The sequence below is a fragment of the Chiloscyllium punctatum genome, chromosome 7 (assembly GCF_047496795.1).
Source record: "Chiloscyllium punctatum isolate Juve2018m chromosome 7, sChiPun1.3, whole genome shotgun sequence".
NCBI classification, from domain to species: domain Eukaryota; kingdom Metazoa; phylum Chordata; class Chondrichthyes; order Orectolobiformes; family Hemiscylliidae; genus Chiloscyllium; species Chiloscyllium punctatum.
In genome coordinates this window covers 78,042,100-79,139,980 of record NC_092745.1, presented here as the reverse complement: position 1 = coordinate 79,139,980, position 1,097,881 = coordinate 78,042,100, and the positions used below count along the sequence as shown (strand labels likewise).

At 40.7% G+C, this 1,097,881-nt stretch overlaps 6 protein-coding genes and 1 long non-coding RNA gene across 38 annotated transcripts; 4 read left to right on the top strand and 3 right to left on the bottom strand.

Moving 5' to 3' along the window:
• Positions 1-27,292: 27,292 nt before the first annotated feature.
• Positions 27,293-127,118, top strand: ankrd13c (ankyrin repeat domain 13C). Its single transcript, XM_072574166.1, has 13 exons — positions 27,293-28,000; positions 39,194-39,235; positions 80,657-80,761; positions 81,811-81,896; positions 88,061-88,106; positions 88,262-88,328; positions 90,609-90,753; positions 98,632-98,763; positions 102,426-102,587; positions 111,854-111,933; positions 113,149-113,247; positions 115,196-115,296; positions 125,138-127,118. The coding sequence occupies exons 1-13, from the start codon at positions 27,712-27,714 to the stop codon at positions 125,266-125,268; spliced, it is 1,485 nt and encodes a 494-aa protein (XP_072430267.1). The 5' UTR covers positions 27,293-27,711; the 3' UTR covers positions 125,269-127,118.
• Positions 127,119-148,794: 21,676 nt separating this feature from the next.
• srsf11 (serine and arginine rich splicing factor 11) lies at positions 148,795-178,937 on the bottom strand. 3 transcript variants are annotated; one of them, XM_072574163.1, is made up of 12 exons: positions 178,601-178,937; positions 170,406-170,539; positions 167,109-167,218; positions 164,173-164,274; positions 161,514-161,560; positions 159,731-159,858; positions 158,554-158,635; positions 154,956-155,084; positions 154,753-154,836; positions 151,565-151,678; positions 149,864-150,017; positions 148,795-149,696 (listed from the first exon to the last, which is right to left on the bottom strand). In XM_072574163.1, the coding sequence occupies exons 1-12, from the start codon at positions 178,714-178,716 to the stop codon at positions 149,493-149,495; spliced, it is 1,404 nt and encodes a 467-aa protein (XP_072430264.1). In that variant the 5' UTR covers positions 178,717-178,937; the 3' UTR covers positions 148,795-149,492. The 3 variants fall into 3 exon arrangements, with proteins under 3 accessions (XP_072430264.1, XP_072430266.1, XP_072430265.1); XM_072574165.1 differs by lacking the exon at positions 178,601-178,937 and adding an exon at positions 167,537-167,656; XM_072574164.1 differs by lacking the exons at positions 170,406-170,539; positions 178,601-178,937 and adding an exon at positions 167,537-170,204.
• An 8,753-nt stretch (positions 178,938-187,690) lies between these two features.
• Positions 187,691-254,083, top strand: lrrc40 (leucine rich repeat containing 40). Of its 2 annotated transcripts, none has more exons than XM_072574162.1 (15): positions 187,691-187,950; positions 189,751-189,932; positions 196,639-196,712; positions 205,127-205,256; positions 212,948-213,071; positions 214,800-214,942; positions 219,103-219,275; positions 221,953-222,043; positions 224,198-224,243; positions 225,788-225,893; positions 236,087-236,194; positions 238,427-238,537; positions 241,663-241,740; positions 244,470-244,655; positions 250,734-254,083. In XM_072574162.1, exons 1-15 carry the CDS (start codon positions 187,800-187,802, stop codon positions 250,837-250,839), a joined length of 1,809 nt encoding a protein of 602 aa, XP_072430263.1. In that variant the 5' UTR covers positions 187,691-187,799; the 3' UTR covers positions 250,840-254,083. The 2 variants fall into 2 exon arrangements, with proteins under 2 accessions (XP_072430263.1, XP_072430262.1); XM_072574161.1 differs by having other exon boundaries at positions 225,785-225,893.
• Positions 254,084-254,754: 671 nt separating this feature from the next.
• lrrc7 (leucine rich repeat containing 7) lies at positions 254,755-872,171 on the bottom strand. 18 transcript variants are annotated; one of them, XM_072574142.1, is made up of 27 exons: positions 792,367-792,641; positions 714,854-714,915; positions 652,748-652,840; positions 606,872-607,074; positions 601,823-601,940; positions 598,148-598,226; positions 588,346-588,435; positions 565,934-565,990; positions 495,769-495,832; positions 455,607-455,681; positions 444,190-444,334; positions 429,668-429,740; positions 427,629-427,758; positions 405,296-405,411; positions 393,218-393,287; positions 374,894-374,993; positions 363,173-363,300; positions 346,070-346,270; positions 340,907-341,018; positions 333,036-333,207; positions 320,001-321,708; positions 292,609-292,728; positions 279,377-279,658; positions 270,487-270,579; positions 270,342-270,401; positions 263,760-263,834; positions 254,755-259,256 (listed from the first exon to the last, which is right to left on the bottom strand). In XM_072574142.1, the coding sequence occupies exons 4-27, from the start codon at positions 607,058-607,060 to the stop codon at positions 259,149-259,151; spliced, it is 4,365 nt and encodes a 1,454-aa protein (XP_072430243.1). In that variant the 5' UTR covers positions 607,061-607,074; positions 652,748-652,840; positions 714,854-714,915; positions 792,367-792,641; the 3' UTR covers positions 254,755-259,148. The 18 variants fall into 18 exon arrangements, with proteins under 18 accessions (XP_072430243.1, XP_072430247.1, XP_072430244.1 ...); XM_072574146.1 differs by lacking the exon at positions 792,367-792,641 and adding an exon at positions 736,712-736,744; XM_072574143.1 differs by lacking the exons at positions 714,854-714,915; positions 792,367-792,641 and adding an exon at positions 872,119-872,171.
• Positions 872,172-961,485: 89,314 nt separating this feature from the next.
• LOC140479843 (uncharacterized) lies at positions 961,486-1,009,792 on the bottom strand. 9 transcript variants are annotated; one of them, XR_011961142.1, is made up of 6 exons: positions 1,009,289-1,009,731; positions 1,007,902-1,008,198; positions 1,007,310-1,007,518; positions 984,243-984,356; positions 965,912-982,309; positions 961,486-963,367 (listed from the first exon to the last, which is right to left on the bottom strand). It is a non-coding gene; the product is annotated as an uncharacterized lncRNA (long non-coding RNA). The 9 variants fall into 9 exon arrangements; XR_011961141.1 differs by having other exon boundaries at positions 961,486-966,178; positions 966,499-982,309; XR_011961143.1 differs by lacking the exon at positions 1,009,289-1,009,731 and adding an exon at positions 1,009,740-1,009,792 and having other exon boundaries at positions 961,486-982,309.
• Positions 1,009,793-1,009,846: 54 nt separating this feature from the next.
• LOC140479842 (DEP domain-containing protein 1B-like) lies at positions 1,009,847-1,042,376 on the top strand. Of its 3 annotated transcripts, none has more exons than XM_072574139.1 (12): positions 1,009,847-1,010,024; positions 1,014,070-1,014,335; positions 1,017,433-1,017,580; positions 1,022,312-1,022,433; positions 1,023,825-1,023,955; positions 1,024,598-1,024,645; positions 1,026,865-1,027,005; positions 1,027,312-1,028,376; positions 1,028,868-1,029,040; positions 1,031,286-1,031,462; positions 1,031,610-1,031,791; positions 1,037,174-1,042,376. In XM_072574139.1, exons 1-12 carry the CDS (start codon positions 1,009,977-1,009,979, stop codon positions 1,037,274-1,037,276), a joined length of 2,604 nt encoding a protein of 867 aa, XP_072430240.1. In that variant the 5' UTR covers positions 1,009,847-1,009,976; the 3' UTR covers positions 1,037,277-1,042,376. The 3 variants fall into 3 exon arrangements, with proteins under 3 accessions (XP_072430240.1, XP_072430239.1, XP_072430241.1); XM_072574138.1 differs by having other exon boundaries at positions 1,031,610-1,031,795; XM_072574140.1 differs by lacking the exon at positions 1,027,312-1,028,376 and having other exon boundaries at positions 1,031,610-1,031,795.
• A 6,590-nt stretch (positions 1,042,377-1,048,966) lies between these two features.
• LOC140479841 (retinoid isomerohydrolase-like) lies at positions 1,048,967-1,095,444 on the top strand. 2 transcript variants are annotated; one of them, XM_072574136.1, is made up of 14 exons: positions 1,048,967-1,049,062; positions 1,049,173-1,049,255; positions 1,055,510-1,055,660; positions 1,056,588-1,056,695; positions 1,064,656-1,064,797; positions 1,081,478-1,081,625; positions 1,087,831-1,087,912; positions 1,088,306-1,088,438; positions 1,088,800-1,088,939; positions 1,090,647-1,090,776; positions 1,093,774-1,093,888; positions 1,093,987-1,094,081; positions 1,094,171-1,094,282; positions 1,095,038-1,095,444. In XM_072574136.1, the coding sequence occupies exons 1-14, from the start codon at positions 1,049,052-1,049,054 to the stop codon at positions 1,095,184-1,095,186; spliced, it is 1,599 nt and encodes a 532-aa protein (XP_072430237.1). In that variant the 5' UTR covers positions 1,048,967-1,049,051; the 3' UTR covers positions 1,095,187-1,095,444. The 2 variants fall into 2 exon arrangements, with proteins under 2 accessions (XP_072430237.1, XP_072430238.1); XM_072574137.1 differs by lacking the exon at positions 1,049,173-1,049,255 and having other exon boundaries at positions 1,049,001-1,049,062.
• The last annotated feature ends 2,437 nt before the right edge of the window (positions 1,095,445-1,097,881 follow it).

Below are 1,097,881 nucleotides of genomic sequence, written 5' to 3'. Positions count from 1 at the left end.
GGTAATCCAAAGAAAGTTGTGCACTTTTCAGGACCAAAAGTGACCATCTTATGGCCTTCCATCAGTTTGCACAATATACAAGAAATGACCTGATCAGGGTGGCAATATCTTGCAGAACACCCTTGAATGCCTTAATGCAGCATTACATTTGCTCACCTTGGGCTATATTTATACACTTTACACATTTGCTGGACTTGTGTAAAAGCAGTCAGCTGTTGGGTTATATATATTGTAGGATTCAACCTTCTGTCTCACTGTGATCAAATATATATGGGCTGTCAAATGCACACAAATATCCCTTTATTCCCTACCTTACCCATGACTGATTTTGCACATGAACTGGCCAAATGTTTGGATAAACTGCTAGAGCCAGTTCTAATCAATTTCCTCACTTACAAAAAAAGAATTTTGGGAAAGCAAATCTTAGCAGGACTTATACACTTAATGGTAAGGTCCTAGGGAGTGTTGCTGAACCAAGAGACCTTGGAGTGCAGGTTCATAGCTCCTTGAAAGTGGAGTCGCAGGTAGATAGGATAGTGAAGGAGGTGTTTGGTATACTTTCCTTTATTGATCAGAGTATTGAGTACAGGAGTTGGGACGTCATGTTGCGGTTGTACAGAACATTGGTTAGGCCACTGTTGGAATATTGCATGCAATTCTGGTCTCCTTCCTATCAGAAAGACGTTGTGAAACTTGAAAGGGTTCAGAAAAGATTTACAAGAATGTTGCCAGGGTTGGAGGATCTGAGCTACAGGGAGAGGCTGAACAGGCTGAGACTGTTTTCCCTGGTGCGTCGGAGGCTGAGGGGTGACCTGATAGAGGTTTAAAAAATTATGAGGGGCATGGATAGGATAAATAGACAAAGTCTTTTCCCTGGGGTCGGGGAGTCCAGGACTAGAGGGCATAGGTTTAGGGTGAGAGAGGAAAGATATAAAAGAGACCTAAGGGGCAACTTTTTCATGCAGAGGGTGGTACGTGTATGGAATGAGCTGCTAGAGGATGTGGTGGAGGCTGGTACAATTGCAACATTTAAGAGGCGTTTGGATGGGTGTATGAATAGGAAGGGTTTGGAGGGATGTGGGCCAGGCGCTGGCAGGTGGGACTAGATTGGATTGAGATATCTGGTCGGCATGGACGAGTTGGACCAAAGGGTCTGTTTCCATGCTGTATATCTCTATGACTCTAATTCCTTCATATTTATGAAGACCATACGGAACTTGCAAATCATTGCTAATGAAATATTTAATATACGTATTTGACATTCCTAGCCTGTTCATCAATGTACTACTTAAAGAAACCATAGACATTGTGCTGCAAAACTCTATCATGGTAACTTAGACCCATCACCATTGCAAGAATCAGTATTCGTTAAACCTATGAACTCAACAACTCGTGCAGTTCAGTTTCAGCCTATGTGTACCCAGATTCATGGTGTTGTCCTGGGATTTCCACTAAACTCCATGGATGTTAATATCTTCCTTGGATTCCATGAAAAAGATGTGTTTTAATAGACTTTCACATAACCTGCTATATATGGACCTTGTATATTTCCAATATGTTGATGATGCCATTTGATTTGACTTGATTTCTTACTGTCACATTTATCTAGGTGCAGTGAAAAGTTGTTTTGCATGAAATACAGGCAGATCATACCATACAAAGTGTGTTAGGATAATAGAACATAGCGAAGAGTACAAAGTTACGGCTGTAGAGAAGGTGCACAGAGACCGAGGTCAACATTAAATTTAAAATTTGAGATGTACATTCACAAGTCTAATAACAGCAGGAAAGATGCTGTTCTTGAATCTATTCGAAAGTGCATACAAACTTTTATAACTTCTACCTGATGTAAGATGGTGGAAGAAAGTATAACTGGGTTCGGAGGGGGTCTTTGATTATGTTGATTGCTTTCCCAAGGCAGTAGGAAATATAGATGGAGTCAATGGATGAAAGGCCGGTTTGTGTGATGGATTGGACTGTGTTCGTGACTCTCTGTAGTTTCTTGCAGGCTTGGGAAATCAGTTGCCAAACCACACTGTGGTGCATCCAGGTAGAATGGTTTTTTTGGTCCACCTATAAATGTTGGTAAGAGTCCTTGTGGACATAGCGACCCTTTAACAATATTTAAATTAATGGTTGCATGTGAGAATTTTCTTAAATGTCTTAATGGGCTCCATCCTGTGCTCAAATTCACATTTGAAATGAAACAGTTCCAATGAGCTCCATTTTCTCAACATCCTAGTTGAGAAATTGACCAAGAGGTTTTCTAACCACAATGCTAGCTTCACCGATCAGTTCACAAGTTGGAATTTCTGCTCTTCCACATGTTTTAAGATTGGCCTTATATTTTAAGTAGGGCTCAAGCCATGTGTTCACCTTGCAAACTTGATGCTGAAATAGATTATGTTTTTTAGATTAGGTTAGATTCCCTACAGTGTGGAAACAGGCCCTTCAGCCCAACAAGTCCACACTGACTCTCCGAAGAGTAACACGCCCAGACCCATTTTCCTCTAACTAATGCACCTAACACTATGGGCAATTTAGCATGGCTATTTCACCTGACCTGCACATCTTTGGACTGTGGGAGGAAACCGATGCATCTGGAGGAAACCCACACAGACACAGGGAGAATGTGCAAACTCCACACAGACAGTCACCCGAGGCTAGAATCGAACCTGGGACCCTGGTGCTGTGAGGCAGCAGTGCTAACCACTGAGCCACCCCTTTGTTGGAGTTAATCATTGCTTGAGTTAATCATAGTTAATCATAGTTGGAGTTAATCATAGTTAGCATGAATGTTACTTACCACTTGTCATATCATCCTTATATGTTGGTCAGGTCTTATTTCATTACTGTGAATGGAACTGAACACTGAAATTGCAATCAAAGATCAACTCTTCTGACATTATGATTGAAAGGTCATTGATAAATCACAATTATTGCTTGAAAACTGCTTCATCTCTTCGCTGAAGAATGTGAAAAGATTGATGAGCTGGTTACTGGCTGAATTAGACTTGTCCTGCTTTTTCTAGACAGAACATACCTTGGAAACTACACTTTCTTGTATAATTTTCTTTCAGATTTGTGGGTCACTAAACAGAACACTAGCTGTTAAAATTTAACTTTCAAAACTAACACTTGACCCTTTCATGTAAAATAATAATATATGGGATTGGAAGCCACTCCAACTGGACCTCATGAAATATTGAAAAAAGAAACAAAACCCAAGTTTTGGGACTCAAGTACAAGCCAAGCCTCAATGCAAAACATACTGAGGAAAGGCTACAGGGTGAGAGATAAATTTCAAACATTCTAATATCATAACAGAATGGATAATATCAAAAGACTGGAATTTGGGACGTTATCATGGTTGTAACAAAACATAACTGGCATCATGTAACCCAATTAAAAAATTGAGGAAGCCACTGTTTTAATCAAGTAGCTCCAGACAATAGCCATTTACTCCTGTCAAAGAAGAGAAGAAACCTTTTACCTACGTACCAGGGAGGCGTGATGGGGTTAATTATTTTCAGTTATGGAAACAAATTTATCATTTAGTCTACTACAAGCAGACCTACTCAAAGAATTTAAAAAGCTGCAAAGTACTTACTATCCCACAGGAAGGCCTCAAAAGGCCTCAGACCTGTGTTTTAGGTACTTTGATAAGGACAATCATAAGAAAGACAAGATTGAAGGTTTGGACATTGCAGTTAGCCTGTCCCAGACCTAGAGACCACACCAGATGTACCAGCAAGTTGGGGATTATTAGTGTTTCAACCAAACTGTACTTATCTTGGTCAAGGCTGGTGCTATTGGTTGTGGTGGGGAGGTGTGGTGATGCAGTCAAACAGATCATCAGGAAAGTCAGCCTGGTTTACAGACCTATAGTTCTCAACAGAAGGGTGAAATGCGTGGAGGATTGAAAATTATCAGCCAAATCTTAAGGGTTTGGGTCTAAATTAAGTCGGAGGTCAGGACAGAAACATGAGGTTATGCTTGTGGTTTTTCAATAAAGGTTTTCAAAAAAAGTCGTTTTGTGTTTGAAAGGGTGAGATCATGGAGGTACTTGAATTGGACAAATCAATCAAGGTACTCTGAAGTGTAATCCAGACTAGCCTAGAAACATTTGCATCAGGACAATTTTTGTTTATTATAAAATCTTGAAGTCCAAGAACCTTTTTTGGGGGGGTGCGGTGTGGTGGAGACTAGCAGGAATTGAAATCACTTCCAAGTGAGAAGCTCAGAAATAAGCTACAGTATATAAATGCTGTCCAGTTGGTGAAACTGTCAGAAAACAATATTGAATTGCTTTTTAAAAAAAACTATTTGCAGTGAAACTCAGCATCTTGAAGCAGTGGGAATTGTTTTTGTGTACAAAAGTGTAGGATTGGAGTGTTTGAGTCCCTTTAGGAGGTAGGACCTTTAAGTCTTGAGTTGAGAGACAATAGGAAAAAAGACAGTTGTGAAAACCATCACACAATTGTAAAGCACACATGAAAATCCTTGGATATACCTCATCGGGTCCCAATGTCTTATCAATTTAAAGTGTTAACAATCTATCCAGGGCTTCTTCCTTATTAATTCTGAACTTTCCAGAGGCAGTTTCTAGACCTGAGTGGTGCTGGGAAAGCACAGCAGTTCAGGCAGCATCCGAGGAGCAGGAAAATTGACGTTTCGGGCAAAAGCCCTTCATCAGGAATGGAGGCAGAGTGTCTACAGGGTGGAGAGATATTCTTATAGAGAGAGGGGGAAAACTTCTTCAAGGCAGGCATCCTTGCAAGAGGATTCGCAGTAAGGTTAAAATCAACTAGGTAAAAACAAGGGCTGTCAATGCTGGAAACCAGATTCTAGACTAGAGTGGTGCAGTTCAGGCAGCATTCAAGCAGGAAAGGTAGAATTTCCTTCCCTGTTACCAGGCCTGGGCAGAATCCTCCCTTTGTAAAGACAGATGCGTTCATTTAACACCTCAGCCATGTCCCTTGCCTTCATGTGTAAATCTCCATTTTCTTCTCGCATTTTCTCCTCCTTTAACCACTGTTAGTGTTTATACATATGTATTTTGTAGTTTCATATGTTCCATGATGAACATTACTGATTCTAGTTTTCTATGCCAGATTTGGCTAAATAAGTTAAATCGTTCAGCTGACCTTATGGGATCATTAATCCAAATATCTGGATTACATGTCGAGTAACATAGTCACATGCTTCTGCTCAAGGTGACTGGTTCTTTATTATATGCTTGTTTCAGAACCAGTTTGGACCATTGAAGACCTCCTGCTGATGTTGTCCTTGACATGGTTAACAAATGAAACAAGCACTTGCATGAAATACATTCTGGCCTTGATCAGGGTTTCTGCACAATACCATTTAATTTCAATACAGAGGAAATCAGTCAAAAAGGTGGCCTTTTAAGGAGACTTGGAGCAAAGGCTGAAGTGCTATTCCAGACTATCCATTAAAAAGTAATAAAAAATTACATCCGCTGATTATATGATTCTAAGTTGTGGTAAGAAACTGCAGGGATATGTTTGTGCTAGTTCAGATTCCAACAGCAAGCCTCCTGTTAAGAAGAACATTTTTACTATAGGAGGTATTACTGAGTATGATAACAGAATAACTATACATATGATATTAGTTTCTCAATTTGAGGCCTTTGAATCAAATTCATGAAATTAGAAGGCCTATCATTCATCATCCACTCAAGTGGTAAAAGAAACAAACCAAATTTACAGCAAACATGAAATCGAGCAACTAGATTGGACGAGGAACTGAAAATTAATTTCCTGACAAATCAAGAGTTTACAAGATAATCACAAAATGTTACAATTGTTCTTGGGATGAACTTGTGTTAGAATGTTGTTTCAAATTGAGGGATTGAGGGATCTGTAAGTTATCACTGATGGCACAGTGGAAACCAACAATTAGAAACCTCAACTTCATCCCCTGAGAAAATTAACAGGAAATCAGCAATTATTGAATGTTTTTAAGCTTTAGCATACTTAAGTGAGCCAAAGCTCAAGTGGTGTTCAAATAGTTAGCAGGTAGCCTGGTTCTAGTAGGCATTAAAACATACTGTATCTAACAAAGGAGAGAGTAAGAACCTCAGATGAGACAGCTAAACTTAATTTATAAAAATCTATGACAATGCTGACCTCTGGTGTCCACTACGGTAGTGAAATCCAACTGCCTTCTGGATGAATAAAAAATTAAATAACTATGGATACTGTAAATCAGAGAGAAAAATAGAAATTACTGGAAAAACTCAACATGTCTGGCAACATCTGTAGAGAGAAATCAGAGTTAACCTTTCAGGTCAAGTTCTGAGGAAGGGTCACTTGATCCGAAATGTTAACTCTGGTTTCTCTCCAAAGATTCTGCCAGATTCGCTGAGCTTTTCCAGCAATTTCAAGTTTTGTCTTCTAGCTGATGTTCATACTGCCAAAAGCGGTTAGTTCGTGTGAGTACTGCACATATGATTGAGTGAAATGCTAATAGGAGGAGGAGAAATAGGAGGAGATGGTTAATGATGAACAACAGTGAGACTCAATATTTGAATTGATGGAAAGTAATATGGAAATTCTGAATATGGAAATTCTGAATTGGAATAAATATTGGGTACAGTGTTAAGAAGATTTTTTCTTCAACTGAACTTTACATTTAGATTTAAGAAACAATTGTGAGTTGCTTGGTCATAGAAAGTAGGTGACGATTCATCATTCGTTCAATACTATGTAATGTACTGTGTATCTGAAATGATAGTTTAGCTGAATCTAGTTTTTGATACGTTATAAAATATTTATTGATGAGAACATTAATTCTGGCAAACATTGAGCAAGATAGGAAGAAAGTAAGAACAGTGCAATTATTCCTAAACTACCACCCCTTCATATACAATGCCTTTACCAATTAGGTTACCCTATTACCAACATGCCAGAAATGGCCACTGGCCAGAAAATCAACTGGATCAACCATATAAATATTGCAACAAACAGAAATTGCTTTAAAACCTCTAAATGTCTGGCAGCATCAATGGGCAGAAAGCAGACTTAACATTTCAAGTCTAGTGACTCTTTATCAGAATTGATAGCAGCTAGGAAAACGTGGTAAGAAAAATGTGAAGAGGTGAGCAGATAGATGGGCTTTTGAGAACCACCTTCATGAGGTGAACGGATACATGGAGTTTGAGGGTTCTTCTATGCAGTAATAGTATCTCTACCTCTGAGCCAGGAAGCCCTACTTCAAGTCCCACCTGCTCCGGAATCATTTGAACATGATTCAATTAAAAATAATTTGTATTTGGACTCTGTCTAACAGCTTTTTCAGCATTTTAAAAGCAGGGTACTTACATTAAACTTACACCGCAACCAACTGTTTTTCTCTCAGAGCATAGCTTATCCATTCTCTCATACTCTCAGCTTCTCTTCTGTGCTGGTCTACTACCAATAACTCCCCTGTTTGCCTACCCTTTTTATATCTCTCTCTAGGTTCCACCTCCACCCCACCTCCACCATCTCTTCAGCATAAATACCACTTTTTCCTAGCTGCTATCAGCTCTGAAGAGTCATTGGACTCAAAGTTAACTCTGCTTTATCCCCATAGATGCTGTCAAACCTGCTCAGTTTCACAAGCAATTTGGTTTTGTTTCAGATGTCCAGTAACCACAATTCTTTGTTTTACATAAATGCTGTAGTTATTAGAATAGGTCATTGCTTTGATATTCTGCAGTAAGTGGCTCATCACACCTCCTCCCTCACCTCCATCCAAGGCCCTAAAGGAGCCTTCCACATTCATCAAAGTTTTACCTGTACATCCATCATTATCAGAGCGCTTTAGGGAACATCTCCAGGACACCCGCACCAATCAACCACACCGCCCTGTGGCCCAACATTTCAACTCTCCCTCCCACTCTGCCAAGGACATGGAGGTCCTGGGCCTCCTTCACCACCGTTCCCTCACCACCAGACGCCTGGAGGAATAACGCCTCATCTTCCGCCTTGGAACACTTCAACCCCAGGGCATCAATGTGGACTTCAACAGTTTCCTCATTTCCCCTTCCCCACCTCACCGCAGTTCCCAACTTCCAGCTCAGCACTGTCCCCATGACTTGTCCTACCTGCCTATCTTCTTTTCCACCTATCCACTCCACCCTCCCTCCCCCCGACCGATCACCTTCATCCCCTCCCCAGTCACCTATTGTACTCTATGCTATTTTCGCCCCACCCCCACCCTTCTTTCACTTATCTCTCCATGATTCAGGCTCTCTGCCTGTATTCCTGATGAAGGGCTTTTGCCTGAAACGTCAATTTTACTGCTCCTCGGAAGCTGCCTGAACTGCTGTGCTCTTCCAGCACCACTAATCCAGATCCTGACTTTCTAAAGTCTCTCCATCAACTCAGGCATATGTTGGAGTACTTAGCTGGATGAGTGTCCCTGTAATATGATATGAAAAGCTTGACATCCATTTGATTAAATACCACAACCATTGGCTTACTATCTACCATTGACAAACTATTGGTACAATGTAAACTATCTGCAGAACACACTGCAAAAACTTGCTAAATCTTCATCTGTACCTCAAGCCAATGATCTTGATTAGCTAGGTTAATAAAGACTGGATGTGCATGGGAATATCCTCTCCACATCACATGCCATTCTGATTTGGACATGTACTGCTACCCCCTTCTTATTGTTTGGTGAAAACCCTGGATTTTGTTGCTTTATTATTTTTGCAAATCTTCACTCATTTCTTCAGTAAATCAAATGAATTCTTTTTTTTTGTAGTTATAAGTTTTAAAGTTATTTTAGCTCATGTATGATTTGGAAACTTACATTTTCTATTTCATTATATTTGACAAGTGTGGTAAACCATGCACAACCTTTTCTATGAAGTATTATAGAAAGAGGTATAACCTTAACATTTCATCCTAAGTAACATTCTTTTGACCTTTGAAAACAAAAAAAAACTTGAATGTTTTATACATTCAAGGTTATTAGAGGGTTTCAGCAAGGACTAATGATGTTTGCCTAATTTCTCAGTGAACTACCTTGCATTTCTGGTACAGTGTACTGATAAATGAGTTATTGGTCTTTGGGTCTATTGACCTTCATGAGTCATGAACTGGAAATTAATAAAAAGGAAAACAATTCTGCGAACTTCTGGAACCATTCTTTGGCAACCTAAAGTTCTGACACCTAGAAGTGATCTGCTTCAGGCAAGGTCCTCTGGTCATTTATACACAGTAGACAGTTCTACAGGTTACTTGTCAGATGCTTTTATGAATTTCCAATTTCAGTTTCAAACTGTCTAAAATAACCATTTCTTTTTATCCTTCTTGACCTGTATTCACAAACTTTCCTTGAATCACTTCCTTCAAAACGCCTTAGCGTTTAGCCAGTACAAACTTGTTAATTCTTCATGATGTTAATTTATCATCTTTTTCCCTCCACCATTGAGAGAACATCTTCAATGCTTTGTCTTCTGTCCAGCTGATCCATTCCATCTTCCTCCAGAACTATGTTTTACAGATTTCAATCTCTGGATGTCCACTTTTTTCCAAGGTCTACATTTCAGTTCCTTACACACCAAGCTATTGTCATTTCCTAAAGAACTCTACTCATGGTAATGCTCAGCAATTCTTTGTTTGGAGAATGCATTCTTTTATATTGCTATTCTGGTTTTGATTTCTATATGGTAGTAACCATCATCAAGCAAAATGTGTCTCAGGTACTTAAAGTAATTGATGGTGAATTAATTATTTGTATACGGAACTGGCTTGAAGCTAGAGGTTAGAGGGTGGAGATGGAGGGTTGCTTTTCAGACTAGAGGCCTGTGATCAGTGGTGTGCCACAAAGACTGGTGCTGGGTTCACTGCTTTTTGTCACTTGTATAAATAGTTTTGTTGTGAACATAGGAGATTTGGTTAGTAAATTTGCAGATTACACTAAAATTGGAGGTGTAGTGGACAGCAAAGGTTACCTCAGATTGGCCAGTGGGATGAGGAGTGGCAGATGGAGTTTAGTTTAGATAAGTGTGAGGTGCTGCATTTTGGAAAGGCAAATCAGGACAGGACTTATACACTTAATGATAAGGTCCTGAGGAGTGTTGCTGAAGAAAGAGAACTTAGAGTGCAGTTTCACAGTACGTTAGTTAATCATTCTCTCTTATACTTTAAGAAATAAAGTTGTTAATTTCTACTTTAAATAGTTCTTGGCCACTCGAATTTTTACAGATTACTGCAGAGGATAAATCTTTTCTGTGCTGCTGGTTTTAATTTTAATTTAAGCAGGAGGGTTTACTTTGTGTTGTAATACCGATAAAACCCCCCGAATAAGATTTACCAAAATTCAGATTTCAAAATCAGCTAGCGGTCAAATCTACCGAGGAAGATATAAGAAGAGTTGCTCTCCAAGTCTATGTTGATGGTTTTCTCTGCAAACTCCTTCTCTAGACAGGAACCTTTCAGAGAGTTCTGACTAACAGCCTACATCTGTTGGTATTTTGGCAGTTCTCCCTCAAATGTTCAATTTTTCCCTGGTTTTATGCCCCCAAAGCATTGGATTATGTCATTTGCTTTTAATATTGTCAATATACTAAATTCAAACTTCATTGGAGTTTGTTGTTTTTTGGGGCATAATTTAAACTGTTGGCCTAACTTGAATTCTTTTGTTTCGAGGCAACCAGCTATACTAGCTGCTGGACCAAAAGATTACGTTGTATCTTGTTCAGAACACATGATGCTGTCAGATAGTTCTGCTAGCTTTTAACTTTCTTAATAATCTTCATAATACGTGTAACATAGAAGACTGGAGCCAGAGGAGGCCATTTGGCCCTTTGAGCCTGTTCTGCTATTCACAATCATGGTTGAATGTACAACTCAATAATCTAATCCTGCTTTCTCCCTGTAACTTTTGATCCCATTTGCCCCAAGTGCTAAATCTAGCCACCTCTTGAATACATTAAATGTTTTGGCATCAATTACTTATGGAAGTAATGAATTCTAAGGGCTCGCTACTCTTTGGGTAAAGAAATGTCTCCTTATCTTCGTTCTAAATGGCCTACCCCAAATCCTCAGACTGTGACCTCTTGTTCTGGACACACCCACCATAATGAACATCCTCCCTGCATCTAGCCTATCTGGTCCTGTTAGAATTTTATAAGTCTCTATGAGATCCCCCCTCATTTGAATGAACTCCAGCGAAAACAATTCTAACCTAGTCAATCTCTCCTCATACGTCAGTCTCTCAATCCCTGGAATCAACCTGCACTCCCTCAACCTTTGCTACACTCCCTCAACAGCAAGAGTATACTCAAAAAAGGACTCGAAAACTGCAAATATGCTAAGTGTAACCAAGGTCCTGTATAACTGCAACAAGAAATCTCTGCTTGTGTACCTGAAACCTCTCGCAATGAAGGTCAACATACTATTTGTCTTCTTTACCACCTGCTGCACCTGCATGCACACCTTCAGCGACTGGTGCATGAGGACACCCAGGTCTAACTGGACACTCCCCTCTCCCAATTTACCGCCATTCAGGTAGTAAACTCCCTTCTTATTTTTGCTTCCAAAGTGATTAACCTCAAATTTATCCAAATTGTACTGCAACTGCCATTGATTTGCCCACTCACCCAGCCCGTCCAGATCATGCTGAACGATCTCTATGTCCTCATCACAGTATGGAAAGTGCTGCCAGAGGAAGTGGTGGAGGCTGGTACAATCACAACATTTAAAAGGCATCTGGATGGGTGTATGAATAGAAGGGTTTAGAAGGATATGGGCTGAATGCTGACAAGTGGACTAGATTTATTTAGGATAACTGGTCAGCATGGGTGAGTTGACTGAAGGGCTTGTTTCCATGCTGTACATCACTATGATACCTGTTCCAGCTGATGACCAGTTACTTTGACCTCTGTTTTTCTCCATTATTTTACTGATCTTAATAACTTCCACCTTGTTAACATTCATGTTTATTCCATAATTTTTCTCCACTTAAATCATTCTATTTGTAGATCTTCTGCTATGCTAGCCACTAGGATCTGGAAGTTTGTTACCAATTAACTTCCTACTATGACACCATTCTCTGCTTCATCTAATGTTTCCTTTTTCAAGATGTGTGTATATTGATGTTAAAAGAACAGTTATGATAGTAGACATCTTTGTTTCACCTTACACGTGATTACTCCAGGCTTAGTTTCACCAAATACGGTCTTGATTGTCGCAGTCCATCCCATTCATACAGCTACAATAATTTTTTGTCTTATCAAAGCAACTTGAATCACCTCCAGCAGTTTAAATTGTTTTTGCTCGTTTACTTGGATGAAGATTTCTTTCAAAATCTATAAAGCCTATGTACACTTCCTGGAATCAGTGTGTCTTTTGTGTAATACTCACCATTGCCATATCTTCTCTAGTTCCTCAACCCTTCCTTAAAACTGCATTTCTCACAGTCAATGTAACAAATTGCATTGGCTTGGATCTTTACCATTCATTTGGACGCATATATAATCAAAGTTGTGAAAGTCTACACCATTTTGTAGTATTTGCCTTTGTCTCTAAGTGGACCATTATGAGCCTCAAAGAAAATCTCTTGGCCATTCTCCATTTGCATACCTCCTTTCTCAAGTTAATTAGTTCTCTTCTTGTCTGCTTTCAAGGTCCTTTTGATTTCTGGAGGAGCTCCATCATAGCCAAATTTCCCACACACAGGGTTCTAAGCAACGGCTGACAGTGGAATTAGCACATTTTCTGTCATGATGGTGAAACAGCCTGAACCTCAAAAGAAAATAGTAGAGGATCCTTATGGGCAGGGACTTACATTTCTTTTAAGGACCCATGAGAAAGACAATTGGATATCATCTCAGGTATTTTTTTTCCTTCAGTCATATTACTTATTGTTGACACAACTATAAGGTTTAAAACTAAAGATATAAAAGGAACCAATAAAATGGTGTCATGTTTAAGAGGATAAGGTCTCCCTGGTTAGCAATGTGCAAAATCTTTATGGAAAATTTGATGGGGAAGAAAAATTGTATTGCAAACACAATGATGAGAGATGGGGGAAAATATCAAGGGAGTAACTGTAAGGAGTACTTCCTGAACACTCGCTGTACAATAGATGAAGAGATTGTGATGATATTGAATGTTGAGTCGTTGATTCTGCCAAAAAGACATTGCTATATTGTTGGTGATAAAACAGTGAAGTATAATGATGATAATTGATCAACATAGCTAGTGATCAGACTGCTGAAGATGGTGTTCCCTGCTGATCCAGTGGTGAAGGCTCAGATGAAAATGCAGTTTGAAGTTATCGACTGGATATGAGAAATAGCAAAGGAGTAATAGTAGAGTCATAGAGATGTACAGCATGGAAACAGACCCTTTAGTCCAACTCGTCCATACAAACCAGATATACTAAATTAATCTAGCCCCATTTGCCACCATTTGGCCCATAGTCCTCTAAACACTTCCTACTTATATACCCATCCAGATGTCTTTTAAATGTTGTAATTGTACCAGCCTCCACCGCTCCTCTGGCAGCTCATTCCATACAGACACCACCCTCTGCATGAAAATGTTGCCTGTTAGCTCCCTTTTTAATCTTTCCCCTCTCACCTTAAACTTATGCCTTTTAGTTTTGGTCCCTAACCCAGGGAAAAGACCTTGTCTATTTACCCTTTCCATGCCCCTCATGAACTTACGAACTCTATAAGGTCACCCCTCAGCTGCCGATGCTCCAGGGGAAAAAAACGCTCACCTATCCCTGTTGTTCAAATACTCCAATGCTGGCAACGTCCTTGCAAATCATTTCTGCACTTCTTCAGGTTAAACGACACCTTTCCTATAAACAAGGAAACCAGAACTGAATACAAGATTCTAAAAGTGGCCTAACGAAAGTTTTGTAAAGCCGCAATCTGACCTCCCAACTCCTATACTCAATGCATTGACCAATGAAGACAAGCATTCCAAACACCTTCCTCATCACCCTGTCTGCCAGTGATTCCACTTTCAAGGAACTATGCACCTGCACCCCCAGGTCTCTTTGTTTGGCAACACTTCCCAGAGCCCTACCACTAAGTGTAAAGTACTGCCCTAGTTTGCCTTACCAAACTGCACCTCACATTTATCTAAATTAAACTCCATCTGCCACTCCTTAGTCCATGGGCCCACTTGAGCAAGGTTCCATTAGATTCTGAGATAACCTTCTTCCCAATCCAATCATGCCATTTATTTTGGTGTCATCTACAAATCTATTAACCACACCTCCTATATTCACAGTCAAATCATTTATATCTCTTGTAAGAGAAGCTTGGAGGAATGGAAAGCAAACTGGAAAATGAAATTTTGCAACAAAATTCTATTTGAAGGTATTTGGATTTCTTTTTAAATGTTAATGGTCTCAACCAATACAAGCTTTGAAACCACAGATTCCATCACAACACAAAGTACATTTGTGGAAAAATGTTCTTGTATATATTTCAATTACTTTTGTATGGTTGGTTGTGGTTGTTATAAATATGTGGATGCAAAATGTACTTTAGTTTAGCAAGCATATCATGCACTAATATCGCAATGAAACTTGGCAAATATGTAAAAATTAAGTCTTTTTGCAATCATAATTCTGAAATTGATATTAACATTATTCTAACTTAATATTTTAGATTTTAAAACATTTAATTAGATGCTTGGCCATGAGTATTGATATGAAAAACATGGACAAATTCATAAAAATTATTATTTTAAAAGAAAATGACAGAAACTTCTTTAGATTTTTACTTTAACTTCTGCAGAAAATCAGCTGAAATCCCACTTACAAGCATACACAGGTTTCTCCAAAGGGGTGGTGTTTGTTGATGAGAAGAATTGCACAGAAAATAGCTAATGTGAGAGTTCACATTTCATGTTCTAGTTAAAAGCACAAGCATGGTAATGACTTATTTTGAGGAAATCTCACCCAGAGTCAAAATCAACCCAAACGATTGTGGAATTTTATGTATAAATTATATTTTGTGCAAATTCATGTTTCTACAATGTTTTGTGCTCGAAGTTGACTCTATCCATAAAACTGGTCATGCATCCAGGGTGAAGTAATTAATCACCAGTGGGAGATGCCACTTATTGTGCCTGTTTGCAAGTCTTAAGGAGGTTTTAAAAATTAATCTTTTTAGGCACAAAGTCATTATTAAAATGTACTTAGAAACTCACTATTGTACCCCATTATAATTAGTTGTAGATTCTCTACAGGCATTTTAAAAAGTAAACTTCAAAGAAAGACTGGGTAATCCAAAATGGAGGATGGGAAAAAAATTCTGGCTGTAACAGGCTGCTCCTTTTTTGAGGTATTTTAGGTGTTGGAGGTGATTTCCTCGAATTTCAGGAACAGCAATTACTGTTTTATACGCTGTTGCATTGTTTTGGAACTTTGGAGAAAAAAAAGTCAAAACAACAGCAGTTTTAAAAGGGAGAGGAACAGACAAAGGAAGCACATGGTGAAGTCAGTGGAGGAGAGAGAGAGAGAAAGGAACTGGCAGAGCAGTGAACCTGCACAGTTACTGCCTTTGCTGTTTGAACTCATGTACCGCTGGACATCGGAGTCCATCTGGGAAAATTGACAAACAGTGAAATTCACAACTAATCTTGGAGGACCTATTTGTGAGAGGTCACAGCACAGAAACAGAAGTGAATATTTAAGCGTGGCCTTACAGCAAGTCTGCAGTAGTGAGTAGAGTGGGTTCTTTCTTGATTATATGTTTTATTGAGATATGTCTCTTGATTAAACTTAAAATATAACTTCTTTTAATAAATATTTTTATTGAAAACCTTTTTAAATATTTTACAAAACATTTATATATATATATATATATATATATATATACACACACATAAAGAAAAAGAATAACATCATCACAACAAAAAAAAGCAGTACAAAAAAGGCCTTAACACAGTACCATTGTTAATGAACAACCTACTAAACCACCAAAACAAACATATCTGCTCAACTTAAACTAAACTACAGGTATATTAAATAAATACTAACTTAAACTAAATTCAAATAACTCCGAACCCCAGAGGAAAGACATTTAATCGATTGACCCAATAATCGATTATCTGAATGAAATAGTGCCCACCCATCTGGTTCGGATAATCAAGGTTCCCCTGTAACCACCAATTCGCTCAAGATCTTCTCCCTTGCCCATAGGGGGCACCCCTCCCAATCCTTACTACCATCTTAACTTCCTCCAGCTGAGGCCTTGTCCTAGCCCAGGCAATTCACAAATGAAGAAAACTTGTTATTTACATTCTGAAAGTTAACAATGGATACCGATCCCCCCTCCTCCAATCATCTTAGTATAGTCACTCCAATACAAAATCAGGAGAACAGCAGTAAGAAAAAGGGAACCCTAGATAGTACCAACCAACCGGTATATAAAACAATTCCAATTTTACAACAAACTGTACATATAAAACCAATAACCACAAAAAAAGGAAAGGGGAAGAAAGAAGTAGAAGGGGGGGTAATAAAAAAAAACCATTGTCTGCAATGATGCCCCCTCCCTTCCCACTCCAGCTCATTTCAAAGACTTCACAAAGTCCTTCACTTTTTCTGCAGAGTCAAAGTTAAATACAGTTTCCCCCATGGGCAAAATGCAACACGGCCAGGTACCTTAAGGAGTACTGAATGTTCAGGTCCCTTAATTCTTTTTTGACATCAAATATCCTCTTCTTATTCAGGGCTCCTGAAAATTCCTGAAAAAATATTATCTTTGAGCCTTTATACATTAAAACTTGTGAATTCCTTCCCAATGTTCTTGCTGCTTCCACTATTAACTGTTTTTCTCTATAATGCAGGAGCTGCATTCGGACCACCCGGGGGTGCGGGTCTGGCCTGGCCTGCGCAGTGTGATCTGGTGGGCCCGCTCCATGCTTACCAGGCTTAACTCCAACTCCAGCCCCAGGAACTTCAGGAGCCATCCCTGCAGAAAGCCAACAAGGTTCTCACCTTCCTCGCGTTCAGGGAGTCTCATGATCTGTAAGTATTTCCTTTTATGTTTGTTTTCTAGGCCATCGACTTGATCCTGAAGGAACCAAACCTGGTCTTCCAGCGTTCACATTCTTCCTCCCGGGACCTCCGCTACGGTCTCCAATGCCGCGGTCCTCTTTTCCACTGAATCCTCTTCTCCTGCTTTGTTCCATCACCTGGATTTCCTGCACATGCTTTTTTAGCATGTCAGACAGTGGCTCAGCCACTGCTTGAATCCACTCTCGGAGTTTGGTAAACTCTGAGAGTAAGTGCTGATGTCCTGCTGGATCCAAAGGGGTCATCCTGGGAGACTGAGCACTGGTTGCAGGCACCCCCAATGCAGTAGGGGAGTACCTGGTCTGCTGTCCTCCTTTAGGCCCCTTTCTTTTACCGGATTTCATCCCGGCAATAAAGCTGTCCCAGACGATTTCATCAGCTCTAAATATTCAGTAAGTTTAAATAAATACTTTTTTCTCCTGGGGATGGTTGATAAGTGGGGGTAAAGGTCCACCTTGCCCAGAGATATGGCACAGAGCCCAGCACAGCAGACCACTTAGAATGGCGCCATCTTGGATCTCCATAACTATTAATTTAACCTGGAGCAATGCTTTGTAGAGAAATAAGATGGAGCTATTTTCTAGGTCTGTAGATTGTGAAGGAGCAAAAATGGCCCTCAGTGGAGTGATATGCTCTTCTTGTCGGATGTGGGAGTTTAGGGAGAGTTTACAGGTTACTAAGGATTACATCTGCACTAAATGCCGTTGGTTTCGAATCCTATCAGATCAAATAGATCAGTTAGAGAGACACTTAGAGGCAATGACGAACTTACAAGAGCATGGGAATATGATGAATGACAGTTATAGGAAGGGGGAAAAGTCGCAGATACAGTCACATAGATGGGTTAACTCCACGAAATGTAAGAGAGGAAGGCAATTAGTGCAGGCATCTTCTGTGGCTATCCCCATTTCAAACAAGTATGCTGTTTTGGAAAATGTAGGGGGTGATGGATTTTCAGGTGAATGTAGCATGAACAGCCAAGTTTCTGGCATTGAGACTGGCTCTAATGCAATGAGGGGTACGTCGGGTTCCAAGAGATCAATTATATTAGGGGACTCTCTAGTCTGGAGGTACAGACAGATGTTTCTGTGGCCAGCAGTGAAAAATCAAAATGGTGTGTTGCTTCCCTGGTGCCAGGATCAAGGATGTTTTTAAGGGGGAAGAGGGGCCAGCAGGAGGTCATTGGAAAGGAAAAGGGATTCTGAAGGGAGACTACAGAGAGTCAGGCAGGAATTTAAAAAGCAGGTCCTTGAGGGTAGTAGTAGTAGTATCTGGATCACTCCCAGTGTTATGAGCTAGTGAGGTCAGAAATTGGAGGATAGAGCAGCTGAATGTATGGCTAAGGAGCTGGTGTATATGAGAAGGATTCACATTTTTAGATCATTGAAATCTCTTTTTGGGGTAGAAGTGATCTGCACAAGAAGGACAGTTTGCACCTAAATGGAAAGGGGACAAATATACTGGCAAGGAGATTTGCTCGAGCTGCTCGGGAGGATTTAAACTAGTAAGGTGGGGGGGGCTGGGACACAGGGAGACACTGAGGAAAGAGATCAATCTGAGACTGGTACAGTTGAGAACAGAAGCCAGTCAAACAGTCAGGGCAGGCAGGAACAAAGCAGAGAACAAGGTATAACTGATAAATTAAACTGCATTTATTTCAATGCAAGAGGCCTAACAGGAAAGGCAGATTAACTCAGGGCATGATTAAGAACATGGGACTGGAATATCATAGCAATTACAGAAACATGGCTCAGGGATGGATAGGACTGACAACTGAGGTGGTTCAGTGGTTAGCACTGCTGCTTTGCAGCACCAGGGACCCAGGTTCGATTCCAGCCTCGGGTGACTGTCTACGTGGAGTTTGCACATTCTCCCTTTGTCTGCGTGGCTTTCCTCCCATAGTCCAAAGATGTGCGGGTTAGGTGAATTGGCCATGCTAAATTGCCCATAGTGATAGGTGCATTAGTAGGGAGTAGGTGAGTGGTTCTGAGTGGGTTACCCTTCGGAGGGTCGCTGTGGACTTGTTAGCCCGAAGGGCTTGTTTCCGTACTGTAGGGAATCTAATGTTCCAGGATACAAATACCACAGAAAGGGAGACGGGAGTGGCGTTTTGATAAGGGATAGCATTACAGCTGTACTGAGGGAGGATGTTCCCAGAAATATATCCAGGGAAGTTATTTGCGTGGAACTGAGAAATAAGAAAGGGATGATCACTTTATTGGGATTGTATTATAGACCCCCTGATAATCAGAAGGAAATTCAGAAACAAATTAGTAAGGAGATCTCAGTTATCCATAAGAATAATAGGGTAGTTATGGTTGGGGATTTTAACCTTCCAAACATAGACTGGTACTGCCATTGTGTTAAGGGTTTAGATGGAGAGGAATTTGTTAAGTGTGTACAAGAAAGTTTTCTGATTCAGTATGTGGATATAATCGACTAGAGAAGGGGCAAAACTTGACCTACTCATGGGAAATAAGGCAGAGCAAGTGACTCAGGTTTCAGTGGGGGAGCACTTTAGGGCCAGCAACCAAAGTGCTATTAGATTTAAAGTAGTGATGTAAAAGGATAGACCGGATCAAAAAGTTGAAGTTCTAAATTGGAGAAAGGCCAATTTTAACTGTATTAAGCAAGAACTTTCTTGGCCCCCCAGGTGGCAAATGTTCACAGGTAAAAGGGATGGCTGGAAAATGGGAAGCCTTCAGAAATGAGGTAACGAGAGTCCAGAGAAAGTATATTCCTGTTAGGGTGAAAGGAAAGGCTGGTAGGTATAGGGAATGCTGGATAACTAAAGAAATTGAGGGTTTGGTTAAGAAAAAGAAGGAAGCATATGTCAGGTACAGACAGGATAGATCGAGTGAATCCCTAGAAGAGTATAAAGGCAGTAGAAGTATATTTAAGAGGGAGATCAGGAGGGGAAAAAGGGGATATGAGATAGCTTTGGCAAATAGAGTTAAGGAGAATCTAAAGGGTTTTTACAAATACATTAAAGACAAAAGGGTAACTAGGGAGAGAATAGGGTCCCTCAAAGATCAACAAGGTGGTCTCTGTGTGGAGCCGCAGAAAATGGGGGATATACTAAACGAGTATTTTGCATTAGTATTTACTGTGGAAAAGGACATGGAAGATATAGAATGTAGGGAAATAGATGGTGACATCTTGAAAAATGTCCATATTACAGAGAAGGAAGTGCTGGATGTCTTCAAATGCATAAAGGTGGATAAATCCCCAGGACCTGATCAGGTGTACCCAAGAACTCTGTAGGAGGCTAGGGAAGTGATTGCTAGGTTTCCTAGTGAGATATTTGTATCATCGATAGTCACAGGTGAAGTGCCGGAAGACTGGAGGTTGGCTAATATGGTGCCACTGTTTAAGAAAAATGGTAAGGACAAGCCAGGGAACTATAGACCAATGAGCCTGATGTCGGTGGTGGGCAAGTTGTTGGAGGGAATCCTGAGGGACAGGATGTACATGTATTTGGAAAGGCAAGGACTGATTAGGGATAGTCAACAAGGCTTTGTGCATGGGAAATCATGTCTCACAAACTTGATTGAGTTTTTTGAAGTAGCAACAAAGAGGATTGATGAGGGCAGAGTGGTAGATGTGATCTGTATGGACTTCAGTAAGGCATTTGACAAGGTTCCCCTGGGAGACTGGTTAGCAAGGATCGCACAAAATACAGGGAGAACTAGCCATTTGGATATAGAATTGGCTGAAAGGTAGAAGACAGTGTTGGTGGAGGGTTGTTTTTCATACTGGAGGCCTGAGAGCAGTGGAGTGCCACAAGGATTGGTGTTGGGTCCACGGGCGCTTTTTCATCATTTATATAAAAGGTATAGTTAGTAAGTTTGCTGATCACACTAGAGTTGGAGGTGTAGTGGACAGCGAAGAAGGTAGAGGAATTGAGTTCCGGAGTCCTGAGGTCATGCTGCAGTTGTATAAGACTCTGGTGCGGCCGCATCTGGAATATTGTGTGCAGTTTTGGTCGCCATACTATAGGAAGGATGTGGAGGCACTGGAACAGGTGCAGAGGAAGTTTACCAGGATGTTGCCTGGTATGGTAGGAAGATCCTATGAGGAAAGGCTGAGGCACTTGGGGTTGTTTTCATTGGAGAAAAGAAGGTTTAGGGGTGACTTGATAGAGGTGTACAAGATGATTAGGGGGTTAGATAGGGTTGACAGTGAGAACCTTTTTCCACATATGGAGTCAGCTATTACAAGGGGGCATAGCTTTAAATTAAGGGGGGGTAGATATAGGACTGATGTTAGGGGTAGGTTCTTCACTCAGCGAGTCGTAAGTTCATGGAATGCCCTGCCAGTAGCAGTGGTGGACTCTCCCTCTTTATGGGTATTTAAGCGGGCATTGGATAGGTATATGGAGGATAGTGGGTTAGTGTAGGTTAGGTGGGCTTTGATCGGCGCAACATCGAGGGCCGAAGGGCCTGGACTGCGCTGTATTCTTCTATGTTCTATGTTCTATGTAAGGTTACCTCAGAATACAATGGAATCTTGATTAGGTGGGCCAATGGGCTGAGAATTGGCAGATGGAGTTTAATTCAGATCAATGTGAGGTGCTACATTTTGAGAAATCAAATCAGAGCAGGATTAATCACTTAATGGTAAGGTCCTAGGGAGTGTTGCTGAACAAAGAAACCTTGGAATGCAGGTTCATAGCTCCTTGAAAGTAGAGTCACAGGTAGATAGGATAGTGAAGGTGGCATTTGGTGTGCTTTCCTTAATTGGTCAGAGTATTGAGTACAGGAGTTGGGAGGTCATGTTGCGGCTGTACAGGACATTGGTTAGGCCACTGTTGGAATATTGCATGCAATTCTGGTCTCTCTCCTATCAGAAAGATGTTGTGAAACTTTAAAGTATTCAGAAAAGATTTACAAGCATGTTGCCAGGGTTGGAGGATTTGACCTATAGGGAGATATTGAATAGGTGAGGGTTGTTTTCCCTGGAGCGTTGGAGGCTGAGGGGTGACCTTATAGAGGTTTACAAAAATCATGATGGGCATGAATAGGATAAATAGACAAAGTCTTTTCCCTGGGGTGGGGGAGTCCACAACTAGACAGCATAGGTTTAGGGTGAGAGGGGAAAGATATAAAAGATGCCTCAGGGGCAACGATTTCATGCAGAGGGTGGTAAGTGTTTGGAATCAGCTGCCAGAGGAAGTGGTAGAGGCTAGTACAATTGCAACGTTTAAAAGGCATTTGGATGGGTATATGAATAGGAAGGGTTTGGAGGGATGTGGACAGGTGCTGGCAGGTGGGACTAGATTGGGTTGGGATATCTGATCAGCATGGACGGGTTGGACCGAAAGGTCTGTTTCTGTGCTGTACATCTCTATGACTCTAATTATCAAAAGCAGAACTCTAGATGTGGACTAGATATTGTTTAAAACGTTTATTTTTGTGACAAACCCATTTCAAATATATTAATCAACAGTCTTATCACACTTAAATATGTGAAAGAATATTTTATAAAACATCTTTAAAAGGTTCACCCTCAACACTTGCCCAACTGACTGAATTACAGCACATTTTACATTCAGCATTATGCAGATACATGGAACATAGCTTTCAAGAAACATCTCAAAACTAGCACAATTTCGGGGCATCAGAGTGGCTGGAGGCATGAAGTGAAGCGGGCTGGAGGTCTGAGTGGAGCGGGATGGCCAGTGCGATGTACATCTGACCTGAGTGGGGTTGTCTGAGGGGAGAGTTATACAGCATGGAAACAAATCCTTTGCTCCAACTTGTCTGCATGAACCAGACATCTCAGTCTGACCTAGTCCCATTTGTCAAAATTTGGCCATATCCTTCAAAACCCTTCCTTTTCATATACTCATCCAGATGCTTTTTAAATGTTAATTGTACCAGCCTCCACCACTTCCTCTGGCAGCTCATTCCATACACGCACCATCCTCTGCATGAAAAAGATGCCCCATTGGTTCCTTTTAAATCTTTTCCCTCTAACCTTAAAGCCCTTTAGTTTTGGACTCCTCTACTCTGAGGAAAAGATCTTGACTATTACCGAGCCATGCCCCTCACCATTTTATAAACCTCCAAGGTTACCCCTCAGCCTCCGACACTCCGGGAAAAAAGCCTGAGCCTATACAGCCTCTCCCTATAACTCAAACCTTCCAGTCCTGGCAACATCCTTGTAACCTTTTCTGCACACTCAAGTTTAACAACATCCTTCCTACCAGACTTCTATGCAGTATTCTAAAAGTGGCCTGACAAATGTCTGTAGAGCTGCAACATAATGTCCCAACTTCTATATACAGTGTTCTGACCAATGAGGGCAAGTGTGCTAAATGCCTTCTTCATCACCTTGTCTACCTGTGACTGCACTTTCAAGGAACTATGTAACTACACTCCAAGGTGTCTTGGTTTGACAACACTCTCCAGGGTCCTACCATTAACTTTATACGTTCTGCCCTAGTTAAGTTCAGTTTGAGATGAAAGCAGTGCATCGTCAACTCCTGGTTTTAAGTACAACAACCAAAGTTCTATAGTTCCCAATTGATGGTACCTGATGATCTGAGAAGGTACTGAATTCATTACATCCTTGACAAGCAAAGACAAAGTCAAGTAAAATTTCTTCTGAAAAGAATCAATAATGAATCAGAAGGCTAGGGTTAAAGAGAAGAAATCAGAAGACTAGGGCTCAGAAGAGGATGTATTTTGTGAAGCAGTAGAGAAAATGTTCGAGGTTAACAATAGTTTGGAAGGCAGTTACCAAGGTCAATTGATTAAATTAAAAAGCATCATCTTTAGAAAATGATAAAAACTTTTGTAAGGAAAGAATGTTGAAGAACAAAGAAAATAGGCAAAGAAGAAGGTGGAAACTGAAAAAAACATTAATTCACCTTGTTATTGTATTGTAAATTTAACAATAAACAGACTGACTTGGAAAGAGAGTGTTGATGTGTGGAGGAGTGCACAGAAATGTGAGAACTGCATTCTTTGTTCACAGATTAATTGTCTAATTTTTATTAAGCTTTTACTGAAATGCTTGTAAGATGGCTGCCTCCAATAAATGTGTCTCATACTAGATGTCACATCACTAGAGCAAGTCAAGAAGTACATTGGTACAAACTGCATTTCTACCCCAAACATCCCAGTTTTCAAACAAAGCATAGCATGCTTTATCATGTATATTTGAATTACCCATATTATTTAATATACACATAGCTTTTCTCATGTGATAGCAGAGGGAGATATTAGGCTAGCAGCATTATTGCTAGACTATTAATCTAGAGACCCAGATAATGTTCTGGCAACCTGGGTTCAAATCTCACCAGGGCTGATGGTGAGGTTTGAATTCAATAAAAATATAAAACTAAGAGTCTCATGATGACCATGAAACTATTGACAACTGTCAGGGAAAAATCCATCTGGTTCACTCATGTCCTTTAAGGAAGGAAGCTGCTGTCTTCACCTCGTCTGGCCTACATATGACTCCATGTACACAGCGATGTGGTTGACTCTAACTGCACTCTGGACAATTAGGGATGGTTAATAAATGCTGTATATTCAGATATATCCACATGCAATGAATGAATTAAAAAACATAATTATTCATGTCAGTCTTTTCATATGCCTTGCACATGTAGTCTTTAAATGGTGGTGGTCTTTTAACATTATACACGCATGGTTTTAGCTTTTATTTGCATGATGTTCTTTTCCAGGGCAATGGTGTTTTTATTATTGCTGTGGTATCCACTGTTGTTCCATTTCCATTGTTGGATTGCTGTGGACCTCTATGTCTTACCTCTAGATCTAAGGACTGTGCAGTTGGTGAGCGCACATATTGCTAATAAGCAGCTTGCAGTTTAGGAATACCTTCTCCAATTGTGCTTGTGTCTGCAGATATCCTCAAAAATGACCATGCTTCCAGATGCTTTCCACTTCAACATACCATCTTGTTTCCATTTCAATGTTTCTGTTGCATGCCTGCATTATTCCAGCAAGCTTCAGTGCAAGCTCAAAGCACAACATCTCATTTTCTGCTTGGGGACCCAACATCCTTGAGGACTCAGAGTTCAATAACCTTACAGCCTGATTCCATCCTTTCATTTTTTTTAACCTAGCCTAGACCTGGTCCTGGTATGAAATGGGTTGCTTTTAGCAGTCACCCATTCCTACATACCACATTTTATGGGTTTCATTCAGCTCATTTTCTCATGCTTGGCTCTTATTATCCCTTATTTATCTTTTCTACTATCCTGGCTTGCTATCTGCAATCTTCTTGTTACCTACCCCTTTCATATCTCTCTCTGGGCTCCATCTCCACCTATCTACTCAACTCTGTCCGCCACCACTTTGGCTTCAGCATAAATACCAGTTTTAACTAGCTAGCAACAGTTCCAAACAAGAGTTAATGGTCCTGAAATGTTAACCTTGCTTTCTTCCCACAAATGCTGCTGGACGTGCTGAGTTTCTCTATCAATTTCTGTTTTTGTTGCAGGTATGTCTGATTGCTCATATCCATCATGTGTCATTGTCATCATTGGCAATCACTCACTAACAAGTATGATTGTCCACGTCAGAAATTCTGTGTCATTGGTCATGGATTCTGTTGGTCTTTGTGTTGTTGATGCGCCTGATGCAAGAGCTGTATCCCTGACCACATGTTTGGCAGGTGTTTCCGGGAAGTGGAAGTGGTCCCTGGCTTGAGAAAATTAAAGAAAAAGTAATTAAGAATGATAAAACAACAAAAAAATCTGGAATTAAGAATTTACTGATGACCATCAAACCATTGTTGGTTGTCAGAAAAATCCATCATGGTTATACTAAAATCCTCCAGAGAAGGAAATCTGCCATTTTTACCTGGTCTGGCTTATATGAGACTCCAGACCCACAGCAATGTGGTTGACTCTTAATTGGCCTCTAGGCAAGTAGTGAAGGGCAATGAAGGCTGATGCTGGATTAGTGGTGCTGGAAGAGCACAGCAGTTCAGGCAGCATCCAAGTAGCTTCGAAATCGACGTTTCGGGCAAAAGCCAATGAAGGCTGATGTCCCGTCAATGATTTTTTAAAAATTGTCACTCCCGCCTGTTACAGAAATGAAGTAGTGAAGAATACATGGGAAAAGCATATCAACGTCCAAAATGGCAAAGATAGCGTTAACAGAATTAGAATAAGAAAAAGCAAAGGCATTTTCCAGGATGATTTAGGAACTGATTTAGCAGAGTGTGAAATATTCAGGAGAAAGAGAGGACTGCAGATGCTGGAGATCAGAGTCAAGAGTGTGGTGCTGGAAAAGCGCAGCAGGTCAGGCAGCATCCGAGGAGCAGGAGAATGGACGTTTCGGGCAAGAGCCCTTCATCAGGAACATTCAGAGATGTAGTACAGTTGACCAACGTGTAGTATAGTTGATCGTCTTAAATCCCACATTTGCCGATCATTGAATGCGTAAAACTTAAATTCAAAGCATTTATTTTTTTTTATTTCAAAAATATACTTTATTCATAAAATGATTTGATGGTCTGTACATTGGATCATGCCATACATATGTCCACATTTACAAACACAGATTCGACTTTATCCTTGTCCTTTACAATCCTGTGCATTTTTCAATCTTGTACATATACATATATTTGGCTGAGGCATCAGCAGAGCCCAAAAAAACGTCTGTATGGGCCCCCTGTTCTTCTTTAGGCAGGCCGATCTTACACGGGGGTCTTTCCCCACCGCGCCTTGGCGGCAGCTGCCCCAAGCTTCAGCGCGTCCCTCAACACGTAGTCTTATGCACCCGAGATCATTTAGTAGGATTTTGTGAAGACCACTGACGGTCCGAGGAATTCAGTGAACTCTGTTCCTTCGCCTCTGCGTTAAATTCCAGTTAACTATCGCCGTGTGTGTGTTTCAGTGTAGTCACACCTCATCGCTTCCCATCCCAACACCAGCATCCCAGTGTGAACATGTCCTTTAGCGTTGGAAACAGTTGGCATTGTCTGGGTAAAACGCAGCGTTCGTCGCCTATTTCGCTTTTCTCCTGCCGTTAACTCTATGTGGGTGTGGGGGTTTTGTTATCTGTTATTTTGTATGATACACAGAGCATTTCTAAACACGTGACCTCAAGCCTTTCCCAGGGTAGGGGAGAGGAGCAAACACGTCGTTGCCTTGGTTGTCATAGTGACCACGCCACGCGACAATCGGGACTTGGGAAAGATCGCGATAAAATTGACGGCCGCGCAAAACCTCGCGAGATTTAACGGAGGGAGTGAGGGAAGAAAAATGGCGGGTTTGTCTTGAGTGTAGATTGAAGAGTTTGCGAAACTGGATAGTGGCGCTGGTGAACAGTGGCCGTTCTATATTTTTTTAAAACCTGCTCCTATTTATTTTGCTTTGAAGTCATCTTTGGTATCGCTTTTCTTTCCTCGCAGTGAGTCTGCCAAGTGATTCCTGTGTTCCTTCTGGCTCTCGGTGCCGTCCCCACCCCTCCAGGCCACTGTTTTTCTTTCCTATGTTACCGCAGCCTCCGAGCCCCGCGTTTGACTGCTCTACATGTCGTTGTGTGGTCGTCGCGGCGGAAAAGCAGCTGAGAGTGCGCCCTTTAACCTCCGAATCTCTGCGAGGTCCGCGGCAGCTGTACTGCCGCCGTCCCTTTTACTGTTTCTCTCGTCGTCATGACAGGAGAGAAAGCGGAAAGGATTTCCAACGGCCGTTCGGTGCGTAGAGATCACAGGCTATTCAAAGAGGAGGCTGGGGCTGAACAGGACGACGAGGCGGCAAGGACTAAAAACCGGGCTAAGCTCTTTACGAATCACAAATTGATCAAGAGCCCGACTTTGACCACGGAGGCGTCCACGACTAGAAATGAGGATTTCCCAGTCCATGAGTGCGTCTTTAAAGGCGATATCCGTAGATTATCGTCATCGATAAGGACACACAATATAGCTCAAAAAGATCTCCACGGTAAGTTTTTTTTTGTTACAATAATCTCGGGGCTGTTGAGATACCAGTTGCTCCAAGCATTGATTTGCAAACTGAAGTTGAGTAAATATGCATTCTTGGATATTACGAAATCTGTTCTCTTACAAACTAAATTAGGCAATAATGACTATATCTTTCCTCCTTTTATCACTTCCTATGCCCAGATTTCAGCTTAAATTTATGATATAAGGTTGACCAAACATTTCTTCCTGCGTGAGGAAAATACAGAATCTGTTTAGGAACCTGGTCTTGTGCTTAAATCTTTAAGAACTTTGGAGTAACGGCTGTGGTTTTTATAGTCATCGAACGTAAATTTTTCGTGCTTACTTTTTGTACAGATCCACTAACAGTACGCTGTGACAGATAAGCCTGTATTGTGTTAGCAAAACTGTAAAGGAGATTTGGTTCAAGTTTTAAACACTTTGCTTTGTAAATACACACAAAAGCTAAGAGCAACTGTGAGAATTCACAAATGTATTTTAACCACCCAGATGACCTAGTTTTTAGTGGATATTCCTGCTGTTTTCATTCAGATATATTGAAATATTTTATTACTGGTAAAGCTCACTTGAAGTGTTTAATATTTCAACAAAATAAAATGAGACAATTCACTGACAGCTTTTCAAAAGAACTTTTCTTAGTCTGAATCCAGAAACATTTACAGACTTGAAATTAAAGTACTTGTAAAGTTGAGTTTCTGGAAGCTATGTATCAATAGTTTTTTTGCCATCTTTCTAGGCTGTGTTCTGCTCCATGACCTAATAAATTTAAAGTCACCTTGTCTTTCCTCTTTCTTATACTAGTTACTTTAAAGCTGTTTCCAATGATCTGAGAATCAGAAAACAAAGTACATAAGGAGAAACCATTAAAACTAGGGTTTTAAACATCCCTAAATCTCTACCCCAACCTCACTTGCTGAAACGACTGCAAATTTTGTTTCTTTAGCCTCTCCGTAGATCTGATATCTATTTATTCTGGTCAATCATTTTAGTAAACTTTCTGTACACCTACTTAAAAAGGCCATAATGTTGCAAAGTCAGCCTTTGCAATCTGTTCATCACTGAATCAGCTATTTGCTACATGTTTACGTGCTGACCATTTAATAATCTCAATTTTCAGTGCAAAAGCTTATGAACATCTAAATGAGTTCCTTCTATAGGAGAGCTAGTACCCTTGAGAAAAAAAATTTTACTAACCAATCTGTTAGAATTGTTAATGTGTTTCACAAAGTGAGAATCGTTAATTTGATGGTAAGTCATGTGAAAGAGGAGGAAAAAATGGAATGGAGGAGATGAATCCATACAAAAACCCAAAATTTTAACTTTGAAATCTTCAGTGATAAACCTGAAGGGTTGGGACGACTCTTTCAAATTAAATATGCCAACTATATTTTTGCAGTATTTAAGTCTTATTGTGACAAAGAAAATTCACGTATGCATCAGTGGATAAGACCAAACTTTTTTTCCAATGTCTTTAGTGGCTATCAAGTAAATTTCTTAACTTCGCATTGCTTAATTTCAGTTTAGAGATATCTATGTAGTGAGACTTGTGGAGTAGTGAACAGCTTCCATGTTTGACAGCACATTGTAGGAATGCTTTTCAAGCTATTCTGTGATCTGTGATAGCCTTGCTACTATTTCTACTACAAAATATAGTATATTTACAACACCTTGGCCAGGAGCTACTCTGTTTGGTACCTAGCCATTGATTGATCAAAATTTAACATTACTTCCTTGCTTTTTCTACTCTTCTGCATTCATCATTCACTTTTTTGTAAAGTCAATTCCATATGCTTTTAGATGCCCTTCTAAACTTGTCCTGCCAGGCTCCTCTGTTCTGAATTGCTTAGTTTATATTGTTGCTTTTCACTTTTTTTTTCTATCAAGATGTGTATTTCAGAGCAATCCAGTTAATGGAAACTCTTGCATAGTCAGGGTAAAGTTTTGGTACTTTGGTAATCACTTTGCATCACCTCAAATTGTTCCTAGACCTTCACCTTCTCCACACAGTGCCAGTATACCCCGTAATCTTCAGATGTGTCTTTGTTTACCAACCACACATTTTTCATTGATCGTGTGCTCATCTCTAAATGCAATTTGACCTTTTAGGCTTCATTGCAATTCAACAGACTATCTTTTAAGCTTTCTTTATTCATTCACATGGTATGTTGCTGCACATGCCTAATTGATTGCAGAAAAAAGGTGATGAATTACTGCCTTGTATTGATGTAATTCATGCAAGGAAGAACCAGCTTTTTGTTCAGATCTCAGTCCTGCAGTTCAGCACTATTGAGCTGTGATTGGTGGAGGACAATCAAAAAACAGCAGGATGGATCTCTACAAATACCCTCGCTCTCAATGATTGGGGAGCCCAATATATTAGTGCAGAAAGAGGAGGCTGAAACCTTTGCAACTGTCATCTGCCACAGGTAGCCAGCGTATAACGGAGCTGTGCATCACAGATGCATGTTTGATCAGACTGAAGCATTCACAACAATTTTCAACTAGAAATGCTGTGTGGAGGATCAATTTCAGCCACCTCCAGAGATCTTTAGCATTTTGGATGTCTGTTTTCAGCCAATTAGAATCACTCCATGTGATCTCAAATGACTGGAGGTGCTTGATACTGCAAAGGCTGGCAACGTTTCAACTATACTAAAAAGAGTTAAGCTCTAGAGTTTTGCTGTGCCTCTAGCCAAACTGTTTCGGTACATCTATAACCCTGGCATCTACCTAACAATGTGTGAAATTGACGAGGTATGACCCATACACACAACTGGAAAAATCCAACTTGGCCAATTTCAGCCCCATCAGACTGCCCTCGCATAAGTGATGTAGGGGATAAGTGACAATGCTCAGGCAACACCAACTCACTGTTGTTCAGTTTGAGTTGTCAACTGACCTCCTTACAGCTTGGTTCAAACATGGAGATAAGAGCAGAATTCCAGAGGGGAGGTGAGTGCCTGTGACATTAAGACTGCATTTGACTGAGTGTGGTATCAAGAAGTCCTAGTGAACTGGGGTAAAGAAAAATTTGGGGGGTGGGGGGTGGGGGGGGGTCTCTGCTAGTTGAAGTCATACCTAGTATAAAAGATGATTGACTTCCAACAACCACAATCATCTCTGCTCCAGAATGTCTTGTAGGACTTCCTTCAATGAACTGACCTAGATGCAACCATCTTCTGTTTCATTAATATCCTCCCCTTTATCATAAGGTCATGGGGATGTTTGCTGATTTGTTCATTGCATTGCACAACTCCAATACTGAAGCAGTCAGTGTTGAAATGCTGCAAGACCTGGACAGTATCTAGGGTTGGGCTGAAAAAGTGACATTTGCACCACACAAATGCCAGGAAGTAGCTCTCGCTCAGAGAATCTATTACCATCACTGGTCTGAGTGCTCTTCCAACAACATTCAAGAAGCTAGACATTTTCCAGGATAAAGCAGTTTGCTTGATTTGCACGATATCTACAAACATCCACTCCCTCCAATACTACTCAACAACCATGTTGATGATCATCTACAAGATGTTCAGCAGAAATTCACCAAGGCTGCTTAGGTGGCACTTTCCAAACCCATGGCACTACCATTGAGGTGGTAAATTGGCATATACAAACACCTGCAAATTGCTGTCTATTTACCCTATCCCTGTTCCATGAATTTAATAAATCTCTAAATTCACTCTCTGCCTCTGACACTCCAAGGAAAACAGCTCCAGCCTCTGTTTGTATTCACTTGTGGAAGTTGGAGGTTGCTGGCTGGCTAGCATTTTATTGTTTGTTCTTAGTTGCCCTTGAGGTGGTGAGCTGCCTTCAACTGCTGCAGTCTGCCTGCTAATGTATGTTGTATGTAGAACCTAGACACTTTAATTGCTCATCAGAATTTAAGCTGCATCTTATTTCAATATTTTTCAATGATAGTTAAATGCTTGATTGGTTGAGAAATAATGATTTGGAGATGCCAGTGTTAGACTAGGGTGTACAAAGTTTAAAAAATCACAACACCAGGTTATAGTCCAACAGGTTTAATTGGAAGCACACTAGCTTTTGGAGCGTCACTCCATCAGGTGGTAGTGGAGGGCTCAATCCTAACAGAATTTATAGCAAAAATTTGCAGTGTGATGTAACTGAAATTATACATTTTAAAAAATTGATTGTCTGTTAAGCCTTTCATCTGTTTGAATACAGTGATAGTGATTTACACATGAAAGAAGTGAAACTAAACCTTTTTAAAAAGGTTGCATCCTCCGGTTAGCTGTTAACAATGGTGATAGCTAGACAATATGTTGAAGGTGTTGGCCCCTGTTTTCTGTCTATGCCATGATGTTTAGATTGATTCTAATTTAACAAGTGAGCTCAGAGTTTTACATGAATGTATGCAGTTTTTGAGCAAAGTACAATGTAACCCTGCAAGTACAAATTCACCCCACAAAATGTGTGCGCATGTGGGTCTTTGTCTGTCTGAATTGGGGGTTGTGTGTGAGTGTGTCGTGAATACAGTGTCTTAAGTCTGAGGGTGTGTGTGTGTGTGTGTGTGTGTGTGTGTATAGTGCAATGGAGGGCACTACACAACAAACAGGGGTGTTCCCTCCCAGTTGGGGGACGCTTCAGTGGCTCTCACCCTCTCTCACACCCTCAACCCAGACAGACACGCACACATTTATTTTGTGGGGTGAATTTGTACTTTGCATGGCATAGACAGAGCACAGGGGGCCAACACCTTCAACATATTGTCTGGCTATCACCATTGTTAAACAGCTAACCTGAGGATGCAACCTTTTTTAAAAAAAGGTTTTGTGATTTACACATGAAAGTAGTGAAACTATCACTGTATTCGAACAGATGAAAGGCTTAACAGAATCAAATTTTCAATGTATAATTTCAGTTACATCACACTGGATTTTTGCTATAAATTCTGTTAGGATTGAGCCCTCCACTACCACCTGATGGAGTGACGCTCTGAAAGCTAGTGTGCTTCCAATTAAACCTGTTGGACTATAACGTGGTGTTGTGATTTTTTAACTTTGAGAAACAATGGTATAGTTCATATACTGTCTTCCAAGCAAAGTGGAAGATTTTTTTATATCTATTTTAAATGTAACCATTGGTTACTAGTTCATGTTTTTGAGGTTGTTTTTTCCCTGAAAAGTCAGCCAACATTAGATATCAAATTGCTTGCTTTTGTTCAATTTGAAGTATCCTGATCTTCAGCAGATTTTGTTGTATTCTTGAAGCCCTTCTCTACCTTGACTGCAACTATTTGTTTTATCCTTTTGGTGGTGGTGTCTGTATTGAAATAGAGAAAAGAAAAATTGTATCATGGTGTTGTAACCCCATTGACTATGTACATCTTTCTCAGGTGTTTGGAATTCTTGTCCTAAATTTATTTCCATCTATTTTTGCCCAAAATAGACTTCTAATAGTAGAACAAGTTGCCAACTTCTGGACTAGATCCCTCTAATTGTTAAATCTAGTCAAGTCTTATTGAGCTTTAAAGTTTTAAAACAACATTAAATAATTATTTTGAAATCCTATGTAGAGATTCTTCCCTTTTTTTAAGGCTGTTTCCTGGTACTCCTACTGCAAAACTTTTATGCAATTTATTTTAATGCTCATTTTTCTTTCTCTAGGAGAGGAATTGGAAGAATAATTGAAAGCTCAATTACAAATAATGCTTTGAGCTTTCCTCAATAAGAAGGAGCTGTGAAAGAATTGTACAGCAGAAAAGAGGTTCATGAAAGCTGCCCTTAGGATAGAAGAAAAGTAGATTGTCCCAAGGGGCAGAATTTTAAAAAAAACCATGTTGAAAGGTGTGATACGTTAAGCCCATGAAGGGATTTGAAATCCATTTTAAAAACTATTTTAGTGGCCTGCAGGGATAGAAATAATGGATGTATCCAAGAAACTCCAATTTAACCAAAATACAGTTTGAAGCTTTGAAGTGGAGGAAATGCCAAGAGAAAGTTTTGAATAGTTGAGCCTGGAGCTAACAAGTGCAGTGGTGTTTGTGCAAAGATTGGAGATTAAAATTATGATCATGCGAATACATCGAATTTAGAAGTGCACCCCAGATCATAGAAGAACCTTACATTGTACGTAAATGTTGAACAAGAGGAGAAATTAACTTCAGGCTGAGCGTTTGTGGTGAACACTTGAAGATAACTGAAGCTACATATTCATGTTAAGTTGAAGAAAGTTAATCCTTTTGTGTTTGTTCTGCTTGATAATAGCATGCTTTACCTGATTGTATTGACTTTATTTCCTGTCTTTCCCATCCCATAACCCTTGATTCCCTTGTCCGTCAATAATCTATCTAGCTCAGGCTTAAAATATAAGAGTCAGCCTCCCCACCTTTCTTAAACAGTCTTTTTTCATCTGAAGAGAGTCCTCTCATTCTCGCACTTCATTCCTACAACTGATTAAAATTATGATCATTTCCCCAGAAGAGTCCTGTGATTTGTTTAATCAAGCAACATTAGGATCGTGGAAATCTCTCATTCTCAACTTCTGTGCTTAGATGATTTGGAGTTGGGACCCATGTGTTCTGTGTCAAAGTTTGCAGATCATACTAAGATGAGTAGTAGAGCCAGGTTTGCAGAGGGATGTAGTTTTTGGGAGGAATACCAGGATAAGATAGAAGTAGAGAGGTTGTTTCCACTGGCAGGTGAAACTAGAACAAGAGAGTAGAGCTGGGGCGGGGGGTGGGGGGGAAAAAAAAAGAGGAGGAGACTTAGGACTGAATTGAGGAGCGTCTTTGCCCAATGGGTTATGAATCTGAAATTCCCTGCCCAGTGAAGTGGTTAAGGATTCCTTGTTGAATGAATTCTTTGAACAGTAAAGGAATGAAAGGTTATGGTGTGAGGGTGGCTAAGTGGAACTGAGGCCACCAAAAGATTATTGAATGGTGGAGCAGGCTCGAAAGGCCAGATGGCCTACTCCTGCTCCTGGTTCTTATGTTCACTGTTCTAAATAAGGTAGATTATCATTCCAAGAATGAGTCCAGTGCATAATCTTTCAAGTGCTTGCAATAAAATTAGATTTCCTTTCCTTTTTCAAATAAGGAGACCATACTCTGCTTAATACTTGTGTTGTGGTCTCACCAAGGCCATAAGCAGCTGCAGTAAAATATATAACTTTTATTCCATTTCCCTTGAAATATGTAACAGTTTATTTGCCTCACTAATCACTTTACCTGCCTACTACACTTTTTGACTGGTAGCAAGACACCCAGATCCCTAGTTTAGAGGCTTTATTCTTCTGTTTTAGTGTATTACTGCTGAAGTGGACAAGTTCACATTTTCCCACACCAGATTGCTCTAACAATTTTTGCCATCTTACTTAATCCTTAGTTTTCTACTGATTTTTGGTATAAAGAGGAGCTTGAAAAAAAATAAATTTGTCAGCAAATTTAGTTACCATATATTTGATAGTATCTTAGTAATAATAGCAGAAGTAGGGTATTTGGCCTGTTGAACAGCAGAGCAGACTTTTAAGATCATGGCTGATCTACCTATCCATCTCGCTGCTCCTCCCTGCATTGTCTCCAAAACTGTTAATTCATCTACCATGCAAAAAAACCATTCAACTATGTCTCGAATATATTTAATGAAGCTGCCTCTACTGCTTCCTTGTGCAGAGAATTCTAAAGATACACCACGCTCTGGGGGAAAAAAAAAAGTTCCTCCTCATCTGTCGTAAATTCTTTTTTCCTCTCTTTCTTCCCCCCCCCCCCCCCCCCCCAAAGTACCATCCCAGATGACAGGTGACTCAACTTCTCCTTGTAGGGTAACCCCTCATCTCTGGAATTTCTCATGAGGACAGGACTAGCTATTTGGGCACAGAACTGGCTTGAAGGTAGAAGACAGACTGTGATGGTGGAATATTGGCATTCAGACTGGAGGCCAGTGACCAGTGGTGTGCTTCTAGGGTTGGTAGTGACTCTGTTGCTACTCTTCCATATAAAAATAATTTGGATGCGAGCATAAGAGGTACAGTTAGTAAGTTTGTAGATGACACCAAAATGGAGGTGTAGTGGATAGCGAAGAAGGAACCTTGGATTACAACGGGATCTTGATTAGATGGGCCAGTGGGCTGAGGAGTGGAAGATGGAGTTTAATTTGGCTAAATGTGAGGTGCTACATTTTGGAAAAGCAAATCAGGACAGCACTTGTCCATCTTAATGTTAAAGTCTGAGGGAGTGTTGTTGAACAGAGACCTTGGAGTGCAGGTTCATAGTTCCTTGAAAGTAGAATCGCAGGTAGCTAGGATAGTGGAGAAGGCATTTAGTATGCTTTTCTTTATTGGTCAGAGCATTGAGTTACAGGAGCTTTGGAGGTCATGTTGCGGCTGTACAGGATGTTGGTTCGGCCATTTTTAGAGTATTGTTTGCAAATCTGGTCTCTTTTCTATCAGGAGGATGTTGCAAAATTTGCAAATCTTTCTGAACCCTTTCAAGAATATTTCCAGGGTTGGAGGACTTGAGCTATTGAGAGAGGCTGAGGTGATCTTTTTATAGAGGTTTATAAAATCATAAGGGGCATGGATAGGGTACATAGGCAAGGTCTTTTCCCCAGGTTTTGGGGGGGGGGGGGAAAGAGTCCAGAACTAGAATGGCGCAGGTTTAGGGTGAGGGGTGGGAAAACTTGAAAAGGGATGTAAGGGGCAATGTTTTCACACAAAGGGTGGTGCATGTATGAAATGAGCTGCCAGAGGAAGTGGTGGAGGCTCGTAAAATTGCAGCATTTAAAAGGCATCTGGATGGGTATATGAATAGGAAGGGTTGAGGGGGATATGGGACAGATGCTGGCAAATGGGACTAAATTAGGTTAGGGTAACTGGTCAGCATGGACTAGTTGGACCAAAGGGTCTGTTTCCATGCTGTACATCCCTACAATTCTATAACCTGGTGAATCTTCTCTGCACTGCCTCAAGTCAGAATATCCTTGCTCAAGTCAGGAGACCAGAACTACATACAATACTCTAGGTGTGACCTCACCTTGTACAATTGCAACAGAACCTCCCTGCTCTTAAATTCAATCCCTCTAGCACTGAAAGCCATTTGCCTTCCTGATTCTGTTGTACCTGCAAATCCAACTTTTAGTGATTCATGATCTCTAGTTGCTTTAGAGTATTAAGGTTCCAGCAGTAATCCCATTATAATTCAAACTGTTGCACTAGTTAGAAAGAAATTGAATCGATTTATGTGCTTTAAGCAATAGTGATAAATACAATTTTTTGCATTGCATTACTACTGTGCAAGTTCAGTTTCCAATTCTTTTATTGGAGGAGCAAATTACTGCAGATTCTGGAATCTGTACTGAAAACAACAAAAAAATGCTGAAGATCAGAGTCAAGTAGCATCCATAGAGTGTGAGCAAGCTAACTGCGTCTCTAGATGACTCTTCACAGCACTTAGCAATTTACACTTTACACTTCTGCAGGTCATCTAGACTCTAAGTATTAGCTTTCTTTCTCTGTAGATGCTGCCTGACTGTTCTCCCGTATTGGTTGTTTACCTTTATTGGAATTTAGGGTGACATTGAGTAAAATTAAGAAATGAGCTTTATTTATCCAAATAAGTGTGCATTGCAAGCTTTGAATTATTTTTTTTAAAAACAAATCAAATCTAGGTGTTGCAACCATGCTCTTGTTTTTAAGACCTATTTGTGGAAGGCCTAAAATGTACTGGTGGGCATTACATGCTCACACTCCATCAACATTGAGACTTAGGATCGATTTAATCACTTTCACAACTCTTATCAGTTCCTTTATTACGTAAAATCTGTGCCCAAGGAGGTCCTTTAAATTGCCTGCCTTCCTGTGCACCAGTCAGCCAGAAATTAGGGCCATGGATGGGAATTACAACAAATTTGGCTATTTCGTAAAGTAGTTAATTGTCCTCATATCATGAATGAATTTAGAATCAACCACATTGCTGTGGGTCTAAGACGCATGTAAGCGAGACTAAAGGACACTAGAGAATAGATGTATTTTTCTGACCATCGACAGTGGTCATTGTCAGACTTTCAATTCTCTAGATTTTTTTGAGTTTAAATCCCACCATCTTCTATGGCAGGATTTGAATCTAGGTTCTCGGAACATTTGGGTCTCTGGCTTAATCATCATCCACTAATACTTAAGGCCATTGCTTCCCCTTGTTTTCAGCGTTTATCTTACCTCCACAGAATAGCACTCCCAATTTTACTCCTTTTAATCTATCAAAATTCCTTCCATTAAAATATTCTGGGTATCGCTGTTCCAGTAGAAATAGTTTCAATGTCTGTATTGTTTGGATCAAGGATAGCTGAGAGGTTAGCACTGCTGTATCATAATGCTAAGGACCTGGGTTCAATTCCAGCCTTGGGCGACTATCTGTGTGGAGTTTGCACATTCTCCTGGTGTCTGTGTGGGTTTCTTCCGGGTGCTCTGGTTTCCTCCCACGGTTCAAAGATGTACAGGTTAGGTGAATTGGCAATGCTAAATTGCCTGTAGAGTTCAGGGATCATGAACCATGACTCGAAGCTACAATTTCCATAATTATCTTTAGCTCCTATTATTTACATCACTGGTCAGAAAACAATGTTAGATAATGAATAAGTTCAGACCACCACAAGTTTCCTCTCTTGCTTCAGTCTGAGTCCTTGCCTTACAGTTCACTCCTTAACTTTTGTTCCCCTTAATCTTTGTTTCACAAATTGTTTTACTAGAAATCTGGCAAGGTGTTTTTGTCCAACACTTCAACTTTTAAATTATACTTATGACTTTCTTACGCTTTCGTGCAGTATCAGCTTTGCCATTCATGTAATAAACTAACATCTTGCTTGGTCTTAAACGCCCCTTTTTTTTTTTAAAATCATTTTCATTGTTCCCCACTATACTATAGCTATGTGCTTTGGTTTGGCACAGGAACCTAAACTTTTATTGACTATTAGTAGGACAAAATAACCTGCAGGTCTTGATAGACAATGCTATACATGTGGATTGGAAATCTAAAACATTAGGATAGATAAATACAATTAAGCTCCTGTTCTTCTGTATCGAGCCTTTTTTTAATGGAAAAGTATGAAAATAAATTTGGAGTGGTTCTGGCGTAATTAGACATTTTGATTTTGTAAACTTATGCATGCAAAATAACTGACATTATCGACATGTGATTATGAATACTTTTGTTTTCTAGGAAACACACCGTTGCACCTTGCTGTGATGTTAGGGCACAAAGGTGAGTTTTTTTTTCCTGGTACCTTTAAATATCCCATTAAGTACACTCTGCTCTAGTTGATCACGTAATTATTAAAGAGTATTTCCAAGCAAGGTAGATTCACGCAAACCTAAAATACTGTCAGATGTATAATTGTGTTGATCATTCAATTGCATATTGAAAGATCTTTTAAAATCTAAAAACTTAGAATTGAAGTATCTGTAGACTGTTTGTTTCTTGAAGGCTTGAGCCAAAGTAGTTAAAATCTAAATTGAATTTAGTTTTCATTTACTTCTCCTTAGAGAATTAATGTATTTAGGTTTTTAATTTGATATAGAAGTGTAATGACATTTAGTGGAATATGATTTTTATCTGACTTTCTTCAAATCAAATTGGTTGCTGTATTACTGTGTACAGAAATTTACTGTATAATAATGACAAGACTTTTTTTTGGTTCATAAAAAGACTTACAACTTGGCCAGAATCCAATTGGAATGCATTTTATTTAGAAACTACTTTTTTGTTTTGGGGGGGTGGGCACAAAGAGACACACACTTTGTATCTGCATCTTCAATCCAGAAAGCACTATTTCAGCCAAAAAGTGTTTTTTTTTATAAAAAGTAAAGTGAATATGTTATGGCATACTTCTCTGGACAGGTGGAACTTGAACCCAAACCCTCTGGATCTACCACAAGATCCTTGAGCCTAGTGAGCACAGAATATCCCCCAATAGATATACACTAAGTTGGAGTCAGTGAGATATACAGCATGGCATCAGAGCCTTTGGTCCGACTTGTCCATGCTGACCAAATATCCCAACCCAATCTAGTCCCACCTGCCAGCACCTGGCCCATATCCCTCCAAATCCTCCTTATTCATGTACCCATCCAGATGCCTTTTAAGGGTTACAATTGTACAAGCATCCACCACTTTGTCTGGCAGCCCATTCCATGCATGCACCACCCTGTGTTTTAAACATTGCCCCTTCGGTCCTTTTTATATCTTTTTTCCCCCTCTCACCCGAAACCTGTGCCCTCTAGTCCTGGATTCCCCCCCCCCCACCCCAGGGAAAAGACTTTGTCTATTTATCCTGTCCATGCCCCTCATTATTTTATAAACCTCCTAAAGGCCCCCCAGCCTCAAAACGGCCCCAGCCCATTCTTGAATACAATTAAACAGCTGATCAAATGTTGTAATATTGTAATTATGAAATTTTTCACATCACTACTGTAGAAAACTACAAGGTAGATTTCTTCTGCCAGTACTGTCAAAATGCATTGTTTTGGGTTCAGTGTACAGTACATTATATGCAAAATACAAGTGTTGCTTCAAGTCTAACTGACTTTTGTGAATATTCTTTGGTATTGTTCAGACGGAAAAAATAATTTGAATTAGTGTGTGCTTGTATAACAGTCAGTGGCTCCATTTTTGCATGGGTAATGATTTTTGAAGGGCTTAATTGAGTAAAATGTGTTCCATCTCAACTTGAGTGAAATGCAAGTGAGAGGACAAGGGCAGTCTTTAGCAAATAGAATAAAGGAGGACTGTAAAGCTTTCTATAAGTATGAGAGTAGTTCCTTAAGGAAACGAAAGGAACAAGACTGTCATTTGACACTCCTCGTCTTTGAACTGGCATATGCAAGGACCTGATTGAAATGACCCAAGTGTCCCAACTCCTCTCCACTGTCACCTCCCACTTGATGACAAACAGCAGGTGGTAGTCAGAATTAAACAATCATACAACCAACTAATCAGATATAGACCTTGCAGTCTTAGCACATCCAGCTGTGAATGGTGATGGATGACTGAATAAGTGAAAGAGATGACCACACCTAATAATCCCACCCTCAACAATGGGCAAGAGAGAATCTTTGTACAGAAAAGAGGATGAGGATCAAGTATTTGCAGTAATTTCTTTGCCAAAATTGCTTTTTGCATAGCCCATCCAGGCTGCTGTCTCCTGAGGTTCCCAGTATAATGGATGCCACTCTTCAGCCAATTTAATTCACTCCATGATATGGCGGTATACTTGAAGACACTGGATACTGCACAGGCTGTCCTGGCAACATTTTTAGCAGTAGAATTGTTGCTATTTTGGCAATAGCAAAAGAAAAGACCCTTTAGGCTCAATGACTGTATCCCAAAATACACCATATCAGTTCAATGCAGGAAAGTGGAACTAAAAGCTTGTGCTGCATAACTGCTAAGCCCCTAGTCCTACTTTTCTACTGCTGCTACAATGCAGACTTTCATACCCAGCATTGTGGAAAATCCTTCAGGACAACAATCTTAACTTGGATGGTTCAGCTGAGGCGATGGAGAGTTACACATCAGCTAGGAAGGATTTCGAGAGAGTTAAGAAGCGTAAAGAGAGGACAAGGGCAGTCTTTAGCAAATAGAATAAAGGAGAACTGTAAAGCTTTCTATAAGTATGAGAGTAGTGAAAGGATAACTAGGGTAGGTCAAAGACGAGTGGGAAGTTGTGTGGGCCCTGTGAAGATGGGAGAGGTACTAAATGAACATTTCTCATTTTCTCAATCAAAGGAGAAGAATGAGCTATGAAATATTAGACTAGAAATGATAGACATTAGTTATGAACAGGTGTTATCAACTCTGAGGAGTGAAAGTAGATGAGTCTCTTGGGTTGGATGGAATTTATCAGAGGATTCTCTGGGAAGTTAGGGAGGAGATAGCAGAGCCTCTTTGGCTCTGATCTTGGTGAGTCGTCATTGTCGACAGGTTTAGTACCAAAGGACTGGAGGATTGCAAATGTTGTGTCCTTGTTCAAGAAGGGCAGTAGTGATGATCCAGGTAATTATAGACCAGTGAGCCTTACGCACGTTGTAGGAAAGATTTTGGAAAGGATTGTAAGAGAGAATTTATAATCATCTAGCAAGCAACAATTTAATTGGAGACAGTCAGCATGGTTTCGTCAAGGGCAGGTCGTGTCTCTCAAACCTCATTGAGTTTTTTGAGAAGGTGACCAAGCATGTAGATGAGGGTAGGGCAGTTGACATGGTATATATGGATTTCAGTAAAGCCTTTGATAAGGTTCCATATGATAGGCTGTTGGAGAAAATGTAGAGGCATGGGATTGAGGGTGATTTAGCAGTTTGGATTAGAAACTGGCTTTCTGAAAGATGGCAGCGAGTGGTAGTTGATGGAAAATATTCAGCCTGGAGACTGTTTACTAGTGGTGTGCCACAAGGGTCTGTTTTGAGACCACTGCTGTTTGTCATTTTTATAAGTGACTTAGATTCTGGCATAGGTGGATGGATTAGTAAATTTGCAGACGACACTAAAGTCAGCGAAGTAGTGGATAGTGTGGAAGAATGCACATTGCAAGGGGACTTGGATAAACTGCAGAATTGGGCTGAGAGGTGGCAAATGGAGTTCAATGCAGCTAAATGTGAGATGATGCACTTTGGGAAGAATAACAGGAAGGCAGAATACTGGGTCAATGGAAAATTTCTTGGTAGTGTGGATGTACAGAGGGATCTTGGAGTCCATGTACATAGATCCCTGAAAGTTGCCACCCAGGTTGATAGTGCTCTAAAGAAGGCATATGGTGTGCTAGGTTTCATTGGTTATAGGGATTCAGTTCCAGAGCCACAATATCATGCTGCAACTGTACAAAACGCTAGTGCGGCCACACTTGGAATATTGTGTTCTGGTTGCCATATTTTGGGAAGGATGTGGAAGCATTGGAAAAAGTGCAGATGAAATCTACCAGGATGTTGTCTGGTCTGGAGGGAAGGTCTTATGAGGAAAGGCTGGGAGACTTGGGTCTGTTCTCGTTGGAAAGAAGAAAGCTGAGGGGATTTGATCGATATACAAGGTAATCAGAAGATTAGGGTAGACAGTGGAAGTCTTTTGCCTAGGATGATGTCAGCTTGTATGAGGGGGCATAACTACAAATTGAGAGGTGATAGATTTAAGACAGATGTCAGAGGCAGGTTATTTACTTGGTGGTAAGGGAGTGGAATGTGCTGCCTGCCAATGTAGTTAACTCAGCCACATTAGGGAAATTTAAACCATCCTTGGATAAGCACATGGATGATGACTGGATAGTGTAGGGGGATGAGCTGAGAATAGTTCATAGATTGGTGCAACATCGAGGGCTGAAGGGCCTATTCTGCACTGTATTGTTCTATGTTCTCTGCTAGTTTTGTTTTTATCGTTTTTGGTTTGGCAGGATGTGCTGCTTTTTTTCATTTTGTGCAACTTTTCTTTTTAGTTTTGTGCTATCCTTGTCTCTTCAGTTGTATATGGCTGTTTTTTTTTGTGATGTGGAGTCTTTCCCTCTCTGGGTAATAATCTGGCTCAGCATTGCATTAGTGTTTGTTTAAAATGTCTATCAGGCCATCCTTCAACCTCCATTCAAGTGCAAGCCAACAGAGTTTTCCACTCTATCCTCCTAGCTAATAACTTCCTAATCAGCAATGTCATCCTAAGCCTTTTCTGTACCCTCTCCAAAGCCTCCACATCCTTCTGATTGTGTGGTGACTAAAACTGCATGCAGTATTCTAAATGTGGTCTGACTAAAGTTCTATACAGCTGTATTATGACTTCAGAATTTTATTTACTATGGCCTGACTGATGAAGCCAAACATGCAGTGTATGGTCTTGACTACCTTATCCACTTGCATTGCCACTTTCAGGAAACTGTGGACCTATATGCCGAGTTCCTTTTGTGTCAGTGTTTTGAAGGGTTCTGCCATTTATTCCCTATTAACCTCTTTCTAAAATGCAACAAGTCGCCATAATCCTACCAGGCCATAGGGCTGCTCTCTTGGTGGGGGGTGGGGTTGGGGGCGGGGGGAGGGAAGAGAAGAGAGAGAGAGATGACGGTGATTGAACCTGAGGGCCAACATCTCTCCTAGTGAGAGATTGAGTCTTTCTTGGTAACCTCAGCTGTCTTTGGGATTGAACCCATGCTGTTGGCATCATACTGTTTCACAAACCAAGTGTCCAGCAAACTGAGCTAAACTGACTCCCAAAATTCATCACCTCTCATTTTGTTTGGATTAAATTCCTTCTGACATTTCTCTGTCCAAGTCTTCAACCTGTGTATACCTTGCTGTATCCTTTGGCAATGCACAGCTTCCCAACTTGTCTTGCCTGTGAACTTGCTAATCAGGCCACCTACATTCTCCAAACATTTTATATTAAAACCACAGGGGTCTTTGCGCTGACCTCTAGGCGCACCACTGATTAAATATTTCCAGTCAAAAAAACGTCCTTCTACTCCTGTCTTCTATTACCAAGCCAGTTCTGAATCTATTTTATCAGCTCACTGCAGATCCCATGTGACTTTATCTTCTGTGTTAGCCTGCCATGTGAGTGACTCCTATGTTATTCTCCAATAATTTCCCTACCTCTGAAATGAGGCTCACTGGCCTGTATTTTCATGGATTATCCCTGTTGCTGCTTTGTTTAAAGAGGGCAATATTGGCTATTCTTCAGTCCTTTGCAACCTTGATTGTGACTAAACAGGATAAAAGATTTCTCACAAGGCCCCAGCAATTTCCTCTCCCAGTATTCTGGGATAGATCCAATCATGTCTTTGGGGCTTGTCTACCTCAACTTTGTGTTTTGAAGAGCATTAAAAATCACTCAACACCAGGTTATAGTTCAACAGGTTTATTTAAAGTACAAGCTTTGGAGCATTGCTCCTTCGCCGGGTAGCTCGTGGGGCCCATCATGGAAAATGTTAGAAAAATGAAGGCTAGGCACAAAATGGGCAGTTTCTGATGTTATTAATTTGATGTTGATCCCTCTGTAAAGTAATTAAAGCAAGCAGAAAATGAGGTTTTGTTCCTGGGTACGTTGTGCTTTGTTGGAACATTGCAACAAGTCCAGGGATTCTCCAGGTGACCATACATGGCTGTGCAGTTTTCAAAAGGGAGCCATAAACAATAAACAAAAGGTTTTACTCAAGACTTCTTTATTAAAGACTTCATATAATTTATCAGTGATTTTAAACCACCCAGATCTCCAGGATTAGATGGCATTTATTTCAGGAGAGATTGGAGATTTGCATGCACTATCATAGCCAATGCATGCTGATGACACCATTTATGCAAGGTTTATGAAGGTTTGTAGCTCAGGTTGAGGTTTAGGGTGTAGGTTTGCTCGCTGAGCTGTAGGCTTGATATCCATACTAAGACCCCTCTGAATCCTAGCAGCACACAAACCCACCAACACTCTCAAACAAAAGCTAACAAACTTAAAAAGACCCAGTAAAACCCATGGACAAAACCAACGTCATCTACACAATTCCATGCAAGGACTGTCACAGACACTACATAGGACAAACAGGAAGAAAGTTAGCCACCAGGATACACGAACATCAGTTAGCCACAAAAAGACATGGCCCTCTCTCCCTCGAAGCCCTACACACGGATGAAAAAAAACCCCCAATTCGACTGGGACAACACATCTATCCTGGGACAGGCTAAGCAAAGACCTACCAGATAATTCCTCGAGGCCTGGCACTCTAACCACAACGCCATAAGCAAACACACAGATCTCGATACCATCTATCAACCCCTCAGAAAACTAACAGGAAATGACATCACCACAAATCCCAGGAACCCCATCCAGGACAAACGTATAAATAGAAAGCAGGAGACAACAGCTTCGCTTCACTTGGAGGTCGCCACTGATGATGTTACCTAGGCAGGTAGTGAAACATCTGGATATCAAACCTACAGCTCAGCGAGCAAACCTACTCCCCACATACCATTATATTGAAAACTGGCACAATATGTTTACATTTGAAAGGAGTAGCATACAGAACATTCAGGTAACAGAATTGCGTGAATGTTTATTGAATCAATTTTGTTACTTCACATGGAATTAATGAGTGAAATTTGATTGATATAGTAAATAACTTCACCTACTTCCTTGACTACATTGTAAGGAAGTGAATATCTAAATAATTCCTTGGTAATCTTTTGATCTTGTGTACATGGACGTTTGAAAGACACTTGATATGACGTTGCACAGAAAGGATTATTAATGAAACTTAAAGCTGTGAGAATTTACTAGCAGTTACCTAGAGGTATACTAAATGGTTGAAACAAACGTGCTAGAAAGCAGAAAATGAAGGGATGCATACTAAGTATTGGAAACTTTTTTTAATGTACGTTTAATTATTTGAATTCTGAACATGAAAGCAAATGAGTTGATATCCTAATCATGTATCCAGTGACTGCTAGTAAAGAACAAGAAGCAATTCAAATTATAGAATGATCTAAACAAAATGAGTGGACTAAACAGTGGTTGAAATTTAATACAGATCAGTGATTCATATTATATACAAAATAAAAACAATGTATATTTCATGAATGGTGAAATGAGCACAGATGAGATTGAGACACCTAGGAGTCTGGAACAACACTCTTCCGAATGTATGTTGCCAACAAAGAACTACAATAAAAAAATGTAATGACGCAACTAAAATAATAAGAAACGAACCAAAGGTAGTAATGCATTCTGAGCAAAGCTTGCTTTGAGTGCTGTTTAGATACTGGATAACTACTGAGTCATTAGTCAAACAAAAATCTACAATTTTGATCAGTATTGTTTGGCTGTGAGAATGAGGAGCAGGAAAATGGAGCAGCAATGTTTTTCAGCTTATTTGCTTAAAAGCAAAGGAATTTGGAGTGGTGTTGAACTCCAAATAGCTTAATAGAATGTGATCCTAATGATTGGATGTCTGCATCCTGCATTTGAGGAATGTGGTTTGTATCAGCTGAATAGCAGGTGGATATTGAGGCCAAGTCCTGTCTGGCGTAAATGTCTTCACAAATGCGTTCACTTGTTTGTGGTGAACTCTAATGTCACTATGCACTGGGTCAGGAGCAGCCTGATGCATCAGATCCTCCTCCAGGGCAACAACCTCCAGGGCAACAAACTCCATGAACAACACTTACTTGATGTGTCATCTTGTACTAGCTCTTCATTTGAGTTCTCTAAATATGCAGCTTGAATTTATAATCTGGAATACCTTTTTAGTTTTCTGGTGATCAAGTCATTTTACTGAACTATTTTTTTGAATGATTTCTGCAGTCTTTTTTTTTTTGAGGTTTTCATAGTTTGCTTTTAAATGTTTTGGAAAAATAATCTGGATTGAATGTTCCTTAGAAATGTGATGTGCTAAATTTGATTTTTTTAAAAAAAAATTCAGGTAAATCAGTCCTGCATAGCAAAACTATCAAATTGATTTTTGAGCTGTTGCCTTGACGGGACTTTAATTGTAGGCAACTAAAATCTGATTCCCGTAGTACAGGTTGGTAAGGGTAAAGACACACGTATGGTGAATAAGACTATTTGAACACTATGAATCCAAAGTGAAGGAAATGGTGGTAAACATTTTGTATTTTCTGACAAAGACAGCAAAAAAGGGGAGTTTGGAAGAAGGGGCTATAATTGGAATTTTAATGAAATCTATTAAGACAGAAATATCCATTCCTACATCTGTCAACTCTGTGCTTTTCTTTCTAAATCTCGCTGTGGTTTAATTGGAAAATTTGACATTTATCTTGCTTCAGCTAGTCATCTAACTGACTCACTTGAGAAAATAACATTTATAAGCTTGAATACCTAAAACAGCTCACAAGTGGTTACTCGGCTTATCTAACATCTAGAGTTGAAAAATGTGGTGCTGGAAAAACACAGCAGGCCAGGCAACATCCGAGGAGCAGGGGAATCGATGTTTCAGGCATAAGCCCTTCTTCAAGAATGAGGCTGGTGTGCCAAGTGGGCTGAGATAAAGGGTAGGGGGGAATTTGTGGGAGGGGCGCTGGGAATACGATAGGTGGAAGGAGGTGGGGATGGTGGCGGAGAGGTCAGGAAAAAATTGCACGTCAAGAGGGTGGTGCTGAATCGGAGGTTAGGACTGAGATAAGGTGGGGGGAGGGGAAATGAAGCTGGAGAAATCCACATTCATCCCATGTGGTTGGAGGGTTCCTAGGCGGAAGATGAGGCGCTCTTCCTCCAAGCATTGTGTGGCCAGGGTCTGGCAATGGAGGAGGCCAAGGACCTGCATGTCATTGGCCGAGGGGGAGTTAGTGTTCAGCCATGGGGTAGTTGGGTTGGTTGGTGCAGGTGTCCCAGAGGTGTTCCCTGAAATGTTCCGCAAGTAGGCGGCCTGTCTCCCCAGTGTAGAGGAGACCACGTCTGGTGCAGCGGATACAGTAAATGATGTGTGTGAAGGTGCAGGTGAATTTGCGACAGATATGGAAGGATTCATTGGGGCCTTGGAGGGAGGTGTGGGCGCAGGTTTTGCACTACTTGCAGTTGCAGGGGAAGGTGCCGGGAGTGGAGGTTGGGTTGATGGGGGGTGTGGACCTGATGAGGGAGTGGTCTCTCTGGAACGCTGATAGGGGTGGGGAGGAAAATATATCCCTGGTGGTGGGGTCTGTCTGGAGGTGGCGGAAATGACTGAGGATGATACGATGTATCCAGAGGTTGGTGGGGTGGAAGGTGAGGATCAGTGGGGTTCTGTCCTGGTGGCGATTGGAGGGGCAGGGTTCAAGAGCAGAAGTGGAGGAGATGTGGTGGAGAACATCGTTGACAGAGGGGAAATTGCGGTCTTTGAAGGAGACCATTTGGGTTGTTCAGTATTGGAATTGGTCTTCCTGGGAGCAGATGCGGTGGAGGTGAAGGAATTGGGAATATGGGATGGTGTTTTTACAGGGGGCAGGATGGGAGGAGGTGTAATCGAGGTAGCTGTGGGAGTTGGTTGGTTTGTCGTAAGTGTCTGTGTTGAGTCGGTCGCCTGAGATAGAAATGGAGAGGTCGAGGAAGGGGAGGGAGGAGTCTGAGACGGTCCAGGTAAATTTTGAGGTCTGGGTGGAAGGTGTTAGTAAAGTCAATGAACTGTTCAACCACCTCATGGGAGCACGAGGTAGCGCCGATACAATCATCGATGTAACGGAGGAAGAAGGGGGGTGGTGCCAGTGTAGCTGCAGAAGATGGACTGTTCCACATATCCGAAGAGGCAGGCATAGCTGGGGCCCATGGGGGTGTCCATGGCTCCTCCTTTGGTTTGGAGAAAGTGGGACGATTGGAAGAAGTTGTTCAGAGTGAGGACCAGTTCAGTCAGTCAGAGGAGGGTGTCAGTGGAAGGGTACTGGTTGGGGCGGCAGGACAGGATGAAGCGGAGGGTTTGGAGACCTTCGTGATAGGGGATGGAAGTGTAAAGGGACTGGATGTCCATTGTGCAGATAAGGCGTTGGGGGCTGGGGAAGCGAAAAAATCATGGAGGTGGAGGGCGTGGGTGGTGTCCCGAACATAGGTGGGGAGTTCTTGGACTGAGGGGGACAGGACAGTGTCAAGGTATGCAGAAATGAGTTCGGTGGGGCAGGAGCATGCTGAGACAATGGGTCGGCTGGAGCAGTCAGGTTTGTGAATTTTGGGCAGGAGGTAGAAACGGGTGGTGTGGGGTTGTGGGACTATGAGGTTGGAGATGGTGGGTGGGAGATCCCCTGAGGTGATGAGGTTATGGATGGTCTGGGAGATGATGGTTTGGAGGTGGGGTCATGGTCAAGGGGCAGTAGGAGGAGGTATCCGCGAGTTGGCGTCTAGCTTCAGTGGTATAAAGATCGGTGTGCCAAACTATCACTGCGCCTCCCTTGTCTGCTGGTTTGATGGTGAGGTTGGGGGGCGGGGGGGGGAGAAAGAGTGGAAGTTTGCATGTTGAGGGTGAGATATTGGAATGGGTGAGAAGGGTGGACAGGTTGAGGCGGTCAATGTCATGGTGGCAGTTGAATATGAAGAGATTGAGGGCAGGTAAGAGGCCAGCACGGAGTGTCTAGGTGGATGGGGGGTGTTGGAGGCGGGAGAAGGGGCCGTCAGAGGGTGTAGAGAGTCCTGGTTGAAGAAGTAGGCGTGGAGGCAAAGGCGACGGAAGAAATGCTTGATGTCTAGCCGCGTGTCGAACTCATTGATCTGGGAGCGTAGGGGGATGACGGTGAGGCCTCTGCTGAGGACTGATTGTTCATCCTCTGAGGGGGAGATCTGAAGGGATGGTGAAAATACAGCAGGGCTGGGAGCTAGGACCTGGTCGTGGGGGCGGAGATCGACGTGGGAGTGGCGTAGTGAGGGGTGTGGTCCTTGAGCAGGTGAGTGACGTCACTGGGGGCAGAAGTGGCTGTGGTGGCGGCAGCTCTAGAAGTGGAAGTGGCGGGCTGGGCAGAAACGGCGCTGGTCCCGGTAGCCGTGGATCCCACGGTGGCTGCGTATCTGCCGGCGATAGTCTTCCTGGTGATTGTGGAGGCGGTTGTCTGGGCGGCGATCGCGGAGGCTGCATGGTCAGTGGTGGCTGTTGTTCATGCAGCGGAAGTGACATCGCAGTTTGCCGCGGCAGTGGTGGCTGCAGCAGCCGCGTGAGCAATGGATCCCAAGCGGTTCCGGAGGTTTTGAGAAGGTTCAGGAACAGTCGAGGAATCGGAGTATGAGGGAGAGTACATGAAAGTATTTTGTTTGTACTTTGATGTTCGATATGGCTAGGAAAAAGCGTTTGTTCAGTGTATGAATTCTTCTGAGGATGAAGAACAGCAAAGGTCCTTTGCAGGTCTTGGAGAGTGTTGTCCTGAGGTGGGGGAGGGCTGACTGCAGGGAGTGTAGGTAGCGGCAACCGACCTCCCTCTGGATCCTCCCCTCCACACTCGCAGCCATGCACCGCTGCCTACACTCCCTGCAGTCAGCCCTGCCTCCCCTCAGGACAACACTCTCCCAGACCTGCAAAGGACCTTTTGCTGTTCTTCATCCTCAGAAGAATTCATACACTGAACAAACACTTTTTCCTAGCCATATCGAACATCAAAGTACATACAAAAAACTTTCATGTACTCTCCCTCATACTCCGATTCCTCGACCGTTCCTGAACCTTCTCGCAACCTCTGGAACCGCTTCGGAGCCATTGCCTACGCGGCTGCTGCAGCCACCACCGACCATGCAGCCTCCACGATCGCCAGGAAGACCATCACCGACAGATACGCAGCTGCTGTGGGATCTGAGACCAGTGCCATTTCTTCTGCCTGGCATACCACCTCCGCCCCCAGTGACGTCACTCACCTGCTCAAGGACCACACCCCTCACTACGCCACTCCCACGCCCCCATGACCAGGTCCTAGCTCCCAGCCCTGCTGTATTTTCACCATCCCTCCAGACCTCCCCCTCTCTGAGGATGAACAATCAGTCTTCAGCAGAGGCCTCCCCTTCATCCCCTACGCTTCCAGATCAATGAGTTCGACACACGGCTAGACATCGAGCATTTCTTCTGTCGCCTTTGCCTCTGTGCCGCCTACTTCTTCAACCTGGACTCTCGCCCACCCTCTGACCCCTTCTCCCACCTACAACATACCCCATCCACCTGGACACCCCATGCTGGCCTCTAACCCACCCTCGATCTCTTCATATTCAACTGCTCAGTGACATTGACCACCTCAACCTGTCCACCCCTCTCACCCACTCCAACGTGTCACCCTCAATGCGCAGACCTCCACTCTTGTTCTTTCTGCCCCCCCCCCCCCCACAATCCCAACCTCACCATCAAACCAGCAGACAAGGGAGGTGCAGTGGTAGTTTGGCACACTGATCTTTACACCACTGAAGCTAGATGCCAACTCGCAGGCACAACCACCTGCTGCCCCCTTGACCATGACCCCAGCTCCCACCACCAAACCATCATCTCCCAGACCATCCATAACCTCATCACCTCAGGAGATCTCCCATCCACTGTCTCCAACCTCATACTCCCACGACCCCGCACCGCCCATTTCTACCTCCTGCCCAAAATTCACAAACCTGACTGCCCCGGTCGACCCTCTGTCTCTGTCTCTGTCTCCTTTTGCCCCACCGAACTGATCTCTGCATACCTCAACACTGTCCTGTCCCCCTTAGTCCAAGAACCCCCCACCCCACCCCACACATTTGGGACACCACCCATGCCCTCCTCCTCCTCCATGATTTTCGCTTCCCCGGCCCCCAATGCCTTATCTTCACGATGGACATCCAGTCCCGATACACTTCCATCCCCCATCACGAAGGTCTCCAAACCCTCCGCTGCTTCCTGTCCTGCCGCCCCAACCAGTACCCTTCCACTGACACCCTCCTCCGACTGACTGAACTGGTCCTCACTCTGAACAACTTCTCCTTCCAATCGTCCCACTTTCTCCAAACCAAAGGAGTGGCCATGGGCCCCAGCTATGCCTGCCTCTTCGGATATGTGGAACAGTCCATCTTCCGCAGCTACACTGGCACCCCCCCGCCCCCACCCTTTTCCTCCGCTACATTGATGACTGTATTGGCGCTACCTCGTGCTCCCACAAGGAGGTTGAACAGTTCATCCACTTTACTAACACCTTCCACCCAGACCGTCTCAGACTCCTCCCTCCCCTTCCTAGACCTCTCCATTTCTATCTCAGGTGACCGACTCAACACAGACACTTACTACAAACTGACTCCCACAGCTATCTGGATTACACCTCCTGCCCCCTGTAAAAATGCCATCCCATATTCCCAATTCCTTCACCTCCGCCGCATCTGCTCCCAGGAGGACCAATTCCACTACTGAACAACCCAAATGGTCTCGTTCAAAGACCGCAATACCCCCCCCCCCCCCCGCCGTTGTCGACGATGCTCTCCACCACATCTCCTCCTCTTCCCGCACCTCTGCCCTTGCACCCCGCCCCTCCAATCGCCACCAGGACAGAACCCCACTGGTCCTTACCTTCCACCCCACCAACCTCCGGATATATTGCATCATCCTCCACCATTTCCGCCACCTCCAAAAAGACCCCACCTCCAGGGATATATTTCCCTCCCCACCCTTTATCAGTGTTCTGGAGAGACCACTCCCTCCGCGACTCCCTCGTCAGGTCCACACCCCCCCCACCAACCCAACCTCCACTCCCGGCACCTTCCCCTGCAATCGCAAGAAGTGCAAAACGTGCGTCCACACCTCCCTTGAAGGCCCCAATGGATCCTTCCGTATTCATCGCAAATTCACCTGCACCTCCACGCACATCCATTTACTGTATCCGCTGCACCTGATGTGGTCCCCTCTACATTGGGGAGACTGGCCGCCTACTTGCGGAATGTTTCAGGGAACACCTCCGGGACACCCGCACCAATCAACCCAACCGCCCCATGGCTGAACACTTTAACTCCCCCTCCCACTCCACTAAGGACATGCAGGTCCTTGGCCTCCTCCATCGCCAGACCCTGACCGCACGACGCCTGTAGGAAGAGTGCCTCATCTTCCGCCTAGGAACCCTCCAACCAAACGGGATGAATGTAGATTTCTCCAGCTTCCTCGTTTCCATCTTCCCCCCCTTCTGTCAGTCCCGACCTCTCTGCCCCCAGCCCCTCTCTGGCCTATCACCCTCACCCTCCCCTCCTTCCACCTATCTCATTCCCAGCGCCCCTCCCGCCTACCCTTTTATCTCAGCCCACTTGGCACACCAGCCTCATTTCCTGAAGAAGGGCTTATGCCCCAAACGCGATTCTCCTGCTCCTCTGATGCTGCCTGGCCTGCTGTGTTTTTCCAGCACCACATTTTTTCAACTCTGGTCTCCAGCATCTGCAGTCCTCACTTTCTCCTTATCTAACATCTAATACTGAGTGAACACAGACCCTTTAATCAGATATTAGGAGGGCTAAAACAATTGTCTTCAGTCCCCGATACAAACTCCACTCTGTTCCTTAGTTACCAACTTCATCCCAAAACATAACTGCCTGAAGTTGTCCCAGACTTTGCAGCGTTGATACCATGTTTGAAGCCAATATGAATTTCCAACCACATACCATCTCACAGGCTATCTATACATACTCCTGCATATTATCTAACTTTTTTCCCTTTCTTATCTGCTGCAAAAACCTTCATCCACATCATTGCCACCTCCTATATTTGACCATTCCAAACTTTATGGTGAGACACATCAAAGCTCACTACACAGAGTAAAGGGTCAGGTGCACTAGGATGAACAAAAGATTACTTTGCTAACAGGAAGTAAAGATTAATAGGTCTATTTCAGGTTGGCTAGCTGTAACTGATGGAATGTCACAAGGATCAGTGCTCAAGCCTTAATTATTTACAATCAAGGTCAGTGACTTGAAGAGAGAATGGGAGCTAAATTTATTGATGACCGCACGATAGTTGGAGAAGTAATTTGTCCAGAGGTAAGGAGCATGCAATGGGATAATAAGTTAAGCAGTTTTTTAGGCTTGCAGTACCATTTAAACTTTAATGTGGAGAAAATGTGAAAATGTTTACTTGGACAGGAGGTATACAAGAGTGGTACAGTCTACTGTTCAAAACAGTCAGATTGCAAAAGTGAGTTGGGTTCAGAGTGCAGTTCTTTTCCTTCTCTTCCTCTGATTTCAATTGTCATATCCTATGAAGATAGATGAAGTACTCTCTTAAAACTTATGGTCCTGAGGATGAAGATTTCCTCTTTCATGGCTTAACCTTTACCCAAGCAAGCTGCTTATACTTAGGGCATAAAATATTTTGAGGTGTTGCCTGCTTATTTTTTCTATACTCCAAATATTGCAATTTCCTTCTGTTTCTTGATCTTTTTGATATCAATTGATTTGAACTCCTGAGCCAAATTTGTCTGTTTAATATAACCTCTCATTTGGCATCTTGGGCATATTAGGTTTGGATGCTTTACCTTTTTTCCCCTCAAAAGAATATTACTTTGACCCTGAACTCACTTCCTTGAATGCACGCACTCTCTTCCTTCAATAATACATCACCTATCAATCAAACCTTTGTAAATCTCTGGTTACTCTTCTCCAATTGGGCTTTTCTACCTTTCTTTTTCAGTAAGGGCAATGTGAAATCTGTACAGTATGTGGGATTCTTTTGTATGTTGTACTAGTTTTCTAGGAGAAAAATGTTTATCTTTTGGTTATAGAAGGTAGTAAAGTGAGTTTGCACTGGGTTGAGAAACTTCCTCCAATCACTGAATAAGGTGTGGTGTGGGTGGGTCGATGTAAGAATGATGTTGCAGGTTTGGCAAAGATTTGCACGTTTCTTAATTTAAAACTGCTTAAGTGGTAAGACAGGATTGTGTCGGAAGCTATTTCTCAACACAAGTACAGTGTTGTATTGTTTTTTTTCTCTTGGCTGTGAGCCCATCAGACTCTAGGATTTTAAGGTGTGATATGTGTTGCTGCTTGTTTTTTTAAAACTGCTGATGAGAATGGTGTTCTGCACCAGATAGATCATGTAGCATTGACCTGATTTATTACACTCTTTCTTTATTTTTACACAGGAAGATTAGGTTGTTGTGTAGATTTGGAACATTCAGAAATGTTGGCTACTGAATTGTATAAGTCTTTTTTTGAGTCACCTCATGATGGTGTTAGTATATAGTTTGAATGTTGGTTTAACAAGTAAACTTTTAAAATTTGTTTGTAACTGAAACTTGTGTCCTTATTTCAAAGATATCTATAGAGCTGTTTTGCCAAAAATTATTTTTATTTTAGATTACATTATAGTGTGGAAACAGGCCCTTTGGCCCAACAAGTCCACACCGCCCCTCCGAAGCGTAACCCACCCATGCCCCTACATTTACCCCTTACCTAACACTACGGGCAATTTAGCATGGCCAATTCACCTGACCTGCACGCCTGCAAACCCACGCAGATACTGGGAGAACGTGCAAACTCCACACAGTCAGTCTCCTGAGGCAGGAATTGAACCTGGGTTTCTGGTGCTGTGAGATAGCAGTGCTAGCCACTGTGCCACCGTGTCACCCACTTTTTTGGTACATTTGCTCTCATACTTTTGTAATTTGTAGCATTGTTACTTTAATTGATTGATTCATGAGGTGGCAGTGTCACTGACTGGGTCAGCATTTATTGTTCATCCCAGTGTCCATAGGGGATAGTGGTGAGCTGCCTGCCTTGCCCTCTGCTGTACGCTGATAATGCTCTTAGAGAGAGGGAGTTCCAAAATTTTGATCCACTGTCAGTGAAGGAATGGCAGTATATTTCAAAGTCAATGATGTGTGGCTTGGAAGGAACATACATGGGAACACCACCACCTGCATCTGCTGTCCGTCTTTTCCAGATGTTGAAGTCACAGGTTGAAAGTTGTAGTTTAAAGATCTTGATCAGCTGTTGCAGTGGTGAAGGGACTGAATGTTGAAGATGTTACATGGGGTGCTAGTTGAATGGCTGCTTTGTCCTGAATGGTGTTGGGTTTCTTGTGTTAGAACTGCATGTGTACCTGTTACACTCCTGAAATGTATGATGAAACTTGTGTCGATTAAGGCAGGAGCACTACTTTATTTTCTTTTGTCCAAGTTTTTGAAGTGCGATGCTTGCAAGGAAAGAATTGTACATGGTACTTGCTGCAGTGTTAAGCTGGTAACTCCTTCATTCCTCAAGAGTATATTCTCTTAGCTTGGTGGTTTAAATTTTGTCCATTACTGTAAAAGTATATCTGACATTGACTTCTGTAAAACTCATTTTGTATTTTCAAAAAGAGTATTGCAAAAGCTCTTGGGGTGCTTGTTTATGAAGTAAGGAAGTAGTTCCACTCCTAAGGCACTGCTTGAGCAGAAAAAAGGTATGAGGAATGTTGGTTTATTTGTAAGATTCGAACATTGAAATGTTTTATGTAAAACAAAGATTCCAGGAAACTAATTAGTTTTGATTATATCTTCTCATGTCTTATTGGGCAACCCTAATCTTTTGAAGTATGGGAATTAATTGAAACCTTGTTTTGCAAACATGTTTGCCACTTTCTGTAATTTTGATCCAATATACTGGGCCAGCCAAACCTCTTGTAAAGTGGTGTGAAGTTGCTGGTACTAAGTTGCACAACTGGAATTTTTAAAATAGTAATCACACTTCAAGGTTTCTTTCCTTATTAAAATAAACAATATTATTTACTTCAGTTGGAATGCTTACCTTGTATGTTTAATATCTACAGCAAGTTCTCACACGTTAGCATTAACAATTCAATTTGAGTCTACTTGCTCTGATCCAGCAAACATACCTGAGCCTCCGCTTCCTGTAGTAGGTACAGTCTGTTTAGAGATCTGGACCCTGGGGGTGGCAGTGTGGTGGGCGGTGTTCCCCTCTGTTCAGTGATCGGTCAATCAGCCCTCCCAATCGATCTGGTTCTTTTAAGATTTTCATTTGTTTATTTCTTCACACGGCTGGGCACAGATCATCCAGAAACAGGTTGTGTACATCCATATTCCTCAGAAGCTGCACACATGGCTTAAAACCAAGACATTTTTCTACTTAAAGGTATAGGCCATAATCATATAAAACATTCAGACAATTGCCAATCAATTTACTATATAGTTTTATTTGACAGCTACTCAGTCCAATGATATTTCCTGGGAACCAACTTTGTTTTCCAACACTCAAACCACCTTGATCTCAGAGTCGTTGCACCTGCACTTGAATGTCCGTTAGGATGGCCAGTATTGTCTCATCTAGTCTAGTCATTTCTTTGCTGTAAAGGGAGCATTGTCTGCTAATTTCTATCGAAGTGGACTGTGGTTAGTCAATTATGCAGCTATAACAGTTAAAAGCCATTTTATGCAGCTTTTAGCAGAATTGTCAGTTTGTAGCCTAGGAGCCATTTTGTCGCCACTTAGTAAGTGCATGTGTTAAGTGGTTGTTCCTGATGACAACTAGTTATCTCGGCCTATATTCAGGTTTCAGATCATGTTCTGATCTGACATCGTTCCATTTCAGTACGATCCCGAGTTTATAAGAAAATCTGTTTTCTTATAAATAACAACACTGTTTAAACAGACTGGCACCAGAATCCCATTATAGCCAATACAGGTAAGGAAAGCCAATACAAATGGTCTAAATTATTCAATTGCATTATAGCCAGTTTGCTTTGGAGAAATAAGTGTTTATAGCAGAACTGACTGCATTAAACAATTTATCACTTCCCAGAGCAGTCATTATGCAACCCCTGTCTTTTTTCACATTTTTTACTGTTAGTAAAAAGCTAAATTGGATAGAGATTATTTGAGCAAATTTCACATGTACTGGATAATTATCACAAAAAGGTTGTGCCTCTATCAGTCTGGATTGATTTGAACTGGTATACCAGAAGACATCTTTTATTTCTCAGTATCACAAGTGAGGATTTTCAGACTTAGGAACATGCCGTACATTGAAACTGTATTGCTGTTTGTGCTTAGAACTGGTGGGCAGATTGGTGGTAGTAGTTGTATTGGTATTACTGTCTTTAACCTGTTAGTGTCCGATCCTTACACATTACACATTACCTAAACCTTATGTCTCAGCATCAGAATGGACTTGCAAGGCCAGGTGAGCACAAGACAAAGATTGAGCCCTAACTCCATTTAAAAGGATGTTCATACATCGAGATCTTGCCACATCATTTTGGGATGAGAAATTTCCAGTTTGTTAACCCAGTGTTGTACACTCTGCTTGGAATATATAATTGGCTTCCTGTCATATGGAACTTTACTAGCAAATCAATACAGGCAGGGAAAAATAATGTTCCTTCAGCCAATTATTATCCTTTTTTTTCAATTGTTGCTTGTGTTCATTGTCTGTGATTTAATGGAATTTGGCAGATATATATCTTGTATTTTTCTATATGCATTGAAACAAATGTGCCCAAAAATGGGCAAATTGCAACTTTTTAAGTCTTCTGACCCAATGCTGTGCTGCAGTTTGTTTTTCTGTCTAGCAAGGGGGTTGCTAGAATACTTGCATGTGTTTTCTGAAATGCTTGGTTGCTTTGTGCTGTTATGGATTTGATTGAGTTTAGGATTTCTGTTTTTTGTTAACCTGTATGCTCAGTGGCAAATAAGTGAAAATAAGTGATAGGCAGTGAACAGCATTCTGCCTGCGAAGGTATGGTAAGTCCCTATTTAGCATCAGGTTGTCTTGGTTTATTTTGCTCTGGTTGATTCTCATTTTAGTACTAAAAGACTTTGTTTAAAGTAGTTTCATTCTAGTCAGCTGCAAGGCTACATGACCTGATCAGTGCAATTTAGGGAAGTCCATGTCACTCTGATTCATCCCTTTTTGAACTGCTGACTCTCCAGCTTGGGGCCTGCCTCACCTTCTTGCCAATTCTTTTGCTTTCATTGCTGAACTCTCTGTGAGCATAGTTCATGGGATGAATACCTAGCCTCTCCTACTAGTGGCAACATACCTTCATGTCCACTATATCCAGGCCTCTCAGTATTCTGTAAGTTTCACCTGATGAAGGGGCTATGTTCCGAAAGCTTGTGATTTCAAATAAACCCGTTGGACTATCATCTGTCTGTGACTTCTGATTTTCTCCACTGCAGTCCAACATTGGCAACTGTACATAATGCACCTGTTTAATTATCTAGACCCAAAGCTGGCTTTGCTTTGCTCTTTTAATACAAAAAACCTACCAGTTTGATTCCACTCTTAATTTTCTGACCTAAGAGCAGACCAGTGATTGAGTCACTATTTTTTTTGTGAAGCTCTTGTGCAGTGCCTTTTTAAATGCTTTTTTTTAAAAGGTGCTATAAAAATGTTTGCGAATCCGTGTTCATCGTTACTTAAAAATTCAGGAATATAATTGGGGTTAGTTGGTCCCATGCCCATTTTCGAGGCTGACTTATAAAGCTGTGTTATTCTTTGGTGAAATATGTGAACATACCTTGTGACACCCACCCAATTTATATACTATACTTAAGATTATGGAAATAACTTGATTGAAAGAAGACTGAATTGACCAGAAGGATCTTGCAATTTTCAGAAATTATAACAGGATGTGTCAGAAAATATACAAAAGCATGTTCAGGTCCATGCAGAGAACTGAATATTTTGATGCAATCTTTCAGAACAGTGAAGTGAAAAATATAATTTTGGAATTTTGAAAAGGCAGAAGTCAATAAAATGAATGCTTTTGATTAAAGTTGAAATGTCAGTGATACATATTTGTAATTTGCTTTGAAGGGAAAATCCAGAGTTTTGAATATTCTAAACATTGCATCTAGAAATGGAAAGGTCAGGGATAAAAGAGGTGAAGAACCTATAAATCCCTAAAGCAGTGTATGGAAAATGTGTCCTGAAATTAAACTGTAGTGGGAAGAAAAGTAGGTTAAAACCAAGGATACAGATTAATCTGATCTGATGCAACTCCCATTGTGACTAGATCTCCATTATCATGTCATTTCCATCTTCTCTCCCATCACCTCCCAAGAAGCAAGGTTTCAGTTGAAGGTTTAAAAGAATATTGTTACAGTAAGAGACAGAAGATAGTTACAATATGAAGTGACAACCAGCAAAGTTTTAATGATGTCAACTGGAAATGTTGACTAAATAGTTGATTCATCAACATGTAATCTCTGCAATGCACAATCATCTCACTATTTTAACTATCTCCCTTCTTTAATTTAAAACAAATTATAAGGTCATTCTACTAATACTTCCTGTTTTTGTTTTTCTGCTTTTTACCTCCCTCTCCTTTTTTGTTCTGTCTCTTAATGACTTTTTAAAAATCTTTTTCAGTTGGTGACTGATTACATCCAAAATCTTAACTTGTCTTTTCTTTTCACAGATGCTGATTTTTCTGTTTCCAGACATTTCTGTTTATCTCAGAAGGACTTCTTCTCTCTGAGGTAGAAATGTGTATTTTATGAATTCTTGTTTTGGATGAGCCCAGTTATGGCCAAAACACTACCTACGATGGTTCAGTGTCTTGAGATCTCCTGAGAATAGAATGTACAATGGGGTGCACTTTCTATCTTCTCTCTCTCTCACCCGTTTTCCCCCCCTGCCCCACCCCCCCCACCCCGTCCAGAATTCTTTCACCTTCATAAAATGTTAAGTCACAGCAAGACCTTTTATTTGCATTCTCTTGAATGCTAGTGGGAGACCTGTTGCAAACATTCTTTCTTTTATATAAAACATCTGGAATGCTGAACTTTGAAGTATTTGTGTTAAAGCAACATTTTTGAAGAACTGGATATGTTTTTCAGTTTAGAATGTTCACTGAACTAAGAATAATTATGCTGTCATCTTCCCTCTTATGACATGGATGCACCAGAAATACCATATTTCTTGGGTCAACATAAACATAAAATGCTTAAATTATATGGATTCAGCATATGAGAGAAGGAAAATAAATACAGCTACTTCCCATCATTCTGTGTGCAAGGCAACGTGCAGGGTCATTTCCATTGAGCTCTTGAGGCTCTCAAACTATTATCCAGCATCATTTGCTTACAACTCCACTTGTAAGTGTTCTGCAGTATAGTTTGAGTAGCCTTTTTGAGGCATTTTATGAACTGCCTTTTTGAAATAGAACTGAATCAGAATCAAGCTATTATTTAAAAAGTGAAAAATTCAGTAAGTGAACAGCAGATATTCTTTTACATTGTACTTTTAGTGATGAAACTAAGTTGATAAGCAAAAAAAAACTTGTAGCATGCAAAAGAAAATTTTTAATTTTAAGATTGGAGTTACTTTTAAAAATTAGAGTTAAAAGCTGTTTGGAATTACACACAAGAAATCGCTCAACCTTACTTCAACCCACTTAACTCAGACCCTCTTTCTCAATGTTAATCTTACCTAATCCTATTTTGTTACTTTTGTACTTTTTACTGCCTTCTCCATTTGCAGTTTGAGAGTATATAGTATCTCATTAAATGTACTAATCACCACTAATTGCAAAACAGTTCACCATTCTTTGGAAAATACCTTCAAAAGCCCTATCTTTTATTTTTAAGTGCTTATTTTGGACAAATCTTCATCATATCTTCAGTAAAAGCGAATGAATCCGTGTTCTGTATTTTTGGTTTGTTTGTGTGAATGCATATGCTTTTAAAAAAAGGTTATCAACATTCTGAATAAGGTAATTAATATCAAGAACAGGAGTGGACCTTTTGCTGTTCTGCTATTCACTGGGATTATGCTCAACTCCATTTATCTGCCTTTGTGAGCTGTGATTTTAGATTAGATTCCCTACAGTATGGAAACAGGTCCTTTTGGTGCAACAAGTCCACACCAAGCCTCTGAAGAGTGACCCTCCCAGACCCATTTCCCTACCCTATATTTACCCCTGATTTAAAAAAAGTGGGCAATTTAGCATGGCAAATTCACCTGACCTGCACATCTTTTGCATTGTGGGAGGAAACCGGAGCAAACTCTCACTGGGAGAACGCAAACCCCAGACAGTTGCCGGAGGTGGGAATTGAACCTAGTCCTTGGTGCTGTAAGGCAGCTGTGCTAACCATTGAGCCACAATGCCACTTTTAAAATTTACCATACTCTGGATTCTCCCTCGAAAGAAATTTGAATTCCAAGTATCTACTTAACATTTTTTTTCTCATTACAAGTACCTTGATCACTCCTTGAAACCTTTCAAACCTAAGTTTGCCTCCTACTTTAACCCTAGCTGGTAAATGTGCACTGTGTATATCCTTAGTAAAAGTGTGATGTCCAAAACTGAATACAGTATACATGAAAGCTATTGACTAACATGCTGTGCAACAGAAGCATAAGGAAGTTATCTTTGGAGGCTTGAATGAGAAGTTTGAAGATTGAGACGGCTCACTGGGTCAAGAGGCAGAGGTGTCAGGCCTGGACCAACCTCCTCGTCTTGTCTTGTTGCGGTTTCATCACTATATAGAGATAAGGAGAGAATTGTGGAAGCTTCCAGAATCCAGGGGAAGGATCCAAAGGCCCTGTTTGAGGACTCTTAAGATCATGTTCTTCCAGGACTTCTCAGCGGCCATGATCAGGAAAAGAAAATCCTATGATGGCATCAAGAAACGATTGAAGGAGCTCAGTATCCAGTACACTGAGGTATCCAGAGGTGCTTCAGATCACTTTAAATGGATCTGTACATCTGTTTTGACACATGCAAGAAACTTTGTGGACAAATTAACTTGATCTGAACAATTTTTAATAGGTACAAATAGTGCTGTTTGGGTATGCCTCTACTCCCTTTTTTTTAGAAACAAAAAGGAAGTCCAGTCGGGGCGTTTTTTTTTCCTTTTTTGATTATTTGGTAACAATCTGGTCTAAACTATGCTCTGGCAGTTGGGATGTTTACTTTCAATTTCTAAGTTATACCAAAGGATGGGTGAGGTACTTTAGCTTTTTTATTTGTAAAATGTCTTTGTTCACCTTTGTTATTTCATGGTTTGGATTTTCTTTCTTTCTCTGCTTGAGTTTGTAGTGCAGCTCTGGCTAGGAGGAGAGAAAATTGTTGGGATGGCTAGTGCCTACGTACAGGCAATTTATGTCCAGTTCAGGTATTTAAATGGCCCTGCCTGCTGTTTTGGCAACAGGATGGGAAGTTGGGTTTGGGATGTGTAGATGCCCACTTTTGGCAGAGGATGAGTTCCTGTATTCAATGCTGTTGGTGCATTTTTAAAAAAAATTTAAATAGTCTTTGACAGGTTTGTTAACTGCAATGATTTTTAGTTTATGTAGTTTTTATGTTCGATGGATCTTGCGACACTAAGGCTCGGTGATTTGTAATTATAGTTCCTCCTCTCTGGAATCTAAATGTTAGTGCAGAAGGTTATGGTTAATGACTTGATTAAATGGTGTATCTGGAACACCAAGGAGAGTCACTCACTGATTAAGAGGAAAAAGGTACTCTCTAATCATAGAAAGAAAAAGGTGGATATTGCTTTATTACAGGAGATGGACTTGGCTGATAGAGAGCATTTGAAATTACAGCAGAATGGTTTAGTTTTCATCCTTTTTAATACCAGAAGTAGAGGAGTGGCTGTATTGGTTAGGAGGAATCTCCCCTTTAAGTTACTAAAGACACACAGGAGGTTTGTACTCCTCAAAGCTCTGATAAACTGGGAAGAACAGGGTTTTAAATGTTTACTGCCCTCCAGCCAATCCCCTCAAATGTTTGGTAGATGCATTCTCTAAATTGATCAGTCTCTAGTCCCAGCATATCGGAGGGGAGATTTAAATTGTCTTATGAATCCCATGATCGACAGGTTGCCCAAAGGCCCCTGATACCCTCTGTACAAACTAAACAATTAGTGGATCTGTGTATGGAATAAGGGTGGACATCTGGAGGCATCTCCGCCCTCCAGGCAGGGATTTAACTTTTTTTCACAATCCACACAGCTGTCACACCAGGATTGAGTTTTTCCTGATTCCCATGGCGACCCTGGACTTGGTGACCTTATACGATTGGTAATATTATCACCACTGATCATGCTCCAGTGTACCTGTTGGTTAAAATTGAGGACGCTATAGTAGGCCGAAGGCACTGGTGAATGGATGCCGTTATCCTTGAGGATAATTTTGTGAAGTACTTCTCTAAGGAATTTGGGGCATTCCTAGACACTTAATTCAGGCTTGTTACTAGCCCGTCTGTCCTTTGGGAAACTGTCAATGCCTATGCTGGGGATTAGTTACCCCCCCCCTCTCCGCCAGTAGGAAGCGGCAAGAGGGCGAGCAGTAACGTCACCTTGAGGCACGGTTGAAGGCAGCAGAGAAGGTTTACTTTGACAGGCCCTCAGCCAAGCTACAGAGGATTATGGCACTGTGGTCTGTATTGAACTCTGTGCTCATGCAGACAGCAAAGAAGGAGCTTGCTTTCGCAAAACAAGGGTTATATGGGCATGGTGACAAACCAGGCAAGAACCTAATGTTTCTTGCCAGGAAAAGGAGTGCTTCTCAAGGCATTACTTTATTTAGGGAAGGGTCTGGGAACCTAAACTGATTCCGAAAAGATTAATGCAGCATTCCGGTCCTAATAGACTCTCCAGTGAATTATAAAAGGAATTTTATAAGCAGATGGTCAGGCCTGATGCTCAATGACTCGTACAGTCATCATCTCCCACCATCTTGAAGAAGCCAATATTTCGCTTATTGTCAAAGGGAAGGTCCCAGAGGCCTGTTGCTTACAGGCCTATCTCACTCTTAAATGTTGAATTTAAAATCCTGTCTAAGACCCTTGAGTTATGGCTGGAAAGTGTGTTGCTTTCTGTTATTAAAGAGAACCAGAAGGTCGTCTTAAAGTTCGCAGGCTGCGTAATGCAATTCTGGGATGTCAACAACAGTTATACAGGGATTGGTAATTTCTCTAGATGCAGAGAAAGCATTTGACAGAGTTGAGTGGCCATACCCTTTTGTATACTCTAGAGCAATTTGGCTTGAGCAAAGCCTTTAAGATGGGTAAAGGTTCCCTACAGTGAACCTCTTGCTGCGGTCATCATCAGTGGTGTACAATAAAGTAATTTTTTAGCATTTTTGGAGACAGCTGACAGGGCTGTCCCCTTTTTTTTTGCCATTCTCTTTACATTGATGGTTGAACCATTGATGGAGGCCATTCGTAGAGATCCCAAAATATCTGCTTCAAAAGTGGGGTCATTGTACGTGGACGATGTCCTTTTTTTTTGTCAAATCCAGCAGTTTTGGTGCCCCTCCTGATGAGACGCATCAGCTCATTTGGCACCTTTTTTTCTGGGTACAAGACTAATTTTCCAAAACCAGAGGCTATGCTTATGGGTGGCCTTACAAAGGTGCTAGGTCTTGAGTGCAAATCTCAATTTCCATTTAAGTAATCACAGTGTGTTAGGTAATTGGGCATATTCATCACTCCAGTTTTTGGTTGTTCAAAGCTAATTTTGTTCAATTATTCATTAAAATCAAACAAGACTTGTAAATTTTTTCTGAGCCCTTTCAAGAATTTTTGCCAGGGTTGGAGAATGAGCTATAGGGAAAGGTTGAACAGGCTGGGGCTGTTTTCCCTGGAGCTTTGGAGATTGAGGGGTGTCCTTATAGAGGTTTATAAAATCTGGAGCAGTGTGGATAGGGTAGATAGGCAAAGTCTTTTTCTTGGTGTCGGGGAGTCCACAACTAGAGGGCATAGGTTTAGGGTGAGAGGGGAAAGATATAAAAGAGACCTAAGGGGTTACTTTTTCATGCAGAAGATGGTGCGTGTATGGAATGAACTGCATCTGGATGGGTATACGAATAGGAAGGGTTTGGAGGGATATGAACCCTCCCCTTCCTAGACCTCTCCCCTTCCTAGACCTCCTCCATTTCTATCTCGGGCGACCGACTCAACACAGACGCTTACTACAAACCGACCGACTCCCACAGCTACCTAGATTACACCTCCTCCCACCCTGCCCCCTGTAAAAATCCATCCCATATTCCCAATTCCTCTGCTTCTGCCGCATCTGCTCCCAGGAGGACCAATTCGACTACCGAACAACCCAAATGGCCTCTTTCTTCAAAGACCGCAATTTCCCCTCCACCGCATCTCCTCCAATTCCCGCATCTCTGCCCTTGAGCCATGCCCCTCCAATTGCCACCAGGACAGAACCCCACTGGTCCTCACCTTCCACCCCACAACCTCCGGATACATTGTATCATCCTCCGTCATTTCCACCACCTCCAGACAAACCCCACCACCAGGGGTATATTTCCCTCCCCACCCTTACTAGCGTTCTGGAGAGACCACTCCCTCGTCAAGTCCACCAACCCAACCTCCACTCCCAGCACCTTCCCCTGCAACCGCAAGAAGTGCAAAACTTGCGTCCATACATCCCTTGAAGGTCCCAATGGATCCTTCCATATCCATCGCAAATTCACCTGCACCTCAACACACATTTACTGTATCCGCTGCACTCTGTGGTCTCCTCTACATTGGGGAGATAGGCCGGCTACTTGCGGAATGTTTCAGGGAACACCTCTGGGACACCCGCACCAACCAAACGAACCACCCTGTGGCTGAACACTTTAACTCTCCCTCCCACTCCGCCAGTGACATGCAGGTCCCTGGCCGCCTCCATCGCCAGACCCTGGCCACACAACGCCTGGAGGAAGAGCGCCTCATCTTCTGCCTAGGACCCTTCCAACCACACAGCTTCCTCATTTCCCCTCCTCCCCCCCCACCTTATCTCCGTCCCAACCCTCTGATTCAGCACCGCCCTCTTGACCTGCAATCTTCTTCCCGACCTCTCCGCCTCCGCCCCCACCCTCTCTCTGGCCTATCGCCCTCGCCCTCACCCTCACCTCATTCCACCTAACGTATTCCCTGTGCCCCTCCCCCCTACCTTTTTTATCTCAGCCCACTTGGCACACCAGCCTCATTCCTGAAGAAGGGCTTATGCCCGAAACGTCGATTCTCCTGCTCCTCTGATGCTGCCTGCCCTGCTGTTTTTTTCCAGCACCACATTTTTCAACTACAGTTGGGGGAGGAAAGGGAACCAACAGATAGGGCAGGGATCACCTGTGGCTGTTCCCCTCAGCAATAAGTATACTATTTTAGATACTGCTGGTGGGGATAGCCTACCAGATGGAAGCCTTGGTTGTCAGATCCCTGGCATTGTGGCTCAGAAGGGAAGAGGGGAGAATAGAAGAGCGCTAGTAATAGGGGACTTGATAGTTAGATGGATTGATAGGAGATTTTGTGGTCAGGAATGGGACTCTGGAAGGTATGTTGCCTCCCTGGTGCCAGAGTCCAGGATGTCGCCGATTGGGTTTAGAGGATTCTGAAAGGGGAAGGTGAGCAGCCAGAAATCGTGTTACGTATTGGCACCAAGATATAGCCAGGAAAGGGATTGAGGACCTGAAAAGTGACCACAGAGAGCTAGGTTGGAAGCTGAAGAGCAGGAGAAGTAGTGTAGTGATCTTGGGTTTGCTACTGGTGCCACGCGGTAGTGAAGTGAGGAACAGTCGGCAAATGCAGCTTAACACATGGCTAGTGCAGGAGGGAGGGCTTCAGATACTTAAACCATTGGGATACCTTCAGGGGAAGTTGGGACCTGTACATGAAGGACAGGTTACACCTAAACTGGAAGGGCACAAATCTCCTGGGTGGGAGATTTGCTCATTTGGTTTGGTAGGGTTTAAACTAGTTTGGGGGGGTGGGAATCACAGCTGTATATCTGTGAGGGGGCAGTCGTAGATGGGGTAGTGACAGATTCACTACATCCTATTGGGGAAGGTTCTCACATAATGAAACAAAGGGATTGGTTAAAGTGTCTGCTTTAACGCAAGGCATGTCAGAAATAAGAGTGAATTTAGAGTGTGAATCAGTACTTGGGGCTATGATGTTGTGGCCATAGCAGAGGCATGGAATTCAGTGGGACAGGATTGGTTGCTAGATGTTCCAGGGTTTACAATGTTCAGAAAGAACAGAGGGTGTAGCATCGCTAATCAGAGTGCATCATAACTACAGAAACTAAGATTGCTGAGGAAGGTTTGACTACGGAGTCTTATGGGTGGAAGTTAGGAACAGCAAGGGAGCAGCCACTTCGTTGGGGGTTTTCTACAGATCCTTTAATAGCGCTAGGGAGACTGAAGAACTCAGGCTGGCAGATTTTGGAAAAATGCAGATGTAGCAGGGTGGTGGTTATGGGTGACTTCAAATTTCCCAATATCGACTGGAACCTCCTTAGTGTAGATGGTTTGGATGGAGCCGTTTTTGTCAGGTGTTGGGAGGGTTTCCTTAGTCCGTATGTAGACAGGCTGACTAGAGGAGAGGCCATTTTGGATTTGGTGCTTTGCAATGAGCCAGGACATGTCAGATCTCACCGGAGAACACTTTGGTGACCGTGACCACAACTGCCTCACATTTACCATAGCCTTGGAGAGGGAAAGGAGCAGTTACCAAGGGAAGATATTTAATTGGGGGGAAAAAGAAATTATGATGCTATCAGACAGGAGTTGGGAAGTACAGATTGGGAGCAATTATTGCACAGAAAGGACATATCAGACATGTGGAGTGTTTGTTTGGCAGTTGAGTGATCTACAAACCTGTTCCTCTGAGACAGGCAAGAAGGGGTAAGATTAAGGACTCTTGGATAATGAGAACAGAGGAGCTTCTTGTCAAAAGGAAGAAGGCAGCTTACATAAGGTGGAGGAAGCATGGATCTAGCACAGCTTTAGAGGATTACAGGCTTACTAGAAAGGAGCTCAAATGGACTGAGGAGAGGCAGGATGGGACACAGAGGCTTGGCAGGAAGGATTGGGGACAACCCAAAGGCATTTTACTCATACGTGAGGAATAAGAGAATGATCAGGGAGAAGGTAGGGCCGTCAGGGATAGCGGAAGGAACTTGTGCGCGGAGTCTGAGCAAATAGGAGAAGCTCTAAATGAGTTGTTTTTTTTATTTATTCATTTATTCATTTTATTTATTTATTCGGTCGGTCGGTCGGTCCGTCGTTTCCAGTAAGGAAAGGGACCTTGTTATGAATGAGCACTTTGAGGAGCTGGGAAACTGGTCTGAACAGATAAAGAATAATGATGTGCTGGAAATGTTGGCAAACAGTCATGTTAAGTCCCCGGGGCCAGACCAGACTCTTTCTAGGCTGCTCCGGGAAGCGAGGAAGGAGGATGGTGATCTGTTGGTGAAGATCTTCGCTTCCTCACCTTCCCCAGGAGACATACTGGAGAAGTGGAGGGAGACGAATGTTGTTCCTGTTTTCAAGAAGGGGAATAGGGAAATCCCCAGCAATTACAGACTAGTCCTTTTTTGTCTGGTCAGCAACATTTTGGGAAGAATTGAGGGATAGGATTTGAGTATTTGGAAAAGCATAGCATGATTAAAGGCAGTCAGCTTGGCTTCATGAGGGGCAGGTCATTCCTCACAAATCTTATTGAGTTCTTTGAGGAGGTTACAAGACAGGTAGACAAAGGTAAAGCAGTGGAATTTAATGTGTATGGACTTCAAGGCATGGTAGGCTCACTCTCAGTCAGGAGGTATGTGATACAGGGAGATTTTGACTGTCTGGATTCAGAATTGGTTGGCTGAAGAGCAGAGAGTGGTTGTAGATGGAAAGTTTCCTGCCTTGAGGTCAGTGAGTGGTGTCCCTCAGGACTCTGTTCTTGGGCCTCTATTCTTTGTAGTGTTTATAAATGACTTTGAGGAGGTTGAGGGGTGGGTTAGTAAAATTTACCAATGACGCAAACGTTGAAGGTGCCGTTGATAGTATCGAGGGCTGTTGCAGGCTGCAGCCCGATTATAGGCAGGATGCTGAGCTGGACTGAGAAATGGCAGATGGAGTTCAACCTGGACAAATGCGAAGTGATGCATTTTGGAAGGTCGAACTTGAATGCTGAATGTAGGATTAAAAACAGGATTCTTGGCAGTGTGGAGGAACAGAGGGACCTTGATGTTCAAGTGCATAGATCCCTCAAAGTTGCCACCCAAGTGGATAGGGTTGTTAAGAAAGCATATGGTGTTTTGGCTTTCATTAACAGGGGGATCGAGTTTAAGAGTCGCCAGGTTTTACTGCAGCTCTACAAGACCCTGGTGAGACCGCGCTTGGAATATTGTGTCCAGTTCTGGTTGCCCTATTATAGGAAAGATACGGAGGCTTTGGAGAGGATGAAAAGAAGGCTCAAGAGGATGCTGCCTGAACTGGAGGGCTTGACTTGTGGTAAAAGGTTAACTAAGCTTAGAGTTTTCTCTCTGAAGAGGAAGAGGTGACCTGATTGAGATATACAAGATAATGAGAGGCATAGATAAAGTCAATAGCCAGAGACTCTTCCCCAAGGCAGGATTGACTGGCAAGAGGGGCCATAGTTTTAGGATATTAAGAGAAATGTATAGAGGGAACATCAAAGGAAGGTTCTTTATGCAAAGAGTTGTGAATGCATGGAATGCATTGCCAGCGGTGGTGATGGAAGCAGAGTCATTAGGAACATTTAAGTGACTGCTGGACATACACATGGACAGCAGTGAATAGGGGTGTGTAGGTTGGGTTATTTTATTTTAGATTAGGAATAATCCTCGGCACAACATCGTGGGCTGTACTTTACTGTTTTGAGTTGGACTGAAGGGTCTGTTTCTGTGCTGTACATCTCTATGATTCTAAGATCTTTAAATATGGGAGGTGCTTCTGGTCTCGTGGTTAGATCAGATAGCTCTTATTAAGATGAATATTCTTCCCCCATTTGTTGTACCCTATAGGGATACTCCCCCTGCCTTTCAATAAGCAAGCATTCAGGAGACTGAACGTTTGGTTCAACTCTTTTATGTGGCATCGTAAACAGCCCCTTTAAACTAGCTAAACTGCAGTTGTTTCTCAGACTGGGGGGAGTGGATCTCCCGGACATTTAAGACTTATCAACTAAGCTCACTTTTATCTTGCGTGAGTGATTGGGCTTGTGGGGACCCTTTTTTCATAATGGTTAGTTTTCAAAACCTCAGGCAAATTGTTCCCTTACTAATTTGCTGTTTTTGAACAAAATAAGGACAGTTAGGGAATATTGCCATAACCCAATAGTTATCAATGGTAGATTCCGGGTTCAAACATTAGGTAGCTAAGGTTGTGTCTTGCATGGGTGATTTATTTGAGGGAGACACAATGATGTCTTTTGGTCAGTTAGCACGGAAATACGAGCTATTTAGCAGGGACCTTTTTTGTTTTTTTTTGTCAAGTTAGGAATTTTATTCAAAACACTACACTTTTGACCGCCACAAATCTGAAAGAAAAGGGTGCTCTGTGCTAATGGTACACTTTCTGTCAGCACTCTATATCATCAATTGGGGAGCAGCCTCTCAGATGAGTTCGATCAACTTTGCAGGATGTGGGGGAGAGCGCTAGACATTGATGTCTCCTCAGACATGGGAAGATATTTGGGGAAAATGCAAGAAAGAGACCAATTTGCAATAGGACCCATGCTTTGCAGTTGAAAATTCTCCACGTGGTTCCAGATCGTTGGTAAAATTTAAATCAGGGGTATCTTCACTATCCCCCGAGTGTAAAGTTAGTATGGGCACTTTTAGCCATTGTCTCTGGTCCTGTGGTAGGCTTCAAACATACTGGAGTGCTGTGATAGGTGCAATTTTGAGTGTAAGGGTGGAAAAGGACCTGTTCTCTCCTCTTGGCCTGCCTGTAGATTGTCTTATGTGCATCTACATTGCCTATAGATGCGCATAAGATTAAATTTTTCAATCTCTTCACTTTCTGCACAAGAAAGAATACCTTGTTTGTTTGTTTGGATGTCTGAAAATTCACCCCCCCCCCCCCCCCCCCCCCCCACCACCACCACCACACCTTCCTGGCCAGTCAGGTTGGTTTAAGATTGTTATGGAGCGTATCCCAAGTATGGTACACTGCAACTGAGAATTTCTATAAGACATATGGTGGCCTTTTTTCCTTTTTGGACACAGTTTTGTCTGCCACACTAATAAGGGCGATTTGTGCTTTGAGTCCAGTATCCAGAGGGTTTGGAAACTGAACGTATGAATGTGGAAAGTAATGCTCTTGATAATTGAGAGCGTTTTGTTTTGCTGAGCTTTTTTTTATTATGTTTGTTTATTTAGTTTAATTGGTTTTTATATATTTATGTATTTGTACATGAGGGCTGTTTGAGTTTTAAACATTTCTGGTGTTTTTTTCATTGTTTTAAATTGTATTGTTTGTATTTGTAATAAATTTCTCAAATATATTTAAGAATGTTATGCTGCCATTTACAAAACTTATCGTTCCTCATTTAACTTTGGCCATGTTCGTTTTATTTTGAGGTGTTTTCAGCTCTTCATTGCAACATACTTTTCAGGATGTAATGAGTTTTTTGGTGCCAGATCTTTATGAACAATTTAGGCAAATATTGTTCAGTATTTTGGTCCATGCTATTTAAATATAGTCTAGTTATAGAGACCATATACAGGTGCACAATTTTTTTTTATCTGAAATGCTCGGGACCAGCTTGTTTTCTGAATTCAGAATTTTTCGAATTTCAGAATAAGTGTCAGTTTGATAATTTTAAATCTTTTCAAAGAACAGATTTACTGTGAGTAAAACTGGCCCTGAATCAAAATTTTGAGGCCTGCCAGTGTTGGGCTGCGCCCCCACACGTTGCATTTGAGTGACACTCATTGAGTGTGTGTGGACTTGGCTTAACTGTTTTCATGCCAAACAGCCTTTTTAATGACAAAGAAACTTCACAAAGCCTTTGTACTTCGGAGCTTTTTGATTTCGGATAAAGGCTTGTGTGCCTAGTGTTTTTAGCTCCATTCCTCTACTGTACTGGGTTGCCTGATATGACAATACAGGTACTGCGTAAAAGGTAAAAACAAGGACTACAGATGCTGGAAACCAGATTCTATATTAGTGGTGCTGGAAAAGCACAGCAGTTCAAGCAGCATCTGAGGAGCAGGAAAATCGATGTTTTGGGCAAAAGCCCTTCATCAGGAATAGAGAGTATACAGGTACTGTAGTTGGTTTTGTTTCAGAGGGTTGAATCGCCTGAAATCTGGATTCTGATGGCTATCTAGTTTTTGTCCGATAGTGTGTGCCATCTTGTGCACATGCATTACCAGGTTTGGTGCCTGAAATTTAATAACTTTTTTATGAACCCACTGTGGAGTGATACATGAAGAATAGTCACAAGTGCGATAAAGGAGGCAATTGGTATTTTTGGACCTGTATCTGCAACTTGCTGAAATGTTGGGGGGGACAAAAAAGCAAGTTTACTATTTGCATGGAGGATAATGTAAACTAACCAGTCTTTTGTTCCTTGTATTGCAACCTTTTTGAGAGAAACTGGTACCAATGATTTGGCTTCAGAGCATTTCATTTGAAATGTATTTCTTTAAAATCTTGAAGGTAATATTCAAAAGGAGGGAGTTAACTTGCATTTTTTTCAGCTTATTTATGGGGTTTGGGCATTGCTGGCCGGGCCAGCATTTATTACCCATCCCTAGTAGCCTTTGTGAATGTGGAAGTAAGCTGTTGTCTTGAACTACTACTATTCATTTTGGTGTTGGTATACCCACAAAGCTGTTAGAATGGGAGTTCCAGGCTTTTTACCTGTTGACAGTGAGGGAATGGTAATGTATTTCCAAGCCAAGATGTGTGTAGCTTGGAGAGCAACTTGCAGATGATGGTGTTCCCATTTGTCATTTTAGATGGTGACAGAAGTGGGTGTGAAAGGTCCCATCATAGGTGCCTTTGTGAATCTCAACAGTGCATCTTATAAATGTTACATGTTGCTGTTGCCTCAGTAACTGAGGGAATAAATTTCCCAAAAATCTACCCATATTGAAGTAAGGCAAAATAAATAATGTCCTTGACTTGGGCCTCCTTTTAGGTTGATAAAATATTCAGAATTTCCTTCTTCTTACTTGCTTTTTACTGAAGCAAAAATTAGTAACTACTACACTTCACTAAAATCTTAATTTCAACCTTGTAAGATTTTGAAGAAGTGTATTAGGTACTAATTTTTTTTTTGCTTCAGATATTCCAAACAGTTGAGCACCTTTTTTTTTCGAAAATGCAGTTGTTGCCACTTGTACTGTCATAGCTATTGGCAACCATTTAACTTTGAGTATGTTAATCAGGCTGTTATTGAATTAGGTTAATAGATTTTTGGCTGTAACTGATTCTATGTAATTCAATGGTCCATGCATTTGAAATGCCTTTGCCTTCCACACAGCTTTCAGAACACTCTCTCTCTTGTTGAGCAGATGCACATGGTCTGAGTATTTGAAAAATTTCCTGGACAAGAAAAAGTAAAGCTTGAAGTGCAAACAGGATTAACGAGAATCCAGAGTTTTTACAAATACATTAAGGGAGAGAATTGGGCCCCTCAAAAATCAGCAAAGTGGCCTTTGGGCAGAGCCTAAGGAGATGGGGCAAGATACTAAACCAGTATTTTGCATCAGTACTTACTGTGGAAAAGGATGGAAGATATAGACTGTAGGAAAATAGATGGTGACATCTTGAAAAATATCCATATTACAGAGGTGGAAGCGCTGGATGTCTTGAAACACACAAGTGGATGAATCCACAGGACCTGATCAGGTGCACCCTAGAACTGTGTGGGAAGCTAGGGAAGTGATTGCTGGCTCCTTCTGAGATATTTGTATCACTGATTGATAGTCACTGGTGAGGTGCTAGAAGACTGGAGGTTGGCTAATGTGCCACTGTTTAAGGTGGTCAGGACAAGCTAGGGAACTATCGACCTGTGAGCCTGATGTCAGTGGTGGGCAAGTTGTTGGAGGGAATCCTGACGGACTGGATTTGCATGTATTTGGAAAGGCAGTGATTGATTAGGGGTAGTCAGCATGACTTTGTGCATGGGAAATCTTGTCTGAAGAACTTGATTTTTTTTTAAAAATCACAGGATTGAGGGCAGAGCAGTAGATCTATATGGATTTCAGTAAGGCGTTTGACAAGGTTCCCCATGGGAGACTGTGGTTTGTTTGTTTAGCAAGGTTAGATGTCATGGAATACAGGGAGAACTATCCATTTGGATACAGAACTGGCTCAAACGTAGAAGACCAGAGGATGGTGGTGGAGGGTTGTTTTTCAGACTGCAGGCGTTGACCAGTGAGGTGCCACAAGGATCAGTGTTGGGTCCACTCCTTTTGGTCACTTGTATATAAATAATTTGGGTGTGAGCATAAGAGGTATAGTTACTAAGTTTGCAGATGACAACACCAAAATTGGAGGTGTAGTGGACAGCAAAGAAGGTTACCATGGATTACAACGGGACCTTGATCAGAAAGGTCAATGGGCCGAGGAGTGGCAAATGGAGTTTAATTTATATAGGTGCTACGTTTTGGGAAAGCACATCTTCGCAGGACTTATACACTATAATAGTAAGGTCCTAGTGTTGTACAGCCGCCGCCCCCCCCCCCCCCCCCCCCCCCCCCCCCCCCTTCAGTCAAAGCAAAATGCTCGGAGACACAATTATTTTACCCTGGAGAGAGAAAAAAACAGTCGCCCCATATGCACAGAGACATGAGTTCACGGTTTTCTCTCAAACAGCTTCTCAATGAATTATATAATGATTTTACAGGGAAGACCATCCCGATAAGGCAACATACTGATTGGGTGACCATTGCGATCACCAAACATCTGTAAAGTTGAAGCCATCTGCTGTTACACAATGAATGTTCTTAACTGGCTTCACGTAATGAATACTTCTCCCCTTGTTAACTGATGTTACATACTGAATGCTTCCAATATTGTTAAATGGCTCTACATAATGCTTTCCTACCTAGTTAATCCATTACCCTTGCCTCCAGCACCCCTTTGTTAATTGTGAGTTCTTTTCTTATGAATCATGCTCTGCTGAACCTCATTGTTTCACAAAACTCAAAACTTTAACTTTTTCCTACCTGTTCATGGCAGATACACATTCTCATGGAGACCTAACCAGTCTGTCTATACGGACACGCGGAAGTGAGCTTTTTCCAATGTTTGAAATTATTGTTACTGCCTAGAACTGCTCCTCCAAAATCAGTTTGCTTTGTGGTTATGTTTTTAAAAATAACTTGGCATTATATTCCAATGTTAAGCCTTCAGCACAGGCTTCTTCTCCGTTGTACTGAGATCGCAATTTGTGTATGGTACAAGTACTGATTTTGTTTTTGTTTTAAAATAAGTATTTTCCACAGTAAAAAATAAATTACTGCAGATGTTGGAATCTGTACTAAAAACAACAAATGCTGGAGTCATCTCGACTGAATGTTAGCTTGCTGTCTCTCTCTCCATGCGTGCTGCCTTACCTGCTCTGACCTCCAGCATTTTGATTTTTCCCAGCAGAGCACTGCTTTCTCAATTGTTTATCCCCCCCCAAAGTCGTCTTTATAAAAATATGAAATAGAAGAAACGGGAAAATCTTTTAGCAATGTGAAAATTAATGACCTTTTCTCTAAACTATGTCAAAAACTAAATTCCGCTAGAAATTATTCCAAATGTCTAATTACTTGAATGATCAGTCTGTGTATATTCAGTTTCTGGCATTTATGTTAACAGCTAGTAAAATATCAAAGATCAGTTGTACATTTTGTAACTTGAAACAACAGTGCTATTTAGCAAGCACATTTATATTGAAAGTTTTTAAATTATTTTTTCTAATTAACAGGTTGAGTTGTACCTGTAGAGTACATTAGCTTATTGTACTAAATTGGAGAAAAAATGAATTTGTAAGTGTTTGTGTATAGTGGGCATGCTTCAGTTTCGTTGTCCATGTCTGCAGTTGGTTAGTGCTTGGATCAGATTGTTCAGTTGTTAATTAGTGTAAAGATCTTTTGGAATTTGGATTCCCTTATTAAATATGAAACAGTCTGCTTCTGCAGATGTGACACTATCCTGTAACTTTTCTAAGATCTGCCTGATTCGGAAGAGTCTGCTTATGCAAGTCTGAAATAAAGTTAGACCGTTATTTTGTTTTGCATTTAAGCACCAGCAACCAAACACCAATCAGTAAAGTGATTTTTTTTTCAAAGGTTTACAAACAACTAGTTTTGCTACCTCCATCTCCTCTTCTGTCACTTTTCTGGGATTGATAGGTTTGACAGATTAAATTTTTTAAGCAGCTGTAGTACAGATTTCTCATTTGATTATTACTGGTGTGATGCTACTGCTCTGTTTACATTGCAGTAGTTGGTTAGCTCCTTCACTTCCAACTCAGTCTTGTGGCTTATATGCTGAGATTGTGTATGCTCTCCATGTATCATCATCTTGGGTGGTTTTGCACTGAACACAAGACTAGTGCGTAATCTAGGCTAATGTCTTTATGCCTCAATGCTGAGGGAGTATTTCATTATTCAGTGTCCCACCTTTTTGGGATGAGGTTCTAGATCTATTTATATGCAAAAAAAAATCCAGTGACATTATTGGAAGGGCAGAGAAGATCTATATCCCAAGCAATACTTGATTCCAGAACACAACTCTTTGATTATCTATCCCACTGTTTTTTTTTTGGGAGATTATGCTTTGTGCAAATTTGATTTGTATAACCAGTGTGGTAGTTACTGTATAATAATATTTTGTTGGCAATAAGCTGTTTGGCATTTAAAGTACTAAAAGATTTATTTTTAGTTGTTTTGGATATACTACTTCAATAAAATAGGTAAATAGTTTAAAATGGGTTTTATTTACAGACATTTAGATTACGGTCTTTTTAAAGCTCAATACTTAATGAATAAATACATTTTTGACATACTGTTTTGAGTTTTCATGTGAACAACAAACATGCATACATATACACAATGGTTTAGGATGTGAAAATATATTTGATAAAGCTGTTCATTACTATTTGAGCTGTCTTTTTTTTTGAACGCCCAAATGATTTTGGTGAATTTTGGTGAATATCAAGTTCTGGTACCTGACAGTTGGTTTGTTATCCACTCAATACGTGGATCTTGCTGTAAGTGTCCTGCATTTTGTCTGAGGGAAGGAGTGATTGGTCAATTGTTAGAGGGTAGTATAGAGTTTAAAACAAAACAGTTGTACTGAAATTTCAAGCAAAAAGCTAAATTACATTTTGTACAGCATTATGTTTCGTGTTTTTTCCTGTCTTGGTGTTTTGTACAATTATTATTTTTAACCTTTTTGTTTCTTGATGTGCACTTAAAAGCATAACAGAAATAGGAAGCTGAAGCTAATTCCCCCACTAAAGAGTAATTTATATTTGAGTGACATTGCTCTGTTGACTCAGTTATTAGACTATGCCTTTAAAAAGAAATAGCGCATTTAAACATTTGTGATTAACTCTTCTTGCAAAATTATGCATAGCTTCATATTCCATGGTCCAAAGTTCTCTTTGTGAACAAAATGGTCTACTCTTCCTATTTCTTGTGTTCTTCTATATCATAGGAGTTCTTCTGAGAATTTTAACAAAAGTGCAGTACCTCTTTTTGTAAATTTATTATTTTGCTTGCAGGGTGAGACGGTGATTATACTGGTAATATCATTGGACTAGTAAATCAGAGGTCCAAGCAATGCTTTGAGCAGCTGGTGGAATTTAAATTCCCTTTTTAATAGCTATGAAATGTGTAAGCTAGTCTCAGTTAAGGTAACTATGAAACTCCCATTGGGAAAAGTGTATTTGATTCACTGCCCTTTTAATGCCATTCTTGTCCAATTTCTCAGTAATACAGTTAACTGCTGTCTGAAATGGTTTGGCAAGCTGATCAGTCCAAGGGCAATTGGGCACGAGTAACATGTTGGTCTTGCCAGTAACTCCAAACCCCCATGAAAGAAGAAAAAAATCTTGGATCAAAAATAAAATGCATGACTTCCTAGCTTTTCCCTTCCAGAATATTCACAAAGCGGCTTTTGTGTCAAAATATGAGCTATCAGTTTCCAACTCCCTTTGCTTATTTCAATACTGGAGACCCTCCTAGACTAAAATAGTTTGTTTTCAAAAATGTTGGACCTAAAATGGCCACAATGATTGATTACCATGGCAAGTTCAATGATACCTTAGTTTGAAATTGAGCATTTTATCAAAATTGGTTTCAATGTCTTGAAATAACTGAGTCAGTTATCTAGAAACTCCCATCTCCCAATTTAATTTGCATGGTGTGACAGATTCACATATTGGATATTTAAAAGGTTGCCTGCAACACTCGCTTGGAAAGACTGACGCCAGACTTGAGGTTCCACAAGGAAGCCTTCCTTCAGTGTCTGCTTACAAGAGCAGCAGGAAAAGGGACAGAAATTGACTTGCTTAAAGAAAGGACTGGAAGACTCAGTACTTTTTCTCCATACTTCTGTGCATCATGATGGCCAACACCATGGTAAAGCAAATGAGAAAAACCTATATTTCACCAAGTGCTTGTATCCTTAGCAAGAATTTGCAGAACCAACTAAACAGTTGTGGTCTCCAGTTAAACTATAATGACTCCAGCGCTTGAGACTGTGGGCCTACGCTTTATCTTCCTTTTTATCTAGACTTTCCCCTCTTTTTAAACTTTTATATCTGTATTTGTCAGTGTCTCTTTTTCTCTTCACCACCCCCCCCCCTGTAGGTTAGTAAATAAAACATCATTTTTTCGCTCAAGAGAACCTTTTAAGTTCACACCTTTAATTTTACTAGATTTTCTTTTTAAACTTGATATGGCTGTGTGCCAAAACAAATCTATCTTTGCAGCTAATTCAGGACCAAAAAAAGAACTGATTTGCTGGTTACCTGGTTGCAATGTAGATACCATTTTACTTCTACCAAGTAGTTTCTCTTTGAATGCAGAAAACACCGCATTGTTTAATAGTTCACCTCAGTATCACAGTGTGATACTATCTATCCAGGCACATGAATTCTGATTGATACACTGGTCTTGTTATAATGAAGCCACTTGTAACATGTTCCTCTGCCATAAGAATTACATGGGAGATATAAACTGGTGTTTCCTCTCTATAAGATGGTTTTGCAGTGCTGTTACCAACTAAACATTTTATTTACAATTCTTGACTTGAACGGTAATAGATATTTTGAGAACATTGATGTAAGACATCATTAAACTATCTCTTTTTTTAATTCCATGCACATTTATAATTGCACTATTGAGCACTTCATTGTGATATAATGGTGAAATCTCATTACTAATTTAGCAAGTTGAAATAAATAACTTCTTTTGACTAGAATTTAACCAGACTGCTGTTACATTCTTGCCACATCAAATGAATTTGGAGCTGGCTAATCCTGACTAACTGTACTTCATTTATCTATTTTTCTCATTGCAGAGTGTGCCCACTTACTACTTGCTCACAATGCTGTAGTAAAGGTGAAAAATGCTCAGGGATGGAGTCCACTGGCAGAAGCCATCAGCTATGGAGACCGACAAATGAGTAAGACAATACACTGGCTTAATTGTTTAAATTTGGAGTAAATTTTGTTAGGTTTCTCGTGCGCACTACTTCAGCCCAGACTGCTTCCAATTTAATTTTGTAGCCTCAGTATCCACAAAAACTAGCAATCTTTTTGGAGAATATTTATTGAGTCTTCAGTTATTCGGTCCACGTGTTTTGGTATGAGCAAAATTTGGCTACTTTACAAAATGAATAGTGTAACCACGAAATTCTCAATTCTGCAATTAAAGATCCAATATTTTGCATCGAGTAAACTTGTCTCCTACTGATGGAATCTTCATCCTTCATCTCTCACTGGGTGCAATGTTGGATTGAAGCAAAGTTTTTGTGCTCCCTTTTTAGGATGGCTATTGCACAAGTCGCAATTAATTAGTTCAGGGATTTTGATTTGGCACAGCAGGGTACTGTAGTCAGTTTCATTGGCCTGCAGCTGCTGCTCATGATGACATCAGTGAATGAAGGTAATGGGTTGCTAGAAGGAATTAATGGCACGTAATTACACTTGTGATACACTAATAGCAAAACATTGCTTGCAACACCAGAAGATATCATAGATCAAGTACAATATAAAGATTTAGATACACAAAGGGATGGTAATGAAGGGATACATTTTCAAAGCTAAAGATTGAAGTGGATGGTGACACATTGGAGTGAGTACCTAATTTTCATATTTGAAATATGATAACAGAAGAAGGTAGATGCAATTGTGAATGAACAAATAACTGCAGGTGTGATGCAGTGGATGTCTGAGGATGCATAGGACCGATGAAGTGAAAGCTTTGCTAGAACTGGCTGAAGTAGTCTTTCTAATGATTGCTTGGTCTTCAATGTGATTTAAGTAGCGCTTTCATAATTGCAATGAGTCTGGCAAATGGTGTGGATAGTTTAGAAGTGGTGAGACTATCCATTCTCTACCTGCAGTTTCACTGAATTACAGCAGAAGGAATTGAACCAGAAAACCTCAAAGTTTAATTTTGGGAACAAGGTTTTCTATAGAGCTGTTGAAATATTTCTTTTGTTTATTTTAGTCACAGCTTTGCTACGGAAACTTAAGCAACAATCAAGAGAAAATGTAGAGGAAAAACGACCTCGATTACTAAAAGCTCTGAAAGAGGTAGGCTTGAAATTTTGTGCTTTTTTTTAAAAAAAAAAGTCAGTGTTCACTTAAATGTGCTACGTCACAGGATTGCCAGAGCTTTATTCTGATATCTTGGTCAAGTTTAAGCAGAATATTTATGCAGAGAGGGGTAAGGAGATCATTCTAGTCTATTGTGTACCCCAGTGTTTATTTTGCATTGTGGCTTGACTTTGTCTTTTTCTTTTTCTTTTGCATATATTTGACTTTTTTTTTCCCATTTTTCAATATCATTTAGTGTGAAAACCTTTATTGCGAGCACTAGACCTGAATACTGAACACTTTAATACTGAGAGGCCTGGATAGTGTGAACATGGAGAGGATGTTTGCACGAGTAGGAGAATCTAGGACCTGGGGACATAGCCTCCGTGAAGGGATGACACTTTAGAACTGAAATGAGAAATTCCTTCAGTTAAAGGTGGTGATCTGTATAACTCCTACTGCAGAAGGGTGTAGAGGCCAAGTCATTTAAGTATATTTGAGACAGAGATTCTTAATTTAGCGAGGGGATCAAAAGTTAGAAAGAGACAGCAGGAGATTGGAGCTGGATCAGTCATGATCAAATGACAGAGCAGACTTGATTGGCCAAATGGCCTAATTCTGTTTCTATACTTAAGATCTTAAGAACTATGTTCTGTTTTTACTAAAAGACTGGTTTTAATTATACTCTCATTTTTAATAATCACTTGTTAACAACTTCTCCAATGTTTGGCCTCCTTCCTTGTAGCAGTACATCAATGCAAATGTATAACTATTACCAGTAATTAAGTTGATAACTAACTCCTCAATTAGTGAGCAATGTTCTGTGTTTCATGCACTATACTAAGGGAATTTTTTTAACTTAATGCAGCCTTAAATCTTTCTCAACTGTATGGAGAAGGAAGGATGGAAGTATTGACTATAATGTTTTATTTTGCTTTCTAGTAAGTTGAAATGCCTTCTATTGTGCAAATCCTGTATTTGGTACCAAGGTAGCATTTTCAGTAGTGCATCAACCAAATTTTAAGAAGTGATAACACTGACAGTGTGCACTAGTTAAAATCCTTTTTGAGTCCTAAATGCTATGCTAAATTAGTTATGAAGTTGCTGTTAAGTTCCTGCTCGGGACTGTCAATATGTTAAAGAAATCCAAACACCCAACAATTAACTAGCAGTGTTACTTCACAAGATTTTGCATGTCTTGATAATTACACTGAAAATAATTCATCCTTTTTAATAAGATGTGTGCTATAAATCTCTAGTTCTGCCTTTTACTCTTGCATCCCCACCCCAAAAACCACTTGCTGCAAGGAGTTTGTTATGAAATCTTAATGTTCATTCCTGACAGACGCAAAAATTTTGCCACAGCCAGTTGGAATTTGCTAATTTTCCTTAGTATTCTATTCTAGTTCATTCTTTTGAGGTAGGATTCAAAGTAGATCATTCAACTAAAGGTTTGGCTAAGTGACCCTGAAGCGGGTCTCTTACTAATCTTACAACTGCCATCTCTTCAGTCTTTAGTCCTGGCTTACTCAACCAGCTCCCATTGCTTGGAAAGCACTGCAGAGGCTAAGTATTTAAGGTGGTTGCATTCTGCCATAAAACACTTGAAGGACCATGGTGTAGATTTCTTCCTCCTGCTGCAAGCTAGAACAAATTGTCCAGTTGCTTTGCTTTCCTTAAAATTCAAGCTGCTGCCATCAGCAAAACACACAAATTAAACAAAACATCCTTTCTAACTAATTCATCTTGCATCACTTTTTCAGTAGTGGGTGGTATGATTAAAACAGAAATGCAAGCGAGTTATCATCTTTTTAATTCAAGTCTTTGATTATGTAATTCAGATGAATTATATTGCTAATAGTTTTCTAATCCTTTCTCCAAACTCTTGGTCTGTTACTAGGATGGAGATTGATCATTTTTCTGTTCACGTTTTTTCACTAATAACTTTGATTTTGCACATCAAACATTGGTTAACTTTTAAGTGTAATAAACCCTGTTGTTGGAAGTTGTGAAGAAGGGTCGCTGGATTGAAACGTTAACTCTGCTTTCTGTCCATGGATGCTGACTTTTTTTTTCCCCCAGTAGTTTGTTTGTACCCCAGGCTTGTTTGAGTTGCATTTGCATCAAAATTGTTTCTCAGCTTCTTTATCAGATATTTGTAATTTTGGCATGCACCTAGTTTTATGAATTCAAATTTTATCTCTAAAACATGTGAATAATGAAGAGGATAGTTTCAATATTGCATCTTACTGAATGTATTTGAGCAAAACTCCCAAGTATCTATTCCTTCTGGTCTTTAGAAATTGACTTTTATCTTAAAATATACCAATAGGAGCAGAAATAAATTGGTAAGAAATTGTTATTAGAAACCACTAATACTTCAAATACAAATTCCGTATTGAAGATATTATCTCCTAAAATGCACTTCCAGAATCATCTAGAAACTGAGAAAGTTAACATTTTGAAGTCTATGGTCTAAAGGAGAGTCAAATTGGACTTGAAATAGAGTTATAGATGTACAACACAGAAACAGACCCTTCAGTCCAACTCATCTGTGCCTATCTGATATCCTAAATTAATCTAATCCCTTTGCCAGCCCTTGGCCCATATCCCCCTAAACCCTTCCTATTCATATTTAAAAGGAATATTGATGTGTATAAGTAATTGTACCAGTCTCCTCCCCTTCCTCTGGCAACTCATTCCATTCGTGCATTATGCTCAGTATGGAGAAAGTTGTCCCTTTTAAATCTTTCCCTCCCTCACCCTAAAACTATGCCTCCTAGTTCTGGACTCCACACCCGAGGGAAAAGACCTTGTCTGTTTACCCTATCCATGCCCTTCATGATTTCATAAAACCTCGAAGGTTAGCCATCAGCCTCCAGCACTCCAGGGAAAACTGCCCCAGCCTATTCAACTGCTCCCTATAGCTCAAACCCTGGCAACATCCTTGTAAATCTTTTCTGAACCCTTTCAAGTTTCACAACATCCTTCCTATAGCACAGAGACCAGAATTGTGCACAGTATTCCAAAAATGGCCGAACTAATGTTTTGATCACCACCTTGAGCAACTTCACACAGATCTATGAAGGTTGGCTTTTGCATGAAACACAAGTGACATTTCACAATTATTTAATGCTCTCCAATTGAAGCCATCATTCTAACAGTCACAAGCTATGCATCATCTCTGGATGTGATGCCAATATTTTATACAGTATAGAATCATTGGTCAGAATTACCTGCTGACAGCTGTCCAGCAGCCATCTTTATTATCCTGATTTGCTTCTGTCTGGCTAAGCACTTACATGCAAACTAGTTCAACTTTTTATGTAAAGTACTGCTTTTCCCACAGTGAACACACTTTCTTTTGTGATATCCTCCACAATATTTACATCCTGTCCTCATGCCTTCATCTATCATCTTACTCTTTTTCCCAAATATTTCTTCTTTTGCCCAATCTGCTGCTGTTAATCAGCCTGATATGTCTCAGCATTATATAAAGCCTCTTATGTTCTCTGATTTATAGACTCTAGCTGATGACTGGCAAACTTACGAGTTTCTACGCACGATACGTTCTCTCCAGAAAGCTATCTCCTTTCTCAGCAGTCATACTCTCGCTACAGGGGCCATATATCTGATGTGATAATATCTCCGTTACCCAAACACTCAGGATTCAGCTGTTATATTAGGACAGTCACATGTTCTTTACTATTCCCTCTCTCCTTGAGCCTTGATGATCAAATGCATTACATAAATAACATTAATATAGAGTTACTGTGCCTTCAAGATTTGCAGAATCTCTGCAGTCTGGCTTTTCTGCTCTTCAATGAAATGTAAGCTGCAGTTTATAACAATCTTCTCCATAGAGTTGCAACTCTTGCTTGATGAGGTTTGTAAACTAATTCTGTTGCATTTTCATAATTTTATAACCAAGAGGAAAAATCTAATTCCTACAACTGCAGGGAGTGGAAAATACTCTGCCATTTTGACTCATCCACTAATTAAAAGTGGCATGTTTTTCTCCCTTTTTTTTGTTGTTTTAAAACTTATTTGCCATTTTTATTAACTGGCTCAGTAAAAAACACCATGTATCTCCCAGGTGTATGCCACCCAGAGACTACATTTCAAGTGATTTGGGTTTAAAAATTCCTGCAAACTGCTTACAAGGTACTTAAAGTAGAGATAGTGGTCATATGGCTATAGCAAGTACAGTAAGGGCATAATGGCGTTTCTCCAAACAGTAATACTGTTACAACCCCTGTTTCAGCTTGCTTCTTAACAGTTTCTCCACAGATACTACCAGATCTGCTGAATTTCTCCAGCATTGCTTTAATAAAGCCAAGTCAGCTACTCCTGTTGTGCTCAAATATTAAATCTGGCACGTAGATTTCATTTTGACTGAATCTGGCTGATAAGGATGAACATCCTGAATTAAGAGCAGGGGTTTGGCAGGAAATAGGAAGTTTTTAGCCTCTTGGTCTTGTCCTGCCATTTCATAGGATTACAATTATGGCCATTCTGATTGGACCTCAACTCAGACTGTAGAGGAATTGAGACGACACGTTGCGATTTATATAGGGCATTGGTGAGGTCACTTTGGAGCACTCTGTACCGTTCTGGTCACCCTGTTATAGGAAAGATATTATCAAATTGGAGAGGGTGCAGAAAAGATTTACAAGTATGTGACTAGGATGGGATGGCTTGAATTATGAGGCTGGGTAGGCTGGGGCTGTTTTCCCTGGAGTGTAAGAGGTTGAGGGGTGACCTTGTATAGCAGTTTATTAAATCATGAGAGGCATAAGTAAGGTGATTAGTAAAAGTCTTTTCCCTAGTGTGTGGGAGTTCAGAACTAGAGGGCATATTTTTAAGGTGAGAGGAGCAAGACTTAAATGGGACCTGAGGGCAACTTTTTTTTTTCAGTGATGGTGGTTTGTATGTAGAATGAACTGTCAGAGGAAGTGGTGGATGCAGGTACAGTTGTGACATTTAAGACATTTGGACAGGTACATGAATAGGAAAGGTTTAGAGGGATACGGGCTACTTGCAGACAAATGGGACTAGAATAGTTTTGAAAACTTGGTTAGCATGGATAAGTTGGACCGAGCGATCCGTTTGTGCTGTACAACTGACTATTTATATGGTATCTTTTTAACAAAGTGCCAAAAGTGTGTTGGATTAGAGTAGAGTGAAAATGAAGGCATTTTTATTTGAAATTATTTTGTCCCGTGATTCTTGAAGCTCCTATTTTAAAAATCTGGTTTCAACCCTTCAGCTTTAGGAAACTGTGGTGCTTTATATGTAATTTACTTAAACTCTTTGGTGTTAAATGCTATGATCAAATCTCCTCCTCTTGGTCATCTGCTCTAAGAAGAGTTTAATGTCTCCAATCCATTAGTATTTCTCCTGTCCCTGATTCCTGGAACCATGCTCATCAGCTTATATTTATAATATCTCCAAATTCTTCACCATTCTTAGTGTCTCTTACATCTCGCTTTAGTACTATCTTCTGCAGGTTAAGTGTACTTGCTTTAGACAGCTTTTTTTTAAAACAGCCATTTACAAAGGTTTATGCCAAACACTTTCCCAAGCTTTCTTGTCCTTGTAATGCTGGAGAAAGTCAGCTGGTCTGGCAGCATCATTGGAGAGAGAAACAACAGTTAATGTTGAGTCTAGTATGTTTAGAATTGAAGACTCGGTGTTAATTCTGTTTCTTTTTCTTCAGATACTGAGACACCTGAGTTTCTCCAATACTTTTCCAAATCTCTAGTATTTTGTTTTTTAGTTATGTTCTTGTGCCTTCTCTAAAAATATATAATCATTCTTTTTCTAATTAAAAACATTACTTTTAATTTGTTTGTGTTGAATTTCATCTTTTGTTCCTTCTAATCTACTTGCTTCTTAAAGCCTTAACACTGTTAATACACTTATTTAGAGTATTTATGAGGTTAAACATAATTGATTCTAATTCTTCAAACTCTTTCTGAGTTGCATGTACATCGTCCATTACAATAGTATGGAGATCAATGATTTGAATTGCTAAATGCTATAGTTCAATTCATCTTGGTTTATTTATCTGTAGCAATTCTAAAATTCATGTATCTGTAAATTATAAAAGTGCAATTAATATTCCTTATTGATAAACTAACTTATCTTTTATTTTTAAGCTTGGGGACTTTTATTTAGAACTTCACTGGGATTTTCAAAGCTGGGGTAAGTATTGATTGTCACGTTCTTTTGACTCCTCTATGCAACCAAAAGTCTTCAATTATTTTAGAATTTTTAAATATTAAATTTCTTAATCCATGTAACAACCAAGCTGTATTCATCATTGTGTCTATTCATCATTGTGTCTCTTTTTATTACAGTGCCTTTACTTTCCAGAATTCTGCCTTCAGATGCATGTAAAATTTACAAACAGGGTATAAACATCAGGTAACTTGATTTTATATCTGTTATTCTTAAGATCTAAACAATTAATGACACCAAATTTTAATATACATTAATATACTCTTGAGATCTGGGTGTCAGACAAGGCTAGCACTTACTTCCTTGCCATGTTTTCTAAGAATGTACACCACCTTCTTGAAATACTGAAATCCACTAGTGTGTGAGGAGTTGAATTGACTCAGTCAAAACCCTGTATGTAGAAGAGGATTGTTTTCCTTCCCATTGCTAATTTTACTGTTAATAATTTTTCAGTTTGAAAAGACAATTGCAAAACTAAATTCAATTTCTTAATCAGAGATAATTTTAACAAAACCTCCTCTGGAGTGCTAATATAATGACATAATCACTAGTACCCATGAGTCCATTGCAATTGATCCATCCAGTTAAATTTACAATATGCTTTTCAAAGTTCATTAAATAGTTTTGTTATGGATCAGACCAAACCCCCTTAAAATTCAGGTTGGTCTAGACACTAACCTTTTTTTTTCTTGTTTTAAAAGTAAATATAAGGTGTTGCATTCGAGATGCAATTTGATTGGTCAAACTATAGAATTTAAAGCAGGACACAATTTATTCAAGGTAAAAACAATGACTGCAGATGCTGAAAACCAAATACTGGATTAGTGGTGCTGGAAGAGCACAGCAGTTCAGGCAGCATCCAACGAGCAGCGAAATTGACGTTTCGGGCAAAAGCCCTTCATCAGGAATAAAGGCAGTGAGCCTGAAGCATGGAGAGATAAGCTAGAGGAGGGTGGGGGTGGGGAGAGAGTAGCATAGAGTACAATGGGTGAGTGGGGGAGGGGATGAAGGTGATAGGTCACGGAGGAGAGGGTGGAGTGGATAGGTGGAAAAGAAGATAGGCAGGTCGGACAAATCAAGGAGACAGTTACTGAGCTGGAAGTTTGAAACTAGGATGAGGTGGGGGAAGGGGAAATGAGGAAGCTGTTGAAGTCCACATTGATGCCCTGCACTAGTTAAAGTACAACAAAAGGGAATTTAATGCTGTTGGAAAACTTAATTTGTAATAGTTACTGTATGTACTATTTTCCAATATAGTAACATCCTATAAACATCACCTTGACAAAAGGCAAATTCAGAAAATAGATTGCTACAGGAGTTGCATGTGAGACAGTCAGAACCCTCATCTTTTGGCTGGAACTGACAATAGTTTTCATTTCCTCAAGGTGCCAACAGCAAATGTTGAAAGCTAAGTTAAAGATCCTGGTTCTGTGCGTGGGAGCTTGACCATACTCATTCAGGCTGCTTCCATTGTCCAACTTTTTTTAATATGAGAATCCCTTTAGCATGGAAACAGGTCATTCAGCCCAACAAGTCCCCACCACCTGACCAAAAAGCATCCCACCCAGACTCCTCCCCTGCCCTGTAATTTTGCATTTTGACATGGCTGATGCACCTAACCTATACATCTGCGAACACTGTGGGAAATCTAGGACATCCAATTCACTAACTTGCACTGCTTTGGATTATGGGTGGACATTGGAGCACCTGGTGGGAAAGCCACACAGACATGGGGAGAACATGGAAACCCCACACAGTCAGTCACCCAAAGCTGGAACCAAACCCGGATTCCTCCTGCTGGTGAGGCAGTTGCGTTAACCACTGAGCTACCATGCTGCTCTTTTGTCTTTTTTTTAAGAAAAAGGCACCCAAAGCTTCATGTTGTTTATCCTCTCGTAGACTGCTTGGTACTTGTCCCCCAATCTCTAAACAAAACCAAGACAAAACACATCTCTTAAAGCTACAGTATCTTCACAGTTGTTCGCCTTTTGGATTTAGTTTACAAATCTCAATGGCCTCACCCAAATGCTGTTGTCTGATAGCATCCATCTTTAAAGATCTTTGACAAAATCATACATAAGCTGATAGAAACTGGGGCTTCATATTTAACACTGCCCCAATGCAGTTAAATCATAACAGTAGATTAATATTATCCATATGTAATTTATTGAATTGTACTAATTTTAAGATAGCATGAGACCACCCATTAAACAAATACTACATAGATTATGACCCCCCCCCCCGCCCCGCCGCCATTGTATAATGATCACTGACTTTCTAGTATTGAACAAAATCATCAAAATATAAATTTTGAGTTGAAGTTTCTCATTCTCAAACCATGCAAGTAAATGTATAATTATCCAGTGAAACATCTGCATTAAATAATCGAGATTCCAGAATTGCCTGCATCCAAATAGTAACATTTAACATGAATTATAAACTGCTATGCAACTAATGTATTTTCAGGCTTGACACAACTCTAATAGACTTTACAGATATGAAATGTCAACGTGGAGATTTGAGCTTCATTTTCAATGGTGACGCAATACCCTCTGAATCTTTCATAGTATTAGACAACGAGCAGAAAGTTTACCAACGAATACATCATGAGGTATGTTTTGTACTGTGACTAGCAGCCACAAACTCTGCTTAATTGTAATAAGAATCCAAGATGGAAGACAGAAGAAAAAAAAATGTGGCTGTAAAGAGCTGCTTTTTAAAATTTTTGTTGGAGGTGATTTCCTCTCATTTCAAGAGCAGTAATTACTGTTTTATAAGCTGTTGCATTGTTTTGGAACTTTTTGTGGATGGGGGAGGGGGGGGAGATCAAAGCGACAACACTTTGAAAAAGAGAAAGAGACACAAAGGCAGAGGCCACATAGTCAGACATAGAAACCTGCACTGCTGTCTGATAGCAGGGAACCTGCACAGCTACTGCCTTTGTTTGAGTTCAAGTATCTCTGAACATTAGAGTGCGTCTAAGAAAACAACGAAATTCATAACTGACCATGGAGGAACCTATGTGGGAGAGTTCACTGCACAGGAGAAGTTAAATGTATAGTTTTTAAAAGTGTAACCTTGCTGTCAATCTACAATAGTCAAGAGTGGGTTCTTTTTGGTTTGTTTTATTGAAATCTGTCTCGATAAAATTTTAAAAATATGGAGCAGTGTTTTATTTTTTATTTTTAGAGCAATAAGACACTGATTTTGAGTTTGAAGGTGTTTTAAGGAGCAATAATGACCTTTTAGAGTGAGATGCTCTTCCTCTTGGATGTGGGAGATTATGGAGAGTTTCCATGTTACTGATCGTTTATGTCTGCAGGAAATATCTGGTTGCGATACCTATCAGATTGCAAGGATTGTTTAGAGTGGAAGCTAGAGGCAATAAGGAATTTACAGGACTAGGGTGTGTAATAGATGGCAGTTACAGGAAGGGAGAAAAACCACATACGGTTAGGTAGATGGGTTAACTCCAGGAAAGGTAAGCAGGTAGTGCAAGCATCTTCTGTCGCTGTCCCTGTTTAAAACAAGTATGCTGTTTTGGAAAAGAGGGTGATGGACTGTTAAGGGAATGGAGCACGAAACCACCAGGTTTGTGGTACAGAGACTGGCTCTTTGTGGGGGGGGGGGGGGGGGGGTGTGTTGGTTAGGGGTCTGGGGGTGGGACCAGGGTGTCTCGAATGGAGAGCAGACTTAGCAAGTGCTCGCTTTGTCAATTCCATTAAACTGATAGGGGGTGGGGGGAGGTGGGGAATGGTGGTGGTCTATAGCAATGCTGCAGGTCCCTAACACACGTGTGTGTCTACTCCGAAACAAACACTGAGACAAGAGAGAGGGAGCAAGGCAGGCAGAGGAAGAAGGAAACTTTAGAAAGCTCCAAGCCCCACTGGTGAGGCACTGAGTCAATTAACTGGATAATCAATTATCCAAACGAAATAATGCCTGCACATCTTGTTCAGATAATTTCCTCTGTATTCTGAAAGTGGCCTAACCAATGTCTTGAACAGTCGTAACATGACTTCCAACTCCTATAACCATTGCCCTGACCAATAAAGGAAAGCATCCCAAAAGCAATGGATCCAGCACCAATCCTTGTGGCACATCAGTGGTCACAGGCCTCCAGTCTAAAAACCAACCCTCCAACACCAACCTCTGTCTTCACCTTCCAGCCAGTTCTGTATCCAAATGGCTAGTTCTCCCTGTATTCCGTGAGGTCTAACCTTGCTCACCAGTCCACCTTTAGGAAACTTGTCAAACGCCTTACTGAAGTCCATATTGATCACATCTACTGCTCTGCCTTCATTAATTCTCTTCTGTTATTACTTCAAAAAACTCAATCAAGTTTGTGAGACATGATTTCCCATGCACAAAGCCATGTTGACTATCCCTAATCAGTCCTTGCCTTACCAAATACACGTACATCCTGTCTATCAGGATTCCATCCAACAACCTGCTCGCCACCGATGTCAGGCTTACCAGTCTATAGTTCCCTGGCTTGTCCTTACCATTTTTCTTAAGTAGTGGCATCACATTAGCTAACCTGCAGTCCAACACCTCACACGTGACTATCGATGATGCAAATATTTCAGCAAGTGGCCCAGCAATCACTTCCCAAGCTTTCTACAGAATTCTAGGGTGGACCTGATCCGGTCCTGGGGATTTATTCATCTTTAAGAGTTTCAAAACATCCAGCATTTCCTCCTCTGTAATATGGCCATTTTAAGATATCACCATATCTTTCCCTACATTCTATATCTTTCATATCCTCCTTCACAGTAAATACCTGATAAAATACTTATTTAGTATCTGTTGCGGTTCCACCCAAATAAATTCCCTGGACTGTTCCCAGGAATACTCTTCCTAAGTACAGCTGTAATGTTATCCCTTATCAAAAAAAACTATTCCCACTACGCTCTTGCTTCCCTTTTTATCCTTCCTATAGCATTTGTATCCTGGAAAGTTTTAATCAGCCAGCTCTGTCTATCCCGGAGCCAAATCTTTGTAATTGCTATGACATCCCAGTCCCATGTTCCTAACCATGTCCTGAGTTCATCTGCCTTCTGTTAGGCCTCTTGCATTGAAATAAATGTAGTTTAATTGATCCTTGTTCTCTGCTTTGCTTCTGCCTACCTTGACTGTTTGACTTGCTGTTTTTCCCAACTGTACCAGTCTCAGACTGACCTTTTTTTTTTCCTCACCATCTCCCTGGATCCAACCTGCCCACCTTTATAAGTCCAAATCCTCCCAAGCAAGATTAGGGCTAGTCAGTATGGCTTAAACTGGCTCAAAGGTAGAGAGGGTGGTGATGGAGGGTTGTTTTTCAAACTGGAGGCCTGTGACCAGTGGTGTGCCACAAGGATCAGTGCTGGGTCTGCTGCTTTTCGTCATTATTTAATGATTTTGGAGGTGAACGTAGAAGATACAGTTAGTAAATTTGCAGATGACACCAAAATTGGAGGTGTAGTGAACAGTGGAGAACGTTACCTCAGACAACAGGATCTTGATCTGATGGGCCCATGTGCTGAAAGGTGGCAGATGGAGTTTAATTTAGGTAAATGCGAGGTGCTCCATTTTATTGAAAGGGCAAATCTTAGCAGGATTTGTACACTTAATGGTAAGGCCCGAGGGATTTTTGCTGAACAAAGAGACCTTGGAGTGCAGGTTCATAGTTCCCTGAAAGTGGAGTCGCAGGTAGATAAGATGGTGCAAAAGGTGTTTGGTATGCTTTCCTTTCATTGATCAGAGTATTGAGTACAGGAATTAGGAGGTTGTGTTGCGACTGTACTTGACTTTGTTTAGGCCACTTTTGGAACAACATGTGCATTTCTGGTCTCCTTCCTATTGGAAGGATGTTGTGAAACTTGAAAAGTTTCAGGAGAGATTTACAAGAATGTTGCTAGAGTTTGAGCTATAGGGAGAGACTGAAAAGGCTGGGGCTATTTTCCCTGGAGTAGCAGAAGCTGAGGGGTTACCTTTTTAAAGAGGCTTATAAAAATCATGAGGGGCATGGATAGGGTAAATAGACAAGGTCTGTTCCCTGGGGTGGGGGAGTCCAGAACAATATGGCATGCATTTAAGGTGAAGGGGAAAGATAGAGACCTCAAAGGGCAACTTTTTTCATGCAGAGGCTGGTATGTGTATGGAATGAGCTGCCAGAGAAATGGCGGAGGTTGATACACCCATTCCAGATACCTTTTAAAATCTTGTATGAACAGGAAGGGTTTAGAGGGCTATGGGCCAAGTTGTGGCAAATGGGACAGGATTAGTTCGGAATATCTGGTCTGCATGGATGAGTGGGACCGATAGGTCTGTTTCTGTACTGTAAATCTGACTGTATAAGAGCACTTATTCTTATCCACTTCAGTAAAGACGATGTAAGATTTAGGGACAAATGTTTTCCTGTTTCCTTTACAAGATGTGTATTGATATACACAAGTCTTTTATTGACAAAGTGTAGTAAGGTATTGAAACTCAACAGTTTTGACATAACGCCAATTATGACATGGAGTATTTGGCTTGTGCATCTCTTGTTCTTGTGTACACAGCAGTGAAAACATACAATGATAGCTCATGCAGATAGAATTCTCTACAGCTTACATGCTTATTCATATGCAAACAAAAAAGCACAAGGATTATGTAATATCTATGGTTCTATTTCAAGTCAGTCGTACATTGAACTAAGCAGCTGTTTATTCATATTATACAGTGTTGAGTAGAATGAATAACTCTTGACCTCCAAGCTGTGTGTTTTGTCATTAACTCTTAATGTCTAAGTTGCAAACTGAAACATTTTTACTGTTACTGACCTCATTCCTGATCTTTATCACATTTCCAGTGCATGGAATTTATAGTTAGAAACAAATCTGCAATAAAACATGTAATATTGTCAAATTAATGGAAATGTTTAATTGGAATTTAAAACTGCAAATTCTTTCAAATAGAAATGTTTTGGAAATGAAGAATTTGATAATTTTCCTGAAAATTTGCTCCTTTAAAACTTATTAAATGCAAGGACTCTGGCATAGTGGCAATGAGAAGCTGTAACTATTCATAGGCAATGATAATAGGCTGAGAAAAGGAACAATTTCTGAAGTATGTTAGGGAAAATATTTCTTGATAAAGGGCGGCACGGTGCCTCTGGACACGAGGGTCCTAGGTTCAATTCTATCCTTAAAGATATAAAGCAAAGAAATTGTTTTGATTTTCAATGAAGCATTGGTGCATTGTCCAGTTCTGGAAACAGTATTTTAGGGAGGTCAGCAAAGATGTGTAAGAATGGTGCTAAGGTTGAAGGATGGTTTGCGGGAGCTCTGGTTATTGTCTTCAAACAACAAAAGATTTAAGATTTTTCATCAGTGAGAACTTTCAAACCATTATTCTAAAGTGTCTAATGATTTGAAAGAATCAAAAACCGCAGCATGTTAATTTTAAGGGAGATGAGAAATGAACCATAGTGAAATTGCCTCCACTAGCTGCACTTTAATATCTGGCATAGACTGTCTTATGATGAAGAGCAATTCAGCTGTGCTTTTGAAAAGGATAATACATAGCAGTATGAAGGTGTATGGTGCAAAAAGTCCATGAATTTGTCTATCCTTTCTCTCAATCTATCATAATGCCCCTCTTTTTTTTTTTTTTATTTCTTTTCCTCTGCTGGTCTGTTGTATTCTTAAATGCACGTATACTGTATGCTTCAGCCACCCCCTGTGATAGCAAGTTTTTGTTTTGTTATTTGGGTGAAAATCATTCTTGTGCATTTGTTCCAAAGAACATTTTACAGCCCAGGAACAGGCCCTTCAGCTCTCCAAGCCTGAGCCGATCCAAATGTACTATCTAAATCTGTCGCCCAATTCCTAAACATCTGTATCCCTGTGCTCCCCACCTACTCATGCATCTGTCCAGACACATCTTAAATGAATTTACCGTGCCTGCCTCTACCACCTCTGCTGGCAATGTGTTTCAGTTACCCACCACCCTTTGTGTGTAGTACTTGCTGCGTGTATCCCCCTTAAACTTTCCACCTTTTTCACCTTGAAAGCGTGACCTCGTTATTGAATCCTTCATCCTAGGAAAAAGTTTGTCTCTATCCACCCTGTCTATACCCTTCATGATTTTGTAAACCTCCATCAGGTCCCCCCCTCAATTTCCTTTTCTCTAATGAAAATAAACCTAACCTGCTCCACCTCTCTTCACAGCTAGCACCTTCCATACCAGGCAACATCCTCGTAAACCTTTTCTGCACCCTCGCCAAAGCATCCACATCCCTTTTGGTAAGGTGGCGACCAGAACCGTACACCGTATTCAAAATGCGGCCGAACCAATGTCCTGTACAAGTTTAGCCTGACTTGCCAGCTTTTATGCTCTTCCAATGAAGGCAAGCATACCAAATGCTGCCTTGACCACTCTATCCACCTGTGCAGCAACCTTTCAGGGTACAAATGGACCTGTACTCCCAGATCTCTCTGCCCATCAACTTTTCCCAAGGCTCTTCCATGCATTGTATAATTCGCTCTAGAATTAATCTTGCCTAAATGCATTGTCTCATTTGTCTGGATTGAAATCCATCTGCCACTCTTCCGCCCAACTCTCCAGTCTATCTATATCCTCCTGTATTCTCTGACAATCCCTTATGCTTTCTGCTACTCCACCAATCTTCATGTCATCTGCAAACTTGCTGATCATACCAACAATGCCCTCTTCCAGATCATTTATGTATATCACAAACAACAGTGGCCCCAACACTGACCCCTGTGGAACACCACTGGTCACCTTTCTCCATTTCGAGAAACTCCCTTCAACTACTATCTGTCTCCTGTTGCTGAACCAATTCTTTATCCACCTAGCTAGGACACTCTGCACACCATGTGACTTCACTTTCTCCATTAGTCTACCATGGGGAACCTTATCAAACGCCTTACTTCTCAGCTCCACCCATAATGCCTCACTACCCAAGCCCTCGATAATGTCTTCCTTTAGCACAGCTGTGATATAGTCACCGACCAGCAATGCAACTCCACCAACCTTCCCCCCTTTTTTTTTTAAACTTCCCTCCTTGTCCTGTCTGAAGCACCTATATCCTGCAATCTTTAGTTGCCAATCATCAGGGTCACTTTCCATGCCCTCTGTTTCATGCTGTTCATGACAAGTGGGAATGTTTTAGTATCCATTTTATCAAAACCCTTTAATTCTTAATCTGTTAGTTCATTCCATCTGTCATTTCTTTAAAAGACTCCCAGCCTATTTAATCCCTTTTCTGTTTTTTTATATATATGCACATCTTTAGTATCATTGCAACTTTCTATCCAGCCTGCTTGGTGCCTCTGTATCCTTTTGTATAATGTTACAAACAGAATTCCATGACTGACTTGAAGTGTGGTAGTACCAAGGTTCAGTACAGACTTAATATTTTCAAGTAGAACAATTGTGTTGTTTATCTAAAAGTAAAACCTAGTGATTGCTTTCTTTTTCAAATTGGCCTTGCTCACTTCTGGCACAACATTTTTTTTGTGATTGCTGTATTTGTACTCTGATATCTTTGTTTCTTGATCTCCTCTTCCAAGCAATATGTGACCTCCATATTATTCCAACAATGGCATACTTGCTCACATTGATCTTTAAACTTCCTTTGCCAATTATTTATTCATTTGTTTGCAAATTTATTTGTGTCCTTATGCAATTTATTGTGATCTTTCACCGCATCCTCACCAATTAGGTGCCATTTGTAACTTTGGAATTTCTTTGATTCCAGTGTCTAAGTTGCTTACATAAGAGGAGTGGTTTTATCACGTCTCGCTCCTTATCTCCTCTTTGAAGCTAGTTAGAAATCTGTTCTTCTATTGCCTCCCAATTCTGCACGCACCATAACATCTTGGATTTCTTTTAATCAACCTGTTCAAACATGTTATGACTTGTTTGAGAGATGTAGGACTTTAACCTGGATCTGCTGGTAGAGAGAGAGAGAGAGAGATAGAATCTTTATGGCTCAGAGGTGAGAATGTTGCCAACTGAGCCCCAGCTGACACTAACTTTTTTTTAATCTTGGTATTTCAAATAGTCTATTCAGCATTTTGTTTAAGGTGTTTGGAAAATCCAAATAGCATCTATCTCATTATCATTATCTATTCTTACTTCAAGAAAGATGACAAGGTTGGGCAAGTAAGGTGTTTAATTTTGAAATTTATTAACTTTTTTAGATGTTCTATTTGCTTGAGTAGGATTCCATTTTTCCTAAGTGCACAAAGTGAGAATTTTGTAGGGTTGGGGGAAAAGGTGGGTTAATATACCTCAATGAGTTGATTTTAGAGACCTTGTGTAGTCCAATAGGCTGAGAATGGCCTCCTTTTCATAATTGGGATTCTGTCCTAATTGTATACTGTCATTGCCAAAATGCCGATGTTCACTTAAAATCTTCTATGTTTCGGTCATCCGCAAGTCTCTAGCTATGTAGCAGTTCTATTTCCCTTGTTCATTCATTGATAATTCTTTTCAGGAATCGGAGATGGAAACCGAAGAGGAGGTAGATATTTTGATGAGTAGCGACATCTACTCAGCAACGTTATCTACAAAATCTATTACCTTCACACGTGCGCAGACAGGCTGGCTTTTCCGTGAGGATAAAACGGTATGATCACTTCTATCTGATTGCTAATTTTCATGAGAAATGTGGTCTGTAATGTGATGGAGAAATTACATTTTCCATAATGTTCAACTGTGAGAATTAGTGCTTGGCAGGATCCTTCTCATAATACTGGATTAGTGGTGCTGGAAGAGCACAGCAGTTCAGGCAGCATCCAAGGAGCAGCGAAATCGACGTTTCGGGCAAAAGCCCTTCATCATTCCTGATGAAGGGCTTTTGCCCGAAACGTCGATTTCGCTGCTCCTTGGATGCTGCCTGAACTGCTGTGCTCTTCCAGCACCACTAATCCAGTATTTAGTTTTCAGCATCTGCAATTATTGTTTTTACCTCCTTCTCATAATAAGCAATTATAATTTAAGCAGTGATCTCTCAAATGTCTTGTACTCTATATTACTGGAGGAAGAGAAATTCTGTTTTGTTTATATAGTCACTTGAATTCAATCATTTTGGGTGCCTGTTTCAGAGAGATTAAACGATGAAGGAAGAAGTTCATCATTAAAGTTAATTGTCACTTTATTGCTAGTTAAAATTTGTACATGAGAATACCGAGAAACTGCTGCTTTCCTCTTGGACCATAGGAATTAGGAGGAGGAGTAGGCAATTCATTCCAGGTGGTTCTCCTATAACCTGTTTCTATATCATGAATTGGCTGGAACACAATTGCTGAATTTAGACGAATAGTTGTAGAACACAAACTTTCCGTACCTGTATAGGATGCAACACTATTCCGGCCTCATTAGTTTAAACAGTGCTGGTATTGCCCAGATTTCTGCTGGAAAGATGGCATGTGCCCCGTACATTGGTGTTATAAGAGAACTACTTGTATCACAATCTTCACCATTTGACATAATCATGGCTGATCTCATCTCAGCCTCAACTCCACTTTCCTCACCTGCTTTCCATAACCCTCTAACCCCTTTATTAATTAAAAATCTGTATCTCCTTTAAACTTACTGAATATCCCAGCATCCTCTGAGATGGTGAATCCGCAGATTCAGGACTCTGAAGTAATTTCTCCTCTGTTTTAAGACTACTATCTGTTATCCTAAAACTATGACCTACCCTTGTAGTTGTTCCACATGAGGTAACATTCTTCCTACATCTATTATGTCAATCCCCTTCAGCATCTTACATACCTCCAATCTCCTCTTGTTCTGTTAAGCTCCAGAGGGTATTGGCTTGAACTGCTCAAATCGGTCTTAAGACAAACCCTTCCCCTCTCAACACTCTCCTGTGGATCACCACCAATACAACTAAATCCCTATAATAAGGGGACCAAAATTGTACGCAATAGTCCAGGCATCACGGTGTGCATCTAAATACATCAAATGTAATGAGGATTTAAGCCGTCAGGCAGAGTAGAATTGGGCTGTTCAGCCCATAGAGTCTGCTCTACTGTTCAATAATGGTTGATTATGTTTCCAAATGCCATTCTCCTGTTTTCTCCCTATAGCCCTTCTCCCTAATCAAGAATCTATTGATCTCTGGCTTAAATACACTGACTTGGTTTCCACAGCCTTCTATGGCAATGACTTCCACAGATTCAACATCCCTTTGGCTCTATATCCAAGGATACATGTCCATCAAAAGGACAGGAAGATGGGCAGAGGAATCACAGTTACCTTTATTAGAAAGCAATGAAATTAAATTATATAGCAAATAGTGATTATAGAGTCATCCTCCTGATGAAACGCTCTTGCTCAAAACGTCGACTCTCCTGCTCCTCGGATGCTGCCTGACCTGTGCTTTTCCAGCACTACACTAATCTTGACTGTCATCTCCAGCATTTGCAGTCCTCACTTTCACCTCTTTGTGGTACAGTCTACTACAGAGCAGGCAATTCTGGGTTTGGTGACCTGCAAGGAGATAAACTTGATTAGGGAGCTTAAGGTGAAGGAATGCCTTGCAGGGTGTCTGTGACCATAATATGATAGAATTCAACCCACAGTTTGAGGGAGAAGATGAAATTAGATGTAAAAAGTATTGCAATTGAGGAAACATAACAACAAAGACGTAATGGAGCTGGTCAGAGTTGACTGGAAGGAAACCCTAGCAGATGAGACGAATGGAGCAGCAACAGCACAGTTTGTAGGGATAATTTGGGAAGCAGAAGGGAGGATGAGGTAACTACATCTGATAAGGAAAGTCAGGAACAGCATAAAGCATATCATGTGGTGAAGGTTAGTGGGAAGCCAGAGGATTGAGAAGCCTTCAGAAACCAGTAGAGGGTTTTTTTTAAACAAGCAGGAGAAGACAGGAGAGAAATGGATCTGATGAAGGGTTCTATATCTGATCCCTGATGAAGGGCTCCTGCCCGAAATGTCGACTCTCCTCCTCGGATGCTGCCTGACCTACTGTGCTTTTCCAGCACCACTTTTAATCTTGGCTGTATCACAAGCTGAGCCAAAATAAAACTCATTCCACAAATTCCATTCTTTAAATTTGCGACCAACCTGATTTTTCCCAGTCCGTCTGCATATTGAAGTTCCCCATGATTATTGTACTCATGCCTTTCTAGCATGTCTTTTCTAGGAGGCCTGTATGTAACTCTCCAAGGTCTTTATTTCTTTGCAGTTCCCCACACATTGTACACCCTTCTGACTCTCTATATCAGTATTTGCTATATAATTTTCATTGCTTACTAATAAGGTGACTGTGATTCCTCTACCCATCTTCCTGTCTTTTTGATGGGCATGTATCCTTGGATATTTAGTTGCTAGCACTGAGCCCTTTACAGCCAAATCTGATTACCCACGACATCACGCTTGCCAATCTTAATGTGCGTCAAAGTTTGTTTTGTATACCATGTGCATTTACAACACCCTCAGCCTTGTGTTGACTTCACCCCTTCTCATAGTTGTTCTCTTACCTACTGTACCTAATGCCACCCTCCCAGGCTTTGAGTTCCAGTTTGCTACCATTCTGAGGGAAAACAAATTTCTCACCACCTGTAAACCATTTCCCCCTGTCCCACTATGATAATTATTACCAATCTCAAAACATGTCAGTCCTCAGTATCTAGTATTCCAAGGCAAACAATCCCAACCCATCCAATTCCTCTTTATAACTGAAAGTCCTCCAGCTCCAGACAACATATTGATGAATCTCTTTTGCATTCTTCCTATAATTGGAATTCCAGAACTGCACACAATACTGTTTCTATGGCTTAACCTGCATTAGATACAGTTGCAGTATAACCTCCCTGTTCATAAACTCTGCCTTAACTAATAAAGGTAAGTATCCCAAATGACTCCTTAACCACGTTTTTTCTTAGTTTCCTAAAATTATTTGAAAGATGATGCAGGAGTTGCTGGTAGGCTGGCATTTGCTTCCTATCTCTAATTGACCTTTAAGGTCATAATGAGCCGTCGTCTTGAACCACTTCAATCTGAGACATGTCTGTAGACCCACAACAGAAATCCAGTATTTAGATTCCACAACAGTGAAGCAACTGCAATATAGCTACTAGTCAGGACATCTTGGAGAGTTTGCAGGAAAGTGTTGCTGTGCATCTGCTGCCTGTGTCCTTCTGAGGTGGCAAGAGTTATTGGGTTGGAAGGTGTTTTGCTTTTAGTTTGTTTCTACTTAAGCGTGATGCTGCGCAATTAATAAAATTGCCTAACTTTGAGAATAACAAATTTTTAAAGGAACGAGTTGGGAACTTCTTAGCAGATTTTTACTCTGTAAATGGCCTTGTTCTGGAATCCAGAAAGCGACGTGAGCACCTCAGTGAAGAGGATATCCTGAGAAATAAGGCTATAATGGAAAGTCTGAGCAAAGGAGGAAACTTGATGGAACAAAATTTTGAGGTAAATCTTATTTTGAGTACTGTGTTTTAAATGAGATTAAAAGAAGATCAAATTTGTTTTTAAGTTTGAGAACAAATAAAGTTTTAAGTAACATGCTACTTGAATATTACTGAAATTTAATTTTTTTTTATTCTAGAGTCAAACTTCAGCATTTATTGTTAGATGGATGCTGAACTCTTTAATGAATGGCTAGTTGGAGAGACTGAACACAAATTATATTGTCATGCTTGCTAGAATAGCACACTGGAAATCAAATCCTGTTGTTTCTGGCATTGTTACAAAAGTTGAGCTGGGTAAAATTCCCAGATTTACCTGATTTTTAGCCCAAGATAGAAACCTACTCTACTTTCTGTATTTTAAGAATTGCTTTTTATTAAAAGTAATTAAACTCTTAACTACAGGTAAATAGTTGGCATATAACACTACAATGAAAACTGTTTCAAACTCCCCCTTAGTCTCTCATCCACCCCCACCTTGCACAATGTATATGCAGGAAACATTATCATTTGTATGGTCAGGACTTGGATCTACACATCACATCAGAATTTGTCCATTACATCTGTTATCTATAGCTGCTGCTTCCTGCCTGAAGCCAGAGACCACGTTATGGTGCAATACCACATATAAAATTATAGGTGATCGGGTAGCTCACCTGTTCTTGCTGACTGTCCTAGGCATGCTGGATGGATTTTTGCCTTCATAATCCATCTGTTTGATAATGTTATCCATGCATGATCCACTGTCATTCGGTCCTGGAGTGGACTTGAAGTTATATCTTCTAGCACAGTAGCAGGGATAGTATCCATTGTGCTCAAGGCCTTCCTGAATGGTTAGCCTCTGCCAAGGATGCCCACCTTGAAGTTTTCCTACTCCCTTGGCAAAGATCTGTGGGTGACTCTCCCACTGCTTCCTCCTGGTCACCTCTGCCCTGAAGCATTCATTTCCCACCTGCAGCCACCTATTGCCATCTCATCTACTTTTCCCCAGCCCCACCCCCCCAACCTATTTTTCAGTCTGCTTACCCATCTCCAGTCCTGATGAAGGATCCTGCCCAAACCGTTGCCTCTCCTGCTCTTCTGCTTGACCTGCTGTGCTTCTTCCAGCTCCACATTTATCAACTATGCATCCTATCCGAACCTCCACTAGCATTTCTAAGACTTGGGAAGTCTCATTTCAAGAGGTTTCTGGGCAGGCTAAAATCTGCAGTTTTGGCTTAGTACACCACAAAGGAGACCCATATTAAAGGTATAAGCTGTTGAACGAAAATATTTTCCCATCAAATCTTCTGAGACTTTTATTGTATTATTAAATCTGGATGTATCCTATCATAACTATAATTATAAAATCATACAGCTTTAAAACCGATGCTTTGGTCCAATCAGTCCATGTTGACCATAATCCAAAACTGAACTAGTTCCACCTGCCTGCACTCTGCCCATAACCCCCCAAACCTCTTCCTCTTCATGTACTTATCCAAATGTCTTGAGCATTATATCTGTACCTGTATCCACCACTTCCTCTGGCATTCCACACAACCCACTTTTGGTGTTTTTATTTTCAAAAACCCTCCATCTTTAAATATTTCTCCTCAAACTTTAAGACCAGGGGGCCTATTTATAAGATCCCCATCGCCTTAGTGCAAAGACCCCTGCCATTCACCTTACCCATGCCCCTCATGATTTATGGAAGCTTTGCTTCAATTCAGTGGCCATTATGAAGTTAACTGCTTGGCATCAGGGTTTCCATGCATGATGGCGATCTAGCCACCAAGAAATTCATAGTATCTTGAAAGTGAAGTAGGTAGGTAGATAGGATGAAGGAGGTGTTTGGTATGCTTTCCTTTATTGGCCTGAGCACTGAGTACAGGATTTAGAGATCATGTTGTGGCTGTAGAGGACGTTGGTAGGGCAGTTTTGGAACGTTCTGTGTCTCTGCCGTTTCCGATTGTCAGTTCCAGCTGTCCGTTGCAGTGGTCGATATATTGGGTCCGGGTCGGTGTTTGTTGATAGAATCTGTGGATGAGTGCCACGCCTCTAGGAATTTCCTGGCTGTTCTCTGTTCACAATATACCGACCACTGCAGCGGACAGCTGGAACTGACAACTGGAAGCAGCAGATTAAAACCACTACAAATGCTGGAGGAAAGATCACAGAAGCGCTTCACAGGAGGCTCCCAAGTACTGAGGATGTCACCTAGACAAATTCCCAGCTCGGCGAACAGAACCACAACAACGAGCACCCGAGCTACAAATCTTCTCATAGACTTTGAATTTCATAAATGTTTTTAAAGTTAATATCAATTTTTCTGAGCCTTTAAAGCAATTAAGGGTTATGGTGAAAGGGCAGGTAAGTGGAGCTGAGGCCACAAAAAGATCTTATTGAATGGCAGAGCAGGCTTGAAGGGCCAGATGGCCAACTCCTGCTCCTAATCCTTATGTAAGGATTTAGAGTGAAATGGGACTAGATTAATTTTGGATATCTGGTCGGCATGGACAGGTTGGACCAAAGGGTCTGTTTCCGTGATGTATATCTCTGACTCTCTAACTGAAAGGTTGAGAGTTATAACTGTACAGAAGGGAATTGTGGCCTCTTCTTGCCAGTGGTAGCTGCCCTGGAATGCAAAGCAGGTCAGGCTTGTTGGGTTAATCAGGGAGTCTCTAATTTTGGTTGAGGGTTGTAGAGGGCGAGGAGTGTCTTATTGTAGACCACATGATGAGGTCAGAAATCCAAAGCTTCAGATCGGAGTTTAAACCAGAACTTAATGGCCAAGGAACGTGTGTTCTCACACAGCTGTCAGGTTATCCACCTATAAATCTTTCCAACCCCCTAATGACAGAAATTAATTCCTGACAAGCTGCACGATGGAAAGAATATTGGAGCCCCTAGCATTTCAGTTGAAAGCGCTAGACTATAGCATGCATGTAAAAGTTCACAGTTGCCATGGAAACTGACACCAAGTGATTTGTAAGACATTCAATATTTGAGTGAATGGGGAGGAAAAAAGGTTACTAATAAGACAGTTGATTATCTAAAGTACTGCGTGTTGGAGTATTGGAGACATGATGAATGTTGGCAATGTAATATGAAATAAATATAATGTTTTGTTTGAAAGGAAGGATAATTATGAAGACTATGGCCAACATATGCAAATCAATGTAAGGAGACAAAAGCTGCAAAAGTATACAATACCATTTTAACTCCTCAGTTAAATGACTGACTTTGGCCTACCAAATTCTGTCGTTGCAAATTCATGTGCAGCCCAATTTTGTGGTTTATTTATTTCAGATGCTTACCAGTTTTCAGAGGAGCTTGCTTTAAAATCCTTATTTATTTCTTCTAATTTGAAATCCATTTATTAAATTTGACTGTTCTTCCAAAATTAGATTTTAGAGTTTTTCAAGACCATATCAATTCATAGCTATAAATTGTTAAAACTGTTGCAATACAATAATTTCACAAAAGGCTCCAAAGCATTGAAGATTTCAACTAGATGAGGGGGGGGGGGTGGCGCGAAACGTTTGCTAATCAACTTCCCAGCTTAGTGAACATACCCACACCTCCAACAACTGGCAGCCAAACTGCAGATCTTTACAGAAATCTTGAACATCTCTGGGCAAGACATGCTAAGACCTAGTAAAACAATTACAAACCAACTCCCGTTATAAATGTTATAGTTTTGAGGAAGTGATGGCCTAGTGGTATTTTTGCTGGACTGTTGATCCCCAAAAAAAGATCCAGGTACAACCTGTTCTCATAATGCAATAGTTCCGTTCTTGTGTGATCTTGCGTCTGAGAAAATTGTGCGATAGCTACGCTATTTAAACTAATGGAACCAGAATCGCATTATAGCCCAAACACACAAGGAAAGTTTGTGTTGTTCAAATAACTGTTTAAATTCTTTATTTGCATTAAAGAAACACCTTATCACAGAACCGACTCTAATATTCTGGGACCTAGGTTCAAATCCTGCCACGGTGGAGTTTGAATTTAAAGATCTGGAACTAAGAGTCTAACAATGACCATGAATCCATTGATGGTTGGAAAAACCCATCTGATTCACTGTCCATTTGGGAAGGAAACTACCTTTAACTGGTCCAACCTACGTGATATCCGGAGCTGAGCACCCTTGGTGGAACCCACACTGAATAGCTCTGAGCTTATTGTCACTAAACAAGTGCTTCTTGAGTCTAGAGTGGACAAACTCTAAGCCAATTAAATGTATGAAAGAAAATGTGAGGCAATGTTCTTTTAGCAGGAACAATAGAGGATCTGAATAAGCGAATGAAGAAAGACTGCAGAAAACTACACCACAGAAGGATTTGGGAGTCCTTGTACTGAATTTCTTTTTAATGCTAGTTTTATAAAAAATGTTCAGGTAATAAAAGGCAGAATGGAATGTTTGACTGTTTATTTCAAAGGGAATGAAATATAAAAAAGAAATCTAGCTAAAACATTCAAGGCACCTGGGATGCTGTGAATAGTTTTGTTTCCTAATCTTAATGGACTGCAACGAGTGCTACAGTCCATAAAAGGTTTATGAGAGCAATAAAGTAGGTTGACCCTGTACTCATTGGTGTCCTAGAAGCATGTAGTGATCGTTGTTAGGATCCCTACTTTTCTTGAATGACCTCGACCTTTGAATACAGGGCACAGTTTCAAAATTTGAGATAGTTGGGATGCATTGTGGACTGAAAAGAGGCTCATTTAGACTTTCAAAAGAATGCAGGAGATTTGGTGTTTGGGCAGACAAGTGATAGATGAAATTTAATGCAGAGATGTGTGAAGTGATTCATTTTGATGCAAGTAATGCAGACAGCCAAAATCAAAGGGATACACTTTTCAAAGGGTTGCAGGAAGAGAGAAACTAAGGCAGGGCATTTGTATATAAATCATTTGAGAGTGACCAGCCAAGCTGAGAGTGCAATTAATAAGTTTTTTTAATTAATTGGGGCAAAGTGTATAAAAGCAAGAATGTTATGTGTATATAGAATACTGATTGGCCTCAGCTGGATAATTGCATGCAATTCAGGATGCTACACTTTTTAGGGATTACAGTAAAGATGCAATAAAATGTCGATCAACTTCAGTTATGTAAAAAGATTTTGAGAACTTGGTACTCTTCTTGGAGACAAGATGGTGGAGAGGAGATTTTAAGAGGTATTCAAATTCAGAGTCTAGGCTGAGTAAATAGAGTTTGTTTCCATGCTGTCATTATGACTGACTCTTCGGTCCAACCTGTCCATGCCGACCAGAGATCCCAACCCAAGTCCCATCTGCCAGCATCCGGCCCATATCCCTCCAAACCCCTCCGATTCATATACCCATCCAAATGCCTCTTAAATGTTGCAATTGTACCAGCCTCCACCACATCCTCTGGCAGCTCACTCCATACACGTACCACCCTCTGCGTGAAAAAGTTACCCCTCTAGTCTCTCTTATATCTTTCCCCTCTCACCTTAAACCTATGCTCTCTAGTTCTGGACTCCCCGGCCCCAGGGAAAAGACTTTGTCTATTTATCCTATCCATGCCCCTTTAAAATTTTGTAAACCTCAATACGGTCACCCCTCAGCCTCTGACACTCCAGGGAAGACAGCCCCAGTCTGTTCAGCCTCTCCCTATAGTTCAAATCTTCCAACCCTGGCAACACCCTTGTAAATCTTTTCTGAACCCTTTCAAGTTTCACAACATCTTTCCGATTGAAAGGAGACCAGAATTGCACGCAATATTCCAACAGTGGCCTAACCAATGTCCTGTACAGCTGCAACATGACCTCCCAACTCCTGTACTCCGTACTCTGACCTAGGAGCTTACCATTAAGTGTACAAGTCCTGCTAAGATTTGCTTTGCCAAAATGCAGCACCTCACATTTATCTGAATTAAACTTCATCTGTCACTTCTCTGTCCATTGGCCCATCTGATCCAGATCCTGTTGTGATCTGAGGTAACCCTCTTCGCTGTCCACTACACCTCCAATTTTGGTGTCATCTGCAAACGTACTAACTGTACCTCTTATGCTCTCATCCAAATCATTTATGTAAATGACAAAAAGTAGAGGACCCAGCACCGATCTTTGTGGCACTCCACTAGTCTCTGGCCTCCAGTCTGAAAAACAACCCTCCACCACCATCCTCTGTCTTCTACCTTTGAGCCAGTTCTGTATCCAAATGGCTAGTTCTCCCTGTATTCCATGAGATCTAACCTTGCCAATCTGGTCAAAAAATAGTGTGATTAGGCCTAAGAAACAACAAAAATTCACTCAACATTTTTGAGTGAGTACTTGGTCAGTCTTGGACAGTGCTTTTCAGGTCCTAATAGAGGTGGATTCAATCAAGGCTTTCATTAAGGAATTGGATTGTATCTGGAAAAAGCGTGCACTGTTGCAAGGAGAATGGGGAGGAGCGGCTCCTACCGAGAGTCAACATTAACATGACTGGCTGGTTGAATGTCATCCATTGCCATAACGTTTTTCTTTTCAAATTCTAATGGAGTCCTTTCATTGTTCAAATTTCAAGTGTTTCTGCAACAAAAGCATCCTAGTTATCTAACTACTTATACATAAGTTAATGATTAATTTCTAATGTTGACTTGTTCACCACAAGTATTCTCTAAATGACATACCTATAGCAATGAAATAGCAAATCCTCTGACTCACCGTGAAAACACCATGGGGGAGTATCAACTGATGTATTATGGTTTCTTTTGGATTTTTTTCTACAAATTCCTTTATGCCCACAAATATAATGCAAATTTCTTATGTTAACTTGTCATGTTGTAATTCTGCGCACTTAAGTGCAAAAGCTAGAAACCATTGCAGTTTGATGCCCCTTTCCAAGATATTGATTTATCAAATGTGCTTTATCCTCTTTGTTCTGCTAAAGCCAAAATAATTATTTGCTGTCACCAAGTGGCCTTGAACAAGAACTGGAAGGCATTTTATTACTTGATATGAAGCCTCATTATACAAGTACAGAAAATATTGCTTTTGGATTTGGGGAATAATTACCTTTTTAATTTTGAAGCTATTTTTACATTCTAACAAATTCAAAGCAAAAACTGAGTATATTAAAGCAATAAATTTATAACTGTTGTGGTTCTGTTCGCCGAGCTGGGAATTTGTCTTGCAAACGTTTCGTCCCCTGTCTAGGTGACATCCTCCGTGCTTGGGAGCCTCCTGTGAAGCACTTCTGTGCTGTTTCCTCCGGCGTTTATAGTGGCTTGTCTCTGCCGCTTCCGGTTGTCAGTTTGAGCTGTCCGCTGTAGTGGCTGGTATATTGGGTCCAGGTTGATGTGTTTGTTGATGGAGTCTGTGGATGAGTACCATGCCTCTAGGAATTCCCTGGCTGTTCTCTGTTTGGCTTGTCCTATAATAGTAGTGTTGTCCCAGTCGAATTCATGTTGCTTGTCGTCTGTGTGTGGCTACTAAGGATAGCTGGTCGTGTCGTTTCGTGGCTAGTTGGTGTTCGTGTATACGGATTGTTAACTGTCTTCCTGTTTGTCCGATGTAGTGTTTTGTGCAGTCCTTGCATGGGATTTTGTACACTACATTAGTTTTGCTCATGTTTGGTATCGGGTCCTTCGTTCTGGTGAGTTGTTGTCTGAGCGTGGCTGCTGGTTTGTGTGCTGATATGAGTTCTAGTGGTCGCAGTAGTCTGGCTGTCAGTTCAGGAATGCTCCTAATGTATGGTAGTGTGGCTAGTCCTTTGGGTTGCGGCATGTCCTCGTTCCGTTGTCTCTCCCTTAGGCATCTGTTGATGAAATTGTGAGGGTATCAGTTTTTGGCGAATACTTTGTATAGGTGTTCCTCTTCCTCCTTTTGTAGTTCTGGTGTGCTGCAGTGTGTTGTGGCCCTTTTGAATAGTGTCCTGATGCAACTTCGTTTGTGTGTGTGTTGGGGTGGTTGCTTTCATAGTTTAGGACTTGGTCTGTGTGTGTGGCTTTCCTGTAAACCTTTGTGGTGAATTCTCCGTTCGGTGTTCTCTGTACCATCGCGTCTAGGAATGGGAGTTGGTTGTCCTTTTCTTCCTCTCTAGTGAATAGGATTCCTGAGTGTGGCGTTGATGATCGGGTGTGTGTTCTCTATTTCTGTGTTTTTAATTATTACAAAGGTGTCATCCACATATCTGATCCAGAGTTTGGGTTGAAGTTGTGGTAAGACTGTTTGTTCTAACCTTTGCATTACTGCTTCTGCTGAGTCCAGAGATCGGTGAGCCCATGGGTGTTCCGTTGATTTGTTCGTATATTTGGTTATTGAATGTGAAGTGTGTTGTGAGGCACAAGTCCAGTAGTTTAAGTATGCCGTCTTTGTTGATAGGTTCAACGTCCTGTTGTCTGTTATGTCTGTCCAGCAGGTTGGCTATTGTTTCTTTGGCTAGTGTTTTGTCGATGGAGGTGAAATTTATAACTGTTGCTTTGAGAAAAGGAAAATATTGTTTTTGAATTGTTTATGCAGACTTATTTCTGTATGCTTCTAAGCTATTCAGCCAGTTAGCTTTTTAATAATCTGCATTGCAAGGTACTGCATCCAGAATTGTTTTGCACTCACTTTTTCTTCTTTCTTTCTTCCTTTTTATTGCCTGCTTCAGGGCTCGACTGATCACTTATGGATGTGATATTTTGAGTGACCATGTCACGAGTGCTTTTTTTTCCCAGTAACATCCTAACATTTAACGAGCCTATCACCTGTTCAAAAACCAGTCCAAACTAGTCAGCTGTTGCTGCTGCCTCAGATTGCATGCCACAGTTTTGACCTCCTTAATTCTCCTAGATTTTGTTAACTGTTAAACACTAGGGAATTTTAAAAAAAAGTTTGGTTTGCTGAAAGAAAAATTGTATACATGTATAAAAGGAGAAGAGTAGCTTTCTTAAACCTGTGGATGGAATAAGTATTTAAGGGATGGTTATAGATTGGCAACAAACTTAAGCCGTGCTGTCGATAGCATAGGTACTCTGGAATTGCATTGACATCGCTTCTACACTATGTATTTTTAGTCGGAGACATCTTTAGTGTAACAGTCAAAATGAGGTGGCATCTCTGATTTCTTGCTTTGTCCAGCGGACCAAAGAAGAACATTCACATGAACCAGCATCAAAGAAATACAGCATTGTCGGTTTATGCTGGCAAACTAAAATATCATTATTCAGGAAACCTCAGAAGCTCCAAACTTTCAGGGACTGGAATCTGAGATTTGTATGAATCTAGTATATGTGAAGTTGCTGTGTAAGGTTACTTTCAAGTTTTGAAATGTTGAAATTTTGTTTTTAAACAGCCTGTTCGTAGACAGTCACTCAGTGCCCCACCTGCTAACACAATAACATGGGAGGAGTACATTTCAGCAGAGTCTGGAAAGTAAGTATTGTGGCATTACTAGCAAACTATTATTTGTTTTATTAGAAAGTATTTGAAGTAGACTTTTTTTATCCTATTCACACTAGCTTTCACATTGAGTTTCTGGATAGTTTTGTTTTCCTCTTATTTGGTATGTGTATGGGATAAGTAAAACATATTAATATGCTAAACTACTGGCACAGATCTTCTGGTCTGCAAGATAGTTGCAGACCAGATGTCTAATCTGTGTTGGGGCATGATGATGATGATGCAGGAATTGCCTAGAAAGTTTGAACTTTGGGCTTACTCAGACTTTGGATCTACAGATGTGCCTTTTTTGGATAACTGTTCTGGAAGTAGAACAAAAATGTAGCAGACCTTTGGCAGTTCTACAAATTGTCTCCTCCATTACATTCTCATTGATACTCGAACTGTTCCTGAACTGACTTTGCCACCAAATGTCTCTCTGACTTATCCCCCCCCAAACCTGACCTGACTTGACTTGATTCCCTTTTATACAGCTGTGACACAACCACAAATGTCATCCTACCCCTCCACAATTTGTGTCTCAGAAATCTAGCCATCATAAAACTTTAATAGAATTTTTGTCGCAGAATTCCCCGTGCAGTGGCTGTTTGAGATTGGCCGGAAATTGTTCCAATTTGCAACATTTTAAGTACATTCCAATTAGTTCTACCAAGTTTCTACAAAGTCTAAAAAATTCAGAACTGTGAAACCTGTTTTGATAGTGTGTTGGGATTACACTTCCTTGTGCAAGATAAGTGAGACCTCTGGTCAATGTCTCCCAGAGGTTGGTCTGGTCTATGGTCGAATGTTGAATTGTAACTTTAGAATTATTATGGAAACTGGTAACTACTCTATAGTGGTGTTAATGGCAATAGAAATGCACCTTAAATCTTAAGTATGCATTTTATTTTTAGGGAGGATATTTTCCCATGGTTTCTAAATCAAGGGATTTTTTGCTTAATCACTTCGCTATTTTGGGATGCATTTATGTTGAATGGCTTGGAAAACTGACTTATTTTCAAAATATTGCTCAGTGGCTCTTTGATATTAAATTGTGTGTGATGGGGAGCATTCCTTGGTTTGCTGTACTAATTGTCTTGATTAATGTGAATGCTTTTTTTTGTATATAATAAATCTTACTTCCTCTTCTACATCGTGTATGCAATTATTTCACCTGTTCACTAATCTAACTCCACATTTCCATTTTAGGGCTCCTCATCTAGGAAGAGAATTGGTCTGCAAAGAGAGCAAAAAAACATTCAAAGCCACGATTGCCATGAGCCAGGAGTTTCCTCTGGGCATTGACTCGTAAGTAGCTTTGTATGACATACCATCATTTTCTTGTAGATGTGCTGCAAATACACAACACCCAATTCTTTTGGTGTACAAACTGAATCCTAAATGGTAAAAGGTAGGTTAGCATTTGATGCAAACTCCAGTCAGTCAGTTTTGCTTATTAGTTTTCCTCAGTGTTCAAATTGAATTATTTGTTTGAAATGTTATCTTCTAATGAAAGGGAAGTTAACTTGCATAATTGATATCTAAAGATATTTTAAAAATATCTTTGCTTACCCTCTCCTAATATAGAAATATTTTTATTATAAAACCTCAGTTTGTTTATGCCAAGAAAGTCACTGATCATGGCTTCTGTTCCTGCTACTGCACTGTATTCACTGGCACCAGATGTCTTTCAACTTTTTCTCCTATACATTAATCTGCATTTGATTCCTGGCCAGGCAAAGTCTTAGTTTTAAAATTCTTGTCCTTGTTTTCCAAAGTCTCCATGGCTTCTCCTCTTCCTTCACTCGCCCTTGCATTATTGGCTCCAGGATAACTTTCATCAAATTCGGGAAACTTCAAGAGGATAGAATTTAATCAGTCCTACCACTTCCTGTCTGCACATTTTAGTTGTTAAGGCCCAAGTTCTGAAATTCCCTTCATATACTTCTGTTAGTCACTTACCTTTTGAGGCACTCCTTTTAAAAACCTACTACTTTGACCAAGTTTTGATATCTGAACTAGCAATTCTTTGTGGCTCAATATCACCCAGTGAGTTTTGAGAAGATTTGTAGCTCAGGTTGAGGTTTGGATGTAGGTTTCCTGGCTGAGCTGGAAGGTTCATTTTCAGACGTCTCATCACCATACTATCTAACATTAGTTAGTCTCCAGATGAAGCATTGGTGGCATTGCCTGCTTTCTATTTGTTTAGGTTTCCTTGGGTCGGCAATGTCTCTGTCTGTGGTGATGTCATTTCCTGTTCTTTTTTTTTCTCTCTCTCTCAAGGGCTGGTAAATGGGATTATTCATTTAGAGTTCCTGTTGGAATGCCATGCTTCTAGGCATTATCGTGCGTGTCTCTGTTTCCCTTGTCCTAGAATGGATGTGTTGTCTCAGTCAAAGTGGTGTCGTTCCTCATCTGTATATAAGGATGCTAGTGAGATTGGGTCATGTCTTTTTGTGATTTGTTGATGTTCATGTAGCCTGGTGACTAGTTTTCTGCCCGTTTGTCCAATGTTGTGTGTGTTACAGTTCTTGCAAAATATTTTGTAAATGAACTTTGTAAGAACTGTAACAAACACTACATTGGACAAGCGGGCAGAAAACTAGCCACCAGAATACTTGAACATCAACTGGCCACAAAAAGACATGACCCACTCTCACTAGTATCCTTACATACAGATGAGGAAGGACAACACATCCATTCCAGGACAAGCCAAACAGACATGCACAAGAATGTTTAGAAGCATGGCATTCCAGCCAGCGCTCTACCAACAAACATATTGACTTGGACCACACGTACCAGTCCTTGAGGAAAAAAGAACAGGAAATGACATCACAGCAGGCAGTGACATCGCCACAGACCATGCCACCAGAGCTTCATCCTGAGGCTCACTGATGTTATTTAGTATGGTGACAAAACGTCTGAAAAGTAACCTTCCAGCTCTGCAAGCAAACCTACATCTTTCTTACATCGTCTAGTGGTACATTCTTATGAAGTGTACTTTGAAGTGCTTTATTATATTAAAAGGTGCTGTGCGTAACAGTTGTATTTGAACTGAAATGAAGATCTAATCAGTTTTTCTCAATGAGTAGGGCCTCATTCTTTGATTTAAATTACAAGTGTTATTGCGCTAATATTAAACCTAGTGCAACAATCACAAGCAATCAATTGAAAAGTTTTTATATTTTCTTGACTAATTGTGACAGTTTATTCTGGCTTTCTAACATTTTATTTTTCTGTGTTCCCTTACTAATAGGTTACTGAATGTTTTAGAGGTCGTAGCACCCTTCAAGCACTTTAATAAACTCAGAGAATTTGTTCAGATGAAGCTTCCACCAGGATTTCCTGTTAAACTAGGTAATTAATAAGATAATGGTGAAGTGGAAAACCGTGTGCTTCTCAGTTGTAGTGGAATAGAACTCTGCTTCTAATGGTCCACAATGCTATATGGAGTTTGAGTTGCTACATCTATTTAATATTGCTGTAGTGTCAGACACTGCCACGTAATGGCAAGTTTCTTTGAAATTATACATTTAGATATTAACCCTGACATTACTAATTTTCTGCTACTGTGATCCATGAATTGATTAGAATTGTAGTGGAGACCCTTTTATACAAAGGATGTCTTGAGGGAATTCAAAATCTGATCATGTTTCAGCAGTCACTCTTAAACATTACTTGACCCTGAATTTCACTTTTTTACTTTTGTCAAACATCTCAGGAATTGTAAGAAGGAATCCTTATTTTGTATATTTACCACTGCAAAATAACATGCTTTGTGCAGTGAACTGAAGTGGACCATATGTTGATAAGATGTAATAAAGGAAGGTGTGAACAGGCTCATTGAAAATAATCTCTAGCATCAACAAGATACTTTTACAAAAGGTTAAATTTTATAATAGGTGCTCATAGCATTGGACGTAGTATATTAGTGTGGGTAGAGAATTGGCTAATGGGTGGGGATGTATGGGGTTATTTTTGAAGTTTGTGACTTGTAGCCAGTGGGGTTGCTGGGAACACCACTATTTACAATATGCATTAATGATTTGGAGGAAGGAAACAAATGTCCAGGGTGACCCCGCCCACCCCCCTCAAATCTATGGGATCTTTTTCTGCGGCCTGTTACCCATGGTTTACCACAACCCAAACATATTATAGGGGAATCTTTCAGGACCGGGGGGCTGCCAGGAAGGTAAATTTCCTATTTAAATAAATGGGTTCACTCCTATCCATGGTTTTGGGCTTCTGTGGTAGGTCTTGGAACATATCCCCTGCAGTACAGGAGGACTACTGAACTGTATCCACATTTACAAGGGGGATACAGTACACTTAACCAAGGTTGGCAAAAAATTGACAAATGGGGTATAATGTGGGAAAATATGAAGTTGTTCGTTTTAGAAGGAAGAACAAAACAGTTCTTTAAATTGAGAAAAGCTGCTGAAAGGTGCAGAACAAAGGGATTGGAGGGTCTTGTGCACAAAGCACAGAAAATTATTACACAGGTGCAGCAGATAATCAAGAGGCCTACTGGAATGTTGGCCCTTGTTTCAAGGGGATTGGAGTAAAAGAGTAGGGAAGGTTTACTGCAACTGTACAAGGTGCTGGTGAGACCACAAGGTGCTAATGAGTCTAGAATACTGTGGGTAGTTTTGATTCCCTTATTTATAAATGATGCTTAATTGGAAACAGTTCAGAGGAATTTCACTAGAATGGTCCTTGGCATGGATGCATCTCCTTTCCTATGTTAGACTCTGTTGATGGGAAGAGCAGCATTTCCTTAATGCCCAGCGTAGCATAAGAGCTTGGTATTATTCAATGTGGGAGCATCACCTGCTGGAAAGGCTTTATATAGTTGAAAGCATTAACTTGTGTTAAACAACAGCAAAAGTGAAGAAACAAAAAGGCATGTTTGTTTTTGGGAATAAATGGGCTTTAGAGGAATTACTAATATACAGGCAATAAATGAACACTTCACCAACCATGCACCTGTTAGGACTTAGCTGACACCAGATTCTATCTGGCTTGTTGCACCCAACACTGTGTTGAAAATGACGCTCCTCCTGCACAATATCCTCACCGTCATAGGGATATATAGTACAGAAACAGACCCTTTGGTCCAACTAGTCCATGTCAACCAGATATCCTAAACAAATCCAATCCCATTTGCCAGCACTTGGCCCATATCCCTCTCAACTCTTGCACTTCATGTACCCATCCAGCTGCTTTCCCAACTCCTCAACATCCATCACCTCCAATATACAGCATTCAAAGATTATGCAGCACACTGCCTGAAATGTACTGTTAAGGCCATCACCACCACCTTGCTTGCATCAATCCAAGCATTGGCACTTAATCTTCAGCATGCTTATTTTCTGTGATGGACTGTATTGTATGTATGCTTTGACCATAGTTGCAGTAGATAGCTATGTCTCCATTAACCATACTTAGTAGGCTTCTGGCACTTGAACAGAAGCAGGAAGATGAAAGTTCTCAAGTATGTAGGTATTATGGAGAATGTGAGGACTGCAGATGCTGGAGATCAGCGTCAAAAATTGTGCAGGAAAAGACAGCAGGTCAGGCAGCATCTGAGGAGCAGGAGAATCGATGTTTTGGGCATAAGCTCTCAATCAGGAATGTGGAGGGGCTGGAGGAAAGGTAGCTGGGAAGGCGATAGGTAGAAGCAGATGGCTGAAGATGGTGATAGGGTGGAGTGGGGAGGAAGATAGGACAATTTGAGGGCAATGTCGAGTTGGAAGGTTGGATCTAGGGTGAGATTGGGGGGAGGGGAGATGAGGAAACTGATGAAATCAACATTGATGCCATGTGGTTGGAGGGTTCCAAGGTGGAAGATGCAGCATTTTTCCCCCAGGCATCCGGTGGCTTGGATTTGGTGATGGAGAAGCCCAGGACTTGCTTGCCCTTGGCAGAGTAGAAGGGGAAATTGAAATGACCAGCCACCAAGCGGTGGGGTTGTTTTGGTGTGTGTTACAGATGTTCTCTGAAACATTTTCCAAATTGGTGTCCTGCCTCCCCAATGTAGAGGAGACCACATAGAGAGCATCGGACACAGTAGATGAGGTACTTGGATGTGCAGGAAAATCTCTACCAGATGTGGAAGGATCCTTTGAGGCCTTGGATGAAAGTGAGGGGGGGGTGAAATATGTGGGTGCAGGTTTTACCCCTGTTACAGTGCAAGGGAAGATGCTGGGAGCAGACAGTGGTTTGGTGGGGGGTTGGGTGTGAACCTAATGAGGGAGTCGCAGATGGAATGGTCTCTGCAGAATGTTAATAGAGGTTGGGAGGGAAATACCTCTCTGGGGTCTGACTGTAGATGGCAGAGGATGATATGCTGTATGCAGAGATTGGTGGGGTAGAATGAGGACCGGGGGTGGGTTCCATTCTTTATTGCAGTTAGAAGGTTGGGGTTCAAGGGTAGAGGTGCAAGAAATGGAGATTTGCTGGAGGGGGCAGTATTGACATGTGGTAGGGGAAACTGCAGTCCTTGAAATAGGAGGCCATCTGGGATGTCCTGGAGTGGAATGCTCCTTCTGGGAGCAGATACAGCAGAAGTGCGGAATTGGCAGTAAGGGATAGTGTTTTTTACAGGAATAGGAGGTGCAGTAGTCCAGGTAGCTGCAGGAGTTTTCGGATTGAAGTAAATGTTCATGTTGTGTCGATCATTGGATATTGGGATTGAGAGGTCCAGGAAGTGGAGGGAATTGTCAGAGATGGTCTAGGTGAACTTGAGGTCAGGGATTATATAGGCATTATGGCACCTCCCAGGGGGTACTTGCTGCAGACTTCTAACATATAGTGCCAATAATCATGGGATGCCTAGTATTGATTGCAAATAATATGAGCATTGGTGGAATAGGAGGTTTTTATGTTGAAGTCAACTTTATGATATGGTGTTTTCAACTCAACATGTGTCCAGTCTGCAGTTTTGAGGGAGGATTGGTGCTTATCCTGGGCTTGCTGGCACATCTGTTCCTCCTCCTCCTTTCTCCCGTGGCTTAATCTGTTGGTAGTGATTCTGATGAGTTTGTGTGGGGAATATTAGAAACTGAACAGTCTTTAGTGTTGGGAGCAGTCAGCATTTGCCTCTCTGATAACCATTTAGCATTGTCCTCTGTCCAGTCAGACAAAGGCCTTTGACATTGAGACCTTGTTTTGATGTATGCAGCACATTATGACATACATTAGATGAGATTCTAAGTGCAGCGGGACGACTGCAATCTTGTCCTTTTCACCTTGCATCATTTGGGAGTCATCATTATGTAGCATATACTTATAGTTCAACGCCATGCCCTTGTGCAATCTGAGATCTTAGATTGTTTTTGAGTTGTGGCCTGTAGGTGCCACTTTTCGGATCATAAGTTCATAAGATAAGAGCAGAATTAGGCCATTCAGCCCATCGAGTCTGAGCCGCCATTCGATCATGGCTGATATGCTGCTCACGCCCACTTGCCTGCCTTCTCTCCATATCCCTTCAAGCCATTACCAATTAAAAATCTATAACTCTTCCTGAAATTTACTCACTGTTCTAGCAACCACCACACTTCGGGGTAACAAATTCCACAGATTTACAATCCTTTGGGAGAAGTAATTTCTCTCAACTGTTTTAAATTTGCTACCCTTTATCCTAAGACTATGACCTCTCATCCTAGAATACCCTACAAGAGAAAGCATCTGCTCCACATTTTATTTTATCCGCACCTTTTATCATCTTGAATACCTCTATTTGATCTCCCCTCATTCTTAATTCCAGAGAGTATAGGCCTAAACTGTTCAATCTGTCTTCATATGACAAACCCCTCCTCTCTGGGAACAATCTAATGAACTTACTCTGAACTGCCTCCAATGCCACTACATCTTTCCTCAAATAAGGGGACCAAAACTCTGCAAAATACTCGGTGAGACCTCGCCTAATGTCCTGTATAGTTGCAACAATACTTCCTCCTCTTTATATTGCATTCCTTTAGCTATAAAAGCCAACTTTTCTATTTGCTTTCTTGATTATCTGCTGTACCCCACCCCCCCCCCGGTCCTCATCATGCTAGTTTTGTCACACATGAATGAGTACACTGAGATCCCTCTGCTCCGGAACGCCCCAAATTCTCTCCCCATTAAGATAATAAGTCACCTTGCCATTTTTTTTAACCCAAATGCATGTCCTTGCATTTAGCAACATTTAAACTCTGCCACATTTTGGCCCACACTCCTATTGTATCTATATCCATTTGTAAGGGTCTTATTTCCCCATTGCAATTTACCATCTTAACTATTTTTGCATTGTCTGCAAATTTAGTTATAGGGTCTCCTATTCCTGTATCCAAGTTGTTAATGGTGATTATAAATAGCTGGGGACCAAGGACCAAACCCTGAGGTACACCACTAGTTACATCTTGCTTTCCAGTTTAAAACAAAAATTGTCCTGACTGACAGACTTGCAGAAGACAATCATCTATCCAAGCTAATAAATCACCCATAATCCCATAGGGACCAACTTTGTGAATTAACCTTTTTGTGCGGCATCTTAACAAATGCCTTCTAGAAGTCCAAATCACCTGTGACTATTTCTGCCTCAGAGATGACAGTGATCACTTATACTGACCAGTGTCATGGTCAAGATTACTTGTGACCAGGATTTATAACCTACATGGTTGGATGCTGCATTTCTTTGTTACATTCAGTTATCCTCCTCCAGTTCTGAGTGCCTGCATGTCCCCATCCAACATGTTTTAATTTATGGGTATATTGATTTCCCAAGGTTAACCCCTGAGCCCTGGCCTTGCAGCTTAATTTTATATGCTAACCATAATGCTGCACATGCACAGCCCACCCTCCTCCAACAGCTAGAGTTGTCAAAGGACAACCCCAACCCCATGCACAATCATCTCCCACCCTTTTTTTTTGTATACTTAGTTATCCCCTCTGCATCCCAGCGTGCCATCTCCAGTCTCCACAACTGTGATGTCCCCAAATCTCTCTACTACAGTTGTCACCCCTGATAACCATCCCTGTTGATTTTCAGGGGGTAGGGTCCCAGGATTACCCATAGCCTACACTCATGACCCTTAGAAAGGCAGCACAGATTGTTGAGTGACCAGACCCTGATTAGTATCTGTGCACATCCCTGACCAACTTGCTGCTAATCCTTAGATTGGTTGCACTGGATCTGCGGGACTAATAGTGGTCTGCTTCCAACACTAGTGTTACAGGACCTCTGACCAGCTCAAGCTGCCAACTGTCCGTAGACTCTTTCCTGCAGTGGAATCAGGTGCTGCCATTAACGGACTTTGGCAACAGTCTCCCTTGACAAGGACCACTGCCTTGAGACCTTATTGTCTGATTGGTTGAAACATAGAAAATGTGTTGCTGTGTTAGATGCTGGCATGTGCTTTGATGTGACTTTGATGTAAATCAGTTCTGTACAGCAATATAACCCCTTTGATCACTGTTGAGTGATGACAAGCTGCCTGGCTTTGTGTCTGCACTAAAAGACAAGGCAAGACTGAACTACTGTGAGCCTGTATGCTCTGAGGCAGCAAAAAGATAACAACAGGGGATGCTATTGGCATTTCAAGTAGGCACAAAGTGAGAGCATTTTAAAAAAAAACATGAAGAGCTGAGGTGCATCATGCCCTGATGAATGGTGCCTGTCCCTACACAGCGATCGGCCTGACAGCACAATTTCAAGATAGGGTGTCAGTGCATTTCAGTATGCTGCATTGAAGAGCTGTGTTCAAAGTTTGTACAAAATGTGCCATGGTGATAAGTTGAGGCTGGTGCATGTCCAATGCTGCCCTCTGGCTGGGGAGGTATGGTGCAGGCAGTCACTGCCCATGAGCCCTGAGATGCTCGGGACAGCTGGCCAGGCAGAAGGCTTGTAGGAGCAAGCACTGAGCTGAAGCAGCCAGGGACCTGCTCTGACCTTCATATCAGGAACTGTTGCATGCGTTGAGAAGATCTATTTACATGGTTAAAGGCCTCTTGCTGATAACTTGTAACCAGCTTCTCAATCAAACATTGAGGAAAAAATAAAAGTGAGATTTTCCCATCAGTGTTGAATCTCATTTTTCCAGCCTTATCATATTTTCCCAACTGTCTTGCTGTTGCCCATATCATTCATGGATTGGGAAAATTCCACCCATGAAATTTGTGAAAAATGGAGGGTAACAGCATGTTCAAGGATTTTGAACAGAAAATTGAGATTGGAGATGAGGTGGTAATTTGTGGTGACAGGTGGTGGCGGTGATGGCAGACTGGAAGGTTGGAAAAATGCCAAAGGGGAGGATATTGGCAACATCTGTCAACATGAGCAAGAAAAGTTGGGGGAACCTGTAATTTGGTTGGCAGTGAGGTTCAGGCAACAGAAGGTTGTCAGCTCCTCTGTTAAAGGGACTTAAATGTTTATCAATCCAAATTACATTCTTGAAGGAGGACTGTTTCCTATAATATGCCTGGGTGGCTAAGTTTGACACTAGAGAATTGGTAGGAAAAGGATCCAGTCAGTCCTGAAGCAGCCTTTTAAATCAAAAATTGTGGTTTTGGTCCTCCTCCTCTAGTCAAAAATCATTCTATCCAGCTAGTTGTGTGCTATAGGAAAGATTTGTTGACCTTGAAAGCATTGAGAATATTTGCATAGAAACATAGATGGGAGCAGGCAGAGGCCATTCAACCCTTCAAGCCTACTCAACGATTCATCACCATCGTAGTTGATTGTCCAACTCCATAATCTAATTCTGTTTTCTCCATAACCTCTGGTCCCATTTGCTCCAAGTGCTATATTTAGCTGCCTCTTGAGTACATTCAATGAATTCCACAGGCTCATCACTCTTTGGGTGAAGAAATGTCTCCTTATCTCATTCCTAAATGGTCTGCTGTGAATCATCAGACTGTGACCTCTAGTTCTGGACACCCCCACAATTGGGAACATCCTCCCTGCATCTACCTGTCTAGTCCTGTTAGAATTTTATAAGTCTGTATAATACCTCCCTCACTTGTCTGAACTCCATCGAAAACAATCCTAACCTCGTCAATCTCTCTTCATATGTCAGTCCCACCATCCCCAGAATCAGCCTGATAAACCTTCACTGCACTCCTTTTGAGAGCAAGAGTGTCCTTCATCAGAAAAGGAGACCAAAACTGCACACTAATGTTCTGGGTGTGGCCTTACCAAGGCTCTGTATAGCTGCAACCACATATCCCTGATCCTGTATTCAAAACCTCTTGCAATGAAAACCGACATGCTATTTTCCTCTTGACCACCTGCTGCACCTACATACCTACCTTCAACAATTGGTGCACAAGGACACACAGGTCCTACTGCACAGTCCCTCCCTTCTCCTGATTTACAGCCATTCAGGTAGTAATCTACCTTCTTGTTTTTGCTTCCAAAATGAATAACTTCACATTTATCCAAATTATACTGCATCTGCCATTGATTTTGCCCACTCACCCAACCAGTCCAGATCATGCTGAAACATCTCTACACCTTTGTCACAGTTCACCCTCCCACCCAACTTCATATCATTTGCAAACTTTTGAGATGTTACATTTTTTTTTTCCCTCATCCAAATCATTTTGTGAATAGCTGGGGGCTAGTACTGATCCCTGTGGCACGCCACTGGTTACTGTCTGCCAATTTAAAAAGGACCCATTAATTCCTACTCTGTTTCTTTTCTACCAACCAATTTTCTGTTCATCTCCATACACTTCCCCTAATCTCACGCGGGACTTTGTCAAATGCTTTCTGGAGGTCCAAATATACCGCATCAACTGGCTTCCCCTTGTCAACTCTTACAAGGATGTTGCCAGCATTGGAGGGTTTGAGCTATAGGAAGAGGTCGAATAAGCTCTGGCTTTTTCCCTGGAGTGTCAGAGGCTGAGGGGTGACCTTTATAGTGGCAGCTAGACAGGATATTGAAGGGGGAGTTTGCCCACTTGCCTTTATCAAACAGTGCACTGAGCATAGGACTTGGAACGTCATGTTGCAGCTGTGCAGGACATTGGTTAGGCCACTTCTGGACTAGTATGCTCAATTCTGGCCTTTCTGCAATAGGAAAGATGTGGAACTTGAAAGCGTTCAGAAAAAAATTTGCGAAGGTGTCATCAGGGTTGGCAGGTTTGAGCTGTAGGGAGAGGCTGAATTGACAGGCTATTCTCCCTGAAGTATTGGAGGCTGAGGTTTATAAAATCTTAGAGGTTTATAAAATCATGAGGGGCATAGAGTGAATAGCCAGTCTTTTTCCCAGGATAGGACAATCCAAAACAAGAGAATGTAGGTTTAACTGGGAGGAGAATGGTCCCATTTAAATCCAAGAGGTAGCTTGAGAGGTTGGTGCTTCCATGGAACGAGCTGCCAGAGGAGGTGATGGAGGCAGGTACAATCCAGCATTTTAAAAGGCACCTCAATGGATACATGATTGGAAGGGCTTAGAGGGATTTGGGCTAAATGCTGGCAAATGGGACTAGGATTAGGATATCTCGTCAGTGTGGATGAATTAGGCCACAGGATCGGTTTCTGTGCTGTATGACAATAAATAGTAACTTATTGTAATTTTTTTATCCACTTTTTTTAAAAATCCATACTTTGTTCTCTGCATTGATAAAATGCTAATTTTGAAAGGCATAGAGTCAGTGAGATGTACAGCATGGAAACAGACCCTTCAGTCCAACTCGTCCATGCCGACCAGATATCCCAACCCAATCTAGTCCCACCAGCAACACCTGGCCCATATCCCTCCAAACCCTTCCTATTTGTATACCAGCTCATTCCATACCTGTACCACCCTGTATGTGAAAAGGTTTCCTGTTAGGGGTGTCTCATATCTTTCCCCTCTCACCCTAAACCTATGCCCTCTAGTTCTGGACTCCCCCACCCCAGGAAAAAGACTTTGTCTATTTATCATATCCATGCCCCTCATGATTTTATGAACCTCCATAAAAACACCCCTCAGCCTCTGACGCTTCAGGGAAAACTTATTCAACTTCTCCCTATAGATCAATTAATATAAAATGATTGATTTGTATACAATATAGTGATACAGTAAATTTGCCTTCAAAATACTAATCAAATATTCTACTAGAAGGGAGGAACAATCTCAAAACCCAATCTGGAGTGTTTTACAGCAATTAGCATCTCCTTGTGTATGATGTTTGACCTGCATTAATTATATTGTTTCCTATTCTTTAGACATACCTGTGTTTCCAACCATCACTGCCACTGTGACATTTCAGGAATTCCGATATGACGGGTTTAACGACTCTATCTTCAATATTCCGAGTGACTATACTGAAGACCCCAGCCGGTTCCCTGAACTTTGATTTGACTGCTTGTTATTGTGGGACTAAAGAAAATGTTGGGTGCTGTGTACTCTGATTTTAATCCATCCAGGAAATTGATTTCGTTCTTCCTTTTGGTGATACAAAGGTATCATTTGGAGAAACTCTGGAACATTCCTAAGTGGAAGAATGGGAAGTCTTGCAGAAATAGACGATACAGCATTTCTTTGATTTGGAAAAATCCCTTTATTAAATTCCTGACCTTCAGTTTGAAATGTTCTCTTTGCAAAATCATCCATTTAAAACTTTAACCTTTTCATGGAAGTGTATATACATTATATCAATGATTAAACAATTTGGTTGCTTAAAAAAAGGCATTTTGCTGTAATTCACCTTCAAGTAATTGGCTAAATGAGAAGACAAAGTATCAGTATGCATACCAATTAAAGACTAAAAAAAGCCAAATTGCCTCAATTTTTTTTCTAGGATTGGTATGCTTTTACTATTTTGATATTTATTTGTACCCCTATTTTTGGGTACTAATTCAGTGTCTTAATATTTAAAACAAAAACACTATTTTATTAATGCTACATTTAGTTTTACAAGTGTTGGCAAAAAGAGAAGCTAGGTTCCAAAAGAGTAACCTACAGAGTGCAGGATGTAACATTTATGTTGACACTCTGGTGGTTCAGAATGGTAAAAGTTAGTGTTCTGCAGTTTCAAGTTGAGTTGAATCTTGTTTTAATTAGCATTACATGATTCTAAAAGGAAAGTATTGGCTTTTGAAATTAATTGAAAAATTATTGTATAAACATTGTGCGTACACAGTTATAAGCAAGGTTTCAAAGTGGTAATATTCATCTGGGATATTAGAAATATTCCATTGCTTCAACTGGAATTGCATGGAACTTCCAGTAAAGACTTTGAGGTTTGTTTGGCTGTAGTGTAGTACTGCATTGTTTAGCCATGGCTGAGTTCACTCCCTCTTTGGGCGAGAAGACAGGTGACCAAAAATGGCTAGTCAGTCTTGTTGAATACAATAATGATTCCCCACTTTTTCCATATGAAAAGAGATTTTTTTCATTGTGTCAAGAAAAAAAGCTAGGCTGTGGTTGATGCAAAACTGTCACTCAGAATTCATAATCTACACAGTGAGTATTTTTTGTACAAAAGCTTTTAAAAGAAACTAATATAATACTCCCAAAAATAATTGGAATACTGTTCATTGAAGCACCAGCATTTTGGTGAACAGAATTGTTCCAATTTAATTAATGCATTGTATATAATCCCACAAATAAGTTTTCCTTAAAAAAAAATCCTACTTCTTTTTAATGCTTGTATAACCATGTTTAAAGTCAAAGTAGGACTATCCAAGTGAGAACTGTCTGAAGGCTACCTCACTCGTGGAACAGAGTAACGTGCTCTCAACCAGAGTCACATGACACTTCTTTCTTGTGACTGATTTATCATCTTGCTTGTGACTGGTGATTTTGTAAGGTTTGCAATTCCTTTCAAGTCTTAGACATCACTGGTTAAGTGTGAGAAGTTTTAACCTTTTGAAGATTGTATGAAATTAACATTTCACAAGTTATTCAAATCTTTCCTCTAAGCTAACAAAAATGGAAGCATGAAGAAATGAATAGGGATGTAATGATATGAAAGTGTTAAATTGGATAATTAGTTTTAAAAGAACATGTATCTTATAAATGTATCAATATCTTGTGGTATTGGTATAATGAAAGACTAGCGCTAAGTTGTTTACCAAATGTGCTTTGTACAAATAAATATAGTTCAAAACTCTGCGCATTTGTGCTTGCTTTCTTTACATTGTTTTTAGGAATTTTATAAAAACTGAAAAATTTAGCATAAAATTGGTAACCTTTGTTACTATGAAAGACTTCAAATTATTCAGTTATGATTTCATTTTGATTGTGATTTTCATTTAAGTCAAATTGTATTTTCCTATTTGTATTTACCATTAAAAATAATATAACTAGATTTGCTTGTTGTTTTTTCCTTGATTTTAAACAAAGTAATTTGCATGTAGTTGCAAACAAGTATTGGTGGTTTGATCTCATTTGTATCTGTAATTGGTCTTACTCTAATTTATCCTCCTTGGCCATCTTACTGTAGAAAGACATTTGAGTAAATGACATCTTCATCAGTGAAAAAGACAGTATAAAATCATCTGAAGAACGGTCACTGACCCAAAACGTGAATTAATTTCTCGCAACTGATACTGCCTGGCCTGAGTTTTTCCAGCAGTTTTTAATTTTATTTCTGATTTCCAGCATCTGTAGCTAAATCATCATTTTGAGGAATCAAGTGCATCAGTTTGCAGACCCCTCTCTCTGTTTTGCTCCTTGAAATGGATCATTCACGTGTTACCTGGTGAAGATCTGGTATGTGATGGGGGGGACGGTGTTGGATCTTATTTCCCAGTAAGGACTTGAGTTGTGGAGTAGTGTCAGGTAATCTTTTATTGCAGCTTTATTTTCAGTGCAACTTCATTTCTCTACAGTAAAGTGCACACTGTTTAGGAATATCTTAACGTATACAGTTTTAACTGAATGCACAAAACATCCACCCCCATTTGTCCCCCCTCCCCCAAACCCTTCCCAATTTGCTTACTATTGGTCAGCAGCACTGAGTTATCCCTTCAGAACTGGATCTCTGGTTCAGAATCCTATTCGGTTCAAGCTTGCCTCAGTAATTCACTTGCTGTTGTGTACACAACAGCAACTGTTAGTCCTTAACCCAAAGGAAGTACTGCTGCATTTAGCAATTTCAATGTATTTCCTGTTATTTCCCAGACTCTGTCCCTGTAATGACATGGGGGTAGCCTTCACTGTCTGAAACTGGTTTGCTCTTATAGTTTTTATTTAAATCTTTTTTCCTCTAAGGCTTTCAGGGATCAGTGAATCCAAAACTTCAGAATCTATCTATGATTATCTGATGAATCTTAACTAAAACTATTAGTGTTGTAACAATTAAATAATTTGAGATTCCCTAATTAAAAGACTTGTGTAAACAACTGCAGTTGCACGTGATCTGGAGAAAGGTATAGGTGATCTGGTTAGCAAGTTTGCAGATGACACGAAGATTGGTGGAGTAGCAGATAGTGAAGGAGACTGTCCAAATGCAGCAAAATATAGAGAGATGACAGATCGAGTTCAATCCAGGCAAATGCATTTTGGAAGATCCAATTCAAGAGTGAACTATATGGTAAATGGAAAAGCTCTGGTGAAAATTGATGTACAGAGCGGTCTGGATGTTCAGGTCCATTGCACCCTGAAAGTGGCAACGCAGGTCAATAGTAGTCAAGAAGGCAATGCTTTACTTTATCGGACAGGGTTGGCAGGTCATCTAACAATTGTATAAGATTTTGGTTTGGCCACATTTGGAATACTGCGTACAGTTTTGGTCACATTATCTAAAGGATGTGGATGCTTTGGAGAGGGTGCAGAGGAGGTTCACCAGGATGTTGCCTGGTATGGAGGGTGCTAGCTGTGGAGAGGTTGAATAAATTAGGATTATTTCATTAGAAAGACTGAGGTTGAGGGGTGAACTTGACTAAGGTCTACAAAATCGTGAGCGGTATAAACCAGATGGATAGCCAGATGCTTTTTTCCAGAGTGGGGGACTCAATTATTAGGAGTCACGAGTTCAAGGTGAGAGGGGAAATGTTTTTAAGGGAGATGCGTGGAAGTTCTTTACACAGAGAGTGGTGGGTGCCTGGAACATGTTGTTAGTGAAGTTGGGTAGAGGCAGGCACACTAGTGTCATTTAAGATGTATTGAGACAAATACACGAATGGGCAGGGAGCAGAGGGATACAGTTCCTTAGAAAATAGGCAACAGGTTTAGATAGATGATCTAGATTGGTGCAGACTTTGGAGGGTCAAAGGGTCTGTTCCTGTGTTGTATTGTTCTTTTTCACCAAATCCAAAATTTTCTGTTCTCTAGTGGGCTCTACCTCAAGCTGTTCCAAATAAAATCTCATTGGAATAAAATTTGTGGAATACCAGAGATCTGCTGAAAAAGATTTTCCAGTCCACCTGCATACTGAAGCCCCCCATGATGATTAGTGTCTTAGTGCCTCTCTTACATGGCTTTTCTACCTCCTGATTTTTCTTTTCTGCTCCTAATTACGAGGAGGCCTGTACATAACTACCATCAGGGTTGTCTTTTTCCTTTGCAATTCCTCGACTCCAGCCAAATATTCTAAACCTTTCAACTGTATATCACTTCCTATCACTTTAGTTTCATTTCTTACTCACAAGGAAACCACAATCATCCTGCCCATCTTCCTGTCCTTTCAATAGGACATGTATCCTTTTGGATGTTTAGTTCTTAGTCCTGATTTCATTGTAGCCACATGTGACTACCTACAATGTTATACCTCTCAATTTCAATCTGCACTATAAGCTCATTTACATTAATGCATATACTATATGAAATTAGTCCTGCAATTTTACACCATGCCCCCCCCCCCCCCCTGCCTGTCATCAGTGTCCCCTTTGACTGTGCCTGAAGTTAGGGTAGAGAGTATGGAAAGGGTCTGGAAACTTTAATAACCTCTACTGAGCCTGACCACCCCCTTCCCAAACCAGGCAGTACTCCTGAGATTTTTTTAAAACTGCTTTTAAATTTAGGGGACATAGGCAGTTGGAGGCTAAGATGAAACTCTTTCCCACTTCCTTCCTATATTGTTGGGCCATGAAAACTGGAGCTTCCCCCTCCCACTTGTTCTTTGATAGCGTGCTCGGATATTCTAACCTCTGGCTAGCAGAGAGGCAACACAGCCTTTGGGACTCTTGACCATGACCACAAAGAAATGTCTATTCCTCTAACTACACTATCCCTGTTTGCAACTACGTTACTCATTTCTCTGCACCTTTTGAATAGCTCCCTGTTTTGCGTGCTATGAGCATGTTGCTCATCCTCCCTGTAGCCTCCACTCTCATCCATATATAGTAAGAACTTCAAACCTGTCAGACCTTTACCTTGTCTAAGGATCATCTACCTACCTTGCTGCGGGTCGCATTCTCCTGTCCCTGATTGCTCATCAAATAATAATATTCCATCAAAATCTGCAACTTCTTGGTGTGACATGTCAATCCATCTTGTTTTATGGAAGTGCTAATTAACCCTGGTTCAAATTGTAGTGTAGAAGAGAGTGCTAGTATCAGCACCATCCCCTGATAACAAAGCCCAACTTATTTGTACAAAAGACATGAAAATGTTGCAAATATTTTTAGTATTGAGATGCCAATGTTGGCTAATTCAGTGATATCTAAAGGGACTGGATGCAGCAAAGGCTACGAGTGCAAACATTCTGGCTGTAGTACTGACGATTTATCCAAGATGTGTTTCTTTTTAAAAGATTAGATTATCTACAGTGTGGAAACAGGACATGTGGCCCAACAAGTCCACACTGACTTTCCAAAGAGTAACCCACCCAGACCCATTTTCCTCTGCCCATAGTGTTTGGTGTATTAGTCACTATTTAGCATCGCCAATGCACTTAACCTGCACATCTTTGGATTGTGGGAGGAGACTAGAGCACCTGACACGGGGAGAATGTGCAAGCTCCACACATTCAATATCTAATAGTTATTCAATAACGTCAAAAATTGTTCAGGTATCTGGTGTCAGCAAATACACGTTAAATCCAATTTAGCCAGTTACCATCCCTATCGATCTACATTTTAATGTTAGCAATGATTTGAAAGTGTCAAAGGTGCTAAGGCGCAATGCTTATTCGGCAACACTCTTGTTTGTAGGTCTCCCAAAAGAAACACTGAATAATCAGATTGAAAACAACTTCCCTCCTACAAGACTTTAAACTGAACCTCGGGTATGAACCAGAGAGAGTTGGGTATGTTCAAGGAAAGTCTTTGTGTCAATGGTTGCTGCTGCTTCTCCTCCATCAGACACCCCCAGTACTGAACCTAACAGAGATGGGCACATCGCCCCCAGTCCTGGGCTTTTCCCTGTTCCGCCCGTTTCCGGGACCCCATCGCTCTCCTCCCTCACGAGCCACTTCCGCTCGAACGCAAGTAAATGCACATGCGCACATCAGCAAACGCAGCCTTTTGAATGAACAGGCAGTTGAGAGGTCAGTCTTTCTCCAGAACCCCCCTAGCTCTGGGCTACAAAGGAAAAGTGTCTAGTCTGTTATATATTAAAAAATACATCCGTGAGTAAAACTATTATTTCATCAAAACAGTGAATCAGAATTTAAAGTTCAGAACAACAATCAGAATAGATTTGGCTTAAAAGTTGCAATCATTAACAGAAATTGGAGCCTTCTTTCCAGGATTGGATGAAACGAAACAAGCCAAAAATATGACCAGAAGTGCATAAAATTTGACAAAAATCCAAACTAGCTTAAATAAACAGATTGGAAGCCAAAAGGCAAAAACTGGATAGCAAAAGCAAATTGTAAAAGAAAACAAATGACCGGAACAGAACTTTCTAACCTCTAAGCCAGAACAGGATTCTATTAATTTTAAAGTAGTGATGGAAAATGATCAACCAGATCTCAAAGTTGAAGTTCTAAATTGGAGGAAGGGTAATTTTGATGGTATTTGGCAAGAACTTTCAAAAGTTAATTGGGGGTAGATGTTCACAGGTTAAGGATGGCTGGAAAGTGGGAAACCTTCTGAAATGAGATAATGAGAATCCAGAGAAAGTATATTCCTGTTCGGGTGAAAGGAAAGGCTGGTAGGTGTAAGGAATGCTGAATGACTAAAGAAATTGAGGGTTTGGTTAAGAAGGAAGCATATGTCAAAGATTGAATGAATCCTTAGAAGAGTATGAAGGCAGTAGGAGTATACTTAAGAGGAAAATCAGGAGGCAAAAAGGGGACATGAGATAGCTTTGGCAAGTAAGGTTAAGGATAATCCAAAGGGTTTTTACAAATACATTAAGGTCAAAAGAGTAACTAGGGAGCAAATTGGGCCCCTCAAAGATCAGCAAGGTGGCCTTTGTGTGGAGCCGCAGGAGATGGGGGAAGATACTAAACAAGTATTTTGCATCAGTGTTTACCGTTGAGAAGGATATGGAAGATATAGAATGTGGGGAAATAAATGGTGACATCTTGAAAAATGTCCATATTACAGAGGAGGAAGTGCTGGATGTGTGGAATGCATAAAGGTGGATAAATCCTCAGAACCTGATCAGGTGTACTTTCGAACTCTGTGGAAAGCTAGGCAAGTGATTGCTGGGTCCCTTGCCAAGATATTTATATCATTGATAGTTACAGGTGAGGTGCCAGAAGACTGGAAGTTGGCTAACGTGGTACCATTATTTAAGAAAGGTAGTAAAGACAAGCCAGGGAACTATAGACCAGTGAGCCTGACGTCAGTGGTGGGCAAGTTGTTGGACAGGATTTACATATATTTGAAAAGGCAAAGATTGATTAGAGAAAGTCAACATGGCTCTGTGCGTGGGAAATCATGTCTCACAAACTTGATTGGGTTTTTTTGAAAAGGTAACTAAGAGGATTGATGAGGGCAGAGCAGTGGATGTGATCTATATGGACTTCAGTAAGGCGTTCTACAAGGTTCCCCGTGGGAAACTGGTTAGCAAGGTTAGACCTTACGGAATACAGGGAGAGCAAGCCACTTGGATACAGAACTGGCTTGAAGGTAGAAGACATAGGGTGGTGGATGAGGGTTGTTTTTCAGACTGGAGGCCTGTGACTAGTAGTGTTTCACAAGGATCGGTGCTGGGTCCACTTCTTTTCGTCATTTATATAAGTGATTTGGATATGAACATAGGAGGTGTAGTTAGTAAGTTTGCAGATGACACCAAAATTGTAGGTATAGTGGACAATGAAGAAGGTTACCTCAGATTACAATGGGATCTTGATCAGATGGGCCAATGGGCTGAGAAGTGGCAGATGGAGTTTAGGTAAATGCGAAGTGCTGCATTTTGGAAAAGCAAATCAGAGCAGGACTTATATACTTAATGGTAAGGTCATAGGGAGTGTTGCTGAACAAAGAGACCTTGGAGTGCAGGTTCATAGCTGCTTGAAAGTAGAGTCGCAGGTAGATAGGATAGTGAAGAAGGCATTTGGAATGCTTTCCTTTATTGGCAAGAGCATTGGAGTTGGGAGGTCATGTTGCAGCTTTACAAGATGTTAGTTTGGCCATTTTTGGAATATTGCATGCAATTCTGGTCTCCTTGTTGTGGTTCTGTTCGCCGAGCTGGGAATTTGTGTTGCAGAAGTTTCGTCCCCTGTCTAGGTGACATCCTCAGTGCTTGGGAGCCTCCTGTGAAGCGCTTCTGTGATGTTTCCTCTGGCACTCATAGTTGTTTGTCTCTGCCGCTTCCGGTTGTCCGTTCCAGCTGTCCACTGCAGTGGCCGGTATATTGGGTCCAGGTCGGTGTTTGTTGATAGAATCTGTGGATGAGTGCCATGCCTCTAGGAATTTCCTGGCTGTTCTCTGTTTGGCTTGTCCTATAATAGTAGTGTTGTCCCAGTCGAACTCATGTTGCTTGTCATCTGCGTGTGTGGCTACTAAGGATAGCTGGTCGTGTCATTTCGTGGCTAGTTGGTGTTCATGGATATGGATCATTAGCTGTCTTCCTGTTTGTCCTATGTAGTGTTTTGTGCAGTCCTTGCATGGGATTTTTTACACTACTTTGGTTTTGCTCATGCTGGGTATCGGGTCCTTTGTCCTGGTGAGTTGTTGTCTGAGCGTGGCTGTTGGTTCGTGTGCTGATATGAGTCCTAGAGGTCGTAGTAGTCTGACTGTCAGTTCAGGAATGTTCTTGATGTATGGTAACGTGGCTAGTCCTTTGGGTTGTGGCATGTCCTCATTCTGTTGTCTTTCCCTTAGGCATTTATTGATGAAACTGCAGGGGTATCCGTTTTTGGCGAATACATTGTAGAGGTGTTCTTCTTCCCTTTTTTGCAGTTCTGGTGTGCTGCAGTGTGTTGTGGCCCTTTTGAATAGTGTCTTGATGCAACTTGTTTTGTGTGTGTTGGGTGGTTGCTTTCGCAGTTCAGGACTTGGTCTGTGTGTGTGGCTTTCCTGTAAACCTTTGTGGTGAATTCTCCATTCGGTGTTCTCACAAACTTTGAATTCTGGTCTCCTTTCTATCGGAAGAATATTGTGAAATTTGAATGGGTTCAGAAAAGATGTACAAGGATGTTGCCAGGGTTGGAAGACTTGAGCTATAGGGAGAAGCTGAATAGGCTGGGGATGTTTTCCCTCGAGCATCGAAGGCTGAGGTTTATGGAGGTTTATAAAATCATGAGGGGCATTGGATAGGATAAATAGACAAAGTATTTTCCCTGGGGTGGTCAGTCCAGAACTAGAGGGCATAGGTTTAGGGTGAGAGGGGAAAGATATAAAAGGGATCTAAGGGGCAACTTTTTCACGCAGAGGGTGGAATGTGTATGGAATGAGCTGCCAGAGGAAGTAGTGGAGGCTGGTACAATTGCAACATTTAAAAGGCTTCTGGATGGGTAAATGAATAGGAAGGGTTTAGAGGGATATAGGCCAAGTGTCGGTAAATGGGACTAGGTTAGGTTAGGATATTTGGTCAGCTTAGACTAGTTGGACCGAAGGGTCTGTTTCTGTGCTGTACATCTCTATGACTGCTGAAGTGTATGACATTCTGCACACCAATTAAGGGCTGTAGCTAGCGAATTACATATGAAATAGTAGCAAAATTAAAAATGAATGAAATGCTTAAAAGTACTGGCTCAGCATTGAGTACTCAGTCCAAGATTAGATGATTCATTAGAAGAGGTTAGACCGCGTTACATGTTTATATCAGCCATTTTGATTGCCTGATTAATGTGTTTTTAAAACTGTCACTAAATATGCAACTATAGATAGTGACTAAAATTGATTTTCACTCCGTTTGTGACAACTATTTCCTCTGGGGTGTAAGAAATGAACGACTTTTTTTTGTTTGTTCTAATAAAAAGTAAATAAAGAGATATTCAATTCTGATTTGCCTTTGAAAAATCAAGCACTGACATCTGTTTATTTGAGGCAGTCCAATGTCAGATGACCCGAAGAAGTCTAAATTCCAGTGGAATTGGTGGACATTTAAATTAGTTAAAGGATTCTGTGGAGCTCAGAGTAACACTACCGCTGTCAGATTGCTGTGTGGCCACTGATCCTTTGCACCGCGCATTTCAATCAATCTGGTGAGGTATCTCCTTCACCCTCATCTTGTTACCTTTCTGATTACTAGAACTTCTAACTCAGCCAGCTCAACGTGATCGTCCCCTCATCCACATTTATCACTTGGCTTAGGACCTGCTGACTGCATGTCCCTCAATCTCTGTTGTTTCTACTCTGGCTGTCTTTCAATTTTTTTTTTGGTCTGAGTTCGTCATATTAATCGCTGAGGGTTTAACCAGGGTTGTCCCAACCCTTTTGGATTCTACTTCCGCATGCGGGCCACAGAAACTTATCCAGCTTTCTGCAGCTTTGTAGAGCCTTGCTGAAGCAGTTCTTTGAAACACTTTCCTATCTTTCTGCTTTCTGAAAGTGAAACTTTTTCACCAAAACAGTGAAACACAAGTTACAATTCAGAAAAACTTCACCAGAATTTAAGATTTTTAAAGACAAGAAACAACAGTTTGTTAGTTCGTTGACAACCCCATAAAGGAATGCCAGACTGCTTATTTCAGGCTTGGGCTCAGAAGCCATTCAAGTCAAAGTAGCCATCCTTTCCACAATCTTAAATTTCTTTTCATTCATTATAAATGAACTGTGGTTCCAGTAGATACCATCTACAAAATGCGCAGAACAACTTGCCAAGCCATCTTGCACACTTGCAAACATCAATTCAGATACTGATACTGTATACAATTTAGAGGTTCACATTAAAGCAGGTAAAACAGATTTAAGTCAAGTGTGAATGACTAACAACAGGGTAGAGAGCAACAGAAGGCTCACTGACAAATGAGAAGAACATTACATTGGGAACCACGTTCATTTGCTGTATATTAAAACAAAGTGCTAGAAAGCTTTGAAGAAATCAAAAAACAATGTTAGGTTCATGAGCAAATTTAAATTGTGATGAGATAAATATTTGGGTAGAGGTTTGCTCGCTGAGCTGGAAGGTTCGTTTTCAGATGTTTCACCTTCATACTAGATAACATCTTCAGTGAGCCTCTGGATGAAGTTTCATTGGGAGGCTCACTGATGATGTCACCTAGTATGATGACAAAACGTCTGAAAACAAACCTTCCAGCTCTGAGCAAACCTACATCCAGAACCTCAACCTGAGCTACAAATCTTCTCAAAAACTCACTAACAAATATTTGGGTTGTATCTAGGGACAGAAATTTGTGATATTGAATAAATAAGTACATGCTGAAATCTCCATCTTCGCAAGGGTAAAATGAAGTATGGGTGTTGAAGAAAAAAATATTATTTTGAAGGGGGTATATGTGTGCTTATGAAGATGTGCACAAGTTCTGCTGCTGAGAATACTTATGAGCATTTTGGGGCATCCATCAACAAGAAATACTGATGCTTCTGTCCATAATGTGCTGTTATCTTTTTCATCAGTGAGCTGTGGATAAGACCTGGAAAAATCTAGATCAATGTACAGATTTACAAGGCCCTCCATAGTGCCTGAACCATTTCCCATACCTGTTCCTCCCATCTCCCAGCATCATTTTGGGTCCCCCTTGTCCTTATTTTACACCCTACCAGAATCCATATTCAAAGGATTATCCTCCAAAATTTTCATCACATTCAACTTAAGGTCACTATCAAACATATTTTCCCCTCCCCTTCTGTTAGCATTCTAACATCTGCTGAGAGGTGCGAGGGAGGAAGTCATATATTTGTGTGGTTACGGTACCCGAAACACTACTCAGGTAGTGTCTCCCACCCATCCTACTCCTCTAACCAAAAAAAAAAGGTTCTATGCGCCAGATTAGTAAGGTAACGAGTTTTTTTTTATTCCTTATTTTTCAACAGTCTCTTTGGGAATTTAGAACAGTGGGAATGGTGGTGAGGGCAGATGAATGTTCCTCCTGCAGAATATGGGAGTACGGTCACCACTAGTGTCCCTACTGACTACATCTGCGGGAAGTGCACCTAACTCCAGCTCCTCGAAAACCACTTTAGGGAACTAAAAGTGGATGAACTAAAAGTAGATGAACTTCAGATCATTCGGGAGGCAGAGGAGGTTATTGAGAGGAGTTACAGGGAGGTAGTCACTCCTCAGGTACAAGAGAAAGGCAGATGGGTTACAGCCAGGGGACAGAAAGGGAACCGACAGGCAGTGCAGGGATCTCCTGTGGCTATTCCCCTCAATAATAAGTATACCATTTGGGATACTGTTGGGAGGGGGGGGGGGGGGGGGGGGGGGGACGACTTACCAGGGGAAAGCAGTGGGGCACAGGGGTCTGGCACAGGGTTGTCCCTGCTGCTCAGAAGGGAAGGGGGGAAGAGGAGCAGAGCAATAGTCATTGGGGACTCCTTAGTTAAGGGGACACGTAGGAGGTTCTGTGGAGACGAGAGAGACTCACAGTTGTGTGTTGCCTCCCAGGTGCCAGGATTCGTGATGTCTCTGATTGTGTTTTTGGGATCCTTAAGGGGAAGGGGGAGCAGCCCCAAGCCGTGGTCCACATCGGCACCAACGACATAGGTAGGAAGAGAGATGGGGATTTAAGGCAGAAATTCAGGGAGCTAGGATGGAAGCTTAGAGCTAGGACGAACAGAGTTGTTGTGTCTGGTTTGTTGCCCATGCCACGTGCTAGTGAGGCGAGGAATAAGAGGGGGGGGAAACGAGAGAGAGAGAGGAGTTGAACATGTGGCTACAGGGATGGTGCAGGAGGGAGGGTTTTGGATTCTTGGATAATTGGGGCTCTTTCTGGGGTAGGTGGGACTCTACAAGCAGGATAGTCTTCATCTGAACCAGAGGGGTACCAATATCCTGGGGGGGGGGGGGGGATTTCGCTAAGGCTATGGGGTTTAAACCAAAATTGTAGTTCGAGTATAGAAAAGGTTGAGAGTAGGGAGGTCCGAAATCAAGTTTCAGAGACGCAAGATTGCACCGGCAAGCAAGAAGTTTGTTTGAAGTGTGTCTACTTCAATGCCAGGAGCATCCGGAATAAGGTGGGTGAACTTGCTGCATGGATTGGTACCTGGGATTTCGATGTTGTGGCCATTTCGGAGACATGGTTAGAGCAGGGACAGGAATGGTTGTTGCAGGTTCCAGGATTTAGATGTTTCAGTAAGAACAGAGAAGATGGTAAAAGAGGGGGATGGGGTGGTATTGTTGGTCAAGGACAGTATTACAGTTGCAGAAAGGATGTTTGGGGACTCATCAACTGAGGTAGTATGGACTGAGGTTAGAAACAGAAAAGGTCACCCTGTTGGGAGTTTTCTATAGACCTCCAAATAATTCCAGAGATGTAGAGGAAAGAATAGCAAAGATGATTCTCAATAGGAGTGAGAGAGACAGGGTAGTGTCATGAGGGACTTCAAATTTCCAAATATTGACTGGGAACACTACAGTATGAGTACTATAGATGGGTCAGTTTTTGTCCAGTGTGTGCAGGAGGGCTTCCTGACACAGTATGTAGACAGGCCAACAAGTGGCGAAGCCACATTAGATTTGGTACTGGGTAATGAGCCTGGCCAGGTGTTAGACTTGGAAGTAGGTGAACATGTTGGTGATACCGATCACAATTCTGTTATGTTTACTTTAGTGATAGAAAGGGATAGGAGTATACCACTGGGCAAGAGTTACAGCTGGGGGGAAAGGCAATTACAATGTGATTAGGCAAGATTTAGGAAGCATAGGATGGGAAAGGAAACTGCAGGGGATGGGCACATTAGAAATTTGGAGCTTATTCAAGGAAAAGCTCCTGAGTGTCCTAGATAAGTATGTACCTGTCAGGCAGGGAGGAAGCTGTGGAGAGCGGGAGCAGTGGTTTACGAAGGAAGTAGAATCTGATCAAGAGGAAGAAGAAGGCTTATGTTAGGATGAGATGTGAAGGCTCAGTTAGGGCGCTTGAGGGTTACAAGGTAGCCAGGAAAGATCTAAAGAGAGAGCTCAGAAGAGCCAGGAGGAGACATGAGAAGCTGTTGGCAGATAGGATCAGGGTAAACCCTAAGGCTTGCTATAGGCATTTAAGGAATGACAAGAGTAAGATTAGGGCCAATCAAGGATAGTAGTGGGAAGTTGTGTGTGGAGTCAGAGGAGATAAGGGAAGCACTAAATGAATATTTTTTGACAGTATTCACACTAGAAAACGACAATGTTGTCAAGGAGAGTACTGAGATACAGGCTACTAGATTAGGTTGGATTGAGGTTCACAAGGAAAAGGTATTAGAAATCCTGCAGAGTGTGAAAATAGATAAATCCCCTTGGCCGGATGGGATTTTCCTAGGATCCTCTGGGAAGCCAGGGAGGAGATTGCCAAGCCTTTGGCATCGATCTTTAAATTGTCATTGTCTACAAGAATAGTGCCAGAAGACTGGAGGATAGCAAATGTGGTTCCCCTGTTCAAGAAGGGGAGTCGAGACAACTCTGGTAATTATAGACCAGTAAGCCTTACTTCAGTTGTTGGTAAAGTATTGGAAAAGGTTATAATCATCTCGAAAAGAATAATTTGATTAGGGATAGTCAGCATGGTTTTGTGAAGGATAGGTCGTGCCTCACAAACCTTATTGAGTTCTTTGAGAAGGTGACCAAATAGGTAGATTAGAGTAAACCGGTTGATGTGGTGTATATGGATTTCAGCAAGGTGTTCGATAAGGTTCCCCACACTAGGCTATTGTACAAAATGCGGAGGAATGGGATTGTGGGAGATGTAGCAGTTTGGATCAGTAATTGGCTTGCTGAAAGATGACAGAGGGTGGTGGTTAATGGGAAATGTTCATCCTGGAGTCCAGTTACTAGGGTTGGTGTTGGGTCCACTACTGTTTGTCATTTTTATAAACGACCTGGATGAGGGCGTAGAAGGGTGGGTTAGTAAACTTGCAGTCGATACTAAGGTCAGTGGAGTTGTGGATAGCAACAAAGGATGTTGTAGGTTACAGAGACACAGATAAGCTGCAGAGCTGGGCTGAGAGGTGGCAAATGGAGTTTAATGCGGACAAGTGCGAGTGATTCACTTTGGTCAGAGTAACCTGAATGCAAAGTACTGGGCTAATAGTAAGATTCTTGGTAGTGTAGATGAGCAGAGAATGTATCCATGTACACCGATCCTTTAAAATTGCCACCCAGGTTGACAGGGCTGTTAAGAAGGCATACAGTGTTTTAGCTTTTATTAAGAGAGGGATCAAGTTCCGGAACCACGAGGTTATGCTACAGCTTTACAAAATTCTGGTGCGGCCGCACTTGGAGCGTTGTGTACAGTTCTGGTCACCGCATTATGAGGAGGATGTGGAAGCTTTGCAAAGAAGATTTACGAGGATGTTGCCTGGTATGTGATGAAAGGCTGAGGGATTTGAGGCTGTTTTCTTAAGAGAGAAGGTTGAGAGGTGACTTAATAGAGACATGTAAAATAATCAGAGGGTTAGATAGGGTGGACAGGGAGAGCCTTTTTCCAAGTATGGTGACAGCGAGCACGAGGGGACATAGCTTTAAATTGAGGGGTGATAGATATAGGACAGATATCAGAGGTAGTTTCTTTACTCAGAGTAGTAAGGGTATGAAATGCTTTGCCTGTAACAGTATTAGATTCACCAACTTTAAGTACACTTCAGTCATCATTGGACAAGCATATGGACGTACATGGAATAGTGTAGGTTAGATGAGCTCCAGATTGGTATGACAGGTCGGTGCAACATCGAGGGCTGAGGGGCCTGTACTGCGCTGTTATGTTCTATGTAAAGGAGTCATTCCCTTATCGCACATTGGTTTACTCCTGTATTGACCTCAAACATCATCTCCCTCAGATAGTACCTTCCCACACAATTGCAAGAGATGTAACATGTTCTTTCACTCCTCCCTTCTACTGGTTAATGGCTTTGTGGAATGTGCCCTCAGTCTGCAAGCATAACCCTGACCTACTGGTCACTTGATTTCATTACGCCTTGTTGCTCTCATTTTCATATTCTTGTCCCTCGGCCTCGGATCAGTGATTCCAAAGTCTAGAAGATTGTAGGCTTTTATTCTCACTTGGTTGGGTTTGCTCTGGATATCAATAACCCAGTCCAATTCTCACAACTGGATAGATCCAGTGTTCAGGTTGTAGGTTAGCTTTGGTGTTCTGTCCCACTTGTTTTTATATATCTTGTTTTGATGGGGTAGGTGATATAGAGTTTCCTGTTCTGTTTCTGAGGTTGGTAAATAGAATCCAAATCTATAGGTTTGTAAATGTTTCGGTTTGAATGCCAGCCCTCTAGAAATTCCCACGCGTGTCTTTGTTTAGCCTGTCCTAGGATGGATGTATTGTCCCAGACGAACTGGTATCCCACTTTGCTTGTGCGTATGGATACCAATGACAGTTAGTGCTCAGCTATCTGAGTGGGTAGTTTCCTGCCCATTTGTCATAGACCTTGCAGGGTCTTTTGTATATAATGTTCATTCTGCTGGCTGTGGGTACGGGGTCCTTAAAATTTATCAGTAGCTGTCTGAGTATGGTGGTAGATTTGTGGGTTACCATGATGCCTAGTAGTCTGGTTGTCTCCTCTGAAATATCTTTGACGTATGGTAGGGTGGCTACAGTCTCTGGGCACGTTCCTGTTTAGGTCTGTTGTGCAGGACTCTGTGGACTGCGTTTACTGGGTAAGCATGTTCCCGAGTACGTTGTATAGGTGTTTCTCCTCGGCTTCTTAGTTCCTGGGTGCTGTTTAAATAATGTCCTGATGATGCAGTTCCATTTGTGGGTGTTGGAGTGATTGCTCTTATGGTTGAGTAGCTGATCAGTGTGTATGGCTTTCCTGTAAACGCTGGTCTGCAGTTCTCCATTGGCTTTCTGTTCTACTGTGACATCCAAGAAGGGGTGTCTGTTGTTGTTCTCTTCCTCTTTGATGAACTTCATACCAGTGAGAATGTTTGTGTTTGGAGTTTCTTTTAGTTTGTCGTGTTTCACGATGACATCCACAAAGTGGACTCACAGCTTCATCTGGATCATGGGAAGGGTTGTTCATTCTAACCTCTGGATAACTGCTTCAGCTACAAGTCCTGATACTGGTGATCCACTAGGTTTCCTGTTGATTTGTTTATGTATTTTGTCGTTGAAGTGGGTTGTGAGGCACAATGTTATTCATTATAGAAAGTACAAAAAACTGAAAAAAAACTTCCCTCTACAATGCTTACAATCCAAAGTGAATCCTTTCACATGAATTTGTCTGAAGATCAGAGCGGAATGTGTGATCAGCTGCTCCATCACAACTTTGTATCAATTGACCTTCCCTCGAGCAAGCTAAATTTTCACTAAGGGGCCAGCTACCAAATACTCTTTGCATTAAAGAAGCTAATCATCTAACACTCTTGCCAATTTTCCAATCTCAGCTTAACCACTGGTGAACATCATAAACATATTATGTTTTCCATGTTGGTTTGATCAATTAACTCATTGAGACTTGCTAGTGTCCCTACGAAAAGAGCCTTACCTCTTGCTTTTAATGAACTGCTTTAATGAGTTGTTAATCACATTTATGTCATCCAATTAACTGTATATTTACACAGCATAATTCCATGGTGATCACAAATTCAATTGATCTGTATCACATAACTCTGTCTTAAAGAAATATGACGTTCAGTCCATTATGTGGTGGAGCTAGAAATCAGTGCAGGAGGCTATATTGCCCAACTAGAGGCACAAGGTATTTCCAGTGCAAAAATGTAAAATTATTCAAACAGTACTGCAAATCTAAACCATACAAGAGTAGAAGGTAAAAAATTTCTTTGAAAACCAGACTATTAGACAGAAAAGTGCAAATTAAGAAATAAATGAGTGTACAAATTTCCTAGCTGAAATAAAGGATCAAAAACAAGTTTAATTACTTTAGAAGTTAAAGGATTGGAAACAGACTTCAAATTTGACATGAGCACAAGCACTACAGTCCTAGATGGCCCTTTGGAATGGCTCAAAACTTTAGATAGCTAGCCATCAATAACTAAATTACAATGTCCAGGTGTCACAGATCTTCCAGTGAAAGATCAGATACCTATCATGCTTCGCCAGAATAGGAAGAAAAAACAATGAACAAAACTCTCCACATTATGTGCAATCAAAGTACACTTTACTGACCAGAAATACATATACATAGCTACATCTTCAGAACAAAACATCTCGCAGCAAGGTAATGAGACAGCATTCCAAAAGAATTCCCGCAGCTCTTTTATGAGTATGATTGAAACAATATAATATCCATGTTTAAGCCAAAGTGCTAAACCAATATGTCAATATAATCCCAGAAGGATGCCATACCCATTGATGGAGAAGGTAAGAGGGACGAAATAGAATGCTACATATGGGATCATATCACCCAACACTGAGCCAATTAGTCAGTGTTCAGGGCTCATGATGTTTCCAAGCGAATTGATTCATGCAGGTTCTTAAATAAAGTTTGGAGGGAAATCCATTCTATGACCTCAGGAGATACTAGCTAGGAGATACTAGCAATCCCCTTGACCAGGTTCAGGCTGTTAAAAAGCTTTATTAAATCTTTCAGGCTGTCCTGTTTTGACTGTCTTGCCTTCAGCATCTCATCAGCTTTTGAAATATTCCAGTGGAACATATCAAACATTCTTGAAGGGGAAAAAGGAGTAATTTATGTGACATATATATCCATGGCACTGCCAGACAGCAGCATGACCACAGAATCTGTGAAATTCTGAAAGCCTTACAGGAAGCAGGAGGAACAATCTGTACCAGAGAGAGATACACTCTCACAGATGAGCATGTGTCAGATGGTGAATGAAAGGACTTTTGCAGAATCCTGAGTAAAACTACAGTCACTCTTCAGTATAAGAAATCTTACCTGTTACATAGCAAGCCACAAATTACCTGAAGAAACATTAAATAGAATTCAAAAGTAGAAATCCAAACATTCTCCTCTCTCGATTTGCAAATTCCCAAAGTCAAATTCAGTTATTTGCTTGCCATCTTTTATCTTGCAAGTCCCATATCAATTACACATAAGACAAACGCTGATCACTTTTTCCTATGACATCACCTACGTCTCCTGCTTCCTCACCCCAATCCTGTCTGAATTGAATTAGCTTTGTCATGAGTACTCAAATGAATACAGTGAAAAGTTAGTAAGTTACCACTTACAGCATCATCTTAGGTACAAAGGTACAATCCTTCATTACAGAATAGAGAAATGAAAAAAAAAGTTATATTACAGCTATAACCACAGAGCCAAAAAACAAGTTAAAAAGACAAATGTCAGTTTGTTCAAGGGCTCTCAGCAGACCAACGGAAGGGGCCTCCACATGCCCTGACCACTGGCTACTACTGCATACCGGATTGGGCCTCTGGTGTCCCTGCCATCTTTGCTTTAAGGCTGCAAGTCAGAGACCAGGAGAAGGGAGGAAAAGAGGTACAAAAAAAAAGCGGACAGAGCAGATGAGTTCAGGCTGCAGCATCCCACCTTGCCACTTACCTCCGTCAGTACCTGTTCACAGAAGGAAATAATCCTCCAATTCAGTTACAAATGCACTTTCAAAATCACAACAGTCTAATCTTTAGCTGTCCATTTATATTTCTACAGTTGATTTGCTCAACTGACTGTCCCCATCACATATGATGTCCAAGTATCCAAAAGAACTATTATTCTCTAAACTTGACCATTACCCAGTTCAGTACTTCCCTCCCTTAAGTCCAACAGGCAGTCTTGAATAGCTGTGCTGGACAATTGATTTAAGTTTCTGCTGACAGATCTGGCTAATGCAGTTAAAACATGATTGTGTTCTAATCTAATCTGCAGAAACTGCTCACTATTTCAGCATTATTGGCTGAGGGGTGCTTGAAGGAATTCCAAAGTCACTTGCAGTTACTTCTACTGAAAATAACCAACCTTCCACCAACTAATCTGTAACCACTGGAGTATCATTGTGAAGCCACACTAGAACAAGCACAGGCATACGTAAGACTAAGGAAATGTGCAAAGGTGATTGTTATATGCAATATTCGATGGTTAGTCCTCCTGGAAAGAAAATTTAATGTTTTAATTGAATGGACAGACTCCCTTAAAGATAAAGTCATCACAGTCCTACCAGACCGCGGAGCTGCTCTCTCAGATTACTGGTGGTGGTTTAACTTGAAGCTCACCAGACCATAGGCAAAGGGTAAAGGTTGAGGCAAGTCCTTCTTGCTAACCTCAAACATCACAGGACAGAGGACATCAAACTTAAAGAGGTCATAAATATCTTTAGATCTAGCCTGGAAGATATCCGATGTGAAGTTCATTATTGGTCACGATCATAGTCATTGTCCAGGCTGTAGCACATGGCAGATTTCAGTAATAACATACTTACTGAAATGCTGGTATTGCACATATTTTCCTCACTCACGTGCAACACTGGGCTGAGATTGCCTTCTGCTCATCTTTCCTCTTGCCCTCCTCGCACCGCCACCCCCCCCGCCCCCACCAACCTACCTTCTTCCACAAGTTTGCCATACTGTGCATATCCTCTGTTCATTCCCTTAGCTAAGTGGATTATGCATTCAGCTTTGAGAGTTTAAGAGAAGGTATTTTACAGGCATATAATAATGTCACTAGACTAGTAGTAGTGCTGGGTACAAGTTTAAATGGTGAAACTCGAAACTAATAAATGTAGAAAAGCTTACTAATTGTGATCTGTCAATTGTCATCTGGTTCAATAACAGCCTTTAGGGAAGGAAATTTGCCATTCTTACCTGGTTTGGCCTACATGTGACTCCAGACACAGTAATATGATTAACTCTGAACTGCCCTCTGGGCAATAAATGCAGGACTATCCAGTGTAATCCACGATGCAAGAACACACAAAGCTGTCATTTTCACTGATAATGGCTTCCAGAACAACTTGACCCAAAAATGTGCAACTGTAAATCCAATTTGTCTCTCAACATGCAGCAAACAAGACCCAATTTTAGAATTCTAAATGATACTTGACCATGTTAATAAAATACAAAACCTCACTTGATTTGCACAGTAATTAGACATTAGAAAGGATGTTGAGCTTAGCTTTTTTGGTAACGGTTGATGCAAATTAGTTGAAATTTAGTATTAGTGGTACAGAGACAGAATTCACAAAGGGGACAGATTAAATGTCAATGGCATTTGAAAATATTGAGTATGAAATTGAGTATGAAAGTATGAAATTGCATCCTCCCACACACCCAAGGTGTTATGGTGGATGTGGATATGTTTCTGTAGAGATAAGAGATTGAGAGATTAGGATAAGATGACACAGGTAGGGTTAAAAAAGTCAAATTTGTTGGATGTGATGGCTTTCCCATGTCTTTAGATAGGCACATTCCTGAGAAGGCAAGCCCAAAAAGGTGGTTGCTTTTATACTAGCGGGAAAGAAAGAACTGGGAATGGTTCTCAAATTTACAAGAAATTTGTCATATTTAGTATGGATTCCCAAATGTAGGTCAGGTTGTTTTCAAACTTGAAAGAAATTTTCTTACAACTTTGAATATTCTCTACTGCTTCACCGCATAAAAATCAAGACTTTACAGAAAATATTGTCAGTTTTCCTGTCAATTATCTAATGACTTGCAAAGGAAAGATTATGTAAGGATAGACTTAAGTACCAAAAAAGTTATGAATTGTTGGTGAACATTAATAACTAGAATTTTAAATTAGGATTGTACTTATTAGGCAATACATAAAGGCCACCAGTTAAAAAAAAAATCAAATTATGATGGCATGCTGAAAGCACATAATTAGCAGACAAACTGAGTTTGCGGTCTTGCACACTTTTGGGACAAATTATGCAGCTTGAAATAACTGAACAAAAAAAAAATCAGAAAATAAGTGTCTAAAAAAACTGCAAGATGGTTATCATTCTGACATGGTTTAAGAAATCTTTTAGCATTAATTTTCACATAAAGCAGTTTAATAAGAGTAATAAACTTCCTCCAAAACTGTGGGCTCTTTAGACAACCTTTTGTGTGATACCTTGTTTACATCTTCTGGGAAGTCCAAATACAACACATCTACTGGTTCCCTGCTCAACCTCGCCATCCCAGAATCAGCCTACTGAACATTCTCTGAATATTTTCCAAGTCCAATGTAATCAAAACTGCCTCCAATATTCTTGGCATGGTCTTGCCAATGCCCTGCACAGTTACTGCAAACTTCCCCTACTTCTGCCATTTCCTGGTCCCCTATTTCCCCAGCCTCTTTTTAAAGGGCCCTTAGCCCCCCTCCCTTTTTATTTTAAAAAACATCTTCCGGGTGTGTTCATTAAGCTTAATGGCTTCCACACAACTAGTCTACACAGGGAATATATTAAGGGCAAATGCTGTTTTACCTTGGGTTGCACAATCAAAATCTGACTTTAAAAGAATCAAACAACATAGTATTTTAACAAATTTGATAGAGAATTAGGAATAAGTTTAAAATGGAGTATAATCTATTAACTCCTGGAATAAATATGCTTGAAGCTGGAAGTTGATTTTATGGACTCAAGATTAAGAATACTATCTTCGACTTTTTTTTGTTAATCCCTTTATTGTACTGGATATGGTCAAACCAAAATATTTAAGTTTAGGGTGGGCTCTGAAAGAAACTAGCTGCAATACAAAAGAGTAGCAAGCTGGTGATTTGAAAGCGAAGCAGGTATCTACCATCCCAATCTAAGCATTAACATTTCTTGGCAAACTTACAACTTGAATCCTGACTAATGACTAAATTAGACGTTCACTGTAAAGATTAGGGGCGGATGATGGCTCAGCAGTTAGCACTGCTGCCTCTCAGCACTAGGATCGCAGGTACGATTCCAGCCTCAGACGGCTGACTGTGTGGAGTTTGCACATTCTCCCAGTGGCTGCGTGGGTTTCCTCCAGGTGCTCCGGTTTCCTCCCACAGTCCAAAGATATGCAGGTCATGTGAATTGACCATGCTAAATTGCCCATAGTGTTAACTGCATTAGTCATAGGGAAGTGAGTCTGGGTGGGTTACTCTTCGGAGGTCGGTGTGGACTGGTTGGGCAGAAGGGCCTGTTTCCACACTGTAGGGAATCTAATATACTGTCTGCTCACACCTGGAAGTGAACAGGTCTGAATTTGGCCAGTGATAATGCCTTCCAAATGGCACTGGACTGTACCATTACTATTAGTTGACACCTCCAGAAGATGCTGAAAATGAGTAAATATCAACATTGGAAATGCTTCTGGAGGGGCGTTGGTCAGACTAGGATTTTGTTCCTGCACCTCTGAAATAAACAAAATGGGGAAAGAAACTTCATTAAAATTATATTACCTTTATTTATAGCCATTTTAAATATGAAAATTGCAATCCACTTTCACAGCAGATCCACAATTATTTTCCATCATGTATTACATCCGAATTAAAGTTTTTACAAAACATTGAACACCATCCTGAAGACCTGACCATCCTGAAGACCTGACCATAGAAACTCCAATCAAAATAATGAGCAGAATCTGAACTAGGCTTTAAAATAGCTTTTATTATCAAAGCTCACATGTAAAACAGAAATTGTTTTCATAAACTGTACAAGACCATGGCACATACTGCAGCCAAAATTGCTAATCTGACAGACTTGTCAGTATCAAGATAAAGAAAACTATTTTCCTCACAAGACCTTGCACATGAACTCCAGTTTGTGCAGATGCTCACTATTTTAAAAATAGTGTGCAAAACACAAATGATAAATTGAAGAGCAGGAAATATCAAAGTATGTTATTTATTAGAGCTACATACAAAAGCAGACAAAGCCACTTAAAACTAAGAAAGCCAAATAAACAGTGAACTACATAAACTCAAAATCTACAGTCACAAGGCTCATAGGATATGTAACTATCTACATCAGTATTGGTTGAGTTTCTTTGAACAAATATTACACATTACTGAGGTTCCTACTCTTTTCAAAGGAGATCCCTGCATATATTTCAGAAAAAGCTTCTTACTGGCACACCAATCTGATGCTATTAGAAGTGCAGTTTCACTTCATGAACCAAGTCATCTGCACACCTCTTCCACAAACTGTGTCGAACAAGGCAGGTGCCAAAGTCACCACTTTCTAACCGTAGAAAATATTATAGAAGGGCGACACTTCAATTCTGACAGAAAGCACTGCTAAAAATAATCACTTCACATTAGGAATATAAATCAGCTTTCACTAAGTTTATTCACTCATGTCCATATCTTCTTCATGGTGATCATCGCCATTGACCTTTGACTCTTTAACAACATCAGTACTTTCCTTGTCACTTGGCTGTGCAACCTCTTTCAGTTTTGGAGACACTGCAGATTCAGAAACTCTCTGCTCTTCTTTTCTTTCTTTTTCACTGTCATACCCTTGCTCCTCTTCATCATAATCTCTTGTAACCTGAATAAAAGAAAGAGATTTTGAAAACCATTGTTCAATTCAATAAAAGCAATCCAAATAAAATCATGTAGTAGTCAAACTCTCATACTACAGAAAAGGAATGATTCAATACAGTAGCCGTTTAGAGATTATACCAATTCTAATATTCTCTACATTTTCAGATTTACCTTCACATCTCCTTTTTCACTCTCCGCTTTTTTTTCCCTCTCCTTCTCCCGCTCTTTGTCTTTACTCTTCTTCTTTTTGCTAGATGATCTCTCCCTTTCCTCTACTTCTCTGCTTCTGTCTCTGTCTTTATCCTTCTTCTTTTCTTTTTTGTGCCTATAAAATAAGTTGATCAAAAAATTTCAAATAGCTTGAAGATTTATCTTTGATTTGAGAAGAACTGTTTAAAGAGATGGGGTTTGTTGGTGATGGTGGTCGGAAGGGCTGGGGGCAGAAGAGGTGTGGGAGAAGGAAAAATGCAAGGAGAAGGGACGAAGGAGTTCCTTCATCCAAGAAATAACCTTAACATTGGACAAAAATGTTAGCCTGGGTCTCAGACGGAAGTGTGACGACAATCCTGAACCTTCTGCGATGCAAGTTTGAAGTTTAACTATGTTACAATATAATTTAAAATTTGGATTTGAGTTAATAGCATGTGGGAAGAAAGGATTTAATAGTCAAGATTAAGTATTTCTATAGCCATGTTGATTTCTTTAAAAAGAGCACAAGTGTGTTTCTGGGTTGCAATAGGGTTTTGTCATAATTGCAAACTTTATAACTGACTGTGTGGAGTTTACACGTTCTCCCAGTGTCTGCGTGGGTTTCCTCCGGGTGCTCCGGTTTCCTCCCACAGTCTAAAGATGTGCAGGTCAGGTGAATTGGCCATGCTAAATTGCCCGTAGTGTTAGATAAGGGGAAATGTAGGGGTATGGGTGGGTTACGCTTCGGCGGGTCGGTGTGGACTTGTTGGGCCGAAGGGCCTGTTTCCACACTAAGTAATCTAATCTAATCTATAATGGAACAAAGTAATGTAGTGCATTAAGTTGTCAATTTAGAAAGCACTAGAATTTTTTTTTAAATAGGGGAGATATTGTAGGTTTGAAAAGACTTTTGGGTTCAGTTATGCTTTGGAAAAAGCTTGACTGAAGCTGGGTATGTAAAACAGTTACACCATATGCAAGATGGTGGTTTAGAATTGTTAGGAAATAGTGTAAAGCAGTGTAGCTCCAGACTAGAAGTGTTTGAATACAACCTTGAGAGAATTATTTGAAACTGCAAAAATCTAAACTCTTTAAAACCTCCAGGAAGAGCCCACTAGATTCTCAATACTGGGAACCAAAATCAGTTAAATTACAGCCAATAGATTTGAAAGAGAACAGACATCTCTCTGTTGAGTGTATTGTAAAGGTCTGGTTTTGAGATTAATGGGTGTACATTTTACCATGTTTCAATTATTTCAATTATTAAAACCAAACAAAACTGTCAAACCAAACTTCAGTCTAGGATCAGACCTGTCCAGTCCATCAGTGGCACTGTAGAGAGTCCTGTGAAAAAGTAGCTGCATTTTACTTAAAACCTGACCTGCAGTGTGAATGGCTTGCTGTTAATTTTGACAACTCTGATGATGCAGTCACAACAATTTTCAAACATAATGGGACCACATTAAGAAAACAAACTGGAAAACAGTGAGCCAACTAAATAACAATGCTGCCACTATGCCAAACTGTAATAGCAGATTGTCAGATTAGCATCAGATAAAACTGATAAAAATGTGTTGCTGGGAAGTTGTCCACAATGTTAAGAAATACAAACTCCCATCAAGTTGAAAAATATTTACAAACCCTATTCAGATGTGATTCATCAACAGTATTTGCCTCATTTACCTTCTAGGGGATGGTGACCGTGACAGTTTACGTTTGGGTGATCGCGATTTCTTTGGGGACCTTGAAATCGTCCTACTTCTTCTACGCCTTCGTTCTCTTTCTCGGTCTCTGTCTCTGTCAAAGGGAACATTTTAATTACAGTATTCTATTACTCTTATATAAATCATCCTATACTCAAGAGTTCTCAGTGTTTGGCAAAACTAACCATTTGCATAGTCCATCTTTTCTCAATTACATTTAAAAACTGCCCAAGGTTTACAATTATTTCTAAAAGCAAACTGGTTTCAAAAACTGCAAATCATTGTATCAAAAAAAAAATTAAAATCTTGACAATTGGAGGAAATTTTAAAAAAAGAAGTTAGAGGGAACAGACACAGTTCTAACTACACAACTAGGCAACCTAGTAGATTACCCACGTGACTCCACACCCACAGCAAAGTTGCTGATTTTTAAATGCGCTCTGAAAATGCACAAAGGTATTTAGTAATAATAGTTAGAAAACCTAAAAAAATTGAATGGACCACCTTGCAGAATACCAAGTATCCCCTGCCCTCAACTCCATAATGATCATCATTTGGAGGATGCAACATATACACTGGTTGATGGATTTTATGTGCACCACCAAGTGGCTCAGCAGCAGCACTACTGATCAAACCAGTGAAGTTCTAAAGGACTCTGCTCCAAGACTGGGCCTACGCAGGTGGTGAGGAAACCAGAGAAAGACAGTTGACCTGATACTCAGCAATCTGCCTGCTGCAGATGCATCTGTCCATGACAGTAATCAGTAAGAGTGATTACTACACAGTCCTTGTGGAGTCTAATTCCCACCTTCACATCGAGAATACTCTCCATTGGGTTGTGTGGCATTATCACCATGCTAAATAGACTACAATCAAATCTAGCAAGTCAAGAGTGGGCATCCATGAGATGCTGTGGGACAGGAGCAGAAGAATTATACACGAATCTGCAACCTCATGACCTGGCATATGCCCAACTGTACCATTACCATCAAGACAGGGTATAAACCTGATCCAATGAAAAGTGGAAGAGGGAATGTCAAGAGCACTACCAGGCACACCTAAAAATTAGTACTATTGAAGGTAAACAGGATTCTTGCATGCCAAACAGCAAGTGATACACAGAGCTCAGCAACTTCACAACCAACAAATCAGATCGAAGCTCTGGATGTGACAGGACTGCAGTCATGAATGGATGGTGAACATGTGAACTGACAAAGATTAGGAGGCACCATAATATTTCTATCCTCAATGACAGGGGACCGCAGCACATCAATGCACAAGACTGAAGCATTTGCAACAATCTTCATCCAGAAGTGCCAAGTGCATGATCCTTCTCCGCCTTCTCCACAGGTCCTCAGCATCACAAGTGCAAGTCTTCAATCAATTAAATTCACTCCAAATGAGAAGAGAGAGCACTGAAGGCACTGCATATTGCAAAGGCTGCAGGTATTGATAACATTCTAGCAATACTACTGAGACAAATGCTCCAGAACCTGCCACATCCCTTGTGAAGTTGTTCCCAGTATAGCTACAATGTTGGCTTCTACCTTACTATGAAGAAAATGACACAGGTATGACCAGTGCACAAGTAGCAAAATAAATTCAACCTGGCCGATTACCACCTCATCACTCTGTACCTCAACATCAGTAAAGTGATAGAAGGTATCATCAGCTGTGTGATCAAGCAGCTCTTGCTTAGCAATAAACCGTTACCTCTGGTGCCCAGTTTGGATTCCATGAAGGCCACTTGGCTTAAACAGACAGAGACAAATTCCAAAAGGTAAGAGTCAATGCCTTTGACCCCCCAGGCTGCATTTAACAGTGTAGCAATGAAGAGCCCTAACAATAAATCAGTAAATGGCAATCAGAAGGAAAAGTCTCTGGTGGTTGAGTCATACCCAACACAAATGAAAACAGTTGTGATTATTGTATGTCAGCCAACTCTGCTCCAGGACACCTTTGCCAGATTGCTTCAACTTTGTGTCCTCGGTCCAACCAAATTTGGCTGCTTTAATAACTTGCCCTCCATCATAAGGTCAGAAGTGGAATATTTGCTGATAATTGCACAATGTTGAGCACCATTTGCAACTCCTCATATTATAGCAGTCCATCTTCAAATGCAGCTAAACTTGGAAAATATCCAGGTTTGGGCTAAAAAGTGGCAAATAACATTTGTTCTACACAAATGGCAAGCAATGACTATCTCCAGTGAGAGAATTTAACCATCATCTGTTGGCATTCAATGGCGTCACCATGGCTGAATCCCCATGATCAGAAACTTAACTGGACTCGCCATATAAACAGAGTGGCCACAGAAGGTCGAGACAACCTCCTGACTGTCCATCATCTAGAAGCAGCACGCCAGGAATGTGATGGAATGGTCCCCAATTATCTAGTTGAGTACAGCTCCAACAACACTCAAGCTTTATATCATCCTGGACAAAGCAACTTGCTTAATGGCATCACATCCACACCCTCTGCCACCAATGCTCAGTTGCAGCAGTTGTACCACCTACAAGATGCACTGTGGAAACCCACTAAGATTTCCTCAACAGCACCTTCCATTTCTGCCTGGAAGAACAAGGGCCAAACATACATGGGAACACTATCACCTGCAAGTCACCCTCCAAGCCACTCACCATTCTGAGCTGGAAAGATAACACTCTTCCATCTAGTATTGCTGGGACAAAATCTTGGAACTCTCTCCCTCACAGCATTGTGGGTCTTCCTATAGAGACTGCAACAGTTCAACTACATCTTTCAAAAGCAACTAGGAATGGACAATAAACGTTGGCCACCCAGTGATACCAAATTCCACGAATGAACAAAAAGTGTTATCGGAAAAGATGGCACTTCCTTCAACAGACAAAAATTGGAATTTAATTTTTGTTTCCACCTGGAAAACAGACCTTGACCCAAACACCACACTTCTTTCTCAATGTTTAATACCAATGAGAAACACAAGATAGTGGCCCTTATTTTCTGCCTAAAACATTCTTCATTGTATAGAACGTCGCAACCCTCTTGTCTCTTGCTTCCAATTAAAGAATGTTGCATGGACCAGAAACTCCCAATGTAGAGAAAGAAATACACCCCTCGTGACAACCCGCTTGCATCTTATTTTTTAAAACATAACTTTTTGGTTAAGTGCCCCACTTGAATGCATACCTGCTAGGACTTCGAGACCGCCTGGCTGTGCTATAGCTTTTGGGAGGTGTTTTTGATCTCTTTTTCTCTTCCTTCTTTTTCTCTCTACAGGGAAAAAGAAGTGATGTTTAAAAATGGCTGTACAAAAGTTCATTTAAAATCCACATTAAAAACAGATATAAATACCAAGAGCAAATCAAAAAAAAATTAAATCTGCAACAAACCTCGATTTGGATATACTTCTAGACCGCCTTCGCTCTCTTGAGCGTGATCTTCTTCTTCTTGGACTGCGTGATCGCCGCCTGCTCCTAGACTTTGAATGTGAACGCCTTCTAGATCTGCTCCTGGAGCGCCTATTAAAAGCAGGTGCTGTGTAAAGTACTCAACAAAAATAAACCTATTATCTAACAATACAAATTGTGCTTAAAAGAACAGATCTAGACAAATAGCTGGAAACAAAAAAAAAGTACTCAAAACAAATTTAAGAACAGCTGTATTTAAGATTTATTCATGCAGTTCCAATGTAAATCTCAAACTGGCAATAAATGGAATGCTACAATGTGAAGGATCTAAGTATAGTCTCATTTTTGATAAAACAATGACAGCATAAAGTAAAAGCTAGGAAAAGAAATGGAATTCTGTTAAAAATAGAGAAGTCAAACTGGAAACATGTTTAGTTATCTGGGTGTCCTTGTGCATGAATCAAATGTTAGTATGTAGATAGAGCAAGTTAATAGAATACTATTAACCTTTACAGACGATAGTGAACAAGAGGTTTTGGTTCAGTTATACAGTTTAAAGGAAGAATGCAGATGTGTTAGAAGCAATTCTGAGGAGGTCTATCAGATTAATAGCTGTAATGGGCAGGTTGTGGAAAGGTTGCACAAGCTAGATTTGTGTCTGAAGTTTAGAAGCATAAGAAACATTTTGACAAACAAACAGTTAAGATCCTAAAGGGTCCTGACAGGGTAGATGTGGACATGATGCTTCTTATGGCAAAATCTAGAACCAGGGTCCCTGTTTTTAAAAATAAGTGACAACTTATTTAAAACAGAAATGATGTGAAACTTTTTCTCAGAAACACAGGAGTCACTTCCTGAAAATGCAATGGAAGCAGAGTTTCAGTTTTTAAATAAGTTCTTGGTAAGCAAGGTCGTGAAACATGTTCAGGGTAGGAGGAAGTATAGCTTTAGGGTTACAATCAGATTGACCATGATCTTATTAAAATGCAAAGTAGACTTGAAAGGCTGAATAGCTCATTCTGGCTCATTGTCAGTTTGACAATGAGTTCTATCATCTCAGGCCTGGGGTATCACTTCAGGTGTACCTAGAACCAAACACCTTCAGCTTCTTCAATGACGTCTACTCCTTCATGAAGCCAAAAGCTGGGATGTTCACTGATGACTGCACAATGTTCAACACAATGTTGTGACTCCTCAGCAACTAAATGTACCATATATACTTGAGTAATAGTCAACATCATGTAAAAGTCGATCCCCTATTTTTGGCCAAAAAAAAAATTAAGGAATTATCCACATATCTCGTATAAAAGTTGATTCTAGTTCTTGACAGATAACAGATGCATAAGTGAGTGAGCAGGCCATCCCGCTCCAGGTCTTCCAGTCCGCCAGCCATCATGGTCTGCTCTGGGTTTTCAGAATTACCATAATTCATTGTGTTTTTGTTCTTTATTCGTTTAGATCAATTGAGCTTCTGCTAATGATAAAATATGAATTTTAACAGGCATGAAATTCCACCCCTCAGAGTAGCATCCATGTAATAGTCAACCCCATAAGTTTAACTTTAAAAAGTAGACAGAAAGATTTGACTATTACTCAAGTATATATAGCCAATGTCCAGTAGCAAGACCTGGACTACATCCACTTTGGTGCTGGTAAGGAGCAAAGTAACATTTGACCATCTGAAAACAAGAATAAATGTCATGGGGAGATAGATTCTACATCATTATCATTGCTGAATCCTCTGCCAACATAATCTTTGGGATTACCATTAGGTAGAAACTGAACTGAATCAACCATATAGGATAAGGCTGCTTTCCTTGGAGCAGAGAAGATTCGAGGTGGATATGGTAGGGTGTAAAAGTTTAATGGATAGAGATAGAATGTGTAGGAGACAGGTCAAAACCAGGATCACAAATTTAAGCGAAGTGATAGGTCACATGGAAAGTTGAAGAAAATCTTTTTTCACCTAAGGATGGTAGGAGTCCGAAACATAGGGCCTGAAAAGCATGGTTGACTCAGAAGCTCTCATGACCTTTAAACAGTATCTATTCACTTAATGCATCAAATGGTTTCCATCTGTGCTGTAAACATCAGGGTCTATACCTTAGGGTACGCTAACAGTTTAGAGGTTAGGAATTCTGACATAACTTACCTCCCACCCCCACTGCTCCTTCAACAACAAATTATTTACCTACTTTACAAAGACTGCAGCAGTTCAAGGCAGCAGCTAACAATCAGTTAGAAATAGCCAGTAAATTGAGGCATAGTCAAGAATACCTATATCCACAACAAGAAATTCTATTTTTATACTGCACATAAAGAGCTTTTTGTGTTCTTTCAGACTCTGTTACCAATCACTTTAAATCCGCATCTCCTGGTTACTGACCCTTCTTTTTCTGGAACCAAGATGCTAGTGATTACAGAGATTAACAATAGTCTCACTAATACTCTATCTTCATTTTGAGGGATTTCATTCTTGAATCAAGATGACATCTCAATTCTCCACTGTCATTCTAACTTGGGAGTGTCTATACACTCCTGGTAATTTAATCTAGTGTTCCAGATCACGCTACAACATCAATTTCCTTATAAGAGTCAGGTCACAGCAATTCACTGTAATCCCCAATTCACAGAGACTCTTCCTCTTCAGTTTCTTTGGCAAGAGTTAGCTTTTCGTGGATTCCACCCAATCACTCAGGAAATTTGCCATTTCTCCAACTTCCTGATTTTCTTTATTCTTTCATGTAATGTGGATGTCTCTGGTAAGGCCAAATATTTGCAGCCCACCACCAATTGCCCAGAGGCTAATTAAAAGTCAACCACATTGCTGTGCATCTGGAGTCAGGTGTAAGCCACACCAGGGGAGGATCAGCTTCCTTAAAAATGACCTGAGTGAACCAGTTGGATCTTAACAACAAAAAGACATCACAGTCAGTATTTTAATTATATTTAATAGTCTCCTCTTATTTCTACATTTTATTAATTGAATTTAAGTTCCATTAGCTGCACAATGGGGTTTGAATAATGGTACCCAGGATACCAAGCTCGACTTTTGGATCATGCATAGGAAATTTCAAAGTGCGCTATTTATTTGTGAAAAGAACTACATCGTAATATAGAATAACCAAGGCAATGCTGTAAAGGAAAACTTGCCAGTAAAGAAAATAACATTTTAGAGGATGTTTTCAGAGCTTGGATGGGCAAGTGCGGCAAGTCACAAGATAGTATAGGTGAAAGGATACACGAAGATGGAATTTGTAAAATAAAAATATTGGACAAATATACTTTTGTACTCTGGGATTTTAAAAAGTAATTCTTTTGCCCCAGTAAGACAAAATTTGGACTAAAAAGCTACTTTGCTTAGTTCTAAATTACTGAAAGTCAAGCATATTTCTAACTGTGCACATCAGTAAGGAATGGAATATTACTGTTGCATTTTCATAGGTCTGGAATCTATAACATTTAAGTAAATGGACAACAAATCAAATTACATTAGATTTGAATTGGCACAATATATTAAATCACTCACTCAAATCATTACCCTTCTTAATGAAAACAGCAACTCTTTCCTTATTCTCACCTATGCCTTGACCGGGAACGAGAACGCCGCCTACGTGAGCGAGACCTTGATCGAGAATGTTTCCTTTTGTCCTCCTTTTTGTCTGAAATACAAAAGCCAAAATAATTGGCAGGCAAAAGGAACTAAATATACAGGAGTCCATTTCAAGTGTGTTGAAACAGTTGGGTCTACCCTTAAAAAAAACACTTTTTCAGACTGAGTTGCACAAAAGAAAACGAGGACTGAAGACATTAAGCCACCCTCATCAACTCAAAAAAAAACAAACATTTAAAGAGGGCCTTAGCTGTCAAAACTCAAATGTACATTCTGTGGCCACCATTACTGCCTCAGAATGTTCAACTCCAAAATCTTATCCCAAGACCTCAGCAGTCTCAACCTACAGTTTACGACTTGCTGGCCAAGGCCAATATAGAAGTGACTTAGCAAAGCAAGTGTCAAGATACTCAATATATGCCTCTTATGTGGAGGTGCCAAACTGGGGTGGACAAGTCACAATATCAGGTTATAGTCTAACAGGTTTATTTGAAATCACAAGCTTTTGGAACACTACTCCATCAAGTGAACGAAGGAGCAGTACTCCAAAAGTTTGTGATTTCAAATAAACCTGCTGGACTATAACCTGATATTGTGAGACTTCTGACCATGCCTCAGAGAATTACACAGTGTGTTATGGTATAACGCGAAAGTTGTGTTCCTCTGCAATCTCACTGTATAGAAAGTCACACTATGAAAAACTGCTATAGAAAAATCGCCATAACCATTCAGCAGAAATTTTGTATCATCCAAACAGCATTAACAATTAGTCAATCATGCAATTAGCCAATTCGCATTGACGAAACACGTGCTATACCAGAATGCACGGTATTGGAAAGTACATGCTTCCCTGACTAAACCAGTAATGGGTCCTTTATGTTTATTACTATACAGTAAAATGATGAGAACATTTATTGAAAAATATTACACAATTCACCCAAATCTTTGAATTTTGCTCCATTATCAAAAATTGCACCTTTTCAAAAGTTGCAGTAACTACACTGAAAATTTTTATAACAAGCTATTTCTACCAATTAGCATAATATGTACAGTAATCCAACCATACAAAATTGAACACAAAGTATACTTCTGCTGCAACTTACTTGATGTCTAAACCAAATAAAAATATAAACAAACATATTACCAGTTTCTATAGCAGCTGAGATCAATGACTGTGCTTCTTTAACTCTCTTCATCGCTTCTTCGATATCCTTTGAAGAGGTGTCAGATTTCAGAGCTGGACTCACAATGGTACCAGCAGCATGGTTTAACCTGAGAAAAACAAATGTATATGCAGTGCTGTTCATGCCAAAACCTTTCCTAGGAGTAAACTTAACCTGTTTAATGCATGCAGTATTTTACTTAAAGGACCACAATGCCAATCATTAAATGGAGTAGTACCTTCCCCTAATTAACCAAGAAAAATTCTCCAGACAGCAATAGATTTGGAGCAGAACAGTTAATTATTGGGAGAGAAATACTTCAGAAATGGTATCAGACTGGCCACCTCACACTCCTGCTAATAATCTTGGATAGTGGAGTCTGATAGGCAGGCGTGGGTACTGCACATGCTGGAGATTAGAATCAAGATCAGAGTGGTGCTGGAAAAGCATGGCAGGCCAGGCAGCATAGAGGAACAGGAAAATCGACATTTTCGGCAAAAACCCTGCATCAGGTGAAGTCAGATGGCAATCTAGCTGGAGAAAGTACCCATCATTCATTCACTGCTTCAACTGTTGATAAGCACAATATTTTCCAAAAAAAAAACAAGCAACATGATCTTTGATGAAACATACAAACTGCTCAACTCAATTCAGCCTCCATGTATAAAAATGTACACCACAAAAGTCAACAGTACTGTTTTTACTCTCAGGCCCTAGGAAAGGGTTAAGGTCAAAGAGCTAGCAGGGATTTGCAAATACAGATGGTGATTGATTAATCCAATAAAATGTTTTGAATTAACAGAGAAGGTTCATGAAAGGAATATAATGGATGTATCCTCAGTTTCAAGTTCAACTTTAAAAAAACTGGCTTAAGTAGAAGAAATCAATGTGCTTTGGTAAATGCTTATATTTCAGACTACAGTACTGTACACATTGGTTTGTTACTTAAGGATCAGTGCCAAAACCACTGCTTTTTAAATGTATATTTTAATACTGGAAAAAAAATAAGATTCACTGATAATTCACCTTCTTCTCTAGGTCCCAATCTCCCACCAAACTGAGCAGGCACAGAACAGAGGCACATGATTGACGCACTTAAATCTCATTCACTAGTACATGCATAAGCACTTCCCTAGAGCATACTGTGCATACTCCTCACTCAACAAATGCAGCCTTTTAGCTACAAGTTTAAACTGGGGTAAAGGAGATCATTATTCTTAAAGCAGACATTTAAGAGACATTAAAACTCATGATAGACAAAGAAAAACATTTCTACTGGTTGATCACAGCAAGGGTGGACACATTAAGTATTTGGACACAGGATGTTCTGGGAAGCTGAGAGGACCAATTTGTTTTGCATCTAAGTGGCAATGAGCTGCAGCTCTATGCTGACAAAAGAGATAAATGCTATTGGATGGGCATCTGAACAACACAGGCTTGGACGGTTACTTAATTACATTGGGTTAATGGGATTGACTAGATCGATCTGTATAGCAGCCACGAGCTGAATGGCTCCTTCTGCACCATATTGATAGCAACTTGATCATCAGATTGTGCAAACCAGGAATTAAGCCCGAAATATTCTTTTTCCCTAGTTTAGAACTGCAACAGAATTTATTCCCTGGACCAAGTGGCAAAGTTACACAGAAAATTACCCCACGTACCAATAAGTGAAAACCACACAGCAGAGATCTGATACCTTCTCTCATTAGTTTAACTAATATGTAGAGAATTATTTTGATTTTAAAAAATTCTGTAACTTACTTTGGATCAACTTGAGTGATGAGCTTTAATAGCTGATCTGCCGTAACCTAAAAACAAATATAAATATTAGTACATCAGAGTCAAATACTCTTTAGCTGAATTTGGAAACAAAAAAAAGGGATAACTTTAACCAATGGATAAATTTCAGGCACGACAACTTCTAAATAGGGGACTCTCACAATTGTAGCCCTTATCACATTTCATATTAATCATTTATTCTGTCAATGGAATAGAATAGAAAAGAAACGTCCTCCTCCGCACTTGCTCTGGAACATCCACATTTGATACGGGAGAAGCAGGACAATAGAATCAGTGGCTCAGAAATTTAATCAAGTTTCATTATTTCTCGCAAGGAAAGCAAAAACAGAAGAATAAAAAAGGACTAGGCTGAAAGAATAAAAGTCTGAACATTTCAAACTTTTGCCACCTGTTGAAACAAACTGTGTGCAGAGTGCATGTTCTCCCTGTGTATGTTTCTGCCGGGTTTCCTTCCACAGCTCAAAGATGTACAGGTTAGGTGAATTAGCCATGGTAAACACTGGCGTCATGGGGATAGGGTGAGGCAGATGGGCCAAACAGCCTCTTTTTGCATTGTAGGGATTCTATAAATTTAAAATCGGTAAAGACTGCAATAAAAAGTAGTGCACTAGTTGAAAGCACTGCCAAATCCATTCTAATTAAAGCTTCATATGAGTAAGTTAGGAATAAACAAAAACACTGGAAGATACAAGATATATACCTCATCATCAGCGCGTTTCAATATCTAATTGCACATGAACTTTCCCAGCTAGTAAAAACTGCTCGGCAAGAGTATTTAAGGTTTGGTATAGTTGCATAAATTCTTGTTTTTATTTAAATACTTTTATTTACTGTGGTTCTAGAAGGATTTCAAGCCCAGTAATTCTATCGTTGGTATGTTATTCATCAGGACCTAGAATCAACTTGTAGAAAATACCTGCAAAGGCATTTATAGCCATACATGCAAAACACTGATGAAGCATGAACTTATATTTTAGCTTTAAACTTTTAAAAATTTTTTTATAGAATGCAGCCATTAATGACATGCCCAGAATTTGTTCTCTAACCACTCTTGAAAAGGTGGTGTTCATTAAACCACTGCAGAGGTCTTATGGTACAGTGGCAGTATCTCTAACTTTAAGCCAGAAGGCCCCTGGGTTGACACCTCAACTGCTCTAGATTATAACATGTTTGAACTGACTGACTTAAAAAAAGTTCAGACTGATTTAACTCAACCTACAGTGCTGTTAGGAATCGACTATTGATCATCATTCCCAACTCAGGATGATGTCGGATCGGAGAGGAACTTGCAGATATTGGTATTCCCAGACATCTGATGCCCTCATCTTTCTACATACTGGCAAAGAAGCCTTACTGAGTTCCGGAAGTGTGTTTTGTAGTTGGCACATACTGCTGCCACAGTACATTATTATGGAGAGAGGAATTTAAAGTGGTGAATGGTGTCAAACAGGGGGCTTTGTCCTGGATGGTATCAAGGTTCTGCAACATATTTGGAGGACCAAGCAAGAGGAGACAATTCCATCACCATTCCGAACTTGTGCCTCATGGTTCTGGCCATGCTCTGGGGAGTTGGGAGATGTTCGCGCCACAAAACTTCCAGCTCTGATCTGCCCATTTAACCACTATTTCTGTAGCTGGCCCATTCCATTTTGGCCAATAGGCACCCCACTATCACCCTACATAGAGGAGCAAAAGACCATTCACTTGATTGAGCCTGCTTTACGATTCAATAAGGTATTGACAAAACTGATGGAGCCTTGACTTGATGCGCGTCAGTTATCCATAGCTCTCAACTCATCTGTCAATCAAAAACCTGCCTAATAAGGCTTTAATGTATTCAATGACTTCTTCCTGATGAAAATTCTAAACACAAATGACTCAAGGAGAAAAGGTTACTCAACCCAGTTTTAACTAGGCCCTCCCATCCTAGACTTTCAGACCAGACAGAATATCCTCTCAGTATCAACCTTCAAGCACCTCACAATCTCAAGTTTCACGGACATCATCTCTATTCTTCTAAACTCCCAAGAGTTCAACCATAGGTTCAACCTTTCCTCACATGACAACCCGACATACAAGGGCACTGCAATGTTAATACTACTGAATGTCAAGGAGCAATGGCTGTATTGCCTTTTGTTGGTGATGATCAGTGCCTAACACTGGTGTGGTGCATATGTTAGGATTATTTCATCTGTTTGATTGCATTAAATGGTTATATGCAACATTCCTCCTGTGATGAATATAGGGCTACAATGTGCTGAAGACAAAAGACTGCTCAGCAAGAGTCACTAAATAGTGACAAGCAGTGGTAAGCTTCCAAACACAGTAAATTCTACTGCTCTTCCTGTTACTCCAGATGAGTTAGTTTAAGAGGTTGCACAACTCCACAAACCCCATATTTGCATGTGGCTGTGCAGATCAGTTGGGTGCAAAAGGCAGCCAAAGTGATTAAGACTTAACACCAGAGGACGTAAGCACAATAATGCACAAGAATGGCTTCTCCTTTGTCAACAGTTGTCATTAACAGAAAACTGTCCTATATAAAACTATAATTACTGTACATATGGTACAAAGGCAAACCAGCTGCCAGTTACCATCTTATCTATTTAACCACACATACCTGTGAATTCAAGTTTGCTCCTGGCAGTCCAAGTGCAGCAAGAGTTGGATCCAAACCAGGATTCACATTCCCAAGAGTAGTAGCTAATGGAACATTGCTGAGCTGTTAAAAAGATAAAAGAAACTGCCTGAAAGTGTTTTTGCAGAATTAAACTGAAAATTGCCCTGAAAAGCGTTTGTTTGCTGTACTGCTTGATCACATTTAGAACACTTTGGAAGCCTAAATTATGGATTATAAAATACAGACATACAGTTTGGAGACCATTCATATTACTTTATGAAAAGCTCGGTGATTAGAGATCAGAGATCAAGTTAAATTTGGTGCCCTGCAATAAGATTAAATTCAATTCAATTTCAACACACTCACCTCCCCAAAGTGTGTATCTGCATCTGAAGCAAAATACAAAACAGAAGACACCAATTTACAGTTTGGTGACAACGCAGGGCCCAAAACTAAATCTGTGACCTACATTTTGAGGTGCTATGGCTTTTACTTTTCATTTAACTGAAAACAGCAAAGACTAAATTCTGCAAATACTCAGCATAACATGGAAATCCAGAAGTTCCTTGGTTAATCTGACCCAAATTTCAGGCATTAAGATCTTCAGACAATGATGATGGATCTTACTTTATTGCGGTTCTGTTCGCCGAGTTGGGAATGTGTGTTGCAGACGTTTCGTCCCCTGCCTGGGTGACATCCTCAGTGCTGGGGAGCCTCCTATGAAGCGCTTCTGTGATCTTTCCTCCGGAATTTGTAGTACAGAACAGCCAGGGAATTCCTAGAGGCATGGCACTCATCCACAGATTCAAATTAATAAGCATATCGACCTGGACCCAATATACCGACCACTGCAACGGACAGCTGGAACTGACAACCGGAAGCAGCAGATTCAAACCACAGCAAATGCCGGAGGAAACATCACAGAAGCGCTTCACAGGAGGCTCTCAAGCACTGAGGATGTCACCTAGACAGGGGATGAAACGTCTGAAACACAAATTCCCAGCTCGGCGAACAGAACCACAACAACGAGCACCCGAGCTACAAATCTTCTCACAAACTTTGATCTTACTTTTTTTTTTGACTTCCTGGTTGCTGACAGCACTGCACGTGCAAATAGCCTCAACTTGGAACCAGATTTAAGATGCCATAAGAACAAAACTACTTTACAGAAACTACTAGATCTTTGTAAGCATCTTTAAAAAATATCAGCAGAAAGTGCAGTTCCATTGCCACTACAAGTAAACTCTGGGGGCACTGTGGTTCATTCATGACACCAAGGGGTTTGTAGACAGTACATTCCAGAACGTGTCACCCCTCAGCTTAAGGAAGTGCAAGAGGAACTGGTGACAACTAAACAGGGAGCACGAGTTCCAAGTTCATCTCACTTTCAATCCACTTGTTGGCATTGCAGAGCCAGGTCATAGCACTGGACCTGCACATATTGTATAAGGACATTATTGCTGAACAGTAACAGGATGAATTTTTTGGGGGGTAACTTGAAAATGCTGTATGGGGGGTTTAAAATGAAATTGAAGGGAGATGGGATCCTGAATCTAAGGCTTTGTGTCTGTTGCCGCCACTTAATACAGTGGTCAAGACGTTTACTGTTGCCAAAAATTGAGACAGTGGTAAATAGTGAGGAAGAACACTATAAATTGCAGAAGTCTATCAACTGATTAGATAGGTGCACAACAGTGACAAATGGAATTCAACCTGGAATGTAGTGTACTTAGGGAAGGCTAGCAAGGCCAGTGATTATACTATGAATGATAGGAACATGGAAAGTACTGAAACTCAGAGTGAGCTTAGTCTACAAATGCATAGGTTTCTCAAAGTAGCAGGGAATGTGGATAAAATGGTTACATAAGGCATATGGGATGCTTGCCTTTATTAGTTGAGGCACAGAATAAAAGGTGGTTTTGCTGGAATCATACAAAACATTGGTTAGGCCACAACTGAAGTACCGCATGCACACAGAGTGTTGGCCATCATTATTAGATGGACGCTGTTACATCAAAGTATGGTCAAAGGAGATTCACCAGGATGCTGCTTGGATTAGATAGCCTGAGGTATAAGGAAAGATCAGACAGGCTGGAGTGGTTTTCTTTGGAGTAGCAAAAAAATTGATAGGTTAGCAAGAAAGATTGAGGGACATAGGGTGGAACTGAAGATACTTCCTCCATTAGTAGAGGGATCAATAATCAGACGACAAATTTATGATAGAAATAGAAGATTAAGAGGAGACTGGAGGAGAAATGTCTTCAGCCAGAGGGTAACATTTAAGTAGCATTTAGAATTTCACTTGCATTGACAAAGCCTCCAGAGATGTGGGCCAAGAAATGAAAACACAATTATGAAATTCAGATCTTTGCTGGTTGGCACTGGCACAATGAGTTTCTGACATTTGAAGTCTCAAACTGAATATCAGTACAGCTGCCATAACATTTGCTAACTTTGCTATCTGCAGTAGACAACAGAATTAAGAAACAGCAGAGTCTGAGATGCTATGTCAGGTATAATTTGAAAAAGGATAATGCTTTTCTTGGGTGTGTATCAGGCATAAAGCGAGACAAGCAAAACAAAATTTTCAAATCAAACATTTTTATTATGCCCAAAATAAATGACAAGCACTTGATTGCATAATCAGATTTAAACCAATGTCAAACAAATAAGATAATGTTTACTTTTTTAAAAACTGGTAATAGCTACAACTACAAAATAAAATTAGGCATTGGTGTGTGGTAGGTACTGTCTAAATTAAGAAAATAAATCAACTGAGCAAATAAGAGTCTAATAAAACAAAAATATTAATTGCTTCAGGATTTCAAGCACCATTCATTATCATCAAGATTAGAAAAGTTGGAAATATGTACTAGATAGTAAAGGTGCTTAAACAAGATTATTTGCACGCATATGAAATTGAAGAATTTACTTACTGATGTCAGAGGATTAGGTGTTGGTAAAAGTCCACCTCCAGGCAGCAGACCTGCCACTGCATTAGCTGGTGCCAACAGAGACAAAGCCTTAGACTCATCAGGAATGACTCCTGTAGAAAAATTCAGATCTGCATTAGAATAAGCCAACACAAGTTGAGACAATACACAAATACACCCAGCAAAACAAGGTCTCACTGTTTTCAGCACCTTAGCTTGTAGAAAGTACACTTATAATCTTGCTAAAATAGATTTTATGTTTTACTAATTACAACTGAAACCTTTTTAACTTTTAGAATGAAAAGCCATAGATGTAAAATTTGATTTTTTTTTGCCCTGAATCTAAAAATCAGTATATACTATAGTAAAAAAATAAATAAATATCACAATACACACTACTTTTTTTTGTAACACTGCCAAGATATTATCACCTGTACTCGATTTTTTAGTCATGAACCAAACGTAAGCAAGCACAGTCGGTTCTCCAGGGGTTGTGCTCTCAACTTTTCAAAAGATGTTTTATGAACAAGCGACTCGTGTCGGCTGCTTCACTATAAAGCACACAGAAAAATCAAGATACACAAGACAAAAAAAAGTTTATGATTTAGGGACCAAAATCATGAAAAAGTTCACTATGACTTGTTTAGAACTTACCATTAGACAGGAGAATTTCATGAACAAGCTGAAACATACTGCTCATTATATATTAAAAGCTACTTTTTGTGTAAGTGAACCACTTCGTTTTCTGCAATGTTACTAGATATCAATTTGCCACTGTGCCCCAATGCCCCATAATCAAGTGACATTCTGTAAATATATATTCACACCAACTGCATTTCTATCCTTTACAGATAATAGTAATTATCAGCACTGCATGTATAAAGATACTGTGTAGCACCTCAGCAAGAAAACATACAACAAGTAAAGGACACTTAAGAGAAACTGGATTAGCTGCAGAAGGCAAAACTGTTGGGTGGTATTTTCAGCAGGGCCTGGTAAATAGGTCTGGCTGAACCAGGGAAAAGAACTGTAAAACACAACAACAAAAAAAGAAAAACCACTGTTAAACAAAGGCAATGGTTCCACTTTCTGTACTGAGCAGTGCTGATAAAATTAACAGAATGCACTTAGCATAGCGTTATCAGGGTGGTTTACATCACTGAGATGCTACCGACTGTCATAAATAAAGGATCGTCTTTTCAATGATTTATGAAAATTATTATGCAGTTCATATGTACCTTTTGCGTTTATACTCAGATGGAAGATGAATTTGACAGGAGGGAAAGAACAAAGAAAAAAATAGGGAAAGGAAAACAGACAAAAGAATGAGACAACTGACAGCCATCATCTACCAGTAAACAAGATTTCCAACATGCTGTAAGTCCTTTTTCAAGCTGAGCAAGTTATTGCATGTAATACTTGCTTACCGTGTTTCTTGATTGTATTTTTGCTAATCCAGACCTTCATTACAGCAATCACAATCACACAAATTAAAACATGCAGATAAAAGAAGCTCTTCACAGGGCCCCAGAAAAGTTAGATTTTGAGATCATATAGTGAGTCATACAGTATAGAAGAAGGCCCTTCGGCCCACCATGTCTACATGTATAATACTCCACATATTTAGTAAAATTTAGAAACACAATTTATCACAAGTTGATTAAGTGACCCACTAACTCAACCAGAAATGTTTTCATCCAAGTAACTTGACTTGGTGTATCAAAACATGCACGTGGGGCATGGCACAAGGACAAAAACCTTATTCTTTTAGTGTAATAAACATGCCTAAAAATAAGAAACTACAACAGACTAACTCATCTAGAGCCCTGAGAGAATTCAATTTTAAAAAATGTCAGTGTAATAGAACGTGTGATTGCAGATACCATAAAGCAGGCCATTTTGGCTTACACAGCCTTGTGTTGCCATTCCAAGAGGATAATTTGATTTATAAATTGAGTTGTTACCAATCACTTTCTAGTCTCACACAAACCAAATGAATGGTGCCAAAATTACCTACTCTACAGTACGTAATCCCTTGCAAATAAAATTCTTTTTCAGCCTGCCCTGTCTCAATTTGCTGAATTCTTGCCTTCATACAATCTAAATTGGATAACATCAAAGCCTAGAAATATAGAAACAGTGAAGAGAAAAGGTAGTTAACAAGAACAAATGATTACAACAGGACAACACATGGGGACTCTTATGCTTGCTGGCCTTTTGTAAATTGCCTAGAATCCCCTGTCGCTGCAGAGGACCCACTTTTTCAGTCATCAGGGAAGGGGCTCTGCAAATGCCTTCTCCACTATAAAAATCACACACACAGATAACAGAGAGAAGAATTTATTATTTTGGGTGATGCTCTGGTTTTATGAAACGATATGGTTATTAAAAAAGACACGTCCACCTTCATAAAAGCACATAAAAAGCTGGAAGAACCAACTTTTTAAAACTTTATTCTCGGAAATCCCCCCCATTAACAACCCTTGGTGTACTGCATGATAAAGAAACAATTTGAGAATACTCATGTATATTTTGAGTTAAGAATTAGAATGCTTGTAACTTCACTTAATTTCATTTTAAAAGAAATTCTCATGCAGATGTATACAAATATTTTCAGGATTGATAGTTTAACCACATCCAATGTATTGTTTACAACAGAATTTAATAGGCTGAATTATTAGAAAAATTTGAAAAATATTAATGCTCCAGTGCATTAAACATAATTCGTAAAACACCTCCAAAATGGACAATGATCAGGAAATTATGATTAGTTTGAAATGATTAGTATTTGACATTACTTTGAGATGTGCTGTTTTCATGTAAACCCCTATTGTATAATTACTAATGGGCTCTTCACAAGAAACAATAATGTGGACTGTCACAGCTTTGGTCTAATAAATCGACCCAAGAGCCTCTTATCCTTCAAGTTAATAATACAAAACTTTGATGGCAAAAGCACTTTTATAACACAATTCATCGTTAAATGCAACCACCCTGTCCATAATCAACTGTTGTAATGTTTAATGATTCAGTCTAGATTCTGCAGTCATCGCTCTCTAAAGGTATTCACTTAGATCAGTCAAATAAAAGTCAGGCAGTTCCATCATAAATTTCTCAAAATACACTGCAGCATTAACATTTTACATTTTGTTGTTAATGATGGCCGTATACCAAGGGTTAAAGGATCAATATCACTAATAACGCTTAGCATGCTGGTACATTGGAATTTACAGAAATGCTCTACTGGGTGCAACTGTGGTTGTAAAAGGGTGAAAAACCCCCAAGCAATAAAACACAAACCTTCTGTATAAGGTACAACTATCAAAGCTCTGTCAATGAAGACCGTGTTTGTCAAATGCTGCGCCACTCCCACAGCGTCAGGTTCATGAAATTTTACGAAACACACACGAGACGTCACAGGTAATGGTGATTCACTGAAAGAACAAAAAACACAAATGAAGTGTCAGGATTAGACTGCATCCTACTAAAAAGAGGAAAGTCAATGTCCAAAATGGACTTTAAAATCATAAGATGAAGTTACTTTGAATAGACAGGGTATTACAGTCAATTTCACCACGAGTTCTATCAATGTACAGTGGGCACAAACAACTTACAAGGAAAGAAGCAATGGTGTTGTGGTAACATCAACAGACTAGTTAGTATTCCAAAACTTCAGATTAATGCTGTGGGGCAGTTGTTCTAATCCCATCATGGCATGTGACATTTGGATTCAACAACAATCTAGAATCGAGTGCTAGTCCAGTAATGACCATGCAATTGCTCTCAAAATTTTAAGATTCCAGATGGTCCTTTAGAAAAGGAAGGAAATTTGTAATCCTTACCTGGCCTGGCCTACATCTGACTCCAGCATTGTGGTTGATTATATTAAACTGCCCTCTGAAATGGCCCTAACAAGCCATTCAATTCAAGGGAAAATTAGGGAGGCTGGTGATGCCAAATCCCATGAACTAATAATAAAAAAAATGAATATCCAGATTATTCTTGAAGAGACTTAACAAATAAAGCTTGTCTTAAGGCTTGGAAAGCAAGTGTGACCGCAGAGTAAGAGTGGCCGGCCAATGGTTTCCTTCAAAACAGATCTGAATACACGAGCTAAGATTTATGCACAGTGACAAAATGGAACCTCCATGTTGATCCAGGATCATTCCATCAGAGTTTCCTCTTACACATCTCCATCATGAAGGGTTGAAACCCATAGCTTGAGGCCACTAGTTTAATACGAGCCATTAGAGGGAAAAAAAAGCAAAATTCTACAAAAACTCTACAGTTAAGAGGAGGTGGAATACTATGTAGGATCCTGCCTCATCCCCTTCCCAAGGCACAGCGCTGGAAAAAGACATATTTAACATAATCAACATTACTAATAAGGATCAGCAAGGCAGATCGCAGTTCTGGATTGTAGCAAGGAAAAATAATCAATATTTTGATTAAAATGACTGCTTTAGAAGCAAACTGAATCACTGATTTTGAATGCACTTTTTCAAGGATGTCACAATGCTGACTACTTTAGTAAACACTTCTAAAATTCTTACCATCCACCTGAGTTGATAAGTGACCCTACTATGGGCTTTAAGTATTTAGATTTAGGAACGATCAGCAATTTCAATAGTAAACCATTCCAGTTTTATTTAGTAATTGTAATTTAGCTAAAAACAAAACTTGGCAATCTTAATTCTTCTCTGGGGGACAATGCTGCTTCTCATTGTGATAACCACTGTTTCAGAGCATTACTTTCAATTTGCACATGTCCAGCCAGAAAACCTTGAGATCACAATTAAAAACATCAAGATAATAAAATCTAAACAGAACAACCAACGCAATTTATCAACACCCCATTCAAAATAATAACCATTAAACTTTTTCCTAACCGTGTATTTTTTTTCTGTGCTCCTTCTTTGCATTTTCATTCTTAGCCCTTTGCATTTTCCATTTCTTATTCCTTTAGTTTTTTCCAACACATACAAAGAAATTCATGCTTAATAATTAGTTTTTGCTGTGTTATGATATTATGACCAGATCTCAAGTTAGGTTCTAAATGGCCCACATCATGGTATTAGGCTCCCATGTGGAGAGCAATGAATTGACTCCACTTCTACATATCATTCATCCTTTCGTTGGGTTAGAAGAATTCTGTCTCAATTTTCTTCCAGACCTAATGAACTGGTTTTAAATGTAGCCAATTTAATGAGGCTTTCTTAAATCAACAGAGGGTGAATTTATTCATTAATGTACGGGAAGAATTGATAATACAACACATTTGCATAGATTAGAAACAGGCGATGCCAAAAGGATAAATATTTTTTAAAGAACATATACAGATCAATCTCTGAATTGTTCACAAAGAACTGATGATTGAACGTTGCAATGCAGATTACCGGTAGTGTTGACATTGGCAGTTGAAAAACCATTCTTAGTTCTGTTGTCTGTTTGAAGTTCCTTTTCCAGGATTCCTTTTTTAAAAACTGGTTTACAGCACTCAAGTGATGGGTTTCTTCCTTTACCTGCAACACAGTGTAACGAAGGGATAGCTCTTCGACTCTGACCTTCACAACATGTCAATGCTTGAATCCAGGCAGGTGCACACAAAAGCCTTTGGTCCCGCAAGTCCAAATCAGTAGAATTTAAACTATTTTAAAAATCCTCTCCTTGTCAGGTTTACCCTCCAGGAACACACATTCTTCAAGAAGTGGCTTCTGCCGAGCAGGGGACACATTATCTCTTCTTGTAAAGTCTCTCCCTGTTTGACATAGCCCCGACAACTTTACGTGAGATATTCCATTGGTTTCACACACTATTTTGCCAACAGTCTAAATTTAGCTCAAGTTTTTTTTGTAGCTGTCCTCCTTTTCAAAGCACATGCTGGAAAGTTAAGATTTCCATAAATACTTAAGGGTTTTGATCTATTAAGGTTGTATAATTGACGTATATTAATCAGTTAACCTAATACTAAGCTATTCTGTTTAATTGTAACCAGAAGAGACTACATCATATAACTAACTGCTGATCTGCAGCTGACAAATGAGGCCCTGTTGCTGTACTTTATTGGCTTAATTACAGGGTAGATTCACAAAGTTGTCAGGGTTGAATGAGCAAAGCTATACTCCATAAAATCTCATCAAGTGTTCAATCCATAGACTCAGAGCAAAAATTTAGAAAAGCTGTGTGGTGTATAGAGCAACAGCTGACAGCAGTCAAGCCTTCAGCCTTTTATAGTTTTTAAACTTGCAGTGAAGCAAAACTATACTATGTATCCTTTGGCTCGAACCAGGTTCCAAGAAAATTTTGAGCAACAATTTTTGCAGGAGTGTAGTCCTTTACGACTTTCATTCCTTAAGACTGCATATTAACGGAATCAAAATAAAACACACATGATATAAAACACACATGATACCAGTTTATAGTCCAAAAGGTTTATTTGAAACCGGAAACTTTCAGAGCCCCGGCTCCTTCCTCAGGCATTTAGTAACTGAATGTGCAACTGTACTTCACTCTCTCGGCAAGAATACGCTTTACACATTAATCCTCATACATACTTTGAATAGATTTTAAGTATTATCTACTTTGTAATTTCTGTAGTCGTCTTATGGTTGCAGGTTACATTGTTTTATTTTCTTATCTTTAACTGTCCCAAGTACCAAAGTGTTACTATGCATAAAAGAAAAACTACTTATTTCCACACGATAATATGGGTCCCAGGTGACCAAATAGTCCAATGTTGGGTTTGCATACATGTACAGGGATGGAGCAAGTGGCACTTTTGAGTCAGGTGGTTGGGATGCTCTAATTTGCACACATTCCTTTTGCTCGACCTCCACACAGAGATGCTTTAATGGTTAGCATTTTGCAGATACTACTTCTCCAGTTTGGGCAAGTGATTCTGACGAGCCAGTGGGGACATTATTTTTTTCAGGGAGACTTTGACAAGCCCTTGAATATTTTCCTCTTGCCCTTCTGGTAACTGCCTACTGTGGCAAAGATCAGAATAAAGAGTGTGTTATGGAAGTCTCGTGTCAGACACACCAATAACAATGTAGCCTATCCAACCAGCTAGTCAACAGTAACCAGTGTCTCAATGCCAGAGAGAAGGCACTAATATTGGAGCATCTATCTTGCCACTGGATTCACAGGATATTGTGCAAGCATAACCAAAAATATTTCTCTAGAGGTTTTAGCTGTATATTACACAGCTGAGATATTCAGAAGAACAGGTTAGTTTGCTGCCCTGTACACCATAAGCTTGAAGACTTTAACAGATCACAGGTGGACCAAAGTCTAGGAGGCAGTGAAGAATTTCATGGCAATGCCTGCCCGCATTGACAAGCAGATTGTGTTTTTGTTAGAAACAAACAGAAGTCCATCTTAATATGAGTTCTGTTAGACAACCTCACTTGACAAGGAGTCCAGAGATCATTTGTTAGGCAATATTGACATGATACCTTTAACTTCAAATAGGTTATCAAAAGCACATTAGGCTGCCATGTTATTTCAGTTAAGTCAAAGTTTGACAATGTCACAAAGGAAAGCTATGGAGGTGGGTGGGGGCAGGATAGAAAGAGAGAGAAAGCCAGGTGTGTGTCAACAGCACATAGAATAGTTCACAGAAGTAATTGATGTTTTAGATAATTATTTACAAGATAATGAGCCATCAATAGATGACCACAATCCTCAAGAGCCAATCAAAACCAAGCCATGCTTTATTGGACACTGAATGCAATATTATTGACCATGCACATGGGTTTGGAAAGAGTTATTAAGTATCAGCTTTCAATGAGCTAAGTCCATGCTGAGTTTTAAACTTGCAGAGATTTGCAAAAGACCAATGGCCTTTACACTGACACCAAACTGCCATTTAGTGAGTCATTCAATAGGTTACAGTATTACATTAATGCACAATTGTTTATACTGAAATATTAATGTAATTCTTCAAGTCTTAGGACATCCCGAAGCATTCTGTACGAAGGGATCGCTTCTGAAATATAAATGTTGTGTTTTAAATGTATGATTAGCTCTTATAAGAGGATGCGATATGTTGTCAGATTAACAATTTCATACACAGGATATATAAAAAAAGTACTGGGTTGAAGGAAGTACCTACACATTTAGAAAGAAGACAAGATAAATTGAAACTTAAGTAGCAGGCTATAATAACCTAAACAGTGCAGCTGGAAAACAAAGCAGCAATTTAAGAACGGGGCAGGTGGTGTTACTGTCCAAAGACTGTAAATATTAAAAAAGAAATTCAAACACCACCTTTTAACAAATAAAACTATGCCACAAGATTTCATTTAAAGACTAATTATATTGAACAAATTAAACAAAAATACAATTAAGTTAACAGTATAACTTATAACTATGTGTAGACAGGTCTGCATCTCCCTTGCCTCAAGGGTTCTTCTACAAGACAAATCAAAATTATTTTCTGCCATCAGGACCACATCCTTACCTCCAGGCTATTCTCAGAGGTAAAGTTTTCTTTTATTCTCTCAACCATGAAAGCCCAAGTCATCTTTTGGCTACTTGTTCAACATTTCAAACTAATTAGTTTACCTCTTGCAAGAAGACAAGGAGGCCAATCATGAATTTTTGCACTAGCTTTAAACTAGACAAAATTCCATCTTCTGTTCCTCAAGATTCCAAGCGAGATTAAGCTTCACTCACCTGTCCACATGATAAATAATCAAGTTAATGTTCACTCTCCTTCAAGTGCAAGTGCACATCGTTTACTCTGGCCAACTTGAGCTGCAAACCATATCACCAGCTTAAAAACCTTTCCCTGTAAATATCCAGAAAAACCGAAAGCAGAATGCTTTCCAACCCTCCACCTAACCCCATGAAATAGTCTGCTTTGAGCTATTCCCAAATCCACCTTCGTATTAATTTGCCATCATTTACTTTTTTTGATCTGAAGTAGCGAGTGCATTTTACAAAACCCCTTAAAACTAATTTCCTTTACCTCACAATACATTAACATCTCATTGTATGTGGTCCCCCAGTTTAGTCCATCTGTTATTTTATAGCACACACTCTTCTATTCTTTTGCAACCTTCTGAACTAGCATTTCTCTAGGTGCACTGGTGATCAAAGCCCAGCAATTTAATGATCTGTTCTTTCTGGAGTGCAAGGGGAGAAGTCTATGCAACTGAAGGAAAGCAGAGAAAGAGACATTATTAAAAATAAAAGACAAAAAGACTAAAAACAGAACTTATCCAGGGAGAAAATAGTTGACAAACGTGGACAATTTGTACCAGTTCCATTAATACTAGGAGGCCTGTTTATATTGCCAGAGAACTGTTTACACAAGTCAAACGGTAATGTGCAGTTTTAAATTGTAAGTGTTGGTCATACTTGAATTATCAGTAAGATAGTGGACAGTTTGTGAACAGTATGCCACTCCTGCAATGGAATTATGTATAAACCATTTTCAGAAGAGATTAAATTCACAACCACTTATTTGACATTGAAAGCTCAGTCTTGAAAGCCTAATTCCATTTAAGTTTCCGCCCCTTGTATCAATGTCAAAATCAAGACAGTGTAATATGAACATCCAAACTCAGGTCAATTCTCCACCATCCAACAAGAGCTTGGCTGGTCAATTTCCTCCAAATCCCCATAATCTTTCACACCTTAGTCATCTGAAATCTATCAACCTTTATCTTAAAAATATTCAAATACTCTGCTTCCAATACATTTTTGAGGAAATGTTCTAAAGACTCATGACTGTGGGGGGGAAAAAATCTTTCATCTTTAAAAGGGCAACCTCTTATTTTTAAAAATTGACCATTAGTTCCAGATTCTCAGAAGAGGAAACATACTTTCCATAAACATCCTGCCAAGACCCTCCCCCAGGATTGTGTTCCAATCTTATCATTTACATAATCTCAGAACTATGAAATATCCTATTCTCCTTCCCAAATCAGACACTTCAGATTAAATATTAGCATTTTATCAGCATTGTGATATTTTATTCTTCCCTGCAGTGCTGTCCTCTGGACTTTGGTAAGTCATCTTTGTTCACAAAAAAACTTCCAGAAAACCATTATCCAGCAAGTAAAACTGTTAAACATAAAAAGCATTAGTTAATACGCTGGCTGATTTATAAGGTATACTTTTGATATCCAAAATTAGAAAATAAGCTATGATAATTCAAACCACTTCAAGTTTAACCAAAATAATAATTGAAACTATAGGAACTACAAGACAGAATGGAGTGTAAAGAGCAGAATACTCCTGAAAAGGGTGTACTGCCAGCGTAGCTCCAAGTAAATCTGGAAGTCAAGTCCCCCTCTGACGTAACATGGGTCTGGATGGATTAACATGTTGTGGTTGTAAATACATTTCAGTGAAACCCCAGCAGCATTTTATATATAACGACCTCAAAATTCTTAAGTCAATCTGTACCCAAAGTTCTTCAGGTTTAAAGCACCCACGTATATCTTTAGCTAAAGAGACAAACAGAAGATACCTGAAAGATAATTAAGCAACGTAATTAAAATATTACAGGCGACTCTTCACCCTCGCAATAATGCAGATTTAACAACCGAGGCTCACGGCCGAACAAGAGAAATATATACATTATAAATAAAGACTGTACAAGTACGACTAAGTTTCAAGCAAAATTTTTGAAAGAGGATAACAGCTTAATGTTCAGAACCTTTACACATGTACGTTCCTTTCAAATCATGTGATTTTTTTTTTTAAAAACGATTAATTTTGTAATTCAGTCTGTTTTTCAGCCGAAATTACAAATTGGGTCAATGACTAACGGCTTTGTGAGAAAACGAAAATTTCATTGCATTTATTTTGTCATACGCCCATTTTTGCTTCAACAACCCATTTACCTCCCCACATTTAAAGAAACACGAGGAGTAGGGCCTTACGACACTTGAGTCTGCTTTTGAACTGCTCTCGCTAATTCTTTCCGCTAAACGTGGCCAATTTTATTCAAAACTCTGCTCAACCATTTAGGAGTTATTACAACTAATAGCTGTGTCACTACATTGTACAACAAACAATAACAATCGAAAACAATAATGATCGTCTGAGGTGCCGAGGGATAGCTCTACATGGGCGGCCATTTTACCCGAGTGCGATAAAACCTCCACAGCTTTGGTACCTTCAAATAAACATCTTTGCAACAAGAACTTTCATATTTTATTTTTTTGTTATAATTATTATAACAAATAATAATCCTCATAAAAGCAGCTTCGAACATGTGGTGAGCGTAATGGGGATGGTGCGTATGAGATGGCAGCGAATCCAAATACCACACAATAGTGAAAATGCTACTCTCCTTAATCGTTTAGAAGGAAATTTAAAAATAAAATCACTCAAGTATTATTTCGAGACGCACGCTCTTGAAACATGCGCCGTATAGGAAATTCACTTTCACTCAACAAGGAAAGGTTTAAAAAGCTCCGCATCAGACCTGGCGCGGGCTAGGCCACAGGCCTGTTTGGAAGTTTGGAGTTACTCACTCTGAAGGGAAGAGCCGCAACTCGTCGATTTTGCCCAGAAACCCGAACAGAGTTTTCATCTGCTCCGAGGTGGCGCTCGGCGAAACATTGGTCACTTGAATGACGTCTGTGGCCATTTCACGTTTTTTTTTAACAAATGATTTTTTCAAAAAAAAGTAATTATTTTCTCGATCCTACTTTTTCAACGACGTTTTCTTGAACCTAAGACATTAAAAATACAGAAGAAAATAAAGTGTATATGACAATTTACAGATTAATTAATCGGCGCTAAAAACTCCCGGGTCTTCGCCCGAGACCTTCAATAACAACGGGCAGGCTCCGCGGTATCCCACAATCCAGCGCGACTCACCGCGCAAACGCAGTACTCTCTTTCCTTCCCCCTAACTGGAGGAGGTCAACATCTATCCTTCTCCCTAAAAATCAGGCCAAGCCGACTACCGTCATGGGGAAACATCTGCGCATTTATTACTACAAAGAAATGGAAAATAAATAACATTACTACTTTGGAACATCATCTCGGGAAATGTTGACACTGCTTTCTCTCTACAGATGTTGCCGGACCTGCTAAGTTTCTGCAGCAATTTTTGTTTTCGGTTCAGATTTCGGGCGATTGCAGTTCTTTGTTTTATGTTAACATTACCGTTATGCCTTTGCGGTTTTCCTGTTTTATCTCCAAAAGCAGTCAAATTTCCCTGCTCTTCAGTGCCTATCATTTTCTATGGGTAAACTAATTGTCTCGGTGTTATGCTTTTATTTTCCCACAACAAATGCTTGAAAAGATTTGAAATATATTCCCAGAGGATTTTAAGTGAAATATAAACAGAAAATGTTGGAAATACTGGGCAAGTCAGGCAGCATCTGTGGAGAAAAAAAGCAGAGTTAATGTTTCAAATTAATATTTTGTCAAATAGGGAGAAATTTGAATGGATAGATAAGACAGTAATGTTCATGCCACACAAGTACTAAGCAATCCATAAAAGAAAGTTTAACCACCTCTCCAAAACATTCAAAGGCATTGCTGAATTCTGCACTATGGATATCTGTGTTGGTATCCACAATATGGATACCCTTCTCCATGCAGCAACTTGGAACAGCCACCATATACAAAACATTGACTTTTCCACCTCCTGATGCTGCCTAGCTTACTGTGTTCTTCCAGCCTCCTGCTCATCTACCTTGGATTGCAGCATCTGCAGTTTTTTTGGTCTCTAACCATACACCATGCCACAAGATCAGATCAGATGCAGGGGATTCTGCAACAACTTAAATCATCCCCTAACTCCACAAAGATCTTCCACTATTTACCAGGAATGTGATGCATTAGTCCCCACTTGTCTCAATAAGTACAATTTCTTTAGCTTAAGATCTTCTAGCGTTCGCAAGTTTAGATCTCATGGAATACAGGGAGAATTAGTCATTTGGATACAGAACTGGCTTAAAGTTAGAAGACAGAGGGTGGTGGAGGATTGTTTTTCAGACTGGAGGCCTGTGACCAGTGCAGTGCCACAAGGATCAGTGCTGGGTCCACTACTTTTCGTCATTTATATAAATGATTTGGATATGAGCATAAAATGTGTAGTTAGTAAGTTTGCAGATGACACCAAAATTGGAGTTGGAGTGAACAGCAAAGAGGGTTACCTCAGATTACAATGGGATCTTGATCAGATGGGCCAATGGGCTAAGTGGCAGATGGAGTTAAATTTCGATAAATGTGAGGTGCTGCACTTTGGAAAAGCAAATCTTAGCAGGACTTGTACACTTAATGGTAAGGTCCTAGGGAGTGTTGCTGAACAAAGAGACCTTGGAGTGCAGGTTCATAGCTTCTTGAAACTAGAGTTGCAGGTAGATAAGATAGTGAAGAAGGCATTTGGTATGCTTTCCATTTATTGGTCAGAGTATTGAGTACAAGAGTTGGGAGGTCATGTTGGGGCTGTACAGGCCATTGGTTAGGCCACTGTTGGAGTATTGCGTGCAATTCTGGTCTCCTTCCTATCGGAAAGATGTTGTGAAACTTGAAAGGGTTCAGAAAAGATTTACAAGGATGTTGCCAGGGTTGGAGGATTGAGCTATATGGAGAGGTTGAACAGGCTGGGGCTGTTTTACCTGGAGCGCGGAAGCTGAGGGGTGAACTGATAGAGGTTTATAATATCATGAGGATAAATAGACAAAGTCTTTTCCTTGGGATGGGGGAATTCCAGAACTAGAGGGCATAAGTTTAGGGTGAGAGGGGAAAGATATAAAAGAGACCTAAGGGGCAACTTTTTACATGCAGAAGGTGGTGCATGTACGGAATGAGCTGCCAGAGGAAGTGGTAGAGGTTAGTACAATTGCAACATTTAAAAGGCATCTGGATGGGTATATGAATAGGAAGGGTTTGGAAGGATATGGACCAGGTGCTGCCAGGTGGGACCAGATTGGGTTGAGATATCTGGTAGGCATGGACGAGTTGGACCGAAGAGTCTGTTTCCATGCTGTACATCTCCATGACTCGATGACAAAGTGAATTTCGCCATATCCCTCACTTCAAGCATCCAGCATTGCACCCTTGCTGGAATGTGTACTATAATAGAGATGCACTACAAAAAATCTTCAACGTTACTTTGACAGCATCTTCCAAACTGAGAGTTACACCACTCAAGGGGACAAGGGCACCGACAAGGATGTGGAACACTAGTCATGTACCATTCTGACTCAGAAATATATCACAATTCCCTCAACATCCCTGCTCAGGAAATTTTGCTTGAGTTCCCTCCAATTACAATATTCTTTCTGAGAGTAAAAATGACTCACACTGGGTACTTGGATAATTTCAAAATTATAAGTTTGTTGTTTTCAATGGAATGACACAGGATATTTTCCACTTAATATCATTACCACCTTCATATATATTACAGTTAATTCTTGAAACAACAGTATTTTGGGGGAACCTCAATATAAAATAGTCAGGGTGTCTCCTTAATGAGGTTAAAAAGCTAGTTTTGAGCCGTTAATTTGATTGCCCAGATAAAGAAGCTTGATGTGTACATATAATTTAGGTAATTATAAGGAAAAGAAATGAAACATTTTTCACATGATGGTTCAAACTTAGATGAATTCTAGCTTTAAAAAGCTGCTATATAGAGTCATAGACTCAAAGAGATGTACAGCATGGACACAGACCCTTCGGTCCAACCCATCCATGCTGATCAGATATCCCAACCCAACCTCGTCCAACCTGCTAGCGCCTGGCCCATATCCCTCCAAACCTTTCCTATTCATATACCCATCCAAATGCCTCTTAAATGTTACAATTGTACCAGCCTCCACCACTTCCTCTGGCAGCTCATTCCATACCCGTACTACCCTCTGTGTAAAAAAGTTGCCCCTTAGGTCTCTTTTATATCTTTCCCCTCTCACCCTAAACCTATGCCTTCTAGTTCTGGACTCCCCAACCCCAGGGAAAAGACTTTGCCTATTTACCCTATCCATGCCCCTCATAATTTTGTAAACGTCTATAAGGTCACCCTCAGCCTCCAACGCTCCAGGGAAAACAGCCCCAGCCTGTTCCTGTTCAGCCTATCTCTATAGCTCAAATCCTCCAACCCTGGCAACATCCTTGTAATCTTTTCTGAACTCTTTCAAGTTTCACAACATCTTTCCGATAGGATGGAGACCAAATGCACGCAATACTCCAACAGTGGCCTAACCAATGTCCTGTACAGCCGCAACAGGACCTCCCAACTCCTGTACTCAATACTCTGACCAATAAATGGAAAGCATCCCAAATGCCTTCTTCCCTATCCTATCTATCTGCGACTCTAGTTTCAAGAAGCCATGAACTTTCACTCCAAGGTCTCCTTGTTCATTAAGTGTATAAGTCCTGCTAAGATTTGCCTTCCCAAAATGCATCACCTCACATTTATCTGAATTAAACTCCATCTGCCACCTCTCAGCCCATTGGCCCATCTGCTCAAGATCCTGTTGTAATATGAGGTAACCCTTTTCGCTGTCCACTACACCTCCAATTTTGGTGTCATCTGCAAACTTACTAACTGTACCTCTTATGACAAAAAGTAGAGGACCCAGCACAGATCCTTGTGGCACTCCACTGATCACAGGCCTCCAGTCTGAAAATCATCCTCCCATCACCACCCTCTGTCTTCTACCTTTGTGCCAGTTCTGTATCCAAATGGCTACTTCTCCTGTATTCTGTGAGATCTAACCTTGCTAATCAGTCTCCCATGGGAAACCTTGTCGAATGCCTTACTGAAGTCCATATAGATCACATCTACTGCTCTGCCTTCATCAATCTTCTTCATTACTTCTTCAAAAATCTCAATCAAGTTTGTGAGACATGATTTCCCGTGCACAAAGCCATGTTGACTATCCCTAATCAGTCCTTGCCTTTCAAAATACATGTACATCCTGTCCCTCAGGATTCCCTCCAACAACTTGCCCACCACCAAGGTCAGGCTCACTGGTCTATAGTTCCCTGGCTTGTCCTTACCACCCTTCTTAAACTGGCACCACGTTAGCCAACCTCCAGTCTTCCGGCAACTCACCTGTGACTATTGATGATACAAGTATCTCAGCAAGGGGCCCAGCAATCACTTCTCTCGCTTCCCACAGAGGTCTAGGGTGCACCTGATCCAATCCTGTGGATTTATCCACTTTTATGTGTTTCAAGACATCCAACGCTTCCACCTCTGTAATATGGACATTTTTCAAGATGTCACCATCTATTTCCATACTGTCGATATCTTCCATATCCTTTTCCACAGTAAATACTGATGCAAAATACTCATTTAGTATCTCTCCCATTTTCTGCGGCTCCACACAAAGGCCGCCTTGCTGATCTTTGAGGGGCCCTATTCTCTCCCTAGTTACTCTTTTGTCCTTAATATATTTGTAAAAACCCTTTGGATTCTCCTGAATTCTATTTGCCAATGCTATCTCCTGTCCCCTTTTTGCCCTCCTGATTTCCCTCTTAAGTATACACTTACTTCCTTTATCCCCTTCTAAGGATTCACTCAATCTATCCTGTCCATACCTTATATATGCTTCCTTCTTTTTCTTTACCAAACGCTCAATTTCTTTAGTCATCCAGCATTCCCTATACCTACCAGCCTTCTCTTTCACCCAAACAGGAATATACTTTCTCTGGATTCTCATTATCTCATTTTTGAAGACTTCCCATTTTCCAGCCATTCCTTTACCTGCGAACATCTGTCTCCAATCAGCTTTCGAAAGTTCTTGCCTAATACTGTCAAAATTGGCCTTTGTCCAATTTAGAACTTCAACTTTTAGATCTGATGTATCGTTTTCCATCACTATTTTAAAACTAATATAATTATGGTCGCTGGCCCTAAAGTGCTCCCCCACTGACACCTCAGTCACCTGCCCTGCCATATTTTCCAAGGGTAGGTCAAGTTTTGCACCTCGTCTAGTAGGTACATCCACATACTGAATCAGAAAATTGTCTTGTACACACTTAAGAAATTCCTCTCCATCTAAACCTTTAACACTATGGCAGTCCCAGTCGATGTTTGGAAAGTTAAAATCCCCTACCATAACCACCCTATTATTCTTACACATAGCTGAGATCTCCTTACAAATTTGTTTCTGAATTTCCCTCTGACTATTAGAGGGTCTATAATACAATCCCAATAAGGTGATCATCCCTTTCTTATTTCTCAGTTCCACCCAAATATCTTCCCTGGATGTATTTCCGGGAATATCCTCCCTCAGCACAGCTGTAATGCTATCCCTTATCAAAAATGCCACTCCCCCTCCTCTCTTGCCTCCCTTTCGATTTTTCCTGTAGCATTTGTATCCTGGAACATTAAGCTGCCAGTCCTGCCCATCCCTGAGCCATGTTTCTGTAATTGCTATGATATCCCAGTCCCATGTTCCTAACCATGCCATAAGTTCATCTGCCTTCCCTGTTAGGCCCCTTGCATTGAAATAAATGCAGTTTATTAGTCCTACCTTGTCCCTGTCTGCCCTGACTCACTTCTGTTCTCAACTGTAGCAGTCTCAGATTGATCTCTTTCCTCACTATCTCCCTGGGTCCCCTTCCCTACCCCCCACCTTACAAGTTTAAATTCTCCCACGCAGTTCTCGCAAATTTCCCTGCCAGTATATTGGTCCCGTTCCAATTTAGGTGCAATCCACCCTTCTTGTATAGGTCACTTCTACCCCAAAAGAGATTCCAAATGATCCAAAAATGTGAATCCTTCTCCCGTACACCAGCTCCTCAGCCATGCATTCATCTGCTCTATCCTCCTATTCCTACCCTCACTGGCTCATAGCACTGGGAGTAATCCAGATATTACTACCCTTGAGGAGTTCTAGTGAGAGATAAGTCTTAGAAATTGACAATGTTGGGAAACTAAAAATATTTTTCGTCAAGAGATAGAAAAAGAAATGAAATGGCTATGTCATATGCATTTTGTCTTGTTTACAACTTCTCAATATAAAGATATCAAATCACTGATTTTCTTTCTAAGTTCAGCTTGACAACTGTCTGCTTAAAGTTAGTGAATAGGTAGACAAGCAGGAGGCTGGAAGAACACAGCAACCCAGGCAGCATCAGGAGGTGGAGAAGTCAACTTTTCAGTCCTGAAGGAAGGTTACATCTGAAACATTGACTTCTCCACCTCCTGATGCTGCCTGGCTTGCTGTGTTCTTTCAGCCCCACTGTTTGTCTACCTTGGATTCCAGCATCTGGAGCTTTTTTTTGTCTCTAATAAAGTTAGCAAATAAGCTTGCAAAAGTATTCAGCACAGATCATTTTCAACAACCTTAAGGTTTCTTCTGCAACTAGGAAGCGAGTGAGAATATTTTGTTTGTTAAATACATGGAATGCCTGCATGCTTTGCAACAAAAAAGCTCCAGAAACATTGTGTGCACAAAACAGTCCCCAGGCACGGTGGTTCAGTGGTTAGCAATGCTGCCTAACAGTGGCAGGGATTTAGGTACGATTCCAGCCTTGAGTGACTGTGTAGAGATTGTACATTCCTTCCGTGTCTGCATGAGTTTCTGCCATGTGTTCTGGTTTCCTTCCACAGTCCATAGATGTGCAGGCTCGGTGGATTGGACATGCTAAAATTGTTTGCAGTGTCCAGGGATGTGTAAGATTAACCTTGCTAAGTCTGGTGTTATGGGGATGCAGCAGGAAGTTGAGTCTGGGTGGAACACTCTTTGGATGCAGTTTTGCTAGGCTGACTGACATTGTTCCACTCTGTTATGATTCTACAAATATAAATATTTCCATTAACTTTTATGACATAATAGTATTTTTTATATACTATGTTCACAAAATATTAATGAAACATGCATTTTCTTTTTTATTATATTCACCATTTAACTTTTTAATATTGTATAGTATTCACTTTTGCTGTAAGATTTCAAAATTATAAGGAAATAAGTTTTGTTATGCTCTACATAAGCCCTGTTTTTGTTGCTTTTTCTCACTTTATAGACATTCTTGATGTTAATGTTGACTCACTGGGGTCAAATATCACTTCAGGGACTTAAACACAAGGTGTAATCAGGCACTTCCCTGCAGTACTGAGGGAGTGTTAAACTATCAGAAATGCCTTTGTGCACATAACATGTTAACTGATTTGGAGATGCCAGTGTTGGACGGGGGGTGTACAAAGTTAAAAATCACACAACACCAGGTTATAGTCCAACAGGTTTAATTGGAAGCACACTAGCTTTCGGAGTGTCGCTCCTTCATCAGGTGATTTAACCATGTTAACTGAGGCCTTGCATATCTGCTGGTGCATGCAGAAGCTTGCATGTTTCTGCTTACATTCCAGTTAGGTCTCCTTCTGCTCTCATTGCTCAGTTGGCTGACAGCTATGTGCACCAGATTGGTGCCAACAGTAAGGAGTTTGATTCATATAAAAGCAAAATATAGTGCATGCTGGAACTCTGAAACAAACAGAATACTGGAGAAACTCAGCATGTCTAGCAGCATCTGTGGAGAGAGAAAGTTAATGTTTTGAGTCTGGTATTACTTCAGAAGACGACATTCTGGATTCAAAATATTATCTCTGTTTCTCTTTTCACAAAGACATTTGATTTCCCCTTCCAGTTGGCATGGATTTGGGAGATACTCCTTCCTCTACTCACTGTTGTGAACATGGCATTGTGGGTTGGACCTGTTTTTAGGTGAGAACTCAAGAAGTTTTTAGATTCACTCTGAATTAGAAAGCTTTTCTGTGTCCACTTCATCAAACCATATTATAAATTTAAAACCCTCTTTCTGGCCTCTTTTATCATGTCTTTGCCTGTGAAAAGAACCTCAGCCTTCTCATCTTTTTCTAATAGTTACATCTCTGGTAATATCCTCGTAACATTTTTCTCAACTTTCACCAAGATTTCGTAATTCTTCTGCATGCCAGGATTGAATAAAATAATTTGAATGTGGTGTTGACAAGGTTTTATGTCAACTTTTAGTGCTAATTTGTTTCAAATTTACTCCTCCATTCTCTGGAAATGACGTTCTGGTGTTTTGATACCAATCACATGCCTTATTCCATTTGCCAAAATGAACTACGTTACGTTTTGCTGTGATAACCATTTACTCATTCTGAAGACGTTTATGCGTTTCTGAATTTGGTGCTGTCCTGATTATTATATATATCCACAATTCATTACCCTTTGTAAATTTTGATACCACAATCTACAATTTGAGCCCGTCACTTTGACATAATGGTAAAATCTTCGCATATTATGCCCTCAGAGACCCTTCTTCTTTATTCCTACTTGCTCCTGTAGCAGGTACAATGCTTGCCTCACACGGCTGGTTAAACTTGCAGCATTCGAAAACAAAGACGATGTAATCCTTCCTAAAAATAAACAGCGGTCTCCTGGGAGTTGCGCCAACTCTGCCATAATTTTGGAGGTAAAAACAATGACTGCAGATGCTGGAAAGCAAATACTGGATTAGTGGTGCTGGAAGAGCACAGCAGTTCAGGCAGCATCCGACGAGCAGCGAACGTCTGCACAAAAAACATCCCCGGTCGTGTTTGGGCGGGGATCTGCAGTAAGAGGGTGGACCGTTTCAACGAGCTCTCTCTCTCTCGCGCGTGCGCGCAGCCGACGGTTGGCGCGGGCGCAAGAGCGAGGACGGTTGGTGCGGCCGCGGCCTGTGGCCGGGCTCTGAACGGTGTTTGCTGGGCAGTCACGGCGCCGTCTTCGACTCTCAATGTCTCGAAGGGAGGGCAGCAAGTTTGCGAGTCGCAGGCCAGGGTCAGCATTTCAACCTCGGGCAACCGAGGCGCCTGTGCCTGCTGGCTTAATTAAAACGGCCCGGAAAAGTGGACAGCTGAACCTTTCCAACAGAGAGTTGAGTGAAGGTAAGTAAGTCCGCAGCGAAATCGGGAGGGTGAACATTGTCGTGGTACGATACAACATTTCTTTGCCCTCACCATTGTATTTACAAGTGAGTGATGTTTATGCACATGTTCAAAACCCATATTTAAAACTTGTTTAAATTCAATTGTTTTTTTTCTTGTAGATTGAAATATGTTATTTCAGTACGTATACATTGCTTGACGGTAGTCGTATGGTTTCTTTAAAAAGAACAGTATTTGTTTGTAAAAGATGGTTGAGCGTTTGTAGCAGAGGGCATCCAAATAAGCTACTTTCAAGTCCAGTAAAGTCTGTTAATTGCGCATCCATGGTTGCGCTCAAACACTGAGTGAGGTGTTTATAGATTCTAGTTGTTCTCAAGATACTTGAGTATGAAAATCTTTGGCTGCTGCTACTTCATATTATAGAACAAATGAAGCAGCCTTCGGGTAAGATGCTAAACCATGGTTCTGTCTTCTTTGGGGTAGGGTTAAGAAAGTGACAGCCTATTTCAGAGATGTTGCAGAGTTATTTATCCCATGTTCTGGCCAAATGTTTCTACTTCACTGATGTCACACCAAAAAAACTGATTACTTGGCCATCCTAGTGAAAAGTGATTGCCATATTTTCTATAACAGTGACAAAGTATTTCACGAATGTCATCTATTGTATCCATTGCACCTGGTCTGGCCTCCTCTACATCTGGGAGACAAGACACTTTTCTTGCAGATCGTTTCAGAGAACATCTCTGGGATACCTGCACCAACAACCCCACCGCCCCGTGGCTGAACACTTCAGCTCCCGCTCCTACTCTGCCAAGGACATGCAGGTCCTGAGCCGCCTCCACCACCAAACCATTACGACCTGACACCTGGAGAAGTAACGCCTCATATTCCACCTTGGGACCCTGCAACCACATGGGATAAATGTGGATTTCAACAGCTTCTTCATCTCCCCACCCCCATTATCCCAGTCCCAGGCCTCCAACTTGGCCCTGCCCTCCAGACCCATCCATCACTGCCCTCTCTGATCTATCACCTTCTCCCTCACTGTTATCCACCTATCGCTTTCCCAGCTACTTGCCCCAACCCCACTCCTTCCTATCTATCTCTCAGCCCCGACCCACAAGCCTCATTCCTGATGCCTGAAATGTCAATTCTCCTGGTCCTCGGATGCTGCCTGACTGGCTGTGCTTTTCCAGCACCACACTCTCGACTCCGATCTCCAGCATCTAACGTCCTCACTTTCTCCAAAGTATTTCATTGGCTACTGAACACTTTAGGATGTGTGGAAATTGTAAAAAGATGCTAAAGAAATGCTATTTTTTGTTCCTGTAAGGGCTCCTCTCATTTGGAAATGTAAAGGTGGATATTTGGATGAATGCTTGTTTGCTACCAGAGGAGTGTCAGTCAGCTAATTTATGGTGTACTATGTCAAAATGTGTAGGCATCACAATGTAAATCTAAAACTTAGATAATTTCTTCATCAAGCATGTCTGTAATAATGCTGCTAATAAGGAGATGCTTGTCTAGTGTCTAAATTTGGAATGAATTTTCATTTCATAAGCTTCTTACTTGGATGATGGTATAGCCCTTTTAAGGTTTTTCACTAATTTTAAGGCTAGTTTTAAATGGTACTTATTTTTGTGATCTTTGTTAAATGCAAAGATGTGATCTAAAAATGCATTGTTTCATTTCCACCACTTGTGCGGATGCATTATTATGAAAAAACTCAATGTGTGTGAATGTTCAGAATTAAACTCTGTTGTAATTGCTATTTGTCAAATCCCCTGTATTTTAATTTAGTTCCCCAGAGCGTATGGCGGATAAATGTGGACCCCCCAGAGGAATCCCATTTGAATGTCTCCTTTACTGCAAGTGACCGATGGTGGGATCAGACAGATTTAACTAAACTTATCTTGGCATCGAACAAACTGCAGTGCTTATCGGAGGATATTCAGCTCCTACCAGCCCTCACAGTGCTTGATGTAAATATAACTCTAATAGAGCATTGAAAATAATTAAGGTGTCGATGTTAGAATTGAATGCAGTATGTACAGAATATGTGGTTATATTTGCCTATTACTTAGAAAAATGGATCTGGGTGTCCTTACTGTAGTACTGCACTATCCTACTAGAACTAAAGTAGATTTTTTGTTAAACTTAATTTTGAGCTGCAGTTGTCTTGCTCTAGTTAAACCAACATCTATTGTGAGGGGGAATGGGGAAAACGTTTCCCTATTAAAGCACTTCCAGGATGATCTTTTAGAATGTGCGTTTGAATGATAAATTTAGTAACCATATTCAAGATGGAATCTATGGAATTCCCTTCTCAGTGAAGTGGTTGAGGCTTCCTCAGTAAGTAATTTTTTGAACAGTAAAGGAATTAGCAGTTATGGTGAAAGGATATCATTAAGCTAGAGAAGGTTCAGAAGAGACTATCAGGGTGATGCCAGGTTAGGAAGGTTTGAGTTATAAAGAAAGGTTGGATAGGCTGGAACCGCCCACTTTAATTCCCCCTGTTATAGTTATTTGAGACGGCTCAGGGAATCCCTGATGGACTCGACCTGTAGCCTTTCTTGGTTCGTCCCGGATATCGTACTCTGAGGCAGTCTGAAATGTAAAACTGTTACAGACAGCTTAGTTTAAATTATCACCTTGATACCATTGGTAATTAAATGTTATAGTATAACAGATACCTACAAGCTAGGCTTGAGCTAAGGTTATAAAGCCTTTAGCAGGGTAGTTGCGCCAGCTCTTACCCCTAAGAGCTCTCTCAGGCTACTTCCCTTATTGCTGCAAACAAGCTGTCTTTTTTTAATTGAAAAAAAAGATTTTTGAGATTTTTTTCACAAAATTACAAAAAATAGTACAAAATAGTGTATTCCACTTTACAATATAATAACAGCACCAATATAAAATTTGAAAAACTACTAATCTATTCTACAAACTACCAAAACACAAAATAGGATATTGTACATTATTGACAATTTTTTAAAAAAAGAGAAAATAAAATAAATAAGTAAATAAATAACTAAATACATATTCAAACTAAATTTATATCAAGTTATAATACAGCCTGTATTTATACGGGATTCCTTCTCCCGGGAGCCCCCAAACCAGCCAGAACCATCCCCATGGCTAAGCAAAGGCCCGGAACAATATGGCCGATATATCTGCGCCAATGTAGTTCAAAAGGGCTGCCATGTTCTATAAAATAATTCAGTTTTTTTGGTGCACCATATTCGTAAGGAAGTCAAGGGGGATATACTCCATGACTATCCTATGCCAATTTGAAAGTCCTGGGGTACCTTCGGATACCCAATTCACTAAGATGTTTTTCCTCTCACAAAAGGAAAGTTTAGTGAATAATTTCCTCCCAGATGCATCCAAAGAGGGGAAATTTGGGGAGCCCAAAAGTAGAGACACTGGGTCCAACCCAATCTCCATAGCCAAATTCTTTGCCATACGCTGTCCCAGTATCTGCGGATCTTATGGTATGTCCACAGACAATGTGTGAGGGTACCAACTTCTATTTTGCAGTTAGGGCACATTGGATATGCTCCTGCCTTGAACTTTGCAAATCTCTCTGGTGCCATGTGAGCCCAATTAAGTATCTTCAATTTGATAGCCTGAGTTCTGTTACAGATAGAGATCTTCCTAGCGTTTTTCCCAGACATTCTCCCACATCTCTAAGGAGATTTCCATCCCAACTTCAAGTTTTATGTAACCGTTTCATGCCCTTCGATACCTTATTACGTAGTAAGTGGTAGAGAGTACTGACCGAGGGCGAACCCATCGGCTGAAGCACTCTCCTTTCCATATCTGATTTATAAGGATTAATTATCAATGTGGTCGTCTTTTGTATGAAGTCTTGTATTTGAAACTATCGAGAAAGGTCCTTGCTAGGCAGCCCAAACTTCTGAAGTAGCTGTTCGAAGGACATCATGACCTCCCAATCGAACAGATCTCCCAAACAGGAGATACCTGTGGACTCCAGATTATGAACACAGCATCAGTCAGCCCTGGCTGGAATCCCAACATTCCCACTATAGGGGTATAAGGGAAGGTTTTTTGTAGGTTACCCTTATCCTGTCGCATTATCCTCTAAGCTTTGATTGTATTTAATACAGTAGGATTTTTACAATGATTCGTAATAACTCTCATATTGTCCATAAATAGTAGATTGATGAGGGGACATTTTGCTTGGGAGGTCTCAATATCTAAACAGACTGGGTTTCTTGTGAACCACAATCAATCAGCTACATAAGATAACAGAGAGCTCAATTGGTACCTCCTGAAATCTGGAAAATCCAGCCCACCCCTTCTTTGTGGAAGCTGCAGCTTTTCTAATTTAATAAGGGGCCGTCTATGATTCCAAATGAAGGAGCCAAGCCAACCATAGAGCTTACGCAGGGCCTATCTCGGCTGCACCAAGGGGAACATTCTCATAGAGTATAAAAGGGGAGGTAGAATATTCATCTTAACCAAGGCTATTCTACCTAGCCAGGATATCGGGAAATCTTCCCAGTGTTGAAGGTCCTTTCTTATTTTCTCTAATAAGTGTGTATAGCTGGCTTTATATAGCTGACCAAATGTCGGAGTAATAAAAATACCTAAGTAAAGAAAACCTCCCAGTGACCACCGAAAGGGGAAATGGGATCCATTTGGAAAATTGGATATGCTGGTAAGGCCTCCCAGCGGCATAGCCTCCGATTTCATAAAATTGATTTTGTAACCTGAGACCATACCAAATAAGTAAACCATTTGAATTAAGCGGGGCACAGATGTCAGTGCATCATTTAAGAAAAGGAGGACGTCATCCGCATAGAAAGTGATTTTGTGCTTACCCGATCCAACCTCCAGAGACGTTATGCTAGGGTCAGTTCGTATAGCTTCCACCAGCAGCTCAATCACTAGCTTAAATAATAGTGGTGAGAGAGGGCATCTCTGATGACAACCTCTGCCAACATTAAAGCTATCCGAACTTACACCGTTGGTGATCACCGCTGTTTTGGGATCCTTATATAATACTGTAACCCATTTAGTAAAGACCTCTCCAACACCAAACCGTTCCAGCATATAAAAGAGATATGGCCATTCTAACCGATTGAATGCCTTCTCTGCATCAAGGGAGACAACTAATCCCATTATCGCTTCCTGCTGGCAGGCTGGTACTATATTTAAGACTCACCTAATGTTATTAGTTGACGTGCGACCCTTTATAAACCCCATCTGATCCCCTTTTATAATGAATGGTAAAATCCTCTCCAGTCTTAATGCCAACATTTTTGAGAGAATTTTAAAATCCACATTCAACAAGGATATGGCTCTGTAAAGAGCAGTCATCTGGGGCCTTTCCTTTCTTAAGAATGAGAGAAATATTTGTTTCTCTCAGAAGACGGGAGGCAACCCTGACTGTGTGAATAATTATACATATTTATAAGTGGCCCGACCAATTCCCCTATAAATTCTTTATAGAACTCAGCCTGGAATCCTCTGGTATGGGTGCTTTGCTGCTCTGGAGCTGCCTCACCACCTCCTGTACTTCTTGGGTTGCTGGGGGGCATTCAAGAACAGCACCTGCTCCAAGGTTAGGCCCGGGAGGGCCAGATTTTTTAAAAAAGACTCCGTCTTCCTCATTCTATCCTCGCAATCCTGCAACTTATACAATTAGAAATAGAACTTTCTAAAGGCTGCATTGATCTTTTTACGATCACAAGTCAGGGTGCCAGCACTCTCTCTAATAGATGTAATGGATTGAGGAGCCTTTTACTTTCTGGCAAAGTATGCTAGATACCTGCCAGGCTTGTCGCTGTATTCAAATAATCTCTGCTTCACAAATAATATCTCCCTCTTTGCTGTTTGAGTAGCCTGAGAGTGCTCTTAAAGGAAGAGCTGGTATTCTATTCTCCTAGGTTTTAAAAACTAGTCTGACTTATAGGTATCAGTGTTATGTTGTAACAGTGATGCTATTTGGGTGACTACAATTAAATAAATTATATATAAGAGATTTTTATTCCAGACTACTAAAGAGTATGATCTCTGGATGAACCAAGAGAAGCTTACAGGTCTGAGTCCAAAAGGAATTCTCTGAGCCATCTCAAATCTGAACTTTAACACCCCCGCATACCCACCCCCAGTCCTGAAGAAGGGTTACACCTGAAACATTGACCTCTGCACCTCCTGATGCTGCCTGGGTTTCAGCCTCCTGCCTGTCTACTTTGGATTCCAGCATGTACAGTTTTTTTGTCTCTAACTTTTTTCACCGAAGCATTGGAGTTTGAGTTGACCATGTAGAGGTTTATAAAACCATGAGGGATATATATATAGGGTTAGTGGGAGGTGTCTTTTCCCTAGGATGGTGGATTTCAAGATTAGGGAACATATTTTTAAGGTGAAAGGAGAGATATTTTAAGAAGGCATGAGGGGACAATTTTTTACAGAGGGTGGTTCGTATGTGTAATGAACTTCCTGAGCAAGTGGTGGATGCAGTCACAGTTACAATATTTAAAACTCACTTGGATGAGTACATGAACAGAAAGATTTGGAGGGATATGAGTCAGGAGCAGGCAGGTGGGACTAGTTTAGTTTGGGATTATGTTCGGTGTGGACTGGTTGGACAGAAGGATCTGTTTCTGTACTGTGCGACATTGACTCTAAGTCCTGAAGAAAATTATAGTGGATTATTGGGATGGAAACTCAATAAAATTAATATAAGTAAAGTATTAATACTGTGGAATTTAATGGAACGGAAATGGACCTGACGGTTTCCATCTGAGGTGATTAAGATATTGGACAGAAGAATGATTGTGGATGTTGTTTATAATGGGCATCCAGAAGGCATTTGATAAAGTCCACATAAGAGACTTTAAGTAAAGTAGAAACCTAAGGAAGTGAGGGCAAATTACTGACACAATTCCGAAATTAGTTGAGTGGAAGACAGCTGGAACTAAGGATAATGAGTAGATATTCAAATTGGCAGAATGTGACTGGTATCCCAAAGGATTTGTGTTGGGGCCTCAATGGTTTGCATTATTTATGAACAACTTGGGTGATGGCATACAATATCATATATCCAAATATACTGATGACATAAATTTAGGTGGCATTATAGATAATGTAGATCATAGCAAAAAATTACAAAGGAATATTGATAGAGTAGGTGAGTAGGCAACTCTATGACAGATGAATTTCAAAGTAAACAAGTATGAGGTTATCCATTTTGGATTTAAAAAGGATAGAACAGAATACTCTCCAGATGTCTGAAGTTAAATACAGTGAATGTCCAAAAAGAGTCGAGGGTTTAGGTGCATAATCTTTTAAAATACCATGAACAGGTGCAGAAAATAATCAAGAATGCTGGCCTTTAGAGGACTGGAGTATATGGACCCAGAAGTTAAGCTGCAGCTATGCAAATACTTGGAGTACTGTGAGCAGATCTGAGCACTACACCTTAGAAAGGATGTATTGGCCTTGGAGGGAGTACAATGCAGGTTTACAAGAATAACACCTGGAGTTCAGGGGTTAAGTTAGGAGGATAGTCTTTACAAATTAGACCTGTTTTCTCTAGATTTTAGAAGGTTTAGGGTTGATGTGATTTGAAGTCTTCAAGAGAAGAACAGGAAAGGACAAAGTAGATAAAGATAGACTTTTTCCACTGGTGTGGCTTCCAGAATTAGGGAGCATAGTCTGAGAATTAGGGCCAGACCGTTTGGAGAGATGTTGGGAAGCATTTCTACAGACACAGTGGTAGCTGTTTGGAACAGTCTTCAACAAATGGATGCAGATACCATTGTTAAATTTATCTATCTCAGATTAAAATTTTGTTAAGCAAAGGGATGTGGGCCAAAGGCAGGTATGTGGAGTTCAGCCACTGATCAGCTATGATCTTATTGAATGGTGGAACAGGCTTGACAGGCTGAATGGCCTACTCTTGTTCCTATATTCCAAACTGGAGACAAACCAATCAGTTATGAATGTAACTTTACTTTAAAACTAGTCTGAAAGAATTTAATACAGAAAAATATAATCAAGTTTAAAAAGAAAGCACAAACTCAGTTTGAGAATTCGTAACAATTTAACTGTTTCCAAAAGTCATTTGCATAAGAAAACACTGTTGTAGCTAAGTAGTCGCTTTTGCCTGCAACTAGGAATTGAAGGTACCAGTTTTAAATTTAAAGTATGAAATCTTGTACTTTTGGGACAGCTGTGAGACTGTGGGACACTTTGGCAGTGAGGTTGGTTTGGGGTAAGAAACTTTTCTTGCTTCCAAGATGGGGGGAAAAACATATAATAAAATATGTCTCGTCAAAAATTTGATTTTTCAGAGATTTCTATTCAAGGGAACCATTGAAATCATGGTGAATGTTTCTACCATACAACAAGTTCAGTAAAAGACTCACTAGAAACCTTGTTTTTTTTTCCCATTACAATGAAAAGGGAATTGATTTTTGACTCTTTCTTTCTTAAATGTCAATTCTTTTAAGCTGGATTCCAGTAGGATGTTTTTATCTATCACTTTATTGATGACTAATTCACACTTCGAGGAAAAATGTTCCTCAATCAGACAACTTAAAATGCATGTTTACTTAAGGAAAAAAGTACATCATAAATGCATTCAATGGAATAATATGCTGTATAACAGATTTTTATCAATAGGTCATATTATTGACTTAGAACAAATTATTTCAGGTCCATGATAACCTCCTGAGTTCCCTACCTTGTGCAATTGGACAGCTGTCAAAACTGCAGAAGCTCAATATTAGGTACTGTAAGTGTGAATTCATTTAATTTTTTTTGAAATGTTGTAACTTGTCTATTATAAAATAATCAAATAGAATTCCGTGCAAGTTAGAACTGCAACAGTCAAACGTAGAAGACCTTTTAAGATCTGGAGGTGAGGTGGACATGGTAAAATGTTTCCTTTACTGAGTCAGTCCAAAACTAATGGGCACTGTTTTAAAATTGAGTTGCCCTTTCAGGACAGTCATCCAAAAAGAATGGCTTTCAGGACAAGAAAATAATTTTTTCTGAGGATGTGCAACTTTAGGCCTTGCTACTTCAGAAGACAGTGGAGGCAGGGTGAGTAGATATTCTTATGACAGAGGTACTTTTTTTTAAAGAAAATCAAAGGTTAAAGGGAGTAGAAAGAACTGTGGGATTAAAAACAGATCAACCAGTTCAGCCAGGATCTTGTTTAATAGCAAAGGACTCACCTTCATCCTCCTCTACCCATGCATCAATGGACACCCTGTGCTGGCCTATTATTTCCAACTGCCACTGGGATGTTAACCACTTCAACCTGTCTACCCCCCTCCCCCACTCCAACCTCTCACCCTTAAAACGTGCTGCCCTCCACTCCCTCTGCTCAAATCCCGACCTCACCATCAAGCTAGCTGATAAAGGGGGTGCAGTGGTAGTCTGGCGGACTGACCTCCACACCGCTGAAGCCAGACGCCAACTTGAGGACACCTCCTCCTACCACCCCCTTGACCATGACCCCACCCCCATCACCAAACCATCATCTCCCAGACCATACAGAACTTCATCACCCCAGGAGATCTCCCACCCACAGCTTCCAACCTCATAGTCCGGGAACCCCGCACTGCCCGGTTCTACCTCCTTCCCAAGACCCACAAGCCTGACCACCCTGGCCGATCCATTGTCTCACCATGCTCCAGCCCCACTGAACTCATCTCTACCTACCTCGACACTGTCCTATTCCCCCCATGTCCAGGAACTCCCCACATACGTTCGAGACACCACCTATGCCCTCCACCTCCTCCAAGACTTCCGCTTCCCTGGCCCCCAATGCTTCTTCTTCACCATGGATATCCAATCCCTCTACATCTCCATCCGCCTTGATCAGGGCCTCCAAGCTCTCCATTTCTTCCTCTCCCGACGTCCCCAACTGTACCCTTCCACCGACACTCTCATTCGTTTGGCCGAACTGGTCCTCACCCTCAACAGTTTCTCCTTCGAATCCCCCCACTTCCTCCAGACCAAAGGGGTAGCCATGGACAGCCGTATGGGCCCCAGCTATGCCTGTCTCTTTGTTGGCTACGTAGAACAGTCCATCTTCCATAATTACACCGGCACCACTCCCCACCTCTTCCTTCGCTACATTGATGACTGCATTGGCGCCGCCTCATACTCCCATGAGGAGGTTGAGCAATTCATCAACTTCACCAACACATTCCACCCTGACCTTAAATTTACCTGGACCATCTCTGACACCTCCCTCCCCTTCCTGGACCTCTCTATCTCCATTAATGACGACAGACTTGACACTGACATTTGTTACAAACCCACCGACTCCCACAGCTACCTGGATTACACCTTTTCCCACCCTGTCTCCTACAAAAATGCCATCCCGTATTCCCAATTCCTCCGCCTCCGCCATATCTGCCCCCAGGAGAACACAGCACTGACTTAGCTCAAATGCTCACGGATGCTCAGCTTGAGTTTTGTCACGGTTTCTCCGCACCTGATCTCATTACAACCTTGTTTCAAACATTGACAATACCAAAGCTGAAGTGAGAGTTACTGCTCTTGCTCTTGACATTAAGATCACATTTGACTGAGTGGCATCAGGAAGCCCTAACAAAACTAGTGTCAATGGAAATTCGGAGGATACCTACCTGCCAGAATGGAAGATGGTTGTGGAAATAATGGACGTCAATCACCTCAGCTCCTAAACATTTTCAGAGGGTCCCTCAAAATAACATCATGTGGCCCACCATCTATTGATGGTTCATAATTACTTTCCCTCCATCATGTGGTCAGAAGTGGGTATGTTGTTGATGACTGTACAATGTCTAGCATCAAGGCTTTTTTGCACAATGCCTTCTAAACCCACAGGATAAGCACAGCAGATACATGGGAACACCACCCCCTTCAAATTAATGTTCCCCTCCAAGTAACTGATGATACAGACATGGAAATATTTGCTTTTTTTTTTCCATTGTTGACTGGTTTAAAATCCTGAATTTGACAATTTTCTTGTAAGTAAGCGGTATATTGCATTTCATAGAATCCCTACAGTGTGGGGGCAGGTCATTTGTCCAATCAAGATCACACCACTCTACAAAGAGCAGCTCCTCCTCCCCCTTCCCCCTCCCCCTTCCCCCTCCCCCTTCCCCCTCCCCCCTCCCCCTCCCCCCTCCCTCTTCCCCCTCCCTCTTCCCCCTCCCTCTTCCCCCTCCCTCTTCCCCCTCCCTCTTCCCCCTCCCTCTTCCCCCTCCCTCTTCCCCCTCCCTCTTCCCCCTCCCTCTTCCCCCTCCCTCTTCCCCCTCCCTCTTCCCCCTCCCTCTTCCCCCTCCCTCTTCCCCCTCCCTCTTCCCCCTCCCCCTTCCCCCTTCCCCCTCCCCCTTCCCCTTCCCCCCTCCCCCTTCCCCTTCCCCCCCCTCCCCCTCCCCCCCCTCTCCCCCCCCTCTCCCCCCCCCCCTCCCCCCCCCTCTTCCCCCCCCCTCTCCCCCCCCTCTCCCCCCCCTCTCCCCCCCCTCTCCCCCCCCCTCTCCCCCCCCTCTCCCCCCCCCCTCTCCCCTCTCCCCTCTCCCCTCTCCCCTCTCCCCTCTCCCCTCCCCCTCCCCCCCTCCCCCCCTCCCCCTCCCCCCCTCCCTCCCTCTCCGCCCCTCCCTCTCCGCCCCTCCCTCTCCGCCCCTCCCTCTCCGCCCCTCCCTCTCCGCCCCTCCCTCTCCGCCCCTCCCTCTCCGCCCTCCCTCTCCGCCCCTCCCTCTCCGCCCCTCCCTCTCCGCCCCTCCCTCTCCGCCCCTCCCTCTCCGCCCCTCCCCCCTCCGCCCCTCCCCCCTCCGCCCCTCCCCCCTCCCCCCTCCGCCCCTCCCCCCTCCGCCCCTCCCCCCTCCGCCCTCCGCCCCTCCCCCCTCCGCCCCTCCCCCCTCCGCCCCTCCCCCCTCCGCCCCTCCCCCCTCCGCCCCTCCCCCCTCCGCCCCTCCCCCCTCCGCCCCTCCCCCCTCCGCCCCTCCCCCCTCCGCCCCTCCCCCCTCCGCCCCTCCCCCCTCCGCCCCTCCCCCCTCCGCCCCTCCCCCCTCCGCCCCTCCCCCCTCCGCCCCACCCCCCTCCGCCCCTCCCCCCTCCGCCCCTCCCCCCTCCGCCCCTCCCCCCTCCGCCCCTCCCCCCTCCGCCCCTCCCCCCTCCGCCCCTCCCCCCTCCGCCCCTCCCCCCTCCGCCCCTCCCCCCTCCGCCCCTCCCCCCTCCGCCCCTCCCCCCTCCTCCCCTCCCCCCTCCGCCCCTCCCCCCTCCGCCCCTCCCCCCTCCTCCCCTCCCCCCTCCTCCCCTCCCCCTCCTCTTCCCCTCCCCCCGGCTTCCCCCCTCCGGCCTCCCCCCTCCCCCTCCCTCTTCCCCCTCCCTCTTCCCCCCCCCCCTCCCTCTTCCCCCCCTCCCTCCCTCTTCCCCCCCTCCCTCCCTCTTCCCCCCCCCTCTTCCTCCCCCTCCTCCCTCTTCCTCCCCCTCCTCCCTCTTCCCCCCCCTCCCTCTTCCTCCCCCCCTCCCTCCCTCTTCCTCCCCCCCCTCCCTCCCTCTTCCTCCCCCCCCCCCTCTTCCTCCCCCCCCTCCCTCCCTCTTCCTCCCCCCCCTCCCTCCCTCTTCCTCCCCCCCTCCCTCCCTCTTCCTCCCCCCCCTCCCTCCCTCTTCCTCCCCCCCCTCCCTCCCTCTTCCTCCCCCCCCTCCCTCCCTCTTCCTCCCCCCCCCCTCTTCCTCCCCCCCCCTCTTCCTCCCCCCCCCTCCCTCCCTCTTCCTCCCCCCCCTCCCTCCCTCCCTCTTCCTCCCCATCCCTCTTCCTCCCCCCCCTCCCTCCCTCTTCCTCCCCCCCTCCCTCCCTCTTCCTCCCCCCCCTCCCTCTTCATCCCCCCCCTCCCTCTTCCCCCCCCCCCCTCCCTCCCTCTTCCTCCCCCCCTCCCTCCCTCTTCCTCCCCCCCCTCCCTCCCTCTTCCTCCCCCCCCTCCCTCCCTCTTCCTCCCCCCCCCTTCCTCCCTCTTCCTCCCCCCCTCCCTCCCTCTTCCTCCCCCCCTCCCTCCCTCTTCCTCCCCCCCTCGCTCCCTCTTCCTCCCCCCCTCCCTCCCTTTTCCTCCCCCCCCTCTTCCTCCCCCCCCCTCCCTCCCTCTTCCTACCCCCCCCTCCCTCCCTCTTCCTCCCCCCTCCCTCCCTCTTCCTCCCTCCCTCTTCCTCCCCCACCTCCCTCCCTCTTCCTCCCCCCCCCTCCCTCCCTCCTCTTCCCCCCCCCTCCCTCCTCTTCCCCCCCCTCCTCTTCCCCCCCCCCTCCTCTTCCCCCCTCCTCTTCCCCCCCCCTCCTCTTCCCCCCCCCTCCTCTTCCCCCCCCCTCCTCTTCCCCCCCCCTCCTCTTCCCCCCCCCTCCTCTTCCCCCCCCCTCCTCTTCCCCCCCCTCCTCTTCCCCCCCCTCCTCTTCCCCCCCCTCCTCTTCCCCCCCCTCCTCTTCCCCCCCCTCCTCTTCCCCCCCTCCTCTTCCCCCCCCTCCTCTTCCCCCCCCTCCTCTTCCCCCCCCCTCCTCTTCCCCCCCCCTCCTCTTCCCCCCCCCTCCTCTTCCCCCCCCCTCCTCTTCCCCCCCCCTCCTCTTCCCCCCCCCTCCTCTTCCCCCCCCCTCCTCTTCCCCCCCCCCTCCTCTTCCCCCCCCTCCTCTTCCCCCCCCTCCTCTTCCCCCCCCTCCTCTTCCCCCCCCTCCTCTTCCCCCCCCTCCTCTTCCCCCCCCCTCCTCTTCCCCCCCCCTCCTCTTCCCCCCCCCTCCTCTTCCCCCCCCCTCCTCTTCCCCCCCCCTCCTCTTCCCCCCCCCCTCCTCTTCCCCCCCCCTCCTCTTCCCCCCCCCCTCCTCTTCCCCCCCCCTCCTCTTCCCCCCCCCTCCTCTTCCCCCCCCCTCCTCTTCCCCCCCCTCCTCTTCCCCCCCCCCTCCTCTTCCCCCCCCTCCTCTTCCCCCCCCTCCTCTTCCCCCCCCTCCTCTTCCCCCCCCCTCCTCTTTCTCCCCCCCCTCCTCCTTCCCCCCCCTCTCCTCTTCCCCCCCCTCTCCTCTTCCCCCCCCACTCCTCTTCCCCCCCCCTCTCCTCTTCCCCCCCCCCTCTCCTCTTCCCCCCCCCCTCTCCTCTTCCCCCCCCCCTCTCCTCTTCCCCCCCTCTCCTCTTCCCCCCCCCTCTCCTCTTCCCCCCCCCCTCTCCTCTTCCCCCCCCCCTCTCCTCTTCCCCCCCCCTCTCCTCTTCCCCCCCCCTCTCCTCCTCTTCCCCCCCCCTCTCCTCTCCCCCCCCCCCCCCCCTCTCTCCACCCCCTCCACCCCCTTTCTTCACCATCCCCTTGCCCCCCCCCCCCCTTTCATTGCTGGCTATTAAACTTGAGCCCTGATTACATGACTAGTCTTGCACTCAGGAATCCAGAAACTGGGCAGCACCATATACAGCAATAGTACAAGCTAATTCGCATTGCTTACTAAAGTGCTGTTAAGGACTGACCAAACCTTGATTTCACTGCAACCAAGCATGATGCTAACTTTTAGTCAAGTTCGCTGTAGTTGACAATGTCCTTGAAAAAGCATTATATGTTTTTTTAATTTAATGTTTAATCCTGCTTTTGGTTATTTATCCCTATATTAATTACTTTGCAATGACACGTACTGGTGCAAAACATTTAAATCATTTTCTTAAATAATTTTCAATCTAGTTCACATTTTTCACTAATGCCATCAAAAATTTGGTAGATAATTACTCTAAAGAAATTGTTGACAAACAGGTTTGTCTTTAAATATTTTCACGTGATCCAAATATTTATTGAGTATAAGTGATTTGCTAATTTAGTGATTCCAAACAGTAGGGAAAGACTATTCACTTCTCATTTTGCAGTGTGTTGAGAACTACAGATGGACATCAAATTTTATTGAATTGACTGGTTTGTGGCCAGAGGTTGTGCTCACTGCCTAATTAAGGATAACAAGTGGGTCTTTGGAGCTGGAATACTAATAAGAAGCACCCTCTCAGCACTTGTAAAACACTTAAAATGAAAAAAAATGGTCAAGTTGCTGAGCCTCCATTCTGAAGGAAGATCCACTATATTAGTCAGTCTATGGACATCTGGAGGTGCTAGGAAAGTTCAGTTGGCTTCTGGTCAATAGCTTGGATTGGTCTTAACTTCATTGGGAACGCAACAGCAAATTAAGTCTTCTCAATGGCTGGGGAAGGATGGTGCTGGGAAACTGGCACGGCATCTGATAGAGTGAAATTACAGGCTTACGTGTCTCATTTCTTGCCCTATTGGCCTCATAATCCTCCTCGTGGCATGAGATCTATCCATCTAATTAAACAATCAAGATTTATAACTATTTGCAGTACAATTACTGCTTTGCTTGCTGGAATTTTGCTTACCAGGAGGTTTGACTTTGACTACATCCACAACAGCAGTAATGGTGATGGTCTTTTAAAAATAACATTTTCAGCCTTTCAGAGCTCAATCAATCAATTCTATGAGGAAGCAAAATTAAATTTTCCGATTTCAGATTTTGATTTTAAATATGCAAATTCAGAAACAATGCAAATTCACAATCCTTTTTGACATAATAAAATCCACATGTGATTCTGAATTCAAAGCTCAAGTCCTGTTGATGACAAAATTTGAGCATTATGTGAATGTTTTAATTTGCACCAGTCAGCATCGGTTATTGTATTGATCAATTTATGATTGATTCCCTTAATGTCTAATCAAACTGTTAAGTGTCAACTTGATATATTAATAGGAGTTAAATTAATTCTGCTAATAAAACGGCCAGGAGGTATAATTGTCTTGTATGATTATGTTTTGAGTTTAGGGGCTTCCGCTTTGTAGACATCTAACTACCCCTTTATCGTCAAACAGCTGAGCAACGGAAGTTGGTACAGCTATCAATTTACATTTGCTGATCCTGTCTCTAGAACCCTTTTGAAGTCTAGTGTCACTTGTGGACTAACAAAGGCAGTAATTTTATGTGACAAAATATATTTATTAGCTAGCTGACTAGAATATTTGTAGGCTGGGTAATCATTTTTAAAGTCTCTTCATTTTGCATGGTGCAAACATAGCCTTCCTGCCCTCCAATTCTGCCATCACTGTCTCCTGCCTTGCTTCCCTCTTTGATTCCTTTTATCGCTCACTTTCAACATCCTGCTTGCCTTCCCACTAGCTGTCCAGTCTGCCCTGCCGCACTCTCCTCCATCCACACTCGCCTCCATCTTTCTTCTAGGCCCAGCCCTCACATCTGTCCCCATCTTGTCCACTTCAACAAGCACGACACCAACAAATCACAGTTAACCTAAGTGCCAACCAAATTGTTTGTACCACTTTTAAGGGTCCAAGTGACACTTGTGAAATAATTTAATGTAAAATTTTGTGATCATAATAGGCATTGATCCATTTTAGCTTCTGCAGCTGTACAGGGCCCTGGTGAGACCGCAACTGGAGTATTGTGTGCAGTTTTTGTCTCCAAATTTGAGGAAGGGCATTCTGGCAATTGAGGGAGTGCAGTGTAGGTTCACAAGATCAATTCCCGGAATGGCGGGTCTATCATATGTTGAAAGATTGCAGCGACTGGGCTTGTATACACTTGAATTTAGAAGGATGAGAGGGGATCTGATTGAGACATATAAGATTATTAAAGAATTGGACACTCTGGAGGCAGGAAGCATTTTTCCGCTGATGGGTGAGTCCAGAACCAGAGGACACAGTTTAAAAATAAGGGTTAGGCCAATAGGAACAGAGTTGAGGAGAAACTTCTTCACCCAGAGAGTAGTGGATATATGGAATGCTCTGCCCCAAAAGGCAGTGGAGGCCAAGTTCCTGGATACTGTCAAGAAAGAGATGGATAGAGCTCTTAAAGATAGTGGAATCAAGGATTATCGGGATAAGGCAGGAACAGGATACTGATTGTGGATGATTAGCCATGATCATAATGAATGGTGGTGCTGGCTCGAAGGGCCAAATGGCCTACTCCTGCACCTATTGTCTATTGAAATATGTTCATAGTATTTGTGTATGGATTGCATTGTATAAAATGTTGACTGCTAAAATGTCAGAATTGACATGCCATCATCATACCTTTACAATTACATTTATGTGAACGTTATAAAATGTAAATCTGTAGTTGAAAAATGTAAACATGTGGATAGAAACAACTTTTTCTCTGCTTTTCAATCCATAGCCACAATAAACTAAAGGAGTTGCCGGATGAGCTGTGGGATTTAACGAGTTTGAAAAGTTTATATCTTCATCACAATGAATTGGAATGGATTCAAGAGGGCATTGGTAAACTTATACATTTGGAAGAGCTGGTATGTTGGTGAAATTATGAAGAGATTCTAAATATGTCCCTGCTATGATTAAAACAGAAAAATATTGAAAATAGATTGTATCAAAGGAGAACACAGATGAGGTGACATTTCAACCTACATCACAGGATTCACCAGTTGTATATAAATGCCATTGATGAAGTTGGTCATAGTTGTCAAAATGGATCCAAGTCAGTCAGTGAGACAGAAACTAACACACCTTTCTTTGTGTATAGTTAATGTTTTTTATTCTGCCTCTTCAAAGATGTTATTACATAACTTTTGTGGCAGGTGGGAATTGAACTCAGGATTCCTGCCTCAGAGGTAGAGACAGTACCACTGCACCACTTAGGCTTAAGTATAGAGTTCATTAGCTACTCAGTCTTAGATATTTTCTAAGCAACCTGCTCAGAGGTATTACTACATGATTCTGGAGGAAGTGAGAGTTGAACCCATGTCTTCTGCTTAAGGGGTATGGACACTACCACTGTGCCACAAGAGCCCTCCAGCTACTCCCCTTACCGTTTCTTTTACATACCTGTCCACCTGTTACCCTATACAGAGGAACCTCAATTATCCGAAAATCAGATTATCCAAAGGAGATCTCGTAGTCCCCATAGAGTGATCACTTTTGTTTACAGTGATTAAACAGGCACAGTCTCCAAATGACTGACCTCCTGCCCTCTCTCTTTTCTCTTCTCCCTCCCTCCCCTCCCCTCCCCTCCCCTCCCCCCCCTCCCCTCCCCTCCCCCCCCCTCCCCCCCCCTCCCCCCTCCCCCTCCCCTCCCCCCCTCCCCTCCCCTCCCCTCCCTCCCCCCCTCCCCTCCCCTCCCTCCCCTCCCTCCCCTCCCCCCCCTCCCCCTCCCCTCCCCTCCCTCCCCTCCCCCCCCCTCCCCTCCCCCCCCACCCCTCCCCCCCCCCCCCTCCCCTCCCCTCCCCTCCCCCCCTCCCCTCCCCCCTCCCCCTCCCCCTCCCCCTCCCCCCCTTATTGTTGAGTAAATGTAGGCTGTGATCAGAATGTTATTGTTTCGTGGAGAAATTTTAGAGGCTGAATATATTTGTTAGATTAAGACTGCAGGTTTGAAATATATGCCACATTTTAAGGTATTATATTATACATTGCAATGGAGTGCAACTCTGTATGTCCCTTCAGTCACTCTTTCTTCTCCCCACTCTGTTTTCCTCCTCTTTCACATCCTCTCCTGGACCTTAATTTCCTATAATCTTTTGCTTACAGGTAGTTCTCCAATAATGCAGTAGCTGCATTTCCATGCGACACGTGTTATAGAAAATCATGCAGTAGAAATAAAAGGGCCTATGGGAAAAAACAGGGTCAGGGTGAACCACCAAAAATATCTGTAAAAATCAGTGGATTCATAGAGATGTACAGCACGGAAACAGACCCTTCGGTACAACACATCCATGCCAACCAGACATCCCAACCTAATCTAGTCTCACCTTCCAGCACCTGGCCATTATCCCTCCAAACCCTTCCTATGCATATGCCCATCCAGATGCCTTTTAAATGTTGCAATTGTACTAGCCTCCATCACTTCCTCTGGCAGCTCATTCCATACACGTATCACCCTCTGAGAGAAAAAGTTGCCTCTTAGGTCTCTTTCATATCTTTCTCCTCTCACCCTAAACCCTCTAGTTCTGGATTTCTCCACCACAGGGAAGAGACTTTGTCTATTTAGCCTATCCATGTCCCTTATGATTTTATAAACCTCTATTAGGCCACTCCTCAGCCTCTGACGCTCCAGGGAAAAACAGCCCCAGCCTATTCAACTTCTCCTTGTAGCTCAAATCCTCCAACTCTGGCAACATCCTTGTAAATCGTTTCTAAACCCTTTCAAGTTTCACAACAGCTTTCCAATCTCTGAAGTTTAGAAGAAAAAGAGGTGACCTCCATAATATGTAGGAGCAGAAGTAGGCCATTCAGTCCACCGAGCCTACACTGAGACTGAATGACGCCATGCCCGACCTGATCATCCCCCAGACCACCCCCGGGTGGGATGGGTTGTCTCGGTGACATGCTAAAGATGGTCAGGTGATAAAGAAAGTAGCAACCCTTCAAGATAGTTGGAGCAATGTGATCAGTGTAGGGGGCTTTGGTAATGTTGCACTCAGCCATGCCTAAGAAGTGTCAATCAGCCGCCACACAAATGGGTTAACAATCTTGCGACAGGTTCAAACCAGGAATTTTCTCTGCACTGTTTTGGGGATGTAGAGTGGGGCCACAAAAGTGGAAATTCAGCCATGGTCTTGGAGACAGCAGGGCAGCCAAGCTGGAGCCAGTCCAAGAGAATTCTTAAGCGAGGACTTCTTGGGCAATCAACAATTAGTAAAGGGAACAGGATTATTAGGTGCTCCCTGGAAACAGCCATAATCATGATGATGATTACAGAGTTCTATTGGCGATGAGAGGGAGCAGTGGGGTCAAGGAGGTCAGTGAAGAACTGAGGGCGAAGGATGGTGCCAAGGTAAGGTGTACTGAAACTCCAATTCTGTTACTTCGTTTCGATCCTCAGGATAAGTCAGTGATATTAAGCAAATGAAGTACTTTTGAAGTATTGTAATGTCGAAAATAAGCTAAATATTATTTCAATGGAGAAAGACTACAGAAATCTGCACAGAGCAGAAGGCTTTGGAAGTCTTCATTCATAAATCCGAAAAAGCCATCAAGTTCCAGCAAGTCATTGGGAAGGTAAATGGAATATTGGCATTTATGTCAAAGGGAATGGAGTATAAAATTAGGGAGATTTTGCGAAAACTATACAAGGCACTCACCAGACAGCTGGAAAGCTGTCAACAGTAGTTAGCCTAACACAAGCAGTAGCACAGTTGAAGTAAATTTTTAAATCATATTTCAATGAAATTATACAGTAAATGTAATACATTAAGGGGTTTCTGAATTAAGAAGAACATCAAACGTAGAACATAGAACAGTACAGATGCTTCAGCCCTCAATATTGTGCCGTCCTTTTATCCGACTCTAGATCAAACTAACCCATACACACTACATTTTATTATCATCCATGTGCCTACCCAAGAATCGCTTAAATGTCCCTAATGTATCTAACTCTACTACCACCGCTGGCAGTGCATTCCACGTACCCACCAATCTCTGTAAAGAACTGACCTCTGACATCTCCCCAAATCATTCACCTGAAACTTCTGCCCCCTTGGGATAGCCGTTTCTAATTATTCACTCTAACTATGCCTCTTGTCGTCATGTACACCTCTATCAAGTCAACTCTCATCCTTCTTCGCTCCACTGAGAAAAGCCCTTGCTCCCTCAGACTTTCTTCATAAGACATGCTTCCAGTCCATGCGGCTTCCTGGTAAATATCTGCACCCTCTCTAAAGCTTCCACATCCTTCATATAATGAGGCAACCAGAACTGAACATAATATTTGAAGTGTGCATGAACTAGGGCTCTGTAGAGCTGCAGCATAACCTTGCAGCTCTTGAACTCAATCCCCCTGCTAATGAAAGCCAACACACCATATGCCTTTTAAACAACCCTATCAGCTTGGGTGGCGACTTTGAGGGATCTATGGACATGGATCCCAAGATCCCTCTGTTCCTCCACACTGCCAAGAATCCTGCCGTTAACCCTGTGTTCTGTATCGAAATTTGACCTTCCAAAATGAAAGACTTCACACTCTTCTGCATCCTCTCAATGTTCTGTTGCAACCTGATTTTCCAAGTAATCATAAATCCTGTCTCTCAGAATCCTCTCCAATAATTTGCCCAACACAGTTGTAAGACTGGTCTGTTATTCCCAGGATTATGCTAATCCCTTTCTAGAACAAGGAAATAATATTTGCCACCCTCTAATCATTTGGGACTACTCCAGTGGACAGTGAGGATGCAAAGACTATTGCCAAAGACGCAGCAATCTCTACCCCCACTTCCTGTAGTAACCTTGGGCACTACCCACTAAAGCTTTTTAATGGCCCCTTCTAGCTCTCCTAAGTCCATTCTTCAGCTCCTTTCTGGCTACCTTGTAACCCTGTAGAGTCCTGTCTGTACCTTGCTTCCTCAACCTCACATAAGCTTCCTTCTTCCTCTTGACAAGATGTTCCACATCCCTTGTCACCCAAGGTTCCTTCACCCTACCATACCTTCCTTGTCTCAGTGGGACAAATCTATCCAGCACTATCAACAAGTGCTCCCTAAACATCCTCCACGTTTCTGTCATGCATTTCCATGAGAGCATCTGTTCGCAATTTAGGCACTCCAGTTCCTGCCTAATAGTGTTGTAATTCACCTCCCCCAATTAAATACTTCCCTGTACCAGCTGCTCTTGTCCCTCTCCATAACTATAGTAAAGATCAGGGAGTTGTGATCACTCTCACCGAAATGTTCTCCCACCAAGAGGCCTGACACCTGGCCTGGTTCGTTGCCAAACACCAAATCCAAAATGGCTTCCCCTTACATCACCTACTTACATTTTGAGTCAGGATTCCTTCGTGGACACACCTGAAATAAACTGCTCCATCCAAACTCCAAACTATCAAGAGTCATAGAGATGTACAGCACAGAAACAGACCCTTCAGTCCAACTTGCCCATGCTGACCAGATATCTCAACCCAATGTAGTCCCACCTGCCAGCACCCGGCCCATATCCATACCCATCCAAGTACCTTTTAAATGTTGCAATTGTACTAACTTCCACCACATCCTCTGGCAGCTCATTCCTTACATGTACCACCCTCTGCATGAAAAAGTTGCCCCTTAGGTCTCTTTTATATCTTTCCCCTCTCACCCTAAACCTAGTTCTAGTTCTGGATTCCCCCTACCCCAGGGAAAAGACTTTGTCTATTTATCCTATCCATGCCCCTCTTGATTTTACAGACCTCTATCAGTTCACCCCTCAGCCTCCAATGCTCCAGGGAAAACAGCCCCAGCCTATTCAACCTCTCTCCGTAGCTCAAGTCCTCCAACCCTGGCAACATCCTTGTAAGTCTTTTCTGAACCCTTTCAAGTTTCACAACATCTTTCCGATTGGAAGGAGACCAGAATTGCAAGCAGTATTCCAACAGTGGCCTAACCAATGTCCTGTACAGCTGCAACATGACCTCCCAACTCCTGTACTCCGTACTCTGACCAATAAAAGAAAGCATACCAAATGCTGCCTTCACTGTCCTATCTACTTGCGACTCCACTTTCAAGGAGCTGTCAACCTGTATTCCAAGGTCTCTTTGTTCAGTAACACTCCCTAGGACCTTATCATTAAGTGTATAAGTCCTGCTAAGATTTACTTTCCAAAAATGCAGCACCTTGCATTGATCTAAATTAAACTCCATCTGCCACTTCTCAGACCATTGGCCCATCTAATCAAAATCCCATTATAATCTGAGGTAACCTTCTTCGCTGTCCACCAAACCTCCAATTTTGGTGTCATCTGCAAACTTACTAGCTATACCTCCTACGCTCACATCCAAATCATTTAAAATTTGAGCTAAGGAGGTTCCAACCAACATTAGGGAAGTTAAAGTAACCCATGACAACAACCCTGTTACTTCTGCACCTATCCAAAATATGCCTCCCAATCTGCACCTGTGTCTCTGTTGCTACTGGGGGGTCTGTTTAAAAAAATTCCCAAATAAGTGACTGCTCCTTTCCTGTTTCTGACTTCCACCCATACGAATTAAGCAACATCCTGTCTGAGATTTGCTGGCACTGGCCAGGCTGCTGAATACAATGCTATTTAAATGCCATTGTGGCTTTTACCTTCATTTCCGGCTAACATGTCACCTTCATAATATGGATAAGGCATTCAAACAATGGAATTTCTTCCCAAAAACCTATTCCCAAAAACATTTCGACAAAGGAAAAAGAAGCAGAATGATTTCTTCTGGCCCGAGTAAAATCTCCTTTTATTTTGAGGGGGTGGGATGTTCTGAATGGCTGGAGGTTTTGATGGATCTCGGGGTTTCAGAGAAAATGAGGGGCCAAGACTCAGATCCTTCCCCACCCCCACTTTCAAATGGAGACTGGGTGAACTTGGGTCAGGCATAAGTTGGGGATGGGTAGGGAGGGGAGAGATGAGGGTTGCCAGTATTCTGTCCTTAGTCCACAGACACCCCTTTATAAAGTTGCTGTGTGTTGAATCTTCAGTTAGGCACCATCTGAGCCTTTGCTTAATAAAAGGCCTTGCGTACTCTCTAATACTTTTGGGACATGGCTGTATTTGCGCCTTCTTTCATTCCTTAACACTCTCCCTGCTCACAGACACATTCCCCCCCGACCCCCAACCCCCCCCCCCCCCCCCCAAACTCCGTGCATGATTCCAAATGTTCGCTTTCCTTGACAGCACTGGGAGTTGATCTGGGATGGTCAAGTTGGTGGAGAGTGGTATAGTTTTAACCCCGAAACAATTGTTAGCCCCGGGTGCAGGTTCACTTCATTCACTTCCATCAGTGAGAAAAACAAAGTTACCTTAGTTGCAGGTAGAAGCAAAAAAATACACACATGCAGACAACAAATGTTGCAATAGATGTACCAGCAGAATAAGTCACAGCAAGTTGGTAATACAGGAGATTGAATTGTGCAATAACCAACAGGAGTTCACTTTATAAAAGAAAATGGTCTGAAATTCACAAATCGCGTCATAGTCAAATCACATTTACGAAACGCGGGTTATAGGAGAACTATCTGTAGTTGTTTTTTATCCTCATTCACACTTCACTTTCTTGCCTGCTCATCCTTTCTCTCTTTCATCCTCACACTCACTCTTTGCTCTGTTTCCCCCTCTCTTTCTTTCTCCAAACCACATTTGCTGAACCTTCTTGACTTTTTATACATGTCCCTTCTATTTTTCCTCCATTCTCTCTGCATTATCCATTTTTCCTTTCCTTCACTTCACTGCTTTTCTTTTACTGCCCCAATGCTGAATATTAATATTGATTTCCAAATGTTTTATGCCAGTTTCTAAGTACTGTATGCACTTTATTATTATCAGATGCTGTGGAACTTCTGATGTCACTGATTGATGGAAAGATTGTTCAAGGAAGTGTTAATTACAGCATAATGCACGGGAGGTTGAAATAGGTCAACTGTTTTTTCATTGTAGTATGTGCAGCCCGATGAAGGATCACAATTACAGAAAAGGCAAAATTATTTTTATTTGTGGTCACAGTTTGGCTGGAGTATTTTGATAATATGGGAATCACAATAGGGAGTTATTTGCTAATGTCGTTTAATACAATTGTGTGAATCTACTGATCTGACTAAAGCCCGTTTCTAGTGCAGATCAGACTAAAAGTTGTCCACTTGCCTTTGCTGTAGCTTTTCAGGAAAATGTTCACTCCGTTAATGTGATGTAGATGAAACAGAATTCTCATGGTCAGTGAGGATTGGCATTGAAATCATACATCCTTTTCCAGCCATAAATCCAATATTTCAATGTCCTTGAGCCATTCTGGAGACAACTGAAAGAAGATAAGTATATAACGTAAGTGAGAGGATGGGCTGGCAAGTGGGTTGGGTGGTAGATTGCCAGCCCATCCTGTTCAGTGGGAGCTTGAACACTAGTTGGTCAAGAAATACTGGTACCCTTACCTATTTGGCATCCACATCTACCTTTCGACTTCTCATCCCCATAAAGTTTGTTCCCTATTCCAAAAATGTTTGTTACAAATTGGCTGTTAGAATATTGATTTAGTTATATATATATTTTACAGGATGTGTCCAGCAATCAACTTAAAGCAGTTCCAAGCACCCTTGGTGAGCTGTCCAGTCTACTTAAATTCATTCTGGCTAACAACAAGCTGAAGTGCATACCGTCGGACATTAGCAAAATGAGAAGTAAGATTGCTTGAAAATAACAGAATGAGTAGAGAAATAGTTTCACATGTTTATTTCTTGCTTTAAAGTTCCATTATGATTTATTTTAATTGATGCTTGTTGTTAGTTGGGTGTAAAGGCAGGTCGCTTCTTAAAATTATTACCAGCAGTTACTAAAAATAATTTCTTCATCAAGGAAAATATCCATTTTTCTTTGTCCTAGATTGGACATGATGCTGATATCACCATTGTGCTGGTGTGCATTGGCGTTTCATTGCAAAATGCTATTGAGTGGATGAACTGAGATTGTTGAAATGAACAGTATTGGAACATCATTGGAGTTCAATCACAGTTTTAAATTAAGTTCCTTTTTAAATTCAGTTTTCAATTTCTTAGTTTTTGAGCCTGTTTCTGAGATGAGAAAGGCAACTCTCCTAGGAATTATTGTGTTTCCCAACAGAATTGAATGCATTCTTGGATATTAATTTAGTATCCATTACCTGCAGCGTTTAAAGCTTCCTAATAAAATATGTTATGACTCTGATGGGTGGAGCGTGCTGGTAATCAAGCTTCATTACTCAATGAGCTGTAAAAAAGGTGTTCATGTTTTATCCAATCACCGAAATGGTCAATTTGTTTCTGTTTATTACTGTTATCTAGCTCAAAAGAGTCTATCACCATGTTCCTTCAAAAAAACTTAACTATAACTTTTTTATTATATACAAACTTGTTCTTATAGTGAGTGGCAAAACTAGTTAACAACTAAGCTACTGGATAGAGTTAAACTATACCTCCTTACTACCAAACCATGCAACGGTGTGACACAATGAGATTACAACTCTGCAGAGGTGAACTCTGCATTTTACATGATGGATCCAAATTCAAAAGGATGCAACAAAAAGACTTCTCACAATCCAGTCAATTTCCAGCCACCGAGATCACAATGCTGTCAGCTGTAGATTCAGTGAGAGGTCTTTAATTCAGTCTTCAGTTTAGAGAAGTCAGTAATAGAGAAGGAACTAATAGATATGCAGATTTCAGGAAGTTTTCAGGTTTTGAGAAGATACTTTACTGAAAGAGATTTTTGCATTTACTCTGTTAATGTGATGTAGATGAAACAGAATTCTCATTGTCATTGAGGATTGGCATTGAAATCATACACCCTTTTCCAGCCATGTGCAGTCTTGCTATAAGGTTTCTTCTTTTCAAGAGAGAGATTTTTTTGTTGCTCACTTATTAAAATATTTTCCTTTAACTGATGCACCTAGGTATGTACTGAAACAGAAAATTTTGTTCAAAGCTTTGTTAGGCAATTTCAGCACAGGGTTCATCTCCTCCAAGTTTGTCAAGGATTTTAAAACAATAATATTAACTCTTATCTCTCTAAAGCTTTGTCCTGCATTCTTGACAAAAGCCAACTGAGTTTATATAAACAGGTGAATTTGAATACACTTAAATTTGCAACTCTTTAAAGAAGTCATAAGATAAACCTTCTGAAACCCAGAAATTGTCCAAATCATCCCATCTCTTCCATCCTGTCTTAGGTAGTTTTTGAAACATAAATATATATTCCCAACAAATATATGGTATGAAATATAGGTATGGGAAGGAGAGGAATACAGAAAAAGCAGAAAATACAGAACTTGAGTTGAAAAGATTCTGATTGCTTTATATGCAACTGAGTCTTTTATATAAAGTTTATTGTATGAAACAAATCTTGTAAATTAATTTTCTTTGTAACTTATTTAGGTTTGAAATTGTTGGATGCAACTTATAATGAACTGGAATGTGTTCCTCCAGAGTTGGCAAATATGGTGTCATTACAACAACTTTACTTGAGGCATAACAAACTTCGCCATCTACCACAGTTTCCATCCTGTAAATATCTGAAGGTACTTTGAACGCATCAGGAAAATATTATCCTTTCATTTTTAATCAATTCTGGATAACTAATTGGAGAGGATGTCTTAAGACTGTAGACATGTCAGTATTTTCCTCCTGTGTGTTAAGGATTCAGGCCTTCTCCATTGGAGGATTTATGATACTGTGAATTCCTGTGCTCCCACTATTACTAACAGTGGATTGTGAATGTGTAATTGATGTTTGCACTTTAATTTTTTTATGTCACAGCAGAAATTGTTTCTAACAATGAAAGTAAATAGGTCTTCTCTTCAGTTGTTTGTTGCTGTTGTAGAACAGAAACTGAGCTTGGGTACCAAGGACAGGATTTTCACTGTTGGACTCTGTATCTTGCCATCAAGCTCAAAGATGGATCAGAAACCCGAACACTGGAACCAGTCACTTGTTTTCTCCAATTTGACCAATCAGTGGCTGGGTAATTAAAGATGCCAAGCGGACTTTCTGGTCCTTCACCTCAATCATGTCCTGCAAATCTAAATCAACAGCTGTGTGACAGGGAATAAAGTAGAAAAAAAATGGAGATAGCGCTTGTCTAAATTTTTAAACATTTAACCTATAAAATACTCTTCATAGCTGGACTATCACTAAGCAGGTGGTGGGAGGGCTGGGCAAGAGCTAATTTTTTTACAGGGAAACTTGTGCCTGCTGCTGATGCTAGGCAGTCAAGGCAGGAATTTAAAGCTGCCTAGAACCCCTGCTTCTTGGTCAGTTAACTGTCCACTGTGGGGACCTGATAACTAACTAGAAAGTCTAATGTCTCTGCCTGTAAGCCAGAGCTCCAGATTGAAGCCCCACTTCAGGACTTGATGGCTAAGGAAAGTCTAATCATTTTGCATCTAAAACAAATTGAGTGTCAACTTGTAAATAATGAAAACATGTGCCACTGGCAGGTAGTAAAAGAGGGAGGGTTTCCTGGTCAACCATGTAATAAATTGGAATTGAACTCTGCTATCACAATTCATAGTTCTAGCATATGGCATACATGAAGCAGTGTGTTATCGACAGCAAAATGGGATTCCTTTGCAAACCAATTGGCTGGGTCTGTCCTGCTGGCAGGAAGGACATGTCCAGAGATGGCGATGGTAGTGTCTGAGACATTGTAAGGTATGTTTCTGAGAGTACAACCATGTCAGGCTGTTGCTTGACAAGCCTGTGAGACAGCTTTCCTAATTTTGACACTAGCCCTCCGATGTTAGTAAAAAAGACATTGCAGGGTAGACTGTAGTTTCTGTCTAGGTCATTGCCAGGTGGTCTGTCCAGTTTCATTTCTTTGTTGAGATTTCATAGCAACTGATACAATTGAGTAGCTTGTTATACCATTTCAGAAGGCAGTTATGAGTGAACCGCATTGCTGTGGCTGTGGAATCACATGTAGGCCAGACAGGTGAGGATAGCAAATTTACTTCCCTGGAGGACATTAATGATTCAGATATGTTTTTCCAAAAATTGACAATGGTTTATTGAAAGTTATAAATACATTCTTAATTCCAGTTTAAAAAAAAAATTGAATTCAAATTCCACCACTTGCTGTGCCGGTTCCCCAGAATATGTGGCAATAAAAATGAATTTCAATAGACAATTGTTTCACTATCTTTTTTTTAATTTGTGATTAGAATTTAGCTCATATCCCTGATAAATTTGTATGGATACATCACATGGGACCAGGAAGAGAAAGTAGTAAAAGCACGCTAATAGTTATTGCACATGGTATCCTAGCTTATCCTGATTGTTATCAAGATGGGTCTAGAAATGAAAGTGAATTTTTGAATGTTCCTGTTTATGCCCCTTTTTGAACTAGTGTGTCTGGTCATTTTTTAGGTGGCATTTCCACTCTGATAATTATAATAAGATATGTGGTTAATATACCATTTTTATATTTTTGATGGAATACTGACCTAAATATCTCTCATATGTTTATTTTAAATGTTACATGTACAAACTGATTTTGAATTTGGGGGTACTTTTAGGAGATGGTGAAGCTAATGTTCATAAAGTCCAAACTGAAGAAAACCAGTTGAAAAGTGAAGAAAAATGAGTTCTAACTAATGACCACAAGATGGGTAGATACGTTATGTCCCTATCATTGTAGTACCATTTAGTAGTCTTTGAATGCTTATTTAAAAATAAGGTTATATGAAGGAAAGTTTGATTTTTTTACTTAGTGTGATCATTCTAAACTGCATTCTATCGGCATCAAGGGCCTTTAGAAAAATAAGTTATTTGTATGTCTGTTAGGTCACTGAAGGGCACCAAGTTAAGAATAGTAAAAAATGAAACAGGTTAAAATGCAGATTTTCATTGAAAATAAAATCTCTTCTGTTCGTTTTCTTGTGAGGTAGATGAAGAACTAAATAAAATTGCTCCCTGTTGTTTTAACAAGATTTAATTTTTGATCTTTGTCGGAAGGCAAGAATTGATTATGGATAGTCAACATGGCTTTGTGTGGGGGAAATTGTGACTCACTAACTTGAGGTTTTTGAAGAAGTAAAGAAGATGATTGATTGAAGGAGGTGCAGTGGATGTTGTCCATATGGGCTTCAGTAAGGTGTTTGACAAGGTTCTATATGGTAGACTGGTTAGCAAGGTTAGATCATGTGGAATACAAGAAAAGCTACATGTTTGGATACAAAATTGACTCCGAGATAGGAGGGTGGTGGTGGTGTGTTACATTTTCGACTGGAGCCCTATGACCAGCGGTGTGCCACAAGGATCAGCACTAGATCCACTGCTTTTTGTCATTTTTATATAAATGTTTTGGATGTGAATATAGAAGGTACGGTTAGTGTGATTGCAGATGATACCAAAATTGGTTGTGTAGTAGGCAGTGAAGAATGGGACCTTGATCAGATGGGCCGAGGAGTGGCAGGTGGAGTTCATTTAAGATAAACATGAGATGCTGCATTTTGGTAGGGCAAATCAGGGCAGGGCTTGTACACTAAATGACAGGGTACTGTGGAATGTTACCAAACACAGAGACCTTGTAGTGCAGGTTCAGAGCTCCTTGAAAGTGGAGTCGCAGCTAGATAAGATATTGAAGGTGTTTAGTACGCTTGCCTTTATTGCTCAGTGCGTTGAGTATATGAGTTCAGAGGTCATGTTATGGCTGTATAGGATGTTGGTTAGGCCGCTTTTGGACTACTGTGTTCAATTCCGGTCTTTCTGCAATAACAAAGATACTGTAAAAGTTGAAAGGATTCAGAAAAAAATTATAAGGGTGTTGCCATGATTGGAAAGTTTGAGCTATAGGCAGAGGTGGAATAGACTGAGGCTATCCTCCCTGGAGTGCTGGAGGCTGAGGGTTAACTTTTTTAGAAATTTATAAAATCATGAGTGACCTGGAAAGGTCTGAATAGCCAAGGTCTTTTCCCCAGGGTAGAGGAGTCTAAAACTAGTTTAAAGGGGAGAGACTTAAATGAGACCTGAGGGACAACTGTTTCATGCAGAGGGTGATGCGTTGATGGAATGAGCTGCCAGAGGAGGTGGCATTTTAAAAGTATCTGGATGGGTACGTGAATAGGAAGGGTTTCGAGGGGTATGGGCCAAATGCCGGCAAATGAGACAAGATTAATTTAGGATATCTGGTCAGCATAGAGAAGTTGACCGAAGGGTCTGTTTCTGTGCTATACGTCTCTGTGACTCTATATCTATTGTATCCCAATATTGAGGAGGCACTTGTGTGTATATCTGTCTTTTAAGTGGTGGTGGTGGAATGTAGCATGTTTTTGCCCCACGTTCCATTATTATGGTTACTGTAATATTTGTTAATTATACAATGGGTTTTTTTTTGGAAAAAAACCTTAACTCTTTCAACTTTTTCAGGCTTGGGAAGGAGATAATGAAATCTTTTACAATCATTTTTAAATATCTTTATTGGAACTCTAATCTCTATTAGAAGAATATACTCTTTAAAAGATAGAATGTTGTGTCCTGTGAATCTTTAAAAGCTGCAACTTATTTGGATGATATCATGCCTGAATATAGAATAGACCTGCAATTCAATATATCAGTTGAACATAATGACATAAATGAATTGAAATATCTGCATGCATGTTGATGTAACTTGTAACTTTTAATATTAGAAAGCTGCAGTAAATGTATTTAGCTCTACAGTTGTGTTATTACTCCATTTTAGGAACTACATGTAGGAAATAACCAGATTGAGCATTTGGGTTCAGAACACCTGAAAAATCTATGTGCCATCACTGTGCTGGAGCTGCGTGACAACAAATTGAAATCACTACCAGATGAAATTCTTATGCTTCAAGACTTAGAACGTCTTGACCTCACAAATAATGACATTAGCAGGTACATGTCGAAATGCTAATTTTTTTTTAACTGTAGTACACATTCTTAAAGGCTGACTTTACTGTCATCTACTTCAATTCAAGATGGCACCAACACTGGGCAACTGTTTGCGAGCTCCCTATGACAGACCTTTTTCTAACATTTTCTAACGTTTTGCAGTTTTAAACTTAAGTAATCTTGCTTTACACACCTCCTGTGCATCTGTAACCTTTATGCCTCACTATCTCAGCACCCATGATCTATATGTCCTTGTTTGCTGTGACCTACCTGTATTGTTCACAAAACAAAGCTTTTCACTATACTTAGGTACATGTGGCTAAAATAAATCAAATCAAATAATGTAGATGTTTCTAATTTGGAACAATATACTTTTATATGTATCAAGGCATAACAGGATTTAGGAGCAACACCAGGTCATTTGGCCATTTGAACTTGCTCTGTCATGCATTTCATGATATGTTTGGGGGTGGCATGGTGGCTCAGCGGTTAACACTGCTGCTTCACAACACCAGGGACCCGGGTTCGATTCCAGCCTCTGGCAACTGATAGTGTGGAGTTTGCACATTCTCCCCGGGTCTGCGTGGGTTTCCTCTGGGTGCTCCGGTTTCCTCCCACAGTCCAAAGGTGTGCAGGTTAGGTGAATTGGCCATGTTAAATTGCACATAGTGTTAGGTAAGGGGTAAATGTAGGGGTATGGGTGGGTTGCGCTTCGGCGGGGCGGTGTGGACTTGTTGGGCCGAAGGGCCTGTTTCCACACAGTAAGCAATCTAATCTAATACTCTTCGGAGAGTCTGTGTGGACTTGGTCACCCAAAATGTTCAAACAGTTCAGTTCATCATAGTTGTCAGATATAGATATACATTCTGACACATTGTTGCTAGTTAGTTTTGTCTCATGCAGTTCCTTATTGTATTTCATTCTTTGTTGGTTCTTAAAATCTGAGTAATCTTCTGCCCTATCACCAGTCTTTTTGGACTTGTGCAATGTTTATTTCAATTTTATTCTGTCCTTCATTTCCTTATTGTGACATTGATCCTTCTCAAGGAGTCTTCTGTCTCTCTCATTGGGGTAAATCTTTGCGGAAAGTTATTTTTTAAAAAAAATCTCCTTTATTCTCCTACTGCAACTCTAGTATGCTACCTTTTTAATCTAATTTCTATGTTTACTTTAGCTAGCTGTTGTACCAATAGGAATACCTTTTTATTCAGCTTAAAAATTTTATTCAGCTTCAAACTGAGTGTGAAGTTCTATTATGTTATGATCACTTGTCACCCAGAGATTGATTAATCCCTGCCTCCTTGCTGATTACCAAGTATAGCATATTGTGATCTTTAGTTGGCTCTAGAATGTACTTCTGTAAGTATGTAAATTAATACGTTGTAGGGTTGTAACTATTGTTTGCAATTTATCTGAATGCCACTTCCCACCTATTCACAAAGGAAAGTTCAAAGGGGAAAGTGCACTAGGTTAATGATCATTTGTTACCACTAAAGGAGAAAATCAAAATTCTGGGTGCAATGAATTGGTGCTCTCTGTTGTCACTTTAGGTATTTGGCTTTGAAGGTAGCCTAGTCCCTGTATTGGTTGCATATCAAATTGGGTCATGTAATAACAACTCAGCCTATTGAATATATTAGTTAATCATAGAAAAACGGCACTTCAGGGTTAGGATTTGTCAGAATATTTCCAATCTCATTTACAGGTCATAAAAGATACTGGTGTATAAAATGGAATATAATATGTATAGGGCATAGAACAGTACAGCACAGTGCAGGCCCTTCGACCTGTGATGTTGTGCCAACCTTTTATCCTATTCTAAGATCAAACTAACCTACATACCCTTCATTTTATTATCATCTATGTGCCTGTCCAAGTGTCCCTAATATGTCTGACTCTACTACGACTGCTGGCGGTGCATTCCACACACCCACCGCTCTCTATGTAAAGAACCTACCTCTGACATCCTCCCCTAAACCTCCCTTCAATCACCTTTAAAATTATGCCCCCTTGTGATAGCCATTTCAGCCGTGGGAAAAAAGTCTCTGGTTATCCACTCTGTTTGTCATCATCTTGTACACCTCTATCAAGTCACCTCTCATCTTCCTTCGCTCCAGTAAGAAAAGCCCAAGCTCCCTTAATCTTTTTTCATAAGACATGCCCTCCAGTCCAGGCAGCATCCTGGTAAATCTCCTCTGTACCCTCTTTGAAGCTTCCATATCTTTCCTACAATGAGGCAACCAGAACTAAATATGGCCAAGAGTAAATCACCTAACCAGTAGAGTCTTCTCTGCTATTTGTGCCATTGTAACTCATTTAAATCCTGACTTACTGATATTTCTCATGTCTAGTACTCTTCCTTGCTAGGTAAAATAAATTTTTCAGTTTAATAATCCAGCTTGCTGTTACAGCTGTTATTTGCTGGAGCAATGTAATCAACTCTCAAGCTGTTATTAATGAAACCTATTCCTTTTTTTAATCACTTTGTTTTCTTTGTATCTGCATACAATAGCTGTTTTTCATGATTCTTGCTGTGCACAGTAACTCTCCTTTGACTAATAGTTTAAGATCAAATGTGATAAAGCACATTTGTGTAAAACAAAAGTGAAATTATTTCAAGTTTGCAAGTTTCCAGAATACTTTTAGTCCTTTACTAAATCTCTTTGTGACTTCCTTGTAGCTTGCCTTATGCTCTAGGAAATCTTCCTAAATTGAAGTCTCTGTTGCTGGAGGGTAATCCACTCCGTTCTATTCGCAGGGATATTATTAATGTGAGTAATACAGTTTTCTACCAGGCACTATATATTAGCTGATTTCAATTTTATAGTAAAAGATTTTAATGTATTTTGTAGCATTTACGTTCAGTCTGGGGTGTTTTCTGTTAATAACTTGCTAAATTCCTTAACTTTTACTTTCTAATTTAACGTTTTCTTGGCAGTCATTCCCAAAAGACACTTGGCATTTCTTAGGTGTTGCTTGCAAAATAATATAATTGAGGCCTTCTATTGATTTCCTTGGGTACGGTTGCTAAACCACTCAGTAAGACCAACTAAGGAACAAAAAGATAATCTGATCATATTTCGTAGAATCGTAGAATTGATGCAGCACACAAGGGAGGCTATTGGCCTTGTTTCTGACCTGGCTTTAGATAAAAGTAAACTAGCTAGCCCACTCCCCTGCCTTACCCTGCAGTTCTTCAATTTTATTTTCACTTCACTCCAATTATCTATTGAAAACCATAATTAGTTTTACCTCCACAACACACTCAGGCGGTGCATTTTCGATTCTAACTAGTGTTTTTAAAAAAGGGTTTTTCCTTTTCCCATTGTTGGTTCTTTTGCATTCACCTTGTATCTACATACAATCTAATCTCCTGCCAGTGGGACAAGTTTTCTGTTTCTACTCTGCTTAAACTACTCAATTTTAACCCCTCTATCAAATCTCCTCTTAACACTTTCTAAGTAAAACCGTTCCGTGAAAGCCGTTAGACCATAAGACATAGGAGTGGAAGTAAGGCCATTCGGCCCATCGAGTCCACTCCGCCATTCAATCATGGCTGATGCGCATTTCAGCTCCACTTGCCAGCGTTCTCCCCGTAGCCCTTAATTCCTCTAGACAACAAGAACCTATCAATCTCGGCCTTGAAGACATTTAGCGTCCCGGCTTCCACTGCACTCCGTGGCAATGAATTCCACAGGCCCACCACTCTCTGGCTGAAGAAATGTCTCCGCATTTCCGTTCTGAAATGACCCCCTCTAATTCTAAGGCTGTGTCCACGGGTCCTAGTCTCCTCGCCTAACAGAAACAATTTTCTAGCATCCACCTTTTCAAAGCCATGTATTATTTTGTACGTCTCTATTAGATCTCCCCTTAATCTTCTAAACTCCAACGAATACAATCCCAGTATCCTCAGCCGTTCCTCATAAGCTAGACCTGTCATTCCAGGGATCATCCGTGTGAATCTCCGCTGGACACGTTCCAGTGCCAGTATGTCCTTCCTGAGGTGTGGGGACCAAAACTGGACACAGTACTCCAAATGGGGCCTAACCAGAGCTTTATAAAGTCTTAGTAGTACATCTCTGCTTTTATATTCCAACCCTCTTGAGATAAGAGACAACATTGCATTCGCTTTCTTATAAGAGACAACATTGCATTCGCTTTCTTATAAGAGACAACATTGCATTCGCTTTCTTATAAGAGACAACATTGCATTCGCTTTCTTTAAGAGACAACATTGCATTCGCTTTCTTACACTGTGGGAAGTTATTCATGGTTAAATTTTAAGAAGAATATGCATACTTAGCAAAAAGGTTTAGGTGGAGCTAAAGGTGCAAGTTTCAAGCATTTAAATTGTATTTTATCTAAGAAAAGCCTTTTTCTGCATTTATTTTCTTTTTATTTGTTTCAAATTATCTGAAAGTGTGAGAAGTTGCTCTAAGGTCTCTTTTTGCACAAATGACCTGGGCATAGCAAGCTTGCTATATTTTCTAGTTACAGTGAGTATTCATCCATGCAGTTTCCTTCATTGGCATAGCACCAATGTGCTTCTCCGGGCTGAACAGGTCAAACTTGGTGCCTTGTCTGGAAAACAGAAAATGTACAATGTAGAAAGTTCCCAATTGTCTTGTTTCCTACTGTGCATTTCCTATGTTGTTGTTGTTTTCAAAAGTACTTAATGTTTTGGGATTATGAAAGGTGCTATATAAATGCAAGTTTTTTGTTTATGGTGTTTTATTTGCCCTCATTTCTGAGTGGTCTGTTCTCAGACTGATTTCATTTTGCCAGACCTTGCAAGTTTTTGTATATTTGCTAGTTGTAGCTTGTATTTTAAGGTTGATCTCATCCAAAATACTTTAACATGGTGGTCTTCAATCTTTTTTGTTTCTCTCTGGTGCTCCCTTATTGATCTTATTTGTTTTTCCCAGAGAGGAACTCAAGAACTTCTCAAGTACCTAAGAAGCAGAATACAAGGTACAAATATAAAACTCTGTATTGCTGAAATAGCTATTAAAATGACAGTGGTAGAATGATAACTTCAATAACTGTGGCCACATTATATTTTGAAGCATTTTTAAGTCTTCAGAGATACCCTTTTAGGTATCCCAATTACTGTGGCAACACCCACCTCTCCTGGTTTGCCTGTCAGCCACCCAAACTTCCTGTGCTCCCGCCTGGCTGAGGAGCTCACATGCCACCCATAATTGGACAGGACTTCGCATTTTCAAATCTCCTTCGGGGTCTGCCTTGGCCACCTCTGTATTCATGACCCAAAATTCAGCTCGATATGAGAAATGTAAACTTCAGTTCTTTGCTCATTAAATAATTCTGCCTTTTAGAATTAAGTGATTGAGGCTTGGAGTAAATTTTCTGTCTGCCTGACTTTCCTATACTCACTGCACAGTTGGCAGCTGCAACTTGTCTCCCCTACCATAACTTGTACTTCAGAATCACTGGATGATGACACTTTTAAAATCATTTGATGCTCTTCTGATGACCATGTTCACCTACCTCTGCTGTGCCTAGAGCTGAATTAAGCATGCTTGGTTTGCTTGAGCAAAGTGTCTTTGAGCGCTGGTAGGTGGAGGCCTTGTACACCTTGGTCAGTGACTTCTCAGCAGTTTCCACTGGACTGCTGAAGCCAGCCCTGGTATTCTCTTCTCTGGATTGCACTTCTGAAATTCTGCCAGTATGTAAAGCTAAAAACCACACAGGAGTGCCTCCAAATAAACTGGTTGGACTATAACGTGGTGTTGTGATTTTTAACTTAGTCCGTCCCAGTACAACACTCTTCCTCCAAATCATGGCCAGTATGCAAGTTATTGCGAACTAAAACATCAAATGGAATGACATTTTTACTTGTTACATCTGCATAACCAAAGTAGCCTAAGTGGCTGACAGTACATCTCTAAACTTCCACAGTACTAGAATGTGGAAAACTAATTTATGTGATGTGAGAAGTAGTGTTGTCCAGGGATCAGTGTTTGGTATTAAACTTTTCACCATTATATAGTAATAATCTGAATGAAAGAGTAGGAGTTTGCAGATGACACTAATTTAGGAGATACAGTAAATTGTATAGATGGAAGCAGACAGCAACAAAAGGATATAAATTAAGTCAGTGAGGAAAACTATTACCAATAAACTTGAGTGGGCCAAGGGGTGATATCATCCACTTCTAATCCAATTAGTATAAATTGCAATATATTCTTAATGCTGAGAGATTGTTAGTCTGTGCATCTCAACAAACAAATGTTGACGTTGAAGAGGTGTAGCATACAAGAATACCAAAACTTTACAGATAAAATTATGCATGAGGCTATTAGTATTTTACTTCCGTATTCTATATACTGTATTTGTGATGAAGTCCAGTTTTGACTGAGTTGACAATTTATTCTGAGAGTGATGAGCAGCAGATAGAGCATAAAAACATGTGAAAAGAGGCAAACTTATTTTTCATTCAGAAAAATACTTGTGATACAAAAAAAAATGACCTGATGTGTGTTTTTGTCTAGAAGATACAACTGGCCAAGATAACAGTGCTTCAGCAACAGCTATGACTCTCCCCAGTGAATCTATGATCAATATGTATGTCTTAGGAACACAGAAACTGTTAGAATACAGGTACTTCAGTGAGCAATTTTGAATTGAGCAACATTTGGCAATATTGATTTTTAAAAAAATATTTTTAATCTTGTTCATCGGTTTGTTCCATGAACACTGTGCATCTTTTGTTAGACCAGTTGACAGCTGGTCTCTCAGGACAAAAAGCACATTTATTTAATTGATCAACTTACAAGCATTGTTGTATTATTTCAAACAATTGTTTCATGTTATTATAATATTTACATGAGAAAGTTTTGAATTAAGTATGGTACATTGTGGTTGTTTCAGTCCATGAAACTTCAGAACTTGTTGGCTTATTGGATGATGTCAGAATATCTAAGCACAAGTTTGTGAACTGAAAATGTGTTGCTGGAAAAGTGCAGCAGGTCAGGCAACATCCAAGGAGCAGGAGAATCGACGTTTCAGGCATGAGCCCTTCTTCAGGAATGAGGAAAGTGTGTCCAGCAGGCTAAGATAAAAGGTAGGGAGGAGGGACTTGGGGGAGGGGAGTTGGAAATGCGATAGGTGGAAGAGGTCAAGGTGAGGGTGATAGGCTGGAGTGGGGGTGGGGGCGGAGAGGTCAGGAAGAAGATTGCAGGTTAGGAAGGCGGTGCTGAGTTTGAGGGATTTGACTGAGACAAGGTGGGGGAGGGGAAATGAGGAAACTGGAGAAATCTGAGTTCATCCCTTGTGGTTGGAGGGTTCCTAGGCGGAAGATGAGGCGTTCTTCCTCCAACCGTCGTGTTGCTATGGTCTGGTGATGGAGGAGTCCAAGGTCCTGCATGTCCTTGGTGGAGTTGGAGGGGGAGTTGAAGTGTTGAGCCACGGGGTGGTTGGGTTGGTTGGTCCAGGTGTCCCAGAGGTGTTCTCTGAAACGTTCCGCAAGTAGGCGGCCTGTCTCTCCAATATAGAGGAGGCCACATCGGGTGCAGCGGATGCAATAAATGATGTGTGTGGAGGTGCAGGTGAATTTGTGGCGGATATGGAAGGATCCCTTGGGGCCTTGGAGGGAAGTAAGGGGGGAGGTGTGGGCGCAAGTCATGCCCGAAACGTCGATTCTCCTGCTCCTTGGATGCTGCCTGACCTGCTGCGCCTTTCCAGCAACACATTTTCAGCTCTGATTTCCAGCATCTGCAGTCCTCACTTTCTCCACAAGTTTGTGAACTGGAATACACATCGATATTAAGGTTTACCAAAAAGCATAAAGCAGTAATAAAATTGGCTTTGCTTATCCAAGTAATGTACCTTCTGTGTTTCTGTTCTACGAATACAATTTTTGTACTGGCTTTTAATATTTTGGTACTGTACTTAAGCTGTGTTTGCTCTAAAACTCTACTCCCAAAAATACTGTGCTCTAAAGCACAAATGAGGTAAATGTCATTTTCTTTACTGAGTACACATCAATTTGATTTGTTGTGGCAATCCATGAGATGCTTGAGTCTGCTCAAACATTTTCCAAACAACTGTTGTTTCCAAAAAGAGGTTCCTGGACTGAAATGGTGACTGTAGTATTTTTTCTTCAAATTTTGTTGAGATTTCCACTCATTAAATTTGAACAACTGCAGTTATAATATAGAACTTTTGAAATTTGGAATTACATTGTTTTCTTTCATTAACAATTAATTCAAAGGGCATTGAAGTAGCTCAGTGGAATGACATATTATCTTTTTGTTACCGAAACATGCATCCTGTAGTAACTCAGGTCATAAGGCTGTCTGGTGTAAGAAATTATGTAACAGAAATACACTCCTACAGATGAAATTCATGCCACTATCAATAAAAGTAAATAGCAGTTTACATTGCAGGTGTCTATTAGATCTGATGTATACAGCAAAGTCCCACTTTTTGCATGCCAATCTTTTGTAAATTCATTTATCGATGCAGTACTTACTGTACACCTTTTTAACAACAGTAATTCCAATGTTCACTCATCAGTTATCTTGTAGCAAATGTGCACATTGCTAATAAGTTGGCTATTTTTTTGCCATTTGCAAAAATCCCTTACTGCGATTCTTTCTCAGAATACACACCCTGTAACTGATTAGACTTTAGTGTATGTAGCCTGTATTGACAATGAATGATTCTAATTTTGATCACAAAAATTTAGTAAAAATATCAAAGATAATAATCATTGTCTGGAACCTCTTTTGTGCAGATGGTCTGGATGGAACCGTTTTTGTCAAGTGTGTTCAGGAGGTTTTCCTTATTCAGTATGTAGACAGGCTGGCGAGGGGAGAGACCATTTTGGATTTGGTGCTCAGCAATGAGCCCGGACTGGTGTCAGATCTCGCGGTGGGAGAACATTTTGGTGACGGTGACGGTGACAGTGATCACAACTGCCTCACATTTACCATAGCCTTGGAGAGGGAAAGGAGCAGTTACCAAGGGAAGATATTTAATTGGGGAAAAGGAAATTATGATGCTATCAGACAGGAGTTGGGAAGTACAGATTGGGAACAATTCTTCCACAGGAAGGGCACAACAGACATGTGGAGACTGTTTGTTTAAGGAGCAATTGTTGTGAGTGATGCACAAATTCGTCCCTCTGAGACAAGCAAGAAGGGGTAAGATTAAGGAGTCTTGGATGACGAGAACAGAGGAGCTTCTTGTCAAAAGGAAGAAGGCAGCTTACGTAAGGTGGAGGAAGCAAGGATCTAGCACAACTTTAGAGGATTACAGGCTTACTAGAAAAGAGCTCAGAAATGGACTGAGGAGAGCCAGGAGAGGGCACGAAAGACGCTTGGCAGGAAGGATTGGGGAGCACCCAAAGACATTTTACTCATACATGAGGAATAAGAGAATGATCAGGGAGAAGGTAGGGCTGATCAGGGATAGCGTAGGGAACTTGTGCATGGAGTCTGAGCGAATAGGGGAAGCCCTAAATGAGTTTTTTTGAGAGTAGATTGATTAGATTCCCGAAACAGACCCTTCAGCTCAACAAATCTGCACCGTCCCACCGAAGAGCAACCCATCCAGACCCATTTCCCTCTGACTAATGCACCTAACACCATGGGCAATTTAGAATGGCCAATTCACCTGACCTGCACATCTTTGGACTGTGGGAGGAAACCGAAGCACCTGGAGGAAACCCTTGCAGCCACTGGAGAATGTGCAAACTCCACACAGACAGTCGACCAAGGCTGGGGTTGAATCTGGGTCCCTGGCGCTGTGAGGCAGCAGTGCTAACCACTAAGCCACCATACCACCCCCTTCGGTTTTTAGTAAGGAAAGGGACCTTGTGAATGAGAACTTTGAGAAGCTGGGAAACGAGCTAGAACAGATCAAGATTGATGAAGTTGATGTGCTGGAAATTTCAGCAAACATTAAGATTGATAAGTCCCCAGGGCCATACCAGATTTATCCTAGGTTGCTCCGGGAAGTGAGAAAAGAGGTTGCTAAGTCACTGGCGAAGATCTTAGCATTCTCACTCTCCACGGGAGTCGTACCGGTGGATTGGAGGGAGGTGAATGTTGCCCCTCTTTTCAAGAGGGGAAATAGGGAAATTCCTGGCAATTACAGATTAGTCAGTCTTATGTCTGTGGTCTGCAAGGTTTTGGAAATAATTCTGAGGGATAGGATTTATAACTATTTGGAAAAGCATTGTGTGATTAAAGGCAGTCAGCATGGCTTTGTGAGAGGCAGGTCATGCCTCACAAATCTTATTGAGTTCTTTGAGGAGTCGACAAGACAGGTCAATGAAGGTCGAGCATTTGATGTGGTGTATATAGACTTCAGCAAGGCATTTGATAAGGTTCCCCATAGTAGGTTCATTCATAAAGTCAGGAGGTATGGGATACAGGGAGATTTGGCTGTCTGGATTCAGAATTGGTTGGCTGACAGAAGGCAGAGAGTGATTGTAGATGGAAAGTATTCTGCGAGGAAGTCAGTGGTGAGTGGTGTCCCTCAGGACTCTGTTCTTGGGCTTCTATTCTTTGTAGTGTTTATAAATGACTTGGATGAGGAGGTTGAGGGGTGGGTTAGTAAATTTACCAATGACATAAACGTTGAAGGTGCCGTTGATAGTATCGAGGGCTGTTGCAGGCTGCAGCCCGACATAGACAGGATGCTGAGCTGGACTGAGAAATGGCAGATGGAGTTCAACCTGGACAAATGCGAAGTGATGCATTTTGGAAGGTCGAACTTGAATGCTGAATGTAGGATTAAAAACAGGATTCTTGGCAGTGTGGAGGAACAGAGAGACCTTGATGTTCAAGTGCATAGATCCCTCAAAGTTGCCACCCAAGTGGATAGGGTTGTTAAGAAAGCATATGGTGGTTTGGCTTTCATTAACAGGGGGATCGAGTTTAAGAGTCGCCAGGTTTTACTGCAGCTCTAGAAGACCCTGGTGAGACCGCGCTTGGAATATTGTGTCCAGTTCTGGTTGCCCTATTATAGGAAAGATACGGAGGCTTTGGAGAGGATGAAAAAAAGGTTTACCATGATGCTGCCTGGACCGGAGGGCTTGTCTTACAAAGAGAGGTTGACTAAGCACTGACTTTTCTCTCTGGAGAGAAAGAGGAAGAGAGGCGACCTGATCGTGGTATACAAGGTAATGAGAGGCATGGATAGAGTCAATAGCCAGAGTCTTTTTCCCCAAGGCAGGATTGACTGGCATGAGGGGTCATAGTTTTAAGATATTAGGGGGAACGTACAGAGGAGACCTCAGAGGTAGACTCTTTACACAGAGTTGTGAATGCATGGAATGCATTGCCAGTGGTGGTGGTGGAAGCAGAGTCGTTAGGGACATTTAAGCGGCTGCTGGACATGCACATGGATAGCAGTGAATTGAGGGGTGCATAGGTTAGGTTATTTTATTTTAGGTTAGGAATAATCCTCGGCAAAACTTCATGGGCCAAAAGGCCAGTTCTGTGCTGAACTTTTCTATGTTCTATGTACTGGATCAAAGGAGTTCTTGAAGTGAATCCAAATATTTAAAAATTGTTTCTGGAATTTCCACAGTAATTCTTCACAATGACTGGCAGAAGTGCCTGTTTATTCTGTTTCCGTTGTGCAATGTACTGGCTCATTAAATGACCATCATGCCTAGTACCAAACTCTAGCTTTTTCCTTGAATCATTACATATTATTTTTATCCAAGTAATCATCCAATGCCCTCTTGAGCACATCAGCTAAACCTGCCTCCGCCACATTTCCAGCCAATGCTTTACTGTCCTAACTACTCAGTGAAAATGTTTTTCCTCACTTCAGCTTTTCTTCTTTTACAGATCACTTTAAATTTACACCCTCTTTGTTCTTGTACCTTTTTATGAGCGAGAATAGTTTCTCCCTATCTACTTTATCCAGCCCATTGATCATTTTGTAAACCTCAATCATATTTCTTCGTAGCACACACTATTCCAGCTAAGATCTAACAAAAGTCCTATACAAGCTGAACATTATTCTTTGCTCTTGTACTCGATGTACCTATTAATAAAAACAAGAGTACTATTTGCTTTGCTTAATGCTTTCTCTACCTGTCCTGCCAATGATCTGTGCAAACATATGCCTAAGTCCCTCTGCTCCCACAACTCCTGTAGAATTGTGCCCCTATTTTGTATTGTCTTTCAATGTTTTTTCAACCAAAATGTGTCAACTCTCACTTCTGCCACCTATCTGCCGACTCCAACTTGTCTGTGTCCTTCTGGAATTCTCCTTTGTCCTCCTCACAGTTTATAGTTCCTCTAAGTTTGTGACATCTGCAAACTTTGTCCCCTGCACACTAAGTCCGAGATCATTAATATATATAAGGAAAACTAGGGATCCCAATATTGATCCCTAGGAAATTCCACTTCAAACCTTGCTCCAGCCTGAAAAATATCCATTGACCATTACTCTGTTTCCTGTCATTCAACCAATTTTGTACCCATATTACTACCGACACACTTTTATTTCTATGACTTTGTAGCATGTGTGACACTATCAAATGGCTTCTACAGGTCCATGTTCACCATGTTAATAATGATTCTGTCATTGAGCCTTTCTTTTCTCTCTTCAAACTAAGCCAGCAAGTTGGTTAAACAAGATTTCCCTTTCAGAAATCCATGCTGACTTTATTTGTTTGGTTGTAATCAACCCACCTTTTGCCATTAACTACTAATTCTATTCTGAATAATTGTCTGTGGAAGTTTCCCCACTCACTGAAGTTAAACTGGCCAATCTGTAATTACTGGGTTTATCATTAACCTTTCTTGAATCAGGCCACAATGTTTGCAATTTTAAAGTCTTCTGGCACCTCCCCAGAGTCTAGGGAAGACTTAATGGTTGTCCCTGCAAATCCACTTTCTTCCTTCAAAATCCTTGGATGCATCTCATCCAGTCCCAGTGCCTTGTCAACTTACCAATAAGTTGACTTGTCAAGTATCAATATCCTATCCAACTTTTCTATCCATCATATTCTCTATCGATTTTGAGGCCTTCTAGTGTCTTGAGTTCCTTTCTGTCACCATGGCCTGGGTGGCCTCTCTCTCTGTTTTGGTAAAGACAGATGCAAAATATTCGTTTAACACCTCATTCATGCCCCTTGCCCTCAGATGTACATCCTTCCTTTTTTTCTGTATAGATCCCACTCTCTTTAACATCCTTTTGCTATTTACATGGCCAAAAATTTTGGGATACCTTTTTATGTTAGCTGCCTGTATTTTCCCGTAAGTCCTTTTTGCAACTTTTCTATGCTTTTTCACCTCCCCTCTGAAACTTTGATATTCCTCTTGGTTCTCTATTTTCTACCTGACACTTGTCATTAACACACACATTTTCTTCCTTGCCTTAATTTCTATTTCCTTCAGTCTTCAGTCCTTTGTTGCCTTTAGTGTTATTGCTGAAATGTTGAAGCCCATAAACTTTGTACAATTAAGTGCCTTCAGCCATTTCCCAATCATGGTATTGGCTGAAGACTGTTGTTTACGATGTTGGGGATGTCTGGAGGAGGCAAAGGTACATCAGCTGCTTGGCACTTCTGGCTGAAGATTGGAGTACATGCTTTAGTCTTGTTTTTTGCAATGATGTGCTGGTTCTGCAATGATTTGAGGATGAAGATAGTTTGGAACCACCTCCTTCAGTGAGTTGTTTACCACCACTTCTCTCAACTGGATGTGACAGAATTGCAGACCAGTTAACACTGTCACTTCCTGCTTATGCCGTTTGGTGTGCAAGCAGTTTTGTGTTGTAGCTTCACCAGGTTGATGACTCGTTTTTAGGTATGTCTGATGCTTCTCCTGGGTTTGTCCTCCTGCATTCTTTACTAAAGAAGGGTGATCTCCTGGCTTGAATGGTCATAATAGAGTTGGGCATATTCCTGGCCATGAAGTTACAAATTATGGTAGAAGATATTCTATTGCTGGTAATAGCCAACCCTAAGTTGCTACCATTAGCTGAATACTCTTTATTCCAGTTGCTCCTTCCAAAGTGAATCATCTCTCACTTTTCTGCATTAAACTTCATTTGCCACCTCTCGGCAGCTCTGCAGTTTATCTACATCTGTCTGTAACCTACAACGTTCTTCAGCACTATCCACAACTCTACCGACTTTAGTTTCATCCACAAACTTACTAACCCATCCTTCTATGCCCTTATCCAGGTCATTTATAAAAATGACAAAAAGCAGTGGCCCAAAAATAGATCCTTGTGGTACACCACTAGTAACTGAACTCCAGGCTGAATATTTTCCATCGACCACCACCATGTCTTCTTTCAGCTAGCCAATTTCTGATCCAAACCTCTAAATCACCCTCAACTCCATGCCTCTGTATTTTGTGCAATAGGCAACCATGGGGAGCCTTATCAAACACCTTACCGACATCCATATACACCACATCAATCACTTTACCCTCATCCACCTGTTTGGTCACAAAGGAACTCTAAAGTTTGTGAGACAAGACCTACCCTTTATAAAACCATGTTGACTATCCCTAATCAACTTATTCCTCTCTAGATGATCATAAATCATATCTCTTATAACCTTTTTCAACACTTTACCCACAACCAAACTAAGACTCACTGGTTTATAATTACCAAGATTGCCCCTTCTCCCTTTCTTGAACATGGGGACAACATTTGCTGCCTTCCAGCTTTCTGGCTGTATTCCTGTAGACAATGATGACATAAAGATCATGGCCAAAAGGCTCTGCGATCTCCTCCCTTGCTTCCCAGAGGATCCTAGAATAAATCCCATCCGGCCCATCGAACTTATCTATTTTCACACTTGCCAGAATTGCTAACACCCCCTCCTTGTGAACCTCAATCCCATCCAGTCTAGTAACCGGTATATCAATATACTCCTAATCAACATTGTCTTTTCCAGTGTGAATACTGATGAAAAATATTCATTTAGTGCTGCTCCTATCTCCTCAGACTCCACGCACAACTTCCCACTACTGTCCTTGATTGGCCCTAATCTTACTTTTGTCACTCTTTTATTCGTGATAAACCTATAGAAAGCTTTAGTGTTTTCCTTGGTCCTATCTGCCAATGACTTCTCATGTCCACTCCTGGCTCTTCTTAGCTTTCTCTTTAGGTCTTTCCTGGCTAACGTGTAACTCTCAAGCGCCCTAACTGAGCCTTCACGTCTCATCCTAACATAAGTTACAGACAGATGTAGATAAGCTGCAGAGCTGCCCTGAGAGGTGGCAAATGAAGTTTAATGCAAAAATGTATGAGATGATTCACTTTGGAAGGAGCAACAGGAATAAAGAGTATTCGGCTAATGGTAAGATTCGTGTTTGTGTAGATGAGCAGTGAGATCTCGGTGTCCATATATGTAGATCCCTGAAAGTTGCCACCCAAATTGACTACGGTTGTGAAGTAGGCATACAATGTATTAGCTTTTATTGGTGGAGGAATTGAGTTTCGGAGCCATGAGGTCACGCTGCAGCTGTACAAAACTCTGGTCCGGCTGCATTTGGAGTATTGTATACAGTTCTGGTCACCGCATTATAGGAAGGATGTGGAAGCTTTAGCAAAGGTTCAGAGGAGATTTACTAGGATGTTACCTCTTTGGAGGGAAAGTCTTATGAGGAAAGGCTGTGGGACTTGAGGCTGTTTTCATTAGAGAGAAGGTTGAGCGGTGACTTAAACGAGACAAAAGATAAGCAGACGGTTAGATAGGTTGGACAGTGACAGCCTTTTTCCTGTGATGGCGATGGCAAGCACAAGGGGACATAGCTTTAAATTGAGGGGTGATAGGTATAGGACAGATGTCAGAGGTAGTTTCTTTATTAATGGAGAAGTAGGGCATAGAATGCCCTGCCTGCAAAAGTAGTAGACTCACCAACTTTAAGGCCATTTAAATGATCATTGGATGAACATATGGATGAAAATGGAATAGTGTAGGATAGTTGGGCTTCAGATTGGTTCCACAGGTTGGCGCAACATTGAGGGTCGAAGGGCCTGTACTGCACTGTAATGTTCTATGTTCTATTAATGACGTTAACGAACTAGATCAGATTTTAGAACAATCATGTTTTTTAAAAAAAATTAGACTTTTAATTCCAGATTTTATTTTTGGATTTCAAATTCCACCATCTACTGTGAATTACTACTCCAACAACAATACCACTATGCTGTCACCTCCACAGTGCTATTTTTGAAGTAACCATGGACTATATATTAGCAAAGCCATTGTAACTCTCCATCTATGTCCTCTGGCAATCACGTGGCTGAGGTTGGATATTAATACATAGAAGATAAATGTGAACTAACTCATATCCTGTGGTGATGGAGAAAATATAACTTATCAATATTTTCCAAATCCTGAGATGTGTACTAACAAGAACTTTCAATGAACACAGTCAGCTTTCAAAACAATAAGACATTCAGAAAACATTGAGCAACAAACTCCCAAGCTTTCAACAAATTCAAACAATAGGCAAACAGCTGTATCAGTATACCACAAAAACAAATTGCTAATACATGAGATTTTATTTGAAATAAAAGTGGTTCAAATGCTGAGTTGTACTGCACCTAAGTTGTGCCACCACTTTACACCTTTCAATCATTCTTAATAAATCTTCTTTGGTGTTTGGGAACATAAATTATGCTTTGACAGTTTGGCTGCTTCAATAGAAAACTTTACCTCATAAGTTAAAGAATCATGCACATGAAGTTAGCATTGTATATAATTACTTTAAAGTATATATTTTAGTAAGTAGATTTAGAATTTTTCCCCTCAACTTAAATTTCAAAGTAAACTAAACATTTTGTTTTCCTTTGTTTAGTGACAGGAAAGCGACCATTGTTCCTGATGCAGTGTTTGATGCCGCTGATGGAGTTCCCATCACAACTGTGAACTTGAGTAAAAACTTACTTACTGGAGTGCCTTCTCGGTATATCTTAAAAGCCTTGAGCAATGTGATTTTTTTTTTCTTAGTGTGAGTGTAGAGTATTAAGTGGTAGGTTAGCAGAGTTTAAAAAGGCGTTTTGATGCACTTAGTCTCAACTTTTTTTTGGATATTGCATTAATTTAGATTTTAAAAATACTTTTCATCTACAGAAGAGCATTTAAAATAAGCTAATTATATTCACATGCAGCCCATTCTTTTAAAATAAATACTGTAAGTAAAAATTTATTTCTGAATGATTATGCATATATTAGAGTTCCTTAAAACAATGGGCCACAGAGGAAAATCTGGTTTAATGAGCATATTTCCAGTCCCCTTTTGCTGAATGAGTCCATCCAGTCCATCCATTGAAGGAGTTATTGCTTGGTACTTAACTTACCTTAGAATGTGTAGTGCTAGAAGCTTCATGGCTTACCACAGGATTGCTGAATTAGAGTTGAAATTGGAAAATGTATATGTGGCACAGAAACAGGCTTTTCAGCCCAAACAATCTGCCAGATGCTCTGGTTGCGTTTTCTTTTCTCTTTTTCTCATCTAAATCTACCATTATAAGAGTCTACTTTCTTCTCCCTCAAATGCTTGTCTTGTTTTCCAGTAAGTGCATTTATACCAATCAATTCAACTGTTACCTGTGGTAGCAAGTTTCACATTCATATCACTCTTTAGGTAAGGAGGTTTAGGATTTGAGTGCAGATCATTGTATAAGAAATGAAAACCCTGTGTATGCAGACATTGAGTGAGAACAGATCCAACTCAACGTTGATGTCCCCATTAGCAGTTGAACAGCTGCACATGAATATTAGCCACTTCAAAAAGGTTGAAGAATAAAGTAAAAGCCACACTCATATTGGAGAAAATGAGTAAATGAGGTAGCACATGAGTAAAATTCCAAGAACAAATTGCTTAAAAAATTATTTCAGTAATAGGATGGGTAAGGTTGTTCATGTGTTAATGCCATTATCATCTAAGGCATGTTATGTAATATTTATTCCACTGTTCTCCCTCCTTTCAGATTGGACAACACTTTCAAGTTAATTCCTCAACACTCAATTTCACTTTAAATATTGAAAATGTCCATGGATAACAAAGATATGAAATAGGAGCAGAAGTAGAATTTAGCCCCTTTGGCTTGTTCTGTCACTTGATAAGATCATGGCTGATCTGTTTGTGTTTCAAACTTGGCATTCCCAATTGCCTTCTATTTCTTTTGATTTCTTCACTGAACAAGAATTCATCTGCCTGTGCCTTAAAAATGTTGAGTAACCCCATCTCCTCTGAGACAAAGTTCCGAAGTTGCACAACCCTCGGAGGAAACAAAATATCCCCATCTCTCACGTGCGTGTGCGCATGCACACGTACACACACACAATTTAAGTGTTCCCTAGTTGTGGACTGATCCACAAGAAGAAACATCTTTTACATGTTCACCTTCTCAAGACCCTTCAGGATGTTATAAACTTTAATCAAGTCATCTTTTGTTTTTCTAAAATCCAGTGGAAATAACCTATCCTGAGGAGATCACCTACTCATTCTAGTAAATCACCCCAGTAAACCTTTTCTGAATTGCCACTATTGCACTTGTATCCTTCCTTAGGAGGTCAAGACTGCATGTAGCATTTGAGATGGAGTCACCATCAATCCCTTGGTTAGCTGAGTTATAACATCCTTTCTTTTGTGTCGAGTACCTCTCATATCAAAGGATACCATGTGATTAGCCTTCTTAATTATGTGCTGCACTTGTACATTATTGCATTAGAGCACTTAAATCTCTTTGCACCTTGGAATTCTGCAGTTGTTCTCTATGTAAGTGAAACTCTGCTTTTTCATGTTTCTTGCCAAAGAAAACAACTTCACATATTTTCCAGTGTGACATGCAATCACTACCTTCAATTTTAATTTTTGTTTTCTCAAAAATGCCGATTTTTATAAAATATTGCAACAAGTGGTTGGTTTCCATTTTAATAAAGCTCAGAATCAGGGAAACTATTTAGTTTTAGAGCTTCAAAATAGCATTGCAAAAGAATGTTATGCTAACGACACTCTACAGCGACGGCTATGGATTTAAAATTTAGCAATGTTGGTAGGGTCAGAAAGGAAAGAAGACTCTAATTCTATTTTGTGCTATAAAAATTATATGTGACATACTAGTCAAACATGTGTTTTTGAAGAAGATACTAAGATGTCAATAGTATTATTGAATGTTGTCTTGCCATACAGGATTTCAGAATTTAAGGCCACTGTCACGGATGTAAATCTTGGTTTCAACAAGCTTAGTTCTGTTTCTTTAGAACTTTGCACATTGGAGTTCCTGATTCATCTGGATCTTAGGTATGCTAAGTTGTTGCCAATTCTTTTATGTTTTTGTTGTTATTTAATTTCTAACTTTGGAGTTAGAAGTAATCATTTTCACTAAAATGAGTTCTCTTGTTTTTTTAGACCAAAACCCCATGTGCTAATGCCACATTTTAAATTGTGTAAGATGCATATTAGAGTGATGAAGGAAGGCTTAATATCACCAAAAATGAACCTGCCTAGTATATTAAAATTTAAACATAGCTAAGAGGAATTTGAAGCTTTTCATCTTGCTTTCATCAGAAGATACAAGAAACATACTTAAGGGAGGAAAAAGAAACACCATTTTATACAGACTAGGAAAAGGGTTCTGATTTGGTTAGGCCATTATTGGTATGGAGATGCAGCAAGAACTGTTAACTGTCAGTTTGAATTGGAAGTCATAATTCTTAAATCTCAATTTACAATACAGAATGAGGCCATTCAGCCCACCTTGTATGTACTGGCTCCTGAAAGAACTACCCAGCTAGTCCCATTCTCCAGCCTAAATCTCCAAGCCCTCTAAATTCATCACTTTCAAACATATATCCAGCAATATTTTGAAACCTCCTACAGTTTCTACCTACATTACTCTCCCAGCCAGCACATTTTAAACCTAACAACTCTGAGTAAAGAGGTTAGTCAGGGTGCTGTCCTAACAATGTGGTGAAGTTTGGCAGCCTCCTTGACCCTTCTTTGGTTTTGAAAAATGTACAATGTATGTACAAATTTATTTTGCCTGCATAAAACAGAGTCTTGAGTATTTATGTATGGAGCTTCTAGTACACAAATGTATCACACTGCAGGCCCTGCTGATAATCTTAAATTTTTTCCAGTGTAACTCTTAGCATTGTTCAGATTATGTAATAATGATTTCCAAACTAATGAAAAACATACTTTTCTCAGTCAGTCTACATGGTGGAATTCTCACAGCCTACATGCCACAAAATCAGTCTTGTTCTCATAATCTTATAAGTCGGGTCCGAGCTGTCTGCTCATTCAGTTAAAGCATATTGAAACAATCCTTCATAAAGTGAATATCCACATCAAATCATTACTTATACATTACTTTTGGCTCTGAGCGATACCCAACCTACCTCTGATTACCATGGAATGAGGCGATGTCTCATAAATTTGAATAATAGGCATCTCACGCTATTTCTATGCAGTAAATCCATGAGTGGTTTTTTCCATTAACAGGATGTTGCCATCAAGTCTAAAAGAACACAAATTAATAATGTGATCCATGAACTCCAGTGCTGGTGTGATATCAGGCATGTCAATTGAATATCCCAACAATTAGCAAACCAAATCAAATACGTCCTGTTGATCATTTGCTGCTGGTGGCAGCTGCTCACACTCAAATAGCTTATGCTTAATAGCCTCAAAAGTATATCCTCCTTTTAGATATGATTCTGCTTTTGGAAATCATTTCTAAAATGAATCTGTGCTAGTGGTTCACCAGAAACCAATTTACGGTCATCAACCAGGTCCACAGTGTGATGTGTTTGTGTGTTAGAAGTTCCATACGTAAATACTCAGGACCCTGTTTCATATAATCAAAAGGAATTTATAAATATGTTGTGTCTTTTAAAAGGTCCTGGAAGCAGCCAAAATCTGTTGCACCTCCATGTTAATACTCTGATCAACAGAATCTACTTACAGAATCTGAAAATTAAGAAAATTACCTGTTTTGCTGTACCTCCATGTCAAATATGGCCCAACCAATTGGCGTCCTCTAAAATGGACTCACGTTTATTCGATTCTTCTTGTGTCTTAGTTTCGATGAAAGCAAGACAAATAGTTCAACTTCTGATCTTTTAGTAATATTTAAGTTTTGGACTGCCAGCATTTATATATGATAGAATTCAGCTCTAATAAGTGTAATTCTAAGTGTAGATTTCACACTCTGGAATTTAGTCTATGTCTACATTTTTCATCAGTCATTTTGTAAATGGAAGCTACAGCTTCCCAGAGGAATTCTATCTTGAAGAATACTCTTCAGTCATAAGTAAATGAGCAAAGGTGGATTTTGAATATGTAGTACAGAGCAAAAGGAGCTTTGGTGGAGATGGAAATAAAAAGACCAAACATAAATTTTGATTCTTCATCAAATAATTAATTGTTCAATTATAAGACTTTTCTGCTTTGATATTAATCATAAGAAACAATACAGTTTTCATTTTTTTAAAAAGTTGCATGATCTTTCTTTTTGGTTCATAGTGTTCTCAAAATAAGTATGTACTTATTCTGCTTCTGGAATGTTTTTTGGAAATTGAGCCTTTTTATAAATCCATATTAGTGCATCTGGTCCTCTGTCTGTCAGGTTAACAGACTAAAAATGCATTTTATTTATTTGGGTAGCAGACCCATTTAATGAGTGGAAAATGCAGTGAAAGCTATCCTTATGCAACATTGGTTATCTCCCAGTATGTTGACTGACAACAATGACAGAAGGCCATGGATGAGAGGGGTACAGGTACAACTAAGCAAGGGAAGTATCTTTAACGAGCAGGCGGACTGCACTCACTAATCAAATTAATTATAAACGTGAATTGGGGTGGGGGTTGGTGGGTAGCTGTCTTATGGAGCATTTATATATGATAGAATTCACCTCTAATAAATGTAATTCTAAGCGTACAGAGAATTATATTGCTCCAGTGATGTGTAATAACATCTGTAAACAGGTTGATTAGAAAAATAAGTTAACAAATGATTAGACCACCGAACTGTCTAATAGGGTGCAGATGAGGCCCATCAGTAGAACAGTGAAGTTTCTGTCTTTAGGAATATTTTGTCTACCCAAACGTATGGAAGTTGTAGTCTAAACAAAGAGTGCAGATAAGTTAATTTGATATTGAAGTATAATTTTAATAATTAAAGGTGTATTATATCAGTATATCATATAAATCCGTTCTATGATTAAGGATTTTTTAAACTACGCATGTTTGGTTTTGAGTTTTGTGCTCCGCTTTCAAAAAGAAAATGATTGATAAGATATTGAAAACTTCCTTGAGTTAGAAGATTTGGTTCATAAAGTAAAATCAAGCTTTTCTTATTTTTTGAAAAAGGCAAAAAAGCAGTAAATGTCACTAATAATATCACTTATTATTTTTCTTAAGAAATAATCTTTTGACTTCCCTGCCAATGGAAATAAAACAACTACAGCATTTGCAAATTGTAATCCTTTCTTTTAACAGGTTAGTATTTTCAAATGTCACTAGCTTTTAAATAATTTAAATAATTCAAGTTTCCTTCTTTGGACGATGGATATAAATATTATCTTTTCATTTCTCAGGATTGCATTTGAATTTGTTTGTCTGCATGCAGTATCTAACATGGTTTCTATCCGCTGTGCTGAGAAAAGCAATGTAAATATTGCGTCTTATTCAGTACAGTATTGTACATTTATATATAAAGTCCAGCTAACAGTATTTGGTCTTTGTGCAAATGATAACATTACTTTGATGACTATTGTGCCTTAAAGATTGCAATACGTTTTGCAGTGCTTCACAGCTGTGTAATCAGACAAAAAAAGTTACACTGTATCCAAAGAATTTGACATTAAGGTAGATGAACAAATGCTTGGTTGAAAACATAGGTATAAGAGGAAAACCTAATGGAAGAAAGGGCAGCTCATAGGGATGCAAGCTCATATCATGCTGAGTAGACAATTAAAGGCACGGCTGCCAGTACTGAAGTGAAAGAAGTGAGGCACGCTTTAATGTACAAAATCAAGCTGTAGGAAATAATATTCTGACAATTTTGCACCTTCAAATTTGTAAGAGCATAACCCACTAGCTAAGGCCACACACCCAAGGCTGTACCATGTGGAGAAACATTTCATTCTCATCCCATCTGGTTTGCTTTATCTTTCTCCTCTTTTCCTTTTCTCCCCACCTCACCAAACAATATTAGCAGAATAATAATTATTATTATCTATGCTACAATATTTTTGTCTGTTCATTTACTTGTGAAACAGGTACCTGGAGGTGATGAGTAAAAACATGCAGGGGATATTTGTGGATTGATGCAGCAAAATAACATGCCATTTGAGAGTTTGCCTGGTTATTTGGGCATATAATCCTGTGACATTTTAGCAAAATATTACTTATTACATATTACTAATTCTGATTTGAACCTGCTTTCAAACTTCACAAAACATTTGCAATTATGAGCAATTATTTTATGCTAACAACAAGCAGTAAGTTGCTGATTTTAAAGGCCTGTATCATTTAATTACTGATGGCATTCAATCTGAAATGCTAAAACTCTGCCATTTGTAGAAATTAACAAAATTTACTTTTTTTGTCTGTTTTCAAAAGAAAATTTTAAAAAATGTGAACTTTGCAAGAATCTGCAAAATTACATGCAGTTATAATTGTTTACTTTATTTCTCTTGTTCTCATTGTTTCAGGAAATGTGGGTGAGGGCAGGGTGGATTTGTGAACCCAGTTAAGACTCATGGGATGACTATTCCACTCTGTTGGTTGCAAGTTAGCCAGGTGAAAGGATTTTGGTTAGTGTCAGTCAGGCCTCCTTGTTCAGAGGTACCACTGTACCACAAGTACCTCTCTTGTAGCTTAAACTGAGTAACACTTAATCCAATTGATACCTGGAGCAATTGCAAATGAGCAGCTGTTGGATACCTGTGTAAATTGCCTAGATTAATGAGATTGGTTCCGTGTATCTCCTGAGACTTCATATCTTTTACACTTAATCAATGACCCATCTTCATACTCTATCTTCCTTTTTCTCTCTCCTCCTCCATCTTTACTCAATTTTTTTCTTTTGTGAGGCTATCACTTGATTATTTCTCTCCAATTACTGCATTATCGCCAACCTCTCCTGATCTTAGTTCTACAAGTAGCTCACCTCTGCCCTTTAACTGTTCTTCCTATCTGAAATCGTAATCTGTTTATCTATCATTCTGTAATGGATTTGGCAATGCTTCTTTTGCTGGAACATTTCTAAACTACAGTTCACCCAGAATGCACAATGTGGATCCAGTCACTACTGGTCTCTCCCCTTGTTTATTGTATATCACTAAGATTTGATTTTAGGACTTACAGACATTTCTTCAAATCACTCCACATACTCATCCTTGCCGCACAATGATTTCCTTCAGCTCTGTATTCATGTATACAGTCTCTATTAGCCCATCACTTCTTATTTTCCATTTTTGCTGTTCTCTTCTCTGTAGCTTCATTCATACTTTCCCATTCTCTAGAATCCCTTACCTCTGAATCTTCACTTGGCTAGTTCCTCTCTTGCTTCTAAAAACATTTTGAAAATACACTTGATTTATACTTGTCCACCCTGACCCACTCTTCCTACTGGTGTGCACTCTGTATCCACTGAACTGGAAAGCTTTCTTGTAGAGCTAAGCTAAAAGAGCTATCTGCCTATTATAATTATTTAATTTTTAAAGCATTTTGCAATGTCATATAAAATGTATGGTAAGATAGCCAACTGTTTGGGGTAGGGTTAGTTTCAGAAATGTATATAAACCGAATGAACTGCGGATGTTATAAATCAGAAACAAAAACAAATTGCTGGAAAAGCTCAGCAGGCCTGGCAGCATCTGTGCAGAGAAATCAAAGTTGATGTTTTGGGTTGAGTGACCCTTCCAAGGAAGCACAACTCGATCCAGAACATTAGCTTTGATTTCTGCCAGACCTGCTGAGCTTTTTCAGCAATTTCTGTTTTTGTTTCAGAATTGGTGATCTTGTTAATTGAGTAAGATTTGATCAGTTACTCAGTAAATTAAATTGAAGTGTAAATTGTTTAAACTGAGTTGGTATATCAAGTTGTTAAAACGTTTGTTGCTCTATAACATTTTGTTTCAAATACCATAGTAAAAAAATACTCAGTTAAATTATATATTCTTGATTTCTTGTTTAGCATATGTTTTGTGTTCTGTCTTCAGGTTTAAGGAGTTCCCTAATGCTTTATACCATATTCCAGCACTAGAAACTATTCTTATCAGTAATAATCAGATGGGCTCAATTGATGCATTCCAATTGATGCAGCTTGACAAACTGACTACACTGGACATGCAGAATAATGATTTAATGCAGGTCCCACCAGAACTGGGGAGCTGCGTAAACCTAAGGTAAATGAGTTACATATGTATAATCAAAACTTTAGTTAGGAGCAGAAGTAGGCTTCTTGGCTCCTCAAGCCTGTTCCACCATTCAATTATGTAAATTTTGTAAAATACCTTTACTATGCAAAAAGATATTGTTGTAGATTTAGTTATGCTGTATTGATTCAGCTAATCTTTTTTAGCACTGGTGTTTATTTCATAATGATGAAAAGGGACGAACGTCATAAGAAATAAGAACAGGAGTAGGCCATTCACCCCTTTAGACCTCTGAAATTCAATAAAATCATGACTAATCTGATTGGCATGTTATGGATGCACTAGTGTTGGACTGGGGTGGACAATGTCGGAAGTCTCACGACAGCAGGTTATAGTCCACCAGGTTTATTTGAAATTATAAGCTTTCAGAGTGCTGCTCCTTCGTGATGTGAAGTCAGGACATTCACCTGACAAAGGAGCAGCGCTCTGAAAGCTTGTGATTTCAAATAAACCTGGTGGACTATAACCTGGTGTCATGTGACTTCTGACTTAACCTGATTGTGATCATGATTCAGATCTGCAAAGGACATAGCTTTGAATGTATTCAAAGACCAAGCCTTTACTGCTGCCTGGAGAAGAAAATTACAAAGACTAGCAATCCTTTAGGTCATAAGTTCCTCCTGGTCTCTGTTTTAAATGAAAGACCCCTTGTTTTTAAACTATGCCCCCTTGCTTTAATTCTCCTAAAAGGGAAAGATTCTTTCAGCATTTGCTTGTTAAGCCTCAACCTTTTGTGATTCAATAAGGTAATCTATTTTTCTTCTAAACTCCAATGAGTATAGTGTGAACCTCTTCAGTCTTGTCTTGTAAGGCAACCTGGAAAATTTACTTAATTTCTCGCCAATTGCTGCTAATACATCACTCTCCAATTAAGGTGATCAAAACTGTACACAATACCTATGGTGCAGTCTCACGAATGCCCTTTGCAGTTCACTTCATCCTCCTTGCAATAAAAGTCAACATTCCATTTATCTTCCTAATTACTTGCTGTACCTGCATTCTAATATTGTGTACAGGGCATTCAGGACCTTCTGTAACACAACATGCAGCTTTCTCCATTTTAAATACTATTCTGTTTTGAGTATTACCTTATAACCACAGGATTTATCAAAGTGCTTTACAGCCAGTGCAGTACTTTTTGAAACATGGTCACTGTTACAAAGTAGGAAGCATTGCAGTTGATTTTATGACCGAACAAATTCCCAAAAATGACAAATGATAATCAGTTTAAATGTTGATAGAGTCAACTATCAGACAGGACAGGGAGGACAACTCCTTTGCTTTTCAGATTAAGTGCCATGGGGATATTTTACAGCCATCTGTCAGAGCCTTGGTTTAAGGTCTCGTCTGAAAGATAGCACCTCTGATAGAGGGGCAGTCCCTTCATACTGCAGTGAAGCATCAACCTAGATTTTTGTCATATTTCTGGAGTTTAACTTGAACTCCCAATCTTCTGACAATGAGACAAGAGGGCTGCCAACTTAGGCACAGTGCACTGAATTCTTTGCTCTTTTAAAACTGTGATATACATTTTTAAAGATTCATTTCAGATACAAAGACCTGATTAGATCATAAGACACAGGAGCAGAAATTGTAGGCCATTGAGTCTGCCTTGCCATTCAGTGAGAACATGGGTGATCTGATAATCCTAACCCCACTTTCATGCCTTGACCCCATAACACTTGATTCCCTTACTAATTAAAAATCTCTCTCAGCCTTGAATCTTCTTAACAACTGAGCCTTGAAAGCCTTCTGCAGTCATGAATTACCCTCTTACAGAAAACATTCCTCCTCATCTCTGTTTTTAAATGTGTATTCCGTTATTCTGAGATTTTGCCATCTGATTCTAGAGTGTCCCACAAGAGGAAACAACCTTCATATCTATCCTGTCAAGTCCCTAAGAATCTTTTATAAATCTCAATCTCTCATTCTTTGAAATTCAAATGAGTAAAGGCCCAACCACTCAACCTCTCCTGTTAAGACAGTTCATTCATCCCTTGTATCAATCTAGTGAACCTTCTCTGGACTGCCTCCAGTGACAGTATATCTTTCTTTTGAATAAGGGGATGGAAACTATTTCATAATATTCTAACTGGTTGTTCTAGTGCTTTGTATAGTTTTAGCAAAATCTCCCTATCTTTGTATTCTATTCCCTTTGAAAAAAGGTCAATATTCTATTTGCCTTCCTTATTACCCATGAACTTGGATGCTTGCTCGCTTTGTGATTCATGGATATGGATTCCCAATTCTCTCTATCCTGTAACTTTCTGCTGTCTTTCTCTATTTAAATACTATTTGGCTTGTCTTTTCTTCCTGTCAAAGTGCATAACCTCACATTTTCCCACATAAAGTCCATCTGCCAAGATTTTGCCCACTTGCTTAACCTAATCATATCTTTCTGCAGTCCTCTTAAGATTAGCCTTAAAATAGCTTAAAAATACAATTGCAATTCAAGTTCCTAATGTTGATTTAACAATTTTTGTGTTTTTAATTGGTTCATCAGTTAACAGCATGCTATTACTAAATGTACCTGTATTATAATTCACCACACGATCTCATACAACTTAATTTGCTCATTTCAGTAGCTTTTGTGATTGAAGTTTATTTTAATGTATATTTATTCTTGGATGTTAGCAAGGCAGCAATTTCTCCTCTTTCATAGTTGCTCTGGAAGAGGTGCTTTCTCCTTAATTGTGATGTTAGGTAGGGAATCCTAGGATCTTAACTTAGTATTGGGGTGCCAAGATATGTAGAAATCAAGATGTTGTTCTCTTGGAGGTTATGTTGCTCTTGACTTTCTCAGTGGTAAAGTTCACAGAAAAGAGCTTCTGTTGAAATAATTGTGGCCAGCTGCTGACCTGCAACTGTAGATAGTATATCCTGTAGCCATCATAGACTGGTGATGGATCTGCTGGATGTTGATTTAGTGATTGGAGTATCAGTGAATCAATTGCATAAGTGAATTACAATTAATTCCATGGATTCGTGGCATGAAGAGAAATTTGTTATAAAATTTTAAAACTAAAAAATAATTATCTGGTTATATAATTGATGGTATTTAGACATGAATTATTTAAAATCATTTACTTTCTTTCAAGAAATTAAACCAGCAACATTATTTTAATGAAATTGACAAAGAAAATTATTAGATTTAGCAAAGAAAAGTAGATGATGAGTAATTAAATTTTACCTGAAAGGGAACAAAGCCAAATAATGGAGTCATAGAGATGTACAACACTGAAACAGACCCTTCGGTCCAACTCATCCATGCTGACCAGATATCCTGACCTTTAATATCAAAAAGTTCCTTTTATATCTTTCCCCTCTTACCTTGAACTTATGCCCTCTAGTTCAGGACTCCCCAACCGCAGGGAAAAGACCTTGTCTATTTATCCTATGCATGCCCCTCGTGATTTTGTAAACCTCTATAAGGACACCCCTCAGTCTCCAATGCTCTGGAGAAAACAGTGCTGAAAATGTGTTGCTGGAAAAGCGCAGCAGGTCAGGCAGCATCCAAGGAGCAGGAGAATAGACGTTTTGGGCATGAGAAGGGCTTATGCCCGGAACGTCGACTCTCCTGCTCCTTGGATGCTGCCTGACCTGCTGCGCTTTTCCAGCAACACATTTTTAGCTCTGATCTCCAGCATCTGCAGTCCTCACTTTCTCCTCTGGGGAAAACAGTCCCAGTTTATTTAGCCTCTCCCTATAGCTCAAATCCTCCAACCTTGGTAACATCCTTGAAAATTATTTCTGAACCCTTTCAGGTTTCACAACTTCCTTCCAATAAGAAGGAGACCAAAATTGCACTCAATATTCCAAAAGTGGCCTCACCAATGTCCTGTACAGCCGCAACATGACCTCCCAACTCCTGTACTCAATACTCTGACCAATAAAGGAAAGCACACCAAACACCGCCTTCACTATCCTACCTATCTGCGACTCTAGTTTCAAGGAAATATGAACCTGCACTCCAAGGTCTCTTTGTTCAGCAACACTCCCCAGGACTTTACCAATAAGTGTATAAGTCCTGCTCTAAGTTGCTTTTCCAAAATACAGCACCTGTTTATCTAAATTAAACTCCATCTGCCACTCTTCAGCCCATTGGCCCATCTGTTCAAGATCCTGCTGTACTTTGAGGTAACCTTCTTCACTGTCCACTCTACCTCCAGTTTTGGTGTCATCTGCAAACTTGCTAACCGTACCTCTTATGCTCACATTCAAATCATTTACACAAACAAGGAAGAGCAGTGGACCCAGCACTGATCCTTGTGGCACGCCACTGGTCACAGGCCACCAGGCTGAAAAGCAACCCTCCACCACCACCCTTCTATCTTCAAGCCAGTTCTGTATCGAAATGGCTAGTTCTTCTATTCCATGAGATCTAACCTTGCTAACCAGCTTCCCATAAAGAAACCTTGTCAAACACCTTACTGAAGTCCGTATCGATCATGTCTACCATTCTGCCCTCATCAGTGCTCTTTGTTACTTCTTCAAAAACTCAATCAAGTTCGTGAGACATGATTTCTCACACACAATGTCATGCAGACTATCCCCAATCAGTCCTTGCCTTTCCAAATATATGTACATCCTATCCCTCGGGATTCCCTTTGCCCACCACCAATGTCAGGTTCACTGGTCTATAGTCCCCTGGCTTTTCCTTACCATCTTTCTTAAACAGTGGCACCACGTCAGCCAACCTCCAGTCTTCCAGCACCTCACCTCTGACTACCAATGATACAAATATCTCAGCAAGGGGGCCAGCAATCACTTCCCTAGCTTCCCATAGAGTTCTAGGATATACCTGATCAGGTCCTGGGGATTTATCCACCTTTATGCGTTTCAAGATATCCAGCGCCACCACCTTGGTAATATGGGCATTTTTCAAGATGTCACCATCTATTTCTCCACATTCTGTATCTTCCATGTCCCTCTCCACAGTAAACACTGATACAAAGTACTCATTTATTATCTTCCCCATCTCCTGTGGCTCCACATATAGGCTGCTTTGCTGATCTTTGAGGGGCCCTATTCTCTTCCTAGTTTCTCTTTTGTTCTTAATGTATTCATAAAATCATCTTCGATTCTCCTTAACCCTCTTTGCCAAAGCTATCTCATATCTCCTTTTTGCCCTCCTTATTTCACTCTTGAGTATACTGCCGTTGTACTCTTCTAATGATTCATTCGATCTCTCCTGTCTATATCTGACTTGTACATCCTTCTTTTTCTTATCCAAAACCTCAATTTCTCAAGTAATCCAGCTTTCCTTTCACCCTAACAGGAATATACTGTTTCTGGACTCTCATCATCTCATTTCTGAAGGCTTCCCATTTTCCAGCCGTCCCTTTACTTGTTAACCTCTTCCCCAATCAGCTTTTGAAAGTTCTTGCCTAATACCGTCAAAATTAGCCTTCCTCCAATTTAGAACTTCAACTTTTTAGTCTCTCCTTTTTCATCACTGTTTGAAGACTAATATAATTATGGTCACTGATCCCAAAGTGCACTCCCACTGACACCTCAGTCACCTGCCCTGCCTCATTTTGCTAAGTGACATCTTATGTCTCTAGGATCCACATATAGAGTTGATTTGGGAAAAATGTAACAAGGAGCCATTCCCAAAAATATAAAATATGAAATTTAAGTAGCTGTTATAGATATGTTAAGTCATTTTGACCTAATGGATACATCCAAAGTAGACTGCTCAGGATGGTCAGTGAAATATTGGATAGGATTGAATTCCTTACCATTCTTTGTCATGAGACTTGCAGTATAGATCTAAGCAGTTCTGCACAGCAATGTAAAATGAAGAGCGACCAAAAGATTGCTAAGCTTATGTTGTGTCTCTTAGCAGCTGAGTGGATATTTCAAGCAGATTTCTTTCTCACCTTCCAGTAGTTGCCTCTTATAGTTAGTATTTTTCCAAACAGATCTCTTTGAAGCAGAGTTTTGTATCTTCCTTCGTCCCACGAGTTCCATAGGTCGTATAACAACATATCTGTCTTTAAGCTGTATATTTTCCAGTGTTCAAATGTGCCACTTTCTTTCATGTAGAACACTCCTACTTGAAGGAAATCCATTTCGTAATCCGAGGGCAGCTATCTTGGCCAGAGGAACAGCTGCGGTCCTGGAATATCTTAGAAACCGCATTCCTACATAAATCTGTGCCTGGCAGAAGGAGGATTGCTCTGCTGAAGATATTGCAAGTGATTAAAGATTTAATCAGGATAAAATATTTAGGAGGCTTTAAAAGGAAATTATGGTGTTTTCCATAATATTAAAACAGTTATGTTTCAAGATTACTTTTGCTTTTATAGATTTAAAGTTGACTTCAGTGGCAATTAAGTATAATGTACGTGATTTATTTGCATAAACTATTGTCTAGGTATCAATTTTCATTAAGAATGAGTAGAGGATCTCCACACTTCTGCACTGCATGCCAAATTCTAAGTGCATTTTACTGCAGCACATGATTGAATCCTTTTGATGTAGCACGAGTGATGGTTTTGTACCCCCAATGAGCAATTAATTGAACTTTTTTCTGAAGCTATCAGTTTCGGTAGAAGTGCTTCTGATTTTTTAAAATACTGAACCTCTGGGTATCTTAAATCACATTATTATGTAAATTTCTGGCTGGGATTTGGCAGTTTTGAAATATGCTCTGTTCTGCTGAATGTTTGTGATTTTGAGGTTTTTATTATTCATTATTTGTTCATTATATCTTATTAAATCCGTGTTGTGCCATTCTTCCTTGACATGCAAAAAATCTTTTTTTTAAGTAAATTTCTCAATCAGTTATTTTCTTATAAATGCATTAGGACAGGTGATTTATTTAAGACCACTTGTGACATATGCACATATTTTTCATTCAACAATCCTCTGGACTTTGTGAACTCTTTAAAATTCAGTTTTAACTTTTTTTGAAAAAAACAGGTATGGCTTAATCAGTTATGCATTTTACTTTAAACTGGCTCTGTTTATGCTTACCAGTTTCCTAATAGCTAAAGGCAATATTGTGCACTTTGGGTCTGTATGCCTCAGATGATAATGTTCAATGCCTCATCTGTGTTGAGTTGAAGTGACCTGTGCAAGAATGGAAGTTGACATGTTGTACTGCCCTAGTTTAGGAAAATCTGCTTGCTTTTGATTGCTATCCAAATTGGTGTCACGAGAACTTAGTACAGGTATGGAATTATAAGGTAAAGGTAGAACTGGAACTAGCTATCCTGACTGGCTCAGTAACTCTTGCACATAAAGGGATGTCTGTGGCCTGTATAGGAGTTAATGGGTAAACTTATACTGCCTTTCGGGATTTTATTTTAAAATTGGGACCAAAAATATGTCCCATTAGCGATGATGTTGCATGGCCATCCGATTAAGGTGGTTGTAGGTGTGTTTGTATATGTTTGAAATATGAAATTATTCATGATCATAACCTTCAGTTTGTCGTTATAAAGGGGATCGTACCACAGGATAATCTGAAACTGCACCAGTAGTTCTGTGGCAGAAAAAAAAATTGCTGGAGAGAGAGAAACATATCTTTTCTGACACTGTGGCTGCCACTGGAATCCACCTCCATGGATATGATGGTATGGGGCCCATCCATCCTCATAGGAATTTGGCAGTGCTCCCAAAGTAGCCAGTTAATTGACTGCTGCTGGCTTTTATCTCTCATCATCAAGTTACCTGTGGTCTTTTTTCAATCTGTTAACAACCTCCAGTAAATGAACATGTTTCCAATTGAATAATTTAGGTGCAAAGTCCATTAAGGGCAATACAAACCATCAAAGCTGAAGGAGGTGGGGGAGAGAAGGGAGCTAAATCAAAATGGAGTCCGAGGGGATGCTGCTGGCTGGTTAGCAGTTTCCATTGATTATTTGAATCTGGCAAGGTTGACCAAAGGCAGGAACTCAAATGCATTTTTAATCTTTTCCCACTGTCTGCTGGCTAGTGTTTTTTCTGTCCTAGTTTTTCTGGAGTGAAAAGATTGAAAGGAATAAATTACTTTTCTTGTGTTGTAATGGAGGTTTACAAAGAGATGAACTTGTAGGGAAGTCTGAGTAAAGAAAAATAATCTTTTTTAAATTTGATATAAATTATTCCATTGTACACATTAAATGGATAGCTGCTGTTTTCAATATGAAACTTGATGCTGGCCTCTGAAAGCTATTTAACTTTAGCCTTGAAGATTCAATCCCCAATCCTGATTTAGTAAATCAAAGATATATATGGTATCAAGAATGTGTTGCTGGAAAAGCACAGCAGGTCAAGCAGCATCCAAGGAGCAGGAGAATCGACTTTTTGGGCATAAACCCTTCATCAGCAACACACTCTCGACTCTGATCTCCAGCATCTGCAGTTCTCACTTTCTCCATATATATGGTATGCTTTGCATAGGATGTGGTTATTCAAGACCTTTTGAATCATATTCTTGTGAGAGTTTCAAACAGAGTTTAAAATATCAGGAAGATTTATTTAGACATCTGTTGATCCTATCTTGACAATTCATCTAATTGCATTGATGGATTTTCAAGAATTCTTATAGAGAAATTGTTCTTTTCAAGGCATCAGGTCTACTTCACATTTTTCTTTTCTGCAAATACCTATAACTGTGAACTTTGACATTCCTACCTGACTGTAGTGCTTTATATATTCTGGTGATATGTCTGTATGTTGGAACAGATTTCTAAATGAGATAAATTTATATTTCAAATGTTCGTGAAATTCAACAACTGCACTCTAGGTGTAGTTGCAGTGTTATTCAATCAGTTGCCAAGATAGGATTCTGTTGAGGAGGTTGATCAGAATCATTTGAAACTACTGTTAAAAAGAATGGTGTTGCTTGACACAGCAAGATATGACAGTAACAATTTCTTGTTATTAAAAAGGCTTGAAATTTTGGCAGTCCAACATGTAAGCTGCGCAGCAGGATTTTGAATATTATTCTAGAGACAAAACTTTTATTCTAAACACCATACTGTGGTGCTATAACCACATATCTTATGCGAACTGCAAGTTGCTCAAAAATTACTGGCAGTCTTATTTTAACACAACAAAATTATGACTGGTGCTTGGACTATCAGCTTACAGATAAATTCCATTTTTTCTAATGCCTTTACTTGTGAAAATGTGGAAAGGTTTAATGCCTTCCAAATTAATGTACTGATCCCTGCCATTCCTCAAAAGCATCACTACCTTTTAGATGTGGAGGTGACTGGTGACAATTTTCTTAAAATGTATTCTAGGTTGTATTTGAAATTATAATTCATTGCTATCAAATAACACAACTGTTTGATTTATAAAATACTTTTTGTCCAAAACAAGTTGTTTTCTGTACCTTTTGTAAATTCTTGATCTTTGAGCAATACTGTTACATTAAAATTTTGCATGCTGACCAATGTCAATACTTAGTAAGTTTCATTGAAACAAAATTTCATTAGTGTAATTCTGTTTATACATTTATACTAATTCAATTTTTTGCTTAAATATGGTAATGTATACCGGCATATTGGTCTGATAAAATTGGCATTAAAAAACATTAAGTTATACTTTTGGTGAATGCATCATAAAATGTAGTGTTGTATCAGACCAGAAAAGAGAACAATTTGAGCACAACATTGTTGTTATAATGCAAAAGGAGGTCTATTCAATCCATCATTTCTGCACCAGCTCACTGAGCGGGTTTTAAAAAGTATATTTTTGATGCGTGTGTGTGAGAGAGAGAGCGAGAGAGAGTGAGTGAGTGAATATTTTGGGCGATATTAGTGTTGCTGATGATAGCTGTTGTAATGCCAACAATCTCCTGGCTGCGTTTAGGTGATCTCAGACATAAACTTTGGATCAATTGTAGATTCATTGTGCTCTGTTGTACTTGCACTAAAAGATGCAGCACATTTAGCAGGAGCTATTGAAGAAGACCACTTTAGTTCTGAAAAGTATCTTTGTTTGGAAGAGATGACAATTAGTTTCCTTGGTTCATTACCTGAACTAGAATTCTTGTTCTTATGGAAAACTATCAATTCCAAAGTGATTGACAATGGACAAAAATCACTAATATCTGTTCCAGAAATGCAAATCATTAACACAGTTTTATATTTTGACAAGAGCATTAATACATTAAGAATTAATTCAACCTAAAAACTGGGAGTTAAAAAAACTATGAAATTCAGTAATGAGACTTATGCAACACAGCGTTGGCATGATAAATCCATTTAGCAAGAGATATTTACAACTGTGTAACAATTTAAATTAACGTTTCTTCATTAAAGAGACTTCATACATTATTGAAACACTTTTTAATACAGAAAAAAAATCCCAGAATTTCAAAGCCAAAAAATAGCTCTGTTATAATTGGCACCCACATCAGCAGTGAGCGGCTTGGTTTTTCTTAATCTCTGGTAAAATTTCTCCAAATATATACATACAGAATCTGCAAAATGCATTCTGAACACATTAGACACTGTACCAATAAAATAGTGTCAATACTTAGTACATAAATAAAATTGGAAGGATTAGACTTGCATGTGCATTTGAACAAACAAGTTTTTCAACTTCACTATAGTGTGTGAAACTAAAAAGTGTAAAATCTTGTATTTTCGTTTTTGCACATAAAGCAGCTTTCAAGTCCAGTAAAATACTTTTGACTGCAGAAGCAGATGTTTACATTCACAATCTAAATGATTAAAAGTTATTTTAAATGTCATTGAGTTATTTACAAAATACTGCAGTTAGACTAAATTTTACTTTTTTTTTTCTTTCCATTCTGAATTTTGCACATACAAAAATGTGAATTTTCTTGTACATCAACAAAGCTGCATTTACATAAAGGGTTCACTTTTACAATGCAATCTATTCTATGATACCTGAACCAATGGTATTCATGGGTCACTTGCCCTCTGTCTTTCCTGTATTCATGATTCTCAACAGATATGTTGCCTCATTCAATTTAAGAATCCCAGTTGTGATCAGCCCGCCTGTTAGACATTGACTGTAAGAACTCAAAACTCTTCCCTTTCCCTTTCATATTTCAGTAAGAAACTATTATTTGCAAGCAGCCTTACCACAATTTCCCAACAATAAATAAAAGAAAATCCACTAATATGAATTGATCCATTATTTTCCTCTACTTGTGGTGAAAGGCCATGCCTTCATCTTTCAATGACCAGTTAAGAAATGATTCAAGTTGAGTTCCATACATAATGGGTCACAGGCACAGATCATATCCCATTACATTGTAGTTAGTATTGCTCAAAATAGCAGTATTTCCTAACAATCTCCAAGAAAGGTATTGTTTGATTTTCATTTAAAAGTTGATAATTAACAACTGCATATTGAAACAGTAAGAAAAAAAAGAGATAACAAAATCCACTGTTTTGTCAGAGTAAGAAGCTTCAAATCATACTTCTGTTTGAACACATTTTAAAGCTGGAAAAAATGGCATTTTTAGTGAATTAAATTTTTGAGTAATATATTTTGGTTTTTAAATTACATTCTAATGTAATTTTGGTATAATTTTAACCTTAAGTGCATTTGATGTGTTAGAATAGTTACAATAGAGTTAAAATTGAGGTAGTAGACTTGAGCTTATCATTTCTTCAGACAAAGGGGGAAAAATGGCAAAAGCAAAACAAAAAGCTATAGAAATTTACTTTATCAGAATTTGGGTGTGTGGGCAGAGCATAAAAAATGTTCCAATATGAATTAATTACCACTGCAATAATAGCACAAATCTGGGACTACAGGACACTCTCACATTGAAGGTGAAATTATACACCAGGTTTGGTCATGTGGAAAACAAATCATTACTACATTTCTTTCTTAACCATAGGGATTGATTTATTTCACTCTTAAGCAAATATTAACCCACTACAACTTGCACCACCACCAAATCCTCCCTGATTTTATTTGCCTGGCACTGTCAGGATACAAGTCTTTTGGCACATTAATAAGTTACCTGGTTGCCAAAATAAAGACAAAGTAAAAATAATTGCAGTTTATGTAATGTCTTCATGTCCTTAGGTCAAAAAATACATTCGAACCAATGAAATGTATATTTAAAGTGTAGTCACTGTTGCAATGCAAGGAACAATGTCAGCTAATTTGTGCACAGCAAGCTTTGCCATTAAGCAATCTGATAATGACTAGATACTATGTTTTAGTGATGTTGCTTGAGGGTTGAATAGTGACTGCGTAATACTACATTAACTCCATGAGCAGTGCCATCATATTTTTTATGTATACCCAAAAGGCAGTCAAGGTCTCTGTTTAATGTCACATTTGAAAAACTGTACCCCAGATATTGAAGTACAGCACTTCATTATTGTACTGGAGTGAGTCAATTGTTGCTGGAGTGGTACCAAGACTCAGGAGGCAAGATCAACTGAGGTATGGTGCCAGATAAACCTTTTGGGATAAGAAAGGTTAAATCAGGTTTAATATTGTCAGTTTTAAAGGGATAAAATGAGGTCTGTGGAGCAAAAGTAGAAAAAAAGCAAGGTGCTTTAGTTAAATTGTGCACTTAATTGTCAATTGTGTTAAATAAATACTGCAATAGTAATAAAGCATATGATGTTTGAGTATCTTTACCAGATGTTGCTGTTCATTTCAATGTCTCTATGTAAGGTGAAAGTTTATGAAACCATTGAGGCATTGGGAACGTTTGGAAGCATTAATTTTGAATATTTGTTTTGCATATTGACTGTACACTATTTATAATTTAAGTTGAATATACAATGATTTACATTAGGAATTATTGATAGGACAGCCGCTAAAAAAAACTCCCCAGTTTCCAAATGTTAATCTCCTCCTATCCTGATGTTTCAAAATTTAATTTTTCACAAAATTGCACATTTATTTAATCTCAAGTACTACAATCTAACTTGGCACTTGTCACAAAATCTTCAGTTTCAAATATGTATTGAGCTGTAAAGGTCAGTAACATGCACTGATCACCTTAGTTTAATCCCATTGAGCAGAGGGTCTGCTGGACCCAAAGCTATTAAATTAAGCAATACAGCAGATATGGAAACAAAATTTTTTAAAGCTTTTAAAAATTAAAACATCTTAAGTTCATTTTGTGAAATGGTAAATGACACTCCAATCCTTATATGGTAATAGATTGTCCACCATTATAAATTAAAGGAGTATTCATTGAAACAGAACATGTTAACAAAGGTATTTTAAGTATAATAGACTAATGTAAAATTTAAGGTTAATATACTTGAGGCACAGCATGAAACTTACACATAACTAACATTAGTACCAAATATATCTGTATTGTCTCTCCTATTACCTGCTCCTGCTGAGAGTCCAGAACGATTCCAGTAAACCCGTGAACTTCATGAAATGAGGCAATCTTGAAATTTTGCATTGCACTATTTTCCTGGATGTATACAGACTATAATAAGTGGGAGTTCTTCTGAAAATCCGCAAAGTACAGTTCTGGTGCTCAGCTGTGTATCTGATGATAATGTAGGTTTGTGGAAAGGAGAAGCAAGTGGTATACTTTCAATCATTCTGATGTACATGTCTCTGTATATGGTGGGACTTGTCAAGTTATGGTACCAAGTTAAATTCAGTTCTCTCTCTAAATATTAAAGTGAAAGCAAGTTAAAGTGATAAGGTTTAGTTTGTTTAGAACCTTAACCCATTGTCTCCTCATCATTTTTAAATTTTCAGTTATTTCTGAAAATATAATCTGGGTTTATGGTAAATGAAATTCAACTTGCTCCTGTCCTGACTTCATTTCTACTTTTAAGTATTTCTTATAAAAGAAAGCAATAGAATAGCCAGGAGGACACTTTTTGATATTGTTTAACCAGGTATACAAACATCTTGGAATTCCAATATTTTTGATTGGTTTTCATGAAACAGATAACATTATTTGTTGAACCCCCTTTCTTGTCCAAATTCTCTTTCCGATATTAATTAATAAGAAAATAGCTGTAAATTTCTCAGTACATAATTTGCTGCATTTGTTGATGTATTTTTGCTTTTTACAAAAAAGGCATATACAAGATTGAGGCAGTGTTTTATGGTGGTGCAATATCTAAAGACCATGTGTGCTTTTGGTGCTAAGGGAGCTAATGATTAACCAACTCTGAGAATGAATGATATATATTATATATATAGTGTGTATATATAATTATATCAAATTATAATATAATTATATTATAATTAAGAATATATAATAATTAAATGTTTGCACCAAATGACCTGCCATTTCACAGCCTCTAGTTGACAGGATGTAAAGTCACTACATAAACGTCAATCTCATAAATGATCAATTTGTAAAGATAAAATACTGAACATAATAATGATAGGTAAGTGTCTTATAATTTTGGCACGTGTGTTGCCATTGGTCCAGCAATTGGCAAAATAATTGGAAAATAAATTGCCTGGCTTTCCTCACAGGAAGCTGCAGTGAAAGATTTTAATCTTAAACATTTTTCTAGTGGGAAAAGAAAAGTTCTAGGTTGGAATCTCGCGTTGGATTATCAGATCCACTGTGTTCTGAAAACTTTTAAGAAGTGACACTGCCTTCTCATGTTCCATGTGTGTAAAGTTGTGTCCATTAGCCTACACAAAACAAAAATACATATGTAAGAATAACTGAAATGGGAATTCATAATCTCATAATTCATAAGATGTTTTGGTGATCATGAAGTTCAGTAACATTAACTGGGGGTTACAACACTTACCTGTTAGACCATTAGACAAAGGAGCAGAATTAGGACATTCAGTCTATCAAGTCTGGTCTGATATTTGATCATGGCTGATATGTTTTTCAGCCCCATCCTCCTGCCTTCTCTGTGTGACCCTTATTCCTTTCATCAGTCAAGAACCCATCTAGCTCTGTTTTAAATACACTCAATGATTTGGCTTCCACAGCCCTCTGCAGCAGTGGGTTCCACAGATTTACCATCCTCTGGCTGAAGAAATTCCTCCTTTCCGTACTAACGGATCATCCCTTTACTCTGAGGCTGTGCCTTCGGGTCCTAGTGTCTCCTATTAGTGGAAACATCTCCACATCTACTGTATCCAGGTGTCTCAGAATTTTGTAAATTTCAATGAGATATTCCCTCATCCTAAACTCCATTGAGTACAGACCCAGAGTCTTCAATCACTTCTCATAATAACAAGTTCTTCATCCCCAGAATCATTTTTGTAAACCTCCTCAGACATTCTTCAATGCCAGCATATCCTTCCTTACATAGACTGCTCAAAACTGTTCACAGTATTCCAAACGTGTTCTGACTAGAGCCTTTAAAAAGCTTCAGAAGTCTATCTCAGCTGTTGTATTCTAGTTCTTTTGAAATGAATGCCAACATTGTTTTTGCCTTCCTAAATGCCAACTAAACCTGCATGTTAACCTTAAGAGAATCCTGCACTAGGGGACTCCCAAACTCTTTGTGCTTCAGATTTCTTAAGCCTTTCCCTGCTTAAAAAATAGTCTACACCTCTTCTTCCTATCAAAGTGCATAACTTCACTCTTTGTCATTGTATCCCATCTGCCACTTCTTTGCCCACTCTCCTAGCCTGTCCAAGTCCTTCTGCAGCTTGCTTTGCTTCCTTAACACTACCTGTCCCTCCATCTGTGTTTGTGTCATTTACAAACTTAGCAACAATGACCTCCGTTCCTTCTTCCAGATAATTAATGGATAACGTGCATAGTTTGGTTCCAATTTGGACCCCTCCAGAACTCCACTGGTCACTGGCCACCATCCTGAAAAAGACCCCTTTATGCCCACTCTCTGCCTTATGTCAGTCAGCCAAACCTCTATCCATGTTGCTTATCTTATTTAGCACCCTCTTATGTGACACCTTGTCAAAGGTCTTCTGGAAATCAAAAGTAATTAATGTCCATTGGCTTGTCTGTCTGAATCGCTTGTAACCTCCTCAAAGAATTCTAACCGTTTTCTCAGGCAAGACCTCTGCTTGATTAAGCCATACTGATTCAGCCCTGTTTTACCATGCACTTCCAAGTACTCTGCAGTCTCATCCTTAATAATGGCCTCCAAAATCTTTTCAACAACTGAAGTCAGGCTAACCACCATATAGTTTTCTGTCTTCCGCTTCCCTTTTTTCTTAAACAGCCATGTTGCATTAGACATTTTCCAGTCCTCTGGGACTCCTCTGCCTCTATTGATTCCTGAAAGATCACTGCCAATTCCTCTACAATTTCCTCAGCTATCTCCTCCAGAACTCTAGGGGTGTAGCCCATCTAGTCTGCGTGACTTATTCACCTTCAGACCTTTTAATTTCTTCAGCTCCTTCTCCTGAGTGGCCACTACTATCACCTCTACCCCCCAACTCTCTTGAAGTTCTGGTATGTTTCTGGTGTCTTGCACTATGAAAACTGTTAGAAAGTACCCATTTAGTTCCTCTGCTTTTTTTTTTGTCCCCCCATTACTACTTCCCAGCCTCGTTTTCCAGTGGTCCAGTGCCCACTACTGCCTTCTCTACCTTTTGTATATATCCAAAAAAAACTTGCAGTCTTCTTTTATGTTACTGGCTAGCTCATTCTCCTTTTTTGTCTTCTGTCCCCTTATTGTGTTTTTAAAGACTTACTAATCTGCTGGTTTGCCACTAATCTTTACCACATTGTGTAGTCATATTATGGTCACTAGCCCTTAATAGTTTCTTCATCATAAACTCCTAATCAAGTCAGCATCATTATACCTCCCCAAATCCAAAATTACCTGTTCCCTAATGGGCTCAAAGCTCCTTCAAACCAACTTGTGGTCATTCCACAAATTCCTTTAACCTCTGTTGAGCTGTCCCTCTGTCCCCACCAACACTACCCACCTTAACATTTTCCATGATTTCTGTGCAACTGAAACCAAAGCTCCCACCTCCCATTTAGTTTAAAGCCTTCCATTATTTATTTTAATGTCCTACCCTAAATAGTGGGTGGAGGGTAGTTGCACATTGGTTTCATTATAAACTACTTTTGCTACAACTATTTAACCTTGCAAACTTAAAGGTACTGCTGTGGTGTAATAGTTTGATATTTTCCATTTTCCTGTAGTCCCCTTAACAGATTTTGCCAAGTGAGGGATAGTTTTGTGGTACTGACCCAGATTGAACAAAAACTAAGTTAAGTTCTCCAAACTCATTTTAAAAAGTCCCTCATAGTTGCTGTATCATTTTTTTTATAACATTCAAGTCTAGGTCACTGACAGGAACCAATCAGTTCTCATTATAAAGTGCATATATTATTCCATGTTTCTGTCAATTTTTTGCATGCTGTGGCAAGATTTAAGGAGTGGGAATATGATTAATGCGCATATTTGCAAACTGACTTTCCTCAGTATTTGCAATGGATTTTACTTATTGAAGCTATCACTGACATAGTGTGGAATGTATTTGCCATTTTTAAAATTGGCTTTAAGTAGGTTCTGGTGAACTTCCTTCTTGAATGTACTCCAACAATGCTGTTAGGATGGAAGTTCCAGGATTTAAACCAATGATAATAGAAGGATGATTATAAAGTTAGGATGGTGCAATTGGAGAGGGAATTTCAAAATTTTCCCATGCACCTGCTACTTGTTTTTCTAGGTGGCAGAGTTTGGGAGGTGCTTTAAAACATTTGCAACAATGTTCTGGACTTGAGACGCGTGTGTTTGTGCCAGCTATGAATTCAATCAGGGAGAGATGAATCACTATTGAGTTAATTTAGAATAGGGCACCATAATGTGATTTTGGGTTAAAAGTTGCCTTAGAATCTTGGATAACACTCTCCCTTAATCTCTGCAGTTCAATTTGGATGTATGTTAAGAACAAAGCTGTAATGTTGATATTGGATGAACCTGGGAATCTCAAACTAAGCTGGTTATTGCTATTTGTAACACCATTGACTACTTTTCCCATCACCTTGTTCAATCTGCAGGCAATTTCTACAAGATGAACTTTGTAAAATGGACTCTCAGTGTCACTGTGAAATATGTTAAATTTTACTGCATTTTTAAAAAACAGAGTTACATAAGTAAATGCAGCAGATGTATGACAGACATATCTCTGTAAATGCTAATTATATAGATTACCATGTAATCTTTTTTTCTGGTAGTGTTAAAAGGAGAAAGATTGATCAAGTAACTAAGACACTATTCTTCAACTAATATCCACCTGAACCTTTAGAAGAGGCAGATGATGCCTAGTATTCACATTTCATCTGAAAGAAAGATCACATGGTGTTGTTAAAATGTTTCCAAAGCAAGTATTATTTAAATATTTTCTTCAGTGCGTCTTTGTCCTTTTTATGGCTTAGAGACTAAAATTTTAGGTGCATCCTGATCAGCTAACTCTGCAATTTGATGTAATGTCGCTACTGTTTAATTCTATGCCCCAAAGCATTAACTTGATGACATTTTTAGTTGCGTTCCTAATGTGCAATTTTGATTTATTCCATCTGTCTTCCTATATTCTTTTACTTTTCAACCCAGTTCAGGTTTTATATTTCCTACCAGAGTGCATCACATCACTATTTAAAATTCATTCAGCAGCTAACAGTCATTTTTTGCAAGTTTTTAATGCCTTTTTATATTGTGTTGCATTGTTCCTCATGGTTAGCTACATGTCCTCTGCTCTCCACCGTCCTCTGCTCTCCACCCCCGCCCCCCAGTTTAGTACCATTTGGAACCTGATGTTGAGTTACTTGTTCTATATTCAAATCTGAACATTTTTAAATAGCCTGATTTCAGCATTGATCCTTGTGGAACAGCATGTTTCACATTTATCCTACTAGAACAACTACTCTTGGTTACTCTTTTACCTTTTTGCTAATTTACTACGTATTCAATTATTTGCCCTCTGAGTTCGTGACTATTGCCATGAGTCCGCAGTGTTGTACCTAACTTTCAGACTGAAAAGTTGCCATATTGATGTACTTTAAAAGCTGAGTGATGTCATGGGCTAGCAAATTTCCTTTCTCACTTGAGATCTAGGATTTGCCATAATGTGACTGTAGAAAAGTAGCCTCTCTCTAGAAATCTGAATTGAGTTGAGTTGCTACTGGCATTAGCATACACCACTAAATTGACAATTTTGTTCCCATTGGAATTTCTAAACTATCCAGCAAACCTTAAGGATCTTGTCTCCAGGCTGTAACAGATTGGATGCTGGTCCATCAGGTTGTACTCTAGTAACGAAGATTCCCTGTTGAAACAAGAGTGAGAATTATAGATTGACTTCATTATGAATTAAAGTGAATTGCAATGTATTTATTATTTTATTCTTATTTCATATGACAATAAAATTTAATTCTAATTCTACTTCCTATATATTGTATTTTATTTCTATATCACTTGAGAGAGAAGAAAAATTGGCCAATATGCTAAATGAGATGCATATTTGGTTTGAGAGGATCTGAAAAGGAGCTTTGCTATCCTACTATTCTTTGGAATGCTTCATACTTGTACGGGGTGCCCAAAATAAAATGTTATCTTTCACACTGGCATTAGTCAACTCGCTAAACAGAAGATTCTCCAGAGAAATAAAGACAAATTGTTGAGGGATACACAAGACCAAAAATAGATTTTCAAAAATATTTAGAAAAAATAATATGATATTCTGGTGGAAGGATGATTGGAAATCCCATAGGTTAATTCCACTTAATAAAATCTAAATTTTATTATAATTTGACTGTGATGTTCATTAAGGTAGTAAAAACAATGACTGCAGATGCTGGAAACCAGATTCTGGATTAGTGGTGCTGGAAGAGCACAGCAGTTCAGGCAGCATCCAGGTAGCTTCGAAATCGACGTTTCGGGCAAAAGCCCTTCATCAGGAATAAAGTACTCCTGATGAAGGGCTTTTGCCCGAAACGTCGATTTCGAAGCTACTTGGATGCTGCCTGAACTGCTGTGCTCTTCCAGCACCACTAATCCAGAATGTGATGTTCATTAGGCTGGTGAACTCTGAGGCTGTTGTGTTGTAACTGCACTTTTGAACTGAATCACACTGCAGTATATAAATTTGCTGTTATTGTGCTTTTAAAATTCTGAGGGGTTCCATGAAGATAACAATTAAACTAATTGAATAAATAATGAATATGCAACTAAGTTCTTAATCTATCAGGCATTGATAATGTAAATTTTCTATATCTAATCAAATATTAAAACAGGTGCTTCAAGTGATGTACTCTGTCCAATAATTAAAGAATAATTAACATAAATTGCAGTACATCTTCCTCTGTTCATCAATTTACACAAAGTAATATGCAGTCATTATTTCTTGGTGAAAATTTGATAGATATGAGGATGTGCTCCCCCTTCCTCCCCTAAATCTGTAGATCTGTAGAACAGGCTTCCTTTAAAACTGGTTATTGCTGCATTGATCACTTGCCTTAAAAATGAAATAGGCTAATGATTGTATGGATAAATATAGGTATAAAGGTATTTAAAGATTGTAAACACACGGCAATGTGGGCAAGTAATATGTAGAAAGATGGTTTGTTAGATAATTGTTCAAGATCTTTAACATAAATAGCTGAATTACACAAAATATATTTTAATATGGATAAGCATAGGATAATAGTTCCAGGAAATAGAAATCAAATTTAAAAATCACTACAGCAGATACAGGAAAGGAAAATTAATTTGTAAGTGAAGAGCCATTGTCTATTCAATATGAGGTTATCAAGAAAGTAAATCTGAGTGCAATTTTAAATTCAGAGGTCCCATACTGCAAGTTAGAATAAGATATGATATTATACAAATCAACTGTGCAGCCAATTCTGGAGCACCCCAGCATCACAGAGGCCAGTCTTCAGCCAATTCAATTCTTTCCACATGATGATATAAAAGAATGGCTGGAGGTGCTGGATACAACAAACCCAATGAGCCTGATAGCATTCCACCAATAACATTGAAGACATATGCTTTGGAACTAGCTGATAACCTATCTCAGCTACAACACTGGCATCTGCCCAATAACGTGGGAAAATTCCCCTGATATGTTCAGTATGGAAAAAAGCAGGACAAATTCAACATGGCCAAAGACAGCACCATCAATCTACTCTCAGTTATCAATGATGGAAGGGATCATTGACAATGCAATCAAGTATCTCTTGTTCTGCAATAATCTACGCACTAAGGCTCAGTTTGAGTTATGCCAGTTCCTGATCTTATAATAGCCTTGATCCTTAAGGCCATAATATAGAGGAGCAGAATTAGGCTGTTCAGCTCTTTGAATATCTGCTTCACCATTTGATCATGGCTGACATGTTTCTGAACCCCATCCTCCTGCCTTCTCCCAAAAACTCTTGGTCCCTTTATCAATCAACCTATCTATCTCTCTGTTAAATATACCTGATGACTTGGCCTCCACAGGCCTCTGCAGCAATGGGTTTCACATATTCACCACCTGAAATTCCTCCTCAGGTCAGTTCTAAAGGGTCAACCCTTCACTTTGAGTTTGTGCCCTTGGGTCCTTAGTCTTTCTTACTAGTGGAAACATCTCCACGTCCATTTTATCCAGGCCTCTCCGTATTCTGTAAGTTTCAATCAGATCTTCCCATCCTTCTAACCTACATCAAGTATCGATTCAAGGTCTTCAACTGCTCCTAATATGACAAATCCTTCATTCCCAGGATCATTCTTGTGAACCTCCTTCAGACTCTCTCAAAGCCAGTACATCCTTTAGACAAAGGCCCCAAACCGCTCTCAATATTCCAAATGCAGTATGATCAGAGCGCTTTAGAGTCACCGCAGTACATCTCTGCTCTTGTATTCTAGTCCTAATGAAATGAATGCTAACATTGCATCTGCCTTCCTAAATGCCAGCTGAACCTGTAAAGAGAATCCTTCATGAGAAACGCTAATTGTCTTTGTGCTTCAGATTTATGAAGACTTTCCACATTTAAAAAATAGTCAACATCTCTATCACAACTTAAAAATACGGGGTAGACCATTTAGGACAGAGATGAGGAGAAACTACTTCACACAGAGAGTGGTGGCTGTGTGGAATGCTCTGCCCCAGAGGGCAGTGGAGGCCCAGTCTCTGGATTCTTTTAAGAAAGAATTGGATAGAGCTCTTAAAGATAGTGGAGTCAAGGGGTATGGAGATAAGGCTGGAACAGGATACTAATTAGGAATGATCAGCCATGATCATATTGAATGGCGGTGCAGGCTCGAAGGGCAGAATGGCCTACTCCTGCATCTATTGTCTATTGTCTATTGTCTATTGAATAATTTTACAGTTTCCAATACAGACAAAAGAGCCAGACTCCAGAGGTGAGGTGAACGTGACTGCCCTTAACATGAAGGCAGCCTTGACAGACTTGGAGTCAATGGGGTTTGGGGGTAACTCTGCAGACTGGAGTCAGAACAGAAGTAAACCATGCAGCCTTCAAGCTTGATCTGCCATTCAATCTGCTTGTGACTGATCATCATCTATTTCTACACAATTTCTCTATCATGTTTTCATATGTGGAAACCTATCAGTCTCAGTCATGAATATATTCAACAAATCAGTCTCAAAGCCTCATTTCTGTACAAAATGGGGTGTGTCTTATTCTGAGGTAAAAACAATGACTGCAGATGCTGAAAATCAAATACTGGATTAGTGGTGCTGGAAGAGCACAGCAGTTCAGGCAGCATCCAACGAGCAGCGAAATCAACGTTGATTTCGCTGCTCGTTGGATGCTGCCTGAACTGCTGTGCTCTTCCAGCACCACTAATCCAGTATGTGTCTTATTCTGACGCAGCCATTGATGGTTTTAGACCCTCCAGCGAGGAAAACATCCTTCCTGCAACAATCTTGTTAATCCTTGTAAGAATTTTGAATGTTTTTAGATTAGATTCCCTACGGTGTGGAAACAGGCCCTTCAGCTCAACAAGTCCACACCGACTCTCTGAAGAGTAAACCATCCAGTGCCATTTCCCTCTCACTAATGAACCTAACACTACGGGCCAACTCACCTAAACTGCACATCTTTGGAGGAAACCGGAGCACCCAGAGGAAACCCACGCAGACACAGGGAGAATGTGCAAACTCCACACAGATAGTCACCTGAGGCTGAAATCAAACCTGGGACCCTGGTGCTGTGAGGCAGCAGTGCCAGCCACTGTGCCACCCCTGGAGATAACCTTTCATTCCTCTAACCTCCAAAGAATATAGGCCTGGTCTATTTAATCTTTCATTAGGGGACAACCCCTGCGTCCCATGAATTAATTTCATGGACTCTCACTCACTGTAAACCTCCAATGGCAAGTATACTGTTCGTAGATGAGGAGACAAAATAGTGTACCCAAGGCGTAATCTCACCAAGACTCCACATAATTGCAGTAAGGCATCTTAACTCCTTTATGAAAATCTTGTAACAGGCCAACATTCATTTTACCTTAATTGCTTGCTATTATGCAGGTTAACATCACATTTCTTCATATTGTACTCCATCTCTTAACTTTTTGCCCACTCATTTAATATCTCCAAGTTGTCTTGTAGTATCTTTAAAACCACCTCACAATTCTCATTTCCGCTTAGTTTTGTGTCGGTTGCAAATATGGAAACATTACATTTAATTTCCACATCCAAATCATTGACTGACATTGTGAATAGCTAGGGCCCAATCATTGTTTTTGTACATTCCACTAGTCATGGCCTACCAAACTGAAAGTCTGTTAACCATTTCTATGCCAATGTAGTCTCTCAAATCCCATGTGCTCTCATTTTATTTAGGAACATCTTGTGTGGGAAGTTATCAAAGGTTTTCCAAAAATCTATGTATACCACAACCACCACAACCACAACCACTTCGTTCATTCTGCTAATTATATCCTCAAAACTCTCCAAGTCATTTGTTAAATAGGACTTCTCTTTTCTAATTTCACATTGATTCTGCCTAATGCTATCATTATTTTCTAAGTGTCCTGTTATCACATCCTCTGCCTGTACTGGACCAAAGCAAACTTTTCACTGTACTGAGGGATATGTGTCAATAATAAATCAAGTCAAAAATTCAGAAACATTTATTAGAGATTCCAACATTTCCCAATGACAGATGTTAGCATGGTAGGTCTATAGATCCCAGTTTTCTTTCTTTCTCTTACTTAGAGTGGGGATTCATTTGCCACATTCCAATCTGCAGGAATGACTCCAGAATCTATAGATGTTTGAAAGATGATCATTAATGTCATTTGAATTTCAATTATTTCAACACTCTGGGATAAGGCCAAAGGCAGGCAATGTCATTACTGCCAGTACCACCAAAACCAGTGACTGTTGTGGCACTACATCCATCAGAGGCCCAGGATCATCACCAGCAAGAACAGGGTATTGGCTTTCAGCAGTTACACAGCACCTGACATGAGGAGACTTGTCCCCTCCTCCCCAAACTCCACAGGATTTTCTGAATGCTGTCCAAAGCCAGAGGAAAGCTGCGTGGCCTCAATTTAATCCCTGAGGCACCGCTAAATTGTAATGTACTCTGGGATAATTGGAGTGTTTTTAAACTGTGGACATATTGCTTGATATCTTTATACAATATCAAGTTTCTTATCTGTAAGCCAACATCAAGATAAGTACTTTGTTTCTAGATTCACAAAACTCTGTTCTGAGAAATCTTTGTAGCTATTTACATTAGATGGAGACATGTCTGAGATAACTTAGTGAGAAATCGGTGAAATGGTTCATGGAATATATTCTCCAGCATAATATTTAGCTGTCTGAAAGTCTGAGTACCATTTTTCACATCTTGTATCTAATCCCTCACTTCTTGTGGTTATCATGGACAATGCCTGCTAGGCAATTATATGGAATATCCTACCCCTCACACATTTAGTAAACATAATTGGTCAGATTTGAAAAAGCTAAGAATTTTGGAAGATAGGATTTGGCAAGACATTTTGTTGTCCCAGGCATGGCAGTCATCTCATAAATTGGTAAATTTTAATATGGTTCGCAAAGTGTTTAAAGTATTTTACCATCAAGTGTGGTTATCTTGTAATTTTTTCATCATTCTTACAATTAAAACCTCTCACATTGAGTTCAATTCTTCTTGATCATTCTTCAGGCCCTATGATTGTTATTGCTGTTTAATAGCGGAGAAGCTTTCCACTTAAGTAGGTCAAAAATAACTAATTTGTAATGCATGTTTAGGGCCTAACATGGGCTTACGTTGGGACATGGGAACCCCATGACCAAATAAGTAGCTGATTCCCCAGACTGAATAATATTGTACCCATTGTTGCTGGGAGGGATATTATTGAAATTATTGCAAAGACCTTGCCAAGTCTGAATACTATAAGAGACTTTAATGCCAGAAAGATGAGCCATAAACAAAAGACTATTGCAAAATGATATTGCCCAAGACTGTTACCATATGAGAACATAACTAAGGCACATAGCATATACAATTCTGGCTCGATTTTGCCTTAATTTAATACTGGTATTAAGCCATTTAAAGTAAATGTAAATGATAATGTAAACAATGAAATTGAAAAATAACATCAGGGCTAATCTATTCTGTGAACAAGCTGTGAGGAGTGTATAAATATTTTAAAATCTAAATGCTACAATAATTAACTGGGGATATTTTGGGTGTTTTGAAATTATTGCTCGATAAATTAATAAAATAATTGAGGAAAAACAATAATCCTAACTTCAGGAGAGTTATAAAGCATGCCATTTATTGTTAATGAAGAACCAGTTTTGCTGACTTACACCATTTCCCTTTACCATCTGTAGCTGACTTCTGCTCATCCTTTGATAGCTGGCATCAACCTATGGAGGGTAGTGCAATGTTACTGTAGCCTGTAAGTGATCAGGGGCATTGCAATTGCACATTTATTTTTTTCTTTATGATTACCATATCTGAAGGCTTGAATGGATTCCCTTGTCCACTTATTCCGCCACTTATACTGAAGCCAAGGCCAGGATTCTTCTCTATTCTCACACAAAACTGAGTTAAAAAGAAAATACCAATAGGATAGTTAGTGCAAGGACATCAATACTGACCATTCTGATATAGATACTGGAAGATTCAGTAAGCTGTTATAAGTTATCAATTTATCTAGTGATTAGCCCTAATGGATTAGTAACTAGGAGTAGTACTGTTTGATATTGGACTGAACATTATAAGTCAGAAAGGTTCCACAGCATCATTGGATAATTATAGCATGGGAGGGAGTAATTTGACTCATCAAGACTGTATAAATTCTGTGCAGGAGCAATTTAGCTACTCCAACTCTACTGCTCTTTCTTTGTGCTTCTAAAATAACCTTACCCTATACCTGCACATAAACTGCCCATTGAAAGTCATGCTGGAATCTACCTCTACCATTCTTTCAGATGGCATATACCAGATTACTGAATATAAAGATCCTCATGTTGTCTTTGACTCATTTTCCAAACACTTTGTGTCCTCTAGATTGTGACCCTTGTTTCTCTTATTACAACACATTGGTGAACCCTCCTGCTAATTAATGTGTGGCTGGAAAAGTGCAGCAGCTCCTTTGATGCTGCCTGACCTGCTGCGCTTTTCCAGCAACACATTTTTCAGCTCTGATCTCCAGCATTTGCAGTCCTCACTTTCTCCTTCTGCTAATTAAACCAAACACCCAGAAAAATGCACTTTGCCTCTTAATCTGTTAAAGTATGAGTGACAGACAACTCCCAACTTTCACTATTTAAAGAAATAACAATGTATTCTTTAACTTTAAAAATGAATATTAAGCAACAACTATTTACAACTCGAGGCCTCCTTTCTCTTAAACATTTGTTATCTACCTTCCACTCTATAACAATATACTACTCTCATAAAAACCCATATTAACATTACATGAACTTAATTTCAAAACTGCACAGTGGCTGTCATCGTCGGTGTCTGTCTTCCTCTGACTGTAGATCTCCCTTAATCGTCTTCAGTCTTTTACTCAAAGATGTTTTATATGAAAAAGGTACCTTTCATAGAGAGTGTGTTGCTGGCAGTTGGTCTCTCTAACTGTCAAAATGCCTGCTTCTTTATACCTCTAGCATCGGATTGTCTCATTGGTTCAATGTTGGCAAAACAATAAATTCAAAATTGATTGGTTTTTAGTTTCCTGGGGCATAACTTAAATTCATTGGCTTAATTCAAATGGTTGTCAAAACAGCAACCTAAACTCGTGTTTATTTCACGGTCAAATGTTAGATATTTTCAATTTTCCAGTACATTCTGAAACTGCTAGCCCGTTACATGATAGGTGCCTGCAAGCTCTCAGTGCAAAACAGCTTTCACTCTCTTAAAGGTATAGTACATGCATTCAACTTCATTACACCTTAAGAAAAAAATGAACAATCATAATGAAAGGATGGCATCATTTTTTTCTAATTCTTAACCCCTATTACAAGGAAATACATAGGACATTAATCTAAGTTCATGTTAATTTCTGTACACATATATAACATGAGTATCTGTTCAATCTTATCTTTGCTTTATCCATTAAATCCACGATATCACATCTGCTATCACATTCTTACGACCTGAACCATATATAATTTGTAAATTAAAAGTCTGTAACAGAAGACTCTTAACAAAATAGTCTCATAATCTTGTCTTTAAATCGTTCCAAGGGAAGGGGAATGTGATCTGTGTACACAACAGTCTCTGACACCTTGATTATGACATACACATTAAAATGTTGTAAGGCCAGTACCAAACTCAATAATTATTTTTCGATCATAGAGTATTTCTCTGTTGGGTGTTGAGTTTCTTTGAAAGTAACCAACTGGCAGTTCAATTCCATCATCTTCCTGTAGCAATACCTATATCACTAGCATCGATTGCAACTTTGAAGGGACTCCTATCATTGGTAACAATACTAATACGTCATCCCCATGGGAAAACATCCAAATTTTAGAGTTGTTATCGACCACCTACTTAATTCTGTGTTGTACCCTCTTTGAGTGCTGTTTAGCTAACTGACCTACCTGATTTAATATCTCCCTCATCTCTGATACGTAATCCAAGTGTGAGATCTCTGACTTCGGTCCTGTCAATTTTTCTTTAATTAGTTTCAAAGGCCCTCTTACTTCATGTCCAAATGTTAACCCATTGGTAGTAAACTGAGTAGATTCGTTTGGAGCATCTATAATGGCAAACAATACAAATGCGATACTTTTATCCCAATCATTTGGGTATTCCTGACAGTATGCTCTTTACATGGTCTTCAAGGTCTGTTGCCACCTTTCTAAAGCTTCCAGGGATTCAGGATTATATACACATGATTTAAACTGCAGTATGCCAAAGTTATCCATGACTTCCTTAAACAGTCTAACAGTAAAATTAGACCCTTGGTCTGATTGAATCTCTTGGGGTAGCCCATACCATGTGAAGAAAGCTACTAACTCCTCTACCACCTTTTTGCCTTAATATTCCATAATGGAATTGCCTCCGGAAATCTGATAGACACATCCATTATGGTTAGCAAGTACTGGTTCCCACTTTTAGTTTTCAGGAGGGGACCTACACAATCAATTATAACCTGCATGAAAGGTTCTTTGAATGCAGGAATTAGCAACAAAGGTGCTGGTTTTATTATTCCTGGTGGCTTACCAACCATTTGGCCTGTACGACATGTACGGCAAAAGTTAATCACATCCTTGTGCATTTCAGGCCAATAGAAATGCTTTTCTATCTTAGTCTGAGTGGACTATCAGAAGGTCAATACCGTGAACAAAATTGGACTCATACCCAATATCCAGATCGGAGGGCTGTATTTAGAAAGTTTGTCAAGCCAGTTACATCGCAAAGTTGGACTTATTGCGTGGTTATTCACAGGTACGTTTATCAGAGAAAGCAAAATAAATTTCTGAGCTTGTAACCCCAAATGAGCTATATCAATTCAAAGTGATGCCGTTTGGAATGAAGAATGCATCAGCCACATTCCAAAGACTTATGAACAGAATTGTGGCTGGGCTAATAAATTATGCAGTCTATTTGGATGATGTAGTAATCTTACACCTAGGTTAACCTCCTAGTGGTAGTTCATGTGCTACCCATAACATTTCCTGTTTGTATGCTACCGGCAACACAATCTGATGCATGCCTGCCCATTTCTCCTCTGCACTGATCTGCCGTGGTCTCCATTTTTGTCCTAGGATTCTATCTTTCAGATAGTAACCCTCAGGAATATTCTCTGACTCCTTTTCTGAGTATGCATCAACATACATATATTTTATCAGCTCATGTTTCTACTGTAAATCCACTAGCCTTTCAGGACAAAACACTTAGAGTCATAGAACTGCACAGCACGGAAACAGACCCTTCAGTCCAACCTGTTCATGCCAACCAGATATCCCAACCTAATCTAGTTCCACCTGCCAGCACCCGGCCCATATCCCTTCAAACCCTTCCTATTCATATACCCATCCAGATGTCTTTTCAATATTGCAATTGTACTAGCCTCCACCACTTCCTCTGGCAGCCCATACCATACACACACCACCCTCTCCTCTCACCCTAAACCTATGCCCTCTTGTTCTGCACTCCCTCACCTCAGGGAAATGACCCTTTGCCTATTCAGGTTTTTCCTGCACCATTATGTCAAACAGGGTGTCCGCTAACTGAACCTCAACTCCTTCATCTTTCTCTTTAGCTTTTACTTCGTGCCGTGACTTATGATGGGGGATTCTTGTTCCTAAATAGTCTGAAATTATTCCAGGGAACTTTTCTTTTACCTCCTCAGTTCCCTGGTCTTCCTTTGGCTTCTCCACAACAACGTGCCACTTCCACCTTGGATCCTGCTAAATCATTTCCAAGAACAAACTTCATTCCTGGCACTGACACTCTATCAGTCACTCCCACTGTTACTTCCCCAGTCTTGAGTTGGCACTCCAACCTGATCTTAATTAGGGGAGTGGTAAATGTCTGTCCATCTAGCCCACAAATTACCACTCTCTCAGTTAACAGGTCAGAAAGAGTGCAAATACATTCATCTCTTACTATTAGAGACTGATTAGATCCTGTACCTCTCAAAATTATAACTTCTTTACCTTCTCCCCTATTCTTTCTGAGTAAACTTTGCCCACAGAGGCAAAGTCTTTATAGAGATCAGGCACTAACTATATACTCAGCCATTGCCTAGGCTGTGCACTAACCTGCAACTCCTCAACTTTTCGTGGGGTTTTCTTCCCTACTTATATTAATGCCACAAAAGTAGCTTCTTTTACCATATCTTGTCCCACATTGCCTTTCTTTAATGACCAGCACTGTGACTTTACATGCCCCACTTTCTGGCATGAAAATACCTTTTCCCAGTGCCTTTCTTAAACCACCAGCTCTGTAACTTTCTGTGTCCCACTCCATTACAGTGAAACCACCTGAAGCCTTTCACCTCCTTTCCACACTCTCAGGCTTCTTTTTTAACCTGTGGTAAACAATTACCAGTGTTCTCTACTCTTTGTTTTGTGGTGAAGGATCTCCTCTTCTCCCAATTTCTATCCTCACAGGATGAAATTCTTGCCGGAAGCTGAACTTTGCGTTATGCACCAATGCATATTCATCTGCCATCTCTGCCACTCTTCTCACTTCTTGAACTTTCTGTTCATCCACATGAATTCTTATCATCTCAGGAAGTGAGGTTTTAAACTCGTCCAGCAGAATAATCTCTCTTCGAGCTTCATAAGTCTTATCTATTTTTAAGGCCCGCACCCATCTCTCAAAAATTACTATGTTTAATTATTTTGAACTCAACATAAGTCTGATCTGGTTCTTTCTTTATGTTTCTGAACCACTGTATACACTTCTGGATACTTCTGGTACCAATTCATAAGTACTCAAAATAGCCTATTTGACATCTTCATAATCTCTTGACCCCTCATCTGACAGCACTGCAAACACATCAGTAGCTCTGCCTACCAGCTTAATCTGAACTAGCATTACCCACAAGTTCTCTGATCACTCCATCTGCCTAGCCAATTTTTCAAACGAAATAAAGAAGGCTTCAACATGTTTCTCATCAAAATGTGGCAGTGTTTTAACATATTAGTCTATGTCACTACCTTCGCTCTTCATCTCCACCTGTTAACTTGACTTTCCTGACTAAATCGCAACTTCTGAAGTTCAGATTCTCTTTCCCTTCCTCTTTCTTCTCTCTCTCTTTCTCTCTCCCTTTCTTTTCTCTTTGCTCAGCTAAGAATCTTCTCTCTTGTTTCCCCTTTTCCTCTCTCGTTATCTTCTAACTCCATTTTCCTCAATTGTAATTTAAGTTTCTCTAACTCTACTGTACTTGTCTGTTTCTCTGACACACCTAAGTGCTTGACTAACTCCCTTACAATTTCAGCTTTCCTTTTGTCCCTGGTTAGACCCAATTCTAACCTATTTGCTAATTCTAAAAGCATGTCCTTCTTCAATCTTTCCAAACTTCCTTGGCAAATTTGAGAATTATCTTCAAGCCTCAGAATCTCTTTAGCAATCTTAAGAGCTATTTTTCTCACTTTTAATTTAACTAACCACAAGCAAGCAAAACTAAACAAATTGTCTCAGCTATATTTTGTTTAAAGATCTAGGACAGTAATCAGTAAGTGTTTAAATCTGCTGGGATTTTTTTGTATCCCTAATCTTTTCAAATCTGTCCAAATATCAGACTGGATTTGTCTAAACCTTTCCAAATCATGGACTTGAGCACCTAAACTGTTGTGACATGGCAGTGAACCCTTCTGCTAATTAAACCAAACACCCAGAAAAGCGCACCTCATCTCGTAATCTGTTAAAGGATGAGTGACAGAGAACTCCCCAATTCCACTATTTAAAGATAAAAATATCAATTTATTCTTGAACTCTAAAAATGAACAATAAGCAACAAGTATTTACAACTCTAAGCCTCCTTTCTTTGAAATGTTTGTTATCTACCTCCCACTCTCCAACAATATACTGTTCTTACAAAAACCCATATTAACATTACATGAACTTAATTTTAAAACTGTACAGTAGCTGTCGTCGTCGGTGTCTGACTTCCTCTTCCTGTAAATCTCCCTGGGTTGTCTTTGGTCTTTTGCTGCAAAGATGTTTCATATGAAAAAGGTACTTTTCATAAAGAATGTATTGCTGGCAGTTACTCTGGCAATGGCAGTTGGTCTCTCTATCTAACTGTCAAAATTCCTGCTTCTTTATTCCGCCAGCATCAGATCATCTCATTGGCTCAATATTGGCAAAACAATAAATTCAAAATCGATTGGTTTTGGTATCCTGGGGCATAATTTAAAGTGATTGGCTAAAATTGAATGGTTGTCAAAACAGCAACCAAAACTCAGGTATTTGCTTCACAGCTAAATGTTACATATTTTCAATTCCCCAGTACACTCTGAGACTGCTAGTCAGTCATATGACAGGACCTGTAAGCTCTCAGTGCAAAACAGCTTTCACTCACTCTTAAAGGGACAGTAGACGTTTTCAACTTCATAACACTCTCTATCTGCTGTTCATGATTTTGAACCTATGCATCAAATCACCTCACAACCTTTCTGAGGAAAACAAATCCAGTTTCTCCAGTCCATTCAAATAACATGAACTCCTCATTCCTGGAACTACTGTTATGAAACCTTTCTACACCCTTTCACATCCTTCCAAAAGTACAGTATCCAGAACTGGAAACAATACCCTGGGTGTGGGTGAATTAGCGTTTTGTAAATGTTCATTATAATTTGCTTGCTTTTGTGTTTTATATCTCTAATTATAAAACCTAATAGTCCAATATCTAATTGATGACTTTTTTCAATTTACCTTACCAACTTCAACAACTTGTACATACATACCCTCAGGTCTATCTGTTCTTGGATACCTTTTAGGATTGTATTCTTTATTTTGTCTTTCCTCGTTCTTCTTACTAAAATAAATCACTTTACAATTCTCTGTGTTAAATTTCATAAGCCATGTACCCACTCATTCCACTATTTTGTCTATGTTGTTTTGAAGACTGTCACAATCCTCCTCAAACTCTTAGTGCTTACACATTTTGTGTTACATCTGAATTTTAAAATTGTCCCATGTGTCCCTTGTACACATTAACATATCAAGAAAAGTAAATAGTTCTGGCGCCAATTCTGGGAACTCCATTACTGCCCCTGTCTGAAGAACATCGATGCATCCCCCCTTTGCTGTTACTCAGTTAACTTTGCATTCACACTGCTATGGTCCTTTTCATTCAATGGGCTCACTTTTCCTGACAAATCGTTTATACAGCACTTTATCAAATACCTTTTGGAAAACCATAACTGGTGCAACAACTGCATTACCCTTATCAAGCCCCTATGTTAAATCATCGAAAATCTTAACAAAGTTAGTTAAACACAGTTTAAAAATCACAAAACACCAGGTTATAGTCCAACAAGTTTATTGGGAAGCACTAACTTTTGGAGCGCTGCTCCTTCATCAGGTATTTGTGGAATATAACATCATAAGACACAAAATTTATAGATGGCCACAATGAAGATTTATTTTCTTTTTTAGCATGAAGCCATACCTTTCTCTAACTAAAATGCACTTAACTAATTTCTATTGTAGCAATGAAGAACCAATTACAAAATTTTGAGTGAAAGTGACAGCAAATTTATTATTTTTTTTCCAGGGGTTTCATGGAAAAAGACATGACATCAAGCACACAGCCTGTGAAACCATGTTAGCTCCTTCCAAGCCCTATCCCTCACACATATGCACTAAAGTTAAAAAAGGCAACAATGTCCAATACAAAAGGAACAGAAGAGAATTTACAGTTCAGAGTCTTTGGGTGTCCTTGAAACATCAGGCAATGAGTTGACAAAACAATTATTAATTTAGTGTCTTAGATCATCAGCAGTAGTTATCTGTTGCTGGCTGGATGGATGGCTGAACTGTGGGGAGGGTGCAGAAATGGTTTAGTGTGATTGGACAAGTTGAGTGGGTGGACAAATGCATGCAGATGAAGTATAGTGTGGATAAATGTGAGGAGATACACTTTGGTAGCAAAAAGACACAAACAAGATTATTACCTGGATGACGATAGATTGGGAAAGGATAAGGGGCAATGAGATCTGGGTGACCTTGTACGCTAATTGCTAAAAGGTGCAGCGATACATCACTGCACCTGTAACAAATATTCTTGCTATAAAGGTCATCATACCATTTGTCTTCTTCACTACCTGCTGCAACTGCATGCTTACCTCGACAGCTACTGATGGGTTATACTGAAAAGGCAGAAAATTAGAGTTGAAGATTATCAGCTCAGCTATGATCTTGTTGAATGGCAGAGAAGACTCAACAGGGTAAATGGCCAACTTCTATTCCTACGTCTTACAGTCTTATGGTCTCAAGGTGGACCAATAAGCTTAACATTCATGCTGTAAGTGTGGTTTCAAAGGTACTCTTATTACTCCAATAATGTGCTTCCATACCTCCTTTGTGACCTCAGAGATTGATCACTTTTGCAGCCAAGCTTAGCATTGACCTTATCTGATGTGCATTCACTTTTACAGCTCGGGTAACTATGAGTTAACAGCAGAAAATATATTCATTTTTCTCCTGGTGTGTGGTAATAATGATGTTGTTTATATTACCGACTGTCAACGTAGAAAACTTATTACAGAATAAGTAGTGAATTAGGATCTTGTTATTCTGTAAAGGTACTTCTCAATATCATTCTGTGCAATGGGTTTTATTTCCTGAACCATCAGAAAGTTTACTAACTAATTGCATGACTAACAAACCTCTTCACAGAAAAATTTTTATAAGGTTCCAATTTTACCTGTTCCTGGTAGCTTTCTGTGCTCTTTTGTGGTTTAATACTTGTCAGACATCTGCTGGGTTGAGTTGCTCGAGGACTAGCAATATTCTGCGAAGATGAAATGGCAATCTGCAAAGGCTTCTGATACTGCTGAAGTGTCACCTTTGATACAGCTCCTTCATATTGCTGTTCCCTGGGTCGGTGCTGCAGGCTTTGTGGTGAAGACCCCAATGCACTTTGCCCTTGGTGAGGGTGGCTACCTGCCTGTGGGTAATTCAGCCCATTAGGCAAAGATTCAGGAAGCTGTAAAGGACAATCATTACAACTTACACAGACAGATAAAAGAACATAAAGGACACAGGAGACCTAAGTGATGATGACATCAACCCTTGAAAATTGAATAACTTTCTATTGTGTAACTATATTTACAAGTTCCTAAAATACCTTGTTGTAAAATGTCAATGGTTTAGTTATCCAATTGTCTGAAATTTTTCAAAAACAGCTACATAGAAAATACTCAAAAACAATTTTGAGAGATTGAAGGGCTGACTTCTTGGAATTCTGAAGAATGGATTTTCCACATGTTTAATTAGCATGTTAGTATTATTCAAATAATTATTAATGTAGTAAGCTGTTGATAAAAGTTTATTCATAAATTTTCAGAGGGACAGGATGTAGATGTATTTGGAAAGGCAAGGACTGATTAGGGATAGTCAACATGACTTTGTGTGTGGGAAATCATGTCGCTAACTTGGTTGAGTTTTTTGAAAAAGTGACAAAGAAGATTGATGAAGGTAGAGCAGTGGAAATTATCTATATGGGTTTCAGCAAGGTATTCAACAAAGTTCCATACGGTAGACTGGTTAGCCATTTGGATACAAAATTTTCCAGAAGGTAGGAGATAAAGGGTGGTGATGGAGGTTTGATTTTCAGAATGGAAGCCTATGATCAGCAGTGTGCCACAGGATTGGTGCTTGGTCCACTGCTTTACGTCATTTATAAGTGCTTTGGATGTGAATATAAGAGAAATGGTTAGTACATTTGCAGATGACACCAAAATTGGCAGTGTAGTGGACAATGAAGAAGATTATTTTTGAGTACAACAGAACATTTTTCAGATGGGGCAATGCGCAGAGGAATGGTAGATGGAGTTTAATACAGATAAATCTGAGGTGTTGCATTTTGGAAAGGCAAATCAGGGCAGGACTTATGCACTTCATGGTAGGTCCTGGGAATGTTGCTAAAGTAAGAGACCCAAGGATGCAGGTGCATAGCTCCTTGAAAGTGGAATCAACAAGGTAGTAAAGAAGACACTTGGTGTGCTTGCCTTCATTAGTCAGTCATTGAGTATAGGAATTGGGATGTCATGTTGCAGCTGTACAGGACATCGGTAAGGCTACTTTTGAAATATTGCGTTCAGTTCTGGTCTCCCTACTATAATAAAGATGTTGTTAAGCTTGAAGGGATTCAATAAAGATTTACAAGGATGTTGCCAAGGTTTGAGGGATTTCAGCTTTTGGCAGAGGCTAAATAGGCTGGGGTTATTTCCCTAGAATATCAGCAGCTGAAGGGGACCTCATAGAGGTTTATAAAATCATGAGAGGCTTAGATGGGGTGAATACACAGAGGGTGGTGCGTGTATGGAATGAGCTGCCAGGGAAAGTGGTGGAGGTTGGTACAGTTACATTTCAAAGGCACCTAGATGCATACATGAATTGAAGGGTTTGGAGGGATAGGGACCAAATGCTGTCAAATGGGAATAGATTAATTTAGGATTTCTGGTCGGCATGGACAGGATGGACCAAAGGGTCTGTTTCCACGCTGAACAGTTCTAAGAATCTTTTACTCCACTTCAAAACTAAAGGAGCAATGATGACTGTATATGGGAACTTACTGGGTGAGTAAGAGATGATATATTAGATTACATTACAGTGTGGAAACAGGCCCTTTGGCCCAACAAGTCCACACCGACCCACCGAAGCACAACCCACCCATACCACTACATTTACCCCTTCATCTAACACTACGGGCAATTTAGCATGGCAAATTCACCTGAGCTGCACATCTTTGGACTGTGGGAGGAAACCGGAGCACCCAGCGGAAACCCACACAGACATGCAAACATGAAATCATGCTGTTACTATTTTTGGGAGAAACTATCCCTTGCTGGAGCTGACAAAAATAAAATTTTGTTTTATTTTTGGAGAACATGCAAACTCCACACAGTCAGTCGCCTGAGGCGGGAATTGAACCCAGGTCTCTGGCACTGTGAGGCAGCAGTGGTAACCACTGTGCCACCATGCCACCTATAAGAGGACTACACTTACTATATTCTAATAAACTGGCTGCGGTGTTGCTCATGTGTAGGCTGGTGTAAAGGAGGGAGAGGAGGGAGTAAAGCTATCAGACAGGGAATAAAGAACATGTAAGGCTGGATAGCAATTAGGGTGAGGAATAAAACAAGTTGTCAGATGAAATGGTAAGTAAAGCAAGAACAAATGTCTGAGAAGAAACAGGGATGGAGTATGTCAATTACTGTTACTTAGCAACAAAAGTAGTGATGCTCAGGAATTGAGATAGCTGGAGACATTCTGGGGAAAGCAGCAGATGCACTCCTAGGACAGAGACTGCAAAGACAATCAAGAATTTATGATAGAAGTGGAAGATTTCCTAAGGCTAGAAGTGTTATCAGTGGGTTTTTTTGTGATTGAAGATGGATGAATCATCATTGCTGGGGTCAAAGATGAAAGCATTGTATATAGATTGTTATATTGTTTTCAGTCTAAAACATCCATAAATAGTGGCATCCATAAATTTTATTTTTGTCAGCTCCAGCAAGGGATAGTTTCTCCCAAAAATAGTAACAGCATGATTTCATTTTGAAATCTGTAAAGCTTTCAGTGACGGTGTTGGAGCAATAAATGGCCAAAAATCTACCGAACTATGGCCAGGTATGATGGCCAGGATTTACAGATTGGAAATAGTTCCTGATTTAAACATGGCATATTGAGTGCATCTCCAAATGGAGAGGCTGATCTCTTAAGATGCACAAAAATGCTGCAGCACCCTAAGCTCAGAACCCACCCTATATATTCTGTAAAATTTCTCTTCAGAGGCATTAGAACTTGGATTTTTCTTGCAAGAATCTAGCTCACACTCAAGAGCTGAATAACCTTTTGGCCCAAACCTGTCATAGAGAAGTCATGTATGCAACCTGTCAATTTGTGTATCAACATGTCAATGTTTAATTAGCACCATGTGTGGAAATTTTGGTCAGTGTGTCCCCATCCCAGGCCTTGCAGCACTTGCACAGATAATATTATTTGGAATATACAAAATTGTAGGAAAACAATACGTTTCTGCAAGGTAAGAGTGCAGACCACATCCAGGCTATCAGAGTGTGCATATGCAATCAATTTTTATTTTCTTTTTATTATATCATATTTAATAGCAGTGGAAGAACTATAAAGGAATAGGTTCAATAAGAAACTATGGAAAAAATGAATCAATGGATAACAGTGAATTGGGTGAGGTCATTGGCTTTTCCTCATTGATAAACTCTTTTGCACTTCATGACTTTATTACAATACTGTTTGATTGAAGAACAACAGTGAGAATGCTAGCCAGTAGAATCTTGTAAAATCCCAATATCAGGCTTTCTTGCTAATTAATAAAAATTAACTTAAGTACTGTGACTCATTTCTTTAATTTCACGGTTACAGTGAATTTTATACTGAATATTATATTTAATTGTGTTTTTGCTGAAAAATAACATGCTATAAACAATTACAGTTTTGAAACCAAGTGATAAAAAGGTAAACACCAATGGGAATCTAGAAGAGCATGCCCACAAATAGCTCACTGTGTGAGAATTGAAAGAATTGAAAACCTTAGGAGAATTCCAGGGCATCAGATAGAGGACATTGTGAAAAAAATCTGCTCTGTGAATAAGCTTTCTATGTACAAAGACCATCACATTTTCCATGTTTTCACCTGGCACTAACATTGAAAATGTTTATGAGTTAATAGATGGTGGAGTATGGAAAGCCAGGGACCTTGAGAGTTTGACTTGGCTTTGATAGAATTACATCCTTCTTAATTGTGTAATTCAAATAATAGTGCAGTAATGATTGGGTTAAATCAGTCTCCATAGGTTTGTAAAGTATAAGAGGAGATTTACCAGCCACAGAAATGGTAGGAATTTTATGTTTTGCACTGACAAATATTGTGCATTTGTCAAGTCTTACTAATATGTAATAACATATCACCACAGCCACCTATGAGTGAATCATTTCACATCTTGAGATTAAAGAGTTAAAGGGTTAAGTACATCTAATACCTTGAATCCCAACACCTTCTAATTCTTTGGAATAACTTTTTTTTGATATCATCATCACTGACACAAAACAGACAAACATACAAATGTTGATGACATAGCAGAGCTAACTTCATAACGTAGCCATTATCAACTCTGACTGAAACATTCCTGGGATAGGCTTAAAGAATTTGATAAATCTGAAGCTTCACCACACTGAAAATAGTAAAGTTTCAATTATGCTTCATATATTTTGAGAAATATGGAATCAGTTTGAGGAATAAAGTGGAAACGTACAAATGATTTTTCACTGACTGCTTTTTCCAAGTTTCCCAGTCAAATCTTTTAATATATAACTTAAAGTAATTCCAATGATATTTGTAATAACAGACCTAAAACACAAATCATTGTTCTTCCAAGAAGAAATAATAACTTCAACTCACAATCAATATGTTATTTCCTGATTCAATTTAGGACCACTCTGCTGAAATATGCAGTGAACAAAAAGGCATTTAGCAGTAAGAAAAATTGTGATCAGTGGGATTTTGGATGGTTCAGAAAAGTAAATCATTTGCATGTCTGAGTAATAGTTGATAAAGTGTGGGCAGAAGTAGATCACCAGAATACACAATGTGGTTCAGACAGGGGTATGAACAACAGAAAATGGCCCAGCACTATTTAAAACACTGAGAGTTAGGAGTAACATACATATGGATATATTACAAACAAAAATAGGCCCTTTGGCCCCTCAAGCCTGCTCCTCCATTCAATAAGATAATGACTGATATGATGACTCCATATTACTGCCTACTCCTGATAACTTCCAACCCTTTGCTTATCAAGGCTGCATCTACCTCTGCTTTAAAAATAGTCAAAGATTCTGCTTCCAACTGCTTTTTGAAGAGGAGTTCCAAATACACAAAGTGAGAAAAAAATTCTCATTTTTGTCTTAATTTGGTGACTTGTTATTTTTTAACAGTGACCCCATGTTCTACATGAGGTTACATCCTTTTTCACATCAATACTGTCAAGATCCCTTAGAATATTACATGTTTTGACCAAGTCGCCTCTTACTTTTTAAAATTCCAACTGATATAGGTCTAGTCCTTCCAAAGTTTCCTCATACGTCAACCCATCAATTCCAGGTATTATTTTGAATTTAAAGATGCATTTAAATCTTTCTTTAAATGAGAAGACCAATACTATCAATAATACACAATAGCCCAGATGTGGTCATACTAATGCCCTGTAAAACTGAAGTCTAACCTCCCTTCTTTTGTATTTAATTCCCTTTCCAAAAAATGATAACATTTGATTATATTTCCAAATTACTTGCCGTGCATACGAATCTATTGTACTTCATGGACGAGAACCCACACATCCCTCCAAATTTCAGTTCTGAAATCTTTCACCATTTAGACAATACATTTTTTTTCTTATTGTGACTGCCAAAATGGACAATATCAAATTTTCTCACATTAAAATGCATTTGCCAGATCTTTGCATACTCACTTAATCTATCCATGTCCTTTACCTGCCTCCCTATGTCTCCTTCATAATTTACTTTCCTACCTATCTTTGTGTCATCAGGAAATCTAGGAACTATACCATCAATGTGTTCATTCAAGTCATTTCTATAAACTAAAATGTTGTGGCTTTGAGACTGGTCCCTGCGACACATCAATTATTACATTTTATCAACCAGAAAAAGGCCCATTTAACCCTACTCTCTATTTTCCTAGAGGTATCAAATCCATGCCAATATGCCTCCATCTACACCATGAATTTTTATTTTCTGCAATAGCTTTTGATGCTGTATTTTATAAAATACTTTCTGGAAATCTAAGCAGGGTACATTCATGAACTTTCCTTCACCCACAGCACACTTATGGGAGGCGATGGTCTAATGGTACTTTTAGCAGACTTTTAACCTAAGAACTCAGCTAATGTTCTTGGGACCTGGATTCAAATCCTGCCAGATCATGAAATTTGAATTCAATAAAAATATATTGAATTAAGAATCTACTGATAACCATGAAACCATTGTTGATTGTCAGAAAAATCCACTTGGTTCACTGTCCTTCAGAGAAGGACCTGGTTTGGTCTTCATGTGACTCCAGACCCACGACAATGTGGTTGACTCTTAACTGCTCTCTGAAATGTACAAGCAAGCCATTCAGTTGCATCAATCTCAACGAAGAAATGAAACTGGACAGAACTGCTGGCATTGATCTAGGAACCAGAAAAGACAACAGCAAAACAGCCCTGTTGACACTGCAAAGTCCTCCTTACTAGCATTCAGGGACTAGTGACAAAACTGGGAGTGCTGCTTAATCAAGACTACTCAAGCAATAGCCTGATATGGTCATACTTGTGGAATTATACCTTACCAACTATGTCCCAAGCACCACCATGACTATCTCAGGATTTGTCCAGTCCGAACAGCAGGATAGACACAGTACCACCACAGTGGCATAGTCAGTGAGGAATTGCCCTGGGATCCTCAACATTGACCCCAGTTCTCAAAGTCTCATAGCATCAGGTTAAACATAGGTAAGGAAATCTCCTGCTGCTTAACATGTTCCATCCTCACTCTTTTGATGAATCAGTACTCCTCCATGTTAAATAACACTTGGAGGAAGCCCAAAGGGTGGCAAGGACAATAGGTGGGGGATTTCAATGTCCACCACCGAGTGGCACGGCACCTATACTATAGATCAAGCTGGTCAGGTCCTAAAGGACACAAATGAGGAGGAAACTAACAAGAGACCCTTGACCTTATCCTTACCAATCTTCTGGCTGCAAATGCATCTGTCCATGACAATGTTGGTAAGAGTGACCACCACACAGTCCTTGTGGAGACAAAGTCCCACCTACACACTGAGAGTACCCTTCATCGTGTTGTGTGTCACTATCATCGTGATAAATGGAACAGACTTCAATCGGATTGATCAACTCAAAATTGGGCACCCCTGAGGCCCTGTGGACCATCAACAGCAGCAGAATTGTACTCCAACACAATATGCAATCTCATGGCATGGTATATGGCACACTCTACCATTCCCATTAAACCAGGGGCTAAACACTGATTCAATGGAAAATGCAGGAGGGCATAGCAAGTGTGGCACCAGGCACACCTAAAAATGAGGTGTCAATCTGATGAAGCCAACTGAATACTATCAGCTGCAAGTGGTAAACAGAGCTAAGCAATCCCAAACCAACAGATCACATCTAAGCTCTGCAGTCCTGTCTACCATCATTATTGATGGTAGAGGACAATTAAACAACTCACTCGAAGTGGAGGCTCCACAGATATTTGCATTCTCAATGACAGAGAAGCCCAACACATCAGTGCAAAAGATAAAGCTAAAGTATTGCAGCAATCTTTAAGCCAGAGGTACCAGTCGATGATCCATCTTGGTCTCCTTCAGTTGTCCCAAATATCATTAATGATAGCCTTTAGCCAATTTGATTCACTCTACATCATATCAAGAAAAGTTGGAGACACTGGCTGTGGACCTTGACAAAATTTCAGCAGTATTATGGAAGATTTGGGCTCCAGAACTTGCCACTCCCCTAACCTAACTATTCCAGTACAGTTACAAAACTAGCATCTCCACAACAATGTGGGAAATTGCCCACGGGTGTGTCTTGTATAAAAAAAGCAGGATAATTCCAACCCAGCTAATTAACACTCCATCAGTCTACTCTCGACCATCAATATATTGATTGAAGATGTCACCAACACTGCCATCAGCAGCATCTGCTCAGCAACAACCTGTTCACTGGGCAGTTTGGCTCTGTCAGGACCACATAGCTCCTAACCTTATTAAAGCCCTGGTTCAAACATGGATAAAAGAGCTGAATTCTAGAGGTGAAGTGAGAATGACTGCATAAGATTAAAAGTTGGGATGTTTGCCAATGATTACACAATATCCAGCACTATTCACAACTTCTCAGAAATTGAAGCAATCCATGTTTAATGCAGCAAGATCTGGACAATATCTAGGCTTGGGCTGTCAAGTGGCAAGAAACATTCTTACACCACACAAATACCAGGTAATGATCACGTCCAATAAGAGACAATCAAACGATCACTCCTTGACATTCAATTATGTTACCATCGATGAATCCTGCATTATTAATGTCCTGGCAGTTACCATTGACCAGATACTGCATGGACCTTGTCATATCCAGACAGTAGTTATAAGAACAAGACAGAGGGTAGGGATGCTCCAGCAAATAACTCACCTCCTGACTTCCCAAAACCTATCCACCATCTACAAATCATAAGTCAGGAGTATGATGGAGTACGCCTGGATAAGTGCAGCTCCAATGGCATTCAAGATGCTTGATACTATCCAGGACAAAGCAGCCGCTTAATTGGCACCACATCCACAAACATTCACTCCTTCCACCATTGATGCTCATTTGCAGCAGTGTGTAGTAGCTACATGATGCACTGCGGAAATTTAGCAAAGTTTCTTAGACAGACTTTCCAAATCCATTAGCATTTCCATCAAGGAGGACAAGGACAGCAGGTCCATAGGAACACCACCATCTGCATGTTCTTTATTAAGTTACTCACCATCCTGACTTGGAAATACATTGTCATTCCTTCACTGTTGCTGGGTCAAAATCCCTAACGGCATTGTGGCATTTAGACTGCAGCAGTTCATGAAGGCGGCTCACCACCTTCTCAAGGGCAAGGAGGGGTAGGCAATGATTGCTGCCAGGCGAAACCAGCCAGCAATGTCTATGACCAATGAGTGAATAAAAACATGTTGCCTCCTTAAAGAACTCCAATAAATTGGCTAAACATGACTTCCCTTTCACATAACTGTGTTGATCCTGCTTCATTACCTTGCATTTATCCAGGTGTTCAGCTATAACATCATTAATTATAGATTCTAACATTTTTTCTGAATCAAAAATTTAGCTAACTAACCTGTGATTTCCTGTTTTCTTTCAGCCTCACTTTTAATATAAAGGAGTTGTATTCACTATTTTCCAAACTAATGGAACATTCTCCAAATCTATGAAATTTGGAAAAATCAAAAGGAATGCATCAACTATCTCATTAGCTACTTCTTTTAAAACTAAGGATGAAGTTCATCAGGACCCATTGACTTGTCAAATTTCAATACCATTTATAATTTTCTTAAATTCTGCCCTTCCTTCACTTCCTGATTTGTAGTCATTTCTGGGATGTTGTTGTCTCCTCTGTAATGAGTAATGATGCAAAAATAACTGCTCAATGCATATATTATTTCTTATTTACGATTATTAATTCTCTTGACTCACTTTCTATAGGACTTGTGCTTGGTCTGTTAACTTCATTCTTTTTTAAAGACCTAGGGAGACCATGCTTATCTATTTTTATATTTCTAGCCAGCTTTCTCTCATTCTCTAATAAAAGGTTAAGATATTTTATGATTCAACAACTAGCAAGGCTGGATAAAAAGCAGGGCTAGAGACAGAACTATAATGAATAGAAGACAGCAAGGAAAGGATAGTCAGGCCTTGGAGAAAGAGAAAACTATGGACAGAATGAACATCTATACAGTCTCTATATTTCAGTCTAATATTTTGTTGTCCCCAGAGACTGGGAACAACAAAATAGTAGACTGAAATATAGAGATAACTAAGGCAGAAACAGAAAAAGCAAATACATGTGGATTCTGAGAATCATATATTTTGAAGAGAGGTTTTAAGTCAGAGGTGCTGAGCTTGTCTATGCAGAGCCACTAGTAAACAGTTTGAAAGTTCTTAGGGCTTTTTTTAAAAGTTGGAATAATAGAAGCAGCCTGAATGGGTGTGGCCAAGCTGCCACAGAATGAGGATGTTGAGTTTTTCAGTAGCAGTTGTTGCTGGGGTAATTAAGAAGTGGAAGGTAATTTTTCCTCTCTCAGTTACAGCTAAAAGCTGAGGGTTATCTTTCTGCTGATGGAGTTGCATATCAGACAATCAGTTTTTCTGAATTTGCCTTTTCAAGGGTGTCTTTATGTGATATTACTATATTGGAACAATTACTGTTTAGTATTAATCTATTATTCTATTAAGTTTTCCAATCGAGTTAAGTTATTTCAATTTCTTCTTTCTTATGTTGTATTTTACTATAGTGTATGTTTTGCTTCAAATCTGTAGTTTGATGAATTGAATTACATCCAGAATGTCACGTCTGGCGCTTAACTTTAAAATAAGAAAAAAATTAGGGTCTAGGCTACCCTCTTAATATATCTTGAGGGGTTTGGTCTGGTCCATAAGAATTTTTGGTTACTTATTCATGAGAATGAACTTGTCACAAAAGGAAACAATACTTAATGGTAGATGTGTGTATTTTTCTGCAATGCTTCAGGTTTTTTCCAACAAAATGTGCCTACACCTACAGATAGTTATTTGATATTTTTAGTACACTCTTGGTGAACTGCTTTTTAAAATATTCTAGCAAAAGAGCAATTTAGTATATATAGCACTGCCTCATGTCTCCTAGAAATGTTTCAAGATACCACATAGGAGCAACATTTCTTTTAGCAATTGACACACTTTAGGCTGTGGATTGGACTTTAAACTAAAAGTTGGGTGGAGGATTCAGGTGAAGGGAAATTTAAAAATCTAAAAACTAAAAACTAGACATTAGAATAATATAGCAATTTGGTGAATACAAGCAAAGTTAGACAGCAAAGAACAGAGAGCTGAATAGTGATAATGCATCAGCAATTAAGATCTGCAGCTAAAATAATTAGAAGCACGTTATCTGAATATGTGCAGTATGTGCAAAAAAAAAGATCCAGTTAGATAGCTAGAGATGAATGGCTTAGATCTAATTACCATTACAGACATATTTAAAAGGTGACCAAGGTTGAGAACTAAATATATCACTGTGCACAACATTTCAATAAGAAATGAAAAATAGAAAGGGAGGAGGGACAGTCCTGACAGTAATAGATCACATTAGGGTAATAGTGAGGAAACAATCTTAGCTTAGAGGATCAAGAAGGAGACTCAACTGTATGGAGACTAAGAATAACAAAGTTTCCAAAAGCACTAGTGCAAATAGTTTATCGGTATATGACAGTAATTTTGCTATTGGACAGAGCATAAGTGAGAAATAATAGGAGCTTGTAAGGAAAAAATGAAATGAAATAACTGAGGACTTTAATCTTTATAAAGATTGGATAAATCAAATTGCAAAGGCACCCTTAAAAATGCCCTCAGTTGCAGATTCATAGCTAACATTAGGCTAAAGGCAAAATACTTTGGATGTTGGAAGTCTGAATTAAACACAGCATGCTGTAAAAACTCAGCAGGTCTAGCATCTGAGGAAAAAGAAACACAGTAAACAGTTTGAGTCCAGGCTGATTTCTTCAGAAAACTTATAAAACCTATATAAAAAAAGGACAAACCTTCTGAATGTCAAGGTTAAGAGGGATTTGTGTGTACTTATACAAAGAACACATACATACACAGTAAGCAATTATGAATGTAGCCTTTATTGCAATGGACTGGCCGACAAGAAGAAGGAAGTCCTGCTATAATTGTATAGAACCTTAGTGACACCTGGAGTATTTTGTGCACAATTTTGATCACCACATTTAAGCAAGGACATACCTGCATTGGAGAGAGCATAGAGAAGGTAGACTGGATTGGTTCCTGGAATTAGAGGATCAATTACAATGAAACATATAAAGATTCTGAACCAGCTCGCAGGAAAAGATATTGAGAGACCGATTCTGCTGGCTGGGAAATCAGAAACATTAGGGGACAGACATAATCTAATCTAAATAAGACGTAATCTTACTTAAGACTCAGGTGAGGAAAAATATCCTAATTGAAGGGTTGTGAATATTTGGAATTCTCTACACCAGACAATTGTGAATGCTCCATTATTAAATATCATTAGAGCCTAGATAAATAGGTTTTGTTCCCTCAGGGACCAAATAATATACAGAACTGGCAGGAGAAGTTGGGCTGAGGCAGAAGATCAGTCAGGATCATATTGAATGGCAAATCAGGCTCAAAGGGCCATGTATTCTATCTCTGCTCATATTCTTTAATATTCTTATATTCCCTCAGTCAGAAGATTACAGATCCAAGTCCTATCACAAACCTGAAGACAATAAATCCTGATTTTAATTGTCTGTACATGAATAGTGTTTGAGGGAGTTCGAATTTATGCTGGCACTTTAGTCCAGCATTGAGGGAAAATTAAGGGATCATTAGGACCAAATACAGAGGAACTTCGATTATCCAAAGGACATGGGCAGGGAGTATTTTGTTTGATTAATTGAATGCCAGATAACATAGTTAGCCAAACATCAGGACCTTGCGATCTTGTTTGGATAATCCGAAATTCGGTTAATCGAATGCCGGATAATCGAGGTTCCTCTGTATTTAACCAGGGTCTATCTGCTAGCTGAGGTGGTGAGAAGTAGTGTAGATAGGTTCACTTGTGACATTCAGGATAACTATTTAGATAGAAATGGTTTGCAGGGATATGGGGAACAGGCAGAAGATTAATACCAAGTAATGGATCTGGACTACTGGCTCTCTGTCTGCTGGCCTGCTCTTGCTTTCCACCAGAAATGGCCAAGCAGTTGCTCAGCAGCATTCAACTAAAGCCTGGCCATAAAAATCTGCCAGATGTCCAGGGAAGATTACTGCCCCCTCTCACAAGAAGTTAAAAATTGCTTCACATACAAGGTGTTCACAAGATCAATTCAAAGCAGATCAGAGCAACAATTTGTTTTTAAAAATACACTGATAACATGTATATCAAAAGCTTAAATTCGCCATTTGGAAAGTCTAAACCATAATGGGAAAGTGAAACATAATACATTGCTGAGAATGCAAAGGAACTTAATGAAACAAGTATGACATCAGAAAACATAAATGTGTGGCATTAGGCAGCAAAAAATTAAATCCAATATAGTCTAACCTTTTTAACAATGCTCTCTGGTGGTACATCCCTCCTTCCCAGTGCATATGTGCCCCATTGACTGGTGGGAGATATATCCTCCAGTTCACTGTCATGCACATTGCTCTGTTGTGATGGAGTCTGAAGATAGAATATCAACACATTAATGATTGGTGCGAGATACTTGTGTAATTCAACAATAAACATTAATAGTTGTGAATTTCCCCAATATTGTAAAAGCATTGATGTGGAATTCAGCACTTTGAATCAGAGAGGCCTAAGGTTTAACTCCCGAATTGTTTATTTGACCATCACCCTGAGCCACAGTGTATTCGTAACTAGTTTCAGATGATGGGGATAAATTAAGTGAAAAAAAAAATCAACCAGAGAAGCAATTTCTTGCTCCAAGTCACTTCTCTAAAGAAAGGGGATGTGGAATGCATATGACAGAGATCTGTTTAATACCCTGTTTGCATTCGCCATCTAGGCTAACACATGGATAGAGTGAATACAGAATAAACGTATTTTTAAAAATTATCACAGAAAATATCCTGCATTCTGTGTAGTAATAGAATCCAATAAGCTTGCAAGCATCCTTATAACAATTCTGTAATATTAAACCTGATGCAGACAGATAATAGCAGATTGTAATGTGGCTGCATAAGCCTTACTAATGCTGAAATAAAAAATGCAAGGTAAAAAAGCTGAAAGGTTAGCAAAGTACAACTATATTTTGTTAATGTTTCTAAGTTAAAATGTTATAATTACATTTTAAAAGCAAAGGAGTGTGATTGAAACAGACAGAGATACTGCATGCTGCATGCTGAGTCTAAACCATCTCACAGCATGCACTATCACTTTTTTTTAACACCTATCTAATCTATTTATATGCTGAATTTGCAACAGCACCAATTACACAGTATCAGCAAGTGAGAAGACATATATATTGTACTAAAGCTCTCCTTTTTATTCAGATAAAATCAGGTAGGACACATTATTTGCCAATTCTAATTTTCTACCGCAAGTCAAAGAGTGGTGTTGCTTGGTTGCCACTGGAGTTGCTAGATTGGAGAAAAGCCCAGTAAAAGGATACCTCAGGCTTTCCCTTGGGATGACCAAGGAACACTTCTGCACCTTCGAGCCCACATGCAAACTTAAAATAAATCTTAAAACTTATTTTACTGTGCCTTTTCTGAGCCATTATGCAGATCTGGCAGTTTTAGTTGCACAGGGAAGCTACTATTTCTCCCCAACTCAGACCTCAGGTAAAAATAGTAGTTCAGTCCCAATGGCATAATTGGGGAGTTAATGGAACCTTGCCTTTGAGCTTATATATCATAGTTCAGCATATGGAGGCGTCTAGCTTCAAATTGTGTGAGGGCTTTGAACAGACCAGGGACATCATTCTGTCTTGTATGAAGGAAAAGGTCACATCAAATATGACAATGATACCAACATGATAAAGCCTTTGTTGACAGCTCAGATAGTTTTGATGGCTGTTTGCGTAATGTGTTGGGAACTCAGATGAATACTAACTTGCTGGTGGCTACCAATGTTGTTAGGGGTTTCCAAAATGTTATGTCATTCCTACATTCTGTATCTATGCAGAATCATAAGAGTGCTGAAGGGCACTTACATTGGAGACCACGTCCATCTGCAGCAGGGCAATAGTTAATAGTTGGTCCATTAGATGTTCAGCAAATATATGCTTAATCTCTCATTAGGGAGTCAGGTGATATGAAGACCTCCTCCAGAATAATGAGGTGAGCAGCAACAATGTATGACCAACTAGTGCACTGACAACATTCTCTGCTCATGGTATAAATATAGACAATATTGCTTTAAACTGTGCTTTCACAACTTGAAGATGAGTAGTAATACCAACAGTTTCTTGCTGTTCTACAGCTTTATTCTAGCAGCCAGAATGTTCTTGTTATAAATACTAATTTTCTCATATTCAGGTCCTATTTTCTATCAGCTGTTTATCCACACCTTAGTATTTTTTGTCACCTTAGATAAGACATTTACCTTCAATATGGTCAAATGAACTATAAAAAGCAGTCATCTTGATAAACAGATATTCATGTCCAGTGTCTCATTTCAAGTTAATTCATCATACTGACTGTTTAATCCAGAACTTACATGCTCAGTCTGTTGAGAACCTAAATATCAAATAGATTTAGGCCAAAGCACTACTTAACTGAAACATTTTCTTTTTTGCTGTAAATCTATGGCATTTTTGCTCTTGGATCCTGGACATTGGGAAATTAATTGTCTACAGTTGGAATACTGTTGTAATGCTGACTGTCCTAATAGTGGGACCGGAACCACAACAGGCTTCCATTTTTGGTGGGACACCTGGTTATGTGCAATCACTTCATGGTCAACTAATTATATGTCCATGTTTAGGGGTGTCTGACCAATTGTGATGGTCAAGAAGTTGAGGACTCTGTCATTATCTCACGGGATGCCTGGTTCAGTCACCATATTTAACAGGGATCCTCAGCCATTCTTTTACTAAAATCCAACAACAGTTCTCTGGTCACATGAGTGGATGCCAAAAATTTCTCACTATCAGCACTCCCTTCTCTCTCACTCACTGCTGCTATGAACTACTCACCTGTCTCTCCACAAACACTGCCTACCCCTGCGGTTCAACTGTTGCTTCTCCCTCACTCACTTTTGACTCTTCCTTCCATCAGTTTCAAACCTCGCTCAAACAATCTTGAACTGCCCTCTATTACCCTCAGTTCTCAGGATCTCATCAGTAATCTTCCATTTCTCACAATGGACCTCCTCATAATCATGCATGCTACATTTTCTGTCTGTAGACACTGGCATTCTGTGTGTATTCCAGTGTCTTCCCTCAGGAACGCTTGTATGTCCAATGTAGTCCACCTTCTCTTTCTTGCTCAAGTGTGCCCCTTGCACTGTCACCACTCAACTTCACTGCATGAATGTTCTATCTCCATGGTTGAACAAAGCTTCTCATGAAAGAAAATCAGCACCTACTCAGGCTAAATCCATCCGGAAGACCACTTCACTAGTTGCATGCCACCTTCAACCACTCTTGAATCAGAGACACATGTTTCTTGTTTGCTGTAAAGCTAATTACAAAAGCAGCATCTAATTTGGTGAAATGTTGTTTTAATGGCTCTGTAGCATGCTAATACATTACAATTAGAACCATGCTGCTGGCTGTACCCTAATTCCTTATTTTCAACCCTCCATCAGGAAGCTGACATTTCATCTTCCCCACGATGAAGTGTGCCAGCTTGTCTCATTTCCCATTGCTGATAGCAACACAAGGTTCAACCAATTTCCTGAACACTGAGGCAAAGCTGATTGGGCAGACGTTATATTATAATATTAATTATATTGTATATAATATTAATGTAATTGAACACAGACCAAAGTATTCTTTGTTGAGTCTCTAATTGGTACTCATTCACTGTACAAGGCTGAACAATATTGCCAATTAGGAGATAATAGAAATGAGTTCCTTGTGTTTTTAATGACTGCTTTCAATAGTGGTACAATTCCTGGACAATTCAATAACGCTAGGTTCCATCTAAATCAGCACATGACAAAAATCTCTGCTGGTGTCTACCACCTGCGACAGGACATGATTGCTGCCTGAGAATATGGTACTTGAATGCAATGAGTGATGAACACAGAGAAAATCACTTCAGCACAATGTTAAATTGCTGTTGTGATAACAATATTTTTATTATTACAGTGCTATTGGTCATTAATGTTTTAAATATCTTTGATTCAAAATAAAATTGAATTGTTTTGTATGGACACATGATTTTCTATAAAACCCACCCAGAAACAAACCCACATGACGTGGTTGGCCTGAGGCCCAGATGAAAATCTATTGAAACTAAGGTGCAAGCTTTAACACTTGAACACAAAAGAGGAGGCTCATCCACCTACGTATATACACTCAGATTTCAGAGTCAATCAGACAGTGATTTAGAGGACAAGGCCTAAATAGGTGCTGCTTTGACAGCAAGGAAGAAATTGATTGTTTTTGTGTTAACCACTAAGCATAAATTAAAGACAAATTCCCTGTTTGAAGGGCACAGACTTACAAACAGTTTAAGACCAAGTTAAAAATCACGCAACACCAGGTGTGACAACCACCTGATGAAGGTGCGACACTCCGAAAGCTAGTATCCTTCCAATTAAACCTGTTGGACTATAACCTGGTGTTGTGTGATTTTTAACTTTGTACACCCCAGTCCAACACTGGCATCTCCAAATCAGTTTAAGAACAACAAGTGCCAGAGGGAACCTTGCTGCTGGAAGTCCATTCAACTATGCTTAGAGTATTGAGTGAAGGAACTTCGTTGAAAAGAACATTGGAGGTTCACCATCTGGGAAGATAACCTGTTCAAGTTAGGAGAACACTCTGGATATAATGTACAAGTGTGATGTGGTTTCCGATTGTGTTAAAAAATTTAATTGGAAATATCATTTCTGTATTTACACTTTAGACATCTAAGAAGCAATGTTTTGCCAATATTGATTTTAGATATTTTCTACCAAAGAACACAAAATTACTTTGTATTGGTCAACAGAAAATTCATATCTCATTTTAAAATCTATTAGTCCCACAAATATATTGTAAGAATATAAAAAAGCTACTAACTACACATTGATATCCAGTGACTGAAAGTAAAAAAGTGATAACATAAAACTAGCTGCTGTTGTCTGAAGGTCAAACATTCACCAATTTCAAAATAAAGAATAATTAATAAATGGTTTATAGAATCACAAGAAATTGAAACGTGGAAATAAATGTTTGTATCAGAGCAGTTAGTCATGCTTTTTTATGCATTAAAAGCAGTGACCCTTATCCTAATTATTTATCTCATTCCCATATCCCTTCATCTCCTTTTCTTCAAAATTCATTCTTAAAAATTGGAATATAACCTCTGCCAATGAATGCCATAATCTTCCTTATCTCTCCTGCTATTGTCGTAAACCTGTTAAATTTAATCCTTTAGCTGTGTCCACTCATTCCAAAACCATAGATGACTGATAACAGTCAGTTTCTATATAATGCGTCTTATTCCTCCATAATTTTAATCTTTATGAAATCATCTCAAAATCTCCTCAGTTTGAATGACAACAGAGGCAGTAGACCATTCATTCCCTTGAGTCTGTTCCACCATTCAATTAGATAATGCATGATCTGTCTGTTGACTCAATTTACACATCTTGGCCCTGTAATGCCCAAAGCTAATGAAAACCTAGCAATCTCAGGTTTCAAAATTTTATTGAGCTGGGTGTTAGTGTTCCTGATATCCACCATCTCTGGTGTAACGAAGTTTGTATTGCCATTACCCTGAACAGATTATCTCTAATTTAAAGAAAATGACACCTTGTTCCAAATTTGCCTACAGTTCCTCTCTAACTAACTTATTAAATCCATTAATTATTTTAAACATTAGGCAACATATAAATCTTCCATATCGTATGTAATATAATAAAACTTGTATAGGGTTTTAACCCCAAAAAGGAGCAAGCATTGAGATGTGAGACTTAAAGAATGAAAATGTATCTAACCTTTGCTGTTTATCCAGAGGTAGGACTTGTTATGGGGCAGATTAGCTGGTGGATTTAAAGGTCTGTTAAAACCCATTATTAGGAAAATGAGCCCCTGAAGGTGTGGGGAATACCAACTACTGGGAAGTTGCCTCTGGACACCACACCTAGGGACCAGTGCTCCAGGTAGGAGTCTCTCTGTCATCTTAGTTACATCTGTGGTAGCAGGCCACTCCTGTGGAGAGGTCTACATTTTGTTACTATCTGAACAAATTGGAGACCAAGTGTCTCCATCTTGAGGCAGCATACTGTGTTTTCAGGATTCAAGGGTCTTCTTTCATTTCTCCAGCTTCAAGTGTTCGGACATCACCCTTAGTGGAATGGCAAACCAGTCCTCTGACCAGTAATTGGTCAATTTATGGAAAATTACTAATAGCGATTGTTCCTGAAATATTTGGCCCATGTGAAAATTTCTGCTATACCCATTTTAAGTTCAAAATGGATAAACTTAAACATTTGCCAAATGGACCACATACATAAGTTCCTGGCTCTTTCTTCTATCTCCTAATTAATTCTTTATCCATGGCAGAATGTTATTGTTAATTGTCTTTTTTGTTCACAGTCTCTTATTAGGAACTTTTTGAATGTTTTCTAGAATTTATTTAAATAACTTCCTGCAGCACTTCTTCACCTATCAAACTAATTACTTCCTCAAAATGTTCAGTTCATTAAACATGAGTTAACCTTGATAAATCAATGCTGGTCTCTCTGTTCAGGACATATGTGTAAAGTGCGCACTCTCTGTACCCTTAATAACATATGAGTATATGGCTTGCAACTGACATTAGACGAATAGGCCTATAATTTTCTACTCAGTTATCCTCTTCTTATCTTCTTAAATCATGAAATAAAGGAACAGGAGTCAGCCATTCAGCCCCATTGAAACTGTCCGACTATTCAATATGATCATGGCTGATCAAACATTTCATTGCCATTTACCCACCTTCTAACTTTGTATGCCACTGGAAATCAGAAGTCTATCAACCTCAAACCTAAAATGCTCAAAATCTGAGCTACTATAACCTCGATGATAGAGAATTTCAAAGATTCAGAACCCTCTGAGTAAAAACATTTTGCCTTGTTTCAGACTTATGTGACATCTCCCTTAAATTTAAAATTGTGCTCCCTGGTTCTAGACACATTTATCAAGGGAAACATCTATCCTGCATATACCCCATCTATCCATTTATGTATTTATAAATTTTAATGAGATCACCTCTCATTGTTCAAAACTCTAAAGAATGCAGACTCAATCTCTCTTCATTGGATAGTTCGTCATTGCTCTTGAACCTTTATTGCACTGCCTCTATGACAATAATATCTTTCATGAGATAAGGGGACTAAAACTGCACACAATTCTCCAAGTGTGGTCTAATCAAGTTTCACTATTCTTGGACTCAAATCCTCTTGTAATGAATGTTAATATTTCAATAGCTGTCCAAATAGCATGCTGCATCTGCCAGTTAGCCTTAAGTGACCTTGTAGTATCCAAGGAGTCACAGCCTGTCAATGCAAGAATAGCCCATTTATTCCGACTCATTGTTTTTGGTTGCTTGCTAAGCATTAAACCATGCCAGTACATTACCTCCCATTTCATGTGATTTAATTTTTCTAACCTGCCTCCTGAAGGGAGCTTTTTCAAAAGCCTTCTGAAAATCTAAGTATATAATGTCCATGACCACTGCTTTATTAACATTGAGTAGCATGTAAAAAAAAAAACAAATTTGTGAAATGCAATTTCCCATTCACAAATTCATGCTATGCCCAATCAAATTATTAAAAACCAGGTGACTATATATCCCAAACTTTATATTGGATTATAGCATTTTCCCTACAACTAACATGAGGCTAACAGGTAGCTTCTCGTTTTCTTTCTTGCTCCTTTCTTAAATAGTGAGGTGACACTCGCTACATTCTATACCTCAGGAATCATTTTAGAATATATATAACTTCGGAAAATAAACACCAATGCATTAGCTATCTATAGCCACCTCCTTTAACACCCTGGGATATAAATCACCAGATCCTGGTATTTATCAACCTTCAGTCCCATTAATTTCTCCAGTACAATCTTCTTATTAATTTCTAATATCTTTCAATTCCTCATTCTCCATCACCACTTGGATCTCTAGCTTTGAGAGATTCCTTTTATCTTCCTCTGAAAAAACAGACACAAAGTAATTATTTTAGCTTCTCTGCTATTTCTCTACCAAAATCATAAATTCTCTTGGCTCTGTCTCTAATAGGCCCACATTTATTCTAACCAAACATTTTATTTTTACATATTATCAAAGCTATTACAGTCCATTTTATGGGTTTTGCTAGATTGCACTCATATTCTGTTCTGCCTTTCTTTCTCAGTTTGTTGTTCTCCTTTGTTGTATTCTATAACCTCATAACCATCAGAACTTTTACTACTTCTGAAAACTTTCTCAGCCTTTTCTTTTAATCTTATACAACTCTGAACTTCCTTTATTAGCCATGGCTGACTGACCTCTTGAGTTTTTGCACCTTGATGGAATGTATAATTGCTGTAAGCCATATCATAGTTCTTTAAAGACTATCTATTGCTAATACAGAGTCATACCTTTTAATGTATTTTCCCAATCCACCTCAACCAATTTGTGCCTCGTGCCTTCAAAATTTCCTTTATTAAAACTTAATGCCCGATATTCAGAATGAATTACCTCACTTTCAAACATGATATAAAATTCTACCGCAGAGCATCGAGTGGTAGAGTTGTACAGCACAAAAACAAACCTTACAGTCCAATTCATCCAAGCAGACCAGATATCCAAAATGAATCCAGTCCCATTTGTCACATTTGGCCCATATCCCTCTAAACCCTTCCTATTCATGTATCCATCCAGGTGCCTTTTAAATATTGTAATTGTATCAGCCTCCACCACTTCCTTTGGCAGCTTGTTCCATACATGAAAACCCTCTGCATGAAAAAGTTGCTTCTTAGATCCCTATCGAATCTTTCCCCTCTCAACTTAAACCTATGCTCTCTAGTTTTGGATTCCCTTACTCTGGAAAAAGACCTTTGCTATACACCCTATCCATACCCCTCATGATTTTATACGTTTCTATAAGTCACCCCTCAGCCTCTGATGCTCCAGGAAAATAGTCCTGGACTGTTCAGTCTCTCCCTGTAGCTCAAATCCTCCAACCTTGGCAACAGCCTCGATAATCTTTTCTGAACCATTTCACAACATTGTTCCTACAGCAGGGAGATCAGAATTGAACACAATATTCCAAAAGTGGCCTAACCAATGTCCTGTACAGCCAAAACTTGACAACCCAACTTCTGTACTCAATGCACTGACCAATAAAAGCAAGCATACTAAAACGCCTTCTTCACAATCATATTGTGATTATTCACCCCAACGTTTGTAAATTAGCCTTTTTTCATTTCATAATATTAGATCAAAAATAGCATGCCCTCAAGTTGATTTAACATTCTGCTCTGTAAAACCATTCTAAACAAATTCCAGAGAGTCATCTCCCACAGTTTTGGTGCTCAATTTGCTTACCCAGTTGATATACAGATTGAAGTCACCCATGATAACAGCGTTGCCCACATTACATGCTTTTCTCATTCTCCACACTGCCACACTATTTGGTGGTGTATAAATAACTAATATCTGCCCATTTCTGTTTCTTCGTTCCACCCATAGTCCATACATTATTCTTTTAATCTGAGACCGTCCCTTACATATGTACTGATCATATCCGTTACTATCAGCACAATTTCATGTCCTGTTCCCTCTTGTCTGGCTTTCCTAAATGTTGAATATTCTTGAATGTTCAGCCCCCAGTCCTGGTCACCATACAGCCATGTTTCTGTAATGGCAATGAGATCATACCATGTATTTATATTTCTTGCCTTTAGATCATCTACCTTGATGTGAATGTTGGTGAATTCAAGTAGAGTTCCCTTAACTTTGTCTTTTTAACATCATTCCATTTTCAAACCTTACTTAATGCTTGGATTTGTTTCTCTTGTTTCCTCACCTCCCTGGCATCTTTTCAACTTCCTGTTATCTACTTTACTTCTTTCTAATTTGGGTTACCCCTCAGATTCCCATCCCCTGACAAGCTAGTTTAAACCCACCCCAATACCACTAGTAAATCTCACTCCAAGTCCCAGCCTCATAAGGTGTAACCAGTCCGGCTTGTATAACTTTCACCTGCCACAGAATCAGTGCCAATTCCTCAGGAGTCTGATGCCCTCTCTCCTACACCAGCCACATATTCAATTGATCAATATTACTGTTCTTCTGCTCACTAGCATGTGACATTGGGTCTAATGAGATTACTGCTCTTGAGGTCCTGCTTTTCAATTTCCTTCCTAAATGCTGGACATCTGCCTTTAGGATCTCATCCCTCTTCCTACCTATGTCGTCGGTACCAATGTGGACAATGACTTGTAGATGATCTCCCTCCTCCAGAAGGATGTCCTGCAGCTACTCCATGACATCCTTGTCCCTGGCACCAGGAGAGCAAGACACAATCCTAGACTCATGTTTCCTGCCACAGAAACACTGTGTAAGTCAATCTAAAAAACAAGCTATTTACATCACTATAATTTATAGCAATTATAAAGAAATTGAGTGCTTGAATCAAAGCAATTTATGTTTATAGATCAATGGAGAAAATGGTTTTTCAATAATCTTTTTATTTTAGAATTTAACAGTTGTCACAATGAGGCTGAATCTTCTTCTTCTGGAGGTGACAATCTTGGTGACACTTAGGGATGGAACTTAATTAGGCAGGGCGGTGCTGTACTGAAACCCCACCACCTTCCTGCCTCGACACGAACTATGGTCTGAGTGAAAGAGCCATGATTGACCTATCCACCACATCAAATTGAGGCCCAAAAGTGGCCAATATGATAAGGGGCATGTCGCCATGCCGTGTTCACAATGACTGCTATGCAGAGGCTTGTCATCTTTCAGGAGTGGCCTTTCTCAATTAAAGGCTATCAGTGTCTCATAAAAGGACTAGATATCAGACAGGTGGGTACCATTGACACCTATCCCCTGTTTTTGACCTCCTTGTTCTATCTCCCTGCAACCTTAACCTGAGGACACTCCCATTCACACAATTTACCCTTATCCTGGGTTCTTCATGATACTAGGAATCCGGAGTGCTTTTGTGCAAGTAACCAAGGACTACTGCGTGGTGCTCCTGAAATGAGGGCTCTGACTGGCTGGCAAATCTCACTGGGCTGAAAGACAACCCCCTGTGATCTTGATTCCAGGGAAAGGCCTGCCTGTGGCCTCACCACTGCCTAACCATTATGTGTTTCACTAGGCCCTCCCAAAAAGATCTCTCTCACCGGCTCTCTCACTGGCCGCCCAATTGACAGGGGAGGCTCAACATTGATTCCACCTATAATAATATTTTGTTTTGCCATGTTCTTTCTTTTGATACCTTTTTTGGTGAGTAGTGCAGCTCCTTTAGGAACTAAAATAATATACAGCAACAAAATGATTTTACAAGATGATTAGGGGGTTAGATAGGGTTGACAGTGAGAACCTTTTTCCACGTATGGAGTCAGCTATTACAAGGGGGCATAGCTTTAAATTAAGGGGTGGTAGATATAGGACTGATGTTAGGGGTAGGTTCTTCACTCAGCGAGTCGTAAGTTCATGGAATGCCCTGCCAGTAGCAGTGGTGGCCTCTCCCTCTTTATGGGTATTTAAGCGGGCATTGGATAGGTATATGGAGGATAGTGGGTTAGTGTAGGTTAGGTGGGCTTTGATCGGCGCAACATCGAGGGCCGAAGGGCCTGTACTGCGCTGTATTCTTCTATGTTCTATGTTCTATGTTCTAAAAAGCTCTGAAACGTCTTCCCATCCACAAAAATTTGTTGACGACATTTTGTTGTATCTGTTTCTTTGTCCTTAGGTTACCTTCCAAGACAGACTCAGAATTTCAGATTTTTGATGGCCTCAAATGAAAGCGTGCTGTTTCAAGCAAGTTGTATGTCTAGTCCAGTAGCATGTGGAAAACTAAGGAATGAAGATTCTTGATCAACCTGATCAGACATAATACCATGAAAAAATAGAATGGGAAATCTATATTTTTAGTCAACCTGTTCAGACCTGTAAGGACATTTTCAGGAGAGACTTGAACCCAGATTTTCTGGTCCAAAAGTAAGGACACCACAATTATGTCACAGGAGCTCTACTACCGAAGAAGTTTACAGTAAAATAAGTCTGGAAACAGGAACACAGAGTTTCATCTGGTGTGTATATCCTTGCAAGTTCCTCACAAACATCTTGTTGAATTTTAAAGTTTCATGACTAGATGGTATAAACGTAACAGTTGCTACACTTACTGCATTTCAATGAAATTAATTACAAAACACCAATAGAGATAGAACATAGAACATTATAGCACAGTCCAGGCCCTTCAGCCCTCGATTTTGCACCAACCTGTGAAATTAATCTGATGCCATTCTATCCTACACCGTTCTATTATTATCCATACATATGTCCAATGCCCATTTAAATGCCCTTAACGTTGGCGAGTCTACTACTGTTACATGCAGGCCGTTCCACATCCCTACTACTCTCTGAGGAAGAAACTACGCCAATATCTGCCCTAAATCTATCACCCCTCAATTTAAACCTATGTCCCCTAGTGTAAGCCTTCACCATCCGAGGAAAAAGGCTCTCACTGTCCACCCAATCTAACCCTCTGATTATCTTATATGTCTTGATTGAGTCACCTCTCAACCTTCTTCTCTCCAACAAAAACAGCCTCAGTTCCCTCAGCTTTTCCTCGTAAGACCTTCCCTTCCATACCAGGCAACATCTTAGTAAATCTTCTCTGAACCCTTTTCACAGCTTCCACATCCTTCCTATAATGCGGCGACCAGAACTGCACGCAATATGTCAGGTGCGGCCTTACCAGTGTCTTGTACAGCTGAAGCATGACCTTGTGGCACTGAAACTTAATCCCCCTATCAATAAACGGCATATGCCTTCTTAACAACCCTATCAACCTGGGTGGCAACTTGCAGGGATTTATGCACTTGGAAACAAAGCTCTCTCTGTTCATCTGCACTGCCAATAATTTTGCCATTAGTCCAATACTCTGCATTCCTGTTATTTCTTCTGAAGTGAACAGCCTCATACTTTTCCTCATTAAATTCCATTTGTAGTTTCCGTTTCCTATGAAAGTAATTTGGTTAGTGTCAGTTCTTAAATTATTGTGAATTCCTGTGTTCAATGTGAAGATTCTAGTAAAGAGAACATTTTTGAATTACTGTAACCTGTGCCAACAGGAATTTTTTTCTTATTTACTTGTGAGATGCGGGCATTGCTGGCTGACAAGCATTTATTACCTGAAACTAGTTGCCTTTGGGAAGGACAAAGAACCTATCTCAATAAAATCTAGTGCTACCTGCTAATGGATTAAACCTAAAAATGTGCCTTATCCCCTATTTAGAATAGCAACCCTGAATGTGTGGCTTGCATTTCCATTTTGTACACTGTCCTCTCAATGAAATTGTCAAAGCATTTTCAATTTGAGTCAACTGGTTTAGTGTAAAGGATTACAATCAGTTCACTGATTTAAAAAGCCCTATTACCTAACAGACTGAACACACTTTTATCCCATCAGTCTGAGGTAGATTTGAATCCTGGCTGCAAAGGTAGAGAGTCATCAAAATGATTTTGACTTGATAAGTGTAAACCTCTACACCGTGTCACAGTGGTTAGCACTGCTGCCTCACAGTGCTAGAGGCCCAGGTTCAATTCCCACCTCAGGCAACTGTCTGGAGTTTGCAAATTCTCCATGTGTCTGTGTGATTTTGCTCCGGTTTCCTCCCACAGTCCAAAAATGTGCAGGTTAGGTGAATTGGCCATGCTGAATTGCCCATAGTGTTAGGTGTAGGGGATTGGGTCTGGGTGGGTTGCTCTTTGGAGGGTCAGTGTGGACTTGTTAGCCCAAAGGGCCTGTTTCCACACTGTAAGTAATCTTAACTGTCCATTAAACACCATTCCTCCACCATCTATTACTAATCAGTGATTTCTTAAAAGGAGCAATGGGAATGTACTTTTAAATTGACCAATTAAAATGGAACTTGTTACACATCTCTCAGCAATTTCATGAGCCCAACATGCAATCAATTCAATGAATAGCCATGCTGTTGACCTTAGAGTGAACTGCTGAATAACCACTTGAAAATAAAGTGAAAAATCACTGTCTTAACCTGATGATTATTCATGGCAGTTACTGTTGATATTCTGAAAAGAATTCTGGCAGCTAGAAGAGAGGTAATTATTTTAATAATTGTTACTGTCTAGAAATGCACTGATGCAAAGCAACCTTTTTTTGCTGAATAGAATTATTTGAATTAAGAGGAAGTGAAGACACATTTTATTCATAGTCATAAAATAAAGCAAACTTAACTGCATGCAACGTCTCTGTTGGACGCGAAGCAGCACTTTTAAGGCTTGTCTGGCATACAACTGAAATACCAACACAATTCCTCACATTGATCATATGTCAAAAACAAATTCTCCTGGTGTGAAAATGCTTAGTGTGCCATGCACAAAGAAATAGCAGTCACTTAACACTCATTTAAAAGGCATATGTAGATCTTCCTGAAATTCTCAGAAGGTCAGGCAGCATTTATGGACAGGGAAACAGAATTAATGCACCAAACTTTGCTGAGATCTTGATGCTGGGCTGAATTACTGGTCAGAGTACTTTGAAAGCAATTTTCAGGAGATGATAGATAATTAAAATGGTCATCTCCAGGAATCCTGTTCAATTAAGAACAAGTGCAAGCTCCTGAGGTTGGAGGCCATAATGCACTGAAAGATTGTAACATCCATTATCAGTGTTTGGAGCCACCAATGTGACTAGGAGAAAGATATAAGCTCCCCCAGCTTTTAATAATTTATAAATAGAAAGAGATCAAAGATTCTAGGCTGTCATTGTTGAGAAGAAATCTGTGGATTTCTTGCAACTGTGGCCACCAGAATGGTGTTGTGGGTTTAAACATGCTAGACAGAACATTGGTCATTGACCATGAGACTGCTGTCAGGCCATAGGCTGCTCCTTTTCTTTAGATCAATTTGACCTCATTGGGGTCACTGGTGCCAAACAGTTGACTAGAAAATTCCAGTTGGCATCTTCACACTGGCCTCAATAGGCCCATTAATTGGCTGAAATGGGTATACAATGTTTGTGGGCAAGTGCATGTCATCCCAGTCTTCCCCCACACACCCCACAACACATTCCAAAGCAGCCCTTACAATATGGTTACAAATATGAATATGCCAGCAAACTGGCACGCCAGCCTTTGGGGGAATTTGCTTGCCCAATTCTCCTTCAGCTTCACTTTATCACTTCTGGTCAATGTTCAGGGGTCAATCTTTTACCAGGCCATCAATCTGAATTGTTAATTGTATTTAATGTCCCAGATGTTGTCTGGTCTGCTGAATTTTTTAATGCTTTCTGTTTTTTTCAGATTTTCAACATCCCCTTTCTAACACTTCAGCTAGCCAACATATCATAAGATATTCTTATAAAGTACTAAGCCACATTATATCATAAAAATGCTCGTTCTGCATAGCCATTCAGCACCTGACTTCATTACAGCCTTAGTCCAAATATGGACAACAATGTTGAACGAAAGAGGTGAAATGACATAAAGGCAGCATTTGACAGAGTGTGTTATCAAGCAGTCCAAGCAAAATTGAAGTCAGTGGGCTTCAGGGGAATATTTTCTGCTGCTTGGAGTTGTGCCTAGCACAAACAAAGATGGATGTGATTGTTGGAGGTCAGTCATCTTAGTCCCAGGACATTGTTTCAAGAGTTCTTCAGGATTGTATCCTAGACCCAACCATCTTCAGCTAATTTATCAATGACATTTCCTCCAACATAAAACCAAAAGTGGGAATGTATGCACAATGTTTAACGCCATTTGTAACTCATCAGGCAGTGAAACAGTCAATGTCCAAACAAAGCAAAACCTGAATAATAAAAGTGCCCAGTTAATAACCCTGCCATACAAGAATCAGGCAATGACCAACTCCAACAAGAGAAAATCCAATCATCTCTGCTTGATATTCTATGGCATTACCATCACTGAATCTCCCCACTGTCAACATCCTAAGGATTACCACGATTTGATATTGAACTGACAAGCCTATAAGAACTGTGGCTACAAGAGTAGCTCAATATCTGGAAATTCTGTGAAATCACCAGCCCACTTTCCCAAGCCTCTTCACCATTACAAGGTACAAGTCAGGTGTGTGGTGGAATATTCTCCACTTGCCTGGATAAGTCCAAAAGTGTTTGCAAAGCTTCATCCAAACCAACACTAATTGGTGTCCCATCTAACACCTTCACACTCATTTCACCACTGTCCCACGGACTACATATGTACTGAAGTAATTCACTAAGGCTGCATCACAAGCAACTACCTCTTCCAACTGGAAGGATGATGGTGACGTAAGTTCGTGAATAGCTCTGTCTGTAAGTACCCTACAAACTACCGAGCATCCTGACTTAGAACTATGGTGTTGTTCCTGGATCATATTTCTGGAATTCCCTTCCTAACGGAAATGGATGTATCTGCACTTGCAGCAGTTCAAGGTGGCCACTCACTACCTCTTCCCCAGGGCAATAGGGATGGGCAATAAGTGTATGCTTACCCAGTGCTATCTCCATTCATGAAAAAATTAAGAATAATTGCTGGAAAAATACTACACCAACTGGTTTGTCAATCAGCAGAGTTTTATTTACAGTGTCATTGATATCTGCAGCCTTCTGTTTCCATTTCAGAGGGAATTAAATAATTTCAAATTCTGTCACTTGAACAGAACTTATTCACGCTACAAGAGATTTCCTTCTATTCCATCAACACATGAATCCACAGTGAGAATCAAGGCCCTTTCCACAGACAAAACATGATCTGTTTAAAATGCAGAATAGAGGAACCCTGCTGAGTCCTATGTGAACCATGCTGTGCACCACTTTGCTGATGAATAAATGGATGACTGGAATATGGTTGGGACTTAAGTATCTGGATCCTGCGAGCCATTTTGGCGATCTTTGGAATTATTCTGACTTATCAAATGATCTTTGCTGAGTTAACTGACATCAGTTAGAGGGATAATGTGGGCATTTCAGATGGAAGGTATGAATGATATATCATCAACCTTCCAAATTCTGATTAGTGTACAGAATCTTTGCTGGGAAATGTATATGCAAATGTTAAATCATTACAGGATTGGGCACCACTGTGATACTTCTGCCATTAATGACTAGATAATATGATTATAGAGGTAAAAATGCCTTCAGGCTTTTGCCAATATCCTGCTGTAACTATAAGGTCACTGACATCTCCTTTAAAATGATGACATCTAGTTCTGTTCAGGCTCCACCTTTTACATGAATTTCCAATTTGCCCCCTCAGTCTGCCTTCACATGGTAAATTATGTTATACTGTACTTAGTGGAGACTAAATTAAGACTGGCAACATCTGTGAAGGACAATATTCCAGGTAAAGTGAGGCATACCAACTTTCACAAAGGCCAAAGATGCTATCTGATCCTGCAAAGAAATCCACAAGTGTTTTTTTAAACTCAACATTAACACCGATTAGACATAGGAATAGAAGTGGGCCATTCAACCCAATGAATCCGCTCTGCCAATCAATAAGATCATAGCTTATCTGCTAATCCTCAAGTCAACTTTCCTGCCTTTGCCCAAAATCCTTGGTTCCCTTATTGACTAAAAATCTGTCTATCTCAGCCCTTAATATACTTAATGTCTCAGTTTGTACAGTTCTCTCCGGTAAAGAATTCCACAGATTCACTACCCTCAGAAATTCTTTCTTATCTCTGGGTAAACTGGGTAAACCCGAACTCTGAGATCATGCCCTCTGGTCCTAGACTTCCCACAAGGGGAAGCAAACTTTTGGCATCTCCCTGTTAAGTTTCCTAAGAATCTTGTATGTCTCAACAAGGACACCTCTCATACTTCTAACTCTAATGAGCACAGGCTCAACCTACTCAAAACTCTCCTCATTGGACAATCCCTCTGTATCTGAAATGAGCCAAGTCTGGATTTCCTCCATTGTCAGTGTACCTTTCCTCAGATAAGCGAACTAAATTTGTTTACAGTACCCTAGGTCTAACAAGTACCTGGTATAGTTTTAGCAAGACTTCCCACTTTTTGTATTCCATTCCCATTGAAATAAAGGTCAACATTCCATTTACCTTTCCTATTAACTGCTGAATTAGCTTTGTGATTTAAATGTAAGGGTCCTGAAATCTCTATGCTACAGTCCTTCTCCATTTAAATTATACCCAGCTCCTCTATTTTTTTCCTATGAAAGTGCATACCTGTACATTTTACCACAATATATTCATCTCTAGTGATTGCTCACTCACTTAATCTATATCCTCTGTCAGGATATCCATCCTCAACACCTCCTTCCCATCTATTTTGAAGAGTTATACTGAACTTGAAAAGTTAACTTTATCTCTCTCTCTCTCTCTAAATATATATATATAAACTGTTGCCAACCTATTCAGTTTCTCCAGAATGTTCTGTGTTTATTTCAAATTTCCTAAATCTAAAGTCAGCTCCTGTTGCAAATGTGGGACCTGCATGTGTGCAAGAAGTATCTCCAGCTGCAGCTCCCTGAAGTCCAAGTTTTGAAGTTGGAGTGGCATCTGGGGACACTATCGAACATTTGTGAAGGGAAGAGTATCATGAATAGCATACTCCGCCGACTCAGACTCCACAGGCAGGAAGAGAATGGGTAATCACCAGATAGAGCAGGAATGCTAACCAGGCAGTGCAGGAATCTCCTGTGGCTATTCCTCTGCAAAACAGATTTACCATTTTGGATGCTGTTGAGGGTAATGCCTTCTCAGGGGATAATAGCAGCACCCAAGTTCATCATATCTTGCTGCAAAAGGAGGGAGAAATAGGCATAGAAAGGTTATAGTTATAGGAAACTCTGTCATAAGGGGAATGGATTGCTGTTTCTGTGACCACAAACGAGAATCCAGGATGGTGTGTTGCCCCCCTAGTGCCAGGGTCCAGGACATCTCAGAGCGGTTGCAGGACATTCTAGATGGGGTGGGCGGACAGCTAGTAGTTGTAGTACACATTGGTACATAGGTTAAAAAAAGGAATGAGGTCCTAAGAGCAGAATATGGAGAACTAATAAGAAAGTTGAAATGTAGGATCTCAAAGATAGCTATCTCAGGATTACTACCACTGCCATGAGCTAGATTGAGTAGAAACAGCAGGATAAATAGAATGAAGATGTGGCTGAAAAGATGGTGTGAGGAGGAGAGTTTCAGACTTGTGGGGCACTGGAACCAGTTCTGAGGGAGATGGGACTTGTACAAACTGTATGGCTTATGTCTGGGCAGAACTGGGACTGGTCCTTTTTGAGGGGAAAGGGGGGTGGTCGTCACTTGGTAGAATGGTTGGGGAGAGTTTATAAAAGTGTGACGGGGATGAGAAGCAGAGGAGTACGACAGTAGGTGCAGAAATTGAGGGAGAGATAGAAACCAACGCAAACATAACAAAGAATAAGAATAGGCAAGGAAATGCTGTTGAAAAGAGAAGGGGAGGTGGTGTTCTGAATGCATGTGTTTCAAAGCAAGAAGTATAATAGGCAACGTAGATGAACTTACAGCTTTGGTTTGTATTTGGACCTATGCAATTATTATGATTACAGAGACATGAGTTAAAGAGGGAAGGAGTGGCAGCTGAATATCCCAAGATTTGGGTGTTTCAGGCATGATAGAAGGGAATGTGAAAGGAAGGTGAGATGCATTACTAGTAAAGGAGTATCGCACACCTGTACTGAGGGAGGATCCATCAGAGGACTCATGCAGAAAGTCAATATGGGTAGAACTCAGGAATAGAAGAGGTGAAATCACAGTGTTGGAGGTATACTACAGGCCTCCCGATAGCTAGCAGAAGATAGAGGAGACAATATGTTGACAGATTTTGGAAAGATGTAAAAACTGCAGGGTTGTTGTCATGGGTAATTTTAATTTTCCTAATATTGATTGGCACTCACTTTGTGCTAGAGACTTGGATGGGTCAGAATTTGTAAGGATCATTCAGGACACAGTATGATACAGTATGTAAATAGTCCAACCAAGGAAAGGGTTATATTGGACCTGGGAGTAGTGACATTAATACCATGAGTTTTAAGATACTCATGGATAGGGATAACAGCAAGCCTCGGGTGAAGGTTTTAAATTAAGGGAAGGTGAGCTACAATAATATTTGGCAGGGACAAGAGAATTTTGATTAGAGGCGGCTGTTTGAAGGTAAATTCACATTGGACATGTGGGAGTATTTCAAGCTTCAGTTGATAAGAGTTCAGGAGTGGCACATTCCTGCAGGAATGAAGGATAGGTATGGCAAGTTACATGAACCTTGGATGACGAGGGATGTTATGACCTTGGCCAAAAAGAAAGAGGAAGCATATATAGAACATAGAACACTACAGCGCAGTACAGGCCCTTCAGCCCTCAATGTTGCGCTGACCAGCCATATCAATCTGAAGCCCATCTAACCTACACTATTCCATGTACGTCCATATGCTTGTCCAATGACGACTTAAATGCACTTAAAGTTGGCGAATCTCCTACTGTTGCAGGCAAGGCATTCCATACCCTTACTACTCTCTGAGTAAAGAAACTACCTCTGACATCTGTCCTATATCTATCACCCCTCAATTTAAAGATATGCCCCTTCATGCTGGCCGTCACCATACTTGGAAGGTCTAGGAAGATGAGAACTGAAAAAGCCCTTTGAAGTATATAACAAAGTAGGAAAACATTTAAACAGGGAATTAGAAGAGCTAAAAGGTGTCATGAAAAATAATTAGCAAAAAGGATTAAGAAAAATCCCAAGGCTTATTATACATATATAAAAAGCAAGAGGGTAGCTAGGGAAAGGATTGGCCCACTCAATGACAAAGGAGGGAATCTGTTTGGAGCCATAAGAGGTAGGTAAGGTCCTATACAAATACTTTGTGTCGGTGTTCACCAAAGAGAAGGAATTGGTGGAGGATCATTCAGTGAAGGGAGTGTCAAATTTCTAAGCCAAATTGCTATTAAAAATGAAGATATGTTGTATGTCTTAAGAAGTATTAAGGTAGATGAGTCTCCCGATCCTAGGTAAAAACAATGACTGCAGATGCTGCAAACCAGATTCTGGATTACAGTGGTGCTGGAAAAGCACAGCAGTTCAGGCAGCATCTGAGGAGCAGGAAAATCGAGGTTTCGGGCAAAAGCCCTTCATCAGGAATCCCAATGGGATCTATCCCAGAATGGTGAGGGAGGCAAGAGAATAAATTGCAAGAGCACTGATAGAGATCTTTGCATCTTCTTTGGCCATAGGTGAGATCTCAGAGGACTGGAAAATAGTCAAAGTTGCCCCGTTGTTTAAGAAGCATAGAAGGGATAATCCAGAACATTACAGGCCTGTGAGCCTCATGTCAGTGGTAAAGCAAGTATTGGAAAAGATTCTCAGGGACAAGATCTATACGTATTTTGAAGCAACTAGACTTATTAGCAAGAGACAACATGATTTTGTGCAGGGCAGGTCATGCCTCACGAACTTGATCAAGTTTTTTGAGGAGGTGACCAAGATGATTTATGAGGGAAAAGCAGTTGATGCTGTCTACATGGACTTTAGTAAAACCTTTGACAAGGTCCCTCATGGCAGACTGTTCAAAAGGTGAAATCACATGGTATCAGGGTGACCTGGCAAGATGGATACAGAACTAGCTTAGTCATAGGAGACAGAGGGTAATACGGTGGAAGGATGCTTTTCGGAATGGAGGGTTGTGACTAGTGGTGTTCCACAGGGATCAGTGCTGGGATCTCGGCTGTTTAAGGTCTCCATAAATGATTTGAAGGAAAGCATGGCTGATCTAATTAGTATGTTTGTGGACAATATAAAGATTGGAAGAGTTGTGGATAGTGAGGAGGATTATCCAAGGATACAGCAGGATATAGATTAGTTGGAGGCATGGGCAGAAAAATGACAGATGGATTTAATCTGAACAGCTGTGAGGTGATGCATTTTGGAAGGTCAAATAAATGTGGAAATTATACAGAACCCTTAGGGATATTGATAAGCAAAGGTATATGGGTATGCAGATCCACAGATCTCTGAAGATGGCAGCGCAGGTAGATAAGAAAGTAAAAAGGACCTATGGCATGCTTGCCTTCATTGGAAGGAGCATTGAGTATAAGGATAGACAATTTATGCTGCAGATTTACAGAACTTCAGTTAGGCTACACTTGGAATATTGTGGACAGTTGTGGTCACCACAGCACCAGAAGGTTGTGGATGCTTTGGAGAGGGTACAGAAAAAGCTTACCTGGATGTTGCCTGGTATGGGGGATTTTAGCTATGAAGAAAGGTTGGATAGACTGGGTTTGTTTTCACTAAAACATAAGAAATTGAGAGGCAACCTCACAGAAGTATATAATATTGTGAACGGCATGGATGGAGTGGAAAGTATGAGGCTTTTCCCCAAGGTGGAGTGATCAATTACTGGGGACACAGGTTCAAGGTGCAGGGCAGTTTAAAAGAGATGTGCAAGGCAAATTTTTCACACAAAGGATTGAGAGTGCCTGGCAAGCACTGCCAGAGTTGATGGTGGAAGTAGACACAATAGCAGCATTCAAGAAGCATCTGACAAATACATGAATAGGAAGGGAATAGAGGGATTCGGATCTTGCAAGCAAAATCAGTTTTAGTGTGGAAGGGCAAAGCATGTCAGCTTAGGCTGGGAGAGCTGAAGGGCCTGTTCCTGTATCGTTCTTTGTTCATTCAATTATGCTTTTATTGTAGGAGGTTGCAGCACCCTCACCTCTGGCCACATTCCTCTTGGAGCCAACGTTTTATAATTTTGGCAGGCAGACACCAGCAACACCTCCATTTGTACTCTTCATGCTAATTGTTTTCCTCTGAGCTAGAGACTATAGTTATACTAATCAACTACATGGGTCTACATTTAAAGCAGTGTTGTCTTATAGGACTTCAACATTAGCCAAAGTTGTGGCAACTAGGCCACCATATTTGGAACAATGATGCAAAATACATGAAAATAAGCTTACAATTTTAATTATAATTGATCAAAACTGATGCACTCTCTGCCAGAGCCAGAAGAACAGCTTCAAAAACACTTTGAAATCCACAAAGCAAGTTTGCCATTGGCGCTCTCAAAGTTGGGGCTTGGGGGTGGCAGGGAGACAATCTGTAAACTAAAATGTTTTGATTTTGACAATACATTTCTGTTTATTTTAGAAAAGAAACATATCTTTCAGAAGTAAACAGTCTCTAATTTATCAGAATTGATACATTTGTAGACTTGGGGAAGGAAAGGAAATCAAAACATCTATATACCAGTGCTATGAACTCTGATTCTTGCTTTGCTTTTGCTTTCCAGCCTGCCATTTCCTGGCACAGTTTCCAGACACTTAATAACTATTGACATTTGGCACTCTTCCTGTACTCACTCCTTTTCCGTCAACATCACCCTATTCTTTTCAAGCGCTCATTTCAACGGGTCTTTTGATGTCATGGTGTAATGCATTTGGATCTCGCTGCATCACTCCAACTTGCCAAAATTGCGTTTTTCAAGCCTCACACTGTCCATCTCATTAATTAGCTAAACAAAACCAGGTTCTTTGGTTAGGCAATATAATGATACATTTCCTCATAAAAGTTTGAGGGCTGTCCTTCTACTTTTACCTTCACATATTGGTTGTCTATTTCTGATTTTTTTTTAGAAACGCTGAGAGTGAACAGGAACAGAGCAGATAACAAACAGCAAACTATTACTCTTGTTTCAATTAAGTTCCAAGTCACTCGAAACCTGAAAACTAAACCGTATTACATAGATCCATTTTAACCAATATGTGACTCCGATCTCAGTGACACGGCTGATTCTTCCTTGCTTCATTAGTGATGGATGGCATGTAACTGTTCTGGGAATGATACCATCTTCATAGTCTCAGATACAACTTTAACACAACTCAGTTGGCTCTGAAAGTGATCAGTATAAATCAGCTACATGTCTGTGCTAGATTTGGTACATGCAGAAAGTAGTGAACCTATTGCACAACATTGAATGAAGAAAGAAAAGCACCTTCATTGCATCATTACAGCATGCATCAACTCAATGCAATAAGCCAGCGTAGCACTCACAGCCCTGTAACACTGGTTCTCTCTCTTCAAATGCAAAAATGGCAACATCCAGCATGCGAAGGACAACTGGGGAGCACCCTGATTGCTGAAAACCAGGAGCTCAGAGGAAGGGGGAGGATGAGATTGAATATGCAGAGATGGATAGAAGCTTGGAGAAGAGGGATGATTTGAAAGTGATCCTGTAAACGAAGGAAAGGCAGTTCAACAGGATTAATAGAACGGTTATGAATTCAGTGCAATGTTTGTTATGTGGAAGCTGAACGAGTGGGAAGCTTGCTAATTACTTCAAACCTACTAATTCCACTGATATCGCTGAATTTAGCAAAACAATTTGAATCAAATAGAATTATTAATTGCAGTAAATTGGTTGAAATCAGCAGAAGCTGATTAAAACCAGATAATTGGTCAGCGCTTTCAAATATTAATCAAAAGCTTGGTGGTTCATGACCACCCAAGAATATAGCTTCTACTATCTTGGGACCCTCGTGAGGCTCATTGGTAGTATCCCTACCCCTGGACAGAGGGGCACAGGTTCATGTTCGACCTGCTCCAGAGGTGTGAAATAACATTTCTGAACAGATTAAGAAAATAGGGTAAATAACAAAAAGAACAATTAATTACAGTTGGAAGCCTTTGTGGCATAGTGCTAGTATCCTACCTCTAAACCACAAGAGCAGTGTTTAAATCCCATCTTCCAAAAGGGTGTGTAATAAAATGTCTGAACAGGTTGGGAGAAAATATCTAATCAGAACTTCAGTTTATTTCTGGACAGGGAGGAGTAGCTATATGGCTAAGGCATTGGAAGACAATTTGGATCACAATTATGAACCAATATTTGATCATGCATCCAATTAATCAATCCACATCCAGAAGAGGATTGTGCATGAGCACTAAGGAGATTTTTTTTGTATCAAAACCTTGAAAATTCCCCCACAGCAGTAGCCCAGAAGAAAGGTAGAAGATTATATTGATAGGAAGCTCTTAATGGAAGAAGATACACACGAATTGCAAGAGTCCTGATGAACCAAGTAGGATGATCTTTGTTGAAGATCACTTTCAAGCAACCTACAGTAATTTCAATTGATCATAAGGGGTAAACATGAATTCATTGAAATCGTTTTATTTAATATTCTCAATGTGTTGGATTTAGTGTGAGAATGTGTCAGCCATAATTCTCAGTCTCCAAATCTGAGCAAGATGTAAATTTATCCACAGCAGGTATGGAGATAGCAATGCCTTTACCCACCATAACCATAGAGAAGGGTTAACGTTGGGTGAGTCATTGAGGACTATTGAGAATGATGACTTAGGAGTGGAAAAGAGACACAGAGTGACATTTATCCATAGAAAAACAAGAAATCACTGGCCTTCTGCTTAGGATCAATAATTGTGAGCACCAATTTCATGTGGAGTTGAGTTAGTAATGGTGAAATGTTGAAATGTTGGATGAATGGGAGAAGTCCACTATGTGCATTTACAGCACAATGCAGAAAATTTCTCATGGTGTTCAGGGCACACTGGATAGTTTGATAATCTAGGAATTCCTGTGATACAATGTGTACAATGTATAATCTTTGCTGAAGGTGACATCTTAATTTCACCACCCAGCAAACGTTGGACAGAATGGAAGTCAAAATCAGCACCTCTATTTGACATGTAACAGGTTATTCTTGTTGCTTTTGCCAATGGTTGATAAGTGAAAATAATTCCGGAAGGATACTCTTTAAAATATGTTCGTCAGGCACTTGTAATATGTATAGAATCCTGATGGCATTTTGACTGTGAAACACCATGCTCGAACCTCTCATGATTTAGCTGGGTGCCAGCATATAAATGAGACTTGGCAATATTGCTCAGACATCTCACGAAGAATCCCACTGGGCATCCTATTGGTTTCCCACCTGATAGTTAAGACTGCACTAATATGCAGGAAAGTTCCTGAAACTCATTATCTTCTGTTTCTTCATCTTATTTGTATCTCTTCATATGAAAATAATATGCAATCAACGTCTAGAATGCAAAACAGTTTTTTGAGTGCAACAAGTAATAGTAGTAGGAAAGATTTGAATCAGCCTTCAAGTACTGAAATGTTTACAATGCTTGAGAAAAGTAAACACTTATCTTCAGCTGTAGCACACAATGATGTACCTATCCAAATCAGGAATAATATGTAGTAGTTCTGGCACTGATATATTGGCAGTCTTTATTTGAGGAAGATTTAGGTTAGAAATTATGTGGAAGGGATTGAAGGGGTTAGTCATGCTTTGTTGATTGGAATAAATGAACCTTCAAGTGAAAGGGTTAACTTCAGGTTAAGTTTTATTTAGTTTCAGAATGTGAATGCTACTGGGAGAATTGTTTTTTTATTGCACATTCTTAGTTGCTCTGATGTGATGGTAGTGGGCCTTCCCTTTAAACTGCTATATGGTTCGTGGTATTGGTGTCCCCACAATTGTGAGTTTGGAGGATATTAATCCAGCAATGATGATCAATTTGAATTGAGACCTTAAAAGGAATTTGAAGGTGATGGTGCTTCCATACCAATGCTGGTCTTGTCCTTCTCAGTAATAGAGGTTTCAAAGGAGTTAAGCTTTTCGTGATTGATTTCTGGTGGGACATATTAAGAACACATTTAACTCTATTTGTCACTACAAAATTGCAGCAAAAGGGATATGCAGAGGAGAATTTTAGCTGAGACGTCTGGATCTAAATACATTCATAAATAAATAGTTACACAACCATGAGCAGGAGCGGCATGGTGGCTCAGTGTGTACTGCTACTTCACAGCACCAGGGACCTGGGTTTGACTGCCTGTGTGGAGTTTGCACATTCTCCCGTGTCTGTGTGGGTTTCCTCCGGATGCTCTGATTTCCTCCCACAGTCCAAAGATGTGCAGGTTGGCTGAATTGGCCATGGTAAATTGCCCATAGTGTTCAGAAATGTGCAGGTTAGGTTCATTAGTGAGGGGAAATGTAAAGTAATAGTGTAGGGGAATGGGTCCGGGTGGGATACTCTTCGGTGAGTCAGTATAGACTTGTTGGGCCAAATGGCCTGTTTCTACAGTGTAGGGATTCTATGATTACAATTATGCAGTCATTATACATGTCTTACAATATTATATATGATGAATGATATTGCAGACACAGTGCTGTTACATTACTGAGTATCTCTAATTGCTACTTAATGTTTTTCCTGAGAAAATGGCTGCTCTTACATTGGCCATCACAACTGAGCTCACTCCTATCTTCATTTGATCTCCACTTGCATGCACTTTCAAATTGGGTTACACAACAGCAAACAGGATGGAAACTCAGTCATTTCTGCCTCGATAGTCAGAGCTTTGAAGATTATTATATTGCTCAAGCACAACTTTTGCAGAAATAAAGGAAGAGATTTAACTGTTCCTGATGTGCACAATTCAGTTCCATACCTGGTAGGAAACTCAACAATTCAGAGAAGTTAGACAAATTGCTTCAAGTAGTACTTCTTAAGAACTGTAAACAATTATGCAACATTTAAATCAGTGAAAGTTTTTGAAAAGTAAAAGGAACACTCACCCTATCTAACCTTTTAGCTTCTATATGCCTGAGCAGTTGTTGTCTCCAGTCTAGAGGTATTTTAGCAGAGTTCTCATCTCCTTTCAACTGTGAAGACCTGATCCTTATATCATTGCTCTCTGAAGGCTTTTCATTGTAGTTACTGATGTTATAATCTGAAGGCAACTTTTCTAATAGAGCTGCCATGGTAGGCCTTGCTGAAACTGGTCTGGTTTGAGAAAACCCATAGCTTTCTGTACTGTAGCTTCTCGCAGACAAAGGTCTCCTCTGAGTTAGAGGTTTATCTTGGAAATTCCTACCCTGACTTTTTATATCTTGGAATGTTGAATAATCTTCTTCATATCTTCCATTCCTTTTGAGATACTGTGATTCAACCAATGATGCACTGTTCTGGTGTTCTAAAACTCCTCTGAAGTGTGTCCTGACATATCTTTCATTTTGTGGTAGCTCTGAAGCTTCATTTACCCTTCGATGCAACATCATTTCTGTGGAGGTTGCTAAGGAATCTCCTCTCCTCAAATATCCAGCCCTGTCCCCTTGACTTGAAAACCGAGGATTAGCTGGTTCATCATTCACTGAAGGTTGGGAGAATGAATACATTTGTTCCACAGGTTGGTAACCTCTGAATGAACGTGGACTAATGAGATCTTTTGAAACATTTTTGTTTTGATGGACACCATAGTCAACATTATGTGTAAAAGAAGTGGTTACTCGTCTCTCAGGTTTAACATTTATTGTACCTTGGGGATTGAAACTTTGGTCGAAATGGTACACTTTTTTTGTAATTGGAATCCTTTGAGAGATCTTTCCACTTCCATATGTTTCTGATAAATCTTCATCCAACATTGGAGCAGAAAGACTGCGTGACATACCTTGTTCTTGTGTTGGCATTTGTTCTGGTATATCAATGCTGCCAGGATTTTCTGAGCTGGAGCCATAACTGTCCAGTGGTATGTTATAAATTTTGAAGGCCCCAATGTCAATTTCATCGATGCTTTGGGATTTCTTAAACTGGCCAGCTTTAACCGATCTCATCATTGGTGCAAGTCTTTCTGTACTTTTACTGGCAATAATAGCACTCTTTGCAGACTCAGGTCTGCAGATGTGTGAGAATTTATCTGCATGACTTCGATTTAAATTGGATTCTCTCGAGTTGAGAAAACTCCATGGAGCACCTGACGTAAAAGGACTGGGCAGTTCGGTAATTCCAAGCACTGAATGTTGTTCTGAATCTTTCCTATCAGGAATAGGGCTGCTGAAAGGGGTACTTTCCAACTTTGATGGAAATGCTGTCCTATCCTCAAATGGACTAGGTGTCCTAGTCCAGTTTTGCCAAGGATTACTTGGAGGCACTTCAGTTTCTGGCGTATTTCTGACACTGTGTAATGTATGCATTGACTGTTCTAATTCCAGCGGCACTCCTATAATTCTGTCCTGTCTCATTAATGGCCTACGTCCATGGGCAGATGTGCTCCTTGATTTTGTGCTTATTAAGGGGTTGGCACTTGGATTTTCTAAGATTGACGTGCTTTCTTCTGCGACAAAACCTGTATTATCATAATGTGAATTATCATTCCACTTATCAGAAAATGTTTCATTCATGGGGCGCCTCTCATTACGTTGTTGTAGACTTGCTGTCGATGCTGCCTCCCTCTGGCTTAGTAAAGGTTTTGCTTCAATGTTTTGTTGAAATGTCTGTGTTAACCTGCTGAGTCAGAAGAATGAGATATTTGAATGCAGATCAGGTAATTCCAGATATTGAAAGTTCATACATCCATTAACTTAGAAAGTTTGCATAGCATTAAACTATTCTTACAGTTACAATTGTAGAACACTGGAGTAGGAACTGTCTTTTGATGATTTTAGTTGGGCCATAAGATGGTGTGTGGAAAATAGTTATAGAACATTAGATATAGGAGGTTATTTCTCAGTAGCTTTTTGTTTCATGCTACAATCATAATCAATACTTTGTTTGAGGAGTTCTCTCAGCTATACTACATTTGGATATCAAATGAGAGTGGCTGGAAAAATAGCTGCCAAGTGAAGAACTGACATTTCTTATGGAACAAGAAAGACGGTTTGGTGGTTAGCACTGCAGCCTCACAGCACCAGGGACTCGGATTCAAATCCTGTCTCGAGCAACTGTCTGTGTGGAGTTTGCACATTCTTCCCGTGTCTGCATGGGTTTCCTCTGGGTGCTCCAATTTCCTCCCATAGTCTAAAGATGTTCAGGTTAGGTGAATTGGCCATGCTAAATTGCCCATAGTGTTAGGTGCATTAGTTAGGGGAATGGGTCTGGGTGGGTTGCTGTTCAGAGGGTTGGTGTGGGCTTGTTGGGCCGAAGGGCCTGTTTCCACACTGTAGGGAATCTAGAGTAATCTAAAAATTTGAAAAAATATTGTCTATGAGAAATAACTCAGTGTTGAGCTTTTGTACTCTGAGGCCATGTTGACAATAAAATCCACTGAGCGCAAGGTTTTGATTAGATAAGATTACTTACAGTGTGGAAACAGGCCCTTTGGTCCAACAAGTCCACACCAACCCTCCGAAGAGCAACCCACCCAGACTCATTCCCCTACATTTACCCCTTCACCTAACACTATGGGCAATTTAGCATGGCCAAATCAACTAACCTGCATATTTTCTTTTGGACTGTGGGAGGAAAGCGGAGCACCCGAAGGAAACCGACGCAGACACGGGAAGAATGTGCCTTCTTACAGAAAGTCATTGAGTAATACAGCATGGAAACAGACTCTTCAGTCCAACTTGTCCACGCCAACTCGACACCCCAATCTGACTTGTCCCATTTGCCAGCATTTAACCTATATCCCTCCGAATATGGCATGTTTGAAGTTATCCAACAAAAAAATGACCTTTAAAGGTTGTACTTAGATTTACAAGACATTTGGATAAGTTCATGAATAGGAAAGGGATGGAGGAATATCGGCCAAGTGCAGGGAGCTGGGACAGTTTAGTTTGGAAACATGGTTGGCGTGGACTGGTTGGACCAAAGTGTCTGTTTCCATGCTGCCTGACTCTATGGCTTTAAGTAGATGATGGTATTTAACTCAGGTGCAGCAGTTATATTTGTGTGTGTCAAGTTTATACAGATCAAATTATCAAATATAACAAGCCTGTGTGCCAAAGCAACTGATTTGAGCTCATTAGGTAGGGGAGGCAATGGCCTAATGGTACTATTCCTGGACTGTTAATCCAGAGACCCAGTTCATGTTCTGAGGTCCCAGGTTCAGATCCTGTGATGGCAGATGGTAGCATTTGAATTCTTTTAGGGAAGGAAAGTACTGTCCTATATGTGACTCCAGACTCACAAGAATGTGGTTGACTCTCAACTGCAATTCGGGATGGGCTATAAATGCTGGCCCAGCCAGTGATGCTCATCACTGTTTAATTTTCTTTGAATGGATACTTTACATTTTTAGTTATATTTTTCCTCCAGCTGGGAATACAGTAGAAAATCCCTTAAAATTTATGCTTAGAAATACTTTAAATTTGCTTCAACACAAACTCTGTACTACTGCACTATAAATGTTCATTTTGTAAGCGTTTGGATTCTACAGATTCTAAATATGCTGTTCAAGGGGAGCAATCATTTAGATTAACATGCCCCAGGAGGCATTGTATTCATAAGCACATCTCTTGACTTGGTCTTCTGTCTAAAGATTGGGGAGGAATTCACATCATAGGACTTGGGTCGAAGCTTCTCTCCTGACCAGTCGTACAAAGTTCTCTGGATGTACCCTTGAAAGAAAGGGGAGTTAGGAGAAAAAAACCCACTTTTTGTGAATTGCCTAAATGTCTCTGCCTTGCCCCTAGACCCAAATCTGTACATAGTATGGGCATGTCATTGGCCAGCATCCATTAGTCAATATGCTGGCTATCTATTGGTAACAGTCACTAGATATTGAAAAAGAAGACTGGAACTATCCTTGCCAACTCCACTGTGAAATTAATTCTGCTCCTGCTACAGGTGCAAGAATATCAGGTCCTCAACTTCCTCATTTATGAAGAACTTTGGGTCTTCCTCTAGTAGTGTGAGCAGCTTTGCTCTTTTCCACACAATCCCAACTGAGGAGAAACTTCGTGTTTTGCCATGTGACCACTGAGAAGAAACTGAACCTTGGTTAACTGCAGGACAATGTTTTTAAGCTTCATTATGGGATGCTCTAGAACCTATAACTTGAGACAAAAATGAATAGTCACATGGGGAAATACAGGTTGTTTAAGGAAAGCCAGCTTGGCTTTAATGGCTAATTATATTTAATTAGTGATGTGATGAGGTGACCAAGAGGGTTGATGATGACACCGTTGATGTGGTGCATGAAAACTTCCAAAAGGCATTTGATAAAATGCTGAACATACTTGAGAACAAAATTAAAGCTCACGGCATAAAAGGGAGAATAGCAATTTGGATACAAAATTGGGTATGAAAAGAAGAAGTAGTATTGGAAAGTGGCTGTTTTTCGACTGAAGGATAGATTTTAGTGGAGTTATCCAGGGATTTGTGTTAAGGCCTTACTCCTCCTAGACACGTATACAGAGCAAAGTTTCAAAATTTGAAGAAAGTACAAAACTAGAGATATTGTGAAGAGAATAATTTAAAACTCCAAAAACACATTTGTCAGTTTGGTGGACAATGGTAAATGAAATTTAGTGTGGAGGAGTATGAAGTGTTACATTTTTAAGGAACACTGACAGAAAACTTAAAGTAAAGGTTACAGTAAAGTAGGTGCAGGAGCAGACCGAATTGGGTGTACATGTGTATAAATCATTGAATTTGGCAGTATAGGTTGAGAAAGTGCTTAACAAACATATGGCATTCTTGGCTTTATTAATAGAGGTGTATCATACACTAGCAAAGAAATTATGTTAAATCTGTATTATACACTGGTTTGATCTCAACTGGAATATTAGGTTCAGTTCTGGGCACCACACGAGATTTAAGGATGTTAGCAAATGTGCAAAAAAGATGAATGAGAATGGTTCCATGGAAGAGGAACTTCATTTAATAGAAAGAGCAGGGAATTGGGAATTGTTTCCCTTGTAGAAGAGAAAGTGAGAAGAAATTTTATGGACGTACTCAAAACCAAAGGGAGGTCTGACTGGAGTGTAGAGGGAGAAACTGTTCCTGGGATGAAAATACTGGGAATTGAGGCCTGGTTGGGGTGGGGAGGAGGGTCTGGTGGGGGTTGATCTATGCACATTTTAGGTTATTGGCATTACAAGCAAAGGCAACTTGAGTGAAAACGTTTCACGCAGTGAGTTGTTATGATTTTGAATGCACTGCCTGAGTATGTGGTGAAGGCAGGTTCAATCAAGAATTCAAAAGGAAATTGGATCATTATCTGAAAAGAAAATGAAGTACACAGTCACAGGGAAAATGCAGAGGACTAACAGTAAGCAAATTGCTTGTTTACTGACTTGATGGACCAACCAGCTTCCTTCCATTTTATTATTCCTTCATCTTTTCCCCCTAATGAAACTTTCCCCATAATGTTTTCCATTCTGAAAAAAAACTTTTGGTTCTTTCTTGTTCTCTTTGCACAGTTAAGCACCTTCTGTCACTGCATTACAAAGAAACTTAGTGTTCTTCCATTCTTCTCTATAAAAAAATGATATTGGTCTATCACTCTGCTGCAAATGTTTTAGTCTATCACAAAGATGCAGTATTCCCCTCACTTACTGAGAAATGACTTTGGCCTCTACTAACCAAACTGTGATGAACATCTCAGGAGCACAGTTCTAACCACTAGTGAAGAGAGAATGGCTTTGTACCATGCCTTACACACATCAAACTAGAAATCTATCCCATTCAAATGTCTTGCTCCCCAAAGGAAAATCACTTATTTCCTTCCCGATGAGATGAAGATAATCTCCAATCTGACACAGCTCATGCCCCCAGGGACCCACATTTCTTACACATTGCCATTACATTGCTGCAATATTTATGCTTACCCTTTACTAATCTGTTTCCTTCTCTCCAACCTCTTCTGTTGTTCTGTTCTCTCTATTGCGTTGCTCCTTTCATACTATCACCTACCATTTGACTCCTCACCTTTTAACTAATGTATTGCCCTGTCTGAACAGGTCATCTATATGCTATCTACATTTTTTTGATGAAATACAATGCTTTGTCTTGACTTCTTTGTGAAACATCACTGGAGTTCAAATTGTCACTGTGTAATTTGAAACCTTTGTAGCATGTTTAATATAATGCACTGTCCACTCCCAGGGAATACTGGCTCACTGCCACATTAACATCTGTTATAAAAGCCCTGTGGCAGGCTGGGGATCCCCTGGGTTGAGATAACTATTCAATTTAAATAGCTTAGAGAGGTATGAGTGTTAATCAATATCATCATTAGCAAAGCTCTGATGAAAGGCAATTTTGAACATTACTGAAAATGTATTGCTGGAAAAGTGCAGCAGGTCAGGCAGCATCCAAGGAGCAGGAGAATCGACGTTTCGAGCATGAGCCCTTCTTCAGGTTCCTGAAGAAGGGCTCATGCCCGAAACATCAATTCCTCTGCTCCTTGGATGTTGCCTGACCTGCTGCGCTTTTCCAGCAACACATTTTCAGCTCTGATCTCCAGCATCTGCAGTCCTCACTTTCTCCTAGAAAATATTGAACGTTAACCTACCCTTTCCTCCTGTAGGTGCTATTTAGCATTAGTGTTTCAATCAATTTTAAAGAAACACATAGTTTAGACATTAGTGGTCCTGAACAATAAACAATTGATACATTCACAGGACATTCCGGTGTTTATCAATTTGATTGTCATTAACCCAGAGAGTATTGAAGAAATGTCATGCTTAGATGTTTACTATCAATATCAGCAACAATTTCGAGACTGATTTCTGCTTTTGAACCTGTCTTTAACTAGCTAGCATATGTGGTAGATTGGACAAACATTTAAGTTGTTAAATTTTCATCAAACAAGTAAATGTCATACAGACGAACAACATACCAGGAGAAGAAAATTCTTTTTAAAAATGGGTTGGTGCAAAAATAAGACTGGTCTTTGATTAGAAAGATGTCAGATGTTTAAATGACAGTAGTGATAATAATGTGACAAAGAAAAGGCAATAATAAAATAGTTTAGAGAAAGTCTATGAGCACCCAAGATCCATATGATGTGTAAATGGTTACAGCAGAATGCAAGAGAGAGAAAAAAGCATGAAAAGCCTCACAAGGCAAAGACTCCAGTTGTATGCACGTAGAATGAGGAATGGTACCAGGAGGATAATACATCCGTAGCATGTTGAGTATCCCAATTAGAGGCATCTGCATGGAATCATAGAATGGGTATAACATGGGAAGTCATTCAGCTTATTGTCTGTGCTAGCTCTCAGTGACAGCATCTCAGCTGGTCCCATTTAATTGCCATTCCCCAGTTTAACACAAATGTATTTACTCTTTAAATTGTAATCCAAGTCAGGATGGTGTTTGGCTTAGGAGGATATTGCAGTTTATAGTGTTCCCATGCATCCATTACCCTTGTCCTTCTATGTGCTGAAGGTCACAGTTTGGAAGATGTTGCCAAAGGAGTCCTGCTGAGTTATGAATGTTGGGGGTGAGGGGCATTGGTTGGATGGCTGTTGGCCCATGGGTCAAATGAAACCCTTAAATAATCTAATTCAAACCCAATTAAGTACCTGGGGAGCAACTTCTTCATGCAGAGAGTGGCGTATATGTGGAATGGAATGGGCTGCCAGAGAAAGTAGTTGAGGCAGGTACAACAGCAACATTTAGAAAACATTTGCTTAGGTAAGTGGATGGGAGGGTTTAGAGGGATATGTACCAAATGCAAGTAATTGGAACTAGCTGAGTGGGCATCATGGTCAGCATGGACTAGTTTCAGCCAAGGGCCTGCTTCCATGCTGTATTACTCTGTAACTCTAAGTGCTACATCCTGTTACTGCTGTGAGAGGTCCATGCGAGTTGTCCATCCTGACAGCTTTCACTGTATATGCTGGTGGCACACAGTGATGGCATCACTTTTAACAGGCCTCCAGGATCCATCAGGGAGTGCCAGTGATGTCTTCCCCTAATTGGGGGTTGGGCGTGGTGGGGGGGGGGGGGGGGTGGCAGGGGTTGGGGTTGTGGTGGGATGAGTGTGTGTGTGTATGTGTGTGACACCAGCACTTTCTGTCCTTATTTGTAAGCCTAGGATCTTGTATGTTTTATTAACCACTTCCATAAACTGCCTGGCTAGCTTACATGATTTAAATATAAATATATATCCAGGTCCTTATGCTCTTGTAATTCCTTTATTTCCTTGTATTTCTATAGTTTACATTGCCTGTTCTCATTCTGATTACCAAAATATATTATTTCACACTTCTATGTATTAAATTTTACCCACGTCATCACTCATTTACCAGCATATCTATATCTTCTTGACATCTATAATTACCCTCCAGAGAGCTCACAATAGCTCAAAACTTGGTGTAGTCTGTGATTTCAAAATATGCCAACAATGTAATTCAATAAATAATAACAAACTGTGGTCCTAACATCAATTGCTTGGGAACTGCATCATATATTTTCCACCAGAAGTGGACAGAAACGGCTGAGAAGTGATAAATGGATTTTAATTTGGATAAATATATTTTGTTAGGACAAACAAGAGCAGGACTTACACACTTACTGGGAGGACCTGGGGGAGAGTTGTTGAACAAAGGGATGTAGGGGTTCAAGTACATAGTTTTTTGAAAGTGTTATTGCACGTAGACCGGATGGTGAAGAAGGTATTTGGCATGCTTGCCTTCATTGGCCAGCGCACTGATTAAAGGGGTTGGGACACCATGTTCAGGCTGTACAAGACATTAGTGAGGCCACTTTTAGAATACTGCATACAATTCAAGTTGCCCTGCTATAGGAGGGAAGTTGTCAAACTAGAAAGGGTGAAGAAAAGATTTAAAAGGATGTTGCCAGGGCGAGAGGGTTTGAATTTATAAGGAGAGGCTTGGTAGACTGGGACTTGTTTCCCTGGATTGCTGGAGGCTGAGGGGTAGCCTTATAGAGCTTAAAAATGTGTTGCTGGAAAAGCGCAGTAGGTCAGGCAGCATCAAAGGAGCAGGAGAATCGACGCTTTGGGCATAAGCCCTTCTTCAGGGTAGCCTTATAGAGACTTATAACATCATGAGGGGCATAGATAAGGTGAATAGCCAAGATCATTTTCCTAGGGTAGGGCAGTCCAAAATTAGATGGCATAGGTTTAAGGTGAGAGGGGAAAGATTTAAAAGGGAACTGAGTGGCAACTTTTTTACCTCGATGGTGTGCGTTTATGCAATGAAAAAGTGGTAGATATAGGTACAATTACAACATTTAAAAGACATTTAGACAGGTACATGAATAGAAAAGGTTTAGAGGGATATAGACCAAATGCAAGCAAATGGGATGAGTTATGTTTGGGATACCTGTTCAGCATGGACAGGTTGGGCCAAAGGGTCGGTTTCCCGTGCTGTATGACTCTATGACTCAGTCCAAAAAACATTTACCACTGCTCTATTTCCTGCCACTTAGCCAATTTTGTATCCATGTGGTCACTACCTTTTATTAATTCTTGGGGCTTCCAAATTGTTGACAAGCCTGTTACTTAACATTTTATCACATGCCTTCTGGAAGACGCATTGCCATTATCAACCATCTCACTTACCTTACCAAAATCTCAATCAAATTACTTCAGCACAATTTTCCATTCAATAAATTAATGCTAGCTTTTCTTAAATAATCCACAATTTTCCAAATTACTGTAAATTTTGACCTAGATTATTGTTTCTAGAAACGTTTCCACAACTGAGATTAAACCAATTGTCCTGTTGTTGCTTAGCTCACCTTTACATCCTTTTGTTTTAAATATAAAAGCCTAACAATTTCAATTTGCTGCTGTGCTATCACCATTGTATCTAAAGATTTAGTGATTTTCCTGAACATTTCCTTGTTAAATGTAAGACAAAGTTATACGGTCTCAGGGAAACAAGTTTAATCTCTTTGTCTTTTACCTTAACCCATCTACCTGCCTTCCCACACATCCTGCAGTCTTTTCACAATGGAAAAATATTTAGATGTTTTGAATCTAGACAATTTATGTCAGTAATTTTCCTGGTTATTTTTACATACACTTATGACAACTTTGTTGACAAAGTACATTTGATTGTCCTACTAATGATCTTAAATTTGTCATGTTTTATATGTCTGTTAATTGGATATTTTTGACCTTGACATTGTGAACAATATCCACTATTAATCCAGCTGTAAAGTCTTGGATGTGGCTGTAAACTGGATGGATGACTGACTCTCTGATATACTGTCAATCCAATCTATCCTTTAACATAGTTAAAATAGTTAAACTGGTTGTCAATTTCCAACCCATTGCATCATCTACTCTAATTTATTCTTTGCTAACATATCAAAACTGCCCCTACTTCACTCAATACCTTTCTCCTACTACCCACAATCTTTCAAAAGCAAAGCTTGATGTCACCTAATTACTTATTATTATTATTTATCCATCTATATTTAGAAAATACACAGGTGGAATGAAGGAAGAAATTATCATCTTCTACAGACATGTAAAAGTCAAAAGATTGTCCGATGGGTAGGGAGTGCCAATTAGAGACTAAAATAGATATATATTGATAGAGACAGAAGGCACAGCACTATGTTGAAATTAACACTTTGTATTGGTGCTAGCAAGGAAGAGGATGAGATTTTTAAAAAAAAATATTAAAAGGGCTGGCCGTATTTAAAATGGACAAGTCAATTGTTCCAGAAGAGATGCATCATATTTAATATGGGATACAGGAGTGAAAACTGCAGACATAATGGGGAGCTTTTCATTATTCTTCTTAGATACCCGGTGTCTCTCATCAGAGAGTTGGAGAATTGCAAACATCATATGTTGTTATAAAATTTCATAAACCAGGCAACTGCATGCCAGTTAATTTACCATCTGTGAGATTTTAGAAACAATGGCCTGGATTTTGTGGTAATGATGATAGTAGAATGCCATCATTAACCATCATTATAACTGTGAAACTGACAGCACTTTTTGTGTTCATACACACACAATTAAACATGACAATCCAGACTTTGTTGACAATGGCTCTATGATCCTCCACAGGATGAGTTAATAAAAGTGCTGACAGATACAAATATACAAAATCATTTAAACTGATAAGAACATTCATTTTTATGCAACTGAAATCATTTGAAAAACCCTTGAATAAGTTATAGCTATTGAATGAGGTGGAACTGGGTTTGTAAATGACAAACTAAATCACAAATACTAATGAATGACCTCTCTCAACATAAAACATGAATTTTACATCTATGGACTACCAAATTGCTCCATTATTGTATAAAATATGCACACATGTAAAGAAAGTAAAAATTTATGATATTTTAACTTATACCTTAATCTCACGTGACTGTCCCAATCTTATCTTGCTGTTTGTAAGATGTTTAAAAAATGAAGGATAATCAATGCGTTTAACATTTTAATTTATTATCTGATAATTTTCAACAACTTTGGTCACTGAAAATTCTATAGACTTGGCACCTAAATGATACTAATATCAGGAAAAGTCAAATCCACACAGCAGACCTCTGTGAACAGCTTTGATCTAGGTCAGCAATAATGTCACTTTGCAAACAATCACAAAATCTGTGTGACAATGTGATAGAAAATTAACATCTATTTGGATAAACTATGGTTGATAGAAGAGAGCCAGCATGGATTTATTATGAGCAAATTATTTTTGGCTAACTTGATTAGTTTTTGATGAACACAGAAGGCTGAAGTGCATATGATTTTCTGAAGACATTTGAGAAAGTACCATCTGTCATACTCGTTAGCAAAATTTGTGGCCAAGAGATAAAAAGGGCTACATAGCATCATTCCAAAATTTGGTAAAGGACAAAAACACCTCAGACCACTGCTTCTTCTGATCTACACTAATGACTTAAGAGATACAGGGCAAACTTTGAAATTTGCAGATGACACAATATTTTGAAGTGCAATAAGTGGCGAGAACGTTGAATATTGACTTCAAGATAACATGGATTGATGAAAGGTAGACACATGACAGATGAAAACCAATGCAAAAGAAACTGAGGTGCTAAGTTTTTGTAGAAAGAATGTGGAGGAAGAACACAGGTAAATTGTACCGTTTTAAGAGCTGTAAGAGACACGTGGGATGATTTTGTCTTAATTCTCAAAGGTGTCTGATAACAAAGCAGTTAATAAAGCAGATGAGTCATGACATTTAAAAATAGATACATAGAGTACCAAAACAAGTAATTATATATCAATTATATATCAATCCAATTTGGTCCCAGCACAAATGCTGTGATCAATCCTGGGCACCACATTTTAGGAAAGGATGAAGACTTTGTGGAGGCTAAAAACAGGATTTACAGGAATGGTTCCAAAGTTGAGGGATTATAGTTACATAATTTTTCTCCTGAGAGAAGGTTAAGAGAAGTTTTGAAAGAAGTATTTAAAATCATTAAGGCTTTAAATAGAGTAATCAAAATGATAATATTTTCAAAAGTTGAAGAGTTGATGAAGGCAGCATGTGTAAATGTATTAAGAGGAGACATGAAGATTTTTTTCTAACCCAGTAAGGATTTGGAATCTTCTGCATAATTGGATGATGGATACAAATTCAATGGTAACCTTCAAAAGGGATTGGGTAAATATTTAAGAAAGAGAAAAGCAGCAATATTGAGACACGGGATAAACTGGATTGATCTTCAAATAGCTGGGGAAAAATTGATGAGTCAACCAGGTTCCTCCCGTGCAGTATTGTTCTTTGATTTACGACCTTTTCTCATGCCTTTTGAACCTTAGTGGTTTCATACAATATGCTGCTAGTCCAAATACTTTGCATTGAGAAAAATAACATTTTGATAAGTAGACAAAATAATTTACTTAATATAATGTGCAAAGCTGAAAAAGGTAACTAATATGCCTTCATGATGGTATACCGTTTGTAATGAGCACAAACCTGTTTCCCCAGGATGAAGCTGCCACACCATCTTTGACTGCAGTCTGCAAAGTGCTGACTTTAATAGGTACTCCAGAAGAAGCAGAAGACCCCTGAGAAGGCGAGTAGTCTGAGTAGCTAGCCGAAGAACCACTGTTGTTGATTCTGTCACCTTCTGATTCATCTGTTGATTCTTAATGTACAAAGTAATATTGATTAAATATTTCTTCTTTGGTTGTCAGAAAGATTTTTTAGTTTTATATTTTAAGATCTTAAAACATGCAACATACAAGTTTGGAGTAAAATGTTTAAAATTAATGAGAATTGGTGAAAAAGAAGAAATGCCAATGAAGCTTTTTGTCATCAATTATCAGGACAGACACCGACAGCAGAATTGTATCGGGGCCTAAATGGCCGGTTTTGTGACAGCATCATGGGAGAAGTCCAATGAGGCCTATTTCTTAGTCTGGTTCTCGCTGCATCTTTTAACTAAGTTCTGGGCATCAAGGCAAAATTCTCACTCAGAAGCAGCAAGTTGCCAATTAAAGCGGATTATTGCTTGTTAACCACCTTATTAACTGCAAATCTCACCTCATTAATATGCAGCTTTCTATTGTGCCATCTGCCACGAGCAAACTAGAGACTAAGAAGTTTTGATTTAGAAGTCAGAGTGGGTACCTAGCCACTGCAGCTCATTGGTGACTGAACAACTTCCATGTTCGTCATTATGCAGCAGCATTTCACGGACACCAGCTGCACACACACCTTATCTGTGGACAACGGCATCTGATAATTATGAACCCCCACAGGATTTTGGTAGCAATTCTATGATCCACTTCAGAATGCTTAGGAAATTGAGACTTGCAGTGCAGGACGCATCAGCAATTAGCAATGAAAGTTTCCTGCAAAAACACTTTGTGCAGAGTCACAGAGTCATAGCAATGTACAGCATGGAAACAGACTCTACAGTCCAACTCATCCATGCCATATCCTAAATTAATCTAGTCTCATTTCCAGCATTTGCACCATACCCCTCTAAATCCTTCCTATTCATGTACCATCCAGATGACTTGTAAATGTTGTAATTGTATCGCCCTTTACCACTTCCTATGCCAGCTGATTCCATACCTCTACATGAAAACGTTGCCCCTTAGATCCCTTTTAAGTCTTTTCCCTCTCACCTTAAACTTATGCCCTCTAGTTTGGACTCCCCTACCCTGTGAAAAAGACCTTGCCTATTTACCCTATCCATGTCCCTCACAATTTTATAAACCTCTATAATGTCACCCCTTAGCCTGCAACGCTCCAGGTAAACAGCCCCAGCCTACTCAGCCTCTCCCTATAGTTCAAACCCTGCAATCCTGGCAACATCCTTGTAAATCTTTTCTGAACCCTTTCAAGTTTGATAACATTTTTCCTATAGCAGGGAAACCAGAACTGAACACAATATTCCAGACGTGGTCTAACCAATATCTTGTACAGGTGCAACATGACCTCCTAATTCCGTTAGTCAAAGCATTGACCAATTAATGAAAGTGTACCAAATACTACCCTGTCTACCTGCGACCCATGCGGAACCTTGTCGAACACCTTGCTAAAGTCCATATAGACAACGTCCAGCACTCTACCTTTATCAATCCTCCTGGGACAGGCACCCAGCTCATGGATCAGACAAATGCATATCCTGGGACTGCTTGCTTAATCTCTTAGTGCTCACTCACTTACCATCTACCTGTATGCTCACAGCATCCCTGCCTTGCTTATTAGCGCAGTCACACAACCAGACAGCTAGTCATGCTGCTCAGAAGTCCTCAGTCAAGGGGGCAGACATCTTGCTATATGACATCTCGCTACATCAATCTTACACCTGTACCATGTACCAGCAGCTTAAGTGACAAATATAAATTGAGTAGGGACCTGAGGAGGTGCAAAGCCTGAGGAGGTGTGAAGGGTTATCAGGAAGAAGGGTCTGGATATCTAGAGTCAAGGCCTCACATAACTGCCTTTCATCATGCTGGAAATCTAAATTGCACATGAGAAAGAAAATGGTCACCAGCACACATGGAATGTGTTGACCTGAGAGGGAGGTGGCTGCAAGACCCACCAATATGGTGCTCTTTAAAAAGAGATGGAATATTACATAGAGATCATGCATTGTACAGGACACAGACCTGCAGGTTCCCTAATTCCTTGTGACTCTAATCCATTGGATATGTGCTCCACACCTTTCTGCACCAGGCATTGCTGTTCACTTAATTCAAGACTAACACTTTTGGTCTCCCAGGAAAAGAATGGTGATATTTAATCAAACAGGGCATTGGTGCCAGTAGAACCCACTACCTATGTACATCTTGAACATCTTCTTCTACATGATGCAGTAAATATCACTTCTTGTTATGTCTTGTATGGATATGATGTTTGGTATCATGGTGGCACAATTACATTCAGGGCAATACAGACGCAAACTAATAGATGTATTGCAATACCATTACCACTTAACAAAATTTGAGCATTGATATATAGCAAAATGTTATCCATGCCATTGATGTTCCTCAAAAAATTATCTCAGTGCAATTGGGGTTGAGGAAGACCTCTTGACAGTGGAACCCATTGGTGCAGAGGCAACTTGACCTACTCAAGTTGAACTTCCAAAGGTCAATGGGGCAGGCCCAGCCACCTCTGCAGTGTCCAAAGAAGGGACTACTTTGTGTGTGGTTCCTCCTCTTGTTGGGTGCATCTTGGCACCATCCCATCTCCTTCTGGGGAAGGGGCACCTGTCACCAAGCCTTTGGACAAGAGAACCATTGGCTAGGGATGTAGAGTGTAGGTCTATGCCTATTTCCAGCAGAACCCAAGGGTGCTGTATCTGGCTCTCAATGACAGTTGCTAACTGTATGTGGAAGCAGCCAGACAATCACATGCTTGAGACAGCTGGATCCCCACAGCGTAGCTGCACTCCTGCATCCTCTGAGTAAAGAGAGGCACATACTGGTCTGCCACTTTAGTTTCTCCCTCTGCATATGGACAAAGTTTCTGATTGCTGGCACCACAGGTCTATGTAGCAGAAAAATATAATTAAGGGTAATATTGCTGATTAGGTGCCTGTACTTTGCCTGTCCTTCAAGTACCAGCAGCTTGGGGACTCTCTTCCTTGGCCAGCTATGGAGCTGTCACAGTAAAATGCTACCAGATTGTGCTCTCAGTCTTTCTAAATATAACTTTCCTACTAAGGTGTCAGTATCTCGGCTGTTGGGAGGTACAGCAGGCAGCTTTGCCATTGCTTCCTCTGAAGCCTCAGTACTCTCTTCCTCAGATGTTGGACCAGCCTGTTTCTCTGTCAAGACCATGGCCATCTGCTGGTACCTGCAAGTCATGAGAAACAGGAAGCATGAGAGAAGAAGTTGTGTGCAATGAGTTACACTATCAGTGGGGTTAATGTGAGAATTGGAGTGGAATGAATAACACTACTCACTCAGTTGGCAGACATGGATTGTTGGCATCCCTGTAGCAGTAATCCTGGTCTCCTTCTTTGAGGGACAGGATTCTCTCCTCATAGTGGGTAAGGAGCCTAATGTCAGGTATGTCTCCACCCATCATTTCACTTATTGACCTGCTTTGGACTAATTTTCTTCTTAATGCGAAAAAGGGAGGGATTGAAATAAGTGAAAGTAATTGGCACAGTGGTGAGTGCTGGTGCAGATAGTAAAAGGTGAAGTGTCTCAGCAAGTGAGAAAGCAGCACAGAGGCTAATGGTGTGGGGAGTTGCTGGGTGGGGGGAGGGGGAATGATAGCAAGTGAGGAAAGATGTTGCAGGCAATAGTAAGAGTGGCAGAGTATGAGCTTTGGAGGCAGGTTGGTACAGGAACAGAATTAGAATAATTATGAGGTTTCCTGCCTTCCAACCAATCAGCACCTTCTTTCTCATGCAATATAAATGATTGTTTCCTTTGAAGTTTGGTATTCTCACAACTGTCCTGATTAGTGCAAGACAAAACATTTTCAACAGCTACACCTTTGTTTTCAGCAGTATTCAAATTCTATATGAACACGCTTAAAAGAGAATTGTTCAATTCTACAGTCTGCTTAGAAATAAAAAAAATACTTTGTAGTTCAATGGAAAGTGCACTGTCAATCAACAAGAGCATTCAATAGCTGTCCTTAGCCATAGAGTTATACAGCATGGAAACAGACCCTTTGGTCCAACTAGTCCATGCTGACCATGTTCCCAAACTAAATTAGTCCCACCTGCCTGCACTTGGTCCATATCCCTCCAAACCTTTTCCATTCACATACATATCCAAATGTCTTTTAAATGTTGCAACTCTATCTGCATCCATTACTTCCTCTGGCAGTTCATTCCATACACAAACCACTCACCGTAAAAAAAAGTTGCCCATCATGTCCTTTTTAAAACGTTCCCTTCTCACCTTACAAATATTGGGTTCAACCTCGATAAATGTGAAGTGATTTATTTCAGAAAGTTGAATTTGAAAGCTGAATACAGGATTCTTGGCAGTGCAGAGGAATAGCAGGAACTTGGGGTCCATGTACATAGATCCCTCAAAGATGCCACCCAAGTTAATAGGGTTGTTAAGAAGGTGTATAGTGTTTTGGCTTTCATTAACAGGGGGATTGAGTTTCAGAGCTGCAAGGTTTTGTTCCATCTCTATAAAACCCTAGTTAGACAACATTTGGAGTACTGTGTCCAGTTTTGTTTGCCTCATTATAGGGAGGATATAGATTCTTTAGATAGGGTGCACAGGAGATTTACCAGGATGCTGCCTGGATTGGAGGGCTTGTCTTATGAAGAGGGGTTGAATGAGCTAGGGCTTTTCATACTGGAGAGAAGAAGGAAGAGAGGTGACTTGATAGAGGTGTACACGGTAATGAGAGGTATCGATAGAGTAGATAGCCAGAAACTTTTCCCCAGGGCAGAAATGGCTGTCCATTTAAGGTGATTGGAGGAAGGTATAGTGGAGACATAAGAGGTAGGTTCTTTAGGCTGAGAGTGGCGGATGTGTGGAATGTACTGCCAGTGCTGGTAGTAGAGTCAGAGACTTTAGGGACATTCAAGGTTCTGCTGGACAAGCACATGGACAGCAGTAGATTGATGGGTATGTAGGTTAGGTTGATCTTAGATTAAGATAAATGCTTGGCACAACATCGTGGGCTGAAGGGCCATATGCCCCTTAGTTTTGAACTCCATATCTGCAGGAAAAGACCATTGCTATTCACCTTATCTATGCCCCTCATGGTTTCATATATGTCTATAAGATCACCCCTCAACGTTCTACGCTCCAGTGAAAAAAAATCCCAGCCTATCCAGCCTACTTTTACAACTCAAACCTACCATTCCTGGCAACATCATGTCTGGTGTGAGAAAGCTATTCTCAGATGAGGTGGCACCTATAGTGCACTTGGAAAATAAATAAGTTGATCTCAGCATTCATGTGCTCGAGGGGTGGAAAAAAAATCAGGTAGGTCTTCCAATCTTAACACTTTCATCTGACCATATTGAAAAGTACAGACATGTGGGAAAAGTGAGCTCATGAAGTGTAATACCTTCAAGGCCAAATTACACTGATGCTGACTAGATTCATGCAAAAATCTATAGAAAAGATGGTACCAAACTGGAAGGGGTACAAAAAACATTTACAAGCAGGTTACCAAAACTAGAAGGTTTGAGTCATAAGGAGAAGCTGGATAGACAGGAGCTTTTTCTCCTTGGAGTTGAGGAGGCTGAGAGGTGACCTTATAGAGGTTTATAAACCATCAAGGGCTTAGATAAGGTAAGTAGCCAAAGTCTTTTTCCCAAGGTAGGGGAGGCCAAAACTAGTGGGCATAATTTTAAAGTGAGAAGGGAAACTTTTAAAAGGGATCCGAGGTCAACTTTTTTACTGCAGACGGTCATCCATATATGGAAGGAACTGCCTGAGGAAGTGACAGAAGCAGGTATAGTTACAATATTTAAAAGACATTTGGACAGGTACATGGATAGGAAAGGTTTATTGGGATATGGGCGAAATACAGACAAATGGCACTAGTTTGATTTAAGAAATCTGGTTGACATGGACAAGTTGGGCTGAAGGGCTTGTTTCCGTGCTGTATGACTCCAAGACTCTAAGAAGAACAGTTACTTGAATGTGGTTGTCGAGCATAATTGCTACCAATGGAACGATATATTCTCCAGAGAGGAGAATTTTTTAAAAATCCAGATTTTAAAAAATGTTAAAAATACATTTCTATTTAATCCTATAAATAAATAAATAATAAAAATAAAAATAAATATCCCGACAGTGGAATGCAATCGATCAACTGGATTGTTTCATTAAAATGATAGCATGGCACCCTTTTTTCTAATCAAGTAGGATTTAAGGCTTATTTTGGTTTTCTTATATAGACACAACAGTTTTTCTCCTTTCTTACCCCAATTTCAGTCCAAGAGCTCAACAGCTGTGTTCTGGCATTTGGCATTTATGATGTTAAACCTGATTTCTATAGTCTAGTAGCAGAGTTTTAAGCCTGGATGGTATATCAATGATTTGGTAACAGCTTTGTTCTGCTCAATCGACTGTTCAAATCCCTAGTGTGCTTCTCAAACCGTTACTTCAAATTACTGTTGCACCAGCGAAAATGCTTTTGCATGAAAAGATCAACTTCAATTAATTAAAACCCATTGAAAGAATAAGAAGTTAATTATAATGGAATGCTTAAATGTATAATTCAAGTTTGACCTTGAAGCCTGCTCACAGCCTTTGGCAGGTCACTGCAATCTTGCTCATACTCCACTGCAACTGGTATTTTTGGACCCTCACCTGTTATTTCCCTTCTCTTTAGTCTTCATAGCCATATGTCTCAAGTTACCCTTTATGTTTTTAAAAAAATAACTGTCCAGCTTCATTACTGGTTCAGATGAAAATGATAATCAATATTTCTTTTTTGAGATTCTGTTCATTTATCATGCATTTCAAAGGCTTCCTTAATAGTCACTGTCACAAGTCTGTCTACACTTTTTAACTCATTAATTTAAAACTCATTTCTCTATGATTTGAACAATTTATGTGGATCAACTTCATAAATCTCTTTCATAACCTTAAAAATTCCAAATAATCTGTATAAATTCTTGCATTTCAAGAACAGCAAACCTAACATCTTCAGGGTATCCTCATAATGTAGGTATCCTATGTTTAGGTTAATCTTTAAGAGTAGGGTGGAGTAGGGTGATTATTCTCAACATGTACTTTTCTTGGATTGCTTCATATATACAGCTGTTACTAGGTTGCATCTTATTCTTCATTTTCTGGGACTACCATTTTTGGGCTTCACTTTGATTGCTTGTAGAAAGTATAAACATTGAATCAGGTTGTTTACTGAAACCATATTGATCAGTGCTTTACTGAAGTAGCAACGTTGGTAACAAATGCTGTAATTTAGTGACCTTCCTTTGCAGAGAACTGATTAGATTATGCCACAACAGTCCGTTCCATAAATAATCTAAGTAGCACTGACAATCAACATAGTGTCAACTCAGCTAATTTGGGATTTGCTTTGATTTTGCAGGGTGATGTTACTACAACTGTGCTTTTGAGGAATCTGCTCCGGTGCAAAATCTCCACAAACTGAGGCTATGACCTAGATAACAGTATAAATCATGACTTGCTGGAATTTCTGAACCATAATGATGAATGCCATAAATGTCCTATTACAATGGAAGTCTGTCAGCAAATTCTGACTTCATAAGAAATGTGTAGAATCAGGAATTCAGCACTGATTTACTACACACTTGTGCAGCAGCATTTCTCCTTTCAACCCCACTACATCCCTGTCCCAAATGGGTTTTCCCTAACGCAATATCCTGGCTCAGCTTGGCTTCCACAGAGTTGACACTGCACCTTTCTTCTCTTTACTCAACAAGACGACTTTGGGTTTGAATAGTGGCGTTTCACTAAGAGTTGGCCGCAGTTCTCCCATTCTCAGATCATTTGGCGAGTCTCCTAACGATCTCTGTAGAAAAGAGAAAATTAGATCTTTCAAGAAAACAAATAAGAGCAAGATAGAAATGGAACACTTACTTACATCTTCACAGCTAAAGTGTGACAATAGGAAGAAGGTTTGACTTGAAATAAACACCTCTATCAGCATTTCACAATAATTTGGAGACATAGAAAATAGGAGCAGAAGTAAGTATATTTGGCCCTTTAAACCCGTTTCAACATTCAATATGATCATTGTGAATAATCCAAATCTATCCCTGTTATTGCTTTCTCCCAATACTATTTTATCCATTCAGCTCTAAGAACTATATCTGAATCCCTCTTGAAAACTTCCAACGTTTTAACCTAAACCACTTGCTGTAGCAGAGAATTCCACAGGCGCACAACTCTCTTCGTGAAAAAGAATTCTAATCTCAGTCCTAAATGGCCTATCCCAGATCCTGAGACTGTAATCTCCGGTTCTGCATTTCCCGATCATTGAGAACATCCTTCAAGCTTTACCCTGTCTATTCATCATCATATTTGTCAAACTTGTGAATGTTAGAAATAATTTTCCCCACACATTTTCTCAAATCTCTACTGAAATTGCCTCTGACTTGTAACAGAATAAAGTTCTCCTGCCTATATCAGGTCTAAATGGCTTCTCCTTGGGGTATGCCCAAATGGTGACTATTAGAAGAATCACTGAGCTTTGGTGGATTCACGTGGAAAATGTTTGAGTATCGCCAAAACCTAGTGTTTAGTTGGCAGAGTAGTGAGGTTGGCCTTCTGAAACCAGGATTGGAAGGTCTGAAACAATTTCAAGTTTTCAAATCAATTTGAATGTAACTAATTAACTGCAGACAACCAGATTGGCCAGATCTCCACATGGGGGACACTCCTGAAGAAGGTTAAACAAGATTTCAATTAGGGAGTGGCACAGTGGCCCTGTGGTTAACACTGCTGCCTCACAGCATCAGGGACCTGGATTCCAGCCTCAAGTGACAGTGTGGAGTTTGCACATTCTCCCCGTGTCTGCATGAGTTTCCTCTGGGTGCTCCAGTTTCCTCCCACAATCCAAAGATGTGCAGGTTAGGTGAATTGGCCATGCTGAATTGAGCATAGTGTTCAGGGATGTGTAGGTTAGGTGTATTAGTCAGGGGGAAATATAGAGTAATGGGTTTGGGTAGGATACTCTTCAGACTTGTTGGGCCGAAAGTGATTTTCAGGATGTGTACAGACACCTCACCCCCACCCCCCAATCCCACTAACCATAACAACACTAGCACTCAGTACTAATCTGGTTAAGGTCAATGGATTTAGCAGAGATTAAAAATCACACTAGGAGTCTCAACTCTGTACAGACATGCCTTTTCCAGCAGAAAATCTGTCATAATAAAAATATACTTCATTAATTAATCTTTTAAATGTTATTTTTATTTCTCAGCAGTTCCTTTATTTTGGAAAAGTGGAACTGGAGGACATAAAAGATTTTAACCTGAATTTTCCCGTATGTTGTTTTTCTGTTGGAGTTACTTGCTTTCTGGTCATCTCATTACTTCTGGTACATTTCACAGCTTCTGAGAGAAATACTACCTGGGCGCAATGGGGAAGAATGTGGAAAAACAGGAGCTACACTGCCTTTTGACCATAAGATTTAAAATCAGCTGTAAAATTAAAAGTGTTTGAATTTAACTAGAATGCATGATCATTCAGGTGAGATGTCTGTACACATCCTGAAAATCACCAGATGTTGGTTTAGTTGGGAATTAAATTTAAGAATTACTACTATTCACCAGAATCATAAGATTTATCAACTTTGAGTTGCTATTTAAAGTAAATAAAAATTGTCTAAAACACAGCATTTTAAAACATAAGGGCAGAAAAAAATTTCTGGATGATCCCAGAAATTCATTTTCAATGAAATTGAGCCAAAATCCCAGATTTGATTAATCAGAAATATATCAAAGCATCAAACATCCATCTCCTGGCAGTCTTGTGTTACGGACCAAAGTAAACCCCCTCAGAATATATTAAGATGATAGCTAGACCCCAACTTTTTCTTACTTTTATAGGCAAGTGTAAGGCATTGTGTTCTGGATGCAATTAGATTGGTCAAACTACCAGGCTTGAAGCAAAATACATTTTATCCTTACACTATAGTTAAAATACCAACAAAAAAAAATTGGAATAAACGTAATTCTATTGGAAAACTTAACAGAATAATAGAATATTTAATTACTAAACAGCAAATATAAATAGCAACATCCAAAAATGTGCAGGTTAGGTGTATTGGCAATGCTAAATTGCCCATGGTGTCCAGGGATGTGAAGGTTGTATGGATTAACCATGGGAAATGTAGGGTTACAAGGATAGAATAGGGCGTTGGCTGTTCATTGGGATGTTCTTTGGAGGGTTGGTGTGAACTTGATGGGCTGAGTGGCCTGCTTCCACACTGTAGGTATTCTATGATAATTATCCCAACATATTAACATCCCATAAATACCCCCTTGTCAAAGGCAAATGCAGTAAAATACTTTGTTTCACATTTAATTCTCCATTCCAGCAGGAAAGAACATCAAGATAAAACTCTAAGTGAGAGAAAGAACGCAAGTGTTTTGCTGTAGCTGGGAAAGACAGCTTACAAACCCCAACAGCTATTGAAAGTTAAACTAAAATCCTGGTCCTAAAATCCTGGGTCAAAATCCTTGACCCCACCACTTCATGCTGCTTCTATTATTCCAAACTAAAAAAAAATCCACTGGACTTCAGTAAGGCATTTGACAAGGTTCCCCATGGGAGACTGGTTAGCAAGGTCAGATCTCATGGAATGCAGGGAGAACTAGCCATTTAGATACAGAATTGGCTCAAAAGTAGAAGACAGAGGGTGTTGGTGGAGGGTTGTTTTTCAGACTGGAGGCCTGTGACCAGTGGAGTACCACAAAGATTGGTGCTGGGTCCACTACTTTTTACCATTTATATAAATGATTTGGATGTGAGCATAAGACATATAGTTAGTAAGTTTGCAGATGACACTGAAATTGGAGGTGTAGTGGGCAGCAAAGAAGGTTATGCTGCAGCTGTACAGGACATTGGGTTAGGCCACTGTTGGCAAATTGCATGCAATTCTCTCCTTCCTATCAGAAAGATGTTGTGAAACTTGAAAGAGTTCAGAGAAGATTTACAATGATGTTGCCAGGGTTAGGGGATTTAAGCTATTGGGAGACATTGAACAGGTTAGGGCTATTTTCCCTGGAGTGTCAGAGGCTGAGGGGTGACCTTATATAGGTTTATAAAATCATGAAGGGCATGGATAGGATAAATAGACAATTTCTTTTCCCTGGGATGGGCGAGTCCAGAATTAGAAGGCATAGGCTTAGGGTGAGAGGGGAAAGATATAAAAGAGACCTAAGGGGCAACCTTTTCATGCAGAGGGTGGTATGTGTATGGAATGAGCTAGGCAAAAGTGAGGTCTGCAGATGCTGGAAACCGGAGTCTAGATTAGAGTGGTGCTGGAAAAGCACAGCAGGTCAGGCAGCATCCAAGGAGCAGGAAAATTGACGTTTTGGGTAAAAGCCCTTCATCAGGAATGATGAAGGGCTTTTGCCCAAAATGCAGTATGGAATGAACTGCCAGAGGAAGTGGTGGAAGCTGGTAAAATTGCAATATTTAAAAGGCATCTGGATGGGTATATGAATAGGAAGGGTTTGGAGGGATATGGGCCGAGTGCTGGCAGGTGGGACTACATTGGGTTAGGATATCTGGTCAGCATGGATGAGTTGGAGTGAAGGGCCTGTTTCCATGCTGTATATCTTTATGATCTTATGACTCCATGACTCACAAGCTGTTTATGTTGTTTGGAACATACCGTTTGGCACTATTGTCTCAAACTTTCTTCATTGAAAAAAACACCACAAAATACACCTCTTAAAACCATAGTATTATCACACCTCCCTCCCTTAAAATAACAATCAATATAGTCTTACACTATTAGTACACTACAATACATATACATTACATTGACTCTAAGCATGAAAACATTCAATATTCCATTTCAATCCATTTCTTCCACCACCAAACACCTTCATCCTCCTTCATTACGGTTGTGCCAATTATATTCTCTCATCCTGCCATGTGTACAATTTTAAAACTGAATGGCTGCAATAATAAGCTCCATCAAAATAGTCAGGAAGTAGTCTTATCTTTAAGTCTTTCCCAAAGCCTTAAGGAGTTATGATCAATATATATAATTGTCTCAGTGAATCCAACTTCAATGATCATAACCTAACAGCCTGAAATGCTGCGCAATTCACCAAATACCCATTGCTCCCATACTGACAGTCTCCATCAATCTGGACTCATACCTGACATTGACTTGGTTGGTCACCTCCTCATACAGATGGTATTGCTGTAAACCTCACAACCACCTCTCATATTCAGCCATGGCAATCACATCTTACAGGTTACATAACACTCAGAATTGATAGAAAAACCAGAATTATTCAACCAGCCACTAAGCTTAAATTATTTACTGATTTGGACATGCCGGTGTTGGACTGGGGTGTACAATGGTAAAATCCACTCTATTGGAAGGAGTGGTGCTCCGAAAGCTAGTGCTTCCAATTAAACCTGTTAGACTATAACCTGGTGTTGTGTGATTTTTAACTAAGTATTTACTTACACCTTTAAATAATGCTGCTATGGCTCCTTCTTACTCCTGTTCAGTGATATCAAGTGAAAAAAGGGAGTGTTGATCTCTAAAATTAGCACCACTGGTCTCAAATCAAAGTAGCATGCTGGCTGGAGTCAAAAACTATTCACTTTGCAAGCTTCCATGACTGTTAACTGTGTGGATGTTAACCACCTCATCAGATGTAGCTCATCCCAAAACTATATGTGTTGTCACTTTGAGCTTCAGAGACACCTAATGGGCACTAACCTAATGGGTGCTTCTGATCCCAATGTTGCTCTAATAAAATCCACTCTATTCAATGTATTCCTCTGATAGCTGATTTTCTGAACTTAATGATAAATATAACATTGTGAATGACAAATGGACAATTTATTAATTTTCTCAGTTACCTCAAGTGTAACATCCTTTGCAGATATAGGCCATTTATGCTCATATTTATCTTTTGCAGAATGTTCTATATTTGTGGCGCCAGTTGAGTTTTCTTCAGATCCTTCTTGACTATGTTTTCCCACCAAATGCTGAACAGACTTTACCATATTTTTCAGATCTTCTGGGTAAGGGGTGGGATAACGCTTAAGGTTTATTTCAACCTGAAATTCAAACAAATACAAGAAATATATGAAATTCTCTTGGAATGACTTCACATAACACATGAACACCACAGTATTATAGATCCAACCACCCGTGCCAACTATCTTCATTGCACAGCTGACAATACCATTCTACCTCTTAGTATATAAGCTGAACATAATTTTCATTGCATTCTTTTTAAATTTCACTTTTCTACTTCTCAAATACATAAGACCCTGCTGTGTTATGGTTCCATAGATACCAGCAACCCTTTGCTAACGTACTCTGTAATAATTTTCCATTTTTCAGTGATTACAATGAGGTAGATGAATAGTTCCAAGGAAAGAAGACATAAGCAAAGTTTGATGTGGAATACAATGGCTCCTAATGTAACTCGTCATTTACTTCTTACTTGCTCTCAGTCTGGTGCCTAATTATTGACAGTAAAAACCAATTTATGTGTGTGCAAAATATCCAATAGCATAGGCTTGTTTTACACCTATTCTATTGGAAAAGCAAATCAGGTTGGTCAGTAAAGGGGAACAGATCGATTATCAAACATTTTGCTGTCCAGCAACACTGAATTTTACCACAAAGGATACTCACATCAATGTGGTTAAATCAACTTAATAATCAAATTATGCACTGGGTCGAGGACTGCTGATCTGTAAATCTATTAGATGGTGTGTCTTGTGAGCAATTCATTGTTTCTTAGTTTATTTGTATTAGGTAATCTGGTATGATACCTATGCCCACACACCACAAAGCACAATATTTTGGGAGCTAAATCCAGTATTCCTGAAAAACATCATTGGGATTTTTTATGCATGATTAAACAGAGCTCATCCATTGGATTGCAGGCTACACATCACTTTTGGGCTGCATGCTGCTTTAAATGATATCAGCACCATGTCAACATGTGACTGGAGCAAGAATGGTAGTTGTGCACAAAGTGAATCTGACCTGCGAAACATTAAGTTATGACATAACATGGGAGGAATTAGGTTCCAAAGTCTTTTTTTTAGCAACTATGATGGTGAACTTGCTGGATGACATGAAAAATATGATTTGCATATCCAGAGAATGTCAGAGCCCTCTTAGGACATGTTCAGAAGTGGGAACAGACAGTCTGGGGGACCATCAATTCAGTGAAAGATGCTCTTTGGTCCACCCAAGAGTTGTTGGTTTTCCAGAACAAGGAGGAGAAAGTGAGGACTGCAGATGCTGGAGATCATTCCTGAAGAAGGGCTGATGCCCAAAACGTTGATTCTCCTGTTCCTTGGATGCTGGCTGACCTGCTGCGCTTTTCCAGCAACACAGTTCCAGAACAAGGAGTTGACCTCAACCCAATGTTGCAGACTGGCACATTCCAAGTGCACTGAGGGACATACTAAAGCACCAGGTAGCTGCTGCCAAGGTGCAGTGGGGAAAGACCACTGCCTGAGAAATTCCTGCCAAAGTTCAATAGGGGTCCATTCATTTATTGGACCCTCTTGGTGCCTCAAAAATGTAAATATAGTCTGGTTTAAGTAAGGAATACCTTTGGTTTATTTGGATAGAGTCTCACTCCAGTGATTGTGTGTTTCCTTGATGTGTCACTGCACAGAATCGAACTGCATTTGTGATTACGTATATATATATAGATATTTTTTATGAATAAAGTACATTTTTGAAATAACAAGTAGTGGGAACAGACAGCTATGGAGAACAATGTCAGAAATCAAGATTGTCAGTGAATGCATCTTCAAATACCATATCCTTCAGATATACCTCAATTCGCCAAACCTATCACTCAGCATCCAAAATTGCTTATCAATCAAATTTCATTTATGCTTCAATTAGTTCTGCTCCAAGTGCCACACTCATATCTCACAGCTTGTACATAATGCCAACTACTTAATAAATTAAAACAAAGAACTATGGATGTTGGAGATCTGAAACAAAAACAGGAATTGCTGGAGAAACTCGGCAGGTCTGACAGCATCTTTGGGAAGAAAGTGGAATTTCAAGTCCAATGACTTGAAACTCAAAACTGATGAAGAGTCAATGGACTCAAAACATTAACTCTGCTTTCTTCCCACAGAAGGTGCTAGACCTGCTGAGTTTCTCCAATATATTTTGTTTTTGTGTCAGCTACTCAATCATGGCTTCAACATCCCATGGAAAGATTGCATGAGTTGACTGAAGTATATTCCTCTCTTACAGACAAGGGGATAAATAACCATGGCAGCAGAGGCCAACCAGTACAGGTAACAGACAGATGCACCATGTTCCATGGCACATCAAAACATAAGAAATGAAAGCAGTAATAGTCAATTTAGCCCTTTGAGACTGCTTTGCCATTCACAAAGATCATGGATGATGTTTTACCTCTTCTTGCACTATCCCTATATCCTTTAATACAATTAGAGTTCATAAATTGTTGGAAAAAAATCATATCATATGAGCAAGTAAAGAAAAATGATTTGATACAGAACATATGTCTATAGTCACCGCATTATTATAATGGAACACCTTGATCAAGAATAGGGACCAAATGCTGGCAAATGGGTCAAGAATAATTTAGGATATCTGGCCGGCATGGATAAGTTGGACTGAAAGATATGTTTCTGTGCAGTATGACTCTCCATGACATGACAGAAAGAGATACAAAAAAGGAGTTCAATTTCTATAGTTACAATCCCTGTAGAGCGTAATAAATTTTTTTAAAAAAAATTGCATTTTCAGTGACTAACTGGAAAGATTACATGACAGGATTTCAGATTTTTGGGCATTACTATAACAAAAGAATGAAAAGCAACATTGTCTAAACATTGAAATAAAGTGCTGGAGAAACTTAACAGTTCTGGTAGAATCTATAGAGAGACAAAGATTTGAAGAAGACTCAAAACATTAACTTTCTTTCACTCTTCACCAATACTGGCAGACCTGCTGAGTTTTTCCAGCTTTGTCCATGTTTATTTCAGATGTCCAGTGTCCATAATACTGGATGTAGGCTTGCTTGCTGAGCTGGAAGGTTCATTTTCAGACGTTTTGTCATCATACTAGGTAACATCTTCAGTGAACCTCTGGACGAAGCACTGCTGATGATTCCTGCTTTCTATTTTTATGTTTGGGTTTCTTTGGGTTGGTAATGCCATTTCCTGTGGAGATGTCATCTCCTTTGGTGATGTCACTTCCTTTTCTTTTTCTCAGGGGTGGTAGATGGGGTCTAACTCGATGTGTTTGTTGATAGAGTTCCGGTTGGAATGCCATGCTTTTAGGAATTCTCGTGTGTGTCTCTGTTTGGCTTGTGTTGTCCCAGTTGAAGTGGTGTCCTTCCTTATCTGTATGTAAGGATACTAGTGAGAGAGGGTCATGTCAATTTATGGCTAATTGATGTTCATGTATCCTGGTTGCTAATTTTCTGTCTGTTTGTTCCTCCCACCACCCTTCTCACTAGTATCCTTACATACAGATGAGGAAGGACACCACTTTGACTGGGACAACATATCCAATGTAGAACAAGCCAAGCAGCGACATGCATGAGAATTCCTAGAAACATGGCATTCCAACCGGAACTCTATCAACAAACACATTGACTTGGATCTGATTTACCATCCCTGAGAAAAAGAACAGGAAATGACATCACCATAGGAAATGACATCACCAACCCAAAGAAACCCAAAAACATGAATAGAAAGCAGGAATCATCAGCAGTGCTTCATCCGGAGGCTCACTGAAGATGTTATCTAGTATGATGATGAAAAGTCTGAAAAGGAACCTTCCAGCTCAGTGAGCAAACCTACATCCAGAACCTCAACCTGAGCTACAAATCTTCTCAAAACTCGCTATCCATAATACTTTGCTTTTATTATTTTCTAAGCACTTTTCAGAAAGAAATTTGTAGCTGTAAGCTACAGAACAAATTCTCCACTTAAATTTAAAAATGACCAAAATGTGCCTAACAGTTATACTCTAATCTTTCTCTTCAGTAGACATCTGGTTCTCTACGTGCATGTCCATCATTCTCAGCTCCTGATGATTTGCTTTAGTTATGAGGCTCATGGATCTTCTCAGAAAACGCTGCATGCTGATCCTATAGTGGCTTCCATGGACGTTGCTAATTAATTAATCTTTAGACCCCAACTTTATTCTAACTTGAAATTAAATGGAGTATGTAAACGTAGTCATTGAAAAAAATCTTGGCATCCCTAACAAGTATCCCTTGGTATCCTAGTGACTTGCAACTGATTCACCTTTAACACAGTTGCTTAATTATTTCTTTATAGGTACAAATATCTCACACCTTCTCTCCAGCAAGATAACCTTCACCACTCTTTAACCTTTAACAACCAAGCCAATGCAGCTTGTCAATGGTGAGAATTCAGAACAGGCCACATGACTCCCTACATTCTTCTTTTCTTCCTTAAATGAAGAGAGTCCCAAAGCATTACTGAACAAACTTCACATTTGTAAAACATTGCCGTATTATATTAATTGATAATTATATATTACTTCATATTGTAAGAAAAATAATCACTCATAAATTTATCTTTTTAACATTTGATTTAGCTTAAACAGCCTCTGCAGAAATAATCATTGTAAATAACTCCACAGATTTTTTTTGAATGCAAATGTTTTGAATTGAGATATCACCAACCCAATGTAAAAGAATTCCATTCAGAACTACCAAATAATGCCAAGCACACAAATGGGAAATATTTCACTATTTGAAATATACTCAGCGGTCTTCAGGTTTGTTGCTAAAAGTTTGCTGCAGGAATTGTGGACATTGCTGAAGAATTTCAATGCTGAGCTATGCCAGCAAATATTGAATGTTTTCATGTTTCAAATATTATTTTGCAGTGGCATTTGTTTTTGCATTGGACTAAATGGACAGTGTAATCATCAATAGAAGTATGAAGGTAAGATGTAGGGCCATCAATAATTAGCAATTGCAGTTGTCCCATTTGGAGTTTTTCATGAATAGCCTAGATGGAAAACAGCTATCTTTGTTGCCTCCAATAGGCCTGTTTCCTTTTACCCATTCTCATGTGTTTCTGGCTTGGATTGTCCCTTCATGATTGCAACAGACAGGTTTGTTACACCTGGATTGCATTAAAGTGTAGATCTTGGCATATTGGTGGAACCTATAATAGAAGGTCCTGATGAATCAAACATAGAAAAGATTTCAGTTGTCCATCACAATGACCCATGTTGACATTTAGGATGGATAAATACATGGGATGTTAGACCCATTGAAATCAGTTAGCTATTTGTGCATAGTCTATGTCACAACATGCCAGTTTCCTGAGTCAATCTCTTGTAGAATGCTTAAAGGATTATTTTGCCGTTGCATCAGTATCAGTCTTGGCATTCAGTGCATATTATTTATTCCTCCTGTGGTATATCATTTTAATGAAAAGAAAATCTTCAGCTTTCCAGCAATGTCCACATGATGTGTCAGAATGACTTTCTGCACAGTCTGACTGGGGTCTGCAGGTATCTCTTGGAATTTACTGATGCGCTTTCATACATTGGATGGAATTTTGGAAATGCCTTTGACGTTGTTCCTTGGTTGACTCATTTTCATATGTTGCTGTGGAACATGGTGTTGCACTTTGGGCTTCCCTGGGCCTTTGGCCTTCCATGTCATTTTAGTGCTGTGTCCTTTTGTAGTATATCATTTGCATGTGTCACAAAATGCTGTCTATTGGGAGGACACTTTATTGGGTAAGGCAATCCACAAGACCATCCTGTTGATACTCACAAAATTTGTTGTCGAGTTAAGTACCTGGGGACATTTGGTACCTGCAACGGTTGCTTCAAATTAGCATCCTACTTCTAGCAGTGAGTTGATGATGAACATTATTTAAACCAAACTCTTCACTGTACTTAACATACCCATTTTCAAGATTCACAGGGCTTCTCTAGCACAGCCCCAACAGTGAAAGCATTGTTTCAGCACCCAACAGATGTCTCCATCACTACTGACCAGAAACTGAACAGGACAAATAGCCAAATACAGCAGCTACAAGGGTAAGACAGAGGCTAGTAATGCTGCATTGAGTAACTCACCTTCTGAATCCCTGAAATCTGTCGACCACCTTCAAGGCACAAATCAGGAGTGTAATAGATTACTCCCCACTTATCTAATTTAGTACAGCTCCAACAATACTCTGGAAGCTTGGCACTAACCAGGGCAAAGAAGTCTGCTTGACTGGCACTACATTCACAAACATTCACTCCATTCACCACCAATGCTCAGTAGCAGCAGTGTGTACTATTTACAAGATGCACTGTAGAAATTCACCAAAGCCCCTTAGATAGCACCTTTAAAATCCATTAACATCATGCTCTAGAAGGACAAGGGCTGCAGACATATGGGAAGACCACCACTTGCAAGGTCTCATCTAAGCTACTCACCATCCTGACTTGGAAGTACATAGTCATTGCTTTACTGTTGCTGGATTAAAATTCTGTAATTCCCACTTTAACATCAGTATGGGTCTTCCTGCTGCATAAGGACTGCGGCAGTTCCAGAAGGAAGTTCACCACCACCTTCTCAAGGGCAACCAAGGATGGACATCAAATGCTGGCCCAACTGGTGACATGCACATTTCATGAATAAATCAAAAAAAAGTTTATTTTCCTAACTCATTCTTGATCATTACCAGAGTTCAGAGTTGAAGTTACAATTAAACCCAAGATTAAAGTGTTGCAACTGTTAATGAAGCACAGGAACCTCAGTGAAGAGGAAACACTCATGAGTACTCTCACAATTTCTCTTTCAAGAAAGAACAGGAGGTCACAGCTGACCCAATTTAAACTTATGTTTTACAAGTTCTGGAGGACAGCTCCAAACTGACAAAGTGATCCTAAAACAAAGTACAGAAAGAAACGTACAAAATGTTGTTTTCTCATATTAACAAGGTTTTACCAGATGTTTACTTTCTTTATCTTACTTTTAGAAAGTGGCAGAAAACAAAATAAAAGTCAGCATGTGTGACATGATAAGTTTCTGTTATAACATAAAAAAGCCTACAGCAAAAAAAACACTACACTGTAATACAGATTTTTATAGTGGCTTTATTAAAAACACAGTAAAGATAGAAAATAATCACCTTGAGCAAAATAATCCATCTTTACTTTCTGGATTAACAAACAGCTGATAAATAAAGATAGACATACTCCTCAATGCACTAGGAAACAAAGGATTAAGATGCGTGAAATCCTCCAGTATTTTTAGGATGACTGCAAAAATCCTGATATTTTCCAGATTTTAGAAGATGAGTTTAAAGCTTGAGTCAAATTTAGAATACACAGGCTTTAGTTCAAATAATGACAACAGTTAGGTGAAACAATTAAACAATTTGTCAGCATGTGTCGACATAAAATATATGAAATGTGATTTCACTGAAGCTAACTTAGCTGAAATGCTTATGGTAAAAACAATGACTGCAGATGCTGGAAACCAGATTCTGGATTAGTGGTGCTGGAAGAGCACAGCAGTTCAGGCAGCATCCGAGGAGCAGTAAAATCGATGTTTCGGGAAAAAGCCCTTCATTAGGAATACAGGCAGAGAGCCTGAAGGGTGGAGAGATAAGTGAGAGGAGGGTGAGGGTGGGGAGAAAGTAGCATAGAGTACAGTAGGTGAGTGAGGGAGGGGATGAAGGTGATAGGTCAGAGGGGGAGGGTGGAGTGGATAGGTGGAAAAGAAGATAGGCAGGTAGGACAAGTCATGGGGACAGTGCTGAGCTGGAAGTTTGGAACTGGGGTGAGGTGAGGGAAGGGGAAATGAGGAAACTGTTGAAGTCCACATTGATGCCCTGGGGTTGAAGTGTTCTGAGGCGGAAGATGAGGTGTTCTTCCTCCAGGTGTCTGGTGGTGAGGGAGCGGCGGTGAAGGAGGCCCAGGACTTCCATGTCCTCGGCAGAGTGGGAGGGGGAGTTGAAATCTTGGGCCACAGGGCGGTGTAGTTGATTGGTGCGGGTGTCCCAGAGTTGTTCCCTAAAGCGCTCTGCTAGGAGATGTCCAGTCTCCTCAATGTAGAGGAGACAGCACCGGGAGCAAAGGATACAATAAATGATATTGGTGATGTGCAGGTTAAACTTTGATGGATGTGGAAGGCTCCTTTAGGGCCTTGGATGGAAATGAGGGAGGAGGTGTGGGAGCAGGCTTTGCAATTCCTGCGGTGGCAGGGGAAGGTGCCAGGATGTGGAGGGTGGGCTGTAGGGGGGTGTGGACCTGACCAGGTAGTCATGGAGGGAATGCTCTTTGCAGAAGACGGAAAGGGGTGGGGAAGGAAATATATCCCTGGTAGTGGGGTCTGTTTGGAGGTGGCGGAAATGTCAGCGGATGATTTGGTTTATGCAAAGGTTGGTAGGGTGGAAGGTGAGCACCGGGGGCGTTCTGTTCTTGTTACGGTTGGAGGGGTGGGGTCTGAGGGCGGATGTGTGGGATGTGGAAGAGATGCATTGGAGGGCATCTTTAACCACGTGAAATGCTTATGGAACTGGTCATTTCTACTGCACCAAACAAATCTGTCAAAAAAAATCACTTCTCTACAAACAAAAATCAAACTCTTTAGCAGGTCATGTAGCAGAATGGTACATCCCTGCCTCTGGCCTGGGTTCAAGTCCCACCTGCTCCAGAGATGTGTAATAACACTGAAGAGTTTGGTTTAGACATTTTTAATCATCAACTCACTGCCAGAAGTAGGATGCTAATTTGAAGCAATTGTTGCAGGTACTTAAATGTTCCCAGGTAACTCAACAACAAATTTTGTGACCATCAACAGGATGGTCTTGTGGATTGCCTTACCCAACAAAATGTCCCAATGTCTTCCCAATAGACAGCATTTTATGACACATGCAAACTACATACTATAAAAGGACATATGACTAAAATGTCATGGAAGGCTAAAGGCCCAGGGAAGCCCAAAGTGCAACACCATGATCCACAGTGGCGTATGAAGATGAACCAACCAAGGAACAATGCCAAGAGCATTTCCAAAATTCCATCCAATGCATGAAAGCATATCAAATTCCAAGAGATACCTGCAATAACACAGCTTACAGACCCCAGTCAGGCTGTGCAGAAAATCATTCTGACACATCATGATTTTCATCTCATCAAAATGATATACCACAGGAGCAATAGATAATATGCACTAATTGCCAAGATTTGGAGGAACCTGTTTGGGAGAGGTCACAACACAGAAACAGATAAGTGAATAGTTTTATGTGCAGCCTTGCTGTAAATCTACAATAGTGAGTAGAGTGAGATCTTTATTGATTATATGTTTTATTGAGGTATGTCTCTGAAGTCATAAGTATTAAATTAGCCTGGAGCAGTGCTTTGTAGTGGAATAAGATGGTGCTTTTTCTGGGTCTGTAGATGGGAAGAGGCAAAAATGGCCTTTAGTAGAGTGATATGCTCTTCTTCTGGATATAGGAGTTAAGGGACAGTTTATGTGATACTGAGGATTATATCTGCAACAAATGCTGTTGGTTGTGAATCCAATCAGTTTGAATGGATCGGTTGGAGAGGTGGTTAGAGGCAATGAGGAATTTACAAGAGCCAGGGAATGTGATGGATGGTAGTTATAGGAAGGGAGAAAAGCCGCAGATAGTCACATAGATGGATTAACTCCAGGAAAGGTAGGAGAGGTAGGCAGGTAGTGCAGGAGTCTTCTGTGGTTATCCCCAGTTCAAACAAGTATACTGTTTTGGAAAATGTAGGAGCTGATGGATTCTCAGGGAAGTGTAGCATGAAGAGCTATGTTTCTGGTATCGATTCAAGGTCTCCTGTAATGAGGGGTATGTCAGGTTCCAAACGATCAACTGTGTTAGGGGATTCTCTAGTCAGGGGCACAGACAGATGTTTCTGTGGCCAGCAGCGAAAAATCAGAATGATGTGTTGCCTCCCTGGTGCCAGGATCAAGGAAGTCTCAGAGAGGGTTCAGAATGTTCTTAAAGGGGAGAGGGACCAGCTTTACACATTGGACCAATGACATAAGAAAGGAAACGGATGAGTTTCTGAAGGGAGAATATAGAAAGCTAGGCAGGAATTTAAAAAGGAGGTCCATGAGGGTAATAATATCTGGATTACTCATTGTGCTACAAGCTAGTGAGGGTAGGAATGGGTGGATAGAGAAGATGAATGTGTGGCTGAGGAGCTGGTATATGGGAGAAGGATTCAAATTTTTGGATCATTGGAATCATTTTTGGATCATTGTACAGTGACCTGTACAAGAAGGACGGATTGCACCAGAATTGGAAGGGGACGGATAGACTGACAGGGAGATTTGCTAGACCTGCTCGGGAGAATTTAAACTAGTAAGGTGGGGTGGGACCCAGGGAGATAGTGAGGAGAGAGATCAATCTGAGACTGGCATAGTTGGGAAAATAAGCAAGTCAAGCAGTCAGGGCAGGCAGGGACAGAGCAGAGAACAAGGTAGGACTGATAAATTAAACTGCATTTATTTCAACAGAAGAGGCCTAACAGGGAAGGGCTTGGTTAGGAACTTGGGACTGGGATATCACAGCATTAGAGAAAAGAGGCTCAGGGATGGACAGTACTGGCAGCTTAATGTTCTAGGATACAAATGATACAGGAAGGATAAAAAAGGGAGGCAAGAGAGGAGGGGGAGTGGTATTTTCTGATAAAGGATAGTGTTACAACTGTACTTAGGGAAGTTATTTGGGTGGAACTGAGAAATAAGAAAGGGATGATCACCTTATTGAGATTGTATTATAGACCCCCTAATAGTCAGCAGGAAATTGAGAAACAAATTTGCAAGGCAATCTCAGTTATCTGCAAGAATAATAGAATGGTTATGGTAGGAGATTTTAACTTTCCAAACACAGACTGGGACTTCCATTAAGGGTTTAAATGGAGAGGAATTTATTAAGGGTGTACAAGAAAATTTTCTGATTCAGAGTATGAATGTACCTGCCACAGAAAGTGCAAAATTTGACCTACTATTGGGAAATAAGGCAGGGCAGGTGACTAAGGTGTCAGTGGGGGAGCACTTTGGGGCCAGCGACTATAATGATGGAAAAGGATGGACCAGATCTAAAAGTTGAAGTTCTAAATTGGAGGAAAAGCTAATTTTGCCAGTATTAGGCAAGAGCTTTCGAAAGCTGATTCGGGGCAGGTGTTCGCAGGTAAAGAGACGGCTGGAAAATGGGAAGAGTTCAGAAATGAGATGACGAGAGTCCAGAGACAGTATATTCCTGTTAGGATGAAAGGAAAGGCTGGTAGGTGTAGGGAATGTTAGATGACTAAAGAAACTGAGGGTTTGGTGAAGAAAAATAAGGAAGCATATGTCAGGTATAGACAGGATAGATCAAGTGAATCCTTAGAAGAGTATAAAGGCAGTAGGAGTATACTTAAGAAGGAAATCAGGAGGGCAAAAAGGGGACATGAGGTAGCTTTGGCAAATAGAATTAAGGAGAATCCAAAGGGTTTTTATAAATACATGAAGGACCAAAAGGAGAACTAGGGAGAGAATAGAGCCATTCAAAGATCAGCAAGGTGGCCTTTGTGTGGATCTGCAGGAGATGGGGGAGATACTAACGAATATTTTGCATCAGCGTTTACTATGGAGAAGGACATGGAAGATATAGAATGTAAGGAAATAGATGGTGACATCTTGCAAACTTTCCAGATTACAGAGGAGGAAGTGCTGGATGTCTTGAAACGGGTAAAGGTGGATAAATCCCTAGGACCTGATCAGATGTACCCTAAAACTCTGTGGGAAGCTAGGGAAGTGATTGCTGGGCCCCTTGCTGAGATATTTGTATCATCAATACTAACAGGTGAGGTGTCGGAAGACTGGAGGTTGGCTAATGTGGTACCACTATTTAAGAAAGGTGTTAAGGACAGGCCAGGGAACTATAGACCAATGAGCTTGACATCAGTGGTGGGCAAGTTTTTGGAGGGAATCTTGAGGGACAGGATGTACATGTATTTGGAAAGGCAAGGACTGATTAGGGATAGTCAACATGGCTTTGTGCATGGGAAATCATGTCTCACAAACTTGATTGAGTTTTCTGAATAAGTAACAAAGAGGATTGATGAGGACAGAGTGGTAAACGTGATCTATATGGACTTCAGTAAGGCGCTCGACAAGGTTCCCCATGTGAGACTTGTTAGCAAGGTTAAATCTCATGGAATACAGGAAGAACTAGCCATTTTGATACAGAACTGGCTCAAAGGTAGAAGACAGAGGGTGGTAGTGGAGGGTTGTTTTTTGGACTGGAGGCCTGTGACTACTGGAATGCAACAAGGATCGGTGCTGGGTTCACTACTTTTAGTAATTTATATAAATGATTTGAATGTGAGCATAAGAGGTATAGTTATTAAGTTTGCAGAAGACAGCAAATGTGGAGGTGTAGTGGACAGTGAAGGAGGTTACCTCAGATTACAACAGGATCTTGATCAGATGGGTCAATGGGCTGAGGAGTGGCAGATGGAGTTTAATTTAGATAACTGTATGGTGTTTCATTTTGGGAAAGGAAATCTTAGCAGGACTTATTCAATTAATGGTAAGGTCCTAGGGAATGTTGCTGAACAAAGAGACCTTAGAGTGCAGGTACAAAGCATTTGGTATGTTTTCCTTTATTGGTCAGAGTATTGAGTGTAGGAGTTGGGAGGTCATGTTGCGGCTATACACGATATTAGTTAGGCTGCTTTTGGAATATTGCATGCAATTCTGGTATCCCTTCTATGGAAAGGATGCTATAAAACTTGAAAAGGTTCAGGAAAGATTTACAAGGATATTGCCAGGGTTGGAAAATTTGAGATATAGGGAGAGGCTGAATAGGCTGGGACTGTTTTCCCTGGAGTGTCAGAGGCTGAGGACTGACCTTATAGAGGTTTATAAAATCATGAATGGCATGGTTAGAGTATATTGACAAGGTCTTTTCCCTGGGGTGGGGGAGTCCAGAACTAGACGACATAGGTTTAGGGTGAGAGGGAAAGATGTAAAAGAGACCTAAAGGGCAACTTTTTCATGCAGAGGGTGGTGCTTGTATGGAATGAGCTGCCACAGGAAGTGGTGGAGGCTGGTACAATTGCAACATTTAAAAGGTATCTGAATAGGTATATGAATAGGAATGGTTTAGAGGAATATGGGCCGGGTGCTGGCAGGTGGGGTCGATTGGGTTGGGATATCTGGTCGACATGGATAAGTTGGACCGAGGGGTCTGGTTCTGTTCTGTGCATCTCTATGACAGATACTGATGCAAGGGCAAAATAATCGTTTATGCATCCTACAAGAGAATCACTCAGTAAACTGGCATGTTGTGATCTAGACTGTGCACAATTAGATAACTGGTTTCAATGGGTCTAACATCCCTTGCATTTGTCCATTCTCAATGTCAACATAAGTCATTGTGATGCTGGAAAAGCACAGCAGGTCAGGCAGCATCCAAGGAGCAGGAGAATCAACGTTTTGGACCAGAGCCCTTCATTAGACCTGTCCTGATGAAGGGCTCTGGCCTGAAACGTTGATTCTCCTGCTCCTCGGATACTGCCTGACCTGCTGTGCTTTTCCAGCCACACATTCTTGACTTTGATCTTCAGCATCTGTAGGCCTCACTTTCTCCACAGGTCATTGTGATAGACAACTAAAATCTTTCCTCTGTTAGATTCAGCAGGACCTTCTACTACAGCTCCACCAACATGCCAAGATCTACACTTTATTACAATCCAGGTGGTAATAAACCTGTCTGTTGAAATATCAAAGGTATCAGGCTGCAGCAGTGAGCTTGTTCATAATCTTTATCCAAACAGGTGTGACACAGTGGCAACTTCGAAGGTGATGTGGTTTTACATCTTAAAGATGACCTCCACTGCATTACTGACTCTCATAAATGCAGCATTCACATTCAGGAAAAAGCTCCAACTCACTTTGAACTCCATAGTACAACAGAACACAAGAAAGTTGAGCATCATAATGGTTGGTGGAACTTCATTACTTGTGATTTGAAGAAATATGGCATCTGTGTTTGGGCATAAGGAGATTAAATATTGCAAAGAGATGGCACTCAAGATTGAGTGGCTGGAAGAGCTTGACCTTGTTATTAGTTGTCAAACATTTTTCAAGTTTTTAATCCAAAAATGGAAATTGCGTCAAGTCCCAAGATCTGACAAATTAAGAAGTATTTAGATATACACTTGCAATGCCAAGTGTTATGGACCAGGCCAGACCTCTCAACACATTTCAAGAAAGTAGCCCAGACCCTAACTTTGATAGTTGTTTTAAGCAGGTGTGATGCGGATATTCACGGAAAGAATCAGCTGGTCAAAACCATTTAGTTTAAACAAAACAGAATTTGTGTACAAGATTACTGGATGAAACACAAACAACAGAAAACAGAATACCGAATAACCTAACTTCTCTGAAAACCCAACAGATTATCCCAATTTAATGATGCTGTTCCAAATACTTACAACAATCCCCATAAACAAACCTTGGTGCAAAAGGTAAAATCAAACACAGGTTCTTACAGGAGAGAAGTCAGAGACAGAGTACAAGCCTGGATATGCTTCTGGGTCCAGCAGTCTTTCTTTCCAATATTGCTAAAAACCAAACCAAACCAGAGAAAAGCAGAGCTGGGAGAACAGACACATGCCTTTCACTGGAAGTGTTTTTATTTAAACTTGAAAGCCTCTGTTAGCTATTACCAAATTGGCCCTAAAACCCTACACTCCAAACTTTTCAGAGTCTGTGTCGTTTACGACCTCTCTGGAAAAAAAAAAGCCATGGATTGCATAACCTTGTTAAAGGAACTGCTTCGTCACAAGATAGGCGAATTATAAGACGGCAAGCCTATTGTATTTGGTTTGCAGGTCATTAAGATTGCTCAGGCAAATTACTCCAACATCCAAAGAGAAGCTTTGTTTTCAGAATAGAACAGTTACGTGTGTATCTATTACCAAGCACGTCACTGCTCATATCAGCTAAAACCTTTTTGAAATGATATGGGGAAGCCCTCTGACAAATGCACATCCAGAAATTCAATGACTACTTTTGAAGATCTAAGGATACAATGTAGAAGCACAAATCAAATCAGGTACACCAATGGATAATTCCAACTTTTAGCCAACTTCTAAAGCCTAAAACAAAATATTATTTTAGATCTACAAGTGGATATTACTGAATCTGCATTAAAAGACAGCCTTGGTATCAGTCTCATTCATTTTGGACTCAGCTATGCAAAGCAGATTCAGCAAGTTATGTCAGATGATAACCAGTTACAACAGTTCAATATGATCATCATCACTGGGTGGCCAGGATATGCCTGGCAGATCTGTGAATTAGCCTGTGTGCTCTGGTCATTCAGAGGTGAGTTGGAACTCTCTAGGAATGTAATCTTCAAAGGTAATTACCTGGTAATTCCTCAAGCTCAACCTCAAAACACATTAGATCAAAAACAACCTCATACTTTGCTGAAAAGAACAAAAGGATTGGCACATTAGTTCATTTACTGGCCCAGCATAAATAAGGACATCAATCAACTTATCAATTTCCACGAAACCTATCAACTAAAGCAACACAACAATCAAAAGAATCTCTCCTACCACATGAGATTCCTTCTAGTCACGGTGCAAGATTGCCACTGATATCTTCCATGTTGAAGGACACAATTACATTCTGATGTCTGATGATTTCACAAAATTCTCTTTTGTGTAACAAATCAAGGATACTTCTAGTGCAACAGTTATTAACATATTAACTGCTATATTCAGCATTCTTCAATAAATTATGTTTGACAATGGTTGGCAGTATACCAGTGCACCCTTTTAAGATGCATTTAGGAAACAGGGTGTTCAACATATTGCGTCCTCTCCTCACTATCCCCAGCCAAATGTTCTCTAACCATACAATAAAATCCATGAAAGGTAGATGTAAAGTGATTTGCTAAGATAATCATAAAGCTACTCCTCAAGGCAATGGTTTATCCTTATCAACATCTCCCATGTTTGGAAGATAAAGCCACACAGTTCTTCCCTCCCACACACTTACCACTTAACCACATATTCAGGGAGAGTGAAACAGGAGGAGTGGTTGAAGAGAGATGACGAGGGACAGACACAGAGGGAGAGGGGTCGAAGGGGATATTCAGATGTGCATGATGCATTATTGGAATGAAGCAAGAAAATGATATAAGCACAACCAATCAGTATGCAGACAGATAACCCAACTTGAACAAGGACAAACATAAGAATTTGAACTTTTCTTACAAACACATGGGTTTGTGGAAAGATATGATGTTGTCATGTCCAGCCTATGACATTGTGTCTTTAAGACAGTTACAAGACAGTTGGCCTTCAGTCAGGCTTTCACAGCAGAGATCTGTGTTGTGTGTTCAGTCTGTTAGCTATGTGTATGTGATGTACAGTAATATCACCAAGCATAGAGTCCAGGCAGTGATATTATTGCAATGTAAATAGTATTGCTAATAATCTTCAGGACATCTGTCTCAATAAAAATAAATGTTATGTGAGCTAATATATAGGGTAGTGCTCCAACCATATCATATTGGCAGTGACGTTTGATCTAAGCAATTTGTAAGTGGTTGATAATCTCTTTAAAAGTGCTGGTGAGGGCCCTTTAACTTTGTAGTTATATGTGGTTGAGAAGCTGTTGGCTGGAACATTGAGCTTCAAGATAGTGTGAGTGAAGTCAATTCACCATTGCATTGTGTTTCTGCTGTGGATACCTTTGCTGACAATTCATTATGTGCAAGCTAACAGCCTCACTAAAAAAGCATTCAGCGTGACTCTCTCAAAGATATGCTTACATACGACAAATGCTATTTTTATTTCACATGGACAAAGAATGGATGCTATTCAATTTCATTCTGCTTCAGTATGGCAACATTTACAACAATGAGAACAAATGAGAATACACAATAAGCAGCAACCTTAACCTTCCCAGAATCATCTTCTTCTTCCTTTTTCTCTTCAAACTCAAAGGCAACCTGCATCCGTTGTTGTCTTTGTTCTTCCCACAATGTTGGATTGAAGCTATCACTGTCCGAAGGGAATTCTACTGGAAGGACACAAACAAAAACTAAAAATGTTGCTCTGTCATACCACAATAACTATTAGATAAACTTGTAAAAAAGGTGATTCTTTTCTCCAAACTTTTGTTCTTTGCTTACTTCTTGAGACATTACCCAAAATATCCTGGGACAAAGCTAGTCAGGTAACATTCCTCTTGAACATAAAGACTAAGGATAGAATGGTTCATGGGTACTATGTAGTTGCTGGCAAGACAAATGCTAGTTTTTCCAGCAACATAAATAAGGAGTATGAAATGTTTGAATAGTAAGGTCTTCCATATTTTCTAGCTGCTGGTGCAGGAGGTTGCTTTGTGCCTCCATTCTCAGTCATAGGTTAGAGTAGAAGAAGAAAAGAAATCATGATGAATACTCAATTCAAGAAATATTAGATTCTTTCAAAAAAAAACTTAGTTTGCACTATGCATACCCAAAAGATGATGAGAGAGAGGTCATTTCTCTGGGTTGAATGGAAGAATTAGGCACTTTATACTCTGGATAATAGAAGGGACCAGTATTTTTGCCAAAATGGGGCTGGCAGGCACACAAGATGCACCAGAGTGATTATAATTCTGAAGCCTTAACATTTGATCTGGTCGGACTAATCCTGGAATGCACTAGTAGGAGCAATCGTGACAGTGATTGCTGGGGTCACAAACTGTGAATTGTAATCTTTCTGTTCCTCTGGTTGTGACCATAACGCTTCATCAGATAGTCACTGTGTTGTATTTTCTGCATCATCTTCAAAATGTGAACAAAAATGCATGTTTATTTTGCTAAGGATATTCTTTCCTTTCGAATAAACTTTCTCCCAAATAATCCTTTTTGTGCTGGAATTGCTAACTCAAATTGGGATCACACTCTACAGTAGTCACCAGGTGTTGGCATTCAATCAGCTATTATTTTCCATGTTGCAGCCTAAAATTGTCAACATCTATTTTCACAAGGAAATATATTAGCTAGGTTCAATTCTGCTGTCACTGGCATCCATCCATGTGTAATATCCATCAGAAGGCCAGTAGAAAATATTTAGAAACAGGACAACTAACATTTCTTTAGGTAACTAGTGCGACAAGTTCAAGAATTTGAAGTCAAAGGACTCCAAAGTGTAACATGCAATTGGTTAAAAAGCTTGTTTAGAAACAGGAAATAGATAATATATGAGAATGCTGGATTGGATTAAAAGATGTATGAATTAAAATCATGTTGAATTCAGGTTTTGACCCTGTTATTTCCAATTTATTTGCTCATTGAAATGAATTGTGAGCTTCTTAAATTGCTAACAATCCAAAATAAGAACAGGAAAAACACTCCCAGAAAATCTATGATATTTTTGAAATATATACAATCAGTACATACAGCAGTTAGACAATATGAGGCCAAAGCCAGTTACACCATTTTTCTGTTTCAAAGAATAGCTCCTTCAAAGTTTTCACGTGTTTTTTGGCTCACTCTGATTCGCTAGAATAGTCCGAATGACCTAATCTATATATACTGAAGATGGAGACTACTGATGCCCTGAATTGCTGATATTTTACACACAAGAATATTATAGTTAACTAACCTGGAGGTCACTGTGTCTTCAAGAGAAGCAGGAGGAATCGAGCACAACAATACTAATTATCTTCTCTCCTGACCAGCAACCCGCACTGAAAGGGCATGATCACAGCTCACAAAAGTATCTCTGAAGGGCAATTGGGAGTGGGCAATAAATGTTGGTCTAATAAATTGTGACTACATCCCATGAATGATTAAAAAGAATGAAGCCTAAAGCAAATTTTAGTTCAGGCCTCAAGTTGGCATGGAATGACGAGCAGATCAATTGCATTATTTTGATGTGAAAGGTTAGGGTTAGAGGACATCCAAAGAGATTTGGAGCCCTTGTATACGTATGTGTAAAATGCAATTTTCAGGTACAAAAAATAATCAAGTGGCTAATGGAATGTTAACTTCCATAACCAGAGGGTTAGAATATAAGGGAGAATGATATTTTGCTACAGCAGCTTAAAGTCTAGATAAATCACATCTGGAGCATTGTGACCAGTTCAGTGCACATGCACACAAAACGATTTATTGGCCTTGGAAGGTGTGCTACATAGATTCATCAGAATATTACAAAGGCTTAAGGTTAGATTGAGGAGCAATTACCTAAACTAGGTTTAACGGAATGCAGAAGGTTAAAGATAAGGCAGGTGGAAATAATTACGAGTATAGATAGACAACATTTCCACTGGTCGGAATTCTAGAGCAAGAGACATAATCCAGAAAGTAGTGCCAGATTAGTCAGAGGAAAAGTTAGGTAACAGTTTTTCCTCCAATGATTATAGACATATGGAGCTGTCTCTCAGAGAAAAAAAAATAGCTACTGCTTCAATTAATAATTTTGAATCTGAGATGGATTTTTACTTGCAAGACATGATCATGAAATGCCATATGGATGAAGCTAAGATACAGAACAAGCACACCACATCACAATGATGAAACAGGGTCAAGGGGCCGAACAGCCTATTCTCATTTGTGCTCCTACTTCCATTGGCTTTGTTCCTGTTTTGGGTTCAAATCAAACTTCTTTCTACTTTCTCACAGTGCTCACATTTTTCTTCACACCTAAGGTTTTTATTGCATTAAAGCAAAGGCTAACTATCTTGAACTGAGGCATTAAAGTTACATTCAGTGGCACTAATGAATCCACATAATCAGGAACCGGCACCATCTTCTATATTGAGTTAAAATTTGATTTGGTTGAAACAAGAAGGTGAAACCAGGAGGTTCTGTGAGCGCATGCCTTTAACCGTGTCTCATCCACGATACAAAAATTACTTATTTCTCAATTTTGTTTATTTGCTTCTCATGCACTGCCAAAATTAAAAACAATCTGGAAACTCTAATAAAAGTCATTTTGTTAGTTTGCACTTCAAGATATAAAACAGATGCAAAGGAAAAGTAGAAATCTAACACTACAGTGTGTTCTCTTCATATAATGCATTATTTTTCATCATTGGGAATTTAAAAGTTCAGGAAGGAAGGGGGCAAAAAGAAAATCACTTCCTTATTAGAGGACTGCTGCACAACAGATAGGGGCATCCTCATTTCAAACTGTTGATTCAACTCTTGTTAGACTTCAAACCTCTTCCAAATGAGAGGTTTTGAGCTTTTATCTTCAGAAAGACAATGTGCTGGATTTTTCTGAGGTATTGAGGGTTCTTGCCTGTTGGAAGGAGAGCTGATGAAAGACCCACATTGCCTCTTCGAGGAAATCAGCTAATATTAATGTGCCTTTCATAGATTAAGGGCCTAGAGGTGGAAATTGCACCAAGTTGGAGCTTGTGACCCATGAGAAGCTGGCAGCTCTTTTGAACTGCTGTGCCATTAGGGATGCTGTGGCTGCTGCCAGAACGACACCTGAGTTCTTGCATTGTGATTACCCAGGCCAAGGATAACTCATGACAGAAGAGGATTTGTAGGATAAAAGTGTGGGGGTTCAGCAGGAAGTGCAGAGGGTTAGATCTAAAGACCCAACCCCATCCTTCTGATGCTGATGCCCTTGATCAGGCACTAATGCCTTTGACTGAGGGGATCACATGACCCCCCTGCAGAAGACCACAGTTTTTCCTGTACTGCACATTGTGTATTGTCAGATTTCCTGCCACTAGATCAGTATCAGCAGCAAAAAGGCCCATAAAGGTCTAAATGGTGGAGGAAGGGGGAGGGCAGAAAGGAGTAATAGGAAGTCTGACTATGAGTGACTTCCCGTCCCTGCTTTAATAGTGGCAGAGGTGGGATTGTGGCAGTGTTTCGGTTACTATCTATCCATCTAATTAGATGCCCTTTTTGACTTCAGATATGCCAGAAAGGAGGGCATATTCACAAATTAAAATTCTTTCCATTAGTTATGAAACAAGGAGAGCTCTAAGTCTTTAAAGTATGAATTGCATAGATTATCTGGACGGCAAGATGGCACAGTGGTTAGCACTGCTGCCTCACAGTGACAGAGACCTGGATTCAATTCCCCCCTCAGGCAACTGTCTGTGTGGAATTTGCACATTCTCCCCATGTCTGCGTGGGTTTCCTCCGGGTGCTCCAGTTTCTTCCCACAGTCCAAAAATGTGCAGGTTTGTTGAGTTGGCCATGCTAAATTGCCCATAGTGTTAGGGGAATGGGTTTGGGTGGAATTATCTTTGGAGGTTCAGTATGGACTTGTTGGGCTGAAGGGCCTGTTTCCACACTGTAATTAATATAATCTAATCATAATCAGGGTATTTAATTAAAACTGATCACAAAATTAGATTATGTGAATGCACATGTGGCAAGCCTCAGACAATGAAAATTAGAAATTGGCAGAAACGTATTTTCTCCAAAGAATCCTTGATATTTTAAATCTAGTCCAAATAAATATGATTTTTACTATTATCAGACACATTAGCTAAGGGATTGTCAGCTTGCACCCTTCATATCATAGTCGGTATGTGCACTGTAGAATGTGGAATTAGTAACAAAGTTCTCTCACCTGAACTAAGTTAGTAGATTTTAACTTGGGGTGACAATGACGCTTCTATATTGGACCCTGATGATGCTTAATTAAGGAGAAGGAAATAAGACAACATATTGACCTATTCTGGAAGTTGAGTGAGGCCAATATCAGACTTGTTCTTGATAACCAATCTGTAAGCATCCCATCAATACTTACAATCTAAACCAAGATATTAAGAACAGCCATATTCCTGTCCTGGCAACTAATTGATACAATGTTCCCATTACTTTAAATTAGTGTTTTCAGAAGATTGTAGGAAATGAGCTGCAGGGTGGCTGGCTGAATGTCTGGCTAGGAATAGTAATGAAGGTTGTAGAATCAGGACAGAAGCAAATGAGGAAATGTTTTATGGAATAACAAACAATCCAATCTTGATAGATTATGGAAGTTTAGGGAGTGAAATTGCACATCAGTAAGCATGTAAATCAGGCAAAATTGTATTTGCTGACCATTACAGAACTTAATATTTAGTTATAGTGAAATCAATGGAAAGGCCTGCTGGTTCTCCCTCACCTTAATCCTTAGAATCCCTGTAGTGGGGAAACAGGCTATTCAGCCCAACTAGTCCACACCAACCTTCCGAAGAGCATCCCATCCAGACCCCATTCTCCTACCCCTGTATTTCCCATGGCTAGTACACCTAACTTACACATCCATGAACACTATGGGTAATTTAGCAAGGCCAATCCACCTAACCTGCACATCTTTGGACAGTAGGAGAAAACCGGAGCACATGGTGGAAACCCTTGCAGACATGAGGAGATCATGCAAACTCCACACAGACAATTGCCCAAAGGTGGAATTGAACCCGTGTCCCTGGCGCAGTGAGGCACAATGTTGCTCAAAAATCCAAATCTGTATCAGTAGGATGCTAGCAATCCTAAAAGGGTATCTTGTGTTATCTTTGAGACACTATAAAATCTGGGTGAAAGCAGGTATAATTGTTTTTAAGTCGCTCATCAATTTCCAGCCACAGGTCTAGCCTCCCAGCTTGTATGCTACGCTGTCTGCTCCATGTATCGTGTTTGGATTGTAATGGAATAGATCAGAGTAAAACAATGTGCTTAGTAATATTGAACAAATCAAGGTTCTTATTTTCAATTAATTTGAGAGTTAGATAAGGTTTCATTTTCTCATTTTAACCTTTTTCAGGATATTAAATTAGAAGAATCCATAACAGTGATAACTTCATATGTTCTGTTGAGAGGAGTGGATTTGTACTAAGTAATGTAAGTGTATTTATAGATAGTCCCTGAACAGCTGGTGGGGTATCTAGCACTGTTTATTGAATTATACACATATGTCTAGAACAGGGAGACTGCCTCTGACATCGATCCTAGTGATAGTTGCTGCATTCATAACATACCATCCCAACACCAGATTCATCCTGTCCCTGAATGTTTACTTTTCCCCGGCAAAGAAAAGTTTGAATATATTTACATTTTTCTGTCAATATTAAATTGTATCCCACTACCTTCCTCACCAAGTCCCATGTGGCCAAGCTTCAATGCTGACCTGTTCCTGAACCCCTGGAAGGACAGGAAGAACTGGTTTTGAGTGGGTGCATTCTTCTTAAGAGTAAAATGAACATTGGTTGTACCTTTTGCTTTGGAAAGTGCCACATAGTGGAATGTAGTGTGCTGCTTTTGTTGATGGATAAGCCATTTGCCATATTCCCCGAATCATTGTTTGGATAAATCTGGCTGGGGGTTCGTTGCCATCTGGATCATGTATAGCATGTCCATTGTATCAATTGTCTGGTAAGAGGTGATTGAGATGGTACTATTCTCAGCAGCTTTATTAGTGTGTCACATGATCAGAGGTGGCAGTCATTTTGTCTTGCAGCATTCTCGGCAAAGGATGAGTGTTTAGGAATAATTCTGTACTAGATGAATTAGTTTTAGCCATAAATAAACTTGTCAATGTCAATGTTTCTGTAATTCTCTATTAGTGAACAGGCAGTTTTTTTTCTCTTCATGAACTTTGTGCCTCAAACTCTCCACGGAATAGGTAAGTGCATGCACATTTGAGGCTCAATTCCTTGGCTAACTTGATGTGTTCCCCCAGTGTATGGTAAAATAGGGCAAAGTCAGCATGGTTTCATCAAGTGGAGGTCATGCCTGACAAATATGCTAGAATCCTTTGAGGAAGTAATGAGCAGGTTAGACCAAGGAGAGCCAATGGATGTTATCTACATGGACTTCAAGAAGGCCTTTGACAAGGTGCTGCACTGAGTAAGCTAAGGGCCCACGGTGTCAGAGGCAAGGTGCTAGCACAGATAGAATCTTGGCTGTCTGGCATAAAGCAGAGAGTGAGGATAAAAGGGTCCTACTCAAGATGGCAGGTGGTGATAAGTGGTGTTCCACAAGATTCGGTGTTGGGATCACAACTTTTCATTTTATACATTTTATATGAAGGAACTGAGGGCATTCTGGCTAAGTTTGCAGACAATACAAAGATCAGTGGAGGGACAGGTAGCATTGAGAAGTTGGGAGCCTGCAGAATGATTTGGACAGGTTAGGAGAATGGACTAAGAAGTGGCAGATGGAGTACAATGTGGGAAAGAGAGAGGTCATACACTTTCGTAGGAAGAATAGAAGCATGGACTACTTTCTAAGTGGGGAGAAAATTCAGGAGTCTGAAGTGCATAGAAACTTGGGAGTTCTAGTGCAGGATTCTCTCAAGGTAAACTTGCAGGTTGAGTCAGTAGTTAGGAAGGCAAATTCAATGATGCCACTTATTTTGAGAGGACTTGAATATAAAAGCAGGGATATTCCTCTGAGGATCTATAAGGCTTTAGTCAGACCACATTTGGATGATTGCAGTTTTGGGCTCCATATCTCAGAAAAGAAGTACTGTCCCTGGAGCATGTTCAGAGGAGGTTCACGAGAATGGTTCCAGGAATGAAAAGCTTAACATATGAGGACTCTGGGTTTATACTCAATGGAGTTTGGAAGGATGAGGGTGGGATCTAATTGAAACTTACAGAACACTGAAGGGCCTGGACAGAGTAGATGTTGAGAAGATGGATCCATTGTAGGACAGACTAGGACCTGAGGGCATAGCCTTAGAGTAAATGGAAGACCTTTTAGAACGGAGATAATGAGAATCTTCTTCAGCCAGAGAGTGGTGAATCTATGGGATTCATTGCCACAGAATGCTGAGGTGGCCAAGTCATTGAGTATATTTAAGTCTGAGATAGATAGATTCTTGAGTATCAAGGGGATCAAGGGTTAGGGAGAGAAATCAGGAAAATGGGGTTGAGAAACTTATCAGCCATGATTGAATGATGGAGCTGACACGATGGACTGAATGAGCTAATTTCTGCTCCTACATCTTATGATTTTATAATGTGGGCTGTAGATATTCTCCTCCCTTGTAGTCTTCTGGTTGCTGCAAGGGTCCAACAGAAATTCTCACCTCTATTTGCAAGCTTCCGGTTTGATACTGGAGCAATATTCCAACAATGCAATGTCTTTCAGGTCTTCTGCTGATGCATGGTGCTCTAGACTGAATTTCACATCTGGGAAGTCTTCAATTATATTTGTGCTGTTCTTTGACAGCAGTTTCCTTTGGCTCTTCACTCTGGGATCAGAAACTACCATTTTTCCAATTCATTTCTTAGACTCTTGCATAGCCAGGACTTCCTTATTTCAGGAACTACGTGAAATGGATTTGGATGCTGCTCTAGTTGAATGCTCATTGATTGTAAATGCTTGATAATTTCATAATGCAAGGGGATATTCTCAAGTTCTATGGAAGATCTTGTTGCTGCATCAATTTGTGGCATTGGTCACAATGATTATGTTCATGATCTCTTTGAAGAGGTACAGAGTTTCTTCCATAGGGTGATTGTCATTATCAATTATGCTTCAGTGGACATCATCCTCTTCTATGTACTCAAAACGTAGTGCAAATTCCAAAGTCTCCTGCTTGAGCTGTTTGCTGTGGTTAATGGTGGCCCAGTTTGTTTTTTGTCTACCTGCTCTCTGAAAAGCGTCATACGATCTAGAACCCTGAGTAGCTGCAGATATGGGATGTCATCAATAGTGCTGTCTCAAAGTGGTAAGGTTTTTTTCTCCTACTGGTGAGTAAAGAAGTTGTAAGGCTTCACATATTTCCCTGCTTAACAAAGAGTAAAATTGATTTGGAAGGATATAGCTAGCCAGTGAAATTTCTTATCCCCTGTGCCAGAGTCTCAGTCATGTGGCCTCTGTTGTCATTGAGGAGTTCTAGGCCATGGATGCAATATGTGGAAGAAATCTTGTCTCAGCCACTGCACAGCAACTGGTAAGACAGAGATGGCTGGTCCTATATTGAGATTAAATTTTATTTTGCGTCCATTGACAAAGACTTCTGCACTCCAGAAAATCTGATACCTGTGCTATGCCAGCAGTCTGAATATAAGAACATGCTGACTTGTTCTCTGTCTAGCTTGTATAAGAGGCCTGAGATAACTCAGAAGTGATGAAATCATCCAAGCCATTATGCAGCCTGGTCTGAGCCCACCATCATGATGTAACTATGCATGGCTTTGTATTGGGTGCTTGGCTAAGTTTACTTTCACCTGGTTACATTTACTTTTGTCAGCCTCAGACTCTGGGGCTGTTTGCTGTTATTTATGGCATTCCTGCTTGTTGCTGGTCTCAACATATATTGTTGTCTGTTTGTTGCCATTGCTGTTGGACCTGTTTGTTCACTTGGTGTTTGCCATTCCATCCCCATTCCGACTTAGTCTTTACCTGAGGCTTACTGTTGTGGCCTGTTTCCTCTGCTGCTATTCTTTGTTTTAAATTTTTGTGCCTCCACGTTTCATTCCTTTTGTTCCAAGAAATGTTATTTTGATTTTGCTTACAGCACCACGTTGGCAACTGTTCATTGAACAGGTAAAAATCCTTCCATGACTGTGAAAGGAATTGCTCCAGCACAATGTCAGATGACCTGATGTCATTTCCTATGATGCCATCAGCCATTGCCTTATGCGAAATTGATCAACCCAAATATGAGAAGGAAAATCTATCTCCACACATTTAGCAAATATTTTTCTCTCTTTTTAACAACATTTCCTATCTAGACTTAGTCTCAAGCCTCAACTAAATCATAGAAAAATCAACACAGTGTATTGACAAGTATGAAGATCAGAAAACTAAAGATCGAAAATACGAACTGTCAGTTTGCGCCTGAGCAAAGGAGTAAAAATTATGGATACAGTGAAAACCTGGGGTCAGTGGTGGCAGAAAATGGAAGTGTAGAAATTAAGCAATGGATTTGCTCTGATTAAAACAATTCAAAAAAAGTGTAGTGAGTGTTATTTGGTAGTAAACCTTTTTTGAGATGGAAGAGTGCACAGGACAGTTTAGAGGCTGGCATTTATTATATGGTGTAAGACACAATTAGTACTTGACAGGGTTAACTGATATCAGCTGAGATAAGGTCCACTCATCAGGATATGAAGGACTGTCCTCGAGAGGAGCTCATGAGTGTTTTTCAGTACCAGTTCTAATTGTTAAGTTGTATGTCGGTAAACAGTAATAAGTACTTATTCTTAAAGTAAGCCAGAGGTTTCACTAGAGACTAACATGTAACTCACATGTAATGTAATTAGCTATTAAGGACAGTGTGATAAACATATTCTGTTCAACAAGTGCAAGCCTCACTTTTGTTGAAGATTACATGTGGGTATCCTTCAACATTCCGTATCAGTAACTTAGACTAGTAGTAAAAAAAAAAGCCTTGGTGGCAACAAATCTCTCCAAGGTCTCTCAGATGGTTCTGGTGGACACATTCCACAACATACACCAATACAGTTCAGAAATCTGGACAAAATCAAGAAGACAGAAACAATAACTTAATACTAGCTGGATGTGGATGGTCAGATGAATGTACAGAGCCATGAGAAAGAACAATATCTAGAAAAGTATATCAGCGAGGTTAGGGGCGATTATGGGAAAATCAAAGAAAATGGTGGCAAAGGCATTGAAATAACATGGACATAGAGATAATGTATTTTAGCAAGTGATGGAGATGTTACTGCTCAGAAGAAGGAAAAGAGAAAAGGCCTAAAACCTTATGGGAAAGATGCTGTGGTGAAAGACTCAAACACATTGGAACTGGAAAAAGATTGGATAACTGACAGAAGATGGGAAAGGGTTATCAACCAGCACATGGTATTCCCAAGTAAAACAGAAGAAGTTGAAAGAGGTAGTAGCAAGGAATATTGATTACAACATTCCATCATATACTTTTACATGTGTTGCTCATGAAAGTACAGCCAGTTAATCGGGCAGGCAGTCTAAGAAAAGTGAGGGGAATTTTTAATTAATTTTCTCCTGATTGTAAAGTTATCACATGATTCTCCACTCAGCAGTCCATTGAGCATTTTGTCCAAACTCAAATTAGCACATCTAGAGGTGAACAAATGCTGCAACATTTAGTTTGGATAAAAATAGAATGTTTAATACCCTCAACAGTTGGATTGTCTTCAAATGTATTTTAATCATATCCACTGATTGCCTTCTTACTCATTCTATGGTTAAACTTCAGGGACACAAGCAGCTCTGTGGCACCACACCTTAATTACCATTCTCCAAATTTAAACTTGAAAAGTGAGTGCTTCAGTGTGGCTTTATCTGACATGGGTCACTGCATAGCCGGAATTCTGTGTAAAGGAGCGTTAGACCCAATTGTGACAATTCCAATGTTACCCATGTTGATAGTATCTAATTCATTACACACTATGTACCAGCCTAGGATAATCAGTTCAATTCTAGTATAGTCAGTTCTAGAAAATCAGAACTAGTATAGTTCCACTTCATCCCAACTGAGCTATCACAAAGAGCTAAAATTTAATTTATTGTTGTAAAATGACAAAATAAAAAGAAAATGTCAAAAGACTAGCCCAGTTAATTCTACGTTATTACGTATAATATCACCTTTCTGGATACTACTTGCCCATTTCCAGTTTATGCAAACAAACATGAAACACAAACAAGGAAAGATGATGTCACATTAAAAACAGCTCTGATCTCAGTTCCCTCAGTGAGGAGTCTCACCTTCATCGTTGCGTGGCTGCTGTGGAAACATATAGTTTGTCAACACTCTCTGTTTTGTTTCTGGATGAGACTCAGTTTGCAGAGGGATTAGAGCCTTGGACTAAACCAGAAGCATAAGAACAGAGAGGAGATTATAAACTGAATGCATTATTTGAATTATCACTTTATCAAAAAACAAGGAAAAAGCTAACATCATTAATCTTTTCATCCTAACAGACAAATGATGTAGTCACTGTCTCATTTAAATTTGAATAAAGCTCTTAATAATGATTCAAGGGCATCATGTCAGAATGAAGATCAGTGACAATGACCAACAGGTCATGCAGCATCTCTGGAAACGAGAATAGGTCAAGGATGCTTCATCAGAACGTTTCTGTTTCTCTCTGTGCAGATGCTACATGACCTATTTCCAGCATTTTGTTTAGTTTTTATTTCAGAATTGCAAGGATTTGTTTTGTTTTGGTTAAACTGCCTGTATTTAAAAGACAAAAACAACCATTTTGTTTAACTTAATAGATAAGAGAGAAACTACCTTTGAACTCAATCAATACTTTGACTAAATTCTAATTTTTATTTTCTGTTTCAGTCTTTGAGGCAATCTACATCCCATCGGTCCTGAATGGAGTTGGTTGGGTTGAAATACTTTACATCATGGTATGATGTTGCAACCTGGATGAATTGGATGCTCTGAAATTGGATCTTGTGTTTCATTTAAACATTGTTGATGAGCTGCCAATATTTCCATTGACAGTTCACATTTCTGCAACGTTGAATTTCAAATGCACAGAAAGTGGTGTGAGGCAGTCAGGATGATTGGAAAAAGATTGAGAGTCAATTTTGGATTTGATGTTTTAAAGGCATCTTCGGAACATGTGCTGTTGGTCCCCAAAATTGGGCCTGGTTTATATTTGCCTATTTGTGTCTACAATTGATTAACCACAGCTGTTGGTTAGTACTGTCTCAATGTTCAGCAAATTTTAATGAAGAACTTTTTAAACATTAGGATTCTTCAGACATTAGAGTGTCTTTATCGTTAATTACAGGCAAAAGAAATTTGCAGGACACTATAAAAATACATAGAGGGTAAAGTACGCAAATTGGAAGCTCCAGGAAATGAGGAGACCTCACGGAAAGTGTTATTCAGGAGATCTTAGGTCGCTCTTACTAATTATTGACTGGTTGGCATGAGTTGGACTGAAGAGTAGGATTGTTTAAAGTAACTGTCTGATTATCACTCCCTGCAATTATTGTATGCAAGTATAAATGACCAGTCCTGTATAAACCCTGTAATATCCAATGACAGGATTGAACCAAAGATAAGCACATAGTTAAGTTGCATGAAACCCAAACTAATGACTTCTACTTCAATTTAATGATACGTGCTGTTGCGTGCTGAGAAGTGATGCAACAGGAAATCATTAAAATTAAGTCTGAATCTGTATAATCTTGCATCTATGCAAGTTAATGATAATTTTAAACAGCGAATATCACTGTTGTGATTTGTTTGCATGGCCAACGTTCAATTACAAATTTTGCACAATCACAGTCAAGCCAATTATAGGGTGAAATTCATTGTCAGCAGAGGTTCAGGTTGTTCAGTAGAGGAATATTGAGCCAACAGAATTGAAAATTTGGCAGGCTGTATAATTGACAGAATTCCCTCTATGTTCTGTTTGTACCCTGACCAAAGCTGATTTTCACTGTCAGAATCATTCATTTTGGCTTTGATGATGCTTCCCCCTTCATCTCCTCCTGAAGAAGCTGTTTCATTTGTGGCATAGAACTCCAGGAGTTATAATTCTTCTAGAATCTCACTAATGAGATAATCTTCTTGTGGAGGATAGGATGGAGCTATTGCCACATTACTTGACTGTGAGAAACATGCCAAGCAAATTTTGCTGCCATGAACTAATACTCACATCAATACAGTAGAGGACAATTGGAACAGGCCTTTTAAAATATCAAACCTAGTATGAAACTCTAAGTGGTCTCTTCGAGGTGTTAGGTGGTAGTTGGAAAGGGAGTGGGGTTGGTTCTTTGAGGAAACCAAGAACTCTAATTCCTGGCATGCCTGGGAGTCATGGCACAGGCTCAGAGTGCCAACATGCTAAGTTATGCATGGCCTGTGCCTTTTGTTTATTAGAACCTGAGAACTTCATCAGCCAGGGTCATCAAGATGGTATCTGTGGGGATGCAAAGTGAAGGCAGTCTATTGGGGTGCAAGAGAAACCAAGGACTGGGATTGATGTGAGAACCAGACCACAGGATCCAGGACAGCCATAACAGGTTAGCCACATGAGGATAATGACTGAGGTGTTTGGCAGGAGGGAAAGGTGATTTATTCAAAACGTGAGCTGTTGTAGCAGGTTCCAGTTTGTTAGAATACAGTGAAGTCTTGGAGTTCAGTAGTCATAGCTCAGTGTACAGGTTAGGGTTCAGGAAAAGCCTGAGAGCTGTAAGGGCATGAAAAAGCTTGTGAATCATTAATACATCAGAGGAACTAAGTGTGGGGTTGAAAGAAGCCCATAAACAATGTTCTCTTTAAGCTGCATGACCATCAGGAAGCTCCATGTATGGTGTTCAGTGTGCCAATGAATAGCCTCTGTTTCTTGAAGCTGCTGCCACAGAGCTCCATGCAACAGCAAAAGAAAATTACAAGGAACATTGAACATATGCTGTATTTGATTACTGCATCTGAGAAAAAATGTAACTCAGAGAAACACTGGGGCAGCAGTAGTGTCTGTGAGTGACACTAGAGAGCAGTCTCAATAATCCTGGGAAGCACAGTTTCAATAAAAGAGAAGTGAATTGCCAGTGCATGAGCAGATGTTGAGGCAGTCTGTGATGGATAAGTCTTTGAGGGAGGTCTGTAACTTGGGTTGTTGAGAGTGAATAATTGGAATTTGTATTAAGGTAACAAAGTTTCAATCAGATCTGGTGATCCACGGTGATACTAACTATATCTGGGGGGGAGGTGTGGGCTGGGGTGTTGGGTTGAGAAATCTATGAGATCTGTCTTGACTATATTTCGTATTTGGATGTTAGTGTGTCAGCTGTATGTGCACGTTTAAGAGAGAGAGAGTGGGAATGAGAGAGAGAGAGAGACAGATTGTGTGACAGACAGCAAGTTGTGTGTGAGAGAGGTGCACGTGTATGTGCATACGCGCGTGAGTGTGAGAGACAGAGACAGAGTTGTGTGTTTTTTGCATGTGAGAGTTATGTGTGTGTGGGTGAGTTTTGTGTGTGTGTGTGTGGAAAACTTTGTATAGCAAAGCTTATTTTTGGTTGTTTGGAACAGAGGGACCTTGTGGCCTTATTCCCTTAGTATCTGGCAACACAAATAAAATTATATAACAAACCTCTTCAAACAATTTGATAACCATGACAATTTCAGCTATTAAACTAAAACGTCCTGTTATGTTGATCTGTTTATACCCTAATTGACCAACTATACATTGGATAGCAGTCAGATGTATAGTCTGATGATTGTTCCCTTGAAGATACAACAGTGTCAGGACTAAAAGGAAAAGCCAGGGCCAGTAAGAAGGGTAACATGTACTACAACCTAAGAATACTAACACAATTACCGTCTTTGAACAACTATGTTCCTGCTTAAAAACATTTAAATAGAAATCTGAAAGAAATGCTTGGTTTGCAAAGAACAATACTTTTCTACCTGAATGTTCACTCTTGGCCTGGGAGTGCAGAGCCAGGACAAATCCCAAGGATGCAAACCTGGCTTGGGAAGAATTGCCATTGATGGTCAGATTTTCATTCTGGGTGTGGAAGGGTTGCAGGAGTGAGCTGGGTGACATAGAAGTGAGGTTTACCAGCCCCAGAAGCAGTTGAGTCACAGTTTGTCAGGTGTGGAAGCAAAGAATAGGTCCACCTTAGTGTTTTGGTATTGTGAGGAAAAGAGTAAAACAAAAACAGCCTTTCAGTCCTTACCCCTCCACATATTCCTCATGATCCACCTATGTAACGTCATGATCCCCGATACACAACTGAGTCCAAACCTTTCACACCCTCCATGTCAATCCATGCCTCCCAATTGATCCCCTTAATCTTTCATAGCTCCTTTGCTGATTTAATGTCAACTGATGTCCACATCCTTCTTCTTCCTCCAAGCCTACTCATCCAATTCTACTATGGGCAGACCTCAGAACCAGAAAGCAATTAAGTAATTAGATATTCATTGATGAATTCCCTATTAGAAAAACAACTCTGATAAAAACTTATCCACTACATTTATCTTCTTTAAATCCCTTATTAAAAGAAGGAGTTGTATTCATAGTCCTACTTCAAATACTCACGCGAAACTGTCAATCAAATGGTGAACTGACAAGCAACCAATTGGCAGATTGTGAAATTATTCAAACAGCACTAATCCTGCCTGTAATGATAACTCTCAGGTTTATATTCACAGACAAAGTGAAGTAGCAAACACTAATTTTTAGTTAAATACTGTAACCAACTTTCTTTGCAAACATTTGAAGTGCAGGAGATTTAAATGACTTGACAGTAATCTTTTATAGCAGCCATGGACGGTTTCAATAAGTTTATGCATATTCATTTCTTTTTTCACAACCCCAAAGGGGACCTTTCCTCCCTAAAGGGTACATAACCTCACCCAAAATTGTCCTGGCAGCATATTGAAATGGGTAACCAACCACTCTAAAGAATCCCAGTAAGTTTTGACATTCTTCTAAAGACTCTTGTGATTCATTGGCAGCATCCCACCTCTGGACTAGGAAGCCCAGGTTCGTGTTCCACCTGTTCCAGAGGTACGTAAAGACATCTCTCTGAACAGATTATTAGAAAATATTTAGTCATTATCCTGTTACATCTAAAGTGCAAAGGCTGTGTTTTGGACATCCTGCTAACAAAAATTAGATCTGATTGAAGGCCACTGCACTTTAACATGTACAGCTGCCTCTGTGAATCACCGATGTTCAATTCACATTCTATTTACCCTTGTAAAACTGGGGGGGGGGGGTGGGGGGAGTGGTTTTAACAGTGAGACTTCCAGATTCAGTCTTCAGACATCATTCACACTTTCCATCTCTGCAAAAATGTAGGCTTTCCTCTGTATTTTGGTTCAACTTAGATTTTCAGTCATCCCAAAGGGACATTTAGAAAACGTGATAACAACAGATAATCTTCACTTGTTAAGTCATTTATCTAATCTTAGTTGTGCTGAAAAGAACAATCTAAATCTGGGTATTAACCAAATCTAATCAGACATAAATTTAGATTTCAAAATATCACCATACCAATCACAAAAGTGACAAGTCTTTGCCAACTTACTTTGACCGATAAGCTATTAAGTACAAAGGAATTGGTTATTCAGTTCCTTAAGCCTTTTCTGCCATTCAAAAAAAATGTCTGATCTGTATCTTAATCCATTTTGGATCTGTAACTCTTAAAACCTTAGCTTAACAAAAAGTAATCTGACTTAATTTTGCAATTTTCCATTGGTCAAGGGCCAAATTTCCATCTGGAAAGGGAGGTGGATTTCAGTAACTGATTGGTTACATTTATTTTTATTCATCTAGGAAATCCTATTTTCCCTTCACGTTCCCTATTCTAAGCAATCTTCCTCTGATGGGTCAGGATTTCCTTATGTGCAAAATGAATACCTATTCTCACCAAAATCAGGTATTTGATTTTAAATGGGAATCAAAAACAGATTTCATCTTCCACACCATTTTCATCTGTTACTATTAGGGCTTTGGAAGCCCAGTAGAATTACATCAGGTTTGACAGTTTATGAAGAAAATGAAAAACTAGAAGAGTTTGGGTCAGACTGAAAAATGAGTGTAAAATGTTTTCGCAACTTCAAATTTCATTATTAGATGCGACATTGTAATCTAGATATGTTTTTAATTGATTGATTCTTCATAGTGTTTGGCCTTTAAAACTAAGTTGACCCTTACATTGGCCATTACTGGATTAGTGGTGCTGGAAGAGCACAGTAGTTCAGGCAGCATCCAACGAGCAGCGAAATCAACGTTTCGGGCAAAAGCCCTTCATCAGGAATAAAGGCAGTGAGCCTGAAGCGTGGAGACATAAGCTAGAGGAGGGTGGGGGTGGGGAGAGAGTAGCATAGAGTACAATGGGTGAGTGGGGGAGGAGATGAAGGTGATAGGTCAAGGAGGAGAGGGTGGAGTGGATAGGTGGAAAAGGAGATAGGCAGGTCGGATAAGTCCGGACAAGTCAAGGAGACAGTGCTGAGCTGGAAGTTTGAAACCAGGATGAGATGGGGGAAGGGGAAATGAGGAAACTGTTGAAGTCCCCATTGATGCCCTGGGGTTGAAGTGTTCCGAGGCGGAAGATGAGGCGTTCTTCCGCCAGGCGTCTGGTGGTGAGGGAGCGGCGGTGAAGGAACCCCAGGACCTCCATGTCCTCGGCAGAGTGGGAGGGGGAGTTGAAATGTTGGGCCACGGGGCGGTTTGGTTGATTGGTGCAGGTGTCTTGGAGATGTTCCCTAAAGCGCTCTGCTAGGAGGCGCCCAGTCTCCCCAATGTAGAGGAGACCACATCGGGAGCAACGGATACAATAAATGATATTAGTGGATGTGCAGGTAAAACTTTGATGGATGTGGAAGGCTCCTTTAGGGCCTTGGATAGAGGTGAGGGAGGAGGTGTGGGCACAGGTTTTACAGTTCCTGCGGTGGCAGGGAAAGTGCCAGAATGGGAGGGTGGGTCGTAGGGGAGCGTGGACCTGACCAGGTAGTCGCGGAGGGAACGGTCTTTGCGGAAGGTGGAAAGGGGTGGGGAGGGAAATATATCCCTGGTGGTGGGGTCTTTTTGGAGGTGGCGGAAATGTCGGCGGATGATTTGGTTTATGCGAAGGTTTGTAGGGTGGAAGGTGAGCACCAGGGGCGTTCTGTCCTTGTTACGGTTGGAGGGGTGGGGTTTGAGGGCAGAGATGAGGGATGTGGACGAGATGCATTGGAGGGCATCTTTAACCACGTGGGCAGGGAAATTGCGGTCTCTAAAGAAGGAGGCCATCTGGTGTGTTCTATGGTGGAACTGGTCCTCCTGGGAGCAGATACGGCGGAGGCGGAGAAATTGGGAATAAGGGATGGCATTTTTGCAAGAAATAGGGTGGGAAGAGGTGTAATCCAGGTAGCTGTGGGAGTCGGTGGGTTTGTAAAAAATGTCAGTGTCAAGTCGGTCATCACTAATGGAGATGGAGAGGTCCAGGAAGGGGAGCAAGGTGTCAGAGATGGTCCAGGTAAATTTAAAGTCAGGGTGGAATGTGTTGGTGAAGTTGATGAATTGCTCAACCTCCTCGCGGGAGCACGAGGTGGCGCCAATGCAGTCATCAATGTAGCGGAGGAAGAGGTGGGGAGTGGTGCCGGTGTAATTACGGAAGATCAACTGTTCTACATAGCCAATAAAGAGACAGGCATAGCTGGGGCCCATACGTGTGCCCATGGCTACGCCTTTGGCCAGCCTTGTGTTTTTGTTCATGTGGCAGTGCTTTTCCAATGAAGTAAGCACTACAATGCAATTAAAATGTTACAAACTATTCTGACAGATTGTGTCATCATATTTTCTGCTGTGATATAAAAACTATCTTTAAAGCAAAGGTTTCAACACATGGAGAAATAAAACTAACCACTTGTTATTTCACAATGATTGTGAGGCCCTTTACTTTGAAATTTAAACAAGTATCTGCTTTTCTTTCTTCATAGATACCAGTGTATTCTTTGATGGCTCTGGCTGCTTTCAATGCCTGACTGAGTTCCAAATGATAATTGGTCTCAAGGTATTTCATTCATTTGAAAGTATATGACAGTTTGAAGAATTTGTAAAGGCAGGTTGCCTCTTTGATGTGGTTCTTGGTTTGTTGTCACAAATAATAGAATTAAAAATATTACAAATGTTTCCTTTTCAGATGGCAGAATGCATTTTTCCATAACATAATAGTGGCTTTTATTAGATTGTGACACGTTTTATTCCTCAGAGAATGTAAAATATTTTTCATTGATAATACTCCATCAAAGTTGAGATCGGTAGATAATGCATACTGGATGAGTATGCCATTAATAAAATATGGTTGGGGGGTGGTACAGTGAGGTGGTGGAGTGATCTGGGAAGACATGGAAGATACTTGGGAGCATAGGGATGGCAATGTGAGAAGCATTGACTTCCATGATGAGTGGACAGTGGGTTAAGGGATAAGTTTTCAGTGCCTTTAAACATTGTTCCTGACAATGAACTCCACTTGCCACAGCTTTTTTTCCTGATTAACTTAATCTATCAATTTCAACTTTTTGCTTCCACCTACAATATTTACTGTGCCACCTAGTCCGACATATCAGCAAACTTGGCTATACAGCTCTCATTATTTATTCCCCTTATGAATACAATGAAAATCTAAGGCCCCAGTACAAATAAACTGGTAACCAGAAGTTATGTTTGCAAATTTGAATATGTACCCTTTATTTCTGCTTCTCATACCACCTAAATAATTTTCTATTCGAGCCAATAGATTGCCTTCAATGCCAACTGCTCCCATTTTTGTTCACAGTCTCATGTGCAGAACTTACATGGAAGAGGGTTTGTTACTGAAAAAACATTCAAAGATCTGTTAGTTGTTTCACCAAAAGAATCAACTACATATGTTAAACTTGACAAATCCATTTTAGTTCTCTCTGTAGTTATTATTCATTCAAATATTCAGTCACTCTTGCCCTAACAACCATTTCTAGTGGTTTCCCCCCAACTGATCCTTGATTAATAGACCAATAACTTCCTCACTTAGCTCTCTTCCGGGGAGATGTTAGCATAGTGGTAATGTCACGCACTAGTAATCTAGAACTCCAAGGGTAGATGGTAAATGCTAAAATTTGAATTCAGTAAAATTCTGGAATAAAAAAAACTAATCTAATTGTGTCAATGATCATACAAACTGTCTTGGTTTCCTTTCCCCTTTAAGAAATCTGCGATCCTTACCAGCACTGTCCTACAAGGGACTCCGGACACACAATAATGGGGTTGACTCCTAACAACAGTGCAGTAATTATTGCGATGCCCATAGCTCAGAAATGAATTTTTAAAATGTGGACTGATATTGGAATTTTTTTCGACCCAAAGAGCAATTTTTGTATTTAGAGTTTTGAAAGCATCAATTTCCTCACTTACTTATTTTATTATCCTGGAATGAAAACCATCAGGTCCTGGAGATTTTGCAGTCTTAAATCACATTCATTTCTACATAACCTTTTCATTTTAGTTGTATTGAATGGGGTTAGTTTCCTTAATTAAAAAAAAACTTTGTATATTTTTGATTTTGTCATCATCTTTTTGTTTAAGATTCACTCAAGTGAGTGTCCTAGCTAGGCAGCATTTATTGCCCATCCCTAATTTCCATTGGGAAGGTGGTGATAATCTGCCTTCTTGAACTGCTGTTGGTCTACCCACATTGCCCTTACAGAGGGAATTCCAGGACTTTGACCCAGGGACAGTGAAAGAGTGACGATGTATTTCCATGGTTTGGAGATACCAGTGTTGGACTGGGGTGTACAAAGTTAAAAATCACACAACACCAGGTTGTAGTCCAACAGGTTTAATTGGAAGCACACTAGCTTTCGGAGCGACGCTCACCTGATGAAGGAACGTCGCTCTGAAAGCTAGTGTGCTTCCAATTAAACCTGTTGGACTATAACCTGGTGTGATGTATTTCCAAGTTAGGATAATGAGTAACTTAGAAGGGAACTTGGAACTGATGGTGTTCCCATCTATCTGCTGCTCTTGTCCTTCTAGATGGAAGTAGTCATGGGCTTGGAAAGTGCAGTCTAAGGATCTTTGATGACTGACACAAAATAATTACTGAATAAGTTTGTTACCTTCTATTTATCGATATTGACTTACTACTGATATCAATTTCAAACCCACAACTAACTTGACCACATGCCCTCTCAACCATGCTCCTAATTCCTCCATCTCCACACATCTACTACCATGATGAGGGATTCCACTCCAGCACATCCCAGATATCCTCCTACTTTAGCGACTGTAGTTTTCCCTCCTCAGTAATTAAGGATGCCCTTAACTGCATATCCTCCATCTCCTGCACTTCTCCCCTCTAGCCCTCTGCCCCCAAAAAGGAAAGAGTCCTCTTAGTCTTCAGATGGCATTCTACCAACCTCTAAATTCAATGCATCATCCTCTGACATTTCTGCCACCTACAATCATACCCCATCACCACAAAAATACTTCTTTTGCCACCCTTATCCGCTTTCAGCAGGGACCACTCACTCTGTGACTCCTTTGTCAACTCCCCACAAACTTCTCCGCCACACCCATTATCTTTCGCTGCAACTGCAAGTGATGCAACACCTACCCCCACACCTCCCCCTCATCTCTGTCCAAGGCTCTAAACAATAATTCCACATGCAACAAAGATTCATCTGCACTTCATCCAACTTCATCTATTGCATTTGTTGCTCCTGTTGTGGTCTGGTCTCCTCTATATCAGGGAGACCAAAAGCAGACTCATGGACTGGTTCATGGAGCATCTAAGTTCTGCACGCACTAACCAACCCGACCTTCTGGTGGCCATCCATTTTAATTCTCTCTTCCACTCCCTCAGCGACATGTCCATCCTCGACCTCCTGCACTGTCAGAGTGAGGCTAAATGGAAACTGGAGGAACAACACCTTATATTTCACCTGGGAAGCTAGCAGCCCAATGGCCTTAACATCCGACTTCACCAGCTTCAAAGTCCCTCCTCCTCCATTCTTATCCCATGTCTAGCCCCACCCCTTTTCACCTCCCTAATCTGTTCTAGCCTGTTCACCTTCCCACTCACCTGTACGCTCCACTCTTCCCACTGTCTATCACAGTAACCCCCTATCTGCATCTACCTATCATCATCCCACCTACCTTTCCCCTAGTCCCGCCCCCTCCCTCTAGTTATTCTGGTCTCTTCTGTCCCTTCCCAGTCCTGACAAAGGGTTTAAGCCTGAAATGTTGACTTTCTTGCTCCTCGGATGCTGTCTGACCTGCTGTGCTCATCCAGCTTCACATCTATTGACTCTGACTTCCAGCATTTGCATTTCTCACTGTCTCCTTGGTATCTTCTATTGTCCGACACTAAGAGCTTGCTACATTTCTTCCCTAAAGTATTTGTAATGAACTTTGTTTTCCTTCAAATTTCTTGCAAGCATTTTCTCTTATATTCTTTGTGTTTGTAGCTCCTCTACCTTTCTTAGTGTCCTGTTATTATTAGTGCTATCTTTTCCAGTCTGCAGAATCTCTGCTTTTATTTACCTCATTATTTTCCTGATAAAGTTCTGTGAACAGAAAAATGTAATGTTTTGATATTGGAGACTGTCAAAGAAGTGGTAGTGAATTTTCCATCTGCTATGAATTCCATTCAATTTTTCATTGTGATTTTGGGCCCAGACTGAAGTTGAATTGCATACTCTCCACTATAAGATTCTGTACTCCACATCAAAAAGCAACATTTATGAGAAAATTGTAACATAGAGTTTAAAAATTACTATGTAGTGTAAAAAGCTTTAGTGTTTAAGCATTGAAAATGCAGATTTCTCCATCTTTATTTTTCTATTTAAATGAAGCATTTGTTTGATATTATGGATGTGTTCAATTTGTATTAAGAATGCTGACATTTTGTTTTCTTTCCTTAATCTTGGAAAATAAATGATGCTCCATCCATACAATAATTTTGAAACTTTATTTTTATTATTGGAGTATGCAAATAGTATGGAATGTGGAATATCAGGAAAAACCTCTATTCAATAATGAACTTGATTGAGATTTTGAAGAAGTAACAGAGGATTGATGAGGGGAGAGCGGTGGACTCGATCTATTTATACTTTAGTAAGGTGTTCGACAAGGTTCCCCATGCGAGAGTGATTAGCAAGGTTAGATCTCATGGAATACAGAGAGAACCAACCATTTGGATACAGAACTGTCTCAACGGTAGAAGAGAGAGGATGGTGGCAGAAGGTTGTTTTTCAGACTGGAGGCCTGTGACCTGTGGCGTGCCACATGGATCAGTGCTGAGTACACTACTTTTTGTCATTTATATAAATGATTTGGATGTGAACATAAGAGGTATAGTTAATAAGTTTGCAGATAACTCCAAAATTGGAGGTGTATGGACAGCGAAGGAGGTTACCTCAGATTACAACGGGATCTTGATCAGATGGGCCAATGGGCTGAGAAGTGGCAGATGGATTTTAAATTAGATAAATGCGAGGTGCTGCATTTTGGGAAAGTAAATCAGAGCAGGACTTATACACTTAATGGTAAGGTCCTAGGGAGTGTTGCTGAACAAGGAAACCTTGGAGTGCAGGTTCATACCTCATTGAAAGTGGAGTCACAGGTAGATAGGATAGTGAAGAAGGCGTTTGGTATGCTTTCCTTTATTGGTCAGAATATTGAGTACAGGAGTTGGGAGGTCATGTTGCAGCTGTACCAGGACATTGGTTAGGCCACTGTTGGAATATTGTGTGCAATTCTGGTCTCCTGCCTATCGGAAGGATGTTCTGATACTTCAAAGGGTTCAGAAAAGATTTACAAGGATGTTGCCAGGCTTGGAGAAATCGAGCTATAGGGAGAGGTTGAATGGGCTGGGGCTGTTTTCCCTGAAGCGTCGGAGGCTGAGGAGTGACCTTATAGAGGTTTATAAAATCATGAGGGGCATGGATAGGATAAGTAGACAAAGTATTTTCCCTGGGGTGGGAGAATCCAGAACTAAAGGGCATAGGTTTAGGGTGAGAGGGGAAAGATATAAAAGTGACCTAAGGGGCAACCTTTTCACGCAGAGGGTGATAGATGTATGGAATGAGCTGCTAGAGGAAGTGGTGGAGACTGGTACAATTGCAACATTTAAAATGCATTTGGATGGGTATATGAATAGGAAGGGTTTGGAGGGATACGGGCTGGGTGCTGGCAGTTGGGATATCTCGTCAGCATGGACGGGTTGGACCGAAGGGTCTGTTTCTGTGATGTACATCTCTATGACACTATGGCTCACGATAATCAGATAGCTGATTCTGTGGTAATTACTGCTCATTGGCGCGAAGTTCTGTAATTGATCTTTGGGAAGAATGAGACTGAAAAATCTGATTATTGATTTGTAGTAGCTCACGTTTTTAGATTAGATTAGATTAGATTACTTACAGTGTGGAAACAGGCCCTCCGGCCCAACAAGTCCACACCGGCCCGCCGAAGCGTAACCCACCCATACCCCTACATCTACATCTACCCCTTACCTAACACTACGGGCAATTTAGCATGGCCAATTCACCTGACCTGCACATCTTTGGACTGTGGGAGGAAACCGGAGCACCCGGAGGAAACCCATGCAGACACGGGGAGAACGTGCAAACTCCACACAGTCAGTCGCCTGAGGCGGGAATTGAACCCGGGTCTCCGGCGCTGCGAGGCAGCAGTGCTAACCACTGTGCCACCGTGCCGCCCACACGTTCATTAGTCCCTGTTAACCAATTGTTTAAAAAGGATGGTCATCAGATGGTATTGACATCATTGAGATATTTTAGTTAACTTTTCTTAAACCACAAAATGAAATTAGCCTAAAATTAGCCCTTAATATGCCTCTGGTAGCACTGAGCACAACTGAATATGTGCATGCATATAATAATTATGTATGAGCAACATTAACAGGAAATGTCTTTAGTAAAAGGCAAGGGATTTTAAAAAAGAATATCCGTACCTTAATCAAATTCCCATCTTGCTAACCCCAGATTGAAATTTTACAATTATCTTAGAGAAATATATGATAATTTATCATTTTATACTGTCAATACCAAAAATATTGAGTTGATCCTTCCTCTCCTACAACCACCTGGAATTGTGCTAGACTTGAGTAAAATGAGACCACAAGCTCAAATGTAAACTTTTGCCAGCTATAAAGGTGTTGGGCTTGCCATTATAAGACAGTGGGGTAAATTTGAATGTCATCCATACTATTTTCATTGTGACCAGAGCACGTGAGAACTCTTCCAGTTAATTCAGATCGTGACTTTTGGAAGCACCCTGCTGAGGAATTGGCAATAGATTAAGTAAAACGATCTTGACAATGACCTCCTATTTAGCCCATGCCTTCTCATCACCCTCTACCCCCCACCTTTTGTTATGGCAATTATCCATCTTTCGCTCCTGCATCCTCCATACCATTTCTTCCAATTTAACAATGTACAGAGAGTCCTGCAGAATAGGCCCTTCAAGACTGACTTACCTACAATAATACAACTTTCCAGCATTTGAACATTATAACATCTGTGTACTTGTTGTTAAAGGTTGAGAGGTTTCCTGTCTCTGCACCTTTCCAGTTACTGAACAATGAGCCATTTAATAAACTGGCAAATCTCTCAGAGAGGACAATATAGTGGTACACACATTGTTCCCACCACAGAGAAAGCTCTGGCCCAATTGTTATACTAAATGCCTAGATGGTTCATTTGGTTGTCAGATTATACCCCATGCAATTGATCATATAATCTCGGCGACCAATGCAAGACGAATCAAGTACTGCATTGTCATGGGTGCCATCTCTCAGAAATACCTGAATCCTCTTAACTGTCAAGATGGATTTAAAAATCTCATGCATATTATACGAAGATAAGTACAGGCACTGCCTTAGTGTTTAAAATCACACTAACTATTCTGCCTACAATAATAATATTGTTATTTGCAGGACATGTTCATCTGTGTGTAAAGCATTGAAAACACATCAAGAATTATTAATAGGTTCTAAAGCAGTTTGGGAGAGCCTGAAGACTTGAAATGAATATGCAGTAAACCTTGCTTTAAAACTCACTTCATTTATCGTTCAGATACCACAATGCCTTTTGTTATTTATTACATTGCAAGACATTAATAAAGTCATAAACTCTGCAGTTTAAACTGATGAAGTAGTTTAATTTGTCATTCTTAAATTAAAATTGTTATATTGATCATATTGAACCATCTGTTGTCAGATTTAAAATTAATTAAATCCCTTTGGAAGCTGGTGGTAAGCCCAATTACAGAAAAACTATTCTCTTCACAGCTAAGCAAAGGCATTAAAAATAATTAATATTAAAATAATGAATGGTTGTGCAGAACTGAGGAGAAAGAAAACATTCAGTTTGGACATTTTGGAGAACAGAGGATTAAATAAATAAATACTAAATAAATATTCTTAGTTTAAGTTTTCTTTTACAGCAAGGACCAGGCTACTTCTTGAATTTAATTGAACAGCCATGGCAAACAATTCTTCAGGAGAAAATATGGGTTCTGGGTATATTACACTGAGTGAATTGGGATAAATTGAACTTTTGTTATGTAACTAACCATAAAATTGTCATTTTCTACAGCTGTTTTTAAAAAGGTTATAAACTATACCACAAATTGGACATCATAGTTTACTTTTCAAAATTAGAGAAAACTTGCTCAGTTTCTAAAATAGATGCACCATTTCTGAAAGCTATAAAGGAAAAAGATTGCAAAACATACCTGTTCTTCCAAATATGACACAATTTAACCACTATGATTTTTCTATAATCTCTCCTATACATTTTGAACTGTACTTCCTGAATTCTGAAGGAACTGTTCCCCCCACAACATTTTGGTCCATTCCTCAATCACCCCTATACCAACACTACTTCCCATAATATCTTTCCTTGAAAGCAAATTGAAAATACTGGAAATACATTCCAATTGGAACCCACTCTTCTTATCTCCTCCCTTCCAACCATCCAATAACCAAAACACTCTTTCAAATTGAAAACAAAACAAGTTACTTCAACTTCTTTCAATTTAGCATAATTGTTGCTTGTCGTGCAGTCTCTTCTACCCTGGGAAGACCAAACACAGATCATTGATTGCTTTGCAAAACCCCTTCATTCAGTTCACAAACTACAATCTCCTGTTGCCTGGCTGAGTATTAAGAATTAGAGAATATTGGTTAATGAATATTTTTCAAGCTGGATGTAGATTTGTAGTAGAGCTCCTCAGTGGTCAGGATTGGATCTTCACTTTTCTTGATTTATATCAATGATTTAGATCTTGGAATGCAGGGTAAAACTTCATAGTTTGTGGATGAAAGACTCAGAGAAATTGCAAACGTAGAGAAGGACAGTGTAGAACTTCAAGATTATTAGCAAATTGTGAGAGATAGTTGGCAGATAAGGTTCAATGTGGATAAGTGTGAGGTGTACAATGTAGTAAAGAACACAAAGAGACAGTATAAAGTAAACAGCATAACTCTAAAGGGTGTGTCAGAGCAGAGGAAACTAAGTGAATATATGTATGCCATTAAAAGTGTCAGGACAAATGGAAAGTATATAATAAATAATACTGTATCCTACATTTCATTAATAGCAGTGTAGAGGACAAGGACAGGGAGATAATGCTGAATCTATACAGGATATTAGTTAGACCTCAGCTGGAGATATTGTATACAGTTCTGGGTGTTACACTTTAGGAAGGATGAGAACGCATTTGAAAGTGTGCTGAAAAGGCTGAGGAGAATAGTTCCAGTGATGAGAAGTTTTAGTAATGAAGATAATTTGAGGAATTTGGGACTGTTTTCCTTGGAGAGAGGAGGTTAAAAGGAGATTCGATTGAAGTTATCAGAATTATGAGAAGTCTGGACAAAGCAGACAGGGAGAAGCCCTTCCCATTCAGAAGAGGATCAAGAATGAGAAGGCACACATTTAAAGTGATCGCTAAGTAAGTAAAAACATTTTTCAGATCTGGAGTGCACTGTCCCAAAATTTGGTGGAGGCAGTTTCTATTGAGGGATTCAAGAGGGCAATGGATGATTATTTAATTAGAAATTACATGCAGAGTTATGAGAAAAGGATGGGAGAAATTTAATGCTTATTTATAGAGCCATTGGGCTGAATGAAATTCTTCTGAACTGTAACTATTCTGTGATTCTGTCTTTTCAATTCTCTGCTCCTTTCTAATTTTGACCACAGCCTCTTGAATCGTTTCAATGAAGCTTATGGGTGGTATGGTGGCTCAGTGTTTAGCAGTGCTGCCCCAGAACACCAGGGACCCAGGTTCAATTCCAACCTCAGGTGACTGTGTGAAGTTTGCACATTCTCCCTGTGTCTGTGTGGATTAATTACTCTATAAATTACATTTAATCTTGCAGGCTTTAATATGTTGCAGTTAATTACTTTGTAATTTGCAAAAAATCTCTATTGAATCACTCATTCTGAAGTATATAAATATTTACTCACTCATTAACCTTCTGCTGCATTTCACAATGGCATCCTAACTCATCTAGAACCAGATCATAGTGACATTATACATCAAATTTTTGACCTTTCAGGATTTTCTTTCACATCACTCAGTACACACTGTCTTATCATTTCAAACTGGCATTCTTCTCCCTTTTATGAAGTTGCTACTCTCCTCTGTCTTCTCATGCAAACTGCCACTTTTTGATCCCCTAGAGTTCAGAGTACTCCTTGCCTCCCAATGCCCCTCAGCTAGTCATAGAACTCTCCATCTGCACCTTGTCTCCAATAATGCTGATGCTGTCATTCTGTGCCCAACACGGTCCCCATTCCCACCAATAACAAATCCGACTTCTAGTTTCTCCTGTCTTACTCCTTCAGTTCTGCTCCCAAATTCTACAAACAATTTCACCCTTCCACAACTCCTCTTGTTGCCATCAATTTCCCCTCTCTCATTCAGTTTTCACTCATCTTTCTTTTCACCTTCATCCATTTTCACTGTTGTCAATACCAGTCTTCATTTTTACTCTTCCTTCCCCAATTATTTCTATCCTGATGTGCATTCTAACCCTCGCCTTTGTAATACATTCTAGTGTTTTCCCTTCCATTGCATTTGATTCCTCTACAATCCTCCTTATATTTCTTGCTTTCCTCTCCTGCTCATTTGCATTTCTTGCTCTTTCTGTTCCCTTGATCTTACCTTCTCATGCATGTTGTGTTTCCTTTGTTACTCTCCTTCCATTCAAACTCCACCACTGCTGTTTATTTTTGTTTCACCTACTCTATGCTGTGTTGTTTGTTTAATGACTGACAGGTCTTACTTCTTTTCATGTGTTCTCAATGCTAATACACATTTTCACCTTTCATTGTGCCTTGTGTCATTGGATTCCTCAATTAAAAATAAGCATCTAAAAGGTGGGTTGCTACTTTTACCAACTCTGGATAATAACTTGGTTTTATGACTTCTGTTAAATGAAGCAGTGGAGTCTGAGTAGGGTAATTCCTACAGCCTTATCCTAAAATATAGTTAGTTTGCTTGAGGAAACTTATTTCGTCTGCATCCAATATTGTTCTTGGTTCATTACCTGATTATCAGATAGCCATAGTGCTGCCAGCTCTTTAAGCTTAGTAAAACTGAATGGCAAATTCTTCAACCTAAAAAAGCAAACATTTTATACATGAGAAGTTGTTACAGTCAATTCACATTGTTTCATCTTTTGCTTTTATTAGCTTCATGCTTCTGATAGTTTTAAAATCATTATAGTCAAACCACTCAAAGTCTATTGGAGGAGCAAATTACTGCAGATGCTGGAATCCTGCCTGTGCAGATTTTAATCTTTAAGTCATAAATATAAACATTTATGTTATTAAATTATTTCACAAAGTATCAGAGAACTAATAGTTTCACTGTTTAAAGAAAAATTTCAAAGAAATTCAGTTTTCAGCTGATATTCTAATGGGAAAAAGACATTTAAATCAAGTTGAGGTAATTATTTAGACAAGCACACCAATATGTTTATGTACCTTCTATCTAATTACACCCTTTTTTTTCAATATTCATGGTTAAAATGTGGCTTAAGCCACAAATATCTCTAGTACTCTCTGTTCAACTTTTAAAAAGGCATATTTCATTGTTGTGATGAATTGCTGATCTAACTTTTTTTTCTCTTTTGCCCAAGCAACTTAAATCAAATCAGTTCAAAATCTGCTTATTTTTCAGTTTTTACTTCCCTTTATTAATTCTCAGTGCTAATACACTTTTTCACCCTTGGTTTTGCACGATTAAGTTTTTCAATTAAAGATGTGTATCTGAACATGGAGAGAAACCAAAATTTGAGCGCAGATCTCTATTTGAGAATTTAACACTCTGGTATTATCACTGCTGGTTAACCTATTCTGATTAAGAATTTAAGCTGTCATGGTGTCTAACTTAATTATTAAAGTGTTTTGTGCACTTCTCACCTCATCCACTTAAGAGGCTCCCCTCTAGTGATACAACTAAGAGGCCATCTGCCTCAAAGAGAAATCCAGGTTTGCTGTCTGTCATGATTTTATAATAAAAGAAATGGATAATTGTTCAGCCTTTCTGGATGACCTCGCAGATAAAGAGGAGGAGGAGAAGGTGTGCAACTATTACATAATGCTATGCAAAAGAAGATCATATATTCCATAACCCCCAAGGAGATAACAAAATAAAATTGGAATTTGTTATAGAGAGTCATACAGCACGGAAACAGACCTTTCAGTCCAACTATTCAATGCTGACCATGTTCCCAAATCAAACCAATCCCACTTGTCTGGGTATGGCCCATATCCCTCCAAAGCTTTCCTATTCATGTACATATTCAAATGTCTTTTATAAGTTGTGACTGTATCTGCATTCATTACTTCCTCTGGCAGTTCATTCCACACATGAACCACACTCTATGTAAAAAAAGTTGCCCCTCGCGTCTTCTTTAAATCTTGTCCCTCGCACCTTAAGAATATGGCTCCTCTTTTTGAACTTCCCCCGACCCTTGAGAAAAGACGTTTGCTATTCATCTTCTCTATGCCCCTCATGATTTTACAAATCTCCATAAGATCACCCCTCAACATGCTATGCTTCAGTGAAAAAAATCCCTGCCCCTCCTTATAACTTCCTTCCATTCCTGGCAAATATCCTGGTAAACCTTTTCTGAAACTTCTCCAATTTAATTATATCCTTCCAATAACAGGCTGACCAGAACTGGATACAGCACTCCAGAAGAGGTCTCACCATTCATCCTGTACAACTTTAACATGACATCACAACTCCTATACTCAAAGGTCTGAGCAATGAGGGCATTGTGCTAAACGCTTTCTTAAGTAGCCTATCTAGAGGTGATGCAAATTTCAAAGAATTATGTACCTGAACCCATAGGCCTCTCTGTTCTACCCAGGGCCCTACCATTAATTATATAAGTCCTGACCTGGTTTATTTTACCAACATGCACTTAACCTCCATCTGCCACCCCTTGGCTCATTTTCCCAATTCATCAAGATCTTTTTGCAACCTTAGATAACTTTCTTCACTGTCCATTATTCCACCAATTTTGGTCAAAGTGGACTTTATCCACCCCAGTTCAACACCGTCACCTCCACGTTATGACAAATTTTGGTGTAATCATTAAACTTACTAAGAATGCCTCCTAAATTCTCATCCAAAATCATTTATATAAATGACAAACAAAAGTGGACTCAGTACCAATCCCTGCGGAACACTACTGGACACAGGCCTCCAGTCCAAAAAAAAACCTTCCACCACAACCCTCTGTCTCCTACTGTGAAGCCAATGTTGTATCCAATTGTTATTTGTTGTAATGGTAATGATTATCACTATGTTTTAATATTAAAATTGATGGTGTCTATGTATGATTTATGAAAATATTTTAAAAATTACATCTCTTCTTCATTTTCTTAAACCTACATATTTCTCTCCATTAACAACAGAAACCATTTTACAGCAGTGCCAGAGGACAACACACCTACAGTTTCACAGTTTTGTCTCAAGGCTGTCATTGAGTGGTGAGTGGCTCTTCTCCACAAGGAGGAAAGAGACAACCTGATGCTTAAGAGGCAGAAAGCTTGGTCGGAGGTGGCAGAATTGTGCTCTTGGCTACAGCATCAGAACAGGTGAATGACCTTCTTTGTTCCCCAAGGGAGAGTGATGAAGCCACGTGGCAAGATAAGCGTATACCTTGGGAGGCTATGCTGGACAAGGGAAACATGAGTTGGGTCATCACACCAAAAACATCCTAAATCACGTCTACTGTAGAGTTGTAACTGAGAATTAATTTCCTCTTGCTGGGTAATATGGAGCATGGGGACACAATGTCAAGATAAGGGCTAATCATTTAGAACCGAACCAAAGAGCAACATATTCATCCAATGGGTTTTGCATTTTTACTACAAAGGTTTGTGGATGCTCCATCACAGAATACATATAAAGCTAGAACTTTTGGGGTTTTAGGGAATCAAGAGAAATGAAGGGCAAGCAGGAAAGTGGAGCTGAAACTGAAAATTTGTCACAATTGTATTGAACAGAGGTGCAGGTGTAACAGGTTGTATGGTCTACTCCAGTTCCTTTTTCTTATGCAACAGGAACCACCATAGTACTAACAGCAGTGTCAGTACTCAGCAAGACTGTTGAAGACGAAGGCCTACTGAGTGAGAGGGACATCCAGAAGGCGACCATAACATGGTGTAGGAGGGGAAGAGAGGTTCATTATTTGACACTCAGGAGGGAGGCTGAGCATGGTCTTATATTCAGATTAGCAATCTCATTCACAGCCAATGACTTCAGCAAGACATTGCCAATGTGAGTGTTGGACAACAAGGTTCCATTTCATCGACAGTGAGCAGAGAGATCAGAGTGAACCTTGTGTTGGTGGATGAATGGCATCATCCACCATGATGCCATGGTTATCTGCATCTGATGGCTCCTCTCAAGGCACTGCTGATGGTGATTGCAACTCCTCTGCCCTTCTGTCAGTTACACTAGAGCCTCTGAAGGCCATGGTGACAGAGGATGCGCTTTTCATAGTGTAGGAATCTCCCTCAATGCCTCTCACAACCTCAGGTGACAAGGGGATCCCTATCAATGTCATCCAGTTCAAAAGAGCATTAGAGTCAGCAGTATGCTTGACAGAGATCGATGGAGTACTGTGGCTCAGAACTTCAGGTGGGTGGGGAAAAGGATTGAAGAAGAGGAGCAAACCTTTTAAGCACAGAAGGGTCGTCATGATATAGATCTATATCTTGTGTGGTGTTGTTCAACTATAACAAGAACAGTATTGGTTCCTACCAGATATTTGTATTATACTTACATATGTGTGTGGGAGAGAGGAAGAGGGCGAAAGAAAGCAAATGTGAGTGAGAGTTGGGTAGGATAGGGGGAGGTGTTCTCTGGAATCTTCTTGAGCCATAGATGTCTATGACACAAATGTTGAAGTGGATGACACTCCAGAAAATGTACTTCTCAGGCTCTTCTATGGTGACTTCCCAGAGATACTTCACAAAGCCTGTGACAAGATACTGAAAACACCTCAGGGCCAAAGTGCCTTTGTCACCAGTGCACCAAGATGTTGTTGCTCTTCCACATAAGCTGTGGTTCCTTTAGATCCTAGAGCACAGGAATGGCCCTTTGGCCCACAATGCTAAACATGACGCCAAATGAAACTAATCCCTTCTGCCTGCCCTTGGTCCATGTCTTTCCATTCCTTGCATATTCATATGCTTATCTAAATGCCCCTAAAATACCCTTATTGTATCATAACCACCACTCCCGGCAGTGCATTCCAAACTTCTACCACTGTAAAAAACTTGCTCCTCACCTCTCCTTTGAACTTTTCTCCTCTCACCTTAAATGCATCCTCCCTAGTATTATACATTCCAATTGTGGGAAAATGATTCTGACCGTCATCTATCTCAACATTATGGACTTCTATCTAGTCTTCCCTCAGCCTCTGCCACTCAAGAGAAAACAATCCGAATTTTTTTAGCCTCTAGTTATAGCTCATATCCTCTAATCCAGGCAGCATCCTGGTAAACCTCTTTTGCGTTCTCTCTAAAGTCTCCATATCCTTATGTAATGTGGTGATCAGAATTGATTGCAATACTCTAAGTGTGGCCTAACTAAAGTCTTATTAAGCTGCAACATGACATCTGACTTTTGTGTACAATTCTTCAACCAATAGAGCCAAGCATGTCATATGCCTTCCTTACCATCCTACCTATTTGTGTGGCCACTTTCAGGGAGCTATGGACTTGAACCCCAAGATCCTTCTGTACATCAATGCTGTTCAGTGTCCTGCCATTAACTGTTTACTTTTTCTTAATATTTGATCTCCCAAAGTGCAGCACCTCACACGTACCTGGATTAAACTCCACCTGCCATTTCTCGGCCCATATCTGCAACTAATCTCTATCCAGCTGTATCATTTGACAACCTTCTAAGTTATCCATAACACCACTGATCTTTGTATTGTCTGCAAATATACCAACCCACCTCTCTATATTTTCATCTAAGCATTTATGTATATCACTAACAGTAGAGGTCCCAGTATGGATCCTTGCTGAACACCACTAGTCGTAGACCTCCAGCCTGACAAACACCCTTCCACCACTACACACTGTCTTCTATGGCAAGTCAATTCTGAATCCACACAGCCAAGTCGCCGTGGATCCCATGCATCTTTATCTTCTGGATGAGCATAACATGAGGGACCTCATCAAAAGCCTAACTAAAGTCTACATAAACAACATTACCCTCATCAATCTCCTTCATCCCCCTCATGGAAAATTCAGTCAAGTTAGTAAGACATGAACTGCCCTTCACAAAGCCATATTGACTGTCTCTAATCATGTCATGATTTTCTAAATGTGCATAAATCCTATCCCTAAGGATTCTCTCCAATAGCTTCCCAACCACCAATGTGAGACTCACCAGTCTATAGTTTTCTGTATTATCCCTATTTTCCTTCTTGAACAGAGGAACAACATTAGCCATTCACTAGTCTTCTAGATCTTCTCTAGTAGCTAGCAAGGATATAAAGATTGCGGTCAAGGTCCCGGCCCATCGGGCCCTGGGGACTTATCCACTTTAATGCTCTTCAAGAGATCCAACTTCTTTCTTGATCTCAAAATGTGTTAGCATCCTCCATGCAAATCTCACTATTAGATTAGATTACATTACAGTGTGGAAACAGGCCCTTCGGCCCAACAAGTCCACACCGCCCCGCCGAAGCGCAACCCACCCATACCCCTACATCTACCCCTTACCTAACACTACGGGCAGTTTAGCATGGCCAATTCACCTGACCTGCACATCTTTGGACTGTGGGAGGAAACCGGAGCACCCGGAGGAAACCCACGCAGACACGGGGAGAATGTGCAAACTCCACACAGTCAGTCACCTGAGGCGGGAATTGAACCCGGGTCTCTGGTGCTGTGAGGCAGCAGTGCTAACCACTGTGCCACCGTGCCGCCCACTATCTTCCATATCCTTCTCCTGGGTGAATACTGACCCAAGTACTCATTTGGGATCTCACCCACATCCTTTGCTTCCAAGGTCAAGATCCCTCCTTTATCCTTAAGTGGCCCTACCTTCTCCTTAGTTATCCTCTTGTTTTTAATGTATCTATTGAATGCCTTGGAATTCTCTTTAACCCTACTTGCCAAGGTCATTTCATGGCCCTTTCTTACTCTCCTAATTCCCTACTTTCATTATATTCTTCACAGGCCCTGTCTGATTTCAGTTTCCTAAACCTTACATATGATTCTTTTTTCCTTTTGACTAAATTCACAACTTCCCTCATTATCCAAGGGTTCCTTACCTTGCCATCCTTGTCATCCCTCCTTTGCTGGAACATTACGGTCTTGAACTCTCATCAGGTCTTTAAACAATTCCCGCATATCAAATGTGGAATTGCCTGATAACAGCTCCTTCCAATTAATACTCCCTAACTCCTAATGCTGATGTAATTTGCCTTCTCCCAATTATGTATCTTCCCGCAAGTTCCTGACCTATCCTTGTTCATCGCTATCTTAACACTTACGGAGTTATGATCATTGTTTCCAAAATGCTTTCTCACTGAAAGGTCAGTCTCCTGATCAGGCTCATTAGCCAATACAATTTCCATTATGGGCCCTCGTCTGGTTGGACCATCCACAGACTGTTTTAAGAAGCCCTCTTGGATGCACCCAACAAATTCTGCACAGTCTAGGCCTCTTGCTGTAAAGGAGTCCCAGTCAATATTGGAGAAGTTAAAGTCACCAACTATGCCAATGCTGTTCTTGATGCATCTTTCCATACTTGATCCTTAATCCCTTGGTGGCTGTTGGGAGACCTATAGTATAATTCTATCAGTGTGATTGCACTGGTCTTATTTTTGAGCTCTCTCCATTTTGCCTCAGTGGATGAGCCCTCCAATATGTCTTCTCTAAGTGCAGATGTAACATTCTCCCTGATTAGGAATGCAACTCCTCCACCTCTTTTACCTGCCTCTCTATCTCATCTAAAACAACAAAACCCTAGAATATTGAGCAGCCAGTCCCATCTTTCTCTCGGTCAAGTCTCTCTAATGGCCACAACACCATAGTCCCATTTGCTGATCCAGGCAATAAGCTCATCTACCTTACCTATAATACTTCTTGCATTGAAATAAACACACTTCAGCCGATTAGTACCATTGTGCTCATTTACCTATCTCTCTCCGTCCTTTCTTTCTGATTGAATGATCCTAACATCTGCTTTCCCTGCAATCCCTCTGCTTGCTGATCTGTTCCCAGTTCAGCAAGTTGCAAATGTATCATGTCTTCCTCCCCTGTCTTCCCAAGCCACAAAACAACAAGACTGTACAGAACACAACAACCAGAGTGATTCAAGCTGATACAGTCCCTAGACCAGTCCAGACTCAGTAACTTGATTTCATTAGACTCATGGTCCTCTCAGTATTGATTCCTATGAAACCATGTTTGGCAATATATTCCTCCTCCACAGGGATTTGTGGATTTCTGATGGGTGTCATAAGCCATTTGGAGATAGTGAGAACTGCAGATGCTGGAGAATTCAGAGTTAATAAAGGGTGGCGCTGGAAGAAGCACAGCAGGTCAGGCAGCATCTGAGGGGCAAGAGAGTCAAAGTTTTGGGCATAACCCTTCATCAGGACTCAATTAACAGAAGTACCAAGTTGACCTATAGGTGCTTTAATTGCAATACAATCATTCTGCATTTTCCCCAAGACTGACTCAGATTGGCTGTCCTCATCTGCTATAAATGTAACAGTAATTTCCTGTAAAAAAAAAACATACTATCATGACTTTTATGCAGTCATGGCAAAAATTGGGACATTTGACAAAGCTCCCCTGCAGACAAAGAGCAGTATTCTGAAATGCAGGGGTAATGGGCCATAGTCATCTTGCTATCAATAGGCATTGGTTGCCCTTTGATACAGTTTGATGCTGTTTCCTCACCAATTATCTTATATAATTAAGTGGATGAGAAGGGTAAGAGTTAAAAGGAACCTAAGGGGCAACTTTTTCACACAGAGGGTGGTGCATATCTGGAATGAGCTGCCAGAGGAAGTTATGGAAGCTAGTATAATTAGAACATTTAAAAGGCATCTGGATGGGTATATGGGCCGAGTGCTGGTAAATGGGACTAGATTAATTTAGGATATTTGGTCAGCATGGATGAATTGGACCGAATGGTGTGTTTCCGTGCTGTACATCTCTTTGACTCTGATTGCTGTCCTTGTGCTCCAACTAATTGAGACAGAAAGAGGCATCGTCAGTATAATCAGACAGCAGGGATGGTGGCACCTCCTTAGCCTTCATTGATCTTTAGCCCTTTCAGCATTCTCAAATCTGATCCCAGATGTAACGTTGCTGTCTCAGGACAGCTGGACTCCTCTTCTGCCTCCTTCTCCTCATAGGAGGAGTAGCCTTCTACATAATACCTATTTGGTTCAATGTGCATTTTTGTGCTGCTGCCAAACCTCTTCATAGCCTCCTTTGACAGAGACTTCTGTAAGTTTAGAACCTTTCAACATTAACAAAGTGTGTGCCAAAGGACTACATAAGTAATGTAAATTACAACTAGAAAGGTGTACTACAGAATGCTGCAACCTAAGCAGCAGACTTAGAACTCTATGCTTTGCCAAGTTGTTGCAGGCCTTTGCTCACCCGAAAGTAGAGTGATTTGCACTTCCCCCATTCCACAAGTACACTAATTACAGAACTTTAGAGATTGCCTACAACTTTATTCAATTATCAAATTATTTACTGAAGTTTTAATTTTTAACTGGGAGTGAGCAGGCTTCCAGCTTTTGGGTCTATTCATCCACAATAATTTCAAAGCTACGCACCAGGGTGATGAAAATACCTCTCCAAGAAATCATGATTTGGAGATGCTGGTATTGCACTGGAGTGTACATAGTTAAAAATCACCCAACACCAGGTTATTGTCCAACAGGTTTAATTGGAAGTACTAGCCTTCAGAGTGCTGCTCCTTCATCAGGCCACAACCACCCGATGAAGGGGCAGCATGTGGGGTTTGATTCTTAAAAAAAATCATCTTCACCTTGGTAAGTCAAAGCAAATTGAGGAGCCTAATGGTTCTGACTAGCAGTATACCTAAAAAGATGGCAAAGGTCACAGGGTTTTGATGTAACTGAATGATATACACACACTGTCCCCAAGGAATTTATCACTTTTAAAATTTGTCCTACTCATGAGAAATTTCACAGTACACAGATGACATTAAATTTGTAAGTATTGTGAATTGTGAGGGGAATATTGGTTGATGACATAGACGAAGTGGTGGAGTGGGTGGACTCATGGCAAATTGAGGGGAGATTTGACAAAGGTTTACAAAATTATGAGAGGTCTGGAAAGAGTAGATAGGGAGAAACTGCTTGCCTTGGCAGAAGGGTTAACAACCAGAGAGCTTCAATTTAAGCTGAATGACCAGAGACCTAAAGCACATGAGGAAAAATTGTTTTATTGAGTGAGTGATTAGAATCTGAATTGCGCAAGATGAAATTGTGGAGGAAGCAGATTCAACTGTGGTTTTCAAAGGGAAAATCTGAAGAAAGAAAAGTTTCAGGGCTATGGATTTGACTGATAGGCTCTTGCTGAGTTTTGGCATGGACATTATAGGCCGAATAGGTTCCTTCTGTGCTGTAAGCATTCTATGAATCTATAATTCTGTGTATATTGAACATGGATTAAGTTTTAACAATGAAAAAGAAATAACACACAAAGATTTCTAAGATCTCTGGAAATACTGCAATCACCATTTCTTTTCTATGCCTCCAAATATTTCATTTGCATAAATCTCCCGCATTGAATGTGGCAGTCATTAATTAACCTTAGTGTATTAATGTCTCCAAATCTTAAAAACGCAGGAACATATTCTCAACCCTCTAATTAACACGAAGGGTAACTCAGAGGATATCTTCCATTTTTATGTTTTGACTGGCATGAGAGTTTGGAGTTTAATTTGTGCTTGTTTTTGAGTTACATTGCAGCTTACATTTACTTGTAAGTTAAAAGCAAATTACTGCGGATGCTGGAATCTGAAACCAAAAGAGAAAATGCTGGAAAATCTCAGCAGGTCTGGCAGCATCTGTAAGGAGAGAAAAGAACTGATGTTCCAAGTCTAACTGACCCTTTGTCAAAGCTTTGACAAAGGGTCAGTTAGACTTGGAACATCAGTTCTTTTCTCTCCTTACAGATGCTGCCAGACCTGCTGAGATTTTCCAGCATTTTCTCTTTTGGTACTTGTAAGTTAACCCTAGCACAAGCTTAAGAAATTACAGAAGATGTTAATTGAAGATGTCACCTACACATTTCTCTTAACAATTAAAACTGTCCCAACTCAAAAGACAATCTTAAGTGTTTAGGTGAATTTACCACCTTTATAGTGTAAGCAGATGCAAATCCATACAATACACCAGCTGTCACTGTGCCATACGCCTGTGGAATTTCCTTGTGCTTCACATTCATTGAAGTATCAATGACGACCCACTACCAATTTTTATTCATTTACATTCACCAAATATTGGTAATGTTTAATATGAAAACTCACCCTTTGATATATCATGCATTGGGACAAAGGGTTGTTGATAGAATTCCACTTCAATATTGCATTGAAACACCATTGTGCCATTTATAGGAGAGAACTGCTTTTAGGCTGTGTCTAACCAACACTTCTAACACATAAAATAGAGCAAAAAGCAATAACTGAGAGATATTCAAGATTGAGGATTTTCCAAATTAATAACATCTGTTTTGTGGGCAAGTAGCTGGATTTCTACTCACATTAACTCCTGCCCAATTTTCTGTCAGGACATCTTTGGTAGACTGTAAATGTCTCTGATGTAAAATGGGTTAGTGTAATTAAGTGAGGCAGCTGTGATATGATAACATGATGCATCCAATTTTGTGTCATTATCCCATGCTGTACAATCACATTTAAAAAAAACAATGTTGTTAAGGGCAAGAAACAAATATTAAATGTCTTGACAGATACTTTAGAAGGATCCACTGAAATCTTATTTCATAAATAACTTTGATGTTGCAATCTGTGTCAGTTTCTTGTGCTCATGCTTTTACTCTGGGAGATAACACTTGTAATTTTGATGTCAAGCTGTTTAAATGCTTTAATACCATGATGAATAGGCGGTTCTAAGTGGCTGGTTCCTCCTACCTTCCTGATATGGTAAAACTATTAAACATCGTGAGTGGGTATACACCAAACACTAGAATTAGCTTTGATGCTCTGGCTATTTCATTCTTCTTTTTTCTTTCTGATTGTAAGGCTGGATTTAAACTGCATCTTTGATTCTAAATATTAGTGCGTAGTGTATGACACAGGGTCAGTTAGCTCAGTTGGCTGGTTTGTGATGCAGAGTGACACCAACAGCATGGGTTTGATTCCCACATCAGCTGAGGTTACCATGAAGGACTCTCCTCCTCAAATTCGGCTTTTCTGGAAACATGTTGACCTTCAGGTTAAAACCACTACCCGTCATCTCTCTCTAATGGGAGAGTAGCCCTATGGCCTGGTTTTGACGATGAATACTTTATCTTTAATGTTAGACACTATCCAATTAGTTAACCTTTCATTATTACTCACATCTTTTTCCACATCATACACTCATCATCTGCAAATGAGAGAGCAGTTTCTGTCAGTGCTTTGGAATGCTGCTTCAACACTATTAGCTATTTAGGTGATTAATGTTAACTTGGTAACTTGAATGACTTGGCTTTTTCCACAACACTGAAACAGCCAACTGAAATAAGAAATGCATAGTTTAAGGAACTGAGAACAAGAATGTGTATTCTATAGACAGGGACACATACTGAGCCACCGTGTCCTCTATTAGCTTTATTTTATAATATATTTTCAACAGCTAGTACTGCAAGTTCACAAACTGGCTTCATGCAAGTAGTTATACAGCTTTTGTCAAGACAGTGATTATATTAAAATAATGATATGAGATTTATGAGTGACAGGATACGAACTTTCTTTTAATGTTCACATGACATAGGCAGAGGAAGCTGCTATGAAATCATATACACTTCTGATAATTTTGCATGTATTTTAACTGAATTTCTATAAAGTCAAGATTTTGCATTACCTGTTATCACTTAAATTTAACACTTTCAGTTTCTGCATCTGTCCAATTTCTTCAGGCAACCGTTCCAGTTTGTTTGATCGTAATGACATGACAGTTACATTTTTACAACTTCCGATCTGTATTAAAAAATATCAGCAAGAGATCACATTATAATACTTACATCAATTGCTTTCTGAGTTCTGTTTCCATACATACTATAAAGGGTACAAAAATATTTCAGTATTAGCTGTAGATTAGGAAGTGGGAGAGAGTTATGTAGTATAATTACAAGCAAAGTGATAGAACTGCAGGCTGACAAGCATTCAGAGCCAGATGGACTTCATCCTGGGGTGCCAAGATAGGTAGGAAAGTATGTTATGAAGACAACACAGGAGGTTGTAGGTGAATATTTATAGGTTGAGTGAGTGGGTGAAAATCTGGCAGCTGAAGTTTAATGTGTTAAAACGTGGAAGTTGTTCACTTTGCCAGGAAGAATGAAAAAAAGAGGGCATTATTTAAATGGTAAATGGTTGCGAAATTCAAAAGTGCAAAGGTCTTTGGGTGTTCCAATGGATGAATCACAAAATGCTTGTATGCAAGTATGTGGTATACCTGCATACAAGCATTTTGTGACTCATCCACTGGAAAATCCAAAGATCTCTGCACTTTTGAATTTCGCATTCACCAATTAAATAATGCTCTGTTTTTTTCATTCTTCCTGGCAAAGTGAACAACTTTCATGTTTTTACACATTAAACTTCAACTGCCAGATTTTCACCCACTCACTCAACCCATATATATTTACCTGTAACATCCTGTGTTGCCTTCATAACATACTTTCCATTGGGAGAAAAGTTGCGGATAGAGTCACACAGATGGGTTAACTACAGGAAAGGTAAGAGAGGTAGGCAGGTAGTGCAGGAGTCTTCTGTGGCTATCCCCATTTCAAACAAGCACACTGTTTTGGAAAATGTAAGGGGTGATGGATTCTCAGGGGAATGTAGCATGAACAGCCAAGTTTTACGTATCGAGATTAGCTCTAATGCAATGAGGGGTATATCAGGTTCCAAGAGATCAATTGTGTTAGGTTACTCTCCAGTCCGAGGCACAGATGGACGTTTCTGTGGTCAGCAGTGAAAAATCAGAATAATATGTTGTGTCCCTGGTGCCAGAATCAAGGATGTCTCAGAGAGGGTGCAGAATGTTCTCAAGGGGAAGAGGGCCCAGAAGGAGGTCATTGTACACATTGGAATCAATGACATAGGAAGGGAAATGAATGAGATTTGAAGAGGCAGGACTTTAAAAAGGAGGTCCTCGAGAGTAGTAATATCTGGATTACTCCTGGTGCTACGAGCTAGTGAGGGTAGGAATCGAAGGATAGAGAAGATGAATGCTTGGCTGAGGAGCTGGTGTACGAGAGAAGGGTTCACATTTTGGGATCATTGGAATCTCTTCTGGGGTAGAAGTGACCTGTACAATAAGGACGGATTGCACTGGAATTGGAAGGGGGCTAATATGTTGACAAGGAGATTTGCTACAGCTGCTTGGGAGAATTTAAACTGTTAATGTGGGGGGAGGTGGTGGGACCCAGGGAGATAGTGAGGAGAGAGATCAATCTGAGACTGGTACAGTTGAAAAAAGAAGTGAGTCAAACAGTCAGGGCAGGCAGGGACAAAGCAGAGAATGAGGTAAGACTGATAAATTAAACTGCATTTATTTCAATGCAAGAGGCCTAACAGGGAAGGCAGATGAACTCAGGGCATGGTTAGGAACATGGGACTGGAATATCATAGCAATTACAGAAATGTGGCTCAGGGATGGACAGGACTGGCGGCTTAATGTTCCAGGATACAAATGCTACCAGAAGGACAGAAAGGGAAGCAAGAGAGGAAGGGGAAGGTGTTTTTGATAAGGGATAGCATTACAGCTGTACTGAGGGGGGATATTCCCGGAAATACATCCAGGGAAGTTATTTGGGTTGAACTGAGAAATAAGAAATGAATGATCACATTATTGGGATTTTATTATAGACCCCCTAATAGTCAGCGGGAAATTGAGAAACAAATTTGAAAGGGGATCTCAGTCATTTGTAAGAATAATAGGGTGGTTATGGTTGGGGATTTGAAATTCCCAAACATAGACTGGGACTGCCATAGTGTTAAGGGTTTAGTTGGAGAGGAATTTGTTAAGTGTGTGCAAGAAAATTTTATGATTCAGTATGTGGATGTACCTACTAGAGAAGGTGCAAAACTTGACCTACTTTTGGGTAATAAGGCAGGACAGGTGACTGAGGTGTCGGGGGGGAAGTACTTTGGTGCCAGCGAACTTAATTCTATTAGTTTTTAAATAGAACATAGAACATAGAACATAGAACAATACAGCACAGAACAGGCCCTTCGGCCCACGATGTTGTGCCGAACTTCTATCCTAGATTAAGCACCCATCCATGTACCTATCCAAATGCCGCTTAAAGGTCGCCAATGATTCTGACTCTACCACTCCCACGGGCAGCGCATTCCATGCCCCCACCACTCTCTGGGTAAAGAACCCACCCCTGACATCTCCCCTATACCTTCCACCCTTCACCTTAAATTTATGTCCCCTTGTAACACTCTGTTGTACCCGGGGAAAAATTCTCTGACTGTCTACTCTATCTATTCCTCTGATCATCTTATAAACCTCTATCAAGTCACCCCTCATCCTTCACCGTTCCAACGAGAAAAGGCCGAGAACTCTCAACCTATCCTCGTACGACCTACTCTCCATTCCAGGCAACATCCTGGTAAATCTTCTCTGCACCCTCTCCAAAGCTTCCACATCTTTCCTAAAGTGAGGCGACCAGAACTGCACACAGTACTCCAACTGTGGCCTAACCAAAGTCCTGTACAGCTGCAACATCACTTCACGACTCTTGAATTCAATCCCTCTGCTAATGAACGATAATACTCCATAGGCCTTCTTACAAACTCTATCCACCTGAGTGGCAACCTTCAAAGATCTATGTACATAGACCCCAAGATCCCTCTGTTCCTCCACCTGACCAAGAACCCTACCATTAACCCTGTATTCCGCATTCTTATTTGTTCTTCCAAAATGGACAACCTCACACTTGGCAGGGTTGAACTCCATCTGCCACTCCTCAGCCCAGCTCTGCATCATATCTAAGTCCCTCTGCAGCCGACAACAGCCCTCCTCACTGTCCACAACTCCACCTATCTTTGTATCATCTGCAAATTTACTGACCCACCCTTCGACTCCCTCATCTAAGTCATTAATAAAAATTACAAACAGCAGAGGACCCAGAACTGATCCCTGCGGAACTCCACTTGTAACTGGACTCCATGCTGAATATTTACCATTTACCACCACTCTCTGACTTCGACCGGTTAGCCAGTTTTCTATCCAATAGTGATGGAAAAGGATAGACCACATGTAAAACTTGCAATTCTAAATTGGAGGAAAGCCAATTTTGATGGTATTAGGCAAGAATTTTCAAAAGTGATTGGAGACAGATGTTCGCAGGTAAAGGAACGGCTAGAAAGTGGAAAGCCTTCAGAAATGAGATAACGAGAATTCAGCGACAACATATTCCTGTTAGGGTGAAAGGAAAGGCTGGTAGGTGAAGGGAATGCTGGATGACTAAAGAAATTGAGGGTTTGGTTAAGAAAAAGAAGGAAGCCTATGTCAGGTGTAGTCAGATCGAGTGAATCCTTAGAAGAGTTATAAAGGCAGTAGGAGTATACTTAAGAGGGCAATCAGGAGGGCAAAAAGGGGACATGAGATAGCTTTGGCAAGTAGAATTCAGGAGAATCCAAAGGGTTTTTACGAATACATTAAGGACAAAAAAGTAATGAGGGAGAAAATAGGGCCCCTCAAAGATCAGCAAGGCGGCCTTTGTGTGGAGCCACAGGAGAAGGGGGAGAGATTAAACAAGCATTTTGCATCAGTGTTTACGGTGGAAAAGGACATGGAAGATATAGAATGTGGTGAAATAGATGGTGACATCCTGAAAAATGTCCATATTAGAGAGGAGGAAGTGATGGATGTCTTAAAACGCATAAAAGTGGATAAGTCCCCAGAACCTGATCAGGTGTACCCTAGAACTCTGTGGGAAGCTAGTGAAGTGATTGCTGGGCCCCTTGCTGAGATATCTGTATCATGGATAGTCACAGGTGAGGGGAGTTGACTAACGTGATGCCATTTTTTAAGAAAGGTAGTAAGGACAAGCCAGGGTACTATAGACCAATGAGCCAGGCGTTGGTGGTGGGCAAATTGTTGGAGGGAATCCTAAGGGACAAGATGTACATGTATTTGGTAAGGCAAGGATTGAGTGAGCTTTGAGAAGATTTATAGCTCAGGTTGAGGTTTTGGATGTAGGTTTGCTCGCTGAGCTTGAAGGTTCATTTCCAAGTGTTTCATCACCCTACTAGGTAACATCTTCAGTGGGCCTCAGGCAAAGCACTGCTGAAAATTCCTGCTTTCTATTTATATGCTTGGGTTTCTTTGGGTTGGTGATGTCATTTTCTGTGGTGATATTATTTCCTGTGGTGAAGTCACTTCCTGTTCCTTTTCTCAGGGGGTGGTAGATGGGGTCTATCTATCAACAAACACATTGCGTTAGACCCCATCTACCACCCCCGAGAAAAGGAACAGGGAGTGATTTCATCACAGGAAATAACATCACCACAGGAAATAACTTCACCAACCCAAAGAAGCCCAAACATATAAATAGAAAGTAGGAATTTTCAGCAGTGCTTCACCTGAGGCCCACTGAAGATGTTACCTAATAGGGTGATGAAACATCAGAAATGAACCTTCAAGCTCAGCAAGCAAACCTACATCCAAAAGGCAAGGACTGATCAGAGATAGTCAACATGGCTTTGTGCGTGGGAAATCATGTCTCACAAACTTGATCGAGTTTTTTAAAGAACTAACAAAGAGGATTAATGAGGACAGAGCAGTGGACGTAATCTATATGGACTTCAGTAAGGTGTTCAACAAGGTTCCCCATGGGAGACTGATTAGCAAGGTTAGATCTCGTGGAATACAGGGAGAACTAGCCCTTTGGATACAGAACAGGCTCAAAGGTAGAAGACAGAGGGTGGTGGTGGAGGGTTGTTTTTCAGACTGGAGGCCTGTGACCAGTGGAGTGTCACAAGGATCGGTGCTGGGTGCACTACTTTTCATCATTTACATAAATGATTTGGATGTGAGCACAGGAGATATAGTTAGTACGTTTGCAGATTATACTAAAATTGGAGGTGTAGTAGATAACGAAGAAGATTATTCAGATTACAATGGGATCTTGATCAGATGGGCCAATGGGCTGCGGAGTGGCAGATAGAGTTTAATTTAGATAAATGCGAGGTGCTGCATTTTGGCAAAGCAAATCAGAGCAGGACTTAATGATAATGTCCTAGGGAGTGTTGCTAAACAAAGAGACCTTGGAGTGCAGGTTCATAGCTCCTTGAAAGTAAGTCACAGGTAGATAGGATAGTGAAGAAGGCATTTGGTATGCTTTCCTTTATTGGTCAGAGTATTGAGTACAGGAGTTGGGATATCAGTATAGGACATTGGTTAGGCCACTTTTGGAATATTGCATGCAATTCTGGTCTCCTTCCTTTCGGAAAGATGTTGTGATACTTGAAAGGGTTCAGAAAAGATTTACAAGGATGTTGCCAGGGTTGGAAGATTTGAGCTATAGGGGGAGGCTGAACAGGCTAGGGCTATTTTCCCTGGAGCGTTAAAGGCTGAGGAGTGACCTTATAGATGTGTATAAAATCATGAGGGCATGGATAGAATAAATAAACAAGGTCTTTTCCTTGGGGTGGCTGAGTCCAGAATTAGAGGGCATAGGGTTAGGGTGAGAGGGGAAAGATATAAAAGAGACCTAAGAGGCATCTGAATGGGTATATGAATAGGAAGGATTTGGAGGGATATGGGCTAGGTGCTGGCAGGTGGGACTAGATTTGGGTTTGGATATTTGGTCAGCATGGAGGAGTCAGACCAAAGTCTTTGTTTCTGTGCTGTACAGCTCTATGACTCTGTGACTCTAAGACAACCAGTGATGCTATCTTTTATTGCAAGCAGAATTGAACATAAAAGTAAAATGCTCTGATTTAGTTACACAATGCATTAGTGAGAACATGTTTCAAGTTTTTTTCCTCTTAGACAGTTATGCTGCTTTGGAAATCTCTGCCCAGAAGATGGTGGAGTTAAGGACATTGAATATTTTTAAGGCAAAGATAGATAGATTCTTATTAGTTTACAGAATCATAAGTTCTCAGAGGTAGATGCAAATGTGAAATTTGGAACAGAAACAGATCAGCTGTGATCTTATTGAATCATGAAGTAGTCTTAAGGGCTGAGTGGTCTGCATTGGCTCCTATTTTGTATTGTTACAACACGGAGGCGAACCTTTTCTGTTAATTAAACCAAACACCCAGAAAAGCTCACCTCGCCTCTTAATCTGTTACAATATGAGTGACAGAGAACTCCTAAATTCCACTATTTAAAGAAAATAACATAAACTTATTTTCTAAATCTATAAGTGAACATTAAACAAAAAGGTATTCCCAAATCTAAGCCCCCGTTCTCTTAACTGCCTGCTATCTGACTCTGACTCGAAACAATATGCTGTTCCAATAAGTCACTTATTAACATTACATTAACTTAGTCTCAAAACCATACAGTTTTGTGGTCCGCTGTCTTCAACTTTCCTGCTGCTGATATCCCTGGGTCACCTTCTTTCTTTTTACTGCAAGTACGTTTCACATAAAAAGGTACCTTAGATAGAGAGTGTTTTCCAATTTCTTTGAAAGCAACATGTTAGATGGGCAAATTCGATCTCCAGCAGTTTTTCTCTCTATATGGCAGTTGCTCTCTTTTTTTTTGCTCAGCTCAAAACCTTTTCTCCCTTTCTTTCTCCTCTTCTTTTCCTTTTTTTCTTCTTCTAACTCCATTCGCCTCAATTGCAATTTAAGTTTTTCTAACTCTACTTCACTTGTCTGTTCTCTGATACACGTAAGAATTTGATCAACTCCATTACAATTTCAGCTTTCCTTTTGCTCCTTGTTCGACCCAATTCTAACCCATTTGCTAATTCTAAAAGTATTTCCTTCCCCTGTCTTTCTAAACTTTCTTGTAAAATTTGGGAAGCGTCTTCAAACCCCAATTTGTTATGTTCACACATAAAATATAACAGCAATTGGAATATTATTTTTTTCCTCAATGATCACTTCACTATTTTAAAATCACAATTATAATCACAACTTGATGGTAATCATTCATATAGATATCTCCATAATTATAATTATCCAGATAAAATTGCTTTTCATTAATCAGCATCAGATTTAAATTTATGAAAGTCAGAGATTCATGCATTTATTTATTGACATTTACAAACTCAAGCTTGACATAAAATCTTCATTGTTAACATCATGTTGTACCTGTACTAATAATGTAACTCAGGAACCATCCAATTACTCACCACAGAATTCTTAGACTCTGACCTGATCTTACAGCCACAGTATTTCTTTGCCTGATCCATTTCACTTTCTGGTTAATGGTAATATCCAGGATGTTAAAAGCGGTGTCTTCAGTGATGGTGATGCCATTAAATATCAAGTTGCATTCTTTCTTGCTGAATTGGAGATGCTGGTGTTGGACTGGGGTGTACAAAGTTAAAAATCACACAACACTATAACCTGGTATTGTGTGATTTTTAACTTTCTTGCTGAAGATACTCTTAGCAAAACACTTGTGCGGCTTGAATATTATTTGCTACTTACCAGCCCAAGCCTGAATGTTGTTCAGATCTTAATGCATTTGGATATGAGTAGCTCCAAAATTTGAGATGTCACAAAAAGTGCTGAACATTGTACAGTCGGTGAACATCCGCACTTCGATCTTATGATGAATAAAGCAGCTAAAAATGGTTGGATTTAGGACTCTAAAGAAATCCTAGAGAGGTATTCAATGACTGAGCTGATGGACATCCAACAAGCAAAAACATCTTCCTTTGTACTAGATATGACTCCAACTAGCAGAGAGTTTTCCCAGATTCTCACTGATTTGTTTAGCTCGAGAAATTTGTTGCTACGCACAGTTAAGTGCTACCTTGATGTCTAGGGCAGCCACTCTCACTTGCCTTCTTAGTGCAACAGTTTTATCCATGTTTGGATCAAGGCTGTTATGAAAACAGGAGCAGAGTGGGTTTTGCAGAATGGAAAGTAAGTGAAAATGAGCAGGCTACTTTCGAGCAAATGCCATTTGATATCTGATTACACTGTTGATGATGCCTTCTACCACTTAGCCTATGATTGAGAATAGACTGATGGGGCAAAGGTTGGTTGTATTGGATTGATCCTGCATTTTGTGTACAGTATATAGTCAAATTTTGACATTGCTGGACAAGTGTCAGTTTGGAAGAGTACTGGAACAGTTAGCTAGGGGCATTGCAGGTTCTGGGACACATTAATGCGAGAACATTGTTTGGTGTCATCACCTTTGTAGTATCCAATACCTTGAGCTTTTTCTTGATATCACATTGATGAGGCTGCAATTTCATGCCTGGGAGTTCAGGATGAGGCTGAAATGGGCTGTTCATAGAGTCATAGAGATATCAGCACAGAAACAGATCCTTCAGCCCAACTCATCCATGTCGAGCAGATATCCTACATAAATCTAATCCTATTTGCCCAAATCCTCTGAACCCTTTCCATTCACATACCCATCCAGATGCCTTATAAATATTGTAATTGTACCAGTTCCTCCACCACTTCCTCTAGCAACTCATTACACACATGCACCACTGTCTGGTGAAAAGATTGTCCCTTAGTTCCTTTTTAAATGCTTCCCGTCTCACCTTAAACGTATACCCTCTAGTTTTGGACTTCCCACCCTGGGGAAAAGACCTTGCCAATTTACCCTATCATGCCCTCATGATTTTATAAAACAGAAAAAAGTAAAGACCCATGATTAATCTGCACAATTCAATTCAAAAGGCTCAATGGACCAGTTCTTTCCACACAGCTCTGGAAGAATTCTACTGTCCGACATCTAGCCCTTCTTGTCAAATGATGATTCTTCTCCTTATTAAAAATGTATATTCAACACCCAAGAATAAATTTGTTGACAACTTTTCAAAAGGTTTAATTTTCTTATTTATAAAAATGATTTAAGGTGCTATGTAGTCCTTGTAAAAGTAGAGTGGCATTGAAGTCAAGATTCCTTGAAAACTACAGAATCATACAGAACAGGAGGTAGCCACTCATCACGTCTCTACAATTAATGCTGCCTTTCCCTATTCATCCCCCCTCCCCCACCCAGAGCTCTGCAATATTTCATGTAACCAGTGAGGTAGCCTTGTAGGTTATAGAGATCCAGGCTCCTTTTAAGTTCATTGAGGATTTGTATATCAAGTGTTCATCTGAAAGTTATTCCTTAATCTACTTCCACAAGCCCCTTTCAAACAGTGCTTGTTAGTAGAGTTCACTTGGCCTAATGGGAGTGGCTTTATCTCTGAGCCAGAAGGTCTGAGTTCAAGTCCCATCTATTCCAAAGGTGTGTCAGAACATGTCAGAATAGGTTGATTTAAAATATTTTTGTTAGCTGGTAGGATTTGCCAAAAACAAAGGATATTTGAGGCAATTCAATTAGTTTAGTGAAAGAATGTCCCCTTAATCATCTGCTGACCAGCTTGGGCTCCAATGATGCAGTATTTCATGAATGCAATGTAACAGTACAGGGATTACTACAAGAAGTGTGTGAATGTCATTGCCTGCAAAGTCAAGGTGCCTATCATTTCCTGTCTAGGTTCACCCAGGAATGGTCATATTCTGAGGCACTGTACTCGGCAGCAAATTCAAGCCATGAAATACTAACAGCCCCAGCAAAGATGCAGAAAACTGACAGGAAAAGATGAGGAGAAATAGAAGAAAATGCTTGTGTGCAACCTTTAAAATTAAAGTTGAAAAACACACACCACCTCATAGTCCAACAGGTCTGTTTGGAAATACAAGCTTTTGGAGCACTGCTCCTTCATCATGTAGCGAGTGGGGCAGGATCACAGGACACAGAATTTATAGTAAAATGTCAAAGTGTCATTCACATCAATTGTATGTTCAGTAATTTAGGTGTTTTAGTTAGTAAGTTTGTAGATGGCACCAAAATTGGACGTGTAGTGGACAGTGAAGAAGGTTACCTCAGAGTAGAATGGGATCGTGATCCAATGGGCCAATGGGCAGAGAAGTGGCAGATGGAGTTTAATTTAGATAAATGCTGCATTTTGGAAAAGCAAATCTTAGTAGGACCTATACACTTAATGGTAAGGTCCGAGGGAGTGTTGCTGAACAACGAGATCTTGGAGTGCAAGTTCATAGTTCTTTGAAAGTAGAGTTACAGGTGGATAGGATAGTGAAGAAGGCATTTGGTATGCTTTCCATTTTTGGTTGGACTATTGAATATAGGAGTTGGGAGGTCATTTTGCAGCTATACAGAACATTGGTTAGGCCACTTCTGGAATATTCTGGGCAGTTCTGGTCTCCTTCCTATCAGAAGGACGTCGTGAAACTTGAAAGGGCTCAGAAAAGATTTATAAGGATGTCCCCACGGTTGGAGGATATGAGCTATTTTCCCTGGAGTATCAGAGGCTGAGGGGTGACCTTAGAGAGGTTCATAAAATCATAAGGGGCATGGATAGGATAAATAGACAAGGCCTTTTCCCTGGGGTGGGGGAGTCCAGAACTAAAGGGCATAGGTTTAGGGTGAGAGGCGAAAGATATAAAAGAGACCTAAGGGGCAACATTTTCACGCAGAGAGTTGTACATGTATGGAATGAGCTGCCAGAGGAAGTGGTGGAGTGTGATATAATTGCAGAATTTAAAAGGCATCTGGATGGGTATACGCATAAGAAGGGTTTAAAGGGGTATGGGCCAAGTGCTGGCAAATAGAACTAGATTAGATTAGGATATCTGAATAGCATGGACAAGTTGGACCAAAGGATCTGTTTCCATGCTGTACATCTCTGTGACTCTATGACTCTATTTCAACACCATTACCTCAACATCATGGCTAAAATTATAGCAAATGCAAGTCCTCCACAAATAACTCTCATGTCAAATATATTCCACTCACTATCAAATACTTGGTTTACAGTTCAATCAAAAAAAATGTTTGTTTTGCAAGTTTCATGTTTTGATAATTGCATTCACTAAAATTAAATAGTTTGGCTACCAAGCTGAGGAGGGAATGGGACAGCATAGCGGAAAAGGCAGTAGCATGGGATGGGGATAGGGTGCAGTGGGAAGGAGGTAGCAAGCTGAGGTGGAAATGTTGTGGTTCTGTTCGCTGAGCTGGGAATTTCGTCCCCTGTCTAGGTGACATCCTCAGTGCTTGGGAGCCTCCTGTGAAGCGCTTCTGTGATCTTTCCTCCGGCATTTGTAGTGGTTTGTCTCTGCTGCTTCTGGTTGTCAGTTCCAGCTGTCCGTTGCAGTGGTCGGTACATTGGGTCCAGGTCGATGTGCTTATTGATAGAATCTGTGGATGAGTGCCATGCCTCTAGGAATTTCCTGGCTGTTCTCTGTTTGGCTTGTCCTATAATAGTAGTGTTGTCCCAGTCGAATTCATGTTGCTTGGCATCTGCGTGTGTGGCTACTAAGGATAGCTGGTTGTGTCATTTTGTGGCTAGTTGGTGTTCATGGATGCGGATCGTTAGCTGTCTTCCTGTTTGTCCTATGTAGTGTTTTGTGCAGTCCTTGCATGGGATTTTGTACACTACATTGGTTTTGCTCATGCTGGGTATCGGGTCCTTTGTTTTGGTGAGTTGTTGTCTGAGAGTGTGGCTGTTGTTTTGTGTGCTGTTATGAGTCCTAGTGGTCGCAGTAGTCTGGCTGTCAGTTTGGAAATGCTCAGAATGAAGGACCCAATTCCTAGCATGAGAAAAACCAATGTAGTGTACAAAATCCCATGCAAGGACTGCACAAAACACTACATAGGGCAAACAGGAAGACAGCTAACGATCCGCATCCATGAACACCAACTAGCCACGAAATGACATGACCACCTATCCTTAGTAGCCACACACGCAGATGCCAAGCAACATGAATTCGACTGGGACAACACTACTATTATAGGACAAGCCAAACAGAGAACAGCCAGGAAATTCCTAGAGGCATGGCACTCATCCACAGATTCAATCAATAAGCACATCGACCTGGACCCAATATACCGACCACTGCAATGGACAGCTGCAACTGACAACTGGAAGCGGCAGATTCAAACCACTACAAATGCCGGAGGAAAGATCACAGAAGCGCTTCACAGGAGGCTCCCAAGCACTGAGGATGTCACCTAGACAGGAGACGAAATATCTGCAACACAAACTCCCAGCTCGGCGAACAGAACCACAACAATGAGCACCCGAGCTACAAATCTTCTCACAAACTTTGAGGTGGAAATAGATGAGGCAAGTGAGGGGAAAAAACAGGGGCCAACCCTTGGGGAAATGTGTGGGGGAATGGGTGTAGAAAAAAGAGGGGGCGAGTTTTTTTTGATGGGGGTAGGGGAGAAAGAAAGAGAGGGAGGTTGGGCCATGCCTGTTGGGTTGGAAAAAGAGGCCAAGCCTGGGACGAGGGTGGAAAAAGGGACCAAGCCTGAGGTGGGGGAAGGCCAAGCTGTTTGTGGCATGGGGTGTTGTGGGAGGAATTTGTTTTGGTAGGGAGCATGGTAGAGGTGTTGGGAGAAGTCTGTAGTGAGGGGGCGTGGTGGATGGAGTCAGTTGTGGAGGGAGGGAGTACATTGTTTGGGCAGGGAGTCTGTTGTGGCAATGGAGGGGTGGGGGATATCTGGTGTTTGGGTGGGGATGGGGTGAAGGAGGGGAGTCCATTATTGGGTGAAGGGGAGAAATGGGATGTTTGTTGTTTGGGGGTTGGGAGTAGGGGAAAGCGGTTATTGGTTGGGGGAGGGGATGGGACAACTCAGCACTTCTGGCTTAAGACTTGGAAATTCAACAGCCTTGTCCTTTGCAATATGTTGGACCCTCCTACCATTGACGACAGGAATAATTGTGGAGCAGCCTCCTCTATTGCATTTAATTGTCCACTCCCATTCATGACTGGATGTGACAGGACGGTGGAGCTTAGATCTGATCTATGGTTTTGGGATTAATTAGTTGACTTTATATTGGTTGGCATACAAATAGTCTTGTGTGGTAACTTTCTTGGGATGCCTTCCTGCATTCTTCACCAGACCCTGCTTGATCACCTGGCTTGATGGTAATGGAAGAGTGATGGATATGTTGGGCCATGAGGTTATAGATTGTAGTTGAATACAATTCCGCTGCTGCTAACCTCATGGAGGCCCAGCCTTGCAAGAACTGTTTAAAATCTGTTCGTTCTAAAGTTTTAGTATGTCTGATATGGTGGAGGTACCCTCAATGTAAAGGTGGGACTTCATGTCCACAAGAACTGTGTGATGGTCACATGCTCTCACATAGCCATAGACAGATGCAACTGTGAAAGGTAAAGTGGTGAGGATGAGATTGGGTATGTCTTTTGTGATGATGCTGCATCTTTAATAGATTATATTGTCCTTGTTTTTTTTCAGAGGGGCCATAAAGGCAGAGTTGTTGATACGTCTGGGAATATCTACCTGAAAAAGCTTTAAGTGTATTTTTTAAAACACTTGTACAATAAAAAGGGAGTGGCCAGTTCTCCAGTTGAGTGCTTGGTTTGGTTTGGTTTTAGCAGCTGCTGGTCATGTTTTAGATGGGAACCAGAGAAGCTGCTAAGGACCCAAAGAAGCAGTTCCATGCTGATCCACTGTCTCTGTCTGACAGCTCTTCTGTAAGAACCTTGTTTTATTTTACCTTTTTGCCAAGGGGGTGTTTATGGGGATATTGCAATGTTTGGAACAGCATCATTAAGTTGCGTTTTCAGATAGGTTAAGTTATTCTAAATTTGGTTCAGTTTTTTTCGTGTTTCATTCAGTAGGGTGTGAATAAATTCTGTTCTGTCTAAAACTGAGTGGTTGGGCCAGTTGCATCACTCCTGGAATATCCACTTCACCACTGCTTCAAACAACTAGAAAAGTTATGGTCTGGGCTGCCTTCTTGAAATGTTTTGAGGGGGTCTGGTCTGGTCCATAAAAAGTTGGGAGCTCTTTGCGGGATTTGTTCTATAATTCTGATTTGGGATTAGGGTTGATGGACTCAAAGGCAGTCAGTGGTAGGTGTGGATGTCTTTTGTTCTGGGTATTGAATTTGGTTGGTTTAAACAGTGCTTGGTGCAGTACTGGCTCTTCCGGTCACTATGAGTTTTCTGGGGATAGTAGATGTGACTTTGGGGGCTTTACAAAAGGTGAACAAGGAAAAGCTGCTGGAATTGGCAGTCAAGCTGGAACTGGAGCTGCCTCCTTCCACAAGGAAAGCAGAGGTAATTACAGCAATACTCAGCAGTTAAATTTGCTCAAAACACCATCAGAATCTTTGGAGATGGCGAAAATTCAATTGAGAATGAAGTAGCTTGAGTTAGATGCAAAAGAAAAAGAAAAAGAAAAGAAATGTAACTGTTTGAATTATGATTAAAAGCAGAAGAGGAAAAGAACGAAAGGTGCTTGCAGAACAAAAAGAGGACAAAATCGCTTTAGCAGAACAAAAAGAAGAGAGAAGAGAGAGAAAGAGACAGAGAAGAGAGAGAAAAGGAGAGAGAGGAAAGGGAGAAAGAGAGAGAGTTTGAACTTCAGGAATTGGCACTTAGACTGGAAAGTCAGCTTAAAAGGATGGAGATGAAGGCTGAAGGTAAGCTTAGTGAGGAAGAGAGTGAGGATGGCAAACCCACGGTAGCCTAAAGCCTGGTGGGTAACTGTTTAAATATATTTAAGCATTGCCTAAATTTGATGAGAAGGTGGCTAAACAAATGCAGTGGCAGTGACCATGGGGGTTTTGTTGATCTAAACAAGATAGAGATAATGAGGTATTTGCATCACGATCAGATGAGGTATCTGGGGCGTATGATGAGGTGAAGAAAGCCATCTTAAGTGCATATGAGCTTATGCCTGATGAAGGGCTTATGCCCGAAATGTCGACTCTCATGCTCCTTGGATGCTACCTGACCTGAAAAGCTGTGCTTTTCCAGCACCACACTTTTCAACTCTGTCCTCCAGCATTGCAGTCCTCACTCTCTCCTTGTGCCTGACGCCTACATCTAAGGAGGGACCCTGGTCAAACCTACATTGAGTTGAAAGGATCAAAGTTATTTTGATCGGTGGATAAAAGCATTTAAAAATAGAGCAAACATATGATGCTCTTAGAGAGACATTATTTTGGAGGAATTCAAAAATTCACTTCTAGAAGTAGAGAACACACAAGTGGAAGAGCAGAGAGTTAAAATGGCAAGCTTAGCAGCTGAAGTGGCTGATGATTATGAGTTGGTTCATAAATCAACATTTGGCGTCCATCATCAATTTCAATCTGTGAGGGATAGAAATTGGGGAAAAAGAGAATTCGTCATGAAGAAAAGGAAAGGTAGATCTTGATGAAGATCACAAGGAAATCTTACTACAAGTTGAAAAGGAAACCCTTGATGGGGAAAGAGAAGTTAAAAAGCTCCATTGTTTTCACTGCAATAAAGTAGGCCACATGAAATCACAGCGTTGGTGGGCTAGGAAAAGCGCTGGGAAGCCAGATGTAGGTAAACAGGATAACCAAGTGAATTTTGTTGGAGTGGTAAAGAGAAGCACAGTGGAAGTTAAAAACTTGCACCAGAATGTACAAGCTGGTCAGAGGTTGGCTAAGGAAGGAGTGCCAGATCTTCTTAAACCATATATCTGTGAAGGTAAAGTATACTTGCATAGGCCAGAAGCAGCAGGTAAAGAGGTTACAATATTAAGAGATACAGGATCCTCTCAATCTTTGATGTTGAAAAAATTTGCACTTCTGAAGGACTATTGCCAGAAAAAGTGCTAGTAATGGGAATTCACGGTGAGAAAAAATGCACTCATTTTTGTAGTGTGAGTTTAGAATGTCCAGTGAAGAATGAAGAAGACATGGTAGGAGAACTGGAAAAACTCTCAGCTCCAGAAATACAATTTGTCCTTGTTAACGATGTAGCTGGTTCACGGGTAGGAGTGTCACGCTCTGTGGTTGAAAAGCTAATGTAAATTCAGGCAATTGAATAGGAAGCATATCCTGGGATTTTTCCTGATTGTATGGTAATGAGGTCACAAAGTCACCAGTTAAACAGGAGAGATCAAAGGGTACAGATAAGAAAGTTGAAGTGGAATTAGCAGAGACCCTGTTTAATCAAACGGTTGATACAAAACAGGAGCAAGTAGATGATAAAGCAGACATCTTTCGTTCAGAGAAATTAACTGAGTTACAGCAGAAAAATGAGAAACTAAACCAATTGTATCAAAAAGCATACATGGAAGAAGAATCTGGATGCATCCTGGTGTGCAACTATCTTAAAAAGGAGACCTTAATGAGGAAATGGAGACTATTACATATTCAAGCAGATGTGAAATGGGTAGAAGTTCATCAAGTCGTATTGCCAGTGGGTTATCGAAAGGAGGTGTTGTGGGTAGCACATGAACTACCAGCAGGGGGCCATTTAGGGGCAAGAAAAACTCAAGCTAAAACACAAAAATATTTTTACTGGCTGGGACTACATAAAGATGTAGTTGAATTTTGCTAGACATGTCACATGTGTCAACCAATTGGAAAACCACAGCCAGGAATAAAACCCACACCTTTAATATCTATTACTGCAGTTAAGGAACCTTTTACATAAGTCTTAATTAATTGCTTAGGACCCCTACGTAAAACAAAAAGTGAAAGTCAGTACTTGTTAACAATAAAGGACGTGCCCACTTGATTTCCAGAGACCATTCATTACACAGTATCACAGCTAAAAAGATTATAGAGGAGTTACTCAAATTTTTCAATAGATACAGACTACCCACAGAGATCCAATCAGACCTAGGGTCAAAATTTATTTTAAAATTATTCAAAGAAGTTATGGACAGTTTAGGAATAAAACAATTCAAATCTATTGCGTACCAAGTAAAATCGCAGGGAGCTCTAGAAAGGTGGCATCAGACATCAAAGACCATGTTGAGGGCTTGTAGTCAAGACTATCCAGGTGATTGGGATAACAGAATTCCATTTAAGTGTAAACTTAAGGGGTTTTAAAATGAAGTCATCGTTGGATACTGATGGTTCTTTTTTTTAAGGGAGAGGTGTGACAATGCTGCTCCTTTAGCAAGATTATGTTGTTCTTGTATCTTTTTCACAGGGGTGATAAAGGCAGGAGTTCCAATATGTCTGGAAACATCTACTTGAAAAAGATTTTAAGTGTTTTTTTAAAACACTGGTACAATGAAAAGGGATCAGCCAGTTCTCCCAGTTCAGGATAAATGACCTGGATGAGGCCATAGAAGGATGGGATATTAAATTTACGGATGATGATAAGGTTTGTAGAGTTGTGGATAGTGACGAAGGATGTTGGAGGTTACAGAGAGACATAGATAAGCTGCAGAGCTGGGCTGAGATGTAGCAAATGGAGGTTAATGCGGAAAAGTGTGAGGTGATTCACTTTCGAAGGAGCAACAGGAACGTAGAGTACTAGGCAAATGGGAAGATTCTTGGTAGTGTAGATGAACAGAGAGATCTCGGTGTCCAGGTACATAAATCATTGAAAGCTGCCACCCAGATTGATAGGGTTATTAAGAAGGCATATGGTCTATTAGCTTTTATTGGTAGACATGATTTGGATGAAGGAGCAGCACTCCAAAAGCTAGTGCTTCCAAATAAACTAGTTGGACTATAACCTGGTGTTGTGTGATTTTTAACTTTACTGGTAGAGGGATTGAGTTTTGGAACCATGACATCATGCTGCAGCTGTACAAAACTCTGGTGTGGCCACATTTGGAATATTGCGTACAGTTCTGGTCACCACATTATAGGAAGGATGTGGAAGATTTGGAAAGAGTTCAGAGGAGATTTACTAGGATGTTGTCTGGTATGGAGGGAAGGTCTTACAAGGAAAAGCTGAGTGACTTGAGGCTGTTTTCATTAGAGTGATGAAGGTTGAGAGGTGACTTAATTGAGACATATAAGATAATCAGAGGGTTGAATAGGATGGACAGTAACAGCCTTTTTCCTGGATGGCGATGGCTCACATGAGGGGCATAGCTTTAAATTGAGGGGTGATGGATATAGGACAGATGTCAAAGATAGTTTCTTTACTCAGAGTAATAGGGGCATGGAACAAACTGCCTGCAACAGTAGTAGAGTCGCCAACTTTAAGTGAATTTAAATAGTCATTGGATAGGCATGTGGATGAGAATGAAATAGTGTTGGTTAGATAGGCTTCAGATTGGTTCCACAGGTCGGTTCAACATTGAGGGCCAAAAGGCTTGTACTGCGCTGTAATGTTCTATGTTCTATGATCAGGTCCTGGGGATTTATCCACCTTTATGCATTTTAAGGGGTTTAGCACCTTCTCCTCTGTAATATGGATATTTTAAAATATGCCGTTTTTTTTCCTCCAAGTTCTCTCGCTTCCATATCTTTCTCTGCAGTCAACATTGATGCAAAATCCTCATTTAACAACTCCCCCATCTTTTGTAGTTCCACACATAGGGAGCCTTGCTGATTTTTAAGGGTCCTGTTTTCTCCCTATTTACTCTTTTGACCTTAATGTATGTGTACAATCCCTTTGGAGTCTCCATAACCCTATTTTCCAAAGCTATCTCGTGTCCCTTTTTTGCCCTCCTGATTTCCCTCTTAAGTATACACCTACTGTTTTTATACTCTTGTAGGGATTCACTCGATCCAGGCTGTCTATACCTGACATATGCTTTCTTCTTTTCCTTGACCAAAACTTCAATTTCTTTAGTCATCCAGCATTCCCTACACCGACCAGCCTTTCCTTTCACCCTAACAGGAGTATACTGTCTCTGGGCTTTCGTTATCTCTTTTCTGAAGACTTCCCACGTCCAAGCTGTTCCTTTACCTGTGAATATCCAACTCCCAATCAACTTTTGAAAGTTCTTGCCTAATACTGTCAAAATTGACCTTCCTCCAATTTTAAACTTTGACTTTTAGACCCAGTCCATCCTTTTCCATCATTATTTTGAAACTAATTCAATTATAATGTTTATCCCCAATTTGAATTTTCAAGCAGACTCGGGAAAATTCAAACTCCGTAAACCAGGCTTGGATGAAGTGTCCCAGCAGCTGGATTTCTGCTCCAGGGAGCTAGGAATGGGCAGGAGTCCATCCATGCACCATGGAATGAAGTGGGATGCTGTCTGATGCAAAGGTAGGTGGACAGAAAGGTTGGTCTATGTGCTTAAACACCTTATTTCAGCTGTGAGAAAAAGAATGAAACAAAAAAATCCCCCTAGCCCTCACTACCCGCACATACTTTCCATGTCCTATCTTTGTCAACTCATGCCACCTCATGCCCTTTACCCAGAACCCATGGCTCATCCTCTTCATGCTAGTATTTGCCCATTTACCCATCCCACCTGGACCATACTGGCCCTTTGCCAAATTAGTGTAAAGTCATGCCAACCCATGATCCCCATGCTTAACCTTCTGCCCTTACAATCTCCATTCCACCTCAACCAATAACTGTGCTGAGATGAAATAAGACAAAATTCTTAGCGTTTATTGATGAATTCTGTATTTTAAAAAAAATACTTTCCCATTGATAAAACCCATTCACGATATTTAATTTCCTGCAACTACTTATTTCCTTACTATAATAAGCTTTTGTATTCATAGCCCCACTTTGAAGACTTTCTAAGCATATGGAGGTATTAATAAAGCTATTCTGACATGCACCTACTGTGACATGTTAGGTTGTGAAATTTGTTATGTAGTACAAATTGTGTAATGATACCCTCAGGCATAAATCAACAGGCAGAGTAAGATAGCAAAAAATGACTTTGCTTTTACACTGCAAAATGTCTTGACAGCTTAACAGTTTTGACGCGGTTACCCTATTTTATACATTTTCATATCTACTTTTAACAATCTCAATATGATTGACCTCCTCTAAATATTATCCTACAGAATACCCTACCTCTCTCAGTGATTTCTCCAAAAACGGTGCACTTACTCTCCAAAGAACTCTAGAAATTTTAGCCCTTCCCCGAACAGGTCAAATCCCCTATAAGTAAATTGAAGGAAGGCAGCTGCAACACATGAGGCTGCTTCTGTGGACCACAAATCAATGTGCCCACTTTGCCTCTCGCACTAACAAGGTAAAAATCGTGAGTGCAGGGTTTTGGGGCAGTTATTAGCATTGGGCTTCCAGCACTATTTTGTCTAAGCCAGAGACTCTGTTGTCTCAGATCTTTGTTTCTTTTTTAATTTTACAAAACCTGCTGATTTTTTGAGCTTGGCTTAAAAGTCTCATAGAAACACAAATATTACTTAGGAGAACCAATTATTATTTATTGCATTGTACAGGCCTGATTGTTGTATGGAGGCTTTAGGTTCTGTAATGTTAATAATTTGCCTGTACATGCAAATTAACAGAATGTAACAGAATAACGTATACTTTTTAATGAGATATATCAAAGTAAAAGTTTAAGGCCTAGAATGCATGAGAATATTAAAATTGAAAATAGAGCAATTTTGGTATTTAGTAAGATTATGGCTAATCTGGTTGCAGTCTCAACTCCACTTTCCTATCTGCTGCATAACATCCTTGTCTTTATCTTGACTAAATTCAACAGCACAGCGAGCAGTTTGTAAAAGAGAATTTCACAGACTCACAGTGTTCTAAGAGAAAAATACTTCTCATCTTCACTTTAAAATGGAAATCTTTTATTCTTAAACTGTATCTCCTCGCTCTAGCCTCCTTCACAAGAGGAAACATCTTCCCAGTATCCAATCTAAAAGGATCTTACATTTTTTCAATATTTTTCTAAACTCCAGTGGATACAAGTCCTACCTGTTCTATCTTTAATAATGAGAAAAAGCCCTTCACCCTAGGAATGAGTTGAGTGAACTTTCTCTGAACTGTAGTTGACATAATTATACTCAAGTTCAAAGAAGGAAACCAAAACTAGACAAATCATTCCAGATGTGATCTTACCAAGGCCCTGTACAGCTGCAGTAAAACCTTGCTATTTTTATATACAATTCCCATTGCAACAACCAACATTTTATTTGCTTTTGAATTACTTGTTGTACATATATGTTAGCTTTTTGTGATTCTTGTACCAGGACACCCAGATCCCTCTGTACCACCGGGTTTTACAATCCTTCTCTATTTCAATAACACACAACCTTTCTATTCTTTCTGTCAAAGTGGACAAGTTCACATTTTCCCATATTATACTCTGTTGGCCAAATTTCTGGCCACTTAACCTATCAATATTCCTTTGTAGATTCTCTAGCTTTGTCTTTTTGGATTAGATAGGTTAAAAGAAAAGTAAAAAGAAAAAAAATCAGATTTACATAATACTTTTCCTACCAGACATTCCCAAAGGACATTAAAACCAATAAAGTACTTTTTAAGTGTCATCACATGTTGTAAAGTATGAAATGCGGCAGCAAATTTGCACAATAAGCATGATCAGCTAAGCAATGGCATTCTTTTCTGATTTTGATTGACGGATGATATTGACCACATTAGGTATAACCCCCTTCTTTTCTTCAAAATAGTTCCATGTCAACTTTTACATCTTCCCGAACTGTCAGACTGGGTTTTTATTCAACATCTCATTGAAAAGACAGCTCCTTTGACAGTACAGGTATCTTTTAATACCACTTTGGAAGATCAACTAGATTGGTCCTGAACTTAGAATCTCAGGATACAATTTGGCCAAGGCTGACACTCAGTAATGGTATTATTATTATTGTTAATAATAATAATGTTGTATTAGTCAGCTTGTTCTTTTTCTTGAAGCCCAAAGATTGCAGGAAGACTAAGTGAGGTAGAGTTCCAAAGATTTTAGGTATAAGAGAAGGTGGAAGGAAGCTTTGAAGTGTTACCTAATTCAACTCTGATGATATAACAGACTAAGCATCAAGGTATAACATATAAAATACTACAGGAATTATGAAATGGCAATTCTACTTGGATAGGATGTGAGTATGAAATTTCTGATTTGTGCGTCTGGCTAAAGGCAGGAAAGTAAACACATCACTGCCTTTATTGAGCATTTTATATTAAAATAATTTAAATGATACTTTCTCATCAATTTTATTTTATTTCGTGTTTTTGTCCTACTTCTGAAAACAGAAAACAAGATTTATTTCTCAAAGGTTAATTCTAACTCAATCCAAGTTCAATAATTATTCATTAAAGTTGTACAGTTATAAACAGCAACTCACCTCTCTGGGCAGCTCTACCAAAAAGTTTTCATCAGCCGCAAAGGTTCGGAGGTTGTGTAGGTATCCAATGGTGTGAGGAAGGGATTCAAGTTCATTACAACTACAGTCAAACTCCTCCAAAACAGAAAGACTGCAAAAAAGAGAAAAAATTAAATACCTCTTGCAGTCCATGTAAAATCCAAAGTATTGTTACATAAAATAGGCTAGTTTTTCTGTTCCAAAACAGTTGACAATCTAAGTTGAACGTAATATATTTTTTCCTCTCAAGATTCTGTTCAAGTGCATTTAAATATAGCTTAACATAAAATCTTCTATGAATCAGCATAAGCAGACAGACATTGAAACCATAATTAAACCAAAAACCTTGGTTTAACAATATTTTTGACAGGTTTAAGAGTCTTCTTAAGCTTGTCATGGTTTGATTAATACATTTGAAAAAGGATTTAAAAACAGAAATATGTGCATTATAGCATCTAATCCATCACTTCTGAGTAATGCAATTTTAAATAACTGAAAAGAACTTAAAACACTCTGCTAAGTATTTACTAGGTAGAATGTGGTTCAATATTCAATTCTGCTCTAATTTATTTATAAATTAAATTGTTTTGAAACATACCAATTCATATCCTTGTGACCCAATAAAAAGCTTATAACCTTCTCAAAATTCTACAAATGAACATAATCAGTGGAAATCCTGCCATGATATATTTACCCTGGCAGCATGGACAGTTTTGTGGGTCAGGTTAGCTTCAAGTGTAATTTTTTTTGAACCAGCAATGAAAAAAAAACAAAGAAACTCAAATCGCATCATATGTAACTTGAACTTGCAATTCGATGATCCTTTCAATCTGACATGGTGTCTCTGTGGTTAGCACCGTTACCTCACAGCACCAGGGACCTGGGTTTGATTCTAGCCTTGGTTGACTGTCCGTGTGGAGTTTGCACATTCACCCCGTGTCTGTGCGGGTTTCCTCCAGGTGCTCCAGTTTCCTAACATGCAGGTTAGGTGGATTGGTCATGCTACATTGCCTAGTAGTGATCAGGGATGTGTTGGTTAGGTGCATTAGTCAGGGTATATGTAGACTAATAGGGTTGGCGAATGGGTTTGGGTGGGATACTCTTCGGAGGGTCAGTGTGGACTTGTTGAGTCGAAGGGGCCTGTTTCCACACAGTAGGGATCTATCTATTCAAGATGGGATGGACTTTGCTTAAATATATTGGGTGGCACAGTGGCACTGCTGCCTCACAGCGCCAGAGACCCGGGTTCAGTTCCCACCTCAGGCGACTGTCTTGTGGAGTTTGCACATTCTCCCTGTGTCTGCGTGGGTTTCCTCTGGGTGCTCCAGTTTCCTCCCACAGTCCAAAAACAATGTACAGGTTAGGTGAATTGGCCATGCTAAATCGCCCGTAGTGTTAGGTGTAGGGAAATGGGTCTGGGTGGGTTGCGCTTCGGCTGGTTGGTGTGGACTTGTTGGGCCGAAAGGCCTGTTTCCACACTGTAAGTAATCTAAAAAAAAAATCATATTTCATTTACTTCACTTGAATTTAAGACAAGGTTCTTCTCAGCTTTCATAGCACAAGAGAACAAATCGGAAGAATTGTTCACTAACTGGTTTCAATATTTATGTTGCAAAAAAAGACTTGAAAGACAGAGGCCAAGCCATTTCCGATGTTCAATATCATATCCAAACATTCATTCCTGACAAATCATCTTAAGAACAGTGAGTATTAGCCAGATAGAAAGTGCTGGAAATGCTCAGCTGGTCTGGCAGCATATGGTAAAAATGTCAATATTTTGGAGCAAAAAATTACTCTTCAGAACTGGGCTAAAGACGTCCTGATGAAGAGGTAAATTTCTCTTCAAATATTAACTCTTTCTCTTTCTACAGATGCTTTTAGCCCTGCTGGTAATTTCCAGCATGTTCTGCTTTTATTTCAAATTTCAAACACCTACAGTATTCTGATTTTATTTGAGTATCAGCAAGACATTTGCTCACAGGGCACCATAACAGAGCTTGATCTTGTTCTCATCCACTTACCCTCCAATTGCATTGGGTAAAACATTAAGCTGGTTGTCATCCACTTTCAATGTTGTAAGTTTTTTCAATATTCCTTGTAGGTAGAAGAGACAATAAATCAGTAACTTGTAACTGGCAAATTATTAAGTATACAGTGGAAACTCGATTATCTGAACATGATGGGTGGGCAGTATTTCGTTTGGATAATCGATTATTTGGAAAATCGATTAAATGCCTTTCTGCTGGGGCTTGGAGTTTTAAAGTCTGCTACCTATTCAGGAGACTGCAGCAGCTCACAGTGCGCGAAGCCCCACCCCCAACACTGCGCCCCCTTCCAACACCGCTCCCACCCCCAGCACAAAGTGCACAAGTCCCTGCCCCAACACCGCCCCTGTTCAACCCCGCACCCCAACCCGGTCTAATACCGCCCCCAACACCGGCCCCGTCTAACCCACCCCCCTGTTGAACACTGCCCCCCCAACCCTGTCCAACAGCGCTCCTGCACCCCAGCACGAAGTGCGCAATCCCCCGCTCCCATCCCCGCCCTCCACCGCAACACCCCGCCCCCACCCCCAGCCCCTCTCCGGGGCATCGGAATGTACACCAACAACAAGACTTCTGCTGCTGTGTTTCTGGAGTAAGCCTCCAAATAGCGGACAGGCGCGCGCACACACACACACACACATAACATTTTACTGCAAATGTTTGACAGGTTCCACATTTGCCCTGTACTGGACAATGTTGGAGAGATTATTCCTGGGTAGCTAGGGTGGGGGTTAGGGAACACCCCTCTGTAGGGAAAGTGTGGGGGAAGAGAGAGGATGGGAGTTCAGCCATTTGGAGACGGTGCCTGTTTAATCACTGCAAACAAAAGATGCGATCACTGCTGGAAACACGTCTTTGATGTAATGTTTCTATCAGGACCTCGAGATCTTCTTCAGATGATCTGATTTTCGGATAATTGGTATTTGGATAATCGAGGTTCCCCTGTATAAGTGTTTAACTGCCCTTCTACTAAATCCGTAACCATTTTTATTTATATGTATATACAGTTTACATACTTGTTTTTTGTGTATATGTATTTATACATATCCATAATCCACAAATACACAAAAATTATATTTCGCATAAAGCAAACTAATATGTCTGGACCTATGTCCTTTTACATTGCATGTTGGAATAAACAAGAACGGCAGCTACAGAGTGGAACCTTAGCTCTCCAAAGCCTTTGTCAAACATTCAGTTCCATTGCAGGAGGATCTGCAGTTGATGCTGTTGTTCTTGACCTCAAACTATACTTTCCACCACATAAAGCTTATTTCACAGATGTGGTTAATGAATTCTTTTATTGTTGCTATCAGATTTTCCAGAGTGCTTGGCATACTCTCAAATGAAAGCATAAAACATATATAATGATTTCTTTAAAAGCTATCTTGAAGTTCCGTTTCTAAGGATAAACATTCAGAAATAAGATTTGAGACACTTGTCCCTCAATATTTTTGCATGTCACTGTTGAAATAAGTCACAGGACACTTACTATGAGGTGTTGGATACATAGTTGATATTGCTTTTGATGTTTTCTCATTTGGAGAAACATTATCATCAGCAAAAAGAATGTAGGTTATTTCTATTACACAAATCATTAACTCAGGAGTGAAGATGTTTGTTCAGGGTTGCACAATATTTGGCAATATTTAAGTCTGCTCACATACTCATGATGTAAAGTGTGAGATTTATCTATATTTTAATAGCATTTTCTTTTGAACTTGAATTTGAACTAGTGGCATGTAGTATTTGCATTGCATGTCTGAAGGGGTTTATTGATTAATTTGTACAGTCATGGTTATTTCTTTTAAAAAACAGTTTGAGAGAAATCTTGGAGGCTAATGGGAATTTGTTTACATTAGGAGAGTTTAATGAACAAACAAAGTAAATAGTTGCATATTAGACTTTATGTTGAGAAGAGATTTTTTTTCTTTTTTTAAATTCATTTTGTGGGATGTGGGTGTCGTTGGCTGGCCAGCATTTATTGCTCATCCTAGTTGCCCTCAAGAAGGTGGTAGTGAGCTGCCACCTTGAACCACTGTGGTCTACCTGCTGTGGGTTGACCCATAATGCCAATAGGAGGAAATTCCAGGATTTTAACCCAGTGACAGTGAACAAATATATATTTCCAAGTCAGGATGGTGAATGACTTGGAGGGGATCTTGAAGGTGGTGGTGTTCCCATATATCTGCTGCCCTTTTCCTTCTAGACAGAAGTGATTGTGGATTTGGAAGGTGCTATCTGACGATCTTTGGTGAATTTCTGCAGTGCATCTTGTAGATAGTTTACACTGCTGCTACTGAGTGTTGGAGGGAGTGGATGCTTGTGGATGTAGTACCAATCAAGTGGGTTGCTTTGTCCTGGATGCTGTCAAGCTTCTTGAATGTTGTTGGGCTGTACCCATCCAGGCAAGTGGGGAGTATTCCATCATACTCCTGACTTGTGTCTTGTAGATGGTGAAAGTGAGGACTCCAGATGCTGGCGATTAAAGTTGAGAGTGTGGTGCTGGAAAAGTACAGCAGATCAAGCAGCATCTGAGGAGCAGGAGAATCGACTTGTTGAAGGGCTTTTGCCCAAAATGTCGACTCTCCTGCTCCTCAGATGCTGCCTGACCTGCTGTACCTTTCCAGCACCACACTCTAGAATCTGGACAGGCTTTGAGGAGTCAGGAGGTGAGTTACTTGCCACAGTATTCCTAGCTTCTGACCTTCTCTTGTAGCCACTGCATTTATGTGGTGAGTCCAGTTAAGTTTCTGGTCAATGATCACCCCCCGGGATGTTGATAGTGGGGGATTTAATGATGGTAATACCATTGAATGCCCAGGGGTGGTGATTAGATTGTCTCTTATTTCTGATGGTCATAGACTAGCATTTGCATGGCACAAATTTTTTTGCCACTTGTCAGCCCAAGCCTGGACACTGTCCAGATTTTGTTGCATTTGAACACGCACTTGCCGATTGTCGGAAAAATAAAGATCTGGTTCAGTAATGTCCATTTGGGAATGAAATAGAACATAGAACATAGAACAATACAGTGCAGAACAGGCCCTTCAGCCCTCGATGTTTCACTGACCTATGAACTAATCTAAGCCCATCCCCTTACACTATCCCATCATCATCCATATGCTTATCCAAGGACTGTTTAAATGCCCCTTACGTGGCTGTGATGTTGGGTGGCATCTGGCATCTCTGCCATCTCCACCTGGTCTGGCCTACCCTAAGATTCACAGCAATGTGGTTGACTCTCAATTGCCCTCTGAAATGACTTAGCAAGCCATTCAGTTGTACCAATTGCTACTTTTGATTAGTAGAAACACTCATAACTTGAAAAAAGAGATTTTAGGTTTTAGTTATTAGGCTTTGCAGAAGTCTTGCTGAAACTAGATGTGTGAAATAGCTGCTTCTGAGAAAGGGAGATAGTTTAGAACAATGGAGAAATAGATCCCTCAGTGTAAGGAATTTAAACATTTCTGAAGAGATTGATTAAACACTGAAGGGTTATTTGAAGCTGAGCAAGTTGTATGAATGCTCAAGTAAAAGCAATCAGACTCTCCCGTTTGGGAAATGAAGCCATAGTTAAGTCAACCCCTGTGTTTAAGAGTTTGGGAATTGACTCTGGTGTTAGAATATTGTAAAGGACTGTAATTAACAGGATTGTAGTTTACTGTGTGCTTTTAAGTCTTTAAAATTGAGTTATTTGCAAATAATTTTATTTATTTTGAGTTTCATTTCTAATACATAAGAAACTTTTGTCTTACTGCTAAAAACAAATCTGGAGCATTGTGTTTCAGTGAGAGGCCACCCCAAAATCAAAGAAAAAGCACAACAAAATATGAACTCTATGATTGGTCTGGGATGTAACTCATCTAGTAATAACATCAGCTGGGATCACAACACAGTGAAGCAGTCCACATCCAAATACAGCAAGGCCAGGCTTTGACTGACAAGTGACTAGAATCATTTATGTCATACAAGTACCAGGCAACAACCAATCTCCAAGAATCTAACAATCATCCCTTGATATGCAATGGCATTATCATTGCTGAATCCCTCACTATCAATATCATGGGGGTTACCATTGACTAGAAACTGGACTGGATTAGCCATACAAATCCTGTAGATACAAAGGTGGATCAGAGGCTAGGAAACTTGCAGTAAGTAACTCAACAGCTGACTCCACTAGCTACAAAGCACAAACCAGGCAAAACAGAATGTTTCCCACTTGCTTGGATGTGTGTAGCTTCAACAACACTCAAGTAGCTAGACACTATCCAGGACAAAGTATCCCTCTTTATTAGACCAATAGTCACCCCTCCACCGCAGGTGTCCTGTAGTAACTGCATATAACTGCACTATAAGACAAACTGCAGAAATTCACCAAGGCAATAAAGGCTAGCCCAGCCAGCAAAGCCCACATCCCATGCATGAATAAAAGCAAAAACATTACTTAACAAAATATGTTTTATATCACTGTACTTTAAAATGTACCTATTCTTTATTAGGTAGAGGGAGAAGTAATTTACTAGTCTTTAACTCGAGGGAGATTTAGGTGTCTTCTTCCCAATCATATGTGGCATTTGGCTCCTCAGAATCCAAGAAACAGTCTTTTAATAGGGCATTAATAAATTGTAGTTGCAAAGTTCCACTCTAGTCCATAATTTCTTTATGTCTATTTTATATTTTTAATATAAACAGCACCAGACTGCATATAACAGACACAGTTAATGATTTCAGAAGGAAATTGGATAGGCACCCAAAGGAAATAAATCTGCTCGGCCAAGGTGATTGATCAGGGGAGTGGTATTGACTGAAATGCTCTGGAGACCAAATGACTTCCTTCTGTGCTGTAAGTGAAACAATAGCTGTGATAGCAGAGATTGTGGGCTGAGCCTTATTATTTTGGTTGAGTCCAAATTGTATCAAGTTTTTTGAAGGGTTTTGCACTGCAAGGCCCAATACATTTTCTCGCCCGATTGTACCAAACTCACTGTATTAATTACCTTCCCCTTCCTTATGGTGTCATGCATATCTGATTTTGCCCCAATTTATCGTGCACCATACCCAAACAATTCACCACTCAGAATATATCTATGCAATGATTAACATCTGAACAAATGAATGGATGATTTATTTATTGTCAGCTGCATTTTACAGTGAATAATATAGTAAAATATAGTGAAAAGCTTTAACAGACACCACATTCCAGCACCATTTTGAATAGTTTAAAAATAAAAAGGATAAAAGTTATAATGGAAAGCCAGCTCACCAACACCATCTGCACCACCACCACCCCTCTTCCACAGCCTTGCCGTTTCCTGTGCTCAATCCACCAATGTAGAAGTTGCCATTCTGTAGGTGCCATCTCTTTGCCCCTGGACCCACCTTGCCGACACTGGATTCCATGCTGAACACACACTCACCCCTCAACCAGGAATCCCTGACTCCACTGCTGTCCTGATGACACCAGGAATCCTGGCTCCGGGCACAACATGCTGCTGCCTTTGCAAGAAGTCCTGTCAATGCCAGGAGTCCCCACTCTGGATCTAATAGAACCAAGAGTCCCTGTTTCCACAGCCAGACCAAGGTGTTGCCGCCATCTCACCAAGAACCTTGCTGCGCACCTCCTTCCAAAACGATGCCTTGTCAGTGCTGCCATCGCCACCTGGAGGAGTTGTGCCACTGCTGCCATCCCTGAAAGCCGGGAGGACATGCCTGCTGCTCCTGTCATCACCATGTCTACTGCTGGGAGGAGAAACCATTGTACACTCAGCCCCCTCCAGCTGCCGCACAAATTTCACCAATTAACCCACCCCAATAGACAAAAACAAAGAAAAATTACATGAAAAGTGAAAGAAAAAGAGAAGCATAAAGAAAGGACTGAAATCATGCAGGAGCAAAAGAGCCCCTAGCAGGAGCCTATATGTGGCCCTGCTACTCCACTGCATTGATCTTCTTCATATTTGTCATTTTATAAGGCTCCTGGGTTCCTTGCTGAGCAGCAGCATTCTGAAGCTGTCCTGATTTTTGACAGACAGTGTTGGAACACGTCAGAGAAGGTAAAGATGGCATTCTGTTTCTTTGACAAGATTCCCTGTTGGAAAATAGTGGTGGCAAAGGAGTCTTCTTCTGGCAGAGAAGATTGTAATACCAGATGCAGTGGCTCTCACTGCCCAGAGGCTGCATCAGTCCACAAATCCTGCGACTGTTTGTGTGCAGCCATGGACAGATTGGCAGCTACCATGGAGAGCTAGCACCCTCACAGGCTGCTAGAGTGGAGGGTACATTTGCACTCATTTCCTGTACCAAAGGCCTGGCGACAGGAGGTTGGAGGACCTTGACCCCAGTCTAGCTACCCATCTTCATAGGGAGACAGGGTGGTGCCAGAATGCACCTGGCTGGAGGTGGTACCACACTACACCTTCCACTCAGGATACTGTAAAGGGTGGATAGTCCTTTCCCCTCCACTCTGCCTGCCCATCCAACCCTTGGAAGCTTTAGCTGAGTTCTAGCCTGTGGCAAGAAGACCCTTGGCATATCTGGCCCATCCAGTGACAACTGTCTCTGGGGTTGTCTCACTAACTCTTCAGGGTAAACAAGCTCAACGGCTAAGTAGGCTTCCTCCAAACCAACCGCAGAACCTGACAATGAATAACACCATTCCAATTACCCTCTCTGAGCCATCATTTCTGTTCTGTCCTGCCCCACCTTGCCACCCTCTGGCAAATCCTGCAGCTCATCCTTCATTTGTACTGTACCCCTGCCGAGGGCTTGCAGTCCCCAGTCATAGACCCTCATTTCCTCCCTCTTTTCCCTTAGTTAACAGGGATGGACTCAGCAGACCGACTGCGGCCAACCTCCTTGACTGACATGACTGGACAACCTGGGCAACACATATCAGACTACTGCATGCACATCTCCCCAGCTACGTTAGCCCTAAACTCTAAACTTGTTATTATGAACTTAGTGATAGTGAGAACTGCAAATGCTGGAGAGTGGATACAGAATGGACCTGGAGAAAGCACAACAGGTCAAACAGCATCAGAAAGGGAGGGGCCTCGATGTTTTAGGTTGTAACCTTTCATCACGACCCTTTTGACCTGGGATTTGCATTGGAGATAGACCCACTTACTGATGAAAAGTTCTGACTTGAAACGTCAACTCCCTTCCTCCTCTGATGCTGCTTGACCTGCTGTGCTTTTCCGAGCTCCACTGTTTATCCACTTGTCATTACAACACCAATGGACTGACTGTGAATAGCTCACTGGACTGCAGAGGCATGAACCCATTTACTCAAAACACCCTTACTGGGCACCTGACCATGGCCCATTTCCTGCACTGGTTTGGGAAGTATTGACTTAACGTGTACCTACCTCCATGAATTTCATTCTGGACTACTCAGCTCAGACTTTGACACACAGCTGCCTGCTTGCTGCAGACACAGTGTGCTTGCCTCATAAACTGCTGGCACACAGGTACAGGTTTGAGACTGAGGTAGCACACTGCCATACACTAAGACATGCGCCTTCTAGACAGAGGATTTCTTAGCAGCAAGGCTAGTTGCCTGATACTGTGACTACACTAATTGATGCAGGAAAACAAGGCAGGATGCAGATAGGCTCTAACTGAGTAAGTGCTAAGAGAGCAAGTGCACAGCCCTAAGATGCAGTCTGGTCCAGTCTGTGAGCTGGGGCTGTAGCTCCAATCCTGATGAAGGGCTTTTGCCCGAAACGTCGATTTTCCTGCTCCTCAGATTCTGCCTGAACTGCTGTGCTTTCCCAGCACCGCTCTAATCTAGAACCTGGTTTCCAGCACCTGCAGTCATTGTTTTTACCCTGTATCCATATGTAAAGTGACCCTAATTGCAGCCTTTCAATGCAAGTTCCTGGTCTGCCCTGCAATGCGAGTCTAGTGTTTCCGAGCACACTGCAAAAGAACAATAGAAGTGCCAGGGTGATCATAACAGGTTGGTAGAAGTCAATCCAATGTCCGTGGAGGAAAGTATGTGTGGCTGGTGTCTGTGATTTGTGTCCTGAGATGTTCCTGCTTAGTGCACAGCTTGAGTCCATTTGGAGCAGGCAGTGAGCTGAATCCACCAGGCACTCACTCATGTTTCTTGGTTGAGTTTTCCAATGTCTAGCTTGTTTGTCAATGTTGGTAAGATGGAAATCTGCCTTTTAATGAGGTCATTTGATGTTCAAAGTTTGTGAGAAGATTTGTAGCTCGGGTGCTCGTTGTTGTGGTTCTGTTCGCCGAGCTGGGAATTTGTGTTGCAGACATTTCGTCCCCTGTCTAGGTGACATCCTGAGTGCTTGGGAGCCTCCTGTGAAGCGCTTCTGTGATCTTTCCTCCGGAATTTGTAGTGGTTTGAATCTGCCGTTTCCAGTTGTCAGTTCCAGCTGTCCGTTGCAGTGGTCGATATATTGGGTCCAGGTCGATGTGCTTATTGATTGAATCTGTGGATGAGTGCCATGCCTCTAGGAATTTCCTGGCTGTTCTCTGTTTGGCTTGTCCTATAATAGTAGTGTTGTCCCAGTCGAATTCATGTTGCTTGTCATCTGCGTGTGTGGCTACTAAGGATAGCTGGTCATGTCATTTCATGACTAGTTGGTGTTCATGGATGCGGATCATTAGCTGTCTTCCTGTTTGCCCTATGTAGGGTTTTGTGCAGTCCTTGCATGGGATATTGTACACTACATTGGTTTTGCTCATGCTGGGTATTGGGTCCTTCGTTCTGATGAGTTGTTGTCTGAGAGTGGCTGTTGTTTTGTGTGCTGTTATGAGTCCTAGTGGTCGCAGTAGTCTGGCTGTCAGTTCAGAAATGCTCACCAGAATGAAGGACCCAATACCCAGCATGAGCAAAACCAACGTAGTGTACAAAATCCCATGCAGGGACTGCACAACACACTACATAGGACAAACAGGAAGACAGCTAACGATCTGAATCCATGAACACCAACTAGCCACAAAACGACATGACCAGCTATCCTCAGTAGCCACACACGCAGATGACAAGCAACATGAATTCGACTGGGACAACACTACTATTATAGGACAAGCCAAACAGAGAACAGCCAGGAAATTCCTAGAAGCATGGCACTCATCCACAGATTCAATCAGTAAGCACATCGATCTGGACCCAATATACCGACCACTGCAGGGGACAGCTGGAACTGATAACTGGAAGCGGCAGATACAAACCACTACAAATGCCGGAGGAAAGATCACAAAAGCGCTTCACAGGAGGGTCCCAAGCACTGAGGATGTCACCTAGACAGGGGATGAAACATCTGCAACACAAATTCTCATTTGATGCGTTAACAAAGCATTTAATAAATACTAATTTCTGTAAATTGGCATTTTGCCACTGCCTACCAAGAATCTTGCCAACACAAACAGAAATTGCTGGAAAAGTTCAGCAGTCTGGTTGCATCTGTGGAGAGAAATCAGAGTTAACGTTTCGGGTCGAGTGACCTTTCCTCAGAATCTCACCACACTGCTTGTGAAAAGCATAAAATACAGAGCAGGTACGGTTGTTGAAGTGCAGTGGTAGTGTCCCTACCTTTGAGTCAGGAGGTCTTGGTTCAAGTCCTATCAGTTCCAGCACTGTGTAATAACATTTCTGAACAGATTAATTTAGAAAATATCGAAAAGGAGCAAGATCATCTCTACATCGAGATGGTCTTCGCGGTTCCTGTCATCTGCTTTATTACACATCTTGCCATAGCCAAATTGCTCAGACCCCTTTTAGATTCTGCCCTGAGTCTCAAAGAACCTAGACAATGTCATCTGTGTAAGTCCATGAGGATGCAGCACAGGTAATATGAATGCCTGATGGGCAATATTTGTGTATGACAATATAAATATACTTTTTGTACCAAAATGATCCCTGCAGCAAGAAAAATGGATATGCATGCAAAGAATTGAAAGATTATCTGAGTGTTCTGCATGCTGTCTCAATGCAGCAACATCAATGCACAAATGAATGTGTCGTAGCTCTGCAAATACTGCAAAATCATCTCATAATCTCTGCTTACAGAAATGGTATGAAACCAACAGATGGCACTGTTTTAATAAATGTTTCCTTTCAGTTTGTACACCTCCCAACCAATTTATATTCATGACTGGAACTGTTGAATACTCTAACCTCAGAAGGAAGCCATTTGGCCCTTTCTGCTTCTCCCAGCTCTCTGCAAGAATAATTCACCAAATGCTACTCCCCTGCCTTTTTTCTCATACACTTGCAAATATTTCCACTTTTGAGAATGATCCAATTATCTTCAGAAACAATGACAGAATCTACTTCCATCACAGTCGTAGCCAATGCATTCCAGAATTTAACCATTCACTGGATAAAAAGCATTGTTTCTTTTGACAATCACCTTAGATGAGTGTTCTTGGGCTCCAGACTCGTCGACTAGTGGGAAGAATTTCGCTTTACCTACTCTGTCCAGATTTCTCATGATTTATCCTCTGTTTCCCCTTTCTATTACATAAATGAAATTTCTCATCCTTATGCCATAATGTTGTGGAATATTTGTTGCACCTTCTCCACTTCCTTCATACAGTGTGGTACCCAGAACAGGATGCAATACTCCATTTGAGGCCAAACCAATGTTTTATGCAGTTTTATCATGACTTCCTTTCTTTGTACTCAATGTCCTTCTATAGATCCCAGGATTGCTAATGCCATTTCTGAAGTAGCACTGTCCTCTTCAATGATTTATGTATATTTACCCTTCCTGCACCTCATATTGAATTGTACTCTATTTTATGTTGTCTCTTCTCATTCTTCCTAGTGAAATAAATCATGGCACACTTCTCTTCATTTAATTTTATCTGCCACTTGGTTGCCCATTCCACATTATAACATTTAATATTTTCATCATTACAGCTCTCAAAACTTCAAATTTCACCTACTACTCAGCTATTAATCTTCATCAAGAGGAACAAGGGCCCTAACACTTTCTCCTGGGGAACTCCACTGTAAATGCCATCATGCTTGAAAACATCTGTTCACCATTAATCTCTGATACCCATCACTCACCAATTTCATTTCCATGCTGCTACTATCCTTTTATTCCATGAGCTCTAACTATACATATGAGTCAGTTGTGTATGCTGCTTTATGAAATATCATTTGGAAATCCATGCCATTCATGTTTAAAAACTCAAGCAAGTTAGTTACACATACTTTACACTTAAGAAATTTGTGCTGGTTTTCTGTAATTAACATTAATGTTCTCAAATGCCTATTAACTTGGCCTGAATTACCATTTCCAAAAACTTCCCTATCAAAGTTAAATTGACTGGCTTGTACTGTAATTGCTGGTCTTATCTGAAGGCATTTGATAAAGTGCCACATAAAGGGTCATTGCACAAGATAGCAGGTCACAGTACTGTGGGTAATATATGAGCACGGATTGAGGACTGGTTAACATAGAAGGCAGAGAGTAAGTTTTAAGGGGTCTTTTACATGTTAGAAAGACATAACTAGTGGAGTGCCACAAAGATCAGTCAACAGCTTTGATGATTAGAGGAATGGGCAGTGTGTAATGAATTCAAATTTGCTGATAGTACAAAAACAGATTGGAGGGTGTGTTGTGACGAAGTCAGAAGGAATCTGAGGGCATTACAGACAGGATGAGTGAGTGAGCAAAATCTTGGCAGCTGGAATTTAATGTAGGAAAGGCATGCACTTTGGTAGGGAGAAACAAAAGGTAGAGTATTATTTAAACAGAAAGTACATCACAGAGGTATCTGGGTGCTTTTAATCCATGAATCACAAAGTTACCACGCAGGTGCAGTTAGTAATTGCAATGACAAATGGAATTTTGGCCTTCATCGCGAGCAGGTTGGAGTTTAAAAATAGGAAAATCTTGTTACAACTGTACAGGATAATGGTGAGGCCACATCTGGACTACCGTGTACAATTTTGGTCCCTATTTTTAAGAAAGGGTATATTGGCATTGGAGGCAGTTCAAAAGACATTCACTAGGCTGATTCCTAGTGAAGAGGTTGACTTAACGAGAACAGCTAAGAAAGTTAGAATGGGGGTGATGTTTTTTGAAATGTAGAAGATTTTGGGGCCTGACAGGGTAGATGTTTTCATTAGTGGCAGAATCTCAGACTGAGGTCATTGATACAAAATAAGGGAACGTTTATTTGAAACTGAGCTGCAAAGGACTTTATTTTCTCAGACTGTACTGAATATCTTGAATTCTCTACACCAGAGAATTGAGGAGGCTAAATAACTGAATATGTTAGAAGAGGAGGTAGAAAAAGATGTTGATGTAAAAAGGACTTGAGGGCTATGAGAAGCTTGAATGAAAGAACAGCTGAGGGCTGAGGCAGATCAGCTATGACCATGTCGAATGGTGGAGCATGCTTGAAGGGCCACTCCTGTTCCAATTCCTTACATTACACCATTTTTTGAGCAAGAGTGTTTTGAACATTTGCAATTCCCCAGTCCTCTGGTACCATCACTCTACTGAAGGAAGAATGGAAAAACTTCTAAATCTTTCTCACTAGTTGGTGGCCTGTAGAATATTTCAAGTAATATCATTGTACCTTTATTATTTCTTAGCTTGAACTAAATAGATTCTATCCTTGAACCATCTGGAACATCCTCCATATCCAGCATTGTTATATCCTCCTGAATCTAATGTATCCCCTAGAACTCTGACTGATTTTCATCTCTGTAATTGCAAGTTATGTTGTCAGTTACAGTCATTTTAGTAGCATTTGACTTGAAACCACCTTAACATAGCTAGAGACCGAATTTGTTGCCAAACAAAGCAACTTAGGAGCACAGATGCTTAAGTCCTTGAAAATGGAGTTGCAAGTCTTCAGGATGGTGAAGAAAGCATTTGACACATTGTCTTCATTGGTCAGAAAACTGAGTATTGGAGTTGGGATAGCACAACACATCACGCAGCATCCAAGGGACAAAAGAGTTGACGTTTGAACATAAACTCTTCATCAAGAGCTTATGCTCGAAACATCAATTCTCCTGCTCCTCAGATGCTGCCTGACCTGCTGTGCTTTTCCAGCAAGACACTTTTGATTCTGATCTTCAGCATATGCAGATCTCACTTTCTCCTAGGAGTTGGGCTATCATTTTTGCAGCTGTACAGGACATTGGTGAGGCCACTTTTTGGAATATAGCGTACTATTCTGGTTGCCCTTTTATAAGAAGAATGTTGTTAAACCTGTGAGGGTGCAGAAAAGATTTATAAGGATGTTGCCAGGACTGGAGGTTTTGAGTGTAAGGAGGCTGGGGCTATTTTGCCTGGAGCAGAGATTAAGAGGTGACCTTACAGAGGTTTATAAAATCAGGCCAGGCATGGATAGAGTGAACTGTAAACATTGTTCTAGGCTGGAGGAATCCAAAGCTAGAGAGCATAGGTTTAAGGTGAGATAGGAAAGATTTAGAAAGAATCTGAGGGGTAGCTTTTTCATGCAGAGTGTGGTGCATGTATGGAATGAGCTACTAGAGGAAGTGATGGAGGTAGGTACAGTTATAACATTTAAAAAGCATCGGGATGGGTAAATGAATAGGAAGGGTTTAGAGGAATATAGACCAAATGCTGGCAAATGGGACTAGGTCAGATTAGGATGTCTGGTTGGACAGGTTTGACCGAAGGGTCTGTTTCCATGCTGTGTGACTCGATGGCTCTATATGCCTTTTACTAAGCTTGTAAATTTATCTGCTGAGCCACTGGGTGAGCTTTCAGGGATTGCTTTAGTGCACTGTTTGAGCAATATTTAATGCAGGCCTGCCAAATGGAGAGTCTAGCTGAGGCTCTCCACCTCCTCCTTTGAGGGAGGTCTGTTGAATTAATTTATTCTTAAGGCACTTAAATGGACATTGGTGGACCTTCCCTGTATTTAATAATCATGGAAGTAGAAAACCCACTGGGAGAGCCAGTTGCCAGGGATAAATTGAGTGTTGCTGATGGATCCAGGTCACAATTGATTGAGGGCAGGATGTTTTTGGATTAAGACCTATTCTGGCAGGCTCTGAGCAAGCTCCCTTTTCCCAATGTTTGATTCCTTAATTAGGCTCTTTTCAGGACATTTTGTTTCTGACAAGATGACTGGACTAAACACTTCTGGCTGAACAAAAGCAGCAGCAGATTGAAGCCCTTAAGTGGCCATTCACTGCCCTCATAGTGGCTCAATTGGCACTGGGCAGGAATGCCTCCTCACTGAGTTAAAAGGCCCCTCCTTGAAAGTCGTCTAATGGGTGGGCATTAAATTCTGCCCTACAATTCAAATTGCGCTATTAAAAAATAGATACTTGTATTAATTCATGATACTTTTGCCATAACCCAGGAATACAAAGTTTTACATTATGTCATGTCCTTTCAAAATCATCCACCAATATTTTGAACAATAAACTGTATCTACATTATTATTTTTTCTCTATTCTTCTCTATATTTTTTAGGAAAATATTCATGGTTAAATTATAAAAAGAAAATGGTAACATTGTTCCTACCTATGGTGTCAGGCAGCTGTTGCAGCAGATTGGATGAAAGCAGGAGGTCCTCCAGGCCTTCGCATCCAGAAATATCTGACTCAATCGTTTCTATTCTATTCTTTGACATATCCAAGTATGTCAGATGTTTCAACTTTGCTAGAGGCTGAAAAAATACAAAAAACAAACAATATATGTAATATGTTTCATGATTTTTAAATAAATTTTCCTTCTTTTCTTTCCCATCTCTGTAAAGACCATACATTTTCTGCTGTCTGGATCCTAGTTTCTGGTACCTCAAACAAATGCCAATGTCTGAATATGCACTTAGCTAATATCAATATGCTACACTTGACCCCTCTCATGCATGAAACATGCCATTGTCAAGTATGAGCTGTTTGTCTAGCTCAATGATATTGAGGCTATTTGCAGAATTTTTGCTGCTCTTTCTCCTCCCGTTTCTACACTTTAGCTTATTCAGTAGTCTGCTGCCTGTAACCTACTTTGCATCAATTTCCACTCACACCTCATTCCAATTCTTGTTGAACAATATGAATATCACCACAAATGTTTGGTTTTTGTCTTCCCTCACTTAAGGATTAACATTGGTACTTCAATATCTTAAAGATATGTTTAATCAACCTATTCAAGATGTGTTATGACACACCTTTGGAGAGATGGGACTTGAACCTAGACCTCTGGGTCTGAGATATTACCACTGTGGCACTGTTTCCCTTATACTGTCCCTAGGGCTGTAGTGAATAGAACAAGCAAAACTGTCACTAACTTGGGATAATTTCTACGTGGTTTGAAATTGATTGTTTGATGATTAGCATAATTGGATCAGCTTTTTCCTTGTCCACTACTGACTATATAGTGTTATGGACCAGATCCCTTCAAAACATGTCAAGAAAGTAGCCCAGTCCCTAACTTTGCTCGTTGTTTTAAGCAGGTGTACAGTGGATATTCCAGGAGTGATGCAGCTGGCCCAACCACTTAGTTTTTGGTTTAAATGAAATACAAACAGAAGAGAACAGAATAAAGAATAACTTAACCCATCTGAAAACCCAACAGATTATCCCAACTTAATGATGCTGTTCCAAATACTTGCAACAATCCCCATAAACAATCCTTGCCACAAAAGGCAAAATCAAACACAGGGTTTGACGGGAGAGAAACAGATGGCAGAGAGATTCAGCATGGAACACCTTCTTCCACATAGCTGTTGAATTGAATTGAATTGAATTTATTGTCACGTGTACTGAAGCACAGTGAAAAGCTTTGTCTTGTGAGCAATACAGACAGATCACAGAGTTAAGTAGCATAGATAAGTAAACAATAGGTAATCAGCGGCAAAAATAAAAACACATGTACAGACGAATGCTAAGAGTTTGTGAGTCTATTTAGTATTCTAACAACAGTAGGGGAGAAACTGTTACTTCTATAACTTCTTTCCGATGGTGGAGACTGTAGAAAAGCATTGTCAGAGTGGGATGGATCTTTGAGAATGTTGGCGGCCTTTCCTTGACAATCGGCCTGTTAAATGGATTCTATCGATGGAAGGTTGGCTTTTGTGATTGTCTGGGCCGAGTTCACCACTCTCTGTAAACGTTTCCGATCTTGAATGATACAGTTGCCATACCAGGTAGTGATACATCCTGACAGAATACTCTCGACGGCACACCTATAAAAGTTGCCAAGGGAATTCGCCGTCATGCCAAATTTCCTCAGCTGCCTGAGGAAGAAGAGACATTGTTGGGACTTTGTAACCAGTGCTTCCACATGAAGAGTCCAAGAAAGCTTGTTGTGGATGACCACTCCCAGGAGTTTCACACTGTCCACTCGTTCGACCTGTGTGCTGTTAATGTGTAGGAGGGCATGAGTAACATCCTGCCAAAAGTCAATAATGAGTTCCTTGGTTTTGCCGGCATTGAGAACTAGGTTGTTCTCAGTGCACCATTTTTCCAGGTCTTCCACCTCCCATCAGTAGTCTGTTTTGTCGCCCTCTGAGTTTCAACCGACTATGGTGGTGTCATCAGCGAACTTGTAAATGGCATTTGTCGGGTATTTGGTGACTCAGTCATGGGTATACAGTAAGTAAGTAGGGGGCTGAGTATGCACCCCTGGGGGGGCTCCAGTGTTGAGTGTTAGTGAGGATGAAATATTGTCTCCAATCTTCACTGATTGTGGCCTGTTGGTCAGGAAACTGAGGATCCAGTTGCAGAGAATGGGGCTTAGTCCGAGATCACCAAGTTTAGTAATCAGTCTCAAGGGGATAATAGTGTTGAAGGCTGAACTGTAGTCAATGAGTAGGTTCCTTCCATCGCTATTCTTGGTGTCAAGATGTTCTAGGGAGGAGTGAAGGGCAAGTGATATGGCATCTGATGTGGATCTGTTGGTCTGATAGGCAAATTGGAATGGATCAAGAGTAGTGGGGAGGCTGGAGTTGATTAATGCCATGACCAGCCTTTCAAAGCACTTCATGACCAGTGAAGTTAGGGCCACTGGGTGGTAGTTATTGAGACATGCTGCACGAGCCTTCTTAGGCACAGAGATGATGTTGGTCCTCTTGAAACAGGCAGGGACAGTGGCCTGCTGCAGGGAGAGACTGAAGATGTCCGAGAAGACCTCTGCCAGTTGATCTGCACGTGCTCTGAGTGCACGGCCTGGTGCTCTATCTGGTCCCATTACTTTCCTTGGATTCACACTAAGGAAAACTTATCTGACCTCTGATGCAGTGACTGTTGGGAGAGTTTCGTCAGGACTTGTCGGAATGGGTATTACCTCTCTGCCGAAGTTCAGCTCAAAGCGAGCACAGGAGGCGTTGAGACGATCTGGGAGGGATGTGTCATCATCTGCTATCTTGCACTGTCTCTTTTTCGAACCTGTGGTGTCATTCAGTCCTTGCCATAGTCGCCAGGTGCCTGTCTGGGTCTCTAGTTTGTATCAGTATTGGTCTTTGGCTGTCTTAATGACTCTGCGAAGGTCATACCTGGATTCCTTATAGTTGAGTGGGTCTCCTGATCTGAAGGCCTCATGCCTGGTTTTTGGTTCTGTTTCTTGGACCAGCAGCCTTAAACTGGCTGCCTGCTTTCAGTGAACAGCCAGACTGCTAAAACCAAACCAAACCAGAGAAAAGCTGAGCTGGGAGAACTGGCCACTCCCCTTTCATTGTACAAGTGTTTATTTTTAACATGAAAGCATTCTTAAGTAGATCAACCCTAGACAATTCGGGGCTGTCTGTGTCTTTACGGCCTCCTGATAAAAATGCCAAGGACAGCAAAACCTTGTTAAAGGAGCAGCATGGTTACAATAGTAATTGGTTGTCAATTATATTTAGACAATGGACATTAACTGAGCTATCTGCTCCAGAGGTGAGTAATAACATTTCTGAACAGTTTGATTAGAAAATATCGACAGTGTTATTACCCAGCAGTCAATATTATGCTAAGGGGCTCTTGTGACATGGTAGTAGTGTTGTTACCTCTGAGCTGGGAGGCCCAGGCTCAGGTCCCAACTGCTCCAAAAGTATATAATTACATATCTGATCAGGATCATTAAGAAGATCTATAACTTGCTCTACTACAGGCACTTCCATAACAGGATGATGAACATATCCGATATACGGCTCAAAGATATGGCTCTTGTAGTCAACAGTAGTTTCCTACCTCTGGGCCAAGAGGTCCAGCATCAAGTCCCACTGACTGTGGAGATGCATCATAACATGCCCAAACATGTAGACTTAAATTCAATTAATAATAAATTTAAAATTGTTCTTGCTGATTTGAAGTACATATGTGCTTTATATGTCTTTAAATAAAAGCATGTAGGATTAGTAATCCAAACGCCTGAGAAGGGAAAGATTTAAAAGGGACATGAGGGATAGAGGGTGGTGCATATATGGAAGGAGCTGCCTGAGGAAGTGGTAGAGATGGATACACACATAACATTTAAAAAAACATTTCAACAGATACATAGCTAGGAAAGGTTTAGAGGAATATGGGACAAATGCAGGCAAATGGAACTGGTTCAGTTTAGGAAACCTGAATTGCATGGACGAGTTGGACCAAAAGGTCTGTTTCCATGCTGTATGTCACTATAACCTCAGTTAATATTCTGGGTACATGGGTTCAAATGCTATTATGCCTGATAGTAATGACTGGATTCAATAAAAATATGACATGTGGAACTATCATTGTTGATTGTTCCAAAAACCCACCTGTTTCACTGATGTCCTTAAGGGAAGGAAACTTGCCATCCATACCTGATCTGGTCTATATGTGACTCCAGATCCACAATAATGTAATTGACTGTTAACTGCCTTTGGGGCAATTAGGGATGGGCAATAATGACTAGTCCAACTAGTGACACCCTCATCCCTTAACAAATAGAAAAGATTTCTACCTGATTGTTGACTGTCCAACTTTCCTTCCTCATTCCCCTGTCAACCAAGTAGTTGAATGGTTCTTGGCTTCAGCTACCACTTCTCCCCTTGAAATATGCAGGATTCACCCCTTTACACAAACAAAAAACTCTCGACTCCTCTGTCCACCCTTCAAAGTGTTGTTTCTCCCAAATACATATCCATCTTTCCCGGAACAAAATGCTTGAACCCCTCCAATCAAATGTCTGGCTCGATCACGGTACTGAAATGTCTCTTAACAGAATCACGTATGACATGTCAATGTTAACTATTTCACATTGCCTTTCCTGACCTCTCTTCAGCCTTTGATATTGTTGACCACAACATCAGCCCGCAACACCTTTCCAACCTAGTTTGCTGCGTGGGACTGCTTTGGCCTAGTTCCATTCTTATCTGTCTCATTGTAAACATAGGAACATAGAAAATAGGAGCAGGCACAAGTCATCTGGTTTTTCATGCCTGCTCTGCCATTCAATATGATCATGGCTCACCATCCAACATCCTGTTCCCATCTTTTCCTCATATCCTTTGATCCCTTTAGCCCAAGAAATTATATCAAACTCGTTCTTAAAATCATTTAATGTTTTTCTCAATCACGTTCTGTAGCAGAGAATTCTACAGGCTCACGACTCTCTGGTGAAGAAATTTCTCCTCATCTCAGTCCTAAGCAGCCTACCCCATATCCTTGGATTGTGATCCCTTATTCTGGACTCCCCAGTCATCAGGAACCTATTTCCTGTTTTCATTTGCCTAGTTCTGTTAGCAATTTATAGGCTTCTATACAATGTCCCCTCATTCTTGTAAACCCCAGTGAATATAGTCCTAACTAACATATCTCTCTTCATATGTCAGTTCTGCCTTCCCAAAAATCAGTCTGGCAAACCTTTGTTGCACTCTGTCCACAGCCGGAACATCTTTTCTCAGAAAAGGAGACCAAAACTACACACAATACTTCAGGTGCAACCTCACCAAGGCACTGTAGAATTGCAGCTAGACATCCCATCTCCTGCACTCAAATCCTCTTGCTGTGAAGGCCAACATAACACTTGCCTTCTTCTCTGTCTGCTGCAGCTGCAGAATTAATTTCATCAACTGATGTACAAGGATACCCAGGTTTTGCTGCACACCCTCTTTCATAACGTATCGCCAGTTAGATAATAATCTAACTTCCGGTTTCTGTTACCAAAGTGGATTGCCCCACATTTATCCACATTATAATTCATGTGCCATTATTTGTCTACTCACTTAACTTGTCCAAATCATACTGAAGCACCTCACAGCTTCCCTCCCATTCAGCGTTGTATTTTCTGAAAACTTAGAAATATTACATTTAGTTCTCTCACCTAAATCAGTAATATATCATGTGAATAGCTGGGATCTATTCCATATATTCCTCCATGATTCATTGCCTTCCACTTGGGAAAAGACCTATTTATTCCTATTCTTTGTTTCCTATCTGCAAATCAGTTCTTTATCCAAGTCAGTACACTACCCGCAATCATGTGTGCTTTAATTTAGCCAGAGAATGACTTCTAATGGCCTCTCTTCACACTCCTACATTGGTGCCTCTGATGTACTCCTGTCTGGCTCCCTCGTAAGGATCTATCCATGATTCCCCCTCTCTCCTATTACTCATCTACCTGTTGTCCCTTGGTGACAACATCTGAAAATACAGGTTGTATTTAATGGATCAGATGGGCCAATGGGCAGAGAAGTGGCAGATGGAGTTTAACTCAGATAAATGCGAGGTGCTGCATTTTGGGAAAGCAAATCTTAATAGGACTTATACACTTAATGGTAAGGTCCTAGAGAGTGTTGCTGAACAAAGAACCTCGAAGTGCAAGTTCATAGCTCTTTGAAAGTGGAGTTGCAGGTAGATAGGATAGTGAAGAGGGCATTTGGTATGCTTTCTTTTATTGGTCAGAGTATTGAGTACAGGAGTTGGGAGGTCATGTTGCGGCTGTACAGGTCATTGGTTAGGCCACAGTGGAGTTCTGTTGCGTGCAATTCTGGTCTCCTTCCTATCGGAAAGATGTTGTGAAACTTGAAATGGTTCAGAAAAGATTTACAAGGATGTTGCCAGGGTTGGAGGATTTGAGCTACAGGGAGAGGCTGAACAGGCTGGGGCTGTTTTCCTGGGAGTGTTGGAGGCTGAGGGGTGTCCTTATGGAGGCTTACAATTATGAGGGGCATTGTTAAGATAAATAGACAACATCTTTTCCCTGGGGTCAGAGAGTCCAGAACTAGAGGGTGTAGGTTTAGGGTGAGAGGGGAAAGATATAAAAGAGACCTAGGGGCAACTTTTTCACACAGAGGGTGGTACGTGTATGGAATGAGCTGCCAAAGGAAGTGGTGGAGGCTGGTACAATTGCAACATTTAAAAGGCATTTGGATGGGTATATGAATAGGAAGGGTTTGGAGGGATATGGGCTGGGTGCTGGCAGGTAGGACTAGATTGGGTTGGGATATCTGGTCGGCATGGATGGGTTGGACCAAAGGGTCTGTTTCCATGCTAATATCTCTATGACTCTATGACTCTATGACACTGTCTGACTCCACACTTGTTTCAGGTTATCTGTTGCTAAATTCTCATTGTTATTTCTGGACTTGATTATTTTAACTTCAAGATGGGCTTCCCACTTCCTAACTTGTCTGAACTTCAGTCATCCAAAGGTTTGCTGTCTGTGTTGCATTACACAAATGCCATCTGTCCATCAGTCAAATGCTCATTGATCTACATCGGTGTCTAATAAGATGTGTCTTAACTTTGATGTTCTTATCCATGTTTCAAATCCCTCCCTGATCTTGACCTTCCCCATCATAACTCTTTGATATTTAATCTTCTGAACTACAATCCTCTGAAATTGCTACATTTCTCCAATTCTGATCTCTTGAGCATCCCTGATTTTAATGACACTATAATTAGCAATCATGTCTTTACAGCAATTAAAGCTCCAATCTCTATATTTCTTCATTAAATATCTCAGATCCTCTTTCTTTCCTTCTTCCTCTAAGATGCTCTTTAACACCTATTTCACTGACCAATGGCCATCTGCCCTCATTTCTCCTAATGCGGCTTATTATCAAATTTTATTCAATAATGTACTTGTGGATCTATCTAAGATGCTATATACATAGACGTGTTTTTTTTTCTAGTCTGTATAACTTGTTAACAAATCCTTAATTTTATTTACTAAGCCTAGTTGTAAGCTCAAGTTGAAAAGTACAGTTTTTTTAACCAGGCAAAGTAAGTCTGATTTTAGAATACAATGTAGACTGCTAGAGCAGCTTAGGACAGTGTAAGACCTGCTGGAATGTCCAAGAGACAGCAGCTAGACCAGAGGCAGGTCAAGGAAGTAGCTGAGGGTAACATCAAATGCAATGTACACTGATTTCCCTATAATGTATTAACGCAAAATTCAATATGAATTGATATATTAGACCAAGAGGAGGGAAAAATATCAATACATTGATCTATTCAATACATCAACATTTTGTGTCTCAGGAGTGAGCTATGTATTCTTTTGGGTTATATTTTGTACTCAGCTAAGTCGGTATTAAGAATTAATGGCGACTCAGGTTTCCAATCTTTCTCACAATTTGTTTTGGATGGATCACCTTTGTCAGTTTCATTAAAGTGCTATCATCAAGCATTCCTGGAACACCAATAGAAAGACAGTATGGAAAGTGAAACCTTCTTTGATTTTAAGCATTGTTTGATCAAAGCAGTTCTGGCTGCACCAATATAGTATTTTCATGTTACACAGCTGTCATTCATGTGCTTTCTCACAGTGAGATTATCAATTTAATTTTGATGCAAACTGAATAATGTTTTATGCTATAAGATGGAAATTGGAACTTCAAACACATTTTGTGGGGGACTCTTACCACAAACAGAAAAAGGGAGACATTGTCACCCTCACAAATTAAACTGGATTTGAGCCCAAGATTCTAGATGCAAGGTGACAATGTACTAAAACACTGAACTTCTCAGTCTCATTTTGGCCAAACATTTAATCATTCTTTACTTAAGCAATTACCAGATGATTTTAATGAAAATTCACAGACATGTATCTGCTGTGAATATTCCAAGTTGTTTCAACACTTGCATCCTTATGCACTTGAGCAGAAATATGCTCCACAAATTTGAGAAAGGGAGAAGGAAGAAAAGCTTAAATGAAGTATTTGACTTTTGGGAAAATTAGCTGGCAGAGTGAAATGTAAAACATTTTCACTGCTACATAAATGAATACAAATCTATAAACTTCGAAATGGGAATTGATTAATAGAAAATATTGGTGTTTGATTTGATTATGTTATTACTTTTAACAATAAAATGTAAATACATATTAAAGGGATATGGTCTCCTATGAAAACATTTTACTGAAACCTTTATCCATTTTGTTGCAAGCATTAGTTTGATAATTCTTAATCATACTGAAAAGGATATTGCTCTTTCCCAACCAATACTTATACCATGACAACTATGATACATAGATTTGTGTCTTGTTTCCAAATATATCTCAAAGAGATTGTTCATCTTTTCAATTGTTTAGAAGAGATTATTTAATACTATTTAAGAAACAGGCAGAATTGCCAGGCATTGCAGTGGAAAATCCAGACTGTTGAAGGGATTGTGAAAACAGTCAGAAATTTTGTTCAGGGAGGTTGCAGGAATATGTGAGAGATATTTTGAATACAGTGACATGAAATAAGTGAGGTGCAGTGGGTTTTGCAGACAGCACCTTAACTGAAAAGAAAAAAAAGACTTACATTATATTGTACCTTTCATGACAGCTGTAAGTCTCAAAGCACTTTACAGCCAGTGAAATGCTTTGAATGAAGTTATTGGTTTATTATATGCAATATGGTAGCTAATTTACATGTAGCAAATGCGTGCTCTGCAGAATTTTCATGCTGTTTTCATATCCATATAAATGTAAGTGATTTCCAAGGTTTTTCCAACTGATTTGTTTTATGCATGATACTAGCCCTTTGGGAAATACAGCAGTGTTTTGACAATTGTGCTCCTAGACAGACATAGAGGAGATTAAATAACTTGTTATGCTGATCAAAGCATCACACATTTGTTCAAATTATTTACACATGGAGGCATGGGATGTGGCTGAGGTATTCAATGAATGCTTTGCACTTGTCTGTACCAAAGAGTTGACTTTACCCAGGCTGAAGTGACAGAAGAGGAAATTGTGTCACTAAATGTTTTACCATGAGCAAGGAAGAAGTGTTGGATAGACTGTTTGTACTTTAAGTTGACAACACTCCAGGACTGGATGAGGTGCATCCAAGGATATTGACAGAAGTGACAGTAGAAATGCCAAAGGCACCAGCCATAGTCTTTCATCTTCCCTAGACTTAGGGGAGGTGCCTGACCGCTGGACAATTGTAAATATTATGGCCCTGTTTCAATGTAGGTTGTAAGGATAAACTTGGTAGTTACAGACCACTAAGTTTGATTTTAGTGGTGGGGCAACTTCTAGAAATAATCATTTGGGATAGAATAAGCAGTCACATAGAGAAAGGTGGGTTGATGAGGCATAATCAGCATGGATTTCTAAAGGGTGAATTGTGTTTGAATAATTAAGAGTTTTTGAAGAGGTAACAGAAAGCATTGATGAAGGTAATACCATTGATATGGTGTATGTGGATTTTGAAAAGGCATTTGATATGGTGCCACATAACAAATTTATAAGAAAAATTACAGTTCACAGAATAAAAGGCACAGTAGGAATGTGGATAAAAAAACTGTCTGAATAATAGAAAACAGAGATTAATGATCAATGGATATTTTTCAGGCTGGAGAATGATTTGTACCAGAGTTCCCCAAGGCTTGATATGAGAACCCTAGTTTATCCTGACATATAATAATGATCCAGATGTTGATGTGCAGGGGACAATTTAAAGTTTGTGGAATATACAAAACTTTGAAACATTGTAAACAATGAGGAGAACTCCAAAAGGACATAGAGCAGTTGGTGAAATGGGCAGATAAACAGCAGATGACATGGAAAATACATCTTGGTGGAAGAACATGGAGAGGCATGTTTTTGCTACCAAAGTGTATAACTTTGAATCAGGGTAGATGATTATTTAGATGACTATTTGAATCGAAACAATGTTAAAGGGTACAGGGAAAAGTCAGGAAAATGACACCATGTCAGAATACTCACTTAGAGAGCCAGTCAAGACAGGAGTGGTCAGATATTTGATATAATAAAGTGAAAGTTTGGACACAAACCTAAAGAGCAATGCCAACATTTTAGTAACCATTTGTTGTCTACCTTAGCTGAGGTGCCAGCTCTCCCTTTGTTTAAGATAATCCTGCTCTCCCTTGTTCAACTACATGCATGAATAGCAGTTACAGGATTTTCCTGATATTCCACCTCCATTCACCCTCAGCAGCCATCAATTATGTGGCTGAATTGCCTCTGGGGTCACTGAGATCCTTCGTTTAATGCATCTATACAAGAGTGTGTCTGTGACCTGGAAAAAAAATCCAAGCTCCCAAAACCACCTCCAACTGGAAAATCCAGCACTTGGGAATTTGCTTCCCACATTCATTGAGAATGAGCTTCAGGTAAGACTGTTGGCAGCCTTGTGGGTATGGTAATACAATGCATTATATAGTCATCAAAGTATTAAAGTATTAGCAAACACCAACAAAATACTTGTAGTGAAATTAGTATACTTATTGCAACAGTACTTCTTAAAATCCCCATCTCATGCCATTTCATCCTCCCCATGTCATTTTTCAGATACCATATCCATCCATTCATTTTTCTCCTATCATCCCCTTCCATCCCATCCCTTCTTCCTATGCTCCCCCTCCTTTATTGCAAACATGCTCTCACATTCCCAATTCAATATGCCCCAAATATTTCCCCCTTTCCTTTGCTTTCCCACTCCCCATGTCCTTCCCCCAAAATTAACTAAGTTTTTATAAACTAATTGTCAAGAAAAGAAGATGACAGAGTTCTGATATTGTGTAGATTCTTACCCCAGGCAATGTCTGTATTGAGTTATTATCCATCCACAGCTCTTTCAGGCTCTGCAATTGTTCCAGGACTTCAGGCTAAAGAAACAAATAACTGTGTAAAGCCATTAGTCCATTTGTACTGAAATCAACATTTGATTGAATTAATACAGCTGGTTGCCACACAGACCTTATTACAACCTAATATAAATCATTTCATCTCCAAGTTAATTGGGATGCTCCTTGCCCTGCAAATATGCCTCCAAGTAATGGACAATTAAATTAATGATAATTTTCTGTGTGCACCCTCAGTCGTCGAAATGAATATACGTTTAAATGTTCAAATGTTTTGTGATTGCACATTCAGCTATACTGTTCCAACCCTCTCAAATTTCAGTTGTTCACATCTCTACTTAGCACTTCCTCTCTGTCTGCACAGATTTCCTTAAGTCATCACTTTTTGATGATGTTTTTTAAAACATAGAAATTCGGAGCAGGAGTAAACCATTTGATTGCTAACTTTTGTTTTAGAATAAAGAATCCTCAAATATCTCAATGGAAAAAAATTAATAGACAACATTTTAATTATAAAACTTTTTCTGTAATGATCAAAATAAGATCAGCATTATTCAAATAGTCATGCAGAGAGAGAAACAGAGGTAAGGTGGGAGTCCAACATGACTCTTTTTCAGAATTGAAGAAAAAACTGATGAGCCCATTCTGAAATGTCAGATCAGTCTTGAAACACTAACTGTTTCTCTCTCCACAGATGCTGCTAGAGCTGTTGGGTTTCTCCAGCACTTTGTTTTCATTTCAGATTTCCAGCAGTATTTCGCCTTTGTAACTAAAACATTATTTGGAAGAGTTAAAAGAATTTAAATTCAATGGAACAATGGTCACTGGATCACAGGTCATCAAATGGGTAAATATATTTAGTTTTATTCAATACCACAAACAATACTGGCATACAACTGGCATCAAACAAGCAAGCAGATCAAAATTTCCTCTCAGTTTTCCATGCCAGGTCAAATCTTCAAAGGCCTTGATCAACCATTAGATTCCATCAGAATTTTCTGCATATAATTATCATCAGCAATCTCGAGTAAATCTTATGAATCAATCCAGTTTACTCTTATAAAATTGCTCTTTCCACTAAGAAATATACTTCTTCCCCTTGTCCCATTTTCTACTAACTGAAAATAATCTTTTCTGGGAAAGGTTTATTTCTTCTTCCTCAAGCAGTTATAATGAAACTGCCTTTACTTTCTATTCTGAGATGCAGCAAAACACCATAGGATCATAGAGTCATAGAGATGTACACCATGGAAACAGACCCTTTGGTCCAACCCGTCCATACTGACCAGATATCCCAACCCAATCTAGTCCCACCTGCCAGCACCCGGCTCATATCCCTCCAAACCCTTCCTATTCATTTACCCATCCAGATTTCTTTTAAATGTTGCAATTGTACCAGCCTCCGCCACATCGTCTGGCAGCTCATTCCATACACATGAAAAAGTTGCCCCATAGGTCTTTTTTACATCTTTCCCCTCTCACCCTAAACCTATGCCATCTAGGTCTGGACTCCCCCACACCAGGGAAGAGATTTTGTCTATTTATCCTATCCATGTTCCTCATGATTTTGTAAACCTCTATATGGTCACCCCTCAGCCTCCGATGCTCCAGGGAAAACAGCCCCACTCTATTCAACCTGTCCCTATAGCTCAAATCCTCCAACCCTGGCAACATCCTTGTAAATCTTTTCTCAACCCTTTCAAGTTTCACAACATATTTCCGATAGGAAGGAGACCAGAACTGCATGCAACAGTGGCCCAACTAGTGTCCTGTACAGCTGCAACATGACCTCCCAACTTGTGTATTCAAAATACTGACCAACAAAGGAAAGCATACCAAACGCCTTCTTCACTATCCTATCTACCTGTGACTCTATTTTCAAGGTGCTATGAACCTGCACTCCAAGATCTCTTTGTTCAGCAACATTCCCTAGGACCTTACCATTAAGTGAATAAGTCTTGCTAAGATTTGCTTCCCCAAAATGCAGCACCTCACATTTATCTAAATTAAACTCCATTTGCCACTTCTCAGCCCATTGGCCCATCTGATCAAGAACCTGTTGCAATCTGAGGTGACCTTCTTCGCTGTCCACTACACCTCCAATTTCAGTGTCATCTGCAAACTTACTAACTGTACCTCTTATGCTCACATCCAAATCATTTATATAAATGATGAAAAGTAGTGGACCCAGCATCGATCATTGTGGCACTCCACTAGTCACAGGCCTCCAGTCTGAAATACAACCCTCCATTACCACCCTCTGTCTTCTACCTTTGAGCCAGTTCTTATCTAAATGGCTGGATCTCCCTGTATTCCATGAGACCTAACTTTGCTAACCAGTCTTTCATGGGGAACTTGTCGAACGCCTTACTGAAGTTCATATAGATCATGTCCACTGCTCTGCCCTCATCAATCCTCTTTGTTACTTCTTCAGAAAACTCAATCACGTTTGTGAGACATGATTTCCCACAAAGCCATGTTGATTATCCCTAACCAGTCCCTAACCAGCTATAAATCAAATTCCAATCTCCATTCAGTTTTGATTAAATGTTATAGAGTCATAGAGTCATAGAGATGTACAGCATGGAAACAGACCCTTCGGTCCAACCCGTCCATGCCGACCAAATACCCCAACCCAATCTAGTCCCACTTGCCAGCACCCGGCCCATATCCCTCCAAACCTTTCTTATTCATTTACCCATCCAAATGTCTCTTAAATGTTGCAATTGTACCAGCCTCCACCACTTCCTCTGGCAGCTCATTCCACTAACGTACCACCCTCTGTGTGAAAACGTTGCCCCTTAGGTCTCTTTTACATCTTTCTCCTCTCACCCTAAACCTATGCCCTCTAGTTCTGGACTCCCCCACCCCAGGGAAAGGACTTTTTCTATTTATCCTATCCATGCCCCTCATCATTTTATAAACCTCTATAAGGTCACCCCTCAGCCTCTGACGCTCCAGGGAAAACAGCCCCAGCCTGTTCAGCCTCTCCCTATACTTCAAATCCTCCAACCCTGGCAACATCCTTGTAAATCTTTTCTGAACCATTTCAAGTTTCACAACATCTTTCCGATAGGAAGGAGACCAGAATTGCATGCAATATTCCTTCAATGGCCTAACCAATGTCCTGTACAGCCGCAACATGACCTCCCAACTCCTGTACTCAATACTCTGACCGATAAAGGAAAGCATACCAAATGCCTTCTTCACTATCTTATCTACCTGCAACTCCACGTTCAAGGAGCTATGAACTTGCACTCCAAGGTCTCTTTGTTCAGCAACACTCCCTAGGACCTTACCATTAAGTGTAGAAGTTCTGCTAAGATTTGCTTTCCCAAAATGCAGCACCTCACATTTATCTGAATTAAACTCCATCTGCCACTTCTCAGCCCATTGGCCCATCTGGTCCAGATCCTGTTGTAATCTGAGGTAACCCGCTTCGCTGTCCACTACCCCTCCAATTTTGGTGTCATCTGCAAACTTACTAACTGTACCTCTTATGCTCGCATCCAAATCATTTATGTAAATGACAAAAAGTAGAGGACCCAGCACCGATCCTTGTGGCACTCCACTGGTCACAGGCCTCCAGTCTGAAATGCAACTCTCCACTACCACCCTTTGTCTTCTACCTTTGACCCAATTCTGTATCCAAATGGCTTGTTCCCCTTGTATTCCATGAGATCTAACCTTGCTAATTAGTCTCCCATGGGGAATCTTGTTGAATGCCTTACTGAAGTCCATATAGATCACATCTACTGCTCTGCCCTCATCAATCCTTTTTGTTACTTCTTCAAAAAACTCAATCAAGTTTGTGAGACATGATTTCCCATGCACAAAGCCATATTGACTATCCCTAATCAGCCCTTACCTTTCCAAATACATGTACATCCTGTCCCGCAGGATTCCCTCCAACAACTTTCCCACCACTGAGGTCAGGCTCACCGGTCTACAGTTCCCTGGTTTGTCTTTACCGCTCTTCTTAAACAGTGGCACCACGTTAGCCAACCTCCAGTCTTCCAGCACCTCATCTGTTACTATCAGTGATACAAATACCTCAGCAAGAGGCCCAGCAATCACTTCTCTAGCTTCCCACAGAGTTGTCAGGTACACCTGATCAGGTCCTCGGGATCTATCCACCTTTACCTGTTTCAACACATCCAGCACTTCCTCCTCTGTAATCTGGACATTTTGCAAGATGTCACCATCTATTTCCCTACAGTCTATATCTTCCATATCGTTTTCCACAGTAAATACTGATGCAAAATATTCATTTAGTATCTCCCCCATTTTCTGTGGCTCCACACAAAGGCCGCCTTGCTGATCTTTGAGAGGTCCTATTCTCTCCCTAGTTACCCTTTTGTTCTTAACTCCTTTCTCCTCTAAGATGCTGCCAAACCTGCTGATTTTCACCAGCAATTTCTGCTTTTGTTTCAGATCTCCAGTATCCACAGTTCTTTGTTTTATTTAATTCCAATTAGTTGTCTGCTGTTTCTTTGGGTTACTCATATTTTCATAGCAATATGAACGACATAAGAACAGCTTATAAGTTTCATGATAATGTTGACAAAAACAACTTTAATTTCATCTTTTGGAAGTCAAAATAGCTTCAATCTGGATATAGGGACTTGCTGTCAAAGAAAATGCAGGCATTCTGAAAATGTAATTTTCATTACTACAAGGCTTTTTCAATAAAATAAAGAACTGACTAAACTGGAAAGCTGAAAAAAACCCAGCAATTGCTGTTTCTGAAGAAGGGTCTCTGGACATAAAACGATAAGTATGCTTTCTCTCCATAGATGCTTCCAGACCTGCTGAGCTTCTCTGGCAATTTGTTTTTATTTAAGGCTTCTTCAATAGTACCTTTCAAATCCACAATTTCTACCACCTGCAAGAACAAGGGGAGCAGGCACATTGAAACAGCACTCCATGCAAGTTCACTTCCATTTCACAACAATCCCAGTTTAGGAATATATTGTAACTCCTTCATCGTCAGTGAGTCAAAATTTTGGAGCTCTCTTCCTAACACTATTATTGTGTAATTTCACCGGATAGACTTAGGTGCCTCTAGTATGTGCATCATCAACACCTTCAAGGTCAAACAGAGTTCATCCACTGTCTTCTCAGTTAAGATGATTTAGCAACCATGGCCAGAAATCCATTAATTAACAATTAATTGTATTGATCACATTTCATTGCATTGTACTGCCTTAATCTACAATCCTTAATCTAGTTGCTAACTTCATCTTTACTGCATTATTCAGGACTCTATTAGAAACATAGAATAGGAGCAGGAGTAGGCCAGTGTGCCCTTGAGCCTGCTCTGCCATTCACTATGATCAAGGTTGATCATCCAACTCAGTCCCATGTTCCCACTTTCTCCCCATACTCTGTGATCCCTTTAGTCCTAAGAGTTCTATCTAATGCTTTTTGTGAAAATTCAGTGTTTTGGCTTCAAAGACATTCTGTGGAAGAGAATTCCACAGGCTCACACTGTCTTTCATATATATCCTAATTTTAAGTTTCCCTTGAAGCTTATTAAGTTTATATGAACACTGTCCACTCCTGAATTCAGGGACTGTTATGTTGCACCGAATTTGCATTTCTGGTGGTGAGTTGTCTTCTTGAACGGCTGCTATCCATGTACTTTAGGTAGATAGAAAATGCTATAAGGGATGAACTTTTAGCATTCTGACCCAACGACGCTGAAGGAATAGCAAAATATTGCCAAGTCAAGATGGTGAGTTGTTTGGAGGACCACTTGCAAGTTGTCCTCTTCCCATGTATCTTGCGTTGATATATACCTGAGACAATTTCACTTTGATGCATAGGCTGCAACATAATGCCAGCAATGTGAGTCATTACCATACCCCCAACCATGCCGCTGTTTGGAGAACTTGTCTTTCTCAGTGGTACAGGTAAAAGAGGAGGAAGAACTGCTGAAATTCCTGCAATGCATTATGTAGGTGTTACATGGTGTCATCATAACATGCCAGTTATGAACTGTCTTGGCTTCGAGTCTTAGACATAATAGAATAAGTCATTCTTCATGAACTGCCCTACTTCTGCTTTTGCAGCGGCCTTGGTCCACTTAATGGTGGTGCCCAAAACAGGCTAAAGGGAATGCCACTGACTCTAAAAGGTGAACAATGTGCTAAGAAGTTAGTACAAAAGCAGTTCCTGCAGATACTGGAAACCTGAAATAAAAACAAGTAAATACTCGGATATAGGAGTCTAGGAACAGTGCACATAGATAAATGGAAACTGAAATTGTTTAAGCTAGAACACTAGCTAGTTAAATAGCTAAAAATATTTACAGGAAATAAAAGGTATGTGAAGAAATTTTATAAAGACTCATGCATGATACAAAGTTCTTACAATGGGACAGTGAGCAGAATGAGATGTATACAAAACAGGTGACATGTAGAAAGATCCAGTTGCCCGAGAAAAATATTTTCTCGAAGTGAAGCTCGAACAGAGATTGAGTAGTCTTCCTTGCAAAGTACCTCCCAATTTCTATTTTCCCAACCTGGAAAAGACAACATGCATATTTAGGGCTGATCTTCCCACCCTGGTTGGAATCCCTTTTTTTGATCCAGATCAACCTAGTCATTGCCTACCTATCTATGCTTCCTATTTCTCAGGTGAACCTCTGAGCCAGGAGGCTTCCCAACCAAAGCAGTGCAAATGAGTCCAGAAATCCAAGTGGCCAGCAGCAGAGTGGATTGGTACTGAAAACACACACAGACACATATCTTTTCAACATTTTTTATGGTTTAAAGGTCCTTAAACCACTTTGACTAGTGGGTGTAATGTCTAGGGATCCACAGCGAATTGGAAGTTTCGTCAGGGGTTTGTGCTTTTTCTGTGGAGAGGTTTTGCTCATCCTTAAGGGGTTAGGGAATAGTCAGGGCTACAATCAATGAAACGGACAGGTCCAGGAGGGAGGATTGATGCCCAAGAGGGTTTGGAGATTGTAGACAATAGAGTCAGTTGTGGGTTTGGGGTGTTGAGCTTTATAGTTAGCCAAGAGGTGGAGGAGCAGGTTTTGATTCCACTATCTTTTCCTGGCTAACTATTAAGGAAAATAATTCTAAATCATCTTAAGTCTCGGACTCTAACACAGAGTATTGGGCATTTTCAGAGAGCTCCAGATGTCATGTAATTGCCCATCGGATGTTTCAGCTTCTTGGTCAATTCTTACAAAGTTAGCTACATTAGGAAAACTGCTTGGTGCTGCCATGGAACCCCTGCCTACATTGCTGCAGCAACTATCATCCCATTGGAAACATCTGGGCCATGGTCACTACCATCACTGTTAGAAAGAAAATGGGAACTATAGTTAACATTTCAAGTTATTTAACTCAATATTAAGATCAGGGTCTGCAAAGTGTCTAGAGGAAAGGCAGCACTATTCAAATTATTCTGTTAATTTTGTCTAATGTATTTTATCATTGTATCCTTTGTTCTCCTCTCCATTCCTCCCTTCCCTTCCTCTTCTCCCGTTTACATTTTTCTAACCTTTAATATCTTTCTATTCTGAAGAATGGCCCAACAATGTTAACTTGCTTTTTCCTCTGACCTGAAGAATTTTTCTCTCATTTTTTTGCTCTTGAAGATGACATTGATGCCTTTTGTTACATAAACCTGTGCTGCAGTCTGGTTGAAACTGCATTTGTATTCTCTAGTATCATCAGGATACAATGTCATAAAAGACAGGAGCTGTACAAACTTTGAGAGTCACTGGTACAGCTATTCAGGCATTTGGTCAGACTGACATACTTGACCTAAGGATGCTTTGCTGAAATCATAGGCACTAAATCCCTCATTGGACCTGTAGGACTTAGGATGTAATACAATTCATAGGAGATTGGTCTCATGCTCCTTGCATACTGTTTCATTTTACTACATTCTTTTTGGTTCTACTCCCCCTGCTCAGGCTGCAAGTGGGAATCCCCATGGATTAACCTACTATGTCAATGCACTATGATTTCCTTTACTTTTGATGAGAATTTAACCATTTTAATGATGAGTAAATGATGCAACTTCATCAGTTTCAAATTCAGCTCAACAGCTAGTCTAACATTAAAATAATTTATGAAATTAGAGGAAATGTTAAGTCATAGGCAAAAGATAGGTATTCATATTTAAATCAATTGCTTTCATAGAAAGAATGTGATCAAAACAAGACTCTATGCCTCACTTATGCACATAAAAGTTACCACAAACCTGACAAAAGCAGAAACATTGGGAATTCTGACACTTTAAACCTCTTATCTCATTTACTGATGAAGGGACAGATAGAGGAAAAGACTCCATTACTCTGACTGAAATTTCAGTCAAGTGAAAATGAGATGTACAATCATGAAAAATAATTCCTGCCTAAAAATCCAACCTAAAAGTGTTGCCTTGCCCACATTATGCACAATATTGCCAAAACAGTGTGGTTTCTGTCTCAGACTGTGAACAAATTCTGTAGCTACTCTAAAGATAATGCAAGTAAATGTTGTATGGCTTGAGCTCTTCCTTTCCTTTGTTTATTATTTTACAGCAAAAGAATGGGGCGGTCTGATTTATGGGCCTTTTGTTCATGCCACATTGAACTCTAGCCAAAGATGTAACTCACAAAGTTAGAAATACTGCACTTCATTCAAGAAGTGTGACTAGTTCAATGTTGTGCTGAATTTCATGTTTCATAATCAGTTTTGAAACAAAGGCAAACCTCAAAACTTATCTGGAGATATTGGATGGAATCTTATAGGGGACTTAGCAATGTGGGCTGTGATGAGATTTCTGTCAGAGTTGGACAAGAACTCCATGGAGGCTGATCTTGACATTGGAAACATCTTGTGCCATTTTTTATGCCTTTCACAAGCGGCATGGTGAGATTTTCATTGGACAGCAGCAAGTTGCCAATAAAGGGCAATTATTTCTTGTTAAACATATTGTTGATGGTCTCAATTTTGTCACTAATATTCAGCCTTTTCTCTTATCAAACCTGCTAAACATGCTAGACATCGAGAAAACTCAATATGGAAACAAAGAAGGTACCTGGTGAATTCAGCTTGCCCCAACTCCAAAAAACCTCCATAAAGTCAGAGAGATGTACAGTACGGAAACAGACCCTTTAGTCCAACTCGTCCATGCCGACCAGATATCACAACCTGATCTAGTCCCATTTGCTACCACTTGGCCCATATCCCTTTCTATTCATATACCCATCCAAATGCCTTTTAAATGTTGTAATTGTACCAGCCTCCACCACATCCTCTCACAAACCCATCCAGATGCCTTTTAAATGTTGTAATTGTACCAGCCTCCACCACTTCCTCTCACAAATCCCCATGTTGGAAACCAATCAAGAATACTTCAAAGAATTAAGCAGCTTCACACATCTAATCACAAATGGAACCTAATGGCCAACAGAAGTCCTTTCAACAGCTACATTGTGAAGAAATATTCCTGAAATGGAAGATTTCCTGAAATAGCAGTATTTACTAGTGTGGGAAGGCATTCCTTCAGACAAGGTGAATCATCTGAGGATATTTTTCAAAAACAGGATTTCACATATTCATGAGTCCATACTGTTTTAGCATCGTAAGAACCTCTCATTCTCAGACTGTATGGAATAATATACAGGAACTTAACGGATGCGCCAACTTTTGGATCTTAGATACCTAAATAAATGTCTCGTTGGGCTCATGTCTAGGGCCTGTATATTTTTAGTATTAATTTACTTGCTTGGCACATCTAATAATATTGATTTATAGATAAAATCAGTGAAGAGACATATACTTGTGTTTACTCTAGACTGAAGAAAAACACCTACGCCAGAGTTCCAGACTATTTTGATGTCAGGTAGTGGGAGTTTTTGCTCTGAAGTCAGATTGCAGCAAATAATTCTGCACCATGGCTGCTAAAGTGTAGCATAAATTCAGAGATATGTCTTCAGTTCAAATGTGTATAGGATATAGCTGTCTCAGAATCCTGTTAAGCAGAGATTTTCAAGAGATTTGGGTGACAGTAGCCTGGGAACTAATTCCTCTGCAGAGTCAGGAGAAAATAGAAGTGGGATGGAGAAAACAAATGACCAGTGAGCACAGTGGATGGACCTTCTGCCATTTTTTTTGCAAAACAGGTAAGGGTGCAGGCCTTGGAAGACATCCATAACTACGATGAAGTTTACTGAATTCAGTAGGATCTGAACAAAAGGCCTGGCTTCAGAACTAACATAAATTTGTGACAGGCAGCCAAAGATTTGGAAGTCCTCATCAAATATTCCCAGTGAGGGAAGGCATGAACATAAATATTGTCATGCCACCAGGGTGAAGTTGAGTTGCAAACTTGCAATTGCCTGACAGAGTTCACTGCAAACTGTGAGGAGTTGTGGCAGCTCAGCTCAAGCCAACAAAGAATTAGAAAGTTAATGGGAAATAACTTCTTTTATATTTCTGTCATTGGATATGGATGTCTCTGGAAAGGCATACATTTCTTGCCCAATTGCTTTCGTAACTGAGAACTCCTGAGTAGCCCAGAAAGCTAAAGAATCTATCACATGACTGTAGATCTGGAGTCACATGTAGGCCAGACCAGGTTAGGATGGCTAATTTCCATTCCGAAAGGACATTAGTAAGCTAGATGGGTTTAACGACAATCAATTATCATTGCATGGTCATCATTGCTGAGACCAACTTTCAATTCCAGATTTGATTAATTGAATCTAAATGCCAATGACAAGTGGCAAGTAACATTCGTGCCGTACAAATGCCAAGGTATGACCATTACCAATAAAAGACAATCTAACCACTGCCCCTTGACAGTCAGTCAATGGTGTTACCATCACTAAATCCCCCACTATCAACATCCTGGGATTTATCATCGACCAGAAACTCAACTGGACTCACCTGATAAATACAGCAACTACAAGAGCAGGTCAGGCTCACCAAAGTCTGTCAGCTATCTGCAAGGCACAAGTCACTTGACTGGATGAGTGCAGCCCCAACAACACTCAAGAAGCTTGACACTATCCAGGACAAAGCAGTCTGCTTGACTGGCACTACACATGCAAGCATCCACTTTCCACCACTGACGCTCAGTCACAGCAGTGTATATTATCCACAAAATGCACTGCTGAAATGATTAAACAAATCCTCAGATAGCACCTTCTAAACCCATGACCACTTCCATCTAGAAGGGCAAGGGTAGCAGATAGATGGGAACATCACCACCTACGTGTTCCCCTTCGATCTACTCACCATCCTGACTTGGAAATATATTGCCATTCCTTCACTGTCTCTGGATCAAAATCCTGGAATTCCCTCCCTAATGGCATTTGGCAGGTAGACGGCAGTGGTTCAGGAAGGCAACTCACCACTACCTTCCCAAGGACAACTAGGGATTGCTAATAAATGCTAGCCAGCTAGTGATGCCCACATCCCACAAATGAATAAAATAAATAAATCACCAACTTCCCCAAAACATTAGCCTGAGGTTCTAGAATAGTATTCCAGTGACATTACCATCGTGTCCCCATCTCCCCCTGTAAGGCAATCACGGAAAGAAGTGATTGGTACCAAGATAATCAGAGTGTGACAGGACGGCCAGAGCACGTAAACTTAAATCTGCAATAGAAGATAAGGTCAATGTAGGGAAAGATGTTAAAAGACAAAATTAAAGGCTCTTTATCTGAATTCATGCAGTGTTTGTGACAAGGACAATGTATCTGTGGCAGAATTTGAAATAAATGAACATGATGTGGTAGCTACAAAGATGATGGTTGCAAGTTGACCACATTTGGAAACTGAATATTCAAGGATATTTCATATTTCAGAAACAAAAAAAGGAAGAGGATGTAGTTTAATTATTGATGAAATCAGTAAAATGGTAAATCTTGGAAAGTTAAGATATAGAATATGTTTGGACAAATATATGAAATAACAGGAGAAAGAAGTCACTGGTGGAATTAGTTTACAAACTCCCTAAGAGTGGCTACAGTGTAGGACAAGGTATAAAACAAGAGCCAATGAGGGCTAAGATAAAATGACAATAATCATGGGTGAATTTACTCTTCATACAGATTGGATTTACCAAATTAGCTAAAGGGTGAGTCTATAGAGAGTACTCACGACAGTTTCTAGAACAATATATTCTGGAACCACCCATTGAACAGGCTATTTTAATTCTGGCAATGTATAATGAGAGAGGGTTAATTCATGATCTCATTGTAAATGATCCTTCAGGCAAGTGTGATCATTCCATGACAGAATTTCAAGTTCAGTTTGAAGATGACAAATAAAAGTCTGAAACCCGTGTCTTAGGACCAGATTTTATGGGGGGTGGAATATTCAATAAATCTGGGATTTTGGATGGGTATGCCTACTGCAGTGAGGGGTGAAGTGTTATGTTTTACAGGCAATAGGGAGGAGGCTTAAAGTGGTGAATGGGGGTGGTGGTGGTGGGGGGTGGGGGAAGTGGGGGTGTGGGCAGTGTTTGACTGTGATTGGTCCAGGGAGAACCCCACCTAAGATTCTTTCTTCCTGCCCAAAAGCAGTCTGTGTGCTAAAATCTGCTCTACTGCCTCCAACTTGTCCTGCCACACATATGGCAAAGCTGGAATGAGGCTCTTAATTGCCCACTGCTTGGATATGTAAGGGTTCAATAGGCCCAAGGCTGGGCAGACTGCCTGATCATCTGTAATATGGAATAGAGGCTGTAGTGGGTGAGATGATAATAGGCAGGCTATCTATTTTATTTTATGAATTCCTCTGCCTTCAAAAAATTGTGGTGTGGGGATGAGGTGCCGCAAAACTGACACTTAAAAATAAACAAACACAATTATAAAAGTAGGAAAATATAAGTGGCTCCAGAAGACTGGAAAGATATGCTATAAAGTAAAATAGTGGAGTACAAATAGCACACATTTAAGTAGATATTTTGCAACTCTTAAAGATATATTCCATTGACAAAGAAAGGCTGTATGAGAAAGATGCATCATTTAGAACATAGAACATAGAACAGTACAGCACAGAACAGGCCCTTCAGCCCATGGTGTTGTGCCGACCACTGATCCTCATGTATGCACCCTCAAATTTCTGTGACCATATGCATGTCCAGGAGTCTCTTAAATATCCCCAATGACCCTGCCTCCACAACTGCTGCTGTCAATGCATTCCATGCTCTCACAACTCTCTGTGTAAAGAACTCACCTCTGACATCCCCTCTATATTTTCCTCCAACCAGCTTAAAACTATGACCCTTCGTGTCAGTCATTTCTGCCCTGGGAGATAGTCGCTGGCTATCGACTCTATCTATGCCTCTCACTATCTTGTATACCTCAATTAGGTCCCCTCTTCTCCTCCTTTTCTCCAATGAAAAAAGTCCGAGCTCAGTCAACCTCTCCTCATAAGATAAGCCCTCCAGTCCAGGCAGCATCCTGGTACACCTCCTCTGAACCCGCTCCAAAGCATCCACATCTTTCTTACAATAGGGCGACCAGAACTGGTCACAGTATTCCAAGGTTTCATTCACTACAAAGTTTGTTTCTTTTGTAAAGACAGAAGCAAAAAACTCATTTCGAGCTTCCCCTGACTCCTCAGACTCCACACACAAATTCCCAATGCTATCCCTGATCGGCCCTACTCTTTCTTTGACCATTCTCTTATTCCTCACATAAGTGTAAAATGCCTTTGTGTTCTCCCTAATCCGTTCTGCCAAGCCTTTCTCGTGCCCCCTCCTGGCTCTCCTCAGACCATTTTTGAGCTCCTTCCTCGCCTGCCTGTAATCCTGTAGAGCTGAGCTTGACCTTACCTTCCTCCACCTTATGTAAGCTACCTTCTTCCTTTTGACGAGAAGCTCCACCGCTCTCGTCATCCAAGGTTCCTTTATCTTACCACTTCTTGCCTGTCTCAGAGGGACATATTTATTCATCACTTGCAACAACTCTTCCTTAAACAGTCTCTACATGTCTATAGTGCCTTTACCATGGAACAACAAATGCTCCCAATCCATGCTTCCTAACTCATGTCTAATCGCATCATAATTTCCTCTTCCCCAATTAAATATCCTCCCATTTTGCCTAATCCTCTCCTTCTCCATAGCTATGTAGAATGTGAGGCAGTTGTGGTCACTATCACCAAAATGCTCTCCCACCACAAGATCTGATACTTGCCCCGGCTCTTTTCCGAGCACTAAGACTAGAATGGCCTCTCCCCTCGTTGGCCTGTCAATGTACTGAGTTAGGAAACCCTCCTGAACACACCTTACAAAAACAGCTCCATTCAAATCTTCTGCTCGAAGAAGGTTCCAATAAATATTGGGAAAATTAAAGTCACCCATTACAACAACCCTACTACGTCCACACTTTTCCAAAATCTGCCGACCTATACTTTCTTCCATCTCCCTGCTGCTATTGGGGGGCCTGTAGTAAACCCCTAAAGAGGTGACTGCTCCCTTGCTGTTCCTAATTTCAACTCATACTGACTCGGTAGGCAGATCTTCCTCGACAATGGAAGCTTCTGTAGCTGTGATACCCTCTCTGATTAGTAGTGCTACACCCCCTCCTCTTTCCCCCCACCCCCCTATTCTTTTTAAATGCTCTAAACCTTTATTTATTATCAATAAGGATGCAAGGATGATATCAAATTAAAAAATAAATACTGCTGTGAATATTCATAGTAAACCTGAAGATTGGGAAAACAAATCATGACTAAAACATAACAAAAAGGAAGAAATTAAAATATGAGTTAATTAACAAGCTACATAGATACAGACAGTAAGAATTCCTACAGTATATATAAGGAGATTAACTAAAGTGAGTATTGATTACTTGGTGGATAAGATGATGTGATTATTAATTAGATTAGATTACCTACAGTGTGGAAACAGGCCCTTCAGCCCAACAAGTCCACACCGACCCTTTGAAGAGCAACCCATCTAGACTCATTCCCCTACATTCACCCCTGACTAGTGCACCGAACACGACAGGCAATTTAGCGTGGCCAATTCACCTAATCTGCACATCTTTGGAATGTGGGAGGAAACCCAAGCAGACACTGGGAGAATGTGCAAACTCCACACAGACATTTGCCCGAGGCGGGAATTGAACCCGGGTCCCTGGCGCTGTGAGGCAGCAGTGCTAACCACTGAGCCACCTTGCCTAATGGAAAACAAGGAAACATGAAAGCTGTTGAAGTATTTGGAATCTGCCTTGAAGTTGCACAAAGAGAGGTTTGATCTCAATAAAGTTGTTATTAACTTCATTAAAAAGCTTAGGGAAGACACCGTAGTTATGAGAGTTCCTTCATTTTTTATTCATTCACACGATGTGGGTGTCACTGGCTAGGCATTTATTGCCCATCTCTAATTGCTCAGAGGGCAATTAGGAGTCAACCATATTGCTGTGGATCTGGAGTCACATGTATGCTAGACCAGGTAAGAACGGCAGTTTCCTTCCCTAAAAGACATTAGTGAACAAAATATGTTTCTTTGACAATCAACAATGGATTTATGGTCATCTTAATTCCAAATTTTTACTGAATTCAAACTTCACCATTTGTCATGGCAGATTCAAACCTGGGTCCCTGCATTAACAGTGCAGTGATAATATCACTAGGCCATCACTTCCCCTATGATATACTCTAGGCTTGATGGAATATTTGAATACAATTGGTTCCAGGAAAGGGAATGCTTAGCAGATGTTCCAGTAATTGCCTCCACTAGCTGTGTGAACTGCTGCACAGAGGTGGTAATAAAGGAGGGGGCAGCTGAATAACCAGCAGATGTAAGGTCTAACATTGAGAAACAGGGTTGATCTGTTGGGCATGTATTGTCTGACTCATTGAAATGATTAATGTCTGTAAAGAAACCTTGTAGAAAAATTAGAAAGTCAAGAATTACAAAAAACCTCTTGTAGACTTGCATTTTTTCTGCAATACTTCAAAATAACCAGGAGGAACTCGTATCTAGCATCTGCTTGAATAAATCTTAACGCTGAATTTCCTCACAACAGTCTTCCTTGTAAAAGACAGAAAAAAACACTTCATAATAGGTGATCTAGGGACAAAAAAAAGGGAGGAACCTTAAACTATCACTAAAAGTTGGAGGAAAACTAATGGTACTCAAGGCAGGCAAGTCCCTTAGACCCAATTACCTACTTCCCAGGGTCTTCAAAGAAATGCCTGCAGTATAGAAGAGTCTGGGTATCCTCATGTACGTATCACAAAATATTAGCATGATGGTACAGTAAGCAATTCAATGGCAAAAGAAATGAAACTATTATTGAAAATGCGTGTAGAGTATAAAAATAACAATGGCTTGCTAGAGTGGTACAGGGACTTGCTGAGAGCACACCTGTGATTTTTGTACTGTTTTGGTCTCCATCTATGTCAGGAAGAATATATAGCATTGGTGATAATTTAAGAGATTAATTACCTTGATTTCAGGATGCAGGGGTTGTTTTAAGAGGAAAGGTGGAACAGGTTGGAGTAATTCACTGTAGTTTAGAAGGATGGGGGATGAATCTTTACAATATAAGATTCTCAGGCAGCAATTGAACAGAAAGGTGAGTGTGTGCACGCACATGCATGTGTATTGAGGGCTGCCAGTAAAACGTTGCTCCTCAATAGCAGACCTGAAAGATTTGGTATGGGGCTACTTCTGCAATCTCAGGCTGCTTCTCCCCTATATGCTGCTGATAGGTATTGATAGGCTCACTAATAAACCTGGCACTCGAAGACTAGTCACCAGTTGGGTGGTGACAGACAGATGGACTGCTTTTTTGCTGGTGTCAGAAGTTGGGTCACCATGCATTTTGCTTCATTGGAGGGGTGGGGAGGGGGCTGTTGGGTTCTTGCCAGGGGACATGCCAAGAGTCAGTAGGGGTATTTTTATCTACAGCTCCCAGACATGCTGAGTGAGTCTAGTCCAAAGGCAAGTGCACCCTTTGCAGTTGACCTCCCACAGGCTGAGGATGGCAGGCACAGTGGCAGTCAAGGGTCCACCATCTCTAGAGTTTTCCAAAAAGGAGACTGCTGGGAGGTCTGAATGTGGTTCCTCCTCCACCTAGGTTCTTGCAATGCCCTGTCTCCTTGTGAAGATGTATCTTGAGTAAGCTCAGGGTCCCTTGACCCCTTTTCACCTTGTGCTTGTGGCTGAGCACCAGTAGATGGAACAATGGAGCATATATTTAGTGTACTCAGAATGATGGAACTGGAGTACCACGGCAGCAACCAACCTGCATGTGGAGGAAATCAAATACTTGCATACCTGAGGCAGCAGAGTCCCATCCATTTTACTGAAATCCTGCAGCCATTTTGCCATATTGCCCAGTACCCTAACAAACATGTGGGCTGCTCCTGTGCCAGCTTGTGTTTTTGCATGAAGTCCCTAATTACCAACACTGTGGGGTCCCCTCACGCCTGGGCCTGAACATGTGCCTGATGTCTGGCAGAGCTCCCAGTGTCCCCAACCTGGGCATTTCTTCCTCAACCAGCGCAGTGCTCACTAACAGCTGCTACTGGCTTTATTCTAGCTAATATTATCTCCAAGCTGGTGATGCTTTTTACTTGGAAATTTCTGCACCCTTACAGGAGTGTTCACCTTCTTTGCCAGCCCAGGGCCAAGATCCTCTCCTTGTAGTAGAAAGGAAATCGATATCTGGCACTCCGCCACCTGTTCTGGCCCTGTTAAAGGCAATTTACTTCTGGAATGAGAGTGGGAGGGATTGAGTGAGATTAACATGGGTAGCATAGTTGTTCGTGCTGTTACAGTTTAGGAAGGGTGGTGAAGTGTCTCAAGTAAAGTGAGTAGGCAGCACAGAAGCCAATTAGGGGATGTGGGAAACTATATGGTTAAGAGTGAGTAAGAGAAGATGTTGCATGCAGTAGTGACAGTGGCAGAGCATGAGCCACGGTGCGAGGTGTGTGCAGTAGCAGAGATACAGTGTGTGTGAGATAGCAGAGAGAAATGGTGGAGTGGAGATGTTCATACACTTTCTGCTTGCATTGCTGGGCAGTCTTCTGCACTGTGGAAACTGCACTGGCCCAGATGGAATCTCTGACCAGGTTGGTAGAGTCTGAGGATGCACCCTCCCTGGTTGTGTTCTGGGAAGTGGACAGCCCTCCTCCATCCCATCTCGTCCATCAGGACCTCCAAGTGCCTGTTGACAATGTAGAATGCCAAATTCTCCCTCTCTGCCTTGCCTGGGGTGAATGTTTGCAACCGTACAGGGCATCTCTGGACTGCCAGAGCTTGACCAGGTACACAATGGCATTTTAAACATTACGTCAGCACTAAGATGCTGCTATATGTTGAATGGGAGATTCAGGGAAACACTGGACAAGAGGGGTATAACAGGCTTGTGGTAGCTAGTTAATGTGACAAATCTCAGACAACTGCATGAGAAAACTTGCTCAGCCCCGCAAACAAAGATCATCTATGAAAGTCACTGAAAATGGCATTTTGCCAAAAGATAGTAAGATTCAGCCCAACAATTCCCCTCATGGGGGAACATAGAACCAGGGGAAACAGTTTCAAAATAAAGTGTCTTTTTTTAAGACAAAGTTGAACATGAATTTTGTTCTCACAAGGTCATTAACATTTGGAGTTATCTGAGAAAGTAATTAAGATTGGTTATTGAACATATTCAAGATTGTGTTTGACGGAATTTTTGATCTATAAAGGAATGGAGTGTTATGGACAGCAGTCAGGAAAAAGGATTTAAAGCTATCATCAGATCAGCTATAATTTGTTGAATGGCGGAACAGACTCTCGCACAAATGGCCTATTCCTATTTTGAAAGGACTCATGCTCATTTTCCTTCGAGAGGGAAAAAGGCAAGGGTGAGGTCATTACTTACCTTAGAAGTGATTTGGTACTGGGTCATTGAAATAGTTTGCTTGTATAATGCCAGATGAAAGGAAGGGATGCATCTGGAAAAGAGTCCTGCTCTATCTTACACAGTGGTTATCAACTCTGTGCAGCAGCGGCATGTTCAACAAAGAAGGTATCAAAAGGCTATAGTAGACAGTCGAGGGAAGCACAAGGGCAGGATGTACTTCCAGGAGTGCAGGGTCTACTGGAACTGTCAAAGCTATCAAGGTCACGATGGAAAACCAGTGCAGAATAGGAGTGAGACTCTTCTTGCAGTGTGCCACAGATATCTGTGCCATGTCATTGGGAAAGTCACAACTCATTCTACTCATAGCCACAACCTAAATGTAGTGCTGGTAGGGTAAAGTGTTGCCTATAACAATTATCTTTGATAAAACAAAGAACCATAGATGCTGGAGATCTGAAACAAACAAAATCAGAATTTTCTGGAGAAACTCAACAGGTCTGGAAACATCTGTGGAGAAAAAGTAGAGTTAACATTTTGAGTCCAGTGGGCAGTTCTGAAGCAGGGTCACTGGACTCGAAATGTTAAACCCTGATTACCTTTGATCTGATTGATTATCTCAGCCATCTCAGTAGGAGTTTAGAGTCAGCCACATTGCTGTGGATTTAGAATCACCTGAAGAGATGGCAGATTTCCTTACCTAAAGGGAGGAAGTTAGTGAACATTCGTGACATCAGAAGGACATTAGTGAACCAAGCGGGCTTTTCCAACAATAACAGTTTCATGATCGCCATCAAAAATACAAGCTTTATAATCCAGCCTTGTTAGCCAAAATCAAGATTCACTTGCTATTATGGTGAGACTTGAACCTATGTCTTGAGAACAATAGCCTGGACCTCTATATCACTGGGGCAGTGACATTACTACTATACCACCATCTTGCCAAAGCCAGTACAGTAAAAGTCATTGTGACTAAATTTCCTCTCAGGTGGATTATTTTAGAGGTCACTTGTGGACATTGATAGCAACTCAGTCAGCTGCACACTGCTGAATCACCCACGGACATAGATGCCCTCATCACTAAAGCTTAAGATTGGAGTTATGTACAGGCCTCCTGGCTGTAGTCTAGATGAGGCACAAAAAATAAATCCAGAGACAGAAAAGCCATGCAAGAAAAACATGATTGAAATAATCATGAGGGATTTCAATATGCAGGTGGACAGGGAAAATCAAGTTGGTAGCAGATTTCAAGAAAAGGAATTCATGGAGTGTCTACTAGATGGTTGATTGGAACAGCTTGTAATTTGATGATTTGTAATGAGGCAGACTGGATTAGGCAACTTAAAGTGAAGGAACCCCCAGGGGGCAGTGACCATAATATGATAGAATTCATTCTGCAGTTTGAGAGGGAGAAACTGGAATCAGATTAATGGCATTACAATTGAGTAAAAGGAAACAACAAAACCATGAGGGAGGAGCTGGCCAGAGTTAATTAGAAAAGGGGACCTTCGCAGAGAAGATGGCAGAGCAGCAATGGCAGGAGCTTCTGGGGGTAATTTGGGAGACTAAGCAGAAATTCATCTTAAGGAAGAAAAAATACACTAAGGGGAGGATGAGACAGCTAAAGCTGCCAAGGGACGTCAGGGACAGCATAAAAGCAAATGATAAAGCATAAAATGTGGTTAAGATTAGTGGAAAGTCGGAGGATTGGGCAGCCTTTAAAAACCTGCAGAGGACAACTGTAAAAGCAAAAAAGGGGGCCAGAAGATGAAATATGAGGGTATGTGAACTTGTAATACAAAAGAAGATTGCAGGAGTTTTTTTTTGACATATAAAAGGCAAAAGAGAGAAACAAGAATGCACATTAGACTACTGGAAAATAAGGCTGGAGAAGCAGTCATGGGGAACAAAGAAATGGTACAGGTACTCAATAGGTACTTTGCATCATGGTGGAAAACTACAATATCATATACAAGAACTTCAAGTGAGTCAGGGAGCAGAAGTGAGTGTAGTGGCCTTCACTAAGGAGAAGGTGCTGGAGAAGCTGAAAAGGTCTGAAGATGAATAAATCACCTGGATCAGATGGACTACACCCAGAGATCTGAAGGAGATGGTCAAGGAGATTGTGGTGATGATAATTCAGTGATCAATCGAGTCAGGCAGGGTGCAAGAGTCCATTATAACTGCTAAAGTTGCAAAGTATTTGGAAGTGCTTGGTAAAGTAGGCCTGAGTTAGCATGGGTTTGTCAAGGGGAGATCATGCATGACAAATCTGTTAGCATTCTTTGAGATGCTAATGAGTAAGTTAGACAAAGGAGAGCAAGTGGATGTGATCTGTTTGGATCTCCAGAAGGCCTTTAACAAGGTGCTGCCCAGGAGGTTACCAAATAAAGTAAGTACCCATGGTTTTCTGGTCAAGGTATTGGTATTGATAGAGAATTAGCTGACTGGCAGATGGTAGACTGTGGGATCAAGGGGTTACTTTCAGGATGGCAGCTGGTGACTGTTGGAGTTCTGCAGGAGCCATTGTTGGGACCAAAACTACTCACATTATACATTAACAATCTGGATGAAGGAAATGAAAGCACTGTTATTAAGTTTGCTGATGACACAAAGATAGGTGGAGGGACAGGAAGTGTTGAGGAGGTGGGAAGACTTGGTAGCAAAAGAAGTAGTGGATGGAATTCAGTGTAGAAAGTGAGAGGTTAGGCACTTTAATAGGAATAGCAGTGCAGTTTATTTTCTAAATGAGGAAATGACCCAAAACTTGGAAGCACAAAGGGACTTCCGAGTCCTATTTCAGGATTCTTTTAAGGTTAACATACAGGTTCAGTGGCAGTCAGGAAGACAAATGTGATGTTGGCATTCATTTTGAGAGTCACAGAGTCCACTTTCAAGGAACTATGCACCTGCACTCCAGGTTTCTTTGTTCAGCAACATTCCCCAGCCCCGACCATTAACTGTCAATCCTGCCTTGGTTTGCCATTCCAAAATGCAACACCTCATATTGATCTAAATTAAATTCCATCTGCCATTCCTCTGAGATAACCTTCTTCACTGTCCATTACACCACCTATTTTTCTGACATCTGCAAACTTACTAACTATAGTTCCCCTTGGATTCAATATGTTCCAACCCTGCCAATCAGTCTACCATGTGGAACCTTGTTGAATGCCTTGCTGAGGTCAATATCGACCATGTCTACCACACTGCCTTCATCAATCTTTTTTTTTAGATTACTTACAGTGTGGAAACAGGCCCTTTGGCCCAACAAGTCCATATTGACCCGCTGAAGCGCAACCCACCCAGACCCATTCCCCTACATTTTACCCCTTCACCTAACACTACGGGCAATTTAGCATGGCCAATTCACCTAACCTGTGGGAGGAAACCGGAGCACCCAGAGGAAACCCACACAGACACAGGGAGAATGTGCAAACTCCACACAGTCAGTTGCCTGAGGCGGGAATTGAACCCGGGTCTCTGGCACTGTGAACCCGGGTCTCTGGCCCACCTTCGTCACCTTTTCAAAAAATTCAAATCAAGTTAGTGAGACATGATTTCCTATGCACAAAGCCATGTTGACTATCCCTAAATTGTCCTTGCCTTTCCAAATGCATGTAAATCCTGTCCCTCAAAATCTCCTCCAACAACTTTAAGGGGGAGGGGGAGCAGCCCGAAGTTGTGGTCCACATTGGCACCAACGACATAGGTAGGAAGAGGGCTGAGGATGTTAGGCAGGCTTTCAGGGAGCTAGGTTGGAAGCTCAGAGTTAGTACAAACAGAGTTGTCGTCTCTGGTTTGTTACCCGTGCCACGTGATAGAGAGTCGAGGAACAGGGAGAGAGAACAGTTAAATGCGTGGCTACAGGGATGGTGCAGGAGGGAGGAATTCCGGTATCTGGATAACTGGGGTTCTTTCTGGGGAAGGTGGGACCTCTATAAACAGGATGGTCTACACCTGAACCTGAGGGGCACCAGTATCCTTGGGGGGAGGTTTGCTAGTGCTCTTTGGGGGGGTTTAAACTAACTCTGCAGGGGCATGGGAACCTAGACTGTAGCTTTAGGGTGCAGGACCTGGAGTGTAGGGAGGTTAGGAACATGGCATCAATTTCAAAGGAGGGTGCCTGTAAACAGGAAAGTGGCTTGAAGTGTGTATACTTCAATGCAAGAAGTATACGAAATAAGGTAAGTGAACTTGCAGCGTGGATTGGTACCTGGGATTTCGATGTTGTGGCTATTACAGAGACGTGGGTAGAACAGGGACAGGATTGGCTGTTGCAGGTTCCAGGGTTTAAATGTTTTAGTAGGGTCAGAGGTGGGGGTAAAAGAGGGGGAGGTGTGGCATTGCTTGTCAAGGATAGTATTACAGCGGTGGAAAGGACGATGGATGAAGACTCGCCATCTGAGGTAGTTTGGGCTGACGTTAGGAATAGGAAAGGTGAGGTCACCCTGTAAGGAGTTTTCTACAGGCCTCCTAATAGTCCTAGAGACGTAGAAGAAAGGATTGCGAGGATGATTCAGGAGAAGAGTGAAAGTAATAGGGTGGTTGTTATGGGGGACTTTAACTTTCCTGATATTGACTGGGAAAGCTATAGCTCGAGTACGTTAGATGGGTCGGTGTTTGTCCAATGTGTGCAGGAGGGTTTCCTGACACAATATGTAGACAGGCCAACAAGAGGTGAGGCCATACTGGATTTTGTTCTGGGTAACGAACCAGGCCAGGTGTTAGAATTGGAGGTAGGTGAGTACTTTGGGGACAGTCACCACAATTCGGTGACTTTTACTCTAGTGATGGAGAGGGATAAGTGTGTACTGCAGGGTAAGAGTTATAGCTGGGGGCAGGGAAATTATGATGCGGTGAGGCATGACTTAGGATGCGTGGCTTGGAAAAGTAGGCTTCAAGGGAAGGGCGCAATTGATATGTGGACCTTGTTCAAGGAGCAACTATTGAGTGTCCTTGATAAGTATGTACCTGTCAGGCAGGGAAGAAAGGGTCGTGTGAGGGAGCCGTGGTTTCGTAAGGAATTGGAATCCCTTGTTAAAGGGAAGAGGGCAGCCTATGTAAAGATGAGGCGTGAAGGATCTGAAGAGAGAGCTAAGAGCAGCAAGGAGGGGACATGAAAAGTCCTTAGTTGGTAGGATTAGGGAAAACCCAAAGGCTTTCTATAGGTATGTCAGGAATAAAAGAATGACTAGGGTAGGAATAGGTCCAGTCAAGGATTGTAGTGGGAAGTTGCGTGTGGAGGCTGAAGAGATTGGGGAGACACTGAATGAATACTTTTCGTCAGTATTCACTCAGGAACAGGACATTGTTGCCGATGTGAATATTGAGTCACAAGTGATTAGAATGGATGGCTTTGAGGTATGTAGGGAAGAGGTGTTGGAAATTCTGGAAAGGGTGAAAATAGATAAGTCCCCTGGGCCTGATGGCATTTATCCTAGGATTCTCTGGGAAGCAAGGGAGGAGATAGCGGAGCCATTGGCCTTGATTTTTATGTCCTCATTGTCTACAGGAAAAGTGCCAGAAGACTGGAGGATAGCAAATGTGGTCCCTTGTTCAAGAAGGGGAGTAGGGATAACCCCAGTAACTATAGGCCGGTGAGTCTCACTTCTGTTGTGGGCAAAGTCTTAGAGAGAATTGTAAGGGATAGGATTTATGAACATCTGGATAGGAATAATGTGATCAAGGCGGCATGGTGGCACAGTGGTTAGCACTGCTGCCTCACAGCGCCTGAGACCCGGGTTCAATTCCCGCCTCAGGTGACTGACTGTGTGGAGTTTGCATGTTCTCCCCGTGTCTGCGTGGGTTTCCTCCGGGTGCTCCGGTTTCCTCCCACAGTCCAAAGATGTGCAGGCCAGGTGAATTGGCCATGCTAAATTGCCCATAGTGTTAGGTAAGGGGTAAATGTAGATGTAGGGGTATGGGTGGGTTACGCTTCGGCGGGGCGGTGTGGACTTGTTGGGCCGAAGGGCCTGTTTCCACACTGTAAGTAATCTAATCTAATCTAATCTAAAAAAGGATAGTCAGCATGGTTTTGTGAAGGGCAGGTCTTGCCTCACAAACCTTATTGAACTCTTTGAGATGGTGACTAAGGAGGTGGACGAGGGTAAAGCAGTAGTTGTGGTGTATATGGATTTTAGTAAGGCGTTTGATAAGGTTCCCCATGGTAGGCTACTGCAAAAAATACGGAGGTATGGCATTGAGGGTGAGTTGGAGGTTTGGATTAGGAATAGGCTCGCTGGAAGAAGACAAGATGGTAGTTGATGGTAAAGGTTCATCTTGGAGTGCAGTTTCTAGCCGTGTTCCGGAATTGAGTTCCGGAGTCCTGAGGTCATGTTGCAGTTGTGTAAGACTCTGGTGCGGCCGCATCTGGAGTATTGTGTGCAGTTTTGGTCGCCATACTATAGGAAGGATGTGGAGGCACTGGAACGGGTGCAGAGGAGGTTTACCAGGATGTTGCCTGGTATGGTAGGAAGATCGTATGAGGAAAGGCTGAGCCACTTGGGGCTGTTTTCATTGGAGAAAGAAAAGGTTTAGGGGTGACTTGATAGAGGTGTACAAGATGATTAGGGGTTTAGATAGGGTTGACCATGAGAACGTTTTTCCACGTATGGAGTCAGCTATTACGAGGGGGCATAGCTTTAAATTAAGGGGTGGTAGGTATAGGACAGATGTTAGGGGTAGATTCTTTACTCAGCGAGTCGTGAAATCATGGAATGCCCTGCCAGTAGGAGTGGTGGACTCTCCCTCCTTTATGGGCATTTAAACGGGCATTGGATAGGCATATGGAGGATAGTAGGCTAGTGTAGGTTAGGTGGGCTTGGATCGGCGCAACATTGAGGGCCAAAGGGCCTGTATTGCGCTGTATTTTTCGATGTTCTACGTTCTATAACTTACCCATCGCTGACATCGAGTTCACCAATCAAAAGTTCCCTAGCTTTTCCTTACCACCTTTCTTAAATAATGGCACCACATTAGCCAACCTCCAGTCTTCCAGCACCTAACCCGTGACTGTCCATAATACAAATATCTCAGCAAAGGGCCGAGCAATCTCTTCCTTAGCTCCCACAAAGTTCTGGGATACATCTGATCAGGTCCCAGGTATTGATCTACCTTTATGCACCTCTTCTGTAACGTAATAAAAATCAAACAATACCAGGTTATAGTCCAACAGGTTTATTGGGGGGTGTGGAGGAGAGTGAGAGTGGAGAGAGAGGGAACAGAGAGAGACGGAGGAGAGAGAGAGAGAGAGAGAGAAAGAGAGGGAGAGGGAAGAGAGAGAGTGGGGGAGGGGAGAGAGAGTGACTGTGTGAGAGAGAGAGAGAGAGAGAGAGAGAGTGAGTGTGAGTATGTGTGTGTGTGTGTCTGGGAGAGGGTCTACCAGCCTTGCCTTTCACCCTAACAGGAACATACCATCTCTAAACTCTTGTTATCTTATTTTTGAAGGCATTCCACTTTCAAACTGTCCCTTTGCCTGTCAGCAGCCTCCGCCCGTCAACTTTTGAAAGTTCCTGCCTAATAATGTCAAAATTGACCTTAATCCAATTTAGAACTTTAACTTTTAGATCAAGGCTATCCTTTCCCATTACTAATTTCATGACTAATAGAATTATGATTGCTGGCTCCAAAAGTGCTCCCCCACTGATATCTGTCACCTACCTGGTCTTATTTCCCAAGAGTTGGTCAGGTTTTGCCCCTTCTCTAGTAGGTCCATTCAGACCCGAATCAGAACATTTTCTTGTACACCCTTAACAAATTCCACTCCATTCAAACCCCTAACACTATGGCAGTCCCAGTCTATGTTTGGACAGTTAAAATCCACTACCATTACAATCCTATTATTCTTACAGATATCTTAGATTTCCTTATATATTTGCTTCTCAATTTCCCACTGACTATTGAGATATTGCATCACAATGCCAATAAGGTGATCATCCATTTTTACTTCTTAGTTCCATCCAAATAACTTGCCTCGACTCCTCCTAGGAATATCCTCCCTAAGTACAACCATAATGTTATCCTTAACCAAAAATGACACTTCCCCTCCACCCCTGCTCCACCTTTGTATCCTTCCTGCTGCCTCTATACCTTGGAGGATTAAGCTACCAGTCCTGCCCCTTCCTGAACCATGTTTCTGTAATCACTATGATATCCCAGTCCCATTTTCCCAACTACACTCATCTGCCAGGCCTCTTGCATTGAAATAAATGCAGTTTAATTTATCAGTCTTACATTGTCCTTTACCATACTCTTGCCTGTCTTGACTGCTTAATTTGCTTCCCTGATTTCTCCACCTCCTGATGCTGCCTGGCTTGCTGTGTTATTCCAGCCTCCTGCCCATCTATCCCTTATCAACTATACCAGCCTCAGACTTACCTATTTTCTCACTATCTCTTTAGGGCCCACCACCTCCCTACTACACTATTCCCCCCGTACTAGTTTAAAGCCTCCTAAGTAGCACTAGCAAATCTCCCCACCAAGATCTTGATCTCTTTCCAATTCCTGTCTTTCTCACATAGTCACTTCCACACCAGAAGTGATCCCATTGGTCCAAAAATGTGATTCCTTGCCCCTTACACCAGCTCCTTAGCCATACATTCATCTGCACTCTCACTACCACATGGCACTAGGAGTAATCCAGATATTAATATCCTCAAGGACCTATTTTATAATCTCCTTCCTAACTTCTCATATTTTCTCTGCAGATCCTTGTCCCTTTCTCTATCTACGTCTTTGGTACCAATGTGTACAATGACCTTCTGCTGGTCAGAACTTTTCAGAACTTTCTATATCTGCTCTGAGACATCCTTGACCCTGGTATCAGGGAGGCAACACATCATTCTGATGTCTCACTGGTGACTTCCCCTGACTAGACAGTCAACTATCACAATCAATCACTTGGAACCTGATATACTCCTGTAGAGCCAGTCAGAAATATAGCTGTCAGTGCTATGGGCTAGAAACAAGAGTAGGGATATATGGCTGAGGTTCTGATCAAGTCACACTTGATGCTTTTTGAGCAGACTTGGGACCCATATCTGAGAAAGGATACATTAGAATTGGAGGGGATTCAGAAGAGGTTTCCAGCCAAGGACGAAGGACTTGTCATATGAGGAATGAATGAGGTTTCTGGGTCTGTACAGAATGGAGTCTAGAAGCATGAGGTGGGAGATATCGTTGAAATTTACAGAATACTGTAAGGCCTGAATAGAGTGGACATGGAGAAAATGTTTCCATGAGTAGGGCACAGCCTCAGAGAGAAGGCTGTGGAAGTCGTCATTGAGTGTATTTAAGACAGAAATGGATAGGTTTTTAATTAGTAAGAGGATCAAAGATTACGGAGAAAAGGCAAGAGAATAGGGTTAAGAAACATATCAGCCATGAAACATATCAAATGGTGGAACAGACTCGATGGGTTGAATGGCCTAATTCTGCTTCTATATCTGATGGGTCAGCTATATTAAAAGATCGAGCCTGTGACTCTGCAAAACATCACCTATGTTGCCTGCCATCTTCATTCAAATTGTGATTGAACAATGGAAATTGAATATGGCTGTGACCACACCTGGAGTTGGCTCTTCATAAATTTTTTTTCCCCATTTCAATGAATTTACATCAAAATTATAAACAAAACTTCTCATGTTCAACATTGATGCATGTTTTAAATGGCATATGCTAGCAAACAGAATGCCGAGAAACCTCATAAATGTATAAAAGTGGTTGCTAGTAACATAGAAGATGGAAGGTTACAGTTCAGTACAGGCCCTTCGGTCATCAATGTTGCACTGACCTGTGAAATTAATCTGATGCCCATCTAACTTCCAACATTCCATTATTACACATATGTATGTCCAATGCCCATTTAAATGCCATAACGTTGGCAAGCCTACTGCTTCTGTAGGCAGGCCATTCCACGCCCCTACTACTCTCTGAGTAAAGAAACTACCCTGATATCTGTCCTAAATCTATAACCCCTCAATTTAAACCTATGTCCCCTCATGTTAGCCTCAACCATCCGAGGAAAAAGGCTCTCACTGTCCACCCTATCTAACCCTCTGATTATCTGATATGTCTCGATTAAGTCACCTCTCAACCTCTCACCTCTCAGCCTTCTCTCCAATGAAAACAGCCTCAATTCCCTCAACCTTTCCTCGTAAGACCTTCCTTTCATACCAGGCAACATCCTAGTAAATCTCCTCTGAACCCTTTCCAAAGCTTTCATATCCTTCTTATAATGCGGTGACCAGAACTGTACTCAATACTCCAGGTACAGCCTTACCAGTGTCTTGTACAGCTGAAGCATGACCTTTTGGCTCCTATACTTAATCCCCCTACCAATAAATGCCAACACACCACATGCCTTCTTAACAACCCTATCAACTGGGGTGGCAACTTTCAGGGATTTATGTGCTTGGACACCAAGATCTCTCTGTTCATCTACACTGCCAAGACTTTTACCATTAGCCCAGTACTCTGCATTCCTGTTATTTCTTCTGAAATGAACTATCTCACACCTTTCTGTATTAAACTCCATTTGCCACTTTTCAGCCCAGCTCTGCATTTTATCTATGTCCCTTTGTAACCCACAACAACCTTTAGCACTGTTCACAACTCTGCCTATCTTAGTGTCATCTGCAAATTAACTAACCCATCCTTCTACGTCCACATCCAGATCATTTATAAAAATGACAACAGCAGTGGCCCTAAAACAGATCCTTGCAGCACGCCACTGGTAACTGAGCTCCAAGATAAACATTTCTCATCAACCACCACCCTCTGTCTTCTTTCAGCTTTCAATCCCGAAACTCCATATTTTGAGCAATAGCCTACCGAGTGGAACTTTTTCAAATGCCTTACTGGAATCCATATACACAACATCAACCTTCTCGAAGAACTCAATAAGGTTAATGAGGCATGACCTACTCTTCAGAAAAAAACGGTGTTGATTATCCCGAGTCAACTTATTCCTTTCTAGATGATTATAAACCCTATCTCTCGTAACCTTTTCTAACACCTTACCCACAACTGAAGTAAGGCTCACTGGCCTATAATTACTAGGGTTGTCATGACTCCCTTTCTTAAACAAAGGAACAATATTTGTTATCCTCCAGTCTTCTGGCACTACTCCAGTCGACAGTGATGACATAAAGATCAAAGCCAAAGCCTCTGCAATTTCCTCCCTAGCTTCCCAGAGAATTCGAGGATAAATGCCATCCAGACCGGGGTCCTATCTATTTTCAGATCTTCCAAAATTGCTAAAGTCTCCTCTTTGTCAACCGCAATCCCATCTAATCTAGTAGCCTATATCTCCGTATTCTCACTGACATTGTCCTTTTCCAATGTGAATACTGACGAAAGTATTCATTAAGTATTTCCCCTATGTCCTCAGATTCCACACACAGCTTTCCACTACTATCTTTGATTAGCACTCATCTTACTCTAGTCATTCTTTTATTCCTGACATACCTATAGAAACACTTAGGGTTTTCTTTGATCCTATCTGCCAACAATTTCTCTTTCCCTGCGGTATATACATATCCCTGCCCATTGCTATTGTAAACATAACCAAATTGTGGTTACTATCACCAAAGTGCTCACCTACCTCCATATCCAACACCTGGCCAGGTTCATTCCCCAGTACCAAATCCAATATGGCTTCACCCCTTGTTGGCCTGTCTACATACTGTGTCAGAAAACCCTCCTGTACACATTGAACAAAAACTGACCCATCTAAACTACTTGAACTATTGTACTCCCAGTCAATATTGGCTCCCCCATAACAACTACCATGTTACTCTCGCTCTTATCGAGCATCATCTTTGCTATCCTTTCCTCTACATCCCTGGAATAATTTGGAGGCCTATAGAAAACTCCCTACAGGGTGACCTCTCCTTTCCTGTTTCTAACCTCAGTCCAAACTACCTCAGTGGATGAGTCCTCAAATATTATTTCAGCTACTGTAGTACTACCCTTGATTAACAATGCCACACCCCCCGCCCCCCAGTCCCCACCCTTCCCCCAATGCCCCCCCCCCCACCCATGCCCACCCCCACCCCCACCTTTTACCATCTTCTCTGCTCTTACTGAAACATCTAAATCCTGGAGTCTGCAATAACCATCCCTGTTCCTCCTCTAGCAATGTCTCTGAAATGGCCACAACATCAAAATCCCAGGTACCAAACTATGCTAGTTCACCCACCTTACTCCAGATGCTCCTGGCATTGAAGTAGACACATTTCAAACCAACACCCTGATTGCTGGTGCCCTCTCATGATCTTGTAAAGCCATCCATGACCTCACTAACCTCAACCCCTTTACACTGGAACTACAATTCAAGTTCCCATTCCCCTGCTGCATTAGTTTAACATCCCCCCACCCCCGAAGAATATCAGCAAACTCTCCCCCGCCAGGATATTTGTACCCCTCTGGTTCAGGTGAAGATCATTGTGTTTGTAGAGGTCCTACCTTCCCCAGAAAAAGCTCCAATTATCCAAGAATCCAATGCCCTCCCTCCTGCACCCCATCCCTGCAGCCATGTGTTCAGCTCCTCTCTCTCCCTGTTCCTCGCTTCACTCGCACATGGCACAGACAACAAATCAGAGCTAACAACTTTGTTTGTTCTAGATCTAAGCTCCCTGAATTTCTGCCTTAGATCACAACCTTTCTCCCTACCTACATCAATGGTGCCTATGTAGACCATGACTTGGGGCTGCTCCCCCTCCCCGTCAAGGATTCCAAAAACATGATCCGAGATATAATGAACCCTGGTACCTGGGAGGCAACACACCAATCATGAGATCATGAGTCTCTCTCATTCCCACAAAACCTCCTATCTGTCCCCCTAACTATGGAGTCCCCAATGACTAAAACTCTGCTCCTTTTCCCCTTTCCCCTCTGAGCAACGGGGACAGACTCTGAGCCAGAGACCTGTGGCCTATTGCTTACCTCTGGTAAGTCGTTCCCCCCCCTCCAATAGTATCCAAAATGGTATACTTGTTGTTGAGGGGAACCACCACAGGAGATCCCTGCAGTGCCTGCCGGCTCCCTTTCCTATCCCTGATGGTAACCCATCTACCTTCTTCACGTTGGTGTGGAGTAACTACCTCCCTGTAACTCCTCTCACTAATCCCTCCACCTCCTGAATGGTCTGAAGTTCATCCAGTTCCAGCTCCAGTTCCCTAACACAGTTCTCGAGGAGCTGGAGTTGGGTGCACTTTCCACAAATGAAGGTAGCTGGGCCACTAGAGGTGTCCTAACCTCCATTCCCACTATTCTAAATTCTGAAATAGACCGCTGAAAATAATAAAACACCAAAGAAAAGACTTGTCACTTTACCAACTGACACACAGAACTTTATTTTTGGTTAGAGAGGTGGATGGGTGGGAGACACTATCCGAGTGGTGTTTTGGGGTAAAGCAACTGCCCAAATATGCCCAAAACTGACCTCTCCGACTGCTCCAGGAATTGAAGAACAGTAAGAGAATGAATTGCTAACTTTATTATATTGTATGTAATTAAATGGGAATAAAATATCATTAATAAAGATTTTTTAAAAAAAAACAAATAACTGAACTTATCATCTTTCAGGATTCTCATGTTCCCTTATGGGAAAAATATTCATTTTACGCAGAGCCTCATCTGAAGTTGTAAGATTTGACATTAGACCAATTTTTAATCATTATTCAACTTAAATGAGGTGCACGCAACAGTTCCAAAATCTGAAGGCTGTTATTTTTTAGAAAACTCTTTTAAAGGGTGAGTTATGTTTCACAAATATTGGATGAGTACTCAGCATGAGGCCATTTTGAAACTTAACTGTGGAGTTTCAGACCAATCATTGAGGTTCAATAACTCTCTCTTACTACCTTTCTCTTCTTTTTGTTTTTCTTCTGCCGGGGCTATTCTGTCTTTTGCGAGTCATAGAGATGTTCAGCAGGGAACCATGGAGTATTCCTTTAGAAGTAATTAAGTGTATGTTGAAATCCCATTAGAAGCATTTTTCAATTAAATACCTAATTTTAAACCTACAGTTCACACTTAATGCCTAGAATGCTTTTTTACAAAGTTGTAAAACATATTTAGGGTAGAAATAGATTTTTAAATGTTAAATAGTAGCCCTTTAGGCATGATATAAGTGGCTACTGTGTATGACATATTCCCCTGGAGGGGCTCAGGAACGTGGCAAGAAGAGCGAATGATTGCATACATTGGTTCTGGACCTTCCTTCTCATCTCTTTAGCAATGAAGTACTGAATGAATAGATCCGCTCGGGACTTTATTGATTCACCAGCAATTACAGTCCTAAAGTAATTAACATCCCTTTCAGGGCCCAGACTCTCCAGTGGCCCAATAGGGCCTACTTTCAGGAAAAGCAAGAAAAATAGATAATTGAGGGATACCTACATTCCTGGTTGGGGTAGGTAAGCTCAAACCTGGGTCCAGGATACAGGATCAGGTACAGGATCCTCACAGTGGGACACAAGGGAATGGCTGACGGAAACAACGTGCTCCCCTCTCCCTCATGAGAAATAAAATGAAAAGGTTTATCTTCTCACTACTGCATTGCCTGAAGGCTGCTGACTTCTAATTGGACGGCAGGTTGTGGTGAGGTGGGACACCACCAAGTCCTATGATCGCTTTAAAAACTCTTAAGAAGCTGATGAGATCTCAAAACAGCCATTAGTCTGCGAAAGAGTAGCAGAGCATCTGAAAGTGCCGTTTCTACAACCAGAAGCCAGGAACCTTCTCTCTATATCAAACTCAGTGTTCTACTGAATCCATCTGTGGAAGATGCCTCCAGCTACTCAACTTCAGAAGCCATGCAACTGCTGAATTCTGACTTACAACCCCTTCGTTTTGAAAGAAAAGCCTTCAAGCAGCCAGGCTTGGAATAAACTAACTGGAGACTTCTACCTTCTATCTACATTTACTTTTAATCTTTGTTTCTCTACTTTATTTAATAACTGTGCCACGTTGCTTTCCTTCTAAACTTACAGAAATAGTTGCACATTAACCTTTAATCTGGTTTTTAAAATGAAAGCATTGCTGTTTACCTTTAATTTGGACCACTCAAACTAAATGGGAGCTGTACGAACGCAATTAATTCACAGTTCACTAATTATGTTGCAGACCTGCCTTGTAGTCATGAAACTACTTCAAGTATACGAATAGGAAGAAGACATGAGGGGCTGCTGTCTGTATGCCCCGTGCTTATGGGGAACTCTGCTGTAGAATCTGGTGCTGAAATAAATTGGGGTCCCTCAAGCATGGAAGGAAGAGGAAAGCCTCTCCAACAAGTAAGCATGAATTAAGGTGGTCAGGGAAGTCGGGAACAGAAGTATGGACCCTCTAACCTGGAGACTGTGCAATAAAAGAATCCAAGACATCAGGATGCATGAAAGGCGATTGCCTTGACATTCACAAGTGCCAAGCTTCATGGTTTGACACTACATTTCCCTGCTCAACTATCCTCACATCAACAAACTTGCATCCCCAAATCATTTTTTACTTTTCCTTGAGACAACTCACACCTCTCTCTGAGCAGCCAACAACCATTCCAGCCTTATTTTTTTGCTTTCTTGTATTCATGATACTCAGTCACCCTCCACAAGTGTTGTATTTTCCTCCTCACTATAAAAATCATTCAGAATATTCACATCTCTCTGATTTCTCTCCTAGCAGGAGACATATGAGTGCACAACTTGACAAGACTTAGAAGCCATGATGAATCAGGGGAACTGATGAGTGATTGTGGCCATTAGTAACACAGTCCAAAGATATGCAAATGAGGTGGGGCTGGGAGGGAATGTAGCTGAGAGTGCGATAGGTAGATGAAGGTGGGGGTAGTGGTGATAGGTCGGAGAGGATGGTGGAGTGGATAGATGGGAAGGAAGATTAATAGGTAGGACAGGTGATGAAGGCAGTGCTGGGTTAGAAGGTTGGAACTGGGATAAGGTGGAGTGAGGGGAAATGAGGAAACTGTTGAAGTCCACATTGATCCAGTGTGGTTAGAGCGTCCCAAAGCAGAAGATGGCGTGTTCCTCCACAAGGTGTTGGGTGGTTTGGCGGAGGCCTAGCACCTGCATGACCGTGGCGGAGTTAAAGTGTTAAGCCAAGTGGTGGTGGGGCTGCTTCATGCGTGTGTCTCGGAGATCTTCTCGGAAGCATTCTGCAAGTAGGCGTCCTGTCTTCCCAATGTAGAGGAGACCACATCGGGAGCAACAGATACAGTAAATGACATGTGTGGAAGTACAGGTAAATCTATGATGGATGTGGAAGGCTCCTTTGGGACCTTGGATGGAGGTGAGGGAGGAGGTGTGGGCACAGATTTTGCAGTTCTTGTGGTGGCAGGGGAAGGTGCCGGGAGGGAAGGGTGGGTTGGTAGGAGGGGCGTGGACCTGACAAGAGAGTTGCAGAGGGAATGGTCTTCACAGAATGTCGATAGGGGTGGGGAGGGAAATATACCTTTGGTGGTAGGGTCCGTTTGTAGGCAGAAATGATATGATATATCAGGTGGAAGGTGAGGACCAGGGGGTTCTGTCGTTGTTGCGGTTGGAGGGGTGGAGTTTGAGCAGAGAGGTACACGAAGCGGATGAGATGCGCTGGAGGGCATCATTGGCCACAGAGTCATAGAGGTGTACAGCACAGAAACAGACTCTTCAGTCCAATTCCTCCATGCCGACCTGATAACCCAACCCAATCTCATCCCACCAAACCCTTCCTATTCATATACCTATCCAAATGCCTCTTAAATGTTGCAATTGTACCAGCCTCTACCACTTCCTCTGGCAGATATTCCATACACGTACCACCCTCTGCGTGAAAACGTTGCCCCTTAGGTCTCTTTTATATCTTTCCCCTCTCACCCTAAACCTATGCCCTCTTGTTCTGGACTTTGTCCATTTATCCTATCCATGCCTCTCATGATTTTATAAACCTCTATAAGGTCACCCCTCAGTCTCCGACGCTCCAGGGAAAACATCCCCAGCCTATTCAACCTCACCCTATAGCTCAAATCCTCCAACCCTGGCAGCATCTTTATAAATCTTTTCTGAACCCTTTCAAGTTTCACCAACCTTTCTGATAGGAAGGAGACCAGAATTGCATGCAATATTCCAACAGTGACCTAACCAATGTTCTGTATAGCCGCAGCATGACCTCCCAACTCCTGTACTCAATACCCTGACCAATAAAGGAAAGCATACCAAACGCCTTCTTCACTATCCTATTTACCTGCGACTCCACTTTCAAGGAGCTATGAACCTGCACTCCAAGGTCTCTTTGTTCAGCAACACTCCCTAGGACCTTACCATTAAGTGTTTAAGTCCTGCTAAGATTTGCTTTCCCAAAATGCAGCACCTCACATTTATCTGAATTAAATTCCATCTGCCACTTCTCATCCCATTGGCCCATCTGATGAGGAGCCTGTTGTAATCAGAGGTAACCTTCTTCGCTGTCCACGACACCTTCAATTTGGGAGGGGAAATTGTGCTCCTTAAAGAAGGAGGCCACCTGGTGTGTTCTATGGTGGAATTGGTCCTCCTGGAGGCGGAGGAATTGGGAATAAGGAATAGCATTTTTACAGGAGGCAGGTTTAGATGAGGTATAGTCCAGGTAGCTGTGGGAGTCAGTGTGTTTGTAGAAGCTATCAATGCTGAGTCAGTCACCTTGATGGAGATGCAGAGGCTCAGGAAGGGGAGGGAGGTGTCCAGGATGGTCCAGGTGAACTTATGGTGGAATGTGTTGTGAAATTGATGAACTGTTCAACCTCCTTGTGGGAGCACGAGGTGGCACCAATAAAATGTAACAGAGGAAAAGGTGGGGAATGATGCTGGTGTAGCTGCGGAAGATGGCCTGTTCCACGTAACCGAAAAGAGATAGGCATAGCTGGGGCCCATGCGGGTGCTGATGGTTACCCCTTTAGGTCTGCAGGAAGTGGCAGGATTCAAAGGAGAGATGATTAAAGGTGAGGACCAGTTCAGCCAAACGAATGAGAGTGTCAGTGGAAGGATACTGGTGGGGAAGCAAGGAGAGGAAGAAATGAAGGGTTTGGATGCCTTAATCATGGTGGATAGATGTGTATAGGGACTGGATGTCCATGGTGAAGATGAGGTGTTGGGGGCCGGGACAACAAAAGTCATGGAGGAAGTGGAGAATTTGGGTGGTGTCCTGAGTGTAGGTAGGAAGTTCCTGGACCAGCAGGATAGGACAGTATCAAGGTATGTGGAGATGATGTCGGTGGGGCAGGAGCAGGCAAAGATGATAGGCCAGCCGGGGCAGTCAGGTTTGTGAATCTTGGGTAGATGGTAGCACCGGGGTAGGGGTGGGGGGGGGGGGTGGAAGCTGTGAGTGAGAGATCCTCTGAGGTGTTGAGGTTGTGTATGGTTTGGGAGATGATGGTTTGGTGATCAGAGGTGAAGTAATGGTCAAGGGGGCAGTAGGAGGAGGTGCCTGTGAGTTGGTGCCTGGCTTCAGCGGTGTAGAGGTCGGTGCGTGCCAGACTACCACTGTGCCCCCTCCCTTGTCCGTTGAGGTTGGAGTGGATGAGGGAGGTGGGCAGGTTGAGGCGGTCAATGTCCTGGTGGCTGTTGGAAATAAAGAGATCACTTAGAAAATATCTTCAATGAAACCAGTAAGAGGGCAGAACAAAGTTGGGATTCTAACCCAATGTCACTTTTACAGGACTGGAAAACATCAATGGCTTTGTCCTCATTATATATATTTGATTGAGAGCCTAGTCCGATAAGAGCGTAAACTCAAAAGGATAATGAACAGAAGACAATTCGTAAGAGTGAAGAGAATTGTTGATTTTGCTTAACTAACGCCATTGAGTCAGTACAAAAGGTATCAATCATGCAAGTCATTCTTTCTGTGGTCTCTTTGTCAATGTCTGACTGTTTATTTGAATAAGATTAAAAAGTGTGAAGTATATGGACCTTGATTCCTAATGCTTTAATAGCCTGTCTGATGGATATTTTTATAGAGTTATAAACTGCAAATCTACTTTTAAAGAATTCTGAAAATTTTCTTTTTTTCTCAGTAGTTCTCTTTTGCCATGTTATTATATGGCTCATTGGTCATGCACATTCATCCATACTGGAGGGGATAAGTGTTAGCATTAAATTGGTATGGAGAGCATGGGGTCAAGGATCAGCATCTTTGAACTTACCTTTCAAGAGGTTCCCAAATCCAGTCTATGTGTCACCAATGCTCTGTGCTTTCACCATGAGTCATAGAGAAGCAAGCACAACTCTGAGAATTGCAGGAAGCTAGGAGGTGCCACCTTGCAAAGGGGCTGGCCAGGTAGGGAATGCAGGGTATAGGATTGTCACTGGCTCTTTTATTCAGGATATGGAGGTGTCTGTGTTGGACTGGGGTGGACAAAGTCAGAAGTCACACGTCACCAGGTTATAATCCTCACTACACCTGACAAAGAGCGTGTGTTCTAAATGCCTGTAATTTCAAACAAACCTATTGGACTCTGACCTGGTGTCATGCGACTTCTCTCATTTATTCAGCACTGGAAAACTAAAATGCCCAACACTGGAAATAGGGACAAGAGTATTTGATCGAGTCCCATCACCATTTTAAATAACTCGGAGTCGTTCCCTAATTCAGCAGAAGTCCAGTCCTGAGTTGCTGAACATAAAATATGCAATAGACATCAGGCTTTACAATATTATTCCTTATATTATAATGCTCCAAATCTTCAGATCTGGGTCAGAATTCCTATTTCCAAACCAGATTAGACAAAATGTTTCATAGCTACCCGCCTACCAATGGAGAATTCTTCCAAAATCAGCAAGTGCAGTATCCTAAAAGACAGTAATGGAGAGAATCTTTATAGACTGCACGCTTTTTATGTCACTAGCTAAGTATGCCCAAAGTCTCTTTGAGAAACTACGGAGCAAAGAAGAGTCTTTGGTGGCAGCTGGGCGAGCAGGTCAGGTGATAGAATGGGAGTGGCAGGTAGGTGAGACAGTGGACAAGCTGGATTACCAGGCAGTTGGTTGGTAGATAGAGTAGATGGATTGGACCTGGGGAAAGGCTTTGGTTTTTCAAATTGGGGGCTTCAGGGAGGATTGCTGGAGGGTTTTTGGGTGCAGGGAGCGGGTTAGATTGTGGGGAGGGGTTTGGAGAGGGGAAAGATTTGGAGGGTCAGTTATATATTCACACAGATGTTACAAATCACTTTTCATCTAACATTTTCTGCATAACTATCTAGAGAACAAAGTTGAAACCCTCAATCATGGAATCATAGAATCCCTACAGTGTGGAAACAGACTGTTTAGCCCAACAAGTCCACACCGACCCTCTGAAAAGTAACCTACCCAGACCCATTCCCCTAACCTATTATCCTACATTTACCCCAGACGAATGCACCTTCCCAACTCACCCTTAAACACTATGGGCAATTTAGCAGGGTCAATCCACCGAACCTACACACAGAATCATAGAGATGTATAAGACAAAAACAGACCCTTCGGTCCAACTCGTCCATGCTGACCAGATATCCCAACCTAATCTAGTCCCATTTGCCAGCACTTGGCCCATATCTGTCTAAATCCTTCCTATTTGTATACCCATTCAGATGCCTTTTAAATGTTGCAATTGTACCAGCCTCTACCACTTCCTCTGGCAACTCATACCATACACGTACCGCCTTCTGCATGAAAAAGTTGCCCCTTAGGTCTCTTTTATATCTTTCCCCTCTCACCCTAAACCTATGCCTCTAGTTCTGGACTCCCCCACCCCAGAAAAAAGACTTTGTCTATTACCCTATTCATGTCCCTCATGATTTTATAAACCTCTATAAGATCACCCCTTAGCCTCCAACACACCAGGGCAAACAGCCCCAACCTATTCAGACTCTTCCTATAGCTCAAGTCCTCCAACCCTAGCAACATTCTTGTAAATCTTTTCTGATCCCTTTCAAGTTTCACAACATCCTTCTGATAGGAAGGTGACCGGAATCGCACACATTATTCCAAAAGTGGCCTAACTCAGAGTTGGAGATATCTTTGGATAGTTCCAAATGCAGAGTAATTCACATTCAAAGTTTTCTTGCCAAATCCCACCTAGTCAGTGTATCAAGGTCTCTGGGGGGGGGGGGGGGGGGTCTCAGTGTATATCTTTGGAGAATGTCTAATCTTGAACAACCTAGAGAATGGATGATTTAGGCCAATATACAACAGATTCCTTTTCCAGTAGTAAAATGTCACTGGCTATTGTTAGTGGCACCTGATCCATACAAGTCAACTTCTATTCATCATTCCTTACCAGCTCTGTGAATTCATTACTGCCCAGATCCAATCGATCTATCTGTGTCAGCCTGTGCATTGACCTGTAGCAAATGAAAATATAAGAATTAAAATTTACATGTCTTGTCATTTTGGTTGGTTCAAGACCCTTAACTACTTAAATACACAAAATTGGATGTCATGACTGGATATGTGGGAAAGAAAATATAACATGAAACTTTGCATTTATACCTCTTGCACATCCTCAAGCCATCTCAGAGTTTCACAGATGAGTTCAAATGCTGTTCTTGATGTTGCAAAGGCAAGACTGGCAGCAAATTTGTCCACATTGTCCCACAAACAATCGTGAAATATACGCCCCGTTAATCTGATTTTGTGAGCATTAATCGAGGGAAAAATATTTGCAATGTGGAAAAAAAAGTCAATCTGCAGTCAACAAATTCATTAAAGAGGTAACTGATATAGTTTACCAACTCAAGAATCTCCATCAATATTATCTGGAGAACCAATAAAAGGAAAGAGAAATAAAAAGAATTTTTAAAATCTGCAAAAGGCAGACATCCTAAGGAAAAATAGAGTGTAACTCGGCAGTAACAAAGGAAAAAGATTGAATTAGATTTTCAACTTTTTGCCTGGGATTCCAATAATTTCAATGATGAACAGTCCGTCTGTAAAGCCAGTGCTGTAGCCAAAAAACAAGTTAACGATTTGCCACAACGATACTTATTTACCACACTGATAATATCCTTTATCAGAATATTAGGAAAAGCAATGCATTTGAAATTTCAAAAATGAAAGGGCATCATTGTCCTTTTCAAATGACGGTGTTTCCAAAGTCAACCCTTTTATAGCTTGCACTATACAGCTAACTGTAATTATTTATGTAAATGAGGTTAGATATTTCATGGATTGTAATCAAAAGAATCTAACTTTGAATCACAAAAGATAATGTTGGTCAAAGAGGTAGGTTTTAGGGTGCATTGTATAAGAGGAATGGTGGAGAAAGTGATTTTAGGAAGGATTTCCAGATCTTAGAATTATACGATCCAGAAGGGGCCCTTCTGCCCATCGAGGTCCATCCTCCCAAAAATGTACTACGACCTATACTATCCCACTTTCCCACACCAGGCCCATAGCCTTGAATGTTATGACACTACTGGCGCTGATCCAAAGTTTAAAGGTTGTGATGTTTCCCACCTCAACTGCCCTCCCAGGCAGTGCATTCCAGCCCCCCCCCCCCCCCCCCCCCCCTCCCCACCCCCCCACCACCACCCTCTGGACGAAAAGGCTTTCCTCAAACTCCTCTAAACCTCCCATCTTTCATTTTAAAATTATGCTGCCTTGTCATTGACCTTTCAACTATGGGGAACTGCTGTTTTCTGTTCACCCTGTCCAGATCTTAGCACCTACACAGCTGCATAATAGCTGTCAATGGTGAAGTGATTAAAATCAGAAATGTGCAAAAGGTCAGAGTTGGAGGAGTTCGCAGATCTGGGAAGAAAAGGGTTGTAGAACTGGAGTATGCTATAGAGATAAGGAGGAGAAAGAAAATTAAAGTATTTGTGAACAAGAATGAGAGAAATGGAAGCATCGTAAAACAAAGCCAACATATGTCACTGAGTATAGAGGTAATAGGTGAACAAAACTTGAGACAAGGTATGATATGGACAGTTGAGATTTAGATGGCTTTGTTGTATATTGTACTGAGTTAGACTAACACGTGCTCAGCTACAAGCAGCTATATTTAAACTATTTAATCATACTTCCCAAATATTGAATGTAGCAGAGAGAACAATAGAACAAAACGTTCAGATCTTGCAATATACAACACGCCCTCTGCACTTAAAAAGGAACAACTCGTACATTAAAATGTAAAATGTTATATTTACATAAGTTCCCAAAGTGTAATATGATTAAACCAACATCAGTGATATGCAAATGTAAAGATTGAATTGTATACTTGGTTTTGTTGTAATATACATGACCAATATTATCAGAGTAATTAATGTATTAAAAGAAAGTGTTTTCTTAACACAGGTACTTTTCTTTTGTTCTAATGAAGTGTCACTGGACACAAAATGTTAACTTTGTTTTCTTCCCACTAATATTGTCAGACTTGCTGAGTTTCTCCAGCACTTTGTTTTTGGTTTAAATCTCAAGCTTTTAATTAATCTATCTGGCTGGTTACTTCCTTCTGTTTACATTAGCTGGAATCTGCTTGTTTTGTATCTGTAAGCTGTATCAAATCTGAACTTTAACTCCATTTAATGGTTGGGACTGTAACATTGATTTGGCTTAACCAATTACTTTGATTTACACTGTTCACCTGGTGGTTTGGGTAATACAGTACTACCAAACTTTCAGTTTCTTTTCGACTTTCACTTTAGGAGAAATTTAGACTATAGGATATTAAGCTTGCTCTCCCTTTGTCAAATCTCCTCTTTCCTGAACATGTTATCTACTTAAAACAATCTTTATTGTTTAATCAAAATCACTTTAGGTGATCCAAAATTGTGTCACATTGCTCTACAGCCCTTATGTTTTCAAATGACATGTAAACAAAAATGTCATCCCAGCCTTATTGCAATTTTGCTATTGTATTTTACACAATGAAAATCTAACAAAAGCTCAGCTGCAGGGAGCAATTATTTAACTACTTTATTTACATCACCACAAAAGAAATTGCAGCAAAGAGGGCAATATAACAAAATGTTCAGATGTTCATTCTACTACAGGTCTCAGTCAAAACATCTTCCAACTCTTCAGCTCCAATCCTCATTAGATATAAGGGTGATGCCAAAGGCCTGGAGGATTGTCAATGTTATTCCCTTGTTCAACTAAATGGGAGAAGGGTAAACCTGGCAATGATATTTGTAAATGCATGGATTCAAAGTAAAGCCAGTGTGGACTTTTTAAGTCCCAATTACGTTTGATGTTTTTTTTGAAAAAGTAACAAAGAAAGTGCATGAGGTCAGTATGGCTTATAAAACACCTTCTGATCTATATGAACTTTCAGAAGGTGTTTCATAAGGAACCATTATTGTGTTTGCTGGAAAAAATTTAAACTTTTGAGATAAAATGAGCAGTATCAGTCTGATTACAAAATTAGCTAAGGAATAAAAGTGAAGAATTATGACAGAGCACGAATTAGTGAGAAGGGTGTAGAGAAGGAAATATACATGGAAAGTAGTTGAGGTTCAAACGATAATGACTTGTTATAATGAGGAACTTCAATTATCTGAATATAGACTGGGATATTAGCACTGTAAAGGGAAAAGGGAGCAGAAGTACCTACAATATGTTCAAGAAAGTTTTGCAGCGACATATTTTCAACCAAGAACCACCTGGTTCTTGGGAATAAGGAGGGCCAAGTCGATCAAGTCTCATGGGCGAAGTTTTATGGAATACTGAACACTGTATCATAAGGTTTAGGATGACTTTGGAAAAGGGTCATGAAAAACCTAGAGTAAGAATAGTTAATTGGAGGAAAGTTTACTTCAATGAGGTCAAAATGGACCGAGGATGAATAAATTGGACTTAAAGGAAAAGAAAAGATTTGGAAACAGTTGAGATAAATACTCTCAAAAAAACAAAAGGTTGGGCAAACAAATTCTGAGCTCCCTGGATGACAAAAAGGAAGGCCTTTTGATAAAGAAGAAGTATGCTCATGACAGCTATCAAGATGAAAATACAATTGAGATCCAAGTTGAATGTAGAAGGTTCAGAGATATGTTAAAAAGGCAAGTAAGAGAAACAAAGAAAGAATATGAAAAATAGGCTAGAGTTAAAGTTGCCATACCAGACCATCGGGCTGCTCTCTCATTAGGGAGAAATGACAGGTTGTGGTTTAACCTGAGGGTCACCATGCCTCATAAGGACAGAGAGGTTGAGAAGGAGAGTCCTTCATTTGCAGGAATAAAGTGACGCTGTTGGCATCACTCTGCATTGCAAACCAGCCATCCAGCTAACTTAGCTAACTGAAAAGACTGGTGGCACACATAAAAGGGAATTCCAAAGTATTCTATATGTATATAAGTAGTGAAAGAGCGTTAAAAGACATGAGACAATTTTTTTACACAGAGTTTGGTTTGCATGTGGAATGAAGTTCCTGAGGAAGTGGTGGATGTGGGTACAGTTACAACATTTAAAAGGCATTTGGATAGATACATGAATAGGAAAGGATAAGAGTTAAAAGGAGGATGGGAGCTGAGTAGGGACCAAAAGGAGATTTACAGAAGGGCATGGCTGAAATATTAAATTAATACTTTGCCTTGATCTTTACCAAGGAGGAAGATGCTACCAGGCTACAGTGAAACAGAAGGAAATTCCATTCCTAAAAAGGTTTAAAATTGATATTAAGGAGATATTGGATAGGCTGTCCATACTTAAAGATGACAAGGCACTGGATGAGTTGGATTTAAGGATATTGAGGAAGTGAGAATAGAAATTACAGGGGCACTAACAATAATATTTGACTCAGGGATGGTGCCAGAGGACTGAGAATTGCAGATGTTACACCCTTATTCAAAAGAATGTATGGAGACAAGCCAAGCAACTACAGACCAATCAGTTTAACTTTGGAGGTAGGAAAACCTATAGTCATAATAATTTGACACAAAATTAATAGCCATATGAACAAAAGCAGGTTAATAAAGCATTAATTTCTTAAGGAAAATTATAAATAACTAACTTATGGGGTAATGAGGTTGATGCAGATATTGTGTAAATGGATTTCTAGAAGACATTTGATACAGTGCTGCACAACAGATTTGTGAGAAAGGTATAGATCATGGAATAAAAAGGAACAATAGCAACAATATGGATACAAAATTGGAGGAATGATAGGTAACAGAGCAATAATTGATGGATGTTTTTCAGGCTTGAGAAAATATGTAGTGAAATTCAGCAGGGGTCAGCGTTGGAAACATTGCTATTCTTGATATATACTAATGCAGCACACAATTTCAAAATTTGTGGCTGATACAAAACATGGGGGCATTGTAAGCAGTGAAGAGGATGGTGTAGAAATTCAAAGAGACATATGCAAGTTCGCTAAATAGGCAGATGAAGTTCAAAGTGGAGAACTATAAGGTTATGCAATTCTTAGGCAAAACAAGTGACATACAAAAATATAAAATAAGGTGACAACATCAAAGGAGGGGGTGCAGAAGCAGTGAGATCTTGATGTATACATGCATAGGTCATTAAGGGTGGCAGGACAGATAAGAGTATTTACAGCATCCTTGGCTGAATGAGCATAGAGCACAACAGCAAGGAGGTTATGTTGAACATACATAAGCCACTAACTTGACGTCAGCTAGAGTACTGTGACAGTTCTAGATGTTACACTTTAGAAAGAATGTTAAAGGATTGGAGAGACTGCAGAAGATGTTTACAGGATTGGTTTCAAGAAATTCAGTTTTCATTTATTCAATTACAGTTCCGGAGGTAGGTAGGAGAGGCTGTTATAGAGTCATACAGCACAGAAACAGACTCTTCAATGCAAGCAGTCCATGCCGAACATATTCCCAAACTAAATCTGTCTGCCCCCTCCAAACTTTTCCTGTTCACATACTTATCCAAATGTCTTTTAAATGTTTTAATTGTACCCACATCCACCACTTCCTCAGGAACTTCATTCCACATGCAAACCAAGCTCTGTGTAAAAAGATTTGTCTCATGTCTTTTTAAAATATCTCTCCCCTCACTTTAAAAATGTGTCCCCTACTCTTGAAATTCCCCACCTTAGGGAAAAGAGAACTGCCATCAACTCTATCTATACTTCTCATTATTTTATAACCTTCTATCAGGTCACCTCTCAACCTCCTATGCTCCAGTGAAAAAAGTCCCAGCCTATCCAGCCTTTCTTTGGAACTCAAAGCTTTCATACTCAGCAACATCCTGGTAAGTCTCTTCTGAAAACTCTCTGGCTTGTTAACATCCTTCTATAACTGGGAAACCAGAACTGGATACAATACTCCAGAAGCAGCTTCACCAAAAACTGCAACATGACTTCCCAACTCCTATACTCAAAGGACTGAGCAAAGAAGGCAAGCGTGCCCAATGCCTTTTTAACCATCCTGTCTATATGTGACACAAACTTTAGAGATTTATGTACCTGCACACCCAGGTCCCTCTGTTCTACAACACGATCCAAGGCTCTACCGTTAATTGTATAAGGCCTACCCTTGTTTGTTGTACCAAAATGCAATACTTCACATTTATTCAGACTGAACTCCATCTGCCATTTTTCAGCCCATTGACCCATTTAATCACGATCCTTTCACAGAGACAAAAAACTGCAGAAGCTGGAATCCAAAGTAGACAAACAAGAGGCTTGAAGAACACAGCAAGCCAGACAGCTTAGAAAACCTTCTTCACTGTCTACTGTGCCAACAATTTTGGTGTCATCAGCAAACTTAGTGACCATGCTATATTCTCATATAAATCATGTATATAAATGACAAACAAAAGAGGACCCAGAACCAATCCCTGTGGAACACTGCCGGTCACAGGCCTCCAGTCCAAAAAGCAACCCTCCACTATTAGTCTGTCTCCTGCTATTAAAGCAATTATGTATCAAATTGGCCAGCTCATCCTGAATCCCACATGACCTAACTTTACTAATTTCTCTACTATGCGGAACCTTGTCAAAGGCTTTACTAAAATCCAATTAAACAACATTGACTGCTCTGCCATCATTGGCCTTTTTGGTAACTTCCTCAAAAAACTCAATCAAGTTTGTGAGACATAATTTTCCTTTCACAAAACTATCCTGACTATCCGTAATCAATCTTTGCCTCTCTGAATGTCCATAAATCCTATCTTTTATTATCACCTCCAACAATTTACCCACAACCGAAGTCAGACTCACAGGTCTAATGTTCACCGGTTCACAACCTTTACTAAACAAATGTACAACATTAGCCATCTTCCAGTCATCAGGCACCCACCGCAGTTATAGAAGATGCAAATATTTCTGCAAGGAGTCTTGTAATTTCCTCTTTTACTTCCTATAATGTTCTGGAATACATTAGATCAGGTCACAGAGATTTATTCACCTTAATATTCTTTAAGACATCCCAAACTTCCTCTTCTATAATGTGTAATATTTTTAAAACATCAAACATAAAACATCAAAGTTTAAAACATCTCTGCATTCTCTAGACTCCATTTCTTTCTCCACAGTAAAAACTGACGCAAAATATTCATTTAGTATCTCTCCCATCTCCTGGGATTCAACACAATGATGCCCTCCTTGATCTTTAAGGGGCCCTACACTCTCTCTAGTTACCGTCTTGCTCTTAATGTATTTGTTAAATCTCTTTGGATTATCCTTAATCTCATCTGCCAATGCTATTTTATATCCCCTCTTTGCCTTCTTGATTTCTCTCTTAAGAATGTCCCTCCACTCTTTATATTAATTAAAAGATTCAATTGAACCAAGGTGTCTATATCTAAAATAAGCTTCTCTTTTATTCTTGACTAGAACCTCAATATCTTCATTCATCCATTGCTCCTTAATCTTATCGGCCTTACCCTTAAAAAATGCCTCTGAACTCTCGTCATCACACTCTTGAATGCCTCCCATGTATCAGAGGTCCTTTTTTCTGTGATCAGCAAACTCCAGTCAATTTTTGAAAGTTCCTGTCTCATACCATTAAAATTCCTCTTACTCTAATTCAAAATCTTTAACTTTTATGGAAGGTTTATTCTTTCCCATAGCCATTTTGAAAATAATAGAATTATGATCACTAGACCCAAAGTATTCCCCCAAGTTTACTTCAATCACCTGCCCTGCTTTATTGCCCAAAAGAAGGCCTAGTTTAGCTCCTTCTCTAGTAGGAGCATCCACATATTGATAAAGAATTGTTTTGAACACATTTGACAAATTCTTCACCATCCAAACCCTTAACACTGACTGGGATTACAATAATGTTTGGAAAATTAAAATCTCCCATTATTACAACCTTATGTATCTGACAGCTCCCTATATATTTGTTTCTCAATTTCTCTCTTGCTATTGGGAGGGGCCTATAGTACAATGCCATCAAAGTGATCTGTCCTTTTGTATTTGTAATTTCTACCCATATATTTTCACTTGACGATTTTTCAGAAATATTTTCCCTTGTTACAGCAGTAATGTATTCCTTAATCAAAATCACCACCCATCCCTCCTTTCTTGCCTTCTTTTCTATCCTTCCTATAGCATCTAAAATCCAGAACACTGAGCTGCCAGTCTTGTCCATCTCAGCCACGTTTCTGTAATAGCTATGGCATTCCAATCCCATGTCCTTATACATGCCCCGAGTTTATCAACCTTACCTGTAAGACCCCTTGCATTAAAATAATTGCAATTTAGTTCTTCAGAGTTACTACATACTCTGACTTCTCTTGTCTTTCTTTTCTAACTGACGTGCTCTCCTCACATTCAGAAATCTCTCCATCAATCCTTCCATTTACACTGCTACTTAGAATCCCTCTACTTGCCTTCTCTATCAGTATGAAGTCTCCCTTAACAGAATGAGCAAATCTCCCTGCTCGGATATCGGTCCCTTTCCAGTTTAGATTATGCCCATCTTTTTTGAACAGGTCTTTTCTATCCGAAAAGACAGGCCAATTGACCAAAAATCTGAATCCCTGAACAATACACCAGCTCTTCAGGCACTGATTTATTTCTTTCAACCTTTTTTTGTTCCTTCCCTCGTTTGATTTTAACATTGGGAGTAAACCAAAATGACTATTTTTAATATTTTTAAAAATCTTCTACCTAACCTCTTAAATTCACCTGCTTTAATCATTACCCTAAAAGTTATTCCTACCAATGTTTACAATAATTTCTGGCTTCTCAATCTCACCTTTAACAATATGTTGAAATGTCTAGAAACATCCTTAATCCTGGTATCAGGAAAGCAACAAATCACTCTAAATTTATGCTCACTGCCACAGAATCTCCTGTCTATGTCCCTGACAGAAGAGTCCCCTATAACAATAATTCTAGTAAATCTTTAAAATGCTGCCTAACATAAGAATCATTCCAAGTGTCCAATAACTGACTGGCCATTCCATTTTCCACTGAGAGACTATCCTCTTCAACTGTGCCTACTCATGGCACAGGAAAGTTGATGTACATTGAGATGATACATTTTAATGGGAAAAATGAATAGAGACAGAAAATGATAAATGGAATAATTGTAAAAGGGGTGCTAGAACAGAGACACTTGGGGGTATTTATGCACAGATCTTTGAAAATATCAGGACAAGTTATAAAATCACTAAAGCACATGGGATCTCAAGCTTTATAAATTGAAGGATAGAGTACAAATAGAACAGGATTTATGCTAACCCTATACAAAACTAGTTCAACCCAGGTGGAGTGTGCTGTCAGTCTTTTTTTGTTTCCTGCACATTTTAAGAATGATATGAAAGCTTTGGAGAGAGTATAGAAGAGATTAACAAAAATGGTTCCAGGGATGAGGGATTACAGTTACATAATTAGACTGGAGAATCTGAAACTGTTCTTCTTAAAGTAGAGAAAACATAGAGGAGACTGGGTAATAGTTTAAAATTATACAAGGTTTAGATTGAGTAGATAAAGTCAAACTATTTCTGTAGTTGAAGTGTTGACAATTAAAGGATAAAGATGACAAGTATGAGAGTAAAGAACAGAGAAGTGGGATTAACCTTTTGGAAGAGATGACATGCATGTATTAGATTCATTGTCTCTTCCTATGCTGCACAATTCTATAATTCTGTAAAAGTTTCCAGAGGATGGGAGACTTGTCTAGACAGCATTGGAATAAGTTTAGAGGTAACAAAGCTAGAGAGTTTCAGCACCAAATGAGTTGAAGCAGGGTTGAAAATGGGGAAAGCATAGGAAGTGGAAGTAGATGGTCCTAGTTTTATGGAGGATACAGGATTGGACGATGTCTCAGGGTCAAATATGAAATAAAAATTGTGAATACTCTGATTTTAGCCTTAGAGATGGGGCAATTTGTTGCACACTGGTGCTTCTACAGCAGCAGTGTAAGCAGTCAGAACAAATGGTAAGCCCTGTTGACTATTAGAAGAAGGATTGGTGGAAATAAACTTACCCAATGGATGCCCTCTTACAACCAGGTTCCAGCTAAGGAATCTCTTATCATATTCACCATTTGATTTTCCTAATCTTTGGGTTGAGGAAGGACTTATCAGTTGTTTCCTTAATTATTCATCCTCGCAAGATAACAATCATGTCTACAATGTTAAACTAAAATGGGAAGTATGGATAGCACAGTTTCCATGAATATTAAAGTTCTATGGAAAATTACTGCCAACCCTTCACATATATCTAGTCTATTTACCTCTCACTAATATGTTTAAATTAATAATTCAGTAGGGAAAAGGCTAAAATAAAGGGAGGAATTCTAAAAAATTCACCTTCCTAGCTAGAGCATGTATCACAAAATTTCATGATTTTACATAATTTTAATGGACGGAAAGTCATGGAGAGAGTAATTTTGATTTTGTGGTAAACATTTTCATTGGCTAAGGCATCTGATTGAGAATTTCCATTTATAAAATCAGCATTATCCTTTTAAAAGTTGGTTGGGAAAAAGAAAAGTAAATTAGTTAACTTAGTAATAGTTAAGAGTTTCTACTTACTTGTATGTAGACTTGTATTCAAATTCCTTAGGGATATATGTTGAATACATAACTTGCTAGAACTTCAGTTAAGTGCAACTGAAAATGGATACTGATGGAAAATGTGGCATCAGTGTCTCTCTGTGACCCTGACTATGAGAATTCTGCTTCTGGTACCTGTAAATAAACTAAGCCGTCCATGTATTTATAAATATACTGTTGTGTTTGATTGTTTGGCACTGATTTTTCACTTGGGTTTAATCTCTGTACCTGCTTCAGAAAATAGCCCACATTGTGGGGTGACACAGTGGCTCAGTGGTTAGCACTGCTGCCTCACAGCACTAGGTTCGATTCCAACCTTGGGTGACTGTCAGTTTGGAGTTTGCACATTCTCTTCCTGTTTGTGTCGGTTTCCTCTGGGTGTTCTGGCTTCCTCCCACAATCCTAAAATGTGCAGGTTAAGTGAATTGGCCATGATAAATTGCCCATAGTGTTAGCTGCATTAGTCAGAGGGAAATGGGTCTGGGTGGGTTACTCTTCGGAGGGTCGGTGTGGACTTGTTGGGCCGAAGGGCCTGTTTTCACGCTGTAGGAAATCTAATCTAATCTAATCAAACAACACCAAGATAGAATTTGTAAATAGTCAAAGTTATAGCTCGAGATATGCAAGAGAAATATCTTCCAATCTTTGTCTCAGGAAGACTCCATTGCAGAAATCCCTTTTCTATACTATTTCAGCCATATTGAACATCATAGCACTCAGGTGGTTATGTAACACTTCACAGGAGTCAACATTGTTTAATGACTAAGTGGCAGAGTTTTCAATGACTCCAGCAATCCCTGATGTTTAGAAAGTATTTTTTTTTAGCAAGTCTACCTTCTATTTCCAACACCAAGATGTCAATTCTCTTAGTGAAGTTTCTATCGTGAAGGGACTTCTACCCACATTTCTCTTGCATATCTCGAGCTATGACTTTGATTCTGTACACCCATTGCTGGGATACATTTCCAGTGTCTGACAGATAATTCTATCTTGGTGTTGATTTCTGAAGCTGGTACAGAAATAAAACCCAAGTGAAAAATCAGTGCCAAACAATCTATGTGGACGGCTTAATTTATTTACAGATACCAGAAGCAGAATTCTCATAGTCAGGGTCACAGAGAGACCCCTGACGCCATATTTTCCTTCAATACCCATTTTCAGTTGCACTTAACTGAAGATCTAGCAGGTTGTGTATTCAACATATATCCCTAAGGAATTTGAATACAAGTCATTTGTTAGTTGCTTACACGTGTAAGTAGAAACACTTAACTATTACTTAGTTAACTAATTTACTTTTCTTTTTCCCAAACAACTTTTAAAAGGATAATGCTGATTTTATAAATGGAAATTCTCAGTCAGATGCCTTACCAATGAAAATGTTTACCACAAAATCAAAATTCCTCTCCCCATGACTTTCTGTCCATTAAACTTATACAAAATCATGAAATTTTGTGATACATGCTCTAGCTAGGAGGGTGAATTTATTGGAACTCCTCCCTTTATTTTAGCCTTTTCCCAACTGAATTATTAATTTAAACATATAAGTGAGAGGTAGATAGATTAGATATATATGAAGGGTTAGCAGTAATTTTCCACAGAACCTTAATATTCATGGAAACTGCGCTATCCATACTTCCCATTTTAGTTTAACATTGTAGACATGATTGTTATCTTGCGAAGATGAATAATTAAGGAAACAACTGATAAGTCCTACCTTCATCTGAAGATTAGGAAAATCAAATGGTGATTGTTGTAAGAGATTCCTCAGCTGGAACCTGGTTGCATGAGGGCTTCCTTTGGGTAAGTTTATTTCCACCAATCCTTCTTCTAATAGTCAACAGGGCTTACCAGTATTAAGTGCATTTCATACTAATCAGATAATATAGGTTTGAGACTGGTAACTATATTACACTTGGTAAGAGACATCTTCTAAAAGGTACCACGTTAACAACAAAATTAAGCCTAAAAGATGTACAAAGTTAAAAATCACACAACACCAGGTTATAGTCCAACAGGTTCATTTGGAAGCACTAGCTTTCGGAGCGTTGCTCCTTCATCAGGTGGTTGTGGAGTATAAAATCATAAGACACAGAATTTATAGCAAATTCTGTGCTATAAATTCTTTGCTATATATGCTATACAATGTGGTTGAGGGGAATACTGAGATACAGGCTACTCGACTAGATGGGAAGTCCATTGGGCCAGATGGATTTATCCTGGGATGCTCTGGGAAGCCAGGGAGAAGACTGCTGAGCCTTTGGCTTTGATCTTTATGTTGTAATTGATTACAGGAATAGTGCCAGAAGACTGGAGGATAGCAAATGTTGTTCCCTTGTTTAAGAAGGGGAGTAGAGACAACCCTGGAAATTATAGACCTGTGAGCCTTACTTCGGTTGTGGGTAAAGTATTGGAAAGGGTTATAAGGGAGAGGATTTATAATCATCTAGAGAGGAGTACGTTGATTAGGGATAGTCAACACAGTTTTGTGAAGGGTAGGTCGTGCCTCACAAACCTTATTGAGTTCTTTGAGAAGGTGACCAAACAGGTGGTTGAGGGTAAAGTAGTTGATGTGGTATATATGGATTTCAGTAAAGCATTTGATAAGGTTCCCCACGGTAGGTTATTGCACAAAATACGGAGACATGGGATTGAGGGTGATTTAGCAGTTTATATCAGAAATTGGCTAGCTGAAAGACAGAGGATGGTAGTTAATGGGAAATATTCATCCTGGAGCTCAGTTACTAGTGAGGTACCACAAGGATCTGTTTTTGATCCACTAGTGATTGTCATTTTTATAAATGACTTGGATGAGGGCATAGAAGGATGGGTTAGTAAATTTGTGGATGACACTAAGGTTGGTAGAGTTGTGGATAGTGCTGAAGAACGTTGTAGGTTACAGAGAGACATAGATGAGCTGCAGAACTGGGCTGAGATGTGGCAAATGGAGTTTAATGTGGAAATGTGTGAGGTGATTCACATTGGTAAGAGTAACAGGAATGCAGAGTACTGGGCTAATGGTAAGATTCTTGGTACTGTTGATGAGCAGAGAGGTCTTGGTGTCCGAGTACATAGATACATGAAAGTTGCCACCCAGGTTGATATGGCTCTTAAGATCGAAACGGTGTATTAGATTTTATCAGTAGAGGGATTGAGTTTCAGAACCATGAGATCATGCTGCAGCTGTACAAAACTCTGGTGCAGCCACATTTGGAGCACTGCCTACAGTTCTGGTCACTGCATTATAGGAAGGATGTGGAAGTTTCGGAAAGGATTCAGAGGAGATTTACTAGAATGTTGCTTGGTATGGAGGGAAGATCTTACAAGGAAAAGCTGAGGGACTTGAGGCTGTTTTTGTTAGAGAGACGAAGGTTGAGAGGTGACTTAATTGAGACATATACGATAATCAGAGGGTTAGATAGTGTAGACAGTGAGAGTCTTTTTCCTCAGATTGCGATGGCTAGCATGAGGGGACATAGCTTTAAATTCAGATGCGATAGTTAAAGGACAGATGTCAGATATAGTTTCTTTACTCAGGGAGTAGAAGGGGCATGGAACACACTGCCTGCAAAAGTAGCAGACTCACCAACTTTAAGGGCATTTAAATGGTCATTGGATAGGCATATGGACCAGAATGGAATAGTGTAGTTTAGATGGGCTTCAGATTGGTTCCACAGGTTGGCATAACATCGAGGGCTGAAGGGCCTGTCGTGCACTGTAATGTTCTATGTTCTAAGTCTGCTTCACCATTCAATAAGACCATGGGTCATCTGATTGCATCCTTCAATTCCTCCCTATCCCTGAGAATGTTTCACATCTTGTTTAATAAGAATCTGATTTTAAAATGCTGAAGGACTCTGTTACTTCAAATTTCAGAGTTCAGAAAACTCTCAATGGCTGAGGTTAAGATAAAGTTAAATTTTAACATTTTGTAAGGTTTTCTAATTGCAGTACCTGCATACTAACTTTCTGTGATTCATAGAGAACCTTGATCCTTTTGCATTTCACAACTCTGCAATCTCTCACTATTTAGATAACTTAGATGCTGTGTTTTAATGCTTCCTGACATTGAATTGAGTTGAATTGAATTTAATTTATTGTCACGAGGCACAGTGAAAAGCTTTATCTTGCAAGCAATCCAGGTAGATCTAATAGTTAAATAGCATAGATAAGTAAATAATAGGTAAACAGTGGCAAAATCCAAAACACAGGTACAGGCGAGTGCTAAGAGTTTGTGAATCCATTCAGTATTCTAACAACAGTCGGGTAGAAACTGTTTCGAAACTGGCTGGTGCATGTGTTCAGGCTTCTGTACCTTCTTCCCAAGAAAGAGGTTGTAGAAAGGCATTGCTGGGGTGGGATGGATCTTTAAGAATGCTGGCGGCCTTTCCTTGACAATGGGCCTGGTAGATGGATTCTATAGATGGTAGGTTGGTCTTGTGATTGTCTGGGCCAAGTTCACCACTCTCTGTAACTGTCTCTGGTCTTGAATGGTATACTTGCCATATCAGGTAGCAATACATCCAGACAGAATGCTCTCGATGGCGCACCTATAAAAGTTGCTAAGGGTATTCGCCACCCTGCCAAATTTTCTCAGATGCCCGAGGAAGAAGAGACATTGTTGGGCCTTTGTAACCACTGTGTCCACATGGAGAGTCCAAGAAGGCTTGTTGTGGATGACCACTCCCAGGAGCTTCACACTGTCCACTTGTTCCACCTCTGTGCTGTTAATGTGTAGGGGGGCATGAGTAACATTCCGCCGAAAGTCAATAATGAGCTTCTTGGTTTTGCTGGCATTGACAACTAGGTCATTCTCAGTGCACTATTTTTCCAGGTCTTCCACTTCCCATCTGTAGCCTGTTTCGTTGCCATCTGAGATTCGACCGAATATGGTGGTGCCATCAGTGAACTTGTAAATGGCATTAGTCTGATATTTGGCGATGCAGTCATAGATATACAGTGAGTACAGTAGGAGGCTGAGTACGCACCCCTGGGGGGCTCCAGTGTTGAGTGTTAGTGAGAATGAAATATTGTTCACAATCTTCACTGATTGTGGCCTGTGGGTCAGGAAACTGAGGATCCAGTTGCAGAGAGTGGGGCTTGGTCTGAGATCACCAAGTTTAGTAATCAGTCTCAAAGGGATATTAATGTTGAAGGCTGAACTGTAGTCAATGAGTAGTATTCTTACGTAGCTGTTCTTGGTGTCAAGACGTTCTAGGGAGGAGTGAAGGGCAAGTGATATGGGATCGGATGTGGATCTGTAGGCAAATTGGAGTGGGTCAAGAGTAGTGGGGAGGCTGGAGTTGATTAATGCCATGACCACCGAGGTTTTGGCCACTGGCTGGTAGTCATTGAGACATGCTGCATGAGCCTTCTTAGGCACAGAAGTGATGTTGGCCCTCTTGAAACAGGCAGAGATAGTGACCTGCTGCAGGGAGAGGTTGAAGATGTCCGAGAAGACCTGTGCCAGTTGATCTGTGCGTGCTCTGAGTGAAAGGCCTGGCACTCCATCTGATCCCATCACTTTCCTTGGATTCACAAGAAGGAAAACATATCTGACCTCTGATGCAGTAGCTGTTGGGAGAGGTTCATCCAGACTTGATGGAATAGGTGTTACCTCTCTGCCAAAGGTCTACTCAAAGCGAGCATAGAAGGCGTTGAGACGATCTGGGAGGGATGTGTCATCATCTTCTATCATGCACTGTCTCTTTATAGAACCTGTGATGTCATTCAGTCCTTACCATAGTCGCCGGTGGATCTCCTGATCTGAAGGCCTCACACCTGGTTTTTAGCAGGTTCTGTATGTCCTGATTCATCCAGGGTTTCCTGTTAGGGAACACCTGGATTGACTTCTTCGGTATGCAGTCCAGCACGCACTTGCTGATAAAGTCTGTGACGGTGGTGACGTACTCGTCCAAGGTACCTGCAGACTGTTAATCCTCTGTCTTTTCCAACCAGCACTGGACCTGTATTGTGTTTTTGCCTGTGAGCAGGGAGAAGAAACATGACATTCTGGTCGGAGTTCCCAAAATGAGGGCAGGGAATGGAGCAGTAGGCATCTTTCACAATGGTGTAGCAGTGGTCTAAAATGTTCGAGCCCCTGGTAGGGCAGGTAATGTTCGGTGGTACTTGGGCAACACCTTCCTTCGATTGGCTTGATTGAAGTCGCCAGTTACAATAAACAGGGCCTCGGGGTGTTCTGTCTGCAGGGTGTTAGTGGTGGAGTACAGCACATCCAGAGCTTCCTCAACCTTTGCTTGTGATGGTATTTACACAGCAGTTAGTATAGCAGTGGTAAATTCCTGTGGTAGACAGAAGGGGTGGCATTTGATGGTGAGGAATTCAAGGTTTGGGGAGCAATGGCTATCTAGGGTTGCACTGTCCACGCACCACAAGTTGTTGATTAAAAAGCAAACCCTTCCAACCTTTGTCTTAACTGAGGACGCTGTATAGTCCATATAATGGATAAAAAAACCATCAGCCTGAAGTGCGCAGTTGGGAATGGATGGGTTGAGCCAGGTTTCTGTGAACTAGGCAGAAGTGGGTATGGCAGACACTGGAGATTAGAGTCAAGATTAAAGTGGTGCTGGAAAAGCACAGCAGGTCAGGCAGTATCCGAGGTAGTGCTGGAAAAGCACAGCTGGCCAGGCAGTATCCGAGGTAGTGCTGGAAAAGCACAGCTGGCCAGGCAGCATCTGAGGTAGTGCTGGAAAAGAACAGCAGGTCAGGCAGTATCCGGGGTGGTGCTGGAAAAGCACAGAAGCAGAGTGCGCAGCTGTCCCACAGTTCATGCTGGAAGCTGAGCCGTGATTTGAATTCGTCCATCTTGTTCTCCAGAGATTGTACATTTGCTAGGTGTAAGCTAGGAAGGAGGGTCCTGAAACTCTGTAGTCTCATTCTTAATAGCAGGCTGGCACGCTTACTCCACTTCCTTGCAGGTCTCTTTCATTTGAGTGGTCCAGTGGTCTGGTGGAGTTGATTGTGACTGCTTCCAGTTAAGTGATCCTTCCTAGGACCCTGTGGAGCAGGTATGCTGCAGTTTGGTGTATGTTTTCAGAGGGTCTGCTCAGGACCTAGTGCAGCAGATAATTTACAGTATGGTTTTTTACTGGAGGGAGATTGCTTAGGACCCAGTGGAGAAGTTCCTGGGGATTTGCTGCTCCAGGTCCAGCCACGTTTTTTGCAGAGGTGTTTGGGCTGCTCTCCAGGTATGTTCTAACTGATTTCACATCAGGCAGACGTCTTATGGGGCTGGGAGTATTTCATGTCAGTTCTCCTTCCTGGGGCAGGGCTCTCGGATCATAAAGGACAATTTCACATTTTCCCACATTATCTCCCATTAGCCACATCTAACTTATCTGAAATCACTTTGCAGCTTCCTTATGTCCTTTTCAGAACTTCCTTTCATCTAAATCATTTATATGGTTTGCAAGTAGTTGGTCCCAGCACTGGTTCAATGGCACACTATTTGTTACATCTTGCCAACCTGTAAAAGACCCATTGATGCTGACTCTCTGCTCTCTGAGTGCTAACAAATCTTCTATCCATGTCAGTATATTATCCGCTACACAATAAGCTTTTATATTTTCTGCAATAATCTTTGATGTGGTGATTTATTAAGTGTCTTCTAGGAATCAAAGTATAGTACATTTACTGGTTCCCTTGAATACACTGCAAGGGTTATTTCCTAAAATAACTCTAGTGAATTTGTCAAACTTAGTTTTGTGACTCAGAAATCATGCTTGACTCTGATTCTTTATCTTGAAAGTGCCCTGCTATATTTTATGTAATAATAACTTTTAAGATTTTCCCACGACAATGTTAAATTGATTGGCCTGCAGATTCTTATTCTGTCTTTCTCCCTTTTAGAATTAATGAGTTATATTCACTATTGTCCAATCTAATGGGATCATCTCTGAATCACTGACCATTTCTTTTAAAACCTTAAAATGAAGTCCATCAGTGCCTGGGCAGTCATCAGCCTGCAGTTCCAACAATTGAGTCAGTACCACTTCTCAGGTGATTGCAATTTTCCTGAGTTCTTTCTTCGATCAATGTCTGATTTTGGGGTGTTACCTGTATTGTATTTAGTGAAGACTGATGAAAAATACCTGATCAATTCATAATGTATCTCCTTCTTTTCCATTATTGAATCTCCAGACTTTTTTTTTCTTATGAAAACCACATTCACTTTGTTAACTCTTTCCATTTTAAAAATATTTATGGAAACTCTTTCTCTTTGTTTTTGTAGGTGAAACCTGTGTAGGTTTCTCTCATACTATGATTTTTTTCCCTTTTATTAATTTTTTGGCTTTTCATTTTTTAAAATACTCTGTCCAATCTTCCAATAATCACCTGCTTTTACAGAATTATATACTTTTTCTTTAAGTTCTACTCTATCTTCAACATTTCTAGTTAACCACAGATGATGTTTCCACCTTTTGGCATTTTTCTTTCTCTTTGAAATGTGTTTATTCTGTGTATTCTGAGATATCCCTTTAAATGTCTGCCTCTGCATGTCCATTGACCTATCCTTCAAACTAACTTGCTAATTCACTTTTGCCAAGTCTGCTTTCCTGCCCCATAATTACCCGTATTTAAATTTGAAGAAGTTGTCTTAGACCTACTCCTCTTCCTCAAACTGAATATAATATTCTATCATATTATGGTCTCTTAATCATATTAATCATTAAGAGAGTCTTGCATGTATGTCATACCTTTCATGATGTTGAAACATCTCAAAAAGCCTTTTACTGCCGTTGATGACTTTGTGAAGTGTAGTCATGGTTTTAATGTAGGAAGTACAACCGCCAATGTGCACACAAGCTCCCTCAGACAGCAATGTAATAATGATGAAACTTATCTGACTGGAGACACTGGGGATACTTTTCCTTCTCTTCCTTGAAATTATGCCATGGGATCTTTTTTTATATCCACTTGAGAGAGCAGGTAGCTTTGTGGTTTAAATATTCTTGAGGAGAAACTTCTTCACCCAGAGAGTGGTGGCTGTGTGGAATACTCTGCCCCAGAAGGCAGTGGAGACCCAGTCTCTGGATTCATTTAAGAAAGAGTTGGATAGAGCTCTCAAGGATAGTGGAATCAAGGGTTATGGAGATAGGGCAGGAATAGGATGATCAGCCATGAACATATTGAATGGTGGTGCAGGCTCGAAGGGCAGAATGGCCTACTCCTGTACCTACAAAAAAAATGGAGGGTAGCAATTCCTCAGAATTGCACTGGAATATCATCCTAGATTTTTATTTCCTTAAATCTATGGAATGAGGCTTAAGTCCTCAGCCTACTGACTCAGAAGGAAGAGTGCTCTCGATTGAGCCACCGTGGACACCAATGTGTGAAATCTGTGCCTCTTGGCTGCAATTTGTTCTTAGAGATGTTAGACATCTATAAGAAAGATTCTGTGCCTTTATGCTGGTTGTAGCCCTATACTGTGGCCCTCTGGACAAAACTGATATTTATCAAAAATGATAGCAGATTAAACTAAGTGTAATAATTTGGGAGAGAAATGAAAGAGAGAAGCAGCTTTTTTTGTCTCTGGGGGAACTGCTGAACAGGGCAAACTGCATTGTACTCACAGAAAACTATTCAACCATTTGTTGGAATTTAGATATTTTAAACCATTTTACATGGATTTTAAAACCAAAAGAGAAAATGCTGGAAAATTTCAACAGGTCTGGCAGCATCTGTAAGGAGAGAAAAGAGCTGATGTTTCGAGTCTAGGGTCAGTTAGACTTGAAACATCAGCTCTTTTCTCTCCTTACAGAAGCTGCCAGACCTGCTGAGATTTTCCAGCATTTTCTCTTTTGGTTTCAGATTCCAGTATCCGCAGTAATTTGCTTTTACCTGGGTTTTATACTAACTATTGCACTAAAATCTGAGAAGATTTAAGAAAATATATCTTCTTTAACAACCAGGAATAGCTATGTTGGAGAGTGAGGACTGCAGATGCTAGAAGGTCAGACATGTTGCCTTTTTCAAAGGTGGGAAGTCAGTGGACAGAATATAATGGCCATAGGGGTCTATGGAAGTCTGATGGAGACCAAGTTATGATTATTCCTGGGAGTCCCATTGGATTAAGTTCCACTTATGCAGCGGTAATTACTATAGTGTTGTTGACTTCACAAGGAGCAATTTCCCACAGGATTTCCTATTGCAGGGTGAGAGGCTGGCAGCTCTCCAACATTGGTAGTGGTACTGGAGATAGAAGCCACAGCTACAGTAATACAGTGAGGCCACGAGAAAGATTGTTATTAGAGCTCCTAGCCTAAGGTGGGTAGAATAATCTGGTACTTAGTGAAGGTGTAGTCTCATGGTCATATGTCATTACTTCTTGGAACGGCATACACAGGATATCATCACTGTATTATAGTACTTGACCTGAGGGCATAAGGATCTCATATTTTATCTTACCTAAGATCACTTAAAGCAATACACTGTACCGGTGCATGGTCTTCTATTGTAACATAATAGCTCAATATTAGACCAGACAGATATGTGCCAAAGCAATGTAATGAATTAATATACTGGTAATCTGTTGAATTCTTCAATGTCCTGGTAACAATTCTTACATCATGCGAGATAACATAGCATTGCCACATCAAGTAAATCATCCTGCTGGAGGAAACTCACATGAGGAATCATTATCAAAAGCACAGGGGTTGGCACCCCAAAGGGCCTTTCCTTGATGCTGATGTTGTAATTTATTGTGAAGTGAACACATGGCTGTGTGTCTGGAGTGAAGTGAGCATCGGTTTCTGTGAGATGTTTTTGCCGGGTGAATACATAGGCACAGAACTTCAGAATCAGTGGAGGTTGGCTGCCAAAAACTCCCTATTTGCTGGAACAGAGCACTAGAATGTTATCAATAGGTACATAGAAGCATCCGTACATGGTCAAACAGATTTGCGAAATTGATTACATTGTAAATATCTGAGGAAAGAATGGGAGAGGAGAACAGGCAAACTTCAGGTGGCTACCAGTTTTGATGGATTCAGTTTGCACATATTCATGGTTGCAGTAATTGTCTCAAAGCAATTTCTTTAGTTTAATTCTCCAATCTCTGAGTCTCATCTTCAATGATGTTCCAATGGTGCACTTTTCAGAAAGCAGTTATTAGTGGCTAGTAGAAAACCAGTTTATGACCTCATTCTTTAATATTCTGACTCATAACAGAGACAAAAGATTTTATTGGAATATTTCAATGTCAATATGAAGGGACTAGGAAAGCAATGGAGTATAACAAATATTGGGTAACAACAACAAATTAAATCTATGATTAAAGTATTTCAGTAAAAATGATCATTTACTGTTTGAACTCCTCTCATCAGGTTTCCTTTCATGGCATAGACTGTAACAACCTTAAAAACGACATCCTACTCCACCTCTGTGCAGCCTTCTATCATGGCCAACCACACAATTCTCCACTAACATCTCTCTTTCACTTCCAGTTTGGTACGGGTGCCTTTGTCTAATTCCAATCCCATTTAAGCAGAGAATAGTCTTTTATCCTGCTGTCACCACTTGGTGTCAACTGAGGATGCATCTTAAGCCATCTATTACTTCCCGTTGGCATGCCATCCCTCAGTATATTATTCAAGATATTTGACTGGATTCCTGTTTGGAATCAAGCTCCTACATGGATAAATTTCCTGGTGTAGACTTTGCCTTGGTGTCAGCTGTCCAGCTTTATTTCTACAGAATTGGCCAATTAATGGCCAGGGAGCATGCTCCCTGTTAAATTGCGATGTGGAAATGTAAATATTGGTCGGGGGTGTGTAAGGTCAGAAGTCGCTCAACACCAGGCTATAGTCCAACAGTTTAGTTGAAATCACAAGCTTTCAGAGCGTTGCTCCTTAGTCAGGTGGAGCAGCTTGTAGTGGAGCCCACGTGGGAACAGGCAATACTGGATTTCGTGTTGTGCAATGAGGCAGACTTGATAAGGGAGTTTAAGGGACGCTCTCTGGGTGGTCCGAAACCTGTTGATCTTCCAGCTGAAGGAGTTGACCCCGACTGAGTGTTGCAGAGTGGCACATTCCAAGGTCCAGGACTACGTGTTGAGGGACGCGCTGAAGCTTGGGGCAGCTGCCGCCAAGGCCCAGTGGGGAAAGACCACCGTGTAACATCTGCCTGCCTAAAGAAGAACAGGAGGCCCACGCAGTCATTTGGGCTCTGTTGATGCCTCAGCTAAAAATGTAATCGTACAGACCTGTAAATAGGAATGATTACTCTGTTTTTGGTATGCAAACAAATGGAATGTTTACGTATGTATGGCATGTCCAGTTGTACAGATCATCAAAGTATTTTATGAATAAAGTATATTTTTGAAATAAAAAAAAGAAGGAACCCTTAGGAGACAGTGATCATAACATGATAGAATTTAGTCTGCAATTTGAGAGGGAGAAGATAGAATCAGAGATAACAGTATTACTGCTCGATAAAGGCAACTCCAGAAGCATGAGGGAGGAGCTGGGTAGAATTAGCTGGGAGAGGATCCTAGCAGGAAAGACAGTGGAACTGCAATGGCAGGGGTTTCTGGGAGTATTTCAGGAGACACAGCAGAGATTCATCCTGAGGATGAAGCAACCATTACTGACTAGAGAAGTCAGGGATAGCATAAAAGCAAAAGAGAAAGCATATAATGTGGTGAAGGATAGTGGGAAACCAGAGGATTGGGAAGCTTACAAAGACTAACAAAGGGCAACAAAAAAAAAGGAGGGAGAAGATTAAATATGAGGGAAAGCTAGCCAATAATATTAAGGAAGACTGTAAGAGAGTTTCTTTAGTTATATAAAGAGCAAAACAGGGGCAAAAGTGGGCAATGGGCCACTGGAAAATGACGCTGGAGAGACAGTAATGGTGAACAAGGAAATGGCTGAGGAACTGAATAATTACTTCGCGTCAGTCTTCACTGTGGAAGACACAAGCATTATCCCAAAACTTCAAGAGAGTGAGGGGGCAGAGCTGAGTATGGTGGCCATGACCAAGCAGAAGCTGCTAGAAAAACTGAATGGCCTGAAAGTGGATAAATCACCTGGACTAGATGGACTACACGTAGGGTCTAGATTAGAGTGGTGCTGGAAAAGCACAGCAGGTCAGGCAGCATCAGAGGAGCAGGAAAATCGACGTTTCAGGCAAAAGCCCTTCATCAGGAATAGATGCAGGGTGCCTGCAGCATGGAGAGATAATGAGAGGGGGGTGGGGAGAAAGTAACATAGAGTACAATAGGTCAATGGGGGTGGGGATGGAGGTGATAGGTCAGAGAGGAGGGTGGGGAAGGTAGCAAAGATTACAATGGGTGAATGGGGGGGAATGAAGGTGATAGGTCAGAGAGGAGGGTCGAGTGGATAAATGGAAAAGAAGATAAGCAGGTAGGACAGGTCATGAGGGCGGTGCTGAGCTGGAAGGTTGGAGCTGGGGTGAGGTGGGGGAAGGGGAAATGAGAAAACTGGTGAAATCCACATTGATGTCATTGTGAAGAATGAGATTTCTGAATACTTGGAAGTGTGTGGTAAAACCGGGCAATGTCAGCATGGTTTCATTAAGGGGACATCATGCCTGACAAATCTTCTAGCATCCTTTGAGGAAGTAACAAGCAGGCTAAATCAAGGAAAGCCAATGGATGTTACTACCTGGACTTCAAGAAGGCTTTTGGCAAGGTGCCACACAGGAGGCTACTGAGTAAGATATGGGCTCATGGAGTCAGAGGCAAGGTGCTAGCATGGATAGAAGCTTTGCTGTCAGGTCGTCATATTCAATAAGATCGACTTGATATCAACCACGATAATGTCAATGAGATACTGCCAGGCTACAGAAAAGGGGCAAACAGTGCAAATACCACGTACAAGCCTTAAGATGAACGTGAAGCTAAAATATAATTTCATTTCATAACTAAAAGAACAATTTAAAATGGTTTCATAATGCTAGTTCACACAAAACACAGTGTCCTAAAATTAAATTAAGCAAATCACCATGTAAACCTGACTTTAAATATAAAGAGAAAATTCCAGTGCTGATTGCTTCTAACAATACATATTACTAGCATTAAGGAAATGCTGCATTGGCAAATGAGCAAAAGGAGATATAATAAATCACCGTGACCAAATTAAGGCCTGTAAGGAATAGGCCCAGTGTCTGGATATATCCATAGTGCATGTCACACTGGACCTCATCTCTATTGGTTGGTTGGAGTACAAGCTCATACATGCTCATATTTATTTTTCGGATAGTTAGCCTCTCTTGGTAAATGCCTTGTTACTCCGAAATATTTTAGGGAGTTGGGAACAATTCAGGAAACACAATATTTTGACTTTAAACAGGATCTGATCTTTTTGAATTATTCTTCTTGCAATTAGGAAAGGTTTGGTGAATAAGTTAAACTTAACTCATTACCTGTGCCCCAATTTTGTTTCCTTTTTCTCTGCAGGTTTTGGTATGACTTTCATTTTCTCTCATGTTTGCTTTCAGACATCAGTTGTACGTACTTCTATCATTCACATCTCCTTTCAACATATACAGTAGCGCCTCGACTTACGAACTTAATCCGTTCCGGGACCCGGTTCGCGAACTGAAAAGTTCGCGAACTGAATCAATTTTCCCATTGTTCAGGTATTCAAAGCACGCATAGCAAAGCAGAACAATTACAATGAAACCATGGGCTTTTTGCATTCATACCTTCGTTCGTACCTTGAATTTCATACCTACATTGAAGCAAAATTTTACATACAATCCTGTTCGTAAACCGATTTGTTCGTGAACGGGTCATTCATATGTCAAGGCGCTACTGTATTTTGTTTATTTGTCCTATTACCACTCCCTTTGGCCTTGAACTACCAACCTTTTTTGGTATTAATCTCTCCTGTCTGTCAATTTATCACAGACCTCTCATTTTGCTCTTTCCCTTCCTTCTCTTGCTTTTAACTCTTTTTTATTTTAACAGTTCCCAGTACTAATGAGAACTTATTGACATGAAATATCACGCTGAATGGAATCTTCCCAGCTCCTGAACAATGGGAAGTCAGTAGGGGAATTATGGTGAGATTAAAAAAAACGTTCAATTCTACAACCAAGGTTTCTTTTTCTCAGTGTCAGGATGTCTTTTTTATTTCTTTTTTCTTCTTCTCTTTTTCTCTTTTCCCCCACACTACTGCCTGACAGCGGTAGTGTTTAATTTTCCCCAGCACCCATTTCGTGTGTGTAGGTGTAGGACACAGCGAAAAACAACAAATGTGTAAATCTTTATTTATATTCCACCACCAGGAAGAAAGGAAACCCTGAGTGGCCAGTGACAAGCAGTGCCTTTCTCAAAGGGCAATGCTGTGTGATCAAACAGTGAAGGGGAGGGCAGGGAAAAAATCAAAATAACCAAGGTTTTAATGGGGAGATCAGAATCTCGCTCATGAACCGACGAGGGGCATGCATTAATGTCTTATTATCACCTAATCTCATCTCATTTATTTGCAGTTTGCTATTCTACCAGGTCGTGGAGAGAAACTGGATGGTGAGAGTTCCAAATATGTAAACTTATGTAGATACCTGGCTACTGTAGCTTGCTGCTCCTTCCTCCAGGCCTCCAACTTGCCCAGCACTCTCCAACAACATAGGATACACTCTTTGGGCAGTGGCTGCCTGCATCCTCATCCATGGAGTTTGGCATAGAACACATAGCAGCCTCACCACTCAATCCTGCAGAGTGATGGCTTGTTTACAATAGTTATCCACTTCGATGCTACACTTTGGAACTCACCGATACCTTTAATTGTGATGTGGCTGCTAAGTCATTTCATGCACATGGTGTGGTGTATACTTTTAAAAAAAATTAATTTATGGAATGTAGGTGTTCCTGGCTGGGCCAGCCTTTCTTGCCTATCCCTAGTTGCCCTTGAGAAGGCAGTGGTCAGCTCCGTTCTTGAACTGCTGCAGTTCATGAGTTGTAGGCAGCCATCTCCAGCTATTGTGAGAGTGAAAAACACATATTCTTAATGAGATTTGTATTCCGCCCTGTGGTGTCAGAATCCTATGTGTCAATTATACTTGAACACGATATAAAAATGCTATTTACTTGTAATGTTCAGATATTCATTGGGGAGTGCCTCCACAAGAAGACTGCCAGACTCCTCTTGTGGCACTCTGGATCTCCCCCACAGATTTCTGAAATGAAGTGTCCGGCCTCTAAAGCTGGTGTCATCTGAAATTTACTTTAACATTTGGTGCCGTGACTCATCCCTCAACACAGGGAACATCTCACTGGCCTGAGTAAGCAGCTTTAAAGTCTGAATCAGACAGAACAGAGCAGTGAGGGTATTTTACCCCAGGCCACTTCTTGTGTTCGGCCAGATGATCTGCCCCTCACCCAGTGGAACTGGTACCTTGAAGAGGCTGAACAGACCACCCAGACCCAGTGTGGTAGCAACTTGTTTTTAAGCTCAAAAATATACTTTATTCATAAAATAATTTGAAGGTCTGTACAGTTGGTCATGCCATACATACATGAACATTTGCATACAGAGATCAGAATTTATCATTTGCATATACAGGTCTGTACATTTATCAATCATATGTCCATATATTTAGCTGAGGCGTCAGCAGAGCCCAAAAGACTGCGTGGGCCCCCTGTTCTTCTTAGGCAGGCAGATGTTACACGGTGGTCTTTCCCCACCGCACCTTGGCGGCAGCTGCCCCAAGCTTCAGCGTGTCCCTCAACACGTAGTCCTGGACCTTGGAATGTGCCAGTCTGCAACACTCAGTGTGGGTCAACTCCTTCAGCTGGAAGATCAACAGGTTTCGGACTGCCCAGAAAGCATCCTTCACTGAGTTGATGATCCCCTAGGCACAGTTGATGTTCGTCTCGGTGTGTGTCCCGGGGAACAGACTGTAGATCACAGACTCCAGCGTCACGGGGCTGCTTGGGACAAACCTTGACAAACACCACTGCATTACTTTCCAGACTTCTTCTGCATAGGCAGGAGCAGATAGGTGAAGGTGACAGCAAGGGGCCAGTCCTCACATATGACAATTTGAACAACAGATTTTAGGAAGATACCCAAGCAAACCAAATTGTCCATTTGTTAGAAGCGTACCCTGAAACAGCCTATTAATATCAGGAAAGTCGTGGATTGCAGGCCGAAGCCAGGAGAGTTTGGAGAGGACTTTTGGGACAGATTTGTGGCCTATTACGGGACCTTTGCTGAGGACCATGCTTTTAATGATGGGAAAGACTCACCATTGTTTAGTTCTAAATTCTATCATTTTGCAATGCATTCCCTCAGTTATTGCGGGCATGATCTGTACCAACAAGGATTGGTCTGACAACATCAGGGCACAGATGAGAAGGGCGCTTTTCTACTATTGGACAGCCAAAATGATCCCAAGCCATGCTCTGGAACTCAGCCACATACGGAGTTTCTTCAGTTGTCATATGGTCACAACGCGCTTTCCATAAGTACTGCTCATTCTCACTGGGACCAGGTTACCCCCGGCGACAAAATCTCCTACAGATGTCCACTCAGCGGCCCCCTGCCATATGGCCTTTCTCCAAGGGGACCCTGGATAGGTGAAACTGGGGTGTCCCCTGATGTGCCTAGGAGGAGGGGGAGGCAGGGCTGAAACCCGAACCCGGTTAGACAGACAGGCCCGTGCTTCAACTGTGGGAAGACCGGTCAGTGGAGAGCCAAATGTCCCTTTCGCACCGAGTCCAACAATCTACACCCAGGTCTGCCGCCCAGGACCCCCTTCACCTCCAACAACCCTTTCACCTGACTTCTGGGCCGGTGGTCAGTACATCTCCCCAGCAGTAATCTCACATTACCTGCGGGTGGCTGGAATCCCTATTCCACCCTCTATCAGGAAATTGTGAGGGTAAAGGGGATTCCAGTTATTGGGTGAGACTGTGACCCTTGCTGGTTTTGAGGGAACAAGCAGGATAAGACCGTGCCACTGACAGCTGAGTTTTGCAGATGAGCCTGCACCATACCGTGCACGATAACGAGTAAAATTGGTTGGACTTTGGCAGTGAGGGATTTTTTTTATTTCAAAAATATACTTTATTTATAAGATATTTTGGTAATCTGTACAATTGGTCATGCCATATATACGTAAACATTCCATTTCTTGGCATACAGAGACAGAGTAATCATTCATATATAGTGGTCTGTACGATTACTATCCACATATTTAGCAGGGGGTCAGCGGAGCCCCCTTATTGTGACGGACCCTGTACTTAGGCAGGTAGATGTTACACAGTGGTCTTTCCCCACCATGCCTTGGCGGCAGCTGCCCTAAGCTTCAGCATGTCCCTCAACATGTAGTCCTTGGAATGTGCCAGTCTGCAACACTCAGTCGGGGTCAACTCCTTCAGCTGGAAGATCAACAGGTTTCGGACCACCCAAAAAGCGTCCTTCACCGAATTGATGATCCTCCAGGCACAGTTGATGTTCGTCTCGGTGTGCGTCCCGGGGAACAGACCGTGGAGAACGGAGTCCCGCGTCACGGAGCTGCTCGCGACGAACCTCAACAAACACCACTGCATTCGTCTCCAGACTTCTTCTGCATAGGCATATTCCAGAAGGAGGTGTGTGACAGTCTCGTCCCCCCTGCAGCCGCTTTGAGGGCAGCATGCGATGCGGCAGAGGGTCCGGGCATGCATAAAGGATCTCACAGGCAGAACCCTTCTCACCACCAGTCAAGCCATGTCTTGGTTCTTGTTGGAAAGTTCTGGCGATGAGGCATTCTGCCAAATGACTTTGACAGTCTGCTCAGGGAACTGCTCGATAGGATCCACCCTCTCCTTTTCACGAAGGGTCTCAAGGACACTACACGCTGACCACTTCCTGATGGACTTGTGGTCAAAGGTGTTTTTCTGCATAAACTTCTCCATGAAGGACAAGTGATACGGAACGGTCCAACGACTCAGAGCGTTCTGCAGCAGCGGGGCCAGGCCCATGTTTCGCAACACTGGGGACAGGTAGAACCTCAGTACATAGTGATACTTGGTGTTTGTGTACCGGGGATCCACGCACAGCTTGATGCAGCCACACATAAAGGTGGCCATCAGGGTGAGGGTGGCATTGGGTGTGTTTTTTCCCCCGTTGCCCAGAACTTTATACATCGAGTCCCTTCGGACCCAGTCCATCTTTGATCTCCATATAAATTGGAAGATGGCTGCAGCAGCACAGGTTCTTGGAATAGAGGTAAAAACAATGACTGCAGATGCTGGAAACCAAATTCTGGATTAGTGGTGCTGGAAGAGCACAGCAGTTCAGGCAGCATCCAAGTAGCTTCGAAATAGACGTTTCGGGCAAAAGCCCTTCATCAGGAATAAAGGCAGTGAGCCTGAAGCGTGGAGAGATAAGCTAGAGGAGGGTGGGGGTGGGGAGAAAGTAGCATAGAGTACAATGGGTGTGTGGGGGAGGGGATGAAGGTGATAGGTCAAGGAGGAGAGGGTGGAGTGGATAGGTGGAAAAGAAGATAGGCAGGTAGGACAAGTCCGGACAAGTTATGGGAACAGTTACTGAGCTGGAAGTTTAGAACTAGGGTGAGGTGGGGGAAGGGGAAATGAGGAAACTGTTGAAGTCCACATTGATGCCCTGGGGTTGAAGTGTTCCGAGGCGGAAGATGAGGCGTTCTTCCTCCAGGCGTCTGGTGGTGAGGGAGCGGCGGTGAAGGAGGCCCAGGACCTCCATGTCCTCGGCAGAGTGGGAGGGGGAGTTGAAATGTTGGGCCACGGGGCGGTTTGGTTGATTAGTGCGGGTGTCTCGGAGATGTTCCCTAAAGCGCTCTGCTAGGAGGCGCCCAGTCTCCCCAATGTAGAGGAGACCACATCGGGAGCAACGGATACAATAAATGATATTGGTGGATGTGCAGGTGAAACTTTGATGGATGTAGAAGGCTCCTTTAGGGCCTTGGATAGAGGTGAGGGAGGAGGTGTGGGCACAGGTTTTACAGTTCCTGCGGTGGCAGGGGAAAGTGCCAAAATGGGAGGGTGGGTCGTCGGGGGGTGTGGACCTGACCTCCCCCACTCACCCATTGTACTCTATGCTATTTTCTCCCCACCCCCACCCTCCTCTAGTTTATCTCTCCACGGTTTAGGCTCACTGCCTTTATTCCTGATGAAGGGCTTTTGCCCGAAACGTCGATTGAGAGGTTCTGGGAATAGGCCAGACCTGTGCCACGTATAACAGCAATAACAGTGCCTCACACCTGATGACCAGGTTTTTTCCCACGATGGAGAGTGACCGGAGCATCCATCTACCCAGTTTCTGCCTTACTTTGCTGGCACGCTCCTCCCAAGACTTGGCGCACGCCCCAGCCCCCCCGAACCAAATACCCAGCACCTTCAGGTGGTCAGTCCTGATGGTGAAGGGGATCGAGGATTGGTCGGCCCAGTTCCCAAAGAGCATGGCCTCGCTCTTGCCTCGGTTTATCTTGGCCCCCGAGGCCCGTTCGAACTGGTCACATATGCACATCAGTCTGTGCACGGACAGCGGATCCGAGCAGAAAACGGCGACGTCATCCATGTACAGGGAGGCCTTGTGGACTTTGGCAGTGAGGGATCTGACATCATCTCTTCGGATGATGGCATAACCTTGGGACTCCACAGCTCAGTGGTGGGGACTCAGCATTGATTGGTCCACCTTTACATTGTTGTTACTGACACCGGACCCCACGTGACGGTTTGCTATGACCCCACCAGCTCCTCCGCAGAACACAGCCAGTAGTTTGCACCATTTGAAAGCATGGAATTCCGATCTCAGTCATCGGCGAGGTTGAAGGTGAGGAGGGGGACCACGTACCTCGTTCAGGTCCCAGACTACCTTTGTCAACAAACAGGACTGGTAGTCCAGTATCTCACCAGAGCTATCGGCCCCGGGCACAAGCATAATGAGCTGGGCTACCTTGCCTACACCCTCATCAAACTCGCTGCAGGCACTGTAGCAGCACCTTACAGGGGGCTGTCTAAAGTATTGGGAATGTCCACAGCTGAAATTCGGCATCCTGACACACCACACATCCTCCGTAGACCCATCCAGAGAGATCAAGCCCCGGTTATGGGCAGCCTCTAGCCACGAGGTTGGCTGTACCCCTTGTGCTCCAGTACACATAAAGTTAAAGGACAATCAGACTCTACCCTCAATTCCACAGCATCCCATCAAGCCAGAAGCGGAACAAGGAATCCAGACCCTTATTAACCCTTTCCTGGAACAAGGTATGCTGGTCCAATGCAGGTCGCCCTGCAACACCTCGATTTTCCCAGACCCCAAACCAGCTCGGAAGGACTGGTGGTTAGTACTAGACCTGAGAAGGATTAATGACATTGTAGTGCCTTATACCCCCTTGTCCCAAACCCAGCGATTATCTTAAGCTGTATACCAGCTGATGCATACATTTTCACCATCGTTGACTTACAGCATGCATTTTTTCTCTATTCTGCTGCACCCCAATTCTCAGTATCTGTTCGCTTTCACTTACCTGGGCCAATAGACAGGCAATTACAATGAGTGCAACAATGCCAATGTGTAGCAATGTGCCCCAAATTTTTCCCAGGAGGTCTCCGAATGTTCACCATTCTGAGTCACTGCTAAGCTCGTAATCCATGGTATGGAGGGTCCGTATTTCTTGGGTGATATGGTTAGAAAGGTCCATGATGTTAATGGACTCATCAGGGATGTTCAGATATTCATCGGGGAGTGCCTCCACAAGAAGACTGCCAGACTCCTTTGGTGGCCCTCTGGATCTCTCCCATGGGTTTCAGAAATAAAGTGTCCGAGATCTGAAGCTGATATTGTCCAAAATTTACTTTAACAGCTCCTACTGAGTGTTGATGGTATAGAGAGTGGATCTGCTGCCAATCAAAGTGCTACTCACATTATAAGATGAACAGCAGGGAATGATGTGAAATAACTTGCTAGAGCTCAAGGAGAGAACCCCTTTATGAAACTCTACAAAATTGACAGTCATCTTTTTGTAAAATTCAATCTCTCTTTCTGCCTCTCTATTTTAGATGCTGCCTGACCTAAACATTTCCAGTATTTTCTGTATTTAACTCCTGTGGGGTTGTCCTGCTTTAGCTAATTTTAACATGAGGTCCACTGTCCTGCAAAAATGTGGACTTGTTTTAATTTTGCGATCTGAGACATTTAAAAAAAAAGTAGAACTTGGTGTTGCATTGAATGACACACTGAGCTTTTGTCTTTGTACATTAGATTCAAATTGAAGACAAGCTAATCAGATGAAAGCCTTCTCTATCTGTCTTCAATGTGTTTGGGTAGTCTCAAGCTAATCATTTTGTGCATGGAAACAAAGCATTAAACATCTCTAATCTGGCATCAATCATCAGTCTTTTTCAACAAAAGCATCGATCAATTAATGTGGAAAATGTCAAATTGGGTGCCTGAAACAGACTGTATCTCATTTCTGAGCACAATATTATCAAAAGTTATCAAGATTGGAAAGTGTTAAGAGAGAGATTTTGAAGGTTTTTGATCTATTTTGATAGTTTTGAATGTTGGTCTACTTAGGCCAAAACAAGATAAAGTACTTATTTAAATGATCAGAAATCTGCATCCACTAAACAACCTTCTAATCATTTTGATTCAATTAAAATCATTCATTCAATCTCTATTTTTTCTTAAGAGTATTCAATCTCTTCTCAATTTTAAGATTTGAAATACTTGTGCCTGATGTCAGATTTCAACAATGTAATTTTTGTTAGATTAGTAGTTTTCTTTGACATAGGCTTGATTATTTTTCAATTAATGATCTATGGCATCTGAATAAAGCAATACAATTTTGCATAACATGTTTTAAGATCAGAAAAAGGTCATATTTTGAAATTACAGTACCTGAGGATTCTTGATAATTAATTGTTATTCATTATATTTGATCATGTCACCTTCACTATTAGAGGATCAAGTACAAATCTAAATATGTCATCTTCAAAGGTTCATTCCTAGAAAACAAACCCAATTCCACTAGTGCTAAGAAGAAATACTTCTCCCCACTGTTCCCAAATCCCAATTGCTTTCCTGCCCTGTCTGATTCATATTGTGGCATTATTCTCAAATGTCAGAAATTGTGGCTTGGAACTAATCAAATTCCCAACATGTATTTATGTTCACTGAGCACTGTGCTGAGAATGAAAATGTAAGTTTACTACCAATTCAAACATAATGGCATCACTCACAATACTTGTATTTATTGACCACCCCTAATTTGGTGGTGGTGAGCTGATGTTCTGAACCATTGTACTCCATGGGGGATAGATAAATCCAGAGTGCCGTTAGGAATGGAGTTCGAGGCAAATTGAGGGAATAATGATATAATTACAAGTCAGGATGGTATGTGGTTTGGAGGGGGAGGCTTGCAGGTGGTGGTCCACCTATGCATCTGCTGTCCTTGCTTTTCCAGGTGGTAGAAGTCATTGTTTTGGAAAGTGCTGCTGAAGAAGGTTTGGTGAACTAAAGTGCATCTTGTAGATGGTACACAGTGTGATGGTAGTGGATGGGTTGTGAATCAAGTGTTCTGGATATTATCAAGTTTTTTGAGTTGGAGTTGCACTCATCCAGTCAAGTGGAGAACATTCCATTACATTCCCGAGTTGTGCCTTATAGATGGTGGATGGACTGTTAAAAATCAGGAATGCATTATTCACCAAAGAATTCCCAACATCGGAAGGATGTTGTGAAACTTGAAAAGTTTCAGAAAAGATTTACAAGTATGTTGCCAGCGCTGGAGGATTTGAGCTATAGGGAGATGCTGAACAGGCTGGGGCTGTATTCCCTGGACCATCGGAGGCTGAGGGGTGACCTCATAGAGGTTTGTAAAATCATGAAGGGCATGGATAGGATAAATAGACAAGGTCTTTTCCCTTCGGTAGGGGAGTCCAGAACAGGGGCATAGATTTAGGGTGAGGGGGGAAGCTATAAAAGGGACCTAAAGGGCAACATTTTCAGGCAGAGGGTGGAGTGTGTATGGAATGAGCTACCAGAGGAAGTGGTACAATTGCAATATTAAAAAAGCATTGGGATGGGTATTTGAATAGGAAGGGTTTAGAGGGATATGGGCCAAGTGCTGGCAAACAGGACAAGATTAGGTTGGGCTACCTGGTCAGCATGGACTAGTTGCACCAAAAGATCTGTTTCTGTGCTGTACATCTCTATGACTAAATGACTCTTAAAGCCATAGTATTTATATAACTAGTTCAATTTAGTATTTCATCATTGATAACGCCCGAGATGTCAGTGGTATGTGATTCAATGCCACTAATGTTAAAGGGAAATAGTTGGATTCCTCTACTATTGGAGCCTGGCAATTTTGTGATGTGAATATTACTTGCCACTTATCAGCCTAAGCCTGAATGTTTTCCAGATCTTGCTGCATATGACCATGAAGTACTACAATATCTGAGAAGTTGTGAATGCTGCTGAAAATTGACCAATCAGCTCATGCAACACTCACTTCAATACCATCAAGATCGAAGTGTTCTGTTTGCTTGGCATTCATCACCATAAACATTCACTTGCTCCACCACTAATCCATACGGCAGCAGTATGCATAGTCTACAAGATGCAATATAGTCATTTGTTAAGCCCTTTTTGACAGCATCTTTCAAGCTTGGGATCTTTTCTACAAAGACAGATGGAAGTACCATCACTTGCAAACTCAACTCCACCCACCGCCCCACCCCCCCAAACCCCCAGGCTGGGTCTAAAAACTATTCTGACTTGGTAGTATTTTACTTTTCAGGTGAAAATGAAGGCTGCAGATCCTGGGGATCAGAGTCAAGATTGGAGCGTTGCTGGGAAAGTGCAGCAGGGCAGGCAGCATCCGAGGAGCATCGGATGTTTCGGGCAGAAGCCCTTCATCAGAAATCTACCCGAAACATCAATTTTCCTGCTCCTCAGATGTTGCCTTGCTTTTCCAACACCACTCTAATCTTGACTCAATATTTTGCCTTTTGTTTACTGTTTTTGTGTGAAAATTCTGGAACTCTTCCTAATAGCAGTGTTAAACTGTAGAGGTTTAAGAAGTCTGCTTCTCACCACTTGCTCAAGCAAACTGAAGATGGACAACAAATGCTGGCCATACCAGCAACTACCTCATTTCAAAAAAAAAATTTACAAAAGCTCCTTGATATCTACTAAGTAAATCTCCAGTACTTGCAGAGTTACATTGTACTTTGCTCAAAAACTGCATGAATCCACGTAAGATCCTGTTAATTCATTTTTTGGATTAGAATCAGTGCAAACATTATGGCACGAACAGCAGCACACAGGGAGTCAACACCCTCAACACATTATCTGGGCTGACACCAATTGTTAAAGTTCACCTGGGAATGTAACTTTTTAAAGAAAGTTTTGCAATTTACATATGAAAGAAGTGAAACTAACACGGTCATTCTAACAGATGAGAGACTTAACAAACAATCAAGGTATTTTTCAATGCATAATTTCAGTTACATCACACTGTAAACTTTTGGTATAAATTCTGCGTCTTACAACTGTGTACTCCACAACCACCTGATGAAGGAGCGGCCCTCCGAAAGCTAGTGCTTCCAATTAAACCTGTTGGACTATAACCTGGTGTTGTGTGATTTTTAACTTTGTATACTTCAGTCCAACACCGGCATCTCCAAATCAGCATTTTTTCTGGTTGTCTTTTTCCAGTTGACAGCCCTGATGAAGTTTGCTGTGGCTACAGTAATGAAGTGTTAAGTCATTGACAGTGTTTTCTTTAAGGAACTATGAGCTGAAACTTCAGCCTAAATTCCTGACTATTCCCATGGTTTAGAGCAATTTAATTTTGCAATTCATATCTTCATACTCACTAATAAAATATCAATTTTATTTTACACAAATTTGTTTTATAGATTATTTTTCCATTAGAGTATTTTGGTACATAGTAAGACACCCCTTTTAAGCAAACATGCTAATGATGCAATATTTAACTGATGTAAAATATACTGCAGTTTGCCAGGATATAGCACTGAAACAAGGGCACACTAAGGAGTGTCAAAGAGAGCACAATAGTAAATATGACTGAGAATAACCCTTAAAGTAGTAAACGTAAAGAACAAATATGGAAATAACTTGGGAACAAAGTAGGCCATTCAGCATATCAAGCCTGTTCTGCCATTCAATTAAAGCATGCCACATCTGCACCTTGGCTCCATTTAACTATTATTTGTCCGATTTGGTGCTGACATTGACAGGTATAGCAGATCATGGATCTTCCATTGGAAATATAGGATTCTGCCTATTCACAGTGGAGTGCCCTTTACCAAGAAAAGGCTGGAAGAGCTTCATAAGATACAGACATGAAGACGACAGCAATCTGGCAATTCTGATATACTCAGTTAGTAGAATACTTCAGGGAATTACTGATCCACACCATTAGGCATTGCATTTGCAATCCCATATACCCCCTTCCTACCCAATTCTCAAGATGTGACCAAGAAATTGGGCCTTAACTAGGATCCTTGCAACTGCATACTGTCAGGAAAAAAACATGACTCAGAAACAGCAGGCTAGCCGTACATTTGTAGTCAGGAATATAACATTCCAATGGAATTGACAAGACAAAAACTGCAGTTATTCTAAATTTGCAAAACCCCATTTGATGATTTTCAGAGATCGTCGTGGTCACATATTTCCTAGAGTTAAAGCAAGAGATTAGCCAAAATATTGTGGTGAAAGTGTTGTTCGAAGAGCTCAAGGATGACCTCTGAAGGATTGTGAGGGAAGAGGCTATTGATTTTCATGAGGTCCAAAATAGTTTTAAAGATGCCTTCACCAAAAATTCCACTGTATGTACAAAGAGATTCCACTACTGTTACTGCAACATTATATCTTATGTTTGAGTCAAATCAGTGTTAAAGCAAGGTATTGTTTGTGAACATCAAAAATTAAAACATTAGTTTGAGGCATAAACTAAACAGTTTTGGAAATAATGGACATTAAAATTAAGCTGAAATTCCATGAGATTCTGTGCACAGGGAAGTTATTGAGTGAAAAGCTTGAGTTTAAATCAGTTTGCTCTTTCAAAATACAAACACAGGGTTAAAGTTTTGGGAGAAAGTCAGTTTGAACTCAGAACTGAAGACTTATTTTAAGGGAGAAAAAGGATAATCAAAAGAGATAGTAGAAAATAAACAGAATATCTCTATCAGTCTGTAAGTTTGTGGTGCTTTTTTTTAAGTTGGTGCCCCTACTGAGCGCTTTTGGTTGCAGAATCCTGGTTGTGTAAAATTAAATCTTGGATGAGAAACATTTTATACATTGCTAGATGTATATTTTGTACAATGAAAACTTAAAATTTAGTAATTTACAATTGGATATTATTAAATCATTGGGCTTCAAACCAAAGCTGCAGTTGATTTTGTTTTTGTTTGTTTTTTTTAAAAAGGGTTTCCCAAGCCATCGAAACACATCACAGCTGGAGAACCAATAAATCATGCAAATTCAGGTAAAGACATCAAATTTGGATTAAAGCTTCACCTTTCAGAGATTAACCTTAACCATTCAGGTCATCAATTATCTTCTCAGACCAAGTACAGAATTTTCCCTTCCCAGGAGTTGTGACAGAGTTGTTAAGGAAGGGGTATAATTGGGCAAGTTGGCCCAGATGAGATACTCTTCCCCTTCTCATCTCTGAAAGCCACTCCTCTACACTTGCCTCCAAACCTCAGTTATCCTTACGAGGAGGTAAATATTATTTACATTTTCATTGTTGAATTCTCTGAGGCATAGGCTTCAATGCTGATCTTCAGGATTCAGAAGCCGTTGGCTCAGTTTGGATCGCAAATTCTGGCAACTCAGGATGCCAATGCTCATGCCTAAGATAGGCTAAGAAACTTGTCCACACTGGCACAGTGGCCCAGGGACCCCGGTTCAATTCTAGCCTTGGGTGACTGTCTGTGTGGAGTTTGCACATTCTCCTCGTGTCGGCGCAGGTTTCCTCCCACAATCCAAAAATGTGCAGATTAGGTAAATTGCCCACAGTGTTCAGGGATGTGTAGTGTAGGTGCATTAATCACGGGTAAATATAGGGGATAGGAATGGGCCTGGGTCGGTTACTCTTCGGAGGGTTGGTGTGGACTTGTTGGGCCAAACGGCCTGTTTCCATATTGAACAAGAACAGCTAAATAAAATTTAGCCTTTCATGGAGCCACATGGGAACATTTGATTTGTCTTAAAAATATTATGAAAACATTTTTATTCAGCCATAATATTGTTCCAAGACTCCTGAACAAGATAAGTTGGCAACTACTGAATGTAGAAAATGTTATGTGGAAATGATCGAAGGAAGGAGATAGAGTTAGGGAACAAAACCATCAAAATGGAATGGAGACAACTCAACTGGTGTGTGTGTTTCAATTGAATATGTTAATTTGGTATTTTTATGCAATAATGGAAGGATTGTGTAGGTTAGACCAATAAGTTGAATGCTTTCTCTTGGATATATTGGTGGCCTTGCTTATGAATTTTTGTTTTTAAATAGAACTACATGTGATAGTCTGGTCACTACATGAGACAGTGGGATTTCTTGAGACAGAATAAAAATCACACAACACCGGGTTGTATATGCACCGTTCACACTGTAAACTTTTGCCATAAATTCTGCGTCTTACGATCTTACACTTCACAACCACATGATGAAGGAGCAGAGCTCTGAAAGCTAGTGCTTCCAATTAAACCTGTTGGACTATAACTTGGTGTTGTGTGATTTTTGACTTTGTACACCCCAGTCCAACACAAACACCTCCAAATCTTGAGACAGAGACAACTCCTATCTTTCCGATTTTGATAATACCATTTAGAAATCAAGAATGCATGAGATAATAATGGGATTTTGGTGTTAGTGTGCAGAAGTGATTTGATATGTGTGCAGTAACAATCTTGCTGGAGTGCATGGTGAAGTTGCACTGAAGAATGGATTTCATGCGTGTGTAATTATTTGATGAACCGGTCAAGGTAACTGAAACGTTAGAACAGCTAAGTTGAAGATATGTTAACCAGATTGCTGAAAAGACCTCCAAATGTTGCCAAAAATGTTTTAGTCTGCTTCTATTCACTGATTCCCTCCCAATGAGAATGTTGACAGAATGAAGGCAATTTTTTTATCAGTGGCACAGAAGACTACATGCTGAAATCCATATCTCTTATTGAAAGCCATTAAAAGCAAGGTGTACCCACGCATTCCTGACAATGGGAGGTGGTTTCCTTCTCTAGACCTTCAGATAATACATTCAAATTTGCAGATTGTGTTGCTCTTTGCAGTATTTCAAGTCCATCAAGGATTGCCTTGAAGGAAGGATCAATGATCAGATTCAAAGATCAAATCCAATTTGTCAGATGCAGTTCAAACAATGGGCAGCCATCCATTTGTCACTTACTCGGTTTCCCACATGTCAATATGCCATGCATGCTCCAGGGAAGTGCAATTGTGTGGTATCCCCACTGGATTTAGCGCATTTGACTCCTATTGGGAAGAGGCCATGCATTCACAAGAAAACAAGTCATCTGGCAGCATTACATGTTGCACACTTCTGAAACCAGATTCTGGTAGTAGGTGGAAAATGCAGAAGACAGTTGAAGGTGATGTTCAAACATATGTGTGGAATCACCCTCAACATAATGTAATTAATGCAGCACTGTTTGCTAATTTTCAAAGGTCATGGGTGTAAAGTCCTGCTTTCTATTGCCACTCTTGGCATAATAGGGTTGGTTTGAATAGTATTTTCAAAGACTCATTAGCGGCTTCTAATATTTACATGAATAATCCAGTTGTGAAGATGTATTCCTGCACAATGTTGAAGCTGATGTTTATGATGCTCAAGTTTTCATTATGTTTATGGTGGAATCAGCATGTGCTGTTGGTTTACTCTCATTAGGGATGATATCTCCCTGATGAAATGTGGTTTCTGTGTTAAAGACAACTTATGTGGAAGCTGCTAAGTAGGGACAGGCAGTTGTAACTTGTGACTCTAGAGTCGAGAAGAATTAATTCTGGATTACAGGCTTTGCAATGTACATGACTGCAAAGAATATGGTATGACTACATGAACTGGCTCCACAGTATTTGCTGCCTCTTCCTCCTCCTCCACATCAGTTCCATGAGCCTGTACAAGAGCCTCCTCTCCCTGCTCATCTTCCTCATTGTCCTCCCCCTCAAATACTGTTGGTTTAGACCCAACTTCCACCCTGAAGTTGTAGTCCCCTTCATTTTGCTATATTGTGTACCGTGCAATGCACAACTAATCAGCTTACCCTAGCAGCGTAATACTATAGCAAATCTCCAGAATATTCAAGACATCTAAACTGCATCAACTGCCAATAGCCAGCTACATTATAATGCAAATCAACATGTGAACCTACTTTTGGTTGTTTGCAGCCATCCAACGTGTTCCCCAGAAGCAAGCTACATCTTACGTTGATATCTGAAAAAGCTGAGACAGTTTCAACAAAGAGCTTTCGACACCCTTAGGGTTTTGTGCACATTTCTTGGTGAGGTCACAAACCACTTCCAACTTCAGTGAGTGGAAGAATTTTCCTGTTTATGAGTGTGATGGATTACTTGCCAATTTCCTAAATGAGTGCACTCTAGAAGCTTGATACCATCCAGGAAAAAAGCAACCCGTTTAATGGGCATCACATCCGTAAGCATTCACCACTACCACTCAGTAACGACAGCATGCACAATGTAGAAGATGAATGCAGAAATTTACCAAGGTTTCTTCAACAGTAACCTGTAACCCATGACCACTTCCATCTAGAAAGACAAAAGCAGCAGATAACCAAGCCACTCAATATCTTGATTTGGGAATATATTGTCATTCCTTCACTGTCTCTGGCTCAAGAAGTCCTGGAGTTGCCTCCCTAGCAGCATCATAGGTCTATCTACAGCAATTGGACTACAGTAGTTCAAGGAGGCAGCTCACTACTATATCCTCAAGAGCAATTAACAACAGGCAATAAATGCCATCCCAATCAGTGATACCCATGTTTCACGAGCAAATTTAAAAAAAAGTGCATCATTTTGTGCCTTATGGCAATGTGGGTGCAGTCAACAGGCCCCTGTAGCTGAGGGAAGCCTGCTGGTTTGGCAATTTCCTTGTCCTCTGAGACTGCAATGCTATATCTACCGGGAGGTTCATGTGCCCCCACCCAAACTAAGACAGCATCTCTGAGGCCTTGATGCACATGTGTACAAGTGATTGGGATATACTGCAGAGGGATATACTCCAGCTGAGCCCTGTAAAGAGCCGGCAGCTTGAAAATTCAGTGTCACTATGACCTTGAATGCCACTGACAAAGCATGATGATTAGTGGACTTTTGCACATATATCAGTAACCAACCTTCAGGATAATTTAAGCTTTCCTGGGCATTGGTTCTCTATCATTTCCAGATATGATTTTGCTGTCATTTGAGTCTTACTTCAGGGTAAATTTTAGTTCTTCTCCTCCTCCTGCCTGGTGTGTCCTGTGCTGCCTCCAAAGGCAAGTTTCGTACTTTTAAATATTTCATTGGGCTTTATTTTATCAATAGTTATTTCACACAAATTTTGACTCATGATTCCTACACAACTGGTGAGCTCTTACTTCTGCTCATGTGCCTTTGTGGTGCAAATGTGCTTATCTTACATACTTCCTTTTCTCCCACTTAGATGCTCATACAACGAGAGAGAGAAAAACCTTCCCTTCCAAAGCCACAGTGCTCCCATCAAACTCCCCTTGGCCATCAGCCACAGGCCTGTTGAAGTTCTGGGGGATTTGGTAAAAATGTTCAAAGCTCTCTGAAAGGGTACTTGACTTCACTAAAGAATTCTTGTTGACTTAGAAATTTTCCTCAAACTTACAGACCCCCAAAATTGTGTTTTACAATCCTTGGTGACATAAAGAGCTTCCAGGTGAATGCAACTACACTTTATGTGCCACTGCCTCAGTGAATTGTGCATGTGTCAGAAATGTCCCATCTCCAATCTTATCGGCCCAATGAAAATTCTGGATGCCAGACACAAGGATGGGACTTCTGCAAGGGGCTTCAGCATCATTTTGACTCATTTTCAGCCATTCCCTTTCCATGAAAAAAATCAGCTTATCAATTTTGGATTTTAAGTTTGAATAAATCTAACCTCAACATTTTCTTGAGAGTCAGAGCTTAATATTTTCACTACACTTCTGTGTGACAAATCCATTTTTAATATTAACCCTGTACGGGCTAGTTATACTATTATTAAGGTTATGTAACCTTGTTCTGGTAAGGTCCTAGGAAGTGTTGCTGAACAAAGAGACCTTGGAATGCAGGTTCATAGCTCCTTGAAAGTGGAGTCACAGGTAGATAGGATAGTGAAGAAGGCATTTGGTATGCTTTCCTTTATTGGTCAGAATATTGAGTACAGGAGTTGGGAGGTCATATTGCTGCTGTACAGGACATTGGTTAGCCACTGTTGGAATATTACATGCAATTCTGGTCTCCTTCCTATTGGAAAGATGTTGTGAAATTTGAAAGGGTTCAGAAAAGATTTACAAGGATTTACAGGGTTGGAGGATTTGAGCGATAGGGAGAGGCTGAACAGGCTGGGGCTGTTTTCGTGGGAGCGTCGGAGGCTGAGGGGTGACCTTATAGAGGTTTACAAAATTATGAGGGGCAAGGATAGGGTAAATAGGCAAAGTCTTTTCCCTGGGGCTGGGAAGTCCAGAACTAGAGGGCATAGGTTTAGGGTAAGAGCAAAAAGATATAAAAGAGACCTACGGGGCAATCTTTTCACACAGCGTATGTGTATGGAATGAGCTGCCAGAGGAAGTGGTGGAGGCTGGTACAATTACAACATTTAAGAGGCATTTGGATGGGTATATGAATAGGAAGGGTTTGGAGGGATATGGGCTGGGTGCTGGCAGGTGGGACTAGATTGGGTTGGGATATCTGGTTGGCATGGACAGGTTAGACCGAAGGGTCTGTTTCCATGCTGTATATCTCTATGACTCTAAAACAGTTTGTTTGTTTATCCAAATCACATGAGGCACTGTGATAACCCCTACAAGGCCTTAGGGGAGTCACAAATTAATCTCCTTGTGGTGCTCATTGACTGAGTCCCATTGATAACAGGCACTGGCATGCCCAGCTGGAAATTATCCTGAGCCACTGAAATAGTTCAGTTGTGTATTGGCTCATATCAAACCACTGCCACGTGTGCTGGGAGCTTATCACGCCATCTCCACGTCAGATGCTACATCATTTGCCCTTCACTCCTCCCTAGAACATCTTGATACCAAGAACAGTTACATAAGAATCCTACTTATTGACTACAATTCAGCCTTCAACACTATTATCCCCTTGAGACTGATTTCTAAACGTAGTGATCTCAGACTAAGCCCCACTCTCTGCAACTGGATTCTCAGTTTCCTGACCCACAGGCCACAACCAGTGAAGATTGGGGAAATATTTCATTGTCACTAACACTAAATACTGGAGCCCTCCAGAGGTGCGTACTCAGCTCCCTACTGTACTCACTGTATACCCATGACTGCGTCGCCAAATATCAGACTAATGCTATTTACAATTCCCTGATAACACAACCACAGTCTGTCAAATCTCAGATGGTGGTGAAACAGACTACAGATGGGAGGTGGAAGACGTTGAAAAATGGTGCACTGAGAACAACCTAGCTCCCAATGCCGGCAAAACCAAGGAACTCATTATTGACTTTCGGCAGGATGTTACTCATGCCCCCCCTATACATTAACATTTCAGAGTGGAGAGTGTCAAATTCCTGGGAGCGGTCATCCACAACATGATTTCTTGGACTGTTCATATGGACACATTGGTTACAAAGGCCCAACAACATCTCTTCTTCCTCAGGCAGCTGAGAAAATTTGGTATGATGGCGAGTATCCTTGCCAACTTTTATAGGTGTGCCATTGAGAGCATTTTGTCTGGATGTATCACTACCTGGTATGGCAACTGTACCATTCAAGATCAGAGACAGTTACAGAGAGTGGTGAACTCGGACCGGACAATCACAAAGGCCAATCTCCCATCTTTAGAATCCATCTACCAGGCCCGCTGTGAAGGAAAGGCCGCCAGCGTTCTCAAAGATCCATCCCCCCTGGCAATGCTTTTCTACAACCTCTACCATTGAGGAGAAGGTACAGAAGCCAGCTTGTTTTGCAACAGTTTCTACCCTACTGTTGTTAGAATACTGAATGGACTCACAAACTCTTAACATTTGCCTATACCTGTGTTTTCGTTTTTGCCGCTGTTTATCTATTATTTGTTTATCTATGCTACTTAACTATATGATCAGCCTGTATTGCTCACAAGACAAAGCTTTTCACTGTGCCTCGGTACACATGACAATAAATTCAATTCAGTTCAATTCAATTTCCTATTGTGAATGAGTGTTTGGCTTTTTTGTGGCACAGTGGTGGTGTCCCTGAAATGAACACCTGGACTAGGACTGGCTTCAACTGCATAATTGCATCTACGGATGGGTTGATTAGAAAACCAGGCTATTTTTTAAAATGTCTGTCCTGAGGCCCTCTTGTGACACAGTGGTTGTATCCCTACACCTGGATGGGGAGGCCTGGGTTCAAGACTCACCTGCTCCAAAGGCCTGTTAGAACATTGCTGAACAGGTTGACTTAAAAAGAAAATTAAAAATGTCTGTCCTGACCTTAAGTACTGTGAGTTGTATCTTTAGTTTGGTGTTCAACAATATGTGATGTTCCTTTCCAGTCAGGTTTCCTGAGCTAATACACTAGCAACAAGAGTAAAGAAAAGTTTCAGACAGCCTTATCATTCAATGAACCTGGTAAAACTGTGATGGAGAAATATTGGAAATGCTTCTGTTGGGAAACTGGAACATTATGATGTGGCTGTGGAGGATTGGCCCCATTACGCTGAAAGGATTAGATACTTTTTACTAGTAGACGGAATACAGGGGATCACTAAAAGAAGTCATTCTCCACACCACTTGTGGTGGCCCAACTTTCAGCATCATAAAGAGTTGAACCTGGCAGCTCCAGAGTCAAAACCTTTTGATGAACTGGTAGCTGTGGTAGCAGACCACTATGGTGCCAAACCACCTGTTATATTGCAATGTTACAGCAATAACACGGCATGTAGACTTTCTGGGGAACCAGTCACTGAGTTCCTGACAAGATTGCGGAAATTGGTGGAACACTGAGCACAAGTCAGCAAATCAAGGACTGTTAAAGAATCCCTTAGTTTGTTGAAATATAGAACATAGAACACAAAACAGCACAGCACAGTACAGACCCTTCAGCCCACAATGTTGTGTCGAACATTTATCTTGATCTAAGATCAACCTAACCTACATACCCCTCAATTTACTGCCATCCATGTGCTTGTCCAGCAATCATTTAAATGTCTCTAATGTCTTTGACTCCACTACCACTGCTGGCAGTGCATTCCACGCAGCCACCACTCTCTGTGTAAAAAACCTCCTCTGACATCCCCCCTTAAATTAAATCACCTTAAAATTATTACAACAACACCCACCTTTGTGTCATTGGCAAACTTACTATTCGACCCTTCCACTTCTTCATCCAAGTCATTTATAAAAACTACAAAGTGCAGATGCATGAAGCTACTGATTGAACTGGATCTGGAATTCAAGCTAGCCGTAGAACTGGCTATTCCAGGTTAGGACTAGCCTATGTACACCATGAGTAGTGGCTCTATTTTAGTATTCAATAATAAAGTTATGATCCTTTTCAGTCAGGTTACCTGAATTATTACAGTCACCAATCAGAAAAGTTGACCCCATTAGTCAAATGAACAGAATCAGTGAGGAGCTGCTCCAATCACACAATATTTCTTTCTCACGTGTGCAACTGAAAGACTCATGAGTGACCTTAGCAGCAATAAACATACAGTGAAAAGCAGTGAGCTGTTCCGAAAGTAACTGCTGGCACGGCGGAAATTGCTAGGAAAGCTACAACCACCTGCTGCCAGCAGCTAGGGGCTATAGGCCATGCCACTTGGAGAGGGTTACAGACCAGAAGGGTGATGGAGAGATATCTTCCAGGGCCAGGGAGGTGGCTACAAGTAGGATGATTGTAGGAGAGGGAGTGGTGGAAAGGAGCTGCAGGAAAAAAGGTAGAAGGAGGCTGCAAGAGCAGTGGGGCAGAGGAAGTTGCAAAGGATTTGGGGAAAGAGAGACTCTGAAAAAAGATGTGGAATAGAGAGAAGCTGCAAGGGAAGGGAGACTGCAATGTAAGTTGGGAGAGAGTAGCTACAAAGGAGAAAGAACGGCTTAAAATGGTGAACAAAGAAATATTCAGCTAACTCAGAATAAGAAAAATATTAAATCACTGAATTAATGAATTCCACGCAAGGGAATGTCGAATCTTTGGATTAAGGCTTTATACATTCATGCGCTAACATTGTTTTCTTTTTTAAAAAGTAGTTGATGCTATTGTAATGAATACTGCATCAATTGTTAAATTTGAATCAGAAATTGAGATCTGATATTGATTAATGAAGATTGTTACTGATTGGTTAAAATATTCAATCTTTATATATATATAATAATATTGATGAAAACACATGGACTAGGTCACAGCCAGTCTGTGGAAGGTATGCTTAGAGTCAGAGCTTCTTTTGTGTAGAAGTTTTTATGATTTATTTTGAAAAAAGCTTTGGCTGTTAACTTGCACCAGTAATTTTGTGCTAATGTAAATACTGTGGTGTTTGAGAAATGAATGTTTTGTGTTGCGGCTTGAAGTTTAATGGAGGATTGATAATTATTGGGAATATCAATGAATTCATGCGATTCTGCTTCTGTGTCTGTTGAAATGATCATTCAAACACAAATACAAAAGTTATTTTTACCACTTGACTACATTACCTAATAATTTGATTAGTTAGAATGAAAAAGGAGCCTCTGGAAACCAAAAAGTAGAACCCTGAAAATCAGTAAGAAGCCTGAACGAAAATCTCAAGAGCTGTCAAAAACATAATTGTGTGCCCTGATCCCCAGCTTTATTTAGATTCTGACCTACCTTTATTGGATCCAAAAGACTTCACAGTTCCTGGTATTGAGCTCTTTATTCCATAGTTTTGTTCACTTACTTAATTTATTACAACCATTTGCACCTTCCGCTTCTGTTGCATTGCATGGGACACCACTTAACTGAGCACAACCAGCAAATTTTAATATCTGATTCTACATTCCTTCAACCAAGTTTGGATAAATTAGCAAGCAGCAAAACAAAAGTCAGTCTTTCATGAAATTCGGACAAAAAATGCCTCCTGTCAGAACGGTAATTGTACTGAAACCTAGTTTATTGTCACTGCTGAATGCTATAAGATAAAATTAGACACAATTTCACTCAACTATTCACCTCATCTTTTATTGCAATTCAATTGGTTGCTATGGATACTGTTTCTATAGTACAACAAGACAAATGTTATATCATGGATGTGGATGATTCTTTTATGTTGCCAAGTCACCTGATAAATGGCAACCTAGGCAACGTACACTCAGCAACAAAGCAATGCAATAATTTTTAAGGAAATCAAATATTAGAATATAGTTCAAAAGAAAGAGGGTGACCATTTTCAGGAGCAGAAAAGGACTGATCCTGTGTGTTTTAGTTTCAATCCCATTTATTGACTTCACTGTACTTTGCACTTTTTCTCCAGAATTTCCTCAAAGATCTTTTCTTTGTGACTTATTTCATAATTCAGTTACCAGTAAAGTATTTTAATCTTTTTTATTTCTCAGGCTAGTGTAGCTGTACTTCAGGGAGTGGGTTAGTTCAGTTGCCTGGTTTGCAATAGATTGACATCAACAGTGTAGGGTTATTTCCTATACTGCCTTGCCTTCTCAACCTTACCCCTTGCCTGAGGTATGGTGACTCTCAGGGCATGGTCATTTATCTAATGAGAGACCAGTCTATGCTGATCTAACTTCATATTGTTCAAGTAGCTATGATTTCATATATTAAATCACTGAGTTAATGAATTCCATGCAAGGGAAATCAATAAGAAGCCTGAACGAAAATCTCAAGAGCTGTCAAAAACATAATTGTGTGCCATGATCCCCAGCCTTATTTAGATTCTGACCTACCTTTATTGGATCCAAAAGACTTCACAGTTCCTGATATTGAGCTCTTTATTCCATAGTTTTGTTCACTTACTTAATTTATTACAACCATTTGCACCTACCGCTTCTGTTGCATTATACATTCATGAGCTAACATTGTTTTCTTTTTAATGTAATGTATTGTAATGAACACTGCATCAATTGTTAAATTTGAATCAGAAATTGAGATCTGATGTGGAATGCAAATGGCAGTCATAAGGGGAATTTTGGTTCAGGTTTCTACTCTTTTGCCTGAGAGAATTTTCGTCAGTCCTGACAAATGGGAAACACTTTTCCTGACAAATGGGAAATATATGTGCACCTAACTGCCCACATTCACACACTATCTAGGTTGAGAGGCCAAAGACTACAAAGTCTGAAAACTAGTGGTCAAAGACAAAAAAAAGTGTAACCATTTTTGTGACAAGGAACCTTGCGTTTGTAGCATTTTTTAATGATATGTAATGGACATACCTCTGGTTTACAGACAATTCCAACAGTTCAGCCCCCAATTTCTCTAGTATCAACAGCAGTACTCCAGGAATAGGAATAATCCACTGGTTATTACCCTTGATGTCCTGATTTTCAATTCAGTGCAAAGTTTTTCATACTATCTAAGCAGAACCACTTTCACAGGTGCACCTTCATTGCTGGTACCTACATTGACCATGATAACAGAATCTTCCTCCTTCCACTTCAAGTTCCTATCCAGCTCTGAGCAGATGTCCCGAACCCTGGCACTAAGTAGGCAGCCTGGCCACTTGGACTCATCCTCTTTGCTGCACAGAATAGTGCCTAACCTCCTCACTCTACTATCCTCTACACTCCTTTTTGCTTCTCCCACTTGAATTGCTTCCTGTCCTATTGTGTCATGGTCATTTAGCTGATCTGTCCTGCAGCCCTTACTCTCATCCAAACAAGTAGAATGTTTCTCAAACTTGTTGGAATATTTCAAAAGTTTGAGGATATTTCAATCCTATTCTCTGACCTCCCTTACCCACCTGACTCACAGTCACACCTTCTTGTCCCTCGCTGTAAGGGACATTTCAAGGTATAATCCTTGAAATAAGTGATATGACCACCTCCTGGAATACAGTATAGAGATTCAGAGTCATAGAGGTGTACAGAATGGAAACAGACCCTTTGGTCAACCTGTCCATGCTGACCAGATACCCCAACCCAATCTAGTCCCAACTGCCAGTGCCCGGCCCGTATCCCTCCAAACCCTTCCTATTCATATACCCATCCAAATGCCTCTTAAATGTTAGAATTGTACCAGCCTCCACCACATCCTCTGGGTAAAAACAATGACTACAGGTGCTAGAAACCAGATTCTGGATTAGTGGTGCTGGAAGAGCACAGCAGTTCAGGCAGCATCCGAGGAGCAGGGCTTTTGCCCGAAACGTCGATTTCGCTGCTCCTTGGATGCTGCCTGAACTGCTGTGCTCTTCCAGCACCACTAATCCAGAATCCACCAAATCCTCTGGCAGCTCATTCCATACATGTACCACCCTCTGCGTGAAAAAGTTGACCCTTAGGTCTCATTTATATCATTCCCCTCTCACCCTAAACCTATGCCTCTAGTTCTGGACTCCCCGACCCCAGGGAAAAGACTTTGTCTATTTCTCCTATCCATGCACCTCATAATTTTGTAAACCCCTCAGCCTCCGATGCTCCTGGGAAAACAGCCCCAGCCTGTTCAGCCTCTCCATATAGCTCAAACCCTCCAACCCTGGCAACATCCTTGTAAATCTTTTCTGAACCCTTTCAAGTTTCACACCATCTCTCAGATAGGAAGGAGACCAGAATTGCACACAATATTCCAACAGTGGCCTAACCAATGTCTTGTACAGCTGCAGCATGACCTCCCAATTCCTGTACTCAATACTCTGACCAATAAAGGAAGGCATACCAAACGTCTTCTTCACTATCCTACCTATCTGCGATTCCACTTTCAAGGAGCTGTGAACCTGCACTCCAAGGTCTCTTTTGTTCAGCAACACTCCCTAGGACCTTACCATTAAGTGTATAAGGCTTGTTAAGATTTGCTTTCCCAAAATGCAGCACCTCACATTTATCTGAATTAAACTCCATCTGCCACTTCTCAGCCCATTGGCCCATCTGGTCCAGATCCTGTTGTAATCTGAGGTAACCCTCTTCGCTGTCCACTACACCTCCAATTTTGGTGTCATCTGCAAACTTACTAACTGTATCTCTTATGCTCGCATCCAAATCATTTATGTAAATGACAAAAGGTAGAGGACCCAGCACCAATCCTTGTGGTACTCCACTGGTCACAGGCCTCCAGTCTGAAAAACAACCCTCCACCACCATCCTCTGTCTTCTACCTTTGAGCCAGTTCTGTATCCAAATAGCTAGTTCTCCCTGTATTCCATGAGATCTAACCTTGCTAATCAGTCTCCCATGGGGAACCTTGTCGAACGCCTTACTGAAGTCCATATAGATCACATCTACTGCTCTGCCCTTATCAATCTTCTTTGTTACTTCTTCAAAAAACTCAATTAAGTTTCTGAGACATGATTTCCCACGCACAAAGCCATGTTGACGATCCCTAATCAGTCCTTGCCTTTCCAAATACATGTATATCCTGTCCCTCAGGATTCCCTCCAACAACTTGCCCACCACTGAGGTCAGGCTCACCATTCCCTGGCTTGTCTTTACCGCCCTTTTTAAACAGTGGCATCATGTTTGCCAACCTCCAGTCTTCTGCCACCTCACCTGTGACTATCGATGATACAAATATCTCAGCAAGAGGCCCAATAATCACTTCTCTAGGTTCCCACAGAGTTCTTGGTTACACCTGATCAGGTCCTGGGGATTTATCCACCTTTGACCGTTTCAAGACATTCAGCACTTCCTCCTCTGTAATCTGGACATTTTGCAAGATGTCACCATCAATTTCCCTACAATCTATATCTTCCATATGCTTTTTCACAGTAAATACTGATGCAAAATATTCATTTAGTATCTCTCCCATTTTCTGCGGCTCCACACAAAGGCCGCCTTGCTGATCTTTGAGGGGCCCTATTCTCTTCCTAGTTACCCTTTTGTCCTTAATATTTTTGTAAAAACCCATTGGATTCCCCTTAATTCTATTTGCCAAAGCTATCTCATGTCCCCATTTTGCCCTCCTGATTTCCCTCTTAAGTATACTCCTACTGCCTTTATACTCTTCTAAGGATTCACTTGATCTATCCTGTCTATACCTGACATATGCTTCCTTCTTTTTCTTAACCAAACCCTCAATTTCTTTAGTCATCCAGCATTCCCTATACCTACCAGCGTTCCCTTTCACCCTGACAGGAATATGCTTTCTCTGGATTCTTGTTATCTCATTTCTGAAGGCTTCCCATTTTCCAGCCGTCCCTTTACCTGCGAACATCTGCCTCCAATCAGCTTTCGAAAGTTCTTGTCTAATACCGTCAAAATTGGCCTTCCTCCAATTTAGAACTTCAACTTTTAGGTCTGGTCTATCTTTTTCCATCTCTATTTTAAAACTAATAGAATTATGGTCGCTGGCCCCAAAGTGCTCCCCACTGACACTCAGTCACCTGCCCTGCCTTATTTCCCAAGAGTAGGTCAAGTCTTGCACCTTCTCTAGTAGGTCCATCCACATACTGAATCAGAAAATTGTCTTGTACACACTTAAGAAATTCCTCTCCATCTAAACCCTTAACACTATGGCAGTCCCAGTCGATGTTTGGAAAGTTAAAATCCCCTACCATAACTACCCTATTATTCTTACAGATAGCTGAGATCTCCTTACAAGTTTGTTTCTCAATTTCCCTCTGACTATTAGGGGGTCTATAATACAATCCCAATAAGGTGATCATCCCTTTCTTATTTCTCAGTTCCATCCAAATAACTTCCCTGGGTGTATTTCCGGGAATATCCTCCCTCAGCACAGCTATAGTGCTATCCCTTATCAATACAGCTTTTTATGAAAATGCAGTAAACCCCTCAACCTGTCTACTTCCCTCCCCCACTCCAACCTCTCGCCCTCACAACGCGCAGCCCTCCAATCCCTCTGCTCCAATCCCAACCTCACCATCAAGCCTGCGGATAAAGGGGGAGCAGTGGTAGTCTGGCGCACTGACCTCTACACCGCTGAAGCCAAATGTCAACTCGAGGACACCTCTTCCTACTGCCCCCTCGACCATGACCCTACCCCCCATCACCAAACCTTCATCTCCCAGACCATACAGAACCTCATCACCTCAGGAGGTCTCCCACCCACAGCTTCCAAACTCATAGTCCAGGAACCCCGCACTGCCCGGTTCTAACTCCTTCCCAAGATCCACAAGCCTGACCACCCTGGCCAACCCATTGTCTCAGCATGCTCCTGCCCCACTGAACTCATCTCTACCTACCTCGACACTGTCCTATCCCCCCTAGTCCAGGAACTCCCCACATACGCTTGAGACACCACCCACGCCCTCCACCTCCTCCCAAGACTTCCATTTCCCTGGCCCCCAATGCCTCATCTTCACCGTGGATATCCAATCCCTCTACATCTCCATCCGCCATGACTAGGGCCTCCAAGTCCTCTGTTTTTTCCTCTCCACACATTCCCAACAGTACCCTTCCACCGAAACTCTCATTCATTTGGCCGAACTGGTCCTCACCCTTAACAATTTCTCCTTTGAATCCTCCCACTTCCTCCAGACCAAAGGGGTAGCCATGGGCACACGTATGGGCCCCAGCTATGCCTGTCTCTTTGTTGGCTACGTAGAGAAGTTGATCTTCCGTAATTACACCGGCACCACTCCCCACTTCTTCCTCCGCTACATTGATGACTGCATTAGCGCCACCTCGTGCTCCCGCGAGGAGGTTGAGCAATTCATCAATTTCACCAACACATTCCACCTTAAGGTTGACCTTAAATTTACCTGGACCATCTCTGACACCTCCCTCCCCATCCTAGACCTCTCCATCTCCATTAATGACGACCGACTTGACACTGACATTTTTTTACAAACCCACCGACTCCCACAGCTACCTGGATTACACCTCTTCCCACCCTACCTCTTGCAAATATGCCATCCCATATTCCCAATTCCTCCACCTCCGCCGGATCTGCTCCCAGGAGGACCAGTTCCACCACAGAACACACCAGATGGCCTCCTTCTTTAGAGACCGCCATTTCCCTTCCCACTTGGTTAAAGATGCCCTCCAACGCATCTCGTCTACATCCCGCACCTCCGCCCTCAGACCCCACCCTTCTAACCGTAACAAGGACAGAACCCCCCTGGTGCTCACCTTCCACCCTTCCAACCTTCGCATAAACCGAATCATCCGCCGACATTTCCGCCATCTCCAAACAGACCCCACTACCAGGGATATATTTCCCTCCCCACCCCTTTCCACCTTCCGCAAAGACCGTTCCCTTCGTGACTACGTGGTCAGGTCCACGCCCCCAAACAACCCACCCTCCAATCCTGGCACTTTCCCCTGCCACTGCAGGAACTGTAAAACCTGCGCCCACTCCTCCTCCCTCACCTCTATCCAAGGCCCTAAAGGAGCCTTCCGCATCCATCAAAGTTTTACTTGCACATCCACTAATATAATTTATTGTATCCGTTGCTCCCGATGCGGTCTCCTCTACATTGGGGAGACTGGGCGCCTCCTAGCAGAGCGCTTTAGGGACCATCTCTGGGACACCCGCACCAATCAACCACACCGCCCCATGGCCCAACATTTCAACTCCCCCTCCCACTCTGCCGAGGACATGGAGGTCCTGGGCCTCCTTCACCGCCGCTCCCTCACCACCAGATGCCTGGAGGAAGAACGCCTCATCTTCTGCCTCGGAATACTTCAACCCCAGGGCATCAATGTGGACTTCAACAGTTTCCTCATTTCCCCTTCCCCCACCTCACCCTAGTTCTAAACTTCCAGCTCAGTAACTGTCCCCATAACCTATCCGGACTTGTCCTACCTGCCTATCTTCTTTTCCACCTATCCACTCCACCCTCTCCTCCTTGACCTATCACCTTCATCCCCTCCCCCACTCACCCATTGTACTCTATGCTACTTTCTCCCCACCCCCACCCTCCTCTAGCTTATCTCTCCACGCTTCAGGCTCACTGCCTTTATTCCTGATGAAGGGCTTTTGCCCGAAACGTCGATTTCAAAGCTACTTGGATGCTGCCTGAACTGCTGTGCTCTTCCAGCACCACTAATCCAGAATCTGGTTTCCAGCATCTGCAGTCATTGTTTTTACCTTGTAAAAGGTGTGACAGTCTGGCACCATTTTAATGACAAATTATAAAAATAAATAAATTACTCAAAGTTAGGACAAATTTCATTTTTGTTTTGGTGCTCAGTCCAAGGCTTTTTGATTTTCTAAGTGATCATGGGACACTGCTGCACTGTGTCGCCGCCAAATCTGTCCCTGAGGGGTCTGTGACACCAATGGGCAGGACGGTGCCTCAGTGGTTAGGACTGCTGCCTCACAGCGCCAGGGACCCGGGTTCAGTTCCAGCCTCGGGGGACTGTATGCACTTTGCACATTCTCCCAGTGTCTGCGTGGGTTTGGGTCTCCTCCCACAATCCAAAGATGTGCAGGATAGGTGAATCGACCATGCAAGATTGCCCATAGTGTTCAGGGATGTGGAGGTTAGGTGCAAATGTAGAGTGATAGGGTAGGGGAATGGGTTTGGATGGGATACTCTTCGGAGGGTCGCTGTGGACTTGTGGCAGAAGGGCCTGTTTCCACACTGGAGGGATTCCATGATTCAAGGAGGAAACATGCTGAAACAGCCCCTGCTGCTGACTGGACCCAGAACCCAGCCTGTGGTACAGCCAGGAGGAGACTGTCCCAACTCGAGGCCCATGGCCCATCACATTACAACATCCCAGTGCTGATTGACCATCCAGATTAACTCTCGAGAACCGAGAGATTATTCGCTCTGCCACTGCTGCGGATGCCGCCAAAACATCAGAGGGAAAAGGAGTGGAGCCCAGTTCATCAATGATGGAACAGCTGCTCATACTCTCCACCATCGCAGCCGCAGAAAGAAGAAATGAAGAATTTTAATCAATAAAGTTAAAGAAAATAAAATTCTTTGCTGTGGCCAGTCCCGCGAGAGGGAGCAGACAGGGTTGGGAACCGGAATACCCCCTACCCTGCCACATTCTTTTGTGTTGTAGCGGCTGCAGCTTGGAATCTCGCTGAAAGTCTGGAACCGTACACACACAATGCAGAGCGCAGAGTCCAAAAGGTCCCACATCCTGCAGCCACAGCAAACCCTATCTTACCACTGATATTATGTAAACTAATTAATAATTATTTTTAAAGAAGTTATAATTAATAAACAATACATTCCCAAAGCAATGTATCCTTTATTCTACGCAGCCGTGCAGCTGCTGAGTCTGCGCCTTGCCTGCTGCACGCCGGTATTTGCACAGCAGCTGGGGAGAGCACAGGAAATTCCGAATAACTTTACTTGCTACCAAACAACTTTACAAATCTTATTCAAAACTTACAATTACTAATGCACTACCCGAGTAATAATCAATAATGCTCAATTTGAGCTCTTAGCTGTTTCCCAGCGATGTCATTCTTTCTATTTTTTATTTTTGTTTTGTGCATCCCAAAGCTGAACTCGCCATCTCTCTTGCTGTTTTAAGCCTCTCCATTCACACACAGGTTCTGATCGCTCTCTCGTGCTGTCTTAACCATCCCCACTTTAGCTTTGCCTCCCATCACAGCTCTCTTGCATTCTTAAATCCCTCCACCCTCACCTAGTTCTGAATTCTGCTGCCCGTGTGCTTTTGAAGTCTTCTCGCGGGAACTGTCCTCACTGTGGATCTGAAATCTTCAGTGCTCTCTCGTGTTTTTTTTTAAAACCTCCTCACACTCACGCTGGTTCTGATCTCTCTGCCACTCTTTCCATTGTTATAACACTTCCCCGTCACAAGATGCAAAGGTTTCTAGGCCACTTTAGAGTAGATAGAAACTTTTAAAAATTTGTTTATCATTAACAAAACAATCGAACAAGGCATTTATATCAAATCAAAATGATCTCAGCATTTCAGCACTCAATGTTAGTAGTGCAGATAATACAAGATGAAGTCTACATTAATGACAAAGTGAACTTGTATTATAGATCAGTATATAACAATACATCATACAAATATGAAAATTCGTTTGTGAAATACGATGCTGTACCATGTGAAAATGTTACTTTACGTACTTAGGTAGGTTTCAACAAACTGTTTATATCCCATGGTAACAGAAGATGCAGAGAATCCCCTCTTTCCCCAACCCCATCCACACATTGTAATCAGCTCCTCTCCCCACACCATATTCAAACCCCTATTCCTAAACAGCTTCTTCCCTCACAGACTACCCACTCAGTCAGCTCTTCTCTCCATCCCCCCCCACCCCCTCCTCAACTTTCATTCTGAGCCCCCACCTGGTACTCCCCACCTTCTGGGGACTTACTTCTCATCGTTGTTGCTGTTGGGCCGTGTCTCTCGTTTGACAGGTGCTGCTTGGATACACACTGCTGGAAGAGGACCATTCTGGAGGAAGAGGAACTCAGGGTCAAAGGGCTCAAATCCTAGTAGTGTTAGGAATCAATACCAAAGTAGCCAAGATTGTGGCTGGCCATAATCTTCCTCCTCAAAGGTCAGAGCTCAAGCTTGACTGGAACTGAACTTTGAATTTTTATGGTGTCTCAGATTGTAAGATATCAGATTGTTCTTTTGACATACTATAAGTTTAATGTGCAAACATAGATGAACTAATTGCCCTTTTGCCTTCCCCTTGGAATGAGTGACGTTAGATAGAGTTAGGTCTAGAATAGAGTGGTGCTGGCAAAGCACAGCAGGTCAGGCAGCATCCAAGGAGCAGGAAAATCAACGTTTCGGGCAAAAGCCTTTCAGTCCTTCAGCATCTGCAGTCCTCACTTTTGCCTTAGATAGAATTAGAGTTACTCGTTATTAAAACCAAATGAAAGATCCTCCTTGGCATCATCAGATATTTAATGTCTAACTATTCAAATTTTTTTTAATGACAAGGTCCGTTATTCCACATAATTAAAACTGGAGGGCTTAAGATCTGCTGTAGACAGCTCGCAAAATGTTGCCATGCTCTGGCACCATCTTGAACAACGTGTCAGTAACAACATAGGGCACAGTACAAAATGGAAAATTAATGCATGTAGAAAGTGCAATGCAGTAATCATGAGTGACTTTAATATACATAGACTGGGTTTGTAATCAGCTATGAAACAGAAAGCAGTTGTTTTTGTCTTTAGCTGGCTCTCCTATTGGGTCAGGTGTGATTGCCTCAAGTTTAGAAATGAATGAAGTGGTGACTTCAACAATTCACCCCTCCCTTGCATCTATTTGTTTAAATAAGCCACAAAATAAACCATCTCCCATTGGGTTAGTTAGAATGCCACTCAGAGGACAGGGCTCAAAGTGAAGATTGAGCAGCCTCATGCAGTAATATTTTGAAATATGGGCAGACACACAAACACTACAACAATTATAGAAATGAAAAAAGTGTAAAGGTATATGGGTTAGGTATCGGAGTCAGAAACCGCATTCAGGATGTCTTTCCTCCCAATGTTTTGCTTTTGACTAAAGGCAGAGGGATTTTGCCTATTAACCAATCCTAAATCTATGCTCGTCTATTAATGCAATTTGATGCACTTTAACTTTGTTTGTTAACCTCCTGTGTGGGACATTTAGCTTTCCAAGTACAACACAATCGCTAGTTACATCTCATTGATTCTGCTTGTGGCATCCTAAAAATAAATCTACCAGGTTTGTAAAACATGATTCCCACTTCATAAATCCATGTTTATTCTATTGAATCAGACAATTACCTAAGCATCTCGTAATCACATCCTTTATAATAGATTCTAATATTTTCACTATGACTGACATAGGGCTAACAGATTTGTAGTTCCCTGTTTCATCATCTTCCCATCTTTATGCACCTTTGAACAAGTAATATAATTTTGCAAGATGATCACCAAAGCATCAATTATCTCTAACTATCTTTTTCAATACCTGAAGATGATAGTCATTAGATCTCAGGAATTTGGTAATTGTCAGTACCAGTCTCCAATGCCATTATAAGTTCACGGGACCCTTGGATCTATTATTTTGCGGAGACTTCTAGTAATGAGAGATTTCTCTATTTTTATTATAAATGCTGCCTGTAATGAAGCCATAGTTGTCTTTACTAATCTTTTCATTTTTACAAACAATTGAAAGTTTTTCAATTTAAAAAAAACATTTCTTGCTATCTGATTCTATTTTCTTTATCAATTTCTTTGGGTCCTCCTTTTGCTGAATTCTAAAATTCCCCATGTCCTCAAGTTTATCATATTTTTGGACAAATTTAGAAGTCACCTCTTTCGATTTAATACTATCTCCAGTTTCCTTATCGCTTGTCTGTTTTCCTTTTGGTTTAAAGGAACATATACTTTTTTAAAAAAAAACCCAAGCACTAGTTATTTAATTAATAGCCATAGTCTTTTGATCATCAATTTGATTATTTTAAATGTATTTTTCTAATCTACAACCAATTTCATACTCATATCTATGATAGTCCTCATTTAGAAGTATTTTTGATTCAAACTTTATCGAAGATTTTAGCATCCTATGGTTACACTTCACTAAAGGTTCTTTTTCAACAAGAACATTAGTTAGTCCTTTCCCATTTCACAATACAAGGAGTAAAATAACCTGAGGATAAAGTGAGGACTGCAGATGCTGGAGAGTCAGAGTCAAACGTGTGGCACTGGAAAAGCACAACAGGTCAGGCTGCATCCAAACAGCAGAGGTTATGAAGGGCTTATGCCCGAAACATTGACTCTCCTGTTCCTTGGATGCTGCTTGACCTGCTGTGCCTTTCCAGTGCCTCACTTTGTGACTCTAAAATAACTTGTGCCCTAATCGGGTCCTCAATATATTGCTTGAGAAAACTATTTCAAATGCATTCTAGGAATTCTTCCACAGCATTAGTATTTAATAACTTTACCCAGTCTATGTGCATTAAAGTCACTCATGACTACTGCATTCCACTTTCTACATGCACTCATTTTCCATTTTGTACTGTGCCCTACGTTGTTACTGACACGTTGTTCAAGATGGCGCCAAAGCATGGCAACATTTTGTGAGCTGTCTATAGCAGATCTTATTCTTACATATCTTATTGTCATTCTGCTTTTCTACACCTCAATTCTAAGTCTATTAGAATTACTAACCATGTCCTAACAGACCTATGTTAATTCTGATCTCTCTCTCTGCACCTTCTCGATATTTTGCACCTTGTTCTGCTATCTTCATGCACTTTGTACGGTATAGACAGCCTGTATAGCATACAAAACAATACTTTTCACTGTATCTTGGTACATATGACTGCAATAAATTAATCAATACTGGTTGGTAGGAGGGTAAGCCACTTCTATCAATATTTGTAGCCCCTTGTTCACTCTAGCTTTACTTAAACAGATTCTATGTCCTGTACTTCTGATCATAGATCCTCTTTCATATAGGTACTTTATTATCAGAACTATTCCATTGCTTTTCGTTATCCTTCCTAAATATTGAATTTTTTTTATTATTAAGTTCCCAGTCTTGGTCACCTACAGCCACATCTCCATAACTGCAACTAAATTGAATGCTTTGACTTCGACATGCACCATCAATTCAGCTATCTTCTTGTGAATGCTGTATTCACTCAGATAGATTTCTGCCTTAACACTGTTCTGTAACTGGATTCTAGTTGATGCTAGGACTTGTTTCAGCTCCTTTCATTTATACTAGTTGCATCAAACTATTGAAGTCCTAAAATTGGGAGAGCCGACTGACAGACATGTCAAACAACAGCCTTGCGTAGTCACATGCTCAGAATCATTTTTCCAGACACATCCTAGGCAACATCTTCTCCACATGGGGAATTGGTTGTTGCGCTGAATGGACAGGCCCAGAGGTGGCAGCACAATGGTATACAGTCGGAAAGGAGTTGGTCTGTGACTCCTTAACATTGATTCTGGAATCCATGATCATCATGGTTAAGGACAAATCTTGCTAACTACCGAGAACTACTACAGTCTCTTCAGCTACTCCTCCATGCACTCCACCATGTCGAATACTGCTTAGAGGGTGGCAAGAATGCAGAATTTACTCTGGATGGGGACGTCAATGTCCATCATCAAGAATGGTATGACTTTAACACTAATAACTGAACGAGTCAAATCACAAAGGACATTGTCGCAAGACTGGGTGACTGGCCAGTGGTATGGGAACCAAAAGAGAAAAACATATTTGACCTCATCTCACTATAATCTGTCTGACACAGCAGATGCATTTGTCCATGACGGTGTCAGAGTGATTACTGCAATCTTTTGGAGACAAAAGTCCTACCTTCACAATGAGGATTATCTCTATCATGCTGATGCTATCAACATGCTAAAAGGGATAGGCTTTGATCTGATCCATAACGTGCTACGGGCCATCAGCACCAGCACCAGCACCATCAGCATCGGCATCAGCATCAGCACCAGCAGAAATGGACTTAAATACAACCTGAAAACTCAATGGCCCAACATATGCCCATGCTATCATTAACATTAGGCCAGTGGTTTAACACTGGTTGAAATGAAAAGTGCAGAAGGTCACACCAGGATAGGCACCAGCCACACCTAACAATGAGATATCAACTTGGTGAAGCTACAATAGAATATTACTTGGAGTTTAACAGCAAAAAGCAGTAAGTGATAGACATGGCTAAACAAAGGCAACATAGCACAACCAATGGTGAATTATGGTGGACATTTAGACATCTCACCACAAAGTGCAGTACTGTGGCTACAAAAGCAGGTTAGAAGCTAGGAATCCTGCAGTGAGTAATTCACCTCCTGACTCCCTAAAACCTTTCCAATCATCTACAAGGCATAAGTCAGGAATGTGATGGAATACATTCCATTTACCTGGATGAGTACAGTATCAATAATACTCAAGAAGCTTGGCACCATCCAGAACAAACTAGACCCTCTTGATTATCACCATGAAATAACTGCACAGAGGCCGATATCTCGTCACCAAGTCGCCCTTTATTTACTTGTGCATAATACACTGATTGTGGCCAGCCAGCTTGCAGTCATTCCTCTGAACTGAGATTATAAATCCTCTGTTTATACTATATTGTGTTCTGACTTGTATACAAATCAACTTACAAATGTGATCAGGAATAGAACCCATTTGTAACCTGGGGACATTCTGTAATAGATTAAGGTCCTTGGTTAGTAGGATTAGGGAAAACCCAAAGGCTTTCTATAGGTATGCCAGGAATAAAAGAATGACTCGGGTAGGAATAAGTCCAGTCAAGGATAGTAATGGGAAGTTGCGTGTGGAGGCTGAAGAGATTGGGGAGACACTGAATGAATACTTTTTGTCAGTATTCACTCAGGAACAGGACATTGTTGCCTATGTGAATATTGAGTCACAATTAATTAGAATGGACGGCTTTAAGGTATGTAGGGAAGAGGTGTTGGAAATTCTGGAAAGGGTGAAAATAGATAAGTCCCCTGGGCCTGATGGCATTTATCCTAGGATTCTCTGGGAAGCAAGGGAGGAGATTGCAGAGCCATTGGCCTTGATTTTTATGTTCTCGTTGTCTACAGGAATAGTGCCAGAAGACTGGAGGATAGCAAATGTGGTTCCCTTGTTCAAGAAGGGGAGTAGGGATAACCCTAGTAACCATAGGCCGGTGAGTCTCACTTCTGTTGTGGGCAAAGTCTTAGAGAGAATTGTAAGGGATAGGATTTATGAACATCTGGATAGGAATAATGTGATCAAGGATAGTCAGCATGGTTTTGTGAAGGGCAGGTCGTGCCTCACAAACCATATTGAATTCTTTGAGAAGGTGACTAAGGAGATGGACGAGGGTAAAGCGGTAGATGTGGTGTATATGGATTTTAGTAAGGCGTTTGATAAGGTTCCCCATGGTAGGCTACTGCAAAAAATATGGAGGTATGGCATTGAGGGTGAGTTGGAGGTTTGGATTAGGAATTGGCTGGCTGGAAGAAGACAGAGGATAGTAGTTGATGGTAAAGGTTCATCTTGGAGTGCAGTTACTAGCGGTGTTCCGCAAGGATCTGTTTTGAGACCATTGCTGTTTGTCATTTTTATAAATGACCTGGAGGAGGGGCTAGAAGGTTGGGTGAGCAAGTTTGCGGATGATACGAAAGTCGGTGGAGTTGTTGACAGTGAGGAAGGATGTGGCAGGTTACAGCGGAATATAGATAAGCTGCAGAGCTGGACAGAAAGGTGGCAAATGGAGTTCAATGTAGGTAAGTGTGAAGTGATACACTTTGGTAAGAGTAACAAGAAGATGGGGTACTGGGCTAATGGTCGGATACTTGGTAGTGTGGATGAGCAGAGGGATCTTGGTGTCCATGTACACAGATCTCTGAAAGTTGCCACCCAGGTAAATAGTGCTGTGAAGAAGGCATATGGCGTACTGGCTTTTATTAGTAGAGGAATTGAGTTCCGGAGTCCTGAGGTCATGTTGCAGTTGTATAAGACTCTGGTGCGGCCGCATCTGGAGTATTGTATGCACCTGGAGTTTTGGTCACCATACTATAGGAAGGATGTGGAGGCACTGGAACGGGTGCAGAGGAGGTGTACCAGGATGTTGCCTGGTATGGTAGGAAGATCGTATGAGAAAAGGCTGAGGCACTTGGGGCTGTTTTCATTGGAGAAAAGAAGATTTAGGGGTGACTTGATAGAGGTGTACAAGATGATTAGGGGTTTAGATAGGGTTGACCATGAGAACCTTTTTCCACGTATGGAGTCAGCTATTACAAGGGGGCATAGCTTTAAATTAAGGGGTGGTAGGTATAGGACAGATGTTAGGGGTAGATTCTTTACTCAGCGAGTCATGAGTTCATGGAATGCCCTGCCAGTAGCAGTGGTGGACTCTCCCTCTTTATGGGCATTTAAACGGGCATTGGATAGGCATATGGAGGATAGTGGGCTAGGATCGGCGCAACATCGAGGGCCAAAGGGCCTGTACTGCGCTGTATTTTTCTATGTTCTATGTTCTAAGATTTTTTAAAACCTATTTTCATAATCAACCTGTTCAGTGATGTTATTACACACCTCTGGACCAGGTGGGACTTAAGCTCAGGCCTCCCCATTGAGGGGTAGGGACACTACCATCGTACCAGAGGCCCCATTCCTGTTTAAATTGGTCAGCCAGGGCTTCCGGATTGGGATGGTTAATCTGGGCCAATCAAGGATCTCAGTCAACAAGATCCACTTGGTTCCAATCCACCACATCCACAAATATTCACTCTTTCCTCCTGAACTAGCAACAGAAAGATTATTTATACAATCCAGTCTTTTACTTTTTATTAATTAGAACTGAAGATGTTGGAAATACTCAGCAGGTTAGGCAGCATACATAGAGACAGGTAAAAACAATGACTGCAGATGCTGGAAACCAGAGAAGAGCTTTTGCCTGAAACGTCGATTTTACTGCTCCTCGGATACTGCCTGAAATGCTGTGTTTTTCCAGCACCATTCTAATCCAGCATACATAGAGAGAAACACAGTGAACATCTCAGGTCAAAAGTCTATCAGTTCTGTTTCTTATTTGAAATTCTTAGTTTCTGGCAGTCTTTTGTTGTTTTTTTTCCTGAATCTGTTCCACATCAAACATAAAGAGCAGAGATGGCTATTGTAAAACTAAACCATTCAAATATGCAAACATGTCCTTAAATGATTTTTGTTTTACTGCTTTTACACCACTGAGATTTTTAAATAAAGTTTTCAGATTTATTTCAGAAGTATTATTTTAACAAAGGACCAAATATTAACATGATGCAACCTACAATTTTCTAGATTCTGGAAAAAACTAACAGCAGTTCTGCAGAGTTCTGTTGCTCTGTCTTTTTATGCTGTTGATCAGTAATGAAAGTGACAACATCCTTGGCCCTGCTGAATTAATGCTTCTGTAAGATCTTTGACACATGTTTCCAATGATCTGTTTGATATTACAGATGTAGCCCTAACTACTAAGAACCGTGGCCTCCTGCATAGCCAATGGCAGTGGTGTACCAAGTGAGCAAGGTTGCTTGCAGTTTTCGTAAAGCAGTGGCACAATTGCAGAATCACTTCCTCTGTTATCACCAGATACGTGTCCCTGGGTCTGAAGTACAATGATTATTATAGTGGCAACTACAAGAATTACAACTGGGACAAGTGGCAACCCTTCTGTGTTTGAGAGTATCCTTGTGGTAGAACTCTGCCAGTGTAATACTACATGTTGATACCAATTTTTTTCACATCTAGGAAGCTTAAGTAGCTACCAAAAGTTGGAAAGAAAATCAATCCAACACAAGAAATATCTTTCATTCATAACATACAACATAGAAATGGTATGAATAGTACAGTACAGAGAACAGTCTAACAAGTCATCTTTAAATCATCATGAGCTGAAAACTGTATTGCTGGAAAAGCACAGCAAGTCAGGCAGCATCCAAGGAGCAGGAAAATCGACGTTTTGGGCATAAGCCCTTCTTCAGGAATGAGGAGGGTGTGCCAAGCAGGCTAAGATAAAAGGTAGGGAGGAGGGACTTGGGGGAGGGGTGTTGGGAATGCGATAGGTGGAAGGAGGTTAAGGTGAGGGTGATAGACCAGATAGGGGTTAGGGGCGGAGAGGTCAGGAAGAAGATTGCAGGTCAAGAAGGTGGTGCTGAGTCTGAGGGCTGGGACTGAGAAAAGGTGGGGGGGATGGGAAATGAGGAAGGTGGAGAAATCTGCATTCATCCCTTGTGGTTGGAGGATTCCTAAGCGGAAGATGAGGCGCCTTTCCTCCAGGCCACACCTCCCCCCTCACTTCCCTCCAAGGTCCCAAGGGATCCTTCCATATCCATCACAAATTCACCTGCACCTCCACATACATCATTTACTGCATCTGCTGCACCCGATCTGGTCTCCTCTACATTGGGGAGACAGGCCGCCTACTTGCGGAACGTTTCAGGGAACACATCTGGGACACCCGCACCAACCAACCCAACTGCCCCATGGCTGAACACTTTAACTCCCCCTCCCACTTCACCAAGGACATGCAGGTCCTTGGCCTCCTCCATCGCCAGATCATGGCAACACGATGCCTAGAGGAAGAGCGCCTCATCTTCCACTTAGGAACCCTCCAACCACAAGGGATGAATGCAGATTTCTTCACCTAACTAATTTCCCCTCCCCCCACCTTTTCTCAGGTGTCCCAACCCTCGGACTCAGCACTGCCTTCTTGACCTGCAATATTCTTCCCGACCTCTCCGCCCCCACCTCCTCCCCGGCCTATCACCCTATCTTAACCTCCTTCCACCTATTGCATTCCCAACGCCCCTCCCCCTAGTCCCTCCTCCCTACCTTTTGTCTTAGCCTGCTTGGCACACCCTCCTCATTCCTGAAGAAGGGCTTATGCCCGAAACGTCGATTCTCCTGCTCCTTGGATGTTGCCTGACCTGCTGTGTTTTTCCAGCAACACATTTTTCTGCTCTGATCTCCAGCATCTGCAGTCCTCACTTTCTGCTAGTTTAAATCATCATGAGGATAGCATAAGAAAGCTAGAATTACAGTACTTAATTTAGGATATTGAAAAGAACAGGTTATGGTGAAGACATTAGTTCTCTCTTCAAAGTTTATCAGCTGTACTTGTTGCAAATAGCAACAGCTTACATCTTGTCCAAAACAAAATACAACATGAGCTATGTAAATTGAACTCTTTAAACACAATTCCTAAAATGTCTGAACTGGTCAGTCAGTCGGGAAGTCTCACAGGTATAGTACCAAAGCCTGGAGATTTCCATAGTGCTTAAGAAGCAAAATGTGTAAATTCACAGTATGTGTTTAGTCACAGATTTTAGCAAAGAAGTGTTGAGACCATTAAGTAGTTACTGTCAAATTAATAAAAATGTCATCATACACCTTATACCCTGCTCTTCAGTTTTATAAAGAAGATATTTTGCTTTAAAACAGTTTCTTCCTCTGGTTTAGGAATGATCTTCCCCAGGTAACTGGGAAAGATCAAATTTTTTCCCAACCTGATGAAGATGTTGAGTACCATTATCCATAATATGCTATTTAGTTTCAGGTTTCCCCAGTCTGCTGCATTCTGAATTTCAATAGTTACAAGAGGGATTTTTTCAATTCATTAAAACTTTGATATTAATGCTACATGCATGTCAGTTGTATGTCAAAAAGCTGATGTGCCAATATTTCAAGAAATAAAATCAAAGCATCATTAAAAGCATATACATACTGCTAGCGTAGTACGGAGTCATACGGATCAAGGCATTACAAGCTATTGGTACATCCTGTGAAATTGCCTTATTAGTACAGGGATACAGTATCTCTAGGATGGGATTCTTATGCAGACAATCTCTCAAATTTGCACATCACGAAGTGTATGGGGTTTGTCAGTGGAGTGTTCTTGCCAAAGTCATAACCGGAACTGTGTCAATTCTGCTATCTCTATTTTTAACTTTTCTCACTCGATGATGATTAAAATTCTAACAGTGACATTTATACAAAACGCATTTGCTTCAGGGACTAGGGAAACTTTTCATTGATCAACTGACAATGCTACGTTAATGGATGGTTTAATTAAAACGTTTCTAGTCAAACATGAAGGGTCTTCAAAATAGCCAAAACTTACCTGTCCAACTACATTACTAGCAATATAAGAATTGAGAGCACAAATGTGGCATATGGGTGTTTTTCATGGATCACTATTTATTAAGGCAAATTGGTCAGACAGCTAAATGGGCTGCCAAATTCATTGTTAGCATACACCAATACCTACAGGGGTGTACAAAGTTAAAAATCACACAACACCAGGTTATAGTCCAACAGGTTTAATTGGAAGCACACTAGTTTTCAGAGCGACGCTCCTTCGTCAGGTGAAGGAGCGTCGCTCCGAAAGCTGGTATGCTTCCAATCAAACCTGTTGGACTATAACCTGGTGTTGTGTGATTTTTAACTTTGTACACTCCAGTCCAACACCGGCATCTCCAAATCAGACCTACAGGGGTGTTAGGGACATATCATTCATTGCAGAAGAAATAAAACATTGTATTTCTATATTCATTCTTCTTTGAATTTTCATATTAGTGTTACATTTACCATTCTGTGCCAAGTAGCTGAACTTACAGGTTCAGCTGGTCTTGCTTTAGAAAGGACATGGTGCAAGAAATCTCACTGGGGGTTCTTAATTTTGTACATAAACTCAAAGCCCTGAAAGAAATCTGGCAGCCAACTCCCTGGGATGGAGACACATTGGGTCATTACTGATACTTAGTTTAATTGACTCTCATACTACCCTCAGACACCAGGCCATTGCCCCCCTTCATTCTTCCATTTCTATCATCAAACCCTGAATGGCAGGATACTCCTTGAAAAGCTAATGGATAGAATTAATATTTCCCTTTAGAGAGAGGTGTTGAATCATCACTGATTCCAGATGCTCATTCACAAGGTGGTTGTAAGTATAATTCCTGCACATAGTGTTTAGTCTTGTAGTAATCTACTAGACTTTATTTTTCACAATGGTCACCAACCTTGTCCATGCAGATGACTGTCTGATATGCTGAAGCCAGCCTTGTACTGGTAACATTGAGAGAGTCCTTCATTCTTTGATCCAGTTTATTGACTGCATCTGATAAATATGCCTGGTATTTCTGAATCTTTCAATGCATTTTTACAATGTTTCTAATAGATAACTCCGTGGGCTCATTCTCTGCCTGGGACTGCCGAGATATGTCACTGATGTGCTTGCCAGGTTGTGCTCTTGAATCTAATCTAGAAAGGGTATCCACTGAGGTGGAAGTCTCTGAGCTAGTGTAAGGTGCAGGTGAAAATCTTGCCAGTGCACTCTGAGGGCTTTGTGCCTTCTTCCTCAGAAGTATAGGTGTTGAGAGTTTCTGGTACTGCTTCTTCGGGGTGAAGATAACTGCATAAAATAGGAGGGAATGAGTTATGTAAGTGTGAGAAAGGGTTTGTGCACTGTTACAATGAGAGAACAGCACAGCATATGTGAGCAGCTCTGCTCTTCTCCAACCAGCTTGTCTCACACAGCAGGGGGAGCCTTCCATCTCTTCTCTCTACTGCTGGTCTTTGACCTTTCAACCTAGCTTGGGATGATTATTCCTGCAATGAGATGAAAAGGAGGATTGAGTATGATGAAAATGGATGGCAAAGCAGTTAGTGGTGATGCAGGAGAAATGATAAAGTATCCCCAGTGAGTAAGTAGGAATCGCAGCAAACAGTGAGGGCTCAAAGTTTGAGAGGATGAAATGAGTGAGAGCTATTGAATGGATATGATCAATACAACAGCGAGAGCAGTAGTCCATGAGCCTTCGTGAAATGCGAGTGCAATAGCAGAGTTATAGTGAGTGATGGACCTGAGAGAGTTAGGTAGCGGAGGGAAGATGGTGGCAATTACACTTGAGGAGCACATAAGATCACTAATCTTCTTTCTTCACTGCTGCACATTTTGTTTCACCCTGGGGCACAGCACTGACCCAGGCTGCTTTCTTGGCCTAGACTAGGTCTGAAGGTGAGGCTTCCTTTGTCAGTCAGCAGGATAAGGTAGTGCCCTCCTATCCAATAACCCATCTATCAGCACCTCCATCAGCAAAGTAAGGAGTTAAACTGCTTGTCTGGGTGTGGGCTTCATCATAACAATGTGTAAAGAGCAGTTGCTGCCTCGCAGCATGCAAAGTGGTGTGTATCTGGGTTTTAAATAGGGTGCCAACGCCAAAAAGTTCCAGCTGCACTTGCACCTTTTCTGCCAGCCAATTTCACGAGGACAGCCCTGTGGTGCCTGAATGCATATTTAAAAAGGTGAAGAATAGAAAATTTCTCGACAAAGTTGCTGACAGCTATACAGACTGGACAGCATGGGTCTCACTTGATCAAACACTAAATCAAAATGAGAAAATTCAGCCGTGTACAGTATGCATACACAAATATATATGTATTTCCCAGTTTTTACCACCCGTAGTCTATATTTAGATAGGAATAATAACCATATAAGATATTAGAGAACAGCAAGCAGGATAATTGGAATTGTATTCCATTATAAGCCTTTATAAAATGATAGGAAAGAAGAAAATTAGAAAATATTTTTAAGTTTGGCTGCTTGTTACTAGCACTATCCACAACTTTCTGTACCGGATTCAAATTGTTACCTTTTTAGATGTTTGATGTTTGCAATTCTCAATTAGGTAAGGGCATTCCTTGAAATTTAGAACTCACATTCATAGTATAAATTTGATTATTTCAGTACTCTAGATTCAGCTAGCACTCAATTGTTAAAAACTTTGTGTAAGTGTTAACTTACTTTGGTAGAGTTTTCAAATGATTTTCTCTCAGCTCCAGAATGCGAAGCTTGGTGAGCCTAAAAAAAGACAAACCAAAATTGTCAAAATGTACGAAGAAATATCAGCAAATTATTACATTCCAATTATTCCAATACTTTGAGTTGATAATATCCTCCAAGTGCCAGGTCATGTTTACTTGCCCTTCACTGAATTGACCTTGATTTGAGTAGAGTTGAACTAAGGAAACTGGCTGGATAGCATTGTTAGGAGGAAGTATGGATCAAAAGTAGATCATGTTTAAAAATACTGTTTGTATTGTACATTAAATTGACTAACGTTCAATAGCACTTAGTTTGCTGAGGTGGCGAATTCGCACTAGATCGCCTGGCGAAGGAGCAGCACTCAGAAAGCTTATGCTTTCAAATAAATCTATTGGACGATAACATGGTGTCGTGTGACTTCTGAGATAAATACAAGGCAAAGAAACAGGTCAGGACAGCAAAGAACATTAAAAGAGTTGCCCACCATACAAATATACTCACAGCAAGTGATATGCAAATACTTACACAATTTTACCTGCTTCACAGTCATCCTTAAACATGTAGCATCCATCATTGGATAAGTGGCATTCATTCACAAATCTGTTAGATTGAAATTTATAGAGTACAAAACACAAGTGAGGGTGACCTCTACGATGACACCAGAAAGTGTGCAATACCTAGTTGCCCAGAAAGATGTCATGGAGATAAATTACACATCTGCATCAAATATGGAGAAACTGGAAGCTCACAGCTTGTTAGTGACATAATTGAAAATACATCTGACGTACACTCTGTCACCAATGAAGAAATAAAGAAGAAACTAAATATGATGATCATTGAGTGGTTGTTGAAATGGGGCATACATGATATAAGAATAATTTTGCCTAAAGGGGGAGGTGTGTGGGACAGTAGTCTTGATGAAAATGGACCAATAAAAGATTTTGTTATTTGCTCCTGTCAAATTAATTGACCTATAAGAGCAGCCCTGGGAGCAGGTTTGTGATGGGAACCTCTTCTTCATATGTAAATCCTCTCTGTTGCATATTATATCAGATGCACAAAAGTACTGTTAATATTGAATCATCATAGAATCCCTCAAGTATGGAAACAGGCCCTTCAGCCCAACAAGTCCACACCAACGCTCCAAAGAGTAACCACTCAGACCCATTCCCCTACCTTATTACTTTACATTTACCCCTGACTAATGCACCTAACCTATACATCCCTGAACACTGAGCAATTTTGCATGGCCAATTCACCTAACCTGCACATCTTTGGATTGTGGGAGGAAACCGGAGCACCTGGAGGAAACCCACGCAGACATGGGGAGAATGTGCAAACTCCACACAGACAGTTTATCAAGGCACATGAAGCACATCTTCAAAATATCAACGGCTTACGCAATGTTGCACTTGGTTAGTCATAGGTTTTTTGTTTTTGTGGTATGAGAAAAATTTGAGAGGGTCATCCCATGTTTTCCATCGGTCAGCTATTAATTCAGTTTGCTTGAAAAATAAATCAGTAATGTTGACTTGTCACAAGCTTAAAAGCATTATGATTATTCACTAGTCCTCTGATGATTCCTGAAGAAGGGCTTATGCCCGAAACATCGATTCTCCAGCTCCTTGGATGCTGCCTGACCTGCTGCGCTTTTCCAGCAACACATTTTTCAGCTCGGATCTCCAGCATCTGCAGTCCTCACTTTCTCCTCCCTAATGATTGCACACTCCAGGAAATGCTTAAATAAAATTCCTTAAAGTTGATAAAGTTGCTAGTTAATATGGTGGGCATTGAACTATCATAAATGCCCTATATCTATGGGAAGAAACCACAGAAGCAAACTTATATGTCTGTTCTTCTAATTACTGCATCAGGAATTCCTGATGAAGGGCTTATGCCCGAAATGTTGATTCCCCTGCTCCTTGGATGCTGCCTGACCTGCTGTGCTTTTCCCACACCACACTCTTGACTCTGTTCTCTAGCATCTGCAGTCCTCACTTTCTCATAAAGTCTATAGAAACAATGGTCTAAAAATAAGCAAGGAAACAGGGTAGCACAGTGACTCAGGAGTTAGCACTGCTGCCTCACAGTGCCAGGGACCCGGGCTTGATTCCAGCCTCGGCTGACTGTGTGGAGTTTCCATTCTCCCAGTGTCTGTGTGGGTTTCCTCTCACAATCCAAACATGTGCAGGTTAGGTGAATTGGCCATGCTAAATTGCCCATAGTGTTCAGGGATGTGTAGATTAGGTGCATTAGTCAGGGGAAATGTAGAGTAATAGGGTAGGGGAATTGGTCTGGGTGAGTTACCCTTTGGAGGGTTGGTGTGGACTTTTTGGGCTGAAGGAAAGTTTCCACACTGTAGGGAATTTGTGAAGCAGAATCTCTAACTTTGGAATCTCTCATATGGGTAGCTCCTCTTCAGACCTTGATTCTTGAGGTTTTCTTCTCTCCAGTTTTCCACTGTTCTCCTCACTGTTGTTCTGCACCGCTGCCATATGCCTGGAGATCCCACAGTGTTCTGCCAAGGATAGTAATTGTCTAATGCATCCATGACCTCAAACCTGGTGCTGTTATTTCAAAACCTGAAAACTTCTTAAAAACTTCTATGCTGACCAGAACTCGGAAATATTTAGCACATGGAACTCACAAGGCAGCTGTAAGCACTTCCAGATATCAATAAAAGCTCAGAGTAATGCACATTTAATTTTATCTAATTTTGCTGGTGAGCTTGTCAACCTCCTGGGAAACCCATGCAGGTGGCATTCAATTCAAATGCCTGTTTAATTGAATTAAACCTTGCCTCAATCATGTGCTGATGATATTAACAGCTGTGCTAATTACCAACACACCTGGTCTCCCAGAGGGAAAGACCAGCAAAAAGTGCAGTCTGCCTTGGAAATAAGGTGACCAGTCGGACTGGACCTCCATTTTTAAGTGCACAAGAAATGTCAGACCAGTAAGTGCCATTCACATGTTTTACTGGTCTTTACTTCTGGCCAATGGCAATGCATCCACCAAGTAGGTTACTAGCACACCCATGTGTTCCATAGTAATCACAGCTGCAGTAAATGTCTGCAGCTCCAGGATCTTCAATTCACAGTTCATGAGTTTGACTACTACCATATAGAGGTGGGGAATATTACATGAACACTTTGCTCTTGGAGGCAGTTACATGCCTTACACTATGATCTCTGGATTTGGTCCATGGTCAGAGATAAGTGGATGTGACTATGGGTGAGGCAGATATAGCGACTACGAAAGTGGAAGTGCAATTATCCAACCGGTTTAACTTGTACGTCAGTCAGCAGCTGAGCCAGGACACCTAGGTTCCACTCCCATCTACTGCAGAGTTGCATCATAACATCTCCGAACAAAAACAGAAATTGCTGGTAAGGCTGAGTAGGTCTAGCAGCATCTACAGACAGATATCAGAGTTAATGTTTTGGGTTCAGTGACCCTTCCTCAGAACTGATGGTAGAGTCATAGAGATGTAGAGCATGGAAACAGACCCTTCGGTCCAACCCATCCATGCCGTCCAGATATCTCAATCCAATCTAGTCCCACCTGTCAGCAGCCGGCCCATATCCCTCCAAACCCTTCCTATTCATATATCCATCCAAATGCCTCTTAAATGTTACAATTGTACCAGCCTCCACCACTTTCTCTGCCAGCTCATTCCATACACGTACCACACTCTGCGTGAAAACGTTGCCCCTTAGGTCTCTTTTATATCTTTCCCCTCTCACCCTAAACCTATGCCCTCTAATTCTGGAGTCCCCGACCCCAGAGAAAAGACTTTGTCTATTTACCCTATCCATGCCCCTCATAATTTTGTAAACCTCTATAAGGTCACCCCTCAGCCTCCGATGCTTCAGGGAAAACAGCCCCAGCCTGTTCAACCTCTCTCTATAGCTCAAATCCTCCAACCCAGGCAACATCCTTGTAAATCTTTTCTGAACCCTTTCAGGTTTCACAACATCTTTCCGAAAGGAAGAGGACTAGAACTGCACGCAATATTCCAACAGTGGCCTAAACAATGTCCTGTACAGCCACAACATGACCTCCTAACTCCTGTACCCAATACTTTGACCAATAAAAGAAAGTATACCAAATGCCTTCTTCACTATCCTATCGACCTGCGATTCCACTTTCAAGGAGCTATGAACCTGCACTCCAAGGTCTCTGTTCAGCAACACTCCTGAGGACCTTACCATTAAATGTATACATCCTGCTAAGATTTGCTTTCCCAAAATGCAGCACCTCGCATTTATCTGAATTAAACTCCATCTGCCACTTCTCAGCCCATTGGCCCATCTGGTCCAGATCCTGTTGTAATCTGAGGTATCCCTCTTCGCTGTCCACTACACCTCCAATTTTGGTGTCATCTGCAAACTTACTAACTGTACCTCTTATGCTCGCATCCAAATCATTTATGTAAATGACAAAAAGTAGAGGACCCAGCACCGATCCTTGTGGCACTCCACTGGTCACAGGCCTCCAGTCTGAAAAACAACCCTCCACCATCACCCTCTGTCTTCTACCTTTAAGTCAGTTCTGTATCCAAATGGCTAGTTCTCCCTGTATTCCATGAGATCTAACCTTGCTAATCAGTCTCCCATGGGGAACCTTGTTGAACACCTTACTGAAGTCCACATAGATCACATCCACTGCTCTGCCCTCATCAATCTTCTTTGTTACTTCTTCAAAAAACTCAATCAAGTTTGTGAGACATGATTTCCCACGCACAAAGCCATGTTGACTACCCCGAATCAGTCCTTGCCTTTCCAAATACATGTACATCCTGTCCCTCAGGATTCCCTCCAACTACTTGCCCACCACCGAGGTCAGGCTCACCAGTCTAGAGTTCCCTGGTTGTCCTTACCACCCTTCTTAAACAGTGGCACCACGTTAGCCAACCTCCAGTCTTCCAGCACCTCACGTGTGACTATCAATGATACAAATATCTCAGCAAAAGGCCCAGCAATCACTTCTCCAGCTTCCCACAGAGTTCTCGGGTACACCTGATCAGGTCCTGGGGATTTATCCACCTTTAAACTAAGTAGCGGGGGGGAGGGGACAAGCTGGATGTTTAAAAAGGAAATTGAAGGGGTAGTTAGAACAAGAGAAGTCAAGAAAGACAACTGTATCAAGGAGGCAGAAAACTGGAAAAGGCATCATGCTGTAAAGTTGAGTGAAATAAGGGTTGAGGGGAAGGGTGAGAGCAGTAACAAATTAAAAATTCTATATATGAATGCACGAAGCATTAGACACAAGGTGGATGAGCTTGAGGCTCTTTTGGAAATTGGCAGATACGATATTGTGGGGATAACTGAGATGTGGCTTCATGGGGACAGGGCCTGGGAAATGAATATTCAAGGCTACACGTGCTATCGTAAGGACAGACTGACGGGCAGAGGGGGTGGGGTGGCCTTGTTGGTAAGGGAGGATATTCAGTCCCTTGCGCGGGGGGACCTAGAGTCAGGGGATGTAGAGTCAGTGTGGATAGAGCTTCGAAACACTAAGGGTAAAAAGACCCTCATGGGGGTCATCTACAGGCCCCCAAACAGTAGTCTGGATGTCAGATGTAAGTTGAATCAGGAGCTGAAATTGGCTTGTCGCAAAGATGTTACTACAGTTGTTATGGGGGATTTTAACATGCAGGCCGACTGGGAGAATCAGGATGGTATCGGGCCTCAAGAAAGAGACTTTGTGGAGTGCCTCAGAGATGGATTTTTAGAGCAGCTGGTGCTGGAGCCGACCAGGGATAAGGCGATTCTGGATCTGGTATTGTGTAATGAACCAGAATTGGTCAGTGACCTCGAAGTGAAGGAGCCATTGGGAAGTAGTGACCATAATACAATAAGCTTCAATCTGCAATTTGAGAGGGAGTGGGTACAATCGGAAGTGACAATATTTCAGTTGAATAAAGGGAAATATGGAGCTATGAGGGAGCAACTGGCCAAAGTTCAATGGTGCAATACCTTAACAGGGAAGACCGTGGAGGAACAATGGCAGATATTTCTGTGTATAATGCAGAAGTTGCAGGATCAGTTCATTCCTAAAAGGAAGAAAGATCCCAGGAGGAGACATGGGCGGCCGTGGCTGACGAGGGAAGTAAAGAAACATATAAAGTTAAAAGAGAAAAAGTATAACTTAGCGAAGATAAGTGGGAAAACTGAGGACTGGGAAGCTTTTAAAGAACAACAGAGGATTAGTAAGAAGGAAATACACAGAGAAAAAATGAGGTACGAAGGTAAACTGGCCAAGAACATAAAGGAGGATAGTAAAAGCTTTTTTAGGTATGTCCAAGGCAAAAAAATGGTTAGGACAAAAATTGGGCCCTTGAAGACAGAAACAGGGGAATATATTACTGGGAACAAAGAAATGGCAGAGGAATTAAATGGGTACTTCAGATCTGTGTTCACTGGGGAAGACACAAGCAATCTCCCTGAGGTAACAGTGGCTGAAGGACCTGAGCTTAAGGGAATTTATATTTGCCAGGATTTGGTGTTGGAGAGACTGTTAGGTCTGAAGGTTGATAAGTCTCCGGGACCTGATGGCCTGCATCCCAGGGTACTGAAGGAGGTGGCTCGGGAAATCGTGGATGCGCTGGTGATTATTTTCCAGAGTTCAATAGAATCGGGGTCGGTTCCTGAGGATTGGAGGGCGGCTAATGTTGTGCCACTTTTTAAGAAGGGTGGGCGGGAGAAAGCAGGAAATTATAGACCAGTTAGTCTGACCTCAGTGGTGGGAAAGATGCTGGAGTCTATTATAAAGGATGAAATTACGGCACATCTGGATAATAGTAACAGGATAGGACAGAGTCAGCATGGATTTATGAAGGGGAAATCATGCTTGACTAATCTTCTGGAATGGTTTGAGGATGTAACTTGGAAGATGGACGAGGGAGATCCAGTGGATGTAGTGTACCTGGACTTTCAGAAAGCTTTTGATAAAGTCCCACACGAGAGGTTAGTGAGTAAAATTAGGGCGCACGGTATTGGGGGCAAAGTACTAGATTGGATAGAGAATTGGTTGGCTAATAGGAAACAAAGGGGAGTGATTAACGGCTCCATTTCGGAATGGCAGGCAGTGACCAGTTGGGTACCGCAGGGATCCGTGCTGAGACCGCAGCTTTTTACAATATATGTAAATGATATAGAAGATGGTATCAGCAATAACATTAGCAAATTTGCTGATGATACAAAGCTGGGTGGTAGGGTGAAATGTGATGAGGATGTTAGGAGATTACATGGTGACCTGGACAAGTTAGGTGAGTGGGCAGATGCATGGCAGATGCAGTTTAATGTGGATAAATGTCTGGTTATCCACTTTGGTGGCAAGAACAGGAAGGCAGATTACTACCTCAATGGTATCAAATTAGGTAAAGGGGCTGTTCAGAGAGATCTGGGTGTTCTTGTCCACCAGTCAATGAAGGCAAGCATGCAGGTACAGCAGGTCGTGAAGAAGGCTAATAGCATGTTGGCCTTCATAACAAGAGGAATTGAGTATAGAAGCAAAGAGGTGCTTCTGCAGCTGTACAGGGCCCTGGTGAGACCACACCTGGAGTACTGTGTACAGTTCTGGTCTCCAAATTTGAGGAAAGACATTCTGGCTATTGAGGGAGTGCAGCGTAGGTTCACGAGGTCAATTCCCAGAATGGCAGGATTGCCTTACACGGAAAGACTGAAGCGATTGGGCTTGTATACCCTTGAGTTTAGAAGACTGAGAGGGGATCTGATTGAAACGTATAGGATTATGAAAGGATTGGACACTCTGGCAGGAGGAAACATATTTCCGCTGATGGGGGAGTGCCGAACCAGAGGACACAACTTAAAAATACGGGATAGACCATTTAGGACAGAGATGAGGAGAAACTACTTCACCCAGACAGTGGTGGCTGTGTGGAATGCTCTGCCCCAGAGGGCAGTGGAGGCCCAGTCTCTGGATTCATTTAAGAAAGAATTGGATAGAGCTCTTAAAGATAGTGGAGTCAAGGGTTATGGAGATAAGGCTGGAACAGGGATACTGATTGGGAATGATCAGCCATGATCATATTGAATGGCGGTGCAGGCTCGAAGGGCTGAATGGCCTACTCCTGCATCTATTGTCTATTGTCTATTGTCTATTGTCTTTACCTGTTTCAAGGCACCCAGCACTTCCTCCTCTGTAATATGGACATTTTGCAAGATGTCACCATCTATTTCCCTACAGTTTATATCTTCCATATCCTTTGCCACAGTAAATGCTGATGCAAAATACTCATTTAGTATCTCCCCCATTTTCTGCAGCTCCACACAAAGGCCACCTTGCTGATCTTTGAGGGGCCCTATTCTCTCCCTAGTTACCCTTTTGTCCTGAATGTATTTGTAAAAACCCATTGGATTCCCCTTAATTCTATTTGCCAAAGCTATCTCATGTCCCTTTTTTGCCCTCCTACATTCCCTCTGAAGTATACTCCTACCTCCTTTATACTCTTCTAAGGATTCAGTCGATCTATCCTGTCTCTACCTTACATATGCTTCCTTCTTTCCCTTAACCAAACCCTCAATTTCTTTAGTTATCCAGCATTCCCTATACCTACCAGCCTTTCCTTTCACCCTGACAGGAATATACTTTCTCTGGATTCTCGTTATCTCATTTCTGAAGGCTTCCCATTTTCCAGCCATTCCTTTACCTGCGAACATCTGCCCCGAATCAGCTTTCGAAAGTTCTTGCCTAATACTGTCAAAATTGGCCTTTCTCCAGTTTAGAATTTCAACTCTTAGATCTGGTCTATCCTTTTCCATCACTATTTTAAAACTAATAGAGTTATGGTCGCTGGCCCCAAAGTGCTCCCCCACTGACACCTCAGTCACAAGCCTTGCCTTATTTCCCAACAGTAGGTCAAGTTTTGCTCCTTCTCTCGAAGGTACATCCACATACTGAATCAGAAAAAGTTGTTTTTTATGCAGAAGTGTGCATGTGTGCATGCATGCGTGCGTGTGTCGGGGTATGCAGGGGAAGTGGTTTAAGGTGTCAACAATAGGTGGAGATAGAGCTCAAAGACGGAAGGACAATTGGACAAATAAAGGAGGGGATAACCTGGGAGAATGAATAGTTATTAGTGGACAATTAGTGATTAACAATGGGTAATACATAATAGCAGACCATGTGATAATTGATACTTGGTGATTAGGGGCTGGGATAAGAACATGGGGAAAGGTGCCTCAAGTCCTAAAATTATTGAACAATATTGAGTCCAGAAGACTGTAGAGTGGAAAATTAGATGTTGATCTTCAAGCTTGCGCTCAGTTTCCATGGAACGCTGCAGCAAGCCTGAGACAGAGGTGTTGGCCAAGGCACGTGGTGATGTGTTGAAGTGGAAAGCAACTGGAACATCAGGGTCTTTTTTGCAGAGAGAGCACAGGTGTTCGGCAAAGCAGTCGCATAGTCTATGCATGTTTCCCCAATTCAGAGGAGTGACCACATTGTGAGCAAAGAATGCAGTTGACTAGATTGAATAAAGTGCAGGTAAAGTGCTGCTTCACCTGGGATGTGTATGGGCCCTAGGATACTGAGGAGGGAGGAAGTGAATGAGCAAGTGTTACACCTGTAGTTGCAGGGAAGGTCCCATAGGGCTGTACATGTGGGTGTTGACAGTGAAGGAGGAGTGGATCAGTATATCCCAGAGGGGATGGTCCTTGTAGAAGGCTGACAGGGAAGCAGAGGTAAATGTGGCATCCCGCTGGAGGGTGGAAATGGTGACTAATGATCCTCTAGGTACTGGTGAGTTGTGAGGGAAGAACAAGGGGATCCTATCGCTGTTATGGAAAGGAAGTGAGGGGGAAAGGGCTGAAGTGTGAGAGCTGGGTCAGACCCGGCTGAGGCCATGTCAACTATGGTCCTGTGGAATCCTCAATTGAGGAAGAACATGGACAATTCGGAGGCACCCCTTGTTGAAGCTGGCATCATCAGAATAGATGTGATAGAAACAGAGGAACTGGGAGAATGGACTCTTTACAGGAAGTAGTGACCCCTGAACAGGCTGATTAAGAAGAAATGTCAAGCACAGGATCATGGAAGCTGTAACAGGTGCACTCTAAGGTGAAGGGCAGCTGTGCCAGAAGTACAAAGTGCAGAAAAACCTATGTGAGAGACAAATAGTCACATGTAGGCAGAGTTATGGAGAAAATCTGAGTCAGGAATCAGCCAAGATGCAATTAAAAGTTGGAACTCCAGCAGTAGGTTTCAAGATAAGAAGGGAAAGATTTAAAAGGGACCTAAGGGGTAACTTTTTCATTGCAGAGAGTGGTGTGTGAATGGAATGAGCTGCCAGATGTGGTGGAGGCTGGTACAATTACAACATTTAAAAGGCATCTGGATGGGTACATGAATAGAAAGGGTTTAGAGGGATATTGGCCAAATGAAAGCAAATGGGATGAGAGATATTGTATCATGAGTCTCTTTACTAACTTACTCACAAGCACAAGTTTACAAAACCACATTTCTATTCATTCATAAAACAGTGTTTTTGTAGTATAATTTACTCTTATAAGATAAACTAAATTAAACATCCCTTTCTAGGCTGTCAACCCATTACTGTTTCTTTACACCTTTCAATTCTTAAATTGGCCCCATGCTGAAAGCTGTTTCTGTATCAAAGATTACCCCTGAATAACAGTAACCTACTCAGAGCAATGCCATCCCCATCATAGTGTCTTCATAACTACTCAAAACCATGGAATGATTATAATATTAATTAGCCCTTAGTAATCATCTCTTGGGGCCCAAATGGGCAGCAGGACACCAAACAGCTTCCTCCACCAGCAGTCTGCTGATTTTTATACTTTTGAAATTTCCTTCTACACTACTTATTTCTATAACACTGTACTACATATTTGTAACTTTTGTTTAGGTCTACCGTCCTGTATTAATAAGCAGATTTATAATTTTTAAAATACCCATTAAATAGGGCTGGTACACCGTTGAAGAAACTTCCTATCAAAAAAACAGCGTTTCTATGAAACTGCATGAATGAATGTGTCAGAACTGTCAAAACCAGGCAAAAGTAAACAAAATCTTGTGACCCAGCTGCAAGAGATCAGTTTAATATCCTCTATAACTTTTATTTAGTACACATGTAATTTCTCACTTATTTAGGTCATATAAGTCTGGTGTTTCTACTAACATTACTAAGTTCAAAATCAAAAAAGACAACACTTCTTAATTATGCAAGCTCAAACCAGACAGATATTCTAATCCCATCAGGAGTAACAGCCAGCATTTAGCAAATGCTTAAGTTATCTCCTGCTTCCCCAAAATAGGTGTTACACAAACTTACGTACAATAGATACAACTATGTGACACCATAATGCTAAAATATTTATATATATATATATAAACTGTATAAAAGAGGCTACTGTTAAACTGTACTTTGGATTCCACTGCCACCTCGAACTGTGCCACTGTGGATGCTCAATAAAGAGACTATTTCCGCTCCTCACCGATCTCAGTCATTATTGAACACAGTCCCACAGATCTAGATTAATGTAGAATATCTGGTTGACACTGATGAGTTGAATGGAAGGGTCTGTTTTTGTGCTGTACATGTCTATGACTCTAAGTTAATACCCCCGCCCCCACCCCAGAAAGAAGTTGTAAGCCTATCAGAATGGTGCAATTCCAAGGCCGGAAAGCTAGAAAAATAAAAGGGAATACTGACCAATAAAATGAGCATTGCCACAGTTGGAATGGGCAAAATTGAAAATGAGACCATAATTTTGTATCAAAGTCAGAATATCGGAAGGACATTTTAAATGTCCTAAGTTCACTACAGAAGATTAAGATCAGAGAAGCATTTCAAGGGCAAGAGAAATTTATCAAAGATTTGAAATATTTTAGTTGCAAGAAGATTTTATAAGAGAAAAAAGTGTGAATCATTTTGTCATGATAAACTTCAGAACTTTAATAACTTCATAGATTGAAAGAATCAGCAATAGCTCTCTGAAATAAACAGTTTCTGGAAATGAAAGGGACAAGAAGAAGCTGGTCATAGAGGAATGAAAAGTAACATGTGAATTAACCACCCTGGGAAGAAGTAACAAACAAGCTGTTTTGTGGGAGACAGGAGATAACACTATTTGATAATTTGCTGCCTCGTGACAAATAGGCAATTAAGACTACCTGCAGAAGTAATGTCTTGAAGTAAAAGGGGTAATTGCAGGACAGGCTGTTTTAAGCAGACAGCTAACATAAAATGGAACAAGGAACAGGGGAGCTACTTCTCATACAGCAAGCTACAGACTGGAGGTCTCCAGAAGTGTAATCAAATGTCAGGGATGAAGGAATCACCTGAATTATCAAATAATGTTACACCACAAACTCGAAAGAGAGAAGATTGTAGAAGAATCCAACCCTAGAACAGTTCAGTGGCAGAACTTAAAAGAACAACACCACACCTGGACACTTCCAGAGACAGATACTGTTGGTGGAATCATGGTCAATTTCCATCATTAGTTGGCTAATAGCCAAGTTCAGTTGAGACTTGGCTTGCTTACTTGAAGGGCCTTATTTTGGTTGCTACATGCAATAAAGTTTAAATCATTGCTTCAGTCTAGAAACCCTGCACTTCATAGTCTGAGATTTCTGAATAAGTAGCTGAATTAAGAAAGGTAATTGATGGTGATTTACCCACAACAATCCCCAATAAAAAAAGAAATAAGACACAAACCCTCAATTTTGTTCAAAATGCTGGGAAACTTTGCAAGTGTAAGAAAAAAAAGTGGGAATCTTCCATTTTAGTGCCCACAACTGGACAGATTATACTACTACTTTCAGAAAAAAACAACTCAACGGTTTACTGATTTCAAAATGTTTAAAAAGAATTGTAGAAGTTTCATTAAAAGAATGTTGCTATAATATAGAATTTTAAAACCTTTTAATGATGTTAAAATGTCAAGGATCAGGAATATGTGTTTCAGAGCTGAAAGCAGTGAATCACTTCAGAATGACCAGAAAACATAATTTAAGCTTTTGAGAAGAATTTGATGTATTTCAACAGTAATACTGAGCTAACAAAGACTGGTAAATAAAGAAATTGACAAATAAAGAAGCAAGTTGTACATTAATTTAAAATATATTCCAGTGGAGATCTGTGGTGGACATTTAATTGAATAAGTATTAACAGACCAACATGATGACAATGTAGAACAGCCAATACCACTGCTGACGTTGGTACCAGTCAAAAGAACATAAACATGATGGAATTGCTAGAAAAACTCAGCAGTTCTGGCAGCAGAATTAGCATTTCAGGTCCAGTGACCCTTCTTCAGAATGTAATATAAAATAATGGACATGAAGGAATTAATTTCAGCTGCATCAAAAATCCACCCATTCTGATCGGTTACGCAGCTCAGATGACCAATGCTACATCCTTTGTCTCTTGCCAAGTATCGTGCTCTCTTCTTTAAGGAGTGCTCCTATTGACTTGTGTTATAAGGATACTAACAATTGAGGGTCACTGAGACATGGTTACAAGAGGGTTAACAGATTGGTCGTGTATGAATATTGGCTTCAGGTGCAAATGAGAGGTAACGTACAGAGAGTAATGAGTGGAGCTGTACGGTGTGTAGACATAAAGAGTGATGTACAGGAGAAGGGTGTCCAAGTTAGAGTGAGGGAATTGGCACATGAATGTGTATATTATTCACCAGCGACAAATTTCTGTAGTCCTAGAGTTCTACCTGGCATTTTCTCCAGGTTGAAGAAGACACAACTTAGCTGCTCTCTTCCTCAGCCAACTCCATGTATACCAGCTAATTGGAAAGACTTGTCTCTTCCTCCTCCTCCCAGGGAAGAGTTCTGTTCTCTGCAACTCCTCAGCTTGCCCAACAGCTAAGAGTTGAAGATTATTATGGTCAGATTTTCAAGGTTTTCTCATCATTCATATCATTGCTGCGGTCTCAAAAATCTAAATGTTGCTGAAACATGCAAAAGTCCTCTTAAACAAAAATCCTTTGACAAAATCCTTCCAACCATCCCAATCTAATAAATGAAGAAGCTTGCAGACAGACTCTTAATTACATAGCATTGGTAAGGAGGTCAGAAGGCCTACCTAATCAATCAGAAGTCAGGTTCAGGATTTGGGGGCAAAACAAAACAATCATTTTGGAAGTGATTAAAGTGGGAAAATTCTGTTAACTGTTTCTCCATCCACTGATGCTGCCAGATTTGTTGAGTATTTGCAGTTTCCTATTTTTATTTCTTGCATGATGCCATGCATTGATGTGCTAAGAATGGACTCTTTATGATCTTAGGTATTTTTACTTGTTTCCCTAGACTGTTTTGCAATTAGATTGGAGAGTATATTTTAAATAAAATTTACCTCCACTAAAATTAAGCGAACAGTGATTGCAAGTGGATTCCTCTCAAGATTTGTGATTTATCATGTGTGTAATATAAAAATGAATGAAGAATAAATTAAACTAATTAATTTTATTTCCTGTGGATTAATGTGTGATCATGCCTCTTCAAACTGTATAGGTGGTTGAGCTATTGAATGTTAGATAGTATTTTTGGGAGTTCCAAATAAATCCAATTATATGGTGGCTTTCACCTACAAGATGTGACTCACACTGTTGGTTTATCAAGGTTCATCATTTGGCAGAAGATTCACTGCTTGACTAATCCCTGTATGTAGGTGTATATTAAAATTTGCCCGATATTTTAATGTTTTCTATGGTGAAACATGTCTTCAGAATATTCAACATGGGGTGATAACAATAGCCGATTCTTTCTACCTCAATGACCTAGCGGACAGCAGAAACTGCTGATCCGTATCACAATAATGAATGGTGCTCTTCTGACTTTTTTCACAATAACTCTACTATCAAACAACACCAGATTTACGTCTAGTGTCTACTTTAAAGTATAGGATAGTTTTGCATGATTTCTGTCCAACTTGCCAAACTTGGATTTTTCTGATCAGGCCCGAGTTATAAGTTTTCACTTGATCCTTGTTACAGCTTGATAATCATTCATGATGGGACTTAATAATCTTCCTAATCATTCAAATGATCAGAATAAAAAGAAAATCTTGCATTAATACTGCTATTCATTTAAATAAAAAATTAATGAAAAGGCCACACATACTCTAAATGGAGGCCTTTTAGAAATCTTTCTAGTTTTTTTGATCAATGTCTTCTCCATTTGGACTATGAAGTATTTGAAAACAGAAGCAAGATTTTGAGGGATGCAGAGTAATCCTGGTGAACTAAGATGATCATTTTGCTCCAATTGGCATGTGCACATGCTCATATGCAGAGAGGTTACCTCAGTTTGACAAGCATAGTACCGTGAAAGGTTCCTTTCCCAAGAATTGAATGGGGGGAGGGGGAGCAAGAAAGTAGCAGCATAGTGGTAATGTCATTTTTGAAGAATCAAAAGGCCTGGCTATGTAAGTGTAATATCAACCATGGCCGATTAAATTTGAATTTAATCAATAAATCTGGAATTAAAAGAACATCTAACAACACTGTCCATTGTTAAAAAACTGATCTGGTTCACTAATATCTTTTAGGTTGGGAAATTCTGATGTCCTTAATTCTGGTGTCCACATGTAAGTCCAGACCCACAGCAATACGTTGGGCTCATAAAGGGCTCTGAAATGGACCATCGAACCATCCACTGCTGAGTGGAGGACCCATCTTGATCTCCTCAAAGACTCACAGCATTACAAAAATTAGTCTTCAGCCAATTCAATTTACTCTACGTAACATCAAGAAGCAGCAGAAAGGTATTGGATATTGCTTAAGACAATGGGCCTCTGAACATGAAAAATGTCTAGGTATGTTTTGTCCAAAAAATGTGGAACAAATCCAACATGGCCAATTATTTTGAACTCAAGTTCAGTCTTGATTATCAATAAAGTGATGGATTTAAAGGAGGAAATGAATGGTGTAGAAGAGGGGTTAATGGGAAGGAATGTTAAAACACAGTCTGGTCACTGCCACCCACATGCCCACGCCAGCTATATTATGATATAGGCAGCACATTATCTTGGTTTTAGTTACTTTTCAGTTATACAGGGCATAGATGAGACAACATCTCAAATACTGAGTGCAGTTTTTGTCCCTGTATTTAGGGAAGGATGTAAATGCATTGAAGGTGATTCAGAGGAGGTTTACTAGATTGATTCAGTAATGAGTGGGTTGTCTTATGAGGAACAGTTGGACAGACTGGGCTTGTTTCCACTGGAGTTGAGAAGAGTGCAGGTGACTGCTGGGTATAGTATCTTGTCTGGTCTTAATAAGGTGAATGTGAAAAGGATATTTCATCTTGTGGGTCAGTCCAGTACTGGAGGAACACTTTTACAATTAGTGGTTTGTCCTTTTAGGACAGAGGCAAGGGACTTTTTTTTAGAAAGGTTGTGCAACTTTGAAACTCTGTGCCCCAGAAAGGTGATGGAGGCTGGTTCATTGAATATTTTTTAAGTTGGTAATAATTTAATTCCATTGCATAACAGAAATCTAAGCTTAAATCGAGGATTGATAGGAATGTGGTTTTGAAACACAAATAGATCAGCCTTGACCTTATTGAATAGTCGACTCAAGGGGCTGAGTTTACCCCTACTTCATCTGGTTATTAAGACAGCAGCTTCCAAGTTCCCTGGCTTCTACCATCTAGCAGGACAAGGATAGCAGATGCATGGGAATCCCACCACCAGCAAGAACCCCTTCAAGTCACTCACCATTTTAGCAGTGATGCTGGGTCAAAATCCTGAATTCTGGATTAGAGTGGTGCTGGAAAAGCACAGCAGGTCAGGCAGCATCTGAAGAGCAGGAAAATCAGCATTTCGGGCATAAGCCCTTCATCAGGAATGGAGCAAAATCCTGAATTCCCTTCCTAACAGCTTTGGAGGTTTCCTTACACTCTAAGGGCAACAATGGTTCAGGAAGGAAACTTTTCACCATTTAATCAAGGGGCAGCTAGGGATGGGCAATAGCTGCTGGCCTAGCCAGTGACACCCACATCCCATGAATGATTTAAGGAAAAACACTCCTCTTTCAAATGGCCACCATCAATGAGAGATGCAATATTTTATCCACTGTGCCAGTTCCATCATCTATAAACTATGGCAGAGAGTGGTTGATTGCAAAGATCACCGTAAGTCAACAGAAAAGTCCATGTACCGAGCAGATGTCAGCATAGTGGATCTGAACTGTGTATCCGCAACAGAAGAATATTCCTTCAATAGTCCCATCCTTTAAATTCAATGGTAAGATCATTAAATGAACACTAGTGTTCTTCTTGAAGCCAGCTCTATATATGTTGAAACAAAACTACATAAATCAACTTGAATGGACTGGACACTGTAGATGGCCAAAAGCATCACCCCCACTTCCCTCTCCCACCACCGCCCCCACTCCTGTTTTCTCAGTTATCAAAGCGTCAATGTCCCAGAGATGTGGATGAAAGCAGAATCACAGAACAGTTACACTATTGCATTACAGGAGGCCATTCAGCCCATCATGTCAGTGGCAACTCTCCAAAAGTTTGATTTATTTAGTGTCACTCACTATTTAGTGTCACTCACCCCCCCTTCTCCCTGAAGCCTTGCATGTTCTCCCCTTTCAGAAAATAATCAATTTTCTTTTACATGCTTCAAATTAACCACAGTCTCAGACAGTGCATTCTAGATTTGGAGTTGCCGGTGTTGGACTGGGGTGTACAAAGTTAAAACTCACACAACACCAGGTTATAGTCAAACTGGTTTATGTGGAATCACTAGCTTTCAAGGTGCTGTTTCTTCATCAGGTGGTTGTGGAGCAGAATCAAACGACACAGAATTTAGAGCAACAGGATTGCAGTGTCATTGGAATGTAATATTAAACAAATTCCACTTGAGTCTTTCATTTTTTGAGTAATCGTATTAGTTTTGGTTCCTTCGTATGTAAATCCCAGAACTTTTTTTAAAGTTACATCTCAAGATAGCTTTAACAATAGGTGTCATCTCAGCTCAGATAATGCATTGAAGATGTGAAGTTAAAGTTCGAGGATGGGCACCTTAACACCTCACTCTAACGCAAACCCACCAATAACCTCACAATGCTACACCTCTCTAGTTTCCACCCTAAACATATTAAAACAGCCATCCCCTACAGACAAACCCTTTGCATACATAGGATCTGTTCAGATGAGGAGGAACATGACGGACACTTGGAAGTACTCAAGGATGCCCTTATAAGAACAGGGTATGATGCTCAACTCATCAACCTCCAATTCCGACGTGCCACAGCGAGAAACCCTAATGACCTCCTCAGGAGACAGATATGAGCTGCAACTGATAGGGTTTGTCCAGTACTTCCCGGGAGCCGAAAGACTACGCCATGTTCTTCGCAGCCTGAAACACATTATCGATGAGGATGAGCACCTTACCAAGACCTTTCCCACACCTCCACTTCTTGCCTTTGAACAACCACCAAACTTTAAACAGATCATTGTTCATAGCAAACTGCCCAGCTTTCAGGTCAACATCATACAATCCTGTCATGGCAGATGCTGCAAGACGTGTCAGATTGTTGACATGGACACCACCATTACACGTGGGGACACCACCCACCATGTACATGGTGAGTACTCATGTGACTTGGCCAACGTTGTCTACCTCATACGCTGCAGGCAAGGATGCCATGAGCCATGGTACATTGGCGAGACTGAGCAGAGGTTGTGGCAACAGATGAATGGACGCCACACAATAATCAACAACCATGAGTGCTTGCTCCCATTCGGGGAACACTTCAGCAGTTTGGGACATTCAGTCTCAGACCTTCGGGTAACCATTCTCCAAGGCGGACTTCGGGACAGGCAACAATGCAAAGTGGCCAAGCAGAGGCTGATAGCCAAGTTCAGTACTCATGGGGGTGGCCTCAACTGGGGCCTTGGTTCATGTCACACTACTGGTGACTCCACTACACACACACACACACACACACACACTCTCTCATATGCTCACACATACACCTCCCACACACACCCTCTCACAGATTTATATCCCATTACACTCACACACATACACACACTCACGTACAGACACTCACACCTTCACATGCACGCACACACTCTGTCTCTCTGCACATACACACATAAAAGTTTTGTGAGGTGAATTTATATTTGCAGGATTACATTTTATTTTGCTCAAAAAACTGCACAAATCCATGTAAAATTCTGTAAATCCCACTTTAGAAATAGAATCAGTCTGACCTAACATTGGGACACAGACAGACTTTAGTTTCACAGCTTCAATGCATTATCTGAGATGAGATGGCAGCTATCTCAAGAATGTAACTTTAAAAAAGTTCTGGGATTTATATATGAAGGAATCAAAACTAATATGAACACTCTAAAAGATGAAAGACTGAACTAAATTGGTTTAATATTACATTCTAATGACACTGCAACCCTGTTGCTATAAATTTTGTATTGTATGATTCTGCTCCACAACCACCCGATGAAGAAGCAGCGCTTTGAAAGCTAGTGCCTCCAAATTAACCTGTTGGACCATAACATAGTGTTGTGTGATTTTTAACTTTCCTTATGTCCTTTGCTTCTTTTGCTAATAACCTTTTTAACCAGCAGCCTCTTGTACTAAATCCTCCACCATTTTGTCCAGTTTCTTCCCATGTATCTCTGTCTAGACCCCTTATCGTTGTAGAGAGTCACAGAGCTGTACAGCATGGAAACAGATCCTTCGGTCCAACTCGTCAATGCCGACCAGATATCCCAACCCAATCTAGTCCTACCTGCCAGCACCCGGCCCATATCCCTCCAAACACTTCCTATTCATATACCCATCCAAATGCCTCTTAAATGTTGCAAATGTACCAGCCTCCACCACTTCCTCTGGCAGCTCATTTCCATACACATACCACCTTCTGTGTGAAAAAGTTGCCCCTTAGGTCTCTTTTCCCTTTCACCTTAAACCTATGCCCTCTATGTCTGGACTCTCTGACCCCAGGGAAAATACTTTGTCTATTTACCCTATCCATGCCCCTCATAATTTTGTAAACCTCTAAATTTTGTAAACCTCTATAAGGTCACCCCTCAACATCGAATGCTAAAGGGAAAACAGCCCAGCCTGTACAGCCCCTCCCTGTAGCTCAAATCCTCCAACCCTGGCAACATCCGTGTAAATCTTTTCTGAACCCTTTCAAGTTTTACAACATCTTTCCGATAGGAAGGAGACCAGAATTGCATACAATATTCCAACAGTGACCTAACCAATGTCCTGTACAGCTGCAACATGACCTCCCAATGCCTGTACTCAATACTCTGACCAATAAAAGTTTGATGACTTTGATCAAATATCCTGAGGAAAACAATCCCAACCTCTTCAGTCTCTCAACATGACTGAATTTCCATGTGCCTAGAATAATTTTCATGCATTTTCTTTGACAATCACTTGAAAAACTTCATATCTTCCCTAAAGTGCAGCAAATTCTTAAATTAAGGCCGAACTAGAGTTCCACATGAGTTTAACATCATTCCCTTGCTGTGCACCCTATGCCTGTATTAAGAAATCTAAGATGCTGGGTCAGAATCCTGGAATTCCCTCTCTAAGGACATTGTGGGTCAACTACAGCACATGGATTGCAGCAGTTCAAGAAGGCAGCTCACCACCATCTTCAAGGGCAACGGTGGACAGGCAATCAATGCTGGTCAGCCAGCAATGCAAATTCTTCATGACTGAATTAAGAAAAAGTTATTTATTTACACAGGACAGGCAGTCCGTTAATTTCAGTACCTGACCACCTTGTATATCATGAGAATCAACTCAGGGATTGATGGAACTTTAGTAGCTAGTCTTCCAGCCTATTTTATGCACACCTGCTACCCCCTGACCCCTCCACCCCCACCACCTCACCAAAACCCGCACATTACTAATGTGAAATCCAGCTCAAAGAGAAAACAGATTGAGTCAAAAAGGGGATCACAAGAATGTTTTGAGGGGAAGAAAAACAACATTGTTAGGCGAAGGTCAGTTTTTCAGCTTGGCGCCAAGGAGACAGAAAAAAAAGGATGTGTTGTATAAATGGACTTAAGAGGTCTTAAAGCTGGAACATTGTGTGAATTACTCAAAGATGCTGAAGAGCTGGGTGTTTTCATAGAAGTGGCCACAGGTTGACTGGGGTGTTATTTCGTGGTCAACTTAAAAAGAACACTAAAGAGTTACATTATCAGGATTATTGTGACTTCAGGGAGAAAGTCTTCATTAAAGTGTGCCTTGTGACACAAAGCATACCATGAAATTCAAAGGTGAAAGTTGTTGTCAGTACACGTACCAGACTACCTACCGTTAATAAAGAATAGTGAACTATGTGTAGCAAGATAGTGTTTTATTTGTGCAAGTATCGATGCAAATGCTCGTATTTGCGTAAGACACATTTTTCTAGAACTCATTAAAGTAAAAATTATACCTTTGTTTGAAATATGATTTGCCAGTTAATTCATTATTAGTATTACTTTTTAATCTGTATTAAAGTAAATGCTATAAAAATGTAGAATCTTGTTGGAAATTTGTTTATTTGGAAGTCATTCAATAAATTTAATTATTTTCTTTTATGTTTTCTCCATGGGGGAGCATAACAATGTCTCATGTTTCTATTTATAAAGTTAAAGCTTACGGTAAGCTTTTCTAATAGCCTTCACAATTTCCCACATATCTGCAAAGGCTTAGACTTGTATACGCTCTCAGGTTTTTCAGTTCCTGCCCCTGCTGATTGAAATCTATAAGTGTGGATCACAGCTACTTATTTTGAAAGGATGGAAAGGTTCAGAGTGGTCTCACAAAGTGACAGAAGAAACACTGAATCCATTAAGCTAGAAATTTTAAAAAAGTTCTAATCATTCTGTTCCCCTCTTCAGGGTTTCTTCAAGTTGCAGCTTCCAAAATAAAGATCCTCCACCATAAACTAACAACAAGTATACCTCTTAACAAGTTACTCTTGATGAATTATGAGCTGGTGTCATGAACTTGACATTTTAACATCAGTCATGCTGATTTTAATGTATTATATTGATCCCTTACGATCATTGGTAATGACACATTATTACTATTAACACTAAACTATGACAGCAACAGAAACACAGTACAGAAACATAAGTCCCAGTCCAAAATGCAGCTAAAAATGGCAATTTAGTTAAAATTGCAGTCTAAAAAATTGTTTTAAAAATATAAACTCTGGATCGTTACCTCTATTGGTATATATTTCGACTTGTATCTTGCAAATACATTCCTTAAGTAAAACTACATAAAATGTGCACTGAAGAATAATTAGAACATTTGTAGTTGTAAATAAAACATAAACTGGCATCAATATTCCTATATTGAACGAATGAAAATAATTCATTACCTTCCAAAATTAGCTGGAAGAAATTCCAGAAATGCATCATTTAGGTAGAGTTGCATTAAGTTCAACAGCTGGGTGAATCCATCTGGAAGTCTGAAACAGTTGCAAAAAAAAGAAGTCTTGTACTTATTGTTGATAAAAAAACCGAGATTTAAAAACTCCTATTATGATAAACTATTGTCCTTTATTGCCCTTAATGACATTGTATTAAATTAGGCAGCTTTGTGATCTTTAAAGTGAATCTTTTGACTTCTGAAATCCAGAGATTCCTTTTTTGTTCCCTATTGTTTGGTAGCACGGAATGAGGGTATTTGCTGATATGACAACATATTTAGTTGAAAGAATATGCACATTCATTGTGCCTGTTTCAGCTCAACAAAAGAAGTGACAGCCATTTTTGTGGTTCATTTCAGATGTCAACACCTTGGCTAGAGTCAACATACCTGCTTTAAATGTAATTTAAGACTGATAAAATACAATCAGCACAAAGAACAATACAGCACAGGAACAAGCTCTGTTAGTCATCATCTAATTGGTGCATTTTCTATGACAATGCCTTTACCAATTAGAACTCACATATCAACTCATCAGTAGTTCTCATACCATATAAAACAGTTAAGTTCCCTTTACATTGCCATTTGTGAGAATTGTCCAGATGAATGCAAGATAAAGCCTTCAGAAAATGCTTTCTCATCAATATTTTCCTATTATAAAATTGGTCAGCAGCCAACCTTGCAAACCAAGACAAAAACAGTTTACAACTCAAACAAATGAATGTATGTTCAATATTTCAGACATTTATGCTCTGAAAAGAATCGAATATGTCATTGTGTTGAAGTAGCACCTAGGTTTTGTATTTTTCGATACATTTGCTGCTGTTGTGCAGAGGAAGGTTAATACTATGTACTGAAGCACTTTCCATTTCCATTGCTTTTAATGTCAATTCAACAACCACTTATGTGAAGATGCTGGTTTTGCAATGGGGTGGACAAAGTTAAAAATGGCACAACACCAGGTTATAGTCCAACAGGTTTATTTGAAAGTACAAACTTTCGGAGTGCTGCTCTTTTGTCCGGTAGCTAGTGGGGGAGGATCACAGGCCACAGAATTTGTGAAGGATCATCAAACACAGTATTTATCACAGAAGACAAAGGAGTACCACTCCAAAAGCTTGTACTTTCAAATAAATCTGTTGGACTATAACCTGGTGTTGTGTCATTTTTAACTTTAACAACCACCGAGAGACAGTGCAACTTGCATGGAGAATAAACTTTGAGTGCTGTGTCCCCAAAAAATAAATGGTACTGATACAGTGGCATTTCCTATAGGAGCTGAAAAACTAATTCTAAATACCAATTTTGGGGACTTTGGAAACATGCACAAAGCAAGTGGGTTAAAAATGGAAAACCACATTTCACATAATGCATATAAAATCGTGGTGAAGAATTTTGTCCAGTCAGTCCAGACTAACTTCAAATTCAGAGCCAAAGATAAAAACATCTGCTACCCCACTGCATGTTCCCACACAGACGGCTCTCAACATTTTAAATTTTCATATCACTGAGACCATGAAGGATAGTTTTAGATCAGTAATATGAACTATTATAATGAGTTTAGATAATTTCAGAAATTCTTCATAAAGTCAGAGACCTGCATTTCAGAACTTGGTTCATCCTACAAACATGCTGAAAATAGAGATGGATACGTAAGTAGCTCTGTATTTCATCACTGTGCATAGATCTTATTCAGTGCTTATGCTAGAGATTTTTACTTTGTTCTTCAGCTTTTACAAAGGTTTAAACCAAAGCCAGCAGCAGGACATTTCAAATAGTTAAAAGAAAGTTGAAAGATCATCTTGTAAAAACTCAATTTACCTAACATTTTAATTTTCTGTCTGTCTCCCACTATGACGTTCTTCAGCACTATCTCAACAAAATTCAATGTAATTTCAGGGAATAGCGTTTCATCTTTTGGTTAAAGTTAAAATCACACAACACTGGTGCTTCCAAATAAACCTGTTGGACTATAACCTGGTGTTGTGTGATTTTTAACTTTATACAGCCCAGTCCAAGACCGGCTCCTCCACATCTTTTGGTTAGGCACCTTAACAGTCTTCCAAAATCAACAATAATCTCAGAACATTATCTCTGCTTCTAATTCCCTCCCTAACGGCATTGTGGGTCAATGCACAGCAGGTGGACTGCACAGAAATTTAAGAAAACAGCTCCACCACCACCTTCTCAAACAAAAATTAGGGATGGGCAATGCTGACATCCCACAAATGAATATAGAAAATATAGGTTTTCAGACAACGCCTTTTGGGTATGGATGCCATTACACATTTTACAGTTTGTAGGATTGAGCAAATATCCTGATCATCTAAAATACTGGATAACACCGTGGACTTCTCAAAACTTTTAAAAAGTAAAGGCAACATCTAGGCTGAGCTCTGGGGAAAATACACAAACACAGAGTGGCTGTTTGGAAGCATTGGAAGCCAGAAATTCCAATTTACACCTCCACTCTATGAGAACAATTAACAAAACTTAACACTCTAAACTGAAACAAACGTTTACACCTCAGGCTACCTAGCCAAGTTAAAAACCACATAACACCAGGTTATAGTCCAACAGGCTATTTGGAAGCACGAGCTTTAGGAGCGCTGCTCCTTCTTCCAAACCGAGAGAACCAATGGCAAGAACTTTAACAACCAGCTGTACTTCAAAATCATGTTATCCTCAGTGGTGAGCGTCAACTTCTGAGACACCAAAATTTCTGACCCAGCTAGCAGGGAAGGGAAGGCGGGTGGTTACAATGCATGGTATCCCAAAGGTAGGAAGTCTGATTAAAGTTTCTGTGATTAAAACTACTAATTAGGTTCTAATAGTGTTTCAGGTGTGTTTAATTTAAATGTATTTAGTCACTGTCCTCTGTATAATTTTAAAAAGCACACAACACCAGGTTATAGTCCAACAGGTTTAATTGGAAGCATTAGCTTTCAAAGAGCTTCATCAGGTGGTTGCATCTCTACATCATGACTCTGTATAACTGATAGTGCAAATTGCATTGTTTAGTACTTTTACCTATATTTCTTGTATTATACTTAACTTTTTGCATCTAGATAAATGCAGAAATTCTTTTGCCATGAGAAACCTGTCTACTGGCTTCTACGTTTCACATTCCCTAAATAAGTAGGTGAATCAAATTACCTAAAGTCAGCAAATTAGCAATTGCAAACTCGAACTCTACAAGTTACACATTATTTTACATCTTCCTTTTTCTCTGCTTATCCTATGGTCATCTCTTTTTACCTTGCAACATCACTGTTATCATTTAAACACCTGTTTCCATCCTTCTCTTTTGCTCCATCTCCCTCATCCCCTTTAAAACCCATTACTTCAGAAAACAGGTGAAGCTGTGATGGGTAGGTTGGCCTCCTTTAGCGCTGTGAAAATTCGGTGATTCTGTGAACCCTAAATTTTCCACTTCTGATAAAAGATTATCAAACTGTAACATTAAGTTTTGCTCTCTCCACAGATGCTGACTGACCTGTTGAATATTTCCAGTATTTCCTTTGTTCCTGAGGCTTTATGGAAATTTCAGGGACAATCTTGGGATTTTAAAAAATTCAGATCGCACTGAAGGAGATAGGTGGAAAATCAGGAGGACTCAGAAATGCTGCCTCCTCTCCAGATGATAAGGCAAATGGAATTCCTACTGGACACTAGGAGGTATGGGAGTTCTGTCTGCCCCAGAGCTAAGTGTGACATAAGCAAGAGGTATGGGGACTGCATTTCTCTCTGGAATTCCCACAGCATGTAAATCCTAGATACCTTTGGCTGGGGTATTTGTCTGGAGCATCACAGAAGATTAAAGGTGACATCTCAAGTGCAAGAGTGAAATTCTTTTCTATGATGTTCAATTTTCTTCACACCTTATGACAGCCAGAACAACATTCTCAATGCAGCCTGAGGTGTTAGCATTAACAATATTTGATGGTTACCAACTTGATTGTTTAGAATTTATTACATTTGTTGACATGCAAACCCATTAAAACTAAGTATTGATGTAGAGATTGATAAACCCTAAGTAGCCTTTGTATGGGACCCATACATAGTGCTAAAATAATATTGGAGGAAGCTTGGTAGAAATCCTAGACAGAAAAAAACAAGGACCTCCAACCTAAGATGCTGTAATTGGTCGGGAGAAGCCTGAAGTAAATTTCAGGTGATTTTATTTTCCACAATAATATTACAATAGTACATTGTGTTATTATTTATGTAACCCCCAGAAGTTCCATATTATCCAGAAACTCTGAATACTATGCACACTTGTTTTAACAGAATCAGTCAACTCTAGAAGACAGTTTGAAATTTGTACAGAGGAACTGGAGTAGGCCATTCAATGAGATTATGGCTGATCTGTGGTCTAACTCATTATACCCGCTTTTGGCCCATATCCCTGAATACCTACATTTGACAACAAAATTCTCTCTCTCAGATTTAAAATTAATAACTGATCTAGCAGTTACCGTCTTTGCCCATAAATACTTTAAAGACTTAGATTAGATCATCCCTTAACCTTCAAAATTCTAAAGAAAGCAGACCTAATTTGTATAGTGTCTCCTCATAACATAACCCCTGAAGTCCAGGTACCATTTTTGTATACTAATGTCATACTCCTTCTCCAAGACCAATCCTTCCTAAAGTGTCCTGCTCATAGTACTCCAAGTGGGATCCAAGAAGGCTTTTGCAGGCTTGTACTCTAATCCTCTAGATATGAATGACCAGGATTCCATTAGCTTTGTTGATTATTTTCTGCATCTGCTCATGGCCTTTGGCTGTTCTTTATCGTTCCCATTCAGCAGGATCTGTGCCATTTATTCCATCTTTTACAAAAGCCTTTTCATTTAGTTTTATACTGCCCCTTGCATCTTCAGTTGTCCATGGCTGAGTATTTCTGTGAAATGGAGCATTTTCCTTTCAGAGGCATAAACTTGTCCTGCATAGTGTTCAATGTTTCTTTAAACATCTGCACTGTTCTCTAGTTGCTTGACCTATTAGCAGATTTTCTGAGTTTGGTATGGACAGTCTGTCTCATCTTGTTAAAGTCAGCTTTACCTAGTTAATCATTGTTTTAAGTGTGTCCAATAGAAAGGTTGCAGTAGTGAGTAGAATGTTCTTTCTTGATTATATGTTTTTAGAGATATGTATCTTGATTAAATCTAAAACATAAGTCATAACTATTATTTAACCTGGGGCAGTGTTTTGTAGAGGAATAAGATGGTGTTATTTTCTGGGTCTGTAGATTGTGAAGGAGCAAAAATAGCCGTTAGTACAGTGATATGAACTTCTTGTCAGATGTGGGAGTTTAAAAAGAGTTAAAGGGTTACTGTGAATTATGTCTGCCATAAATGCTGTTTGATGTGAATATTATCAGATCAAATGGATTGGTTGGAGAGACAATTCGAAGCATTGAGGAATTTGCAACAGCAACAGTGTGTGAGGGATGGCAGTTATGGGGGGGGAGGTTGTCTCAGATACAGGCACATAGATGGGCCAACTCCAGGAAAGGTAAGAGAGGTAGGCACCTAGGGCAGGAGTCTTTTGTGGATATACCCATTTCAAACAGGTGTGCTGTTTTGGAAAATGTAGGGGGTAATGGATTCTCAGGGGAACGTAGCATGAACAGCCAAGTTTCTGGTATTGAAACTGGCTCTAATGCAATGAGGGGTATGTCGGCTTCCAAGATATCAATTGTGTTAGGGGATTCTGTAGTCTGAGGTACAGACAGACGTTTCTGTGGCCAGCAGCGACAAAGCAGAATGGTATGTTGCTTCCCTGGTGCCAGGATCAAGGATGTCTCAGAGGGTGCAGAATGTTCTCACGGGGGAGAGGGGCCAGCAAGAGGTCATTGTACACATTGGAACCGACGATATAGGAAGGGAAAAGGTTGAGATTCTGAAGGGAAATTACAGAGAGTTAGGCAGAAATTTAAAAAGGAGGTCCTCAAGAGTAGTAATATCTGGATTACTCCCAGTGCTACGAGCTAGTGAGGGCAGGAATAGGAGGATAGAGCAGATGAATGCATGGCTGAGGAACTGGTGTATGGGAGAAGAATTCACATTTTTGGATCATTGGAATCGCTTTTGGGGTAGAAATGACCTGTACAAGAAGGACGGATTGCACCTAAATTGGAAGGGGACTAATATACTGGCAGGGAGATTTGCTAGAACTGCTTGGGAGGATTTAAACTAGTAAGGTGGGGGGTGGGACCCAGGGAGATAGTGAGGAAAGAGATCGATCTGAGACGGGTACAGCTGAGAACAGAAGTGAGTCAAACAGTCAGGGCAGGGAGGGACAAGGTAGGACTAATAAATTAAACTGCATTTATTTCAATGCAAGGGGCCTAACAGGGAAGGCAGATGAACTCAAGGCATGGTTAGGAACATGGGACTGGAATATCATAGCAATTACGGAAACATGGCTCAGGGATAGGCAGGACTGGCAGCTTAATGTTCCAGGATACAAATGCTACAGGAAGGATAGAAAGGGAGGCAAGAGAGCAGGGGGAGTGGCATTACAGCTGTGCTGAGGGAGGATATTCGCAGAAATACAACCAGGGAAGTTATTTGGGTGGAACTGAGAAATAAGGAAGAGATGATCACCTTATTGAGATTGTATTATAGACTCCTTAATAGTCAAAGGGAAATTGGGAAACATACTTCTAAGGAGATATCAGCTATCTGTAAGACTAATACGGTGGTTATGGTAGGTGAGTTTAACTTTCCAAACATAGACTGGGACCGCCATAGTGTTAAAGGTTTAGATGGAGAGGAATTTGTTAAGTGCATACAAGACAATTTTCTGATTCAGTACGTGGATGTACCTACTAGAGAAGGTGCAAAACTTGACCTACTCTTGGGAAATAAGGCAGGGGAGGTAACTGAAGTGTTAGTGGGGGAGCACTTTGGGGCCAGCAACCATAATTCTATTAGATTTAAAATAATGATGGAAAAGGATAGACCAGATCTAAAAGTTGAAGTTCTAAATTGGAGAACGGCCAATTTTGACGGCATTAGGCAAGAGCTTTCGAAAGCTGATGAGGGGCATATGTTTGCAGGTAAAGGGACAGCTGGAAAATGGGGAGCCTTCAGAAATGAGATAACAAGAATCCAGAAAAAGTATATTCCTGTCAGGATGAAAGAAAAGGCTGGTAGGTATAGAGAATGCTGGATGACTAAAGAAATTGAGAGGTATAGTTAGTAAGTTTGCAGGTGACACCAAAATTGGAGGTGTAGCGGACAGTGAAGAAGGTTACCACAGAGTACAATGGGATTTTGGTCAGATGGGTCAAATGGCTGAGGGGTGGCAGATGAAGTTCAGTTTAGATAAATGTGAGGTGCTGCATCTTGGGAAAGAAAATCAGACCAGGACCTATCCACTTAATGGTAAGGTATTGGGAGTGTTGCTGAACAAAGGGAACTTGGAGTGCAGGTTTAGTTCCTTGAAAGTGGAGTTGCAGGTAGATAGGATAGTGAAGAAGGCATTTCCTATGCTTTCCTTTATCGGTCAGAGCATTGAGTAAAGGAATTGGGAGGTCATGTTGTGACTGTACAGGACATTGGTTAGGCCACTTTTGGAATATTGTGTGCAATTCTGGTCTTCCTCCTATCGGAAGGATGTTGTGAAACTTGCAAGAGTTCAAAAAAGATTTACAAGGATGTTGTCAGGATTGGAGGATATAAGCTAAAGGGAGAAACTGAATAGGCTGGGGGTGTTTTCCCTGGAGCGTCGGACAAGGTCTTTTCCCTAAGGTTGGGGAGTCCAGAACTAAAGGGCATAAGTTTAGGATGAGAGGGGAAAAATTTAAAAGAGACCTAAGGGACAACCTTTTCGCACAGAGGGATGTGCATCTATGGAATTAGCTGCCAGAAGAAGTGGTGGTGCCTGGTACAATTACAGCATTTAAAAGCTATCTGGATGGGTGTATGAATAGGAAGGGTTTCGTGGGCCAAGTGCTGGCAATGTGACTAGATTAGGATAGGCTATCTGGTTGGCTTGGACAAGTTAGACTGAAGGGTCTGTTTCCATGCTGTACATCTCTATGACTCTATAACTCTAAATTAGCTGTTGTCCCACTAACAACTATGACAATCATGGCTGGAGTCCATGAAACCTGTCTGAGAGACTTTGGTGGCTATTTTCCAAAAGCAGGCCATTGGAAGCAAGAGGCAATCTGAATTCACCAAGCATCTGCTCTGATTTCTATTTTGAGTTTTTTTAATGTCTCGCTTGTTTGGTAGGATAGGAGACTGAATACTAATATGGTGAGGTCGGCTGGTAACTAGGCACTTAACAAGCAATAATCCTTCTTAAGTAGTAACAACCACTGACTAAAGGGAAACTTGCTTCCAATGTTGAGATCAACTTTTCCAACTTGCCTAGTAATTCTGTCACAAATCACTCCTGTAAGATCCCACCCATTTTGAGGGAGAGGGTGAGGGGGACAGAGACAGAGAGAATGGGCAAAAGTGAAACAATGGGAGAGAGTGAATGTGTCAAAAAGAGTTTGTGTATACATGAAGGATTTTGTGTGTGGCAAGGAATGTAATGAGGGGTATGTGTGTTTGTGGGAGGGGACAGTGAATGAGTGAGGGGGGGTTGTGAGTATGTCTGTGGTGGTGGAATTATTGAGGGTGGGGTATACTTGTGAAAAGGAGACAGGCAGTGTGGGCGTGTGTGCATGTGTGGGCGAACAGTGAGTGTGTGAAAGTGGGAGTATGTGTGAACACTGAAACTGAATGAGCCAGACACACCCACCTTTTCCATCCTCCTGCTGTTCCTTGCTGCAAATATCTACCCAGGGAGCAGGCTGGCAGAGAAGAAAAACCCAGATTGAAAGGCTATCTGCTTCTGACCCTGAACTCTGCTGAGAGTATCTTGCTACCAGAGGTAAAAGCAAGGTCAGTATTACTAAAACCTAATCTGTTTCCTTCTAGCTGTGCTTCTGAACTGAAAAGGCAAAATAAGCTTTTGTTAGACAGCTCTGCTTGGCACTTTTAAATTGTAATTTTGATCAATTGCTCTTATGTAAATAATCAATTTATTGGTTTGGAATCATTTTTAAATTCATATTACTATTCTGCCACAACTTATCTTTATGAAATATGTTTACCACTCCTTGGTAACTGAGAAAACAATGGGAACAATGAAAAAAATGGGAGACCTGTAACTCCCATTTGAAAAGGCTGGATAAGCCTGATTTAAAATAGATTGGTCAAACATTTTTGAAGTCTAAACTGAATTGGCTCAAATTTGCCTACATTGACTTCTATTTCTCCCATTCATTCAGCTGATTAATCACTAATTTTGTGCTTCCATCTAAATTGCTTACAATGTCATTGCCAAACTTTGATAAGTAACGTTGTATCACATCTTTTGTCATTAATATAATGACTAGCTGAGACTCCTATGGGAAGCCATTAATCAAACCCTGTATATTAGAATACCTATCTGTAGTATCAGTTATCAGCTATTCAGTCACTTTCCAGGTTAGTAAGTTGTCTTCAATTTTAAAGCACTATTGAACAGGTCCACAGTTTTATTGGTCATTAAAGATAGTGTCGATAATATTTAAATACCTCATCACTTTTATTTAATATTCTAAAAGCTATTCTTGAATATTCCATAGCCTCACATCAATACAATCTTTTGTCGAAACTTCCTGTAAGGTGGAGACATGAAAAGGTATTGAGTGATGACAAAATAACATCACACAAGGAACTGATTCTTTACTAACTCACTTGGAAATGGGATTAACGCTGGCTTCAATAACGGATAAGTATTTACAGCACTTAATATTTTCTGGGAAATCTTGAATACCTGCCAAAAAAAAAGAAAAATATCAGAATCTGAAAACAATATTAATTTAAAGAAAGGTATAATTGTGTTTCAACAATTTCATTTTTTCAATATTTTTTCAAACACAAAACATAGACTTAGTCACACTATTAGTCCTCCCATTAAGAATAAATTTAAAGGCGTCATGGCAACATGTTTTATGTTACTTCTTCTCATCCCTTCTCCTCTAGCAGCTTTCAGTACTTGAATGATGTACAATGCTTTTCATGTCTGGACCTACTTAGTAGTATTTGCAAACATCTCATCACAGCTCAATCCAATTCTACTCATCTGCACACATATATTCGAGCATAGGCTGAAGGTTAGTGATCAGCAGCAGTAACAAACTGAATTTCTCCCTGACCTTCCCAGGGAACACTTCAGCTAACATTAGATTCCCCTACTGTACCACAGCTAACCAGTCAAACTCAGTACAAGGGTCAAACCAAAGACCTTTTATTCTGTATAAATCAGTCAAAATAATGTGATACCTTAATTCAGTGATCCATTGGAGTGTGTGATTACTTTTAGAGGTGGGGTTACATTAAACATGCTGCTTCCATTTAATTTAGCAGAACCAATGTTTGCTTATTATTTTATTCTTGATAAATTACAGTTTAAAAGGCTTCCAACATGTCACTTTGTGATTTAACAGGCGTTATGAGGACTAGCATTTTTGCAAGTGCTTGATGCTGATCTAGGTCCGACTCCCACAGCACAGTTCATCAACTTCACAAATACCTTCCATCCTGACCTCCAGTTCACCTTGACTATCTAAGACACCTCCTTCCCCTTCCTGGACCTTTCCATCTCCATTTCCGGTGACCAACTCAACACTGACATCCACTATAAACCCACCAACTCCCACAGCAACCTGGACTACATATCCTCCCACCACTCCGTCCTGTAAAAATGCTATCCCTTATTCCCAATTCCTCCACCTCTACCTCATCTGCTCCCAGGAGGACTAATTCCACTGAAGAACATCCCAGATGGCCTCCTAATTCAAAAACCTCAATTTCCCCTCCCATGTGGTCAACGATGTCCTCCAGCACATCTCCTCCATTTCTGCACCTCTGCCCTTGAACCCCACCCCTCCAACTGCAACAAGGACAGAATCTCACCTTCCACCCGACCAGCCTCCAGATACACCACATCATCCTCCGCCATTTCCGCCACCTACAAACAGACCCCACCAGAGATATATTTCCCTCCCCACCCCATCTGCATTTCAGAGAGACCATTCCCTTCACAACTCCCTTATCAGGTCCATGCCCCCATCAACCCACCATCCCTTCCTGGCACCTTCCCCTGTCATTGCAAGAAGTGCAAAACCTGTGGCCCTACCTCCCCCCTCACCTCCGTCAAAAGCCCCATAGGATATTTCCACATCAGACAGAAATTTAACGGTACTTCCACACACACCATCTACTGCATCTGTTGCACCCAATGTGGTCTCCTCTACATTGGAGAGACAGGACACCAACTTGCGGATCATTTCAGAGAACTTCTCTGGGACACCCACACCAACCAAACTCACCACCCCATGGCTGAACACTTTAACTCCCCCTCCCACTCTGCCAAGGACATGCAGGTCCTGGGCCTCCACCATCGCCAAATCCAAACACCCCATCTGGAGGAAGAATGCCTCATCTTCCATCTTGGGACCCTCCAACTACACGGGATCAATGTGGATTTCACCAGTTTCCCCATTTCTCCTGACCTCACTTTATCCCAGTCCCAACCTCCTAACTCAGCACTGCCCTCTTGAACGGTCCTACCTGTCCATCTTCCTTCCCCCATCTGCTCCACCCTCCTCTCTGACTTATCACTTTAATCCCATGCTTCATCTACCTATCACATTCCCAGCTACCTTCTCCCCAGCCCCAATTCCCTCCCATTTATCTCTCAACCCCTTGGCCCACAAGTCTCATTCCTCATGAAGGCCTTATGCCCAAAACATCGACTCTCCTGCTCTTCAGATGCTGTGCTTTTCCAGAACCACATTCTTCGATGCTAATGTGGATATTCAGAAATGATTACAATAATGCAATATTGAAACTGTCTCGATATTAACTGTCTCGTCCAGTTCTTTAAAATAGGTTTGACCTCCAGAGCTGAATAGATTCCTCATACTCAGAGACAGTGGAATGCAGATGTACATTATTTAAGAGACCAAAATGTTATCTTCTTATTGGAAAGCATGGTGAGTCTTCAGATTCCGAGCCAAAGATAAAAATAACAATTTCTTACAACATAGAATAAATAAATTGTTTTGGTTTAATAAACCATGTATATGCAGGCTAAATATAACCTTAATTAAGAAAACCAAAGAGCTGCAGATATTGGAAATCAAAAGCAAAGACAGGAATTGCTGGGAAAACTCAGCAGGTCTGGCAGCATCTGTGGAGAGACAGCAGTTAATATTTCGGGTCTAATGATCCTTCTTCAGAACAGGCTCAGAACTATCCTGAAGAAGTGTCTGTGGAACTGAAACATTAACTCTGCTTTCTCTCTGCAGATGCTGCCAAACCCGCTGGGTTTTCCCATCAATTTCTGATTTTGTTAGATATAACCTTAATTGGTGAAAGTAGGAATTCTGCAAATATTAGCATCTTTTGAATGGTTATTCTTTGTTTTGAATCACTGAATATTCACCATTGGCAGCCAAATCCAAGTAATATTTTGTTTGAACATGTTGTGACTGTCCACTTTTTAAAAAGGCAGAAGTTCCCTTTTTCTTTGTTTTTAATGACAATGTGTGACTGAGCCACCTAAATCTGAGATTTTCAGATTCAAATAATAGTCTAAGCTGAGAGAACTAATAATCTTCAGGATACATGAAGAGCAGTGCAATTGCAGTAAGGACAAGGATAGTAAGAGGCATTTCAGTACATTTCTATCTGGAGATTCCTTCTGAAAATACACGTGTGCAAGCAGTACAGAATTAGACACAGTCTTAATGCATTTGGCATTAAATAAGTTGTGCTGACAATTGGTAGATAGGGTGATACATAATGAATGGAAACTGAGGTAAAGCACTGAGGGTGCCCCAAAAACAGAACTCAATGCCTTAAGGGCAAGATGAAGAGAAAACACTCAGAAGTAAGAATTCGCATGAACACAATCAATAGATAGAAAAAGTCTACAAAAAGAGACAGATAGTTCCCATTGTACTGGACAGAAATTTTAAAATTGGATAATACTTGAATTATGGCACAATCCTAATGCTGTACACGATGCGCAGGTCTAATGAGGCCAGTTGGAGAACCGTTGCAATGTATTGGCCTCATTTACTTTCTACTAGAGTTCTGAAAGTGCAATAATGAATGTGGATATCAGATCAGCATAGGATTGGTTCAGTTCTGAATGCTTCTATAGTCGGCCACTTAAGATATTCTTTGCTTTTTTTAACATTAAGATTGGCCAGTTTGGTAAAATAAAACAGCAGATGAAAATTTAAAGAAAAAATTGATCCATCTCTCAAAACAGGAAATACGTGCAGTTAAACAAGTAGAAAGCTAAAAGCCACGCCAATTCAATGTTTAATAATAAAAGCAGGCATGTTTTATGCTTACCATTTTTGCTGATGTCTAGTTCCCTTAGATTCACCAGGCTGGCAATGGTGGTGGGCAGATTAGAAAGATCATTGTCTGGAACACTTAGTTTACGGAGAGCTTGGCAGTTGAACAATTGCTGTAATATTGAGAATCAAATTAGAAGGCAAATGTTTCCCTTCCTCTGCTCTATAAAGAAACATTCCATCATCACTGGACTTCATGACATGTGAATCATCTTGATTGTAATTTTAAAGTGAGACTATCGCATAATTCAGTGGTATTGTTTTCATTCCTTATGCGCTACATGAGAGATGAAGATTAATCAATCATGTGTTCTTCTACTTCTACTGTTTTAAGTATAGAAATAAAACCTAGAGAGCAGCTTGTTTGATGTTGCAATATCAGACATAATATTAGTATAACATTCTTTTAAGGCATCATGTCACATCTTATTTAAAATGGAATGAGAAATCTTGTGAATAAAGAAGAATTAATGAAGGGAGATACATAGTATAAGCTTGAATTTATCATTTGATTGTATATCTAAGTGAATACTCATAATACCTACTTTGAAATAATGTAACTATGATCATGTGATTTATAAATGACACCAATTTTGCATACTGATTGCAAGGTCCACATTTTAATAACTGCAAATAATCAGTGTTCTATGACAAATGCAAAGTACTGCAGATACTGGAGATCTGAAAAAAAAACAAAGTGCTGGATAAACTCAGCAGGTCTGACTACATCTGTGGAAAGAAAAACAGAGTTAGTGTTGTGAGGTTGGTTGAGGGAGAAATGTCGCCTAAGAAACCCTGCCCCTAACAAGACCTACATCTGACCGCATTCTCCCAGAATACCAAACAGACAACTCCCTAATTATAGCATTTACTTACACTTTAAAAAAAATAGATTAGTGTCCTGGCCTCAGTCACTTCTGCTGGTGTCCCATTTCAGCTAACTATCATATTTTCTTTAAAAAAGATATTTTTATTCCATCCTAAATGAACTGTTTCCAATGGTTTTTAAGAATGTTGGAATATGGATATTAAACGTAAGAGATTTAGTACAGAAATCAGAAGAAACAAAGGATCATGAAGATGTTGATCGCAACACAGATTGAAACAAACACCATGGACAGTAAATTACAGGGTGTGTGCGCATGCACCCAACGGGGAGGTGGTGGTAGGCAGAATGCTAACTCCCCTGGAAGGAAAAGTCCACATGATTTGACAGGTCAGAAAGAAAACCACCCTGCAGCCAATATACTGCGGATGGTCTAGTGCTGGAACATTGGACTTCTGCTAGCTGTGGGCCAATATGGTAGGCTACTATCAGTCCCAGCAGCACTACAGCTCAGCAGCAGCTCAGATACTGCTTGGACTGAAGGAAAGCCAATGAAGTGAGCTGTATGGATCCTGGAGTAAAGTTAGAAAGAATATTGGAAAAGGATGCATTTGCCCTACTTGGGCAAGAAGGGGAGGTGCTTGGGAAGTGGGTTTTGCAGTATAGGTGGATGAGAAGGAAGTACTAACTTTTCGCAAGATGCCTCCTTTAATAAGTTTCTAAAAAAGCTCAACTGATCTTGAGTTATTTATGCAGATCTGGTGATGAGCTGCTGATTTTGGAACTTGCCCACTATCCATATGATGGGGTGAACTAGCCACCCAAATAATTTTACATGCACCCATGCCCAAAAAACACAGCTGGTGAGGGCACATAATGACCAGCCCTACAATTTAGCGCTAGATAAAAGCTGTGAAGAGAAAATAATATTGAGGCCGTTTATTTTATTTATTCATGGGATGTGGGTGTCACTGCCTAGGCCAGCATTTTTGCCCAGAGGGCAGTTAAGATTATCGCTGTGAGTCTGGAGTCACATATAGGCTAAACCAGGTAATGATGGTAATTTCTTTTACAGCTGGCCCTTCAAGGAATCTCAACCTAAAGAGACTTGTCTTTCTCTCTCAAGTCTTAACAATGACTGCCTCTATCAGTGAGATGCCAACTCTCTAAGAGGGCAAGAAATTCAGAGAGGTAACCCAGCAGTAGCCTTTTAATTGAAAGTTATAATTAAAATTCCCTCCATGGCCCTGTTATGCCCAACAGGGGCTTCGAGCCTGTACTTGATCACAGCTGGAAAGTTTTGATCAAAAATGAAAACACCATTTGGAAACAAACCTGATTATGTACATGTACATTAAAAATATAAAAGAATTCATGGAAAGTGTATGGAAACTAGATTAGAGTAGATCACTCCGATTGGAGCCGGCAACTGTATTTCTGAAATTGACCAAATTGCTTCTTCATTTCTTTTGATGAAATGGAAATTGACTTCTCCTTTGTACTACTTCTAAAACCTACGTGACTCTCTTATGTCGGGGTGATTGAGAACATCCAATGCAAAGGCATTGTAAAGCATCAGCATGATCTTACATTTAAATTTATCTGATTTAGCAACACAAATCAGCATCCCATTGGATTTGGTTATCACTGTCTCACTGTTTTTAATCTTGACAAGTAGTAAGTCAACTGACACCTCTAGGTTGATTTTAAAACTTCTCTTAGCAAAATCCATCCCCTTCATGTGGCTACACATTTATCTTATTTTTATTCTGCATTGAATCCCTTCTGTTTTCCAGTTTTGAATACCATTTGGCAATGTGTACTACTGTTTTGCCAGTGCTAGGCCCTGCTGTGGTTTGAGGCTATGTCAGTACTATGATTAGGCAATGTTAATGTTAATAAGCTGGAAGATGAACTGTGAGGAAAAGACAGATGCACTTCAGTGTGTTTTGGACAAGATGAAAGTGGGCAAATACACGTCAGGTACAGTACAACATGGAAAAATCTAGCAAAAACAGGAAGTCAAATTATTATCTAAGTGATATAACTTGAGAGAGGGGATTGTGCAATCAGACCTGGGTATCTTTGTAGATCAGTCACTTAAGGGAAACCTGCAGGTGTAGCAGGTGGTAAAGATGGTAAATGATATGCTGTCCTCCTGAGCAAGAAAATTTGAGAATAGGAGCAGGGATGTCTTGCTGCAGATTTATAGGGTTGGGATGAGTGGAATAGTTTGTAAAATCTTGGGGTCCTTATTTGAGGAAGGATGTTTCTGCTATAGACTAAGTGCAGACAACATTTACCAGACTGATCTAGGATGATGGGACTGATATATAGTTGAATCAATCAGGATTATATTAGGCAAAAGTGAGGACTGCAGATGCTGGAGATTAGCATCGAAGTTGCAGTGCTGGAAAAGCACAGGTCAGGTAGTACCCGAGGAGCAAGAAAATTGACATTCCAAAGAATTCCTGATGAAAGGCTTTTGCCTGAAACATCGATTTTCCTGCTCCTCGGATGCTGCCTAACCTGCTGTGCTTTTCGAGCACCACACACTCACCGGATTATATTCACTGGAGTTCAGATGAATGAGGAGAGATCTCATAGAAACCTATACAATTCTAACAAGATGAGACTGGGTTGATGCATTTAGGATCTTCTCAAGGGCGGCACAGTGGCACAGTGATTAGCACTGCTGCTTCACAGAGACCTGGGTTCAATTCCAGCCTCAGGCAACTATCTGTGTGGAGTTTGCACATTCTCCCCGTGTCTGTGTGGGTTTCCTCCGGGTGCTCCGGTTTCCTCCCACAGTCTAAAAATGTGCAGGTTAGGTGAATTGGCCATGCTAAAATTGCCCGTAGTATTAGGTGAAGGGGTAAATGTAGAGGAATGGGTCTGGGTGGGTTGCTCTTTGGGGGGTCGGTGTGGACTTGTTGGGCCGAAGGGCCTGTTTTCACACTGTAAAGTAATCAAGTCTAAAATAGTGGGGGAGTCCAACCAGGGGTAGGTCTAAGGATATTGAGTAGAACATTTATGACTGAAATAAAGATAAATTGCTTCACCCAGAGAGTGGTAACCCTGTGGATTCATGACCACAGAAAGCAGTAGTGACCAAAGATTTTAAGAAGGAGTTGAATATAGCATTTCACAGTTAACAGATCAAAGAATGTAGGGGAATAGCCGGAACGGGCTGTTGAGTTGGATGATTAACCTTGGTCATAATGAATGATGGAGCAGTCTCAAAAGAACAGAAGGGCTGATTCCTGCTCCTATTTTGTATGTTTCTACATTTGAGGCATATCGTAGCCGCAGTTGCACATATTGTACATTTCAAATGTATTGGTTCTTGTTGGGGCAAAGAAGAATCTGAAAAAGAATCAGTCTCTTTAATGCTAAACTTCTTACCATCATTTGGTGAAAGAGGAGAAATCAATCTTATTTTTTAGCTTTATTAACAAAGTGAAACATTATAAGTATATACCTTCTAACTTTCAAATATATGCCAATGTCAAAAGCCAATTAAATGATCAACTTAAAATATTTACTTAAGAATCGTCCCTTAAAGGGACATTTTCATGGAAAAAGAGCTTACACAAAATTCTTAAAACATAACCCCCAGGGCTGATGATGCACTCTTTCCCCACTTCATGCAGAAGACTTCAAATACACTAGTGAACATTCTGGGCAACCTATCCAAGGAAACATGGGCATGAATGCAATCACAGAAGAAGAGTAGACTGTCAATAAGAGGACCTCCTCAATGGCACACTGCCTGGGTCTGTTAATATCCACTTTGGTTAGTTCAGAGCAGACCCATAAGTAAGTCTCCTGTATTCCTTTATGCTGTTTTGTACAAATGAGAAACAAATTAACAAATTAAAAGACCTCTCATGGGGTATTCTTACAAAAAAAACCCTAAACTTTAAAGGTAAAGTTCCAATTAAAATACCAGTTCCTGTGTTACCCTCTAGTCACAGATAAACACTTGGAGGTTGGGTTAGATTACTCATAGTATTTTCATAAATGGCCCTTTACAGCCTGCAGAGGTGGGAATCAACCATATCATAAATACAAGCTGGATTTCATTTCAGATCTCCAAGATGAGATGTCAATCGTTCATTCATTGCAACATCCCATTGTCTTATGAATTACTTTAAAAGGAAGTATTAAATTGTGAAACCTCAACTACGTACACTTCGTAGTTTTGTCTCTTCCTACCTTGGGAAGCTCCTCTATTTGATTAGCATCTAAGTAGAGCTCTTCCAAAGATCGTTCAAAATTGAAAATCTCCTTTGGTACATGTTGAAGGCTGCAGTGGGAATAATCCAATACTGAGATGACCTCTTCTTCACCCCGGAAACATCGGCAGGGCACCAGGCGGCCAATAAGTTTTCTCTTTGTTGTCATCTCCAGACACTGCACTGCAATGACACAGAAATAGATACTAGTGAATGTATTTTTTAAAAAAGTATGATTAAAATGTTAACACATTTCTGACAAAATGTAAACACAAGTATTGAGACATTTCCTCTCAGCATTTTCCATCATTTCTTGAAGGTAGTGGAATGTCCAGGAGGCAATTTTCATGTTGTTGCATTCATCTGGTACTGTTCTAAATGAACATTGCTTGTATGATGATAAAGAATGATTGGGGTGGCAAGGAATGGACTACTGAAGGTGGAAAGCATCAATGCTTATCATTGTATATAGTCAAAACTTTAAATCCAATCTAATACATTTGTAATCTTGATTTTTAACTTTTATTTAAACTAGAAGTGAATGTTGTTTTAAATAGTGAAGTGATGTGGTTCCATATTAATACTAATCTTTGTGAGAACAAATGTTTTTCCTAATATCACTTCTAGCTCTAATTTTAAAGTTTGTGAGCTTGGATTTCCCAATCAGAAGGAAATAGTTTATTCCATCTGTTCTGCTAATTCTTTTTGGTCATCTTAAACACTTCAATTTGATCACCTGTTAATACTCTATACAGAAAAGAACACAAGCAAAAACAAAACACCTGCGGATGCTGGAAATCTGAAATAAAGATAAAAAGCACTGGAGAAATTCAGGTGTACCAGAAGTTTGAAGAAAGAAGGAGATTTAATGTTTCATAATCAATATGACCTCTTTGGAATTGAGATCAGAGGTAACAAAATGCCTTGTGCTGTAAAGAAACATGGGAGTGTAGAACTGAAGGGATGACCAGGGGAATGTTAGAGGATGGTGGAGATTCGAGATCACAGTTGCAACATAACAAAAGCCCCAAGTAAATGGTGACAGTTGTTGAAAAGTGAGTTAGATCCAAATTAAGTGTTAATAGCAGAAACTATGTCAGCTTTGCTCAAGCAAAACTAAGAAATCAAAAAGACTTCACAAACTGTAAGCAGATAAGTTATAAATATTTCTGATTTACTTACTGCTTACCAATCAGCCCTCTCCCTTCGAGCCTCTAACTATGCAGTAGGACAAGACTACCACAGTTTCCTTGTGATGTCACTCCTTGTTTCTTCCCAACAAGCCTCTTCCAGACTGCAAGGCTACCCAGCCAAGACTCTAAAGGTAAAGTCATTGTGGTCTTACCTCTCATTAGAGTGAGGTGGCCGGTGATGGTTTAATCTAAGAGTCACCATGTCTCAGGCAAGGAGAAGGTTGAGAAGGAGAGTTTGTGCCTGCCTGCATTGCAATCCAGTCATCCAAACAACTGAACTAACTGACCCCTAACCACCTACAGTTCAGACTAAAGTGCTTAAATGAAGTACAGTTTCCCCAGCTTGCACTGGGCTCCATTGTATCACTACCACAGACCTAGGACAGAAAAGGAAGCATGACAGGAAGATGGTGCATTAAAATCACAGCAAGAATCCTTCCAAAAATCTTGACATAACTCACAATGAGCCAAAAAGACATAAGATTTAGCCCTGCATCTGTGAGTCCTGTTTCTCAATAGTGCAAAATTAGTCCAAAAATTCTGGAAATAAAGCACTGAGTTTTATGGGGTTTGCAAGAGTATAATGGGAAGCAGATCTGGGCTGAAAACGACTGAGAAATGGTAGAGTTATGAGAGTTCTTGTTAACATGGCATTCTGCCAGAAGTGATGAAAGCAGAGATCAGCCCTCCTGCCCAGATGCCAGTTCTACCATCAAAGAGTTTTTTCTTGCTGCTGCTAGCTGTGGACTATAAGCCTTTTGCTTCTTGGGGATACCACCTAGTGAACCAGTAAGGCCTTCCGATAGGGCTTTTCTAATCAGAAACTCTCTAATCCAAGGAATGGCCTCCCAGAAGCAATAGCCACTTCTGTGGCAAACATAACCTGCACTCTCTAGCAGTGTCACTCCTCATCATTAACCACAGTGACCCAAAATTGTGCATTTTCAGCAGTCCAGGAGCTAATGAGACTGAGATTGGCCAGAAGGTGGTGAAGGCAGATTCTCCCTACTTAAAGGGATGGGAGCCACGATGAAAGCTCACTGGATGCACAATGGGCCTAATACCCAACTCAGGTTCCTTCAAATGACTATGGTAAGACTGTCCTGTCTTTCTGGTCCATTTTTGGAGCTATGTCTGGCCTAACAAAATCCAGCCCTCAACAGAATCATCAGCATCAGTATTATAGCAAACAAACATGCCCACATCTTGGCTCCAATCTTTTATCTAAATTTTGATTTCAACAAAAGATTTAATCTGAAACATTAATCTGAAACATCTTTCATCTTTACAGTTGCCTGTTATGAAGCAAACATAGGAGGTTCTATAGTCCCCCAAAAGTAGAGGAACAAACTATAGGGAAATCACAGATGTGCAATGATAATAGAGTGGCTACTTTAATTATTTAAATATCAATTGGTGTGCTGTTACATTAAAGTGTAAGGAGAGTGAGGAGTTTCTTAAGTGTGTTCAGGAAAAGTTCCTTGATCAGTGGATTCTCCAGCCAACTAGAAAAGGACATTACTGGATCTGCTGCTAGAGAATCAGCTGGACCAAGTGGTTGTGGGGGACATTTGGTTAAGAGTATTCATTATTAACAGTAGATTTAGCTTAGTATTGAAGTAGCAGACCAAACAACCAGAAGTGTAACATGTATTTTTTAAAAATTAGATTCCCTACAGTGTGAAAACCAGCCTTTCAGCCCAACGAGTCCACACTGACCCTCCAAAGAGCCAGACCCTCCCACCCAGACCCATTCCCCAACATTAACTCTGACTAATGCACCTAACCTACATATCCCTGAACACTAAGGGCAATTTAACTTGGCCAATTCTCCTGACCTGCATATCTTTGGACTGTGGGAGGAAATCTGAGCACCCAGAGGAAGCCCATGCAGACACGGGGAGATGTGCAAATTCCACACAGACAATCGCCCGAGACTGGAATCCAACCTGGGTCCCTGGTGCTGTGAGACAGCAGTGCTAACTACTGAGCCACCCTGTCACAAATGTTTCATGTTCAATATCAGTAGAAGCAAAGTTTGTCGAGGTAAGGAGAATGAGTATGAAAATTGGTAGGAAGTATGTAGAATAAAGGCTGACTATGCTTAGGATGAATAAGTGGCCTCATCCACTTGACTTGTGTACAGTTTGCTGAAGGAAATGGCAGTGTTTCCTGTATTGCAATCTTCCCTACCCAAGGGGAGGTGTCAGAGACTTTTGGAGGAAGGTAAATGCTGCACCCCTATTTAAGAAAATGTTCAAGGACACTTCTTCTGAGTACAGGTCAGTCAGTTCACTATCAAGATTGGTAAAAGTTTTAGAAATGTTCAAGAAAAATTATCAGCAGACTTTAATTATGGAGAACCAACAAACTTTTAGGCAAGTTGTGCTAGATTAATCTATCTGAATTTATTTGAAGTATCAGGAAAGTTTGATCAAAGAGAATGCAATGGATATTATCTATACGAATTTTTTAAGAAAGAATTTTGACAAAGTAACATACAAAAGGCTGATTAATGTATGATGTTCATAGAACAGGAGGGTTAATCAGCTTATATAAAAGAGTTGGCTTAAGGACAGAAACAGAGGGTTGTAGCTAATTCTTTTTTTCAGATTGAAGAATGATAAACAGTGGTGTTCCCCAAGAGTCAGTGGTAAGACCACTGTCAGACATAAGATCAACCTACTTCTTTCCAATTTATATATTTATACATTAAATTAAACACCTTTTCTTCATCTTTTAGTCTTGGTTTAAATTTTATTCGTGATTTGTAATGATTTTCTATTCAGATTCTTAATTGTAAATGGCTGTTTATGAAAGTGTTGGATAACAAGTGCTGTAACTATTTGTTCTGGTCGAGGGTGCATGCTTGCAATGAGAAGTTGTCGAATGGATCTGAAGATGGAGGACTGGAGAAGCCACTAACAGACTGCACCTGCTAAGTAACTACCCTGATATTCAAGTCAGAATTAGAGCCATCCAGTTTCTCACCAGCACCTACGAGAATTGCAAACTGCGTATAAATACGACATTCCTAATGAAGGGCTTATGCCCAAAACATCAGTTCTCCTGCTCCTTGGATGCTGCCTGATCTGCTGTGCTTTTCAAATGTCACACTTTCCGACTGCGTATAAACGAGGTAAGAAGAGACACAATTCATAGGAATCAGATGTTTGCCAATTAATAACAAGATTCTCATTTGAACATTGGAACCTTAAGAGGAAAACTGGGCTTTATTTTCTTGGTAAGAATCATATTTTTCATTCTCATTGTATTTCCCATAATTTCTCACCATTGCCCATGTCATTCATTTTTTGGGAATATTCCATCCACTGTGTACTATGGAATGTTATTTTTGAGATTAAGTTAGGTTAGAGAAGCTGGATTTGCTTTTTTGGGAGCTAAGGAGATTGGAGAACAGATTTTAAGTTCTCATATTATGATTGCTGTTACACAAAAGTCCTTTTACTCTGAAGTTATTAATTATTCCTATTATAATACACAACATCAAATCTAATACAGCCTGTTGCCTGCTCAATTCAAGAACATGTTCCAATAAACTAGCTCAAAATCATTTTTTGAACTCTTTAGCAAGATTACTGTTATCAATCTGATTTTTTCAACTGATCCACAGATCAAAGTGACACATGATTATTTCTGACCTCTCGTCACAAATATCCAATCTTTTCCTTGTATACTTTTTCCTACATCGTAATTACTGTTCAGGAGCCAGTGACCTCATTCCTCTCCTTATCCTTATCTCCACCCAAAAGCAATTCTTCGATCTGATACCCTGAATCTCAGCCATCTCTATGGCACCAATAGCATCACTGACTAACTGTGTTGCCCTTCTGTCTTTAGATAGCTTCTGATTTCTTCTTGAATGCCATAAACTACTCAATATTCAGAAGCTGATCATTGCCATCATGCAGCCACAACTCCATAATGGCTATTAGATTATATTTATTCTCTTCTTGTGTACTTTGAATTCACTTACTTTGGTATGAACATGTAATTCAGATACAGAGCCTTTTTGTTTTTTGTTACCTTTGTAGCAACTAGTCCTGACTGATGGTATGTTGTTTGGTTTTATCTCTCTGTCCCTTCCTGTCATTCTCCAAACTTCATTTTCAAGATGATTTAGTTCTCCTGCCTTGGTTCCCTTTGTTGTTACATTTTACCTAGCTTGACTCTCCACACTCTTTTTTACTTGCACAATTATGCAGCTTGCAAGAATACCACTCCTCGCATAGTTCAGGTGCAAGCCATCCCAATAATACTGACCCCATTTCTCCAATACTGATGCCAGTGTCTCTGAACCAGAGCCCACATCTCCCACGTTAGTCTTTAAGCCAATCGTTCACTTTTCAATCTTATTAATCCTGTGGCAATTTGTATATGATCTTTGTAGTAATTCAGAGAATATTACCATTGAGATTTGCTTTTCAATTTAGTACCTAACTTCTTATATTCCTCTTTCCTAGTTTTACAAATGTTATTGGTATTGACATGGACCACAGCCACTGGATCTTTCCCTCCCTATTATATGTTATTCTCCGGTTCAAAGCAGATATCCTGAACTCTGACACAGGGCAGAAACAAAATGTACTGAATCCGTGCATGTTGCTGCAGAGAATAATATCAATACTCGTTAATATATTACACCCTCACCTCTAAAATTGTTTCCTGTACCATCATGCAACGACCAGTGAGCTCCAGGCAGGCCCAGAAGTTCCTGGCCTTTGATTTGGAGCACAGAGAGGTGCTCACAGAAGATACATTCTCCCTAAGGTGCACAGCCTCTGAACTTTCACTCTGTATGTGTAGGAAATAGAAATAAGAGGCTGGAAAAATTGTCTGCTCTTATTCTAAACTTTCCAAAATGATTGATTGTAAGAGGAAAAAGATACATTAGCATGTTTATGGGAAATATCCATGGAAAACAATAATCTGCAAATGAATAACAGGGTTGCAAATCTGTAGTTTTGCTTAACTTTTGAGGCCATGCGAGGTTTGCATGACTTCATTTGATATGAATGACTCAATAAATAGATGAATAAATTGGCATTTTGAAAGACTGCACATCAAGCATGGAATGAGTGAGCATGCAGAATGGTATTTTCTTGCTGAAGATTTTACCTTCAACTGCACAAGACAAGTTTTGTAGCAGTTTAAAATACTATATGGAGTTACCACATCAGTCTCTAAAATCCAGTAAATGGTATCTAAAGCTTATCATTCACCACATGATAATTTTTTTTTAAATGAGAGGTAGGATTTTCTGTTGTCTGGACCTAAGCCCCAGTTGCTGAGAGCAGTCACTCAAAATTGATTTAACAAATGACCAAAGTTCCTCCAGCATTCTTGTTTTTATTATTGATTGAACACCAATTGGCCAATAGGGGACTCTCAAGCTTGGAGGGACAAAACAGATAAGAGGGGAGGTATCGCCACATTGATACATCCTCTCAGCTAATTGCAAGACTTCTGAAAAAAAGTCTCAGCTGTCTGACCACTATTGCTGGAGGGAGGGAGCATAGGTTGGAACAGAGAGGCCTCAAAATCTTTCTGGAGCACTGATCCCTGGTCTACAGCTAGGGGTATGCCTCCAGAAAACTTGTGTTCCCAAAACTGCAGCGGGTGCATTGGCTGATTGAAAGATTTCAGGTTCCTTTGGTGAATGGCCCTCATTAGCCTCAACTTTCTTAACTCATTCTGCTGCTGGCAAATAATTTGTGACAGGAGCATGTATTCCTCCAAATCAGAAGGTTGAATGTTCACATCGCAGCAGGATCATAGAGCTTTAATGGGATTTGTGACGCAAGTCCAAGCTCAAGTCCCACCTGCTTCAGGGGTGTGCCATAACATAACTGAACAAATTGATTAAATTTTTAAAATCTGCTTCTTGTAATCAAATTGCCATTTTGTCCACAAGCTATTGTTCCCCAAAATTAGTCACAGAATGGTAGTGGCAGTAAACTAACATACCGGCTTGCTGTGAAACTACCTGCTCACCTGCTCCATTCCTACCTTCACAAATCTCTGAAAATCCTGGCTGACATTCTTCCATTACTAAAGGTACAGTAGAAATAACAAGGCAAGTTAAAACTTTTTAAAACTTAAATTATTTTAAAAGGCAGAAAACATTTGAAAATGGAATTGAAACAACCTACAATTATACTGTGCCTGAAGTGTATAATTTAAAAATAATATACAGGAATAAAAACAGTTCAGAGATGTGATTGAAAGCTTAGTAAGACATAAAATGATAAGAGCAAAAAGGGAAAATAGCATCAATACATTTTTTTAAATGGTGGAAAGTTATGCTTTGATAATTAAGATAGTGGCTTGGGGTTAATATCAATGTAATATTTCAACTCCTGATGCTTCATTAATTTAAATGTTACATTAGTGCTTAATTCAGTGGTGCAGAGTTTGAAGTGAAACAAATCCACTAGGTTTAGGGAGATAATAATCTGGATTTTACAGCTGTAAAATTGTCGCCATCACCATCATTACTTCTGAAACTGACAGTACTTTCTGGTCTCCTCACTTGCATGTTTAAACCCAGAAATCCTGAAGTTGACGTCAGCGATTCTTCACACCTCATGGTAGCACTTCACAGATGCAAATCTCAGAAATTCATTATGTTGAACACAAATCTGTACATTTTATGCAGTTAATCCCACTGTTTAAAGCCTTGAAAAAGTTATGTCAATTTGAATGAGATGGAACTGAAGTTTTGAACAGCATACTTAGACGTTGTTATTTATGGAAAATCTTATTGACCCTGAGAAACTAAATGCTACATTCGTGACATGTCAAATTCCTTTCTTATGATTAAATGATCCATTGATTGTCAGAATAACTGTTAGAAAACTTAATTATCATTCAGCTTCTATTTTCTTGTATATGTAACAATTTTTGTTTGTGCTCTGTAAAATATTTGAAAAGTGAGGGATATCCTGTGACATTCATTTTCTGGTTTTTGGAATTCTTGAATGTGATTGGTTACTTATCTGACTTAATGCCATCCCTGTTTCAGGTCACCACAGATCTTCTATGGCCGACAATACAATGCAATTAACCTCAGATGAGGCAAAATCCACGTGATAGATATCATTCAATATTTTGGGAAGTTTCGTTTTAAAGGTATTGTGATGCTGCTTTCTATTTAGTATGATATAGAGGTCCGGTGTTGGACTGGGGTGGACAAAGTTAAAAATCACACAACACCAGGTTATAGTCCTACAGGTTTAATTGGAAGCACTAGCTTCCAGAGTGCTGCTCCTCAAATAAAATTGTTGGACTATAACCTGGTGATGTGTGATTTTTAACTTTATATTTAATAGTTCGTGGAGTACTTCAAGGTAGTGCTTAGAATCATTTTTTTTAAACAGGTCAATGAAAATACACAGGAATTTTGTTTTAACAAAATTTCTCGGAAATCATGTGACTTTAGATAATTGCTGGTCTTCTTTGCTTGAACTCACATCAGGAAAAAACACCTATTTTACAATCAGGTTTTATGGCTGTTTGGTTTAAACAATGTTTGCAAGTTTGGAATACGCTGCAAGTTGTATCACCTATTTCTGAAGCACTGTTGTGAAAAATTTAGATTAAAACATGATTGTTCTGGAAGACTGTGACTGGAAGAACTTGTCAATATTGAATTTCCTGGCAGGATATGTCTGCCGAGAGCACCGAGAAACCAGTACATGTTTAGTGACTTGGTAACATATGCAAGAATACCTGATTTGAAACATTGATGCCTTATATTTGTTACCAACAGAAATAACCACCCATAATTGGAAACTGATTTTATTTTCAAATGAGAGTCTGCAGAGAGATTTTTAAAAACTCTAATAGTGTGTGAATCTGCATGTGTTTTTTGCCTATTAAAAGGGGCAAACATTTATACATTCAAATTACAAAATGTGTGTGCTAACCAATTCTGTATCTTCATTGGATAGGTTTTGTCTTATAGAGTCATAGTTATAAAGTCATAGTCATACAGCATGGAAACAGACCCTTTGGTCCAACCAGTTCATGCCGAAAAATCTCAAACTAAACTAGTTCCATCTGTCTGCTCGTAGCCTATATCGCTGCAAACCTTTTCCATTCATGGGCTTATCCAAATGTCTTTTAAACGTTGTAACTGTACTCACATCCACCACTTCCTCAATTCCACACACGAACCACCCTGTGTAAAAAAAACCTCTCCTATCACCTTAAAAATGTGCTCCTGGTGTTGAAATTTCCCATCCTCGGGAAAAGACAACTACCATTAACCCTATATATACCCTTCATTATTTTACAAACTTCTATAAGGTCGCCTGTCAACCTTATGTGCTCCAATGAAAAAATCTCAGCCTATCTAGCCTTTCTTTATAACTCAAATCTTTCATACCCAGCAATATCCTGGTAAATCTCTTCTGAACCCTCCCAGCCTAATAATGTCCTTCCTATAACTGGTCACAGTATTCTAGAAGAGACCTTACCAATGTCCTGTACAACCTCAACATATCTTCCAAACTCACATACTCAAAGGACGAAGCAATGATCATTCTGTATGTACAAAAGCAACTTGGTTGATAGGTCTTTTTATTCTAAACCTGATAGTGAAAGCATACAATTGGCCATATCAAGATTAGGATTTAAGACTTTGAAATTGATATTGAGAATTATGTAGCAGTGGAACTTCGAGAAATGAGTGTCCTCCTGCTCTGTCTGTTGTAATAAAGTTCACTGGTGAATGCACTTCAATTGTTGATTGTTTAAAGATTGAGCAACATTGTTAGACAAAGTAAAAAAAGAGGGTTTTTTTACTGCAGCTAATTGTTTTGAGTGAGTGCAACAAATCTAAGAATAGATATTCCTCCGTTCACTTTTTCAGTGAAGAGGTAGAAGTGATCATATTGTTATACTCAAAGAAACTCTAGTCTAGCGATTTGGCAACATGCATTAATGCTTTCACAGAGGACTCCAGGCACATGACCTAAACTTTAATGGTGAGATCAAAGGCCTTGCAATGTTGGGCCTCAATTTCAAAGAAGCTAACAAAAAGCCAGGCAGCAAAGAGGGTGCCAACATTGACTGCAAGCAGTGAATCAGCCCTCAAGTAAGTAAAGCCAGGGGTTCAGAGAAAGGAAATCTAAAGAAGGGATCTCAGAGTGTGGGAAATGATTGGACACTGAGTGTCAGAAAAGGAAACAGGTCAAAAGCATCAGCTTCAATTGCTGACGGTTAGTCATGAGGAACAAAAATGAGATACAAATGCCTTTCCTTCATGATATGCCCCACATCACATCTCTGGCTGCATATATCTGCCTGCCTGCTATGTGCTGTATTGGAGACTTAGGCCAGTTAGTACCCATAAAGTAAGTGTTGTAGGGCCAAACTTATAGACCACTGCTTCAGACTCTTGCCTATCATCTTTAAAAATGAGAAACAGAACAAAACACATCTCGGGCTCTCCAAAAATGGAAGAGGTATCACATTCATAACTGCCCCGCAAAAATATTTGCTAGAATCATTTTTAAACTGAAACAAGTATCCTTTCCCTGTCTTTGTATTTTACCAGGCTTGTTTCCATGGAGACACACTTGTAGATCCTGCATCAAGTGTGTTCTTTCTAATTCATTTGAAAAACAAATGTGCAGGCAGGAAAATTATTTTTGCCAGTCACATGAATTGGCAACCCGCTTCACCATGCCCAATTTCTTTGTCCACTAGCCATTGACCTCAGTCAAAAATAGAGAAAAAAAACTGCAGGCTTTCTTCACTAAAAGGAAATTAATGAGCTAATTGTTATTTTATGACAATCTTTATGAGAGCCTATGGATACATTGACTGTTTGGCTCATCTGCTGGGTCACGAGATTCTTGAGTCACTGGCCAGGTGAGTATTGAGAAGCTTCCCACTTACTGACTCATGGTTTCTATAATGAGCATGTATTCCCTGAGTTGGACTGCAACCAAGAATAAAAAATTCTGCAGCCATCCTTTACATAAGTACTACAATCTGGATTTAAATTCAGATTTTAAAGTGAGGGACCCAAACCTAATGCTTTTGACACTGCAGCAAGAATGTTACTGCTGAATCAGTGACTACTATCAGCTGGACAAAGTGATATTCACCTTTACTTATAACATGTTTTTATTTCCATCATTCTTCTTAAAGCTTAGTTTGAATTTATTAACAGCCATGGTGCATTTTCAGGCAATTATGGTGTTTGTTTTCTTCTGGGTTTTGGGGTGAAGATTGGTGTTGGGTCGCACACAATGTTTTGCCAAGGTTTTTCATTTTTCAAGTTAATAATACTGAATACTACCTACATAAACTGGTATTAAATCTGAACATGTATTAACATGAAAAGGCATAATTGAAACAAACATATAAAACCTGAAGAATGGAAGAGGGCATTCTGGGAACAGCACCAAGTAATTTTAAAAATTAGATGTTCCCACCTCTGCGAAGCAACAACACAGGATTGCCTGCATGACAATCAGTAGAAATCAGCATGCAACAGACAGGGCGAAGTGATCCAACAACCAGTTGATCAGATCTAAGCTCCTGCCACATTTACTCATGAATGGCGGTGGATAATTAAACAATTTAACAGGAGGGGGAGGCTCCACAAAAATCCCTTTCCTCAATCATTGGAGAAGCTTAACACATCAGTGCAAAGGACAAAGCTGAAGTTGTTGCATCAATCTGCAGCCAGAATTACAGAGTGGATAATTCATCATGGCCATTCTCACGCTCCTATCATCACAGATGCCAGCTTCAGCCAATTTGATTCACTGAAGACACTGGAGATTGTAAAAGCTGTGGAATCTGACAACATTTCAGTAATAGCACAGAAGATTTGTGCTGCAGTATGAGCCATGCCGGTAGTCAAACTGATGCGCAACAGTTACAGTGACATGTACCTGATGATTTGGAAATTGTGCAGGTAATTCTCTGCATAAAAAAAAGCACAAATCAAATGTTGCTAATTAGCATCCTATTAATCTACTCTTGATCATGAGCAAAGTGATGGAAGGGGCACTGACAGTGCTATTAAGTAGCTCTTGCAATGAAATAACCTGCACTCTGATGTTCTGTTTGAATTTTGCCAGGACCACTCAGCAGCTGATCTCATTTCAGTCTTGATCCAATCATGAACAAAAGAGCTCAGCTCCAGAGGTGAGGTAACAGTGATTGTCCTTGATATCAAAGTGGCATTTGATCAAGGATGGTACCTAGGAACCCCCTAACAAAACCAGAGTCAATGGGAATCAGGGATATAATTTTCCACTAGTTGAAGTCAGACCTAGCACAAAGAAAGACGGTTGTAGTTCCTGCAGATCAATCATCTCAGCCCTAGTACCTCATCATAGGAGTTCCTTAGGGTAGCATCTTACACTCAACCATCTTCAGCAGCTTTATAAATGACCTTTGCTGCATCAGAAGTGGAAACATCCATGGATGATCGCATAATGTCCAGCACTACTTGCAACTCTTCAGATAGTGAAGCAGTCTGTGTGCAACATTCCGAGTGGAAAGTAATATTTGTGTTACACAAGTGCTACACAAAGACCATCACCAACAAAAGAAAATCTAACCATCCAATCCTTGGTGTTCAATGACATTACTATTCACAATCTCCTTACTATCAACATCCTGTAGGTTATCATTGAACGGAAATTGAACTTGACTAGCAACACTGTGGATAAAAGTGCATTGTAGCAGCTGGGAATTTTGAGGTGAGGAATTCTTTAGTCTCCCTGATGCCTGTCCACCATCTTCATAGCACAAGTCAGCAGCATGACAGAATATTCTCCACTTACTTGGATGTGTGCACTTAGAGTCATAGAGATGTACAGCACGGAAACAGACCTTTCAGTCCAACCCATCCATACCAACCAGGTATCCCAACCCAATCTAGTCCCACCTGCCAGCACCCGGCCCATATTCCTCCAAACCCTTCCTATTCATATACCCATCCAAATGCCTTTTAAATGTTGCAATTGTACCAGCCTCCACCACTTCCTCTGGCAGCTCATTCCATACACGTACCACCCTCTGCATGACTTCTACAAATTCAAAAGCTGCCTGCTTGATTGGCACCACATCCACCATCTACAATTCTCACTCTCTTCACCAATGTATAAAGGCAGTGTGCACCATCTCCAAGATGTATTGCAGCAACACACCAAGGCTCTTTTGATTGAATCTTCTAGAACTGAGACTTCACCACTCAGAAGTCCAAGGGCAGCAGATGCATGGGAACACCCAACAAATTCTCCTCCAAGTCACACCTTACACTGGAACTCCCTTCTAAATAGCACTGTGTCCTTCCACTCCAACAACGGCAGTGATTCAAATGCAAATGGATGGAATACGTAAACTGGTCTGTTTTATTTCAAGAGCTTTTAAGGAACCTGAATAGAGCTGTGCAACCATAGAAAAGGAATGTTAGCAGTTTCATGGGATGTGAAAGGTTACAGACATCATTGTGGGACTGAACTTTCTGGTTATGATGGACCCAAGCTTCTGATAACATTTAATTGGTTTAAAGTCCATCGCAGAAATGCCTCTATGTATGAAGGTTCAGGTTTAATCTGATGAAATACAACAATCGATGTTCCCAGCGAAGAGCAAGTAGGACAGACACTTTCTTGAGAACAGCAGTGCATCGAGCATAGGGAGAATTTTATATTTGTAGAAAAGGTAGCCTTACTCTATGACAATAACTAACACTTACTGACAGCTAAGGGCAAACACAAACTTGTGCAGCTCAAAAATCTGACAGTGTGCTCAGTGCCAAACAGTTCTGTCTGCATGGGGAGTTGAAATATAGTCAGGTGGATTAAGTGCTGAAAAGGTACCAACCATGTACAAAAACCGAATGAAAGTGGAAGATTTATTGATGGACAATCGAAGAATGATTAAACCAAAATTGCATTAATGTTGCAAAGAGAAATACCACAGAAATGCCATATGAAACATCTTGAAACAGCTCAACACTCAGTATGGTGGTCAGGCATTTCAAAAGACATAACCAAGTACATTTGGTCATTTGCCAAATTGCATGTCTTATAAAGGCAGGTGCCTACAGAGCCAAAAGTTGTCATCCAGAAATATGAAATGGCTATATATAGATTAGTTTGATTTTTAAAGGAAGATATAATTAGAACAAGCCAAATACAGGTAGGATCTGGGTTGTGAACATGTTCTGTTCTAGAGTACAGTACGCTCATGAGTTAATTTACATGCAAGTAAGAACACAATACATGGCCATATAAAATAGACATTCACAAATGCAAGGAAACATTTGCATGTCAGATTTTTAAAATTAACAAATATGTATTAAAATAACACAAACACAGATCCTGTATTTGATCTGCAACATTGATGCAACTTTAGTATAATCATTCTTAGATCATACAATTAGTAAATAAGTTAAGAGCATTTGTAAGTCAGATGTGCATAAATAAGGCACCCCAATATTATTCAAGATGGACTGAAGTGGCAAGATGTTTTTCAACCACAGTAAACTCAGTACTGGAAAGGATCTTTGTGATATATAGTTTCTTGGAAGAATTAATATTGTACAATGGACCTTAATTCATGAACAAAGATGACAAGAAATTCACTTTGGAGGCAGTATTAACTGGATGGCAAACTCTCCACTCCACCCCCAGTGAAATAGAGAACTGGAAAGAACAGTGAAGAATGTAGAGTCACTGAGAGACCAAACTGAGAATTAGCTCTACTCGGTTATACAACAACATCATTGAATAATGGGTACGAGGTTAAAAGTTGATATGCAAAATTCAGAACACAAGCTGAAGTCAAACATAACCTCTCAGGACTACAAGAAGGTAAATCATCTCGAGAAAAATCAGCACAAAGTTGGAAATCCTCTAGATAAAAGGCAAAAGCTCTATCAACCTTAAAGCAGGGTAGACAGTCTAATTAAGGGACAGGAAGTCAGAAGCTATGGACATCATAAAAAAAAATTAGAATACCTGAACAAATGTTCAGGAGGATCCAAAAGACATTAATATGATGTTAAATGAGAGGAAAGACAAAGTATGATTATCACAGAATATGGGATGGCCATACTGCAGTAGCATTAGACAGTGAACACTATCACCCTCAAGTGAATCAGGTAAGGACATCAAGAGTTCAAGATCATCCTGGCTGGTGAGCTTCAGATTTTGAGGATAAGGAGAGATACGATAATAAGAATGAGTTTATGATTACAAATAAAAGAAAACCATTAGAATATTATAGATCAAGTTGTCAGAAATCTCTTGGGGAAAGAGATGTTTTAAAATGAAATTCATGTAAATCACATTGATGTAAGTCAAATGATTCTGACATGAGTGAGAGCAAAGACACAAATCTTGACTGGACATGTGAAAATGTCTTGGACATGTTAAGAGAGGGCTACATTTGATAACCTGTAATGTGGAGATGTAAATAAAGGAGTGTAACAGTAGGTAAGGCATTGAAGAGCCTTTCTTAATAACAAGGTGCAAGCAGCCTCAGGGTCAGTGTACGTGCAAACATTCACAGCCTAGGAGATTCCAGATTGGTATCTCAATGTTCAGGTAGCAGGGTTGACTTAAAACAAAACAAGGACTTGGCCCATATGAGAACTGTAACTGATGTGCCAGTAGTGCTGTATTTATTTTTGTCCCTCATTCACATACATACACATATATTGATGCATAATCTCTCTGCTTGCAAAAGAAACATTCTTTTATCTAGAAAAATCTTTTGACATTTAAATAATTTGTATATTGCACATTTTATGGTCTCAGCATTTTTTGTAAGTGCTTTAGAATCAATTAATGATTTTTTAAGGGAAAATGGAGAAGCACAAAGCAAGGTCCACTTAGAGAAAAGAGATAATGAATAGGTTTTTACTTCGTGTGATTTTAAGAAACAGGTAAACATAGGGTAGGACACCATTTGTGCCCGGGCATATTTTCCATTCACCTGATGTGTTCAGTGACTCATCTGCAAGATTTGCTTCCAATATTGCACTCCTTCCTTACACTGAACTGGACTATCAGTCTAGATTTTGTGCTGAAATCTCTTAAATAGGGTCATACAGGTTAAACCTTCCAACTTTCATAGTTTACTGACAGACCCGTGTTACAGTTTTTGCCCAGCTGCCAGCACTGTCACAGGTAATCAACTAGTATGTGATAAATTGCAAGAAAAATTTCTAATAGCACTTGGGAAAATCTCACCTTGAAGTTTTAGGTGATGAGTCACTTTTTTTTAAGTTTAATCAGGTTAGGAGGGAATGTCCCAGATTTTTTGCAGAGCAAGAATGACTTCGGAGTCATTAGGTTAATGGCAAATTAGTTTAAAGGATGAGTCAGTAGAGATATAGGGGCGAACATTTAAAGGGATATGTACAAAATACTCACATTCCATTGAGAAACAATATTTTCAAGGGGAAGACCTTTCATCTATAGCTAAAAGTTATGTAGTATCATATTTAAAAGGAAAAAAAAGAATAATTTGACTAAAATGGGTGACAGGTCAACAGATTGGAAAGAATATTTTAAAATCCCAGAAGATTAATAAGGAGGGAAAAATTAGTATGAGAGAAATCTAACTAGAAATATAAAAATAGGTAAAGTGTTTCTATAGCTACATACAAAGGAAAGAAAGTTAAGGTGAATGGTGATCACATAGAATGAGAATCTGGTACATTAATAATGGAAAATAAGGAGATGTCAGAGGAATTAAACATTGTCTTCATTGTTGAGAATGCAAATAACATCCACAAAATAGCTGTAATTCAGTAAAATGGAAGGGAAGCAGGAGAAAGGACATTGAACTGAAGAAAATTAAATCACTAGGGAAATGGCACTGAATAAGTTGGAGCTACGTGCTGACAAATCCCCAGCTCCTGATCCCAGCTCCTTTATCATAAGCTCTTAACAGAACTGATAAGTGAGGTAGGTGATATGTTAGCTCTGATGTTCCAAAGTTCCTTAGACTTGTGGAAGGTTCTATCAAATTGAAAAATAGAGAATGTGATTCCTTTATTTAAAAAGGGGAAGGTTGTACTGACAGAAAGCAGACGTTATATCCAGTAAGCTTAACATCTGTCATCGGGAAAAGCAATTATTAAAAACATAAAGTGCATATTATGGTTCAAAATTATTAGGCAGGGACAACATGGTTTTTATGAAATGGAAATCATGTTTAACCAATTTATTGGAGAAGTAAAGTCTATAAAGGTGAACATACTGTACTTAGATTTCCAGAAGGCTTTTGTCAAAGTGCCACATCAAAGTTTACGACAGAAAATAAAGATTCCTGGTGGAGGATAACATTTTGGCTAGCTAACAGGAAATATTGTTGATATAAATGGGTCATTTTCTGGTTGCCAAAATATAACAAATGATGTTCAAGAAGGATCAGTTCTGGGCCTCATGATATTATAAAAAAGCTAGATACAATGTCATCATTTATTGCAGGGTTTCCCAAACTGGGTGAGATTTTAATGTGAACTCCAAAACAGCAATGACTGATATGGATGTCAGACTGATTTCTCTAAAAGGCTTGCATTGCTTTCTGATGGAGAGTATGGCCTAATCAATTGCTTAGTGAGGTCCGTTTCCTGCTATGTGAGGAACCATGAAATAAATAAATGTTAATTTTGCCTACTTCTTCATTAACCTTCCCCCTGAATAGATAAAGGGGAGGATGAAAGGGGGAATCAGGTGGTGAGGAGGGTTGTTAAAGGGAGAGGTGGGATGCATAGGCATGCATAGGCTGTTTAAAAAGGTGGAGGGATGAATGGGTGGTGAAGAGATACAAACTGGGTGAAGTAAAAAACAGAGATGGGTACAGTGAAGGGAGGGAGAGATTGGGGCAGTGACAGAAGGGAGATTTTAGGAACCAGCAATGGGAGAGTTTAGGGGATTTCTTGGAATTGTACCTCTAGCCGACATGTGCAATTTTAAAAAAATCTAATGCAATCTCTGTTTTTACAGTAAGATCAGTAAGACAATGGTCTAAATCTTTGATCAGCAGCAATACCACAGTGGTTGCCATAGTCCATAAACTATTGTTATGCCTTACATTGTTATGCCTTTCCAGTTGGGAAATGCTGTTGGGATGGGATTTTGACCCAGCAATAGTGAAGAAATGGGTATATAGTACTAAGCTATGATGATGAGTAGATTTGGAGGGGAATTTCCATCTGCTGCCTCTGTCCTTCTAGGACATCACAGATTTGAAGTATGATGTCAAAGCAGCTTTGGTTAGTTGCTGGATTGTATCGTGTAGATGGTACTACTGTAGTGGTGTCAAAGGCGGTGACATTGAAGGATGAGATGCTAGTCAAGCAGGATACTTCGTCCCAGATGATATGGAGTTTGAGTCTTATTGGAGCTACACTTATCCAGGCACGTGGACAGTATTCCATCGCACTCCCAATTTGTAACTCTTAGATGTAGGCAGCTTTACACTTCTTGTGTGAATAAACAACATGGATGTTGCCTATAAATTCATTGCATTGATCCTGATGTCACATCAACCATTTGGGCTGTATGTGGAGAAAAATAGTTCAAGTCAGGGCTGGGAATGCACCTGATTGCCCCACCCCCTTGAAGAATGCTGCGCAAGTCACTGAGGAAGTGGTTGGTGGTGTATTATGCCTCTCAGAAATGAAGATAATATTCCAGTCTCACCGGTGAGACACTCATGAATTTCAGGCCCATTGTGACTCTAATTCGAATTGGTTCAGGAACCTCTCATATCCTTTTTAAGGACTAACATCTTTGTAATTATTGCACATCCTAAATTAGATAAGTGAAGGTAGTTGGGCACAACAGTATTAACATTTGTCTGTACGGAGATGATGTGATAGAAGATGTAATGACAAATACACTAGCACTTTACTGAAACTGCCATATTACTAAGAAAGGAGCATTGTTTTTCTTCTACTGTTCTATGTTACCCAGTAGAAAACCTATACAGACAATGCTACATTTATTTCGTATATAAATAGGCAGAGTACTCAAATAAAATGTTTTGCTTAGATACCTTGAAAAGCCCACTAGTGGAGACAGCACACACTGATATTTTAAAGCACAAAACTTAACTAGATGTGAAGAATGTTCTGGCAAATTTCTTTAGTGGCTGTCCAGCTCTTGAATGGGTCCCTCAAGATATCTGATGATACCTTCCTCTCTGGTCTCTCTGTTAATGCTAAATAGTTATATAGAAAGTCAAAATAAAGATTTTAGTTCCCTCATTCTGATTTTCCCCAACCTCTTTTCTAGTGTTTTCATCTTTCTTAAAGCCATTGAATCTTGCTGGGCTATAGCTCAACTAGAAAAAAAGTCATGTACTGGCCAATTTTCTTGTCTATTTTACATTTCTCCACCAAATTATTAAATGACTGGAGCTGATGATACGGTGGAATGTACACAGTTTGAACAGGGAATGGCCATGATGGATCATATTTTCTCCTCATAATATCAGGAGATGTTTAACCCTCGGAATCATTAAAAGTGAAGGACCTTTTAAAGCATAACTCACCAATTTCTTTCCTACCTTTGTATTAAGAGATTTACTGCATATGGTTTTACAGGAGCTGGTTTGTAGCTGGATGCTTGCTAATTGATCATTACTGATTTAAAAGCTTTAATAATGAGTTACTTATTCATCAACTTAGTTCTCTACAAGTGAACCCAATCCTGCTCTCACACAAAGGTCCAGACATATTCACTTGACACAGTAGGTAGTTGGAGTCAAATTCATAGCTAATTTACGAAGACCATCCCTACTGCGTCTCCAGTTAAATCAGGACTCAGTGAATAAGTGGGGAAACTGGGGCTCAAACAAATCGGTGCAATGCATACGGTCCATCACATTTTATCAGCTGCTAAACGTGTGCTGTTCCTAATTTAAAATCAACACAAGTAGTTTGTAGAAAGTATGTCAGTTATGAGAGGTCACAGTTCAATCATGTATTTTTCATTCATCATGTATCTTTGACAGGTGCAATTCAATACGTGACTATTCTAGTTTGGAAACAGAACAGAAACCTTTTTATTCTCAACAGAGATTATAGGCTCTCTAAAAATGGAAATAAAGATTTTTATTTTATCTATCCTTCCAATTAATAAATGTCCATTCAATAGATTATTAAAACTTAAATTATCTACATATTGGGGTATTTGAAACTACTGCATAGCTTGCTGACAGTTAAGCATATGTTCAGTCTCGCATTTTCAGATTTTAGTTACTATGGAAACCAGTGAAAACTGTGCACAGCTTGTTGCTCAGAATGGTTTATTTTTAAACACATTGTTGCATAATTATAATTAAACTGCCATTATTGTTAAAACTAAGACATTGAGGCCTGGACTTTCAATTTTGCTACCCATTTTCAGGCAGGTTGAGGTACTAAAGTCAAAATCAAACTGGCAGTAGAGGATATAACTGAAACTACTGTCCAAAAATGCCAAACTAATCTTCTTATCGTGAAAACCCAACAGTTTGCAGTGTTGTCGTCCTGGAAGTGGCCACATTGAAAATGAAGCCAGTGTCACTTACCTCAGCTCCTGCCCTAGACACTGCCATGAGTAATTTGCCCAGCAGAAAAGTTATCCCTCAGGCAACTGTCACAGTAAAAATGCCATTTTGAGTTACTACCTGAAACCTGCAAAGATTTTTCTGCACAGAGATCTTTGGTTTGTTCTGACTCTGTATTTTTCTGAACACATTGCTTGATTGTCTTTCTGAGCTGAAGAGAAATGTAGGTTGAGAAATCTACTCACCCCTGAATCAGGCTCAGGGATCGAAGTATGTAATCAACCTGTGGCAATTCATTGAAGGAAGGATATTAAATTCATATTTCCTGATGTTTTATATGATTACTGCATGCAGCCACTGCTTCCAATGTTGTTCATCGGCAGTATGGACTGAATGGCCAATTCCTGCTTCTATGTACACATTAGCAGGGATCTGAAGGCTGCTTCAAGCCAACTTTCAAAAAAATGTCAGCTTTCACATCTTAAAAGGAGACACACATGGCAACTAAGAGAAACGGTGGGAGCTATTTAAAAGTTGAATCTATATTCAAGGGGACATAAATTTAAGGTGAAGGGTGGAAGGTATAGGGGGGATGTCAGGGGTAGGTTCTTTACCCAGAGAGTGGTGGGGGCATGGAATGCGCTGCCTGTGGGAGTGGCAGAGTCAGAATCATTGGCGACCTTTAAGTGGCAATTGGATAGGTACATGGATGGGTGCTTAATCTAGGACAAATGTTCGGCATAACATCGTGGGCCGAAGGGCCTGTTCTGTGCTGTATTGTTCTATGTTCTATGTTCTATTCTGATGAATATTTCTTTAAAATGACAGGAAGAGTGAAAGGAAAATAAATTGAATCAGCACAGAGCCATTCAGGCTCTAGGCAGATGCTTAGATTATCAAAAAAAGATTAATGATAGGTGTCTGTGTCAGGCATGTTACTCCAATTCTTGCAATATGGGAAGAAGTTGCAATTTTCAAGGTCAGTCAGTTCACCTCGAAAAGCCATACCATAACAGCAATCACTCCCTGTATTCACTTTAAAATCACAAAATCTGTCTATCATTACTCAACTTTATTATTCACAAGCTTTACCTCACCCTCATACATTTGCAAACTGCACACCCACAACTTACAGCTTCTCATACTGGCAGCTATATCATCTAAACATATTGCATGACACTCACTGACACACTTTCCTCTTTCTTTCAGTAGAGGCTGGCAGATACTCAAGGCAGCCACCAAGACGTTGAGGAGGGCAAGCATGCCTATTTAAGGGGCAGTGCTGGCATCCATGGAAAGGGGCATCACTGAGGCTTTAATCATAAAACCAAAAGAAATAGAAATAGGAGTTGGCCACTCAGCCTCTGGAATCTGCTCCACCATTCAATAGGATCATTGCTGATCTGACATTCAAGTCTACTTTCCTGTTCTTTTCTTTGTAATCTCTGAATCATCTACTGATCAAGAATCTATCTCAGCCTTAAATATATACAAGAACTTTGTCCTGAAAACTTTTGGCAAGGAGTTGCAAGGACTCACAATCCTCAGAGAAGAAATTCCTCCTCAGCTTAGTCTTCAGTTGGCGCCACTCAATTCTGACACTATGCCTTCTGTTCCAGACCTATGAGGGGGAACATCCTCTCAGAATTTACCATATCAAGCCCTTACAAATCCTATATGTTTCAATGAGATCACTCCTCATTCTTCTAAACTCCAGTGAGTAGAGTCCAATCTGTTTAATCTTTGCTCCTTAAACAATTCCTCCATACCAGAGATCATCCAGTGAACCTTCTCTGAACTGCCTTCACTGAAATTGTATCTTTCCTTAAATAAGAGGACCAAAACTGCTCGCAGTACTCTAGATGTAGTCTCACCAATATCTTGTACAGTTGCAGTAGGATTTCCCTACTCATACCCCAATCCCCTGAAATAGGGCCAACATTCCATTAACCTCCCTGAATACCTGTTTCACCTGTGTGCTAGCTTTGTGTTTCTTGCGCAAATATTCCCAAGTCCCTTTATTTTGCAGCTTTCTGCAGGTTCTCTCCATTTAAATAACATTCTGTTCTCCATATGAACAATGGAGCATAATGTGGGAAAATGAGACATCGTTTGTATCCCTTTCACAACCTGCCTTTCCACCTAATTTAGCAAATTTGGCTACAATATATATTCACTTCCTTCCTTCAAGATATTCATGTATATTGTAAACACTTACAGTCCAGCATGGATCCCTGTGGAATCCAACTATTTACAGAGCCAACCTGAAAAAGAACCCCTTATCCCTACTTGCTGTTTCCTGCCCGTCAGCCAGTTATCTGGAGTTGTTGGTTGTTGCTCGATGAGCTGGCAGATTATCATGCAGTCGTTTCATCACATGCTAGGTAACATCATTAATGCAACTTTTGTGAAGCCTTGTTGTTCTGCTCTGCTTTATGTTTATATGATCTGGTCTCTTAAGGTAGGTGTCATTTCCAGTTTTTCTCAGCAGTGATTTGCAGATGGGGTCTATTTCTACATGCTTGTTGATGTCATTCCGGGTTGAAATCCGGTCCTCTTGGAATTCCCGCAACATGTCTCTAGTTAGCTTGTCTTAGAACGGTAACATTTTCCCAGTCAAATTGATGGTCCTCCTTGTCTGCATGTATTGAGAAGTGGGGGAGTTGTTCATGCTGTTTTGTTGCTAGTTGGTGTTTGTGTATCCTGGTTGCTAGTTTTCTGCTGGTCTGTCTGCTGCAGTGTTTGTAGTAGTTGTTACACAGGATTTTGTATATTACATTGGTCATGCATGTTGTGGGTAAGGGGTCTGTCGTCCTTGTCGGTAGCTGGTGTAATGTGGCTGTGGGTTGACGTGCTACCACATTTGAGGACTATGGGACTAGACTTGACAGAGTTTAGAAGAATGAGGAGGGATCTGATTGAAACTTACAGAATATTGAATGGCCTGGACAGATTGGACGTTGGGAAGATATTTCCATTAGCAGGAGAAACTAGGGCCCAAGGGCACAGCCTTAGAGTAAAGGGAAGACCCAATAGAACAGAGATAAGGAGAAACTTCTTTAGCCAGAGTGGTGATTCCATGAAATTCACTGCCACAAAGGGTTGTGGAGGTCAGGTCATTGAGTATATTTAAGACAGCGATAGATAAGTTCTTGATTGCCAAAGGGATCAAAGGTTATGGGGAGAAAGCAGGAAAATGATGATGAAAAACCTACCAGCCGTGATTGAATAGCAGAGCAGACTTGATGGGCTGAATGACCTAATTTCCCCTCCTATGGTCTTAGGAGTCTGGTTGTTATTTCTGATATGTTCTTGATATAAAATAGGATGACCAGCAAATCAAGGCACACAGTGTCCTCTTGGTGCTGTCTGTCGAATAAGCATCAGCGGACAAAGCTGTTGAGGTACCCGTTGTTTTTGAAGACCTTGTGTAGGTGTTCTTCTTCATTTTTGTGTAGTTTTGGTGTGTTGCAGTGTGATACAGCTTGATTAGATTAGATTAGATTACTTGATTAGATTAGATTACTTACAGTGTGGAAACAGGCCCTTCGGCCCAACAAGTCCACACCGCCCCGCCGAAGCGTAACCCACCCATACCCCTACATCTACCCCTTACCTAACACTACGGGCAATTTAGCATGGCCAATTCACCTGGCCTGCACATCTTTGGACTGTGGGAGGAAACCGGAGCACCCGGAGGAAACCCACGCAGACACGGGGAGAACGTGCAAACTCCACACAGTCAGTCGCCTGAGGCGGGAATTGAACCCGGGTCTCTGGCGCTGTGAGGCAGCAGTGCTAACCACTGTGCCACCGTGCCGCCCACGGTGTTTAAATAGTGTCCTAACACCACTCTGTTTGTGGACTTTAGGGTGATTGCTGTTGTAGTTAAGGATTTGGTCCATGTGGGTAGCCTCCCCATGTACTTTAGTTAGGAATTCACTGTTGGTCCCTTGTTCTACCATGTCATCTCACAACCCCAGCTACAAATCTTTGCAAAAACTTTAAAACCAGTTCTCTCCCAATGTCAATATACAACCTCCAATAACATATGCTCTTATCTGATAAATTAACCTTTTGTGAGGTACCTGGTGGAATGCCTTTTGGAAGTCCAGATACAACATATCTGCTGGTTCCTCTCTATCCATTCTGGTTGAGACTTACTTGAAAAACTAATGAACTAGTCAGACATAAATTCCCTCTTATGAAATCTGACTCTGGTTGATAATATTATGGTCATTGGTGAGGCCAAAGTAATCAATAATGATGGTATCTGTATAACTTGTTATCCTCTTACCCACATCTCTCACAAGTTCCAATCTCATCCACTCTAAAAATGCAAATGAATATGTAACAAATATATCAACATTCCCTTCTTCCTCTCCCAACACCACAAAGTAACCTACATCCATTTCATTTCAAAAGAATTTCAAGAAATCAAGCCTTCCCAGTCAGTAGATGTGGTGGAAGACGACTGTGAATATGATAAGAAACCAACACTCAATCTTACAAACTGAACCACCAAACCAAATTCTGAAACTGTGTGCTAGGTAGAGGATTGGGTATTGTACAGTATTAAAACGTAGACTGAGTGACCAGGTCACAAATGAAGTTGAATGTGTGTACATAACCAAATGCTAACCCACTAGAAAACTGCATTTAATGTCAACAAGCATTGAAACTTCTAGAATCAACTTGGCACATGGCTTTGATTACAGTTTGGGTATTACCCTTTACAACATGGAACAAGTGTTAACCTCGATTAAAGCATCCAAGGAACCCACCACGATGCTTCACCTAATAAAGCCATAAGATATCAGAGCAGAATTAGACCATTTGGCCCATCCAGACTGTTCTGCTATTCGATCATGGCTGATATGTCTCTCAACCCCATTCTCCTGCCTTCTCCTCATAACCCTTGATCCCTTTACTAATCAAAAATCTATGTCTTGGCCTCCACAGCCTTTGGCTGAGTTCTACAGGTTAGCCACCCGCTAGCTGAAGAGATTTATCCTCATCTAATTTCTAAAGGGTTGCTCCTTCACTGAGGGTCCTAGTCTCTCCCACTAGCAGAAACATCTTCTCCACATCCACTCTATCCAGGCCTCTCAGTATGCTGTAAGTTTCGATCCGGTCCCTTTTCATACTTCTAAACTTAATCAAGTACAGACTCAGAGTCATCAACCACTCCTCATATATCAAGTCCTTTACACCTGGAATATTTCTTGTGAACATCGTCTAAATTCTCTTCAAGGCTTATACATCCTTTCTTAGATATGGGATGCAGAGTTCCTCACAATATTCCAAATACAGTCTGACCAGAGCCTTAAACAGCCTCAGCAGTATATTTCCACTCTTGTATTCAAGCCTACTTGAAATAAACGCTAACATTGCAATTGCCTGCCTAACTGCCAACTGAACTTGCATATTAATTTAATAGAATCCTGAACCAGGACTCCGAAGTCCCTTTATGCTTCAGATTTCTAAAGTATTTTTTACATTTAGCAAATAGTCTGTGCCTCTATTCCTCCTGCTAAGTACATAACCTCACACTTACTAACATTGCATTCCAACTGCCAGTTCTTTGACCACTCTCCTGTCCAAGTCCTTCTGCGAGCCTACCACTTCCTCAACATGATCTATCCCTCCACCTATCATTGTGTCATCTGCAAACTTAGCAACAACGCCCTCAGCCTCCTTCAGCCAGATTTTTAAGGTATGACGTGAGTAGTTGTTGTCCCAATACTTACCCCTGCATTAGTCCACTCGTCACTGGCTACCATCCTGTAAAGTACTCCTCTATCCCATTCTCTGCCTTCTGCCAGGCAGCTAATACTCAATCCATGCCCCATGCACATTGCCCCTAACCCTTATTGAGCAGCCTCCTGTGCACCACCTTGTCAAAGGTCTCTGGTAATCCAAACAGATCTCATCCACTAGCTCTCCTTTGCTTCATTTGCTCATTACCTCCTCAAAATGTTCTAACAGTTTTGTCAGGCATGATCTCCATTTGAAGAAGCTGTGCTGACTCACCTCAATTTTACCATGCACTTCAAGTACTCTGCAATCCCATTCTTAACAAAGGACCCTCAAATCTTACCAATGGCCAAGGTCAGGCTGATCAACCTATAGTTTGCTGTGTTCTGCCTCTCTCGCTTCTGAAACAGAAGTGTTGCATTTGCCATTTTCCAGTCCTCTGGGTGCCTCCACAATCTTCTCAGCTATCTCCCTCGAACACTGGCATGTAATCATAGAGTCATAGAGATGTACAGCATGGAAACAGACCTTTCGGTTCAACCTGTCCTTGCTGCCCAGATATCCCAACCCAATCTAATCCCACCTGCCTGCACCTGGCCCATATCCCTCCAAACCCTTCCTATTCATAAACCCATCCAAATGCCTCTAAAATGTTGCAATTGTACCAGCCCCTAACACTTCCTCTGGCAGCTCATTCCATACACGTACCACCCTCTGTGTGAAAAAGTTGCCCCTAGGTCTCTTTTATATCTTTCCTCTCTCACCCTAAACCTACACCCTCTAGTTCTGGACTCTCTGACCCCAGGGAAAAGATGTTGTCTATTTATCCTATCCATGCCCCTCATAATTTTGTAAATCTCTATAAGGTCACCCCTCAGCCTCCAACACTCCAGGCAAAACAGCCCCAGCCTGTTCATCCTCTCCCTATGGCTCAAATCCTCCAAGCCTGGCAACATCCTTGTAAATCTTTTCTGAACCCTTTTAAGTTTCACAACATCTTTCTGATAGGAAGGAGACCAGAATTGCACACAATGTGATTTGTCCTGCTAAGCACTCTGCGTCCTCTCTTCCTTACTCTTCTCCTAGATTGTTCTGTTCTGTGGTTCCCTTTATTCTCCCAATCATGCACATTTCCAAGAGGAATGCCAAACAAGCTAATCACATCCGAAGCAATATGCTTCAGCACGCCTTTTTAAACAAATCAAGTGATACTTAGACATCGGCCGTTCCACTCCACGTAGATTTAAAAGTCAAAATAACTATGAAAACAGCTTCAAAAATAGTTGTACCCACAGCTAACAGAAATAATCTATAAGTAGTTTAAGATTCATTTAAGTTATGTTGATGTCATTTAGGCTTGTGGGAGGGGGGAATGCAATGCTGTAGATCCTTTCTATCCTCCCACAATCCAATGATGTGCAGGTCAGGCAAATTGGTCATGCTGAATTGCCCATAGTGTTAGGTGCATTAGTTAAGAAAGGGTTTAGGCTATAATGGGGTATTAGGAAGTGGCAGTGCTGCCATCATATTGCACCTCGTGGATACCATTTTCTAGCATTAACAGGCCTTAATGAACCTAAAAATCAGGCTAATTGGAGCCCAATTTAACCTTCAAAATTTCTGCATTTGCGTAGTGGGATCTTTTTATTCCTGTATTACGTAGAGGTGGAAAATGAGGATTTAGTAGAGGCTAGATTAGAGACTCTTAGATGGGACAGCACAGCACTTATTTTCTACACATTGATGTCAGACCAAGATTTATGGACTAATGAATTCATCAAATGAATGCAACAGAGGGCTTGGTTTATCAGGAAGATAGAGAGAATTTATGCCAATTATTGACTAAAATATGCAATCGACTTCCACTCAAGGCAATTGCAATATAAAACTGACCACAGCCTTGACTTGTTTTGGCCACTGTAAGCAACAGATGACTTAATGGCAAAATTAGGCAGTATTATAAAAGGTGGCCGCTAATGATCTATGCTCCATGGTATCCTTGAAACATGGAATAATGTAGTTCACCCTTTATAGTTTGACAAATTTGGCACTTACTCCAGATGATCTTACCAATTACTTTAAGAAGAAAAGCCATCATTCACCAAACCTATTATGTGATGCAAATCACTTGATCATGAATATTGATTTTCAAATATTCTGAAAGCTGTCACTACTCTATATCCAATCACCTAGAACCATGTATCAAGAAGGATGATATCAAGCAAGGATTCTCCCATGACTCCTGTAAAAGATCTATATCCAGAAGAGGAGAACTAATAAATGGAAGCTGTTATGGCCACAAGAATTTTAACAGCCAAATACCTATGAACGTTGTCATCTCATTTCACATTCTGGTGGAGCCAGGCAGTATAATGTCACAAGAGTAATAATTAATTATGGTTGTTTACCATATTCTACATATCTTGCAGCAAGGACTTCAATGCCGAAGGGGAAAATAATACAGAAGGAAAAATATATCTATAAGCAAATCAAAAAGAATGGGCCACAGGAAAGGGGAAAGTCATACAGCAAAGAATTTACCCACAGAAATGGAGAAACAATTTACTGTTCATTGCCTTCACAAAATAAAAGTTAATTATGCAAATAATCCCTGCTCCTAACCTCTCTCCAGCTTTTGCAGAAGAACTATTATTTTCCCCTTCGCCACAGGAAGTCCTTGCTGCAAGATATGTAGAATATGGTAAGCAACCATAATTATGGATACTCTTGTGTCATTATACTGCCTAGCTCCATCATATGGGGCAGCACGGTGGCTCAGTGGTTAGCACTGCTGCCTCACAGTGCAGGGACCTAGGTTCAATTCCTGGTTCAAGCCACTGTGGAGTTTGCATATTCTCCCTGTGTCTGCATGGGTTTCCTCCCACAATCCAATGATGTGCAGGTCATGCTGAATTGCCCATAGTGTTGGTGCATTAGTCAGAAGTAAGTATAGGGTAGGGGAATGGGTCTGGGTGGGTTACTCTTCAGAGGGTCAGTGTAGACTCGTTGGGCCAAATGGCCTGTTTCCATACTGTAAGAAATCAAATCCAGTTAGCATTTCCAAATTTGCCAATATTTTACAGCTCCATATTTTCATATGCCATGTCTAAGTCTATTAAATTGCTAACATTCACATAGGTGAACTTTGAAGTCTCTGTGGTTAAATAATTTTTAATTTCTGCAACATGTTTCAATAAGCTCATACACTCAGCAACTATCTATCTATTAACACCACATATGTCTTCTGTGCTGGGCACTTTATTTAATTTGGCTCCTAAATGATAATTTCAAGATATACAGGAGGTGCAGGCAGCCAGAAGGCAATTCAGGAGATAGAAAGCCAAGGGAAAGCTGGAAGAGCCCCAGTTGCTCAGATGCAGTATTGAAAGATGTTGGCGGTGGGGTGGGGGATGGGGGGAGGTGTCCTCCTTCCATCGACTGGAAGGGACATATCGTACTAAGTTGCTCAGCAGCAGCGGCACAGGTTGGAGAATGCTGGAGCATTGGCACAACTTATGCCTACAAGGTAAATAGAAGTTCAGTTATCTGACGAGGCTTGTTAAATTAGAAGTCCTCTCTCGCATCAGTTTGTCTATCGTTCTACACGACCTGAATTTCCAGCATTTACAATGTTTCCCTGCCCCAATTACCAGCATTTTCTTCCATTCACTGCAGCACACCACTCTATTTCCATAAATTACTAATATAATTTTCTGGATCTTCAATCTTCTCATTATTATTGCCTTTTTCTTAATCATATCTCTGTCACCTTGCATCAGACAGATTTTCATGTGAAATGTCAACTGTTTCTCTCTCTATAGATGCTGTCAGACCCACTGAATATTTTCAGTTTTCATTCAAATTTTCAGCATCTGCAGTATTTGGCATTTATGCATGTCATACTTAATTGAGGGTGAATTTTATTTGTTTCTCTCCACTTAATTTTTAGACACTAGAGATTATTGTAATTCATAAACACAACTGAGTAATAAGATGCCAATGTTGATAAAAAAAACACCCTGACTGTGTTATTGAAAGGGACTCGAGTTCAGGGCTGCAATGTGATGCCACCTAAAGAGCTACTCCAATAGCGAGGACTCCAGTGACATACAAAGCTATAAATCCACACTAAAGCCGAATGTCAACATTCCTTACACCACTCAATTCTCATCTCATGAAGAATGCTTGAAAGGACATTGTGCTCTGATTACCATCTCCTGACCTCTGAGGTTAACAAGAGCCAATGGAGCAAAGTACATTCACTCCATACCTCATCTTCCCCACTGACCAAGGCACAGTCTGTAGGACTACATGTGTAACATTGCAATTGTGATATTCTGTCCCATAAAATGAAGACTGCCAGGATTGGTCTGTGCGGTAAAGTTGGGTTGGGGTGGGGGGCATCGTTACTGGCAGGAGATCTCTTGGCAGTTGCATTATTCCAAGACCATACGAATACTTTCTTGCACCAACTTACATGAGATCTGGTTTGCTAATGTACTTGGAAAAGGGTATTTTAAAGTTTGAAAATAATCCTGTCACTCCGTGATGTTGGAGTAATCCTCTCAACAAACACAGCAAAGGAGAATCAAATGGAACATCTGGTACTTGGGACCTCAGCTGGGCACGACACCACGCTCTGTATAGTCATAACTTGGAGCTTTAATAGGGAAGGAAGTCAGGATTGAAATATGTTTTTCTAAAGGCTGTATTTTTTTTAATGTTCTCACAGATCTGCTTCAATTTGAGGAAGCGTGGCAGAAGTCAGTCCATCTATTCTTCTCCAAGTCTGTCTAACACAAGGATACACTGAAGGAGATAGCAAAGACAATTTGCTCTACAGCAACTACAACAGCTCCATACAGCTTCCAAAGGGAAAAGGGAGCAGAACAAGAGATAGAAGAGAAGAGAAGAGCTTTTGTGTGCAACAGAACATACAGGTTCAGGTACAGCTATCTGCAAATGACTCATATTTTGTGCAGAAGATGGCTAGTATGACATCACTGGTACCATGATGTCATAGGAGGAGAAAGTGAGGACTGCAGATGCTGGAGATCAGAGCTGAAAATGTGTTGCTGGAAAAGCACAGCAGGTCAGGCAGCATCCGAGGAACAGGAGAATTGACATTTCGGGCATGAGCACTTCTTCAGGATTCCTGAAGAAGGGCTCATGCCCGAAACGTCGGTTCTCCTGTTCCTTGGATGCTGCCTGATCTGCTGTGCTTTTCCAGCAACACATTTTCAACCATGATGTCATACCAGTGCTACCAGCTGAATGAGGATCTACAGCTACATGGATTGGATGGAAATCCCATTCCCTTAAAGATTACAGCTGCATTTAATTTCTTTGCTAGTAGATCACTTCAGAAATCCATTGGGGACCATTGTGGCATTTCAGAGTTGTCAACTCAAAAGTGTATCCAGAGGGTCACTGATGCTTTCTTTGCATGAACCCCCCAAGTCACCTCATTTTCCCTTGAGTCAGGCAGAGAGGGCACAGCAATCATTAGTTTTAATTGCACTCACTTGGCAATCAGTGCCCTACCATGAACCTGTAGTTTCCATAAATAGAAAAAAAACTCAATTCTCTTAGTGATAAAATAATTTGTGACCACAACAGCTTCATAATTCAGGTCTGCACTAGATATCCAGGGAGATGTCATGACTTGTACTCACAGGTACCAATCTCTTCCAAATAGTGATGGTTGCTGAATGACACATCTAGCTGATGACACCACAAAGAGATCTTCGCTGACCAGCTCAATGACCTTTTCTTGGGAAATAGATAGCAACAGCAATGGGTGTTTGAGGAAGGATCTCAAAATGTTTATTTTTCTCTCGAAAGATGCTCTCAGACCTGTTGAGTTTCTCCAATTCTTTTGTTTTTGTTTCAGATTTCCAGCATCTTTGTGTTTATTTTAAATAGTTTTAAAGTGCTGGATTTCACCATTCATGTTGTGCTGAGCAGTTGGGAGATGTGGGTTTCCACTGAATGGATTTTATGCCAGTGGGTGTCACATTCAGAAGCTCAAACATAGAGAAATATAGATCAGCATGCAGAATGTACCTTGACGGGAGTAGCAAAAATTTCACAGCAGCTTTGACTAGAACTGACTAATATGTAGTAGGTCAGGTCAATACATTAGGGCAACAAAAGTGAACCTGTGGAGGTTTGAGTGGTTACTCAGATTTTGAGAAACTTGAAAAGATCAATGTATTCTGACACTTGACATCCCTGGTTGTCAGTTGTTGAAAAATGAATACTTACATGACAGCATTCCAGTTAAAAAAAAGCTCCAGGGGTCCTGCTTTCTGCATGGATAGTTTCACAAGAAGGTTGGGTACATAGTTTGATACATTGGTCCAGAACATTACATTTGAATAATTCTGTACTAAGTCATTTCTGGGATTAAATTTTGTACGTCTTTACAAAGAAAGATAGCTTGGACTATATATCTTTTTGAGTTCATTTATCCAAGAATTTCAAATATCAAAGAAGATACAAAGTTGTGGTATCCAGTGAAGGAAAAAAATGTTGATTCTAGAATAGAGCGGTGCTGGAAAAGCACAGCAGCTCAGGCAGCATCCGAGGAGTAGGAAAATCGACGTTTCGGGCAAAAGCCCTTTATCAGGAATAGAGGCAGAGTGCCTGAAGGGTGGAGAGATCTATTCCTGATGAAGGGATTTTGCCCGAAACGTCGATTTTCCTGCGGTCCTCGGATGCTGCCTGAACTGCTGTGCTTTTCCAGCTCCACTCTAATCTAGAATCTGGTTTCCAGCATCTGCAGTCCTTGTTTTTACCTAGAAAAAAATGTTGAGTCCATAGATTTTTGTTTAAACAGAAATATAAGTTATTTGTTTCCATTTGCATGCTGCTACATTTCCACCAAGCAATCTGAGTCTCGACAAAAACAAAAATAAAAAGATGTGTCCTCTCATCCTCTAAGGATTTTAGGGTCGCCTTGGTTTTTCCAAAAGACTAGATTCCCTACAGGGTGAAAACAGGCCCTTCAGCCCAACAAGTCCACACTGACCCTTTGAAGAGTAACCCGTCCAGATCCATTTCTCTCTGACTAACGCACTTAACACAATGGGCAATTTAGCATGACCAATTCACCTGACCTGCACATCTTTGGACTATGGGAGGAAACTGGAGCAAACCTGTGCAGACACAGGGAGAATGTACAAACTCCACATAGACAGTTGCCTGAGGCAGGAGTCAAACCCGGGTCCCTGGTGCTGTGAGGCAACAGTGCTAACCACTGAGCCACCATGTTGCCCAACAATCAAACATCAATGAAAGAAATTGTGGATTGAGTTGAGTTATCAAAAATTTATTTCAGACAACTATGTAACAAGAAATGCTGTTAAATATCAAACCTATGACCTGGGTCATTTGGCAATTGGATAGCAAAACAAAAGTGCAGTTCTTGGGTGTTTCTTTTGCTCATACTCTGCAGATGTCTGGAAATGTGTGTAAAGAAAAAGCTGAACAAAATTTATCATTGTTAAAACAACAACTGATGAAAGTTAATTTTTAAAAATGTAAGGTGCTATGCATAGGATGAAAAAATGGATGGTAGGAATACTCTATTAATGTTGATGAAAAGAAATCAGTCTTAATAGACTCAATGTTAAATATGTTCAGCCATTGATCATGACAGCTGGAAGAATATTGAAGTACCTAACAAGACAGGAGACTATAAGTTCGAAGGGGTAGTGATCAAAATGCAACTAGACTACTGTGTCCAGTTGAGGTTAATAAGACAAAACAAGGAGGGTAACTGCAGACTGAAATGTGGAGAACCACCAGGCTGATCATCATTATCATCAGCAGCAGTGATTGTCCCTTAATTCAAGGATGATGTCTACTCAGGGGCACAAGTTTCTGTGAAGGATCGTGTGACAGGCCATTCTTGTTTCTAGATCTTTAGGCATATGAGGCAGATGTCCCACAAGATAATGAAATCCAGAGTGCAGGATGTACTGCCACTTCTTTCCTTTTCTGCCTCATTCTGCTTTGTCATTTGCATGTGGATTAAGGAATGATGCAGCTTAATCGATGAATTGCCACCATTGAAAAACCGGTAGCAAGATCCTCCTAGTCATAAATGTCGATGTTCCTTTGTTTCAGTGAGAATTTCATTGTGTCTTTGTTGTGTTTTATTTGTTCTCCTTTGGAACAAATGAAAGTTGAAGGCGTATACTTTAAGAGAGAGTGAATGCTGTTCTGAACTGAAAGCTTACAAACACTTGTTATGACTAGATAGTAGTCCCAGAGTGTACTGAAAAACTGAAAATATGTAGCATTTGGCTGTGAAATGGATACCTGAGTTTTGGTGGCCGTTTTGACAACAATTCAAATTTAGCCAGCCAATCAGTTTAAATTATGCCCCAGGATACTAAAACCCAGTCGCGTTTGAATTTATTGTTTTACCAACATCAAACCAATGATGTGATCCAATGTTGGGGATATAAAAAATGTGGACATTTTAAAAAATGGAGAGAGAACAACTGCCATCAAGACAGACACAAGAAATTTGGAAATCACTCTCTATCAAAGGTACCTATTCATATGAAACATTCTCGCAGTAAAAAGAAAGAAGATTACCCAGGGAATTCAGCAGCCAGAAGAGTAGAGCCACAGAACATGACAGTGCCTATGTGGCTTTGATATTAAGTTGGTGTAATTTTAACAAGCATCTTATTAGAATAGCATATTATTGTGGAGTTGGAGGCAGGTAGTAAGCAGTTAAGAGAAAGGGGGCTTCGAGTTGTGATAGTTGTTGTTTAGTGTTCACTTTTAGAGTTAAAAAATATATTGATGTTATTTTCTTTAAATAGTGGAATTTAGGAGCACTCTGTCACTCATAATTCAACAGATTACGAGACGAGGTGAGCTTTTCTGGGTGTTTGGTTTAATTAAGAGAAGAGTTCACCACTGTGTCGTAACACAAGACTTGAACTCAAAGGTTGTGAGGCTGCAAGAATCTGAGAGAGAAAGCAGAAAGATAGAGGCAACTAGTCGTGCATCTCGAGGAAACAAAAAAAATCGCTAACTGTGTGAAATGTGTATTGGAGCTTACAATAAGATTAAAGAGACTGAATTCATGAAGATTTGAGTGAAATAATTGATTTCTTTAGCTTGGCAGAGGCAAGAAGCTCCAATTTGTCCTTCGCCATGAAGATCAGATTGAAAATTAGAAGCCTTCCAAATGGAAAAGGAGAAAAGAAGCAAGACACCAGAAGCAGAGAATGGTCTTAGACTGTTTCCTAGAAAATTAAATGCCTACTTCAGAGACAGAGCAAAGTATAATCTTGGGAAACATTTTAAATATTCTTAAAAGTTAAATAGGGGTCTATTTTCTATTAACTACCCAATGTTTGATAATAATGCTTTTAGTCTGTTTACAGTAAAAGTCTGAAACCTAAAATCTTGTAACGTGATCCCTGTAATCCACCATAGAGTCATACAGCCCAGAAACAGACCCTTCAGTCCAATTCGCCCATGCTGATCAAATTTCCCAAACTTAACTAATCCTACTTGGCTGCATTTGGCCCACATCCCTCTAAACCTATTCATGTACCTATCCAAAAGTCTTTTCAACTGTACCTCTGACAGTTCATTCTACATCCAAATCACCCATTGTGTGAAAAGGTTTCCCCTCAAGTCCCTCTTAAACCTTATTTCCTCTCACCTTAAAAATATGTCCCCTAGATTTGAACTCCCCCACCACCAAAGAAAAGATTGTTGCCATTCACCTTATCTATGCCTTTCATGATTTTATAAACCTCTAAAAGGTCACCTCACAACCTCCTACACTCCAGTGAAAACAATCCTAGCCTTTCCAGCCTCTCCCTATAACTCAAACTCTCCATTCCCACCAACATCTTGATAAATCTTTTTTGAACCCACTCCAATTTAATAATAGCAAGGCAACTAGAACTTAACATAGTATACCAAACATAGCCTTATCAATATCCTGTACAATCTCAACATGATGTTCCAACTCTAGATTCAATGGTCTGAGCAATGAGGGCCAAGCGTGCTAAATGGCTTCTTAACCACCCTGTCTACCTGTGACACAACTGTCAAAGAATTGTGTATCTGAAGCCTTAGGCTGATAGGCCCTATCATTAACTGTATAAGTCCTGCTCTTGTTCATTTTACCAAACTGCAATACTTCACATTTATCCAAAATAAATTCTATATCCCACTCCTCGGTCCATCAGCCCAATTGATCAAGATCCCTTAGATAACCTCTTCACTGTCAACTATACCACCAATTTTGTGTCATCTGCAAACTTAATTCAAATAAGTTTTTGATCTTTATGGGATCATAATAATAGCTTTGCACTTCTTGATCAAGATGCTACATCATAATTGTGTAGTGACAGTTCTTGCATTTGGCCCACATCCCTCTAAACCTATTCATGTACCAATCCATGAATTTATTGGTGAATTTATAATTTATACACACACATATCCAAATTAGAACAGCCTGTGGCTTGGGAGGGAAATGTAACTTGTCACTTTTCAGCTGTGCCTGAATGGTATTCTTGCTGCATGTGGGCCTACATTAGGCTTTATTATCTGAAGGTTTGCAAATAGAAACAAACATTGTAAAATCATCAGCAAAAATCTCAGCTTCTGACGTAATGATGGAGGGAAAATCATGGATGAAATAGCTGAAAATGTTGGGCCTAGGACACTATCCTGAGAAGCATCTGCTGCAATGACATAGGGCTAAACCGCTAGGCTTCAACAACAACTATTTAACCAAAAACCTTGACACAAATAATTAGAAGTAGATTTTAACAAACTGACACACTAACTTGTCTATTTTTCTTTTACATTCTAATCAATTACCACATATTCCAAACATTTTCTACCTACAAACCTTCAAAAGATATAAATTTTTTGTTGGTTCTAACAATAGAGGAGTAGAGGCACTAATCTATTTAAAATAGGACTTTTTCCCTGGAGTGTCAGAGGCTGAGAGGTGACCTTATAGAGGTTTACAAAATTATGAGGGGCATGGATAGGGTAAATAGACAAAGTCTTTTCCCTGGGGTCGGGGAGTCCAGAACTAGAGGGCATAGGTTTAGGGTGAGAGGGGAAAGATATAAAAGAGACCTAAGGGGCAACTTTTTCACACAGAGAGTGGTACATGTATGGAATCAGCTGCCAGAGAAAGTGGTGGAGGCTGGCACAATTGCAACATTTTAGAGGCATTTGGATGTGTATATGAATAGGAAGGATTTGGAGGGATATGGGCCAGGTGCTGGCAGGTGGGACTAGATTGGGTTGGGATATCTGGTCAGCATGGACGGTTGGACCAAAGAGTCTGTTTCCATGCTGTACATCTCTATGACTCTATGACTATGACTCTCTCACAACTATTTCTGTACTAGCATAACACCAGTCAATGGAGAGTTTTCTCCAAATTGTCTTTAGTTTCAATTTTACTCAGACTGTCAGAAGCTACACTTGATTAGATGTTGGTGTGATGTCTTATCAGTCATTCTCAGCTTACCTTTCGAAGGCATTCAGTTCATTTTTTCATGTTTAGCCCGACAACAAAACAAGATCCAGAGTCAAGTAATCCAAACCAACCATTGGTGGGTAACTTATTGGTGAGTAAGTACTACATAATAATATTGTTCACAGCACATGGAATCATTTTGCTCATGATTGAGAGTGGGCTGACGGGGTGAAAATAGGCTGGCTTAGAATTATCTTGCTCTTTGTGGACAGGTGCCTGCTGCATAGGTAAGTCTTAACATGTTTCAATAGGTTGACTAAAAATATTTACACCTGAGTAATTATGTTTCAACTGGCTTACTTGATAGAGTTTTAGGTATTAAATCTGAGAGTTATTGGATCAAATCTGGTGTTGCACAATTATTGTGAGCTCTTTTGGTGCAAAGGATAGGTCCCTACCTCTGTGACATAATGTATATAAATATTTTTAATCATCCTATTCAGACCTGGGTAATTTCAATTTTTTTTTTCAGGAAAGTGCGGAGATTATGGCTCTCCAGGAATTACATGGTTAGAAGTTGTCTACTTCTACTGGCTTTTGAGATGACATACAATGAATTGAATTGCCTGAAACTTGGCATTTGTGATGGTCAGGGTTCAGGAGGAGGATGAGATGGACCATCCATTTGACAGTCCTGAATAAAAGATGAATGCAAATGCTTCAGCCTTGTCTTCTGCACATCAAAATGTTTGATGTTTGTGGAGCTTTATACCGTTGGTTGTTTAGTAGCTCATCACCATCATGACTCCAAGTGGTCACATTGATCAATTTATTGTACTTATGTCTGTCTACAGAATGTTGCTTCAACTTTTTTGGCATGTATGTTGACCTGTATTGTTGCATCACTACATTGGTGCCTTATTTCTAGGTACTTGTGATGATATTATGGCATGCTATTCTACATTCAGCAGAGGGGAGAGTGAACCCTGGGATGATGTCAGCGTTGTAGGCCCAGCAGCGAAAGATGCTGCCTGAGGATCAGCGACTTCGACATTAGTTGGGTCTGGCATAGACTGCGGCAAGGCGGTGATGGTTCTGAGCAGCTCAGAACTTGGATGTAGATGGACTTCTCTTTAAGCTATATCTTTTCAATTTTCTCTTTTTCTTAAACTATCAAAATGGCATCATATTGTGGTGATCGATGAAACCTTTTCACTGCATTTTATTGTATTTCTCACTGTAAAATACATGTGACAATAAAAATTATTCATTCATTCATTTACTCGTTTAAACAAGGTTTGTCACCTGGTTTTATGGCACTGGAAGAGTGTGGAATGTATTGAGCCATGAGATTACAGATCGCATTTGAATATTCCGTTGCTGATCTTAGTCTACAAAACTTCACGGTTACCCAGTTTGAAGCTGTTAGATCTGTTCTAAATCACAAATGCCAGGCTATGACCATCACCAATAAGAAATAATCTAACCACCACCCCTTGACAGTCAATAGTGTTACCATCACTGACTCCAACACTATCAACATCCTGGAGGTTACCATTGACCAGAAATTCGGATTTGCCACCAAATCACAGTTGCTAAAAAAGCAGGTCAGAGGCTAAGAATACTGCAGCCTCCTTACTCCTCAAAGACTGTCCACCATCTACAAGGCACAAGTCAGAACTGTGATGGAATACTCCCAGGTTGCCCAGAAGGATGCAGCTCCAACAACACTCAAGAAGCTTGACACCATCCAGGGAAAAGTAGCACACTTGATTGTTACTATATCCTCACCGTCCACCACTGACGATCGATAGCAGCAGCGTGTATGATCCATAAGATGTGCTGCAGAAATTCATCAAAACTCCTTAGACAGCACCTTCCAAATATATGACCACTCCCATCTAGTAGGCCAAGGGTAGCAGATACATGGGAACACCACTACCTTCAAGTTTCCCTCCAAGCCACTCACCATCCTGACTTGGAAATATTTGTTGTTCCTTCACTGTCACTGGGTCAATATCTTGGAATTCCCTGCAAAATGGTCAACCAACAGCAGGTGGACTGCAGCTCACTACCACCTTCTCAAGGGCAAACAGGGATCAGCAATAAATACTGGTCAGCCAGCAATACCCACATCCCACAAATGAATTTTTTAAAAATTTATTTTATATGGTGGTGGTAACACCGACACTACAAGGATGTCTTAAATGAAAATGTAGCACTTACAGTCACGGAGACGTAGAGCACAGAAACAGACACTTCCGTCCAACTTGTCCATGCCGACCAGATATCCTAAATTAATCTAATCCTGCTTGCCAGCACTCGACCCAGATCCCTCATTCATATACCCATTCAGTTGTCTTTTAAATGTTGCAATTGTACCAGGCTCCATCACTTTCTCCAGCAACTCATTCCATACACGCACCACCCTCCGCGCGAGAAAGCTGCCCCTTTGGTACCTTTTAAATTTTTCGCTCTCACCTTAAATATATACCCTCTAATTCTGGATTCCCCCACTATGGGAAAAGACCTTACCTATTTACTGTATCCATCCCCCTCATGATTTTATATACCACTATAAAGTCACACCCCAGCCTCTGACATTCCAGAGAAAACAGCCCCATTTCTGAACCCTTTCAAGTTCCACAACATCCTTCTGAGAGGAGGGAGACCAGAATTGCAAACAATATTTCAAAAGTGGCCTACCCAATGTCCTGTACAGCCTCAACATGCCCTCCCAACTCCTGTACTCAATGCACTGACCAGTAAAGGAAAGCATACCAATTGCCTTCCTCACTATCCTATTTGCGACTCCACTTTCAAGGACCTATGAACCTGCCCTCCGAGGTTTCTTTGTTCAGCAATATTCCTGAGGACCTTACCATTAAGGTGGAGAAGTCCTGCCCTGATTTGCCTTTCCAAAATGCAGCACCTTATATTTACCTAAATGAAACTCCATCTGTCACTCCTCAGCCCATTGGACCATCCGATCAAGGTCCCATTGCATTCTGAGGTAACCTTTTTTGTTGTCCACTACACTTCCAGTTTCGGTGTCATCTGCAAACTTATTAACTATACGTCCTATGTTCGCATCCAATTCATTTATATAAATGTTGAAAAGCAGTGGACGCAACACTGATCCTTGTGGCACACCACTGGTCACAGGCCTCCAGTATGAAAAGCAACCTTCTATTGCCACCCTCTGTCTTCTATCTGTGAGCCAGTTCTATATTCAAATGGTTAGTTCCACTGCATTCCACCTGATCTAACCTTGTTCACCAGTCTACCATGAGGAACGTTATCGAATGACTTACTGAAGTCCGTACAGATCACATCCACAGTTCTGTCCTCATCAATCCTCTTTGTTACTTCGTCAAAAACCAAATTAGGTTATTGAGACACGATTGCCACCAACCAACTCCACAACTCTGTTGCTGAATACTTCAACTCCCCCGCCCACTCCAACAAGGACATGCAGGTCCTCAGTCTCCTCCATCGCCAAACCCTACCGCCCGACACTGGAGGACGAATGCCTCATCTTCCACCTTGGGACCCTGCAACCACATGGGATCAACGTGGATTTCACCATTTTCCTTATTTCCCCTCCCCCCACATTACCTTAGCCCCAAGCCTCGAACTCAGCACCGCCCTCTTGACCTTTCCAATCTATCCACTCCACCCTGCTCTCCAACCTATACCTTCTCCCCCACCTTCATCTACCTATCTCATTCTCAGCTACCTTCCCCCCAACCCCACCCCCTCCCATTTATCTCTCAGCCCCCCTGGTCCACAAGCCTCATTCCTGATGAAGGGCTTATGCCTGAAACGTCAATTCTCCTTCTCCTTGGATGCTGCCTGGCCTGCTGCACTTTTCCAGCACCACACTCTCGACTCTGATCTCCAGCGTCTGCAGGCCTCACTTTCTCCTAAATTATTCTCATGCACAAAGTCGAGTTGACTATCCATAATCAGTCCTTGCCTTTCCAAATACATGTAAATCCTGTCCCACAGGATTCCCTTCAAAAACTTGCCCACCACTGATGTCAGGCTGACTGGTCTGTAGTTCCTTTTCCTTATCAATAGTGGCACAACATTAGCTAACCTCCTGTCTTCTGGCAACTCGCCTGTGTCTACCAGTGATACAAATATCTTAGGAAGGTGCCCAGCAATAACCTCCCTACCTTCCCAGAGAGTTCTAGGGTACATCTGATCAGGTCCCAGGGATATATCCACCTTCATGTGTTTTAAGGTGTCCAGCACCATCTCCTCAGTAATATGGACATTTTTCAAGATGTAAGTATTTACTTCCCCAAGTTTTCTATCTTCCATCTCCTTCTCCACAGTAAACACTGATGCAAAATAATTGTTTAGTATCTCCCCAACCTCCCACAGTTCCACACATAGGCAGACTTGCTGATCTTTAAAGGGCCCTATTTTCTCCTTAGTTACTCTTTTTCCCTTGATGTATTTGTTGAATCCCTTTGAATTCTCCTTAACCTTATTTGCCAAAGCTATCTCATGTCCCTTTTTGCCCTCCTCAAGTATACTCTTACTGCCTTTATACTCTTTGAGGGATTCACTTGATCTCTGCTGTCAATATCTGACATATGCTTCATTCTTTTTTTTTGTCCAGAACCTCAATACCTCTGGTCATCCAGCATTCTCTACACATACCAGCCTTGTCTTTCACCCTAACAGAGACGTACTGTCTCTGAATTATCCTTATCTTATTTTTGAAGACTTCCCATTTTCCAGACATTCCTTTATTTGCAAACATCACTCCCCCACCACCCACCCCAGTCAGCTTTTGAAAGTTCTTGCCTAATACCATCAAAATTGGCTCTCCTCCAATTTAGAACTTTAACTTTTAGATCCAGTCTATCCTTTTCCATCACTATTTTAGGACTAATAGAATTATGATCACTGGTCCCAAAGTGCTCCCTGAGTGACAGCTTAGTCACCTGCCCTGCCTTACTTTCCAAGAGTAGATCAAGTTTTGCACCTTCTCTAGTAGGTACGTCCACGTACTGAATCAGAAAATTTTCTTGTACACACTTAACAAATTCTTCTCCAACTAAGCCCTTAACACAATGGCAGTACGAGTCCATATTTGGCAAGTTAACATCCCCTACCATTACCGCCTGATTATTCTTACTTCACCTCCACAAAGACAATGCACTGGACACTCCTTCAATGCTGTTCTGCTTTTTGTGAACAGGCATGTGCTGCATAGGTCATTGATAGATATACATGCCAAAATTAAATTGGTGAAGATGAAATCAAGCAGTTTTATTCTCCTGTTTAATTTTAATTATCATTGACCCAGTATGACAGCTATTTCCTCCAGGATAGCAGTGTTGACCCAAGTCACTCTTAGTGATGGACACTGAAGCCCACTTTCAACAAGAGACCTGGAACCCTGTTGATTCAGGGTCCAGTAGCTTATGATCTGGTGTCACTACTTAGCTTCTTCACATATGCTCAGTAGGTACTCCCAAAAAGAGATTGTTAATAGTTAATCCTTTACTACAAATGTCCACCCATTCCCCTGCCTTAGTCTATATTCTCACTGACGATGTATACAATTACAGAATTTTCGACATTCTCCAACCTCCACCACATACACACAGAGGGAAAAATCTGAAGGACTGTTTTACAAATTTCCTCAATGTTCCTTTGAAGGTTTTAGAGAGCTAGTGCATGCCAAATTGCCTCTCTGAGGATCTTCAGCCCCGATCTCAGTCACTATTGGTGGTGTTGTCATAGTTAGCTCCTGAGGATTAGGGTATGTAGCCTATTCTGCTACTAGTTTCTTTTCATCAGTTCATCTTTTTTCAGCAAAATCCATATTCCTTTGAATAAGGCCATTCGGTGTTTTGACAATGTACATAATTCTGCTTGAAGGGACTAGACCAACACTGTGCTTTTGTGCTGCTGATCCCCAAATCACAAACAAATGCCTTCTTTCAATATAGTTGGTTGTAAGCCTCAGGTAATTCAGAGTCAATTTCAGTGGTGTAGTTTAGGATCACATGTAACCCAGAGCTGGTAAGGACAGCAGATTTCTTTCCATAAAGATCTAGTTGGATATTTAAGACAATCCAGTTGTATCATGGTTATCATTACTGAGATTTACTTGCTATCCCAGATTTACTTCATACAATCAAACTCACCAGTGGCCATGGTGGGATTTGAATTTGTGCTTCTTGGTTTTAGTTCAAACCTCTTGATAACACGATGTTACCATACCAGAGTATGCATGCATTCAATACTTTCTCCATCAAATTTTGAAATCATACAAAATGCTTTTTAAATGTTCTTTTGTGTCTACATGTTCACACCTGATACTTGTACAGTAACATATTTTTAAAATGCTAACCTTTCATTCTTGGGTCACAGCTTCCAATTAACTTGATCGTCAGTTTTCCACATTCAGAAGGATCACTACGTGAAGGAACACAAAATGTCTTTTCTCCCCTCACCACTGGCATTACAAGGGACAGAGCAAGATACAACAGAACAGTTGCTGGTGTAAATTGTACACTTAAAGTTGTCTGAAAAGAGTGCTAGAAGTGAGTGATATTGCTGCACGCCTGACCACATACTACATTAAAACTATTCCTTGACTCAAACAAAAAGCAGTACAGCACAGGAATAGGACCTTTAGCCCACCAAAGCTGTACCGACATATGGCATCCTTCCTATACTAAAAACAACTTGCCTCTGAATGGTCTGTATCCTTCTAATCCCTCCTATTCATCTATCTGTCAAGTTGTCTCTCTCAAACATTGCTATTGTATCTGCTTCTACCACCTCCTCTGGCAGCCACTCCAGGCACTTACTACCCACTGTATAAAAATCTTGGATCTCATGTCTCCTTTAAATTGTCCTCCTTTTACCTTAAAACTATACCCCCTAGTAACTGACATTTCTAAAAACTGAAATAACTACAGTTGCTGGAAATGAGAAACAAATACAAAAACAGAAATTTCTGGGAAAACTCAGCAGGTCTGGCAGCATCTGTGGGAAGAAAACAGAGTTATCATTTCAAGTTTAGTGATCCTTCTTCAGAACTCGAACTCAAAACGTTAATGATAATTGATATTTTTACCCTAGAAAAAAGACTCTGGACAACTTTTGGTTTGTTTTCCCTTCAAAGTCTGAGGCTGTGGGACAACCTGATAAAAATTATGGGAAGCATGGATAGTCAGAGTCTCCTTATATCTAATATCCTCCACACCAGGCAATATCCTGGTATATGACTATTTGCTGTTGTCCCTATATTATACACTACCGATATTTATTTTCCTTCTGTGGTAGAACTAACCTTTTAGAAATCATGATATTTCTACTGTAATTTGCCAACCTACGCTTACCAGTTTAATATTGTCAACTTAGTGATAGTTTTTGCTGTGGATGTGGACCACACGGACAGAGGTCAGAATTCTTCAAAACTATCTTCACAGATGAGTCTTACAGCTGTCAATCAGAGCAGACATTTATCCTGGTATTCTAGCCTGGATATCACCAAAATGAAAAGACAATGTTCAAACACACTGCATTACCTTCTTCATGCTCAAAAATTTGATAAATTCATTTTCTTAATATAGTCAGAAAATTTGAAAGATTGGTTAAGAACATCAACCAAGCTTTACTTTTTGAATAACAACCAAATTAATGCAAAATAAGTTTTGTGCACAAAAGGCTAGGCTGAAAGCAGCCATGGAACTATCCACTTTTATAAAGAAAGATTTATGTGCAATGACATGAGATTTTTCAAGGATATTCTTGGCATGGAGTCATTTTTAAGTCCAAAGGATGAATGTTCGAATACAACTTTTTTTACTCTTACCATACGATGGGATGAGTTTACTCGTCGGGCACACTCTTCTTCAACTATTGACAAGTTGACTTGACCATAGGCCGCCCTTTCCTGGTTTCAATGCTGAAAAATAGATCAAAAGTTGACAATCTTCAGTTCTTTGTCATTTGTTTTTTGAAATTCAACCTTTAAAAACATCAAAAATGTAAAGTATCTTAAATATTCCTTTGTATCAAAAATATGTTATTGGTGACATAACAAAAACTGACCAGACAACAGTCCAACGAATAACTTAGCAGGCAACAGTCAGTAACCAGAACTGGCTGCGGAGGGTCTTGATACCCATGGTTCATTGCCTATCATGATGCACTAAAGGTAAGGTGGTTAAAGCAGGTGTTTACAGTTGTTTAGGAAACAATGATATGAGAAAGGCAGCTCTTGTGATGCAGTGGTAGTATCCTTATCTTTGAGCCAAGAAATCCAGGTTCAAATTGGCCAACGATTGGCATCGTTGATTTGGGGAATTCCAGAGATTCCGGTGTACCTGCTGTACACATATGCAGTGGTGAAGGCAATGGCCTAGTGGTATTCTCATTAGGCTGTTAATTCTGAGATCTAAGTAATAATATGGGGACTCAGGTTCAAATCCTGCCATGGCAGATGGTGGAACTTGAATTCAATAAATATCTGAAATTGAGAGTCTAAATCATAGCCATGAACCCATTGTCAATGTTCAGGAAAAAAAAACTCATCTGGCTCACTAATTCCCTTTTGGGAAGGAAACTGCCATCCTTACCTGGTCCAGCCAACATGTGATTCCAGACCCTCTGCAATATGGTTGACTCTTAACTGCCCAATAGGCAATAAATGCTGGCCTAGCCAACAATGCCCATGTCCCATTAATAAATAAAAAAATCTCTGAACAAGTTCATTAGAAAATATGTGACATGAGAATTATTAACGCATAGTACCACACTGGAATACAGAGGACTCTGAGGTTTTTTAAAAACCACAATGGGAAAGAGGAGAGAAGACTTGCAACAAAAGTGTCTAAGAAGTGCCATCACTGACTAAGCTGAAGGTCCAGAAGGACATAGTTGACACTTGGGTCAATGCCAGTGATAAGGAAAACAATGGGGGGGGGGGGAAGTAATGGACCTTATTCTCACCAACCTGCCTGCTGTAGATGTCTGGAGTAGTGGTGCTGGAAAAGCACAGCAGTTCAGGCAGCATCCAAGGAGCAGTAAAATTGACGTTCCGGGCAAAAGCCCTTCATTCCTGATGAAGGGCTTTTGCCCGAAACGTTGATTTTTTTGCTCCTCGGATGCTGCCTGAACTGCTGTGCTTTTCCAGCACCACTAATCCAGAATCTGGTTTCCAGCATCTGCAGTCATTGTTTTTACCTGCTGTAGATGTGTCTGTTAATGACAGTATTGGTGGTAAAAGCAACCACTGCATGATCCTTCTGGTGACAAAATCCCAACTTCATATTGAAAATACCCTCTGTCATGTTCTGTAGCATTATCACTGTGCTAAAAATGCTTAGGATAAACCTTGAACCAATCTAACAACTCCATACTGGGCATCCACAAGGTGATGTAGGCATCATCATCAGCAGAATTATATGCATCTGTAACCTCAGGGCTGCCAAATCCATCACCTGCTATTACAATCATGCAAATAGATCAACTCTGATTCAAGGAAGTGTGTTGCAGGGCATGTCAGAGTCAACAACAAACCTAAGTAAAAGTTAGATATTAACCTGGTGAAGCTACAACACAGGACTCCTTCCATGCCAAACAGCAAATGCAGCAAATAATTGACAGAATTAAGCAATCGCATAATGAATGGAACAGCTCTGCAGTTCTGGCACATTCTGCCGTGAATGGCTATGGGCAAATAAACATCTAACAGGAGGGAGGTGGCTCCAAACCTCCCAATCCTCAATGATGGATCAGCCCAAAACATGAGTGCAAACGACCAGGCCAAAGTATCTGCAACTACAATTGCCAAGTGGATGATCAGTCTCTGGAATTCCCCAACATCAAAGATGCCAACCGTTGGCCAATTTGATTCACTCCAAGAAACAGCTAAAGGTATTAGATACTCTAAAGGCTATAGGCTCTGACAACTTAATAGCAATAGTTTTGAAGATTTGTCCTCTAGAACTAGCTGTCCTGTCGCGAAGTTATTCTAGGGCAGTGTAAACAGCAATGTGAAGAATTGCTCAGGAATGTTCTTTTCACAAAAAGCAGAACAAATTAAACCTGGCCAGTTATCAAACCATCAGCCCCCTCTTGATCATCAGCAAAGTGTTGGAAAGAATTACTGACAATGTAATGAAGTAGAACTTAAAGACAGCAACTTTCTCATTGTTGCTCAGTTTAGGTTTAACCAGGTTTAGACTTCATTATGGCCTGGTACAATGTGAACAAAAGAGCTGAATTGGAGAGATTAGTGTGAATGACAACACTTAACATTAAGGCAGTATTTGACCAAGAGTCACAGCAAGGAACCTTCACAAATCAAAATCATTGGGAATTGTGGGGAATATGTGTTACTGGTTGGAATTATGTCCAGAACAATGCAAAAGGTTATGATTGTTGTAAGTAATTCATTGAGTTCCAAGACAACGCTGTAAGTATTTCTGAGGAAAGATTTTTTTTCTAATCAACCTGTTCAGAGATGTTATCACTCACCTCTGTAGCAGATGGGACTGGAATCCAGGCCTCCTGGCTAAGAGGAAAGGACACTACTTCTGCATCATAAGACCCCCTTAACTCTTAAGGGTAATGTTCTAGGCGCAACCATATTTTGCTGCTTCATCAATTACCTTCCCTCCATCATAAGCTCAGAAGTGGGATTGTTTGCTGATTGTTGTACAAGGTTCAATATCATCTATAACTCCTCAGATACCAAAAGAGTCTATGTCCATTAGATTAGTGGCAAGTGATATTTTTTTCCATATCAGTATCATGCAATGATCACCTCCAACAAAAGTGTCACCTACCATTATCCCTTGACATTCAATGGCATTATTGTTGCTGAAGCTCCCATTATCAACTTTCAAAGGATTAACATTGTTGAAAAACTAAACAGAACTGAACTAGCCATAGCAATACTGTGACTACAAGAACTGGAGAGACCAGGAATTCTGAGATGAGTAACTCACCATCTGACTCCCTAAATGCTATCCACCATGGAACAAATCAGGAGTATGATGGAATACACACCACTAGCCTGAATGAGTGCATAACCTCAAGAAACTTGACACTAGGACAATGCAACTCATTTGGTCTGCACCCCAACCATCAATTTAACATGTTCACATTCTCCACTACTGATACACCTGGCAGCAATGCACACTCCATATGATGCATTGCAGTAACTCACCAAACCTCCTTCAACACCACCTTCAACTTTGCAGTCTCGATCAGCCAGAAAGACAAGGACAGCAGATGAATGCAAAATGCATAACCTGAAGATTGACCTGCAATCCATATAACATCGTGACTTGAAACTGTGTCACCATTCCTTCAGTATGTGACTGTGTAATTAAAATATTTTATAAAGAAAGCTAATACAGCTTTTTGAAATAGCAGAGAATCATATAAAGCAAAATTCAGATGACTACTTTTATTGCTTAACTGCAAAAAGCAGAGGCTGCTAAATTGTTTGAGAATCAATCACAAAAGGAAACCTTTAGAATTGGATTAACCTATGGACAATGCAAAATAGATTATCCTTTATTGCCACAGAAGTACGGGAAAACAATGAAAAGTTTTTACAATGGCTGCCTCTAATGGCACCATCTTAGGTACAAGTATCTCGGTACAAATCTTGGACAAAGAAGAGGAATAAAAGGAAAAGTAGTAGCATTACTTACATACACCATAAGTAATTCTACTACTTTTCCTTTTATTCCTCTTTTGTGTCCAAGATTTGTACCTAGGTACTTGTACCTAAGATAGTTAAAGGGTTGCTATTCTAGTCGGTAAAGAGTTTCAAATAGCAACAGCTCAGCACATGGTCTGACTGCCCATGCCAGGCCCCAGTTCAACAACTGTCCTGCTCCGCTGCAAGCGTCTAGACCACTCTGCAACAGCACTCAGCTGCACCAAAGTAAGTTGCGCTGCTCTGGGACTCACTTCCCTGTGCATTGCTCTGGGACTCACTACCCCTCTGGCTGCTCTGGGACTCATTTCCCCGTGCACTGCTCAGGGACTCACTACCCCTCTGGCTGCTCTGGGACGCTTCCCCCTGCACTGCTCTGGGACTCACTGCCGCTCTGGCTGCTCTGAGACTCACTTCCCTGTGCACTGCTCTGGGACTTACTACCCCTCTGGCTGCTCTGGGACTCGCTTCCCCGTGCACTGCTCTGGGACTCACTGCCGCTCTGGCTGCTCTGGGACTCACTTCCCCGTGCACTGCTCTGGGACTCACTACCCCTCTGGCTGCTCTGGGACTCACTTCCCTGTCCATTGCTCTGGGACTCACTGCCGCTCTGTCTGCTCTGGGACTCGCTTCCCCAAGCATTGCTCAGGGACTCACTACCCCTCTGGCTGCTCTGGGACTCGCTTCCCCATGCATTGCTCTGGGACTCATGACCCCTCTGGCTGCTCTGAGACTCACTTCCCCATGCATTGCTCAGGGACTCACTTCCCTGTGCATTGCTCTGGGACTCACTACCCCTCTGGCAGCTCTGGGACTCGATTCCTGCATGCTGTTCCAGGATTGCCAAAAAGAGAGAAAAAAAGAAAGAAAAAAAGCAGGGGCAGCAGAGGAGCTCTGGGTGAAGTGTCCTACTTTGCCAGCATCTTGCCAATTTACAGGTGTTTCTAAACATAGGAGAACTCAAAAGCTTTTAAGAAAATGGGCGGCACGGAGGCTCAGTGGTTAGCACTGCTGCCTCACAGTGCCAGGGATCTAGGTTCAATTCCTGCCTCAGGCAAATATCTGTGTGGAGTTTGCATATTCTCCCCGTGTCTGCATGGGTTTCCTCCAGGTGCTCCGGTTTCCTCCCACAGTCCAAAGATGTACAGGTCAGGTAAATTGACCGTAGTGTTAGGTGCATTAGTCAGGGGTGAATGTAGGGGAATGGGTCTGGGTGGGGTTGCTCTTCGGAGGGTCCATATGGATTTTTTGCCCGAAGGGCCTGTTTCCACACTGTAGGGAATGTAATCTAATCAAAAATAGATGAATGAAAGGATGCACAGGATATTCCAGCATGAGTGACTTGGCTTTGTTGAACACCAAATCAAACTTAACATTGTTCACATTTTGCATTGGTTTTGATAGGATTTGCTGTGAACCCCATTTTATCTAAACTCTAAGAATAACTTAGAGACACCATCAGACAGAGACATTTCTCCACAGGGAGATGAACAGCTAAAGAAATACTACTGAACCACGCTAACAAGCCTCTCCATCTCAAAACTGGTTCTGCTCAGTCCACCTGTGGGCAATCCTCCAACTGTTTAACTAAAGAAGTTATCACAGCAGTAAATCCTGACTTCGTGCTTTCAACCCCTTCATGTCAAAACAAGCCTAGAATAATAACAGAAAGTTATTACGTCTTTCTGAAACTTCTTTGTATACTTGTACTGTATTCTAGTCACTAATTGTATCATCTTTTACTTAGTAACCTTCAGCAATAGCTATTAAATAAACAAATCTTTATCTCCTTTAAAACTAAAGCTTTGCTGCTTTAAAAAAAAAACGATAAAAGGAAGTTAATTGAACTGTATAAATGTGCAGCACATGGAAAATTCAGCAGACACCTTTCATGTGGTTGCGACAAGTGTCACTGGAACAATATCTTGAAACTTGTTTTCTAACAATACTCTGGCAGTACTTGCACCAAACAGACTGAAGAAATTCAAGAAGGCAGTTCACCACCATCTTCAAGGGCAATTTGTTTTGAAGAATATAGAGGCAGTTAACATTAAAAAAAACAATAATCTCCTGTAACAGAAATAGAATCGTAGTATAACGCAGGGTGAAGCCTTTTAGGAATAGAGAAAGTGATGTTTGGTGGGGGTGCAGGGCAAACTTAGAATTTGTACTTTATATAAATTTTCCTAAAGGACGAGGAGGCCAACAAAGTATTGAAAGACATAGAGGTAATAGAGGTAATGGGGATTGTAGAGTCTCAAGTAGGAAGTCTGCCAGTGATCAAATTGGATTTGGTGGTTTGTATTCTAGGTTGCCAAGGGAATTTGGGGTAATGATATGAAAGGGCTTGCCATACCGTTTCAGCTTTCTTTAGGTATAATAGAGATGTCAGCAGATTAGAAAGCACCAAATGGGACGTGCTTATTCAAGGGATATTCCAAAGGATGAGAAAAAAAAACAAACAGGCACTTGGAGAGATTTAGTGGATTAAGGAGGACCAGAGAGATTTGTAAAAGACAGATATTATGCTTGACTAACAATTAAAATGTTTGATAAAGTAACAAATAAGATTGAAGAAGTGAATGTAATGTACTTTGTAAATACAGATGTTAACAAATTTGACAAAGTTTTACATAAAAGGCTGATTAACAAATTGAGGTTCATGTGATTGCAGGGTCAGCAATTAAAAATTTCACAAAATGCCATGATCCTTCACAAAGATCACTGCTAATCATCTTCAATCTGAAAAATAATAATTTACAGTTGTCTGTCCTCAATCTGAGTTTTTTAATCAGTTTTGATTAAAAGACTCAGATTGAGGACAGGCAACTGTAAATTATTATTTTTCAGATTGAAGATGATTAGCAGTGATCTTTGTGAAGGATCATGGCATTTTGTGAAATACATAAATTATTTTGATGTTGCAATACAGAGTAAAATTGCAAAAATCACCATTGATGTCAGAGTTGAAAGTGTGACAAGGACTGAGCATAATGCCAATCAACAGAAGACATGAGATTTCTTCAGCTTGCTTAGATCAGACTGAGGAGTGTAGGCTAGATGAGCTAACTGATCGCGGCACAGGAAGCTGTTCAAGAGGGGGAACAAAAAAGAACATATGGTAGTTGGGGATAGTAAAACAATTGGGATTAACACCATTCTCAGCAAGAGCTCAGAAGACAGGGTTGATAAATTAAACTGCATTTATTTCAATGCAAGAGTCCTAACAGGGAAGGCAGATGAACTTAGGGCATGTTTGGGAAACATGGGACTGGAATATTAGTGATTACAGAAACGTGGCTCAGTGATGGACAGGACTGACAGCCTAATGTTCCAGTGTATACATGCTATAGAAAGGATATAAAAGGGGCAACAGAGTGGTGTTTTTGATAGGGATATCATTACGGCTGCACTTAGGGTGGATATTCCTGGGAGTACATCCGGCGAAGTGATTTGGGTGGAACTGAGAAATAAGAAAGGGATGATCACCTTATTGGGATGGTACAATAGAACCCCAATAGGATGTGGTGTGGATGTTTGCAGATAAAGGGACAACTAGAAAATGGGAAGTCTTAAAAAATGAGTCAACAAGTATCCAGAGACATTATGTTCTTGTTAGGGCGAAGGGCAAGGCTGGTAGGTTAGGGAATTCTGGATGACCAAAGAAATTGAGGTTTTGGTCAAGAAAAAGTTAAGGAATCATATGTCAGGTATAGACAGCAGAGATCAAGTGAATCCCTAAAACAGTAGAGAGGTAATAGAGTTATATTTAGGAGTTAAATCAGGAGGGCAAAAAGATTACATGAAATAGCTTGGCAAATAGAGCTAAGGAGAATTCAAAGGATTCTAGAGTAGAGTAGATTTTATTTGCCATTTCTACTATATACAACTGATACAGTAAAAAATGAGACAACGTTCCTCCAGGGCCAAGGTGCTACATGGACAGAACAAACTACGCCATCATGTAAAGACAGCATAAAGTACAAACAAAGTGCAAAACATCCAAATTATAGTGCAATAAAAGAATGATAATAAATAAAGCATTGTTCTAGCAGCAGTCAAAGTCATGCAAAGAATTTCAGATGGAAAAGAGTCTGATCATACTATGTTAAGAAGCCTGATTGCTTGGGGGAGACCGAATGCTCCGGTATCTTCTGCCAGATGGCAGGAGGGAGAAGAGTTTGAGTGAGGGGGTGTGTGGGGTCTTCCACAATGCCCTTAGCCTTTTGGATGCAGTGTGTGGTGTAAATATCTGCAATGGATGGGAGAGAGACCCTGATGATCCTCTCAGCTATCCTCATTATCCGTTATAGAGTCTTACGATCCAAAACAGTGCAATTCCCGAACCAGGCTGTGATGCAGCAGCTCAGGGTTACCCTCAATGAACTCTCTGTAGAATGTGATGAGGATATAAGGTGGGAGGTGTGTTTTCCTCAGTCTGCACAGAAAGTAGAGATGCTGCTAGGCTTTCTTGGCTATGGAGCCGATGTTGAGGGACTAGATGAGATTCTCTGCTAGGCGAACACCAAGACATTTGGTACTCTTCACGATCTCCACAGGGGTGCTGTCGATGTCCAGCAGAGAGTGGTCACTCCATGCCCTCCTGAAGTTAACAACCATCTCTTTTGTTTTGTCCATCTTAGAGACAGGTTGTTGGCTCTGCACCAGTCCATTAGCTGCTGCACCTCCTCTCTGTATGCTGACTTGTCATTCCTGATGAGACCCACTACTGTCATGTCTTCAGCGAACTTGATGATGTGATTTGACCTGTGCATCACTGCACAGTCATGTGTCATCAGTGGACAGCAGTGGACTGAGCACACAGCCCTGGGGGACCCATGTTCAGTGTGATGGTGTTGGAGATGCTGTTCCTGATCCAGACTGACTGAGGTCTCCCAGTCAGGAAGTCCAGGATCCAGTTAGACAGGGAGATATTTCAGCCCAGGAGACTCAGCTTTCCAATCAGGTGCTGAGGAATGATATTGTTAAATGCAGAACTGAAGTCTATGAACAGTAATCTGATGTAGGTGCCCTTCTTCTCCAGGTGGGTAAGGGCCAGATGGAGGATGGTGGAAATGACATCATTAGTTGAGTGGATGGGACAATATGCAAACTGCAGGGTGTCCAGTGAAGGGGGAGGGGGCAGCAGGATCTTAAGCCCCTCAAAACACTTTATGATGATGGATGTTAGTGCAACATTCTACAAATTTGGGGCAGCACGGTGGCACAGTGGTTCGCACTGCTGCCTCACAGCGCCAGAGACCCGGGTTCAATTCTCGACTTAGGCGACTGACTGTGTGGAGTTTGCACATTCTCCCCGTGTCTGCATGGGTTTCCTCCGGGTGCTCCGGTTTCCTCCCACAGTCCAAAGATGTGCAGGTTAGGTGAATTGGTCATGCTAAATTATCCATAGTGTTAGGTAAAGGGGTAAATGTAGGGGAATGGGTGGGTTGTGCTTCGGCAGGTCGGTGTGGACTTGTTGGGCTGAAGGGCCTGTTTCCACACTGTAAGTAATCTAATCTAAACTAATCTAAAATATATTAAGCACAAAAGAGTAACTGGAGAGAGAATAGGGCCCTTAAAGATCACCAAGGCTGACTGTGTATGGAATCAGTGTTTGGGAAAATGGTACCAATATTGTTAGGACAGTCTTAGATGAACCATGCTGGGGACAGTGGTCAAACAACCTGTAAAAATAGGGAATTAGGTAAAGTGTTTAGATAAAATTGAGGGCTCAGAATTAACTCTGAGGAAATGTAGCAAATTAACAAGTAGAGACCAGGCATGAGAAAAAGTGTTGATTTGAGAAATGATAAACAGACTATGACAAAAAGGAACAGACAGTACAAATCCAAGAGTAAAATCAAAAAGAAAAAGATAAAAATAAAGGTCAAGACTAAAGGCTCTGTATTTGAATGCATATAGCATTTGATGCAAAAAAGATACGATGATAGTGCAAATAGAGAAGGACGACCGAAATTTAGGAATTCAGGAAGTAAAGTATTTAGAGTGGAGATGAAAAATGATGTAAACAAGAACTCAATTATTGGACTAGCCTCCTATGGTATACCAACCTCCTAAGAATAACCATGTTGTAGGGTGGTACATAAAGAAAGAAATAATGGAGCTTGTCTGAAAGGTATGGTGATCATGATGGGGCCTTTTAACCTGCATATAGACTGGAAAAGCCTAGAAGAAGAGCTCGTGGAATATTTATTGAGATAGTTCTTCGAATAGCATATCCTGGAGCCACTAGAGACCTAGATCTAACATTGTGCAATGAGATAAGAATAAATCATAACCTCCTGCAAAGGTGATCATAATATGTTTGAATTTTACATTTGGGTTGAAGAACATAAAATTGGATGCAAGACTCGTATTTTAAACTAAATAAGGGCAATTGAGAGAGAATGAAAACCGACCTAGATGAATTAAACTGACAAACAAATTAAAGGATAGGTCAGTAGGGATCTAGGGACAGACATTGAAGTGAATATTTCAGAATACAGAGAACAGATACATGCCAATGAGGAAGAAAACTTTCAAGAGAAAACACAATTGCACTTAGTAATTGCATAAAGATTGGTGACAGGTCAGTACATTTGCCAGAATATTTAATAGAAGCAAAGATGACTAAATGATTAATAAGGAGAAAAAAAAGAGTACAAAACTGGTCAGTTTGTTTTATTTCTGTCATAGAGCAATGTTAAAAGCTATTATTAAAGACATCATGGCAGGGCACTTCGAAAGTTCAAGCTAATCAGGTGGAGCCAACATGTTTTTTTAGAAAGGGAACTAATGTTTAACCAATTTATTGGCATCCTTTAAGGAAGTGACATGTTATGGATAAAGGGGAACCAGTGTATGTACTGTAATTAGCTTTCCAGAACACTTTTGATCAGGTGTCACATGAAAAATTATTGTGGAAAAGAAAGATTCGCAGTGTAGGGGGCAACATATTGGTAGGATATAAGATTAACTAACTAACAGTAAACAAGAATTGGCATAAATGGGTCAGTTACTGTTTGGTAAGATGTTCTGAATGGTGTACAATACCTATCAATGCTGGGACCTCAACTTTTTACAATTTATATAAAGGACTGTTGAAGGACTGAAGGTATACTGCTAAATTTGCTGATGAACAAAAAAAACTAGGTTGGAAAGCAAGATGTGAAGAGGACATAAGGAAGTTTAGATGGATATGGATGGTTTAAGTGAATGAACAACGATCTTGAAAATGAGAATAAAATGTGAAATTGTGATTTGTCCATTTTGAAAGGAAGAATTTTTTTAAAAATATCTAAATGGTGAGAGACTGCACAGCTCTAAGACAGAGAGTTCTGAGACCGAGAGCATAAATTATAAAAGGTTATTTTATAGGTACAAAAAATAATAAGGATAGCTAACAGCATGTTATCATTTATTGTGAGGGGAATTGAATATAAAAATATAAAGGTATAACTTTAGTTATACAGTGAATTGCTGAGACCATATCTAGAGTGTTGTGAGCAGTGTTGATCTCCTTATTTGGAACGATTCATTTGCACTGGAAGCACAGCAGAAAATGTTTGCTAGATTAATACCTGGAATGGATCTGTTATCTTATAAGGAAAGGTTGGATAGGGTAGGCTCATACACATTGGATTTTAGACGATTAAAAGGTAATTTAATTGAAACGTATAAGATCCTGGGTGGTATTGACAGGGTGGATGAGGACAGGATGTTTCAACTCAAGGGAGAATCTAGAACTAGTGGACATTATTTAAAAATAAGGCAGAAATATGGAAAATGTCTTTTCTCACAGAAGACCCAGAACTCTCTCTGCAGATGGTGGAAACAGAGTCTCTGAATATTCTTGAAGTCGAGGTAGATTTTTGCTAAGCAAGTGGGTGAAAGGTGATCAGGTTGTTGGTGGGATTGTGGAGTCATCAGATAGAGTCATATGATCTTATAAACACGAACAAGAACTTATTGAATGGTGAGGATGCTCAAAGTGGTGAATAGACTATTTCTGCTTCTAATTCCTGTGATGCTATATAATTTCACCAGTAATTAAATCAATGGATGGCATGGTTGATAAGTACATAGCAACGCTGCCTCACAACACCAGGGACCTGGGTTCAAATCCATCCTTGGGCGACTGTCTGTGTGGAGTTTGCATATTCTCCCCGTGTCTGAGTGGGTTTCTTTCATTTTCTTCCTATAGTACAAAGACGTACAGGTTAGTTCAATTGGCTATGCTAAATTGTCCATACTGTTCTGAGACGTGCAGGCTAGGTGGGTTAGCCATGGGAAATGCAGGGTAACAGGGATAGGGTAGGGTAGTAGGGCTGCGTCTGGATGGGATTCTGTTGGAGAGTTGGTGTTAACTCTATGAGCCAAATGGTCTGCTTCCACACTGTAGGGATTCTATGACAAAGATTATTAGATTGAGCAGTAGTATAGCTTATGGTAGTTAATACACAAGGTTTGAAGTCATTCAATTTGACAGAAGGGCCTGAAGAATCAATTTATAATTAATAGCACAGTATTAAATATTGTGTGCAGGCAGAGGGGGAGTGGGAATTTATTGCTATAGATTTTTTGAATGTGGCAGAACATGTTGTGACATCTTGGATTTCTTAAATATTGGTATTGAATACAAAAGTAGGGGAGTTAGGAAGGCATACTGGGGTAGTACATTGGAAATCAAACCCCATTACTCCCAGAGATGTCACAAAATTTGATCATCATAAAAGTACACAAAATTCCCTAATTTTCTGTCTTCTAGAACCAAGTTGACCAGGTTTCTGTACTTAACAAGAATTATTATTTATCACAGAAAAACACTCCAGCTACAGGTAAATGATTAAGAATGGTTGGCATATCACTTTACTAGTTAAAACTCTAAACCTCTTATAAATACACCTTCTACACACATCTAAGACAGGAAAAAGAATGGATACAATGGGTGGAGGGAAATACTGGAAATGCAGTTTCGTGGTCCCTGTCCACAAGGTTTGCTGAGATGATCTTTGTGCTGATCAGAATGCTGCATCTCCATTTTCCTTTTCCTGGATATTTTTGCCTGTCTGTAGGAGACAAAGGGTGACAGGTTTCCACTTATAAAGGCTCATTCAATTGACTTATTGCAAGTCACAGTTTGCAGAAACTGGAAAAGGGAAGCTGGGCGTCTTCAGGTTTAAGAACCCTTTTACTGCAAAGCAGAAACACGAATCTTTGACTTGGAGGTCCAATTTCTTCTGCCAACACATTTACACCCAATTTTGTTCAGCTAATTGGGAGCCAATCAAATAGTTGTTGGCAGGCAGAACTCCTTTGTCATTGATAATTGGTCCACAGACCAATCAGTGATTTGTTGCCAGCCAAAGTTCCATTAACCCACAGCCTTTGGCTCCAAATAGTCTACAAACTAGGTTTCTACTCCTGCTTGATTAAGCAATTGTGAAAGCAGCACTTAAAATGAGCATTAGGTTGTTTGCTCATGTGAAGTGTAGCAATCTTTTGATAATCCTTGATAATGAAACAGTCCTTTACTCATCTCAGTTCACAATCAAAAAATCAGAAAAAAGTGTTAGAAGTATTTAGAAAGATGTGGTCTGGTGGTGATGAGGATGTGAGAGATTTGTGTAGGTCATTTTAATGGTTACTCAGGAATTAGACTATGTATTTAATATCCTAACTTTTCCTGAGTAACAATTTACTTAATTTCATTGGAAACATCCAGTCTCTGATTTTTATGAAGACTTTCACAATGTTCCAAGGGTACCAGGCACAAAAGAATTGCCCAGTAGAAAATTCAATTTCCTGGGCAATTCCTTCAGAGTGTGCTACAATAGGAATTCCATAGGATCCCTAAGCTGAACCCTCATCTACACTGGAATAATGACTGCCTGACCAATGGTCTGCCCCACTGTTCCGAGTTCTTGTCACCATACTTTAAAAAGGATACAAATGTCTGAGAGGGTGCAGAAGAGATTGATCTGAGTGGTTCCAGAGATTAGAGATTTCAGCTATAAAATCAGATTCGAGACAATGGGGTTGGTGTCCTTGAAGTATAGGAGGCTGAGGGGAGTCCTGACAGAGTTGTACAAGATTGACACAGATTTAGAGAGGTTGGACAAAGAAAAGTCTTTCTTGTCAACTTCTAATAAAAGGACTAGGGTTATTAATTTAAGGCTTGAAATAAGAGTTAGGCAAGGGGAGTTGGGGAGGTTCTGGAAGTAATTTTTGAATCAGCAATAATCTAGAACTCCTGTATGCTAGAGTGGCTAAATTGGAGATGATCAATGATTTCAAAAGAAAATTATGAGAAATAAACCTAAAGGCTATGGAGATTTAGCAAGGAAATAGACTCCTTGGATCACTCAATAGAACGCTATCATGATTCAATGGACTGAACAAACTCCCTTCAGTGCCATACTGACTTTAATGACCCATGTTGACCTAATGCAGATCACAGCATTTTCTTAGTTTATTTTTTCATGGGACATGGGTGTCAATGACAAGGCCAACATTTGCTGCCTAAAGAGTAACAGCAAATCAGATGGGTTTTCACAACAACTAATGATTGATTTATGGTCACCATTACAGATATTCCCATATTCCAGATTTCTTAACACAACACTAGCTGTTGTGGTGGGATGTGAACCTCTGCCCCTTAAGCATTAACGAATTGCTGGACAACCCAAATAGAAATAAGCCATTTAGATTGCCAACCGCCTTCCTCCTCATGCTTTTGCATCTGAGCTGCACACCATTTACATAGTGACAAGAACTATCCATTTATCATGGCAAAGCTATGCAACCTACAGTTAACTAGGAGCAGCAGATGCACAGGAACATTATCGTCTGCAAGTTCTCCTCCAAGACATACATCATGCTGACTTGGAATTACATTACTGTTCTTCTGTTGTCACGGGATTAAAACCCTGAAACTCCCTTGTGAATAACACTGTGGGTGCACCCACAACAGATAAATTGTAGCAGTTCAAGAAGGTGACTCACCACCACCTGCAACACAGCAATTGAAGTTGGACAGCAAATATTAGCCTTGCCAGCATCTCTCATCTCATGAAAGAATTTTTTAAAACTAGCATTATCTCAACACTGCTCTGCTAAGAACATTTTGCTGTGGGGCAGTCAATGGGAGCATTGTTTGAACATACAAATGGTCTGCTCAACACACTTCATGTGCAAACATGGATTGTTCCTATTTTTTTTCCCTCACTTGAGAGCTCAATGAAATCAGCCAATGTAGTTAGTAAAAGTTCATTTTGCTCAGAAGCTACCATTTGATTTGGCACAGTGGCACAAGTACAGGTGACACAGCAGACTGTTGCAGAGACAGATTACCATGACTGCAGTGAATTGCATGGTTCTTTGCATTTGCTTACATACCAGTTGAATGGAGTGCAATCCCTTTCGGTTTCATATGGAACAGAGTTGGCACAGAGTGTTTAAAAAGCCATTTACATTCAGTCTAGACACTCTCCACTACAGGGAAGCTTGCAATCCGAGTAAATCCCATTGTTTGCTTTGCCTGTTGCTATCTTCAGTCATAAAAGTAGACTGGAGAAATTAATACTGTTTTCCTTGGAGAAAAGAAGGCTGCGAGGAGATTTAATAGAGTTACTCAAAATCATGTGGAGATCTAGATAAAGATGTTTTGAGCTAAACTGATGGCAATACTGGACAAGATAGATCCTGGAAAAATGAAACCTGTCTTGACGGATCATCTGTTTAATTTTGTTGTTGGTTACCATGATGGTTAGCCACTGGCAGATGTCCTTTAACAACAGAACCTAAGCTTATTGCACAAAAGAACAAAAAGATGTATTTCGAAGGAAATTAAAAAGAGCTTAATACGAACATGAAGAGAAAGTTTAAATCTGTTTCTCAACACTATCTGTGGCAATTACTGAATCCTACAGAAATATGAGTCGTATCTTAGCTGCTTAGATCTTTATTTAACTTTATTTCCAGTTTCTTTCCCTTGGACCGTTGAGACTTTATTGTATGATTCATTTCCGAATCTTTCCAGTTCTGTTGGCCAAAAGTTTTTTCAGTTCTAATACCTTGAAAACTTCTCTACAAGCTCTCCTGGCTTGAAAACTCCACACTAAAACAATTCAGGTAGGGTTTCTGAACTGATTTGACTTTCCCACTATGAGAAACTATTCTACCTTCTAAACCGAATTCTGGGTCTTTCTGACTTGAGACTTTAAACCTTATGTTCTGAAGTCAAAACTATACAAATAGTTTAAATGTATTTACTCTGTCATAAACTCAACAACATAACCATTTTATCTACTAACACTATTGGGGTTCTCCCAGGTACATAACTGCAAACATATGCTTTCTTGGAACTAATACACTTAGGACACCAGCCAAATGACTTTTTGAGCTGTTTTTTTAAAAAAAGTCTTCACGGAATTGTCCCACATCTTTGTGCCTCTATTTTGAAATCCAGATGCCATAATAAAACATGTATATAAAATACACCTTCATTCCAGAGCAGATAGGAATAAACTGTTTTTAGTTATCAAAGGACCAAGATTGAGGGGGAAAATAACTAGTCAAAATAGTAGTTGAGGCACATTTAATTGAAGGATTGCAAAGGGAATTAGATTTTAATCTGGAAAGGAATAATGTGCAGGGTTACATGGAGCTACACCAAATAAATTACACGTTCAGAAAGCTATTGTGTCGATGATGTGCTGAATGGTTTCTATCTGCACTGTAATGGTTGTATCATTCTGTGTGCCTTGGGCATAATTTCTAAGCTCTAAGGGCACTCACAGTACTCAACAAATGGGTGCAAATAATTCAAATTTCTTGCCCTTAATTTTTAAAAGTTCTTTTGTGGCATGTGGCCATTGCTAATAAGGGCAATATTTATTGCCCACCATGATTGCTTTCAGGTGGTGGTGATGAGCTAACTTGCTGAATGGTTGCAGTCCACCTGGTGTCGATACATTTATGGGGCTATGTCTTATGAGTCTGTGGCTCAGCCCTCATAATAAGATATAATTTTATTTTTCATTGCCTCTGAAAGATACAAGAGGATTTGACCCATTTTTAAGTAATGAGCCCATTCATGACCAATCAACCCAGAAATCCACTGATGCTGAAGTGCATTATAAAATATTTTATGGATGCTATTAGTCTTCAGTCTCAATATAAATTGTGAGCCAGTCAATCTGAAAGTATTTAAATATCTCTTGATGGAGAGCCTGAGGGTTGAAGGAATTCCTCTTTGGGACTTAAAAATCTTAAATTAATTTTTAATTTTCAAATCAATTTTAATTCCTTTCAGCGGGGCATAATTACTATAAAAAGTTTATAGTATGGCTAGAAAACTAACTCATTTTCAAGGTTTTCAAGACTACATTGCCAATGTCATTACAGCATATATGCCTTTGCAAACTTGAGAGCAAGGTTTGTGTTATTTTCTTAAGAAACACAAAAATATAATGCTCAGGGTTTTCTAATTTTGCATTCCTCCTAACACCAAATCCATCTTCCCCCCCACTCACCAAAACCTCTTAATGTTTCTTGCAGACGATACGAAGATTGGTGGAGTTGTGGATAGTGAGGAGGGCTGTTGGCGGCTGCAAAGGGACTTAGATATGATGCAGAGCTGGGCTGAGGAGTGGCAGATGGAGTTCAACCCTGTCAAGTGTGAGGTTGTCCATTTTGGAAGGACAAATAAGAATGCAGAATACAGGGTTAACGGTAGGGTTCTTAGTAAGGTGGAGGAGCAGAGGGATCTTGGGGTCTATGTTCATAGATCTTTGAAAGATGCCGCTAAGGTGGATAGAGCTTGTAAGAAGGCCTATGGTGTATTAGCGTTCAGTAGCAGAGGGATTGAATTCAAGAGTCGTGAGGTGATGTTGCAGCTGTATCGGACCTTGGTAAGGCCACATTTGGAGTACTGTGTGCAGTTCTGGTCGCCTCATTTGAGGAAAGATGTGGAAGCTTTGGAGAGGGTGCAGAGGAGATTTACCAGGATGTTGCCTGGAATGGAGAAAGGTTGTATGAGGATAGATTAAGAGTGCTAGGCCTTTTCTTATTGGAATGGCGAAGGATGAGGGGTGGCTTGATAGAGATTTATAAGATGATCAGAGGAATAGATAGAGTAGACAGTCAGAGAATTTTTCCCCGGGTACAACAGAGTGTTACAAGGGGACATAAATTTAAGGTGAAGGGTGGAAGGTATAGGGGGGATGTCAGGAGTAGGTTCTTTACCCAGAGAGTGGTGGGGGCATGGAATGCGCTGCCTGTGAGAGTGGCAGAGTCAGAATCATTGGTGACCTTTAAGCGGCAATTGGATAGGTACATGGATAGGTGCTTAAGCTAGGACAAATGTTCGGCACAACATCGTGGGCCGAAGGGCCTGTTCTGTGCTGTATTGTTCTATGTTCTATGTTCTATGTTCTTCTGAACTCAAATGGAAGGTAATTAGGTGCGATCTTGACAGTGCAGACGTTCAACATCCTGGCTACTATTCTTCTCCTTTTACCTCTTCCTTTCTTTCTCATTCTCAACTGAAAATGTTGATTCGTGCTGCAGCATGGTTTTCAATTCACCAGCAGCCCTCCATTACTTGTCAGTCTCCACATTCGAAAATGTCTTAGATAAATCATCATGAGAGACATCACAATTGAACATCATTGTTAATGTAAACCAAATGATTTCCACCAGTGACTAAAAGTGGAAACCTTTTTAAGTAATGGGAAGATGGAGCCATTGTCTTTGGTTTCTTTCTCTCTGGCAATTATCAGAAGCTGACCTGTATGAAATCCTGTTGACATATTTGACCACGTCTGGTACATAGAATCACACAACATGGAAACAAATGCTTCGGTCCTGTCCTATCTGCCTGTTCCTTGCCCATCACCTTCCAAATCTTGCCCATCACCTTCCAAACCTTTCCTATCCAAGTTCTTATCCAAATGCCTTTTGTCCAACTAGTCCCTGCCTCAGCTCAGTTTGGTCTGAAAGCCTCAGCCATGTCTTTGTTGTCTCCATACTTTACTGTTCCAACAGACTCCTGGCCAGCTTCTTTGTAAACTTAAGGTTATCTAAAACTGTGCGGCCCATGACCATCACTTCAAATCTCATTTGTCCATCACCCTGTGTCTGCTGGCCTACATCGACTTTCAGTTAACAGTGCCTTGATTTAAAAATTCTCATCCTTTTCCAATCCCGATATGGCATTACCCCTCTCTATTTTTGTAATGTCTGCGACCCTACAAGATATCTATGCCTCTAATTCTAGTCTTTTGAACATCCCTAATTTTAATTATTTCAGCACTGGTGGTTATTCCTTCAAATATCATTGGGCAATTCTCCTTTAAAACCCTCTCTCTCTCTCCACCCCTTTCCTCCTTTAAGACATAATTTAAAACCACTTCCTTTTCCAAACTGTTGGCTTTCTGCCTTACTTTGTTTAATGTGGGTCAGTACCAAATTTTGTTTCATAATGTCCCTACAAAGCACCTTGAGACATCACATTATGTCAAAAGCACCTTGAAAATATGAGTTATTGTTCTGTTGTTGACTATCTCTTCTCATAACCAAGCATTCTAACTACCAGCCTGCTTAAGATCAACAGGCACAGCATAGACCAGGATTTAAACACAGTACCTTTCTGATTTGTATTGTTAAAATGCCAAACCACACCATGGGAAAAAAGTACAGTTAGCTATTGAGTGTACTGTAACTTCCTATTTTCAATCGTAACCATAATTATACCACTTTGTTTCACATCTGAAACACCTCAATTAAGAACTAATTTTCATTAATCACATGACTGGCATACTGGCCGTATGCTACAGAAAGAATAGGGAGGCTTTAGAGAGGCTTACATTGTAGATTCACAATATGCTTATTATAACAAAATGCAAATTCAAAAAAATGAAAAATTGGCTATTTTTTTCATAAGAACAACTGACATTAATTATTTGGCAGAAGGTCTGTTTTCTGCATGCATCTTCTCTTTCAACATATAAATATAGAGCAAAAGTGTGGAAATTATTAAAATCATAGCATTATTTCATTGAGTATTGTATGCGTATTGTCACCAAACAGTGTCGTAACCATTACTGAAAAGATTTAAGGTGGTGTAAACAGTGGTTGAAAACAAACTGAATTTGATCTTCTAACATATAACCAACCAAATTAAAAGCAGCAGCAGCAGCCTCAAAATTAATTATTTAATGGACATTGTGGGGAAAAGAAGCTTGTGAAGAACTGTGCATTGTTATCAGCAGCATCATATGTAAACATTCTGGTGTCATGTTCTCATTTGATTTATTTTGTGTATTTTACCAAAAAATATATTTTTAAAGCAATTCGGGGAAGAGAGTTGTTGGCACTATACTGACTTCATGGTACCTCTCAAGAGCAGGAGAGGTCACAACCCATCCTCTGCATGTCCCACACATTGTGCTCCATTAATATCATTAAAGAAAAATATGCAGGCTGATATCAGTCTGCTGCGCCTCAATAAATTGGTGTACAGTGCCCCTGGAAGAATAGAATTTCTCCTCTGAGTGTTTGAAGGTGAGATGCCCTGTAATGACAAAATTCTCTGAATATGCAACTGCTTCAGTTCACATGAACGGGAGCAGGCCGTTCAAGCTCAAATATCTTCTGTGAATTGCTTTAAAAATATATACTACCTTTGTCTACCAAACGTGGAATTGCAGTTTCAGCTGATTCAACATTTACATCGTTTTACAGGAGACTGGTTAATTTTTATTTTCATTCATAATGGCTCAGATCCAACGTTAAGATTATATTCTTTTCACGCCATCATTGGAAGCATATTCCATATCTACCCTATTAAATCCTTTATTAATTTAAATATCTTGATTAGATCTCCACTCGGCTGCTTAAAGGTAATCCAAACAAGATTTATGCTGATGAACTGATTAACTATTTAGCCTGGAATCCTTCTGGTGAATATAATCATCCTGAGTGATTTTATTGCAGCTCACAGTAACAGAAACCATGGCAGCCTCGCCAACACGGGGGAGACCCCAGGTCAGTTTCTTGGCAATGGTAAAATCTCCTCAATTAATTATGATAGTGTAAGGAAATGGCATGAGATTGTGGTTGTGAGTGGCAGAATGTCAATTAGACTTATTAATGGACTAATTAAGAGCAATCATCCTGAGCCCACCACAATTCAATGGGCTCAGAGAATAAATCAGAGCTGCTTGTTACCTGCATTTCCTGGAGGTTACCTAGCAAACTTTGTCAAGGGATGTGACCTTGAGAAGGGGGACCTGTTGAATAATCACTCCATTCAAACCACCAGCCTCCTCTCTCCCCACCACTTCCTGTGACCAGCAAACCACCATCCTAAACTTGGTCTCACTATCTTTAGCTTGGGCTCCCTTGACAATCTTGGTCTTTGGTAGGTGCATTGTCAGCTGCTTTCACTATTCCCAATGACACTAACAAACAATAGAGAGCTGCTGGGTTCAGATTGGTTGGCACAAGGCAGGGGGGAGGACTTCCTATAAAGACTGTCTTTTTATTTTTAATTGTAGACAGAAAATAAACCAAGGATAGCCAGAGGATTGCTGCATGTTTTGAAAGCAAATAATCTGACACTCATTGTATGTATGTTTTAGTCTACTGCTTGTTCAAGCTGTAGTAAAAATGTGGTTGCAGATGAAGTGGAACTAAGGGGCTATGCAGATGGAACTTTGAATGGTACTGCTGATCTATAGACTAGTGACTAATGACAAAGGCCTTCTGTGATCGTGTGATAGGTTCTCAGGTTGCAGAACCCCTTGGGTCTTTGAAAAACATACAGAGAAGCCTTCAGAACATCTGAGGAGCTTTCTCTATTTTCTGCAGTAAAATCCGCTATAACTCTGAAGAAAACTAGTTGATCTTTCCTTCAGCTGTTGCTGAAAGTTGTGACATTTAATTCATAAGCAAGAGATCTTTATAAGATAAACAGTCACCCTGTGCTGTTTGGACACCAGCAAAAGCCACTAGAGAAAGAAGACCAATAAGTAGCAATATGACTAGCACAAAAATCTCAACAACCTTGTGAACAAGAATGAATGAATTGCCTGTCTACATTTTCCTTGTATCCAGCATATCCATGTTATTGCTTGTATGTGAGAAAGGGGAGTTTTTTTAAATGGGATTAGAATTGAGTAGCAGAGTTATACACTGACTTTTCACAATTTTTTATATTTAGCTAGAGTCTAATTACTTGTAATAATATTAATTGTAGTTAAGTACAGAAATCTGGTCTATGTTTTCAGTCAACCTGCATTTAAAACAGAGGTAAAATGCAAATTTTAAAATTCTTTGACTTTTGTGACAACTCCAGGAATAGTGAGGCTTGATTTCGAGCACACTTTTCCTAGTGAGGCATTACATTCTCTCACTGTGGTCCTGAATTATGGGGAAGTTGCAATGGCCATCCAAGTGCCAGAACCTCTCCATGGAATAATGGTGGCTCCATGCTAGCTCTCTATCTGGAAGGAATTGCATTGATGTGGTCGCTGAAGATTGCTGGTCGTAGGTCACTATCCTGAAGAACTCTTGCAGAAATGAAAAAAATGGGTCACTGAACCTGGAAAATTAACTCTGCTTTCTCTTCACTGCCAGATGCCGCCAGACTGCTGAGTTTCTGCTTTTGTCCCTGCAGAGATATCCTTGGACTGAGATGAGTAAACTCCAATAATCACAACCATCATGCTTGTGGCAAGAATAACTACAACAGGTGTAGGGATTTCCTTGATTCCCACTGACTCCAATTTGCAAGAGCTCCTTGATCCATATTTGTTTGAACGTTATCTTGATGTCAAGGACAGTCACCCTCACATCACAAGCTCAGCTCTTTTGTCCAGCTTTAAACCAATGAGGTGAGCAACTGAATGGCCCTGGCATAACCCAACTGAGCATCAGTGAATAGATTATTGCTTTACATTTGCCACTTGATAGCATGTTTGATTATCCCTTTCACATAAAAGGGTATATGTTTGAATGAATTATTTCTTAAATCAATACTGGTCATCACCAAAAGCTAGTTGCAGATTGCTCTTTCAAGTCTTGAGAGGAGAGGCCAGTTGTGAAAAACCAAAATAACTGATTGTCCAGGCTTTCATAACACAGAAGATTGAAGAGTGAGTACATAGTAATATGGTGTCAAAATATGCAAATACATGATTTCCAATTCAATGAGTCACCCTCTAATTTAATTAGCAAATTTGAGTGTAAAAGGAAAAACTCCAGTACGCATTTGCTCTGAATTGCGTCAGTAGATGACTTGCTGCCACAGATTTATCCTGCATCATTCAAATTCACACTTGCAAAAATCACAAGATGCTTGCTTAGGTGTCTATACTTTCATTAATGAGGGTGAATTTTGAAAATGATCAGTTTCTTTCTTTTCCCACTTCCTTGCTTGCCAAAATTTTCTTCTTGAGAATGCTACTGTACTGACTCAGAGTTAGCAATCCTGGTCTTGTGTGATCCCTTCCACTTTAAGTTCACAGTTTCAAGTAGTCTCAATAGATAGGCATCAGATGCTAATACTTCTCTGAAGAAAAGAGATGTAAAGTAATTTCCACACTACTTTTGGAATGCCTTGGTGAGAACAAATCAATTTATAAAATGAATAGAGGATTTTTTTTTCAAAATGCTGTTTTTAAAAAAAGAATAAAGACACAAAATACAAGAACTTTTAAGAACAGTAAAAGGGCGGACTTGTTCTGATATCAACATAACTGTCCATTTCATCAATAAATTCTTCAACTTCTTCTTTCTTTAGCAATGAAGTTAATTATTTTAATTTATATTGTTCACCTTCAATGGCCTTCACTCTTAAGGCTTTACACAATCTATTATCTTGTATGAAAGTTTTATTTTCCATTCTAATTTCAAACTTTATAATTTTAAATTGTGTTCCCTCATATTTGAACCCTGCACGACAAACAATTTCCATCATAGCTTTGAAAACTTTGGACAGATCATATGCAACTTTATCTTTAGAAATAAGACAACCTTATTTCCTCATTTTATTATTGTTTCAAAGGAATTGTATCCTTCTTATGGCTAGGCGAATGTTACTCTAAATGGATGATAATGTCTTATAAAACAAACAATCAATGAAATCTTTTGTGGCTAATCCATTTGATAATGCAATTATAAATAAATTATTTTCTTATATTTCTTCAACTTGGCATTGATAATATCAGTTTATTAGTTTCATCTATTATTACACACATCTCTCTTTCCTGATTATATATTCATTCAACTTAACATATTTTGATTCCTTATTCCCATTCGTAATTATTATATGCTTATCTCCACTGAATTGCATCAATTGCACCTATTTTTCACCTTTGAATCAAATTTTTTGAGCATTTTCAATGTTTTTCAGCATTGCAAGATTCTCCACAAAATATCTCCTTTGGAATTGCCCTAAATCATAGATCTTCTCAGAAATAATTGATCAGAAAAACACAGGAAAAGCAATAATTTCTATTTGATGTGCACAGCTACCATCAAAAACACAATTTTGGGCAATGATGACAGAGGCCCATGTGCGACATAGTTAGCTTTGACTGTTTTGGGATAACAGCATGATCTATAATACATTCAGAGTAGCTGAACACAGACAGCAATCAGGATAAGAAATTCTGAATACCCAATAATTAGTAGAAGCTTCCTTACATATGTTTGTAGCTTTCCCTAATGAAACACTGAATTAATTGCAAACAAATAACGCTGGAGAAACTCAGCAGGTTAAACAGCACCTGTGGAGAGACAGCAGAGTTAAAGTTTCAAGGTCAATCTCACTCTTTTTTTGTGCCATAAGATTTTCTAAATTGAGGTAAATGCAGGATTGGGGTAATGGTTGAGAACAAATTAATCCAAGAAATCTGTGAAAACAATTAATTTCTATTTCCAGTGTGACTCTACACAGGAATTGTCCAATAATCAGGCATCAAGTATTTGAAGCAAAACAGATTATTCTGGGTTCTATAAGATAAGGATAAACAGCAAGAAAATATTCTATTAGTGGCTAAAGACGTAAGCCAGCCATAACTAGCTAGGGGCTGTACCTCAACGAGTATATGCCATTGATTGACTGGACTGTTGGTCAGAAACTTTTGAGAAAGCAGACAAAAATAGGGTCAAAGAATATGAAAATTCCACCTGCTTTTGATTTGGAGGATGATAACCTGTCACCATCTTTAAAGAGAATGTTTCTTCTCTGTGAAGTTCCAGGGCTTTCATAAGCACTGATGCCATCAGGACTACGTCTTCAATAAAAAACGTGTAAGGATCTTTGAACATTGAGAATGATAAATTCTTTGTATTCAGAAAAGCCATATATTTGTAACTTACAGGATCTGAACATTATTGCATTCTGCTGAGAAACCAGGAGTTCCTCACCAAAAGGTCCAAGAATTGTCACAGCCTTCTGCAGATAGGAACCTGGCTATAAAGAAGAGCATTATCTAGAAATTGTATAAACAATTTGCTCACCCATCCTCACTAATATTAAAGCTGCTGTAAAAGGATTTAAAGACATAAAATATAAATCACATTGTAATGTGATATATGTATTAAGTATCAAAAGACAATTGACGGAAATAGTAGTCATTGATTTGAAGATATGGGATAGAGATCAGAATATCTAATTATTGCATTTCTAGATATGGTGACCAGGTTTAACATATCCATGGTGATAAATAATAAGGACAGATGAACTATCGTGGACAAAGTAATTGGAAAGCAGCAAAACTCTTAAAGTAAAGAGAAAGTGAATTTGTGAATGGGCGAATTTCAGGATATCAGAATGTCAATATCACAGCTATGTATATGCTGGAGAAAACCTGTTCAGCAATGGCTTGTGCAAAAGAAATCATGCAATAATTAATTAAATGTTTTACAGAATATTGGCAGAGCAGCCAAACTGTAAGGTACAAATGCGGCTGGCACGGACAGTACATACAAAAAATTCCTTACAGTTGTTTGGGGAGCATAGCCCATATCATTTGTTATATAAAGTCAGAGAGATGTACACCATGGAAACAGACCCTTTGGTCCAACTTGTCCATGCTGACCAGATATCCTAAATAAATCTAGTCCCATTTGCCAGCATTTAGTGCATATCCCGCTAAACCTTTTCTATTCATATTACCATCCAGATGACTTTTAAATGTTGTAATTGTACCAGCCTCAACCACTTCCTCTGGCAGCTCATTCCATACATGCACCACCCTCTGCATGAAAAAGTTGCCTCTTAGGTCCCTTTTAAATCTTTCCTCCTCACCTTAAACCGATGCCCTCTAGTTCTGGATTCCCTCACCCTGGGGTAAAGACTTTGTCTATTTACCCTATCCATGCTTTTATAAATCTCCACATGGTCACCCCTCAGCCTCCGACACTCCACGAAAAACAGCCCCAACCTATTCAGCCTCTCCCTATAGCTCAAACCCTCCAACCCCGGTAACATCTTTGCAAATGCTTTTTGAACCCTTTCAAGTTTCACAATATCTTTCCTATATGGTCAGAAACCAATACTGCATAACAAGCCTTTGACTGGAGAAGGAAGGATGATCAGTCTAATATTTTTCATCAATCTAAATATGTTAGTGCTGAGGGGCTAAAAAATAAAATAGGAGAGCATTAGGACATAACACCAAACCATGTGGGGGAGATCTCAGAGCTGGTGTCATGTTTGACTATAATAGAGATGAATACGTGGATTGGAAAAAGCCAGAAAAAATTATTGGATTTTATAGGAAATCATACAACATGGAAATCAGACTTTAGATGTACACTCCTCATGAGCAATTGAAATGACTTATTAATTTCAAACATGGGAGAACATGTTGGTGAAGAAGCACCATGTAGTTAGCACACATATGAGTATTATATTTTGGAATCAGAGAGGCAGAATTTAAGAACTTATGAAATGCAAACCGAGACATGTTCTGATCATAAAGGACACGAAGAAATCATCTCATTTGCCTAAAGTAATTTCATGGGTAGTTAACAGGCCAGCAGAATCAGATGGCTGGAGAGTGGCCATGATAGTGCTATGTGCAGGCAAACCTACAGGACAATTTAAACACTGGCTAAATGTTTGACATGAGAGATAAAAAGTGATGGCCATGGATTGGCAGGAGGTTACAGAATCAGAATATAGAAGAATCCCTTCAGCCCATCAAGGCTGCACCAAAAAAAAACTTCTCTAAATCTACACTAATCCCACTTTCCAGCATTTGGCCCATAGTCTTGAATGTTATGACATTTTAAGTGTTCATCCAAATACTTCTTAAAAAAATTGTGAGGTTTCCCACCACATCTACCAGGCACTGCATTCCAGATTCCCAATAGCTCTGGGTGAAAAATATATTTTTCAAATCCCCTCTAAACTCCCCTCTAAACCTTGCACCTCAAAATTATGCCCCTTCATTATTGACCCTTCAACTAAGGGGAACAGCTGCTTTCTATCCACCCTGTCCATGCCCCCTCATTATCCTGTACACCTCAATCAGGCCTTCTCTACTGAAATGAAAACAACCAGAGCTTACACATCCTCTCTTCATTGTTAGACTGCTCCATCCTAAGCAATGTCCTGGTGAATCTCCTCTGCACTCTCTACCGTGTGACCAGACTGACACACAGTACTTCACCTGTGGCCTAACCAAAGTTCTGTAAAGCTCCAACATAACCTCCTTGCTCTTGTAATCTATGTCACAGCTGATAAAATCAAGATGTATAGGCAGGTGTATGAGAATGAAGCACTTGAAAATACGAGATCCAGCACACAACCAGTGGATACATTTCAGAGGAAAAGATCATGTACAGTGGAGAAGCTTTCTGACAGATAGCCTGACAGTAGTACTCCAGAAGAATCTTATTATGAGGAAAGAGGCTGTAGCTGGACAAGGCAACAGGGTACAGTGGATAATGGAGAGCCTTTGCATATAATGGATAAAAATAGAAGTTACCATGATCTAAAGATATTTGTGGCTACTATTAGAATGAAAGATGTGGTGATAATGAAGGCAAAGTTACAGAATTGGAAAAAATTTAGAATAAATTCAGAAGCTGATGATCTGCTTTCTAATACAGGTGGATCCCATCAGAACGCAAACACTTAGTCCTCGGCTAGTTGGGATGTAAAGACTTTATGGACTATTTGGGAGGAAGTGATAGGAGGGTAGATCTCTCCTATTGATGGGAAAGTAATTTTAAATATCAGTAGAGGTGTGCATCAAGGATGTATATACAATTATAAAGTTGGAGATGGACAATGTGCAGTACAAAAGGAATATGAAAGTATACAGTTTAAAATCCTTGAGGCATGAGAAAGGATTTAATCTGAGAACAACTGCTATTTAATTGATATCTTATATGTTGAGCAGTCGTGAATATTGCAAATCTCTAAGTTCTCAGTACCTCGATATTTATCTCCAATATTTGTTGCGACCTGATGCTTTGCCCTTTCAGTGACAGACAGTCTGTGCCTGAGTTCATTGTTTCTAAACTTGCTCATTTCAAGTGTCCACTGTATTTAACTGCATACCATCAGCAGGAAACCTGATCTATCCTTTTCTGGCCCAAAATGAATAACCTCACACTTTTATAAAGATTGCATTTTATATCTGAAGTTTAGCACAAACACCTTTCCCTGTCCAGAAGCTACCTTCCTAATCAGGGTGGCACAGAGGTTGGCACTGCTGCCTCCTAGCACCAGGGACCCGGGTTCGATTCCAGCCTTGGGAGACTGTCTGTGTGGAGTTTGTATATTCTCCCCCTTGTCAGTGTGGGTTTCCTCCGGGTGCTCCGGTTTCCTCCCACAGTCCAAAGATGTGTAGGTCAGGTGAATTGGCCATGCTAAATTGCCCATAGTGTTAGGTGCATTGGTCAGAGGGAAATGGGCCTGGGTGGGTTACTCTTCGGAGGGTTGGTGTGGACTTGTTGAGCTGAAGGGACTGTTTCCACACTGTAGGGAATCTAAACTTAGTTATTTTCTCGAAATAAAAGCAAATAAACAAATAAACAAAAATCACCAGGGAAACGAACTCTTTGTTTTTGAAACCCACTATCAAGTCACCCAGTTAAGGAACTAAAACAAATAATTAGTTCCAAGCAGTGTTCCCTAGGGGCAATACAACAACAACAAAAATAAAAGGAAAGATAGGAGGAGGTGATAAAACTGAGAAAACTTTTGCACCCTCAGCTATCCCTTCTTCCCAGAATTTGTTTTTTTTTTCTAAAACTCAATCTTGGTGTAACATAAGGACTACTTCATTTGTCTCATTTTATTCCTCCACATTTTTAACCTTGGTTGCATCATGCAAAAAATATGTCTTTTTTTAGCTTTCTCAATAAAATGGTGTGGTGTACCTAATAGAGATGCTTCATAACACATCTAAATGTGGAAATTAACCTATTTGCAAAATTTGTCTTCGTTATTAAATTATCAAATAAATGGGGCAGTTCACTTTTTGGATGGCAGGGCTAGAAATAAAAACAATTTTTCTGTTTTGAAGTCATAGAGTAAAGAAACAAACAAGTGCAAGAAGTTTCTCAGCTTGGGGTGGAGGGGTAGAAAGAGTTAAGGCTCTAGGACCATGAGGTTCTTCATGAAGAAGCCAGTATGGATGTCAGCATCAGAAGATGGAGGACAGCGGATTGGAGAATGCCACTTAATAGAGGCTTCTTCCTCCTTCCAAGATGAGGTTCAAGTGGAACAAACCTTTAGGCTTCCACCTTGCTGACTGCCATTTCAGTCACAATACTATCACATGAAAAGGGTCTGAACAACGTATTTTGAAACTATGAAGCTTATAATTTATAAATTTAAAAAGTTATATAAAAGATATGTTTTCTGGCTTCCTCCTGATACTTTGATATGAGCTGGATTAGGAAATTGTTTCATGACAAATCCTGATTTCCCTGCATTTTTGCTGGTTTTGAAACAGCAAGCTGATGTATAGCTGATATATAGCTGATGTTTCCAAGCGTGTAAATAAAGGACTAAGTGAGGATTATTTCGCCCCCAAGCATGCTATACTATCAGATGATAACTGAAGTGGGGTTCAATTTAAAGCCATCCTTTGATCTCTTTCTAATAATATACCCACCTAGTAAGGACTGTTGCTCACCTTGAAAATGTTAAACTGATACAACAACAAGGTGGATATCAGAAGGGTGTTTCCTCTTGTGAGGGAAACTAAAACTAGGGGACATAGTTAAAAAATAAGAGGCTACCCAAAGACAGGAAGTAGTGCAGAATGGGCCTTCAATTATTTTTTCAAGCTGGAATTGCAATTCAACTGTTTTGAATCCAAAGTGGATGATCTCAGGTTTCCCCACATTGAAAGCCATCTGCTGATTTAAAGGACTCCCTTCATTATGCTGTAACCCTTGGTAACTTCCTCTTCTCTTCTACAGAACAGACTGCATTTCCTCACATAGTGCCATCTGCAAACTGGAAACAATACTTCTCACCTTTTTCAGTCTGTCATTTCTTAGAGCACATACCTATAAAGATCATGAAGAGGAGGAGTAGAAGTAAGTCATGATCTGCTTCATCATTTAATGAGATCATGGCTGATCTGATAATGCTTAACTCTGCTTTCCTGTTTTTTACCCCATAACCTATCATCTCCTTACCGATCAAATATTTTTCTAATACAGCTTGAAAATTCTTAATAATCCAGCCTCAACAAAAGAATTCCACAGATTCACTACCCTCAGAAGAAACTCCTCCTGTATTAAATAGGTGACCTCTAACTTGGAGATTATGCGATAAAGTCCTCGATGTTCCTACAAGGGGAAACAGCCTTTTCACACCCAATCAAACTCCTAAGAACTTTATGTGCTTCACTAAGGTTTCTTCTTATTCTTCTAATAACTACCAGCCCAACATAGTCAACCTCTCTTCATAAGAATATCTCCCATACCTAGTATCAGCTTTGTGAAATTTCACTGGACTGCCTAAATTGTCAACTATTCTCAATATTCTATGGGTAGTCTAACTAGTGCCTTGCATAGTTTCAGCAAGACTTCCCTATATTTATACTCCATTCCCTTTGAAATAAAGTCCAACAGTCTATTTGCCTTCTTTATTATTGTATGAACTTGTATATTAGCTTTTTAAGATTCATGATTCATTCCTTCATGGAACAATCTCCAAATTTCTCTGTGCTGTAGCTTTCCACTTAAATGTTATTTGGCTTTGCTATTCTTCCTCCCAAAAGACTTAACCTCACCTTTCCCACATTATTTTCTATTTGCCAAGGTTTTTCCCACTCACTTAACCTCATTCTATACCTGACTCAGTTATTATATCATTTCTTTATCTCTCACATATTTTTGTGTCATCTGCAATCTTGGCAATAATACATTCTAATTAATTGAGGCTTCAGCATTGATCCCTATGGCACTCAATGAAATGCAGTTTGCCATCATGAAATTTTCCTTTATCCCAAAATTGTCTATTAATTAGCTAATCCTCTATCTATGCTAATATACGACACCCAACACCATGGGTTCTTATCCTATCAAGTAGCCTTATATGCAGAACCTTATCAAATGTATTTAGAGATCTAAATATATTATATCTATTGGTTCCCCTTTATCTACACTGCTCATTAAATACTCAAAGAATGTTAATAAATCTGTCAGATATGATTACTTATTTATGAAATGACTCTAACACTTCATGATTATATTATATAATTCAAAATGGTCTACCATTATATCCATTATAAAAGACATTAACAATCTCTCAAGACAGATGTTAAGCTAACTGGCCCATAATTAGCTTTCTTTCTGTCTTCTTGCCTTTTTGAACAAAGGTGTAACATTGGCTACTTTCCAATCCTCTGGGACCTCTCCAGAAATTAAGGATTCTTAGAAGAGTATTACCAGCCCCTCTATAGCTTCTTGCTTTAAAATCCTAGGATGCAACCCATTAGGTCCAGGGGACTTGGCTTCCCAGTATTTCCCAGTACTTTTTTCTAACGATACTTAGTGTATTTATTTTTCCCCTTGTGTCCCTTGATTATTTACTATATTTTGAATGCTATTAGTGTCTTCTACTATGAAAACTTATGCAAAGTATTTAAATTCCTTAACCATTTCCTGGTTCCTCATTATTATTTCCCTAGTCTCATTCTCTAAGGGATCTATGTTCACATTGGTTTTTCTCTTCCCTTTAATATATTTCAAGAAGCTCATACTGTCTATTTATATTTATTGCTAGTTTTATTCATAATTTATTTTCTTCTACTATTTTTGGTCTTTTGTTTTAGTTGGCTTTTAAAGTCTCCCAACACTCTGGCTTACCATTAAGTTTTGACACATAACACTAAATTGAAGGGGAAAAAAACTTATAAACTCCCTTATTAACCATGGTTGGTTTATCCCCTTCCTCAAATCTTTCTTCCTTACTTGCACATACCTTTGCTGTGAGTCATAAATTATGTTCTTAAATGTCTGCCAGTGTTCAACTACCTTTTCTGTTAAATCCTGTTCCAAGTTCACTCCAGCTAACTCTGCTCTCATTCCTATACTAACTATGTTGGAAACAGTTGTTTCCAGCCCAAATATCTCACACACAAACTGAATTCTAAATTTTACCATGCTATGGTTGCTTTTGTAGGGTATCTTTTTTCAAACTTGTATCATTACATATTAGCAAATCCAAAACAGACTGTTCCGTGGTAGGACCCATCACATACGCTTCAAGAAAACTATCCCAAATACATCTTGTGAAAACTTACTCATGGCGATCTCTACCAATTTGATTTTCCTGAACTAGAAGGATGTTGTGAAACTTGAAAGGGTTCAGAAAAGATTTACAAGGGTGTTGCCAGGGTTGGAGGATTTGAGCTACAGGGAGAGGTTGAACAGGCTGGGGCTGTTTTCCCTGGAGCGTCGGAGGCTGGGGGATGACCTTATAGAGGTTTATAAAATCATGAGGGACATGGATAGGAAAAGTAGACAAAGTATTTTCCCTGGGGTGGGGGGAGCCCAGAACTAGAGGGAATAGGTTTGAGGTGAGAGGGGAAAGGTATAAAAGAGACCTAAGGGGCAACTTTTTCATGCAGAGGGTGGTACATGTATGGAATGAGCTGCCAGAAGAAGTGGTGGAGGCTAATACAATTGTAACATTTAAAAGGTATCTGGATAGGTATATGAATAGGAAGGGTTTGGAGGGATTTGGGCCAGGTGCTGACAGGTGGGACTAGATTGGGTTGGGATATCTGGTCAGCGTGGACGAGTTGGACCAAAGGGTCTGTTTCTGTGCTGTACATCTCTATGACTCTATGACTCTAAGATTAAAGTCACCTCTGAATATTGTGCTGCCTTTTAAAAATGCCCTCTTTATCTTCTGATTTATTTCTTGTCTTACAGTACATCTATTGTTAGGAGGCCAAAATACTAATCCTACCATGTCTTTTTCCCCTTATTTCTGACTGACACCCATGCAGATTCTACATCAACTGATGCAAGATCATTTCTTATTGTTTTACTTATTCTATTTTGTATGAACGAAGTTACCCTACCACCCTTCTGTTCCTGCCTGTCCTTTTGCTATATCACACACCGTTATCCTTTCCAGGTTTAGTCTTCCATTTCACAATGATTGAGTGCAAGCAAACAATATTAAAATGAGAAAATCTGCTATTTGTCTTCAATGAATACCAGATGCCAGTTTGTCTGCTAGGCTGTGATGACTAATGCATAAAATGAAGGTTGTTGGGGATATGGAAAAGATAGTAAAAATGAAAGCATGGGTTCTGCGATTCACCTACCCTAGGAAGTACAAGCTTAAGTAATTTAAAAATTTCTTTTGTAGTTCTGAAGAGGGTCCGAGAACAGATTCTGAAGCCCATCTCTAGCATAGAAAAGAGACAAATCTGCTATATTCAAGGAATAATTTATATAGCAGATAACTCTTTCAGATACCTCCTTTATTAAAGCAATTGGTTAGGTGTTTCAAAGGCACCAGAATGGTATGGAGGACATGAAATCCCCATTAAGGTGACTTTCACCTTTTCTTAAATAAAATTCTAATAGAGAATGTACCAGGATGAAAGATAGCAAATGTACTGGCCATTGTGACTGCACTACTTCCACAAAATAATAATATGTCAATGAGTGGATGGTCACATTGTCTTTGGTAGTAAGATCCATGGCAGTGACAGTCAGATATACCATAAGACCGTAAGACACAGGAGTGGAAGTAAGGCCATTTGGCCCATCGAGTCCACTCTGCCATTCAATCATGGCTGATGGGCATTTCAACTCCACTTACCTGCATTCTCCCCGTAGCCCTTAATTCCTTGTGATATGTATACATATATTTCTGGTACAGAGTTCATGTTATATGTTAAAAATATTAACCACTAGCACTTCTATTCAATGGCCTATTCCTCAATTTCCAGAGATATCATAAAGTGGCTCCCATTTTGAACGGAGCAGCGAGGAGAGAAGGCAGAGAGAAGCGAGGGCTGTCGAGTAGGTCAGTTTTTCCCACTTAAAAAGGGACTTATCTCGAGAGTCAGGCCTCCATTTTGAAGTTTTTAAGTGGGTGAGATCTAAACCCAAGACCCTACACTGCAGGGCCTCCCTCCCACCCACCTCCTCTAACCTTACTAAGAGTCTGTAAACTCGGTAGGTTTTCAGGTTTTTTCTATTTTTTTTCTTTTCTTAACTTCCTTTGTTTAGTCCTGTGCGGGCTTTCACATTAGCCGGGTATGGCTGTTAGGGCAGTTGCATGTTCCTACTGCAAAATGTGGCAGGTGAGAGACATGACACATCTCTGCCGACCACATCTGCAGGAAGTGCACCCAACTCCAGCTCCTCGGAAACTGAGTTAGGGAACTGGAGCTGGAGCTGGATGAACTGTGGATCATCCGGGAGGCTGAGGAGGAAATTGAGAGGATGTACAGGGAAATAATCACTCGTCACACACAGGATAAGGACAGCTGGGTTACAGTCAGGGGGAGGAAAGGGAACCAATAGATAGAGCAGGGTCCCCTGTGGCTGTTCCCCTCAGCAATAAGTATACCGTTTTGGATCCTGCTGGTGGGGATGGCCTACCAGGAGAAAGCCATAGTTGTCAGGTCTCTGGCACTGCAGCTCAGAAAGGAACGGGGGAAGAATAGAAAAGCGCGAGTGGTAAGGGACTCAATAGTTAGATGGATTGACAGGAGATTTTGTGGTCAGGAACAGGTTTCCTAGAAGGCTGTTGCCTCCCCGGTGCCAGGATCCGGGATGTCGCTGATTGGATTTATACGATACTGAAGGGGGAGGGTAAGCAGCCAGAAATTGTGGTACATATTGATACCAATAATATAGCTAGGAAAGGAATTGAGGACCTGAAATTTGACTACATAGAGCCAGGTTGGAAGCTGAAGAGCAGGACGAGTAGAGTAGTGATGTCAGGTTTGCTACCGGTGCCACGAGACAGTGAGGTGAGGAACCGTCAGCGAGTGCTGCTGGGGTTGCGTGGCTGCGAGGCTGGTGCAGGAGAGAGGGCTTCAGATACTTAGACCATCGGGATACCTTCTGGGGAAAGTAGGACCTGTACATGAAGGACGGGTTGTACCTGAACTGGAGGGGCACAAATATCCTGGGTAAGAGATGTGTTTGTGTGGTTCGGAAGGGTTTAAACTAGTTTGGCAAGGGGGTGGGAACCAGAGCTACATATCTAAGAGGGGGTTAGTTGTAGATGGGGCAGTGATAGGTTGTAGTGAATCTATCAGGAAGGTTTTTCACATGATGAAACAAAGAAATCGGTTAAAGTGAGTCTGCTTTAACGCAAAGAGAATCAGAAACAGGAGTGATGAACTTAGGGCATGATCAGTACTTGGGGCTATGATGTTGTGGCCATAATGGAGATGTGGGTTTCACAGGGGCAGGAATGGTTGCTAGATGTTTCAGGGTATAGAACATTTAAAAAGAAGAGGGAGGGTGAAAAAAAGAGGAGGAAGTGTAGCATTGCTAATCAGAGAGTGCATCATAGCTACAGAAATGAAGGTTGTTGAGGAAGGTTTGTCTACTGAGTCAATATAGGTGGAAGTTAGGAACAGCAAGGGAGCAGCCACCCTTATAGCAGTGGAGAGACTGAAGAACTCATAGGCTGGCAGATCTTAGAAAAATGCAGATGTAGCAGGGTTGTTGTTATGGGTGACTTCAACTTTCCCAATATTGACTGGAACCTCCTTCGTTCAGATGGTTTGGATGGAGCCGTTTTTGTCAGGTGTGTTCAGGAGGGTTTCCTTACTCAGTAGGTAGACAGGCCGATGAGGGGAGAGGCCATTTTGGATTTGGTGCTTGGCAATGAGCCAGAACAGGTGTCAGATCTCATGGGGGGGAGAACACTTTGGTGACAGAGACCACAACTGCCTCACATTTACCATAGCCTCGGAGAGGGAAAGGAGCAGTTACCAAGGAAAGATATTTAACTGAGGAAAAGGAAATTATGACGTTATCAGACAGGAGTTGGGAAGTACAGATTGGGAGCAATTGTTCCACAAAAAGGGCACAACAGACATGTGCAAACTGTTTAAGGACCAGTTGTTGTGAGTGATGCACAAATTTGTTCCTCTAAGACAGACAAGAAGGGATAAGATTAAGGAGCCTTGGATGACTAGAACAGAGGAGCTTCTCGTCAAAAGGAAGAAGACAGCTTATATAAGGTGGAGGATAAAGAATCTAACACAGCTTTAGAGGATTACAGGCTTACTAGAAAGGAGCTCAGAAATGGACTGAGGAGAGCCAGGAGGGGGCACGAAAAAGGAAGGATTAGGAAGAACTCAAATGCATTTTACTCATATGTGAGGAATAAGAGAATAATCAGGGATAGCGTAGGGAACTTGTACATGGAGTCTGAGCAGATAGGGGAAGCCTTAAATACGTTTTTTGCTTCAGTTTGCAGTAAGTAAAGGGACCTTGTTGTGAATGAGAACTTTGAGGAGCTGGGAAACAGGCTTGAACAGATCAAGATTGATGAAGTTGATGTGCTGGAAACTTTGAGAAAGTGAGGACTGCAGATGCTGGAGATCAGAGCTTAAAAATGCGTTGCTGGAAAAGCACAGCAGGTCAGGCAGCATCTTCAGGAATCTGAAGAAGGGCTTATGCCCGAAATGTCAATTCACCTTCTCCTTTGATGCTGCCTGACCTGCTGCGCTTTTCCAGCAACGCATTTTTAAGTGTTGGAAACTTTGGCAAACATTAAGATTGATAAGTCCTCAATGCCAGACCAGATTTCTCCTAGGTTACTCCGGGAAGCGAGAAAGGAGGTTGCTAAGCCATTGGCAAAAATCTTTGCTTCCTCACTCTCCATGGGAGTCATACAGGAGGATTGAAGGGAGGCGAATGTTGTTCCTCTTTTCAAGAAGGATAATAAGGAAATCCTCGGCTATTACAGACCAGTCAGTCTTACGACAGTGGTTAGCAAGGTTTTGGAAAGAATTCTGAGGGATAGGATTTATGACTATTTGGAAAAGCTTAGAGTGATTAAAGGCAGTCAGCATGGCTTTGTGAGGGGCAGGTCATGCCTCACAAATTTTATTGAGTCCTTTGAGGAGGTGACAAGAGAGGTTGACGAAGGTTGGGCAGTGGATGTGGTGTATATGGACTTCAGCAAGGCATTTGATAAGGTTCACCATGGTAGGCTCATTTATAAATGAGTCCTGATAAAAGGCTTTTGCCCGAAACATCGATTTTCCTGCTTCTCAGATGCTGCCTGACCGGCTGTGCTTTTCCAGCACCGCTCTAATCTAGACTCTGATTTCCAGCATCTGCAGTCCTCACTTTTGCCCCATTCATAAAGTCAGGAGATATGGCATACAGGGAGATTTGGCTATCTAGATTCAGAATTGGTTGGCTGACAGAAGGCAGAAAGTGGTTGTAGATGGAAAATATTCTGCCTGGAGGTCAGTGTTGAGTGGTGTTCTGCAGGGTTCCATTCCTGGGTCTCTGCACTTTGTAGTTTACATAAATGACTTGGATGAAGAGGTTGAGGAGTGGGTTAGTAAATTTGCCAATGGCACAAAGGTTGGAGGTGCCATTGATAGTATTGAGGGCTACTGCAGGCTGTAGTGCAACATAGACAGGACGCAGAGCTGGGCTGAGAAATGGCAGATGAAGTTCAACCTGGATAAATGCGAAGTGATGCATTTTGGAAGGTCCAACATGAATGCTGAATGTAGGATTAAAGACAGGATTCTTGGCAGCGTGGAGGAACAGAGGGATCTTTGTGTTTAACTTGCCACCCAAGTGGATAGGGTTGTTAAGAAAGCAGATGATGTTTCGGCTTTCATTAACAGGGAGATTGAATTTAAGAGCTGCGACATTTTGCTGCAGCTCTACAAAATCCTGGTGAGACCGCACTTGGAATATTGTGTCCAGTTCTGGTTGCCCTATTATAGGAAAGATACAGAGGCTTTGGAGAGGGTGCAAAGAAGGTTTACCAGGAGGCTGCCTGGACTGGAGGGCTTGTCTTACAAAGAGAGGTTGACTAAGCACTGACTTTTCTCTCTGGAGAGAAGAAGGAAGAGAGGTGACCTGATCGTGGTATACAAGGTAATGAGAGGCATGGATAGAGTCAATAACCAGAGTCTTTTTCCCCAAAGCAGGATTGACTGGCATGAGGAGTCATAGTTTTAAGATATTAGGAGGAAGGTATAGAGGAGACATCAGAGGGTTAGGTTCTTTATGCAGAGAGTTGTCAATGCATGGAATGCGTTGACAGTGGTGGTGGTGGAAGCTGAGTCATTAGGGACATTTAAGCGACTGCTGGTCATGCACATGGACAGCAGTGAATTGATGGTTGCGTAGGTTAGGTTATTTTATTTTAGATTGGGAATAATCCTTGATACAACATTGCGGGCCAAAGGGCCTGTTCTGTGCTGTACTTTTCTATGTACTATGTTCTAAAATAACAGGCATCACACGCTCTGCTGAATATTGATTTCACTTGTCTCTTATACATTAAAATGTCAGAAAAAAATTCTTATGCTCTCTATTCCCTAAATCTGTTCTCCCATGGGTGAACAGCGCCTCAAAGTGAACATTGATCAGAGATAAGGTTACAACTTTGTAGCACAGATTCTCTAAGCAACATTCTTTCCAAGTGTGATTCCCTACTGGAAGGAAGCTGACTTCACAAATTTATCCACTGAGTCAGTTTTTACTTGCTTGGGTGTAACACAATGAAATAGTGGACAATTATATCTATTTCAATAAAGTATTTCTCACAATGTTTGTAGATTATTATTTAGAAGTGCATTGTCTATTGCTGCCCTGTACCTCAACACTCAAATATTTGCAATTAACATGTATTTGCAAAAATCTCTTTATGGGAATTTCTTGGTGAACTGTTTTGCTGATATGCTGGACCGGATCATGTCCCTACAGAAATTAGTATAAAAACTGACTCTTTCAGAAATTCGAGGTTCTGCTGGTGGGAATCCAGCCATCAAAGGAGTGGGAGTTAGGGTGGATATTCCATGGAAAGTCTGCAAAATTTAAGAATCCATAAGTCAGTTATAGCTGGAGCTAATAAAAGTAAAGGGTGAGTTTCTAAATGTTCTGAGATTGATTCTCCTGGTCCAAGTTGGAGAAAGGAATAATACCATTGCTTGAATTCATAAATGCAGCTTCCGTGTACAACACATGTGCCATGTGGCAGGAGGTAGCATTCATTTGCTGTGAGTGGAAACTTCCCCAACTCTAAATATCCATTTAACAATGTTGGAAGAAGTTTAACACCTCACCAGAATAACAAATGAATAACATACCAAATAATGTATTCACAGAGCAACATCAGAGTATTCTCTACAACTACATTTGCTGAATGATTTCTAATTAAAGGATTTGGAAATTGCAGCAGCCAATTTTGCTTTGTCTACTTGTTTGTGGAAAAGCCAGATGACCGACCTTTTAGTGGGAGAGCACGTTGTAAACAGTGATGAGGATGCTTTTCCAGCACCACTCTAATCTAGACTTTGGTTTCCAGCATCTGCAGTCCTCACTTTTGCCTAGTTGATTTTAACCTTACTGTGAATCCTCTTGCAAGGATGCCTACGTTGAAGAAGTTCTCCTTCTTTCCTCAAGAGTCTCAGTGAGCCTCTGTCTCACTGCAACCTCCAGGTCATCTCCTCTGCCCTGAAGCTCTTCAACAATGTCCTGAAACAGACTCACTACCACAGTCACATCTGCTTCCTCAGTGCTTGCCTCCACAGCTGACCTATCACCTCCATCCTCATCCTCATCCTCATCCACCCATTGTACTCTTTGCTACCTTTCCCCACCCTCCTCTCTGAGCTATTACCTCCATCCCCATCCCCTTTCACCTATTGAACTCTTTGCTACTTTCTCCCCAGCCCCACGCCAACCACCCCCCCCCCCCACCCCCACCCCCACCCCCAACCTCCATTATCTCTCCATCCTGGAGGCTCCCTGCTAACATTCCTGAAGGGCTTTTGCTCAAAACATCGATTTTCCTGCTCCTCGGATGCTGCCTGACCTGCTGTGCTTTTCCAGCACCATTCTTATCTAAAGAGTGATAAGTCAGGACCTGGCAGGAAAGTACTAAATTGGGGGAAGGCATACTACATAATAAATAGGCAGGACCTAGGGAGGCTCCGGAAAGTTTTACTTGGCTACTGGAAGAACTGTTATTAGACAAGTCCACATTTGACATATGGCAATTGTTTAAAGAACTGCTGATGAGAGTTCAAGACCGTAATCTTCCGGCAAGGAGGAACAACAAGGATGGCAAGGTAAGGGACCTTTGGATAACAAGGGTGGTTATGAATTTAGCCAAAAGGAAAAGGAATCACAAGAAAGCTAAAATCTGACAGGGCCCTTGAGGAATAGAAGAAAAGCAGGAAAGTACCCAAACAGGGATAGGAGAGCAAGTAGGGTTAAAGAGAATCCCAAGGCATTCTATAGATAAATTCAAAACAAGAAGATTACTAGGGAGTAGGTAGGACCACTCAAGGATAAAGGAGGGAACTTGTTCTTGGAGGTAGAGGATATGGTTGAGATCCTAAATTCGTACTTTGCATTGGTATTCACCCAGAAGGATTTGGAGAATAGTGAGATTTGTGTGGAGCATGTCAATATGTTAGCACATTTTGAGATCAAGGAAAAAGTGGTATTGGATCTCTTGAAGAGCACTAATGTGGATTTGTCTCCAGAGCCCAGTGGTATCCACCCCAGATTACTTAGAGAGGCAAGAGAGGAGATTGCCGGAGCCTTGACTGAGATCTTTGTATCCTTGCTACCTATTGGAGAGGTCTGTCAAGTAGCTAATGTTGTTCCTCTGTTCAAGAAGGAAAATAGGGATAATTCAGGAAACTATAGACTCCTACGTCTCACATTGGTGGTCTGGAAGCTATTGAAGAGAATTCTTCTGGATAGGATTTATGATAATTTGGAAAAGCACAGCCTAATTAGGGACACTAAACATGGCTTTGTGTCGAGATAGTCTTACGAACTTGATTGAATTTTTCGTGGATAAAATGAAGGTGATCAATGAAGGCAGAGCAGTGGATGTTGTTTATACAAATTTTAGTAAGGATTTCAACAAGGTGCCTAATATTAGGCTCATCCAGAAGATTAAGATGCATGGGATCCATGATCATTTGGCTGAGTGGATTCAGAATTTGCTTGACCATAGAAGACAGAGGAAAGTGATAGAAAGGTGTTTATCAGGCTGGAGGTCCGTGACAAGTGGTATTCTGCAAGGATCCGTTCTGGGACCTCTGCTGTTTATTGTTTATATGAAAATATAGATGGGTGGGTTAATATGTTTGCAAATGATAAAATGATCAGTGGAATTGTGGATACTGTAGAAGGTTGTCAAAGGATACGTTTGGATGTAGACTAGTTGCAGGTATGCGTGGAGAAATGGCAGATGGAATTTAATCTGGGTAAGTGTGAGGTACTGCACTTTGAGAGATTAAGTGTTAAGGAAAAGTAAACAGTTAATGACAGGACTCTGAACAGCATTGATGTACAGAAGGATCTTGGGGTCCAAGTCCATAGTTCCCTGAAAGTGGTGATACAAGTAGATAAGGCAGTAAAGGTGGTGTTTGGCATGATTATCTTTATTAGTCAGGGAACTGAGTACAAGAGTCAGGATATCATGTTGCAGCTTTATAAGACTTTGGTTAGGCCACACTTAGATTCTGGTTCAATTTTGGTTGCCACATTACAGGAAGTATGTAAATGCTTTGGAGAGGGTGCAGAAGATGTTTAGCAGGATTCTACCTGAATTAGAGGGTATGAGTAAAAAGAAGAAACTAGAAAAACTCAAGTTGTTTTCTCAAGCGGCAGAGGCTGAGGGGACACTTGATAGAAATCTGTAAACTATGAGATGCATAGATAGGATAGACGGTCAGAAGCTTTTTCTCAAAGTTGAAATGTCTAATACTAGGGGGCATGCATTTAAGCTGAAAGGGGGAAAGTTCAAAGGAGATGTGAGGGATAAGCTTTTTTAACACAGAGAGTGAAACAAGTCTGGAATGGACTGCAAGGGATGGCGATTGAGGCAGATACGATAAGGGCATTTAAGGGACTTTTAGAAAGGCTTTCAAAAAGGTCCCTGATTTTCAGCTTATCCAGAAGATTAAGATACATAGGATCCATGGTGAGCTGGCCGTGTGGATTCAGAATTGGCTTGTAAATAGAAGACAGAGGGTAGTAATGGAAGGGTGTTCATCAGGCTGGAGGTCCTTTAAGGGACATGAATATGCAAGGAATGGAGAGATATGGACCAAAAGCAGGCAGAAGGAATTCATTTCACTTGGCATCATGTTCAGCACGACACTGAGGGCCAAAAGTCCAGTTCCTGCGCTGTATTATTCTATGTTAGATGTTCAAAAAAGGAAGGTATTCCTTATGTCTTCTTTACGATCTTTTCTACCTGCCCTGACATCAATTTCTCTCATTTCCTCTACTCCTCTTAATACCCTCCCTTTTATCATAAGTTCCCTTCTTTGCTTTTCAAAATGCATAATTTCACTTCTCCAGATTGAGTTTTATTTGCCAATTTCCTACCCAGTCAACCAAACCATTATGATATGCAGTTGACAGCTTTCCTCCTCACTCTCAAATACCTGGCCATCTGCAAGTTTCTCAATCATATCTCCTACATTGACGTTTCAGTCATTAGTGCATGCCACAGACAACAAGGTGTGTATCAGTGAGGATTAGGAAATGGTCCTCAGAACACCCTCTACTCCATCTTCAACTTCCTTTAAAGACCTACAAAACAATTCATCCAGGCATTGTGATTTCTCCACCTTCAAGGAGGTCCTGCAAGTATTTTAATTTTTTTTTCAAATTTCACGCTCCTCAATCAGGGGCAGCATGGTGGCTCAGTGGTTAGCACTGCTGCCTCACAGCGCCAGGGACCCTGGTTTGACTCCAGCCTTGGGCGACTGTCAATGTGAAGGTTGCACATTCTCCCTGTGTCTGCGTGGGTTTCCTCCAGGTGCTTGGGTTTCCTTCCACAATCCAAAGATGTGCAGGTTAGGTGAATTCACCATGCTAAATTGCCCTTAGTGTTCAGGTGCATTAGTCAGGGGTAAATATAGGATAATAGAGTAGGGGAATGGGTCTGGGTGGTTACTCTTTGGAAAGTCATAGAGATGTACAACACAGGAACAGACTCTTTGATCCAACTTGCTCACGCCGACCAGGCATCCTAGCCTAATCTAGTCCCATTTGCCAACAGTTGGCCCATAGCCCTCTAAACCTTTCCTATTCATATACCCATCCAGATGCCTTTTTAAAAAACTGTAATTGTTTAGGCCAAAGTGCCTATTTCCACAATCGAGGGATTCTATAAACTATGATTTGAAGGTCGTTGAGCTGTAAACACCACAATAAATCATTTGAGGAGTGAGGAAACAGAGTTAATGTTTTCAGCCCAACATAATTCCTCTTCAGAACTGAAGAGAAATGGATTAGCCTTAAAATCCATCACTCTTCCACCTCTCAGATGCTGCCACACCTGCCAATTTTCTCCAGCATTTTGTTTTCATTTCCGATCTCCAACATCTCCAGTATTCTGCATTTGTTTAAATATCGAGCAACCATCTAGAAAGATGATTGTTGATTTCAGTGGAGAAAAGACAGCATCTTGAAAGGGCAAAGAAATATGCTACTGACTCTCCAGGAATTTAAGGATCTCACCGATTCCATGAGGTCAGTTGTCCCATTCATTACTGGTAACCCAAATCCTATTCCTTCTCCCAGCGGAGGAGCTTATGTGCACACTTCAGGCTAATCCACCCGACGCCAACAGCTGCTTCAAATGTTCATGGATCAGGTCTTCAACATGTTACCATAAGGCTCTCTAACATTCTCAGGGACAGCTACCATCAGTCCTTTACTGGCTGGAAAGTTGTGACATATTATCACAATTTGTAAAATGCCACTGGATTACTACACAGGCCACTCCCAGACCTCTTCTTTTAAGCATTCCAATGGCTTGCTCATTATTTATCATCATAGAGTTCCTCTGTAATTTAAAAGACTGAAATTGCTACACAGCTTAACAAAAGATAAAAAGAACCCAGTTGAGCCAGAGGTGTTCCCATTGAAAAGCATCCATGCAATAGAATAATTTTCTTAGTTCTGCTAAGAATAGCAGGGCTGATATCTCCCAATCTTTCAGATGATTGAAAGTGACAGTGTTAACATTTATGAGAACTGCAAATGCATTATCTAGTGCCATAAGGCACATTAGATAAGCAAAAGCAATAATTTGTAGTAAAAAATAAAAATGACATGTGACTGAAAAAGAAACTCCTAACAATTTCCACTTCAATAAAGAAAAATTGGTTATGGTTTTACAACTTGCTACATGGCATTCATCACAGTTTAAAAATGTTATCAGTGTTGGGTGCACAGTTATACTGGTAACACTATTCTTGTGCTTTTCATTTTTGCAACATGTCTAGGCTAGTTTGAAAGTTATATATACATGGACTACTGAAATGCTAAACAACTTGGGTATCTAAAGTAATAGTTTCCCAGTTTTGTAATTCAGTAGAATTGCAAATTACATTGCTTCTTAGTCAGTGTTACCTTGCTGAATGTACCACATTTTGGAATGTATGGTCTGAGAGTATTTACATTGGAGGTGGATATGATGACAGGATCATTTAATTGTGGGAGGAGACCCTGCTGCCTTTTCACCTCTGCTGCAGAGCATGAAGGCTTATTTTCAACTTTTCTGTTCTCCCTACCAACTGAGTTGCTTGTGTAGACAATAAATGCCAGCTGGCAAGAGACTCAATGGGAGAACTCCACAGAAGATTGTCCCTCCCAGTGACGGTGCTGACAGAGTCTCTGATTGACTGGAAGTCCTCAGGTGAGGCAAGATTTCCAGACATACCCACTTCTCCAGGGTCCTTGACCCTGTGGTGGGACCCCACAGCAGTTATGTGCCTGAGTGGTGCTTAAGTTGGTGAAACTTTGTGTAAGGAGATGACATAGGCCCCTCCGGTCAATATGAAACCCAATTGCTTTCATGAAATATCACTCATAATGAGAGACAGTAAAATGTAAAACATCATAAATCACCTAATGTGTTATTTGAGCTTCATGAAGAAAATACATGGAATTTTCTTGGAAGCTTCTTTGCTCTTTTACTCCAATTTCAGTGAGAGATCAACAAAAACCTGAGGGAACAGCATAAAATGGCTACTTACATTATTTCCCTGAGGCGTTTTGTTGATTTCTAATTAAGATGTGGTAGATGATTGGAGAACTTTATGAAACTCCACCTCAAAATCTTCCTACTACTAGAAACATGGAAAAAAAGGAGCAACTGTAGGCATTTGGCCCATCAAGCCTCTTCTGCTATTCAGTATGATCATGGTAGGTCCCTTATCTCAACAGCATACTTCTGCTCTTACCCACATTTCTTGACACATTTATTGTCTAGAAATCTATTTCCTTCTAAAATATATTCAGTGGGTTGGTCTCTATTACCCTATATGGTAGAGAATTCTACAAGGTCAACAGACTCTGAATGAAGGCCTTTCTCTTCATAGAGACATACAGCATGGAAACAGATCCTTCAGTCCAACCAGTTCATGCCAACCATAAATGCAACCTAAGCTAGGCCCATAGCCCTCCAAACATTGCTTATTCACACACAAAATGTCTTTTAAATGCTGTAATTGTATCCACATCCACCCCTTCTTTAGGAAGGTCACTCCACTTACAAACTATGCTTTTTTAAAAAAAATGCTCCTTAAGTCTTTTTAAAATCTTTCTTCTCTCACCTTAAAAATATGCTGCCTAGTCATAGGGTCATAGAATCTTGAAATTGCCCAGCCTAGGGAAAAGACATAACTCATTATTTTATAAACCTTTATAAGGTCACCTCTCAACCTCCTGCACTCCAGTGAAAAAATGTCCCAGCCTATCCAGCCTCTCCTTATAAAACAAATCCTCCATTCCCAGCAACATTCTGGCTAATTCTTCTGAACCCTCTCCAACTTACTATCCTCCTTAAAACAGGAAGACCAGAACTGGACACAGTACTCAAGAAGAGGCATCAATAACATCCCATACAACCTCAACATAGTGTTCCACCTCCTGTACTCAAAGGACTGTGCAATGAAGGCAAGCATGCCAAATGCCTTCTTAACCACCCTAACTATACATGATGCAAACTTCAAAGAATTATATACCGGAACCATTAAGTCTCTCTGTTCTACCCAAGAACCTTCTTTTAATTGTATAAGTCTTGCCTTTGTTTGTTTTACCAAAATGCAATACTTTGCTTTTATCCAAATTAAACTCCATCTACAACTCTTTAGCCCAAGAACCCAATTGATCAAGATCTCTTTGTAATCTTAGATAACCTTCTTCACTGCCTAATATATTACCAATCTTGGACACATCCGCAAAATTTACTAACCACGCTTTCTAAATTCTTATCTAAATCATTTATATAAATGACAACCAAAAGATCACTGCCGATCACAGGACTCCAGTCTGAAAAACAATCCTCCACCACCACTCATCTCCATCCAAAATGGTTCACACTTACCCTGAGATGGTGACTTCTTATTCTAAATCCATGCACCAAGGCAAAACATAATTGCTGCATCTAATCTATACAGCCTGTCAGAATTTTATTCCTTTCAATGTGATCCACATTCATTCTTCCAAACTCCACTGAACACAGACTTAAAGGACCCAATCTCTCTCATTCAAAACCTGCCATCCTCGGAATACATCTGGTGATTTTTTTTCTGAATTCCCTTTCCAGCAACAAAATGTTTCCTTAGGTAAGGAGACTAAAACTGCACACAATATTCCAGGTTAGATCTCAATGGAGAGAAAAGCAAAGTATAGAAATACAGCTGTAATAAGAGATTGCAAAATTAAGGACACACCCAGGTAGGCATCTCTGAAATCATCACCTTGATTCCCCACAGAGTTTCCCTCCTTGTTGTCAGGCTAAAGTTATCAGGAATAGAGTGCATCATACTCTGCAAATGCGAAGGAATCAACCACATTAATGACAAAGGGAGCAAATATTGATGCTCTAAAGTCAGATTTAAGGAGCCAAGACAGTAGTTAAAAAGTAGAACCTCAAATCAAGCAATCTCTGAATTATTTGCAGTACCATTCACTAATCAGTGTAAAACTAGGAAGATAGGATTGACCAATATGTGGCTTATAGCTTGGTGGAGAAGACAGGGCTTCAGAGTCTTGGGTCTGCTTTCACTTGTCTTCTTGCTCCTATTATGAATTTTGAAAATGCATGTCCCTTTAAGAAAACTGTGCCCTTTTTTTAAGCACTATCAAACTTATGATTAATTATTGACTGGATAAGATATAAACTTCATAAGACTACATTACGATTGATATTTGACCCACTTTTTTCAGGATGGGGAGGACATTTGCGAATGTACACTTAGTAAACTATAAGGTCCAGGAGTAAACCCCTCAGTTGTACTTAAGTGGTTAATAAGTGTTGGTCATGATAAAGTTGAACATTGTTATGAAATAAGCTTAAATCAATCAAACTAATTTTGCATTGTAAGTGTTCTAATTCTGTATACCAGGATGATAGCAATCTCTCTCTCTCTCTCAGTGGCAGCAAATCAAAAGAATTGATCATTGATTTCAGGAAGAAAGGAAGTGGACGTGCCCCTATCTCCATCAACAAAGTTGTGATGGAGAGGGTTGAGAGTGTCAAGTTCCTAGGAGTGGCGATAACCAACAATCTGTCCTGACTGCCCACATAAATGCAACGGTCAAGAAGGCAAAAAAAAGCCTCTTCTTCCTCAGGTGGCTCAGGAAATCGGGCACGTCCATAAGGACCCTCACCAACTTTTGCATTCTGTCCGGGTGCATAATGGTTTGGTACGTAAACTGCTCTGACCAGGACCACAAGAAACGACAGAAAGTTGTGTGCACAGACCAGACCATTATGGAAGCTAACCTCCCATCCAGGGACTCCATTTACACTTCTCGTTGCTGCAGAAAGGTTACCAACATCAAAGACCCCTCCCGGCCCGGTAATACACTCTTCCAATCTCTTCCATCTGGAAGAACATACAGAAGCTTGAACACATGCACCAACAGATTCAAGAACAGCTTCTTCCCTGCTGTTATTAGACTGCTAAATGGATGTCTCTAATTTCAAATCTAATGTTGCTCTTGCTTTGTGCACCTCCTGTGTAACCTTCTATGGCTTGCTCTATCTAAGCACTCTATGAACTGTATTTCCTCGTTTGCTACGATCTGCCTGTACTGTTCGTAAAACAAAACATTTCACTTTATTTACGTACATATGACAACAATAAATCAAATCAAATAGTAATCATCTCAACTGTTATCAATGACTCAGTGGTATGTTATTGTACTTTTTGAAAAATTTGTGATACAATGTAATTTGTGAAATGATAAATTTTCCATTTGTAACTGTTACAAGAAATGATGATCGAATGGTTACAAACGATGCCCAATTTTTCAGATGTTTGAAATATTAACACATTAAGATTGATGCGAGTATGTACATTATACATTATATTTGCAATTTGTAATTTTGGCATGGAGCACAAAAATAATCTCTAGCACCTAGATCACCTATCCATAGTGGGTTGCAATAACACATGCAAAACATAGGGTGGAATCTTCCATCTTGGATGATAAAATATAGCATCAAGCATGTTGAAGGTCACCACTTTTTCTCAGTATGGAATGAATTTTGTTGTGCAATCATGCATTTTTAGCTCATTCCAGAGATAAGTGAATTGTCACAAACTGAATAGTGAATCTTACGCGACAGGTGCTAGGGATTTCTAGCCCTAGAAAAGTCTGAGATCAAAGAGAAATTTTCTCCAAGATTCTGGTCCAGTCTGTTCAAAGAAAGGAAGAATGGAGATTCCTTTCCCAGGCTTGGCAGCATTAATTTGTCTTAGCAGATTTGGACAGACTGGGTTGAGAGTACAGGACAGCTCCAGTGGCCCACAGAAAAGAAACTGATCTGGTGAAGTGGAAGGAAAAGGATGAATGGTTTCCTGAACTTCAGAAGGATAAGTGGCACCATTTCCTCACAGCAAAGTGACATGAATAGGGGCATGATTCAGTCTAATTGTGCAGCTGCACAGCTACGTTAAATAAGGCGATTGCCTGAAAGCCTCAGCACAATATGGAAGCTGTTAAGTGAAGGACTGACAGCCTTCTCATGTCATCAATGTCTTTATCAGTTCCTGGATAGTGCACTTTCCAATCTCTTATTGGGCAGACTCGGGACCAAGCATTGCTACGTGGTCAGAGTTCTCATGCACCTATTCCCATCACAAAATGCTTCTCTTTCCCTATTTTCAGGAACCAATGCCCTTCAATAAGAGGGAGGGAGGACAGGCTGAGGAATGCTGGACATACAAATCCTCAAGCTATAAAAAGAGCAAGCTACAAAGCTGGCAAAAAAGAGGACTGTGGTCACTAATGGAGAGATAAGAATATTACAAAAAGCCAGTTGCAGACTGCTGCTCTCAGACACAGGCAATGTCAGACATTGTCGAGAGTGTGTTGCTGGAAAAGCACAGCAGGTCAGGCAGCATCCGAGGGGCAGGAGATTCGATGTTTTGGGCCAGAGCCCTTCATCAGGAATTTCCAGCAACACACTCTCGACCTCGGATGCTGCCTGACCTGCTATGCTTTTCCAGCAACACATTTTTGACTCTGATCTCCAGCACCTGCAGACCTCATTTTCTCCTAATGTCAGACATTGGTCTACAAAACGGGCTGTGCATTTTCACCAATTAGTTCTTTCTCATTGCCATAGAAGGTTCAAGTGGCCACTATAAAAGTATGAAATAGCAACAGTAATAATCTCATCCTAATAGCACCACTACCAGGTTTGAGGGTGATGTTTTCCACCACCACCCAGAGGCATTCCCTTGGTGAATTCACGATCTAGAGGAGGCTTGGTACCACAATCTGGTGAGCCCACTGCAGCCAGCGAAAGGAGCAGAGTTCGAGCTCTCTAAGGTGTAAAGATCTGCTGGAGTTCATGTCCCTCCTGAGCCCCTTGCAAATAGCATGTCTCTGTAGTTGGCCATGAGCAGCATGTTGCAAATGCAGAGCTAGGCAGTGGAACATCAGGCAAAGATGTCACCACAACTTACAAGATGCAGGATTCCATCAAATTCTATCTGCTGTCATAGTGCCAGTCTGCAAACATTTGGTTACTTCCATGGAAAGCAGGAAATGGCTACCTTCAACATCTAGATCCAGTGAAATATTCAGTGGCTTGCCCTGCAATTCAGTGCTATAGTCATGGGTGCACTGCATCAACAACAAAGCAAAAAAAAAGGCAATGAATTTTGATGTCAATCTATGTGCCCCGTCATTTCAAGGAGACAGGAAGGTGCCCCAACAGGGACTCACATGGAGGAGCACTACTAACTATACACCATGGTAGCTTCACCTCAAGCCACAAACGTACTCTCTCTCCCCATTTCCCATCTGCCAATGATCTTAACATCTGAAAAAGGTCAGGCTAAAGAGAGAGTCTGTCAGGGTTAATCAAAGCCATCCTGTAGAATCATGGCTAGCTTGACCAGATCATTTCTATCAGCACATTACACAAACCTATGTAAGTCCCTAAAGCTGTCACTCTTGAAAGAATTCTCCTTTCCTGTTCCCATTTCAGCTTTCACATACACTTCATCCAGTCAGCCTCCAACCCCTTAGTCATTTAACAAGGCTCATTGACATACCCAGCCTCCTCCCGCCTCGGCCCAGCTAAAATGAACCAGAAACTGCATAAGAACTATGCGATAATTTTAACATTAAAAGAGGCAAAGGTGTTGAACTACTTTTCAGTTTAATTGCCTTCAACAATATCCCCCCCAAAAATGTAAAATTTTATGAACCTTTCCTTCTATTTTTCATCATTAATAAAAGTGTTAAAATATATCTAATCAGAAGAAAGGGCTTTAAACTAAACATTGGGGGAGAGGGAGCAAGTTTTGGTAGATTTATCAAGAAGGCAGCAGCAGAGCAGGCAGCGTCCGGACTCCTCAGCCCAGGGCTCATCCACCCGTCTGCTTTAACTTTTTTTCTTCTTCTTCTTCCCTCTTTTTCTCAAAGGTTTTAAAGTATTATTTTTTAAAAAAACTTACCTTGGACCGGCTGAGGAGCAGAGCAGAATGGCTGAGGGCTGGAGTGCAACAGCTGACAGCCGGAATGGAGCAGGGACAGATGTTGGACTAGGGACTGGTGCAGGCGGTCAGTGGCTTGTGACCCCAGTCAGACCCCATGTGGAAACCTCCTGTGCTGATCTTCTGCAATGCAATGTTTATCTGAAATCTGTTTATCTGACTGTAATGTTCATCCTTTAATTTTATTTCTTATTTTCTACCTTACAACGATTCATAGTGCAAGTTAATGTAAAGTTTTTTCTTTATTTCTCAACTTTGTATCTAAAGTTTGAACCGAGGTACTTTGTATCTAAGATGGCACCATGAGGGGTAACACTCTAAACTTTTCACTGTACTCCTGTATTTCTGTACTTGAGTACACTGACAATAAACCTAACTCTAATTCTAATGTAGCAAATCAAGGGGTCGAGTCAAGGCAGGAGAGCAAAATAACAATTTGGAAAATTGGAAGCAAGGGGCATACAGAATAGACATAAGGAAACACCAATAAACAAGATTAGGTGTTACAGTGATAATAAAAATATGAGACTGAAGGGTCGATATCTGATGGAATTCACATGAAATTCATGAAGTAAACAAGTTGATACTACATATTGAATTAAAGGAATATGAAGGCTTGGTAGCTAAATTTTCAGATGACAGAGACAGGTTGAAAAGTATGATGTGAAGAGGACATGAGGACAACGTAGGTAGATGTCAATAAATTAAGTGAGTCAGGGAAAGTATCTGGGAAATGCAGTATCATGTGGGAAACCATGAAGTTGCTCAGTTAGGAGGGAGGAATTTAAAAAAAATTATTGAAGTTTACTGCAGAATTTCAAACTGCAGAGGAATCTAGGTATTCTAGTACAGGAGTCACTAAAGTCATTATGCAGGTAAGCAACTAATTAAGGTTACTCATGGACTATTATCTTTTATAATGGGAGGAAAATAACTAACATAAGGATGCTTTGCTTCAGCTATACAGGGCAACAGTGAGACTATATCTCAGATAGTGCATGCAGTTTTGGTCTCCTTATCTCAGGAAGGATGTAAGTATATTGGAGGTGGTTCAGAGCAGGTTTACTAGATCTATCAGGGTGAAAGTGAGGACTGCAGATGCTGGAGATCAGAGTCTAGATTATAGTGGTGCTGGAAAAGCACAGCAGGTCAGGCAGCATCCGAGGAGTGAGAAAATCGACGTTTCGGGCAAAAGCACTTCATCAGGAGTCCTTGGTGCTTTTCCAGCACCACTGTAATCTAGGCTGTCACTTTACTAGATTTATGTCAGGAATAAGCATGCTTTCTTGAGGACAGGTCAGATAGACTGAGTTTATTTTCACAGGAGATCAGAAGAGTGAGTGATGACTTGATTGAAATGTACATGAATGTTCTTGAGAAGTTAATTATATGTTTTGTATTGCAAGTGAGTTCAAAATTAAGGGGCTTAAAAATTAATAGTTGCCCTTTCATGACAGAGATGAGAAGTGTTTTCTCTTAGAGGGCTGTACAAATTTGGAACTCACTGCCTCAGAAGGTGATATTTTAAGACTGGCTTGGACATATTCTTATTCAGCAACGGAATCAAAGGTTATCAGCAATAGGTGGGAATTTGTGATTCAAGACATAAATAGATCAGCTACAATATTGAATGGCAGAGCAAACTCCAAGGCCTGAATAGCTTACTTAGTTTCTAATTCCTATATTTATATAATGGCAAAATGCAGCATTTCAGCATTGCAGAGTTTGTTATGAAAGAGCTGAATCAACAGTAACAGCCTTTTTTAGGCAGACAGATAATGTGAAGTGTAAACCTAGCTCAGAAGCAAACAATATTTCTTCAGTCTAATCAAGAATATGACTATGTATAATGCCATTTTGTAAACATTTTGAGCTGAATGTTACTTTTTATGGCTTAGTGCCACGAGGTTGGGATAAATGGAGACTTTTTCTCTGCACAGCCAAGTGGAATTTCTCACACTACTGTGCCAAGCTTGCTTCGTTAAACTGCTTATCCCACCCATATGGCACCCATCTTGTCTGCGCTAACCCGATTCTTCCACTCGCCAAAGTTGGAACAACTGTCCGCTGCTCAGATATTCCAAAATGGACTGGCATCTCTGGTACCAGTGTCATCTTTAAAAGGCCACTGTGCACTCAACAAGCACATCAGTCTGGAACTGCTGTGCACACTCTGTGACATTTACTCCAGATATGACAAAAGGGGAATGTGGCATTTTCTGTGACAGGGACACGGAGGGATTGGTGGTGGTCATGGTGCAGAGGACGATCATCTTCTGCCCCCAGGACCAGCAGAGGAGACCATGATACCCAGGTCCTGCCAGCCTGACCCAAGATTTGCACCTGGCTCAATGGGGTCTTACCCTTCTGGAGGAAAACCCAGAAGTGAAGGAAGAAGGTCAATGGCCTTTTTCATCATTCCACCATCCCCAACTCCCCATATTGCTAACTTTGCATGGCCTTTGCACTGCCTATTCACTTACTCAAGACATACCTTTGCCCCATCTATACCACCACTAACATCTGTGCAACCCACTTTAATCTCCTTGAATAGCCCCTTCTCTCTCATTCCAGAGAAACCAGTTGACAATAGGGAAGAAATAGCTAATGAAAGTGGTGTCATGCCTGACATTCAACCGCTCTCCTAATATGAGGACAGACTGCTGACCCTGAAGTCTCCAGTGACTGATTGATCATGTTCAAGCTCTTGGACTAGTACTGGAGGCTGCCCTTGACTTACTGTGCTGGGAAACCCTGACTGAAGAGAGTCTTCCTTGATGTGACTGAGGACTGTTGACAGCCACGACAAACTACTCATCTTTCTGTCTGTGCTAAACAGTGAAATAAAGCAGAAACCCTGTGAGCAAAGAGGCTTTGGCTAAAGGGGCAAAGCACACAAAGGCAAGGCAGGGACGATGTGAGCATCAAGGTAGATTCAAGCTTGGAGATACAGTTTGTTCAAATCTATGCGCTGGCTCTCTGTTCATGTGTGTAAAACATGTTTACAGCAACATTGTAATGCCATTTGCTGGTGTGCCTCATGACCGTGCAGCAGTGTGAGTCAAGTGGTTTGGAGATGTGTGATCATGATATGACAAAGCTGGCAAGTATCCATCACCAAGGTCCATGCACGTGGGGTGCATGCAGTCACTGGATTGTGCCCTGAGATGCTGATGTCAAGTGCCCAAGATAGAGATCTGAAGGTGAAGTGGTGAGCTGAAGTCATCAGGTACTGTTCAGACTTTCATGCTGGGAATTCTTGTCACCCAGCTTCCAGGCAGGATAGGAATTACATATTAATGAAGTGACATCTGCAGTTAGTGAGGCTGACAAAAAGCAATAATTCCTACTAATAGGAATCCCACTACTCTCTAGAAAGAATCTTGTCTCAATGCCTGGAACTCTGTTGAACAATGCAATTAGTTGCTCCCAACGTTGAGGTAGACGCCACTGAACTAGTCATGCAATTCTCTGATATTTCTCACCATAGACCACATTGTTCAGGCTCCCATAAGATTCTACTCTTTGTTTTGATGCCAGTAATACAACCTTGGTAGAGCTAACAGCAAGATAGCCAATGGTAGATCACTCAAATTTTCAACTGTGATTGTTGGTAAATTGCTATTATAAAAAAAATTCTAGCTGGACCCAAGTCACACTACCCAAAATGTGTCATTGGATATCAGTTAAAAAACCTTGAATGCTTTTTTTCCCATTCATCATCGAGTCATACAGCACGGAAACAGATCCTTTGGTCCAACCAGTCCACGCCAAACATAATCCCAAACTAAACTAATCCCACCTGCCTACTCCTGGCCCATATCCCTCTGAACCTTTCCTATTCTTGTACTTACCCAAATGTCTGTTAAATATTGTAATTTTACCCATATCCACCACTTCCTCAGGAGGTTAATTCCACACACGAACTACCCTCTGTGTAAAATATTTCCCCTTCATGTCTTTTTTAATTCTCTCTCCTCTCACCTTAAATCATGATCAGTTCTAGCATCTGATAGTTCTGCTGTTCCAACTGAGATCAGTAAATTTACGATAGAATGGAATTGAATTTTAAATCATTTCCTGAAGACGATGGTAGCGGGCCATTTTTTTTCATTGCCACTTGCTGCATTCTGCATGCTTTCACAATGCTGCTAGGTAGGCCGTTCTTGGGAGTCTTTGTAATAGTTTGATAAACCTGAATGGATTGCTAAGTCACTTCAATGGGCAACCAACCATGTTGGCCTGGTGTTGATTGAAAAATGTTTCATTGAATCTGCAATATCAAAATATTGGGCCTTGAATATAAAATAAGTCAGCTAAGTGAAAGGTATATTTGAAAGGTAAGTCATACAATCAGGAATCCCTTTGAAATCACATTGTTTTGAAGGTTAAGTCCTTTTTTTGTTTCTCCGTTATATGCATATTCTGTTTAAATTTACCATTGATAAAATAATAATGTTAAGTGAAGCCAACAGTGAGAAACCATGAAATTAACACACACTGCTAACACAAAATCATAATAATAAGTTAATTGTTTTTTGATGTTAATCCTACTGCCTTGTATTTATACTGTGACTCATTTAGGAGAAAGCCCTAGCCACTGCTTGAATATAAGACTCCATAAGTTAACAGAAATGAACCACAAATTAAGTAAAAATGACAATGGCAAAGTTAGTTTATAACGGTTATTTCAAACTTGTTTAAAATGAATCGGCCTGGTTGCTGCTGTAGTTAAATGTTCTAAGTAACAACAATGAAGTGTACAAACAGAGGTCCATGAGTCTCCAGCCTGGTTTTTGTGAATTAGGCTGATCCAAAACCAGGGCTAAAATTACTCGCAGTTATCTTGTGTCAGGAAGAAGAGAAAACAATTCTTATGGGAGAATATTCTGCTCTCACTAGTGACAATTTAAGAGACAAGGAAGAAATGTAATTAGGTGTGATGATCCTTTTCCCGAATCTTGCTGCCTTTCTGTCCACCTGAATTAATTCTGGGCGGGAACATTTCAAACCAGTCCCAATTGTGGCCCTTAAGTGGTCAATTAAAAACCACTTAAGAGCATCATCTTGATACTCATTTCAAACCTAATGAGATTCAAATTTATACAGTGATCATTAGCCCTCAACTACCTACAACTACTGCTAATTGTCAGTTCTTCATTGTAAATTTATTGTAATCTTTATTGTAAAGCTTACTGGCAGAACTAACTGTTTGGGAGATGTGGTATTTGTTTAAAATTAATTAAATGTCTTAATTTGTAAAGACACAACAAAAATGGAAGGGCGGGTAACGGACTGCAACTGTGGATGTTTGTTTGCGCCACTTTGACCAGAACACCTCCACATTAAGTGTCTGCATTCGCAGTAACCTTGGCTCAGAGTTAATAGATTGACACCTGTGCTGCAGGGGCTGTAAGAAATACAGAGAAACCTCAATTATCTGAAGGACACGGGTGGGGAGTATTTTGTTCTGTTAATCAAATTACGGATAATCGAATGCCAGATAACATAGTTTAGCCGAGCATCGGGACATTGCGATCTTGCCGGATAATCCAATATTTGGATAATCAAATGCCAGGTAATCGAGGTTCCTCTGTACTAGTTAAGTCAGATCTCAGAGTGAGATCAGACCTGACAGACCACACATTTTATTTGTTTATTATGGAAATCAGTAACTGACCATATTCATGAGGGGCTGGCATTGTGCTTTTAAGAACATTAAAGGTTTATTACACAAAAAAAACTCATGAACAATATCACGGTGTACAAGAACTATTTGGAAAGGTCTCATTATGAGTGTTAAAAACAAATTCAACATCTTCAAACCAAACAATAACGCTAAGGTCATTCAGACCTCAGAAAGGATCGCTCAGCGTACATGGCTATAACTTGGTTTATTTTTGGCAAGTTTTACTATTGACTTGATGCTATTTTCTTTGATTAATGTCTCTTCCTGAGACCTTAACCAAGCCTTAAACACAACTCTCTCAGTAGCTAATATGGTCCTTAAACTTGTATCTTTAACACCATTGTAGGACATGATGTTGTGTGATTTCTGCCCTTGTAGAAAACTTTCCTTTCTAACACTACAAGTAATCTTGCATTTCTGAAGTTTTCTTTGAAGTAACAAGTCTTTTTCCCAGTCCTGCCTTGACATTTTGAAGATTGCTAGACTAACATCACCTTTACTGTCATAGATATTTTCTGACTAAATGAATCAGCACACTGCTTGACTTCTGGATTATTCAGATGTTATAGAATGACTCTTGCTTCTGGGTAACAGCAGTTTTTAGCATCTTCTTGTTTTTTATTCCTAATGCACAGAACTGTTCACTCGAGACTTTCAAGACCTCATTTAAATGCATGTAAACAAAACAAATCCTGCTCTCAGAACAAGTCAAGAATGAAACTAAAACCATGTTTTCCTTTTAACACAAAAAAAAATTCAATGAAGTTATGCATTCTTCTCCACGTCAAAACCCAAGTTTGCAAATGATAAAAACATATCAAGAGCCTTCAACACACAAGCAAGCACCTTTTGGCTTATGCACTGACTCAATTGCAGCTGGCACAGAAGAGTATTGTAAAATGAAAAGGTCATAATTGTTCCCAGGGCAATAGTAATTGACTGTACAGTTTTATGCTGACAGTTGTATGTGAGCTAGATGTTTACCCAGGTTTGAGGATGTAACTCTGAAGATGGAGGAGGGAGACCCAATAGATGTAGTGTACTTGGACTTTCAGAAAGCTTTTGATAAAGTCCCACATAGGAGGTTAGTGAGCAAAGTTAGGGCGCATGGTGTTGGGGGCAAAGTGCTAACTTGGATTGAAAGTTGGTTGGCTGACAGGAAACAAAGAGTAGTGATAAACAGCTCCATTTCACAATGGCAGGCAGTGACCAGTGGGGTACCGCAGGGATCAGTGCTGGGACCGCAGCTTTTTACAATATATATTAATGATATAGAAGATGGTATTAGTAACATTAGCAAATTTGTTGATGATACTAAGCTGGGTGGCAGGCTGAAATGTGAGGAGGATGTTAGGAGATTACAGGGTGACCTGGACTGTTTAGATGAGTGGTCAGATGTATGGCAGATGCAGTTTAATGTGGATAAATGTATGGTTATCCACTTTGGTGGCAAGAACAGGAAGGCAGATTACTACCTAAACGGAATCAATTTAAATAAAAAGAGATCTGGGTGTTCTTGTACACCAGTAAATGAAGGTAAGCATGCAGGTACAGCAGGTAGTGAAGAAGGCTAATAGCATGCTGGCCTTCATAACAAGACGGATTGAGTATAGAAGCAAAGAGGTTTTTCTGCAGCTGTACAGGGCACCGGTGAGACCACACCTGTAGTACTGTGTGCAGTTTCTGGTCTCCAAATTTGAGGAAAGAAATTCTGGCTATTGAGGGAGTGCAACGTAGGTTCACAAGGTCAATTCCTGGAATGGCAGGGCTACCTTACACTGAAAGACTGGAGCAACTGGGCTTGTACACCCTTGAGTTTAAAAGACTGAGAGGGGATCTGATTGAGACATATAAGATTATTAAAGGATTGGACACTCTGGAGGCAGAAAACATGTTTCTGCTGATGGGTGAATGCCGAAACAGAGGACACAGCTTAAAAATACGGGGTAGACCAATTAGGACAGAGATGAGGAGAAACTTCTTCACCCAGAGAGTGGTGGCTGTGTGGAATGCTCTGCCCCAGAGGGCAGTGGAGGCCCAGTCTCTGGATTCATTTAAGAAAGAGTTGGATAGAGCTCTCAAGGATTGTGGAATCAAGGGTTATGGAGATAAGGCAGGAGCAGGATACTGATTAAGGATGATCAGCCATGATCATATTGAATGGTGGTGCAGGCTGGAAGGGCAGAATGGCCTACTCCTGCACCTATTGGCTATTGTCTATTGTCTATTGTCTATTAGTGTAGTGTTTATGATCCAGAGGAATGTCCAGTAGGGCAGGAAGATGATTTAGGACCTTGTCCGCTATGCAAGGGAAAATGCCACTGTCTTCTCTCTACTATGTGACATTCTCTAACTGTGCTAATGCAGTCACTTTTTACAAGCATCAAGGTCAACCACTTTCACCAATGTACGCAGCAATTTCACTCTATAGCCAAAGACATAGACCTGCTCGCCATCACTATTGCTATTAGAGGGCAACACCAATGGCTAGGCGACAGGGGGATGAGAGACTCACTCACCCATCCCAACACCCTAATCTTTCCTACCCTCAATGCTTCCAAATCACTCACTCAGGATAACTCACCAACGTTCTCCCACCTGCACCAACAATTGTACCAATCACTTTCACCTCAATCAATCCCTTTGTCTCATTGCAGGAGAGAATAGTCAACAATGGGCCAGAGAAAATGAAGACATGGTGGGATGTCCAACATTCGTCCCATCACCAGATATGGCAGTCCTTGACTTAGCAGGAGAGGACCATGTCAGTTCATGTGGTGATACTGAGACCTCCATGTTATGGCAATCAAGTAATATTCACTATTAAGTAGAAGATAGAAGGTCGTGGTGGAGAGTTGCTTTTCAGACTGGAGGCCTGTGACCAGTGATGTGCCACAAGGATCAGTGCTGGGTCCTCTGCTTTTTTTCATTTATATAAATGATTTTGATGTGAACATAGGAGGTATAGTTAATAAGTTTGCAGATTTCACCAAAATTGGAGGTGCAGTGGACAGCTAAGAAGGTTACCTCAGAGTACAATGCTCAATTGGGCCAATGAGCTGAGGAGTGGCAGATGGAGTTTAATTTAGATAAATGTGAGGTGCTGCATTTTGGAAAAGCAAATCAGAGCAGGACTTATACACTGAATGGTAAGGTCCTGGGAAGTGTTGCTGTACAAAGAGGCCTTGGAGTGCAGGTTCATAGTCCCTTGAAAGTGGAGTCACAAATAGGATAGTGAGGAAGGCGTTTGGTAAGTTTGGTATGTTTTCCTTTATTGGTCAGAGCACTGAGATTAGGAGTTGGGAGGTCATGTTGCGGCTGTACAGGACATTGGTTAGGCCACTTTTGGAACATTGCATGCAATTCTGGACTCCTTCCTATCGGAAGGATGTTGTGAAACTTGAAAGGGTTCAGAGAAGACTTACATGGTGTTGCCAGAGTTGGAGGATTTGAGCTATAGGGAGAGGTTGAATATACTGGGGCTGTTTTCCCTGCAGCTTCGGAGGTTGAGGGGTAAGCTTACAGAGGTTCATAAAATCATAAGGGGCATGGATAGGGTAAATAGACAAGGTCTTTTCCCCGGGGTGGGTGAGTCCAGAAAAAGAGGGCACAGGTTTAGGGTGAGAGGGAACAGATATAAAAGGGACCTAAGGGGCAACTTTTTCATGCAGAGGGTGGTGCGTGATGGAGTGAGCTGCCAGAGGAAGTGGTGGAGGCTGATACAATTGCAACATTTAGAAGGCATCTGGATAGGTATATGAATAGGAAGGGTTTAGAGGGATATGGACCAAGTGCTGGCAAATGGGACTAGATTAGGTTAGGATATCTGGTCAGCATGGATGAGTTGGACCGAAGGGTCTGTTTCTGTGCTGTACATCTCTATGACTCTAAGGGATGTGCTGCTCTCTCATTAACAGCACAGTGAATATACTCTCAACATGCCCAAGCTACTATTCCTATCTTGCAACTCAACCCTGCTAGTTTCCTGCATGTACCAATGGCATTCTCGCAGAACCTCCACCCCCTCCTTGAAGAGAGTGGTTTCTCTGGAAATCATAATCCCCTCAACCTCTGAGGAAGAAGACACAGATCCCTCAGAGATGTATTGGCAAGGCTGAATGTTGTACCCTCTACCAGCTCAGTGTGTACGTTAGCTAGGTTAACGTTGGGAACACAATATGGTGAGCACATCACTGCCAACTCTCTGCGGTTGGCAAAGGAAGAAACTAACCATATCTCTGGCATTCAAAGGACTATCAAAGACCAGGCACCTGCTCAGCCCCAGGCAGTAGGAATCCCCACAGTGCTGGCCATTAATAACTTTGTTAAAATGCACAAACAGACAAAGGGAGCAGAAGGCAGGTTTGTTGAAGACATTGTAAACTGGATCGAAGGTCAAGGGGAGTTCAACAACATGATTGTCACCATACTAACTCTGGCATGCTTCCGCCTGGCTGTCTCCATGGATAAGTTGGCAGCTGCCACTCAATATCTGCCAAATAAAAGGCAGAGACCCACTCACCATCATTATTGCTATTAGAGGTCAACACCAATGGCAAAGCGACAGGGGAATGACGGACTTACTCTGGGTGCCCTGCCTTCACAAGGAGTCAACGTGGTGTTAACGAGCACACAGCTAGAACTACATATAGGTCCCAGAGGTCTCCTTTCAGGACACTGCAGAAGTACGGCCCTTCCAGCTTCACCCTGCCTACATTTCCCAACTTTGTAAAAGATCAAGCCAAGGGCAGTGAATCCACATCTGGGCAGGAAACATTCAGCATGTCTGAGTTCTCCACTCACAAATGGTCCCAGATGGCCCAGCGAAGACTCCCACCGTCCCAGCTACAGACCTAGGACTGCATCTAGACATAAAGAGAGAGGGGAAAAGTAAACCTTACAAAGGCACATTGATGGTATGGGTGAAACTTGATTGTTAATACATCATATTTTAAAATAAGTTTACTTTTCATCAGCTCTTAGAATAACTGCAACTTTAGCTGCAACTATAAGAATGAAGCAAGAAAGGCAAGTCATCCTTATTGCCACAAGATGTTTTCTCCCTCTCTGAATGATAGCTTTCCTAAACCTAGTACCCATTTCAGCATGAAAATTAGTCATAATTGAATGAGGGAGCATCAGATGTTGTGAGGGCTTCCATCAGTTTGTAATCTTAATTTTTATTAAGTCAGAAGTCACATGACACCAGGTTATAGTCCAACAGGTTTATTTGAAATGTGACTTCTGACTTTGTGCATCCCTGTCCAACATTGGCACCTTCAATTTTAACTTTCGTTAAACAGCAGGAAAAGTATAAAACATATCAAACTAGCGAGCTGCATTTGCAGTTGTAATTGCACAGGGGATGCTGGCCTCAACAGCATCAAAATATTTACAGGCAGTGAACAAATGACTTAACTTATTTCCATGCTATTGAAAAATGGTCAAAGAAGTCCTGTCTATATTGTTTCTAAAGAAAGTTCTGTTTTTCCTGCTCAGTACAATGCTGTAGCTTTCATGGACCTACAGCATTAATCACACAATCTAACTCTGTCTTCCAGCTGTCCAGAGCAAAGCATCCAAAGGTTAAACAGCATTCCCTCTGTGCTGTACTGCAACAATGCCTAGGACATGATCTGCATGGAAATCTGATGTGAAGGACACATCAGTGGCCCTTATTGACCCCAATGAAAGAAGGCATTACATTGCAGACATGCTGGGCATCATCAAACTTTTCTCACTGGCCTGATTCAGATGGATGCTGCTGAAGTTATTTAGTGTACACACACACTAGGAGATTGTATGTGTGTTAACAATAATGAGAATTTCTCTCTGAACTCTAAACCCCACATTACCCAAGGCAGCCTAACAAACCTTGAAAGGTGTTTGTGAATTGTGGAACGAATGTGAAACTCTAAAGCTCACCTTACATTATTTGTGTTTCACAGTGACTATGAGGATCAACTTGTAATGTCGAGTAATGTGGACAATATTGCTTGAGACCAGAATTTTTAGTCAATGCACAAGATCGACTGCAAAATGTAATAACAGATGTCTTGATATCTGTACTGTGTAATATCTGTTTACAACTTTTACCCCTTGAAGGCTCTCACATTGCGTATATGTATATTCTGCACTGTCAGTGCAAAAGAACTTCATGTTGATTGCGCAATTGTGATTTGGATGAAGTTGAAAGGTAACCCAGGTCATGTTTCATGGAGTGAGTTGTAGGCTCAGCCTCTCAGTTTGGGGTGTCTTCCCTAAAACCTTCCTGTTCCTTCCTGCCTTGCTCTCCCTGTCAATCTCAAGGGTTTCAGTCTTTCCCATGTTCCCACTCAACTCATATTTACCTGTACATCTCTTCGCTATCTCCTGCGGTTCAGGCATACAACTTAGTTATAATGATGCATTATTCCCTATCGATACCAGGTTGGTGGTAACTGTTAATAAGCCCCCTCCCAAAGTACTTCTTGCCATCTATCATCTCCTACTCTTATATGCTGAATTGACCACTTAACAATTATTATCCACTCTGCACCCTGGTATGCTGCCTTCAATTGTCTTCAACTTTCTCACCACAGTAGTGTCCCTTGATAACCCCCTTGACTTTCAGTGAACAGACCATGTGGACCAATTATGGTCCACCCTCCTCACCAACTTGGGGAGTGACCAGACCCTTCACTGATAACTGTGCAGCTTCCCTATTGACTCAATACTAATCCCCAAACAGGTTGCAGGGGGCCTGCAGGACTGACCATAGCTCATCCCTTGAATGCCCTAAGTGACCAAATGACCTCTAAACTGATAATGGACCGCGCTTTGGACTTACTGTGAATGAATCCCTGACAACAAGCCTCCAATGCGACTGAGGGCCGCTCTTAGTTTCAGACATTGTCAAATGTTACAAGCACATTCAGTATGCTGCCCCATAAGCTGCAAATGCTGCAGATTTAACATTGCCATAGTCAAACACCAACAAATCCACTCATTTGACTGATCACTGCAGGCAAATATGACAAGCTGCCTGGCTATAGTATGAGTTAAATGGCAAGGCAAGTTATAAGAACTGTGAGGTTGTAAGTTCTGAAAGAGGCACCAATGCAGGAAAAAAGGGAAGGCAATGATGCTGAGAGTGCAAAGTGAGTGAGTTCCTACAGTGCAAGCTGAGAACCCTGAGATGTACCTTGTTCTGATTCACAAGACAGTTGCTTATCTCTGCACACAAAGTGGCCTGGCAGCAGCATTGCAAAGAAAGGTGTTTTTGCACTCCATAGTGCAGTATTGAAGTGGCCAAACATATTCCAAGTAAGTTGATATTGTGGCAAGGCTAGTGCATGTCTGATACCAACCTCTGTGAAAAGAGGTTGCAGGCAATCACTGTCCATGGAGTGCACCCTCAGATTTTGGGAACTGCTGGCCAAGGGGGAGAGTAGAGGAACAAACAAGGAGCTGGAGTGGCCTAGGTACTCACTCAGACCTTTATTTCAAGAGTTTGTTGCCACCTAGTTTCCCTCCATTTCCTGAAAAAACAACAAATTGGAAATAAATGAGGCAAGATTAGGTAATAATGAGATTCTCGTACATGCAACAGGTCTCTCCCTTTCACTAGTGAGATTCCTGTCTTGCTTTTAAAACCTTGGTTGGAAAATCAGATTTCTTCCCTTGAAATCAAGAATCCCAATTTTCCAATATGATATTTTATCACTCAACTTGCCATTGCCCATGTCTTTCAAGTGCTGGAAAGAGCCCTCTCAATGACCTTTGGTCAGAATATTAAACAACAGAATGGCAGAAATTAACTGAATTAAAATAATAATTCCTTTTCTCTTGGCAAAGATGGTTTCTGATCTATTGAGTATTCATGGCATTTTATGATTTTACTTGCCAAATTCTACCCATTTTTATCCTAGTCGTCTGGGTATAAAGCTAAAATTATATGAATCTTTTGATTTTTAAAAATATTTTTACTTGCCCTTAATAGAGTAATGATCCATCTACATGTAACCTGAAGTCTCTTTGGACCTCCACTGTTTCCATCTTGTCACCATTTAGTAAAGTACTTTGGTCTATGCTTTTTTAAAAGATCCAACATAAATGGCCTTACTGAAATCAATTTGCCACAGCTTTGCCTCGTAAATATATTAATATACTGAACAAAACACAAACAAGGATTGGGAGTATCCTATTTATCCCCTGCTCTGCCATTTAGTAAAATCACTGCTGATCTGATTCGAACTACAAATCCACATTTCTGCCCACCCCATTACCTTTCACCCTTTGCTTACCAAGAACAATCTACTTCTGCCTTAAAAGTATTCAAAGATTCAGCTCCAACCACCTTGTCAGGAAGAGAATTTCAAAGATCTGCAACCTTCTGAGAGGAAAACTTTTGCCTTATTTGTTCTAACTGTAACTCCTTATTTTAAATGGAGACGTCTAGTTTTAGATTCACCCATAAGACAAAACACCCTTACCCTCTGCACACCTACCCTATCAAGGCAGCTTGGGATATTCCATGTTTCAGTCAAGTCAGCTTAAAACTCCAGCAGGTGCAAACATAGCCTGTGTAACCTTCGCTCATTCCAGCTATTAGTCCGGTTTGCCCTTTCTTTTGTAAATGTTATGTTTCCATCTATATTCTTATAATGCTGTTTATATTTGTGTCAATAGTAAACTATCAAAGCCATTATTAAATACAATGTATAATTAAGGTTCCAGCACAGATCCTTGTTAAGTGCCGCAAGTCACCTGCTGCTAGTTCAAAAACCTGTGCATTAACTTTACAGTCTGTTGCCTGCTGCTCCTAACTAGGTCAATAATTGGCAATCAATTGCATGAGCTTTAACTTAATCTAAAAATCTCTTAGGGCGGTGTAAGTGAATGCCTTCTAGACACTGTAATAACATTCACAAGTATTCCTTTGTCTACTACTTTATTACATCTCTTCAAAACGTACCACCAAATTCAGTAGGTATAGTTCACACTTACCAATCCATGCCATTTGCGCTCTCAACTGAAAGTTTTCAGTCACATGATCTTTGGTAACAGACTTTAATAATTTCCCTTCATCAAATGTTAAGCTATCATCTTTCTGAAATTGTACAGTGACATAGGCAATTTTCAAATCTAAAGTATCGGCTCTTGGATTGACAGAACTTTGGAAGATCATAGTTATCACAACTGTAATGCTTTCACCTACTTCCTTTAAAACGCAGAAATAGAAACCTTCTTGTTCTTGGGTTGTCACTCTTTCTTCCCATTATATACTGGCATCAGATTTGGTTGAGCTCCCTCTCCCAGAAATAAATAGTATCCCTGAGACACTTGGCATGCTATCTTCGTTCTCTACTGCAAATATTGATACTACATAGTTATTTAACATTTCTACATTTATTTTCATTTATAATATTGTTATTGAGTAGCTTTTTGTGAGGGGCCCAGAATGTATTTAACAACTCTTGCTTTACTAAAGAAATTGTAAACTTTTTGTGTTGATTTTGTTTAGATCTTTGTTCATCCTTCTTCATCTGTTTGAACCTTGGACATGTCTGATCGTATCTTCCTCCTCCACCAGATTCTCCACCAGCATCTTATGAATTGGGACTTCATTACTTAGTTTCATTCTTAGCGATCTAATCATAACAAGATAATCAGTGAGAGTGGTTTCTCTTCCTATCACTGCATTGTCATCTCTGAGGTCTTCTAGGAATCATCCCACTGCCTCCCTCCTCACTCTTACCACATGCTGTCTATTGGCAAAATCATCTGAAAATGCAGCAGCAGTTTCCACATCTGCACTGAAGATAGCAGCTTCCCCTCACCACCAGGTCTCTCAATGTCTTCACTGTCTCTATTCTCAGATATCTAGTGTTGGATTAGCAGGATCTCTTGTAATTAAGTATTGGGAAGACTGTTGCCGTTGGTCCAATGACAAACCTTTTTCCCTTACCACTGAATCCTTCCTTTTTCCTGACAACCGTCTGAGACTGAACAACTGTTCACAACCTTGGTGCTTTCTTTTTGTAACATTACCTGTAAAGAAATAGGTACCAATTGTTGAGAAAGTGTAAATTCAGAGCGCCACATTTACTGCTGCACTGAAGTTAGATACTAAGCAACAATATATCAGTTTCCAACTGACATGGAAGAAATACACTCGGGGATTTAACATTTTGAGTTTAATACTACAAATATTTTGAATTTATAGGATATAGTAACCAAAACATAGCGGCAGTGGCATTGGAGAGTAAGCCACAAACATTTTAAAGGAAATAACTGTTTAATTAGATTTAGATACAAATGATCATAATTAGTGCCAGAAAGTAAAAGAAAAATTGAGTGAAACATGCACTCGCATTGCCATTACAGTAGTAACCAACACTCAGCTACAATCAACATTCATTTACAAACAGCACAAGGTGGTGGCTACATCTGTTTCTGGAAAGGTGAGGCCAATAAGCACGAAAGTAGCAGCCGGACTGCTCTTCCAGTCCTCTCTCCTTCCTTCCACTCTCTTCTCAGACCTCACACTGCCTCAGTGGGAAGCACTACCCCACACCAAACTGTTTGTCTGCACTCCACTACAGGCAATCTAAGGCCAAACAGTACTGCCTGGTCTCCCCCTCGTCACTGGATCAAAATCTTGTGCTGCTAAGCCCGTGTGATAGCCAGCGTGCAACGCTTTCCCCACATTAAAAGAACTCATAGGGTCACAGAACCATACAGAATGGAAAGAGACCCTTTGGTCCAACTCATCCATGCTGACCAGAAATCCTAAATTAATCTTGTCTCATTTGCCAGCATTTGACCCATAAGGACTTAGGGAGGATATTCCGGGGAATCCGTCCAGTGAAGTTATTTGCATGGAACTGAGAAAAAAGAATGGGATGATCACCTTATTGGGAGTCTACTATAGACATCCCAATAGTCAAATTTGTATAGAGATCACAGATATCTGTAAAAGTAATAGGGTGGTAATGGTAGGGGATTTTAACTTTTCAGGCATAGGTTGAGACTACCATAGTGTTAAGGGTTGGATGGAGAGGAATTTGTTAAGAGTGTACAAGAAAATGTTCTCATTCAGTATGTGGATGTACTTACCAGAGGAGCAAAACTTGACCTTCTCTTGGGAAATAAAGGGTTGGATCGTGGGCAGCACGGTGGCACAATGGTCAGCAGTGCTGCCTCACAGCACCAGAGACCCGGGTTCAATTCCCGCCTCAGGCGACTGACTGTGTGGAGTTTGCACATTCTCCCTGTGTCCGCATGGGTTTCCTCCGGGTGCTCCGGTTTCCTCCCGCAGTCCAAAAATATGCAGGTTAGGTAAATTGGCCATGCTAAATTACCCGTAGTGTTAGGTGCAGGGGTAAACGTAGGGGAATGGGTCTGGGTGGGTGTGCTTTGGCGGGTCGGTGTGGACTTGTTGGGCTGAAGGGCCTGTTTCCGCACTGTAAGTAATCTAATCTATGGCTGGGCAACTGACTGAGGTGTGATCATATTTCTATTAGTTCTAAAATTGTGATGGAAAAGAATAGTTCTGATTTAAAAGTTAAAATTCTAAATTGGAGAAAGGCCAATTTTGACAGCATTAGACAAGAACTAACAATGTTGATTTGGGGTAGTTACTCACAAGTAAACGGATGTCTGGAATATGGGAAGCCCTGAAAAATGAGATAACAAGAGTCTAGAAACAGTATGTTCCTGTTAGGTGAAGAGTAAGGCTAATAAGTGTAGGGAATGCTAGATGACTAGAGAAATTGAGGTTCCGGTCAAGGAAAAAATTAGTATATTTCAGGTATAGACAGCAGGGATTGAGTGAATCTCCAGAGGAATATAAGGGTAGTAGCAGTATACATAAGAGGGAAAGCAGTAAGACAAAAAGGGAATATGAGATAGCTTTGGCAAACTTTTGGAATATTGCATGCAATTCCAGTCTCCATCCTATTAGCAGGATGTTGTGAAACCTGAAAGGATTTAGAAAAGATTTACAAGGATGTTGCCAGGTTTGGAGGATTTGAGCTATGGGCAGAGTTTGAATAGGCTGGGGCTGTTGTCCCCGGAGCATTGGAGGTTGAGGGATGACTTTATAGATGTTTATAAAATCATGAGGGGCATGGATAGGATAAATAGACAAAATCTTTTCCCTGGGATGGGGGAGTCCAGAACTAGAGGGCATAGGTTTAGGATGAGAGGGGAAAAATATAAAAGGGACCGAACAGCAAGTTTTTTGCACAGAGTGTGGTGCGTATATGGAATGTGCTACCAGAGGAAGTGGTGGAGGTTGGTACAAGTACAGCATTTAAAAGACATCTGGATGGGTATATGAATAGGAAGGGTTTAGAGGGATATGGGCCGGGTGCTGGGAAATGGGACTAGATTAGGTTAGGATATCTGGGCAGCATGGACAAGTTGGACTGAAGGGTCTGTTTCCGTGCTGCACAGCTCTATGACTCGATGACTCTAAATTAGGTCAAGGAGACTCCAAAGGGTTTCTACAAGTTAAGGACAAATGAGCACCGAAGGAGAGAATAGGGCCCCATAAGATCAGAAAGGCCTCCTATGTGTGGAACCGCAGGAGATAGGTGAGGTACTAAACAAGAATTTTGCACCAGTGTTTACTGTGGAGAAAGATATGGAAGCTAGAGAACTTGGGGAATACTTGGCAGCATCTTGAAAAGTGTCCATAATACAGAGGAAAAGGTGCCGGACATCTCAAAATGCATAAAGGTAGATAAATTCCCGGGACCTGCTCAGGTATACCATGGAACATTGCAGCAAGCTAGGGAAGTGATTCCTGGGCCCCTTGTTGAGATAATTCTTGCAAAAGAATCTTCTACACTCTCAGGATGAAGTGTGAGACTGAGAACATCAGGACCCTTATGAGCAGTTTTTCCAGCCAGTGAAAGACTAGAACTCCGCACTGCCATCGTTTTCCAGGAACTCTCTGCCCTGAGTGCAACCCAGTGGCAGGGAAAGGACAGCTCAGACAGCAAGGTAGCGGATACACCTATCTCTGGAATGGCAAGACCGAAGAGTGTTGCATCCATGCAGTTGACTTCATCATCAAAAACGAATTGGTGGACCAACTCAAGGACTCCCTCTGCCTCATGACACTCTGACTTACCCTTGCTGGAACCAGTATGTGACGATATTGAGTGTGAGTGCATATGCACTAATGCTTGATGCAGCTGCTGAAGATAAAAAGGAATTCTACACCAGCCTTGACTACTCTCTCTCCCGGAACATCCTTGACTACGTCAGAGCAAGGGATCAGAAAGATGTTAAAATCACGTGCGCCATGACGGGAGCCGATGATTGCTCAATGGACCATCACTGATCTAAGCCAGGATCCACATAAGCATAGTTCCACTGCAGTGGAGCCAACAGAAGCAGTGCCGCAAGACTTTCAACAGAGACTCTCAAAGACTCAGAAAAGATAGCCTCGTGCTCCGCTTCACAAGCCTTTGCAACCCTCAGCAACACCAAATTGCCTCTGGTGCCCCCTCAAGGCTGCCATCTTCAATGTCTGCATAAACCTGGTTGCTCATGTAACCAGGAAGCACCAAGACTGGTTTGACAAGAGAGATCATGAGATCCAAAAACTGATAAACTAGAAGCACATGGCATTTCTGAGCGTAAAACAGCACCTATAGTCGGAAGAGAAAAGGCAGACCTACAGGCGTCTGAAGGTCCAATAAAGTACCCGCGACATGAAGAACAGGTGCTGGTTGGAGAAAGCACTGGAGATCCAATGAATGCAATAAAAATTAAATAAAAATGTACAATGACATACAATAACTTTCTAAAAAGCACCAGAGAAGAGGACAGTGTTAGGTACATTCCTTTGTGAAAGGAAGGAACCAATAAATTTAATAGTTGGGTGATGAGTGAGGAAGACAGAGAAACCCAGACAATTATTTTTGAAAAATTCAGCATTAAGCATTAAAACGTTGTATCAAACAAAATTTTTGTCATCTGAGGCAGGAACCTAGTGAGCCTGTTGACAATTTAACAAAGATCAGAAAATGCAGCCCAACACATAACTTTAAGAAAACAGATAAGGGTCAACAGATAGTTCATTTGGAGCTCTGTACACTTTGCACATCACAGATTTTATTGGCAAGGACAATCTCACAAAATTGGTGGTCCAACAAATGGCCAACAACTATGATGTGCATGGTTTTTTTCTTCACTGTCAAGACTGCCTACAGACCAAACACCCAAAGCCTTACCCTACTGCTGGCCAAGGACGGAGTGACTCTTATCAAAGACAAAGAAGCCATCAAACAATGCTGGGAAGAGCACTTCAGAGACCTCCTCAACCAGTACAGTGCTGTCAATCCGAGCATCCTTGACCACATCCCACAGTATGCTACACACCATAAACTCAGCAACACCCCAGCCCTGTATGAAGTAGAGAAGGCCGTCTGTCAGCTCAAGAACAACAACATTACTAGAGCAGATGGTATCCCTGCTGAGGCGAAAAGATACTCCTGCAGCTACATGTCATCGTCTGCCATACCTGGAATGAGGAGAGCATCCTAGGAGTGCTCGGAGATGCCACAGTTGTGAGCATTTTCAAAAAAGGGAACAAGTCCAACTGTGGTAACTAAAGGGGAATCTCCTTGCTGTTGACCATTGGAAAAGTAAATGCCAAAGTCTTCCTCAACCATCAACTAACATTCAGCTACAGCCAAAAATAAATTAGAAAGTGATGAATCATTAAGGAGTTTGTAAAGTTTAAATAAAAATGTACAATGACCTTCAATAACTTTCAAAAAAGCACTAGAGAAGAGGATAGTGTTAGGTACATTCCTTTGTGAAAAAAGGATCAAATAAATTTAATAGTTGGGTGATAAGTGAAGAAGACAGAGATACCCAGACAATTGTTTTTGAGAAATTCAGCATACAGCATTACAACATTGTATTCAACAAAAATGTTGTAGTCTGAGGCAGGAACCTAATGAGCCGGTTGACAATTTAACAAAGATTAGAAAATGCAGCCCAATAAATAATTTTAAGGAAACAGTCAAAGGGTCAATAGATAGCTCATTTGGAGCTCTACACACCTTGCACATCACAAATGGATTTTATGAACAATCCATTACTGAAAGGATGGCTTCTTTGTCTTTGATAAGAGTCACTCCATCCTTGGCCAGCAGTAGGATGAGGTTTTGCATGTTTGGTCTGTAGGCGGTCTTGACAATGAAGAAGCCATGCACGTCATAGTTGTTGGCCATTCATTGGACCTCCAATTTTGTGAGATTGTCCTTGCCAATAAAATCCATTTGTGATGTGTAAGGTGTGCAGAGCTCCAAATGAGCTATCTGTTGACCCTTCATCTGTTTTCTTAAAATGTTACTGAAAGGACAATTTCACAACATTGGAAGTGTCTTTTAGATTAGATTAGATTTGATTCCCTACAGTGTGGAAACAGGCCCTTCAGCCCAACAGTCCACACTGACCCTCCGAAAAGTGACCCACCCAGACCCATGTCCTTCTGACTAATGCACCTAATATTATAGGCAATTTAGCATGGGCAATTCACCTGACCTGCACATCTTTGGACTGTGGGGAGAAACTGGAGCATCTGGAGGAATCATACACAGACAGGGGGAGAATGTCAAGCTCCACACTCACAGTCGCCCAAGATTGGAATCGAACCTGTGAGGCAGCAGTGTCTACCACTGAGCCACTGTGCTTCCCCTGGTGTATACCACCAGGGCACAAAGTAATGCTCACAGGTTATACCAGGAGATCTTTCCTGAAAATTTGAAATAAAATTGTCCCCTAAGGAAAGATGCCATAAAACTAAGTAATATCATGCCAATGGATGCAGAAGATCTGGGATTCAACAGCTAGGAGCAACCCAAATCAGAAGAACTCAAAGGAAAAGATGTTAGCTGTATGTTCTGTGTCACTAAAACAATTGGTCCTGCACTCCATGGCTTGAGCAGCTATGATGAACCACAGCTTTTGTCGAAATGCTAAAAGGTGAAGGAGGTACATTAATTCAAAAACACACTTTGACTGGAAGCAAGGAAAATCTGGTACCAATCTTATCGAGATAATTGGATGCTTTGTACATTGTCAGTATAATACTACTAGGCAAAAGTGAGGACTGCAGATGTTGGAAATCAGAGTCTAGATAAGAGTGGTTCTGGAAAAGCACAGCTGGTCAGGCAGCATCCAAGGAGCAGGAAAATCAACGTTTTGGGCAAAAGCCCATTCCTGATGAAGGGCTTTTGCCCGAAACGTTGATTTTCCTGCTCCTCAGATGCTGCCTTACCTTTGTGCTTTTCCAGCACCACTCTATCTCGTTTAATGTTATGATTAATCTGCGAAGAAATGCATGATTCATCCCCAAGTAAAATGTTGATAGAACTCAAACGAAGCCTTGACAGTAAGCTCCAAGAGCTAGAAGAAAGTGGTTGCCAGAGTCACTAACAGATTGGATAAATTCCATTGTAGTAAAAGAGATGTCAGTGGATAACTATTCCCAAAGAACTTAATCACCAATAAAGAGGAATCACCATCCCATATTGGTACTGGCCAGGATAAACACTTCCAGCAAGCTTGATGCCCGAAATAGGAACCTTGATGTTGACGATATCCAACAAGCTCTGTGATTGGGTAAAAATTCCTGGAACTACATGAACATCACTGGCAAGGCCAACATTTGTCGCTTATCCCTAATTATTCCGGAACTGAGTCATACTTTCTCCAAGGATGTCAGATTGTCCTTTCTAATGAAATCTATTTGTCAAGTCAAAGTGTGCAGAGCTCCAAATAAGATATCTTTCAGCAGTTTGTCTGTTTCGTTCAAGTTACTTATTGGGCGGTACTTTCCAATCTTTGTTAAACTGTCAACAGGCTCACTAGAACATAGAACATAGAACAATACAGCACAGAACAGGCCCTTCGGCCCACGATGTTGTGCTGAACTTCTAACCTAGATTAAGCACCCATCCATGTACCTATCCAAATGCCGCTTAAAGGTCGCCAATGATTCTGACTCTACCACTCCCACGGGCAGCGCATTCCATGCCCCCACCACTCTCTGGGTAAAGAACCCACCCCTGACATCTCCCCTATACCTTCCACCCTTCACCTTAAATTTATGTAACACTCTGTTGTATCCGGGGAAAAAGTTTCTGACTGTCTACTCTATCTATTCCTCTGATCATCTTATAAATCTCTATCAAGTCACCCCTCATCCTTCGCCGTTCCAATGAGAAAAGGCCGAGAACTCTCAACCTATCCTCGTACGACCTATTCTCCATTCCATGCAACATCCTGGTAAATCTTCTCTGCACCCTCTCCAAAGCTTCCACATCTTTCCTAAAGTGAGGCGACCAGAACTGCACACAGTACTCCAACTGTGGCCTAACAAAGTCCTGTACAGCTGCAACATCACTTCACGACTCTTGAATTCAATCCCTCTGCTAATGAACAATAATACTCCATAGGCCTTCTTACAAACTCTATCCACCTGAGTGGCAACTTTCAAAGATCTATGTACATAGACCCCAAGATCCCCCTGTTCCTCCACCTGACGAAGAACCCTACCATTAACCCTGTATTCCGCATTCTTATTTGTTCTTCCAAAATGGACAACCTCACACTTGACAGGGTTGAACTCCATCTGCCACTCCTCAGCCCAGCTCTGCATCATATCTAAGTCCCTTTGCAAACGACAAATGCCCTCCTCACTGTCCACAACTCCACCTATCTTCGTATCATCTGCAAATTTACTGACCCACCCTTCGACTCCCTCATCTAAGTCATTAATAAAAATTACAAACAGAAGAGGACCCAGAACTGATCCCTGCGGAACTCCACTTGTAACTGGGCTCCAGGCTGAATATTTACCATCTACCACCACTCTCTGACTTCGACCGGTTAGCCAGTTTTCTATCCAATTGGCCAAATTTCCCTCTATCCCATGCCTCCTGACTTTCCGCATAAGCCTACCATGGGGAACCTTATCAAATGCCTTACTAAAATCCATGTACACTACATCCACTGCTCTACCCTCATCCACATGCTTGGTCACCTCCTCGAAGAATTCAATAAGACTTGTAAGGCAAGACCTACCCTTCACAAATCCGTGCTGGCTGTCCCTAATCAAGCAGTGTCTTTCCAGATACTCATAAATCCTATCCCTCAGTACCCTTTCCATTACTTTGCCTACCACAGAAGTAAGACTAACTGGCCTGTAATTCCCGGGGTTATCCCTATTCCCTTTTTTGAACAGGGGCACAACATTCGCTACTCTCCAGTCCCCTGGTACCACCCCCATTGCCAGTGAAGACGAGAAGATCATTGCCAACGGTACTGCAATTTCCTCTCTTGCTTCCCACATAATCCTAGGTTCCTGCCTCAGACTACAACATTTGTGTTGGATACAATGTTTAAATGTTATTTAGGCTACTACACAGGGCAACTAAGAACCAGCCACATTGCTGTGTCTGAAGTCTGAAGCCAGACCAGGTAAGGATTGCATATTTCCTTTCTTAAAGGGCTGTAGTGAACCTGGTGGGTTTTTACAATTGATGAAAGTTACTGTGGTCACTGTTGGTTTGAATTCCAATTGAATTAATTGAATTTAAATTGCACCATAATAGGATGTTAACCGCTATCTCCAGAGTATTAGACTGCGTTTGGATTACGAGTCCAGTGATATTACTACTCTGTCACCAATGAGCCAGGATCTGTTCAGCTGAGAATAGAAGATTGATAGAGAGGGTGCAAAGGAGTGGTTGACATAATTGATGATATCCTCATCTATAGTATAAATAGAAAAGATCATGATTGTAGAAAAAGGATAAAAGTAGGAAAGTGAAGGTGACAGAATTCATTGCTTTAGAATAATGTATGTAACTGATTTAATTAGGTGATTACTGATAGTGCATTATTATTTCAGAGATGGAAGCACCAAGAGAAAGGAGAGACTTGAGAAGTTTCCTTGGCTTGATCCAGCACATGAGTTCTTTCTTACCTCACATGCCAGAACATCCATCAAATTTACAAGACATTCTTAATGATGATGTTCAGTTCTAGTGATTAGTCATAAATGAGGAGTTGCATGGAACTCAAACTAGTAAGGAGGAAGACGTCTATGAAACAGCCAACAACCAAATGCAGCAAGGGAAGGGATGACAAGTGGCAAGTAACATTTGTGATACATAATGCCAGCAATGATTTTCAAGACAGAATCTAACATTAGCTCCTCATTTTCAATGGGATTACCATCACAGATTTCCCCACTATCAACATCCTTGGGGTTACCATTAAGCCAAAACTGAACTGGACAAGCCATATAAACGTTGTGCCTTCAGGAGCACGTCAGAGGCTAGAAACCCTGCTGTGAGGATTCATCTCATAACCAAAGTTACCTCTTCCTATCTTTTCTTTGTCCTTTGCAGACCTCAAAATTTGAAGCATAGCAGTGGCTTCCAGAAATAATAGTCATGGTGTGATGTAACAACCAGAAGTACACGGTACTTTTCAGCAGCCATGCAACTTCAAGATAATGTTATTCCTGACTCCCCGAGCCTGTCTACGATCTACAAGACACAGGTCATGAGTCTGATGGAATATTCCCCACTTATCCGGATTGCGAAGCTTCAAAAACACCCAAGAAGCTTGACATCATCCAGGTCAAAGGAGCACATTTGATTGGTATCACATCTACAAGGATCCACTCCCTCCACCAGTAGTGCTCAATAGCAGTGTGTACCATCTACAAAATGCAGTGCAGAAATTCACTAAGTTCCTTAGACAGAATCTTCCAAACTCACTACCATCGAGAAGGACAAGAGCAGCAAATACAGGGGAAGACCACAACTTGCAAGTTCCTCTCCAAGTCACCCACTATCCTGACTAGGAAATATGTCGCTGAACGTTTAGTGTGTCTGGATCAAAATCCTGAATGTCCTTCCTAAAGCATTGTGTTCTACCTACATCAAGTGGACAGCATTGCCCAAAAATATAGCTCATCATGATTTTCAAGAGCAACTAGGGATGGGGAATAAATGGTGACCCATACAGCAGTAGCCACATCTCATGAATATTAAGAAAAAGAGTAAAAACTACAAGAAAAAAACCTGTTACTCTAAAAATAGATTTACTAAAGGATCAACAGCTCCCCTGTTACAAAAAGGGAAAGAAAATGGTATTTGTGTCCAAAGTTTTAAAATTGGCTGGAACTATGCACGGAATCATAGCAAGAGAATTTTAGGCAGTCATGGGTAGATGTGAGAACGTCCATATACAGCTCTACAAGAAAATTCACATTGGAGAATGATGATTGTTCACTTGAGCAGATCTACAAGTAACATCCATATAAAGCACTGGAAAGACTGCAAGGGTCAACATTTCAAGGCTACAATTTCAGTCTGAAATACAAGCTAGGAAAAGAAACTGTGCTGCAGATGCCTTATCTCAGTTGTCACAGGAAGAACATGAGATAAAAGATCCAGGAACAGAGATGTATCATCTTTTGGACATAACGCCACAACAACAGTCAAAATAGAGATGAAACAGGCAAATGAAAGAATACACATGATCTTTCAGCAGTGATCAAGGCATGAGCTAATAAGTACAGCAAATATGCCAGTTATATGTACCATTGGTCTGTGAGAGATGGCATCTTACTAGGAGATGGTGTTTTGCTGGTTCTGGGATCCAGAACAATACTACTTAAAATAATGCAGTCAGACCTTCTTCACCAGATATTCAAAGGATACAAAGAATACTTAAGTGGAAATTCAGGGTCAGATCAGCTGTGTACTAGATAGACATCCACAAAGACATTGAAACTTGTAATGAGTGGTGTTTCTTTGCAAAGTATGCTATAATTATACAGCATAAAGGAGAAATGATAACTATTGAAATACCAACCTGATCATGGCATATTGGAACAAAATTATTTCACACACAATCAAGAATGGTATCGCACAGTTGTAAGAAATAGGGGAGCTGTCCAATTTTCTTTCAGCATCAGTGTACCATTCTCAACTCTCTGAGGATATATCCTGTCTATTTAGCTAATGTATAATATCAGAAGTGCTGTTTCTTAATAATATTAAAGTTTTTTTAAATTACTTACGAATACTCAACTGCTTATTTTATCCTTATCATAGTTTATCATAGCTTAGTTATCATTGCTATTAAACTCCAGGTTGTACAGATTGGTACCAGACGTGGGACCCATAGCAATTAGGGTATCATTACCTAAAAAATTCAGGAGCAACAGTCTGATGGTGTAGTTAAATGCACATGAAATAGTTTCCTAAGTGAAGCAAGGAATTATGATGACTTTGGCAATATGCCAGGGATTGTTTGATAGAGAGTGAGAGAAAACAGCTGGACAAGACTGAGAGATATCATGGGAGCTGTAGAAGACTACAACAGGGACAATTAATGTATTATTGATAACTTTTCCTTTCTGTGGCTCTTTTGAATGCCCAAATTGAAGAAAGCTGGAATAAGTTGGTCTGTGGTTCACATGTGTTTGCCATATAGCAGTTAGTGGAGATGGCATTTCCATTACAAAAGTGAAGTAATGGCTGGCAGGAGGGCTGCACTGTACAAACATAGCTTTCTTTTGCAGATATGTCTGTCCTCATCTGTAAACCTTTTCACAGAATGCAATTTGATAATCCAGTCATCACTTAAGATATCGGGACCATGTAAGATGGGATGGATAATGATTTTGAGACCACCCCTTCCCTTGGTCTTTTGAGAAGTTAATCTAAAAAGCAAGATGATTTATCAGATGCAATAAACTGGGATACCAGTTTGAACATACAAAGTATTGTTATGTGTGAAGTTCCAGACATGCTCAGCTACTTGATAAACTGTGTAGCATAAATGATCAAGATACAGGATACATATGATGTACAGAAACTAACTAAGACAATTAGGGCAATGCTAGTGACAGTAAAAACAAAGTCAAAGGAATTTTGGGTTGGCAGAATTTAAGGCTAAGGACACTTAAGAATTATCCATACAATAGATATAGGTGAAGGGAGAATTGTAAAATTTATGAAGTCCATGCAGAATCTGTGACTGCAATCATATGTTTTTACATTGTTAACAGCCTAAGAATTAACAATACTCCAAAAGTATAAGTAATAACATTGAGTGACATGATTTGAAGGTGGGAAGTGCCAAATCAAGGCAACAGTTATCAGATACTATACATTACCAACAATATTTTTAGATTAGCATAGAATTCCTATGGGATTATTTGGCACAATAGAAAGTTTCTTTCACTCCCTTTCTCACTCCAAATAGAAACAATTCTCACAATGGGACCAAGTCACTAAAATTGCGTGTATCATGGTTATTAGACTCTACAGAGCTGACCTCAGGGAATCTTCTGGCAACCTGCGAGTATTTGAAAAGGCATGTCAATAACCTCCAGCGCAAAGGGAAACCAAACAGAATGGAGTTAGGTGATGGGCAGGGGAGCTGTACATCTTGAAATCTAGAGTACATGTCCTGTATTCATTGATCAGAAAGGTTCAAACAAGTGGCTGACTTGGGTAAACTCCCTGCCCCTAGAAATGAAAGATATGATATAATTGTAATTGGAGAAGGGGCAGGTCCTTGTCAGGTGGCAAGATTTGCCACACGCCCACCTCTTCAGATGGAGGTGGACCAGGAAACATGGAGGAAGACCAAGGACAGCATTCCCCAACATGAGCTAGAGAGGGAAACATGCCACCATCTCAAGCTACTGAAAGCAATACACACTATTCCAGCTGTCCTTTTATCCTCTGGTCTCAGTGTCCCAGGTTGATTATATTTTCTGGCAATTTTGCTAATGCATTGTACCTAAATAGCTACTTTTTAATAAACTACTTGAAAATAACTTACAAATATACAACTGTGTAGGTATTGGACTGAATCACAAAGTTCTACATAGATACATAGATACATAGATACATAATGTTAGTCAAAGTTTTCAGTTTTCTGATAAGTGAAAGATTTCACAGCCACACAATAATTTTTGCAGAAGTATTATTTGCAGAAAAAGTAATATGTGACAATGGACGTCAGTCCAGAGAATTTAAGAAATTCACTGAATTGTTTGGTCTGACAGCATCGTCTCATCACCACATTACCCAAAAGGACACAGTTTTAAAGAAAAACACATTCAGATGATCAGGAGAAGCTTCACAAAATACTAACAAGGCAAAGGAAATTCCAAACCTGCCTCTGTCACTCTGATTTGTACACGTTCAGGTGGATATGAAACCACTTGTAAGTTGTTGAATGGAAGGAAGTAGAAGACAATTCTGTCAAACAAGGTAGTACTTCCTTCACATGACTAGAACAAAATGCAATAACAACTGACTGATGCATAGACAAAAAAGATCAACACGTCAACAGACAGGTGAGTTCCCTGTTTGAGTTGTTGAAAAGGCAAACTCTACATATAGAAGGATTCAATGGTTTTTAATGATGTTGAGACTCTCTTCATTGAGACAGAAATCAGTAACAACATGAGAAGGAAGAGGGTCCATATTGTTACGATTGAGGTTGGACAGTGCACTTCAATCTCTGTCACCATTCAAGTGGTTACAATATATATGTATATAAATGCTGCACAGAGTTACCAATAAGTCAAATTCAATCAAAGCAAAATATAGCAGATGCTGGAATTCTGAAATATAAACAGAAAATCTGCAGCTCTGGCAGCACATGAGGACAGAGACACAAAGGTAAAATTTTGAGTTCTACTATGTCTACTTCAGACCTCAACTATATGATGCATTTTGGGTCAAATTCAAGTGCAAATTAAACAATAAATGGCAGAACCCTTTGGAGCATTGACATAGAGGGATCTCGCCATACGGGTTCACAGATTCCTGTAAGTGGCAACACTGGTGGATAAGGTGGTCAAAAAGACATACAGCATGCTAGCCTTCATCGGCAAAGTTGTTGAAGATAAAAGTTGGCAAGTATGTTACAGCTGTACAAAACTTGAGTGCAGCCTCATTGAGAATATTGCAGGCAGTTCTGGTCGCCACACTACTAGAAGGATGTGGATGTCTTGGAGGGGGTGCAAAGAAGGTTTACCAGGAGGTTGTATGATCTGGAGGGTTTCAGTTATGAGGTGAGGTTGGAAAACCTCAAACCGTTTTCACTGGAGATATGGAGGCTGAGGGGAACAAAATTATGAGAGGCAAAGAAGAGGTGGATTGTCAGAGATTTTTTCCCTGTGTCATAAGGGCAACTAGAACAGGGCATAGGTTTAAGGTAAGAAGGCAAAAGTTAGGGGAGAAGCACAGGAAAAATATTTCACACCGGAGATGATGGGTGCCTGGACTGCATTGCCAGTGGAAGTAGTGGAAGCAGGCATGTTAGCAAAGGAGTTGCATATGGACACCTTAAGATTCATTTAAGTGTGCCTTAATATTCACCTACAGGCAAACAGAGGAGTAATAACTGCATATGGGCAATCGGTAGTGGGCTTAAATAAGGACTAGAAATTGACACTAACTTGGTGAACCAAAGAGCCTGCCCCTGTGCTGTATTGAATTGTATTGTGTATACTTTATGTACAGTAAATTTAAAATAAAGCCATCCATCAACCAGGTTTCTTTAATAAACAAGCAAAATGTTATTATAAAACAAGACTAATTTGACAAAGATTAACACTTTTTTTTAATAGTAAAGTATAACCCTTTTAAACAACTCCACTCCCTCAAGTACACCAACAAAATGACTTTCTCTGCAGAGGTTAATTTTGAGAAATAAAAGCCACTTTGGTCAAATGATAGTTAGTTCTTGAAAGAAAAAAATGGATGGGGTAAGAAACGTTCAAAATAGCCTTTAGTCAGCTTCCTGGCACACATAGATAGGGGTCACCAAACACAGACAGATGTCTCTAGCACTTTTGTAGACAATTCATTCAGAAAATGTCAAGAATTATTCTTCTTATGGTTTTTCAGGAGAATAGCTGAAATCAGTGTGTTTCTATGGATGTTCAAATATATTTTCTCAGAAAGGATAAGCTGTAAAGCTTCTCTCCCTCAGCAGGCTGTAATCCAAACAAACCCAAAACAAAAACTTCTGAAAGCCATCAACCCAGGAATGTGATTTCCAGTAAATACTACAAACAATTAACTTAAGTCATGTGATTGCCCCATTTAAAAAAAACAATCCAAAATAACTCCTGTCTTTTTCAAATGAGCCGCTGTTGACAAACCTTTAGACATGAATCCTAAGAAAAGCACCTTCACAACAAAGAAAGAAGGATAATCAACAACACTAACAACCTCTCTAACCAGCGAGCCAACATCATTAGCAAATGGTACAGCCTCAGCATCACTAGCAAGTGGCATGACAAGAGAAATGACATTTTTAAAGAGGGGCATCATAATATTCATTAAGAAACAGGAATTAATTATTACAGGGAACCATATTTACTACTGCACCTTAGAAGTCAGTGACAGAGCAACAATGTATTAATCCACAGCCACAAGGAGAACAATAAGACGTCCAATATTTTGACAGTAAACAATTGATTATTTTGAACCTGAAGCTGTAACACTTAGATCAATGTTGGAATGCCTATTTCTGACCTAACAGGAAACTACATCTTTTTTCCAATTTTTCTGCCCAAATCTCCAATGGAAGGTCCTGGAAAGTTCATCGAGTGTTCAAAACAATGGAAGCATCTGCAAAAGATATCCAAGCAGAAACCATATTCCCTTTATATGACATTGCTGCAATCTGCTATATGTTCACTAAATGAGTTCTAAATTCATCAGAAGGTTGGAATGAACAGGAAGGTGTATAGGTGGGAAGAAACTAACTGCCTTGTATCCATAAAGCTCATTCAGAACAGGTACATACAGTTTAGAGTCTACTGCATTCTATCACTTTTGTTCCAGTGAAAATTCTTTGGGACATTTAAACAGCTTTTCAACTTGTTAATGTACAAGGGCATTGATTAATGAATGCAAAGCTGTGTAAGTGGGTAAACTGTATGAGGTAAGGGATCAGTCAATAATTGTATCCAAGCTCAATGATGAATTAAGAATTAAGATAGAGTTTTTCCTTGATACTGCCTTTACTCATGTAAACACAAGCTCACAGATCTCCTAAATACACAGCTCAATGTATCAGCTGTATCCTCTTTTATGTGTGCTTAAAGATAATATAGTAACACCCATCATCTATCTATGCTTAATCATGTAATTAACATGATTTACCGGTAGGGTTTGCGAAGCAAGTGGGCAAAGAAGTAGGGTGGGTAAAGTAGGGGATAAATTGGTGTATGGGTAAGATGGCAGCTAGGTTAGATGGCAGTTGAGTAGGGTCCTGAGATTGGGTAAGAGGAGCATTGAGGATTCAGGGATTAGTTGCATGGTAAAAACCAGTCGGATTGGGTTACCGAGGGGTTGGGAATCGGGACTAGTTGGAGGAATCGGTAGGATACAAGTGGAGAGCGCAATGGGGTCTCAGAGTCAACAGTTGTATAGTTAACCAGGAATTAGATCAGGATTTTTATGTCTAATATTTCTTAGATAACTCTTAATTTAAAGTTTGATCTGTCTGATATATCTCACTCTAATTAAGAGACACATTTTAATAGGGTCAAAGAGAACAGAGGAATTGTTCAGTGTAAGTTTAACTTACCAAGGCAACTCCCACAGTCGGTATATCAGGACCTCTGCAATGTCCTGACATGCATCTTGAGCAACATGACCTAGATACCAAAAGATCTGATCTCATAGTTGACCTTGTAAAGAGCTTCTTACCAGCAATCCATGCAATCACTAATATTATCTTTAATTTTTTAGCTTACATCACCTGAATTACTTTCTGCTTCAGCCTATCTATAACTGAAACCCTCCTCCATTCTTCTGGTATCTATAGATTTGGCAAATCAAATATAATCTTGGCTGATCTCCCATATTCCACCCTCCATAAAATTAGGCCATTCAAATCTCTGCTAGTCATGCCTTAATTCATAACAAATCACATTCACACATCACCTCCCTGATTATTGACATATTTGGGGTATGAATTCAACTCAAATCAATATCTCAATTTTAAAATTCTCATTATTATTTTAAAATCTCTCCATAGTTGGGTCCTCTCCATTTCTATTATTGACAACACTCTGAGATATCCATACACCTCTAAGTCGTTCCTCTTGGTCATTCCTGATCCACTATTCATGACTGTTTTTTTAGTTGCCTTGGGCCTCAACTCTTTATTTTCCTTAATAAATTCTCCACCTCTCTTTTTCTTCTTTATGATACTCCTTAAAACCTAGTTGACCAGTTTTTGGTAATCCTCTCTCTTTTCATGGCTTATTGCCCAATCTTGATTTCTACTGCCTCCATGCAGTAGCTCAAGACATTTTTTTGATCAAAGTCACTATGCAACTACAACTTGTGCTGTTAATTTATTCCATTCTTTGAAGGTTTATTTTCATAACACCTTTGTGTCGGGATACCGTCTGTTTTGTGGCCATCTGCTGTATTTTTCTATGTCTCCCATTCAGTAGGATCTGTCTTTTCTCTGTGTATTCTTGTATGCTTTTCTTTTAGGTTTAAGTTGTCTCTTATTACTTTCTCATCCATGGCAGTTTTGTTTTTTGGTGTGTGGACGTCTTGCCCAATAAGGTTATAAATTGATTCTGAGTCAAGTTAATTTCCTTTATTTTGAAAAAACTGGTCTCACTGATGTTGTGCTATTTTGTCCATTAACAGATTTACCCAGTTTACTGCGGATAGTCTATGTTTCAATTCAGTGATTAGTAGCTGAATCACGTTTCTCCCAAACAAAATAACATTGAAATCAATCAAATAGTGGAGAAGAATAAATGTTCATCCATATTACACTGGTAACTAAATTTCATTGCTTATTATAAAGTCTAATATGATCTACTTCATTTCAGTAGCCCAAGTCTGTCTAATCAAATGTAAATCTTTTGCTTTCATCTGTCATTTTTAAGTTTCCTTATTTTGCTTTATGTTATGATGCACATTTTGTTCTTCGCAGGCTAGTTTGGCATTTTGACTCATTTCTTGCTGGTTTATTATCACAATGTCAGTTAGACAGCTGGTGATGGACAGAGCCAAGACAGACATGAGGTAGCCAAATTTGTGCCTTATATTTCTGCAGTTTGGAGATATGCTACAATGAAACCATTCTTGAATCTTAAATCACAGCAATTGAACAAACATTTACATGCTGCAATGACTACCAACATGACATTCACAAAATGGATTTTTAAACATTTTAATAATTTTTAATAATGGAATTATTTAATAAGGAATTTGCAAAAATTTGAGAACTGCAATTATGGAAATATAAAATGGTTAAATATTTGCAATTAAGACCCAGAACATGGGTGTTGCCATATTTGTTTAAGATTGAGTACTTACATTTTTTTTATTCATTTCAAAAGACCTCTTTCTTTTATTAGCCAAGAGGTAGTTGAGTTGAGAGTATGGTATTGGAAAAGCACAGCAGGTCAGGCAGCATCCGAGGAGCAGGACAATCAACGTTTCGGCCATAAGACCTTCATCAGAAATGAGGCTTGTGGGCAAGGGGAACTCAGAGATAAATGGGAGAGGGTGGGGTTGGGGTGAAGGTAGCTGGGAATGTGCTAGGTAGATGAAAGTGGGAGGAGGAGAAAAGGTGGTCGGTCGGAGAGGAGGGTGGAGCGGATGGGTGGGGAGAAAGATGGACAAGTAAAGAGGGCGGTGCTGTGTTGGAGGCTTGGGACTGAGATAAGGTGGGGGGGGAGGGAAATGAGGAAACTGGTGAAATCCATATTAATCCCGTGTGGTTGCAGGGTCCCAAGACGGAAGATGAGGCATTCTTCCTCCAGGTATCGAGTTATAAGGGATTGATGATGGAGAAGGCCCAGGACCTGCATGTCCTTGGTGGAGTGGGAGGGGGAGTTATGGTTTTCGGCCATGGGATGGTGGGGTTGGTTGGTGCGGATGTCCCAGAGATGTTCTCTGAAAGCTGAGCCAACTTTAGGTTTATTCCTGGTGCTTAGCCAATAAAAAGAATAGCCCTGTCTGTTTTCCATTCCCTTTGACACAACCTGGCATTGAGGCTTATGACCATTCATAGATCTAAAAAAGTTTTAATTTTATTCTTTCATGGAATATAGGTGTTGCTGGAAGCATTTGTTGCCCATTCCTAACTGCCCTTATAGGTCTGGATTCATGTGTAGGTCAGACCAGGTATTGGTAAGAGCGACAACTGCACAATCCTTGTAAAGACAAAGTCCTGCCTTCATATTGAGAATTCCCACCATCGTGTTGTGTGGCACTATCACCATGCTAAATGGGACAGAGTTCGATCAGATGTAGCAACTCAAGACTGGGCATCCATGAGACATTGTGGGCCATCAACAGCAGCAGAATTGTACTCCAGTACAATCTGTAACCTCACGGCCCAGCATATCCCCCACTCAACCATTAACATCAAGCCAGGGGATCAATGCTGGCTCAATGGAGAGTGTAGGAAGGTATGCCAGGAGCAGCACCAGGCTTTCCTGAAGATGAAGTGTCAGCCTGGTGAAGCACTGACTACTTGCATGCCAAACAGCATAAGCAGAAAGTCATAAACAGAGCTAAGCAACCCCACAACCAACAAGTCAGATCTACACTCTGCAGTCCTGCCACATCCAGTCATAATGGTGGTGGACGATTAAACTCACTGGAAGAGGAGGCTCCACAAATACCTCCATCTTCAATGATGGAAGAGCCCAGCACATCAGTGCAAAATGTAAGGCTGAAGCTTTCGCAGCAATCTTGAGCAGAAGTGCCAAGTGGATAATCCACCTTGGCTTCCTCCAGTGGTCCCCAGCATTACAGATACCAGTCTTCAGCCAATTCAATTCACTCCACATGATATCACGAAATGATCAGAGACACTGGATACTATAAAATACTGCGAGCACTGACAACATTCTGGCAATAGTACTGAAGACCTTTGCTCCAGACTCACCACTCCCCTAGCCAAGCTGTTCCAGTACAGTTTCAATGCTGATAGCTACCTGACAATGTGTAAAATTGCACCAAGTATATCCTATACATAAAAAGCAGGACAAATTCAATACAGCCAATTACCACCCAATTAGTCTACTTTCAATCATCAGTAAAGTGATGGAAGTGCTATCAAGCAGCATCTGCTCAGCAATAACCTGTTCAGTGATGCCCAGTTCAGGTTCTGCCAGGGCCACTCAGCTTCAGACCTCATTACAGCCTTGGTCCAAACATAGACAAAAGAGCTGAATTCCAGGGGTGAGGGGACAGTGAAGCACTTGACATCAAGGCTACATTCAATGGAATGTGGCATCAAGGAGCCCTGGAAAAACTGGATTCAATGGATATCAGGGGGCAACTCTCCAGTGGTTGGAGTCATACTTGACACATAGGAAGATGGTAATGGTTTTGGAGGTCAGTCATCTTAGCTCCAGGATAGCTCTGCAGGAGATCCTCAGGTTAGTGTCCTCAGCCCAACCATCTTCAATTGCTTCATTGGTGACCTTCCCTCCATCATAACTGAAGTTGGAGCTGGATGGACTTTGGATCATTCGGGAGGCAGAGGGGGTAATAGAGAGGGGTTCCAGTGAGGTAGTCTCACCTCAGGTACAGGAAAAAGATAATTACAGTCAGGGGACAGAAAGGGAATAGGCAGACAGTGCAGGAATCCCCTGTGGTCATTCCCCATAATAATAAGTACACCATTTTGGGGGAAACAACCTATAATAATAAGTACACCATAATCCCCTGTGGTCGTTCCCCATAATAATAAGTACACCACGGTTGGGGGAACGACCTATCAGGGGAAAGCCATTGTGGCCAGGTCTCTGGCACTGAGCCTGACTCTGTGGCTCAAAAGAGAAGGGAGGGAAAATACAAAAGTGCTAGTGATAGGAAACTCAATCATTAGAGGAATGAAGGAGATTTTGTGGTCGCGAACGGGATTCCCGGAAGGTATGCTGCCTCCCAGGTGCCGGGGTTCCGGATGTCTCTGATCGAATCTACAAAATTCTGAAGGGGGAGGGTGCAGTGGTGCACATTGGCACCAATGACATAGCTAGAAAAGTGATGAGGATCTAAAAGGTGAGTTAGGGGAGTTACGTTGGAAGCTGAAAAGTAGGATGAACAGAGCACCAGTGTCACGTGCTAGTGAGGCAAGGAACAGCTAGCCAGTGCAGCTAAACACATGGTTACAGGGTTGTTGCAGAAGGGAGAGCTTCAGATACATAGATTATTAGGGTACCTTCAGGGGAAGGTGGGACCTGCACTTAAACTAGAGGGGCACTAATGTCCTGGGCAGGAGATTTGCTAGAGCATTTCAGGAGAGTTTAAACTAGTTTGGCAGGGGAATGGGAACCAGAGCTACAGATCAGAGGAGAGGGTAGTTGTTGAATGGGCAGAAATAGAATGCAGTGAGTCTGTCAGAAAGACACAGTTGATAGGGCAAAGGGATGGGTTAAAGTGTGTCTGTTTCAATGCAAGGGGTGTCAATAATAAGAGTGATGAACTTAGAGCTTGGATCAGTATTTGGAACTATGACGTTGTGGCCATAATGAAAACATGGAGTTCACAGGGGCAGGAATGGTTGCTGTATGGTCCAGGGTTTAGATCTTTTAAAAAGAATGGGGGGAGGGTTTGGAAAAAGAGGGGGAGTAGCATTGATAATTAGAGAGTGCATCACAGCTGCAGAAAAGAAGGTTTTTGAGGAGGGTTTGTCTACAGAGTCAGTATGGATGGTAGTCAGTAAGAGTAAAGGAGCAGTCACTTTATTGGGTGTTTTCGATAGACCCCCTTCCCAATAGTAGCAGAGAGATGGAAGAACAGATTGGACAGCAGATCTTGGAAAGGTGCAGATGTAACAGAGTTGTTGTTATGGGTGACTTCAACTTCTCCAATATTGATTGGAACCTCCTTAGTGCAGATGGTCTGGATGGAGCATAATTTTGTTTTTGATTTTCATCTCACCTCAGTCTCTTCCTCATTCTCTCCAACTAGGAAAGTTACTCAGGTGTGGTGCAAGTCCTGCACTTTCAGCAAAGTTACAGTGCTAGATGGAAATCAGAATCCACTTGCTTAATGTGACAGAGAGTTGAAACAGAGTGAAATTGTTTGCCAAATACGTGGCAGGTTGGAAACAGATTTGAGGTCTCTAATTCTTTATTTTCTCTCTTTGTCTCATGGTAGCAATTAGAATCACATATTCATTAGGGTACGCATTTCCAATTGTCAACCAAACATTGACAAAATCATTAATTAACCTCAAAATTCAAACTTAATTTAAAAATTGTACATTAGTATGAGGAAAGGCACTTCTCCTTCCATTCTCCTTTGGTTTAATAAAATTTCTGAATTTTATAAAATACTCAACAATGGTCATAATGTACAAAACAAATCACTAAACTTTTAGACTAGCCTCTACTTTCTTCTTAAACATTTCGAGTAACAACCACCAAGATCTGCTAAAATCTATAAACAGTATTGCGTCATTTCACTTGATCAATGCTGAAGCTTACCAAAGTACATTTACACTGAAGATTTATAATAATATCGATAAGTAAAAATAAATTACTTGTTTCTGTGGTCACATTTTTGAGTAATTCTGATTAATTCATTATTATTATTCATGTGGTGTTAATCTAACTGATATTTTTTGTGGAGGTTTGTATCAATGAAATAATACTTCTATTAAAATTGCTGTCAGAGGAGCTTAGTTAACAACATTCTAAACTTGTGATCAAATAGCTATAGTCACCTCTTATCACAAATATTTTGATTTTTTATATCTTTTACTTGTAATATTTCTATTTGGAATCACTTCCAATTGTTAATGACATAATTTATTTTCCTGGAAGAAATCCCACTAATCTGGAATCCTAAACAGGAAAGCTTCTTTTGACACCTGGGCTGTTGGGGGTAACAATTTTGCATCATAACCACCTCATCTCAGTAATTTCAACAGGGTGCCTTTAAATGACATGCTCATGATATTGGTATAGTACCACATACCATGTGATCTGAGTGTACAATGGACTTATACTTCATTTTACTTGCAGATCCCTTGAGGCATGACACTCTATGAAAGTATTCTGCGCTCTGATATAATCTCATTATTTAATGTTCATCCAGACACTTATGAACCTGTGAAGGCAATGTATCTAAATAATAGCTAGGTGTAATATTTGTATGTGGATTATTCAATGCCACAGTATTCACCCCCATTTCCTATGTTACCAGATACGTTTCATAGAATCCCTAGAGTATGGAAACAGGCTATTCAGCCCAAAATGTCCACACCACCCTTCCAAAGAGTAACCCACCCAGACCCATTCCCCCTACCCTATATTTACCCATGACTAATGCACCTAACCTATACATCGCTGAACACAATGGGTAATTTAGCACAGCCAATTCACCTAAACTGCACATCTTTGGATTGTGAGACGAAACTGGAGCATCCGGAGGGAACCCACACAGACATAGGGGGAACGTGCAAACTCCACACAGACAGTCATCCGAGGCTGGAATTGAACCCAGGTCCCTGGTGCTGTGCGGCAGCAGTGCTAACCACTGAGCCACCGTGCCACCTCCAGATGCGAGTACTACCACTACAGGTAATGCACCTTTTTCAAGGCAAACCCTTACCAAGCAAAAGGGAAAAAAAACAACATGTTGATGAAACAACATGTTGGCCACAGTCCACATCACTGACATCACTATTTCAGCATCCTACCAATAGTAAAGTCCAGCACAGAATATGTTCAGGAATATGGGCTGATAGTACGGTAAACTCCCCAATAACGTTTGTTCTGACATCCTGTAGGGCCATCTGTCCATGTCCAATACATGGCCCAGGACCATGACTTGGGATTTTACAAACTCACTCTTAGCCAGATTTATCACCAAGCCCGCCTTCTGAAGTCAATTGAAAATTCTGTTAGTTGCTTCAAATGTTCCTTCCATGAGTGACTAAAAATCACCAGATCATCTATGTACGCCACACAATTCAGAAATCCCAAAATGATTTTATTGGTTGCGTTTGAAATGTGGCTAGTGAATTTTCCATACGAAATAGCATAAATTTACACTGGTACAATCCATTCAGTGTCATGAAAGCCAAGATTTTCTTCGCTCTTTCAGATAAAGATATCTGCCAATATGCTCTGGGAAAGTCCAACTTTGAAATATAAGTTGCTTGTCCACTGTTACTAACACTTTATCACCCACTAGCAAAAATACGGATGATTGATTTCATGTCTGTTTCTGGTTTCATCACATGCTGTCCTATTTTAAAATGCTGTCTATCCAATTCATCACCGTTCTATTTAATCTCACCCCAAAATTTGACACATTGTCTAAATATATTATCTCTGAACTCTGACTCACCAATTTTCCTTAATTAATTTTGGTGGTCCTCTCATCTCATGGCCAAAACCTAAGTCAAATGGACAGAATTTAATTTAATTCATTAGGTACATTCCTAATTGCAATAAGTGCAAATGGAAATCTTTAACCTAATCCTCTGGATCATCTTGACTATAAGCCCTCAACTTGATCTTTAAGCTTTGATGCAATCATTCTAATGTGATTCTTGATGGTATGCAGTGGATTTGAATTGTTTTATTCTTAAGCTATCCACAATTTCTTGAATAATTTTTGTAATTTTTGTAAAATTTGCCCCTCGATCTGATTGTATATCTGTGGATATTCCACATCAATTAAAAATCTGAATAACCCTTCTACAATCCTTTTCACAGTGATGCTGCATAATGGAATGGCTTCTGGAAATATAATAGACACATCCAATATGGTCAGCAAATACTGATTCTCACTTCTTGGTTTAGGTAGGGGTCCTATGCAATCATTTAAGACTCTAACAAAGAGTTCCTCAAATGCAGGAATTGGTATTAAGAGTGCTGGCTTTATTACTGCCTGTGGTTTTCCAATTGCCTGACACATATGACATGTCTGGCAAAGTTCAACCACATCCTTGTGCAGTCCAGGTAATAAAAATGTTTTTACATTTTGGCTTGAGTTTTCCTTATTCCCAAATGACTTCCTACTGGTAATTCAGGTACTACCTACAATACGTCCTTTCTATAACCCACTGTTAATGCAACTTGATGAACTTCTGCCCATTTCTCATCTGCCTGAATATATGATGGTTTCTATTTCCTCATCAAGACTTCATTTTTAGGACAGTAACATTCTAGGATACACTCCTTCTTCTGTCTATGCTTTTTGAAACAACTGCTTTAGTTTTTCACGTTGCAATTCAACTAATTTCTCTGAACTGAAATATCCGCGTTTCATTTACTTGTTCTTGTTTCTTTTATCCCAATCATTTGATCAAACATAGTTTCTGATAAGTGAACTTCAATTTTATTATCTACACTCCTTGATTTCTCTTCCTGCTTCAACCTGTGGTTTTGTGATCTTGTAAATCCCAGGATATACTTTGTGTAGCACCTCAGTTGCCTGATTTTCCACTGGCTTTTCAACCAGTAGGCATTATTCCCACCTGTGATCCAACTATGTCATTACCAAGAATAAACTGGATTTCTGGAACTAAGAATTTCTCTATTACTCTGACCCACTGTTTCCCCACTTCTCACCAGACTCTCCAACCTCACTTTATATAATGGAACACTCTTCTTCTCACAATCCGTCCAAAGAAGCTGCCCCCATTTTATGTACTGTAGTGGCATGACAGGACATTCACCTACCTTGTTCCCTCTAATATATAAGCAATAAACCTAATTTTGTGATTAGTAAAGAATACGTTCCCTTTTAAAGGCCAGCAACAGCCAGTTAAAAGATTCTGTAGCCAGATTTCTCAACGCTCAGCTATCTGTGTTGTTAGGCACCAGCCCTTGTTTTAATATTTAGACAGATGGTATGGTCATGCTCATCTTCATATTAGCACTCTGGTGTCTCTACCACCGGTAACTGTAGCTCTGAGTTTTCCAGTCCTGCAAACTTGTCTCAAATTCCTTAATTAAAAGGACAACTGTCTGTTTTAAATTGTCCCTGAAGACACTAAAATGATCACCAATTGTGAGGAATCCTAATAGTTCATGAACACAATTCACTTTGTCAGGATCACATGTATGACTCAGAATATGTCTGGTCTTATGAGAATTGCACTGGTTAACTTTATTGTACATTTTCTTTCCTCTTCATTACAATATTTAGAAAAGCAGGAAAATATTGTGTTCCAATAAAATTATATTCATTTTAATGAAACACATCCCTGATATATATATATATATTATACACACACATAATGTAATAAACAAGTATGAAAAACCTATTTAAACTCCTTCATGGGGAGCAACATTTATTAAATTTAATCAAGATTTGGAGACATGATTCTATGATCTTCTCCTCTTATATACAAGCCGATTAATCTAAAATTGATGCAGTGCATCTTCTGCTTGAACAATATCTTCTATTTGTTAAACTGCCAAGTAAAATATTCCCTTAATAATGACTTGTATTCATATGATGACTTTAAATGTTTAAAATGTTTAACAGAAAGAAAGAAAGAAAGATCATCATAAACAAAATAGATGAAAGAATGAAAACCAATCCATGGAGAAAGAAATACTGAAAGCCTGGTTGAAAAATTAAGTTGTAAGAAAGATTTTAAAGGTGAATGAAGGAGAAAGTTCAAGATATTGGTGTAGAAGTAGCAAAAGGCTGGTCCATCAATATGGGACAGAGTGTGCAGCACCTTCTACAAATGCAAGAGACTGGAAAGGATGACTCGATGTAGGGATATATAGATGCAGTAATCAATCAGATAGGGAGACAAATGTTGGCCTTCGTTGCAAAAGGATTTGAATACAGGAGCAAAGATATCTTACTGCAGCTGTACTGGTCACATCTGTGTAGTTTTGGTCCTTGTACCTCAGAAAACATACCCTGCCATGGAGGGAGTGCAAAAAAGGTTCACCAAATTGATTCCTGGATGACACACTTGTCATGAGGAGAGATTAGGTCAAATGAGTCTGTATTCACTGGAGTTTAGAAGAATAAGAGAGGAGCTCATTGAAACATGGAGTCATACAGCATGGATACAGCCTCTTTGATCCAACTCATCCATGCTGACAAATTATCCGAAATTAATCTAGTTTCATTTTCCAGTATTTGACCCATATCATGTTAAACCCTTCCTATTCATATACCAATCCAGATCCCTATACCCATTTTAAATGTTGTGATCGTACCAGCTCCACCACCTCATCTGGCAGCTCATTTCCAACATAGAAAATTAGAAACTAGAAGCAGGTATACGCAATTCAGTCTTTTGAACCGTCTCCCCCATTCAATGGGATTATGGCTGATTCTATGTCTCAATACCATATACTTGCTTTCTCCTCATATACCTTGACGTCTTAAAAATCTAAAAAAACACATTTTCTTGGATATATTCAGTAAATTAAACTCCACAGCCTTTTGTGGCAGAGAATTCCACAAGTCTATTACAATTTGAATGAAGAAATATTTCCTCAACTCAGTCTGAAATGGCTACCCCATATGCAAACACCATATCTCCTGGTTCTAGACTCCCCATCAGAGAAATCATTCTCCCTGCATGAAAAGCAAAGACAGCCTCATGAAACAGATGAACTTGACAACAGCAGGCAAGGGAACAAAAACACGACAGAGTGTCAGTAACTTGGAATTGGAGTGATTGGAATTGATAGAAGTTTAGCAACAGAGTGGACATAATGGATGAAATGACGGTAAATGTAGCTGCACTGATGCAATATATGAGCACTTCTGGAGGTGAGGATTACTATAGCAAAAGAAAGTAGTGTGAGCAGATAATTAGTCATAAATAAAAGATTTAGGGATTGCCCTGCAGAAGGAGAAATGTTTTGTTCAGAAGGGTAAGGCATGAATGGGAGTTCTCAAATTTGCAGCTCTCAGAATTAAAGGAACTAAGACAGGACTATAACTGAAAGTAACAAGGATCACAGAATTTGAACGATGTGGGAAAATAAAAGCAAAAGCCAGAGACAGGGGCAGAAGTTAATAAGATCAATCGTGGAAAAATCACTACTTCAAAAGAGAAAGTGCACAATAGTGAGATTATGAGGCGGAAGAATACTAATTTATCCACGAGTATTAGAAAAAACTTGGAAGGGAAAATCAACAAGGAAGCACTCAGATAGTTCCTTTTGATCAAATGGATAAATGTGGGAATGGATATGGGGTTGGAGCATTTATACAAAGAATAACATGGAGTAAGGATAAAGGGGAAGAGAAAGCAATTATTTACATTTAGAAAGAACAGTTCATATCCATATGATGTCTCAAATGTGCACAACAATCTATTTTGGAAAATAGTTATTGCAATGTAGGCAGCAAAGTTTCTCTAAAACAAGATTCCAAAACAGAGTACAAGATGAAACAGAGCAATTGCAGGATTAGTAGGGAAATTAACATTTTACAATTGACTTAAATTTAGTTGTGATCATAGTTAAAATATATTTATTGATTAATACAATAATATTAAGTCTGCTTAAATATAGCCAAACTAGATCTTAACATCATTTGGCTCTGCTTAGCTTCATTTGATAAGGAACTGCATCATGGGATTGTGAACAGGATGAATGCAATACCCAATTTTTTAGACTTATATCTGCAAGGGTGAAGGGCATTTTTTTAAAAATTCATTCACAGGATGACAGCATCACTGGCTAAGCCAGCATTTATTGCCCAGAGAGCAGTTGAGAGTCAACCACATTGCTGTGGGTCAGGAGTCACATGTAGGCCAGATCAGGTAAGGATGGCAGCTTCCTTCCCTAACGGACATTAGTGAACCAGATGGGTTTTTACAACAATCGATGATGGATTCATGGTCATCAGTAGACTCTTAATAAAAAATCTAGAATTGAGTTAAAGTTCCACCATCTGCTGTGGCAGGATTTGAACCCAGGTCCCCAAAACATTATCTGGGTCACTGGATTAATAACCCAGCAATAATACCACAAGGCCATTGCCTGTATAGCTTTAGACCCATACTTCCAAGGTTGAATAAGACAGAGATGGTATATTCCCAGCCTGTTAGCGCTGATCAAGAAATAAATAACCATAACTGTGTTCTTGTACAGGTTTATTCGAAGTACATCAATTGACTAAATGTAAGTTTTGTATTAGAATTAACTTAGTAACAATGTATTTAAGCTTGTAATTGTTAATATATCCTGTTCAACAAATTAGTATGCTTTTCAATTTTCTACATTAAAGATAATGAAAACTGTGTTTCAAGCTTTCAGAAATAGGAAAAAACAGTCAGTGACAAGTAAGTGTCTCATTTAGTGCAAACTTCATAAAATTAAGCAACATTGAGATATGAATTCAAGGCTTTCAATCTTTGGGTGCTGACTGCATATGTTTCTCTTTTTTAACAAAGAGGCAAAGAATCTTTCAAACAATCCTCTTAACTTAGCAAAGTGACAATAACAAAACTTAGTAAAGTGGATAGACTCCTGGATAATTGACAACTTAAGGAATCAGTCAGGAGAGAGGTGACATTAGTTCATGTACATCAGCCTTAACAGGCATTTAGAGATTGATTATGCAGCCCTTAAAACAATTAGCAATACACTTTGCTTAGCCTAGTCAAATCAGAACTTACTGATTTCAAAGTTTGAAATTATTCTGCTTGCAATCGGGAGCGAAAGGCCCTCAAAACATTGGAGAACAACTGAGAAACCAGGTCATAATCTGCACCTTAACCTGAACCAGAAAATAAGAGTTGAAATATGTCCATTAACTTGCTGCCCTGATTTGATAGGCATTAGTTATAGCTAAAATTGTGCCTGAGTTATGACACTAGACTGTCTTCTGTTGCCTTATTGGTCAAAGTCTCAAAAGAACAGCTTAATATTGGCATTGGAGTATAAGATTCCTAAAACTTACAAATGTTTGACAATATACAAAGAAGATTTCCTGCTCTTTTTTGGACAAACACCAAAAGGACCTCTTTACCTACATCTGAATTAAACAGACAGTGCTGTTAGTGTTGCATCTGAAAAAGGAGTCTCCCAATAATTTACCACATCCTCAATGCTGCACTGATGTTCAGAAGTGGGGATACTAAGGAAATGTAGGAGCATGTTCAAGTCACCCAATATGAAGAGTTGCTCAGGGATGAAAAGAAAAAATGAAAGATATTGTAAGGAATTTGGCATAGAGCTGGCATAATACTTGAGTTCACAGTGCATTGCAAAGCGAGCGACAGGAGGATGAAATGGGATTAGCTGCTAACTGAAGGAGAACATGCCAGATATACAGTATGTGAATTTGGCAGCAAGTGTATGTAACTGCATTGACAATTTTAATTGGGCAGGTGATGTAACATAAAGTAATGCACCCAAAAGGAGTAAGGGAGTAAGGGAATAGAAGTCAAACCCTGTAAGCCAGGCTACTGTTGGTGCCTGGTGCTTATACCTTCATCCATGAAGGGAGCAAAAATTAGAAGTGCTGAACATAATGGGAGTTATATTCTGGAGATCAGTGAAAATTGTTGATGTATTGGTGAGCTTGGGATTAAAAAGAGTAAACAGAATTCAGTGGTGCCGAGGCAATTGACCTGTGTGGTTTATTAGAATGTTTATTCAGGTTTAGCTCAAAGTATTGAATTTTTAAAATACTTTAACTTGCAGAATGCATTTTACTTTAAATCCCATAGATTAATTCTTCCAGTTTGGTGATGCCAAGTTAATCATAACAGAATGCATGCAATAAGCATCTGAAATCTGTTGATTCTGAATTTTTTGAGTATGTTTTAACTTTGAATACTCTAAGTTATATACTATTTAGATACCTTTTTTTTAGAAAGCATGTGTTACACAAAAACTTTACCAGCTTCCATCTATTCTGGTTTTCCATAATTATCTTGCAGTTCTAATTCCAGCATGCCACTGATAACCTTTCACACTCCTTTATCAGAATCTATCTATATCTGCCCTAAAAATATTTAAATACTCCACTTCCACTGCCTTTTCAAGAAGAGAATTCCAAAGACCCTTTGTGAAAACAATTCTGCTTACCATTTTCTCAAAAGTGCAATTCCTTAATTTTAAACGGTGACACCTAGTTTTTGATTCTCCCACAGAAGGAAACATCTTTTCCAGATCCACCCTGTAAAACACCTTTGGGATCAGTGATATTTCAATGAAGTTGTCTCTTATATTTTTAAACTCCAGTTCATTTAAATGACATTGTGGGTCATCCCACAGCAGGACTTCTGACGAATGCTTTACATCAAACACATTGACAATATTTTCTTCCATGGCAAGGAATCGCTGAGAAAATTACAAATTGTATCCCACCATCAGACTTACTATGGACTACTCTTTAGAATCAGTTTCACTCTTGAACACACACACCTCCATCAAGGACAGTCATCTCAGTACCTCACTCTAAAGCAAGTCTATGGATAGCGTCAAGATGCTGCACTTCTTGAGCTTCCACCATAAACATATTAAAATAGCCATCCCCTATGGACAAGCCCTCTACAGGATCTGCTCAGATGAGGAGGAATGCAATGAACACTGAAAGGTGTTGAGGGATGTCCTCATAAGGATGGGACACGATGCTCAACTCATTGATCACCGATTCCAATGTGCCACAGTGAAAAACAGTGATGACCTCCTCAGAAGGAAGACACGGGATATGACCGATAGGATACCCTTCGTTATCCAGTACTTCCTGGGAGTGGAGGGACTACGCCATGTTCTTTGCAGCCTGCAACACATTATCGATGCTGGTGAGTACTTTGAAAAGATTGTCACTATGCCTCCACTTCTTGCCTTCAAACAACCGCCAAACCTTAAAAAGACCATTGTTCACAGCAAACTGTCCAGCCTTCAGGACAACATTGACCACAACACCATACAATGCTGTGGTGGCAGCCACTGCAAAATGCGTCAAAGCATAAACATGGATACCACCATTACACATGGGGACACCACCCACCACGTGTATGGTAAGTACTCATGTGATTCAGCCAACATTGTCTATCTCATATGGTGCAGGCAAGGATGCCCTGAGGCATGGTTTATTTGTGAAACCAAGAAGACTCTATGACAACAGATGAATGGACACTGCACAACAATAACCAGGCAGGGATGTTCCCTTTCACTGGGGGAACAGTTCAGTGGTTAAAGACATTCAGCCTCGGATCTTCAGGTAAACATCCTCCAAGGTGGACGTTGGCACACGCAGAGTTACTGAACAGAGACTAATAGATATGTTCAGTATCCATGAAGATGGCATCAACCAGAATCTTGGTTCATGTCACACTACAACAACCCCTCCATATTGTACACTCTTTCACATACACACACACTCTCTCACACGCACACATAAACACACTTACACGAACCCTCTCTCATACACACACTCACACGCATACTCCCACACACATACTCCCTCTCAAGTATGCATGCACACACACACACTCACCCACACTCTCTTCCTCACACACACATATAATTCTATGGGGTGAATTTGTATTTACAGATGCATTCTATTTTGTTCAAATAGCCCATGATCAGTAGCCAGTCAATGTGGTATTTTATACATTCCTATTTTGGAAGTAAAACCAGTCTGACTCCAGTTTGAGATACAAACAGACTTGGAACATGGCCTCCCTCATAAAATGCATTTTCTGACCTTAGTTGTCACCCTTATTCTGATAAAACCTGCAGTTATCTTGGGGCAATAACTTGAAAGAAATTCTGGGATTTATATATTAATCAATTGAAACCTGCACCTCCATTCTAACTGATTAAAGGCTTAATAACCATCTAGATTTGTTCGATACATTCACATAAGTTGTATGACCCATTGATCTTTTACTTATAAATTCTGTGTCCGATGTATTTTCTCTTTCACTGGCTGCCTGACAAAGGAGCGCGGCCTCTAAAACTTTGTGGTTTCAAATAAAGCTGTTGGACTATAACCCAGTGTCATGTGATTTTTGACTTTGTCCATTCCAGTCCAATACCAGTACTTCCGTATCATGGTTCAAGAAGGCAGCTCACCACCACCTTCTCAAAGGAAACAAGGAATACGTAATAAATGCTGGCCAGCCAGTAACACCTATAACTGATTTTTTTTTAAAACTTGAATACCCTTTAACCAGGAATACAGAGTTTCCTCAAGTCACATGAGTATTAAATATGATATCATATTTCCAAGTGTCCTATCAAAATTCCACCCTTGTTTACTTACTTTGTGTTTTCCATTTTTAGCTTCTGCCCTTTCAGAATTTACATCCAAATTTCCCACCCACTGCCAAATTGGTTTATTCTCTTCACAACAGCAAACTGTCCTGCTAAATTATTCAGGTGCAGTCTCTCTGGTTTGTACAGGTTCAATCTCAGCTATAACCAATCCTAATGTCCTGGAACACTAAAACTCCCACTTCTACATCCTCTATCCAGCTGCATGTTCAAACGCATGAACTTTCTATTTCTGTACAGACTGGAGCATGAAAACAAGCACAATCCAGAGATTGTTACTGATGGATTTAATTTATTTCATTGTATTGTGATACATAACTGAAAGATTTCTTTCTTTCTTTTGCCAATTCCATGAATACCATTGTGGATTATGACCTTTAGCTGGTTCTGATCCCCTTCCACATACTGTGCAGCCCCTCAGACTCATTTTTAAATCTGGCACCTGGGAGGCAACATTAGCATCCACTGGAGGCTACTGTGTTTCCCTGACTACTTACTCATCTATCACTCTTTATTTGCCCGACCCTCCTTTTCCCAACAACACACTCTTCCCCCTCCCCATATTAGTATAATGGAGCATCCTTTGGTGCGATAACATAGAACATAAGAACAGAAGGCCATTAAGCTACTTAAGCCTTTTCTGTCATTTTAGACCATAGTTGATCATGTACCTCAAAGCCATATTTCCAAACTATCATATATCCGTTTACGTAATTAGATTTCTAGTTACTATCAATCTCTATCTTGAACTTACTTAAGGACTGAGCTTCTACAGCCCTCTGAGAATTTCAAAGACTCACCATGCTCTGAATGACGATTTTCCTTCTCATCTTAGTCCTAAATGGCTTGTCTTGTATTCTGTGGTTCTAGTCCCATTGCCAGGGGTAACTTTTCTGTAACTACTTGCCACCCTAAAGGATTTTGTAAGGTTCTAAGGCTCTCAATCTTCGAAACAGCAGAGAACACAGGCCCTGTTTCTTTAATCTCTCCACATATGACACATCTTAGGGATCAGTCCAGTGAATCTCAGCTGCATTCCCTATATAGCAATTATTTCCTTTCTTAAGCAAAAGAACCAGTGCAGCAACTATAGTTACACCAGTTATCTATAAAATTGAAGCAAGACGTCTTTGTCACTGCCCTCAATTTTCAAAACAGTTGCAGCAAGCAATGTGCTAGCTTTCAGTGACTTATGATCAAGAAACTCACATTAAGGGGACATTAACACTTTCCAACTTTTCAAGATGCAAGATGCAATCTGCACCATAGTTTATCATACCATAGTGGATAATGTCAGGCTTATTCAAATTTTATACCATCTACCATGTTCATACCCATTCACTCAGTCTACCGAAATCTCTTTTTGCATCCTCTTCATAAGTCACATTCCACCAACTTTTGCGTTATCTGTAAACTTGGAAATATTCCAATCGCCCTCTCCACAACCATATCATTCGTATGGATTGTGAATAGCTGAGGCCCAAGCACTGATCCTTGACTCCACAATCTACTAATCTGAAGGTAATCCATTCATTTGCACTGTCTGCCTTCTGCCTTTATTTAAGCCTCAGTATGTATTGTGGAAGGACCTCTTTCCTTCACACCGAACTCAGTCCAGTGTCTGGGGTTTGCCAATCACTTTGGTGGTGTCTCTCCAGCAAGCTCTGAAATTTCAAAGACCCAGAATACTGCACTCGGGCAACTCCGCTGGAAAGAGAGCGCTGAACCAAACTCACCGTTCATAGCCTGACTAGCGAGTCGGAACTTATCTCTACACAGTAATCTCAACCGCCACCAATGCCTGGGCAATTCTCTCTTGTTGGTGGGGCAATGGTTACCTGGTACCTACCCACTGGGGCAGTACCCCCAAGAGAAAGGAAAAGAGAGAACAAACTGCTTATCCTGGTTTGAATCACCCTTTGATCCTTAATACTGGAATTCTAGTCTGGGATCTGCTGTGAACTCAGCCAGGTGTACCCAAAGGAGCACAGACGGATTCAAACATAAGTTCAAAATTACCAGTGAATTCTATTACAGAAAAAATTCAACTTGTCCAATCTGCACAATACTTCAATGAAACTTATGCTCTATAGTATGATGTAAAATATAAGAACACTGGAGCGGACACAATGTAAATCTTTAACCTTACAAAATTTACAGTGTTCTTATACTTTAAGAATTACACAACCACCCTCCTCCCTTTGCCGAACCAACTACTCCAGAGTACCAGTGTCCCAGAGTTCTTATGGCCTCAGAGGGACTTGTTGCTTGTCTGATGGGGTTCCCTCTCTGTCTCGGGTGTTGTTGTGGACTTCCGAAGTCTGAGGTCGCGGACAGGGTTGATGTCTTCAGCCCTAAAGTGTAGGTGTGCAGAGATGCAGCGAGCTCAAGGCGAGGAGAGTGAAAAAGGAAAAGAGTCCCGATAGCTGACCCTGCTGCCCCCATTTACCCAAAGGGCTGGCCGGCTCCACCCCTCAGGGAAGTTCATTTCATAAAGCATCTCCGGTGATTGCTGGGGCCAGTTTAATCTCATCATTCGTGGAAACAAAAGGGTCGACACCATTCCAAATTTACTTAACAGAAGTTTTGATGACTAAATGGAGCCTCCCAAACTCTTTTCAGATTAGAGTAAATCATTATCCCATTAACTAGATAGGCTTCATTGTTCACAGTTTCTGGATTCATTACCATTTCTACGCCTGTCCCTTGACACGATGTCTAGTGGGTGCCGTTTTGTTGGTCAAGTTGTCTCATATCTTTGAGGATCTCTGTTCCCAGAAGAAGGTTGTCCTTATTCTGGGAAGCCCGCTGGGAAATCAACTTAGTACCTGCACTGGTACTAAGTTGATCAATTTTTCACAAAAAGCCATTTCTTTCAGCTTTTCCTTCCTTTTAAAACTGGGGATTGCCCTGAACTGCTACATATATTACCCCAATCCCATGTGCTTTAGACATGCTTACTTGACCCCTAATTTGGGCTTCCAAAAATTCATACACACCGCATCCACTGGTACCAGTGTCAACTCAGCTCATAATGTCCTGTTAAGCCTCTTATCAAGTCAAATGTAGATTAGATTACTTACAGTGTGGAAACAGGCCCTTCGGCCCAACAAGTCCACACCAACCCGCCACCCACCCAGACCCATTCCCCTACATTTACCCCTGCACCGAACACTACGGGCAATTTAGCATGGCCAATTCACCTCACCTACATATTTTTGAACTGTGGGAGGAAACCACAGCACCCGGAGGAAACCCACGCAGACACAGGGAGAATGTGCAAACTCCACACAGTCAGTCGCCTGAGGCGGGAATTGAACCCGGGTCTCTGGCACTGTGAGGCAGCAGTGCTAACCACTGTGCCACTGTGCCGACCATGTAAAATGTCTGTCAAATGTTATTTCCCCTTTAGAAGTCTATGTTGACTCTGTCCAGTGAGACAATTAATTTCTAAATATTCAGTAATCATATCCTTTTTAATAGAATTTACTGTTTTCCCTACTACTGATATCAGACTAACAGATCTGAAACTGCCTGTTAACTCTCTCCATCCTTTCTTAGACAGTGAGGTTATAACTGCAACCTTTCAGTCTCCAGGCAATGTTGTAAAATTAATAAAAATTTTAAAGATGATCTCCAATGCAACTATTATCTCTGCACCCATCAGTTTCAATACTCTGGAGTGAAGGTGTTTGGTTCTGGGGGATTTGCCAACTCCTAGTCCAATTAATGCATCCAACGCTAATCTTTTACTGTTACTAATTTCTTTCAGTTCTGCACTCTCACTGGACCTTTGGAATTTAATTATTTCAAGAAATGTTCTGCCTTTCCCTTTGAAGACAGACAAAAATACTTAATTAGCTTCTCTGCCATTTTTCTATAGCCATTTATTTACTGTTCTGTAGGTATAATGAAATGGACCCACACTTGTTTTTGGTTGTAATTTCTTTAAAGAAGCTTTTGCAATCCATTTTCACATTTCTTGCTGTTTTACATTGGTCCTCTGGGCTTACATGCCAAGCCAATCACACTCGAGTGGCAAGGTGCACTCAGAGATCTTCTGTAATATCTGCTTAGTCCTACTGGAAACAGAAGTGAGATAAGAGTGACATTTCTGTGGACAAGTCTTCGTAGGGAAAAATGTTGAGGAACTTGTCAATATTTTGACTATGTGATTTGAGATTTTTCTAACTGTCTTCTCAACTTAAATAGCTTGGTTTGTTTACTGTATTTCTTTTGTATAAAAAAATCTTCAGCTTTTTCAGTTTTAGTTACTAAACACCACGTTAATTAACCAAAAAAAAACTCATAACTATATGATCTATCAAGCCAGGCTTCATTCTGGGATCGGACATGTCTGGTAGCATCATGAGGTAGAATCCTAACATTACCATAAAAGTAGAAAAGCACTCATTTCCACTGCCTTTTGAGGAAGAAATATTTAAAGACTTGCGATTCTGAGAACATCTTTCCTTATCTTTGTCTTAAATATGTGACCTTTTATTCAAAACAATGTCTCCCTAATTCTAGATTCTTCCACAAGTAGAAATGCTCTTTTAGCACCCACTCTGTCAAGACCCCTCAGGATCTTTTATGTTTCAGTTAAGTTGCCTCTTCCTTCCAGTATCTCCATTGGCCACAGGACATGCATTCCATGCATCCCACAGGACATGCATTCCATTGGACTGACATGCCCAGCCTTGTCTCTATTTATTAAATTAACTAAACTTGCTACTTGTCAATCAGCCCATTCCCTTGTGTCGATTTTTTCTTATTTTTACCTCACTCAGTTGTCTCAACAGAACTAAGCAGTGTGATCAGGCATTGCAACTCCCTCTCCTGAAAATAATCCTTGATAATTTTTTCTGCATAATATATTACTCACATCAAATTACACTGTACTAGATTTCAGACCTTGTGCTGTCTAGTGTAAATGGGGAAGATGTAGTTTTAAATAGCTATACAGTCCTGTTATCACATTTACATCAACCCTTTACCTAGCAGCTTCATGAAATAGTTTTATGATTGGCAGATAAAGGAACATAGGAACATATAGGGCAATAGCGTGTTTGGTAGTTTCAGGTATTAGGTCTTTTTAATATGCAAATTGGAATACTATGATGTAGATAGTTTAAAGATGAGCAGGCTGAGTGGATTAGTCATAGAAATTGCAAGGTTACGGGGATTTGGGGGTGGGGGGAGGGTGCAGAGGTCTGGGTGGGATGTTCTTCAGAGGGTCAGTGTGGACTCAATGGGCCAAACAGCCCACTTCCACATTGTAGGGATTCTATGATATCAACTTGATTGCTTTTAGGAAAGACAACTGGGCACAGTGTGTGCTATGCATGGTCCGCAGGCATTACCTGGCAATACAACAGATGAAATTCTAAAAAAAGATGTTTGAAATAATTTTTGTAAAGCTAGCAGCAAAGCTGACAGTAATGTGGACCCAATCTTTCTTTTGGCTGGCTGGGTATAGCCCAGAGCCAGGAAACTCCAGTACGGTAGGAAGCTCAAAATTTGCCAGTAGCATGACAATGAGATTCATCCCTCACTGTTCATCAGCGCTATCAGATGGCAAGTCGGCTGTTCAGCTATTTCGCAGTTCTAATATACCCACAGTCAATGACCACTTGTGAAAATGCTTGAGAAATAATTTGTTTCAAATGCATTATGCAATTATAACTCCTGATTGAGTTAACTTCTAAGCTATCTGATTTCATCTGATTTTTTGAAAAGACACATGTGATGAGGAACATCACCCTGATTTAGTTTGGTGGAAAGTAAGGACAGGAATCATTCCAAACAGTGTTGAAGTCTGGAATGTCGGTGTGGATTGGGAGTTTTTGGAAATCATTGTGGCCAATGAAGATACTGGGAGGAGACCTCAAAAGAATGGGTTCATTGGTGGATGCAGCATAGTATTATGATGAGCGGTCATTATCTAGCAAGATAAGGAAGGGCCTCTTGAGGCACAGTGGTAATGTGCATCCCTCTGAATCATTGAGTGTGTTCAGGACAGAAATAGATAGGTTCTTCATTAGTTAGGGGATCAAAGGTCATGAGAAGAAAGCAGGAGAAAAGGGTTGAGAAACACATCAGCCACCATCAACTAGCAGAGCAGACTCGATGGATCAAGTGGCCTAATTCTGCCCGATATCTAGTCAGTCTGTGGCTAAGAAGCTGCGTTGAAGTCACATCTGTTCCAGATGTGTGTAGCAACTTGTCTGAACAGGTTGATTCAAACTATCTACAACAATATATGAAATAGGAACTGGACTGGATGACTCAGTCTTCAAGTCAGCTCTGCCAAGTTCATGGCAAGACTTTGACATCAGTTTAACTTTCTCACCTTGCCATCATTTCACTCAATTTCATCACTGATCAAACTCTCCTGCATTCAGTCTTGAATATGCTCGACAACTAATCATCCACATCCATGTGGCATCCAAAATTTCAAAGATCCACAACATTAAGTAGAGAGCTCGGACTTCACCTCATTCCTAGCCAATATAAAAACTTATTTAAGAATGTAGGCTGAATATTCTGACACATGTTGGAGTTTAGATTCCAGGATAATAAGTGGGTCCACAGCCTGTGCCCGTCATCAGGCACCCACTACCATCATCTAGGAGAATGGCTAATTGGCTAATTAGTTACATGTATTTTCATCAATTAATAAAGAGCATCCAGTGGGTTCTCAAGATGAGAAGTCAAAACAGTGTCCTTCCTCCACCTCCGAGAGAAGTAGGAGCTCTTGATGAAGTTGTAGGGAGCATGAGGACATCTCAAGATAGAGATGTTGTCTGACAAATCACAATTTTTTAAAAAAATCATCATAGCTACCAGACAATCACTCTACCCCCTCCTCAAGATAAATCATGGCTGTGGCCTTCTGACCCCTGCTGCATTGTGATGAGAGGTTCATGGGGGATGCCACCAGGTATCTGCCAAGCTTTGGCTAGAACGGGACACTTGTCAGATGCCAAAAAAGGGGAGTCAATGGTCTAGTGGTATTATTAGTAAACTATTAATCTAAAGACCCATGCAATGTCCTGGGGACTTGGGTTTGAATCCCACCATGGCAGATGGTGAAAATTGAATTCAATAAAAATCCAGAATTGACAGTCTGATGCTGACCATTCTCTGTTGATTGTTTAAAAAAAAACCCATGTGTCTCACTTCTGCCCTTCAGGGAAGGAAACTGCCATCCTTACCTGGTCTGGCCTGCATGTGACTCTCAACCCCCACCAATGTGATTGACTCTTAAACTGCCCTGTGGGCAATTAGGGATGGTCAATAAATACTGGCCAAACCAGCAATACTTCTCATACCACGAATGAATTTTAAAAAACAAAAATCACAGTAACTTCACCAACTTGTCCTCAAATAATGACTAATTGCCCTAATTGGCTGTAGCTAGTTTCGTTTTGATCTGTTTCCAGCAACATCAGCCGGACTGTGTCAGAGGTGTGACCTGAAAAGTTATTTTATAATTTTGCTAACTGACCCACCTCCTGACTTGCTTTAGTAGGACTGTAAAAATTCAGGTCTCTGTATTGCAGTCTAGATACTTCAGTCTAAGGAATTGGCCTTTTTTTTAAAGCTTTCATGGGAAGAGGGCAATACTGACAAGGCCAGCATTTATTGCCCATTCCTAATTACCCTGGACAATATGGTGGTGTGCTGCCTTTATGAAACATGCAATCCTTGGGTATATGACACACACACAGTGCTGTTAGGAAGGGAGTTCTGAGATTTTGACCCAGTAGAATGGCAATATGGCTTCAAGCAAGGAGAGTTGTGGCTTGGAGGGGAGATTGCATTTGGTTATGTCTCAATGAATCTGCTGCCCTTGTGCTTGTATGTGTACAAGGTGCCAAAGAACAAGCCCTGGTAATTTACTGTAATGCATCTTGTAAATTATTGTCACTGTGCATCAGCTGTGGAAGGGGAGAATGTTGAAGGTGGTGGATGACGTACTACTGCAATGGGCTGCTATGTCCTGGATGATGTCAAGCTTCTCGAATATTGTTGGAGCCACACTCATTCAAGCAAGTGGAGAGTATTCCATCACACTCTGACTTGTGCTTTATAAATAGTGGGTAGCATGGGGTAGATGGATGGTGAGTTACTCTTCACAACGTTCCTAGCATCTGGCCTGCTGTCATAGCCACAGTATTTATATGCCAAGTCCAGTTCAGTTTCTGGTCAATGGCAACCCTCAAGATGTTGATGGTAGGAGTTTTAGTGACGGTAACCAAATACCACATTAAGTGGTAATCATTAGATTCTCCCTTAAACCAAAGATACAGGAACAGAATTAGGCCACTGGGTCCATTGAGTCTGCTCTGCCATTTGATCATGGCTGATATGTTCCTCAATCCCATTCTCCTGTTTTCTCTTCCCACCCCTGATCCCCTCAGCTATCTATTTCTTGAACACTCTTGATGATTTGGCCTCCACAGCCCTCTGCTGTAAAGAATTCAACAGATTCACCACATTCTTCTGGCTGAAGAAATTCCTCCTCATCTCCCTTCCAAAGGTGAACACTTCAATCTGAGGCTATGCCCTTGGGTCCTAGTCTCTCCTACTTGTGGAAACATCTTCTCTACATCCACTCTATCCAAGCCTCTCAGAATTCTGAGAGCTTCAATCAGACCCCAACTTATCTTTCTAAACTCCATTGATTCCAGACCCGGAGTCTTCATATAACAAGCCCTTCTTCCCCAGGACCATTCTTGAAAACATGCTCTGAAGCCTTTCCAATGCCAGCACATCCTTCCTGTGACACATGGCCCAAAGCTACTCACAATATTCCAGATACAATCCAACCAGAGCCATTTACAGCTCAGCAGTACATCTCTGTTTTTTAAGCCCTCTCGAAATTATTGTTAACCATGGAATTTGACTTCCAAACTGCCAATAGAACCTGCACGTTGACCTTAAGAGAATGCTGAAATGGGAGCCCCAAGTCCCTTTGTGCTTCAGTTTATGAAGCCTTTCCCCGTTTAGAAAATACTCTATGTCTCTATTCTTCCTAACAAACTGCGCAACCTCACACTTCCCCACATTATGTTCCATCTGCCACATTTTTGCCCACTTAGCTAGCCTGCCCAAGCTTTTCTGCAACATCCCTGTTTCCTCAATGCTACCTGTCTCTCTACCTATCTTTGTGTCACCTGCAAACCTAGCAACAATATCCTCAATTCCTTTGTCCGAATCATTAACGTATGTAATGAATGGTGTGGTCCCAACACGGACACCTGTGTAACTCCACTACTCATTGGCTGCCATCCTGAAAAACACTGTTATCCCTACTCTCTGCTTTCTGGCAGTAAGCCAATTGTCTAACCATGCCAGTATCTTGCCCTGAATACAATAGTTTTATCTTATTTAGCAACCTTCAGTGCACCACCTTGTCAAAGGCCTTCTGGAAATCCAACTAGATCACATGATTTGGCTCTTCTTTGAGGAGGTAACAAACAAGGTAACAATCAAGGAATTCTAAATGATTTGTCAGCTATGATCTCCCCTTAATGATGCTGTACCTACTCTGCCCTATTTTACCATGCACTTCCAAGTACTCTGTGAACTCATCCTTAATAACGGATTCTCAAATCTTACCAGCAACCAAGGTCAGGCTAACCAGCCTATAGTTTCCCACCTTCTGCCTCTCTCTTTTCTTGAAGAAGGGCATTACATTAGCCATTTTCCACTGATTCCTGAAAGGTCAACACCAATGCCTCCACTAACTCCTTGGCTATCTCCCTCAGAACCCTGGGGGATAGTCCATCCTGTCCTGGTTATTTATCCACCTTCAGATCTTTCAGCTTCCCCAGCACATTCTCCTTAGAAATGGCCACTATACTTACCTCTGTCCCAAGTCTCTTGATGTTCTGATATGTTGCTGGTGTCTTCACTGTGAAAACAGATGCAAAATATCGATTCATTTCCCCTGCTATTTCTTTGTTCCCATTACTACTTTTAGAGTTGCATTTGCCAGTGTCCAACATGCATGCAAGTGTCTTCACCAGGTTAACACTTCATCTTTAGGTATACCTGGCACTCCTTTCTCTATTGAACCAGGTTGATCCCCTGGCTTGATGGTAATGGTCGAATGGAGGATATGCTGGGCCATCAGGTTGCAAATTGTGCTGGAACAGAGTTCTGCTGCCATTGATAGCTGAAGCATCTCATGAATCTTCAGTCTTGAGTGCTCGATCTGTTCGATGTCTATCCCGTTTATTGTGGTAATAGTGCTGCACAATATGATGAAGGGTATTCTCAATGTGAAGGCGGGGCTTTGTCTCCACAAGGACTGTACAGTGGTCACTCTGACTGATACTGTCATGAACATATGCATCTGCAGCTGGCAGAGTGATAAGGATGAGGTCAAGTATTTTTTACCCTCCAGTTGGTTCCCTCAACATCTGCTGCAGTCCCAATCTAGCAGCTATATCCTTTGGGACCCAACCAGCTTGATCAGTAGCTCCGTTGCTGATCTAGTCTTGGTGGTGGGCGTTAAAATCCACCCACTCCCCCCAGAGTACATTTTGCACTCTTGTCACTTTAAGTGCTTCCTCCAAGTGTTGTTTAACATGGATGTGTACTGATCCATCAGCAGAGGGAGGGCAGTATGTAGTAACCAACAGGAGGTTTCCTTGGCCATGTTTAACCTGAAGCCATGAGATTTCATGGGGTCTGGAGTCAATGCTAAGAACTCTCAGGGTAACTCCATCCCGATTGTCCCCCACTGTGACACCACCTCCACGGGTCTATCTTTCCAGTGGGATAGGAAATATCCAGGGATGAAAATGGTGATATAGAGTCATAGAGATGTACAGCATGGCTATCTGGGACATTTTCTATCAGGTATGATTCCGTGAGCATGATCATGACAGACTCTTGCTCGACTAGTCTGTGAGACAACTCTCCAAATTTTGGCACTAGCCCCGAGATGTCAGTAAGGAGGACTTTGCAGGGTCAACAGTACTGTTTCTGCCGTTGTCTTTTCTGGTGCCTAGGTCGATGCCGGGTGGTCCATTCGGTTTCATTTCTTGTAACCAGGATGTGATTAAAAACAGCTAATCAAAAGTAAATCAGTGTCAGAGCAATGAGAAACATTCAAGGAGGAGAAACAGGATTCAGAATAACTGTGCACAGAAGAAAGAGTGCAAGAGTCCCTATCTTGATACTCCTTTAACACTCTCCCAAGCCCACATGTCAAAATGCATATGGAGATAGCTTATTTCAGATGCCAGAGGCTCAATACTGGAGAAGTCATGGAGGAATATAGAAAAGGGGGTGAAATTTAAAATGACATCTAAAAGGCAGAATAGACGAAAATCAAAGAAATTCTGAAGGTATTGCATAAAAACACTAAGAGCAAGAGAATAACTAACCGAAGAGTAGGGTCATTTCAAGACCAAGAAAGTAACTCGTGCATGGAGATAGATTGAAGCATCTCAACGTCTCACAGCTAAAACAGACAAAATTATAAGAACTTTTCTCAGGGAAACTTGATGGTATCTTGCAAACAGCCAAAATGGAGGCACGCTACAACAAAGATGACTAGGTAACCATCAATAATACAGTGTACTGCACTGGCATAGACACCCTACTTCTCAGAAACATCAATATTGGTGCGACAAAAACAAAAGAGAGAAGAAACATCAACTCTACAGACCTCAATCCAATGGCAAACCATCACTATGCAAGCATCATGCCTACCAAAACATCCATAGGATTGCCCAATGCAAGTTCAAATCGATGCAAGGCACTTGGTGAAACCGAAAAAGATGAACTCAATAATTTACCAACTACAAAGAAACAGAAGAGACTCTACATTGCTTTCAAATCTGTCTACAGGCTGCAGTCTACAGACCTATGAGAAATCCTTATCCTGTTGGATTAAAGCTGTTCATGGAAAAAGCCCAAATTCTGGACAAATCAACCAAGCACTTTAAATACATCACTTCATACACTCCTTCAGCTGTTTGCACTTGGCCTCCACCTGGGACCTGTTGGAGATTCTAAAAATAGTCATACCTTTGCAGATACTTTTTTGTCCTATTTGGCCAGTCTTAAGCAAAAGATTCCTATGACATTGGAGATTTTGCATTTATTTGAGGATACCTTGAAGAGGTTTCTGAAGCATTCCCTCTGCCCCTCTTATAACCACAATCAACATGTAGCCACAGGTTGCCATCTACTTTTCTTTTTATGACACTTACACACTGTTGAAAAGGGTGAAAACTATCAAACTCCTACCTAGTGGCAAAACCAAAAGAACAAATGTTACTCTTGCTGAGGTCTACCCCAAATCCAGAGGTCAAGAAGTTCAAATGAAGTTTTCAATCTAGGAACCATTCCCAAAATATGCAAAGGTGCCTCTATTGCCCACATATACAAGTAGAAAGGAACTCGCAATCTTGCAAATCTCACTCCTCTTGATCCCTGGTAAAATCTTTACCTAAACCCGTTGAACTGCTTAGTGCAACACATTCACTGAAATCTGCTGCCAGAAAGTCACTGTAACTTCAGGAAATGCTAAGCAATCACTGACATGATGTTTTCAGAAATGTTTTCCAAGTGTTTCCATTAGTTTGTTCTGCACAGTTTACATGGAATTAGTTAGCTCATAAACTAATGGTTAACCATAATTTGGAAAGGTATACAATCTATATATGTAGCCAATCACATCCACATGTGTGAGATCAAATCAGTAATGCCTTACTTTTGGGATGAATGAGAATAAATAAATTTCCTTTTCAAACTCACAGAAGCTTACTGCTGAAAACATAATCCATACTTTATGTTAAGCAAGTACACACTTCCTACATATGAAACATACAAATCACAGCACTAAAACAAACACATAAATGCAATCCATGCCACTTACTTAGCACCTTTCTTACTAGCCTCTCAATTCAAGTGCATTTATTGTACAACTTCATTTATCCATAATTTATTATCTTCATTCTAAATCTCTGCCAGAAGTTTTGAGACAGTTAAAGCTGCCAGTGCTCTTTTCCTTCCCTCACCCTTTGAGGCTTTGCTGGCAAGATCAATTGACAATGCGTTTTGAGAAGATCTGTAGCTTAAGTTGAGGTTCTGGATATAGGTTTACTCGCTGAGCTGGAGGGTTCATTTACAGAAATTTCGTCACCATACAAGGTAACATCTTCAGTGAACCTCCGGATGAAGCACTGGTGGTGCAGCCCATTTTCTATTTGTATGTTTGGGGTTCCTTAGGTTGGTTATGTCATTTCCTGTGGTGACATCATTTCCTATGGTGATGTCATTCACTGTTCTTTTTCTCAGGGGTAGTAAATGGGATCCAAGTCAATGTGTTCGTTGATAGAGTTCCAGTTGGAACGCCATGCTTCTAGGAATTCTCATGCATGTTTCTGTTTGGATTGTCCTAGGATGGATGTGTTGTCCTAGTCGAAGTGGTGTCCTTCCTCATCCATATGTAAGGATACTGGTGAGAGTGGGTCATGTCGTTTTGTGGCTAGTTGATGTTCATGGATTGTGGTGGCTAGTTTTCTGTCTGTTTGTCCGATGTAGTAGGTGTTACAGTTCTTGCAAGATATTTAGTAAATTATATTTTCAACAACAAACTACCATTCCTAGATGTCCCAGTAGAGCGAACAGCCAATGGGGATCTTCAAACCCGTGTCTACAGGAAAACAACACATATGGACCAAATATTGAACTACAGAAGCAATCATCCCAATATCCACAAACAAACCTGCATTAGGACAAATGAACCTACATTAGAACAAACGAACCTGCATTTGAGCATTATTTCAACAAGCAACCACACACTGCAGCACAGAGGAACTATGCAGAGCAGAGGAAAGTCACATATAAGTGTATTCAAAAAGAACGGGTACCCAATGAACACAATCTGCTGATTTCTGAGCAACAAACCCAAACAAGCAGTCAAATCACATCCGGAAACTCTAGCCACTCTCCCGTATAGCAATGACATCTCGGAAATGACTGCCAGACTACGCAGACCCCTTGGCATCATGGTAGCCCAAAAACCCACCAACACACTAAACAGCTGCTAATAAACTTGAAAGACCCTACACAGACAACAAGCAAAACTAATGTCATTTACAAAACATCTTGCAAGAACTGTAACAAACACTATATTGGACAAACAGGATAAAATTAGCCACCAGAATACATGAACATCAACTAGCCACAAAACATGACCCACTCTTACTAAGATCCCATTTGCACCCCCTGAGAAAAAAAACAGAAAATGACATCATCATTGGAAATGGTGTTACCACAGGAAATACCATCACCAACCCAAACTTATAAATAAAAAGTGCACTACACGACTTTGTTCAGTGGCTCACTGAAGATGTTACCTAGTATGATGACGAAACGTCTGAAAACAAACCTTCCAGCTCAGTGAGCAAACCAACATCCAGATCAATTGATAATGGAAGACTAATCTTCAAGCAATTGTCCCAAACTTCAGCCACTCGATAGGAGAGTGATTACCAAAAATATTTTTTCTGAAAGCTATAATATGCTCCATCCCTGCAAACCTTTGAGATCACCTTCAGAAATCCAGCCATCAATTTTCTGCCCCGATCTTAGCAGTGCTGTTGACTAATGTCAGCAGAGAGCTTTCCTGTTCAAACATAGTTTTCCATGTGATAAGCATAAGATTAGCTTCTTCCACAATATTACGTTCAGCACACAAATTACTCACCAGCTGATGAATTTTTTTTGGTACGCACTATACCCGATTTTAATATCGACAGCTCTGCAGTATTGGCTTCAGAACAGGCTACTGACTGTATTACTGGAGTTGAAAATATGCTGTAATTTCAGTGGCTGAGGACTGTGGTTGGCATTAGGGGAGTATATCTGACAGTGTTTCTAGCATTTGGCATTTGCAGTTGTGGGTGGCTGTGTGGGGGTCCTATTCACCAGTATTTCAGCTACTCTAATGTCAGCTGATCTTGCCAGCAGGATTTTGCTAATAGAGAACTGTGCTACTGGAGAACCTTAAATATGTTTCATTATCAGCTACATCATTGTTCCAGTATAATTTCACTGTCACTTGAGTTAATCTATAAATAAAACATATAAATGCCCTTTCATCGTAGATTGAGGAACTATGTAATATTTTGCATGAAAATTTCATGCCTTAGCCTTCAAGCCTGGTGCCTTTCAATTTCCAAATTTTAATTTGTGCACCCTTACGTTTATCATTTGTCTAGATGTTTCTGTTTGCCTCAACCTTGAAATTTTTGTAATCTTAAATAATGAATACATTAAAGAATTTAACTTCTTAATAATTGGAATTATACCTTTATTGTAAAGCTAAAAACATGTTTACTATGATTAAGTGACAGGGTCCACACAGGCAACAAATGCAGTCTGACCATGTATACACAACAATAGCACTGTTACTAATATGCATAATAATAATGCATTCTAAATAACCTGTTCAGGAATGCTATTACATGTCTCTGAAGCAGGTTGATTTTAATTTTGGTCCTTCTGGTCCTGAGGTAACTATACACCATTGCAGCCCACAAAAGCAGACTGGCAATGTGTATATTATCACTTATTTAACATAATCCAGTATTTTATTTGCACATTTTTACCACAGATAACCAATTTCCTATTGGTAATCTTAGATCTTTTCCTTGATCAGCTTTGTGCACTACAATTGCATTTAAGACAAACTTTGTTTTGGCTACTTACATTTATAACAACATTTATACATATTAAATGGAATTTTCACTTTATTGGCCCAGGTATCTAAATAACATAAAATCTACTCAAACTGATTAAATGTGTCTGTTTATTTGTCTTGCTCCCTATTCCTTGGCATCTTTTTTCAAAATACAAAGGAGAAAAAGTTTTTTTATTCATTCATGGGAAGCAAGTGTTGTTGGTTGGCCAGTATTTATTCCCCATCCTTAATTGCGCAGAGGGGACCTAAGAGTCAATCATATTGGTGTGTGTCTGGTGTCACATATAGGCCAGACCAGCCGAGGATGACAATTTCCTTTCCTAAAGGACATTACTGAACCAGATGGGTTTTTCCAACAATTAGACTTTTAATTCCAGATTTTTTAATTCAATTCAAATTCTGCCATCTGCCATGGCAAGATTCAAACCCAGGTGTCCAGAACATTTCCTGGATCTCTGGAAGAACAGCCCAGTGATAGTACCACTAGCCATTGTCTCCACCTGTAATTCAACTCTAATTCTGTGACACTTGAAATTGGGTAAGAAAGTATATTCAAAGTTGATTTGGAGAGATTTTTAATCAATACAGGAAGTGGAATATATGGGAATAATGAAGGAAAATCGAGTTGAGGATTATCAGATCAGCCACAATCTCACTGAACAATGGAGTGGATTCAATGGGCCGAGTGGCCCACTAAATCTTAAGATCTTATCAATGCTAAGGATAGGTCAGAGACATCAAAGATTGAAAATGTTTATCTGTTTGACTACATTACCTTCCAAACATATATTGCTCATATCTACTACTGTAGATAAGTGTACTGAGGCCAGGTTTGGTGGACTTTCAGTTTCATTCTGACTCAAGTTGCTGTTTTCTACACAGTTACTCCCCCTGTACATAATAGTTGCAGTTTTCGGCATCCCATTTGCCCTCTAAAAGGTGAAAATCTTCTAGCTTTCTCTGGTCTGACCTACATGAGACTTCAGAGCCAATGGTAACATGCATGGCTCTTAACATGCTCTGAAACACCAAACAAGCTAAAATTTAAGGGCAATTAGCAATAAACAACAAATGCTGACCTTGTCAAATGATAGACAATAGACAATAGACAATAGGTGCAGGAGTAGGCCATTCTGCCCTTCCAGCCTGCACCACCATTCAATATGATCATGGCTGATCATCCTTAATCAGTCTCCTGTTCCTGCCTTATCTCCATAACCCTTGATTCCACTATCCTTGAGAGCTCTATCCAACTCTTTCTTAAATGAATCCAGAGACTGGGCTTCCACTGCCCTCTGGGGCAGAGCATTCCACACAGCCACCACTCTCTGGGTGAAGAAGTTTCTCCTCATCTCTGTCCTAAATGGTCTACCCTGTATTTTTAATTCTGGAAGCTCCTTGTATGCTGCCTGAACTGCTGTGCTCTTCCAGCACCACTAATCCAGAATCTGGTTTCCAGCATCTACAGTCATTGTTTTTACCCCGTATTTTTAAGCTGTGTCCTCTGGTTCGGCACTCACCCATCAGCGGAAACATGTTTCCTGCCTCCAGAGTGTCCAATCCTTTAATAATCTTATATGTCTCAAAAAGATCCCCTCTCAGTCTTCTAAACTCAAGGGTATACAAGCCCAGTCGCTCCAGTCTTTCAGCGTAAGGTAGTCCCTCCATTCCAGGAATGCCACATCTGATTTAGGAAAACCAGACCATGTTTTAAAACGAGGATAAGGAATTAATTGTATTAAAATTTGCAGGCGGTCCAGATACATGGAAATAAAAGTTCTTAGAAGAACAATTGACAAGTTAAAAACCCACAGATGGCATTTAATACATGAAGGATTGAATACAAAAAAAAGTGACAACTGTTCAAAATGGAATTTGTCATATCTAAAATAGAATGTATCATTTTGTACCACTCATTACAAGATGGAGAAAGACTGCAGAAGACATTGCCGTCAAGGTTTGCACATGAGACTTTATGGCAGGTTTGATGCTCTCCTTTAATTTTGTGAACAGGAGAACACTTTAAATTCCAACTAAGAACCTCCAAAGAACATACATATAGCTTTATATTTTGTAATCAGTTTAAGGTAACTCCAATATGAAAGCATTACTGGAGAATCCAACGTACAAAACTTAATAGTTGCCCTGATTTTATGAATGCATTTAGTTTGCTACATTTCCAAAAATTGTACAAAATTACCTTTTGTTATTTTGCCGTGTCCAAGGCTCAATAATTTGACAGAAACTTTTGAGAGCACCATCATTACTGCTGGATAATTCCATAAAGTTAAATTTCAAGGAGTTCACCAAGGCAGCTGAAGAGTTTTTTTTTAATTGAATACTATACAAATTATATTTCCATTTTTCTTATACAATTAACTTATTTAGATTGATCATTTAATTTGATAATATACAAAGTAATATATGATGATATTTTAAGTATGAGCATCTCAGTGTAAAGTGAGGCATTACTGACTATGCTTAACCTTAAATCAACTCTTTTTAAAAACATTTCTTTTGGATATCAAGAGGTCGTAGGGGAAAAGAAGATAAGTACTTAACTGAAAATTAGAAAATCCATAAAAGTGGAAAAGTTCACTTATATTGATAGAGTTACCAATATTTAGCCAGACCTGGCTACTTTTTGATATGACACACATCACCAGGGTGGCACACAGGAAATCAAGGCCCACTATTCTGATTATGAATCATCAGACTCGAAACATTAACTCTGCTTTCTTCCCACAGGTGTTGCTAGACTTGCTGATTCTCACTATGGTTTGACATATAAATCTAATAAGTTAAAACTCTAACTCCCTTATAAAACTCGCTGTACACAGATGCATAAAGCACCAATAAACAAAGCAAATTGCATTATGGTAAAAGGAAAAACTGGGAAGGCAGTTCAATGGTCCCTGTCCACAGGAATCACCGACTTGAGCCCTTGCTTGCCAGGACTTTTTTTTTCACTCTCTCTTCTCCAAGTAGTTTTTGTGTGCCTGCAGGATCTACAGTGTGTGGTTCAGAAATTATAAGTTCTCTGACTTAATGGTTAAAAGCATCAGCCTACAGCAACTGGTGGGAGAAGATAATTGGTTTTCTTCACATTTCTAATATGTTTTACTACACAGACATACCTCCTCCCTTTCCAAAGGTCCATAGGCTTCTGGCAATATCATGCACACCTACAAGCTATTCAGTTATCCAGGAACCAGTCTCATCGTTGTTGGAAACCAGATGGCCTACTAACATCCGATTGGCAGAACTGGTCCTCACTCTCAGCAACTTCTCCTTCGAAAGCACCCACTTCCTTCAGACTAAAGGGTAGCCATGGGCACCTGCATGGGCCTCAGCTGTGCCTGCCACTTCATCAGATATGCAGAACAGTCTGTCTTCCGCAGATACACTGGCACCATCACTCCCTGTTCCTCTGCTACATTGATGACTGTATCGGTGCCACTTTGTGCACCCACGGGGAGGTTGTACAGTTCATCAACTTCACGAACACCTTCCACCCTGGCCCCAAGTTGATTTGGACCATCTTGGACACCTCCCTCCCCTTCCTGGGGCTCTACATCTCCATCTCTGATGACTGATTCAACACAAACATCAACTTCAAACCCACCAATTCCCGCAGCTACCTGGACTACACCTCCTCCCTCCTATGAAAACACTATCTCTTACTCCCAATTCCTTTGCCTCCGCCATATCTGCTACCAGGAGGTACAATTTCACTCGAGGACATCCCAGATGGCCTCCTACTTCAAGGACCACAATTTCCCCACCTACGTGATCAACAATGCCTTCCAGTGTATCTCCTCCACTTCCCGCATACCCCCCCTTGAAACCCAGCCCTCCAACTGCAACAAGGATTTAACCTCTCTGGTCCTCACCTTCCACCCCACTAATCTCTGGAAAAAGTGCATTATCTTCAACCATTTCTACCGCCTACAGTCAGACCCCACCACCACAGATACATTTCCCTCCCCACTCTTACCTGCATTCCGCAGAGACCATTCCATCCACGACTCCCCCATTAGGTCCACACCCCCCACCAACTGACCCTCCACTCCTGGCACCTTCTCTTGCTGCCATAAGAGGTGTAAAACCTGCGCCCACACCCTCCCCCTCACTTCAATCCAAGGCCCCAAAGGATCCTTCCACAGCCGGCAGACATTTTCCTGCACATCCAAATACCTCATCTACTATGTCCATTGTTCTCAATGTGGTCTCATCTACATTGGGGAGACAGGACGCCAACTCACGGAATATTTCAGGGAACATCTCTGGGACACATGCACCAAGCAACCCCACCACCCTGTGGCTGACCACTTCAACTCCCTCTCCCACTCCACCAAGGACATGCAATTCCTGAGCCTCCTCCACCACCAAATCCAAGCCACTAGATGCCTGGAGGAAGAACACCTCATCTTCCACCTTGGGACCCTCCAAACACATGGCATGAACATCAACTTCACCTGTTTCCTCATCTTCCCTCCCCCACCTCAACCTGCCACCAACTCGCCACCACCATCTTGCACTGAGCTACCTGTCCATCTTCCTTCCCACACATCCATTCCACCCTCCCCACCAATCTATCACCATCACCCCCGCCTGTATCTACCTATCACCTTCCCAGCTACCTTTCCCCCACCCCTTCCTATTTATCTCTCAGCTCCCCTTTCCCCTTTCCATCCACATTCCTGATGAACAGCTTATGCCTGAAACATTGATTTTCCTGCTCCTTGGATGCTGCCTGACCGACTGTACTTTTCCAGCACCACACTTTTTGACTCTCGTCGACAACATATGCAGTCCTCACTTTCTCTCTACCATCCTCCACAGCTGGGTCATAACTCTACAAACTAATAAGACTATAAGAAATAAGATTAGGGATAGTTTGAGCAGCCCTCAAGCCTGCTCTGTCAGTCAACAGGATCATGGCTGATCCACCCGACATTCCTCACATCCAGTTTCCTGCCTTTCCCTGTTACTCTTGATACCTTTACTAATCAAGGTGCTATCTTAGCCTTAACATGCACAAGGATTCTGTGCATACTACTGTTGTGGCAAGAAGTTCCAAAGACTCTGAACTCTTTGAAAGAATGAATTCCTTCTCATCTCAATGTTAAATTGATGCCCCTTTATTACGAGACTATGCCCTCTGGATCTAGACTCTCTTATGAGGGGAAATATCCTTTTAAAATTTACCCTGTCAAGTCACTATGTAAGAATACTACATGTTTCAATGAGATCACTTCTCACTCTTCTCAACTCCAATGAGTACAGTCCCTATTTAGCCTTTGCTCATATGATAATCTTTCCAAACCAAGATTTGGAGATGCCGGTGTTGGACTGGGGTGTACAAAGTTAAAAATCGCACAATACCATGTTATAGTCCAACAGGTTTAATTGGTAGCACTCTAGCTTTCGGAGCACCGCTCTTTCATCAGGTAATGTTATCTGATGAAGGAGTGGTGCTCCGAAAGCTAGTGTGCTTCCAATTAAACCTGTTGGACTATAATCTCGTGTTGTGTGATCTTTAACTTTCTCCAAACCAAGGTCATCCTCATGAATTTTCTCTGAACTTCCTCCAATTAAATTATATCTTTACTTAAATAAGGGGATCAAAACTACTCACAGTATTCCAGATGTGGTCTCACCAGCACCTTGTACAATTATAGTAAGACTTCCCTACTCTTATACTCCAACCTCCTTGAAATAAGTGCCAACATTCCATTAGTCTTCCAGATTACCTGCTGCACCTCCTTGCCAGCTTTCTGTGGTTCACATATAAGTACTCTGAAGTCCTTTTGCAGCTTTTCACAGTTTGTTCTTCACTAAAATAATAAAATTCTATTCTTTTGATCTCCCTTCCAAAGTGAACAACATCGCACTTTCCCACATTATACTCCATTTGCTAACATTTTGTCCACTTACTTTATCAATAGCTCTCTGTAAATTGCTTATATCCTTCTCACAAACTGCCTTTCTACCTATATTTGTATCAATTGCAAATTTGGAAACAGTACATTTACTTGCTTCCTCCAAGTCACTAATGTATATTGTAAACAATTGTGGTCCCAGAGTGATCCCTGTCGAACTTCACTGGTCACTAACCTGTAAAAGACCCCTTACCCCCATTCACAGTTTCCTGTCCATTAATCAAGCCTCTATCTATACCAAAATACTATTCCCATATTGCGGGCTTTATCTTATGACTCAGCCTTTTGAAAGGTAACTTGTCAAATGCCTTCTGGAAGTCCAAATGCAACACATCTACTGGACCCCCTCAAGACACTCTGTTTGAGACTTCCTTGAAAAATTCTTAATACATCCTTCATAAAAGGATTTCCCTTTCACAAAAGGCATGCTGACTCTGCTTGATTAGGTTATGATTTTCTAAATGTTCTACTACTATTTTCTTAATAATCAATTCCATACTTTTCCAATATTAGATGTTAGGCTAATCAGCCTAAAGTTACCTGCTTTCTTCCATCCCTCCCTTTTTGAATAGAGGTGACACATTAACAAATTTCAAATCCAGAATCCAATGATTTTCGGAAACACATAACCAATGCTCCAACTATCTCTGTAGCTTGATTAGAGTATTATTTTCCAAACGTTCCAAATTTTTAGATGATATTGCTAAGTGACAGCAAATAATTAAGGAATAGGTGAGGCTAAGGATAGATCCTTGGAGGATACCACAGATAATGATAATGACAGTAAGTAAAAGAAGCCATTCAAGTGATAAACTGGCTATGATTAGAGAGATTAAAAACAGAAGTAGGTTAATTCAGTTCCCAGCCAGCTAGTGACAGTGGCAAAGAGATTGGCATGGTCAACCATGTCAAAGACTGAAGACAGGTCAAGAAGGATTCAAATGCAAAGTTTACTTTGTCACAGTCACACAGGATGCCAGTTCTAACTGTAGTTAGAGTTCTGTTGGTACAGTGACAGAGGCAGAAATCTGATTAGCATTGGGAATTCTGTGAAAGATGGACATGGATTTAAGAAGTGGCAATATTGGCAAAAGCCTTTGAGAAAAGAAAGGTTGGATTGGGACGGTAGTTAGCAATGAACATAAATTGATATTTTGAGTACTGATTGTAGCCAATTTAAAGAAGGGGGAGCAGTTGCTGAGGAGACAGTGCCAGTAACAATACCAGTAACAGATTAGGAACCAGGAAATGAAGTAGGGTTGGCCATCCTACAATGTCACTGGGTCAAAATCCTGGAACTTCCTCCTTGACAGCAGGGTGGACCTACACTCCAAGGTCTGCAGTGATTCAGGAAGGCAGCTTATCATCATCTTTTGCAGGGCATTAAGGATGGACAAGAAATGCTAGCCTACCCAAAGGTGACCACTTCTTGTGAACGAATTTAAAACAAAACAGTTTAGCAGGAATAGAGCAGGAAGAGCAAGAGATGAGCCTCATGGGCAAACTGAAAAGGGAATGAGGGGAGATAGGAGAGAAACAGGAATGGCCATTTAGCCCATTGAGCCTGCTCTGCCATTCAACCATATTATGGCTGATCTTCTACCTCAACATAACTTCCTGCATTATCCTGATATCCTTTGATATTTTTAAAAACTAGAAATGGTCAAGCTCTGTCTTGAATATACATAATGACTGATCCTCCACAAACATTGAGGTAGAGTATTCCAAAGTAACATTACTTTCTGAGTGGAGAAATTACTCATTGCAGTCCTAAATGATTTGCCTCTTCTTTAATACCGCATCATCTGGTTCCATATGCTTCTCCACCCAACCACAGAAAACATGCTTCATTCATCTACCCTCTATTGAGCCCTGTAGAAACTTTGTATGCTTCAACGAGATCACTTCTCAGTTTTCTAAATTCTGGAGGTTATAGGCGCAGTCTCCTCAATTACTTCTCATAGGATAAACCTGCCATTCCGAGAATCAGTTTGGTGAACCTGTATTGGACTCCTTATATGGTAAGTGTTTCCTTCCTGAGGAAAAATGATCAAAACTGTACACCATACTCCAGATTTGGTGTCACCAAAACTCACTGCAAATGCAGCAAGACCTCTTTACTCCTGTACTCAAATGATGTCACATTAAAGACCAATAAGCTATCTTCCTAAAATGTTTGCTGCACCTGCAAGTTAACTTACAGTAACTTATAAATGAAACCAACCCGGTTCCTTTGCAGATCAACAGTTACCAATGAGAAATCCTCTACCTTGTTTTTCTTAATAAAGTAGACAACTGCACATTTTTCTACATTATATTCCATTTCCTATCTTCTTGCTCATTCAGCCCATGTAAATCCTTTGAAGCCTTCTGTATTCAGGTCACAACTTTCATTCCTATCTAGTTTATGTCATCAGCAAACTTAGAAGTATCTCATATTTAAGTCATTAAAATAACCTATGAATAGATAGGCCACAATCTTTGTGGAACCCCATGATCACAGCTTGCCAAATTAAGCACTTATTCCTACTGTCTGACTCCTGTCAGATAAACGAAAGCTCAAGTTGTTTGATTTAGGTGGTCAATTACCCAAAGTAGGCAAAGATATAACAAACAAATGTTATACAAATGACAACATTTTCAATTTCAGTTCTCAATCCTCCCATAAACTACAATTGGAGGCAGTCCTTATGGAATTCTTAGCTATTGTCAGCTACTTGCTCAAAAGGTTTGGGAGATATTTCACTCATATCACATTGTCTAAATAGCAAAAAAGCACAATTTCCAAAAATCTAAAACATCTGTGCAAGAATTTGAACTCTTAGAAACTTCAAGAAATGTCCTTTTTTGTATCATTGGTGGTCTGTCTGGAAAGTCTAAGCTGGAGGGAAGAGAGGAGGATAAAGAGAAGGTGAATGACCCAAGGGAAACCAGAACATCAGCTGCTGAACAAGCAAATCAGAGGAGGTAGACTCACAGGATCCCTTATCATTTCAATACAGTGCATATATGACCAAGATGTTCCTACATTGGAAAAGAGAGTAGGAGCTTTGTTTCTTTAGGGAGATCCTCAGAGTTGTGTGACCATCTTAAACAAATTCCACATGCAAGAATTGTCTGTTGAAATTAGGTCCCTGCAAAATAAGTTCCATTGCCTCTAGCTCCATGCAGATTGTCTCATTAGTCAGATTGCATTTCATACTTGTATAAACTTGTTGTGTTTGGTGAAGAAAATGCCTTTATTATATTCCCCATGGATATCTAGACGCAATCGTTTAGAGTCCTCGAATTGGCTCAGATTTCAGGCCTATCCTAAATTCAAAAATGTACTGAACTGATTACACCATGCAAGCAGTCTTCTTCAGACCAGCAGTAACAGGACACTTATTCCAACCTTCCACTTTTACTCCTGCACAACAAAGAAAAAGATGACCATTGGGAGACAATGGTAACGCAGCGCACAATTGCAATATGCCACCACTAGGGGATTTGTTGGCTGAGCTTTACAGAAACTGAGAATTAGATCCATTACAAAACAAGATACTTCACTAGAGTACACAAACAATAATTCCTTTTCAGTATTGTGTCAAATTCTGGACCAAGCATTTTTGGAAGAATGTTAAGGCATTTGAGATGGTGTGGTAAAGTTTCAAGAGAATGGTTCTAGGGTTGAGGAGTCTCAGTTACATGGCTAGATTAGAGACACTCCATTGCTTTTCTTGGAGAGTTAACAGTAGAGTTGATAGAGGGATGAAAATCATGAGGAATCTGGAGACAGTAAATGGGCAGAAACTTTTCTTGTCAGAGAGGGTGCACAGCAGATTTACCAGGATGCTGACTGGGCTGGAAGGTGTGAGCTATGAGATAAGATTGAATATATTGGGATTGTTTTTCTTGGTGCAGTGAAATTTGAGAGCGGAGCTGACAGAGGTTTATAAGCTTATGAAACATACAGACAGGGTGGCTAGGAAGGCACTTTTCCTAGTTAAGAGGTAGAAGGCTAAGAAGAGAATTTTTTTCTCTATCCAGGCGATGGTGAGAACCTGGAATTCACTGTCTGAAAGAGTAATCAAGTCAAAAGCTCTCTAAACATTTAAGCATTATTTAGATATTCATTTGTGTAGCCGTAGTCCTAGGGCTATGGGTCAAGAGCTGGAAAATGGATTTTGTGTAGTCAAATGTTTGTTGACTGGTTAGTCACAGTGGGCTAAATGGCATCCTTTATGGCTGTGTATATCAGAGAGTCTATGAGTCACCTGAAGGATTGGAAATAGAAGGCACCAATGTAAAATAGTTGGCCAAAAAAGCAACAGGACATGAGGAAGAACATTTTCACACAATAAATGGTAAGGATCTGGAATGAAATGTTGGACAGTGTGGTGGAGGTACATCCATTTGTGATTTTCAAAAGAGAATTGGACAATTACCTGAACAGAAAAAGAAATACAGGGCTATTAGGAATAAATGGAAGAGTGGAACCAGGTAAAATGCTTTTGTGATACAAATGACAGCTGACTCAGACACAACAAACCAAACGGCCTCTTTTAGTGCCTTCATTAATATTTGAATCGAGCATCCCACAAGATAGAAGTTCACTGCATCTGCATACTTTATTCTGCAATGGTATTACACATTACCAGAATTGAATGAAAACAACCAACATGAGAGGGAAATAATAGTAGTGTTAAAGAAGATAGTGAGAAAAGAGGAAAAATCCAACATGCTATTAAAAAAAATCCACCTGCTTTTTTGTGGATTATCTTAATTCTGTTGTCTCTAGATGCTACTTGAAATAGTTTTTGGCACTTCCTACTCCATTCCTATCAGAAAATGCTGACAGCATCAAAGTACTCATAAATGAACAATTTAACGCAGAGTCCATAATGCTAATCTACTTGGGAAGGGAAAAAAAAACACACTGCTATTATTAGAGTCATAGAATCATAGAGATGTACAGCATGGAAACAGACCCTTTGGTCCAACCCGTCCATGCTGACCCGATATCCCAACCAATCTAGTCCCACCTGCTAGCACCAGGCCCACATCTCTCCAAACCCTTCCTATTCATATACCCATCAAAATGCCTCTTAAATGTTGCAATTGTACCAGCCTCCACCACATCCTCTAGCAGCTCATTCCACACACGTACCACCCTCTGCGTGAAAAAAGTTGCCCCTTAGGTCTCTTTTATATCTTTCCCCTCTCGCCCTCTAGTTCTGGACTCCCCGACCCCAGGGAAACGACTTTGTCTATTTATCCTATCCACGCCCCTCATAATTTTGTAAACCTCTATAAGGTCTCCCCTCAGCCTCTGACACTCCAAGGAAAACAGCCCCAGCCTGTTCAGCCTCTCCCTGTAGCTCAGATCCTCCAACCCTGGCAACATCCTTGTAAATCTTTTCTGAACTCTTTCAGGGTTCACAACATCTTTCTGATAGGAAGGAGACCAGAATTACACGCAATATTCCAACAGTGACCTAACCAATGTCCTGTACAGCCACAACATAACCTCCCAACTCCTGTACTCAATACTCTGACCAATAAAGGAAAGCAAATCAAACGCCTTCTTCACTATCCTATCTACCTGTGACTCCACTTTCAAGGAGCTATGAACCTGCACTCCAAGATCTTTTTGTTCAGCAACACTCCCTAGGACCTTACCATTAAGTGTATAAGTCCTGCTAAGATTTGCTTTCCCAAAATGCAGCACCTCACATTTATGTGAATTAAGCTCCACTTCTCAACCCATTGGCCCATCTGGTCCAGATCCTGTTGTAATCTGAGGTAACCCTCTTCGCTGTCCACTACACCTCCAATTTTGGTGTCATCTGTAAACTTACTAACTGTAACTCTTATACTCCCATCCAAATCATTTATCTAAATGACAAAAAGTAGAGGGCCCAGCACCGATCCTTGTGGCACTCCACTGGTCACAGGCCTCCAGTCTGAAAAACAACCCTCCACCAACACCTCTGTCTTCTACCTATGAGCCAGTTCTGTACCCAAATGGCTAGTTGTCCCTGTATTCCATGAGATCTAATCTTGCTAATCAGTCTCCCATGAGGAACCTGTTACTTTTAGGGAAAGAGTGAAGTTTCCATGCAACAGTGGAGCAGAGTAAATATACTGAGATATAAATCTTACAGAGATATCTTGAGTTCCTGCTCTAACTTTAGTAGAAATCCATCAGAAACGTGGATAAACAGTGAAACCAATTATGCAGTGTTCCCTGAGATTTTTCACTCGAGTTATTTAGGTGATTAAAAGTAACCCTGAACATGTATCTATCCATGATAAAACTTCAATTCATCCTTGATCAATGTGTCTTTAACTGAAAAAAATAGTTTTAAAAGTTCTTTTCTACAGAACCAAATATCCTTCTTCATTATGAGCACAAATCAAAATATCAGACCAGCCTCTCAATAGATATTCAAAACTTGAGGGTTCTAAAATGAATACAGTTCCATTGTTGACTGTAAAAGTTATTTACATGGTAAAAGCTTTAACTAATGTTATTTTGGGATGCTTACATACTGACTTCTCAACTGGCAAATGCCTGTCCAGTTTCACAACTTTGTTTTTAATGAATGTAGTTTTGAACAGTCTAAAATGTTGACAGATGATAACAAACTGAACCCTTGGATTGTATTGAAGTATCAGCATGCTAACTTAAAAGTATAGAAGGTCATGAGAAAGGTATGAAAGAATATGTTGATAGGATTGGAAGAAGAGACTAACAGGAGGTTTGTGTTAAACACAAACACCAGCAATTCCTTTCAGGAATTCTGTGACATAAAGGTACGACCAGGAATTATGAAGGAGCCAATAACTTCAATTCAGCTTTTGGATCTAATAGAAGATGACTCACTAGTATGGGACATGATGTAAACTAGCTGTAAACCAATAAGTGTTTTTTTACATCAATGGCTCAGTTTTGATTCTAGCCAAAGAACACGAGTTCAATTATTTAAACTAAAGCTCAAATTTGTGAAGGTCTGTCACACTAATCCAAACCAATTTAGTTTCATTTTATGTGGAAAATAACTCTCAGTAAAAATGGTGTAGATGCACCATGCCATTTCCATGTAGATGAAATATCAACAAGTATAATTTATATGGTGCCTTCAATGTCATAAATCGATCTGCAGCAATTTACAATGGCATTATAAAATAGAACATGTTATGAAGTCAGGAGACGTTAAGGCCAATGACCAAAACCTTAGTCAAAAAGGTTAGTTTTAAGGAGAATTTTAAGCAAGGAAAATGGGGGAGACAGGTAGAGAGAATACAGGAGGGAACTCCAAAGTTTAGGGGTTCTGGCAACTTGGCAAAGCAAACAATAGTAAAGAAATAAAAAATTTGGGATGCTCAAGAGCTTCAAACAAGAGGAGCACAGATGTTTTTGAGGTTACTGTGGCTGAAGCAGATCACAGAGATAGGGAGGACCAAGATCATAGCAGGTTTTGAAAATAAATGTAATGCTTTTGAAAAGTGAGCATAGCTTATCTGGGAGCCAACGAATGTTAGCAGTGACAAGACGATGAAGCAATTTCGACTATGGGCAGCAGACCTTTGGATAGCCTTGAATAAACAGAGGCTAGAATGCGTGAAACTGCTCAGGAGTTCATGAAAATAGTTAAAGCCAGATGTAAAAAATAACAGAGTCAAGTTTTAGGAGCACTTCAGTTGTGGCAAACTTAGGTGATGTTACGGAGGTGGAAACAAATGCTCTTGGTGATGGTGTGTTTATGTGGCTGAAAATTCATCTCAGGATCAAATATGGCACCAAGATTATAAAGAGTCTGAGTCAGCGTTAGGAGATAAATAGAATTGCCAGGAAGATTAGATTGTAGACAAAGATAATGGCTTCAATTGTTTCAATATTTATTTGGAGGAAATTGCTGTCAAACAGTCTGATCACTTAAAGACTGCAGAGGGGTCAAGAGAAGTGGTGGGGAGGCAGAACTGGGCACTGTCATTGCACATCTGGAAACTGATGTCATGTTTTTTGATAATGTCATTGAATAGCAGCATGCAGATGAGAAACAGAAGCAGGAGGGGAGAATAGGTCTTTATGGCACACAAAATATACATGTGGGACTGGGAACAGAAGACTTTGTAGTTGTTCTCTGGCTACAATGGGATAGATAAGACAATTGCAGACCCCCCCCAACTACAGCATTGTGGAGAGGTGTTGGAGGAGTATCCTTCTTTGCTTTTATCTTGTTGGAGGAGAATGGTGAAAGCAATTTGTCAAAAACTGCAAAAGAAGGGCGCAGTGGTTAGCACTGCTGCCTCACAGCGCCAGAGATCCGCGTTCAATTCCCGCCTCAGGCGACTAACTGTGTGGAGTTTGCACGTTCTCCCCGTGTCTGCGTGGGTTTCCTCCGGGTGCTCTGGTTTCCTCCCACAGTCCAAAGATGTGCAGGTCATGTGAATTGGCCATGCTAAATTGCCCGTAGTGTTAGGTAAGGGATAAATGTATGGGTATGGGTGGGTTGCGCTTCGGCGGGGCAGTGTGGACTTGTTGGGCCGAAGGGCCTGTTTCCAAACTGTAAGTAATCTAATCTAAGGGGAAAGATTACTTTACTTAGTCATTGTCACCTAGAATGTCATTTGTGACTCTGGGAATTGCTGTTTTGGCACGGTGGAAATCTTATTTGAGGGATTCACATCTGAAGTTCTAACAAAGGAGGAAATTGTGTTTTGTGCCTCAGACTTGCAGAGGTGGCATTCACCAGTTTGTGTGTGTGAACTTGAACTTTTATCCAGTTTGCAGATTCATGCTTCAGTGCTTTGTTTGATTTGCTTGAGCCACATGCACTGGATTGACTGACAGTGCACTGTACGTAGTCAACAGAAATATATAATAAACATTGAACAATTCAAAACAACAGTAGGCAGAGACTTAGGAGGTGACAACATGTTCAAGGGCTTTAAAGAGGAACTGAAGGTTGGAGATGAGACAATAGTGTGCAAAGACATATGGACTGAAGGTCGGGTTTTGGTAACAGCAGATTTAAACAAGAAAGTGACAGTAGCTGACGAGAGAGATTTGTTAACATTATCAACTCAAACCTACGATGCAGGAAGGGAAGGTGGATGATCAGTAGTTCAGTGGTAACAAAAGGGCAGGACAACAGGAGGTGGACCTTATGGACAAAATCAGCATAAAGTTTAAGAGGAAGGAAGCTCAGAGAGAGAAGTTAGACAACCAGAGAAATTAGCCTAAAATACTGAGATCACAATCTTGCATTGTAAATACTTGCTTTCATTGACATGGAACATATTGATGTATTTTTACATATTTTCCGAATGAATTAGAGAATCAAAGCAGGGATGCTATTATACACGTCTGGAGCAGGTAATACCTGAGCCTAGCTCTCCCAGCTCAGAGGTAGGGGCACTACTGTTGTGCCACAAGAGGCTTTGGTGGATTTTAACATTGAGATTTTGGTCAGCAAGAAACAGATCTGGAATCTAGTAGAGCTGTATTATATGTTAATCATATTTACCATTGAAAATAAATCAAAAGATGTGGCATTATTAAAGAAAACCAAATCCCCAGGTTTAGATTTTGGCTTATCAAACAATTAATTCTTGCTCTTTTGGTTTGTAACTGATAGATGTTTAATTACGTTACTGTTTTGAATAGCACCAACTTCCTATTATGGACAGTATCTATTATTTCCCATATAAACTCCAAAATCCTATGTAACAGAATGTATTCAAGCCTATAAAGTAGGACTCAAACCTGTTGACTTCAGGTCAGGTCAGACAATACAGCTTTTCAATAGTAAAATATTTTACATTATAAATCTGAACTTAAAACAGAATATCCCCAATAAGATGAGAATGAAATGATTTTTATCATTAAGAATAAAACTGATTTTCTGCTTAAGGTTTAAACAGCTAGATGATAATTTCACCAATAAGTACCTTGTTTCCTTGCATTGTATCTCATTATTAGTCAATATTACCTCATTTCTATGTAGTTCATGATTTTCCCATGCACTGGTGATAAACTAGATGGACCAATTCCCAACTTGAAGGTCAGAGCAGTTACTTGGCAGATGCAGTATGCCTCTGCTTCTCAGGATTTTCATCTTAAAGTACATTTGCAAACATCTCACGGCACACTCCTAGGGCAGTGACCACCACTATCATCACCACCCTTTATCCCTTGAAGTCAACATCAGCAAAAAAAAACAGCCTCACCACTGGCTTGCATTCTTACTGCTCACTCACCTTGCGGCTACCTGCATGCGCTAGCTTGACTTGTCTTTTACTGCAGAGGGACAGTCAGGCACTTTGACCTGGAGGGCACTGCCACTCATTGTCCAATCTCAGTGCAGGAGGTTTGCCACTGTCGGTCAGACACTTGGATCAACCAGGGTCCAAGTATGTGGAGGAATTGGGCCACAGTCAATCTTGCAGGTCATGCTCAGTCAAGGCTGTCTTCACATGTCTGACCAGGGTGGAGGGTACATCGGTGGAGAAGAGGCAAGGTCAGTCCTGGCGATTTGGTTAGTAACTGTAAAGGAGGTTATCAGGGGGCAGTTTATAAAGTGTAGCAAAAAATGGGAAACTCAATCATATTGTGATGCAGAAGGAATAATCAAAGGAAGAGGGTAACTCCAAATATAAGGGTGGAATCTGATATATCATAAGAGAGAATGAGGTACTAATGCAAACAGCAGATATTAAGTATGGGTAATGTAATCAAACCGAGGGGGGAAATTGAGGATATGACTTTGAAATGAAAAGGTTGGCTCAGAATCTGGGGAGTCCAAGAACGATGGGATTTATTGGGACTGCAACAAAATGGGTTCACTAAAGGTGGGAGGGGGAGGAATCTTGATTATCAGTCTGAACTTACTCAGAGAAGTGCTACCAGGATGGTGTGCCATCTTTGCAGAACTTCAAATGTACAATAAGGAAGTAAAACAACTGTCAACACATTCACAATGGGGTAGACTAAGTTTCTTTGTTTGTTGCTCTGTGGGGACAGGGTGTACTGTGAGGTTGAGTTCAGATGGTTGTCGAGCATTGGTCATCACCCAAATCTGAATGAGTGTTCTTGCTTTGCTAAGTACACTGATAGAATGAACATCTATCTCCAGAGAAATGTGCATTTATGAATGATCACATCACACATACAAGGTTGCAATAAGTGTGGGACCCACGTGGAGGCAAGATGCTATTACAAGGCATTCACAATACTGTGCATATCATTGAAGACAAAGATAAAGTGCTAAGTCTTGGCTGCACTGGTGAATGTAACAATTGAAGGATGCCTTAAGTCAGCTGGTAACTAATATACTGCTCGGAGATGAGCAAGATTTCATCAATATATCTGTTACCCTCTCTGGAATGTCTGAAGAGGCTGCCTAACTCTGACATGGTAGCCATGTAAGCAGGTCCTGCAGCTAAAATAACAGTTGATCAGATATGTGATGATTGAAAGTGCATTTATGTTTACAGATGTGAAAATGTATTCACAATGGTGTCTCATCATGCCATCCAAATGCCCTCAGAGTACTTTTTTTCCTTTGCTCTTGTATTTAGTCTTGGTGATGTTCTGGAGTCCACAGCTGGGGTGGAGTTGGCCTGCCCTGTTGACTGGAAGATTTAAGCAGATGAATTCAGTGGCAATTTTGGCTGGAGGGCCCAGACAATCTGAGAACATCTGCCCAATTGCAGGCTCACCCTCCTTGGCTATAACTTCTCCAAGGTTGGAGATCGCAGGTAGGGTGGAGGTGAAGGGGTCTGGAGTGTTCTCAGAATAAATTATTGGAGGGTTTGTGTATGTTCCACTCTGTCTTAGTGCCGACTGGCACTACCATGTCTACTTGACAGGAAGTGAAATCGAGAGCGATGTTAAGGTTTCTCATCCTCCTCTCACCTTGCCGATAACATTGAACAACACTGGTTGAAGCAATGGAGTACAAGTTGAATGCATTTCCAACGGCTACTGAACATTCCGTTGGATCTGGCCTTCTATAGAAGCAACAAACCTGACCATGCAAACTGCCAGATGTATACATGCTGGAGCTAGCATTGTACTAGTAACACTGATGGACTACTGCAACTTTGATCGAGTTTACTGTCTCTGATTGCTTCTCCTGTGACTGTGCACTTGCAGTCATTAATAGCTGATACCATGGGGTCATCAACTGCTCAGAACAAAGCAGGTGCTTGGTCTGAGTGCCAGTAAGCTGGAGCATCTCTTTCTCAATCAGCTATGGAAATATGCATTGATGTAACCTAGAAGGAGAACTCAATAAGGTAAAAGTACTTCAGGTGGAGGAAAGTGTAAGAATTAGCCTTACCAGTGCATCCTCTTAGGAACTAGAGACTTCTGCCTCAGAAATTGAAGAGAAGCTGATAGACTGGCCTCATTAGAATGGTAGCTGTAAGGCTGCTGCTGGTGCCTCCAAGAAAAAAATCCTCAGTTGTGCAATAACTGATTGAAGTTTAAGCATCTTAAGAATGGTTAACAATGGTGATAATGGGAGAACAGTGTGGCACAGCATAATGAAGCTTAGTTGGTTGCCTGGATATGGAAGTCTCAGTACCTCTATGAGTGGTCTTGGACCTCTCTTGCCATCTTCTTCACATTGTGAGTGTGGGCAGGACGGGTTAGTACTTTAGGAGGATGAGGTAATAAATGTTGAGTGAATGCAATGATGAGAGTAATAGACCATAGGCTTGGTGATGTTACTGTGCAGTGGCATTGGCAGTGTTAACGTGACTGTGAGGAAGCAGACAGAGTTGATGCCACTTTCCTTTTTGCGGAATGCCAAGGATGATTAACTTTTTTGTGACACTTCTGTGCATTTCTCTTGATCTATAAAATAGCATTGACTTGGGCCTCTAACCTGGTCCAGGCTGGCTTTGTCTGATGCAATTGCCTACTTTGATGGTCCACAGGAAAGAGTGCTTCCCCCCCCCCCACCCCCCCACCCAATCCTCCCCCCTGTCCACTAACACCTCTCTTTAATTGAAGCAAGGTGCTTATTTCAGCATTTGAAGTGGTTTGCAGCTGCAGTTTAAATATGGTGCCTCCAAATGAATAAGCAAGATTCTGGAAGTAGTAAAGCACTTCTGCCTCTGCTGTTGCATGTTTGAATGAGAAGAGCACAATGGAGCCTGGATGCATAATTAATAAAGTGAGCACTGAAAGATTACATGAGAAGCTTTGCACTAGACTATAGAGGACACCCTCATGTAACTCCCAGAAAAATAACCCAGACCTAAAAAGAGTGAAAATCTTGGGCACCATCTCTTTATGAAAAGCATCTTTCTAACTTTAAATATTTTGTTTCCAATTTATCCTGTGTCTTTACATGTTCAGGTGTGAAAGCATGAAGGCTTTCAATAAATTTTAATCTTTACAAGAGAACTGATGCCTTGTTCCAAGGTTTGCACTGCCATGTCTGGTTTTTCGACATGTCAAATAATTCTGTTCAAAAATCCTAATAATAATTCAACTTCTAACCCATTCCTGAATGACTAATAACATTCACAATGATAATATCAAGGGTCCTCCACCCTTATGCTCAAACAAAGCTTAAACCGCCCCATAAACAGATGCAATCCCTAGGAATTGAAACCATTTTAAAAAATCTTGACAAATGCACATGGAAAACCATTTACCTTTATATACTTTTCTATAATTTCTCAGTTATCACGCTTTGCTGAAGTTCACAGGTAGCACAAATAGATTTAAATTACTGAGTTATAAAAATGTTGAAACTTACAGTTTAAAACATAGGCAAAACATGTTATAATAAATGTGGAAAGGAGTCAGATAGATCCTGCTATCCTGATAAGAATAAAGACCTGTATTTTCATTGGATGTTAATAATCAGAAATGAGTGATGCTACTGTTGGTGATGGAATAATTTTATTCAATCACTCACTATGACTGTATTAAAATATTGATGCAGTTAATGTTGATTCAATTAGTAATTTCGTACATTTACAATCAAAATGAACAGATCAGGAAGGTCTCAAGTTCAATCAATAGTTTGTAGTTATTAGTTGTTAGATGATCTCAGCTGAATGGCATTAAGGAACATCGGTAGTATATTTAGGTGTTATTGCAACTGCCTCAAGAAAAGGATGGGAAGTCAGCCAAATTTCCTATTTTTGATACAACGAATAGTCCATTTGGAAAGTGCATATTTGAGAAAAATGACCAAGACAGCAATTGCCTCTCATATGATACCCCTGTGGTAAAATCATCATCATTGGCAGTCCCTCATAGACAAGAGTGATTCTCTTCCACTCTTGGGGTGAGTCCAAACATGGCTGTACCACCTTTTGCAGCTACCGTGGGCTCTGTTATACTTGGGACAGAAGGTGGTTGCAGGAAAAGGTGGGTGAGAAGTTGGTGTGGCAGCATGCTCCTTTCACTGTTTTCACCTGGCCTTTGTATTTTTCCCCCCAAAAGTAGTCTCAAGGTGCTGTTCCTCCAGTTTGATGGTCTTAGGCCAATGATTCTCAGGATTCTGTGGGAATCCTGCAGTTCACTAGTGAGGCATCGAGGGTATCACAAGTGTTTCCTCTGTCAACGCGTGGCTCACTTGCCATTTCAAAGCGGGGAGTAGAGCATCAGCTTGGGGAATCTTGTGTCGCTCATGCGGACAACATGCCCAGCCGGTCATAGCCGATCAAGGGTAGTCAGTACCTCGATGCTGGGGATGTTGGCCTGGTTGAAGATGCTGGTGTTGGTGCATCCTTCTTCCCAGCCAATTTGCAAGATCTTGTGGTGCTACTGCTCCAGCACCTTGTTTGGTAAAATAGCCCACTGGCACTCACAGTCTAGTTTCAAATATGAAGCATAAGTTCAAAGGGGAGATACCACAGTACAGGAGTTAAGTGTCATACGTATTCTGGTAAGAATCAGTGTTTTTAGAAGAATGGAATCAAATATATCAGTGATTTAAAAACTCAACTTTTATAATTATTTTTAACAAAGGTTTTTGAACCCTTGAGATTGACTGAAATTATACCGCAATTGTTCTCAATATTTTATATTCCACATGTGTGTAGTAATTCTGTTACTGGCTGAGTAAATCCACAGGCCTGGACTAATTATCCAATGAGCTTGAGCTGAAATCCCATCTTGGTTACTTAATAATTTTAAGTCAGCTTTTAAAAATTAAAGAATTTTTAAAAAGTTGGTATTAGTAGAAATAACAACGAACTGTCAGGTTGTTTAAAAACGTGAAGCAGGTTGGTCACCTTTTGGAGATTAAAAACTGACATCCTTTCTTAGTTCAGGCTGACTCATTTGACCCAGTGATAGGTTTCTCACCTTGTATTCACGCCATCAACAACACTGCTGTAAACGCTGTTTGATTTTAGCTCATCTGCTGCTGAAATCATCATTCAAGTTGTTACTACCTCTACACTTGACTAGTCAAGTCCACTGCTGGTCATTCTCCCACATTATTCATCTCTAAACTTGAAGTCATTCAAAACTCTACCGTCCCTATATTCACTCGCAGGAGGTATACTCCCTCATCACTGACCTACATTAGCTCCAAGTCAAACAATGTCCTGATTTTAAAATTCCCATGTTTGTTTTCAAATCTTTCCATGGCTTAACCCTTCTATATCTTTGCAATCTTCTTCAGCCTCAATCCTCCAGTATTTTCCATGTTTCTTTCAAGATATCTGTTCTTCTCTAATTTTGAACACTTGTGCATCTCAAATACTCTATCATTGATGGTCATACCTTCAGTTGCCCTGGCCACAAGTACTGGAATTCTTTCCTATAACTCTCTACATCTCAACTTCACTTTCTTCCTTTAAGACCCTCCTTAAACCTTCCTATTTCACTAAGCTTGCAGTCATCTGACACATCCGCTTATATGATTTGGTATTATACTCTGTTTTCTGATGCTGTTGTGAACAGCTTTGAAACATTTACTTACATTAAAGACACTATATAATCCAAATTGTTGTTGATATGTGATTGGAGTCCCACAAAACTATGGTTCATGTTTAACTGATGTCTGATGTCACTGAAAAACCACTCAGTTGCAACAATGGTCTAGAGTGCCAATACATCATGTTTTAGGCCAACTAAGGAAGGGTAACATGTACCTGCTTTGTCAGTGAAGTTCACATCCCAATAATGCATTTAAAACAAAACTATTTTTCACCTGGAGAGCCAGGATTATCCTGTCAAAGATAATCTGAACAAAGAAGAGCATTCTCAGAATCCAGGCAATACAACACATCCACCATTGAAAAATTACTGTCTTCGTGTTTAACATCTTCATACACACCAGGGATCGAACACCCCTTGAAGAATGTTAACCATATTTGACACTAGCTAAATTCATGCTGTGAAATAGATCTTTAAATATGACAACTTAATATGAGCAATGACAGAATAATTAAATGGACTCTGCAATATTATTGATCAATAACAGTGCTAAACAGCCCATTTGTCCATTAAAACTAAAATAAGCTATTTCATTTTTGTTCACTTTCTCTGACCAGTGAAGAATCTAGTCCTCAAATAAGAAAGTAATGGTATAGATATTGAGACAAATAGTCACAGAATTCATCTTATAAACAAACCAATATTTTTGCTTTTTAAATTAAAAATTAAGGTAAGCAATGTTATTCAATGGCTCTGTTCATCCATTAGTATTGCTCTGTCATACAAAAGGTGGAGGAGGAAAATTGACCTAGATATGGATTTTGTTCAAATAAGTCCTTGAAAAGGCAGGACATGTCTTTGACCTTATTTCCTAAACAGCTAACACTCCCCACTATCCACCAAGAAAAAATTCTGTAATGATGGCAATTTTCAGCGCATAACTACATTCAATTATGAATAGTTTAAAAAATCTGATACTTTTTCCTCCAACTATGAAGCTAGAAGCATTGAGGTACAGATATTCTGTATAGTCAAAACCTTATAAAGTACATGCTGCTGGATAGAATGTCAGCTTCATAAAAGGAACATTATGAAGTGCTAACCAACCAAATAATCCTTGGTCAAAGCTTTTTCAAAAGACATAGCGTTTATATTTCACACCATGAACACAATAGTATGAAATAAAATCCTAGATGCTGTACATTCTTGCAACACTGAAGAATGAAAGCCTATGAGGGAAGATGTTTCTTTTTCTGAGCTCGAGTTACAGCATTCACAGATATATTTGTGCAAAAAATATTGTAAGATACTCAGTTTTCCAAATCCTGGCTTCTAGATTACAACAGTTAGACTAAACTCGGTGATTATAAGCATGCAAGCCTAATATATAGCCACCCTAAATAAAACCTCGGACTGCATACTCACGCTGAAGTGTTGAATCATTGTCCATTAGTGTTCAGGTTGTGAGAAACACTGATTCAGCAATAGGCAGTTTTATTGCACTTCCAATAAGCCTGTAGATAGCTGGAGTCTCTCCATTTCTCGGACATCTGCTTGGCGCTGAAACAGGTACAGACTTCTGTGCAAGGTACATACAGCTTTCAGCTGAACTAAGCCATGTGCTTGACAAAACTGATAGCATCGGTATGCCCCAATTTTGAAAAAGAAAAAGCAGAAAGAATTGCAGCAAAATGAATCAGTGGCACGACACACATATAGCCCACCTCCCCCACCCCCACACACCAAACGTCACTGTTATGAAGTGCTTTAACGTTCTTTCTGCAGTTGCCTTAATGATTCATTATGTAAGGGTCTCTCGACACCTGCTGCCTCTGCATGGCAACGCAGTGTTTTTGTCTCATCTTCAGTAAATTAAAATACTTCATGACTGCATGCCTTTTATAATCTATATAGGAGATAATAAATGAATGAAAAACACAGTATTTCTTGTCCAGCTACCAGCTAAACGAAATGATCTCACAAAACATGAAGTAAATCGACTAACATATAAAGTATGTGTAAGTATATCTTTGCCTGCATACCAATATATATTAACAGCAGAACTGACCTACTATGGAAAGATAAATGAACAAAAATATACATTTCATGTGACTAGGAAGGAAAAATCCACTTTTGTTAAAGGTAAAGTGAGATAATGACATATGTTAATTATTGACACAAAGTGAGACTTGCCAGAAACTGACACAAAAAATCAATGCGCAAGAATTCTAAACTAGGTTAATTGTATTTCTATTCCTCCCACAGATCCAGGAAGTTGGTACACTCCACTAAGCCATGCAGTTATGATGCATTTTTGGAAAAGATTTCAGTCTCAGATTTACTCAAGTGAGGTTTCTATGATTTAATCAACAAATATACTGAACCATTCAGTAAATACATAACTCTAACAGACAAAAAATAATTTTAACATTGTGCAATGGGATAAGCTGCAATGAGATTGTACAGTTTAAACTTTCTGCTTATAATTAAATATTTACCCAACATGAATTTAATGTACCTGTTACAGCCAGTCATAAGCTGATAATATTTTATGGTTGCTACTTCAAAAAATAGTTATTACTTGACACTTCCAAAGAGTCTCAGTGGATAAATTATTTCATACTAAAGCCCTGTGCTCAGATCATTGGTTAGCTGATTTCATTCTTACAATGCTTCTAATAGTCTCAGAAATGTGGGTGAAGTCAATGTTCAACCAGAATTTCAATCTCAACTGGTGCACAACGACTCCCAGGGAAAAAGTGGGCAGAAAGACTTTCAACTTGGCTGGGATTTTGGCCTTAGCTTCATATGTGACATGCGCCAATTATACTGTTTTTTTTAGCCTCTCCAACCACAAGGTTAGACTATTTAGTAGACCTGTATCACCACTGAAAATGGAACCAGGAGGATCTCCTATTTTCAACAATGAACCTGGACCTAATTCAATCTCCCGGTGGAATCTTTGCCAACGAGAGTGAGTCTGGCATTACTAGGTGGGAAGATAAAGCAATACTGCAGCTTGTAGGACAGTTCCCAAAGAGGGTGGGGCAAAACTTTTGTGCCACACTTATTGTTAAATTCTCTGAACAGAGCCTTTTTAATTTACATTAGTGCAGAAAAGAAGGTAAAGCAACCATTGAGAGTAGGCCTTCTCTGTTCAACATTCAGCATCACTACTGTACTCTTAATAACATTGTGGCCAGTCTCAGTTGGAATCGTTAGTAAATAAACATAGTTGATTGATTAATTGCAACACAAAGACCAGGATCACGACTAAAAAGAAAATATGCCCTCCCCGTTATATTCCTTCTTCCATTACCTATCTACCCAACTTCAAATTGTAAAGCAACAACAGTCTGCATTTATACAGCCCCTTTAATGCAGTGACACATTTAGTGGCATGACACATTAGATCATTATCAAACAAAAACTGAAACTGAGCCAAATTCAAAGTTTGTATCTAAATGCTTAGTCAAAGAGGGAAGTTTTCCACAGACTGTTACAGGAACGAAGTGTGAAGACAGGTTTTGGGAAGAAATCCCAGATGACTGAAGAAAAAGGAGCCAGAATGGGATTTTTAAAAAATGGAGCTTGTGCAAAAGGTCAGGGTTAGAGAGGCACAAAGTTCTTTTAAGGCTGTAAAGCTGTAGGGCCTCACAAAGATGGGAAGGCACAAGGCTATGAAGCAATTAGATAACAAGGGTCAGAATTGCAAATTTAACCCATAGTTGAACTTGGAATTAATGTAATCCTGCAAGTCCAGGGCTGAGCCGAGAATGTGGCGCTGGAAAAGCATAGCAGGTCTGGCAGCATCCTAGGAGCGGGAGAATCGATATTTTGGACAACAGCCCTTCATCAGGATGGGCCTTTCCTCATGAAGGCCTCTTGTCCAAAATGTTGAGTCTCCTGCTCCTCTGATGCTGCCTGACCTGTTGTGCGTTTCCAGTGCCACATTCTCGGCTCTGGTCTCCAGCATCTGCAGTCCTCACTTTCTCTAAGTCCAGGGCTGAGGAATAAATGAGGCCTAGTGTAATTTAAAATCTGGTGTTATCTAAAACAATATTCATGAGGATACTTCCTCTTCTTGAAATATGTCAGGGGAGCCTGGAAAATCTGGAAAGCAATGGAACAAGAGAACAATTTTCAAATATAAAGGATTCCATTCAGTTAAATGTTTAAGTAGTCTCTATGTAGAATTCTTGAAATTACCAAGAATAAAACAAGTATCTAACATTTCATAGACTAATGTGCAAAGGTCACTGACCGAAATTAGAAAATGGGTGTCATAATTGAAGTAACAAAAAAGTGACATGGCATGAGACAAACACCATATGAAAAGATTCTGGATTAGTGGTGCTGGAAGAGCACAGCAGTTCAGGCAGCATCCAAATAGCTTTGAAATCGACGTTTCGGGCAAAAGCCCTTCATCAGGAATAAAGGCAGTGAGCCTGAAGCGTGGAGAGATAAGCTAGAGGAGGGTGGGTGTGGGGAGAAAGCAGCATAGAGTACAATGGGTGATGAAAAGAGTTAGCTATGGAATTCCAAATCCTCAAGGACCCTTTTGCAGCACGGCAAATGCCAATCAGTAAATTAACAAAGGTAATGACATGGCATATGCCAATCACTAAACTGAGACAATGCATTTCATTTTAGAGTGCCTATGTCCTTTGAGAGTACCCTATGGTTTCATGTTCCTTGTTTTAAAGGAAAAGTACTTCATTAAGTGACCACAGTTATGCTGTGCTCCATATACAATCTCACCACAGCTTTATACAATTATAGCATAACTTATTTCAGTTGTTAGTCTATACTTCCTTAAGATAAATGTTAACAATCCGTTAACTTGTTTAGTTTTTTTCTTTGTGCCAGTCCACTAGCTTTTAGCACTATGACATTTCCTAACCATTTAGAATATACACTGATGTACCTTCCTCAGCTCCAAATAAGATGGCCTGACACTTCCTCACATTGAACTCCATTTCCCACAATTGTGCCCACTTATTTAATCTATTGTCCCTTTTACAACTTCCTTCTCCTTTCTGTACTACATGCTGCAACATCCATTTTTGATTTATTACAAACTTAGATATATAGAATCCCATTCCTTCATTAAAGTTATTAATAAATATAATGAAGAGCTAAGATCCCTTCAGCAACCTTTGGGGGTCACAAATCTAGTCACATCCTTCCTCTATTCATTAATCCTAAATACTTCTACATCTACATCATTAAGTAACCTGCAATTGTATGCTTCAGTGCTCATTGCAAGGAGTCAACTTGTCCCCCAGTTTCTGTCAGGACAGCATTTACTGACAAGAAAGATATCATTGATGGCTGAAAATCACAACTAACAATTCATTTATTTATTTGTGAAGGTGTGCCTTTTACCTGCATAACTGTCATTGCCACCACATTTTCTTCCTATTCTTTATTAGTCAGATTGTCAGCATCAACAATAGCATCATTGGTGTATCTGGCATCCTATGAGATATAAATGTATTTGAGGTGGCTCCAAGGCATTTTATTAGTTTGATACTTGGAATTAGCAGATTGTCTCATAAAGATAGGTTAGACAGACCAGGCTTCTTCCCACTGAAGTTTGGAAAAGTGAAAGGTGATTTCATTAAAGTGTATAAGATCCTGAATAGTCTTGACATGGTGGACATGGAAAGAATGTTTCTTCTTGCAGTTGAGTGCAGAACTAGGGCACACTGTTTTAAAATTAGACATCATCGTTTTAGGACAGATGAGGGAAACGTTTTCTCTTGAGGGTTGAGAAATTTTGGAACTCTCTGCCTCAGAAGGCAGTGGAAACAGGCTTGTTGAATTTTTATAAGGCAGGCGTAGATAGGTTCTTGTTAAGTAAGCAGTTCAGCAATTATCAGGGTAGATGGAAATGTCGAACTCAAAACAAACAAATCAGCAATAATCATTTTGGATAGAGAGGCTGACTCAAGGATTTGAATGGGAGAAAGTGAGCACTGCAGATGCTGGAGATCAGAGTCAAAGAAGCATTGGGTATTGGAACAGTCCATCTTCCACTGTTACATTGGCACCATTCCCTACCTTTTCCTCTGCGACACTGATGACTGTGTTGGCACCACCTTGTGCTCCCATGAGGGGGTTGAACAGCTCATCAACTTCACTAACATGTCCCACTCTGACCTTAAGTTCACCTGGACCATTTCGGACACCTCCCTCCCCTTCTTGGACCTCTCCATCTCCATTAACAGTGACCGACTTAACATGAACGTCTACTACAAACCCACCAAATCCCACAGCTACCTGGACTACACCTCCTCCCACCCTGCCCTCCTGTAAAAATGCAATCCTTTATTCCCAATTCCTCCACCTTATCTGCTCCCAGGAGGACCAATTCCACCACAGAACATAACAGATGGTCTCCTTCTTCAAAGACCGCAATTTCCCCTCCCACATGGTCAATGATGCCCTCCAGCACATTTCATCCACTTCTTGCACCTCCGCTCTTGAACCCCCCCCCTCCAACTGCAACAAGGACAGAACCCCCTGGTCTTCACCTTTCACCCCACCAACCTCTGGTTACATCACATTATCCTCCGCCATTTCCGCCACCTACAAACAGAACCCACCACCAGGGATATAATTCCCTCCCCGCCCCTACTGGTGTTTTGTAAAGACCATTCCCTCCATGACTCCTTTGTTAGGTCCACAGCCCCCACCAATCCACCCTCCCCTCCCAGCACCTTCCACTGCCACCACTAGAACTGCAAGACCTGAGCCCACACCTACCCCCGTACCTCCATCCAAGGCCCCAAAGAAATCTTCCACATCCATCAAAGATTTACCTGTTCTTCCACTCACATCATCTACTGCATCAGTTGCTCCTAATGTGGTCTCCTCTACATTGGAGACACCTACTTGTGGAAGGCTTCAGAGAACATCTCCAGGTCATGCATGAAACAATCCCACTACCCTGTGGTCAATCACTTTTAGGATTAACTCTCCCACTCTGCCAAATACATGCAGGTCCTGGGCCTCCTCCAATGCCAAACCCTTAGCATCTGGCACCAGGAGGAAGAACGCCTAATTTTCCTCCTTGGAGCCCTCCAAACATATGGGAACAATGTGGATTTCACCAATTTCCTCACTTCCCCTCTCCCCACCTTATCCCAGATCCAACCTTCAAACTCAGCACCGCCCTCTAGACCTGTCCTACTTGTTAATCTTCCTTCCCACCTATCTGCTCCAACCTTCTCTACGACCTATCACTTTCATCCCCAGCTTCATCTATCTATCGCATTCTCAGTTACCTTCCCCCCCCAGCCCTACCCCCCTCCCATTTATCTCTCAGCCCCCGAGGCCACACCCTCATTCCTGATGATGAGCGTATGCTCGAAACGTCAATTCTCCTGCTCCTCGGATGATGCCTGACTGGCTGTGCTTTTCCAGCACTACACTCTGACTCGAGGAGTTGAATGGTCCACTTCTACTCAAATTCCACACATTTTTATGTCATCAGCTCTTTTCTGAATGCAAAGTTATGAAGTACATCACATGGCATCATGTGTCTTTAGCCACGAATAAGTGCATAATATAATGTGTTCTCAAATTAATCCAGACACAGGAATCTTTCTTTAAGCATCCTCATGATTTAATTTATTTTCTCCTTGCCATTAATGTTCTCCCCTCTATCACTTCCCTTTAGCACTATTGCTCATATAGTAAGGTACCATGTGCCCTGGAAATATCAGAGATTTCCTGCCACACAGTTGGAATCTTGACATTCAACTCTGCTGTTAAAATAGAACTGAGTCACTGGACCAACACTATATAATAGCACCATGACAGCTCCTAGCATGTCATGAATTCACATGTAAGAATCAGTGTTTGTCATTGCAGTCGACCTATAATCCAGGGATCAGAAAACTATGTGCTTCAAATAATGAAGAGTATTTATATTTGGGGCATACAACATCTGAAGGATGTAATCAAAAGGTCCAAGAACCATGGGAAATTTGGTAATTTTGATATGTTTGGTAGCCCTGTTAGTCACCTATAAGGAAGCACTGTCCAAATTGTATAAATTAGCCAAGAGTGTGAATATAGAACATAGAAAAGTACAGCACAGAACAGGCCCTTTGGCCCACGATGTTGTGCTGAGGATTAATCCTAATGTAAAATAAAATAACTTAACCTACGCATCCCTCAATTCACTGCTATCCAAGTGCATGTCCAGCAGTCACTTAAATGTCCAGAATGACTCTGCTTCCACCACCACCGCTGGCAATGAATTCCAAGCATTCACAACTCTCTGCGTAAAGAACCTTCCTCTGACATCCCCTCTATACCTTCCCCTAATATCTTAAAACTATGACCACTTGTGCCAGTCAATCCTGCCCTGGGGAAAAGTCTCTGGCTATTGACTCTATCCATGCCTCTCATTATCTTGTATACCTCAATCAGGCCACCTCTCTTCCTCCTTCTCTCCAGAGAGAAAGTCCAAGTTTAATCAACCTCTCTTCATAAGGCAAGCCATCCAGTCCAGGCAACATCTCAGTAAACCTTCTTTGCACCCTCTCCAAAGCCTCTGTATCTTTCCTATAATAGGGCAACCAGAACTGGACACAATATTCCAAGTGCGGTCTCACCAGGGACTTGTAGAGCTGTAGCAAAACCTCGTGACTCTTAAACTCAATCCCCCTGTTAATGAAAGCCAAAACACCACCTGCTTTCTTAACAACCCTATCCACTTGAGTGGCAATTTTGAGGGATCTATGTACTTGAACACCAAGATCCCTCTATTCCTCCACACTGCCAAGAATCCCATATTTATTCCTATATTTAACATTGAAGTTCGACCTTCCAAACTGCATCACTTTGCATTTATTCAGGTTGAACTCTACCTGCCGTTTCTCAGCCCAGCTCTGCATCCTGTCCATGTCATGCTGCAGTCTGCAATAGCCCTTGATACTATCAACAGCACCTCCAACTGTGGTTTACCTTATAGTGTGTACATGTTGACTAAATGACAAAGGTCACCTGTGGCCCAATACATATTTTATCTTGATGTCTACTAAAAGCCTGCTGATTAAATCATAAATTTCTTCTGAAAGGGTTGCTGACATCTTAAGTAGAAAAATAAATGTAGGGGCTTAAATATAATATTTACATTCATTATATTTCTGAGATTAGTTTTGTAATGTTCATTTTCAAACTAAAACATTTTACACTACACGTCCAAAATATTCCCAAATTACAAAATCTGGTAATTATTGTAGGTATGGTACATAGCTGATCAGAGGCACACAGATTTTTTTTTAGGGTACATTGAATTTACTACTTTAAATGAACATTTTTTTCTTTTAGTAGATTCCGAAAGTATAAGGAAAGTTGATATCTTTGATGCAAAAGTTTAGAATCAGATTTTAACAAACTGACACACTACCTTGTCTGTTCTTCTTTTACATTTTAATCAATTGCCACATATTCCAAACACTTTCTATCTACAAACCTTCAAAGGATAGAAATTTCTGTTGGCTATAACAATAGAGGAGTAGAGGCACTAATCTATTTAAAATAAATAGATTAATTTATTTGTTGAAACACTGTTATATGAACATTGAATGTACACTGAGGCAATTATCATTACTACATAAAATTTCCAAGAATTGGAAGTTCATTGATTCATTGGTTTACTAACTCACAGCATCGGTTGACTAGGGACAAGTTTCTTGTTCTTTTCTGTTGACCAAGTTGCTCCTTCTGTTTTTAATCTTTCTTTCTTGCGTACCCAACCACTAAAAATTACCACGTATTAACCCTTGCCAGCCACTACTCTCCCTGCTGATCAGAGACATCCTGAATTCTAATGGGGTTGTTAGTTTCATGGTCAATCTTGGATTGCCAATTTCTGATTAGATTCTTCAAAAATAATGGTTGTCGAAGTAATATCGCTTCTTACTCTCTGTCATTCTTTGACATGACAATCATTTTGTAAGATCAACATTTTTGTAACAGCTTCTCTCTTTTAGCCTATGAACTCACACATCTTTACCAAGATCAGGTGGTACCAATGAATAACTTATGTGTCTGCTCCTAGTGTCACCTCCTCGTAATTTACAATAATCTTAAATGTCCTAACAGATAGGTTTGAGAAATTTCTGATCTATCAATATTGTTTCACTAAAGAACTATGTGTGAATCCACATTAACCTGATGGTTAAAACAAATTAACCACCAAACAATGACAGAAGTAATACACAATGGCATATTACATACTTTAAATTACAAACGTAAACATAACAACACAGTATTTGCACACTGCTAGTTAGCCTCAGACAGACAATTTTCAATCAGCATTTTGTACTATATTTATAAGACCCTATTGCGCTCTTTAAACTCATTCTTCCTGCATCTTGGCTAACATTTTATTTTTAACCATTGTCACCAACATAATTAATTAGCATTATTTGATTTCTATTTGTGAAACTTTGGTACACAATTTAGCAGTTGCATTTGCCAACAGTGTTAGCCATGGGTGGTGATAATCTCTTATTTTGATGTAGAAGTTCGAAAGGTCAAATTTCATTTCAAGTTGGAATACAAGATCCGAGCTTACTCTGCAGTGCAATACTGTGGAAGTACTGACTTGTCAGTGGACATCTTTCAGATGTTAAAATGAGGTACTGTTGCCCTCTCAAAAGGATGTCATGTCTCTATTTTGAAAGTGTGTGGAAATTTTCCATGATATTTTCCCTGACCAATACTTTTCCCTTAAACAACACCTAAAAGTACATTAAATAACCATTACTGCATTGCTGTCTGTATGACTTTACTGTCTGCACACTAGCTTCTGTCTTTCCTACATTGCAAATATGATTAAACTAGATTATATGGTGCTTTGAGACATCCTGAAATTGTGATAAGTGCTATATAAATGGGTCTTCTTTTAAAACCTATTAAAAACCCATTTCTTTAAACAAGTTTTTGGTGAATCCTCCTAATCTTTCTTAACTTTCCACCTGTTTTCCTGAGACTTTGGGGTGATTCATATGATAACAGGCACGACCAGAAATAGAAGTTGCTTTAAGAGCTACTTTTGTACCCAAAAATACAAAGCATTATATGTTACAATCACATATTTAAAACCTAGGTGGACAAAAATGTACTTCCAAAAAAAACTTTTCACAACCAGCAAAACATGCCACCCAAAGTGCTCCATGGCCAATTAAATACTCTTGCAATTTAGCTGATTAGTGCATCTGGCATCTGCATCCAATTTTGGGATTTTTTGATTGATTATTAATCATGTTTCCCTATGAATGTTGACTTCTAGGAATTAGGTTCTAACTGGAGTATGTTTGGGCAATTTTGTGCACCACCCCTAAGGAAAGACATCATAATATTTCTACAACATCTATGAAGCCCTATGATAATACTTAAAGACCAGAGATGGTGCATTGGAGATTCACTCAACTGGTACCAGTAATTAAGGACTTCATACTAGAAACTGGCAATTAGGGGTTATCTTTCTTAAAGAAAAGAAGACTTGATATCAATGTGAAAATTACAAACAGCTTCCATAAAGTAAATAAGAAGAAATTATTTAAAATGGCAGTCAGTGACCTGAGGTCACAAATTTAAGGTAATTGGCAGAAGATTTAGAGGTAAGATGCAAACACACATGTTTTGCTGGAATACGCCACCTGTTCTGTGTAACTTTATCATTCTATTACCAGATGCTCAACTCATCTGAACACAACCTAATGGTCAGCCCCATCACAATGGTACACTGCAAACAAAAAGTCTTAAATATGGGGGTTTGAGTATATTTTTATTTCAATTAAGTAAAGCTGATCAACCTTTAAAATTTACTTGAAAAACCTGACAATCCCATAAATGACAGATCAGGAATGCTAAATAAAACCAATTAATGCTTTAAAATAACATGGATGTGGCTGGTCAACTCGTATTTCTGATATCTCCTAGAAATGACAATACTGCTGCACATCAAAGCAATGTGGTTAGGCTACCTCTCTTTGGAGCTGGTTATTGCAATGAAGCAGCAGCACTAATAGTGCACAAGCATATGCCTTGGGATTATTAATATTGTAAGGAGGCACTCTGGCCTTTACCAGGGAGTTCACTTCGACTTCAAGTAGATTTTGTTCCATCATCCTCAGAAGCTGCAAGCAAAGTTTAAATTTAAGAACAATTGCTTGCGCTGCCTTTGCCTGGGCGCAGCTTTTTAAAAACACAGAAAGTAAAATTCCCTTCTGTTGTCATAGTAAAGCTGAAAGCGAGCCACCAAAGTCCCTTGCATTGAAAATAGGTTTTCAAAATTTTCCTAGATGTACAATATCTCCCATTTACGAACAGTTTTATTCTAAACTGCCATTTTCTGTCTTTGGGAAGTAAGGGAATATACAGGATGAAAAAAAAACACGGCTCTTCCTATTTCCTATCCAAACCAGGACATCAATATAAAGAGGACAGGAGCTAACTGCTATTTTCCTGTTACAAAATGCTTTGGAATAAACGCATCTGGTTCACTGATGTCCTTTTCGGGAAGGAAATTTGTAATCCTTACGTAATTTGGCCTACATGTGAATTCTGACCCATAGCAATCTAATTGACTGTTAACTGCTTTCTGAAATGGCCTGGCAGTCCACTCATATCTACCTCATCGCCTCAATATCATAAGATCATGAGAAGTAGGAAAAGAAGCAGGTTATTACGCCCATTGTGTCTATTCTACTACACAAATCATAGCTGATCTGATTATCCTCCACTCCACTTTCCTATAATCCTTGATTCCATCAACAATCAAAATTCTCTCTCTCCCATTTGCCAGCATTTAGTCCAGATCCCTCTAAACCCTTGCTATCCGTATACCCACCCAGTCTTTTAAATGTTGTAATTGTACCCACCTCCATCACTTCCTCTGGCGGTTCATTCCACACATGCAATACCCTCTGTGTGAAAATGTTGCCCCTTAGGTCCCTTTTATATCTTTCCCTTCTCACCTTAAACTTGTGCCCTCTAGTTTTGGACTCCCCCAACCCGGAGAAAAGACCTTGCGTATTTACTTTATCCATGCCCCTGATGATTGTATAAACCTCTGTAAGATCACCCCTCAGCCTCCAATCATGGCTGTCTGTCATGCACCATCTTTACCTACAAGCACATGCAAGAACACTGTTAGATTCTCCACAGAGATAAGGATTGGCCCAAAAGTCCATGCTGGGAGCCCACAGATACTCGTTGCACATGGCCCCTTTGAGGGATCTTTTGGCTCAGAAAAGGTGGAAGGACACTTCCCACTGAGATTCAGTCTTACCTGTGACATGATGTGCTGCTTGCAGTCTCAGCAAATTGCTAAGAACTGAGTGGTCACTTCCTGGACACCAAGCAAATCCCCTTACATTGCCTTTCGCAACTTATGCGTGGCTATGGCATATAGTGTTTTCACCTTGGTGAACTGAATTAGACCATTGATATAGCACTAGATCCAGATTTGAGAAGTGATTACCTCAAAACTCCTAACCCCTCTGCAAAATCTCTCCAGTCTGGCTTGGTCAGGGGGCATCTCTCCTGCATGTGGTGGAGATGATATCTCACCTTGTCCTTGTAGACTAGAGGGAATAGACAGAGACATCACTGAACCACAGACCACTTGACATCTACTTTCCACAGTGTTGCTGTAGCCTTCCAGTGAGGTTGGTATTTTTCTTGAATCTTCAGTGAAGGAACCAGCAATGCTCTTGGCAGGAAAATTCAAGTTAGCAGCAACAGCAATTAAGCAGTGGCAAAAGCAGCAGGTGAACTCAAAGCTAGGGAGAAGTACTTTGTTCCAACAGCAACAAACACAGGGCTGTCTCTCCTTTAAATATGGTGCCAGCACCTTAAGTTAATTCGGAGACGAAAATAGAAATTGCTGGAAAAGCTCAGCAGGTCTGGCAGCATCTGTGGAGAGAAATCAGGGTTAACATTTCAGGTTGAACGAACCTTCCTCAGAACTGATGGTAGCTAGGAAAATGTCAGTTTATATGCAGAAGATAGGTGAGGGGAGGGACTAAGGACTAAATGTTAGGTGGAAACAGAGCCCAAAGAGAAAGGAGCGAAGTTATACAGATAACAGTCTGGCTAGGACGGTGAATAGCTGCTGATTGGGGTTTTTAGTGGCTAACAATGGATGATGTGCAATTGCAGACTACGTGATAACAAGACTAGATTTTGGGGGTTGGGGTAAGGATATGAGAGAATTCATGCTCTAAAATGATTGAACTTGATATGAAATCTGGAAGGCTGCAGGGCTCCCAGTCAGAAAATGAGGTGCAGTTCTTCTAGCTTGCACTGAGCTTGGCTGGAGCACAACAGCATGCTGGAGACAGAGATGTTGGCCAGGGAACAAAGTTATGTGTTGAAGAGGCAGACAACTTGAAGTTCAGGGTCTTTTTGGTTAATAGAACGCAAGTGTTCTGCGAAGTGCTCACCCAGTCTATGCTTCATTTCCCCAATATAGAAAAAAACCACATTGTGAGCAGTGAATGCAGTAGACTAGATTGTGTGAAGTGCAGATGAAGCGCTGTTTCACCCGGAAGGTGTGTTTGGGCCCTTGGATACTGAGGAGGGAGGAAGTAAACAGACAAGTGTTCACCTTCTTCAGTTGCAGCGGAAGGTACTGTGACGCTATGTGGGGAATGGTGTTGGGAATGAAAGAAGAGTGGACCAGGATGTCCTAGAGTGAACAATCCCTGTGGAAGGCTGACAAGGGAGGGAAGGGGAATGTGTGTCCGGTGTTGGAGGTGATGGAAATGGTGGCTAATGATCCTTGGGATGTGGATGTTGGTAGGATGGTAGGTAAGGATAAGAAGGACCCTATCACTGTTGAGGGAAGATTGAGGAAGTGAGGGCTGAAGCGAGTGAGATGGGTTGGAACTGGCTGAGGGCTCTGCCAACAGTGCTGAAGAATTCTTAGTTGAGGAAGAGGTGGACATTTCAGAGGCTCCCTTGTTGAAATTAGTATCATCCGACCAAATGCAATGGAGACAGAGGAACTGGGAAAATGGAATAGAGTCTTTACAGGAAGCAGGGTGCGAGGATCTATTGTCCAGGTAACAGTGGGAATTGGTCAGCCCACTGGCATAGAAAGGCCTATAAATGCTATGCCTGTGCGCTTCCCTGCACTTCACCCGACAAAGGAACAGCGCTCTGAAATTTGTGATTTCGAATCAGCCTGTTGGACTATAACCTAGTGTCATCAGACTTCTGACTTTGTCCTCAGTACCCAAGGACCCAAACACACCTTCCAGGTGAAGCAAAGCTTTACCTGCATTTCACATAATCTAGTGCACTGCATTCACTGCTCACAATGTGGTCTCCTCTATATTGGGGAAATAAAGCATAGACTGGGTGACCACTTTGTATAACATTTGCATTCAGTTCACAAAGAAGATCGTGAGCTTCCAGTTGCTTGCCACTTCAACACACCACCCTAATCCCTGGCCAACATCTCTGTCTCAAACTTGCTGCAGTGCTCCAGCAAAGCTCAGTGCAAGCTAGAAGAAGAGCACCACATTTTCCCTCTGCGGATCCTACAGCCTTCCGGACTCAGTATCAAATTCAATAACTTCAGAGTTTGAGCTCTCCATTGTCGTTACCCCCAACCGCCACAACCACGCATAGTCTGCCATTAAACACCACCCAATTTTAGCCACTAACAGTCCCTATTAGCAGCTATTCACTCTTTGAGCCAGATTGTTATCCACTCTTTTGACTGTCTAACTGCTCTTCTCTCTCTTTGGGCTCTATCCCCACCTATCATTTACTCCTTAGCCCCTCCCCCCACCCTATTGTATGTATATAAACTGACATTTTCCTAGCTACCATCAGTTCTGAGGAAGGGTCACTCAACCTGATTTCTCTCCACAGATGCTGCCAGACCTGCTGAGCCTTTCCAGCAATTCCTGTTTTTGTCTCTGAGTCACAGCATCTGCAATTCTTTCGGTTTTTAAAAAAAATAAATTAATTCTGCTCTCACTGGCTCACTTACTGCCTCAGAATTGATTACTCTGTGCCTCAGACGTAATTATATGGCCACCAGGTCAGAATAGAAAGTGGTTAAGCTACTCACTGGCATTTATTGATTAATTAACTGACTGATATAAAGGAGAAATAGATGGCATTGGGTGTGGAATCATCTGTGTGACTGAGTAGTCAATGAATTCTATCCACAAGGAAAAGGTGTCTTGAGTTCTTCTTCACTGTAGAATTAGATCCAAATTGACCCCTGAACCTTGCACTCTAATTGGCCAAGATCAAGCACTGACTAATTGAGAAAACAGAAACAGCACCATCTTCTGGTGCTACTGCTGCGATCTTCATCCTCAAAAGAACTGTTCCCCTGTAGTGACAAAAACTACCACATTCTTGCATAGCAGCAGGATGGTAGTGATGGTTGGGCATGGTGCTTGTATTTACAAATGGAAGAGATTATACAATTAATGGAGAAGGAGGATCCGATGAATTACCAAATCAATGTAACTGTAAACACTGACAAATTCATGGGGCATTAGTGAAATGATAAATTAACAGAAAAAAGTGAACAGACCAATAAATGCGTAACAGCGACCTGTAAATTAGCATCTTTTTCCTATTCTTGCTGCAAATGTTTCGTGTTTCCATATTGCAAATTGACGTTGATGACTTTTACTGGCAACTTACTTCCCAAAGCACTAGGAACATGTATTAGGCATTCGTTGATTGTAAAATAACTTAGAAACTTTGACTCTAAGTTTTGAGTTAAATTGAAAATTCATCTTCTAATTTTTGAGGAGTTATTACTATATATGTTTGTACAGCACAATGAATTTAAGTGCTGATAAAGGATATCTGTAGGGGAAATTTCAACATTGCTGAAGATGTGAAGTAGGTGTAATTCAATCAACCACCTGTAAAACAACCCACTCAACTTCCCTGTACACCAGACATAGAGAATTCAGGCAGACTGTCTAACTGGAAACTGATTTGCTGCTGATTCCTTAAAGACTTCTTATTTAAAGTCCGTCACAAGCATTAATTCAATTTCTTTCTCCCCAGATGCTGTGTAACCTTGAATATTTCCACTTTTTCTGTTTATCTTTCAAACTTCCAGCAACTGCATTATTTGCCTTAAGTTGGGTCTTGGCATCTCATCTTTTAAAAATTCTGTAGTGACTTCAAGGTGTGGAAAGGTCAAAATAGAGTTGCCAACCCTCCCAACTCACCCTGCAGCACAGGAATGGAAATGATTGCAAGATCTTCCAGCATGAATAAAAGCTTATAGTGGCAAAAAGGGAAAGGAAAACAAGCAAAATACCACTAATCTGAACACAATAAACTATTTAATATTTTAAACAAATGTCAAACATAAACTATGTTAGAAATTAAGAACTAATTTTACTTCCTTAATTTTTATAGATTTTAATGTGGTCCTAAAACTGCCCAGAAAAAATATTTCTAATCCATTATTTCAATTATAATTATCTGAAATGTGTATTTACATTTCAGAAGAAGTTGGGTTAAAATTGGCCAAATGTATTTCATTCCCTCACCATTGGAAACAGGAGTGAATTTCAAGGAAACAGAGGTCATTTTTTTCTGTTGCATGTGTATTTTATGACACTGATTCTGAAGCAACATATGGTCAGGTTCACAGTACATGTCTACTCTACTTTCCTCCAAGAGAACTGAGAAAAAAAAATCTTCTAAACAGAGCCAAGCCTCTTCTGACACTTTGCCATCTGTAATAATGTATCAACTGATTAGAATGACTATCATTGGCATTGGGCATATCATTCCAACAGCACTTCGATATGGAAAACATTATTAACACACAACAAATTGCAATACCAAAGTTGTGAAAATTCTAAGATCTTTTCTTATTTTATATTAAGTAAGAGATTTTTTTCTGATATTCAGAAAATTAACATTTGCATTTTTGTGCAGTTGCTATTTACTCATGAGGTCTTTACAGGAGCATGCAGTGATGTGGAGTTCACTGACTTAATTCTAAATGTGGCATCCATATATATGTATAATTTGATGTTGGCAGACATTGCACACCCTGTCTATGTGAAATTAATGCTGGGAAGGAGTAAACTGCATTAGGAGGCAGGGTGAGGGTTGCAGCTTTACCCACAATTGAAGCTTGATGTGAGATAGACATTGAGATGCAAGATAGAAACTCCTGAGGATTGCAAAGAAGTAGTGCAGCCACAGAATTTAATCAGTGGCATTCAACAATTATTGGAATGCTTTGTAGTGGAATCTTTTGAATTTCACTGCAGTCAGGTCATCACGTATTGATCATAAGTTTTCATTTTACAACACTTTCCCTAGCCTACAATCCAATTTCTTATATGGTGCATCATTAAATATTTTTGAAAATTCGTATGAACTTGATCCACTACATAACCTTTATTTATCTACCTCTAGAGGTACATGCTGAATGTCCTTTTACATGGCTAATAGGTTTTTCAACCCCATCTTCCCACTTTCTCCCTGTAACAATTGTTCCCCTTGGCAATCAAGAACTTATCTATCTCTGTTTTAAATATAGTCAACGACCTGGCGTCCACAGCTTTCATGGCAATGAATTCCACAGATTCACCACTCTCTGGCTGAAGAACTTTCTCTTTATTTCCGTTCTAAAGGGTCTTCCCTCCACTCTAAGGCTGTGCCCTCGGGTTCTTGTCTCTCCTACCAGTGGAAACATCTTCCCAATGTTCACCCTGTACAGGCCGTTCAGTTTTAATCAGATCTCCCCTCATCCTTCTAAACTTCATTGAGCACAGTCCCAGAGTCCTTAAATGTTCCTCACACGTTACGCCTTTCATTCCTGATATCATGCTTGTGAACCTCCTCTGGACCCACTCCAGGGTAAATACATTTTTCCTGAGTAATGGGACTCAAAGTTGTGCACAATATTCTAAATGTAGTCTGACCGGAGCCTTATAAAGCCTTAGACGTACATCCCTGCTTTTATAGTCTAGTCCTCTCAAAATGAATGACAACATTGTACTTGCCTTCCCAACCTGTAAGTTTACCTTAAGAGAAAACAGGACTAGGACTTCCAAGCCCTTTGCGCTTCTGACTTGTGAATTTTCTCTCCATTTAGAAAATAGTCCATATGTCTATTTTTCCTACCAAACTGCATGACCTCATACTCCCACGTTGTATTCCATCTGCTATTTCTTGGCCCTCTCTCCTAGCCTGTCTAAATCTTTCTGCAGACTCCCCACCTCCTCAATACTACCTGTCCCTCCATCTATCTTTGTATCATCTGCAAACTTAGCCAGAATGCCCTCAGTTCCTTCATCCAGATCATTAATGATAAATGAAAATTTGTGGTCCTAACACCAACCCTTGTGCAATACTAGTCACCAGCTTCCATCCTGAGAAGAACCCTTTTATGCCCATTCTCTGCCTTCTGCCAGACAGCCATGTTAGTACCTGGCCTCTTAACACTCAGCAGCCTCCTGCGCGACACCTTATCATAAGCCTTCTGGAAGTCCAGATAGCTAACATCATTGGCTCTTCTTGGTCTAACCTGCTCATTACCTCCTCAAAGAATTCTAATAGATTTGTCAGGCATGACCACCCCTTGATGAAACCATGCTGACTTTGCCCTATTTTACCATGAACTTCCAAGTATTCAGATATCTCATCCTTCATAATGGACTTCAAAATCTTACCAACAACTGAGGTCAGGCTAATTGGCTAATAATTTCCCATTTTTTGCCTAACTCCCTTCTTAAACAGGTATGTTTCCCCCCAATGCCACGGTAAGGGACTTTCAGAGAAGGCACAAAAAGTTCTTGGAGACGAGAAAATGAATCAGACATCATGATCTAAACATAACCAAATGATAGAGAGGAAGGGGCTCAAGGTCTTACGATCAGAGTTTGAGGATCTGGGTACTGGAAGTTAAACAACAAGGCATCAAAGATTACACCCAGCAACACAGGTTAGTTGGAACACAAATTGGACGATATAGCAAGTTAATGTATGAATAAGGGCATGATGCAAGAGGAACATCTTCAGATTACTGACAATTGCTTTCAATTCTGTTACAAAAATAACCTCTTCAATATGGGTATATTGTACCTGAACACAGCAGATACTGCTATCTTAGCAAATTTTGAGAAGATTTGTAGCTCCGGTTGAGGTTCTGGATGTAGGTTTGCTCGCTGAACTGGAAGGTTCATTTCCACATGTTTCGTCACCCTACTAGGTAACATCTTCAGTGGGCCTCCGGGCAAAGCACTGCTGATAATTCCTGCTTTCTATTTGTATGTTTGGGTTTCTTTGGGTTGGTGATGTCACTTCCTACGGTGATGTCATTTCCGGTTCTTTTTCTCAGGGGGTGGTAGATGGGGTCTAACTTGATGTGTTTGTTGATAGAGTGCCTCGCCTGAAGGCCCACTGAAGATGTTACCTAGTAGGGTGACAAAACGTCAAGAAACAAAACTTACAGCTCAACGAGCAAACCTCCATCCACAATACTGATACCTTTGTGGGCAGGTCATCAAGAATTTTGGGTTGGGTTTAAACCAGTTCAACAGGGAGGTCAGAAATCACTAAATAGTAGAAAAAAGGAGCACAGAGGAAGGGCAAACACGGATTTAGAAATAAGATAGAAATAAATGGGATCATAGAAAATATGAAGAGATTTTACTTAGTTTTTTTGCATGCAAAGAACTGCACAGTATGCAGTAGCACTGCTGCCTTACAGCACCAGGGACCCGGGTTCGATTCCAGCCTCGGGAGTCTGTGTGGAGTTTGCACATTCTCCCTGTGCCTGCATGGGTTTCCTCCGGGTGCTCCGGTTTCCTCCTACAATCCAAAGATGTGCAGGTTAGGTGAATTGGCCATGCTAAATTGCTCATAGTGTTCAGGGATGTGTAGGTTAGGGGTAAATGTAGGGGAATGGGTTTGGGTGTGTTACTCTTTGGAGGGTCAGTGTGGACTTGTTGGGCTGAAGGGACTGCTTCCACCTGTGGGGATTCAAATTCTAAAAAAAAATTGGTAAGTTGTAGGTAAATAGCCAAGAAGGAGTGAGACGAGGTAAAATATAAAGCGGATTTGTTGATTGACGAGTATTTTAGGGTAATTCACAAAAATAAGGAAGGATAAAAGGAAGACAGCAACAGCTTTGATGAAAAGAAAATATTGTTACACATTTGAGGGGAATCAAACAGAAACTATATAGTTGGAGTTAAGAAACAATAGAGGAACACTCACACAACTTGCTGTTCTTTATAAATCACCAAAATGTGTGAATAAGATGGCACAGCAGAATTACAAGGCAATTACTAAGAGGTGACGATTGACATTATTGACTGCAATATTAAATGCATCAATAATTGTGTTAAGGACATAGATTATGTTAGGGGCAGAGGAATGGTTACTGGATCCAGACCTTGGAAACAAAATGGGCTAAGTGGAGAACATCACATTTTGACAGTGTCTCAAAAATCATAAGGTTTAGATATATGGAAAATGTCAAGGAGCAGTCAAGAATAAAAATACCGAACTATAATTGGCAAAATTACAGTAACATGAAGATGGATCCAGCCTAAGTAAATTAAAGTCAAAGATTGGCAGGCACTAATGCAATGGAGCAACAGGCAACAATTAAACAGAAGATTTTTTAGTATCGTATAACTATATTCTCACAAGGAGAAAGACAGCAAAATGAAAGTGAACCTCCGTGGTTGAGAAAGGAGACAAAGTGGAAGTATAACAGATGCTCGTTTTAAAATAAATGGGGCATCCAGATCAAATACAAATACAGATCTCATGTAAAAAGGAAATGAGTAGTCTAGACTTACAGTATAAGAACATATTGGTGGTAAACCTAAAAGAGAATTTAAATGTTTTCCACAAGTATACTAAGAGCAAAAAGGACCAGTAGGGGCAATTAGCAATCAAAATGGAGATCTATTGGTCCAGGGAGAAGGCATACGTCGATGGGTGAGGTATTAAATGTGTACTGCGCATAAGACCATAAGACTATAAGATATAGAAGCAGAAGTAGGTTATTCAGCCAATCAAGTCTGCTCCATGATTCAAATGAGATCATGGCTGATCCAATAATCTTCAACTCTACTTTCCTTCCCCAGACTTGATTCCCTTACTGATTAAAAATTTGTCTATCTTAGCCTTGAACATCTTTAATGACCCAGGCTCAACAGCCATCTGTGTTAAAGAAGTTGACAGGTTCACTCTATTCAGAGATGAAACTTCACTTGGTCTTAATTTGGTAACCCCTTACTCTGACATTATGCAATGCTGGTCCTAGACTCTCTCACAAGGGGAAACAACCTCACAGCTTCTACACAACCTCTCAGTTTCTACTCTGTCAAGCCCAATAAGGATCTTGTATGTTTCAATTAAATCACTTCTCATTCTTCTCAACTCCAATGAGTACAGACTCAGCAAGTTTTAGGAAGATTTGTAGCTCAGGTTGAGGTTTTGGATGTAGGTTTGCTCGCTGAGCTAGAAGGTTCAGTTTCAGACATTTCATCACCATACTAGGTAACATCACCCGTGAGCTTCAGATGAAGCACTGGTGGTATGGCCCACTTTTTATTTATGTGTTTAGGCTTCCTTCGGTTGGTGACATCATTTCCCATGATGATGTCATTTCCTGTTCTTTTTCTCAGGGGGGTGATAAATGGGTGTCTCTGTTTGGCTTGTCCAAGGATGGATGTGTTGTCCCAGTTGCAATGGTGTCCTTCTTCATCTGTATGTAGAGATACTAGTGAGAGTGGGTCGTGTCCTTTTGTGGCTAGTTGATGTTCTTGTATCCTGGTGGCTAGTTTTCTGCCTGTTTGTCCAATGTAGTGTTTGTTACAGTTCTTGCAAGGTATTTTGTAAATGACATTCGTTTTGTTTGTTGTCTGTATAGGGTCCTTCAAGTTATTAGCTGCTGTTTTAGTGTTTGTGGGCTACCAAAACCCATCAACACACTAAAACAGCAGCTAATGAACTTGAGATTCAGTGAAGGTAACGTCATTGAATCTCAAGAGATGGTGGTTAGATTGTCTTTACTGGTGATGGTCATAGCCTAACATTTGTATGGTGCAAATGTTACTTGCACTTGTCAGCGTAAGCCTAGATATTGTCCTGATCTTGTTGCATTTAAACATGAACTGCTTCATTATCTGAGGAGTTGTGAATGGTGCTGAATATTGTTCGTTAATGATTGCACATCACCCCCCTCTTATAACAGAGCGAAGATCATTGATGAAGCAGCTGAAGATAGCTGGGCCCAGGGCACTACCCTGAGGAATTCTTGCAGAGATGTCTTGGAGCTTTCAATTTCAGAAGATCCTTAACTTTCTTGGTTAACCATGATTATGTTATCCACCTCCTAGACTTTTTCTTCTTCATTATGATACATCTTTGTTCTGAGCCATGATCTATTTTCTAAATGTTCTATTGCTCATTAACGTTCTTTTCTGCTGGAATCTTTTCCCAAACTACTCCAGCCAATTCTGCTCTCATTCCTTTGTATTTACCCTTATTCAAGTTCAACACAGATGCTTAAATGCTAACTTATGTAGCCCCATACCTGCTCCAATTGCAGTAGCACCCTTTTGTCTCTGTTCACAGATCAAATTTGAATTACTAATCTGCAGTGTGACCACCTCCTGGGGTAAAGCATACAAGTAATACTCCACCTCTCTAATGAAGCACAATGTTTGCAGCTAGGACTCCAGCTCCTCAACTCAGGCCCAAAAAATCATGAGCTGCAAACACGTATTAAGATGTGTTCACTCTGGAAACAATTAGAAGTTTGGAAATTGTGGAGGTGCTGGCCAAAATCTTCCAATCCACCAGACTGGGTTGACACAAATGCTACACCCTTATTCAAATTGGAGAGAAGGATAAATCAGGTAATTACAGACTTATCAGTTTAACATTACCAATAGAAACATTTTTCAAAATAATAACAGGGGAAGAAAAATAACAAATCTCACTTGACCATGCATGGTCTAATAAGGGAGACATTGATTCAGTGTGATGATACAAGGTCATTTTCTTTGTTTGCTGAGGACTGTAAACTGACATTACAGGTAAAAGCAGGTAATCAAATCACCAAACAATCAATATTCAATCATTTTCCCTTCATCAGTGGATAAGAAGTAGATATGGTTCTTAATGATTGCAGTGTTATTTCCTTCCACAAATCCTCAAGTAATGATGCAGACTGTTCCTGCATCCAGCAACATTTGAAGCATTTGGAGTCAGACTGATAAGTGATAGGCAATATTCACCACACGAGTGTCATGCAATTGGGAGCTTTAAAAAGAAAATCTAACCATCCGTCCCACCTTGATGTTCAACAACATTACTAATATTATGAACATTTTGGGGTTAACCAGAAACTTAACTGGACCAGTCATACGACTGTTGCTGTAAATCAAAGATGAGAATTCTGTGGCTGGTTACTCAACTCCTAGGTTTCCAAAGCTTGCCCAACATCTACAAGGTAGATATTAGAAGTACAATTGAATACTCTTCACTTCCATGCAACTGCATAACTACTCAAGAAACTTGACACCATTCAGGACAGACAGCCCTCTCGATTGACCATTATAAACATTCACTCCCTATTTCAACAACACATTGTAGGAAGAATGTGGACCACATACAAGGTGCAGTACCTCACAAAGTAAGTTTTGACAACATCCTCCAAAACTCATAGCCCTACAAGCTATGTGAACAAGAATAGCAGGAACACTGGATAATGCCATTTGCAAATTGTACAAATCATTACACACTATCCTTATTTGGGAATATATCATTGTGCTTTCACTGTGACTGGGTCAAAATTCTAACAACACTCCCCAACAACATGAGGACAGCAGTGGTTCAGTAAGGTTACTGACCACCTAGTTTTCCAGGGTAATTTAGGGAAGTGGTGAAGTGTTTGCAAAATGACAATGTAACTGACTTGCAATCCAGTGCCTAAACTAGTGATCTGCAGACCTGGGTTCAAATCCCACCATAGGACCATCTGGGTTTAGAATTCAATTTCTAAATCTGAACAATAAAATAAGCATTTTCAGTCTATGAATAAATAGAAAATTAAATAAAAATAGGAATGCTAATTGAAAGAAAGTTAACTTTTCATCGGAAACAAAAATAGAAATTACTACAAAAGCTCAGCAGATCTGGTAAATCTGTGGAGAGAAATCAGAATTCATGTTTCACGTTCAATGTCCCTTCCTCAGAACTCTGACTTCCTGAGCTTCGTCAGCAACTTCTGATTTTGTTTCTGATTTCCAGCATTTGCAGTTCTTTTGGAATTTTTATACTGGTTATCAGTCTGCCAACCTTAATGGGCCATGTTTCCTTTATTGCTGTCACTGGGGGGAAAAAAACTGGAAAACAGAGAGTTACAATGTTGATTGAACTGTCAATGGTTTATTTATCCACATTCAGCACTGTCAAAGATTTCCAAATCACCAAAAAAACAGATGAATAAAAATTGTATAGTGAACAAAAGCCCAGTCTTTGCTTTAAGAATGATGAAGTTGCATAGTTTTCTTAAGATTTATTTATTGTACATTTAAGCTGATTAATTAGCTCATTATCAGCTTGAGAAATATTAAATTATTGTTAAATGTAAGTACTAGCTGAATACATTTTATGTCCCTGCTAACAAAAACATATTTTCATATATCATTTGTTTCAAAATTGCTTTTCCATAATTATGTTAATGGATTATAAATTGTGACACAACAGAACTCTGTACTTTAAGAACTTTTTATTTGTTTGTAATACCTTCCTCCTGAGCACCATGTTGACCAAGCAGCCAAACAGTCACATCCAAATTAGCAAATTGTGGCTCATGCCCCACTCCAGGAGTTTCATATAGAACTGTTAGCTGACCTATTCATAGTAGGGAGTGCTGCACTGTTTGAGATACATCTTTCAGATGTGATATTAAATCAATGCCCCATCTACACATTCAAGTAGATTGAAAAATCCTACAGCACTTTTTGAAGATCTTTACAACCTGGGAATTCTGTTCTCCCAAAATTTACCCCTCAACCACTTGTTTCAAAGCAAATGAATTATTAATTCATCTCATTTTCTTTGTGCAGGGCTTGTTGTTTGTAAATGAGTTACCCTGTTTGCATACCGAATACAAATGACTCACATCAATGCTTGCTACAATCACTGTGATACCCATAAACTACTGCAGTAGAGCTTTAGGGTACCGTTATTAAATCACAATATTCAATGGGAAAAGAGTCACATCAAAAAGCAACTTAATGCAAGATCTTTTAGAATGTCACAAAAAATATTGAAACAAATGGTTGAGGGATAAATTTTGGGAGAATTCTCAGCTCTTAAAGATCTTCCAAAAGTGCTGTAAGACTTTTCAATCCACTCAAACAGGTAGATCGGGCATTGATTTAATATCACATCTGAAAGACATATCTCTAACAGTGCAATACTCCCTACTACTGATGGATAAGTCAGCCAACAGTTCTGTACAAAACTCCTGGAGTGTGGCATTAGCCACAATCTGCTAATTTGGATGTCTGCTTTGTTACAAACGTCACTCCAGGTCACTAACTAATCCTGTATTTAGGACATTGAGCCCAAAGCAGTTGCTGAAAAAGGTATCAGTAACAAATTTACAAACTCAATCTTCCACAACACAGCTTTATCCATTGGGGTGCATATAATAAATATTTGAGCTTAAGTTCTTAGAATTTTACATCCTCTAATTTGGAAAAACATTTGCATACCAGCATCTCAGTGATTGTTCTGCAATCCTAGGAAGCAAAGCTCTGCACTAAGATTGTGAAATTATCAACGACATGTCAATTTCTTTTGTTTCCTCAAGAACTTCAGAGACAAAGAGCTGAAGAATGTTGTGCAGTGAGTGTCCTTTCTAAAAAAGTTTGTTTCTTCAACAGATTGCAAATTATAAACACTGCATGAAACTGACCAAGTTGTCACAAAAAATAAATTCCTTCCGAAAGTAGAGATTATAACTCTCAGAGAGATTGCCAAACGAACTATATACAAAATCTTGTTTGGATGGAGTAAAGTAATGATATGAGAGTAATTCCATATAATTTCCTTAGATTTGTATTTGATGTAATTCAACAAAATCCAAGAAGCCACCATGAAATACTTGGCATGTTCATTCATAATTCGACAGATTAGTAATTGAAATGACAAAGGTGAAAAAGCATTCCACAAGCTGTATGATAAATCATAATTTTATGGCAAACCCACCAAGAATATTAGAAACATATGAAACAAATAATTGCTGAACCTGACAGAGGGATTTGATATGGCCTAAACAATAAACTAAACAAAAATAACTACTGTCAAAATAACACTAAATTCATGAGGAGGAGGATGAAAACAATGGATCAACATTTAAGTGGGAAAGGTGAATGTGCTTGAAGTATTGTATGATGACTATTCCTCCTTAGGTATGGATGACCAGCCCCAATAGTTAGTGGGAAATTGAGAAGAAAATTTGTAAGGGGATGTCAGATTTCTGTAAGAATGATAGGGTTGGAACAGTAGGGAATTTTTAACTTTCCAAGAATTTGGAACTGCCATAGTGTTAAAGACTTGGAGGGAGAGGAGTTTGTTAAGTTTGGCAAGATTTTTTTCTGATTTAGTGTGTGGGTGAACCTACTAGAGAAGGAGCAAAATTTGACCTTCTCTTGGGAAATAGGGAAGGGCAAATGACTGAGGTGTCAGTGTGAATGTATTTTGGGGCAACTGATCATAATTCTAATAGTTTTAAAATAGATATGGAAAAGAATAGATCGGATCTAAAAGTTTTACTTCTAAATTGGAATAAGGCCAATTTTGACAATATTAGGTAAGCATTTTCAAAGGTTAATTGGGAGAGCATATTTGCAGGTAAAGGGTTCGTTGGAATATTGAAGGCCGTCAAAAATAGGATAATGAGAGTCCAGTGGCAGTACGTTCCTGTTAGTGTGTAGGGCAAGGCTGGTTAGTGTAGGGAATACTGTCTGACTAGAAAAACTGAGGCTCTGGTCAAGAAAAAGGAGGCAGCATAGACAGCTGGGATCGAGTGAATCCCTCGAGGAGTACAACGGCACTAGTAGTATACTCAAGAGGGAAATCAGGAGGGTTAAAAGGAGACATGAAATAGCTTTGACAAATAGGGTTAAGGAGAATCCAAAGAGATTCTACAAATAATTAAGGGCAAAAGAGTAACTAGGGAGAGAATAGGATCCCTTAAAGATCAGCAAGGCCATCTATGTGTGAAACCGCATGACATGGGTGAGATCTTAAAGAGGTATTTTGCATCAGTATTTACTGTGAAGAAGGACATGTAAGCTAAAGAACTTGGAGAAATAAACAGTGATATCTTGAAATGTGTCCATATCACAGAGGTGGTGATGCAGAACTTTTAAAATGCATAAAAGGTGAATAAATCCCTTGGGCCTGATCAGGGAATCACAGAACTCTGTGGGAAGCTAGGGAAGTGATTGCTGGCCCCTTTGCTGAGTTATTTGTATCATCGATAGCCATGGGTGAGGTGCCGAGACTGAAGGGTGGCTAATGTGGTGTCATTATTTCAGAAAGGTAGTAAGGAAAAGCCAGGGAACTTCAGACCAGCAAGCCTGATGTGAGTAGTGGGTAAGTTGTTGGAGGGGTTTCTGAGGAAAAAGATTTACATATATTTGTAAAGGTAAGGACTGATTAGGGCTGATTAGCGATCGTCAACATGGCTTTGTGTGTGGGAAATCGTATCTCACTCGCTTGATTGATTTTTTTTGAGGAAAGAGAAAGAAGATTGATGAAGGCAGAGTGGTCAGCGTTGTCCACATGGACTTCAGCAAGGCATTCAACAACATTCCGTATGGTAGACTAGTTAGCAAGGTTACATCACATGGAATATAGGGAGAGATAGCCACTTGGATACAAAGTTGACTTGAAGGTAGGAGACAGAAGGTGGTGGTAGAGGGTTCTTTTTCAGACTGGAGGTCTGTGATCAGCAGTGTGCCACAAGGATCGGTGTTGGGTCCACTGATTTTTGGCATTTATATAAATGGTTTGGGTGAGAGCATAGGAGCTTTCCTTAGTAAGCTTGCAGATGACACCAAAATTGGCAGTGTGGTGGACAATGAAGAAGGTTGTCTCAGAGTATAACAGGACATTAGTCAGATGGGCTAATGGGTTGAGAAGTGGCAGATTGTGTTTAATTTTAATAAATTTGAGGTGTCGAATTTTGGTAAAGCAAATCAGGGCAGGACTTGTACACTTAATGGTAGGGTCCTGAGGAGTGTTGCCAAACAAAAAGACCTAGGAGTCGATTTTTTCATTTCTGCCAACATTAACCGCCTCAACCTGTCTACCCCCCTCTCCCACTCCAACCTCTCACCCTCACAACGCGCAGCCCTCCACTCCCTCTGCTCCAACCCAACATCACCATTAAGTCAGCAGATAAAGGGGGTGCAGTGGTAGTTTGGCGCACTGACCTCTACACCGCTGAATCCAGATACCAACTCGAACACATCCTCTCCTACCGCCCCCTCAACCATGACTCCACCCCCATCACCAAACCATCATCTCCCAGACCATACAGAACCTCATCACCTCAGGAGATCTCCCACTCACAGCTTCCAACTTCATAGTCTGGGAACCCCACACTGCCTGATTCTACCTCCTTCCCAAGATCCACAAGCCTGACCACCCTGGCCGACCTATTATCTCAGCATGCTCCTGCCCCACCGAACTCATCTCTACCTACCTCGACAATGTCCTATCCCTCTAGTCCAGGAACTCCCCATATACGTTCGAGACACCACCCACACCCTCCAACTTCTGCAAGACTTCCGTTTCCCCGGCTCCCAACGTCTTGTCTTCACCACGGATATCCAATCCCTCTATACCTCCATCCGCCATGACCAGGGCCTCCAAGCCCTCTTCCTCTCCCATTTCTTCCTCTCCCAATGTCCCCAACAGTACCCTTCCACCTACACTCTCATTCGTTTGGCTGAACTGGTCCTCACACATAACAATTTCTCCTTCGAATCCTCCCACCTCCTCCAGACCAAAGGGGTAGCCATGGGCACAAGTATGGGCCCCAGCTATGCCTGTCTCTTTGTTGGCTATATAGAACAGTCCATCTTCTGCAGTTACACCGGCACCACTCCCCACCTCTTCCTCCACTACATTGATGACTGCATTGACGCCACCTAGTGCTCCCGCGAGGAGGTTGAGCAATTCATCAACTTCACCAATATATTCCACCCCGACCTTAAATTCACCTGGACCATCTCTGACATCTCCCTCCCCTTCCTGCACCTCCCCATCTCCATTAATGACAACCGACTTGACACTGATTTTTTACAAACCCACCAACTCCCACAGCTACCTGGATTACGCCTCTTCTTACCCTACCTCCTGCAAAAATGCCATCCCGTATTCCCAAGTCCTCTGCCTCTGCCGTATCTGCTCCCACCACAGAACACACCAGATGGTCTCCTTCTTTAGAGATCGAAATTTCCCTTCCCACGTGGTTAAAGACGCCGTCCAATGCATCTCGTCCACATCCCGCATCTCTGGCCTCAAACCACACCCCTCCAACTGTCACAAGGACAGAACCCCCCCGCCCCGGTGTACACCTTCCACCCTACCACCTTTGCATAAACCACATCATCCAACAACATTTCCACCACCTCCAAACGGACCCCACCACCAGGGATATATTTCCCTCCCCACCCTTTTCTGCTTTCCGCAAAGACCGTTCCCTCCGTGACTACCTGGTCAGGTCCACACCCTCCTACAACCCACCCTCCTATCCTGGCACCTTCCCCTGCCACCGCAGGAATTGCAAAACCTGCACCCACACCTTCTCCCTCACCTCCATCAAAGGCCCCAAAGAAGCCTTCCACATCCATCAAAGTTTTACCTGCACATTCACCAATATCATTTATTGTAACCGTTGCTCCCAATGCGGTCTCCTCTACACTGGGGAGACTGGACGCCTCCTAGAAGAGCGCTTTAGGGAACATCTCTGGGACACCGGCACCAATCAACCACACAGCCCTGTGGCTCAACATTTCAACTCCTCCTCCCACTCAGCCGAGGACATGCAGGTCCTGGGCCTCCTCCATCACTGCTCCCTCACCACCCAACGCCTGGAGGAAGAACACCTCATCTTCCGCCTCAGAACACTTCAACACTAGGGCATCAATGTGGACTTCACCAGTTTCCTCATTTCCCCTTCCCCCACCTCACTCCAGTTCCAACCTTCCATCTCAGCACCATCCCCATGAGCTGCCTTACCTGCCTATCTTCCTTTCCACCTATCTACTCACTCTCCTCTCTGACCTATCACCTCCATCCCCACCCCCATTCACCTATTGTCCTCTATGCTACTTTCTCCCCACCCCCACCCCTCTCTCATTTATCTCTCCACCCTGCCTCTATTCCTGATGAAGGGCTTTTGCCCGAAATGCCGATTTTCCTGCTCCTCGGATGCTGCCTGAACTGCTGTGCTTTTCCAGCACCACTCTAATCTAGAATCTGGTTTCCAGCATCTGCAGTCCTTGTTTTTACCTAAAAAGACCTAGGGGTGCAGGTTCATAGTTCCTTGAAAGGGAAGTCACAGGTAGACAGTGTAGTGAGGGTAGCATTTGGTACACTTGCCTTTATTGGTCAGTGCATTGAGTATAGGAGTTGGGATATCATATTGTGGATGTACAAGACATTAGTAGGTCACTTTTAGAATACTGCGTTCAATTCTGGTCTCTCAGCTATAGGAAAGATGTTGTTAAAATTGAAAGGGTACAGTAAAGATTTACAAGATGTTACTAGGGTAGGAGGGTTTGAGTTATAGGGAGAGGCTGAATAGGCTATTTCCCTGGAGCGTCAGAGGCCGAGGGATGGCCTTATAAAGGTTTATAAAATCATGAGGGGCATGAATAGCCTGAATGCCTACTGTATTTTCCTATGGTAGTGGAGTTCAAAACTAGAGGGCATAGGTTTAAGGTGAGAGGGGAAAGATATTAAAGGGACCTGAGGATTAACTTTTTCACACAGAAGGTAGTGCGTGTAGGAAAGAGCTGCCAGAGGAAGTGGTGGAGGCTGGTACAATGACAACATTGAAAAGGCATCTGGATGGGTATATGAATAGGAAGGATTTAGACGGATATGGGCCAGATGCTGGAAAATGGGACTAGATTAATTTAGAATATCTGGTCAGCATGGACAAGTTGGACTGAAGGGTCTATTTCTGTGCTGTACAACTATAACCTGTGCCTAAAGCTCACTAACTCTTATATGCTAACTACCAATACTGAGGACTTTTGTAACAAAGATGTCAGATGGCAGATGCAAAGTTATGTTTAAAAAGGGCACATTATGTTTGAATTATTTAATGTTGGTTTTATGTTTATACCAGAGGTGCCATAAATAGATTTAGGGATTAAGTTAAACTCTTACCTACTAATGTCACAACCTGGCACGGTTCAATATCAGCAGATTCGCACTGTTTTCCAACTTGGGGTTCCATCTGACTCTGATTTAAACTTCCTATCCTATATTCTCTCCAATACTAGAGCTCCTACTTCCATCTCTGCATCTTTCGTATTCTACTGAAACCTTCATTCATTCATTCATTCATTATCTCCAAATCAAGCAATTAAATTCCTGACCAGTTATACATTGTAAGTTGACACTCAGCATGCAAACAGTCATGGCTGGTGGTAGTAAGCATTTAAATATATATATATATATATATATATATATACATTTAATTTTTATTGATTCAGAACAGTCTTGAGTTTTTTTGAAGAAGTAACAAAGAGGATTGATGAGGGCAGAGCACTGAACGTGATCTATAAGAACTTCAGTAAGGCATTTGACAAGGTTCCTCATGGTAGACTAGTTAGCAACGTTGGATCTCATGGAATACAGGGAGAACTAGTATTCCAAAACTGGCTCAAAAGTAGAAGACAGAGGGTGGTGTTGGAGGGTTGTTTTTCAGACTGGAGGCCTGTGACCAGTGGCGTGCCACAAGGATCGGTACTGGGTCCACTACTTTTCATCATTTATATAAATGATTTGGATGTGAGCATAGGAGATATGGTTAGTAAGGTTGCAAATGACACCAAAATTGGAGGTATAGTAGACAGCGAAGAAGGTTACCTCAGAATACAAGAGGATCTTGACCAGATGGGCCAATGGGCTGAGGAGTGGCAGATGGAGTTTAATTTAAATAAGTGTAAGGTGCTGCATTTTGGAAAGGCAAATCAGAGCAGGACTTATACACATAATGGTAAGGTCCTGGGAGTGCTACTGAACAAAGAGTGCAGGTTCATAGTTCCTTGAAAGTGGAGTGACAGGTACATAGGATAATTAAGGTGGTGTTTGGTATGCTTTCCTTTATTGGTCAATGGATTGAGTATAGGAGTTGGGAGGTCATGTTTCAGCTGTACAGGACTTTAGGTAGGCCACTTTTCGAATATTGTATACAATTCTGGTCACCCTCCTATCAGAAGGATGTTGTGAAACTTGAAAGGATTCAGAAAAGATTTACAAGCATGTTGCCAGGGCTGGAGGATTTGTGCTGTAGGGAGAGGCTGAATAGGTTGGGGCTGTTTACCCTGGAGCTGAGGGGTGTCCTTATTGAGGTTTATAAAATCATGAGGGGCATGGATAGGGTAAATAGACAAGGTATTTTCTCTGGGGTGGGGGAGTCCAGAACTAAAGGGCATAGGTTTAGGGGGAGAGTGGAAAAATTTAAAAGAGGACCTAAGGGGCAACTTTTTCATACAGAGGGTGGTGTGTGTATGAAATGAGCTGCCAGAGAATGTGGTGAAGGCTGGTACAAATACAACATTTAAAAGGTATCTGGATGGGTATATGAATAGGAAGGGTTTACAGGAATATGGACCAAGTGCTGGCAAATGGGACTAGATTAGGTTAGGATATCTGGTCGGCATGGACGAGTTAGACCGAAGTGTCTGTTTTTGTGCTGTATATCTCTCTGACTCTTTAACTCTAAAGAGTTCTTACTGTACACAAGGGGGCTATCTGGTCAACCAAGTCTTTACAAGATCTCTATATTCCATTTCCCTATTTTATCCAGTGATCTTGCAGGAGTATTTCCACTAAGTTCCTATCTAATTTTGTTTTGAAAGAATCTTGAGCTCAGCCTGACTGACTAAGTCATTCCAAGTCATTACTGTTCATTACATTAAAAAGAAAACATTCAACATCAAATTCCCCACTTTCCCCACATCTAACCCCACCTTCAAAGATCCATGTGCATGAATCCCTAGATCCCTTTGTGGCTGGGATATATTCTAAAGAAAAATTCAACTCAGCATATATTGCTTAACGTTTTTGCAAAAATGCATCATCCGTTTCTTTATACTTGATTCGTCTACCACTTGTGGTTGTGTTTTGTTAGTCTATCCATGTGCTTTGTAGTCAATTGATATAACCTCCAAGTTTGACATACCTCCAAATTTTGTATGATTGCTTGTGCCTGAAACATCCCTTCATTCAAGAGGAGCTCCTTGGACATAACAAAAGAGATAGCTCCATAGTTTGGAAGTAAAATGGCATGCAGATACTCCAGTTCAAGTTCTGTTTGGTGTTAGAACATAAAGGAGCATGTACATAGGGACAAGCATATATACCTGCAAGCTTCAAAACATAGCCTTCCGTCACACAGTGATAACAGGGAACTTAAAAATAAGTTGAGGACCTGAATGGATTCAATATATACAGTTAAAAAAAGTAATCAAAAAATATCACTCACACTACACAAATCTCTTGTACCTAACTTCAGAGTTTTAAAAGAAATGTGGGAAAGTTTCTGATGCATTTTGTGGCCACTTTCTAATGATATTTAGATTAGGGAATTATGCCTATGGAATGAAAGTTGCAAGCTTCATTCCAATACCTAAGAAATCAAAGAGGGTGAAGCCAAATAACTAAACATCTATCATTTTAATGTCATTTGTGGCAAAGATGTTGAAATCTATCATTTGAAACAGAAGGGCAGCAGTATTGGCAGGGAGAATTATAACCTTAAAAATGGGTAAGACATAAAAATGTAAAAAAAACCTCTCAAACCTGAACCCACCCCATCTCAAATTTATTCACTAGGCTTTCAGCAGAGGCAGCATGGAATAGGCAATCCGCCTGCATCAGTGCAGTGGGACATTTAATTAAACATTTAAATGATACTCTGTGCCAAATACTTTGACTACATTTCACGCTTAATGTTAGTTGGTTGGGTTTCCCTGCAGGACAGCGAGCAGCTAAAAGGAGATGAAAGCTGCCATATGGAAAATGTAAATGGTTTTTATCACTACTTGTGGTTGAAAAGGAGCAGGAACACTTACTCCCAGCTCTCCAAAGATGCCCTAAAGTTCTCCCCACCCAATCAATGAATCCCATAAAACATTGATACTTCATAAACTTTCACCTGATTCTGCAAAACTCACTCTCTCACCTTTTGATCCTCAAAGCTACAATGTAGTCATACCACCACTCTCAATCTTTACACTGAAAAGCTCAAACTTACTTGTTCCATAGTTGTAGCCTATCGTGCAGTCTTCCCCACCCAGCAAGGGAGCGAGCCTATCAATCAGGCTGGCTTTCCAACAGGGAATCCATTAAAGAAACATACACTGTCAGAATCGGACAACATGTGGTGAAATCCAGCTGTCAAGAACTTCTTGTCCCTCATTGGAAATTACTTCCTCATAAGTATTGGAATTGGGATGACGAAAGATTTGACCACAATCACTTCATCAGACAGTGATAGAGTCATACACCTTGGAACAAGCAGGTTAGATCACGTAGAGCCAATGGATGTTACAGATCTGGACTTTTAGAAGGGCTTTGATAAGGTGCCACACAGGAGGCTGCTGAGTAAGATAAAGGTCCATGGTGGTAGAGGCAAGGTACTGGCATGGATAGAGGATTGGCTGTCTGGCAGAAGACAGAGAGTGGGGACAAAAGGATGGAAGCCGGTCTTCCACAAGGGTCAGTTTTGGACCCACAATTTTATACATTAATGATCTGGATGATGGATCTGAGGGCATTCTGGCTAAGTTTGCAGATGATACAAAGATAGATTAGATTACTTACAGTGTGGAAACAGGCCCTTCAGCCCAACAAGTCCACACCGCCCCGCCGAAGCGCAACCCACCCATACCCCTACATTTACCCCTTACCTAACACTACAGGCAATTTAGCATGGCCAATTCACCTGACCTGCACATCTTTGGACTGTGGGAGGAAACCGGAGCACCCGGAGGAAACCCACGCAGACACGGGGAGGACGTGCAAACTCCACACAGTTAGTCGCCTGAGGCGGGAATTGAACCCGGGTCTCTGGCACTGTGAGGCAGCAGTGCTAACCACTGTGCCACCATGCCGCCCACAAATAGGTGGAGGGACAGGTAGTATTGAGGAGGCAGGGAGGCTGCAGAAAGACTTAGACAGGTTAGGAGAGAGGGCAAAGAAGTGGCAGATAGAACATAACGTGGCAAAGTGTGAGGTCATGCAGTTTGGTAGGAAGCATTGATGCATGGCCTATTTTCTAAGTGGGGAGAAAATTCAGAAATCTGAAGTACTAGTCCAGGCTTCTCTTAAGGTAATCTTGCAGGTTGAGTCGGTAATTAGGAAGGCAAATATAATGTTCTCATTTATTTCGACAGGACTAAAATATAAAAGCAGTGAGGTATTCTGAGGCTTTATAAGCACCACATTTAGAGTATTGTGAGCAATTTTGAGCCCCATAACCTCAGTAAGGACATAATGTCCCTGGAGCAGGTCCAAAGAAGGTTCATGAGAATGATCCCAGGAATGAAAGGCATAATATATGAGGTATATTTGAAAACTCTAGGACGATATTCAATGGAATTTAGAAAGATATGGCAGGAACCTAATCAAAACTTACACAATACTGAATGGTCTGGACAAAGTGGACATTGGGAAGATGTTTTCATTGGCAGGAGAGACTAGGACCCGAAGGCACAGCCTTCCTGTAAATGTTTTAGAAAAGTGCAACGTTTTTAGAACTTCTTCAGCCAGAGAGTGGTGAATCTATGGAATTCATTGTCACAGAAGGCTCTGGAGGCCAGGTCATTGAGTATATTTAAAGCAGAGATAGATAAGTTCTTGATTACCAAGTGGGTCAAAGGTTACAAGGACAAAGTGGGAAAGCGGGGTTGAGAAACCTATCAGCCATGATTGAATGACAGAGCAAACTTGATTGGCCAAATGGCCTAATTTCTGCTCCTATATCTTATAGTCTAATGGAACCAGATCTTTCAGTCCAACTACTCTGTGCCGACTATTTTCCCAAACCAAACTAGTCCACCTTGTCTGCATTTGTCCCATCCCTCCAAACCTTTCCTATTCATGAACTTATCCAAATGTAACTGTACCTGCATCCACCATTTCCTCTAGCAGTTCATTCCACATACGAAACACTCGCCGTATAAAAATATGTTGCCCCTCATGTCCTTTAAAACTTCCTCCTCTCACCTTAAAAATATGCACCCTAGTTTGGAACTCCCCCAACCCTAGGGAAAAGATCCTTGTTCACCTTATTTGTGCCCCTCATGATTTTACAAAATCATATATAAAATCCTCCATAAGGTCACTACTTCAGCCTCCTATGTTCCAGTGAGAAACATCCCAGACTATTCAGCCTTTTGTTTTACTCAATCCTTTCATTCCTGGCAACATCTTGGTAAATCTTTTCTGAACCCTCTCCAATTTAATCATATTCTTCCTATGGAAGAATATTCTTCCTATGGCGACCAGAACTGTATACAATACTCCAGAACAGGCCTCAATAACATCCTATACAACCTCGAGATGATATCACAGCTCCTATACTCAAAGGTCTGAGCAATGGAGTGCCTTCTTAACCACCCTGTCCACATGTGATGCAAATTTCTAAGAATTATATACCTGAACCCCTCGGTCTTTCTGTTCTACAAAACTACCCAGGGCCCTACTATTATTGTATAAGTCCTGCCCTTGTTTAATTTACCAAAATGCAAAACCTTGCATTTATCCAAATTAAATTCCACCTGCCACTCCTCAGCCCATTGACCCAATTGATAAAGATCTCTTTGTAATCTTAGATTACTTTCTTCACTGTCTATCACCAATTTTGATGTCATCCACAAACTTATTGAGCATGCCTCCTAAATTCTCATCCAAATCGTTTAAATAAATAACAAACAGAAGTGGACCCAGTACAGATGCCTACGGAATGCGGCTGATCAAAGGCCTCCAGTCCAAAGAACAACTCTTCCCAGCACCACTCTCTATCTCCCACTACCAAGCCAATTTTGAATTCAACTGACAAGCTCTCCCTGAATCCCATTTGATATAATTTTACTAATTAGTCTACCATGCAGAACCTTGTCAAAGGCTTGACTAAAGTCCATGTTAACAACGTCCACTCCTCTGCCTCACCAACCTTTTTGGCTACATCTTCAAAAAACTCAATCACCTTTGTGAGACACGATTCCCCCTACATAAAGTCAGGCGGACTACCCTTAATCAGTCCTTGCCTCTCCAAATGCATGTAAATGTCAGTCTGCAAGGCATTCTGTCAGGTTCTTTGACAAATTGAGATGAACTTTACAGAGGAGAATATGAGCATGGTTGAAAAGGACAATGTATGGATATCATCAAACTGAAATTCTAGAAGGCATTTCATAAGTGATCTCCCTCTTTGTCATCTTCCTCTTCATGATACAGATAACATATTTCATCCAAATGGCTGGTGCATACCATATTTTGCTCTATCACTGTACAGTGATTTTATTTCCCTTAATAATATTCTTTCCTCGAATGAAGATGACAATTTATCGTGAATTTTATTTCATTGGGAGCTGCAGTACTCAGTATTTCATCTGAGCCATTATTCTCTCAAATGAATTTGGCACTTATGTGATTATGTCTCTTTTTTTTTAGATCACTCTCAATGAAAAGTGATCTGTGGAACTAAGGAGAGATCTATCAATGAAGTTTGATGCTGCATTAAAAGCTAGTAGTATTAGCAGAGATTAAATTCAAATCAAAAGAGGCTGCATTATTATTCAATAAGATTACTTTTTGCGCCTTGAGATGAGGGATGAGTGAAATTGAGGAGTTGGACAATTTTCTGTTGCAGGAAATAAGAACAGGAACTGATCATGCTGCCCCTACTCCAACATTCTTTGCAACTGTTGATGATCTTCGACTCCAACTCCAATTTTCTGCCAGATCCCCTAATTCTTAATTCCCAGAGAAAGCAACATTTGGTTGATCTCGGTATTAAGTATATTAAATTATGAATCATACAATCAAAGAATTCACAACCCACTGACTAAAGAAATCTGCCCTCATCTGAGTACTGAATGGTCAGCCTCTTATCCTGAGACCTTTCACCTATGTTCTATGATCTGCAACCAGGAATACAACCTCTCAGTGTCTAATCTTCCAAACCCCTTCACAATCTTGTATTTTTGAATGAGATCACCATGTTTTCTTCTAAACGTCACAGAGTATATGCCGAATTTACTCAGCCCCTCATCTCAACTAATTTTACAACCACAATGTATGGCTGTCTAAATTCAATAGCCCCCAAAAATGGGTACAGAGTCATGATACACGATTAGTATGTACTCTGCACTTCCAAAGCAATTAGAATATCAACCTTATGGCACCTGCTAATCTATATGATTGCAGCATGAAACCAGTGCTAAGCATAGAGGAGAGATGTTCTCTATCCACAGGAGGCCTGAAGCAGCGGGATTAGATGCTTAGGGTGGTCGATGTTAAGAGTCAAGTTCAGATGAAGTGGATGCAGTACCACTTTAAGTTCAATGGCCTAATGTAACAGGACCCCAAGCAGCAGGTGATGATGGACGCTGACCAAGAGTGCCAGGAGTGCATGTGGAGAAAGGCACGGTTCCAAATCCTCTAGCGATTTTGCTTACCAATGGATTCACCACTGCTGACAGTGTCACAGTTGAAATGATGAAAGATAACTGTGTGCTCATATCTAATCTTCATTCTCAAATTCCACTTTCTCCTCAATTGTTATTTTGTGTTACGAGCTGATATGGGATCATTCACATATTTCTCCTCTTATCACAAGCCTAGCTCAGAGCATTCTCCCTTCAGTTACCCATGAACTGCAACCTGGCCGGGGGAGTTGCAAGTAAATAGGTAAAAGCTGAGAAAATACTGATAATAAAGCAACATTATCATTGAATTTCACTCACAAACACCAGCTGAGATGCTGACATAGTGTGTACATTACTGAATAGCTTAGAAGCAGGATGCGCACATGATGAGTCATCAGGTACGATTAGTCTGGATTAATGGCAAGGGGTAAACTTAGCACAGGTACAATCTCCTCAGAGGTTAGGTTTGCATCAAAGTGCTTCTGCAGAGGATTCAATGAACATTTTGTTGGACATGCAAATTTTAAAAAAGCTAATCGATAGTATTTTGGCAAGCCTGTGACAAATTTAGTATACATTGTCAAGCAGCATGGCAAAGTCTATCGCCCACTCTACAGATCCTTACCAGCATGGAAGTTCTGTATTAGTGGACTTGATGACGTAAGAGTTGATGACTGATCTCTAAGATTCCAGTACAGCACAGAAGCCTCTCTATGTCTATGGACAGCGGAGGGTCAGACTTTTGTCACCACGGCAGATATTCAAATTGGCTTGATGGATGTCATACCAGTCTAACAATCTGTCTTGTAATAGGTAACTCAGACTAATGAGGTGTCAGGAAAGGGAAATGGCTTTGTGGAGCATAAAGCTCCTCCCACTATTACAACCCCCCCCAATGTCCTTGCAGCTGTTTGTCTGCCAGTCCAGACTGATGTTTCCCACATCAAGATTCAAGGCCCATGGCCATGTCTTGATATGAGCATGCATCAGTGCTGATCCCCTCACCTTAGATAATTGGGGATGTTTGTGGGAATTAAAAATATCTGACTGGAATTCGAAACTCCCAAATCCATTCAAATGGTATCTGTGGTCAAACAGCATTATGACAACACCATGCATCATGGATCAGGAGAAACAATGGAATGGTTTAATTTATAGATTTGCTTTCAGTTTACATTGTATCTAAGTGGATACTGTTATGCACATCACAAAGGAAGGTTATGGTGTAGGACTGTTGGTGAATGGGTAATTATCACTGTGAACATGTTTGGCGGTTGGATGAATTGTTAAAAGAACAGCTGTGTCAGAAAGGGTTATCGCCTCCTTTCTTCTTCCTTTTCTTGTTCCTTCTGCTCATCTGTTATTATATTGCTGGTGGGAAGTCATATTGGCAAGTTTGTCAGCATGCAGCAGACCACCATAAACCTTGACAGCTTTCCTATCAAGTGAGCAGAACGCAAGAATGGTGTAATGAGTAGAAGCATTGTTTTAGTATGCGATTTATGTGCTCGTGTTGAGGCATGTACTTCTGAGCTTAAAACATCATTATTCCTGCCATCCTCCGCATCCCCACCCCCTCCCAAGGACTTTTGTAAGATATGCTCTTAAACTCTGTTTTGATTTTTGGGGGGAGTTATTCTTGCTATTCTTGTGTTTCAGGGGCTTCTTTCATTTTCTCCTTTATAGTTGATGCAGACACCACGGGGCATTACCTGCAACATTAGTGTTGCATGTTATTGGGGCTTTCTTTAGAAAGATAAGATGGTACAAATACCAAAGACTGCATTAGTGCATTCATGTTAGTAAGTCTTTTAACCTGGAATCTACAAATATTTTTCTTAATCTCTAATAAATAAATCGCTTATGCTCTATTTTTGAATAGGAATATTGAAGAATTGAACTTAGACTGTTGAATAACTGTTTAGTAGATGAAGAACCCAGACAGAAGTTTCTAAATGAAAATCAGATTGACTGAATTCCAAGCATTTTTCAGGTTAAATCACAGAATCGCTACAGTGTGGAAGCAGGCCATTCAGCCCATCGAGTCCACACATTCCCTCCAAAGACCATTCACCCAGATACACCCCCCCAACCTTATCCATATAACCGTGCATTTCCCATGGCTAATCCACACAGCCTGCACATATTTAGACTCTGCGATGAAACCTACGCAGACATGGGGGGATTGTACAACCTCCACACAGACAGGCGCCCAAGGCTGGAATTGAACCTTGGTCCCTGGCTCTGTGAGGCAGCAGTGCTAACCACTGAGTCACGTGCTGCTCCTAAATATTAAATAAAGACTCTGCATTTGGCTTCATACAGCCATGCACACATTATAATCAGCTCTTCCCTCTCCCCAGACCCCCAACATAAACACACAAGCCCCACTTCCAAAAGTCCCTTCCCCTTACCCACTCAGCAGCTGCAGGATCTACAGTTACCCCTTCCTTCCTCCTTTTATCAAAGATAATTTGTATAATATTGGGCTCTGGCATGCTTTTATTTTCAAGTAAAACTTCTGCATGATCATTTGTTTATGCAGGAACATTGTTAATGAACTGGTTAGATATTCAAAGAGCGCAGTCTTCAAGATTCAAACTTAACCCTTAGCACAACAAAGAATCAATTATTTCAGATCTCAATGCTAAATTAAGTAAATAACCCTAGTCAGGTTGATAACAACTTTGACATTCTTCTACTCAGGTATAGATCCCTGCAATGTAATCTTATTACAAAGCTTCTGATGTGTGTTATTGACCTGAGCAAAAGACTGACACAAGTTTGATCTTCCACTGGCCCAAAGCAAGAGACCTGCCATTATGTAGCATTTTGCACAACCTAAGGATGTCCCAGCTCAAATCTTCCTTCTACAGTTCAATCTCACTGAGTGCCCATTCTTCCCTGGGTCACTCACTACCATTGAGCCTGACAGTTTTTAGCTTGACCCCACTCAACCTTACCAATGGCCAGCTCCTCCAATCACAAACAAAAACAGAAGTTGCTGGAAAAGCTCAGCAGTCTGGCAGCATCTGTGAATCTAAATCAAAGTTAACGTTTCGGCTCCGGTGACCCTTCTTCAGAACTGTTAACTTTGATTTCTCTTTACAGATGCTGCCACTCCTGCTGGGCTTTTCCACCAACATTTGCTTTTGTTTCTGATCTACAGTATCCGCAATTCTTTTGGTTTTTTATTTAGTATACGTTAATCACAAGTTCTGTCTCTCGAATGGGTGATTCTGTGATTGGAGCACAAAAGAGAGACAGATTCTGTGACTAGAGGAGCAGACCCTTACAGATTTTGTTTCCCTCATGTACAGAGGTAACCAAGAGTTTGTCCCCAGGAAGGAAGTTCATTGGGGATTTAAGAGGCAGATTAATTTGCTACCCCATCTACTTTGTATGCAGAATTATTTTATTTTAAGCATGAATTGTCCATTGGAGCAATCACTACGCCACCAAAAGATACTTCTTTCATTCAGTAGTCACTCTTTAGTTATCATCCTGACTGAAATGATGCAGGCAGAGGTTAATGATCTACTGCAGAAAGAAGGTATCATGACTACTACTAAATATAATGCCAGAAATATATAATTCATTGCATATGATTGCAGACCAACAGGATATTGGCAGTGAAATCCTTTTTGGTTGTAGCACATCTTAAGAGTAAAATGTGAAAGAGGTTTCAACAGGAGTTGGTAAAACGTAATGACAGAAGCAGGTAATCATGCACAACTGCAAATAACCATGGTATTGGGCAAGATGTGGGATTTTAAACTCAACTCTGAATCAATAATTGTATCTAGGTTTTACATGATGCCAGGAAAATTAAGTGCAGAAATAAATCATTCATTCCCTCTAGCCAGTTCTATCATTTAATATCACCATCAGCCTATGCTACTAACTACATGAAGGAATGGAACCTCTGCCAAGGGATTCATATTTATTTAACAGGCTGAAAATTATGGCTTTGATCTTTGGTGTTCAGTGGATGAAAATTTTGACTCATCCATGTTATTTGCCTAAATAACAAGTAGCTGATTGGTCTGTGAAATGGCAGCTAGTGATCAATGACAGAGATCTCCTGTTTGCTAACAGCTATGTGATTGTTCAGCTACCTGAGAGCCAATTTGTGAGTGTAAATATTTGGGTCAAAACCCATCAGACCTCAGAGGGAAGGAGCTAGGGATTTCCTATTATCAGTTGCTGGAAGCTGTGACTTTTAATTAATACGTCAGAGACCTTTCCAAGTGTGAACCAGTCCATCCTATATAAATAAATGCAATTACCTGGATAAGGATGAGGAAGCAGTCTTACGATCAGCAAAAAGATTGTCTTAGCAAACACTAAACTTCATTCCCAGTTTTTCCCTCCACCCAAAATAGCCATGTCTTTTTGTGTCTGCGTGTGTCTATGGAGGGGAGTTTATACAAAGGTTACAGTTATATGTTGATGACTCATAACTGTTTCTATAGTTAGAATCGATTTATTTGTAATAAATAGTAACTTTAGTAATCGTAATAGAAATCTAGTCTGTGTTTTCTATCAACCTGGACCAGAAAGACAGGTAGGTTGGGGCATTCTATGTACTACTTAAAATCTTTAACTTGATTGACAACACCAGGAAGAGTGGGGCTTAATTTCCAGCATGCTACAACAGTGTGACATTACAAAATCTAGAAATTGCTGGAGAAACTCAGTAGGTCTGGCACATCTGTGCAGAAAAAGCAGAGTTAATGTTTTGAGTTGTTCTGAAGGACAGTCACTGATAATTCAAATAGATTTACATCAAGATGACTTACTTTGCGTCCACTTAATGTGATCACTGTTGAAAAACCTCAGCTTGCTTTCTGAATAGAAGACAGTTCTTTAAGTAATCACTGTGATATCATACAATCATACATAATGTCGAATTAAATCCTTAGTTAAGTAATAAGATTCCAAGGTGGGAAACTCACATGAATTCAATATCACTATGGTCAGAAGTAAAATGCATCATTTCCAAGCTTTTGTAAGTTTATACATCACCCTCAAATTCTGCATCTAGGCAAAGAAACTTAGCCATCCAACCAAATTCCCTTTGGAGTTTTGCTGTAAGCTTGCCAGTATTAATTTAAAGGCCATTGCAAATTTATGTTTCATCCAGAAATTAAGATAGTAATTTTCTTGAACTGACAAGTTTGCTTTTAATAAAAGATGCTAAATTTGTGAAGGAGCTCAAGTCTGCACCTGGAGACTCATTTGAGAGTTGATTGCCACTTAAAGTGTTTTGAACACTCATTAAGGAGAATGCATGACGTATTGTCCTAATTCTCTCTCCCAACAGCAACCAGTTGTTAAGGAGTAGACAGGCACTAACATGGATTTTGAGTGCTGTTCAGAGATACTCACACTTTCATGTTGATTTGCTGCTGAAGGATATCAGGTGACTTTGCGGAACAACTTGTTAAGACTCATCAATATTCTAAACAAAAACAAAATGTATTCAGCAAACCCTGAGAATTTCAGTTAAAGTGATTTTTTTTAAAATGTGAAAGGAAGTATCATCTTGCGAGGACTCCTCCTTAGTTAGCAGGAGAAATAGGAAAAGGGGATGAAGCAATGGCATCTCTGTTGCTGAAAAGACAACAAATAGAAGTGAAAGGAAGCCAAAGTAACATTCTCCCCGGAGATATTCATCCTTCTCTGGTGCTCCTTCATCAGAACCTCAAACGCTTTATCTCAAAACGTTTGCAATCTCCCTCTCTGGGGTGCTAGGCCAATCTGAAATATGTTACTGAGAGACTCCACATCTTCACTGAAATCACATTTACTATTCTAAGGAAATTGCATTTAATTAGCACTTGAGTCCTAAACCTGGAAGTGTGGCCAATTCATATTATGCCAACAGTGGTTATGACCTAAATCCACACTTTCAAACATCCGTATTTAATTGGCACAGGAGTCATTCAACATCTGTTTTGATAAAAAGAAAGCTGCACAATTGTCTCAAATCTTCTCAATAAAGCAGTTACATGGACTTAGAATGCTACATATTTTCTGAACTGAAAGCACTAAATTTGTGTAAGAATATTAATGCATAGATCTCACTATCGTTTGCATTTGGTAGTCTCCATAGAGACTAATAAATCATATGTATCTGTTGTAAATTGAGATAACTGGCCAATTAACTTCTTTCCCAAAAGGCAAACAATTATAAAAAGTCTCTGTCCTCAAAATTTTATTTAGTTTACTTTTCTGTTTCTATTTTCTTTCAAATCAACTATCATTTCCCTCTTTTTAATTTTTGTTTCTGTTCCAAATTTGGAAATGTCTTCATCTGTTCTTATTCACATTTTTTTGTAATCCTTCTTCCATTTATTTCTAATCATTTAAATTTAAGGCATTAAGTGGATACATCATTTGGTCTTCAGGTTCCAACTGACCTAGTGATTTTGCGAGATAATTATCAGCTCAAATTTCCAGCCAGTTTTGGACAAACATTTTTAAAACCTAAACAAACAATTCTAGAATAACATTTGCAAGATGCCCCATTGCAGTAAAACCCTGCCAAATAACAATTCAATAATGAAACCAAAACATCCATCAGGTTAAAGTCTTCAAAGCAAACATGACTTGATTAACAATTGAATAAATGAAGTAATTTTAGTCAAATTCCAACATAACATGGTGTAATTAGATTTTTTGTTACACCTCTTCTATTATTTTTTCCACATTTTAACTAATCCAAACTTAGAGGGAATTAATCATTAACAATATGAACAAGTAAATATCATTTGAAATCTTAAAGTGAAGAAAATAAAAATAAAAGTTGAAGGGAGGACAATGACTGGACTGGCACTCAGAAATATTTGATGATGCAAAACAAAATCCTGCTTAAAGGGGTAGGCATTAGATTAGAAGAATTGGGCAATCCGGTGTCAAGGATAACAACAAGATCAAAGAGAGATATGGCAAAAGGCAAGCATCTTGATGTGCCTGCTTTCAGGGTATAAAAATGGTTAATGGGGGTTGGAGATTAGAGTGTCAACAAAAAGTTAGTACGTTCACATGGCAAAAGCAAAGAACCCAGTGCCTCCATTGTGAATTCCAACACTTCTTTGCAGTGCAAATAGAAGTTCTAGGTATCATTTTCTTTGCCTCAGCAGTAGCTGACCAGAATGGATCACCTACTTGTTATAAAAACCACCTGATTGTCACTCCATTGATACCTTTGTCAGACTATTGCCCACAACAACTACTTTAAGAAAAAATATTTATATAGTACCTTTAGCAACATAAGGTAATGCTTTGGAGGATCATTATCAACTAACATTTGACACTACCATGTAAGCAGATATCACGGTAGATGACAAAACATTTTGTCAAAGATTTAGGGAATGTAAGAGATAGGGGGTATAATAAAGTAGAAAGGAAACGTAGGCAGTGAAGAGACTGAGGAAGAGAACTCTAGAAGAAAGGGACTCCACATTTGAAGGCATAGACACAAATGTTAGAGCAATAAAATCAGAGATGCACTAGAGGGCTGAATTGGAAAACAGCAGATATATTGGAAGATTATAGGGTTGTTGTCAACAACTGTATGGTCAGAAGGATGCTCCTTCCAACCTTACAAACGGATTAGGAATAGGCCATTCAGACCCTAAGCCTGCTCTCTCATTAAGTAAGACCATGGCTGATCTAACTGTACTCTCAACTCCATCTTCCCTCCCACCCACCCCTGATAACCTTCCACCCTCCTTGCTAAGCAAGAATCTACCTACCTTTGTTTTAAAAATATGCAAGGACTCTGCTTCAACCCCCTTTTCAAAAAGAGCATTCCAAAGAACTCCTCTCTGAGAGGGGAAATTTCATCTAATCTCCATTTTGGTAGTATGACCTAACATGAATACACTCTGTGTCTTTTAAGTGTGTTGGTTTACTCTATAAGTTGGTTTCCTGAGGCTAGTAGGAATTTTGCTACTGTCGAAGAATATGGGTTCTGCCATATTCTTGCTTCACAGTGCCAGCCTCCCAGGTTCGATTCAAGCCTCGGACGACTGTCTGTGTGAAGTTTGCACATTCTCCCCGTGTCTGCGTGGGTTTCCTCCTACAGTCCAAAAATGTGCAGGTTAGGGTGGATTGGGCATGTTAAATTGCCCATAGTCAGAGAGAAATGGGTCTGGGTGGGTTACTCTTCGCAGGGTTGGTGTGGACCGGTTGGGCCGAAGGGCCTGTTTCCACACTGTAGGGAATCTAATCTAATCTAATCTCATTGGATGCTTCTCCCTAAGAGAGAAGCACCAACTCTCGCTGTGCAGCCAAGTCAACTGTTGTTCTTAACATATGAACATACAAAATTGATAGCAGCTTTACTCCATTCAGCCCTTTGAGCCCACTCCATCATTCAATAAGATCATCGCTGATTCGATCGTATCCTCAAATTCAGATTACTTTCAACCCTTTGCTTAACAAGAATTTGCTTCACAAATTACCACATCATTTTCTACTTCTTTATACTTTAACACCTTTAAATGTGCTGCTACTTCTCAAGTCTATGCCAAATTTTCCCAGAATTCCACATTTGAATCTTACAGTCAAATTTTGCTCTTGCCACAGTAGGGTGGTAGCTCTTCCCAAAATACAAATGACATCTGTGATTGTTGCAACAGTAAGAAGTGAAAGGAAGGATATGGGAAAGTACTTAATAAGGAGAACAATTAATGACATCAGCTAATATCAGCCAGAAATAGATGATAGCTGCTCAATAATTAAAGATGATTGGGTCGAAGGAACAGAGGATAGGTTACACGGACAAGATAAGTTCACAGAAGGAATGAGGTTAACAGGGGAGGTTAAGCTAGGACAGGAGGACCTCATCAGGGATGGCACGGTGGCTCAGTGGTTAGCACTGCTACCTCACAATGCTGACCCTGGATTCAATTCCTAGCATCAAACCACATGAGAAAAGATGGAGGCAACAATAGGACACATTGTCTGAAAATTGTAGCAACAGTGAAGACCTGTGATTGTCTTTAAAAAAAAGTGAAGAATTCAAAATGTTTTGTTTGAAGAATTGTTGCTACTGTTTAATGATTAGCAAATAGCAAGAAAAACAACAGAGCTGAACCACAGACGTAGAGATTATGCAATAAAAACTAAACCTCAAACAAGGCTTTTAATACAGTAGTAGAGAAAACAAACACTTTTAGAAAGAGGAAAGAGCAATGAAAGTTCACTGAAGCAAAGGAGAAAAATCTGAATGAAGTACATGAGAAATGAGGTTAATTATAGGACAACCAGAGCAGATGTGATTCCTTGAGGGAAGAAAAAAAATTATGTTCACCTGGAAAACTAGGTTCAGGAGTCCAGTTAAGACTTATAACAGGAAGTTAACAAATTTCTAGATTACTTAGTCTAAAAAAAAGCAGCAAGTTAAGATAATTCTTCAGGGACAAGCTTAAAAGAATATTGATTGAAAAGGGAAGGAAAATAAATTGGGCGACTGTCTGTGTGGAGTTTGCACATTCTCCTTGTGTCTGCTTGGGTTTCCTCCAGGTGCTCCAGTTTCCCCTCACAATCCAAAGATATGCAGGTCAGGTGAATTGGCCATGCTAAATTGCCCATAGTGCTAGGTGCGTTAGTCAGGGGTAAATATAGGGTAGGGTAATGTATTTGGTTGGGTTACTCTTCGGAGGGTCGGTGTAGGGCCTGTTTCCATCTGTAGGGACTCTAATCTAAGGGCATTAGGACCCTGGAACAACCTTGCAATAATGTCACAAAGCTGCACAGCACTGAATACAAATACCACAGAATGGACCAAGGTGGAATACTTTGGAAGAACACCAAATTACACCACTCTTTATTCACCAGAAGACTCAGAGAGCAGATAGATATGAACACACAGAGAAGATAGGTTAATCCCCATTACTCATATAACTACAAATTAGAGCCTGGTGTATAATGAAGTATCACAGTACTTAGTATTAGTGTTTGATAATTGTATTGCTTTGAAGTCTAATCTTGAAAAATGCTTTCTCCTTGGCCAGTCCGTAAGGAAACCAAACTCAGTGTGGCATCAAACCACATGATAATAGATGGAGGTAACAATAGGATGCATTGCCTGAAAATTGTAGCAACAGTGAAGACCTGTGATTGTCTTTTAAAAAAAGTGAAGAATTTAAAATGTTTTGGTACTATTTAATGATTAGCAAATAGCAAGAAAAGCAATAGAGTTGAACCATAGATGTAGAGATTATGCAATAAAAACTAAATCTCAAACAAGGCTTTTATTACAGTAGTAGAGAAAACAAAACTTTTAAAAAGAGGAAAGAGCAATGAAAGCTCACTGCAGCAAAGGAGAAAAATCTGAATGAAGTACATGAGAAATGAGGTTAATTATAGGACAACCAGAGCAGATTTGATCTCTTGAGGGAAGAAAAAAATCATGTTCACCTGGAAAACTAGGTTCAAGAGTCCAGTTAAGACTTATAACAGGGAGTTAACAAATTTCTGAATTACTTATCTAATAAAAAGCAGCAAGTTAAGATAATTCTTCAGGGACAGACTTAAAAGAATATTGATTGAAAAAAGGGAGGAAAAGAAATTGGGAATTAAAATCATTATTGTGATTCAAAGTATCAGAGTCCTAACAGGAAAGTTAGTGAATTCTTTATTAGCTTGACAATTCAAATGGCAAATTCGAAGTTTGTTTGAGAAAATGAAAAAGTTAACAATTCTATCCAGTAAAATATTAAAAATTAGATAAAGGAAAAGAGTCTGAATCTGATCACATGGTGACAAAACTAATACTTAAATACCCTGGATGCAGAAAATAATTTGTGCCAGTGATGTCACAGCAGACACACAGTCATAGAGATGTACAGCAAGGAAACAGACCCTTCAGTCCAATTCGTCCATGCCAGCCTGATATCCTAAATTAAAGAAGTTGCTCCTAAGCAAGAAGAAAGCTGGGTGACTGTTCGAAAGGGGAAAAAACAGTCAGTGGAGGGATCCCATGTGGTCGTTCCCCTGAAAAACATATATACCGTTTTGGATACTGTTGAGGGGGATGACTTACCAGGGACAAGCAGTGGGGCCCAGGTCTCTGGCACAGAGCCTGTCCCTGTTGCACAGAAAGGAAGAAGGGAAAGGAGAAGAGTGTTAGTCATTGGGGACTCAGTAATTAGAAGGTCAGATAGAAGGTTTGTTGGGAACGAACGAGACTCGCAGTTGGTGTGTTGCCTCCCAGGTGCCAGGGTCCGTGATGTCTCGGATCGTATCTTTGGGGTCCTGAAGGGAGAGGGTGACCAGCCTCAAGTCGTTGTCCATGTAGGTACCAATGACATAGGTAGAAAGAGGGATAGGGATGTAAGGCAGGATTTCAGGGAGCTAGGGTGGAAGCTGAGAGCTAGAACAGAGTTGTTATCTCTGGATTGGATGGGTAAATGAATAGGAAGGGTTTGGAGGGATATGGGCTGGGTGGTGGCAGGTGGGACTAGATTGGGTCAGGATATCTGGTCGGCTTGGACAGGTTGGACCTGTTGGAATTTTTTGAAGAGGTAACAAGTAGGTTAGACCAGGGAAACCCAGTGGATGTGGTCTATCTAGACTTTCAAAAGGCCTTTGATAAGGTGCCACACGGGAGGCTGCTGAGCAAGGTGAGGGCCCATGGTGTTCGAGGTGAGCTGCTGGGATGGATTGAGGATTGGCTGTCTAACAGAAGGCAGAGAGTTGGGATAAAAGGTTCTTTTTCAGAATGGCAGCTGGTGACGAGCGGTGTCCCGCAGGGTTCGGTGCTGGGGCCACAGCTGTTCGCATTATATATTAATGATTTGAATGAGGGAACCGGGGGCATTCTAGCGAAGTTTGCCGATGATACGAAGTTAGGTGGACAGGCAGGTAGTACTGAGGAAGTGGGGAGGTTACAGAAGGATCTAGACAGGTTGGGAGAGTGGTCCAGGAAATGGCTGATGGAATTTAACGTGAGCAAGTGCGAGGTCTTGCACTTTGGCAAAAAGAATAAAAGCATGGACTACTTTCTAAATGGTGAGAAAATTAATAAAGCCAAAGCACAAAGGGATCTGGGAGTGCTAGTCAAGGATTCTTTAAAGGTAAACATGCAGGTTGAGTCCGTGATTAAGAAAGCGAATGCAATGTTGTCTCTTATCTCAAGAGGGTTGGAATATAAAAGCAGAGATGTACTACTAAGACTTTATAAAGCTCTGGTTAGGCCCCATTTGGAGTACTGTGTCCAGTTTTGGTCCCCACACCTCAGGAAGGACATACTGGCACTGGAACATGTCCAGCGGAGATTCACACGGATGATCCCTGGAATGACAGGTCTAGCATATGAGGAACGGCTGAGGATACTGGGATTGTATTCGTTGGAGTTTAGAAGATTAAGGGGAGACTTAATAGAGACGTACAAAATAATACATGGCTTGGAAAAGGTGGATGCTAGGAAATTGTTTCTGTTAGACGAGGAGACTAGGACCCGTGGACACAGCCTTAGAATTAGAGGGGGTCATTTCAGAACAGAAATGCGGAGACATTTCTTCAGCCAGAGAGTGGTGGGCCTGTGGAATTCATTGCCACGGAGTGCAGTGGAAGCCGGGACGCTAAATGTCTTCAAGGCCGAGATTGATAGATTCTTGTTGTCTAGAGGAATTAAGGGCTACGGGGAGAACGCTGGTAAGTGGAGCTGAAATGCGCATCAGCCATGATTGAATGGCGGAGTGGACTCGATGGGCCGAATGGCCTTACTTCCACTCCTATGTCTTATGGTCTTATGGACCGAAGGGTCTGTTTCTATGCTGTACATCTCTATGACTATGACTCTATGTTACCCATGCCATATGATAGCGAGGCAAGGAATAGGGAGAGATATCAGCTAAACACGTGGCTGCAAGATGGAGGGCTTCAGGTTTTTGGATAATTGGGGCTCATTCTGGGGAAGGTGGGACTTGTACAAACAGGACGGTCTTCACTTGAACCAGAGGGGTACTAATATCCTGGGTGGGAAATTTGCTGGTGCTATTCGGGTTGGTTTAAACTAGCTCAGCAGGGGGATGGGAACAGGAGGTGTAATTACAGTGCACAGGAGGATGAGAGTAGGAAGGACAGGGACAAGATTTCAGGGTCACAGGAATGTGCTGGCAGACAGCAAACTGGTTTGAAATGTATCAACTTCAACACCAGAAGTATCCAAAATACGGTAGGTGAGCTTGCAGCATGGTGGCCATTTCAAAGACATGGATAGAGCAGGGTGAGGAATGGATGTTGCAGGTTCCAGGGTTTAGATCTTTCATTAAAAACAAGCAAGGCGGCAAAAGAGGGGGAGGCGTGGCCTTGTTAGTCAAAGATAGTATAACGGTAGCTGACAGAATATTTGATGAGGGCTCATCTACTGAGGTAGTGTGGGCTGAGGTTAGAAACAGGAGAGGAGAGGACACACATCTTAGAGATTTTTATAGGCTTCCGCAGAGTTCCAAGGAGGTAGAAGAGAGGATTGGCAAAATTATTCTGAGTAGGAGTGAAAGGAACAGGGTGGTCATTATGGGGGACTTTAACTTCCCCAACATTGACTGGAAATGTTATAGCTCTAGTACGTCAGATGGATCAGTTTTTGTCCAATGTTTCAGGAGGGTTTCCTGACACAGTGTGTCAAAGGGCCGACAAGAGGGGAGGCCACACTGGATCTGGTGCTTGGTAATGAACCAGGCCAAGTGTTTGATTTAGTTGTAGGTGAGCACTTTGAACAGAGTGACCATAATTCAGTTACGTTTAGTTTAGCGATGGAAAGGGATAGGTACATGCCACAGGTCAATAGTTATCGATGGGGCAAGGGCAATTATAATGCAATTAGGCAAAAATTAGGATGCATAGAATGGAGTAGCAAAATGCAGGGGATGCAGACAATCAAAATGTGGAGCTGGTTTAACAAACAGATATTGTGTATCCTTGATAGGTATGTCCCTGTCAGGCAGGGAGGAAGTGATAAGGTAAGGGAACCATGGTTTACAACAGAAATTGCATCTCTTGTTACGAAGAAGAAGGAGGCTTATGTGTTGATGAGGCAAGATGGTACAGATGAGGTGATGGAGAGTTACAGATCAGCTAGGAAGGATTTAAAGAGAGAGTTAAGAAGAGCAAAGAGAGCATATGAGCAGTCTTTAGCAAATAGAATAAGAGAGAACCCTAAAGCTTTCTTTCGGTATGTGAGGAATAAAAGGATGATTAGGGTAGGAATAGGGCCAGTCAAAGACAGAAGTGGGAAGTTGAGTGTGGACCCTGTAGAGATCGGAGAAGTGCTAAATGAACATTTCTCATCGGTGTTCACTCAGGAAAAGGAGAATATTGTAGAGGAGAAGAATGAGGTACGAGATATTAGACTAGAAAGGATCGAGGTTAGTTACGCACAGGTATTATCAATTCTAGAAGGAATGAAAGTAGACAAGTCCCCTGGGCCAGATGGGATTTATCCGAGGATTCTCTGGGAAGCTAGGGAGGAGATAACAGAGCCGTTTGCTTTGATATTTGAGTCATCATTGTCTATCTGAGGACTGGAGGATTGCAAATGTTGTGCCATTGTTCAAGAAGGGCAGCAGAGATGACCCAGGTAATTATAGACCAGGAAAGGTTTTGGAAAGGATTCTAAGAGACAAGATTTATAATCATCTAGCAAGCAACAATTTAATTTCAGATAGTCAACATGGTTTCGTCAAGGTCAGGTCATGCCTCACAAACCTCATTGAGTTTTTTGAGAAGGTGACCAAGCATGTAGATGAGGGTAGGGCAGTTGACGTGGTATTCATGGACTTCAGTAAAGCCTTCGATAAGGTTCCACATGGTAGGCTGTTGGAAAAAATGCAGAGGCGTGGAACTGAGGGTGATTTAGCAGTTTGGATTAGAAACTGGCTTTCTGGAAGAAGGCAATGAGTGGTGGTTGATGGAAAATATTCAGTCTGGAGTCCAGTTACTAGTGGTGTGCCACAAGGATATGTTTTGGGACCACTGCTGTTTGTCATTTTTATAAATGACTTAGATGCAGGCAGACGACACTAAAGTCGGTGGAGTAGTGGACGGTTTGGAAGAATGTTACAGGTTGCAGGGAGACTTGGATAAACTGCAGAATTGGGCTGACAGGTGGCAAATGGAGTTCAATGCAGCTAAGTGTGAGGTGATGCACTTTGGGAAGAATTACAGGAAAGCAGAGTACTCGGTCAATGGAAAAATTCTTGGTAGTGTGGATGTGCAGAGGGATCTTGGAGTCCATGTGCATAGATCCCTGAAAGTTGCCACCCAGGTGGATAGTGCTGTGAAGAAGGCATACGGTGTGTTAGGTTTCATTGGTAGAGGGATTGAGTTCCAGAACCGCAATATCATGCTGCAAATATACAAAACGTTGGTGAGGCCACACTTGGAATATTGTGTACAGTTCTGGTTGCCCCATCACAGGAAGGATGTGGAAGCATTGGAAAAGGTGCAGAGGAGATTTACCAGGATGTTGCCTGGTCTGGAGGGAAAGTCTTATGATGAAAGGCTGAGAGATTCAGGTCTGTTCTCATTGGACAGAAGAAAGCTAAGGGGGGATTTGATAGAGATATACAAGATGATCAGACGATTAGATAGGGTAGACAGTGAAATACCTTTTCCTAGGATGATGATGTCAGCTTTTAAGAGACGGCATAACTACAAATTGAGGGGTGATAGATTTAAGACAGATGTCAGAGGAAGGTTCTTTACGCAGAGAGTGGTAAGGGCGTGGAATGCCCTACCTGCTAATGTAGTCAACTCAGCCACATTAGGGAGATTTAAACAATCCTTAGATAAGCACATGGATGATTTTGGGATAGTGTAGGGGAACGAGCTGAGAATAGTTCACAGGTCGGTGCAACATCGAGGGCCGAAGGGCCTGTTCTGCGCTGTAGTGTTCTATGTTCTATGTTCTATCTAGTCCCGTTCCGTACAAGCACTACCCTTTGGGTGAAAAAGTTGCCCCTTAGGTCCCTTTTAAATCTTTCCCCTTTCTTTGATACAATGAAAAAAAATTTGAATCTTATTGAATGAAGACAATTGGAAAAACTTTCTACCCACAAGTCCTTTAGCCATCTTGGAAAAAAGATCTTCAGTCGTCCCTATGAAGTCACCATAATAGTAGAAGAAAGCTGAATTTTACATTGAAAACAGCATTTAAAGTAGCTGAAACCTCAATAGCTTTTGGTTTTAGTACTTCAATAACAACCTTTACACAAAGATTCAACAACTTTAATCAGCTAAGGATCCAACAAGATAACAAAAATTGAGTGTCCTGCAAGGAGAATAAAATTGTAACAATATTCTTTCAAATCAACAGGGATACTAACAACTTAAAGTTGGGAAACTAACAATCAAACAATGCAACAAATTCCATCTATGCTAATCTTTACACCAAAGAGAGCTTTCACAACATGGAATGCATCAGGGAATTGACAATTATGGAAAGCAGAATTCCTAAGATTTTGAAAATGCCAGTATTGTGCATCATGTTAAATGCAGAAGAGGTTAGCACACTTTTCTATTATATGGGAACAAAATCAGGTTGATCAGACAACAGATCAATGAGAAATAAATTACATTTGTTCATAACTGCTTTTGATCAATATTTCATTTTGAAGTTAAATGAGAGACTAGCAAGATCATGCTCTGATAATATTTATCAACTTCGCGGTGGTTTCATTGTTGACCTTTATGCACTATCCAAACCATTCATCTATGGAAATTTACAACAGGCCATTGCAATAGAATTGCTTCTCAGATTAAGCAGTCACGGAACTTCTTCAATCAAAAGAGGACCTAGCTTAAAAATGAGCAGCACAAATAGGAGTGTCTAGAAAGTTGTTCAAGGCATTATCCAGCAAAATTTGCACCTAATACAAATCGTTATTCAGTACGTATTGAATATTTAAAGCACAATAAACCACCTGATCAGAAGAGACAAACTTCTTATCTGGACAATACACCACATGATATCAACATGAAATCTAAAGCAATCTAATGCTCCTGTATCTTGTCACAGATAAGGTTCTAAAACACCACATCAGCAAAGACACTACTGCCTATCTTCTGCCAAAAGTGTGCTCATTATAGAAAAAGGGATCACTTTCTGAATTTGTCCACAGCCTGACGAATATATCAAGCAACAACCAAAATGATTTTCACTTAGCATGTCCAACCATGCCTTGGAACAGGACCTTGAAGAACCGTAAGTGAACAAACTTCTTTTTAATGAAGATCATTAAAAAGTTGCCTTGGAAATACCTACATTACTGATTGTGATACTGATGTATCTAATTAAGGACAATGCGAGAGTTACTGAGGCTGAGGCCCAATCAGAGAGTCTTAGAAAGATAGAAACATCACCAGCAGAGTTGGTTACTTCCACCTTAGAATAGATTTGTACTTTCTTTGAAACAACAGTGGTCACAGCAGCCAGGCCCCCACTGTAGTGGAAACCCCTCCATCAGACGGCATGTACTTGCTGTGGTGGGGGAGTTATGACAGGCTTCAGGAGTCCCCATTGGTACACTCAATCTGTTTCTCAATGGACCCTTCATATTTGGATTGCAGACCTCATTTCAAAATTTCTGATTACTCCAACATTCAAGCTCTTTGCAGGATTGAGAAGACTGCAGTTTGTGTCTGTCTTCCCAGTGTAGGACACAAATTACACACCAAGAAAGGCAGTACCCCATGCCTTTTCACTGCAGAGTAAATTTGTTTGAGTGCTACAGCAGAAGACCAGATGAGGATCTCAATAGGGGAACGTACTGGCCAGTGCTGCTGTTTATATATATAGGAATGCTTGGTTCTCTGGCAGGCCTGTCATAGAGCCTGTTGACATGGTCAAAGAAAATGCCAAGAGTTGATATTTACATAGAGTTTTGCACTGAGCTAGGGGACCGATTCTTGCGTGCATGGAAATTTTCAATGCCTCTGCTTCCCTTTGGTTAGATGGAAGACTTTAATTGTACTTAGGTCTCTGTGTCTTTGATACAGTAGTTCACAGTGTTACGACACGGGGTAAACCACTCTGCTAATTTAACCCAACATACAGAGAAGCTTACCTTGAGAGGCAAAGAGCTATCCCAGATCTCACTACTTAAAGTAAAAATTAACAACTTCATTCTTTAGGTCCAACAGAGAATATTAAAATCACAACTATTACAACTCCTTTCTTTTAAACCTATCTTTTACCTCCCACTCTACCATACTGGTCTGATAAAATTCCCTCTTAAATTTACGGCAAATCAATTTCAAACCCAGTTGTCACCTTTGGATGTCAAACTTTCTCTGTAGATTTCTCAAAGTCGACATCAGTCTTCTGCACAATTTTCTTGTGGAGAGGTACCTTTCAGAGAGCTATTCTGCTGGCAATCTTCACTTGTGGGTGCTCTTTGCTGTTCTCCCGCTAACTGTTCAAAATGTCTGGCTTTATGCCCCAAAACATTGAATAATTTCATCAGTTTAATGTCATCCCAAACAGCAAAATTCAAATTCAATTGAATTTTGGTCTCTGGGGCATAATTTAAACTGATTGGCCAAATTGAATTTGTTTTTGTTCCATGGCAACAAAACTCCAGCTATTTGTTTCAACCAAATGTTATATTTTTTTAATTGTTCAGCACACTCTCTGCTGTCAGTCAGTCCTTGCTAGCTTCCTCTCTCTCTTAAAGGTACAATACACACCTACACCTTCATTACAACAGCGAACTGTTAGATGATGGCAATGCTGTTAGCTCCAGCCTGGAAGAATCCCCAAGGGTCAAGATTGTGGGGCAGAGAGTGCAATGGCGACAAACAGGACTGTCATAAGCAACTCTCTTTGGCTAGAGGACTAATAGAAGGTCACACGTTTCAGTACTCATGGCTCAGATGAAAGCCAGAGAAGAGCTCTCTAAAGCATTTGATGGACACACTTTCTATTCTCTTCCTCCTCCACCACAAATAAAACTTCCCCTCCCTGCTGGTGCTATCCACCTCCTTGTCATACTGCAGCCCAAAAATGACAATGCATGCCCACGTGTGTTAGCAGGCTTTCTGCTAAAAGGCTTTCAAACTCCACTCACCTGCTTGGAATGGTCTAACATGGTTTTCTACTGACTTTACAGAGTACCTCCATAATATTACAGCAGCAAAGAAAGTTATAGCATCTCACCCGAAAGTCTTATGTTGATGACTTTCAATTGCATTTGTGGGGGCCCACAATGTCATTGAGCACATGTTCAGCTGACAGAGTTGAAGAAAGGGGATCATAGCATCAGTAAAATACTGATTTTGTGAAGTCACAATCTGTTCTGTCTCTATATATGGCAGTATATGCTTGGCACAATTCTGCCAGCATGTTACAAGCCCATGGTGCACTGCATAGGCTCCTCGGCTGCACTGGAAATGGCTGAATATTCACCAAACATTTACCACTTCAATAATTCACCTCTCAAACTTAAACCTGCCCTATTGTTGGTGAGAGCTTTGCATTTAGAATCATAGAGTCATAGAGATACTCAACACAGAAACAGACCCTTCAGTTCAACTCTTAATCTAATCTAGTCCCATTTGCCAGCACTTGGCCCATATCCTTCCAAACCCTTCCTATTCATATGCCCATCCAGATGCCTTTTAAATGCTGCAATTATACCAGCCTCCACCACTTCCTCTGACAACTCTTTCTATACACGCACCATCCTTTGCTTGAAAAGGATGCCCCTTGTGTCCCTTTTATATCTTTCCCCTCTCACCCTAAACCTATGCCCTCTAGTTCTGGACTCCACCACCCCAGGGAAAAGACCTTGTTTATTTATCCTTTCCTTGCCCCTCATAATTCTATAAGGTCACCCCTCAGCCTCCGATGCTCCAGGGAAAACAACTCCAGCCTGTTCAGCCTCTCCTTATAGCTCAAAACTTCCAACCTTGGCAACACTATTGTAAATCTTTTCTAAACCCTTTCAAGTTTCACAACATCCTTCCAATAGGAAGTAGACGAGAATTGCATGCATATTCTAAAAGTATCCTAACTAATGTCCTGTGCAGCCGCAGCATGACTTCCCAACTCCTATATTCAATGCCCTGACCAATAAAGGAAAGCATACCAAATGCCTTCTTCACTATCCTATCTACCTGCAACTCCACTTTGAAGGAACTATGAACCTGCACTCCAAGGTCTCTTTGTTCAGCAACACTTTCCATGACCTTACCATTAAGTGTATAAGTCCTGCTCTGATTTGTCTTTCCAAAATGCAGCACCTCACATTTATCTAAATTAAATTCCATCAGTCACTCCTCAGCCCATTGGCCCATCTGATCAAGATCCTGTTGTACTCTGAGGTAACATTCTTCGCTATCCACTACATCTTAAATTTTGGTGTCATCTGCAAATGTATTAACTATACCTCCAATGTTCACATCCAAATTGTTTCTATAAATGATGAAAAGCAGTGGACCGAGCACTGATCCTTGTGGCACACCACTGGTCACAGGCCTCCAGTCTGAAAAGCAACTCTCTACCATCACTCTCTGTCTTCTACCTTTGACCCAGTTCTAAATCCAAATGACTAGTTCTCTCTTTATTCCAGGTGATCTAACCTTACTAAACAGCCTCCTATTAGGAACCTTGTTGAACATCTTACTGAAGTATATGTAAATCATGTCTAACCCTCTGCCCTCATCAATCGTCTTTGTTACGTTTTCAAAAAACTCAAACAAGTTTGTGACACATGATTTCCCACGCACAAAGCCATGCTGACTATCCCTAATCAATTCTTGCCTTTCCAAATACATGTACCTCCTGTTCCTCAGGATTCCCTCCAACAACTTGCCCACCAATGATGTCAGACTTACCGGGTTCTCGTTCCCTGACTTACCATCTCTCGTTACCACCTTTCTTAAATAGTGGCACCATGGTAGCCAACTTGCAGTCTTCTAACACCTCACCTGTGACTATCGATGACACAAATATCTCAGCAAGGGGTCCTGAATCACTTCCCTAGCTTCCCACAGAGTTCTAGGGTACACCTGTTCAAGTCCCGGGGATTTATCCACTTTTATCCATTTCAAGACATCCAGCACTTCCTCCTCTATATGGTCATTTTTCAAGATGTCGCTATTAATTTCCCCAAGGTCTCTGCCTTCCATATCCTTCTCCACAGTAAACATTGATGCAAAATACTCATTTAGTACCTTCCCCATCTCCTGTGGCTCGACACATCGGTTGCCTTGCTGATTTTTGACAGGCCCTATTCTCTGCCTAGTTACCCTTTTGCCCTTAATGTATTTCTAAAATCCTTCTGGATTCTCCTTAACCCTATTTGCCAAAGCTATCTCATGCCCCCTTTTTGCACCACCCCCCGATTTCCCTCTTAGGTACACTCCTACTGCCTTTATACTCTTCTAAGGATTGATTTGATCTCTCCTGTCTATACCTGACATATGATTAGATTCTCTACAGAGTGGAAACAGGCTACACCCACTCCCCCACTCTATATTTACCCTGATTAATGCACCTAACACTATGGGCAATTTAGCATGAGCAATTCACGTGACCTGCACATCTTTGGATTGTGGGAGGAAAACCATTCAGACACAGGAAGAATGTGCAAACTCCACACAGACAGTTGCCCGAGGGGGGAATTGAACCCAGGGTACCTGGTGCTGTGAGGCAGCAGTGCTAACCACTGAGCCACCATGCCGCCCTTCCTTTTGCTTCCTTATGCTTCCTTCTTTTTCTTAACCAAACACTCAATTTCCTTAGTCATCCAGCTTTCCCTAAACTTACCAGCCTTTCCTTTCACTGTATTAGGAATATACTGTCTATAGACTCTCATTATCTTATTCTTGAACACTTCCCATTTCCCAGCCATCCCTTGAACTGTGGACATCTGCCTGCGTTCAGCTTTTGAAAGTTCTTGCCTAATAAATTAGCCTTCCTCCAATTTAGGGCTTCAACTTTTAGATCTTTTCTATCCTTTTCCATCACTATTTTAAAACTAATAAGATTACGGTCGCTGGCCCCAAAGTGCTCCCCCATTAACACCTCAGTCACCTGCCCTGCCTTATTTCCCAAGAGGAAGTCAAGTTTTGCACCTTCTTTTGTTGGTACATCCACATACTGAGTCAGAACATTTTCTTAGACACACTTAACAAATTCCTCTCCATCTAAACCCTTAACACTATGGCAGTCTCAGTCATGTTTGGAAAGTTAAAATCCTTTACCATAACCACCATATTATTCTTACAGATAACTGAGAGCTCCTTACAAATTTGTTTCTCCATTTCCCTCTGACTATTAGAGGGTCTATAATACAATCCCAATAAGGTGATCATCCCTTTTTTATTTCTCAGTTCCACCCAAATAACTTCCCTGGATGTACTTCCAGGAATATCCTTGCTAAGTACAGCAGTAATGCTATCCCTTATCAAAAAGGCCACACCCCCTCCTCTCTTGCCTCCCTTTCTATTCTTCCTATACCATTTGTATCCTGGAACATTAAGCTGCCAGTCCTCTCCATCCTTGAGCCACCTTTCTGTAATTGCTATGATATCCCAGTCCCATGTTTCTAACTATGCCCTAAGTTCATCTGTCTTCCCTGTTAGGCCTCTTACATTGAAGTAAATGCAGTTTAATTTATCAGTCCTACCTACAGGTCACTGCTACCCCACAAGAGATTCCAATGATCCACAAAAGTGAACCCTTCTCCCCTGCACCAGCTACTCAGCCACACATTCATCTGCTCTTTCCTCCTATTTTGACCCTCACTAGCTTGTAGCACCAGCGTAATCCAGATATTACTACCTTCAAGGACTTCTTTGTTAAACTCCTGCCTCACTTTCTATATTCTCCCTTCAGAATCTCATCCTTTTCCTCTCCTATGTCATTGGTTCCAATGTGTACAATGACCTCCTGCTGGCCCCTCTCCGTTTTCTGAGAACATTCTGCACCCTCTCTGAGACATCCTTGATCCTGGTACCAGGGAAACAACACACCATTCTGATTTTTCACTGGTGGCCGCAAAAACGTCTGTCTGTGTCTCTGACAGGACAGTCCTCTAACACAATCATTTGCTTGGAACCCAACGTACCCCTCATTACATTAGATCCTGTCTCGGTCCCAGAAACTTGGCTGTTCGTGCTACATTCCTCTGAGAGTCCATCACTACCTACATTTTCCAAAACAGCATACTTTTTTGAAATGGGGACAGCTACAGAAGACTCCTGCACTACCTGCCTACTCCTCCTGCCTTTCCTGGAGTTAACCTATCTACCTGACAGTATCTATGATCTTTCTCCCTTCCTATAACTGCCATCCATCACATCACCTAGCACTTGTAAGTTCCTTATTGCCTCTATCTGCCACTCTAACTGATTCATGCTAACTGATAGGACTCGCAAATAAACGCACTTCCTGCAGACTTAATCAGAAACATGGAAACTCTCCCTAAACTCTCACATACTTTTAAGTAAGAGGGCCTCCATCACGCAGTGCTCTGCCTCATTTTCTCTGTCTTTCCTACCTATCATCAACTACTTCATCACTGCTGGTGAGATTGTTAATGCATCATTACTGAAAGACCTCCTATTAGTCCTTCAGTCTCAGGAGCCTGCTTTCTGTCCTTAATTGCAAAGTAAATATACAGCCTGGCCATTGATTGGCCTGCTTATTAAAAATCATTATAGTCATCAAGCATCTGTGTTATGCAGGGCCAGGACCTATAAGTAGAGTCATAAAGATGTACAGCACAGAAACAGATCCTTTGGTCCAACTCACCCATGCTGACCAGAAATCCTAAACTAATCCAGTTCCATTTGTCTGTGTTTGATCCATAAAATCCCTCTAAATGCTTCCTATTCACGTATGCATCCAGACGCCTTTTAAATGCTGTAACTATACTAGCCTCCACCACTTCCTCTGGCAGCTCCTTCCATACACACACCATCCTCTGTGTGAAAAAGTTGCCCCTTGGGTCTCATATTTATTTTTCCTTTCTCAACTTAAACTTACGCCCTCTAATTTTGGACTCCCCTATCCTGCAGAAAAGATTTTGGCTACTCACCCTGTCTATGGCCTTCATGATTTTATAAAACTCTAAGGTAATCCTTCAGCCTCCGACACGCCAAGAAAAATAGCCCCTGGCAACATCCTTGTAAATCTTTTCTGCACCCTTTCAATTTTAATTACATCTTTCCTAAAGCAGAATTGCACACAGCATTCCAAAAGCAACCAAATCAATGTCCCATGCAGTCACAACATGACATCCCAAGTCCTATACTCAATGCACTGACCAATAAAGGTAAGTGTACCAAACACCTTCTTTATTATTCTATCTACCTGTGACTTCACCTTCAAGCAACTATGAACCTACACCCCAAGGTCATTTTACTTGGCAACATTGCCAAGGACCCTACCATTAAGTGTATAAATCCTGCCCAGATTTGCCTTAACAAAATGCAACATCTCACATTTATCTAAATTAAACTCCATCTCACATTCCTCAGCTCATCAGCCCATATGATAAGGGTCCCACTGTACTCTGAGGTAAGCTTCTTCAACACACTGCCAATTTTGATGTCATCTGCAAACTTATGAACCATTCCTTCTATATTCAAATCCAAATCATTTTATATAAATGAGAAAAAGCAATGGACCCAGCACAGATCCTTGCAGCATGCTGCTGGTCACAGACGTCCAGTCCGAAAAAACCTTCCACCACTACTGTCTGTTTCCTACCTGCTAGCCAATTCTATATACAAATGGCTATCTCTCCCTGCATTCCATGTGATCTAGTTCCATTGCTAACTAGTCTACCAAGCAGAAATCCTGTTAAACACCTTACTGAAGTCCATATAGACAACACGCACCACTTTGCCTTCATCAATTTGTGGGCGGCACGGTGGCACAGTGGTTAGCACTGCTGCCTCGCAGCGCCGGAGACCCGGGTTCAATTCCCGCCTCAGGCGACTAACTGTGTGGAGTTTGCACGTTCTCCCCGTGTCTGCGTGGGTTTCCTCCGGGTGCTCCGGTTTCCTCCCACAGTCCAAAGATGTGCAGGTCAGGTGAATTGGCCATGCTAAATTGCCCGTAGTGTTAGGTAAGGGGTAGATGTAGATGTAGATGCAGATGTAGGGGTATGGGTGGGTTACGCTTCGGCGGGGCGGTGTGGACTTGTTGGGCCGAAGGGCCTGTTTCCACACTGTAAGTAATCTAATCTAATCTAATCTAATCAATCTTCTTTCTCACTTTTTCAAAAAACTCAATCAAGTTAGTGAGACACTATTTCCCATGCACAAAACCATGTTGCGTATCCTTAATCAATCCTTGCATTTCCAAATACATGTAAATCTTGTCTCTGAGAATTCCTTCCAAGAACATACCCACCACTGAAGTCAGGCTCACTGGTCTATCGTTCGCTGGCTTTCCTTACCACCTTTCTTAAATAATGGCACCAGGTTAGCCACCCTGCAGTCTGCTGGCACCTCACCCGTGGCTATCAATGAAATAACTATCTCAGCAAGGAGCCCAGCAATTACTTCCCTAGCTTCCAGCACCACCTCTTCTGTAGTATGGACATTTATCAAGATATTAGTGCTAATTTCTCCAAGTTTTCTGGCTTCCATATCCTTCTCCACAATAAATACTCGCAGAAATACACATTTAGTATCTCACCCATCTCTTGCGGTTCCATTCACAGACAGCCACATTGATCTTTAAGGGGTTCTATGCTCTCTCTCATTACCTTTCTAGAGGGTTATTTGTAGAATCTCTTTGGATTCTCCTTAATCCTTTTTGCCTAATCTATGTTCCGTTTTTGCCCTCCTGATTTCTGAGTATACTACTACTGCCTTTATACTTCTTGAGGGATTCACTCAATCCCTGATGTCCATACCTGCTTCATGCCTCCTCCTTTCTCTTGACCAGAGCCTCTAGTCAGCCAGCATTTCCTTCACCTACTAGCCTTGCCCTTCACACTAATAGGAACGTACTGCCTCTGGACTCTTGTTATCTCATTTTTTAAGGCCCCTCGCTTTCCAACTGCCCCTTACCTGTGAATAGCCTCTCCCAATCAACTTTTGAAAGTTCTTGCCTACTATCATCAAAATTGGTAAGAGAGGAAAATGCAAGCACCTATAACAATTCTGGATCTAGATCAAGAAGGTCTGTTTTAAAGTTACAGTGAAGATCACATCTAAATTATATTGCTGGTACAGTCATAATTATACAAAGTAAAAGATGATTAATCTTTAAAAGATTTCATTGACTCATTTTAAAACCTTGGCCTTTGGGGTTGATAGAAAAAGTTAGAAATGATATCACACCTGAAAAAGGATTTCCATTGGGTCATTACGTGGATATTTAAATACATCGCCTTGAATGTAAAGCTCATAATGAGATTTTCAATTGTCTATTGAACAGGATGAGGTTTGTCAATTATAGTATGTCTGGACCAATGATGCAAATCCAAAACTCTTTACGCAAAGAGCAAGACTTAATTCACAACCCCCCCCAAACTAACTCCTATGTATATTAAAGGCTAACAGGGCTGATAACTTAGAATCCCTACAGTATGGAAGCAGACCCTTCAGCCCAGCAGGTCCACACTGACCCTCCGAAGAGTAACCCAACCTGATCCATTCCCTTATTTCTCTACATTTCCCCTGACTAATGCACCTAACATTATGGGCAGTTTAGCATTGCCAATCCACCTAACCTGCACATCTTTGGACTATGGGAGGAAAACAGAGTACCTGGAGGAAACCCATGCAGATACGGGGAGGATGTGCAAACTCCACATAGACAGTCGCCCAAGGGTGGAATCGAACCTGGATCCCTTCTGCTGTGAGGCTGCAGTGCTAACAGCTGAACCACCATGCCAACCCCTAAGGGGATCAGGAGATCTCTGACAAATGATCTTAAAAACATTTTGTAAAAATGGAACATTCCCATTGTGGGCCAACAGCCAGGTTTTCCAACAATCAAAACTTATCATTTCAGGAAGATGTTCAGAAACGCAAATAATTTTATATTGACACAATTGATGTCACAGGGAGAACACTCAAAGAACCTCTTGGAAATATGCACTAGAACCATTAGTTCAAGGGAGTTCAATAAGGATTTTAAAAGATAACTGAGCAGAATTTCTGTCTCCATTTTCTTGCACACAATAAGTTGGTACCTGATTCCCACAGAAACTGCTACATTGAAAACTTAAAGGAATAAATAGGTTTATTATGACTGTCTGCACATAAAAAAAACAACTCATCAACAATCATCCTCACGTTAAAACCTCACTCCTCAAAGGTGATCAAAGGACTCAAAGTTAGTTTTTCAGTTTTCCTTTGTATTGGGCATTATTCTTATTTAACTTTCTACCTGTCTGCATGTGTGCCTCTAAATCACTGCATTTATTGTTATTTTTCTGATTTAACAGGTAATATATTTACATTTTTTTTACTTCTTGCTAATTGCCTCCTTATTCTTCACAGAAAAAAAAAGATAAATAAATTTTTAATTGGAAAGAGACATTGTCTTATGTAAAAAGAATGTAAATCTTTGTTGCAACCAACTGAGGAGGTGGAAGAGAAAAACAGTAATCCTTTTTTACTTCATTATAAGAGAAAAGAAACAACGGGTCTTAGATTGCTCTGCCTACATTAATTGCTTTCATTTCTTTAAAAGGCCATGCTTGCACAGATAAGATGACAATGGATTAAATAGATATTGGGTTCCTACATTTAAACCTTTAACAGCATAAAGACTCTAGATAACTGCAAGAGAAAAAGAAGCCCTGAAAGGAATAATGCATACAAATGTTTGCTTTACATATACAAGATTTCATTTTGGAGAATACTTATTCTAAAAAAAATCAATTGGAGGTTGGTACCAAGGAGATACAGATTACCCAACTGGAAATATCAGCTTTCCTCAACATGCTAGGTAATAGATGTGTAAGTGGCACAAGGCAGGAACATGCTGCAGATTTAAACTTCATTGGCATTTTGGTGCAGAGCACCTTCTATTCAAGGGGGTCAGGAGATGCAGACTTTTTTGAACTCTACTAGCTATGTTCATGGCCTTACTTTGTCAGGGAAGGTAATGTCATTAGATGTGTTGTACATTGTTTAAAACATTTACATGCACAGAAAGAATGTCAGACGAATAGCCATATGAATGCAAAAAGATACCAAAATATGTTTCTAAGATTGCTTTTATTGGTATGCATGTGAGGCTGACCTGGAGTATCTGTATGTTGGGTGTGAGTCCTGAGTGCCAGGGAGTGCACTTAGCTGAGTGATGGGGATGTTGTGTTGCCCATTGAGTAGCACATGAGGTTGGTGGTGTTGTGGGTGGATAACATTACATGAAGATGCATTCGCTAACATTGACCATCACATGTTGTTATAGTGCTTAATATCCTTATGTTTAGTTTCAGGGATTTGCCCTATCTGGCTTGTTACCCTCATCCCCTTTCTGGAGGGTCTTTTGGCCACTTTGCCAGACCACTTTTTTATTCCAGCTTTGTCCATTAATGCTTCCAGAATGGCATCCATCACTATGAATTTCTGTTGGCCCCGGTGTTCAATTTCTAAACTTATTTTAGTTCAAGGAATGTACGCATCGCTGGCATGGCCAGTATTCATTGCCTATCTCTCATCACAAAAAAAAGTGATGAACTGCCTTTTTGAATAGGTGCAGTCCTTAGGATGTAGGGACATCCACCAGGAATAGAGTTCCAGGATTTTAACCCAGTGACCATGCAGGAATAGTAATATTACTCCCATGTAAAGAGGTGTGTGCCTTGGAGAGGAGCTTACAGGTGGCAAGGTTTCCATTGCAGCAATCCACATTGGTGGAGCAGCATGGCAGCTGAAAACAACTGATTCCTAGGTTGTGGCATTTACAATGACCTGAATGCAATGGCAGTGAAGACCAATCAAGGGAAAAACTGATCAAAGAGAGAACACTTCAGGATTCAAAATTACAATGGCTTGGGGAGGCAATTAATTGAAATACTCTCATTCCATTCCTTCTGTGTTGCCCTATGATCCAGAGGTATATTTGATAAATGAAAAGAAAAACAAGAGTATTCATAATACTACTTTGGAAATGAGAAATAAGAACTTCCCTACAACTCCTATTTATGTGTCGTGGTATCACTTCAATATATGTTTCAGATTGAGGTCACATGAGCTCTACAATCCACATGGTCTCACAAGTTCAGAATCAACAACAGAATGAACTTGAGGTTTCAAGATCATCTGCAAAAGGATGGAGAATCTATTGGAAGCTGCTAGATAGCATTCTGATCTGCAAACATGCTTGAAAGTTTAACCTCAGCATCAGACATTTACTCGACAAGAACCACATTGGGAATAATAAGTATAGCTAGTGTGGATACTTCTTCACATAGTTTATCTGTGACTGTTAATACCTAAGTTTCTATTTTAGCAGTTTCTCTGAAGTAGTGAGACTTCTCCAACTGTTGCTTAAACTTTAAAATATTCAATCTTCATTTAATGATTGACTTTTAACTTTTTAAAAGGTATTTCTCAGCTTTAGAAGCTCTGTCGTTTGAGCCTTTGCTTCTTTACTGAAAGAAAATTTGTATACTTCATTGGTTTACTGATGGCTCTCAATTGCAGAGTTCAGCTGACATTTTTCAATGTTGGTTTGATCCAAGTTGGACCTTAGTGTTCCATTCTTCCTGAATTGCTTTTCATTGGCTGCTGACAATTGTTGTATGTCAGCAGTGGACACACTGCAATAAGTTGACAAATTCAGCTCTCCTGCAACTGTTCAACGAAAGAAAATTACTCCTCAAAAACAAACCAGCAGGGATTTAATCATCATTGGCACTATAGTCAAGGATCCAGGACCTGTTCAGGACCTGCAGGGGCAGACATTCAATTTCCCGAACAATCAAATGAAAGTCTCGATCATCATCTTGTAGCTGGTCACCATCATTCAGGATAAATCTGAGGCCCCCCTCTTCTAAACGTTCTTTATAGAGGAGGCAAAGATCTGCCAAATCTACCTGTGATCCTATAGATGGTGATTCTTTCATGAACTCTGGCACACAGGTGATGAGTCAAATTCAATTTCCACTGCAGCTGGTGATTAAAGTAGACTTAAAGCTTCAAAGTACCTCTGCTCAATAAGTAAGAGTAGTGATTAGGAATGATACATAAAGTACCAGTGATCTCTCTCATTTTATAGTAAAGAGTAGTTTGCAATTCCCCTTCACTCTGATTTCAATACTTTCTGTACCCCAAAGTTGAATGGAAGATGGTTGGGGAATTTTTGGACACAACCATGATGGTTAATCTGAAAGAATCAACATATTATGTCCCATAGCCATTTTTCCTTCCCATTTACCATGTTATCTGTATACCAGAATTTGTTTTGTGACATAATCAAGGGAGTTGAAATCCTGAAGGGATCCTGTTATATTTCCAAGAACTATTCATCCTTCTTCTCAGCTACCTCTACTTTTTTGATACTTGCAGATTCTTTAGTCTATTTTTGAACTTTGTGCTGGTGATCCATTTCTGACATGGTCACTCTTAGCATTCATGATCCTCTATAATACTGACTGGTCAAAGCTCCAGCTGATGGCTACCTTCATACAGCTATTTGCTCTTTTTCCTTTCCATGATTTCTGCTGGCAGATGTTGCATTAGTCTTTTTATTTAATATTAATTGCAGCTAACTGATTTTTTCAGTTTGCTGCATTCCTAGCTATAGGCTTTTGCTATATTTCGTCAGCACTGTACATGGTTGTACCCTTTTTGTACTCCAGCGCCTACGTTGAGCTTAAACTCCTTTGCCCATTCTACCACTTTGCCAATGCACTTCTTTGAAAGTTTCATGTTCTCTTCTGCAATTGAATTACTGAAATACACCCATCCTTCAACCATCGCATTATACTACTGCTGGGCTTCTCCTCAGACATTCCCTTGCTGCTTGCCATCAGTTCTGTCAGTCTGGCTATGAATTGCTACCATATTTGTTCAAATCTGGGTTTTTGATAGAAGATAGTTCACTCAGCAAACGTTGATAAGAGATTGTGAGAGTGAACAACTCTGGAACCCCACAGACTTAAGTCTCAATTTCTTGTGATCTGAGGTCATTGTGGCACAGTTCCTTACATACATGCTCAGTAGCTATTCTTAGAGATATAATTCACTGTTTATTCTATGTCACCCCAAGTTCTCCCTTTTCACAGATTGTTAACCTTTACTCCATAAATTTGTTTTCCCAGAGCACTAGCATTTATCTCTGGATTACTGGTCCGGTGACATGTTAGCAAAGCAAGAAGGGCAAAGTAGAAATCAAATTAAAGAATGCATGATGCAAATTCTTATCAATAAACATTACAAGTGCTTCGGTAACATATTCCCATTTATCCTTAAATTCAGCTTCTTTTCTGGAGACATAAGGAGAAAAGCTATCTGACTCCATTTACATTTACATAAGCAGTACACTACACAATGGGATTTGTATTTTAAAAAAAGCTAATATAAATGCATACATCATTTTAATAATTAATACGATGTACAGTTTATTATCTAAGAAATTTTGACCATTTTGGGGTTGGAGTTAGTAGTTTTCCTGATCAACAAAATTGTTAGTGCGCCATGCAACCAGTGAACAGTTTGCAACTCTGTCCAAGTATAGGTCAAATTCTGAAAATATTGCTTGATTATTTTCTCTTTTACTCCTCAAAAAGTGCCTTTTATTCTGAAACAATCTGGTTGTAAACATCTCCATTTACATGATCTGAAACTGACCAGGAGATTTTTAAAATAGATTTTTAGATTTTAGGATCAAGAAGATATAGGAAGAATTTGGGTATAATGGACAAAATATTAATGTTAATTGAACCCTTGCAACATTATTAAATGTCAAATTGTTATGTACAAATAGATCATCCCAAATTATTAAATACTTAAGATATAGTGAAGATCAAATTCATCTTACTAACATATTTTACAAGTCAAATAGCCATTACAAAAATTGCCCAATTTATACTTTCTTAATTTCAATGGAAAAAAAATCTTCTGCAAGTCTCTCAGCTGCCTTGAATTAGATTCTGTATTTCACCATGATACACCTTTACTGTACTTATACTAAACTGTTCTCATTCCTCCATGTTTAACGCCTTTTTCCCCAATAAAACTGTTTTTCTTTGCCCACTGTTGCACCTTGTGGTGTGGCTCCTTTCACCACTCCCTCAAGTACAAGGGGCACAGTTTTATGTATTTCTTCCAAACAATTAATTTAGCCATCCATCAGCAACTGGCTTAATTCCAACTATTGGTTTAAAATCTTATTCCCTGTTTCTACTGCTGCCCATTTCCCAATGTCCAGAAAAACATCCCAAAAATCATTTACCGCTAACTTTAAACCTGTTTTTTACTCTGGTTTTACTCTTGTCTCTCCTCTGAATAAGCTCACCTGGTCCCGAAATTCACCTTTATACTGCCTTGTTTCAACTCCAATTCAACTGCTAATTACCCAATTTCTGTTTCCATCCTAAATAATGTGTTCTGTTTAATATCTCCCTGGGTACTGTCTATCTCCAATTCAAATCTGTAGTTATCAGCCCTTAAATCCTGAAACTACCTTCCTATATTCAATTTCCCTTTGCCTTGATTATATTATCAGCTTGTAAATCCACCTTCCTCATCATTATTACAGGTTTGACAGGCCCTTGGGTCCTGATGGATTTCATCCGAGGGTCTTAAAAGAAACGGCCAGCGAGATAGTTCATGCAGTGCAAAATTTCCTTTATTCGAAGAAGGTTCGATTAGTTTGGAAAATAGCAAATGCAACTCTACTATTCATAAAGGAAAAGAGACAGATAGTAGGGGGCTATAGGTTATAGTTGTAGGAGCCAGAAGATATTAGAAACTATTATGTTAAAACTTATAGCAGGACATATAGAAAAATGTCAAGACAATCAGACAATCAATTATTTTTAAATCAAAGGGAAATTATGTTAAACAAATTCACTGAAGGTCTTTGAAGTAATTACACTTACTAAGGATAAAAGAAACTAGTAGACCTGGTGTATTCACATTTTCAGAAAAGACATTTGACAAGATGCAAAGATTATTGTGGAGAAAGAAAGCTCATGGTGTAGGAGGCATATATTGGCGTAGATTGAAAATTGGCTAGTTAACAGGAAACAGTAGTCATAAATGGATAATGTACTGGTTGGTAAGTTGTAATGAGTGGTAGGCCACAGGAATCAGTGCCGGAGTCTCAACTTCTTATAGTTTAAATAATATCTTTAATGACCGACTGAAGGTATAGCTGCTAAACTTGATGACACAAAGTTAATTAAGAAAGTAAATTGTGAAGGAGACATAAGGAAGTCACTAAGTGATATAGACTGATTAAGTGCATAGCAATGATCTGGTAAATTGAGTATAATGTGTAAAAATGTAAAATTGTCCATTTTGACAGAAAGAATAAAAATAAAGCATATTATTTTTAAAAAGGTGAGATTTTGCAGAGCTCTGAGATGCAGAGAGATACAAGTATCCTAGCATATGATTCACGAACGTTTAGAATGAGCACCCAGAGCAATTAGGAATGCAAATAGAATGTTTTTGTTTATTGTGAACAGAACTGAACAGAAAAGTACAGAGATTATGCTTCAGCTACATGAGGCATTTGTAAGACCACTTCTGGAGAACTTTATTGATCTCCTTAGAGAAGAATGTAAATGTGCTGTAAGCTATTCAGAGAATTTGTACAGGGTTGGACAGGATAGACTTGTAGGTAAAAACAATGACTGCAGATGCTGGAAACCAAAGTCTATATTAGAGTGGTGCTGGAAAAGCACAGCAGGTCAGGCAGCATCCGAGGAGCAGTAAAATCGACATTTCGGGCAAAAGCCCTTCATCAGGAATACAGGTAGAGAGCCTGAAGGGTGGAGAGATAAGTGAGAGGAGGGTGGGGGTGGGGAGAAAGTAGCATAGAGTACAATAGGTGAGTGGGGGAGGGGATGAAGGTGATATGTCAGGGGGGGAGGGTGAAGTGGATAGGTGGAAAAGAAGATAGGCAGGTAGGACAAGTCATGGGGACAGTGCTGAGCTGGAAGTTTGGAACTGGGGTGAGATGGGGGAAGGGGAAATGAGGAAACTGTTGAAGTCCACATTGATGCCCTGGGGTTGAAGTGTTCCGAGGCGGAAGATGAGGCGTTCTTCCTCCAGGATCTGGTGGTGAGGGAGCAGCGGTGAAGGAGGCCCAGGACCTCCATGTCCTCGGCAGAGTGGGAGAAGGAGTTGAAATGTTGGGCCACAGGGCGGTGTGGTTGATTGGTGCAGGTGTCCCGGAGATGTTCCCTAAAGCACTCTGCTAGGAGGCGTCCAGTCTCCCCAATGTAGAGGAGACCGCATCGGGAGCAACGGATACAATAAGGATAGACTTGTATCCAATGGAGGCTGGAAGGGTAAGTGACAACTTGACAAAAACATCAAAGATCCTGAGGGATCTTAGAGGGTTGGATGTGAAATGGATGTATTCTCTTGTGGGAGAATCTAGAAAAAAAAAGTCAGTGTTCATAATCAAAAGATTACCTTCCTGAAACAGAAATGAGACTATTTTTTCTTCTCAGTGAATGCAGACTTTTTGGAACAATCTTCCATGAAAGTCAATAGGAGCAGAGCCTTTGAATATTTTTAAGGCAGAAGTAGATATATTCTTGATCAGCAATGGGGGTGAAAGATTACTCCACATTCTCACCTACCCTAATAATCTGATAAGCCATGATCTTATTGACTGATGGAACAAGCTCTGGACCAGAATGGCCAACTTTGCTCCTAAACTGCATACTTATGTGGAAATTCAAATCTTGATGAAATAAAACTTCAGAACTAAATTATCTAATTTGCACAGTCATAAAAATAGAATCTACAACATTTTTCACCCAAGTAGGAATTCCTAATCTTCTTCTCTGTAAGTCTACAGCAAAATAATGGGGTGATATTCAAAATGGAATTGGTGAGAAGGCATAGACCCAACATGTACCCTTTCGGGTGAAATGTAGGAGCAACAAATCCAGAGAACTCTGGATGTCTAGGAATATTCAGGACTGATAAGAAGGAAAAGAGAGACATTTAATAGGTAAAAAGGGAGGCCCTAGTGGAGTTTGGAAAATGAATGGAGAACTTAAGTAAGCAATTAAGAAAACAAAGATTTGGGCATAAATCTGGGGACAACCCAAGATCTTCTTTAAGTATTAAAGATGAAGAAGACAACCAGGTAAAAAGTAGGACCTATTAGGGACCAAGGGGACGATCTGTACATGGAATCAGAGGATAATGGTAGGGTGCTAAACGGATAGGGGGTTAAACAAGGTCCCACATGAGAAACTGATAAAGAAGATAAAAGAACATAGGATTCAGAGTAACTTGGCAAGTTGGATCCAAAATTGGTTTTGTGGAAGGAGGCAGACAGTGGTGGTAGAAGGCTGTTTTTGCGACTGGAGCCCAGTCTCCAGTGATATAACACAGGGATCAGTGCTGGTCTCTGTTATTCATGACATATATAAACAATACAGAAGAAAATGTAGGGGGAGTAATAAGTAAAGTTGCAAGCTGCACAAGAATTGGCCAGGAGATTGACAGCGAGAAGGAAGATCTTTGAGAAGATATAGACAGATTGGTCATTAAGGCAGATCCATGGCAGATGGAATTTAGCCCTCATAAGTGTGAGGTGTTGTTTTGGAAGAAGGAGCAAGACAACGGAGTACTCGATGAAAGGAGGACACCAGAAGCTCAGAGGATCAGAGATATCTTGGGGTGCTTATCCAAAGATCCCTGAAGGTTACCAGGCAAGTAGCAAGGTAATAGGGTAGTTGAGAAGGCATACTGGACACTTGTCTTTATCAACTAGGAAAAAGTGAGGACTGCAGATGCTGGAAATCAGAGTTGACAGTGTGGTGCATCAGGTACACCAGGTCAGCCAACATCTGAGGAGGAGGCGAATCGATGTTTCAGGCAAGAGCCCTTCATCAGCACCACATTCTCAACACTTGCCTTTATCAGTCCAAGCATAGATATAAGAGCAGAGAGCAATCCAAACTTTTAGTTAGGTCATAGCTGCAGTAGTGTATGCAACTCTGTTCACTGCACTATAGGGAGGATGTGATTGCACTGGAGTGGGTGCAGAGGAGATTCACAAGCAGTTTGCTTGGGATAGTGCAGTTTAACTGTGAAGAAAGGCTGGATAAGCTTGTGTTGTTTTGTTTGGAGCAGAGAAGGCTGAAAAGAGACCTGAATAGATGTATAAAGATTGTGAGGGGCATGACAGAATGGATAGGAAGCACTATTCCCCTGAAGTGAAGAGTCAATAACAAGTGTGCATAATTTTAAGGTAAGAGGAAGGAGATTTAGAGGGGATTCAAACATTTTTTTTCACCCAGAGTTTTGTGAGAATTTGGAAGGCACTGCCTTAAAGGTTAGGTGAGGCAGGAAACTTCACGACCTTCAAAAAACACTTAGATGAGCACTTGAAATAGTATAATGTTCAAGATTATGGGCCAAGTGCTACAAACTGGGAACTAGTGTAGATTTAGAGTAGCTTTGTCAGTTCAGACTTGATTGGCTGAAGGGCCGCTTCTGTAAGGTATGATTCTAAGAACACAAGACCAAAGACAACAGAACCAACAACAAAGTACTGTGAAAAACAAAGGATTGCCTATTAATAGTTTCACCATACCTAACCTGTCCTTTCGTTCATCAATTTCCTACATTGGCAGCTTTTATTTTACCTTCTTAAAAGCGCAACAATTCTCATTTCAATTCTCCTCCATACCCTGATTAGCAAGCTTAGCCCTTGAGATGAAACATGCCTGTTGTGTACAGAAATCTGACTGGAATATCTGCCAATTACATGCAGAAATTTCCCCCAATTACCTTCTCTTATTTTAAGATATGCACAGGAAAGTCAAAGCAATAGACAAACAGAACGAATGCTATAAATTCACAAATGTTTCATAGTAGTTTCTATGTCAGTATCCTAGCAACTGGAAAACAAGCAGGAAGAAACTATAATGTGGGAGGGCAAGCTGGCACTGGGAGGGCAGGAAAACAGAATTAATTGTATTTAAATTCCTATGAATTCAAAATCCCTCTCCAAATCACAGGTGTTTTCTCTGATCTCTGTGCTGATTACACATGTTGTTGCTATATAAATACTGCCTTATATTCACATCCTCTGATAACCAAATAAAATTCACTACACTTATTTTTCACATAAACATCTTTTCCCATTTATATGCCAGATAGAATTTTCACTTGCAGCTTCAATTGCAAAGTTCACATTCTTTAGTGGCATCAAGAATCCTCATACTCATTAGTTTATCATTATAAAAGGCACATGGTAAGTCAGGAAGAGGGCAGGTGAGGATTTAATTTCTCATGTTGGGCGATCGCTTAAATAATTTGCAATTGTTTGCAAATCAGAGAAATAATGAACCAATCATTCCAATCTGAGGCGTGAAGAAGAGGCAGGTAGGGATCAAATGCAACACGTCAACGCTGAGGCTAAAATGATGACTGTGGTTGCCAGGAGAATTCATTAACCAGCTAAATGAGCTAATATGCCACTTGATGAGCCACAAGTTTCTCATAATGGAGCACTGCAACCAAAATTTCTCCTGTTGACTTTCACATGTTCACTTGCAGCTTTTATATGAAACATTTTTTCAAACAGTCTATCAATTTTCTGGATGCACATCGCTAATGTTTCCATCATAATCATCATCATCATCATCACTTCTCCTCTTCTTTCCCTGCCTAGGGCTCCAAACTTACTTCTCTGGTTACCTGGTTGAAAGTTTCTCCCCACAAAATAAAAAAATTATGCAAATACAACTGAGTTTCCTGATCTTCTTGGGGGGTGTACCACAATATGCTACTTGATTTGGTTGACAAAACCTGGTTAAAATAAAAGACTATGTTGATTTATAATTTTAATCTTGAAATTCCCAAGATTTGGAAATCTTTCAGTATAACACCAATAGGAGATAGACAGAACCTAAACAAAAAATTTAATTTTGCCCTCAGATTCCCACTACATCTCCAAGGTTCCTAGTTACCTGCTCAGAGACATAATTCTTATCTTCCCTTTACGAAGCACGTGTCAGTTCAGCAAAAGAGCCAAATAATTCCTTATGTCAGTTCTTTCCTCTCTTTGAATTCACTTAGAACAAGTAGGTCGATGAAGGCTCAATGGCCAAATGAGTTGAAAACACACAAGTGGAATCTTAACCTTGAAAGTGGCCTGGATGCTCAAAAAATATTTGCTTTAAAAATGATTAGCCGTTTTCCTCAGAGGGCTAACGGGAAAACCCAGAGAAGGTTGGGGATGCCTTAACAGCCTCTCCATTTGTATTTAGAGGTCGTAGTTCATAGGGGCACAAAATAAATGGAAGGGCTCATGTGGTGCAGCAGTGGAGTCCCTACCTCTGAACCAGGATTCAAGTCACACCTGTTCCAGAGATGTATAATAACTTTTCTGAACATGTTAATTAGAAAGTATCTACAAAGTGAACAGACAGTACAGTGGTGCCACTAGCCTGCCTCTTTCAATTCAGTTATCTTTGAATAACGTCACAAACCCTGTCATGAGCAAATATAAACACTATGATGACAAATCACATTTGGGTGAAATTTGGTCAACTAGATTTCAGCAAAGAAGTATGTGCCTCACTATACATCTTTCACCTTCTGATCTGGGACACTGGATTTGTGAGATTTTCAATATTCCCAGAGCATTCATCCAGTTTGCTTCCTTCTTAAAACAATGCTTGCACGATGAAGGGACCATGATTGCTATGGTTATGACTTGCAGCCATTGGCATTATTCTATTTGTGTTCTCACCTGTTCTATTTTGTCAGATTGAAAAACTTTCCTTTTGATTTACTTTATAACAGTGTTATTAAGTGTTATTATGAACATTATTAATAGTTACACATGCACCACCAATGCAATCCTGCATTTAAAACAAGCTTGTGACCTGGTGTAAGGTTTACATTCTCTTGCATTGTGCTCTCTTTGTCATGGGGAAAATGACAAATGTGTTGTCCCATCCATAATTTTTATCATTGGTTCACTACGTATGGTATTGTACATGCTGCTGCTCAAAATGAAGGTTGCTGCCAATACCTCAAAGTAAAGAAACCTACAGAACCTGCTTGGTCTAGTATGGCAGAGAGAAAAAAAACATATTCTGTTCCAACTAGAAGAGTTTCTTGGAGTTAATAAGATATAATTTATTGCAATGGCAGCAACGATTAAAAGTTTACATTGATTGTTAGACATTTTTCGAGAGACTTTGAGGAGGACCAGATGTCTTACTCTTTAGAGATGTTGAACTGTGATGAGACATGGACTTGTGGGCATTAGAATAGATGCACTTAAGGCACTCATCTCACCTCCAGGTCAACTGCCCTTTAAATTGCAAACCATCAGTAGTTGAACATATATCACAATTTCTTAATTGTCACTTCCTCAAAATGCTAGAATTCACCTTCCAGCAACATTAAAAGAATGATTTTCACTATTGGAGCTGACACAAGTGAAGAATATGGGGCAGCACGGTGGCTCAGTCATTAGCACTGCTGCCTCACAGTGCCAGGGACCCGGGTTTGATTCCAGCCTCAGGTGAAAGTCTATGTGGAGTTTGCACATTTTCCTTGCGTCTGCGTGGGATTCCTCTGGGTGCTCTGGTTTCCTCCCACAATCCAAAGATGTGCAGGTCAGGTGAATTGGTCATGCTAAATTGCCCGTAGTGTTAGATGCATTAGTCAGGGATAAATATAGGGTGGGGGAATGGGTCTGGGAGGGTCGGTAAGGGCCTGTTTCCATGCTGTAGGGAATCTAATCATCCAGTCTAATTGGAATCTAATCAATTCAGCCTGGCCCTACCTTCAAAAGCAACCAGCAATTTGAGTAAATGTACGATCCTCCAAGGATAACCACATTCCAAATTTTTTTAAAAATTGATTCTCAACTGGCTACAGTGACTTATGAATGGGATAGAAGTCCAGTAACACATCCTGTCTTTATACTTGGATAGCACTTGAAGTCAGGATCTGCTTCCATTCTGATTTCTTCCCCAAAATTAAATAGACTACAGACACTCTCTGCCCAGATCACATATGAAGATTGGTTGTTTGGTAAACTAACAGAGGACAGCACCCAAGAACCATTTTCCAACATGAGTCAGGACTGAAGAAATGGGGATAAAATTCAAAGTGGAGAGAGGAATAGGAGGAAGCAACATACTTACCAATTAATAAGCACTTTCTTACAAATAATGAACATAAAGATACTTGCTAATGACAGTTTCCTCTTATAAAGATTAAACTGCAGCACTGTATGCTTCTCCACTTACAGTATGTTGGCATGGAAACAAGAATCTCTATCAACATGAAAGGCATTGAGGGATCTGTTAGCCCCTACTTCCCTGCAATGCAGCCCTTCAGGTTCCATAAACACAATCTAAGTATTCTTGACAATACTCTCTAATCAAACATATACCTTTCCTTAAAATGAATGAATATTCATGATATAATTTTCATCCAATAATTTAAAATATTACATTTTTCTTACTACCTACATGCTTAAACATAGTTTAACTGCATAGAGTGAGAAAAAAACCACATACATGAGGAAACAATTACATGAAGAAACATATACAACATTGTCAATCGCATCTGAATTTCTCATCACATGATGCTACCTCTCTCTCTCTCTCTCCCCTCCATGCTATGAATGCTTGCATCAATTCCCTCCACATTATATAAACTTCATTTCAAGTCCCACTGATCCTCGGCACTCTCGGTAATTTTAATAACATATTAATTCACGAAGAAACCTTTGTCAGTAACATCCATTAGATTTTATAGTGTATTTAAAGATTGTAAAACAATCCTGAAATGCAGCATCACAAAGATGACTTTACAGCAGCAACAAAACCATCAGATGATGCTACAGCACTGGAACATGAGTCCAGGCTGGATTTCATTCTTACACCTAGGAAAAGAAGATCAATTTACAGTCATTTCAAATCCGCATGCTGGTCTCCTTCAATTTTAGTGGTTTCAAGGTAAACTCTTCGCTATGCAATTTCTGATCAGATAAAAGACGACTTACTATTCTGCAGCAGTTTTTTATCCCCCCTTTTAGTCCAGAATGCAGGGTGTCACTGATGGGCAGCAAATACTGATCAGTAGCTCCCCCTGCCTGTGGAGCCTAGAGCAGATCTGCTATCCTCATTGAAAACACATGCAGATACAGCATTGCTACTCCTTAGAACTGCTACCACATTTCATTAGTAAAGAATTTTAAAGATAAATACAATTTATTCAGAGAAGGGTGTAACAATAATAGTGGGGGTGGGGGGGTGGGTGGAGAATTGGTTAATTCAGTTAGCTGGATTGCTGGTCTGCAACTCAGAGTCATGCCAACACTGTGGGTTCAATTTTATTGCTGGCTGACGTTATCATTAAGTACTGTCCTTCTCGACTTCTCCCCTCACCTAATGTCTGGTGACTCTCAAGTTAAACCGTCACCAAATGTCTCTCTAATGAGAGAGAGCAGCCCTGTGTTCTTCTAGAAATGTGGAAGCTTTGCTATTTATTTACTCAATGATAGCTTCCTGCACTCAATATAATCTTTTGTTTTGGTGGCTATAGACCAAGAGATAACAGTGTTATCATTTCTATAACCTAGGTATATAGGGGTCAGTTGTAAAAATATGCTCATCATTGTGATGAAGAAAAGAAAACCCAATGGAAACCATATATCAAACCTAAGTCCATCAAGTGTGCATGGCTATGTGTTATAGTGCATGGCTTTAAGTATCAGGAAGATCTACCTAAATATAAGAATTCATAAGATCACAAAATAGATATGACTTTGGGAACCTCTCTTATCTCATCCAGGTGGAATAAAGAAAACAATCCTTTCTATCATCACATCATCTGTCTTTTAATTTAGTCTGTTTTTTTTTGTTCTTATCACCACACCGTAAATTGGTCCATATATTAATGTGATTTCTGAGCTCAATTTCTATTTCATCAGGTTTAGCCCATGTTTGCTTGTTTTATTTACTCTAGATTATTATGAATCATCTTCTGGACTTAGCCATGTCATGTAAAATTTGTCCTTTACAAGACCACAGGATGGTCTCGGAAGATGAAGGTAATTCATCCAGTCTTCGTTCAATCAATCATTAAAAAAAATCCAATTACCTCTCAAATAATTCCAACGTTTTTGATTTCAATAATCAAAGCAGTGGCCCTTTACGTATGGCTTTATATTGACAGAATGCGGGCACTCCTAGCAAGGCTTTTTATTTATTTATTGTCCATTCCTAATCACCCTGGAGAAACCCATGCTGTGTTTCCTTCTTGAATAGTTGTTCTGTATCAAGGAGATAAACCCACAGTCATGTCAGAAAGAAATTTCCAAGATTGCCTCGTAATGATGAAGGAACAGACATATTTTTCCAATTCAAGATGAGTTGCAACTTGAAAGAAATATGGAAGTAATGGTTTTTTTGTGCATTTATCCTTTTGGATTAGATTCCCTAAATGTGGAAACAGGCCATTTGGCCCAACATGTCCACACTGACCCTCTGAAGAGTAGCCCACCCAGACCCATTTCCCTCTGACTAATTCCCTCTGACACTGTGGGCAATTTAGCGTGGCCAATTCACCTGACCTGCACACCTTTGGGCTGTGAGAGAAAACCGGAGCACCCAGAGGAAACTCACGCAGACTGGGGGAGAACGTGCCAAATCCACACAGACAGTTGCCTGAGGCTGGAATTGAACCCGTGTTCCTGGCACCGTGAGGCAGCAGTGCTAACCACTGAGCCACCATGCCACCATAACATAGGTTGGCATAGGTTGCTGATTTGAAAGGTGCTTTTGAAAATCTTTGGGAACCTATTGCAGCTCATCTTGTAAAGGGTGTGTGTTGCAACTGTGGTACACTGGTAAAGAAGGCAGCACATCTTTAGGGTGATGCGTGGAATGTCAACCTAGCAACCTTTATACTGAATGATGCTGAAAACATGTTTGGACGAATACTGGCGTATTCCATCAAACTTACAAATGTAAAGAAAGGCATTTATTGTCCATCCCAGAGGACGGTTCAGAGCTAACCACATTGCTGGGAATCTGGAGTCACATGTAATCCAGACCATGCAAGAATGGCAGTTTCCTTCCCTAAAGGACACGAGTGAACCAGATGGGTTTTTTTCTGAATGTTAACAATGCTTTTGTGGTCACCATTAAATGTTTAATTTTCAGATTTTAACAGATTTTAAATTCCACCATTTGCCAGAGCAGGATTCAAACCCAAACCTGTGTTTCTGGATTAACAATCCAGCAATAATACCACGAGGTCACAGCCTCCCCTTTGATGTTATGATCTATCACAGTAGTATGTTCAGAGATTACAATGGCAGATTACGTTTGTCTTTTTTCTGGACAGAACATAGCTTTTCAATTTCCCACTTTGATAGATGCAAGTATGTAGTAAATTTGTGAGGTAGCTTGGCTGGACATGCAGCTATTCCTGGAACACAGATCTTCAGCACGACAGCTGGATGATGTCAGGCCCCAAACCTTTGCTGCACAGAGTGCATACGGTCCTTTCTTGACTTCACATGGAGTAAATCAAATTGATTGAAGACTGCTAGGTGGGCACCTCTGGAGATCGCTATGATGAATTACCTACTCAGCACCTTTGACTAAAGATGGATGCATTCATCTGAACCTTTGCCTTTACACTAATGTGCTGGCCTTCACCATTTCTACACTAATTAAAGTAGGATCGCTCCCTTGGTTGGATGATAATGTCAGATTGAGGAACATGCTGGGCAATAGGGTTATGATTCTGGGAGAATAAGAATTTGTTATTGCTGTTGACCCACAGAAATTGTGTATGATGAGTTTCAAGTTGTTCGTCAATGTGGAAGAAGAATGTTTTCTTCATTCATTTCAGTTTATCTTTTACTAGTTCTTACTTAGAGTCACAGAATCATAGAGTCATACAACACAGAAACAGATCCTTAAGTCCAACCAGTCCATGCCCAACATAATCCCAAACTAAACTAGTCCCACCAGCTTACTCCCAGCCCATAGTTCTCCAAACCTTTCCTATTCACGTCTTTTAACATTGTAATTGTACTGACATCCACCACTCTCTCAGGAAGTTCATTCCACACACAAACCACCACTGTGTAAAACATTTGCCTCATGTCTTTTTAAAATCTTTCTCCTCTCACCTTAAAAATGTGCCCCCTAGTCTTGAAATCCTCATCCTAGGGGAAAAAAACACCTACTATTAACTCTACCTATAACCCTCATTATTTTGTAAACTTCTCTAAGGTCACCTCTCAACCTCCTACACTCCAGTGAAAAAGTCCCAGCCTATCTTTATAACTCAAACCTTTCATACCCGGCAACATCCTGATAAAGCTTTTCTGCACTCTCGCTAGCTTAATAATATCCTTCCTGTAACTGAGTGACAAAAACTAGATACAATACTCCAGAAGAGGCCTCACTAATATCCTGTACAACCTTAACATGATTTCCCAACTCCTATACTCAAAGGACTGAGCAATGAAGGCAAGCGTGCCCAATGCCTTTTTAACCACCCTGTCTATATATGATACAAACTTTAAAGAATTATGTACCTGAACCCCTAGGTCTCTCTGTTCTGCAAAATTACCCAGCCTGCCTTTGCCTTGCCCTTTTGCACTTTCAGAACTTAGACATCAGTACTTATGCCTTATCTTACCTTTCAATACAAATACACATTTGCTCGAAGGTAGAAAACACAGGGTGGTAGCGGAGGGTTGCTTTTCAGACAGGAGGGCTGTGACCAACAGCGTGCCACAAAAATCAGTGCTGGGTCCACTGCCTTTGTTATTTATATAAGTGACTTGGTTGTGAACATAGGAGGTATGGTTAGTAAATTCACAGATGACACTAAAATGGGAGGTGTAGTGGATAGCGAAACGGGATCTTAATCAGATGGGCCAATGGGCTAAAGACTTGCAGATGGAGTTTAATTTAGATAAATTGAGATGCTACATTTTGGAAAGGCAAATCAGAGCAGGACTTGTACCCCTAATAGTAAGGTCCTGGGGAGTGTTGCTGAACAGAGAGACCTTGGAGTACCGATTCATAGTTGCAGGTGGATAGGATCATGGAGAAAGCTTGTGGTATGCTTGTCTTTATTGGTCAGTGCATTGAGTGTTGGAGTTAGGAGGTCTTGCTGCAGCTGTACAGAACTTTGGCTCAGCCACTTTTGGACTATTGCATGCAATTCTAGTCTCCCTCTTATCGGAAGGATGTTGTGAAACTTGAAAGGGTTCAGAAAAGATTTATGTAGAACCTTGCCAGGGTTGGAGGGTTGAGCTATAGGGAGAGGCTGAATTGGCTGAGGCTATTTTCCCTGGAGCGTCGGAGGCTGAGGGGTGACCTTATAGACGATTATAAAATCATGAGGGTCACAGATAGAGTAAATGGACAAGGTATTTTTCCCCAGAGGGCATAAATTTAAGATGCGAGGGGAAAGATATAAAAGGGACCTAAGGGGCAACTTTTTCACGCAGAGAGTGGAGCATGTATGGAACGAAATGCCAGAAGAAGTGCTGGAGGCTATTACAATTACAACATTTCAAAGGCATTGGATAGGTATATGACTAGGTAGGGTTTCAAGAGATATGGGCCAAATGCTGACAAATGGGACTAAATTTATATAGAATATCTAGTTGGCATGGACAAGTTGGACCAAGGGTCAGTTTCCATGTTGTATATCTCTATGACTCTATCAGCCATCTTGTCGTTCTTGCCAGCATAATCAGCCAAAGAAGCAGATGTTGTTATACAGTGCCATGCTACCAACAGCATGTACAAGATGCTTACGCAGCAAACACACTGCATGTGCTGCAACTAATGGCAAAAGGAACAGTTGTCAATCACAGGTCAAGAGCATCATCCACCCCAATTTGAGTCTTCCAGCGAGTGAGAAGGTCCCAGGCTTAATCTCCTGGTCCAAACTTGCATGCTGAGCCAAGGCACCAGGTCTACAGCTACGCCTAGGTGCTTAACAGCAGGGGCACTGACAGCAGGCAGGTTTGGTCCCAGTACAAGACCCTGGGACGTGGCGGCAGCTGCATTGGCAAAGTCAGCCCAGCATGGCGGTAAGTAACAACTCCTTCTTCCAGTGATGACAGCAGCAGCATGGCAAAGCGCAGTTGCAGCAGTATCATTGATTTAGTAGCAGGAATTCAAGGCATCGGGGTGGAGGAGCTCAGATCCAGGCCTTTGGCTGAGCTAGAAGCAAGACCTGTTCCTAACACTACCTAAATTTATTGAGATAAGACTGTAAGATAAACTTCATTGTTTTGTTTTTATTGCTTTATATTCTGTGTTTTAGTTTACTTTGTGTTTTAAGATAGCGCCAGAGAGTAGCAATACTAATTAACATCTCTCATTGTATATGTCATAAATACATGTGACAAGTAATCAAATCAAAATTGATATCAATCTTGGATACAGTCAGTGAGTAACTTAGGTCTATAACAGTGAGAGCATCTAATTCACTACTATCCAGAAAATAGGCCACAGTCAATGCTGCAGGTCTGAGGCAACAGTCTGGCAATTAGTATTAAGTAAGTCGGGGCACTGCAAAGAGATTAGTCAAGTTTCTGAACATTCATTGGTTGGGGCTGTCTTTCCAAGTCAATCAACAGTATCAACCACTCTCAATTCAAGAACTCTGTTCACAAAGTCAAAAGGGTTTATCAGAGTCCAGAATTGTGAATGGGGTCTGGGGAGACTGAAGGCAGCATACTGTGATGCAAATGGGATAATCATTGTATACAAGGCAAATTCAACATACAAGGCTGGGAGATGATAGAACAGGAGGGAAAGGGATACTGAGGAAGAGGGATTTCCTTGATGGTCACCATCATCCTGGCTTTGATGGGGAACAGTTCACAGCTATGTTTGGCATTACTAAAGGCGCATGCCTGGGACTCAGGGATTAAGTGGGGAGATGGACACTTAGAAATGCATGGGTTCAGTATTTACATAGAACATAGAACATAGAACATAGAACAATACAGCGCAGTACAGGCCCTTCGGCCCTCGATGTTGCGCCGATCAAAGCCCACCTAACCTACACTAACCCACTATCCTCCATATACCTATCCAATGCCCGCTTAAATACCCATAAAGAGGGAGAGTCCACTACTGCTACTGGCAGGGCATTCCATGATCTTACGACTCGCTGAGTGAAGAACCTACCCCTAACATCAGTCCTATATCTACCCCCCCTTAATTTAAAGCTATGCCCCCTTGTAATAGCTGACTCCATACGCGGAAAAAGGTTCTCACTGTCAACCCTATCTAACCCCCTAATCATCTTGTACACCTCTATCAAATCACCCCTAAACCTTCTTTTCTCCAAAGAAAACAACCCCAAGTGCCTCAGCCTTTCCTCATAGGATCTTCCTACCATACCAGGCAACATCCTGGTAAACTTCCTCTGCACCCGTTCCAGTGCCTCCACATCCTTCCTATAGTATGGCGACCAAAACTGCACACAATATTCCAGAAGCGGCCGCACCAGAGTCTTATACAACTGCAGCATGACCTCAGGACTCCGGAACTCAATTCCTCTACCAATAAAAGCCAGTACGCCATATGCCTTCTTCACTGCACTATTTACCTGGGTGGCAACTTTCAGAGATCTGTGTACATGGACACCAAGATCCCTCTGCTCTTCCACACTACCAAGTAGTCTACCATTAGCCCAGTAATCCATCTTTTTATTACTCTTACCAAAGTGAATCACTTCACACTTAGCTACATTGAACTCCATTTGCCACCTTTCTGCCCAGCTCTGCAGCTTCTCTATATCCCGCTGTAACCTGCCATATCCTTCCTCACTGTCTACAACTCCTCCGACTTTCGTATCATCCGCAAACTTGCTCACCCAACCTTCTAACCCTTCCTCCAGGTCATTTATAAAAATGACAAACAGCAATGGTCCCAAAACAGATCCTTGCGGAACACCACTAGTGACGGCACTCCAAGATGAATCTTTGTCATCAACTACTACCCTCTGTCTTCTTCCAGAGAGCCAATTCCTAATCCAAACCTCCAACTCACCCTCAATGCCATATCTCTGTATTTTCTGCAGTAGCCTACCATGGGGGACCTTATCAAACGCCTTACTAAAATCCATATATACTACATCTACCGCTTTCCCCTCATCTACCTCCTTCGTCACCTTCTCAAAGAATTCAATAAGGTTTGTGAGGCACGACCTGCCCTTCACAAAACCATGCTGACTATCCTTGATCACATCATTCTTATCCAGATGTGCATAAATCCTATCCCTTATAATTCTCTCTAAGACTTTGCCCACAACAGAAGTGAGACTCACTGGCCTATAGTTACTAGGATTATCCCTACTCCCCTTCTTGAACATTTCCATTTTTTTCCTTTGAAGGAGTGGGTTCTAATTTTATGCAATGGAAGACTTTTCAAGGGGAAATGATGTTAAACAAATATTGACATGTATGGGTGAAAAGCCTCCATTACCACATAATTTTGTATGTGGACCTCACACATTCACTGACAATGCTGACTAAAAGTCCTGGCCACAGGCAATCTTGACCCATTCATTCAACATTACAAAATATTCCTGGTAATGGGTGTGAAGCACAAATAGCATCAGGCAAGCAGTGAAATCCACTTCAGTTGCAAAATCACCCTTCAGGGTCCCCCAGCAATGCGCAAGGTGCAGGAGCTGCTCATTTCACACCTGGATAATAAAATGTTTACACCATTATCCTATAAGTCATACTGCTTTTCATGGGTAATGTAGGAACTGGGTAAAGGAGAGAAGTTCTTTCAACACACATAGAATTTCCCACAGTATATGTTCCAGATGACTTGAGCTGCAAATATCTGGGTCAGGTCAATATTATACAAACGTCCATTGTCTACCTTATGTGAGGCCTCCAAGTCTCAGTGCTTTGAGGACACTGTTTCACTGTAATTTATGTGTGCTGCCACTGCTGCATGATCACATTACTGAGGAGCTGCTATGTTTCTGATATTTCCAAGAGGCTCATTGGAACCATCCCCAATGTATTCAGGTACAGAGTTGGTGTGATCACTGCAGTTAGACCATCTATCTTAATGGATAAGAAACAATGTTCCTTGAAGACCAAGACCAGCATTAACCTACACCAAATGTGGAACAACCTCATGATATGGCGAAGATGCAGGAGAACTGTAGATGCTCATTCTCAATGAAATGGCATAGTGAGAGAAGGGGTATGGTACCATATCCTATTTAGTGGTAACTGTCAGATCATCGTGTCATGATGTTCAGCATAAGACTACTTCTTCCTCTGGGGCCAATGAGGGCATAAGATGTCTTCTCTACATTAGGTTTTCATATAGGTCATGGCTGGAGATTCATTACCATACTACGTAGACAGAAGATGGCATTAATTCTTTTGGATTCTTTGCACCAACAACTGGACGGTGACCTGAGACTTTGTGATGGACAACACAGATACACAAGAGCTGCAGCATCATACTGAGTAAAACATGAGGTCGTTCATCAGAAGGAAAGCACACTCAGCATCCTGCAGTGCAGCAGCATTGGTTAAAGTGAAACAGGCAGGAGGTTCAGGTGACATCAGTACCAATCTCTAATCTTCGTTTCATTTCTCTGTGTGCCTTCTACTCCTGTCTTTTTGAATGCCATTAAAATTATTAATGGGTACCTCTCTTGCCTAGTTTTAGCAAGTGCCTAGCCTTGGCAATCTGCCAAGTGCCAACGGCCTGGAGCATTTCTTCTTTAGTTAGCTGTGGAAATGTGGCAATGATGTATTCACCAACATGTGCTGCCAATTGTACTCTAGCTACAGTATCCACATAGGTGTCAGTATCTGGATGGTGATGGGTGTAAGAGCAGGCTAAGATAAAAGGTAGGGAGGAGGGACTTGGGGGAGGGGCGTTGGAAATGCGATAGGTGGAAGGAGGTCAAGGTGAGGGTGATAGGCCGGAGTGGGGTGGGGGCGGAGAGGTCAGGAAGAAGATTGCAGGTTGGGAAGGCAGTGCTGAGTTCGAGGGATTTGACTGAGACAAGGTGGAGGGAGGGGAAATGAGGAAACTAGAGAAATTTGAGTTCATCCCTTGTGGTTGGAGGGTTCCTAGGCGGAAGATGAGGCGCTCTTCCTCCAACCGTCGTGTTGCTATGGTCTGGCAATGGAGGAGTCCAAGGATCTGCATGTCCTTGGTGGAGTGGGAGGGGGAGTTGAAGTGTTGAGCTACGGGGTGGTTGGGTTGGTTGGTCCGGGTGTCCCAGAGGTGTTCTCTGAAACGTTCCACAAGTAGGCGGCCTGTCTCCCCAATATAGAGGAGGCCACATCGGGTGCAGCAGATGCAATAGATGATGTGTGTGGAGGCGCAGGTGAACATGTGGCGGATATGGAAGTATCCCTTGGGGCCGTGGAGGGAAGTAATGGGGGAGGTGTGGGTGCAAGTTTTGCATTTCTTGCGGTTGCAGGGGAAGGTGCAAGGAGTAGAGGTTGGGTTGGTGGTGGGGTGTGGACCTGACGAGGGAGTCACGGAGGGAGTGGTCTTTTCGGAACGCTGATAGGGGAGGGAAGGGAAATATATCCCTGGTGGTGGGATCCGTTTGGAGGTGGCGGAAATGACGGCGGATGATACGCTGTACATGGAGGTTGGTGGGGTGGTAGGTGAGGACCAGTGGGGTTCTGTCCTGGTGGCAGTTGGAGGGGCAGGGCTCAAGGGCAGAGGAACGGGAAGTGGAAGAGATGCGGTGGAGGGCATCGTCAACCACGTCTGGGGGGATATTGCGGTCCTTGAAGAAGGAGGCCATCTGGGTGGTACAGTTTTGGAACTGGTCCTCCTGGGAGCAGATGCGGCGGAGACGAAGGAATTGGGAATATGGGATGGCGTTTTTACAGGGGGCAGAGTGGGAGGAGGTGGAGTCTAGGTAGCTGCGGGAGTCGGTCGGTTTATAGTAAATGTCCGTGTTGATTCGGTCACCCGAGATAGAAATGGAAAGGTCTAGGAAGGGGAGGGTGGAGTCTGAGACGGTCCAGGTGAATTTGAGGTTGGGGTGGAAGGTGTTGGTAAAGTGGATGAACTGTTCAACCTCCTCATGGGAGCACGAGGCAGCGCCGATACAGTCATCGATGTAGCGGAGGAAAAGGTGGGGGGTGGTGCCGGTGTAGCTGCGGAAGATGGACTGTTCCACATATCCTATGAAGAGGCAGGCATAGCTGGGGCCCATGCGGGTGCCCATGGCTACTCCTTTGGTTTGGAGGAAGTGGGAGGATTGGAAAGAGAAGTTGTTCAGAGTGAGGACCAGTTCAGTCAGTTGAAGGAGGGTGTCAGTGGAAAGGTACTGGTTGGTACGGCAGGAAAGGAAGAAGCGGAGGGCTTTGAGTCCTTCGTGATGGGGGATGGAGGTGTACAGGGACTGGATGTCCATGGTGAAGATAAGGCGTTGGGGACCGGCGAAGCGAAAATCATGGAGGAGGTGGAGGGCGTGGGTGGTGTCCCGAACGTAGGTGGGGAGTTCTTGGACTAAGGGGGACAGGATCGTGTCGAGGTATGCAGAGATGAGTTCGGTGGGGTAGGAGCAGGCTGAGACAATGGGTCGGCCGGGGCAGTAAGGTTTGTGGATTTTGGGCAGGAGGTAGAAACGGGTGGTGCGGGCTGGTGGGACTATGAGATTGGAGGCAGTGGATGGGAGATCCCCTGAGGTGATGAGGTTATGGATGGTCTGGGAGATGATGGTTTGGTGGTGGGAGGTGGGGTCATGGTCAAGAGGGCAGTAGGAGGAGGTGTCCATGAGCTGGCATTTAGCCTCAGCAGTATAAAGGTTGGTGCGCCAAACTACCACCGTGCCTCCCTTGTCTGCTGGTTTGATGGTGAGGTTGGGGTTGGAACGGAGGGAGTGGAGGGCTGCACGTTCCGAGGGTGAGAGGTTGGAGTGGATGAGAGGGGTAGAGAAGTTGAGGCGGTTAATGTCGCGGCGGCAGTTGGCTATGAAGAGATCGAGGGCAGGTAAGAGGCCGGCACGGGGTGTCCAGGTGGATGGGGTGTGTTGGAGGCGGGAGAAGGGGTCATCAGAGGGTGGGCGAGTGTCTTGGTTGAAGAAGTAGGCATGGAGGTGAAGGCGGCGGAAGAACTGTTCGATGTCACGCCACGTGTTGAACTCATTAATCCGAGAGTGTAGGGGAATGAAGGTGAGGCCTTTGCTGAGGACTGATCTTTCATCCTCAAGAGAGGGGTAGTTCTGGAGGGATGGTGAAAACACAGCAGGCCTGGGAACTAGGACCTGGTGTGGGGCTGGAGCTGGGAGTGGAGGCGGGGACAGAGATCGGAGTGGGGGCGGTGTTGGGTGTGGTATCGGAGATCGGCGTGGGGGTGGGGTTAGGCGTGGTGACGGAGATCGGCGTGGGGGCGTGGTTAGGTGTGGTGACGGAGATCGGCGTGGGGGCGTGGTTAGGCATGGTGACGGAGATCAGCGTGGGGGCGGAGACACATGCGGCATTGTGGTCGTGCAGGTTAGTGATGTCACTGGGGGGGGCAGAAGTGACTGCTTTATAGGCCAGAGTGGGACAGGGGTGGAGAGGTCAGGAAGAAGATTACAGGTTAGGAAGGCGGTGCTGAGTTCGAGGGATTTGACTGAGACAAGGTGGGGGGAGGGGAAATGAGGGGAAACCCTCACCTTGACCTTCTTCCACCTATCGCATTTCCAACTCCCCTTCCCCAAGTCCCTCCTCCCTACCTTTTACCTTAACCTGCTGGACACACTTTCCTCATTCCTGAAGAAGGGCTTATGCCCGAAACGTCAATTCTCCTGTTCCTTGGATGCTGCCTGACTTGCTGTGCTTTTCCAGCAACACATTTTCAGCTCTGATCTCCAGCATCTGCAGTCCTCACTTTCTCCTCAATGGGTCTAAGAAGCAGCCTTACTGGTCCTCCCCCTGGAGGGATTTATGGCTTCTTCCTCAAAAGTGGAGGAGGAGGAAGACATCTTTGGAAGGGCTGTTCTTTTCATGGAGGTGATCATACAGCTGCTGCTGGTGGCTGCAGAAGACAAGAGAAAGAATGCATAACAACCACCTGATGAAGGAGCAACACTCCGAAAGCTGTTGCTTTCAAATCAACCTGTTGGACTATAACCAAGTGTTGTATGATTTTTAACCATGCAAAATGTGGTAGAGTACTGGGCATGTTGAGTACTGGGAATGGAAGAGCAGTGCAGTACTTGATAATGAATCTTACTTGGTTGCCTGGATATGGTGGTTTCAGTATCACCACATGAGTAGTCACAGTGCTGTCCATTAAGAACATTACAGTGCAGTGCCGGCCCTTCGGCCCTGCAGGTAAAGATTCTCCCCCAGTATGGCGCGAGTAGACAAATGTCAAGGACCCTACAACCTGTCTTAGTTCTGTTGTGGAATCTGACAAAGGTAGGGACTAAAGGAGATGAAAATGGCTGACACAACTTTTAGTGCTGGTGCAGGTGAGAAAAGGTGGTGAGGTTTTCCAAACAACTGAGTAGGAAGTACAGATGGCATTCATGATTAGAAGTTGGGGGTTGGCTTCATAGAATTGTAGAATCCCTACATTCAGCCCATCAAATCCACACCAACCCTCCCAAGAGCATTGTACCCAGACCCACCCTCTTCCCCTATCCCTATAATCTTGCATTTCCCATGGCTAATCCACATAGTCTCCACATCCCTGGCCAAGTAAAGCTCTGAAATCACAAAACCCACACACCAGATATAGTGTGATCATTAGCAGCCAAGTGCTAATTACATTAGCATAGTATAAAAAGCAACAGTTATTCTGGACAGACATCACCCAACAACGTCGCCACTAAACAGAGGGCCCAGACAGAAAGGTATCGCGTCCTGCCACACAAAGAAAGTAACAATAGCATGCCATTCAAATGATTGACACTGTTTCAACTATTGTGCACCTCACTGATGGGCCAGAGCGAACAGAAAGTTACAGAAGATCATTTAAAAGATATAAAAACAAGGTTCATTTGCAGGCCTCTCTCCTGGAATCTTCTGGAGGCCTTCTGAGGAGACCAGCATGGCAAGGGGCAGAGACCAGCTGATTATTCAGCGAGCGAGAGAGAAAGAGAAAGAGAGAGAAAGAAAACAGCTTTGTACACCCACAGAGACAGCAACTACATAAATCCACAAGAGACTTGAGAAGTATTGTAACCTTAAGGGGCCAAATAGGATTAGAGACAGTGCATTCAGTATTACAGGTTATTGTAACTGTGCTACGAATAAAGTTGGAACTGTTTTTCATTGGTACCAGCTTGTGTTGGTATCGATTTGACTGCTTTGGTATTGTGGGACACCTGGGCAAATTCATTCATAACATTCTGGTTAGAGTTCTTTAAATTGTTTTAGGAGAGATGAGACAACACCAGTGAGCCATTGTGCCTCACCAGGCTTGTTTGGAATGTAAGACAAGCAATTGAGGGAAGATGCTGCATGCATTTGTGAGAATGGCAGGCCACAGGCCTTGGTGTGAGGTGAGTGCAGTAGCAAAATTGGTGAGTGAGAGATAGCAGAGAGAAGATGGTGATATTTATATTTGTGGAGTTCAGAAGAACAGCAGCAGCATGTAGTTTCACTCATGAGTGCACAATCATAAGAGTGCATCACCATAGAGCTGTGGTGCCTACATAATGAGATAAGCAGCAGAAACATGTGAGGCATCTCAAAAGCTGAGAGAAAAACCCCCTATGAACCTCCCCAAAACTGACATTCAGCTAATTTTTTAAATTCAGCCCATGCATCAAAAGCTGCAGACAGGTCAAGGGGGAACAGGCTGCCACTGTCATGGTCACATTGTATTGATACTGCGTCAGGGACAGAAAACCATTTTAAAGGATGTGTTTTTTTGTTCCTCACACATCAGTGAAGACTCAAAGGGCCAAAGGGTCCCTTCTGCTTCGAATGATTCGTTGAATCAAACTTGGAGTTCCAGAAAAGATGGACTTGAACTTGGGCCATGACATTTTCAAGAAGCTTGTGGAGAAAAGAAATGCTGGAGGATGGGATGGTAGTTTGCAAGGATATGGTTTTGTAAACAGAAGGTGGTGAAAGCAGATTTGAATATAAGACAGACAACAAGATCAAGTAGATTGGATGGGGCGGTGTTTGTGCAGCGTGTCCAGGAAGCTTTTCTAACTCAGTATGTAGATTGTCTGACCAGAGGGGAGGCCATATTGGATTTGGTACTTGGTAACGAACCGGGACAAGTGAATGGCTTGTTAGTGGGTGAACATTTTGGTGATGGTGACCACAATTCTGTGACTTTCACCTTGGTTATGGAGAGAGATAGGCACATGCAACAGGGTAGGTTTTACAATTGGGGGAAGGGTAAATATGATGCTGTAAGACAGGATCTGAGGAGCATAGGCTGTCAGGGAAGGATGTCGTGGAAATATGGAACTTTTTCAAGGAACAGATACGACGTGTCCTTGATATGTATGTACCTGTCAGGCAGGAAAGAGATGGTCGTGTGAGGGAACCTTGGTTGACGAGGAAGGTTGAATGTCTTGTAAAGAGGAAGAAGGAGGCTTACATAAGGTTGAGGAAACAAGGTTCAGACAAAGCGTTGGAGGGATACAGGATAGCCAGAAGGGAGCTGAAGAAAGGGATTAAGAGAGCTAAGAGAGGGTGTGAAAAATCTTTGGCGGATAGGATCAAGGATAACCCCAAGGCATTTTATGCGTATGTGAGAAACATGAGAATGACGAGAACGAGGGTAGGTCCGATCAAGAACAGTAGTGGGAGACTGTGTACTGAGTCGGAAGAGATAGGAGAGGTCTTGGATGAGTACTTTTCTTCAGTATTTACAAACGAGAGGGACCATATTGTTGAAGAGGAGAGTGTGAAATGGACTGGTAAGCTAGAAGAGATACTTGTTAGGAAGGAAGATGTGTTAGGCATTTTGAACAACTTGAGGATAGACAAGTCCCCCGGGCCTGACAGGATATATCCTAGGATTATGTGGGAAGCAAGAGAGGAAATTGCAGAGCCGTTGGCAATGATCTGTTCGTCTTCACTGTCAACGGGGGTGGTACCAGGGGACTGGAGAGTGGCGAATGTTCTGCCCCTGTTCAAAAAAGGGAATAAGGATAACCCCGGGAATTATAGGCCAGCTAGTCTTACTTCGGTGGTAGGCAAAGTAATGGAAAGAGTACTGAGGGACAGGATTTATGAGTATCTGGAAAGCCGCTGCTTGATTAGGGACAGCCAGCACAGATTTGTGAGGGGTAGGTCTTGCCTTACAAGTCTTATTGAATTCTTCGAGGAGGTGACCAAGCATGTGGATGAGGGTAGAGCAGTGGGTGTAGTGTACATGGAGTTTAGTAAGGCATTTGATAAGGTTCCCCATGGTAGGCTTATGCGGAAAGTCAGGAGGCATGGGATAGAGGGAAATTTGGCCAATTGGATAGAAAACTGGCTAACCGGTCGAAGTCAGAGAGTGGTGGTAGATGGTAAATATTTAGTCTGGAGCCTAGTTACAAGTGGAGTTCCGCAGGGATCAGTTCTGGGTCCTCTGCTGTTTGTAATTTTTATTAATGACCTGGAAGAGGGAGTCGAAGGCTGGGTCAGTATATTTGCAGATGATACGAAGATTGGTGGAGTTGTGGATAATGAGGAGGGCTGTTGTCGGCTGCAAAAAGACTTAGATATGATGCAGAGCTGGGCTGAGGAGTGGCAGATGGATTTCAACTCTGTCAAGTGTGAGGTTGTCCACTTTGGAAGGACAAATAAGAATGCGGAATACAGGGTTAACGGTAGGGTTCTTAGTAAGGTGGAGGAGCAGAGGGATCTTGGGGTCTATGTTCATAGATCTTTGAAAGTTGCCACTCAGGTGAATAGAGTTTGTAAGAAGGCCTATGGTGTTTTAGCGTTCATTAGCAGAGGGATTGAATTCAAGTGTCGTGAAGTGATGTTGCAGCTGTACAGGACCTTGGTTAGGTCACATTTGGAGTACTGTGTGCAGTTCTGGTCGCCTCACTTTAGGAAAGATGTGGAAGCTTTGGAGAGGGTGCAGAAAAGATTTACCAGGATGTTGCATGGAATGGAGAATATGTCGTACGAGGATAGGTTGAGAGTGCTAGGCCTTTTCTCATTGGAACGGTGAAGGATGAAGGGTGACTTGATAGAAGTTTATAAGATGATCAGAGGAATAGATAGAGTAGACAGTCAGAAACTTTTTCCCCGGGTACAACAGAGTGTTACAAGGGGACATAAATTTAAGGTGAAGGGTGGAAGGTATAGGGGGGATGTCAGGGGTAGGTTCTTTACCCAGAGAGTGGTGGGGGCATGGAATGCGCTGTCTGTGGGAGTGGTAGAGTCAGAATCATTGGCGACCTTTAAGCGGCAATTGAATAGGTACATGGATGGGTGCTTAAGCTAGGACAAACGTTCGGCACAACATCATGGGCCGAAGGGCCTGTTCTGTGCTGTATTGTTCTATGTTCTATGTTCTAACACTTAAGGAGAACAAGAGTGCTAATAAAGTCAGATAACCTGGGAGCCAGGAAGGAAAGTGGGGATGGCTCATTGTTAATTCGGGTAAGGGTCAAGAGAGGAGATAGGTCTCATGGACAAGATGAGCTTGGAGACATCACAAGGAAAGATGGGAAGGAAAGTAATGAAGAAACCAAGTTCAGGCGAGGACAGCAGAGAGCCTTAGTCTCACCCAGTGGGCTAGGGGAAGTGAAGGATCAGCTGATCAAATAGTCTCAAATCTTAAAATCCTTGCATTTGTCATTTGGAGGGAGGTGAGAGAAAAACAGGGAAAGGTTGAATGAAACAGTTTGCAGGAGAGAATAGAAACTAGGAGCTGCCTTTTCAAACCAGGATGCTCCTAGAATTGTAAACAATTTCTGCAAATAAGGACTGAACTTATTACATTATGTGATGCAGTTAGATCTAGCATTGAATGGCTAATGCAGATATTTGCCTTATCCAATTTAGTCTGTATTTTTTTTAAATGAAGGGAACAGGGATGAGAATGTACAGAGAAAATGGCTGCAGTGGGATAGAATAATGGGGGGTTTAAGGGTGACAAACATTGGAGGTAGACGTAAGGGCATGACTGAGCAGATCAGTAGTTGCCAAACTGTCTGATGGTGAAAGGTAGACTCCGTGGCAATTCGAGAATCTGATTGTGAGTGAATGGAGGAAAGGTTTGTCCAGAGCAATAAAAAAGAAAACAGGATCTGAGTGGAACAAGAGGTATGTGTTTATATGTGGTTAGAGAGAGAGAGAGAGAGAGAGAAGGACAGAGAGTGTGTGTGTGTATGTGTGAAAGAGAGAGAGAGTGAGTGGGTGTGTGTGAGAGAGAGCGAGAGAGTGTGTGTCTGTGTGTTTGCGTACATAAGTTCAAGTAGGTGGCTGTCAATATGGGTTGGCAAATCTGAATGGATGATGAAAGTAAAAATAAATAGGTGGTAGCAGTGAATTGAGAGGAGAGCAATCATGACAAATTGAGATGGAGGTTAAACTCACTGAGGATGAGAAGCCTTCAATGCTGAGGTTGAAGGAGGAAAATGCTTAAAATAGCTAATTGAAAAATAATTGCCTCAATTATTGCGGCATCAGGGAAGAACTATGATATTAAATAAAAGGTAAGAGTAAATAGAAAAAGGTGAGTAGTGCATAGAAGTGCTGAGGAGTAGGTTAAAGTGAGATTTCCTTATAAGAACAGCATTATAACCATATTCAATTTTAAGTCATATTCGATTCAAAACGTTAATTCAGTTCTCCCTCCACAGATGCTGTCAAATCTGCTCAGTTTTTTTCGGCACATTCTGTGTATATTTCATAATTCCAGTAATATTTTACTTTGTCTATTTATGGAATTAATGTGAAACAAAACATGAAATATGGATGAACTTTTATAGCAGTATTATTTTCCAATCTAATGGAACTATTTTTTCTGTAAGGCAAATACAATAAGTTTTCTTCAATGCTATCAAAGCCATCCAATCTTACAGATAATTTCATTTGAATAAAGCTGATGGTCCCATTGGACAGATGTGCAAATGGATTGTTACAAATTCATATTTGTCGTTGGTATTACTGAATTCAATGGATATGCCTTCTAATCACCACCTTTTTAAAATATAAGTTGTTAATCTCTGCCTTTCATTTTTTATCATAGTTGCACAACTCAGGAGTATAAAACTAAAACTGCCTTGTGATCTCGACTGGACCTCTGTGACTTAAACAAATCTACTCCTTTAACCTTTTCAAACTGTAGACTGAAATAACATTAGCTAAGGAGTTTATTAGAGTCATAGAGATGTACAACATGGAAACAGACCCTTTGTTCCATGCCGACCAAATATTCCAGTCTCACCTGCCAGCACCTGGTTCATATCCCTCCAAACCTTTCCTATTCATATAATCATCCAGATGCTTTTTAACTGTTGCAATTGTACCAGCCTCCACCACTTCCTCTGGCAACCCATTCCACACATGCACCACCGTCTGCGTGATAAAGTCGCTCCTTAGGTCTCTTTTATATCTTTCCCTCTCACCCTAAACCTATGCTCTCTAGTCCTAGATTCCCCCACCCCAGGAAAAATTTTATAAACCTCTATAAGGTCACCCCTCAGCTTCTAATGCTCCAGGGAAAACAGTGCTAGCCTATTCAACCACTCCCTATAGCTCAAATACTCCAACCCTGGCAACATCCTTGATCTTTTCTAAACCTTTTCAAGTTTCACAACTTCCCTCCAATAGGAAGGGGACCAGAATCCAGCGCAATATTCCAGAGGTAGCCTAACTAACAGCCGCAAGATGACAACACAGTTAAATGAAGATTTATAGACTAGGTCAACAGGCAAAACGGTGACAGATGGATTTCAGCACAAGTGTGTGGTTAACCACTTGAGCAGTTGTTTAATTCCAAAAAAACCTAAAATATAGAGAATGGCTTGCAAAATGACAGTAACTTGGTATCATCAGTTCAATTTCTGTTTGCATACATTTGCAACATTAAAAAAAGTGCATGCTAGCCCATTTCAACAGGACCTTTCACTGAATGTCACAACATTCATTCTTCCTCACTTTCTCAAGGTAAAACTTTCTTACTTGCAACTTACTATTGCTTGACTGATTTCCACAACTAGTCTGCTGCCTGAATAATTTCCTCAGTCTGTGTTGACTCTTAAAAATTCTCTTTCGTAAACCAGTTGGGATCAAACACACCATTTGTCAACACCATGGTTCAAGATAAATTAAGATCAACAGAGGAAAACAACTGGAAAACCACAGGGACAAAATCTAATGGCTAACATCCTAGAGCTCCAAAAGAGTTAGACAATTTCTTTAACTATATCACTGTTTTTCTCCCTGAATTCTATACCCACTTTGTCCTTCTCACTATTGAACATTGACACAGTGTATTCATTTAGAACCCTACCAGCATCCTCCAATTCCACACACAAATTACCATTTTGCTTTTTAATGGGTCTTACTCTTTCTCTAGTTATCCTTTAATCTTTAATATACTTGTCAAATAACTTAGAATTTTCCTTTATTTCACCTGCATTCTCATTTCAACCTCCATTTTTTGCTCTCTTCCTAATTTCCTTTTTACATTCTACTTGGACTTTTGCATTTACTTTCGATATGGTCTTGCATGGGAGTCTGATAGAGGTGAGAGCCCATGGGATCCATGGAAATTTGGCTAATTGGATCCAGAATTTGTTGAGTGGCAGAAAGCAGAGGGAGATAGTTAATGACTATTTTTGGCAATGGAAGCCCATGTCCAGTGAGATTCTGCATTGATCGGTGTTGAGCGCTCACACCAGTTACTGATATCTGTTGCAGTTAAACAACAGGAGAAAGTGAGGACTGCAGATGCTGGAGATCAGAGTCAAGGGTGTGGTGCTGGAAAAGCAGCATTCAACATTACTGATGAAGGGCTTATGCCTGAAACATTGATTCTCCTGCTCCTCGGATGCTGCCTGACCTGTTGTGCTTTTCCAGCACAACACTCTCTGCATTTAAACGACAGTTAAAAGTCAAGAGACTTAATCATTTGTAAACCAGTTGTCCTGTGCCCCTTGCAAGGAACTGAGAAGTACCTAAAGAAAAGAGATTGAAGAACAGAAGTTGTGGCAAGGAAAAGATCTCTGTGTGACCTAACGGCCCCTGCCCATACCAATGTATTTTGTCTGTGTGTTGGAGGAATTTTACAAGGAGGTTAGAATTTCTACTAGTAATGTTATTTGTTAATAGTTAATAGTTGTTTACCTACAGCTAGAATTTATTTACTTGAATTAAATTGTAATTTTTGCTAACTACAGAAACATGATCCATATTTTCTGTTCACTTGGGTCTACAAAGATAAACAAATTGGGGACTTTGCTGACCTTCATAAAATTTTTATCTTATAATGACTCAGAGAATAGGCAGACTTGATTTCCAGCACACAACTCCAGTGAGGCGTGACAATATATTCTATATTTGTGTTGATATATAGCGTGTATGGACTCACACAGAAGCAGAATTAGAAAAATTCCTCAATATCCTCAATAATTATTGATCCTCCATTAAACTTGAAGTTATGATACACAAACAAGCATTAATGTCCTAGACACAATAGTATTTAAATTTCCAAAAGATAACTGGTATACATTAACAACAAAAGAACTTATACACAAAAAGTATCACCCTAATTACACATTCTGCAGACAGGTGAAGTCACAGCCAATGCATTGCAATATATACAACGTTGAAAGATTTTGGACAGTTACTATCCTTTTTAACTGCATCTCAGATCTCAATCTGAGATTTAAATTCAACAATCGAAACAGTGTTTCATATAATAGCATTCACTACATTTTTCTCTACACATACCACTTCTTGAGTATGCAGCCTTGAGCTGGAGTTTCCATGTTCATTTGCAAGCAATCCAATAATACTGTGATTTCAGATTTTCCTCGCTCCCAGTTAGCTGGGTTTTCTCTTTGCTGACAGACTTAAAATTGTTCTCTCATCTTTGCAAGCCTCTATCACTCCCTTGCAGCCTTGCTGTTTCTTTATCTTTGCAACTCCCCTTGCAGACCTTCTTACCTCCCAAAACCCGTTTCAAATACTTGTCCCACATCCCATTGCAACCTCTATCTCCTTTCACCCTCATCTGATGCAGCATTCTTCTCCCCTTATCTCCGTCTGTTCAGCATCTTTTGCACCCCACCCCTCTCATGGGCTCCTTCTCCTACCTATTCCCTTGCAATCTTCTTCTGCCCCCAAATTTCATTCTCTCCAACCTCTCTCTGCAGCCTCTTTCTCCCCATTCCTGATGAAGTGCTTTTGCCCGAAACGTTGATTTTCCTGCTCCTTGGATGCTGCCTGACCTGTTGTGCTTTTCTAGCACCACTCTAATCTTTCTGCCCAACATCTATTGCAGCCTTCTTTGATCCTCACATAATCTCTGTCATTGTCTTCTCCCATATTTCTTACAGCCTCTTTCTTCCTTTTTTCTTTAGAGCCTCCTTCTAACTCCCACCCTTCTTGCCCATTGGCAGAGCACACCCCTGGCGGACCAAACAGTCTAGCCCCTAGTAGAAAGAACTTCCAGACCAAGCAAATCTTTCCCTGGCATCCTGGGGGCTTTTGGAGGCAGCCTCTGCATCATGCAGTTTGAGTGCTACATGATCACAGTGAAAATAACTGATTATTTCCTATCATTGAGAACATTTACATCATTCTTATTACAGCATTGAGAGTTTATCCAATATAATATTAAAACATATGTTTCCAAAGTAATGGGCCGAACTTGGCAAAATTCACTTACATGTCTTCAGGTATGTCTCCAGCCTTCATTTTTAATTATGAAGAAAACAACGTTATTAAAATATCAGCAATTTTACTTTGGATATTTTGGTTATTTGTTGGTTCAGAGGTTTTCAATTCATTTTTCAATCTTACTGATTAGAGAGAAGACAAAGGCTGATTGCCAAAATTCATTCTGTTGCAAAACCTCCCAAAGTCTTATTGAGAGCCTTGCAAAAATATTTTCCTTTCGAGTAATTAATCATAAAAAAAGAGATAGACTAAAAGGGAACCAGGACACTTCAAGACCAAGAAGGAAAGCTCAGAAAATAATTGTTTAACCAATGCCTCCTTACTGATTTGTCCTCCGACACTCTCCACACCCTGGCTTGTCTGCAACTTTCGACACCACATTATTTGATGCAAATTTCGCAGAATCAATGAAGAATGCTAAAATCAAATTTATTTGACTATATTGAGTTCATAAGTGTGCTTTATGGAAGAAAATCTGCCTTCTTTACCTGGTCTGGCCTGCATGTGACTCCAGACCTGCAATGTGATTGACTCTTAACTGCTATCAGGGCAATCAGGCATGGCCAATAAATGTTGGCCTAACCAGCGATATCTATATCCCATGAACAAATAAAAAGAATTGTCTACTTTCACAATGAATCATAGAATCGGTACAGCATGGAAGTAGACCATTTGGCCCATCAAGTCCGCACCCGCCCTCTGAAGAGCATCCAAATCTTATCTTTACAACCTTTAATTTCCCAATGCCTAATCCACCTAGCCTGTAACAGCTCTGGACACTATAGGCAATTTAGTATGACCAATCCATCTAACCTGCACCTGTTTGGACTGTGGGAGGAAACCAGAGCACCTGGACCAAACCCAGACAGACACGTAGAGAATGTGTAAACTTCATATAGACAGTTACCCGCAGATGGAATCGAATCCAGGTCCCTGACTCTGTGAGGCAGCAGTGCTAAACCACTTGGCCAAAGATCGGAACTGTACTCACTACACCTCAAAAAATCCCCCCAGTATAGGGAAGGATGAAAGAAGTCAGCCAGTATCCCTTTTCTAGCTGCTGTTAACTTAAACTGGATTGGTTCTAACTTGCACAATGTTAGATGATGATAAATTAGGATGAATTAATTGGTATCAATATTGAAGGGTATTTCAGGAAGATGGCCATCATAGTGATGTTGTTACCTAAGAGAAGACTGGGGGAGAAGGAAAGAAAAAACCTGAAGAGAAAAGCAGTATATTTGGGTAGCAAATTGTTATGGACCAGACCAAACCCCTTCAAAATATGTTAAGATAGTCTAAATCCCAACTTTTTCTTATTTTAAAAGCAAGTGTAAGGTGTTGCGTTCCAGTGAATGTTGCAATTCACTTGATCAAACTATCGACTTTAAGTAAAACACTTTATTTTTACACTACAATTAAAATACAGACAAAATAAAGACAAAAGAATTTGCTTAACTGAAACTCTATCAAAATGTTTAATAAAATAATATTTATATTAATGACTACTAATTAACTGTTCCAATATAGTCTTATCCCATAAATATACCGTTGCAAAGAAAAAATTCAATAAAATTGATTTGCACAAGACATTCTAGCAGCAGCAAGAGAACCCCAGCTTTTAGCTGTAACAGCTTCAAGACACCAGCAATTGCAGAAAGCTAAAACTAAAGGTCCTGCTTCTGAGTTCAGAGTTCACAACCATCCTGAGCAAATGCAAGAGTGTAACCCCTGTGAACTAGTGCTGACAGCCAAACCACCAGTGATGCTGATGCATCCGTCACCACCTTGAGTCCTGCACTGGGCCCACAAACATTGAAGTCACCACTCTCTGACGCCATCGCCAATGCTGTTGGTATTGCTGCAGCCAAGCTCCCCAAGGGCAAAAGGTGAGACAGAACTCTAGACAAAATTAGAAAGAAAAGAAGAAAAAGAAAGATAAATAGAGGAATGAATGGAAGAAAGCAGCAAATGAGCAGGAGCCTGAATGTTGCTTATCTGCCACCACCATCTTGGATTTTTGTTGAGTCGGTATTTCTACAGGAAACATGTTCCTTTTTGCCTGATGAAATGGTTGAACACAAGCAAGCTGGGAAGTTGAAAAGTAATTATCATTCTGCTATATTTGATGTTTCCAAGTCACGTCCAGGCTCCAGAACTACTGAAATAAATTATTCATTTCATTGTAGAAGGAAAAATACAAGAGAAAAGGTGATCTTGCATCATATTTGCATATAATTAATCAATTAGAGGTAAATAGATTGTTTCAGTTAAAGTAATGTCAAATTGGGAATAATTGTTTGATGCCTGTGATTCACTTAAAGATCAAATGGGTCAACCTGATTATTCATTTCTGTAAGACACACGCCGGTTTTTCACTATTCTCAGGCAGAGATCTGGTACAGTAGCATGATGATGGAAAAACTGAAAATTGAAAAATGGACAAGGAATGTTAACAAAGCACCCCAAGGGCTCCCACCCTGCCCCCTGTAAAAATGCCATCCCATATTCCCAATTCTTTCGCCTCCGCCGCATCTGCTCCCAGGAGGACCAATTCCAATACCGAACAACCCAGATGGCCTCCTTCTTCAAAGACCGCAATTTCCCCTCAGACGTGGTTGACGATGATCTCCATCGCATCTCCTCCACCTCCCGCTCCTCCGCCCTTGAACCCCACCCCTCCAATCGCCACCAGGACAGAACCCCATTGGTCCTCACCTACCACCCCACCAACCTCCAGATACATCATATCATCTTTCGTCATTTCCGGCACCTCCAAACAAACCCCACCACCAGGGATATATTTCCCTCCCCTCCCCTATCAGCGTTCCAGATAGACTACTCCCTCAGTGACTCCCTCATCAGGTCCACATCCCCCACCAACCCAACCTCCACTCCCGCCATCTTCCCCTGCAACCGCAAGAAATGCAAAACTTGCGCCCACACCTCTCCCCCCCCCACTTCCCTCCAAGGCCCCAATGGATCCTTCCATATCCGTCACAAATTCACCTGCACCTCCACACACATCATTTACTGCATCCACTGCACCCGATGTGGCCTCCTCTACAGGCTGCCTACTTACGGAATGTTTCAGAGAACACCTCTGGGACACCCACACCAACCAACCCAACCGCCCATGGCTGAACACTTTTAACTCCCCCTCCCACTCCACCAAGGACATGCAGGTCCTTGGCCTCCTCCATCGCCAGACCATGGCAACACGACGCCTGGAGGAAGAGCGCCTCATCTTCTACCTAGGATCCCTCCAACCATAAGGGATGAATGCAGATTTCTCCACCTACCTCATTTCCCCTCCCCCCATCTTATCTCAGTCCCAACCCTCGGACTTAGCACCACCTTCTTGACCTGCAATATTCTTCCCGACCTCTCCGCCCCCACCCCCTCTCCGGCCTATCACCCTCACCTTAACCTCCTTCCATCTATCGCATTCCCAACGCCCATCCCCCAAGTCCCTCCTCCCTACCTTTTATCTTAGCCTGCTTGGCACACCCTCCTCATTCCTGAAGAAGGGCTTATGCTCGAAACGTCGATTCTCCTGCTCCTTGGATGCTGCCTGACCTGCTGCGCTTTTCCAGCAACACATTTTTCAGCTCTGATCTCCAGCATCTGCAGTCCTCACTTTCTCCTGAGGAAGGAACACCCCAATTTGTGGAATTGAAAATACATGGCTTGTGGTGTCCCACAGGACCTGTAATGGGGCTTCCACCATTCACTATATTTACTCATGCCTCCAAAAAGAGAGAGCCACATATCTAAGTTTGCTGATCATACAAAGGTAGGCATACACAGGAAACAACCAGATGCATAAAATTACAAAAAGGCCAAAGAGATTTAGGAACCTACATACAGACATTACACACAAAGCAAAATGGAACACTTTGCTTTGCATCTACAGCGCTGGATTGTTAACTAATGGCCTAAATTAACAGCTCCATATACAGTCACATTGAGAATTATTGTACTCCTAACAGCACCAGTCCAACATATTGAATGGGGTTCTACTCTTAAATGTAAAGTGATTGTCAGGTGTGGAAATAAAGCTGTATAATACACAATAACGAAGGATTTACATACTTTGTGTTTAGGATCAGTTGTTTGCCAACAGGCAAGAACTCTAAATGAAATACGGTCTTGTCTTGCTTTACTACAAATGCTGAAATATTTAGGAAACATACATAATTTTTTCAGGGTCTCCAATGGTAAAGTTTGTTCAGAATACAGTAGAAAATGAGGAAAATTTAATGGGACTTGTCTCTGCGCCAAAAAGATATTGCTTGAGCTATCCACCTGAGGTGGATGCAGGTTTGTCTGCAAGCCAATGAGGTAGGGACTACAGGAGAGCTCTGCAACATTATTTTTGTGGTTTCTGGTACTTTAACAGCCAGGAAAGAACCCTTATATTCAGTTCCTTTTACGGGCCTGTAGGATGGTACTAGTAGACTAGTAATGTCAGTGAAATAGTAATCCAGACTCATCAGTTAATGTTCTGCTGACATGGATTTCAACCCCACCACAGCAGATAATGAAATTTGAATTCAGTAAAATTTTGAATTAAAAGTCTAAAGGCAACCATGTAGCCATTGTTGGCTGTTATAAAAACTCATCTGTTTCACTAATGTCCTTTAGGAAAGGAAATCTGCAGTCTTGCTTGGTCTGGTGTACATATGACTCTAGCCCACAGCAATATAGCTAACTCTCAAATGCTTTCTACAATGGTTTAGAGAGCCAAATAGTTCAAACGGTAATTGGATTTTAGTAACAAATGCTGACCTGGCCAGCAACACCCACATCCTCTGCAAAAGTAAGGGGAGAGCAGATGTTGTCACAGCTTAGAAGACTCCAGAAGAATCTTTTTATTTAATGAAAAGCTTGAGTCCTTTTAAAAAGGGAACCTGTGACCTCAGCAGCTGCACCTTTGAGTCTAAAGCTACCAGTGATAACAGTATTCACAACATTTGACAAAAATATTAAAATTAGATGAGCCCATCATGACCATAGTCAATTTAGGAGATGTAGATAGGTAGTGAACAGGGACTTCATGATGTGGGGTTCACTGACATTAGTGAAACAGATGAGTTTTTATAACAGCCAACAATGGCTACACACGCCGGTTTTTCACTATTCTCAGGCAGAGATCTGGTACAGTAGCATGATGATGGAAAAACTGAAAATTGAAAAATGGACAAGGAATGTTAACAAAGCACCCCAAGGGCTCCCACCCTGCCCCCTGTAAAAATGCCATCCCATATTCCCAATTCTTTCGCCTCCGCCGCATCTGCTCCCAGGAGGACCAATTCCAATACCGAACAACCCAGATGGCCTCCTTCTTCAAAGACCGCAATTTCCCCTCAGACGTGGTTGACGATGATCTCCATCGCATCTCCTCCACCTCCCGCTCCTCCGCCCTTGAACCCCACCCCTCCAATCGCCACCAGGACAGAACCCCATTGGTCCTCACCTACCACCCCACCAACCTCCAGATACATCATATCATCTTTCGTCATTTCCGGCACCTCCAAACAAACCCCACCACCAGGGATATATTTCCCTCCCCTCCCCTATCAGCGTTCCAGATAGACTACTCCCTCAGTGACTCCCTCATCAGGTCCACATCCCCCACCAACCCAACCTCCACTCCCGCCATCTTCCCCTGCAACCGCAAGAAATGCAAAACTTGCGCCCACACCTCTCCCCCCCCCACTTCCCTCCAAGGCCCCAATGGATCCTTCCATATCCGTCACAAATTCACCTGCACCTCCACACACATCATTTACTGCATCCACTGCACCCGATGTGGCCTCCTCTACAGGCTGCCTACTTACGGAATGTTTCAGAGAACACCTCTGGGACACCCACACCAACCAACCCAACCGCCCATGGCTGAACACTTTTAACTCCCCCTCCCACTCCACCAAGGACATGCAGGTCCTTGGCCTCCTCCATCGCCAGACCATGGCAACACGACGCCTGGAGGAAGAGCGCCTCATCTTCTACCTAGGATCCCTCCAACCATAAGGGATGAATGCAGATTTCTCCACCTACCTCATTTCCCCTCCCCCCATCTTATCTCAGTCCCAACCCTCGGACTTAGCACCACCTTCTTGACCTGCAATATTCTTCCCGACCTCTCCGCCCCCACCCCCTCTCCGGCCTATCACCCTCACCTTAACCTCCTTCCATCTATCGCATTCCCAACGCCCATCCCCCAAGTCCCTCCTCCCTACCTTTTATCTTAGCCTGCTTGGCACACCCTCCTCATTCCTGAAGAAGGGCTTATGCTCGAAACGTCGATTCTCCTGCTCCTTGGATGCTGCCTGACCTGCTGCGCTTTTCCAGCAACACATTTTTCAGCTCTGATCTCCAGCATCTGCAGTCCTCACTTTCTCCTGAGGAAGGAACACCCCAATTTGTGGAATTGAAAATACATGGCTTGTGGTGTCCCACAGGACCTGTAATGGGGCTTCCACCATTCACTATATTTACTCATGCCTCCAAAAAGAGAGAGCCACATATCTAAGTTTGCTGATCATACAAAGGTAGGCATACACAGGAAACAACCAGATGCATAAAATTACAAAAAGGCCAAAGAGATTTAGGAACCTACATACAGACATTACACACAAAGCAAAATGGAACACTTTGCTTTGCATCTACAGCGCTGGATTGTTAACTAATGGCCTAAATTAACAGCTCCATATACAGTCACATTGAGAATTATTGTACTCCTAACAGCACCAGTCCAACATATTGAATGGGGTTCTACTCTTAAATGTAAAGTGATTGTCAGGTGTGGAAATAAAGCTGTATAATACACAATAACGAAGGATTTACATACTTTGTGTTTAGGATCAGTTGTTTGCCAACAGGCAAGAACTCTAAATGAAATACGGTCTTGTCTTGCTTTACTACAAATGCTGAAATATTTAGGAAACATACATAATTTTTTCAGGGTCTCCAATGGTAAAGTTTGTTCAGAATACAGTAGAAAATGAGGAAAATTTAATGGGACTTGTCTCTGCGCCAAAAAGATATTGCTTGAGCTATCCACCTGAGGTGGATGCAGGTTTGTCTGCAAGCCAATGAGGTAGGGACTACAGGAGAGCTCTGCAACATTATTTTTGTGGTTTCTGGTACTTTAACAGCCAGGAAAGAACCCTTATATTCAGTTCCTTTTACGGGCCTGTAGGATGGTACTAGTAGACTAGTAATGTCAGTGAAATAGTAATCCAGACTCATCAGTTAATGTTCTGCTGACATGGATTTCAACCCCACCACAGCAGATAATGAAATTTGAATTCAGTAAAATTTTGAATTAAAAGTCTAAAGGCAACCATGTAGCCATTGTTGGCTGTTATAAAAACTCATCTGTTTCACTAATGTCCTTTAGGAAAGGAAATCTGCAGTCTTGCTTGGTCTGGTGTACATATGACTCTAGCCCACAGCAATATAGCTAACTCTCAAATGCTTTCTACAATGGTTTAGAGAGCCAAATAGTTCAAACGGTAATTGGATTTTAGTAACAAATGCTGACCTGGCCAGCAACACCCACATCCTCTGCAAAAGTAAGGGGAGAGCAGATGTTGTCACAGCTTAGAAGACTCCAGAAGAATCTTTTTATTTAATGAAAAGCTTGAGTCCTTTTAAAAAGGGAACCTGTGACCTCAGCAGCTGCACCTTTGAGTCTAAAGCTACCAGTGATAACAGTATTCACAACATTTGACAAAAATATTAAAATTAGATGAGCCCATCATGACCATAGTCAATTTAGGAGATGTAGATAGGTAGTGAACAGGGACTTCATGATGTGGGGTTCACTGACATTAGTGAAACAGATGAGTTTTTATAACAGCCAACAATGGCTACACACGCCGGTTTTTCACTATTCTCAGGCAGAGATCTGCTACAGTAGCATGATGATGGAAAAACTGAAAATTGAAAAATGGACAAGGAATGTTAACAAAGCACCCCAAGGGCTCCCACCCTGCCCCCTGTAAAAATGCCATCCCATATTCCCAATTCTTTCGCCTCCGCCGCATCTGCTCCCAGGAGGACCAATTCCAATACCGAACAACCCAGATGGCCTCCTTCTTCAAAGACCGCAATTTCCCCTCAGACGTGGTTGACGATGATCTCCATCGCATCTCCTCCACCTCCCGCTCCTCCGCCCTTGAACCCCACCCCTCCAATCGCCACCAGGACAGAACCCCATTGGTCCTCACCTACCACCCCACCAACCTCCAGATACATCATATCATCTTTCGTCATTTCCGGCACCTCCAAACAAACCCCACCACCAGGGATATATTTCCCTCCCCTCCCCTATCAGCGTTCCAGATAGACTACTCCCTCAGTGACTCCCTCATCAGGTCCACATCCCCCACCAACCCAACCTCCACTCCCGCCATCTTCCCCTGCAACCGCAAGAAATGCAAAACTTGCGCCCACACCTCTCCCCCCCCCACTTCCCTCCAAGGCCCCAATGGATCCTTCCATATCCGTCACAAATTCACCTGCACCTCCACACACATCATTTACTGCATCCACTGCACCCGATGTGGCCTCCTCTACAGGCTGCCTACTTACGGAATGTTTCAGAGAACACCTCTGGGACACCCACACCAACCAACCCAACCGCCCATGGCTGAACACTTTTAACTCCCCCTCCCACTCCACCAAGGACATGCAGGTCCTTGGCCTCCTCCATCGCCAGACCATGGCAACACGACGCCTGGAGGAAGAGCGCCTCATCTTCTACCTAGGATCCCTCCAACCATAAGGGATGAATGCAGATTTCTCCACCTACCTCATTTCCCCTCCCCCCATCTTATCTCAGTCCCAACCCTCGGACTTAGCACCACCTTCTTGACCTGCAATATTCTTCCCGACCTCTCCGCCCCCACCCCCTCTCCGGCCTATCACCCTCACCTTAACCTCCTTCCATCTATCGCATTCCCAACGCCCATCCCCCAAGTCCCTCCTCCCTACCTTTTATCTTAGCCTGCTTGGCACACCCTCCTCATTCCTGAAGAAGGGCTTATGCTCGAAACGTCGATTCTCCTGCTCCTTGGATGCTGCCTGACCTGCTGCGCTTTTCCAGCAACACATTTTTCAGCTCTGATCTCCAGCATCTGCAGTCCTCACTTTCTCCTGAGGAAGGAACACCCCAATTTGTGGAATTGAAAATACATGGCTTGTGGTGTCCCACAGGACCTGTAATGGGGCTTCCACCATTCACTATATTTACTCATGCCTCCAAAAAGAGAGAGCCACATATCTAAGTTTGCTGATCATACAAAGGTAGGCATACACAGGAAACAACCAGATGCATAAAATTACAAAAAGGCCAAAGAGATTTAGGAACCTACATACAGACATTACACACAAAGCAAAATGGAACACTTTGCTTTGCATCTACAGCGCTGGATTGTTAACTAATGGCCTAAATTAACAGCTCCATATACAGTCACATTGAGAATTATTGTACTCCTAACAGCACCAGTCCAACATATTGAATGGGGTTCTACTCTTAAATGTAAAGTGATTGTCAGGTGTGGAAATAAAGCTGTATAATACACAATAACGAAGGATTTACATACTTTGTGTTTAGGATCAGTTGTTTGCCAACAGGCAAGAACTCTAAATGAAATACGGTCTTGTCTTGCTTTACTACAAATGCTGAAATATTTAGGAAACATACATAATTTTTTCAGGGTCTCCAATGGTAAAGTTTGTTCAGAATACAGTAGAAAATGAGGAAAATTTAATGGGACTTGTCTCTGCGCCAAAAAGATATTGCTTGAGCTATCCACCTGAGGTGGATGCAGGTTTGTCTGCAAGCCAATGAGGTAGGGACTACAGGAGAGCTCTGCAACATTATTTTTGTGGTTTCTGGTACTTTAACAGCCAGGAAAGAACCCTTATATTCAGTTCCTTTTACGGGCCTGTAGGATGGTACTAGTAGACTAGTAATGTCAGTGAAATAGTAATCCAGACTCATCAGTTAATGTTCTGCTGACATGGATTTCAACCCCACCACAGCAGATAATGAAATTTGAATTCAGTAAAATTTTGAATTAAAAGTCTAAAGGCAACCATGTAGCCATTGTTGGCTGTTATAAAAACTCATCTGTTTCACTAATGTCCTTTAGGAAAGGAAATCTGCAGTCTTGCTTGGTCTGGTGTACATATGACTCTAGCCCACAGCAATATAGCTAACTCTCAAATGCTTTCTACAATGGTTTAGAGAGCCAAATAGTTCAAACGGTAATTGGATTTTAGTAACAAATGCTGACCTGGCCAGCAACACCCACATCCTCTGCAAAAGTAAGGGGAGAGCAGATGTTGTCACAGCTTAGAAGACTCCAGAAGAATCTTTTTATTTAATGAAAAGCTTGAGTCCTTTTAAAAAGGGAACCTGTGACCTCAGCAGCTGCACCTTTGAGTCTAAAGCTACCAGTGATAACAGTATTCACAACATTTGACAAAAATATTAAAATTAGATGAGCCCATCATGACCATAGTCAATTTAGGAGATGTAGATAGGTAGTGAACAGGGACTTCATGATGTGGGGTTCACTGACAAAGAACCAAAAGGATCCTTGGGCCTAAAATCTAATATAAATACATTTGCAGAGCAGACAACTTCAGTTAATAATTTAATAAATGTCACAACATTGTAAAGTAACGTATGCAATATAATATTTTCTGTGTCACATATATGACTGGAGATACTCATTCATGACCTTAAATTGCAAAAATAAATTTGTCATGTCCATTACAGCAGGATGTTCTCTATACCCACAAGATACCCCACTTCCAGCCTCAATGATTCAAAAAGTTTTAAGTTGGTATTAAAAGAAAACAAAACCACAAAGGAAACATTGATTTATAAAACATTGTTTTTTTACTGTAAATGTAATCTACTTCCCTCTTCAAAATGTGTTGATTAACTCATCTTCAACTCAACACTTACTGAGGCTATAAACGCAACTTAGAATGCCTAGTCTGGAGGTTATATGTGATGACAAACTGTTCTATCAAACTTGAAGTTACTGGAAGTCATAACAAAATAGAAATACTCAGCAATTATCAGTGTGTTATTCCACTAATCTCTAGAATCGTAGAGGGAGAGCTACTTTAAAGTGCTATGTTGAAGCAAAATAAGAAAAGAAATAGGAGTAGATAACCCAACTTTAAACCTGTTTCAACATTCAATAAGATCATTGAAGATCATTTTAACTTCACTTTGCTGCCCACTCCAAATTGCTGTGGTCGGTCTCACGATCAACTTGTTACTAAAAGACAGACTCATGTTATCACCATTGGCCTTGTAAGGCGTCCATTGTCAACAAGCGGAACAACTCTATTCCTATTAGGAATGTTCTCTGTGGCCCCTAGCACATTTGTACAGATATGCAGTTCCCTTGGAGTAACTATTTCAATGTTATTCTTCCTTGTCAATGCAATCAAACTCCCATGCAGCCAGTGCAGGGACCCCCTGCGGTCATTCCCCTCAAGAACAAGTATATTATTTTGGATACTTGTGGGGGGGACGACTTACCAGGAGTAAGCAATGGGGTTCAGGCCTCTGGCACGGAGCCTGTCCCCGTTGCTCAGAAGGGAAGGGTGGAGAAGAGCAGAGCAATAGTTATTGGGAACTCGCTAGTTCGGGGCACAGATAGGCGGTTTTGTGGGGGCGAGAGAGACTCACGTTTGGTATGTTGCCTCCCAGGTGCAAGGGTATGTGACGTCTCTGATCGTGTTTTCCGGGTCCTTAAGGGGGAGGGGGAGCAGCCCGAAGTCATGGTCCACATTGGCACCAACGATATAGGTAGGAAGAGGGCTGAGGATGTTAGGCAGGCTTTCAGGGAGCTAGGTTGGAAGCTCAGAGTTAGAACAAACAGAGTTGTTGTCTCTGGTTTGTTACCCGTGCCACGTGATAGAGAGTCGAGGAATAGGGAGAGAGAACAGTTAAATGCGTGGCTACAGGGATGGTGCAGGAGGGAGGGATTCTGGTATCTGGATAACTGGGGTTCTTTCTGGGGAAGGTGGGACCTCTATAAACAGGATGGTCTACACCTGAACCTGAGGGGCACCAGTATACTTGGGGGGAGGTTTGCTAGTGCTCTTTGGGGGGGTTTAAACTAACTCTGCAGGGGCATGGGAACATAGACTGTAGCTTTAGGGTGCAGGACCTGGAGTGTAGGGAGGTTAGGAACATGGCCTCAATCTCAAAGGAGGGTGCCTGTAAACAGGAAAGTGGCTTGAATTATGTATACTTCAATGCAAGAAGTATACGAAATAAGGTAGGTGAACTTGCAGCGTGGGTTGGTACCTGGGATTTCGATGTTGTGGCTATTATGGAGACATGGGTAGAACAGGGACAGGATTGGCTGTTGCAGGTTCCAGGGTTTAAATGCTTTAGTAGGGTCAGAGGTGGGGTAAAAGAGGGGGAGTTGTGCCATTGCTTGTCAAAGATAGTATTACAGCGGTGGAAAGGACGATGGATGAAGACACGCCATCTGAGGTAGTTTGGGCTGAGGTTAGGAATAGGAAAGGTGAGGTCACCCTGTTAGGAGTTTTCTACAGGCCTCCTAATAGTCTTAGAGACGTAGAAGAAAGGATTACGAGCATGATTCAGGAGAAGAGTGAAAGTAATAGGGTGGTTGTTATGGGGGACTTTAACTTTCCAGATATTGACTGGGAAAGCTATAGCTTGAGTTCGTTAGATGGGTCGGTGTTTGTCCAATGTGTGCAGGAGGTTTCCTGACACAATATGTAGACAGGCCAACAAGAGGTGAGGCCATACTGGATTTTGTTCTGGGTAACGAACCAGGCCAGGTGTTAGAATTGGAGGGAGGTGAGCACTTTGGGGACAGTGACCACAATTCGGTGACTTTTACTCTAGTGATTGAGAGGGATAAGTGTGCACTGCAGGGCAAGAGTTATAGCTGGGCGCAGGGAAACTATGATGCGGTGAGGCATGACTTAGGATGCGTGGCTTGGAAAAGTAGGCTTCAAGGGAAGGGCGCAATTGATATGTGGAGCTTGTTCAAGGAGCAACTATTGAGTGTCCTTGATAAGTATGTACCTGTCAGGCAGGGAGGAAAGGGTCGTGGTTTAATAAGGAATTGGAATCCCTTGTTAAAGGGAAGAGGGCGGCCAATGTAAAGATGAGGCGTGAAGGTTCAACTGGGGCGATTGAGAGTTATAAGGTAGCCAGGAAGGATCTGAAGAGAGAGCTAAGAGCAGCAAGGAGAGGACATGAAAAGCCCTTAGTTGGTAGGATTAGGGAAAACCCAAAGGCTTTCTATAGGTATATCAGGAATAAAAGAATGACTAGGGTAGGAATAGATCCAGTCAAGGATAGTAGTGGGAAGTTGCGTGTGGAGGCTGAAGAGATAGGGGAGACACTGAATGAATACTTTTCGTCAGTATTCACTCAGGAACAGGACATTGTTGCCGATGTGAATATTGAGTCACAATTAATTAGAATGGATGGCTTTGAGGTATGTAGGGAAGAGGTGTTGGAAATTCTGGAAAGGGTGAAAATAGATAAGTCCCCTGGGCCTGATGGCATTTATCCTAGGATTCTCTGGGAAGCAAGGGAGGAGATTGCAGAGCCATTGGCCTTGATTTTTATGTCCTCATTGTCTACAGGAATAGTGCCAGAAGACTGGAGGATAGCAAATGTGGTTCCCTTGTTCAAGAAGGGGAGTAGGGATAACTCTAGTAACTATAGGCTGGTGAGTCTTACTTCTGTTGTGGGCAAAGTCTTAGAGAGAATTGTAAGGGATAGGATTTATGAACATCTGGATAGGAATAATGTGATCAAGGATAGTCAGCATGGTTTTGTGAAGGGCAGGTCATGCCTCACAAACCTTATTGAATTCTTTGAGAAGGTGACTAAGGAGGTGGACGAGGGTAAAGCGGTAGATGTGGTGTATATAGATTTTAGTAAGTACATTGATAAGGTTCCCCATGGTAGGCTACTGCAAAAAATACGGAGGTATGGCATTGAAGGTGAGTTGGAGGTTTGGATTAGGAATTGGCTGGCGGGAAGAAGACAGAGGATAGTAGTTGATGGTAAAGGTTCATCTTGGAGTGCAGTTACTAGCGGTGTTCCGCAAGGATCTGTTTTGGGACCATTGCTGTCTGTCATTTTTATAAATGACCTGGAGGAGGGGCTAGAAGGTTGGGTGAGCAAATTTGTGGATGATACTAAAGTCGGTGGAGTTGTTGACAGTGAGGAAGAATGTGGCAGGTTACAACGGGATATAGACAAGCTGCAGAGCTGGGCAGAAAGGTGGCAAATGGAGTTCAATGTAGGTAAGTGTGAAGTGATACACTTTGGTAAGAGTAACAAGAAGATGGATTACTGGGCTTATGGTCGGATACTTGGTAGTGTGGATGAGCAGAGGTATCTTGGTGTCCATGTACACAGATCTCTGAAAGTTGCCACCCAGGTAAATAGTGCTGTGAAGAAGGCATATGGCGTACTGGCTTTTATTGGTAGAGGAATTGAGTTCCGGAGTCCTGAGGTCATGTTGCAGTTGTATAAGACTCTGGTGCGGCCGCATCTGGAATATTGTGTGCAGTTTTGGTCGCCATACTATAGGAAGGATGTGGAGGCACTGGAACGGGTGCAGAGGAGGTTTACCAGGATGTTGCCTGGTATGGTAGGAAAATCGTATGAGGAAAGGCTGAGGCACTTGGGGCTGTTTTCATTGGAGAAAAGAAGATTTAGGGGTGACTTGATAGAAGTGTACAAGATGATTAGGGGTTTAGATAGGGTTGACCATGAGAACCTTTTTCCACGTATGGAGTCAGCTATTACGAGGGGGCATAGCTTTAAATTAAGGGGTGGTAGGTATAGGACAGATGTTAGGGGTAGATTCTTTACTCAGCGGGTTGTGAGTTCATAGAATGCCCTGCCAGTAGCAGTGGTGGACTCTCCCTCTTTATGGGCATTTAAACGGGCATTGGATAGGCATATGGAGGATAGTGGGCTAGCGTAGGTTAGGTGGGCTTGGATCGGCGCAACATCGAGGGCCAAAGGGCCTGTATTGCGCTGTATTTTTCTATGTTCTATGTTCTAATAGAAACAGGAGTAGAGAACATCCCCTTTGAACCTGTTCCACCATTCAATAAGATAATTGAAGATATACTTTAACTTCACTTTGCTGTCCATTCCAAATTATTGCAGTATGTCTCACAGTCATTATTCTATTGAAATACATTTTCCTATTATAACTATTATCTCCTTCCAGTTTCTTGCTCTATGTGACATAGTATAAGCATTGTAACATCAGGCAAAATATCTTACTGGAGGCAAATCACATCATGATTAGCGGTGTCAGCTATAAAAGTGACAATAATATTTTCACAGTACGGTCAGTATTTGGAAAACTAACTGAAGACAATTGAACAGCTTTGGAATTCAGACAATGAGCAGCACCAGTTGCTGTGAGCATAAACAGCTGTACAGATTTGTAGATAATGCATTGATCAACAAGAAGGCAGAGCTAATTTATTTTTGATTATAAGATGCCTTAATTATAATAAAAAAGCTGAAGCAGTAAGCTTCACACAATCAGTAAAGAGAGATCACATCTGGACTGAGGCACAACCTGAGTGAGCATAAATGTTTGGGACTTTGGAGCAGCATGGGAATTTGGTGCAGAGAGGAAGAGGTGCTTTTTTCAGCTTCAGTGCATAACCTTTTCTTCAGTAGGATAAACTCAAGCAGGGGATCAGGAGTCCAGCACAAAACAAAGAGTGACGTCACCGGAAAACCATAAGCACGTTGGTTGGTAACAGCTAAGTTTACTATTACATGTTACACTCAGATTAATGGTATTCGAGGAAATATTTTACAGATTAAAAACAAAAAGACCATTTGGAAATTTAAAAAAAAAACAAATTAAGAACTAAGTAAATAGAGATGGAGGGCCAGGTGATGTGTTGTATCTGCATAATGTGGAAGCTGGAGACAATAGGTGCAGGAGGAGGCCATTCTGCCCTTCGAGCCTGCACCACCATTCAATATGATCATGGCTGATCATCCTTAATCAGTATCCTGTTCCTGCCTTATCTCCATAACCCTTGATTCCACTATCCTTGAGAGCTCTATCCATACTTTCTTAAATGAATCCAGAGACTGGGCCTCCACTGCCCTCTGGGGCAGAGCATTCCACACAGCCACCACTCTCTGGGTGAAGAAGTTTCTCCTCATCTCTGTCCTAAATGGTCTACCCTGTATTTTTAAGCCCTCTGTTTCGGCACTCACCCATCAGCGGAAACATGTTTCCTGCCTCCAGAGTATCCAATCCTTTAATAATCTTATATGTCTCAATCAGATCCCCTCTCAGTCTTCTAAACTCAAGGGTATACAAGCCCAGTTGCTCCAGTCTTTCAGTGTAAGGTAATCCCGCCATTCCAGGAATTGACCTCATGAACCTAAGCTGCACTCCCTCAATAGCCAGAATGTCTTTCCTCAAATTTGGAGACCAGAACTGCACACAATACTCCAGGTGTGGTCTCACCAGGGCTCTGTACAGCTGCAGAAGAACCTCTTTGCTTCTATACTTAATCCCTCTTGTTATGAAGGCCAGCATGCTATTAGCCTTCTTCACTACCTGCTGTACCTGCATGCTTACCTTCATTGACTGGTGTACAAGAACACCCAGATCTCTCTGTACTGCCCCTTTACCTAAATTGATTCCATTTAGGTAGTAATCTGCCTTCCTGTTCTTGCCACCAAAGTGGATAACCATACATTTATCCACATTAAACTGCATCTGCCATGCATCTGACCACTCACCTAAACTGTCCAGGTCACCCTGTAATCTCCTAACATCCTCATCACATTTCACCCTGCCACCCAGCTTAGTATCATCAGCAAATTTGTTAATGTTATTACTAATACCATCTTCTATATCATTAACATATATTGTAAAAAGCTGTGGTCCCAGTACTGACCCCTGCGGTACCCCACTGGTCACTGCCTGCCATTCCGAAATGGAGCCATTTATCACTACTCTTTGTTTCCTATCAGCCAACCAATCTTCAATCCAAGTTAGTACTTTGCCCCCAATACCATGCGCCCTAATTTTGCTCACTAACCTCCTATGTGGGACTTTATCAAAGGCTTTCTGAAAGTCCAGGTACACTACATCTACTGGATCTCCCTCATCCATCTTCAAAGTTACATCCTCAAACAATTCCAGAAGATTAGTCAAGCATGATTTCCCCTTCATAAATCCATGCTGACTCTGACCTATCCTGATACTACTATCCAGATGTGTCGTAATTTCATCCTTTATAATAGACTCCAGCATCTTTCCCACCACTGAGGTCAGACTAACTGGTCTATAATTTCCTGTTTTCTCTCTCCCACCTTTCTTAAAAAGTGGTACAACACTAGCCACCCTCCAATCAGCAGGAACTGATCCTGAATCTATCGAACTCTGGAAAATAATCACCAACGCATCCATGATTTCTCGAGCCACCTCCTTTAGTACCCTGGGATGTAGACCATCATGCCCTGGGGACTTATCAACCATCAGACCTAACAGTCTCTCCAACACAAATTCCTGGCAAATATAAGTTCCCTTAAGTTCAGGACCTTCAGCCACTGTTACCTCAGGGAGATTGCTTGTGTCTTCCACAGTGAACACAGATCTAAAGTACCAATTCAATTCTTTTGCCATTTCTTTGTTCCCCATAATATATTTCCCTGTTTCTGTCTTCAAGGGCCCAATTTTAGTCTTAACCATTCTTTTGCCTTTCACAAATCTAAAAAAACTTTTACTATCCTCCTTTATATTATTGGCCAGTTTACCTTCGTACCTCATTTTTTCTCTGCGTATTTCCTTCTTAGTAATCCTCTGTTGTTCTTTAAAACCTTCCCAGTCCTCCATTTTCCCATTTATCTTTGCTATGTTATACTTTTTCTCTTTTAACTTTATATGTTTCTTTACTTCCCTCATCAGCCACAGCCACCCATGCCTCCTCCTAGGATCTTTCTTCCTTTTTGGAATGAACTGATCCTGCAACTTCTGCATTATACACAGAAATATCCGCTATTGTTCCTCCACTGTCATCCCTGCTAAGGTATTGCACCATTGAACTTTGGCCAGCTCCTCCCTCATAGCTCCATAGTTCCCTTTATTCAACAGAAATATTGTCACTTCCGATTGTACCCTCTCCCTCTCAAATTGCAGATTGAAGCTTATTGTATTATGGTCACTACTTCCCAATGGCTCCTTCACTTCGAGGTCCCTGACCAATTCTGGTTCGTTGCACAACACCAGATCCAGAATTGCCTTCTCCCTGGTCGGCTCCAGCACCAGCTGTTCTAAGAATCCATCTCTGAGATACTCCATAAAGTCTCTTTCTTGAGGTCCAATGCCATCCTGATTCTCCCAGTCTACCTGCATGTTGAAATCCCCCATAACAACTGTAGTAACATCTTTGCGACAGGCCAATTTCAGCTTCTGATTTAACTTACATCCGACATTCAGGCTACTGTTTGGGGGCCTGTAGATAACTCCCTAGAGGGCCTTTTTACCCTTAGTATTTCTCAGCTCTATCCACACTGACTCTACATCCCCTGATTCTAGGACCCCCGCGCAAGGGACTGAATATCATCCCTTACCAACATGGCCACCCCACCCCCTCTGTCCATCAGTCTGTCCGTACGATAGCACGTGTAGCCTTGAATATTCATTACCCAGGCCCTGTCCACTTGAAGCCACGTCTCAGTTATCCCCACAATATCGTATCTGCCAATTTCCAAAAGAGCCTCAAGCTTATCCATCTTATTTCTAATGCTTCGTGCATTCATGTATAGTAGTTTTAATTTGTTACTGCCCTCACCCTTCCCATCAACTCCTATTTCATTCAACCTTACAGCATGATCCCTTTCTGAGTTTTCTGCCTCATTGATACAGTTGTCTTTCTTGACTTCCCTTGTTCTAACTTTCCCTTCAATTTCCTTCTTAAACATCCAGTTTGTCCCCTCCTCCCTGCTACTTTGTTTAAATGTAGCTGTGTTGCAGTAGCAAACTTGCCTGCCAGAATGCTGGTCCCTAACCTATTAAGGTGCAAACCGTCTGTCTTGTAGAATTTATGCTTACCACAAAACATACCCCAGTGATCCAAGAACTTAAATCCTTGCTTCCTGCACCAGTTCCCCAACCACACATTCAAGTCCATTATCTCCCTGTTTCTGGCCTCACCAGCCCGAGGAACTGGAAGCAAACCGGAGATAACCACCTTGGACATCCTGCTTTTCAGCCTTCTTCCTAAGTTCTCTGAAGTCCCGCTGTAGTATGTTCCTCCTCTTCTTCTCGATATAATTTGTGCTGACATGTACCACCACTTCTGGCTCTTCACCTTCGTCCTTGAGGATTTCCTGCACTCTGTCTGTGATGTCTTTAACCCTGGCACCAGGAAGGCAACACACCATCCTTAAGTCCTGTCTGCTGCCACAAAAACCCCAGTCAGTTCCTCTCACTATGGAGTCCCCTATTACCACGGCTCTGTGCGATGTCCAACTCTTCCGCTCTGTCTCCACGCCAACCTTTGATTGACAGACCTGGCCGCCTCACGGAGTGGCAGTGTCATCTGTCTCTACTGTTTCCAAAAGATTCAACTTGTTCCTGATTGTTATTTAAGAACTTACCTTGACGCCAATGGTCTTTTCGCATCAGAGAGCGGCGGGAGCTGGAGGACCCTATTGTGGTTCATTGTGGTCACATATTTAAGCAAGTGCCAGTTGCGTTTGGAACATCAGCTCAGAGTTGACGAGCTCGATTCAGAGCTTCGAACACTGTGACACATCAGGGAGGGTGAGAGTTACCTGGACACTGTTTCAGGAGGTAACTTTGGAATAATTACATCAAATTTGGCCACTGTTTAGGGATAGGAGGGTATGACTATGGGCGAGGATTCTGGAGAGATACAGGAGTTAGTGCTGCAGAGCCACAGACCTTTAACTTGTCTAACCGATTTCAGATACTTGCTCCATGTGTGGATGGGAATCAGGGCTTCAGAGAGGATAAGCAAACTGACCATAGCATCGTGATACAGGGGGAGCTAGTGAAGGGGGGGGGGAGTAAAGAAAAATATAGTTATAATCGGGTATAGCATAGTTATTGTTCTTTGCTGCAAGGATCAAGAGGCAAGAAGGCTATGTTGCTTGATTGGGTTCAGCATATCTCATCTGGACAGCAGAGGAACCTGGAGTGGGAGGTGATCCATTCAGTTGTCATGGTCCATGTAGGTACTAACAACATAGGGAGAAGAAGGAAAGAGTTTTTGCTGATGGAATAGGAGCAGCTAGGGGCTAAAATTTAAAAGTAGGACCAAAAAGGTAATAATGTCTGGATTAGTACCTGAAGAAGGGCTTATGCCCGAAACATCGATTCTCCTGTTCCTTGGATGCTGCCTGACCTGCTGCGCTTTTCCAGAAACACATTTTCAGCCCTGGATTAGTACCTGAACCACTAATCTTGTTGAACTTTGGCACGGAACTACCCTGGTGCCAAAAGGAGCTTTTCTGATGGGATGTACCTGAATCATGCTGAGACCAGAGTCCTGATGAATCACATAAATAGATAAGGCTGTTGATAAGGCTTTAAATTTAAATTGCAGGGACTGGCTTGAGGGGGTGCGCACTTAGTTGTGTGGATGATTCGAAAATCAAAGTCAAAGGACAAGGTAGGTTACAGATGGGGATGATTGTTACAGAAAATAAAAAGAGACAAAATGTGTGAATGTCATATTGCATCAAGAAACCAGAATAGTGCAGAGTTATATGATAATTGAACAACTTAAAACATTTGTATCTTAATGCATGAAGCATTAGAAATAAGGTAGACAAATCAACAGTGCAAATTGATATAGAAGAATGTGATCTCATAACCATGACACAAACATGTATACAAGCAGGTCAAGAGTGAGAACTCAACATTCAGAGATAGTTGCCCTTTTGGAAAGGCAGGGAGAATGGTGATGGTGGTGTAATAGCATTGTTAATAACAGTTAAAATAAGGAAAATTGAGAGGTACAAACTTGGCTCAGATGATGTAGGGTCCATTTGGGCAGAGGTTAAAAAAAATGCAGGTGAAAGACAATGTTGGTAGTGTTATGACACGGGTAAGCCCTCCTGCTAAATTTAAAATCAGCAATTCGAGGGGCCAAGAACTATTTAAAGTAAAAATTAACTTTATTCCTTGAAGTATAACAGAGAATAATTAACTAACCACTATTTACAATTCCTTACTCTAACCTTCCCTTCTGTAATGCTAGTCTGATAAAACTCCCAACTAAGATTTTTACAAAACAAGACTTCTTATCTCAAAACCAGGCAGCTTTCATTTCTCTATTCGGATCTTCCTGTGTCTTTTTTGCTTCTCAGAGGAATTTTTTTGTCACAGGTTACTGATCAAAAAGGTACCTTTTTTAAGAGAGCTATTTTTCAGGCAGTTTGTTTACATGCTCGGCTTGTCAGTTCTCCTCTCAATTGTTCAATTTTCCCCACTCTTATACCCCCAAAGCATCAAATTGTGTCATTGGCTTTTAAGATTGTCAGCATATTTAATTCAAACTGGATTGGAGTTTGATATTTTTCAGGGTGGCAATTTAAATTGATTAGCGGAATTCAAATTTGTTTTCGTCTCCAGGCAACAAGGTAAACGAGTTGTTCGAGCAAGTGTTACATTGTTGCCTTTCTGAGAACACTTGGTGTTATATTCAGTAGTTCTGCTGCTGCTTTTAACTCTCTTAAAGTGTACCCACATCTTCATAACATTTGGAATAGACACTCAAACAATAGCTATTGTTAGGAAAGGCCATAAATGAAATAATATGAGCATGCAAAAAGAATAGACCAATAATTAAAAATAATTATAAATCATGTTGATATGGTTAATCAAATTACAAAAGGTAACAACAACAACAACAACAAATTCATAGAATGCATTAGAGATCATTTCCTAGACCAATATGTCATGCAGCCAGGCAGGTATCTTGGTACTATGTAAAATGGCAAGTTTAGTAAATGATCTCCAAGGTCAATAAAAGATCCCCTCGGAACCTGTTGTCATAACATGACAAAATTTAATATTCAGTTTGAGAGTAAGAATCTTGGGTCATAAACAACTGTATTTAACTTAAACAGAATTACAATGAAATTAGTTAACTGGGCAGCTAGATTAACAATAATGACAATCAGCATGCTGTGGCAGATATTTAAGGAAGTAATTCATGATTCTCAGCCAAGAATCTTTTGGAATGTATTTAAGAGAGGGATAAACCAACCATGGCTAACTAAAGCAGTTTAGGAGAGTATTAAGATAGAAGAAAAACATACAAAGTAGGCAAAAGTCAGTGCCAACCCCAAAGATTAGGATAGATTCATAATCTAGCAAAGGAAGACTATAATCCTATGTAGTCCCAACATTTGTTTGGTCCACCATCAGTAAGTTTGGAGAAGGTGTAGAGTTTCCCTTGGCATACTAATCCATGCCTCCCTTATGGTACAGACTGACAAATAGTCCTATGTGATGGCAAAGAGAATAAAATAGCTTGACAAAGTATTAGCACACCAGACACCTTCCACACCATTTGGTCATAGGCTGTAAGGGATCTTCAAGAATCTCGTGGAATTTCTCAGTTTTCAGAGCATATGATTTTCCATCAATGCGATCTTTTCCAACCACACCATATCACAATTTTCCTGTCAGTGGCTATGAAAGTGAATGCTATCCTTTTCTTTGTCAGTAGATATTTTTAAAATTCTCTACATTGATGTATGTTCTTCAATAATATTGAAAGCATAACATCTTTCTTTTTCTTTCAGGAGGGCTCGCTGGCCTTCTTGTGAAAAGTTTACAGCCTTGTGATGAGGTAGTGCCTCGTGGTACTGCATGAGTACAGCTGTCTTGTGACTGCTCTTAGCTCCAGTCAGTGGCATTACAGATGAAGGTGTGAGATGCTGAGTGGATAAAAATAGGGTTGAGTAAAGAAACTTTGCAATTTCGCCTTAGTGCTACAATGAAGACTGCAGTCATCCCAGATGGTGTATGCACTTGCAGATGGTGTGTGTCTTTGACACTCAAGTTTCCTCAGGCCTTACTGCACTTTCAGAACAGAAATCCAAGCAGTTTTACACCATGTTATTTGCAAATGAGCAAATCTAGGATATTTGCAGGCAATTGCTTCTGCTGGTGAACAAACAACCTTCTAGTGTAGCATTGGAGTAACAAACATCAAGAAAATTCAAGATCAAAGTCTTGCTAAACAGCCATTCACAGCAATATTATAGCATGATGTATTGGAGTGCCGGTCTGGGCTTGCTGTAAGCAACTCAAGGGGAAACTAGGCACAACTAGTAAGCATAACTTTATATAACTACATAACTAATTTCAATTTGAACCAAAGCACAAAAAAACCCACATATTAAATTATTAGAAGACTTTCTTTAAAATACTTCAGCTCAGGCTGTTCCTTATCTATAATTTCTTAAAAATTATTGTAAAGTTAAGGAGCGGTAATCATTAAATATCAAAATAGATTGGAGTAAAGTATACTTGCAACATTTATAACCTCTCTCATCAAGCATGAATCTTTAATTGATGAAGAACCCAGGGATACAATAACTAATGCTAACCATATTTATTGATCAAATCATGTTATATTGTACATACATTCCCAGCTTCACAGAACTGTATAACTGATAAAATCCTTGCTGATCTTTCATTATTTTTAGTTTATTCTTTTTACAATTTTGATTGGGAGCTATTAAATAGGAACTGTGAACTAAAGATAATTTTTGAACAGTGGATGACAGCTTATGTTAAAAGAAAAGCAAACCAAACAAGCTTTTGTTTACTCATGAGGTTAGGCCTGAAAGTTAATTGCAGGTTGATTCCTGATCAAATGGGTTCTCCTGATGTTTTGTCACTGTGGAGGAGAATCGTATTTAAACAGTTATCAGAGGTTGGCTATTAATGAGATCAGTTCCTGCGAATTCGTTCTAGCAAGTCTGAAAAAGCCCTTATGCTCCAAGCAGATGCTTGATGGTGAGTGGTAAGTGGGACCTTGTGAAGGCAACTGTCAGTCTGTTAGAGAGCGGTCAGAGTTTGCATTAAGTTTTAAACTATGCTATCTGTGATGCTACAACATCAAAATATGAAAGCTCCCCGCCTAATCTCCAATGATCAACTCTTGGAAGCTCATAGAATAGACAACTAAGTTATAAGTATTACTGCCTTTATCCAATTGAACTGTAAAAGATGGCCCTGATTGACATCTTCAGAAATCTGTTATGCCTGTAGAACAATGGATCATGAAAACCACTGATATAACCTGGCCAGTTTTGTTATTTTATTTTTCCCTTAACTGTGCTTGTATTTTAATTTATGTGAATGAGGCTGGAAACCCAGGCTTTAGGGATTAGAGTATAAAACCATTAGATTTTTTTTGTTGTGTAATTTTACGCTATTGAAGTTATAATTTTTGTTAAATTGCTGAGCCTTTCAGGTAAGATATAAACCAGTGTCTGGAATTGATTGATCACAAGGTTGGGGCTTGGTTATTCAAAACCTGGTTAAGAACTACTGGGGTCAATTTTGCATGCCTGTAAAGGTTTTAATTTTACTGTGTTTTGAATCTAGAGGTCCGTCTCCATGATGTAACACCAATCAATGCTTCTGCATAAAGAATGACCTGATTGTCTAATCAATACAGGTTTCTAAACAAATAACGATATATTTTGTTCATCTTGAAAAGAACTTTTCCTAGAATAGAAGGAATGACAAATGATCATTGCTTGCTCCTGTTTCTCAAAATAATTTGACATTTCACTCAAAGCTCTAACAAAACATTGATCCTCCAAATTTTTATTCATTTAATATTATTTTGCCATTCTAATGTTAAAATTGTTAAGTTACTTAGTCGCATGCTGATTTTTCCCCCACTTCTTGCTTTCCAAATTAACTGTCACTCCATCTGGTGTAGGATATGTAAACAATAACAACGATTGGGCTCTTTGGTGGAAGCTATGTCCAAAAGCTAGAGAATCAGCCAACTTCAAAACAATTTGATACAATTAATTTTGACCCAAGAAAAAAATGACATCTTACCTGATAAAAATGGCATGTTTATACACCTTAAGTTTCATAAATATAGGAATATATATCAGATTACAAAAACATCAGGGTAAGAATATGCATGCAATCTTTAAACCTATTCAGCCATTCAGTTAGACTGAGTATGTGCTTCTAATCCATTTACGCACGTTTTTTGTATTTTTGAAACTCAAAACAAAAACATCTATCTTGAAAAGTACAATTGACTCACAGCATCCCTTTTAAAAAGTTGTGTTCCAGATTTCCACTGCACAATTATTGACACTCTTGATGTTATCACATCTACCATTTTTTTGGTTCTTGGTGCCAAAAGAAATTTTGTTCCATTGATAAGTCCTGGGCACATAATGGCCACAGAAGGTCTGCACAGGTTGCAGAGCACAAAACATACTTGCAGTCACAATAAACAGACAAGCTAGGAACAAATCACACATGACGATGTCACCAGTCATGTACATTACTGATCCAGCACTCGAGATAGCAGGAAAAAGCAACATGGAGGCAAAAGAACTGCTTTAAATGACTTCCTGAAGGTACTGTTTCTAGTGGCAGCTGTGATGTACTGTTAAATTCTTCCTTTTGATCAATTACTGAAGAAGATGATTCCAAAATGAAGTCTTTGCAAAGTCTCCTAGCATTTCTGCATCAAAATAAATTTATTTTGGAAGAAAAATGCCATATGAAGGAAATACATCACATTACTGTAGTATTTCCCTCCCTCCTTTCTCTTTGAAGCAAAAGAAAGAGGGGTAGGCAGGGAAGGGGAAGGGGAGTAGGGAGGCACAGTTAGAAAATTGTTTGTGGCTTAGAAACAGCAGAACCTCAGCTGTGTGCATCATCTTGATTAGCAAAGATAGCAGGGATTCTGGAAAAGCTTGTGGTGTGTTTAGCATGTAAAATATGGGATGTTTTCAATTCACAGGACATCCAGAACAGTCAGATATACATGAAACGCCAGAGGGAGCAGTCTTTGAACAACATGTGGCTGATTTGGAGCATTGTCCCTCCTCACTGTGCACCACACAAGAAGCAGAGGAGTTTCTGGAAGAGTCATACCAGAGAGTGGAATGACTACACTGTGAAAGGCAGGCAAGGAGGAATGTAGAAATGGCAGTTGCATGAGTGACTATTCACCAAAAGGAAGGAGACAACAGATCCAGGAAACCCAAGACTCGTTGGAGCTGTCTAACAGGTATAAAACTTTAAATGCCCATTTATTGAGCAACATGATTGAGTTGGGGGGAGTACAACTCAAGGAAAAACCACACTACCATGGTCCCAGGCTACTCTAGAAAAATAGAGAGAAATTGATAGGCAGATCAGTACTGTATAGTAGTTATAGTGGATGACTCAAAAGCTTAAGGGACAAACAGGTGAAATTTTAGCTAAGGTCATTAATTTCATATGGTCTGTTACCTTCCAATTTGGGACAGTGCAAATTGGTGAGATAAACTTCTAGAAAGGGAGTATGAACAACCATAGGTTGTGGCTCATGTCAGAAACAACAACTTAGGGAGGGATAACTTGGAGGTCTTGCTGGATCAATTTCAGCAGTTATGGACTAAGTTGAAATGAAGCGCCTCCAGGATAATAATGCTACCTGTGTCAGGAGATTCACCAATTAAGCAACGGCAGATCAGGGAGGTAAATGCATGTCTTGAAGGATGATGTAGAGGGAGGGATTTAGATTTTTGAGACACTGAGATCACTTTTAGGAAAGAAGAAAGCTGTTCAGAAGAGATGGGCTTCACCTGAATAATAAATGAACTAATGCCCTCACTGAGAGTAAATAATGTAGTGGTGGTGATTTAAACTTAAAAGGCAAGGGGATGTGTTGACTAATGAGCCTAGTTTTGAAAACACCAAGACAGTAAAGGAGAGATAGGAAATGGAAGTACGGGAAGGCTTGAGTGTTGACAGTGAACAAAGAAATGGTCGCCTTCCAATGGGCAAAGAAGAGATAAGAACAGGGGTAAATTTTATGTTTGTAATTACAAGGAATATAGTGGACAGAATTGAGGAACTGGAAGCAAAAATTGCTTTGGGGGATATAACATAGCAAGCATTGATAGAAACGTGGCTCAAGCTTGAACAGTACTACATACTGAGCAGCCAGGTTATAAGCTTTTTGTAGAAACAGGGTGGGTAAAAAGCGAGGAGGTGTAGCAGTCTTGGTCAAAGATACTATCAATGCCCTTGAATGAGATGCAGTTCCTGAACTGAAATCTAAATGATTAGAGGCGAGAAACAGGAAAGGAGTAGTGATCTTGTTGGGTATTTATTATAGACTTCCAAACAGTGGAGAGGAAGTAGAATGGGATATTTTTCAGCATATTAGGGAAATCTTCAGGACAAGTACAGTTGTGATAGCAGGTATTTCAATTACCCTAGGGTAGACTATGGGGCACAGAAGAAAAAAAAATTCCCTTGTAACATGTGCAGCAGAACCTTCTGGAACAATATATTTCCAGTTCTACCATGGAGGAAACTGTGCTGAATCTTGTCCTAGAGGCAGGCCAAGTGGAGAACATCAGAACTGGGGAGCATTTTGGAAATAGTGATCATAACATAAATGGTTCAATATTAAATTGGAAAAGGATAAAAATTAGTCAATGGTTAAGATCCCAGACTGGAAACAGGCAGATTTCAGAGATCTCGTAATTGAATTGGAGCACGCTGATGAGAAATGCATTTTGGTGAATAAAGTAGTTGATGAAAAATGGGAGAATTTCAAAAGAGAGATGAATAGGATACAAGTTAGGTATACACCAATGAGAAATTAACAGTGTATCCAAAGCTAAAGTACTATGGATGACTAAGGATATTGATAAGTTGATAAGGAAGGGAAGATGGTGCATACTGGAATAGTATTAGCAATAGGTATCAGGAAGTATATCTCAAATGTAGGAGAGGCGCTAAGGCTGGAATAAGGAGGGCTGAGAGAAGCATGAAGAAAGAATGCACAAAAACAAATCATAAAGTGTTTTTCAAAGCATATTAATAGTGAAAGATTAGCAAAGGGTAGAGTGACAGCCATAAGGTACAAGCAGGGTAAGCTGCTTATGAAACAAAGATGTTGCAGAGGTACTAAATGAATATTTTGCTTCTGTCTTGACCAAATTAGAAGATAGTGACAATTGCCTTGTTGAAATTGTGGGTATTCAGCAACTGAGCAATATATTGATCGATAAATAGAGGTGTTAGAACGCCTGCAGCACTCCAGCTAGAGAGGCCACCATGTCCCACATGGGACGCATTCTAGGGGAGAGGTAAGGTTGCAAATTGCAAATTGCTGATAGAAATCTTCCAGGCCTCTCTGAACTCAGGTTTAATTGAGTTCTTTGATGAGGTGATACAGGTAGTGGATGAGAATAATGTTGTGGATATTGCATATTTGGACTTTCAGTTAGCACTTGATATGGTGCTACACGACAGGCTGGTTAGCAAATTAGAAATGTTTAGGATTCATGGGTCTTTGGCAGCATGAATTCAAAGATAGGAAACAGATAGGTATAGATGGGCATTTCTCAGATCGGAGACAAGATAAAATTGGTGTTCCCTAGAGTTCAGTTTTAGGACCCATGTTTTCTCTGATTTATGTAAATGATTTGGAGATGGGTGTTGAAGGAAACATCTCTAAATTTGCAGATGATACTAAGCTAGGGTAAATAGTGAATTAAGGATGAAATTGAGTGACGTCAGAGAGAAATTGACAAGTTTGCCAAATGGGCAGATACCTGGTAGATGAAATTCATTGCAGAGAAATGTGAGGTAATGCATTTTGGTAGATGAAATATGGAGAGACATTACAGGCTCAAATGGTACAACTTTGAGGGGAGTACAGGAGCAGAGGAACTTTGGGGTTCACCTGTATGATTCTCTGAAGGTCACCAGGCAAGTTGAAACAATTACTAAGAAGACCTGCAGGATCCTCAGGAGAAAGTGAGGACTGCAGATGCTGGAGTACCAGAGTTGAAAAATGTCGTGCTGGAAAAACACAGCAGGCCAGGCAGCATCCGAGGAGCAGGAGAATCGATGTTTCGGGCACAAGCCCTTCTTCAGGAATGAGGCTGGTGTGCCAAGCAAGCTGGGATAAAGGGTAGGGGGGAGGGAATTTGGGGGAGGGGCACTGGGAATACGATAGGTGGAAGGAGGTGAGGGTGAGGGTGATAGGCCGGAGAGGGGATGGGGGCGGAGAGGTCGGGAAGAAGGTTGCAGGTCAAGAGGGCGGTGCTGAATCCGGGGGTTGGGACTGAGATAAGGTGGGGGGGGGAAGGGAAAATGAGGAAGCTGGAGAAATCTACATTCATCCTGTGTGGTTGGAGGGTTCCTAGGTGGTCTTCCTCCAGGCATCATGTGGTCAGGGTCTGGCGATGGAGGAGGCCAAGAACCTGCATGTCCTTGGCGGAGTGGGAGGGGGAGTTAATGTGTTCAGCCATGGGGCAGTTGGGTTGGTTGGTCCGGGTGTCCCAGAGGTGTTCCCTGAAACATTCTGCAAGTAGGCGGCCTGTCTCCCCAGTGTCGAGGAAACCACATCGGGTGCAATGGATACAGTAAATGATGTGTGTGGAGGTGCAGAAGAATTTGCAACGGATATGGAAGGATCCATTGGGGCCTTGGAGGGAGGTAAGAATGGAGGTGTGGGCGCAAGTTTTGCACTTCTTGTGGTTGCAGGGGAAGATGCCAGGAGTGGAGGTTGGGTTGGTGGGGGGTGTGGACCTGACGAGGGAGTCGCGGAGGGAGTGGTCTCTTCGGAACACTGATAGGGGAGGGGAGGGAAATATATCCCTGGTGGTGGGGTCTGTTTGGAGGTGGGAGAAATGACAGAGGATGATACGATGTATCTGGAGGTTGGTGAGGTGGAAGGTGAGGACCAGTGGGGTTCTGTCCTGGTGGTGATTGGAGGGGTAGGGTTCAAGAGCAGAGTTGCGGGAAGTGGAGGAGATGCGGTGGAGAGCATCGTCGACCACGTCTGAGGGGAAATTGCGGTCTTTGAAGAAGGAGGCCATCTGGGTTGTTCGGTAGTGGAATTGGTCCTCCTGGGAGCAGGTACGGCGAAGGCGAAGGCGATGGAATTGGGAATATGGGATGACAGGGGGCAGGGTGGGAGGAGGTGTAATCTAGGTAGCTACCGACTCCCACAGCTACCTGTATTACTCCTCCTCCCACCCTGCCCCCGGTAAAAACGCCATCCCATATTCCCAATTCCTTCGCCTCCGCCGCATCTGCTCCCAGGAGGACCAATTCCAATACCGAACAACCCAGATGGCCTCCTTCTTCAAAGACCACAATTTCCCCTCCGACATGGTCGACGATGCTCTCCACTGCAACTCCTCCACTTCCCGCTCCTCCGCCCTTGAACCCCGCCCCTCCAATTGCCACCAGGACAGAACCCCACTGGCCCTCACCTTCCACCCCACCAACCTCCGGATACAACCTCTGTCATTTCCGCCACCTCTAAACAGACCCCACCACCAGGGATATATTTCCCTCCCCACCCCATCAGCATTCCGGAGAGACCACTCCCTCCGCGACTCCCTCGTCAGGTCCACAGCCCCCACCAACCCAACCTCCATTCCCGGCACCTTCCCCTGCAACCGCAAGAAGTGCAAAACTCCCCATTTAGAAAATCACCAACGTCTCTATTCTTTCCACCAAAGTATAGAACTTCACATCTTCCCACATTGTATTCAATCTGCCACTTCTTTGCCCACTCTCCTAGCATGTACAAGTCCTTCTGCAGCCTCCCCACTTCCACAACACCACTTGTCCCTACATCTCTCTTTGTAACATCTGCAAACTTGGCAACAGTGCCGTCAGTTCCTTCACTGAGATCATTAATAAATAGTGTGAATATTTGTGGTCCCAACATTAACTGTTGAACTCCACTAGTCATCAGCTGCCATCCCGAAAATGCCCCCTTTTCACCTGCTGTCTGCCTTCTGACAGTCAGGCAATCCTCTAGCCATGTCTGTATCTTGCCATGGGGTTTTATCTTACTTAGCAGCCACTTGTGAATCATTTTATCAATGGCCTCTGGAAATCCAAATGGATCATATCCACTGGCTTTCCTCTGTCTAACCTGCTCGTTACCTCCTCAAAAGAATTCTAACAGATTTGTCAGGCATGATTTCCCCTTGACAAAGCAGTACTGATTCAGTCCTACCTTTAGCATGCACTTGCAAATACTCTGCAATCTCATCCTTAATAATGGACTCAAATCTTACCAACAAGTAAGGTTAGCTAACCACGCTATGACTTCCAGTCTTCTGCCTCACTCCTTTCTTAAATATGTGCAACATTAGCCATTTTCCAGTTCTCTGGAACCCTTCCTGACTCCAGTGATACTCAGAAGATTACCAACAATGCCTCTATAATCTCCTCAGCTATCTCCTTCAGAACTCTGGGGTGTAGCCCATCTGGTCTAAATGATTTATCGACCTTCAGACCTTTCAGATTCCCCAGTACCTTCTCCTTAGTGATGGTCTCTGCCCCCAACTATCTTGAAGTTCTGGTATGCTGCTGGTGTCTTCCACTGTGAAAACTAATGCAAAGTACCTATTCAGTTCCTCTGTCATTTCTTTCTTCCCCATTCCTACTTCTCCAGCCAGATTTTCCAGTGATCTGGTGTCCACTCTTGCCTCCCTCTAACCTGTTAGATATTTAAAAGCTCTTGCAAACTTATTTTATATTCTAGCTAGCCTTTCCTCATATTTTATCTTCTCCTCATTATTGCGTTTTTAGTTGTTGGTTTTTAAAGGCTTCCTAATCCATTGGTTCCCATAAATCTTGATCACATTGTATACTTTTTCTTTTGCTTTTCTGCTGTCCCTGACTTCCCTTGTCAGCCAATGGTTGCTTCACCCTCCCCTTAATATGTTTCAACTGTCACTGCAAAGGGTAAACCGTCCTGCTTAATTTAAAACCAGCAACACAGGAAAGATTTATCCCATGCATAATCTGTAACCATTCGAGTGGCCAAGAACTATTTAAAGTAAAAATTAACAACTTTATTTCTTAAAGTATAACAGAGAATAATTAACTAGCAACTATTTACAATTCCATACTCTAACATATCTGTTACCTTCCCTACTATAATACTAGTCTGATAAAACTCCCAATTACGATTTACAGGAAAATTCAATTTTTGAAACGAGCCAGCAATTGAATCTTCTCTTTATCTTCGTTGGTAAATTGGTTCTCCAGGTCAGTGTTGAGGCTTTTCTCTATACAAACTCCTTCTCTAGACAGGTACCTCTCACAGAAATTCTGACTAGCAGTCTACAGCTGTTGGTCTGGTGGCAGTTCTCCTCCCAACTATTCAATTATACCCCCAAAGCATCGGATTGTGTCATTGGCTTTTAAGATTGTCAATATATTCAATTCAAACTTGATTGGAAGTTGGTTTTTATGAGGGGGTATAATTTAAACTGAATGGTCTAATTCAAATCTGTTTAGTCATTAAGAACACTTGGTATTGTCACGGCTAGCTTTTGCTCTCATAAAGATATAGTAAACTCACATCTTCATAACACCTCCCCCCTTAAGAGAAAATGGACAATCAAAAGATGGCTTCGTTTTTTCTCTACTTTTTAAACACATTATACTGACATACAGATAACTTTAACATATGTTCACCTTAACTTCTTTCCATATACCTGTATATATATAAAATATTAAATAAAGACAAATCTCATCTAAACTCTATCAGTTAAATCCATGATAATGCATCTGCAATTACAGTATTCCGACACACAACATGTACAATTTTTACATTAAAAGTCTGTAACATAAGACTCCAATGTAATAGTCTCATATTCTTGTCTTTAAATCGTTTGAAGAATATAAGCGGATTGTGGTCAGTGTCCACAACCGTCTCCGACACATTGTTTGTGACATACGCATTAAAATATTGTAAGGCCAGTACCAAACTCCATAGTTCTTTTTTGATCGTGGAGTATCTCCTCTGGTGGTTGTTAATCTTCTTCAAGAAGTAACCAATTGGCAGTACAATCCCATCCTCATCTTCCTGTAGGAGTACAGCTCCAACTCCAGTGTCACTAGCATCAATGGTGACTTTAAAAGGTTTTGAAAAGTTTGGTGTAGCTAAAACTGGTTTAGTGGTTAGTATTGATTTTAAACAGCCAAATGCCTCCTGGCATGGTTCTGTCCACCAAAACTTTGTGTTCTTCTTCAGAAAATTGGTTAACAGTGCCACTACACTGCTGAAGTTTCGAACAAACTTCTGATATAATCCGCTGAGTCCTAAGAATCGAAGTGCCTCTTTCTTCGAGGTTGATCATGGAAATTCCTTGAAGGCTTTCGTCTTTGCATTCTATGGGGTGAACCTTCCATTATCGATGTTATGTCTCAAGAATGTCACCTCTGCTTTCGCGAATTTTGTTTTATTTAAGTTTATCACCAGTTTTGCTTCTTATAGTCATTCAAAGAGCTCTGCCAACTGTACTGTATGATCTTTCCAGGACTTACTAAAGATCACTACATCGTCCAAATAGACTGCACAGTTTCTTAACCCCGCCACAACTCTGTTCATGAGTCTTTGGAATGTGGCTGGTACGTTCTTCATTCCAAAGGGCATCACTTTAAGCTAATATAGCCCATTTGGGGTTACAAACACAGAAATTTCTTTCACTAACTCTGATAAAGGTATCTGCCAGTAACCACGCATTAAATCCAACTTGGTGATGCAGCTGGCTTGTACGACTTTCTCGATACAGTCCTCCAATCTAGGAATTGAATATGTGTCCAATTTTGTAACGGTGTTGACCTTCCAATAATCCATGCAGAATCGTTGAGTTCCCATCTAGAATTGCCTCTGGAAATCTGGGAGACACATCCATTATGGTTAACAAGTACCGGTTCCCACTTTTAGTTCTTGGGAGGGGACCTACACAATCAATTATAACCACATGAAAGGTTCTTCAAGTGCGGGAATTGGTGCTGGTTTTATTACCGCCTGTGGCTTAGCTATCATTTGGCATGTGTGACACGTACAGCAAACGTTAACCACTTCCTTGTGCATTCCAGGCCGATAAATATGTTTTTGTACTTTAGCCTGATTCTTTCATACTCCTAGGTGACCTCCTACAGGTAGTTCATGTGCTACCCGTAACACCTCCTCTCTGTATGCAACCTGCAATATAATCTGGTGCACTTCAGTTCATTTCCCTCTGCACTAACCTGCCATGGTCTCCATTTCTGCCTTAGAATTCTATCTTTTAGATAATAACCCTCCAGCATATTCTCTGCCTCGTTTTCAGAGTACGCAGCCACATATATCTTTTATTGTCTTGTCTTGCTGTTGCAAGTCCCTTAGTCTTTCAGGAGCAAACACTTCTGTCTGACCCTCTGCCTGTTCAGGTTTGTCCTGCACCATTTCATCAAACAGGGTATCCACTATGAAACCTCAACTCCTTCACCTTTCTCTTTACTTTTCACTTTGTGCTGTGACTTATGATAGTGGAATTCATTACCATACAGTCTGGCAAATACCAGGATATTTCTGTTTAACTCCTCGGTTTTTTGGTCTTCCTTGGGCTTCTCCCACCTTGGATCCTGCCAAATCATTCTCAAGAACAAACTGAATTCCTGAAACTGCCATTCTGTCAATCATTCCCACTGTAACTTTCCCAGTTTTAAGTTGGCACTCCAATCTGACCTTACAGAGGGGAATGCTAAATTTCTGTCTATCTATCACACAAATTACCACTCTCTCGGGTAACAGATCAGAAAGAGTGTGTATTCGCTCATCTGTCACTATCAGTAATTGGTTAGATCCTGTATCTCTCAAAATTATAACTTCTTGTCCTTCTCTGCTGTTCTTTCTGACCTTACCCAAAGAGGCGAATTCTTTGCAGAGTTAGGTACTAATTCCATACTCAGCTCCTGCCCAGGCTTTGCACTCTCCTGCAGCTCCTCAGCTCATCTTGGGGTCACCTTTACTGCCTTCACTAATGCCACCGGCTTTGCTTCTTTTACCATATCTTTTCCCACACCACCTTTCTTTAACAACCAGCATTATGTCTCTACATGTCCCACTTTCTGCCCTTCTGAAACCACCGACACTATATCTTTCTGTGTCCCACTCCATTACAGTGAAAACACCTAAGGCCTTTCACTTGCTAGGCAAAAGTGAGGACTGCAGATGCTGGAGATTAAAGTGGTGCTGGAAATGCACAGCAGGTCAGGCAGCATCCGAGGGGCAGGAAAATCAATGTTTCGGGCAGGAGCCCTTCATCAGGAAAACGATTGATGAAGGGCTCCTGCCCAAAACGTCAAATTTCCTGCTCCTCCAATGCTACCTGACTTGCTGTGCATTTCTCGCACCACTCTAATCTTGCCTTTCACTTCCTGTCCACCCTCTTGGGCTTCTTTTTTATCATGTGGTAAATTCTTACCAGTGCTCTCTACTCTTGGTTTAGTAGTGTAGGATCTCTCTTTCTCCCAATTCCTATCCCTCACAGGACAAAATTCTGGCCTGAAGTTTATCTTATGCCCCAACATGTACTCATCTGCTAATTCTGCTGCCCTTCTCACTTCCTGAACTTTCTGTTTCTCCTCATGAATTCTAACCATTTCTGGAAGTAAGATTTTAAACTCCTCCAGCAGAATAATCTCTCAAATGTCTCATCTATTTTCAAAGCATGCATTCATCAATCAAATGACTATGTTTAATTCTTTCAAACTCAACATAAGTCTGACCTGGTTCCTTCTTTGTGTTTCTGAACTGTCTATATGTTTCTGATAACAATTCATAATCACTTAAAATAGCCTGTTTAACCTCTTCATAATCTCTTGGCACCTCATCGGACAGTGCGGCAAATACCTCAGTAGCTCTGTCTACTAGTTTAGTCTGAACTTGCATTACCCATAAATCCTCGGACCACTCCATCTGCCTAGCCAAGTTTTCAAATGAAATAAAAAAGGCTTCAACATCTTTCTCATCAAAATGTGGCAGAATTTTGACATTTTATATCACCACTTTCCCTTTTAATTTCCATCCTGCTAACTTGACTTTGCTGACTAAGTCACAACTTCTCAAGTTCAAATTCTCTCTTCTTGTCTCTTCCTTCCTTCTCTCTCTCTTCCTCTCTCCCTTTCTTCTGTCTCTTTCTCTCTCCCTTTCTTCTCTTTTGCTTTCCTCAGCTAAGAACCATCATGCTCTCTTTCTCTCTCTCTCCTCTCTCTCTCTCTTTCTCACTCCCTCTCTTTCCTCTCTCTCTCTCTCTCTCTCTCCCTTTGTTTATCTTCTAATACCATTTGCCTTAATTGTAATTTAAAGTTTTCTAACTCTACTGCACTTGTCCATTTCTCTGACACACCTAAGTGTTTGACTAACTCCCTTACAATTTCAGTTTTGCTTTTGTCCTTCGTTAAACCCAAATCTAAATTATTTTCTAATTCAAAAAGTATGCCCTTTTTCATTCATTATAAATTTTCTTGGCAAATTTGAGAATCATTTTCAAATCACAGAACCTCTTTAGCAATTTTAAGAGCCATTTCTCTTACTTTTAATCTAATCAACCACATTAATCTAAACAAACTGTCTTACCTACATTTTATCTAAAGACTTAGAACACTAACCTTCAAGTGTTTAAATCTGCTGGGATTTTTCGTACACCTAAATCTATTCAAATCTGTCTAAACCAGTTCAAATCACGGACCCGAGCCCCCAAATCTGTTACGACACGGGATAAACCCTCCTGCTTAATTTAAAACCAGCAACACCTATCTGTCACCTTCCCTTCTATATAATACAATCCGAAAGAATTCCCGACTAGGATTTACAGGAAAATTCAAATTTTAAAACCAGCCACTGGTCAAATCTTCTCCTTATCTTCATCAGTAGATTGGCTCTCCAAGTCAGTATTGAGGCTTTTCTCTACACAAACCCCTTCTCTAGACAGGTACCTCTCAGAGAGTTCTGACTAGCAGTCTACAGCTGTTAGTCTGGTGGCAGTTCTCTGCCTACCTCTTCAATTTTCCCCGGTCTTATACCCCAAAGCATCAGATTGTGTCATTGGCTTTTAATATTGTCAATATATTCAATTCAAACTTGATTGGAATTTGGTATTAACTGGTATAATTTAAACTGAATGGTCTAATTTGAATCTGTTTTGTCATTGCCAGGCAACTAGCTGGAGAACATATTACATTGTGTCTCATTGAGAACACTTGGTGCTGTCACTGCTTGCTTTTATAGTCTTAAAGGTATAGTACACCCACATCTTCATAACACCACTTCCTTGTGATGAATCTCTGTGGTGTCTCTCAAATTACCCCCAGAAACTGTGCCATTGCTGCTCCACTGTGTTTCTTGTTAGGGTCCCCTTCCTATTAACACTGAGCAGCTCCTCCCTCATTTCTTCGTTGTTACAGTTCCTTGATTATAACACCATTACATCTAATTCCAGCTTCTCCCTCTCAAACTGAAAGGAGAGTTCATTCATGTTATTGTCACTGCCCTCTAGGGCTTTGTTCTCCTTAAACTTCTTAATGTAATCTGCCTCATTATACATCACATATCCAGAATTGCCTTATCCCTCCACTACAAGCTCCTCCAAACAACCATCTCATAGACATTCCATGAATTCCTTTTCTTGGGATCTTCTACCAACTTGGTTTTTTCAAACTACCTACATTTGAAGTACGATGATTATTGTCAGAGAAAAGCCATGTAAGAAAGGCACTATCTCCCAATTTAATTTCTTCCCCACATCCTAATTAATGCTAGGAGGCCTGTACATAATTCCCATCAGGGTCTTTTTCCTTTGTGGTTCCTCAACTCTGCTCACGCAGATTCTATACCTTCCAATTGTATATCACTTCTTGCAATCGATTTAATTTCATTTTCTACTATTAAGGCAACTCAGTGCCCTCTGCCCATCTGCCTGTTCTTTTGATAGGACCCATATCCTTGGATATTTAGTTCCCATCCTTGATCCCCTTGCACCAACATCTCTGTGACACCTACAACAACAGACATGGCAACTTCATTTTCCACGACAAGCTCATCTACCTTGTTTTGTGTATTGAATGCATTTAAGTAGAACACCCTCAGTTCGATGGGTGACTGCCCCTCTTCTCATTGTTACCCGCTGTGTTTAGTTAGATTCCTGACCATTTCTATACTCTTGTCGTAATGCTTGTTCTGGAAATTTTTTTTACATCTGCTGATCCCTCTATCCCTTTAACTTTTTCCATAATTTTCCATGTAGCTGAACCACTCCCTCTTTTTTTTCAATGGTGACTTACTTGGAGGGCTAAGGAGATAGGGATGGAGAACGGAACTAGCTGGGTAGTGCTTTCGGAAGCCAATACAGATACGATGGATCCAATGGCCTCCTTTTCTATTGTAAAATTTGATGAATATATTTTAAAATTCTTCACCATTAAGAATGGTTGAAAGTTTGAGTCTGGTAGATTAGCTTAAAAAGTTCTAAAGAGAAGTTATTTTACCTTTTACATCAGGCCTTGTGAACTACTCAACTCTCCTATGAATTTTCCTATGAGTCTCAGCAACAAAATTTTGACAGTCAAAATTGGAGCCAATGTCCCCTGCACCCAAACATGTGCTGAGTACAACTGGGAAAGACCCTTCTACCCTTTCCAACGTTTTGTTAAAATAGGACAGCCACTATTCAGCATGGCCCAAAATGGCAACTAAAAGATTCAGAATCTGAGTCCACTTCTGACTGACTATCCAGCACAAAGCATTAACATTCTCATAGTTGCAATACAATTATATTACCCACTCCCTCACCCTAATTACTGCAAAAGATTCTCACGGTAACTGGGTTTCCAGCTCCTGTCCATGTATTCCTGATAAAGACTTAAAAGCAAACTCAATTCCCAACAACTATTTCAAAATTTCAAAATACATGCCTGTGTATTACTCTGAGCAAAATACACAATTTAAATACAAATCAATGGTAAATGGACTGCAATCACCACTTAAGTAGTTTTTAAGTTTGAAAAAAATAAATGAACAGTTTATGCCTTTTGTGTCAATTTGATACAGAACCAACTTAATTCATGTTGCAAGAATATATACTTTTAATTACTTTAATTAAATCATCCACAATGCTGTTGTGGATGAACACAATGCAATTCAACATAATTATAATATAATAAGTTATGTAAACAGTCAATTAACTTGTGGTAAGCACAAGTTAGTGGTAGCAATCATTTTAAAAATCTGTTAGATCAATTAAAATAAATAGGGGACTAAATTGGATAGACCTGAAAACAGGCAAAAGTCTGGGAACATATGATTAATTCGCCCCTGCACAGTGCAAAGCGGGTAATACGTCAACTTCATAGTTTCTTATTTCCATGATCGCTGCATGGGATTGTTGTTTGTTCAATGGGCCCTCCTCATATGCTTGTGGCCAAAGTCTTAAAAGGTAGTTTGCATTGGTTAAAGTTACCCACATCTCCTAGAAGGGAGGTCAAAAGGCACTTGAAGTCAAGCAGGAAATAAATCTGGTCTGCAAAACATTGAACAATGTTGGAAAAGAATGCTCCAAGATTTTCCAATGCTGCAAGGTGGAAGGCCTTGATGGAAGGGGTAAAAGATAGTCAAAATATTCTGTACCCAAGGGACTATGAAGGACCGTCAGCCACACCAAAATACAGCAGGAGAGAGTAGATACATGGGTCTACGCCACATCACACCCTGAGGATATGGACGCAATTCAGCACAAATATCAATTACATCAAATGAGTGGTCAGGTTCAATGAACTCCAACATTCTTTTTAGTGCACCATTCTCAACATGGTGCCACAAAAATCTGCTATTTCGTTTCAGGACTACATGGTACACAATAAGAGAGAACAGAACTGAACTACCTAGAAGCCTGCATCTCTCAAATCCTACAAAGGAAATTGTTGTATTAGTGCTTCAGGACTCTGGAGTAATCTTGTAATGATACCATGGAGCGAAGAATCACTAAAAACAAATTGCTCAGTCTGGGTGATATGTGGACAGTAACTCCCCCTCCCACTCCGCCAAAGATATGCAAGTCCTTGGCCTCCTCCATCGCCAGACCATAGCAACACGACCCCTGGAGGAAGAGCGCCTCCTCTTCCGCCTAGGAATCCTCCAACCACAAGGGATGAATGCAGATTTCTCCAGCTTCCTCATTTCCACTCCCCCCACCTTATCTCAGTCCCAACCCTCGGACTCAGCACCGCCTTCTTGACCTGCAATCTTCTTCCTGACCTCTCCATCCCCACCCCCTCTCCGGCCTATCACCCTCACCTTAACCTCCTTCCACCTATCGCATTCCCAACACCCCTCCCCCAAGTCTCTCCTCCCTACCTTTTATTTGAGCCTACTTGGCACACCTTCCTCATTCCCGAAGAAGGGCTTATGCCCGAAACATAGATTCTCCTGCTCCTTGGATGCTGCCTGACCTGCTGCGCTTTTCCAGCAACACATTTTTCAGCTCTGATCTTCAGCATCTGCAGTCCTCACTTTCTCCTAGTGCACCATTAGTCCCAAGCACCAACGTTATTCACCAAATAATCTGATCATTAGACCTTCCACCTAATAATTATATGCTTCACTCCATCCTCATTTATCTACACTGTATCAAACTTCACACTATCTTCTCAAAGCTTGCACATATTGCCAGCTATTTAACGGTCACACCAGCCAAATCAGATTGCACAAAATCAGTAACGCATTTGCCTCTTTCATGAAGTACAAGGAAACACACAACAGGCAGCTGAAGTTAGCTGGAAGAGGAAAGGTCATCAAGCAGAATACCTTGCACTGGCTCAATGTTTGGTTTGCTCAAATGATCTTGGTGTAACTAGAGTAGTATGTCGAATCTCAGTTCTCTTGGAATGACCAACTTCTCATCGTAGATGAGTGAATTATCAACTACACTGTGGTGCCCCCTTTTTTCATTGTACAAGCTGAAAATGTGATGATGTGGCCAGCTTGTATCAGAGCACTGTGTCATTCATCAGATTTCACACAGCTGCTGACTTTTTGTCATTCAATCCCTCAAGCCTACTCTGATGGTTTAGGTTATGGCTGATCATCTACCCGAAGTGACACGTTCCATACCTCTGTATCCCTTGATGTCATTAGTAATTAGATAACTATTAAACTCAGTCTTGAACTTACTTAATGACTCAGCTTCCATAGCTTTCTGGGGTACAAAATTCCAAAGACTCACCACAGTTTGAATGGAAAAATTCCTCCTCATCTCAGTCCCAAATGGCTTGCCATTTATTCAGAGACTGTGACCCAGATTCTAGATCCCAACAGCTGGGGAAACAAACTGCCAAAGAAGTTCAGGAAGGCTCACAACATTTATGTAGAGAAAGCAGAGTTAATGTTTTAAATCCAGTTATCCTCGTCAAAACATTATTGTATTATTGCCAAGAGAAACATTTTTATTCCATCTTCTCTGTGTATCCCTTATAGAATTCTGCAAACTTCAGTGAGATCAACTCTTATTGTTCTAATCTCCATAAGATACAGGAGCAAGCTCCTCAATCTATCCTTATAGGCATTCCCACAACCCAGGAATCAGTTTGGTACACTTTTGTTGCACTCCCTCAAAGGCAATTATCTCCTTCCTTAGGCAAGGGGAGCAGAATAGCATACAGTACTCCAGGTACAGTCTCACCAGTGTTCTATACAATTGAAAGAAGATGTGTATTACTGGAAACAAATCCTTTTGTAATAAAAACTAACATACCACTTGGCTTCCAAATTGCTTGCTGCACCAGCATGTCAGTTTTCAGTTACTTATGAACAAAGGCAACTAGGTCCCATTAACCATCAAACATGCATTAAAGAAATACTCTGAACCTGAGGCAACCAAGGCTGACAAGGGAATTCGGTGACAGCATAAAAGCAAAAGAGAAAGAACATAATGTGGTGAAGGGCAGAGGGAAGCCAGAGGATTGGGAAGCATACAAAAACTAACAGAGAACAATGAAAAAAGAAATAAAGAGGGGTAAGATTAAATACAAGGGTAAGATAGCTAGTGATATAAAAGAAGATAGCAAGAGTTACTTTAGATACATAAAGTGCAAAAGAGAGGCAAACGTGGATATCGGACTGCTGGAAAATGACACTGGAGTAGTAGTGGGGAACAAATAAATGGTCGAGGAACCAAATAAGTACTTTGCTCTCAGAAGCAGCTGGCAGGGAAGGTAGTTGTGGAAGGTAGATATGTAGAAGAAGAAATACTCTGAACAGTAGTCTCATTTCTTAGGGCTGGATTATTTCAGAATAACTGGACATGAGTTTGAATCCAACATGGCAGATAGTGAAATTTGAATGCCATTTTAAAAACCTGAATAAAACATTTGCCAAATGTTAATGGTAGGGTTCTTAGTCAGGTAGAGGAACAGAGGGATCTTGGGGTCTATGTACATAGATCTTTGAAAGTTGCCACTCAGGTGGATAGAGTTTGTAAGAAGGCCTATGGTGTATTAGCGTTCATTAGCAGAGGGATTGAATTCAAGAGTCATGAAGTGATGTTGCAGCTGTACAGGGCTTTGGTTAGGCCACAGTTGGAGTACTGTGTGCAGTTCTGGTCGCCTCACTTTAGGAAAGATGTGGAAGCTTTGGAGAGGGTGCAGAGAAGATTTACCAGGATGTTGCCTGGAATGGAGAATAGGTTGTACGAGGATAGGTTGAGAGTTCTCGGCCTTTTCTCGTTGGAACGGCGAAGGATGAAGGGTGACTTGATAGAGGTTTATAAGATGATCAGAGGAATAGATAGAGTAGACAGTCAGAAACTTTTTCCCCGGGTACAACAGAGTGTTACAAAGGAACATAAATTTAAGGTGAAGGGTGGAAGGTATGGGGAGATGTCAGGGGTGGGTTCTTTACCCAGAGAGTGGTGGGGGCATGGAATGCACTGCCCATGGGAGTGGTAGAGTCAGAATCATTGGCGACCTTTAAGTGGCATTTGGATAGGTACATGGATGGGTGCTTAATCTAGGTTAGAAGTTCGGCGCAACATCGTGGGCCGAAGGGCCTGTTCTGTGCTGTATTGTTCTATGTTCTATGTTCTATGTTCTATGTTCTATAAAAGGCAGCCATGCAGCAACTGTTGATTGTCGTAACAAAATGTCATTCAGTTCACTGATGTTCAGAGGGTAGGAAATCTGCCATCCTTACTCGGTTTGGCCGATAGATTCAAGGCAATGTGGTTGATACTTTACTACTCTCTGGAGTACTATGGATTGGCAATAAATGCCGGCCTACTCAGGTGATGTCCGCATCCCATTAACAAATTAATAAATGTTTATAAGAGCAATTCCTTTGGCATTTCCTCACAGGCACAAGGAAACAATAGGAACCTGCCCTGGAATTTTCTGATGGGCAGAAGTTCTCAGTTTAGTGTATAACTAATGGCACATCTGTGATCTTATACAGTCGTTCCAGTAGAGTATCTGAAAATTAATTACAAGTCTTTCCTTCTCCATTTTTAATTAATGTTCACCTTGTGTGGAACCATTTACAATGAACAATTTCCTGAAAATCATTTCCCACTTTAGAACAGCACTTAAATAGCTTTACAAGGTGTTGAATATTTTATTCCGCAAACTATCAAGGCAAGCTTTGGATCGTGGATGACTAGAGATATTTACTCCACTCTTCGCCCTGCTTCAGAAAACAATAGATGATAGCAGAGTACAGGTATAATAAGTATTTACTTCTATCATAACGGACTTCTAAATTTTCAATACATTGAGAAGAAAACAAGGACAAGAACTTTCAAGGCCCATGAGAGAAGGAAGCAGCCGTCCTCAAAAAAAAGCATTTAAGGCAGTTTCTTCACAATGGCTCGAAGGCCTCAAGACTAAAGTTAATAAAAATGGAACCACCATTGTTATCTTTCAAAATCTCTTTGTATTGACATGGCAAAGTTTACAGATTAAAAGTATAACGATTTTTATCAATGTTGTACAGATCACAAATAGAAAAAGAGAGAGACCAAGTTTCAGAATAGGTGACTTAAGCTAGTAATCATACTAGGAAATATTTTTCCACTTCTTTTGTGTCTATGAATAAAATCCATGGCAAACACTTTTTTTCTCGTTACAGACAGTCTTTTGAAACTTAGACTAAAAACTGTTATTGTTCCTGGCAGTGACATGGTATTTTGAGTTAAGGTACATTTGAATGGCATGCTAATGTATTCAGTTGATGAACAGGTTCCCAAATCACATTGTCAAATGAGTAATGTAATTATTTTCTTTCAAGCATTTCTTTCTTAATCATTTATTATTGCTACTCTGCCACTTCACTAATCTTGTGTGGGTTAAATACGATGCTCAGGAATTTTTTAAAAAACACCTACAAAAGACAACTAAACAATCACGTATTACTTAATCCACACAAAGCAAAATCAAATATCAGCAATGGCCAGTGACTGGCATTTTTGCCGCAAGTTTGTTATATGTACTCCTAATTAAAAAGAGGAAAATCAAGATTAAATTATCAGTGCCAAGATTGGTGTACAGGTAGCAAAATATGCATCAATATTGCTCATCTCACAAGAACATCAAATCCTATGGCATAGGATGAAACCTGCATCTGTAGCTCAAATCAATCGCTCATCTAGATTGCTGCTAAATCATCTTTTCGTTGTTTTTGTGGCAGAGGTAAAAATAACTTCACTGTTTATCATTTGCCATGTTATTTTCTTAAATCAACAGAACAGAAAAGCAAATTTACTTCTGGCCTTCAAATCAGTTTGTGCAACAGGGAAAATAAAACAAATGCACAACCATCTTAATCATTATTTTGAGTGGATTTAAATATGCTGCTGTGTCAATGACATAAGTATGTAATTTTCTCATAAGAGTTGCTATAAAAATATCTGCTGGCTCGGGTTCCTTAAAGCCCACTGTCTATCAACGCCTCCATCTCTTCTATTTCTGTCTGTCATTAATTGTTATCCAAATTTGCAAGCTTGATGACTCACAAGACATAGGGATTAGTTGTGAAGCATTTCCTTACAACATGCTCGACAGAAAATAAGAACAGTAGCATTTCCAAGAGAACAACTAGAAAGAAAATGCAAAACTGTTCATCAATTATATAAATTATGAGAAAAACTTCAAATGCAAAATATTTTCCTTCCTTGGACAAAACGTACAGAGTACTTGGTTCTTCTAATTGTATACACCTGTAAATTTTCAGAGAGAGAAAAATTAATTTTGAAAATTCAGCACACTTCAAAGTAACTGCTGTAATTTTGGAGCCTACATACAACAGAGCAATATTGACAAAAGAATTGTGTTGGTGAAGTGAATAATTACCTGGACATGAAATACAATCTGTTATCCGTGTGAGTCCCAGAATGCTACCCTGTTGCTTCTGGCTAGACCTGGTGAAAGTGATGTAAGTTTTACTTTGGTAAACATGGCAGTCAAACTGCTTAAAAGCACACAATACAACTTGACGGATGACATGACACGTGCACGAAGTCAAGAAATCCAGTGCTACAGTATTTTGATTGCAACAACCAATGCAGTGCCAGCTGTGGAGTGTAGGTCTTGCTGGAATGGGAAGCTTTATTTTCAGTAGCCTCCCAAAGCACTGGTACTCAGATGTGCAAGGGTTTTGTTTTGCACTTGTGTATTCTGCTGAGAGTGTCATCGTGTTGTATCTGGGTTTCCTGCAGCAGAAAATTTTGTCTGATCCTTAAGTTACTGCTAAATCATGTTCAAATATTTGACAACTTCATTGCATCTGCAATAATTAGTAATTTGTTTGCTCAACCAAATCCTAGGTCAGTTATGAGTCAGAAATTTAGATCCATATCTTCATAATACAATGCATTGTAAAATCAATCATATATGCTTATTGTCGAGCTACTTAGCACATTAAGATCAAAGTAAGACAGAGATTGCAATTACAAATTTCAAAGAGATGGTTTGAGCTTCAAACATATGGTCCATTTACTGTTCTACAAATTTGCAGGTTTCCCAGTTATACCAAAGCCTCTAATGACTTATCCTCGTCTCTTTTACACATGCAGAAAAGGCTGTATCCAATAGCACAGGATTATATTTTAACATTCTATCTTGTAATTCTTTCTGCTGTTTCACTGAAATTTCTCAATTAAAAGTTGAATAGAAACAAAATTTAAATGCTAAAATGTAGAGGAAGAGAAGAAAAGAAACAAAAAAATGACAGATGGCTGCAAAAGACTAAGAAAGTACTGTATAATAAGAGAAAGGATAAAAGACCACGCATAACAAACAGCTGGAAATAAAAAGGAACTAGATAGCTAAGCAAGAGGGAAGCTGCAACCCACTTGTGAAACATTATTCCAACATGTTTCAGTGCTTTTGGGACACTAAGGAAGTAAAACAGGAAGGATATTATTAAGCTGGAGAGGATTCAGAAAAGATTTAACCAGGATGTTGCTGGGTATGGAAGATCTGAGTTATAAAGAAAGGCTGGGATTTTTTCACTGGAGCACAGGAAGTTGAGAGGTGACCTTAGAGAGTTTATAAAATTATGAGGGGTATAGGGTTAATGGCAGTTGTCTTTTCTCTAGGATGGGGGATTTCAAGACTAGGAGGCATTTTTTAAGGTGACAAGAGAGAGATTTAAAAAAGACATGGGGGCAATTTTTTTTTACACAGGGCATGAATGAACTTCCTGAGGAAATGAATGTGGGTACGAACATAACATTTAAAAGACACTTGGATAGATACGTGAATAGGAAAGATTTTGAGGGATATGGGCCAGCAGCAGACAGGTGGGACTAGTTTAGTTTGGGATTATGTTTGGCATGAACTGGTTGGACCAAGGGGTCTGTTTCCATGCTGTGTGACTCTATAACTCGATAGTCAAGAGTGTGGTACTGGAAAAGCGCATCAGGTCAGGCAGCATCTGAGGAGCAGGAGAATCAATGGTTCGGGCATAAGCCCTTCATTCCTGATGAAGGGCTAATGCCTGAAACATTGATTCTCCTGCTCCTTGGAAGCTGCCCGACCTGCTGCACTTTTCCAGCACCACACTCTCGACTCTGATCTCCAGCATCTTCACTTTCTCCTCTATGACTCTATACTTGTGCAGGCTCTTAAAAATCCACTTTATAAATGTTATAAAAGTATAGCTTTTCCATTTAATAAGGACATAAAATAAAAGCGAAACATAATCGCTTATGTTAAAACTGTAAAAATAATAGTAACTTACTAAAATTATCCATTTATTTTATAACATTTTAGTACTGGGACTGGGAAATGAGTATTCAAGGCCTCTCAACATTTAAGAAAGGCAAAAACAACAGTAACTCTGAGGATCAGGAGATTTTATAGAACAGGTGGAGGACCAAGAAATTTTATCAAGAACAGGAATATAGAATATGAATGCAAACTAGCAAAAAAAATTTTGACTGACTGTTCAAGCTTTTATGAGTGCATAGAAAGGAATCAGGGATCTTGAACAAATGAGCCAATGGGCTGAGGAATGGCAGATCGAGTTTAATTTAGATAAATGCGAGGTGTTACATTTTGGAAAAGCAAATCTTAGCAGGACTTGTACATGTTAATGGTGAGGTCCTAGGGAGTGTTGCTGAACAAAGAGACCTTGGAGTGCAGGTTTGTAGCTCCTTGAAAGTAGAGTTGCAGGTGGATAGGATAATGAAGAAGGTGTTTGGTATGCTTTCCTTTATTGGTCAGAGCATTGAGTATAAGAGTTGTGAGGACATGTTGCAATTGTACAGGATGTTGGGTCGGACACTTTTTTGGATTATTGCATGCAATTCTGGTCTCCTTCCTTTCGGGACGATGTTGTGAAATTGAAAGAGTTCAGAAATGATTTACAAGGATGTTGCCAGAGTTGGAGGATTTGAGCTTTAGGGAGATGTTGAATAGGCTGGGGCTATTTTCCCTGGAACATTAGATGCTGAGGAGTGACCTAATAGAGGTTTATAAAATCATAAAAGGCATGGATAGGATAAATAGACAAGGTGTTTTTCCTGGGGTGGGTGAGTCCATAACTAGAGAGCATAGATTTAGGGTGAGAGGGGAAAGATATAAAAGAGACCTAAGGAGCAACCTTTTCACACAGAGAGTGGTGTATGTATGGAATGAGCTGCCAGAGTAAGAGGTGAAGGCTGGTACAATTACAACATTTAAAAGGCATCTGGTATATGACTATTGTATATGTATAGGAAGGGTTTGAAGGGATATGGGCCGGGTTCTGGCAAGTGGGACTAGATTAGATTGGCATATCTGGTCGGCATGGACAAGTTGGACTGGAGGTTCTGTTTCCGTGCTGTACATTTCTATGACTCTAATTGGCTAAAAAGAATGTGGGTTCATTAAAGGCAGAGTCAGCAGAATAGAAAAAATGACAACTTTGTCTCTTTATACTGAAGAAGATACCAGAAATCACCCAGAACTAGAGACCCAAGTGGCTAGGAAGAATGAGGAGTTGAAGGAAATTAGTATAAGAAGATTGTACTGGAGATGTTAATTGGGTCTGAAAGTTGATAAATCGCCAGGATCTGATTATCACCACCAAGAATTTTGAAAACGGTGACTCCAGACACAATCAATACATTGGTGATTATCTCCCAAAATTCTGTGGATTGTGGAATGATTCCTGTGGTTTGGAAGGTAGTAAATATCACAACACTATTTAAGAAGGAGTGAGAGAAAAAAAGGGAACTGTAGACTTGTGAGCCTTATGTCAGTAGTGGGAAAATGTGAGAATCTATTAGAAATTATGAGACAAATAAACACCTGGTTGATGATGATCTACAAAGGCAGCATAGATTAATGAATTGGGAATCATCTTTTGCAAATTTGGAGTTATTTGAAGCTGTTACTAACAAAATTGATAAATGATGGACATATTATTCTTAGATTTTCGGAAGACATTTGAGCAAGTCCCCACAGAAGACTGGCACATAGGAAGTAAATACTGCCATCAACTAAGGATTGACTGACAGACAGAAAACAAAGTAGGAATAAACAGGCCATTCTTGTATTTGTAAGTACAAGATATTCATAACTCAGGGTCCCCCCCGCCCATACATGCTAAGTGGGAAAATATATTGTGAGGAAGATGCAAAGTGACTTCAGGAAGATTTGGACAGGTTTATGAATGGGCAAGTTTTCTCATTTGGAGGAGAAACAGATGTGTAAATTATTTCTTACATGGTTAGAAGATAGAATGTACAAAAGGATCTAGGTACCCTTGCCAATAAGTCATTCAAGGCTAACATTCATATTCACCGAGCTATTAGGAAGGTTAGTAAAATGTTAACCTTCATTGCAAGAAGTTTTGACTCCAACAGTGGTGAAGTCTTTCTTTAATTGTACAGGAGTTTGGTTAGACCACACCTGGATGTATTCAGCTTTGGACTTCTTATCTCAAGAAAGATATTATTAACATCGAGAAAGTGAAATGAAGGCTCACCACAATTGTCCCTGGAATGGCGGGACTGTCATAGATTGGGAAAACTAAGCCTGAATTCTCCAGAGTTTCTAAGACTGAGAGGTATTCGCCTTGAAACCTATGAAGTATTTAAAGGATAAACAGGGTGGATGTAGGTAAGATGTTTCTATCGGCTGGGGAGTCAAGAACCAGAGGGCACAACTTAAAAATAAGTTAGATGTCACTTAAGCCAGAGATGAAGAGAAATGATTTTACTCAGGATTGTGAACTTTTGGAACTTTCTATCACAGAAGGCTGTGAAAGCTCAGCCTTTGTGCATCTTTAAAGGCAAAGATTGACAGGTTTCTGACTTCCAGTGGTGTACAGGATTAAAGGGATAGGGTGGGTAAAAGGCAATAAAGTGTTCAATGAGCTGTGATTGTATTGAATGTTGAGGCAGGGTCGATGAGCTGAATGAACTCTTATTCTGTAATCCAATATGAGCACTGATATTCAAGAGTCACTATTTCTCAGATAGGTGTTGGTTAATGTGAAGAAATGTGCGTAAAATACATCATGATGAAACAAAGAACTGTGGATGCTGGAGATCTAAAACGAATTGTGCTGGAGAAACTCAGCAGGTCAGGCAGCATCTATAGAGAGAAAAACACAGTTAATGTTTTAAGTCTAGTGACCCTTCATCTTCATTTTTAGAGAGTAGATTGTTTTAAAACAGAAGCACAAATGTTGATTAGTTCTGTGAAGTTTTTTTAAAAACAAAGGTAAATTCAAGAGTCGTGAGGTGATGTTGCAGCTGTACAGGACTTTGGTTAGGCCACATTTGGAGTACTGTGTGCAGTTCTGGTCGCCTCACTTTAGGAAAGATGTGGAAGCTTTGGAGAGGGTGCAGAGAAGATTTACCAGGATGTTGCCTGGAATGGAGAGTAGGTCGTACGAGGATAGGTTGAGAGTTCTCGGCCTTTTCTCGTTGGAACGGCGAAGGATGAGGGGTGACTTGATCGAGGTTTATAAGATGATCAGAGGAATAGATAGAGTAGACAGTCAGAAACTTTTTCCCCGGGTACAACAGAGTGTTACAAGGGGACATAAATTTAAGGTGAAGGGTGGAAGGTATAGGGGAGATGTCAGGGGTGGGTTCTTTACCCAGAGAGTGGTGGGGGCATGGAATGCGCTGCCCGAGGGAGTGGTAGAGTCAGATTCATTGGCGACCTTTAAGCGGCATTTGGATAGGTACATGGATGGGTGCTTAATCTAGGATAGAAGTTCGGCACAACATCGTGGGCCGAAGGGCCTGTTCTGTGCTGTATTGTTCTATGTTCTATGTTCTATGTTCTAAAAGTCATTCTGGAATAGTGACACAAACATACTAGTTCTGAGGAGACATGTCATTGCATGCAAGCACTTAGGAGAGTCCCTGAAGTGTTAACAAGATGCTTGTACTTTTGGGTTTATAAAAGGCAGCGTAAACACATCAAGCCTATACTTTCAGGTTCGGTCTATAAAATAGAGTTTTAGTTGAGAAAAGTATAAGGGCTGAGTTCAGAACTTTTCAGGTTTTCTCCAAATGGAATTCAGTTGCGAAGAAAACTGTTTCTCTTCTGGCTGGTCTTGGTTCAGTTCAGTTCAGAGAAGACTAGTCATAGAGTCATAGAGATGAACAGCATGGAAACAGACCCTTTGGTCCAATCTGTCCATGCCGACGCACTGCAGTGGAACTAATTTTTCTAGTGTGGAAATGTTTCCAAGGCAAGAGAGTTTGGGATAGAAGTCTTCAGGTTATAAGAATTGACTAAGTGTAGGCCATCAGATTTGTGAAGGACTCATGCTATCAGATGCTGAGAACAATTAAAACTGTCTCTATAGCTCAAGACAGGCAAACAAGAATAGAAACTTGAGTTAAGATAGATACATTATTCCTCAAGAGTTAAATCTTTGTAAAAGAATATCAATGCAAAACAAGTTGAAACTTTGCTTTAATGCCTTTGTTAAGATCTAACTGTAACAAAGATTGGTTTGCTTTCTGTGTAATAAACGTGCTCTTTTATTGAAGAACTTCAGCAGCCTCATGTTTTACTGCTTAATTAACACACTATCCAACTAAACAAAAAAAAGTTAATCAAAAGAAATCACTGAAAAAAGGCAGCAGGTCTGGCAGCATCTATGGAGAGAAAGCAAAGTTAAACTAATGAGGCGGCGCAGTGGCTAGCACTGCCGCCTCAAAGTGCTGGGGACCCGGATTCAATTCCAGCTTTGGGTGACTGTGTGTGGAGTTTGCAATTTTTCCTAGTGTCAGTGTGGATTTCCTCTAGGTGGTCTGGTTTCCTCCTACCATCCAAAGATGTGCAGGCTAGGGGGATTGGCCATGGGAAGTGCAGGGTTACAAGGATAGGGTAAGGGGAGGTTGGTCTGGGTGTGATGGTCTTAGGAAGGTCAATGTGGACTCAATGAGCCAAAGGGTCTGTTTCCGCACTGTAGGGATTCTATGATTAACGTTTCAGGTCCAGTGACCCTTCTTCTGAACTGGTCTAGTGATCCAAAACATTAATTCTGCTTTCTCTCCACAGATGCTACCAGACCTGCTTAGTTTTTTTCCAGTAATTTCTGTTTTTGCTTCTGATTTCCAGCATGCACAATTCTTAAATATTTTTGAAAAAACAATCAAGCCTGGTTTCATTCTACACTCTGACTTGTCCAGTAGTTCCACTAGCTGGGGTCTTAACAATTAAACAGACTTTCATCACTTGGAAAATGTCAGTGGAGGTCACGGGACACCTGTGACCTAGGAGACCATCCAGATCCCTAATCAGAAGGCAGTGGGAAAAAGGTAGGTGAAGATGGCAATACATAACCTATAGCACTAAGGACCAGGTCACAGTTTTATAACAAGTTTCATTAACTGAAAGGAGTGATTAAGGTCAGTTAATATATTTCATTTAGTCATAGAGCCATAGGGTCAGACTGCATGGAAACAGATGCTTTGTTCCAACTTGTCCATGCTGACAAAGTTTCTCAAACTAAACTAGTCTCATACTACAGTGTTTGACCCATATTCTTCTAAAGCTTTCCTATTCATGCACCTATCCAAATGTCTTTTAAATGTTCTAATTGTATCTGCATCTCCCACTTCCTCAGGCAATTCATTCCTCAAACGATCCTCTGCGTGAAAAAGTTGCCTCTCAGGTCCCTTTTAAATCTTTCCCCTCTCACCTTAAAAATATGCCCCATCCTCATCCTAAGGAAAAGATCTTTGCTATTCACCTTATCTATGCCCCTCATAATTTTATAAATCTCTACAAGGTCACCCTCCAACCTCAAACCCCAGTGAAAAAAGTCCCAGCCTAGCCAGCCTCTTCTCACATCTCAAATCCTCCAGTCCAGGTAATATCCTTGTAAATCTTTTGTACATCCTGTCCAATTGAATAATATCCTTCCTAAAGCAGGGCAACTAGAACTATACATTGTATTCCAAAAATGTGGACTCACCAATATCCTGTACAAATACAACATAACATCCCAACTCCTATACTCTCATGTCTGGGCAAAAAAAGCAAGCGTTCCGAACTCCTTTTTTTAACCACCTTGTCTATCTGTATCACAACTTTCAAAGGTCATATGAATGCATCATACCACTAACCTCACCTATTGTTCCAGTTGTCATACCTCCCTCATGCAACAACCAAAAATCTTTATAAATCAAGTCTCATAACTAACATTCACATATGTAACGCATTTGCAATCCCTAAAACCACAGCTTGTACCTTGCACACACTAGCAATTATTAAGCCATGATTTGGAGATGCCGGTGTTGGATTGTGGTGTACAAAGTTAAAAATCACACAACACCAGGTTATAGTCCAACAGACAAACCTGTTGGACTATAACCTGGTGTTGTGTAATTATTAAGCCATGACAGTAACATTATCCAAACAGATTGCATAACATTCACTCACATTCGTCCTCCTTTCTTGCTGGAAATTTTAGCATGTAAGTGAGGGCAGCATAAACTAAAAACAGTTTCTATGATTGCATCTTCTAGTACTCAAACAGACATTGATGCTAGGTATTATGAGAATGGCCTATTTGGAGGCTGTGCTGGGAGGTTGGAACTATTGGTGCTAATGTTATCCCGCACATTTAATCTTCTTTCTCTCATTGACTTCTCACTCTATCAAATTTCTTTGAACTAATGTAAGCATACTCATATAGTTATATTGTTATGCTGTTAATACATTATCTGCTACAATATGTTAACATGCAGTCAAAAGGAATACTAGGTAACAAGAGTTAATAACTAAGGAATTAGTGCAAGAGGCTGCTAGTGATGATAAAGAATGCCAGAAGGGAAAGACCTCATTCAGTCAGCTAACTGATGAGCAGATGCAGGTAGTAGCAAGGAACGGGAAGAGACACAGCAAAACAAAAATGCCAACAATGCCTTTTATGTATGGACATAACTCAGTAGACAAGGCAAAATCAATATATTATATCAGCCCTGGACAAAGGAGCTACAAGAATAGTTCATGGGACTCCTCCCATGAGTCAGATAAGAGATCTATTGCTTGGTGATTATTGACCAATTTATAAGATGGGTGGAAGCCTCACCCACAAAAAAATCATTCAACAACAACTGCTACTCGACAACGGTGGAAGTGATAGATGGGAATACCGATGCAGGTAGATTCAGATCAGGGAATGCGTTTTGCAGGTTAAATGATTAAAGAAGTTTTAACTAGCTGGGAACAAAACTTTTACATGGCCTATCACCCAAACAATTCAGCTATGGAGAAGCAAATGACTGGAATATTAAAGTGAATGCCGACTAAAGCCATCCAGGAGACAGGCTGGGGATGGGTAGGTCTTTGCCTCATATCCTAAGGGGATTCAGCAACACCCAGTAGAGCAACTGGATTCACTGCATATGAGCTAAAGGGCAATGAGATCACCAGGGGATGTGGTGTCTGGTAGTGAACAAAAAGGACCCATGAGAGACAACATTAAACAGTTTGTGACAGAACTGTATAAACAGTTGCACAGACCGAGACTAGAAGTTAGGGATCAGCAGATCATAGATAACACAGAAGTAGGTACTCAGAATAGGGAATAAATGAACCTGGCAACTGGAAAAAACAAATTTTGCCTCAAAAAGTGGGCAGGGCTTTATGCGGTAATAATTAGTAATATTTATGCCTATGTTGATATGAAAGGAAAGAGGTGCTGGAAATATTGATCGCAATTGAAGCAATGAGAAAAACAGGGGCATTTCCACAGGGCACTGAACCGTCTACAATAATAACATTGCCAACTACACACACCATCTACCATGCTGCACTGGGTGGAGAATCAGAGGCCCAAATAACTGACTTATCTGAAGGAATTGTCAGGTGAAAGTGAGGACTGCAGATGCTGCAGATTAGAGTCGAGAGTGTAGTGCTGGAAAAGCACAGCAGGTCAGGCAGCATCCAAGGAGCAGGAGAATCGACGTTTTGGGCAAAAGACTTTCATCAGGAAGAATTGTCAGCCCAGACCAGAAAATGAACTAGTTTTGGTAAAGGATGATAAAAATTCTTTATGTCTACTAATGTTGAAGCTTGTTGCTGCAGTGCATACTATGTTTTATGTACATACTGGACTTCATCTCACTTATTTGGCAAGGTGTTCAGGAAACATTGGGATTACATGAGAGGACTGGCTCCAATAATATTTCAGGTTATTCTAATGTCTTCCTTCACCTGCATTGTACATGAGGTTCATGCATACTGTGATGATGCTGGTCCTTTAACAAGGTTATTTTGTCCTTGTTTTTTTCACGCGGGGTCGTAAAGGCAGAGGTTCTGACATATCTGGAAATATCTACTTGAGAAGGTTTTTAAGTCTTCCTTTTAAAACACGTGTACAGGGGAACCTCGATTATCTGAACGAGATGGGTGGGCAACATCATTCAGTTAATCAATTAAGTGCTTTTCCTCTGGGGCTCGGAGTTTTTAATGTCTACTCCCGTTCAGGAGACTGCAGCAGCGCACAGCCCGCGAGCCACACCCCCAACCAACACCACCCCCATCCCCATCCAGCACCGCCCCATACGACATCCCTGTCCAGCAGTGCCCCCCACCCATCCAGCACCGCCCCCACCCGCCCCTCATCCCCGTCCAGCACTGCCCCCGCCAGCCAACCCACTCCAGTCCAGCACCACCCACGCATCCCCTTCCCTGTCCAGCACTGCCCCACGCCCGTCCAGCTCCGCCCCCACCCGCCCCCATCCCCATCCAGCACCATCCCTGCCCGCCACCCCATCCTCATCCAGTACCGCCCCCGCCCGCCCCATCCCCACCCAGCACCGCACCCACACCCCCATCTCCGTCCAGCACCGCACCCGCACCCCCATCTCCGTCCAGCACCGCCCCCGCACCCCCATCCCTGTCCAGCACCGCACCCACACCCCCATCCCTGTCCAGCACCGCACCCACACCCCCATCCCTGTCCAGCACCACCCCCACACCCCCATCCCTGTCCAGCACCACCCCCACACCCCCATCCCTGTCCAGCACCACCCCCACACCCCCATCCCTGTCCAGCACCGCACCCACACCCCCATCCCTGTCCAGCACCACCCCCACACCCCCATCCCTGTCCAGCACCGCACCCACACCCCCATCCCTGTCCAGCACCACCCCCACACCCCCATCCCTGTCCAGTACCGCCCCACACCCCCATCCCCGTCCAGCACCGCACCTGCACCCCCATCTCCGTCCAGTACCGCCCCACACCCCCATCCCCATCCAGCACCGCTCCCACACCCCCATCCCTGTCCAGCACCGCTCCCGCACCCCCATCTCCGTCCAGCACCAGCCCCACACCCCCATCCCCATCCAGCACCGCACCCACACCCCCATCCCCATCCAGCACCACCCCCGCACCCCCATCCCCATCCAGCACCGCTCCCGCACCCCCATCTCCGTCCAGCACCACCCCCGCACCCCCCTCTCCGGGGCAGCCAGAATGGACACTAACAACAAGACTATTGCTGCTGCTGCCTTTGTGGGGTAAGTCTCCAAATAGCGCGCACACACAACCACTGCCACAGCCACATACACAATTTTTTACTGCAACATTTTGACAAGATCCACGTTTACCCTGTACAGGACAATGTTGGAGAGATTATCTGGGGAAGGGGGGTTAGGGTACACCCCTGCATAGAACTCCAAAGTAAGTGTGGGGAGAGAGAGAGGGCGGGAGGTCAGTCATTTGGAGACGGTGCCTGTTTAATCATTGTAAACAAAAGACGCAGTCACTGTTGGAAATCCATGTTTGATGTAATGTTTCTATTGGGACCTTGAGATCTCCTTTGGATAATCGGTTTTCGGATAATTAGTATTTGGATAATCGAAGTTCCTCTGTACAATGAAAAGGAAAAGGCCAGTTCTCCGAATTCAGGGTTTGGTTTTGTTTTAGCAAGCAGTCTAATTGAGGCTGCTGGTGAAAGAAACAGCTCCATGGTGACCCTCTCTCTCTCTGCAATCTCTCTCCTGTAAGAACCTGTATTTGAATTTACAACATCCTATAACACCTTGGCAAAAAGGTAAGTGTTTGGAACAGTATCATTAAGTTGCGAAAGAGTCAACTGGGTTATTCTAAATTCAGCTCTCTTTTTGGGCATAAGCCCTTCATCAGGAATGGGGCCTCATTCCTGATGAAGGGCCTATGCCCAACGCGTCAATTCTCTTGCTCCTCAGATGATGCCTGACCTACTGTGCTTTTCCAGCACCACAATCTCGACCCTGATCTCCAGCATCTGCAGTCCTCACTTTCTCCTAAGTCGTTCTGAAAGGTGGCATCATCCAAACAGATGCAATGTAGGCAAAGCAACTGGGAGAATGGGATGGAATCCTTGCAGGACATGGGGTAGCAAGGAGTTTAGTGAAGGTAGCTATAGGAGTCAGCAGCTTTTTAGTGGAAGACAGTGGACAGTTTATTCCCCAAAATACAGACAGAAGGGTCAAGAAAATGAAGAGGAGTGTTGGAAGTGGACAATGTGAAAGTAATAGAGGCATAGAAATTGGAGGCAAAATGAACAAATTTGGTAAGGTCCTGGTCGGAGCATGAAGCAGCACCGAAACAGTCATCGATGTACCAACAAAAAAGGTTTTGTGCGTGTGTGTGCGTGTGTGTGTGTGTGGGGGGGTGGGTGCGGGAGGGGGGAGAGAGCAGGCTAGCCGTGTTGAACTAGAACAAGGATCCATATACCCTATAAAGAGGCAGGCATAATTGGGACCCATGCAGGTGTCCATAGCCACTCCTTTGACTTGACAGAAGTGAGATGAATTAAAAGGAAAAATTGTTCAGTGAAAGAACAAGTTCAGCCAGGCAGAGGAAAGTGGTGGTGGTGGATGGGGAGTGTTCAGCCCTCTGGTCAAGGAAGAAGCTGAGAGCTCTCAGACTATCCTAGGAGGGAATGGAGATATAGAGGGATTGGACATCCATGATGTTCAGGAGGCAGTTCCGGCCAGGGTACTGGAAATTATCAGTATAGCGGAGGGCATCAGAGGAATCATGGGTGAAGATGGGCAGAGTCTGGACAAATGGAGAGAGGTTGAAGTCAAGGTAGGAGGAAATGAGCTCAGTGGGGCAGGAACTATAATGGGCCTACTAGCATCGTCTGGTTTGTAGATTTTGGGAAGTAGGTTGAAGCGGGGCTGTTCAGAGTTGAGAGACAGTAACGTTGGAGGGATGAGGCGGGGAGGGAGCGATAAGACCTCTGGAGGTAATGAGGTCAGTGACAGTCCTGGCAACAATGGTTTGATGTTTGGATGTGGAGTCATGGCTCCCTAGTGCCCCCCCACATTTTACAGTCAACGGCCAGATGACAAGGTCTTACCCAATCTGGTCCATAGCATGGTGGTTGGCTCTGAAATAGTCCAGAAAGTTAGCCAGTTGTATTAAATTGTTACAAAGAAAGATCGACAATAAAACCAGATCAAACACGAGATATCAATCTCTGCATCACAGCCAACCAACCTTGCTAGGACTTTCCCACTGACATCTAAACTTGTACCAAAATTGGGAGATCTGGCCTAAAGACCAGGTAACTCACAGTCTGGAACATTCATGTGAAACAGCACTAAAACTGATTCATAATCTCACTACCATCCTTAAATCAGCACAAACACAAAAGTAAAATATTGTGGATATTTGAAGTCTAAAATAAAAACAGAAAGGACAAAAGAAACTCAGGAAGTCATGGCAGTACCTGTGAAGAGAAAAACAAAGTCAACATTTTGGGCTAAATCTTAGCCCAAAAAATGAAGTGAGTTTTGATGAATTTTCTTTTTGAGAGGGTTTTCACCATAAGGCCAAGTAAAATCTCACTACCTTACCAAATTCACCCTCATTACCAAATACACTAACTACATGCCCTGCCCTTATGGTGCCACTCTCATTCAATTCTAGCCCCATTTAACCATGCACTATTCTCTGAAGAACTTGCCATTTAATGGAGATCCACCAAAAGACCAGCATCCTTCACTGTTCTTATTATTTATTCAGTCATGGGGCATGTGGGTTGCTGACTTGCCAGCATTGATTGTCTGTTCTTAGTTTCCCTCAACAAGATGGTGGTGAGCTTCCTTCTTGAATCACTACAATCCACATGCTGTAGGTTGATCCATAATGCTCTAAAATGAGGGAATTCCAGGATTTTGATCCACCTGCAATGAAGGAATGGTGAAACGTTTCCAAGTTGGGATGCTACATGGCTAAGAATCATAGACTTAGAATATCAACTGTGTGGGAGGTTGCATTTCAGCCGATCAAGTCCACACCAGCACCCTACCATTTCCCTGTAACCCCACATTTCCTATGGCTAATCTACCAAGCCTACACATCCCTGGACACTATGGACAATGGTCAATCCACCAACCTGCACATCTTTGGGATATGGGAGGAAACTGGAGCACCCAGCAGAAACCCACACAGACACAAGGAGGACATGCAAACAGTCATGCAGGGTTGGAATCAAACTCAGTCCCTGATGCTGAGATGCAGCAGTACTAACCACTAAGCCACTGTGCCGCCTGTGACCACTTGGAGGGAAACTTGCAGGTGGTGTTACTCCTGTGTATCTACTGCCCTTGCTTTTCTACATGGCAATGGTCATTATTTTTGGAAGTTGTTAGATAAGGATCTTTCCTGAATTTCTGCAGTGGATCTTGTAGATAGCACACTCTGCTGCTACTGACCTTCAGTGGTGGACCGAGTGAATGATGGTGGATGTGGTGCTTTGTTTTGGATGGAGTCAAGCTTCTTTTGTATTGTTGGTGCTGCAACCATCCAAGCAAGTGGGGAGTACTCCATCACAGTCCCGACTTGTGCCTCATAGAAGGTTAATAGGCTTAGGGAATCAGGAAGAGTTACTTGCCGTAGTACTCCTAGCTTCTGACCTGCTCTTGTAACCAGTGTTTATGTGATTGAGTTTCTGGTCAAGGATGTTGAAAGTGGGGATTCAGTGAAGGGAAAACGATTGAATGTCAAGGGATAATGGTTAGATTGTCTCTTGTTGGTCATTGCCTGGCATTTATGTGGAATGAATGTGACTTGCCACTTGTCAGCTCAAGGTTGGACATTGTCCAGATTTTGTTATATTTGAAAATGAACTGCTTCAGTATCTGAGTCAGAGTTATCACAAATGATGCTGAAGATTGCATAATCAATCATTGGCGAACATCCCATTTGTGATCTTAAAGTGAGGGAAGATCATTGATGAAGAGCTGAAGATGGTTAGGCCCAGGACACTACCCTGAGGAACTCCCACAGAGCTATCCTGGAGCTGAGATGACTAACCTCCAATAACCACAACCATCATCCTCTGTGCCAAGTATGATGCCACCCAGCAGAAAGTTATCCATTGTTTCCAGCTTTGCCAGGTCTCCTGAAGCCACACTCTATCAAGTGCAGCCTTGATGTCAAGGGCTGTCACTCTCACTTCATCTCTGGAATTCAGCACTTTTGTCCATGTTTGAACCAAGCTTGAAATGATGCAAAGAGCTAAGGGACCCTGGTGGAACCCAATCTGGACATCGCTGAGCAGGTTGTTGCTGAGCAAGTATTGCTTGATAGCACTGTTGATGACACCTTTGGTCACTTTACTGATGATCAAGAGTAGACCAATGGAGCAGTAATTGCCTGGGCAGGACATATCTGGGCAAATTTCCCAGATTGATTGAGTAGATGCGTGTTCTAACTGTACTAGAAGAGCTTGGCTCGGGGAGTGACAAGATCTGGAGCAGAAGTCTACAGCCTTCCACCAATAGTACTGAAAGGACCCATAACCTCTGCAATATCCAGCGCTTCCAACCACTTCTTGATGTTACGTGGAGTGAATTGGAATGGCTGCAGACTGCTATCTGTGATTAGATTAGATTAGATTACTTACAGTGTGGAAACAGGCCCTTCGGCCCAACAAGTCCACACCGCCCCGCCGAAGCGCAACCCACCCATACCCCTACATCTACCCCTTACCTACACTACGGGCAATTTAGGATGGCCAATTCACCTAACCTGCACATCTTTGGACTGTGGGAGGAAACCGGAGCACCCGGAGGAAACCCACGCAGACACGGGGAGAATGTGCAAACTCCACACAGTCAGTCGCCTGAGACGGGAATTGAACCAGGGTCCCTGGCGCTGTGAGGCAGCAGTGCTAACCACTGTGCCACCGTGCCGCCCACCAATGGTGATGCTGGGGAACACTGGAGGAGGCCAAGGTGGATCATCCACTTAGAACTTCTGGCTGAAGATTGTTACAAATGTTTCAGCCTTATCTTTTGCACTAATGTGTGGGGCTCTTACATCAGAGTATGGGGATATTTGTTGAGTCTCCTCCTTCAGTGAGTTAAATTGTCCATCACCATTCATGACTGCAGGATTGCAGAGCTTAGATCTGATCCGTTGGCTGTGACATCACTTCTCTCTGTATAGTGCTTGCTGCTTATGCTGTTCAGGAGGCAAGCAGTTCTGTTTAGTAGCTTCACCAGGTTCATACTTTATTTTTAGGTATGCCTGGTGCTGTTCCTAGCATGCCCTGATGCACTTTCCATTGAACTAGGCTTGATTCCCTGACTTGATGGCAATGGTTGAGTGGGGTACATATCAGACCATGAGGTTGCAGATTGTATTGAAGTACAATTCTGCTGCTGTTGATAGCCCTTAGTGCCTCACGATTGCCCAATTTTAAGTTGCTCCATCTGTTCAAAGTCTGTCCCATTTAGCATGGTGATAGTTTCGTACAACACAACTGTGGGTATTCTCAATTTGAAGCGGGACTTGTTCTCCCCAAGGGCTGTGTGGTGGCCACTCTTATCAATACTGTCATGAACAGATGCACAAGCCTATAGCTGGCAGATTGATAAGGATGAGGTAAAGAATGTTTTTCCCTCTTGTTGGTTCCCTCACAACCTGCCACAGACCAAGTCTAGCAGTTTTGTCCCTTCAGGCCCTCCCAGCTCAATTAGTAGTAACGCTGCTGAACTACTCATGGTGGTGGATATGGAAATCCCTCACCCAGAGTACATCTTGCACCCTTGACACCCTCGGTGCTTCCTCCAAGTATTATTCAATGTGGAGGTGTACTCAGTTACAGCCAAGAGAGGATGGTATACGATAATCAGAAGATTTCCATTCCCGTGTTTAACCTGAAGGCATAAGATATCATGGAAATTTTTTAGAATTAGAATCCCTACTGTGTGTAAACAGGCCCTTCAGCCCAAGTCCACACCAAACCTTCAAAGAGTATCCTACCCAGACCCATTCTCCTATATTTACCCGTACCTCATGCACCTAACCAATACATCCCTGAACACTATGGGCAATTTAGGACAGCCAATTCACCTAACCTGCACATCTTTGGACTGTGGGAGAAAACCGGAGCACCCAGAGGAATCCACACAGACACGGACAGAATGTGCAAACTTCACATAGACAGTCACCCGAGGCTGGAATCGAACTCAGATCCCTGGTGCGGTGAAGCAGCAGTGCTAACCACTAAGCCACCATGCTACATATGGGGTCTGAAATCAATGCTGAGGACTACCACGCAATTCCCTCACACTATGCTGTCACCTCTACCTACTCTGTCCCACTGGTAGAACAGGACATATCCAGGGATGATGATGGTGGTATCTGAGACATTGTGTATAAAAAAGGATATGATTCTGAGAGTATGACAAGGTCAGGCTTTTCTTTGACTTATCCGTGAGACCCCTCTCTCAACTAGCCCCCAGATGTTCATAAGGTGGACTTTGCAGGGTCAATAGGACAATTTCTGTTGTTGTCTTTTATGCTGCCTACATCAATGCTGGGTGGTCTATCCAGTTTTCATTTATTTGTTGAGGTTTTGTAGCAATTGACACAACTGAGTAGTTTGCTAGGCCATTTAAGGGCAGTTTAGAGTCAGCCATGCTGGAGTCACATGTAGTCTGGACTAAGTGAAGATGACAATTTTCCTTCCCTTAAGGATATTAGCGAACCAGATGGGTTTTTCCAGCAATGGTTTTATGGTCATCAGTAGATTCTTAATTCCATGTATTTTTTATTGGAATTCAAATTCTACCATTTGCCGTGGTGGGATCCAAACCCTGTTCCACAGAACATTAGCTGAGTTTCTGCATTAATAGTCTAGCATTGGTAACACTAAGTCAACATCTCCTCTTTTACACCAAGATGAGCTGTGTTGTTCCAAAGCTGTCTTATTCAGTTATCGATATTCATTCAAATGACATTGGAGGAGAGGAAAATGGTGCTGAAATTCTCCAACAAAGACCAGGAGGTCTTGGTAGATGCAGAGATCAGAGGAGAGGTATCCTTTTCCTAGAATACAAGCAGAAGAGGCTGCATCACTAGATCCTGAAGCTTGACTTAAAACTGACACCAGGTAAGTACACTGCCTCTGTACAGAGGAATGGCAAGCAGTACTGCAAGAATGTCAATTACCTTCTCTACTTTGACACAGAGGGCGCCACACTCTTCTCTTTGCTACCTCATTCTCACTTTTGCCAACTCTGCTACTGCATCAATGCTCTTGTAGTGCTACTCTCCCCATTTTCTGCAAAATCATCTTTATTACTGTTTCATGCACCAACACCCACCCCCCCCAAACTTTCTTGACCTCTAACTGTGCAAGGCCTCTGTGTTGCCTACTCAGTTGCCTGGACACCTCACTTTTCAATCAGTTGTACCAACACTGACAGCTGTGCCACCCACTTCCATCTTATTCAATCCCTCTCTTTCTCTCATTCTAGCAGAAGACAGCTCATAATAAGACATGTGGATGAGGACAGAATTCTGCTCACACTGGAGATGACTAAGACTGTTCCACAGGGATGCCAAGCAACTCATGTTCCAAGTAAGCATTATTGCTCATTCCAGTGCAATTTTCACGGTATTCCCACTATTAGTGTCATTCATTGTACACCATTTATCATCATTGGCCATGTAGCTTTCTCTCCTTTTCATTGTGCAGGTACCAGCTGGACATCTGTGTCCGGCTCACCAGCACACACCTCATTAACTTTCAAGGAAGACAATACTGAAAAATCAGAAGAAGTATCAGCAATGCAGCCTCCTGCATGCTATACTAACTCAGATACCAACACCTTGCTGGGAGCATCATGCTCAAAGTTTGGGAGCATAATCTCAGGAAGAAATGCCCCAGGCTCCTGCTAGACTGCTAGTGATCAGGTACCTGCTCAGCCCTAGATCAGGAGAAGACGGTGTTGGTAATTAGAGATATCATTCAAATGCAGACACAGTAACACAGGTGACAGACAAGAATGTGGGACACAACAACCTTCTTGGCACCTACCATGAGACAGCCAATTAAAAAGCTGTATCCATTTCATAGCTACAAATTTATTGCTGCTTTGCATGAAAATCCTTCAGCATAGAAAGAATAGGTTTTAATTCATAGTTATTTCATACCCATTCAGATATTTAACCAATTTGGCTTAAATTATCTCAGTAATACAATCTCATCTACGTTTGCTGCATTTGCTTTATGTGCAGTGTTCAATACAGAGAAAAGAAAATGGTAAAAACTAAAACATGTACTTGTTTCCTTTGCATTTCCAATTTTACAGGAAAGAAACCTACTTTATGCCAAATAGTTTTGTCTGGTGTTCAGGAAAGCACAAGGCTAACATTCTGGAATTTAGAGAATATATAGTGCTAACAATATTTTTGACAGTGTGAAGTGCTTTTCAGTCATAAGCTATTCGAATTAACAAAAACCCATAAGTGCTGATCAACGATCATTTTATTACAATCACTAGCAGAACATTTTATGATTACATTCAAAGTTTGAGATCCACTACACAGCAGGAGCTGTTGCAGTATACTCTGCAAACAGTTATTACAATTTTCACAAGATCAGAGTAAAAGTGAAAGATGGTGATGTATTTTTGGGATAATTATATACATTGATGAATGTGTGATACACAGTTGAATTTCACAAGTCATCAATATTTTTGCTTTAATGCTGGCACAAACAGCAGAATGTAGTGCAAATCCACACGAATCAGGAAAATTGAGTACTTGTATCCAAACAAGCCATTACAGATAGTGATGCAGTTTCTTAGGTTCAACATCACTGCTAGCACTATGCAGTCTGTATGTTTCTCTTTTTGATATCTATGTAACATATACTACAGTAACTTGGTTCTTGTTGAGACAAGTGTCTCGTAGTTTATTAACACTAACAATGTACACTGTTATAAGATTGTCCAATTACCCAGTCTGGATTCCATGCTTGCTAATGTTACTGCGACATTACATGACATGACTATAATACCACAGATAGCTGACTTGAATGATTATGCAATGCATTGACTGATTACTAAAGAGAAGGTATGGACCATTTTTACTGGAATATCATTTGTCATGATGCAATTTAAAAAGGTCCACTGCCTTTCTGGGATATCTCCAATACTACAACAGGAGGTTCTGAACACATTCTCACAGGAAAAGCCAAGTATTGTGGTGCAAGGTGTGTGAATTATTTATATTTTAACATAATTTATTTTAGAGTTTGGATTGGAGATAATGGCATGAGCGCTTTGATTCATGTATTAAGGGGTTTAATGACTAACCTGCAAATATTTTTGGAACCATCATGATTTCCCTCACTAAAAAAATCCAAGCTGGTCCTTAGAGTCTAATGGGAATTTGTTTATATTGGGAGGATTTGCAAATGAACAGAGTGAAACCATATATTGCATTATGTTTTCAGAGTAGAAGATTCTGAAAATCGATTATTTTTATTAACAGATACTATGATATCTAGTGAAAAGGCTTTTGGGCATCAGTTGGGCAGGTTTCGTTGAAGCTGGATGTGTAAAACAATTGAACCTAATGAAAAATAAAATGGTTCAGAACTGTAAAGAAATAGGTTTCCTCAGTGTAAGCAGTTTTGTTTGAAAGTTCTAGACCAGACGTTGTTTGTTACAACCCTGAAGGAGTTAGTTGAAACTGAGAAGGTTCTAGCTCAGTTGTATGAATGCTCCAGGAATAGGCTATCAGATTTGAGGGAATTAAAGCCAGAGTTAAATTAAGCCATATAGATGTGAAAGAGAAGGGAATGCTCTCTAGTGTGAATACTATAAAGAAGTGATTTTGGGATTAATGTGATTGTATTCTAACATGTGTTTTGATAATTTTAATTCAACAGACAATTAAGGTATTTTTCAATGTATAATTTCAGTTACATCATACTGTAAATTTTTGCTATAAATTCTGTGCCTTAGAATTGTATCCTCTACTATCACCTGATGAAGGAGTGGCGCTCCGACAGCTAGTGTGCTTCCAATTAAACCTGTTGGACTATAAACTGGTGTTGTGTGATTTTTAACTTGATAATTTTAAACTTGTGTTATATGTAAATAGTTTGATTTATTCTGTTTTGATGTTCATTTGTTATGCATATTTTATTGTTTTATTGTTAAAACCAAATCTGCAGTATTGCATCATTATGTTTCAGTGAGAGGCCACCTTAGTAAAAACCAAAAAGTTAGATATCAGTTGAAATCTGATTTGTCCAGTAATAACATCAGCTGGAATCATAACAATATGAAAAAGATCAAGTACACTATTTATCTCCTAGGAACAAGATCTGAGAAAAAGAAATATTGAAGAAAGTATGCAAGAACAAATAGTCAATTCATAAGCTTGGCCCAGAGAGTTTATGAAGTGAGGGTTGCCAAAGAAGGAAAAGAACATTTTAAAAACAGATCAGTCATTCAAATTCTTTGAGCATACTATGAAAATAGCAATATTCTAATTTAAAACTGTCAATGTGTCTTTATTTCTAACCACACAGATTTCTAATTCTGTAATCAAAACTTTTCTCAACCGTGTTCACGATTAAAACGTCTTTCACAAAATTAGCAAGCGGACAAAAAAAGAGAGGCACACACAAAGATGTTCATCAGCTCTTCAGAAAGGGAAGGAACCTCATATATGATTTTACATCTACAAATTTCAATCTTCTGTCAACTTTAGATATTACATTTCTTCTCTTGTTGCAATCAAATACTGATCAACACATTGTACTGTGGTTATTGTGTCCAAAGACTCCTCACTTATAGAAATATTTATGGATCAGCATAATACATGTAATGGCACACAGATGATTGAGGTACATGTTGTATTATTTTTGGTTTCCTTCAACACTGGAATTCAATAATCACAGATACTCATTCCTCCTTTCCACTAAATTGCATAATACAAAAACATTTGATATACTAACACACAATAGAAATGGTCAATACTGAACCAGAACATCCTTATTGGTTAATAGCTCTAGAGGGAAGAAAGGCAATTAACCTGGAACTATTCCTGCTCAAGTCATTGCCATTAGAAATACTCACATTTATAGACAAGAGAACGCTTAGATTCATCCAGACATAGGTTATTAAAATTTATTACGCAGGTTCACAAAATAAGAATGTCGAGAAGTCCTTGTACCTGTGAAGCCAAAACAGAGTGAAAATTGGGCAGAAAGTAAATGATTCTGTTCAAATTAACAAAATGGGAACATTGGGTATTTTTGGCAGCCTTCCAAATGTTATTCACATTTTGCATCTAGGCAGTAAATTCTATGTTAAACATTATGTGAATCTGGAGCCCCAGTCTCGCATGGCAAAGTCTGTACTTGCTGAAGATGAAGACGGTAAATGGACAAAGTGCAGTATTTGCTGATCTCTGCTTTCGCTGGGCTCCCTTCTCCGCCAGCTGCACATTTCACTTTTCTTCACATCTAATGTCCCTTCAAACAATCGGCCTCCAGTGGTCTAAGCTATTGACACTGGCGCCCCGGTGGTCTAAATCAATCAATGTTTGCCATCTTCACAACTCACTTGCAAATATCTTTGTAAAGGATGTTTAAAGGTTCATGAGTTTGTGGCCTGGTACACAGACTTCCAGCTTAAATAACATGGAAGAAAGCCCTGCATTGGTTATTCAGCACATCACTGAATTGCAGGAAAGTTGTCTCCAGCTCTGGGCTAGCAGCAAAGTGTGGATGGTCCATCAAAGTGAAGACGTAGAAAGCAAATAAGTGGCACAGCGCCACACATACTGACTCCTGGTCTAAACACCGGGCATGTCTCTGCTCTTGTGCAGCAAGTCTGATTTTGGCAAGAGCTGCACAACTCCAAACTGCAAAGAATATTAGCCATCAGAACCTCTGCAGTCAAAACAGCTGTCTCTGTTGTGTTTGTCATTCAGTAGAATCATAAATAAAATGAGGTAGACAGAGGGTAAACTTGAGCAGGGAATAGTTTGTTGTACATCCACTCAGCTCCACATTCAATCTTAATTCCTGCCTCCAGGTCACTTACCTGGTATGTTAAAGGAGCCACACATACCCAACTATAGTACATACTAACAGCCTCTATCTTTACTGACATCAGACTGGAGTTTTTTCCAAGACTGCTACAAACTTAAGAAGGTTACAAGATGGTTGAGTTCAAGGAAGGCAAGTAGCCAGGACAAGAATAATATCTAGGAACGCTTCAGGTTCCTTGCCTCAGATCAGGAAGGAGAGTGGTCTAAGTGGAGGTGAAAATTGAAGGCCAAAGTATTTCCATTGTAATCAAATTTTGTTCAAAATGCTGGAAGATGAGTGGGAACCCCATGGAACTTACTGGGGTTTGAAAACAAGATAGGCTGATAAAGGAACTCACTAAGAAACACCTTTCATGATCTTTTTAGATACTGTAGCAATCCACATCCAAATGCAGCAAGACCCGTGTGATATCCAGGCTTAGGCTGACAAGTGGCATTTTACATTGGTGCCACACCATTTCCAGGCAAAGTCCATTTCAAGAAAGAGTGAATATAACCATTGTCCCATGACATTCAATAGTGTTAGCGTCACTGAATCCCATTTTATCAACATCCTTGCAGTTATCATTGACCATAAACTCAAGTGGTCTAGCCATATTCAGTCAATGGGCTGAATTCTGGAAGATGGAGTTTAATTTGGATAAATACGAGCACAAACAGGAGCAGGAATTGTACAATTAGAAATAAAATGTTGTAGAATAGAGAAACCCAGAGGTTCAGGTATATAATTCTTTGAAGCTTTCATCACATATAGACAAGGTAATTTTCTATAAAGAAGTGTTCAGCATGTTTGCCTTCACTGCTCGTCCATTGTGTATGGGAGATGGAACGTCATGTTGAGGTTGTACAGGATGTTGGTGAGGCCTCTTCTGGAATACTGTGTCCAGTTATGGTCATCCTGTTTTAGGAAGGATATTGCTAAGCTGGTGACCATCCCACACTGTTAACAAAGCAACAGTGTAAACTTGAGCCATAAAATGCTTGAGTAACTTGTTTTGTTTGAAAAAGGCACAGCAATTCCTTCCTCAGGTTTTTAAAACAGTCCAATTCAATCCACAATCAAATATAAAAGTATAATAAAGAGATGCTGTCTTTACAACACTAACATTTCTCATGAGATTTAGTTTTTTAAAATTCAAGGAAGTGCAAACATTTGACTTACAGGAAGTGTCTTACAAGAACTGAATTTTATGCTTGAAGATTTTTGTATATTATGAATCTGTGTTATTAAACCATTGAATTAATTCATTGGTCAAATGTCTTTCTAAATGACCCTATTATATTGCATTTACACAAAACTAAATGGTTAATGTACAAGTGAACAGGAAACTTCTTAAACAATTCAAATAACAGTACATTATCCACTCCATAATAGATACATGTCAATTAGTTATGTGATTCCATTGCATTAAGAATTGAAAACCCCTTTATAAGAATTATATCCAAATGTCAACATTTATCTGCAATACATGCTGCACCTGTATTTGGCACATGATAATCTATTGCAATGACAAATCTCACACAGCATTAGACAAGATCAGATACTGCATTTTGGTCGTAGTCAGTTCTTATGTTATACCGTGGACACTCAATTATTTTCTAATAGACCGTTCCTTTTAACTATATCAAAGTTAGTTAAAAGTACATTCAAGGAAACAAATAATATTTTTGAATAAAATTCCTATTTCGCCAACATAAAACCATATACCTTTAAATGATATGAAAAACTTCCCATTGATCACATGGTATTAGTCACATTCATTTACAGTGGTATTCTTTGTTACCTGTTGTCATGAAACTGACTTTCAAATTCTATTATTCAATGTTGATACCAGGGACTTCTATGGACTTTTTTTTAAACAAAGGGAAAAAACATTGTTTTTTTTTAAGTTATTCATTCATGGCATGTGAGCATCACCAGTTAAGCCAGCATTTATTGCCCTATTTGACATGAGAGCAATTTCAACTCTACTGAAGTGTACTTGCGAGAGAATCCTTTTGTGTTGTACCAGTCTAGTTTCCAGTGTTACCTTGTTGTGATAGTCACAATCGAAGAACTATCCCCTAGTTAATCTTGTGCTGAAGGTAAAGACTCTTTCTCACTTAGAGTATTGAAAACTAGTTTAAAAAAGGAACCAGAACAATATCCTTCAGTGCTGGAATTTGATCATAAATGAAAGAAATGAAAACTACATCATCTCAACCAATCTGCAAAACTAAGGATTATGAAACTGACTGTTCAATTGTGTCAACACTACCAGTAACCTCCACTACAATGGCCACAGCATGCATTCTTCATGAATGATTCAGAGACTAATTTGTAAAGGATAAAGTCACCATCATCCCACTAGACCAAAGACCTGCTCTCTCATTAGACAGAGATAATTGGTGATGGTTTAACATAAGGGTTTCCAGACCGCAGGTGAGGGGAGAGTTCAAGAAGAAAATTCCTTCATGATAACCTCAGCCAGTGCAGAAATTGGACCCATGTGTTGCCATCACTCTGCATCACAAACCTGCATTGCTAATCTTTGGATTTCACTGTCCAACAGAACAGCAGAGGTTGGATTGTTGAATACAGTCAAGACCAAGTTAGACAGATATTTGATTCATACTGGAGTCAAAACATTATTTTTATAAGCTGGAAAGTGAAGTTAAAAGTAACAATCAGATCAGGGATGATCTTATTAAATTTCAGAACAGCCTCAAGAGGCCAAATTACCTTTTTGCATCCTTATTTCTTATATTCTAATTATGTTGGATTAGATAGAAAGAACAGAAACTGGATGCAACATAATGATTCTCTTTGATAACAGTATAAGAAAAAGAACATGAGTAGCAGATTGAATTTGATTGTATTTTAACTGTCATAAAACATCCGTTCTAAAAGGCAACAGTAAGATAACAATGAACAAATAAATAAATAAATTGGAGGATAATGGCGAGCCTTGGTGCTTCATTGGTCCATTCATTAACCATATGGTCAATATCTGAAACCTAGACAACAAATAAATATCCATGGAAGAAAAAAAAGAGACTTTTGAAATGTGAATGCAAAAACATTTGCTCAAAATTCCATATGTAAACCAGAAGAAAAGTGAACAGGTGCTCAAACTGCAATAGCAATAAGATCTCTTAAAAAGAAGAAATCCAGGAAAGACATTTTCAACATTTTGGCCATTGGTCAGAGCTGTAAAATTACAGATATCTCTTCTAGGTGAAGCAAAGGGCAGCAGGGAAAGGGGTCAATCTCGGCGAAATTAGATAATAAATGTCATAGAGTGATTGCAGATGAGCTACAGTGGATGGGAAAGAATGGTACAAGATAGGCGAGATTATTTAACCTGACAGTAGATGGCTTGGTAGGAATAGCTACAAGCAGCAAAAGCAGCAGCAATATAAGTACATGATCAAATCTTTTAAAGAACATTGTTTATTACATTTGTTCATACCCACTGCTTGAAAATCCTCACTTCCTTCCTACCTGTTGCACGCTGACTCCTCTTTGAGGCAAAAATCATGCAGTATCTACAATATAACAATGATTATGGAAGATTTTAAGTTGGCAGTATTGGAGGATTCCCTCAGACCTTTCCAGACAGTGGAATCTGTGCTTCAGCATATAGATGGTATGCATTCATTTGAATCCTCCAAATTCAGTATTATTCTTTCCTAATCATGGTGCAGGACTGCTCAGAAGTTTCATTCACCAAGCTTCCAGGAGGTATTCTGGTTCCCTAGAGGCCACATTCTTGAAATAACAATATCACAGAAAATTACTGTAGAATAAAAGCATTTTGGCTATCTTACAGCAAACCTTGCACTTAGCAGCAGTGGAAAAGTGAATGACAACACTTGACTAGTAATCTAGAAAACCAGGCTAATGCTCAGGGAACATAGGCTCAAATCATTCAAATTCTACCACAGTAGTTAATAGAGTTTAAATTAAATTAACAAAATCTGGAATTGAAAGCACATCTCAGTGATGGCGACCATGAAAGCATAATTAAGTGTCATAAATACCTATCCAGTTTAATAATATAATTTAGAGAATGAGAATATTTCCCTTACCTGATCAACATGTGATTCCAGAACAAAATGGTTGACTCAACTGAAATGTGAAATGGCTTCTTGTGATGAGGAACATGATGGCCTTGTTAATGATGCCCATATCCCATGACAGAAGAAAAAATACTGCTGTCAATGGTCACAATGCAAAGAAACATCGATGGAATGGCACAATTTTCTGTTACTGAAACCATAACATTGCAATGAAACCAATCAGAAATTGTCAGAATCCAAGACTGACTGTGCTATTCATACATTGGCAGGCCAAACAGAGTTCAGAGATGCCACTAACCAGGCACAGAGATTGTGGTTAGTAAGAGTTAAAATACTAATAAGTTTAGCAGCGACGTATGCAGCGAGAAGAGAAGGGAAGACCAAACAAAGGTTTTAGTCAACAGAACAAGATGTGAGCACCAGATCAACCAGAAATCATAACTGAATCCACCATCTGTATTAAATATTACTCTTATGTATTTACGATAACTTTTAAAAATACCTTGACACTTGTGAAAACATACTCATACCTAAAAAAGTAACGCAAAGAATCAGAACCAAAAGACTCTTTAAGATTGGCTTTCCTAATACTATCTATGTTAATAATTGGCCCCAAGTCTTCAAATTAAAATTAAATTGAACAATCCAGACATTACAGGATGACCACAGGGGTTCCATCTATGAGGATCTACATTCTTGGGATAGAAGCAACCCAGAAAATGTGAATTCCTATTGTTGGCATTTAAAAAGTTGGTGAGTCATCTGTCTCAGCAAATAAGAAATCAATTACTTGATTCCTAAAATGTGCAAAATTAGCAGTGAAAGGAAGGCAGTTCCAATGCGCAAGGAAAATTGTTGAGAATATCAGCTTCTTAAATGATTTGGAAATGCACATCTGTGAATCTAAGGTAATAACAGAATAAAGTTCAGATGTCACATCATCCATTGTCGAATATTACAGACATTCACTCTCAGTTTTGCATACTGCCTGTTCCACAAACAGACCAGAACAACTTGGTCAAAGAGCAGGTGGCTAGTTCTAACACACATCTTTTTCTGCAACACAATCAGGCTGTCTTGGCGAAGTCCAGATGCAAGTTATAACTATTAAATATACTTCCCTCCCCATGATCTCAACAATACTTCATTCTGAGGCTGTAGCAGTTATTATAGTCGACGCATTCACCTAAATGGGCCTAATTTAATATTCCTGCAAAATGTTGCTTTACATTGTATCTTTCAATGTCTGGTAATTATCACATCAGAATCATTTTCTGACACCTTGTTTAATGCTTACATTTGACTATAAACTCATAGTTTTGATTTTTAATAGCAGATTAAATTACCTGTTACTTAATTACAAGTTGTGCAAACCCCAGCAGGAGCTCAGTCCTTGGAAGACTGTTAGTTGTTCCAAAGGCTCGCTGTGATTCTTTAGTGGAATAAGCAAGAGCAGAAAATGCAAATGGCAAATGTGGGTGGGCAAACTAAACAGCCCTGGTGTGCATCTTCAGTATACCTCTATCTGTAAGTAGTCCTTAAAAAAAAAATCACCTCCACATAAATCTATGATATCACTGCCCTGAAAAATCATGGACTAAAATATTTTTTATTTGATTATTAGATAGACAATTGTAGATTATTCATTCATATGATTTAAAATGTAAGCTAGGTTAATTGGGACTCACAAATTAAACTGAAGAGAAAGACAATGAAGTATGAATAAAAAGAGAATGAATTATTGTCATTTCACACATCATTTCATTCTCAAAATGTGTGAGGGGACTATTTTACAAAATTTAGCTATCAAACCATTAATAAAGAGCCACACATTGTTCTTATGTATTAAGTATAACCGTAAAATATTGAGGTTTTCTTTTCCCCAATTTAATTATTTTCACCTTCTTACTAAAATTAAACAAACCAAAAAATTACAACAGCACCTCCCACATGGGTCTGGGTGGGTTACTCTTCGGAGGGTTGGTGTAGACTAGTTAGGCTGAAGGGCCTGTTTCCGCAGTGTAGGAAATCTAATCTAATCTAATCTCTCCCAATCCGTGGGCACATAATCAATTTTCAGAATGTGATTTCCCCAGTAGTTTATTGATTATCCCGATTCTTGCGCATGAAGCGCATACACCTTCATCCTCTACATATAACATCTACAAAAAAAATCTATATGCAATGTTTGCAAATAAGCTTTTTGGGGAAAAAAAATCTGTATGTTTGTTCTCGGCACGAAAGCTGAATAACCACATGGTTAATCATTTAAACACTGGATCAAAGCCTACCGTTCAATGATGCTTTACATCTCTGCAGATGTTTCCAAAGTCGCGCAGAGAGTTGGCTGACATGCATTTTCCTTCCATCTAATATCGTAACAAACTTGAATTGAAATTTTCACATAGTAGTCATATACTTTGGATATTAGCATTTATTTGAGACATATAGAAAATTTCCATTTATCCTTTTGGATTTTAACTTGCACTTAATTCGTTTGTTAATACAGAATGCATTTTATAAGTGTATTCTTAGCATTGCTGTAATATTGTGCGAATCACGGGAATAGGTACAACGTCAAACCATTGTTGAACCAAAGTCTTGTCCAACACATGCACCGACTGGCAATTTTAAAATAGCATAATTCCAATGGAACTCCTCTGTGGCTACTAGTAGTGTAATATGAATGAGATTTTACATTGCTTTCTAAAGTGTTGTATTTTAATTGTAGGGCGGAGAGAACAAGGACCGGGGGCTGCTGGGAAGGTAAGCAAAACGTTTACAGAACTTCCCTCTGGAGTATGCGGCCTCCATTTTAATTGCAGCGAGTGCAGAGAGCATGGGAACTGGGGGTGCTGTCAGGAAGGTAAGCAAACTGTTTAAATAGCTGATATATTCGGGCAGCGGCTGAACCCAAGAAACTACCTGTGCAGTGTCTCCCATTCCCCCTCCTCCTCTAACCAAAAAACGGACTCCGTAGTGTGTTGATAGGGTAAGGATTTTGGTAAGATAAGGTAAGTTGGTAAAAAAAACTTCTCTTTTCTTTTTTGTAACTTTGGTCTCAACTTAGGTAAAGTTTAAGTTTAAAAATGCAGGATCTCCTCTTGCTCAATGTGGGAGCTCAGGGACACAGTTGGTGTCTCTGGCTCCTTCACATGCAAGAAGTGTGTCCAGTTGCAGCTCTTGTTAGACTGCATGACGAGTCTGGAGCTGTGGATGGACTTGCGTTGGAGCATACATGATGCTGAGGAGGTTGTGGATAGCAGGTTTAGTAAATTGGTCACACTGCAGGTTAGGATTGCTGAGGGAGAAAGGGAATGGGTGACCAAAAAACAGAGAAAGAGCAGGAAGGCAGTGCAGGTGCCCCCTGCGGTCATCTCCCTCCAAAACAGGTATACCACTTTAGATACTGTGGAGGGAGATGGTTCACCAGGGGAAGGCAGCAGTAGCCAAGTTTATAGTATCGTAGCTGGTTCTGCTGTACAGAAGGGCGGGAAAAAGAGTGGAAGGACTATAGTCATAGGTGATTCAATTGTAAGGGGAATAGATAGACATTTTTGCAGTCGAAAACGAGACCCCCAAATAGTATGTTGGCTGCCAGGGAAGTCTTGGATCAACTGCAGAAAATTCTCAAGGGGGAGAGTGAACAGCCAGTTGTCATGGTGCATATAGGCACTAATGATACAGGTAAAAAAAAGATGATGTTTTACATGAAGAATTTAAGGAGTCAGGAACCAATTTAAAAAGTAGGACCTCAGAGGTAGTAATCTCAGGATTGCTACCTGTGGCACGTATGAGTCAGAGGAGGAATGACAGCTTATTCAGGATGAATGCGTGGCTTGAGTGATGGTGTAGGAGGGAGGGATTCAGATTTTTGGGACATTGGGACTAGTTCTGGGGGAGGTGGGAATGCTATGAATTGGATGGTCCACACCTGGGCCGTACTGGAACCAATGTCCTAGAGGGTACTTTTGCTAACACTGTTGAAGAGGGTTTAAACTAATGTGGCAGGGGGATTGGAACTAACTGAGGAGGTTAATGGACAGGAAGGAGGTAGTAATTAAAGCCTGTAAGGAACTAGGTAATGAAGTCAGCATGGCTGAGGGAAGAGTAAGCAGGAAGCGGCGGATGAACACGAGGGATGGTGGTCTGAGGTGCATTTCTTTTAATGCAAATAGTAGGTAAAGCAGGTGAATTTAGGGCTTGGATTTCTATCTGGGAGTATGATGTTTTTGCTATTACTGAGACTTGGTTGAAGGAAGAGCATGATTGGCAACTAAATATCCCAGGATATCGATGTTTCAGGTGGGATAGAGAGGGAGGTAAAAGGGGTGGAGGAGTTGCATTATTGGTCAAAGAAGATATCACAGCTGTGCTGAAGGAGGGCACTATGGAGGACCCGAGCAGTGAGGCAATATGGGCAGAGCTCAGTAATAGGAAGGGTTCAGTAACAATGTTGGTGCTGTACTACACGCTTCCCAACAGCAAACGTGAGATAGAGGTACAAATATGTAGAGAGACCAAAGAAAGATGTACGAGCAACAGGGTGGTGATGATAGGAGATTTTAATTTTCCCAACATTGACGGAGATTCACTTAGTGTTAGAGGATTGGATGGAGTAGAATTTGTAAGGAGCATCCAGGAGGATTTTCTAAACCAGTATGTGAATAGTCCAACTCATGAAGGGGCCATACTGGACATGGTGTTAGGAAATGAGCCCAGCCAGGTGGTTGAGGTTTCAATGGGGGGTTACTTTGGGAACAGTAATCACAATTCCATAAGATTTAGGATACTCATGGACAAAGATGAGAGTGGTCCTACAGGAAGAGTGCTAAATTGGGGGAAGGCCAACTATACCAAAATTTGGCAGGAGCTGGGGAATGTAGATTGGGAGCAGCTGTTTGAAAGGAAATCCACATTCAATATGTGGGAGGCTTTTAAAGAGAGGTTGATTAGAGTTCAGGATGGATAGAGAACTGGTTGGGCAACAGGAGACAGAGAGAAGTAGTGGAAGGGAGCTTCTCAAAATGGAGACCTGTGACCAGTGGTGTCCCACAGGGATCCGTGCTGGGACCACTGTTGTTTGTGATATACATAAATGATTTGAAAGAAGGTATAGGTTGCCTCATTAGCAAGTTTGCAGATGACACCAAGATTGGTGGAGTAGCAGATAGTGAAAGGGATTGTCAGAGAATACAGCAAAATATAGATAGATTGGAGAGCTGGGCAGAGAAATGGCAGATGATATTCAATCTGGAGAAATGCGAGGTGATGCATTTTGGAAGATGCAATTCCAGAGCAAACTATACAGTAAATGGAAAAGGTAAAATCAAGGACTGCAGATGCTGGAAACCAGAGTCTAGATTAGAGTGGTGGTGGAAAAGCACAGCCATGAAGGGCTTTTGCCTGGAACATCGATTTTCCTGCTCCTCGGATGTTGCCTGACCTGCTGTGTTTTTCCAGCGCCACTCTAATCTAGTAAATGGAAACGTCCTGAGCAAAATTGATGTATGGAGACATCTGGGTGTTCATGTTCATTGTTCTGTGAAAGTGGCAACACAAGTCAGTAGAGTTGTCAAGAAGGCATACGGCATGCTTTCCTTCATCGGGGAGATTAGTGAGTACAAGAGTTGGCAAGTCATGTTACAATTGTATAAGACTTTGGTTCAGCCACATTTGCAGAAGATGAGCAGATTAGGATTATTTTCATTGCAAAGAAAGTGGTTGAGAGGAGACCTGATTGAGGCCTACAAAATCATGAGAGATGTAGACAGGGTGGATAACAAGAATGGGGTCATGAGTTATAAGTGAGAGTGGAAAACTTTAAGGGAGATATACATGGAAAGTTCTTCACGTAGAGGGTAGTGGATGCAGAGGTGGTAAGGGTGGGAACGATAGTATCATTTAAAATGTATCTAAACAGATGCACAAATTGGCAGGGAGCAAAGGGACACAGATCCTACGGCACAGGCTTGGAGGGCCAAAGGGCCTGTTCCTGTGTTGAAACATTCTTTGTTCTTTGTTCTATTTAATGTCTGTAGAGTTTAAATCTAAATATATTGACTTTTACTGGAGCAGGCTTTATTTTTAAGAAGGTATTTTTAAGAAGGTATACCTGAATTCAGAACTGATCCACAAGCACCTGTTGCTAAATCCCTTCACTCATCTCGATACAATTTCAATCAATTTGAACCTACCCCTTTATGTAAGGTAACATTCGTAAGATGTTAGCAGTCTCTTTAATCTGTGAAATTGATTTAAAACATACATTACTCAAATGGATCACTAATAATAAATATTTTATTTTGACTATCTTAATGAAGTAACATATGCGGTTAACTATTTTTGATAACATTATAAAAGGCAATTTATTTCTGACAAAAGTAACATGGTTGACCTTTGTCCAAAGGACTCCGGGATTTTAAAGGATTTTCCTCTGAATAAGATGCTTTGTAATTGCAAATGTCAATGATTTCAGTCTATCTTTCCCCAGAGTTGAAAAACAAAATGTTTTCGTGAACTGGTAGTAATTGTTCAATTACTTTTATAACATTGAAATAAAAGTAATTTAAATTGGTGGCATGACATGTAAAATCTCTTCACAATTACTGGTCTCCCAACTAACTTTTGTTTCATTTAATTTCAAGCTGCATAACTGAGATACTACCAGGACTGAACCAATACAAGCAAGACATTGCTGCCACCTGCAGCCTCATGCAGTGTCACGAGCTGTCCTCACGAAATACGTCAAAAGTGTTCAATCACAGAGGCCTGGCATTGTGGCTCAATTGAGAAATGCTGCACAAAGTACATTGCTCTTAATATTTTTTATGACCTTCTAAATATATGTTGTATCTAAACTTGTATCACTTCTCAAATTTTATACAAGTAACTCTTTTTCTTTAAATAAAAATGGCTGAGGATACATCGTGTTTAGAAATAATTTATATACTAAAGTCCGAACATCTGGTTATATATGAGGAAAGCTCGAATTAATTGCATCTCATTAAAACACTTTCAAGATCTCAATCTCTGCTATAAAATGGTGATATCGAATTAAGCATCAACCTTTTACACTGATACTGAACTTTTTCAGGATTAATGGTCAAAACACTTTCCATGGGATTAGGTATGAATTTAGGGCAATACATTGAACATTATGATAATACAAGATGCTGGTACTGCCAACAATTTGTTGGTATTTTGAAATTGTGTAAGACCACAGCCAAGTCCACCAATCTTGGACATCCTTTCACTAAATTCTGATTATGGTGAATTTGAAGAAAGGAAAGGAAAATGGACAAATCAACTTAGTACAGCCTTTGTCAAATCCTATTCATACAGCCTATGACAGCCCCTATATTGAATCCTATATTTCCTCGACTTTTCAGGATCAATATATCTGCCTTGGAACCAATTACTGCCATGCTGACAAAGCATGAGCAGGAGATCTGGACCTGGGATCAGTGCATTGAAGCTGTGAAATAAAGGACCGCGGCCTTGGAGGCCACGACAGAGAGCTCCAAGGGACGTGTCGGAATCCTGGAAGGTCAGGTTTGGGCCCTGCAGGAACAGGTAGATGACCTTGAAAATCGAGGTCGGAGAAAAAAACCTTCGAATTTTGGGCTTACTTGAGTGTGAAGAAGGAGAAAACCTCACAGAATTCCTTGAGGGATAGCTTCTGGAACTGCTGGGCCTGGAGATTGAGTCAGGCTGGATAGGTGTGGAGCGGGCAAGCCAGATTGCACTGCACATTTCCGGGCCGGCTCAGCGCCCCCACTGTGGAAAAGCATTTAATAATTTAAACAGCCAGAAGACTGAGAAAGGATCCATAGGCTTTGGCTTATAAAGGTTCAAAGATAATGTTTTTTCATGACTTCTCTGGGGCTGGAATTAAGAAAAGGGAGGCCTTTGATGAGGTAAAGAATAAACTAAGAGATTTAAACACTCAATACTCCCTGAGGTATCTGGCAGAGCTATGTTTCAGTAATGAGGGAACTGTCTACAACTGCAACTCAGCGGAAAAAATAAATGAATTGTTGGACTTGCTGAAATGATAAACTCTGGCCAAGGAAGATGGAAGAGAAGGCATAATATGACTTTTTTTTATATATCGTCCTTCTCTTTGGTTTTTTTCCCTTTTGGAAAAATTGGGCTTAATAGGCTTGATATTGCATTGGTGTACAATCCGGTGTGTTTTATGTTATATGTGATTGGAGGTTACTAATTATTCTATTGTTCTGTTTTGCAGGGTGAGGGGTGGTTACTCCATGGATGTAAAGATGCGTGGGGCTGAGTTGAGCAGGGAGAGGGGTGGGCATCTATTGTTAACTGGTAAAATTGTAAATAACATGTTTGTTTTTCTTGCTTGGGTCTGGAGCACAGCCTTAAATGGAACATGCTAGAATGGTTGTGAGGTCGAGAGTGAACGCCCCCTATGGACAAGGGGATGGATCTCTAGAAACTTGTGCTTTTTGTGTTCAGTTGTTTAACTTAGGAGTAGAAGTTAGTTTTTTTAGTTTTGATAGTGTTCACCGGAATAGTCTTTAGATTTGATAAAGTTCATTTTTTCTCCATTTGTCGCACATTGAATGGGCTTTTTCCTCTCGGGGGCCTCCCGATTGTAGTGTGCGATCATGGCTAGAGATCTGTTCAGGTGGTGTACCTGGAATATAAAGGGGAGCTACTCCCCCATTAAAAGAAAAATGGTGCTCTTAAGTCTCAAGAAGGAAAGGGTTGACATTGCGATGTTGCAAGAGACACATTTGACTGATGGGGAACACCTGAAGTTACAGCAGGGGGATATGGTAGGGTATTCTTTTCCTCCTTTAACTCCAAAAGCAGAGGGATGGCCATACTGGTATGAAAGCTCTCCTATTTCAGGTGAGAGAGCAAATTAAAGATGAGTTGTACAGTTCATTATTCTTAAGGCACTGATGCACGGAGAAGAGTATGGCATTCTGAACATTTACTGTCCCCCAGCGCACACTCTCAAATTTTTAGTTAACGCAATCTCAAAGGTAATCGCGCCTGGGGTGCACCACACGATTATAGGAGGAGACTTTAATTGTCTCATGGACCCTGGGGTAGATAGGGTGCCAAGCGGGCTGTCGAGTACACCTCAGCAATCTAGGCAATTAGTGGACTTGTGTGAGGAGCTGGGGCTAGTGGATGTTTGGAGGTGCCTCTATCCAAATGGGAGGGACTTTACCTTCTACTCCAACCCATACAAGTGCCACACAAGGATCGATGTGTTCTTTGTTCAGTTGGTTTGCTTGGACTGGGTATTAGCCTGCAGAATTGGGAGTATAACTATTTCGGACCATGCGGCAGTATATTTAGATGTTAAGACCAAAGGCAGCAGAGTAGGCACACAGCAATGGTGCATGGATCACATTCTGTTGAAGGATGACAACTTTGTGCAGTATATCACAAAGGAATTCAGGGTTTTTTGGGATGTCAATCGGGGTACGGCCAGCAATCCATCAGTGTGCTGGGAGACCACCAAAGCATTCTTAAGGGGTATGATTATTTCATAATCGGCAATGAGAAGGAGACAGAGGGGGGAGCAGCAGAGGATGTTTGAGGCCCAATTGAAAGCAGCTGAATCAGCATATTACACTAGACCATCTGTGGTTAAATTGCAGCGGGTCATAGCTCTCCAAGCTGCTCTTGACTCAGCGCTCACACCAGTGGTGAAGAGAGGTTTACCTAGCTAGGAAGAAAAGTGCCCCACAGTCCATTGTGTCTGTCAGGGAGAGAGCTGGCAATGTTACTTGTGAACTGAGGAAGATCAATGCCAGATTTCGGGGGTTCTATACAGAGTTTTACCGGTCGGAGGGATGTGGGGATGGAAATGCAGGGATGAAATCCTTTTTTGAAAACTTGGACCTCCCTGGTATAAATGCAGATCAGACCTCCCTTTTAAATGCATCTTTAGCAGTACAGGAGGTGCAGGAGGCGGTAAGGTAGCTCCAAGGTGGTAAGACACCCGGTCCAGACGGATTCCCAAGTGAATTTCACAAGGAGTTTGTACACATGTTGGTTGAACCACTGCTGGGGATGTGTAATCATTCATATAGCCAGGACTGTCTTCCACCCTCTCTTAAGGAAGCTAATATCTCCCTCATTCTAAAAAAAAGGGTAAGATTCCAAAGATTATGCATTGTATAAACCCATCTCATTGCTCATGTGGATTTTAAAATTTTATCAAAAATGTTGGCTTTGAGACTGGAGAAGGTGCTGCCCATTATTATAAAAGAGGACCAGACAGGTTTTATCAAGGTCCACAGCTCCTCTCAGAATATCAGGCGGGTATTGAATATGTCAAGAGTGTAGTGCTGAAAAAACACAGCAGGTCAGGCAGCATCTGAGGAGCAGGAGTATCGATGTTTTGGGCATAAGCCCTTCATCAGGAATGAGTCTTGTGGGTCGGGGCAGAGAGATAAATATGTCAACAGTGGGCGATTCCAGGTTTGGTGGGTTTCCTAGATGCAGAAAAGGCTTTTGATCAGGTGGAATGGTCATATTAAGTCATAGGCAAGTACAGCACGGAACCAGATCCTTCGGTCCAACCCATCCATGCCGACCAGATATACCAACCCAATCTAGTCCCACATGCCAGCACCTAGCCCATATCCCTCCAAACCCTTCCTATTCATATACCCATCCTAATGCCTTTTAAATGTTGCAATTGTACCAGCCTCCACCACTTCCTCTGGCAGCTCATTCTATACACGTACTACCTTCTGCATGTAAAAATTCCCACTTAGGTCTTTTTTATATCTTTACTCTCTCACCCTAAATCTATGCCCTCTAGTTCTGGACTCCCCGACCCCAGGGAAAAGATTTTGCCGATTTACCCTATCCATGCCCCTCATAATTTTGTAAACCTCTATAAGGTCACCCCTCAGCCTCCGACGCTCCAGGGAAAACAGCCCCAGCCTGTTCAGCCTCTCCCTGTAGCTCAAATCCTGCAACCCTGGCAACATCCTTGTAAATCTTTTCTGAACCCTTTCAAGTTTCACAACATCTTTGTTTGCTGTTCTGGATCATTTTGGTCTAGGAGAGACCTTCGCTAGGTGGATGGCATGTTATATAATGACCCTAAGGCAGCGGTTATCACAAATGGGGTTAAGTTGAGTAATTTTGATGTGGAGAGGAGTAGCCGACAGGGTTGTCCCTTGTCGCCACTACTGTTCGCCTTGGTACTTGTACCACTAGTGGAGGCTATTCGAAAAGACCCTGAAAAGGGTGGCACAGTGGCTCAGTGGTTAGCACTGCTGCCTCACAGTGCCAGGGACTGGGTTTGATTCCCGCCTCAGGCAACTGTCTGTGTGAAGCTTACACATTCTCCCCGTGTCTGCATGGTTTCCTCCCACAATTCAAAGATGTGCAGGTCAGGCGAATTAGCCATGCTAAATTGTCCATATTATTAGGTGCATTAGTCAGGGGTAAATATAGGGTAGGGAAATGGGTCTGGTGGGTTATTCTTCGGAGGGTCAGTGTGGACGTGTTGGGCTGAAGGGCCCATTTCCATACTGTAGGGAATCTAATGTATAAGGGCACCAAAGGTGGGAGTTGGGGAACAAAATTCACTCTCTATGCGGATGATGTCTTTCTGTTTCTAGCTAACCCAGAAAAATCCATACCCCATTAATACAAAAACTTAACTTATTCAGTAGCTTTTCAGGATATAGGAAAAATTGCACAAAATCAGAAGTGATGCCCTGGGGGTGTTTGGTGGAGGTACCGAAGCTGGAGGGAAGAATGGAATTTCCCTTTAGATGGTCACAGAAAGATTTTCTCTATCGCGGAATTTTTATTACTCCTCACTCCTGGCAGCTGTACAGAGCTAACTTTGTGCAGCTGTTTGAAAGGGTAAAGCAGGACTTGCAGCAATACCTATATCATGGCCTTGATTAAGATGAATATTCTCCTTCGGTTGCTATATCCTATGAGGATGCTCCCACTATTATTACACAAACAGGTGCTGCAAAGGTTTACAGGATGGCTTGGATCTTTTATTTGTTGCCAGAGGTGCCCCTTAACTAAATTTACCAAGTTGCAACTTCCACAGGATATTTGGGGGGGGGGGGGGGTAATCTCCCAGATCTGAAGAAATATCAAGTAGGCACTCTGCCATCATATGTGGGCAAATGGATGGACAATGACTTGAAATCAATATGGCTAGCTGTGAAGGCCTTGCAGGTGAAGTGTCCCCTCATAAACTTGCTGTTCATGGATAAGATGAGATCAGTAATTCAGCATTGTAAAAGTACGATTGTCATAAATACAGTAAAATGGAGGATAATGCAGCAGGGTGAGGGCAATTCATTCAAACCTTCGCTGTTCACCCCATTGGGGGTAGCTCCAGGATTCAAGCCGGGATCAATGGACTCCAACTTTAGAGCATGGGAGGGTAAAGGAATCTCCTGTCTGGGAGATCTGCTTGAGGGAGAGATCTTGATGTCTTTTAGCTAATTAGGTCAGAAGTATGGAATCACTAATCGGGTCCTTTTCCAATATTTCTAAGCTAGGGATTATATACAGAAGAAAACCACGCTCTTGAGCCAGCCCTACAAGTCGGATATAGAACGTAGAATGCTCTGATGTGTGGGCGCTCTCTCAATTAGCACCGTTTATCATCTGCAAAGAGGAAATGCGTGGGGGGATATGGACAGATTCCATGAGATTTGGCATCAGGAGTTAGGGGAAAAAATCTCATGGGAAACATGGGAGGATATATGGGGGAATGTAAAAAAGATTTCAATATGGAATAGGGCACAAGTGATGCAATTGAAGATTCTCCACAGAGCCCATACGGCACCAGAGAGACTAGCAAAGTTTAAGAAATAATCTTCCCCGAAATGTCAAATGTAAATGCAGTGTTAGCACCCTTACATATTGCATTTGGTCCTGTCACAAGATCCGTGGATACTGGGGGGCCAGAGTGAATGAACTGGAGGGGATCCTGGGAATAGAAGTTAGGGGGGATCCAGTATCCCTTCTCTTAGGTCTACCGAATCTTCCCTCTTTGGATGAGCACAGGAGATTATTCAACATTCTGATGCACTATGCAAGGAAGAACATCCAAATGAATTGGATATCAGAAAAGCCTCCAGGTCTTGTAGGGTGGTGTAGACGTGTGGTGGAGCACGTCCTTCAGGATTACCTGGCAAGTATGGTTCACCATGGAACAGAGAAATTTTATAAGACATGGCAGCCCTTTCTAAATTATACAGACATGGGTTTGCCGGCGGTATTGATTAGGGCCTTTGTATAGCCACGAGTGCCGCATATTGTGGTCCAGGGACTCCGAGAGGGGGGTAGGCCTAGTAAATACAGGCATAATCACTGTTGCCCCTGTGGATGGGAGCCTTGATGGTAGTGTGGTAAGTAGAGTAATGTAATATAGTACAACGTAGTGTAATTTAGTGTTGGTAGATTGCAATTTAATTTAATGTTATTTTATTTATTTGTGCTAGTTTGGATTAAGTTAAGTAAATAAGAGTTGATTATAATCTGGAGAATAGTAGGCAGTTTATTGTTAATGTTATTGTAATATAATATAATAGTGTGATATTGTTCCTACATTTCTGTACGTTTATCTTTGCTTTCCATTTTTCTCTTTTGGTTTGTGTTTTTATGAAAAAAGGATTCTTTTTCAATTAGTACATACATAAAATGAAGAGAGATGCCTAGTGCTGTTTTTAACCTGAGGCAAGGGACAAAGGAAGAGTCTTCATGGTGGTCTCAACTGTGAACCCAATCTGTTGTCAACACTATGCTTTGCAAACCAGCTTTCCAGACAACCAAGCTAACCAACATGGTACAACAAAAAAATGATTCCTAGGGTCAGAGAGTTGTCCTAGCAGGAGAATTAGGTGCAATCAACCTGTATTCTCTTGGGCTTACAAGAATGCCCTATGTAAGGAAGACTTGCATATTGGACAAAAGCTGCTGATGACACTAGCTGCAAGTTTGAGCTGTAAAACTAGAGTATCGTGAAAGAGAAAGAGATAGCTTGTAGCTATATAGATGTCCTATTGAAAGGCCTAAAAATCACCAACCCAACAGAATGGGAGCAAATGTTCAGGGAGATTATTTTCTGAAGTTTGGACCAAGGATCTGTCACAAAGAAATGCAATGATTTTATAAACGTAGTCAAGAACAATGAATCATTTTCAAAGGCTATCTTCTAACCACTAAATCATGAGGGGCATGGATAGGGTGAATAGCTAAGGTATTTTTCCTAGGGTAGGGGAGTCCAAAACAAGAGGACACATGTTTAAAGGTGAGAGGAGAAAACTTAAAAAGAACCTGAGGGGTAACATGCAGAAGGTGGTGCATGTATAGAACAAGCTGCCAGAGGAAGTGGTGGAGGTGAACACAACTAGAACAGTTAATAGGTAGTTGGATGGGTATATAAAGAGGAAGGATAAGAGTGGTGCTGGAAAAGCACAGCAGGTCAGGCAGCATCCAAGGAGCAGGAAAATCAAAGTTTCAGGCAAAAACCCTTCATCAGGAATTTCCAGTATATGCAGTCCTCACTTTTGCCTATATAAAGAGGAAGGGTAATAAATGCTAATAAATGTGACTAGGTTCAATTGGGTGTCTGGTCAGTGTGGATGAGTGCGACTGAAGGGTCAGTTTCTTTGCTGTATTACTCTATGACTAGGTCACTACGACATCAACCAGTCATACTGCTCAATGCAACATATCCCCATACTGATCCCTTAACAATCTTAAGTGCCATTTCCAGGGACAAGGACATCACTAAGCAGTTGCAAGCGATTCCTTTGGCAAAAGGTGAACAACCAGATTTCATGATCCGCTTTGATAACAATGAAATTGGTCGAGAGAAAGATGAGATACTGAAAAAATAGAAAGTTAGGAAAGAGATTTAAAAGCCAATTTCAAACTAGCAATCTCAGGTTTACTCCCTGTATCACATTAGTGACCATTGAAATAATGACACTGAGCAGTGAACAGGAGAAATGTTGTTCGAGGGAGGACTTTAGATTTCTGAGGCATTGGGACCTGGTGTGATGTAGCTGGGGCCTGTACAAGGAGGATGAGTTGCTCTTTAATTGAAGATTATAATCTTATCAAGCAGAATTAGCATGGCCTCATCAAAGAGAAATCTTGCCTAAATAAATTATTAGAGTTTTTTGACAAAGTCTCAACCAGAGTAGACAGAGGAAAGCCAGTAGATATGTTGCATCTGGACTTCCAGAAGGTATTCAACAAGATACCTCACAAACCTAAGTCATAAGATAAGAGCCCATAGTGTTGGAGGCAGTAGATAGAAAAGTGGTTAATCGGCAGAAATCAGTGAATGGGGATAAGCGGTTCTTTTTCAGATTGTTGACCAGTGAGGTTCCGCAGGGATAAGTGCTTGGACTGCAATTGTTTACAATATATTGTTATAATGCAGAAGTCAAACCCCTCTGCTAATTAAACCAAAACACCCAGAGAAGATCGCCTTTTTAACTGTTAAAAATGTATGAATGAAAGAAGATCCCTGATTTCCACTATATAAATAAAAAGTAACTATTTATTTATTTAACCCTAACAGTGAACACTAACCAAAACTATTAACAAACCAGATATTCTTTCCTCAAACTAACCACAGTCTCTTAGCTGACCATAAGTCTATTAAAATGCTGTTCCAATAAAACAATTATTAAACATTACATTAACTTAATTTCTCAAACGTCCAGAGTCTCTTTTGCGGTCTTCCTTCCGGTCTTCCGATTCTTCTGTCTTCTCCCTGGATCATCTTCTTACTTTTTGCTGCTTTTACAGGAAAAGGTACCTTTTGATAGATAGTGCCTTCTGAGATTTTTTTTGAGAGCAAGACTTCTTTGGATAGCATTTGCACTCCGGCTCCACAGCAGTCACTCTGACTAATTTTCAAAATGCCCTCATATTTTATACCCCCCCAACATCATACCCTCTCATTAGTCAGATGTTGTCAATACAATAAATTAAAACTCAATTGGTATCCTGGGCATAATTTAAATTAATTGGTTAAATTTGAATTGTTGTCAAAACAGCAACCAAAACTTAGGTATCCATTTAACAGCCAATTGTCACATGTATCTATTTTGGAACAGTCCATCTCTTAGCTGCTCTATATACTGGCAGCTGTGACTGTACTTTAAATTCAGAAACACTTTCAATCTTAAAGTGACTATACACTCTTTCAACTTCGTAACAATATATTAATGACTTGGAAGAAAGTTGTGATGCACTGTAGTAAAATTTGTAGACAACACTAAAATAGGTGGAAAGGCATGTTGTGAGAGTGATACATACAGTTTACAGAGAGATATTGATAGGTTAAGGTGGACAAAAATTTGGCAAGTAGAGTATGATTTGGGAAAATACAAAGTTGTTCATTTTAGAAGGAGAAACAAAAAACAGAATATTTAGAAGGGAGAAAAACAAAAAGGCTACATCATAAGTGGACTGGGGGTTAATTGTGCACAAAGCATAGAAAGCTAGTACACAGTTGCAACAGGTAATCAGGAAGGTTGATGGAATGTTGGATCTTATTTCAAAGGAGTTTGAAGTATAAAAGTAGAGGAGTCTTACTGCAACGATATAAGGAACTGGTAAGATTGCATCTGGAGTACTATACGGAATTTTGGCCTCCTTATTTAAGGAAATATATCATTTCATTAGAGGCAGTTCAGAGAAAGTTCACTTGAATAATCCGTGATATTGGAAATTGACTTATGAGCAAAGATTAAGCAGGGTGGAACTCTACTCATTCGAGTTTAGAATAATGAGGTGATCTGACTGAAACGTATCAGATGTTTAAGGGTAAGTGCTGAGAGGATATTTTTCCTCATGCAGTATCTAGGACCTTAAGGAATGGTCTCAGAATATAGGGGTTACAATTTAAGATTGTAATAAGGAAGAATTTCCTCTCTGTGATTCTTTTAGAACTCCTTGCCACAGCGAGCTGTGGAGGCTGAGATGGAAAGATTCTCAATCAGTAGGAGAATCAAAGGGGAAAGGATAGGAGAATGAACATAAGCAATGTCACATCAGCAATGATTCTATTGAATGGTCTACTGCTATTCCTATTTCTTCTGTCTTATTAATCTGCTCAATGATGCTCAGCTTGAGTTTTGCCATGCCCACTCAGCTCTGAACTTATTTGCAGCCTTGTCAAACATGGAAAAAGAGCAGAATCCCAGCATGAGGTGAAACTGACTGCCCTCAACACTACGGCCAATTGGATCAAAAAGGAACCCTAGGAAAAATAAAGTCAATGTGAATCAGTTGAAATTTAGTGTGTTATACAATTATTGTGATTATTGGAGGCCAAAATCTCAGCCTTGTGACTTTGCTGCATGAAATCCCCAGGATGTATACTAGACCCCACCATCTTCGGCTATTTCATCATTGACTTTCCTTTCCTTATTTGGACAATGTGAGCATGTTTATGGATATTTGCACAATGTTCAGCACCATTTCTGATCTCTCAGTACTAAAACAGACTGTCTCAAAATTCAGAAAAACATGCTGATAAATGGCAAGTTCATGCCACAAAACGTCAGGCAATGAAAGAGAATCGGTCTCCCTTGACAGTCACTGGCATTACCATTACTGAATTCCACACAAGTAAGTCACTGACCAAGATGGTAGCTTGACAAGGAATATAAGCTTAACCAGCCTTACAAGTCCAGTAGCTACAAGAGAAGTCCAAATCTGGGAATTCATGTTGAAATACTCACCACCAGATTTCCCAAAGCCTTCTCGCCATCTACAAGACAGAAATTGTGTGCGCTGGAATAATTTCCACTTCTTTGGGTGCAGCTCCAACAAAACTTGCAGAGTTCAACACCAGCCTGGAATGCAGACTTTGATTACTGCTCTATCCACCAGTGTAAACAGTCATTCCTTCTACTACCAGCACACAGAAGCAGTAGTGAGTTCCAACTACAAGATGAATTACATCATCTTTCCAAGTGTCTTTGAACAGCATCATACAAACTTGTGACCTTGAAGGACACAGGCAGCACAGCCTTGAGACCTTCACCACCTGTAAATTCTCCTCCAAGTCAAATACCATCTTAGCTTGTAACCTCTTGTTCTTCCTTCACAGTTGCTCTGTGAAAATTCTGAAACTCCATCCCTCAACAAACTGTGGTATACCTAAACATGGACAGCAATGACTCAAGGGGGCTCACTACCATGTTCTGAAGACAGATAGGGATGTGCAATAAATTGTTAGCCTTGTCGACAATGATCATATTGCACTGAAAATTTAAAAGTAAGTTATTTTTACCTGTGAGGTTTTGCAATTTAATCTTGCCTGCACTCCTGAAATTCTCTCAGCAGAATCTCATTCCTCATTCTATTTACGCTGTTAGTTCCTTCTTAAGTGTCCCAAGAGATGCACCTCCCCTCTTCCACTTGAGTTCTTCTCCACCTTTAGGACATGTTCTATATCCTGGTACCAGACAGGCAACACATTTGTAAATTCTCGTTACTGGTAATAGCAGTATATATCTCTTAGCATACAGTCTGCTATCACTGTCACATTCTTCTTCATTTCTTCTACCTGAATAGGCTCCTGTACCACAGTCCCATGATCAGTTTGCTCATCCACTTAGTAGTTTTTGAACTCAACAAAACAGATAAGCATCAAACTGTGGGAATAGGGCATGGGCTTGCCAGTCAACATGTTCAGGGATTTCAGAAAGCAAAGAGAGGTCAGAGATTGAGCAATAGCTTGTAGAACCAGTGAGATCCAGGACTGCTCCTTGCAGAAGAGGTGTCTTGCTTATGTAATTACCCCCTACATTTATGAAAAACAAAACTTTTTTTATAGAACATGGAGAATGGAACAATTCACATGACAATAAGATGGAGTCAAGGGTCAGATACCTCCAATCTCGTCTATAAAGAGGAATACTGAAAGTAGCCTAAATAAAAACCGGAAGAACTGTGGATGCTGTAAATCAGAAACTGCTGTAAAATTCAGCAAATCTGGCAGCATGGAGATTGGCCCTTCAGCCCAAACTGGTCCATCCTGACCAAAATGTCCATCCACGCTAACCCCATTTCCCTGCACTTGGCCCATATCCTTCTAAACCGTTCCTGTCCATGTATTTGTCCAAATGCCTTTTAAATATTTTAATGTACCTGCCTCAACCACTTCTGCAGACAGCTCATTCCATAAGTGTACCACGCTCTGTGTAAAAAAAGGTTGCCCCTCAGGTTCCCTTTTATTCTTTCTCCTCTAACCTTAAACTGATGCCTTCAGTCCTCAATTCCTCAACCCTGGGAAAAAGGCTGAGTGCATTCACTCTATCCATGCCCGTCATGATCTCTTACATTTCTGTAAGATCCTCCTGTCAGTCTCCTACGTTCTAAAGAAAAAAGTCCTAACTTGTCCAACCTCTCCCTATAACTCAGACCATTGAGTCCTGGCAACATCTTTGTAAATTTCTTCTGCAATCTCCAGTTTAACCACATCCTTCCCAAAGCAAGGTGACCAAAACTGAACACAACACTCCAAGTGTAGCTTCACCAAAATCCTGTACAACTGCAACATAACTTCCCAACTTCTATACTCAATGTCCTGATAGAAGGCCAGTGTGCCAAAAGCCTTCTTTATTGCCCTGTCTACTTGTGACTCTACTTCCAGAGAACCGTGCACCTTCCTCCAAGGTCCCTCTGTTCCACTACACTCCTTAAGGTCCTACCATTCACCATGAAACTCCTACCTTGATTTGACTTTCCAAAATGCCTCACATTTATCTATATTAAACTCCATTTGCCATTTCTCAGCCAACTCTCCCAGCTGATCAAGATCCTGCTGCAATTTCTGATAACCTTCCTCACTGTCCTATCGATACTGCCTATTTTAGTGTCACCTGTAAACTTACTAATCATGCCTTGTACATTCTCATCCAAATCATTGATATAGATAACAAACAGCAATGGGCCCAGCACCAACCCCCGAGCCACACCATTAGTCACAGGCCTCCAGTCCAGCAAGCATCCTTCCACTATTACCCTCTGCTTCCTACCATGAAGCCAATTGTGTATCCAATTTGCCAGCTCCCCCTGGATTCCATGCGAACTAACCTTCCAGAGCAGCCTACCATGTGGAACCATATCAAAGGCCTTACTGAAATCCCCTTTTTATATCTACCGCCCTGCCCTCATCAACCTTCCTGGTCACTTCATCAAAGGACTCTAACATATTTGTGAGGCATTATCTCCCACACACAAAGACATGCTGACTACTCCTAATCAAACGCTATTTTCCAAATGCATGTATATCTTATCTCAGGATCTTCTCAAGTAACATACCTATGACAGTTGTTAGGCTTACTGGTCTATAGTTCCCAGGTTTTACTTTGCAGCCCTTCTTGAATAAGGGCACACACTCGCTACCCTCCAGTCTTCTGGGACCTCACCCATGGCTAACCCATGGCTAACGATGCTGCAAAAATATCAGCCAGGGCCCCCACAATTTCTTCTCTAGCCTCTCGTAGTGTTCTTGGATATATCTGGTTAGGACCATGAGATTTATCCACCTTCATACATTCTAATAGGTCCAACACCTCCTCTACTGTGAAATCGATAGATCATAAGATACCCCAACTAACTTCACCAAGTTCCCAAATTTTCATGTCCTTCTCCATGGTAACCACAGAGGAAAAATATTCATTGAGGACCTTGCCCATCTCCTGTGGTCCACATATGTATGTCCACTTTGGTCCTTGGGCGGTCATATGCTCTTTCTAGTTATTCTTTTTGCTTTAATATACTTACAGATCCTCTTTGGATTCACCCTAATCTTAACCAAGGCTATCTCGTGCCCCTATTTTGCCCTCTTGATTTTCTTCTTCAGTAACTCCTATATCTTTTATATACATCCAGGGATTCCCTTGATCACAGCTACCTGTACCTGAGTAACACGTCCTTTTTTCTGGTCAAAGCCTTAGTATCTCTTGTCATCCAGGGTTCCCTATTCCTGCCAACCTTGCCCTTCACCCTAACAGGAATATATAGACCTTCAACTCCAGTTATCTCACTTTCAAAGGCCTCCCACTTGCCAGAGGTCCCCTTTCCTGCAAACAAACTACACCAATCAACCCCTGCAAGCTCCTTCAGGATTAGTGGTGCTGGAAGAGCACAGCAGTTCAGGCAGCATCCAACGAGCAGCGAAATCGACGTTTCGGGCAAAAGCCCTACATCAGGAATAAAGGCAGTGAGCCTGAAGCGTGGAGAGATACAATAAATGATATTAGTGGATGTGCAGGTCCACATCCATCAAAGTTTTACCTGCATCCATATCCATCAAAGTTTTACCTGCACATCCACTAATATCATTTACTGTATCCGTTGCTCCCGATGTGGTCTCCTCTACATTGGGGAGACTGGGCGCCTCCTAGCAGAGCGCTTTAGGGAACATCTCCGAGACACCCGCACCAATCAACCAAACCGCCCCGTGGCCCAACATTTCAACTCCCTCTCCCACTCTGCCAAGAACATGGAGGTCCTGGGTCTCCTTCACTGCCGCTCCCTCACCACCAGACGCCTGGAGGAAGAACGCCTCATCTTCCGCCTCGGAACACTTCAACCCCAGGGCATCAATGTGGACTTCAACAGCTTCCTCATTTCCCCTTCCCCCACCTCATCCTAGTTTCAAACTTCCAGTTCAGCCCTGTCCCCTTGACTTGTCCGGACTTGTCCGACCTGCCTAGCACCGTTTCCACCTCTCCACTCCACCCTCCCCTCCCTGGCCTATCACCTTCATCTCCTCCCCCACTCACCCATTGTACTCCATGCTACTCTCTCCCCACCCCCACCCTCCTCTAGCTTATCTCTCCACGCTTCAGGCTCTCTGCCTTTATTCCTGATGAAGGGCTTTTGCCCGAAATGTCGATTTCGCTGCTCGTTGGATGCTGCCTGAACTGCTGTGCTCTTCCAGCACCACTAATCCAGAATTTGGTTTTCAGCATCTGCAGTTATTGTTTTTACCCTGCAAGCTCCTGTCTAATTCCATAAAAATTCCCCTTGCCCCAATTTTGTCCCTCTCAAAACTATTTTATAATTAATAGAAGTATGGTCACTGGTCCCAAAGTCCTCCCCCACTGCCACCCCAGTCACCTGATTTGCCCCATTTCCCAAGAGTAGGTTGAGTTTTGCCCCTTCCCTGGTAGGACCTCTATATACTGCTTGAGGAAACTTTCCTGAATGCACTAACCAAGTTCCACCCCGTCTAGGCCCTTAATGCTATGGCAGTCCCAGTCTATGTTAGGAAAACTAAAATCCCCTACTATGACAACCCTATTGCTCCTGCAAGTCTCCCCAGTTGACCTGCACATTTGTTCCTCTAATTCCCATTAACTATTTGGGGGTCTGCAGTGCAAACCCAATAATGTCACCACCCCCTTTTTATTTCTTTGCTCCCCACCCACAAAGCCTCATGTTATTTCATCTGACTACTGCTGTGATACTCATCTTAATCAAAAATACAATTCCCCTTCCCTTCTTTCCACCACCTCTGTCCCGCCTAAACCACCTGTACCTCTGATTTAGAGGAGCTGGTGCTGGACTGGGGTGGACAAAGTTAAAAATCACACACCAGGTCATAATCCAACAGGTTTATTTGACAGCACTAGCTTTCAAAGTGCTGCTTCTTACCACCTGATGAAGAAGCAGTGCTTCGAAAGCTAGTGCTTCCAAATAAACCTGATGGACTATAATCTGATGTTGTGTGATTTTTAACTTTGTCCACCTGTATCCTGGCACATTAAGCTGCCAATCCTGTCCCTCCCTTAGCCATGTTTCTGTAATGGCTATATTCTCCCAGACCTATGTACCTATCCACACCCTGAGTTCATTGGCCTTATCTGTCAGCCCTCTTGCATCTGTAAAGAGAAATCAGAGTTAATGTTTCAGGTCAAGTGACCCTTACTCTGAACCTCTGAAAGTAGCCTGCTTGTCTGAACAGGATAATAAATATAAAGTACCTCCTGGAAAACCCCTGAGAAAACATTTGATTTCTCCTGTGAATTAAACAGCAACTGACATCTTAATGCCTAGATACTGGTGGACAATAACCATGAGGACTTAGTGGCTGCAGAAAGAAATTCCATAGAATAGAGACTACAATAGAAAGAGGGAGGACTTGGCTAAAGTAGACGGAAACAAAGATTTTAAGCCGAGAGTTGACAAGCAGTGGAGGACTTTCAAAGCAATTTTTCAAAGCGCTCAACAGAAGTATATTCCAGTGATAAGGAGGAACTGTAAGAAAAGGGATAATCTGCCACAGGTGGCTAAGGAAATAAGGGAGGCTATCAAATTGAAAGAGAGGGCATACAAAGTGGCCAAATACAGCACAAAACTAGAAGACTGGGAAAACGTTAAAGGCCAACAGAAAGCCACAAAAAGAGCTATAAACAAAAGTAAGATAGAACATGAAGAAAAATTAGTACAGAATATAAAGACAGATAGCAAAATTTTCTCTAAATATATAAAACAAAAAGGAGTGGCTAAAGTAAATGTTGGTCCTTTAGAGGATGAGAAGGGGCATTCAGATACGGGATACGATGAAATGGCTGAGGCATTGACAGGCATTTTGTGTCGGTCTTCACAGTGGAGGACGTGAAAAACATACCAGCAATTGACCAGGAAACTAAGGTAGGTGAGGTCCTAGAAACAATCATTATCACGAAAGAGGCAATGTTGGGCAAGCTAATGGAGCTAGAGGCAGACAAGTCTCCTGGCCTTGATGGAATGCATCCCAGGGTACTAAAAGAGGTGGTGAGAGAAATAGCAAATACGCTCGTGGTAATTTCCCAAAATTCGCTGGACTCTGGGGCAGTCCCAGCAGATTGGAAAAACAAATTGTGACGCCACTGTTTAAAAATGGAGTTGGACAAAAGATAGCGAATTATAGACAGTTAGCTTAACCTCTAAGTGGGGAAGATGCTTGAGTCTATTGTCAAAAAATATATAGCAGGGGACCTCGATAGAAATTGTCCTGTTGGACAGATACAGCATGGATTGATGAACGGCAAGTCATGCTTAATAAATCTTTTGGAATTCTGTGAAGACATTACAAGCAAGGTGGACAACGGAGACCCAGTGTATGCATGTATCTAGATTTCCAAAAGACCTTCAAAAAGGTGCCACACAAGAGGCTGCTGCATAAAATAAGGATGTATGGCATTATGGGTAAAGTATTAGCATGGATAGAGGTTTGGTTGACTAACAGGAAGCAAAGAGTGGGGATAAATGAGTGCCATTCCGGCTTACAATCAGTGACTAGTGGCGTTCCTCAAGAATCGGTGTTGGGACCTCAACTATTTACAATTTATATTGATGATTTGGAGTTGGGGACCACGTGTAGCGTGTCAAAATTTGCAGATGACACTAAGATGAGTGGCAGAGCCAAGTGTACAGAGGACTGTGAAATTTTGTAAAGAAACATAGATACATCCAGTGAGTGGGCAAAGGTCTGGCAGATGGAATACAATGTTAATAAATATGGTCATCCATTTTGGTAGGAGTAACAGTAAAAAGGATCATTACTTTAATGGTAAAAAGTTGCAGCATGCTGCTATGTGGAGGAATCTGGGTATCCTTGTGCATGAATCACAGAAGGCTGGTCTGCATGTACAACAAGTAATTAGGAAGGCAAATTAAACTTCATCCTTTATTGCTAAAGGGATTGAGTTTAAAATCAGAGAGGTAATGTTGCAACTATACAAGGTGCTGGTGAGACCACACCCGGAGTACTGTGTGCAGTTTCGGTCTCCTTACTTGAGAAAGGATGTACTGGCATTAGAGGGGGTGCAGAGGAGGTTCACTCGGCTGATTCTGGAGTTGAGGGGGATGGCTAATGAGGAGAGACTGAGTAGACTGGGATTATATTCATTGGAATTTAGAAGAATGAGGGAGATGTTATAGAAACATATAAAATTATAAAGGGAATAGATAGAAGTAGTGAGGATGTTGCCATTGGCAGGGTGAAACTAGGACAAGAGGGAATAGCCTCAAAACCAGGGGGAGCAGATTTAGGACTGAATTGAGAAGGAACTTCTTCACCCAGAGGGTTTTTAATCTATGGAAGTCCTTGCCTAGTGAAGTAGTAAAAGTTTTAAAGCTAAGGTAGATTTTTTTTTAAACAATAAAGGAATTAAGGAATACAGTGACAGGGTGGGTAAGTGGATCAGAGTCGACGAAAAGATCAGCCATGATCTTATTGAATGGCAGAGCAGGCTCAAAGGGCTGGACGGCCTACTCCTGTTGGTAGTTCTTATGTTCTTATAAATGGGTGTGAAGAAAAAAAAAATTCTGTCACAAAGAAATGTAAATGGCTCAGAGACAAATGCTACTGCAGGACAATTCTAACATCATCAGGGCCCATCCACTGGGCAGTGGGAAAACTGTTACCATGGTCACATTACTCAGACCAGCTTGTGAAAAGGAATATTTATTATTACATATCTTGAAGCACCAGAAACCAGTCTAGGAGGTACAGTGACTACAGAGGGAAAAGATCACATCCAGCAAAGGCCCCTCCTTAGAATTCACTAAGAGCAAGTTAAGTGACTATTTTTTCGGAATTGGTTTGCAGACTCAAGTCAGACCTTCAACTGAGGGACTCAGCTTCACCTCGACTGGAACAAAAACTTGTGGCTGCGAGGAATAGGTTACTGTAATAAACTTGCAACCTCTATTTTCTTCAGTGAACCAAAGGAAATCATCAGGCCTGCAATGTTTCCAGCTTCCAGTTTTTTCAAATCTAAGTAGTTACTTCTTAGACCCTTTAAACAACTAAGTGCATGCCACTTCTTTTATATTTGCCTCTTCCAATATTAATGCATAGTGAGTGGGTGCTATTGCGATTACATTCGGTTGTTGAGAAATAAACAACTTTTTTCCATTTTTATAAGAACTGTCCTGTTTCTGTTCTTAAAAGTCACAGCTCACATAGGGTTAAATACTGCTTCTTTAAAACACATTTTGTCTTCTGTACACCCAGTACTAGCTTTTGCTCACACTTTTTGTTTCTCTGTTTCAGCTTGCAGAGTTTAATTTTCCAAACCCATCCCATCCCCACACCCCGAGTTCATGCTTGACATTCTCTTCCACAATTCAAACTAGAATTATCTTTCACCATCCCTTCACCCTTCACTATCCTTCTCTTTAGCTCCCTCATTTAATGCTAGTTCGCTCATTTATCCCGCATAATATTCCTAATTTCTTAATTCTTCTCAAAAATGTTACTCCTTCAGCCTTCATATCTTATTTTCCCCTAATTGATGCTGTAATTAACTCGGAGAAACTAAGGACTGCAGATGTTGGAGATCAGAGTCGAAAAGTGTGACACTGGAAAAGTACAGCAGGTCAGGCAACAACCGAACAGGAGAATCGACATTTCAGGCATAAGCCGTTCATCAGGAAAGTAATTAACTTATCTATTCTAGATTGATCCAGGAATAGGAACGTAGCTGCCACAGCCTATGGCCATTGCAGAACATAGATTTTTCAAATGATAGAGTCAGTAATAGAGTCAAAGAGATGTACAGCATGGAAACAGATCCTTCGGTCCAAATCGTCCATGCCCACCAGATATCTTAACCTAATCTACTCCCACTTGCCAGCACTTGGTCCATATCCATCTAAACCCTTTCTATTCATATACCGATCCAGATGCCTTTTAAATGTTGTCATTGTACCAGCTGCCACCATTTCATCTGGCAGCTCATCCCATACACGCACCACCCTCTGTGTTAAAAGGCTGCCCCACAAGTCCCTTTTAAATCTTTTCCTTCTCACCCTAAACCTATGCCCTCTAGTTCTGGACTCCCCCACCCAAGGTAAAAGACCTTATTTATTTACCCTATCCATGTCCCTCATGATTTTATAAACCTCTATGAGTTTTCATAAATATAGCTTCTTATCGATTTTATTGAGCTCATCTTAGATTAGATTGTTTGTGGTGCCTTCGCAGCTGGGGGCATTCTTGAGGAACTAGCTTTCAAGGCTAGATATTTTCTAATCAATCTGTTCAGTTAGGATTTGAACTCAAGCTTTCTGGCTCAAAAATAGGAACACTATCATTGCATGACAAGTGCCCTCATTTTCAGGTGATTGACACTGGGAAGCTAATATCACTCTTATTGATCTGATCAAAAAGTGTAGACAACTGCCATAATTCTAGGACTGTATATCATTTAAATAGTGGGCACTGCTAGAACTTGACTTTTTTTTTACTTGTTCCTGGGAAATGAACTTATTTACCATCCCTAGTTGCTCTTAAGATGGTAGGGTACTGCCTTCCTGAATCATTGCAGGCCATTTGTTGTAGGTACTGTATAGTGTACTGTTAATGTTTAATTTTTTAATTAGTTATGTCCCTCGATAAAAAAACAGTTTTGCTCCAGATTTTATGGGGGACAAAAACAACTCTTGCAAACTATTCTTGAGGTTGCAATAAATGAATCCTGGTAGGAAGAGTGTGACAGTGAGGAAAAATAGAAAGACACAATCAACAGGTCCCCAAGACACAAATGTTCACATCAAAAGCAAATGGTTGGCATTTATGCACATGATAGTAACTAGGAAGGAGCACTTGAGTTAATTTAGTGTTTTCTAGCACCTCTACCACTCCCTTGCTGAGGTAAACAGTATAAACAAGGGGAGGGGGGCATCTGTCAGGAAATATAATTAGGTAAAGGTGTGCAATTTGCATTGGGAAGCAAACAGAGCATTTGGGTGCGGGCTATAACTTTGAGGTTTTACAGCCACGAAACGTTGACAGGGTGGAAGGAGGCTGTAAGCAAAATAATTTATGTAGTGTTTTGTGATGATCATAATAAGATTGTAAGACATAGGAGCAGAATTAGGTCATTCAGCCCTGGAGTCTGCTCTGTCATTCAATCATGGCTGACAAGTTTCTCAACCCCATTTTCCCACTTCCTCCCTGTAACCCTTGATTTCCTTGATACTCAAGAACCTATCTAGCAGAGTCTTAAATACACTGCATGACCTGGCCTCTGTAGCCTTTTCTCCTTCTCAGTTCTAAAAGGTGTTCCCTTTACTCTAAGACTATGCCTTCGGGTCCTAGTCTCTCCTACCAATGGAAACATCTTCCCAACATCTACTCTGTCCAGGCCCTTCAATATTCTTTTTGTTTCAAATTAGATCCCCCCTTTTTCCTTCTCAACTCCATCGAGTATAAACCCAGAGTGCTCAAATGTTCTTTATAATGTTAAATTTTTCATTCCTGGAACTATTCTTGTGAACCTCCTCTGAACATGCTCCAGGGCCAGTACATCCTTTCTGAGATATCAGGCCCTAAACTGCGCACAATATTCCAAATGTGGTCTGACCAGAACCTTATAAAGCCTCAGAAATATATCCCTGTTTTGATATTCAAGTCCTCTCAAAATAAATACCAACTTTGCATTTGCCTTCCTAACTACTGAACCTGCAAGTTTCCCTTGAGAGAATCCTGGATTAGAACTCCCAAGTTTCTTTGCACTTCAGACTTCTGAAATTTCTCCCCATTTATAAAATACTTCGTGCCTCTATTCTTCCCAGCAAAGTTGCATTCTCTCTGCCACTTCTTTGCCCATTCTCCTAACTTGTCCAAATGCCTCTCCACCTCAATGCTACCTGCCCCTCTACCTATTTAGATCATTAATGTATAAAATGAAAAGTTGTGGTCCCAACACTGAGCCTTGCAGAACACCACTTGTCACCAGTTGCCATTCTCAGAAGGAGCCTTTTATCCCCACTCTCTGCTTTCTGTCAGACAACCAAGCTTCTACACAAATACACGATTGTAAGATACAGAATTTATAGCAAAAGTTTACAGTGTGATGTAACTGGAATTCTACATTGAAAAATACCTTGATTGTTTGTTAAGTATCTCATCTGTTAGAATGACCATGTTAGTTTCACTTCTTTCATATGTAAATTGCAAAACTTTTGCAAAAATTACAATTTCTACTGAACTTTAATAATTTGTATCACCCCAGACAATTTATTGAAGGTGTTCGCACCCTCGTGTGCCGCTGTCTGTGCCATAATGTTTAGACTGATACTAATCTAAAAAATATAACAGAATCTTACATGAATTCATGCAGTTTTTGAGCAAAGTACAATGTAACTCTGCAAGTACAAATTCACCCCACAAACTTGTGTGTGTGTGTGTGTAGGGTGGTGGTGGTGGGGGTGGCGGGGGTGTCTGTAAGAGAGTGTAAAGGGGTATTAGCCTGTGAGAGAGACAGATAAGAGACAGACTCTGTGTGTGTGTGTGTGTGTGTGTGTGTGTATGTGTGTGTGTGTGGGGGGGGGGGGGGGGGGGGGAGGGAAGAGTGCAATGCGGTCACCTGTAGCATGACATGAACCCACCATGGACTACTCTATATTATCTGTCTCATTCTTGGACACATGCATCTCCATCAAGGATGGACACCTCAGCAACTTACTCTACTGCAAACCTACAGATTACCTCACATTTCTACACTTCTCCAGCTTCTACCCAAAACATATTAAAACAGCCAACCCCTATGGACAAGTCCTACACATACACAGGAACTGTTCAGATGGGGAGGAACATGACAGGCACCTGGAAGTACTCAAGGATGCCCTCATATGAACAGGGTGTGATGCTCAACTCATCAACTGCCAGTTCCAACGTGCCACAGCAAGGAACCGTAATGACTTCCTCAGGAGACAGACACATGCTGCAACCAACAGTGTACCCTTTGTTGTCCAGTGCTTCCCAGGAGCCAAGAAACTATGCCATGTTCTTCACAGCCTGCAACACATTATCAATGAGGATAAGCACCTCGCCAAGGCCTTCCCCACACCTCCACTGCTCGCCTTTAAACTACCACCAAAACCTCAAACAGATCATTGTTCATAGCAAACTGCCCATCTTTCAGGACAATTCCATACAACCTTATCATGGTGGACGCTGCAAGACATGTCAGCGTGTGGACATGGATACCAGCATTACACCATGTATGTGGCAGGTACTCATGAGACTCAGCCAACGTTGTCTATCTCATACGCTGCAGGCAAGAATGCCCTGAGGCATGGTACATTGCTACAGCAACGGATGAATGGGCACCGCACAACAGACCGGAGTGTCTCCCTCCCAGTTGGAGGGCAGTTCAGCGGTCCGGGACATTCGACCTCAGACCTTCAGGTGACCATCCTCCAAGGCAGACTTCAGGACAGGCAGCAGCGAAAGTGGCCGAGCAGCAACTGATAACTAAGTTTGGTACCCATAGGGAGGGCCTCAACCGGGACCTCGGGTTCATGTCACACTACAGGTGACCCCCATTGCACTGCACACACTCTCTCTCTCACACAGACTTATAGCCTTTTACACTCTCACAGACACTCACAACCCCCTTCCGCCCTGCTCCCCCGCCCTGCCCTTTCAACACACACACACACACACACACACACACACACACATATAGATTTGAGAGGTGAATTTGTATTTGCAGAGTTACATTGCACTTTGCTCAAAAACTGCATGAATCCATATAAGATTCTGTTCATTCATACTTTAGATTAGAATCAGTCTAAATATTATGGTACAGACTGCAGCACACGAGGATGCTAATACCTTCAATACATTATCTAGGCTGACAGCAATAATTAAAAAGTTACATTCTCAAGTGAACTTTTTTTAAAAAAAGTTTTGCAATTTACACATGAAAGAAGTGAAATAACATGGTCATTCTAACAGATGAGATACTTAAAAAACAATCAAGGTATTTTTCAAAGTATAATTTCACTTACATCACACTGTTAACTTGTGCTATAAATTCTGTGTCTTACAATCGTGTACTCGACAACCACCTGATGAAGGAGCAGCGCTCTGAAAGCTAGTGCTTCCAATTAAATCTGTCGGACTATAACCTGGTGTTGTGTGATTTTTAATCCAGTAACCCTGCATTTCTGATGGCTAGTCCATCTAGCCTGCAGAGGATGGGAAATGTATCATGGCCAACCGACCTAATCTGGTCTCTACCCCCTCACCCAGAAGCTTTGTAGTCTCAACACCCCTACCCACTAGCCGCCTGGTCTCATAAAACACACTCCTGTGTAGCCTTGGTCTCAATTTGTAATGTACACAAACCCCATGCCCTCAACCGGTTCCTCTTGCCTTGTCCCAATATTTGTTGACAGCATCGGTTGGCCAGCTTTTGGTAACTTTCCTTCCAAGACTTTACCTTTATCCCCCTCCATCCACGCATCAATGAATTTAATACACGTTGTGACGTTAAACACTTCTTCCGCCACCTCCGAGCTTATTTTTTCAATCAGAACTCCTGCCCACCTTCTGAGGACCCCTTCGCACGCTTCCAACATACTCCATCCACCTGGACACCCCATGCAGGCCTATTACCCACCCTCGATCTCTTCATTTCCAACTGCCGCCAAGACATTAACCGCTTCAACCTGTCTACCCCACTCCAGCCTCTCACCCTCACAACGCGCAGCCCTCCACTCTCTCTGCTCCAAACCCAACCTCACCATCAAACCAGCGGATAAAGGAGGTGCAGTGACAGTTTGGTATACTGACCTCGACAGCGCTGAAGCCAGATGCCAACTCAAAGACACATCCTCATACCGCTCCCTCGACGATGACCCCACCTTCCATCACCAAACCATCAGGTCCCAGACCATACATAACCTCATCACCTCAGGAGATTTCACACTCTCAGCTTCCAACCTCGTAGTCCAGAAACCCCGTACTGCCCGACTCTACCACCTTCCAAAGATCCACAAGCCTGACCACCCTGGCCAACCCATTGTCTCAGCATGTTCCTAACCCACTGAACTCATTTCTACCTACCTCGATACTGTCCAAACCCCCCCCCAGTCCAGGAACTCCCCACATATGTTCGAGAAACCACCCACACCCTCCACCTTCTCCAAGACTTCGGTTTCCCCGGCCTCCAATGCCTCATCTTCACCATGGACATCCAATCCCTCTACACCTCCATCCGCCATGACCAGGGCCTCCAAGCCCTCTGTTTCTTCCTCTCCCAACGTCCCCAACAGTACCCTTCCACTGACACTCTCATTCGTGAATTGGCTGAACTGGTCCTCACCCTTAACAATTTCTCCTTTGAATCCTCCACTTCCTCCAGACCAAAGGGGTAGCCATGGGCACCCGTATGAGCCCCAGATATGCCTATCTCTTTGTCGGCTACATAGAACAGTCCATCTTCTGTAGTTACATTGGCACCACTCCCCAACTCTTCCTCTGCTACACTGATGACTGCATCACGTCACCTTGTGCTCCCATGCGGAGGTTGAGTAGTTCATCAACTTCACCAACACATTCAACCCTGACCTTAAATTCACCTGGACCATCTCTGATACCTCCACCCCCTTCCTGGGCCTCTCCATCTCCAATGATGACCGACTTGACACTGACATTTTTTTTTTTTACAAACTCACCGACTCCCTCCCTTCCTGCAAAAATGCTATCCAGTATTTCCAATTCCTCCACCTCTGCCGTATCACACCAGATGGCCTCCTTCTTTAAAGACCGCAATTTCCCTTCCCACGTGGTTGAAGATGCCCTCCAATGCATCTCATCTACATCCTGCACCTCCACCCTCAAACCCCACCCCTCCAACTGTAACAAGGACAGAACCCCCCTGCTCCTCACCTTCCACCCTACCAACCTTTGCATAAACCGCCAACATTTCCGTCAGCTCCAAACAGACCCCACCATCAGGGATATATTTCCCTTCCCACCCATTTCCGCTTTCCACAAAGACCGTTCTCTCCGTGACTACCTGGTCCAACGTGCCCCAACAACCTACCCTGTCCTCCTGGCACCTTCACCTGCCACCGCCGGAATTGCAAAACTGCACCCATGCTCTCCTTTCACCTCCATCCAAGGCCCCAAAGGAGCCTTCCACATCCATTAAAGTTTCACCTGCAATCCACTGTGAGAAACAGAACTCACTCACAAATCAATCAGCCTGAGACAAAGCCTTGGAAACAAGAACAATTTATTACAGTCTTGCAAGTACCGGACACTTCTGCAATCAAGCAGAAATGCGTGCCAAAACAGAGCCTGTTAGCTTTCTTATTCAGTTTACAAGTTGCGGAATCACGCCTCCCGTTTCCCATCCTATCATAAGCCGATTACCTCACTCGTTAGTTATTCTCTTATCTGGCCATCCTGCTGTCCTTGTCTGCATTCTTTGTTCCTTATTTGTTACAGCTTGTTCTTTTATCCAGTTTCTCTTATCATACTATAAGCTTTATTGTAAAATGCCCCTGCTGCTTCTTTTTATGGTCAGCTACAACCCTTCATAGTTATTTCCTAGCTTAAAACTATTTTCTTTAAAAGACTCTCTACATTCATTAAAGTCTTACCCTTAAGTATGCTACATGCTACAAGAATTCCGCGACCGTTTGTATAATGTTCCCCTTCCCTTCCCCCCACTACACCCCCTCCCCCACCTGCAAAAACAACATTTCTAATCTCTCACAATTTCCCCTTTTTCTTTTTCTCTAACTGTTGTTTCTGCACTTATTAAGTCTCCTTTAATTCATTTTCTTATGTTCTGCCCTCTTACGTCTTTTGGCGATGAGGTTCACAATCTTATATTTTACATTTATGTTGTTCATCCCTTGAACTCTAGAAGCATTCTTTGACTTTCTCTTTGTTGCATATCACCTGCTGATTTTAAAAGCATCTGATGATTTATTTGGGTTCCTTAGCCAAAGGATGTCATCAGTCGGCTCATTACCCATTTTAGGACATTGAACCCTACCACCGGACCCGCTAATATCAATAATCCATAGATAGCTAGATTGACTAACCACCTTCCCCAACCAGTCAATTCTCAATTCCCAATTCCCCATTCTCATCCTTTATCGTTCTGGTACCGATTAGCGGCCTCCCTTATCTTGGCGATTTTGTCTTGCACATGTTTGGAGATATCAGTAATGTTAGAGAAGACCTCAGGTATGTACGTACAACATTCCTCTCCAATTAGAGCACAGGCACCACCCTTCTCTGCTAGAATATAGTCAAGAGCCATTCTATTCTGAAGAGTCGTTAGCCTCGTGGCAATTGTTAGAAGTAACTTTAATAAGATTTAGATGAGACCACCAAAACTGGAAACAAGACAATTTATTCTACGATCTTGCAAGAAAGGGCATCAAATGCAGAAGCAAATGAGCAATGAACATTCAAACTAGTACACAGTTATACTTTTGAGCTGCATGAGGTCACCTCTTCTGACTCCTGCATTACCCAATCAACTTTATTCTTTGACTAACTTGCGAGCCGCTCTTATTATTCCCCCCCCCCTCTAAGTTGGCGACCCTTCCCTCTGTAAGTGCTGACATAAGGAAGATTTTGCTAAACTTGGATCTTGATGTTCCTTTCACTTAATCTGTTTGCTTGTAACATCTTCCATTGTTCATAGGTACATTCCATTCTTGAACATACATTTTAACAATGTATCTTTTTGTGCCTAGTTTATGCGTTTCGGCTATCTCAGCTATTTTGCTGAAACTATTATTTAAGACATTATGACAAATGAAATTATTTGCTTTAATAATTCTGCACTAAAGTTAGTACTCAATTATACATTAAAGATAAAGACACATTTCCTTAATGCTTGCTTAACTGAGATTTTTCTTGTACCCCTTTTCTGCACATACACACTCTTGCTTTTCTATTTCTGCAAATACAACACTTCCCCATTTCTTACAACTCCATTTCTTTTTTTTACCATTTGTTGTTTTTGCAATTTTATTTTCTGCCCTCTTTTCACCCTATGGTGTCGAGGTTCACAATCTTGCCATTTCTGTCCTTCTAAGTCTGTCTCTTTTCAAACTCTAGGAGTAATCTGCGACTCTCTCTTTCTTGCACTTGTGCTATTGTCATGACCATCATTGATTGTTGTCCTCCCAAAGACATTACCAGCTTAGTCATTATCCACTTTAACACATTAAATCCTCTAAGTAAACCTACAATTATTAGTAACACATAAATGCCTACATTAACTAACCATTTTCCCCAACCGGTCAGTCTCCAGTCACCCCATCCCCATCCTTCAACTTTTCGGAGTTCATCCCCAATTTCTCTTATCTTGCTTATATTTTTCTTTACTATTTCTGCCTTATCTTCCACTATTGAAGAGGTGTCTGGGATGAGGATGCAGCATTCCTGACCAATCAGAGCACAGGTTCCCCCTTTCTCGGCCAAAAGATAGTCTAAAGCCATTCGATTCTGTAAAGCTGTTAGTCTTGTGGCAATCATTTCGGTGGTTATGGCCGATATTTGGGATTGAGTTTCTCCCAATGTGCCGGCGGTATCATTAATTAAATTTTCAAGGGCAGCCGCCAGTTTCTGTATTTTTACCCCTGCCCTTACAGCACCGTAGTTTGGGAATAGTGTCCACAACAGATGGTGTCCTTCAGAGTCTCTTGGGCCTTACATTTTATTACCCCTCCTTTCTCAGGTTGTGCTCATGTTTTTCTAATCGGAGGTGGAGGAACTATAAAAGCGAGGTAACAGCAGCCACTCCATCCTTTCAGACTTTGAGGCAGTGTTTCATCAACATCATAACATGCATGCATTCCTATACATTCGGTCACGCGAATGCATTCTTCCCCGGAAACAAATGGACAGGCCCTCAGGCCGCATACCCAATATATTCCGTTTAATATAAGGAAACAGTCGTGGCAGTGGCTTGGCTGGTGTAGACACAAGACGATTTTCCTAATTGGAAGGGTGCGGCGTTATTCTGATTACAGAAACAGGTGGTATTTACTACTCCTTTCGGTGGGGAAACTCTAAGGCCATTGATAGCACCCTGGGTTTTCGGAGCTGGTCTAGGGGACCATCCCGCAAAGTTATATTCACCCTTGTTAAAACTCCACTTTGTTTCATTTGAGACCTAGTCAAATTGTTGTACATCGTACACTTCTCTTTTGGGGAGCGGTATTACCGAGGGATCCCAGATTCGCCATGGTGTGGGACCTCTGCACAGACCCAACAGTCAGCAAGTCCCTCTTGTTTAGCATAATTTTGGCATAGTGTAGTGAAGTGATTTTTTCCGCTGCCTTGAACAGTTAGTACTACTAACATTACAATACTATACCAGTATCCACTCATCTCTGAACCCTGCCTACCGCCGTCTCAATCTTTAGGCGCCAGGGAGAAGTGAGTCCACGCAACCCTTACAAACAATATTTATATCAAACGTTAAAAGAGTAAAAGAGTCTTTTATCTCAGTTCATTCCTTCTTTCTCAGCTTAACTTTCAGAGAGTTGTCTGTAGGATGAGCGTGCCACTCCGCCAATGGGGCTTTCACAGGACCTTTGACGCGAGTGTGATGACTCCACCCTTTCTCAGCAGTCCAGATAGCTGCCTCAGTGGTGAGGAGGGTTAGGAATGGTCCCTCCAAGCTCGGGTGGGGTTTGGTATCTTTCCAAGTCTTGATCAGGACCCAATCACCCGGCTGTATACAGTGTGCTGCAAATTCGAGCGGCGGTATCTGTACCAACAAGCCTTTATTCCTAAGAATAGATAATGAAGAACCAAGTGCCACAATGTAATTTTTCAAAAACTTGTCATTAAACTCAGCTGTAGGCACCTCTCCTTTCCCTCCTAGGAATGGTAGCCCAAACATCATTTCATAAGGAGAAAGGCCGATATCGCGCCTTGGGGCAGTCCGAATGCGCAATTGCACAATACGTAAACATCTGGTCCATGATAATCGAGTCTCTAGGACTAGTTTAGATAATTGCTTCTTTATGGTCTGATTCATTCATTCCACCCTCCCAGAGGAGGGTGGGTGCCAAGGGGTGTGCAATTCCCAAGAGATCTCTAATCTTGCCATTACTTCTTGCAAGATATTGGAAGTAAAATAGCCACCTTGGTCTGAGTCAATACTTTCCACTATTCCATATCGTGGGATAATATGTTCAAGGAGGGTTTTCACCACTCCTTTTGAGGTGGCTGACAACATTGGGAAAGCTTCCACCCACCCGGTTAAATGGTCTACTAGTACTAACAGGTACTTCTGTTTTCCCACTGGGGGTAGTTCGGTGCAATCCACCTGTATACTTTGGAAGGGTCTCAACCCTGGGTTTCTTCCTCCTTTGAGCCCTTCCCTTACTATTTTCTTATTGATCTTTTGACAAGTTATACATCCTGTGCATATTTGTTTGCCAACGTATATATTCCCTTACATCCATATTTTCTTAATACTGTGTCACACATGGCTTGGGAATCCCAATGACTACCCTGGTGTAAGGTGGCTAAGATGTTTCTCATGACTGCTTTACTCAGTAATTCCCTCCCATCCGGGAGGATCCACTTTCCTTCAGTTGTCTTAGTGGCTCCTATTCCTTGGAACTCTTTTTCTTCTTCTTCTGTGTATATGGGGTTCACGGGGAAAGAGTCAACTAAGGGTATAAGAATCTGTATCCTTGTTACTGTATGGTTCATAGCTGCCTCTTTGGCTATCTCGTCTGCTAGCCAGTTTCCCTTTCTGATGTCCGTTTATATGAACTATCGCTATTTCTTTCGGGAGTAACAGGGATTCCAGCACTTGTTTTATCAATTCCTCATGAGCTAGCTCTTTTCCTCTGCTATTTATCAGTCCTCTCTCTTGCCAAATTTTTCCAAAGGTATGTACCACTCCAAACGCACATTTGGAGTCTGTACATACTGTTCCTTTTATTTGTTTTCTAAGGTTCTGAGAGCTCTTTCTAGGGCATAGAATTCACATGTTTGGGCTGGCCAGCCGTTAGGCAGTTTTTCAGCCTCGATTACGCTTCCCTCTCTTCTGTCTACCATAGCTTATCCATTGTGCCTTTTACGCTCAATCATCTGGGAGGACCCGTCAATAAACAACCGAGCTCCCACATGTAACGGTACGTCTCTTAAGTCCATTCGCACTTTATTCTGATATTCATTAATATCAAGGCTGTCATGTTCTGGATTGCCAAGGGCCACCCCCTCTCCCCGCCACAGAAATGCAGCTGGATTGAAGCAACTCTCTGTAACTAACACAAAGTCATCCTGTTCTATTAAGATTGTCTCATATTTCAAGATCCTAGATTCTGTGAGCCATCGTCCTGCTTTCTGATTTAGTATGGTCCGTACCTGATGTGGGGTGCTGACTATTAAGGCTCCCCCAAAAGTAAGTTTCCGACTCTCCTCTACCAATAAGGCTGTTACTGCCACTGCCTGCACACACTCTGGCCAGTAACGTAGCTTTCCATTCTTTAATTAACAATGAATTATTATATAATTCAGGGTGGAAATGCAACAAGTGACTAAAACATTTTAGAAACTGTCATTGCGTAGTTCTGTTTATTTACCAGTCACTTGTGACTTCTCACTCTGTTTCTGTAATTGTTTTGCTCGAGCACATTCATTTTTAAGAACCACAACAGATTCCATAGCACCATTTGCAGTTAATTCAATCCCCAATTTGGTGGCAATATCTTGTCATGAGCGCAAAACTGATTCTTCGTGCCTCTCATCACAAAACTGTTGCCATAATCCAATTCACTTTTTCATTCCCACTCCCTTGGGCTTAAAATTTAAGGATGACCTTGCTGCCCCCGTATTGACTAGGAAAACTACGTCCTCTTTGTAAGGTCCCACCTTTAAATTTATCAAGGGTCCCTGATGGGTTCCCGGGGGCAGGGACTCCTGACACCTCTATTTTTCATCAAGGTTCATAAACGGCACTGTCTTTACTTCCTTTTTCGGATCTGGACACTCTCTCTTAAAGTGACCTGTCTTTCCACAGTAATAACATCCCGCCTGTGGGGATTTCTACTTTGATCCTTATTCCTGTCTACCAGACCCCTTAACATCTCCTCCCCGATATCTTCTCCTCCCTTTATTTTCAACATGCTGCCCGCCACCATTCCAATTTCCTTCTCCTTTTAGTTTTGTCCTTTTCTTTATTACCTCATCAACCGTGGCTATCATTATTTTTGCCTTCTGTTTCTGCTTCTCATGTTACGTTGCCTGATCAATTGCTGAGCCGATTTAACCAACTGAACAGCCCCAGGGCCACCCCATGGCCGCTCCCCATCACCCAATGCCCTGCCCAGACCCTGATCTTTTTCCAAAAGAAATACTGCAACATTTCTTGCTCCCTGCAATCCCAAACACAATCCATCAATTCACGCCTGTCCAACCCTAAAGGTCGTTCCCAACTATACACTTTGGAATCCCACCTGCAAATACACATTTATATATTACAAATTCATTCATTCAGTGTTTAATATTCAAAATGCAAAATGGACACAGTTCCCAACTCTGAAATCCACCACAATCACCCGGTTCCAGTCCCCCGATTCAAATCCAAAACTAGTCCTCCCAAGTAGTCCTGACCAGTCATTGTTCAATTGCAATGCTATAGGTTGTGAAATAACCAGAGCTGCCTTAAAAAGGATTTGTCTATTCAAGTTAAAACTTCAACTGTCCTCCATAAGTCGCTTTTATGTAAGGATAAAAGAGATTAGTTAGAAACTGATAGTAAGGCAGTCATGTCCTGTAAAAAGAGCAGGAGTTAACATTTTATTTCATAATCTGTAAAATCCTTAACGTTAAAAGAAATCATGTTAAAATTTCCATAATAGAAATCAGATTCAAAACAGTCCTGGATCTCAAGCTCCAGGGAACAAAGCACAAACATTCAATCACCAACAAACAAATGTGGATTCAAACCGAATCACAAAGGGTTAAAATTTGTTAGCTGTACAGCTTTTCTCTCTTTCTCTCTCTCTCTCACACACACAGACACATACACACCGTATCTCACAGACACTTTGAGCTTCCCGCAACGACTCCTCTAGCTTTTGAATATTTTTCTGGATGTCTGGCTATAAAGTTAGTTACGAAGTGTACCCTCAGTAGCCCTTCAGCTACTAGCCCTCTGACACGAAGCATAATCTGATTCCTCCTGACTGTAAGGCTGTTTTTCATTGACATTCTATCATTTGTTTTTTAACCTTTCCTCACGTCTGAGGATTGTACTTCCAATCTCTTAACATTTTTCCTAAAGGACTGTCCGTTAGGATGTGGTCCTCGGACGTCCCTCTGATGTCCCCTTCAACACTTAAATGACTATTCTTATTTCCCATTTTAATACTCGGCCGTTTATTTATGTAATTTAGTTAACCTTACTGAGGTCCAGTGTCACCTTCTTCCACACCCACTTCAGGGTCCTGACCTTCGCGTGGGGGATTTCCCCTCTTAACAACTGGTCTAAGGCTGGGTGATCGAATCAGGTAGACACCTTACTTGTCAGATTAATCTAGCCAATTAAATACTTTATTTTATATGTTGCCAATTCCCCGTACTTCTCGTACGTCCCTGACCACCAAGGCAATACTTAAAGGTCAATTTTCTTACCTTGGTTTGTGCACAACAGTTACTTGGTCGAATCAAAGCACCTCATCCCGCGGCAATACCTGGCAACCACTACCATTGCCTATCCTGGTCGCTTACCCGACCAAACCCCCCGCTGCGTGTCAGCGTGCCCCGTCCTGTGGCAATACCTGGCAACCACTACCGTTGCCTATGTACAAAAGAGTTACCCAACCGAACTCGCCGCGTGTCAGCACGCCCTGTCCCGCAGCAATTCCCCGGATATATCCAACTGGCAGCAGTAACTACCACTGCCTACCACGGTTCCCTGGATCCTCGGATATATCCAACTAGCAGCAAATACCATTGCCTACCCTGGTCGCCCGGATAAATCTTTTAAGACCTTTCTTACCCGGCTCTTGTGCCACAAGAGTTACCCGACCGAACCCGCTGCGTCTGCCCGTCTTGTTTCCAGGGTCTCTCAGTCCGGATCACGCTCACCCAAGCTGCCGCGGCAAGGAGAGAAACTAGAGACCGCCAAAATCAGTGAAGTGCACCTTCTCCGTTTTCCCAAAAATACCGAGCGACCGGAGCTTGGGATCCCGGGACGAGCCTCCAAATCTGTTAGAAATAAATTTAATAAAAGTTAGACGAGACCACCAAAACTGGAAACAAGACAATTTATTCTACAATCTTGCAAAAAAGGGCATCAAATGCAGAAGCAAATGAGCAATGAACATTCAAACTAGTACAGTTATACTTTTGAGCTGCATAAGGTCACCTCCTCTAGCTCTTGAATATTTTTCTGGATGTCTGGCCATAAGTTAGTTCCGAAGTGCACCCTCAGTAGCCCTTCAGCTATTAGCCCTTCTGACACGGGCTGTTTTCCATTGACATATGCTTAATTTTATATATCGCCAATTCCCCGTACGTGACATACGTCCCGACCACCAAGGCAATACCTAAAGGTCTCTTTTCTTACCTTGGTCTGTGCAAAGAGTTACCTGGTCATTTTGGTGTGCCCCGACCCGCGGCAATTCCTGCAGCAAATACCGCTGCCCCAAGTCACCCGGATATATCCTTTAAGACCTTTCCCTACCCGGGTCTTGTGCACAAGAGTTGCCCGACCGAACCCGCCTCGTCTGTCCGCCTTGTTTCCAGGGTCTCCCAGTCCAGATCGTACTCGCCCAAACCGCGAACGACAAGCAAAGGAATCAGAGATCACCGAAATCGGCGAGGTGCACCTCCCCCCTAGTCCCAAGAGTTTCGAGCGGTTGGAGTTTTGGATCCCAGACGAGTCCCTAATTGTGAGAAACAGAACTCACTCACAAATCAATCAGCCTGAGACAAAGCCTTGGAAACAAGAACAATTTATTACAGTCTTGCAAGTACCGGACACTTCTGCAATCAAGCAGAAATGCGTGCCAAAACAGAGCCTGTTAGCTTTCTTATTCAGTTTACAAGTTGCGGAATCACGCCTCCCGTTTCCCATCCTATCATAAGCCGATTACCTCACTTGTTAGTTATTCTCTTATCTGGCCATCCTGCTGTCCTTGTCTGCATTCTTTGTTCCTTGTTTGTTACAGCTTGTTCTTTTATCCAGTTTCTCTTATCATACTATAAGCTTTATTGTAAAATGCCCCTGCTGCTTCTTTTTATGGTCAGCTACAACCCTTCATAGTTATTTCCTAGCTTAAAACTATTTTCGTTAAAAGACCCTCTATATTCATTGAAGTCTTAGCCTTAAGTATGCTACATGCTACATGCATTCTGTGACCGTTTGTATAATGTTCCCCTTCTCTTCCCCCCACTACACCCCCTCACCCATCTGCAAAAACAACATTTCTAATCTCCCACATCCACCGAAGTCATTTATTGTATCCATTGCTCCCAATGCGGTCTCCTCTACATTAGGGAGACTGGACGCCTTCTAGCAGAGCGCTTTAGGGAACATCTCCAGGACACCCGCAACAATCAACCCCACCACCCCGTGGCCAACATTTCAACTCCCCCCCCCGCCCCCCACTCTGTCGAGGACATGCAAGTCCTGGTCCTCCTCCACCGCCGCTCCCTCACCACCCGACGCCTGGTGGAAGAAAGCCTCATCTCCCGCCTCGGTACACTTCAACCCCAGGACATCAATGTGGACTTCACCAAATTCCTCATTTCCCCAGCCCCCATCTTACCCCAGTTCCAACCTTCCAGCTCAGCGCCATCCTCATGACCTGTCCTACCTGCCAATCTTCCTTCCCACCTATCCACTCCAACACCCCACCCCACCCCCGGACCTATCACCAACCCCCAATCCCCAGTCACCCATTCCCATTGTACTCTTTGCGATCTTTTCCCCACCCCACTCCCATTTATCTCTCCACCATGGATGCTCCTTGCCTTCAGTCCTGAAGGGTTTTTGCCCAAAACGTCGATTTTCCTACTCCTCGGATGCTGCCTGACCTGCTGTGCTTTTCCAGCACCGCTCTGATCTCGAGCATCTGCAGTCCTCAGTTTTGGCTAACTTTCCTTCCATGTCACACGCTATGCTGACTCCGAATAACATTGTTCTTTTTTCACTGTCGTTAGACTACAACCCCCAAACGTTCACTCTAACAGCTGAAATGGGTGTACCTAAAACAAATACAGCGTTGCCATTGAGAAAGCAGTTCGGGAAGAGCAACAAAATGCCGACTTGGGGAACTATGCCCACGTCGCACACGAAAGAATGCAGGAAAAAAATTCTCAAAACACAACTAAAGTATTACGCTTGGACAGTCAGTAAAAAATGAAGTACTAGAAGTAAAAACTAACAAAGTGACGTAGTTTCGTGGTTTAGTAAATAACGTACCACTTCCGGAACACAGAGGGATAAACAAACTGCTAATCTCCAAATTAGGAGAATCACGTGACTTCTTAACCAATGAGGGGCAACTTAGTGCTCGAGCTCGAAATTCAAATATGTGGTGATGGCGGAGCTCGGGCTCGCGCTGTACCCGCGGCGGTGACGGTGACGGGACGATGATAGTGACACTGTCACCATCCTGATCACTGACTAAACTGACAGTTCATACCAAATTGGCAAAGCATGGAAAGTCGTATTATCACGCCAGGTCCCTACAGGGCTACGAAGCTTGTAAGTTATTTTAGGTGTTAACGGCTGCCTGACTGTTTGCAGAAAATGACTTTTCTTTTTAAAAAAAAATCTCCGCTTGCAGAATGTAACGAGCTGGCGTTTTCTAGGAGTTGGAGTTTGGGGTGGGGATGTGGTGCATTGGAGAAGTTTGGGGCGAGAGCGAGATATGGATGGATCGCGTGGTGGACAAATGCAGTCCAAAACTGCTAGTAATGCGGCTGATTTAAGTAGTGTGTAATTTTGAGACCACTTTGATTCTAGACTTCTTTGTGTTACGGGAAAATAAATGAAAAGTTGTTGGAAACCTTGGAGACGTGGGAGAACTGAATGTTAGTAAAGGTAGGAGTCAGTACCTGGTGGACGGAATGGCTGATGAAGGAAGACAAGAATGGCCTTTTCCAGCACTACTTATGTAGGTGTTGGAAGTTAAAAGAAGTATTCCTGCATCCTATCATTGGATTTGAGGGTATAAAAGTCTTGTACTCCATCATGGATCACTTGAAATTCTATTGGAAACATACTCCTCTAAACCTGTTTAATGTTAGCTTAGATGTTTGTATGTCTGACTAATACAATGTAGTTGAGAGTGTGTTGCTGGGAAAGCCAGCAGGTCAGGCAGCATCAAAGGAGCAGGAGGATTCGTTTTGGGCATAAGCCCTTCATCAGGAATGAGGCTTTTAAGTGGAGGGGTGGGCAGAGAGATAAATGGGAGGTGGTTAGGGTTGGGGGGAAGGTAGCTAAGAAAGTGATAGGTGGATGGAGGTGAGGGGGGAGTGATGGTCAGGTCTGGAGGATGGTGCTGAGTTGGAGGCTTGGGACCGGGATAATGTGGAGGGATGGGAAATGAGGAAGCTGTTGAAATCCACATTTATCCTGAGTGGTTGCAGAGTCCCATGGCGGTAAATGTGGTGTTTTTCTTCCAGGCATCAGGTGGTGATGGTTTGGCGATGGAGGAGGCCCAGTACCTGCGTGTATCTGATGGAGTAAGGGAGGGAGGGAGGGAGGGGGGGGGAGTTGAAGTGTTCAGCCAGGGTGGTAGGGTTGGTGGGTGCGGGTGTCCCAGAGATGTTCTTTGAAACGATCTGTAAGAAGACGTCCTGTCTCCCTGATGTAGAGGAGACCACACTGTGTGCAACAGATGCAGTAGATGACATTGGTAGAGTTCCAGGTAAATTTCTGATGGATGTAAATGGATCCCTTAGGGCCTTGGACGGAGGTGAGGGGAGTGGTGTGGGAGCAGGTTTTGCATTTCCATGCAGTAGTTGGGAAAGGTGCCAGGAGTGGGGTTTAAGTTTGGGCTTGGGGTGGGGGTGGGGTGCGTGGACCTGACGAGGGAGTCGCGGAGTGAATGGCCTCTCCAGAATGCTGATAAGGGTAGGGAGGGAAATATATCTTTGGAAGCAGTGGAGGATGATGCGATGTATATAGAAGGTGAGGGCTAGGGGGTTCTGTCCTTGTTGCGTTGAGAGGGGTGGGGTTTAAGGACAGTGAAGTGGACGAGCATTATCAACGATGTGAGAAGGGAAGATGCAATCATAGAAGAAGGAGGCCATCTGGGACTTTGAGGTGGAATTGGTCACCCTGGGAAGAGACACAGCAGAGGTGGAGGAATTGGGAATAAGGGATGGCTCTCCTACAGGAGTAGGTTTGGAGGAGGTGTAGTCCAGCTAGCTTGGGAGTCAGTGGGCTTCTGGTAGATGTCTGCAGTTAGTTGGTCGCTGGTGACGGTGATGTCCAAAAAGAGGAAGGAGATGTCTGAGATGGTCCTGGTGAATATGAAGTCGACGTGGAAGGTGTTAGTAAAGTTGATGAACTGTTCAACCTCCTCGTGAGAGCACAAGGCAGCGCTGATACAGTCACTGATGTAGCAGAGGAACAGATGGGAGATGGCGCTGGTGTAACTATGGAAGATGGACCATTCCATATATCTGACAAACAGGGAGGTGTAGCCGGCTCCCGTGCCAGTGCCCACGGCTTCCGACAAACGGGCAGGTATAGCCTGGTGCCCATGGCTTCGGACAAACAGGTAGGCGTAGTCGCATCTTGTGCGGGTGCCCATGGCTTCCGACAAACAGGCAGGCGTAGCCGGCTCCCCTGCGGATGCTCATGGTTTCCAGCAAACAGGTAGACGTAGCCGCATCTCGTGCGGCTGCATGTTGGATTCTTCTGTACTGTACTATGATGTCCATCCTCCACTTCATCTGTAGTGAAGGAGATAACATTGGGGAAAATGTTATTGTGAGTAAATCTCTTAAATTTCAACACTTGTCAACTTCAATCATACTGCTGTTACCTTTTGTTAAAATTAAGTTTTCCTATGCCGTCAATTATTTAAATTCTAGTCCTTCTAATCAAATGTGTCTAACTCCTTGAAAATGCTCGATGTTTTGGTCTCAACTGCTTTCTTTGGCAGAGAATTCCACAGGCTCACCATCCTCTGGGTAAAGAAACTTCTCATCAGCCCCAAAAGGGTTACCCTGTATTCTTAGTGACCCCTGGTTCTCGACTCCCTGGTACAGATGAGGAGTCATCTGGAAAGTGGTGAGCCTATGGAATTCCCTGCCACAGAAAGCGATTGAGTTCAAAACGTTGAATGTTTTTAAAACCAGTTTAATAGATCTCTTGGGGCAAAAGGGATCAAGGGTATGGGGAGAAAGCTGGAACAAGGTACTGAGTTGGATGATCAGCCATGATCATAGGTAGTGGCTTGAATATCTTATTCCTGTTCCAATTTTCAGTTTCTATCATGAAAATTCTGTATTCCACCCAATCTAATCCAGCTAGATTTTGGTTCTGTATCCAATGTTGTTTGTCTAACTTCCAGTGATTATAGTCAAAACCAATCAAGTCTCTCTTTCTTCTGTCCTGTCATCTCAGGAGTTAGTCTAGTAAATTTTTGTTGCACACCCTCCATTGCCAGAATATCTATCATCTGAAAAGGAGACTAAAATGCACATCATACTCCATGTGAGGTTTCACCAAGACCAGGTAAAATTGCAGAAAGACTTACCTGCTCTAACACTCATTCCCTTGCTACAAAGGCTAACATAGCATTTACTACCTGCATGCTTTCCTTTCAACAACTGTTGCACAATGACATCCAAAAGATGTTGCACTTCCTACTATTCCAATCTATTGTCATTCAGGCAATCTGCCTTTAGTTTTTGCTGGTAAAAATGGATAACCTTGCATTCATCCACTTATTTCTGCCACGTGTTGGACCACTCAACTTGTCCAAATTACACAAAAACATGGCTATATCCTTCTCTCAGTTCACCTTTCCACCCAGCTTTGTGTTTGTCTGCAAACTGAACAGTAATCCAGAAACAAGTTTTAAAAAAAATTCTGCAATCTATAATTAGCTAAGTCATCTCACCTCTCATTGGATTGAAGTTATGGCCATTGCTTTCAAAGGGGCTGCTCCAGATGTAAGTGGTGTGACTGTAATCAGGTGGGTCTCTAATCAATTTTGTTTTTAATGCACTTAGACCACACCACCATCTTACCAAAGACAATTAGGAAATCACAATTAATGTTAGCTTTGCCAACAAAGTCCAGTATGTGAAAGAATATTTTTAAGTATTCCTCAATGTACTTTTTTTAAAAATTGTACTTATTCTGAGTTGTTACCAGTTTATTGCAATAGAGAGATGAATTAGAGAAATGAAAAGGGCGGCACGGTGGCACAGTGGTTAGCACTGCTGCCTCACCGCGCCAGAGACCTGGGTTCAATTCCCGCCTCAGGCAACTGTCTGTCTGGAGTTTGCACATTCTCCCCGTGTCTGTGGGTTTCCTCCCACAGTCGAAAAATGTGCAGGTTAGGTGCATGCTAAATTTCCCGTAGTGTTAAGTGAAGGGGTAAATGTAGGAGAATGAGTCTGGGTTGGTTGCTCTTCGAAGGATCGGTGTGGACTTGCTGGGCTGAAGGGCCTGTTTCCACACTAAGTAATCTAATCTAATCTAAATTTTAAAATAGCTCCTGTCCAATTGTCAAGTTTTCCTGAACTGTGTTGGAGGAGGTTTTATTTTTTCCTTTTTTTTTCAGTGGAATGAATTGACCAAGCTTTTTAGGGCAGGAATGCCTCTGAAAAAACATAGAATGCACTTGAAAAAATACACTAACTGTTTCATGGCTTCTGAAGCAGTGGATTGGCTACATGAACTACTGAGAAGTAACAGTAATTTTGGGCCAGAAGTGACAAGACAACAGACTCTACAACTATTGAGGAAGTTTTTGAAGAATCATGTAATTGAAGATATAAAGGGAAGATGGGGAGCAGAGAACCTTGATGATAATAGCCAGCTCTACAGGTAAGAAAAGAGATGAAGGAATTTGCATTTACAGTATGGTTAGCTATTTCTTGGAATATCCTAAAGTGTTCATAATTGTGTATTCCAACACAGTTATTGGTGCATAGATCATACAAGTTATATTTTTGAATGTCTAAGCATTCATTCACAAAGTACATTTTTTTTGTGGTTCAAGTTTTATGGTTTGATATGTTAATCAAAGCAATTAGCCAAAGCCTTATCTTCTATGAGCAATAATGATCTACAATAGCAAAGATTACCAAATCTTAGAATTTACTTTACTTTTATTTAATTTTTGTTTTTGTTTCCAATCAATCTGGAGTTCTTACTTCAACTTTGCTCTATCTCCCCTCTATCCACCTCCCACCACTTCACACTCCAATTTGTTTCATACGGCCATCTTTTCCTCCTTTAGATTTGACTATTATGAAATCAAACCTCATGTCCATTCAAGCACAACTACATTTCCTCAGATTCTGAAGGAGTCTAAGTTCAAATGTAGCAAGATCTGGACAATATCCAGGCTTAGAGTGATGGAGATGTACAGCATGGAAACAGATCCTTCAGTTCAACTTGTCCATGCTGACCAGACATCCCAACCTAATCCCGTCCCATTTGCCAGCAGTTGGCCCATATCCCTCTAAACCCTTCCTATTCATATACCCATCCAGATGCCTTTTAAATGTTGTAATTGAACCAGCCTCCTCCACTTCCTCTGGCGGCTCATTCCATACATGCATCACCCTCTGTTGTGGAAAAAGTTACCCCTTAGGTCCCTTTTTAAATCTTTCCCCTCTCGCCCTAAACCTCGTTCTGGACTCTTCTTTTTTTCCCCCAGGCAAAAGTGAGGACTGCAGATGCTGGAAATCGGAGTCTAGATTAGAGTGGCACTGGAAAAGCACAGCAGGTCAAGCAGCATTCGAGGAGCAGGAAAATTGACATATCGGGCAAAAGCCCTTCATCAGATTCCTGATGAAGGGCTTTTGCCTGAAACATTGCTTTTCAAGCCCCTACTTCAGGAAAAGATCTTGACTATTTATCCTATTCAAACTCCTTATAATTTTTACAAATCTCCATAAAGACTCCCCTCAATCTCCAAGACTCCAGGGAAAACAGCCCCAACCTTTCCCTATAGCTCAATTCCTCCAACCCTGGCAAATTCCTGGTAAATCTTTTCTAAGCCCTTTCAGGTTTCACAACATCCTTTCGATAGGAAGGAGACCAGAATTGCATGCAATATTCAAACAGTAGCCTAACCAATGTCCTATACAGCTGCAACATGACCTCCCAACGTCTATACTCAATGCTCTGGCATATGAAGGAAAGCATACCAAACGCCGCTGCGGCTCTACTTTTGAGGAACTATGAACCTGCATTCCAAGGTCTTTGTTCAGCAACATTCTCCAGGACCTTATCGTGAAGTGTAGAAGTCCTGCACTGATTTGCTTTTTTCAAAATGCAGCACCTCACATTTATCTAAATTAAACTCCATCTGCCACTCCTCCACCCTTTGGTCCCTCTGATCAAGATCCCGTTGTAATCTGAGGTAACCTTTTCTGCTGTCCATACGTGTCCATACACCACCAATTTTGGTGTCATCTGCAAACTTACTAACTGTACCTCCTATGTTCATTTCCAAATCATTTATATAAATGGCAAAAAGTAGTGGACCAAGCACCAATCCTTGTGCCATACCACTGGTCACAAGCCTCCAGTCTGAAAAGCAACCCTCCACCACCACCCTCTGTCTTCTACCTTCAAGTCCGTTCTGTATTCAAATGGCTAGTTCTCCCTGTATTTCATGAGATCTAACTTTACTCACCAGTGTACCATGAGGCACCTTGGCGAACGTCTTACTGAAGTACATATAGATCACATCCACCACTCTGTCCTTATTAATCTTCTTTGTTACTACAAAAAACTAAATCAAATTCATGGGACATGGTTTCCCACGCACAAAGCCATACTGACTATCCCTAATCAGTCCTTGCTTTTCCAAATACATGTAAATCCTATCCCTCTGGATTCACTCCAACATCTTGCCCACCACTGATGCTAGGCTTAGACTGACAAGTGGCAAGTAACATTTGCACCACACACATGCCAGGTAATGACCGTCTCAAATAAGAGACATTCTTGCTCTGCCCTTGACATTCAATGGTGTGACCATCACTGAATTCCCTCTATCAACATCCTAGGGGTTACCATTGACCAGAAACTCAACTGGACTTGTCATGTGAATATAGTAGCTACAGGAAAAGATCAGAGGCAATTGTGGTCTTCTGGCCTTTGAATCCAGGCGTCTTGTCTCAATGCCATATGCTCCAGAAGTGTGTAACAACATCTCTGAAAAGGTTGATGTTGGAAAATATAAATATAAAAGGATGTACTGACATTGGAGGTTTTTCAAACGAAATTCACAACGCTGATTCCTGAAATGAAGAGTTTGAATTATTAATAATAGTTAAATAAATTAATTTGGTTGGAGCTTAGATGAATGAAAGGTGATTTTTTTTTTGTTACAAAATATTAGATTGAGATGGCTTGACAAGGTAGATGTTGAGAAGATGGTTCAACTAATGGGGAATCTCAAACTAGGTGCCATGCTTACAGAATAAAGTTGCACTGATTTTAAAACTATAATGCCATAGAATGTCTTCTCCCAGAGGTTAGTGAATGCCTGCATTTTTGTTTTACCACAGAGGGATGGGAAGGCTAGAAATTACCTCAAGAGGTGGTTGATAGGGAGTTGATTCCTATCATTTCAAAAATCTATGATGAACTTGCATGAAACAGGAGTTGTGGTCTAGAGCAGATCAGCAATAATCTTGTTGAATTTCAGGCCAGGCTTGAGAGATTAAATTGCCTACTCCTCTTTTGTACGTTCGTTGTTTATTGTGAATTGTTGGGTACATATTATTTTCTTTAATTGAGGTTCGTATTGAGTTATTACAAGTCTTTTTGACTTGTGTTCCCTGTTTTGATCTTGCAGTTATTACAACTAAAATACATTGCATGCATTTTTTCACATTGTACTTGGCTTCAGAGCAACTCTATTTACTTACCTGAAAAATTGTGGTGATATACTTTTGAACAGATTTCCTACAACATCCCCACTGAAAGTTGTTCCTAGTCCTCCTCCATTTCACAAAACAAATGCTGCAAGCAGAAGTACCAAGGTGAAAGGTGGCTTTTGTGAATTACCCAAGACAATGACCAAGGAAAATGACATTCTTCAATTTCAGGTATTAGAATTCTTAATCTGCATATGAATATCTGTACTGTTTAATTGCTCAATTATTTCCATTTCCACACATTGTCCTTTTGAGAAAATACAACTGATTTGCTTTTTTGTAATATGAATTTTAAACTACATATTCTTGCCATTGGATGTTGCTAATGCTGTTTGTAAGGTGGTGCTTCAGCGTATTTACAAGTGTACTAATTGAAGGATACAGATAACAGTACTTTTCACTAACCTTCCTATTCTTTGGGCTTACAGAAGCTGCTGTAGGAGATTTAGACAGGGAGCTTTCAAATATGCATGGTGTGTCAGCAGCAAAGCTCATCTCCACAGAAAACACAACTTTTTTTAAAAAAACTTCAATTCTGGTTCCTGCCCCTGAGACAGTCTTTTCTTGAGGCCTCAATTGCCATTCAACATCTGCCATCTGCTTGAATATACAGTCTTTTCCAGACTTGCCAGACCAATTCCTAGGATTGATCTTTTTAATTATAGTGGTGCTGGAAAAGCACAGCAGGTTAGGCAGCATCCTCAGATGCTTTCTGGCCTGCTGTGCTTTTCCAGCACCACTCTAATCTAGACTCTGATCTCCAGCAATTGCAGTCCTCGCTTTTGCCTGAACTTGTTAATTGCCAACTTCTGTTATCTGTTTAAAGAAATACTCTTCCCAGGACGTTGTTGAAAGAACTCTTTTTAATCAAGAATCAGCCTGCCGTTAACCTCCAGGCCTGGTCTGGCAAACCAGCAAAGGCTTGCCTAGTCTATTCTGTTTTTTCCTTTTTTCTGTAAGCCATTCCAAATTCCATCTGGCATTTCCAGCTGTCAATTCCTAGTTCACAGTTCAAAACCAAAATTGATAAAAGAATAAAAATAAACTTGGTGAAAATACTAACTCAGTTAAAATTAACAACTGATCTAGCATTCGCCGTTTGTGGCCGAGAGTTCAAAATCTCTTCTGTGTGTAGAATTGCTTTGTAGTATCTTTCCTGAATGGTCTTTCCCTAATTTTCAGACTATGTCTGGAGCTTTTTAACTAGAGAACAGAGGAAATAGCTCATCTTTTACCTTGTCTACCCTTTTGGCAAGTGAAAATAAAGCACAGAACTGTGGATACTTGAAATCTGAAACAAAAACAAATTGCTGGAGAAACTTAAGCCAGTCTGGCACCATCTGCAGGGAGTAAGCAGAGTTAACATTTTTGGTCCAGTGACCCTTCTACAAAACTGACAGTAGCTAGGAAATGGTGGTAGTATATATTCTGTAGATGGAGTGGGGTGGAAAAAGCGTGGTTGTTAGATGGACATGAAGCCCAGAGGGAGCGAGAGACAGTAAGGCAGATAAAGGGATGAATAATGGTTAGCCAGTGAGTAAGAAAAGCTGATAACAGGGAACAGTAGGTGAAAATTGGCTGGGTCTAGTGAAAGCAGCTAGTGTTCTGATAGTACCTAGGGTATGGAGGGTATATATAGGATATGGGGGAAAAAAGATGTTCAGACCCTAAAGGAATTAAGCTCTACCAAGTTCTGAAGGCTGCAGGGTATCCAAGTGGAAAATGAGTCGCTATTCTTCCAGCTTGAGCTGAACCGCACTGGAGCACTACAGTCTGAGATAGATGTTGGTGTGGGAACATAGTGATATGTTGTCGTGGCTTGGGGTCACTTTTGTGGACAGATCATGGGTGTTTGCAAAACAGACATCAATTCTGAGTTTTGTCTCTCCGATGTAGAGAAAAACCACATTGTCAGCAGTAAATATAGTAGATCAGATTGAGTGAGTGAAGTACAGGTTCTGTTATATTTCTGTTGGCATGTGACTTATTTTTCAGTGAACAATAATATTGTGAACTTGTAACCTTTAGAACATATAGCAGAAGTGAACAATAATATTGTGAACTTGTAACCTTTAGAACATATAGCAGAGCACAAAACTTGAAGTTACCCAACTATGAGCCCATTGAATTGGATGCACTTGTCAACAATACAAACAAAGGGACTAAGTATAATCTGAGCGTCTAGTCCATCAAAATGGAGAGATTAATGTTGGTTGATGAGCACTTCCCAAGTCAAGCATCTATTTGGCATTTCAAACAGTGTCTAGTCAAATATAATATAGTCTAATATAGAGTACCTTGCACCATCGTGCTTAAAAATGGTGGTTATCCTTTGGAATTGTCTAATTGGTACTGAGTTCAAATATAATCTTGTTCTGTAGCCCAACGCCTTAAAGTGGATCGAGATCATTCGTTCATTTCACATCAGGACATCAAAATATTTATATCTAACAAATCTGAAGGATCACTGGACCCAAAATGCTGCCAGACCTGCTGATTTTTTTCCAACAATTTCTTTGTTAGACTTAACATTTGTCTGACACTAGTTTGATTTGAAAGCAAAGCTTATGTCTGGCACGATAGTACTAACAGAGTAATTTTAGGATGAATGCACATCCTTGAAATGTAGATTAACCAGATTAATTATTGAAGTCTCAAGGGCAGCATTATGACTAATGCAGTTTAAGACAGAATTGGAATTGCCAAACTGGTATGAGAATTTGTCCTATTTGTTAATTTATGCCAGTGGCTGGGATTTCCATTAGTTCTACCTTTTGATACTTCATTGAAAGAAGTGAAGAGTTATTTCATTTTTATCCTTTTAACAGCAAAATTCCAAAGTAAATTCAAGCTGCAAGATTGACATGGTCCCCTTGGCTTGGTTTATAACTTTGTATCCCATATATGTTAAGAAGAAAACTGAGTGGATTTATTGTAAAAATGGGGATACTGAACAGATAAGGGCTCTTTGATCTTCCAAACATTATGTTGATAATCCTGAAGGGGAGCAAGCTCCTGGCAGGTGTGACTCTATCAAAGCCACTTGCATGAGGATCTCTCCTTACTTGGATAGGTGTGCTGCATCTTTACAAGAGAAGCATTTACATTTCCGTTTTCTGTAATGACTTTTCTTTAGTGTTGCCTTTGTAGCGTTGGCTTAGAGATCTTAAACCTAATAATAGATTTTATGAAGATCAAACTGCTGGCTGACACCCCTCCCACCCCCACTTAATCCACCTGTATGATTTCCTGATAGTTCAATTGGACCGATTTCACGCTGAGCGTAATGATATTTGGTGAATGTCATTCATTTATGTATCTGACTGGCCAAACTGAATTCAATGAATTACAGAAGGCCTTGGTGTAGCAGCTAGTAATGGAGACCAGAAGATTGGTGAGTCTGTCTGTCAGTCAGCCAGACTTGGGGTTGTGGAAATGGAGGAGTAAATGATAAGAGGGAACAATCAATATGGCTGATAGGGGAGGCTGTGCCTTCCACAAGATACTCCTTGCCAGAGGGAATGTCATCTGGATACCTTAATGATCTCCAAGTCAGGTGTTGGGTATGCCATGACACCCATGTGCCTTGCCCCTCTTGCACACCCTCCCCCAACCCCCATTTCATTTCCCCGTACCCTCCTTTCCCCACCCCCTTTCTTAATTGGGTGCAGTTATGGGCTCCCTCCTTCCCCACCCCCTTCCCCTCCTTCACCCCCACACCACCTCCTTCCCCCCACCCCCCCACGCCCTTCCCCTCCTTCCCCCCACCCCTCCTTCCCCCCCACCTCCTTCCCCCCCCCCACCTCCTTCCCCCCCCCACCTCCTTCCCCCCCCCCCACCTCCTTCCCCCCCCCCCACCTCCTTCCCCCCCCCCACCTCCTTCCCCCCCCCCACCTCCTTTCTCCCCCCCCTCCTTTCTCCCCCCCCCCCCTCCTTTCTCCCCCCCCCCTCCTTTCTCCCCCCCCCCTCCTTTCTCCCCCCCCCCCTCCTTTCTCCCCCCCCCTCCTTTCTCCCCCCCCCTCCTTTCTCCCCCCCCTCCTTTCTCCCCCCCCCCTCCTTTCTCCCCCCCCCCTCCTTTCTCCCCCCCCCCTCCTTTCTCCCCCCCCCCTCCTTTCTCCCCCCCCCTCCTTTCTCCCCCCCCCTCCTTTCTCCCCCCCCCTCCTTTCTCCCCCCCCCTCCTTTCTCCCCCCCCCTCCTTTCTCCCCCCCCACCTCCTTCCCCCCCCCCTTCTTCCCCCCCCCCCTTCTTCCCCCCCCCCCTTCTTCCCCCCCCCCCTTCTTCCCCCCCCCCTTCTTCCCCCCCCCCTTCTTCCCCCCCCCTTCTCCGTTCCCCCGCCTCCCTTCTTCTCCGTTCCCCCGCCCCCCTTCTTCTCCGTTCCCCCGCCCCCCCTTCTTCTCCGTTCCCCCGCCCCCCTTCTTCTCCGTTCCCCCGCCCCCCTTCTTCTCCGTTCCCCCGCCCTCGCCCCCGCCTCCTCCCCTTTCTCCTTTCTTAATTGGGTGTTGCTGGAAAGTTATGGGCTCTCTGTCCCATGACTTCTGTAACAGTTTATAAAATACCCCTCCTAAAAATTGTACCCAGAGCAAGTATTTTGGAAATCACTTGCTAGGGTGTTGAGTAACCCATGGGAAATCCTTTTACTATCAAATAAACGTTTGTACAAATTTGTTGCACATCTAGAGAAAATAATTCTGTTTCCCCTTTGCCCAAGTGGCTGAGCTATCTAAAGTGGCAATTGCACTACTGCACACTTTAGTATACCAAGTCAGCTCTCTACATTTTTGATAAGTAGACCATCATTTGGCCTGTGTTTTCCTATTCCAACTTTCTTTAGAAACCAGTTCAAAGGTTATGATGAAGTTAAGTTAATTTTATTTTCTGTCAAATTTGTGTAATTCTTACAAGGTGAATGCAGAAGAAACAGATAAAGAGATGCCAGAGGTCATTTCTGAGGAACCAAAAATACATGTCAGACAAGTTACACAAACTGACATTGAAGAAACTTGGAGAGAAGTTGCACTTAACCAGTAAGTGTGTTGTTTTTTTAAAGTTTGAGATAAGTACAATGACAATGAACTGCAGAAGAGGTGGATCTTGACATCCCACCCAACTAACAACTGCTCATATGCTTGAAATATATACTCTGAAGACTTTTGTCAATAGTAGTGGTCCTCCACCTCTCAACCCTTTCCATGTTTTTAAAAAAAACAACCCAACTCTTATCAAAATTTACTTGTTTTCTCCTTTTTCTGTTGCAAGTTGTTCTCTTTGATTCTCCTACCCCACCCAACAGCTCATACCATCTTAATTAAGAGAAATATAAATTTATCTAGAATGGACTAATTCCAGCTGGTCAAGTTTCACCATCTTCCTAATATTGACTTAATGGAATCTGATGTAATTTGTGTTCTCACTGGAATATTTTTCCATAATTGTGTCCTTTCATCTATCAATAACTTTAATCTAACTTTGCTACTGATTTTCATTTATAAACTTGTCAATGCTTTGGAATTGGGTCTAATTCCATCTGAAAGACCATTCCAAAGCCATTCTTCAAAATTTACTGAAATGTCTGATTTCTGTGCAAAATTTTACAAATTTCATTTTTCTCTATTGAGAGAAAATAAAGTAATAATGAAAGATACATTCAAGGGAAGTTTTCATGTAGATACTGGAACGTTACAACTGTGATTTGCTCATTTGTACCTTTTTAATATAATTCTCCAATTTTAAGTTTCCAAAAGATTGGGCTTGAGACATCCTTCCAATTGATTTTGGCTATACAGAAAGTTTGACATGTGATAACCTTGAGTGACTCTCATTATTCTATTTCTCGATTATTCGTATTGGCTAACATTTGCGATACATCTTAAGTTATTAAACATTTGTTATGGTGATTTTGTGGCTAAAACAAAATGTATTAAAATGGAAAAAGATTTCCTGGCTGGTCTAATAATTGGAATTGGCAGTAAGCAAGAGGGTCTATAAGACCAGAACACAGGCACTGTCCTTTTAAATTTCCCTGTCTTTAATCCCCATGTGTGATACAAATGGGCATCTACAGTCTGATTGACATTTTGTATTGTATTTAAAAAATGCATTCCAAATTCATTTGTGATCTTTTGTTAGTAGGGCTGTTAGAGAAAGCTGTACAATGCTGAACTTCAAGATGGAAAAACCCAACAAAGCTAAAGGGATGAGTGCTTGATGCAGTCACTTTTTAAAAATTTTAAATTTTGAGTAGGTTTAGTAATTTTGACCAGTTACTAATCAAATAAAATTTTCTCTCAATAATTTTAACTCTTGCTGATTAGTAAAAGCATAAAAAAACAAATTACAACCTGTTCTTCTTTGACAATGAAAAGGCTTGAATTTGCTTTTGAATATTGGTCATTCTATATTGTGGTGTTTATTCCAGCCTACAGAAGATCTTGGGTTTGGCTGCATTAAATGATGTGCTCGATTTCTCTCAAGTTATCCCACAGTACATTTTGTACAATGTACATAATGTCAGTAAACATGGAGTTGTAATATTACAAGACAAGTCGGGTGAGACTACCTCTATCTTTCTAACAGTATATAATATTGTCAAATAGAAATTGGAGACAGGCTACTTGTTCCACGATGCATATGTTTGTAGAAATCTTCTATTTTTACATTCATTTATTACTGGTCATTGAATGTGGTGGTTTGATTAATGTCTTATCTGTACAATACATTTGATAACAGTTGTTTATGCAGTATAGAATACTTGTTTTAGTGAATTATCCATTATAGGTAGATAAAATAGGTAGGGCCAGATTGTCTTGTCTGGCTGAGACTGCGCTTGTTCTGAATGCTTCATAATGCAGGTTATGTGATAATTATTCAGCCAGTTGAAACTTCCCTTGGGCAGTTTAGATGCCATCTAGAATTCTTGATATCTCCAAGCTGGTCTTGGATGCTTACCAGGAAATTACAGGATGAAAACTTGCTCTAACTCCTGGCTAAGTATAAAATTGTTTCTTTTTCTTTCTCCTCTTCTCTCCCTCTCTGAATTAAATTAGGTTTGGTAATTTATAAAATTTTGGCAGCTTCAATGCACTGAATCATGGGTAGCCAATGAAAGTTAATCTAATAATTTTTGAAGTTTTCAACACTTCTTTAGTACATAGAATTTCTTCCTCAAACATTTCTCTTTTTGTTTTGTAGAGGACCTGCCTCATTGGGTACTATCTGCTATGAAATGTCTAGCAAACTGTAAGTTGTCAACATACAATGAAATAACTGGTTAATGGATTCAAATAACTAGAGGTAGCTGATTTCACTTGTATCGCAGTGAAAATATCAGTGCAGTTCTTTTTAGCAATTGAGTTTTAGACTCTCCGTGTGTTGTATTGGAAAAGTAGTAAAGCAACAACCAGGTAATAAAACCATGTACTGTAAGGAATAATGTAATGTCCTCAGTCAAAACTGTTTTATTTGTTGAACCTCTAAGCATTGAAAGAGGCCACTAAAACACCAGGAACTTTTGATAAGGGAAGGTAATTGATGTGCACAAATCTGGCATGAGCCATTTTGTAAGGAGAAATTCTAGTCCAAGGTGCAATCAGACCTGATGATATGTATGAGCCTTCGCACAAACCATATATTACAATTAGATAGGCATACATATGTAGTGATTTATTATAGTCATTCTATGTATGATTCTAGTCATTCTAATCAATAATAATAATTCTGTTTTAGATAACTATTCCTCTTAATTAGTATATGTTAATCTTTTGCAATTGAATGCAAGGGTATAATTGTCTCTGTAATCCTTTTGTTCTTCATCTCGAGCACATTTTTAGATTATCTGGAGTCCCAACATATAGCGAAATAATATAGGCCATTTTAACACTCTAAAGGTCTTTGGTTACAATCTCTCTCTATCGTGAAGGTCAGAGGATAGTGGGGCTACTATCAGACCCCAGAAATACCTGTGGACAGGTGAAAGGTGAAAAGTGCAGCTGGAAAGAGGAGCAGGAATTGGGAGCAAAGAGAAAATAATGAAACAAGAAAAAATTGTTTTCTGACAGGGCTTTGGAGTTTGGGGGAGAATAAACTGATCCCATCTAACCCTTTTAAGTTCCTAAAATTTGGTAATCCTCATACAAGTGGTGATCCCTGATACAAGTAGGATAGGGGCAAGATTGCATGCATTGAAATTTGTACAGACTTCTTGCCTCCACACCCATTCCTGGAATTACATGTTTCACACCATGAAACAGTAATCTAACTTCAGCTGACCATCTTCAGAATACACAGCAAGATGCTATACAATGAGGAATTGATATTAACTGTATGAATAAAGTAATGGATGTAGAATAGAACAGTCAATTGTATTTCAAAAGAATAAAGGGTGGATTTGCAAACTTTAATTCCAAAACATCAGTAAAGATAAATCTGACTGCATTTTTTAATAGAAAGTGGATTTGAGTTGAATCACTTTAAATTAGTGGATAAAAGCAAATTACTGTGGATGCTGGAATCTGAAACCAAAAGAGAAAATGCTGGAAAATCTCAGCATGTCTGGCAGCATCTGTAAGGAGAGAAGAGCTGACATTTCGAGTCTAACTGGGTGAGGCAGAGGCAAAATGGAAAACAAGGGAGAAGGGTAGCAAAGGGGAAAAAGGAGAGAAAAAGGTGATGAGAGAGTGGGAGCGAGAGAAACAGAGACAATCACCCTCTTTCCCCCCCGCCCCCCTTCCCCCACATATTTTGTCACACAGCACTGTCTTCAGCCTTGGTCATTCACAGCTCCTTATCTCCCTATAATCTCTCTATGCACTGTCATTATCATCTCTTTATTGTTACCTTTTGCTTCTGGAGCCATGACTCGCCTTCTCTCGGCCTCGTATAAATACCTCCCTATTTCTCCCCTTTTTTTTAAGCTTTGACAAAGGGTCAATTAGACTCAAAACGTCAGCTCTATTCTCTCCTTACAGATGTTGCCAGACCTACTGAGATTTTCCAGCATTTTCTCTTTTGGTTTCACTTTAAATTTATGTTAACTCCAATGTAATCCAAATATCCTTTGGTACAAAATTGAATTTGCTGATTTACCTTAAGAAACATCGCAGGGAATCTGCCAGTAATAGTTTTTTGCTTTTTCTATTATTCATTGTAAATTGAGACATAAGAATATCTGTCAGAAAATACTGTTGCGTGCCCTCTGGTGGAAGAGCTGAACTGAAATGTCAGCATAGGTGATATGCTCAAAGCCTATAGCAAGGCTTCTATCCACCACTTGCTGAATATGGTGAGAATAATACCGATGAGACATTGAGATGTGAAATTTGTAACAATTTAAAAATTTTAGCTGGAAATGCTTTGAACTTATTCTACTTAGTTTTATACAGGTCCTGGTACTTTGTTTGAACTTCATTATTGCTTCCCCCTGTATTTTTGTTAATATTAGTGTTGTTATGTTTTTGCAGGGCCCCGGAACAATGACCTGACCCAGCCAAGTTATCCTGGTTTTGAGCGAGATGTATTCAAAACAGTTGCAGACTACTTTGTGAACCTTCCTGAGCCTCTACTTACATTTGAATTTTATGAACTCTTTGTAAATATATTGGGTAGGTCCATGGAAACAAGAATAATGGAAAGATTCTACCATCTGTAGCTGTGAATCTGATTTTTTTATGATACTTGATGCTTGCTTTGACCTATAGTTTTTACAAGTGCTTTTCAGAAGGGATATAAACATTAAAGTTAATTATGCCCATCAGTAACTGTTGCTGCATGTATTTTACAGTCTGTGTTTTCAATGTTACTAACACACTTTGCAGTGAGCTTTATATTTTGTCCTTGCTGAGCTCATTGCTAATGTTTGCTGTTCATTTGCATTCAGTGTATCTAAACGTGTTTTGGTTTTCTGCTAGTTTTGTGTGGCTACATCATGGTCTCAAACAGATCGCAAGGAAAGCGCAAGAATTTGGATGAGCTCTATTGCCCACAGCCAGCAAAATCACAGCATTTGAATAGACATACACACTCTTTCAAATCAACAGAGTGCCTATTACTAAGCTTAATTCGCAAAGATGTTTCAGAAGAAAATAACCCTTTATTTCAACCAGAACAACTACAAGAGGAAATGGAATATACATCTGAACAAAACATCAATCAAAAAGAATGTGTTAGACATCTAAACCAGAATGTGAAAAACTACGGAAAAGTTGTTTTCAAAGAGCACCTAACAGCAGGCAGCTGTCAGAATCTGACTAATTTAAAGAACGATCACATACCACATTCTTCCATCCAGTCTAGATGCTACTCAGTAGGAAACGTTTTGAATTTTTCAAGTGGGGATATTCTGCACAAACAACATTGTCACTCTGATCTAAATGAAGCAAAACTTCAAAACAGTCACAAACAGTCCCATAGTCAGGTTTCACGATCACTTACAAAGAGTAGACCAAGAGCAGAGTCTATGTCAAATCTCTATTTGGAGAGTGGCAGACAACAAATTTCTAACTCGACTTCTAGGTGTAGCTCAGCGTGGACCTTGACTGAATCTGGTAAGGAACCTTGGACTAATTGTACAAATCAAGAATTGCTCAGAGAGTCAAGCAATGTATCCAGCCAAAACCCAATTTATGGTCAAGACCAACAAAATCAAAACGTACAATCATGGAGTTTACACCACTTCTCTAAAATTAACTCCAGTGAGTTAAATACAGCCAGTAAAAATAAAGTATTCAACAATAAAGGCAGCCACTTCAATATAAATGCTCCAGTTGCTGAAGTCACTATGAAACCTGATTTTTCAGCTCCGCTAGGATTCAGGCGACCAAGCTTATTCAGTTTAGCTGCTGCAGTGGGCCGTGAATATCCAGCTATAGATGGGGCTCTTGTGTCCCATTATAACAAGCATGCTGTGGATGGATCTGAACATGCTTCAACTGGTTGTCACTCAACGTTTGCTGGATATTTAAATGGAACACAAAGTAAGATAAATATTGCATGCATTGTTGTTGGTCTTGGCTTGCATGTTTTTGTTTGTGTATTTGGAAAAAATAAGTTAAACGTAGCTAAATTTGTAAAATGTAATGGAAGTATTTCACTGGATATAAACAGAAAATTTGAGCAACAGGTGCTGCTGTATTTTTATAAAATAATTGGGTTATAAAGATTGAGTCTAGTATTATTGATAGTGGTTTTGTAATAACTACAACCCTCAAATTGTTGCTGTATATTGGCTGGATAGAAGGAGATTTGATGCTTCCAGATTAAGAATTTAATAATCCTCAGTGTCAATTATTGTTAAAAACTGTCTTCTCTAGTTTTTTTTTAAATCTAACTTTGAGCCTGTGCACTCTGTTTTTACTTTGGAACAAGTTAGCTGCGCATTTTTAAAAAGTATGCATTTTATGGTTTATGCATTAAATGAAGATCAGAAAAAAATGTAGTCAAACCTGATTTAATGCCCTTATGATAGGTCTGCTACAACCTCAGCTGGAGCGGATTGCCATAGAAGCCCTTCAGATCTGTTGTCTCTTCTTGCCTCCACCTAATCGTAGAAAACTGCAACTACTTATGCGCATGATATCTCGCATCAGTCAGAATGTTGATATGCCACAACTTCATGAAGCCATGGGAACAAGAATGTTGGTATGTGGCAATGATCATTCTATTGACTTGGTATAATATGCCATGCTGTATCCATATAAATTCTGATTTTTTCAAATTAGGGCCAAATGGTGACTTAATGAGGAGGATGTAGCACAGCCTGAGGTCCTGCTGGTTGCAGTGAATCACAACCAGCTTTCAATGATGGTCTGGTTATACAGGGGCCAGTGGGGCACTGAGACAGCTTGCTGGAAGGTTTTTGGAAAGGACAAGCAGTGAATATGTTGTCACAAATCAGTATAATCACTAAATCAACACATGTGGCATTCAAAGGTGAAGCTGTTCTATGAAGCCCAATGAGCTTTTGTGCAAATGGAACATTGCTTTAGAGTCTGCCTTTCTGATAAGGCAGACTTTTCCTTGTGATAGTACACAAACCAGTGTCTACCTGGTGATTATGGGAAGTTGGAAAAGGGGACTATACATAAATAAACAGAAGGAAAAGGGGCTGGTGTTTAAGGGTGTTAGCTAAAGGGATTTGAAAGAAGAGCTTGAGTGTTTTCAAACTACTAAAAGTTTCACTCACTCCATTTATTATTCACTTGTAATAATTTTTACTCCATTTCAAGAGAGCTTAGAAATCCCACTTTTTTTCAGTTTCAATAGATGATTAAAATTCATATTGAAATAACCCTTGTCAAAGTTATTCTAAAATCTCCTTTTTCTTTCTAGAATAAATTTCAATTCATGATTCACCCATAAGTGAAAGTGTCTTTCCCATTTGCCACCTCAATTTTGTTTGTCCCATCCTTCTATATTTTTTAGGAATCTTTTGATACGAATGGGCATTGGCACAGCTAAGAATGGGACAATTGTTTACAGTCTGCATGTGAACAGTAAATCAGCCAGAACTTGTGTTTGTGACTATTCATGGTGTGGACATACCAGATCTAAATGTAGTACTTCCCCTATGACTACCAATGTCTTGAGTTAAATAACCTGATGAGAACATAATGAGAAATACAATGAGAACCACTGTTGCTTTAAAAAAAAGGTCATTTCAATGATTAAACAGGTGACCTGACACTATAATAAGTTTGTCTTCAGGGAAAAACACTGAAACAAAAAGGAGAAAACGAGTAAGATAAGGGCCCATGGTGTCAAAGGCAAGGTGTTCACATGGATAGAAACTTGGCTGTCTGGCAGACAGCAGAGACTGGGGATAAAAAGGTCTTTCTCAGGATGGCAGCCAGTGACAAGTGGTGTTCCACAAGACTCTATGATGGGGCCACAACTTTTACACTATGCATTAGCAATCTAGATGAAGGAACTGAGGACGTTCTGACCAAGTTTGCAGATAATGCAAAGATAGGTAGAGGGACAGGTAGCATTGAAGAGGCTGGGAGGCTGCAGAAGGATTTGGACAGGTTAGGAGAATGGGCAAAGAAGGGTCAGATGGAGTACAATGTGAGAAAGTGTGAGGTCATGTACTTTGATAGGAAAAAGGGGCATTGGCTATTTTCTAAATGGGGAGAAAATTCAGAAGTCTTAATTGCAGAGAGACTTGGGAGAGCTAGCCCAGGATTCTCTCAAGGGAAACTCTCTGGTTGAGTCAGTCTTTAGGAAGACAAATGTAATGATGGCATTTATTTTGAGAGGACTTGATGAGCAGGGATGTATTTTTGAGGCTCTTTAAGGCTGTGGTCAGACCACATTTGGAACGTTTTGCACATGTTTGGGCCCCATATCACAGGAAAGATGTATTGGCTCTGGAGGAGGTTGATGAGAATGGTCCCATGAATGAAAAGCTTAACGTTTTATAAGGAATGTTTAAGGACTCTGGGTCTATATTCAATGGAGTTTAGAAAGATGAGGGAGACCTAATTAAAACATACACAATACTGAATGGCCTTGACAGAGTCTATGTTTCCATTGGTAGGAAAGACTAGGACCTGAATGCACAGCCTTTGAGTAAAGGGAACACCTTTTAGAATTGAGATAAACTTCTTCAGCCAGACATTGCTGAACCTATGGAATTCACTGCCTCAAAAGGCTGTGGGAGCTCGGTCATTTGAGTATATCTAAGACTGCAATAGATAGGCTCTTGAGTATCAAGGGTTACATGGAAAAAGTGGGAGAATGGGGTTGAGAAACTTATCAGCCATGATTGAATAGCGGAGCAGACTCCATGGGCTGAATGGCCTAATTTCTGCTCTTATGTCTTATAGTCTTAAAGATAAGAATTGACTCGCTATTCTTTGACTGCAAATCTTGGTTTGCTAAATAGGTGGTTCAGACCTTTTCACGTTGTATACTACGTTGCGAAAACGAAGCTGACCTTGATGAATTACTAGGCACAAGACTTGTTTCCTTTATATTGGACCACCATCAAGAAATTCTGCAGGTACCACCTTATTTGCAGAATGCAGTTGACAACCACATCCGTCATCTCCAAAAAGTCCAGGTATACATATGTCTGTTGGTAATTATTTTGTAAGGATGTGCTAGAAAATGCCTTAACTTTATGCAACACAGTAATGATATGAATCTTAATCTATTGTACTTCCAGCATTTTGAGTACTGTGTATTAATTTTGTACTTTATTTTTCAGATTACATATCCATGCACAAACATGAATGCTGAGGTCCCAATGTATACATTCTGTAAACAGATAAGCACCAAAGAATTTGAAGAGCAAAAGGTTTCTGTATCTCAGATTGCCATAGCTGAGTTGCTGGAAAATATTGTAGAAGATAAAAAGATGTCTATTAAAGACAAAAGGAAAAAACTTAAGCAAGTATGCGAAGGAACTACCTCTTTCTGACCTTTTTGCTTTTGTTTTGTGAGCAAGTATAATTGATTGTACAATTTAGATAAGGCACTTTTAAGAAGTGACTAAGTAAGCTGTACCATCCTTTTGATAAAAAGATAGTTCCTTAACTCCATCTGAATGTTAATTCAACTTTGTTCTATTGCATAAATGCTTCAAATCATCTCTGCAAGGAAATTCTAATTTCAAATTTATTTAGCTTTGATTTCAGAATTATTTAAAGTTATGCTTTCACAAATCAGAACCACTCCAAAGAAAAATGTGTTCTAATTCCTTCATTTTGCATGTGTGGATTGCACCAATTACAATTGAGGAATTGTATTTCAGTATCTTGAGTCGTCCACGTTAGTACCTTGGAAAAGATGCAGCACACCACCTAGATTATTCTTATTCATTGTCCAAATGTCAGTTTACAAAGGTTCTCTGTTGTGCTGTCTTTCAAGAAATTTTAGTTGCTTGCCATATTGAAGGAAACTGACCATTTGGCCCATTTGTCTCTGTAATGATTTTGTTCCCCTCAAACATCATCTCCTTGTTATTCTGACCCCATCGGTCTATTCTTGTATTTCTTTCCTCTTAGTGTGCTTTGCCTAGCTTTCCCTTTTAGGTGTCTTTCTGAATTTAGTACAACTGTTCCTTTCAGTGGCACACTTTGTCTTCCCATCATGTGTCTAGTACAGAAGGTTCTCCTAGTTATTAATTGAATTTTAGTGGCGTCCATTTATAGCATCCAGTTCTGGTCACCCCAAAAAGTGGAAGCATTTTCCATCTATTGTATCAAATCATTTCACAATAAAAACATAAATAGGAACAGGAGTAGACTATACAACCATTTGAGCCTGCTTTGTTATTCATTATAATTATAGCTGATCTTTTGCTTTCAGCTTCAATTCCTTCTCAATTCCCCATATCCTTTGTCCCTGTTTTGAACTAAGGCTGTAATGAAGTCAAGCCTGTTGAATGCCTGTGTGGCAGAACCTGGATAGAGGATCAGTGTTTTGTTTATTACTATGTAACTGCAGCTTGATAGCACTGTCAATGACACCTTCCCAGAACTTTGGAGCCATCTCCATTCAACAATAATTGGCTAAATTGAATTTGTTCTGCATTTTGAGAATAGGGCATTCCTGGTCAATTTTCCATTTTTGTCACATATATGCCAGTTTGCATGCTGAATTCTTAAGTAAACATGATTTGGAGCACAATTCTTTAGTGCTATTGCCAGGATGTCAGAGCACGTAGCATTTGGGGTATCCAGTATATCAACTATTTATTGATACCATGTGGAATGAATTTGAATGTCTGAATACTGCTATTTGTGAGGTTGGGAACGTTGTTAAGAAGCAGATGGATCAACCATTCCATTTTTTTTATAATGAAAATGCTGTAAATGTTTCAGACTTGTCTTTTGCTGAGCTTCTCCATTACCTCAGGGTGGAGATAGTCTGCTGCCTCTGGTTAATTGAACACTATATTTGTGACTGGACATGGCAAGACGAGAACTTGGTTTGTATCTGTTTGTCATGGGATTCCTTTGCTCTTGTCTATCATTTGCTGCTTCTGCTGGTGAACATGTAAGCAGTCCTGTGTTATATTTGACATTTGCATTTTTTATGCATGCTGATGCTGCTCCAGGCATGTTCTTCTGCACTTTTTTTTTGTACCAGGGTTGACTTCTTGGCTTGATGGTAATGATAGAGTGATGAATGTGCCAAGACATGAGTTTAAATACAGTTCTACTCCTGAAGGTCTGCAGAGCCTCGTGGATACCCTGTGCTGAGCTGAAAGATCTATTCAACATCTACATTTAACATGATCTTAATGGCACACAATTAGATAAAGGGTATCAAAATAAACAACTATGGATGTTAGAAAGCTGAATTAAAAGCAGAAAGTGCTGGAGAAACTCAACATATCTGGTAGTATCTGTGGCGAGAGAGGTTAATTTGACTCTTCAAACTGAAGTGTTTACTTCTTGTGAAAACCTGTGTGGTTATCACTCTCTTAAACTGTCATAGTCAAACACATCTTTCTCAGTAGATGAAGAGCAAGGTCTCGTAGGTTTCTGCTTTTGGATTATCTCACCACCTGCAGGCCTAGCTGGTAAACGTGTCCTTTAATGGCTGTTAGGTTGGTCAGTAGTGGTGCAACTGAGTCACTCTTGTGATGGATAATGGACATCTCCATCAATACATTCTGTGCTTCTGCCACCTCTGCTCCCTCCAAATAGTATTCAATGTGGAGGCGTACCAGTTAATTAGCTGAGGGAGGACAATAGTTGGGAGGAGAATATGCCTACTTTGTGGTACAGGCAATTTGCTTTAATTCCATTACTTCAGTAAGGATATTTGCAGTTCTCAATTCAGAATTCTTTGATTAGTGGCATATTCCATGCTTGATATGCAGCAGTATTTGGACTATATTCTGACTTGAACTGAGGTTTGGCACAAGTGCCACTTGCCATTTGAGTGCCAAACAATAGATATCTCTTTAAAAAGATAATTTTATTACCTCCCCTTGACATTCAAAGACATTACTAAAGCTTAATTCCCCCTCCTCAACGTCTTGAGTTGCCAAGTTGCCAGAAACTTAAATTAGTCCAGAAGGCATGTGATTCTGTATTACTCATCAGACTTGCAAGCAAGGTTAGATCTCATGGAATAAAAGGGACTGTGGCAACATGGATTCAAAACTGGCTGAGTGATAGACAAATAGTTGAATTTTTTTGGGTTGGAGGAAGATTTTTGTACTGGAGTTCCCTGCTGTCAGTGTTGGGACCTTTACATATCCTGGTGTATATTTAATGATCCAGAACTTGGAGTAAAAGGCACAATTTTAAAAATTGCTATGAAACTTGGAAGCATTGTAAAATAGAATGAGGATGGTGTCAATGTTCTTAAGTTCTACAAGTTGGAATGGGTAGAAAGATGACAAGTGAAATTGTGTGTAAGTGATGTTTTGGTTGGAAGAACATGATGCAGCCTCATTCTTGTTCAGTTGCTCTTTTCTGTCCTAATAACTGCCCTGAACTGGAAGCTGTCCTTTCCCCATTTGTTTTTCTGCCATTTTGACTCTCTCTTAATGTGTGTTTGTGACTTTTAGCTTTAAACTTGAATTGTAATCTCAGATTACCCACCGTGAAGTGTTTGTAAAAAAAAAAGTTTTTAAACTTGCCACTATTTCTTTAACAACAATTCCTTTGTCCTCCTTGTCATTGGTCCTGACCTAGATCATGACAGCTGGAACTTCCTTATTCCAATCAAAAGTTCTCTTCTAGCTGTTCAGGTGCCCTTTACTTCTGGAGGAAGACCATAACATAGTTGTGCACTGCTGGGTACTACTGCAGTGAATGTTGTGACTTCCCCTAATTACTGAATCTCTATGATGACAATATTTCTATTCCTCCCTGTCCACACACTCCTTTTTACGCATCCCTGGCGTGCATGATGTGAGCATTCTTGCCATTCTTCCTGAGTCTTCATTTCAGTTGAGTATATTGTAACTATTGGGTCGCACTAGGTGGTGGTGGAGGTGGGGCCTCCTGAATTCCTTGATCCCCTTTATACTGTTGATGGCATTCAAACTGGTCCTGTTCTTGCACCTGTGCTTTCATCCACGACGTTACTACTTGGGAGAAACTGGGTTTTTCCTAGCTGGTGCAATTCTAATAATCCACCCTCAGTGGCTTCAATGCGCCAGCTGGGGCACACCACTGCTGTATGAAGACCATACACAACTGCCTGCCTTTTTAACAGCCTTCCAATGTCATCCCCCCCGACAATAACCTGAAAAATAGAAATTTGAGTAAATACAAATTTTTGGTTTCGAACAGGTGCTTTTCATTTATCAAGTACTCTCTTGGTATCTAATGCAAAGGCTACGTTGAGGCATTTAGTGTGCGAGCCTGAAAATGAATTTCCTTTGTGCTGGGACAATGTTCTCTTAAACTTACCTGCCATAGATGATACATGCAGGGACTTTGACTTGAAGTTGTCAGTTATCTTCACTGAATGGTTGGCTAACTTGTGAATAATCCTTCCATATTTCTCTTCTGTCGACTAAAATAGAAAGGAAATTGGACAGGATGTAAGATGGGTAGTCAACCTGCTTTCCCATTTTCTGCCCAACAAGAATATTTAACATTTGAATCCCATGTGTCTAGTTTAGAATAGGAACTTGTGTATTGCTGAAATGGGGAGAGTCATCTAACAGTGAATTTTTTTGATATTGTTTGAATACTGTTGCTTTTAGGGATTCATCATCACCTTTTTGTATAGTCAGTCGATTGTGTAAGTAATTTTCTGATCGTTTATTTTTAAATATGATGCCTTCTTTAATTAGATAAAGTATTGCAACAATGACAATTGGGGATGGTTCACTAAGTGTGGAATATTTTAGTCTCGTTAAAGTGATTAGGGGCAGCGTTCCACTCTTTGGGAAAAGTTATTGGGGAACTCTCTCCATGGTCTTTTTCTCCATTTGGTCCATCTTGCATCCGTCTGGTGAAGACTGGGCAGTCCCCCAAGCTCAATGATGACTGCTGCCTGCAAGGTCTGGAATGTGGTGAGGAGATTTGGGCATAAGACCTTCCACCAATTCTCCTGTTTCTCAGATGCTGCCTGACCTGCTGTGCTTTTCCAGTACCACACTCTCGACTCTAATCTCCAGCATCTGCCGTCCTCCCTTTCTCCTGCCTGCAAGGTCTGCTTGATGAAAAGTGCTCGCTGAGGAACTCCCTTCTGCCCCAGGTCTGCTTTTTATTCTTGGTCATTGCATGGCTTTTCTAGTGCAAATTTGGTTTCTGTAACTTCCTCAGCCCCTGTGGTCTTCCTCCTGTCCTGCGTACTCCTACCCCGAGCCTGGCACTCTTGTTAGCCCTATATCTAGGGGCTTATAGCTTGCACTGTCAAGCAATTGTCTGAACCCTTTTGGTCAATTGCAATGGGATGGCCACTCCATGATGTTGGATGATCATTGTCCCCTTGTCTGACTTCCTCTGAAAATTATTTTTCTAAAGAAATTTTTGAAAATGATACACTGAAATAGGGTACATTTGGCACCAACTAAATCATTGAGCAGCAATGGCATTGTGACCTCTGTTTTCATAAGCTAGAATGTTGCGAAGTTAAGTGTTGTAATAGCTGTTAAATGAAATTGCATGCTACACATTAAAAAACAGGAAAATTCAGTTTTTAAGGATCCCCAGTATTATGTGCTAATACAATAATATCATGATTGTGCTGATATTAAATTTTCCTAGATTGGGGAAAATCTTATTTAAATGTTTATTAACAAGAAATAACTTGGATTAATAGAAATATTTACCAATTCTCTTTCTCCTTCAGTTCCAAAGAGAATATCCAGAAATGTATCAAAACCGCTTCCCCACAACTGACAGCGAGGCCAAGCTTTTCCAGGATAAGCCCAAGATCAAGCAACCGATGTTAATTACAATGAAAAGACCACTTAAAAGTCTTCAGAAAATGCAGAGACTGAGATACTGAATAAAAGATCAGATTTTATAGATATTTGCTGAAATCTTTCATGATCTTGCTCTGTGAAGTGAAACTTTCAGGGAAGGTTTCCTATGAGTCATCTGTTTGTATGTATAGCGACATGCTTTAATGGTGACAAAAAGTGAAGGCATTTAGTAGAATGCATACCAAACCATACTGGTATTAATTGCAATCATGCAGCTCTTGAGTTAGCACCGCATAGCATGGAAATAGATCCTTCAGTCCAAACAGTCCATGTTGACCATAATCCCAAGCTAAACTATCCCACCTCTGCCTGCTTCTGGCCCACATTCCTCCATACCTTTCCTATTCATGGACTTATCCAAATGTCTTTTAAATGTGATAACTGTACCTGCATCCATCACTTCCTCAGGAAGGTTTGTTCCACGTGCAAACCACCATCTGTTTTTAAACAAAAAATTTGCCCCTCCCCTCGATTTTAAATCTCTCTCATTTCACGTTTAAAAATGCACCCCCTAGTCTTGAAATCTGCCAAGCTCAAAGTTAATAAGCCGTCCGTTTTTAAAAAAAATACTGAGTCTGGATTGTTATCTTCATGAAAAAATAGTCTGTTCTTCCTTGGGTCATAATCATAGTACCCCTACAGTGGGGAAGCAGGCTATTCAGCCTGTTGAGTCCACACCATCTCTCCAAAGATTATCCCTCCCAGATGCACCTGCTATGCTATACCTGTAACTCTCCATTTCCTGTGGTCAATACACCTAACCTGCACACTTTTTTTTTTTGGTTTGTGGTAGGAAACCCACACAATCACTGGTAGAATGTGTAAACTCCACACAGACAGTCGCCCAGGGTTGGGGGGTTGGTATCAAACCTGGGTCTCTGTTACTGAGGCAGCAATGCTAACCACTGAGCCACCGTGCTGCCTTAATCTAACAGTTTTATTGAAAGCCATTACTTTTTAAAAATGCTAATCAAGTAATAGAGGTGAAAATATTTAACTCAGTCTAGTCATGTGCTCAATGGATCAATGATTAGGTCAATATTTGGTTAAAAAATTTTTTCTGACAATCTCCCTTCCCTTTACAGATACTTCTGAGTACTTGTATTTGTTTTGAGTTTCCAGCAATTACAAACTTTTATAGAGTAGTTTTCGTTTATGCTAGTAAACTTTTACATCGATGCATTAGCCTATTCTAGCCCTCTCTTGAGGTGATAATGGTTATGGTTTAAGCCTGAGATCTGCCAGAAAAATGGGCTTGCTGGAATGTGAAGTTATCCATGCATAAGTGTTTATTAATACATAGAATTGTTACTGTATTCTGCATAAGGTTTTCTCACTTCATATGGCAAAGCCTAGGTGTGCTATGGACACTTAGAATTATTTATTCAACTTAAAGGTCTTTCTGGTTTAAATGTAAAGTATTCTTTGATGCCGTTAACTTTATGATAAGCCAGTAGCATCAAATGTTAGTTTCTGATTAAAACAAATTTCCCAAAAAAAATTGCAGATAGATAAATTGCTTTGATCACCATCTTTAAGTTTCTAAATCTCTAATTCTTGTCTATTAGGCATTAAAGAATTATTCAGATTTGTTGAGATGGGGAAAACTTTAAAGGGAATTGAGAACTAGCAAAGTTTGCAAATTAATTTTTTTTATTTGTAAATGATGCAGATCTGAGTCTGCAACATAAGTGCCTGAGCAATCTATCAGGAGCAGCAAAAGACAAGTTGAGTGCTAAGAGATATGGCACCTTCTGTGCTCCACCACAGTACTGTATCTTGATCTCACATTGTACAGCAAACATTTTACTAACTGGCACCTATGGGCCCAGGAGTGTGCCAGTTGATCAAATATTTCAGATGATCAAGAGGTCCACAATCAATGTAAAAACATATACGAAGTAATAAAAACATGATGTAGGGGACTATATTATTATACTTCATTTACAACATGCATCACTTAAATACTTTATTGTACAATTATTATAGTTTATTTACACTTTGGCCTTCAATAAAACTACTGAGAGCCTTCTCACTCTCACCCTCAACTGACTACTCAGACATCGTGGTAGATCACTGTATTCGAGAAGAAATTTACTCAGTTGAATCAACTGTTGATATTTCATGTGGCTATTTGTTTGAACAAGTATATTACAATGAGGTAAATAAACTGTAATAAATGGACAGTACAGTCAACTCTGATACTTGAGTTATAACTTTTGCCAGTTTATAGTGTTAGTTGATAAGGTGCTGGTTAAAGCAAAGTTTGCTGTGAAATGCTGTCAATCAAGTATTGGTTTTTGAAGTAACTGTCCAGTTTAGTTTCTCTCACTCAGGATTCTACTCCTAACTCTGGAAGCTGAGAATTTTGAAAAGGCATCTGAATTCTTAGTTGAAATGGATTTCCACCACCTCTTAAGGTAGTGTTCCAATCTTAACAACTCTTTTGTGTGAAATGGAATTATTTCTCCTTAGTCTTCCAATTGTTTTAAATCTATTTACTGATCCACTTGCTAGGAAACAGTATTTCCACAACTTGCTCTAATAGAACTTCAGGGACAAACAATTCCAACTTCTCCACTCTTTCCACACGACTGAACTGCCACATTCCTGCTACCATTTTGGTACATCACTTCTGTACTGTCTGAGACCTTTTTTATCTTTCCTAATGTAGAATTAATTGTACATGATAGAGATCTAACCAGTGATTTATATAACTTCAGCCTCAGTTCCCTTGCTTTTGTATTTAATCTGTATCTACCCTATTTACAAAGCCAAGTTAAGAAAGTTTAAAGAAAACACTTTAACAACATCCTGACATCTTCAAAGGTTTGTAAATATACAACTATCCTCTCAATTGTATTATTTAATAGGTATTTCTGCATGTTCCTCTTAAATTGGAACATTAACGTGCATTAAGTTACATTTACATGATTTCCACTTTGTCAGTCTGTAAACTCCTGCAAAGACTATCCTGTCTCTCTTTATTCAATATCTCCAAACTTAGAAATTGCATGCTACACAAGCTCGAGTCGTTTGTATGTAATGAGAAAAGTTGCAGGGTACACTCCTCTCCAGTCAGAGCAATTTCTCTGCTTTTTCTCTAATAGTTACATTAAAATCTTTCCTGATGAAGAGCTTATGCTCAACGTTGACTCTCCTCCACCTTGGATGCTGCCTGACCGGCTATGCTTTTCCAGCACCACGCTTTTTGACATTAAAACACTTATCGCCTAATAAGATATTCATTAACTTTCAGCTGAATCTTGATCTACATTTCCCAACTATCCTATTCTGAAATAAATACTTTAAGATCTATATTTGAATGCAATGTGGAATTTCATCAAATTACACAGATCTCCCTCTTGTATAGTGAGAAAATCCAAAAATGGGTTTTTTGTTAAATCATGCAAACATTAAGGCATCTTACATGGGGTCGATTAGGAAGGCTGAAGCAGCTGATTTAGCATTGGTCATCTGTAAAGGAAGATCTTTATTGAAGAATGAAGTCAGAATTTGTAGTGCATCCCTTCCTACACAGGACTGTAATCTGATTTGGGCATTTGAAGAAATCGAAGGCAAGGAAACCTCCCAAAACCCCTCAGTTTTGTTTCTTGAAACAATAGGTTAGCTGAGTTAGCTAGTTGGTATATTTTCTGTTTTCTACCAAATACCAGGCATGTGTACACACCAAGACATAACCTTCCACAATCTGTTTAATTTTTGTGACTGCAGCAAGTTTGCTGCTCTGAGAGATTCCTGAACAGCATTTTGCAGCTCCAAATGTTTGTATTCACTTTAATGCGTAAGAAAGTTGGCTATCAATTTAAGCAAACTTGAGCCTATCCTGGATGACCTCCAACATGGGTTTTAAAAAAAAATCATCTGAAACATAGGATTGGCATTTCCTTAGATATATTTGCTATCAGAAGACTCTCAGCATTGCACTTTCTTGTTGCTTTCATCCATCACTGCTTAATCTAGACAAACATGACAGTATTATGATTAAGTATTGTGGTGATGCATGAAGTGGTATGTTAACTACATTGAGTGCTGGTGCATCTTTTTGTAGATGTTCCTAGATCTCCTTGATTCAAAAGGGCTCACTGTTTCATAGAACTATTTTCATCTGCCCAATATCCTAAAGAATGTAGGTCTTTGCCTTACAAAAACTCATTAAATTTATTGCCTTAAGTACAATTTCTGCCCCTTGAAGTAATTTGGTATTTTGGCTTATGCAGTAACACATAAGCAAACCGTTCTTAGAAGTGACATTCTTTTGAGTACTATGTACTTTTGTCAAAGAATAATCCTGGCCTTCTAATAACATATTTGTTTGTACAAATCCCACAAGTGGCATTTAAAGGTCAGAATGTTATTTATAAAATGCATCTCTTCAGTTGTCCCCTTGCCTACCTAATTTATAGCATGTGGAATTAAGAATAAAGGCTGAGTACCCGATTGTGTGAAGTCAACTTTACTTTATAAGTAACTGCAGTTGACATTGGGCAGGAATTGCTCCTCTGTTAAATGTAGGCTAAAAAGAACATGTGTAAAGCTTACTATGAAATGTGTATGGCATGTGTTATGTGTTCAAATATGCCTTGTGCATGTCTTGTCTTGTATTTTAATCATGAAGTCTTAGAAAATGTATTTCCTGTTATTTATATATTTATATAATGTTCAAAAGTCTATTTACGACAAATGAAAACAGATTAAATTGGAGTCTTCATTTTATTTTGCAGTATTTTTCAAAATTGTGTATAATCTTTAATCTATAAAAATTGTGAACTGAACTGTTGCAAAATTATATATCTTAGCCATGACTGCTTAGTAAATCATGGTAGTATGCTATATTTATCAGGGAGCATGCATACTTTTCACTTTTTCTCTGTCTAGTTGTAGAACAGAATATTCGCTTGTACAGATATGGTTCAACAATGTGCCAAATAAATCAAGCCACCTAGAAATTGAATTTAATTCTGCTTGATTAAAATTTCATCATGTAATTGCCATGTCCCAATTGTACAACTTTTTGTTTTGAAGATTTTAAAACTATTTTACTCAGCACTTGTAAGATATCGTCACTTTTATTTAAACTTAAAGCAAGATGATCAAGGCTACAATTTTGCAGGATGTGAAATTTTGTGGGATTCTATAGATCAGTCAATTCTGCTTATTTTAAGTTTATACGGATGGTTGACAGTGTCTGAACAAATAAATTTACTCACGACATCATTCCTGCAGTTATGCCATTTCAAAAATGAACTGAATCACTGGCCCTGGTGAAAATGGTCATTTTTGTCATCAATAGGAGCCTCTTGTTTAGGTGCTTTTTGTAAGATAAAAATTTCCAATCTGAGAGAGAAGTTTGATTTTAGCAGTTGACAATCTTTAGGAATGCAGATTTAAATTTTCTAAACTAATATATTTGAGTTAAATGAAGGGCTTGCCTGTGCATTTTAATGCCTAGTAGTAGAGACCTTGACCGAGTGTATTGGGTGCTATTTCTTGACACGGAGTGCGGTCTCTCTGCAAATGTAGTCATATCTTTGAAGGTACGGTAGTCTTTGATTTAATATGGTAGTTATGTTCCTGAAAATCACAACATCAATGAAGGCTTCTATGGGATGTGTGTTTTATGTTGAGGTTGTATTCAAATGTCAAACAATAATCCACCACTCTTAATTGCTTCCTGTGGCAACCTGGGAAATACTTCTAAGGCTTCAGTATCAGTTTAGGCTGTTGTTCAATATGCTTATCACCCACAAATGGTGTGAAAAGGTTTCACATTGCAGTCATTTTATTTTTTTCTCGCACCTAGTTATGTTCTTACTTCAACATAATGACTTGAAAGGAATGTGGAGTAAACTACTTCACCTCCATTTGTTGTCTTGGCAACAAGTTCCAAACTTGCCAAACTCTCTCAAAGAGAGAAAACATTCTGTTCAGCTCTTTCCTAAAAGGCCGACCACTAATTTCAAAGCAGTCACCTCTCATGGATTGACCCATGAGGAAATATCTTTTCCATGTCATAAGACATAAGAGCAGAAATTAGACCATTCAGCCCATGGAGTCTGCTCTGCCATTCAGTCATGGTTGATCGGTTTCTCAATTCCATTCTCCCATTTTCTCCCTGTAATCCTTGATCCTCTTCATACTCTAGAACCTATCTAACGTAGTCATAAATATACTCAATGACCTTGATGGTGACAAAACAAACTACTAATAGGAGGTGGGAGACCTGGAAAAATGGTGCACGGAGAAAAACCTAGCTCTCAATGCTGGAAAAACCAAGGAACTTATTGCTGTGTATTAACTTGCCCCCCACCTTCCCCTTCTCTTTCCCCCCCCCCCCCCCACACACACACACACACCCCACAGAGGTGAAACAAATGGAGAGTATCAAGCTCCTGGGAGTGGTCATCCACAGTAAGCTTTCTTGGACTCTTCATGTGGATGCCTTGGTTACAAAGGCCTGATAGCATCTCTCCTTCCTCACGCAGCTGAGGAAATTTGGCATGATGGCAAATTCCCTCGCTAACTTTTATAGGTGTGCCATTCAGAGTATTCTGTCGGGATGTATCACTACCTGGTATGACAACTGTACTATTCAAGTTCAGAGACGGTTACAGAGAGTGGTGAACTCGGCCTGGACAATCAAAGAATCTATAGAATTCATCTACCAGGCCCACTGTCAAGGAAAGGCCGCCAGCATTCACAAAGATCCAAACCACCCTAGCAATGCTTGTCTACAACATCTACCATAAGGGAGAAGGTACAGGCAGCCTGAATGCACGTGCTAGCCACTTTCCAAACAGTTTCTATGCTACTGTTGTTGGAATACTGAATGGACTCTCAAACTCTTAATATTCGCCTGTACCTGTGGTTTTGTTTTTGCCATTGCTTACCTATTATTTACTTATTTATGCTACTTAACTCTGTGATCTGCCTGCATTTCTCGTAAAACAAAGCTTTTCACTGTGCCTTGGTGCAAGTGACAATAAATTCAATTCAAATTCCCTATACTCTTAAGATTGTCCCCTTGGGTCTGAGTGTCTCCTATCAATGGAAACATCTTCCCAACAGCCACTCTGCCCAGGCCATTCAGTATTCTGTAAGTTTCAATTAGGTTCCCCCCTCATCCTTCTGAACTTCATTGAGTATAGATCCAGAGTCCTTAAACGTTCCTTATGTTCAGCTTTTCGTTCCTGGGACCACTCTCATGGATCTCCTCTGCACATGCACAAGGACCAGTACGTCCTTACTAAGATATAGGGCCCAAATCTGTACACGATATTCCAAATGTGGTCTGACCAGAGCCTTATAGAGCCTCAGAAGTGCATCTCTGCTTTTATATTCAAGTCCTCTCAAAATAAATGCCAACATTGCATTTGCCTTCCTAACTACTGACTCAATCTGCAAGTTTCCCTTGAAAGAAGTCTGGACTTGAACTCCCAAGTGTCTCTGCACTTCAGACTTCTGAATTTTCTCCCCATGTAGAATACCACTTGGCATGGGTTATTTTCTAAAAGGCTCAGTGTTCAGATCGCAACTTTTCACTTTATACATTAACAATCTAGATGAAGGAACGGAGGGTGTTCTGGCAAGGTTTTTAGATGATACAAAGATAGGTAGAGGGACAGGGAGCATTGAGGAGGTGAAGACACTGCAGAAGGATTTGGATGGTTAGCAGAGTAGGCAAAGAAGGGGCAGATGGACTACAATGTGGGAAAGTGTGAGGATCTATTGTAAAGCATGTGATAATGGAGCATAATACAATCAAGCAGAGTAAGCATGGATTGATGAAGGGAAAACACTGGCCAAATTTGTTTGAGTTACTCAAAGTAGGAACAAGCAGGACAGATAAAGGGGAAACAGTAGATGTATTTGAATTTCCAAAAGGTGTTTGATAATTACAATCCATAAGGCTACTAAATAGGATAAGAGCCCATTGTATTGGCAGTACTATATTAGCATGGTTAGAGGATTGTCGAGTTAGTAGAAGGCAACGCTGGAATAAAGGCAGCATGGTTTAGAATGGTGACCTGTGACTAGTAGTGTCCAAAAAGATTTGCTGCTTTGTTCACAATTATTTAAAATATCTATTGTGATAGTATGTTCTATATTTTGTGAACTATACTTTGTGATTAGTATGTTCATTTCTGTCATCTAAACTAGTTTCTGAGTTCACTGGGTAATAGGAAGACAAATGGAGCTTTTATTTCAAAGTGATTGGAGTACTAAAAAGGCAGGCCTTGCCAGACCATACCCCACACCCAGAATAGTCTGGACAGTTTTGGTTCCCTTATGTCAGGAGTGATGTATTGCTGTTGGAGGCAATCCAGAGAAGGTTCATTAAATTGATTCTGGGTACGGAGGGCTCTTTCTTATTAGGAGGGATTGACTAGGATTAGAGTTTGGAAGAATGAGAGGAAACCTTATTGAAATACACAAGATTTTTAGGGAGATTGGTAAAGTGTACTCAGAACTTTCTTTCCCCTTTATGGGGCAGCCTAGAACCAAAGGACACACATTTAGAGTAAGGTGCCACCCATTGAAAAATATCACGTTTTCCCACACTATTCCATCTGACAGGTCTTTGCCTACTTGTTCAAGCTATGACTGCAACTTCCTTTATGTTGGCTTCATGACATACGTTCTTACTTACCTTTGTGCCATCTGCAAATTTTGTACTGTTCCTATTATCTAAGTCATTGTGTACAGTTGACCCCCTGTCATCACATGCCATTTAGCCAATGATCCATTTATGCATTCACTATTTTCTGCCACCTAGTCTATCTTCTGTCCATGTTTTTATGAACATTTATTTTTTCTTTGTGGCACTTTATCAAATGTATTCTGGAAATCCAAGAATAGTTTGTCTAAAGACTTCCCTTCTCCATACACTTCTGAAAGTTGAGCACTTTTTCCCTTTTATGAAACCATGCTGATAGTCCTGATCACCTTGAACTTTTCTACATGTACTAGATTGTACAAACATTGATCGGTTCCTCCATTAAGATTTGATCTAGGGGCCAAGGAAAATGCTCCGCAATGAACAATAGAGAAGACATTACGTGGAGGGCAGCTTATCATTGGAAGTGATGTGACAAGAGGTCAAAAACTATGTAGTTGAAAGAAACTTGAATCACTTCTCAATCTTTCTGGTTTTGATTTTTTTGATCTGCAACAGGAATATCTAAAGGCAAAATTATAGTTCTCTTGAGATATCCCTACTGTAATTTCTAATCCATTGTTTGGAAAGGTTCAATCTCAGGGATTGTTAAATTAATTGTGAAGGGAACAAGTAGATAAAATACTGCTGCAGAATTTTGTTTTTAATGTATGATTAGAGGTAAAAGAATATTTTATTACTTTCCATCAATTGCTTGCTTTCAGCTATTTAGTTTGGGATTAATTACACTGGATAAGAGACTTGGAAAGATGTTGATAGTTATTATGTTGTGAGTACTTTAGTAGTAGTTACTATGAAGCATGTGGTTAAGGTTTTGTTAGAAAGCAGTCCATTACATAAAATTAATTAAAAATTTCAATGATTTGATCAATTACAATGCCTGTTATTATTAACTGGGCAATAGCAACAATTTACAAAATACCTATTTATTGCTATTTGAAAGACTGAGTGATCTAATTTGAAGTTAACCATTTTTAATGCCAGATCAATTTACTGATTAATACACTTAGGTATTTTGAAACTTTTCTAAGAAACTTCTCAGTGAACAAAATTGAAATATTTGCACTAGGTGCTGTAAATCTGAAATAAGAACAGAAAAGGCTGGAATACTCAGCATTACTGATGACATCTATGGAGAGAGAGAGAAATTGTGTTGCATTCTCTCTGTTTAACTCTGTTAAATGTGATATTATAGATAAATGAAAACAGCCAATATTTTTTCAGAATGCTTCAATGTGCTTAAAAATCAATAAAGTGCTTTTGTATTTGTCACTGTTACATAATTAAATGCAATAACAAATGAGATGGATAAGCAGTTAATCTGTTTTTATGCTGGAGCTGGCGTGGGCGAACAGACAACAGGAAACTGGGATAATTTCCTACTCTTCAAATGGTGCATGCACGGAATATGAATGACTTATTGTCATGTGTACTTTAGAGCGAAATACAAAATGCAGTGAAAAGCTTTAACTTGCCATAATTTAGTGCCATTTTGATAATTTAAGAATAATAGAAAATGAAAATATATAGTTTAAAGAGAAGTTCATCTACATAGAAGGTCTAAGCCGGCTCACTATTAATGTTAAAGTCACTGATACTCCGGTGCCATCATTTGCAGCTGGGCCGATTCACAATCGTAATTGCCCACCGGGCACACCAATGTGAGATTATCGCCACGATCAATGTTCCCTTAGTGCCACCCTGTCACTGCTTCACTGCTATAATGCCGGAGCCAGTCAATGCTGAAGTCACCAATCCTCATGCCATCTTCTGATGCTGGGCATAACTTGCTAACATTATCACTAAGTTCCCTCTCCTTCCCCTGGGCTCCCTCTCTGTCACCTCCCACAAGTCTCACTCCCGGCAAGAGGAGCTGACTTCCACCACAGTTGCACATGCTCAGGAAGCGGGGTCGATTCTTCCTCTGCGAATGTGCCAAAATAGGCTTGCACTGAGGAAATAAATGCGAAAGGAAAAGCGCAAAAGTGAGATGGGGTGGGGATTATAGAAAGCCGACGCAAGCGGGTGTGCCCCGGACCCGCAGCTGAAATAGAGCGCTGCCACTCTGTTGTGATCTTGGCCAATGTAATACTGCCACCAAAAAGCTGCATCTTTGATAATGCAGTGCGGTATCAATATTAAGCAGAGGTATTGGCCTGGATTACATGTTGAAATCCTAGTGTGGTTTTGCATCTATAATCTTGGAAGTTAGAAAGGGATCAACCAAAGCTGAAATTTCAATTTGCTCTATGTGCAGACCTTCCTTTATCTTGGCATGATGGATCAGTTCTAATCTGAATCTAGAATTATTTTGAGAATTGGTTTTACTCCTGTAAATTGAGGCCATATTTGAGGAGTCCCGGTGTACAAAACCTGAAAAGGACACATTTAAAAATAATCTATTGCCTCTTTCATAAATGGAAAAAAACCTCTCTGCCCTTGTTAATCAATTTAGTCACTTTGCATCATGCTGTTGTTTGCCTGAAGTCTCATTGTTGCCAGTTTGCTGACATCGGTATTGCGTGCCAGGCTCAGGACTCTTAATATTGGAAAATAGAATGCAGTCTTTTATAGGGGTCCAGCCAAGTGTCCTTTTCTCATGAGTGTTTTCTCTTTTGTTCTTTTTAAATTTGTTTTCAAGTATGTTCTGCTTCACTGACTTTTTGTAGTACCTGCTGTCACACTGAGAGCCACTCTGAATTTCATCCCCAGATAACAATTCTTTTTTCATTTCAATATTTTCTCTGTCAGTAGGAGTGGCTATCACTACTCCATCAAATATACTTTGTGTTGCCCTAATCTGATTGTGAAAGAGGAAGAGGTCTTTTAAGGAACTTCACAGAGCTACTTGTAAACAGCAAAATAAAACTTCTGGATTTGCAAGTTGAAAGCAGCTATTGTTTTCATCAGACTCTGTAATTGGCCAAAATATTTGTTTAAACCTCTTAAGTTTGCAATGCGACTAAGCATGGCTCTATATAATTCCTGTGAAAAGCAAAAGAAACAGACTTGCGCTGCTGAAAGTGGAATTGACATCAACTCCAATGGCAAATCAGTAAGTTTGACTTTTCAGTAGCAATTGACATTAATTTGCATTTTTCTAAAACAACTTATAAAGAAGCTATAAAGTATAACTTGTTCATTGGTAAAACAAAAACCTTTCAGAATTGAACATCCAAGTGGTGGCTATAGGAAGTTGTTTGAAACAGTCAAGGAAACTGCTCAACCGCTGTCAGCCTGTGTTAGAGGTTTGTTATTTCTATTTAACTTTGTTTTAAGAGTCAAATTTGCAAATTAAGAGCTAGAAATGTCTGCTGTGTTACTTTTGCTTTAGCAATTGTATCAAAGCAAATTTGAACTGATAAATTAATGCTCAGCAATAATGCACAAATTAATTTATCAGTGATTTTTAGAAAAATGACTGCCTGCTTTCTCATAATATTGTGGATTACATTCAGCAGAAGAGCAATTTCATTTCCTAAACATTTTCTTCAAGTTTTTCATCCTGGTTAAACCCAGAAGCTACATGTGAGCCAGCCTGAAGGCAGAGTTGGGAAAACTTAATTGACCCTTGGAAAATTATTGAATAATAGAAGGAAGTTAATATGATATTAGTAAAGGCAAATCATATTTTAGAGTCCAAGATGAAACAATGGAGAGAGTTGATGAGGGAAATGGAATTAATGCATGCATCACCTTTTAAAACATGTTTGATAAAGTCATGCATAATATATCTGTCAAAATTGAACTCTATGCAGTTAAAGAGCAATGGCTGCATGCATACAAAACTGATTTTGGAATAGAAAAGAAACAGTAGTGACAAACGTTTCTTTAGAGACTTGAGGGAAGTATACGGAGGTATCTCCAGTGCGTTTTGTTAGGACACTACTTTTTGCTAAATTTATGAACCACATGTTGGTGCATATGGCATAATTACTTGGAAGCATAGAAAACAGTGAGGAGGATTGCACCAAATTTGCAGATGAGCAGATATGTGGCAGATTAAATCAGGTGTGTGGATTGATTCATTTTGATGGGGAAAATGACAATATAAGCCAAATGATATGATCTTAAAGGAAATACAAGATTCAAGAGACCAGTGTATCTGGGTAGTCAAAGTTTAGAAGGTGGCAGGAGCAATAGAAAAATCATGTGAAGTGTATGGCTCTATAAATAACAAGATAGAATAAACAATTAGTAATAATCCTTGAAATTGGCTAGTGTCCAGCTGAAGTACTGTGCCTGTTCTGGGGACCACATTTAGGCAGGAATCCAAGCCATTGTAGATGATAGAGAAGAGACTTATTAAAATGGTACTGGAGATGAAATATTTCAGTTAAGAGACTGAAGAGTTGGAATTATTCCCTTTGAAGCAGAAAATTGCAACAAGTGTTTAAAATCATGAAAACTTTGATAGAGTAAATAAAAAGAAATATTTCTCATCTAAATTGCTCTCAAAATCTGCAGTAGATGCAGTGGTAGGGTTTTTACCCAGGGTATTTATATCTGTTGTGGCAATACTTACATTAGCTCCTAGAACAACCTGATATGGGTAGCATAGTACTGAGAGATTTGATAGATGTTTGCTTCAGCTTCTGCATTTTAATACAAGAAATAATAATGACAGATACTGTTGTCTGAGTTAATACTGAACATTTTGGTTACAAACTGTTGCGTGTTTCCCTCAGCTCCAGATGCACTTTTAAGACGCAGGCTGAGATCTTAATGCCATTATGTCACATGATGATATCATAGCATGTCACTTAAAGGTATAGTGTGTACCAGTTGTGGATGTAACACAAAATTTCCCTTTATTCCAACCAAAATAGAAATCCAAATCAAATATTCATTGTTACACAAAGTCATATGTTGTTAATCCAATAATTACATAACAGGTAAAATGGAATTAACAACTTTAGCAAATCAAACTTCAAAATGGCATTTTGGGACTTTGCCAATCATCCTCATCTGATTATCGTATCCCCTTCTGGAGAAGTACATCTTAATCTCAGTTAGTCTTTCCTATTCATGTACTTATCCAAATGCCTTTTAAATGTTGTAACTGTACCCGCATCCACCACTTCCTCTGGCAGTTCATCCCACACATGAACCACTCTCTGTGGAAAGAGGTTGTCCCTCATGCCCTTTTAAAACTTTCTCCTCTCATCTTAAAAATATTTCCCCCTGGTTTTGAACTCCCCTATCCTAGGTCAAAGACCCTTGTTATTCACCTTATCTATGCCCCTCATGATTTTATAAACCTATATAAAGTCACCGCTCAACCTCCTAAGCTCCAGTGAAAAAAAGTCCCAGCCTATCTAGTCTACTTATACAAAGCCTAGGCTATAGATCAGGCATGTTCTAATTGGATGACTGAACAAGCTCAAAGACTAAATGATCTATTTCTATCCTATGAGTATTAGTCTTATTACAAAGACACTAGTGGATAAATATTGGAAAGCTTTGCTACAAATTTACTTGACATTGATGAGACTACACCTTGATTACTATGTACATTTTTGATTCTCTTATTTAAGAAGGAGAGACATTTATATTGGAGGCAGTTCAGATAATGTTTGCGAGGTTAGTATCTATGTTGAAGGGATTGCCTTATGAAGAAAGGCTGACCAGGTTGGCCAATGCCCTAAAGTTGAGAAGAATGAGATGTAATCTTATTGAAATGTATAGAATTCTAAGGGGATATTACAGGGTGAATGCCGAGAGTAAAATTTCCCCCTGTGAGTGAGAGTGGAACCAGGGGCCACAATTTGGGGTCTCGTTTAAGACTGAGATGAGAAAAATGTTTTCCCCACACTGGGTGATTAATCTTTGGAATTTTCTAAGTCAAAGGAGCAGTATACCCTCTGTCATTTGCTGGCAGGTGGGACTAGATTGGGTTGGGATATCTGGTTAGCATGGATGGGTTGGACCGAAGGGTCTGTTTCCATGCTGTACATCTCTATGACCCTATTTGATGTTGTGTTAAGCAAATTGTTGATCAACAATGTGCCAAAGATTTTGGAGGCAGCCATGTTAGTGAAGTTAACACCAGAATCAGATTAATCAGATTTTATCGATTGGCAGAGCGAATTTAGGGGCTATGTGGTCTATTTTTGCTCATATTTCTTACATTACTCACAATACTCCATCTTAAGATTTTGCAATCACTGCATCATTGAAATACACATTTCCTCACATCTCACATATTGAATACCGACCATGTTAGGCACATTATCAACACATCTCTAAAGACCCTCACTAATATATGCTTCTTTCCTGTAGGTGAAGTCCCTGCAACTTTGTTAGTACCCTACCATCAGAGGAGGCTGCACCCATCTGTGTGGCTTCTCTTAATGCAAGAAAAAGTATTGGCTGTCATGGATGAGAACTAAACAATCATCATCATGGCAAGTCATAATACCTGAGAAGATGTTAATGCTGAGTCTCTTCACACGTTATCCATATCTCTCTTCACACGTTATCCATATCTCTCTTCATTTGCATTTTACATTGTCAGAAGTCACACAACACCAGGTTATAGTCCACCAGGTTTATTTGAAATCACAAGCTTTTGGAGCATAGCCCCTTTGTCAGGTGAAGTGAGAAATAGGCATACAGACACAGAATTTATAGGCAGAGAGATCAAGGACGGAGAGATCAAAGTATCATACAAATGGTGCGAGTGGAGTGTCTAATAATAGGTCTCTACTGGTGATCAAAAGTGTCAGGTGGTGTGAGTAAAGTGACAACAGCTGAATAACAAGTGAAGGGATGACCTGTAATCTGACTAGACGAGTCAGAGAGATAATAACACAAAATTAAAAATAAGCTGGCGCTGGAGATAAACCAAATGACTACAATAACATGCGAGGTATAAGAGTCGCATGCCAAGGGTCTAACTAAAGTAACAAGTAATCCACAACTGTACAAATTAATTAAGGTAAGGAGAGCATAATAATTAATGAAGTTGGTGGTGTCTGAACAGGACAGTAAGACAGACTTTCAAGATACAGAAATGTGGTGGGGTCACATGTATTGTAACATGAACCCAAGTTCACCGTTGAGGTAGTTTCCATGAGTACGGAACTTGGCTATCTGTTTCTGCTCAGCAGTTCTGCATTGTTGTGTATTTCAAAGGCCACCTTGTAGGACGTTTGCCCAAAGATTGGAGGCTGAATGTCCTTGACCGCTGAAGTGTTCCCCGACTGGGAGGGAACATTCCTGTTTGGAGCATGGTGTCCATTCATCTGTTGTTGTAGTGTCTGCATGGTCTCACCAATGTAACTTGCCTCAGGGCATCCTTGCCTGCAGCATATGAGGTAGATAACATTGGCTGAGTCATATAGGTATCTGCTGTGTACGTGGAGAGTACCCACCACTTCACCTGACAAAGGGACTACGCTCCAAAAACTAATGATTTCAAATAAATCTGTTGGACTATAACCTGGTGTCATGTGATTTCTGGTTTTGTCCACCCCAGTCCAACACCAGCCTCTGCACACTATTTTACCCTATGTACTCCACATGCCCAATTCTGATTGCTTTTATGAACGATTTCTTTCATGAATATATCTACCCTTGTGTCTCCCTTTCATTCCAGATGTTGAACATGTAGAGATACCTGTGCCATTATAAGATAATGATGGCAGCCTTCCTGAAGATACAGCAACATGCAACCTGATTCTTGCAAGCACAATTTCAGATACTGGTAAAATGTATACTTTAGATGTTACACTAGAGAATATGGCTTCCTGCAAAGAATCACCAGGAGAACATGTGCAGGAGTTAGGGCAGGTAGTAAGCATGCCAGGTCATTTGATGATGACTGCCAATACGAGGTGTGCTATAGAAGCTTTAGATGCAAATTATTAGGGCCCAAGCTACCAAGCTATGGACATAGGCTAGGAAATGTTTGCTGCACTAGGTACCCTGCAGTCAGTTTGTACCCAATGGCTCAAACTTTTGAAGCATTCAATTTCAATCTGTGCCAAAGCTTCACATACAACTTGAGAACCATTCTGTCTAACACTGACTGAGTAGTCCAGCAACTGCACTTCCTGTGATTTGCCTGCACTGACAGCTCCGATATTTTCCCATGCAAGTTCAGGTGACTGTCATCTTCCCTTTGAGATTCTAGGGTTCTGCTTTACTTCTGTTGTTCGTTTTAGCACAAGACAGAGGAAGTGCTATGATGTAGGTACAGCAACATATTCTCTGCTTAATGAGACAGGCAGCTGCTCTGCTCTCCTTTCCCCAGGTAAGATGTCCAGTGTTCTTGGACCCATCTGCTATAACCTACTTAAGGTACATAGTAGCTTAAGGTCACCCATTGAGTGTTCTAACAGAAGCTGAACAAGCTTTCACCATCTAATATCTAGTTACTGAGAAAATCTACCAACAGTGTTTGTAAAGAGAGTGGTGATCAGGTTTACGTGGCTGTTTGTGTAGATAGTTCAGAGGAACTGCTGTTTGATGAGCTAACTAGTGCTGCCTTATTCTTCCTTCTCTATGTTTTTTATTCCCCTCCTGCACTTGCTTCCTAGATGTTGGTAAAGGTCAGTAACTTATGATAACTGTTTCTGGAAAGAATGCAACAAAGGACCATAAATCTAAAAAGCCAGTCAAGATTGTTAAGCAAGTCAAAGGCAAGAGGGGACTGAAACTGTATTTGAAAAATCATGACTGCGAGCTGAAAACTGAACACAGACCTACCCAATGTGCCTTTTGTGTTATTGCAAACAAACTGGACATCTGGAATCCTTTTCAATGCAGAAGGTGCTAGACTGCTGATAGAAAGCCCGCAAGAAAATGCAGGAGCTGGTTTTAGCACCTTGTAACCTGGAGGAATATGCAATGCAGCTAAAACATTATTTAGAAACTGATTTCCTAATGCTGTTCAGATATGTTTATAATCATTTTATCCACATAGAGAAATTTATATTGTTTCACAAGGCTTCATGATTTTGCACAGCTTGTATTCTATGGTTCTTTGATTTTTTTTTTGTTTTGATGGTTACTTTAGCCTTATGAATAATCCAGTCCAGATTTTGTTTCTAATTTGCATTAGCTGTATATATGTTTACTGTTGTAAAGACCATCTCAGGCAATTAGTTGTTAGTGTTATACAGACAAATATTACTGCAATGTAGCAAAGGTACGACAAATGCTGTTTTTGGTGAAGGAATATATGTTGACCAAGAAACTGGCAGAAGGTTTCCATGTAATTTTCCACATCCAGATACTTAGACAGAAATAGCTACTTCATTTTCAAAAGACAATAAATTCCAGTTCTGGGGCATACCTCTGCACTGTTCCTCTTACATTATGTGTTAATAAAGGATTTAAAACCTTGCCCTTCTTGTTCATAGGAGTACTACCACTGAGCCAAGTTAGCACTTCAACTGCAATGTTTGTGTATATGCTTCATAGTATCACAGCTAGTTGAACAAACCATCTAGCATTATATGCTGATTAATTCATAACAGTACTTTTGACTATCTAGGTGCAATTCCTTCCTGGTTAAAGGGTAGCCTTCTACGATGTGGTCCAGGGTTATTTGAGATAGGCTCAGAGCCATTTTATCATCTATTTGACGGACAAGCTCTTCTTCACAAATTTGATTTCAAGAATGGAGAAGTCACCTATTACAGGCGGTATTGTACAATTTACATATTTCATGTTTTGTGATGTTAAGCAGTTCCACAAATTTCTTTTAGAAAGTACAGTAGTAATTCTGCTAGACGAGTGTGAAGCGAACAATTATCACAAAAACATGGGAACCAATTTTGAATAAGTTTAAGTGACTTGTTCTTTTGGAACAAAGTTACTTTATTTCATTCTGAATAGCATCATGCACAATATCAACTTCATAAAAATTGCCCAGGGCCCTACCATAATTAAGCAAATTATGATAAACTTCACCCTTAATAAATTTTAATTGTTAATTAATTAAATAATTAATAATTTGGATGACCTCAGCCAAAGATTTGGTAGGCATACCTCAGGGCATGGAGATGGCAAAAGATTAGAATTGATACTCCTGCTCCTAACTAGTTATCCAGCAAGCCTGGACTGAAAAACAACTATATAAAGAGAATGGGATTGGGATTGAATACAGCTCTGCACGCTAAAGTCTTGGGAATATGTGAGCAACTACTTGCCAATTATTTTCCACTCCTTAGAAATGCCCTCCCCCCCAACTGCTTTATCTCTCCTTAAATTCCACCTTTAACCAAGTTTTTGGTCACACTTTCAAATATTTATTGAATTATACTCCACTCCTTTTTTCCCTATGGCTCTGTGAAATTAAGTGCTTTGAAATGTTCTATATAAATGCAGTTCTTTTTATTGTTAGTGATTGTGTATAAGCACTTGTTGTCTTCACAAAACACTCAGCTGTTCAGTGTTTTAATGCAGTTGTTAATCCACTTAAAACAAATGAGCATATATCTGCAGTAGCATAGTAGAGGACAAGATTATATTTAATGTTAAACATTTGTTAATCAACATCATTACCAATTACTTGATTTGATAAATTGCAGTTATTTAGACTTCATCAGAGAATTTTGTTTGCTTTGTAGGTTTGTTCAAACTGATGCTTATGTGAGGGCCATGACTGAGAAACGAATTGTAATCACTGAATTTGGTACTTTTGGCTATCCTGATCCATGCAAGAACATCTTCTCCAGGTTATAGAAATAATTTTGTGACTATTTAATTCGAAGTCTTTGTTTTATAAAATGTGAATATCTGAAATGTGAGAAAAATGCACAGCCATTTTGAAAAAAAGAACAAACAAAAAAAATCAAGCTGACAAAGTGTCATTAGACGTGGAGATATCAGAAGTAATAGATGGGGTGAAAATTGCTCAGCAGAATACACTAGAAAGACTGCACATCATTACATTGCATTGTCATCTGATCCAAATGGCTTGTACCCTGGGAAATGAGATGGAAATAGCAGAAGTATTGGCATAATCTTCCAATCTAGGGAGATGTCAGAGGATTAAAGTAGACAAATATAACATCTCTATTCAAGAAAGGGTGTAAGGACAATTCCCAACTACTACAAGCCAGTAGTTTAACATTACAGTTAGGTCAGGAAAAGAAATCAACAGGTACCTGAAAGGTTTGCGTTAATTCAGGAGAGCCAGTGGTTAGTTGACATTCTTCTGTTGTAGAGAGATGATGAGAATGTATCTTACAAACATTGTTGATGTCAAGTAAGATCATCTGCACTTATTTTAATGGCTGATCAAGCCAACTGTGGAAAGGCAATTTAGAACATAAGAACCAGGAGCAGGAGGAGGCCACCTGGCCCCTCAAGCCTGCTCTGCCATTCAATAAGATCATGGCTGATCTTTTTGTAGCCTCAGCTCCACTTATCCACCCTCTCACTATAACCATTAATCCCTTTACTTTTTTTAAAAAAATCTATCTTAGTTTTAAAAACATTCAATGAGGAAGCCTCAACTACTTCATTGGGCAGGGAATTCCACAGATTCACAACCATCTGGGTGAAGAGTTTCCTTCTCAATTCAATCCTAAATTTGCTCCTCTTAATGTTGAGACTATGCCCCTTTGTTCTCGTTTCACCCACCAGTGGATGCATCCTACCTACTTCTATCTTATCTACTCCCTTCATAATTTTACATGTTTCTATAAGATTCCCCCCCCCCCCACCCCCCATGCTTCTAAATTCCAATTAATATAATCTCTCCTCATAAATCAACCTAGTAAAGCTCCTCTGTACCCCCTCTAATGCCAGTCCATCCTTTCTCAAGTAAGGAAACAAATCTGCATGCAAGTGTGGTTTCACCCACACCCTATACAGCTATAACATAACCTCACTGTTTTTAAACTCGATCTCTCTAGCAATGAAGAACAAAATTCCATTGGCCTTCTTAATTGTCTTATGCACCGGCAAACCAATCTTGTGTGATCCGTGCAACATGCTGCATTATTTTTCCATTCAAATAATAGTTCTTTTTACTATTATTCCTACCAAAATGGATGACTTCACATTTATCAACATTGTACTCCATCTATCAGAACTTTGTAAACTCACTTAGTCCTCTGCATTCATCTGAATATCATCCCCAAACTTTGACAGACTGCACGTGGTCCCCAACTCCAAATCATCTTTGAAAATTGTGAATAATTGCAGTCCCAGCACTGATCCCTGAGGCACACCACTACTCACTGATTGCCAACCAGAAAAGCATTCATTTATCCCTACTCTTTGCTTCCTGTTAGTCAACTAATTCTCAATCCATGCTAATATATTGCCCGTAACACCGTGCACCTTTATTTTATGCAGCAGCCTTTTGTACGGCACCTTGTCAAATGCCTTTTGGAAATCCAGATACACACATCTACTGGGTCACCATTGTTCACTGTGCTCATATTGTCTTCATAGAATTAAACATGACTTGCCTTTCATGAATCCATGCTGCGTCTGCCCAATGGGACAATTTCTATCTACATATCTTGCTATTTCTTCCTTGATGACAGATTAAAGCAATTTTCCCCACTACAGAAGTTAAGCTAACCCAACTATAATTCCCCACCTTTTGTCTACCTCCTTTTTTAAACTGTGATGTCACACATGCTGTTTTCCAATCTGCTGGAACTGTCCCAGAGATCAGCGAATTTTGAGAAATTACCACAAGCGCATTTGCTATTTCTCCCGCCACGTCTGTTTGTATCCTAGGATGCATTCCATCAAGGCCAGGAGACTTGTCTACCTTTAGCTCCATTAGCTTACCCAACATTACCTCTTTTGTGATAATAGTCATTTCTAGGTCCTCACCTACCTTACTTAATTACTGGCATGTTTCTCATATCCTCCACTGTGAAGACCAACACAAAGTACCTGTTCAGTGCCTTGGCTATTTTCTTATTTCCCACTATTAAATCCTCCTTTTCATGTTTAAAGGTTTGTCACAAGTGCCATATCGGAAGTTGTCCTTGCCATATGGGGACTGACTTCTGCTTTGGAACTTCAGAAACCACGTGTTGCTGTGTGTGTGAATCCCTGTCTACAGTTGGTGTTGCCATTTACAGTGAGAGTTTCCCCACTCTGCATGATTAATGTTGAGGGATTTCACATCTGTTGTGGCAGCATCCTTGAATCACTATTTGCATACTCTTCTCATGTTTTATCACAAGCTGAATTGCATAACCTCTTGGGATAAACATGTGTGGATTTATTAAAGAGAGATTCTGCTAAGATGAAACAAATTGAAATACTTGAAGAAGCAACAGAAGAGGTTGAAGAAGAAAATGTAATAGATATTGTTATGTGAAATTTAAGAAAGAGCTTGACATAGCCCATAAAACGTTGAACAAATAAGAACAAAACTGAGGTGCATGAAATAGGAGGATCATAGCAGTTTAGATAAAATATTATTTCAAGAACAGAAAAGAGTAAGTTGTGCTAAATGGTTGGTTTTTAGACTGGAGGATGTGAAACAGTGGTGTTCCTCAAACATCAATGCAAAGAGCATTGCTTTATAAATTACTCCAATTTTGGAATACAGTGTAAAATTTTAACATTTTCTGACAATACCAAACTTTGAGATGCCGCAAGCAATGAGGATAATAGCAGTTGACTACAAGAGGATATAGAGTCAAAAAGTGTGACGCTAGAAAAGCACATAGGGTCAAGCAGCATCAGGGGAGCAGAGTGTCGACGTTTTGGGCATAAGCCCATCATCAGGAATGTGGGGGGAGCTCAAGGGGCCTGATAGATAAATAGGAGGGGGGTGGGGGAAAGTAGCTTGGAAGGCGATAGGTAGATGAAGGTGTGGATTGATTGTGATAGGTTGGAAAGGAGGGTAGAGCAGATAGGTGGGAAGGAAGATGGTAAGACAGTTCAAGAGGGCAGTGCCAAATTCGAGGGTTGCACCTGGGATAAGGTGGTGAGAAGGGAGATTTGGAAATTGGTGAAATCAACGTTGATTCCGTGTGGTTGGGGGGTCCCAAGTTGGAAGATGAGGTCTCCTTCCTCCAGGTGTTGGGTAGCTTGAATTTGACAGTGGAGGAGACCCAGGACTTGCATGTTCTTGGTGGAGTGGGAGGGGGAGTTGAGGTTGTTGGCCACAGGGTGGTGGGGTTGTTTGGTGCATGTGTCCCAGAGACATTCTCTGAAGAGTTCCACAAGTTAGCGTCCTGACTCCCCAATGTAGAGGAGACCACATCGAGAGCAACGGTCACAATAGATGAGGTATTTGGATGTGCAAGAAAATCTCTGCTGGATGTGGAAGGATCCTTTGGGGCCTTGGATGGAAGTGGGGGGGGGGGGGGGGGGGGTGGTGTGGACGCAGTTTACACCTCTTGCGGTGGCAAGAGAAGATGCCGGGTGTGGAAGGTGTGTTGGTGGGGAGGCAGCGAGGACCTAATAAGAGAGTAGCGGAGGGAATGGTCTCTGCAGAATGTTAAAAGGGGGGGAGGGAGGGAAATATGTCTCTAGTGGTGGGATCTGACTGTAGGTGGCGGAAATGGCAGAGGATGATCCTTGTATCCGGATATTGGTGGGGTGAAAAGTGAGGACCAGGGCGTTCTATCCTTGTTGCAGTTGGAGGGGTGGGGTTCAAGGGTCGAGGTGCAGGAAGTGGAGGGGATGCACTGGAGGGCATTGTTGACCACATGGGAGGAGAAATTGCGGTCCTTGAAGCAGGAGGCCATCTGGGATGTTCTCGAGTGGAATTGCTCCTCCTGGGACCAGATGCGGTGAAGGCAGAGGATTTAGGAGTAAGGGATAAGGGTTTTACAGGAGGGGGGTGGGAGGAGGTATAGTCCAGTTAGCTGTGGGAGTTGGTGGGATTGAAGTAAATGACTGTTGAGTTGGTCACCAGAAATGGATTTGCGTTCGGTCAGTCGCCGGAAATGGTCTCCGACTTCAAGGACCACAATTTTCCCTCCCACGTGGTCAACCATGCCATCTAGCACATCTGTTCCACTTCCCAAACCTCCGCCCTTGAACCACACCCCTTCAACTGCAACAATGATAGAACTCCCCTAGTCCTCACCTTCCACTCCACCAATTTCCACATACAACGCATCATCCTCTGCCATTTCTACCACCTACAGTCAGCTCCCACCACCAGAGATATATTTCCCTCCCTCCCTTTCAGCATTCCACAGAGACCATTCCCTCTGTAACTCCCTCTTTAGGTGCTTGCCCCCCAACAACCCACCCTCCACTCCTGGCACCTCCCTTGCCGCCGCCACAAGAGGTGTAAAACCTGAACCCACAACAACGCCCCCCCACCCACCCACGACCGCTTCAACTCCTCCTCCCACTCCACCAAGGACATATAAGTCTTGGGCCTCCTCCACTGCCAAATCCAAGCCACCCGACGCCTAGAGGAAGAACACCTCTTCTTCCGCCTTGGGAACATCCAACCACACAGCATCAATGTCAATTTCACCCCTGCCTTATCCCAGATCCAACCCTCCAACTCGGCATCGCCCTCTTAAACTGTCCATCTTCTTTCCCACCAATCCACTCCACCCTTCCCTCCAATCTAGCCCCCGGCTTCATCTACCTATCGCCTTCCAAGCTACCTTTCCCCCAGCTCCACCCTCCTACTATTTATCTCTCAGCCCTGTTTGGGGTCGCCTCACATTCCTGACGAAGGGCCTTTGCCCAAAACGTCGTCTCTTTTGCTCCTCAGAGGCTGCCTGAACTGCTGGGCTTTTCCAGCACCACATCTTTTGACTCTGATCTCCAGCATCTGCAGTCCTCACTTTCTTCTACAAAAGGATATGGACTAGCAGAATGGCCAAATAACTGTTGAGTAGGATTTAATACAAAGAAGTGTGAACTGACATAATTTAGCTGAAGGGATAAGGACCTGGTGAATCATGTGAATGAATTATTGTATCTATGAATCTCACTCATTGAGAGAGTAAGTAACAATGCACATGGGACTTTAGGTTTCATAAATACAGACATTGAGGACAGAAGCAGGGAAGAAGGAACAAAGAATTAAGATCAGTACAGTAAAGGAACAGGCTGTTTGGCCCACCAAGTCTGTGCCAACACATGATATCTTTCTGAACTGAAAACCTTTTGCCTCTACACAGTCCATATATCTCTATTCCCTGCCGATTTGTAGATCTGGCAAGATGCCGCTAAAATATTGCTATTGTATCAGCCTCCATCATCTCCTCTGGCAGCACATTCCAGGCACTTACCACCCCCTCACATCTTGCCTCTCACATCTCTATTAAACTTTCTCCATTTTACCTTAAACCTGTCTCCCCTAGCAATTGACATTTCTAGTCTGGGAAAAAGACTGACTATTCATTCTATCTATGCCTCTCATAATTTCGTAAACGTTTTTCAGGGCACCCCCTCACCCTTTGATGTTGAAGTGAAAACAAACCAAGTTTCTCCAATCTCTCCTCATAGCTAATGCCCTCCAAATCTGGCAATTGTAAACCCTTGCTGTATCTTCTTCAAAGCCTCCACATCCTTCTTAGTATGGCAACCAGAACTGTACACAAAACTCCAAATGTGGCCTAACTATAGTTCTCTACAGCTGCAAAATGACTTGCCAATTTTTATACCTGACCCAATGAGGGCAAGTATATAATACGCCTTTGTGCCCACATTTATTCACTTGTGTTACCATTTTCAGGGAGCTGTTGACCAGTATGCCTAAATCCCACTGTATGTTGATGCTGTTAGGTTATGTCATTTATTGTATACGTCGCTCCTGCATTTGATCTTCCAAAATGCATCACCTCATATTTGTCTGAATTAAATTCCACCTGCCATTTCTCTGCCCAAGTCTCCAGTCTATTTATAGGTTGCTGTATCCTCTGGCAATACTCTTGTGCAATCTTACTAATCAGGTCACCTACATTCTCCTCCAAATCACTCATATATATTACAAACAACAGGGGTCCCAGCACTGATCCATGCAGTACCTTACTGGTTACTGATATCCAATCAGAATAACATCCTTCCATTGCTGTCTTCTATGACTAAACCAGTTCTGTATCCACCTTACTAGTTCACTGCAAATCCCATGTTAATTCAACTTTATATCAGCTCACCATAAGGAACCATGTCAGATTTGATAAAGTCCAAACAGAAAACATTGACTGCGCCCCCCAATCAATTATCTTTGTCATTTCCTCAAAACACTTAATCAAGTTAGTGAGGCACGACAGTCCCTCAGGATGTTCTCCAATAATTTCCCTACAACTGACACAACGCTCCATGTAAATTCCAGAATTATTCCTGTTGCCGTTCATAAAAAAGGAACAATGTTAGTTATTCTCCAGTTCTCCAGAGTTTATTATAACATATAGGACTCCGAGGAAACTTGACAAGATGTGTGCTGAAAGAATGTTTCCTCTTATGGGAGAAATTTGGACCAGTATAAAGATAAGGGGTATTCCATTTAACAGAGATAAGGACACTTCTTTTCTCAGAAGCACACAAGTCTGTGAAACTCTTTTCATGAGAGATCATTAGCAGACTAGGTTATTGAATATTTTTAATGCAAAGGTGGATAGATTTTTGACTCTCTGGGGAGTTAAAAGTTAGGAAAGAAATGGTATTGAGGCAGAACAGGCTTGAAAGGTCAAATCTGTTCCTAATTCACATGCTCACATCTAGGTCGACTGCAATTGATTTTTTCTCTCTCTCTCTACTTCTCACATGTAGTCTGCAGTTCATTTTCTTCCAGTCAGCCCTTGTTCCATCACATTCTTGAGCCTCCACATTAAGCTTGACACTACTCTGGATTAATACGCTCTCTATGCTAGAAGAAGGCCAGGAAGTTTTTGTTCTTTTCTCCAGTTCATTCCCACTTACTACTGGGCGTTTTGGTGTCACTTCAGACCTTCCATGGAGTTAATTATCATGGACATTAGGATTCTCTTGCACTTTTACTGCAAATCCCAGTTGTTTTGACGATGTAGTCATCAGCCCACCAGGAGTTTGGTCTGCTTGTATTGCCTGTGGTCTTTACAAACTCTGTTAGGTCATTAATACAAATACAGATTGACATTTTTTTTGTTTTCAGCATCATTTGTCACTCTTATAAGCTAACCTTGTGAAGAGTGACTAGACTCAAAACATTAACTCAGGTTTCTTCCCACAGATTCTGTCAAACTTGCTGAGTTTTGCCAGGTATTTGTGTTTTATTTCAGATCGCCAGTATCTGCAATTCTTTGTTAAGTCTCGTATTTCCTTTTTTTTTCTGGTGAGCACCTATCTTGCTTCATATCTAGATATTTAAGAAAGTAAATCTGAGGACCTTAACAATAAAGCTTCATGTCTGTACTTGACACTGTGATTTCACCTGGTCCATCATATGCTACCTCCTGGGCATTATTACATATTAACAATCATTCCTTGCACGATCATACAACCAGCCAGACATGTTATAGATTCTCAAACTTAAATGGTGAGACAATAGAATTTTACTGTTTTACAAAACATTTCCAAGAAAATAAGCTTTGTCTTGAATTCAATCCCAATGGTTCTTCATGAGTAGGTGCTTACTGAGAATTCTGGTTGCCTTGCAACAGGACATTTCTGAGATAAATGTGTTTAATCCAGAATTTTCTAATCGTAATATTTGCATAAATCTTTTTTTACACATTTTATTTCTGTTCTTCTCAGATTTTTTTCCTATTTCGAAGGTATTGAAATCACTGACAATGCTCTAGTAAATGTGTATCCCATTGGAGAAGATTATTATGCCTGCACTGAAACCAACTACATCACAAAGATCAATCCAGAAACACTGGAAACAATACAAAAGGTTACTCATTCCTGCTTATAATATGTTGCTGTGATTGGGTGATTGAATTAGGGCATTCATAATGAATGCAGTAAGCATGTCATTCTGTTGCTGTAAAATTTTTTTCATGTATTGCACTCCAAATCAGTTGAATAATTATCACATAGTTGTATCATGAAATGGTTTTACTTCTCTATCTTCCCATCAGAGGTACAATAAGTGCATCAATTACTTTTGCTTTAGTATTGCATAAATTGAATGTTATTTTACCTTTGAAATCTTCATTTGAGAAGGAGGGAATGAAAAATGTTTTTTCACCTATCTACGTGACTCAGATGTGAAATTGCTTAATTTAAAGCATTCATTAATCTCCATTGATTTATTGTACAAAGAACAGCATGACTCACAATATTGCTATATTGTGGCACTGGCACTGCGTTGCTATCCTCTTAATAAAATCATTAGCATTATGCATTCCAGATCCGGAAGCAATTATCATGGCACTGGTGTTAGAGAGTTAATCCTGTTCAAATGAAAAGGTTTTTGTAAAGGACAATCTCCGGTCATATTCTCACTCATAGAGAACACACAGGGATGTAAGTTCAACTCCATTGCTTACACAGAACAGATATAATAATATCCAACTTAGTACGGGATATGTCTCCATTTTCCGTGGGAATTTGAACCAATACTAAATTGGTTCCACTTTTATTTTTTCAGCAGGCCGTTGCCTGAAAGAGGCAAAATTAAAATGAAGTTCCTGCAACTATTTTGACTTCAACTGACATTTCTAAATGGTGACCAGCCATGATCTTATTGAAATGGGCTGAATGGCCTATTTCTCCTATGCCTTGTGGTCATACAGAGCTGCCAATTCAAATGTTTTCAAATTGACCTCTGTGGGCTCCTCAGATAAAGATTCTAAGACTTCAGAAATAGTCATTTTGTAGAATTGGATTATAACAAAGTGTGCTTATCTTTGCCATGACATTTTTCAGAGCCAACTACACTGCTATTTTTCTGGAGTCACATGTAAATCACTAATGAATGATCCCTGTTGTGGTGTGGTTTGAAGCTGACTGCTGATTAAGATGAGGGTGGTTCACCTTTATAGTCGTTATATTCTCTTTATTCACTCACTGAGTTGTCTAGATCCTCAAATTCTTTTGATACTCTATAGAATTCAATTACTTGTTCTGTTGGTTTTGACAGTCCCTTGTCTTTGCTGCACATTAGCATTTTAGAAGATTTTGCTGTGTGCATCATCAAACCATCTTAATATTCATTCTTGTGTAGAACAGTAGCACCACAGTTAACAAAACATGACATTATTGTTTTTGGAAGATAGGAAAAGAAGCAGTCCATTCAGCCCCTCAAAACTGTTCTGCTATTCTATATTCTATGTTTGATCTTTACCTCAAATCCTTTGATCATTGGCCTCATAAAAGTCAGTCAATCTCAGAATCTCCTCTTGCAAAGGGAGTTCTAGATTTCTCGTATATTTTATGTGGAAAATAATTCCTAATTTCGTCCCTGGCTGTTTGAGCTCTGATACTCATTTAATCCTTTGTTCTGGATTCTCCTTTCCCAAAGTAATAGTTCTCTGAAGCTACCTAATATAATTTTTTTTGTCATTTTAAATACCTTAATTAAATCATGATGTTATTTTCCAGTCTGCTTACATTTGTGATTAATTTGTTAACCTATTAGATTTCTTACAAATGCAGCAACCTTATGAAGTAGGATGTCAGCTTCTTTCACTATTTAAGCTTTGTTTATCTGCATTTATTTCCTGGACTTTAAACACTTTACTGGGAAATGGTTTGGTTTTCATATACTTCTGACCTCTCTGGAGTCACTTTGTCCCTTGCTATGCTAAGCATTGTACAGCCACCTCGGTATTTAGTTCATTTTGTCACCAGAGGCCACAACATTATGATTTCAGGGTGACTTCAAATTCTGTTGATTTCTAATAAACCACCAAAATTTAGCTGATCCATTGTGGGAAGCAACATCAACAGTTCTATTAGAAGTTCTTCTCCAGCACAGGAAAACTACCACTGAGCATCTCAACAGTTAATCACATGCCCAGCAAGGTTAGTTACAAGGGTTTAATTAAACTCAGCTGCAATTAAGCTTTTAAACGTAATTGCTGCTACTGATTAAATATCAATTTCATAATCCCACGATGCAGCAACTTCTGGCCTAGAATTCTCAGTGAGGTCTAGCTTGTGTGCGGTTCCCTCAGATTTGAATGATAAGGGTTCATGAGGTTAGGGTAAGAATTAGTGAGGGTACAGGATTGGTGAAAGTGGAGAAATCCAGAATAAGGATACGCAGGGTATTTTCAGATTGGTATAATGTAAGTTGTGGAGTGTTGCAAAGATCAATACTGGTACCTAGCTACTAACAGCTATAATAATGGCTTAGATGAAGGTTATTAAGAGTAATGTTTTGTGAGATCACATTGAGGATATGGAGGATGATTAATTTATTTTTTATTAGCTATTTATCCTATATGCATAATTGGTAGGAGAGAGCATTAATGGAACCATGTAGGCTCAATCTGAGTTCCATATGAATCAGCAGGCACCATGAGTGACATATACTATTTATTAGCATAATAGGACTTGTTTATTATCCTATATAATAGATCCAAGTTCTTTAACAATACTAAGTGAGGTAAAGCAGTAAATTATGTGGATGATGCAAAAGCAGTTCGCGTGCCAAGAGAGTGAGGGTATTAATATGCCAGGTGAGTTGATGGGGTTTTAAGGTATATCAAGGGGTCAGGTTGGGTAAGTGTCAGGTGTGGCACAGGTGAGGAGTAAGGAGAGAAGGGATGTGTGTGCAACATGTAAGGTCAGGGAGGGGTATTGAGTTCAGAGGTATTAGGGGTCTGTGGGCATCAATGGTGAGTTGGAGGCTCAGTTTAATAACTGCCCAGAAGTTTGAGCAGGTTTTAATCCTCATAATGTTACCTAGATTACACTTAAGGTTTGCATTTAAGGTTCAAACCCTCTGAACGCTCCAAATTTAAGGGAATTATTTTTGCTAGATGCACAGTAATTATCCATTTGATTGATCAGTTTGCTGGGCAATTTCTGTGGAGTCAGGTGCATCAGGATTTCTGCATGCAGCCAACAGGCAGCTCCAATCTGTGCTGCTGCAGTGACTCTCTGGCCATTGGAAAATTTGGGCCAATAGGTTTTGATGGGACACGACAGGATAGATGCTGAGAGGATATTTCGCCTAGATGGAGAGTCCAGATCAAGCAGCTATAGTTCCAGAATAATGGATTGATCATTTAGGACTTGGATAAATAAGAATTTCTTCATTCAAAGATTGTGAATTTTGGAATTCTTCACCCTAGAGGGTTGTGAATATGCAGTCACTGAGTTATTCAAGGCTGAGATTGATAGATTCAAGTAATCTTGGAGAAATCAAGGGAAATAGGATCAAGCAAAAATTGAGGTCAAATACGAGCTATGAGGTTTTTTTATTCATTCACAGGATCTAGCCTTCAGTGGCTGGGCCAAGATTTATTGTCCATCCCTAACTGCTCTTGAGAAAGGAATGGTGAGTTGTTGCTTTGATATATTTCCAAGTCAAGGTGGTGACTGGCTTGGGGGGGAATTTGCAGGTGGTGGTGCTCCCAGGTATCTGATGTGTTTGTCTTTCTAAACAGAAGTGGTCATAAGTTAAGAAGGTACTGTTTGAGGAGCCTTGTTGAAGTTCTGCAATGTATCTTGTAGATGGTACACACTGCAGCTATTATGTGCATCGAGGGAGAGAGTGAATGTTTGAGGATGTGGTAACAATCAAGCAACCTTCTTTGTCCTGATGGCATCAAGCTTCTTGAGTGTTGTTGGAACTTCACCCATCCAGGCAAGTGTAGCATATTCCATCACACTCCTGACTTGTGCATTATTGATAGTGGGCAGGCTTTGGGGAGTCAGGAGGTGAATTACTTGCTGCAAGATCCCTAGCCTCTGACCTGCTCTCATAGTCATGGTAATTATGTGGTAATTCCATTTTAGGCATTTGGTCATTGGTAACCACCAGAATGTTAATTTAGTGGGATTTAGCAAGATCGTAGAATGTCAAGAGGCAATGGTTAAACTTGTTCTTATTGGAGATGGTCTTTGCCTGGCACTTGTATGTTGTGAATGTTACTTGCTACTTATCAGCCAAGCCTGAGTGTCATTCAAGTCTTCCTGTATATGGATCTCGATTGCTTCAGGAACTTGGGAATTGCAAATAGTAGAGCAGGCTGACAGCGCTGTATGACTTAACTTGGTGCTCTATGTTTGCTGTGATGTTTGCCTTTTTAACCCTTGTTTTTCTGACTGGTGGTTATACTGTGTATAGCTGTTATGTAACTTCTTTTCTCTATTCTGTAAGGATTCTACCTAGGCACTCTGTAGTTTAGATGGTGCTATAAGTGGCAACTTATAAACTTTAAACTATACTCATTTGAGTGCATGTGACAATGAAGCTAATTTATAGTGTTATACAGCATGGAAACAGACCCAATTCATCCATGCCAACCAGATATCCTAAATTGATCTAGTCCCATTTGTCAACATTTGGCCCATATTCCTCAAAACCCTTCCTATTCATATACCCATCCAGATGCTTTTTAAATGTTGCAATTGTACCAGCCCTCACCACCTCCTCTGGCAGCTCATTCAATACACACACTACACTCTGTGTGAAAAATTTGCCTCTTAGGTTTTTGTTAAATCTTTCTCCTCTCACCTTAAACCAATGCCTCTAGTTCTGGATTGTCCCAGCCCAGGAAAAAGACCTTTGCCATTCACCATATCCATGCCCCTCATGATTTTATAAATCTCTATAAGGATATCCCATGCCTCAACACTCCAGGGAACTGGCCCCAGTCTATTCAGCCTCTCCCTATAGCTCAAACACTCCAATCCTGCCAACATCCTTGTAAATCTTTTCTGAATTGTTTCAGGTTTTACAACATCCTTTTTTATAGCAGGGAGACCAGAATTAAACGCAGTATTCCAAAAGTGGCTTAACCAATATCCTGTACAGCTGTACCATGGTCTCCCAACTCCTATACTCAATACATTGACCAATTAACACAAGTGTACCAAACACCTTCTTCACTATCCTGTCTACCTGTGACTCCACTTTCAAGGATCTATAAACCTACATTCCAAGCTCTCTTTATTCAACAGCATTCCCTAAGACCCTACCATTAAAGTGTAGAAGTCCTGCCCTGATTTGCCTTTCCAAAATGTGGCACACATTTATCTAAATTAAATGCCATCTGCCATTCATTGGCCCATCTGATCAAAGTCTTGTTGTATTCTGAGGTAACCTTCTTCACTGTTCACTACACCTCCACTTTTGGTATCATCTGCAAACTTGCCATATTCAATTCAATATATCTTGTATATCAGCTTAGTAGTTTGCAGTTATAACAGTTACCTGTGGAAGAGGTTAATATTTTGGAGAAACGCCAGTTGTGATTTTATGAGTTTGAAGAATGTTATAAAGCTCAGGTGAAACCTAAGTAAACTCTTTTTAATGCCTTTCATAAGACATTTCTGCAGTCCTCACTTTTGCCTATGTACGAAACGGAGCCAAATCTTGAATCTTAAACAAGATGCCTGCTCAATTAGTGCTGCATTTTTCAGTGTTATGGTCCTGTTCAATATCTTTGTGAATTGTGTAATAGATGGTGTTGCATGGTCCTGTAACCCATTGTGCCAGTCATTTATGCAAAGGTTGTAGCACTCCTTTTCGCTGGTGTTTCTTTGCTGGCAATTGACACAATATCTTGAACATTAAGCTGGCCTTGAAATATGGTAATTGTGCTTTGCTTTTGAGATATTATTGTGTTACATGGTTAACATAATATATTTGTGGTAGTGATTAGAATATGTCAGCTGTTGAATCATTATATTTCTCTAGGGGATACTGGTCAATGCAAGCAGCAACTTAGTTAAAATTATCTAGAATAATGCTGAGAAAGCCAAGGACATTGCCATTTTTCTTTAGTGATAACAATATCCAATGGCAAAACTGTTTGTCTTCATTGTTCAGAAGTGTTTCTCCTGGCTCATATGCATAATCTAACCAAAAGCTTGGAGGATTTGAGCTATAGGGAGAGGCTGAACAGGCTGGGGCTGTTTTCCCTGGAGTGTCAGAGGCTGAGGGGTGACCTTATAGAGGTTTATAAAATCATGAGGGGCATGGATAGGATAAATAGACAAAGTCTTTTTCCTGGGGTGGGGCAATCCGGAACTAGAGGGCATAGGTTTAGGGTGAGAGGGGAACTTTTTCACTCAGAGGGCGGTACATGTATGGAATGAGCTGCCAGAGGAAGTGGTGGAGGCTAGTATGATTGCAACATTTAAAAGGCATCTGGATAGGTATATGAATAGGAAGGGTTTGGAAGGATATGGGCCAGGTGCTGGCAGGTGGGACTAGATTGGGTTGGGATATCTGGTTGGCATGGACGGGGTTGGACTGAAAGCCCTTCACAAGAAGACCGGATAAAGTATTTGGCGATGAGTAAAACTAATTTATAACATTGGATTGCAAAACCAAGTTGAATAATTTGATGCATGCTACTATGGTTGGTCCTTTCAACCATGCTGAAGCCAAATTTCCATCTTGTAATTGATCAGAAATGTACTTGATACTTGAGGTGGCAGCTAATGGAAGATATTGTCTGAAAGACAGGTGTGAGAATGTGTTCAGGTACCCAGGGCTCAATAATTCAGTCACCAAAGTACTTGTTGAATTATAAATCTTCACCACTGCTCCATCATGTTGTACGACCTAATTGGACTCTACATCACCATAGACTTGCTGCCACCATCAATCTTTTACATTTGGGATCTACAGAGCCTGCTTTGTCCAGTTGCAAAGGAAAACCACTACTTTGTCAAACAAGAAGAGACTCTTAGTTTAAACAAGATGGCAATTTATTGTATTTAGCAATAAGGTGCAAGTTACAATGGTATGATAAACATTGTTACAGAGACAATGGCAAGATTTAAATGCTAGATCTTCTTCAAGAGCCAGAGATTTTCTCCCCATTTATGGGATCATCCAGTTGAGTGCAGCCAAATGCACTTCTCAGTATTATCCCCTTCAGATCGTAGCATGTTATACATCTCCCCTAATCCAGCAAACTCTAGCTTATTTACCCCAATCTGTCCCCTGCCAGTTTTCTGACTTCACAAGTTCAGGCAACAGGGTGGTTTCCCCATTCTTCCAAAAATCTTTTCTTCAAAATTAGACTGATAATCTTTTGCTGGAGGACTGTTGACCTTGACTCTGTTCTTGACCACGTCAGATCTTTAAGTCCCTTTTAAAATAGAGGACCTTTTATCTCTTTGACGTCCTTTGTGGAGGACATTGTTTCTGTTGAATCAGTCAAATTGTCCATTATATTGTCTGGAGGACACTTAATCTCCTGAATTTGCTTTACCAAGGACCTCTATCCTGCTGAAACAGTAATTTCCTGTCATAACATCATCAGGGGATGTTTAATCACTTGAATGCCCTTCATGAAAAGTATCTGCTGTGTTGGACCTGATAGTTTCTTCCTTGCAGTATCCTTGATTTCTGAAACAAGCAATTCCTTCTTGACTGTGTCCTGAATCTCTCAACATTGATCAACTGACTATGGAGTCGTTTCCAGCCTATTTTCAATTGTTATGAGCAAATGTATAATGTCAGTCTCCAGGCCAGTTTGTGCTGAAGTAAGTAGACTCTGTACTCGAACATATTGATTAGATTAATGTCCTTTAGGGAAGGAAACCACCTTCTTTACCTGTCTCGTCCACATAGAGATGTGTAGCATGGAAACAGACTCTTCGGCCCAACTCGTCCATGCTGACCAGATATCCTAACCTAATTATTTCCATTTTCCAGTACTTGGCCCATATCCCTCTAAACCCTTCCTATCTATATACCCATCCAGATGCCTTTTAAATGCTGCAATTGTACTGGCCTCTGCCACTTTCTCTGGCAACTTATTCCATAAACGCACCATCCTATGCGAAAAAGTCGCCGCTTAGGTCCCTTTTATATCTTTCCATGCTCACCCAAAACCTATGCCTCATGGAAAAGACCTTATACATGCCCCTCATGATTTTATAAATCTCTATACCATCACCCCTCAGCCTGCAGGGAAAACAGCTCCAGCTTAATCAGCCTTTCCCTATGGCTCAAACTCTCCAACCCTGGCACCGTCCTTGTAAATCTTGTCTGAATCCTTTCAAGTTTCACAACTTCCTTCCGATAGGAAAGAGACCAGAATTGCACACAATATTCCAAAAGTGGCCTAACCAATGACTTGTACAACTGCAACATGACCTCCCATCTCCTATACCCAATGCTCTGACCAATAAAGAAAAGCATACCAAAAGCCTTCTTCACTATCCTATCTATCTGCAACTCAAGGAGCTATGAACCTGCACTCCAAGGTCTCTGTTCAGCAACACTCCTCAGGATCGATCCATTAAGTGTATACATCCTGCTCTGATTTGCTTTTTCAAAATGCAGCACCTCACATTTATCTAAATTAAACTCCATCTGCCACTCGTCAGTGCATTGGCCCATTTGATCAAGATCCCGTTGTACTCTGAGGTAACCTCCTTCTTGTCCACACACCTCCAATTTTGGTGTCATCTGCAAACTTACTAACTATACCTCCTATGTTCACATCCAAATCATTTATATAAATGTCAAAAAGCAGTAGATCCAGCACAAATTCTTGTGGCACACCACTGGTCACAGGCCAGTAGTGTGAAAAGCAACCCTCCACCACCACCCTCTATCTTCTACCTTTGAACCAGTTCTCCCTGTATTCCATGAGATCTAACCTTGCTAACTAGCCTGTCATGAGGAACTTTGTCGAACACCTTACTGAAGTCCATATAGCTCATGTCCACCACTCTGCCCTCATCAATCCTCTTTGTTACTTCTTCAATAAACTCAATCAAAACCTCAATCAATGAGACATGATTTCCCACACACAAAGCCATGCTGATTATCCCTAATCATTCCTTGCCTTTCCAAATACATGAAAATCCCATCCCTCAGGATTCCCTCCAACAAATAACCCACCACTGATGTCAGGCTCACCAGTCTAATAGTTCCCGAGCTTTTCTTTGCCACCTTTCTTAAATAGTGGCACCACGTTAGCCAACCACTTGACTCTTAACTGCCCTCTTGGCAATTATGGATGGGCAATAAATGATAGCTTAGCTAGTGACGCTTAAATCCTCTGAATGAATTTTTTTTTTAAATCATTTGCATCATCTCACAAACTTTGCTAATTTTCTGAAAAATGTGTTGCTGGAAAAGCACAGCAGGTCAGGCAGCATCCAAGGAGCAAGAGAATTGACGTTTCGGGCATACGCCCTTCTTCAGGAATGAGGAGGGTGTGCCAAGCAGGCTAAGATAAAAGGTAGGGAGGAGGAACTTGGGGAGAGGCGATGGGAATACAATAGGTGGAAGGAGGTTAAGGTGAGGGTGATAGGCCGGAGAGGGGGTGGGGGGTGGAGAGGTTGGGAAGAAGATTGCAGGTCAAGAAGGCAGTGCTGAGTCCGAGGGTTGGGACTGAGATAAGGTGGGGGGAGGGGAAATGAAGAAGCTGGAGAAATCTGCATTCATCCCTTATGGTTGGAGGGTTCCTAGGCGGTAGATGAGGCGCTCTTCCTCCAGGCGTCGTGTTGCCATGGTCTGGCAATGGAGGAGGCCAAAGGCCTGCATGTCCTTGGTGGAGTGAGAGGGGGAGTTAAAGTGTTCAGCCACAGGGCGGTTGGGTTGGTTGGTGCGGGTGTCCCAGAGGTGTTCCCTGAAACGTTCCGCAAGTAGGCGGCCTGTCTCCCCAATGAAGAGGAGGCCACATCGGGTGCAGCGGATGCAGTAAATGATGTGTGTGAAGGTGCAGGTGAATTTGTGATGGATATGGAAGGATCCCTTGGGGTCTTGGAGGGAAGTGAGGGGGGAGGTGTGGGCGCAAGTTTTGCATTTCTCGCAGTTGCAGGGGAAGGTGCTGGGAATGGTGGTTGGTGTGCTGGGGGGTGTGGACCTGACGAGGGAGTCGTGGAGGGAGTGGTCTTTCCAGAACACTGATAGGGGAGGGGACGGAAACATATCCCTGGTGGTTGGGTCTGTTTGGAGGTGGCGGAAATGACGAAGGATGATACGATGTATCTGAGGTTGGTGGGGTGGTAGGTGAGGACCAGTGGGGTTCTGTCCTGGTGGTGATTGGAGGGGCGGGGTTCAAGGGGGGAGGAGCGGGAAGTGGAGGAGATGTGTTGGAGAGCATCGTCAACCATGTCTGAGGGGAAATTGCGGTCTTTGAAGAAGGAGGCCATCTGGGTTGTTCAGTATTGGAATTGGTCCTCCTGGGAGCAGATGCGGCGGAGGCAAAGGAATTGGGAATATGGGAAGGCATTTTTACAGGGGGCAGGGTGGGAGGAGGTGTAATACAGGTAGCTGTGGGAGTCAGTGTAAATGTCCGTGTTGAGTCGGTCGCCTGAGATAGAAATGGAGAGATCTAGGAAGGGGAGGGAGGAGTCTGAGACGGTCCAGGTAAATTTGAGGTCAGGGTGGAAGGTGTTAGTAAAGTGGATGAACTGTTCAACCTCCTCGTGGGAGCACGAGGTAGCGCCAATACAGTCATCGATGTAGCAGAGGAACAGGGTGGTGGTCCCACAAGGGATGAATGCAGATTTCTTCAGCGTCCTCATTTCCCCTCCCCCCACCTTATCTCAGTTCCAACCCTCGGACTCAGCACCGCCTTCTTGACCTGCAATCTTCTTCCCGACCTCTCCGCCCCCAACCCCTCTCTGGCCTATCACCCTCACCTTAACCTCCTTCCACCTATCGCATTCCCAACGCCCCTCCCCCCAAGTCCATCCTCCCTATCTTTTATCCCTGCTTGGCACACCCTCCTCATTCCTGAAGAAGGGCTTATGTCCGAAATGTCGATTCCCCTGCTCCTTGGATGCTGCCTGACCTGCTGCGCTTTTCCAGCAACACATTTTCAGCTCTGATCTCCAGCATCTGCAGTCCTCACTTTCTCCTTTGCTGATTTTCTGCCAACTCTGTGTAGTTGAAGATTTCCATGCTGTTGACCACGTTGTATCTGTATATAAAGAGCAACTAGGGAAAGGGTAGGTTCACTCGAGGATAAGGGAGGGAATTTATGCATGGAGCCAGAGGAAATGGGTGAGATCCTTAATGAGTACTTTGTACTGGTATTCACAAAGAAGAAGGATGTTTTGGATGGTGAGTTCAGGAGAGGCATGTTAATATTCTAGGGCATATCAATATTAAAAAAGGAGGAGGTGTTGGGCATTTTGAAAACCATTAAAGTAGACAAGTCCCTAGGATCGAATGGGATCTATCCTAAAATGCTGAGAAAGGCAGGTGAGGAAATTGCTGGGAACTTGTACAAAATCTTTGTTTCCCTTTAGTCATTGTAGAGGACCCAAAGGACTGGAAAATAGTCAATGTTGTCCTTTATTTAAGAAGGACAACAGGGATAATCTGGCAAATTACAAGCTGGTGAACCTTCTACCTGTGGTAGGGAAATTTTTGGAGAAGGTTCTTGGGGATAGGATTTGCTCAATAGGCAGCATGGCTTTGTATGGGGAAGGTCATGTTTCAAACTTGATTGAGTTTTTTGAGGAATAATTTGATTTGTCTTCTTTGTAGTTGCTTTATTTCACTATATCTCTGCCTGAATAGCTATTTGACCTTCTGTTGCTCTGTAACTGTATCCTACTTCTACGTATCTTTTGGAAGCTTTTTTAAATTCAATCACTGGATGTGGAAATCATTGGCTAGGCCAACATTTATTGCCCTTCCCTAATTGGCCTTGAAGAGGCAGTGGTAAATTGTGTTCTTGAACTGCTGCATTGCATGTGGTGTAGGTACATCAACAGTACTGTTAGGGAGAGAATTCCAAGATTCTGACAGAACATCTGTTAAGGATCAGTGAAATAGTTCAAATCAGAATGGTCTGAGACTTGGAGTGGAAATTACACATGATGTTCCCATGTATCTGTTGCCCGTATCCCTCGAGGTAGTAGAGGTTATAGGTTTGGAAGGTACCTTGGTAGTTATTGTAGTGTTTCCTGTGTATGTTGTATGCTACTGTGTGTTGATGGTGCAGGGAGTGAATGGTAAAAGTGTTAGATGGAGTGCCAATCAAGCAGCTGCTTTGGTGTTGACCTTATTGAGTATTGTTAAAGCTGAGATTATTCTGGCAAATGGAGACTCCTGACTTGGGCCTTGTAGATGATGGCCATGTTTTGAGGAAGTGAACTATTGCCAAATTCCTTCGCCTTTGACCTGCTCTTATAGCCATAATACTATATGGCTGGTCCACTTCAGTTTCTGGCAAATGGTAGGGCCCCTGGGAGTTGATAGTCAGGGTATCAGCTATGGAAATGCCATTTAGAACATCAAGTGGTGTTATTTGGATTCTCTTTTGTTGGAGATGGTCATTACATGGCACTTCTGTGGTTCGAATATCATTTGCCATTTATTAGCACAAGCATGAATATTGTCCAGGTCTTGCCTGGTGACCTATTATTTTATAGATGTAGCATTTGTTTTGAATAGTTGGGCAGAGCTTACGCCTGTGATGTTTTCTTGCTCCACAGAGCTGACACTGACTTTTAGTATCTGCTCATTTTTTGTGTACTGTCTTCTTAAATTTGTCTTTACAGTTTTTATACCTTACAATTGAATGGATTATTTTGGTTTCCTTTGATAAAATCAAACCTGCTTTGGACAAGAATAAATCTGACAATCTATTAAGAATTTCAATACAAATTGTAATTCCAAAGCTCCATAGTCATATTTCTCAACCAATACGTCGAGGTAATTTTAAAACAAAAATCTATGGAACCCTCTGGATAATGAATTCTTCAATTAAATTTTCCTCCATCAGGAATTGTTCTAAGACTAAAATAATTATCAAACGTTTGTAGCGCATCATCAAAAGTATTTATGCCTTCTTTAACATCTGCAAGAAACAGAAAAAGTTTGGAGTTAAGGCATCAAATAATACGAAGGATGAAATGAAACTGTGGACCAGGACAGCTTTGAGAGAGAGTAAGTCAGTGCTGCTGGAGAGAGGTGTTGATTGGTTTCATGTGGCGGTGCATGGCCCTGAGTGTGGCTTTTAGGATGCGGCGAGAACAGCAGTTGGAAAAATTTTGTATATCATACAAGCACCTGTAATCCTGGAGGCTGCATGCAGGGTGGAATTTGAGTTGAAATTCACATGGAGTAAGTCAGAGGCAAAGACAGTCACTGAGGAAGGAAATATGGCTGTGGAAGTGAGTCTTAGTAAATACCTTGTCTAACACTGAGAGAAAAAAGGAAAGCAGTGAAGGTGGATGGGGGAGAGAGACAAACGAATATCCTGTCGGAGAGAAGAGCAGTACTTCTTCAGGGTAGGCATTCCTGGAAGAGAGGTGGCAGTGGGTTAAACACTGGATAAAAGCAAACCACTGCGGATGCTGGAATCTGAAACCAAAAGAGAAAATGTTGGAAAATCTCAGCTGGTCTGGCAGCATTTATAAGGAGAGAAAAGAGCTGACGTTTTGAGTCTAACTGACTCTTTGTGCTTTGAGCTTTGACAAACAGTCAGTTAGACTCAAAACGTCAGCTCTTTTCTCTCCTTACAGATGCTGCCAGACCTGCTGAGATTTTCTAGCATTTTCTCTTTTGGTTTCAGATTCCAGCATCTGCAGTAATTTGCTTTTATGCCTTCTTTGTTGCTGTAGTATGTAACATCATCAGCTATATTCCCAATTGAATTCAGAATGTATTTACTTGTTCAGTTTATGATTTAGTGCCTTATTGGAAGCAACCTGTATCTTAATTACTGTTATCACCAAGATTTCAAATTCTATGCTCTATTTGGTTCATCTCTCAAATTAATTGTTCCATGTAATGTTATTTCTGCTGTAATTTCTTTCTAATATGGTTCTTCATTCTCCATGTTTTACAGGATTTTAATTCTGCCACACAAAAACATTGTTTTTCTACACTGCTGTATTGGAGGGTTTTTCTACCCTTTAATGGTCAAACGGGAGGATTTCTGCTTTCTGCAGCCGAAAATAATTCCCGTCCACTTTGTCACCTTTTCCAAACAAATCTGACTGCTGCGACTTCAAAGCTAACTATATTCGCTTATTGGTTTTCCTAACACAATTCACATGCTGCTTTGCTGCCAATGATCCCTATTACCTTCCAGTTTTATAAAAGATTATTATTCTCTTTAATAGCTTCACTGAGTGAATCGTGCTCTCTGTAGTTTTAAAGCTGTATCCTGTTTTCATTAATGGTTTTACTCAATGAACCTGTCTGCAACCTTAATAAGTTCTTCCTCCTTTACTGTAGCTTTAATTATGAATTTACTGTGCTTACTGTGACTTCAATTGTTCTCTTACATTAGACTTTGTTTGTTTAGGCTTTTAAATTGTTCTTTATTGCTTTAGTTCTGGCTATGTGATACACCTCATGGTGCCTACTCACCGTATGCTCACTGAGGATTTTGCTTGTTTCTTGATTTCCCTGTTTGTAACTAGGCTGTGTTTTCCCCCATACACAGAGATTTCAATTTTACTCACGCAACCTCAAATTCCTTGTTTATTCTTTGGCTGAACCTCATCTTGGGACTATCCCTACAGTTCATCAGCCCTGAATGCAGTCTGCAACTTCCAGCTGTAATTAGTGTTCCAACTCACGGTTCCCTCTGCATTTCTTAACAGTACTGAAATGCTGTCAATATTGACTGCAGTTTCTGCTTTGTCAAACCTTGCCACAAATCACTGTCCTGCAGGTGTGTCAACTGTTCTGTTCGGTCAGTTACTGCATGATTGCTTGCACAAGTCATACTCTTAAAGTTGTGCCTGAAATAAATTCTTCTGGATTCACTTCGCTTCACTCCGATGTCTTACGTGGTGTTGCTACAATTAAATCACATTATAATCTGTATTACTCATCAGCTGTTGTTAGATGAAACCTCACCACATTATCAGAGAAAGTTCCTTGATCACCATGTGGCAGATTTAGTGCCACCACCCTCTCTTCAAACTTGGGATCTACAGATCCTGTTTCATCTAGTCTGGTAGAATAAACCCATGAGGTTGTCTAATGAGAAGAGATTTTTGTCTTAAACATAGGGTGTAATTTATTACATAACAACAATTGATTGTAACTCCAAGACAGACATTGTTTCATGAGGGAGATCTAGGTGGTAGATCTCTCTCCTTTAAAATCTAGAGCTGTTCTCCCACCTAAATCCTATGACAATATCATATTTGATGGAATTTAACGCATTCTCCAGCAAATACTTTACAGTGGTCACAATGTTTGTGCTAAATTATGCTAATCGCTATTTCACTTTTGAGATTTCTTTGTACCTGCTATCAACTTCATGTGGAGTCAAATATATTCAATACTTTAATATTCTTACAATCATTGCTACAGTTTTTAAATAGTAAAATTGATTCAAAGTTAAAATTGCTGCAAATATTCAGTACCTCTGTCAGCATTTGTGGAAAGATCATACATGTGGATATTCAACTAAAACCCTTCAAATGCAGTCTGATTTTTAAAAAAATATATATGGAGTTTAATTCAGATAAATGTGAGGTGCTGCATTTTGGGAAAGCAAATCTTAGCAGGACTTATACACTTAATGGTAAGGTCCTAGGGTATGTTGCTGAACAAAGAGACCTTGGAGTGCAGGTTCATAGCTTCTTGAAAGTGGAGTCGCAGGTAGATAGGATAGTGAAGAAGGCGTTTGGTATGCTTTCCTTTATTGGTCAGAGTATTGAGTACAGGAGTTGGGAGGTCATGTTGCAGCTGTACAGAACATTGGTTAGGGCACTGTTGGAATATTGCGTGCAATTCTGGTCTCCTTCCTTCAGGAAATATGTTGTGAAACTTGAAAGGGTTCAGAAAAGATTTACAATTATGTTGCCAGGGTTGGAGGATCTGAGCTACAGGAAGAGGCTGAACAGGCTGGGGCTGTTTTCCCTGGAACGTCGGAGGCTGAGGGGTGACCTTATAGAGGTTTACAAAATTATGAGGGGCATAGATAGGATAAATAGACCAAGTCTTTTCCCTGGGGTCGGGGAGTCCAGAACTAGAGGGCATAGGTTTAGGGTGAGAGGAAAAAAATATAAAAGAAACCTCAGGGGCAACTTTTTCACGCAGAGGGTGGTACGTGTATGGAATGAACTGCCAGAGGATGTGGTGGAGGTTGGTACAATTGCAACATTTAAGAGGCATTTAGATGGGTATGTGAATAGGAAGGGTTTGCAGGGATATGGGCCAGGTGCTGGCAGGTGGGACTAGATTGGGTTGGGATATCTGGTCGGCATGGATGGGTTGGACTGAAGGGTCTGTTTCCATGCTGTACATCTCTATGACTCTATATACTGTAAGGTTAATTGTGGCCTTAATTTTCCACTATTCTCACACTAAGACAGTGCTGTAGTGCATTGGTAGGTCTCAGAATTAGAAGAAAATCTCTCCAAATTTATCAAGTTGAAGAGACTATGAAGGTGTGCTAAAGATCTCATTATACATTAAGAAACTATGAATTTGTATAACTTATCAAGTGAAATTTTAGTTCATATTTGGCAATGTAATTTTATTTTGATGCAGGTGGATCTTTGCAACTACTGTGTAATCAATGGTGCAACTGCTCACCCTCATATTGAGCATGATGGAACTGTCTACAATATCGGCAATTGCTTTGGGAAAAGATTTTCTTTTGCTTACAATATTATCAAAATACCCCCGCTGCAATCAGGTAAATAATACACATTTAGTAAAATTATTCCAGCTACAAAAATTAATCAAAATCTTCGTCTGGAGAGGATTGACGATGAAATAAATGTACACTAATATTTTTCATTGCTGCAGTCATTGCACTGTTACTTTATAGCACTGACTGAAAATTATGAATGTTTAAACCGATCAGATTTGTAAATTCAATATATTAATATTTATTTCTGGCCTTCAAAATGACACTACAACTTTTAGACTGTTTATATAACTAGAACGACTCGTATATTAGTCCTTCAATAGACAGATGGTCACAAGCAACATCCACATCTCATGAATAAATTTTAAAAAACTGCTGCAAATAAAACCAAATAAGTTATCAAAAAATTTGAATACAGAATTGAAAGATTTTATTTTTTTAATCAACCTGTTCAGATGTGCTACAAAATATCACTGGAGTAATTGGGACTTGAACTCGGATCATTTGAAGTAGGAATACTACCACTGCACTACAAGGGCCCTCGGAACATTTCATGTGAAATAATTTTTTAATCAACCGGTTCAGAGATGTTATTATACATCTCTGCGGTAGATGAGTCGAGAATATGGGCCTAGGGTCTCAGAGGTAGGAACACTACCACTGCATCACAGAGCCCCTGAACTTTTTTAAAAATCAAATAAGCATTGCCCATTGACTGATATCACAATCTGCCAACATGGCCTATTTCTAGCGGACCCACACCTTCCGAGACCATGAAATCTTGGCCTGGGATTGAAATCTGGAGCTTCTGGTTCAGAGGTAGGGACACTATCACTGTTCCACACAAGTCATAGAGCTTTTTTTTTCTCATATTTTCCTGAACGTTTTATTAATTCCCATTCCTAAAGCTAGGAACCTGCATTTGATGAGTGACCCAATGCTGCAACTGCTGCCTCCAGTTCCAGGTATGCAGTTGGTCAATGTTGGAAAGGACAGATGGTGCTTTTGAAAGTATTGACTCTTTTCCTCAATGACAGCTGCACTGTGACTGAAAAGGTAATTGTTGACCTTCAGTGTGACAATGCTTGGTTTTCAGGTCCAGATGTCAAGAAATCTATCTCTTCAGACTTTTAGGTTCAGAAATATACTAGCTACTTCTCACCAATCACATCTGCACAGATCCAGTGAGACTTATCCATCATAAGAACCTATTCCAATTAGCTTATTTTATTCACAACTTGCAAAATGGTTTGAAGATTAGAGACGAAGTGCGCTTAGTCCCCTAACACACTTAATTCCCTAACCATAGACGTCATACCCTCCCTGAGATGAGCCTATCTGCTCATAAACATGTTATATTTGACCCAGAAATAAACTTTTATATCTGCATCATTAAACCTGCTTATTTCCACTCCAAAGATATTGTCCAACTCCACCTCGTCTCATCTCTTCTGCTGTTTACACCCTCCTGCGTATCTTGTGTTAGTATGCTAAAGATATTTTACAAATAAAATATGTTGTGTTTTATTATTTTACAATATTCTTGAAGTTAAAATAAATTTGCTTGACATTATTCATTACCTCTGTCACTGAAGTTGCCTGTCCGTTTGGTTATAAATGATATATCTCAAAAATTAGACAAAGAATGAATCTAAAAAAAGAACTGACTAGTTTTAATCAAAGATGCAGATCCTGGTTGGGATCCAGATTCCAAAATTTTAAAGGATCTTTTGACATTTGGAAATAAGATGATTTTACTTTATTTTTGATTATTTAAAATCTTGTGATTGTTTTATAATGTTGTGGATTGTCTCAGTTGTGGGAGAATTTCTCACAGTGTTCTAAATGGGAGCAGAGTTTTCAGAGCAGGTTTTTGGGCATGGATTATCCTCTACCTGTTTCAGTGAGTTCTTATTAAAACTATTACGTTTTTCAAATTTAGAATAAAATGCATTGACCAGGCAAATGTAATTGCAACAATGTAGAGTTAAAGTAGGGTATTGGGTGTATCCACGCTGTTGAGTGTCCTTTTCACTTGTTATGTGAATACATTTGTCTGTGCAATCAAACTGATAGACCACTGCAAGAAAACCAGTGTCTTAATATACAGTACTAATACTTCAATTGCAAAGCTGTTAGTGTTATTGCTTCACGAGAGCACTTCTTAATAATTATTTGTAGTAGCTAAGGAAAATATTTGTTGAACCTGGCTTATTACAAACTACTGGAGCAGAACTTTGTAATTCTGTATTTAACGGCAGAATTCAAATTTTTATAAGGTCAAGGATAGCAGTACAGAAATTACAGCCAGCTGTAAATACATTTAAGATGATTGAAATTTCAATTTTGTTAGAAGAATTCTCTGCGAACCACTCTTACACAGAATCCGAGAAGCTAGTTTCACAACAGGATTTCCTGAATTCTGTCAGCAGGTTATGTAAACTTAAAAGGTAAAATTAGGGATAGATGTGTTGAGTTGATTGGCAGCTTTCATGCCTGGTGAACTGTGCATGTTGTTTTCTTTATTTTTTTATGGGAAGTTAGCATCTTTGGGATTTGTTGCCTAACCCGTATGGCTCTTGAATTGGGTGATGTGTGAGATTATTACTGCGGACAGTGAAGAATCAGTCCAGTTGCTGTGGATCTAGAGTTGCATGTAAATCAGACAGGGTAAAGATGATGGATTTCCTTTCCTAAAGGGTATTAGTGAACCAATAATTGTTTCATGGGCACCATTCTTAAGATATGCTTTAAATTCCAGATTTGCTTTAGATTCCAGATTTTATGAATTGAATTTAAATTATACTTGCTGGCCATGGTGGGATTGAACCTATTTACCCAAAACCATAAACTAGTCTAATGATATAACCGTTAGGCCATCAGCTGCTTATCTATATGAGTACAATTCCTAACATTAAAATTTATCATCAAAGAGGAGAGTGATTCACAATGAACTTTGTGAATTGAATTGAATGGAGTTAAATTGCATTTGTTGTCAGATGTACCGAGGCACAGTGAAAAGCTTTCTTGAGAGCAATATAGACAGATAGATTCATAGAGATATACAACGTGGAAACAGACCCTTCGGTCCAACTCATCCATGCCGACCAGATATCCCAATCCAATCTAGTCCCACCTGCCAGCACCTGGCCCATATCCATCCAAACCCTTCCTAGTCATATACCCATCCAAATGCCTCTTAAATGTTGCAATTGTACCAGCCTCCACCACTTCCTCTGGCAGCTCATTCCATACACGCACCACCCTCTGCGTGAAAAGGTTGCCCCTTAGGTCTCTTTTATATCTTTCCCCTCTCACCCTAAACCAATGCCCTCTTGTTCTGGACTCCCCCACCCCCAGGAAAAAGACTTTGCCTATTTATCCTATCCATGCCCCTCATAATTTTGTAAACCTCTATAAGGTCACCCCTCAGCCTCCGACGTTCCAGGGAAAACAGCCCCAGCCTGTTCAGCCTCTCCCTATAGCTCAAATTCTCCAACCCTGGGAACATCCTTGTAAGTCTTTTCTGAACCCTTTCAAGTTTCACAACATCTTTCCGATAGGAAGAAGACCAGAATTGCAAGCAATGTTCCGACAGTGACCTAACCAATGTCCTGTACAGCCGCAACATGACCTCCCAACTCCTGTACTCAATACTCTGACCAATAAAGGAAAGTATACCAAACGCCTTCTTCACTATCCTACCTACCTGCAATTCCAGTTTCAAGGAGCTATGAACCTGCACTCCAAGGTCTCTTTGTTCAGCAACACTCTCTTGGACCTTACCATTAAGTGTATAAGTCCTGCTAAGATTTGCTTCCCCAAAATGCAGCACCTCACATTTATCTGAATTAAACTCCATCTGCCACTCCTCAGCCCATTGGCCCATCTGGTCCAGATCCTGTTGTAATCTGAGTTTGTAACCTCCTTCTTGTCGACACACCTCCAATTTTGGTGTCATCTGCAAACTTACTAACTATACCTGTTATGCTCGCATCCAAATCATTTATGTAAATGACAAAAAGTAGAGGACCCAGCACCAATTCTTGTGGCACTCCACTGGTCACAGGCCTCCAGTCTGATCACAGAGTTAAATAGCATAGATGAATAAATAATAGATAAACAGCGGCAAAACAAAAACACAGGTACAGGCGAATGTTAAGAGTTTGTGAGTCCATTCAGTATTCTTACAACAGTAGGGTAGAAACTGTTTCAATACTAGCTGGTGCGTGCATTCAGGCTTCTGTACCTTCTCCCTGATGGTCGAGACTGTAGAAAAGCATTGCCAGAGTGGGACAGATCTTTGAGAATGCTGGCTGCCTTTCCTTGACAGTGGGCCTGGTAGATGAATTCTATAGATGGGAGGTTGGCCTTTGTGATTGTCCAGGCCGAGTTCACCACTCTCTGTAACCGTCTCTGAACTTGAATAGTACAGTTGTCATACCAGGAAGTGATACATCCCGACAAAATGCTCTCGATGGTGCACCTAAAGAAGTTGGCAAGGGTATTCGCCGTCATGCCAAATTTCCTCAGCTGCCTGAGGAAGAAGAGACGTTGTTGGACCTTTGTAACCAGTGCATCCACATGAAGAGTCCAAGAGAGCTTGTTGTGGATGACCACTCCCAGGAGCTTGACACTATCCACTTGTTCCACCTCTGTGCTGTTAATATGTAAGAGGATATGAGCAACATCCCACTGAAATGCCAATAATGAGTTCCTTAGTTTTGCCCTCATTGAGAGCTAGGTTGTTCTCAGTGCACCATTTTCCCAGGTCTTTCACCTCCAATCTGTAGTCTGTTTCGTCGCTATCTGAATTCGACCAACTATGGTGGTGTCATCAGCAAACCTGTAAATAGCATTAATCTGGTATTTGGCAATGCAATTATGGGTATACAGTGAGTACAGTAGGGGGCTGAGTACGCACTGCTGGGTAGCTCCAGTGTTGAGTGTTAATGAGGATGAAATATTGTCCCCAATCTTCACTGATTGTGGCCTGTGGGTCAGGAAACTCTGGATCCAGTTGCAGAGAGTGGGGCTTAGTCCAAGATCACTAAGTTTAGTAATCAGTCTCAAGGGGATAATCGTGTTGAAAGCTGAACTGTAGTCAATGAGTAGGATTCTTACATAGCTGTTCTTGGTGTCAAGTGTTCTATGGAAGAGTGAAGGGTAAGTGATATTGCATCTGACGTTGATCTGTTGGTCTGATAGGCAAATTGGAGTGTGTCAAGAGTAGTGAGGAGGCTGGAGTTGATTAATGCCATGACCAGCCTTTCAACACACTTCATGACCACTGAAGTTAGTGCCACTGGTGGTAGCCATTGAGACATGCTGCATTAGCCTTCTTAGGCATAGGGATGACATTGGCCCTCTTGAAATATACAGAGAGAGTGGCCTGCTGCAGGGAGAGTTGAAGATGTCCGAGAAGACCTCTGCCAGTTGATCTGCGCGTGCTCCGAGTGCACAGTCTCATACTCCGCCTGATCCCATTACTTTCCTTGTATTCACATGAAGGAAAACTGATCTGACCTCTGATGTTGTGACTGTTGGGATAGGTTTGTCAAGACTTGTTGGAATAGGTGTTACCTCTCTTCCGAAATTCTACTCAAAGCAAGTGTAGAAAGTGTTGAAACAATCTGGGAGGAATGTGCCATCGTCTGCTATCTTGCACTGTCTCTTTTTGGAACTTATAGAGTTATAGTGATGTACAGCATGGAAATTGACCCTTCGGTCCAACCCGTCTATGCCGATCAGATATCCCAACCCAATCTAGTCCCACCTGTCAACACCCAACCCATATCCCTCCAAACCCTTCCTATTATATATCTATCCAAATGCCTCTTAAATGTTGTAATTGTACCAGCCTCCACCACATCCTCTGGCAGCTCATTCCATACACGTACCACCCTTTATGATGTCATTCAGTGCTTGCCATAGTCGCCGGGTGTCTATCTGGGTCTGTAGTTTGGATAGGTATTGGTCCTTGGCTGTCTTAATGGCTCTGCAAAGGTCATACTTGGATTGCTTACATTTAAGTGGGTCTCCTGATTTGAAGGCCTCACGCCTGGTTTTTAGCAGGCTCTGTGAGTCCTGATTCATCCAGGGTTTTCATTTGGGGAACACACAGATTGACTTCCTCAGTGAGTCTTGCATAATCAAATAAATATCCTGTAAGAATGCTCTGATTATGAAATTAAAGTTTTAATTGTTCATAATTCTTGCATGGCCCACATTTAACTACTTGTAATTACAGATAGGCAAGACCCATTGAAAAAAATGGAAGTGGTTGTCCAGTTTCCATGTAGTGACAGATTCAAACCATCCTATGTACACAGGTTTGTATTGATTTTTCTTGACAGAGGAGTAATTTTATTGAATAATCCTGATGCTTTTAGAGAACCAAATTGTGAGCAATTACAGTGAATTGAATAAAATCAAATTTTGAGTGTAGGTTTATCAATAGAAATTTTTGCAGTGATTTTATTCGATAAAAATAGTTCAGAAAAATCTGATACTTGGGGCAGAATTTTCCCAGTGAATGAGGTGCGAAATGGTGAGTTAGTTGGGAAAATGTGGGGGAAATACTGTCCAATTTTCGACCCAGGGTTTTACTGGTGAGATGAGAATGAGACAGTGAAGTGACTTACAATATCCTTTTATGTTAAAGGTATCAAGTTGTTTTTGAATTCATTATTAGTTGTGACTGGAAATCATCTTTCTCCAAACAGTTTTGGTTTGTCTGAAAACTACATTGTATTTGTGGAGCAACCGGTCAAAATTAACCTGTGGAAATTTCTCTCATCATGGACCGTTCGAAGTACTACCTATATGGATTGCTTTGAATCAAATGATTCCATGGGAGTAAGTAACTACTCATCATGTGGAAAAACAAACATTTGACTGCTGTAGGATTTTGATTTATGATTGATACTTTTCCAGTTAACAGAATTTAACATCTGCGGAGACGGAAACAGAGTTAAAGTTTCAAGTTGCGACATTTTATCAGGACTGTTCTGAACTAGCTGCAATTCTTTAAGGAGTGTAATTTCTCCTAATCTCTCCTTTTTCTTTCTTAGTTTCATTTTTAAGTCGATCCTATTCTCCACATCATTATGCCCACACAATGTCAGGACAATATGGTCAGGAGGTCATAAACAATATAGTTATTTTTGAACAGAACCGAGAAGAATTACAGTTTGTCATAAGAGTTTATGTTTTACAGACATGGTTCCATGTTGCAAACAAGAAGACTGGTGAATACTATAATATAAATTACAGAACTTCAGCATTTAATATTTTCCATCATATTAACACTTATGAAGATAGTGGCTTTATTATTGTTGATGTATGCTCCTGGAAAGGGTAGGTATCTAAATTAATTATCTGGAGTTGTTGCAAAAAAAAAGTCTATATTGACCTTAATTTATGTTAAACTCCACCTTTCCAAATCTTTTTACCAATACTATTGGTGTTGATTCATAACGGAGAGCACAATCATTGGATAGGCTTTGATTTCTCACTCCTGGCCATGTTTATGTGTGAGTCCAGAAAATGAGTATTTGCAAGCTATCCAATCGTATCATAAATCACAGAATGATGCAAAACATCATTAAGATATTTAGTATGTGCTATCCGTTGTAGTCTTATCCAATAAATCTCATTCCCATGCTCTTTCCCCATACTCATGTATCATTTTTGTATCAAATGTTTTCCACCTCTTTTCTGAATACTGCTGTTGAATCTGTGGTTAGCACCCTTTCAGGCAGTGCAAAACAGATCACGAATAAAGAAATATTTGTCTTGGTGCCTCTGGTCCTTTTGTCCATTACCTTAAATCTATTCCATCTGGACACCTTAACTTTTCTTGCAGATCGTTTCAGAGAACATCTCTGGGACACCCGTACCCACCAACCCCACTGTCCCGTGGCTGAACACTTCAACTCCACCTCCACTCCAAGGACATGCAGACCCTGGGCCTCCTCCACCACCAAATCGTTACTACCTGACGTCTGGAGGATGAATGCCTCATATTCCACTTTTGAACCCTGCAATCACACGGGATAAATGTGGATTTCAACAGTTTCCTCAATTCTCCTCCCCCCACATTATCCCAGTCCCAAGCCTCCAACTCAGTATCACCCTCTAGACCTGTCCATCACTCCCCCCTCTGACCTATCTCACCTTTATCCACCTATTGCTTTCCCAGCTATCCTCCACAACCCCCCCCCCCCCCCCCCCCCATTTATCTCTCAGCCCTGACCCACAGGCCTCATTCCTGATGAAGGGCTTATGTCCAGAACGTCGATTCTCCTGCTCCTCGGATGCTGCCTGACCTGCTGTACTCTTCCAGCACCACACTCTCAACTCTAATCTCCAGCATCTGCAGTCCTCACTTTCTCCCACCTTAACTTTCTGCCACTGCAAACAGTTTCTCTGTATTTATTTTATCAAACAAAACCAGTCATGATTTTGAAAACTGGTATTGAATGTCTCGGCATTCAATCACAGCACAGGAACAGTCTTTTTTTTCATTTTGCCTTCTCCAACGCACCGCAAACTGTAAATTTTCTCCTCTTTGCAATGAACTAGATCATGGCTTCTCCAATAGTTCAGCCATTACAACTTCAGCTTTTTTTTTCAGCCTGAACTATGAATTCAGTGAGGAGGCCCTTAATAGCATATGTCCCATGTTTTATGTCCAGGTCAATGGCAAAGTTTTGCCTACACCATCACTCCCTCACCCTACCCCTACCCCAAATCCAACCTCCATGTTAGAGTCAACTTTTCACTCACTGCCTTCCCAGTACTAAAAACATGTGAATTTTGTAACCGTGGAGAAATAAATTCTCACCATATATACCATTGATTTTAATTATTGCACCTTCTACTACCACTACATTTTCTAGTATTAGCATGTCTGTTACTAATCTTAAATGCCCAAATGATTTGCAAGTGTACAGTGTACAATCTATTAGATAAGTTTTACGGTTACATTATCTTAGCAACTTGTTTTTACCTTCTATCTCTTTGTGCACTGCTGTAAAGAATAATGCATTATTTCTGATGCAGGTTTGAGTTCATATATAATTACCTGTGGCTTGCCAATTTACGTGAAAATTGGGAAGAACTTAAAGTGAATGCGAGGAAGGCTCCTCACCCAGAAGTTAGGAGATACATTCTACCATTGGACATAAACAATGTGAGTTTTCATTATTGTAGAATATTAAGGGGAAAAAGCATTTATTTTCTCAGTCTGAATCTATCACAAATGGATGTATCATTAGACCGTAATATCCATAATTAAAATGAATTTTGACAGGCTTTTATTGCCATATTGGTCATCGAACCAAGGCATTAATACACTAAAAGAGCAAGAATTGGGCTAACTTGAGAAAATGATATGCTGAAAAGTTTAAATATGACAATAAAATTGAGATGTACATCAGGCTTTTTAAGTTATACAGAAGACCGTTAAAATGCTAGAAAAACCTTAACAACAAAACATTTGTCCATCTTCTATATTCTTAAGGGGCTGAGACTTGGTGTATATTTCCAGCATTTTCTGCTTTCCTTAAAGCCTTGGGGCGGCACTGTGGCTCAGTGGTCAGCCCTACTACCTCACAGCACCGGGGATCCATGTTGGATTCCAATCTTGGGTGGCTGTCTGTGTGGAGTTTGCTCATTCTCTCAGTGTTTGTGTGGGTACCCTCTGAGTGCTCCAGTTTCCTCTGACAGTTCAAAGATGTGCGGGTTGGGTGGATTGGACGTGCTAACTTGCCCATAGTGTCCACAGATATGCAGGCCAGGTGGGCTGGCCATACACATTACAGGGATAGGGTAGGATGTGGGTCAGGGTGGGATGCTCCTAGGAGGGTCAGGCTGAATGGCCTGCTTCCACGCTGTAGGGATTCTATGATTCTGACATAAAGCTATGAATGGAAGTCAACAGGCTAATACTTAATGTAAAAAAATTTGGACTGACTCCCATTAATATTCCTTTTTAAAAAATAAAACCAAATTGAAAGACATTTGGTCAAACTAGAATACTTCCAGATAATTATTCTTGAATTATAATGTGTGTAAATGGAAGTTTCTAGGTCACTCATTTAGCTGATATTGACCTATTGTAAAGCAGGAAAGTTCAAAATCTCATTTCAGTTTAAATAATTTTGGTGACAATTTAAGTGCTAATAGCCTAAATATCAAAAATTAGATAAGCAGGAAATCAAAAATAGTTCCTTCTTTATGGACATTTAGGAAGTGAGCAACTGAAAGGTATGGATTGCAGAGCTTTATCCAATGTTGTATTTGCTTACATTAATACCTATCAAAGGTGGAGTTACATGGAACATGTGTTTGGTGTCTTGTATATGTGTATATATATATATTATATATATTATGTGGGAATGGCATATTGTTTCTGGGGCCTTGGAATCTTTGAAATTTTCAAGGCCCTTCCACATCTCAAGCACAGACCAACACCATAGTAGGAATATGTACTTGGAATTGAAACAGCAAAGCAATGCGCTGGAAGCCTGAAACCTGAAGGTGGAATAGTTGTAGGCAAACATAGTATTTAAACTTTTGAGAGAGTTCCCTACATTGCTGCTTACCTTCCTCAGATCAAAGACCTCAGGGCGTGTGGGAAGAGAGGCAAGAAGAATGCAGGCCCTACTCCATCCCATGGCTGAAGTACTTTGCACTCAGTACATGTAGCCAATTGTTTACCATAAGAATACTGACTTCAGAGTATTTGGGTTTTGGCTGAGGCAAGAATGACTTATCATTGTGAAAACCTCCATGTTGAATAGGTCACTGACACACACACACCAAGACTAAATGTGAAGTAGTTACTTTCGGTGAAATAATCCTTAAAATCAATTACACCTTCAAAGGGACTAAAATAAACCTACATATGAAAAAATAGGCTAAGGTTAGAGCTCATAGAATCTTATACCTAAATAGAGGACAGAAAAATGGTTTTGACATATAATATATGCATTATATACATAGCATATAAAGGCAGTGTTCTACCTTGCACACAACTGAGCAATGTAGTGTATGAATTTCAATGATGGTCTGATGCCAGGTATGTTAGCTAATGATTTCCTGACCTGAATCAAACAGCATGTTTCTAGAGTACAAATACATAGATAAGAGCAAACTGTAGTCACTCAGCTCACGTTAACCATGCCCAAAGAATCTACTGTTAAATATGATTCCCCATTTGGCCAGTAGTTACTGAACAATCCTTTATGATTTAACAGCTACATCAACAAACTAAAATTAAGGTAATTAGTCGAGCTTGTAACATGGCTCATTTTCACCTGCTAGAAATTACAAATATTCAAGCTCAAGAACCTGTTTTCTACAAACAAAAGCAACAGTTTAAATCTTGTGTTTTTTTTTAATTAACCAGGTGTTTGGGAAATCTCTTATTTCCCACTATTATCTAAAAGGCAATGTCTTAGACAATTAGAGGTGACTTGTCAACCAATTTGTACCTTTTTCCCCTAGAGGATAACTTTCTTTGGTTGTTTGAAATTTGGCATTTTTATGTTTGGCCTGATAAGTACAAGATGATAAAAAGCTTTGACAACATTACCGTATTGTCACCAAAATCCAAATGTTTTTACCTGAATGAAGAGAGTGTCTTTTCATTTCCCTGATGATGTGTGTTTAGTTATAGAATGGCATTTGTGATCTGAAAAAATTGTGATCCAAATTCACATGATTTAGTTTCAAGGTAGCAGTCTATAGTCATGTATTAAGAAAGAATTAGGTGCCCATTTACAAACCATTATGGTTACATTACACTGTTTACTCCATTCTGATAGGAACATAGTGACTGCCCATCCTTGGAGAGGTGGAGACACCCACCTAACCCCTGACCCTAATACTAGATCCCATGCAAAGTTTTATTTTATTTTATATTAGTACCTCTTTGGATTCCAAACTGTTCACTGGGTTTGGCTTCCATTTGTAAGGTCCCTGTACTTCCTTGAAAAGGCCAACATGCCACCACTCACTCAGTGCATTTTCTCCAAGGATGTTACCTATAGTTCAACCAAAATTGCTCTTACAGATCTTTAGACCTGTAAACATTATTAAGAAACCTTGAAATGAAGATTTCTCAGTTAATACTATATCAGATTGTGCATTTCTTACAATACCTTGTTTATTGTGTCTTATTTAGGTTGAACATGGCAAAAATTTGGTGTCTCTTGACACCACAACTGCCACTGCTACAGTTCGGCAAGATGGAACAATTTGGCTGGAACCAGAAGTGCTCTTTTCAGGGCCTCGGCAAGGTGACATGCACTTTTGATAAAAGGATGTGCAAAAAATTCTGACAAGTCACTTTGAGAGACTTCTTAAAATTCGCATTAAAATATTTTCTACATTACAGCATTTGAATTTCCTCAAATTAACTATCAGAAATTCAGTGGAAAGGACTACACATATGCTTATGGACTGGGATTGAATCACTTTATTCCAGACAAGGTAAAAAAAACTCGTGGGTGTCATTGAAATTTTAACCATTCGACTAAAATGAACTTGCTTCCACTGATGTCTATTTTTCTGTCATGCAGATATACAAGTTAAACGTGAAAACCAAAGAGCACTGGTTATGGCAGGAACCAGATACATATCCATCAGAACCAATCTTTGTTCCACATCCAGATGCAATGGATGAAGATGATGGTATAATATTAATATTAGATCAATCAACAGCATATGAGGTGCTTGCTTTGCAGTTTATCATCAACATTTTGAATGATAATAGAAGATTCTAGTCTGCTCTCCCCATATCAAACAAGCAGGGACATCAGGTTGAATTTGTCATTGTAACCCAGGATTCTTCCTTTTTGGCTTCAAATAATCCTGCACACCAATAACCGAGCAGACAGAGCAATTCTGATTGGGAAAAATGTGGAAATCTTAAGAGGACTGGTGGGCTGTTCAGTTCTAATTAGTTAACTCCCCAGTAACACTCTGGATTTGAATAAGTGTAATGTTTTACAAACTGCTCTCTGTGTGGAATTTCAGTAATTAAGTTTAGAACCTCTCGAGCATACAATAGATTTCCAATTATCAGAGTCTTAGCTGAAGTATGATAAGGCACACAGGTATAGGAACTTTTGCAGAAGTCTTCTCATCTATACTCCTGAATGAATCTTTGTAGAATCTCATAGTTTCCAAGTCTTTCCTTTTTTTCAAAGAGGGAATAAAAATTAGTCAAAAATCTTGATAGCTCATTTAGCATGTTAACTCTGTGCAGAGCTGTGTCTGAACAGCATGAATGTGATTTCTTGTATGGGGCCTTAGATTTCACACATGAATACGGGCAGGTGAGTAATTTGTGGAAGTAGTGTTAAATACTAGGCTGAGTCAATGAAAGATTGTTTGAATTAAGAGGAAAATATTATTATAAAATACTATTTAATTTTTGTTAACAGGTGTGTTACTGACTTCGGTTGTAAGCCCAGGCTCAGGTCAAAAACCTGCTTTCCTTTTGATTCTTGATGCCAAGGATCTCCATGAAATAGCCAGGGCAGAAGTGGAGACCAACATCCCTGTTACCTTCCATGGAATGTACAAACCATAATGATCTTGTACCCAGCATAACTGATATTATGGTCATTATAAATTACTGCATTGTAAAACAAAGTAATGTATGCAGAACAACAAGTTAATAGCATAGTCCTTACTTTATCTGTTATGTTAGTACATGTAAAAAATCACATTAGCTTAATTCCTAAGCTGTATTTTGCAATATACATCAAAATTAGGAAGTGATTATTGGCATTAACTATGTAGAGTTGATTATTGTGGCACTGGAAAAGTACAACAGGTCAGGCAGCATTCGAGGAGCAGGAGAGTCGACGTTTCGGGCGTAAGCCCTTCATCAGGAATCAGCACATTTCTGATGAAGGGGCTTACGCCCGAAACATTGACTCTCCTGCTCCTCAGATGCTGCCTGACCTGCTGCGCTTTGCAAATGCCCCACTTTTCAACTCTGATCTCCAGCATCTGCAGTCCTCACTTTCTCCTATTAACTTTGTAAAGCTGAGTATTTGTTATTAAATTAAAGTCAAAGTTGCTTTATTTTTAAGTTGTGATCAATAAAACATGCTGACACAAATTTTGCCCTCAAGATCTAAAGTGTGCGTAGCTGTGATTATCAACCTGAGATAATGATAACAAAATCCTTCTAGCAATATGACACAATACATTAGAGTTATGTAAACATGGAACGTATCCCTTTCACCTCATGTCTATCACTAAGTACTCAGAACTTATGGACATTTTAGTCTCAAAAATCTGTTTCTTTTACCTTCTCTATGACTGGTTTTCTCTTCACAAAAAAATCTCACCACGGCCCCATATCAGCACTTTCTTTTCTATTCATTTCCATTACCATCTTCAAACACTATTACATTGGGAAACCTCTGCATCTTTGAGCCTTTCTCCATTGCTTTCTGAAAGGCTCAGGTATCTTTCCTAGTCATTGTTCATTGTTATGTGGAACAATTCTCTGCTCATTTTCTCCTCCCTTTCCAAACTCACATTCTAACCCAAGTCCTCAAAATGCACCTTTTAAATTCCAAATTCTTTGCAGTACTGTTTACCTCCAATATTTCTTGAACTTATCTTTAACAATTTCCAATTTGAGTTCCAAAATCTAGTTTTTGCTACATCCCTTTCTGGTCAAATTAAATTCGAAGTCTGCAGCCGTGATACACTGTTCTTTATTGCTCTGGTTCACTGCTCTGGAGCTTTAAGCAAAGTTGATTATATTCTCACACAAAAAACAGATATTGCTCAGTAGGTATGGCAGCATCTGTGAGGAGAAAGCAGCGTTAACATTTTGAGTCTAGTGACCCTTCATCAATTTCTGTTTTGCCTACAGATCTACAGCAGCTGCAATTCTTTGTTTTATTGATTATATCCTCCTTTACATTGGGTCCTCTATATTTTACCTCTGCATTTTCAAACCTGTTTGATAGTAAAAAGCAAATAAGATTATATTTTTGCAACTTGGGCACTGGGAAGTGTGAAGTTTAAAATTAATACTTTGCACCTAACAAAATTTCACTGCCAATTCCATCCTCCACATCACTTAACCTTGATTTGCTGTTCATCTTAATAGATTCACCTCTGCATCTTATCTATTTTGATAATGAATGCCTGCTACACACTCAGCTCCATTTTCCATAAAATATTGTCCGTTGCTTAAACACAAAGCTACAACCCTATTTCCCCATTTAATATCTTCCTCTTCTTACAAGTTCCTCCCTGTCCTCATTCAGCCCTAATTGATGACTTCCTCCATTACTTAATATCTCAAGTCCTTCATTATCCATCTCCAGCCCCCTTTGCATCTATTTAATTTCAGATCCCCACCTCATGTCTGCCTTCCCACCTAATGCCCCAACATTAATACAGACCTTACCGTTGAGTTGGCTCTGATCTGTGGAAGTCTTTCCTTTCATTCTTCACTGATTCTGTTTACTTTCTCAAAATCCATGTATTCAATTGTACTATTGTGCAGTGTTCATTTCTTTCAAGGGAAGTTATTCTACACCAAAGTATAAAATGAATACAAGGCACTTATTGAAACATTTTTTCTGTGCAGTTAAGAGGATAAACTTAAAAAGTGAATTCACTGAGATATAGGCCAGGAGGATAAATGCATGAAAGTACACAACAAGCATATGATTTTGGAAACTCAAATGTGCCAAATCAACATTCCCACTAAATACAGCCTTGATTAAGAACTCAATGTCCTTTGACTACATAAGAGATTTAATTGGTGCACATCAAATCTTCTGGTTTTGCTGTCTACTACTGACCTACATATGTGTGTGTGTGTGTGTGTGTGCAATCTTGATAAACAGAGCCTTTTTGTAATGTGGTGGACAATTATTCCTCACAAGGCCCAGTAATCTTAAGAGGTTTTATCAAGATGATACTTCTGGTCTCTTAAAAATAATTAATCATTTCAGTAATACTCTTAATTTTAAGTGAAAATGATTGCAAATGAAGTTCACAATACAGAATTAATTCCGGATCTTGTCTGAAGAATGAACATCTTTATAAATTTTGATGCTAGTAATGAGCAAAGCATATTTGGTCAGAATGTACACAACATTAACATCTTTTATTATTCAATTGTACTCTTCCTATGAAAAGAAACAACATTAGTGCCAGCCAGGACAGTAGAGGGCATTCACCTCTACTGGAGTTCTTACTTCTGATTGCTAGATGCAGAATGACAACCTGGATACATGGATGTCAAT

Bases quoted from the DNA above. Each gene is read 5' to 3' on its own strand.
- lrrc7 (XM_072574143.1), bottom strand. From the start codon at position 607,060: ATGACAACAAAGAGAAAACTTATTGGCCGCCTGGTGCCCTGCCGATGT. The intron at 363,301-374,893 runs GTGAGACTCCTC...GTGTCCTTCCAG, and splicing joins GCAGCCACGCAACGATGAAG to TAGAATTCCCTTCGGACAGT. The intron at 333,208-340,906 runs GTGCAGTGTCAA...TTGTACATTAAG, and splicing joins GTTGAGTAAAGAGAAGAAAG to AATCAACAGATGAATCAGAA.
- LOC140479841 (XM_072574136.1), top strand. The intron at 1,087,913-1,088,305 runs GTTTGTATTGAT...TTCTCCAAACAG, and splicing joins AAACCATCCTATGTACACAG to TTTTGGTTTGTCTGAAAACT. The intron at 1,094,283-1,095,037 runs GTATAATATTAA...TTTTGTTAACAG, and splicing joins TGCAATGGATGAAGATGATG to GTGTGTTACTGACTTCGGTT.
- ankrd13c (XM_072574166.1), top strand. From the start codon at position 27,712: ATGACAGGAGAGAAAGCGGAAAGGATTTCCAACGGCCGTTCGGTGCGT. The intron at 88,329-90,608 runs GTAACTTGATTT...ATGTATTTTCAG, and splicing joins AAACAGGGTATAAACATCAG to GCTTGACACAACTCTAATAG. The intron at 115,297-125,137 runs GTAATTAATAAG...CCTATTCTTTAG, and splicing joins AGGATTTCCTGTTAAACTAG to ACATACCTGTGTTTCCAACC.
- srsf11 (XM_072574163.1), bottom strand. From the start codon at position 178,716: ATGGCCACAGACGTCATTCAAGTGACCAATGTTTCGCCGAGCGCCACC. The intron at 167,219-170,405 runs GTTTGTGTTTTA...ATTTTTCTACAG, and splicing joins AGTTGTACCTTATACAGAAG to GAGTCATTCCTGATGAGTCT. The intron at 154,837-154,955 runs GTTTGTTGCAGA...TTTTCCCTGTAG, and splicing joins AGAAGTATATCCAAATCGAG to AGAGAAAAAGAAGGAAGAGA.
- LOC140479842 (XM_072574138.1), top strand. From the start codon at position 1,009,977: ATGGAAAGTCGTATTATCACGCCAGGTCCCTACAGGGCTACGAAGCTT. The intron at 1,022,434-1,023,824 runs GTAAGTGTGTTG...TGTTTATTCCAG, and splicing joins AGAGAAGTTGCACTTAACCA to CCTACAGAAGATCTTGGGTT. The intron at 1,031,796-1,037,173 runs GTATGCGAAGGA...TTTCTCCTTCAG, and splicing joins AAAGGAAAAAACTTAAGCAA to TTCCAAAGAGAATATCCAGA.
- lrrc40 (XM_072574161.1), top strand. From the start codon at position 187,800: ATGTCTCGAAGGGAGGGCAGCAAGTTTGCGAGTCGCAGGCCAGGGTCA. The intron at 205,257-212,947 runs GTATGTTGGTGA...TATATTTTACAG, and splicing joins TTATACATTTGGAAGAGCTG to GATGTGTCCAGCAATCAACT. The intron at 236,195-238,426 runs GTATATCTTAAA...CTTGCCATACAG, and splicing joins CTTACTGGAGTGCCTTCTCG to GATTTCAGAATTTAAGGCCA.